This window comes from Lycorma delicatula, chromosome 2 (assembly GCF_047948215.1).
Source record: "Lycorma delicatula isolate Av1 chromosome 2, ASM4794821v1, whole genome shotgun sequence".
Classification (NCBI taxonomy): Eukaryota; Metazoa; Arthropoda; class Insecta; order Hemiptera; family Fulgoridae; genus Lycorma; species Lycorma delicatula.
In genome coordinates, this window is record NC_134456.1 from 174,841,971 (window position 1) to 175,995,403 (window position 1,153,433).

The following is a 1,153,433-nucleotide window of genomic DNA, read 5'->3' on the forward strand; positions in this document are numbered from 1 at the left end:
ATTGTGTAGGCAGGCCACGTTTGGAATATGTAAAACAAATTGTTAGGGATGTAGGATGTAGAGGGTATACTGAAATGAAACCACTAGCACTAGAATGGAATCTTTGAGAGCTGCATCAAACCAGTCAAATGACTGAAGGCAAAAAAAAAACAACTGCAATTTTACAATTTTATTTAAACTGGTTTTGTTATAAACAAAAAATACTAAAAATTAATAAAAGAAGGAATTTGTAAGAAATTATTTGTGAGGATTACTTGAAAACTTATTAGTAAATATAGTAAATATATTTGTGGTTAATATATTTTGTTAGTACGTTTATTCTGATTTTATAAGATGTTAAAATATTCTGTTTTACATTTTTTTTGTAAAAAGATTGATTCCTAGTTTATGCTCAATTTTCTTAGTGGGGAAGGCAGTTTAGTTACACACTAATTATCGTATATAGTACAATGAAACCTCTACAGAACGGAACCTCCAAAAAACGGAAACTTCCTCAAAACGTACGGTTACCCAAGTCCTAATATATTTTTATAGAAATTAATCTCTTCAAGACTGAAAAATTTCACAATACGGAAACGGAAGGGAAACATAGATTTTACTTTTAATTTTACGTATTAATCTTGTCCCATATGACGGAAAGAAAATTAAAAAAAAAAAGGTTTTACATTCCCACGGTTTGCTAATTATAAATTCAGTAGAGATGATTACTTTTATAATAATAAAGTACTGTAACTGTTGTTTATCTAACAATCAACTTTCAGGTGAAAGAAAAATAAAATTGAAGAAATAAACTCACGTTACGAACCAAAAAAATCGGTTATTGCGATGAGATCGATTTATTTTTTCTTGCTTTACCGAACAGTTTCGGAGAAGCATTAGATATGGTCGCACAGCTGGAAGAATTGGCAATTCGTATAAACAACGATGATTTGCGACAGAATATGTTATGTCAACCGCTAGAATATATTATTGAAAACGAAAGTTGCAAGAGTAAATTATTATAACAAAACTGCTCTTGATTATTTTACAAAATGGTTTTAATTTATTTTTGGGCTAAGTATATGTCTTCTAATTAAACGGAACTTAAATGAAAAATTACTAACTTGTAAAAAATAAAACACCCTCTTTTAGTGTAACTGAACAATTTATGAAAATTAGTGGTTAATGTTCTTTATATGTAGTATAATTTTGGATTATTCCAAATGTCTATCCTTATCTAACTTCATTTTAGATTTGTATAACTCATAGCACAGGACCTTAACGATAAATTAACTCGATTTTTAAAAAATCTGCAAAATGGAAACCTCTAAAAAACGGAATTCTTACTCGGTCCCGCCAGATTCCGTTTTGGGGAAGTTTTACTGTATTTTATTATAATTGTATTTTAAGTCTAATAAAAAAATAATAATAGCCGAATAAAAGAATAAATAGAATATCTATCTAGATAGAATATCACAGGATTATTATATCAATCCTGTGCGTCAAATAGAATAGAACAGTAGGTAGCGAAGTGCCTACACAAAATCCTTTAAAAACCCTCAAAGGAAAAAATTACATATCAGATCGGGTAACCTTGGACGCCACCGAAAAACAACTCTGTCCTGGATCCATGCTGACCAATAAAGCGGTTGAGGAAAACGACATTCAACCAATTCCTACAGAGTTACGCCAGTACAGTGGCTCATCATCTTAAAATTCTTTGGTCCATATTGCATTTGCAGAAAGAGCCGTGTACGTTGCATATACAAATAAGTAATTTCTGTTACGCTTGCTTCAGCGAAAAAGAATGGCCCGTAAACTTGCTGACTGGATGCTGTCAGGCAAAGAAAAAAGATTAATTTTCAGATTCCCTTTCGCATTGTAAGAATTCGTATTTATTTTTCGACTCTCAGAAACGGATATTAGGTGTGCTATCTTTTCCACAAAAATGAAAGTTCTGCAGTATTATTTTTTTTCATGTGCTAAATAATTTGTCCTTACTACTGTCGTAAATTATTTTTTTTTAAACGAGCTGAATTAATCAAAAGAGAAGAAAATTTTACTATAGGGGTGCTGGTATATTTATTGGTATAAGGGTGTTTGTATGCCGATCTTCGTGGCGGAATAGCAGCATATCGGCCTTTCATCCGGAGTTCCCGGGATTTGAATCCCGGTCAAGTATGACATTTTTCAAACGCTACAAAATTCCATTTACATAGCCCACGCAAAAGCTTTAAGCTTATGTAGTGTTATATTTATATTATGTGGTTATATTCAAGCAGAAAAAATGTATGTTTAAACAAACAAGCAAGAATTTTGCAATTAACGCTTCGAACTAGAGCCCAGCGGCAAGCTATTCGTGCTCACTATATAAGCAGGCAGTAAAATAGAAAACCAAACTACTAATATAATTTTTGAAGCAGGGATTTAATTAATTTAATAATATTTGGAGCCTTAATATCTCAACTGAATCAATATTTAAGTAATAATCGTAAATCAACATTTACAATCTACATTTAAAGTTGTAAGTTATTCATTATTATGTGTTAGTAAGAAGTATCAAGTCAATTTAGAATTATTGCTCCGACCGAAAGTTTAAATAGAATTTACGTCAAGGTTCAGACTTGGATGAATAGGAAATTCTTGGCAGAAAAGAGGAGGTGTAAGAATGTGATTAACTAATACTTACACCTATGAATTAGGTTATTGTTCCAGATTATTTATAAAAATTAATATTAAACAGGATTCAAATAGTATGTGGTGAAGCTTACGGATGCAGAAAAGCTAATCTGCTTACAGTAGTTCCAGTGGACGAAATTATTTAAACTGTCTACCATCTAAATTTGTAGAAGAACATTTTCTTCAACTATTATTATCAACTTAATAGATAACGATTTAAATTAATTTCTATAAATTAATCAAGCAATAAATAACAGAAAAATGATAAAACATTTTTATTAATTAAAAATATATCTTATGTATTTTTTTCATTTAGCTATCATTATTATTATTTTTTTTTAGACTTAAAATACAATTATACAGATGTAATTAATAAAATATTACATACGATAATAAGCGTATAGAATTAAATGCCCTGCCCCACTAAGAAAATTGAGCATAGGGTAGGAATCCATCTTTTACAAAAAAAATATTAAAAACAAAATATTATAATTTTTTATAAATTCAAAATAAACATACTAACAAATTAGAATAACCGAATATATTTAAAATAAAACGTATATTTCATTAAATTAATACTGACTTTTATCACTATTCAGGAAAATCAAAAACTAATTAATATTTAAAAAAGTCTTTTACCATAGCTTTCAAAGTAACATAAACTGATATATTCATAATATTAATACAAAATGAATTATAAAGTATTGAGTGCCATTATTGTTCATTGTTTTATCTCTGTAATGGTACGAATTCGTTAATTTGCAACACTCTCTATCTGGTTCAATGATGACGCTCCATAAGCGAAAAATCAAACATATATTTTAGTCACTAATAAAATAATATTTTGTACAATTTATCAGCATCTAATATTCCTAAACTTTTATAAAGAGGTTTTACTGAATCGGCCTTTTTTCTATACATTATTCTCTTGATTAAATTAGGTGCTACGCATAAAAATCTAGTTATTTTTAAAAACAGCATCCCTTATTGAAGATGAGACTACACTAAGGCAAAATATATGTCTCAACGTTTTCAAATTACACTTCCTCTGTAATACCACAAAATTAAAACCGAAATGAAAGAAGCTAAAACACTAAATGTAAGGAAATAAAAAGAAAAACAAGAACAAAGAAAAAAGGAAGTCTAGGGTAGAATGTAGTACAAAGTTTACAAAAGTTCAAGACAAGTAGAGTTTTGATAGTGACTCAATTCCCCTGAATAATAAACATTCCCAATTATTTTACAACGTTCATCGGGAACCTCTTAAGTTTCAACTTAAGCTGAAAAGCGTTTTCAATTTCCAATGGAAAAGCTTTACTCGTTCCATTTTACTTTCATTTAAAATCCTCTCCTTCCTAAATGCATGACAAAATACATAACGAATAAACAGTTGATTCCTCCTATAAGAATTCTCAATAAATTTTTTTTGTCACTTAAACTAATGACTAGTGCTATGCGAAAAAGTCTTTGTGATGAACCTAAACTTTTTTAATCTACGTCTTTGTTTTATTTCTTCTGTAACTACAAGGTTACGCTAAATTACAGCCATGTACCCGATCTTTTTTTTTTTTTTTTTGAGGAATTATTTTTGAAGCGCTTGTAAAGCCTGACAAAAATTTGAACTCAGAACTTTCCATATGAGAAAAGATACACTAGCACTCCACTACTGACATCGGCAGAAAGGTAATTACTTATCTGTGAAAAGAATAATGGCGTGAAAGAACTGTTAGATCTAATTCTTTTGATTATGAAAACATTGCAGTGGTTATTTACTGAATTAAGACAATCTTATTCCAACCATTTTTATTTAATATTTATAAGACCGAACGCCGATAATTTACCTTTTTCTAAATGGTGAAAACGACACCATAAAGAACCGGAAAAACACAACAATATAAATAAATAAGATAAAGATTTTGGTTTTTGGACGCAATATTTGCATGCAATCTACTTCGGAAAACTCCTTATTGGGTTTGTGTCCGTTACTTTATTTTATAAAAAATATTTATATTCAGTAGTAATTTATGTACCGACTCAAATAAATTGACTTTTATTCATTAAATCATTACGTCATTTAAATCTTGAAATCATATATTGGATGTATATCTCTCCTGGCTGAATAGTCAAGTAAAAAACAATAACTGAAATAGTTTAATTTTGTTATCGTTTTTACGGGGATCATCTGCCATTTGACTGGTTGGTAGCTTTTGTATTTTATTTCTGAACTCAAATGAGATAGTACATTAGGCAACGAGCTTATAATGATATCTATTAATGCACGAGTGCAAAGTACGTTACGACACGAGTCTTGGCAAGTGTCGTAAACTTCGCAAGAGTGCATTAAAGGCCATTATAGAGAGTTTCACACCGTATTTTTTCTACGTCTGAAAGAATGTTGGGATTAAAATCGATGATAGAATAGATCGTTTACGGAATATTTTTTTAGAATCTTACAAAAAATATATTAAATAATATATTTATGAGGCAATTAGTCGTAAGTTCTGCCTTTTTCTTAATACTGAACAGCGTTAAAGACATTTCTTCCTCACAATCCGACCGACATAATTAACAAGAAGATAAACAGTACAATACAGAAACTTGGTGTACTTTCAAGTTAATCTCTGCTTGCTAACTACTAAATTGGATTAAAAAAATATAAAAAAACCGATATATTAACCAATACTCGCTTTTGATGGGTCCACGGTTGAAAAGAGTACCTTTTGATTGCTTGAACACCTTATAATAAAGATACATAAATTTCATAATGACCCTCTTAATGATAGGTTCCAGCCGCGTAATTCAGAGCTTTAATACCTGCCGTAGAAAAAAAATATTATTATTGAAAACTGGAATGTTTTCCTTACTACGTTCTAAACACAAAAGAGAAAGAATTTTTAATTTATAATTTCATAATTCGTTTATAAAAGATTTAATCAACTTGCTTTGAAGTATGTAATGAGAATAACTTTAATCAACTTCAGAAAAACTGTGGTACGAGATATTCTAGAAAAGAAGACCTGAAACCAATCAAAAGAACTAGAAAATATGAAAAAAAAAATAAAGTTAATATTCATGATAGTCGTATTATAACTGTTTAAAATATCGCAGTCGAAATACGCAAAATTAGCAAGTTGTTACCAATAGGGTCCGTCATTATTCGTCCTGATTGGTCGATCCGTTAATAGTTGAGATATAATTAACAACACATTCAGGCCTGGCAAAATGAAAATTTGACAGTTACATTTTCGCTGTCACTTTACGGATGACAAACGTAGAATTATTATGGGGAAAGTTTAGTTAACCGATATTCCTCCTGAAATCAGCATCAGCAGTAAATACACAAAAGCATAATATATACAAAAGCTAAATGCAGTTTTTTTCGGATATCAATTCTCAATTAATACATAAAAGAGAATTCTCTATAAAAATTCCAAAGGTTTATGAAAAAATATGAAATGCTCTCTGTTTAAGTCTTATTGAGTTTTCAGTTATGTTGTTATCTAAAATCATTTAAGCCAAAATATTTTTTCTTTAAAGTACAATACAAAGAAGTATCGTTAATTTATAATAAATGACATGCTTTGAATAATTATGGCTGTATTTTAGGTACATTTTACCATTTAATGATATTTTTTCGTTTATAAATTATCAACTGCAAGTGAATGTGTGTAATGTAATTTATTTTAAATTTACATTTAATACGATAAAAGATATTACAATGTGGTAAACATTATAACAAATACCTTACATTTAATCGGAGAATAAAAGCAATAACAAAATACGGCACATTATTTAAATGTTTTCATCAGTAAAATAATAATAATAATCAAATAATCGAACTAGAAACCGATATGAAAACCGTTCAATTAAGTTACGTACATTATATACAGAGTCTAAATACTAAAGTAAAATAAAATACGATAAACATTGGAAATTTAAATCACGAAACTGCATTCTGTAATATAAATATCGATTGCGAAAATTAAGCTATGAATAATTAGAATGGAGTATTCTAAATATCGTAGTATCTAGTGAACAATAACAAATATTTGGTAAAAAAAAATTACGGAAACATTTCAAAACCCGTTTTATGTAGTGAAACTGAGGTTTGTATTATCGATACAAAACTGTCAAAATGGGGAAAATATAATCCGTAATTTAATTTTTATTTAATCAAATTTTAATACAATATACCAAAACCCGTACGAGTAATATTTCGTATAAAATAACTTTTCATAAATGTTTTGTGCGGTGAAGAATAAAAAGAATATTTAATTCATTTTTGTTACTCAAAAATATTATTAATACAAATCCAACAAATTAATTATTTTGGTTGAAAAAACTTCTTTTTCAGTCCATAACGGTACTAATAAAAAAAGTTAATAAATTTAATGGTACTTCAAGTATAACGCGACAGCCGACCACCGTGACGGGAGTGGTAGCGTGTCGGCCTTTCATCCCGAGGTCCCGGGCTCGAATTCCAGTCAGGCATGGCATTATCACACACGCTACAAATCATTCATCTCATCATCTGAAGCAATACCTAACGGTGATCCGAGAGGTTAATAAAAAAAAGTATAACGCGACAATACATGCAAAATAAGTCTCGTGTGAATAACGAAATAAAATTATTTAAAACAATGGCCGTTCCTATTCTTTTGTATTCCAGTGAAATGTGGATGCTTAGGAAGAAAGGTTTCAGACAATTACTTTGTAGAAATGCTCTTTCTTAAAAGTACCAAAGGAGTCTCACCCGATGTGACAAAATAAAACTATTAGAGGATTTAAATATTTCTGACATACACGACAAAATTAAGGCGAAGAGAAAGAATTGTGATTAGCATATTTAACTTTGTAGGCAATAATAGAATTAAAAATAAGTGGTTTTGAATTATGGACCACAAATATGAGTGATTGTTGAGAACATAAGTGATTGGAGAAGATAAGGCGACGAGGCATGAGGAGTCACGTACCTCGTCGGTCAAGGCTACAGGACGTAGTTTTGCCGACCTGTTTAAATCCGTCAGGAAAGGTGCAGACAAGGGGGTAGCTGAAGTACCTCAGTTAGAAGGGGAACAGATGACGATGTTCAAATTCGTGTACGAGCGAAGCAAGCCGAGGCACTGAAGCAAACCATCAGCCAGAAGATCGAGGGCGTTACCGGATCGTTCTAAGTTTTGCTTCCGGTACATGGGCGAAGGCCAAAAAAGAGAAGTGAATGTCATCAACGTGAAGGAAACGTAGCGGACAGGGTGACTTCATGTGTCGGAGGTGATGGTGATGGCTGTCACGACGAAAACTCAGCTCGCTGATGCGTGTTCTACAATTTAACACTAATCGGAGTGGCAGGGCCATAGATACATGCTGGGAGGTGGCTGCTCGGCTAGACACAGTCATTATTGCGGTCAGTGAACCTGATCGAAGGACAGTCGCGGAGGACACCAAATAGACTGTGGCGGCAAATACAGATACGGCAGTACTATTGGTCTGTGCGACTATGGCGGTGCATGGTACGGGCTCGGGTTCGTGCTATGTGTGGGTCGAACTAGCGACGCTGGTAGTGTATAGTGTATAGTGTTTACCTATCCCCTAATATTGACCTGGCGGCCTTCGTAAGACTGGTGGACGACTTGGACAGAGATATCGGGAGGTGGAGGGCGAAAGATGTCCTAGTTGGAGGTGATTTAAATTCAAAATCCAGGTTTTGAAGGAGCCAGGTTAAAGATGGAAGAGGCCGCGTTCTAGAGGATGCGATGGCCTCAGTAGATCTCCATTGTATGAACCGGTGTGGAGAACGGACGTTCGTAAGGGGTGGTTGGGAAGTTTCTACCTCGGACCTGACGTTTATAAGCATGAGGTGTGTACAGCGGCTGACGGGTTGGAGAGTCCTGGAGGAGGAGTCACTCAGTGACCACCGTCTGATAACATATGAGGTCAACGGAGTTGTTCTGGAAAGACAAGTGGGTGTGAGAAGAACCCGCTTTGATCATCGTAGAGTGGAGCAATTTCGGGCTGTGGTCGGAACTGGATTCGAGGAACATGAAATAATTGTCCCGAACATCTTAACAGATGCGGTTTATACAGCGGGAAGAGAAACTGGAGTCATTAAGGACACAGTCCCTGGTCACCGAGGAGTTTACTGGTGGATTCCTGACCTGGCAGTTCTAAGAAGAAGATATATGGCTAGTCGGCGACGTCTTAAACGACCGCAGCGACGGGGTGTGGATCTGGATGATGAGCTTCTTCGACTTCGGAAGCTCAGGAGAGAGTACAAGAACAGTATAGCGGTGGCCATGAAAAGAAAGTGGTTACAAGGGGCTCGGTTGATGACGATCCCTGGGGCGATGCGTATCTTATCGTGACGAAGAGATTCGGGAGGAGCTTACCGGTCTTGTCTAAAGATGATTTAGTGAAGAGTGCAAAAGAGCTGTTTTCACGAGGCGGGGACACCTATAGGGAGGAAGTGGTGGCGGAAGAAGTCGTCCCATTCACCCTCAATGATTTGACTGCTGCTGCCAAACCTATTAAGGATGGCAAGCGTCTGGGACTGGACGGGATCCTCCTGAGGTTGTGAAGATCACAGAAGATACCGTGCCGAACAAGGTCTTACAGGCCATGAACACAGTTATTAACAACGAGTGGATGCCTGAAAGGTGGAAGGGTGCGAGGTTGGTTATGCTGCGGAAGCAGGTAGGACGTCTGGGTGCTTGCCGGCTTGTAGACCGTTATGCCTATTGGACTGTTACGCCAAATTATTGGAGAGTTCTGATCATTGTAAGGCCAGCGGTTGCAGGGACATGGCGGACCAGGAGAATTCAGGCAGATATGTTCCTGGATATTCGAAATGCCTTTAACAAAATTCTGTGGCAAGTGATGTTTTGCGAATTACGGGACAGGCAAATCCCGCCGTACCTAAGTATAGTCACACAGGAGTATTTCAGAGACAGGTACGTGATCGAAAGTTCTGAGGAGGGAGAAGAAAACTTCTCTGTCGAAAGGAGTATCCCTCAGGGGTCAGTCTTGGATCCAGCTTTGTGGAACGTAGCATTCGATGGAGTATCCGGAGGGGGTCACACTAGTGACGTTACCACGTTACCACGAGATGCTGCTATGATTGTGGGGAGCAGGATACGGCAGAACACGTAGTGTTTTCATACACGAGGTGGAGAGACTTGAGGGCTGCCATGATGAGCCACGGTAAAGTAAACGTGGATAATGTAATAAGTGTGATGTTGGGTGACAGAGATGCTTGGACGAGGTGACGACTGCGGTGTCAGCCAAAATTAGAAACAAGCAGCGGTGGGAAGGGACAGGCAGACTGGAAGGCTGCAGTTGACCTGAGGCGGAGGGATCGATGCCAGATGGCTATGGCCGACCAGCCTTAGTGGGTGAGCGGCGGGTACATACCATATGAATTAGGTCTGTCCCCTTCGTGACAAGAACGGGAGGTTTTTTAGCGGGTGAGAGCCACGCACTTGCCGTCAGTGCTTTTTCCTCCTCCTAACGAGGAAAAAAAAAATATGAAGCCAGAAGTGCCAAAACTACTATACTGTGAAGCAAGAAGAAAAGTAATATCTATATATTATTTAAACTTATATATGTATATTTGCATACACAGTGATTCAGGAGTAAAGGGTGATAATTTGGGAACTAATTCTAGAGCTTGGAGTAAGGAAAAAAGTTCATAGTTCGAAAAATCTTTGCAATTCAGTTACGGCTAACGAAAAATTTCGCCCAGATTTCAGTTCCTCCCGGTGAAATGAGGTCATACTGAAATTATAAAAAAAAAGAAATCTTTTTTGTATAAGGTATAAATTTGCTGATTTCTTATGTTTTTGAACTGAAATCGAATAAAAATTCCCAGAATTGTTTCTCCCGTACCTTTCATGATATCAAACATAAAACATTAAAATTATGAGAAAAAACCACGATTTTTTTAGATCGTTGAAGTAAAAATTTGTTAAATTACCAATAAACGCGTAAATTTTGTTATCAAACTTGTAAAGAATTTAATTCTGAGAAAATGAATGTGACAAAATCTACAGAAGACAAAAAAAGATCAATTTTTGTTTTTAGAAACAAAACAGAAAATCGTTAAGAAATTGTAAAAATTAAAAACAGCTGTTTTAGTATAATAAATTTAGCCCTATAAAAAATTATAATACTTTTAATTTTCTTAAAAAAAAAAGCGCTCAATTTATCAATTTACAATAAATGTTTGAAAATTCTACATTGCCATCGATGCACTTTTCAACTCGTTTCCTTACATTTTCTGTCGGCAATCTAATAATAAATTCGCGTTCCCTGATGAGGACAGCAGCAATGAGATTGCAAGCGATCAGTTCATCACCTGTGTCTAATTTTTGCTTGTATACCTCTTCATCTATCCCCATAAACAGTAATCTAAAGGAGTAAGGTCTGGTGATCTAGGTGGTCGTTTACCAGCCCTTTACGTCCAACCCATTTATCAGTAAATTTTTTATCTAAGAATTGTCTTATTTCATTCGAGAAATGTGTTGCTGCTTCACCAGGTTCATTTCAATTCATTTCGGTAATAATAAATTTCCAACCACAAGAAATTCATTATTTAAAAATTCTAAATAATTTCTCCTGTGACACGTTGTTCTTGTATTAATTGTTTGTCGATCATACCATACCAAATGTTCACCAAAAATCGTTTGTTAGAAATTTGGTTCGACTATAGCATGTGGGTTTTCCTCAGACCACCGATGTGATTCCATGTGTTGTTTATGCCATTACAGATAAACGTAATTTCTTCCGAAAATAATATGAACGGAAGGAAGCGGTAATTATTGTTAACCCATTGACAAAATTGCAGTCGTATGGCATGGTCAACGAGCTGAAGGCGTTCAACTTTCTGAACATGATAAGGAGGCAGTCTGTCAGAATATAATGTCCTCCATACTTTGTGGAATGTTGAATCGTGTAGAAATTCTTCACGTGCCGTTGTAGAACTAAGCTTTACCAGCTGAATAACGTTTTCCTTTTCATCACTACATACCGTCAGTATTCATCACTATATGAAGTTCAGATGAAACATGAGCGCTGGGAAGTGTACCATTCTCAAGAAGATTATTAAAAATTTTACAAAATACTTTACAATTTGGAACTAGTCGTCCAGGATACCTACGTCGATATTCTTCCATCGCAAAAGTCATACACAAAAGTCATATCAGCGTATTCTGCATGGGTGAAGATACACAGCAGTTTTCAAAGCAAAGAATTCAAAACGTAGTTATCACCGCTAGGTATTGCTTCAGAGGATGAAATGAATGACAAGTAGCGTGTGAATATGCCATGCCTAACCGGGATTCGAACTCGGGACCTCGGCATGAAAGGCCGAGACGCTACCACTCGCGCCATGGAGGCCGGAAAAAATTCAAATCCAATTGGAAAATTGTAGGTACAGTTTAGAGTACAAAATTTTTCCAGAAATAGCTGTCGTTCAGGAATAGTTATTTAAAAAAAAATACTGGTTTATTCATTTGGATAAACGAGAAAGAACACGTTTAGAATAATTAAAAAAAAAAAAAACAATCACTATTGCAATATAGCTAAAGGGAAATTTGCTAACAAAAAAGTGATTAAATATTTCATCTCAGAGCAAGAGAGTAACATTCGCTAGAAAATGATGAACCAGCGTTTTGTTTTATGATCACCAACAATCAATACAAGTTATAAAGAATATGCTATAATTTGGTCAATACAATTATATATTTAGAAGAATTTAATGCTTAACTTATAATGTAAGAACTATTTTTAAATGATTTTTTCTTCAAATACATTTTAGTTTCAATTGTAATTAACCATAACTTTTTATTATATTTCTTGCTCGTCTAATAAAAAGAAGTATAACCGAGAAAGTATATAAAGATAACAAGTATTTTATTAATTTAGAAAAAAATAAAATATATACCATTACCATAAAAATATCAATGTATACCATTACTGATAAAAATAAATGTTTCTTGAAAAATGACCAGTAACTGAAAACACGGTCCAAAACATCCAAACTGTACGAGGACAGCGAGAAACGGCGCGGTTGACAAGGTATGGTTTAAAAAAAAAATTAGGTTAAGAGTATAGTAAAATGTTTACTTATTTAGTTTTATTCAGTTTTTCTTTTTTTTTCAGTAATTAGATGACAGTAGTAACGTTAACAGACAAATATCGGCGAGTAAAATAAGATCATCCTTGATTTTTTTTTTAACCAAATATAGTGAACAATGTGTAAAATGATATACTATAATTAATTTGCACATCCAATTAACCATAAGTAATTACCACAAATAAAATACAATTTCAATGTTATACTACTTAATTTACTTATAATTACTATTTTTAAGTAACAATAACTACAATTTTACATTCTTTTCTAACTATTGATTGCATGCTATATAAATGTGTATATATCTATAAAATAAAAATGTAAACATTCATTCATTTGTTCAAAATTTTAAATCTCCGAAAATTCTTCACCGATTGCTTTGAAATTTTGACACAACGTTGAATTCAATACGCGTGTATTTTTATATACCTAAGATTTCACACCTGTGACAGGTAAAAACATGCTTTTTTTAAAAACAGCACTATCTATTGGACGTAAAAGCAACACACACTACACTAAATATTTTACGATTCTGGTTTCAATGTTTCCGATATGTGTGTCCGCTACAGACCAAAAAACTACTAGACGGATTTACACACGGGAAAAAGGAAGAAAGGAAAAATCGAAAAAGGTAAAAGGGAAGAAGGGGAAAATGGGGAAACGGGAAAAGGAGAAAAAAGAAAACAGGAATGGGAAAGGGGAAGGGAAAGGAGAAATTAGGTAAATAGAAATATGGAAAGAAAAGGGAAGGGAGAAAAGGGGGAAATTGGGAAAGGAAAATGGGAAATAGGGGAAAGGAAATATGATAAATATGAAAATGGGAATAGGAAATACGGAAAAGGGGAAAAAGGAAAACGGAGAAAGGATAAAAGGGAAAGGTTAAATTTTGTGAAGTTCCGTAATGTTCATTTTGTTAATGTTAAATCAAACTTTCAATTGTGTTCATTTAATCTACATATATACATCAAATCTAGCAATAGCGAAGAATTCCCGGGTCTGCTAGTTGTAATATAAATAATAAAGTATTATATTTTTTTTTAGATAAAGAAAAAGAATATAACCTAAAACAAACATGTGCAACCAATTTTATTTAATTAATTTTTATGATTAAATGAAAAGACAAGGATTTTATTAATTCCGATAAGGATAATTAATTTCTTGTAGTAATTGAATCCTAGAAACTGTTCAATAAATTAATATAAAATAAAATTGGCAATTATACAAATTGGTCGATTTGTTGGTAATTTAATCTATGTTAAGTTTAGCTAATTCATTACTGTAGCGAAATGAAATCAGCATTTTAAAACAGCGATTATTAATTAAATTTTAGAATAATCACCATAAAACATATATTTTTTTGTAATAAATAAAATAAAAGAATGTTTAATAAATAGATAAAAATAAAAATAATTAACTGCAGTTTGGGAAACGAAAGAAAAAACCAAACTCTGAAACTGGTGTAATTTTGTAAAAAATAGTTGTAAAAAAATTAATTTCTCTATTAATTAAAACAACTATAGTTTTATAAAAACTAGAAAAACGTAGATTTTATTATTCTTTTTTACAATCAATTTCAATTTTTATAATGATTGCATAAAATAATTGCATAAAATATTTAATTAATAGTCTGGTAAATGTAATTTTATCCATGCTCTCATCAAATTTCATCGATTCGTAAGTTATTTTAATGAACACTAACACATTTTAAAATAACAGCATTATCATCCCCAGTTTGGTATTCAAAACGAATTTATTCACAAAAATAATTTTTTTACAACATACATTTAAAAAATTAGATTATCTATAAAATAACACTTTACAAATTCGAATTATATTTACAAAGAAAATTAATTTTATAATATTAAAATCTTTGCAAAGATTTTGAGGTTTCTTTATGCGCGGGAAATAATCAAGTAATAAAATTCAGAAAGCGTAAACACAGATGCGTAGCAGTTCTAGCTGTACGTCTACTGAGTTTTCTAAATTTTGACGTGTAATAATAAAGTGATACACGGAATCGAAACAATCTTAAAATAAACTAATAATGTACGCTTTATAATATTTATCATAAACCAGTGATTCTATATACAAGAGCATACTGTTACAGAGCAGTAAGCATTTGTCTAAATATTATTCAGTCAAATAATATAATTTTTACTTTCCAGTCTGAATACGGCTATAGCTGTAGAAGGAAAGATACTGTAATCGGCCCAATTTGGGATATATGCGGATTTTTCCAGATCTTGACATTTTGACACCTACGGAACCCAAAAAACCTCATAGAAATTTTCGTATGTACGCGCGCGCGTGCGCACTTGTGTGTGTACGCTTTTGACCTATAAATCACCTTATATCTCCAGAACTACTGGACCAATTTTGTCCAAACTTAAGATCAGATTAACAAACAAACTGTGTCAGATTACTTCTATATGTGGGGCATTGATGCCATTAAATTTTCAACTTAAAAGGTCAAGGAGGTGAGGCTGTAGAGCCAGGTCACCCTCAGTATATTTTTGCCTAATTAAGGCCATGTTTTTCTTAGGCACATTTGTTAACGATTAAAAACTACCAATATTTCAAAAAAGTGAGAAAAATCGCCTCTCCTCCTTGAAAAATGCTCTAACCTACTGCCATGTTGTGACGTCACAGGTGAGCGGTAGAATTAAATAAATGAATAATATTTAAAAGCTAAAAAAGTTACTCGGTCTGGTTCGGTCTCGAACTCGATCGTTCGGTTGACCCGGTACCTAGTGCGTTAAGCCTCGCGGCTTCACCAGTCTACCGACCGTACAAACGAAATTTTTTCTATGTAAGTTATGAAATTACATTAGTTTAGTTAGTGCCGACCGTCGCCGCTAGTACCGCGACACCCACGCGAATTAAATACGGTATGCACGCGCGCTTTAGTTAGAATCATTGAATTAATTAAACGAAAAAATATTGCATTTAAATAAAATGATAAATATGTTAAATTAAGTTGTGTGAGTAAGCCGTATCGAAACAACCCACAGTTGTCAGCTTTTTTGAATAATCTCTTTTTTCATTATAATTTCTATTTCATTTTGATCTAGAGTTCAAATTCATAAATTGTTAAATTATTATAACTATTTTATACTTTGAAAAGATAGTTTCGTTAAGATATTATTTTTCTGAAAAGCCTATGCCATTACCAAAATAATCCACGAAATGAAGTGAAATCTAATGGGAGTGGAGATTTAAGTCCCAAGTATTGACTCTTTTTGGAAATGCATTATTCACGACACGAAGCTTGAAAAAAAGTGGCTGAACCAGTTTTCTTTTCTTTTTTATAATAAAAATAGCAGTATCTTGTTTTTTTTAAATAAGTATTTAATAAAAATTTAAAACACAAGCTTAATCGGTATACAAGGTACATAAGATCCATCGGTTTAATTTACTGAAGTTATTATTTTTCCTTAGCCACATTGTAATCGTGATTTATTTATTCCAATTAGTTTATCTTTTTTTTTCCTGTTTAGCCTCCGGTAATTACTGTTTAGTAATACTTCAGAGGATGAATGAGGATGATATGTATGAGTGTAAATGAAATGTAGTCCAATTAGTTTATCTAAATGCACTAAAGTTCCACACGATTAATAAAAATTTCATTTCATTAGATTGTTTTCAAATAACTCAAGTAAAATCAAAGAAAAGATTTCAGACTCTTTTTTAAGTAAAATTAACTTTTTTCCCTACTGATATTATAAAAACACTTTCTAAACACATTTATTTTTTTACTTCCTAATAATTTATTAATATTTTATCTTTGTCCTTTACCAGTTTAAAGCACTAAGAGTAATCACTTAAAGTTCAAGTAATCAGTAAATTTCTATTCAATTGCTATTTCAGATTGAAATGTATAAAAAATTCGAAATATGTTCTAGGACGTAATGACAGATATTTTCATATTTTTTATTCATTAAGCACGAAACGAATGTATAATAATTATATTAAAATTTTTTTTGTTGAAAATTTCAGCCATTAAGGACAACCGTATCACCTGCCTAAATACAGCTATTCCAGATTTTGTACAGTAAAGTTTTGGTATAAAATATTTTCCCATTAAATCTCATGCGGTAGTAAAATATTAAAATTAAGATGTAATTTACATCTTAATTTTAAAATAATTATACTTTAATAATTTTGTAGAAATTTAACTATTGTAACATCACCTAAAACGGAACAGGTCGATATACATTCAACCTATACGAACATTTAGCTAAGAAAGGAGTATATTTCAGAAATTATCTTATTCATGCGAACGTAAATCTTACAAAATAGACAAACAGGAGTGCACCTGATAATTTCTTAGTTATTATCAAATTAGTTTTGCAAACAAAATTATTTTACTCTAGACAAAAATTTAAGATATTAATAGCAGCAGTACAATGATAAAAATTACTTACAGTAAGTTATGTAGTAAATATATTTATTTTTGGAATATACGTTGTATTATTACGTACCTGAAACAATAAAAAAAAGATTAATTAATTATAATCCCATATACAAGAATAATACTCCTTCATTACAACAAATTGAAATTAATAACAATAAAGGTGAATGAGAAAATGTTCCAATTCAAAATGAATATGCCATTACGCTGGTACGCTGCACATTTTTTGTTACGTTATTAACAAATAAAAAAAATATGCCATTGTTATTAAAATATTAAAAAAAAAAACAAAAAACAAAAGAATAAAACTGAAAACATAATACAATATAACCACAATCGTGGATTAATCCAAAGTTGATTTTTCATCTCCCAATCTACTATGAAATAAGCTTGTCCGAGGTATTAAAGCGTTTATCATTTTTAATGTCTAATATAAAAATAAGTAAACTAATAAATTACAGATATTTGTGAATTTAATTTACTGAGGGTGGCATGTAAAGTGAATTCAGAATAAAGAACTTTTTGAATACACAATAAAATTGACATGATTAAGCTTTCTATGCCTTTCAATAAGTCTGAGATAGAGAGAAGTGTGAGGCATAAAATAAATTTTGAATCGTATGATTAAAAAAATAACACCAACAGCAAGTAAAAATTAAAAAGGAAATTTAATTGTATGCTTATACGTCAATCGTAAAAGTTCAATGTTGCGTAAATAAATTTAATTTCCTTAATACTATTATAAAAGTTAAATTACTACTTTAATTTTATTTTTGAAAAAATAAAACGCTTAAAAAAATTCTAAAAATATATCGTTTTTCATTGTTATGCAATCGTCATCAAAAGGTATAGTGGGGAATTAATAAACAAAAATTTTAATATGAAAACAAAATTTGAAATAAAAAACAACAAATCTATTTCACCTATTCCATACTTCAAGATTTATATTTAAGAAATACTAAATAATGATTATCTTGATTAATATTCTTAAAAAAAGGAAAGAAATGGGAGCAGGTTTACTCCAATTATTATTTATTTAAATTGATTTTAATATTGTAGTACACTAGGTTGAACTTTTCGAACTTTTAATTGGTTCATAAAAGTAAATATTTCTGAGCACCATAAAAAATGCTGACTTGCTTACGAAAAACGAAAATTAAGAAGTAACAGATAAACTGCTCCATAATAATAAAATTTATTTGTTTTAATACAGCAAAGATTTATAAAACATTAATTTCCAAATTTATTGGTTTAAAGGTTTTTTAAGCGTTTCATAATTAAACTACACGCTAAAAAAACACACGCATTATTAATTAACTATAAAACAATTTACTGATATCGATAATAAAATAAACTAATATAACTTTATCAACTCAATGTAAGCTGCTAGTTACAATTTTTACTGAAAATCTTAATGAAACGAAATAATATTTATGGAAAAAATTATATCTTACATTAATAAATAAAAAGCAATAATGTATGTATAAGATTCACATCAGAAGGTAAAAACCTCTGGCGACATATTTATGAACTATACTCGTAGATTTTTAAATTTATCTGTTAATCTACAATAAATAAAATTAGTATTACATTTCAGACCTAATTTTTAACTGATTATTATACTGAAAGAAAATTAGTTCTAGAATTATTTATTTTATTAATAAAACTTAATAACAGTAGCATAAATTAGGTCTTGTACCGAGGTAATACAACAGAAACTGATATTGTACCGCGAGGCGAACAGAGATGTCGGTTGAGGGCAGCGATGTGCGTCAGCCTTCGGGAGCGGGTGGCGAGGGTGCCTCGGCATTATTGTCACCAATGGCTCCCGCGGGACGCGTTCCTGTTGTCTGAGGCCGGCATAGCTGTGATGTATGTATTCTGAGCTGTATATATTATTGATTGAAAATGTTGAGTGTAAATTCTCTCTGAATGTGTTATGAAGTGTATATATATTTTTAAATAGTGTGAATGAGAGATGTAAATATTTGTATCAATGTGTGGTGTGCCCGTGACGCGCGTGGTGCTGAGGTTATGCCATCGGCGGCAATTCCAGTATCACGTTGCATGAGGGAGTGGATTTTTAGTGGGTCCCACTACAGTAGGCGGTGAACCCCACACACCCAGTATGTACGGGCTACTAGACGTTTGGTTGAGGCAAAATTTCCCACTTCCGACTTAAAAAAAAAAAAAAAAAAAAAAAACGATTACAGGAATAAAATAAGTAAATAACGAACTAGATCCATTTAAAGAATGTAAAACTATAGACCTAAAGCGCAGTTCGATTGTTAAACAATGTTCATCAGTAGCTACAACAAAAAGAGCAGGAAGTAAATCTACGTAAGAAGTAAAGTAATAAACAAACAAATCAAACCTACAAAAAAGACGTTTTTTTATTTATAAAATAAAAAAAAGTGAGAATACGTATAACCTCTCCACAAACTTTCTAAGGATATAAAAACTTAGTAATATATACTATACCACGTGAATAGTCCGAATGGAAAATTAAGGGAATGTTTTAAAAAAAAAAATATTATACAAACAAAACCCACCCGAACCAGACCTTAAAAATACAAATTTCCCGTCTTACACTACTGAATTTCAAATAGTTACACTCTTACATTAACAGTTTTAGAAAAATTATAAAGACTGATTTTCTAAAAAAAAAGTTCAGGTTGTACAGAATTCAGATTAAGCTAGATAATAAAAAGTTTGGTAAATTTGCTAACAAGCCTTTAGCGAGCTGAATGGTGCTCCTTATCTCGTATAGAAGTGGTTTCTTCTGATTACTTGAACTAGAATTGCAAAGTCTGGAAAGTTTAAACCAATTAATGCAGACATTTAAATTAAACATATGCGGTTAGCATAGAGAATACCAAGACATTAATGACCGAGGAACATTTTACAGTCAGAGTAAAATTAGCAAATTACGTACAGTCGCTGCCAAGTAACTGCGAACTTGGAGTGATGACGATTACTACCCTACGTAAAAACATGTTCCTCGCTCTTAGTAATCCCCCTTACCAAATAATTGTTCTATTTTTAACAAATGAGTGCAACAATTTTAAAATGAAATACAGTCGGTTAATTCTGTACTGTACATTGTAAATTGTAATATCGAATGACAAAATATTACCTATTACCAACTAAACGGTAAATATTAAAACAGATTTCTTACTGGAAAATGAATTATTCGTTTAATTCTTCAACTCTCTCACTATCTTCTTGTAATTTTCACTATTTTTTTTTGTCAATACATGAAGACAATGAAAGATTCTTGGCTCCAACAGTCTCTTCAATTTTTTTAACCGTTTCACGGTAAAGTTTCCAATATTCGTCGCTCATTGAATTCATTTTACCTTCACACAGTTTCTGCACTTCTGACATCTTAAACGTTGTATTGTGGCGAACATGTCGTTTTACCTCTGACTATACCATCTCGATTGGATTTAAACCAGAATGATAACGTGGAAGCCGCAGAACTTGATGCCCACATAGTTATAACAATTCGTTAAACTGGTATTGTTTTCTGTTACGTTTATTCAACTTAATTAGTTCATGCAGTTGTAATTTAAGCATTTGAGACGAAAAGTAAATATGATGTTTCTGTTGCCAGACAATGAGCCAAACAATGTAACCAGAAATCATATCTTGTTTCTTACTTGATGACAATGGAAGTTTTTCAGAAAGGGTATTATGATACAGAGCATTGTCACTAAATACTACAGACACAAGAGGAAGGTTAGGAACTAAATTTTCTTTTCAGCCCATTGCAAATAATTTTTAATATTCATGCTATCATGGAAATCGCCACTTTTTGATTTGGTTGTCCAAGTTAACATTTCAATAAATCGATCGGAATAAGGCACCGACATGAATTATAATTTAGCGGTAACCTTTATTTATTGGTAAATGAAGTCCTGCACCGTTGTCGTCAGCCCATGATTTTACCGTTGAATGAGATGATAAAACATAAGATTCATCAATGTAAACGATCATATAGTTATATGATTTCATCTATTAATGCCCAGGATTAATGAATGATTTCTATAAGGAAGTATACAGTACAAACACTTGAAAATGTAGGATCTTGCCTTTTGTTTTATTGCTCCTTTTCTGATATAGATGTGCCTTGTTTTTGGTTGTGCTTAATGCACCTTTTTTTTTTTGTGTATTATTAGTATTTTTATTTATATAAGAATTCATCACAGTTGTGGTAAATCATTCTGAGACTTTTTACCATGTGTATTGGGAATTAACTTTTAATCTCGAAGAAGAAATACAGTAGTATTTCTTCTTCGTCTGTTTGATTAAAAAATCATATAAACTCTATTTTGGATGTAAAATAGATCAGAACAAGTCTCATATCCGCTGTAATATTTGTGTAACTTTACTAAGCAGCTGACTACGAGTGAAGCCAAGACATATATACTGCTGCTACTATTGTATGGCGAAAGCCTAAGAATCACTCGACTCCACAGACTGTTATTTTTGTATCGCAAAAATCAAAGGCATCACAAGTAAATTAAAGAAATCTATTGCATATTCTAGTTTCCCTTTAGATGTAAGATCTATACCATACAGTTAAGAATTACCTGTTTCATTTCCGCCAGAAACATGGAGTAGGCGATGAAGAAGGGTATCGTGATTTATAAAGCTACGAAGAAGAGGATTCAGATTTCCAAGGTGAAAGCACTGAACTTTACAAAATTACTCAAGCAAAACTTAATGATGTAGTTCTGATCTTAATTTATCTAAAATTCAGTCAGAGTTATGGGCTTCAATGTTCAAAGCCTGGAAGCTCCTTTAAAGAAGCACTAAAATATGTTTTTCCGTGTTAGGGAGCAAGAATTTCAGCTCACAAAATTTTCTTTACAAGGTAATATAGCGTACTGCAATAATGTAAATTCTTTACTGGATTTACTAGCATAACATCACGATCCTACGAAATGGAGATTGTTTATAGATTACTTTAAAACGAGTTTGATATCCGTTCTCCTTCTCATTGAAAATGAGAAACCATCATTTCCTCTTTCTTAGTGAACAAATGAAAGAGACGTATGACAATATGAAACTTTTACTGATAATGATACAATATAAAAAGTATTACTGGCACAAATTTATAGATCCAAAGGTGATAACCATTTTATTAGGACTGCAGCTCTGTAACCACTACATTCAGAGAGAAGCACTCGTAGCTGGGTAGGAAAATGTTATTTGTCAAGCTCCTTTGAGTCCGAAAATGTGTTTCTTCCATCATTACAAATACAACTTGACGTGATAGAAAGTTTTGCCAGAACAATGGATCGTAATGACCAAGTTTTCTTAAACCTTAATAGTGAGTTCCCCAGGATCAATGAGGCAAAAATCAAAGAAGTAATATTTGTTGGACCACAGATGCATAAGCAAATAAAGGATTCAAACTTTGACAGGAACTTGACAGGGCGCTGAGATAGCAGCGTAATTTCAAAATATTGCTAAATCATTTCTGGACAAAAATAAAGCTGAGTACTGCGTGTAACTGGTGAGTGAAGTTCTTGTAAATTATAACAAAACTGGAATGAATATGTCTCTAAAAATACACATCTTGCATTCAAATTTAGATCCATAAAACGTTGGCAAGAGGACTGTTAACTTTCTCTTCACGATATATCAATGATAGAACACGCTACTAGGGGAAATGGAGCATGAATATGCTTGCCGACTACTGCTGGTGATTGAAAAGGAACCAGAAGCTAAATGCAAGAGAAAAATAAAGAAAACCAGGTATTAGGTACGATAATACTAATTTATTACATTACTCGTAACTATTACTGATTCATATGTTACATGATCTTCCAATTTAATTTAATTATTTTATTAATAATTTCGTAATTATTTAAATAAATAAAAGCATATTAATTTATTAATAAAATTACATATATTAACTTTTTTTTAAATCCGTTCATCCAGTTTTTAATCAGATACCCCAATAGATGATTTTAGAAGACTAGATTTTTCAGTTTGTAGAAAATTGTATCTACAATAGGATAATTTATGTTGTTTTCCCGGATGAACGTAACTGAGGATACCTTCCTCTTCTTTTTCCTGCTTAGGCTCCGGTAATTACCTGTCAGATAATACTTCAGAGGATGAATGAGGATGATATGTATGAGTGTAAATGAAGAGTAGTCTTGTACAGTCTCAGTTATACCATTACAGAGATGTGTGGTTAATTGAAACCCAACCACCAAAGAACACCGGTATCCTCGATCTAGTATTCAAACCCGTGTAAAAATAACTGACTTTACTAGGACTTGAACGCTGGAACTCTCGACTTCCAAATCAGCTGATTTGGGAAGACGCGTTCACCACTAGACCAACCGGCTGGGTTAACTGAGGATACCTATTTAATGAAAACCGTTCAGTTGTTTTGGGACCACAGGAGTACAAATATGTATAACAATTACACGTACAATTTTCTCCTAATCTAAACTGTTGAGCGACAGCAGAAACTATTTTCTATCTCGGGATTCCATCTTTTAGGTTTATATAAAATTAAAAATGGAAATTTCAGAAAAATAAAATATTTAACAAAGGAAAGAAGGAAATATTTAAGCATGGAGAAAGTACGATGGTCTTTTATCGTGACTGACCGATACAATAAGTAAATAATTTAATGAAAAAAATATTAAGCAAAATTAATAAAATACTATATTACCCTCATAGTACTGTAATATATATTACATTATAATGTATCATAAATTCAGAAGATAAACATCAAACATACAATATAATAAACATAATAAACCTACATAAACATCAAATATAACATAACATATATATAAAATAGTGTATGTTCAATATTTATACAATTGAACACGCATTTTTACAATGAAATAAAATATGTAATTACACAAAATAATAAAGTACGTACTGCAAGTAAACAGTGCGAGAAAGCATAAATAAATAGTACAACATTTGTTATTAATTTTATCAAGAATCTATTTGTTTTTTTCTTTTTTGTTTTTTAGATAAGTAATGTCCAATAGCCTGCATATGTGGGTGCATGTATTTTGCATGTCCTTTTGTCCTTGGCATTTATTCAGTCCCTAGAAATTTCAGTCCTCCGCAATTTTGCTCCGAATAAACTGCAACGACCCGTTTTCATTATCCCATGACAGACAAATATTTAACCATTTACTTAGCGATTATGCAAATTCATTCGGCTAATTTTGTACCTCATGTAGGTAGAAACCTAAACTAAATTATTATTGACGATACATAATGGTGCATTAAACAATATATACATCGACAAGTTTTTTTTATTTATTATGAAACCCACGTGATATTTTTTTTTTTTTGTTTTTATGAGAATCAATATATGATAAAGAAGTAATTAGCTTACAATCTGCCTGTTTTTGATAGTATAATATGATAAATATATTACGTTTAGAGAATAGATCCATTTATATTAAATTTTTTATTAACTTTTTACATTCAATACAATCAATTTATTTATTTTTTTGAATACATTAAAGAGTTTTGAATAATACTTTATGTTACAGTTTTCGTCATATTTCTAATATTACGAAATTAAAAATCTGTCAAAGTAGAAATTTATAAAGAGTTTCAATGCATCTTTATTTACATTAAATAAATGATCTATATAAAAAAATATAAGGTACGATTTATACGCACATAATAGAAATATTACAGTCTGAATTTTTTTTAATTTCTCTTTTTCACATTTAATACATGAATTTTTTACCAAAAATTATTACTTGAAAAACAAAAAAAAAATATTCAAACATTTTATTTCTTTAAAACCGAATTCTCATAATCATTTTCACGAAATTTTAGGGAAATATATCTTTTATAATCTCCAACAAATATTTCCGTTATATTTATCACATTAATCTTCAAATACAAAACAACCAACAGTACACTAATTATAAATAGGAGTCATTGTGTTATTAGTTACGAACAGATGTATAATATATCCATTAATTATTATTTGAAAAGGCCGCATTCAAACTAATTCATCCGTTAAAGAGTTGCAGGAGAAAAAACAAAATGAGAAACACTGATTACTAAACGTATTATATTCACTTTGGCGATTGGGAATACGCAGTACAATCAAAGCCTCTTCTGTATAATAAAAAGTGAAATCGGTAGTCCACTCCAGGTAATGGGAACGCAAAATTCGATTCTGCTCCTTTACAAAGAAAACCACTCATTTCATTGCGGTTAACAACCAGTCCGTCAACTCAGCCCCATTTTTATGCCTTATCTACCTTATATCTTGAATGTGGCACTTATATCATCCGATGCCACAGCCCAGAAATTTTTTTTTAATCAAATTGTAGTCTTGTAGTCAAATTTGTTTTGACTATAATTAACTACATTTTACAGAGACAAAGATTTAAAAAAATGACGAGGTTATTGAATTCATACATAGCTGGTTTGATGAGCAATCGAAAAGATTATTTAAAACTGGAAAGTTTTACTCTATAACGATGATACAACTGAATTCCAGTCGAAGAGGTCTAAACTGAAAAGTCATACGTAACAGGTAGATTTAGATTACGTAATAAAAATTATATTCTTTATATTTGAATTTTTTTCACCGACATGGATTTGATTTCGATGGAAGGCAAATGGATGGATGCCTCACGTTTATTATGTAACATAAAAAATTAGAAAGTTATTTTAAGTTTTTAAGGAACTAAATTTATACCTCATCATTTTCAAAATTAAGAATCGTTTAATCTTTTTTATAGAATTTATAAAAAATTATAATTATTCTGCATACTCTTATGGAGAATATTATTAATGAAAAAAACCTTTAAAATTATTCAAAAATTAAACACCTTTTACAAGGCTGATTCGCATTTGCTCCTTCTTATATATTAGAGGTTCGTTAATAATATATAAATATTGCTTATATATATATCTCAGTCTAGTATATATATATATATATATACTAGACTAATAACTTTGAGACACGTTTTTTAATCAATAAAAGATTACATTGTCAAAGGCTGAATAAGTGAATAAAACTCTTTTAGCTATCAGTTTGTACAATATTAGCCAAAGAAAATTCCTGACAGCGTGAAGATTTCTGGTATTAAAAATTGCAGCTTGAAAAATAAACGGATCGATAACTGGCTTCGGCATCTAGGTCTTAGCTAAACTGGCGACATGATACTTTCAAATCATAGAGTATTAATAGTTTTTTTCTTTCTTTCTCATAACTGTAATAAAAGTAAGTAGGCATATCTGAAGATCTCATGAGATCGAGTCTCTGTGGTTTCTATTATTATTATTCTTTTTTTTTTTTAATTCTGGTAAATTACAGTTATTGCAACATTGTGCGTATTAAGTCGTAGCCCTTGACTGATGCGGGTAAACGAGGAGTAGTTGAAAGATCTAATGTAAATTAATATTTTATCTTCTAATTATATGTATTTTATTAATAATGTATTTAATTAATGTATAATGTATTAATGTATTTTGTATAATGTATTTTATTATAATGAATTTATTTGTAATTTTTTATCATAAGTTCCTGAATTAATTATTTATGTTTTACTTTTTAAAGTCGCTTTTATAATGCATTTATTTATTATTTGTTTAAATACTATGTTTTTCTTTAATATGTATATACATGCAACTCGTGTGTGTGCATAGTTTAATTCAATGCCAACATCATTTCTTGGATTTCATTCTATAAAATATTCACTCCATTATGATAAAGAATAAAAATAAATATTTCTCAAAAACATTTTTCAAATTACAGTATAATATTTAATTTTAAATTAGGGGTCCTACAAAGCACCAAAAATAGTTGTAAATTCCTGATAGGAATGTTGGTAATCACTCTCACTGTAATATTTTAACTGATAAATACGTTATATAAAAAAAAATAAAAATAATCAATAGAAAATTGTTCTATAACAGTAGGATAAACCAATAAAGTTATAAATATTAACAAAAATGTTTTTTCTGATCTAGTATTTTATCTTAAAATAGCATAAAATTGTTTTAAAAAATACACCTAAAGATGGTATTTTGATTATTCAAGATCGAAAAAAGAATATAAAGATTTTTTTTTTGTGAGATGACGGGCATCGACTGCTTAGTCATTCTGCCCTATGAGAATGAAAATTTATAAAAACAGAATATTTAAAAAAAAATGGATGGAAGGGAATGTATTGATCCTTAACCATAATTAATTTTTAACCCTTAAGGATTGAAAACTATTCCTACCGTGTTAACTCTTCATCTAAAAAAATAAAAATCAAATTAATACAATTTCATTAATTAAAATGAAATTCCACAGGGCTGGTCTAGTGGTTAACTCAATGTTGAAGGTTCTGAGTTTCAAATCCTTAGTAAAATTTAGTTGTTTTTAAACGGATTTGAAGATTAACATTGTAGATACAGTTTAGTTTGGTGGTTGGAGTTCAATTAACCACACACCTCAGGAATGGTCGGCCTGAGTCTGTTCAAAACCACACCTCATTTACGTGCCATACATTTCATCCTCATCTCATTGGGTCGTGGGGGTAGGGTTGCTTATTGTTCACTAGTTAAAAAAATTACAATTTACTCATTACGAAAGTAAATACAATTGATTAAAATATTTAAATATTTTAGTTTTTTATACGGCGGATGAGTTTGATGGAAATTTCTTTAAGAAAATCTTCATTGGTGTCTCATATTATTTGTTGATAAGCTAAAAACATTAAGTGTAAAAGTTTCATAATAATTTTATTACAGAATAAAAACACAAAATTTACATATCACATCGTCACACAAGTAACATAAATTTATACAGTATGGTATTATTGTATATTACAAAAATTTATGTTTAAAAATCACACAATGTTAAACAATAATAAAATGTGAAAATGTAAATTTTAAACATTAAAATTTTAAAAATAACATTGTATATTGTAAAACCACTTGTTAATTTAATTCGTTAGATTTTATTTTTTCCTTTTTTTAAAAGAGTCGATTTTTCCAAAAATTAAAAAAAAAAGTTAACATCTTCTGTTTATTAGCACATTATTTGTAATTAATATCAAATTGAGAATAAATTTCAGACCACTATTTTCTTTAAGATGGTCAAAACAATAATATGAAACATTTTTATTTACCGATTGGCAAATGTATTTAAATAACTTCTTTCAACAATTTCTTCTCTGAGATCAACATACAATAACTGAACGGTATAAACGAATGCATCGATTTCTAATAATCGATTGTTGCACCTGGAAGATAAAAATTCTAACAGAAACAATTTTTTTTGTTGAATTTATTAAATAACAATGACAGAGTTTTTGTCACTTTCACACTCATTGGGGTAGCATTGATATAAATTAAAATGTAAGTGATTATAAAAAAATTCCTAAATTTATTCATATTACAGACCCAGGGTCAATATTAAAATCATCAATAAAGATTAATTTTATTAATTTAAAATTTTACTCAATACATCGAAGAGTATTTTTCCATTAGAACTCGGAAAACGGTATTCGCAATGAACTAATCGAAATATGAGATACTGCGTTTATTAACATTCCAGACGCTTCTAACACTTCAACAAAAGAGTCCTCAGTAACTCGGTCTCTCAGTATGCTAGTTAACCGTTTACTTCATAAACTGAGAAGGTTTAGCTAAAGAAACTTCAATGGACATAGTTCCTCGAAATTCTGTAACAGAATCCTGAAAATTAAATCTTTCCTTTAATACTTACACCTAAAGATAATTAAATTGGAGCATATCAGCATAATTCCTGCAGTTAATTTTGTAAACGAACTGCAGATCATAAAGGAGCGAAATAACCAAAATCCTGTCGTTTCTACTATAGTAAAAATTATATGCCTCAATAGAATTATCCTTTCTCTTCATAGAACCGCTAAGGGTGCCAAAATTGTGCTAATAGACGTACAGTAAAACCTACAGCTACATTCAATTTAGAAAAAGGAATAAAATATAACACTCAATTAGAAGAGTTCTGAATTTTCAATTAATTAATAAATGAACAGACTAGAAAGCTTGTAATCTGTCCAAATAATAGATAAAGTTTCTAGTTAATCTACTGATAGTAATTTATGTAAACAGATATTAGTATAAAAAACTCTAATGTCAAATACAAACCTATAAAATATTTCTATTGAATAAATATACTTCCAGAATGATATAAAACGACTATATCATATAAAGATTTATCAATATCAGATAAAATATATCCACGTATATACACAAATATAATACACGTATACGTATATACAAACACAAATATAATACACATATTTATGTAATGCAACGGTTATTCGTAGATGAAGTCATTTGTAATTTAAGTCACATACAAAATCATAATATTTAATTAAAGTAAAGAATAAATAAATATTAGTTTAATTTTAACAATAAAATATCATAAAAGTAAAATTAATAAGTAAAATATTTATAATTCGTTTAAGTAATAATACAATTTTAATTAAATGAATCAGAGAATGTGTGCGCACGTGTGCTCAGTAGAATTAAAAGACAAAATACTTATCAACGAAGAAAATTCAAAAACAGTCAGCACTAACTGACTGAAGAAAAATTATAGATTTTATCAACTATAAATTTTATAAATTATAAAATAATTTATTGTAGCAGATTAAAGTTCAAAGCTGAATCCATATGGTGATATGCGCAAAGATTAAATGAAACAAGTACACACAAAACGCATAGAAACCAGTTGAAAAAATAACAATTGATAAAAGTGGGGTGAAACTAGATCATCCAAAGTTGAAGAAATTTAGTTTATTTAATTTATTTCTTGGTTGAAAATTAACAGACCAAATTCCAAATTTCAAGTAATGAATTTTTTTTAAGCGTAGAAACTACCTTTGATCATCACCAAAAAAATCTATTAAATAATGTTTATTACTAAGCATTATTACTAATTATTAATTAAGCATTATTAATTATTTATTACTTTCGTGGAAAATAATAAATAATTAAAATAAAATTATTATAGATTTTGTATTATAGCAAAGCTTGTTGAAAGTGTTTACAACTTTATCAAAAGAGAGTGTAAAAGGAAACAATCGAAGAGATAATAATCAAAGATTATTTTGATAACAATTGCTCCTCAAAGTTCATTGACTTTCCACAACATCACAAAACAAATTATTCATTATTCTATAATTTAAAATAACTACATCTCTGATAATAACAATTAAATTTTATACAAGACTAAGGAAATTGAGAACCTAAAGCCCTCAATTTTGAGCATAAGTAAAAAGAGATAAATTTTGTGCGTATAATATGATGATTTACCTTGTACTTTTTAAGTTATAATTACTTCTTAATGTAGACGGCCACCCATAAATACTGTGAAAACTAAACACTAAACAGAAAGATTTACTGTCTCACCTCACTCACACACACACACACACACACACACACACACACACACACACACACACACACACACACACACACACACACACACACACACACACACACACACACACACACACACACACACACACACACACACACACACACACACACACGCGCACACACACACACACACACACACACACACACACACACACACACACACACACACACACACACTGATTACTTTGCTATTAACCTGCAAAACTTCATTTCATTCCTGCAACTTTTCATCAAACTGCAAAATAAATCATCAAATTGCAAAATATAAAATACTAACCGTATTTGCATTTTAACCTGCCTTACTTGATGCCCGTGTGAAATACGCAAAAAAACGTCTAAAAATATAGCCTATTAACTGGTTATCATTTTAAATGATTATCCTTTTTCAACCAATTATTTTTTCAATGGCCTTAATCTAGGAATGGTAATCTTCAAAAATGAAAATGAAGGAATCTTACGTTTGTTTTGATAAGATATACAAAATAATCAAAATCAAAGCATTTGATATTGCAGGGGAAAAGTTATTTGAAAAATAAAATATTGTTTTCAATCACTACGGGATTTCAAGGGGTGTGTTCACATTAAAATCATACGCCAGTTTCTTATCTTCAATTCTTCTCGAGGAGCAGCAAATAAGTGAGGTATATTATTACGTGATCATTGCAAAACATTCTTCTCCATAGCAGTAAAAAAAGCAAAAACTTCATCCTATGATTAGCCCTAACCCCAAAAAAGATAGTTATATTTGTTAATACAATAATATGTTTATGTTATCAAATATAAATAACCTTTATTTATCTCATCTTTATTATACAGAGAAATTCCAAATTGCAAGGCAATCTCTCGCGAGATGATTCTATAGCTAAAAATAAGAAAAACGTTCATATAAACATAAGGTAGAAAACTGTTCGTTAGCGAGTATCGGCTCCCGAAACGTTTAGCCCTGCTTTCTGCTCCCTCTGCTAAATTAAATCGTACCAAAATTCTTCGGGTCCAAATCGAGGGGAAATTTGGTGCTTTCTAATGTTTTTTTATCTAAGAAATTGAATAAAAGTGCTTCCAGAACTTTTATTTTACTCTTCGATAAATTTTTGGGAGCTGTTCTTTGGTTTTCCTTTAGATCTAGTTTGAAATCCTCAAATGTTTTTCGAAATCTACCTGTTATTATTTTTCCAACCATTATTTGGATTTTCTAAGTCTTGGTTTACTTCCTGTTGCCATCCTATTTTTGTTTTTCTATCTTTATAAAAATTAATTAACTGTTTTATAATTCTATTGTCACTCATTCTATATGGCCAAAAAGACCCATTCTTCTTTTCCGCATATCCGTTTCTAAATCTTTTATTTATTGTCAAATTTCTTTAATAGATTTTAGCCTATAACCTATATACTTTGTATGTATTTTTGTGTCTTTCAGAGATAATTTCTTCTACACAGTTCTTATCATTGTTTCTATTTTTTCTTAGGATATTTCCAAACCTATGTTTTTGCTGTTTTCTGCCAGTAGATGTACTTTTAATTTTGCTTCTTCTACATCTGCAGCTAGGATAACTACATAATCTGCAAAGGCTAAATGATTAATGGTTAATTTCTTTTTTACGTTCCCAAATATGCAAATTCTGAGATTCAATTTTTAACAAATTCTTTATTCCATTCTACTTTTTCTAAGGCAAAGAGTAAAATTGGGGAGATTCCATCAACCTGCCTTACACCTGTTTTTATCTCAAACAATTTTGAAAATTTTTCACATAGTTTAATTTTAAATTTGGTGTTTATTAGTGTCTGTTTAATTATTGCTATACTTTTCCTATTCACTTCTAATACTTTAAATAACGATTTGTGGTATATGGAATGGTAGGCGTTTTTAAAATCTACAAAAACTGCAACATATTTTTTACCATTCTTGTTAATATAATTTATGATAATTTTTAAATTTTGAATTTGTTCAGCGCAAGATCTTCCTGGGTGAAAACCGACCTGATATTCTCCTAAATAATTTTCAATTTTGTCGATTATTCTGTTTTGTAGTGCTTTATTAAACATTTTGTAAGGAACTACTCGTAGTAAAATGATATTCCTTTTTGATTCTTTGGATCCGTTTTACTTCCTTTTTTGTTCCGTTACCAAATTTCTTTCCAAACAGTTTTATTCTGGTTTAATAAATTAGAAGAATTGATTTTTTAAAACTTTTGCTGATATAAGATTTTATTTTAACATATTTGTATTAAAAATTTTAATAAATACAAAAAATTAAGTAAGTAACTAACAAATATTTTTTTTATTAAAAAAAACAGACAAAATATTTTTATTTAAAATACGTTTCTAGATTTTTTGTGGTTTACACAGTCACATCACTCGAATTCATAGTCGAGTAATACTAAAAAGTATCCAAAAAGAGTATTTTTTTCAAATTATCTTTGAAAAAATTTTACTGATAAAATTAGAATTCCAAAAATTAACCAAATGTTTTGGCGAATAGTAAAATCACATCTTTGATTTTTCTCTTATGAAGCAAGTTATTAAGGTTAAAACATCATAAAAATGCAATTAGTGTAAAATTCAGAGTATTACATGATAGAAATTTAGCCAAAATAACTAATATACATTTAAATGGTTACTTATTAGTTGATTATGGATAAAGAATCATTATCACCTGTTATAATCTGAAGAGAAAAAATTAAATCTCACATTCCCATTTTTCTACATCACTAATCTCTGAAAATAATCCAAAATCTGAATGAAAAGTGAAAAAATCTGTCATGAAAAGGATTGATATAAAAAAGTAAATACTGTACCAAAGGATTAAATAAAATAATACAATAATAACTATATTTCTTAGTAAATTAAAAACGAAATTATTTTAATATTGAAATATGAGAATAATTTATTATTAAATATATAAGAATCAATACAAATTCTGTTTATAAATATATGTTGCAGAACATTAAATAAAAAGTAAATCGATATTTGTACAATAAAACATCTGCATATTGCTTGAACAGCTGCATAACATTATCGTTTGATAGATAACGTAGGCAAAACACAGGTTATAATAGAGTGAACTTGACTATAATTGGAGGTCTAATTTATATTGTACAGAGTGTACTTTCCTTTCACATCACTGTTATTATGTATTACACACAAATAATAGTACTCATATTAACAAAAGTACTCTGATGCCAGTAATCCGTTTACATAACTTAACACTATGGCTTTTAACAATTGATAGACTGATTTATAGGAATAGCATTGTTTGTAGCATTTGTTCCGTATCTGTTATCATTACACTGATTAATGTGACAATGGAATTCATGAAAACAGTTTATTAAAATTTATATCAAAAACTAAAATAAAAATATTGAATAAAATTATAATTATTACGTTTAATTTTAATTCATTAATATTACTATCAAACGAATCAACTTTTCATTACGTAATTTAAATAAAAAGGAAGCCACCAATTTCTCTTAAAGAGAAATGTAAAATCTTAACCATATTTTATAGTTTAATTCAACAATTAAAATTAATGTCGTGTAACAGAGATTAAGCTGCATATGAAGAAGCATGCCCTACATTACATTTATCGTTTGACAATTATTTTTCGGTTGGTACAAATAAACAAGGGCTTAGTAAGTATTTTTTTTTTTTAATGAAAACTCACGACGTTACAAAAGAAACACAAAATTCAAAAGGTTACAGAATTGTTTTTATTGATAGATCACAAAGACGAAAAAATAGAGAACCAAAAACTAGATCTGTAAATGGTAGTAGAACCTGACATGCCAAAACTTCCTGTGCACCTATTTTTCTAAGTACTTCCTATTTTCTAAGTATTTCTCATAAATTTAGAAGGGTCTCCATTAAATTAATTAAAGAAGAAGGAAACAACATAAACATAAATTTTGATGTAATAATTAAAAAGAAAGTTTTAATCTCAAAAAAAAACGAGTTATAAAAAACTATCCTTTTCCAATCCAGAGAGATTTTCAAAACTCCTTGCAGGCAGAAGGCAACTAATTCAGAATGGAACCACCACCTTTACATGCTCATCATATAACTTAAATATATATTGAAGCTGTAACATGTTTGCGAAAACAGTTTCAAGCTTCCTAAAAGAACACTTTTCATCATAACCTGAAATCGAATGGTGTGAAGAATTATCAAATAAAATCATAAAACGTTTAGCCAGATCTCTGGAGGATAAATTGTATTTTAAAAATACCGATAATTAGAATTTTGGTAACATTCTATACTAATTTATGAAAACTCTAGGCCTACTGACGAAGAGAGGAAAGTTTTTTTGTAATAAGAAGGAAATTATTGATCGATTATATACAAATACATCTAGGCTTAATTATTAATTTGGTAAAAAAAGGAATTTGAGGCTACAATTTATAATAGTAGATAAAAGGACTAAAGTGAATTAAAAGGGAATTGAAAAGTGTAAAAAATATTAAACAAATTACTTTACTATATAATATGCAAAAATTCATCAAGTACCATTATTTTACAGAAATTATATTCGTAAAAATAAAAAACGTTGCGTCCAACGACTGTGTTTAATAATTTTGTAGAAAAATTCCAATCTGACCACGTTGTTATTAATGTATATTTTACTCTAACGGATAATTTAGTTTAAATTTCACTAATTATAACGTTTATTTTAAAAGTGTAATATTCAAAATATTCACGTTTTATATTCCGTTTTTAGAAGGTAAAATTATTTTTGCTCCATCATCTTAATTAATTAAAGACCTATTTCCAGTGCTCAATAAATACTGCAGATTCACTGAATTTTTATTATTAGAATTTCAAATGACTATAGAAGTAAGAAAAACCATATTTTCTTTTAATAGCTTGTTTAAATTGATTTAACGATAACATGATAGGTGTCGCTACTAGTACATTTATTTTCGTCATGTGTTAGTCAAGGTTGAATATAGTACAGTAATTATTGTTGCAAATGTTCTGAATTTTTTTTAATACATTTCAGTAACTGTAAATATTTATATTTATTGATTAAAAAAATTTAGATACACAAGTAATACATTAAAATAATAATAATTACAATAAAACTGCTAATAAATACACACAAAAATTCCGCTGTTTATTTTATAAGAACAGGTTGTGTGAAATGAAATAGATTTCAACTAATAAAATCACATACGTACAAACATAAAAAAAAAATACTTTGCAGCATAGTATATTATAAATAAATAAATATTATAGAGGACCATTTGATAAAACTTATTGGTCTAATAAATTTTTATTTATTTTAAATTCTTAAAAATCTATCTACGTGCTTTAAAAATCCTGAAGCTACATGAAAATCCTTTTTCATTATTACGTGCGTAGACAGTTGTTTTTTTATCATAATTAACATACTATATAAGAAAGAGCACTGTAAACGTACATACATACACATACACACACTAACATGCGCGCGCGCGCACATATAGACAGCCGAAACAGAGCCAAGAGAGAGATTGATATTACTTAAGTAAATAGAAAAGTTCATGTCTTCCTGAGGTGCTGAAACTACTAAACCATGAAAAAAAATTCACTACATACAGTATAATAAAAAAACGTTCGTTCTAACGTAAGTTAAAAATAAATAAGTGTGTTGGACGGAAAACTTAACGATAGATACTTTTTTAAATTAAGTTTTAAAAGAAACCACTGATCGTAATTATTTAATTTTTAGTTACAGCATTGGGAAGAAAAGGTTCATGGATTGATAAACAAGGTATCGATCAGCCGGTTCTGATGGGATTAATACTGATATCTATAACAGTTTAAAAAAGCCGTATTTTTAACAAACGAAGAAATCTTTATTACAAGCGTATTAAATAAAGCAGGTTAGAAATAATTAAAAAGTTTTTCAAATTATTTTATGTAACTTTTTTATATTGCGTAATATGATTCATATCAAACTTATTCAGTTGTTATAATCTGCATAATTACGAGTATATTAAGAATTCATTATATATATATTTTATAAAAAAAATTAAATCTCTTTCAGATAGTCTTTCATATTCAGCGCAAAAAGTAAAATTATACGTAAAATAAATAAAAGACGAAAAGTATGCGTAATAACAATCAATTTTTTTTGTAGGTTTATAACATTACATTAAATTCGAAAAACAATAACATTCATATGGTCTCCACAGCTTTGCTTGACAGCCAAGTCTATCAACAAATTTTACACGTCTCAGCAACGCTGAGACGTGTCCATGATGATTTATCATAAACTACTGGAAATAAATGACGCTTGAAAAAACGTAAAAAAAATCAACGTCGCCACCACAATCTGTCAATTTTTTGTGCTCAATTTGAAAGACCCCATACCAATTGTTTTTTAATATACGCAATTCCAAGGTTAAAAATTTCGATAAAACTACTCCAAAAAAAATCTTCCTAATTAACATATGTTAAAATCTAAATTTTTATGTTTATGTACTTTTATATTTCTTATATACAATAATATAAAAAAATCACTTACTTTAACAATATAGGAAGATTGTAATAATACAATAATATAGGAATGACTTAAGAAATAAATTAGACGTAAATTTTGAACAAATTCCATCATTAAAAATACCTGTAACGAACAAATTAAATACGGAGTAAATAATACATCGTTAAAACAATTACTATAACGTACGATTATAATAAAGACAACGATTTTGTTTGAACAATTGCATCTTTTTAAAATGCAGTAACAAAAGTGAAAACACCATAATAATCTGTAATTATTTCTGCTTAAAATACGTAAGGTAATCTTTTTATTGTTTTAAGTTAAAATAACTACAGTAATACAAAAAGAAAAATCCCATATTTTTATTTATTTTTTTGTTAGCGTTTTTAAGAAGGTTAGTTAGTATATACAATTTTAACATCTACTAAAATAGAATTTTTTGTATGTTTTTTAAAAATATTTTGTATATTTTGAAAGAATCCTTGAAAGAATGAAATTGGGGAGAAAATTGAACTACGAGCAAAAATACTGGATTGATTTAACATATATTAATAGATTCCAAAAAAGGAGGAGATTATCAATTCGACTGCATTATTTCTTTTTTTTTTAATACATGCAATATCTCCGAAGTTAGTAAACCGATTTTGATATTTTTTTTTTAATCGAAACAGTATATTTTCGGAATCGTCCCATATAAATTTGAACCAAATCCGATGATAATCTCGCAAACTCGCAAACCTTGTCCAAATGTCTAGTCGCAATAATGAAACCTATAAACTGGATAGATTACGCAACCTCATCATTTATGTGATCTATTTTATTCATCATGTGCTTGATAGCTTTCTCGTCATGTGACCTATTTAATTATTTATTTGAGTCAAAATCAGACAAGAAGATGCCTTCTAAAGTTTTAACTCGACTAAGAGCGACATAAATCTGCTCCCTGGCAATATTTTTCTTCCCATGGTCTATCATTGCCCTGTCAAGAGTTGTGCCCTGTAGTTTGTGAACAGATACACTCCAACGTAATACGAGTATTACGGGTAGCATTCTATATTCGACATCTCCGTATCCCTTCGTCGCTTGGAATGCTGTACAAACTGGTGAAATGGCTAGGCAACCATCAACATCTGTCATTCAAGACCAATAATCTCGTCATAAAATTTTATGATTATAGCTTCCAGTAACTCTCCTTCCTCGTATATCAAGCCGAGGTAGTGAGAACGTTGCTCTTTCTTTCCGTTTGACAAACGTTTGTGTATTAAACTGACACGATAAGCATGACTCTAGATTTTTATTCCGTAAGAATCGACTACTGTACGTTCTCATTAATAAAAGTCTACATTTTCGTTGTTGAGATGTCTCTGCAGAAATATTCATAACATTTTTTTCTCAATTTTTCTTTAAACGATCATTCCTTTCTTGGACATTTCCTTTAAACGTTGATATCTCATTTGAGCATCACGTTTAGTAGGCGTATTAAATATAGAATATTGTAGTTATAATATAATTCATTAAATATAATATATATGGAGATAAAAATACCACTAAAAATTGTAAAATAAAATATTTATGAAAAGTAAAAATAAAAACCGACTTCAAAGACTAATAGTACTAAAACGTTATAAAAAATTATACGTTTATTTATTAACTAAAGTAATGTATTTAAAACAAATAACTGTTTTTGAAGTCGATGCCAGCCAACACATGTTAAACAAAAAAAAACAAAAAACTAATGATCCAAAAAATACTTATGCAACTTAAAAACTTATAATACAAATCCAACTTCAAACAATGCAAAACTGGTAATACAAGTTTTACTACAATAAAATGAGATCTACAGAAATATACAACAATAAAACGCGACATATAAAAATATGGTAAAAGGATACATATAGCTTTAGCTACAAATTTGTGCTTGGTATATATATTATCACCAAGTATAAATATCTTAACGAACTCAAGATGAGTTATGATCGTGAGACGCTCTCTTTTGTATGCTCTTGAGATCCCATTTTACATGTGGGAATCCCGTTTAGCCGCCTAGCGGTCGGTTGAGTTACTAACTTTACGTAACTTATGTTTAATTTGTGTTGGCTGGCATCGACTTCAAAAATCAATTTCTGTTGTAAATACTTTTACTTTTGTTAATAGATAAAAATATAATTATTAGTAACTCTTTAGTTCTATTTTTTTTTATATCGGTTTTATTTTTATTTTTTGTAAAATATTTTATTTTTGCTGGAACATTTTAATAAAATGTTATTTATTCAAGAAATCCAACCATTTAACAAGAAAACCATATAATACTAAATTTAAATGTTCTATAACCATTATTTTTTTTTTTTAAATACCAAACTTAAAAAAAAAAAAATAAGTAATTGAAGTAAATTAGGACTAGAAAAAAATTTATATATATTCAAAAAAATAAAAACAACATGTAAGTTTTTTTTAATCAAAAACATACATTCTTCAGAAGTGTTGCAATATTGAAAAACTAATACTTTCTCAACTGTTGTTACAAGATGGTAAGTATTTGGGGATCAACGTCACAGTCGTTTTACAGATGACTGTTCCACCTGAATGCATTTTTATTAACCACCGTCCGCTGCTTCTTACCAAACTCTGATATCACTCGATTAACAATCACATAACCAACAAAACATTTGGTGAATTATCAGCAATACAACAGTAAGTACCAAAACATAATGTTATAACCAAAAATTACTACACTTTTAAAAACTTTCCCTTCACTACCAAAATAGGGAACTTCTCTTTTCAGTGCAGATTAGAGACCTTTTATGCTTTTTATTTGTTGACATTAATTTACTGATAATAAAAAAATACAAATAAACTGTAACTTCAGTTCATGTTATCAGGCTTTTATTGATTTATATCATGCTACAGTATGAAAAATGCATATAAATATATTTTTTTATTAACATTCTTTATAGTTAATAAAACGTTTCAGTACTTCAGTGGCAAACCGATGCTTTTAGATAGATTTCATAAGAAAGTTACCTGTATTATAATGGGTACCATGATATTCGACTTCCGGAAAATTTCGACACATCTTCGCATTTCACATCCCCCAGACCCCAAAACCACCGTCAGTTCAAAAGTTTATATATATTTCACTTTCTTGAGAACACGATAACTGCCGTAACTTTGCGTCAATCGTTTTCAAATTTATACATAGAATATAACGACCCAAAATCTCGGCCGCGTTCATTAATAGGAAAAATCGTAAATGGGGGTGGAAATGGGAGAGCTTTTTCGAAAAAACAAAATATTGCTATAACTTTCCTATTAAGTAAAATATCGAATTCGGTTAAAGTTCCTACTATTCTTTGGATAAGAGCCTAAAACGTATCTAAGTTAAGTTTTTTGATATCACTAACCATTGGCCCAGGGGGTGGAAAAAATGAGGTTTCGAAGACAAAAAAAAATCATATCTCCCTTAATAGTTAAGTTACCGGTAAACATTTGTGATTCAGTTAAAGGTATTATCTCTGAAATGGCCAGTTTAAGACTGAACCAAATTAACTTTCGATTTTTATTTGGATTTAAACCATAAGGTAGCATAATACGAAGATAAAAAAAATTCTTGGGTTATACTTTGGTATAAAACAGACCAAAAAATTTACATTTGTCATGTTGATGTAAGGTACACGTGTATTCAGACATATATTCTACTCAAGTGTTTAAGCCTAGCAATATCTCTTACTGTAATGCAGGTGTTTCTTTTAAAACAAATACAATCTAGAAAAAAGATTAAAACTTTTATTAGATGGTGTTCCGGAACTTTTTGTTTATGGTCGGAAGATCAAAGCACAGGTGTACTACTTAAATTGTAAGTTAGCTGTTACAGTGCTCTAATTTACTTCTTTTTTACCATTATTACTATTATGACCATGTATTCATTAAACACACCCTTTAGCAAAGAAGATCAATACGTTGAGAAAATTGTAAAACTTTGCCGAAAATCGAGAAGAGACCAGCTAATCTTTAAACCAATAAGGTAATTGAAAATTTTAACGGATAATAAAACAATTTAAGATGTAATACAGGCATATCTACGTGTCACTTCACGAACAATGAACTCATGTAAATCTATCCACGGATTACGTTGAAATAAATTTGAATCAATTACCTTTAAAAATGGAATGTACTGTAAAAATATCACAAAAGAATATACATATTTAGAAATTATAAATACTATTTTAAAATTGATTTTCGAAAAATGTAATATGAATTATTTTTTGTATTATTACAAAATCGAAAAAAGAAATCGATATTTCAATATAAATGGAAAATACACAACTAACAGATAAAAACTATGTTAGTCTTTAAAGTACTAAAGAATAAAAGATAAGAAGAAGAAGAGATTACTAATAAAGTACAGTTCGATGAGATCTCAGTTTCATCTCATTTCAAAAATGAAAGGGTTTCATTTCATTTTCAAAAATTACATCGTCAATAATAAATTTTGATCGTCATAATTTCTCCACTGATATACGTGGAAAATATATAGTAGAAAAAAAAGTGGAAATACCTCATCATGTCTAGCGCAGATCAAGCAGTATAAGCTTTTAAATTCATTCCCGTATGTAATTTTACCTGATATCGATATCATCTCTGTGGAATTGAAATGCATTATCTATGAGTAAAGTATTTTACAATATTCAAACTCAAATCAAGGAATTTCATTTAATCATGAAAATAAGATTAAATTTACTGATTTATGATGATGATTTTCTCTTTTGTATTTACTTATTTTATATTGAATATTTATCATTAAAACATTGACACTATTGTAATTTTAATATTCAACAATCAATTTTATTATTATTTTTCATCACCTAGCCTCTCTGTGGTTCAAGTATCACACAGAAACATTTTCTTTTTTTTAATTTAATAAACAAGTTTTAAAAGAGATTTATTGGTAAAAAGGAAATTTGTTTAAAATCTTCCAATTAATTACCAATGTCAATAGACTTCTAATTTTTTTTATTTTGAATAATTAAATACTAACTTCTGTAGTGCAACTGTATACTACACAAAAAATGTCAAAATTATACGAAATGTAAAAATGTAAAATATGATGAGGGTATAGACAAAGAGACGAAAATAGATGAGGGAATAGACAAATATCTATACTTAAACTGGTCTTTTTTTTAAATTATTTTAACAACTTTGCGATTGCAAGTTCCAAAACGAAAACTAGTGTTTTCTAAATTTTCCTAAACATTTTCTAAACGGCACTTTAAGAAATTTAAAATAAAATATAATTATAATGATTCAATGGAATTATAACATCTCGTTGATGTTTACTCTCGTTAACTGAACTGTTTTTACTTTTTATAATACTGAATGTTTCAAACTTTTAATAAATACCATTTTAAAAAATAGACAGTGACTTTTATCATGATTATGGCCACATTAGATTTAGATTGTATAAGAGAATGTAAATTCTACTTAGAATAAACATATTTGGTTATGATGATCTCTGTGTAGCCTCAGACGCAACACCAAGAACTTATTTTTTAAACATGTCAAAAAAAAACTAAAAGAACAATAAAAAAATGAAAGCCTACCGTTCAACAAATCTAAATTTGTTGAATTGTTGAACGTGATTTCCTACCCGCCCACGCAGTCTGAACTCGGCTTGCTTGCCATGCCTCAGATGAGGAGATCCCAAAGGGTTTCCCTCACCGGGACTCCGGTCTTAACGCCTCGTCACTAACGAGGAACCCCAAAGATCCCCACTGGGTCTTACTTTCCCCCCAACGACACTGCAAGAGAGTCCCCACCAGATCATCGAAGATGAAACGCCGGAGCAGATACCACAGCGCAACTGTGCGCATATTCATGACGCTGGTGCAGGTGGGGCCACCTTACATCCTCGACCTCCGGGTGCATGTCCGTGTGATCTACATGACAGACAGCGAGGTTCCTGTTTGCAGTCCCTCCTCAGATGGCCGGCCATACCGTAGGCAAAACAATGACCGCTTCGATCTGGGCCAAGACAAAACTTGGCCCTATGCCCTGTACCCCAACACCGAAAGAAAAGGTCATCTGAGGGACATCGAGTCACTTGGCAGGCCACCCAGCCAATGCGGATGCGTCCGTCGGATAGTATTTTCTCCGCAAGAAGAGGTGGTACGGCCAAAGTGACCACCACAGTTGATCCGGAGGCCGACCGCATAAACAGAATTTCCACGGAAACCGACTCCCCAATAACCTTAGGAGCTCTTTCATGAACTCATCCCTCGTTGTACGTACGTCTAAGTACTTGGCAGCATGATTTCTCCTGCCACCCTTTCCAGTTAATGCCGCCAAGTTGTCAAGGAACGTCGTCGTTCACCCACACTGCCATCGGATTTAATCGGGAGAGACAGAAAGCCTTCCCCAAGGTTTCCACTGGTCAATACTACCGAACTGACAGTCTCCCGCCGCCGCCGAATCGACTTATTCCCCGCCTTCTTCCCACAACACCTGGAGATTAAACGGTCCGCATGCCGTAACTCTTCCACAACCACGTCAGCAAAACTCTCAGCTCCACTGCTATCTCTGATACCTGTCCTGCAGTGAACCTGTCCTCTTCCAGTGGAGCCATTTCCTTGGACCGATGCCGTCCGGCCATGATGGCAACAGTAAAATTCTCTATGTACAAATGTAAATAAGCCAATGTATACAAACCTACAAATGTAAACGAACTTACAGGGGCTGTATAAACAAGCCCCTAGCAACTCTACGCTAAGTTCAAAATTGCAACAAAAAACTATTCTAAATTAATAAAACAGAACAATAACTAAACTAAAAACTACCGCAAACATAAATTCCCAAACAAAAAACTCAAGAAATTAAAAACCATAATTAACAACGAAAAATAGCAAAATATAACCTATAATCACAGAGTTCCTATGCAGTAAACCTATCTCGTCGACGTCAGCTGTGAAATTCGATGTCCTACCTTGTAAAAGTCAATCAATATGATGAACATGTTTATTTTACTTTCAACGGGTGAGCTTGACACGATCTTTTTATGATAAAAAATATTATGAACTAATCGCATTCACGCTGCAAAGAGATTTAAAATAGATGAGATTTTGGAATTAAATTTAAGTAATATTTATAGACCGGTGGAATTGCAATCCAATCCCAACAACATATCTTTATTACTCAGACTTGGATACATAGCTGGAGACATTTTGACACACACAAAAAAGTCCATTATACGTACTTGTAATTTGAATATACACTGTAGTAAAGTAATATTGCAATGACTAATAATTAATTAAAATTCGGCATTAACAGTAAAAAATAACGTTCAACTGACTGTAATAATCTAACATTAAATAATAAAAATAAACGCGGAGGGACATAATGCTTACATAGAATACTATAAAATAATCATGTACGTATCTCGTGAATAAAATTTTTATTGTACGTTGTATGATAGAACCTGTCGCACATAATGTAAGTAAAGTTTTTACTTATTTTGTGAGATAAATTCTCGTGTATTGATCAACTGATTCTATGTGCAGTGTGTTGCAGAGAAGCGCAGTTGCTTCTCTGTGAAGTTTTAAATCAGACCTTTAAATGATAAACTTTAATGACAAACCTAAATTGAATCTGCAATGAAAAACAAGTTTGTCATTATTGATGATCGTTTATTACATCTACGAATATTAACATACCATTTTTTTCTGTTTAGCCTCTGGAACCACCGTAAGGTATTACTTCAGAGGATGAATGAGGATGATAAATATGAAAAAAGTATATGATATATATAAATGAAGTATAGTTTTGTGCATTTTCAGATCGACCATTCCTGAGGTGTGTGGTTAATTGAAACCCAACTACCAAAGATCACCGGTATCCACAATCTAATATTCAAATATAAAGTAACTAACTGCCTTTACTAGGATTTGAACTTTAAAATACTCTACTTCGAAATCAGCTGATTTGCCATAACGAGTTCACCACTAGACCAACCCGGTGAGTACCATACCATCTATACTACAGTAATTATTTGTAACGTCTACAGAAAGTCACAAAAATTTTACAGAATAAAACGAATATTATTTGTGCCGATAAATAGTAATCATGCGGACTCGTATATTTATATAAAAATTCTACATCGTTATAAAATGATATTTAAATTATCAATCGATTGTTAAAAAAAAATATTTTTTTACAAGAAAAACAATAATATCCACTTTTGTTGAACAAACAAATAAATATATGGGACATATTTTGGTATAACACCATGCAAGGAAATACCACCATTCAGCCTACAAGGAAATTACTTAGTTGCGTTTCCATCTATAGTAAATTATCAAACTGGTTGATAACATCTTACTTTCGATCTAATTAAAATAAAACTGAAAGATTACTATTTTACAAAAAAAAAAAAATAATAATAAACAATCACTATGTTTTCAGTTTTTGAATAACATGAATTGAATGATTGGAGTAACCCCTAAATCTCCTGCATCTTCGTTTAACGGATACATAAACAGTAATGTACCTTCCTGTTTATTCATAATTTAAAATTATCTTCAAAATTTTAATTTAACTTACTATTTTCATACATTTTCATAAATTTATTATTTTTATCTATTAACATGGACTACAACAATCTCACTTTCATAATTATTAATTTTACACTTTTTGTTCAGATCAGATTTTCCCCATAGTTTTCCATTACCCTTTACGTCAAGTTACTTGTTTATTACCTATTAAGTAGTACAATAACCCATCCTATATCCACTAAATGCTAATCGGTATAAATTATTAGACTTATTAGATGAGATTATCACGTAAATAAAACATTTATTTATAACGAGGTATCAAAAAAAAAAGATTAATTTTGAACAGAAAACTAAAGTTTTTTATTTACAGAAATACCTTTAAATAGCTCTCTAAAATTCGTTTGATGGTTTGGATTTACAATGGTATAAATTCAAAAACGCGAAAAGCTAGATGGTAAATTTTCAGTCGGCCACTTAAATCTGATTAATAAAAAATATTTATATTTAAGTATAAAAGGTTTATTATAATAAGCAACTTATATGTTGTAAGTACGTAAATAAACAATAAATAATTAGCTTTATATTTGAACCGCATTTATATAATTATTATAACACGATATATAATTGTATAATACTCGTAATTCATATTAATCAAAGAATAACTAATTAAAATACAGCTTAGTTATATGCAATCAGTTTTTAACTAAGTAAAGGAAAGAGTAATGACGGTTTATACAACTTTTCAACTTGAAAACTAATAGCAGAGTGTAGCGTGCAATGAAACTTTTCAGGAAATAATTATTAAAACTTAGTCGTAGAACGAAAACGGGAGATATCAACCTATATAGATGTATATGCTTTATTTTAAGTCAGTTCTGTTTTCATTTAGATACCTATTTAATTAAATACGTAGGAATAATTATTTTAATTAACTTTATTATTAATCGTTAATTTTATGCTATTTATATGAATATGAAGCACCGTATTTAACTAATAATAAATAAAACTAAAGTTGATAAAAACGAGTAAAATATATACCGTACGGCGCAAAAGAAGTTAAGCGATTTGAAAATAAACGTTTTAATTTTATTTGATTTTGTTCATTTTCTTTTCAGACCTTATAAAGGAAATGTGCTCAACGAACGAAAACCGTAGAATTTTATTTTGAAAATCAACATTTAATAACAGACTCAACGAACGTTTTGCCGGCACCTCAATATAAGGAATCCACCCTCCACATATGTAATTAGATACTTGATGGAACGTTTTCCACAGACAGGGATACATATAACTGTCAACATAAGGGATATACTAAAGTTCGAAAGACCACGTACAGCCCGAAGTGAAGAGAATATTCAATGAATCGGGAGAGTGTTGAGGAGAATCCAGAAACATCAACTCGAAGACGTACTCTTTTGTTAAACATTACTCGGAGATCATTGAGTGAAGAACATAAGACTGATCCCATACAAAATTCAACTCGTACAAAAATTGATGCCGAGAGACCACGAAAGCCGCTTAAATAATACCATACACTTTCAAGAATTGGCGCTTTCCTTTTTTCTGTTTAGCCTCCGGGAATCACCGTCAGGTATTACTTCAGAGGATGATATGTATTAACGTAAGTAAAGTGAAGTCTTGTACAGTCTTTTGGACAGGTCGACCATTTCTGAGGTATGTGGTTAATTGAAACCCAACTAACAAAGAACACCGGTATCCACGATCTAGTTTTGAATTGGTTCTAGAAAATAAATCCTTCACGCATAATTTGATTTAATTTTTTTCAATTTGAGCGGTGAAGTCCACTTTCATCTGAGTAACTTGGTTAACAAACAAGGTTGCCGAATACGGGGAACTGCAAATAAAGGGTTATTCATCAGAGAGAATTTCATCCGCTTAAATGCACAGTCTGATGTAGTATTACATCCCAAAGGACTGTTGAGCCATATTTTTTAAATAACATTGACGGGAATGCTGTAACCCTAACTCCTGAGCGATATCGGCATATGATCCAAAGTTTTCTGCGATCTGCTGTTGCTGTCAAATCAAGTGGTGAAATTTCAACATGGAGCCACTGCACACGCTGTGAGACTCATTATGCAGCTCTTAAGAGAAATTTTTGGCAAACAGATAATTTCAAGAAACTCTGCAATCAACTGGCCTACACGTTCACTAGATTTAACAGCCTCGATTATATTCTCTAGAGATATCTAAAGGAGAAGGTTTAGTTAATAAGCCAACCATCCCAAACAATTAAAAATCAGTATTCGAGTCTTAACACCGAATCTTTTAACCTACATCATAAAAAACTCTCTAGAAAGAGCACAACTTTGGGGATTATTTGCTCGACGACATGTTCCACTAGCAACTTAAAAAATATCTCCATAAATTATAGTTTATTATTCCTCAACGAATGAAATTAATTAATTTAAAAAAATTATTTTTTGTAAATGTTTCAAAACCGTTTGCTTCTTTTGGGTCACACTGTATTATATAAGAAAATAAATTTCACTTAGTAAAGTAAACTTAAAATTGAAGAAAAACAATAATTTGGTTAAGTTATATGAACCAAAGCAGAAAGATAGAACAAAATTTAACTTTTTTACCCAACGGGTTAGTCTAATGATGAACACGTCTTCGCAAATCAGCTGATTTCGAAGTCGGGAGTTCCAACGTTTAAATCTTAGTAAAGGCAGTTACTTTTATACGGATTTGAATACTAGATCGTGAATACAGATGTTCTTTGGTGGTTGAGTTTCAATTAACGATACATCTCAGAAATGGTCTACCTAAGACTGTACAAGATTACACTTCACTTACACTCATACATATAATCTTCATTCATCCACTGAAGTAATACCTAACGGTAGTTCCCGGATGCTAAACAGGAAAAGAAAAGAAAAAAAAGATCCTGCTTGTTTGATTTCTTACAATGATTTCGTATTTTTTCACTGATCACAAAAATGTTACTTTCAAAAATCCTTACTTATATTAATAGTTAATATTTACTAAATTGTGTCAAAAGATTTATTAAGAGTAAATAAGTCATTTTATTATGAAAAAGAGGAAGAAACAACAATTAATTAATTTGAAATAACTTCTTTGTTGACAACTGAAAAATTTATATTTATTGAAAAACAATACTCAGATCATATTTTTTTATTAAATTGATTACAATTGGTTTTTTTACATTTCCATTACCAGTTACAAATTATTTATGTAAATAGTTTCCATACACTGAATCAAAGAAATATAAAATCTGATTAAATACTCATATATTTACATTTCTAAATTAATTTTAATTATACTGTTAATATTTTCATCATCATGTTATTTTAATTTGATACCCCGCTTAGAGTTTCAGATAATTTTTATTTTATAGCTTGCAGAAAACAGCGTACATCATTCGTCATTTATATCATTCAAGTCATCAAGTACATCGCATTGTGTAATTTAGTTAAACTGTTTGATTCCTACTTTAAAACGTGTATCCATACCGAAGTTCTAGGAACTAGAACTTCGTTAATAAACATATTTTGCTTCTCCTACCGTAATCCGGTAAAAAAAAAATAAATAAATAAACTGACATTCAGTATACTCTGTTCACTGAATTCCTTTAAGTACGAGTATTTTTATCAAAATATATGCTTCTTATCTGCAATTCTGCGAAAATTTTTGTCATACGGGCGGTTCTCCTTCTGAAACCTATTCACATTTAACAATAAAGAAAATAAAACAAAATATTTTAAATAAAATTAAAACTTTGAAGATAAAACTGACATGAAAAACGCGAAAATCTTTATAAAAAGATATTTTTATCAGACATACCACATATTTTGCACACCAACGAAGAATCAACATATATTAATGCATGACGATCCATCAACAATAATAAGGAAGAGAATGCCAAATAGCGTAAAAAAGAAAAGTAAACGGCTCAATATTGCCTAAAACTGTTTACGACCAATACCGTAAACTAACGTTATAACATAATAAAACATTATTTATTTTTTCAATACGATATATATGTGTTGATAGACACAGTTCTCTGTTATTCACTTAATAAATAATATCAAGCAAACGTAAAAAAGAAGAAAAAACAAATTTTGTTTACTGATATAGTTATTTTATTTAAAAAGAAAACTATAAAAAAAATAAAAGTATCACATTTTACTGATTCAGTCTGAAGGAATTAATAATTAAATACCAATAGAAATCTTTGTAAGTATTAAAATATAAAATAGCAATCTTTAGAAACCTTTGTAACAAGAGAATCCATATAAGATAATAATTCGACTGTTCTTAGCAAAAACTACAATCACATAAAAAATTACAATAAAATTTAAAACACGTTATATAAAATAAATGCAGTTTCTAAACACAACGGAAAAAGTATCTTTATGATTTATTAAATGTTTCCAGAAAAGTAGAAAATAGCAATTCAGTTTTGTTATATAAACATGATAATAAAAATAAAATAGATTAGTCAATATCAACATCGAAAATATCAAATAATTCGTATGTAAAAATATAAATTCAATTACTGTAAACAAATTTTAATATACATATTTTTTTTAATAAAATTTGTTAAAAGTGATTGCATTAATGAAATAAAAAACAAGAGTAGCAACAGCTGTAGAATCATTTAATAGAAATAGTTATCAGAAAGTACCCAGATGAAGTTAGATTTGAAGAAGCGCCTTGGGAAATGTTACGTTTGGAGTGTATTTCTGAATAAACAGAAACATAGAAAGTAAGAAATAGGAAAAGAATGATTGAAAGCGACTGAATTTTTATAGAATAGATTGGAGAATATTAAATGGGGATAGTAGTGAAAAATTAAAACTAGAAAGTTCAGAAAAATGTAGAATAGGAAAGTTAACTGGTTGGGATACGTGCATATGAAATTAGGATTGATTCAAATAGTGCGAGAAGAATCAGCAGAAGGTTTAAAAAAAATAGAGGGTAGAAAAGATTACAGATTTAAAATTTACCTAGGAATAAAGTAAAATGATATGAAGTGGTGCAAAGGACTTACCTAAGAGCAAATAACCTATGATGATAAAATTAGTAAAATAGGTTTAAAGATTTCTGACAAATGGAATAATGTAATGTACACTAGAAAGATGTGTAATCTTTAAAAAGTTGTAAATGTAGAAAAATTCGTATAAAATATTACCATTAAATTAAACCTAGTTACCGATTATGAGAAACAAATGTGTTGTGAAAAACAAATTCATGCATATATATATATATATATATATATTAATATACAAGTATTTGAATATATGTACACACGCGCGCGCGTGCAAACACGAGATACAAGATAGAAATAAGGAATTTCATTATGTTTATTTTTATTTTAGGAGTATATCTAATGAAACTAAACAGACAGATAAGAATTTCTTTCTAAAGTTCTCTAAGCAACTAATTTAAAATAAAATCAATTTAAATAAAATTGAATTTGAATAAAAAGCAGATAACTTGTTAATTTAATAATCAACAAGTGGTTTTTCAATAAATATTGAACGGAGAGATTAAAGTGTAAAAGAAATTCATACGTGTGCGATACAGTTGTACGATATAGTATTATTCTACAGTATAAAGTAGTATTTATAGTATATGATATTACACTATACTACAGTAGCACAATCTAATTGAAGCCCATCCTTTTGAAAAATGTACAACCGTTTGGAGATGTTAAATTTGAAATTTACGTTATACAACAGTAAACATTTACCTACTGTAAAATGAAAAGATCAGAATTAAGGGGATATATTAAGAATTTTTACTCATTAAACAATGTCTAATTTTAGTCGAAGACTGAAAATTTCCTAAAGATATACATTTTAAACAGAAATTCTGATGTTTACAAGAGAATTACAGCTTATTTTTTAGTTCAAAATAAGAATTTAACTGTTCATAAAATCTTACAAAAGAGACTGACAACCATCAGCAATGTCTTAGCGACAAAATAGCTTTAAAAACAGTTGAAAATAACAATTAAAAAGAACTAATTTCAGAATAACAGTGCTGATGTATTGGGTACGGACTGGGAAAAAACCCTGGGCCGTAAAATCAGAGTAAATCATTTAAATCACTTACTATATCGTATTTATTTATTTATATCTAAATAAGAGACATCATTGCTTGCGAAATAACCGTACGAATACAATTACCATTATAATCAGAAAAATTGTTTTGTTTTTTATCAGCTAATGATCAAAACGGTCTGTAAACCTGCTTATCACTAAATCTTAACCAATATTTTAATGCATGCTGTAGATAATTGAAATATTATACGCTTAGGCTTGAAATTATTTAATTGTATTATTTCCACTAACTTATATTAAATTAATTTTGAATTTTAAAAACATAAAAACATTACTAATAAACATAAAAATTGAGAGCTTCATACTGACATGACGAACAACGTCATTATTTTTATATTTTGACGATCAATTGTTGTATTTATAATTTTTGTTTTTAAAATTAAAATTAATTTAATACATTAATTTGTGAAGAACATAATTTTAATGCATAATAAATAAATGTTTTTGATGATGGATTAACATCCGAAAGCGCTCGGACATAATAATAAAAATTGTTGGTAAGTGGAAATTATTACATAATTAATTTATATCCATTCCAACGTGCCATGATTAATAATAAAATTAATTGAAATTATTTTTTCAGTACCGTTTCATCCTTTACTTAGAAAGAAGCGTAAGCCACAATTTTGTAGGAATTATCCACAAAACAATTTAATTCTAGAATTAAACAATTTTATACATACATGTGTATATATATATATATATATAATCCTTTTAGTGTGTAATAACGCTTAATTTATTTTTCTTCGAGAAATAGGTTTGTACCTAATTAGGTTTAGAGTACATTTTAATAAAAACTTTTATTTCAGTTTCATATATTTTCAGTCATTCTGGTACTTTTAAAATAGTTCAGGAAACCTGTTTGTTATAAAGATGTTAACAAATTCACCAGCTATATTCCTTAACATCAAGAAATCAGTTCATTTTTAAGGTTCTTATGAATTATAATGAAAAACAATTAATAGAAAGACTTTTCTGTTATGCGTCTCAAATTTTTTTTTAATAAATTATTTATGAAATGTTTTTCCACATATTCGCCGAGTTTGGAACCTACGACCATCCAAACAAAAGATACTTTTCCATTCAGATTTAACAAAGAGTTTATAGCAAAGCAGGACAACTTTTACAGCTGATCTAATAATGTCACTCATAAAACGCTTTTCAACAACGGTTTTATAGCGTAATAATACACGGCAACTAACGAAATATCATTTCAACTTTACAAGAAATATACAGTAACAGAATATTAATAAAATGTAAACTTTCGCTTAAAATTTTGAAATTAGTTCACCAAAAGCAAATTGCCGTACGGAGAAGAGTATCCTTAACGTACACATTTAATATATTCTAAATTCTTAAAATAACTAAAACTAATCTAAAAAAAAATCAATTAATCGATTAAAAAACAATCAAGTCAATTAATTTTCGTAACAGAATAATGAGATATTAACATTGCGTACAAATATACATACCAGATCTTTATCTTATCTGTAAGACATACAGCCCAACACAGGTAACAGTTTTAAAAATTTACGTATCCGACGTTATTTAATCATTTAAAAATAATTATTCAAACGATATTTCGTCATAATATTATATAAATCCACAAGATATAACAAAAAAACAGGGTGCGGGGCGCATAACAGAAAAAACCCGAATACAGTATATACATCCATTTTTTCTATTGGAACTGATCAATTTTAAATTTGTTTACTTTATCCAATGTACGTAAAAGCTTATTCGTACGAATCATTTCCTGCAGATGTGCATTATAATACCTATATAATGTGCATTATATACCTATATAATACTCCAACCACGCATTAAAACATGAACTAAATCTCAGTTAAACCCAAGAAAGCAGTGCCGTATAGTTTAATTTCATATTTCAATACAAATAAAACGTAACGAAGACAGGTACAGCTTTATAAGTAATTAAAATTTCACTAACAATAGAATTTGTAATGAAATACGTAAGAAAAATTTAAATTTTCAAAAACATTACCAGAATCAGTTTTAACAATATAAACAGAATATTCTACGAGAAAGACATGTTCTATAACGTATACCATAAATATAGCATGATATAGACATTTTCTATAACGTATTTCTCCTAAGGCAAATTTCAGCTAAGATTATTACTTCATTTATATTATTGCAGAAGCACAGAAAATAAGAGAATCACGAACAGGAGGAAGCGTACAAATGGACCAAGGTCGTTGGATAAAGGCCAACACAACATGTAGCTTAGGTTTAGTCTTAACTGCAGCGTATTTACAATTAACTACAATAGCGCTGCTATCGTAGTGATATTGATAGTTGATTATATTCTTATCATTAATATATATATATATATATATATATATGAACTTCCCACTAATTATATATAATATTACAGGCACGAGCTTATGTGTGCACACAATCAACACAAGCTTACTTTATTTGTTTTATTGTAACACGTTTCTTAATATTATTATTATTTCAAAAACATTCAAATCTACCCTAACATCAACAAATGAAATAATTTAAAAAGACTGTTATTTCTTTATAAAGTTAGAAAGTCAATCATTTTTCTTAGAATTGATTGATTGATTAGTATGTGATTCCAAAATAATCGGGATATCATGAGCAGTTGTGTTGAATGCACGTATTTAATTTTTTGATAATCTTACTTTTATGTGAATCATGAAGGAAAATAGAAAATATTTTGTTAGCTTTTATTTACATGCAAACCGAACGTTAAATAATCTCAATGCAATCTGAATTCAGCTGTCTAAATTCTAAGAATCCTTAAAAAGGATAAATACACTGTTTCAATTCCCAAACGCGCTGTTTCGCGTCTTCCCAAATCAGCTGATTTTGAAGTCGATAGTTCCAGCGTTTAAGTCCTAGTAAAGTTACTTTTATACGAATTTGAATACTAGATCACGGATAACGGTATTTTTTGGTAGTTGGGTTCCAATTAACAACAAATTTTTAGAAATGGTTGACCTGAGACTGTACAAGACTACACTTTATTTACACTCATACATTTTTTTTTTTTTGTCTTCAATCATTTGACTGGTTTGATGCAGCTCTCCAAGATTCCCTATCTAATGCTAGTCGTTTCATTTCAGTATACCTTCTACATCCTACATCCCTAACAATTTGTTTTACATATTCCAAACGTGGCCTGCCGACACAATTTTTTCCTTCTACCTGTCCTTCCAATATTAAAGCGACTATTCCAGGATGCCTTAGTATGTGGCCTATAAGTCTGTCTCTTCTTTTAACTATATTTTTCCAAATGCTTCTTTCTTCATCTATTTGCCGCAATACCTCTTCATTTGTCACTTTATCCACCCATCTGATTTTTAACATTCTCCTATAGCACCACATTTCAAAAGCTTCTAATCTTTTCTTCTCAGATACTCCGATTGTCCAAGTTTCACTTCCATATAAAGCGACACTCCAAACATATACTTTCAAAATCTTTTCCTGACATTTAAATTAATTTTTGATGTAAACAAATTATATTTCTTACTGAAGGCTCGTTTAGCTTGTGCTATTCGGCATTTTATATCGCTCCTGCTTCGTCCATCTATAGTAATTCTACTTCCCAAATAACAAAATTCTTCTACCTCCATAATCTTTTCTCCTCCTATTTTCACATTTAGTGGTCCATCTTTGTTATTTCTACTACATTTCATTACTTTTGTTTTGTTCTTGTTTATTTTCACGCGATAGTTCTTGCGTAGGACTTCATCTATGCCGTTCATTGTTTCTTCTAAATCCTTTTTATTCTCGGCTAGAATTACTATATCATCAGTAAATCGTAGCATCTTTATCTTTTCACCTTGTACTGTCACTATGTATGAGTAACAGTACTCATACATATCATCCTCATTCATCCTCTGTAATACCTGAACGGTAATTCCCGGAGGCTAAACAGGAAAAAGAAAGTACTGCTGCCCATTTTCCATACTCTACAAAATTGAATTACCATAAAGTGACTGGTTCTGGCGTAAGCCTGTTGTGTTGCTTTGAATGGGAATAATGAAATTATTGTTCGGAAAACTCCGACTCACCACGAAATTTTTAGAGGCCAAAAAATAAATAAGTTCTTTACAAAGTAATTTATATATATCTACGCTGTGTGAGTAATGTATGGGTGTCTATTTCAGTTTGTAACTCAAGAATGGTTTACACCCCTGACATCAACATAGAAATAGATTTCAACCCTTATCAAAGAAGTAGCAGAAATATAACTTCGCCCCTAAAAGGAGAAGTTCTATAAATGTTTTTAAAGTTTTTTTTTTAGATTGTCGACCTGAGATTTTTTTAATCTTTTTTTTTTTTTTTAGTTAAATCAAACGTAGTCATGGTGGGTACAGTTTTACAATTTTTTCGCAATAAAGAATACATTTTAATACTTTTAAAAAGTAATTTCCTTTTTAATAATTTAAATTTTTTTAATAATTTAGTTTTTTATACTTGGATAAGTTTAAATTTGAGCAATATTTTAATAAATTTTTACTGGGTCAACAAAATATTTTATAAATATATTTTATTTCATAAGAAAATAATTGAAGTTGTTAAAGTAAAAATAATTTCACATTGATTAAAGCGGAAAGAGACTGAATTATAGCCTGAATGCAATTCTGGAAAATTCAGTAATGCCAATATTTTTAAAAATTATTTTTGAATGCCTAGTTGATATGAAAATGAGTAATAAAGTAAATACATTTTTTTACATCTAATTATTATCATTATTCCGATATGGCTTGGAATTTCACGAACGATACAGAGTGATTTTTCATCATTAACGGTAACTGTAATGGGAAGAATGTCTGTAGTTATTTAAATGAGTAATCTATAAATCCTTTTTCTATTAAATTTCCTCAATAATACTTTTTTCTACAATATTAACAACTTTCATGAAAACAAAAGTTTGTCCTAATTTTAAGCTCAACGTTTTTTTATTAATTTTCAACAGGGCATGCAATATAAGAAGTTAGTTTAAAATAACAGGAATCAGTGCAATATATCAAAACAGCACTTGATTTCTTCATGTAATTCCTGATTTAAATAGACTATATTTAATGTATAATAGAATGATTATAAACAACAATATTTTTTTTAAATAAAAATCATGTTAATATGATAAACATTGTAAAATAGAGGAAATTTATACAAAATTAATTTACGCGTATTATGCTGACAAATATTTCATCAGAAATGTATGATGAAATATAAACTTTAATTTTCAAGAAAGTTTGAACCTGTCAGTAGTTTCCGTAACGCAACGGTCAACATTAATTTCAGATCGTATCACAAAGGCTCTTCAAAGTTTACTGAGTTTGAACTTACGGTAAATTACCGTTAAGAGAATCACAAAGTAGTCTACGCACAGAAGTAATTTACTATTTTATACACCAGAGAAGATGATTTATCAAACTGATTTTTTATCAAAATATAGGAAAATGTATATAAAATTTACAAAGATAATTTAAAATTAAAAATATATAAATACAGGCGTACATATAAGCCTGACATTTTCTTCTACTACTAATACGTTTTAAAAAATACTTATATATCTTTACTAAAAAAAAATCCGTAAATTTTTTATTTATTTCATTTTTTCAATATAAAAGCTTTGTTCCAACTATATTTATTCCTCCAGATACCAACGTATTTAATACCCAGAAAATGAATTTGCAGTCAAAATTATAAAACGAAAATTGCTTAAAATTTTATTTATTATAATTTTCACGTGAAACATTTACTAAAATTTCATTGCATAGATCACAGACACCTGTTTCCATAAGACCTAGCAGTGAGGAAGAAACTCCATTTAAAACTTCCAAAAAATATTTTCTGTAAAAGGACTCTATATGATTTATTTTATCATCGGTTGAAGTGTTTTGTCAAAATGCAACCTGAGCGTGTAAATTAAAAATGTTTTATCAAAAATGAAGTGGGTGTACTTTCTCCTTATCACTTCTTTTTAGAAAGTCCATTCCGAACAATTAAATGCCAAAAATATAATCTTGATATACTTATTTTTCATCAAAAGGAGTGCCTCAATGGTAAATACTGACCACCGATAGACGCTGAAAAATAAAGTAATTTATTATTTCAGACGACTAAGTTATCCTATAAAAAAGTCGAAATTCACCAAGGGTATTGAAATTTAACAATATGTAAACATCAAAAAATTATTTTAAAAGCTAGTTGAAACAAATCTTTTAGAATAAATAAATGTGAATTCTAATAATTGAAAGAAAAGACAAAAGAAATTAAATTGTAATAATACTAGTAATTATCTTTGATAACCAATGTAAATTTTAAAAAAGTAGGAAGGTATATAAAGGACAAAAGGCGGCAAACGATGTACCATAATGGTATTACAATATAATTATTGTAATTACATAACTATAAAGATATGTTCCTGTGAAGTTTAAAAGTTTTAAAAGGATCTGCAGGTAGAAAATAAGTATAAAATCTACTTTATTGCATAGTTCAGTAATATATATATATAGTACACTCATATTGTATGTAATATACAAAATAATAGTACACTATATTTGTATGTACTTACAGAAATCTATATAGCAATTAAAAGATTGAAGTCGATAACAACGTACCGAGTACTTCTAGCATATTACCAGCATATTTTCTGATACAGTTTACAGATACTGCCCACAAGAATAAGAGATCTACTTTATTAATCGAGCGATTTAAATATGTTTTAGCAGAAGTATCGTCAAACTAAAATGCGGTAGATTTAATTTACAATGGAATCAAAGTTTATTAATGTAAAATCAAAAACGAAATATCGGATCGGGTCATTGTACTTTGTGAAATTAAGCATCATCTATGCTTCTCGAAAACGTCTTATAGTTAGAATATTCGGAAAGCGAGTCAATTTAGCTGTAACATGGTGTGACCACATATTTGTATATTGTGATTATACACGAAGGTCCCACAAACAAATTGTTAATCGTAATAAGTTAGCAATTGTAATGGCAATATGGTATTAAGTAATGATTTAAGAAAAGTAGACAGTAAGTTAGTGATTAAGTAGTGAAACGGTCGTTAGTCATAGGATAATAAAAAAAGTGAATTCACGTGGCTAAAGCTGTTTGCATTGAACTCCCATTGCCGTGCTGCTTTATCGTTATCAACTAACTTGTTTAAACCATACTCAGCAGCTTTATATCCAAAATAATTCATAATTTTTTTTACGGGCTTTTTGAAGAAAAGTACGGTATTACTTTCGGTCACACGGTGGGATTGGTGGATGAAATTAAATTTTCTTCATGTTTTGGGGTATGAGGAGTACGAAAACACAATTCACTTAAAAAGTAATTTCTTGTATACAATTTTCATATGTATCTATGTATAAAATTTGTGGCACGAAAGTCTCCAAAAAAACTGGATCAATTTCATTGAAATTTAGATAAACTGCAGTAGTTTGTCAAGTGAAAATTTTATATAGACTGGTAGAGTCATTCTTTAGTTAGGTTCAATTTAAGGCCAACAACAGATAGAATAACATCAATCTGAGGTTATGTTGACTTTTCATTGGTGTATTTTTCATACGCGCTTTCATTTCATTTATCACAAACCCTTTCCAAATTAATAGCTCACGATTACAACAAATCTAAATAAGAGACCGATTAAATCAAAGTTTATTAAACAATAATATGATTAAGCTAATTAAGTTAATAATTGCTTAAAAAAATTCAGAAGTGTGCGCGAAATTGTTGACTAATTTACGTAGTTGAAATGCAGATTATATTTCTTACAATAAGTAGTATAATATGAAACAGTAAATAACGATATTTGTTGGTAATCCGATTTTAGACCTAGTAAGTGTTTAAAAATTTTTAATTAGCCCGCTAAGGCATCAATTTGAGGTTAAAAGCTCAATCTAACCTCAACATAACCTACTAAGAGCTTCATTGTTACTAGACGTTGGGCCCAGCTATAATTATAAACAAGGACTTAAATCTACTACTTCCTCTGACTACAGGGGAATAAAACTGAATATTAACGACACAATAATGGTCAATGGTAATGTATCTGAGAAGACATCCGCGGAAGACGAATCACAACGAACTTGAATAATGTTGATAAACTGGTCGAGTGAAACCAATCAGTCGAAAAAAGAAGGTGGTCTTACAAGGCGGATAAGGAAATCGAAAAGCTATGCCCCCGATGCCCAAAAACTAACTTACCCCAGTAATAACAAAACCATAGTGGTAGACACAATTGGGGATATACCACCAGAACCTACATCGTGACCATCGGGAAATTAGTCACTCCCAGAAATGTCATATTCGCATCAAAGATCTCCGTGAATAGAGCGTGTATCTACCTATATTACAGTGACCTTGTCCGGTCAATCATCGACAAAAAGAGTAAAATAAATGTAGGCAATCACCTCCTGGAGGTTCACCCCTTGTTGAACAAATTCAAACGGGCTGGAAGGACATATAAAGAAAGAAAACGTCAAACATGGTTCCTCACCTAACACACTCCTATGAGTGTAATGCCTACTCTTCTGTGTTCTTTTGCGAAGCCTACGCGACATACTCAGTCTTAAGGGTTACGAGCTCCACAATAAGGAAAACTTCCTGATTATAAATGACTTTAGGGTTGTGCTCTACAGCTTAAACTGTAGACAATCTGAGCCAATCAATCGGATTTTCTATGACAACCTCTCAAGAGTAAACAAGAAAATGGTATTCGTCTGGGTCCCAGGCCATTGTGGCATTCACGGGAATGAACAGGCTGATTAGGCTGCCAAGAGAGCCACGGAAAATAGCCTCCGATTAGACTTGACGTCTGAAAGTGACTTCACAAATGAAACTCGTATCAAAATACATGCTCAATGGAATACGTTCTGGCTGTTAAGCCCACCCGCGATCCTACAAGGAATTTGGGAATAATAATGGGATGAAGAACTCAATTTAGCGGTTTTGCCCGTTTCCATATTTGTTATTTGATGTTTGCTGTTCGATATCTAATGCCTAATGTTTACTGTTTGATATTCATCAAACAGGTTATTAATGTTTGGCAAATAAAATATATTTTACCGTTTATCTCAAATACTAGTTACTTGTGAACACTTAGTTTTGATCTAATTCGGGAACGACTTAAATCGTTGATGCGACAAACAATAAAAATTTACTACTTAGCCAGACAATAAATAATAATTATTCAAGTAAGAAAATAACAGACAATGCTAATATTTCAGTCTCATAAATTGCTTCGTCGAGGTAAAATAACAATAAGTTCATTAAGTTACGTTAAAACAGATTATCTCATGCGTAATATCATTTATGTACAAACAATAAAATAGACACAAATCGAGTTTAAGAACAGAAAATTAAAATAATGAAAGCTGTTGCAGCAAAATTGTGTAGCATTTTTCTCTACAGACTACAAATATTTCATGAAAATAAAACATATCTTTGCAGTTACTTGTAAATGAAACTTCAATAAGAATAGAAAATAGACTAACGTTTATTATCGCTCATTTACCTATGAAAATCATAGTACTCAAACAATGAAATGTTCTATAAATCGCCTAAATCTCCAGAAAAGTTAAACTGATTTTGATAAATGAAGTGACAAAATAAAAATTCAGTATGTTTTAATAAATTTCACATGCAGGAATCTCTTATAGATCGTTATATAATTAATGAATAAAAATAATGTTACAAGTATTAGTAGGTAATTATTTTTATCACGAGAGCAAAGGGAGAACAAAATAATGTTTTTCTGACATTAGTATTCTGCATTCCGAAAATGGTCGTAGGAATATCAAAATCCTAAATAATGTTTATAGTTCATATATATTTTTTTATGATTAGTAGTTTAATATCAAAAATAGTTCATAATTTTTTTTACCGATTTTTCGAAGAAAAATGCGCCATTACTTTCAGTCGCACGGTAGGGTGAAATTTAATTTTCTTTACGTTTGAGTTTGAGCATTACGAAAATACCATTCAAGTATAAAATTTTTTGTGGCTCGAAAATCTCAAAAACTACTAGATAAATTTCATTGGAATTTAGATATACTGTAGTAGTGTATCTGAAGTTGTGAATGTAAAAATGAGATGAAGACTGGTTGAATTTTTCTTCAATTAGGCTCAACTTGAGGTCGAAAACAAACAAAATAACCTCTTTTTGAGGTTATTTTGAATTTGTATAGGTGTATTTTTTTCGGGAACGTTGGAGAACCCAGATCTTCCAAACGCTAGGTTTACTCACATGTAGTAAATTCAATATTGCTCTACGGTATACCCGTATGGCAAAAAGCCCTGAACACGTCATTTAGAGAGCGTGCATAGGCGTATGGCCTTAAGGGTATGTTCTGTCTACAGAACCGTCTCGGCTGAGGCGGCCTTCATTGTTGCGGTCACGCCTCCTCTTGAGCTGCTCGCAAGGATGAGGTGTGAGACGTATTCCGAAGCGGCCAAGAGGTAGGCTTATGACCTGCTTCTAGAGAGATGACAGACTCGCTAGGATGCCTCAAAGACTGGTACATGGGCTCGTCATCTGATCAGGGAGGTTAAGCCGTGAGTCCTGAGGGGATTTGGCAAACTCAGTTACGAGCTCACACAGTTCCTGACGGGCCACGGCTGCTTTCGCCGGTACTTGATTCGGTTCCGAAGAACTGAGGTTAACACGTACTGCGGCGAACCCGACGATGTGGAATACGTAGTGTTTCACAGTCCAAGATGGGAGGCCATGCGGAATAACCACCCACTTGGGCACTCTGATCCCGGAGAACATCATTCCGAAGATGTTACAGGACGAGAGTACATGGGACTCTATTTCCGATCTGATTTGCGGCATCATCAACAACAAAAGAGGCAGAAGCGAGGACTGTTGGATAGCCGAGAGAAAAATCTAGGCTTTCAAGAGTATTCATACTCTTGAAAGCCGATCAAAAATGATCGGTTCGCTCACCCCCTCGCTCTCCGATCAAAAATGATCGGAGAGTGAGGGGTTGAAGGACAGCCCACTGCGGAGTCGTCGTTCGTCCGCGCTTGCGTGGATGGGTGGCGGTGATAATGCACGGGAACTCTAGAACCCCTGAACTCAAAGGCACCTCCCGGGGCTGCGTAATGCTTAATTGCAGTTCCGGCCCCGAGAGTGGAGTTGGTGAGATAGGAGGTTTAGTCGGTAGGGCGTAGGCACACATACACTCTTTATAACACCTAGCGGAACCTGTCAGCGATCTCGACACTTCGCCCGTAAATGGGAATTCCTCCAACTCACCGGAAATAAAAGGTATATTTTTTTACACGCGAATGCAGTAGAGTTACGATTATAAATGAGTTGAACCTTGTTCAATCCATATTAGTAATAAACATAAATGAAAATCTACATGATCTTTTTCTTTTTTTTTCGACGTACGTTTCCCTAAGAATTTCCCAAAATGTTTTTAGGTTCTAGCGATTAAGTTTATCTTAAAATACTCCTTTAAGTACACTTTCATATTTATTGATTGTTATGTAATCTTCAAATAAGTATCAATTATTTTTTTAATATTTTCAAGATTATATCTAATAAGTGATTCAACATTTATTTTTTATAACTGCGAGTTTTCATTTTCTCGTGATTTTCATTGTTACGGACCAATGTTTTTTAAATCTTATTTCAAACACTTTATTTGACATTCTATTCGATTTTCAAATAAGTTTTATTTATTAGTTTGAAAAAAAATTTCTACCACCAACCATTTTTGTTTAATAAAATCATCGTACGCATAGAATTACTCGGGCGATTTGGAGGTAACAGGTTGATTACTTCATGAAAATCAGTGCAGCTGTTCAGCAGCTGTTGGGGCACAAATAAATACACAATCAGTGAATGACTGAATAAACATACCACACAGAAATCAAATGAGCCTACAATTTGTTTTGAAATAATATGAATATTGGAAAAGTAAATCGTTACTAAACATGAAAATAGTGAGAAGAAAAAAATTTTAAGTTTTAGAAAATTTTGTAACACTTTTGGTACGGCTAGTAACCGATATAGATAAATTAAGAAAAAAAGAAAAAAGAAAGTAGAGAAGAAATTTGTGACTTAAAACGTTTACAGATCAATTCTTTCCAAATCTGTTGTGTACAAACCACGGCTATACATTTTGTAATCTCTTCACACTTCGCCGACTCAGTCACTGTGTTCAAGATCCGTCTCTCTTCGGTTATACGATGAATTCTAATCATATCTAACTTCAGAAGTTTTTATCTATTTATTAATGAGTGACTTCGGGTGCTTTTTATATAACTAACACGTAAGTTATGAATATAGTCTGAAATAATTTTTTTTTTTTTTTAATTCGTTTATAATTTCATATACTCTACGAATTTTGCCGCATTTCATTTTCATTCCACGTAGTTTTTTTATAGAAATTTTATATTATGAAAGAATTAAAAACGCATTCCTCATATATATGCTAAGAATGAAGCTGTAAATCCGATTCTTTCTATGATTATATTAAATGTCACAGCAACGTTGTTGTTTATGTTGTAATTGACAGTAGCAATTGCTAAAAAGAGAGATTAAATCGCAGAATTTTTAAGATAATTTTTACGAGAATATTTAAAAATATAGTTTTAATTTCATCAATTCCGGTGATGTTCTCCTATTTACAAGCGATATGCTAGTGTTTAGGATTTAATTGATTTGTGTGCATATGTGTGCGCGCGTACACACACACGTGTGTGTGGTATTGCTAATAAAAATATGGCATTGAATAACTTACTACAATTTTAGGATAAACATTTTTGATGGCGTTGGTCATTAAAAATTTGGAAGCTATCTTCTTATTAATATCAGAGGCATTTGGCCAAGGCAAATTTGAATTTTTACAGTATTTTATATTTCCGCGAGGATTATCATAATTGAGTGTTATTTTCTCCCCTTCCTAGCATTGTCACACTATAATATTCGTAGTTGACGCGTTTTGGAGTACCTCCATTCTCAAAACTACTTTTAGCACTGTTTTTTTTGTTACTGTATTACTGTTAATATTTATAATTTCTTACTAAGTTTGTCATACCTTTTCTTTAATCCATTTTTAATTCTTGTCTTTGTGTTTTCTTTTATTATATAGAAGGTTTCTGTTAAAAAATATTAACTAAGCATTAACATATTTTAAAATATGGTTTAAAATATTTTTATTTAGGTTATCGTTTTTAATATATAATTTTTTGATTTCCATTCTCCATTTTCAAAGGTCATAGACATTTTTTTTTTTCTGTCGAAGAGTAATTATTTGTTTTATTCTTGATTTTAGCAAATGCCGGAATCACGTTATTTTCCGTGCAGTGTTAAACTAAATATTGGTTACTGTTTTATATAATTTCCTAACAATTAATTCAAATTTCTTTACAAACGTAGTTTGATTGACTAGGTTAAAATTTTCACAATATATTTCCGCTAGGATTATCATAATTGATTTGAGTGTTATTTAGCGCTAAACGTAGTTTTTAGAATGGGGCTATTCTAGAACGCGCCAACTACGAATGTTGGAGTGACAATGTTAGGAAATGCAGAAAATAACACTCAATTTGAAATTTGGAGCTGAAGTTGGTGAAACATTTTTTTATTAACCTAAAGAACATGCAGAGTATTTAAATTAGATATTTAATTAGGATTTTAAAATTAGGATTTAAAATTAAGATTATTTTAAAATTAGGATTAGGATTTTATTAAGTAGATAAGATGACCCAGTTAAATATTATTAACAAAAAATCAAGAATGATTCACCGTAGAAATCATTAAAAAAACAATGCTTATTGAGGTTTATTTATAAAGGTAAACAACTGCAATAGTAACCAGTGATTAAAACGAAAATTAACATTAAAACATTTGGGGGGTTGGCGATCGCAGAGGGGCATAAATCTGCATTACAAAATTAAATTAAATGTCTATTTGTAACGGCATCTTTCTCAGTACGTTAATGCTATTTCAAGAAGAGTTTAAATATAGTTTTAATTTATTCATCAGGAAAATTCCAGAATAATTTAATTTACTTTCCTTGTATTAAAACGAAGTCGGGAACAGAAGTGTTCTATGTAATGCATGCATAGTTGTGAGGTATTTTCGAATATAAGTACTTCAAGCTTCATAAATAACCTAAAAATCGACGGTACCTTTAATTTACTCTCCAAACATTTTTTTTTAAACTACGCTATTTCATTACTAAAGTTTTCTAAAAGTAAAAAAAGTTTAAAAAATAAAAAACTAATCACAGTTTTTCCTTTTAAATATACTTTAACCTTATTCAATTTTACACACACTTGAAACCCGAAAAATAATCTAAAATACTCCCTATTAAGTGGCTAATAACTAAATTGTCCTTAAACAGTTCGAACTTTTTTGTAGCAACTGATTTTCATTTATCAGCCATTTAACAAGTAATAGTTATTTCAGTAAGGAACAGTAATTTAAAAAAACATATTTTTGTTTTGGAAAGCTGAATAAGAAAATTTCTAGAATAATTAAAAGTAAGCATTCTTACGACTATTATAAAGTGATATTCAAAAACGTTTTGTAATATTTGTTATATTATGTGCTATAGAGAAGAAAAAGCACAGTAACTATAGCCTCTACACTGTGGGTCGCTGGTCATAAAATCAATGGACCTCGATGGTTTTGTTGGGGAAAAAATACAAAATAGATTACCTGTATTGAGGCAAAATATTTAACCACATTTCTATTTATAAATTTCATTTAGCCCGTGATGGAATAACGACTGCTTTTCATTATTATATGGATTTTCTTATTTGGCTTATCAAAACGAACATTATTTAAATTCGTTAAAATAGTCATTTCTGATAAAAACAGCTCTGACTTGGAAAATGGAAAACCATTTTCAAAATACTCCCAAATTAGGCGAGATAGTGGTAAAGTATGTTAATTATTAATGAGTAAAAGGGGAAATATTTTTTAGAATTTTTTCCGGATTTAATACGGGCATAAAAAATGTTTAAGTTAAGAAAGAGGAATCTTTTCAGTTCTTTTTTCATATTTCTAAACATATGTTTGAGTAACGATATGATTTTGTATAGATTAACAGGAAAGTTTTTGGGGGAATAAAATATGAAACATTTATGAATTTTTACTATTATTATAAAGGAACTTCAAAAAACATCGGCCAAGGTGATGGCTGGATTTACATTACATCAAAAATAACTTATTTATTTTATTGATGTAATACCACTACAACATAAATGAAGTAAAAAACTTGAGATATTTTACAGTTTGTCAGTATAGTGAAGTGTGCTTTGACCGGAATCGTCAACCATGCGATAAGAGCAAGATGGCTTCCTATAACATAACTAGATGCTATCAACCAATTTACACATCCAAGGCCAATTAATTTCAATATTATATAGGCATTATTTAAATATTATTAAAAACAGTTATTGTAATTAAAATTATATATTATTATAAAACTAAATATTATATATTTTTTATATAAAATATTATAATAATTAAAATATTAATTATAATTAATAATTATTTAAATATTATTTTATAATTTTTGTTAGTTTCTTATATGTTTAATGTGAATTTAAATTTTAATAACTCGCTTCATAACAACGAAACTAAGGGTATTTTATCTATTAGACGAAGTTTTTTAGACTGATATATGAACATTTAGAACGCAAAAATAATTCTAAAAATATGTAACCCCACCTACGATATAATAAACTATCGTTTCTTAATTTTCTTGCCCAATTTCAGCATTTTTGGATAAGTGTTACAGTTACCTGTCATTTCTCAAGTATCTCCTATTCCAATTAATATATTTTTTTTTAATAAAAAAAGAACATTTGTTAAACTGAATTAGAAAATGTTTATAAAAATTAAAAGTTACGATTATTATTATGAGGTCATAGTGGTATTTAAAAAAAAAGTATTTTTAAAATAATCTTACGCATACATTATAAAATAATTTTTTTTTTCAATCCATAAAAATAACTATTCCCTATTAAAAAAAAACTATGGCTTAACAAATGATTGATAACTGTAAAACCCAGTAATTCGTTGAGGACATTTAAGAAAATTAGTTGTTAGCCAACTAATAAAGCATATTTTGTAATAAGTTTGGAACTAGTTAAATCGAATAAGGTTAAAAAAAAATAGTAAAAAAATATCATTCTCTAATTTTTCTTATTTTTTCAAAATAAAGATTTTATTAATAAAATAAAATTACATAATTTGACAGAAAAACAATATTGAGTAAAATAAGATCGATTTTTATAATTTATCTTCATTATGAAGCGAGTTATTAATCCTGAAGTTGAATTTCAAAAAAATAACATTACAACAATATATCAACAATAAAATAAATAATGGCTGATTAAAACTAATTACAATAATCTAAAAATTTATATAATGATAATTTGCCATTCAGCCAATAACAAGAAACATAGAAGTTCTTTTAGGTAGATTTCATAAAAAAGCTACCTATTGCAATGGGAACTATGATTCGACTTCCGGAAAATTTCGACATATCTTCCCGTTTCACATCCTCCAGATCCCATAACCACCGTCAGTTGAAAAGTTTCTTCTTTTTCTGTTTAGCCTCCGAAACTACCGTAAGGAATTACTTCAGAGGATGTATGAGGATGATATATATGAATGTAGATGAAATGTAGTTTTGTACAGTTTCAGGTCGATCATTCCTGAGATGTGTGGTTAATTGAAACACAACCACCAAAGAACACGGTATCTACGATCTATTATTCAAATCCGTATAAAAGATAAATATATTTCACTTTCTTATGGACACGATAACTGCCGTAATTTTGCGCCAATCACTTTCAAATTGTCACATAAAATATAACGACCCAAAATCTGGGTCGAGTTCGTTAATGGGCAAAATTGGACCATGGGGATGGAAATGGTGGGGGCTTTTTCGAAAAAAAAAAATATCGAATTCATTTAAGTTCTTACTATTCTTTGGATAAGGGCCTAAAACTTATCTAAGTTTTTGATATCATCAACCATTGGCACAGGAGGCCGAAAAAATGAGGTTTCGAAGACAAAAAAAATCATACCTCTCTTAATAGGCAAAGTATCGAATCGGTTTAAAGTGGTCGTTAATCCTCTAAACATTACCTAAAACTTTTGCCTGAAACAATTTTGATGTGACCTACCCTTACGGCAAGGGATGACCAAAGTTTTACTGGAATTGTAAGAACATGGGCTTATCGTATGCTAAACATGTGAAACTTTTTTTCATCTTGTGAAAAAATTTAATTGATTGAGGTAATTTACTCAATACGACCATTGTCGTATTGAGTAAATTTGAAGTTTTTCTTAACTTTAAGGTGGAAATCCTTTTCATCCCCTACTTTGCACCGGTGAAATCTGTCTCCCCCTTCCAGCGTGCCGAAAGGGATTTTTTTAAATTAAAAATATAATCATTCCAGTTGACTGAGTTATTACTTGGAAGATGATATTCTGGCTACAATCCGTTCGAATTGAACAAGGATAATTAAAACATGACCAATTATTAAATATTTCATGGAATATATTTTAAACCTATTTGTGCGTTCCACAAATAGTAAATTATAGTTATGCTAAAAGAATGTACACTTACTTTTTCAATTATTCATTTTTCTTAATACCAATTAAATTTAGTACCACGCAGAAAAATAACTGGGTTATTAAACCAACATTTCTTTTTTTAGGTTATTTTAACGATATAAAATGATTAGCATGATAAAATTTTTAATTCATTGAAAAAAAATTTTTTTATTTCTTTTCGTAGCAGACGATTAATGGAGATTCCTTGTAATTAATCGGCTCAGAACTTTATAACTAATGTCTTTTTCTACTGTTAATTTTATTTAAAACTTTTTTATGAATACAAGTAAAGAACTACGCTAAACGTTTATTGAAATAAATTGTACGACAAGATTACATTCAAAATAACCTTTAAAAATATTTTTTATTTATCTTACAAATCTAAAGTGTCTTCCAGTTTTTTTCGTTGTGACTTTACCTTACGTTTAATTATACATTTGTGTAAATTCCATTTATAGATGGAACGGCACTCATCGAAACAAATGCTTGTAGAAACAAGCAAGAAAATAATTGGGTAAGTACATAGAAATTAGCAAGGAATGATACAAAAACCTCTAGAAATGGTCTTGTTCTCAATTAAAGTAGTTAAAATAAGAGTACACCTGAAGTTGAAATCATATTTTTAAACAAAGAACTATCTAAAATGGAACGTTACGGAACTTTTTTTGCATATACAAAGTGCTTAAATCTTAAAATTGTACTTAAAATTATTACCGGTATTATCTCACTGGCTTACATTGTTTTCATTTACTTCACTACACATTTTCTTTTAAGAAGAAAAACGATTAAAGTAAATCTCTGTAACAGTTTTTTAAACAAGTAAAAATTATTAAAAAATGTTGAAAAGTTTGAAAAAATTCAATAGGGCGCTACATAACTGGATCAATAATAAGTAATAATTAAATATAAAAAAATTATTTAAAAAGATTATAGGATAAAGTAAAGATTGTAGTATTCTCACCGTCATAAATCCTCATTCAGAAAAATAAAATAGAAAACAAGATAAATAATATAACACAAGATAAACAATATAACACAAGATAAATAATATTCTCAAATAACAAACGAAATAGGAGTAGTAATCATGTTGAGTTAAAAGATTCGCACAGAACAGAAATAGAGAATAGCATTAAACATCTTCAAAAAATTAAACGTTTATCATAAACTTGACAAGAAAAATTTAAGGAACTGTTTGCTGTTTTTTTTTTTTTTTTAGTCGTAGTAAGATTTATTATCTTTAACACTGACAACAATTCTGATAACAATTCATTTAAAGAAAATTAATTTTTAAATACTTCAAATCTATTAGTTAGGAAAGACTAAAAAGTTACAAACTTAAACCCTCATATTTTAAAAGATGGAGATGTTGAATTAAGTCTCCGTCAAGTGCTGAAAATTTTCTAGCATCCATGTTCATCACTTTTAGAGAAAAATAAATTTAAAATACCAAACCAGTAGACAGAAACAGAAAAACACATAAATATTTCTTTATTAAAAAAAATTTTTTTTACGGAATTTATTTTTTAATCAGTTTTTCAATAACATTATTTAGAATTGTATCTGATGATGATGATGATGATGAGGCAGATAAACTAAAAACTCTTAAGTAAAAATTAATTTAATTCAACCTTCTTTAAAATAAAGCAACCCATCAATATAATCCTTACTTGATTTTGTTTTTTTTTTAATTTATAGAATCAGTTACCTCAAAATATAAGCTACCATATCAGTCAAAACTAAGAAATTTGTTACATGAAAAATCAAGTTTTTTAATAATAAGATTTTTTTTTAAATGTTACACTGCATTATTACATGTAATGACATTTTCTCATAAGGTACAGACTAACGAGTAAAAGTTTCATAATCCTCAATCCTCTTCGACATAAAGTATCAATTCAATATTTCCCGTCCTTTTTTATTAAACAGAACCAACATCTCTCTAATGTACAAACTACGACATCAAATCCATAATTAAAGGTTAAATTGTTCTTCACATTTTATAATGTAACCATGATTTTTTTTTTTTTTACAATATATAATTATGTTCTGATCTGAATAAACTGTTTAATTAAGCAAGATACACCCCATTTCACACGTGCACACAATTACACACACACACAAAATCATACTTAAAAAATTAAGTTTTTACATTTTGCAATCAATCTCTTTTTAGTTTTTGGTATTAGACAAATCTCAAAATATTTATAAATACAAAATCTGGAGAAAATTATTTTGGACAGAAAATTTTTCCCTTGATTCAAAGTAGTACAATACCCGGGAAAATAACATTTACTGAAGTAAAAACTTGAATAATACTCATTTTGTAATAGAATTGTATAATTCTGAAAAAAAAAATGTAATAAGTAAAATACACAAATAATTTTAACGTATTGTAATATTTGATCTTTCTTTTTTTTAATTTAACCTGAATATAAAAAAATAATTCCTTAAAATGAAAACGCAATTATTTAAATCTTTTTAGTTCAGTCATTGAGATTTAAAAGTATTTCTATTTTCCAAAGTGGTTTTATTTTACAATTAATAAAATTAATTCGTATAGTGAATGAAAAGGTTTAACAATCATGTAAAAAAGAAGAAAATGAAACTACTAAAACTATTTATATACGAGTATATCTATATAACAAAAATGCAAACGTAAAAGTAACAATAGAAAAGTAAATACGTATTTCGTATTGAAATAAATTAGAAGTATTACCTTTCATTTTTGTTTCATAACTTTTAACATTTTTGTTTTGTAACGTAACTCTTATTTCACATATTTCTATTTTACTTCATTTGTGTTTTAGTATAACAAAAACATTACAGAAAAATATTTTACCCCTGATATTTATATTACATTAACGCTAAAGAACAAAACAAACAGTGCAGTGTAAATAAAAATGCATAACAAAAAAATTATATTTACACACGATTAAAATTATTTATTTATATATTTATTAATAATATTAGTTTAAACGTACATTAATCGGCTATTTTTCTATTAAATTAATTATTTAGCTCTAGAGTAATGATCATTTTGAAATAATTTTAAATCTAAGCTTTTTAATGACACAGCGAATCAAACTGTATAATAACACTTTTTTTTTTAATTTACTTCAAGTCGGTATTGCGGTATTGTCTCAATGATTAGTGCTGCTGTTTTTATCCTGTTGCCAACTGATGTTACTGCTAGGTGTTTTTTTTTTTAATTAGAAGACAAGTATTAAGAATATGGTCTAAACGTGGATGTGATTTTGGATCGTACTATTTCTTGTGTAGATAAAATTCAAATTTGTTTATTTTTATATTTTATAAGTTTAAAGACTCAAAGTGTGGTTTCGTGAAAACAGAGAATATCAAGATTTTTATTAATAATGCTTTATTTGTTTGTGTCTATGACATAGTTGGTCAATGTTAATTTTATGTTTCTATGGAAGGCTTTTAACTGTTCATCATTGTATCCTATTTAAAACTGCGTCCCGTTTGACCAAATCTAGAACGTTGCCCATCTCGACCCCGCAGGGAAGACACCCGCCATGTGACGGATCCAGCCGCTGCGGAACCTCCTATGTACCTAGCCCTTAGGGGATTTACCGGAGGTCATCTTCAAAACATATTCTTCAAGACATATTCAAGTCTTACCACTGTCAAGATGCCACCGATGCGAATGCCATATGCGACATTCCCATCGGAAAAGTTTAGTTTATTTCTGGGGATCCTTTTTTTCGTAATATAACTTTGTTCCGATTCTACATTACTAAAACGGAAGGCCGTTTTAAATAATGATACCATGAACACTTAAAATTCGTCTACGGCAACACTGACCCAACATTTTTTAACCATCTCGCAGACGTAAATCACAAATCAACCAACATTTACCACAATCTTGATATTCTATATACACAAAGAAGGCACCTTAACGCACTTGAACATTATAAAACACATAAGTAAACAAAACCACAAAAATAACTGCTAAATGAACAGACACAATTCAAATTACACACATTTTCGACCACACTGTATTTGTGTGTATGTGTATGTATTTGTTAATACATGTATAACTAACAAATAAAAACCGCCAACAGTAATATTAACTGTCACTAGTAATAGCAACTCAAATCCCTAAGAATGGTCGCAAGGACGACCGAAAACGTTTTGAAGTAAGTTTTTTAAAATCATTTATACAATTTGGTTGGGTTTTTTGTTACAAAAAATAAAAATTTCAAATTAATATTGAACGTCTTGGATGGAAACTGACAGTCATAGTCAATTTTCTACGTAGAACACAGGAAATTGTTAGTTATTTTTTATTATGGGAAGGATAAAATTTAAGTTTTACGAGTATGAAAAGGCCAAGAAAAGTTTGCAACAACGCTTTCCAATTAATGGGACGCCACTGAAGTTTTTCGATTTTATTATTATAATTATTAAGTTAAATCATCATAAGTTGAATAAGAAAAATCATCTTCAATACTAATCTAGCAGCTACAACCAGTTAAACGGAAGGATAGATAAGACTATGCTGCCTATTTAGATAAGGTACCGTGGCAGTTGTCCAAATCACTTCCTCCTTCTCTTGTTTATTTTCATTTGTACTCGTACTTTGTTCTTAGTTGATATACATTTTTACCAGAAAATTAAAAAATAACATTCTACGAGTCGGAGCGTGGAATGTTAGAAGCTTGAAAAAGGTTGGTAGGCTAGAAAATTTAAAAAGGGAAATGGGTAGGACAAATGTGGATATAGTAGGAATTAGTGAGGTTCGGTGGGAAGACGAAGGCGACTTTTGGTCAGGTGATTTTAGAGTAATTAACTCAGCGTCAAATAATGGGCAGGCAGGAGTAGGTTTCGTGATGAACAAGAAGATAGGGAGGAGAGTGGAGTATTTCAAAACGCATAGCGATAGAATCATTGTAATAAGGATAAAATCAAAACCTAAACCGACAACGATTGTTAACGTCTATATGCCTACAAGCGCCCATGATGATGATGAGGTAGAGTGTGTATACGAAGAGATTGATGAAGCAATTAAACACGTAAAAGGAGATGAAAATTTAATAATAGTTGGAGATTGGAATGCAAGCATTGGAAAAGGCAAGGAAGGAAATATAGTGGGTGAATACGGGCTGGGCAAAAGGAATGAAAGAGGGGACCGACTTATAGAATTTTGCACGAAGTATAATTTAGTAATTGCCAACACCCAATTTAAAAATCATAATAGAAGAATTTACACTTGGAAAAAGCCAGGCGATACTGGAAGGTATCAGATAGATTATATCATGGTTAAGCAAAGATTTAGAAATCAACTCGTTGACTGCAAAACTTACCCTGGAGCAGACATTGATAGCGACCATAATTTGGTGATAATGAAATGTAGATTGGGGTTTAAAAACCTGAAGAAAAGGTGTCAGATGAATCGGTGGAATTTAGAGAAGCTTGAGGAAGAGGAGGTAAAGAAGATTTTTGAGGAGGTCATCGCAAGAGGTCTGAGTAAAAAAGATAAGGTAGAAAATGTAGAAGAAGAATAGGAGAATGTTAAAAAGGAAATTCTTAAATCAGCAGAAGCAAACTTAGGCAGAATAAAGAGAACTGGTAGAAAACCTTGGGTTTCAGACGATATATTGCAGCTGATGGATGAACGTAGAAAATATAAGAATGCTAGTGATGAAGAAAGTAAAAGGAACTATCGGAAATTAAGAAATGCTGTAAACAGGAAGTGCAAACTGGTGAAAGAAGAGTGGATTAAAGAAAAGTGTTCAGAAGTGGAAAGAGAAATGAACATTGGTAAAATAGACGGAGCATACAGGAAAGTTAAGGAAAATTTTGGGGTACATAAATTAAAATCTAATAATGTGTTAAACAAAGATGGTACACCAATATATAATACGAAAGGTAAAGTCGATAGATGGGTGGAATATATTGAAGAGTTATACGGAGGAAATGAATTAGAAAATGGTGTTATAGAGGAAGAAGAGGAAGTTGAGGAGGATGAAATGGGAGAAACAATACTGAGATCTGAATTTAAGAGAGCATTAAAAGATTTAAATGGCAGAAAGGCTCCTGGAATAGACGGAATACCTGTAGAATTACTGCGCAGTGCAGGTGAGGAAGCGATTGATAGATTATACAAACTGGTGTGTAATATTTATGAAAATGGGGAAATTTCCATCAGACATCAAAAAAAGTGTTATAGTTATTATACCAAAGAAAGCAGGGGCAGAAAAATGTGAAGAATACAGAACAATTAGTTTAACTAGTCATGCATCAAAAATCTTAACTAGAATTTTATACAGAAGAATTGAGAGGAGAGTGGAAGAAGTGTTAGGAGAAGACCAATTTAGTTTCAGGAAAAGTATAGGGACAAGGGAAGCAATTTTAGGCCTCAGATTAATAGTAGAAGGAAGATTAAAGAAAAACAAACCAACATACTTGGCGTTTATAGACCTAGAAAAGGCTTTCGATAACGTAGACTGGAATAAAATGTTCAGCATTTTAAAAAAATTAGGGTTCAAATACAGAGATAGAAGAACAATTGCTAACATGTACAGGAAGCAAACAGCAACAATAACAATTGAAGAACATAAGAAAGAAGCCCTAATAAGAAAGGGAGTCCGACAAGGATGTTCCCTATCTCCGTTACATTTTAATCTTTACATGGAACTAGCAGTCAATGATGTTAAAGAACAATTCAGATTCGGAGTAACAGTACAAGGTGAAAAGATAAAGATGCTACGATTTGCTGATGATATAGTAATTCTAGCCGAGAGTAAAAAGGATTTAGAAGAAACAATGAACGGCATAGATGAAGTCCTACGCAAGAACTATCGCATGAAAATAAACAAGAACAAAACAAAAGTAATGAAATGTAGTAGAAATAACAAAGATGGACCGCTGAATGTGAAAATAGGAGGAGAAAAGATTATGGAGGTAGAAGAATTTTGTTATTTGGGAAGTAAAATTACTAAAGATGGACGAAGCAGGAGCTATATAAAATGCCGAATAGCACAAGCGAAACGAGCCTTCAGTAAGAAATATAATTTGTTTACATCAAAAATTAATTTAAATGTCAGGAAAAGATTTTTGAAAGTGTATGTTTTGAGTGTCGCTTTATATGGAAGTGAAACTTGGACAATCGGAGTATCTGAGAAGAAAAGATTAGAAGCTTTTGAAATGTGGTGCTATAGGAGAATGTTAAAAATCAGATGGGTGGATAAAGTGACAAATGAAGAGGTATTGCGGCAAATAGATGAAGAAAGAAGCATTTGGAAAAATATAGTTAAAAGAAGAGACAGACTTATAGGCCACATACTAAGGCATCCTGGAATAGTCGCTTTAATATTGGAAGGACAGGTAGAAGGGAAAAATTGTGTAGGCAGGCCACGTTTGGAATATGTAAAACAAATTGTTAGGGATGTAGGATGTAGAAGGTATACTGAAATGAAACGACTAGCACTAGATAGGGAATCTTGGAGAGCTGCATCAAACCAGTCAAATGACTGAAGACAAAAAAAAAAAAATACATTTTTACTGCTATGATATCGCAAATTCAGGATTTACCAATTAATAAAGAGATCCCGTTACTTTCTGGGAAAAAGAAAAAGATAGGTTTCAACATAATGGTCACACAATGATTTATTTTAACGACTAGAACAAATAGAAGTGTAATAAACGAACTTCACGAGCGAGGACGTATATGCGGGTCAGTAGGTGGTCGGAAAATTCAAGAATTCCATTCGTTGTCATCGTGAACTCCAGAGTATTGTATACGTACTCTCATCAGTATGTACCACGAGAAGTTACGTATGGCTTCTATACGACTGTTAATTGCAACAAATACGTGGGTGAGATATGTGTATTGGTTGTTAGTAGAAGAATCAGGATCAAACTGGTGCTAAAGGATTATGCTTGAAGTAGACGAGAGCTTCTTTTCCAAATGGAAAAATAACGTTGGAAAAGTGCTCTTCGGGAGCGGATTTGGCGATGTTTGTGGAGAGACTGAAGGATGTTTTCTTGTAGATACTTGGTTGTTTTTCCCTGCTTTAATGGATCGTCTCAACCCGCACTTCACAGAAAGAATTTATTCCTATGCCGATTAATCAGTCATTTATTTCAATAACTGGGAATTCTATGCTGATCCGAAAAACTGATTACGAAAACTATGCTGATTTCGGCGCTTTCATATTAATCACTTCTGTAATTTTTCAGATCTCTGTTCGATCATAAAAAAAAATCCAAAAAGAGAAACAAGCAAATATCGTTAAATTTATGTCGAACTGATTTCAAACCGTGACATGTTTCTATATTTTTATTCCAAAAACATGTGAATTTTAATATCAATAACATCTTTTTTGTTGCATCTTTCATACAACGTAAAAGATTAATTTTGGTTTTCGATTTTTTTTAACTAGAATGAAAATGACGACCTCATACAATCGCTGCAGTTGATGAATTAGTTTTTCATTTGGACAATCTATCAACTGAATTAGCTGAATTTTCGTTTGTGGAGACGGTCTTTCAATCACGAAATTGAAGATGATGAAAGCAACTGAAAAATACTATATTACAATCAGATATTTGTTTGTTTGCTATTACTCGCGTGAAAAAGGGGGAAAATGAATAAATACTATTTCAATGAAATTATTTTACAAAGTAATGTTTTCCCATTCCTTCGACACCCAGCAAAATACTTAACTCAAAACAAATGTATCATTTCTATAAAAAGGACAGTATCATCAAGACCGACGTAACTGAGAACTGTGTTGTACAAAAGAGAAATTCACTTCTTTGCAAATACTGAACGGTCAGCCTAAAAATATAATGTTGCCGAGCATTTTGGGTCTTATTCTTACGGAGACAATTAAAACTTTCATTATTATAAAAAGCAGAAAAAATTTATTCACAACACATTTACTGGAACAAGTGCTGAAAGATACGGAATTCAATCGTAATTTGCTAAAATGTCGTTTGTCTAGAACAGGTGGGCTACTGGCAGTACGCCAGCCAAATGATAATCACACATGTACCAACATACACAAGTTGCAAATAAATTTTAGCTGTTAAAAATTACGTTTGTTTTTTCTCCACATTCCGACCAAGTAATTAGTCGGGATCCCGTATAAAAGTATATGAACTACAAATCGTGTTAAACAGACTACAGTAGTTTTTTAAGTAATTTTATCAGATTATTAAATTCTACCTCCTATGGTAAAGTTTTAAATACGTAGACTCGCTAAGTATATTATTAAATGCATTATTACAAGTGTTTCCATGCCTACTCGAACGTATCTTTTTTAAGATTACACAACAATTTAAAATTTATTCCAGAAATCAATGAAAATTAAAATAAAGACATGCATAAATTTTTGTTATTAGCGCGACAGACTATATTGATAAAGTCAATTTCCATGCCAGAAAAATAATAAATTGGTAAAAATTAATTCTGAATAATAACACAAATATATACACTTTATAATGCAATGCAAATAGTTTTCTTTCATGAATAAGAATATTAGACGGTTGGCAATACGTATTACTAAAATAAATTTCAAAATATTACGATGTGACAACATATCGGAGGAGTAAAATTATGCAAAATAAAACAATAGAAATTTAAATAATAATTGAATAAATAAATGATATACAGAGATTTCACATCATCAAATGATTAATATGACATCTAAAAACTCTTGGGTAACGTAATATAAAATAACACCACTAAACACAAAACTACACAACAGATTTTAGAATTTAACTTATTTATCAGCAACTGAATATTAATTTATTATTATCGACTAGTCAAATTAAATGACCATGATAATTGTAATTATACGCTTAAAGCAATTCCAGAGCTTTTTAAGTTTAAAGTTCAACCGGCTAAGTGTCATGAAGACTGAAAAAATGCACTTCAACACTTTATTGACTGGGAACTTAAGCGAAGCAGGACTATCTATTTTCATTGATATTGTTTAATTTTGTTAGTCCTTGCGTAAGACTTAAAATTGAACCTTTTCACGAACGATAAAAATTGAAATAAAATTTTACTCTAACAACTTTACTTATTTTCGTGTTTATTTACATTTACTTAAAACGTAATCACAATAAATAAATTTTTTTCAATATTATCTTAATAAAATAGAAGGAAGTAAAAAAATTTGCACGTACTCACTCATCTAAGCCCTATACTACTAAATTATCATGAACTTTAAACATTAAATTTTCCTGAACTATTATAAAATCTAATTTAAAGAAAAACATGTCAAACGAGAATATTTATGGTATTTGAACAAAAACAAATTGGTAAAATTGGTAATAAAAAAAAAATCACCGTTCAATAGACAAAGATTGAAAACTATTTTCACGCTTACAACTCCTCATTTGGAAAAACATTTTTGTAAGTTTTGCCAATATGTTGAGGTATTTTAGAGTTAACTAACAAATCTCTACAATAAATAGGAAAAGCAATCATTTTTTTTTAAATCATTGGCATTATATGAATACATCTTTCGTAAACCAGAAACATATACGAATAAAATCTCATTAAAACTAGCCTACGCCAACTACATCTATCTATAATCCGTTTTTCGTTTTTAATTGAATAAAGTCACTTCCCTTAATAGGTAAGATTTAATAAAAAAATATTGATTCAATTTTAAACTATTTTTTCAATAAAAAGCAAATTAGCTGTCTACACATGTAAATCCAAACATATAGGATTTCTGTACCCAATTCCATTTTTCCTTCGGGTTCGTAAAACGTTGAGAAACACAAAAATCCATTAGTTTGCCATTAACATCTGTTAACGGAGGATTAAAAAAAAGGAAAAGAATAACAGGATTTATTTATTTTGTTTTTTTATTATTAATTAGTTACAAGAAACCAGAAGGCTTGTCTATGGAAATTATAAAGTATAAAATTTATAGCTATAAAAATGTTTAACCTGACCGGGATTCAATCGCGGAACCTACGGTACAAAAAACTACTATTCTACCACGAAGATCGGGGAGAGAGTGGAAAAAAGGGATGGCTGAGTGAAGGAGGTCAAAGGAAATTGAGAACAAAAATTAATAATTGGAAGAAAGTCAATTATATACTACTTCAACGCAAACCGTAATCTGATTGTACTTCGTAATTTATCTTTCTAAGTTACTCATTTAACTTTTCTTGTTTAGTACAAATTAAATATTTTTATACAAAAAGAAGGTAACCTTTATTTAGAAAAAGTAAAATGTGTTTACAAAACTAAATACACTTATTTACTAAACTTATTATAAAGAACTAATTCTTAAATATAAAACTGAAAATTCAATTTTTTTTAAGAGCAACATCTCCGACATATCCGAAACTTCTGTTTATACATTGTAGTAATCACTAAACGAACTTAACATTTTTTAGCATTTCTAATTTGATGTTACCAAACTAAAAATTGATACTATTAATTTTTAGTTTGGGATATCAAATTTTAACTAATCTCAAACTCTGCAATCCTGCAGTATAATTTTTCTTTAAGATATCCCCACAAGAAAAAGTGAGCGTCGAGACAAATCAGAGTATTTTGCAGACATTACACACCAAACTGAGAGTTCAAATATTTTACGCTGAACTGACAAGCTGTGTTTTTTTATTAATTAAGTACATAATAAAACTCACAAATAAATCAAATAAGAACCTTATTGACATAAGCAATATTATAAAAAACGTATGCAATATTAATTGTAAAAAAAAATCAGAATTAAATCATTAATGTAAAAATATATATCGTATTATTTATATATTATTCTAAATTAAATTCTTAAGTCTATTAACAATAAAAATAAAATGAAAAAGAAAACAATTGGAAGAAAGAGGAAAAAGAGAAAAAAGAGCTGCAGTAAAAAGAAAGTAAAGCTTTGAAAAATAACATTAATCAATCCAACAAGCGTAAAGTTCTCTCATAGAATTTTTTTTTAATTTTTTCAAAATCATAAGAAAACGGATCAATAATTATATTTAATTTATTAAATAGTCTTAATATTCTAAACCAGTAGGAGTTATAGATAAATGTTGTAGCGATCGGAGTGTGAAACAAAATACTTTTAATACAGATTTACTTAAGGAACGTAAACATTTAATAAAGTAAATCCTGGAATACTAATATTGTTATTTAAAACATGGTACAAGACAACAAGGCATTTATTAATCTGTGAAATGTTAGGGACTGATCATCGGAAAGAGTCTTAGGTTATGTTGAGTAGGGCAAGTATCAAATTTCCTCTCAGTAAACTGAGAGGAGAAATAAGGAATAAATTGTAAAAAGACAATAATCTTTAACTTCTTTGAATCCAAATATCAAAGACATTTATTTTGAACTCTTTTAATGTATCGGCTGCACTAGGTTGCGAACTAAAACCGTATACTCCTATTTACTTCTAATTGTGTCATATATAATAACATCTTTTTTCGTCTATTTTGTAAATATACGTTAAAATTCAACTATTTATATTGGTATTGAAAATACCAAGAAAATTTAATAGTAAAATTATTTAGTATTAGATTTTAATGTAACATTCATTAATATTATTGAAGTCTTTTTACAAAATAATCTGTTCAACAAATTTTCATATATTCAGCAAATAACAGAACTTTAAATACAATCAAGATCATTAATCAATAGAACAAACAGAAGTGAGCTAAGATTTCAGCCTTGGCACAGTCAAACTGTTCGTAAAGTCACAAGATCTCAAACTACGTATTGAAAGTTGAGACCATACATTTTGTTGCAACCAAATATTTCAAAATCATATTGTTCAAGTTGAGGCACAAGAAAGACTGGATGACTTTGATATATTACCCGTAGTAACACCGATAGAAGGTCCCTCAGCGTTCTTGAAAATATAGCGGTCGAAGTTGTCTCATGCTCTGACAATACATCAAAAAATTTTCTGAATGCAGTCGTCATTAAGAAGATATGTTCAGTTTGTGTTTGACCATAAAAAAGAATTCCTCTTGCTAACAAATCCTGAATCGTAAAAATTAATCCTATCAGATTTCAATACCGGATCTAATAGCATGGATTTTTGTAAATATTCTCTGGTACATAATTTGGCAGAAATTTAAACGATTTACCTATCACGACCAACCAATTTAAATTAATTCTAAGCCACTAATTTATTGGCTCATTCCACTTTCTTACCTATAAAGATTATTTTTAGGAATCGAAATCGGTCCTGAACCTCGTTCACTAAAGTATTATCAAGATGTTTTTAAACCTGCATTACGCTTTCTCATTTATAAAAAAAAGCTTTTTTTATACGTTGAAAAAGACTCAATTCCAACAATCTTATATGCGATTTAAAAAATTTAATCTACTGAAACATTACAATGCTATAAAACCTTTCTTTCTTTTTCCTGTTTAGCCTCCGGTAACTACCGTTTAGATAATACTTCAGAGGATGAATGAGGATGATATGTATGAGTGTGAATGAAGTGTAGTCTTGTACATTCTCAGTTCGCCCATACCTGAGATGTGTGGTTAATTGAAACCCAACCACCAAAGAACACCGGTATCCACGATCTAGTATTCAAGTCCGTGTAAAAATAGCCGGCTTTACTAGGACTTGAACGCTGGAACTCTTAACAGAAGGTAGTGAAAATGATGTCCATGGATTTTTAAGCACTTTTCAAGACGTTTGACTATGTTCCTGGCTATTCTTATTAGCTGTACCCGGTCTACTTTGTGAATGGCAGTGGTAATGTTTGTTTTCAATTCCTGCAAGATGTGTATTGCTCCTATAAACAATTTCTTTTCCGTAACCCCAAAGAAAGAAGTTTGGACTAATTAAACCAGGGGATCTTGTTGGTCACAATCCTTTAGAAATGATTGTTCCACCGAAAAAATCTTTTAGCATCTCCGTTGTAGAGCGACTGTATGGGGCAGGCAAGTGGCGCTGTACCTGTTGCAACTAGCAGTCACAGTCATCCTGTTGCAGTAAGGCTATGAGCTGTTTAATAATTCCGTAGTAGAGGCAGCATCGATAGTATTTTCCAAAAAAACAAGGGTCTTGTTATTCGTCGCCTTGAAACCGCACACCATACGCCATTTTTTTTTTGTGGATGTAGAGGAGATTAAAAGAAAATGTGCTGGTTTTCAATACCCTAGTCTGATAATTCTGACTACTAACATACCCACTAAAGTGACACCACGCTTCATCTGTAAATAAAGATTGATCTAAGATGCCAATTTGCCTCTAATGAAGTTTTTGAACCACTGACAGTAGTGAATCCTTTTACCATAATCAACATTAGTTAGCTCATAGAAAACCTGCATTCGATACGGATAACATTTCAGGATTCTCCCCACTGCAACGTGTGCGAACTTAATGAAATGTTCTTTTTCCGGGTTAGTTTCGCAAAGATTTATGAGATCTTTTAACTGCCACAATAATCTCCTGTAATAATGTCCTGCAATAACGACCTGCGTCATTATTTCACGAAACTTTTTTACTAACTTCTGAATACACTTTTTTCTTTTCACTGATGTTTCCTTTTAAAATTTCTCCCTGAACTTTCATCGAGACACAAACGAGATTTCGTCTCTAAAAAGATTCCATCTCGAATATACGTTCTTCAATAGTTAAACGCATTTTAACAAACAGCATGCGATTACGCAACCTTGTTCAAAAGGCAATATTTGAAACAAACTGGTAATATTCAAATATGCAGACAATATGTCTCCCCACTCCAGCTCCAGTCGTTCCAACATCTTTCACATTATTTTACCCATTTCACACCAATATATGCGTTTTACCAAAAATATGGGGTCTCTTTTAACTTGAACACTCTGCGTGATTATACTATAAAAATAATGTATAGATGCAACAATAATATATAATTCTGTAATGTATGACTTAACTCTAAAAGCTGGGAATGTTTTTAAACGACTACTACAGTACAAGCGGAGTGTAGGACTGCCACGCTTTCCACCAACTCTTCGTACACAACAGTGTGGCATAAATAAATACAACATTTAAAAAAGAAATACTCGTTAAAATAATTTAAGTAACGAATGAAAATATTATAAATATGCAACAGAATAAGCTAATGCAAAATAATTTATCATTTTAATTCAAAATTTATTAATAATAACAGTTTCTTCACAAAATTCAATGGTGATATTGGAAGTTGAAAAATAAGATCACACAGTATAAAAAAAGAAGGAAAAATTGTTCCAGATATCATCATCCTTTTGACATTTATTATGATAAAAGACAGAAAAAGGAACCGTAAAGAGTGATGATAAATGTAATAAAATTAATATAAAAACGGAATAAACAGAAACAAGCGCGCACAGTAGAAATGTTCGCACACGCACTCACTCACATCACAATCCCAACCCTAATCAAAAACAATATGTCTTATATTCCAAATAAATAAAAATAATAACCAGCATTAAAACTGATGTATACATTACTTTATTAATGATGAACATAATTTTTTTTTTTTTTAGTTTATTAAATATTATTTAAATTTACATTAAGAACAGAATATGATTTCAGGCTAAATTTACCCAAATTATTATACCCATACGTTAACGTACATCTGAGTATGCTTTATAAGTTATTATTTACGTAATAACAAATGGAAAAGATTAGAAGGAACAAGTCATAAGCACCAATAAAACACAATTTCTAAGAACAAAATATTATTTCGCAAAAAGGAACTTTTAGCACAAAAATATAAAGCATTCTGCTGAAGTTTTGCTGTCTTCATCCTTCACCGTTATGATTTTCCAACGCTATATATATGGCATTTATTAACTCCTTACATTCGAATAAACACTCAAAATTGATAAGAAATAACTGGAAAACGGCTTTCCGAACATTAATTAACACAATTCTTTAAAAATTACCCATAACTTCTTTTAATCTTCTTTCAATCAATTTCAGCGTAGGATAAAAATTTTAGTAAAATCGTAAGTTATAATTATACTTTACTTTCCTGGAAGTACGGTAAAAAAATTTGTTATGTATACCATATGACTTCCTTGTACGCCTATTAAATTACATATACACATTTTTTTTTTTTAAATGAATAGTGCATAAAATTTATTTCATTAATAACTTCTGATATTTCTTTCAATTTTTTTATGGTTATTATTGAATAATTATTTATTGTACAAACTGTTTTACAATCAGAGGTTAATAATTATTAATAAATCAACATATTTAAATTTAAAAAACGTTTTAAAAAAAACGTGTATATGAAGTCGGATTCGAACCGATGTACCTTCCCCTTGTAAGATCCAAATATTTCTTTATTTAAAATTTTATTTGGCTATAACTCTGGAACCAATGAAAATAAATACCACTTATGCTATACCGTTGAAAAGCTCTTAATGAGGACTTATTACTGCAGTTAAGAAAAAGTCCAAAATACAATTTTTTTGGATTATGGACATTTTTGATCACGTCGATTGCAATCAAAAGGGAAAGTGCACGACTAGATGTTACAACAGTCCTAAATCCAAAATTTCAACATCCTTCGGCTAATCGATTTTGAGTAATGCGAGATACGTACATACGTACGTACAGACATCACGCCGAAACTAGTCAAAATGTATTCAGAGATGGTCAAAATGGTCATTACCGTTGAAATCTGAAATTTTTTGCGATGAATTTTACATCTTTTACTTCGTACAAGGAAGTAAAAAATGGGGTTTTTGCATTTTTTTCTTTTCTCGACGTCATAAAACGTCGAGAAAAGAAAAAAATATTGGAGGTAATGTTCTCAAGTACGTATCTATGTACATGTGTTGGCGTGTTTTAAGCTCAATAATGTTTGACTGGATAAACCGATTTTTATGAAATTTTGTACAGACTCGTGTATATGGGAAACGTTTTGGTAAAATTTTGGGGTCAATTTTCTCAAACTTTTGCATACATAACCCCACTTTATATTAAGAACAGTACATGCTTCTTTTATCATTTTAAAAACAATTCTCCCTTCCCCAGAAATCGAAAAAAGCTATATTTTTATTTTTTGCATATTTTTTTACAAATTTTTTTTATTATCTTCCTAGGCAAATTAATATTGCAGATGACCCCAAAAAAATACCTTGGGGAAGATATTTGGGTTGGGGCAGCCGATCAAAGTTTAAAAATATCGCTTATTAAAATTTTTAAAACTTTTATTTATTTATTGAAAATATTAATATTATTAGAAGTTTAAATAAAATAATAAACTGTTAGCAATAATATTACAATAAACTCATCATATTTCAACCTCGCCCCCACAACCAAAAAAACAAATTTAGGTAACTTTTCATTGGTTGCCCAATTTTTTAGTGAATTATTTAGTTTCTTCTATTTAGCAGTATGCGTAGAAAAATCAAAGTATTTTGTTGAAAGGTGATTTTGTTGAGAGAGAAAAGAAAAATAAATAACCATTTTTTTTTTTTTTTTTTATTACGGTTGATTTAAACATATCATAATAAATTTTGAATAAAACTTCATCAAAAATTATCCAAACCCAAAAAACAGATCTTAGGTAACTTTTTAAAATTATAATTATTTTTCCATTATAAAAAATAAATTACCCATGCCAGGAAAGTATTACAACTTTGTTGTCAGATCTTTTTACTTCCTTGTACAAAGTGCAGGGAAGTATTGTAATCGTGAAAAACGTTGGTTTTCAGATATCAACGGAAATATCCATTTTGACCATCCCTCATTCCATTTAGTTTCGGCGTGACGTCGAAATCTATCTCGCATAACTTAAAAACGATTAGCCGTAGGTTGTTGAAATTTTGGATTTAAGACTGTTGTAACATCTAGTCGTATACCTACATTTTTGATTGCAATCTACTGGACCAAAGGTGTCCAAAAAAGCCCAAAATCCGAAAAATTTGTATTTAAAAAAATCCAAAAGATTTGAATTTTGAACTTTTTCTTAACTGCAGAAATAAGTCCTCATTGAGAGCTTTTCAACGGTATATCATAAGTGGTAATAATTTTCATTGGTTCCACTGTTATAGCCAAATAATATTTTAATTAATGAAATATTTGGATCTTACAAGGAGAAGGCACATCGGTTCGAATCCGACTTAATTTCCTTTTTTTTAACTTTTTTTTTAATTTATCTATACTGCTCTATTAATAATAATTATTAACTTCTGACTGTAAAACAATTTTTACAATAAATAATAATTCAATAATAACAATTAAAAAAAATATGAAAAAAATCAGAATTTGTTGCATTTTCTCATCATCGCCGTCGCCTTTAATCCTATTAAGTAGTTTTAAAAATTCCAAAATTGTAAGTCACTTCCCCTTTTCCTCGGTCTACCTAGACAAGATCACCCTACTGAATTCATACCTTATTTAAGTATTCTTCAATTATTCATCTTATGGACATACTGCTTCCAGTCGTCAGTATATTCTATAATTTTATCGTCACAATAGAAACTGTAATATCTTTACTCCTTCTCCTAACCTCTCTTGTGTATTCAACAACTGAACATACAAACCATATTCATCTTCTTTTCTGCTTACTATCATTTTTTGTTAGAACCCGCACAACAAACCCATATAACAGCTTTGGTAAAGCGATCATTCTAAAAAATGTTATCTATTTCCTGTCTTCTCTTTCTCCAGAAAATTATTTTAATTGTATTACATTTAAGATAAATTAGCAGTTTTAGTATAGTTGAAGTTTAATAATTTTAGTACATAAGTAACATTTAATCATTAAACAAAACAGCCCAATCATTTATCGTCAAAAAAAAAATATTTTTGTAAAAAAGAAATATATAGAGAGGAATTTGAGGGTAAAATAATTATTTTAAATTACTTAGTTAAATGAACCGACTTACTTTTTACCTCGCCAGGGATAGATTAAAAGTATGAAATATTTTTAAACCAAGTGAAATGAAGTTCTGCTGTCACGAAGTTTATAAAAGATAGAAACAGAATAGGGAATTACATGAATGAATAAAAAAATTACAAAATACAAACTTACATTAACTATAAAATTGTTAAGTTTTCAATAAGATGAAATTTGTAATACAGAATAAAAATGTTTAGAAGTTATAAATTATTTGCAAAAAAAGAATAAAAATGTGACTGCAGAACTAAAAAAAAATTAAAATATTTAAATACTGAAGACCATAAAAAGTGAAAGAATCAATTTAAATTCAGAAAACATGCAATTAAATGTAAAAGATAAAAATTATTAAGTTATTTTAATTATTACAGTATTGCATCTTGATTAAAATGAGTAACTACATAAATAAATACTTTTAAATATCAGCACTGAATATAGTTCTCCGAACTAAAAAGTCAAAAGGTTTTGAAGCGCTAAGTCTAATATTAAATAAGACCGACTAGGAGAGAAAATAAAGCAGTTTTTACATTTTTATGTTAATAAGATGAGCTACGTACGTACAGAAGTACCAAATTTCATTAGTTGATAAGTTGTAATTAATTAGGCTTTTTACACATAAAATGTAGAATAATTTGAAATTTCAATAGAAAAGTTATAACAAATTTTTATTGTACATAAAAAATTCACTGTAGATCTGCAAAGTATACTATAAAATTTAAATTAAAATGCTAGATGGAAGAAAGTTATATAGAGAGGAAACTGTTCGTATGATAATGTAAGGCTTTACCAAGATAATGCATAATTTAGAATACTTGCTTGAGGGTGTATTAATTCACATTATACGGTACATCACTCTATAATTAATATTCCGTAATTATGCTCTCCATCATCAATTAAAATCTAATTCATTCGGTTAACAATTTATGGGCCACTGAACTACCTTAAAATAATTAAAAAGAAATAATTATATTAATATTCCGTAATTGTTATTAAGGATATTTCTTTAGTGAAATATAAAACGAAATTTGTTTTTTCAACTGACAATCGGTTTTACGGTGGGTAAAAATCAGAAATAAAACAACAAACAAGGAAATTTTACTTAGATTTCGGCTTGTATTTATTCAAATTTAACTGAAGAAAAATACGTAAATAAAGATTATTAAATGAGATTACATGTGTATATATTAAAAAAATAACTTTCCAGCAACCAAATTAAAATTGTAATGTGAGTCAAAAAATAAAAAACTTGTCTAGATTTGTACTTAATGTATCACTTGATAAAAAGAAAAAAACAACAAATAAAACATAACTATATATGCATTAAAACGTTTTTTCTACATTACTGTTGCGAGCTACAATTAGGAAAATCTTTAGAAATTACTAAAAGTAATGTACAAAAAGTACTTGGTTTTCATTTTTTACACGTTACCTCAATTTCAACATACCACAATTTTATTAAGGGATTATTCAATATTTTGTTTTAATTTAAAAAAATTATTTGTTTTTAAGTTTTCTATTTGTTGTTTAGTATTTCAAAAATACAATTCATTAAGCGGTTTCAATATGATGGAAAATTAAAAAAATAAATAAATAAACTAATTACAGTTACATAAACACATAAAGCGGAGTAATTTTCATCCGTTAATTTGAATGGCTTTCTTTAAATAAAATATAATTCACAAAAATAACGGACTAGATAAAGTTTTAATACGGTTTAAGACAATTTTGTTATCAAAGTTATGCAATATATAAAACTACAAATTAATTATTTCTATGGAGATCTTTATATTTCTACATGGTAGGTTGCAATCAATAGATTTCGAATTAAAAAGTTTGAATTTGTTGATATTAACATTCAATAAAAGCAGAATATTAAACTCATAAAACAATAGGCTAAACCGTAAAATTTATAGTTAAAAAAGGATATATTTTGGAATCATTAACTATAATCTAGTAATAGATTCAGATTATCTAGTAAGATATAAAAGCAATAACATTGCAAGAGGACCAGTATAATCGACCAGAGTAACACATTTCTTCCAATTAAAAAAAAAAGAGTAAATAATAACGAAAAGAAGAATCTAGAAGAAACTAAAAGGAATCCTTTTCTCACAGTAACAGGTCCGTTTAACGATCTGTTCTTTGTAATACAGACAATGGCACCTCCAAAAGCTGTTGTTCGGCCAGAAGGGTTACCGGAACGGGATCAGAATTTATAGAAAAAAGTAAGGGCGCGGACGATGAAAATTATTACGCTTCAACAATTAAATGGATGAAGTGGGTACTGATTCCAAAACCCAGGGGATATAAATACTACCAGGGGCCAGCGTAGAGAGTCAGCGGTTCTGCGAGGCCGTGTTCAGCGAAGTCGTGATAACGAACGATAAACAAAGTAGTTTAGCAAGCCCGAGTTCGACGCAGTTGCGGTGATGGCGATATCAATAATCGTGTGGTAACAACGAATGAAGAGTAAGCTCTTCACTTGAAAGTAATAATAACAATTGCAGAAAGTGAATTGTATGAACATTACTGTTCTATTGTTATCTTGTTAATTCAATATTAGTTTCTATCAGTTATAACATTTTTACTACGAATCAATTGGATTGCATTCTGGTTATTATAATTTAATTGCCATTAAAAAAATCTTGTCTTTTTTGTTAGAATCATTATTTTGTATGATATAAATAATTACATTGCATTGTCATTATTATTATTTTATGATTATTATAATTATTATTATTTTTATTATTTATTTTATTTTTATGTCTTTAAGGTAATAAATTGTATTTGAAAGAAATTTTTACCTTTGATAGTCTCTCAATATCTTGGTCGAACCGCGAACACGCGACAATATGAATAATCCTACCCTACTAAAACCGGCATTTGTATGTGTGTCTGTGTGTGTGTCCCTCTTAGCTTAGCACCGGAATGTACCGATCACTAGCGAAAAATCCCGATTCGTTAGTATATGTCTCGTGGCGATGAGGTGTATACTTGTTATATTATTATATATCGATATACCGTATATGTATCGATATATATGCGATGTATATATATATATATATATATATATATCGAAGTTTTGAAAAAAATTAGTACTTTTTAACTGGATCCGAATTTTTCGGACTAAAATCATAAATATCTCGAAAACGATCAGTCCTAGCGCTATGAAAAATCTTTTCGACCCCTTTCGTTGATGTCTTACATATCACCATCAAAGCTTGTTGTGAAATCCATTCTGAGATACCGTCCTAAAATTATTTTTTACCTTTTAGCGCGTTTAATTTAAGAGTGGTGTTTTAAAAGATTTTTTTACGTATTTTTTATTTATTTATGTGATTGTTTTTCTTCATAAAATATTGAACTATAACCAAAAAGTAGGCACCGAAATGCACCGATCACTAGCGGAAAATTCCGACTCGTTAGTATCAATTTTTATAGTTAAATTTCTATTTTAACTTTCGTTATATCAATTTTTCTTCTATGAATCTTGAGACCTAGTCGATGGTGAGGGGGCTTTAGTGTTCAGTGATACAGAATAGCTGGACCGAAGGTGCAACCATATCGGAGAGGTATCTGTTGTGAGCCAGACTAAGGAATGATTCCTGAAAGATGGCAGCAGCTCTTTCCGTAGTTGTTAAGGGGGTAGGTCAGGACGACTTAAACGGCCATCTCAACACTCAGTCCTCTGAGTACTGCGCAGCTGAAAGCAATGGAAAACTACAGCTGCTTTCTTTCCAAGAAAATGTAGCTTTCTGCATTTTCATATAAAAATGATGGAGGCGCCTTCCTTGGTAAAATATTCCGGAGGTAAACTAGTCCCCCGTTCGGATCTCCGGGTGGGGATTACTAAGGAAGGGGTCACCAGAAAATTAAAAAATAACATTCTACGAGTCGGAGCGTGGAATGTTAGAAGTCTAAAAAAGGTTGGTAGGTTAGAAAATTTAACGAGGGAAATGGATAAGATAAATGTAGTTGTAATAGGAATTAGTGAGGTTCGGTGGGAACAGGAAAACGAATTCTGGTCAGGTGATTTTAGAATAATTAACTCAGCTTCAAGTAATGGGCAGGCAGGAGTAGGTTTCGTAATGAACAAGAAGATAGGGAAGAGAGTAGTGTATTTCAAAATGCATAGGATAGACTCATTGTAATAAGGATAAAATCGAAACCTAAACCGACAACGATTGTTAACGTCTATGTGCCCATAAGCGCCCATGATGACGATTAGGTAGAGTGTGTAAAAGAAGAAATTGACGAAGTAATTAAACACATAAAAGGTGATGAAAATTTAAAAATAGTTGGAGATTGGAATGCAAGCATTACAGAAGTCAAGGAACGAAATATAGAATGAAAGAGAAAACCGATTTATTGAGTTTTGCACGAAGTTTAATTTAGTAATTTCCAACACCCAGTTTAAAAGTCATAATAGAAAAATATACACATGGAAAAAGCCAGGTGATACTGCAAGTTATCAGACAGACTATATCATGGTTAAGCAAAGATTTAAAAATCAACTCTTTGACTGCAAAACTTACCCTGGAGCAGACATTGATAGCGACCATAATTTACTGTTAATGAAATGTAGATTGGGGTTTAAAAACCTGAAGAAAAGGTGTCAGATGAATCGGTGGAATTTAGAGAAGCTTGAGGAAGAGTAAGTAAAGAAGATTTTTGCGGAGGAGATAGCAGAAGTCTGAATAAAAAAGATAAGGTAGAAAATGTAGAAGAAGAATGGGAGAATGTTAAAAAGGAAATTCTTAAAACAGCAGAAGTGAACTTAGGCGAAACAAAGAGAACTGGTAGAAAACCTTGGATTTCAGACGATATATTGCAGCTGATGTATGAATGTAGAAAATATAAGAATGCTGGTGATGAAGAAAGTAAAAGAAAGAAAGTAAAATTGTCTTATTAATCGACAATTAAGAAATACTATAAACAGGATGTGCAAACTAGCGAAAGAAGAGTGGATTATAGAAAAGTGTTCAGAAGTAGAAACAGAAATGAACATTGGTAAAATAAACGGAGCATACAGGTAAGAAGGAAAATTTTGGGGTACATAAATTATAATCTAATAATGTGTTAAACAAAGATGGTACACCAATATTTAATACGAAAGGCAAAGTCAATAGGTGGGTGAAATATATTAAAGAGTTATACGGAGAAAATGAATTAGAAAATGGTGTTGTAGAGGAAGAAGAGGAAGTCGAAGAGGATGAAAGGGGAGAAACAATACTGAAATCTGAATTTAAGAGAACATTAAACGATTTGAATGGCAGAAAGGCTCCTTGAATAGACGGAATTCCTGTAGAATTACTGTGCAGTGCAGGTGAGGAAGCGATTGATAGATTATATAAACTGGTGTGTAATATTTATGAAAAATGGGAAGTTCCGTCAGACTTCAAAAAGAGTGTTATAGTCATGATACCAAAGTAAGGAGGTGCAGATAAATGTGAAGAATACAGAACAATTAGCTTAACCAGCCATGCATAAAAAATCATAACTAGAATTCTGTACAGAAGAATTGAGAGGAGAGTGGAAAAAGTGTTAGGAGAAGACCAACTTGGTTTCAGAAAAAGTATAGGGACAAGGGAAGCAATTTTAGGCCTCAGATTAATAGTAGAAGGACGATTAAAGAAAAACAAACCAAAATACTTGGCATTTATAGAGCTAAAAAAGGCATTCGATAACGTAGACTGGAATAAAATGTTCAATTTTTAAAAAAATAGGGTTCAAATACAGAAATAGAAGAACGATTGCTAACATTTACAGGAACTAAACAGCAACAGCAATAATTGAAGAACATAAGAAAGAAGCCGTAATCGGAAAGTGAATCCGACAAGGATGTTCCCTATCACCGTTACTTTTTAATCTTTACATAGTACTAGCAGTTAATGATATTAAATAACAATTTAGATCCGGAGTAACATTACAAGGTGAAAAGATAAAGATGCTACGATTTTCTGATCATTTAGTAATTCTAGCCGACATTAAAAAGGATTTAGAAGAAACAATGAATGGCATAGATGAAGTCCTACGCAAGAACTATCGCATGAAAATAAACTAGTACAAAACAAAAGTAATGAAATGTATTAGAAATAACAAAGATGGACCAATGAATGTGAAAATAGGAGGAGAAAAGATTATGGAGATAGAAGAATTTTGTTATTTTGGAAGTAGAATTACTAAAGATGGACGAAGCAGGAGCGATATAAAATGCCGAATAACACAAGCGAAACGAGCCTTCAGTCAGAAATATAATTTGTTTACATCAAAAATTAATTTAAACGTCAGGAAAAGATTTTTGAAAGTAAATGTTTGGAGCGTAGCTTTATATGGAAGTGAAACTTGGACGATCGGAGTACCTGAGAAGAAAATATTAGAAGCTTTTGAAATGTGGTGCTATAGGAGAATGCTAAAAATCAAATGGGTGGATAAACTGACAAATGAAGTGGTGTTGCGGCAAATAGATGAACAAAGAAGCATTTGAAAAAATATAGTGAAAAGAAGAGACAGACTTAGGCCGCATATTAATATGTGGCTTAGGCCACATATTAAGGCATCCTGGAATAGTCGCTTTAATATTGGAGGGACAGGTAAAAGAAAACAAATTGTGCAGGCTGGCAACGTTTGGAGTTTGTAAAACAAATTGTTAGGGATGTAGGATGTAGGGAGTGTACCAAAATAAAACGACTAACGCTAGATAGGGAATCTTGGACAGCTGCATCAAACCAGTCAAATGACTGAAGACAAAAAAATTACACAAGAGGTAATTAATTTTGGACACCTAATAATCCCATTCCGAGATGTCGCCCGCCAGGACAACCCGGCCAGAAAGCATAGCTGCGGAGGCGTGCCGTAGACACGCCTTGCAGCTAGTATTTTACATAAAATTTTCATAAGTACACATAAATTTAATATTTATATTATTGGAATCTTTAAATGGTCTCATGAGCTTTTAAGTGCATCTTAAAGTAGTTCATCAGATATATTATTAATGAATAAAATTCTTTACTTTTTTTTTTTTAAATAAAATAAAAATAAATGTATTAAAATAAATCAATTATAAATTCTTTAGTGTTCAAAACATCTATGGGCTTATAAATATTTTTGGTTGTAAAATATAAAAAACTAACTTTCAAAAAAAATCATAAATCCTTAGAAGTCCAAACTTATCTCCAGTTTCCTGCAGCTTATTTTGATTAAAATTCACATTATTGAATACGAAATGAAATTTTAAACGTTATATGAAATATAATTAAATTACACGTAGAAATGAATTTGCTTCTTAGGTTAATCTATAATATTTTCAATATCTTTATACAATTTAATTTTTGATTTCGAAATAAACTTTTGACACATCACATAACTTTCATAAGATAATTAAATTTATGAACTCAAGTTTCAGAAAAATAATAATAACTACCATCAATTAATCGCCAGACTGCTGATCACACTGCAGATTTTAAGAAAATTTTATCTCCACTTTGTACGTCACGATGTCTCTTTGTTCTCTCCACAATGTAAATAATTTCAGAGTCTAAGCTAAAAATATAAATTATATTTTCCATTTTCTAAATTAAACTAATTTTTTTTTTTCTTTAATTTCTGTTGTAAAAATGTTCATTATTACCCGACAACGTATATAGGAGTGGTAATGTGTTTGTTGCGTATATGTTTGTTCCCCTCTGTAGCATCACAGATCCAACTAATTTCAAGGTACTAACAGGTCTTTGGTCTGAAAGTAAATAGGCTATCTTAATTTCACTTAACCAAAAAGGGGGACGCTACACTGGAAGACAAAATTAAAAAATTACGCAATTTTCAAATTTTAATGATGTATTCCATAAAGCGATAAAAAGGGAACACCTCTTGATTTTTCGACAAATTCATCGTTCTTGAGATAAAAGTGAAAATTTTGCTCGGCAAAAGGAAGAAGGAATATATCGCGGGTAAAACATTCATGCGTTATACGCATGTACATTATCATTCATTAACATTCAAATTTCTTTTTAGGTAGCACAACGTTTCCGGATCGTCACTAGGCTTCTTCCCCTACGGGAGTGAAGTGTCTTCCCCTACGGGAGTCAAGATGCATCCCGAAAAAATTCCCGTAAGAAAACAAAAAAACTTCTTTATTTTTTGTTCGTTTTTCATAATTATTCTAGATACATGTGGTCAATTAGTCGGGTTTTTGGTTTTTTAATAATTATTTTATTTTGATATTTTGTTACTATAAAATTACTGAGAACAGGCATATAAAACTTTTTAAAGACACCGAAATAACTTAGAAAACGCAATAAACATTAGATACAAGTAGAAGATAGTTGACCAAATATTATTTTTTAATTGTTTATGAAATAAAACAATTATTAAGGTGTATGTGAAAATCACACACACTTGAATAATTGTCTTCAAGTTTAAAAACTTTTTCAGGCGTAAAAAAAAGTTAGTTTAAGCTATTGATTCGTTAAACGAATAAACGATCTCCTAAACATAGAAATACTACAAATTTTTTCAAATTTCTATTTCTTCAAACAATGTTGAATTGAAATTTATTTCTTTCTAAATAAGGAATTATTAATTTAAAAGTTAACTTTTTGTACAAATAATCCGAAATATTGTGTGTATTTTCATACATTTTAAATACCGTAAGTTCTATGATACCTTAGCATAGTACTGAATTATTTGCAGATTTATTGCAATTTTTTATTGGTTCATTTAACAAAAAAAAAAAAAAAAAAAAGCAATAACGTCGGAAAAGAATAAAAAATGTTCAATTTTATCTCTTTTAAAGCTCTACTCAATAATGTATTATATAATTGTCTTTTTATTAAGTTATTATCCAATTAAAAGCAATTCGCATCAGATTTCACAGTATTACAAGTAAGCTTAAGATAATGTTACCAACTCTACAGACAAACGATATTGTTCAGCAAAATAAAATTAATCACAGAACCTTTAGAACTCAAAGCTTTGGAAAAATACAAGTTAGAGGTAGAACTTAAAAGGAAATTATTAAAAAGAAGAAAATTAGCTTAAAAAGAAAGAGAAAAAATTATAAATAAGTAAACTAAAAGAATAAAACACAGGCGTGATTTTTTCTCATTAAATGTGGAGAAAAAAATTACAACAAAATGTTCTCATTTAATAAAAATAATTAGAACAGAAAAGTGTTTCATTCATGCTAAAATAATAATGTTTAAACAATAAAGAAAAAAGAAAAAACCAAGATTGAAACAAATAAAATATTCTACTTCAGTTAATTCGTATATTGAAAAATTTATTATTATTTGTTTTATAAATTAACTTCCCCCCCCCCTTTTTACGAGCATTTTTTCTGGGCGTTGAGCGAATCGGATTAAGTGAGCTTTATGTGGCTTAATGGCCTTCCAACACGTTAATCTGCCCGAAGGGAATGCGATACGAACATTTTCAGCGTGAATAAAATGCCTTACTTGATCGGGATTCAAACTCCGGAAACATCGGACAAACGACGGTGACCCATTACACCACGGAAGTCAAGTCAGGACAGGAAATAAGAATAAATATAACACTAAACAAGTGTTTTATATATATAATTAAATAAAAAGTTTCTTCTTTGTATATTATTAACTGCTTTAAAAAAAAAATATATATATATATATATATATTATAAATTACATTTTATTAAAATAATTACCGTAAATTTACCAAATTATAGAAAGAATATTGTTCTTACAATAGAATAAAAGAAAAACACAGATAGTATAAATATAAACTGACTGACAAAGTTAAATAAAATCAGTATGAGATAACTAACTACCTGACATTAATTCGTTTACGTTAGATAGTTGTATCAGCCTTGTCATGGTTTTCATACGGTATATAACACTAAGCGATCGTATGTTTAATATACGAGTATATTCGTATAAAGTATTGTTATCGATGTATCATTTCTAATGTATTAACCAGAAGAGTACCCTAACTCAAAACCTCATTTTCATAAGTTAAATTGTTTAAAATTTAACTTTAATCTTGTTTCTGAAATGTTTTCTAAAATACATACTAAGCGATTAAATTACATAAAACTTACTAACAGATAGAGAAGAAACTCCCGTTTGAAATTTTAACAAGTTTATAAAAGCAGTTTAATAATGTTTTACTTGTTCAAAAAAAAAAGATCTGAATAAATAAAGCAATAACTCACCACCAGGTTGGTCTAATAGAGATCTTATCGCAAATCAGCTGATTTCGAAGTCGAGAGTTTTAAGATTTAAATCCTAGTAACTTTTTTTATACGGGTTTTAATACTAGATCATGGATAACGGTGTTTTTTGGTAGTAGACCAAAAATTCACACCGTGAACATTCATAGACCGTTTACATTCACACATATCTTCATTCATCCTCTTAATTAATTCGAACCTTAAGATTCTAACCTTAATCTCTTAAATTCAACCTTAAGATGATTCCGGAGTCTAAACAGAAAAAAGAGAGTAAGGTATATTTAGGTCCGGTGTTAACAGAAAACTGCAAAAGTGAAATGACATAAAAATTGGAACTGCAATATCTAAGAAAGCGTTTAAAAGCTACAAGCATTTAAGCTACTAAGAAAGCGTTTAAACAGCTACTAAGCTGTTAGAAGTAAGATGGAATTAGACTTGAAAAGCGTCTTAAGAAATATTATTTTTTTGAGTAAATATATGTAAAACATCAATACTAAAAGAAAACACGAAATGTGGGCATGGAAATGGGCATAGATGTGGGCAGTAGAAAAGAATTTATATTGGATATATTTATTTGTCTATTGGGCAGAAAAAGTGAAGAATAAAAAAAATAATCAGGAGAGTGAATGAACAAGGGTAGAAGGTTAATCACAAACATTTAGAATAGGAAAGCTAATTGGGTGGGATCACGAGAGAAAAATTGATTAAAAGACAATGCTAGAAGGATCAACAGAAGCTACAAAGAAGAGAAGCTGGATAAGATTAAAAACTAAACACGTTCTAAAAGGAAATAAAGGCTATCAAAAACTGAAACTGAATGGAATTAGAAGAGAACTGAAACGGACATGGTGCAAGGGACCTGCCTCAAGGCAGAAAACTAACCATTTTATAAATTAAAAATCTTTTTTTTAAATTTAAACGACTTTTAGATGAGAACGTTTAATTTTCTTCGATGAAATTTGTCGCTAGAATTGATTCTCAGTTAATACATCATAAAGTTTGGTACAAAGAAAGCTGAAACCCTGTTTCCTACTCGAAAACTTTCAAGGAAAGTTTTTCATATTTTACTTTTATCTGAGAAAATTTTAATGTTAAAATACAAGCCAACCAAATAAATTATTAAAATACTGACAGAGTATGTATGTTTATTTTTTTACTTATTACTTTTTTGTTTAATTGCAATCTTAAGTTACTAATGCAAAAATTGATTTTTTTTCAAGAGTGGTAAATTATAATTTTAAAATTTTTCAAGTAGACATAACTGGCAGCTAAGATTTCAAGCGTGTAAACTGTTACGTCTAGAACTATTCATTTTGTACATTATAAAAACAGTTTTCTCCGTTCAGACAGAATAACAAAATAATTTCTTACGAACAGACAGAAAGCCTTTCACAAATTGAGATAGTTGAGTAAACACTATAATAAAGCGTATACAATGGCAGATAAGAGCGCGTACACTCGCAGTTACATAATTTTTGATGCATGAAATATATCATGTCAAAAAATGATTCCAGATGAACATTATTATAGAAAAAAAAAGGTATGTATTTATATAAAATTACATGTAACAAGAACTATTTTTTTGTTCAACCACCGGGACCACCATTAGGTACTGCTTCAGAGGTTGAGATGAATTATCAAACCAATTCTTCGTTAGCGTGTGTGAAAATCCCATGCCTGACTGGGATTCGAACGCGGGACCTCCGGATGAGAGGCCGAGACGCTACCAACTATTTTCCGTAACTAAACCCGGGACCTCCGGATGAAAGGCCGAGACGCTACCAACTATTTTCCGTTACGAAAGTGAACGATAACTAAAATATGAACTCTGTTTTCCGTGTATAATCGGCTATACTCGCTCGTGAAAGTGAATGATGTAAGAAACCTGAACTATACATTTCCCAAACACTAAGTTTTATTACTTCATCACCACCTAAATGAATTTATAAAAATTAAAAACACTATTATTTTGTATTATTATTATTATTATTATTTAGTTTATTTCTAATTTTTCTAAATATAAATAATAATTAATAATTTTAATAAATAATGAAAATAGACTTTTTTGGAGTTTTTAAACGCAAGCAATTAATCCGACACCGTAACGGAACGGCAGCTTTTTTCGTCTTTTCATTCAGAAGGTTTCAAGTTCAAATTAAAAATCAAGCGACAAGTTTATATAATCCTGTTTCCAAGATTTCAAGGAACGTAACATATCAATCCATACATTTATTCCTTAAAAAATGCAACATATACAAAGTTCATTACATTTATTCCATATTTCTGTAGTACATAGAAAATGCATACGGTTGGGACACATAAATAAAAAAATATAACAAAATTAATGTAAAGCTGAAAATAACAAAATCTCAATTATAAATTACCTTGTTTATTTAATTTCTGAACTAATTCAAAATAAGAGCTGGCAAAATTTTCCTGAACTAACAATAAATTTGCAGTGCTTAAAAAAATTGAATCATCCTAAAGATAATATTAATTTTCTTTTTCAATTACATTTTATTTCTAATCTAATGAATGTTGTTTTATGTTCTAATTCGTTACTAGAACTAAAAGAATAACAATTCGTACAATCCAAATTTGTAGTAAGATACTATGAGCTCACTTAGACAAATTTATACGACTGCTATGATTAGCGGTGGGATGCAATACCGTTTATTATTTCAGTTTGGACTGAATACCATTGTTATTCTGATAACGACTAACCTAGAAATTTTTATTTTGTAAATTTTAAGTTAATATAATGAAAATTTTCTATTGAAAATTCTGTGATAGCCTAGAAGTTAGGATAACCTAGAAATTGTAGGATAACCTAGAAGTTTCCGAAATATCTAGACCAGTCTAGATATAAACAATTTACATTGGATAAACGTTTATATCCAACCCCTTCAATTACAAAGATTATTGTTCATTCAATATTTCAAAAATACATAAATAGAATCATTTCCCTTAATAAACAAGCTATCACATTATATTTTCTGATACTGTTTACATTCTTGCAGAGATAAAGTAAAATAGATGCCGATATTCGTTAACAAATTGATAAACTTACAAGTTTTCATATTCTTGAATTCAAACATCTTTTAAACATCGAAAAGTATAAAAATTCCTCGCAGTCTCGTTTTTAAATAGATAAAACATTTTCTCCCGTTATATAATTGTTACAATAGCCAGGAAAGTAAAATCTAAACTTTTATCAGGGGCAATCCTTTCTACATCATTCTTCCAATTCGTTACTCCTCTTTTCTTTGTTCTCATCTGTCAACCTTATCAACTCTCCCATCTGCTTTAAATTCTCATCCTAAAATGAAATCGATCCACGAAAATGTTCAAAAAGTAGAGAATCAATAATAGCCAAACGTAAGGACGGTATATATATTCCAGCTATTTGCCTACTCTCAAACGAACTTAATTTTATGTCCTTAATTATAAATTAATTTTCAAAACGCTAACGATCGCAAAAATATTTTTTTAAATATTATTGATCGTTTAAATAAAATATTTAATTGACGTACGTAAACCAATCGGGGAATTTCAGTATAACTAATGACATACCAGATACCAAACAGATCCGTAATGGATAATTATTAATAACTTAATTTCATACTATTAGTAAAAAGATCTGATGTGGACACCACATGACTTCCTAATACACCTATTAAATTACATGTACAAATTTTTTAGCAATGAGAAGTACATAACATTTTATTTCATTAATAACTTCTGATATTTTTTAATTTTTTTTTTTATTGTTATTATTGAAATATTATTTATTGTAAATTTTTTACAGAGGTTAATAATCACTAATAAATCTATTTAAATTAAAAAAAAAGGAGATGAAATCTGATTCGAATAGATGCGCCTTCTCCTTATAAGATCCAAATATTTCAATAACTAAAATTTCACTTAGCTACAACGTACGTACAGACGTCACGCCGAAACTAGTCAAAATGGATTCAGGGATGGTCAAAATTAATATTTCCGTTAAAATCTGAAAACCGAAATTTTTCGCGATCACAATACTTACTTTACTTTGTACAAGGAAGTAAAAAGAATAAAAAATTCAGTCACTTCAGAGAAACACTTCTTTTTTTTGTGAAAAATCAAATCAACACGAGAGAGTAAGCGCTTGCCTTTCGTACGGGTGATGGACTGTTCAAAGCACGATCGAATCAATTATAGTTCAACACTTCGATACTGTTCCAATTCTTCGGTATTTTTTTGTTGGATTATAATTAACAACACATAGTAGCCTGGCATCTCAGAGATGAGGCAATTAACAGGTCTACTTACTTCATGAACAAGGGCGCCTACCCATCTCCCAATTAGGAAAGTTGCTCTAGGAACTTGGAGACTTTCGGAATATTATAAAAATGATTAAAAACAATTAAATTAAACTGCTTCTTTTTTGGGTAAAAAAAAAGGTATAAAAAATAACTTTGGTCTTTCATAGTTTTTTTTCCCAAAGCTGGAAAACCAACTTGAATAAAATACATTTTTTGCATATTAATTACTGCATAATCATTTATTGAAAAAAGAATTTAACCCAACCCTAAACCTTCACATAACCTTTTTTTGTTTTTTTTTTTTGGAAATTTCATGATATTATTAGATTACATTTTTAAGTCTCATCTTAACCACAATTTATATATTTTTTTTTTAAATTGCAAGGATTTTTCTGAACCTTCCCAATAATTGCACCAAGTTTAAAATTTAATTCTTCTCATTGCTAACAATGAAAATTGGTTTTATCCTTACGAACTTATTATGTTTTGGAATCACACATTGCATTTGTTGACTAAGAAAAAACTTTTTATAATGTTTTAAGGCAGAAGCTCTAGGAAATTATGATAGAAAGGGGTTTTCCGCATCATCTAATAAAAGTGATTAATGGTCTATATATTTAAATAAAAATTGTAATAAATGGTGGCAGTAGTGAAATGGTGATACAGTAGTGAACTGGTAGATACTAATACAAGTATAAGACAAGGATGTAATTCAGTCTACACTTTTTAATATTTACACTGACGACGTTGTGAGATAAGAAAAGTAATGTTTATGGTAAAAAGATCAGTCCAAAAATAACTGCTTTAAAAAATTAATTACTCTTTGCAGACGATCAGCTTATTATACAGCCCTCAGAAGAAGCTTTACAAAGATTTTTGTATGAATTGAATAACATATGTAGTCAATATAATTTAAAAATACCAATGAATAAAACAAATATTACGGCCTTCTGGGGCAAGGATCTAGGTTTCACATTTTAAATATTTAGGATACGATATCAGCTTTAGATCAGACATAGATGTAGAAAATAAAATTCTGAGTTTTTCAAAATATGTGTGGGACAATAAGAAGATCCCTTCGCAATAAAATTAGAACAGATACAATGCTGAAGTTATACAAAATAATGGCTGTCCTTCTGTTAATGTATGGAAGTGAGGTAAGAGTTGATTGCGCGAGGTCTAAGTTAAAAAGTTCAGGCAGCAGAGGTGCGTGTCTTAGATCAGTAAAAGTTTATTCTAGATGGGACCGATTTAGGAAATGTTAGAGGAAAAAAATTAGATATATTCTCTCTTAATGGACGAATTGCGATCTACAAGGAGAATTGCCTTTAGCATATATCAAGATTGGATAATTCTTTTTTCCAGTTTAGCCTCCGGTAACTAACGTTCAGATAATACTTCAGAGCATGAATGAGGATGATATGTACGAGTGTAAATTAAGTGTAGTCTTGCACATTCTCAGTTCAACCATTCCTGAGATGTGTAGTTAATTGAAACCCAACCACCAAAGAACACCGGTATCCATGATCTAGTATTCAAATTCGAGTAAACATAACTGGCTTTACTAGGACTTGAACGCTGGAACTCTCGACTTCCAAATCAGCTGATTTGGGAAGATGCGTTCACCACTAGACCAACCAGGTGGGTTAAGATCGGATAATGATAGCTGGGTTAACCAAGTAATTTATTATAAACGAAGAGGAAAGAGAAATGTGGAGAGACCGCTGAAGAGGTGGTTATGATTTCTGTTTAAAGTTAGTTCAGCTTTAATGCCTATCCAGGACAGCAAGAAGAATAAAAAGAATCAAAATGTCCAATTCAAGACTAAAAGCCTGAAATATAAAAAAAAATTACAGATCGAATTGTGAACCTTTTCCATTTTATGAAAATTTAAAACGTGTACCAAAATTAAAAAAAAAAATTTATTTAAGTAAAAAAAACCTTTCCTTTTTATTACTTTTCTTTTGATATCAGGTTTTCCATTCTTTTTATTAAATTGTATTTTAAACTGGCTATTACTTAACATTAAGTATTGTAAAGTATTAAGTGTAGTAAAGTTATTAGATAGATCTAAATCGTTTTAATTTAATTGACGAGTTTGTTATAAAATTACATTTCAACTAAATATATTAACTGAAAATGCAATTTTTCATACAAAATACATGTTTCATTCAAAAAATAAATTTTGCATCTGTTTAATTACCTATTTACAGGGTTTTTTTTGTGTTTGTGTGAATATATATATATATATGTATATATATATATATATATATATATGTATATATATATATATATATGTATATATATATATATAGAGGAAGGGGGAGGAGAGAGAGAGAGAAAGAACTTAGATTTACATTAAGTAGCTGCAATAAAAATTCAATATAAATGTAAAGTTAACTGATAATAAAGATTAATTTCAAGAATAATGTTTACGTATGGACTTCTTACATTTTTCTTTAATTAAAACAACTTAAACTTCTGTTTTTTTTGACATTAAAAGTTACCCATACCGTAGAAATTTATATGTGCGAGCGTGTGCGCCCTCATTCATATTTACATCAATATCATACATCCATAACATAATGATGAAACTCGAGCTTTAAGTTATCAATAATATTTAGCAATGAAAACAAAAATCTCAGTTTTTCCAATTCCTTGGAAAGAGAGATGAAAGTCCTCGCTTTTCTTACTTCTGAAGAAACTGTTTCGTAAAAAACCATTCATCGACATGAGTGTGCGAGGTAATAGATTTAGTAGCTGTAAAGCAAGAGAACATTTCTGTCACTTCTGATTCAGTATCCCTTGCACTTACCCCACAATTTTAAGGTATTGTATTACCTTTACTTTAGTTACAAAAAAAATTACCTTTTCAAATCTTTCTGATCACTTCAATTCGAGAGAAAATTAGTGACTTGTAGTTTTTTCGATGGGAAGATTTAATGAACTTTTTTCTAATAAGGTTTTAAGATAAAAAAAATATAATTTCGGAAATTTTAACAATTTATTTTAATAATAAAACTGTATCCATTATTAAACTAAAGGACGCAATACCAATTGCATAATTATGCTGATGTTTGTGACGAAGTGGTAGTGTCTCCGCCAATTATCCGAAAGATTTTGGATTGGAATGCCAGTCGGCTAGACATTTTTTACACACTATAAAATTTATTTTTTATCATACAGGGTGGCGCACGAAACGATCCAAAATTTAGTTTTGTTAAAAAATATTTATTTGAATCGAAATACAGAAAAGTAAAGTATTACGTGTTTACTAAATACCTGGAGATTATCGGTTTGAAATAACATTTGCGTTAAAATGTTCACGCAGAAAGCCTAAAACATTAGCTGTGTGCGGTCTGGCTCCATCCTGCATGAAACACTCGTTTTTTAATCGAAACCCTTTTGCAAGAAGCTGAGGAACAGAATTATTACGCAGCAAGTTTAGATAAAGTACACTGTTCACTGTCTATTCAAAAAAGAATAGTCCTATTACCCCGTGACTTGAGATAGCGGCCCGTACCGTCGTAATTCTTGGAGCATTTCATGACCTATATTCAGCATTTCATGGACCTTTTCATGAAGCTTGTGTGGATTTTCGAAAGTCCAAAACGCATATTTTGTTTATTAACAATCCCATCTACCTTATGTAAAATAAGCCTTATCTGTGAAAATGTACCTTATCTGAAAACTAAATATAGTTCAACAATAAATACTCTTGGTTCACAGCCCGTTCAGCTAATGCCATTCTTTGATGTTTGTTGTCAACCGTTAATTTAGGCAACACTGTTATTTTGTACGGATACAAATGCATATCGATTTTTTAAATTCGCAGCACAGATCGCCTAGAAATCCCAAGTTGTGCTGCTGCTTTTCTTGTTGATTTGCCCAGGCTCCTCAGCAACATTGCTCTGACAGCTTCGACATGCTGTGGGGAGTGAACATCGGGAGGCCGTTCGCGCTTACTCTCAAATACTGAACCATCACTATTAAATTTTTCATAAAGTCGACGTATTTTATAAATGAGGGCGACAATCGAGTTTGAAAATGTGCGCGAAACCGTCTTTGCGTAAGCACCACGCTTTAGTTTCATTAAAAAAACATTACAGTCTTTACGCGCTGTTCAATAGTCAGTCTTCCTTTGTCAGCCAACTTGGAACGATACAGTAACAGCGCACTCAGAAAGAGAAGAAACTGATATTCATGAACTGCTGTCACTTCTGACAACAAAAAACGCATTAATAATTAATTATTAATTAACCTAAACAATTATTGGATCATTTCGTGCGCCACCTTCTAAAAAATAAAATTGAGAAGTAACATTAAATAGGAGGTAATGACGTTATAACATCTGTTGTAGGGGACGTGAAAAACATTACTTTATTCTGTTCACTTTTATATGTTTTGGCTTACATTATGTTCGCCTTTTATAAACTTTTACTTTTTATTTTCTCTAAGCTGGCAAACTAGATTAAAAAATCGTAAATAATAAAAAATTATTACTAAAACTGTTTTATACTTATTTCATTATTATTATTTTATTAATTTTTTTAAAACAATTTCATGAAACATAAAACTCCCATACTATAATTTTAATGTTACTACGTAAAAATTTTGAAAAAGAGAGCAATTATACTGTATTTTTTTATAATTATTTATTCATTTCTTTTTATTATTTCAACAGCAGGATTTGACCGTGTTAACGTGCAGGATTTGAGCCAAAGACTAGGTTTGATATAAACATTTTATGGTTTAAACTACCACGATGATAATTTACAAAACTAAACGAATATTCATATCCATTAAAAGTACTGTATTTAAACCGAGGTCCTAGTATTACTACTAAATTTACCACGCTTACCAAATAATTAGCTTTCTCCCAAAGTAAGCAGACCAGTCCAATTTTAAGAAGTTCAATATAATATAAAAATGATCTGGGTATAGTATAAATGAATTAAATTTTCAACTTAGTTTTATTACAAATTTTCAATTTGATGTTTACAAATTCACCACAAATAGAAACTTTTTTTATAAATTCCCACATTTTATAAAACTTTTACATAACAGGAAAATAACTGGATTAACAAAGAACTAATAGGTAAGAGAAGTAAGGGTAAATATTAAATGTTCAATAAGGATGAAGATACAAAGGATTATAAATCTATTAAAAGAAGTATAAATTAGATGTCAAAGCTGCAAAAAAAGATAAAGATGGTTACACACCTAAAGAAATAAAAATATTTAAGTGGAGCAACTGGAAGAGCACTGAAAGGAGGATTAATTTAAAATCAGATATTAAAAGAGAAAATACAGACGATGAAAACAGGGAAAGGTGCCGTTATAAGATAATGAAATGAAATAAAATTAATTAATAAAGATGTAGTATCACATATTTATTTATTTATTATGGTAAATATTTTCTTTTGATCTGTAGCACAATTAAATTGCAGTATTTCATTAAATTAATTTATATTTATAAGTTCATATTCTATGTTCATTAGTAGTAATTTTCGATTTTTCCATTACCTGACAAGATTTTATTTTTCAAACTGAAAGAATTGTGTTATTAATTTTTAAACTGTAACAACCCGTCTTCTACAAGCACTATACAGTTGTACACATTGTACATTGTACGTAATCTATACTAATTAGCATCATCCAAAACGCCTCCCTACTTCGCCAACGCCTCGTTGCGGTATCCTTCGGTTTGCAAAAAGTGTATGACACAGCTTGGAGGAGAGAAATCCTAAACAGACTGCATGAATGAGGGCATACAAGGAAATTTCCTTGCATTTATCAGGTGTTTCCTGAGCAGTAGGTCCTTTCGAGTTCGAGTTGAAACTACACAAAAATTTTACACTATAAAACGGCATACCATAGGGAAGTGTCCTGAGTGTTACCTTGTTTGCCGTAGTAATAAATACTACAACAAACACTGTAAGCGAAAACCCGTTATGTGTTCTTTATTTGTTGATGATTTTTCAATTTTCGTAGAATCTAGAACTTTAGCTACTAGAGAAAGGCTGCTCCAGAATACAATATCCCGTCTAGAATCGTAGTGTAAAATTACTGGATTGACGTTTTCTCCGGAGAAAACGAAATGCATCTGCTTTTCACGTTTGAGGAAGATGTTACTCAACTGTTTTTACATGGTGAACCCGTTGAACCATGCACACGGGTTAGATTTTTAGGAATGTGGCTTAACCAACGACTAAAGTGGGTAACACATTTAAAGGAGCTGAAGGTAAAATGTTTAAAAATGCTAGACAAGCTGAGAGTTTTATCTAATGCTCCTTGGGGAGCTGATCGAGTGCGCATATTGCGCTTCTACCGACCGAACACTAGTTCGTTCCAGCTTAGGCTGCGTGGTTTATTCATCTGCTCGGTTCACTGCTCTTAGAATGCTCGATGCAGTTCATTCATCCGTCTTGCTACAGGTGCATTTCGTTCAATCCTGTGGTAAATCTACAGATGGAAAGTGGTAAGCCATCCTTTCGAATACATGAAACCAAATGATCTGTTCTTACGTAGCTCGTATTAAAGCGCAATGAAATCATCCAACCTTTGATGAAGTGTTCTCTAACCCGCATCTGAAGATACCAAGAGCTCTAAATATATAATTACCTCCAATTCTTACTGTTGCTCCACGTTATAACGCCCCCTTGGCGGCCTTCTCTCGTTAATTACTGCTTTAGTCTTTGTCGGTATCATAAGTAGAACACAAATCCGGTTGCACTGCGAAAAAGATTTTATAATACTATAAACAGCGTGAACCCTTTTGCTATAGTTTATATGGACGGCTATAAAAACGTTATAGCGTGGTAGCGCAGTTATATATAGCGTTATAGCGTGGTAGCGCACTTGTGTTTGGAATAGAATATACATGTTTGACCTTCCCAGTGTCGTCAGTGTTTTCGTTGCGGAGCTATTAGTAAGACCTTAAATATAATTACCCCAACATTTCTACACGAACTTGTCCATTTAGATTCCATGAGTGCCTTACAGGCGATTAGAAACATGTACTCCAGAGATCCTGTCGTCTGTGACATATAGTCTGATATCTCTCAAATGACTTAGATAACACAAATGTGTGATTCTGCTGGATCCCCAGCCATACTGGAATTTCAGGCAATGAGCGCGCTGATCGTGCGGCAAAAGAGGCTTGTTTCCAGCCTCCTTTAATTAATCGTGTTGTTTCTGCTGATCTTGTCTGTTTTCTGAAGAGAATGATTCGTGACGAGTGACAAAGTGAATGGAATGCTGCCATAAACAATAAACTTCGTGCTGTTAAGAATACTATATCACTGTGGAGCTCCTCACGCAGGAATGACCGTCGAGAGGAGGTTATTACTTGCCATTTGCGAGTAGAGCAAACTAGGCTCACTCATGGATATCTCATGAGTCAGACCACTGCACCCGTTTGTATTCCTTGCAACTGCCAACTAACTGTACACTATATCCTTAGGGATTGTGTCTGTCTGTTATGCGGCATTGCTTCCGAAGTTTAAACTACATTTAATGAAATATGTTAGAAAACAATGAGAATATTGAATGTTTTACGAGTTCTTACGGCCGTCCGTATATATTAAAATGTTTGATTTTTACTGTAATATATTTAAGCTATTTATACCATTTATTTTGCTTTTAGAATACGGGATAGGCGTTTTACATAGTCTAATTTATAAGTTAATTTTTAATTGCTTACGATAATAATATTGTGTCCGGGAGCTGATAACGTCACTTCGTTGTGCCCCCCCCAAAAAAAATAAAAATAAAAAAGAAAGCAATCAGATTTACAATAATAGATTCATGAGAAATTACTTGAAATTACTTGTCGATCGACTCGATCGACATATATTAAAGCTTATGATGAAAATATGCGGGAAAAAATAAATAATATTTTCGGAAAATTTATTACGAGCAGAATTAAAAAAAAAAATTGTTTTGAAATAGTTACTCCACGTTTCCCTGAATCTTCACTCGATTGATTTCCTGAGCGGTTATGTCGATAGATTATCATCATTATTAACTAAGTAGTTCACGTAAAACTATTTATTAGGATTTTTAAAAATAAAATTATCACTGAATTTCATAATTTTTTTTAATAACAGAAATATTCAAAAACAGGATTTTTTTTCTACGTAATTTTTTTTCAGATATAATCAATATCTACTGATGGTAGAATTTTTTACGACAATTATGAGACGAAACGATCAATTTATTCCAGATCTGACTACGCTTTAATAATATACAAGACTAAATGGTAAATTCAAAGTTCAATGGAGATAAAAAATAAATATTATAAAAGTTTTAAAAAGAATATTAATGAGCACTGAATAGTATTAATTGAATAAGCCGTAATTCTATTCATTAACATTTTTCGGAATTATGTAATAGAGCATTCGGGATTCATTTATTAACCGCTTGGACGCTTGATTCGCGTCTCTTCCCTAAAACTCCCCTGAAAACTACACCACCGATATCAGAGTGAAATATTCATTCCATTGTTGTTTTGCCATTTTACAGCCTGCTTAAATTATTTAATATCATCATGAAAATTGCATTCGGAGTTCAAGTTTTCTTTTTAGCTATAAACTTCATCATGTTTGCGTTTGGGAAAACAAGTAAACAAATACTTTTCTCCAGGCATTTTATTTAATTTTCGTAAAACCCTCTTTTGAATATTTTATTATGTCTGCATTTGGCGCTATTCTGATGAAGAAGAAAGAAAATTTCTTTGTTTTTTTACAGGATACTTAATACATAGTTATTTAATACCTATCGATATTTAGGTATTGATAATAATTTTAATTTTTTTAAAAGATATGAATTTTTTTTCATTTAAGTGATGTTTAACGTCCAGTAAGAGAAAACCTTTTATATCCACTATCGGAATATAAAATTCAATTCATTTCGGTGTTATGAAATTTGGATAACCGCTTTAGAGTAATAGGCCGTTAAATGAAAAAAATTATTATGTAATTTGAAAGGAAACATATTGGCATTGCATTACTTTCTTAGAAAATTGTGAAATACTTTTTTTTATTTACTTTATTTATTTGCAAGGAAAGTAAAAAAGCTAGTTGTAATGTCACGTTTGAGTTTCTCTGGGGGTTAGGCTTACTGTAGGCGGCCAGGAGAACACTCGGTGGGAATCAAAATCAAAACCGTGAAAATGTTTAATTCAGAACAGTAGCAGTCGCAGTGCTGTTTTCTATAATTAGATTATTATTGTTATCTGATCCAGAGAAGAATGGTATTCTTTTCAGATTACTTCAGTAGTAAAATTAAAATAAGTAAATATGCACTCTTTAAAAAAGATTTATATATATATAAAAGGCTAACTGTAACATAACAAAAGTTAAAAATGAAAATACTTTGAAAAGGTTCACAACGATTTTGCTGAATTTTCTCCCATATTTTTACAATTAAATTCAATTCTTTCCTAGTATCAAAGACAAAAATTACCATTTCCAGTTTAATCTCTCTTAATTTCTTGCTTAAAGAAAAAAGATAGGAAAAGAACGTTGAAGTAAAATTTAATAAGAATTGACATGAGTTTATTTTCTCGTTTAGTAAGTTACTTTTAAGGTATCATAAAATGTAGTTTTGAAAACGCTTCCGATGGCAATATTTCAGGCTGTTAAAATGTATTTAAAAATTATCTTCTAATGATATGATGAAAATCCCGTCATAGCCCGTCAAAAATTCATGATTTTTCTTAAATTTATAAACAATAACAACAGTAATAAATAAACAGAAGCAACACCGACAAGCTGCGGTCGGTTTACGCAGGGTCACAGAATGCCACAATAATGGTGCCTGGGTTTGTGGCGCGTACGTTATCCGAGATTAAGAGGATACAGATAGCCCGGATTAATTGCAGAGTGTGCCGGAGGGAGGAGACATTAAGGCGTTTCAGGTGCGGGGAGAATGGCCACATAGCTGCGAAGTGCGGAGGGCCGGACCGATCTAGCCTATGTTTTAGATTTAATGGAGAGAGCCATAAGAACACTGGATGTCAACATTGGCCAGTTAATACAGAGAAAAAAGAGAAATCATGTGTTGGAGAGACTGGTGAGGGCTGCAGTGATGGAAAATCCGTCTGTTGATGCGAGTTTTTCAGTTTAATGCGAACAGAAGCAGCAGAATTATGGATGTCTGCTTGGAAATAGCTGTCCGACGGGGTACTGAAATTATATTACTTTGTGAGCCGGATTGGAGAACAATCGCCGATGAGAGATGGGTATTGTCGGTTGATTCTGGTGCGGCGTTATTAGTCACCTGTGGTGTAATAATAAGGGCACAGGACCGGTTAGCATGGGTGAAGCTGGCGAGGGTAGTGTATATATAAAAAGGAATAGGGTGCGGAGGGGGCCAACAATATAATCGAGGTGATGCTCAGCAACTGCGACAAATGGGAATGTGTTTCGACTACGATCGCAACAATGATAGGAAAGAAGAGAACGGGCGACCACAGGCTGAGAAGATGCGGATCGATGGAGACATGGAGTTCTATGACGGGTGATCAAAGGGAGGCCAGGTTCTGGGAGGGGGGCGGGGCCCCTAGGAGTTGTCGCTCGTCGATCGCCCCCAGGGACACCTTCCGGTCATCCAGATTCGGATAGTAGATTACCTGGGTGATCATGCAGGGGCTGTACATACCATATGATTTAGATCCGGCCTCTTCATGATAAGAGGGGGAGGTTTTTTAGAGGGTGAGAGCCTCGCACTGCCGTCAGTGCGGGCCTGGCGGCAGGCAGAGCTTTCTCCTCCCCTACGGGAAAAAAAAACACCAACAAATAAAAACAAGAAGGAAGAACATCCTTATATGATCGAACATTCTGCCCGTCAAAAAATCATATGATTTTCTTAAACATATTTACAAATATATTTATTTATTTATACAGCCTACGACAATCCCGGTAACGTAAGGATTCCAACGCGGGTCATACATCTAAGTCGGTTCAGTCATTAGAGCTGTGATGGTAGAACAAATATACATACACATACACCTTAAATACATTGCACTTCTCTTTTGGGCAGTCGTATAAGTAGTAAGAAAGTTTCATGTAAATGGATAAAAACGTGAAAAATAAAATAAAGGAAAATAAGCTTATTTTAAGGGAGGGATAGATCGGAGATAAATGAGAAAGCAGTAAACAAGTTAAGGTTTGCAGATGACAAAACGATATCGCCGAGAACTAGGAAAGAACTCTAAAAGTTCCTTCCCCAAAGAAAACAGATATAAAATTGAAACACGAGAGAATAAACATTAAATAAAACTAAACAAAAAATAAAACCGATTTTTCCCTTACAAACATGTATAAATTCGCCCATACATATGTTAGACATTATATTGTAATTAAAGTTTAAAAAAATATATAAGAAAGAATAAAATGTAACATATTTTAAGTAAAATATATTTTATATATAAAGATTTAAAATAACTGTAAATAAATGTCCTAGCCGTACGTAGCTTCACTCGAACTCCCAAAAGCGGATCATCATTGTCAAATTATCTAATCAGACACAGCCGTATTGGAGACCCAGGTTACAGAACTTTCTTATCAAGTTCGAAAAGTTGGTTGTAGTTTTATTACCAGCGAAGTTTATGCGAAGGTAGAGAGAAAAAAGGAGGCCTGACAAACAGACAATTAGGCAGATCAAAAAATATTCATTCACTCTTACATTGTTTGGATTGATTCCATCGATCAGAAAATTAATCAATCAATTACAGTGATCTACTTTTAAAAAAATTATATATAGAAAATTTATATCTTAACACTACCATTACTGCTCCATAAAAAGATGATGTTAAGATGAACAGTTTATTTACAAAAAATTCACGTACAATCCTAAGCAGCAGACGTCTATCCGGCTCTCAATTCTTCAGCTCATAATAATCATTCGAGAACAGATCTAGAATTTCTAAAGGAATACAATCATGTTTCCATTCCCGGAATAGCTTTTCCATTCTCGGTAAACTGAAGTATCCGACTACTCTGCAAACCATTCAATCAAATAATCTAGAACTTTCTCATTAAATTACAGAAAACAGTTATCAAATAATATTTATTAAAACTCGTGATTGATAAATTCTTCTTCCTAAGCATAAATATTTAATCTTAATGATAAAAGTTCAACGGTCACCGATTAAAGAAATACATTGGATTTATTTCAATAAAATTCATATAACACATTATTTACTACTTATTATATATTTTGTCATTGTGCTTTATTCATTTGTGTGCGCGCCCTTGCATGTGCGCAATTATAAACGATTAAAGTGTAGTTTTAAAATAACTAGTTAAAAATACCCAGCGTTTTAGTTAATAAAACAAAGAGACAATTAGTGCAAACACTTGCCGGTAAACAAGGTATACCGTGTATGCAATTTCTATCTCGCTTTTACTGTGTTGTCCGAGATGCACTCTCGCTCTATCAATAAAATTCTCCTACACGTTATTTTTCCTCCTTCAATTTATCCCCTGTTTTCTGCTATTCTCCATACTTTGCACCGACGAGCTGATACTAGAACGCGTCACGTGTTACAGCAACACTGTTAAAATGCATCTTTATGCGTCCGCTAATTTACTACCATTATGTTTTAAAGATCAATTAAAATTTTGATGTGTAAGTACCTGCAGGTTATCTAATAATATACAAATAATAAATCCAAATTCCGAATAGTAAAATTAAAAACTATTAGGATAACGACTAATATATTAATATATTACTATAACTAAGTTTTTAAACATTTGGTCATAACTACAAAAAATAACTACAAAAAATATGTAGTTGAAATAATCAACTATCATGAGGTTTACATAAATTACAACACATATATAGCAATACAATAAACACAAGTAGCATCACTAATGCAATACATTTATACATAAATATTTTAATGGGATGTTTGACTCTCGTAAAGAGCCCCAAAGAATTTTTTATTTATTTTTTATTATTAATTTTATTTTAATATTATTCATTATCACCCGGCAGAATGAAGGTATTGCTTAAATAATAAAGCAGAGACGATAAATAAGTACGTGTCATCCTTCATGGTTGAAAATTATCATTTTATTAAATGAGAAATGTAGCTTTAAAAAAAGGATTTACTGATACTTTACTACATTAAAAATAATTTCACCATATAACGATGTGTACAAATCAATTTATACCTGAAAATTCAGCTACGCATCCATGTAGACCTAATTAATAAAGTTTATTAATTAAAAAATTTATGAACTACTACGTACTAAGCAGCAGCTACTATTTACTTCTTATAACTTGAAATAACACAAAAAGTTTAGATATATTGAAATTTTACTCATACTTTATTTTAAAACCATGGTACCGTAACCATCTTTGAGGCTCAGTAAATTCATTTAAACGTAAATCAACTATTTTTCTTATCCCTTTGATTAATCTTGGAACACGAATTTGCTTTATAAATGGGATCCTTTCATGGAGATCAGACCAAACACGAAGGAGATTTCCTGAAAGTATATCATCCCACTCCAGTTTCTGAAGTCATAATCTTTGCATAAATATCTTGTATAGCATAACAAATGGACCTAACAGGCCTAATGGATAGAATATATACGATATGATCGCTAAATTTATTGTTTTAGTGAATCGACCATTGTGAGTTTTATAGTTGATTTGAAAACGCAACATATCCTGCTGATTAATCCTAGATTAAACCTAAAGTATTAATACTGTGATTAAAGAAATTAAATGTGTGATTAGCATTGTCCGATTCCGCCACAGAATTTAGAAGTGCGGGCTCATTTGAACACCATTTGCATAAATCAAATCCAGCTTGTTTAAGGATCGAAATTATTTCACCTTATAATTGTATTACTTCATTTAAATTATCACAACCAGTTTGTAGGTCACGCACGTAAAAATCTCTGGAAACTATTTCGGAAATCTTTGGAAATTTTTCTGAATTTTCATCAGCTAATTGAATTACATATCTTGTTGCAAGAAATGAAGCAGATGCAGTTCCGTAAGGGAAAGTGGTCGATTTATATTATTTGATTTCTTCATCGCTTGAGCTTCGCCACAAAATCCGTTGCTAGTCATAGTCCTTCTGGTCAATACGCACTTGTCTGTACATCTTCGCAACATCCGTAGTCATTGCGTAAACATGCATTCTAAATTGTAAAACTATTGATATTAAGTCTTGTTAGACAACAAGTCCTCTCATCAAGGTATCATTGAGTGATATTCCATTTTCCGCCTTGGCAGACGTGTCAAAGACTAATCGTGTTTTTGTTATGCTATTTTCTTTAAACACCGCATGATTTGGTAGATAGTACGGATTCTCGATATCGCTGCAACATGTTGAATAATCCTTTTGTACTGGTGGTGAAATCATCCGCATATGACCAAGTTGAAGGTATTCATTCATAAAATTGATGTAATCAGTACGTAGAGTACTGGCTTTGTTCAGTTTTCTCTCTAACGCCAGGAATCTACGTTGGGCAGTATTAAGAGAGTTGCCTAGAGAAACATGGTTCGGAATTCTTGGTAATCGTATAATAAATCTTTCATCTTCATCTCTCTTCAGGTTTTCTAAACAATGCTGTTCACATAAGTTTTCTTCTTTGGTGCGAGTTTTAGTGACAATGTCTTCTAATTCCCAAAACTTCTTCAATTGATTTTAAATATTCATTTCAGAATTGACTAATAATGTTATGCAAGGAGATTTTTCTTTTGTATTCGCAGGATACTTCCGTTTTTTGTGTTATCAACAGTACATCAGCTGTCAATTTCATTTTTTCCCTTTGAATTATTTTCAGTAGAGTTACGATTATATTCAAATTTTCGCTTATCATGTAAAACTGAATGGTGTTTTTGCCTACAATATTAACAACAATGAGAATTATAACAATCATTAGCACTGTGGTTGCTATTAAGGCAATTAAAGCATAGCTTGTGCTTTTTGACAAATGTTATTTTACCGCCAGTAGGTAACTTAAGACAATTTACACATTTATACAATAGGTGAGATTGTTTGCAATATGGGCATTGCAAATTAGTTGTAACAGTATAAGCACGCGCCTGATAAGAATTATTTTTATCCTGCTTTGATTGATTAGAATGTTTCAAAGAAGAAGAAGACTCCAAGTATTGCTGCCGTGGATTTTTTGAGAAATTGAGGCAGAGGTTTCTAAAATTTGTAACAGTTTTTCAAGAAAAACAATAAATTCATCAGTAGATAGAAAAGAATCAGCTGTTACAGTTTATTCCCAAGACCGTGTAGTTGATTGATCTAAGCGTTGTGCAAATAATTGAATTAATATAAATTCTGCATAGTTCGTATCGATTTTTATTGCCTTTAAAGCACTTATATTACTAGAAATTGTGTCAATAAAATTAGCCAAGCCGGTGGCAGATTGTTTGGGAATACTCTGTATATCCAATATTTCGCGAGTATGTTTTAATGCCATGAGACGCTTGTTTGCATATCTAGCTTCAAGTAAGCTCCATGCAACCATATAATTGTCGGCTGTAACTGATAGTTCTTTTAACTGCCGAGCAGAATCTGTCAAGGGTGATGATAAATAATGAAATTTTTGAACTAATGTTAACTTATCATTGTTATGAACTATTTGCACAGAAAAACTCACTAAAGGCTAACCAATTCTCATAAGTACCATTTAATTTCGGTAGGTCAATTTGAGGAATAGTAATCGATTAGATTACTATTCCTCAAATTGTCTCTGTTTTCTTATTTAAGCAATACCTTCATTGTGCCCGGTGATTCTCTCTGTTTTTTTAAATAATAGTAATTATAAAATTATTTATGTCAAAATATTTAATATAAAATTGTATAGCCATTAAGGATGCTGGTCAAGCATAACCATGCAGTCCAATTATCTAATTTAAAAATACAAAAACAACTTATTGTTAGGATGTTTATTCATTTTTCTATTGGATTAAATTATTTTTAAAAAAATGATTAAACGTTTCTTTTGTGTACTAGTAATAGTAAATGGAAAAACACAATTCAGTAGCTTATGAAGGTTACAATAATATTAAAATTAAAATAATAATAAATGAAGGATGACACGTACTTATTTATCGTCTCTGCTTTATTATTTAAGCAATACCTTCATTCTGCCGGGTGATAATGAATAATATTAAAATAAAATTAATAATAAAAAATAAATAAAAAATTCTTTGGGGCTCTTTACGAGAGTCAAACATCCCATTAAAATATTTATGTATAAATGTATTGCATTAGTGATGCTACTTGTGTTTATTGTATTGCTATATATGTGTTGTAATTTATGTAAACCTCATGATAGTTGATTATTTCAACTACATATTTTTTGTAGTTATGACCAAATGTTTAAAAACTTAGTTATAGTAATATATTATACAGCAATTTTACCACTATGACTCATGGATAAGCGCGTATGAAAAATACATCAATATAAAGACAACATAACCTCAAAATTGAGGTTACAAAGTTTTTATACTTGGCACACATACACACACATATATATATATATATATATATATATATAAGAAAATGACATTTTAAGTGAATGGTATTTTGGAACTTCTCATATCTCAAAACGTAAGGAAAATTCAATTTCATCTTCCCCCAATCGAACTGTGTAACTGAAAGTAATACCGTACTTTTCTTTGAAAAGTCGGTGAAAAGAGATTTTTATGCTGATAATATGAACCATTAAAAAATTACAAGTTTACTGATCCGATAAAATAAATTATAATTAATTGAAAGAAGCTAAATTCTGAGTAGAAAAAAAATTAAATTTTGTTCTTTAATACTGGAAGAAAAAACAAAACCTATAAAAAAAATCCTTAAGTTTAAAATTAAAAGAAAAAATGAATAAATGGATTAATAAAGAGTGTGAGTTGGCCAGTCTCTGGTAGTTGAGCGGATAACTTGCTCCCATGGTTGTGGTAATATTAGCAATAAAATTTTTTTTTTTTTGTGAAATGAACATTTTGATAGGAATAACAAAATACAATTATCTGTATCAGCCGAAGTCGTTGTCCTGATTGCTGCCGGTCGAAATCCATCAGGAAAATGATGGAATTGTGCAGATGAAAAATCCTGGGATATCCTTTCTCCTTTCTGTCCCTGGTGACCACGGTTCTTTGATTGACTGACTTGAGATTAAAGAGAGAGAACCTTCTGAGAGAGTTTGTCTTGTCCTGGCAACCGCCGAGACTTACATACGCTCGGGATCCTTATGTCATAAAATTTTCTCAAAAGAAGTAAACTGAAAATTTATAACGTCGAATCTTCCGGAACAACTTTAAGCATGAATGTTTCCTAATAACTCTATTCCACCATATTTTTACAATAAATTTATTTATTAATTAATATTAATCGTAATAGGGTTAGTATTATTAATTATTAAAAAAATAAAAATAAAAAATAAATAAATAACGATAGCTATGTTTTTATTTAATTTACTATTTATTTTGTATTCTGTTTTATTTATTTTTATTTATTAGTGCGGTATAGCCCTTAATACAGATTAGCAAAGATGTTGTTTTTTTAATTTTTTAATTGTAATAATGAATAAAAATAGAAAGTACAAAAAGTAATTGAGTTTTTTAATTTATGCACTGTACAGGCAGCATTGCTGTTTGGCAACATGTGATATTAAATATTAGTATTTCCTTCTTTTCAACATAATTTGTTTGTATTTTATTAAACGTGTGTTTTTATTTTTTAATTGTAAATGCGTAACACGCAACCACACGATACGGCATAGTCGCCACCCTTGTTGGATTCAATCTTATTATATTATCATAAAATGTTAAATTATGGCGGCCAGTATTATATATATTATATATATTATGGAGACAACTCATTCGGCTCCATCTACACTATATAAGGCGGCTCACCACTAGAATCAGAGAGACAGTCCAGTTTCGTCTATTCTAGCTATCCTCGTCTCCATCTGTCATTTGAAGACTCATATTGTTCAGTCAAAATGTACACGTCATACAGTAGGCACGTACATACATTGTTACATATATTTTTCAACATTTTAATGCAAATAAAATTAAATCATGAACATGTTAATATACAGTTGTTAATTCGAATCAGTATTTGTTTTATTTACAGTCCACTTAACATAAACGAAACATAATTTGGTCATACACGCCGGATGTTTGGAATTTATTACATAGTGAAATCAACTGAATTTATAATTGTGAGTATAATGTAACATTGTTAAAGCATCATGGCGTCAGAAGTAATCAAATGTATACGATTCTACTTATTCTTAAGAAAAAAACTGAAATGAGTAAATGTGAAAATGAGTGTTTAATTAATTGGCGCTGCCTTTGTGATAATTCGTATGCTAACAATAAATTGGCTGTCTGCTAACTGTCTATCTAAAGCAATAATATTTATACTGTTAATGCGCCTGTTTATCTCTGTCAATATTTTGGCCTTAATTACCCAGTTAATGACTTGTATCCTACGCCCCGATTATCATTTCATAGATAAAATGAAATGATATTACTATAACCTAGATAGTATTTCCTTCACTCATGTTATGTCTTTCACCTTTGTTCTTTGAAACGCTTCCTTTACGAAAATCTAATCTTAATTAGATCTTTTGTTTTTAGAATTATACAAAATGTCTGATTCGGATGAGGGAGCTAGTGAAGGCAAATGTGCTACAGATGTGCTTCAAGCTCAAATAAAACAACAAAATCGTCAAAGAGGTAAAGGTTCCATCACGCGAATAAAAACGTTTATGGAATCGTTAAATACGGAAAATCAAAATATTGAACTGTTGCAAGTCAAATTCGATCATTTAACCTCGATCTGGCATAAATACAATTAGGTTCAAACATTTTTATTACATAATGGTGAAAATGAAGAAGCAGATAGGAAAGAAATGGAAGATATAGCCTATTCCATAATCTTCATGCCAAAATGCAAAAAATATTAAATTCTGATCGTGAGGAATCAGTGCTCTCAAAAGCATCTATAATAATTGTTCAAAATTATTATATCAGTTTATCAGTGTAATGGTATACGAAATTTAATTATAATAATATTTTATAATAATAAAATTTAACACTGTTACATATGTAATATATGATATTAATAACATTATTATTACTAAAAACTAGCTATCTAGGAAAAGGTAAAGAATGTCAATATTCGTTGACTGTTATTACAATATCATTTCAATATTCGTTCCTAAGAATACAGAACATCTATTCATCAAATGACTTCTTGAAAGCTTTATTGTGCTCAATAGATTTTCTACTTCTGAGAAGTCTATTGAGAGTCCTTAAATGTAATACGGCGTTTCTTCAAAGAATGCTGTCTTATATATTAAATAATTAAGTGCCTACAGCTTGTTTCTGTTATTTCTCCTCGATCGATTTTATCCTTTTTTTTCATATCTTACATACTTTACAGTAATGTCATCTTCATACACTGTCAAACTATACAAAATAAAAATAGCAATAGAGATAAAGCGTAAGAAAATCCGTATGAAACTTATTGTAACCGATAAAACCAGACTGGCTTAATTTTTCAGACACGATAAAAGCAATTTTCAAACAAAATCTTGTATTTTGTAATAATAACATGAAATTTTGAAGTAAGATGTTACCATTTAATTTTTTCTTATACAAAAAAAAATAATAACATCAATCCCAGTAATATCTTATTTATCTGTTTTATATAAAAGAAAATAATAATAATGTTCTATAATGATTTTTTTTAAACCAGTAAGTTATAAAGATTAGTCCAGATTCAATCCTGTACTAATGTAAATTGGTTTAAGTTATCATATAATTAAAACCAATGCAAACGATAAATCTACCGGGGTATTTAAAAAAGGAATTTTCTACCGCTCTTACAAAGGTATGTTTCTTCAACTAATAAAGGAATATTTTAATTTGACATGTGGAAACAGGTAAAAAGTATCTTAACAGTAAATCTACCTCATCATCTATAAAAACTAAAATTCAAAATTTCATTAAAATGAGAAGTAGCAGTCACAGAAATCAAGAGTAATGTATATCAAGAGTAATATTGCCACTAAGAGTAGTTTGATTTTTCATGTACAATTAACTAAATTTAAAAAATCAAATAAAAAGAAAGGACAAATTTATTTTTTGATTTTTCAGTTATTTTAATACGCTGAGAATATAATTTCGATTATTTATAATAGTGAAAAACGTTTAAGGATTTATAAATTTTACGACATGTGATCATATATTTTGATTATATAAAAATATAAGGTATCGAATTAAGTAAAAGAAATCGGATGTGAGCGAAAGATTATTAAAAAATAATTTACGCGACGTAACAAATTAGATAAGTTAGAAACCTCAAATTTACATACATCAAACTAATTTACAACTCAAAAGATGAGTAATCAAATAAATAACAGATCATTAATTTAAAATAATCATTTCACAGTATTTACAACAAATAAATATATAAACAATAAAAATAGCTGTTTTTTTTTTGTTTTTTTTAAATAAAATACGAAAGAGAAAAGGTAAAGAATAGCCATAGTTAATAAAAAATAAAAATCTTATATCTAACAGTACATTTCTATTAATAAACGAATATCATAATTAGGATATAAAGGAATTAATTAAAAATAAATACACTAAAAAAACATTAAAAATAGTAAATTAAAAATAATAACAATCATATCAATAAAGAAAAACCGATAAAAAGTTTTAAAAAAATATTTTTTTTCAATTTTTCATTAAATTAGGATTTTTAAAGTAGTCGCCAAATTAAAAACAAACATTTATTAGCATCCTTAGTTGGCAATGACTTCAACAATTCAAAACTAAAAGAAAATGAGAAAATAAATTGAATATTTATGTATTTTTAATTTTACTTTCCCGTCTAGCGATAGAGCTATAGCTGTAAAAGGGAAAGTATTGTTTTGAGCATATGCAGTTTGAGCATATGCGGTTTTCACCGGATCTTGACGTTTTGACAAAACGAAAAAGGAACCCAAAAAACAAAAAAAAACCGGATAGAAATTTTCCGGATGTTCGTATGTACGTTTTGTGTGTTCGGTGTCTCACACCTTATATCTCCAGAACTACCGGACCGATTTTGACCATACTTGGTCAGATTATTTCTGTAAATGGGGCATTAATACGATTAAATTTTCAACTTGAAAAATCAGGGGGTGAGGCTGTAGAGCAAGGACACCCTCAGTATCTCGAAATTTCGCCTTAAGCATTGCATTTTTCTTATGCAAATTTGTTAACAATTAAAAAATAATAATATTTTCAAAAAAAGTTTTCAAAATCGCACCCGCACCCCAAAAAATGCTCTAACTAGTGGCTAAGTGGATATAATGTATCAATAGTACCCCCTGTAACCAAAAGGAGCGCTAGTGTAGCACTGACTTACAGCTGTACAAAAAATATTGTATTTACATAAAATTATAAACATTTTAAATTAAGTTGTGGTGTATCAGAAAAAACTACAAGACGGAAAAGTACTACAACTGTGTTGTCAGTTTTTTTTTACTACGTTTTATTTTTATTTCTTTTTAGTCTATTTTTATTAAAATTGTTTTATTCAAAGAAAGAGATATTCAAAATGTTAATTGAAATAAATTATAAATTAGAAAACACTAAAAAAACGTTTAAACGGTTTTAGATTTTTATAAAATCTAATTTTAATTTAATTATTTATTATTTAATTAATTTTATAAAATCTAAAAAAATGCCTAAAAATGACGTATTTAACGGGAAAAAATTTTTATATACTCGATATAATCCTTTTTCTTTCTTTTTCCTGTTTAGCCTCCAGGAATTACCGTTCAGGTATTACTTCAGACGATGAATGAGGATGATATTTATGAGTGTAAATGAAAAGTAGTCTTGTACAGTCTCAGTTCGACCATTCCTGAGATGTGTGGTTAATTGAAACCCAACCACCAAAGAACACCGGTATCCAAGATCTAGTATTCAAATCCGTATAAAAGTAACTTTGGTCTCTTTTCATTTCGCATAAATCTTTCGCCTTTTACTCAAATATAATTCACTCATTATAAATCTAACGTATTAAACTGATTCTATCTGGAAGAATATTGGTACGGACTTCTAGAACTTCCTCTAAAATTAAATATTTAAAAAATCATCGAAAATTGTGTATTTGATTCTAAGGCTTTAATATAAAAAAATAATATACACACGGGTCAAATAACGAAACTTCTGCTTTTTTTTAAAATCTGTTAAAAATAAATAAATAAAAATAACCTGAAAAATTAAAACTATCACAACAAATTAATAGCCACTCAAAATGGCTTATATTTTGAACATATACTTAATTTTAAATTAATTTCCTTTATATGTATTAATCGAAACGTATTTTAACATCTCTTAAGCTTTCTCTTAAAAATATTACATAAATATTATTTTATTAAAAGTAATTTATTTTAGAAAACGTAATAAGTAAGGCGATCTCGAACCGTGACAAGATACGACATACAAATTTCTATCTGATCATATAAAAATATTCCATATTAATTGCTAATGAATAAATATTTATATATATTCATTTTATCTGCTGGGCGAATTCGTCTCTTCTTAGAGTTCGAACGAAATAATAATGAGATAATGCTGCGCAAAACATATCATGATCAGCTGAGCCGCTCAGAAATTATGGTGAAAACGGAGAGAACAATACTCATTTAATACTTTAATGTTTTTTCTCTTTTTCTTTAGAACATACAAAAGAAGAAAAGGATAATTGCTGGAGAATTAGAGAGAGGGAATGTGAGAGATAAGAATTTCCGGGTGATCAGGAAAAATTTTTCATAAGACAGCTTTGGAAATGTAGAAAATCTCGGCTTGTCCAGATAGAAATAAAGAAAAAAGACATGAGAGATTTTCAGTACTTCCAACCCTCTTGTCTCTTGGTTACTCCATCTTCCTCCATCGTTTAAAAAGTTCTCTTTAACTCAGCTAATACCTCTTTTTTTACGAACCAGTTTTAATAGGTTAATTTTTTTTTTCTTTAAAATAATTTCTTAATCAATCATTTATTCTCTTATTTGGTAGTCAAATTAAAAAAAAAAGGTTTTATAAATTTTATTATTTTTTTGTTACTTATTATTTAATAAGCTAAAAACTTGATACTACATTATAAATAACTTGTATTAATACCTCTAAATTAAATATACTTCATTTTTTCAAAATTTTGTTAAAATCATTTGATGTTTTTGGTAATAAAGTATAATAGAAAAAAGATTTAAAATCATAGCGCGTGTTCAAGTTTGAGGATAGTTAATTGTTTTATGAAGTGGTTAATAACACTAACGAGGTAAATTTTTGAATGAATAACTGTTTAAAAGTCGTTCACGAGGTATGTTCAAATTTGATACCATAGTTATGCTTGGTTCTTGTGATTTCTTAGTGAAAATTTCTAAAAATATTTTTTTGAATTCACTTTATTTAAAAGGATTTTCTTAGCGATTTTTATGATAGTCCATTTTAGGAGTGGAGCCTGAGAGTTGAAATGTTTATAGTCAAGATTTGCACTTCATAAGTGCGTCTAGACCAAGTTTTATTTCAGTTCCATTACGGTTTTGAGATATCGAATAGATACAAGAGACAATCATGCACGTAAACTAATACGGCAAAGTGGACAAAATCTGTAAATAAGAAAACGATAAATAACATTTTTTGAGGGTTCTCACTGTCTTTGATACAAACTCAACAATACAATAAGCGATTTAAATAAATTAAACAAATGGGTCTCTAAATATTAAAACTCAATTTTTTTTCAAATATCTGATTCTCAGTATCTGTTTTCAAATAGATATTTGAAAATAGAATCGGTAAAAATATCAATCAAAACAATACTACTGCAGTATTCCAGTAAATAACTTCAAGGGACAAAAATTAAAGAAAATATTATTTTTAAAAACACTTGAAGGAATTTTCTTTATTTAAAATACCGGTTCTCCAACGTTTATGTGTGTTCTATTGAACAAAAAAAAAATTTCAAAAAGTTTATAATTTTTTTTTTAAATTTAAACAGGGAAACTGCAGTACTAATCCCTCTAGTTAGTCTTTCTTTTTTTTTACTCGCTAAGGATGCATTTTAACGATAAATTTACACAACTTTCAAATTTTTTTGAAGTTTCAAACGGGTCTTCGTTCCTCTTAAAGGAAAGGTTTTTTTATTTATTCACTAAGAAAGCATTTCAACAGAGTACTTCTGGGACAAGTATTAAAGTAAATAAAATCATTCGTATGTTACATCTTCGGAATTGTTTAACAGATAATCCTTTCTCCGTAAAAAATAACTGTTTTACGAAGAAACTAAATGTGATTCAACTAAAACTGAATAAATTAACATTTCTGATCAGTAATAATTCAAGAAATATTACTATAAGTTGTTTTGTAATTTTGAAATTCGAAATTTTAATTTTTTTTAAGACTAGTTATGTTCTAATGAACAAAGTTGATTAATCGTTTGTAATTTTGTCACACATTTGTTACTTACATTTTGGTTACATTGTCAATAATGAACGATATTTCATTAGATAATGGTAACAAAATATTAATTATCATATATTTCATTTCTAAGTAACAAAATGAAAAACTGCATTAAAAACGAATTTTTTTAATAAAAAGAAAGCAGAAGTGATTCTGTAAAACTGTAAGGAGTGGCTTATTTGAGAAACAGGAAGATAATTTAAGCGCAGTCTAAAATAACAAGAGATAAGTTGAGGTCAATGTGTTAGCATTTGTTAAGAGAGATAATTATTTCAAACAGTGTTTTAAAATGCATCAGAGAACATGTATATATTTGTTTTTTTCATTTGTTTTTAATTGCTCTGTTCAATCAATAACTCATCAATTCATTTATGAAAACTGCGTGATATTAATTGATTACAAAATTTTAATATCGTCGACGCTCACATGCCTAAATGAAAACATAATAATCTCATTCCGTATGAATATATTTACATTCACATAATCCTTTCGAAAATTAGCTTATGAAAAAAATGTAATTTATAATTGAATAATTCTACTTAGTTTTTCAGCTGTAACCGTACAGTAATTTAAAAAATATAATTAAGAAAAAGTATATATTTAAAAACATGTAGGATATAAAAGATGCACAATGATTATCGCTCCATTATCCTATTTTTTAAGCAATTTCTTTTTGTTTGGAAGCTGACTGCCACATAACCGTAGACACATCTATAGTTAATATATTATGTAGACGGTAATGCATTTTCATATACATAATTTGATTTTAAATGTTTACTGCTTTTTTTTGTAGGTAAGGGGATCGACTCCTTCAATCATTTTGCCCTACGAGAATTGAAATTTGTAGCGCATGAAAAATGCCATGTCTGACCGAGATTCGAATCCAGGACCTGCGGCTAAAAGATAATTTGTGACAAAATAAAACAAATGTAAATTAAAAATCTTTAAAGAACTTAATTATAAAATAATAAAAGAAATAAAACGTCAAGAAGAAGAAAAAGTAAATAAGTTTTATTTTAATTTAAATACGTAGGCTTATATTCAACATCTTGAGAAATAATGAATTATTTCTACTAATTTTATTCAAGAGACGGGAATATTGTTGAATTACCATAACTTCAAAATAGATTAAACAGAGACATGAAACTCATTAATAGTTTATCTTTAGATAAACTGTAACTTCTAAAACAATTATATATTTTAAAAAATGAAAATAATTAACCCGTTTGATCTCATAATCAGATTTTAAAGAACGAAATGATACTTTACAATATTAGCTGAATCATCATCGTACCGCCATCCCCAATAATTAAACATTTTTATCACGAAAATACTGAATATAAGAAGCTTGGTATTTTCTTTTATCCGAGGATAATGGGTTTGGATGGTATATTTAATACTGCTCCTGTATTTTAGAACTTTATACCTATTTTCATTAATCAGAAGTAAATAAAAAGAAGCAAATAATTCGTCTCCATCTATCAAGTAAGACTGGATACATGACTACTTGAAGAAAAAAGAAATGATGACTAAAACTACTTTCTGCAAGATGAAAAATCATATATATATATATATATATATATATATATATATATATATATATATATATACACACGTCTGTTTGAGACGTTCCGCAACAAAGATTACTACGTAAACTAATGTAATTGAAATAAATTTGAGAATTTGATTCACTCATTTCTAACAGCCGAATCGCTAGAAAGTTGAAATTTGGTATAAATGTGTAAGGCAATCTTTAAGGAAAGTAAGCCAAAATTATTTGATAAAAAACTCCCAAGGATTTTAGTTAAAAAGGAATTTAAAACAGCTGCCAAACCTGAAAAAAGATGGAAACTTGACATTATAAAAAAATTATAAGATTCCCTTACCATATAGTTCGTTACGCTAAGAATAAATCTTTCTCATTAACCTTTGTGGGTATGTAAAGATACAAGACAATTTTTAGAAGCAAAATATCTCGCTCCGATTAAGAGTCAACAATCAAATGGATCGGCAAGTTCTTTCTGAGTACATTTACTCTAAGTTAAGGAAGCTCCCTTAAAACGTTCCCCCTAAGAGGGTTAAGAGTAGTTAGAGTTAATACCTTAATCTCCTCCGCATACCTTATATTGTAATTGAAGTTTCAAATTTAGTACAGATGATGAATGCACGTCTTTGAAATCATATCTCAAATTTTCCTTTTAAACCACCCTTAAAATGATTAGGCCAAATTAAGTTCATTTCACAGCCCGAATATTTTATACAATAATGGTGACAAAAGCTAGAATTCGGTTCTGAATGCAACTCCAAATACGGCTGAAAAAATTAGAGTTTCCCTTTAAACCATCCATATTTTTTCTAATAGGTTAAATAGAAACTTAAAATTCTGCATAATACTAACTCAAAAATTCTATTCAAGATACTCGGTGTTTCCCTTTACACCATTCCAAAAGCGGTGAAACTGGATAAAGGAGGTAGTGGCATATTTGTATTTCCATTTATATTTCGTTTGGAGACAATTCAGAAAATTATCCTGTAAAGGATAAAATTTTGACTTCACAGAGTCATTCACACATGGACAGAACCTTACAGTTGTTAGTTCATCTAATACAGGGATCCCACTGAAGAACACCTAGCGAAATGGAATAGGATCCTTCGTATTATGGGTGATGGTCCAATCCTTATTGGTGCCGATGTCAACGCGAAGTCGTTTTTCTGGCACAGTGGGATCACTGATCATGGTGGTGGCCTAATTGACAGTTTCTTCGCGCAGCACAATTTTGAGGTCTTTAATATTGCAGACTAGTTGGCCGCTTACGTAGGTACGGTTAACGGACGAAGGGCCTTTTCAGATACAAATATTGACATCACCATTGGCAGGGACATCCCAGGCATGGTCCTTGACTGGTCTGTGGTCGACGACTGTTCTAGCGATCATCGGTTGATACTTTTTGAAATAACGGATGAGCTGCGCGATGGCCATGAGGGACACTTTCCTGTTACCGGGGGCGCTTCCTGCACAGGAGAGCGGACTAACCGAAATTCTCCTCTTTGTTAGAGTCCAGACTGGAGATCGTTTCTTGAGACCTTGATGGCCTGCCATTAGATGGCAGAAAATTTCACATCTGCGGTGGTGGCGGCGGCTGAAGCCGCCAATCCTAGAGGCACTGGTCGGAAACGTATATCTGGTTGGTGGTCTCGGAATCTGACAGCAATGAACCAGTCTGTGAACCGACTCAGAAGGACTGCGCAACGAGAGGGTGATCCCGATCGGCGTGCCGCCCTAACTGCAGATTACCGCAGAGCGAGGGCTAGGTACTTTCATAGCATTAGGTCCTCCAAGCGTAATTCCTGGCGCTCCTTCGTTCAGGAGCAAGGGAATAGAGACCATTGGGGCGTCGTGTATAGAGCCCTTGGACATAAACGCAGGAAAGATGTCCTTTTGTCAGCCTTGTCTACCCGTGAGGGTGTGGTAATTGATAAGGACCGTGTCCTTAACATTTTGATGAATGATTTGCTCCCGGATGACACTATGGTGGGTGAAGTTTCATACTATCGGCGTGTCAGGCGGGAAGTCGCGATTTTCGAGACGGACTCACAATCTTCTGAGATCACTGAGGCGGAAGTGCGCCAGGTGATCTGTAGTATGGCACAGCACAAGGCCCCTGGATATGATTGTATCACAGTAAAGCTCCTCGTCCGAGCGTTTCCAGTCCTCTAACTAGAATATATAATAGATTGCTCTTCTCCGGCCACTTTCCGGCGTGTTGGAAGCGTGGAGACTTGGTGTTGTTGTTCAGAAGTGGCGACAAAGATCCTACTGTTTGTTCTTCTTACCGCCCACTAACGCTCTTGCCCGTGATTGGCAAGGTTTTTGAGAAGGTCCTATATTTGCGTATTAATGTTAGATTGGCCACTGATTATTTGCTAATGGACAACCAATATGGTTTCCACCGGACAAGAGCACTGAGGATGCCATACAGTCATACATTTCGCTAATTAACCAAATTTCAAATGGAATTAAAGAAATTGGAAATTGATTTAAAGACGAAAAATGTTTTCTTGAGCTCAAAAAAGTAGACATACAAAACATTAAATAATCAGTATTTTCCCGTATTAAGAACGGTTACTTCAGATTGTAAATAAATTAATCTTTATAGATAATTTAAAATATTGACTATTAAAGTTAAATCACTGCAAATTTTGTATGTAGTTTTAAATTTTGCAATGAAATTAAATTTAAAAAATACTATATTATATAAATTAAATTAGTAAATAAGGATCAATTTTTTCGCTTTTCCTATGAGGGATACATGAATTTATCAAATGTAATTTTATAATTTGTAAAGGCTTTATAACCAAATATTCGCATAAAGAATCTTCCAGTTAAAAATTAAGTGATTTTCCTTTTCGTTTATAGTAAAAAAATTATCTTTTCTTCGAGTAGGGAATCATTTCGAAGGAAATGGAAGCAAGTATTATGATAACAATCAAGAATACAAAACTGAAATGAACTCTGATTGTAAAAGTGGTATCTGTTATAAAAAGAAAACGATTATATATCCCTCCGGACAACAAACTTCCCAATGAAGGCTTCGAAAATAGTCATGGTCCCGAAACCAAGCAAACCGGTGCACGATGTGGCTTCACACAGGCCAGTAAGCCTGTAACCTATTTTATCGAAGGTATTCGAAGGGTTGTTCCTTCGGAGGATGTAGCCTGTTTTGGAGCATGACCGTTTAATTCCTGACCGTCAGTTTAGTTTCCGTTGTTGGTATTCAATTATCGAGCAAACACACAAGCTCGTAAAATAATCAGCAAAAGCCTTGAAGAGAAAAAATTCTGTTCGGCACCCTTATTAGATATTCAATAGGCCTTTGACAACGTAGATGAGCCTTCCTCAACCATACTACCTTATTCTACGCGGCTACCTAGAAGAACGTTTCTCTCAGATGAAATATAACCAGGAGTTGTTCACAGTCTTCAAAATCAAGTGAGTAGTTCCTCAGGCCTCTATCTTGAGGCCTGTTTATATTCCATCTTTACTGCAAACCTTCTGACTATAAACGAGGTGACTGTCGCTTCCTCTGCAGATGATACAGCTGTTCTCGAAGTTGATGCCAGTTCATCTACAGCATCGAATAGTTTACAATTTGAGTTCGACTTAATTAACAAAAATGGTTGATTATATGAAGAATACGCGTTAACTAAGTAAAATCGAACCGTGCGACATTCACGATGAGGAGAGGTGACTGCTCGCGAGTCCACCTTGATGGCGTTGTAATTCGGCGTTCTGCGAGTGTGAGGTGCCTACGTCTACACCTCCATCGTCGACTAACATGGAAAGTTGATATAGGAGAGAAAAGAAGAGAAGACGTTTTCGTTTGTCCTTGTCTAATAAGCTGCTGGTATACTCAACAATTCTAAAATCTATCTGGACCTATGGGAACAAATTATGGGGTACCGCGACCAGAAGCAATGTCGACATCTTACAGCGGTTTCAGAATAAGCTAGCGATGTGTATAACAGAAGCACCTTGGTTTACAAGAACAATGAGATCCAGGATTATTTAGGATTACGTTCCGTGTGGGAGGAGATATAAAGTTTCAGTTCATAGTATGAACTTCGGGTTAACTACCTCACAAATCATTTGGCAGTAAACCTGCTAGAAAATGGGGATGACATTAGAAGGTGGAACCGAATGCACGTTACAGACCTAAGTGTTCCTATAGTGTCTTAATGTGCCTGTAGTAATCTGGGATTTCAGTATTATGCATTTTCTACTCGACTACTAATTTCAATTTTGTTATAAATTTTTTTACATTGTTTCATCGCTGTTTTACTTCTGCTTATTATGTGCTTGGATGATAATTGGATGTGCTTGGCATAAAAGTATTTCTTATACTAACGTATAATTTTAGAGGAGTTTCGCTGAGGAATCCTTATCATGTAATTTTGGATGTAACCCAATTTGCTAATAAGGTTTATGTAAATGTAACCGATTATAAATAAGCTTTGAAACAATAAAAAAAAATTTATATCCGATTTATTTTTAAAAAATGTTCAAATATATTTATCTAAAATAGTATGTACTCATCTTAGTTGTCTGGAAATTTTCCAGTAATCTATGTACTAATAAAATACACAAGTTTAATATTATTATATGAACACAATAAAATATTAAAGAAACTTCGTTAACATATAATGTAAAATTCCATTAATTAATGGCGGCTGCGTTATTGGTCTCAGAAAGCCAAATAGTATATGTTAAGAAAGCCCAGAATTAATCGGATTCAGGCAACTAAAATTAGATTTTTGATATTGTCCCCCCCCCCTCCAAGACTGAATATAGTATATATGAATATCCTGATTACCAAAAAAAACAATGCATAAAAAAGGAAAATCATAAAAAGGAGATACTTCATAATAGTACGAAATAATAAAGAAAACAAAGAAATATAAATCCTAAATAACTGAAAGTAGAAAAAGCTACAATTTTCCTTAAATTATTTTCAACACAAGCAGCAAATCCAAATAGAATAAAGTAAAACTATTACTTATCGTATAAAATTTTTTTATCTATCTATTTAGGAATTTGATGGATATAAATAGAAATTAGAACAGCACTAATAGTGAAAACCTAAAAGTTTACGCAAAAGTACCATATTTTTGTAAACTTACGGTAACCCCCTCAGAATGCTCAATGATGTTGAGATACTCTATGAAGTCGATAAAACTAATAGCCTAGATTGGAAAAAATAAAAGTAAAGTTTTTAATGCCTGTTATCAACAGTTTTGATAATAATTTTACTAATAAATTGTTTATAAACAAATTTGTAAAACTTTCTTGATTTTTTAAATTTCAAAAAAAAGACAATAGTTATTTAATTAAGGGTACTTTTTTTAAGTAGCCTGTGTGCTAAAAGTTCAAAGGGCACCACTGCATATAAAATTCGCCCAAAAATCGAATTTTAGGTTTTTACTTTAATTTATAATTTGAAATGCGTTCATTAAGAACGCATTTCAAATTATAATCAATTATAATTTCAAATTGTCGTTTCATGTTAATAAGATGACTAGAAATATTTTTATTTATTTTTCAACTGCTTGACAGGAACGTTTCCCTCCATGTCGTCTGCCACTTTTTCAGTATTACTGTTGTCATTCCAATTTTTATATTGTAAATTTTGTAATCTACTGACATGCTATTTTTTTGTAATTTTATTGCTATGGAGTGCTATAAAACCAGTCTTTCAGGATTTGACAAATAGTGGTCAAATAATGGTAGTTGGGCAAAACACAAAATCCCAATGAATCTTTCAATAATTCGGTATGGACTGTTATTCATAAAAAATCATTTGTGGACATAAATAAACTAAAATTTGGAGTGAATGAAGCTGTGAATAATTTTAAGGTAGGTAAAATTCCTAAGTATGGAGTGATAAGCGAGCTAAAGTTAAAAAAACTTAAAGGGAAAAGCACGTTAACTGCAATGGAAAGATTGGTTTCTGATCAGGTAAAACAAAGTTACAAATATTTTTAAATTCTTAAAGACAAAATAAAAGAAAAACGCACATTGGCTAGGAAAAGTCTGGAAGATATGTACGAACAAGAAGACCTAGACAATCCTTCATATCCACCAGGGAATTATTAAAACAAGGTAAATAGTACATTCAATCGTTTTTCCGTATTTTCCAAAAATCAAGTTTTTTGCTACTTAAATCTCACTTTCTCAATAAATCTTAAACAATAAACTTGTTCTCTGTTCTAAGTTATTGTTCTAGTATTAAAAAATTATTGATATGTAAAACTGGAGAGGGATTATTGAAATCTAAACTACTACTTTAGCTTATATTATTTATTTTATAAAACTAATGACTGGAAACTGTACTAAACGCAGCTTGAGTGGGTATTAATTTATAAGACTGAATTTATTAAGTGTGGAACTCGAATTACGTGTACAGCATAAGCTTTCCCCGTTGCAGGCCAATTCTTGACGGTTAATGGTTTCACTTGTAGAATTCATAATTCAATGTTATTTAGGATGTTCAACAACCAAGACATTAACTAATGTACATTTATAAGAAACCGAAATAAGATATAGTTTTAAGAAGTGCACACGCGTGCCTTTATAATCGTATCACCTACTAATTTTTACACTTTTTACTCTGTAGCTGTGTATTACGTATTGTGTGCCGTGTCAATACAACTAATTTATATTTACCTAAATGTACTCGTACTTCTACCAAACACGTTGGATGTTTTTATTTATTTTTCGTTTAAGCGTAAAAAGCGGTTTTATAAATTTTTAATTCATGTAGAGCACTTCTTTTTAATTAATTTGAAAATAAGTTTCTATTTTTTCATTTATTTATACGATGAGTTTTAGTAACAAAAACATTTCTGCATGAATATTCAGAATTCTACAAGAATTCAGAGAAAACACTCATTTTTTTAAATGCTAAAAGATCGGTGAATTCGTCACCATTAATAACTATTATAGTTATTTGCTTCTCTTAATAAACGACATAAAAATAAAAAGAGCACTTTTTTTAATAAAGTGTTATTTGAATGCACATTTTAAGAAATGATTTATTCTGTGTTTTTTTTAGATATTTTATTATATTTTCAAAATCTATTATTGTTAAATATAAAGCTGATGTTAGTTGATGTATATATAAAATTGATGTTATTAAATCTGACGAACTTTATAGCTTACATTTCGTATTTCGGTGAATTTCATAAAGATAAAAAGATTTTTATTGTTTTAAATTTACATTAATCTTTTAAAAGACTAAATATATTACATTTTACAATCACTAACACTATTAATTTTGTTTTATTTAATTAAAAGATTTTTATGAATTTTTCATAAATATTTCTACAAATAAAACTATATTAAATTAAATAAAATGTAGTAAGTTGTCGCTTAACTTTTCCAGCATTTACATAAAGTTTCAAACATAAGCCCCACCACTAATAATAAAATTAAAAATTTTTTACTGTTAAATTATTTTCTTATCTAATGAAAAATAACTTTGAAAAATGCTGCTAATTTGTGTGATTTGATAAAATTGTAAAAAAATACATACAATTCAGTACTACGATGAAGAACTTCATGCAATATAAAATTAATAATTTGGGCTAATTGAATAAAAAATTACTTTTTAATAACATTAAAATGTTACTCATTCCCATAATAAAGGTATAAAAATATTCTTACGTTTATAATTCCTTGTAAAAGAAACAAATAGTAAAGAGATAAATATTAAAATTTTAAAAATACGACTGCCAAAAAAAAACATTGCTCTTTAATATAGGATAATTACTAATATAGAATAATTAAAGAACGAGCGGGTGACAATTTTGTATATAGTACAATTTTGTTTTCTAATTTTTTAATTTTATTTAAACATATATATACACATACATATTTATATAGCCTACGACACTCAAGGTAACGTAAGGATTCCAACGCGGGGTCATACATATAAATCGGTTCAGACGTTCAACTACTACGGTGAAACAAACATACATACACCCTAAATGCAATACACTCCTTTAGGCAGTCGTGTAAAAATAAAGTGTGAACAAATATTAGTGTATTACTACTCCTTACTTCAGTGATTTAATATAAAGTACCGTCAAAACATGATAACGCCTCATTTCAGATACAAAGCTTAAATAACCAAAATAAAACTGTATTTAATTTTTTAACCGACTTAATTAAAGAAGACCGTCGTCAATTCGACCAATATGTTGTTTTATTAAAACCTTATTCTCTACCATATCAACTTACCTCGATTAGTTCTTTAACTTTATATACTTGTTAGGGGAAGTTACTATGTACTGAGATTTTTTTCGTAACTTAAGTAGTTTTCAAACGAAAAACCATATAAACTAAATTATATATATATATATATATAATATAATAGTGGTGTTACTCAGGGTAAAATAATAATAAGTATAACTGCATTCCGGAGACTTAGCTCACGCTTAGTAGCTATTATTTGTTGTTTCTTTACATTCCCTTCTTTATTTTTATCAAGACTTAAGTTTCTCACCTCTACATTTCTTGCGAGCGGCTTTTTTCATACAGACAGCGTTTTTGTAACCCTATATATAAATAAAAATAAAAAAGAATTAACAAATAGTTTTCAAGTCTTCTTTAAATTCTTCAATTTCTATGTCAGCTCAGCAAATTGTAATCAGTTTTTTTACTTCCTTGAATTAAAAGAAGTATTGTGATCGCGAAAAATTTCGGTTTTCAGATTTCAACGGAAATATCCATTTTGACCATCCCTGAATCCATTTTGATTAGTTTCGGCATACGATTCATCAAAATCTGTACATACGCACATGAACAGACGTCATGACGTTTTGCATAACTTAAAAACGATTAGCCGTAGGATGGTGAAATTTTAGATTTAGGACTCTTGTAACATCTAGTTGTGCACCTCTCCTTTTGATCGCAATCGACTGGACCAAAAGTGTCCAAAAAAGCCTAAAATCAAATATCTTTGGATTTTGAACTTTTTCTTAACTGCAGTAATAAGATCTCATCGAGAGCTTTTCAACGATATATCATAAGTGGTACTTATTTTCATTCGTTCCAGAGTTATAGCCAAATGAAATATTAATTAATGAAATATTTGGATCTTAAAGAGGAAGGCATATCGATTCAAATCCGACTTCATCTCCTTTTTTTTAACTTTTTTTTCAATTTAAATATATTTATTTATTAATAATTATTAACCTCTGATTTTGAAAAAAGTTTTACAATAAATAATAATTCAATAATAACAACAAAAAAATATGAAAAAATATCAGAAGTTTTTAATGAAATAAAATTTCATGTACTTTTCATTTAAAAAAAAATTTGTATATGTAATTTAATAGGCGTACAAGGAAGTCATGTGGTGTCCACCTCAGATTTTTTTTTTATAAATAATTTAGTGCTGACATTAAAAATAGAAATTTAAGGAAAAACTGAAACTTTATTATTGTTTGTTAGAAAATAAATCCTCCTAATACACAAAGCACCTCACCAAAATTCAGTATTTTAGATTAATCGATTCCTAAATATAGGAACGATTCCTAAATACAGGAAATTTTATAATTTTTTTTTTTTTTGAGGACAAATCAAAACTATAAACTGGTTGAAAACATGTCGGTAATTTATAGGTAGACGACGATAAAATTTTAGAAATTTTAACTACAACTCTGATTATTTTACAACAATTTTGACATCTGGCAGTACGTGGATTATTAAGAAATAAATGTCAATTGTTAGCCAATTAGCACTGATTTCTTTGTAAATATTCTTACAGCGATGAAACCTTATTACCCGTACCTTCTAAAACGAGTACGTGCATCATCATACGATACCAATCAACTGGTCGTCAACACACATAGTTTGTATCGTTACCTTGGTTTTATTTTCCTTGCATCTCCTCATAAACAGAAATAAATCATAAATATAACATTTATAGAATTTTAACAGCAACCGGTTCAATAATTATTAATGAAATTTATCACTTAAGGTCGCAATACATAAGATATAGTACTCCGTCCTGAACGACTAAATCACGCGTAACAAAGCGTACAAAGAATACACTCGTAAATATAAGTGACGAGCTTAAATTTGAGTATGTTTTAATAATATATATGTTACCTTGAAAGACCGAAATTAGAGAATTTAAATAATCTCTGGTGAATGTCGACACATACCAAATACTTGGTAAAAGACCCAAATATTTGCTTATTCGGGCCTTCGCCGAAATTTGTCAACAAACACAGATAAGCTTTGCTGGGGGTCGAAACAATAACTAAAAAAAAAATCAACCAATGCCCTTAGAGTAAATAGATTACAAGAAACCCTCGTAAAAAAAAGAAGTTTAAATTTAATATTCATCAACATTCAATATTCATGCACTGATGGTGAAAGTTGACAAAAAAAATTTATAAAAATCTGAACAAAGGACAAACCATCTGAACTTTATTTGTATCTTTTATCGTTCATCTATGCAGTTAACATGTATTCTGTATATCCTGACTGGTCCTTTCAATTTATAAAATACTGAAAATTTGATTAAATATTTTTATAAATGCGGTGAATTTCATAAATCGCCTCCAATGTTGGAGAATAACATATATTAATTTGTATATTTAACATTAATTAGACGAGGTTAGCGAGCGTAGGTTATGTTTGGCATAAATTTTAACTTCTTTTTTTTACGAGGGTTTCTCGTAATCTATTTACCTTAGAGATTAGTATTGGGTGATTTATTTTTCATTTCTAGTTATCGTTTCGACCCCCACCAGAGCTTATCTGTATGTGTCGACATATACCGGCGAAGGTCCGATTAAGCAGATATTTCGGTCATTCACCGACGTATTTAGTATGTATTGACATTCACCGGAGAATACTGACATTCCCTAATTTCAAAGTAACGTATATATACACGATTCAAACTTTTATTACCGTAAAGAAAGAAAAACAACGTTGCTTGAAGGTTTTGTGAAATTATTCATCTGCCGTCTTTTTCGAAGTCTTCGAAAACTGGCAACTATGTTTCCAAATGTTTTAAAATATTCTCAGCTATAGTAACATAATTTAGTAAAATAGTTAGTGAAATATGGACCTTCATTTTTAACTCTATAATGTTAAATCACCAACACTATTTATTTATTCACATGAGAAAGTTGAAATAAACACGAGTAACAAACATTATTTTGATATATTAATCCGTTTTTGAGAAATAAATTTCTATTTTAAAAAAGACAGAAACACAAACAAAAGAATAACGAAGCGTGATAGAAATTTGTTTGCATAACATTTTAGTTTATTTGCACACCTTGAATCAGTTCTAGAGTTTGAATACTAGTTCCCGGCATATTTAATATAATCATTTACGTTAACGTACTAAGAATTTAACTCGGAAAATTCAACGGTGGATGGGTGTCAAAATAGCATTGTTCATTGTACTCACTCTCTCTCTCTCTCTCTCTCTCTCTCTCTCTCTCTCTCTCACTCTCTCTCTCCCTCACTCTCTCACTGCTTTCAAAATATAATAAATGTTAAACAGCTAACAACAGGAATTCCATAACAAAAAAGAAAAACATTCGAATTATGAAAGTATACAACACAAAACTTTATACTTTTTTCGTTTCTTTTTTAATTACAGGAAACTTTTCTAAAAAGATTAATTTCAAAATGTTTCGTTAAAAATACTTTTTCAAATAAATATAAGATACGTTTAATTATTTCGTGACCATCGATTCAATAGATAAAAATATCTTGAAGCTAAACAGTCGACCTTCGATCGGCTGACTAGACCTTCAATTTTAATAAAATCTGAATCACCAGAAATCTTATAATTAATTAATCAAAATTTGTAATAAAACAATGTTTGAAATTCATTTGCTTGAGGGATTTAAAAGATACTGTTGATGATTTTCATCAACCATATTTATAGCATAGTATAAAGTAATAAATCCGAACTGTAGAATAAAGGGCAGTATTGCCCTTTATTCTACAGTAAACGTAACCTCGATTACTAGAATTTTATTATACAATATATTAATTATACAGAGTGTTACATAAGTTTTTATAAATAGAATACATAAATAGTAGTAATAATAATAATAAGAAGAATACATAAATATAAATAAAAATGGTTTTCATAAAAATATGTTTATTTTTCCCATAAATGGAAAGTTATGGAACACCTGTAATACATTCAATAAGTTAAATACGACTATTTAGTTAAATAGTTTTTATTAAATCGATACACTTACACCGAAATCGTGAATTTTTTTTTAAATTAGAAAATTGAAAATTTGTTTTTGAACATATATGAAATAAAAATAAAAAATCGGTTGAAAATCACTTATGTGATAAAAAAATAAACTATATATACGAAACAAAATTTATTTGAGACAAACGACGTACGAGTATACCGACTTAACATCACTGATACTTTGATATAGGCAACTTGCCTACTCCCCTTTCCCATGCATCCGATGTAATATTTTCTTCTAAAACATTATAGATGAGCAAAGGGGAATTTCCGTCAGACTTCAAAAAAAGTGTTATAGTCATGATACCAAAGAAAGCAGGGGCAGATAAATGTGAAGAATACAGAACAATTAGTTTAACTAGTCATGCATCAAAAATCTTAACTAGAATTCTATACAGAAGAATTGAGAAGAGAGTGGAAGAAGTGTTAGGAGAAGACCAATTTGGTTTCAGGAAAAGTATAGGGACAAGGGAAGCAATTTCAGGCCTCAGATTAATAGTAGAAGGAAGATTAAAGAAAAACAAACCAATATACTTGGCGTTTATAGACCTAGAAAAGGCATTCGATAACGTAGACTGGAATAAAATGTTCAGCATTTTAAAAAAATTAGGGTTCAAATACGGAGATAGAAGAACAATTTCTAACATGTACAGGAACCAAACAGCAACAGTAACAATTGAAGAACATAAGAAAGAAGCCCTAGTAAGAAAGGGAGTCCGACAAGGATGTTCCCTATCTCCGTTACTTTTTAATCTTTACATGGAACTAGCAGTTAATGATGTTAAAGAACAATTTAGATTCGGAGTAACAGTACAAGGTGAAAACATAAAGATGCTACGATTTGCTGACGATATAGTAATTCCAGCCGAGAGTAAAAAGGATTTAGAAGAAACAATGAACGGCATAGATGAAGTCCTACGCAAGAACTATCGCATGAAAATAAACAAGAACAAAACAAAAGTAATGAAATGTAGTAAAAATAACAAAGATGGACCACTGAATGTGAAAATAGGAGGAGAAAAGATTATGGATAGAAGAATTTTGTTATTTGGGAAGTAGAATTACTAAAGATGGACGAAGCAGGAGCGATATAAAATGCCGAATAGCACAAGCGAAATGAGCCTTCAATAAGAAATATAATTTGTTTACATCAAAAATTAATTTAAATGTCAGGAAAAGATTTTTGAAAGTATATGTTTGGAGTGTCGCTTTATATGGAAGTGAAACTTGGACGATCGGAGTATCTGAGAAGAAAAGATTAGAAGCTTTTGAAATGTGGTGCTATAGGAGAATGTTAAAAATCAGATGGGTAGATAAAGTGACAAATGAAGAGGTATTGCGGCAAATAGATGAAGAAAGAAGCATTTGGAAAAATATAGTTAAAATAAGAGACAGACTTATAGGCCACATACTAAGGCATCCTAGAATAGTCGCTTTAATATTGGAAGGACAGGTAGAAGGAAAAAATTGTGTAGGCAGGCCACGTTTGGAATATGTAAAACAAATTGTTAGGGATGTAGGATGTAGAGGGTATACTGAAATGAAACGACTAGCACTAGATAAGGAATCTTGGAGAACTGCATCAAACCAGTCAAATGACTGAAGATAAAAAAAAGAGCAAATCACGGTTGAATTTCATTTCTATAACTTTCATAACTGAAAACAATTTTCCGTATTTTTTAAATGTATCGGTTAAAAAAGTAAAACAAATTCTACAACGACAAGGGGAAAGCAGCACCCGTTAAAATTCTGTTTCAATACTTTCCCTACTGCATCAGAGCAATGTATGCGTATAATACGCTGTTTCATAACATACAAAGTTATACTAATGTTTTACTTTCTACTAAATCATACAAAAAATAAGAATAAAAAGCACCGATTACAGTTGCCTTCTCTGAGAATAATAAGTTCATTATACAGTCCCTATAGTGAACAGAGTGATCGTTTCAACTGTATGAATAAATATCGGTACTGTGGATTTTGGCGGGTTTGTCAAAATGAAGTGCAATGGTAATTCCCTCTAGTAAGCTTGGTATAGGAATCTTGAAAATTTATACATTCATTACTTTTTACTGTGATTTATGACTCTTGTTAGGTGGGAATTATGAAATAAGAACAATACGAAAAGAAAATTTAATTTTACATATGTAGTTCAGTGAAAACTAATTTTAGCACAAAACTGTTAGAATTCCACAACTTATTTATTATTACTTTTTTAACTCAACTGAGCCGAGCGGGAACACCATACTAATTCGTAACCTTATTAAACCTAGTGATTGTTTCCTTTCTAGACTTGATAAATAAAATCCCGAAGTTTGTCGAACCCATGAATTTTTATTTCTTTAGGTTTTATTATTTAATGATACATTTCAAGCTTAATTACCTGGTGTTACTTTGCGTACCAGGTCTTATTAAGATTACATAAAAGAAACACTCATCTTAGGAGATATTTACTGATGAAACTTTAAATTTAAGAATATTTAGAAAGCGATCGATATGAAAAATCAAATCACATTAACCTACCTATGAAAACCGTGGTACAATGTTGTTATTAATTAAATCGCTTATAAGTCTAGTACAGCTTACCATTTTTTTTTTTATAAATATCGGTTTTGATATTAAAAAAGTAAATAGGAAGTTTACGCATGTTACATGTCTGTTTAAAAGGTTTATTGCTCACCCAGAAACCGAACTACATGGATAGAATAACGACTACAACCAACCTTAAAGTTCAACGTAAACAATGACAAAATAATCGGTCCAATTAACCCTTGTGGCTGTAAAAGGAAACACACACTCACATTCTGATTTATACAGAAAGATACAAACGAATGTTGTTAACCAATAGAAGACGAGGTGATCGGATGTTCTCGACACAGAAACGACTTGTGGTAGTAGGTTTTTTTTTAATACTTTGTTATTCAGATACTCCAACAATCTTCTAAGAGATTTAATCACCCATCACGTACTAATTCATATAGTTTTGGTTTACATATTGAGATAAATTATGAATTTACTTAATGACGGTGCTATTACACTTCTATAGTAAAAGTAGGCTTTTAATAACAGTTGACAGCAACAATTGTAAACAATAAAATTGTGCGGATCTCTCTCTCTCTATATATATATATATATATATATATATATATATATATATATATCTTTATATACACTCACACAAGTTATTTTATGTATATTTATATATAAATTTTATTATGCAAATTCATGTTACGCTGTAGATTGCTATACATTATTATGCAAATTCATTACACTAGTCATAATAATTCGCTGAAATTATTAATTTTTACATTGTAAGAACTTTGATTTCGCTGTAATAGAAACAAACCCACCAAATATAACAAAATAGTTGAGAATAATTAGTTTCGTAAAATTAAAAAATTTACTAAATTTAAAAATACCGTGGAAAAGTCTGGTTGTAAGGGAAAATTTACTTTGTTTTTATGAATACGGAAATTTCACAAATAAAAACGAGATGGTAGGCCTCATTTGGAGTAGAATTATTTACATTGGTATATTTAACTTAATTCTGTTGATAATTTTTAATAATTTTATCACAATTTAATAAATAAATAAAAAAACAAAATGGATTCTTCGGCTTTGAAATAAATCGGTTTTATTTTTTTCATTTTTCAAACATGAATTTGAATTTCATTTTTTAGAACAAACATAACTTAACGTTTATCAATAATTCTTGACAAAGGTAAGTATTACCACATTTTGCGTAAATAGTAACCGAGGATTAATGATTCGCAAACCTAAAATTATATTTTCCACAACTGCATCTTTTTAAAGATAAAAATATGATTGATAATTTTCTGTTTCATTTCTGAATCGTCAAATAGTACGAGGTTACTTATAAAATATTATTTTATTAAAAAATAAAGGGATCAATCAGAGAATCATTGGTATAAGGTATAAACTCATTATGACGCAATGTTATTACAGCTGATAGAACAGAATTCTCCGTAGATATAATCCTAAAATTTTGATCTGAAACATTTCGTCAGTTTTTTGCCCGTTATCTATGATCGAGATCAAATAATGTGACAAACCACGGCTTTTAATATTCTTTAAATAAGAGTACAAAATATAATTTCAATGTATAATTCATAATACGTAAATAAAAATTATTAAATGATTAATAAATATTCCATACGAATACGATTAATCTGTTCACCTTAATTAATTCATAAAATCACTAATCACAAACTTATTAAGAATTACTGTTAAATTAATTTAATTAGTAATATGCAGCTCTATAAATCTTTTATTTAACAATGTGTATAAGTACATGTAAATGCTACGCCTAAATCTTGACAGTTGACATCAAGGTCAGCTTATCAAAGCCAATTAAATATGTTCATAAAAGTAATGTAACTGTGCCAAATGTTTAGTTTGTTTATATACGTTATTTTCAGAGCGTGTAGTAACAGTCATTATAACGCCAGTCGTCTAACTTCGTGTAGATTGATGTTTGTTTTTATACGTTTAGTTTTGCGAAATATTAAAGAAACTAGTAATAAAAAACGTACGGGTGATGAGAAAAACATATTGTCATTATACAGATGCTGATTATATTTAGAAACAACAATCAGACGATTTAGAATAACTGAACATAATATAGTCGCACTTGTTTATATAGTATCATTTCCTTATAACTTTAACTACATATTAAATAACCTTGAACATTACCGCCTGGCGCTGTACTTCAATTACGCATATTAAAACATAAAATTTTATTAAAAACATAATATTATATAAGGATAACTCTACTGAAATTAATTATTAGTCGTAAAACTATACCTGAAAGGTTATATTAATAACGGCAACATTATATTTACCATAAGTAATATCATGAGTGACTGTTTCCATCGAAACAATAACAGGAGTTTGTCGTGCTGTCACAGTAGTAGGTGCATTCTTCGCTGTAGAACACTGGCTGATAACCGGCTCCATGTCAAAAATTATCGCATCGCAAACAAAACACAAAACGCACTATAACACCGCACTCTCTGGTACAACGTACATCCTACAAGCACATCAGCTGCTGTGTGATAAATACCTTTGAATGCCAAACATAGAACGCTATACGCCGTCGCTATCTATCAGTAATAAGAGAAACTAAAACAAACTATTGCCGTTTTTAATAAATGCAGTCTGTTTTACTTACGTTAATGTAATAATAAATCATTTTTACTTTTATAACTTATTTTAGTACGTATAACAAACACATTAACCAACAGTAAAAAGCCATTTCATAATTTTCGAAGAAATTGAAATAGTCACGCATTAAAACTGAATACAATTATTACTATTTATTTAAATACTATATTACATGACTTATTTTTTTTTTTTTTAATTTTAAAAAAATCGAAGGGAAACGTTAACTAATTTATATAAATATCACAGTAATATTCTTTTTAAAAACAATAATATTTATGGACTTTCTTTACAGGCATCTTTAAACTATTCTTTATATCATTATCCGTCAAGTAGGACATTACTGTAATAAAAATTTCTTTTTACATTTATATAGTTTGCGCCGGTCATTCTCCTGTCCGGTATACAATTCGATTGCTTTTTCCGTAAGACACACAGTTGTGAAAAGCGTTGAAATTTATTTCATTAATGATTTGAATGGTTTAATGCACCCAACGTTCCTTTCTAATACACGCTAATATCTTAGCCTCAACAAATTTTCTAAATTTTTAGTTATTCGTTTCTTATATATTATAATTTTTGTTTTCGTTTCTGGTTTTAACTTCTATTCTTTTTTACAACCGAATTCAGTAAGCGTAGATGCTCTAATATATGCTCTACTAACAATTTTTTTTTTTATTTTTAGAGAATTCTGTCGTAAATGTTTTTCTTCCCCAATTCATCTTAAAAATCCATTTCATCAAATGGGTTTTGATAGGTTTTGCAAACTGAATCAACTCAATTTTCAACACTTTCCTAAAACATCGTATTTCTAAAAACCATTTTTATTTCTTTTAATCTGCTTAATACTAGCCGATTTATTTTGGGCATAATTGCTTTCTGTTTTATGCCGGCTCGCTTCTGATATCTTCTTCATTTCGTCCTTCCTTTGTAACTTTACTAAGTAACAAGATTTTAGTTTCTGGTATGTTTTTCTATCTTAACGTTTAATTATCTATCATCCTCCTATCTGTAGAATTTCAAGTTTTTTGTTTTTCCATTGTTTACTACTAAATCTCTTTTGTCACGTGGAAATGAATCCCAGTTGTTATTATTATTATTTTGGTAGGAATTATGAATTAATTAGAAAATCATATACCGATAATGAGTGTAATTAATGGTGCTTACTAATTATATTAATGAATATCATTAGTAAATGTTAGCATTTTTATTTTTTGTTCCTGGATTACAGTTCGTTCCTCTAATTTTTGGTTTATTTCCTATATTACCCATTTAATAAATAAATTATTATAAAGCAAATTATAAATTATATGTCATTCATCTTTACATCTCATTCTTATTCCTTTCTGTATTGCAACTTGGTTTTCTATTGTTATTGCAGCGACCTGATTCTTGTAAAAAATATTGTAAAAATAATTCTTCTTTCTCTATATTTCATTCTATTTTTCTTAGAATAATGAACATTTTTTTTAATTTTTTACTGTAGATTTTTTTTTACAGATTCCATCACCGTACTTGGTTTTTTCAACCTCCTTTGTATAATTAATCGTTAAGTCAAAAATAGCTTTGCGTGTCCCTATGATTTAACTTTTTTCCAATTAGTGTTCATTATGTTTTTTGGATAATTGTACTTTCAAATTTGTTTATAGATGAGAGACTCGTTATATTTTCCGGAAGAGAAAACACGCACAGCAACAACGATATTCACAAAATTACTGAGTAACTGAAGTTCATTTTATTGTTATAGGTTTACTCCAAATATAATTATAATTAAATAGAATATTTATTACAAAAATTCAATTTTAAGTGTAATGAGGAATAACGAAAAAACCAAAGAATATTTCTTCATTTTAAGTTACAGGAATTTATTTTTCTTAAATTAAATAAATAAATTACATACATATAAATAATATTTTTTAATTGCATTTCAATTATTAATGTTAATTGTTTCAATAGCTTATTGTAACTTAATTACGGCTTATTTACGTACTATTACATTAAAAGAGAATCGCTTAATTATCCTCAATAAGTCATTTTTTTTTTTTTTGAACATGTCAAAACATTTGATGCTTTGGAAAATGGCCGGACTTCTTTGTCCTCCAATTCCCTTTGTATTTACAAAAATAAAAATATTGTTGTTTATCAAAAAATAATTTTTATTCCAGGTCGAAAACAAAACTCAAAAATTCTGCTATGTACGCTCCCTAGGTCCCTTCAATTAACGACAATGTTAAAGCTTTGCGGTTAACATGTAAATAAATAATTTAACAATTCACAAAACTAAAATAGAAATTTACTTTCATGCGTTTTTTTTTTTTATAGAAATCACTTTTTGTATCTTTTTTGTTTTAAACAAACTGGAAAAAAGTTCATTATCTCCATTTTTCACTGTATTTTTTCATCACGCAACGACAGAACGACTTTTAACTATACTAGGGGGAGTTATTGACGTATTACTTTTTTAACATGAAATACGAGAGAAGGGAAGAACCTTCCAAATTGTTAAAAATATATTGTTTTCTTTTTTTAATTTATCTTTTGATTCAGGGAACAGTTAAAATAAATAGTGATAAAATCAAAAGGTTTTTAAGAAACATGTTTATGCCATTTTAACTATGGCTCTCTCTATATTACTCTTTACAGAAAATATTTTTCACTAACTGATGTGCTTATTTTAGCAAAAATATCAACAACAAACAAATTTATTAAACCTTATAATTTAAACTAAATAAGCACGGTTTTATTAATAAAAATATATTACATATAGTAATATATATATATATATATATATATATATATATATATGGCATTCTTCCTGAACGAATGATCCCCTACTAGTTAATATTCGTTAAGTCCGTTTGAAGACTATAAGGGCTTAAATGAAAGGTCTTAAAGTCTACTTTCAAAATATGAGTGGCAAAAATAATTCTGCAATTGGCGTATACAATAAGGCGGCCGAAATCACGCAACTTTGATTGTTTGCGAAAATATGACTATAAATCCACCTGGTAGGTCTGATTGAGGTCCATAAGGGCTCAAATGAAAGGTCTTGAACTCTACTTTCGAAAGTTTTGTGGCAAAAATAATTCTACAACATGGCGTATTAAATAAACAGGCTTGTGTTGAGGAATCGAATATATTATCAGTAATGAAGTTCAGTGGTGCTTTTATCGTTTGGAAACTTTTAATTATCTGTTTTAGATTATTAATATAAAATTCAGAGAGTACCTTAAATTAAATGAATTTTGATATTCCCAGAAAAAGACAAGAGTCAGTTCGATCTGGCCGGTATACTGAAACCGCTATAATGTGAAATTTATTTTACTACAAAACTTTGGGAAAAACAATTTAGACTTCCACTTTACGGCAATACTTCGAAGAAAATTGAATTCAGTGCTTTTGTCCGCCATATTGGATCAGCCATATTGTGAAATTAATCGGGCCTCATAGTTTTCGAAAGCAACTGTTAAATTCTTCCACTAGTCCTTATAATCTTCAACTAAATGTAAATAATTTGATTTATGATCATATTATAAAATACAAACACAACTTGTTATGGCTGCCATATTGGAGGGCCCCTAAGATTCTGAATATAGAGTTCAAGACCTTTAATTTGAGCCCTTATAGATCTCAACCGGACCTATTCAAGTGGTTTTATAATTATATTTTCGAGAAATAAAAATCAAATTCACGTGGTTTCGGTCACCATATTGTATACGCCATATGACAGAATTATTTTTGCCTCTCATATTTCGAAAGTAGAGTTCAAGACCTTTCATTGAGCCCTTATAGATCTCAAACAGACTTAAGAAATTTTGACGAGTAGGTAGAGTCATTCGTTCAGAAATAATGCCTGATATATAAATATATATATATATAATCTTAAAACCTGCTTACCTGGTGTATTCAGGTACCTATGATAACAGATCTGTTGCTGAACGATGAAGTACGAGTGGCCAAACGAATTTATGAGGCTATGTGGGATTATTATTTAGTCTCGTTTTTTGGAAAAGAAAAACTAAACCACTGATTTCCAAATGAAGCCATTTCGTGCCGGTAGACCAATTCTACAGAGTTCATTTTTTCCACTTAATCTCTCATTCATCCAACAGAAAAAATGATAGGTACTCATCGAAATAAAATGAAAGCTTTTCTTTAAGAACTTATTTTGGTTTTCTACTTAAATCTTGTGGGAGGAGCGTAATTAATTACGTAATAATAAACTGAACTAATATTAATCTAGTCACAGAGTTTTAAATCGAATTAAGTTATCTATTTTGTTAAATTATAATACGATCATCAACACATTGTGTTTGATATAAATATTATTCACAGATATTGTAAGTTTTTAAGCTGCAAAGTATCGGTGATCTAAAGTAGAATACCATTCATTTCCGATAAGACACAGTTCTCAAGAATGATAAGCATACCGAGCCACACTTCCTATGGAAAGTAAGAAATGAAGTGTTTCGTACCTTTAACTTTTTTTTTTTACCGAGTCTAATATACATCACCATACCAAATCCTTGATGCTTTTGTTACTTTGAGCGGAGGGTGCTGGTATATATTCAGTTCGTAGGGGTCCTTATAAAGTTGGTTTTATTGATCTATTTCAGCCTTTTAGTGATGCATTGTAATTGTTTACATTGTAATTTTTTTTTTGGAATTATTTTGTTTATTTTGGTAATTATTTATTTTCCAAAAAGCTTCATAAATCAATTATCAGGAAAATCAAAGACAATTGTGTCATGGTGAAGCGCCGATTTTCTCAAATGTTTTCATCAATTTTTTCAATCAAATCATCCGTTATCACTGATAGTCAGCCACTATGTTCTCCAACATGAACGTTCATTTGCCCTTTTCGAAATTAACTTTAATGCTGCCTTACTTAAGTTCATTTATAATATTCGGCTCGTAAATGATGCAAATGTACCAGTCAATTTCAGCCGCAGAATTGTTTTTCGCCATCAAAAATCGGATTACTCCTAGTATTTCATACTTGGCAGGAAAATAAATTGTAGCAATCACTGAACGAATATAAATAACCAACAACAAAATGACTAAACTGTTGTTTCTAACAGCTGATTATTGAATGAAATAACTGAACTACGCAAGCATCATCTGTTTAAGATGATAAGATTCTTAAACAGATAAGATCTGTTTAAGATTGTTGGTAAGTGGGTTTTATATTTTAATTATTTATTAATTTAAAACGTGTTCATGTAATGATTGGGGACAGTCCAAAGAAACACCAAACTAGAAGAAGTAAAGGAGTTTTTTTTTTACCTCCGGGACCACCATTAGGTATTAATTCAGAGGATAATATGAATATTTTTGTAGCGTGTGAAAATGCCATGTCTACCGGGATTCGAACACACAATGAAAGACCAAGACGCTACCACTCGTGCCACAGAGGCCGGAAATTTAAAACAATTAATGTAAATTCCAGATAAATAGGTAGAGAATGTGTGTGGTTGTAAAGACGAGCAATAATACCTTTTTTCAGATAATTAAGAATTTCAAAGCAAATAAGTTCATCTTAGTAGTACAGTATGACGAACTGTGAATATTATAATTTATGCTATTAGGTGTGGCTGTACCATTGTTAATGTCTGCTGAAGAGTCTCCTAAAAGAAGAAATAAAGTAATATATAGTATGATTAGTTAGTTAGACATAACTCCGACTGTCGGATTGGTTCAATATGCCATCAACTGAAGACAGTAACAGTATGGGACATTCATTAATACAGATGATGATTCAAGGTAAGATATATCCTTCTGTAAATTTGGCCAAAGTAATTCAATAAAATTCATTGTATTGATCATCAGAAATTATGCTTGATTTTTTTTTCTTAAATTTTGTTTTATATGAAACCAAAGCAGATGTAAAGTAATATCGTTATCCTTTCATGCTTTTTAGTATTTCTCTATGTTGTTACAACAAACAGTTACAATCAATAAAGATTTAGCTTTTGTATTTGATCATAAACCAATCTTTAATTATCATACAACCTTTAGAGTCGCTAAAGCTAACAGCATGGAGTTTCTTTTACCATTCAGGTGTTTCTTTTTAGAAAAAATAAAATTATAATAGATTTAGATTTGGATCTATTTCATCTTTGATATATTATCAGTAGCTATTTCTGTATAAAATGTATCTTCATATTTGCTTTAGTGGTCTAAAAAAATCTTACAGCTGTAAGTATTCTAAGTGATCTACCTTGTTAAATACTTGCAATTTATCCAGATATTTGTCATGAGTTTTCAGATTGTAACTCTACTTTTATGTTACTTTCCATTTTTAGTAATCTTTCCTCCCGAATGAAAGATCAGATTCTTACATACAATTCTTCAAGATCAAATCCATACTTCTTAGATATAATTATTACTTTTTAACACTAATGCAAATGAATAAAAATGTTTATGTGTGTTAATATATTTACTCTTGTTTGTGGTGTTAAAGGTGTTGTCAAAGCTTTAAATTATGGCTTTGGTCTTATTATGTGAAGAAATCTGTTTTTATTTTGTTGTTATTCAAAATTGTAATTTTTTTTTCTAAATTAGTAATCTTGCAAAAATGTATAATGTGTAGAAAACTAATTAGAATTTATACCTTTTTTCTATTATTAAAAAAATAAAACAAATGTTTGTTATAAACAAAAACAGAACTTTTCGGCTAATGACATGAGTACAGCGGAAAAATTAGAAAGGGAGAATGTTGAGAGAAAATATGCAGAGTAAAAGCTGTACAAAGTGTCTGCATGGAAGCAATAAAAACAAAAGTGTTTCTCCATAAACTGTTTAATTAGTTTTCTAATTAAGTATGTATCAGTGAATTTATAAATATTTTAGTAACCCTGCCTAAAAATCGTTCTATTAATTCTTAAATTAACTTTATGTAGAAAACAAATGTGTGACCAAAAAACATCTGTCCACTCCACAGAATGGTATTGAATCAAATGTAGTTATATTAAGATCATTCTATTGAATAAAAGATATTTAGTCATAATAGTATTACATAAGATTAATATAATTGATATAAATGTTACTCAGTTTTTATTGAATTATTTATTAATTTGTTATATGCTATGTTCTGTAATATTAGAATTTCAGTGTAATTATAGTGATTGTAATATTTACATTTTTGAGTTGAAACTTAAAAATTTTAAATGAATTGTAATTTTTTAGATAAAATAGGTACTAAATAATCCTTCCAGTTCCTCATGTAAGGAATTTCTCAGGCCTGTGGTTCATTGAAAAATACACATGGTAAACATTTTTGTCTAAACTGCAAAACAAAACCTGTTTGAAGTTCATGTTCAGTACACAATAAAATTACTGAGTAAGAGGATAGAAATAATACAAATTTACAAAACAGTATTATAGATCTACAAAATTTGTGTAAAATTAGTTAAGAATAAAAATAACTGTGAAATTATTCATATATAATTTACTTTTACATGTTAAATTATTAATTTCATAAGTTATCTGTAAAATTCATGATTTTTATTAATTTTATTTGTTTACTGATGATTTCAGAGCCTATGCCAACAGAAGATGGTGTTGTGTATGATACTCATAGCTTACAAGAAATCACATTGTATGTTAACAATTTGTTCTTAAATGTGTATGTAACAATTTGTGATAAGCTCATGCATAATATTAATTATAGTATGCCTTTTTTAATCAATCAAGACTTCTATATTTCATCATTATTGTCAGTTCATTTGAGTACTTTAAAACTTAAGCACAATTTAAACCCTAGCCTGCAAATAATATCTAATACTTTTCAGTTGACTAATAATTAGAGAGAGAGAGAGAAATAATTTTATTCCCTTCTGTTTCTTTTTTATGTAGATTTCATAAGAAAGTTACCTATTGTAATGGGTACCATGATTCGACTTCCAGAAAATGTTGACATATCTTCGCGTTTCACATCCCCCAGACCTAAAACCACCATCAGTTCAAAACTTTATATATATATATTTATTTCACTTTCTTGTGGACACAATAACTGCCTTAATTTTGTGCCAATTACTTTCAAATTGTTCCTTAAAGATAATTTATCCCAAAATCTTGGTCAAGTCTGTTAACTTAAAAATCAGACCATGGGCTGAAAATGGGAAGGCTTCTTCGAAAAAACAAAATATCGCTATAACTTTCTAATTAAGTAAAATATCAAATTTGTTTAAAGTTCCTTGTATTCTTTGGCTAAGGGCCTAAAACTTATCGAAATTTTTTTACCAACCACTGGCTCAGAAGTTTGAAAAAATAAGGTTTCGAAGACAAAAAATCATACCTCCCTTAATAGACACAGTATCGAATCGGTTTAAAGTGGTCGTTAGTCCTTTAAGCATTACCTAAACCGTTTGTCTGAAATAATTTTTGATATGACCAACCCTTATGGCAAGGGATGATCAAAATGTTGCTGGCATTGTAATAAGATGGGGCTTTCATATGCTAAGCATGTGAAACTTTTTTCACATGCAACCATTGTCATATTGAGTAAATTTGAAGTTTTCCTTAACTTTAAGATGGAAATCTTTTTTATCCCCTACTTAGCACTGGTGAAATCTACCTCTGCCTTCCAGCATGCCAAAATGGATTTTTTTAATATTGATCCAGAGATTATTATTAGATTCACATTTCAAACATTACAATTACTCTACAGCTACAGAAAGACAAAAGCATCCTAGACATGAGCACAGGCAGTGCCCTTACTGAATAATATCATTTTTGTGCACTGACTATGTGTAGTCCGACATTCCTAAGTGCTAAATGGAGAAAATAGAACTTGTTTTCTTCATTGTTGTGGAAACAAAGTATTGTAAAACATATATTGTCATGATTTAATTTTTTATTAAAAAAATTATTTATAATTAATTATTAATAACATTGTATAAATTATAGTTTGATTCCCACAGTAAAGCTTTTTCTAACTTGTGGACCCATTTTCAATTGTGCCAAATTTTTTACATTAATTATTGAGTTACCGTCATTACATATAAATTTTTTTCACCTTATCATGCTAAGATTGCGTTATATTATATTAAAAAAAAAATACTAAAAATATAAATTTGTATTGCATTCATTTTATATCTTGCTTTAAAAAACTAGATCAGAATTTGTTTCAAGTATATTTTATAATTCTTGATTTCTGGATTTAGTAATTTGTTGATGGCAGTATGTCATTACAATTTACATTTATTTTGAAAAAGTGGATTAGTTCCAGTCATATTTGATCTTGGATTTTTTTTTTTTTTTTTTGTCTTCAGTCATTTGACTGGTTTGATGCAGCTCTCCAAGATTCCCTATCTAGTGCTAGTCGTTTCATTTCAGTATACCCTCTACATCCTACATCCCCAACAATTTGTTTTACATACTCCAAACGTGGCCTGCCTACACAATTTTTCCCTTCTACCTGTCCTTCCAATATTAAAGCGACTATTCCAGGATGCCTTAGTATGTGGCCTATAAGTCTGTCTCTTCTTTTAACTATATTTTTCCAAATGCTTCTTTCTTCATCTATTTGCCGCAATACCTCTTCATTTGTCACTTTATCCACCCATCTGATTTTTAACATTCTCCTATAGCACCATATTTCAAAAGCTTCTAATCTTTTCTTCTCAGATACTACGATTGTCCAAGTTTCACTTCCATATAAAGCGACACTCCAAACATACACTTTCAAAAATCTTTTCCTGAGATTTAAATTAATTTTTGATGTAAACAAATTATATTTCTTACTGAAGGCTCGTTTAGCTTGTGCTATTCGGCATTTTATATCGCTCCTGCTTTGTCCATCTTTAGTAATTTTACTTCCCAAATAACAAAATTCTTCTACCTCCATAATCTTTTCTCCTCCTATTTTCACATTCAATGGTCCATCTTTGTTATTTCTACTACATTTCATTACTTTTGTTTTGTTCTTGTTTATTTTCATGCGATAGTTCTTGCGTAGGACTTCATCTATGCCGTTCATTGTTTCTTCTAATTCCTTTTTACTCTCGGCTAGAATAACTATATCATCAGCAAATCGTAGCATCTTTATCTTTTCACCTTGTACTGTTACTCCGAATCTAAATTGTTCTTTAACATCATTAACTGCTAGTTCCATGTAAAGATTAAAAAGTAACGGAGATAGGGAACATCCTTGTCGGACTCCCTTTCTTATTAGGGCTTCTTTCTTATGTTCTTCAATTGTTATTGTTGCTGTTTGGTTCCTGTACATGTTAGCAATTGTTCTTCTATCTCTGTATTTGAACCCTAATTTTTTTAAAATGCTGAACATTTTATTCCAATCTACGTTATCGAAAGCCTTTTCTAGGTCTATAAACGCCAAGTATGTTGGTTTGTTTTTCTTTAATCTTCCTTCTACTATTAGTCTGAGGCCTAAAATTGCTTCCCTTGTCCCTATACTTTTCCTGAAACCAAATTGGTCTTCTCCTAACACTTCTTCCACTCTCCTCTCAATTCTTCTGTATAAAATTCTAGTTAAGATTTTTGATGCATGACTAGTTAAACTATGTTCTATATTCTTCACATTTATCTGCCCCTGCTTTCTTTGGTATCATAACTATAACACTTTTTTTGAAGTCTGACGGAAATTCCCCTTTTTCATAAATATTACACACCAGTTTGTATAATCTATCAATCGCTTCCTCACCTGCACTGCGCAGTAATTCTACAGGTATTCCGTCTATTCCAGGAGCCTTTCTGCCATTTAAATCTTTTAATGCTCTCTTAAATTCAGATCTCAGTATTGTTTCTCCCATTTCATCCTCCTCAACTTCCTCTTCTTCCTCTATAACACCATTTTCTAATTCATTTCCTCCGTATAACTCTTCAATATATTCCACCCATCTATCGACTTTACCTTTCGTATTATATATTGGTGTACCATCTTTGTTTAACACATTATTAGATTTTAATTTATGTACCCCAAAATTTTCCTTAACTTTCCTGTATGCTCCGTCTATTTTACCAATGTTCATTTCTCTTTCCACTTCTGAACACTTTTCTTTAATCCACTCTTCTTTCGTCAGTTTGCACTTCCTATTTATAGCATTTCTTAATTGCCGATAGTTCCTTTTACTTTCTTCATCATTAGCATTCTTATATTTTCTACGTTCATCCATCAGCTGCAATATATCGTCTGAAACCCAAGGTTTTCTACCAGTTCTCTTTATTCCGCCTAAGTTTGCTTCTGCTGATTTAAGAATTTCCTTTTTAACATTCTCCCATTCTTCTTCTACATTTTCTACCTTATCTTTTTTACTCAGACCTCTTGCGATGTCCTCCTCGAAAATCTTCTTTACCTCCTCTTCCTCAAGCTTCTCTAAATTCCACCGATTCATCTGATACCTTTTCTTCAGGTTTTTAAACCCCAATCTACATTTCATTATCACCAAATTATGGTCGCTATCAATGTCTGCTCCAGGGTAAGTTTTGCAGTCAACGAGTTGATTTCTAAATCTTTGCTTAACCATGATATAATCTATCTGATACCTTGCAGTATCGCCTGGCTTTTTCCAAGTGTATATTCTTCTATTATGATTTTTAAATTGGGTGTTGGCAATTACTAAATTATACTTTGTGCAAAACTCTATAAGTCGGTCCCCTCTTTCATTCCTTTTGCCCAGCCCGTATTCACCCACTATATTTCCTTCCTTGCCTTTTCCAATGCTTGCATTCCAATCTCCAACTATTATTAAATTTTCATCTCCTTTTACGTGTTTAATTGCTTCATCAATCTCTTCGTATACACACTCTACCTCATCATCATCATGGGCGCTTGTAGGCATGTAAACGTTAACAATCGTTGTCGGTTTAGGTTTTGATTTTATCCTTATTACAATGATTCTATCGCTATGCGTTTTGAAATACTCCACTCTCCTCCCTATCTTCTTGTTCATCACGAAACCTACTCCTGCCTGCCCATTATTTGACGCTGAGTTAATTACTCTAAAATCACCTGATCAAAAGTCGCCTTCCTCTTCCCACCGAACCTCACTAATTCCTACTATATCCACATTCACCCTATCCATTTCCCTTTTTAAATTTTCTAGCCTACCAACCTTTTTTAAGCTTCTAACATTCCACGCTCCGACTCGTAGAATGTTATTTTTTAATTTTCTGGCGACCCCTTCCTTAGTAGTCCCCACCCGGAGATCCGAACGGGGGACTATTTTACCTCCGGAATATTTTACCAAGGAAGGCGCCTCCATTATTGCTATGTGAAAATGCAGAGAGCCACATTTTCTTGGAAAAAAAGCAGCTGTAGTTTTCCATTGCTTTCAGCTGCGCAGTACTCAGAGGACTGAGTGATGTTGATACGGCCGTTTAAGTCATTGTGACTCACGCCCCTAACAACTACTGAAAGAGCTGCTGCCCTCTTTCAGGAATCATTCCTTAGTCTGGCTCTCAACAGATACCTCTCCGATATGGTTGCACCTTCGGTCCAGCTACTCTGTATCCCTAAGCACTCAAGCCCCCTCACCAACGGCAAGGTCTCATGATTCATAGAGGAGATCTTGGATTATCATACTCAAATATAAACATTAATGAGGAAATTTTTAAACCATAGCTAATGTATATTAAGTGTAATTTTTTTTTATTTCATGGATATCGTCACATAAGCTTGAAGCTTGCGCATGGGATATGGAAAAGAAATTTTGTAGTGTATGAAAAATGCCAAGCCTGACTGGGATTCAAACCTGGGACCTCTGGATGGAAGGCCGAAACGCTACCATTCTGCTGCAGAGATCTACTGTTAAACTAATTTAACAATGTCTAAATATGATCAATGCACTATCTTTTTAGGATATATTAAATAGAACACATCATAAATTGCCTTTACCTTTATAGAACTGTACATGAATATTACTGGTATTTAGAATGACAATTTTTTATTTACATTTGGACCCTGAAGAAACAGATAACATTGCTGATGGGATAATAAATATAAGGTCAGTAAAGGATAGTTTGTAAAAAAATTCTTTATTGACTCTATAATTGAGGTTTTTCTTCTGCTCAGTCATAATGTCATACCTCATGATTTGCAGTTCAGTCAGTTTGAAATTTAATTTTGGTAGATACACATGCTACTGGATTTTTTCTAATTTTTTCAGGAGTATCCATTTACAGAATTTATTTTTATTAATATCTTTTATAGTAATGTTGCAGTTAAAACTCAATGATGTAGGGTTTGGAGAACAAAAGTTAACAGGTACGTCTGTCGAATGAATAAGTATAAAGTTATTATGTTTTAAAATGTCAATTCTCAATTCTTTAATATCTCAGTAAGCACTATGGTAGTGAAATCTTATTTTTATTTTGCTAAAATCTTAAGAATTTTATTGAATATTAATTGTGGTGAAAAGCATTAATAAGTAAATCATTGCCAAAATTATATAATAAAAATGAATTCCTTCTTAAGAAATAATCTTGTTGCAGTTTGAATCACAATAAACGTATGAAGAGTATAAAAATATATAAAAAGAAGTCATAAATTTATATTTATTTTTTTAAATAAAACGCTATTTTTACTTTTTATTAATGCAATTTAAAAAATAAACATATGAAATTAAAAAAACCATTAAAGAACATTTAAAGTATTGTAGGCACTAAAAGGGTATTTAAAATTGAAAAATAGTAAGATAAAATCCAGTTTAGTGAAAAAACTTGCTGTTGTAGAGCTCACTTGTTCTTTATAAACAAATGCATTCATTTCATTATTGTAGATACGTACATATTATTTATCAGACATATACTAAAGATTTTGTACAGACTATAATCTAAATGTAAAGCACAAACTGTATACTGTATTTCAATGTAATGGAAAGATTTAGAATCTGCTTAAAACCAATCTATTATAGTTTAATAATATCCATAATAATCAGTTAAATTTAAATTTTACATTTGTTTTGATTCCACAGTAGTCAAAAATTCCCTTCTCAAAAACTGATACAGCTTTCATTACAGTTATTTTAATACTACAGAATATTGAGTATTCCACGTGGTCAGTAGAAGAGCAAAATACAACTAATAGTTAGTATTCTGAATACCAGAGATTTGCATCTCTGGTATTCAGACATCTCTGTTCTTCAGACAATCTCTGTTCTTCACACCAGACTGGTCTGATATTGAGCTCTAGACAAAAAGAGTGTTGCATATGATACTGAGTGTACAAACTACACTCCAGTAGTTTGTTCATCAAGAAAAAAATATGTTTAAAACGGAAATAATCTTTTTAATAATTTTATTTCAGGCTATTTTTAATAAGCTGAAGAAAAACTATTAACTTGATGTAACCAATGATCCATGTCTTTGTACTAATAGTGGTGTTCCTGAAGAATAACTACAACCATAGCGCAATTCTTTATACAGTAGTAAAAATGTATAAATAATTATTTACATATTATTAATAAATGTTTAATATAAAAATTATGAACTTTTCAAGGATTATTCACGTTTAGTATTTCGTTGTTTGTTATTGGCATTAATAATAATTTAGTAGATTTTTATACTTCTTAACTAGGTAAAGTACTATTTATATTTTTACTTTCCTGTCTTTCGCTATAGCTTTAGAAGGAAAAGTATTGTAATTGGTCCAATTTGGGCATATGCAGTTTTCACCGGATCTTTATATTTTCACACCAAAGGAACCCAAAAAACCGGATGGAAATTTTCTGGATATTCATATGTACATGTGCGAATGTGTGTGTTTGTTCAATGTTGCATTCTAAATCACCATATATCTCCAGAACTACTATCCGATTTTGACCAAACTTGGTCAGATTACTTCTATATATGGGACATTGATGCCATTAAATTTTCAACTTAAAAGGTCAGGGGTGAGGCTGCAGAGCAAGATCACCCTCAGCAACTCGAGATTTCGCCTAATTAAGGTCTTATTTTATTTTTCTTAGGTACATTTGTTAACAATTAAAAAATAATATTTCCAAAAAAAAGGTTTTTGCAAAATCACACCCCACCCCAAAACGTGCTCTAAATAAACTGGTGGCTAAGTGGGTAGAGTGCGTCATTAGTACCTCCTCTCACCACAAGGAGCACTAGTGTAGCACTGACATACAGCTGCTGTAGTCGTCTGCTATGTTGTGACATCATAGGTGCGTGGTAGAATTAAATAAATGAAAAATATTTAAAGTGTAAAAACATATCTAAAGTACCATTACACCCATGCGAATGAAATACAGTAATGTGCATGCTCTTTGTTTGTTGTTTTCATTGAATTAAATAAACAAAAAATATTTAAATAAAATGATAAATATTTTTAACTAAGTTGTGTGTGTATATGTGTGTGTGTGTGTGAGCCGTGCATCAGAAAAAAGCCGCATGACAGAAAAGTCCTACAACTATGTTGTCAGCTTGTTTTATGAGTGATACTATTTTATGCTAAGGTAGAACAAAATAAATGTTAAAGTCCAAGTTGTTTCCTTGTGGTTTGTACTTATTTTCAATTTCACTAAATGACAGTTTACTGTATCTTTAACATTCATGTATTCCTTCATTTAATAACTATGTCAATTTTCATGAATTATTATTTTTTATTTTTTTATTTTATTACAGTAATATTTATTGTAAAGTTATTTTTTTTTGTACGTTATCAGGACATAACCATTTCTTTAAAGGAATGCTATTTTAAAACTATAATATACACTTTTATGCAAAAGTTTACAAGTACAGTATTTGTAGACATATAACGTAAAAATTTTACATGTAGACACACGTAAAAATACTTTAAATATAACAGAATATTTTCTAGCATGATTATCATGGTGCTATAGGAGAATGTTAAAAATCAGATGGGTGGATAAAGTGACAAATGAGGAGGTATTGCGACAAATAGATGAAGAAAGAAGCATTTGGAAAAATATAGTTAAAAGAAGAGACAGACTTATAGGCCACATACTAAGGCATCCTGGAATAGTCGCTTTAATATTGGAAGGACAGGTAGAAGGGAAAAATTGTGTAGGCAGGCCACGCTTGGAGTATGTAAAACAAATTGTTAGGGATGTAGGATGTAGAGGGTATACTGAAATGAAACGACTAGCACTAGATAGGGAATCTTGGAGAGCTGCATCAAACCAGTCAAATGACTGAAGACAAAAAAAAAAAAAAAGATTATCTAAGGGTACCATAATTTGCAGGTACCATAATTAGAAAAAGAAGATAGATAGAAGAAGAAGAATACAGACAGGCTTTGGTTCATCTCATCAGATGTCATTGAAAATAGTTCTGCCAGGCTTATCAGGTTTATCACCTAGTAACATGATCATCTTAATTCTTTAATTTAACAAATGAAAAATGTGACAAGTATAATTACCACTCAATCAGCCATTGTTTGCAATTTTACAAGTTCTGGCTTCACTTTTCTAGATTCTTTAGCAAATCTTGTGTGATGTATGCTAGATGAAATTGAAAAACATTAGAATTATAGTTGACAATATTTTCCATGTAACAGGTGTATTTACTGCAATTCAAAAAAATAATATTAATTTTCAAAATTCACAATAATTTCTAAAATGATTTTATTTAGTAAAGTAATAAGAAAATATTAGGTTTTTCTTTCAAGAGACAAATTATAATTTTAGAAAATTTTGCAGTTTACGTTTTGGTAAAATTAGTTAAGGTTTTAGAACATAACTAGGGAATTTCATGATTTTCATTTGTCAACATAATTCTGTGAATGCAAGGCTTTGTTTATTTTATATCTATACTAAGAAACCATTACATTTTATTTGTAGAAACTTTTAAACTAAATACTTTTTGTTATACATTCTGACAAAGTAGAGGCCTAATTTGGTTACAAGAAACCAAATATGATTACATCTAAGTGAAATTGATCAGAAACCAGCAATTTCATTAACTGCACATAAAATTGGTAATTTTTTTATTGATCTTGTAATGCTGAAATCTGTAAAAAAAAATTTGTAAGTTCAATTACATTTAAAATTTGATTTGTACTGGGTAAAGCAAAACAATAAATTGGTACTTTCAATAAATATTAAAATTAAGGTAAAATTCTCCTGGATCTTCTTCAGTACGTACTTAATAAGTAGAATTATTATAGATTACTATAATAATACTATTATAGCATGGTTTGCAACGGAAACGCAAATTTAGGACATTCTAAGTCCCAGCTACCTTTTTCATTTCAAAAAATGTTTTGAATTTTTAAATGCATTAGGATAAAATGAAATACACTGCTATTTTCAAAAAACATCAGTATCCATCTACTCACATATGACACACACACCAGTAAGTATGAATTTTTAACAATGTAGATCTATGTGTACATATTTTTCAGACAAATGTAAACTAAAAAAATTTCTAGACCTTTCTATTTTTTTTTTCTGCAGATAGGCCTTAAAGGAGACAAATATCATTTCCTGTAGTTTCTTTCTTTTTCTTCCAAAATTCTTCATTCACTCAGACTGTTCAGCTCTTTTGTCTTCATCAATTTCTTGACTTTTGGGTAATGGTCCCAAAATTCATATAAAAAAAATATATCTGCCAACCATTCTTGAATTAATTTTTTTTGTCATCATTAGGTTGTTTACTTTCACAAGCTGTTGAAGATGTTAATTATGTGACACTTAGATTCTGTTCACAAGTTTCTAATCATAAAATAAACCCATATCTCCGAGACAACAGACATCTATTAATTCATCCATCATATTGAATTAATTATCCATTACAGAAATAGTTATCCTCAATTTTTATTAAATCTTTTTATTAAAATGTTAGGAAAAAAAGACATATTGGTGGAAAAATGACAAAAGAAAATTTCTCTCACTTTATTACATAAAAAAAATTAATTAGTATCATTACTTTCTTTCATATATGAAAGATATTATTTTCTCATAGTTATTCTAAATTTTTGAAATGTTATTAATTATAATCTTCTTTGATTTTTTCATATGATGAATCGGTCTGCAGATCTTATTATATTAAGCTACCTTCAGACATGTTTGAAAGGAGAGTTTATATAAGTTACTATTATTGTACACTGCAAATAATATTTTAATAAGTGAGAATAAATTATTGAAATCGAAAATTGCTATTTTAAGGTATAATCATCTCTTTACTTTTTTATATTTTAGTTATATGGTTTATCAGATCATATTATGAAAATTTGTATTATATTTTTTAATGCAAAAATATACAATTTTTCCAGATACTGTAACATATTTTTAAATAAATGTTATCTTGAAATAAATGTTAAATAAATTATTGTTGAACAAATTCTTGAATCTCTCTTATTATATTCAATATAGTCTATTAATTCAATTTATATAAAAAGTCTATATTTAATTTATTTTTTTTTTAAATTATAAAAGTATAAAATATTATTTCTGTGAAATTATTAATTATATATCTTCCAGTGGCTAAATGGAACTAGGTAAAAAAAATGTTTAATGAATTACAGTGAAAGGTTTATACTTTAATGTTTCATCTGCTTTTTCACTGATTCAAATTTTTCTTATATTTACATATGTTATTGTCTTGTTGACTTTTAATAAATCCCTGTTACTTTGTATTTACAATAAGATGTCAATTTTTGAATAACTTTATACTATTTGAGAAATATTTCTTTTCGTATGCAATAAAATATCCTGAAAACCTTTTCATAAATTATATATTTTAAAATTGGGAGTTTTCTTCTCTTAATACTAACTACGACAGTTTTTTGGTGTAATTTAATTATAATCATTACATTTATGACTATTAAGATTAAAATTAATAAAGAGAAGATAATAATAATAATAACGCCCTGAGGTAGATACTCCCCACGTCCGGAACACAACATCTACGTTCCACGTCCAGGGCGGCAACAGCTGTACTGAAGTACATTACATATAGCTGGCTAACGGGGTTCCGAGTGTTGTTTCTCGGATACGCTTTTTTCGGCCGATTTACATCTATAGGCCGAAAATTACAGGACTGGACTTTGCGGCCACCTGCAGATACGAAATTCATAACGATTACGGAAATAGATTAATACCGCCTTTAGAGCTGGCGATGTGGCGGCCACGGTCAAAGTTATTTGCAGGTGTAACGGAGACCTTTCGTCGTCCACATGCCCCCCGCGATGGCAAGCATGTAGTAAAGGTGCCCATGTTCGGAGCATGGGAGCCCTGAAAGCTTCGGTGTGTAGGGGCCTGGAGTCAGTGCAGAGACTGCGCATCCGCTCTCTGCCAGGACATATGCCGGTTCCACCGGAGTACCGGAACGGACCTCCAGGGTTGGTAGCGCTGGAGTGGGGGTGTACCCCGGCGGCTAGCCTTACTACAGAAGGGATTGTTTGTTCATGGAAACTGAACAATTAAACGTGGCAGAGGGTTCACGCAAACACCCTCGTTTAGAACCGGCCGTTTCGCCTGAGGCGAAACGCCGAAAGAGTGCAGAAACCAGAAGGATTGAGATTGAGGCTAGAAAAAGCTTGCAGAAAGCTTTTTTCAAGAGCAGCATTCCAAAACCTAAGTATTTGGTTATCACGAAGGAAGAAGGTAATTTCTCGAAGGTGAGTCCTTTCCTCATCGCTCGAGAAATAAACAAATGTGCTGGAGGTCCTGTTAAAGAAATAAGAAAAACTTTCACGGGACTTCATGTAGAGACTGTTAATGATATACAGTCTCAGAAGATTCTAGGACTGAAGAAAGTTGGAGAACTAGCTGTACGTGTTGATCCCCACGGCACGCTCAACACCTCAAGGGGTGTTGTGATCTGTCGGGATCTTTTAAATTGTTCGGAGCAAGAGATTAATAGAAGCACAAGGAGTAATAGAGTGCCGTCGATTGAACATGAGAAGGAACGGTGAGGTCTTACCCTCAGCTTCTCATGTCCTCACTTTCAACCGGCCTACTTTGCCGGAAAAGATAGCAGCAGGGATTCACCGTTTGGATGTGCGGGCATTTGTCCCACAGCCAATGAGGTGCTTCAAGTGCCAACGCTTTGGCCACACCGCTCTTACATGAGAAAGACCGCAAATATGCGTGTGCGGTGAAGAGGTGCATGAAGGAGAGCCGTGTAAAGAGCCTCCTACATGTATCAATTGCAAAGGAGCGCATTCATGTAGATCAAGGAATTGTCCTGTCTACAAAGATGAAGTAGCTGTGCAGGAAGTAAAAACCCTGCAAAAGGTCAGCTACTTCGATGCAAAGAAAATAGTTAACGCCCGTAAGCCTAGAGCAACAACAACTTACGCTCAGGCTGCGGCTGCCGCTCCTGTCCCTGTTGCAGTTGCTGTCGATGAGGGTCAACTCATCAGTAAACTTGCTCCGACCTAGGCTAATATGATTGAAAGAATTATAGACAATAAAATGAAACCTTTCAATAGTAAAGATACTATAAAGCCAAAGATATTAGTACAGCCTCCTCCCGAAGATAAAACACCGAAATCTGCTCCTGTACTGAAGAAAACGGACGCCAAAGCAGAATGCCAAGTCCGACTCAGTGAGATTCTTGATGACAAGGAAAAAGTGATACCTACAGAGACTGTTATGGAGGCTCCCAAGCCTCCTGTAACTGAAGTGGCCTCTAAGCCTCAGAGGCCACAAAAAATTTCACAGGGGGGACGAATGTCCACCCCAACACAGGCGGTGACCGATGCGACCCCCGTGTCTGGGGTCGGCCAAGTTGCCGCCCCACAATCGGAACCTGTAACCGGTGCCGATCCATGCCCGTCGTCGTCGGCGGCTTCGGTGGTCTCTGATACGGAGACCGGAAGCCTTACAGGCGACGACCTTCTCAGCGAACACGATGCTGTTCGCAGGATGGAGAAGAAGAGGAAAAAAAGATGGCCGAAAGGAAAACCCAGACAATAATTTTATTAAAAATTAGCGAGTCGATAGTACAGTGGAACATCAATGGATGTTTTTCAAACATCCATGAGCTCCAACGCTTGGTACATGATGTAGACCCGATTTGTATATGTCTGCAAGAAACGCATTTCCGCCGAAATGAAAATTTTAAATTAAAAGGACTCGATATATTTCGGCGAGATCAAACGCCAAATGTAAGAGTTAGAGGTGGAGTAGCTATATTAACATCGACTAGAGCTACCACCGAAGCGGTTGTTCTAAACACAAACCTACAAGCGGTCGCCGTTAGAATGAAGCGTCCGCTTCAGATCACTGTTTGCAGCATATACTTGCCGAATTTTGATTGGAATAAGGATGACATAGCAAGACTAATTTCCGAGCTTCCCCCACCTGTTTTACTGGTGGATGACTTATGTTTTACTGGTGGAAGCTCATAATTCTCTTTGGGGATCGGATCGAGTAGATCCCCGTGGAAGAGAACTGGAAGGGTTCCTGATGAATTCAGAACTTATTATTTTAAACGACGGATCAGGAACCTTTTTCAATGCCAGAGATGGATCGACGTCCTGTATAGATCTTGCACTTATAAGCGGATCGATAGCACCGAGGTACAGCTTCCATGTCATAGACGATCTGCATGGAAGCGATCATTTCCCGGTGCAAATTGTAACTGATGTTACAAGAACAATATATCCCATCCCTAAAAGATGGATATTTAAAAAGGCAGACTGGACGAGCTTCACAGCTAGAACGATACTCCCAGAAACAACTGGAGTTATCGGAGACGATGTCGACGCCATAACAAATGCAATAATTGAGTCGGCATCGAGATATATTCCAAAAACATCTGGGAAACTTACCAAGAAACCCGTTCCATGGTGGAACGATGAAATAAGTGAAGCTATAAAAAGAAAGAAAAGGGCGTATAACGCCTTTAAGAAGCGTCCTAGTATAGAAAATCGTGTTGCCTTTAAGAAATACAGGGCGTATGCAAAACGTCTTATGATAGATTCGAAAAAACGATCCTGGCAGCAATACGTGTCATCCATCGACAAAAGTACTACTTCATCAGATGTTTGGAGGAAAGTGAAGGCGATTTGTGGGCGTAATGATTTTGCTCCCATAACTAGCCTTCAAGATGAAGATGAAATAAAAGACACTCCATATGAAATTGCAGAGCTGTTATCCAATCACTTCGAAAAGGCCAGCAAAACGGCCAACAACGAGGAAGGTTTTCGAACCAAAAAAGAAGAACTCGAAGGTCTACTAAATTTTAGAACTGAGTATAATTACTCATATAATGTACCATTTAAAATGGAAGAATTCGCGAAAGCGTTGGAAAAATCAGGTAACACAGCTGCTGGTCCGGATGAAATCCACTATAATATGATCAGGCAGCTGAATACCACTGCAAAGCGTAGATTATTAGAACTTTATAATAAAATATTGCGGGAAGGAACGTACCCGCAGCAGTGGAAAAAAGCTCATGTTGTTCCAGTACCAAAGAAAAATAAAAATTTAACAGACCCCAATAGCTACCGTCCTATTTCTTTGACGTGTGCTATGGGGAAAATATTGGAAAAAATGATTAATAATCGACTCGTCTGGGTTTTGGAAAAAGAAAACCTGATATCACCGTATCAAGCAGGTTTTCGGCAATACCATTCTACCACTGATCAAATGATCAGCTTAGAGGACATTATATATAACAGCTTTATTACAAGGAAACATTGTGTCGGAGTCTTCTTTGATCTTCGGAAGGCTTTCGATATGACCTGGCGTCATGGTATAATGCTCCAGATACATGAATAGGGCATTCGTGGCAATCTGCCTATACTGCTCAGCAACTATATGAATGACCGTACTTTTCAAGTACGAGTCAGTAGCGAATATTCATTTGTAAGAAATTTGGAAAATGGCATACCACAAGGTTCGCCGTTGAGCGGTACCTTGTTTACCATTGCCATCAATAAATTGATATTAGCCATTCCAGCAGAAATCAGCAAAAGCGTCTATGTTGATGATGTGGCAATTGTGTATGCCAGCAATAAGACTGCTATGGTGAAGTACAAATTGCAACGAGCGATCAATGCTCTAAATGAAGTTGCAAAGAATAACGGTTTCCAATTCTCACCAGAAAAAACGTGCTGTGTACACTTTTGTAGGAAGAGAATTCCTCATCAAAGTCCTGCGTTGACAATTGATGATAATCCAATACAATATAAAGACAACGTAAGATATTTAGGATTAGTATTGGATAAATCCCTTACATGGGGATTACATATACAGGACTTGAGTGATAGATGCAAAAGAGCCCTAAACATTATAAAATGTTTATCCAACTTAAATTGGGGCTCAGACAAAGAGACATTATTGAGATTGTATAAAGCATTGGTTCAATCTAAACTAGACTACGGATGTATCGTATATTCATCCGCTAGAAAGTCGCATTTAAAAAAGTTAGACGTAGTTCATAATAGCGGAATAAGATATGCAACAGGCGCTTTCCGCACAAGTCCGGCGGCTAGTCTGATGTCTGAAGCCGGAATAATGCCACTACATTATAGAAGAGAGATCCTCTTGTTAAGATATGCAGCAAATATATGGGTTTTCCCTGCTCATATAAATAATAAATTATTTACGAATCATCCCATGGCTGCATTATACGAACGTCGTGCTACCAATTCCAGACCAGCCGGAATTAGGTACCACGAATTAAGAAATAAATATGAAATTGCCATTCCAGATACATTGGCAATTTCTACTAGAGAAATACCGCCATGGCTCTTGCCAGCAGTAAATACAAGTTTGGATCTCTCTGAAGGAGAAATAAAAAAGAAACCAGCAGTGATCATCCAGCAGGAATTTTTAGCAACCGTCAGTAGTTACGAAGAACATATTAGAATTTATACTGACGGTTCTAAAACCGAACATGGTTGTTGGATGCTCGATATATGTAAATGAAGAAGCCCACTTTTGGAGACTGCCAGATGTGGCCAGTGTCTACACGGCAGAACTCACTGCAATTCAGCAAGCTCTTCGCTACACTGAACACTATTGCGAAGAGAGAGTGCTAATATGTTCCGATTCATTAAGTGAACTCGTCGCAATCCGGAACAAGAACATTAAGGATGTCCTAATTGCAAACATCCTGTCCATTTCATACGTTCTGAAACAACGAGGACAGCGATGCGTATTTGTATGGACTCCGGGGCATGCTGGTATTGCAGGTAATGAAATCGCAGACGAAGCTGCCAGAAAGGCAACAGTCTGCGATGATTTGGATGCATTTCCTGTAAGAGTGGCAGATGTTAAAAACCGTCTAACAAATATAGTAAGAAGCAAGTGGAACGCTGAATGGAGGAGTTTAAATACAAAACTAAACTCAGTTAAAACTTCTCCATATAAATGGAAAAGCGACTTTAAGTTGACTCGCCGTGAACAAGTAGCGGTGACCAGACTTAGAATCGGTCACACGCGATTAACAAATTTATATTTGTTAACCGGCGAAGTGAGACCAATGTGCGGTGTTTGTAATAAAACACTGACAATCAAGCATCTAATAGAAGAATGTACCATATATGAGGACCTCAGAAAGAGGTTCCGTCTTAGAAATAATATTAGTGCTGATCTGGATAATGGAAATGAAGAAAATATAGTTGCATTTTTACACGCCAGTGGACTTCTTAAAAGTCTATAAAATGAAAGTTTAAAGCTGTGCAAATGTGTTGTCTAAATGAAAGTTTAAAGCCATGCATATATATATAAGGGAGTCTCGAAACGTGGCACGTATAGTGGCGGGAGGTAGCCCTCTTGCCTAGGCCATTTTAGCTCACTTGCATTCAAGAGCAGTGAGTCGTGGTGTGTCCGATGATGGCATGGGGGACCCTCAAGGGTGGATTGAGGGCGCGAGGCTATGGGTGTACGCCGTGCATGCCTATAGCCTGTTTATAAGAAGGATTCAACTGCCACGGCACCCTGGCGCGACTGATATACTGCTCAACGGCGGTTCTGGTAGCCCCTAGGGTGCTTAAACAATCTATAATTGAGACTCGTAGAAGAAAGAAAGAAAGATATGGTATTGATAAGTTTAATTTTAATTTTAATTTCATGGTCTTTTGAGAACCTATCTCAAATTTTAATATTGGGGCCCTTTACACCCCATAAATGTTTGTGATTGTCCTTGTCTTTATGTCTTAAATGTTTTGTGTAGTTTGTGCTTTTAAATAAAATCTAAGGGCGCTTTACACCCTTACATATGATGATCCAGATGGTGATACTAATTTCTTTTAAAAATTGTGACGAGGGCTAATGACCTTAGCAGTCGATGCCCGTAAAATTTCAGATAAAAAAAAAATAATAATAATAATAATGCCCTGAGGTAGATAATCCCCACGTCCGGAACACAACATCTATGTTCCACGTCCAGGGCGGCAACAGCTGTACTTACGTACATTACATATAGCTGGCTAACGGGGTTCCGAGTAAATTCCTCTGTTATGCTTTTTAAGTTTGACCTGTTTCCAACTACAGGTCACTAAACGGACTGGATTTTTCGGCTACCTGCAGGAAATGGAATAATAAACTATTTTGGAAATGGACTCATACCACTCTTAGAGCTGGCGATGTTATTGCAGGTGTAACGGAGACCCTTCCGTTGTCCACATGCCCCCTGCGATGGCAAGCATGTAGCAATGGTGCTCATGTATGTCGGTGCATGGGAGCTCTGAAAGCTTCGGTGAGTAGGAGCCTGGAGACTGCGCATCCGCTCTCTGCCAGGACATATGCCGGTTCCACCGGAGTACCGCATCGGACCTTCAAGGTTAGTAGCCTTGGAGTGGGGGTGTACCCCGGCGGCTAGCCTTACTACAGAAGGGATCAACCGTTCATGAATATTGAACAATCAAACGTGGCAGAGGGTGCACGTAAACACCCTCGTTTAGAATCCTCCGATTCGCCACAAGCGAAGAGGAATAAAAACAAAGAGTGTGACAAAATCAAGAAAGATGCTGATCGAATCAGTAAAGAACGTAAAAGCTTATTTGGCTATAGTGTACCTAAGCCAAGATTTTTAATTATTACAAAGGAGAATGGAAACTTACAAAAAGATAGTCCATTCTTAATCGCAAGAGAAATTACAAATTGTGTTGGTGGTCCCGTTAAAGAAATCCGAAAGACTTTTAATGGATTGCACGTCGAAACTATCAACGACGTGCAAAGCCAGAAAGTCCAGTGAAGAAGATCGGTGAATTTGCGGTTTCTGTTGAACCGCATAGCACACTGAACTCATCCAGAGGAGTTGTTGTTTGTCGCGATCTTCTTAATTGTACAGAAGAAGAAATTGTACAAGAAATGTCGAATCAGGGAGTGACTCAGTGTAGCAGACTAACTATGCGAAGAAATGGTGAAGTTGTTCCTTCGGCCTCGCATGTTTTAACATTTAATAGGCCGAAGCTTCCTGAAAAGGTACGAGCTGGCATCCATCGGCTTGATGTACGAGCTTTCATTCCGCAGCCGATGAGATGTTTTAAGTGTCAACGATTCGGACACACAGCAGCAAGATGTGAAGCGCAGGAAATATGTATGTGTAGAGAGAAAACACATGAGGGGTCCCCATGTAAAGACCCTCCAACTTGTGTTAACTGTAAAGGGCATCACAATTGTCGTTCAAGAAACTGCCCTACATATATTAGAAACAGCCATTCAGGAAGTTAAAACGCTTCAGAAGGTCAGTTATCCTGAAGCGAAGAAAATTGTTAATCAACGTACACCACGACCATCGCCTTCTTATTCAGAAGCAGCGGCTGCCCCTTCCACATCTAAAATTAATGTGGAGCAGTTGCTTAACACGATGGTACCAAGTCTTGCGACAATGATTGAAAGAATCATTGATTCAAAGATTGAGTCGACTCATCAGAGAAAACAAAGTAAAGATGAGAAGGCTCATCCCCGGACTGACGCCGTTGACATGAGAGACGCACCAGCGCAGTTTAAAACACCAGCTAAACCTGCGATTATTAAGCCACCAACTGAAGTCAGAATAAAAAATCTTGACTTATCTAGCAAAGAGAAACGGATCACTCCGTCGTCTAGTCACAAGTTTAAAGAAATTGTGACAAGAAAATCTGAATCTGCGGAAATGGAGGTGCAAGTTATTATAGAAAAAGCACCAGACGCATATGAAATAAAACCTGTACCAATAGAGCCTCCAAAAGCGCAAAGATCAGCTTCGGTGAGAGCATCTATTGCAGCTGGACCCAGCACTAAAGTAGAGGTAGAATCCAGTTCATCAGCCGCGGAAAGTGCATCGCTTGCTAGTTTGAATTCAATAGCAACGATGCTAACTACACCAACGATGTTTTTGTCTGCTGACGTCAGCCGCAGAACGTCACTGGCATCCGAAAGAGAGGAAGACGATGCCATGTCTGAGGCCTCAGATACGCTGTCATCAGAGGTTGAGGCCGTCAGAAGAATGGAGAATAATTACAGAATAATTTAAACACCAATACACTATCGCGCATTGTTGTTCAGCTGTTATTTTATTGCCAACTTTGAAATAATTTTTCAAATAATTTATTCTATTTACAAATCATTAAAAAACTATTATCTAAGAAATTTTTATTTTACAATTGTTATGTAATATCCAGTTTGTTTTTTTTTTAATTTTTTTACAGTAAATTTTGTTTTTACTAATTTTTTATGTGTTTATTACTCATTTAACAAAGTTATTGTACGTCACATAAAAAACAGGATTTTTATCCCAATTTATTGGTTTTCATCATATTTCTAAAAAAACTTCTATAAATAGAGTTCTGGAAACTATTTTATTCGATCTTTCAGGTTAAAAACCAGAAAATAAATTATTAATTCTGCCCTTCAATTAACGTCCTAAAAATTTCAGTATAACCTCATTTCACAGGGGTAGCTGAAATCCGAGCGAAATCTTTCACGATCCGTAACTCGCAAACGAAGTATTTTAGGACATATGTTTATACTAACTTTTTCCATTATTTTCAGGAACAGAATAACTAATGAAAGTTCAGGGCGAACTTTGTGATACACTGTGTATAATATATATATATATATATATATATATATATATATATATATACGAGGTGCGACAATAAAATAATGAGACTGATTTTTCTTTGCAAGATGTGGCAACCCTGCAGCTTGCGTAGGCACACCATCTTTGACCTTGGTCTATAAGCTACTTCTAGTCCAAGCGGCACTGATCGAAGATTATCCGTGAAAATGATTGCAGAAGAACTCAACATCAATCTAGAAACGGTTCGTCTAATATTAACTAAAGATCTTGGTATGAGAAAGATTTGTGCAAAAATGGTCCCCAAAAATCTCACACAACAACAGCGAGAAACACGGAAAAATGTGGCAGCCGATCTGTTAGAGCAAACGGAAATCAATTCAGATTTGTTGAGCCGTGTTATCACTGGTGATGAAGGTTGGTTTTTTCAATACGATCCAGAGACAAAATGCCAAAGTTTGCAATGGTGCTCAAAGGGATCACCCAGACCAAAAAAGCTCGCATGTCAAAGTCAAAAGTGAAATGCATCCTTGTGTGCTTCTTCGATTCCAAGGGAATTGTTCATAAAGAGCGGGTGCCTCCTGGACAAACAGTTAACCAATACTTCTACAAAGAAATTTTAGAAAGACTTCATAAACGAGTTCTTCGTGTCCGTGCCAACATTGCTGATAATTGGATTCTGCAACACGATAATGCGCCATCCCATACTGCTCTGTCAGTACAGCAATTTTTAACCTCAAAACAAATTTCAGTACTACCACAGCCACCTTATTCACCAGATATCGCTCCGTGCGACTTTTTTGTATTTCCAAGAGTCAAAATGGCGGTCAAGGGACACCATTTCAAACAACACAAGATGTCAAAAAGCTGTGACGAGAGTCTTGGAGGATATTGCAGAAGATGAGTTCCAGAAATGTTATCATCAATGGCAGAAGCGCTGGAATAAGTGTGTGCAATCAGAGGGGAACTACTTTGAAGGAGACAACACTAAACATGACTAAAACGGTAAGCAACATTTTTTTTCACATCAGTCTCATTACTTTATTATCGCACCTCGTATATATATATATATAAATATATACCAGCATCCCCGTCACGGCTTCGCCCGCACTATATGGTTACTTTTGTTTCCTGTCGCGGTGTAGTTTTTTCAATCAAATACCCGGGAACAAGTGCAACCAATGGCGTTGAACATACAATAACAGTGGCAGTGGCTGTGTTGGTTGAGATGCCGCGCCGGACACCGCCGCCCCCTTAAAAAATTGAAATTCAAAAAACCCGAAAATTGTTGCTAGATATTTATCTGACGAGTGTTTGCAATCTCAAGTCTACTGAATATCTCGTTTAGTATAATTGGAAATGGGAAAAATTTGCACCATTGTTCAAATCTTTTTACCTTTTTTCACCCCTTTCAAGGTCAAATTTCAAAAAATCTAAAAATTGGTTTTTAGATATTAACATAAAGATTACATGTACACCAAAAATCAAGTTGATAACTTCATTTGCTACGAGAAATACAAAAAAAAAAAAAACTAGTAAATTTCATTGTTACTTCATTTTAATCCTTTAAACTTGGAATTTCAAAAAACATTTCTTAGTATGTACCTGCACCGTAAGAAGAACGTGTATAGAAATTTTCACCAAATTACTAGTTTTTGCTGGGATTTTATTATGAATCAGTCATGACATGTTACTTCATATATATATATATATTAGCATCCCCGTCGCGGCTTTCCCACGCACGCTATATGGTTATTTGGTTATTTACGTTTCTATCGCAGTCAGGGGATGTTTAGCCGATCAGAGATCTCGTTTCTCTCACCCTTCCCCTCTAGCCAGGGGCCTCTGCCTCTAGAACTCCCTATATACATTAAACTCATGCTTGTGAGAATAACAATAATAAAGCCTATTAAACTGATAAAAACTATCATTATTCAGTAATTTGTTCACAGCAACAGTTTGGTCAGTACAGGCCTTTGAGTCATCTTTTACTGGTTTTTTTTATATGAATGCAAATTAGCTTGACAGATCGGGACTTTGCCCATTTGACACCCGGTAGTATCGGACCCCTCTGTTGATATTCCTATTATGATGCGATTGCACCATGACGTATGAGTGTGTGAGTGGACGTGTACCCGCCTTCCAGAAGGAATGCTTCGTTAGCGGTTCTGGGAAGGGTGGTAGCCAGGGGTGGCGGTTTAGTCGGTAGTGCGCAGGTTTACATACACATATTAATAACATCTTGCCGCACCTGTTAGCGAGCCTGACACTGCTTAGGCGTCCGTAAATGGGATTCCCCACCTCTTTAACAAACCAAAAAAAAAAAAAAAAAAGTCTTTGAGTGATCTCAGAATGTTGGTTTCAAAAAAAATAAATAAAAATAAAGAATATATAAAAAAATAAAAATATAAATAAAAATAAAAATCGAAATTCCAAAATAAGAAAAATGGTTTTTAGATATTTATCTGAAGAGTTTTTGCAAGCCCAAATCTAATGATAAAATGTCGTTTAATATAGTCAGAAATCGGGAAAGTTTGCATTCATTGTTCAAAATCTTTTCTTTCGAGGTCGTATCAAGAAAAATAGTAGAAATTGGTTTTTAGATATTTACACGAAGATTATTATGCAGACCGAAAAACAAATTGATATCTTCATTTGTTACCGTGAAAAAAAATGTTACTCCATTTTAACCCTTTAAACTCGGAATTTCAAGAAAAAATCCTTTCTTGGTGTGCACTTATACCGAAAGAAAAACATGTATACAAATTTTCATCGATATTATTTATCTACAGTAGTTTTTGTTGAGCGCTGATAAATCAGTCAGTCAGGACAAGTTACTTTATACATATGGATACGTACCTAAATAAATATATGTAAATACGAGTAAATAGATAATAAATAAAAAATACCTAAAATAAATATATCCATACATATAAATAATTGTTATAAATTTCATAAACACGGATTTAAAACCTCATTATAGGTTAATTTTTTTAATTTGTACAATAAAATGTTTACCCGTGATAATAAAATGTTATGTTTAAAAAAAATAATTAATTGATAACATTATCAACCGGGTCGTATTAATAACCTAGATTAACTTTTTTTTATCGTATACTTAAGATACTAAAGAACCGTTGCATCTTATTTATTCAAACATCTTTTTATTATTAAATTTCTACGGAAGTTCTAACTGAAACTTTATCGACTGGTGCAGTTTATAATGTACAAATTCTAGTGTTCGGTGTAGAATATCTCACGCATGTCTGTTGACTGTCATATCGAAGCTTAATATATCATTTCAGTTCGTTCACACAGGTAAAAGTTCCAGTTTCATATTAGTGTCGTTTTGTTCATACAATTGATCGCATTGTTTTTTTATTCTGTATTTTCAGGTAATTCATTTAATATTATGAACTGATAAAAAAAAATAGTTAGTGTTATAATATTCAAGTTAATACCAAAATTAACGAAAGCAAATAAAATATATATATATAAAACTTCATGGTTGTACAAGGTAAGAAATTCTTAGCTTAAGTAATTCGTGATCAATATTCAATAAGTTACAACTAGGTCAATACAATGATTTATTTTATTTCATACTGTAGATAAGAATATTTTTCTTTTGTGAAATATTTATAGTTTTCTATGCAAATCAATTAATTATTAGGTAAGATTGTTTTGTTTCGTTACTAATTTTATCATTTTTACGTGAAATAATATTTCCATTTCATTCTGGTAAATAAAAAAATCACTAAGGTCAAAACAATTAAAAAATATTAGAATAAATATGTCATAAATTATTGTAATTTGACAGTCCAAATTTTCATAAAGCGCCTGATTACGAAAATACTGCTTATTATTCTTTAGGTCTAGTTATGAAAAAAAGGAAGAATAAAACCAAATAATTTCTGGGTTTTCCTGCAATAAATTTTTATGAATGCTTCACGAATAATAAGTAATTTTTAAGTTGATTTTATTTAAATTGAAGTTTATTTATTTAATTTCACTTCTTTTCTAAGTGCCATTATCAAATATTATTTATTAAGAGGTTTTCGGTGAATAATTTTAAATTAATACCGATTAGTAATTTTAGTTAATTTATTGTTTCATTTACATTTTCTGTCCTGGTCTTTTTTATGGTCGTGGCTTATATAAAACACTTGAGATACAAGCAGCATTAGTCAAAGTTGCTTTGTATAAAAGTAAAAATTTTCATTACATCGCAGTTTCTACAATTATCAGAGTGAAAGAGGCATCGCTGATAGGAATAAACATCTCCTATTTTTTGTGAGATCAGCATGACCGTATGCAACAGAATATTCAATTCAATAAAGAAGAAAACGGGAAATCTCTTCAATCCTCTGTTGTAAGCATTGCATAGTACGGTATGGTTGCTATTCTTGGGAAAGTCTTTCTTGTTAGTAACTTGTGTCTTGCCTCAGGTCGCCTTCTACCGTTATGGAATTCAAAACATTATTCGAGCTTACAGAAGATATTTTTCAGAAACCCACAGGGTCGGTCTAGTGGTGAACTCGTCATCGCAAATCAGCTGATTTCGAAGTCGAGAGTTCTAAGGTTCAAATTCTAATAAAGACGGTTACTTTTATACGGATTTGAATTCTAGATCGTAGAGTTCTTTGGTGGTTGGGTTTCAATTAACCACACGTCTCAGGAACGGTCGACCTGAGACTGTACAAGATTACACTTCATTTACATTCATACATATCATCAAAATTCATTCTCTAAAGTAATACCTTACGGTGGTTCCGGAGGCTAAACAGAAAAAGAAGATATTTTTCAGACTGTGATTAAGTTATTTTTCACTGATTTTGCATATCAAGTAGAATACGTCTACGCTACCTTACCCGCGATGATGCCCCTCACCATCGTAGAGACAGCTTTCCTGGTCGGAATCAAGCATTACACCAACAATATTGTTGGCGTCAAGAGGGCACGTCACTATTACACACCCCACCCTTGAATCTGTCCACCTATCGCACACGAAGATATATGCTCGACATCATTAAGAGCGCCGCAGTATGGGCACAAGTTGTCTTGCCTGCGTCCACGCTGAAACAGCCAAAAAATTGTAAATTGTTAACATAAATAATTGGTATTTAATGAAAGTACTTTCTCGACAGTCATCGGTGGATATCTAATGACCCTGAAACAGTGCTAACAATATTATAAATTATTTTTCATACTGGTTAAGCTTCTCCCTTCAATTAGCATCGAAAATTCCATTTCTTACTTTATCTTAAATTTGTCTCTAAAATTTTTTTACCTCAAATTTGTTAAACATAATATTAAGTGGGTTAGGTCTACTGCTCACAGAAGTATTATTCTTAAAGCGATAATTAAATCATGATTAATAAACTGTCAGGAAAAGTATTATGTTTAGGAAAAACATATCTGGTTTAATTTTGTTTTTTCTCATACAATTTTAATTTTCTACACTAATATTGCAGAAAATCAAATACTGTATTCATTTTAATAAAAACTGTGACTGAAAGTTTTTATTGATATTATTTTTAATTTCAGTACAGAAAAAAATAATAAGAATAAAGAAAAGTGCCGGTACCATATTTGTACTATTCACACACACACACACACAAACACACACACACACACACACACACACACACAGAGAGAGAGAGAGAGAGACATCATTCGCACGTGCATAAACACAGCATGTTATCAAGTTTATTTTTTTCTAGTTTACACTTCTTAATGGTTAACAGGGATTAGTTTTTTATTTATCTTCTCTGATTGAGCAATTACCCATTGTTAGTTCAATCCATTCTGTTTGTGGCAGTCCATTTAAAACCCCACATTATATTTCTCTGCTAAACTTAATTTAATAAGTTTTTTCTTATGTTTAATCTGTTAAACTTGCTAAATTTTTTTTTCATCTTTACTATGATACTTTGTTGCTTGTGATTTTTGTGTAATAACAACCCATCCAAATATGTGCCCTTTAAAAAAAAACTTTTTATATTAATGAAGGAGCAATTATGAGATCATTGAAGATTGAGAAGCAACAAAGGGTCCTTTAGATTAGAATTAAAAAATGTCAGTGTCAATTGACCAAATGGAAGGCATGGAAATTTCATAATCAATAATTAAGGGAGAACGTAACAAATAATAGATTTTGATTAACTTGCAAATAAAATTTATAAAAACATATTCTTCATATTTGAACCATTTTTGTAGAAATAGGATTGTACCAAACAATGACAAAACAACTCAGGAGTATATAAATTAAAGTGAAGAAACTGAGTTTAATTTTCCAACCAAGAGGATTAGAGACGAATAAAAAAAAAAGCTTAAATACCTTACTTTTACACATCACACTTCAGATTTCAAAAATCATCAAATAAAAATAAAAAATCAGTGAGAAGAAAAGTTTTAAAAATTTGAAAGTTTTTCTTTGTGTTTGATCGAGTACATGGGGAAACAAAATTTTTTCAGTAAACTGTATTTAAATTTTTTAAAAGCTTATGACTTTTGCTTTAAAGCTTTAAATTCTTTTTTTGTATGTCTTTCTATGATTTTTCTAAACCGAAATACACCACATTAAAGAGAAAAGGCCATTTTTGTCTTTAATGCTGCATATCTCCCAATCTATGCAACAATTTGTATTGTTACAAATAAATATGGTAATTAAAGGGTTTTTTAAATGTTGTTTTTAAGAGTGCATCTTAAAAACAGCAATTGGAATTATTATTTTTAACAGATGGTAAGTTTAAAAATTTTGGGGCATTACAAAATTTTTGATTCTAAATGTGGGCAGTGGGCGAAAAAGTTTGAGAATCAGTGCTTTACAGTCTACCCAAGTACAGCAGATTATGTATCCACTGACATATTAATTGTAAAAATGGTATATCATGGTGCATGTATTACTTTATGAAAGATCAGGCTGAGGTATTAGAGTTTCATGAAACTGAATGTCTAGAATCATGAAACTTAAGGAATGATAAAGTAAAGAAAGCTAACAATTTACATCATATTGTAAATAATCCTACAACATATTTAAAAAGTTGATGAAGATATTGTAACTCACTTTCATTTATGAATACACAGTCCCTTAGGAAAGTCATTACACACTACATTTTATATAAATAGATATTTAAGATTAATTACATACAGACAAGCTGTGCCAGCAACTTTGTGCACAATTCAAAGAAAGTTTAGAATGTAAGGAAAATTACACTGTAGACATGAAAATAAAGTATAATTGAGAACAGATTACAGTTGCTACTGTGATCACAAAGAATGGTCCAAAATTCCATTGATGAAAATGGTTGAAACAACACTGTTTCAAAATAAATGTTTCAAAATTTTATAATATTTGCACAATTGAACAGCAATTAATTATTTTCCAAGATTTTGGGCACAACATTTTAATTAAAATTAACACTAAAAATAATGTATAGACTTTGACACATTTCATTTTGTTAGACTTTTGGCTAATCATTTTAGACTATAGCAAATAAGGCTAATTGGTGCCTTAGTATGTATGATCTGTATATGTAACACATTGATGTGTGTATGTAATAGCAAAGCTGGTGTTTTCTCTTTTCCTAGGGTGGACTTATCTCTTGAGACACAAAAGATTGTACCCCCTTGAGAAAAGTAATTATACAATTAAATAACTACATTTGTTTGATTTTGAATTGGCACTTTTTGGGGAGAAAGGCTGAATTTTATATATATATATATATATATATACATTTATATTTATGTGTACAGAGCCCTAATCTCTTAATGCAGGAAGTATTTATTTATTTTTTCTAAGCATACTACTTTAAAAGTTGATGACTTGGAAAAATTTCATAAGCCATAGAGTTCTGAGTATGGGCATGGTTTTACATTTTCCCTCAAGACAGTAGAGCCTGTTCTTTGGTGACTTTTGTATCTGAAGAAAAACAATTGCATTTCTTCCTACAATTTTTTTGTAACATATATTTGAGCTGATCAATATAAAAGTGTTGATCAGTACTGTGTACACCCATACTGGGAAAATGTACCCAGATCTCCTGAGAAGTTTTGAACAGCCCTTTCTCAGCAGAGAAGCCATAATGAACTTCTTTAGGAAAACTTGTTAAATTATTTAAAAGTCCTTCTGTAGATACATCATGTCTTTCTTTCTGCTGGATCTGTGCTAAGGATGTATAAATGAATTTATGTCGTTTATGGGGGTTGACATGACTGGAATCCTTATTTCCTAATTGGTTGGATGTACAAATACCCTCCTTGGAGCTCAGGTACTATTGTTTAAAACTTGTCCCCCTTATTCCACCCAATATGTACATAGAGGCACTAACCTCTATGGCTCTTTAGCTTGAACCTCTCGGAGGTGCAAACAGATTAATAGCAACTACTTTATTTTATTTAAATTTGTAAAAGAAAAAATGTACATAATTGCCAATGTAATTTTTCAGGAGTTTTCAGAAACGAAATGCAGGAAGAGTGGCAGTCAACTATGGAGGAATATGTTCCATTCTTTAGCAAATACTGGCCTTACATAATAGCAGCACTTATATGTTATGTTACTGCAAAATTCTGTTTCTTTACACTTGGAGATACTCAAAAAAGATTAGCTATGTATAAGGAATGTAAGAAAACTGAAGGTATATTTTATTCGGTTGATAACTTACTACAGATATGAAATAAATTGGAATTTAGAACATAATATTATTACTAAGACTTTATTTCACCCAAAGTTTTTAAGACTTCTAAAATATACAACAGCATAATATAAATTCAACAATTACCTGAAGCAGGCCAGTGTATAATTAACTATTAAAATAACTTGCTTTAGCTTCTAACAAAGTATTCAAAGCTAAAGGAGGTATTTTGAGTTCAATAAAGAACTTTACACATTTTCTATCACAATTTTTTTCTCAAAAAAATCTGGGTAATTGAAAGCATCAGAGAATTAAAAAAAAAGAAGAAATTATTTTAAGAGTAATGTAGTTAAGAAAGAGGAATTAATTATAATGTAACATATTCTGCTATGTTCTATATCATTCAATCCAACATTTTTTTCCTTATTTTTTTTTATTTCTAGCAGATACTAAAACAGTATTGTATAATTAAGAATTAGCATTATAAACTATGAACAAATAGCTGCCATGTCAACACAAATTATCTTTACAATTCTAATTACAGTATTAAATTTATCAATAAAAACACAATTGGACAAACAGTTAACATCATCAATGGTAATGTACTGTAATAATAGCAGTTGTACTAAGATCTTGGAGTACCATGTTCAATATTGCTTAAAAAAACTTATTTCAGCTACCTTTTTTCCAGTATTCATTAGATAGAAATGTATTAAGAAGTGAACTATGATGGTTTATAGCCTATTGAAATGCAGTATAATAAAACCCAAAAATAAAATAAACCTTATGTATTCATTTATTTACAATATAGGCTACTTTTATTTTTATACAAATGTACTTTAACCTATATGAAACATGCAATAAATTAATATATCAAAATTTTTTTTTAAAAATGTATGTATTTTTTATTACTGGTTATTGATTTGACATCAAGTGTTGTGGAACAATTACCATAGCAATACATCAATGACCTAGTTACATTTCTAACTGTTAACATATAATTATTAGTAATTTTATCACAAAACCATACGCAAGTGTCTTGTGCTTATAATGAATGTTCTTTCAATCGAATATGCACTGTATTATATTGAATTTGTTACTTATAAAAATATATTTTTTATGGAGCAAAAGTTTATTAATATTCTTTGTTAAAACTTATACAAAAGAACTGATTTATGTGTTTCCATACTATAAATTCTCTGAAAATTGCAAATATATGTATTAAAGCAAAGATTATCAATAAGTTAGATAAAATTACTGATTTTACAGATTTAAAATATTTTTGCTTGTTTGTTTTAAATAGTATTTAATTTGAATCATAAGTAAAACCCAACTTTCCTTTTACACACACAATGGTTTTTTGACTAAATATTATTAATTTAACATTTATTTATTTTTCTAAATAGATCTTAAATAAAAGTTGAAAAATAAGCAAAAACAGTTTACAGTTTAAAAACTTGTTTGGACTAAAATATCATAACCAAATTAATCAAGTTCATGCAGTGCATGCATGAGTTTTCCTTTAATTTACTAAAATGGTAGAAAACTGAAGCTTTTCTTTTCAACTCACCAGAAAACTTAACATTTTTGCATTGCATGGGAATTTCCTATGGAATAAGATTTACTTGACATTACCGTATTTATTACATGGTGGACACCATTTGAAAAATGTTATATCTGACTAGGAATCAAACGCAGAAGCATGAAATCAGTGCAATAGCAATGACATGTTTTATACAACATTCATTCTGGGTTATATGTCAAAAGAGTAAATATATGCTTAACAGATACATAATATTATCTTAAGAATAAGTAACAATTTAAATTACATGGGCTTATTTTTGCTTCATGAAAATTTATTTTACAATGAATTTTTGAGAGAGTGATGAGGATGATCAATTTCTTTCATAGCAACAATACAGGTTTTGAAGTAAAAGATAAATTTGTATAAATTTAATATGTAACTTTTATTGTAATAGTTATATTTACTGTCAATTTTGCCCAGAATGTTATCAAAATGATTATTAATAAATTTAATCATAAAACATTTGTGGTTTATGTAGTTTTTTCACTGAAACAGATGAATGTTTTTATTTTAATTCACACAGATAGACACTTTTTCAGGACGCTATTTATTATTGACATAAAATCAATCATGGTTAACAAAGCAATATTAACTCCGATCATAAAAGGCAACTAATCCTTGTTTCACGAAACTATGCAGCAAACAAAATCATAATAGAATGATGATTCAAATTTAATTTGATTTAGCGACAAAAAACACTTTTCTTAACTTGTAAATAAAAATAAAGTAAAAATAATTTGCAATACAAAAATGAGAAAACTGTGATATAATTATACATTTAGCTTGAAAATAACAATTTTAAGAAAGTATGTTACCATTATATTAAAATTTCATCAAATAAAATGTAAAAAAATATCTGTTACCTCAATGTATTTCTTCAGTACCCGATGATAAGCTGCTGTCTGTTGAACTATTGTCATTGTTCCCCAAATTTGTCACAATATCTTCACTAATATTTTCACACCAACTATCTGCTCCCTTGCCTTTATTCTTCTTTAATTAAATGTTGAATACAATCTTTCCGAGCATTTGCACCTACTCTATTAACACCTTCTGTCAATAAATTTTTTTACATCACTTAACTTAAATATGTTATTACTCCCAACGTAGCCTTTGACTTGTGTTCATATCAATTCTATCTAGTTAAATTGCAATGGTACAGAGGAAGACGGAACACAACACAAATTTTTGAGAATGAATATATTTTGATCTATACAATTTCATCTACTTGATAATGAATATATTTTTGTTTCTGATTTTACTATTTTAAAAGGTCTTCTTTTAACATAGCATTTGGAATTTGTTTAGTTTTCAGGCAATGGTACGGCATGTTATCCACTGTAGACGAATTTTACTATGGGCTATAGACGAATTCAAATTATAATGAAATAATTACAAATTCTTCAGCAACAATTTCGATATTTTTTTTAAATCACTACATAAAATTGTCACCTTTCATTTTATCATAATACTTTTGGGAAGATCTCGATTCAAATACCCATAAAGTACCGTTAAAAAATCCACTTTCACTTCCTAGGTGCATTACTATTAATCATTTACCTTTTTTCCAGCCAATTGATGACAAACCTTTCATAAAAGCGTCTTTTGCACTCTTTATTTTTTTATTCACCCATAACTTTTCCCATATTTGTTCCTCATTAATCCAAGTTTAATTTAGATAATAAATTACCTTACCCTATTCACAAAATCACTTAATTTCTCGTAAATATTCCCTAGCTGTGAAATAATATCTTCATGTTCAATCAATAAAGAATTATTTTTTCTGAACATGAAAACAAAAATTCATTGTTTTTAAAACACGATATATTATACTTGTAGAAAGATTTGGCAGTTCAGAATCTATATTCACAGCATTTGAATTTTTTTTCAAATTAGCTAGTTTGTTATTGAAAAAACAAATGAACTTCTTTTCTGACAGTGGTATTAATAAAATCTTCTACTTTTTCAGTTGTTTTTACACATTTTCAAATCTTTTTAGGACTAACATTTTTTACCAACAATTCTGCGTTTCTTATTACATTAAAAATTGGTTTTTTGCTAACTCTTGTTGCACTACTTGCTTTCCAAGCAATGTTTCTGACTGCAGTTTCAGGGTTATCTTGTTTTAAGGTTTACATTGGTGACTCATTTTTTTTTCAGAGCTACTTAAATGTTTTCCCAGTTTATGTTTCACAACAGAATCACTCATTATTAAAACCTGTTTCGCACAAAAGTACAGTGTAAATTAAACTTAATGAAAATAACACTGAATAAAACTATTATAAAAATTAATTATATAACTGTATCATATCATACAGAGTAACACAATAACACAGACTGAAATACTTTCTTTCACACTGAACTGAAAAATGATGTGAAGCATTACAAATGATGTTATCGTTATTAAACAAACATCAACAACAAATACTCAACAAAATTCTTTATTACTTATCATCGGTATGCTATGGCACCAGACAAGTGATAGCTTACAGTACATTTTTATACACATAGAGCAATAATTGCCCTTGCATGTGGAAGTGACCAGAATGACTTAGCCTTAACTACTGATATATTATTCACATATTCTGAATTCATATTTATATTTGCTGCACAGTTTCACGAGACTGTGATTAGTTAGGTAAGTAGACAGTTATCATTTATATCAAGCTCTTATTACAGCACTTGTACGACAATATAAGCTCACATTTAAGAAAATGTGTTCATATTTTCTTTAGACTAAAATGCTTGTAAAAAGAGTACACTTTTGCTGCTGCAATTCACTTGATAGATCCAAAGTTTTGAGCTGACTGATAGCGCAAAGATTTGAGCCTGACTCTAGACAATAACCCAGATAATATGTAATTTAAAAATGGCTTACATCTTTTATGAGCCAGCATAGCATATATAAATTTACTTTTCAAAAAGATTTTTTTCTGATTCTCAGTCACCTCTTTTCCAGCTGACTGGGTACTGTTTACTATAACTTTCATCTTTATATAGAAGAAAGTTTAATTTAATATAGATTTCATAAAGAGATCAGCAAGTGATTTACTTAAATTCAAATATTGTTAACAAACATTGATTATTTTCTAGAAACTGGACTCCTCCTCCAATGGCAGATTCTAGAAAATAATTGAATGTACTTAAATCAGTTTGAACCTGGTTATGATATTACTTAATTGTAAGTTCAATAAATTAATTTCTGAAAGACTGATTAATCTCGGTTCAATTTTCTAAAATAAATAAAGTTTAACAATATATTTATGATTATAACTGAAATAATTTATTACAGAAGAGACAGAACTAAATTTAGATGAATTTGATACTGAAGATTTGGATTCAATTGATGATGACGAAGAACCAGATCTTGAAAGCGCATTACCTATGGATTTAGAGCACGTACCACTTGAATTCAAAAGACTGCCTGTTGAAGAATCAGTTTCACGATCACAAGAATTTTATGAGTTGCTTAATAAAAGAAGATCTGTTCGGTTTTTCAGTAGTGATCCAGTCTCAATTGAAATCATAAAAAATATTATTAAGACTGCAGGTATAAATATTTTTATATCACTTATTTGAATTGTATATGCCATTATTCAAGTGGTGTTTCATAACAAAAATAATCAAAGAAGAAAATATTTTCTGTATTTTTAACATATTAGAATAAGCAGATTACAGTCATAGTATTATCTTATTATAATAGTATAAAAATAATTTAGTGGGTTAAAGTCACTTTAAATTTTACTTTTTCCTCACCTCACCCAATGTACGAACTGGACAGATCTCTTCTCTTTCTGCTTTTTATATTTTGAAATCAAACTTTAATGAATAAGTATTTTTATTAAAACATTTCCAATCTGTTAACTGTATCCATTTCTTAACTATAGCAGAGTAGATAATGGAGCAAAATATCATACTGGTATTCTGCCCCATTATCATTATTTAGCATTTTGGAATACCATATTGATATTCTGTCCAAAAATAACTAACAATTAAAATAAAAAATTAAATATTTACATTCAAATTTTAGACCTTTGTTGTAAGTACATCAGAGTATGTAAGTACATCATTTAAGTTATTTAAAATTTTTTAACAATTTCATTGTTTTATTCAGAATAGCAAAAATGCTCAGCACTAGCCTTTCTGTCTGAAACCTGCTCAAACAGGTTATAATTTAATCCTAATGGCTTCTTGATAGTATTTCCAGATTGGTAGCTGGAAATACTATCAATTCTGTTGCTGGTTCCAGTCTACATATCTGGCTTGTGGTCCACGGATGTTAAAAGCATTAACATTAGAATAAAATAAAGCTGAACAACATATTTATGATTATAAAATATTTATTTCATAAATTATTTATGAAATAATTTATTTAAGAAGAAGCAGAACAAGATTTAGATAATTTGATACTGAATTCAACCAAGACCTATTTTTCCGTAGCTGGAGGCTTTAGGTACACTTGTTACATAAACAAGTCATGCAGCTGCATACAGAACTCTTCTCAAGAAAGCTAAACGAGATAGCTGGAGACTATAAATATCTTGCAAAACATTAGTTTACTTTGGTTTTGATTAAAATTCGCCAGAAACCTTATTTTGTGTTGTGGGTATATGTAACTTTTATTTCTAAAACTAAGAAAACTACCCATTCTAAATGAATTTAAAAACAGTTAGGTGTATTACATTGTAACAAGTTTTATATGAATCATTAAAACATGAAGATGGATTTGGTAGAATGTTTATTATTCTTGAACCACAAGAAAAATAATAATTTTGTTTAGCAAAGGTAAGATTATTACAGTTTTTTTTTTTGTATTGCATTACTACATCGCATAATTACTTAGAAACAATAATTCTAAACACATTGAAATGTACTTCTAGGATATTTCATAACTACTGTACAACATTCTCATCAGTGATTATGCAGATGACATTATTGTAAATTTTTAAATAAGTAAAATGTGGTTGTTGAGATTAATATCTCTTTGTATTACTCTAATTTCTATGTGGTGATAAAATAAAAGATTGATTATAATGTAAGTAATAAAATTAATAATCATAGAACTCATTGCAAACCACAATAAGTTTGTCCTTGAAGGGTTTCCATAGAGACAATACAATTTTGGCAGTGGGGATGTGCATTTGTCCAGTTGCTTCTTCACTGTTGTAGTGTGTTTGTTACTATGACTGTGTGTGCGTGCGTGTGTTTGTGTATCAATTTGGTTTTGTGAAAGCATCGCATTGTGTTTTGTTTAAGAATATTATTGGTCATTACAATTTTTTAATTTTTACATTTTCTGCTGTTAATGAATTCAATTTCTTTATATTACAATAAGTTTAACATAGAATAGTATTATAATTCCACTTTATTATCATGGAAGGGGAAAGTAGTGGGATAAATAAGAAAAAAATTGGGAGGGGCATTAACTTTTCCATAGCCATACTGATGTTCTTTGATAGTTGGGTTTCAATTAACCACACATCTCAGGAATGATCAACCTGAGACTGTGAAAGACTACACTTCATTTACATTCATACCATCCTCAATCATCCTCTAAAGTAATACCTTGCGGTGGTTCCAGAGGCTAAACAGAAAAGAAAGATGAGAGAAGTCATATTTAATATTTTTAACTTTATGATAAAAGAGGTACAAGGTGGACCGATCTTTCTTAAACAAGTTCAGAAACGTGTCGTTCAAGCTACGGGAATTTCACTCAGAAGTGTTCCAAAAATTTTAAACAAAGCAAAAACTAATCCCTATAAAGGCTTTAGCACACCTAAAAAGAAATTATAAATAAAAAAAAAAACTAAAAAGTCCGTGGATAACTTTGTTAAAAATGTCATTCGTCAAACGATTTAAAATTTTCAAATTGATAAAGGTGAACGCGTTACTCTTCGATCGCTACTACCGGTCGTAAAAGAGAAAATTAATATTCAAGAAAGCCTTTGGTCTTTATAATCAAAACATGGGGTTCAAATAGGTAAAAAAAGATATAAAAATTAGAAAACTTTTAGTAGAAAAATTATAAAATTGATAACTCTGGTTACCTTACTATGAGCTTTTAAAGAGTACCGTAACCAAAACGGACCTACAATTCACCGGACGAATCCTATGTACATGTAGTCATACTAAACCTATATTATAGAGTTACGGCTCTGTTGCAACCTTGCTGCCTGATTTCTGAAGGCAAGCGTGCATTGTTCATACCGGTTCCAAAAATGATTTTGTCAAAAGCACGTTTTTTATTAAATCTGGTACCAAAACAGGGATAACCATGACAATATGAATTCTTTTAATTTCGAGCGGTAGGAAAAATAACAGTTGATTCCTAATCTTCTCTCTAATTCAGTCATCGTCATAAATAATGCTTCGTACCATAACGTTCCTCTGAATCGCGCTCCGAATTCGAACACGCGAAAAGCAGAAGTGATCGATTGGCTTATAAAAAATAACGTGTGTCATTTACGAGTACAGTGTTGAAACCAGAATTGTATGGTTTAATAAAACTGTATAAGCCGCGTGTTTTATTATTTAAAATCGATTCGATTTTAGCAGAGAAAGGTCAGAGCGTTTTGAGATTGCCTTCTTATTATCCGGAATTAAATAATTTTTTTTTCTGAAAAAAATTTGGCGGTTTTAAAGGTGCATAATAAAGCTATTGAATTAATTGAAAACGAACAAATTCAATTACAAATGTCGAATGGAAATTCAGGTGCGAGCATATAAAAAAAAATAGAAACATCTTATTTGTCTCGGGAACCTTTAATTGATGCCATTAAAAATGTCGTTTATAACGTAAATGATGACATTGATGATAATGATTTAAGTGATGATTGTGATTTAAATTTTGGTAGTGATGATGAGTTTTCAGTAATTGAAACATTATTGACTTGATTTGATAAGTATCAGTTCATATCAATTTTCCTACATACTATGTACTTCAGCGCCACTTCTTTGTTCTTTCTAACTTCTCATGTCAATCGCTTCCTCTTCAAATTTGTTGCTTGCAACAAGCTGTAAACGTGCAGCAGAAGTAAGATCGATTTTAATATACTTAGTGCTGGTATAGCTTCTTCTTTTTCCTGTTTAGCCTCCGGTAATTACCGTTCAGATAATTCTTCAGAGGATGAATGAGGGTGATATATATGAGTCTAAATGAAGTGTAGTCATTTACAATCTCAGTTCGACCATTCCTGAGATGTGTGGTTAATTGAAACCCAACCACCAAAGAACACCGGTATCCACGATCTAGTAATCAAATCCGTGTAAAAATAACTGACCTTACTAGGATTTGAACGCTGGAACTCTCGACTTCCAAAATCAGCTGATTTGGGAAGACGCATTCACTACTAGACCAACCTGATGGATTTGTGCTGGTGTAACTGGCGAGTGTCTTTTATACTGACAGGAGTATGCACCTGTTCTGTTCAATGTAGTAGTAACTAGTGAAAATATTGCTGTAGTTTACTCCAGGTTGTTGAATTTATCAGTATGTGTTTTGATGGTTTGTCACATGATGACATGTTTCCTTTTTTTTATGGTTTTCAATGTAACAAAGTAAACTTCTTTCAATAAAATGTTACCAATTTTGGATGATGTAATTAGCCCTACCTATTTCCTATTTCTGACCGTATTTCTAATTTTTCTCTATATTTTATATAACATACAGTATTATCCTATAACGTAAGTGCCAGTGATATTAACATGTGCTGGATACTATGTTAAGTTCTTAATTATCCTTTATAAGCGATTAGGTGTATGTGTAAGGTGATACAACATGTGTGAATAAGTTGAATGTTTATTTCAGATAGAGTAATTATATAGTATGAAAACATATGCATTATAAATAAAACTTGTTATCTGTTCTCGTTGCGTAAGTTAATAACAATTTTTTGTAATCCAATATGTGATCACATAGGGTTAAGAAAAATGGAAACAATTTTTCTCTCTGTATTTTCAAGGTTGCTGCTAGAAAGAAAAAAGCCAAAAATATTTAGACGTACTTATTAATATATTTTAATTTTTGTTAGGTTATTTCATCTGTATGATTGGTTTGATAACAATAATTCTCATTTCTTTTTTTCTGTGATAATTTTAATTAAACTCATTTACTGTATCCTTGGTTATCTGTTTAATACATTCCGGTTTTTGCTTCATAGGTTTATCCTCTGCATATTATTCTTTTATCAAACTAACTTTGGATCTCTTAACGGCCCACCATCCTAGTTTGATTCTCTAAAAATGTTGCCACACATTTCTCTTTTCACCTATTTATCTTAAGACTGCTGACTGCAAGATTTATCATTTCACATAATTTTCAAAATCTAACTATTCACCACTCTCTCTTCATCTTATTTAAGAAAATGGTTCTGGAAAAGTTGTAGAAAATTTTAATCTTTGAACTTATTAACTGATTTCAGGAACATCACCCAGTGGAGCTCATACAGAACCATGGACATATGTTGTTGTATCTGACAGTGAAACAAAACAGAAAATAAGAGAAATTATAGAACTAGAAGAAAAATTTAATTATGATAGACGATTTGGTAAGAAATAATTGTTGGTTTATTATGCAAGTTTTAAGTTTATCACAGATATATAATACTATCATAACAAGAAATAAATTTAATTTCAACAGGATGTATGTTAATATGAGTTAATTGAAGTTTCAGTTTGTAATGATAGAATAAGAAGTTGTGTCTTAAGAAACTTAATTAAAAACTAAAATTCCAATTGTTTTATACTGATTTATTAGTTGCAAGATAGGGGAGAACAGTGTATTCTTTTATTAATTGTAACTGCCTTAAATATATTTTATAACTATTTTTATCAATTAAAATTAAAATCAATTAAATTTTATTTAAATTATATTTTTTTTATTTAACCTTCAGGACCGCTGTTAGGTATTGCTTCAGAGGATGAGATGAATGATTTGTAGCATGTGTGAAAATGCCATGCCTGACCGGGATTCAAACCTGGGACCTCCGGATGAAAGACCGAGACACTACCACTCGCACTACGGAGGCCAGCATTATATTTAAATTATATTAAATTTGTATAACCCCACTATATTATAATGGCTACAAGGACAAGAACAGACCTGTTGAAGGGATATTTTGTTGAAGATAGAAACTGATAAGATAGACTGATAAACATCAAGATAGACTGATAAATCTTTATCAAGATAGACTGATAAACAAGCACATAGTTTTGAAAGCAAGCTAGACCTCCTCTATCTAGAAGATATTAATTCAATAAATTTAAACAAAATGATATAATTAAATCAACTTTAAAAACAGAGGGGTTCAAAAAATGTACTCACTGTTGGTAATTAAATAATATCTAAACAAAAAGACTTACACTCACTAATCTAATATGTAGTTTAGTGTAAGGTATAAAATTTGTCATGGAGGTGGAACAAGCCAGTCAAATTAGTCAGCACAGCAAAAGACAGTGGATTAGCAACAATGGCTGAGGTTCACTTACTGTTTGTTGAACCCAAGGCTGTACTGAAGTGGTACTGGAAGTACGAGAACATTCACAAGGTACAACAGCAGTGGCAGAGAGAGTTTGGAACAAGGAAAGATCCAGCCAACCACAAACAGCTACAAGTGCAGCATCCAGTGCTGTGGTGTTGCAACATTTCACCTGATCACAGCAAAAATCAGTTAACCAGGAAGCGCGCGTAGTCTTGGAAGTGTACATTCCAAGACTACTACACGCGATGAATGAGGACGACCCAGATTGAAGGATACTGTGAATGATTTCAGCACATGGTTGGTGAGGATGAGGAATTTGCAGGGAAGTTTGTGTGGACGACGAGGCGCAATTCAAACTTAACGGTACTGTGAACCACCACAATTGTGTCTACTAGGCTCCTTGAATCTACTGAAGGTTGCTGTGTGGTGTGGTCTATCAGTGCATGGTTTGATTGATCCATTCTTCTTTGAGGGTACCGTAACTGGTGAGGCATATCTTGATATACTTCAGGACTTTGTCTGCCATCCAAAACCTGTATGGTGATGAAATTTTTTACATGCAACAAGATAGACATCTCACTACCATTGAGATGTCAGGTTTTACCTCAATAAAACTCTACCCGGATGGTGGATGGGTTGAAGAGATGCTGTTGAGTACCCACCTTGGTCTCCTGATTTGACACCTCTGGATTTCTAGAGGGACCATCAAGAATGACGTGTATCAACAAACACCAACAACTTTCGACGAGCTACATGAAAAAAACATAGTCGAATGACAACATGAAAATGACTGCACGAAAAAATTGTAGAGAATGTGCTGCCATTGCACCAGATACACTTCAGTCATAGTTCGGTGCCATTGGTATTATATAGAAGCTGCTGTTGTGGAAATTTTGAAAACATACCATAGCCCTCTCTCAGTGCCAAAAATTGTCATGTCAAGTCAAATATGTCATGAGATACGGACTAGCAAACGATGAGTTCAATAGAGTAGGTTATAATTAAAATAAATAAAACAATTTTTTGATTCTGTTAATAGAAAATTTGGAAGGTGTAATAAATATATAATATTGTATGATGCTCACTAAACTGCACTTAGAAATGATATATAAATTAAACCAAATATTAATTGCTAAATGTTAGAGAACAATATAATAAATCAGTAACTAAGAAAAACTGTATCAATATTACTGGAGTTTTTTAATAAAACTGAAAATGTTATTTCAGTGCATAGAAACATTTTTATTGCTATGGCGTTGAATAAAGAGATTTTATGATAGATAACTGTCACACACTTGCATCTGATGGTATTGCTCAAGGCATGTCTTACACTCCAACCATTGTTAATAGGGTTGGTTTTAGAGGTGTTGCTACCCGCCTTAGGCAATGTTTTTAGGTCTGGCTCCCAGAGATACCTACCCATTCCATTTCTACCCCATTGGGTACTAGACAAAAATTGAATATTTTCATTTCCTGCATATTGGACATTGTACCTTACTCACATGGATCAAAATGTACCTGCATTATGGTGCTATCTTTCCCACAAAAAAACATGGTGTGCGGGTTTGTTTGTTTCCATTTAAAACCAATGTAAATTAACTTACATGTGCATAGCTTGGAGAAGATATTCATTTATGCAACAAATAGATAAGTTTGACACAATAGTAACTCATTTTTAATAATTACGTAAGGAGGACTTGACAAGTCCATATGTTTTCATTCTGGATGAGACCTCTTTTGTGTTCAAGATCCCAAAAAATTTTCAAAATATAACTGATTCAGTTTAACTTAATGAAACAAACTTTGGTATTTTAGGATCTGTGGCATTAAAATTCCAAGTTGTGCCACCCTAGACATATGCCTAGTGTCCCTAGTCGTAAATGTGGCCCAGATTTTTAGATACTTCTGTCATTAATAATGAAAGGAATAAAGGTCTGAAATGGGTTGGTGTGGAAATGAGACCTTGGTTTTCATTGATGAAATTATATCTGCTATGAATAGTCAACTCTTCAAATCAATGTATTTGCTAGTTTAGAAATGAGAGAGTCTACATAAGAAAAGACTTTGCAACTGATCCCATTGCAGTTAATTCTAGCAAAGATGTTGAGTAATACAAATGCGTATTTTTAAATTTTACTCTATAAACCAGAATATAACTTAATATTATTATTTTACCGATCATTCTGTATTCATGTTTTCTGATTTGGTTACAGATTTACATATATATAGATTTATACATTATAGATGGATTTGGTTACAGATATTTATGGCCCATTATAAGCTCACATTGCATTTGCTTTCACACATGATTACACAGACAATTGAGTTTACTTTATTCTTTTAAATTTATCAAGCAAAATAATTTAGTTTTTATTATATTTGGGTTTTTGGTCTGTTATAACTTAAATGACACCTGTCCTGGTATTTCAGTTAAATTTAAACATAACTTTAATTAAGGAAATAAAAAAGCATGGATCTTTATTTACCACTACATATATGTTTTTTAATAAAAGTAACCAGACAGTAATTGTAACTTAAGGTTACTGATAGCATTAATTAATGAAGTAGTATGTGTGAATATTTCATCTAAATTTACATTGCTTAATATGTTAACTGGTTTTTAACTGTATTGGTTTGTATCTTTAAATCCTAATTTTAATGAATAAAACAATAAAATAAATCTATTTATTATTAAAATGTTCAAAAATTAAATTTAAAATTGTTTAATTTCAGAAAGAGTGCAGTGAAATATGATTCTGATTTAATGGTTAAGTGAAACAAATTACATATAGTCTTGTTGGCTGTCTGTTCCCCAGATGTTATATTGAATTTAAAACAGGCTAAGTTTTGAGAGAAAAAAGTGGCAATAGAATAATTAGTGTACATGAAAGATTGCATTGTTAATTAATCTCTTTTACGGAAATTGGATTTAAATTGTATTTTCTAATTACAGTGTGTCAAGTAGATACAATGTATTCTGCCATTAAAATATTAAGGGTATAATCATTTAAATATTAAGGGCATAGCTAACCATTTGAGAAATTTTTTAGCTATGCATTATTTTAAAATTCTAATTACTGAAAATTTTAATTTGCAAATGATTTTTAATAGTCAGGAATTAAAAATACGAACATCTAACAGATGAACTTCATTTAATACTTTTATTCAAACAGCTGTTTAGTATACAAGTAGATTGTAGAAAGAAAATCCACCATCAAAAAAGAAATTATCACATTTTTTATCAGCTATTGTTTAGTAGAATATTATTTAAACATAAAACATTCTATCCAGAATTACAATAAGTTGCTACTGTCATTTCTGATATAATAATCGATAAAGAAAATGATTCTTTGGTTCCCTTAAATGTACATCACTGTGCTTTAAAAATAATAATCTATAAAATTAGCTTTAACAATGCTGCATCTAATAATTCTATAAAATTCTATTCTATTTTTCTTGGCTTGTATGACTCATTAAAATGTGTTGATTGGAATACTGCAACTGCTATAAGTGTTGTTAATAATGGATTTGACAAATATAATAATAAGAATTATTTGGTAGTGGTATTTCTCTTATTTCATCTTCATATTTCAGTTACCAAAAACTTGCTTGACTTAAAATAGATCTTTTTTCTATTTATAATGAAACATTTATCTACATTTTGAGAGTGATTAAAAATTTGTGAATAATTACACATTAACTTAATTAAAATATAAATCAATACAGGTGTCTAGTAAGGATACATTGAATAAAACCTTTTAATAAAATTGTATTAAAATTGCACTCTCACATACATGTGGAAGATAGAATCTACAAAAAAGGAACGGATAGATTGTGAGAAAGGAATAACTACCATGAAGTTAGTGTGGCATAAAAACACAATCCCATCCAAAGATTCTCTTCAGGCGGCAGGTGCAAACGTTCACAATTTGTTGAGAGGTCAAAGCATTTTTATTAAAGACAGAAATAGGACATTACTGAAAAACAATACTGCATTGACCTGCTTCAACACACAAGACTGCATAAAATAATCTTTTATTCAGAAATTAAATAATCATTGAAATTTTTTTATGTTAATTTGTTTGTAATTTGTACCTAAGAGATTAGAAATCTATGTTGATATGAAGTGTGTTCGTAAGTTCATTTTATTTCTGAGTTTGAATTTAAAATTTCCTAGTATTAGATGCTGCTCACTATACCCCTTGGCTCAATGCAACTGTGCAGTTTAGTTGAGAGATTCAAGAGGTACTTTATGTGCTAGGTGAGTGTGTCCTGTATTTAATGATTTATTTTTTGTTTCTTTTTTGTTCTGAAAGCAACATTGCATCCAACTTTTCAAATTTATGAACTATTCTTCTTCATTTTTGCATATGTATGTTAACAGATGTATTTCCTGTTTTGGTTATCTCCATTTTTATTTTGTGAATCAATGAGTGTGTTGTATATCCATTATTGCATATATGTTTAATACATATTTTGTAATGTTGATCTCTTTTGGTGTCATGGAACATTGAGTGAGATATGAATTATGATTTCAAAAGTTTTGAGTTTACATGAAATCAAGTGTAAATGCAATTGTTCATTTTAGTGTAAAGAGAATAAACAAAGGCATGAGGCTTACAAAATGAAAAACTTGACACCCATTGGAAAACACAGCTAGACATCTCATTACAGTGATTATGTATATTATAATTTCTTATAGACTGAGAAAAATAAGATCTTGTACATAATTCTGGAATTTCATTCATCATTTACACTTGTTTTAACATAGATGTTGACATCTCTACTGAAGTTGTTTTGTAATCTCTGAAATAATATTTTTTTTATATACAGGAAAGAAATGGACAACAGACCTTAAACCATTGAGGACAACCTGGCTAAAAGAATATCTAACAGATGCACCTTATTTAATACTTGTATTCAAACAGCTTTTTAGTATACAAGCAGATGGTAAAAAGAAAATCCACTATTACAATGATATGAGTGTCTCAATTGCTTCTGGAATTCTGATTACTGCAATACATGTAAGTTTAATAGTTTTTACATATATTAATAAAGAAGTAGTAACTCCATGAATAACATATTACTTAAGACTTCAAGTAAATAGTAATTTTTCTCATTTAACTGTGGTTAATTAATATAACCTTGCTTAATGTTGCAATGTATTACTGAGAAAATATGCATATAACTTTCCCTACTGAATAGAAACCATTAAGATAATCCATTATTTCATCGTACCAAAAAGTACATTAATTTATTATCTCTTCACGTTATCTGTCCCAGTTTTATTGCGGCTGTGATGTACATAAAGAATCTAAAGTACTGGTTATTGATTTCCCTGAATATAATGTTCATTATACGGCTATTGCCTGTGGTGAAGTGAATAGAAATATCATGGTAAGAGAAAAATATCACCCGCATTGCTTTGGGTTTGATATGACAAAAAATTAATTTCGCTTGTGAAAAAAAGCCAATTCTAACTAGGATTTGAACCCATAATCTCCCAGAAAAAGGCAGACACTACCGCCTCATTCAGTTTAATAAAGTTAGCACAGGAGATTAGTCTACTTTTCACTTTACTAGAATGCCCAGCAAGTAGTCTTATTATTCTTGAGATTGGCTAAGCCTTTTCAGCTTGGTATCTGGTGCCTTTTTTGAGTTAATAGGTATTATTTTTGTAATTTTTATATTAATTAATTATACTGCTGGAAATTTCTGAAACAGGCTTAAGACTCTAGAGATACCTAATAACCCAATAATTTGGAGTGTTGTTTTAACTGTATTAATAAATTTATATTAATTTCATTGTAAGATAATACAATAATTAGAGTTTGTAATATTTGATTTAATTGGCAATAAATTATTATTGTTATTACTTACACTTATTATATTTATGAAAATTTATTTGCGCTAAGAGGCTTATATGTTTATGTGAGAATAATTTAGAAAGATAAAATTATTTTAACTACTAAAACTCTATACTAATAAATAGAGTGTAACTTTGCTAATAAATAATATTAATAACTCTTTGCTAATAAATAATATTAGATAAATATATAAATTGTTACATAAGCCAAATTATTATCGTAAAACATCACTGTAAATAAACGTGTACATATTAACCATCGCAAAAAGTAGGAGTAATTAAAATCATACAGATTTTTAATATAAATTTTACAGTATCTGTAACAGTTTTAATTGTTTGTAACCAATAATAAAAAATCTATTTGCTGTTCTTTAACTTACTCTTTTTACAATTTTCATAATCCCATGTGATATTTATTACATGAGAAGCTGTTACACATTCCACAACAAATCATAGTGTCATTGTTTTTTGTTCTACAGCAAATTATGTTTCTAGCTTTTTCCCTGTTACCTGGTTGAAAACGTTTATGTCTTTTGATAAAGATTGAACTTTTGCTTATTCTTGTAAACTTTCTTTTGTCAATTGGAGTGACAATCTTTTTAGAAAAGTTTTCTGGAACTTATGTGTGGAACAGATACCAATCTACTAATTGGTCATATTTAATTTTATCTGAACATTGATATCATTTACCACTGAAAAAGACAAAATTAAAAGTCAGCGTCTTCTTTCAAATTCTTTTTAAAACAGATTAGGAGGGACACATTTAGTCTAGTGTTATTTCTCCTAATTTGGTGACATAATCCTTGTCATCAAATGCTTTCCTATTTCTTCAACTACTGAATCATCACAATACAGGGCAGAGAGGTAGTATAACCATTTTGGTTTTTAGGCAACATTCATCTTACTTCCTTTTGAAAGCAAATATGGAAAATAACATTGGGAATAGTGTATTTGCTTTTATAATAATTGGAAGAAAATATTTCAGTTTTGTTTTTCTTGAGAATTTCTTCAAATTAGTAACTTACATAATGAGGATGTATGCTCATTATTTATTTATAACTTGATGCCATATTTTGGCAATTTATCAGGAATATGCCAAACAAAACTACATCACCCTCTGAAGGGTTCAAATATTTTGTCTGCTGTGATGAAATTAATTAGATTATATGCAGTGACAGTTTTCAAATAACTGAACCATTAACAATCTTATAACGGCCAATCTATCAATTTTTTTCTGTCTCTTGGAATACCATCATCAAACATCTGTATGATGTAGCAGGCCATAAATTTTTGTCTATCTGTCACCCATCTAAAGTTCAAAATGGTTTGCATTTTAAATATGCAAGTCAAAATTTCAAATTTATTACATTTACCTCTTGAAAAAGTTTTATTTTGTTATTCATTTTTAGTACATGTTTATTCATATATTTTGTGATTTCGTTCTTCATTTCATCATTAGTACATATTTTTAAGTTATCTGATTAAGACTAAACTAATTATGTAATTTTTTTTAAAGGATTTCATATTTTTAAATATTTTCAGTAGAAATATTAGCAAACCTGCTGCTGGTTGGTGGTTTATTCCAATTTGTAACATTATTTTTTTTTTCAAAAAAAATATTTACCTTCACCTGAACTATTATGTAACTAGCTATTTGAAGTACTCTGTTCACAGACATTTGCAATACTCTGAAGTTACTTCAGTGTGAGCAATTTCTGTAATTACTTCATTTTCAGAATCACTTTTTTCACCTCTGACTGTCTCTGAAGTCTCTTGAAATAATGCTCCAAAATCATTGTTGGTGAAGTGCTTATCCCTAGAATAAAGAAGAAATAAATAAGAATGTTCACTGATCTTTGGAAAATTGTGATAGAAAGAAGTACAATTATATTATTATGGAAGTATTTTTGAAATTTTATTTCTTCTTCATTATGTAAAATTACAAAATATGCTTGTGTACATGTCCAAAGAACATACTCACAGGTATATATACAAATTCACAAGAACTATATATGCTGAAATTGATCATAAACTTATTACTAAAAAAGGGTTGGTTACTTAGAAAAAAACACACAAAACATTTTTACATAAAAATGCTTTCTAAATTACATTCTGAATTAGAACAAGTACATTCAAAAGTTAAAATGAAAAATATAAATTAAAATTACATAACTAAACCATGAAGTGTTTAAATATTTACTTCTAAGACTTGAACTACTAAGCTCAGAAAGATCATTGTTTTCACTGATTGAAAATACAAAGGTCTTGAAAAGACTCCTTAGATACAGGAATGTGATGGAACTCAATCACTGTATAACATTTATGTCTCACAAATTAATTGTGTAACATTATGCCCACCGAGCTGGTCTAGTGGTAAACTCGTCATCACAATCAGTTGTTTAATAGTTGATTTTCGAAGTCAAAGGTTCTGAGGTTCAAATCCTAGTGAAAGTTAGTTACTTTTATATGGATTTGGATACTAGACAGTGGATACCGGTGTACTTTGGTGGTTGGGATTCAATTAACCACATGTCTCAGAAATGGCTGGCCTGAATCTGTATATGACTACACCTCATTTACATGTCATACATTTCATCCTTATCTCATTGGGCAATGGAGGGCTTGCTTATTATCCACTATTTGAACAGATTGCAATGTACATTAGAAATAAAAAATAAAAAAATTACATGTTTATTCATTTTTGTGTTTTATTTTAATACTGTAAGAACTCCATGGAGTGATATTTCTGATAACAAAATATATGTTCTGAAATACAACACCAAAAATCATAAGATGAATAAAAAAGGTATGTAAAAAAAAATTAGAAGTATTTTTTGAAAAGATTTAACACATGATTTTATTTATTCACAGTATGCTGGCTTAGTGACACTGACGAGTACACCTCTGAATTGTGGAGCACCAATACGTGTTTTGTTAAATAGACCAGGTCAAGAAAAATTGATGTTATTGTTGCCAGTAGGTTATCCAGCACCAGATGCAACCGTGCCCGATCTTACTCGTAAAGAGCTTAATGAAATTATGATAGAAATTTAAGTATTAGCATAAACAATAATCTTAAAGTAAAATATTATTAAAATAATATTAGAAAATAGATTTATTTGTAATTTATTAATATGTGGAATTTACATTTATATTGAAACATTCCATTACAGACACTAAGAACTATGGGATTACCAACTCTTAATTATGGAAATTCTCAATAGGAGACACAAATATGAAAGACATGGTAAGGGAGTTAGTACATAAAAAATCCCAGCAGTAAAAACTATGAATTAATACAGAACTGCATACTAGTTCATAAACATGGTGGGGAATCACCGAATTACTGTCCTTTTCTTCTCAGAAACATTGCATCTTTCCCAAGTAGTACCATTGTGAAACACCAATACATGTTTTGTTAGACAAAGTTGATTGGTGGTCAACTGTTGTTTTAACTTTCAGAAATTTGCCGTCACAGCGTGATGGCTGGGCTAATTTCAATATCATATCCTATCGAAATCAACAGTTAAGAATTGCTAAGTGAACATTTCATACCTTATTTTTGTATGATCCAAAGTCTCTTTAAAGACAATTTTCTTCCTGTTCTCTGTCAACAACTCTGAGACAAACTTGTGTCAACAAAAACCACTGAACGCTTTATTATAAGGATTTCATTACATAAACCAATTAAAATATTGCAATCTTATGTTATTTCTCGGACAGTCAACTGTCATAGCCACATTTCACGGACATTTCTTCCACTCAAGAGTGGGACAATTAACATCAACTAACATCTTGAATTAAGGTCATCATCAGCTGTCCTAACCCCTACATAGCATTAATATGCATTGAATATGGCTTTAACGCTAATTACCTGAAAAATCTTGAATAATTTATTACATTTTAGTAAACCTTTCATAGAGTTTGAGCCAAGATTTTATTTAAACACACTGCTTAATAGTTAAATAATAATAAAAAACTACACGGTAATAAAGTACAGATTATTAACTAGTATAAAAACCCTGATACAACACAAAGGTGTTCAGCAGTCAAAATGATGGTTATACACCCCTGACAAGTTTTCCTCACTAAAAAGAAGTTTCAGAAACTTTCTGAATAAACTTTTATACCTACTGAAAGAAAACTGCTAATTGGACAATCTTCATTCAGATAATTTTTTATTCATTTTATTTTTCACCAGAAATATAAAAGCAACAATATAGATTAACAATTTCTGGTCCGAAACAACTAACTTCTCTGTACAAAAGGTATTGGAATCTTAAAAAAAATGATTTTTGTTTTAAATTCCTTGTAACAAAAAGTTCCTGCTGAGACATTTAAATGTTTGTGAAATTAAACCTGAATACCTAAAAAAAAATGTCATAAATCTTCTGGTTATTGGTGAGAATGCACTTGTAGGGCTGGAACATTTGTTATAATTCCAATTGATTTATTTTTTTTTTTTAATGAAAACATTGTGGAATTGATTAATGGTCTTAGAATTTTCAACAATTATATAATATTGAAAGAATTTATAAGAATTTTATTATAGTACGATTTTTTCCCTCTTTAGAGTATGAAAAAAAATAAGAAACCTTTGTGCAATGTAAAATTTTAAAACATCCTCTAAAAAAAATTTTAAACATATTTTGCATCCACAATTTTTATTATAAAATAGTATGGTGCGATATGGGTTTTACTAAACCTTAATGTAATAAAAGGCTCCATGTTAACGACACTGTAAAAATATTTTTAATACAGTTATTTAGATACCCAAATATAGAGAGTGAATTATAAGCTACTCAAACCAGTAATCTACTCAACAACTGTAATGAGTAGTTTAAATCTAAAAATTAAAATTTATACATAAATATTTTAATTATTCTATTTCACTTTTTAGCAACAGTACTGATTCTATATTTTATAACAAAAAAAGGAACTGTCTAATATATAAATCCTAAATAATTTTTTTTTATTGAAATTTTAAACAATTTAATATATGATAATTATACTATTATTATTTGTATGAGGAGTGTTAAATCCCACAAGACCTAAATTAGCAGATTTGCTTGATTATATTTATCAGAATTTTTTAATTATGATGAAATTATTATGTCATACAAAGAGTAATTATAAAATTTAGTTATAATCAGTTTCCTGCTTACTGTGTTTGTGGACTGTACACACTAAACTGAAATCAGATTGTTCATATAATAAAACACATAAAAAACCTCTTATTAGCACAGTCATCTCTCAGTCAATATATAACAATCTTTAAAAATATCACTCTGGAAATAATGGAATGTTTCACGGTATGTTTAAGTTTGTTACTCTATAACGCTTATTATTATAATAATTCAAATTTCCAGTTGTCAATGTTTTTATTATTAAAATAATATTTTAAGAAGTGATTTTATATTAAAAAAAAATTAATTCAAAATAAAACTAAGTAATTACAAAAAAAAGTCATTTAATTTCTCTTTTTCATTAAAAACAGTACCAATTTTATTTTAATGTTAAAATTTTTTTTTATATTGTATAAAACACAAGACTTAACAATAACCATGAAATAACAATTGATTTAAAAATTTTCTTGTCTTTATTATAAAAACATTTTTGTCTGAAGCGGTATCTGAAATGTTTCTTAAAAATCAGTAGATCAAAATCATAAAATAACTTTATTATTTTATTTTGAATAAGATTAAGTAATATGTTTAATATTAATAAAATAAACTGTAAAAAATAATGTCACAGTTTTACATTTTAGACTCAATGGCCCTTGACTGATTTAAAATATACATTAATTATCTAGATTATGTATCCAATTTTACAATTAATATTAATTAAATTAAAAACTGTCTCAATATTAACAGCAAAAAAGATTAATTATTTTGTTTTTCTTAATTAACATTAGACATACAATTATGTTCATTTCTTTAAAAAATCATTGTTTTATTTCAGAAGTAATGTACTTTTCTAACAGCTGTTCTGTTTTGCAATAACAATAATAAATACAGTATACTCATATTGAAATAACAGAAAAAATTCCTTATATAATAACTACATGCATTATTTTTATCTATCTTGTTAGCATTTTATTTAATAAATGCTAATAAACAGATTTTCTAAACTAATTAGAAATAAAGGTAATTTTAACACAATATAACTTCATAGAAAATAATATAAGTTGCTACTCAAATACTCCATAAAAAAATACTAGGCACTTCTTACATCCTACATGTCTTTCACATTCCTAGTTTTCATTTAGGTGATGTACACACAGTTCTCTCACTTTCTGAATAAGTATTGTATAAAAGTATAATTTTTATCTTTTTTGAAGAGAAGTCACAAGGGGATATCCACTGAATAAGCAAATGAGGACAAATGCTATGATTCTGTAATCAAAAGCTGCTATCTAACAAAGGCAATTTTAAATGTAGCATTCTACATTTGTTTTTCAAAGCCATTCTAGAACTGTAAAATAGAAGTCTGTATTACTTACTTGACCCAAAGAAAAGAACTGAATCTTCTTCAGATAATGAAAAAATTGATTAAACTAAGAATATGATGAGCAATGATTTCATGTGGTCATTACTTTATCTGGTTTCTTTTAACAAAATTAATCTCTCCCATCATGAAAGCAACCTTATTTCAAGCTCAAAAAATTCATTCATATATATATATATTTTTTTTTATCTAATGGAAAAGGATGCTAAGAACATTAGCCATGTTTATTCTTCTATAACTTGCACCACTTGTGTGGTCAAAAGACCAAAGATGTACATAGATAGCACTTACCACAGTATTAATTATGTTTTTGAACAAACAAACATGTCTGTTAACCATCTTCAAGTGTGCTGTTCTTCTTTAAGTCACTTACAGCTACAAGCAAGAGAAACGCAAGGGAATATTCTATCTTCTATTGCCAACAGGGATCAGTTTCATTACTTAATGTAATTTATTAATTTTCATTTAAGCATTATTTATCTTATTGTTGTTATTTGATTTATCACACATTTTTTATGGTTGCTTCATTACTGTATGTCAGACCTCAACAAATCTTTTTCATTAAATTTTATAATCCATTCTAAAGGGAGAAGGGATTTACGTAGTTGCGATGAGTTATGACAGTAGTAGCTAAAATAACACAGTCATGTACTTAGAAAAAAGGTGATTTCATTTTCCAACATACATCATAAATTATACAAAAAGGTTTTTATCTAATCACTGTGCACATCAAAGATGTGAGAAAACTTGAATAAAATATAACACAGCTTCAAAAAGTACCTTGAATAACTGCATTTTACAAACATTTATTTTAATACATTAAAACGTTTTACATTTAATTTTGTTTAACATAAAGTATGCTAAATACTTTTTAAACATTTTTGAAAATATCCTGGAACTTGTTCTTACATATTTTCTTCAGCTTTGTTGTTCTAGTAGCGAGCGATATCATTAATATCCTTTCATCACATTTTTTTCAATTTTTAGTAAAAAAATAACTAAAACTCATGTGATAACCACTCAGAAAACATGGTACGCTTGACAGATGTTACATCTTGCCATGCATAGTATTTCTTAACCAGCATCAACCAATGGCAACATTTAATAAACAAACATGTACATTTTCAGATCATTACAAAAAGTAATAAGGCAATTTCTCACTAATATTGCAACTTCTGACATTATTCCGAAAAAGATTTCCTTCTTTCACTTTAAACACACTCAAGTGTTATCAACATGTCACTGTACATTACCACTTAAAAAACACCATCATCAATAACATTTATGCCGATTATAAAAGCGAGTTTTTCATTACTATTTAACCATATGGTTTTTTAAGCTATGTTAATGTTTACGATGATGAGTTCTGAAGCAAAATTTAACTTTAATCTACTGTTCAGTAACAAACAGCTTAAACTAGAAAATGTCACATTCATATTATAGAAATAAACAGCTACCACTTTTGCTGGAGAGAAATCAATTACATGATGCTGGGCTCATATTAAGATATCATGAATGCAATTTGTGACATATCACCAGTCACCAGTTAGTAGAATGCACACAATTAGCACACTAGGTTCTGGATCAGCCGGTCTGATTTAATTCCTGGAAAGAGTCTGACATTTACTATGAGAATAGATGAAACAATAGAACAATAGTGATATTGTTTCATCTATTCTCATCCTTCTCATTAAAATATATATAACTAGCATAGCTAAAATTATAACATTAATGTAATGAACTTATGAAGCAATAATTTCCTTGCCACAATTACTACTGCAAACTGAAGATGCAAATCTTCAGATGCCATGAAAAATACATGTATTTTTTTTTATATTCATCATGATACTCAAATTTGTCCTGACTTAGAAAGTGAAAATTGAAATTATGGTCATTATATATATATCAAAATTATTATATAACAGGATTATCTTGTGCTAAGTTCATTCTTAGCTCACACTCACAGTGGTTTCACACTAGCTATGGTCAGACCATGCCAGCAGATGAATTTAGATAAAAATACTATAAAAACTAGCTTTAGTTCAATGTGTCATTATAAAAATAGTCTTTTGTTATGAACTCATTGTGCAGCTACTTTACAAAAACAAGATAAACAAAAATTCAAGTTTATAAAATTTGCAACAATTTTCATACTAACATTTAAAAAAAAATAATTAGGGGTTCACTCTCCACATACCTAGATTGTTTTCTGTAACATACTTGTTCAGGATGACAAAAAAAACATACATAACTACTATGTCTACTTGAATGTTGCTACTTAGAACAATGATTATCAAATAATAAATGCAGCATTAGCTAGCACCACCACCATCAACAATATGATACAACAATGTGATTTCAGGAACTTTTGAATATTACTTGTCAAAAAAACTTTGTTTTTAAACATCATAAAATTTTCACCTTATTCATTAAAAAAAGGGATAAAATTTAATGTATTAAATAATTCTACTCTTAAATACTAAAATAAAGTTTGAGAATTCTTCAAAAGAAATTATTCATTAAACAAATAGAGAACAATGATAATTAGTAAAATTACTTAAATATTTTATTTCATTTTTTTCTTTTTTGTAAAATAATATGCAAAACACATTACTCTTATAGAAAATATCAGTCAAGGCATGAAAACAACAACAACAACAACAATAATAATAATAATAATAATAATGAAACTAAACTAAATTATAATTTGAGATAATATTCAATGTCACAAAAATAAATTTCATTACAATAAAAGTAAAGGAGTAACTAGTACAAAAACATACACATCACAGTAATAAGACAATAATGTATTTTATCATTTATAATAAATACATTAACTATAAAAATAAAGCAAAAAATAAATAATCTTATATACTATATCTGTATGTATGTATGTACAATTAAAACACCTTTATAATAACACATTATTTTCTGTGTTGGGATTAATTATTATGAAAGTAGAATATAATGTATCAAGTACACTGATCCTAAAAAGTAGTTCATTTCCAGTTAAAAAATAAACAACATTTTAAAATAAGTTAACATTTCAAACAGATCTTATAATTAGTTTAAAAAAACTCAAACATTTTTATTTTAAACCTATATTTTAACATGTTACAGAGTGAGTAAAAACAATATTTAAAAAGTAAATATCACAAAATTTCAATCATTTATTTTAATAAACATCAAATTTTTACTAGTCCACTAAAACATTTGTGTTACAGCAGGTAAATATCAATAAAAACAATTCTTACCTGTAGATCAAGAAACTTAAATCTATGAAAATTATCATACTGTACTCCATTTACATATTGTACTCTGGAATCATAAAATATAACTAAAAATAACTTACTCTAGATGTAGAGGCAGTACTATATTTACACATGTATAGGCCTCAGTTTTTTAACCCAAAACTGCTGAGGAAAAATAGGGTGCGGCTTATGTTCAAGATATTAGGCCGACAGGACACTTTGAAAAAATTTATTAATAAACAATACAATATTTTGAAATATACCTTGACAAATTAATAATTGACTCCTTTTTGTACTGATATCATCTAGCCCTACTCGTCAGTTGATTTTTCCTCATCACCCCCTGCTATAGTCATCATTCTCAGATGATACTTGCCATTTTGCATCATCTTCGGTGCCATCCATCAAGTTTTGAAATGGAGTTGGCTTTGAAACAATTGGTGACCATTTCATATGGTGTAAGTTTCCATGCAGCCACAATCCACTCATAGAATTGAGATAATGAAGCTCTCTTCAAATGCCTGGTCGGAGTAACTTGAACTGCATCTCCAGACATAATATTAATCATAATAGAAACGTCACAAATGAGCCTTAAAAGGCCTATTAATAGAAATGTCAAGCGGATGTAACATGCCAGTCTTCCCTTCTGTTATCACAACTATGTCGCACTTCTCTTACCACAACTTCTTCACTTTTTCTGTTAAATGACCTCAGAAACTATCTATGACTAGCATGGACCTGCTGTGATATAACAGTGCATGAACACTGAAACCACACTGTCTTCAACCAATCCATGTACAATTCTTCAGTCATCCATCTACCCTTGCACTCTACCAAAATTACAGGCTGTAGCTTCTCCTTAGGCATGGTTTTGCATTAAAAATGAGTTTGTGTTCAACAGCAGTGACACCTAACATTACGGTACATCATAATTTTTGTGCTCCTGAAGTTCAATTGTGCAGTTTTTTCACTAGCTTAGTTCACTATTATTTCATGTATATTGAAGAATATGGGAGTTCACCAGCATTTCCAATAGCCCCCATGCTGTAGTTGTGTATTCTGTAACCTCAGAACATATCTTTGAAATGCAAACAGTTTCTCCTGGTAGGTGTTGAGAAGTTGCTGCACCATTGCCAAGTTGCTGCTACCAAATCATGACTTCATTTTGTGCCATAAAGCACCTTGCCCATCCATAAGTGGCTTTAAATTCCATGCTGCCTGATAACTGAAGTGCTTCAAACTTTAACATTTCCACGGAAACAGAAAATCCACTTGTCCATATTTTCTTAATATATTTCAGCAGATTGGATACTACTTCTGGGTATTTTGCCTTCTTGCCATGAAAAGATTGTTAACTATGGGATGTTTTTTCAAGAACATCTTTCATCCCAATCCATCTTCGCACATTTTTCTCAACCACATCAAACTTTCTCCCAGCTGGGTTTCCATTTTCTTGTGTAAAATTTACTATCTGCAACTTAAATTTACAACTGTAACTTGCTCTTACGTGGCCCACGTTTCACTGCTAAGTGAGTAATTAATGAAATAAAGAAAGAATATACAAAATACTGGCAGAAATGCTCTCTATCCTCTTCCACCTTGTCTCGTACGGTACTGTTACCATGCAAGCAGTTGAAGCTTCTCAACATTCATCCTGCTATGAGGAGCAGTACCATTATGTGGACAGCATGGATCTAAGGAAATTGCAACACTGTCAACTTTCTTTAAGTTGTCTCTGTTTTGGTCTCTCTATGAAATTCTAAGAAAATTATTTTTTCCTAAAATTATCGTCTCAGAAACCAGGTGCAGCTTCTATGAGCATGCTTATACAGCGTAAATATGGTTTTTGGCTATGTCTACCCAGAGTTTTTGAAATCAATAATTATTATGATGTTGCTACCACATGAACTCTGCTAATGGTGATCCAACGGTTCTCTAATTGACCCAAACTGTTGTGAGGCTTCACTAACCTTTTCATTCTATAGATTGGATGTCGTTTGTCTATTTGCAATATGTATGGTGCCATGTATGTTTAACAGCAGGTATGTGGAATTTTCCAGCATGTTGTAGATGGGCCTGTATGCTTGCCATTCATGTAAAATAGTGGTCATTCCTGGTCTTATTCTATCATCAATAATTCAACATTTGTTCTAATACAAAATTTTTATTCTTTGATGCAGTAACAGAACTAGAAAACCTTCTTTGTTTCTTTACAACACTCTCACAAAAAATCCATTATACGGTAGAACCCAGCCAACGAGAAAATAAAGTCTTATAATTTCAACTGCTTGACCAGAACCCTCCACCCCAATTATTATCTGGTTGTTTAGAATATGGTGTGAACATGCAGGGCAAACTTTTCGCACACATCTGACCAATCTACTTTGGCCAAATGTTGGTAAATAAAACAACTGTTTAATGTCTAATTGTTTTAGAAGTACTTTAACTGTTTACATTCAGTATACCCAGGTTTTGAACATTCCCATCAATATCATGAACCAGTCATAACAATCATGTCATACACATGACCTCATTTATGTTTCGTGAAGATTAGTATGCTGATGAAGAAACATCATAGAATCCGTCTCATCTTACAATCTACATGCCATGAAAACATAATATTGACTAAAATAGGTTAATAAGTATTTTATGTGCTTGTGTAGCTTAATCAGCCATTGGACCTACAACAGTTGTTATGACTCACATTTTCAGATTATGTTGTTAGTAAATAACATTTCAACCATATGACTGTATTTATAAATCAATAACAGGTGGTATGAGAACCATGTGAAATTTAGTCTCTTTAAACATAAGATATGAAAAAAAAAACAAATCCAAGTGCTCCAATAAAATCAAATCATTAATACATTGAAAAATGCATTTAAATAAATATAAGATCACGAGCAGTTTCATTGCATTGTATTTTCTGTTGAACTAATGTAGCAATAATGAATCCAATAATATATTACACAGAAATTAAAAAAAAAATTAAAAACATGAATTTTAATAATTTCTGATGCATGAAAAAAATTCAAACTTCTGGGAAAATTGTAAACTCTAATCACCTTAAAACTGATTGTATTCCTGATTACTGAAACATATCAGGAGTACAATTCTCAGTATAAAAGGATTTGAAGTAAAATCCCAGGAGAAATCAAGTTTAATAAATCAGTTCCTGACAATCACTTAAGTAAAACAATGGATGTAATTTAAAAAGAATGAATAATTGCAGGGGAAGGGAATAATTTCATGGCAAAATTCAATATGTAGATAAAAATACAACATTTTAAAATTATTAAATATAGAACAAGTTATTTTCAGATTATCAGATCTTCTTCTAAAGGTCTTTTGGTGCTAAATGTCACCATCTTCATTAAAGGGGTTTCTGATAGTTCTCTTGCTAATGGCATTGTCTTAAAAATATTACAAAATCCTTTACTGTGTAATTAAATAATAGATTTGATCTATGTTGTTTATTTATCTAATTTGTTATTTTTGTCAAATTTAGTGAATTTTTTGTTAAATTTAATATTTTCAAAAGTATTGACTTTTTTTATATGCTGATGTAAAATTTGCACGATGTGATTAATTTCCTGTGATTAATCCTGTTTCTATGAGATGATTTGCAAAAGTGATTCTATTATTTGTGCCTCAATTCATTCTTTGTATCTTGGGTGAATGTACAGTTAGTCTTTTCAAATATAGTATTAAGTGAAATCACTAAAGTTTAATTTATGTACTAACTATTTTCTGAAAACCGTTATAATTCTGTATAACTATCAGTTGATGGACGTTAATGTTATGTATTTCTCTCACTAGATATGCTATTCAATTTGTCTTGCATTTTATGTAGCATTTTGTCTATAAATGTAAGTGAGTAGCCATTAAAATGCACCGGATGTTTTATTATATTGATTTTTCAGTAGAGTTGTCAGCTTATAAAGGTATATGTGTGTTCCTAAATAAGGAACTTCAATGCGTAAAGGCTTGGCGGTGGGAACACGGCAACAGTAGTGCATACCTGCGTGATGTACTGGCAGGAGACGAGACAGACCATGTTCCAGCGACAAAATCTAAGGTGCTGCTGATGTACCATGGTACATCTATCATGTTTTGTTGAGTGATCACCCAATATTATGCGTGTTCACTTGAACAACTAATTATAAATATATTGGTGCTTGCGATCCGGGAAAAAAAAAAAAAAAAAGGGGAAGCTGGCTAAAAAGATTAAGTAGCAAGAGGGGACGAAGCGCGGAACCGTTCAGGGACAGGGAGGCAGCTTCCTTGCTGAGGTTGCTCTGGCCTGGACACACGCAAGAGTGGACAGGTCGGAGTACACTGATGAAGTATGGAAGACCCTCGAGGTATGAGGGGTGGGCGCGCGAGGGTCAGGGGTGGTATGCGAGGCGGCATACTTGGACCCCGACTAGAGTTAGGGACGGGAAGGGTAGCCCTTCTGGGGAGGGGCATTGTGGCATCCAGAAGCGGAGGTCATGATGTCTCAGTGAACCAGAAGGGACCCCGATGGGTGCTTGTCCGCTGAGAGGACACTGTTGATGGGAGATGGTTAGACATCGCCACGTCACATTAGGCCAACCGATGCAACATCTTATAGGCGGTTACCGGTTGCCCTAGTGTGGTTAAAAAAGGATAAAAAAAAAAGAAGGTATATGTGATGTAACCACGTATAAAAAAGTTGCACATATGTGGAGGTTGGGGGAATTTGGGTATGTCAGTAGTTGCAGGATTGTCGTAAATTTTAGAATTGTTATTATCAATTTTGTATATGGTGAGGTCAACGAAGTTGAAATTTTAAAAACATTTCAGTATTTTGAAGTTAAGTCATTTAATATTTAATAAAAATTTTAAAGTATTAGCACATTTCACCATGTTGTTCAATGTGTAAAATATGTTTAATGAGTATACATAAATAAAATATGTTTCAAAAGATTAAAACTACTTCAAAACAAGTCACAACATAAAATTGAACATAAAAATTAAATCCTCCTGTAAAAAGTTTTATAGTTATTTTCTGATTGTTTATTTTTGTTTATTGAAATGAATTTTGTTGTTACCACACAATTCATTAATATCATTTAATATTACAATTAACATTTTCCAAATGTGAATATCTGGACAGTTATTTTGAGAATTGTATATCTCATTGGTTTGCAACCTTATTTAACATCAATAAATAATTGTTTAAACAACTGTTCAAATAATTTCTCTGTTACCATTATGTAGCTTGAAAATAGTTAGCAGCTTCACATAGCAAATGAGGAGGTAGAGAGCAAGGACTGCAAAAAGACTGAAAAAAGATGTAAATTGAACAAGTGGGAAACCTCAGAGATCAAAAAATCTCTCTCAAGAGAAAACTGTACAATGCTGATTACTTGCCATCATTATTTGGGTACATTCAATTAAAAAAATATTCTCTCCATTATTTGACAAATTTCCATTGATTTTTGTACCATAAGGGCAAGAAATTTATAAATTGTTCCCGTTTTAGAATAGAATGTAATTAACTATTTGTATACTATCTATACTTAATCCAGTTCTATAAAAATATCACAAACAACTGATCTTCATAAAAGATAATTTCTAAAATAATTTTTTAACCTAATAAAAGCAAATGCAAGACAATTTTTGATAGTGTAAAGTAGTTATCCCAAGAATGTTTTAATACACAAATTTTTTTTTAAATAGTAAAATCATCTGTAAAACAGGCATAACATAGCATGATTAGAAGTCTCTAATCCAAATTCACTTAAAATTTATAAAATGTGTTTGAAATGTTAACAAAGATTAACTCTATTTCATTATACAAATAATGAGAAGTTAAATATTCATTGATTATCTCATTGTACAGGAATTGATTTGATGCAAATACCTAAATTTAATGTCTAGAATTAATTCACCATTTACACTATTTACATCACTTGAATCTCTTATTTCTAATTTCCAAATTAGTTATTAATTTCTTGATTTACTAATTATTGCTCACACCAGTAACTGATGTACCTGAAAACATAATAATGAACGTAATTATACGTAATGAACGTCAATTATAATAATAAACCACATAGATAAATAATTGAAAAAATAAGACAACAATTTTGTCTAAAGAACATGAATTAAAAAAATAATCTTTAAAATACCAATCAATTATTATTCTTTTCTACATTATTTTATTAACAATTTATTTAAAGAACATCTTGTTGCTTTTACACTACTCATCCCAGTCTTTCTTATAACTTTAATGCATGAAAAACATGTGAGGTGCAAAAGGATGTTAAAACCTTTTTCTCTAAGTGAAATGATGTTCATTAGACTGCCAAGTTCCTACAGTGAAGATATTGCTTAAGAGCTCAACATATCCTTTTCAGTGGGCCTAGCATACCAATGTACAACAGTATGCTTGACTCAGTGAGCAAAGAAGTGGGAAATAACTTTGTTCTTTATCTCTCAATTTTCTTAGTAAACCTGGCATGTGATGTTTCTTTCTTTAGAATAGCAATGCAGTTTCCGAAGCAACTTCTATCTCTTGTCTGGTTGCCTACAATCTTTATGGTGATTATGAACATATATATACTTAAACAAGAAATATGTCACTTATACAGAGAGATTGAAAATTACATAGCAATAATTTGGAAGCTGGATATGAGTCATTATTGTAAGCTAAAAAGTTCCTATAAACATACCTCCAGAAATATTTCGCTTTGGAGTAGTTAGTTGAGTATGATTTGAGTAGTTCTGTTATGGTTAACAGAATATTTCAGCCAAATTTCTGTTCCAAGGATAAAAGGAAGCCAATCTAAAATTTTCAGGGCCGAAATTAAAGGAAAAATTTGGAAAGTTTCTTATTTTCTAACTTTAAAATTGAATAAAACATATACAAGAACTATATCTCTAATAGTTTCAGAGAAAATTATCACAAAGCCCAAAAAACTAGAGAAAAAAATGCTTTTTTAAGTTTTCCTTACATTATCCACGAGAATTTTAAAATAAGGGATGGTGGTAAAAATGATCTATCCATTAAGATATATTCGATAGTTTACTGTCTTGCTCAGAACTTATCAAATCATTTACATGGCAACATTGTCAATATTTATTCATGTCTGGTCCAGTAGCTCAGGTGTTATTCCCTTTTACATTAGGCACACTGGATAAACATCTCTTCTCATAATTTCCATCCTTAATAAACTTTACTGAGTAAACTGAATTAAAAATATTGTTAATGTTTCATGTGATCATTACTTTATGAGATAATTACATTTAAATATTTTTATACTCAGGAAAAAAAATATAGATAACTGAATGATTAACATGTGAAAGCAGATTTTTTTTATTTCTACATATTAAAGTTAGACTAGTTCCTCTGTATCTATTGATGATTATTTCGCAATTGAAAGTAGTTTATGTTCATTTTGTAGCTTTCATAACTCTCATAAATGGTTTTTGAACATTTTCTATTCATAAATTTATTTTAGTAATATTTTTTTAATAGACAGTATAGTTTAATAATGAAACAAAAAAAAAAGAAACATTACTTACAATCACTTCCATCCTCAGTAGTAACTGAACACATAGTATTATCAGTTGATCCTTGCCTAAAGAAATTCACATCACCTTGACTGCTTGTTTCATCATTTTTCCCCTGTAACTAAATTTAAAAAAATTCTCTTTAACCTTTACTTATATACAATTAAAGCTGATTAATGTTGACTGGTGGAGGTCAGAGTAATATCTGATTCCAATATATTATCTAGGAGTAATGTCTAATTTATTCTCTCATGACCCTGACCAGTTACCAAAATGGAACGATTTTCTTTTAAACAGAACAATAATTGAGCATGGATAACAAAAAAAAAGAACAAACTACAAATGTAGTATTATTTACAGATCGCAATCAAAATAAGATTTACATTTTTTTGAAATAATAAAATCAATTTCACTTCTTAAATACCTACAAGTAAGCTTTCAAAAGATCTTTCAAGAGTATAATAATTTAATCTCATGTCCAAAGCAGAAGTAATGCCAATTACCAAAGAGACATAACAATGCTGCATTCTTGCAATATATACAAAAATCATTCCTACATGATCTATTTTATATTCAGATAACTGCCAATCCATCAAGCATTGTAAAATGCCTGACAGATTTACATAATATACATATCACCAAATCCAAACCAGTAGGAATTTTTGTCACATGAGTTGTGGGAGAATACAGAATTGTTTTTGTATAGTAATAAAAACTTAAATAGAAGCCACAGTTAGTTGTAGTTTCTATGGCTAATTCTTGAACCAAGTAAAAACTCATCTCTCAGAACAGACAAAGAAAACAGTTTTGAAACAAAGTAAAAATTCTCGTGAATCTGACTCTTGAGTATGAGAATTATATTAGTTCCTGACTGATCAAAAGCTTGTGAAGGCATTAGAATGATGTCATTCCAACTATCATGTGTTCTCTGTCATTGTCATGTAGGAGTTAATAATGTAAAAGGTCACTGCTGGAGGCTCCTGAAAATAACAGTATCTGTATAAGTGCTGACATGTTTGATTTTATGGGCAAAAACGAGAAATTTAAGAAAAAAATCAGAATTACATCTTATTGCTTAGTTAGGAACCTCCAGGATGATAATACTATTGCAAACCAGTATACGACAAAAGCCATACTAAATGTTTTTGTTTGGACACCTGGCCACTGCAGAATTGCAGGAGATATGCTAGAAAAGTGAAGAATGAGTAAAACATTTATTTGGTTTGATAAAATCCATCATTCAGGTCAAATGATCTGAAAAAATAAATCAGCAATATAAAAAAATAGATGAAATAATTACCTTAATAAAATAAAGGATATTTCACTCAAATGAATTTAAGATATTGTTATGTTTTGTCAAGACCAAATCATGACTCTTCTTAGAATTGGTCACAGAAGACATATGTTGTCATTCTTACCAGATGAAATAAGGATGTTGATATAGGTACAATGATAAAATTTATACTAAAGTGTGACCTCTGTGTAATGAACTAAGAAACAGACAAAATAAGAACCAATTTACCAATAGACTCAGGGGAAAAAATGGAAAAAGCCTTGAAAAGATTCTTTCAATTGAGCAGTGCAGTTCTGTGTTCATGTATTTGCTAACTATCATTGTATTGTGTTAAGTAAGGTCCTTTAAACCTAGCTATCTATTCATGTTTTTTCTTTCAACATTGACATGATGTTATTAAAGTCAAATTTTATGAATTTAATATACATGGCATTATTATTGTTTGGGAGAGGGCACAAACGACTGTAGCTATAAGTTTGTAAATGAATGAGAACAGTATATTCTTATAACAATACGAATGAAGTTACAGCCTTATAAAATTGATACATTTCTAAAAGATGGCTAATGGCTTGGCAGCCAATGTAGAAATAAAACATACACCTCCCTCCCCCACACACACACACACAAGGTGTAATCAGAAATTTTTAAGTGCTACCAATGATCAATAGGAGGGGATAGGTTTCCCCGTAGATATAAAAGGGGAAGCTTGTTTTGTACTTGAAACATCCTGAAAAGATCATTAAAATAACTTTGTTCAGTAGCGAGTGGCATCCTGGTGAGTGAAGGCACGTTTTTGGTTCTCAGCAGATTATTTGATTTCCCAAAATTGATGAAAAACAAAACAAGTTTGTGTCAAATTTTATTTGAAAACCAGGAAATCAGCTTAGGAGATTTATGAACTCTTAAAAACAGCTTTTGAGGGTAAATGTCTGAGCCAGTCAAATGTTTTGACTGAATCTTTGAATCTGGTTCAACAGATTCAAGACAGGACTGATTAGTAGCTACTACTAATCAGTCGAAGATGGCCCCGTGGCCTGGCTGGCTTCCACTACAAAACCCAATGAAAAGATTATGAAAGTTTGCAACTTAGTATGTTCTGACCACAGACTAACAATTAAGGAAATGGCTGATGAACAAATTTAAGTTTATACGTGGTTCAGTCAACTTTAACTGAAGACTTGAACAGGCATCAAGTGTCCATGAAATTCATTCCAAAATTGTTGTCAGACCAGCATAAAAACGCCGACTGAACTGTCCCAAGAACTGATTAATCAGGTTGAAACTGATTCATTTTGTTAAATAGGTTAATTACAGGTATTGAATTATGGGTTTATGGGTATGACTCAGAAATAAAGGCATACTCATTACCACAGTGGAAGGATTCACGTTTGACCGAAAAAAGTGTGATAGTCTAATGTGAAGAATGTTGGTGGTTTTGTTAGATTCTACTGATATCATGCATCACAAATTTGCCCTAGGAAGCAGATAGTCAACCAGGAATACTATAAAAGTGTCCTTTAGCATTTGCATGTATGTGTGGATGAAAAGACCAGCATTCTGATGAGACAACAATTGGTTTACCAGTTACTAGTACCAGTTACTTGCTGATGGTCCAGGTTGACAGCTAACTCATCTCTCATGGTTCCAATCAAAGCAAAATGGATATTGTAATATATCACAACATCAAAAAGTATAGAATGTAAAGAGGGAACAACTAAGTAACAAAGATACAGCAACTCTTTGGGATACAATAAAGTTTTGACCAGGACTCAACATACAGATTTTAATGTACATAACTGATAACATTGAAATTACAATAAATTTTACATACATTTTCATCTGAATCTTCACCATTCCCATTTACTGAACTTTCTTGACTTTCTTCATTAATATATGCAACTCCTTCAGAAGGAAGTTCTCCTGATAAACAAAAGTTTAATAAGAATTAAATTATAAATTCTAGCTTACGTCCTACCCTAGCAATACAACAACAAGGTGCATGAACAGATTATGAACTGCATAGCAGTTTCCACGTGGAAAAAGTCATTTTATACTAAAATTCAGCTTAGAAGTTTGAAAACTTATTAAAGTTTTTACACCGATTAGAAAAATTTACTAAAATAAAGAAATAGAACTGAGATCTGATAGATTTTACAAACTTACTGTTATAAAATTATATACTTATGAGCTGAATATCAATGGGTAACATTTGAGAAACTCTCCTGGGAAGCTATACCCTAATGCCAATGCATATCCCATAAACTGGTTTTCTAGAATTATCTGTAGAACTGTTTCATGCTGCTCTTGAAGTCATCAAAATGTATTCCTTTAAATGTATTGTTTATTTTTGGGAAAAGAAGAAATTTACAAAAAGCCATCAATTAAACTTAATCTTCTTAGTGATTGTTTTCCTGCTAAAAATTCTCTTAGCTGGTATAAGCAGGTTTATTGTCATGATGCATGAAGTATAAGTTGCTGGCAAAAGGTTTTTTCTAATTTTTTACAAAATCTTTTCATACTTCCACAGGGTAGGCTTGATTCATTGTGTGACCAGTTAATTACAGTGAATAATTACTTTAATATTAAAATAAGTCTGTTTTGATAATTTATTATAGTTCAAAACAGTCATTTTTCCTTTGTAAATTTCAATTTGTTTTTGCTTCAGCTCATCAGTGAGCTGTTTGATAGCATTTCGCATAAGTGTAACTCATGTTAAGGTTTTCGTTTAAGTAGTTTCTCTGTTAGTGTTTATTTACTCTACTATGATTCTAACAGTTGCCAACAATTTTCACACATTTTTCAACAATTTTCTTGTACAATTTTTGAATTTTTTCATCAATTCTGCTTGTTGATGGCCCTCTAACCTCCCATTACAAGAGTAATACTTTCTCTTTCTTCATAAAGCTGTTTTACCTATTTGGAAACAAATGACTTTTCACACCTTTCTCCTACAAACTTGTATTAATATCACAATTCCACTTCAAAGTTCACAAATATTGGTGAAAATTAATGTTTGCTGATTGCTCTAATTAAAGTAATGATATTCTCACAGTACTGTATTAAAAAACCCCTCAATAACAAACTTAACTTGGAAACAAAATAAGCTGATCAACAACATAACTGTTAGAAGCTAATATGATGCTACCTAAAAGTAATATCATGGATGGAATGAAAATTCACAGATTTTATTATCAGTTCTCTCATATACCTGTTTCTTAAATGGTATTTAAAGATAAACCATTCTTTTCTAGGTTAACTACACACACATGGGGGGGGGGGGTTGCTTATTGTTCAGTAATTGAACAGGTTACAATATACACATTAGGAAAATGATAATAATAAAAGAGTTCAACTACTGCTCTCTAAAGAAATGAAAAAGTGGACAGAAAGACCTTGACATTTCTCTACCCATAAAAACAATAAACAATAAAAAAGAATTAGATTCTATAATAATTTTGTTGCTGTTGATGAAATAGCACGAAACGCTGAAAATAAATGCCTGTGAATAGTGATAATATTTAGCAATTTCTGCAAGGTAATGAAACCAAGGAAATCCTAAGCATACAGAGTATTGACAAGCATTTTTTTGAAACAGATAAAACCTCCTACTCGTTGAATTCATGTAAAGTGAAACAGCAATAGATTCACAGGCTGGCTGTAAAACACTTTAACAGTTCCTATAGTAGTTGCAGCTACTATTGAGTAAAACAAAATACAAAAACGTTATTAACTCTACCAGTTACAAACAACCATATTTTTTCATTAATGTATGGGGATCAATAAAACCACTTGCTTAATATCTGCAGAAAAAGCTAATAAATAAATTTATTAACAGATAAATTTAATAAATACATAACAACATAAATTCACTTGTACATCATAACAAAATTAACCTGTAAATAACATTACAATTTATGACTACTATTGACTCCTTTTTAGTGGCCATAACTAACCGTACAAAACCTTTATGGTTCTGAACAAAACAGTATGAAATTCCATACCTTTTAGGCACCTTTCCAGATGTTTAAGTCATACAAATTATGAATATTGGTGCATCCCTCTTTTCACAATCATCAGTCCTTCATGTTTGCTGTAATTCCCAAGGAACTTTACTAAGCAGCTGACTAAGTGAAAAGACGTGTCACAGATCTTTGCTATTCCTATGTATTAAGAATGCCTAAGATCATTCAACTCGACAGACTGTTATTTTTATACCTCAAAAATTAAAGACATACAAGTAAATTCAAGATATCTGTTGCATATTCTAGCCTTTCTTCAGCTATAGGACCTATTGTAATTTTTCATACAGTGAAGAATTTCCTGTGCACTTCCGCCTGAGACATGGAGTTATGAAAAGAATGTGATAAAGAAGGCTATGAAAAAAAGGTGTAAACCCAGATGTAATGACTTACATTAATAGGTTTAAGATTCCATTGGTTTTCATTTATGATTGTCAGGGAGTTTACTTGTTCAATCTCAGTCTGCCTTACCAGTGCAGTATTATTATTGCTGTATTACATAGTATATCCATTGTCCTTCCTCTTGTTGCAGATGAATGGATCCATGTATAATGATCCAGTGAGTAATTCTTCAAACACTGCATGATATGATATATTCACCTCATATCCACTTACTCCATGGATATATACAGGGGTCCCATATAAAACGCAACCCATCAATCACTCATCCATGAAATTTCAAATGTCAAGCTTACTCCCCTACTCGTTACTGAAATGGACTCGTCCAACATCTGAACATCGCGGCGACGCAGTAGAACACTACCTACCGATAGTATCAACAATGCAATCAAAACGTTCAGTGTATTGCTAGAGACAAGATGGTGTTTTCGCTAGATGAACGTGTTTTCATTGTTGAGTCATATTTCAGTACGAAATCAGTGGTTGCAGTGCAAGATTTGTTTCACCATAAGTACCCAGATAAACCAGCTCCTTACAAAACATCAGTATTAAGGTTAATTGCAAAATTTAGAGGGACTGGTTCTGTTAATAACAAGGAACACAAAAGATCTGCGTCAGTGTTGAATACAGATACAATCACTGAAATCAAAGACCGATTACTCGCCTCGCCAAATAAATCGATCAGATGTTTGTCTGCTGAAATTAATTTGTCTAAATCAACTGTTCATCGAACGACCAAACAATTACAATTATAACCTTATCCCATTAAAACAGTTCATCAACTTCTTGAGCCCGACAAAGAAAAACGGCTACGATATTGTCAACGGTTCCGTCAATTTCTGCGTGAGGGAATTAATGTTATGGATCCGTTATTATTCAGAGATGAAGCACGGTTTCATTTGCATGGCTACGTAAACAGCCAAAAAAGTAGAATTTGGAGTGCTGAAAATCCCCACATTTATCACGAAAAACAATTACACCTGCAGAAGTTGGGAGTGTGGTGCGTGATATCGCGGAAGAAAATAATCGGTCCTATTTTTTTTGAGTACACCATTAATGCAGAATGATATCAGGATATTTTATTTCAGTTCATTGCACTCTTGGAAGAGGAAGACAGACACTGCTGGCTACAACATGACGGTGCGACATCGCACTACGCAGGTTCAACTTCTGATTTCGTTGAGGAATTCTTTGGTAATCGTGTTATCGGTCGAGGCTTGCGGCCACCAAGATCTCCAGATTTGCCTGCGGCAGATTTTTTTATATGGGGTTACCTCAAAGAAAAGGCCTACAGCAACAAACCACGAACACTTGAACAATTGAAAGTCAATATTGAACAAGCTGTATTAAATATCCAGCCACAAACTTTGAAAAAAGTTGCAAGAAACGCTGTAAAAAGAATTGAAGCTTGTATTCAAGAAGATGGCGGCCACTTCCAACATTTACTCTAAATGTAAGGTAATGGATGGTAATAATAAAAATTACATTTACATTTACACATACCTTTTTATTATTTCAATACCTACCAATATATGGTTGGGTTGCGTTTTATATGGGACACCCTGTATATATTTGTCTACCCACAGTTCCAGATACACATACTTCAATTTCTGTTGCATCCAAGCCACACAGGAATCTGAGACAATGAAAGATTCAATGAAGCCACCAAGATGGCTTGGACTAAGATGACTTTCTTAGAATAATTCAACACTGGCTAGCCAATTGATGTAGTAATCAGCAGCTGTCTTTTTGATCAGTTGGTCTCAGGTTCAAATTCCACCAATTGCTCACCATTTTTTGACTTATTTGATCTACCTTGTTCTCCTTGAATATGTGTATACTTTGTCCTTGTATATATGTGCAATAAAATAAAAAGATATATAAATATATGCTTTGTGAAATGTCAGCTACAGACAACTTGGTAGAATGAATGGTTGACATTTATTGATAATAAGCTGTATAATACTCTACTAAGTGTACTGCCATGGATGTTGAATCTACATGACAGTTGACTGGAAGCTGTCATTTATTATTTTGCATTTGTAGCTCACCAAGTTAATATCAAAGGAAATATCTGCCTGAATATCTCATTTAATCTGGTGAAGTTTCAGTAAACCCAATGGATAACTGTCGTGAAACAGTAAAGCAACAATTTTTTTGATTGTGTGCATTACGTACCATTGCCTTATAAATTCAAACTATATTATTTAAACATAATTTTTTTTTTAAATTAATATTTAAAAACTGTTAATTTTACAGTTATTATAATCTTCGTTCAGAATCCTCTTACCAGAAGTTCATGGTCCAACTTTGGGGCACTGATATATGCAAATTACATTCTGAGACTTTGCTGTTTAATTATCATTAGTTAGTCTGTTAGTCTGTGTGCTACACAGTATGAGATTCTGTAAATGATAATTAAACAGCAAAGTCTCAGAATGTAATTTGCATATATCAGTCCCCCAAAGTTGGACCATGAACTTCTGGTAAGAGGATTCTGAAAGAAGATTATAATAACTGTAAAATTAACAGTTTTTAAATATTAATTTAAAAAAAAATTATGTTTAAATAATATAGAATCTCATACTGTGTAGCACACAGACTAACAGAATTCAGGTTTGAGCATTAAAAAGAAAACCAAACTTTCCTACTAGGACAGCAAGATTCTTTAATTATCTCCTATCACAAACAACAATGAAAAATTCCTACCAAAAAATTGTGATAAGAAGAAATGGACAATTTATGTAATTTTTTTTAATAATAATATTACCAAAATAATATTGTTTACAATATTTTTTTTATTGCACATAATTTATTTGTATATATATTTTCAAGCAGAGGCCTTTGTTATTGACTGGTCCCAATCATATCAACTTTCAAGTTAAACAATATGGAAAGTTTACTCTTCAGCAACGGTTTGGAAAATCTAAATGACAGCCCAGATTTTAGTCTTTCCTGTTTCAGAGTTAATCTAAATTTATAAATATGAAGAAAAAAATTTGATTAACTATATGTTTAAAGTAATAGAGTTCATAAACTATTCTAAAAGATGTCAATAACTATTTCAAATCTAATTCTAAATTATTAATAATAAAAGCTATTATGAGTTCATAATTAGCTATACTTTATTCATTTTCTTATTATTTATTTACTATTTTTAAATTATAATTTTCAGAATACCAACTTTATTTATACACATTTAAAAACTTTCTCAAACATTTTGTTTTCAAACAAAGTGGCTAGAAAACTAACTTACATTATGTGGTCAAGTATGTATAATTTTTTATTCATATTACGCTGAAAGTCATACTTTTAGGTGCTCTCTCTCTCTCTCTATACATATATATATATTTTTTTTTTGTCTTCAGTCATTTAACTGGTTTGATGCAGCTCTCCAAGATTCCCTATCTAGTGCTAGTCGTTTCATTTCGGTATACCCCCTACATCCTACATCCCTAAAAATTTGTTTTACATATTCCAAATGTTGACTGCCTGCACAATTTTTTCCTTCTACCTGACCCTCTAATATTAAAGCGACTATTCCAGGATGCCTTAATATGTGGTCTATAAGTCTGTCTCTGATTTTAACTATATTTTTCCAAATGCTTCTATCTTCTTCAATTTGCCTCTACACCTCTTCATTTGTCACTTTATCCACCCACCTGATTTTTAACATTCTTCTATTGCATCACATTTCAAAAGCTTCTAATTTTTCTTCTCAGGTACTCCGATCGTTCAAGTTTCACTTCCTTATAAAGCGACGCTCCAAACATATACTTTCAAAAATCTTTTCCTGACATTTAAATTAATTTTTGATGTAAACAAATTATATTTCTGACTGAAAGCTCATTTCACCTGAGCTGTTTGGAATTTTACATCACTCCTGTTTCGTCCATCTTTAGTAATTCTACTTCCCCAATAAAAAAATTCTTCTACCTCCATATTCTTTTCTCTTCCTATTTTCACATTCAGTTGTCCATCTTCATTATTTCTACGACATTTCATTACTTTCGTTTTGTTCTTCTTTATTTTCATGCGGTAGTTCTTGCATAGGACTTCATCCATGCCGTTCATTGTTTCTTCTAAATCATTTTTAGTCTCTAGAATTACTATATTATCAGCAAAACGTAGCATCATTATCTTTTCACCTTGTACTGTTACTCAGGATATAAATTGTTCTTTATATCATTAATTGCTAGTTCTATATAAAGATTAAAAAGATAGGGAACATCCATGTCGGACTCCATTTCTTATTATGGCTTCTTTCTTATGTTCTTCAATTATTACTGATGCTGTTTGGTTCCTGTAAATGTTAGCAATCGTTCTTATATCTCTGTATTTGAACCCTAATTTTTTTAAAATGCTGAACATTTTATTCCAATCTACATTATCGAATGCCTTTTCTAGGTCTATAAATGCCAAGTATGTTGGTTTGTTTTTCTTTAATCTTCCTTCTACTATTAATCTGAGGCCTAAAATTGCTTCCCTTGTCCCTATACTTTTCCTGAAACCAAATTGGTCTTCTCCTAACACTTCCTCCACTCTCCTCTCAATTCTTCTGTATAGAATTCTAGTTAAGATTTTTGATGCATGACTAGTTAAACTAATTGTTCTGTATTCTTCACATTTATCTGCCCCTGCTTTCTTTGGTATCATTACTATAACACCTTTTTTGAAGTCTGACGGAAATTCCCCTTTTTCATAAATATTACACACCAGTTTGTATAATCTATCAATCGCTTCCTCACCTGCACTGCGCAGTAATTCTACAGGTATTCCGTCTATTCCAGGAGCCTTTCTGCCATTTAAATCTTTTAATGCTCTCTTAAATTCAGATCTCTGTATTGTTTCTCCCATTTCATCCTCCTCAACTTCCTCTTCTTCCTGTATAACACCATTTTCTAATTCATTTCCTCCGTATAACTCTTCAATATATTCCACCCATCTATCGACTTTACCTTTCATATTATATATTGGTGTACCATCTTTGTTTAACACATTATTAGATTTTAATTTATGTACCACAAAATTTTCCTTAACTTTCCTGTATGCTTTGTCTGTTTTACCAATGTTCATTTTTCTTTCCACTTCTGAACACTTTTCTTTAATCCACTCTTCTTTCGCTAGTTTGTACTTCCTGTTTATTGTATTTCTTAATTGTCTATAGTTCCTTTTACTTTCTTCATCACTAGCATTCTTATATTTTCTACGTTCATCCATCAGCTGTAATATATCGTCTGAAATCCAAGATTTTCTACCAGTTCTCTTTGTTCCACCTAAGTTCGTTTCTGCTGATTTAAGAATTTCCTTTTTAACATTCTCCCATTCTTCTTCTACATTTTCTACTTTATCTTTTTTACTCTGACCTCTTGCGATGTCCTCAAAAATCTTCTTTACCTCCTCTTCACCAAGCTTCTCTAAATTCCACCAATTTATCTGACACCTTTTCTTCAGGTTTTTAAACCTCAATCTACATTTCATTATCAGTAAATTATGGTTGCTATCAATATCTGCTCCAGGGTAAGTTTTGCAGTCGACGAGTTGATTTTTAAATCTTTGCTTAACCATGATATAATCTATCTGATACCTTGCAGTATTGCCTGGCTTTTTCCATGTGTATATTCTTCTATTATGATTCTTAAACTGGGTGTTGGCATTTACTAAATTCTACTTCGTGCAAAACTGTATAAGTCGGTCCCCTCTTTCATTCCTTTTGCCCAGCCCATATTCACCCACTATATTTCCTTCCTTGCCTTTTCCAATGCTTGCATTCCAATCTCAAACTATTATTAAATTTTCATCTCCTTTTATGTGCTTAATTGCTTCGTCAATTTCTGTGTAAAAACACTGCACCTCATTGTCATCCTGGGCACTTGTAGGCATATAGACGTTAACAATCGTTGTCGGTTTAGGATTCGATTTTATCTTTATTACAATGATTCTATCACTATGCATTTTGAAATACTCTACTCTCTTCCCTATCTTCTGGTTCATTACAAAACCTACTCCTGCCTGCCCGTTATTTGAAGCTGAGTTAATTATTCTAAAATCATCTGACCAAAACTTGTTTTCTTCTTCCCACCGAACCTCGCTAATTCCTACATCTACATTTATCCTATTCATTTCCATCTTTAAATTTTCTAACCCACCAACCTTTTTTAGACTTCCACACTCCGACTCGTACAATGTTATTTTTTAATTTTTTGATGACCCCTTTCTTAGTAGTCCCCATCCGGAGATCCAAACGGGGGACTAGTTTACCTCCGGAATATTTTACTAAGGAAGGCCTCCATCATTACTATATGAAAATGCAGAGAGCTACATTATCTTGGAAAATAAAAGCAGCTATAGTTTTCCATTGCTTTCAGCTGCGCAGTACTCAGAGGACTAAGTGATATTGATATAGCCGTTTAAGTCGTCCTGACCTACCCCCTTAACAACTACTGAAAGAGCTGCTGCCCTTTTTCAAGAATCATTCCTTTCTATGGCTCTCAACAGATACCTCTCCGATGTAGTTAATTTTTTTAAATTCTTTAACTTATTACAAATGTTTGTGACTAGCAACTAAATACAGCACTACATTAATATAATATAAATTCAACCTGACATTGACAAAAGTGCTGCTAAATATAACGGCTTTGATAAGAGAATCATTATCAAACTCTGTCTGCAGACTGATCAAGCTGAATTTCTGTTTGTAATGGTATATATGGTATTTTTCAAAAATGTTCAATTTTTTATTATTATTATTATTTTCTTTTGTGATTTCAATTATTTTCAAATTTGTTTTTAAGTTAAAATGTTTAAATAAGTTTAAAAAAAAAATTAAAAACTAATTTGTAAATAATTGAAATCATAAAAGAAAATGATAATAATAATAAAAAACTGGACATTTTAGAAAAGTACCACGTATATAAATAAATGGAAATTCACCTTGATCAATCTGCAGACAGAGTATGATAATTATTCTCTTATCAAAGCTGACATTAACTTTTGTTAATGTCAGGTAGAATTTATACTATATTAATGCAGTGCTGTATTTAGTGGCTAGTCACAAACATATATAATAAGTTAAAGAATTTTTAGTTTTTAAGAATTTTAATTGTTTAATTGTTTGACTGCATACACATATATTATATATGTTGTCAAAATAATATCTGTCTTAGAGTAGTACCTTGGTTAGGGAAATTACTATATGTATTTACCACTGGTTCAAATAGTAAACAAATATAAACATTTATCACTTTTAGATATGATCGTTTAAAGAATGAGTAAAGACAAGATTATGTATAAGTGTATATAAAAATGCCTTTGATGATTTCATAAATGATACGTTGTTAAGAATGTAAATGATATTATACTTTGTAAGCTTGAACTGTTGAGTCCATGAGATTGATAAAGAAGGCTGGAAGAAAACTGACTGAATGTAGTGTGGAGCCAGCTTATATAGTGTGTACAAAGCCACTGAATCATCTGGAACCGAATGCATCTGAAAGGAGCTGTGTGAACTGTACAGAGCCGAGTGTGAACTGATAGAAAGACCTTTAAATTTTAAAGACCTTCTTAAATAAATTTTTAATAACATGCACTGAATCTGAACATATATATATATATATATATATACTGCTTTATATATATTACCATCACATATATGCTTTATTTAATATCGGCAGATGGACACTGTAGCAACTCAATGTGAGCTGGCGCACAGTATATAGACATGCTGATACAAGCATAACTACCACCATGTAGATGACCACGCAGTTCTTCCACCATAGCAGCGCTGTGGCCCCACCACTCTCAGGCTCCAATAAAAGAGCGAGCTGAGAGTGAATTTTCAATTCATCATCGACCACCACCTGGAGAAGACCAAGAAGAAGAAGAAGAAGATGGAAGAAGACAGAAAAAGTTCCCTGGCCAGCTCAATGTGGATGCCAACATCCCCAACAGAGCAGCAGACCTGCTTGGCTCGCTAAGGGAGCCACTGGATGCAGATGCTACCTTCCTGCTCCAGCTCCAGCTCACCAGGCTTCAATCACCCTGGCCAGCGGACTCAGCAGCAGGAGCCGACCCAGCATGGGATCGCTCGGGGAGAACCACCTTGGTCATGCTGGTGAAGGATGACCGATACCAACCCGACACTGTGGGGCTCTAGGGGCCACCACTGCCACGCTCTAGTGGGGACCCAAATGTCGCTGAGGGAAAGCCCAGTCGGACTTCAATGGATGAGCTGCAACTCCCTGACTTTGCTGGAGACCAGCTTCAAGATCCAACAGCTCTTCTCAGAGCTAACGCAAAAAACGGCCCTTTTCAGGGCCACCACAAGGTTATGAATTATGTGCCGTCGTATTATATATATTTATATATATAAATATATATATTTTATTAAATATTAATCAGATATATTATTTGATAACATTTTACATGGGTCACCTAACCATTTTAATTTTTACAAGGGATTTTTTTTTTTTAACCTCCGGGTTCGCAATTAAGCATTTTTCCACAGAGGATGAGATGAATGCTTTGTAGTGTGTGTGAAAAATGCCATGCCTAACCGGGATTCAAACCCAGGACCTCCGGGTGAAAGGCCGAGATGCTACCACTTGCCCCACGGAGGCCGGCTTTACAAGGGATATTAAAACACTTGTAGATAGCATCTACAACAATACACTTGTATCATTACTGTACTGTGCACAGTAATTGTATTGTGCACAGTGGTATTGCAGATATTCTACTAAGGAAGAGAATGGCTAATAATCTGAAAAGATTTTCTTGAAGCATTTACCACTTATGTATAAAGACAGTGTCATAATTTTATTATTTTAAAAAGGCTAGTTTTAATTTAACTTAAAATGCTTATTCTAATAAATTTCCTATCTAACTTTAATACCATATATATTACATTTTGTTACCTCAACAGGTTTTTGCTTGCTTGGCTTAGTAGTTGAGCACTTTCCGTTTCTTCAGTTTCCTTTTGTGTAGCAAAGATGGATCAACAGTTAGTAGTACTAAATGTCATTGAATCCTTGGTTCCATACCTTTTTTTTTTCCTCCGGGACTAATGTTATGTTTCAGCTTATGCCTGGCCATGGTCTAAACCCAGGATCACCAGATGAAAGGCTGAGACACACCATTTGCACCACAACAATCTGCAGTTAAGTTCTATTTAACAATATCCTACCCCAGCAATCCTTTGAAGTAACATGAATTCAAATACACAATCTCTTGGCACATAAGACAGTTGTATCAAATACATCCTAACTAAATAAAGATCATCATATATTCTGCAAATTACTGTCATGTAGTACATTCATTCATTGTCTTAATTCATTTCTTTTACATTGTCTTAATTCATTGTTTTTTTTGTTTCTTTTTTATGAACAAAATAAACATAGAACATTACATATGTGTAAAGTTAATTACCTATTGCATCAACCTGCATAAGTTGCAAAGAATCTAATGATACATCACTTGAAGACAAAATTTCAATATTACAGCTGGATGCTCCCTGAATCAGTTTCAAATCAGATTTTTCTTCTTTTTCTTTCCCACAACTACCTTCTGAAAACAATTCAATAATTTCAACATACATCTGTGAACATTAATATGTAAACCAATGAAATTTGAGAATGAAAATAAAGATATATCAAATAGGAAACTATCTGAAATACCAATCATAAATTGTATGCATCAGTTTTTAAATTGAATATACATGTATTCAATTTCATTTCAATCACTGAATTATGCATATAATTAGGAAAAAGTAATAAAAAAAACCCTCACCTGAGCTTTTCCTAACCTTTACAGCTTAATCAAGCTTCTTCAAATACTGCCATTGAGAGCAGTGCTATTGTGAAGTTGGTTATAGTGCTGGACCTCCTTTTTGGATAAGGCTATGACATATGTTTACTGTTTGTGATCTGTTCAAAGTGCATATGATTAAAATTATCAGTGTTTACTTATAATGTAATTTGTGTTTGTATAATTTGGGTTGATTACATGTCTACAGTTTTCATTTCTTATTATTAATATGCATGATTTTTATAAGGATTTATTTATGCATACATGTCCCAAGAGGTGGTTAGTAAAGTGTTTTTAGTAACAAGAGTGACGTGTTCTTTGTATCACTGTGAAAAGCTACATCCTAACTGCCCTATGTGGGGCAACACTTTCAAGTTAAAAAGTAAGTAATAGTAGTAGTAGTTGTTAATAAGTAATAAATTTGTACATTTCAGGTAAATCAAATTTGTTAGACTGTTAATGTTGGTTTTAGTTTGACAATGTGCATTCTCAGAGAAAGCCTTCTAACATAAACTATACTATAATTGAAACCGTTCTATACTTTTACACTTGTTATGTTATGGTTACCAAAACTAAAACTTTGCATTGATCATTTTTAAACTAGACTGTTAAATAGGATTCACTTATACTGAAGTTACTTGTGTAGAAAAAGTTGGAGCACAGATTGCTTTGGCCTACCCAGTGCTATCACTAATGCTACAGAAACTTAATTCATTTATCTTCAAATACCTCTAATAATCCAGTAATACAAAAAGGAAAGGAAAAATATAACTAGAACTCACTTATATATTAAAAATAAAGTGACTGATTTACATGTAAAATTATCACCAACTCAGAAGTAAGTTACAACAGGGCTGATGATGAGCAAACATAAAGTAGCAACATTAAAATCCCAACATTGTCTGTAAGTTGTTGCATTGTAGTATCTTTGATTACGTGTGAGTTATTACATTATAAAATGAATAGGAAAATCAATGATGGTGCTGACTGTGAAATACGAGAAATCATACGTTTTTTAAACCATCAAAACGTTAAGCTGGCTGAAATTCATAGGCAGTTGGTAGCTGTGTATGGTGATAATGTAATGAATGAAAGAAACATCTGAAAATGGTGTGAAAGGTTTAGAAATAATAGAATTAATGTGCATGATGAACGTTTGGGAGACCCTCGATAATCACCAAGTACTTGTTGAAATGCGTTGATAATGAAATCAGAAAAGATTGTCGATCAACTATTTCCAATCTGGCTCTTCTTTTTCCTGATGTTTCAAGAGCTGTTATTGGTTGCATTACTCATGACCATTTAGGCTTCAGAAAGGTTTGTGCACAACAGGTGTCATACATCTTAACAGAATGTCACAAAAAAATCTGTATGGAATTTGCTTTGGAATTTTTGATGCGCTATGCAGAAAAAGGTGATGAGTTCCTTAATTCAATTGTTACCAGCGATGAGACATGGATTTCATATTACACACCAGACAGAAAACTGCAGTCAAGTGAATGGCATCATCCTCAATCACCAACCAGAACAACATATGTTTTCAACAAAGATCAAGCCATAACCATTTGGACACAAACTGATGGCCACAGTTTTTTGGGATCGGTTTGGCATACTGCTGATTGATTTCATGCCATGTAGAACGATTATAAATGCAGAAGCCTACTGTGAAACTCTATGTAAGTTATAGCACGCCATTCAAAATTGGCGACATGAGCGGCTGACCAACAGTGTTGTCCTGCTAAATTTCCACATATTGCAGGTCTGACATGATTTACTGAGAACATTCGGATGGGAAATTTACAATCAACCACCAAACAGTCCAGATTTAGCTCCTTCTGATTATCATTTGTTTGGGAAATTAACAGAATTTTTGTGTGGTAAGCAATTTGTGGATGACGATGAACTTAAAAATACTGTTAATCAGTGGCTAAATGGACTGGCGACAGAAGAATACTACGAGAGTACATTGAAGTTGGTGTATTGCTACAATAAATGTCCTGATTCACGTGGCAATTATATACAGAAGTAATATAAAGTATCTAGTTTAAGAGAAATAAAAAATATTTATAAAGTCTACACAATAACTTTTTTAAAATGAAATGGTCTTTAGTTTAAAGATAACCTCTTATACATTTCATAATATCTTATAATTTAAATGAGGTCCTTGTGTTTGTGTTTGTGTGTGTGGATGTAGATGTGTGTGTGCGCGTGCATGTGTGTGTGTGTGTGTGTGTGTGTGTATGTGTGTGTGTGTGTGTGTGTGTGTGTGTGTGTGTGTGTGTGTGTGTGTGTGTGTGTGTGTGTGTGTGTGTGTGTGTGTGTGTGTGTGTGTGTGTGTGTGATATTTTATTAATGATGGATTTATGATTGGCATCAATCTGTAATTAATGATGGATTTATGATTAGAATCAATCTATAAGGTGGTCGGCAAAGACGTTAATTCTACTTTATTACAGAGTACTTTAAGAGTTCATATGTTTGTTTTAAGTTGTATCCCGTTAATCAATCCAAGAAGTTCAATTTATATATTTCATGGGTATTGCATTTTTTGGCGATTACACTTTATGTAAACTGTAATACATATACTTTCCAACTGAGTACTTGAAGGATCAGGTCACACTTTGTAGGCAGTAAGAACTAGAACTGGGTAGATAAGATACTTTGGTTTTAATGCCCTAATATCCAAAATAATAGATTGAACACTTTTTGATAAGTCTTAGTACACATATTTAATAATAAAAACTTCATAAAAGTAAAATTTTCATTCAAATAATTCTAAGCATTTAAAAAGTTATTTGTTTAAAGAATAATTACCTGAAGGAACTAAATTATCATTTAAAAGCTTCGCAGAAACATTTAAAACACCTTCACATGTTTCTTCATCTGATTCTGTCGTACTTCCTGAAACTGATTCTATATCAGCCTTTTCCTCATGTAACTCTTGTACTTCATCAGATTCTTCTATAAACAGATTTAAAAAAATCATCAATTGAAAGAAACTTTTTACTATTGATACATGCTAATTACTGGTTTAAAAAGCACAGAATGTCTATTAGACACATACTAAGGGTCTATACAAATGACCACTACTTCCATTCATAATGAATTACCTAAGTTTTGGAAAAAGATCACTAAATCACAGACACATTTACCAAATGAAAGATGATAAATTTTATTATGTTAGTACATTGTAAAGAAATTCAATACGTGTCACTCAGTATAGTGAACTCGCTTATTAAATTATCTGAACAAATAGTATTTAGCAAAATTGTATATCATACCTACATACAAAACAAACTGATACAACTGCACTGAAAAACAAACATCGGTTTATATAAATGAAATCTGTGATAAAAAATTTACTGTATCGCTTAAGAACACTGACAATGTATTTACTGAAAAGTTGTCTACACAAGTGCAGCTAAAACTAACTCTCAGTTAATTCTGATTTACTACTGAAAGAATTAAAACTTTTTTGTGGGTCTCTTTTAAGTTACTTTAAATCATATTTAAATTTTATAACTTTGAGTTGAAATAAACAATTTTATTTCATTTACTATAAGCAATTTTTCCAATAAGGTCACTTAAGTCTTCTATTATTCTCAGTTTTTATTACAAATGATAAAAATTTATTTTTGAAGTTGTGTAAATTTTTATTATTTGTGGATGATTTACTAAAAAAATGTCAAGTATTTTATGTTCTTCAGATCTGATACTAAAGATTTCAGTATTTGGCTAAAACTAAATAGCGTATCAACAAATATTGATGCACAAACAAAATTTTTATGAATTTTTTACTACAAATTATGATTACATGATTAATGAATAATAGAAATAAATTTAAAAAAATTAAAGTATAATGTCTGAATCCAAATTATTATTTAATGAATATGTTAATTATATTGCAGCAAATGCATTTCAAAAAATTAAAAAAATAGTGATTATTTATATGTTTAATCTTGTGTTAAATTATATAATGTAAGATCTGAATTTACAGTAATCATACTTCCACCATACGGAAGTTAAAAAAAAAAAACAAATGAATATACGACCCATTCAATGCAAAGATATTTCTTCAGGTGTACAACCATAAAAAATAACATTTCTTTAAGTGTCTGACCATTATCACGATGAGATCTCTGTTACGTTAATGGTACATAATTAGAATCTAATATGGATTTTGACAACTCTGTTTATTTTTAAGTTATTCAATAATATGATTAGGTCACTAAAATCGTTGGTATCATTCAATATTAATTTTACCTGATAAAAATTAAACTATCAAATTAAATTTTTTAGTATTAATACGGATCGTAGCATAGTTGTTTTTCATGATTTAGCAAAGTGGCAAATGTCCATTCAGAGTAGGTAAATATAGCTACTTTTGTTTTTATTCAAAAGATTCAGCTCTGTTATTCATAGACGGGGACTTTTATTTTTTATTGCTGTTATAAGATTAATATTTTGAATTGTGGAATAATTCCTGTTTAAATATAGAATTATATAAATAACAGCTTCTCCTGATCATATGTGACATAACTCAACCTGATCCTGACATTGTGAAATTATTTACTAATAAATAAATTTTATTGAAATTTATAATTTTTGCCAAACAGATATTATTACTTTTTGATGGTTCTTTCCAGAAAATAAACTTCAACATATTTAGAGATCACAGAGTTTGTTTAATATAAACAACCAGTTTACTGTGAAATTCTATTATGATGCTAAATAATAATATTTAACAAGTAAAATGAATGTATCAATCTATATAAATGGGAAAACTTATAATAAAATAATTCAAATATATTCATTCCTTGCTAAACAATTTTTTATCCTTAGAAACTTGCTTACATTTAATTAATTTAATAAACAATTAATTCATGAACTTTATTAAGTTAATTTTTCTTAGAATATTTTTATAGGTTCATTTATCTATCAACCAAACCTCAATCTATTGACCGAAAACAGCAGGAATTAATATAGAAAACATGAACGATAGCAGTCTGAAAATTGAAGGGTATGATGCAAGGACAAAACAAAGCCAAATCTAATAAACTGGCCTGCAGAAATCCAAAATCTAAAAAATAACTAGTGTTTAGTTTTCTGTATGCTATAAGCATTTATTTAAGGAGGGTCTTACTATAGTAGGTAATTCTTTTAACAGCCTACTTGATGTGAATGAAGTGTAAATGAAATGCATTAAATATGTCTGGGTAATATCCAAACTAAACCAAGATCAATGAAATAATACTGTCATAGGTTTGGTCTCATACATTTACAGTATATAGCCAGTTAAAGTTTTACTAGAGTAAGAACTTGATTAATAAAAGACGTTAGCTTTCAAAAACCTTGGAACTATATTTAGAAAAAATATAATCCTCAAAATAAAGGAAAAAATCGAGTCCTTTTGGAAAATCATCGTGAAATTTTCAGAATATGAGTATACAGAATAATTATAATTATAAATGAATAAAAAGTCAATTTTTTGAATTAACATTCGATGGCTCAGTTAATACAAAATAAATACTTTATAATTTGTTTCTTTTCCACCTAGAATTATCATATTGTAAATGAAAACATACACAATTCTATAAGTTTTTTCCAGCAATTCAGTTAAGTTAGATGACTAAAGTTTTTACGAAGACCAATTAAGGCTTTCTCCATATAAGAAAAACCCCTGAGCGACAAATTGTTATCCTAACTCCTTATTTAACTTTTAGTCACTACATGCAAAAGAAAAATTTTTAAGATTTAATTATGAGTTTTTAACAATATGTAGATCTTAAATGTACATAAAAATAGTTTGAAAAAAGATATAGCTTAAAATCACCGAAAAGTAGATCCATTATTCCTTGTTACAAGCAGTGTTGTAAATAAACAACTTAAATTTTTGACAATAAATTTATTAGCAAAAAGAACACATTATGATGGAATATTCTTTAAGTTTTTTAGGTTTTTTTGTTGAAATTTATTTTACCCTATGTGAAATAAATAATTATCATCATGGAATAAAAAGTTTCATAACTGAATTATCTCTTATTCAGTATACATAAATGATGCTTATACCATTTTCAGCAGTATATATTGACAAATTGAGCATACTATTAACCACCACCTGCTTTTACAGGCAGAAAAACTGAGAAAATGTTATCAACCTTAAAGGACAGAATTCTTTACCTTTAAAACAAACAGAAAACCAACAACAACAGATAGGCACAACTGTTCAAGCTGATTCATAACATTCATATCTGCAAAAATGGGCTATTTTTTTGTTGAGATAAACAGTACTATTAAACTTTCAAAGCTATCAAAAGGAACTCAATGCATCAAACACAGGTGTTTTGATTGTGACAATAATGAAAAAGAAAGACATTTATTTAAAGATAAAATAGAAATAAAAAGATAACAATTAAAAGAAACAATAATAATAAGTTTTATATCTCTGAATACATTAACTTGAATCCTCGTGTAACAAAAACTCAATCCAAAAACGTTAACGTTACCATATAATTTGAAACAAAGAATTATTTACAGAATATTCTAAAAACAGAATACAAGAGCTACTGAAAACAGTTAAGAAATTTATAAAACTAATACAACAAATTTTAAATTGGATTAAGTGGAGGAAGATTCATAGAGAAATTTAATTAAGAATATTTGCCTAAAAAATAACTATCATGACCATAAAGTCAAATTATGGTCAATTATTATTTGAAAAATAATATACATCAATTTTTTTTTAAATTTGATAACTATTAACTTTTACAGTAATGTTAGAATGCAACTGAGGAATTTAAAATAACTGGTATTGGCTTATATAAAGAATCTTAGAAAAATAAATAAATACAGCCTAAAAAAAATTTAAACAAAGAAATGCAATAAAGAATAACTACTATCAAGTCTAACAGAATATACAGAGTGATTCAAAACTATAAGGCAATCTCTCTGGAGCTGATGCTCCAATATTGCCTTTCCTCTATTGCTAAAAATAGCAAAAAAGTTCATAAAAACATAGGCCTAAAAATTCTTTGTTAGCTAGTTATAGCTAGCAAAAGATTTCGCCCAGATTTCAATTCCCAGGGAAAATAAAGACGACTTCCTGAAATTCAGAGGAGGTACATTAAGGGAAAAATTTAGTTGTTTCTTACAGTTTTTGGCCTGAATATTAAAAAATGGATTCCACATCTGAACCTGTGTTAATTTTAAAGATATCTTCTGACAAAACACAAAAATTGGAGGGAAAAAAACATGTTTTTGGGGTTAACGTTACAAAACTTTTTTAAATGGTTAATTAAGTTGTAATTTTTTTTTCATTAGAAACGTAGAAAATTTAACTCTGAAAAGATTCATGTAAATTACTTAAGAAAAAACTGAATACAGAATATTGAGATTTAACTTTATTAAAAAACAAAACAGACTGAATCGTGAAAAACTTTTTAACAGCATGAAATATCTAATTTTGTCCATAGGTTGGAAACAGATTTTAACTTTGAAAACAACAAAAAATGACATTAAAAATTAGTGAAAGCATTATTAATTACCTTCAAAGTTGTTCGAACTAGCCCCCATTTTGTTCAATAAATGATTTCGCTCAACGAATCCATTCTTTTCTAGTGCGTCTCCTAATGTTAGCAGTACTCTTATTAGTTTCTTCAGCTTCTATTATGCAATTCCTTAGTTCCTCTTATGTGTTAATCCATTTTGGGTAAACAATTGACTTCATCCAACCCCATAGAAAAAAGTCTGATGGCGTGAGGTCGGGAGATCACAGTAGCCATTCACATTTCGACATATCCATTGTCTATCTTTCCTTCTTTCGCAAACCTTGCTGTAAGCCTCTGACAGACCTCCAAACGTCTCAACTTCTGATCTGCAGTCAAAAGGTGAGGGACCCATCTGGCACATACTTTTTGGAACTAAAGATCATTTGTGATAATCGCTTGACAGCTCCCACAACTTATTCCGACCTGTTCTGCATTTCGGATACTCTCACCCATCGATCGTCTTCAAGAATGTCTCGAACCGCGCGAATGTTTTCATCTGTAATTCCGGTCCGAGGATGGCGATCGTGTTCCTGATCTTCTACTAATCCTCATCCTTCCTTGAACTCTTTATGCCAGGCAAACACACGAGTCCTTTGCAACATTTGGTCCCTGAACTGTACAATTAATCTCCGGAAAATTTCCGTTGCTTGAACTCCTTTACGAGCAAGAAATGTTATTAATATGTGTTGCGCAGTAGAGGGGGGCACCTGTTACTCTGACATTATGAGTGTTACTGATGAATTGGTTGGGAATGTGAAATGGTCGGCCCTTCCCACTCCTAATGACCCCACCCAAGCATATTACAAGCGTGGGCCCAGTCCTACCAATCGTAGATACTCAGGAACAAAAATCCCATTTATATTTGATTTACCCTCGTATAAGCTTCCTTGTTATGGGAAATGAACCAAGCAAATTATCACCTAGAACACCAAACCATAGATTAATTGAAAATATATGCTGGAAATGTCTTGTCGCAGTCTGATGTGGGTTTTCATCCACCCAAATACAGGTGTTACAAAAATTTACTATTCCATTTCTTTGAAGCATGATTCATCAGTTACAAGAATAAAATGAAGAAAATTGCAATTTCATACCCATTTTCTAGTTAACCTTGGCAGAATATCTTCTATTTATTATGATCTTGCAGTAATAAGTCTTGTACCTGTGTTACATGGAACAGATACAACTATGCTTCATTAAGTGCTGGCCATAAGCTTGATTGTGAAATATTTAAACGCCTTGATACCCATCTGGTGCTTGTAGTTGGAGATAATTGTACAACATTTATTATTGTTTGATAATTATTATCAGCTTTGTTGATGACCAGTATCTACTTGTTTTGGTTTAAAACTGCCAGTTTCTTTAAGTGGTCTCACCACAGCTTCAAATGTTTTGCAATCAGATGCTTTTTGATGTGGATAAGTACCATGATATTCTTCAATTGCAGCCAAATCATTCTTGTTTACCGTAAATTAATATCATGTCCATATACTCTACAAATGAATACATACTTGCATTGTCTCTCATTATATATTAAAAAAAATTTTACTAAATTTTGAAAATGCTATTTTATGAATTGTACACAGAATCTCACAGATAATGAGTGTTTCTAAAAGGGTGCAACCCTTTTTAAGGCATTTAAAGGTCACTCAGAGGTAAATTTTATTTCTCTCTACATGTCAGTTGGTAACACTGTACTCAAGGTTAGCAGCTTATAACTATTGAAATTTCCTTCTTATGCACTTGTGCCATAACAATATAAATTCATCTATATTGTGTTAACTATGTCATTTTCCAAGGCCAAATATGTGTTTATTAGCGAGACTTACTGCACACATAAATCTTACAAACAAGTGAAAGACAGAGTTCGGATAAAATTTCTCAATTCTTCAATTCCTAATAAGTTGACAATATCGCGATTAATTAATCAATTTTGTCTGGAAGTGTACATGATCGGAAAAGCACATGTCGACCATCACTGTTAACAGCAGAAGTTCTGGGTGATGTAAAAAAATGTTTGACTCGCTCACCCAGAAAGTAACTCAGAAAGTTATCTTCATAGGCTGGGCTTTCACCATCTACAGCTTTCAGGGCTACTAAAAAATTACAATTGCAAGCTTATCACATAATCATACACCAGTGTTGTTAAGAACTGAAAAATGTTTATAGTATTGTCGTTGGTTTTGTTCTCTTGTTGATGACAATGATATTGAAATTTTGGATCATGTTTATTTTGGCGATGGGGTATGGTTTCACTTGGATGGGTATATTAACAGCCAAAACTGCTGTACATGAAGTGCTGAAAATCCTCACGCGTTTCATGAATAACCATCACATGCATGTAAAATTGGTGTTTGGTATACGATCTCCTGGCGTCATGTAATAGGGCCTTTATTTTTTGAAAAATCTTTAGATAGTGTGGTTTATCACAACTTAATCAAACAGTTTGTTGCCATGTTAGATTTACATGAACGTGATTTTTTTTCCCAGCAGGATAATGCAACGTATGATACTGTTAATTGGATATGTTATGGGAATTTTTTGGCCATCATTTGATATCAAAAAGGTTGTGGCCTCCAAGATCCCCAGTTCTTACATCAGCAGACCTTTTCCTTTGGTGTTTATTTAAAAAGTGTCATTTTTAAAAACAATCCTCATACACTTGACGAATTGAAAGTTAACATTAAAAGTGAGATTTCAAACATTAATGAGCAAACAGTATGAAAAGAGGCTACGAATGTTATGAAATGTGTATAAACCTGCATCAAGTTCACAGGGAATCATTTTGTACATCTATTGTAAAGTTATTAAAGGTAATTTGAATATTGCTATGTAAGTATTTTATTAACATTAATATTTTTGTAATAAATTCCTGCTGTCAAACAAGGAGGTTTTTGAAACACCCGTTACCTTAATACAATACAAAAACCACCATCAAGATTATCTAAATACTGTTTCAAAAAGTTAATTGTTGATTAGCTGATATTGCCAACCTATGAAAATAAATTAATTCATTTTGATAAAAAAGTGGTAAATAAATGATCAGCTGTTATTTCCCATGCATGGACGAAATTAATTATTTCATGCTGTTAAAATTTTTTTTCACAATTCAGTCTGTTTTGTATTTTAATAAAGTTACATTTCAATATCCTGTATTCAATTTTTTCAGAATTAAATTTTCTACATTTCTAATGGAAAAAAAAAACTTATTAGGGTTGTCTGAAAGTTCTGACCCTAACATAGAAAAATGTACTTTTTCTGTCAAATATAGGTTTATTTTTCAACAAAGTCTCCTTTCAAGTCGATACACTTTTACTAGCAATGTTCTAACCTCTTTACCCTTCCAAATAGCAGCTGGCATTTTTCTCCACAAAATAGGTGTTTATGTAAGCAATAACCTCCATGTCCGATAAAAATCTCTTTCCTCCAAGTGAAACTTTAAGGTTAAGAAACAAGAAAAATTTCTTGGGGCCAGATCTGGTGAATACGGTGAGTGGTCAACCAATTTTCAAAGTGTAATTTTAGTGAATTTTAGTCATCGAAAAGCACTTTCTTCTTCAAATGTGGTCAATTTTTTGCAATTAATGCCTTCAGCTTGTCAAGTAATGATACATAAGACAGTCCCGTTATTGATTTACCTTTTTGAAGATAATCTATAAACAAAATTCTCTTACTATCCCAAAAAACAGTTGCCATCACCTTCCCGGCTGATGGAACCATCTTCGCCTTCTTCAAAGCAAGTTCACCCTTTGCAGTCTACTATTTTGACTGTTGTTTCATCTCAGGAGTGTAGTGGTAGATCCACAGTTATGAGTTGCTGCAGAAAATGTCATTCATTTTGTTTAAATTGCTCCAGCAGGGCCTTGGAAATGTTCATTCGAATGTATTTTTGATCCAAAGTGAGTAAACACGGCATCCAACACGCGGATAGCTTACGCATAACCAATTCTTCAGTTAATATATGACAAACACATTCTTTCAATATGCCCATAGCCTCTGCTATCTCTTTAACCTTAATTCATCAGTTGTCCAGTATCATTTGGTGAACTTTTTCAATGATATTGGTCGTGGTTGCAGTTTTTGGCCATCCTCAACACTTATCATCAACCAAGCTGGTACAACCACATTTAAATTCAGCTGCCCATCTTTTCATGGTAGCAAATGATGGGGCAGAGTCTCCATAAACAGCATCCAACTCGGTTTTAATTTTCATAGGCGTATTGCCTTTCAAATGTAAGTATTTAATCATAGCACATTATTTGATTTTTTCCATGTTCACAAAATCACTCACAATGTCTTACTCAAATCATTATTACGAAACAACAACTGAGCATCCAAAATGACTGAAATTTTAGTGAGTACCTTTTAACACACGTTTGAATAAATTCCCTAACTTTTGTTAATCAGTGCTGCCATCTTCATGTTGAGGCTCAAAACTTTTAGGCAACCCTAATAATTAACCATTTAACAAAGTTTTTTTACATTAAACCCAAAAACATGTTTTTATTTTACCCTCAATTTTTGTCAGATATCTTTAAAATTACAGAGGTACAGATCTGGAATCCATTTTTTTTATATTTTCAGGTCAAAAATCATAAAAAACTAAATTCGTCCCTAATTTACCTTCCCAGAATTTTAGGAAGTCTTCATTTCCCCAGGGAAATCGAAATCCAGGCAAAATCTTTTGCTAGCCATAACTATCTAACAAAGTATTTTCAGGCTTATGTTTATATGAACATTTTTCTTATTTTTAGCTATAGAATCAGCTACTGAGAGATTGCCATATAGTTTTGAATCATCTTGTATAACAGCAATTTACAAATGCAATCAATATGTAAAGAAAGAACAAATATAGATATGTGATAATTCAATTAATATAAAACCACCAAATAATGCTGCAATAATAATAATATGTACACACACATTGATCTTATGTTCGCAATTTTTACAAGTATTAATCATTGTCATACAATGAAAATATACTAATCTACACTCCAGAAACTCCTATTGACTAGATACATATTCAATGTTTGAATACAAAATAAAATATCTTCACAAGATTGTACAGTTTAATTCCTGAAGGAACAAATTTTTTTCTTAACTCTATAGAGTATAAAAGTTTCATCGAACTTTTACTTTATTGCAGTGTTATATCAATAAATATAACATTGAGAGAACTGAGTTATCAAATTATGTGTTTTGTAAGAGATAAATATTGGTGGTTTTATTTTCATTGATCACTCAAATATAATGAATTATATATACATATATACCTGAAGAAAGGAACTTGTTCCCAAAACATATCATTAGACACAAAGTATAAAGTTGCAATTGAGGTATTAAATGAGATATTTAATACCTCATTTAAAAGGAGGTATTAAAATTGAGGTATTTATAAATGTTTTGATTCTATTTAAGCAACTTGGAGATCATTAAAAGTTAAAAATGAAACACAAGCAAATATTCCGAACTGAAGAGACAATTATGTGATAATTGTACACATAAGTATCATGAACTCTCTTCTTTAGAACTATATTCTTCTACTTGATTAATCAGGTTTCTGTAATAGGGTTTTCAGAATCAGGTTTTCTGTAATAAATCTTTTATAAATTGATAACAATATAAAAATTAACAATATCAGCATTATTTTATATTATTAGCATAATTTATATGGAGAAAAAGTAGTTCAAATTATACATAAAAAAGCTTTTCACGTTAAGTGAAACACTTATTATAACATAAATCCCAAATTTCTTTCTTAAAAGTTCAATACCTTTGATTTCTACTCTATAATGTTTATTTTCAAATTCTCTGATGCTAGAAATTTTCCAATCACTTTCTAAAAAGAGCAAATCAAATAATAGCATTAAATACAGTCAAATTAGATTACTTCAGGGTATTCAAGTTTTAAGAGAGAGTTAGATTGATACAGTTTATGGAAGAGATAGATATTTTCGCTCACATCTATATGGTTTTAGTAAAGGTAAGTCAACTAATCACAGAAATTTAGTTCTATAATAGAAATATGATGGCAATCATCAGAAGTACATGGCATTGAGTTTATTTTTAGACTTCTAAAACCCCTTTAGAACAAATACATCATGATGCTCCTAAAAAAATTAGAAATATATGAAATTATTATATTTTAAAATGTTTTCAATTTTATCCATGCAGGTTAAGTAGTAGAGGCTCTCTGTTCCAATGCTAAAATTTGCATTTTTCAAAATTTATTCATATTCTTAAAAATTATATGCAGTATTCCATAGGCTCCCATCCTAGCTCCAACATTTTTTTAAGAAGTTAGATAGACAATTTACATACCAATTGTCAGTTGTAAAAACAGCATTATTGCTGATGATGCAAATCTACTCTATAATTAGTGGAAATTAGCATGAGCTTAAAGAAGAGGTCTCAATAGTTTGTCTACTTGAGAACTGGACAATCAAGAATCACTTGATATTATTAATATTAATATCAATAAGATAAAATTTTAAGAGAGATAATAATGATCTAAACGTATCAACTACAATAAAATCCATTAAAGTGAAAAAATAAAATTTTTAAGAGTAATTGTAAACCGTTGGCATTCATGGCATGGTTTTAAAAGAATAAAAATTAAATAAGGTAATTTACGTGATTGGTACTTAAAATCAGGTAATAGCATAGATAACAAAAAATAATTATTTACAACATATTTCATAAATTTTCACAAAGTTTGTATGATTTTATTTTTTGGGGAAGTTCATTTCATAATGGGGAATACTTGCTTACAAAAACATGATACAAGAATCATGAAACTTGAAACCATGAGACTCTTGTCATGGCACATTTAAAAAGTTAAACGTAATACCATTATCTTTATTATAAATTTATTCATGTATAACATATCTGAGAAGTTGCAAAAGAATATTTCCAGTAAACAGTCAAAGTCAAACCCATTCATATAATAACACTCAAAAAGGAGTAATTTTCATATACATTATAAAAGAACTATAGTAACTAGAAACAAACTGATGCATAGTTCTATCAAGTACTTTAATCCCCCCCCCCCCAAATCCATTGAAAGCAATTTAGGATTTCAACCTTTTAAAAACAGATATTTTTCTTTCAGTTATTTTTATTCACCAACTGGATTTTTTCCTACTCTCATAATAATAATAATCACACCTAGGATTATTCATAAATTTTATAAATAAGTTCTGTGAAATGGATGGTGCACTGTTTGGACTGTATGGGACCTGTTGTATAGTTCAATGTAGTAGGAGTATGTAACTGTTTATATATCTTTGGATAATTTGTACTCTTATCAGATGCTTTATCAGGTAATATATTCTATTTTATCATTCTTTGTAGGAGTATGTAACTGTTTATATGTCTGGTATACTGTAATCAGATGTTTTATTGTGTAATGTGTTCTACTGATCATCTTTGTGGCTTTTTATATAAATTTTTGTTTATCTTACATAGAATTTCTGAAGCAGAAATTCTAACAAAAATAAATATAGCAGATAAATTATGACACTATATTTTTCTTCATGAACAGATACACTTTTTTTACATTTATCTGGTACCAAGTGAGTTTTACTGTAATAACAGACTTAGTTTTCTAACAGTTGCAATGGAAGAAGAACATAATAGATAAGAAGAGTGTATTAAATGCAGTGAGAGGAGGAAAAAGGAATGCTTTTTTGATTTAAACATGAAATTAAACAACATGTAATATTTGAATTCATGTTGATTGTTAAGAATATTGTAAGGCTCTAATGAGTGACTTTATATTTATATTAACCAAATTTGAGCACATATAGGTATATGTATATAAACACACACACACACACATACACATACACACACACCGCACATCTTTAACTTGATAACAGAATCACAAAGAAGTTTTTTTAGAGGATTAATTCATAACATGACCCTGTGTATGGAAATTTTGTACAGAATGAAAAATGCTGTGCCACGATGTAACGGCAGAATGGTACTTTAATGAAATGATCTTTAAATTATCACTTTAGAGAAAAGACCTTAGAGCAGTAGAACATAAGAGTTTGTTCAGTATTACATCAAAATGCATCTGTTCATCAAGAACAAATCAATTGTAAAATAGAATGTATTTTTTTTATTGTCAAATTTCTAACTGAAGTATGCATGTTAAGACAAAGAATTAATTATGTACAAAGTTGATAATATTATTATAGCAGTGCAGTACATAGATATCTACAAACTAAACATTATTGTATATATAAAACAATAACACTATATTAGTACTGTTAATTTTACTGTTGTCTCACTATGAATACTGAATAGAAAAATTAGTTTAAAATGGTTAACAATCAGAACTCTTAGGAGAAATATTCACAAAAATTTTTTTAAAGCAAATGACATGCAAGCCAGCTCAGAAACAGTTTATTTTAACCATTAGAATAAAAACGGTAGCCCAACAAATTAAACTCATTCTTATATTAGAATTTGTTAGAATATATTTGAAACTATTTGAAATTGCATGTCACAGAATAAGGACAACTGACCAACTGGTTCAGCAATACCCTCTTCCACTGAGAATGGCAAATGTAACGCAAAGGTTGCACCCTCAGTACAAATGTTATGTGAGGCAGTCCAATCTTGAGCCTCACTTTCTGTACAAAAAAAAAAATTGTGCAGCTTAAGTCTTAAATATAAGGATAATGTTATAAACGCGATGAAATAAAAAAACAAAATAATGAGAATTTTCATTTTTATCTAAAAGAATTTACTTATTCTTCTTTACTGATATTTTCCCCTTCAAAGTAGTTATCTAGAGATATATATATAATTACGGCAGCATTTCTTCCAATCCTGAAAACATTAGTGGAAAGCATTTTTAGGGATACCAATTAGATTCACTTAGCAATTTTGTTTTATTTCATCCATCATCACAAATCAAACGTTTTATGTTCTCTCAATGGAATAATAAAAAATTGCAGAGTGCCATGTCTAAGAAGAGGAGGCTGTGGCATCAGTATGGTGTTTATTTTGGGCTAAATAATCATAAATTAATAGTGAAGTATGAGTTGGAGCATAATCATGGTGCAAATCCAAGAAATGTTTGCCCACATTTGGGATCACTTCCTTCAAATTGCCTCACATAAACTATGTAAAACTAAATAATACTATTTGTTGACCTTGCGATGAAAACTCATAATGGATGACTCCATTTGTCATTGAAAAAACAGTAAGGAGAATAACATTAACATTCTATTGAACTTAGTGCGCTTTTATAGATCTTGGTTTATCAGAAAGCTTCCATTGCGATATTTGGACCTTCATTTCATAACCATTACCCACATTTTATAACCTGCCATGATGCATTTGAGTAATTTCGAGTCATTAGTGATGTCATCTAACAATTGTACAGCAATGATTTTATTAAAGTTCAACAGTTTTGGAACAAATGTTGCTGCAACTGATTTTATATCCAAAATGTCAGTTAAAACTGTTTCACATGAGCCATAACAACAGATTCCCATCTCTTCAGAAAATTCTCTAATAATGATTTGACAAGTATTGATCACAATATCTTTTATTTTGTTGATATTTTCATCAACAATGTGTTAGGATGTCCACTCTTTTGTCATCTTTAATGGCCATGAAGGGATGTTCACTATTCCATTTTAAAACAAAATTTAATGCAAATCCTTTGTATCATTTTCAAAAAATCACCACTCAATAAAATAACTCAATTACTCAGGAGCCAAATTTGAAAAATCTATTTATTATAGCTGAAAATATTGATAAACTTTATAGAGAGTACTGCAATCTCGTAGGAAAAAGTTTAAGTCAAAAAGACATCACACAGAGAATTAAAAAATTCTCATTACGTTTTTATCACATCTCATATAATTACATTATGTGTACTTAAATTATGTGTCTCATTTATGGTAGATTTATTACAACAGAAGTTAAAATGGCAGTCCACTATTTAAATATCAGACAAGTTCTATTCTCTAGTCACTGGTCAGAAAATACAAGCACTGATCAAGAGAAATGATAAATAAGGAATTATATCAAATTGAGTGTACATTAATTAAAGATTTTCACTGCTTACACTCACTAAATTAAAAATGTAAGTAAGAAATCTACTGTTTACAAATAAAATAAATAGAAATAAATAAATTCAAATTAAATAAATTAATAAATTTCTTAAGCTCATCTCACACTTAAAATTACATTTTATATATATAAAACTTTCCTAGATTAAAATTTTAGTCTATTGTAAAAAAAATTTCACTTCATGTTGTCTTCACATGTTTCAGTATCAGAAAAATACAACCATTTTTTTAACTGAAATTTTACATATACAAAATTAATTCAAGTGACATAATTTGCTTCTCCAGCCATTCCCCATTTATACCAATGTTAATATGATATAAAAAAAATGATAGCTAATATAAAGGAGATGGAAGAATTTCATGTCAACACGACATGTAAAATGACAACACCAACAGCAAATGTTATTTTCTATAAATTAATGTTTGTAGCCTGAAAATAAAAACTGCAGACACATTACTTGTTGGCATTATGATTTTTTAAATTACAAATAAACTTCATCACCAGTTATAATGGATAAAATATAATCTCCCACTATAATTTAGAAGTATAATTCCATCATACTTCAGAGAATATGATTCCTCACAATACTTTTAAATGTTGGGTCACAAACTAAATTTAAATACAACTGCTAGTACAGAATCATCATTCATTTACTTATAACAAAAACCTTGAAATTATAGCAACAAACATTCATACAAAACTTGTAAGAGATAACATACTACAGTGTTTGTTGGATAAAACATTCTGAAATAAACCTTGGTATTTCACCCTTAGACAGGGTGAAAGTAATTAGAAAATTCTGACATGTAGGTTCAGGCATTGATGAAGAATTTAAAAAAATGTTACTGAAAGAGTTGTCTAACATCTTCTGATCAAAGTAATACTTAAGAAAGAAGATTCTCCATATATACATATTAAAAAAGCACAGTTTGAAAATGATGCCAATTTCAATTCGGAGTGGTAATGCCTCTCCTTTTATCCAGAAAGTTATGTGTTCAAATCCAAATCAAGCTTGGCATTTTTCAAATGCAACAAAATTCACCATCATAAGAGGCTATAATCGAGAAAAACGTGTGCGGTTGCAAAAAAAATAAATAAATAAACAAATTTATTTAAACCTTTTAAACAATAGACATAAGCATTGCAATGTAGCCTTTTTTTTAAAGGAACATTCTGATTTACAGGCTTAGTTCATAGTATTTAAAAGTACATCTTTCTTAAAGGTAACACATTTTTTTTCAAATACGTTTATTGCTTATAGCAGTATTTAGTTTTGATTTTTTATAGTATAAATGTAGAGATATAGAGTGGAATTTTTATCTTTATTCATGTCTGTTGACATTACTACAACAAATACAAATTTTTATTGTCACGATTTCACATTCAAAACCTAACAAAAATAATAAATATAAAATGTGCTATTGAATACAAAACATTTTTAGAAAAATTATGCACAGAGAGTAAGATAAGCTTACGTTCCTCTATATACAAAGCTAAGCAGAAACACCTGATAATTTTGAAAAGGAAATTTCTGAACTTACAAGTTGACAGCACTGTGCCCTATTTAGTACAATGTAATAACCGGCATCTTATAGTTCAGTTTGGTAAAGAGCACTGGCCTGTGTGTGACTGTGTCACTGCTGTTATTTATTTTAACTGTCTATTACAGCTACTATGTGGGAATTCAGCAATTTAATTAGTATAATGCACCATTATAGGATAATGAAACAATATTCTTTAGCGGGTGTCAAATTTTGACACCCAATAAAGAAGGCTCGGTTGTTGACAAGACCTACAAGCTGACAAAGAATTAATATTGAGGAAAACATTGTCTGAATGTTAAATGTAAAAAAAATTAACTATGCAGCATGTTATATTTCTAAACCCATCAAGAAGTGTTTCCTTCGTGGATATTTACAACTAATTTTTCATTTTTACAAAATTCAGGGTTCAAATTTGTTAAAAAAACAATCATAAGTGAAAAAAAATTGAAATTTGTACTGTACTGGATAATTCGTTTTATTCTGATGAACCACATTTTCATCTTGATGGTTCAGTTAATAAGTTAAATTACCATCAGCAATTGAAGATCATAAAGAGGTTCATCAGGGGCCTTTGGCCAATTCAAAGTAATGGTTCTGTGTGCTTTGTCACAATCTTTAATTAACAGGCATATATTTATTTGAAGATCATGAAGGAAATAAAGCAACAGTAAGTGCAGATTGATGCACAGACACGATATACATTTTTTTTTTTTTTGGTTGATATAAAATTAGGGTTATGTGTTCTGCATTAGGAAGAGCAGTCTTGGAAGAATAAACTGAATCTTGGCTTATAGATTGCTAGCTACATTTTTTAATTCAAAAGAGCTGAATAATAGTTACAGATTGACATTTTACGTAAACTTGTGCAATTATTATTCACTCATTGACCTGAACTATCTCACAAATTTTCATTGTATTGCAATAGTATATCACAGGTAAAAGGTGTACTGATCACTGATCAGAAAGCTCATTTTTATCAGGTTCTCTTCACACTAAAAATTATGTCTATCACACACTATTAACTGAAGTAAATATTCATTCCCAAACAGTAATTTAAGTCTAGCAAAGATTTTTTAAGAATTAATCTCTTTGAGAGAAATTTTATAATAATTTATTGGAATTATGAGGAAGGGAACAAAATTCTTATAAGCATCCTTACAAAATTATGAACACAACATATGAAAAGTTATCTAAAAGAAAATTACATCAAAAAATTAAAATTTAAGTCTTATCCAGTTAAAAATAAATATGCAAACTTTATTAGTTATACCTGTATTCACATCTGAGACTTGAGAAGACATAATTGTACTCGTACATGTTGTCATAATACCACTATTAAATTTTGTTGGAACTATTGTTGTAGAACAAGTTTGCAGAGGTACAGTGTTAGGAGGAATAATACAGTTGTTTGAAGCTTTAATTTCAGAGACCGTTATAGGAATAGTTGTATTTAGAGGAAGAGTTGAAATATTTAGACTAGAACTACTAGCAGTTTTAACAGCACAAGCAGCAGAATCTGTAACAACAGCAGCTACAACAGAAGGATTACAAGAAACAGTAGCAATAGTAGTAGAAGCAGTCATGGTAGCAACACTAGCAGAAATAGCAGAACTGGCTGTAGCAGCAGTCACAGAAGGGTGAGAATTAGTTGCAGTAGTGGTAGGAATTGTGGAAGAATTATTACTAGTAGAGGTTGTATTATCACAAATGATTCCAGATGCCTGGAGGATCTCAGCTAATGTAGCATTTTTACTAATATGTTCCTGACTTAGATCAAGAACAATCACATTACCCTACAACAGATAATAAAAAAACTTCAATTACAATCAATTTAAAACTATTCATAAAATCATGAAATTACACAGTAAAAGAGATAAAAGAAACAAAAACAATATACAGTAGAATAATGTAAAACAAACATGTCTACAAGGAAAAAACTTTTTTTTTTTTTTTTTTTTTTTTTTTTTTTTGTTACAAGGACTGTAGGTAGGTAGGTATTTTGTATGAGAGTGGTAATACTATATTACTTCTACTTATGTAACAAAAATAACTCAAAATAATCAGAAAATTCTAGGTTACATTCAGGATATGAAAATATACCTTATGGCTAAATTCCTGTTGACACGAAGTCAACGTAAAAGATGGTTAATGTTTGTCTGTTTGAAACTAAAACCTGAGAAAGGACTAATTGTTGGTAAATATATTAGAAGTAACAGGAAAGGAAGTACAAGAAAAGGAAAAAGATTAAAACAGCACAATTTGAAAGGAGGAAATGGTTACCAGCATGAAGACAAAGGGATAGGAAAGAGTACAATTGAGAAAACAAACAGAATCAAGGAAGTAAAAAACTGATGAATGTATTGTTTAATACAAATATGCAAAAACCTGAAAATAAAAGCATATTCGCCTAATTATGAGTGAAACAATAAAATTCACAGCTGTCGTTAGTTTAACAAATCCCATGAAATCATATAACTCACACAGGACATAATTAAGCATAATATTAATTACATAATTAGCCGTGTAATATGTTTTTAAGTTATACTCACAATTAAGTATACTATACAATTAAGTTGTACTATACAAAAAAACTCACCTGACTTGTAGAAAATGGAAGATTTGTACCAGGTTTAAGCATAGTGGCTGCCTTTTGTACACTGACCAACGGTCTTGATAATGTTGATACATTCTTACTCATAAGCACCTTATTTACTAATTCCTAGAAACAGAAGTTAAATGGATAAATAATAAAGCTTTTTTTATTCCAATACTTAAAAAGATGTAATATAACAATTCACACAAAAAATAAAGCAATCTATCTCACACTATTTTACTCCTTTACTTTGCACAAGGAAGTATTGTGATCGCAAAAAATTTTTGTTTTCAGATTTCAATGGGAATATACATTTTGACATCCTTGACTCCATTTTGACTAGTTTCGCGTGACATCTGTACGTAAATATGAATCTCACATAACTCATAAATGATATATCTGTAGAATGTTGAAATTTTGATTTAGAACTGTTGTAACATCTAGCTGTGCACCTCCCCTTTTGATTGCAATTGAATGAACCAAAAGTGTCCAAAAATTCCATTTATCTCCATTTCACAGATGTAGTATTATATATGAATCATTTGTATAGTTATACAATCTATTCAGCAGTTTCATGAATTGTAGTATGTAAATAATACGTGCCTATATAAGTCAAATATTAATCTGCTGTATTTAATTTAAGACTTTATAATATTTAACCATATAAAATAAGAGAGAACTGAAAAAACTACTGCTCAAAATAAAAAATTAACAAATATTATAACATAAAAATTGATTCTTAAAAACAAGAAACTAATTAAATACACATTCTTACATAATGGCATTCGTGTGCACACACACACATACACACAAACACAAACACTAAAAATACCTTTGTGGCTGTTGTAAGTGTAACCCCACGTTGAGTATTTGTTTGAACACCACCTTTTTGTAGAACGATAACTGGCTTGCTGTTGGCAGATGTACCTTGAATAATTTTTGTTGTCTGAAAAGTTGTTCCAGACACATCTTGTTTGGGAGGTATATGAGTACGTACAGGAACTGTTAAACGTTGACCGACCACTGAAATGAATATAAAAATCAATAATATTAATAATAACTATATCATAAATATAAAGAATAAAAGTATAAGTATAAAAATACTAATACTAATAAACAACTATAACATTGTACAAATACATTACATAAAAGAAAATTTTATGAGATAATTAACATAAAAGCTTGTCATTATTAGCAGCAAGTTAAATAGTTACAATGTATTTTATAAATATTTAGTAATAGGTTTATGTTATCCTGACATCCAAACTTTCAATGTAACAATAAGGGTTTTATAGCACAATCTAATGCAAAAAAACTTTCTATTTAAGAAAAGCCATTTTTAGGACAGTTTTTAGTAGAAATTAAAAATATATAAACAAGAACATTCAAAGTTAAATAAATATAAATAATAAAACTAAAAGCATACAATTATACAAAATTAAGAATTTATAATTTACATGCAACATAAAGTATACATTCAAAAGAAAATAAATATTACTGTGATAGCAGAAAAAATAGACCACAACATAGAATTTTGATTATCATTTCCACATCAATTGTATCAATTGTACATACTAAAGTATAAATATATGATGATCTGAGATACAAATAAACTTACAAATATAAGGAATTCTTAATGTAAAAGAGATTACATTTTTATTTTTATACATTTTTTTAATATATATTCATTATGTAATAAATTTACTTCATTGTAATAATTTTAATTTAATTTCTTAACATAAATAATAATGTTTATTAATAGTTTAAAAAATTTATTATATTACTCTGCCTTAATGTAGGCTATGAAAACAACTACAAATCAGGACTTGTTTTCATCCAGTCACGGGCTAACCATTCACAGGGGCCTATATACTGAATCCTAAAAATTAAACATACAATGAAAAAATTCAAATTTAACCAAAAATTGCTAGTAAATATACAGAGCGTTCGGAAAGTAACTGAGCAGTATGTTTTAGATTATTGTGATGCATTCTGTTCTTTTGGCGTTAGGTTGGTTTCCCTGTGAATTCGTTGGGCTTTGCTCAGTAATAAACCAAGACATCAGTTGTTGACTTTTGATTGAATGTGCTTCATTTCATTTACTGGAATCAATAGTTGCGAGGAACGTAATGATTCTTTCAATAGAGAAACAAATTTTTCTCATTGAACACAACTTTCATGAAGTTGACAAGAATATTGATTTAATGAAAAAAGTTTTCTAAAAATTTTCCAAATACTCCTGTTCTTCACTGCAATGCAGTTCCAACTCTTACTGAAAAATTCTGGACATCAGGCTCTACTATGCTGAATATATATACAGGCTATATATACAGGCTCTAAGATGCTGAATGAAGTGGAAGAACACCTAAATTAAACGAACAAAAGCTGCTTGATATTTCAGATTCTATGGCCAAGAGTTCATAAGTTTAAGTTTAAGTTCATCGTTAAAGAATACGTCAAATAAGTTAGCACAGTAACAAGATATCAGACTTGCTACTGCACATAAAGCTGTAAGAAAAGAACTAAAACTTTTCTCCTATCAACTAATGTGTGTTTAAAAACTACATACAGATCATGCCAAAAAACTAAATTATTGCCAACGGTTTGACAATAAAATTGTCAATGATTTTGTAAACCAAAATTCTGTAGGTATTCTCAACATTACGTTTTTTACATATGAAGTATGGTTTCATCTGGGAGGATATATTAATTCACAAAATATACGATTGCGGTTGACAACTAACTCCCATGAATTACACGAACAATCTTTACACAAAGAAAAATTGGAGTCTGGGTCAGTGTGAGTAGAACACACATTATGAGTCAAATATTTTTTGAAAATACAGTTATAACGATCATAACTGAGCTATCTTAACAAACTTCATTAGTTAGTTAACAGAAGTGGAAATCAATCACGGATGGTACCAACAAGATGGTGCCACAGTGGACAGAGCTAACAGGTTAATGACTTTTTTACAAAATGCCTTTGGTAAACAAATCATTTCGAGGGATTTGTGGACTGCACTATTGTCCAACCTGACTTTCCCAGATTGCTTTCAATGGGGTCAACAAAATAAGTGTTGTATCACAACATACCACCATGACTGACAAACCAAAAACTGCAAACAGCATACATATAAAACATTCCAGTACATCAGCTGGTTAAAGTGTTTCAACAAATTGAAACGTGTACAGTGTTGTACTGATGTTGGTGGAGGTTATTTTCAACACCTTTGATAAACTAGTCCAGTTATTGTAACATCCGTTTCCATAAAATAATCAAAAAATACAATGTAATAATTAAGAAAGTTTTGTCATTACACTTCCATAGTTCCAGTGCATAGCAACTTTCCAAACGCACTGTATAATCAGTGATGATGCAGAAAAAACTGTATGAAAGCCAGCAGAATAATTCTATTAATATGTTACAATACTTGGGTTTGTCATTGTGGTCACAGGAGGCTTCATAGATAGAAACTGACTGAAGTGTGAATAAATGTACACAATTTACAGGAAGATTATTAATGCTTATTTCAAATAATAATCTGAGTGGTATCTTATCTCATGGTTTTACTACATTTCTCTTTTTCCATTCATAGCCTTGTTGTAAATCTTGGCAGAAAAGAACAAAAATATTTTGGACATTTTAGTCTTCAGATTATATTAGAAGGCAGGTTGAAGAAAAACAAAAAATTACATGGCATTTGTAGCTCTTAAAAGATAAGATTCAAAACTTTAAGAAAAATAGGGCTGCAATAAGGACAGAAATACTTATTTATCATTTGTACAGAAATCAGATAGCTGTAAAAAGAGTGGGAAATAAGTAAAGGAAGCTGTAGTTTTAACTATCTTGTAATTAGTAAAAAGAAGGAAAAGATATATATATATATATATATATATACAGTCTGTATCCTTTAATTTTTAATTTTTATGTGAAAGAAACAATAAACACCTAAAAAACATTTTTAGAGTGGAGCAACAGTCACACAATAAATAACAATGATAAGATTCACTGATGATATTGCTATTTTGGATGAAACAAAGAAATAATTAGAAGATTAGTGAATGGTATGGATTCATTGCTATGGAAGAAAACAATTTGGTAGTAAACAAGAATAGAACAAAATTAAAATGTGACAAAAAAGGTGATGATAAGGCGTTATGATGTATACAATTCACCAGATTTTATCTTTTAGGAAGTAGGTAGTAATTTTTACAAAGAATAGACAAATTAAAGCAGAATTACCAAAAAATAATTTTTTTGTTACATAACACAGAATTAAAATTCAAAAGAATCTTTTTTAAATACTTGTTAAAAATATTTCAAGACGTGAAGTGTTTTATGGAAGAAAACTATGAACAATAGAAATATCAGAAATCAGGTGAGCTGTTAAAGTAGAAAATAAATCGATTATAAGACAAATTGGAAAAGATTCTGTGAGAAGTTATAGCAGAATCTTCTAAAATGACATGAATCTTGTAAAATCTTTAATTTTAGCTAAAGGTTGAAAATGAATATCTATTACTGTCCAGAAAAGCAGTTATTTCTAATACCATTTTTTACACACATACAATCTCTGTGAAACTGGATTTTCTGCTATGATGACAGTAAAAAAATATTTTTTTTTAATAAAATGAAATTTGGTTCAAATTTGCATTTAAAATTAAGCTGAACTGATCTTTATTTTTTTCAAGCATGCAGCATCATCCTGCTCACTGAATTTTCCGTCTTCAAGAATATTGTAATCAGTAATACGAGTAAATGTATAATATAACATTTCTTTGTAAAATAAATAAATTTTTGTAAAAAATAACTTAAAAAATTTTTCAGTGATTAATAACAAAAAAAATTGTAATACCTGATTTTTTTATAAAAAATATACATATTTTTAAAAAAAGTGTAATTTTCTATTCCTTACCATTCTCAGATATAACTGTATTACTATCCTAACAACATATTACACATTTAATAATTCAATGGTTTGCTATGCTACTGATCTGGAATTCACATGAGTGGTACGTAAAAAACATTTGAGAACCATTGATGTAATGCAATTCTATATGCTATGCAAGTTTTTTCAAGTTTTATCTAACTGGTAGTTAATGTATAGATCCTGTGACCACGTTTATCTATATAAAACTAAATTCATGAAAAATTAGGTATGACTATACTAACTACAATATTTTTTACATTACTTTATTTTTTCTAAACTAAATAATTTAATACTGGAAAAGCTGTTAATTTTATGACTTTTTTCACATTACCCAGATAAAAGAAAATTTTAAAATTCATTTAAACATATTACATTTTAGTATGCTGATTAATAAGTGAACCTTCAAATAAAGAACTAAAGAGAACCCATAATTGAAGATGTCTTTCAATTAGTACAATAGCAATGAAAAAACAATATTGACTGAAAAGAACATTTTCTTATCACTTCTTTATACTGTGTAATAAGAAGTCAAAAACACATATCTTAATTGATAAGTTAGTCCCCAATTAGTCAATTTGGAGGTGTAATTATTAATATTTAAATTAATAAAATATTTATATTGATAATCGTTCCAGATACCTGAAACAGTATTTCTAGTAGTTGCAGAAGATGTAACCGAGGTATTCATTACTAATACATGCCCTCCTCCTCCTCCTCCTCCGCCACCACTCCCACCACCTCCCACTCCACTTTTACCACATGCACCAGATTTTGTAAGAATTTTCGCTGCAGTACTAATACCAGACACTGGTATACGTTTTAAACTGACATCTGATAAAGAAAAGTATTAATATGTTTATTAATAATGTTTTCTATAAATAAATTAATACACAGATACTCACCACCCATGCGCTATTTCTATTCAAAACAAAACTTGATTTTTATACAATTCTAAAAAAAATGTTAGATTTCAAATATTTTAATGCTTTTTCACTTATCTTTAAAATGAAGTAGAATTAACTTTCTAAACCTTTTACTTTTACTATTAAAAACAAAAGAAGCAAGCTTAAAATTTTTCAAAAGACAAAAATATTTTTAACATATTTTACATAAATAACTTTTCAGTTCAGTTCAAAAGAAAGTGCTGAAGTTAATGTAACAATACTTATTTGCCCAATTTCTGGGTTGGTAATCTTTTATCTTTAATTATTTTAAATTCATTAAAAAAGAAAAGAGAAAACATAATTAAATTTACCATTTAAAAAATAAATTATTTCAGGATGATAAAAACGTTATTATTTCTCAAATATTTTTAATTTCAATTTTATTGTTATAATTTATAAGACAGTTTTACTTATAAAACCTTATTTCAGCTTCATTTTTATTAAAAAACTAAAGTGGATATTTTTTGGATGTTTATCTCAAACTAATCTAAAAAATACATAAACAGATTTTTGAAGTTAACACATCAAATATTTAATTTAAGAATTTAAGTTATTAAATTTTTTTAAAGAAATCCTTTTAACTACATAAAAAATTGTAAATTAATATTCAATAAAAAATTGGCTAATTAATATACTTAGATGCCAGTGCAATTTTGTTTTAATTTTTTGAGATGTAAAAAAAAGCATTAAAAATCTGACATTACAAACACACACACCCACATATGCCTGTGTGCACATCCACATGCATTTTGAAATGAGCCCAATGATTATTTTTAGTTACTTAATATTGTTCTCTCCCCCTATGAATCACTGAGATCTTGCTGATGATGAGGGGGCTTGAGTGCTCAGTAACACATAGTAGCTGGACTGAACATACAATCATATTGGAGAGGTATTTGTTGAGAGCCAGACTAAGGAATGATTACTGAAAGAGAGCAGCAGCTCTTTCATTAGTTTATTAAGGACATAAGTTAGGAGGACTTAAACGACCATATCAATATCACTCAATCTTCTGAGTATTGTGCAGCTGAAAGCAATGTAAAACTACAGCTGTTTTATTTCCAATAAAATGCATTTTCATGTAAGAAAGATGGAGGTGCCTTCCTTGATAAAATATTCTGGAGGTAAACTTGTCCCCTGTTTGGATATCGTGGTGGGGACTACTAAAGAAGGGGTCATCAGAAAATTAAAAAATAACATTCCACGAGTTGGGGCGTGGAATGTTAGAAGCCTAAAAAAGGTTAGTAGGTTAGAAAATTTAAAGAGGGAAATGGGTAGGTTAAATGTTAACCTACCCATTTAACCTAACCTAACCCATTTATTTGATGCTGAGTTATTTATAACTCAAATAAAGGGCAGCCAGGAGTAGGTTTCATAATGAACAAGAAGGTAGGGAAGAGAATGGAGTATTTCAAAAAGCTTATCGATAGAATCATTATAATAAGGATAAAATCAAAAGCTAAGTTGACGAATGTTAATGTCTATATGCCTGCAAGTGTCTATGATGATGATGATGAGGTAGAGTGTGTGTACGAAGAAATTAAAAATAAAAGGGGATGAAAATTTAATAACAGTTGGAGATTGGAATGTAAGCATCAAAAAAGGTAAGGAAGGAAATATTGTGGGTAAATACGGGCTGGGCAAAAGGAATGAAAGAGGGGACCGACTTATTGAGTTTTGCATGAGGTATAATTTAGTAACTGCCAAAACCCAGTTTAAAATCATAATAGAAGAATATAAACATGGAAAAAGCCTAGTGATATTGCAAGGTATCAGGTAGATTATATATGGTTCAACAAAGATGAAATCAACCCCTCGACTACAAAACATATCCTGTAGCAAACATTGATAGCGACCATAATTTAGCCATAATGAAATGTAGATTAGGGTTTAAAAACCTAAAAAAAAGGTATCAGATGAATCTATGGAACTTAGTGAAGTTTGATGAAGAAGAGGTGGTAAAGAAGATTTTGAGAACAAGAGGTTTGAGTAAAAACGATATGGCAGAAAATGTGAAAGAATGGGAGAACGTTAAAAAGGAAATTCTTAAATCAGCAGAAGCGAAATTAGATGAAAAAGAGAACTGGTAGAAAACCTTGGATAACAGAGGATATATTATAGTTGATGAATGAACATAAAAAATATAAGAATGCTACTGATGAAGAAGGTGAAAGGAACGATTAACAAATAAGAAATACTATAAACAGCAAGTGCAAATTAGCGAAAGAATAGTGGATTACAGAAAAGTGTTCACAAGTAGAAAGAGAAATGAACATTGGTAAAATAGACGGAGCATACAGGAAAGTTGAGGAAAAATTTGTGGTACACAAATTAAAATCTAATAATGTGTTAAATAAAGATGGTACACCAATTTATAATATGAAAGAAAAAGCGAATAGGTGGGTGGAATATATTGAAGAGTTATACAGAGGAAATGAATTAGAAACTGGTGTTGTAGATGAAGAAGAGGTAGTCAAAGAGGATGAAAAGGGAAACTCAATACTGAGAACTGAATTTAATAGAGCATTGAAAGATTTGAATGGCAGAAAGGCTTCTAGCATTGACAGGATACCTGCAGAATTGCTGTGCAGTGCTAGTGAGGAAGCGATAGAAAGATTAAACAAACTGGTATGTAATATTTATGAAAAAGGGGAATTTCCATCATACTTCAAAATGAATGTTATTTTCATGATACCAAAGGAAGCAGGAGCAGATAAATGTGAAGAATACAGAACAATTAGTTTAATTACTCACACATCAAAAATTTTAACTAGAATTCTGTAAAGAAGCTTTGAGAGGACAGTGGAAAAAGTGTCAGGAGAACACTAATTTGGTTTCAGGAAAAGTATAGTGAAAGGAAGCAAGAAGCAATTTTAGCACTCAGATTAATAGTAGAAAGAAGATTAAAGAAAAAAAACCAACATAAATAGATAGCATTTATAGATTAGAAAATGCATTTGATAACACAGACTGGAATAAAATATTCTGCATTATAAAAAATGTAGGGTTAAGTATAGAGATAAAAGAACAATTATTAACATTTACAGGAACCAAACTGCAACACTAATAATTGTAGAACATAAGAAAGAAGCCGTAATAAAAGAGGGAGCCTGACAAGGATGTTCCCTATTCCCGTTACATTTTAATCTTTATGTAGAACTAATAGTTAATGATGTTAAAGAACAATTTAGATCAGGAGTAATAGTGCAAGGTGAAAAGATACAGATGCTATTACACTGATGATATACGAATTCTAGCTGAGAGTAAAAAAGATTTAGAAGAAACAATGAATGAATGAAGTCATATGCAAGAACTACCGCATGAAAATAAACAAGAATAAAACAAAAGTAATGAAATGTATTAGAAATAATGTAGATGGATCACTGAATACAAAAATAGAAAATTATGGAGGTAGAAGAATTTTTTTATTTGAGAAGTAGAATTACTAAAGGTGGACGAAGCAGTTGCGATATAAAATGTCGAATAGAACAGGTGAAATGAGCCTTCAGTTAGAAATACAATTTTCTTACATCAAAAATTAATTTAAAGGTCAGGAAAACATTTTTAAAAGTATATGTTTGGAGCATAGCTTTATATGGAAGTGAAACTTGGACGATCGGAGAACCTGAGAAAAAAAGATTAGAAGCTTAAGGTTAGAAATGTGGTGCTATAGAAGAATGTTAAAAATCAGATGGGTTGATAAAGTGACAAACAAAGAGGTGAAAATTATGGAGGTAGAAGAATTTTTTTATTTGAGAAGTAGAATTACTAAAGGTGGACGAAGCAGTTGCGATATAAAATGTCGAATAGAACAGGTGAAATGAGCCTTCAGTTAGAAATACAATTTTCTTACATCAAAAATTAATTTAAAGGTCAGGAAAACATTTTTAAAAGTATATGTTTGGAGCATAGCTTTATATGGAAGTGAAACTTGGACGATCGGAGAACCTGAGAAAAAAAGATTAGAAGCTTAAGGTTAGAAATGTGGTGCTATAGAAGAATGTTAAAAATCAGATGGGTTGATAAAGTGACAAACAAAGAGGTGTTGCAGCAAATCGATGAAGAAAGAAACATTTGGAAAAATATAGTTAAAAGCAGAGACAGACTTATAGACCACATATTAAGGCATTCTGGAATAGTTGCTTTAATATTAGAGGGTCAGGTAGAAGGAAAAAATTGTGCAGGCAGGCAATGCTTGGAATATGCAAAAAAAATTGTTAGGGATGTAGGATGTACAGATACACTGAAATGAAATGACTGGTACTAGATAGGGAATCTTGGAGAGCTGCATCAATCAGTCAAATGACTGAACACAAAAAAAAAATTAAAAAGTATTGTTCTAAAACCCAAAGTTATGAAAACTCATCAGCATCATTAAAAAATAAATAAAAAAGAGGTATTAAGTAAATATTACTTATTATTTAAGGAAAAATTGCTAAAAGCATTAAAAGATAAATAGCCAAATTAACAAAATACATTATATAGTGTAATTCAAAAAATTATTATTTAATAACTAATTTAACACGATATCTTTTCTACAAATGAAGAGAACTTTCAGCTATTGTTATGTTGTGGAATAGGAAAAATAATTTTATTATGATTTTATAAGAAAACTCACAATACAATTCAATTTCATTAATATTAAAACCTTAATGGTTATTCCTAAACAAAATAAAAATGGTTATTCCTACACCATCTTTAAACAAAAACGTGTTAAAGTAATTACTATTCAAACACGTTTGTTTATTCGTGGTCTGAAAACAGAAGTGGAATTCAATATTTCATTTTTGTTTGCCACAATGTTAGGACAAGAATCTACATAACAGCTTTCAGTTCTCTAACGGCTATTTTATGTCATTTCTTTATCAATATTTTCACAGGAACAGCACTTCATAAACTTTTACTGTTTAATAAACTTACCATATAGTTCCGCATATAAGACAATAATTGAATCATAAAAAAAGACCCCCAAAATCCAGGGTCGTCTTATAGGGCAGACACAAAAATAACTAAGATTGAAATTTATATAAATTCAAACCATTATAAAATAAAATAAATCACTCACCAATGTACTTAAAATCATGCAAAATTCTCACATTCATCATCTAAGCCAAATAGGTCCTCAAGTACATCCACACTTTTGTTGTTGAAAATCTCATCATATGGGTCCCATTCTGTACCTAGCGACTCAATTTCCACTTCGTCATCAGTATCCAATAACAAATTGTCCTCAGTGCCATCCATAACATTAGAAATCCCACACATTTTGAAGGATTTGATTACTGTTTCCATTTTCACTTTTTCCCATGATTTTATCATGAAATCACACAGCACATCAAGTGACACAGCCCGCACAGCTCCACCTTTCGTATATGACTTTTCGCCACTCATCATCTAGTTATTCCATTGTTCACGCATGTGATCTTTGAATGGTTTGAATGGTCAGAAACACGTCTAAAGGTTGTAGCATCGAAGTTAAACCAGTCGGTATAACAGCAATCTTAGTATTCTTCTGTGCTGAGCAATTTTTAGTGTTCTCAGTTACGTGACTGCAAGACATATCCCACACCAACAAACTATATTGATAAAGTACAGCATCTGGTCCCCTCTGTCACACATTTTCCATCCACAATTTTACACCATTCTCATCCATCCAAAACTTTTCATGAAAACGTACGAAAATGCCTGGCTGGAATTTTATTTTAGGAATAGTTTTCCTCTTGAAAATGACCATGGGTTTTAACTTTGTTCTATCTGCAATGTATGTTAATGCATATTAATACTATTGTAAACCTGGTCTTTTCATTGGTTGTACTTCTTACTTTAACAGTTTTTCCACAGTTCTATTGTTTAACATGTTAAAGTTAATCTGTGTTTCATCCATACTTCCAATATATTAGACAGTGGATAGTTACATTTCTGCCTCATATCTATAAAAAAAATTGTGAAAACTTGTGACTTTATAGTCAAGATCTTGTGGTAATTTCTGCACAATTTTTGTTTTCTATCATATTACCATTTTTTCTCTGTTCATGAAACGATTGCACCAACCTACTGTTGCTTTAAATTCTTTGCCTTGTTCTGGATTGGCTTATGCCCACTTCAATGCATAAGCCCTAATCATATTTCTTGTAACAACATAATAATTCTGCCTCTCTTTATGTACCCATTCTCAATATTATTTTTTAAACCTGGCCAGCAAGCTTAGAGCAAGTTAGAACTCAGCTAAAAACTAAAATAGAACATTGGGAAAACCTACCTAAAATATAAGCTCCCTTACAAATTTCACATGTACCAATTTCCAGAATAACAAGAATGATAAAATGCTCAAAAATATCCTTCATTCTTTTTTTTTGTCTTCAGTCATTTGACTGGTTTGATGCAGCTCTCCAAGATTCCCTATCTAGTGCTAGTCATTTCATTTCAGTATACCCTCTACATCCTACATCCCTAACAATTTGTTTTACATATTCCAAACATGGCCTGCCTACACAATATTTCCCTTCTACCTGTCCTTCCAATATTAAAGCGACTATTCCAGGATGCCTTAGTATGTGGCCTATAAGTCTGTCTCTTCTTTTAACTATATTTTTCCAAATGCTTCTTTCTTCATCTATTTGCCGCAATACCTCTTCATTTGTCACTTTATCCACCCATCTGATTTTTAACATTCTCCTATAGCACCACATTTCAAAAGCTTCTAATCTTTTCTTCTCAGATACTCCGATTGTCCAAGTTTCACTTCCATATAAAGTGACACTCCAAACATACACTTTCAAAAATCTTTTCCTGACATTTAAATTAATTTTTGATGTAAACAAATTATATTTCTTACTGAAGGCTCGTTTAGCTTGTGCTATTCGGCATTTTATATCGCTCCTGCTCATTCTTTTTAAATATACAAAATGTGAACAATTCGCAAAACTTTTATTTTATTTTTTTTTTTAAATTGAATTACACTTTTAGATTATAGAATGAGCAGTTGGTACTGATTTACCTCTTGAACATTTGAGCCACAAGTTTGCCTGTGTAGAGTCTCCTCTAACAAAAACAGTCCCACAATCAGAATTGCCACCTTATATAGCCACAAAAGCACCTGCCTGCTACCTATTTCAAGGTGCCAGCATGTTTGGTACTGCAGCTGAGCCATAAAGGATGCTAATTTACTATGAAAATTCTTAGTAAATTTACTTTGGTACTATAATGTGATATATTGCATTGATTCATTGATCTAAAGAATAAGATGATAAGAAATGATATAATTTTGATATAAAATATATAATTTTCCTGATTCTTATACATACAATAAATCAAAGTGGACCAAATTCCTCTTGTAATAGTAACATTACATAATATCTTAACTTTAAAAATATATATCTCTTATTTTGTGTTTAAAAAAAAGTCAAAGATCTGTTTAACAATGTACTTTTTCTGTTATTTTATTAAGATTTTCTTTTACACATAGGTTATAATACATTAAAGAAACAAATGACTGATTGTCCCCAAAGTATGTTCAATTTCCAGGAGTAATAGTAAATATTAAAACATACTGGTAGTAGTAACATGCTCGTAATAGTAAAACATACCAGTGCACCAATACCAGTAAACTATCCCCAAAGTATGTATTATTTCATAGCATTTTACTAATCCGTATTACTAAGAATATAGCAAATTTGCAACAATTTATATTTCTAAATGTAAGACAGTCATGAAATTAAGTAATAGGCAGTATTATCTGATTGCTCATTAACTGTGAAAAGCTGTTATTTGTCTAAGTGCAAATGGTTTGGAAAGTATGAAATAAGATTAGCTCTGATAAAATAAATACCTTGACTACAATGACTAACTGATGGCGATGATTTCAATTGGATATTCTGAGATCTAATTACAATTGGATCCCTACATTTTGCAGGAATAGATACTGTCTTAGGTTTTTGTTTTACTGTAACAGCTGTAACAAAGTAAAAACAAATCATTATTTATTCAAAATTTAAAAAATAAAAATTCTGTAAATGCATCAGTTTTCTGAAAATAACGAGGTATAGTCATACACCGCCATTCATAATTCTGCTGATTGAAGCTTTGTTTAATTTCTGTAGATTTACACAGATGAGATTTTTTAAAATAATTTACAGTTAACAATACAGAAACCAAAATAAAATATCTCTTCACTGTAGATGAATAGTACTGTCATATTCTATTAATGGTACAATACTCTGAAATTTAAATCTGCATCACATAATAATAAAAATAATATTTTTATAATATTTAATAAAATGTAATAAGAATATTTAAAAATAATATCATATTTTCTGTATAAAATAATACAGCAGTAAATAATCAAATAATAATAAATAATCAATCTAAAATGAAATCAAGCTCAATTCTTCTCTGAAAAACTTTTTTATGGCAATGTGTGTCCTGCATCCATTTCTTTAGGAATTTTTTTTTTGTGAATGGCTATGATTTTGCTAAATGACTGAAGACTTTAACAGTCATCTAAAAATATTAAATGTACTATGAATATAGTAAAGCTTCTACAAAAATTTATAAATAGAATGACTTTTTTACGCTTTACAGTTTAGATTCTGAAATCATATTTCTGTTTTCAGTAAAGTAAATAAAAAGTAAAAATCATTGAACTTATTTATAATTTGAAGGCCCAGTATTCTCATTTTACACTATCTTAAAAACATTTTATGGAATACATCAGTACTAATCAAATAAAGGCAAAGTCTATTAATATTATTATATAAAAAAGGCAAAGTTTCTCACTTTGTTATTTTTATACTTTTGCATCTAGTGTTATTAAACTCTGCTTTTTGTTCTTAAAAACAGTAAATGTTACTTTATTTTTCTGTTTAGGAACATAGATTTATTTCTGAAATTTATGTTTCATCATTTATAAATTTGTATTTTACTACATTTTTCAAGAACACAATAATTACATTTGATGAGGTACAGCTTTATATTTCTTTTCAACTGCACACACATTTTCAAAATAAAATTAAAAAAATACTTTAGGACAGCATTTTTAAACCTTTCAGTATTTGTGACCCAATTTTCAATCACACAATAATAATATACTTTGATACTTTGAGTATTTTGACGCTAAAGCTATCCTTCGACCTTAATTACAAACCTTATAAATTACCAAGAATAAGTAAATTTATCGATATTTGGCAACACCGATCAGCTGCAGTGAGAAAACCAGAATCAATGCCTCTCTATTGCTCTGTCTTACATCAACCATATTGGACATTCTCACAGCTTTGCAAGATGTTCCAATCTGTCTTGAACATTCTGTATGTCTGTACGACCATCTGCGCAAATGTATATAAATGTTGCACTTCATTCAATTTCAGCCAGTCTCAGTCGAGTCGATAGTATTGCTATCGAATCCATTGTGAATATGTACATTGTAATTTGCATGTGAACTGCAATTCATGGTATTAAATATTCACAGCAATAGATTTTTACAGAATCATGGATAAATTTTTAAGTGGGCATAAGCGAGCATTAGACAATAGTGAAGCATCAACAAGTGCACAGATGAGTGTGGTTCCAAAAATAAAATCAAGAAAATATTCTCAAGAAAACTTAAATTTTGGGTTTACCAGCATAAAAGCAAATTAAGAAGAAAGGCTCCTATGTGTCATTTGCTCAGATCTTAGCAGACAGCATGAAATCTAATAAACTTAAACAACATTTGGAAATGTTTCATAGTGAGTACATTAACAAACCCTGAGAATTCTTCAAATTAAAATTAAAATCATAAGAAAAGCAAACATCATTTTAAAAAAAAACTTTGTGAATGAAAAAGCTTTACTTGCCTCTTACAAAATTTCATATAAAATAGCCAGATATAAAAATTCTCACACCATTGATGAAGGGCTTATTTTGCCAGATGCAATTGTGATTGTAGAAACTATGTTTGTTGATAATTTTGCCAAACAACTGCAGTCCATACCTCTATCAGATGATACTGTTGCCTGTGGAATTGGTGATATAGCTGAAGATGTACAGCATCAGCTTTTCAAAAAGTTGTGACAAACTGTTTTCAATTCAGCTTGATGAGGCAACAGATAGCAATAAAGATGCTCATTTCATTGCCTAAGTTCGATTTGTGATAGTATGTCAACAGTAGATGAACTACTTTTCTGCAAACCAATAGAACTTAAAGCAACAGCAGTTGCATTATCTGCTATCGTAAATGATTTTATAAACGAGGCAAACACAGAGCGGAAAAATTATGTCAGAATATGAACTGATGGTGCTAGTTCAATGTCTGGAAGATTCCAAAGTATACAAGCACTTGTGAAACAAAAATCTCCATAATGTGTCTGTGAATATTTTTTTATATTTGGCAACACTGATCCACTGCATTGAGAAAACCAGAATCAATGCTTCTTTATTGCACACACACTGCATGATGCATAAAGTAGCTCTGGCTTCCAAAGAAAATATTGTTTTGAATATTGTGCTCATGATGGTTGTTAACAGTAGTAAATTATATACAAATGAGACCCCTAAAATCAAGAATCTTTTCTGCACTTTGTAAAGATGATGGGTGCAGTTCATCCAGCTTTACTATTTTATTGCAAGGCAAGATCATTATCACATGGGAAATTTTTGCAACGTATTTATTAATTAAGAGATGAAATCACCATTTTTCTAGAAGAGGAAAACCAAGTATATGGTTTATTTGTAGTGGAATTGAGATACGTGGTCAACATATTCGAGAAATTAAATACTTTGAATCTTTAACTCCAAGGAGCAGATACACATATGTTGGATATGAGTGATAAGTTAATACTTTTTGTAGAAAATTGGAATTGTGGAGCAGAAATTTAAAGCAAAAATCCTAGAAATGTTTGCAAACGTGGATGAATGTGTTAAAACTTACAAGGCTGAAGAACAACATGTGAAAGTTGTTTTTGTAAACATTGAAAATCATTTAGCCATGCCGGCAAAGAATTAAAAAAAGTATTTTCTTGCTGACAACAACTTGGTAGCAAGTTACTAGCAGTTTAGGGATCCATTTCAAAATATTCCTGAAGGACTCTCAATTGCAAAAAGAAATTTTCATAGACTTCATGGCAAGTGGCGAAATCAAAAGACAACTTAATAATAAATCACTCTTTAAATTTTGGGCAGGGGTGGATGATGAGTTTTCTGCAATGAAAACAAGAGAATTTCATATACTATTACCATTTTCAACATCCTATCTTTGCAAAACAGGATTTTCTTCAGTGGCTGCTTTGAAGACAAAATGTAGATCTCAGCTAAATGTAGAAAAAGTACTCAGAATGTCTATTTCTAATATTAAACCTTCCTTCAAAAAACTTTGCTCAGCAAGACAGGCCCAAGGGAGTCACTAATAGTTATTAAACTTGTTTTTAATTTAGTATTGATGAGTTAATTATTAAATACACTGTGCAGTACTGTTACAATCCTACTTATAAGTGTATTATATCAGCGTAAATGTTTATTTCATTATTTATTATGTTAGAATGTATTTTGTTTTGCTTTCCATTCAGTAAATTAATAACTTTTTTTTTAATAATATCTTCTTTTCAATATGCTTGCACCCCCAATTTAGATTTATCATGCCCCCTAGGGGGGGGGGGGGGGGGGCACACCCCACAAGTTAAGAAACACTGCTTTAAGAACAATAAACAACAATACTACCATAAATATTTTGACAAATATCTTGCAACGTCTGGCAATTAATTTTGAAAGAACAAATTTAATAAGATAACTCACACATCAGATGCAAGGTAATGAATGCAACATAATTCATTAAAATGCAAAACTCAGTACTTCTTGTAAGCTCAGAAAATGTTACACAAAAAGATTGTTTCAAATATCATTCTGGAAGTTTCTAGATATCTTATGCAATTTTGTTTCACAAACATAATCAGAACCTGAAGATTGCTGTATCCCATCTTGATGTTCAAGTGTTCGTCTTCAGCTTGTTATAATCCATAGTCACCACATCAGAATGTGTTAATCGGGAAGTAATAACAGAATGGTACTGGCAAACAATACAAAAGAGGCCTCTGATTTAAACTTAATTTGTCAGCTTGGTAAAAATACCTCTATGGACCAGTTTGACATACAATATGACAATTTTCAATAACTTTTGTTAAAAATTGAATTCTTGGTCAAAATTTAAAAAAATTTCTTACATTAAGTTGTTAAAATTTTAAATGGTGTAAGTGATTTCAAAGTTGTGCACCAACTATTACAATAAAAAAGTAAAGGAACAGTTAAACAAACACTGGAGATGAAAGACCATCTAAAATTCTAAAAAGATTATTTTTATTAAGCTGCTATAACTTAATAGACTTTATTTAATTCTTGAAATATTTTGCATTTTTATTTTTTTTATTTTCTAGGGCACTTTCCAAGACAAATATAATTGGCATGAATCTGTGTCATTTTAAATCTTTTTTTTTTCTTATTTTATAAAATGTAAAGAAAGTAAAAACAAAAAAGAAAGTTTTGACTAGTTAATAAAATATTTAATTTACAACATCACTCAGATTTAAGTAAAGATAAATTCATCATTCAAGTTTCAATAAAAACTGTTCTTATAAGATGCACAATCATATAGACAAATAAACGTAATTAAGTAACTTACTTCAGTTATATATAAAATATAAAGGCAACAAAAAAGTATCCAAAAAAGTATATCCATAGTTAACCTAGGTTAACTAGGTAATAGTCGAATAGATGAACTCACACAGTATGGATGTGTTTTTCGTTTGCTTCGCGATTTTATCATTTTTGGTTGGTTTTTGGTACGGACAATTGGGATTGATTGGTGGAATTTTATTTGAAGTGTCTTGCAAATTTTTTGATTATAAATTAACGAACTTACTTTTTATTCTTCCTTTTACACGATCAGCTTTACTGCCTCTGGCAATAGAGGCTATTTTCACTGTTTTTGCTATTTTCATTGAGGACTGAAGGTTTTGTTATCTATTAACAACATTGTCTTTTTTATTAGTTAATGGAAAATATTTAATAACAATATTAAGTTATCTTACCTCGTGAGATAATATTAAATAGAATATTATTTCTCAGTACTGATTATAATTTCATATTATTTATTGGCATTATCAGTTTATGCGTGGTCAGTAGCTTGACTACTCAAGCTATATTATTGATATTGATATTTAATTTATGTTATTTTTGTTCATCTTACCGGCACCTCCATAATAATGGAAGGGAAGCCAGCAGAAGAACTGGAAGTCACTCCTGAGCCTATGATGTCGAGACAGGAAGCAATGGAGGATCTGCCACTGTACTGTAACATCTGACCCACTGATGGAGGGCTTGCCCCCCAGAGCTACTATGTAGGGCAGGAAGGAAGCCAAACGGCAGAATTTTAATTTTTCATTTCAATTTTATTTTATTTTTATTTTTCATTTTCAATTTTTATTTTTTTATATATTTTTTTACATACCCCTTGACATGGAGATGATGGTCCGGTGGCTTGAAAAGCTAGCCAAAAAACTCAGGGAAAACATGGATAAAAATGTTAAAAGAAGTATAAAGGATATTGGTTAGTGGAGTTTACCGTTGATGTGAAAGATTTCACATCAGCGGAAGACTGGTTCGAAATTCAGCAGGAGCTTTTAGGAAAAACCAAATGGTCGAGGCAACTACCCAGACATTGATGGTTACGGGGTGCCCGATACTAAATGGATTGAACAATGATATCAGGGTGGAGGATATGGCTGACTTTATTAAAAGGAGTTGGCCCAGGAAGGCCTACCATAATACGTACACAAAAATGCTGGATAGTAGTGACCCCCCAAAGAACATAGTAGCAGTTATGGACACCAAAGAGATTACTGAGGGCAGACTGATGGAGAGCTTGGTGATGAGACATCCACAGGCAGCACGGATGATGAGCACCCTGAGTCTAGTAGCAGGGAATATATTGTCAGCAGCCATGTAAGCAATGCTTATTGGCAAAGAGTCAGGAGAATGGATATCGATTAGGAATGTTTTTCACATGGTCTTTGTTGATTCCAGAAGTGAGAATGATTTCGCCCAGGCGCTGGTTGACGTGTTTCAGAAAGTTATTAAGAATGACAGAGGACATTCTTAATTATTATTATTCTTGATGACATTCAAGCTGATATCTACAGAGGGGAGACAGCAGTATATGTAAGAAAAATATTAGTGTAAAGGCAGGAGGACGAGACATAATTACTATGCCATCGTCCCGAGTGGCAGAACTCACTCTGTCTGGTGGGGCAAACCACTGGCGGAACAAATGCATAGGATGGAGACACTTATTCTAAAGCCTAATACATCATACGCAGACTTAATTAAAACCATGAAATCAGATGTTGGCATTACAGGCACAACAGAGATACTATCCATATGTAAATTTGGACAACGTATGGAGATTAGAGTTAAGGAGGAAGTTAAAAACGCTGGGACGTTTAAGCAGGCAGTGACGACTGCCATAAAAACGGCACCATACAGTAAAGAATAGAACTGTTGCTCTCCGCACACGCAATCTAGAGGGCGGTATGCAGCCGGAGAGTGTAATAAAGGGGCTTGGGAAGGTGGCCCGGAGCTATCTGATGATTTACCGATTACGATGCTACCCGGTTACGGAGAGACGAAGACTGCAATCTGCAGACTGCCGGCCTCCTTGGCTGCACACATAGTACAGAAGAGTCGCGTAAGGATCGGCATGGTGTCATACAGGGTTGACACCGTGGAGCAGCCTCTGCGGTGTTTCAAGTGCTTCGAGGCGGGCCGTAGCGACACGAATATGATCCAGATTAAATGTCATCCAAATTAGTTTGAATCACGCTAAGCTGGCAAATGACCTGCTGACTGGATACTCATCGTTGATGTGCACGGATGTTGTGCTCATCTCCGAGCCGTATGACACCGCCCCCCCGCCCTCCCAGATGGCTGCTATCCAGTGACGGGGGGGGGGGGTCGGCTTTGTGGTAGCGTATCCGTACGTGATGTGCACCTCGATAGAAGCTTCGTACGGGCGAGAATCGGTGGCATCTTCTTATAATCTGTTATTTATCGCCGAATATTACGATCGAAAGATTTGAGGAGGCACTGACTGCTTTGACCAGAGACATTCTTACGCACCGTCCTACCTTCTGGCGGGAGACTTCAACTCCTGGTCTACGGGTTGGGGCTCTGCCAGGACGGACATCAGGGAAAGGATCCTTGCGAATACAGCTGCTACTTTGGAACTGGTTTGTCTGAACATGGGTGGTATCCATACCTTCAAGAGGAGCACAACTGGATCTGTGGTCGATCTTACGTTTTGAATTCTCAGCTGGCCCCGCGTGTCTGTAAGTGGAGGTTGGGGGAAGAAGTCTGTCTGGAATTGACCACCGGCCTATTGTCACTGTGATCTCGGAGGAGGGAAACGGCGGGGATGGCCTTTGCATAATTTTTGGGTGGAGTACTCGGGAACTCGACCCGGCTGCCTTCGTAAAGGCGCTTGACTTAAGTGAAGTCTGCGCCCCTGTCTCAGCGGAAGAGAAAGTCATCAGACTAGTGGCCTCGTTACAAATTGCCTGCGACGGACTTCCTAGGAAACATATTAGAAAGGTAGAAAGGGCGACCTCCCGTTTATTGGTGGTCATTGCCGACAAGAGACGGCTGTTTCTAGCGGCCAAAAGGAAAATGACTAGGGCTCGTTTCCCTGCCCCTCAGGACAGGGAAACGTATGGCCCAATACAAGAAGGACCTTGCATCATACATTCGAAAGACAAAACGGAAAGCATGAAATGAGCTAATTGCGGAGGCAGAAGCAGATCCTTGGGGCAGGCCATACACTATATTGGTGAAGATGAGTTTCTATACACTATATAAAGATGAGACCCAGGGTCCCTGCTATGCAGAACGCTCAAGAAGTACGGGCCATAATCAATGTCCTTTTTCCGAACGGAAAAAGACAAAAAAGAGATAATGACAAATAAAAGAGATAATGACTGACGACAGGGATGATGGAGAGATTCCATACCCTTTAACACAAAAGGAATTATTGAATGCAACGTTACGCATGCCCCGTAGGAAGGCGCCGGGCCCGGACCGGTTGCCGAATTTGGTGATAAGGGTAGCAGTTCGGGCCGTTCCGGATGTATTTCTTGAGGTATATAATGCTTGCCTCACAGAGGGAGTATTCCCCCACAAGTAGAGATGCCAGCTGCTGGTGTTAGTCCTCAAACCGGAGAGAGACCCGGCGTTACCCTCCTCGTACCGGCCGCTGGACGTGATAGACGCCTTAGCGAAAGTGTTGGAGCGTATGCTCCAACGCAGAATATCCGAGGTAGTGGAGAGGGTGGACGAACTCTCCGCCAACCAATACGGCTTCCAAAAGGGCAGGTACGCCATTGATGCGGTAGACGCTGTGTGCCAGATTGCGGAGAGAGCTGTGAGGAGGAACCGAAGGGCGATGTGCGTGCCCGTCACCCTTGACGTGAGAAATGCACTCAACGCAACGCAACTTATTGCGACGTGAGAAATGCATTACTCACGTCGCAATAATGAGGCGGTTAGTGAAATGCGGAATTCCGCTGTGGAGGAGACATGTGCTGTGGAGACCTATCTACATGTTTATTTTAGATGTTCACGGTTTGAGAATGAATGCCAAGAGATGCTGGAAGCCTTGGGCGCAGAGGTTATGTTTAATCCAGAAGACACTCAGAGAATTATGATGAGAGGATCCCTTGAACGGAAGGCTATAGAGGACTACGTTAAGAAAGTGAATGACAGATGCCTCGAAGGAAGCTCCACAGGGAATTCAATTCGACACCGGAGGGTGCCCAACCGGACAGACCCGCAGCTGAGCACTTAGCCACCCGACGGTATGGGGGTCGTCTTCGAGTAATGAGATACTCTGGCATTTCGCATACCGGCATCTGATGGCTGCATCTTCCCCTGTCAGAGGTAATGCTCCAAGAACGGTTCCAGAAAGGGGAAGGGAAAAAAGTTGTTACTTAGGTTACCTAGATATACTGAGTTACCTAGTTAAGGTTTATTTACCAAAAAAAAAAACTACCAAAACAGTTTTATTAATTTACTAGTTGAATTATCTGGCGTTTCTGAGTGTATTAGTCTTAATCTACTACAAAGGCTATTCTCAATAAAATTTTATAGCTTGTGACTCAGCAAACTGTACTTAAGGAAAAACTGGGAGACACCAACACCATGTCGATAGATCATGTCCCTGTACGTCTCCCGCGACACAGACCAAAAAAAGATGTTTTGATGACATTTGAGATATTGCTGATGTTTGAGATATTAGAAGGATGGCTGTTCAAGGAGGGAATCCCTGATGATGAGGTTCCTGGCCCTCGGAAGTGTTGAGGAAATGGCCCTCGGAACTGTTTCCTGGGACCACTGAAGTTGAAGAGTTTTCTGTCAATGACAGAGACATTGTTCTGATCCATGATCTGGTCACTGGGGACACTGGATACACCAAGAGGGTCAAGGATAGGTCCCTATGAAACTCCTCAAAGGAGGGAAGGTTGTCAGGGCTCCTGATTAGGGAGTACAATGGCAGGCTGATCCTGGGCGACAACCTCAGTTTGTTGTACTTTTAGTCATGAGTAGCAGAGAGCAAAGGACTGGTTATACTTGCCACCCACGAGGCTGTGAAAAAGATTTTGGAGGGCTCACAAAGGTTGATCTTTGGTCTACAGAGCAGCAGACTAGGCATATCTGTTAGGCAGTTATTTGAGTACATGGATAGAAGACAAAGCCAGACATTTGATGCCTCCTTTCATAGAGAAGTCAAGAAGGCAGCTAAATAGGAAGCTGACCCTAAAAAGAAACAAGAGAGTGCTGTCCAGTCCAGAACACTTGTTGTAATAGCTGATGGAAAACCCATCTATGTCCCTAGAAATCTTCTGCCATATGTATTTTTGGTGACCTCTATGTCAGAGTTGTAAAATCTCTGCTCTTTCATCCAGAAAGTTCCAGGATTGAATTCTGAATAGGTGTACCATTTTTTATATAATGCATTTACTACCTTCATTAGCTCCATTTAAACTCAGTCCATCATGCATCCAAAAAATAGTGTAATTCAACTTCTCTTACATATACTTTTGTACAGGACTTCATAAGTAGTGTCCCATAGTGCTGCATCCCAGCTTACATTGTAAATCAGTTTAATTAAATTGTTGTGTAGATAACTACAGTTAAACTCTCACAAGAAAACTACCTGCCTACGTAAGAAAAAGTATACTCCACTGTGGGTTTTATTTCAAGGAAGCCACACTTGTCATCTTCAAAACTATAATATCTATAAGAAATTTTAAGTATCAAACCTCCCCTATTTTTTAAGTGTTAAAAATATATTATATCCACATATTTGATGATGATTTCATTTCTTGATTTATTTGATTTCTTCAACAAAGCAGCAAACATAATTTTTTTAAATGGCAACTCTTATTTTTACTGAAATTTTGAATAGAACTAATAATTTTAGGTCTATATATTTCTTTCTAAATCCAACAGTACAGTTACTACAGCTGATTAAATCTGGTAATTATTTAGTAGAAGCAGATGCAGATAGTTACATGAAGGGGATTATTATCTGTATGAAGCACAATTATATGAAAAAAGGGCACCCCTAAGAGTGTCATTTTAATTGCCAGCAATAAAAAATGTAGATATATGGAAAGGGTTTTACACTATGCTGAATTCATTATAAAAAATTATGTTTCTTACTTTGTATGAAAACTGTGGAACAATAAATTTATATTAAATGTTTCATACTTTTATAAGGAACTAAACAGTCTATATACCATAATGGCTAACCAGTTTTAATGAACAAAGAAATAAAATTTAGACTATCCAATACAATTCGCACACACAAACCATGTAGTTACATCCATTACACTGCAATTCAAGAAATCCACACAAAAAGTTTACTGTTAAATTTAATACTCCTGATTTAATATTCATTTTTCAACTATTTATGAAGTTTTGTTAAAAAAAATCTATGCCTAAATGATGTATATATATATATATATATATATATATATTAACTTAAAAAAAACAATTCTTTTGTTATTGTATTTTTCCATATTCCCCTCTGTACTAATATCTCAAAGAGAAAAATATAACAACTGTTTATCACCAAGAGTACAGAATTTGATAATGCTTCTTACCTTATGCTTATTATGTTTTTCTAATAGCACTTTCGAGGTTTTCCCTCAGTATCAGATAAACTTTATCTTCCAAATCATACAGTAAATTCAAACCATTAAAATTAAAACATTTAAAAATATGTAGTCATAAATATTAAAAAATATAAAATTTTAATTTAATATTTATTTACCAAGCCATTAAAATTATATGTTATAATTTTAATGGTTTGAATTTAATGTGTGATTTGGTAGAAAAAGTTTAACTGATGATGGGGAAAACCTCAAAAGCACTATTAGAAAAAAATAAGCATAAGGTCTAAAGCATTATCGAATCCTGTACTCTTGGTAGTAAATGGTTGTTATACTTTTGTCTTTGATATATATATATATATACATATTATTTAGATCTAAAATATTTATATTATTACATCTTCTCATTTTGTAATCTAATTTTTTTTTTATGAAAACAGTTGAAAAGTGTTGGCCTGTTTAAAAAAATAAATCTAGTAAAAGAAAAACTCACTAGAAAAAAAAAATCTCATAGCCTGCATATAAAAACATGAACTAATAAATTTTTCTATTAAACAGCTTTATCTTGAGAAGATTTACCCAATTTTATCAATGAAACAAAAGCATTTCTGACTATTTTCTAAACTTCACTGACAGAAACCATGTGTGGCGATCTCTAACAGAATGTGATTCATCAGTTACCAACCTGAAACTTGAAAAATTATGCAGTAAAATATGAAATGCTCTTGGTTAAAGATGAACTCCTCAATCAGTTACAAAATTAACAACATAAATCTTTGCCTAAAACCTTTCTTTCAGGTCAGTAGATAAATCAATAAAAGAATCATTCAAATCAACCCAGTGTTTTTAGTTTTACTGCAACAATATCATAAAAGTACAGATGGACATTTAGGTTAATAAATAAAAATTACACAAATATTTCTTACCACTTGATGTAACAGGTTGCACATGAGAAACAGTTGACAGTACAGGGGTAGTAGCAATTGTTGTTGCCATTTTAACCACTGTGCTACACAAAGATCTTTGAAGTATACTTGGATTATTTACAGCACCCGCACTTGAAACAATAATTACCTGATAATCAGAAAGAATTACTATTATCAAAATATCTTACATATAATAACATATACATGAATACAATTAAGGAAAATTTAAAATGCAAATCAGTTTATACAGTGTACAGACCTTGATTTAGATAAGTAATAGAATAATTTTTATTTAGTCATATCCCTAAATACTTTCTTTTGTAGTTCTTTCTTTTTGTGTTCATACAATTAATTACAAACGCCTCCAAATATATTCAATATTTAATACAATTATTCAATACAAACCTTTTATACTTTCTTTGTTCAAGACTTTCTCTTACCTCTTCAACTTCTATTTCTAGAAATGAATTAAAATGAGAAAAAACCTTCCTTTCAAACAACTGTATAAGACATTTTTCAAGAAAGCCAGAGTTCTATTACAATCTTGCATAAAAATAATAAGCTATAGCAAATTCACATAAGACAGTGTAATTCAGCATATTCAAAGTAATTTGACTGCGAGTTGTTTATAATTTTAAAACAAACTGATTTTTCCCCTATTTTATGTAAAATTAGAGAAGACACAAGTTTTTTTTTTGAGACCAAATTAAGAAACATCCATCCATTAACTAATAAATACACTGCAGGCAAGCGTGATTGAATGAAAAAAAAAATTCAAAATATTTTGATTATGCTGTAATAAAATTTTTTTAAAAATAATTTTGATTATATCTGAGCCACCACTTGCTTCTCATTATCTTAAGATTAATATTATCTACCAATAAATTATCTTTCTTTTTTTTCTTTTTTCAATGAATAAATGTGAGTATTAGTAAAGTAGACACACTCCACATTTAATCTGTTTAAGTTATAATTATCATTTTATTCTAAACTTTTACTTTTAAGCAATGATTAAATAAAATAATAATGGTAGCTACAATGAAGATATCATTAAACAAACAAAGAATGACGTAATTAATCTCTTTAAAAATTATGTTCAGACATGGAAAGATTACTTACTATAGTAAAAAGTAAGCAATTTTGGCTTGAATATGTAATACTTCAAACACAATTTGCAAAACTTAAAAAAAGGTAATCAGTACAATCAAAATTCCCTTTCCATCACTGTTATATATAAAAATTAGATTATCAATCAAATTTTTATGTCTCTATCATTAATCTCATTGTAAACGTAAGCGCACTGGTGAATAGGAATATGACATAATAGATTAAAAATTGTAAGCCAACAGTTTTGACCACAATTACAATTTCTCTCTTCCTTATAAATATATTCTAAGTTTATACCACTCAACTAAAAGTAAATGTCTTGTATACCCTGGGTTTCACTGTCCTTTTTCACTTAATTTCATTCACATCATCTTCAACACAACACAGCTATCATTCCTACTCTTACATACCTATATTAATGCATTAGTTTTTCTTTCTTCATACAACTTTAATTTTTTTATTATTCAAAAACTACATCTCTTTTTTCTCTTTATCCAGCCTTCACACACATTGAATAATTTAATATTCTTATTATTAATATTTCCTATTGTCACATCCAGTACCTTCTCACCCAATTGCTTAATCATCATATTTCCATTCTGTAGATTATCATAAATCTTACTTCCTAATTTCCTTCTTTCTCCATACTATCTCAAACAAATTACACACCCTCCATTGTTTGATTCCACTATTAGTTGTATGTATAATTTTATAGTTTTATACATCTACTACCAGGGCTGTATTTCTAAATAGGCAGAGCAGGTTGCAGCTTAGAGCAGAATTTTATAACGACAATTTTATAGCGAAAGGCGACAATTTTATAACTTTTCCAAAAGCAGAAAATTAAAAAACGTAGACCTGTTGTGATTATAGGTGCTAAAGAAAGGAAAATATTCAAATTTGTACCTTACATTCATATAGCATATGACATTCCCCTCCCTGTAAATAAGATTAAATGAAAGAAGAATTATGAATTTTAAATATTATAATTGTGCAATATATGTGAAAAATCACATTGCTTGAAAATATATTTGATTCGATCTCGTAACACTGGCCGTGCATATGAATAATGCTGATGGCCCTAATTGGAGCACGGAACAGATTAAACAATATACATGGTCTTTTTGATAAAAAGAATGGAATGGACAGTCCAACTTTTCATTTAGTTCAAGCTGCACAAAGCGTCAATCACCTTGTCTAACTTTCTTTGTTCTTTATGTTTCTCTAAATATGGCATCTGTGAATGGTGATCAATATTAAAATTGTGTCGTGTTATATCACAATATTATTTAGTGCGATACTTAAGTATTTGTTACAGTTTTTATCTAAAGTCTGTTTAAAATATAACCATTATGACTGATAGTAGGAAAAGACTTAGTGGTGCTGAATACAAAAATGATCCAAACTGAAACTACAAGACAAGAACATGTCCTTAAACAACAAAACTAGATTCTTTCTTCAAAAGTGATATTCTGCCAGTCAAAAATGATGAAGAAGTGGAAAGTGTAAATTCTGATGTTTACGATTCAATTGTTGATATTGCTGTCACTAGCCTGTTGCAAGAAGCAGTATACTGTACATTCTACTAATAATGTCCTACATCATCGCAAGTGTGACGACAAATATCATTGTTATAAATGCAAATGAAACTAAAATGCAAATGTTTATGATATAATATTTATTATATCATAATTCATGATACACTGAAGCTGAAAGAGGTAATTTAACTACTGAAATAAAATCAAAATGTAACTGTAATTTTTAAGAACTTTAAAAAAAAATTATGAAATATAAAAAAATCCATGGAAAACAAAAACATAAATTATTGTAACATGATACAATAATGTATGGTGTTATTTAATTATTAAAATTTTTTAATTATTCAAATAATCTAATTTAGATACCCGTATAGGTTAAATATTTCATTAACAGTTGAATTAAGTTACATCAAGCTTACCAATTTGTGTTTTGTAATCAAACTTTATGAAGTCATTTCTTCAACTCCAGATGGTATCTCCAATGGAACCTCATCTTTAGTACCGCTTGCTGTTTCATCAGTAGAAGTTTCACCATTTAGGTCGACGATTACTTTGTGAACTTCAATATCCATGGCACATTCAAACGCCAGTAGTCGTTTTCAATTTCAATAACTTTCTCTCAATATTTTAACCACTTATTAGCATCAATAAAAGAAACCTTTGTCCAATGAGGATAATAATATCTGCTGCTTTAAATGTTAAGTTTTGATCTGCCACTCACTGTCTTATTGTTCCCCAAATTAGTTCTATTGAATTTAAATCCGAGTGTTATGGGGACAGTCTTTAAAATGTTATAGAGAGAATAAGTTACAACTGGATTTGATGCTAACTCTCTTTTAATCATTGGTTTATCAAAAGAGATAATCCATCTCTTTAGCCACTCCTGCATTTCTGCTTTAAGAGTTCCAATATTCAGAATTTTTTCTAATTTGCAACAATGGTATGGCGCGTTATCGAGAACTATTACAGAATTTGGTTTCAATTTCCCCAAAAGTTTTTCAGAAACCATTGTTCAACATTCCTGTGGTTCATATTATTGTGGAAGTCACCTGTTTTTGAGCTAGCAGTGCATGTCAGTAAGGCATTTGGAACAAACCCGTCTTTTCCTCCTGCATGAATTATTATGATGACCCTTTCACCTCTGGAAATTTGTGGATGAACTCCTTCAGGACTGCCATCTTCCTACGATTTAACAAATGATTGTGAAGTTAAAACATAACTTTCATGTAATATATGATTGCTCTATTTTCTTCCTGAAATATCTTAATGGCTTTCAAATAAAAAATTCTCTTTGTAACATCATGTTTCTCTGTCAACAATTTTCAGTTATTTGTTGTTTTCACCAACTTGAATCCTAAATTGTGTAATATACTCCTTACTTTTTCTCCTCCTTGCCAACAAAATCATTTTGAAGTTTATTTTTTAATTTTTTTACAGTAGGCACTATTTTATCAGTCAATTAAAAATTGTTAACAATTCTTCTGAGAGCTGAGGAATCAAAACTGTCCATCATTGTAACAGGTTTTTGTCTCTTTGTGATCAGCAACAGCTCTTGAAACACCATGAAAAATAAAGGGCCAGTTTGGAAAGCATTGAGCGACAATCTTTCTTGACTTCATCATCAACAACGTTTCAACAAGTCCTCTGTGATTATCGAGGGCCTCCCTGAACGTTCTTCATCATGCACCTTAATTCTATTATTTCTAAACCTTTCATACCATTTTCAGATGTTTCTTTCATTCATAACATTATTACCATACATAGCAACCAACTACCTATGAATTTCAGCTGGCTTAACGTTTTGATGGTTTAAAAAACGTATGACTACACATATTTCAGTCGGCGGCAACACTGATTTTCTTATTCATTTTATAATGTAATAACTCATACATAATCAAAGATACTACAATGCAACAACTTACAGACAGCAATGCAGTGAGTACATTACTAACGTGGCCATTAACGACACAGGTTTGCCAACCTTAAGGAGAGAACTTTCCCAGGAGTCTTTACTTTAGATAAAGTAGTATCCCTCGTAGTTATATAGAAATTTGTAATATTTAATCTTAGATCTTTAAAAAGATTTCCTAACATAAATTTATTTTTAGTAAGAAGTAAAAGCAAAGGTTTCATGGGGGTTTCTTTCTCATAAATTAGCATTATAATCTAAACTAACATTGAAAACAGCAGTAATATTAATTAATAATATCTTTTAATGTTAGTGTTTTACTTTGCAATTTTCATTTAAATCTACCAATATCCATTAACATTGTCAGAGCCACAATAAAACAGAAATATTCTTAAAGAATTAAATTTTTTTTTCATTTAAAGACAATTTTATTATATGACTAAAATAATTTTCTACACAACTAACAATGAAAGTAGTAATAATGAATCTCTTTTCATAAATACTAGTGTGTTTCATAAAAGAAAATAATAATCGCCAACCTTTTGAGCAGCAGGTGTTACAGCAACTGATGTTCGAGAATTAACAGGATTTGAAATGCTAAATTTATAGTTAGGTTGAAGGTTTACTGCACGTGTTGTAACTGCTACAGTTGATATCTAAAACAAAAAAAGTACAATAATTCAATTATAAAATATATAATGACCTGACACAAATGGGCTTGGGAGTATCTAAATAATGTTGGTGCTCATTATCATATCTATACACTGGTAGAAGTGACACTAAAGAACCACCAGACAAAAAAAAAATACAAGGCTTAGGCTTAGGCTATGTTATTCCTCAGATAACCAGAAAGAACTACTCTAGCATTTGCCAGAAAGGAGCAACAAAAGAACTTCATCAAAACAGAATTATAAGGTCCAAAATTAATTGAAGTGGTAATATCAAACATTTAGAAAGATCCAGAGATCTAAAGAGGTGCGTTACATAAAAATAATACAGATGAAGAAATTACAGCACTAAACCAACCTCCTTTCATCTAGTGGTACTTATTTTCCTTCCTTTCCCTACTCACTAAGAAAGCAAGAAGGTAACAGGATCACTGAATGATTTATGGCTGTTAGATCTCTTTTTTCCTTGCATACTCACCATCCACAAATTACAAAATGTATATAAATTTTACAAATCTTCACAAGAGAAATAGCTTTGTTCTTCAGAATAAATCCACTTTATTTCTAAAATTAAGGACCATAGAACAGAGTTCAAATTCAGAACCATCTTAGGAAATTTGATACATAGTGTCCTAAACATAAAGCATTCATAAAAACTATTTTTTGTTCTCCACAAGTTTAAAAATATGAAATCAAAAGAAATTTGGTTGTAAAAATGAGCAAAAAATTTGCTTGATTCACATTAGCTGAAACTTGTAACAGTACAGAAGATGCAAGAGTCAGATCAAAAAGTTATAAACAACTAAACCTGAATTCTTTGAACATGACAAACTTGATGATTTTTAAATATAAACTTCCTTGTAACAACACAGTGATTACATTTATTTACATAACATGTGTGTGTGTGTGTGTGACACCAATGAGGTGTCACTTTGTTTGTAATAAAAGGCTTAATATTTATCTCATAAAAATATAATTCAATAGATATAATATTTACAAAGCAATTAATGACTAAAATATTTACGTGGCCACCATTTTTGAATTTTCAAATGTAACACTTTTTAAAACTTATTTAATTTTGTATATGTTATTGGGTACATTTAATCAAATTTCATTAAAATATCTGAATCCATTCATTACAAAAGATAAATATTTTTATTGAAAAAAGACAAAACTGAGAACAGGAGGAAAATGAAATGATATAGGGCTTTTGTCCACATGAACTTTTTTATTTAATTTGATGTCCTGAATCAATCCCTTAAATTTGCCCATCACCCTTTTGGAACACTATATATACATACATATAAAAATACAAATCGACAGAATGTATGCATTACTTATTATCACCAAAATAAACATACAACTTCAATCAACAAAAATTTTTAAATTAAGATAAATTTACATTATTTTTTTAACAGATTCAATAATAAAAAAGCAAATTCTCAATTTGAAAATTTTCTTTTAACTTTATTGAGTTAGCTCCTCTGATGGCCCCATAGTAAGTATCTCCAAATAACTTATATGAATTTTTGAAACAAAACATTACATGCGTTTATAGAAAATTTCAAAACTTTTTTTCATTATTTTGTTACTATCTTGATTAGAATTACATTATTATTATAATTATGCACTTATATAATTAATGATTTGCTTTTACATGTTGCTTTATGGGACGTAAAGCAAGAAGTATTTAAACTTGTTTAAATATCAAAGTATTTTTAATATACTTTGGTAAGAAAATACATAATACATTTAAAAAGAAAATATATAGTAATGCATTTCAAATTATATTATCACTTTGAATTGGCAATATGTAAAAAAATTTTGGAAAATTTAATCAGAAGAATTTAATTCATATTTGGTACTAATTAATAATTCAATACTTATTAATCTCAATTCAATAATTTTTAATAGTAATTCATCCCCCTTTTCTTTCACTATTACAAAAAAAAAACATTTGTTATGAGCAACATTTTCTACAAGGTTTCAAATGCGTCATCAGAAATAATTACCAATCCTGGGCAAAAATAATTCACAATGAGAGGACATGTTCCTGCACTTCTGTCTGGCACAGGAACCAGAAAATTATGATTTTCATTTACTGCTAAGCAAAGAAATTAACAACAGCCAAGTTTTACCATGAACTGGAGATTAACAATAACACAAAAGTTGGTTGGTGCAACACTATGCATGAGGTCTGTACCCTTAATATTATAAAAATCTCTTAATAATTAGGGGTGGCTTAAAAGTAAGTTGATGAGAACTTGTTCTCACATTGGAAATATAATGTCCTACCTCAGCGAGTTTTCAAATCAATAACATACAAATATATATGACTGTGGTCTGTGTTTTATAATTTTGTGTAAACACCGAAATGAAAGCATTAATTAGTATATTTAAAGTTTAAAAGAAAAAAGGTAAACAAGATAAAAGACTGAAATAAAAAAGTCATTTCTGACACTTAGTGAAGAAAAAACCATCATAAATGTAAAAAAAAAAAAAAATTAACATTTCTTCAATATTTTAATTTTATCTTTTTGAAGTTGGCAACAAATTAAGGGTAGTAAGTTGATGACAGTGTTTGTTTATATTTCATTTCAAAGAAATTAGATTTTTAAAAAAAATTATTTAATTATTTTTAGTTATTAATGGATTTTTTAATTGGGTTAAATTTTTAAGGTTATTATATTCAACAGATGTTACATGCGGCATTAAATTACACAAATTTTCAGTGAATTTAATCATCCACATTTTATATATATATATATATATTCCTAATGTGTATGTTGCAATCTGTTCAAGTAATGAATAAGAACCCCTGATGGGCCAACAAGATGAGGATAATATGTATGACATGTAAATAAGGTGTAGTCTTGTACAGACTAAGGCCAACCATTCCTGAGATGTATGGTTAATTGAACTCCTACCACAAGAATGCCAGTATCCACTGTAGAGTATTCAAATCTGTACAAAAATAACTAACTTACTAGAATTAGAACCTCAGAACCTTCAACTTCGAAAATCAACTGTTAAAAAGTGATTTGCGACAAGTTTACTAGTAGACCAGCCACCAGTGGGGATCCATATTTAAAAGCAAGAATCTAATTTATTCATAATAAAAACTCCAGAACTTTCAACTTTGAAAATCAGCTGTTAATAAGCGATTTGCAACGACAAGTTTACCATTAGACCATCCCCCAGTGGGAATCCATATTTAAAAGCAATAATCTATTTTATTCATAAAAAACTGATTCCTTAATAGAATTAAATATATATATGACATATACTTAATGATGATATAAACAAAATCACATTGTTTACTACGCCCAAGTAAATATATTAGGATTGTTCCTTTTGATATTTATAATAAACATAACTATGAAATAAATATAATTAAATAAAATTTCAAGACACTAACCTATGCAAAAACCACATAATGTTAAATTTCGTTCCACAACAAAGACATTAATTGGTTATTCATCGAAAGTAAAAATTTCCAGGATTTCAGATTATCCCAGTGATAATCCGAAGTATTGTTAAAGTTGGTAGGGGACTGTTACAAGTACTATTACACATCGATGTTATCTCTTTTTTTTTTGGGGACAGGTGGAAATGCATTTATTCACTAAGTGTTGGACTCCTGCTGGTGGTCTAATCCAACCGCCATCAACAGACTACCAACTAAAACCACCCCCTCTGGAGTAACCCTACGCTTCCTGGAATCACCCCGTGGCATAACTTCAAGATGTCTATGCCCCCTTACGAACTCACTTGTACCAACAACACGTCTCAAATGCTCCAGACCAACATAATACACTTACACCCTGTCACGAAACATAATGAAGGCGATAGGCATGATACAACTACCAGCCAAAAAGACATGCAACAATCTTACCATTAACCTGGACGGAAAGGCGAACACCTTCAACGCGGCATTAACCTTCAATGCGAAAGACAAACACGATGTGAAAATAAGCCAATAAGGCAAACAAAATTCTAACAACCTAGTTATCATATTTCTTATGCAAAAACCCAGAATAATACAGTGCTCTGAAACACGAACAACGTGGTGCGATCGTGCCATGAAAATATGCCAACAAAGCAAAAACCATTCTTACAAACTAAACTTACTACCTCAAAGGAAATATAACACGAGTCCTCATCCTTACAATATAAACTTAGCCTAAATAACTTACCTAATCTAACAATACTAATATAATATACCTAGCAAGATAGGCTACATCCAATAACACAGACAAAGTATCGATAAATTAACACAAAACATGTAAGATGAAATGATCACTACATTAATCAAATAGAATGGCTAACCTAACCTAACACGATACATCGGTGAGAACACACAATCCATATTTTATAATACTGTTACAACGCATATAATCTTATAGTCAAGTAAAATAATAATATATGAAAGAATTGCGACTAAATAATCTAATAATCTTATTCCTTCAAAGGAAATAACACACTGCTCGTAAAACGCCACGAACGAGCCAGGATGTGAAATGCGAACAAAGCAACAACGCTATTTCTATTAAGATAATCCTATCTAATTTTTTTCTTCAATTTTATTTATTTACTTTTTTTATATAAAATCCACAATGAGAATTCACGACTCCTCGCCTTTATAATATACGCCTAGCCTAAACATATACCTAACCTAACAATGATTATATAATAATCCTAATAAAATGGAATATCCATCCAATAAACAGACAAAACATCGATAAATTCATTTAAGCTGTATAATCAAATGATCATAGCATTAATCAAATAGAATCTCTAACCTAATCTAACCTAGCATGAAACACCAGTGGGATCACATAAAATATAATTAATAATATGGTCACAACACATTTAATCATAACGCAATCATACAGTCATGTAAGTTAAATCATATAAAACTAGTAACACGTCGATTTATCGCGACTTCAATAGCAGTCTGCGACTCAACATATGTCTACCGTCAACATTATTGGTAATTATGGATAAAACTGTGCCTCCTCCTCAGTTTTATTTTTCACGACTGCCCTGATAAACGTAGCCACTACCCCAGGATGTCTCACTTCTTAGCATTATCTCTCCGATACTGGCCGGGGAGATGGGATCCATTTCTTGGACTACCTGCATTCTCAAAAGCTTCCATTTAGGGCACACAAAGAATGTATGTTCGGCAGAATCGACTGCTGCCGAGCAAAACACGCACTTACGGGTGCCTCTCCTCCCCCTCTCAAACAGATAGGAGTTAAAACACCTGTGCCCACTAAAGAACTGGGTGAGATAGAAGTCCAACTCCCCAAACCCTCTATCCATCCAGTTTTGCACACTAGGCAGCAGTCTTCTAGTCCATCGCTCTTTTTGGGAACCCTCCCATCTACTCTGCCAGCAAGCCAACAGATCTCGCCTAGCCTCGTTTCTGTTCTTGCCCTCCTTCCTCTCCTTGGCTAGCAGTTCGAAAGGAGGAAGCCCGGCAAGGACCATAGATGCCTCAATCAAAAGAAACAGTACGGTAGGCTGAGATCACACGTGTCGCCATTCTTCTTCGTATCCGCTCCAGGATATCACTACCTCTGTCAATGCACAACCCCGCCTCCCACACCGCAACGCCGTACAGCATTATAGAGTCTACCACCGATGCCAGCAGACGTCTCTTCGACTGACGTGGCCCCCACGACGTTTGCCATAATGCGGCACAATGCCGAAGCTGTTCTTTCAGCCTTGCCGGCGATCTCCCTGATGTGTACTTGGTACATCAGTCTCTTGTCTAGCCAGACGCCCATGTACTTTACCGCCGGAGCCGGCACCACGACAATGCCCCTAACCGAGAAGATCTCCAAGGGTTACAAGTCTCCTCCTCCTAGCAAAGACAATGAATTGCATCTTATTGACAGCCACTTGCAACCCGCTAGCGTCGAACCAGTCCATGATACTGTCGATTGCATCGGCGGCTGTGGCAATCAATTCCGCGTCCGTACGAGCAACCACCAATAGGGCAAGGTCATCGGCGTACGCTATGGTTTGCGACCCCTGAGGCAGCTCCAACCTGAGAACCGGGTCGTAGGGCCAAGTTCCACAATGAAGGCCCAAGAACAGAACCCTGCGACAAGCTCGCGGTCACCACTTTCCTTACCACATCATCGTCCATATCATAGATCTTATATCTTAGTTACTATATAAAATTACTGTCCAATAAATGAGAACTGGTCAATCATCTTAATGCATAAAAATAAATAAGTATGCAATTTTAATTTAATTTAAAAAAATCTCTATGTTTATTCTTACCATTTCCCATATTCAACATTAACAGAAAATTGTAAAAAACAATATAAATTCTCATAGGAAATTTTAACACGAAATCAAACGAGTACTTTTAACTATTAATACATTCAAATCTGTGATTTAGTGATTAAAGTTTTTAGAAACTTCATTCTTCACGTAATTACAAGGGATCAAAAAACATATTTAATATATCCCTCGGGTTGACGAAAACCTTAAATATAAAGAAAAGAATGTCCAAAAATCGATTATTTAAAAAAAAATCGATAACGTAAATAACAAACTGAATAACCGAAAAAGAGTCAACGATCTCTCAGGAAAGTAAATTAAAATTTAAAAAATTGGTACTTACGTATTAGCCTGTCGACTATAACCGTAATGATACTGTAACTTTACATAATAAAATAACTTAATATAATGATACCATTAACATACTTTACATAATAAAAATATAAGCGTTTTGCTTATAATTGTAGATATAAATTAACCAAAATTAACCTACGCTCGCTAACCATGACTAATTAACAGTAATGTTTTGATTATTTAAATAATAAATAATTACTGAATTTAATTAGTTACATACTCAAAACATTTCTGTGCTAATTACTCAAGGTTAGCGAGTGTAGGTTAAGTTTGGTTAAATTATATTTATAAAATAAATACATATAATTGGTAATATAATGGTTATATGGGGTGATATTAACAATAACCCAAAGGTTTCAAAGGTTTGCAATTTACTACTAGTCGATGGGCTAATACGTAAGTACCAAAAATGTACTTTAAGATGGTAATTTTTCGTTTTGAATCTTTGTTAGTTTTTTATTTTAAATATCTTCTTTCCCTCTGGATATCGTGGGAAGTCCCCGCTACTTCAAATAACTTGTATTTTAAATGTCCAACCCATGACCTTGAAAAAATATTAAAAAGTTTGTTCGTAATCTTCTAATCTGTATCGCTCCATTGGAAATACATGTTTCGTATTGTAATTGCAATTATAAATAAATAATGAATTGGTATGGCTAATTCAGTACTTTTGAGTTGTTACAGTGTTTAGTAACCAGCATGTTTGAATGTTGGTTCAAACCTGTGCCCCAAATAATTCAATAATTTGTATTTTTCTTTAATTTCTGTCAATAATATTAAAATTGTATACAAAACATTCATAATTTTTTTTTTGGAAGCGTCTAAAATATACGCAGTATATAAACTTTCAAAAACATAAATACGCGCATCAGTCTTTAGTAGGCTTATTATAGTAAATACATTTTTGCAACAATAATTTTTCAATTATGGACAGCTACAATCATAATTAAATTAGATGTAAATCCTTTACATAGACTGCATAAAATAATGCAAAATTTAATTCATCTCTAGAACCTAACAGCTAGTTCTGGCTCTGCAAATTTTATACTTATAAATTAAAACTTAATGATAAATAGACATAAGAAAGATAAAACCCTGTAATCAACATAAAAAAATTTAAAAAATTCCAACTAGATTCCAGTAATGTGACCTTTTAATCTTGTTGCTTATGTGTTGATAAAATTGTGAGCTTATGTAATGTGATTTCAATCAAACTTTCACAAATGTTTAATATTATATAAATAAAAATACATTCCAATTACTCATATTTACAATTAGTTTACAAAAGTTTCATCAATTGTTTATTATTTTGTTTTCTTCAACTGTGCAGATTTGTAAATAATATTTTTCCCTTGCCACACAAATTAATGAATCAATTTACAGGTAAATCAAACTACCATTAAACTTTGACTCAAAAAATTAACTGGGTTTTAACTTTTAACTCATATTTTTGCAAAATAAATGTTATCTATGAAATGATTAATTATTCACACAATGTACAGTAATTTTAAATATTCCTTTTTGTTCTAACAACAGAAGAATAATAAACTCACCTGCTAAAAAAAAGGCAACCATTTTTCTACATCTAAACTGCACAAAACTGTAGAAAATATTGATGATCTCTGCAAGTGGGCTGATATTACTTTAATATTACCTTATATTCTAGCTTAAGATAAAATGTGAAAAATGTTTAGTTTCTTACTATTTATCAGTGTTTAAATATGTGATATTATGCAGGTAAATAATTTTTTTTTAATCTAGGATAAATTAAAAATCATCTCAATTTCATAGTCCTTGTGAACAGACTATATCTTCATTACACTTTATTCCATTCTTACCTCGTCAGTGATGCTTTCTTTATATGCAAAGCTCTATAGTAGAAATGATTTTGCATGGGGACATGATATGTCAATCTCCTATCTATGGGATGCATGCATTAAAAACCCCAATCAAATAAAATTTCATACTCCTACAATTAAACCTATCATTTAATTTAAATCTTCTATAGAAGTATGAACAGAAATATTACTCATGGAATATATGAAACATTAATATGAGAGAGAGAAAGAACTATTGGAGTTATATGTCATGGAAATAAAATTCAAATTTACAGCATGAAAAGGACAGTTCAAATTAAAAAGGATATCTGTATTAATTATTTTATTATTAATCATTATTTATATATTAATTATTAGATATTTATATTATATTATTGTGTGCACATATTTAGAGTGCAAATTCATCCCATTTACATTGTAAATGGCTAAAAGAACTTTCATAAATTTTCTATCAAAATCTCTATCAAATTTTGTAAAATAAGACTGTTTAATACCATCATGGTGAAACTGATAAATTAATAACATAAATTTTGTTTATGGGTAGAGTGTAACCCATCAATAATTGACTTGTGACTGTCTAAACTGTAGAACTATTTTCATAATAGCAGTACCAAAATGTTATTAAGATTGGAAGGTTTAGTAAATACTTACATTAAATAATCAGTTTAATGTAGTCTAAACTGCACATTTAAGTAGCTTTTTATAGTTGAACAGATGTTTAAATAATATTGTCAACCCAACTCTCATCATGTTTTTACTACTAAATGGTAAATAACTTTGTAAAAGAAAGTAATTTTCTTAATAAAAAGTTTTTTTTGTTTTTTTTTTATTTGATTCTAAGTGTACAATTTTGTTTTAAAAAATATTTTTGATACATCATTAAAAACATAAAAAATCAATTAAAAAAAACTTGTAGATAAATGAACCTACGTAACTGCTGATATATTTTTATAATAGCATCATGCGAATTGAATGAAATGTAGTAGGTATAAATATAGTTTTTTTGCATTTCCAGTTTTTTTTTTTTTGACAAAATGTAAAGTTAAAATTATTATTTTTTTATAGAGTATAAAAATTAACTATAAAGAAAAATATTATTTTCTAAAAATATACAATTGTGTCTCAAGGCACAAAATTTGGATTTAAGTGAATTTACAGGAAATTCTACATATTAAATAAAAAAACTGTTACGTATTTATTTTTTTAAACAATGAAAAACTAACGGATAAAAACAAAGAAAAACTTTAAAGTTAAATATTACTGGTACAACATTGAGTATTAACACACAAGATTTTATTTTGAGTATTAATTGAGTATTAACATAAGCATGATATTATTTTGGTTTGAAGAAAGTTTCTGATTTTTTTAAAAAGTTTTTTCAATAAATCATTAGAGGATTATACTGTACTATTTTGTCAAATTTTTTCAACATGACATCCTAATATGAATGAAATTTTCTAAGTACATCCTTCAAGAGATATCCTTATTATTCTGATTTCCTGATAAAATTACAAACTAAAATAATTAAATTAAGGCAGTTCAAATACATAAATCCCTTCTGTCAAAATAAAAAGAGCGTAATAACTGGTGTGCAGAAAAGCATCCAAAAGTGTCCTAAAAAGATGATTTGGATGGATTTCCGATAAACTGGAATTTTTAAAACTACTATTGTACTGTAACAGGTAGAGAAGCTTCCAGAAGGAAGAAAAAGAGAGCAAATGGAGAAAGTAGAATCTAGAAGAAATGACAATGGGATTCTTTCTAGAAAAGGACTTAATAGAAAAGCGTAGCAGGTGCTTTTTTTTTTGTCTTCAGTCATTTGACTGGTTTGATGCAGCTCTCCAAGATTCCCTATCTAGTGGTAGTCGTTTCATTTCAGTATACCCTCTACATCCTACATCCCTAACAATTGGTTTTACATATTCCAAACGTGGCCTGCCTACACTATTTTTCCCTTCTACCTGTCCTTCCAATATTAAAGCGACTATTCCAGGATGCCTTAGTATGTGGCCTATAAGTCTGTCTCTTCTTTTAACTATATTTTTCCAAATGCTTCTTTCTTCATCTATTTGCCGCAATACCTCTTCATTTGTCACTTTATCCACCCATCTGATTTTTAACATTCTCCTATAGCACCACATTTCAAAAGCTTCTAATCTTTTCTTCTCAGATACTCCGATTGTCCAAGTTTCACTTCCATATAGAGCGACACTGCAAACATATACTTTCAAAAATCTTTCCCTGACATTTAAATAAATTTTTGATGTAAACAAATTATATTTCTTACTGAAGGCTCGTTTCGCTTGTGCTATTCGGCATTTTATATCGCTCCTGCTTCGTCCATCTTTAGTAATTCTACTTCCCAAATAACAAAATTCTTCTACCTCCATAACCTTTTCTCCTCCTATTTTCACATTCAGTGGTCCATCTTTGTTATTTCTACTACATTTCATTACTTTTGTTTTGTTCTTGTTTATTTTCATGCGATAGTTCTTGCGTAGGACTTCATCTATGCCGTTCATTATTTCTTCTAAATCCTTTTTACTTTCGGCTAGAATTACTATATCATCAGCAAATCGTAGCATCTTTATCTTTTCACCTTGTACTGTTACTCCGAATCTAAATTGTTCTTTAACATCATTAACTGCTAGTTCCATGTAAAGATTAAAAAGTAACGGAGATAGGGAACATCCTTGTCGGACTCCCTTTCTTATTAGGGCTTCTTTCTTATGTTCTTCAATTGTTATTGTTGCTGTTTGGTTCCTGTAGATGTTAGCAATTGTTCTTCTATCTCTGTATTTGAACCCTAATTTTTTTAAAATGCTGAACATTTTATTCCAGTCTACGTTATCGAATGCCTTTTCTAGGTCTATAAACGCCAAGTATGTTGGTTTGTTTTTCTTTAATCTTCCTTCTACTATTAATCTGAGGCCTAAAATTGCTTCCCTTGTCCCTATACTTTTCCTGAAACCAAATTGGTCTTCTCCTAACACTTCCTCCACTCTCCTCTCAATTCTTCTGTATAGAATTCTAGTTAAGATTTTTGATGCATGACTAGTTAAACTAATTGTTCTGTATTCTTCACATTTATCTGCCCCTGATTTCTTTGGTATCATTACTATAACACTTTTTTTGAAGTCTGACGGAAATTCCCCTTTTTCATAAATATTACACACCAGTTTGTATAATCTATCAATCGCCTCCTCCCCTGCACTGCGCAGTAATTCTACAGGTATTCCGTCTATTCCAGGAGCCTTTCTGCCATTTAAATCTTTTAATGCTCTCTTAAATTCAGATCTCAGTATTGTTTCTCCCATTTCATCCTCCTCAACTTCCTCTTCTTCCTCTATAACACCATTTTCTAATTCATTTCCTCCGTATAACTCTTCAATATATTCCACGCATCTATCGACTTTACCTTTCGTATTATATATTGGTGTACCATCTTTGCTTAACACATTATTAGATTTTAATTTATGTACCACAAAATTTTCCTTAACTTTCCTGTATGCTCCGTCTATTTTACCAATGTTCATTTCTCTTTCCACTTCTGAACACTTTTCTTTAATCCACTCTTCTTTCGCCAGTTTGCATTTCCTGTTTATAGCATTTCTTAATTGCCGATAGTTCCTTTTACTTTCTTCATCACTAGCATTCTTATATTTTCTACGTTCATCCATCAGCTGCAATATATCGTCTGAAACCCAAGGTTTTCTACCGGTTCTCTTTATTCCGCCTAAGTTTGCTTCTGCTGATTTAAGAATTTCCTTTTTAACATTCTCCCATTCTTCTTCTACATTTTCTACCTTATCTTTTTTACTCAGACCTCTTGCGATGTCCTCCTCAAAAATCTTCTTTACCTCCTCTTCCTCAAGCTTCTTTAAATTCCACCGATTCATTTGACACCTTTTCTTCAGGTTTTTAAACCCCAATCTACATTTCATTATCACCAAATTATGGTCGCTATCAATGTCTGCTCCAGGGTAAGTTTTGCAGTCAACGAGTTGATTTCTAAATCTTTGCTTAACCGTGATATAATCTATCTGATACCTTGCAGTATCGCCTGGCTTTTTCTAAGTGTATATTCTTCTATTATGATTTTTAAATTGGGTGTTGGCAATTACTAAATTATACTTCGTGCAAAACTCTATAAGTCGGTCCCCTCTTTCATTCCTTTTGCCCAGCCCATATTCACCCACTATATTTCCTTCCTTGCCTTTTCCAATGCTTGCATTCCAATCTCCAACTATTATTAAATTTTCATCTCCTTTTACGTGTTTAATTGCTTCATCAATCTCTTTGTATACACACTCTACCTCATTATCATCATGGGCGCTTGTAGGCATATAGACGTTAACAATCGTTGTCGGTTTAGGTTTTGATTTTATCCTTATTACAATGATTCTATCGCTATGCGTCTTGAAATACTCCACTCTCCTCCCTATCTTCTTGTTCATCACGAAACCTACCCATTATTTGACGCTGAGTTAATTACTCTAAAATCACCTGACCAAAAGTCGCCTTCCTCTTCCCACCGAACCTCATTAATTCCTACTATATCCACATTTACCCTATCCATTTCCCTTTTTAGCAGGTACAGACAATGAAAATTACCACTCTTGAACAATCAAAAGGGCAGGTTGGGTACTGGTACTGCAGATCAGGAGATATAAATACTGCTTGGGATCAGTAAAGTGATAGTTTTTAAAGTTCAAATACAGTTCAGTGTACAGGAGCAATTAGAATAAGTGACTGGTAACAAATGAGCAAAGAGTGTGTCATAAGTATTCCATTTTGGACAACAATTGAAAAAAAGAAGCTGTTCAGTGAGTTGTTTGTGAACAAGAATGAAAGTGACATTATTATATTCATTTATAAAGTGTAGGGTAGTTATTTTGTAAGCAATAAAAGTGGATAATACTTACATTGAGTGAATTATTGATTTTTTAAGTGCTATCTTACTGTTAATTCAATTTTAGTTTCTATCAGTTATAAAGTATATAGAAGTCAAAATTGTATTTTGGTATTTACAATTTAATTGTTATTTAATTTGAATTCTATTTTCTGTAAATAATTTTAGAATAATAAATTATATGTATAATAAATTCTTTCATGTACTATCTCTAAATATCCTTGTAGATCTGCAAACACGCGACAATACTGTTTAAATTGTGTAAAAAATTTGTATTATTTATTTATTCCCTAGTATTTACAAGGGATATTTCTAAAGTAAAGACCGCTGGGAAATTTCTCTCCTTAAGGTTGGTGAACCTGAGTCGTTCATGGCCGTACTAGTAATGTACTCACTGCATTTTATTGTTTGTAAGTTATCGCAGTATAGTATCTTTGATTATATTTGAGTTATTATATTATAAAATGAATAGAAAAATTGATATATGCCAACTGTGAAATATGTGGTCATACGTTTTTTAAACCATCAAAACGTTAAGCCAGCTGAAATTCATAGGTAGTTGGTTGCTGCGTATGGTGATAATGTAATGAATGAAAGAAAAGTCCAAAAATGGTGTGAAAGGTTTAAAAATAATAGAATTAATGTGCATGATGAAGAACGTTCCGGGAGGCCCTCGATAATCACAGAGGACTTGTTGAAATGCATCGATAATGAAATCAGAAAAGATTGTGGCTCAACGATTTCCAACTTGGCTCTTCTTTTTCCTGATGTGTCAAGAGCTCTTGTTATTGGTCATATTGTTCTTCATCATTTAGGCTTCAGAAAGGTTTGTGCATGTTGGGCACCGCATGTCTTAACAGAACATCGCAAAAAAATCCAAACGGGATCTGCTTTGGAATTTTTGTGCACTACACAGAAAAATGTGATGAGTTCCTTAATTCAATTGTTACCAGTGACGAAACATCGACCAACTCTGGCGTATTACACGCCAGAGAGAAAACGGCAGTCAAGTGAATGGCGTCATCCTCAATCACCAATCAGACCGACAAAGGTTAAGCCACAGCCATTTAGACATAAATTGATGTCCACAGTCTTTTGGGATCGGTTTGGCATACTGCTGATTGATTTCATGCCTTGTGCAACGACTATAAATGCAGAAGCATACAGCAAAACTAAACGTAAGTTACGGCACACCATTCACTTACTTACATTGTAAGTATCGGCGATATGGGCGGCTGACCGATAGCATGTCCAGCTGCACGATATGCATGTCTACATGCTGCGGGTCCAACACATAATTTACCGAGAACATTTTGATGGGAAATTTATGATCACCCACTATATAGTTCAGACTTAGCTCCTGATTACCATTTGTTTGGAAAATTGAAAGAATTTTTTAGCAGTAAGCAATTTGCGGGTGACAATGAATTTAAAAATGCTGTTAATTAGTGGTTAAATGAACTGGTGGCAGAAGCATATGACAAGGGTATACTGAAGTTGATGTATTGCTACGATAAATGTCTTAATTCATGTGACGATTAAATAGAGAAGTAGTATAAAGTATGTAGTTTAAGAGAAATAAAAAATATTTATAAATTTTTCAAAATAAAATTTTTTACAATGAAACAGTCTTTACTGTAGAGATAACCTCCCTCTCATAATAACTGTCTAAATAAACCTAAACATAAATAAAATGTCTTTATTGTGTCTTATAATGTCTTTATTAACCTTTTTGTGACTATATGAGTCTTTTCACAGCCTTTTCTTTTTTTTGTAAATTATTAATATAAAAGTTATACTGGCCGAAAATAATTCCAGGATCAGAAATAGCTTTCCTCCACACTCAACAACCTCTGTTTAGTTTTGGATTCGAGCCTCCACGTGGTCCAGCTGGATAGCTTAAGAGATAGTGGAGAATCTCTTGAGTGAACTAAATCGGAATTCCTTTCCAGCTAAGAGCTGGGATTGTAACTTGGAAATCCATTCCCACAATCAAGGTGACACCTTAGACAGTCTAATATGGAAGGTCTTCTGGGAAAAAATCCACCGTCAGCAGCCACAATGACATTACTGAAAAGTTGCCACTCGAATCCAGTGGGGCAGCGCTCAAAAGACAATGACAAATCAGAGCGACTGGAAAGCTCTAGTCAAAACTCACATAAATTAAAATATGTTTCCTATTTTGCAACACATAATATAAAATCTATCACAACAACAAGCAAATTCAAAACTCTAACAGATATCTGTGACAGGGAAAAAATTTTAATCATGGCATTATAAGAGCTAAGAAACATCAATCAATATCCAATACAAAGCCAGCCAGGGATATAGACTAAACAAAGGAATGTCAGGAAAAACAATTATGAGGAATTGTGTTCCACAATTTGGATAAATTTAAAAATTATAAACTCTATAATACAATTTAAATCACAGACCCCCATTGGGCCACTTTGACCTTTAAGTTTGCGAACAAAATTTACACAATCATTAACGTGTATGCTCCAACTAACAACAAAAACAGCATTAAAGGGGAACGAGAAGAAGTACAAAAATTTTGGGATTTTTGGATCAAACAATAATAAAAGTACCTCCGCAGCAAGTAAAGATCTTAGTTAGAGATTTCAACGTCCAACTCGGAAATTAAAAGAGATATAGAGTCATCATATACTGGCCATCATGGCCAGTACAGCAAAGAACTAATAAAAATGGCCTCCAAACAATTGATATTTGTAGAAAAATGGCCTTATCACTAAATCCACTTATTTTAAAAGGTTACTCCATTAATTAAAAACATGGAAACTTTCTGATTATAAAAAATGAGAATGACAAATAGACCATGTCTTCATGGATAAAAATTTCCATAGAGAAATTCACAATGTAAAACTCCTGAGAAGAACCAACTCAGGCTCTGACCACTACATTATGAAAATAAAAATAAAATTATAAAATAAAAAACCAACTAAGAAGAAGAAATAAACTAACCAATCTAAAAGGAAATTCAACCCGGCATCTCTAATTAATAACGAAACATATCTAAATAAAACTAAAAAAGAAATAAAATACTCAAAATTTAAATGACCTTGTTTCAAAATTAAAATCAAAAAGTGTGACGTCTTTACAATTTTAATAATTTTACAGCTTTTTATCCATTACTTTATTAATTCGTAGTTTCTGTAATAATCAGATAAATAAAGAAGACTCTTCTTTGTAAACACTGCTAGTAAATAGTGCTTTGTAAGTGTTAAATTTGTTGCGCAATGTACAAACTATAAACAAACAGATTTGAAAGATAAAACATAAAATATCTAATAAAAATAAAAAATCATGGTGGTATAATGGAAGTAATACTCGTTTCTTGCTACTACAACGTTCTGTTGAGGTACACTATCCCTACAACTAGACTATTAACAGCACTAACACTACTTCAGACACTAACTATTGTGCATCTACGTGTTTATGTTTTCTAAACTTAACAGTCAACAGTCGTGACGCCTGGTATCTTCTTATCCCTAGAAATAGTTTGTAGAATACCAATTACACAGTAAGATTGTTTCTAGCACTGGCTAAGTCTTCCACAATCAGGAACAACTGATAATTCCATTTTGCGCTGTAATTTTAATTAAATTTATTCAGTTTTATTGGTAGAGCTTAATTTGTTAAATTCAGTACAAAATTAGCAAGGTCTACCATTCATAGAAATAGAAGTACTAGCAACAGACAATAACAACATGAAATAAATAGCATAGGAAATTCAATCCTAGCATTGCGAAGGAATAAATGTCTCTATAAAATAAACCACCTAAAAATAAAATAAATGTCATGCTACTGGCCCAAGTTTTTTATAACTACACAATGATAAAAATGTAATTCCGCCACATGCAAAACAAATCTCAAGCTTAAAATCTTTAAAAACCTTCTTGAAAATTAATAAGTTTATAAACCTAATTGGAAAGTGTGAAGCAAAGAATAATCTTCTTTCTTTATCTGATTATTACAGAAACTATGAATTAATAAAGTAACGGATAAAAAGCTGCAAAATTATTAAAATTCTACACTTCATACTTTACAATGCTGTTTAATATGGAATAAATATAAAATTTTGTATATTTTTTTGAAAGCATAAGGCAACAATGAACAACCCACCACTCACATATTTGTGTAACTACCATTTCATCCCTCCCCGCTGCTTCTTGATTTTGTATGTTTTAAGTTTATGATTTTATTATAATGTATGTTTTATGGCTATAAAACATACATAATTGGTCAAATATTTCAGTAATTCTATTCACTAAGTATTTGAGTGAACATACACTATACAGTTACCACATGAAAACATTGCATGATGTTGATGAAGTCAGTGAAAGGAATAATTTAATCAAAGGATTAATTTAAAACTATCTGTTATCAAATAAAAATCACTGGAAGGCTATAAATATCAGAAGAAGCTGTTCAGGAAAGTAGAAAGTCAAGCATAACTAAACTGATGAATTTAGTTATGCTTGACTTCATCATCAAATCCATAGTCTATAAAATAAAACAACTGATAAAGACAAACTCTTGCAGTTTGATAATTACAATCTAAAATAAAAATTTGTAAAAATGAATAACTCTTAAACGATATTAATTTTACAGACACAATTAAATTTGTTCACTTGAATGGACGTATACTTCACAAAAATAATGAATTAAAAACCCTCCAACAGTTTGAAGACGTATACAACACACTTTAAATTAGTTGTAGTAGTAGTTTGAAGTAGTTTAACAAGAAATTTTGTAATCTGGCCTTTCTTTAATAGAAAAATTATTAATGAAATCTTCACTATTTGATATGAAAAATAATTATTGTTTCTTAAAGCGGATGAACTTGAAAATGTAAACAGCATTTACTTCCAGCACACAAAATCCAGCTCATTTATTTCCAGATACTCTAAAATATTTGTTAATTCAACTCATCTGATTATTCAATGATTAATCTTCAACAAAACAAATCAGTACAAGATAAATACAAAACATACAAGCTAGTTTTCTTCCGTTAATAACATATTGGGTTCCAATTCATAAAAATCAATCCATATCTGTCAGTCCTTCATGGAATCAAACTCACAAATAATGTTCAAAGTCACTATCAACAGAGAGAAACATTAATCTACTACTCTAAAACAAAACAAAATCTTCCACAGTGCATGTATTTAGCAGGTCACACAAAAAACTTTAAAAAAGTTAACTCAATTCATAACATCATTACCTAATTAGTTAGTGGTAATACTAAGGTAATAATGTTATTACCTTAATCAAAAATTGAAAACAGCAATAGCTATTAAAGATAAAAATCTTCATAAGATCTGAAAATTTCTTTTACTTAAAATGATATGATTAAAGAATAAACACAATCTTTAATTAGTTAATTTATAAAATAATGTTATTATATAAAAAGTACAGATTAATTTAAACATACATGCAAATCATATATTAAATAGCAAAGTCATATAAATAAAATGTAATCTAAACTCAAATATTCAGTTCCTTAAACTTGCATATCAGCATAAACATAACTTTACATGAATAAAAAAGCATTAAATTATACAGCATATCCTATCAAATTCTAGAAAGTCTAAACAGCTAAATATAAAGCAAAGTAAATCATGCAAAGAAAATATAATTAAAAAAACCACCACAATGCAAAATAATATCCAAAAGCAAATTTAATGCAAACTACTTGTGATTAAACGATGAATAAGCTAAAGTAAAAACCTGCAATAACTTTAAAAACAAGAAATACTAAGATTTAAATGTGTACAAGGAATTTATTATTCACATTAGATGAATAGCTGTGACATGTGTAAACCGGTTTAAACAAAGAAATTAATCTTTTAATAATGTCTCAAAGTGTTCACTCATGATTTCTTAGTTAGCAGGTGAAACATTAAAATTAAAATAATTCTGTCTAAATTGACATATATTTCTCTAGGAAGTATGTATTTTATTCATTAACAGGATATATAAGATACTTGATGAAATGAAGATACAATGAAATTAAATATGAACAGGAAGACAACATTTTCATCATTTTCTGATAAGGATTTTACCAAATAGTTGGGCTTTTTGTATAACTCCTACATATTAGTCCTGGGACCTGGGTATATGCAGAGAATTGTCACATCACCAAGCTCCACCTAGTTTCAGCAGAACAGACCTGTTAAATGTTCAGGATTAAAATCAACAAATTACAGAAAACCTGATTATTTAACAAAATCCAATTATGCGACCTGTAGTTACAATGCAATCTGTTTTAACTTACATCAGCTACCTATAAATCAAAATATTAGATACATATCCACCACATGTATTATATTCATTCTTTAAGGATTAAAAAAATAAACAAATAACACTCGAATGTGAGACATAGATGATATTTATGGGCCTCCTATACACAACAAAAATGAAAACATTGTTGGAATCTGCAACTACTTCATTAGTGCATAATTACTTTTTTCTTATCATTTACAATTTATTTACTATCAGAAGATGTTATTTACTATCAGAAGATGAAAAGGTTGTGCATTTTTAGCAGTTTTTGAGAATATAAAATTTAAATGAAAACAATAAATAAGATTTTTAATTACTTAGGTCATCAATCCTGCCTATATTATACTTTCATTAATTTTTCATTTAAATACTACATTTTTTAAAGCACATAGAGAACGTTACTCAAGATCATCATATTTTGATTGAATATTTATTTTGTAACATCATTCTGAACTTTAAAATCTATGTTTGCAATATTTCAACAAAAAAGTATCTCCTTTTGTGATACAAAAGAGAATGCTGACATTGGTGTACAACCGGTTATAACCTGTAAATACTTCTTAAACCTCAATTAACAGAACTTTAAAATAGTAACTTAAAAATGTATAATTTTATATTTTACTTTTATCGCTTAAATTAAACTGTAGGACAATTATTTTAGTATTGGTCATGATCAAACAATTTGAAAATAAATAACTAACAATGAATCAGTTGAAAAATTACAATAAATCAATCTATAATATTTTTTATTTTACCAAATTTATATGTTAGTCATAAGAACAAATAATATTTTTTTAATCCCCAACAGAGTAACAATAATTAATATATTTAAAAAATTCACACAAAACATTCAATGTTTATGATGACTTTTTTACATGTTATGTTTCTCCTACAACAGAAGAAGTAGTAATATATACCTATAAAATTAATTTTTAAAACTTATCACACATTATGTAGACATCTTGAAAAGATTCATAAAATAATTTATAACAATCTATATTTAAACCATACATTCCAATCAAGACCTACTTAGGCAACAAACCAATTGCCTTTTTAAATGTAGTTTCTATTTCCTTCTAAACTTCATAATAAGTTTACAGCATTTTAATTTAATTTTTTAAACACAATAATTGGATCTATATTATTCTATGATTTAATAAAGTCACTCTACATGAAATGCTCATTTGCAACACAAAATTATATATTATAAAAAAAAAAATTGAAAATTAATTGATAACTAGTTCAATCAAGCTGAAACTGGACTAAAAAACCTGGGATCCAGCTTGGTAAAACAAAAAAATAAGCCAAATCAAAAAGAATTCTATGATAAAAAAAAAATTAAGTAAATTTTTAATTTTTATTTCTACTCTTCTCTTGTTTTTACTATAATATATCAAACACCACCAATGATGACAATGAAAGTACTGAATAAGTTTTCAGAAAAGAAAATATTAAAGAAGCTGACAATGAATGTTTTCCCAATATTTTTAATATTTCAAACAATTTAAATACATATGTCTGCATGTTTGCATTTATGTGCACATAATACATAAATGTAGTTAGATCTGGAACAGAACCCACCGGGTTGGTCTAGTGGTGAACGCGTCTTCCCAAATCAGCTGATTTGGAAGCCGAGAGTTCCAGCGTTCAAGTCCTAGTAAAGCCAGTTATTTTTACACGGACTTGAATACTAGATCGTGGATACCGGTGTTCTTTGGTGGTTGGGTTTAATTAACCACACATCTCAGGAATGGTCGAACTGAGAATGTACAAGACTACACTTCATTTACACTCATACATATCATCCTCATTCATCCTTTGAAGAATTATCTAAACGGTAGTTACCGGAGGCTAAACAGGAAGATCTGGAACAGAAGAAAATTGATACAAGAGAAAAATGAGGTTGGTGGACTTAGTACAATCGAGTGGGTATCCAACCAAAATTCACAAAAAACTACCAGGGATTAATTTATGAAAGAAAAGGAATGAAGAGTCTAGAGGAACAAACTATTCAGCAGGATCATTAAACAAAAAATAAGTAAAATTTGAAATAAAGCACAAAAATAAATTTTGTGCTGTTGTAAATTGCCGTCCTCCTTGGCGCAAGTGGTCACATCTCAGCCTTTCATCCGGAGGTCCCAGGTTAGAATCATGGTCAGGCATGGCATTTTTCATACACTACAGAAATTACATTTCATATTCCTATGCACAAGCTTAGAGTTTATGTAGTAAATTTCATCAAGCAAAAATAAAATGATTGTGGTAGTTTTAGCCACTGCTAAAATCAATTAAACTGTGTAATTAATATTTTATAAACTATTTTCCAAAATTCTGGACACCAGACAATGAAAACTTTAAAATTAAATTTTTGAAGTGTGAAAATAAAGTGTGGTCACGCACACTGTACTTTTAATACATATAATGGTGTGGAATGCAAAACTACACTGTAAAATCAAATCTACTTCAACAGAGCAAAAATCTAAAATAAAAGTAACATTTTATGTTTTAAATAAAACAATAAAATTTTTTATATTTTAATACAGCCTAACTGCAATTTTTGTATTTACAGCATTTTCAGAGAATGAAATCTCCATGAATATTAGTGGAATTATTGCAGATATATTTCTAATACAAGGCTTTTTTTATTATAAAAACTGATATGCCTCTAGTTGGTGAATTAATTTTATATGAAATGAAACTAAAAACTATTTGTTAATATGCAAAAATCTATGATAAATCTTCAAAAGAAAATGCAGAAGAAAATAATTATATTTTAATTACGTGTATATATTTGTAATTAACTTTTAATTTATAATCTGATTCCTGCTCAAATTTTTCTTAGTTATTTTCTAGTGATTAGACCAGCGAGTCATGAAACATTAAATATTTATAAATTCAATTTTAATAAGAGAAAATAGATTGAGTTCTGCAAAATATGTATTATGGTACACATTTAATGATGGATTACACCACAGAGATATGGAAGTATTTGGTCAACTGTGAATAATTTAAGAACCACATTACAAAAGCTGTCCATGAATATAATTAAAGAGTGGAAGCTCATATAGAGGTAGATGGTGACATTTTTAACAATTAGAATGCAATTATACTGCAAAAGATTTTACAAAAAATCTATTAAACATATGTTTTATTTTTATTTTAAAAAATAATTTAAATCAATATTGAATTTCACAGGAATGGAATGAAAAAGAACAATATAATGCAGTCCACAGAGTGAATAAATGAGATTCATTAAATAAATGCATTAATTTCAAACTCTGATCTTCTTGGGCTATGAATTTAGGTTATTTGCGGATCATATGAAAGCATTTATCCAGGCTATTTTTTACCATAAAAAGAAAATACACTCAAATACTTATTTGTGCCCACTGATGAACAATAAATATTCATTCTTTATTCTTATTTAAGACCTAATCTATTAATGACTTACTTACTCATACTACATCAGCGACAAACAAATCTCTTTTAAATAACAATATTGAGTTAAATATAATACCTCTATTAGCTGAATTCATTCACATGAATGTTTTGTTTGCATTCTCGCTTGATTCTTTATATTGTTCCTAACAAAATTTTAAAATGTGTTTTGAAAATAATGAAATAATAAACAATGAAAAAGCCAAATATGTAGGCAATTCCTAATGCAATGTCATGGATCTATTTAAAATTAACAGCTAGTTTAACAATAACGAACTGACATAAATTTGAACTTATCAAAGTTTTTCATTGTTTCTAAATGCTACTAACACTTTTCAAATTATCATAAAATATATGAATACAGAAAAAACAGTATAATATGGAGATGCAATAATAATACATTTAATTAAAAGAAAAAAAATGTTTAAATATCTTGCAAATAGCTAGAAATATCATTAAAAAATAGCTTTAAGTGAAATGGAGAATGGGATCCTATAAAAAACAGTAAATTATATATGATATATAAATACATCAAAAATTTTTATTAAAAATCCAAACTAAACAATAAATAAATTTAATTAAACTTTCATCTTCTTGATATGTATTTAACAAAGTCAAAAAGTAAAGATGAAATACTTGCACCCAAAGGATAATTTTCTTTGCTGTAACACCTAAAAAAATAACAGAATTTTTGGGAAATCTTTCAAGAGAACAGTTATCAAAAAACACAATGTCATAAACACAATTTTAGTAATACAAAATGATTAATCATAGTGAAAAAATAATGAATATAATAATAATAATAATAATGCCATAAAATTATTAACTGATGTCATCCAATATAGCAGTAGAAATTATACAGAAGTATTAAAATCTGAAATTATAGCCAAAAGTCAAATTTTATTTTTAAATATTCAATACAATTTCACTTTGAAATGAAATATGAGAATACTATTAGCACAAAAGTTTTTACAAAACATCGTTTTTTGTAATAGAACTGGAAATGTATGTATATCGAAGTACAGTAGGACTACGTTTTGTAAATACTGTTGTTGATGTACAGCATTTATTTTGCTTACCTATGACCAATGTTGATGCTTGTGAGTGGGTGTTACAGTTGTATGTAGGATGGGGAAGAAAACAAACTGTTAAAGACAATATTCAGTTTTCAACCACTGCTGCAGAAAGTACACACCTTTACACACTCAGGCCAGTAAATATGTGTGTTATATTTTCACCCCCTCTTACCATCGGGTGCTGAAACCTGGCGGTGGCTAGGGTACCACGGCAAACTATGGTCGCCAGACCATCACGCCACTCTACATCACAAGCTGCTCCCACGAGCACTGTACATAGCGTCTTCTAACCAGTCTGCACTCTTACTAAGGCGGTCACATCCAGATGGACTCTCTCAATTCTTGTTTGGATGAACATTACTTTAAGTATTATTTAGTTTATGTTTGCTATCTTTAATGTTAATTTACGTTTCAAAATTATTTTAAATCGCCAAGATGGCGTACAATTAAACAATCCTTTAGTAATCAACAAAGTGTTGTCTTTATTCATCATCTATGAACATATACACTCCACCCTCACTCTAAAATCTACCACAACGCTGTTAACCAAGGGCATCCCGACAATGTCGTAACATGTTTTTTGGTCCTACTATGAGTCGGATGAAGCCAGATCGTTCAAACCAATGCCCACACGTTTTATGGTAATTCGTCTTCACATTCAAGAACCAAATGGTAAAGTCACCATACCTAACGGATTGACTACTGCATCTGTTAACCAACATTTCATCAAGTCCCTGTATTAACGACATGGACTTAGCCGCTCTAGAACATTCATCCATGTGTTTCGATAAGGTCAAACCAAATCAACAACACAGTATTTATAATTTATTTATAAAAAGAGTATCAAAAATTAAGGGTGTATGTTAAAAGTGCAATTAAAAAATTAACATTAGTGAAACATTCATATGTTTGTGAATATTTCAATAGTTAAATATTTCAATGTTTTATAATACAGTTAAAATTGTATCTATGAAGTTAGCCAGGTATACGGAACCAACCCTCGATACCAGTTTGAACAGGTTCTTTGTTGCGCTGCATAAAGCATGCACACGCACATGTCAGGCAATCTTTCTATTGTTTGCTGACCTGTGCACAGCAGACAATATCGTATGATATTTACAACCAATCCTTCATTCAACTTTACGCATAGGCTGTACTTTAACAATATTATTGTATATGACATTTATCTTTTAACCTTATTTTATAATAAGTTTATTTCATTCAAATTTAATATTATTTTGTGTACGATTCCAATAAAAATGGAATTTAAGTTTTTAATTAAAAAAACGAGGCATTATGAAAAATAGTACAGCCAAATTAAAAAAAAAACATTGAAAACTGTGATCTTAATTCAGGCAATTATGATCTATTTACTATTAAGTTTGATAAACTTTTAGAATACGAAAAACTATTTTTTGATGGTCAATCTGAAATCAAATTGCACCAAGATGCAACTGACAAGGATCTTGAAGTCAGAGACACTTATGATAACCTTTTTGATAAACTTAAATTAAAACATAAAAAATTAGAAAATCGTTTAAAAATTTCTGAGGTAACTGATGCAACTAAAAAGATTAACAAACCTAATCCAATTAGTTTACAACCTATACAAATTGATCCCTTTCATGGTGATGTGAAGGCTTTGCATAAATTTTTTGATCTTTTTAATTGTTTAGTTCATAACCGTGAAGAATTTTCTAATGTTGAAAAATGTTATTACCTTACAAATTTCTTAAGAGGCAATGCTTGTGACGTAATAAAAAATTTATCAGTAACGTCTGAAAATTATGAAACTGCAATAGAATTACTTAAAGATCATTATGATAATAAAAGGTTAATTGCAGCTAAATATGTTACAGAAATTATTAATCTAAAACCATTAAAAAAAAAATTCTGAGAATTTATCCAAATTCACTGATCAAATTAATTAAAATATTAATGCATTAAAGAATCTAAATATTAATTATTTAGAATTTATTATAATACAATTATTACTCAAAATTTAAACTTATATACTTTAAAACACAAAATATTACAAGATAATGAATTCCCGAAGTTAGAACTTATTTCTTTCTTAGAATCTAAGCAAAATTACTTGAATCCACCAACACAATTCAAGGTAATGAAAAAGCACAGCTGTCTAATGTATGCTTTAGCGGCAAAAGATATGATTATTCCAAACCTAGTTCTAATAAAAATGTATTTTATATAAATAATTCTAATAATCTTATGTGTGCGTTATGTAAAACTAGCAACCATCAACTGTATAAGCATGATAAATTTTTAAAATATGATATTAATAACAGGAAAAAATTTGTATTTCAGGAAAAATCATGTCTTAATTGTTTAAGTAAACAGCATATCGTAAAAGATTGCCCAAGCAATCGTAAATGTAATAAATGCTCACAAAAGTAAATGAATACACTGATTCATTTAGATAAAACGCTGCAAGACGCAGCAAATAAATATTCCAAGCCGAATCAAGCTCCCTGACTAATAGTTCATATTGTACTTTAAAATCAGAACCTAACAAGTCTAATTAATTGCAACAGCTGAAGTTAATGTCAAGGATAAACAAGGTAATTTCATTCAAGCCAGGGTTTTACTTGATTCTGCTGATGATTTCATTTTTACTGAAGGGTTTGCTGCTAAACTTGGGCTTCAAACCAAACCTGTTTTAAAGCCGATATCAGGTATTAGTAATGTTGTTACTCAATCTAAATGAAGTGTTAATTTAAATATTAATTCTAGCTATGAAAATTGTAATTTTTATTTGAAATGTCATGTACTGCCACCTATTACAGGTTTGTTACCAAATGATTTTAGATGTAACCGACTGGGAAATTCCTTTCACCTTTTTCTTGACGACCCTAATTTTAATGTTCCTGGGCAAGTCGATATTCTTCTTGGTGCTCAATATTATATTTCTTTGCTTAAGCCTGTCCAATTAACTCATAATTCTAATCGTACCATACTTCAAGAAACTCATCTTGGTTTCATAGTCTCTGATCAAATCCCTACTAAACCTATTAAACGGATTCATATGAATCATCATATATGAATCCCTTATGAATCATCATTTATATGATGATACATAAGGGGATTCATATGAGAATGCAAGGCATCATTTAAATTTGTTACATCATAGATTTCAGAAAAATGCTAAACTTAAGGAAGATTACTTCCATTTCATGAAAGAATATTGAGAATTAGATCACATGCAACCAGTAGATTCATCTCAGTGTAAGGCTGCATCTGAAACTTTTCATTTGCCCCACCACACAGTATTTTGTGAATCTTCCACCACTACCAAAACCAGAGTAGTATTTGATGGTAGTGCAAAAACATGAAATGGCCAATCACTCAATTCAATTCTTGCTACAGGTCCAGTAGTGCAACAAGGTTTATTTTCAATTATAATTCGTTTTAGAACTCATACCTACATGCTATAAGGAGATATTCCAGAAATGTATCGACAAATTTGCATTAATCCTCAAGATTTCCCATTGCAAAGAATCCACTGGTATGTGAATATTAACTCATCAATCATTCCATAAAATTTACAAACAGTTACTTACGGTTTAGCACCTTCAAGTTTTCTAGCTACAAGATGTTTGATCGAAATTTCTAATCAAAATGAAGCCTCCTTTCCTGAAGCTTGCCAATCAATCAAGCAGGATTTTTATGTCGATGATTTGCTCACTAGTTGTAACAGCATTGATCAGTTGAAAGAACTGTACAATGATATTTTGTTATTACTTAGCAAATACGGACTTTTACTGCACAAATGTAATTCAAACGTGCCTTATATGTTTGATGATTCTGATTCATTCATCAAATTAGACAAAGATGAAAATATCAAGACACTTCGATTATCTTGGGATCCTCGAGAAGATGATTTTATTTATCAAATCAAACCAACAGATAACACAACTTACACTAAACATTCTGTTTTATCAATTATTTCTTCACTGTTTAATCCTTTGGGTCTACTTGCTCGTGCAATTTTTCCATTTAAAGTGTTCATCCAAGAGTTATGGTGCTCTAACCTTCAATGGGATGAAGTTCTTCCTGCTCCACTAGCTGAAAAATGGAACTCTCTGTATTCTCAGCTCAAATCGTCAAGTAATTTTAGGATTCCTAGGTTAGTCAAAATCAGTTTCACTAAGAGTTATCAATTGCATGGATTTTGTGATGCAAGTAGCAGTGCATATGGTGCTTGTCTTTTCATCAGATCTGTTGATAGTAATGAACATGCTGAAACTCACTTCCTGTGTTCAAAGTCTAGAGTTGCACCTGTCAAACAAATCTCTATTCCAAGGCTTGAGTTGAATGCTGCTTTTCTGTTGTCTCGTTTATTTAATAAGATTAAGTTTATTTTAGGTATAAGTTTTGATTCAATCCATTTTTGGTTTGATTTAAAAGTAGTACTTTACTGGCGTCTTCGCTTCCTAATAGATGGAAGATATTTGTTGCAAATAGAGTTTGTGAAATACAAGAGTTAACTAAGGAATGCTTATGGAAGTACGTTCCTTCAAGGGATAACCCTATAGACGTCTTGTCACGTGGTTGTATACCAGATGTATTAACCTCGTTACAACTTTGGTGGAATGGTCTGCGTTTCTCATGGAAGATGAGGACGCCTGGCCATCCAATCTGCCTATCGTTTCTATGATTCCGCCAGATTTGCTCAAGGAAGAGAAGAAGCCTAGCAAAACTAATGTGTTTTCAGCTGCTCTTCAAACAACAGAAACTTTAGAACTTTCAAAACCATTTTCTTCATTTCTACGAACATTAAACATATTCTCATACTGTCGTCATTTCATTTACAATTTAAAAAATAAAAATAATCATATATTATCAGATCTCTCACCGGAAGAAATCACTTCCACGTTGGAAATACTTATCCATCATGGTGGGCAGTGTACTCCATCTACTAATCCTGGGCATTTTTTAACCTTTGCTCTGTTCACTTCCTTACCTGATCCTGATTTCTCAGGCATTAATATAAATACTTAGTAGGTGGCAGCTTATACAAAAATTAGTGAAAGACTTTTGGAAAACATGGTCAAATGACTATTTACATTCCTTGCAGCAGAGGAATAAATGTAAGATCTCTAACAATAATGTTTGTGTTGGCGATGTAGTTATAACAAAAAAGAAATTAATTTCCCATCACTGATGTGGAAATTGGGAATAGTTGTGAAAGTATATCCAGGTAATAATGGATTAATTAGATTAGTTGATGTAAAAACTAATAATATAATAGTAAAAAGAACAATTAATAAATTAATTCTTCTTCCAAAATCAGACATCTGTAATGACCACAGTGATGCTGAATGTAATTAATGAAATTTCTTTAACGTCATTTTCATGTATTTGTTTAATTTTAAGTTATTTGCTTGTAGTCTTTTTTTTTTGCCTTTGGCAACATTGTATAAAGGCAACTCAATTTTTTACGTTCTTTCACGGTTTATGTAACTGTTTTTATATGTATTACTTTTCATTTTTTATATTAAGTTTCATCTCATGATAATGTATCTTAAAATTATAATTTAATGAAATTGTAATTGGTGGGCGGTGTGTTCCATTCCATGTTGAGCCGGCTGGTGCTGCACTCTAGCATCTACTAGTGCTGGCTGGCAAGTTAGTCTCATACGATAATTCGAGTCAGATCCCGCTTGGAGCAGTCATGATTTGTTTAATGTAACATTTCATTCTAGTGCAGAATAGTTTTATTTTATAGTCTAAAGTCTAATGTGGCTTATAGTGTTTATTATAATGTTCAATTGTATAATTTTGACTAATGTGTCATTTATTCATCAGTCTAATATGACTTGTATTTACGATAATCAAAAAATGTCTAATGTGACAAATTAAAATTTAACGATTCAAGAAGAATATGTTTTAATTCATTTCATTATCTCAACCATCAAAATACAGTCCATAGTCGTTCTACAACATAACACCTCTTTAATCTTTCTTTATGAAGTATTAAAAATTTACAAACACAATTTACTTACTTAGCTGTCAAATCTAAATCATACATCCAGTTTGTAATAGACTAAATAAGATTTACTAAAGTAGAATAAAGCAAAGAGAGATTGTGTGAGGCAAGTTTTTAAATTAAGATCAGTTTAGAAATAGAAAAAAAACTGAAAAATATGAATAAACTTTTATTATGCATACAACTACATTTATTATCTACTTTTCTACATAGTTCTTCAACTTAAAACACATTTTTCATAGCATTTCACTAGCTTCTTTATACTCTCTTCAAGAAATTCTGCCACCAGTGACTTAAACCACACCATAACACCATTTCTCATTTCATTGTCATTGTCAAACCTTTTTAATACAAGCCACAAACAAAAAATAATCACTGCGTGCTGTCAGGGCCAGGGCTATACAGTGGATAACTGATGATTTTCCAATGAAATTTTTCCAATTACCTCACTATCCGATTTCTGATGTGTGGCCAGGTACCGACATAAAAAACAAAATTCCATGTTATTTGCTTTTTATATAACTCTTGTAAGATTTCCTTTTGTCCCAAAAAACAGTAAACATAAAGCTTCATTACTGAATGTTCTTGTTTGAACTTCTTTTGTCAACAAGATGATGAATGCCACCATTGCACTAACTACTAGTTTGTCTCGACATTCAAATAAAAAATCCAGGTTTCATCTTCTTTCTTTTTCCTGTTTAGCCTCCAGTAACTACCATTCAGATAATACTTCAGAGGATGAATGAGGATGATATGTATGAGTGTAAATGAAGTGTAGTCTTGTACATTCTCAATTCAACCATTCCTGAGATGTGTGGTTAATTGAAACCCAACCACCAAAGATACACAATACCAAAGCGGTATCCATGATCTAGTATTCAAATCCGCGTAAAAATAACGGGCTTTACTGAGACTTGAACGCTGGAACTCTCGACTTCCAAATCAGCTGATATGGGAAGACACGTTCACCACTAGACCAACCCGGTGGGTCCTGGTAACAATCTGATCAAACAATTCATCACCTTCATTTTTGTTTTGCTGCAAAAAGGAATTGCTATAAAAAGTGATTGAATGTGCTGTAGCATGTTTTTTTTTCTTGTGTTTAGGATAATATCTTCATCACCCATCTGGTAGACAATTTTTTATAGGCTAATTTTTCAGTCAAAACATCATAAATCAAAGATTGTGAAATATCAAAGACAATTGGACACAGCAAAGTACTGATTTTCTCAAATTTTTTCATCATCTGTTATCACTGACAGCCAGCCACTATGTTCATCATGAACATTCATTTGCCCTTCTTGAAATGAACAGCATCATTACTTTATTCAGCCAATAAACATCACACATTCACATCACAAATCACTGCCTGTGAATTTCAGCCGCAGAATTGTTTTTTGCCAACCAAAATCAGATTAATTCTCGTATTTCACAAAGTATGCATTTTATTAAAAAGAAAATCTAACTATTTAAAACCACGGACAGGCTTGTAAACATACAAGTCTTCCCCGTAGTTGATTAGCCATTCTCAAAAGTAATTCACTTCAACAAGTGTTTCTGAGTAGTAAGCTTCACAAATCACAGTTTACTTATTTCAGTTAACTTGAAAGAGTTACTGACATTTTTTTTTAAGAATTATCAAATGATTGAGTTGTACGAGGGTTGTCTGAAAAGTTTTGAGCCTAATATAGAAAACCGTTTTTTTTCAGTCAAATATAGTTTTATTTTTCAACAAATTCACCTTTTAAGTCGATATGTTTTTTCCAGTGATGCGCTAACCTCTTCAACCCTTCCAAATAGTAGCTGACATCTTTCTCTGCAAAATAGGCATTTACATAAGCGATAAACTTCTCATCTGAAGAAAATTTCTTTACTCTAAGCGGAACTTTAAGGTTAGGAAACAAGAAAAAGTTGCTTGGGGCCAGATCTGGTGAATACCGTGAGTGGTCAACCAATTCAAAGTGCAATTCGTGAATTTTAGCCATAGCGACCATCAAAGTGTGAGCAGGTGCATTGTCCTGATGGAAAAGCACTTTCTTCTTCTTCAAATATGGTCGTTTTTTTGCAATTTCTACCTTCAGCTTGTCAAGTAATGATGTGTAATACTGTCCCATTATTGTTTTACCTTTTTGAGAATAACTGATAAACAAAATTCCATTACTATCCCAAAAAACAGTCTCCATCACTTTCCCAGCTGATGAACCATCTTCACCCTTTTTGGAACAGGTTCACCCTTTGCAGTCCACTGTTTTGAGTATTGTTTCATCTCAGGAGTGTAGTGGTGGATCCATCTTTCATCAACAATTATGAAGCGACGCAAAAAATCTGACTTGTTTTGCTTAAGCTGCTCCAACAGGGTCTAGGAAATGTTCATTCAAATGCGTTTTTGGTCCAAAGATTGCAAACACAGCACCCAATCTGCAGATAGCTTACGCATATCCGATTCTTCAATTAAAATATGACAAACAGGTTCTTTAGATATGCCCACACCCTCTACTATCTCTCTGACCTTAATTTGTCGGTTATCAAGTGCCATTTGGTGAACTTTTTCGATGATATCGGTGGTGTTTGCAATTTTAGGCTGTCCTGTATGCTCATCATCAACCAAGCTGGTACGACTATGTTTAAATTCAGCTGGGAGCTGAATTTAAACACGGTGGTAAATGATGAGACAGAGTCCCCATAAACATTCAACTCAGTTTTAATTTGCATAGACACATTGCCTTTCAAATGCTAGTATTTAATCACGGCATGATATTCAATTTTTTCCATTTTCACAAAAACACTCACAGTGACTTACTCAAATACTTATCAAAGAACAACTGAGCATCCAAAATGGCTGAAATTTTGGTGAGTACCTTTCAATGCATGCGTGAATACATTTCCTAACTTTTGATGACGAGTGCTGCCATCTTCATATTGAGGCTCAAAACTTTTCAGACAACCCTCGTACTTGTAGCCCAAAAAAAAATGCTGAAATTACCAACAAAATCTGAACTTGAAATAAACTACAGGAAAATCTAATTGTACTCCAATTCTACTCACAGTAAGACTGCTGTTACTCTCTTTATTCAAACTTAAATTAGTACAATCATTGTTATACTATAATAAAGAATTAAGTTATAAAGAATTAAGCAGTTATAAAACTGCTCTGGTATAAGCTAATTTCAAAGAATTACACCATTAATTTATTTTAACATTATTCAGAACTTCACACCAAATCTCATGAATTTAATTAACAGTAAAATCATCAATGTGTTTATAAAATACTCTCATTGAACTTCTTAATACACAGATAGCAGATCAATCATCCAAAAATGCAGAACTGTCAATAAACGGATACAGTAAATCGTATTTACAGTAGTGCACATAACATACATCAATCTGAATGCTAAATCTCAATATTACTTACTTCTCTTTTAGCAATCTTTACAGCCAAATTTTAAACAACATTGTTAGCAGTCTTTACAAAACTACCTTACAATTATACAAATTTTTAAACTTAAGAACTGCACTATAGTGCAATAAAAAAATCATTGCATGAAACAGCAATCCTATAAATAGTTCTAAGGAGCTACACTTTAGTAATATGGACAATGCCTCCTAGATCTGCTATTCTCAGCTTCAAATTAGTGACAAGGGGCTGGTATTTTTTTCATTTATTATTCCATTCACCCCCATCTTCTTCATTAAAATAAATTCAAAAGCATGTCCAAGGTTATAAAATAAAAATAGAAATATGTCTGAACATGCTGAACTTCACAATGATGAAGAATACTTTCTTTTCATCTAGTAATAAACAGTAGTTTAAACATTCTGTTTCAAACAATTGCACATTCTTCCTTTATTCAGAATTTCTGAAAATCTACACTTCTCCCTTTTAGATGTCAATGTTTACCCCTTAAAAATGTATGTGTTTATTCTTTGATGATACTACTGCATTCAGTGGATTACAATTATTAGCCATGTAATGAATTTTTGCTAGCTTTTCCTACCTCTGCATTTTCTGTATAATAATTAATAAATTTAATTATCATTAACAAATCTAATATCATTTAATATATTTTTTATATTATTTTACATTAATTTTAACTCTCAATATACAAGCTACATAAATAAGTTTTACCATAACAGTATTACTAAATAAATATAACTATAACTTTATAATTATAATATATAAAATTATTATATCTATTACCTGGTAATAAAAAAAACTAATAATTACCAAACTTCCTGCCAAAAAAACACTCTCAATTTTAGTTAAAAAATTTAGACAGTAATGTTAAACATAACAGAATATTAAACAAGTTTTAATTAACTGAGACGTAATAATAAATATTTCATGCAAATTTAATAATTTTAAACAAATACCAAATCAGTTTATACTGCAAACACCAAATCAAATAAAATACATATAATAATATATTTTCTCAAACAAAAATGATTTTACCTTGGGTAATGAACCTGCAGGAAGTTTCTGTGGAATAGGAGGAGGCCCATCAAAAGATGCTTTCCGTTTTCTGAGATTATCATTACCATCCTTATCTTCAGGTTTTAAAGTAGTAGGTGTCAGCTGCTTCTTTGAAGAATCTTCATCTAGTTCTTTCTTAATAAAACTTTCACGAGATTCTTCATCTGAAATGACTTCTATAACAACATTTTTTTCTTCGACTTCAGCAGCATTTTCTACTTCTACTTCTTTCACCAATGGTTTTTCATCATTTGATGTCGCCTGCTATAAAAAAAATACAAACTTCCATTAAAAAATTAAGTAATTAAGAATTGTGGGCCAAATGATTTACTATTATAAGTGGCATTAAATATATGGTACACCAAAGTGACATTATCAGGTTTAGTTAATTTAAATAAATATCTATAATGAGTATCAATAAGTGACAATTAAAAAGAACAATTAAATAACTTTTCTACTTCTCTATCCCTCATTGATAAATGAATTAAATTTGAAACAGAATACATTTACAATAACATCAACTGTTGTAAATACATTTTACAAACAAGCTACAGCTTTGTTGTAAATAAAAGTCAGCTAGAATAGGATTAAAGGACTTAATCTAAAAGTTAATTAACATAGCAATACCTACATACAATACAACTGACACACAGGAATTCTTCAACAATGATATATCACAAAATTTATACTCTCTCTAAGATGCATTTTCTCTTAACATAATAATTTTACAAATAATAAATCGGCTAACCTTGTAAATAAATAATACTTCATGCATCAAAATTATTGAAAATTTAATATCTTTTTAAATGGATCATACAAAATTTTTGATACACCATTTTTTAACCAAAAGTGCATTCATTAATCCTGGTTACTAACAAAAAAGATCAATGAAAATGATTACAATTTACTCAATTTAGCAATTGAAAAGTGTATCTTTTAATAACTTCTAATCTAAAAAAGTAAATTATCTGATTTAATAATCCTGTTGGTATATGAATTTATTCACAATTAATTATTTATAATCCATCAACCCAATTACAATAAACAATCATAGATGCAATATTAATCAGTAGGTGTACAATTATTTAAACTGTTTAAAACAATTTTAAAATAGTAGTAATAAAAAATTACAAGCAATAGTAAAGACAAACTAACAAAAAACTTATTACCCAAAATCTAAGATTTAACTTACGTCTTTGTAATTGAAGATTTTTCTTTTTACCTATTTCAATGGTGTGCAACTAATTAAAAGTTTAATTTTAAAGTAAACATTCTTTATCCAACAACAAATTAAAGTTTTAATGAATGAAGTTAATTTGCGACTGAAGAAAGACTGGCATTTTCTTTATATATTTTTTTAAACATGAATTTATTCATCTGATGAAGCAGTATATACTGTACAAGCTTTACCAAGAAAAAACATATCTTCTAACAAAAAGTAGTAAATAAATATTTTATTAATAATAATTAAATTACATCTTGTTACTATGACTCATCAAAATAAGTTATTTATTATCAAAACAATGAAAGCCGCAAGAAACGCAACATGACTTTGAAATTTTGATCGTTAAAAATAAAATAAAATTGCTAGCTGAATTGATAAGCATAGCAATAACAGCTTTCTGAGATTGGACATACTTCTTACGGTAAATGTCTAAACAACGTTTGTTTCCTCCAATATATACTGTAGCAAACATCTTGACATTAAATATAGCATAACTACTGCAGACAACATTAAAAAATTTGTTCTATTTCTCTCTACACTGAATAAAACTCTGATGAATAATAAAACATGATCATGCAGTTTTTTCATGCAAGGTTAGTAAATCATTGATCCCATTATAATTTTTTAGATCACATTAGTAGTGCTTCTTTACAGCCAAGATGTAACACTACATATCAAACACTATTCAATTATTTCCCGTATGAAATATAATTTTTATAAAAAAACTAATTTTGTTACAAGAATAAACCTTTTTGAACCGACAGTTAAATCTACTTTACAATAAGGATTTCAGACAACATAAACAATTAGCTTTACATGAACAATAACAATAGGTTTTTTCATAATCTTTGTTGTTTGATCTATATAACCTTACAGACAAAGATTTCTTGATATTTACTATGACAGTTACAATTTACTCTAATGATAAATTTACTTATCTCCAAACAACCAACAGATAACAACATTTTGGAATGTTTAACATAAATTTCAATGTTATTTATCAGTACCCTGAAAAAGAAATGCCTGAGGTTTGAATACTGTGGTATTCCTGACTAAACTGAACATCTAGCTGAGAAGTAACCTTGATAGAAAACAAATTTCCTGCATTTAATAAACAGTTGTATTAATGCAACTTTACTGTTTAAATCAAATACTTGTAATATGTTTACTTTTACATCGTTATTTTCTATACTTTTACCCCCAAAAAAATAAAAAATAAATAAATGCAGTTGCAGACTTTTTAACAAAGGATGTAGTGTTCAAGAATAATATATTTTCCGAGTTAGTTTACAGCTATAAAATAAATGAATCCTTTTTGTTACCAATCAGTAATTATAAATTAAGTAAAATATAATAGAGGATGGAGCAGAGGAAATGCATGTATTTTAAACCACCAGTACTCAGTGGGCGAGTGAGCATATTCACCTTCAGCAACCAGTGGCACTGACTACGCAGTTCAGGAGCTCAGACGACGCAGTTTCAGTCAATACAGACCACTGGAGCGTAGAACATTGTGTGTTTGCTGTCGAGCAGTTTTTTAGAAATAATGATTTTGTGGTTACAGTTCAATGTCTTTTCCGTCAAAATTTTAATGTTAAACATTGAGGTGCAGTTCCAGATTGAAACATCATACTCCTATGGGTTGAGACATTTAGAAGTACTGGATCTGTGATGAAGACAAACCACCTGGCCTTTCCTATTCAGTCCAAACTCCAGAAAATACAAACAGAGGAGTAGGGTAGTTCTTGTCAGTCCAAAACGATCCGCTAGGCAACAGGCTGTAACACTGGATAAGTCACATTGTTCACTTCATTGAATCTTACACAGTGATCTCAACATTTCACCCATACAAAATAATAATCGTCCAGCATCTACGTGAAAGGGAATTTGTGCAACACAAAGAATTTTGTGGCATTATGAACACTATCTTATGGAAGATGCAAACGCCCTAATAATGATCAGTGACGAAACCCATTTCCATCTGGATGGCTGTGTTAATGTACAAAACTGTCGGTACTGGACTTCGGAGAATGCATGTGAACTACATCAAAAACCTCTTCACAGCTCAAAAGTAACAGTGTGGTGCGGTGTCTCCAAAATAGGATTGTTGGTCCTAACTTTTTTGAAGAGGGGAGAACCGCGGTTACGTGACATCAGCGTGCTGCATACAGATTTTAAACAACTTCCTGTGTCCTGCAAACTGGAAAGGCATAGGGTGAACATGAGAGAAATGTGGTTGCGACAGTTTGGTACCACAGTTCACATGACGAGAGCATCAATTGAAGTGGTTCAACAAATGTTTCCTGAACATGTCACTTCATGATTTGGCAATGTTTCTTGGCCCTCATGCTCTTCCAATTGATTTGTGACTTCTTTTTGTGGGGCTACCTGAAATCAAGAGTGTACATAAACAAGCTACACACAGTTGAAGACCTGAAAATTTCCATTCGTCAAGAAATTGGAGCTGTCGAATGAAATGTTGGAGAAAGCTGTGCAGAACTTTGAGGAGAGGCTCCGAATTTGCATCTGACAAGAACGATGTCATCTTAGCGACATTATTTTCCAAACCTAATTAAGGTATATTTATTTCAAAAATGCAATAATAATATTATTATTATTTAATTAAAACTTTTTTTCTATAATTAGAACAACCAAAGTTATTCAGTAGTGAAAAACATGCGTTTCCTCTGCTCTACCCTTTACATTGACCATTGTTGGGACCATTGAAAATGGTAACCAGGCAGGTGCTTAAAATATAGAAAATATGCAATATACAATATGAAAAGTACTTGTACCTGTATACAAATATATATTGTGGATTTAGTACATATTTTGAATATTTATAAATAATTTTGTATTTAAGAATTACTTATCAAGTGGAACTTTACATTAACCACCACGTTGAATATACAGAGCATCTCTACATTCTCCCTGACATGATACAAAGGATCTCCAGAGGCTTCCTTTACACTTGTACGCAATTCTTCTTTTCTTGCATCAATGGTGAGATACATAGGCCTCGATTATTACCCACAATGAGTGATACTTGTGAACCCTGGACAACCCAGTGGCCTGGAAATTGTTCATTTAAGAAATCATGCACTTGAGGAGCAAAATGAGCTGGAGTCCTGTCTTGCTAAACTCCACTTCTCTTTAAGTGGAGGTATTAACCATCTTTCCACCACCATTCATGTACATTTAAAAAAAATACAGTTTGAAATAGTATCATAATGTCATCCCAACTCACATGATGTCATGTTAGAAATTCCTTTCCAACTCAATCACAAAATGAGGATTCTCCTTAGCCAGGAAAACACTTATGTGGATTTGTAAATCTTGTTAACAAAGCATGACAGGTTGCAACACATTGTTCCAGTCTCCATCCGACAATTCATTCACAAAAGTTGGTCAAAATGGTTTCATATTTTTTAATAAGATCATGTACTATTGACCAAGGTATATTAAGTTCCACTACTTGTTTACAAATAAATTTAACAAAAGATTGCTTAACTGAATTGGCGACGGTGACATATGTTTGCATATGTCTTTTTTCGTCCACTACACAACCGTCTTTAAAATTTCCAGCAATAAATGTACATCTCTCTCAATCAAGCATTGTTGCTTTACAAGGTGGCTTCTTGTTAAAGTCTTCATGAAATGCATTTATTAATTATAACATTATTTGCCCCATGCATCATCATTTGTACACCAAAACACGTATCACTGACTACTGCTCCCCAATACTATATCTGTGTCCCACATAGGTCACGGCTTTACAAATGAAACAAAAGTGTCCAGTGTGACCTGAAAAGCATACCAACTGCGGTAAAGAAATTATTTCTTAGGAACCAAATACCACACGAATTTCTAGAGAGAAGCAATATTAATTGCAGGGAGGCTGAGGATTTCTCAGATTATTAAATGAGGTACTGTACACTATTATAAAAAAAAGAAAGATGCCTTTCTTAACTTTTACTTTTATTGTTTTCATGTTTCTATAATCCATTCTTCATTAATACTGCAAATATTTAAATGATGCACAAATAAATGTTAAGCCTGATAAAATAAAAAAAGGGTATAAAATACTGTCTTTTCACCTAAAATAACAAAAAGATGTCACTTTATGCATATGGTCAAATTGTAGAGGGAGTCACATTAAAAAGTTCTACTATACTGTTACATAACACCACTTATATATAGATTTTCCATTTTAATTGAAAAGAGATAATTCTCTATTGGCTATTTATAATTGTCAATGATTTTCAATTGTCTATTTTTAACTTCTAATAAATAATCGGTTAACATTATCTGGTCTAGGACTAGTTTATGGTCGCATCTTCCCAAATCAGCTGATTTGGAAGTCGAGAGTTCCACCATTCAAGTCCTAGTAAAGTCAGTTATTTTTACACAGATTTGAATACTAGATTGTGGATACCAGTGTTCTTTGGTGGTTGGGTTTCAATTAACCACACATCTCAGGAATGGTCGAACTGAGACTGTACAAGACTATACTTCATTTACACTCATACATGTCATTTTCATTCATCCTCTGAAGTATTATCTGAAAGGTAATTACCAGAGGCTAAACAGGAAAAAGAAAAGAAAAGAACTAGTTTATGATTTCAATTATTAACACAATCAATGATTTCAATTATTAACACAATCAATGATTTCTTTCTCACTAAAATTATTTTTTTTTAATTATCATTCACATTAAAATTTAAGAAACTTTAAAATATGCAAAACATCTAAAATTTAAAACATTAATAACCATTACATAATTTATCATCGGCAATTACTTTAAGCCTATAATTCAGGTTTAATAAACAAAGTATATGGTTCTGGAATATCTGCATCATTTAAATTATTTTTTATTATCAATAATTTATTCTAGAAATAAAGGGCTATGACTTACAGTCAAAGGTTCTCAAACTGTGGGGCGTGACCTCCAGAGAGTTGCAAAGGTTGTTGAAGGGGGCACAAGAAAGTTTGAAAAATCAATATTGTGTTAGTAAAACAGTTTGGAAACTTTTTAAAATAAAATCTGTTAATTTTAAACATATTGAATTAAAGATAAATATCTATAATGTGTTTTCAAAATTAAACAAAAAGAAGTGTTTAAGTAAAACCTAAACATTTTTAATAAGCATCTCTATTTATTTGAATCAAAAAAACTTTAGCTTACATAATATAGTTTTAGTGAAATGTATGATTATTAAGCGAGCTTAATATGTATATAATTGTCTTTTCAGGATGGCGGAACTGATTCACCATACAATCCAGAGTCCAGCGTCAAACCACATTTACAGTGTTGAGGTTATGTTTGCTACCTTGTGCAAAATTAATTAAATATTCTGTTAAGTAGTAAGTTTTGGTTTGCTCTGTGTTTACTTTATTTTAATAATATATTTAAGAATGAAGAGATCTTTGATCAGTGGTCAAAATTGTGCATGTACATCAAGCAGCCATAATAAAATTCCAAGGGATGACATCAGTAGTGTAAAAACCGAGTCAACTGCAAACACTTCAAATTCAGTGCAGAATGTAAAACAAAACAAACAAGGTATGATGACAATTATTTGACTCTAGACTTTACTAAAATTACTATCAATGGTGAAGATCGGCCTCAATGTGTAGTTTGCTTGACTGTATTAGCATCTGATATCATGAAACCTAATAAGGAAGCATTTAGAAACAAAACATTCATACCTAGTAAACAACCTAAAGAATACTTTGCTCGCAAGCTGAATAGCTTTAAATCTACTCAGCAAACATTCACAAAAATGACAACTGTGCCTTCCAAACCTCTTTTGGTGTCTTTTAACGTTTCTCATAAAATTTCAAAATGTAAAAAACACATACAATAGGTGAAATCAGCAGCAGTAGATATTGTTTCTACAATGTTTGGAAATGGCTTCACACAAAAACTAAAATCCATCCCTCTTTCTAATGATACTGTGCCACAGTGAAAATTAAATATTTCTGAAGATCTGAATGAGCAATTACTGGAAAAACTAAAAAAAAAACAATTTTTGGTCTTCCCTTCAAGTTGATGAAGTAATTGATAAGCACAGACATTCTCACTTACGTCAGATTTATTGATGACAAAGATATTTGAAAAGAAATAGCTTTGTGAGCCAACATTTACCACCAACATTACTGGAGAGTGTATTTTTAAGATTATTGACAACTTTTTTTAAGGAAAATAATATGCAATGGGAGAAATGCATTGGGTGGTGCCAGGGCTATGACAGGACAATACTGAAGTTTTGGAACCACTGCATTGTTCACAGAGAGGCACGAGCCTTGAAAGACCTGAGAGTCCAAGCTTAAATGAAGTTCAAGTTGTCGTTAAAACTGTCAATTTAATCAAAGCACAGCCACTCCAATCAAGGTTGTTTACAGTTTTGTGTAAAGATATGGGTTCAGAACACACAGCATTACTGTTTCACACAAGCTCAATGGCTATCAAGGGGAAATGTTTTGCATAGAATATTTGCACTTAAAAATGAAGTGTTTATGTCTTTAAGAGATTGCAACCAATCTTCAGCAGATTCTGTGATACAGAATTGCTCTTGAAGCTAGCCTACCTTGCCAATATTTTTGCAAAACTGAACACTTTGAATAAGTCGTTAAAAAAGGAAAATGCCATTATTCTTACCTGGAACGAAAAAGTACAAGGTTTCGTTAAGAAGCTGTCACTGTGAGAATCTGCTGTGAAAAAATCTGACTTAAGCATTTTCCCTACATTACTGAATATGCTGCAAGAAGCTTGAGTGTGAGCAGCTTCCCCAAGAGCTTATAACTTGCTTGGTAAAACATCTTTTGACTCTACAAAAAAAATTTCATGAGTATTTTTATGAAGACTCTCAACAATTTTATTGGACAAAACACCCATTTCAAGAGCTAAAGGAAACTAGTTTGTTAAGTTTTGCAGAACAAGAATAGCTCACCGATTTTCAGTGTGATGACTCATTAAAAGTAATATTTTGAAAAGAAAACTTACTGTTAAGTTTCTGGATAAGTGTAAAAGAAGAGTAACCAGTTATTACAAAAAAGCTATGAGAATGCTAACATTGTTTGCAATAATATATTTATGTGAAACAGGATTTTCTATTCTTGCATCTAAGAAGTCCAAGTATTGTGGAAGACTGGATATCAGCAAAGAACTAAGAGTTGCTCTGTTGGACATCTCACCCCATTTATAAAATTTTATGAAGAAAAAACAAGCCCAGCCATATATTCAAAGTGTTTACTAAAACTTTCATAAATACACTTTGATTAATTTTTAAAACCAATCACTAATGAGCATATTATATTTCTTTGTAATTTGTTTTATTTCATTTTAATGTTGCTCTTTTAAGTTCTTTAACTAAAAATAAAAGTATTGAAATAATAGCTCTGTTTGTTTTTATTTTTTTTATTAGCCTAAACATGATTATTGAATATGCTTTTTATGAAAAAAAATGCATACAGGCATAGTGAAACAAAAAATATACATATATACATTATTTTCAATGCAATTTAAAGGGGGCGTGATCTTATGATACACTATGAGGGAAGGCTCGAGCTGAAAAATTTGAGAACCTCTAACTTACAAGGATAAAAGATTAAAAAAAGTAATATAGTTTTGAACATATAATATATGCATAATGAATATTGTTATAAATGTGCTTAAACAAAGTTGTTTAATAAGATAAAAATCCTTCAGATCCAATGCATAAAATCTCTCAATATAACAATACACAGTAGATTCCAGATAATCGGACCACTTCAGGACTGGGGTTAAATGGCCCTATTAAGTGGTATGAACAAAAAGAGAGCTATGCGCAAGCATGGTGTACAGATGTATTGTAATTATTAAATTCCAATTAGTGATTTACTAATTTACTATTTGAATTTTATTTCTAATATTAATATTACATGAACACTATATTTTAAATTACAACATAATAAAAATTTAAATACTCCACCTTACAATCCGTGTCTAATAAAATACAACACAATATTTACTATCCTTTTACATTACAAAGCTAAATATAAAAACCGGCCTATTAAATTTAAAAATAGTTACTGTTCTGGTACAATGCATTACTGAATAGTTTTTGTAATCTTACATAATTAAAAAGCAAAATGATTGATAAACAAAATAGATACAAAATACAGTAATTATTGCTATTTATGATCAATAAAATAAAAAAAATACTTTAATGTCTCTTATTTGTTTAAACGTTTTGAAAAAATTCTTTTATTTAACTTTCTCGTCTCCCTTTTAATACTTGGCGTTCTACAAATTTCGCACAGACTTGTAGTTCTTGTAGCAAGCTTCATTTGTATAAATAAGGCTGCATCTAGCGACCTTCTAGTATAAAATACTGCTGAAGTTCGTCAATAAATTTTTTCAACTTGTGTAGATACACGTTTGACATTAGGTTTGTCTTCATCTTCTTCAATCTCATCCAGTTGTTGAGTACCAGTAATGTTTTTAATTATTTCTTCATCATCGGTTTCATTCTCATCATAGCATTGTATTTTTTATCTGTATTTGAAAACTCTTCAAAATTTTGAACTGGTGTTGCAAAATAACATAATCATTGTCATCAGCATCGTTTCAGTATCATCATCAGTATTGACTTTCAAACCACTTTGGCAACAATTTCTGATAATGCTACTTTTTACTTCATTCCAGTTATCGGCTATGAACTGAACTGCCTCCATCAAATTTACATATACACTAACATCTTTAGCTGTAGCCGAGGAGTCAAATATTTCCTTCAATTTCTTGTAAAATGTAACTTATTAGTTTACTTCGGTAAATAAATTAAAAATTTTTTTATTATTCCCATGTCAAGTGGTTGAATTAAACTGGTTAAATTCAGTTGCAGAAGTTCAATTTGAATGTTTTGTAAATCTGCATTAGGATGGGCAGCACAATTATCAATAAAACGGCAAATTTTGTTTTTGATTTTTTTCTGTAACTCGTCCAAAGCAGTCAGCCAATAATGAAAAATTACAAACGTCACCCAGGCTTTTTTATTAAAATGCCAGTGCACAGATAAACTATCAATTCTAACCCGTTTAAAACATTATGGTTTACCTGCTTTACCAATAACAAAAAGTTTTAATTTGTCACTGCCAGATATACCTGCCATCTGCCATAGCGTAATAAAATAGGCTTGTTTTGTCTGCATTGTAGATGTCATCAGGTGAATATTTCTTCATTATTTCAGGAAGTTTAGAACTCTTCCATGATTTGGCACTGTCAGAATTGGCGCTTGCCTTTTCACTGTGAGGTTTTTTAAATTTTATTTCACGTTTCCATTTCCAATCCAACAAACAATCATCTGTTGCTTTGAAATCACTGTCCCACCAATTTTTTTATAAGCTCTTCTGCTTTTTGTTTAAGCATAGGACCACTGAAACTTACTCCCCAAATGGTAGAAAAACATTCATTTAAAGTTTTCTCAATGAGTGGGTCCTTTCCTTCATGTTTTCTTTTTTGAGAAGTTCCTTCTTCTTCACTTTGTTAGACAATTCACTGCAGAGTTTCTTCTTTCTGTAAAATCCGAGCTATTGTAGTTTTTGATGCTCCCAGTAGTTCTGCAAGTTTATGCTAACCAGTGCTTGGTGGATAATTTTTTACTTTCTTTAGCAAAGCAATTCTTTCTGCCAATGTCATGTCTTTACGCGGCATGGCGACAAATTGGATAAATTATAACTTATAAATTAACAACTTTTAACTAAACTAACACTTCAAAGTAAAAATATAAAAGTGATTAAAAAAATTAAATGATTAACAAAATTAAAAAGATAAGAAAAAGTGATTAAAAATAATTACAAAAAAACAATAACCACAGCACCATACACAATGAACAATAGACTCAAAATGAAGAAAATAAAAACATTTGCTTCGTCATAACTACATGATATCACTTGTGTCACCATGCACTATGTACCATTCAGACCAGTGATAGAAGGAAGTTACCTCCTTAAATGCAACATCCAACAGTCAAGCGATTTAAATCACTAATAAAATTGTGATATTTTAGAAGTAAAAGAAAAAGAAACGAACGAGCTAGTGGGCCTTATAAGCAGCATTTTGGACCGTTAAGCCAGTGTAATTTTACACAAATTATACCAATATGTTTCTGTTTTAATCAAAATGCCCCAATTAAATGGCTGCCCCGAATAACCGGTGGTCCTATTAACCGGAATCCACTGTATTAATATTCGAAGAATGTTATATATTAATGTATATAATATTCAAAGAATATATAAACAGATACAGAGACTGTAAGCATCATGTACTAACAAAAGGTTTAAATCCGTGTCGTATTAGAAGAGAGAATATAAGGCTGCACCTCATCTCATAACGAAATAATTCAACAGAGAATTTCTTGGACTATTGCTGTAGATCCATGTAACACTACAGAAATTTACTTAAGTCAATTGTTATTCTGATCAAAAAATTTGACAGTAATATATGTTTCATTCAACCTTACATCAAAACTAATCATCACTTAACAGAAAAAACAGACATCCACAATTTTTTTAAATATACATAACTGATAAAGCTGCAGGACATTTTTCTCTTATATGCAAGTTTACAATTTGTATCAGAAAATTAATGAAATCAATTCAAGTGATTTATAAGTTCAATAAGTGGTTCTTAAATACTAATTTACAAATATTTTACACAAATAAAAATAAAATAAAATCCTACTAAAAAATTATGTACGGTGAATATTTGCAATTCAATTTTCAAAAAAAAAATTTATAACAATATATTTAGCAATTACAAAATTGGATTGAAAACTACATCTAATTATTTTTAATACTTACTAATTTTTTTCAGTACATGCACAAAACTTGATTATTAAACATTAACAGTAATGCTATTGAAATAACGTAATAACATTATATAACTAGAAAATTTTAGAACCAGAAACAAACCAAAACCACAAACGCCCAATATCACAACTTTTATTACAATATTATTAAGATCTTCTAAATTCCATACTAAACCAGATTATTATGCAAATAAATTAATATTTCTCTTTTAAGTTTATTCACTATTTTAATGGAAAAAAAAAAGATGTTTTAGCCAATAAATTGTAACTCATATTGACTGATCTTACATATTTATACAGGAATATAGTAGGATCTTTTTTTTCTTTTTCTGTTTAGCCTCTGGAACCACTGTAAGGTATTATTTCAGAGGATGAATGAGGATGATATGTACGAATGTAAATAAAGTGTAACCTTGTACAGCCCCAGGTCGACCATTCCTGAGGTATGTGGTTAATTGAAACCCAACCACCAAAGAACACCGGCATCCACAATCTAGTGTTCAAATCCATATAAAAGTAACTGCCTCTACTAGGATTTGAACCTTAGAACTCTCGACTTCAAAATCAGCTGATTTTTTATGATGAGTTCACCACTAGATCAACCTGATGGATTAGAAATATAGGACCTTCTTTTTTTTCTGTTTAGCCTCCGGAACCACACCATAAGGGATTACTTCAGAGGATGAATGAGGTTGATATGTATGAATGTAAAACCTCCAATTGCATTTTCTTCAACATAATTTTCATTCATCCTTTCATTTTTTTAAATAAATTATAATACACAACTTATGAAATTTATCTTATAAATTGCAATAATCAGGAAAACCACACCGGAAACATCTATGTTTTGGTTCCATATGTTGGTATCCTATCATTTATCTAATCACAATCATTATAAAAATATTCATGGTAAGTAGAATTTTATTAATTAATTTATCTTTAGGTTCTATAATAATTTAGGTTCTATAAATGGTTCTATAATATCAGTGAAACCAAAATCATAATATTCACTATTATTCGAATTTTTTAAAATATAAATAATTAAATAGTTGTAAAAAACAATTTTTTTTTTATAAATGGAGTTTTTATAAATGTAAATGGCTAATTTACATTTTACTGTTGGCATTAAACTAAATTTAAAATATTAACAAATTCTTTTTTTTATTCATTTATTTCTTTATTTTTTGCTTGATGAATTAATTCACCACATGAAACTGAAGCTTGAGGATGGGAATATGAAAATGGAAATTCTGTGGCTTATGAAAAATAACATGAGTGACTGGGATTCAAACCAATGTCCTCCAGTTGTAAGGCCTGGACACTAGTACTCTCCGACAGAGATAGCGATTTGTTTTAACTGGTAAGCTTCACAAAAATAAAATAATGATGCACTGTTTCTTACACTCAACAATTGATTTTGAAACCAGTATGAAAGAGGTGTTATGGCATAATTTCTTATTTAATAGTTGCTTTTAATATTTTTTTAATGCAAACTTGTTTAAGGAAAGCATTTAAACTGCACCACAGCACAAGATAATGTGCATTCAATCTTGCCTCCAAACTTCTTTAGTACTGATATTTTTTAAACCTTTAAGCACATTGTAAATCAGTAATTGAAAAAATAATGTTAAGTTCATAGTAATTAAGAAATCTTTATATACTATATAAATATTATGTACACATCAACTAAAGTAAATAAATTTCAAGAAATATCATAAATTAAAAAGCATATATGTATTTAAAGGTCATAAAATAAAAATACCATCTAGAATAAAAAAAATTTTAAATATTTTATCATAAAATTATATAAAAGCGTAATATTTACCGCAGTTGACATTGATGACAACTCCGATTCAGATACGGTAGACTGTGACTCTTGACCAGAAGATGTATCAGTATCATAATGTGTAGATTGTGAAAAAACACACTCACTGTCTTCATATTTCACACCCCATAATTGTGTAAACTGGAAAGTTGGATCTAAAATCAAAAAAAGGATTGTTGAACATTTATTGTTAAAGGTTTAAGTATATGCTCTGAATAAAAATTGAGTTCATTTGAATTTTTCTTCATACATTTTTACAATAAAAAAAATATAAACATAAAATAGAAAATCTAAATTAATGACCTAAGTAATCTATAAAAAGATATTTTTTTATTTTCTTAGTAAATTTATCAATATCCTTTGTACCTAAAATAAACTTACATTATTCAAAGTTGGCACCAGAGCCACCAACTTACTCAATAAGTCAACACACAATGATGCAATGATGCCAAAGGCTACGTGATTTTTTTATTCTTTCTGGCCATACTCCAAGTAATTTACCTTCTTCTACTTTCACTAATGGTTCTTTATTTAATCTGACTTCAATATCCTATACGTTTTATTAAACTTTTTTTCACAACATACAATAGAAAACATTTGTCGTGATTCTAATATTTTTTCTAAAGTATTAGAAATATTTCTAATTTTTATTTAACTACATTCCTAACACTCAGAAATGTCTTAAAGGAGTGATAATATAATCAAATTCATTTAATTGCAACAATAGGTTCCTTTAGCAACTACATATATCTTCATAGCTTCAATGGCTGGCATGGGTTTCCTGAACAGTGACCAGTCCTGCTCATTATAGTATACAGCAGCATTAAAACAGTCAGGAAAACTGATCAGTACGTGATAAAAGAAGTATAAAATAGTGTTGAAAAATTATCTGCCTATGTAAGAAGGGGCTGATCTAAAGTAATAAAATTTCATGAACTCAGAACACTGTTTTTAAGTTTTTTAGCCTTTCAAGAAAAAATGTGTGGTCAGTGAAATACTGCTGTTATTATGTCCAGATTATTTACAAACATTCTCCCTTTCAAACTTAAAAATAAAAAACAGTTAATTAATAATGAACGAACTGGATGTATAAAGGCATTCAAACCTCAAATTCTTCAGAATATCCAGAACATCATTGTATTATAAGCTTTGGATGCAGTTACATTCTCCTAAAGATATCACTTTTCTGCAGACTTCTCTTGTAAATTTTCTCTGCTTTCATTAAACTGGCAACTTACCGTACATTCTGAATTAACAGTTTCACCAAAATACCTCCCTTACCCTAAAATCTGTATCCATGAACTTTCTTATAGAATTATGATTCTTTCATTTTATTTTTTTTAGTTACAGAGACTCAAGTGCTATCATAGCAAGGACTATTTTTGTCTCTGGATCACAGTAGTGTATCTCATTTCATCAAGAGTAACTTAGTTATTGAAAAAATTATCTTTATACCGTTTCAAATTCTGAAAAGTAAACTTATGAGATGTCAACTAATTTTTTCTCATCAGCATTCAACATCCACTTGGCTAACATACACATAAACAAATTTTTAACTATTCATAAATTGTCACTAATATCTCCACTTTTTAAGTAATTGTTTTTCTCATAATTTCTATTAAAAAAAACCAGGTCATGTATATCAATAATTTCAATTGTTGAGATTTTGAAAATATTCAGATCTTGCTGCAATTTAATACAGAAACAAAAAAAAATTAGTACAGTAATCCTTTATTAAAAAATATATTCTTTTAGATACGTGGGCAAAATTATACTAAATTTTATAATGTATTAATTTTATAAAGTGGGTCATCAAACTGAGAACTCTTCTACACCTTCTTGTATTCTCATTTCAATTTATATCATGTTTTTTAACACATCATTTTTATTGATATTACTGTACTGTTAATATCAAATTTTTTACATCTTTCAAAAATTTACTCTTAAAAAAATAACAACATAAGCAGTAATAAAGTACTAAAAAATCTAAATTTCATTTTAATTTTTGATTAATCAATATCAGTCTCTGTTCTTAAGTTTAATAAATATTTGTAAAAAAATTAAGTTAAAAAATATCTGAAATAACAGATGTAAATATACACAATTATGCTTCCAGAATATCTTTTGAAACTATGATATTCCATCAATAATCCTACTGCAGATGATGCTATTGTTGTAGGCACTGTTGCAGATGACACTGTTGTTGAAGATACTGTTTTGAAATTGTTGAAAACCATTTATTACACAGTCAATTTTTATTTTTTAATAATAAGAAAAAAGTATTTTTCTGTGATTTTTATTGCCAGTGTGCTAGTAAATTTCTTTCTTATATTTTATTTAAAATTAACTATAAACATTATTACAAGAGTGTTTAATTCAACTTTAACCACTACTGATATTAAAATATTTAATATCAATAAATGTACGATTTAGTACATAGTCAAATATTGCATTATATTTGTCTTATGTTTGTTCATTGTAGTCAAATTAAGTTTATTTGTAAATCTGACATAGTTCAGTAATTTTAAATTGAGGGGTTTCACATGCTGTATGTACTATAAATAAAAATTTTATATTGTGAATATCTTTGGATACGTGTCCAAATTCTGTGACATGATCTATAAATGTTGATTCTATTATGTCCAATGTTGGTATTCATCTTTGTATTTGTGAATAAATAATTCCCAAGTAATATTAAAAAAGCTGAGGTACAACACAGCTTATTTAATTTATGTACTCCTGGATTGTTGTGTTTAATGGCATATGCTATGAAATACAGAATGTTTGTAATTTTATATATTTTGTTTATAGTTCTGAAAGCAAGAAACAAGCATTTTCAGTAGTATTTTCTTTCCTGGAAATGTTGAGACAATTTTAAGTAAATATAGATTTTTAACCAAATGTGATTTTTTAACTATGAATACTTGATAATATCAATAATGGTTAAAGTTGAATTCATCACTCTTTGGTCTAGAATTAATTTTAGATAAAACATAATCAAAACATTAATAAATCTACAACTATTTTACACATTGGCAATAAAAATCACCAAATAATTCCTTTTTATTATTATTAAAAGATAAAAATTAATCTAGTAAATGTCATGAGATTTAAAATAATAGTACTAATTACATTTTTCATAGAGGATTGATTTGTGAATATGATGCGTGAATTCCCATATAATCGTTTGCTACATGGTTTGCAGAAAAACTAATGAATTTGTCAACAGCTAAAATAATAATATAAAAGTATACATTATAGCAGTATATACCTTAACAGACTTCAAACCAAAACAGTGTCAAACTTCACATTTTTCAGCAATTAACCTAGATGTAAAATATATTCCACAACATTGCTCTTTTTTTTATAACCATTAGAATTTAAAATGCATCCTTGATAATTAATCCCAAATTTAACTCAGCAGAAGCTCTGGACAATTACAACTTCCAAAGAAGTCAGTTTACTTTTTTCACAATAGCTGTAGCGAGTCACATCAGCCTTGAAACAAGCAGTCTTATGGAGGAAATACACTTGTTCTAACTTTAGTGTGTCTGTTGGGATCTACAGAAATTAATAATATTTCCTTGCAAAATAATTTTCTGATATATTATTCATTCCGCAATCCAAAAATGTTATAATTATCCCTATAAGTCTCTTGGTAGTGAAATAGAAAAATAACCAAATGCAATTAATTTCTTTAATATTTCTAATTAATGTTTATCACATTCAATATTAGTTATTGAGAGAGCTCAAGCATGATTATTTTGAAATTTAGTCAGAGGAATGTCAAAATTAAAAATTTGTCATTAGAAGTATTTGAATCATTAACTTTTTTGGTCTTTATTTAGTTTATAATATATTGTCTGAGTGGGTACACTGACTATAATATGAAAATGTGATATCACTTACTGTTTTCAGAGCTATTTGAACCTTGATAAGTACATATAATCTGATAGTACAACCATGGATTCATGGTATCATTTACCCACAGTATTCATAGTTATATAAGGTCTGTTCAAAAAATAACCAAACTTTATTTTTTTAATCTTTATTATTAATTTTACAGATTACTGGTCCATGTTTCCTTCAAAGTACTCCCCTCCCTATTCACACACTTTTCCAGGTGGTGTTTCCATTTTACAAAGCAGCCTTGGGTAGCTTCATTTGAAATGGCCTTTAAGGTCTGTGACAAATTTGCTCTAATATTAACAATAGTCTCAAAACAGTGTCCTTTTATCACAGATTTTAATTTTGGAAATAAGAAAAAATCACAAGGAGCCAGGTCTCATGAGTAGGGAGGCTGAGGAAGGGCAGTCATCTGATTTTCAGCACAAAACCAATGAACTGACAAAGCTGAGTGTGCAAGCGCATTGTCATGGAGACAGAACCATGAGTTGTCTTGCAACAACTCTGGATCTTTGCTACTTTTTGCAAATTTTTTTACTTAACCATTGCAAAACACCTTGATAGTACACATAGGTCACTGTTTCACCTTGAGACAAGAATTCAAAATCACAATTCCATTAAAATCGAAAAAACAGCATACATCACTTTGACACTGGATCAAGACTGACATGCTTTCTTGGGGCGTGTAGATCCTTTTCCAATCCAGTGTGATGACTGAACTTTTGTCACGATGTCTTAGCCATAAACCCAGCTTTCATCTTCCATTATGTTCCTTTGCATGAATGTTTTATCATCATTGGCTTGTTGAATAATGCTGACTGAACTCTACTCAATGTCCTTTCTGCTGTTCGACCATCAAACAAGGAACAAACTTTGCTGCATTAGATACATGTTCAATTTTTAATTCAAAATGTCATGGCTTGATGCAATTGAGATGCTACCTCTTCTGCAAGTTCTCTGACAGTCAATCAGAGATTTGCATGCATCAGCCAGATCATTGATTTTCTGAATGTGGGTGTCAATAGTTGAATTTGAAGGCTTTCTCCTGGCCGAGGGTCATCTTCAATTGACCGACGACCACTTTTAAATTGTGAAAACCATTCGCAACACTGTTTATGACCCACAGCATCACCTCCGTAAGCTTGTTTCAGAAGTTAAAATGTTTCTGTGAAAGTTTTCCTCAGTTTCACACAAAATTTTTAAAAAATTGCTACTAATACTTAAAAACATTGGACTCAAATAACAATAGCATGAAAACTAGATGAGATATCAACAATCCAAGAATATGTGGTTACAGGGGAGGTTATGCAGAACACAATGCTGCCAACCATATAAAATCATATAAAAATTTTCTGAACAGACCTCGAACTTAAAATGTGGTTGGTAGTGTATGGAGTAAAAATAATTTTTTAGGATAAATATTAGGGAAAGAAAAATTGAAATAGTGAAAGATGAAATCTCTCAAATATTTTAAACTATCTTTAACGTAGACAATAAAGAGTAGTTGAAATATATGATGAATTATAAATGGCTTAATTTGTAAAATTAATAATTCTACAAAATTTAAGAGTAATAACTGTCCATGAATAAATGAATGTTAATTATTCATGTAAGAATATACACTGCAATACTTAACACGTGCACGCTCGTGAGAGTTCAGTTGTACTGACAATGAGATCTTACAAGAGGTGTATCAAAAAATAAGTTACACCCTTGCCATGTTCTTGAACTGAAAGGGATATATTAATGTCTTGTGATGGTTGTGTTGTCTTCACACTCTCCCAGCAGCAATTCTGTATGACATTCAGTACGTATATAGTGTCGTTGTCAATATGGCATGTCCTCTAGATGTTTCCTCCAGTATAGAAGTACGTTCAGTAGTCCTATTTTTATGGGGAAAAAATTACAATTGTTGTGAAATTTATCGCCAAATTGTTGAGGTATACAATGAGAATGCAATGTCATGCCCCATGATCACAAAATGGTGCCAAATGTTCAGAAATGGAAGAACAAGTGTGAGTGACAAATTGCATACTGGGTGTCTTTCAACTGTAAACATGATGGGTAATGTGGAACGTATGAATGAAATGATCTTGAGTAACCGGCGCATTAAAATTGGAGAGATTGCAAGTAAACTTAACATCAGTTATGCTACTGTGTTTGGGATTATTCACGATCAGCTTGGTTACCATAAGATGTGTGCAGGATGGGTGTCACATCTGTTGACCGACAACCACAAACATCAACATTTTGCATCTGCTCTTTCTTTTCTTCATCGTTATTTCAGAACTAGTCCACAGTTTTTGAAACAAATCATCAGAGGGGATGACAGTTGAGTGCTTCATTACACTCCGCGACTAAACGAGCATCACATGAATGGAGACACAAAAATTCACTGCAGCCAAAGAAAGTGAAAATAACCTTTCAAACATGTGGGGATGACAGGTTTGAAAGGTTATGCTGACAGTCTTTTTCGATTCTGAGGGAATTGTTTACAGTGAATTTATGCCCATTACAATGATTTATTTATAAGCTTACTGCGAGACTTTAAAAAAATTGTGTAAGCCATTAAAAAACAAAGACCCAGAAGATTGAGCAACGGGTCATTTTTCTTCATGAAAACACTATTCCTAATTCAGCTCATGTGACAAAGGAGTTACTGCAAAAATTCAAGTAGGAAGTATGGTCTCATCTGCCTTACAGCCCTGGCCTAGCACCCTTTGACTACCACCCATTTGGTCCTCTCAAGCAAGATCTGGGAGAGGAGCATTTCGCTAATGATTATGAACTGAAGGAAGCGGTCCTTAAATGGTTGAAGGAAATTGGACAACATTGTTATGAGGGAACTGAAAAATTTGTCAGAAGGTATGAAAAGTGTTTAGAAAAACTTGGTGATTAGGTTGAAAAATAGATAAAAATACGAGATGTAGTTTTTTTCAATAAAAAAAAAAATTTTGTTATAAATATGTGTTTTACTTCATAGAGGGTGTAACTTACTTTTTGATCGTCCCTCATAAATAGTCAGACAGAAACAATTAGATCAAAGTAAAGAATTGCTTACTAAAATTAGTATAACGGACAAAGGATAAGTAGCATAATTATTATGATACTCTTGGAAGAGTACCAATGATACTCTACCAAAGTTTCAAAAAACACTTACAGCACTAATTGATATCATAAACCTCAGCCCAATATACACATAGCCATTCTGAAAGCATGTGAAACATTAGACAGCACAAAAAAAAGTTAATGATTCAAACAAGGAGCAAAGGATGCATGAAGCCATCCACCTTCATATTAGCTTTAGAGGTAATTTAAAACTAACTTTATTGTTCAATTCAGTCCTCAAAGTTTTTGGTATAAAATGAAAATGTCTCAAATCAGCACACCATTGATGATGTTTGATCGTTCATCACTAACAGTGTTAACTTACTTTTATTTGATTCCTTCATGATAGTGATTGTTATATTGGATTTAATATGTCCAATAAAACTGTATTATCTTCTCTTAAAATAATTTTTCTAACCATCTTTCTTGAAACTTCAGGCGGGTCTTCTCATAGCTTTCTTTCAATTATCAGTAACAGATGATTCACTTCAATACAAATTTTCTGGCATTCATTTGTTACTGATGAATGTAACATCAGCCTCTACTGTCTTCATTACTATACTAACAGGTATACATATTACCTGCCCATAACTGACAAACCTACATTCTTTAGTATCATAACTACAGTCTTTTAGAAGGTCTATTAATTCATAAACCATTGATAAGGTTATTGATGAGATCATTAACAATGATGGCTCATTGTACTACTGAAATACAAAAAGAAACTTAAAAAAACAAAATGAAACATATTTCTATAAAACAAATTACATTATAAATATTACTATTTCAAATACATCATAGTTCAATACCTATATAAATTTATAATGGAAAATAACACTACTGAATATGAAAATAATATTTATAACAATAATATAGAATACTTAAAACTATTAAAAATATTAGCTATTATTACTGTTATTATTAAAAATTAATTAGTTAAGCACTTGTTCCAAAAAAAAAATTAACTTTTGATAATACTTAAACATATAAAATTTACTTATCTATTTTAATTCTCGACATTACAAAATAAATATTATTATAGGTCAATAGTCATAAATTCTATTTTCACAAACTATTCAAATAATTTTAAATTATTACATTCTTAAAAGCACAATATACAATAGCTGATTATTGCTTAAGAATGTGGATGTTTTTAGTAGTTGTGAGCTCCAACATACACAAATCCAGAGTAAAAAAGATTCACTATTCATGAAAACTCTCTAATGAGATGACATGAAAATATTAAAATGCTTTTTCAATTTCCTTGATAAATAATAATCCAATTTTATAGACTACCACATTTTTGAATCTCTGTTATAAAACTTATTTCCTTTTTCGTAAGACCATTTTTTTTTAAGATAAAGAAAGATTCACTATCACCGAAATAATCACAACAACCTGTAATTTAATAAGGTAGAAGTCCATATTTTTCATATCAGCACATATTTTCAGACATGTGTCGAAGTTACAGAGCTCTGAAATTGCATATACCAAATAAAGGAGTGTGAAAACTATGTTGTTCCATAAATTTTTTTAAACATTTCTTGATATTCAAATGAATTCTTAATTAAATAATATAAAACAGAAAAGGCTTTAACATTATGTATATGTTTTTTATCCCTTTGTTATAAAAGTTTAACAGCTCATTGTCAGGTATATAACTTTCATTATCCAGACTATAACTTCATACAATATAAACATATCATTTCATAACGTTACAACATATAAGAATAGTTTCCTACTCAAACTCCCTAGCAAATAGACTTGGTATAAATACATTCTTTTATATAATGTAATAAATTATTACCTTCGACAACAACCTGGGTCCCACAGATATCAGACTTAGGTTCTAGAATCCCTAGCACTCCTGTTTTCAAATCATCAGAACGAGTTTCTTCTTCATAATCATTAATATCATCATCATCATCAGCATCATCATCATCATCAACATCAGATTCATTAAACAATCTAGCGATTTCATCAGCATATTCTGTATAAATTGTGGGAGGTTGTCCTTTAGGAACACATGGAACTGAATTTCGTCCTTCTTGCATCCATTCATCTTCTGTATTTGGGCCTTCTACTCTGTATAAAAAAAATTCAGCTACTTAATACAGATATTAAATATATCAATGTACATAAAAACAGAAATAAATTTCAGAAGTAGAATTAATCATACATACGAGGTCTGTAAATAAAGTAATGAGACTGGTTCAGAAAAACGTTTTATTTACAATCCAATTGTAGAGTCCATGTGGATTTACACTCCACATTGACTTTTATCACCTTGTAAATAGTTCCCTTGGGAAGCCATACAACGCCTCAAACGGTTTTCCCACTCTTCGTAGAAGTGTTGGAACTCAGAAACCAGAATATCCTTCAGAAGGTCGGTTACATTTTTATAAATGTTTTCCATTTTTTCAAAATGGTGTCCTTTGAGGTGTTTTTTAAAGTCGGGAACAGGAAAAAGAAGTAGGGACTCAAGTCAGATGAATAAGGTAACCTACAGGAATGTTTTCCTTTGCCAAAAACTCATTAATTGACAGTGCAGTGTGACAAGGTGCATTGTCATGATGCAGCATCCAGTTGTCTTTGATGGCTAGTCTCATGTGGATAACTGTTTTCCGCAGTCTTCCAAGAATTTCTCTGTATAAATATTGATTTACAGTCTGTCCTGTAGGCAAAAACTCCTTATGGACAATGCCATTACTATCAAAGAAACAGATTATCATGTTTTTGATTTGCTCATTTTTGCTTTTTTGGGACGTGGTGAGTTTGAAGTGTGCCACTGCTTGCTCTGGCATTTTGTTTATGGGTCGTACTCAAATATTCAAGATTCACCACCAGTAATAACATTTTTTTAGAAAATCAGGATCAGTTTCAATTCGCCCTAGAGGATCGCAGCACACTTCCATCCTGTTGTTTTTCTGTTCAACAGTGAGATTTTTTGGGACCAATTTTGCAAAAACTTTTTTCATGACCAATTCATTTGTCAAAATTTGATGAACTACAGTATGGTTCAAATTCAATTGTTCTGCAATCAGTCTGACAGTTAATCACTGGTTGTACCGTAGAAAGTCTCTGATTCGCCCTACGTTGTCATCACTTTTTGACATTAATGGTCTTCCAGAGTGCGGATTGTCCGCAACTGATTCCTGGCCATCTGAAAATGCTATAAACCACCTAAAAACTTAGGCTTGTGACAAAGCGTCATCTCCATATACCTTTTCAATTTTGAAAAAGTTTCAGTAACATTCTCACCAAGTTTAACACCAAACTTTATTGCACAACATTGCTCATAATTAGTATCACTCATTTTTGTAATGCATAACAAAAACATGTTTCATGAAACATTTGTTTACGTCTCACATGGCAACAATAGAATAAAAATAGCTAATATAAATCAGCTATTCATAGAAGCATGTTTACTAGTAACTTTATAGTGTTGTCACTTTGGCTGTCAAAAAAACTAGTCTCATAACTTTATTTACAGACCTCATACGTATGACCTGAACATGGATAACATAAAAATAAGCTATTGAAATTGAAACATTATTTTGTAATCCAACTTTTATGTCAAACTACAGGTTAATGTTTAAATTATGTAGAATAAATAAATAACTTTTTAGATAAAACATTAATGGATGAAGTATTAAAAGCAAAACAAAAAAAAATGATTTTGGGTAATTCTAGAAAAACAAACTTACATGTCCAAGACTCAAATTACAATTATTGTCAAATTTGTAAGATTAAAATTACAATAGTGAAAACTTAGAGATTTGTAGACAACTGGGCAGTATCTACAGAAATAAAATGTAAGATCTTGAAACACGTATTACAACCAAAAACATTTTAAAGAATTTTTTGTTCATAATCAGCTTTTGCTACAGAAGATAACTTATAGCTTATTCTTGTAATAAACTGAAACAAAACGACATCAAACTGACATTAAACCTGCTTTTAACATTTCTTAAAATTAAAAACACAAAAATTTAATGCCTTTTTTGAGTTGCTGTTTTCAATAACTATTTCAGTAACTCTTTCTGTTAACACATTTACATAAATAAAATAAGGTTTTGTTTTTACTGGACATGTTTTATTATTCCAATAAATTACTGATGAATTTAATTGCACCAATTTAAAAAAAATCACCAATGAATACATCAAAATAGAATTTAATATGTATTTACAAATTTATATAAAATGCTTTTTGAATCCAGTGATTTAACATCAATTATAAAACGGTATATCAGGTAACTCATTATATGTAAAAACTACTGGTTTTTTCTTCTTAAGAATGATATGTAAACTACCATTACTTATATCATAGGTGGTGATAAATCTATAGATTCGAAAAGCATTTTACATAAACTGGTAGGTCTACATAAAGCTTGCATTTTGGTGTTTGACAGAATGAATTGTAAGTTAGTTACTATTCAGATTATTGAAAGAGACAGGAATAAAGTATAGATATAGAATGGCAATTTATAACCTTTATGTGGGTGACCTGGTGGTGATGAGATGAGTGAATACCAAAAGGAGGCAAGCATCAGACAAGGAGTACAAGGCTGTGGGCTCTCACCAGTTTTATATAATAGTTACATCCAGAGAGATCTTGATGAACTGGGAGAAAGGTTGGGAAACACTGGAGGAGTAAGTATACTTGGAGTAATGAGTAAGTATAAGAGTAGGTCGATATGGTACGGTTTGCAGATTGACATAGCTACACTTGAAGAAAATGAGCATGATTTAATTGCCATGCTGGAGTAATTAGAACAGATCCTTGACTTGAAATAAAATTTAAAAATAAATAAAGGAAAGACAAAAATCAAGGTAACAAGTAGAAACATAACACTCTTACAAACTTTGTCTTGGACAGAGAACAACTTCAGAGCGTACACTGTTTTACCTGCCAGGGCAGTAAGGTAACCCTACATGGGCAATCAAGGATAGAAGTTGTGAACTCCATCAATCAAGTAAAGTTGGTAATCAACCAAACGTGCAAACTTTTCATGACAAGGAATCTTAATATCACACTCAGGAAAAATTGGTGAAAATGTTTATGTGAATTGAGATTGAAGCATTTAAATTATACTGATACTGTAAGATGATGGAAATAAGTTTGGTTGATAAGGTTACAAATGTTTTTATCAAGAATGGGATTAGAGAAGCCATCCTTGCTGGAAATGATCAGAAAATTTAAAGCCATACAGATTGGGCATATTCTAACGTACAATTATATTAAATTCATATTTTAAATCTATATCATATTCTAACCTCATCCTCATAGGTGCTACAGAAGTAACAAATACTACAGATAGATCTATGATGGAATACATTAATCAAATAGAAAATAACAGGACCTGTTTTAATACCAGACCTATCCAGTTTTTTTTTTTTTTTTAACTTCTGGGTCCACAGTTAATTATTGCTTCAGAGGATGAGATGAATGATTTGTAGTATGTGTGAAAATGCCATGCCTGACCGGGATTCGAACCCAGGACCTCCAGGTGAAAAGCCGAGAAACTACCACTCATGCCATGGAGGCTGGCATCCCCATCCAGTTAAATCACATAACACCACATTGTTGGTGATTATAGCGGGAACTCTATAATTATTTTTTTGTTCTCTGATATTGATATAATTTATATACATATAAAAAATACCCATTTCTTCCCTGTAGCTGAACTTTCACAGTCTTCTAAATCATTACAGACAGGACATTTTGCACAAATGAAAAGAACACTTCCTTTAATGAAGTGGTCTATTCTCTGGAAGATTTTTTTTTTAGTTCAAATCAATAAAAGTATTTCTCAAGCCTACAAATGCAAATGCAATGCTTTCTTTCCCTTTCTTAGTATTTTTAATACAAAATGGCTGTACTTTCCCGAGTAGTTATATCAAATTATAAATTTATTTATATAATATATTAAATAATTTAAATTATTAATTTAATAAATTACATTATTGTTAATAAACAATAATTTAAGAGAAAAACATAAGAGTCGTAAATTAATATTAATGAAGAAATAAAATAAAAAGATCCCTTTCGGCATGTCAGAAGACGGAGATAGATTTCACTGGTGCTAAGTAGAGGATAAAAAGGATTTTCACCTTAAATTAAGAAATGACAACAATGGTTGCATGTGAAAAATGTTTCACATGTTTAGCATACGACAAGTCCATCTTCTTACAATTCCAGCAACATTTTGGTCATCCCTTGCCATAAGGGTTGGTCATAACAAAAATTGTTTCAGACAAAAGTTTTAGGGAATGTTTAGAGGACTATCGACCACTTTAAACTGATTCAATACTGTGCCTATTAAGGAAGGTATGATTACTTTTTTGTCTTTGAAACCCCATTTTTTCCACCCCTGGGCCAGTGGTTGGTGATATCAAATAGTTTTACTTGCATAAGTTTTAAGCCCTTATCCAAAGAATAGTAGGAACTTTAAACGAATTCGATATTTCACTTTATAAGAAAGTTATAGCGATATTTTGTTTTTTTTCAAAAAAGCCTCCCCCATTTCCACCCCCATGAACGAACTCAACCAAATTTTGGGCCATTATACTTTATGTATCAATTTTAAAGTGATTGGCGCAAAATTACAGCAATTATCATGTCCACAAGAAAGTAAAAAAAAAGGATAAATATAACATGTAAACTTTATAAGTATATATAAACCTTTGAGCTGACAGTGGTTTTGGGGTCTGAGAGATGTGAAATGCAAAGATATGTCAAAAGTTTCCAGATGTCAAATCATAGTACCCATTAAAATAGGTAGCTTTCTTATGAAATCTACCTAAAAGTAGGGATAACAAATGAGGATTTACTTACACAGCAGTTAAATAATTTAATCACATATTTGACCATTAGTACATGCAGTATTAAAAATACCCATTAAGAAACTTTTCAACTACAATAATACATATACAATTAAATCAAGCAGCAATTCATTATTAATATAAAAAAAAACTTCTAAAATGGTAAATATTAAATAAACTAATTTAATTTAAATATCTTAACATACAAACATATATATATATATATATATATACACACACATGATTTACTCACAATTCAGCAATTGCTGATAAACATTTATCACTTAATGCTCTCCGAATTTCAGCTTGATATCGATCATTTGATATACCAAAAAATGATGAAACACGTTTCAACAATTCTCGTCTTTCAGGCGTCAACCGTCCTTGACATCGAACTGCATTGGTGATATAATGCATAGCAAGCCATTCTAAAATATATAAATAATAACTATATTACAAAAAAAAATCAATATAAATCAATATCACAATAGGTTGATTCTTTGTATTTTATTATTATTTATATTTTATATAACTACAAATAATAAATAACAATTATACAAATTTTATTTATTATTTTACATTATTTGTATTTTATTATTTAAACAGTAAAATAAACTGAATTTTTTAAATGTTCAAATTCTTTACATTATTAAATTCATTTATTATCAGAATACAGTGATTTAAATAAAAAATGTCAGTTAATAAAAAAAGCATCAAGAAATGGAAATAAATTTATACAGTAACAGAATATTCTGCTATACCCCACATACATCTAAACTATTCCTTACCAAACTACACCAGGACAGTAGTGCCCACGCAACTCCAATATAGGTGCACTGCTTTAGATTTTTACTGGAGCATTAATAACAATGGATACATGATAAAATTAGAAAATCAAATTTTTTTTACAAACCAAATTGTTTGAAACATTACTTAGGTTCTCACACATATGCTTTAAAAGAGGATTTCAAAATGAAAACACTTTACAAGGTTCCATAATGACATTAAACATCCAGAATAGTAGTAAAAACAATATAACAGATGAAATGATCATCAAAACATCTATTAAGCAAGCCAGTTGTAGTAATAGGCTTCTAATTCGACTGGTAATGGGTTCAATTCTAGCATTTTTCATCATTCTATTCTACTTACATAATCATAAGAAAAAAATCATTTATAATTGAGAACATCTCTGTTGAGTGAATAAATAACAAAGTGGCTACCTGATTTAGGACAAACGACACTCCCAAGTAATGGAACACCTATCTTCAAGATTAACAAGCATTCCATGACCAGGATTATTAGGAAAAGTAAAGAGTGCAGAGTTTTCTGCTGCCTTCTTCACAAAGTCAAATATACTTTCACACAATTATGCCAAATGCAAAAAAATAAAGTTATTTTGTCCACAAATGACAGTTTCAATCTGTTCACAAAAGGGACTGTCTAAATTAGTCAACATCATACTTTTAAAGAAACCTAATTTCACTGGCGCCTCTACTAATTCAGGTGTTTTACATGTATTACAGCACCATCACAAAAAAGAATGGAACAGATCATGTAAAACAACAAATTAATGTATACCTTTTCAGTCCAGAAACAATGCAATACACTGCCTCCAACCAACTCAGGACAATTAAAAATATTAATTACATACTGCCTCTCACCAACTCAAGATAATCACAAATATTAATTAAAATATGTTTATCAACAGAAGGATTCATGTAATTTATCATTATACTACGTAAAAATTCAAACTATATAATAAATCCTACGCACATACATTTTAAAGTCACTGCATTTCATAGCTGTCTGTTTACTATTTCTTCCACATTCAAACACAAAAAATATTTATAGTGATAATAAATTAATACAATTTTACAAAGCCCATAGCAATGCTATTAACTGCTTTAATAATATAATTTCTTGAAAAATTCTGGCTTAGACAGTGTAACCTCATTTTTTGCTATATATAAATTGTTTTTCATAGACACCACTACCTTTTCATTCATACTGCAGATTCTATTTTTAAATCTGTGAACAGGGTATAAAATAATTTTTATATAAAAGCAGATATTAAGAAACCAAAATCACTGACTGCATATACAGAGAAAAGATATAGATAAAATACTACTATACTATAATTAATAATACTTTAGTAATATAAATATTATAATACTTGTTTAAATTTTTATGTGAGAAAGATAGTACTGCACATAAAATACGATAGAATTAACATCAATGTCTAACCAACAGGAGAGCATAAATCCAATCAAAAGTATTAATATTTATTAAACTATTGCTTATATCGTTAATGTAATAAAATTAATGAACATTAATATTATTGATTAATTATTATCAATATATAATATTACATATGATCAATATTAATGAACATTAATATTTAATTGGCATCAATTAACATTAACTATCTGCTTTTGTTGTTTATAAAGCACTACTTATGAAGCATACAAATAATATATTTTATTAATTTATTCTAAATTACCTTTTATCCTACAGATTTAAAAAAAAAAAAAATAATTAAATTACATTTTTCATTTACTAATTTTGAGATACTGCTATGATCAAGAATTACCTCAACTGTTCAAGGTAAATGGTAAGGCAGTTCCTTTTGTAATCCATGAAGTCAAGTGATATACTGTATATAATTTTTACATTTTATTATGAATACCACTGCTTTTTATAAGATAATACTGCAGAAATTAATGAATCTACATAGTATAAATTCATGGAAAACATTATTACCTTAACAATATATATTCTTATCTTGTATGAAAACAAAGGTTCGAATCCAGAACCTTCAAAATGAAAGACAGAGATATTAATTCCACCACAGATATTAGCAAGTGAAAAATTATATATATAATAATAAAACACAAAATTTAGTAAGAAAAATATACAATTACAAAATCTGTAATAATAGCACATGAAGCATTTGAATATATTAATAATATGAATTATAAATATAATAAATGTAATATTTGTAAAATAAAGCATCATCAGTTTATCAGAAAATAGAGTAATCAATTGTTTAACGCACAACCTGCTAACTTAAACTCAAGTCAATAAATTAAAATATAAATGTTCATTTGCAAATTCCTAATTGATAAAGAGATTCTGTATGTCACTGAACAATTATTAAATATGCTGATGATGCCACGGCTACTTTCTCTTACAACTTGTTTTTTTTTGCAATTTAAGATTTATATAATATATTCAAGTAAAAGAGATTTTCCAATATTTAAAAATTTAATTTAGATTTGTATTAAAAGTGCATTTTATACACATTTCTTTGAAAAAACTGTATGATGTACTTCAAATTTTCTGCAATGATTCATGACTTAAACACATGCAGGGGTTCAAGCATAGGACTTTTTAATTTATTACTTACAAAAAAAAGTATAGGTAACCTTCCTTGTGTTTTACTTAAATATATAATAATAAGCATTTGCTAGTGCCTACTTCATACAAATTTTTTAAAACATAAAAAAGCTTGATTTTGGTTTACATCAAGAAGAATAACTATTACTATAAACACTTGCTTCTTCGTGGCTCCTACATCACACCTATTCTTCTTAAATATACCTCTTTCCTTCTCAAGTTTCCATTCTTAAGTATATTCTACCTCCCTCCCACAGTCAATACTCAGTTAACAAGACTCAGGTCTAAATCCAGTCAGTCAGGTCTAATCCAGACTCAGGTCTACTCCTAGACGACTAAGGTTTAAATCCAGTTATTTTAATTGGCCATGTTAAAATTGCACTTTATTTTCTAGGATCCAATTAACAGCACTATTTCAGGAATGTATTGAATTAAATTTTGGATAACGCCTAAACCTCAGATACACATCTAAAATCTTGGACAGGTTAATATATTCAGTTCTTAGAAATACATTCAAATGAACAGATAAATATAATTTTAACAAGCAGGTATATATTTGCAGTTATAAAGTATTTTCTTACCCACATTTATCAGTAAAATTTACCTACAATTTCAAAAATAATATGAAGATCTTACTTTGAAATAACAGACACAATTTTCGTTATGTTTCTTTACAGCACTTCAAGTACATATCAGTTGCAAATTTTTGTGTATTTAACTGCACAAAGAATAAATTTTATTTTCCTTCAAGATAATAACACACTGGAATTTTCAGCTGGGTTCAAGACCTTGAATAACATATAGTTTAAGATGTTCAAAGTAAATAGCTAGTTACAGCTTACATTTTCGATTATTACACTTGTAAAGTTAAATTTCAAATAATTAAAATTAAAAAAATTTGAATTAAAATTTACACACATACAACATACTTCATGATTACAAATCACCAAAATTAACCTTAAAATAGGACAAGATTCTTCCATTCTTTACTTTTAATCTTACCTATAGTACTTAATTAATCAGTAAATCAATAAAATCACTGTAAGGAATAACATTATTGAAAGCTAATACTCTCACTATTGTAAATAGCAAACAGTCAGTTTTACACCTCATATATATATTTTTTTTTATTCCAGTTCATAATAAACTTACTAAACATTTTTTATTACAAATGGAAAAGAGGCTCTGTAATATTAAAACATTGATGTATAAAATTTGAAAACAATGTATATCCTTTTTTTGAAAACCTTTATAATGCACAAAAAAGAATTACCATCACCTATTTTTAATAAAGTACAGACTACTACTAAAGAACCTAATACAAAAAATTATTTATTTTTAATTCTTTATTTAAATAATGCATACACTTATATACATTAATAAAATTTGGTATTTAAAGTCATTAATTAAGATAATTACTTTTTCAAATCACTTAAAAATACCAGCCCCATCAGGTACATGACTAACAGATATATTAGTTCAAGGGGCATAAATTTTCAAATATTAGTATATACATTTTAATCAGCAACAGCAAACATACATAAATCACACAACAGAAAATTTTAATTAAAAATATTAGCATTCATTAATTTTAAAGAAAGAATTAACAGTTTTATTCTTTAATAATATAATTATGAAGAATCAGGTCATCAAAGTATCATAATATGAGATAAAGATTTAGATTTTTTAAATTTATTATGATAAATAAATTTTGATATAAAATATGTATGAATTTTATCTTTAAATTGTCAATATCAAAAACAAAATAATTTAACATCTCAAAAAACAAAACCTCTCTTTAAGATTCATTGCACTAATTACAATATAACATATGGAACTATTAATTTAAGTTAACAGAAGATCAATTCTAAACAAATATCAGAGATAAATATTTCTGAAAAATAAGTGATACAATAAGATCATCCATTTTCTCCATTTACAGTGTATTGCAATAGATCTAATTTTATGAGTAACAACTATTTTTAACAGCAGAATCAAACTAAAGTTTTAGGGAACATTTACAAGACAGAATAAAAAAATAAATAAAACTATATTGTTCTAATTTTTGATCACGTCTTACATTTTTAAAAATATATATTTGTAAATATCTTAACTGAAATGGTAAAAATCGGTTCTATGGTAGTAACAATCATACAAAAGCCCCTTACCAATACTCCGTTTTGTGCTTAATAGATCCCATTCATTATTTTCTTGCGTACTTTCTACTAACACAGAGGGGTCCTTCATTTTTTTGGCCTAATACCAAGTTTATTAACCACTATCTATATACTAACATAATCACTAACACATAAACAAACACAACTTTTACAGGTTAAACAACTGAGTAGGGTTAGACGTCTAGTGACAAACGACGCCGCGCTAACAACATAACTATCGATATGATGTTCAATATCGATATTTAATTCCCGTCGGCTACTACCCGATACGTGCGTGTTATTATGTAAACATATAAAGTGTGAAGTTAAGAAATTTAAGTAGTTACGAAATCCCGGTCGGGCATGGCATTTTCACACACGCTACAAATCATTCATCTCATCCTCTGAAGCAATACCTAACCGTGGAGATTAAAAAAAAGAAAAGTAGTTACCGAATTATAGTTCGATCCTAATAAGTATCAGAAATAAAACGCGAACCTTACATGACACTGAATTTTCTTTCAATAAAATGAATGTTATTGAGCAACTAAGTGTAATAGTTAATTAGGTTAATTTTTGTTTAATTATATTATTCCTTTTTAATAGTATTTGAAAAGATAATAGATAATTTGAATTAGTTGGTGATTTGTCTCTTAAAACAAAACTTTTATTTACATAAATTCATCTATTATATTTATTCTGAAATTACCCATATTTAAAATAAAAATAAAAATGTTGGGTTGTCAACCCACATTGAGGTAAATGAGCATTTTCTTAATTTAAAAATGTAACATTTCAAAGCTGTCATCTGTAATAACTAAGAGATAGGTATACACTTCTTCCACAGACACTTTAGCTATATAAAGTAAAAAAAATTGTATTTGAATTCATCTTAATTGTAGTGTTTATGTAATTTTTAAATAGATATATATTTAATGACAGCTGAATGAATAACCACATGAAACCCTGAGGCTTGTATATGGGAATTTGATGCATGAAATTTGCAGTGTGTGGAGGATGACAAGGTATCTAAACCCAGAACCTTCTGCATAAAAGGAAGATATGTTATCACTCTGATATAATAAAATTATATCAAAGATATGAATGTCTTGAACAGTAATTGATAAGTGTATTGATCATTTGCTATTACGGTAATTGTTTGACTGGTGTGATAAACTAATATATTTTTTTCTCTTTGTTCCAGTCTCTTAATTTTAACACACATTGTCAATTATCTGTTATACATAGTATTTGTCTTCCTTTACTGCTTTACAGTGGCGGCTTGTGTATAGGCACTGTGGAACTGCTGAACTCCCTATTTCCACTTGATATTATCGATAACATTTAATACAATAAGTCCTTTTTTCTTTAATCTGTATTTATACTTGTACAACACATACTCCTTAAGCTTAAAATTTGATTGCCAAATCCATCCAAAAACACGCTAGAAGGACAAAAGAGAAGGAATTAGTAAAAACTAATTATGTGTCTGTTTCTGTGTACATAGAAATTTAAATTAAGCACCATTGGACTATAGTGTTTTTAAGGACATCTTATTAAGTTATATAATAATACTAAAAAATATCTATATTGACATTTTATTTATTCAGTTAAACTAAATACGGTTTTTAAGCACTGTGCTTAAAAATTCTTGAATGTGATAAAGTATAGAATTAGATTATTTTCCTGCTTCCAACTATTCTATTTGATTCATTTTTTTCACTTCTTTTTTTTACAGAAAACTTTAACGATGGCCTTAAAAAGGCCCAGAAAAAAATTTCCTGGAGCAGCACCCCCACTAAATTTAGCTATGAGCCACCACTGCTGCTTTAACCATTTACACTATCAGAAAACTCCATAATTTGAATATCTTAATATATAGCCCATCCACCTTGTTCTTTTAACAGGATTTTGTCATTAATATTCTTTCCTTTCCAATTTTGACCAAAAAATGCTTCATTTCACAAACAATTAACCCACCTTGTTCTTAACATTCTCCTGCAACACTATCCTCTAAAAGTCCCTATTCAATTCTCTAATTTATGATTTTCCAAATGTCTATGTTTCACGGCTATGTAGCATTTTACTCCACACAATACTTAAAATATTTCTTTTTAATTCAAAAAAATTATGCTTGATATCCACAGATTTCATTTCTGTTTAAAAGTTTTACATGCTTGTGCCAAGTAGATTCATCCTTTGTAATTTTATTAAATTTTTAATTTTGGGGACACCAACCCACAAAGAATATCCTTATTTAGCTGACGGTGGCCCTCCTGCAACACACTACGCCACTGTTCTGTGAAATACTTCGCAGCAACACAGGTTGACTAACTGCCACTGATCGTTGCATAGCCCAGACGATGTGTACATAGAACACTGTCCTTGCAGAAAATCCCTACCAGTAATACAAATTGCAAGTTTACAGTACGGGGTCAAAGGCCAAGAAGCGATCCATTTGAACTGTAAATATCGGATGAATGAATGCAGAGATATAACCAAATTTTTGATTAATCGTGATTTGGTATTAATCGTGAGTGAGCCTGGTGTTTGCAACAAATAGCCCTCAATCTAATCCATTTGAATTTTGAAAATCGAACGATTGGTTGGGAGATATTGTAAGAGCACCCCACTACATTCCCCCCAAAATAAACCCCGTAGTGCATCCAAATAGTGTCATTTGGTAGCTGGTGATGGTAAGATACCTTCCGTTAGGGGGTCAAGAATTTTTTTCAAAGTACTAGGACTGACCGTTTTAGATATTTGGGATTTTATCTGGATATTCAGATTCGGTATAATTTGAGTTGTTATTGCATACGTTTATATCACAAAATAAATATATTTAACCTAATATTAAACACGTATGTATGTACATGCACAAGCATATCCCAAAATTATATCATCCTACACTTTACCCAGTTATACTAGACTCACCAGTTGCCGAGATATAGGTTGGGCTAGTATCAAAAACCTCATACCCTAGCCTCGCACAAAATTACCTGTGCAGGATTGAAAATTGATTGTGGTCTAGCCTCACACACTTGCTTAGTACATTATTCTAGCCTCGCACACTTGCTTAGTACATTATTCTAGCCTGGCATAAGGTGCTCGCAGCCTCGCACGGAGGTTCACACATGCTGCACCTTGCCCAGCATCATCGGATGACCTTGAATTTGCGCTTAACTCCCCATAATTATACAACTATTTCATTAATGTTCTATAATTCCATAAGATTTTAAAGTTACTACTTTCTAGTTTTATCACGTTGATATAATCATATAAAAGACCAGATAAAAACATACTATAATTAATTTTTTGAATGTTATAGTAAATTGAGGATAATATTGCATAAATATTGATATTTATGGAATACCTTCCATAAGGTTTTTGAACATTCGGTAGTAAAATAAAATAACACTTTGAAACTCATCTGTTAGTGTATTTATTATTTCTTTTCCAAAAATAAGAGACTAGTAACCAACTTCAGCTTCTTGCTGACAGATGAATCTTTTAGCAAATCAAGAACCTTTCAGATGAAAAGCAGAGAAGCCCCACTGTGTTGCAAAGACTACTTCCTACTTCTCTGAAGAATTTCTGAAAACGTTTATTCGTTTCTATTGATCTACTTATGTCAGTTTTACCTTAATTAAATTTTCTGTAAATTTTATTTTCAATTTAACAAAGGTAATTTACAGGAAATCTAAAAAAAATTTGTCCTACTGCAATTTTTTGGGCAATTTTCATTAACAGCTATTACAGTTCTCAGACCTATTTTATACAAATTTTCCACTTAATTTGAGTTCAGGAATAAGTTTTTGTTCAGGTATGACTTTTTATATACTCCCTTGGAGTAGAGATCAGGACAAGTTATGTTTTTAGCCATAACTAAAAAAGAGTTTATGGGTGTATGCTTTTAGAAAAGTTTTTTGCTTTTATAAGTATCCAAAAGTATTGTCTTGCAATTTTGAAACATTCTGTATAGTGGATATGTTATCTGTGATAAATTGTGATCATTTATGTCTCTCCTTAGCAGGTGCAATCATCAATATAGTGCTGGTGAAAGCATTAAAATTTATGGAATATACACAATATTCAGTACTACAAAAGAAAATATTGTAAAATAAATACTTAGTAGCTACTTAAAAATCTCTGAGGAATATTAGTAATCAGTGACAAAATATATCAAATAATTGTTCTGTTTCAAATATTGACATATTATATTTAGTTGTACTACTGCAAAACTATTAGATACTTATAATTCATTGCAAATTATTATTATTTTTCAGAAAAAACATCATATTTATATCTAAGTGTATTATAATTTATTACAATGGGCATGAAGATAACATCTATTTAATTATATTATGTGGTTCACTGAACATTCCACATATCTATAAACTTTTTGCTAGTTCAATGCACAAATTATGAGATAATGTATTATTTTGCATTTATCTGGACCTGCTTTCTTTGATCGATTATGTGCGATTCTGTGTAGTTAATAGTATGCTGATCTTCCAAACGATCAAGCCATTTCGGATAGAATGAACGATGAATAACACATTGATTTTGTTGACTGCAAAAGTGCTTTTGATCTTTTTTTAAGACAGATAAGCTCTGGGAAATTGTGATAAAAAGGGTTCATGCATTCCAACTAATAAAAGAGATTAAAGGTGTATTATTAAAACAAAAATTGTAATAGATGATATCTTTAATAGTAGTGGACTGGTAAATACTAACATACTTAGGTATACAACATGAATGTAGTTTATCGTCTACCCTTTTTAATATTTAAATTGGTGACGTTGTGAGACAATGGAAAAGTAATGTTAATTATGGTATAACCGTCAGTCCAAGAACAACCATTTTAAATGCATTACTCTTTGCAGACGATCAGCTTATTATACAACCCTCAGAAGAAGCTTTACAGATCTTTATATGAATTGAATTATATTGTCAATATAATTTTAAAATATCAGTGAATAAAACAAAGGTTATGTGGCCTTCTGGTGCAAGGAGCTGATAAGATCAAAAATAGTTTTGGAAAGGAAGTAGTCTTTGCAGCAGAGTGGAGCATCTCTGCTTTTCATCTGAAAGGTTCTTGATTTTTTGATTTGCTAAAAGATTCATTCATCTGTCAATAAGAAACTGAAGTTGGTTACCAGTCTTATTTCTGGAAAAGAAATAATAAATACACTAACAGATGAATTTCAAAATGTTATTTTGACTTTACCACAGAATTTTGAAAAAGTGATCAGCCTTACAGAAGAATGTTTCCTTCTTTTGCTGCAGGTTTAATTGAGGAAAAATGAGTTACACAATACAGCAGAGAATATTCATTGTCTTCCAATATATTGGATGTGCCAGTTATGCCCACACCCAGAATCCCTTCACAGAAAAGTATAGTGTGGATGCACCAAACAATTCTCCATCAAATATAGTTGTACAAGTTCCAAGAGACAAGAAATGTGGCAGATGCAGCCAAAAGTGGTCAACCGAAAGTGCTAACACCAGAAAAGGATTGATGTGCAAGCGCATATTCTGTTAATCCCAAGAAGTCTATGCGACACTTGTCTAGCCAGTCTGGTCTCTTTGTTGGTGTGCCCCCACAGTATTGCTCAAGTGTTTAAAAATGCACCCATACAGAATTCATGTGTTCACAAGTTGTTACCTGCAGACACTGGAAAATGTATAGCTTTCTGTCAATGATTCATGTCATCTGTACTGCCAGATGGGGAAGAACTCTTTGATTAGTTTTGGTCTGACAAGGCATGGTTCCACTTTGTTGGGCACTTGAATGCACAGAATTCACACATTTGATGTATGGAAAATCCACAACAGTTGCATGAGTCTCCTGTGCATGGACAAAAAGTGGGTGTTTGGTGTGCAATTTCACATAGGCAAATCTTCATGACATTCTTTCATGGCACAGTGAACAATGAGCAATACATACAGATAGTGAAACAATTTGCAAACATTATACCATCAGACCAGCTAGAGTACATGTGGTTTCAGTAGGACAATGCTATGGCTCATAAAGCCAACAACACTATGACTTTCTTGGACCAGTGTTTTCATGGAAGTGATTTCGAAGTGGTTGTGGCCCCATCAGTCTCCTGATTTATTTCCTCCTGACTTTTTCTTGAGAGCATATCTTAAGGATGTTGCTTACAAAACTCATCCTCACACCATTCCTGAATTGCACAGCAAAATTGAACGATGTGTCACTGTAATTTCTCAATAAACATTACATCATATGTTTAAAAGCATGCAACGTTGTATTCAATTATGTGAATCACATAATGGAGGCCACTTTCCACAACTTTTGTAATTTACTCATTTTCCCATAAGGTTGCGTCACTCTTTAAACACTCTGTGTGGTTATCAGATGCCACTATAGTTATGCCTTAAACAAGATATTTATTGTTTTGAGAACCAAGTTAATGATTTGAATAAACCGATTATAGGAGAGTAGTTTGGTTTTTTCTATACAAATATACTCAACGCATTTACATGAAACCGTAGATTAAGATTTTGTAAGTCCTCGAATACTAAAAATGAAAGAAGATCCCTATTATCTTCTGTAACTCAGCATGGTATCATCGGTAAAGCTGTGAGCTTGCCATTCAGTTTTCCTTCCCAGATCATTAATGAAAATTAAGAACAGTTTGTTCGAAAGTCCTGAGTCCTACAGGACTCCACATTTATCAGATCATTGGTACTCAATGTGTCTGAAATCAGACTTGACTAGTCCTATTTGACAAAAAGCTTGTGAACCAGTCATTGTAGACCTCTTGTACACCAGCATTATTCTGTTTATTTAAAAGAATATAGTGTCTTACAGAATCGAATGCTTTCCTGATGTCAAGGAAGAGGCTCATAGCCTTCTCATCATTATTAACTCCCTCGTAAATACAAGTAGATGATAGAAAATTTAACATTGCGTCTTCTGTTTGAGTCCTTTTCTAAATCCAAATTGTTTTTAACTAAGACAATTAATTTTAATACAGTAGCTGGTTAGTCATCTCCTAACAAGTTTTACAAACATCTTTGTAAAGAGATTAGAAGAGCAATTGGACTGTAATTATTGGGACAATCTCTGTTTCCTGACTTATGTATTGAGACAAAAACAGATTTTTTTTCAGATATTGTGGGTAAACATTTTTGGGGTTACATATTATAGATAAATGCTAAGACATTAATCCTAAGATTTCAGAGATATTCAATTATTATCTTAATTGATTCAATTCTAACCCTATCAATACTTCGTGCCTTTCTCAATTTTAAAGATTCTATAATATTTTCGATTTCAGATGAACACGTGAGAATAAAAAACATTGAAGAAAAATAAACTTTACTTTGACCAAATAATAAAGTTTATTCTACGGAATTTCTTTCATCTAAATCTATACTTTTATCAGAAAGCTCATACATGTTATAAAAAATAACTAGTATATATAATAAGTTGCACATTTAAAAAAATGGTCATTAAATATGTTAGCCATCCGTAGCTTATGAGTTACAATATCCTAGTTTTCTCTCTTTAACCTTTGTATTTCCCTATCTGTTTCAGTTTCACCTATCAGCTTATTAATTAATTTTCACTCTTCCATGCTGTTTCCTTTAGTATTAGAAAAGGATTCCTAACAGTAATTATTTTTGCTTGTAATATGTCAGTTTTTAGTTTGTTGCAGAATTTCTTGTACTGTTTGAGTAGACTTTGTTATAAGGTTGTTTTAATACTTTATTGTATAATGCATTTATTATCCCAGTGCAATTTAATAAAGCGTTACTTAACCAAGCTGTAGGTTTCCACCTAATGAGATTGACTTTTAAGGATACATTCCCGCTAGCTTATGCAACAACATTTTTAAAAATGTATAAGAAAGTAATGAATGTGCTGTTAACATCATTGCAGGCATATACATTTGCCCAGTTAGAATAAGATGGCACATCTTTAAGAAGAACATAATAAATCTATTTGATTTGGATTTATTTATTTGAAGGGGTTGAAGCTGAATATAGCCTAACATATAACACTGATCAACTATGATTTTGTTAAATGAGAGTGAGTAACTAATTCTTATAGTAATTTTCATGCTGATTTCAAATTTTAAATCGGAATTCTTCTATCAGGCTTAGTTTTTTTTTGTAATTACCATTCTTATTTTCAGATAGTATCATGCATGAACTCCATAAGCATAGCATTTTGTGAACATAAATATGTTCACAACTATTCCCTCTGCCGTGCGACCAGTGCCGCATAGCCAAGAGCTTCCAATTCCAGTACACCAGATACATAGAACTTACATGAAGATGAAAATGTCGAATCTTGTGCTGACATATCAGGTGATGAAGAAAATTTTTAGAAAATAGATATACTGAACCTTATTTAATTAATCAGTCAGAATTAGATGATCTGATTTGTGATCTAAATTGATTCCAAAGAATCAAGCAGAAATACTGCCATTAAGACTGAAAGTATGGCATTTTTTATAACCAAACACTAAAATCTGTGCTTTCCATGACAGACAGTCAGAATTTAAACATTTCTTCTCTCAATACAAAAACTTAGTATACTGTAATGATGTGAAGACTCTTTACTGGAAGCTTTAGGACATATGCACCATACTGACAAATAGTAACTTTTTATTGACTAGTCAAAGCTTAGTTTGAAAACTGGTCTACTTCACATTGGAAATAAATACCTATCAATACTATCAGCATACGCTGTTCACATGAAAGAGTCTTTATGAAAATATGAAATTTGTTTTGAGTAGGATTCAGTATGGAAAATATTTATGGCATATTTGTGGAGATCTAAAATTAATAGCGCTTTTACTTGGACTACAACTTGGATACATTGTTCTGTTGTTTTTTGTGTGAAAGGTACAGCAGGGATAGGAAAAACCTTTACATAAAAGAGCAGTGGCCAAAGAGAGAGGTACTGACTATAGGAGAGAAGAATGTTGTTAGTCAGGCATTAGTAAAACCAGAAACTTTTATCTTTCACCACTACACATTAAGTTAGATTTATTCAAAAATTTGGTTAAAGCAATGGATCGAATTGGTGCAGGGTTTCAGTTTCTAAAAAACAAATTCCCTAATATAAGTGATCCGACATTTGAAGAATGTTTGAATGACTTTGGTTGCTGCATGGAAATCATTTCAAAATATGGTAAACAACTTCCTTGGAAACCATAAGGCCAGTAACTACAGAGAACTTGTGAGTGAACTCCTTCAAAACTACAAAGAACTTGGGTGTAATATGTCACTTAAAATCCATTTCTTACAATCACATTTGGATTTTTCCCTAATAATTTCAGTGCTAACAGTGATGAACATGGAGAATGCTTTCACCAGGAGATATCTACAATGGAAACACGATACTTGGGAAAATGGAAGACAAAAATACTAACTGATTACTGTTGGAATCTAAAGAGGGATCAAAAGAAATAGATTTTAGATGAGTATAAAATGAATGTAATGTATTCTCATATTACATTCACCACACATTTTTTTGCTTCAAAAGAAATTTCAATTACAAATAAACTGAGTCCAATAGAAAAAATTTATTAACATATATGAAATCAGCATAAAAAATACTGTAAGAATCAGCTATTTACTTAACAAACAAAAAATTTAGTTTTGTTGACCAGTGTAATGTCATTATAGAGTGATCAGTAATGTCATTGTGCCAATCAGTCTGACTTGGATAGATGTTATTTGTTGCTTTATCAAAACAAATGTACAAGTACAAATGATTAATGCAAAAACACTGGATTAACAAAGTCAAGTTGGCTTGTTAACGAGTGATTCATTCCAAAGCTACCTAAGGTGAATCTCTATCAGCCAAAACATTTGTTGAAAATTTGAAATATTAAATTAAAAAATATAATATGACTAAAATACATGTAAAAAAATTAACGAATTAATAAATATTAGTTTTATCAAAATTTATGTTATTTGCTAAAATATTAAGCCTTTATTTTGAACAAAAAGACATTTTATTTTTTAAAATCGGTTAACAAATAATCGAGTTATGAGAAAAAATTGATGTAATTTTTGTATCATAATTATTAGGTTTACTGTTGTGAGAAAATTATTACTTAATCTGATACTAATTACCATATTAGAATTAACAATAAATGAAAATAATTAATATTTAATCGAATTGAACATAAAGTGGAGGACATACAAAAGTATTTTATCAGAAATCATTATTACTCAAATTTTAATTTCTACATGTTATTGCACTGCCCAATTACATATTAAAAGAGTCAGAAGGATACAGCCTGACCAAAAATAAAAAGTCTTAAATCTATACTTGAGTCCTCCTTTTCCTTATCTTATGACCTAAATCTCGCAAAATAGAGCATGTAACACCTAAATCTAGCAGGAACGGGTAAACCTACTTTAATTAAATTTGGCAAATTTAAGACTAGTGTCTTATTCTACTAAATAAAATATTTTGAAAACGTCTCCTTCAAAAATTTCAAAATGGCGGCCACCTTAATGTTTTTAATCTTTTATATCTTCATAATCATTCGTTTGATCAGATTTTTACTTTTACAAGATTTATTAACAATTTTATATTGAACAAAATGACAGACACCTCATTTGTAAAAATCTGTTAGCAAACAATCAAGTTATTGCAGACAATTAACCCGACAGTACGCTTGCCGGGTTAATGCAAGCTGATAATTTTTTTGTCCGTTTTTATTTACTCCGCTAAATTTAATAAAAATTATTAATAATAAATAAAAATAGTAAATCAGGAAAAATTATCAGCTTGCATTACAGTGCTCAAGCGTACTGCCAGGTTAATTTTCAGCAATTACTCGATTGCTTGTCGACTGATTTTTATAAATAAGATGTCACTTTGTTCAAAATAAAATGCTTAATAAATTTTATAAACGTAAACGTTTGATCAAACAAATAATTACGAAAGTATTGAAGACTAAAAAATTAAGATGGCCGTCATATTGAAATTTCTGAAGGTGAGGTTTTCAAATTTTTTTATTTTGTAGAATAAGAAACTGTCTTAGATTTGCCAAATTTAATTAAAGTAGGTTTACCCGTTCCTAAGAAAAAATGTATTTGTTGAAAATAACAAAATAGCGTCCACAAGGAAAACAACGCAAAATAGGACTTATGTCGATATGAACCATTTTGCTTATTATGGTGTCCTGAATTAGTACCTGAAGTTCGGGAAATAAGTCCCGGAACAACCTGTGTGTTTATATATACATATATACTAGCGGACCCGACAGACGTCCTATTCAAACATTGTAAATCCAAAAATTAAAAAATTGTTCAAATAAACTATAAATTGTTTGGACCGTTTTGATGAAAAAATATGTACAAAAAAAATTATTTTTAAATTACCTGACGCCACCACGCGTACAGTTATCACTATATGAGATCTTTCAGCGTTCTATCGACAGCTTCAAGTGAATGCTTGTGAGCCACAGTGCATTCATCCCAGATAATAATTTTGCATTTTCTCAAAACTTCAGCCACGCCTGAATGCTTCTTTACGTTACGCACTGCGTCTGTATTTGTGTGAATGTTCAATGGCAACTTGAGTGCTGAATGCGCAGTCCGCCCATCATCAAGCAAGGTCGCTGTAATGCCTTATTAATTTATCGAAATTGTTTTCTTTTTGAAAATAATATTATTATAGAATTTAAAACTGACGATACAGAATCCCACAAAAATCGATTCTTAGAATTAATACGGTAAATGTAACTTAACTATTAACTGTGTTTTGGTGGTTTATATTTCATTTAATATTAAATTTAAAAGCACAGTCAATATGTTAAGGAATGTACACAAGCGCGCACGTGTGTTTGGATATAACATCCCTTTTTTTAACATTATAATAACGCAAAAACATTCCTTTTTTTAATAAGTTTCCAATAGTGGCTAGAGTAGAGTCAGATTTTGAAAGCGACTGAGAATTTGCTCAAGTAAAAAGGCTATTAAAAACTCCCTCCTATTCAATAAATAATTCTTTTCAGGAGGATAGATTATTATTATTTATCCTTCTAGTATGGATTTGTTAACAAAGTTTCTTCTTCCAATTCTAGAGACGAATGTTCTGTTACAGGGGCTTAGCAAAGATTCTTCTTTACTTTAAACGGTAATAAAGAGTGAAACGAAACTTTTCGTTTTGTAAGCAACTTGCTGCCTTGAATACGGAACAATATCACTTATACTTAATTCAATTAGCTTATAGAGTTGAAGTAAACTAACTGCGCGTGCGTCTTCAGGCGGCCGATTCACAAGCATCTCCTGTAAATCCTGATGCATACAAAAGAAACTACTCGACCTTAATATTCAGCAACCATGCGCTATTATATTTTATAACAATAATACATATATTTTTAAATTAATTAAATAAAAACGTGTTAAATGAATAAATATCTCTTACCTTGTTCGGCACATCTAATAACCCATAAGTATTTTATTCAATAAAATTGTTTATTGTTACGTAGTTTCCTTGAGTTTAACATTTTACATAAAATTTCTCTGATATAAATAAATAATAAATTCAATTCAGTTATCGTCATCTAAGTGCGAGAAATCCGTAGTATTAAGAGATACAATGAGACTCATTTTTTTTTTATTATCTTATGCATTAACCAATAATTTAATTCAACAGCATCCGTTACATGTTTTATACAGTTTTCCATTCATGCTGGCCCGTTTTATTGAGACTTTTAAGTATACATTTTTAACATCAGATATTTTAAAAGTAGTATTTTCTGACGCTACGTAACATACGATTTTTCCCCAAATTAACTCAACTGGGTTGTGTTCACAATGATAAAGCGGTAATCGAAGCATGATTTTACCAGTGGATTTTGCTAACACTCATCAGTTTTCTACACTTTAAAATACTTTTAATACGCAATACCCTTTGCGATGATTGGACCTTAAGTTCATTCTCTTCAAAAATCATTCCTTTTGAACTAACTCGCATTTTGATATCGTACTTTTTCCAAGACACGGCTAGAATTTTTTCATTGTTAAATGAATGATAAGGGACGTTGTCTAAGACAATAACCGAATTATCGTCCAGAAGAGATAACACATTGCTAAACCATTTCTCAAAAGTTCATCTGGTTATGATAGTCTCCTGTATATTTAGATTCAAAAAGCCAGAGACCACCATTGACGAGTCCACTATCACTGCCGGTATGTATAATTATGAGATATGTGTAAATATGGCCGCGTTGCGAATCGACGCTGATACACGGGACGTGCTCAGCAGAATCATGACAAACTCACCCACACAAACGCAACGTTTGTTTATTTTTCACTCTACAAGCTAACTGAATACAGTATAGATGTCAAATCTTTTATAACGAACAGTGCCTCTCTTCGTTAAAATAAAACAATTTTTTTCGTTTTTAAATAAATTATGTATTTAAAAATATTTATTTTTATAATTTTTTTTTGTTTTCGAGAAGCATTGTGAATAATTTAAAATAAAAAATTTCTACCCTATTCTAAATAATGTAGATTTTCAATGTCATGCTTTCCAAAGACTGAAGAATTATCTAAATTTTTACATCTTGTTGTCATCTTCAATTTTACCTTGCCATTTAAACAGTCATTAACATTAAACCAAGCAAAGGTGATCATGCTAAAGAATTTTCCTTCTTTCTAAAACTACTGATAATAGACCTGTTTAAAGATCACATATTTATAATTAAAAAGTTTCTATAACTTTTTTTTTTGTAGAATAATTATAGTATTCAGACCATTTATTATTTTTAAAACCGATAAGAGACTAAACCTGATGATTTTACAAAATAAAATTTTCCTCTGCTATTTTGGATCATTCCATGAACTCTGAAATTAAATATTTTAAAAATTTCTCATTCAGTAATCTGTTTTTAATTTTCAATTTTTAATGAATGTACTGTTTATACAAACAAAAAATTAAGAAAAAGCATCACACTGAACGCAAAAAAAAATTCATATGGGTATAAATAACATTCTATTAAACTTATTTGAAAGAACTTATCTTTTAAAGCAAAAATAACTGGAGCACTCAAAGACGCAACAAAATCATATTTTACAATCTTGAACAATCCTGAACACGTTTTATAATCTTTATTTTAATGACTACTATCTTTTTATTTGATGCAATATTTTTATGAAACCCAACACAAATTAAAATACAAAATGTTTGTCCAAATACAATCTACTGAAGAATACACTCAACGCCAGTATTTCCCAACCTGTGATCCGCGGACCCCCAGGGGGCCGCAAGAGACTGAAAGAAGATCTGCGGAACATTTCCTTTTCAGTAAACTTTATCTTATCTTGTTGCTTGTACCAGGGATATTTGTAATGTACATTTCAGGCTTCAAGGCCCGTGGTAAATAAAATTTAACACAAATGTCAGTAAGTACCGTTACTAATTCCCTTTGTGAAGAAGAGGTGAATAACCTGTTCTTTGTGGATTTTTTCAAGTACGTTTTCTTCTAGGTGGTAAATTCTATCTCAAACCCCTGTGTCCGGGTGGACTGTTTTCTTATCCATCTAACACATCCCTCTTTGTTTCAATTGAAGTATCTTAAGTGAACTCTTATTCACTTCATTGGCAGAGTAAATAGAGTGAACAATCTATATTTATTTAGTTTTTTTGCAGTTCATTTTTATAATATTACAATTAATTCGTTTTTTCAACAAATAACTGAGTTCACAACGAAACTTCTGATTTTCAATTTGTTCACAATCTTATTTAGGTATGGATGGGTGGTTAAAGTGTAAGTAGTTAAAACGCTTGACAAGCGTTTTAACTACCCACACTGTAATTCGAATGGATCTAGTTTGTCAAAAATATTAGCACTAGTTAAAATTCCTTCACAGAAAAAATTCGTGCAAATAATGTCCATCCTATTTACAAGTGGAATTTTCCGTTCTGAATAAAGACGACGAAGATATACCACAGTGCGTTCTTTACTGCGAAGTGTTAATAGAAAGAATCTATGAAACTGTCGAAGTTGAGACGCTATCTTGACACAAAACATAACGAATCAGTTATTAAATCAGTAGAATATTTTCAAAATTAAAACTGCAACTTCATGATTCACAGAATTAGGTTACGGACATTGTGTAACAAAAAATGAAAACGCTGTTCTTGCCTTTTATGAAGTCGCCCTTCCAATCGCTAGAACTGAAAGAATGCATTATTGTGAATTTTTAGATATCGCTAGAAAAACAATCCCATGAAATTGGGTAAGATTTAATTTTTCCTGCAACAAAAGCGATTGCAGAGAATTATTTTACTGAAGAAGCATGCCAACGAGTTTCCTGTAATATCGTTATCTAACAATATTATGAAAAAAAATCGACGTGACGGCTCAAAATGTGAGAAATATTTTGCTAGAATGATTATGTAATAATGAATATTTTGCGTTGCAGTGGATGAAAGTCGCAATATTTAAAAAAATAATAATCTGATAGCTTATGTGCGATATGAACATGAAAATAACATGTGAAGACTTTATTTTCTGTATATAGATACCTCTTCATACAATTGCTGAAGCCCTTTTAATGTTGTCAATGACTTCATAACTATAAATGAAGTCCCACAGGAAAAATGTGTAAGCATAAACAATATATATCTAAGGCAATGTCGGGAAGGTGTGGTCACACGTATCCAGAAAATCGCATCTCTTGTGAAACGGGCACATTGTTGTATACACCGCGAAGTACTAGACGCCGTATGCCCTCCAAAATAAAAACCGTTCTAGACGAGGCAGTAAAAACTGTCGAATTATTATTAAGACCCGTCTTTTTAACAGCCGGTTATTTTCTGTTCTTTGTTCTGAAATGAAAAGTAATCACTAACAATTATTAATGCACTGAGAAATTTATTGGTTGTGTCGGTGTAAGTTTCTAACGCGGTTGTTTGGGCTTCGTAACGAAGTAAGGTTATTCGTCATAAATTCTAAATTTCAGTTAGTGTATAATTTAAATGATTTCACAATTTAAACTCGAGCTCACGATACATCAAGATTTATCTGTGACGGTGTTTTCTGTGCAAGACAAGATAGAATCAGGAATTAAATTTGTGACGCAACCGTTTGGAGAAAGGAAAGGGAATGAATCCTTTCACACAATGACCGATTTCAGTGAACAACCCCATTAGTGATGTTGCGGAAAATATAATTGAACATACGTCACTGGCGTCTCAACAAGTCTGTATTTTCCGATCTGTCCTAGAAAACTACTGGATTAAAATTCTATTTCTAGACTAGGAATGTGAACTTCTTCTGTCGAAGAACAACCTTTCAAGCTATCTTGTGATTCGACGTTCAAAATACTGTTTCCTTCGTTACCGTTACTGGCGTTCTAAGGCTGTTTATCCTGAAATTTCCAAAAGGACTATAATATATCTGTTGCCATTTACCACTATATATATATATAATCAAGTTACACAGTCACAGTTAACATTTATATATATATATATATGCGAGACGACATTTCTCATCCCGTACACAGGAAAAACAAATACAGCAACAGATTTAACGTAGAACCAGATCTAATTAAGATTTAATTGTAATTATTCAGACATATGAAATTTGGCACTGAAAAACACCATCAGTCATCATATTAGGTGAATGTAGAATTTATAATATTCAGCCTAACTGGTGTGATCGTACTCTTCCGAATATAACTGTATTGCATTGTCGTAAATTATTCATTTTGTGTTGTAAAATTATAATTTATCACTTCATTTTTATGATATGTAAAATATATTTTAAAAAATCATTTTTGATTTTATGAGAGGTCGCGGAGAATTAACAGACGCTAAAGGGTCCGCGAGATCAGAAAAGTTAGAGAAAACTGTCTAGGCTAAAGTTTTTTGTGGAATTTAATTTAGATAAACCTTCTGAGTATAACTATTTCTTCGTTAAATAAAAAAAAGTTGTTACATTTTAGAGTATGAAAAGAATGGGAACTTTAATGTAATTACGAAAAAATAAATAACTACAATTTCCTGTAATAAACTTACCTTATATCAATATCTGAGTATACTTGAAAGGAGCTGTAATGTTCATGAAAGCATTAGTTTAATTGCATTAGATTTAATAGTGCATAATAGAACGAATAAAAGCTGAAAATATATCCCAAAAACCTCGTTTTTTGGCCCAAACATTCGTATCAAGAAGCATGGTGCTTTGGTTTGTTTGCTGTATGTGCTCATATATTTTTTTTAAATGAAGCGCTTCTTGGGAAAATGCATCAACGTTATGTTGCTACTTAGTACGCTAAATTGTGTTGCGTACTATAAAAAGTTCGTTGTTTACATAACATTTTGTTAAAAAACTACTATAAACATGTTTTTTTTAATAAATTCTAGATTTGACTCCAATACATATTTTCTTGTGTTTTTATTAAAGATACAGTTTTTATCTATCTATCTTTGCCTGCTGATCTTGTTGAACTAAGACTTAGAAATAATGTCACAGCTGCAGAGGTAGTAACAACTTGCTGACTACAGTCTGTAATGAAATCAACTTCAGATGGGATGTATGTCACATTACAAATAAGCCACATCAAGCCTAAGTGAATGTTGGACGACAAACTTGATTTTTCTATGAAATGAAACCTCAACTGGATCAATTTTTACATGCTTTTAAAGTTGTGAAATCCCTTTTGAGTGACTCAGTATATTTCAACCTAATAATGGCAATTGTGTATTGTACATTTTGCAGCCAACCTTTTCTCAATCAGTTTTATTTTAAATTTTAAACACATAACTCAAAATGAAAATAATAAATAATCATTGTAAATATCATGGCAAACAAATTTAATATCTCTGACTTTCATCCAGAAGGTTCTGGGAATCTTGGTTAACATTTTTCACACCACAAAATATTCACACTTGTTCCCATGCATATGCATATTGTTCAAAGCTATGTGATTCTAATATTTTTAATTACAATTTTGTTTCTCTTATCTGTTATGAATCTAAAGCACCTAAGTAACAGAGGTACGACTCAGAGCTGCCCTCTGAGTTTAATTTTGTGCAATATACAGGTGGTCCCTATGGTGAAGAGAATGAAGTTGTCTCTTGTATGGCTGAATGTCTTCTGCACTTTGCTGTGCCTACATACTTCTGTATGTTTGGCTCAGTCGAAACCAATTCATTCCCTATTTGTCTAACTGCCTACAACTGTTACGGTTATGGTACTTTCTAATTAAGATTTTAATATTTATTTCTTAAGAAATATCACTTATCAAGAAATCCTTACTCTTACAAAACACATTCCTTATTTTGAGTATTATTTATTTTAAAGTTATGAAACATATTTTTCAATTTTTGCAGTATATCTTTGTAAAACTTTACAATCGGAAAACTTGTAATTTTTTTAAAAATTAAATGGACAATTTATTTTCTCAGACTGCTTTTTATTTTTCTTAATATCTGCACTCTATCCCTTCGTAAGGTGCTCTGTATCTTCAGAATGGACTTTTCTCTTTGAAAAATTAATTTAAAAACATTATAAGCTTGAAAATTGTAGAGATAGATGTTTACTATTTCAGTCATTGAAATAAAATTACTACAACTATGGTTTGCCACAAACCAATAATTAATTATGTCAACTGCTACGAGACCAACTGACCAGTTGGGTTTTGGGGGCAGTTTACCTATTCCAACAAACCCAGCTTGCTGGCAGGAAATTTCAGATTCTGAAGAGAATTGTTCTCTGAAAATACTGTGGCAGCACAAGCTTCAACAGATGAATTCGAAAGGCTTGTTCTGCTCTCTTCAATTTTCAGAGAGCAAGTCACCCCAACTGGGGACTTAAATTTCAAAACATGTGTTCTATATAAGGGTGTATGTGATTTTATAATGCTGTATGCTGCACCTGTCTGGGATCATCAAATGAGGTACAAATGTTATAGGAATATTTTGTTGAGAGCCCAGCATCTCTTATTATATGTGATTGGTGCCTATAGGACCATCTCTCAAGAGGTGGTCCTTTATATTTCTAGAATTAAGCTCATCGATATCCTTGCAACTGAACATCAATTATGTTATGATGCTAAGAAGGTCTGTGCATATAAACGTGCAATAAGGCGTGTGCATATGAACTTACCTCTGTGCATATAAAAGAAATAGAAAACAGGTTTCCATTTACAACAGGTCAGGTGGATTGAATTGCCCAATGACTGTTACATGCATGGAATTTTTCCTGATGTGAGAATTTAGGTTAACTGGACAGGTAGTTTAGGTGATTTCTCCCAATCGGCATATTATACAGCCCCTTTCTGAAAATGATGCTTTTCGAAATAGGTTAGCCAGATTTGGTTGATTAATTCAGGTGTGTGTCCAGACTGTAGGGCCATTGATGAAGTGAACCATGTCTTCCCCAGGTACGAAGCTGAACATAAAGTAGATGGAGAGCTTGCAAGGATCAATTGTAGTTTGATCTACAAGTTAATTAGAAAACCAAAAGGGAATGGAATATAGTTGCTGGCTTCCTTAGATAATTACCCATGTGGAGAATGGTTAAAGGAGTCTAATGCTATTATAATCAGAGAGATAGGGTATGGTTTTATTAGAGGCTTATTAAATTTGTTTCTTATTTTAAGTAAATAAAGAGGGACTTGAGTAAATTGAATTATAGGACAAAATGATAGCAATCTTTGGTGTTGACTGAGTACATAGTCTAGTTGAGTTTTTGTGTGAAACCGTCATTGTTAGTGTAAGTATGGAAATTGCACTTCTGCAAATCAGTTAATTTGATAGTTAAGGATTGTAAGTTATGGTAGGTGGTCATGGTTGGAAGAGGCCATACAAAGGTGATAGTAGATTGTGTAAATACACTGATGGAAGTGGTGTAGCAACTAGGATTGTCACAAGGTGGGTGTCTTCCCTTATGATGGGGTCAGGATGAATGGATACCAAAGAAGTCAAATAGTGAACCACATTTCATTTCCCAAGTGGAATTTAATGATTTGGTTTTGTCATCAAAATGGCAAGTACAACTTCTAGGTTCACGCTTAAAGGAGTGTAATTTATTAACTATGGATTATAAAATTTCAAATTTTAGAAAAATAAATGAAGATATAGTGGAATATTTTACTATGAAAGATTTGTTGTGTTCTTGTAATATAGAAGGTTTGGTATCTGATCTGGGTATTGCTTATACAATGCTGATGATTGGTAGTTATTCATGGATTCATCAAAACAAGCTTAAAAGCAGTGCTACTGCATAATTCAGACAAAAGTCCTTCTATACTAGTAATACATGTTGTTGGAACAAAAGACATTAAAGCAGGTAACAAGTTAACCATGATGTTCACTTACAGTGTACCTATGGGATCTCAAAGTTATTTCTACCTTAGTGTGAGTATGTATTGTAAAAAATAGGTAACCTATTTCTGAGTAAGTGAGGTCAATTTTAGTGTATTTTTCAATATAATTTCCCATGAAGTCATAATAACATGGTGTCACGCTTGTTCCATGTGTAATTCTCTTATCATCATGATGATTATTTTGTTATCATTAGTAAAGATTATCATTTGCTTAAATTTTGAAACAAGTGGACTTGTCAACTTGACTGCTTTTAACTCTGGTTCAAAAACTCTAACTTATTTTTATCAATAGTAATATGAGGGATGTTTAATAATTAATGAGAAAAATTGATAGAGAAAAAAAACAGTTCATTCAATGACAATGAAATATTTGAGGGTCAAGTTGGCAACCTTGGGAACACATTAAATCAGTTGTTTGATCATAATTAATCTAAACATAACCTTTTTTGTTGATTTCAGAATGTCAGCTCCAATTGAAACATGTATAGTAGAAGAGCAACATTCAGTGACAAGAATTTTGCTATCAGAAGGTGTGAATCTGGTGGAAATTTACTCAAGAATGTGGGTGGAACAGTTTAATTCGGGCCCACAAAGATTTGCATTTGTTTTGAGTTCAAAGAATGGTTTGAAGTGGAATGTCAAACATCCAGATCCAGATTCACCCATCAAAATAAAATCAGAACTCATGTGTCCACCGGTAAAGTGATGTTGTCAGTCTCTTGGACTCACAAGGCCCAATTTTTAGTGACTATCTAGAAGAACAACATACCATGAACAATGAGTACTATTCTACATGCTGCAACAGAAAGTAAGACCCACGATAAGACAAAAATGTCAGAGCGCTCTCTCAAAAGGTGTGAATCTCTTGCATGACAGTGTGCATCGCCATTTCACTCAGAGTGGTTAAATGCTTGAAAAGTTGGGTTGAGAGGTGTTGCAACATCCTCTTTATAGCCCAGACCTCGCTCCATCTGATTCTCATTATTCACTCTGCTCAAAGACTTCTTGGTTAAAAAGGTTTGACAACAATGAAGCAGTCCACAAATGGTTCAAACAGCAAGTTAAAGAGTTCTACGTTGCAGGAATGAGAAAGCTCACAGAATGGTGGGACAAGTGTCAAAATGTTGGTGGAGACTATGTTGATAAGTGGTATAGTATAAGTTTCATTGTCATTGAATAAATAATTTTTCCTCTACATCAGTTTTTCTTTTTAATTACTGAATGTCTCGTAATTCCAAACAGCCATGCATATCCTCAATGACACTCTGTTTCAATATTGCCAATACTGGTTCTGTTCCACAGTCAACCAGGAAGGGGCCAATCAGCCCAAAATATTTATTTTCTGGAAAGTTTAAAAAATATATAATATACTTAAGTTCATGCAATCTCAATACTTGTACAGAATAATTTCTTAAAGAAAAAAAATATACTGTAAAAGTATAATACATTGTAGTATTACACTTGTACACTATAGAAGATCATACATCTGTTGAAATTTTCAATTTTCCTGGCTTTGAGTCATCATTTATGCTAATATCCTATGAACAAATAAGTACAATGGAAAACTGAACCCTTTTCAAGATGCAGTTGACTATTTGATTTTTCAAGTATCCATCCATCCTGACCTGCCTTGGGATGATCCGAGAGTTAACTCATTAGTGGTGTGGTGACAGATCATCCCAGTTACCACACCACTCCCTCCATTACTAGCCTTGATGGGCTTTACTGGAAGTTGCCTTTTACGTCATCTAAACTTGATACACAATACAGTCATCAGTTTGGCCTTTGTCAGGATACAAATGCCTCAGCAGACATTTTCATCTGTATATTTACACAACCTACTGTCGCCTTTGTATGGTCTCTTCCAACCACAATGTTTTCATCTCCTGATTTCCACTTGTATTGTCTTTATTGGTTTGAAACTCAAGTACTTACTATTGTGTGGATTCATTCTTAATCTGTCATCAATTATCCTATAATTAATAAAAATAGTTTTTTATAATATTTTGCTTTTACAAAATGATTTCTACAACTCGTGAAAAAATAAGTTAAAAATGGAGTTGCCAATAAGAGGAAATTTTTCACCAAAGCATGTATACATGCTTTGGTGAAAAAGCAATTATGAGATTACAATTGTTTTTTTTTCTTTTTCATAGAGACAGTTATACACCAACAACTCAATCATCATCAAATCAGTAAGACCAATAACAATAGCAGCAACAGCAAAAATTTGATCATCCATTGGCAATTAAAGATTTCAAATACCAATATCAACATCACTGCCATTGCCATAAGCACAAAACCACAACCACTTTTACATCGAAAACATAAAAACAATACACATTTACACATTCTAGGCAATCTCCAAGGATCATAGCATGAATCTAATCTGGTTACCACCTAATCCCTAATCACCAATGCATCATCTGTCCTCAGATTACTCAATCTCATTATCCTTAGTACCAAAATCTGCACAAACTCAGAAAAGAAAATATAATCACGCCACTAAAAAATTCCTTACATCTCCTAAGAAATGTAAAGCAAATTAAATTTATTACCTAAGGAAACACATAGATGTAAGGAAACATAATTGTAGACACAAGTATAATAAATGTTAGGATACGACGATTAAAATCAGTTACCTATTTTTTTTTACAAATAATAGGTGTTATCTGTTTCTCATTCTAAAACTTTAGATAGCCTACAGCATCTTGCACATGGCTTGTTTTAACTTAAGAAACTGATTCACCTTTACCAAAACAATAACAGATTTGGTCTAATGACAGTGGGAATTTGCTCTTTTTGGGGGTAGGTAAAATTTCTTCAGCTACCAAGTTAGTGAATGAATTTTTGATTCTGTATTGGATGGGGATTAAGGGATGACGCTAATGCATGGAGAATCTAAAGATATACCTTTACATTCGCTGTAGTTTTAACAGCAACCACTACTGCTGGCTAGCATCAATAGTTCAGTAATCCATTGGTGGCTTTTCATGGATAAGGATGTTTGGAAGGGAAAAAGAATGCTTATAGGATATAATCATGAATTGTGGAATAATACAAAATACATTTTAATGTATTAAACACTATGCTACTACTACTGCCTTATGCTGCATTTCACTGAATTGTTTTAAGTTTATTTTTGGTAAAGTAAAAGTTTACTTTTAACCCTTCTTACACAGTAATTGTTGCACAACGTATAAAACAACTTCTAGAGTAGTATCTTAAAAATTGAAGGACGTGAAACATGGTAAAATTCCAATGGCCAAAGCGACAATAATAAGTAAACTCCCAACAGATGATCATCACAGTAAAAATTCAATTGGGTGTAATTTCATTTCACACTGTTGGGATTTTTGTAATTAATTATCATAAAATATATGCTGTAATATTTTAAAAAATTTGCTGCATTCATTGAAAGGCTTATGTAACTAACTACACAGTCGTGACTCTACAGTCACAGCAATCCTAATTACATTTACTTAATTTCTATTGTTTAAAATCAAATTAAAAGAAATTTTAATTTGGAGAGCTTTTTACAGTAGACTAGTATTTCAATGACATGTTTTGATCCTTAAGTTGTATGGTTATTTTTTGTGATGCAATATTTAATATAAATTTTATAAATGCAATGTTTTTGTATTTTCTTTGAAATGTGATGTACAGATTGCATGTGAAAAAAATTAAATATTTTACACTGCATTCTACAACACTTCTCCAAAGAGTAAAATTCTTTTTTTGTTCCTCATACTTTTCTCAAACAGAGCATCCATACTTGTGAAAATGACCATAGCTTAAAACATTCAGGGGATTCAATCTTCTCGAGGCTGATTTGGTCTTTGAATTCCTAGTACCTTTATTCTTATTAACTGTCGTTTGCAGATCTTTGTACTGTCCTAAACTTTCCTATTACAACTTTTTCTACACTTCATTGCAACCTTTTTCCTTTCATGTCTATCATTTCTCCAAATCCCGATTCATTTACTAGTTTAAGACTTGCGATATTTTTATAAAATCTTGCAACTCCTTTTATTACTTTTTTCTGTTAATTCATTCATTACCTTGTAGTAAAAAATTTTACTACATGTGAAAATGCCATGCCTGACAAGGACCTCGTTCGAAACGCTACCTCTCACGCCACAGAGGTCAGAACCTAATCAAACATAACCTAATGCTTGCTAATCTCATCTAATTAACATTAAATGTACAAATTATATACAACTTCTTAATAACTAAATACAAAAATTCTAAATTAGTGATATTTAAAATGGTAATGAACTAAAATAACCAGATTTTCTATTTGCACTTCTCAAATACGGCCTACTATGACGCTAAACCTTGTACTATTCTGATATTGCTGTAAATATTGAATCTCTAGCATAACTTTGTACACTAGTATCACTCACATTTACTCAGAAAGCTATTACAGGAGTAAATATTATTTTCTATTCTTTCTCTATTAATATAAACCATTGTACTTTAGAAATAATTACATCCATTTGGGTAGAAATTTCTATTCAATTGTTGAATTTATTTTTATTGTGAAATGACTAACAAAAAATAATTTCATCAAAGAAATAATAGAGGCGCTAATTTTTTTTACATATTTGATCAAATATTTAGCCCCGTTACTACTTTATATACCTTGCTTCCTGTGAAAAATTAAGGCACAGTCCTACTAAATCATCTTCTGCTGAAATTTGATAATACATCAAAAACAATTTTTTATGACTTAATAATCATTACTTTTTTTAAGTAAAAGAAGACTGGATAAAAATATTGTATGTAAATGTCTTTTAAGTCGCTGTTATTTCCTATTATGGCTGTTCAACCTATTATAGCTGAAGCAGAATAATAATTCTGCTTCACAGCTAAAGTAGTTAATTTATAAAGATAGCAATGTTAGTTCAGTTCATATTTATTCACATAATATATAAAAACTTCAAAAGAATGGATTAAGAAAATGCTGTAATTACAAAAGCATACATTTTTTAATATTAAATTTCATTTTGATTTTTTAATTTTAAATTATCTTACTTCTAATTATCTTGATTAGTTATCTATTACATCTCGCTTTTCTGACTTGTTCATATTTAGAACAATTATGCTAAATAACAATAATTGTGACAGCTTAATTTTTTTAAATACCCAACTTTCCATCTCCCATTACAGTAAGTTGCAGCACGTTGTATTTTGATATTTTATTATTATGTAATATTCTCTTATTGCTGATATTGATGACTTTTGTATTTGTATTAATACAAAATTTTAGAAAAAAAAAATTCAATTGTAAAGAAAATAATTTAATAAATTTCCAAGATGTGATAATACATACATATTATGTATCCAATTTGTAACATACATCAAGTAAATGCTACAATTCTGCTTTTAATAGAATATGTTTGCTAATCACACATTACTCTCCCAATTTTTTTTATTTTAATGAATAAAATTTATTTACTGCTAAACATTCATTTTTTTTTTAATACAAAACAAATTAATCAAATGGACAAATTAAAAAAAGGTTAAAATGGACAAATTATGTTAGCTAAAATTTTCAGCTTGTTGAACATTATATATCCTCAGCAATTCTCACAATTCCTTTTAATATGGATGATAGGTTTGTATTTTTAGAAATTACCAAGAATACAACATGGTAGATAGCTGTAGTGTCAAGAACTGACCAGTTGGAATACATTAAAATCAACCACTCCCAATAACAACTTTCATGTGAAGTTAACAAATTTTAATGTAGCAAATTTCAACAATTCTTCATTTTGTAACCATTCATTTTTATTTTAATTCAAAATAATTCAGTTTTTATTTTTTTTGCAATTTAATGTTTTAACTCAATTTTTTCAGTTTTAAAAGGCCTCTCACAAACTATTAAGATACTATCCCCTGGGAGTTACTCTTAATTTTTCAGATCAAAAAAATGTTTCTGTAAAAGTTTAGGGTTTGAATCAGAATTTCACTAACTGTTTTTATTTCTATCAAATTTGTCATTGATTTTTCCTACTTTTATGCGATTTAATAATTTTATGAAAAGATCTGGACATTGGCAGACAAGATTTGACAAAAGCATTATGTTTCATTCAATTGGTTTTTGTAAATGTACTTAAATGTTCATTTTTCCTGTTCTTCCTTTATCTACATTAAAACGTTGAGAAATAATTTTAATACTGTTTCACCATTTCTATCTTTTGTTTTAAGCTTAAAACATTGTGTTTCATATTAATGAAGCGTAATAAATAAAATATAAACAGCATCTGCATGTTCCTAATTCACAGACTGGCCTTTTTCATCACTACCCTATATATTTAAAACATCACCATTAAATTCTATCCGCCTTTTTGAAAATGTAACTTCAGTTCTATTACAATGTGGTCTAAAGTACGAAACTACAAACAGCAGATTTCAGACCAGACAGTGAAATTTGCTGTTTGTAATAACTTAAGAAGTAATTAGATTTTAATTCAGCATAATGGAATATTCAAGTGTTTATTTTATATTCTGCTAGCTTATAATAAATTAAAGAATGTAATTGTTTTCATTCAGTTATTCAATAAACATTTATTATTAATTACTGCCTACCATTTGTATTAATACTTCCATCTCATAAACATTTAAGAAAATTTAAACTAATGCAGAAAAACCCACCGGGTTGGTCTAGTGGTTAACGCGTCTTCCCAAATCAGCTGATTTGGAAGTCGAGAGTTACAGCGTTCCAGTCCTAGTAAAGCCAGTTATTTTTACACGGATTTGAATACTAGATCGTGGATACTGGTGTTCTTTGGTGGTTGGGTTTCAATTAACTACACATCTCAGGAATGGTCGAACTGAGAATGTACAAGAATACACTTCATTTACACTCATACATATCATCCTCATTCATCATCTTAAGAATTATCTAAACTGTAGTTACCGGAGGATAAACAGGAAAAAGAAAAGAAAAAAACTAGTTTGAATTGGTATCATCATTCCCTTTTATGAAAAATAGTTTAACCAATTTTTATTATCTTCATTTTAAAATGTTCCAAAATTTTTAATTTTAAGCATATATGAATTTACTAACAACCTGTTTTTTGTAAAAAATGTCAAAGTAATGATCAAACATAATATATCCAACCCATATATCCACTACATCATCACCTTTTCAACTTGAATGAACACAACATTACTTATACAGTGCAATCATTTTATTCCGCATTATGTGCATTACTTGAACAGCCTCTAAGGAAAAGTTTGCATAATTATCATGAAGTACAAAAAGGCCACAAAGAAATTAGTTTTATGTGCATACCAAATATGTATACAGGAACCGAAACCCTTCGGGGTTTCAGTTATAGAATACCAGTGGTTTGTCAATCAGGTGGAAAGTAATGGGAATGGGTATACTGAATGTGTTTTTTAGTGGTTTTCACCACTATTGGTATTAGTGGTATTCACCACTAATTTTCACATAGTGGTTACATCAAGTCAGAACAAATGACATTGGTCAACAAAAATTCCGTACATCTTACATGAATCAACACTGCATTTACAGAAGGTAGAGGAGGGGTGTGCGATTTCTCAATGATAAACAGTGGGCAATTTTTCTTTTTACGAAACCCTTGGCAGTCTGGCATGACAGGATATAATTATGCAATTTTTAACTCTTCGCCCTGATGAATGCTGTTGTTACCTGCAAAGCGACTGGGCAACATGCAATACATCCAAAAAGACCATGGAATGTTTGCAAGAATTGTTTGATGATACATGATATCAGAAGGTCTTTGGCCCCCTATTGTTCCTCTGACTTACAGTCACCAGAATTCTTTGCGGGGTTTTTTTGAAAGAATGTGTAAAAAAAGCAAACCCAAGTACTCTAAAAGATCTGGAGCAAGCCATTATTGCCAAGATGAATTCCATTCTACGAAGGGTTTAAACCTGTCTTCAGGAAAATGGTGGACATTTTCAACACTTGCTTAAGATATCACCAATTGTGCATAACTACATGTCATGAATCTAATCTCTGTATTATAGTCCATAGTGGAATTAAAGTGTATAAAACCATGATGGGCAATATACAACGATGCTTTTTTACTTGTCCAATATTCACTTTTATCTGAATTTTTAAGAATAACAGTGGGCAATTTTTCTTTTTACGAAACCCTTGACAGTCTGGCATGGCAGGATATAATTATACCAAGTTGATAGTAAATTTAAATTCGTTTCACAAATGAGAATCAAGCATGATAAGAAATTCATTGTTTAAAAATACCTGATTTCTCCCTCTAACACATTATAGTACAAAAAGGCCTATTGATTGGTTGTCCAAAATGCCACACCAAACGTTCCCTGAAACTTTTTGCTGGAATTTGATTCAAGAATGTGGGTTTTCTTCAAATCACGAATGTGAGTTCAGTGTATTTATGCCATATGGGTAAAAGCAGCTTTGTCTGGAAATAGAATGAATGGAATTTAGTAATTATAATTAACCTATTGAAAAAACTGCAGTTGTCTGGCATGGTCATTAAGCTGGACGTGTTGAACTTTCTGAACATGATAAGGACTCACTCAAAGAGCACGTAATATCTTCCACGTATACTTTGTTGAATGTTCTCATGTACAAATACCTTGGCATGCTCATTGTAGAATGAGCATTTGAAGAATGTTTTCCTTTTCATCACCATGTACTAGTTGACATTCAGATGCAACATAAGCACTGGGTACCACTTTCACAAATATTAAAAATGTTACAAAATACTTTATGGTTTGAAACTACTCATCAAGGAACCTACATCAGTATTGTATTGCAGCTGGAGCACTTTCATTGCAAAAGCCATACATAAAAATCATGTCAGTATATTCTGCTTGAATGAAGAGGTCCAACATTTTTTAAGCAAAGAATTTACAAAAACAAAACTACATTACTTGATTCTGAAAAAAATTAAACACAATCAAAATTGTCAAAACAACTTAACTGCCTAATGTTTATTATTAATACATAACCACAATTTTATGACAACAGTGAGTAGTATTCATATTAATTTTGAAACTGTTAGTGTTGCCAACCTAATTTTTTAAATCTAAATTTATTCTACTAAGAACAGCTGTTTTTTAATTTTTATAAATTCATAATATTTTTTTAAAGTTTTGTTCTGTTTTGATTTTAGTTATAAAAGTACATCAACCTTCTCAGTATTGATAAAATAATTTATGTATTTATACGAAGTTATTGTACTCCAAACTAAGAAAAAATGTTTTTCTTCACTAAATGTTTCATTCAATTTTTCAGGTAAAAACATAAGAAATCATTAAGTTTACCACTTACATACAAAATTTCGATACGATCTCATTTCACCAAAGCGACTGAACTTTTTTGCTAGCCGTAAACTCAATAACAAAACAATTTTTAGACAGTTTTGTATCAACTGTTTTACTTTTTTCAAGTTCTAGGATCAGTTCTGTATCAAGCTGTGGCACAATGCTTCTGATATCAAAAATAACAAAAGCAAAATGTTTTTAAGTACCAAAGAAAGTTAACTCTAAACTGGATCGGTTCAAACCACAAACAAACTCAAAATATCAAAAAATAAACAATCGTAATATATTTAAAAAAATAAAATAAAAAATGAAGTAAAACTACAAATATTTATCATCGGATGAAGCTGTTTAGGCTGTTTTAGATGCTAATAGCAGCACTTAAAACTGACACAAAAGCTACTGAAAGCATTATTATGTTAGGTTTTAAAAAATTATAAAGTTTATCAGATTTCTAATAAAAAAAACTAATACAATTAACAAAAATTACAGTAGCATAGCTATAGTGGTGCAAGTGGTGCTACAGTTCCAGGGCCCGAATTGGAAAGGGACTTTAGCACACAAAAGAAAGATATTAATAAAGATAAAAAACAAGCAAATGAAATAAATTTACATGACAAGAATTTCTCCACATGTGTGATTTGATATAAAAAAATGCAGGTATGTCAACATCAATGTTGACAGATTAAGTATGTCTTAAAAAAACTTATCTAAGTTTTTTTAATATACAGAATCCCTAGTTGGTGTTCAAGCAACCTTGGGTTTGTCACATGACCTCATCCAAATGTATCAAAAAAAATATATATGCAAGAAAATGTTGTACATGGTGGGAGACATAACCTCATAGAAACATTACATGTTTGATTGAGATAAGACATACAGCACATATCCCACGGTTGTTTGTAATGCCACCTGGCAATTCTGTAAATTAATAAACACTTACAGTTTATGATATACTTTGGTAATAAAAGTGGTAAAATAAAGTGTTTTTCTTATACTTACGGCATTATTAGCAAATATTTTGAAACTTCAATTAAACTATAGTGACAGAATTAATATTTTATTTTACTTTTATCAATTATTATTAGTATAAATTATTTAAAAATAATTAATTATAATTAATGGCATATAATTAACTCACCATGGATAACACAAATGTAAGAGGTAATGCAAAACAGAAAAAACAAGCAAAAATTTGGAAAATTTTTTAAAACTTGTCAAAAATTTCTTACATGTCAAGCAATAATTGTGAACCACAAACAAGTACTTCCACTTTACATCTGTGATACTACAAACAGCAGCCTTTAAACAACTGTTAAAGAAATAGATATAGATCAACAAGAATCCATTGAGATAAGGTAAATTCTGAAACTATAAATAAATTTTTACCGCAAGAGTACCCATAGAAAAAAGCAAACTTCCATCCAATTTAAATGCTGAACAAAGGAGTTTTATTTTAAAATTCAGTCCTTGTCTACATATTTTATTGCTGAAAGATGAAGCAGACAAAAATCATGGGGTACAGCACTGAACTCAATTTTTTATGAATAAACTAAAATCAGGCATGAAAATTAAACTATACTGGTCAACATTGTTGGTTATTTAGTAGCAAAATTTTTTTAAATGTTAGGAATGATGGTTATTCCATATTATGTCTGGCATTTACGAGGGGTACTCCCAACACCTAGGTCTGTTGGGAGTTCAACACAGAGATGTGTTGATGCCTATATGTAGTTCATAATATGTGTGTGCTATGATGTAATTGTGATTTAATTTTTTTTACAGGTGTTGATGCAGTTAGACCTCCGAAGATAGTATAACCTGGCTATGACAATGGATTTGCAGAAACTGTAGCAGCATCCATCAGTTATGATGGATGAAGTTTCTCACCAAAGAAGGGAAATGGCCAAAGGACATTCATAGTGGGATGGTGACTGTATGGTGAATGCACCTTTTTAAAGTACAAAGTGAAATTCTGGTCCAAACAATTTAAGTTAGGGCAGGGAATCCATTGAAGATAGTCCTTGCAGTGGAAGAACTGTGGAAGCAGCCACACCCATCTGCCAGAAAGTAGACAGATTGGTTATGGAAGACAGGCATGTTAGGGCAGCAATACTTGCTACAGAATGTGGGGTGTTCAAAGGAATTACTATAACAATACTTCATGACAATTTACACATAACAAGGTAACTTCCTGATGGGTACAACAAAACCTCACATAACATCAGCAGGAATGTAGTGCGCAGTTGAGTGCAGAGAACTTTTTTTCAGTAGGTTGGTGACTGGTGATGAAACATAGGTTCATTACTGGGATCCTGACAAGACCAAACAAGAGTCCACCATGCAGTGGAAACACTAAGGATCCCCAACACCCAAAAAATTAAAGACCCAGCCACCGGCTGGGAAGATCATGGCCACAATTTTTTGAGATAGTGAGGGAATTTTGTTAATTGAATATATGGAGCACAAGCAGACTATCACTGGTAATGTCTACACTGAGTATCTTCAGAAGCTATGGGCAGCAGTAAAGGAAAAACAGCAAACCAAAGGCATCTTGCTTTTGCATGACAATGCTCCATTCCACTTATCACATATTGCAAACCAAACTTTGAGGTAGTGTGGATTTCAAGAACTTCTTCACCCTCCCTACAGTACAGACCTGGCCACCAGTGATTTTTTCCTGTTCAAAAACTTCAAGAAAAACTATGGCAGACGTTTTCACAACGATTATGAATTGAAAACAGCTGTTTCAGGGTATTTTGAGGAGAAAGATAAATTTTTTTACTTTGGATAACCTCTATGCAGGCTAAATTGAACAAGTCTAAGAAAGTGCCAGGGACCTATATTGAAAAATAAAAATGACACCACCTCTCCGCCACCACTCTTTCTAAGATTATCTACAACGTTCTGAGTGCCCCTTGTACAATAGAGTCTGTGTTTTTCACAGATTCACTTTGAAAAAATATACTCTTGCATTATGAAATTGCATGATTTGAATTCATTACTTAAATAAATGTGGGCTAATGTGGGATCTTTTTTTAACTTTTTAGAAAACTGAACATATTTTTTAAACACAGTAAGTTATAATAGTTCTTTCAAAAATATTAGTAAGACACTAATAATATTACTAAAGTTGTAAGGTAGATTGAAGGCTGATTGAAGCAAGATTTTTCCTTGAAACAATACTCAAAATATTTTTGCAAGCAGAATTTTACAATCTGTTGATTATTAGAAAACTGTTATGAATATATGACTGGACTTCAAAATAAATCAGTTTAAAAACTTAGCTATTCAAATGGCACAACTGAGGAGCAGATTGAAAATAGTTAAGCGCCACTTTGAAGAGCTTTGTTCAGATGAAAGAATGTGCAATCTAAATTTTCTTCTGAACTAAATTTTAAATATTCAGTTTTCTGTAGTAATATTTGCAGTTTTTTAGCTGAAATGTTACAATATTTGTAACATTTTTCACTGGCATGGAAAATCGATTAGATTCTTTTTATGTTCTTATTCTGTCAAATTTACACACATTAAAAATATTTTATCTGAAAACTGTACGAAATTAATGACAGAACATCAAGATGATTGTTTCAGATTCATTTTCTCAATATCATTCTGAAATAAGTACGGCTTCAGTAAGAAAATTACATCTACAAACTAGCTTCTTTGTTAATTATTAAGCACTCAGCATTTTCATCTACATTTCCTGATAATTACACAGCTTGCATTTAAATTTTTGATTATTCAGTTGATTGTTCCGAGCACTGAAAGGTCATTTTCAACTTTAAAATTAACAGAAAACTATTTTAAGAAGTTTAATGTCAACAATGCTCACCTGGCTTGGCAATTTTATCTGTTAAAGAAGACTGAGAAAAGAAAATCGATTTAAAGGAAATCATTGATCGTTTTGTAAGGCAAAAAATAAAAAAAACAAGAAAAAGAATGATTTGCTAGGCAAGTTATTTATAAAAATGAGTATGTATGACTAGATTGAGTATTTGTAAACTATTTAATAAAAAAATATCAGGGCAAATTTTATCCTGCATATTTATAAATTACTGAACTACATAAATTATAAAATATCTACTAATTACTAAAAGTAAAAATTTTTTGGCAGTTTCTGTCTTAAAACAGAAGAAATTTTTATAATTAAGAAGGTTCAAAAACGAGACATTTCTTAGAAAGGATCTTAGGCAAATACCACGAATGCACTTGCAAAGAAGAAAACTGTGATATTTTGCAATATAATGAACAAAGATAACAAACGTTACAGAAGGGTCAGAATAGTTGATAAATTCAAGAAAAAATAAAATGATGTGGGGATAACTAGGCAATCTATTGACAACTACACAAATTATGAACTACTTTTATAAAAAAGGTAAAGGTATTAACAAAATTAATGCAAACATTAATTATTAATGAATCTATTATATTCAGCATCATTCATACAGTGATCATACACACACAAGATCTATCAGAGCATAAAACTGAAATAAGTGTAACTTAACTGATGATCAACATCTAACATATAAACTTATTAATAGTTAAACTAATATATAAATACAAATTATTATTCAATTAATAATAATTATTTTATAATGAACTAATACAACTAAATAACCAGATGTCAATCTTCTAATGAACGTACATTAATAATGTAATGCAACAATATTAAAGTAATTATTTTTTTATCCTTACAGATAATTATTAATTATAAAACTATAACAGTAATAAATTACACAGGCTTATTTTTAATTTTTTTTTTTTTTTTTACATTAAGTATATTCATTAAAAAATGTTCTAATACAAAACTAACGAAATGTTCAATTGAATAAATTATTATTGAAGCTGTAATAAATAAACTTATAAACTATTACAATAAATTAAATACATCTTTTTTATTCCTAAAAATATAGATAACTGAAATTAAGATTATCAAAGTACTAAAAGTAATCTCTACTTTAAATTCCTCATTTATCATTATCAACAGTTAAAAATTAACAAAACTTAAAAACTCCATCACAGAATATTACTTCACTTTTAATGATTTTCAAGTAAAAATGTCAAAAAATTATGACCAAATAAAGAAATTAACCAAAAATCAACATATTCATATTCGTTTTATTAGTCTAAAGCCTAAAGGAAATTTAGTTTATGTTTAACTGCATCTGCTTACACAAATAGATATAAATTTTTGCCTAAGGTATTGTGATGTTAAAAAATAAAGTCTGTTACAGAAACATATATAAGCAAGTAACCTAAAATGTTAACAAAAATCTTTGTAACAGTAAATCCTACAACAACCAGATTTTGATTTTATTTTAAGTATGTAAAATAATAAACATATATAACATTTTGTGTGATTAAAAGGTTCACTGACCTACAAAATCCATTTATACAAAATTATTTACTTTTATTTTATAATTTTGCTATGAAAATGGTGAATTAAATAAATTACGTGCATAAAATATCCACAAAATTATTATTTTTTAGCAGGTGGAGATTTTAAACTTACAGTAAAAAAAAATTTTATTAGTTATGTTGAAAAATTAACTTTTATAAAATAAATATTTCTTAATGATAACAACAAAAGGCATAAAAATACAAGAAGTAATTTTTATAGTTTCATCAATTAATATATAATAAATATATATTTAATTCATCTCAAACAATTTCCTGAAATTGAAGGTTTTCATTCGAAAAACCTTCTGATTGTTACATAATTTAGTAACAATAACATTTTTCTGCCAAACATTTCTACAATTAAAAATTCTTTCGATTACATGTAAATAAAAATAAACCCTGCGCATACAACCTCAAATTCTTTTCATAAAATTACTTAGTAAAATCTAACAAATAGTATTGACCTTATTGCTTCAACCTTTAAATTACTTTTGTTTATCATAAATTTTACTTTAATATTATTACACTACAACTGGAGGAAAAACAATACAAATATGGATGCAGAATAAAAATTATACAGGATGATGGGAGTTGATTTCTGCCCACCCTGAAACGAGCGATCACATTACCAGCTAATACACCGACAATATGCTGCATTTATATAACAGTAACGATGGTCAGGGCACTGCCCTAACGATATAAAATGTGTACCTTAATGAGTTACAAGATAAAGAAAAATCATGAAATCCGTTACAAGATTATAATTAAACATAAATTCAAAAGTAGGCTAAATAAAAGTATTAAAATATAATTTAAATATTTAATTCATAAATACAATTAATTATATATAATACATACACAAATATATATATCTCACTAAACATATACAAGTGCCTAAAATTAACTGTCTTTTTAACCTTAATTAATAAACACAGGAGGCAAAAAATATGAAACTTATTAATATACTTATATCAAAACATTTCAGGATTTAAAAAAAAATTGATTTACTTTGTTAATGCATTGTTATAACAATCAATAATGAATGGATTGTAATACTAATATATTTTATATAAATTCATAAACTATAAAATCAAATTAAATAATAAAGCAGGTTACTGTACAAAAAAGTGCAAAGCAGACACCGATGTTAAATTCAGTCTAATGGAGTTTTATTTAAAATTTTACCAGACTTCAAAATCCATAATTTTATTTCAATAAATTACAGACTCCATTTAAACAAGATCTGAACTCACTGCAATCATTAGAAACAAGTTATGTAAATAAAAATAAATAAGATAAAACTCCAATAAAATGAAGTGTCACATCGAAATTGGACGGTTTCATCTGCAAGGATAAAGGTTTTATATGCAAGGGGTATATATAAAGTGAGGAACATATTACGCTATTAAATGGTGTTCTGTAATTACAGTACAGATCAAACATAGGTCATTCGCAGGTTTAATTGAATCTGTTTCAGTACCTATACTTGGTCCCCGACGAGCAAATTTCCATCATCCGTAAACAATTAAACAAGACGATGAATGTTTTAATAAATGTTTGTAGAAAAACAATTTTTTTAATTATAGATAAAGACATTAAAATTTTATTGCAAATACTAAATCCATTTAGCATTTAAGACAATTAATTTAAAAGGAAAAATTTCTGACCTAATATTAAATATAGACAGTTCTCATTCAAAACTTCAAAAAAAAAAGCCAAAGCTATTGCTATTTATATAAATAAGTAAATTAAGTGAACACTTGTGCATAAAACTAATTTTAATTTCTAAAATGTTTTCATTATCAACTATGTTTTTTTTCCATTTTAATTATTTTAAATTAAAAATATTTACCTTAATTTATCACAAAAAAAGAATTACTTTTTACAGAAACCTTTCACACCTGAGCTTCAAAATAATGATAAAAAAAATCAAAAATAAATAATTGGAATAACTTACTTATCTATTTAATTTAAAATATAGAAAAGATAACTACATGATCTAATCAAAATACAATTGAAAACTGAACCGCTGTTTTATAACTAACAATAATAATGACAGTATTACTAACATATATTAACTCAAGTAAAATCTTTTAAAACACAACTCTACTTATTTTTAAAATAACGGTGAAAAAATAAAAATCTTCATCACGGTTTCATGACAAAGTGCTCATAAAACAGAACGAAGTAGTAAATAATTCAGTATAACAGAGAAATTCTTAACTTTGTACTTCAGAAAACAAAAATCTTCTACCTTCTTCATTGCATACGGATACCACATTTACTTACCTATTATTATATTATATTACATATATAAAATTATTTTTGAAGTATTAAAAATAATTAATTAAAAATGAAATACACATACAACTATTATTATATGCAAGTTTTTTTAATATTTATTTTTATGTCCAAAGAATATATTTTTTTTAAAAGAATATAAAAGAGCATTACAAAGTTAAATTAGTCACTTGCTGATGACACAATGTTCACAAAAAAATTTTAATACTATTCTTTTATGGTCATAGATTTTTCACTTAACTCTTACATTCTATATAAAAGAAAAAAATAATAAGTCTAATCTAAAAACTAACATACATGGAATTTATTCCGCCTCAAGAAACGTTTCCAGTGGCAGTTTCTTGGCTCAGAATGTACTAAACAGACAGCTAAGGACAACACTATCCACTTATAAACACATTAAAGATTTGGGAAAATACTCCCACTATTAAAGCCTAGTTATCTAGAACAAAACAATAAAACTAAATAATAATTTTACTCGATTACAATTAACAAGAGGAAGAAAATAACAAAAAAAAGAAACAAAACATGCAAATATTACAAAAAAAAAAAAAAAACTGCGACAGATTTTGTAGTGGCAAAAATAAGACTTCACAACACCGTTTTTAATGCGCAGCATTTTTCTATCTTTTTTTTTATTTTTATTTTAAAAGGGGGGCTTATAATTAATAATTGACGTGTATGAAGAGGAAACTGCCACTGGTGCGCTAGCCTACTCGACCATATCCATTTCGGAGTTCTTAAAGGTCCCGGAGACATTGCTGCTACCTACCCCTCCTCTGCCATTAACTTCTGTGGTTCGGTTTGATGAGAAGCACAGTTTCATCACATATGGGAACCTTCCCCCTAAAACAAAGTAAAAACAGAAAGCTTCAGTCAATGTCAATCTTTGGTAAATTGACTTATGATACATCCTCAGCAGATAATAGCTTCCAAAAACAAGCATCTTCAACAATAAAATGACTTCCCCTTGTAATACCTCTAAATGGACAATTACATTCATCAAGTCATTTCAATAACTCTATTCATTTTATAGCCAAGTTATCAGGTAAAATGTTTAACTGTCATTGTCACTGCACACATGCATGCTTGCAAATCCCGTCCATGTTGTGTGTGTGTATATGCATAATTAATTTATCAAAAAAAATTTTGAAATTCTGAAGTGTACCAGAACTTTATATGTTTGGTGTAATACATTCTCTGAATGTATGATATAACTGGAGAGAGGTCTTTCCCCAGTTATTAATACTTTCAGATCCAAGCCAAAGTAACTTTGCTAATAGAGCCAAAAGCAAAGGGTAGATCAGATGTCTCTATTAAAATCTTAAGGAAATACAATGGGTATACAAAGGCCGCCTTTTATGTTTTTAACAAAAGAATGAAAGAACAATTTTTTCTTTCAAATAATTTTATTATTATACTACAAATAATTTTATTATTATACTACAAATCATTTTATTGTTTCTCAACACATTCATAGATTAATACACACTTTTGTGTGTTTGAACCAATTCTCAAAACATTTTTTCCACACTGAAGTTGGTACCTCAAAAACATGGTTTTGGAAGGATTCAACAGCTTCTTGGGGTGATGAAAATTGCTGTCCGTGCAATTACTCACACAGCAACATAAAGAAGTAGTTGGGTGATAAATCAGGTGAAAACAAGCAATAAGACATTAATTCAATGTTTGTCTCAGTCAAATAATCAATCGTTTGATGTGCTTTGTGACAGTTGACAATTCTGCAAACAAACTGTAAATAGTCTTTTCTGATGGTGATTCATTACCAAAAGTTGAACGAAGCGATCCAGGCATTGCTGTTGAGTTAGATCCTCACTAAATCGTTTCATCCACTAACAATTTTTATAGGTCCAGGTATGACAAGTTTTAAACCACTAATTAGAGAGCAATGAATTTCACAGAGTAATGCACAAGACAAATTTTTCTCATTCTTAATATACTTCAAGACTCCAGTCAACTCAGTTATTTAATTATCTACCATTCTCCACACTTCTCCAGGTCTGGCTATTTACCACCATCATCCATTTAGCCTCACCAATAACAATTTCTCTTCTATGATTTCGTTTCATGCCCTTTTCTTCTATTTCCTCTGTTATGGTATCACACTTTCAGACAAGGTCTACAGCAAAGGCAATAAAGCTGAGTTATTAAATCACCGATTCAAATGTCTATAGAGGCATTTACATCGGTGGCATCCCAACGAGGCCAGGCTTATTACTATGAGATGTAAAAAGTCAGAGGGCGATAAATGACTCCTGTTAAATGAAAACAGGGCAAGGAACGGGGGGGGGGCCACCCCCCCTGTTCCTTCCCCTGTGTGGCAACCGAAACATCACTAGGCAGCTGTCTTCCTAGGGGGGGGGGGGGGTGTTATGGTATCATACTATATCTTCCTGGATTTTAACAGGGACATTTTACTTTATTATTTAATAAATAAAATAACCCATAAACATCTTGAATAATGTTTTCAATCTCATAGAATAAAAGCATAATTGGGTTTGATGCTGTCCCTCAAATAAAAATGATTAACTTAAAGTTCATTAACTTAAAGACTTAGCTAATGCACGCCTTCCTTTGACGTCCATAGAAACCTCAGTTTTAAGGCTTGATTTTTATGATGTCCCAGGAATCAGAGCAATTTTTTAGATGTTATTGTTATAAACATTTTTAAGAGTTGTTAATTTCATAACTATTTTTGATATTTTTAATGATGAAAATATCAGAAGAAAGAAATTTGACATTTCATGTTAACTGCAGCTGTTTGATAATTTTCTTTAAAATTTTTTTTTTTTTTTTTTGTCTTCAGTCATTTGACTGGTTTGATGCAGCTCTCCAAGATTCCCTATCTAGTGCTAGTCGTTTCATTTCAGTATACCCTCTACATCCTACATCCCCAACAATTTGTTTTACATACTCCAAACGTGGCCTGCCTACACAATTTTTCCCTTCTACCTGTCCTTCCAATATTAAAGCGACTATTCCAGGATGCCTTAGTATGTGGCCTATAAGTCTGTTTCTGCTTTTAACTATATTTTTCCAAATGCTACTTTCTTCATCTATTTGCCGCAATACCTCTTCATTTGTCACTTTATCCACCCATCTGATTTTTAACATTCTCCTATAGCACCACATTTCAAAAGCTTCTAATCTTTTCTTCTCAGATACTCCGATTGTCCAAGTTTCACTTCCATATAAAGCGACACTCCAAACATACACTTTCAAAAATCTTTTCCTGACATTTAAATTAATTTTTGATGTAAACAAATTATATTTCTTACTGAAGGCTCGTTTAGCTTGTGCTATTCGGCATTTTATATCGCTCCTGCTTCGTCCATCTTTAGTAATTTTACTTCCCAAATAACAAAATTCTTCTACCTCCATAATCTTTTCTCCTCCTATTTTCACATTCAGTGGTCCATCTTTGTTATTTCTACTACATTTCATTACTTTTGTTTTGTTCTTGTTTATTTTCATGCAATAGTTTATGCGTAGGACTTCATCTATGCCGTTCATTGTTTCTTCTAAATCCTTTTTACTCTCGGCTAGAATTACTATATCATCAGCAAATCGTAGCATCTTTATCTTTTCACCTTGTACTGTTACTCCGAATCTAAATTGTTCTTTAACATCATTAACTGCTAGTTCCATGTAAAGATTAAAAAGTAACGGCGATAGGGAACATCCTTGTCGGACTCCCTTTCTTATTAGGGCTTCTTTCTTATGTTCTTCAATTGTTATTGTTGCTGTTTGGTTCCTGTACATGTTAGCGATTGTTCTTCTATCTCTGAATTTGAACCCTAATTTTTTTAAAATGCTGAACATTTTATTCCAGTCTACGTTATCGAAAGCCTTTTCTAGGTCTATAAACGCCAAGTATGTTGGTTTGTTTTTCTTTAATCTTCCTTCTAGTATTAATCTGAGGCCTAAAATTGCTTCCCTTGTCCCTATACTTTTCCTGAAACCAAATTGGTCTTCTCCTAACACTTCTTCCACTCTCCTCTCAATTCTTCTGTATAAAATTCTAGTTAAGATTTTTGATGCATGACTAGTTAAACTAATTGTTCTGTATTCTTCACATTTATCTGCCCCTGCTTTCTTTGGTATCATAACTATAACACTTTTTTTGAAGTCTGATGGAAATTCCCCATTTTCATAAATATTACACACCAGTTTGTATAATCTATCAATCGCTTCCTCACCTGCACTGCGCAGTAATTCTACAGGTATTCCGTCTATTCCAGGAGCCTTTCTGCCATTTAAATCTTTTAATGCTCTCTTAAATTCAGATCTCAGTATTGTTTCTCCCATTTCATCCTCCTCAACTTCCTCTTCTTCCTCTATAACACCATTTTCTAATTCATTTCCTCCGTATAACTCTTCAATATATTCCACCCATCTATCGACTTTACCTTTCGTATTATATATTGGTGTACCATCTTTGTTTAACACATTATTACATTTTAATTTATGTACCCCAAAATTTTCCTTAACTTTCCTGTATGCTACGTCTATTTTACCAATGTTCATTTCTCTTTCCACTTCTGAACACTTTTCTTTAATCCACTCTTCTTTCGCCAGTTTGCACTTCCTATTTATAGCATTTCTTAATTGCCGATAGTTCCTTTTACTTTCTTCATCATTAGCATTCTTATATTTTCTACGTTCATCCATCAGCTGCAATATATCGTCTGAAACCCAAGGTTTTCTACCAGTTCTCTTTATTCCGCCTAAGTTTGCTTCTGCTGATTTAAGAATTTCCTTTTTAACATTCTCCCATTCTTCTTCTACATTTTCTACCTTATCCTTTTTACTCAGACCTCTTGCGATGTCCTCCTCAAAAATCTTCTTTACCTCCTCTTCCTCAAGCTTCTCTAAATTCCACCGATTCATCTGACACCTTTTCTTCAGGTTTTTAAACCCCAATCTACATTTCATTATCACCAAATTATGGTCGCTATCAATGTCTGCTCCAGGGTAAGTTTTGCAGTCAACGAGTTGATTTCTAAATCTTTGCTTAACCATGATATAATCTATCTGATACCTTCCAGTATCGCCTGGCTTTTTCCAAGTGTATATTCTTCTATTATGATTTTTAAGTTGGGTGTTGGCAATTACTAAATTATACTTCGTGCAAAATTCTATAAGTCGGTCCCCTCTTTCATTCCTTTTGCCCAGCCCGTATTCACCCACTATATTTCCTTCCTTGCCTTTTCCAATGCTTGCATTCCAATCTCCAACTATTATTAAATTTTCATCTCCTTTTACGTGTTTAATTGCTTCATCAATCTCTTCGTATACACATTCTACCTCATCATCATCATGGGCGCTTGTAGGCATATAAACGTTAACAATCGTTGTCGGTTTAGGTTTTGATTTTATCCTTATTACAATGATTCTATCGCTATGCGTTTTGAAATACTCCACTCTCCTCCCTATCTTCTTGTTCATCACGAAGCCTACTCCTGCCTGCCCATTATTTGACGCTGAGTTAATTACTCTAAAATCACCTGACCAAAAGTCGCCTTCCTCTTCCCACCGAACCTCACTAATTCCTACTATATCCACATTCACCCTATCCATTTCCCTTTTTAAATTTTCTAGCCTACCAACCTTTTTTAAGCTTCTAACATTCCACGCTCCGACTCGTAGAATGTTATTTTTTAAAATTTATATTTATATATTTTAAAATTTTATCCTTTATAAAGGATAAAGTTAACTGTTTATCTTAAAAATCAAGCTTCCATTTTAAACTTGTACATAAATATTAGAAAATTCCATTTGCTATAGTTCCAGAGCTAAATAATTCCAGAAATTAAATAATTTTTACCATGATTTTAAAAGTGAATAACTTAAAAATATTAATAACATCTAAACAATAAAAATTAAATTAAAATTTTGTTTAATCTATAGAAAAATATACAGCAGCATGCAGATTAATCAGAACACAGATGTTATTTAATAAAACAACTTTAATAAGAAAAAAAATCACATCTGTACAATTGGCATCAATTCAACAATGTAAAACTCATTTTTTTTATTTCTTCATCTTGAAACCATACCAATATTAGTACTTTAATGAGGACAATTTTTGTGGTATAATTTATTTTTGAGACTAAGAACATTTTCCACTTTTTTGCAGTACGGCATGCCCTTAATTCTGTTGAAACACTCTGTTGCCTACTGGGAATTTGTTTTGAAGTTGTCATAACCCCTTCTTTCTTCAGAATCTTCATATGTCCGTAACTTTTCAACATACCATCTACTGGAAGTAATGAACAAGGGACTTTCAAATGCGAAACAACCCCAAAGCATTTTTTTCTGGGGATGTTTAACTGATAGTTGGACATGAGCCAGTGCTATATTTTCATCTGATGTTTTTCTAATATATAAAACCCCTTGCCATTGGAACATAAAATTGTGACTAGTTAGAAAACAATTTTCGAAGAAAAATTATTCTTTACTATTATTAACAGTTTTCAATTTAATATTTCTGCATTTAAAATTATTACAAATTTGTTTATATATATATATATATATATATATATATAAACACACACATACATCCAAAACTTATATATTTGTGTCATATATGTAATTTACCTGGATTCTTAATGGCAGCATGATTACAAAGGGCTAGGGCGTCAAGTGCATCGTCAACATCCTCAAATTCCAATAAGCCTGTGGAGCTTTTATCACCTAAAATAAAAAATCAATCTCACTTTATAATGAATTAATCTTGTAAAATGTAATTTTAAAAATTTCCAAAAATAAATTTCTAATTATTTAACACATTAAAAATTAAATGAAGGTAATGCATAACAGGGGCTACCAGTTTTTTCCATGGAAAATACATAAATAATCACTACCTCTAATAAATATTGTTAACCAATTTCTGGTGTTTCTATTAAAAAAGCACAATTCTAAAGTGTCCTCATACTTGTTTCAAGAAAAAGGTGTTTCTTGTAACACCTTTCATGCTTTTCAAAATAAAAAGTTATACTACACCATCGTGCTACAGATGGTAACCAAGGAAGAAGTTGACAGAATTTCCATGATCCCTACCAAAGAAATATTAAGGGAGAAAGGGCAGAATACTTTTGGATCGACAACTCACAGACTTCTTCTTATCAGAATAATTATCTAATAGTTAATATGTTTCTAATCAAGATAATTCAGCCTTTCCAAAATTGATCAATTAATCAGGAATATATAATAGGATATGTCCCTAACATAGTAGAGAAAAATTCAAAGTTCAAACTTTTCATTAAAACACTTTCTTATTAAAAATAATTCCAACTTAATAATATTATAGAGAAAATGTAAATATAAGTTGTTCTCTTTGAATGACCACTTTTTTTATCATACTCTGTGCATGTGTCACAAGGTGACACATTTTCCTCTAAATGGTGATACATATCCAGACTAGGAAAGTTTTTCTAAGATGCTCTAATCTACAATGCTTAAAATTTCTGAAATACCTACTTAGGTAAATTTTGCTTTTTTTTTTACTATGTTATCTTTATTAATATAATTTGCAAAGTTTTGGCCAATATTATGTAAATTTTTTGATGAAATAAATCATCACACATATGTGATAATTAAACTACATTATTTTACAATATACCTTTAATTAATATGAATTACAAGCTTGCATGATTTCGTTATGGTTTATTCAAGGTTTCATAATCGCAACTAAAGCATATACTTTACAATAGAAACATTTTACAAGCAAATACCAAAAAAAATTAAAACATTAAAAATTTTATTACATAAATGAACAAAATTTAAGAACAATAGTAACAAATAGTAGAAATAAAATATCTTACTATTTGAGGGAGAGAGAATTTAATTTTAATATTTACAAATAAATCTAAAAATAGATAAAATATAATAGAATTCTATGTACTCAACAATAAACAAGACTTATATCAATGAAACTACCATAAAAAACAATCTTCCCTAAGGGTTAATTGGAAAACTCAAATTAATTTTGTAAAAAGCTTGACTTTTATATTGCTAACTAGTGTAGAACATTTTGAATAAAATTTATGGTTACCTTTCATAGGAAATAGTTTGACGGTCTTAGGTTTTGGTGCATTATTTTCTTCAAACACTTTTAATAACTGTTCTTCTTTCACATTTGGTGGTGTATTGAAGAAATGTAAAATCTGAAGAAAAATCAATCAGAAAAACAAATTTTAACCATAGTAAAAAAAATTCAAAAAGTATTAATGTATAGAAAAAAAAATTATGTAATACCAACAAAAAAAGTTGACACTAAAGACAAAAATAATTATTCTAACATAATTTATTTGTTTCATCATCTTTTAATACCTTAGAAGGTCCCTGTATTCTGTTCTTTGCTGCCATAGTTGGATTGATAAAACGGTTATTTTTATTTCCCATGAAATCCTTGAATGATAGGCTGCTATCAGGCAGTGTGTATGGTTGTACAACATCACTGAGGTATGCCTGTTTAGAAAACCTGCAATAAATAACACGGTTGCAAATTTAGATGTATAAATAGTTTATTTAAAAGCAAATAAAATTTATTACTTCTGCAATAATTAACATATCAAACAACAAACTGATAATAAATTTCAATCTAATTTTGTTTATTAAGAAATTGAATTTTTTTATTTTACAAACATTTATCCAAAAAAAACTAACCTGTTTCCCCCCAACTACGCCATAAATTGAGTAACAGAAGGTTTACGGTTAATTTCATGTGCCTCTGAACAGCTGCAGTTTTTTATTAAATAGACATAGTACTCATCTCAAAAGTAAAATCATATATATAAAAAATTGAAATACAGAAAAAACAATATTGTCAATTGCATAAGTCTTTTTTATTAAGTAAACAAATCAAAATTATTTTAAAATTCATATAGTGATGGATCAAATATAAGTACAGGTAAACCATTACAAGACTAAAAAACAACCTGCTCATCAAAGAAGTAGCAAAATATATCTATAACTGTAACAAGAGATATTTTAATTATCTCATAATCAGGTATTTTATTAATATACAATAATTACAAATCTTGAATTCTGTAATGTTTCTAGTACAACCTCTGTCTGAAAATAATGTTAATAATTGCAGTAATAACTTTAAAATAATAGAACTGACAAATATACATTAATGTATAGAATTAACAATCACAAATTGAAAAGCGAGTGGCAAAATGAAACCAAAACAGTGTAATTAGTTACTGTGGTCAACAGTAATAGGCAACAACTGCAGGTTTTGTGGTTTTAATGGTAAATAAGGTTAAATATTTGTATGCGCCTCCACAAGCACATTAATTTACTTGTCGGTTCATAAAAATCCCTTTATGTATTATTACTTACAACTCATTACAGGTGGCCAATAACAAAACCAAGCAAAATCCACAAATTTTATATTGTAATAATGGAAATTCAGTCTTAACATTTTAATTTTAACCTTATAATAATCTAATGCATGAACATGAACAGATGATTATAAAATAGGAATAAATCAGCTAATTTAATTACATTAAAAAATATGTACATATTCATAAATTATTTTACCCCAGCTGAATTCTGGATCCTAGGACAGTTTTATTGTTCAGGTATGATACACATCTTTCAACAGCAAGGCTGTCACCCATCTGAATCATTGCACAGCCTTCCTTAGTTTTCAAAAATTTCACCTACAAACACAAACAAAATAGATTATAATAGTGTAACAGCAGTTGAAGACTTCACATTAAATTTTTATTAAATAATTTTTAAATAAATTCATTATTCCGCTATAATTTTTAATAGAAGCAGGAAAAATCAACTGTGAAAAAATTATGGAATATATAGGGCAGCATCCTCATTTTACAACAGAAAGGATGGACACAATGTAATAAATAATTGTTCTCTTCTGGATGCTCAAAATCTAATCACATTAAAACATGATATATATTTGTCTGAACTAAAATCACCTGGTGCTAGGCTTTAATGGATTAGTAAAATAATGGTTTTCATGTTTCACTGCCTATAAATATTCCGACAGATACTTATAGTATCGCAATAACAAATTGCCATTGGGATAAAATATATTTATGCCAAACAAAATGGTCTTTAATCAAACAAATATGTAGGTAAAATCAATTTTTAGGTACATATCAATAAATATGAAGGACAATTCAATGACAAATGTGATTTTTTTTTATTTTTGTTTATTTATATAATTTTGAAGTTAAATTTTCAGTTTTTCATACATTTTAATTTCCAATGAAAAACGAGGCTAAAAATACACGTGAATAAATTATTTATTATTTTCCAATATAAGCTTTGTGAAAAAAGTAGGTGTGTATTAGCAACAATAATGATGTAGTGGCTTGCACTCCATATTCAAAGAGTAAAAATATAAAGTTAAAAATGTTAGTTTTTTTTTTAATTTCTCCATTAAATTTTGTTTCTAGATTATATTTTTATTCAAACAATTGTGATACATTACACGAAGCAGACTGATCTTTAGTGATTGTTGTTTTACACATCAGCTATCAAATTTGAATGGCATAATATGTGTGAACGTTTTAACTGATGCGGTCCATAAACCCATTCATATTAAGTATGTAACTACGTTCCCGTGTTAAAAAATTTACACGTACATCCAAAAACAGTGTTTGGGATGGCTACACACTCGCATGGTATGATGATCACATCGATGTGTTTTTTTTACTTTTGTTCATATTTTTCTATCAGGCCAAGTTGTTTATTTCAACTAATTTTTATAATACAATAAATTCTTATAGCAAGCTGATTCCTCAATTGAATCTCAATTTTATAAATGAAATTTACATTTAAAATAGTATAATTGTAAATATATTTACACAGTTTACAAAATATTATAATATAAATCAGAAAATTTTACGTTAGATCTAGAATGAGTGAACTTAAGTATGGTAAAGTGAATATTCATAACATTTATTAAACACTTATTTTAAAATAAAAGATTGTCCTTTCTCTTACAGATCTTCATATTTTTTATTTGCAATGTTACAATTACTGAGGTTTTTCAATACTAATTATTTTTAGCTGATATGTGAAGTAAATATTAATTATTTTTGGATAACATTAGTTAGCTGTTTTACTTTCTTAGCAATTTGAAGCAACTGGCTGACAAATGACCTTTCTGGTTAATTATTAATCATATAATGATTTCATACAGAAATAATTCCACAGTTCTTTGTTCAAACATACTTTAAACAGACACTAACAGAAAAAACTAGTCTGCATTCAAATGCAAACAAGATTTCCTGAAAATTGGTTAATTTACTTCCAGAATTAAAAATACACAAAGAAAGATTTTTGCAAAATTACAATTATTTAACCATACTTATTAGCCCATCTTTAATCCTAAAATATTTCTTTTAAAGATGAAAAGTACTGCAATACGGTTGTTGCAAACATTATTGTTATAGACTTTTTACCACTTGAGAGAAAAGTATTACAATAAAGACAAACTGTTAGAATTATTTATATGTATATAATTAATTATATCTTACATTATGCACAGGTTTAAATTAGTAAGATAATTTCATGATTAGCACTTAATTTTTCAGCTTCCTTTTTTAACAGATAATAAATTAATTTTGTTATCAATACGGTCATAAATATGCATAATTCTAAAAAAAATAAAATAAACATAAAAATACAAAAAAGTAATTACTTTAAGATGGATTAAAAAAGAATTATAAAAACTGCACACTTAGAAATCACACTCAAATAACAGTATTGAAGAAATTAATTTAATTTAATTCAATAATATTTTGTGTAAAATATTTTGTATCAATCTGCATTAACTCAGATCAGAACATGATTATGAATAATGTTAATCATATCACATTTAACAGGTGCGTATTCCATGGATTAAAAAACTGCTATTGCATTGCCATAAAAGATGAAATAAAATCATGCAAAAACCATGTGATCACAGCAGAATTACAAAATACCAAAAAATTAAAACAATGAAAAATAGGCCCACATTAATACATAAAAACATAAGAACAATGATGATGTTGCAATTTTAAAATAATAAATAAATGTGGTACAGAATAAAATAATTTTGAATTCTTAATTGAAAAATATTGAGTACATACTGAAGTGCATATTAAATGAATTTGGAGAAACTCTAGTATAATTTATCAACAATTTGTACTATTTAGCAACTTGTCAATACAGTAATATATTTTCTGTAAAAATAAAGCTTTTAATAAACTTTCAAATGAAATGATTTTTTAGGACAAAAGGTAATTTCTTAAGAAAACAAAAATAATTTTGTCTGACAAAAGGTAATTTCTAAGAAAACAAAAATAATTTTGTCTGACAACAGGGAATATTATTTTTTTTTTAAAAGAAAAAGCAGGGTTGGTTGGCACAATCAGAAGTATAAATCCAGGGCAATATAGAAATATCTACAACCAGTTACCAACATGGTACTTATTTACTGGCAGAAAGAGATACATAAGTGCACACAAGCACAGAAAATATTTGATACTGATAACAATTTTTTCACATTCAAAGTAACACAATAAATATTATTAGAAACAAAATCAATTCGATCTTGTCACTGTACATAAATATTCAATTGTATTCCTTAAAAGAAAATTATGAAATAATACCTTCACCCTCCCATGCAAAAAAAAAAATATTTTTTGTGAATTAAATAATTCTTTGAACTAGTGAGCAGATAAATGGGAGTGCAAGTCTCACTGTTTAAAAGTAAACAGAATTTTCTATGTAAAAAAAACTTTACTAGCTTACCCGAACAACATTTCCATACAAGCAGAACAAGTTGAACAGAATATCAGGATTTGCTTTGTCTTTATTAAGTCCATAAACCATCATAACACAGCCCCCTGCGTTAGAAGCACCATTAGCCGGCCCATGTCCCATATTGTGTGTACCAAATCCTGGTCCTCGTGGTATAGGGGGCCCGTGTGGTACTAATGGCTCTCTAAGTGGTTTCATCATATAACCTCTGTAAAAACATAAAAAAATTTTTATCATATGTTTACTATCTTTTAATTATGATGTAGATGTAAAAAATATCTGACAAGGATTCAAAGCCAAAACCTTCTGGACGGTAGGCAGAGATGGAACTAACAAAATATTAAAAAAAGAATAATGTCTGTAAACACAGTAAGTTTTAACACCTCTTCAGACTGTTCAGGATGTTCAGATTTTGGTGTGATAATGAAATCATTGAAGTAATGCTTAATCATGATCATGATTAACATAACAGCAACGTATCTAACAGTCTGAACAGAGGTGCATTTTGTCAAGTTACCAACTTTTTTCCACTTAACTTTGTATGCTTGGTTATTACAGTATATTTTACTCCTATTTATAATACTGAACATTTTGCTCAAAAAGCAGTTATTCAATACTACTTGTATATGTTAATAAAGTTTTAGCACAACCTATTAAAAGATGGATATAGTCTGTATTATGAAAACCCCAAAAACTACTAGAGGCTAGCAATAATATTTGATAAGTATTAATATACAATATACTTTAACTGAAGGCGAACAAAAGAATGAAAGGAAAATATATTCAGTGTTATTTCTTAATAAGCTTAAAAATATGCCTGCAACATTAAAAATACCTTGTAAAAAAGAAAACATATTTATGTTCAAATAAAAATAGTTAATGCCAATTGACCCATTCCAATTTACTTATTTTTAATCAAATACTTAATTCTGTTTATATGTTAAACACAATACTATTGTATTGTTTATATTTAACTTTTTTTTTTTTTTTTTTTTTAATATAATATTAAAAAATAGAAATTCAAGGAGTGATACTATAAAAATATTCTATTCTATCTTTTATGTATTGGCATAATTACTCTTATGAAAACATTTTTTTATAATAATTCTAGAAAAACTTACTTAATAGTGATATTTAACAAATCAGAAGATTCTGTAATTAACGTGTTATTCTTTTTACGCGTCTAACGTACATTAAAATTTCAAATTAACTAACTGTAAGGCATATACTTGTAAAATGATACTATTTTAAAATAATTATAATTAATATAAATATTATAACTGTAATAGTGTAGAAATATTGCATTTTTTTTAGTTTGTGCTGAATGAACCTTAATAAAATATTGGTACTTAAGTATTGACGTCACCGCAGCTACAGCTTTATTTAAAAACAAAGTAGTCAATAGGATTTCGGTGGAAAATGAACAATCTCTTTATTAATTATAATAAATGGTTATTTATATTTATTTATTTTATAAATATAATTTAACCAAACTTAACCTTCGCTCGCTAACCTTGACTTAATTAACACCGTAATTTTTTGAGTATTTATTTAATAAATTCAGTAATTATTGCAATTATTTAAATAATCAAAACACTCCTGTTAATTAGTCAAGGTTAGCGAGCGAAGCGAGCGTAGGTTAAGTTTGGTTAAATTATATTTATAAAATAAATAAATATAAATAACAATTTATTAAAATTAATAAAGAGACTGTTTTGAATCTATGTTAAACTCTATATCGGTCCATTTTCCACCGAAATCCGATTGACTACTTTGTTTTTAAATAAAGCTGTAGCTGCGGTGGCGTTAATACGTAAGTACCAAAATATTTTTAATTAAAGTTATAATGCGATGATTAATATCCATTATAAATAATGGATCTGCAATAATTAGATAAAAAGGAAATTAAATAATAAAGTGATGAAAGGTAAATAAAATAGTTATGTGTTCAGAGGTGAGGGATTATTTCCGTTACTTCAAATGGAATAGGAGTGTAAAAGAGATGGGAATGACAATAAAAAAAATTAGAATGAATGCTATACCTGTATCACATACTCCAGTATATGGCTAAAGATCACTATAATCATAAAAATGCAAATTTTTTACTATTGTTTTATACCAGCATACACAACTGATATAACAACTTGAACATAAAACTGTAATACAATAGCTAAGATAGGAATTAACTTTTGAATGACTTACACTTTCAGTTATAACATACTTATTTGCAATTCGTACTAATTGTACTTAGAATTTATTCATCAACAGTTTTATAAATATCAGTGATATAATGAAACTTATGAGTTTCATTTCCTTTTATTTAAATGTCATCTTTAAACTACCAATCAACAAACACAATGAAGTAAAAACTGTTCACACAACACCGATAAAGTTTTTAAGTACAGTTTTGAATATTTTAATACAAAGTACAAGATAAAAATATCTTTGCCCCTAAAAATTATCGAGCAATAAATAAACGTAGAATAAAAAGATATCAATATTCTGAATTTTTAATATCTGACCATGACAAATCTAAACTATAACATTAAATAACATAATGAAATTTTGTTTTTAATGTAAATCGACTGAGTAAATGTTATTTGTATGCATTATATGGCAATCAACAACAGCATTTTCAATTAACTTCTTGAATCCACTGCCTTCCATACTGTTGAGTTCAGCACAGCTGCACCTTCTCACAGGAAATCTTTTCCAGCTGTTTTCTTTCGATCGATATCTAATTGTACGTTCTAACCAGATAATTTTTTTTCTTTCCCCTTACCGATCTTTATATCAAACACACATATACACACCGATCTTTATATCGAACATACACATACACACCGATCTTTATATCAAACACACACATACACACATTTTGCATCAAACTCTATTTACTTTTTATATTAATACGTACGGTGATTAACTACAATGCAACCTACTGATCTTGCTTGATACAGAAAATAAATTAGGCACATTTAAAATTTTTGACAGATTGTAGATTGAAGACGTGGGAAAAATACTTAAATTGATCCAAATCCTTAAAAAACTATACAGAAACATATCATACTTAAACTAAGCACATATCTAACAATATAGTACAAAAGAAAATAGTACCTGTCCATTGGACCTGCTGGGTATCTTTCAGCAAAATGTTCACCATAGCCTTCACTATGATATCCTGGTTCATCATATTCCAAATAGCCAGGACCACGCATTCCATCGCCACCTGTGAAAGTCATCAGATTAATACATTGAACTTGATTACACTTATATGATTTTCAGCTGAAATCATCGAATGTAATATTAATAAAATAATTAATAAATAATCATTATCATCATTTGTTGAGTAGAGTCCATCTTTTTGGAATTCAAAACTATTCACCTAGGTCAAAACTATTCTTAGTCATTCTTCAATTACAACAGGTGATGGATGCCATGAAAGAAGTGATTTATCCAATTTTCCAAATTTATATTACATGTATTGCATATTCTGTATCTTTTGATCAAGCTGTCCAATTTCCACAGATCCCCAAAGTGACTGAAGCCAAAATGTTGCAGTGTAATGTCTCAAATTTAATAGCTACTCTTTTTGTAATTCCTTATGTTTTGAACTATCAAGATTTGAATTTTCAATCTGAATTGTTACATTTTCATTATTTTTTTTTTTACGGTGCTGGATTTTACTTGCTATCAACCATAATAAACTATCAGTTGATCTATAATTATAATATATACTTTAATTATTAGGCTGCAACTAACCTCCCTTTTTTAATTAAATTCACTTTCAAAGTAATTTTAACTGTTCTGCAGTCTTGCATTATGCAAGACTTTTCTAGTAATGAAAACCTGAGCAAATTTTTTTTTTTTTTAATTTCTTGCATGAATTCTAGCATAATTTATGAAAGTTATTGCAATATAACTCTACAATAGTTTAAAGCCCACTAATTTCTTTATAAAATTTCAGTCTAATAAAAGGCGAGGACAAAATGTAGTTACAAAAATAAAGATTTTAATAATAAAGAATGCCGATTATTGAAACTCTCATCAACAGTAACATACTACGTACAGAGATGAATTTGTAGGGTATAGAAAATAAATTACATTAACAAAAATAATCTGAAATATTCAAGAAAAGACCGATAAATAAGACTATAAATAAAATATTAAAAATATAAAACAACAAAGTAAATAAGTAATTTTGAAAAGTTACTATTCATTAGGCATAATAATGAAATCAGTTGAATTATTTTCTCTATTAAAAATACAATTAAGATATTGTATCACATCATGAAGAGAAGTTGGATTCATTCCACAGAGTCGGCCGACTGACGGACCAGGAATTCCATCTAACATGATTCAGTTTTATTTGATAAACTTCCAAATTCTATCTTTAAATTAATTTCTCCGTAGAAGACAAATCAGAAAAACAATAACACAGCATTCACTCCTTATATGATTCACTGAACCGCTCAACACTAAAAAATTCAATTAATTTTTTTAGTTTTTGTAAGAAATAAAACTAATGCACATATAAGTACATCACTTAAGATCCTGCATCTCAGCCAACCAAACTAGAATAAATTAGAAACCCGATGAGACTATGCTTTTTAAATAATGAAATTGCATCTTAATATATCGCATACTTAATTATCTTTTTAATTTTGAGTGCTTTCATGGTGATCACAATTAAACAGTAATTAAATAAAACAATTTTTTTCTCTTTAAAGTTAAAAGTGTAAGATTCAATTTCATTCAAAACTTTTCTTATTTTTAATTTTTATTCAGTTAGACTTAGATGAAGAATTTTTTGTATTTGTTTAAAATGTTTAATGATTTTTGAATATTAAGTATTTTAATCGTCTTTTGATGAAGTGCTGATCAATTATGGAAGCACTTACAAATCAAATGTAATTAAAATGTCAGCAAGTAGAGAATATTAAAAATTGATAATTCAATTATATTACACAACTACCCACAATAATAATCCTTTTTGTTAAATAAACCAAAAACAACAGTTCAAAATTTAGTACAATATTAATTAAAATTTAAATTTGAATCACAATTTTTGAAGATTTTAATATTATAAAAAATGTCAAATAAGTTTAAAAAAATCTTACTTTGAACAATTCCATTAAAATGAAAACTATGGCAATCAATAAAAATTTACATATTTAATCAGACAAATTTCAAGCTTCAATGAAAACAATAATTGATTTTGTCCAATGAGTCAACAAAGCAACAGGAAAACAAATGCAATTGCTTTATTGCAATTATTAATCACTGAGAAAGAAGGAAAACCACAAGAAACTTCTAACAAAACACCACAAAAATGGCTCAACTTTATTATTCTACAAAACACATATCACAAAAACCCTATTTTTTTGCAAAATCTTTACTAGAGATCTTGCTTTTAATCAAATCTATTTTAATTAACTTTGAAAATTCTTAATATCATTTTCGATGGATCGCAATTTTTTAATAATTGTAAAAAATGTTTTACACCTATCTCGTCACATCTAATGATTAAATTATTGCATCTATTTTATTTTAATTTGCAAAATTGAATCAATATATAAATCAAATATTAAACAATTCTAAATTCACTGTTGAATAACTTTGGTTGCTATTATCAATTATTTATTTCTTCCCCCCTCTTAAATAAACAGAAGGATTACCCCCCAATGCAATGTACAGGTGTCCCATAAGTTTCCATACATAGCAAACTCCCAGCTCATAAGCTTTCATTTTGGTAATCACAAATGTTAGTGATTGATCGGCAGTTTCCAGATGTTTGGATATGTCAGCATGGTCCTGTGGAGTGGCCTCCTGGATTCCCAGATCTCACCCCACTTGATTTTTAAATCAAGTCTTCGTGGGGGGGGGGGGGATTTGAAGAAGAAAAAATACAAAAAATAAACCATCTCAAGGAAATTCAATCTTTTTACTAATTTCGTCTTCCGCTCATACACCTAAAAAGATCACTTGATGCTCTACACAAAAAAATTGAGAATTAAGAATGTGCAATTGTTTTCCGAATGTAAAGTAATAATCACAGTTTATCAAAGTATCACATATTAATGGAATAAATTTATCAAACATTTTTCTGATCAATAGAAAAAATACTAAAAAGAAAAAAATGTAATTTTGTAAAAATAGGAGATAAAAATTATTTTTTTTTTAGAAAACTTAAATTCTGCTATTTTAAAACTTTTTCTTATAAAAAACACAAGAATCGAAAAAATGCAGCGGGTGCGTATAAAACCACAGCAATTCATCAGTTAACAAACGGATATTTCTGCCTCAAAGGTCGGTCGATAAACGTGAATTTTCCCTCAAAATTACAGTAGGAATGTTCAGCAGACACTTAAAACGTCACATAAAATATATGGAAAGAATTTTCTTCCGCTACTAAAACTGAACAGACCAGATGTAGATCTGAAAGGCTAAAAGGGTTCGCGGTAGTGGAGAAAGGGTTAACTGGAAGAGGGGCTTATAATGTTCTGTCAGATGAATCGGATAAACAAACAAACGCTTAACAGTCCCGATTTAACGCTTTTATGCGAAACGTTACTGCCCACCACAAAATATCTAAAACCTACGTCAGACGTAACTATACCGGGCAGCGCCGATCTAATAAAATTTAAAAAAATACAAGCTTCTAAAACGATGCTGAAATAAAAAAAAGAATAAGATAAAAAATATTAAAAGTAAAACTGTAAACAATTTGCAAAACTCCATTCGAACGATCAACAAATCAATCATTTAATACATTAATGAATAATTTAAACATAATTAAATATAATATAAAGTTGATTATAATAAATTATAATTCATCTGCTGTAGCCTAATAATTTTTTATTAACAAAATAAACTATTTCAATCTAAAAATTTAATTATATTTTGCTTAGCCTATACGTTTTACTGCCGTCAAGGCAATGATGCTTATATTTAAAATGGCAACAATTGTAAAAAAAATAAAAAAAAAATCCGCTGTCAGCTACAGACTGATAATCGAAAAAAAATGATTATTTTAAAACAAATCAATCAACCAATCAACGAAAAAGAATATAATTTCTTAGTTTCGTTTTACAGTCACAGATGAGGGACGGGAGGAAAAGGATAAAGAGAATACCAGAAAATGGAAAAAAAACCATTAAAAAGTGTAAATGTTTATAGGCTAAAAAAATTGAGCAGAGCAGAAAACAAATGAGATCGAGGTTTCATGAAATCAATTTTTAGCGATTTAATATAAAAAACAAAAAAAATAGTAGTAATGTACCACGTGCTGTAACGTTTACGTGTGTAAAACGTAACTTAAAAATGTTGCGTTTTACACATAAAAATAAAGTTGAGAAATAATTAACGATAAAAGGTACACTATTTAAATGAACACTGATTTGACACTTTCTTATTACATACAGTGTCAAAAAAAAAAAGAAAAGAAATCATGTGGAACAAGAAAACTTGCAATTTATTTAACGCCGGTTTATAGACTGCGACGGTTATCTTAATTGGTTTTAAAGCGTTTTTGACACCGAGCGGAAACTACAAGGATGAGAAAACAACGATCATATATTTATTAGAATACTCGAGATGTTTATTCCTGTCTTATGACCGTGGCAATGACTCATACAGCGAAGAAAGCAACTACACGCTCGTTCTACATACAACCGTATCCGCGCTAACTGTCGATTACATTTTTACAAAGTATTTCACAGTGCGTGACGCAAAAACGCAATTACAGCATTCACCTCTTTACAGATGATAAAATGCCAAAAACAGATCAATTCAAAGAAAAAATTAGGAAAATAATATATTAATAAAAAGTTATTTTTTATTACTTTTTTTTTAACAGACCACCAAACAACTCTTTTTCTGATGGATAAGCGATTCTTTTCAAATGTACTGATTATTATAATAACATCTTAATCAACTATAAAAATGCGTATATACTATAGAATAAAAAGGTCTAACCTCAATCCTTATCTTGTTCTCTCTCTCTCTCTCTCTCTCTTTTTCTGTTTGACCTCCGGAACCACCATAAGGTATTATACTTCTGAGGACGAATGAGGATGATGTATGAATGTGAATAAAGTGTAATCTTGTACAGTCTCGATCGACCAATGCTGAGAAGTGTAGTTAATTGAAACCCAACCACCAAAGAAAACCGGTATCCACGATCTAGTGTTCAAATCCGTATAAGTGAAGTCTTAACTATTTTTACTAGGACTTTAAGCTTAGAACTCTCGACCTCGAAATCAGCTGATTTGCGATGACGAGTTAACCACTAAACCGGTGGGCTAGCTTGATATCAGCTGCCTACTAGATGGATAACGCGCCTCTTCTTTTTTTTTTTAATGTATTTTCAAATACATCTGGTTTAATTCAATTAAATCTGGTTAATGAATTTTACATTTACAAAACTTCCCAAGACATCCTAAAATATCAGTGCACGTTAAAACTGTACCCCAGCAAATAAATACAAATGCGTGATACAAATACAAATAAATATTTTGCATGAAATACAGAAAAAGACTTTTGTGAATTTCAATAACCAGCGCTAAAAGCAGTTAAGGGAAATACTAGTAGTACGGAGATAGGTGAGCGACGACATTCACTACTTGCCTATTATTTACAACCTAACAATTTTAGATATTTCACGATAATTACGCCAGACTGGATTAGGAGCACGGGCAGTTTACACTCGCCTTCATTTGCTAAAAGAAGAATTCAGTCAACAAAAGAAAAAAACTGTTAAGGGTAAAAGTACAGCTGTGCAATAACAACCTAATACAAGAAAAAAATAATTAAGTCGTTCGTTAACTTAGCACATAACATATATCATCAAAGAAGTAACAGCAAACGACAACAAAAAAACGCAAAGATTTCATTAAAGTAACGAATGAACATTCTATAGGTGGTACAAAAAGTGAAGTTAATTTAACCTAGCCCAAGCGATCCTATAAATCGATTCGAGGAAGATACGGACTTTTTATTATAAGACGCAAACCCTTTCGTGAGTAGAGAATTAACTGGAGGAAATTAAACCTTTTGTTTTTTAAATTGGACTGAATAGACGACACGAAAATAATTATTTAATTCATCTCAATCTGTATAAAATAGCATTTTACGTTTAACAAAACATTAAATTTTAATATATTCAATTTCTAGAATAGATAAGATTATGAAAATAAACTACGTTAAAATATTAGAAAGCTTTAAACGGTTTTAACTACAAATTAATAGAATAAGGAATTTTTACGAATTTTACATCTAAACAAATAAAGAAAGTACAGTACCGAAAATATTGAAAAAAACACAACATACTTTAAAATATTTAACGACTCTAGAAAACCATTAATAAAATACTTTTTTTTTGTAACGAACAGCTATTTTTATAAACAAGCAAGCAACAGACCACGATTCGTCTCGTTTAAGTCTGCTTTTACGACCTATAAACAAAGTTCTAAATATTTCTATTACTGTTTTCACGTCTCTTTCAGAAGCTAGAGTCAAGTGTCTTAGTCGCCAAACACAATACCACTATGAGGTATAAAATATGAAGAAGGGTATAAAAAATACAAAGAAACAGGAAAAATTCTAACAGAGGAGTAACAACACACAAACCGATTTAAAATATTCTCGCATTAAATGAAATCCACGCTGCAGTATATATTTGAAAAAGTATATATTCACAACTTTTAAAATTAAATAAATACAAATAGTGAGTCCGTAAGTAAAAATGGACTACTCGCAACTAATTAAATTTGAACGTTTTTAACTTTTCATATCGTAAAAGAATTTTAAGTTAATTTAAAAAAAAAGAAAATTTAAGTAGTCAAATAGGTATTTCCAATGCTCATGAGAATATGATCGATACTAATATTACAAAGTTCAGAAAGCTCAGCAAGTTTAGGGTAGAGATGGATTGCTGGACCGGCGACTGAGATCTTGCTACTTAACGATCTCCTATCGAGGAACACAACCCCCTCTCCGCAACTGTCATATTAGAATGATAATATTAGTTCAGACATCCCGAGTAGAACTGCTCACATCTACACGAATTTACGTTTTCTAAACTTTGACGAGCTTTCTTTCAAAATAGAGAAAATTAATTTTACAACGTTGAAAAATAATTTCAATCAAATAACAGCAACACCCGATACTGCCAGATGTCCTTTAGGCTATGTTTTTTGCATCGTTTGCGAAAGTTATGTATACTACCGATACTTGTTAAAAATCCTGCGAAAAAGTGCTACAGAGTGTTTTAACCCAGTTAAAAGTAATGGAATTAAAAGAATTAATCCCACCAGAAACCTTGAATGAATGAGGATGGTATGTATGAATGTAACGAAGCGTAGTCTTGTACAGTCTCAGATCGACCATTCCTGAGAAGTGTGGTTAATTGAAACCCAACCACCAAATAACACCGGTATCCAGGATCTAGTATTCAAATCCGTACAAAAGAATTTGCCTTAACTAGGATTTGAACCTTAAAACTCCCGACTTCGAAATCAGCTGATTTGAGATGACAGTAACAACTGAGATTCTTTTACCGGCAGGACATGATTTTACTTTAACGTACAACCTTACTATACTTTTAATACAATGTAACAATCAATTGTTGTGTGTATACAATTTTGGCTTATTTTATTTCACTTTATTGTGTTTTATACTATTTTACGTGAATACTGTGGTTGTAAATTTTTATACTTAATTGTATGGATATTACTGAGGATAGGTGAAGGTCCGAAAGCGCTAGAATATATTTAAACATTAAACAACTGTTGGTAAGCGGAACTTTAAATATTACTATTTCTTTTTCGATTTTTCCTGAAAACTCTTGTTTTCTAAAAAAATATTTCTAAATCTATTTCTATTTAAGATTATCTTCAGTGATATTTAGCTTTCTCATAACCTTCAAAACTTCATTTAACAGGTGTTTAAGTTTTTGGTTGCAGACAAAATTAAAAATTCATTTAGTATTTTTTCACAAATCTGAAGAAGTGTCTACAAAATGTCAATTTTATTTTCCTTATAAAATCTGAGAGTCTGTCATTAGATTTAAAAGCGCTTCATTTTTTCCAGTCCTCCACTTTTTATTTTCTATTTTAACTGGCCCTAATATTTTTCTTAATATTCTCCTATCTTTCTTCTCTCGCTCTTCAATTTCGCCTATGTTATTCATAGATAACTTTGTTATAATGCCTAATTCTTGTTTTATCTAAAGCTTTTTGGTTTAATTATTTCATCTAGATATTTAAATTTATTAATTTTAATAAATTATTGATTAATTTAAATTTTATTAATTTTTCCGCATTCGGTTTTTAAGTCTTTTGAGCATTTTTAATATTTGTCAAAAATTAAACCTGTTTTTTCAGCTACCATTTTTAAAGTGTTAATTAGAATTTCTGCAGTTTTCTTATCCGGCGACAACATTGTCAGACCATCTGCAAAGGCCAAACAACTGATTTTGAGATTCTTACCCCTAACTTCATAGTTTCACATTTTCCAACTCTGCTAAAATTTTCATCTGTTTGTTCCATTTCCTAATTACTTTTTCCAAAACTATTAAACAATAAAGGGTGATATTACTTTACACTTTTTTTAATTTCAAAAGGCTCAGAGCTTAGTTTTTGAAATCGTATATTTAAGAAAGTATCTTTAAGGGTTTTTTTTACTAAATTCAACGTTTTAATTTGTATACTCCAAATTCCTCCCATACGTTGATCAAAACTTTTATCTTTGTTGAATTCAAGGGCTTTCACAAACTCACAAAAGTGAAACAGTATTTTTACCCCTTCGCAGTTATCCGAAATAACTGTAGTCTTTATGACTCTCAAATACGTCTTTTTATCACATTTTTAATGGTAAAGATATATGAGAGTACTTTTCCAGTAATTAAGAATTTTTTCCTCTTTACAGATTTGAACAAGCTTCCAATGGGCAATTCTTTTAATTTTTTTAAATCTGGTGGATTTGAATCCACCAGAGAATTTTTTGATGGGCTCAATTTTTATAAATCTTTCTTTTGGTTCTTCACAGTTCGGTACATTTTTAAAATGATTGGCCAAGATTTCACAATCTTCGCAGTTTCACCGCTAGGGATCTTTCATCATGATCTTTCAGCGTTCCTTAAAACCTTTGATGCTTCTTTTCTTTGGTTCTTAAACGTATTATAATTTTGTTCCTTTTTTGTGGAATACCACAATGTAAAATTTTCTGTATAACGCTTATCACATTACATGTTTCACAACCTTATATATGTGGGTAATTTTTTCCCCTTATTACAGTCAGAATAACAGATCTTTCACACCCTCTTGAACGAATTTGAACAAACTTTTATAATATATATATATATATATATTACCCACATTTTTTTAAATTTATGTTTACCTTTAAATACCATGACGGATAAACCAGTTATTGCAGGAACGATTAAAGAAAGATGGCAGAAATATTTACCTCGATTTTGCATATTTTTTATTTTATAGCCTTCATGCAGCACGCAAGGCACTATTCATTCATTCAATTAACTTCAGTTTCCGTCTTTTACATACTTCTTTAATCCAGCTTATTAACATCCCTTAGATCGTAAAGTATTATTATTTAACAGAAAAATCAACCCAGTAAACATTACTTAGATTAAAGCATCCCAAAGTAATTAAATTTTTTAAATTAAACGACGTCAAAAACCGTGCAAATAATTGAGTAGTATTATTTTTTCAATTTCCACCTTTTAATTCTGCGTTAACTTAAAAGGCAACTAGTATCAGCATGTCAGCACTACAACCATTAATTTGGCACAGACTTAAAAAAAAGCGCCGAAATTTAGAGAAATTTTTTTAAAAATAGTTCATTCCCCTCTATGTGTAAGTTGTGATCTGTTCAACTTGTGAACAATAAGCAACCCTCCCCACGGCCCAATGAGAAGAGTAATGGATAAGTATTACAAGTATGAGGTGCAGTCTTGTTAAAATTCATGCCGACCATTCCTGAGGCGAATGGTTAATTGAATCCCAACCATCAGATTACACCGATATCCACTATCTAATATTCAAACCTGTATAAAAGTAACTAACGTTTACTAGGATTTGAACTTCAGAACTTTCGACTTAAGCAGATATTATTCTGCTGATTTCTGTTTTATTTTTATTCTAAATATGGAACCAGTAACAAATATAACCTGTATTTTGATTAAAATAAGAAAATTAATAAAGGAAAAACTCTGTTAAATAATTATAAGCGAAGATGAACAGTAACTCTCGCATACATAAACTATTTATCACAAGCTATTAACAGTAATTTTCTCGATATTTTACCGTTAAATTACATTGTATATCGGGACGACTTCAGATTATATATTACTTATGCATAACGGTCAGATAATAAAAAATCAAGATGAAAAAAATGTTCTTTCAGGCTTGTAAATCTTTTAAGTTCAGTAATAATACTTTTAAAAATAAGTATGTTATCTTACCTTTATAAGGAATTCTGCCGGTCTACGGAAATCATGTCCAAATATTCAATATTTAATACAAAATTAAGTTAAATTTATATGCCAGTAAATACGTCACCTTTTTTCACAACAATTTCTAATATAACCATGAGACACCCGTACAAATAAAATTAAATTACACCTTGCTAGTAACAAGCGTATACATACACTAACCCAAAAATTTTTAACAGAAGAAAACTTTCCCAAGCGTTTTTCCTATTATACTAAAGATAGCTAACGTCAAAATTTTGTAAAAATAATTTTAACACTAGTAATCATCAAATGTCAGTTTAAATTAACACCATACATTCAAAATTATACAAATACCAAATAATTATCGTTTTACCCATAAAATAATAAAAGGGTGGAGAACCCGATATGGAATCACGTCAACTTTTTTTATTGACGAGATATTATTTTACGTGATTTCTTATTACAATTCTTACAAAGAAACATTTCATTAACTAAAATTTTTATGAAAAATACTAGCCCGAAAAGAGCGGAAAACGAAACAAGCAATCGGAGCGAAGAAATAGACGCGACGGGAGATCAACACCAGTTATATTAAATCACTGAAGCTGTATACTTTATTGTGGAAAGGAAATTAAAACGTAAATTTCTTCCATTATCTTTTTTTATGAAGTAAAAATATAATCCATATTAACTGTATAAAAAATAAATTATCCATTCATGGACGACGATTTTTCTGTAACGTTTTAAGTTATGGACAAATAATGTTTGTTATTTTATAAAATAACATTTTATAAAAGCCGGGTAAAAAAAGAATTTTTAAACATCATCCGACTTCTAGTTCGCATATAATTCCAACTAAATTTATAGAAGCACCTAAAAAAATAAATAAACTATACAGTGAATCTTTACCACATCTAACGAAAAAGCGAAGCGAGTTATTTTTATTATAAGAAAGAAAAACATATAATATTTCTGAATCTTTTAGTCCGAAAACAAGGAGCTCCAAAAATACTAAATTATATCTTTAAAATTATTAATTTTTTAACGTAAACGCGCATACACAAAGAATTTGATACCGATCACAAACTTTACGCTCTTACGGACGAATGTTATTTTTTTTCACTCCGTACGCAAAACATTTTATACCTTATTTATAAAAATATTGTTATTATTCAAATAATACTTTATTTACAACACTTAGCTTAGCCTCAACGACTACGCCGTTTTCACATTAAACTAACTCGAACCAGAAGCACATTAATTTGCACATGGTTTTTTTTTCACAGTCTGTCCCAGCCTCTGCTACGACGACTGTGAAGCAGATAAAGAATGTGAGTGAGGACTAGTTAAATAGTTAAGTGCAAAAATTATTTCGGAATTCTACAATACATGTAAACATTTTCATCCGCTTTTCAACAGCTTAAACAATTTTTAACTCTTTGGCTTAAAGAAAATATCATTTACAATTTGTCATTTTGTTTCTTTAAATAATATTACACCTTCCTTATCCTGTTTAGCCTCCGGTAACTACTGTTCAGAAAATACTTCAGAGAATGAATGAGGATGATATGTATGAGTGTAAATGAAGTGTAGTCTTATACATTCTCAGTTTGACCATTTCTGAGATGTGTGGTTAATTGAAACCCAACCACCAAAATACACCGGTATCCACGATCTAGTATTCAAGTCCATGTAAAAATAACTGGCTTTACTACGACTTGAACGCTGGAACTCTCGACTTCCAAATCAGCTGATTTGGAAAGACGCGTTCACCACTAGACCAACCCGGTGGGTAAATAATATTACACCTAAACTCATTCACGTTATTCTAATGAATGTTTCTAATATTTATTTCATGGAAACCGATGCACCCATTCTCAATATACAAGGGAGTGAATACACATCGATTAAAAAAATCCACATCCCAAATTCATTCAAGGATATTCGGTTAAAAATACGAAAATCATGCAACTTTTCTATAGTTAACGTAGTAAATGGAAACGATGAAACATTGTGCAGGAATCGGAAGATCGGATAAAGACTATGTACATCTTTTTCAATTCATTAAACACTTACTGTCACACAATATTACCCCACCCGTTTTCTATTCAACCTAATTCTGGAAAAAAATAACATTGAAAGGACCGGAAAAAAGACATCAAAGCAACACTATTACAAAAAAGGAAAATCTAGTAATACGAGAGTTTAGCGTTCGTAGGTGGTATCGCCTTACTACCGCAGAACAAGGAGGAGGAAGCGCAAGTATTGATCGAGAAACTGCAAGAAATCGCTAAAAAAACCGAACTCTTACGAAAAAACGAAATACATGGAAACTAAACATCAAAAGGAAAAATTGATGATGACAAAATACGGATAGAAAACATTCAGGAAACAACAAATTTAAGAACTTCAAAGATAAAGATCACAAAAACCAATAACAGACAAGAAGTGGACTAAAGAACATCTGTTCATATGAATATGAATGAACATATCCACGTAAACGTGTGCGCTTTCATGTAGTCCTTAAAAAGTAATATGTGCAAGATAAACTCAATATGTAATTAGCGATCCCTCTAAAATGGGATTTGTATGGAACTAATAAGATGAGAATAAACCAAGTGGATGTTTAATTACTGCATATTTTCGTTCTAATATGAATTCATTGCTTTTAATTTTGTCTTCCTCATTAAAATAATAATAATAATTATTATTATTAATACATTGCAATCGATAACACCCTAAAAACACTATTATATGTTGAATCGTATTCTGTCCGTTGCGAGTAATGTTTTCTGGAAGTAATCCTGCATTGTTTGCAGTTTGCTTCCGCCAGCCAGTCAGGCTGTGGCCTTGAGATGAGAAGGTGTCTGGTACTTTGTCTATTCATGTGTTCTTCGCTTTTAAACGATTGAACCGTGTTTTTTCGTGTGCGCTTACAACGATGTTAACTTTATAACAGTGAATATTTTTCGTTGAATACATCATCCGTTGGCATGGTGGAGTACACACGTACAGTGAAAAACTAGTTTTCTGTTAAATTTCCAGTTAGACCGGTTTCCAATCTACACAGTGTAAGAGAGCTAATCGAGAATTTTTGCGAGACGGGAGCAGTAAAGAATTATACGCGAAGCGGAAGACCATCAGGTGTTGTGCAACGTAGTGCCAAATAACTCGATCTGAAAAGTTAGACTGACAGAAAGAAAAGCATCGCTGTTACAACTACCGTAAGCTCAAACTCGTATATTCAGCTGAAAATGGTTTTCGGAAATCGAATCATTTCTAAAGGGCTTGTGGCCACCTCATCCTCCGGATTTAAGCCTACCAGAATAGTAATATTTATCGAGAAATCTTCACGCCTTACAGGAACTTCGAACTATTATTCTTGATCTCACCAAGATCATTGCAAATGAACAACTTGTGAAAATCTTCGAGAATAAGAAGAAACGAGTGCAAATATATCCGTATGTTCATGGGGACCGTTGCTAACAACTACTGTAATAATAGTCGATGTTACGTATTATTTTACTGCTGCATGACGGGTGTATAGTTGCTTTTCGACCGCACTAAATAATATTGTCTCGATTGATTTGGTTGGTTCCTTCATTTATTTATTTAAAATACAAATGCATTGTTTATTTTACCAATAGTTTTTATATTTTTTGCGATTATTTAAATACAACTAGTTAAATCTTTAATTATTTATTTGCAAGTAAATTACGTATATTTAATTTAATCATTTCCTTATTTTTCAACAAGCCAGGTTTTAATCTAAATTTGCTTCGTTAAAAAAAAATATATAACCGCCCCTCTCTTCTGAAAAATACATGGTGGCATGTAAAAATCCCACATCAGTAGGTTACGGGGAGAAGTGAAGCATTTCAACTAATCGCGGCGCAGATCGGCTTTTCTTTCGAGTCAAAGAATACCGAAATGTGTTCAAAAATGCTGCTATATTTATATGTATATATGTGTGCTATTATAGTCAATATGTATATATATGTGTTTGTATACTGATTTTCTCAAACAATCCAAATATTGTGAACATGAATAATATTGCCACATACTAAGGCATCCTGGAATAGTCGCTTTAATTTTGGAAGGACAGGTAGAAGGGAAAAATTGTGTAGGCAGGCCACGTTTGGAATATGTAAAACAAATTGTTAGGGATGTAGGATGTAGAGGGTATACTGAAATGAAACGACTAGCACTAGATAGGGAATCTTGGAGAGCTGCATCAAACCAGTCAAATGACTGAAGACAAAAAAAAACAAAAAAAAAAAAAAAGAATAATATTAAACTAAAAACTACCACAGCAACAGATGTTACAAGCGTAACTGAATATACAACAATATAAAACTGACTATTTCAATAATGAAGTTGTAGAAAGGTCCAGTGGGTATTGCTATTTCACTGCGAGTTCTGAAAGCATGTAACCAGCTGTTTGAAAAGAAAAGAGAAGGAACGGTGAGAGTAAGTCTAACAGAGATGAAAGCGTAAAAATGTTTTCGCTTATCAGTCGAACACGACACGAGGTTATCCCCAGGCATACTGTGGCTACGCGATATTGCACCGTAGAGTTAATTTCCCAATAGACAATTCAAAGAAAAACGTGGTTCCTTTTATTCAGGTCTGTTGTATTCTTACAATATATAAATGATTTCTTTTAAATAAAAACATGAATGAGAAGTTTCAGTATTATTATTAGCTTCCCATGTAAACGGGGGGGGGGGAATTCGTTAATAAACATTTTAAGTAAAATCTTACACGATCTAAAATTTACCAGAAAAATATCCGGGATCAAAAAATGAAAATTAAAAGGGGGAAAGATAGCTAAGAAACAATATTTCAACTAGTAATTTAGTTAAAAAAAAAAAAAAATAGTTATTACGAAATACAGAAACAACAAACACCGTACCTGCGTTCTTCGGTCTCATTATGCCGTTTTAAAAGATAATATTGAAAACATAATTTAAAAAACCCTTCAAAAGAAAACAATGCAAACAGAAACATTGAAAAATGGAGTTTGGCGCGCTTTAAAAGAAGCAATCCATCCATCACATACACCACTTTACACTAGCTCGGTCCCTTTCTTTTTCCTTTTTTGTTCTTGCGCGCGCGAGCAGGCCCGGGAAGTGCCACTCGGTCTGGTACTCGCAACCGAAGTCCCCTCCTATTGTTCCGCATCAGATGTCAAGTGAAAGATTGATCATTTAAAGATTAATGGGTTCCAATTTTTGATGGTAAGTTTTTTCAAACGATCATTACTACGGCAATTTTACACTACTGTTAACTTTTGCGCTTCTATCTTTATTTTCATAATGAAAGCACTAAAATAATAAATGTTAATACAGTTAAAGCATGCGACGTAAATATTACTTTCATTGTAAATACATATACAAAGAAAAAAAACGTTTTCACAAAATACAGATATCGACTACAAAAACAACACTAAAGAAAAGAATATGCCATAAAATAGCACGCAACCATACGGAAGAATTCTAAAATAGACATAAAATTAAGAAAATACGTTTTACATACCTGTTAACACATTTTTTTTTTTTAATTAAAAAAATATGGTAAAGAAAATTATTTATTTTTATAAGTATCACACAGCACAAACAAATATTAAATCTAGATTATAATCTCTATAAATACTAAATCTATATCTCTTCAAAACACACCTCAGATACTTTAGTAAGAAAAGTTGAGACTTAATGAATTATTAAGATAAATACTAATCCTTCCACAAATTTGCTTTGCCCTCGTCAATACATCGTTATTTTGATGTTATATATTTTAAGTTCTCTACTGTTTTTACTTAAATTCATATTTAGTTTAATAAATTAATTAAAAAAAAAAGCTTATAATTAAAAAAGATAATTTTAATCGATTGTAAACATTAGAGTAAAATATCCCAGTTAAATATTTTTGAATTATGATGATATTTGAAGGAGATAATTACACCTTAATTACAAAATGTGTTCGACAATGAGAAATCATTGATTAAAAAATTAATCCATAATCTTCACAAAAAGTTAATTTCAAATGTTTTTCTATGTTCTAACCTTACTCTTCACCGAATGAACCAAATCTAAAGACTTTTTTTAATTTTGAAGAGAAGCTCCTCTAGTGATTCTGTTGCAATTTTTATATAACCCGAATTGAAATTGTTTCTATCATCTATATAAACGATTTGAAGATCTGTATTTAATTTTTTTTCCCTTTATACAATGAAAGTAAGTGTTGTAGAGTAATGATATATCATATAGCGTCACATTCTGTAATGATGCAAAAATTATGCTTAATTAGTCAACAACAAAAAGCAAGTCGGTAGAAGTAATTTTCATTTTGCGCAGAGTTCAGAAAGTCGACGAAAAATATGAGGAATTACAAAAAGAAAAATTAGGGGGAGGAACTTAAAGAACAACTTACATATTTTATCCTTATCCGGTTTACAATGTATAAGCATAAAAAATTTATCCTAAACCGCGTGTTTGAAATTTTATACGCATAACAACCGAGAAAAAACTACTTGAATGACCTTTGATGTTTACACTTATGAGTAAAATTTCAGAAAGACGACTAAAAGATCTTAAAACTACGTAACCTTTAATTAAATCAAAAATATAGAAAATGACACCGACACATTTGCATTTACAAGATGAAACCACCATACTCAAAATTACGTTAATAAAAGAAAAGATCATACAAGCTCAAATACACGACTGATAGAATACTCTATTAACTCGCCGACGACAAAAAAGAAGATGACATTAATAATATTGAATCAGTGCTGTTTTATACGGAAGGTGGAGAGATAAGAGGGTAAAAACAAGCTGCCTATTCTTGTTTATCCACTCATTCGAGTTAGGTTAGGCCCGATACCATACTGTACCACGATTACTTTACTTTTTCAATGACTAAGCTTCCCCAATCTTTCTTGTGGAGTAAATCCTTCTCCTGATGAGAAATGCTCGATACAATATAAAATCGCTCGATACAATGGGCAATAGATACAGATGAGGAGACCTTATTGAAACTTCTGTGAAAACCAATAACAAAATTAACAACTACAAACGAAAAAATATCAATAAACATATCACTGAAACCGGTAACTTTCTTTAAAATTAAGAAAAGTCCTTTAATATTTCACGATATAAAGATAAAAATAGTCAATCGATAAACTTAAGAACAAAATTTCTAAGTAAAATACGTAAAGTACAAACAAAATAAATAAAATAAACTGTACATTCTTTTTTTCTTGAGGGTCTCAGGAAGAAGTTTCGGTAGCTGACGACTAAATTTCAAGACTTCATCGGCAAGGAAAACGTTAGCGATATGAAAACAGAGGTACGTCTGTCAGCCCATTATGATAAGCCCTCATTACAGATATAATTATAGCTATATTTATTAGCAGTCCAATGTGTTACGATCGATATGCATGACGTAAAATAAATGTAAAATTCCATTTTATGAATTATAAAAGTATCATTTTTACGGAGAGAATATTAATCCATAAAGTAAAAAACCGAAAGAGCGAAAAATGTGGAAGTACTAAAATGTATAATTGTCCATGAAGCCACCAAAAACGTTTTACATAAAGTTTAGCTTGAACTTCTTAAGTTATGCTTCTTAATTTTATCTTAATACTAAATGTAATTTCGACTTCAATTCGTTAAAAATTAAGTTCAACTTATGTTTATATTCTATTTAACAATAATGCCCGCCTAACAGGTACAGCAGACAGCATAGTTATCTAATCTAACATGCACTGAAAGCGGTTGAATAAAGTACAGTTGATTAACGGAAAAAGAATTAAACGCGCAAGAGAATGAGTAATACGCCAAAATCCTGTGTGAAAAATTCTCAAGAAGGCTAATACTGAAAGCAATTTCTAAAGATTATTAGCGAAAACAAACACAAAAAAAACAACAGGCAGATTCGAAAGCAAATCGGAAGAATCACGATAGAATAAAAAGAAATATCAGATACCACTAAAGAATAATGCAAGATACGAAAATAAACGAAAGATATTTTATAAATCTAATAAAACATTAAAATATACGTACATTTATTACTTTTTACAATAAATAGTAATAAATGTAAAAAAAAAGCATTATACAAAAATATACCATTTTGAAATAATAATTTTAATGTGTTTCTACTAAATTAATATTTTCACTTAATACAATAAATGTTTTAGTACGAGGGGAAGTCAAAATAACGTATTACGTTTAATTTTTTGCGTTAATTAAAACTGCATTCGATATAATCGCGCAAAATTAAATTAATTTATACTACACGTATAAAAATCCCAAAACTAATATTTGTTTTTCTTCTTTATGTAACTACTAAAATTAAACGATTCAAAATTCATCCCGACTATTGTCACTTTTTCACAGAAAAAAGACAAAAAAATATGTAGGAAGCTTCGTTAATAAAAAAAAAAAATTTATGATGATCAGATAACTGTTTGCGACGTTAAAGTTTTGCTTGAATTTGTATAAGCAGATTCAATGTAACATTTATTTGACTTCCCTACGTACTCTGTATGTTTTATTTAACATTTTATCGTTTAAATAAAATGTTTATCTATTATTATTTCTCGGCATATAATGTAATATTTCTTATTTATATTATTACATGGTGTACCACAGCCAGTTCTTAAATTCGCATGCATCTCAACTGGTGAAGGAGTAGGAAGAGGAGAGAAGAAGTGGCATTGCGGCTTACCGCGGTATGGCTGAGGCCCGGCTCCGAAGCGAGGTTCTTGAAGTAGAGGTGCTGGTCTGTTGCCCACATTTTCAGTCGGTTTCCCTGCAACAGAGAACAAAACTTCTTTTCAGATTTCGGTCGACCGAATTTTTTATTCTCCAAGAGGTGAGCCGATAAAACGACCCCGGTCGATATCCGTACATATAAATAAATATATGTACGTTCTTCATTCGTCTGAATGAAAATAAAAAAACAAGCGAACAGTTTTATGCTGATAACGCATAATAAACGACTTCATCGTATTTGTATCGAAACCGGTTGAAGATTCATCGACAATCTATAAAAAGTTAAAGAACGTTAATATAATTAACATTTTCAAGATATTTTCGCAAGTTGAAAGCAAAAGGAAAAGTGAAAAATAAGCTAAGAAAAAGATAATAAAAATTAAATTTTGAATAAAAAAAGCAAACAGTTTTCCAACCATCATAATAAAAAAAAAATTGTATAAAATTAAATAAAAAATAAATAAGCTTTCCTAATTTACGGCAAATATCTATATTATAATTTATTTTATAAACCGCCGTTTAAAGCTGAGAAATAAGCAGCTAAAGTACAGTAATAAAAACTATTGATTACTTCACGGGATACAGAAAAAGAAGACATAAATCTGACGTTCCATACGTAAAGAGAACTGTAGGCAAAATAATAGGCTCACATAACGCTAATACAGCAGTTGCTAACGAGATCAAAAAGGTTTCGGTTGCCACTTCTTTACAAAAGCTAAATACTTGTCGATTAACATCAGGGTTTCATCGTTCACTAAAAATACACTGTATTATTTATAACAAGCTGCAAATTCACTAACCGCATGACCAGGACCGTAGTCGCATGTAGAACAGAGTTTTGCACGTATACCTCTGCAGATTTCGGAGATATCGTACGAATCAATAGGTGAACCCAATTTAATTCGAATGTATCAGTTACATTTCTGCTTAGAAATTAATAGAAACGGTGGAAAAAAATTCTTGACAGATTAACACTGTATGTTACAGGAAATGATGAAAGCCGGAAAGAGGATAGCGATATTATATTAATTAATCTTCTATTAGTTTTAAAATTTAACCTTAACGGCTCGGGAACAGGTTTAAGAGACTATCGGCTTATACATCGTGCTATAAAGGAGAGGAGGCCTGAGACTTTTCTATCAGCATCACTTTGCGAAGCCGCCAAATAGCAAATTGTGCTTAAGTGAATAAACGCAAAGAATGTGTTAACTCGAACAGCCCTTATACACATTCTTAACACGGATTTGAGAAGCGTCTAGCAAAACTCCGCAAATACTATCGGGGAGAAAAGAATTATGAGGATAAGGAACGAGAATTAAGAAGGGGGCAACTGACCCCTAAAGAGAAATTAAAATATTAAAATGAGGCGAACAATTACATCCGAGGTAGTGTTGTAACTCAGGCCCGGTCCAAACATTAGGTATCGTCCCGCACACACGGAGATAGCTTTATCCGGAACGGAAACTGCAGATTTTGTCTCGGCTAGTTTTAAAAACCTTTCTTCGAATACTGAGACCGATGCGAGGAGAGGCTCAAGGCATCCCTACGGAAAATCCTCGCCAACAACCGATTGTTCTAGGAATTTTTTATTTTAATACTACTTTAAGATTCAAATTCGGAATTACTGCAAGAAAGCCAATTTCTATAACTATACTTCTTAATTTTTAAGGACCTACGCGCAGTGGAACTTATACGAGCATATTTAAAAGAGATTAGCTTTCAAGAAACTAAGATTGAAGTAGATGATGGAATAGACTGATGAAAACTAAAATACATAATGAAAAATTTGTTGAAGTTCATACAATTCGTATACCGTATACAGAGCTAATAAAATTTTACACAAAGAAATCTGATCAATTCAATACACTACTCGGGATACACCGTTACTTAATTAAAGTACGACCTTGCTGTACGCTGAAGAATATACCTCGTGCAAAATTACATAAAATCAATATTACCAGTCCGCTAAATCATTAATCACTGTCATTTTTCCGCAGAAGATTGTTTAATAAATAAATAAATAGAATCATAAAATTGTTCAAAAAACTGTTTGGTAACGATAAAATATTATTTAATACAAAACAATAATTTCACAATTTTACTTCTATTTGTTTCATTTTGTTCTAACAATAAATTATTAAAATTTTACATCGATTCTATCTGAACTTAAAATTAAAAATAGAAATCTTTAATAACAATATTATTAAATCCCTGCTACATTAATATACAAGGGTAAGTCAATTATTATCCGTTCGTAATTTAGTTATATTTTTGTTTATGTTTGTAATACTGTCGTGTTGCGTAGATGACGCATGAGTGGTTTAATTGTTGTTATCTGTGCAGGTTTGATGCTGCTAGGTTAGTTCCATTATCGCTGCCCTGCCGTTAACCATGGCTGCTCCGCTTTCTGTTTGCACCAAAGAAGAGCAACGTTCAGTGATCCGTTTTTTGTGGTCGGAAGGTGCACCAGGGGACGAAATTCATCGAAGACTTTCGGTGTAGTACGGGAACAGTGTGCTGCCGCAACGGAGTGTCTATGAACGGATTGTAAAATTAAAAAATGGTCCCATAAGTATTACGCACGACGAAGGAGCCGAACGATCGTTTACCACCACAAATGAGCGTGCACGTGCATGGTTTTCTTAGATAGACGAGTAACTATTGATGAAGTGGCACATAGTCTGCAAATTAGTCACGGTTCTGCCTACGAAATCATCCACAACAGACTTGGGTTTCATAAAGTCTGTGCAAGATGCGTCCCAAAACTACTCCCACAGTTGCATAAACACATGCGCTTGGACATCTGCCAAAAACATTTGGATCGCTATGGTAACGAATCATCTTAGACAGAATCATCACTGGTGACGAAACATGGAAACATCCAAATTCGCTCTGCAAAAAAAAGTTCAAGACCCAACCGTCCGCAGGAAAACTGATGCTTACGGTTTTTTGGGACTCACAAGGTCCAGTACTGGAACATTATGAGGAAAGAGGCACGACAATAAACAGTGCGCGTTACAGTGATACGCTTACTGCCAAGCTTAAGCCTATAATTCGAAGCAAACGCCGACGACTGTTGTCGAAAGGTGCTGTGTTGTTGCACGTCAATGCCCGTCCACATACTGCTGCCCACACTGCTGAAACGCTCCAGATACTCAATTTTGAAGTACCGGCTCATCCTTCGTATAGTCCTGATCTTGCCCCTTCTGACTACCACTTGTTTGATCCACTCAAAGAGGCATTAAGGAGCCGTCGAGAAGCGGTGCATTCCTGGCTCGCAGCTTAGCCGAAAACCTTCTTTTATGAGGGCATCAGGAAGCTTGTGCGACGATGGACCAAATGCGTTGAAATGCAAGGGGACTATGTTGAAAAATGATGTACATGTAAGTTTCCAATTTGTATTGAAATAAAATTTATAACTACATTGCGGATAATAATTGACTTACCCTCGTATCTTTTATAAGTTTCTTATATTATATTGAATCCCCTTTAAGTGCTTCATTATTGCTGTCGTTCAAATCAATTGCACTGATTTTCAACTTGAGATTATAAATTTCAATGAGCTGGATGTAAAATTAATACAAAAAAAAAAAAAAATACAACTTAAGTGATCTACGGTTATTTTAAGACAGCAAAATAGACACATAAGAATGTTATGCCACGAACGTTCGTGTCTAAACGTAATTCGGAAAAGAATAACCATAACAAAAATCTTTTACTTACATCAGAAAAAAATAAATTAAATAATAAAACAAACAGCAGACTACATACATAGTAAAAAAATTGAATGGGTCAAAAAGGATAGACGAAATTTTTTCTACGTGCAACGGTTTTTTTTTAATTATAAAAAAATCAATCACAGTAATTTTTAACCAGCCTTGAAAAAGCAATTACATACAACACAAAACATTTACATTGTTTTATTACAAATTTCTTTTCTTTCTTTTTCCTGTTTAGCCTCTAGTAACTACCGTTTAGATAATTCTTCAGAGGATGAATGAGGTTGATATGTATGATTGTAAATGAAGAGTAGTCTTGTACATTCTCAGTTCGACCATTCCTGAGATGTGTGGTTAATTGAAACCCAACCACCAAAGAACACCGGTATCCACGATCTAGTATCCATGTAAAAATAACTGGCTTTACTAGGACTTGAACGCTGGAACTCTCGACTTCCAAATCACAAATAAAATGTTTACAAATGAAGAATTTCACTACCAATAAACTATCAACAATATATCATAGATTACGATTTTTGTTCAACACAACGTAAATATTAACTTTAGAGAAGTAAATAAAAATACGATGATACAAACACAGTCGTGCAACGTAAGAAATAATTCTATTATCTCCAACATTACCGAAAATATTCTGGTAATTACGAAAACGAGAACGTTTAGACGCATTTCAACTATCGGGACGATTTATCAGAGAGTGATTTTAGTCTTCGAATCCCATCGGGTCGTAAGGGATTCGGTTAACACCGAATCATCGGTTAACACTTGCACAGAATCATTTACCTTCTTAGGTAACAGCATCATTCCACGCTAAGAAAATTTCTGAGATTTCAATTCGTCCTTTTCGATATACACTACGATACGATATACACTACAAATCGTAAAAAATGGTTTTTCCAGCTTAAGGAATATTTTTTTCCCACTTCAGTATTAATACAATCCACTGTTTAAATTAAATAACATTTTTTGAGAATATCTTGATAGTAGTGAATACAAAATCATATTCTTAAATTAAATTATTACTGTCCTTAGAAAACTATACAGCGGTTTTCTATATGACAATTTAAACGAATACATTTTTTTTAAATTACGAGTAACCTTTTATACTATAAAATCGATCGTACTTTAAAACGAAAATTTAAAAGAGAAATGTAAGAAAACTAAAAATTGCAGCTAAAATTTTCCGATGAGAATAATTTTTTTTACTTTTGCATCCATATACACAATTTCATAGTTGAGAAAGGAAAAATATTAAAGCGATGTCACTGAACTGCGATTATCATTACACAGAATGTTATAAACATGGATCTTAATGTTGAGATTGTTTTTGTCAACACACTTTAACCGTAATTTATTCGCGAAGTGCAATCGACGACAGTATACGTCCTAAATAAATTTACTCCACTCGACTAAACTATTTTTGGAAAATTAAAAGAATCCATTAATAAACCGTAAAGAATCTGAATAAGTCGTATACTATACGAGCAGACGGACCAGACGGTGGAGTATAATAGTACAGTCGCCACCACATCATTCTTCTTGGCGTCGCGACATCCTCGTTGCAAAGTCGGATGCCAGTTCTTGACCCCCCGGCAAAACGTTAACATCATAAATTTTTACAGCTGCTCTTAACAGTAGATTTTTTAACATCCTCTCAAATAATTCAAGATTCCAAACGACTATTAATCTCAATTTTATCAACGAGACATCGATCTTAAAAATTTCGATACGAAAAAAATTAGTAACGTTACTGAAATAGCAAAAGCTAAATTACAAAGAGTTGGTAATTTTAAAAACATGGATTGATCAGTAGGATTGTTCAAAAACATTACAATACATTTTATTTTTAGAAAAAGCAGAACTTTTTAACACAACATTTTTAATGTCGATAATAATTGATGAAAATTTAACTCGAAAAAAATTAACGCTAAATTAAAAAGAAAAAATATAAAATTGCAATTTTATTTTCTATTTTTAATACTTGAATTAAGTAACATGGTATAATAAAGTAATCCGCTATTCTAATTCTCAGTTCTATGCATAATTAATTTTAAATATGCTGTAAACGCGTTTTAATATTTGCACTAATAACATTTTAAGTAAAATCTATTCTATTTCTTGACAATTAACAAAGGAAATAGGAATAAATCTTTGGTTTATTATACCGCTTTAAAATAGCAAGTTATTTTTTATTGACATTTTTTAAAGTACTTTATCGATAACCATAATTCACTCATATATAGGCTTTCGTTCTGCAGTTGACATATCGAGTTACGGAAAGTAACGACTGCAAGACATTTACTATTTTTTCAGGCGCTTCTGAAAGAAACAAAAATAAATGGAAGAAAAGAAAGCTCGGTAAATAGAAGGAAGAATGAAGTAAAGAAAGCTTTGTTTAATAAAAACAACTTCTGTTGTTCCACCTTAAGCGAGGAACCCGCAGAAATTAATCGATGAAATGTTTATATAACGTAAAAACAAATATTTTACCTCGTCATCACGTTACAGTTATAAAGTATCCTATAGTGAATATACTTTTATCTGAATAACTAAAGCGATTAAATTTGAACCGAAAATAACGGTGTGAAATGTTCACATTAAACATCGCTAAAAGTCTAACGCGACTTCAAATTATATTAAAATTACACGACTAAGTAATGATAAAGGCTAGTAAAATTCACCGATAAAGTAATAAACAAAAATCATAACAGTTACTAAAGTATGTTTTCAAAGTTACTATGTTAACAACTTCTTTGCAAATATCCTTTTTTTGCCGCCAATGAAATTTAACGGCAAATGCATCCTTCATTATTCAACGCACAAAAAACCACCAGTAAAGAAATATAATTTTCCACGAACTGAAAAAATTAATAGAACCAGCTTTTGCCTTTGTAAATCTGTAAAACCGGATTGAAAACTGCAAAAATAAAAGTACTGAAACACGATTCACGATAATCTTATTTCGATAGCCGAACGATTATACTAGAAGTTTTTGATTTTTTTCCCGTAAAACAGAGAATAATATCTATGACAATAAACGAAATCAGTTGTAAGTTGTGGAGATGGATGTTTTTCTACGATTCCGTAGTGACAACGTTAAAATGGAAAGTAAATTCTTTCCCGTAAAATTTTTCCCCGGGAAACTCAAAGGCACCTTTTGACTATACATCATGCGGGGATTAAAATTTCAAGCAAGGCTTTATAATTCTAAATTCGAATCCATAATTCTAACATTTATAATTAATTGATACACCACAAAATTAATTAGTATTTACGGTATTCGTTTAAGTGTTTATAAGGAGGTAGGGTAAGGTAAATCTGTTTCATTAATATAAACCAACCAATAATTCAGATACATCATTATTAAACAATGTATAATGTATGTACACACATACATAGGTGTGTGTGTTTACGACATTACTACAGCCTAAGCTACTGTAAATGGCAGTACACAGAAGATGTATGTCGTAAACCAGAATCGCACACCGCATAAGTAGCATATTTAGTTAATTATGGTAACATCGCTAAGCCAACCTCCTTAGAGGCGGGCACTCTATAGTTTCTAAACCGAGAATACATCAAAGTCATTCCATTCAACCACGCAACCATGTTACTTCACTTCGACATAATTCCTATTGATAGCTATAGCATTGAGATTTTCTTTCCCCGTAAGTAAGGGCACACGCTAACCGCAGAAAGTGAAGTAATGCATACGTTGAAAATACTGCATTTACAATTCCTGAAAGAATAAAATAAATATACGTAAAATATATTATCCGATGAAGTAATGAATAAATTATAGCAAAATGTAAAAACCATCATATCGTTAGCTTAATAAATTCGAACGTCTAGTAATATTATCAACACTGGACGAAATCGGCTATTTTGATTTTGAATTAAAAAATTTATCTTTTTAAACCTTTCTTTCTTTTTCCTGTTTAGTTTCCGGTAACTACCGTTCAGGTATTACTTCCGAGGATGAATGAGGATGATATGTACGAGTGTAAATGAAGTGTAGTCTTGTACAGTCTTAGTTCGACCATTCCTGAGATGTGTTGTTAATTGAAACCTAACCACTAAAGAACACCGGTATCCACGATCTGGTATTCAAATATAAAATTAACTGCCTTTGCTAGGACTTGAAAAATGGAACTCTCGACTTCCAAATCAGCTGATTTGGGAAGACGCGTTCACTACTAGACCAACTCGGTGGGTTTTTGTCTCTTTAAATTAAATTGAACTATTATATAACGTGAAAATTTACCTTATAAAAAGGTAAAAACTATCACCATAATTGAATGTGAGTGATTCAGCCGGTGGTAAAAATCTTCTTTACTGTAGTAGCAATGTCGACAAATCACTGAATGACAACGTCAAGAAAATGTCTCAACAATAAGTTTACTTTTATATATTATTTTCATAAATAGTCTTTTTGTATTTTTCCTATTCTTCCGTAAATATTCTGTACACAAAAAATAAGTTCATCGAAAATCCATGTTAGGCTAAATATATAATAGCGGACCGAGAAAGGCACGGTGTAATACAGTAGCAGGAGAACGGTCTCAAAAGAAAAACTTACGTTTAAATATCTAAGTAAATTATTGCACGCAGCCGTTGGAGACAGGCAGCGGGTGGATCGGAAACTTCAGGAATGAATACCATGCGTTGGTGACTTGGCGATGGAAATTGCACCTCCCTAGGCCGCAGCAATCAACCTTCTAATAAGAAAACAGTATCCGCAATTTATGAAAAATCGTTACACAAACATCGTTCCGCCTAATAGCAAGGAATCTTACCGCTAAATTTCATAAACATCGGGAATCGAAATAAACCTTTTGCTGCGAAACAAATATTCAAAAGAAATTCCAAAAATATCTCGCTTCTTCTGTCAAAAGAAAAAACAAAAAATATAAAACAAAAATACATAAATTAAAGCTTATACAGAGTGTATCACAAAGTTTTCCCATTACGTTTTGAACTGCTTCGTTAGCGAATTACAGCTAGTGAAAGATTTCGTTTGCATTTCAGCTACTCCGGTGAAATGAGGTCGTACTGAAACTTTTAGAACGTTAACCAAGGGGCATAATTAGCAATTTCTTATGATTTTTGACCTGAAAATCTATTAAAAGAGGTGCCAGAACAGTATCTGCAGTAGGTTTTGAGAAATCTGGAGTGAAACCAATAAATTGGGGTAAAGACCCGGTTTTTTTTATGTTTGATGTACAATAACGTTATTAAATGGGTAATAAACACAAAGTTTTAAATAAAACTTGTTTAATTCTGAAAAAAAAAATGGCGTAATATAAGTTGAATAAAACAAAGAAAAATTAGAAATGTTCGAATTTTATTTACAAACAGTACACTAGACTGTCTGTAGATTAGTGCATTATACACGTACGTACCCCAGTTTATAATAAATGTACAAAAATCTCAAAAATTGTTACTTAAAAAAGTCACATAATTGTCACTTAAAATTTGTTAAGTGTCCTACAAACCACAGAATGCGAAACTCCGATCCACTTAGAAAGATTTCGTGCGATGCGGTGAAGAGCATCGAAAATAATTTCATCAATAACAGCTTCGTGATAAGACAGATCGTTCATATTTGGTACGAATAGGTGAGCCTGTTTCCCGAAGATTGCAAAACGACTAACTGCTAAACTGTTGCTACCTATTTTGGGATCTGTAATCCTTCGATTCGGAAAACGTCACATTCTACTGCAGTAGCTGCATCATTGCAATTACACAGATCCAAAATGAATGCGATAACGTATTCCTCTGTTGTAAATAAGTACGACATTACTTAATGGCAAACCTATCACGTTCTAACTAAAATTCACAGGAAACCTTCGCTAACGACAAGCACAGTTCACATACCCATATACTTAATGTACAATACAGAATGATTTAAACACCAATACAGTACTGCGCATTGTTGAACAGCCGTAGCTGATCTTATTGCCAACTTTGAAAAAATAATATTTCAAAAAATTTATTTTATTTCTGTCATTAATAATAATAAATTATTATCTAATTAACTTTTAAAATTCATATTTTACAATTGTGTAATTTCAATTTTTTTTTTAACTTTTTAACAGCTATTTTTAACTGTAAATTTTGTATTTACAAATTTTTCAAATCACCAAAAATAATTTGGTTTTTGTTTGCATTAAATAACTACTTTTTTGACAAATGTAGTAATGTAATCTTTGTAAATAAAATTCGAATTTTTCTAACTTTTATTAGATTCAACTTATCCTAACACCACTTTGTTCAGCATTAAATTCTCTCACGTTTTCTTAATAGGGTTTATGTGCTTATTACCAATTTAACAACGTTATTGGACGTCAAACATAAAAAACAGAGATTTTATCCCAATTTATTGGTTTTCATCCCAGACTTCTAAAAAACCACTGCAGGTACGGTTGTGGGTTCTATTTTATTCGATTTTTCAGATCGAAACCATAAGAAATTACTAATTCTGGCCCTTTGTTAACGTCCTAAAAATTTCAGTATAACCTTATTTCAGCGGGGTAGCTGAAATTCGAACTAAATCTTTCACTATGCTGTAAACGATGCATTTTAGAACATATGTTGATATGAACATATGTCAGTATTTTCACGAGTAAAATAGGTTATGAAAGCCCCGGGAGAACTTCATGATACACTGTGTGTGCGTAAAATAATGGTAACGTTTTTTTCAAAACTGTACGTTTCCGTAACGTGAAGTATACATGAAAATGAAGAAAAACCGTCCAAAGTTTTCAGTAAGTAAACAAGTTCTATACCAGCGCATGTGCGCTATGTACAACTCTCAAAAACGGGCGGCCTACTGAAGCAATCACGTCCAGGACGATCAACACAGAGATATCCGTTGAAGCTGTGCGAACACGTTATTAGCTTAGCCTAAAAAAATCAATGCGGAAATGTTCTACAGAGTTAGGCGATTCAAAAACAGCCGTTCACAATACTTAAATAACGATTACACTTTTAATTCGCGACAAAGATTCTGAATAAGTTAGATCAGGATGAAATTTTAAACGAATTTATTTTTAGTGATGAGCCTACGCTTTATGTTTCAGGACGGCATCATAATATCTTCGAATATGGGATATTGAACCTTCCCAGGAGGATATTATGGAACATCAACTTGACATTCCAAAAGCGATTGTGTGATGCGCAGTCAGACGAGACAGACTTAAAAACTTCCTGGATACGTTAGTAGGGTATTCAGCGTTCTTTATACTGAAAAATTCAATTTTGCAGTTAGACGGAGCTCCTCCACGATTTACTTAAACGAAACATTCCCTCAGTGATGGGTCGGGCGACCAGGGCGATACCAATCTTGCATCTACAATCTCCAGATCTTGCAAGGATATTTATTTGCGGATTTATGAAAAAAAAAACTAAAATGTTTACAGTTCAAAAAAAATCTTGAAATATTTTCACAGAAGCCGTTTCTTTTATCATACCGGATGTTCACAATTGCAGTAAAATAAATCCTGTCCTTTCGTGTAGTTTTCGCCTATTCAAAAGCAAAAACCCAACAAAATTATTTTCCCCAGGTAAAGTTCCGAATGTAATTCAAACAAAAACTTGTCAACTAGACTTAATAAAGCTTAGAGCTTTTGCAGTAGTCGAGTTGATTACTTACGTTGTTTCATTTCATTTCAATTTCGTACATTCTAACTTTTCGCATAATCTACCTCTTCGTACTCTTTTTGTACATTCTAGAAAACCATTTAGTAATCTCTACATTGTGGCTCGGTAAAAAATGGGTTACGTGCTCGAACAAAATGACCTAAACAGCTTATCCAAACTTTTTGCAGAGAGTTATTAATGACATCTTTTGCAGAGAGTTGAAATCTTAATGACATCTCACAATCTAGGAATCTTAATTTTCAGATATGAATAAAATTAATTATTTCAGGTAAATAAATGACAAATGCCACGATTTATTTGATTTCAGAATTACTGTAATAACTTAGTTGTGTCGTAAGTTAAGTTTTACTTACGACACAACGGTCGTAAGTAAAACTACAGTTTTTCTTTTAATTTCATATTCTCTTTTATCAGCAATGATATAACAAAAATTTTAAGCACAACTAATATTTTTTTAATTAGTTATTTGATTTATTTACTTTCATTCTCAACCCGTGGATTATGCGGTGCGAACATTTCTTAATGCGCATTACATTAAAAGGTGTGCGTAATGCTAATTTATTTAAAATTAATAATTATTAATTTATTCTTTTAAATCGATTCCTATATTGCCTCTCCATAATACATCTCAATTTAATTTAAAAAAATATATTTTTGAAAATACAACTAAGATTAAATCAAACTTAACTGTATAAAAACACAGCACGAAATATATGTATTTAGTGGAAAACATTTATCGAACTAATATACTGTCCGGAGATGAAGTGCCTTAATGGAGGATATAATCTTTTACTTTTATCATTCGGATACGAATCGCGCAATTACCATAAAAGAATATTTTAGGGGGCAGATATGTCCACCAAACCTAATAATAAAAAAAGCATAGTAAAAAGGTTGGGGTTCACGACACACAATAAGCATTATTCATATCATATCATATATATATATATACACACACACACACATACAATTAACACAACCCACGTATTTTATACAAATTTTCTCTTCAAAATATAATTCACATCAGCGGTAAAATTAATGAGCGATATAGCCTGCATTCTCACAACACAAATTTCTAACAATAAAATAATAAACGGATGCTCTTCATATCATATCGTTTATCAAGAACAATGCTTCAATAACGAACGAAATAATTAATGAACACTGTCAAGAGTGATTTACTAAAGCGATACAAAACGAAATACTGTGCCGCAGTGGACAAATTTATTATTCGATTACAGAGAATGAAGATACGAAATTACGCTCTTAAATAAACGGTATCCTGGAATATAGACACGTTAGCTTCTATTTAATGTAAAAGCAGAATTACTCCTGTCTGTTTTAGTCTGTCGGATCTGTCATGTAAAACCGCTGTCTGTCCGACAACAAACCGAAATAGTGTTTAAGAGTTGCGAAGGCAGTACACACCTGCAGGGTGAATGCCGTACCTCTAGTGCATATAGCTTAAAGGGACTGATACCCGTAATTTATCATTCAGTATAGTTAATTTTAAAATTAACTAAAAATAAACGAACGTGTATCACTCTGATGCTTATTATCATGTTTTAACGTCGCTTATTTTTTTAATTGAGAAATAAAATTTTATTTACATTTTAAATAAAATATAAAGTTTTTAATCGAAGATTTAGCAAAAACGAAACCTACTCGCAGAGAAATTTTAAACACAGATTCCACCCTTCCGGCGTAATAAAAAACAACAAAGATAAATAATCAGTTTCTAAAACAAACGAGTCGATAATACACATAATTTTATTTAGAACCTTTTTTCTCGATCAGATTACAGGTATCGATGTTACATGTAATACTAGGAACACCTAGAGGTAATAAAATACCGCGGCAGAATCTAACTTTGCTATCGGACAGTAATCGTTTAAATACTTCCTACTCGCAAGTTAACTCATTGAAAATTTATAAAACCCGACCTAATCTTGAGATGGAAATCCCGCAAATATGGAAGCAACTGATTAACTTTGCATGCACTTGCAGTCATAAACAACGGACGTATATACAGAAAGTGGATAAACCACCGACGTTGGCGTGAACGGCAAATACAGGAGAAATTCATATGCATTTTTTACAATCTTCTATTAATATTTGTATAGATAGATTCAGGCCTTGAATCGTAGTATGATTTTAAAATTTTCATACAATCTAAATTATCGACATACAATTCATGATCTTTCCTTTAAACTTTTTTTTCAAATCGCCAAGCTTAAAGCAGGAAACCATATGACAAGGTTTTATAAATTCTAAAACAATCGAAAAATAAAATAAAATCCTTTCATATTTTCTATGAAGGGTTTACTTTCATTCTAAATATAAAAAACTAATCCGATAGACCAAAAAATCCTTAAGGAAAATTAAAAATAAGTACGGAATCTACAACACTTTTACAATAATAAATTTCATACTGAAAAATTTGTCAAGATGTATGCCATTAGTCAAATACTATTTTATCCGGAACTAGTATTACGATACGCTTCCAACGATTTCCGTGTATCAACAAACTGAATAAAAGATAAGGAAGCAAAAAATATGTATTTTATTAGGTCGGTTAAACGAATAAATTCACTCTACTGAACTTTAATATAATGTGACATTTAAAAATGATACAGTTTCCTCTGTATCACCGCTCCAAAGCATTCGAGCAAACTCATCCTTCCTTTTCAGATTAAAATAGCGAATAACCGATCTTTATTTCATCCCAATTATCATACGACATAAACACTACATAAAGGGATTATTGTCATTACATTAGATAAAGGGATATTATTAATACAGCAAAATGAATATTATTAAACAGAGACTGAGAAATAAAAATTAAACTTATTACGGACCCAGTTTACGGATAATCATACAGATAGGTCACGAAAAAGTAGCCCTGCTAGTATATGTAATATTGCATAGAAAATTAATAAGTTCGCGCAGAGAAGACTGGCATGGAAAATTACAACAAAGGAAAATGATTGTACATTCCTGCTAAGAACTCCGCTCTCGTGAGTCACGTAATCATCCCTCTCTCCTTCCCTTCCATGTTCCGACCGTCAGTTGGCTGCTGAAATCGAGAAGTTGAGGTGTGTTGTGTTGTAAGTGCGTTAGCTATGTCTTCGACACCAGAGCGAGTGAATGTTTTATAGTCGTACATAACAATTGATTCTTTGAAGGAAACGCAGGAGTTATTCCGTAAAGCGATTCCTAATCGCTCCATCCCAGCTAAACGCAGCATTCAACAAAGCAATCTGTGCAGAAATGGCGCCAAACAGGATCTGTTGTAAATACACCAAACAGGGCGCTACTTGTCCGCATTCCTGAACTTTGTGCACGCGTTTCCAAAGTAATGTTTCGTAGTCCTCGGAAATCTACCACGACAGGTCGGGGTGGTGAGTAGAACAACCTGCAGACGTGTCCTGAAAAGTCTGAAATTGAATCCGTATCGCATCACAGTTGTGCAACAATTGAAGGAACCGCCCAAGGGAAAACGTGTGACTTTTGTCGAGTATGATTGCAGATGGTCGATTGGATCCGTTTATGTTCATCACAATGGACGGAGGCGGGGTTTCATTTATCAGAAAAAAAGGACCTAATACACGAGGTACCCTTACATGATCGGAACGTTCGCACTATTATTGGTCCAATATTTTTGACACCACAGTCAACACAGATGTCTACCTGACAGTTTTGGATGACTTTACAGCTGAAAGAAGAACGTGACTGTTTTTTTTTCCAACAGGATGGGGCGCCTTACCACACCTCTGAGAGGTCACTTGATCGTGTTCATGAACTGTTTACTGCTGAGCTGACAACGAGTACAGGCGTTATGGCGCCACGGTGTCTAGAATTGTCAACATGCGACTTTTATTTATGGGTAATGTTGAAAGGACGAGTGTATCAAAACAATCCACGCAAATTCTATGAACTGAAGGAGAATATCAGGATTTGCATTTGCAGTATTACCCCGGAGGAATTGACGCAGGTAAAGCTGCATTCGTTAAACTGTGCTCACACATGTTTAGTAGCTGTTGATGGACACCATTTTCTTCATTTACTCTGAAGAGTAAATGTTAGTTCCTTGTACTAACCTCGTCCGATACGGTGGCAGTGGCTGCCTGTGAAACTGAAGCCGAGGGTCCTTTCCTCCGAATAAATCTGATGCTCGATTACTAACCCACAATAAAGGCCAAAATATTACAAGTTCGGAAAAGCAAAATATACAGATACGAAAACTCAAATTGTTTAAAAAATACTGTCGCGAAGAAAGTGGTTTACTTAAAAGCTTACGAGTGTGTGAGCAAAGAAGAAAAAATATTCTGTAAAAAACATAAATTTAAAAAAATTTATAGTCAATCTCAGACTTTTCCGATTCCATGAAATCATTTTAAACATATTGGATTTTTATTCGTTATCTATCACACCTCAGCAATCTTTAGTTAATGCCTAAATTAAGGACGTTAGTTGCGAAGTGCGGATAACGTTGAATACAATACAAGTCCGTAATACAGTTAATATTAACACAGCCTACAAACGAAGTAGAACAAACGAATCGTATTAATTCATTTAAGTGAAAAACTCAATATGAAAATAAACAATAAAAAAAACTTCAATAACAAAACGCAAGAGAAAGAATTAATATTATGATTTGAGAAATGCAATAATATTTTTATTTGAGAAGTCAAAATATTTTGTAATTTAGGTGGATGAATTAAAGAAGATATGAGACTTAAGAAAAGTAAGGAAGAGGGTAATTTATGATAAAGTTGTATTATAAAATTTTATTATACCTTTAAATAAACTAAAAATTTACTTTTTTCTGCTCCCCACCTTCAAAATCGCCTTCCAAGAAATGTTTTTTTATAATTTTTCTACGTTTACCATGTTAAAAGGAAAAGACTAAAAAAATATCCACTGAAAAATGTACAACCAATAAAAAGTTACCAAAGATTTCGTTTTGGGTGTGGTAAAATTATGATGAATTATCGTTTAAATTAACCCAAAAAAGTTTGGAAAAAATCGATATTTTTAAACTTTATCGGCTCCGCCACCCCCAATATTGCTCCAAAGGTATTTTTTTCTCACTTGCACTAAACCATACGCCTAGGAAGACAAAAATTTTAGTTAAAAAATATTCAATAAATTTTTCGATTTTTGGGGCAAATTTAAAAAATAAATGATACATTTCTTAACTGAGTTTAGTATAAAGCAAAATTTTGAGAAAACTGACCCCAAAAAACTATCTATCCCCCCCCCCTGTGATATTGAACCTAACGTTACACTAATCTGCCGCATACACACGAGTCTCTGTACAAAATTTCATCAAAATCGGTGTATCCAATCAGACGTTATTAAGCTTCAAACACGCCAACGCACCTAATGTACGAACATTACTCCCCACTTTTGTTTTGTTTCTTGCGGTCCCTGGGTCATGAAACGTTGAGAAATTCCCCATTTTTCGACTGATCACCATAATTTCCTATTTGCAGCATAGCTTTAGAGCTACGATATAGCAAGTAATATAAAGTTTAAGGAATTTTGTCGACAAAAGAAAAAAAATTAAGCGAGAGTGATACAATAAAACACAAGGAAATAGTAAACGATTCGAGAAGTTTTGTAACTATCTTGTAAAAGCAAAGTAAGTATTTGACAGGCCAAAGATCACTGATTCCAGTAGCACCGCTAAAATATCCACTATTAGCAAACCTTAAGTTTTAAAAGAAAGATTAGAAACAATAATGCTACAAATACCAGAATAAATGTTACAATGTTAACAGATAATTGACAATATAGAACGTAGTACTTAAACATTTGTATTTTATATAGTATTCTGATAAAAACTGAAAAGCGCAAGAAACCGGTCAAAGTAATAATACTTAATTTGCAATAAATCTATTAAAAAAAGAAATGCCCGTAAATAAATAGTTGTTACAGTTTCGGTTTAAAACGAAAAATGATTCAAATAGGACGCACATGTGAACTGTCTCGTATTCGTCCGAGGAAACATGTGGTTGAAAATAAATTTAAATATATATTTAGATTAACGAAAGAAAAAAAATTCATTGAAGTGAATACCTAAAGGTATTAAATTTACGTAAGGAACTCGTAAATGATGTAGTGTGTTAAAAACGTAAAATTTATTTTTATTCTATTTTAACATTTTTATAATAAAATAAAATACTTCTAAGCGTACATGTCGAAGGAGCATTTCGCTGTGAGAAAAAACTCCAGAGATTTTTAAATGAAATTTTAATAAAGCGGGTGTGAAAGCTATAGGGTTGTTCAAATCTGTTACGATTCGGATGCGCTACAGAATGTAAAGAAAATAAGTAATAGCAATAACATTTGATATTTAAAAGTTAAAATTTAATCATCATTGTTAATAAACGTCTTAGTTCATTTCGAAAAAAATAGCAAGTAAACTAGATGAGATATTTCTCATTGCTTGTACACATAAAGCAAGTGCTGGAAATTTGCTTTATTTTATCATTATTATTTATTAATTTTTATTACAAGCTACTAACACAACTTAAAATTAAATTAATATAAATTAAATTAACTTTATACAAAATTAATCAAAAACATAATTACCCCCAACAAAAGCACTAAATAAAAAATAATCTTACGTAAAAATAAAAGTTTGCAATAATTATTTATTAACCGTTTCATAGTTACTAACTACACAAAGTGAAATAAACTGAAATAAAGAAACACTGGTCTATAGTTAACAAATAAGGGGCTTTGTATAAAAAAAAATATATTCTATTACAAAAAAATCGATCGAGTAGAAAATTGATATAAGATTCACAGAGATTTTATGAAAAATGTACTACACAAAACGGGCATATGTTTAGTTGCTATAGTCCTTCAGGAATGGTAAGTTAGACGTCCCTATTATGAAAACAGTCGGTTAGGTCAATCCGGATCTATACGGTAATATACGTAATATGCCTAACTCAATTTTGCCTTTTTCAGTAAATAATCATCAATCACAAATTAAAAAACAAAAACTAAAAAAAAACATTGTATAACAACACCACACCTAAAATAGTAGTTTACATAAATACTTATAAATCTACAAAATGCAAACTGGTATGAGATAAACATTTTAGTTTAACTTTTTGGATGTTCAGAGACCAAGATTCCTACAAAGTTAGTAACGTTTCTAAGTAAAATCGAAAAGTGAAGAAAAGGAGCGATAAAGGTCTAAGATAAATATTAAAATGTAAGGACTGGGATTCAAATAACACAGAAATTTTTCTTCCACATGACACTTCGGAGATAATTAGCCGTATCGCTAACTCCGCTGAAGGTGAGATGATATTAGTTCTACGAAAAATAAGATAAGTTTAACATTGAGAAATTCTTTCTCCAGGGAAAATTATTGAATAATTAATCTGAAATTACTTGCCTTTGGTTCTATTTAGACATTTCTACAGCCTCTAAGAAAAAGTACAGCATTGTTTGATTCAATGTTAACCAGTACAAAAAACGAGAACACCGATAACTTAAGTTGCACATGAAAAGCTGTAACTAGACAGTGGGCACGTACTTTCCCTTATTTTGACACGGTCACTACAGCTTGCCCAGCGGAAAAGAACTCAATGTAGATAAAATTAATCTACTTTTCAATATTTTCCGTTTTCGTTCGAGAATATAAAAAATTTCTGCCAGGAGCTGGTTTTAATGTTTGCGAAATTTCTTTGTATAGTTCTCTTGTAGTTGAAATGTCGCATAAATTTCAACTTGTTTAAATTAAATTCATCGCAACACTGTAAAGATCAGCGCGCGCACATGCACACACAAAATATGTTTAAGAATAAACCCCGTTACCAAGAAAGAAAAATACAACACGATTATCCAAATAATGATTACTTACATGAAAAAAATAAATCCGTGCCATTTCAAGTTATCACACATTTCTTACTGCCGCTGGCAGTAAGTATACTTCATGGAGTCGATTAGTTTAATTCTTGTCTTTCACTTTACAGAGAAAGAAGCAAGCCACTCGCTTTTAGCAGCCCAAAAATGGATCCGGCAAGCAGTTGTTAATTTACAAATAGCATACGGTAAACGTGCTGTTTACATTTTTACAAACGCGCACTGAATTTTGTAAAAAAAACTTGTTAACTTGTAAAAAAAAAATCCTTAAGTCTAACAACTTGACAAAAATAATTTTTAAAGAGAATTAAATTTTTTAAGCCCTATTAAAGTAAAAAATAGACAATGTATTGACGATATATAATACATAAAGCAATATTATTATAAATTTGTTTAATTCTCGAAAGGCAACATCTAATAAATTTTAACATGAATAGAGAGGCATGCAATTTAAGAGAAATTACATATGTGTGATGAGTTAGCACCATATTTTATATTACGGTAAAAACCCCCTCAAAATTTAAGAAATTCGCACGACTTCACTCCAGCAGCCGTCCAGTACCCGTAATAACGTCATTTTCATTAATTGCGGATGAAATTTTTTAAATTGTCACTATGACATCGAACCTTTTCTCACAAATAATAAGTCTACACAAAGAAATTAAAACTCCATTAGTTTAAGATACACAAGTTAGACAAACTTCCATCGATCAAACCGACTGTTGTTCTGAACGTTTTTGTTGGGTAAACATATACAGTTAATCATCACAATTTTCGTCAATGACTTGACTAATGATGGTTTTGTAACAAAAGAATATCATACCACTCATTGCAAAAAATAAAATAATTAAGATTTAATTAAAATTGAACGGCAAGCTTAATAGGAAAATTATTAACAATATCATCAATAAAAAATTATATCGTTGTGCGTCTTTTTTTAAAGTTACAGAACATAATTTTAAGAAATCATAATAAACGCTTTACTCACTCCTTTCACGGCATTAAAAAAAAAAAAAATACTAGCACACTTCGTAATTTATTAATCTTACACCCGTCGTGTCACTCGTATTCAAGTCAAAACCGCTAATGAAAATTCAATTTTACTATCCAGAAAGTACCTAATAGGTACAACTAAAACAAAAATGTAAAAACATAACCTCATAAGACCGGTAACAAAAATTATTTTTTGCTACACGCTACAAAATAATGAGTTATACACGCTTGTAAATTTAAAAAATAAAATAAAAGATTATTTTAATTAAAAAAAATAATAAGTAATTTGAACCGCGCGTTTAATTAGCTAAAAAGTCAATGAAGAATATAAAAACCACTGACGTCCTACTTAAACAGTACAGTCGTAGTTTACACTAAATCGGCCGCACAATACTCACGGACGGTAATCACGGTTAACCCTCTCAGACTTCCTAAGTACCAAACTTTCAACTGAAAACCTTTCTTCCTCCACCCACATAAATCCGACCGAAAAAATCGTGATAATAGTAAACACAAGATACTCGGTAACAGTTTTTCTTTCGTGTGTAACTACAGATTCGTTCACAGTTACATCTGCACATTTTCTCTGCCATGCGATGAATAGGACTCTTATTCGAATCGTGCACCGTAAGTTATACACGAATCAGGTACAAGCAGGTATGCGAACCTTAAAATATATAAATAACATTTGTTTGTAAACTACAATGCGACTGACATTCAACAACGATCTGACGGTACAAAATACAGCGAAATCATAATTTACTAATTTAAACCGAAACGGGATACATGAACCTTTTCTAGAGATCCTGTTTTAAATTTCCACATTGCCGTTGAATGCGAGTATTAGGTGTGATGTTAGAAAAGATTACGAAAATACGTCACTGCTATACGGAGAATGCTAAACTCAACGCGTACGAAAGTTTGTTAAAATAAGACAAAAAAAAATCTTTTATTCCGGGTTAAATTTGAAAAAGAGGGCATTTTTCATTACAACAATCGAGTATCTTCCAACACTTTAATTAAAATATTCATCATTACTAAAAAAAAAAACAATAATTAAAATGAAAAATTCGATTTTATAATACAAATAATTCGATTATAAAACAGATTAATAAAATAAATTTTCAAAAAATTGTATTTTATAAATCAGATTTTATAAAATGCAATATTAGCGTTAATGAATCAATCGATCTCTGATAACATATGAATCGAATTTTAAAAAACACCACAAACAAAAAACTCGATAAACCGAATGAAAATGAACACGAGTAAACAAACCGTCGACCAAGAGGCAAACGTAACTTCGGCTACGTAGATGCTCCGTAATAATTATTTGAAAATTGAGTTTTATGAACACATCGTGTTGCAGCAACGTTCTTAATATATGAATACGACAGCAGAACAGGAATATAGAGAAGAAAGCAGAGTAGCAACAGAAATTTAGTACGCGTAGTACGTATCTACACACATTATACAAACTGCAGGATACTCTCTCTAGAATCGCCCTCCTGATAGGATTGAAAACCAATTAATGTCGCTATTAATGCTTTTAACGTTAATATAAGTAAAGCCGATGATAGAGTTCAAAGCGTAAACCGGCGTGAAAAGGATTTTCATCTGCAGGAGTAAGTATTTTAAGTGTACGACGATGTGTGTGCGCGTACGCTCGACGGCAGACTGTATAAAGTTTTAATTAATCCCGGTGTTTTATAGTCGCTTATAATTTAATATACGTTTTATATATAGTACAGAGTAAATAGAGGGCAGGTCTCTTTGTAAACGGCAAACCTTCACCTCCATTTACTGCCCCGATACAAACAACCCTCTACACAAGCCGCACCGACGTAAAATTAAATAAATAAATAACAGAGAAAATTTGAAAACCGTTTCTAGATAGATAATATTATTACTTTTTAAACGACAGAAAATATAACTTTATTAATATTTTGATAACTAAAAAAAATAAATATTTCAAATACAAGTAGTTTTTTTTAACCTTCTACTGATTACATTTTAACTATTAACGAATACCAGAACAGCTATATACCACCACCTATGCAGGGGTGAATTAGCGGCTATACGTTCCGCTTTTCTTTGTACTAAGGGAAGGATTTACTATTTTTCCTAACAATTGTTTGATGCAGGTTTTACGATATTCAAAATGGCAGAAATTCGCAGATATTCAAGATATATGCCATCTTATGATAGATTTTAAGTTACTATTAAGAAAAAAACCACTGCTCTCCAAAATAACAAATAATTGTTGTTACTTTCATCGCGTGTTGTATCCCTATTTGAGGCATGTAAGCCGTTAAGCCATCTTTTGTTTTTATGAGAATCGATAACCCCTCTCCGATGGAAGTCGTATCGGTAATTTTGTACCTTACAAAAGTCACAGTTCTTTTGTTGCCTTAGAATTTAAAAAAAATCTTCCGTGTATTTATTGAAATCCAAATGAGTTGCATCAATCCTTTATAGTGGTGGTGGTAGTAGTAGTAGCAGCAGCAGCAGCAGTAGTAAAATGTAAGAGCCAGTTACACGATAAATACATGTAAGTTCTAACGTGTAGAGTATAGGTTAAGTAAACAACATGTGGCATCGTAACACAATCCAACAACGGGTCATGAACGATCTAATCGATTTACACTTTTCAGCCATATGAATTTGACACTTCTTCCAAACTATTTTACAAACATTAGTCCTTTAAAACGTTTGTAAAATACTGGAACGGCAGCCAAAATACAAGATTATTAGCAAAACAAAATATTTTTCTGTAATCTTACCAAGATTAGTCTCCGTAAAGAACTTTTAGGGTTAAGGATGGCCTTACTCTAAGACCATCGTGAACAACTATAACTTCGAGATAACATGGTGCCGATCTGATAATTTATCAACGATAAAACTAGCATAAATAATTTAAACTGGATTTGAACAAAAATATTACAAAAAGGACAGCTGATTGTAGTTAAGGGAAATTTAATCATTTTAAAGTTTGAATTTAATTTTAAAAATTTTGAATTTTATTATAAAAAAAGGTTTAATGCCTCCACTTTGCACTTCTCCGTTAAATAATAAATCCGCAGCCCAAAATTCAGATAAGCTTTTTGTACAAAATTATTATAAATCTAATGTAATTCATATCTGCATTACCGTATTAATATCTTTTTTAACTATTTTTAAAAACCAAGGGGGTTGGTATCTCTTGTAAATATTTTAAATTAATAGTTTAAATTAAGATCTGTTCATCCCATGGACAGTTACGTTCACGCGAGAGCGTGGACAAATGACATACTCAAGGTTAAAGAGCGAATTAACCGATTTCCCGATCTCCGTTGCGAGTGGTAACGTCTCGGACCTTTCACTCGGAAATCCCGGGTTCGAATCCTGATAAGGAATGGAATTTTTCATACGCTACAAAATTTCCAAAGCTTCAAGCTTATATTGTGAATTAATCATTAAATAGAGGTACTCGAGGCAATATTCAAAAACCTAAACTCATACATAAGCGAGGGCGGCTTATTAAAAAAAGTTCACGTTATTTTAAAAAAAAAAAATATATTTTGTGTTGGCCGTTCTCGATTCACTGGAATTAATATACAAAACATAATTATCTTCAACTACATATACACCATGTTCAAAGAATAATAATGAAAAACTGCCAACAATTTTTTCTCTCTCTGACATATATATATATATATATATATATATATATATATATATATATATATGTAGTTTTATGAAGAAAGTCATTTATTTACTTACATTATAAGTACACATGTAAGGAAAATAAATTAACGAGATGGTTGCGTTTGTTTTTCATTTAAAAGTTTCTCCTTACGTGGATCTATGTTAGCAACACTCAGATTGTTTTCAAGTGATAAAAGACGATTCCTATATTTAGTTTTTAACGCAACCATAGAAGAAAACTCTTTTCAGAGAAATACGACGTGGCGAAAGAGATTAATATTAATATTTTGTGACTAAACTTCTATATTCACTTCGACGAACCAAAACTATTTAAACCTTCAGATGTAAATTGTAGTTGTAACGTTTTATCGGCAGACTTTCGATTAATAGGTTGTGAATATCAACTGGTAACTAGTAATCAAAATTTTAGCTTTTAAAGCGAATAATCCAGATATAAAGTTTCTTAATGAAAGCATGAACTTTGTCAATAATATTTTTTATCATGTCCTTGTAAATTCACATTCAAGTCGTTTAAATGCGAAAATACATCAGCTAACTATGCCGACAGCAACATATACTCATTCTGTAAAAACACTGAGAATGCTTTTGCTTATCCAGGAAAAATATTATAAATTGATCTCGCAACTCCAATAACCGGGTTAACACATTCCCCCACCATAATAACAATCTGACTTCTGTATGGAAAATGATTTTTTTCTTTTTCTCCGTTTCATCGCGTAGTTGACGATAACGGTAGACTTTAACGGTAGACTTTTTATAAATTAACAATTTTTACAGCTTTTCAAGGAATTTATTAGAGATTTTCCAGCATATTTTTTGCGGTAAGAACATGTCTGAGAAAGAAGAGTGCGTCCATTCCGCCCTTTGTATAAGATATTTTAATTTTTTTTAGAAATACACCTCCTTTGCACCATCACTACATACGGCAATACATTTTATCCAATCTATGTTATATTTCTTAGTAGTTTCATAAAAAATTCAAAAAGACATTGTCCTGTTGTTGCACGACCAGGTATTGATTTGCAAAAAAAACCATATTTTCTTTGATTTATCTGTTTGAAATTCAGTTGAACTCGCTTGCTGAATTATCTGATCGCGTACACCACATCTGTTGATTCATCATATTGAATACTCAATAATTCACTTGAACTCACTTGACAATTATCTGATCGCGAACATCGGCACATACTGTGTGGCTAGAAATCGGAATATAGTTTTACTTCTTCTACGCCTATTAGAACAGTGACCACAAATATTGCAACAGGCAATATGACGTTTTCTGCGATTGTATGGGGTTTGAACATCTTAACTACTCTTAATGCTACGAGATAAGGTGCTTAAGTATCAGAATAACTGGATTTACAAATAGAAGCTTGTTGATCTCTCAATGTAATTCTCTTTCGAAAAATTTCAAGGGTTCGCTTTTATGATCCGGGTGCTTAGTTTCCAAGTGTCGGAAGTAATTTTGATAACTACGAACTGTGGCTTTCCATCCAATAAGGCAAAACCATAATTTAAATAACTGGTTTTTGAAAAGCTCTGATATTATACGTTATTAGTGGTATTTTTATCGTTATTTTGTTTTTAGGTTTTTGTTTGTGCTGTAAGGCGTTTCGTTACTTATTGCAGACGTATGTTTTGGATTTTGTTCTGTTTTTGTTAATTTTTTATTTTACGTTTTGTGTTGGTAAGTCACCCTCCAGGGGTTGTCTTTTCAGTTTTCTTTTTCTTTATTTTGGGTTTTATTATTTTATAGTTGTTTACATTAGGAACGGCGGCCATATTGGTTCTCCCTTTGGCCGCTTTATGTTTATACTGGGAAGTTTTCATTGGTTGATTTGTTTTTGTAGTTGTTTAGTTGTTCTGTTACTTTCTTTAGTATCGTGCTGTATTATCTGTTAGATTACGAGTATGAGTGACCGGGATGATCCTGAAGTGTCTCCTAAGGTGAGGAAATGGGTTGCTGATAAGAAAGCGGCGGGCCAGCGGGCGCTCGAATGGAAAGCGCACCGAGAAAAGGAAAAGGCAAAGGCAAACAGGCAGTCCAGGCGTATGGAGATGGAGTTTCGGCGGAAAGAAAACGAGGCCAAAGAACGAACGGTCAAGGAAGCAGAAGCACGTGAGGCCAAAGAGGGGGAAGCGGCTTTAATGCTCTCACTTTCTTGCAAAAGGGAGCGCATTAAAAGAGGCTCAGGAAGCTGCGGATGGCGGCAGCGGGTTATCAGATGTTGAGACTGTCGCGTTAGGTCGACAGCAACGATCTAGGAAAGTTTCTGGGTGAGGCGCGGCGGTGGCTGGGGCCGCTAAGGCGACGATTGCGAGGGAAAATGAAGTCCAGATTCTGATGTTAAGATCGTTAAAGAAATATTCGGTAAATCTGTGGGCCATGAGATGCAAGCCTTGACGCACTTTCAAGCCAAAAAGGCTGAAACTGCCACTCTTAAGGAATTGGAGATGCGCTTGGCTGTGACGGACATAATATCGACCGAGGTGGTCACTAAACTTGTAGATATTGTTTAATGACATGTGTTGAAATGGTCGGCAACAAGAGAAATGTAAGGGAGAGAAATGCCGATTATAAACAGTCTCGTCTTCGTAAGCTCCGGTTCTTCCGCTTACTGACTGTGAAGGGAAACGACTGCAGACACGACGGCTGCAGGGGTATATAGAAGGTTTTAGAGCTGGGATGGGCGAGGAGGGGAGAGTTGATTCTCCATCGACGCAGTTTTCAACGAGAAGGAAGCTGGTTTCCAATGTTGTTCGGACTCCGTTGAAACGAAAAGTACTGTTGATTGATAAGCCGGTTGGTGTAACCCATGCGGCATTTAAAGGTGATAAACATCACCTTTGGTGGCGAGGTTGGTGGCGAGGGAGCATATTAACCCACCGGGTTGGTCTAGTGGTTAACGCGTCTTCCCAAATCAGCTGATTTGGAAGTCGAGAGTTACAGCGTTCAAGTCCTAGTAAAGCCAGTTATTTTTACACGGATTTGAATACTAGATCGTGGATACCGGTGTTCTTTGGTGGTTGGGTTTCAATTAACCACACATCTCAGGAATGGTCGAACTGAGAATGTACAAGACTACACTTCATTTACACTCATACATATCATCCTCATTCATCCTCTGAATAATTATCTAAACGGTAGTTACCGGAGGCTAAACAGGAAAAAGAAAGGTGGCGAGGGAGCAAGTATTACGGATTGTCAGCGTCAAAGAAAACCAAAGGGTGTAACGATCGTGGCGAACGATAGGGCGAGAGAGGAATATTCGGCTGAACGAAGCGGTGAATCGGTAAGTCTGTTGCTGCTAAGAAACTGCGGCCTCGTATGATAGTATATAACACTAAGTCTGGTGAATTCCAAAGCCTTTTTTAGTTCATATTTCGTGCTGCAAAGAGAGACAGTGCTGATTTTCACTACGTTATTGAATGTGACAAGGAATTGCGGAGGTTATCTGTTGAGAAAGGTCGAGGTTTTGTGGACTTCACATCATGTAGGATCAAAGATTAATAAAGTGAGTCGGTGTTATTGCTTTGGGTTGGGGCACGTGGCAAAGACATGCAAAGAAAAGGGTTGTGCTCCTTTTGCGGGAAAGAGGGCCATCATACAAAACATTATTATTTAAAAAGGAAGGGGACACACCCATGTGTCCCAATTGTTCCCGTGTCGGGAACCGGCCGGGCACGGCCAATCGGATGAGTGTCCTGCGTACAAGCGTGTGACATTCTTTGTCACCGGAGAGATGGGTAATTTTTTGTTTCCAGTTTCGTTTTGGTTAGTGTAGGTATTTGATTTTTTGAGTGTTCTTTTAGTTTTTATTGATGTTCTTTATGTTTTATGTATATGTTTACGTTTTAGGTTAGGTAAAACTTTTTGTGATTTATGGGTTTATTATGCGTTAGTGTACGAGGGTAAGTCAATTATTATCCGCAATTTAGTTATATTTTTGTTTATGTCGGTAGTAATGTCGTGTTGCGTAGATGACGCATGCGTGGTTTAATTGTTGTTGTCTGTTCCTTGTAGGTTATGGAATATAAGTGTTAGTAATTGTTTTCTTTACGATAGTTTTAGTGTTTGTTTTTGTTTGATGTTCGATAGGTTTTGTCGGTTTAAATGTTTGTTTACGGTGTTTTATAGGTTAATGTAAATGTTTCTTTTTGCGTTTTAGTTTTTGGTTAGTGGTCTCTGACAGTTTGTTTATGTTTTTGGTTTGTTGGTTGTACAGCTTAGTGGTTTTGTTTTCTTTTCTTTGTGTTTTGATTTAGTTAGAGTTTGTTTTCGTTAATTCTCAATCGGTGTTGCATGTTGGGCTCGCCTCTTTTTACCGTTTTCGGGTACGTAGAATAATTCAGCTCAATCGGTGTGGTCTTCCTTAGGATTATTGGCTAGGTTTAATTACGTTAGTGAGTACACCGACGAGAATGTCATTTGTGGCAATCGCATCGATGCATCCTGACTGAGGCAATTGAGATTGAAAGATGTCTGTTGCTGAAGTGTTGACAGGACATCCGGTAAAGTCAGTTATTTTTACACGGATTTGAATACTAGATCGTGTATACCGGTGTTCTTTGGTGGTTGGATTTCAATGAACTACACATCTCAGGAATGGTCGAACTGAGACTGTACAAGACTACACTTCATTTACACTCATACACATCATCCTCATTCATCCATAAGTATTGGCAACCGCAAACGCCATGGAGGGTTCTTCCCCTTCGGGGTTAGGATGTCATAATCTTTTCTTTTTACCAATCGATTCACTGAAAGTAGAAGACTCACTTCGTTTTTTCGCAAATTTATCCATTTTGCATAAGAATCTAATTGAATAAAGATACATATTCAACCACCCACTAATTTAAAACCGAACCTTATTATTTTCGATGAAAATACGCATTTAAAAGCCTAAATAAAGGCACCAGACGCACGTTTCCCATTCAAAACTAAACTTACGCCTTTTTTATACTGCTGAGAACGTAACGTGTTCAACCATATCATATGCGTGTTCAGACATAACACTATCACAGTGAAAATTATGCAAGCAGACCAAATTACAAGGAGCATGTACCCATCAAGTTCGAACCTGTAAATGTTTCATGTTTGTACACTTCATACAAGCATGTTCATAACCGTCAGTATCAACGCAGCTAAATAGTTTTAATTGTCATCGAGTTGAAGTTGGGGGTCGCGAAATATTCACATTTTTGTCTTTTTTTGGGGATCGTGGAGCTAAACAGGTTGAAATTCACTGCTCCGCAAATTATTTGCGACGTATAAAATTAAGATTCTAACCTTAACTACACAAGGCGAGTATTACTTTTACCTGTGTAAAAGAAAATCTGCACAGCAGCGGCCAAATAGAACAACGGTTATTTTTTAACAATTAGTATAAATAAGGAAGACTTTATTAAATGAAATATATTTTAGAAACTTCCACCGCGTCTTTACAATTACCTCTTCCAAATTCTTTATAAAGGAAAATACAAAGGAAAACTGATAGTAAACAAGCAGGTTAGTATTAATTCCCAATTATGTACAGGTAATTCCCGATAAGTTAAAAGCGTGTTGTCGACGGGTGATAAGTAATTACTGACCGTCGTTGGTTTTTCTTTCAGTTAAAATACGACGCATAAATATAAGAGTACAAAACACACACACACACACACACACACACACACACACACATATATATATATATATATATGAGCTAATAAAACGGGTGGTGATAAATATAAATTTTTATAATAAGATTCAGGTAAACAGAAGTACATGTGATGATGAAAACGTACATCGTAAGAGCTGCTGTACTACTAAACCTCAAACGGAATTCAGTTTAAATCTGTTTGTCTAACTAATGTTCGAAGGATGCTACACGAGAACTTGCATACGTGAATCCATATATGAGAAATTCAAGTAGTGCAATCGTTAAATGACTGCGATCGAGTTAATCAAATGACTCTTTGCCGCCACCCTTTGAATCTTATAAACGTTAACGAAGACTCCATTCGCAGCGCGCTAATGAATGATTACTTCTCCACTTATTGGATATGTAAATAAATAAAACTTCCGCATCGGGGAAGACACAACCCCAATAAAATGCATCGACAACCACTTAAGTCACCTTATGATGTGCAATGGCTTCTCTATCAACTATTAATAATTTATTATAAATTGCAATTGCCAATTGATAATAAGCTTTTTCAATGCATAAATAAATTACCAATTATTAAAATCGCCTATTTTATTGGTTCACACACATTATACAAGTAAATTAAATACATCAACTTTTTATTTATATTAACGCGAATGCATTTTACAACTGATCCCGAAAAAATCCTAAATAATTAACTATTCCATTCACAAAAAATCGCCGAATTAATTATGATCCTCTACATACAGTAAATTCTGATAAATTACGTTTTAAATTTTATTACAAAATGTTTCGTAAAATAGTATCATCTAATTTTTTACACTAACGATTAATTTCATCGCTTTAGAGACTCACTCGTACTTACTACATCAATGGATTAAATGAAACAGATAAAGAAGTAAATTAACCGCGAAAAATTAAATTTTTATCGATTAAGCTAATTAAAGTTTTTAAACAAACTGTATGAAAGTACAACCAAATGTAACGAATAAAAATCCGTACAGCAAATAAAAATCCAACGATGTGATATAATATTAGATTACCTTCTGCAGATATTATGTCACTGAGATAAACGAAAAATATTTTAAAATTATCACCGAACATTTTACAACGACCTAGCATAAAGCTACCTCCAGCCGATCAAATTAAAAATTCATCGTTCTTTTTAAACGTATCTAATTTATATGTAAATTTTAAAATTATTTCTTTTCCCTTTGACATGATAAAAAATTTCACCTATAATGCCCAGTTTGTGCACTTTCCCCTCTACTCTACTATTTGCAGCCAACACTACACTTCAAGTGCCCAAGGTAGAATTATTGCGCATCTTTATGTTTAGCTTTCTAAACTTTACGAGTAAAATAAGAAAATAAAAATTAGCCAACACACAGTGTTACAGTACGTAATGTATGTAGTTCGAACAATATTTAATAAAAATGGATCATAAAAATTACTGCAACTGTGACACGGAAGTTGAAAAACAAATGCAACTTTGTTTTAATATCCTTAGTAAATGAGGATGTTGTTAGATTTACGAAGATTTGGTCTTCTTGTTTGATTTGTTAAGAGAAGTGAATAAATAAACAAGACCCAAAATAATAACGATAATTATTGTTACTGCAGTAGTACTGTTCGTCACGTGCACCTTTGTGAACGCAGCGTAGCGGGTAAGGCTGCTCGACCGCAGAAGCGGAAGCAGCTATTGGGCTGCTTCCAATGAAGACGATATTTCCAAATTATAGTTCTTCTTCTAAGGAACATCTTTATTCTCTTCCGAAGTAAAATTAGGTGTAGATCTTAGAAAAGTATCACACGTACGAAAAGCTTTTATGCGAAGCTCATTACAAGTATTCGAGTGATTACTGACCTAAAATCATTCTTAATGTTACACCGGAAGCGAATAAAAATATTCCAAAGAGAAACCTTCTACTCCTACGCTCTTTTCGGCTTGATAAGATACGATTAATGGGCAAGGCTAGAACAGTCCGTTTACATTAGGCGTCTCCCCTCTCAAGATAGAATAGAGCTTTTAAATTTTTGAGAGCTCCTGACAACGATTCCACGTGTAGCACTCATTATAATTACTCATTTTGCACCAGAACACAGTACATGGCGTAAAAATATATTTTTTTTTACATAATTATTTCTGAAATTATACACGTAAAAATTTCTATTAATTCAACGAGAAACCATCATAACTGAATTAATTATGAGAATTGGAATCTCAAAAAAATTACGTAAGCGTTTTCAGTTTTTTAAATTTAGTTTAACTTCTATCGTTATAAATTAAATTTACGATCGTAAACCCATAGCGTAATTGTGTAAAGAGATCTTACTTTTTTTACGTCTGTATAATGAATTTTAAAAGCTTTGCAAAACAAGGTGGAACTAACATAAAAATTTATTCAACTATAAATAGAAGAGTTTAAAGTGAATAAATACATGAAACGTACTGTAGTAGTTATATTTAAAAAAAAACCGCCGACTTAAGTATTACAAAACATAATAAATTCAAAAATAAATGCAAGATATTAGCAGGATATAGTATTTTCACTCACTCACTAACTGCAGTAACGCACGATCTGTTTTTACTACCAGCCGTACCTTGTACCGTAATACAGCAAATCGGAAAAGGACTTCATACATATTTTAAACAAATTTTTCCCGATTTTTTTCTCATACATCACTCAAAATTCACACAATAATAGAGTACGACCGATAAAAAACTGATACGATCCAAAGTTGATATAAAATTAACATTTAATCAGTAAAAAAAAATCAATCCGTGTAATACACAATATTAATCGCAAATAGATCAATATACAATTGCTTACCAAGAAACAACTTTTACGTCATAAAGCAACGCTAATTTAATTATTGATACGATTAATACAACCGCATCATAAGTACGTTATCAGAAAATATTAAATACACGCCATGAGATTTAGTACACTGTAATTTCAATTACAGTAAATTTCCTTACAAAAGGATCCTTTTTTTCTGTTACTTTCCATTTTATTCGAACTTTTAAACAAAAATTTAAAAAAAATAGATAATAAGCGAAATTTAGTCATATAACACCTCTTAAAATGACGATACTATAATGATTAGTTTTATTAGGTCTTCTACCCCTCAATGAGTCTAAAAAATTACGAAAATATTGTTTAAAAGAACAGGTTTTAAAACCTCGATTCAAAGTCAAACTGATACTCTCGTTTAGTTTCATTTTAAGAAATGGCTGTAATTTAAGAATCGTATATAACCTTAGTCATCTCTTACGGTCTTTGAAGAAAGATAAAAATAAATACATATATAAATAAATATATTTCAACTGTTTTTTAAATCTCATTAAGCCAAAGAAGAACCGGTATATGTAACTTTTTAAACCGTACCCTGCATGAGGAAACAAAACCTGTAGCGGTTTAAAATTCCAAAGTAAATGGGCAAAAACAAGTCTGAATAATTTGCTATCGATAATTAGGGTTTAAATTACAACACAGACATTTCCCCGATTAATATCTCATGAATTTTAGTATTTTATTCAGCGTCTAAATTTTATACCGAGAAAAAAATCACCGATGTAATTCATAATAATTACAATATAATTGGTAATTCAGTACTCCTGTGTTCTCGCCGCTCACTTAAAAATAATCTGTTAAACGATATCCTAGCCGAATTCTTAGACTTACTAAAATAATACAAACTGAAAATTTTTGCAACAGGGTATCTTCTAACAGTAATTATTATTAGAAAGTGAAACAAATCTTATAATTTTGATCAACATTTAGGAAAATCAACATGCTAACAAAGTTGGTTGTTGAACAGTAATTAATTGAGAGGTTATCAACATAATCATAAAATAGTTTAAATCAACTGGACCTATTCATCAGTTAAACTAGAAAAGCTTTATTTTTAAGACTAAAAAAATAATCTACTTATTTTTTCGTTTAACATAAGCTGTAAGGAACATACAAACAGTTTTGAAAATTCTGGAAAGAGATAGGTAAAAGTTATCTCAATAAATTGTGAAGGAATTCAATCGACGTAAAGGATGATATTAGGGGATCGGCCGACATTAAATTACAATTCAGGTACATTTCCCGTAAATATACGTGATATACATAAGAAAAAACTGAGTCCGCTGAGAACTGCTCGCAGGCTTCTGGACTCTCTTATTGTATTAAATAATTACATTTGTACTTCTCTATTCTACTTAAATCCGAGCGTAATCCCCTGGCGCGCGCGCGCGCACACACACACACACACACCCAGTGCAATTCGTTTTAATCCATAACACGTCTAACTTCCTTTTCCCGTAATACTTAAATTCTAAGCTCGTAATTAAGATGGAATGAACTAGATCTAATCTTCAACCCCAGTAATGCTATTTAAATTTAACGTACAATAAAAAAAAACCCCTATCTGGATTATTAAATTATGAATTTCGTTATTCAAAAATAAATTAGAATCGAAAATAATATGAAAAAAGTAACCCTTCAGTACATCTCGAGCATCCTAATCCTTATTACAAAAATTTGTATTGGGTCCCTTATTAATTGTACATTAAGAGTTTAGACCGTAACACTAACATAACTCCGCTTTTCCTTTCGACAACTTGTCTTTTATTCAAGCAGACGACTGAAATGTCGTGGGCGTTTAAATTAGTTTACAAAAAAAGCGACGGAACCAAAAGTGACTGCACTGTGATTTCTATTCTGCTTTAATCATTTGAGAAAAAATTTTTTAAGGCAAAATTAGAGCATCCAATACGTAGCATGAATTAACAACCGATGAATATTTGTAGTATTATTTGACAATTTAGCCCACGAATAATTCAACGTTCGGTCGATGAATTTCTGAAATATTACAAAAGCACTTTAAAAAAAAATATTCAAACGTGAGACAATCGATTTCAGCGTCTTAGTAAAAAGTTTGTGAAAATAATTCTCTTAATATATTATGAATCGGTTACCGCTTTTTTCTGCGAGTAAAGTGTACCTTTAGATCGAAAAAAGTTATTAAGCATTTCACAAACATTTTTTACTTTTAATAGATTTACAAGCACTTTTATACGGATTTGAATACTAGATCGTGGATACCGGTGTTATTTGGCTGTCGGGTTTCAATAAACCACACCTCTCAGGAACGGTCGACCTGAGACTGTATAAAAGACCTACATTTCATTTACATTCATATACATATATGAACGACATCATACATATGATTACACTTCATTTACATTCATATACATATATGAACCACCGTAATACCTTACAGTTTATCCTTACCGTAAGGATAGGAAAAGGAAAGATTAAAAGTAAGAATAAACAGAAAAAGAAAGATTAACAAGCATTAAATTATTATACAATTATAATTTAGTTATATAATTTTTATTCGTAAGTTTTAACAAATCAAATAGCCAAGGTTAATGCTAGTTCAAGCAAGTAAAGTTGGTGAAATGCTTTCTAATTATTTTTCGATCAAAAAGCACTCTTTACTCGTAGAAAATCGCCAACATATTTGAATATTTTTTTAAAAGTGCTTTTGTAACTCAGAAATTGATTGACGAACGATGAATTATTCGTGGGCTAAATTATTGCCAAATAGTACCAGCAGCAAATATTCATCGGGTGTTTATTCGCACGCTAAGCATTGGATTACTAACTTTTGCCTTAAAAAAAAATGCAATTGTAATAATAATCGTATTTAACACGAAATAATCGAATCTGTGTAAAAAGACAAAATTCTTTTTATTCCTAATAATTTTACTTGAAATTTAAAGAAAGACTGAAGTAGAATTATTAACTTTGAAATAATGGTATATTTAAAATAAAAATCATAATTATTTATTTTCAAAAATATAAAATTCATAGATTACATTAGATTACAAGTTAGCAGAAAGGTTTTTTCTACTTTTTTATTGGTGATAAAACTTTTTTTTTTGTTGACAAAATGTTGAAAGGAATTGATCAGACTTTCGTATCTCACGAAATCGGTGCGGCATTGAACTCATCGTTCGGACGCACAAATTTTATATTTAGAAAAAATAAACCTTAAAATTAACATTTTTAGGGTTAATTTAATAATATAAATCATCACACACCGCTTTATAAAAACCCTTATAGAAACAACAATAAAATCATTTAAAAACCCGCTATTTGATGGGAACAACTTTTTCTTCACTCCTGTGTCTGGGAACGCTGTTCCCTTTCGGGTAATTAAAAAAAAAATCCTTAGCTAGACCTCGAGCTTATCAGTCAAAATAGGATCTCGTAATTTTTCCTAATACGATCCAAAACAATACAATAGGCATTAAAATACGGAAATTCATTGGCGTAACTGGTATATAATAACGTGACAAATCTCAATATAAGCGATTCTGTAGAAAATCATTTAAACTGTAATGATAAAACTGAAAAGAAATGGTAAAAATAAGATTTTTGTGCAATTATATAATGCATTACTCTCTGTTGAATGTAATTAATTTATTAATACGGAATGGTATCCCATCATTTGTAAATCAATAAAAAGTTTCATATCGCCGGTTAAATGAAATATTTTAATTTACAGGAGACTTCAAAGTAATTGAATTACAAGGTAATAATAAAAAACTGAAAATTTCCAATTTAATGTTCTCAATAGTTAATATTTTTGTCAAAATTAAGTTTAAATAAAAATGTTATCACATGATGTTATTTTTATTTACGTCGTATACATTTTGTAATTTAAAAAAATATAAAAACATGAACGAATGAAAAATGAAATATTCGACATCCGAAAAAGTTAATTATGATTCTTAAAACTGAAACGGAAAAAAAATTATTTACTCAATAAAATTGTGAACATTCTATGTTAACACATTCTACAATACAGAACGGTGCAACAGGGTAAAAAAGCGTCGAAATTTGATAATTATATGTATTAAAAATCCGTATTTAATTTTTGAATCTAAATTTTAAATCCAAATTAAACTATTAAAAGTTACTACAGTTTTCGGAACTTTTATGTTCATACACAATCCAGAACCATTGAAAGATTTTAAAAGAATCTTTTACTGATTTGTGTAAAACAGCTACAATAACGAGTACTGTAGCTTTAAATGATATAATTTTCACTTCAGTCTCACATTAAGTATAGATTCTTAATTTAACAATTTTTTTAATTGTAAATATATATGAAAATAATTTCTCCGAAAGGAAGGATTATTAATACCTCACTAATTATTTATATATTAAAAAAATGTCGAAGTAGGTGCGATTTGAAAATAGGTGATTTTTAAAATAATATTGTTTTCGGTGTTTGATTGTATTTCATGTTATGTTAGCAAGCGTTCTTTTATAGCACTGCGAGGTACTGTGTACTATCCAAATAAATACATACACAGTTCATGTTTTTTTTCTTCCTTCTCACATAATTGTTGAGTTGTTAATCAAATTTTTAACACCGCTACTTGCCAACAATCCACTTTGTTATCATAAACCCAGTTATATGCCTAAAAACCTTTCCTGTGAACAGATTCACTTGAAAATCGATAGGTTTCTATTTCTACTAGGTTTACATTATCCTACCCGGTTCCATTAAATCGGCTAAAAATTGTGCCCAGTGAAAGAAAAAAAAAGCTGAAAATGTACACCAAAGCCACGTTTAGTTGGCTCTAATCCCGGTTCCTGTGAACCGATAAGGTTGAAAATCGATATGGCTCTATTCCCAGTAGGTTTAACTCATCCCACCAAGATTCGACAAAATCTGTTAAGATTTGCGTCCTGTAGAGCGGATGAAAACATTTAAACAATACATAGGATATGGTTTGCATGTTACAAAACAACCTTATTCGCTCTCGTAGTGTGTTTGTTACCGTGACCGAGTCTGTGTGTTTATTATTAGTTTTGTGAAAACAATAGTGTTGTTTTGTTAGGACAATTATCGGCGTCGTTACAATTTTTTTATTTTTGTTGTTTCTTTAGATTGCATTAAGTTAAACGCAGGATAGTATTATGATTCCACTTTATTGTCATGGAAGGCGAAAGTAGTGGGGTATAAGAGAAAAAAATTGAGGGGCATAAACTTATCCACACAAAGACGGGAGAAGTCGTATTTATGTTTTTAACTTTATGACAAAGGATGCAAAAAGGTAGATCGATCCTTCTTAAACAAGTTCGGAAACGTGTCGCCCAAGCTACGGGAATTTCACTGAATAGTGTTCCAACAATTTTAAAGGAAGCAAAAACTACTTGGTCTTTATGGCGTATTATATGGTGTTCAAATTGAAAAAACTATACAAAGGAACATTTTAGTTGAAAAACTGTAAAATCGGAAACTGCGGCTACGTTAATTAAGACCCATTAAAGAGTACCGTAACCAAAACAAACCAATTTTATGTACATGCCTGCCAGTCATACCAAACCAATATCGTGAAGTGACAGCTGTAACCGCAACCTTGCTGCTCTCATTTCTAAAGGCAAGCGTGTTTGTACTGTTCATACCAGTTTCGAAATTGTTTCGCCAAGAATGCGCTTTTGTATTTCAATCTGGTACAAAAACAGATTATGACGATATGAATTCTCTTAATTACAAGCGGTGGCAAGACAACAATTAATTCCTAATCTTCCCTCTAACTCCGTCGTGGTCATAGATAATGCTTCGTACAATAACGAGCATCTGAATCGCGCTCCGAAATCGAACAAGCGAAAAAGCAGACATGATACCTGGCTTGTACAAAATAACGTGGGTCAGAAGTACAATGTTGAAACTAGAACTGTACAGTTTAATCGGTTTTAGCCGAGAAAAATCATAGTGTTTTGAGATCGCCTTCTTACTCTTCGAAATTAAATCAGATCTGAATTAAATTTGGACTATTTTAAAAGAGTATGTTGCGAAAAAAAATTTTAAATTAGACGATCAACAGCATTAACTGAAGAATGAGCAAATTCAATTACTATGGCCGATTGGAAATCAAGATGCGACAATGTCAAGAAATGTGAACATCTTATTTTTCTTTTGAATCTTTAATTGATAATGCCATTGATTTGAGTGATGCTTGCGATTTAAATATTAGCGATGACGAGTTGTAAGTAGCAGTTTAGATCGATATTCCTACGTAGTAAAGTACTTCCCGCGCCAATGCTCCTGCGTTGTTCTTTCTTTCATCCTTTTACCACGTCAATCACTTTCCCTTCAAATTTATTGTGATTTGCAACATGTCTTACATATGTATATAAACACTGCAAAATCGTGTTCACGGCATTCGTAAAAATATACTGGTTTCTCCCCCTCCCAAAAAAAAGAAACCCTTAGAAGATCTGACCGAGCACAGTAGTAATTTCTACAAATTCTTTGGAAATACGCTAAAAATCCTGAATTTAAGTTTAAAACAAGCAGAACTGTAAATAAATTAAAAGGCTGAAAAACGGAAATAAATGAATTAATTTAGACTGATTTGACAAGACAAAATATAACCAGTAAAAACAAAACTAACATAGTTTAAATAAACATTTTACTCATGTTTTAATGATTAAAACAAATTTTTTTATTTGTTTTATAATAACAAATCAGCTTTATTTTTTCAGTTCTTATTAAAAAAATAGTAAAAAAAGTCACGAAAAACTAAAATATGTGGAAAGTACACTTTTACAGATTTGGTTTTAAAACAGACTTGATAAAACAAAAAATAAATACTTAACCGTTCAAAAAAAATAATTAACCGTATCCAAAAACATAATTATAAGATATCATGTACTAAAAATGGAAAATAGATTTCTATAAATATGGAAATTAAATTTAATGATTTTCAGTAGCTCATATATAAAATTATTGGAAAATATTAAAATAACTACACAGGATTACAATAACGACAAGGGACGATGGGGGCAACCTACAAAGAGTACCCGTTAAAAACAATAACCGTAAATGAATTCGTGTACAAAGCTCAAATTGGATTTAATAACTTTGGATAAAAGCGAAAGGTGAAATTTAGTAAATTATATTTACTAGATTAAATAGACTTTAAAAATAGTCTATTTAACCACAATCGCCTTGTGTTCTATTTCGGTACAGTCGCACGGTGAGCACGAGCAGAAACATCGCCAGATGAATAACAATATTCGGTAGTGAAAAAAAATTCCAAAGGATGATTTTCCGACGATGACTTTCAAGCGAACTCAACGGCTTTAAATGTCACAGCTCGTCGATTACAACAAATCACTCGCTCGATTTCTCAAATGCTATTAACCGAAGTTTTACAAGGCGACTGAACCGATCACGTAATCCGTGAAGAAAGTATGCCGAGTAAAAGCTTTCCTCAAGGCGGCTCGTTAACTGGCCGGAAATCCAACCTAAATCGACATGTGGTCTGCGGCTGCTGAGTAGAGTTACACGTGTCTGAATCATCGAGAGAGAGTAAATATACCCGAGGTAGCGGTCGAGTGCATTAGCCGAATAGCAACAGGTAGAATACAACCACAACGACATCAACGCCACAACTATAACCTAAGTGATAAATATCAGGTTTACGGAGGAGTCTGTATAAGTTGCCTGCTATCGATCCCGAACCGATAAAAATACCTTGTTTAGGTCTACAGTCATATCTGAATTTACCTAAGGGATCGAGATAGGTCAAAAGCGTTACACCAGCCGATTACCAGACCTCTTCCAAACCTTATTTTAGCTAAAGATTACAAACCTTATTTTCAGCTAAAGATTAGTGTTGGTCGATTACGCTTTGGTTACTTTTGGTCTTAACGCTTACAATAAAGAAAAAAAAGCCATTTATAATCCACGACATGCTATTTAATGCCATGCTTTTATTCATTTTACTGATAAAAAACACGCAGCTCATTAGTGGCCGGGACAGAAATATTCAAACCTTGCATTTACGACTTTTGCAAAATTAACTAGAGGACAAATCTGAGTTTGATACATATAGCAAATATAATAAAAACATTCTGATCGTACACAATAAATAACTGCATACCTAAGAATCGTTTTTATTTATTTTTTGCGAACCAAATACGTGAAATAACAGATGACCATCGCCGAATATGAAGATTTCGAAATAAAAATCCAGGACAATAATTTGTTCGACGTTAAAATTCTTTGGTCATAATTTTATTAACAATATGCTTACTCTCGCAACCGTCCAACTGAAAATAAAAATACACACACAAACAAAAGATAAAATAAATTACCGATAACTTTTAATTCCGGCCATTCAAACTTACCTCAAGATGCAGCACATAAAAGCGGTTCCAATAACTCGATCGATCCTGTCCTAATTAGAACTGGCAGATAGTAGAAGTGAGCATTACCTGGACGGTAGTAGTAGCGGAGCAGACACCCGACGAAGCGATCCCGAGTCTGAGGCGCCTCCATGACCGAGCATTGAAGTCGGCCAAGACAGGTCCTGCACATAGACAACCGCCATCAGTCCATTGTCTGATGTCCTCTGATTTATGTGTTTCTGTGTTAATTTTTTTTTTAATATCATTCATCATCGTTCTTTTTTTAAATTTTATTTTCTTGTTTTTTTTAAAATATTTTTTCGGTTCGTTTGTCTGTGTGCATTCGTGTCTTTATGGCAGCCATTGTAATAATAGCTAGAGTATATATATAATATAATAAATGGAGGGCCGATTCGGGCCTGGCGTGCAGCCTCCGATTCGGGCCTGTGTTCTGTTCTTGTCTGATGGCCCGATGTGTGTCTGGTCTGTATTGACTTAACTTCACTACTAACATTAATTAATAATTAATTAACGTATTAATATTATTGTTTGAAAAATATATATAAATATATTTATATATAAAAATGACAATGCTGTTAGTGAGTGAATCGAATGGAGAAATAGGATTTAGGAAAACAAGGTTTGGATCCACATTTACAGGCGATTAAACTTTGTTATTTTTTTTTTTTTAATATTTATATTATTAATGTTATTAGAAATATAAAATGATCATGCTAATATGGGCTGGAAAAATTAAAAAAAAAGAACGTAATAAAAATGAAAAGGAATCACAAAAAATGAAAACCAAAAAAAGCAGGTAATGAAATCCTGACGATCGTTTTAAAACATACACAGAAAGGAATGTAGGATATATCTCTTCAATTAAATTCATTCAATACTTACTCTAATTTGTTTTTAACATAATTGTGTAGGGTTAGATAAACAAAGATATTAAAAATGTGTGGTGTCAATGTTTTATACATGATGTATAAAAAAATTAAACAAAAAACAAGGAAAATCGAAACAAAAAAATTATACAAGGTATGGAATAGGGTAGACTAAAGGAATCCTTCTAAATGATAATTCGAAAAAATACTGACTACGCATATATAGACAACACCGTTTAAAGTTTCTTACAACGGATTCACGAACTGGCAAATAACGTATTTTAAATAATTAGAAAACACATTTTCGAATTTCTATAGAATTATTAATTTATGATATCTTGTTCTCCCAACTATCACTTATATCGATATCACTTATATCGAATTTAATATTCGGGCCCCTAAATGTACTTTTAAGTTAAATTATTAATTTTTATTAAATATAATAATGAACTATTTTTTTATCGATGATTTATTGCTAATAAAAAATATAACTACGGCTTTAAACGTAATTTTAACAACAAAAATGAAGGTTCTCAACACGAAATCGAATTAAAATTACAATTTAGATACCATACGGGCAAATAATAAATTTCGCCACGCGTTTCTTTGGTTTGACAGCCGACTGTACAACTTGCACGCGAAAAAAATAATATGTTGAGTTTCCCAGACGATACAAAATCATTACGAGTACAACTACAAATCATAGTACAACATTTATTAATATTTAGAATAAATTAATTTTAATTAATAAAAAACGAAACAAATTAAACGAGTTCATAAAAATCGAAATCGAGTAAGTATAAAGATTTATTAGTAAGGGAATGTATAATGAAAGGGTTTAGGAGAAGGGAAATTAGGTTCAAAGAAAAAAAAAATTCCGGAATATGTAGTGTGCCGGCAACATGTATCGTAATGCTATGTGTATTTTATTATGTACTTACAATTTCATAGGATGATGTCGATGATGTAGATGGTGCACGGTATATTATTTACTGTGGTGTTTATACCTAAAATGTTATCAAAGAAAAAATCTGACAGAGGCCGCAACTGTTGTGGTTGTTGTATGGTTGTTATTTCATTGTTATGCTTGTTGTACTGATGTTGTTTACAACAAAACTGTGAACTGAATGAATTTTAATATTTTTTTCTGAAACATCATTGTCCGATTTACTTGTTTGTGAACATTTCATACAATATCAATAATAATAACATTAAAAGTAATAAAAATGGTGAAAAGCAAATTAAAAATAAAATTTATACAATGCAGAGCCACACACTGAAAAGAAAACATAAATTTTTAAATAGTGAAACGAAATATAATGCTTAATGTAAGAAAAATGTTCTAAACAAAAAATAAATAATAAAAAATGTAACAAAGTAACACAGTTAGGCGTATTATTACTACTTAATCACTTAAAACTAATAAATAATCAAAATATACTAAGCCATGCTCGAAACAAGTATGAAAGGTTACTTCAATATTATTATCATAAAATTAATAAAAAATTATAACATTGTTATAGTTACTTACAACAACCAACAGAATGATTAAAATTTCCAAAGGAAACATGTTATATTAATAACTAACATTTTTCAATTATTTCCTCGTTAATTTTTATCGACATTAATGAATGCCAATTTATATTTCTGCGTTGCCAAATTTTTACTGCTTAATAACTTTCAAATACAAAAAACGTTAAAAAGACGGGAATATTAGATATATCGACGAATAAATAGGAAGCTTTAGGATATATATATATATATATCCCAAATACACACATAAAAAAAAAACGATCACATGACAAACTTAAGGATACGGTGGATATTACGCAATAACTAGTTTTTGAATACATGATAATACATAATAAATACATTTAATTTTGTAACTGTTATTCTTTGCACAGAAAATGGAACTACATTTACTTCCTTCGGATGCCATCACGTATTTATTGCTCTGCAGGGAATCTCAAATTTTAAGATTAATATTTTATTAAAAATCATTTAAAGCTTGTAATTCACAAAAATGATTTCTGAAAGATGGGAAGGAAATCTCGTTTTGAAATTGTTTTTATTAAAAAGAATCCTAAACAAGTAAATTAAGAGGTTTTAGTAAAGGTGAACGGATTAATTTTTATCCTATTGACTAACTTCAATCCGAACTAATAAATAAACATTTGGATCTCGTTTTCGTCGAGGGACGGAATTTACTGAAAACAGCGTAAGAATTAATAAAACTTCTTTAGTATAAGTTGCTATGTCTAAATAAAATAAATTTATTCTTTTAGTTTCGTTAAAAAAGCTTATGTCGTTCATGTGCAATCCCATACAAATCAACAGATACAAATCAAGATGCTGAGGACAAGAAAAAACCACTCGTTTTAGTTTTATGCGAAACGCAATATAATACGTAAATAACAAGCACCTTTGCAATTAAAAACGCACGCGCGTTTACACAATATAACGCCCTTGTAACAGATAATAAAGTTTTACAAGACTACTTAACAAAAATCATAAAATAAAATTTTCTATTCAATAACCGATATATCGACTACACATATAACCGATAAAGATAAAACACGTTTTGTTTTGTTTAAAGTTACATTTTAAAAAATAATATATAATTCTTTTATGGCGGATCTTTTACGGTCAACTCCACCACACCATACACAACTCGATCTGTATTTTACGACTTATTACTAAAGTTTCTTTTCACTGAACATTTTTTAGGTAATAATATATCCAAGTTTGTGTTTTTTAAGTACTTGGGGTTAACACGTAGCGATAATGATAATGAAAATGAAACTAAAAATAAATATACTTTGATAAATAATTAAATTAGAAACAACTGAATACTATTGAAAGGCACGAAGACAAACTCTGTAGACTATTTTGTACAAAAATGCTATATTAATAACACCAAGTTCTTAAAAACTACCGAGCGTTCAAATAGAGCAATTTTTAGTTTGTGTTTTAATGAAGTACATTTAAAAATCAACAACATATCATGAACTATTCAAATAATATATAATTATAAAAAGTTTATGCCCGTTTTGATTAATTACAATTACCCTCACAACAAATTCGATCTGTAATAATCGTATTGACCTAACTTGTACCCAGAATCTTTTATAACGAACGATTTGTCTCTCTGTCATCCACAAAATTTTATGAAATTTAATAAATATTACTCCAATCTTCACAAATTTTACAAACTTATTTTATAGAAAATATAGATGAAGTTATTATATGATATAACATTGTTAAAAAAAAATAACGGGAATGTATTAAATATTAGTAAATCTAGATATAATTATAAAATAATTTTCAAAATGAAAAACGGGACGGCCAAGCGTAAAATAATCCACAAAAAACGTAAACGTAGTCCCCAAGCATTTAACGTTAAGTATTCTTTTACCTGAAATGGATAAATGTATTTCCTTTCTTATATATTTTTCACTCTGTTTAAAATGTGTGAGTATTGCAATCTGTGAGGGGCTATCGTTCCTGAATGAATGTGTATGTGCAAGCCCCAAAGGGACGACCGCGGCGATCGATACAGGCCTGGCGGGTCTTCATTGTCTAGTCCCGGGCCGGCTTTGGAAACCTGTTGTGCCCACTTTGAGAAACAATTCATTTTCCCTTCCTTATTCTCTTCCTCATCTATTCAGAAGACGACTTATTATTCCGCTTTTACTATTCGAACGAAAAAACCATACGTAACTTCCAATGTCTCGGCTTTTCATAATATATATATATATACACACACACGCATATATAAATAAACGACTACAATATTAAACTATGAATGTATTTCGGACAAGGATATTCAGCAACAGGTAGAAAGGTAATGCTTATATTCGTATAAAGAGTAGATAAAACAAAATGAAAAATGTCAAATATTCTATTATACAATGAAGTATTTTATTTTATTGTGAATAATAATTTTAAAACGTTAAATTTTATCCCGAGAAAGTAATTTTTTTCTCAAATAAATAAAACGCACAGATATTTCCACTCCCGATAGATCCGCTTTTTGGGGAAACGAACCCGTTTTAAAGGGATGGATATCTTCGATCAGAATTACATCTAGATTATAGATTCAACAATGATTATACGAGACGTGATTTACTTACTAGTTCATACAAAATACTGCAAGTGCCAAACCTAATTGTATCTAAGACAATGAAACATGAAAAATTTCTAAGTGAAAGAAAAATACAGGTAATCCAAAAAAAGAAAAATGCTCAGTACCAAACAAACGATAACAAAAATTAAACTACAAGAATACAATATTTAAAATTGTAAAACTGAAAAAAAATATTTCAGATTGAATATCGCGGGACGGGGTAAATTTACCGATGAAACTGATGATACTTCCTGTAACGGAAAATCCCTCGTAATAATGGGAGGGGATCGGAGTCTGAAGACAGTGCCGAGAAAATACGTTGTTTGATGTAAAGCTTTTTTCAGGAGTACACTAAGAAATTTTTCCGGAAATATCTTTCGTAAAGTAAAAACAATACATTTTATAATGTCTCAAAACGGTTATGTTAACATACATTGAATTACCTGGCATACATTTCAGATACGACTTAAAAAAGACTTTTCTTGGTCTGGGAAGCTCGTAACGTAAACGTGCGCCAACACATATACGTACACTACTGAAAATCACAAAATAGCTAAACAAACACATGCTCCAGTGTGTTTTTATAATCTTTTATAATTTATAATCAGTAATAATAATTTGCATAAATACGTAAAAGAAATAAAACAAGCCCACTAATTTTTACTGTTTTAAAAAAATCGAAAAAATGATTTTAAGAAGTACAATAATGTAAATTTTGGTGGCAATTGTGACGGGTGACAAAGACACTTTGCTGCAGCAATAACAGTAGCCGGCCGATAACGTGGGAGAGAACAAGGCGGGTAAAAGGGGATAGGTAAGGAGGTGGGAAAAGCGCGAGCGGACGGGAACGAGTACGAGTGAACGGACGGGGTCTCGGTGGTACGAGTACAAACGCGGCTCAGCTGGATCGATCCCAGGAACCTGCCGGCGTATATCAAACGAACCCGAATCGAGCCTCCACGCTAATACCGTATTCAGTATTTCTCACCTTTCGTTCAAGCCGACCGTGAGATGTTTTCAAAAAGTACTTTGAATTCAACGGAAATATACGATATGTAAATCTCCATAATCCACAAAAAAAATCTCCTTCCTACAAAGCACAATCTTAACTTGTATCATATAAAAAGAAACAACGGAACATCCTGTCTAAGGACCTTAAAAAAAGTACTTTTAACAAAGTAGTTTAATGAATCGAGGGAAATCCATAATTAACGCTTAACTTTCAAAGTAGAATCATATAAACGTTTGTACTAGAACAAGCAGTCACTACGTGGGAAATCAGAGAATATTAGCTATAAAATATCTCAACGCTTCTAATATACCGTAATTAAAATTAACATTAATGAAAATTCTCTATAAAGAATGAATAATAAAGACATCTGCTTTTAAAAGCAGACAATACTAAAAATATTCTTCACTCAACATCAAAAATATTATGTGCAATGCCTGATTAATTCTGAATCTAAACGTTCAAAATAAATTCACGTAATTTTATTTCAAAAAGACGTGCATCAGTTTCGTTTTGAAGACAGGTACTTTAATAAAATTATAATAACAGAATGAATTTTTTGTCTTCAGAAAATGAATTCAAAGTACTTTTTACAGAAAAGGGAATGTAGAATAATTTTTTGAATGCATCAAGAAAACGAATTATTATTAATAATAGATTAAAAAAATATTAATGAATAATATTTTTTACATTGTACTGCTGCCCGTTGCACAATGTTTGTGTACTTGTTTTGCAGTACATCAGTAAAGTACATACACGCGCACGCGCAACACATACACACACTTTGTATAAACAACTGGATTACACAGTCCGTAGAGTTAATTAATAAATATTTACTATCAATTATTCACTGTTTTATAACACTCTTGCTATACCTTCAAACAGAATATCACAGTTGATTTACTAGTTAAATTCGATAAAATGTAACATTTGTTTAAATCATTTTCGATACAAATGAAATTTATTTCGAAAATGATTTTTTAAAGATTAATTTCTTACATATTTTTTTGTATGCAACTACTTTTCTTTTGCGGTACCAAAGTCACGATTATCCTTAACACACTTCTGCATGCAAGACAAATTGTTCTTCCCGATAACTAAATATATTAAGATACCTACAGAAGATTTTTGTAAACTTTAACAAGTAAATCGACTTACATTATCGGGAAATCCAATTCACCCCTCTTCTTACAACACCACCATGATGTTATTTAACATTTGTACCCAATTATAAATAGATTACGCTGAACAGTCAAATATGCTAATTCTATAGTTAGAAAACTGTTCCACCAGCATTTACCCAGTTCAAGAGTAACCATGGTAAAATCTTTAAAAGAGCAGCATCATCATAAAAAATCAATATTAATTATTATTAAAGCAAATAATATAAATAAAAGTTGTCAAATTCCATATTATACATAACATATATTAAATATTAAAAAAAAATATTTGAAGACGATATATAAATATTTAGATATTTATAAATATTTATATTATGTACAGAATTAACAAGATGGGAGGAAATTCAGGGGTTTCTAAACAATTATTTAAAAATCTCATTTTGATGGGATTTTAATAAGGCAGCTCTGTTGAGAATGAGCAACTATCGTTCGCCGTAAAAACAAATATTTTAATTTTCAATAAATCGGTGCGACAAAAACACTTCCGGCCAGTGTAATACAAAAGGATGCAGTCATGTTTTTAAGGAATAAATTATATTTTTAACTTAATATCGAACTGAACACGATTCTTATCGGGGGCAAAACAACGATCTGAAAACCCCTATTTTTATAATCCGGAAAACTAGTTCACACTTTTAAAAGGTGACCAAAGAAACAAAAATATACGTATGTAGGTATGAGTAAAATAAATATTATTAATTAGTACTGTTAAAAAAAACCTGATAAGTACAGTTATATAACTATGTTATATATCCATAGAGGAGAAAAGTCCTTTCTAAATAAAATATATTGTTATATTCCTCATTAAGGAAACTCAAGATTTCAAACTGCGATACCAAGAGTACCAGGACAATTTTAATATAATGCTCATTTCATTCAAGAATAAAGAGAAATTCAAATCGTTTAAATAATAAAATTAAAACTGTAATTTTACTATGCAAAACTAATTATTACGATAATCACAAACAGATGGATAAATCACTGTTATACCCTTAAAATAAGTAAATAAATCAAATTAACCGATTACTTTCACGTTTTTCTCAACGTACAATATATTATTTGCCGTAGTTATAGTAATATTAAACACATTTACTATTATACACATTTACTACAACCTAAAATGCATTACTTTAGTACTTAGTAATTTTACACATCCTTAACTATTAAGATTCGAAATAAACCGACTTTATGATACGAATTTCACACAGTAGTTTCCTCTCCAAAGGCGATATTCCCAAACAGGTATAAAACTCAACGCAAAGTGAATAAAAAGAAGGGCTTTAAAATGTAATGCTCTCCAGTAAAGTAAATAAATTATTTTCTTACGAATAATTAATAAAAACAAAAACATTATACGTCTAAATAAAACACGTAAAGTTAAGGTATCTCACAGATTAAAACGTGTCGGTAATAGATTAAACAAAAACTACTGATGTAATCTAAATTAGTGCGATTATTTTTCGTAAAAAATTTGACAGAAATATTCCAAAACAACGTCTGAATTCGTTTATTTATAGGATATATAAACTTACATCGAGCGATGTATGAATCAGCGTAAATCGAGCAAGTAAAACGAGACTGGAAACATTACTTGTAGAAATAATAAGGTAATTTATCGGACAAATTAAATGAACATTAAAACATGTAATAAGAGAAATAAAAATAAATAAATAATCGGTGTATACTTAATACCAACAGATACGAGAATATCTATGGTAAAACGTAAAAAATTCTAGAAATATAACATGACAAGTCGGACGAGCGGACAAACAGACGACAGGAATCATTTACTATTACACCGTTACTGGACGCGTGTCGTGACGGGGTGATGAAGCGAGGGGCTACATACTAACAAAATATTTCCCGATGATGGATCGCTGTGATAATAACGCATTATCCTGTCTTAACTAAAATTATGACAAATAGCGGTAGAAAATTGGACGAATCTCAAGAATAACGCTTTTAAGAACGACTGAAAATAAAATCTGTTTACAAATAAAACAGCGTGTTTTCGTTGCCATTGAACTATGACACACTTATAAATATGCCAGTCTCCTCTTCGGGGAGATAAGAAAAGCGGAATAAAACATATGTTCTCTGATAACACCATATCTGCACACAAAACCTATCACTTATAATTACGTTCTTGTGGCAAAAAAAAGACACAAAAACTACATAATCAACACGGGAAAAATTTAACTCGCAGAAATAGAACTAACCATGTCAAAGTATTTACTGAAGATTGGACAAAAATGTGAGTATGCAAGGTGATATGATCGTTATACGATCATATCTTGACCGAGCCGCAGTAGTGAATAAAATCTCACAATATAGAAGCGGAAAGTAAAAAAATAACATAAAATATATAAATATTATATGAAAATATTCTATCTTGCTCTTGGTTTATTTTAAAATCTTAAAGTAATCAATGAGATCTAAAATTCAAGGACTCAAAAAATATGGACTTTGTGACAGTTAAGAAATAATTAAATGAATGGCAGTCGTTAGCGACTTAAATAAAACACATGCCATTCATAGTAGGCGTCTTAAATAAAAATTAAAATGAAAATTAATGTTTTCAATCATTTAAAGTTCGGTTTCTATTTAAGTTGGAGCCAACGATTCGCTAACCGGTAATTTGTTATATTAGTATTCCCTTTTAGAGAGTTTTTTGTAGTCTATTTTTTTTTTTGAAATTAATTTTACTTTATATTATTAAGTTTTGTTTACATTTCTATATATAAGTCTATAAAGGGTCAGTAGGAAGAAAAATCCTTATTTTAACTTTTTTTGTTGAATTTTTGCACGAAAATGCAGTTCAATCAGAATGACTTTTCCATTATGCTAAAATAATTCTTTATCTAAATTACGATATCGACAAAAAATAAGTTAGATGTCTGAGTGAAACGTAATCAGTCTAAAAAAAAAAAGACTTCCTACCAGTGTTATGTACCTAGAACTAACTTATTACAAGAACACAAAAGAATAAATAAAACCATTGAAATCTGGACTTTTGGAATAAGAATAAGGCTTGAGCGTACATGTAAAAAAAGTCAAATACTTACATGTTAAAAATTTGTGATTCTCGATCTTAACCTTTTATCAGATAGACAGATAACGATAACGCGATAATTTCTCTTATCTGTATTTGTAACCTCCGTTTCCTCGATGTATTTATGTATACATCGAAGAAATATATTATTGTGACGCCCGTAATATCAAATCCAATCATTAATCTTTCGATTTAAGGATAAACCGAAACGCTTCGCCTCAAACCGGAAAATATATACTGCGCCCAGAACAGTTTGGCTAAAAATAAGATTATTCGGTATAATGACAGTTATTTAATTATTTCTTTCTCATTTTACTCCAAAAATAAATATTTTAAATATTCTTTAAAATGCAGTATAAATTACTTTTATCTATCGATAACTTTTAATTACTATTAATTTTAACTTTTAATTACTATTTATCTAGCGATAACCAACAGAGCGGTTTTACTTATTTCCACCTTAAAATAAAATTTCTTTAAATTTAGTACACCATATCCGAAGACCTCAAAAATCGACCAAAAAATTTCAGAAATAAATGCGTTTATCGATATGCATATTAGGCTTGAAAAATTGTAAAAAATGGAGCAAAATCTAGCCACAACAATTCTGATAAAATCGATTTCTCTCTCGAGAAGACTGAACGACATAATAGCGGGATACCAGGAACTCCACAACCCACCGGGTTCGTCCAGTGGTGACTTCCCAAATCAGCTGATATGGAAGTCGAGAGTTCCAGCGTTCGTCCTAGAAAAGTTACTTTCTTACGGATTTTAATACTAGATCGTGGATACCGGTGTTCTTTGGTGGTTGGGTTTCAATTAACCACACCTACTACACTTCATAAGACTATTTACACTCTTACAGATCATCCTCATTCATCCTCTTAAATAATACCTGGAGGCTAAACAGGAAAAAAGAAAGTAGGAACTCCACACATAGACCTGAATTTTGAATACATCATAAATATTTAAACACATAAGAATTTGACTGTCAACTGTTAAAATGAACCGTATACAACAGCTTAAACACTAAGGTAAGTAAATGAACATAATTTAATGAGCGAAAGAAAATAATTTAATTGCCGTTACAATAGAACACCGACTTACGTAATTTAATAATGCTAATTCCGGCGTAGTAAAATTATTTACGAGAGGAGCTTACAATGTGGAATGCAAAATAAAGAGCTTATCAATAATTTAAAAATCTGAACTAAAAAAAAAAAAACAAGAAAAATGACAAGCCGCTAAATATCATGAAAAAATTAATAAGGTACGATCTACCATATAACGATAATTTAAGTACGGTCATGTCTGCGCTCGTGAACTCATCCTGAAAAAAATATTTATGCGGTACGGTTTACATAATGCGCTCAACAAGGTAAACCGGAGAAGGTCGGCGAGACCGCAGTAAAATATTCACGAGGGCCGGCTTCGTGCACACTCAGCTGTGAGGCGAACCGTGCCGGATAGAGAGGAGAGGGGATTTTAATACTTAACTAAAGGGATCCCCCCCATTTCCTGGCCACACGACCGTCAGAGAAGTGTAACACTATATTATCGGTGATGTTTTAAAACAGAAGCCTGCCCTTATGAATCGATACGTCACTGAAATACAGTAAATTCTGGTAAAAATGCACTCTGAAAATGGTAATGTATAATGAAAAAAATATAATTTACAAAGTAGGACCTACTAATATAGAAACGTCACATAAAAATAAAACAGCAACTACGACGAAAAGTTCTTCACAAAAAGGTATTCGAAAAATCGGTCCATCACTTTTAAAAGCAAAAAAAAGTTGAACAGCGAACTATTCGCGAGTTGTACAGCACATAAATAAAACTCTTGTTGATCGACTGGTTTATGAATTTATATTTTATAAAAAATATATTTAATTTAGCACATTCCACACAAACATTTTCGACATCACAATATTTCTGATACGATGGAGTTTTTCAATTCGAGTTCGTTCGATAAATATCAGAATATTTTTCAGATAATCTTGTAAAATTACTAGAAAGATTAACATTTCCAGTCTCTGTATAAATTTTTTTCCAAATTTTGATTTAATCGGGGTGATTTCAGAACTTGATATTTTTCCCTACAATTATTTGCGTGCAAGTACTAACGGTACGTACGACAACAAGGGCGAATTCACAACCGCAGTAAATACAATTCTTACAGATGAAAACTGAACGCCAATCGAAGCACAAAGTCGTTCAATAAAAAACGATATTAGAAAAGATTTCTAAGAAATGCGAGAGTTTTCATTATGTACTTAATAAGATTTAATCTGATATTGATATTGATCAAAGGAATTTAATAAAATTACTCTAATAAAACTACAACGAGTAAAAGAGTTGTCAAGAGTCTGTCGATCGATAGACTATTTATTTATACGTGTTGGGTTCATTCATTAATATAATTATGTTCCTTTAAAAACACATTTCCTGAACGAGAACGTCTGTGAAATAAAACATATGACGTCCTTAGCTATAAAAAATGGACCCGTTGTAATTCACCCTCTAGAAACTATTTCAAACGATTATGATCATTTTATTCCACTGCTATTATAATAATTGTAATTAACGTCGGGGGAATAAAACAGACGGTGTATTTCCGTAACCTTTATATGTCAATACTGAACATAAACATTTCATTTCATACATTCCATTCTATAACTACTATAACTAAAACATTCATAAACACGTTTAACTTCTGTATCTAATCAATTAACATACGTAGGCTGTGTTTAACATTATTTCGTGCTAAAATAATCAAAAAATTCAGACTATTTCTATAAATTCAACTGGATTACAATTGTTATGAGCACTCTCATGAAATTAAATTATTAACTTTTACACAAAATAACGGAAACTTTTTTTTTTGTTAATAATTTGTAGGAAATTTTGGACCGATGTTTGGTTTTGTAAAAACACAGCAGAGTAAAAAAAACAAATTGTTGACTACAACAACGTGGAGGTTTGTTATCGATGTAACTGCAACCACACGCTTATTATCGGTATTCACCGCTCTTCAGTCCGATTCCCGAAATTCAGGAGATAAGGAGATTCCGTCCTCTTGTTGATCTAAAAATCTAAAAAAAATTAAGGTCAAGAGATTTCTAGTCTGTTAAAATGAAATTGAAAAAACGAAGCTGTTTTATATAAATTTACTTGGTTCACTTCCCCCAAAAAAAATAACCCTTCCTGAGGGCTCAAAAAAAACTACACAAGTCACAGGATAACTAAACGAAAAACTAAAATTAAGTAAAATTTTTACTGCGCTAAAACAAATATAGAATGTAAAGACACAATAAGAAACTTGTTGCATCTTCATTGTACGATAAACCGTTCTACAATAAACGGTCGTGAAAACAGTTCTATGTACACCCTTTGTTTAAGTATGATCTTTACGGTCGTAACAGGAAGCAAATGAAGACAAAACGAAAGCCTCAAACAGATGTGTCACGAAAAAATAGTTCAATTTTTCACAGCGTATAAACATAATAAATACACCGGTTTCTTACAAGTAATACAGCGACACAGACCAAATGTACACGTTCGGCTACAGTATTAAACTCAGGGATATACCGGGATGCGCTCCAGGCTCAAGGACCAAAAGGTACATTTCACAGTCGTAAAACTACTTTGTTATTTTCTTTTTTAATCTATTCGTACTAATCGTGCTTGCTGATCTCAGAACAATCGCTGCAAAGCCGTTTCACATTTTAGAAATACAGCATGCAACAATAAGTACATAAATAAGACTACGCTTACTTTCAACGGTCATTTTATTTACCTCAAACATTATAGTATATAAAGAGTTCCTTAAACGATAACAAAATTAAATTATTAAAGTAACGTTTAAACTGTGTAATTTATTTGCAGATATAATTAATTACTTTAAAAAACATCATTACCGACACAACAATATTGAACTTGGTTTTTTCACCGGTTAACCGGAGTGATCCAATCTGGAACCGAATTCTATAAACAAGTACATAATTGAAATTATGGGGGTAAAAGCGATACTATACTAAAGTTATCTGAATTATATTTTGACCATATCGGGTTTATTATGTAAAAGACCGCAAAAAAAGAAAATCGCACACTAATATCAATAAATATACAGAGACTAAACACAAATAATAAATATACAAAAAAAGATTAAAAAAAAAAAAACATTAATAAAGAAAAAAAATTGAACGAAACTTTAAATACGTTTTATGAATTTCCGTTTATAAGATACCGTATTAAATATAAATCCACTCCGTTACAGAACAAAATTCGCGAACAATAAGAGGCAAGCTATCGTCTATAATAATATTAGTATACATTTGCATCAGTTCTACGGATTATATCGCAGGCGGTTGTAATTTTTATACTACAAAACGGTTTCTACTGCTTTTTCCATTCCTTAATTCAATTTAGTGGAAAAAATGAAACCGTCCGCTACTAGATAAAAAAAAGCTTATAAATTCAGTTATTATCTCAAGCAGAACTATTCTTTTCTTTTTACAATATCTTCACCGTACACAAATGTTCCCGACCTGTAAACATTAATATCCTGGCTTTTTCTCGATAGACCCTCATCGTATAATAACCGAAATAAAGGAAAGAAAATATCTTTTAATTTTTTTTTAGATAACTACCGCTGAAGTTACTGCACCAACTTTACAGAAGAAATGAAAAATATAAACATCGCATTCACAATAATTATCCATTTTATTTACGAGCTATTAATCTGGAAAATATAAACAATTTCACAATATAACTTTTTAATCATCATTTTTCCATTTTTTATCTACAAAAAAAATAACTAAAATAATAGCATAAATGGAAAGCATAAATAACAGAATAATAGCATAAATAACCAAAATACGGGAGGGAACTTTTTTTTCTTTTAATTGTAGGACAAAAAATGAACAACAAAATATAAAATATAAATAAACCTCAATGTTCATTTCAAAAAATTAATTTAAATGCACATTTAATTCTAGGAAAAATAACATTATTAAGGGTTACACAGTGCCTCGTAAAGACAATACTTTAATTAGAAAAGCTAGCGCGCTAAACTATGGCCCTATATTTTCCTAAAATTTGTATACAATTCAGAATTTAAAACTTCCGTCGATGATGAGTTATTATCTTCCTTACGACCTAAATCATTTTTCTATAAAAAATTTATAAAAATTAACACAATTTAATCTCTACCGGGGGGGGGGGGGGGGGATTCAGCCCAAAAATAGCAAAAAAGGAGTTAAAATTATTTCAAATTACAATACTAACAGAAATTACAGTTCAGTTATTAAAACTTACAGTTCAAATTATTAACTGATAGTGGAATATTTAGTGAAAAAAGTAACCAAATTTCAACTTAAATGAATGTTGAAAACCTGAATTAATCCCCCAAGTAATTCGGCGCTTAAATAAGTTAATACAAAATAAAATTAAGAAGCAGATTTGAAATGTACTAATAAAGATAAGAAATAAAAATATATTACCAATACCGGTAAATAATAATTTAAAACGAAAATTAATTTAATAAAAAGATTTGCTTTTAAGAAATATATTTTTCTACAAATGATTGTGATGTTATACGAAATTATTTTGTTATAATTTAAAAAGGCACAAGAATAAAATTTTTATCGCCACCAGCAACTCACCTAAAACTACTAGAGAGGTCCAGAAAGTAACTTTTACATTTGTGCCTGGCTTGGAAATGGGGGGGAATAGAACCGTTATGTTGGCGTCAAAACGTGTCTACACTCAGTACTCATCAAGCTGTCGTAGCGTGTTGACTGTGATTTTTCTACTTTGTTCATTGTGAATTACTGAAATGTGCGCTACAATAGAAACTACTGCGAGTTGTGAGGTGCGTTCAGCGATAGGTTTTTACTTGCAAAAAACCTCAAACCAATTGAAATTCATCGGAAACTTTGTGAGATGTACGGAAATGGAATAATGAGTGAAGGTGGAGTGAGGTAGTGGTGCATTCAGTTTAAAAATGGCCGCACCAATGCTCACGATGAGGACCGTAGTGGTCGGTCCTCACTGACTGATGAACTGACGATGAAAATCAGGGATAAAAGTCGTGAAAATCGCCAAATGACGATTACGGAACTCTCGCTTCATTACACGAAGTTTACTGCATGAAATTGTATCGGGGAAGCTTGATTATTACAAGTTTTGTGCAAGATGGGAGTCAAAAATCTACGGCAGCAGATTTCTACAGAGAAAAAATTGAAAAGCTTGTGCATCGTTATCATAAGCGACTCAATTTAAATGGCCATTTTGTAGAAAAATCGTTTAAGATTGTCCCTTTCAAATTTATATAATAAAATTTTTTTTTTTTTTATTTGGTTGGTTTTTTATTGCAAAACGTAATTAACTTTCCGGACAGTTCTCGTACCTCATTTTTTCTTATTCCCTGTTATTTAATTTTAATTGTCTGTCACTACGGCCAAAATTTTGTATTCGAATTTCAACCAGTTTCCTGAAAAGCTAAAAGGGTGAACATTTTCAGACACGCTCAATTTGGGTGACAACATTACAAAGAATTAATCCAAGAATATTTGATAATAAAAAATGTTTACAACATAAGTGTTTGGCAACAAAAAAGGAAAAGAATTTAAAAAATAAACTAAATTAAAAAAAACCTGATGTGACATCACATGACTTCCTTGTACGCCCATTAAATTACATACACATTTTTTTAAAATGAAAAGTACATAAAATTTTATTTCATTAATAACTAATGATATTTTTTAATATTTTTATTTTTTTTATTTGTTATTATTGAATTATTATTCTTCGTAAAACTTTTTTTAAAATGAGAGGTTAATAATTATTAATAAATCAATAAATTTAAATTTAGAAAAAAGTTAAGAAAAAAGGAGATGAAGTCTGATTCGAACCGATGTGCCTTCCCCTTGTAAGATCCAAATATTTCGTAAATTACAATTTAATTTGACTATAACTCTGGAACCAATGAAAATAAATATCACTTATGATACTATCGTTGAAAAAACTCTCAATGGGGGGCTGGTTAAGAAGAAGTCCAAATTCCAAATTTTTTAGATTTTGGTTTTTTTTGTACACTTTTGGTTCAGCCGATTCTAATCGAAAGGAGAGGTGCACAACTGGATGTTACAAGAGTTCTAAATCCAAAATTTTAACATCTTACTGCTAATCGTTTTTGAGTTATGCGAGAAACATACGTATCTAAAATCATCTAAAATATATCATATCACAAAAATATCTAAAATATCATACGACTTCCAAAATCAGCTGATTTAGGAACACGCGTTCACCACCAGACTAACCCGGTGGGAACTTCAACAGACCTAAAGAAAACCGTATTCATACGGAAATTAACCCCGTATTAATCTTACACTACCTGTATTTTTTTTTACAAACAATGAAATTTAATGAAGAATGGGACAATTTTTCAGTAGGCCTAATATACTTACAAAATTATTTGATTTAGTTATAACTAAATCAAAAAGATAAATCAAAACTAAATAAAATAAATAAAAGAGAAATCAAAACAATAAAAAGATTTATTGTTCGATAAAGAAATTTAGGTTGACCAGTGAAAATAAATTTTTATTCTTAGCAATACTCAAGACGTCTTTAAATAATAGTATCGTTTCTAGATTTTAAGTCAAAACTAAATTAAAATAAAAAGTTTCATCGTTTGTTCGACAAGAAGATATTTAACAATGAAATTAACCCTTGTATTCCTCTGTTCAAAACTGATTTTAGTTTTAATTAACTGAAGAAACAAGTATAAATTACAATTTCCCGTTTAAACTACCTACATCGCACGAAAACTTATTACGTAATACAAACTTCACAAAACGATGAAACGGGGCCGACATAAGATTAGTTATTAACTGTTATAAAATAAAGGAATACAAAGAAGCTACATAGAACTAACACTTAACAAGACCGCAGTAAAGTTTAAATCACCGAGTGAGCCCGGATGAGATGAAAATACGGGCAAGATTAGGATTATAAATAAAGGGTTGTATGCGAGCGCGGTAAACAACTTTTAATAGCTAGCGATAATAGAGATATCGCACGATTAATCAAGACTAAGCGACTACCTCATTACTCATTAGCTCACTCAAGTTAACCAAACAATAAATAAAGTAGTACACACGCGCGCGCGCACGTTACCCATTTCGTTTTAGATAAGACGGCTTCAAAATTCATTCACTAAGTACATCGGTTTTATGAAGTACGCTGACGCCAAAGGGATGAGAGAGATGACATACGGAACGCATAAATAAACAGTTTATTTTACAGTTCGACAATGACTATACGTAACACAACCCGGGGAAGTTTATAACTATTCTAATTTACTGTCGCCAAACAACGAAAAGTTTGAATTCGACAATTTTAGTTTAGATAGGCATCAGTTAAATTCTTCGGGTTTAAAAAAGCAATTTCCTTCTTTAATTATTCACTTTATTTACATGTAGGAAAAGAAAAAACTGATCATACCAAAAAGAATCCTTCTAAGCCGACTGAAACCTCTTACAAGGATCCGTCTACAAGGATACACGTTTAAAATCTGGCAATATAGCATTCAGCTTTTAATAAGATCTGGAGATTGAACTTCGTGCAGTGCTATCAGATCATTGGAGTCTATTCATGATATATATGATTCTGCGAATTGCTAACTTGAATATTTTTGTTTGTACATTTACGGTATAAAAACTGTATTTCGATCATAAAATTCTCGTCACCACAAAAGATGGACGTCTCAATATGTATTTATACGAAAAGAAAGATCGATAAATATGACGTTCGACACCATACTACGTCCATGTAATCTACGGTTTAATTCATCATACTCAAATTTAAGATAAAATTTTTTAATAACAATATTTTTAGTAGTTTCTACACAGATTCAATGTGTCTGAAAAAGATGTTATTAAAAATAAGTAAATATGAGAAGATAAAATATCGGAACTATTATTTAACATTTATTACCAATAATTCACAATTTCATAAAATTAAATCTTACCGTAATTTTACTAACTCTGTTAAAGGTGTTTAGTGTTGATTTCTCATGTGGGGAAACGTTTTATTAATTATGGTTTCGACAGATACCATATTAACTCTCCATTTTGCCCACTTTTATCTACAAAATTCCTTGTATCTTGTAGATAAGACACAATTCAGGTCTTTTACTAAGTTGAACATCAGATATTTTGTTTGTTTTATACACTAGGTCAGTGATTTCCAAACTGTGTGCCGCGGCCTCTTCACAGAGGCGCCTCGAAATATAGTAAAAGCTTCATAATTAATTGAACCAAGACATTTATAAATATTAACTTAATGTTAATAAAGTAAAAAAAATAATGAAGATACAGCAGTTATATTTATTTTTATCTCTTACGAGTAGTCACGCTTTTAGTTAGGGTACGGCGCCACGGAAAAATTTTAAAAAAGGACGCCGCAACTCAAACAATTTTGGGAACTACTGCCCTAGTTATAATGTTCCAAGTATTGCGAAATCAAGTTGCAAAGGGATGTAGCCGTTTAGTGTAAGATCCGACACGAACTGATAACAGACCAACTGCTGTCGGCTACGATGCTACAAGATGTAGATTCAAACCCAGTCAATTGCTTTGTTATTTCTAATTATTATGATAGTTAGCGTACATTGGGAAACTGTCGGTCTGAGACCACAAAAAACGAAATTCCTAGTTGTAACCCCTACTTAAGACCACACAGAGATTAATTATATAGAAAAGATTATATTCTAGAAAAGACTAATATAAAAATTTAATAAAATTTTCATTTGTACAGAAATAGCACCATTTAAAGTACATTATTAATAATAACGAGATGAACGTTAACCGAATAAATGAGTAATCGATGAATGATAAAAAGTGTCAAATGTGATTAGTTTAAAATTATTCGACTGAACGATAGAGAAAAGCTAGTAAATTAAATTAATGCCCGCATAAACAAATCTGTAATCGATAATATAAATTTATTTACGTTACCATAAATTAATAACGTAAAATTATTTGCGATATCAAAACATTTAAACAAACATAAATTTATTTAAACGACGTTCTAGAATTCGATTTCAATTGTGAATGCGTATATTAAAAAGTAGGTTTTATCTACAAACTCGATTTAAAAACAAACTATAAAACATGGCAATTAAGGATTAGAGGAACTAAGATTTTTAAAACGTTTAGTAAGATTTATCGCATGCCTTTAGAAAAAGTAAAAATTAAAAGCTTAAGATTAACTTCAGCTTTAAGGCGGTGCAAACATTTTTAATAGATTAATGAAAAAAATCAGTGTTAAAACGAAACTACCGTTCTTAAAGAGTCGAATAAATAAGTTCCGGGATACTACATTTTAGAAGAGAAAAAATTAGACAAATCGATTCCTAATTCTCTTCTAGGAATAAGGTAAACGTAACAAAATTAATAGTAACGATTAAATGGTATCGAGAACAAAGACAAATGAATACACAAGTGTGTTTTAAAGGAGATTGTTTTTAACTATGAGTTTAAAATATTTTGTACAATTATACGTTATTTTTATTTAAAAGATAAATTATAATAGAGCTGTACTAGTCGCAGATAAGTTACATCTTTCACGGGGAATTTGAAGTTATGCGAATAAGATATATTTTTAATTTTTTTTACTACTACTACGGAGCAAATAAAATTTTCACAACCATCCGCAAAGTTGATTCGGCTAGCATCGATAATATGGTGATCGATTGAGATTTATTTAGTAATGGAAATATGGTGATGAGAGCAAACTCTACGTTGGAAGAAAGTAATAATAACATGAGTGTAAGCGGGCGATCGAAAAATTTACCATTTAAAAAATCTGAAAAGAGGTGCGTCGAACACCGAACAAGTAATTGATAATTAAAAAAAAAATCTACATCCAAACAATAATCATTTCGCATAATAGAAATAAGTAAAAATAAAAAACCGACGAAGATGGACAGCACATAGAGTCAATGGTGAAAAACATTTAAATAATCTAGCAATAAAACACAAATAATAGTCGCTTTTAAAAATGTTAACAGTAGATTTAACTAACGGCTGTATGCACTGAATGCGAAAAAATTTTGGTTAAAACAATAAATTACACGTTTACTAGTGTAAATACGATATGAATGCACGAATTGTTTTTCTATTTGTTATATCGATATATATTACACGACTCAGTTGCATGCTATCTCATCTGTCATAACACGAAATCTACACAGAAATACAAACAGAGGAAAATCGACGGCTAGGCAAAATTTATCCTCTATGTACAGAAAAAAGGGGGGGGGGGAATTCTCGTAGTACATCAGTGCTATAACACAGATTGTAAGCAATATTTACCGATATAAATCACAATTATTTACACAGTTTGTAGTCGTAACTAATCTGATATTCGATTTAAGTTCCGGATTACTTAAAATATTTAAATACATTCGTTAATACGAATTCAGGCTGTAATGTTTACATTACGAATGGACAAACAAAAGTAATCTCAAAGTTAAAACTACTATACCAAATTACGAGATTTTCCAACGCCTTTTGGATTGCGGTAACAGAAACTAACTAAACTTGAAATACATATCAATCTTGAGCCCGAGTAAAATAAGTGTAAAATATTTATAACTAACTTTAAAAATGTTTAAAAAGAACCACAATGTGTCAGGTAAAGTCGGTTGCTTATAAATTTTTATTTTGTTTAGTGAGGATCCGTCACATAGCTAAAGTGCAGTCTTTGTGTGGGAATGTGGAATTAAAATTTTATAGTCTGTGAAAAATACATAGCCTTATAGAGAGAGATCCGTACCCGGGACCGTACGGATGAAAGACTAAAACACGCAATCGCTCCGCCGCAGAAGTCAGCACAGTATTTTAACACTTTATAAGAGTATGACGACGGTAAATTTTTAAGTTCTACTCTTTTTGTTAAAAACTTTTTAGAATCTTTCTCGTTTTTAGAAATAACGATGAGCATGTTATTTATATGCAGATTCAGAAATTCTCATCTCTTTACTAAACCACAGAGCCAAAGCACAGGTATGACGTAATTTTTTTTGTGAATCCGATATTTTGATAAAGTTTGAAATCATGTCAAAATTAGGTTAAAATTAAAAGTGTATATACTATTATCAGTTTGTCTTTTGAAACTATTGTACAGCGAATTGCATAAGTTGCGCCTTCAAACTCAAACTGAATTGAAACTTTTAAAACGTAGAAATTTACTCCTACTCAAACCCATTAAAATAATTAGACTAAAATTCGTAAATGTGTCTCAAATAACTTACGACCTTCATAATTTTCCTAACATTTTATGATTAAGTATAACGAAATAGATTGATTTACAACATTTTACTAACTTTTTTTAAGCGGTTTGACTACTAATTATTCAACCACCCTGTTCCAATTAGTTAATTTCACAGTGTTAAATTTTTAAAAAAATCTGCATTAAAAAATGTCACAATAAAAATTACCCTGAGTCGTGATTTTACAACATATTCCATATTTTCTAAAGATATTTCTTAATTATCAGTGAATTAAAACTAAAGAATCAAATAAATTTAAATATCCTTATGATGAAAAGTAACGCATCTCTGCCAAACTTTTAAGATTTGTTCTCAGATTGTAATTTTTAAGTATTTTTTTTATTTGTATTTAATAATGTAATACAATACCTGCTTCCGATTTATTCATTTCAATTTTTATTTTATTTTTATAGATACAAGAAAAATTAAGGAATAAAAAATTATTCAGTTTAGATATGTGGATATACTAATAATTACTAATTTGGTGTGGTTGAAATAATTCCTCGAAAAGCTTCAACGTTTGTATACGAGGTGTGTGAAAAAAATAATGAGACTGACTTTATACTTATCAAAGTTTTTATTTTTTTCAAACAACAATATTATCCCTGTCCTTGAGCAGTTATATACCGGCGGAATCGTTGTTCCCACACCTAGTAGCAGTGCTGGTAGGCTTAAACTGGTAGGGTTTTTATCTGGTCGGTCACAGTCTTTTGAATGTTCTCCTGAGTTCCAAAATGACGTCCTTTTAAGACACGTTTCAATTTCGGGAAAGGAAAAAGTCACAAGGACTCATCAGGTGAATTTGGGGGGGGGGGGGGGTTGAGGAACCGTAAGAATGCGTTTTGAGGTCAAAAATTCCGTGATGGAAATGGCCGTGTGACACGGGGCGTTGTCATGAAGTATCAACTTATCTGCAATGTCTGGTCTCACGCGAATCACTCTTTTCCTGAGCCTTTCAAGGACACCTTTCTAAAACACTTGGTTGACAGTTTGTCCTAGAGGAACAAATTCTTTATGCACGATATCTCTTCTGTCAAAAAAGCAAATCAGTATCGTTTTGATCTTTGATTTCCTCATTCGATATTTTTTCGGTCAAGGAGAAGACTGAGTTGCCACTCTTTGCTTTGCCGCTCTGTTTCAGGATCGTACTCAAATATCCAGGATTCATCATCACCTGTGATCACACGATTGAAGAATTCTTGGTCATTGTCGATCCTCTCAAGAAGATCAACGCGCACGTTTCTTCGATTGTCCTTCTGTTACGTTGCGAGGGTTTTCGGCACCAATTTCGCACAAACCTTTCGCATGTCCAAATCATCTGTCAAGATTTTATGTACGGTGAAAGTGTTTAAATTTAACTGTTCACTCATCATCCTTGTTGTTAAACGACGGTCTGATCTCACAAGAACCCTCACACGCTCAACGTTTTCGTCAGATTTTGAAGTTGAAGGTCTCCCTGACCGAGGCTGATCTACAACGTGTTCTCGGCTTTCCAAAACTGATTTGTTCATTGCTTATCAAGAGCAATGTCAAAATTACTGTGTTGGCTGAACGGAGTTGAAACTCGTACTGAGCATGTGGAAGGGATGAACAAACCTGTCTAGCACAGACCGGTATATATAGCGTATACATAAGGCTTTCGTGTTATCATCGCCCGGGTAAAAATAATAACAGAGGCTCCTTTTCGGATATTAAAATAGTAAAAAAAACCTAACAATTAGGATAATTAATTTCTAGATTTAATTAATTAGTATATGTTACGCGATATAATACGATTGTATACGCGTATTCGTAAGTACTTAAGTATAAGTATAATTCTAAGACCGAGACCCGGCCGGTGGTGTGGGTTCCCGGATACGCTTCGGTTCCTGCGCCGTAGGTTTGAAGCTGGCAAAAGGAAAGACCGAGACCCGGTCTCCGGCGGGGGGCTGGGAACGGTATAGCCGGGCCTGGTTTCTTCCGTCGGAGATTAGAGGCAGGCAATTAAAAGATCCGGAAAGACACGTCCCCGAGCCGAGTACACTTAATTGGATGTCCGGCTCGGGGATGTAGGGGGAAAAAATTAATTCTTTTTAAAAGTAAAATAACCGGTCTAGTACATTCTTGTCATTTCCTAGGATGTGCCGTATGTCCCTCGGCAATTTAAATTTGCGACGTAAGACCGCATAACATTCGCAGTCCACAAGGATGTGGTGCTCAATCAAGCGGCAGTCGCTTCGGATGCACAGTGGTGTGCTCTCCGCTAACAAGGTATCCGTGAGTAACACTAGTATGTCTTAATCGCAATCGGCACTGGACCACTTCCTCTGGCGAATCTATCTATAATACCGTATCTTTGACGTGTCGGAGTTTATTTACCGCTGTAGCGGTCCAGTCACCTTGCCACCATAAAATCGGTAGTTGCAACTCAAATGGTTACATGCATCTTTAGCAACTGATCTGCACATTCATTACCCTGGCTAGGGATCCAGGAGAAATTCACCTGTATGTTGTGAATATTTTAACTCGGCGATTGTATTATGTATTTCGGTGACAACAGGATCTGGAATACAAGTCGTGCAAGTCTTCTAAATCTTGGAAATCACTTTACGAATCGCTGCAGATAAGGGTGCGACGATATTTTGATTTAATGATATTCAAGGCCATTTTGATGGCGTACAGTTCAGCATTGTAGACACTTGTAAATATCAGGTAGACCAAACGCATAAGTTCTGTCATTTACAACAAAAGCGCATCCAACGGTATCATTCTGCTTCGACCCTTCTGTGTTGTGTACTACTGCGTCTGGGTTTGTCTCTGATAGAAAATGGTAAAATGTTTGCTGAAATATGAGAGGAGTTGGTAATTTTTTTATTTCATACGATGAGTAATTAAAATTAATGGGTAAAAATAATATGTACATAAATAAATATGTACATAATTTTGATAAAATAAATAATATCGGACTAGTCAAGTCCACATTTTACAAATAAATTATGTTAATTTTATTTCAATTGTAAATTATCTGGATTCAGAACAATTTTTGTATTTTAATAAATTACAGGTATGACGGTCTCAATGTAGTTATTGATTTTTCTGCAAACATTTACGAAAATCAAATGTTTGGTGAAAAACGTTAAACAGGTCAACAGAAACGCCGAATAAGAAGTAGCAGAAACACGGAATAAAACAGTTGAACTAATATAATAAGCAATAAATAAGATCAGTGTAAAATTCAATCGCTCGAAAAATTTAAAATTAACGTAAATACGAAAACGTCGTTGAACAAGTAAACTAAAGTCACCTCAGCGACATTATTTACAGGGTTCCATCAAAGATTAAATTAGGTAGTTAAATAGATAAGTAAAGTGAAGTTCATAAGAAACTCGTACGATAATTTTTGCACATTATTAAATCCTTATCGTTAATTATGTACTTATCTTAAGTTTAAAAAGTGAGTCAGCTATTTTGCAAATTAAGTTAATTAAGACTAAAATTATGTAATTTTTTAATTTATTTTTGTTTTAAAATTATTCTAAAAGTCGTTACATAACGACGAATACACATTTCATCGCTCTACAAATATAAGCGTATGCTGACAGCAATAGTACTGCATAATAAACAAATCTATAAAAACAAATTTACGGAATTATATTGCCAAGTAACTGAGATTTGGACAGAATAGCTGACTTTAATCCAATTAAACCATAAAAAAAGAGACAGTCAAGCGCATTAGTTACAAAAATCCTGTGTCATGCATAACAAATCTTAATAGCACTCTATTTTAACCATATTTCAACTCGGTAGGGTAATACAAAATTTATATATCTATTCGCAGTAAACTTCTGAAACAGTTACTCGAATTAACATCAAAGACTTTAACATACATACATATATATATATATAAAGGAAACTAGCATATTACAGGCTGTTAATCGATTGCTAGGAAAACGCATTCACGCATACATATATTCACACTTCAATGACCAAAATGAGATCCGAATACAACAACAACCGCTTCATAAGCGGTTTGAAATTTAATTATTTAACTGAAAGAGACCTGCTCAAAGTTTTCAATCTCTCGGTGGAAGATCCCTACGTCAAAATACGAAAATGATATTGGATTTTTAATATCTGAAGTTATTATCTTCGTTCTTTTAAAAGTTTCTTATAAACCCGTTACAGAAAAATGAACTCTCGATTAAATCGATGGAAATTATTTTAAAAAGTTAAGATACAGTGACGACACGATTGCCCCCGAGTTGGCGTGCTGACAACTTCTCTTTTCACAAAAACCTACACATTTTCCCCCTTTAAAAATACTTCCCGTCTTGGCTTTCTCTTTACAAAAGAATTCCATTATCTAACTATATTTCTCTATTCATATTAAAAGTTATGCGAGCCGCGTTAACATTTTAGCGAACTTTTTATGCGGATTAGCCTATAAAAAATCGGGAAAGAAAAATAAAATACGAACAACACTTAACAACGTAACCTGTTTTTAAAAAGGCTATATAATAAAAAGTTTCAACATATTCATAATGTATGGCACTCCATTAGAAGTTACAACATATTCTTAATGTATGGCAGCAATCCATTAGACGTTACACAACCACCGAGAAAAACACACGATATCAAGATGACAATAAATCATAACTAAAATTGTTTTGTGATCGATGTTACAGCAGGTAAAAGATGTTAATTACCAAAAATATAACGATTCTGGTAAAATATGAATACACTTAGAAAACGATTTCGATCATCGACCGGCAGTTTTTTTATGGATTACTAACACCTAAGAATCATAAACCTTTCACGAAGTAGAAATAATAACAAGAAAAAAATCACAAGACAAAATTAAAATTAAAAAATTGATTTTCTTTTTAATCGCTTTATCTGTCCGTAATCTAAAGCTTTTTGTTAAAGCTAAAAATTTTTCAGGTTTTAATATATGCAGGGAAAACTATTTTCACATACAAACGGAGAAATAAGTAAAAAAAATAATTTCGACAGAAATATTCTAATGCTTTTTTTTCAAAAAACTAGACTATTCCAAAAGTGAAATCGATAAAGAAATAACTGTTAGTCGACAAACTGATATCGATAATATATCGATGTAGACATATGAAAAAAAAAATTTGTAGTTCAACACTGGAGAACCTTAGATTAAATCAGGTTAATCGGCAATGATTCTAAATAGAAAAAAATACTTTCAATTAGCTATAAATACTCAAATAACTTCACTAAACAGTTAGTCGTACTTCTAACTTTCATTACAAATTCGATTTCCATACCGAAAGTTTTATTCTCATTTTTTGTTACTTTTGAATATAAAAGATAACCACGTCTTTAACCCGAATAACTAAACGCTTTATGATGCTAAAAGCAACAAAAAACATATATATATATATATAATATATATATGAATTCGGGGGACCAGCTTACCTCAACGGGTAAAAAATTAAGAGAATATAATTTCCTGAAAAAAGAAATAGCAACGGAATGCGTCAAACCTCTGACCCGTCATATTTGAACCAAACGTTTTGAAGATAATTTAAAGGTCATGATTGTATGTGGGCGTTAAAAAGACAACATGTATGAATATGTCGACTAAACTGTAATAGTTAAATTATTTAGATAATGAGTGATCGTTATATGTTACAGGATTACAAAAAAAAAAATACTACGCATCAAGATATTAAATGCAGCAACTTTCAACTGAAATTCTCTTTTGCTAAAGTTTGAAATAACAATAAAAAATATTTATCGCAAACGACAGATGAAACACCACAAAGCCGACTTAAAACAAAGAAACATCATTGCTACCAAGAACATAAATAAACGTAAATGTAAAACAGACACGGTGTATGGTGTTTTACATTAAAAGAACATAATTTGTTAATAAAAAAACTGATGAAATGATGAACGCGAGCAAGAAGACAAGCGCCCACAGATTTTGTTATTGTAATTTACATAGATAATTAGTTTTCTTATCACGAATGTTTGCTAACCGTTTAACGGTAATTTTACAATCAAACTGAAAAAGGAATTTTCTCTGACCGCAAAGCTACTAGAACACAATTCTGCAGTTACTACCACTACAGACCTAGGCTACTCTGTATCTAACCGATAACTAATCCGGATTAACTTGGTATTAATGAAGTACAGCATAACGAGTGGGTCGTACCACAACGGAGTATTGTTCTCTCTAGAGATAGCACATCAATCACCGTGTTCGTTTAGTAACTTTAAACAGTAAAACTCCACAAGCGAGGCAGTCATCAACGCAAACTATCGACTCACAATACAACAAAACCTGCATTGCCGGCCTTGAGCAACTCGTGCGTGACAAAACTGATGATTAAAATCGTATAAACCGAAGCCGAAAAAAGTTATTCAGATTAATTTTAAAAAAATATTACCGTATTATTTAAGATACCAAATTCTGTAATGTCACTATCTCTACTGTTGAATTAAAAAATATAAATTCTCTGAATTCGTGGGTCAACGCGTAATTATTTACGACAGTTCATAGAAGCAAAAGGTTCAATGAAAGAACGATAGTTAACCGAAGGGATTTTTAATAACAAAATAACTTCTAAAACCATCATTATTTAAACCTTTTACATCGGTTTTGGGGGACCAGGAAAAGCCATTTAATGTTTAAGAGAAAAATATAGCTAAGCGTATATTTAACCGGCAGTCTTAAGACATGGAATTTATTTCTTGCAATCCTAAATACGTAACACTATTTTTTAAATTTCCTACCGAAGTAAGAAAACCCTAATCCCATTTTATTAGACCACGAGCCGGAATTACACAAAAGTTCAACGTAAGGAACGCTTGTTCAAAACAGCAAAGTAAAATTTTATTTTCTACGGTACCCAAAATCACAATTACATATTACACACTCATTAGATGATGTTTACGAATAATTTTGGATAAATACGGAAGCGGTAACGATATTATCCAAATTGACGAAGATTAAGTACATGAAAACCTACTCTACTTCGAGTCCTTGAGACGATCGAGAAAACCGAATATATTTTTTACTAAAGAACATTTTTTAACTCGTTCCAACAATTTCTATCGGAATATTCATTTGTTGCAGAATTTATTTACAGATAATGTACAGATAAAATGTAAAATATATTTAAAAACAAACTTAGACCGAACTGAAGAAAACGTTTAATGAATACAAACAGAGAAAATCAACTTTAGAGGCTTTGAAAACGATTACGTACCAAGAAAAGAATATGTTGTACTGTTAATTAAAATTTATAGAATTCGAAAAATTATAACACTAACTTCAGTTAAACCGAGTTTACATTTTAATAATTCCTTTTAGAACTTAATTCAAAAATATAAATTTTTAGAATTAATATTTATCGAAAAAATGTACTTTTTTAATTTAATGTTTAACTGCAAAAATGTGTAAGATATACAGAAACAATCTACGAAGACTACCGCCAGAAATATTTATTTAAGAACCATTTAAATATTCCACTCCTTATCTATGATGAAAAATGAAGAGGGAAAAAAATAAATATTACAGGATCAAATCGCTTCAGTCGATCAGAATATTATTACCGATACTCATTATTCCATCGTACCTTTTTTTTTTTACAGTTTTATTTTAATAAATTGTTAAATAAAAAGAATGAAATCTCACTCCTTTATTAGAATAACTTAAGAATTTATATAAGAAAATCAGAAAAGGCAAAAAAAATAAATAATAAAAACGAAAGGCAGATATTTCATTCACAAAGAATAATAAATAATAATCGACCGCATTAATTTTCGAAGATATGCTAATGTAAAAAAAAAAAAAGAATTACATAACGTGGAATTTAATTTATATTCAAGAATTATGAAGATTAATGATGTGAGTTATTGAAATTCTTACAAAGCTACTCTCCTCTTTACCCTACTCGCAAACTTATAATCAATATTTGATATATTAAACTATTTACACAAAGAAATAATATTTTTCTTGATCGACGAGATAGAAAAGGAAAAAAGAAGTCTCGCTATCGAAAAGATGAAAAATGGACAAGCAAACTAATTATCGTAATGTGCAATTCGTAAAACATTTTCCGAATGTTTCATTCGTGGTAATTTTTTAAATTATTTTAATTTACCGTAGTTCTGAGAAAGTAAGTATAAAACACAAATCGCAAACATAACTACTGAAAGAATAGAACGAAATAGATAATAAAAAAGCGAACACTAGTAAAAGATGTGAAATATAAACAACATACTGTTAGTTTTGAAAAAATAAGAGAAAATAAATAAATTATTCGACAATGTAAATAATTAATAATTTCGACAAAATCTGAAACATGAAAACAAAAATTTTTATTGGAATAAACTGTTAAGCACGACTAACCGGCCATTCCCCGACTAGTCAAAAAAATTTAAAGCGATAATATCCTTTTTCGGTGGTAATTCCGAATTGTTTGAATGACAGCAAATTAAATAGGCATAACGTTTAAAAACACATTATTTCTTGTATGTACTTGGTCGTTTATGTTTAAAGTGTACTGTATTTAAAAAAAAATAAAAATATTGTAAATGTACTTAAAAATGAATATTCTTGAATTTATCAATTCAATGGTATCTTCGTAGAACTTAAAAACTGATAAAAATCATGAATATGCACTTTTACTTTCCGGTCACTAGATAGCGTTATAGCAGAGCTATAGCTCTGTAATCGGTTCAATTTGGTCCATATGCAGTTTCAACCGGATCTTGACGTTTTGATGCCTAAGGAACGAAAAAAAATAAACCGAATGGAAAATTTCCGGGTGTTAATGTTCGTATGTACGTATAATTTGCTTATAAAATCCCCTTAAATTTGCAGAACTACTGGACCGATTTGACAGAACCTGGTCAGATTACTTCTATATGAGAGGCATTGATGCCATTCAATTTTCAACTTAATGGTGAAGGGGGTGAAGCTGTAGAGCAAGATCACCTAAAATATTTCGCCTAAAATAAATAAACAACTAAACAGGTACATTTGTAAACAATTAAAAAACAAAAATATCTGCAAAATATTTTTTTGAAAAATTGCATTCCATCCCAAAAAATGTTGCGTAGTCTTTTGCTATGTTGTGACGTCGCAGGTGAGCAGTAGAATTAAATAAATTAGTAATATTTAAAGTATAAAAAAGTAACTCTGTATGGCTGGGTCTCGAACTCGATCGTCCGGTTGACTCGGTATCTCAAGCGTTAAGCCTCGCGGCTACACCAGTCGGCGGACTTGCATCAAAAACAACCCACAGTTGTAGCCATCACGCAGCTGAAGCCGCTTTCCGGGAAAGTCTTAAAACTGTGACAGCTTTTTTTAATAAAAATGATTAAATAATTTATATATATATATATTTTCTTTTATTACTTTTAAGACCATAATGGATCACTTTAGTTCATTTTTTTTTGCAAGTTCTTTCTTTTCTTGCTGATTTGTTGTTTTTCAGCTTTTCTTTTTTGCCAGTAATTTCTAAGGGTTTCAGATCTTCTTGCCCTTTCTTGTTCAGAATAGACCCGGCTTATTGTTTTCTTGGGTTTTGATAGAAATCTTGTTTCTTTATTTTTTAATTTCTCATAGTTTCCGGTTTTCGTTTTTAGGTTTTCACGGGTTATGTCTAATTCCTCCATGTCTTTCTCTACTTCGTATAACCAGTTCGGTCTGCTTTTCTTCTTTCCAGAAAAGTTCGATTATCCGTCTGATAAGTCTGGTCTCTTCCATTCTGAAAATATGTCCTAGAAAGGAAATTCTCTTCTTTCTAAATTTATTAGTTATCGGGATGATAGTTTTGTAAATCTCTTCGTTTGGAATAATTCTCAAAATCCCGTCTTTTTTAATGTTTTTCCCGATGCATCGTCGTAGAATCTGTCTTTCAATCTTTTCCAGTTTGTCGGTAAACCTTGTCTGGTACGGTCCAAATATGGTTTCGCATCCGTAAAGTATTTCTGGTTGGATAACTGAGTTATAATGTCTTATTTTTGTGTTTATGGACATGCATTTTTTGTTATAGATGTTTTGTGTTTTTATTGTGGCTTTGATGAGTTTATTTATTGTTTCATTCCAGTTTGGATTTTCTTGGAGGTTGTGCGTGATGTTTTCCCCCAAATATTTAAAGTTTTCTACTAGTTCTATGTCATTATTGTTTATTTTTACTTTGCTTATGCATAGTGGGTCTCTCACCATAATTTTGGTTTTTTCGTATGAAATTTTTAGACCGATATTATATATATATATATATATATATATATATATATATATATATAAATAAATAAAATTGTAAGCTAATAATAAAACTCCAACCGGCGTTGTTCGAACGTTAGGATTCGATTAACGTCTAAGTAAGTTTTAGGCAAAAATCTGGACAAGGGAGATCTAAAATAAAACCGACTTACTTTTAATAACAATAATGACAAAAATCGAATACTATATTTCATAGTTCTACAAAGGTAAAAAAAAAAAAACGAAGATGAACTGTAAATATAAAGTGAACAGTTAGATTTTGGAATACATTTGGGAAAACGTCAATACATGATGGAAATTTGCACATGTAGTGAAATTTTAACTTAAATCACAGGAACGTGGGATTAACGAAATTATAAGCTTAAAAAGCCATTTACAAACGATAGGGCGAATATCAAACTTAAAAAAAAGTTATTTTAATTGAGAAACTTTTTTCCTTTTTCCAATACCATTTTAAAATACCTATGTATGACAGAAGAATTTAATGAAAAAGCACTTTACTTTACAATGATACAAAATATTACTTTTAACAAGATTACTCTTTTATTAAACTTCCAGTTTAAGAAAGCGAAATTAAATTTGGAACCTCCGGAAATGCTTTTAGGAAATTCGAATCATCTAATTAAGTATAGATATATAGTCTAGCCAATTTTTAAAAAAGTCTCGACGCCTCCAACAACTCATTTGCTTTTAACAGCATGTACATCACTAACATTGAAATAACTGATAGTACAAAACACAAAATTAAAGATTACTATAATTAACGTTCACTTACTAACAACAACCTTCTAGCTTTTATCTTTTATTTAAGCGGACCATTAAACCGTGATAAAATAAACAGAATCTGTACGCAAAACGGTATAAAAATTAATACTGTAGAAAAGGTTCACGAATCAAAACTTAAATTATAATTACTATTAAATAAAACTGTTTTATTTTATCTACATAATAAAATGAAAAATTACTTCTTTATTTAAATCTTAATCGTAAACTAGTAAAGATGACCGTGTTGTACACAAACCGTAAAGAAATCAAGCCATTTCATAATACATTAATATCAAACGATTTTGCATCGACCAGTTAAACGGCCCTTATATGTGTGCACAGAGCGCTCATATATAAGTTAAAGATCCCTAGAATTCGGTAGCCATGTAAAACTATATAGTTTTTAAAAAATCAGACACCAAATATGTTTTAAGCGATTTTAAAATAAAAATTCTAAAAAATGGCAAAACAGAGAAAACAGGCAAAATCGATTTATTATACAGATTATACTCTTCGGAAAAAATATTATTTGGATATTACAATAATTGAATTTAATATTAATTTAATTTTATTCGGATAAGTGTATAATCGGATTACACCGATTACTCTTCAATAATAACTAATTTTGATTTCATTTTGCTATTAGAATTAGTAAGGTTAAATTTAAAATGAAAGATTATTTTTCTAATCGCCTAATATAGTTTCTCGAAACTCAAAGTTTACTAGTACAAAAAATTATTTTTAAATTATCAGCGTTTTATTATAAAACTATTATAATTTTAACAGTCATATATTAGTTGTTTATTAGTTGTTTATTACGTGTAATTAAATAAAGAATATTAATTTTATATAAATATATAAAATACTAAATTAATACACGTCATTATAAAAAAAAACTAACCTAATAACAAAATAACAGATAAGATAACGATAATGGTATTATGGAACGAAGATTACAATAACTTAGAACAATTACTTAGAACTAGGTACCGTTATGATTCGATCAATATTTTTCAAAACGCTCACTCTTACGACAATAAGTCCGCGCGCGCACACGCCCTCGCACTATAACAAGCAAAGAATAATGAAAAACATGAAAGATCAAAGTGAAGCCTTTCACAATAATTAAAAGCCCGTTATTTCAACAAAAGGGGCGTCCTAAATGTACCACGGTCCTCTTCACTTTTCTTCATTATTGCTGTGCTTCACGAGACGGTATCCGTAGTTTTCTCATTAAAATTAAAACACCTGAACACCACTTACACCGATCACTGGATCACGGTACGCAGCGTAAATAGTATGTCAAGCTTCAATACAAACGGTAACATGTACGCGCCGGCAAATTATCATACAAACAAGTTAAATAAACGGATATTAAAATAAATTTTAATTTACATAACCAGACAAGAGTTTTTGCAGCCAAAAGTTTTAACAGCCGCTTCAAACTTTTCGTTCTTAAATGTACATGTAACTACTAACATTATACACCACTTAATCGTAAAACGAATAATAATTACAAATTATCTCGACAAAGTTACATTAATACGATTTACATAAATTCAAGAGTAGTCCGTCAATTATGAATACTTATAGTTCTGAATAATATTTAATTACAGAAAGTTTCAAAACTCCTTACTTTACGTCGTTTAAAGACGTTAAAAATTTTTAATAAAGTTATCTTAACGCCGTTTTATTCAGCGATTAATTTGTTACTTGAAATTATTTATGTTTGTCGATTAAAATAATTGTTAAACAACTAATTTGAGACGATGAGTTTAATCACTAGACCAGCCCGGTGGGCAAATATCCCTTAAATATTTAACTCTTTTTTTAAAATAATATGAAATTAATTAAAATCTGTCAAAAAAACTAATTTTAAAAACCAAAAAAGTTATAATAAAATATTTTTATAATATAAAAATTTTCCGGGGAAGCTAATTGTAAAAACAAAAAAACAATGAGTTAAATAGAAGACGGAGAATGCAAACGAGAAACCTAATTCCGATCTACCATTTATTACCACAAACTACTCGGTGTAGATAAGAACAAACTTGGGCGAAGTCAACTATGAAGTTTGACCGCTATTACATTAAGTACAACTGAGCTATATAAGTGTGGAAACCGTAGTACATGTAGGAATGAGAGATAGATAAGACGTTATGATATAATACACACACACACACCCCATAAAACAACAATATAAGTTAACATATGAACAGCGAAACACAGACCAAGGCATTAGTTAACGCATTTGCCATTAAGCCGACAAAAGTTATTTTTATCTTTTAAATCAAAATTTAACGATTTCATATATTTCTATTTTTCTTTTTTATTTAAAGATAGGTACGTATAAACGAGTAATATCTAAAAATAAGAGCAGTAAATTAAATATATCATTTGAAAACTCAACTGCAAGAAATCGTGAAATAAAAGAAATCATTTTCACGCTTCAAAATTTTACATAGATCAAAATCACGAAAATAACAGACCACACAAAGAGAGAATTTATTTTTATTTTTAATTTATTATTTTCTACAATGGATATAAATACGGAAACCTTTGGAACTAGAACACCCAGCTGTTAATAAAATACGAGATTAAAAAAAAGAAAAGAAAAAAGCAAAATATTTTTTTTTAAATTTGCGCCGAATTAAAAGACAGCTACCGATTTACTAACCCTTAATTTGACGCAAACTTCATAAATTTGAAATATAAATAATAAAAAAGTTAATTATTTTTCAGTTTTCAGAGCGGATTATTAAATCCATTTTTATAACAATAAAAGTGTTTCATTAAATTATTTATATATTATTTAACAAAGAACTCTGATTCTTCGCCTTGATAATAATTAGTAAAAAACGTAGAGATACTAGGTAGTTAATATTTCTATTGAAGTATTAAAAACCTTTTCTGTTTTTAAATCTGTTGAAAATAAAAGTCAGATTTTAAATCGAAAGATGAATAATGAAAAAAAGAGAACTCGTTTTTAGGTTGAAACATGTACGCGAGCTTCGAGGATTGGAAGCATACACCATTCCACTCGTGGATCGAGTAAACACCTAGATGTGCCGAAAAATGGATGAGCATATACAGATCCTAAAATGTATTTATTTTTAAGACGTATCATTTTGGAAGATATTATTACAAACTGATATAGTTATAATTCAATGTTCCTACTGAATCCTTGACAACTTCTGTAGAATCATTCACAAAATCATCACGTGCAACAGTTAACATTATATAGTATGTGCTATTACAGAAAAGGGTTATCTTCTAAGAGCATGTAATTGATCATTTGTATAGGAATTAAAACTACTTTTATTTTTACCACGTATTTTAACTAACTCTCTTTCACAACCCTTTTTCATCTAATCGACAATAGAATTATGAAAGTACGTAAACTCATAAAGTTTCTAAAGTTCAGTTGTGTTGGGGGGGGGGGGGATGGATGGATTTCTGGATCGGTGAATGGCTTCTACTTGCGAAGTCACAATAAACTGTCCTCTCCACACTACTATTAACAGTGCCGACACCTACTTCAGATACCCAGGTGAAATTACAACCTACCTATATATCAATACCAAAATAATCATTTCTTTACAGAGAATCGAAACAACAATTTTTAAAAAAATGACCGTAATCAGAAGTTTCAAAAATACCAAACGACATGTAAAATTCATCAAATATATTTAAAATACCATTTTTACGATATAGAACGTTGAAATTTCACCAAAAGCAAAAAAAGGGAAAAACTGCGTTCTCTGTAAAACTATGGTAAAATACAGATGTAAGTTTTTCTGAAATTCTACGATTTCTTAAAATAAACTGAAACCCATGACAAACATAAAAATTACGGAAGAAAACCTTTTGTGTTTTATTTTTTATGAAATAAGTTTTTAAAAGATGTTACAATAATTCTTCAAAAAACAACCTTTTCTTATGTACGCGTACTAGTCATTGTATTTATATTAAAAAGTTATATGTTCAAACCCATATGCCATAAGCAAAGACAATGAAGATTCTAAAGAACTGACATAGATAATCATTTTTTGCGACTTCTGATTGTTCGTAATAGATAAACCAATATTTTCAGTAAAAAAATTCATCTTGTAAATGTACGAATATATACTGTAGATTTCTCAGTTCTTAATACTTCCAAAAATAATTGGAACGAGCAAATATTCGATACCGTACTCCAACGACTGTTCAAAGTTAATTAAACATCGCAATAATGAATTAACAGGCCCCTTTCTAATTCCTTTCAGGATAATATTAAAAAAGAAAAATCATCTTCATTAAGTTCTGCTATAGTATAATGGAGAAGGCAAAATGAACAAGAATCTCGAGCTATGCAAGTTAAAAAAGAATGATGCATATTATATATTCTCATAAATTATTCAAAACATTTCAAAAGAAACTGGCGATTCATGAAAATAAAACCTTTCAAAGAGATAAGAAACAATTTTTAAGCTGTGAATGCGAAGTTTTACACCAAGCCTTCTTTTATGTCCAGTTAAGAGACTATACTATAATCAAAGGTTTTATTTAGGAATACGTAATGTAGCTCTAAATTATAAAATTGAGTTACAAGAACGGAATAATAAAATTTTAAGAAACTAAAAAAAAACCTTGTAAAATAAAATTATTTTTTTAAGTTAGCGCTACATAACTTTACGAAATAAAATTATTCCTGACGCAGTTAATTCATATAGGCTTTCCTCCACCTTTAAGCAATAGCAAAACTCAGCCTCGAGTCGATAAAGCTGAGTCGATTCCGCCGCTTCCTGAATTGGAAAAGTTTTGACTCTGATTGCTGTTACTAAACTACTAGAAACACGGATTAAAAAAGAAAAAAAAGAAGCGAGTTAATGGTTCGGCAAAGACTAATTCTGAATCGCCAAATGAATGTCGTTTTATCAACAAAACATAACTATTTAAGAAAAAAAATTTTTACAAGACAAAACTATGTAAAAATCTGCCAAATTTATATCATACTAGAAATTAATAAATAAAAACCAGATTTATACATAATAAAAAATATAATAGTTTTGCAAAATCCTGAAAAAACGGGAAAAAAGTCGAAAATGAATATTATCCTTTAAAATCGCTTCAACAAATATGCTACACAGAAGTTCGATAAGCCAAACACCTTATACTTAATTTTTCATTAATCGACCTACAGACTATACCTTTTCTTCTTTCTTTTTCCTGTTTAGCCTCTGGTAACTACCGTTTAGATAATTTTTCAGAGGATGAATGAGGATGATATGAATGAGTGTAAATGAAGTGTAGTAGTATTGTACATTCTCAGTTCGACCATTTCTGAGATGTGTGGTTAATTGAAACCCAACCACCAAAGAACACCGGTATCCACGATCTAGTATTCAAATCCGTGTAAAAATAACTGGCTTTACTAGGATTTGAACGCTGTAACTCTCGACTTACAAATCAGCTGATTTGGGAAGACGCGTTAACCACTAGACCAACCGGGTGGGTTTACAGACTATACCTAGACTTTAGAAACCTCCCATTAGAAATCGTCCAACTTGAGCGACTATATTTGGGGATATCAGCACCACAATATCTGCTCTTCATATTAGTGTTACCAATGTACGTATCATTTCTCCACTGCACATTTTTAATTATTACAGATAAGATAAATCGTACGATTTAAAACATTGAATAGCCTAAAAAAGGTGAGAGAACGAATCCACTAAATATGGAGCTCCAACAAACGTTTAGTTAAAAATAATACGCCGGGAGATCCGCAGGAGTCTATATTCATTTTATTCGTCAACATATTAGCAGAGTTATATCACATATTATTACTAGTACGAGACTAAAAATTTATAAAAATATTAAAAGTGGAATTATACTCGATTTCAAAAACAGCAGACCGCTGGACGTTAAATGAAATAGGTCAAATAGAATACGACCAAAACTTATTTTTTTAAGGCTATTTTTAGAACTGACAGCGGTTCTGTTAACATTCTGTCAACCTATCATATATATTTCCTTTATTCCCTTAAAACTCAATAAATACACACTTTTTATTTTATTATTTAAAATAATTCGAATAAGTTCTTTATGTTTAATACTAACTACACAGTAAAACGTTTAAACGAGCGAAAAATGGGCGTTACCTAAGAAAATTTGAAAAAGATTAAAAAACTTAACGCATAATAAAAGCTACGATATCGAAGATAATTTTTAAAATCAATTAGAATGTATCACGGTTGATTATCTATAGCTCCGGAAAAATCAAAGAATAACTGGAGTTTTATAAGAATTCTTAAAAGGAAAATTTAATGGTTTCTTAAGTGAAAAAGGTGGCAGAACAAGCTATAAATTAAGTTTCTTTTTTTAAGTTTTAAACTTAGTGTTTTATTTTCAGTGCACACCACTACATTGTATGCATGTTCAATAAAACACAACTACTAAAGTAATGTACATACGCGCAGCTACTGTACGAGTCACTAGAGGAAGAGCTCTATTTTCTGACTAAAAATTATAGGTATAAAATACGAGAAAATATTTTTATGACGTGTACACCCCCAGACTATATAGGTTCACACAAAAGAGGAAGGTAAACCTCTATATACTCCCAGATTTTCGTTACCAAGTCGCACGTAAAAACTTTTTACTATCAAATAATTTTAGAAATGTTTGTTATATGTACAGGCGGATGGTAAATTGAAATAAGATACACAACAATAAAAACACGCTCTTAAATATGAAATCATAATAATTTTAACGAGCAATAAGTATAATATAACGGACGTAAATATTTCACTGATATAAGGAATTGGAATAGAGATTTGGAATTGGAAGTTTGAATTTTTTAAACGTTCATTATCATTAATATCAAAATGACCTCTAAAAAAGTAAAATCCAGTTTTGTATGCGATATTACATAAGAAAATTTCAGACAGAAAAATTATGGACGAAAAAGGGCTCGGATATTTAAAAACATTTAAAATCAGTTTTCGTACTAAGAGCTCTATTTATATATGCACGAGATAATGGCGCATCGCTCAATTTTTAGTGCGGGATCATTGGACGCTAAAAAACTGAATATTTCTTCATCGTTTCTGAAACCGATCGATGAAATTGCCCGAAACCGACAAATGTAATTAAGTATTAAAACGATCCCGAAAATTCTTTCGCTGTTAGGTAAATTGAGATCAACGCCGTAACTAAAAGAAATGATTGCACTGACTCACGATAGCGCAGAATATGTACTTAAAACGATTAAATATCACCGAAATGGATAATATCAACGGTAACCGGACAGATTCAAGGTGCAATAATTTTCAAACGTGTTCCTGAAGAGAAACAGAAACATCAAATTACTGAAGGGTAAATAAATCATCGTAATAATTAAATGGATTTATATCAATGATATTTCTACGCACAATTTTATTCATTCATCGTCCGATAAAACAACTTTCGTACTTAATTTCTAAGAAATCAAAAGGAATCTTGCGATTTCATTATATTGACAGAAATACCGCATTGCTATCGATCAAATACATTAATTCTGATGGCTTGTAAAACCATCGTACATCAATACTGTAAAAAGTTTCGTATTAATTATTTGTCGGTTAAAACAGATTTTATAAAACCACATCAGTTGTAAAGAAATATTAAGGTTGAACACAATTGCAGTGAAATGTTGAAGAATATATCTGATTTAGGTAATCATTACGAAAATCAACAGCCACCTTTAAACTAACAGAATTTATTTGAGAATTAATAAAATCATAATTTCATTCTTAAGCCGTGAACAGATAAAAAAAAAACTTCATAAATAAAAAAGTACAATATAGCCCTCGTGCATAAACTTGTTGAATATAAAACAAGCTATAACGATTCCAAAATTTATAATACGGACTTCAAAACACGCAAACTTTTTTAGTTCACATTCGTGTTAGTTATACAGAGCCCGGTCTATCTTTGCTCTCCAAAACTTTTAAGTCTTTAAAAATTCTTCACGTCTCTTTATCAAACAAAATCTAATATAATCTTTCATCTATATAACTAGATACTCTTGTCTTGTATCACTCTTTTTTGTATAAACCTTCTTAGAAGATACATCGCCACCGACCGACCATCCTCCATCATTATTACCGCTACGCTCATCATCCTTCTCGGAACAAAACAAAGAACACGACTCTGAACTTTAAGCAAACTTTTTAAGATAAAACAGGAGCTAAGTTTTGTAAAGGGGCAAAATCACATTTCGTATAAAATGAAGTTGAATATTATTTTCACCCGCGCGACGCATTCACATTTTAAATACATAGAACATTTAGTTATTATAATTAAAAATTCAGATCACAGACCGATCGCTTCGCAGGTATCACCTGCAAGCGATAATAAGCAAAATCTAAGGTATCGTGTTTTCAAACCGTACACTCTATTAATAATGTGCAATAGAATAATTTCATTCGTTTAGATTAAAAAACGTAAACATTACATTTTAGAGGAAATACAGGCAAAAAACTGATTTCACAGCTTTAACGGCATTCAAAGACTAACAAAAGTTTTACTTATTAGTATTACTGTATATTCCCAAAAGAAAACAAATTTCCAAATATAAAGATGTGTATAATTGAAATGACATGGCATTTCTTAACTAAATTAAATTAATAAATTTTTATTCTACACACTTTTAATAAACAACGATTACAGATTCTGTTAAAATCGAGCAAGATGCAACCCAAATTACAAAATATGGACCGGCCATAAATTTAATCAAAAATTTAAAAATTATGTATTTTTAAACATAAAATAAAAAGAGTAATCCGAAGCACGATTTTACTTTTATCGATTTAAAGCAAAGTGATACCTTTAAAAACAAAAAAAAAAACAACAAAAAAACCGGCACGAATCTATCCTTAAGTAAATAGAAATCCTGCAGACGCAAGATTTCCTTTCGGATGTTTGTATTTGAACAGAAACAGAAACCAAAACAAACACACTAATAAAATTCTACCATTTATCGTAAAACAAAATTTTTAAGTTAACCAACAGAAAAACCATGTAATTATTTATAGAATTATTTGTTGTGAAGCCAAAATGTCATTCTATAACTGGAAATTAAATAAACGCATACAATTCAAATATTGTGTACTTCATTGTAATAACTGCGGAGCAAACCTTTCAGGTATAAAAAAAAAATTTCGTAAATATTTTAATGACTTTTTTTTACTATGATAATAAATTAAAATTTTAAAGAAATTCCAGGAATTAATTTAAAAACAGGTACAAAAGTTTGTACCTCGTATAACAGACTGCCATCATCACTGGCACAGGGTTATTATTCTAAAAGTTAAATAACTTAATTTACTTTACCATCTTAATTACAGAAATAACATAATTTAATAACAATAACACCGAGTATTAATCTAATTAAAATATTAACATACAAATAATGTGAACACAGTCCCTATTAATATCAGAAATTAATCACATTCTTAACAATATTCTTACACTCCTTTGAAGTTTAGGATTTAAAACGGTTAACAGGTATTATAGAAGGTGAATTAAATCTGAATTTTATCGTAATTCTATGTATATTACTTAATATTTAACAAATATAATTATTACCATTATTAAAGAAAGAGGAAAAACATTGACATGAATTATTCATTTCACTCACCTATATTAGGATTAGTGTAGTCCCAACTATCCATATCGTTTTTGTATACATTCAATTTGGTTGGCTGCAAAAAAAAACAAAAAAACGGATTAGCGGTCTGTTACTTATTTTCAAGCTGGAATAATTAATCTACATAGATGTAACAAAAAAGTGTAATCAGAGTTACAAATATATATAGGATCATTGTTGTACGATATCGATCCAGTAAAACTAAAATATATTTTATTAGTTACCCAATCGCGTTGTGTTGTCACCGACTAACAGATTAATTATTATTAGCGGTTGAGTTTGAAAATAAATTTCTCAGTACGTAAAAAAATACTATTTTCTTATACTATATTTTCCTTTAACTATCGACTATAAAAATTCACACTTTTCCACTAATAAAATCGACAACCTGATCGTTTAAAATGTTATGTACTCATCATAAAGTTTTAAATTGGTGTGATAAACTTTAAAAAGAGAACTTTAGACTTTTCATTAGTATGATTTTTATTATGACGCGATATTTTGGCAACTAAAACTAAATTTAAATATTAAATACAGAATAATTAAACATGTAATTGAAAGTACAAATTATAAATCGATTTATAACACAGAATAAAGAAAACGTATACGATTTAAAAACATTTTATTTATTTCAGAAAACATCAGCCGAAATGATATTTTAAAATCTCGGATAATCCATAGCAATAAATAAATATTTTTGCTGCGCAACAGAATCGTGTTCTCACCGTGAAACAATATTCTAAAATTAACGGGATACGAACAGGCGAGTTCAAACAGAAATATGCAATATGCAGAGCAATAAAAAACTGTAAACCGTCCGTGAGCCGATAAAAGTTGCCTGGGCAGATCGGTGATTAAATATGCATTTTTAAAAACTGGAAAAAAATAAATGATCTAAAATTCTGTATAATTAAAAATTACTTACCAAGTAACTGGCTTAATAGCAAACAAAACAACAATCTTCATTTTTATGAAAATAATTTAAAAAAATCGATTTCGACCAATCGATATTGTCGTAAATTATCTGAAAAACTCCAGACTCTGTAAATTATCTAAAGTTGTATAAAAACATAAAACAAAAGTATGAAAAAATAATCAGATACAAAGATATTTATTCAGCGTACAATCGGCTCGGTGCTAAATAAAATATGTATGAAAAAATAACCGAAGAAAAACTTTAGACCCTTGTTTTCTCCATGCTTAAACGATATCAAAGTAAAAGCGATTCTTTAAAGTTTACTCTGATGGTAGAAAATTTTATCACATTGAACATTTTTAACGAAAAAAAAACCGTTCGTTACGAAAAATATTCAAACTAAACAAGGTAAAGTACAGAACTCAAAGTTTCAAGAATATACTCTCATAATAACGTAGACTTCTTTCAAAATTGTTGTACAGAATACTAATACAGACGACAGTAACAAAATGGAAGATCGTCATAATCCACGTAATCAAAAGCTAAGCGAGAAAAAGTTTTAAAAATGCCATTAAAATTAAATATTGCTAGAATGCGGTACACAATAATTTATAATTAACACAAGTTTACAAACGAGAATCCAGTGATGTTATACTGAAGAAAATAATTAGAACGACCTTTAATCGTAAAAATAGCTTAAAATGATATGTACGCCGTATATTATACACAAATCAAGATGACATGTTACGCTATAATTAAACGACAACGAAGTATGTAGTCTAAAAAATACTTAAACCGCAATGAATTTAAACTTAAATTAAAAAATAAAATGCATAATAAAATATATGTTTATTTTCACAGTAATAATTTTCAGTAGACGTATAACTTAAAGGTCTTAATAAAGCAGAATCCCCGAAATTGAATATAATCCGTTTACATCGGCTTACTAAGAGAGAACCTAGTTATTGTACCGCTTACAGTATTAAACCATACACGTTATCACGAGCAATAAACAGAATAAGAAAACATTTAGCGCCATATAAGCCTACAACTAACAATCCTATTATAACCCAGAAATGAAAATTAATTTCCTTCACAACAAACGCAAGAAACCACTTTGGCAATTCAAGGAAGCTTTGAGTGCAATGTATAAAAAAACCTTCATACTATTTACATTATACATATTACAATATGTAATGCGAAACATGAAAGAATCGGCATGTATTCTTTCATGTTAATACATGAAAACTTACAGGCTTTAAAAGTATTTTTATACCTCTGATCCAGAAACTCTTCAACATAATTATTCATAAACGATAATCGAAAACAACGTATAAGTAAGCAGGTACACTACTTGATGTTTATACAACTCATCACTACAAATTTTTGGTATCGGCATTTGCATTTTGTCGATTGCTGTTTAGAATTCTACACGCGCGCACACATACACACTACTACCCCTACTATTTTCACTACTGAGATAAACTAACGACCGAGCTTTTCTTTTCGACCTTGAGCAAAGGAATGCATTTAGGATTGATCAAGCTAATCGTTTCAGCAATTGCTTAGGCCTATCGTAAGCCGGTAAACGTTTGCTTACCACTACTATCGATGAACGAAATGTATAATAATGTAGCTAGACGACGAACGATACCCAGCTTCACGACGTATGCGTTTTCTTCATGCGACGGTTATTACAGGTCTTATCGCAGTTTTAATTAGCTTAAGATTTGAAGAAAGGCTGCAGATGAGAAATAATCTTTAATATTATCGAAACGGACAAAAGTGGGCTTCGAACCTTATCATAACATCGAGACAGAAGGAATCAGTTACGCCTTAAATCTCTTGATGCAACAGTCAAGTCTGATCCAGTCTGTCAATTTTCAATTATGAAAATATGATTAGCGGTATTGGTTTTCAATAATGTAAAACTAAATTTGTGAAATAATTCTGAAAGATTTACTCTAAGTGGGATTCTTTGGTGAAGTGTCTAGCGGCTTTGTAGTAATTTATTGATTATGTAATTAAAAAGTTAAGTTTACAGAAATAATTTTTATTCTGCATCAACAACAACATACAAATTTAATTGTACCGCATCATATTTTTGTTCTCATATATTCTAATTGTGATGCAGAAATCCGCATTAAAAATTATATAACAAGAAAAACGACTGAAAGATTCTAAAAACCAATTTTTTATAATAATATAAGTTTCATAAACATATTTATTCACTGACACTGGCAGAAATATTGTGCGTAAAGATGAAATTCAAAATTGTTTCGGTAAAGTCAGGTTTTAAAAACATAAAAAATTACATCACTGTATTTGGTAAACTTGAAAAATGCTATTTACACACATGCCGGCAGGCAAGATGTGACATGACGTTTCTGAAATTTAAGGAGCCTAGGGAGTTTGTCACGAACGTCAATTTCCTCAAACTCCTTCCACTAAACACTCATTAAATTTCCGAAAAATTGGGTTTGCATTTAGCATTTTTAAAAATTACGTCGATATATTATAGGCCTCGTGTCAATATAAAATACAACACCATATTCAACAAAATTTCCGAAACTATTAAAATACCTAATATTATACAAAATTTAATTTATTCCGTCGATAATTCAAATAAATTTAAAATAAACATTAGGTATGTAAATATAAATGAACAAAAATCAATCGATAAATCTAATATATTCAAAAGAGTGGATGTGATCTGAATTTTAAATTTGAGTTCATTTTCTGTGATTGAAGAAAAGGAAAAATATTCGCTCTAAATTAATTCCAACGGTCGTAAAATAACGATGTCAGCCAACGATAGAATAATACGAGATAAGTTTTGTAAACACAGAACTTATCTGAATTCAGAGCAGGAAGAATACATTTAAAAAAATTAAAGACACGTAATAAATAATACGCAGAGACTAAAATATACGGTATCTCAAGTAGAATTATGACTTTAATAATTAAAAGAAAATTAACCAAATTAAATTTCACTCGTATTCCAGCGTATGAAAATGATTTCCATCATAAGCGACAAAAAATAAATAAAAATAAACATCGAATGTAGTGAAAGAATCAAATATCTGCTTTAATTATACAAATAATGTTATCTCGTTTTGGAGGAAAAACCCTTTTAAAAATTTGCCCTTACAATATAAAAACCTAAATAACTATAGCATTAATTTGCGCTAGCGAATTTTCATAAATTCAAAACCCAAAACCCAGTTTGAATTCACGCAGCCACAATTAATTCTTATCTTGTTAAAGCCTGAATACCGTAAAAATTATTACAATTTATAACAATATTTTTTATAAATCTATTATATGTGCGGTCATCGATCCTACACATAAATTTGACCTATATACATCTATTACTATCATCAATAAAGTTAAAATTAAGCAGATATATCCAGTTCCTTTCCGTACACAAAAAATTCCACCACACGATACGAAAATTGTGCTAGAATTATTATATTTTCCACCGATCGATTTATTCTGACCCTCGCTGGCTATTCTAAAATAATATATACTTCAAAAGAGAATATTACTTAATCTAGACGGACCGAGAATCTGGTAAAAAGGCGTTTTTCAATAATTCCATAAATAATTTCAAATTGACATAAAATACGTAATAAGTTATTTATTGTTATAGAAAGATAAAAGTATTTTCCGTTTGAATAAACAAAAATAGGAAATTAAAATTGTACACAGGTCAAACAATATATTAATTTATTTACACAGAAAAACAAAGCTTTTCTATAAACATTTTAACAGAAATGAAATCGTACAAAGTTATTATAGATTTTCCATATAAAACGGTTAGCAGCCCGCAGTAGGTCGACCAAACTTGCAGAATAATACATAAAATGATCATAAAGATTTAACAGAAAATTACTGTTACGAGAGAAACTCGAAAAATACGACCGGCAAAAGAGCACACAAAATACATTTAAGAAGAATCTGTTCATGATATAATGTTTTGCTTATCCGAGTCTGTACACACACTTTTAAGATATCAATTTAGAAATAACAAAACGCGATACGTGTAACGGCTTTCTACCTTGTTTATTGCGCTATAACTTGGAATACGAACAGCAAAACTACTTTATAGAGCTCCTAAAACCCGTTCGTTCTATAAGCATGAAAAAAAAAAAAAACGAGCCGGTCGTTTCGAAACTTTGGAGGAGTAAAGTTAAATCTGTAAACAAAATATTTAAGTTACAGCGGAAGTGTCATCGCAGAAAAAGGAGACACGGCGATAACAAGATCAAACTGTAAACAAGGTCCATCAAAAGTTAAACGACTTGAACTTCGCCGGCATTAAATCCACTGCTTATGTTGTTGCCGAACACTCGTTTTTCGAAGGGGAACTGAATAAACTTAAAACAAAGTTAGCGAGGAAAGAAGTGAGTTCTCTGCAAGTAACCTGGAATACCTGCCCAAAATGAAATTATAAAAATATTCATTTCACCGTTATAGACATTCTATTCCAAACTTCCTAATAGAGGGCATGGATTTTTCAAATCCATTTCACAGTAACGTTATTAAAAACGAATCGGTATTTCATTAGTATACCCGTTACTTTATTTGTAGTAAAGAGAAAAAAATTGCAAGAAGATATGATATCTGATAACTTCTTTTAATACTCTATCTAAATCCTGGAGAGATGGATGCGTATTCTACCAGGATTAGAGGATCAGATAATTTACTTTATTTCATATAACAAGGCCTCACGAGTAAGTATACAACTTAGAAGTGTTCAGCCCGATCACCACTTTATTATTTATAGAATACCGATAAGGAGAGTAAAGAGTAGGCGAAGATAGTGTAAAGTGTAACCTAGGTACGTTTTTGTGGTTTCTGGTTTAGATAATCTTAGTATTTACGAACACAAACATTTTTCTAATCTAGAAAATTTACGTTTTTACATTATAAAAACATTTTCATTATCTTTTTTTATTTACGAAACGTTCATAACAATAAAAAAAAAGGTTAGCAGAACAATAACATCAGATCCATCCGATGAAATGTTCAAGCACAGTTTACGTGCGGGGAGGGTTCTTAACTGGATGAGAATATCCTCAGAGGTAGGTCACGGTTCTCGTCGGAGAGAACGGATATCTGTCGTTTGCTGACCGATTTAATAACAAAGTACGCAGCATGTGCTGACGTCATAACGTACAAATGATTCCTGCGGACAATGTTTTCAAGGGATTCATCGCGGCTGCGACTGACCGACCTTGCGAGCAGATTCGCTTTGCCAACAATACGGCCTACCACGTGAAAAACCGAACAAAGCTAATACTAAAATCGAATACACACACTTTAAGAAAGCAGCTGAATTACTTCAAACTCTTTCACATTATACCGATTAGTCGTACTTTGTGAATTTTAATTGTGAATATATTAAGTAACTACACACTAATTCTTACATTATTAAAAGAATATAAGTTCCAATTCACATTCGTCGTGTAAATGAACTAACAGTACAAGCAAGAGAAATACAATTCAAAAGCATATGTATCGATCCTACAGATTGTATTGTACTGTTTGTCTATGTTAAACAATACGAGAAACATTACGTTTTCATAGAAATTCAGAAAAAGTCATTATACATCATTAACGTGTTTGTATTTATGCGACAACTAATAAGAATAACGGTAACGAACAGAATTTCTATTAGTTTTTATCTCGCTTCCGAAATGGGTGAATGAATTTCATTTAGGTACGAACTTTGTTTAGACCCAGATTCCTTTTTATTATTAAGGTAGAGTATTCGAAATTAAATTGCAAACGGATGACGTACACACACCGGATTGAAAATGTGTACGCTCGAAGAATCCCAATGAATTTTTAATTAACCTCGTCAATCAGTCGGCTTCATTACGAAAACATAACACAAACTCGGGTTTACCGTAAATAAACCGAACAAAATTCGATCCTACAACATAGTTGTTAAATCCGTATTTACTTTGTAATTGCGAGCGGTTCTACTGACTTAAGTCGGACATTCATGAGAACAAAAAGACAAAAGACAGTCGCAGCAGGATAACACAACTACACGTGAACTTCTCAGTATAACATGTTAAAATTTACCTTTAAAACAAGAGGAAACGCCGAATTAGCTCTAAGTGGATGCTGTTTAAAGTTAACATCATCACTAAGTACACCTTATAAATGTCTAAATCGACATTAGCCTTATCTATACCAGTATACTAAGTAACAATCGTAATGAAATAGCCGTTTAAAGCTGACATAAGCAGAAAGATTATCCTGTGAACGGCAAACACTTAACCGGCAGTTAACTATTATTGTATTGTAAAGACTTAAAATTGATAATAAAAATCGATTTGATAATCAATAATTTTAAATGATAATAAATAATAATGCAAAAATAAACAAAGTACGAAAACATACTATAATAACCATCGAATTACGTTATCACAAGCGACGTTTTCGAGTGAAAAATACACACAATAGTTTAATTTTAAGGGTATTCCATTTTAATTCAAAAAATTTAGGCATTTTTTTATTTTGATGATATTTGGTATATGATAACTACCCATTATATATTTTTTATGTTTTAAAGAAATATTTTCTTGAGTTACAGACTTTTCTAACTCGCTAACAGGTAAAAATTTTAAATTTTACAGGTGAAAATTCCATTTTCGTCGCTTTATCCATGAGCTGTAGGCATTCTTATTTTACATTGTAAGAGGGTCAAACACATCGTTTTAGAAAGAGTAAAGATGGAACTTCATCTTATTATACTCAAAATTTGTTACATAACCAACTTATAATGCTTACTGAAGTTACGTTTACAATTTTTTTTTTTTTTTTTTTTTTTTTTTTTTACAAATTTTGGGCCAATAATTAATGAAGGGATTAGGGTAAAAGGCCTTTTGTTACCTTTTACCTCTTAGGTACTAGAAGTATTTATAAAAAAAAAAGACTGTTACCGAGTGTCCTTCATTCAAAAATATGGCCGCCAAATTGTACGATTTTGAAAATGTCTCGTTTTTGGGGCCCAAAAACCACATGTGGTGGCAAAAATCTGAAATTTTTACATAAATAAGTACTCTCTATGCACTTTAGAACTATATAAAATCTATTTTATTACTCAAAGGGGTTGACGAGTAAAAGCTATCAAAACCGCTAAAAACACCGTTCCGTAAACAATGTATCCAAAAAATTCACAGCAGGTATTTTTTCAGATAATAATATAGGTCGACTACACAAAATATTTTGATATGTCTACAATGCGTTAGCTTATATTCTAGATCAGTGATTATTCCCAAACTGTGAGCCGCGGCCTCTTCACAGGGGCGCCGCAAATATTGTAAAAGTTTCATAATTAATTGAACCAAAACATTTATAATTATTAATTTAATGTTAATAAAGTAAAAAAATAATGAAGATACACGAATTGTATTTATTTTCTCTTACTTATGAGTAGTCATATTTTTACTTAGGGTAGGGGCGCCATGGAAAAAGTTTAATTGAAAAAGAACGCCGAGACTCGGAAAAGTTTGGGAACCACTATTCTAGATAGTTGTATGACTCATACAAAAACTCATATTTAAACACGAAAGTGAATAGACATACATGGACATGAATGCTTGCGTAATCCTGAATGTAAACATTATAGAAGGCTCAGTGTTACTGTTTTGATTTCAATGTAATAATACGTTGTATTGTTGCTAGTATTAATACTGTGGATAGGTAATGTACACTTGTTTATTAAGTAATTTTATTAGCAGTAACTGCTCTTTTATGCGATATCTTTTATTTTTAATTTTATTAATTAGAGAAATTTTTATTTTAGCTGAAGAGAAACTGGGATAACACTAATTGTATTGTTAGTGTAAGAACCCTTATGTTTTATAAAAACGGATTATGGAGTGTTCAACTGGCATTCACACTGAAACAGTATGTAACCACAAATTGACTTACAATAGATCTTCAGTATTGCACGATATTCTAGAGTTTACTGAACAGCAAATAAGATTGGTATCTTTAAGAAGTGGATGTACTGAAACAAAAAATATCTGTACTTTTCATAAAACCGAATATTTAAATAAATATTTTCATATTAATGGGAAAAGTTGCTCAGACCCACTTAGCTGTCACAATAAACCGGTTAAAAAAATCTCTTCGGGAATATCTTTGACACTTTCAATAAGCAATTCAAATTTTAAATTAATTCCACGCAGAGCACCGTGTACAAAATGCTTAAACAAAATACAAAAACCACAAGATGATACAAGAAAGCGAACCGGAACGTTAAGATATATTTGAGCCTCAATGTGTTATAGTCGAGTCTTTGAATAAAGCTTGTTCAGCACTTAACATTACCCCCGTTAAGGTTCAAAAATTATCGAGCAGCGCAAGGGAAAAAATTTAAAAAAATAGCCGAGTCAGTTACCAGTAAATTATAAGTTTCCTTTTAAATATTTCTAAAAAAGAAAGCAGTTTAGTACCACACAATTATGCTGATTTAGGTAGGGAATACGAAGAATTAATCATTAAACGATAAAATGAAAACACTTACATCAGCCCAGGAAAAAATTATTTGAAGTCTTATTACCAAGCAGCTACAGCAGTCAAAAAATTCAAAATGAGTTTAGTGTTAGTCAGTATTTAGCCCGTCAATGCAAACAAAACAAGTGGAATTTTGCCACAAGTAGGCAAAAAGAAACCCAGTCACGTAAGTGATAGTAAGTAAGTGATCCAAGATTTTTACCAGAATGATGAGCACAGCCGAATAATGCCAGGCAAGAAGGATTGTGTCTCTGTAAGACAAGCTGACTAGAAGAAAATTAATATTCAAAAAAGGCTTATCTTATGTAACTTAAACGAATTGTACACAGCCTTCAGAGAAAAACAATTTAAAAATTGTTTTTTTTTTTTTAAATTGGCTGGTGGGTCAGGTATTCACCCTGTTTGTGTGTGGTCAAACTACCAAAATGTAAAACTCAACCATGCGATATAGAAAGTTAAACGTGAATCCTTCACAGTGTGAAAAATCTCCAGGGCACTAATGAAGTGCTCAGATTACTGCAAGAGAGCTGAGATGATTTTTATTCTGAAATTATTTTTCAAAGAGTGGGTTTCTGTTGACCGCTGTGAACCATCAACTCAAATTCTTCCATTTCAAGAGTACTTATATAACTTACTAAAAATTTAAAACTAAAAAGACATCATTTCGTTGCAAAGAAACAAGCTAATTTCCTCACTATTAAAAAGGAAAATTTGTTCGAGGGTGAAAGTATTGTAATGAGAGGTTTTCCTTTTGTGATACAGGATGAAGTCCAGTCATATCACTGGTCAAAAACTTATGCCACAGTAAATCAATTTCTCATTTTTTTTAAAATAGAAGGAAAAATAACAAAGCCTAAGCTACCGTGTGATTAGTGAGTACTTTAACCTCATTACTACATCGTTCTTCTGCTTCCAAAAGCAATTTTTATATTTTTCTAATGGCTCCTCAGCCCGGTATAAAAACAAACATTTTCATAAATTTCTGCAACCATCAAGAAGATTTTGAAATCGCAGCTGAGTGGCATTTTTTGCCTCATACCATGGAAAAGGACAATATGATGGTATTGGTGGAACTGTACAAAGAAGATTGTAATTAAAGCAAGCCTCCAAAGGACAGTCAAAACAACAAATTGTTAACCAACAACAAATCAAATCAAATTGCTACACCTTCTAAACAATGATTGCAAAGACAATATTAAAAATATAACATTTACGTTCTGCTCCAATAAAGATGTTCAAGAGACTGAAGAATACCTCAGTTTTCGTAATCAGGTAATCACAACAGTCCCAGAAACAAGAACCTTTCACAGATATCTTCCAAGTCAGAAACATTTACATTAGTATCGGTACACAAGGACATTAGTGTTTCTGATTGCTTTATACATTTACCAAGCTAAAATGTAAAAATTATGTCTGCTGCTATACGATGGCAAGTGGTTAGGTGAAGTTATTGAAGTCAAAAAATATGAAAATTAAAAGGAATATTGAATACACTTTTTCTATCCGCAGGGTCCTGGTACTTCATTCAAGAAATCATTGAGGGATAATCAAACATAAGTTCAACCGAAAATTTTAAAGATTCTCACGCCTTCAGAGCATTTTCTATCAACTACTGGAAGAGGACACAACTTTACATCAAAGATGAATGATTTATGCAGTTATACTCAATAAAAAAAATGGCAGGAGCAATAAGTTATGTTAGTTAAGTTAGTTATTAAAAATTTGCAAGATATAACTTCCATTAGCAAGAGTAAAATAAGGTAAGAGAGACTTGAACAACTTTTTAATGTATTTGAATTTTTTATCATTTTGTAATTATTTACTGATAATCGATTTATTCATTCTAATGAGTTTAGTTAGAATTTTTATAATTGAAAAAAAAAATACATATCCAGGGTTTTTGGGTACATTCTTTACGGTTAGAAGGAACGGTGTTTATAGCGGTTTTGTTGCTTTCATTAATCGTCAACCCCTTTGGGTAACAAAAAATAGATTTTATATGGTTTTAAAAACCATAAAACGTACTTACGCAAACATTTCAGATTTTTTCCACCTGTCCCACAACATGTGGTTTTGTGCCTCAAAAATGGAACATTTTCAAAATCTTACGATTTGGCGGCCATTTTTCTGAATGAAGAACAGTCAATTTTTTAAGAGTTAGAAGGTAAAAAACAGGCCTGTTACCTTAAGCTCTTCATTATTTATTTTGAGCCCAAAATTAGAAAAAAAAACAAAAAAACAATTTGTAAATTTAACATTATAATATTTGGTTATGTTACAAAATGAATTTTGAGTACACCAAGATATAGAAAAATATTTTTGGCCACCACAAGGTGGGTTGTAATCATACAGCAAATACCATCAAAATAACAAATAGTGATTCACTGACCATTTGTTTAATTAAAATGGAATAAAAAGCGTAAAAAAGAAATCTTAAAAATAATGTCCGCTAACTCCTAACTTAATCTTTAAACCAGCTCTGATTAGCATTCGGCAGAAATAAACAACAGAAAAAATATAGATCCACACACGAGATCACATATGCAGCGAGCTCTTATCGGTAGAGCAGGTTAAGAGTGTACGGCGTATTTTTCCTCAATACAGGAAAGGTAGACGAATATAAATTATAACAAATATTTTTAATTAATTAAAATACACTTTTAATAACTTCTTTTGTTAACGTACGGCAAACTGACGTAAAGACTTAAGAACACACGTAATCAAACCAAAAAATGTTCACACCGAACTCTCTCATTTCAAAAAGAAAAACACCTAATCCGAATGTTTGTAACAGAAAAAAATAAAATTTGCGAGGACCACAATACAAGGTTATAGTGTTGTGTAGCAAACAGTCATTAAAGTTTAGGTGTGTAGTATGGGGAATAGAGAAGCCCGTACAATATGTCCAAGTAACTCTTAAAGGGAGAACTCCCTTTCTCTACAGTCAAACCCTCGTCTCGTCATACCCCGCCATTTCTATTTCAAGGAAACCGACCCGTCCTAACATCACTCCGGGCCGAACAACCTAAACGCAGTAGCGGTTGTTGCTCCGTTTCTACCGCTGATAGTACTTCTGTCTGTACAGTGCCACTTTAACCTTGCATTATTTCGTAGCCTCGAACAAGCTGCTATTCCCTAATGAGCCTAAGTTCCAAACCAGTCGTCTTAGTAGGTTGTTACAGCGGTCTGCTGGAAACCAATTAGCATTTGCTAACAACAGTAGAAGGGGGAACGGAATATATGAATCGGAGCAACAAGAAACAGTTCCACCTACGCTTACGAACGTTTTTCAATACCGCAACCTCTTTTAATGTATCCGATTAACTACATACGTAGAACGAAGAATAGATAGATCATTTATATACATACTTTGATAATCTGCCTGCTTCTCCATTTTCAGTAAAACATTTTGCAGGTCCTTAAAAAAAAGGGAAAAAACATCGTCTGTCGGAATAGCGAAATGTACTTCGTTTCAAACAATCTCCATTCTATTAATCCTCAATTTAGCCAAAAGCGACTTTTAAGGCTAGGTTCGATGTTCTTCGTTCAAACGCCGTTGTATACGTAGAAGTATAAAAAAAGAACTATATGGCTCATCTAAACTTACATTTCTTCGTTTCTCGGTAAAAAAATCCCGTCTCCCATTTGAATCTTGTTATTTTACGAGGACATCTCCTAGGTCGAAACAAACTGAACACTAGGTAAACAGACTCCGAGTGTCTTTTCATGCGTAAGAGTGACCCTTTTGGCTTTACATCCGAGGTCAGACAAAATATAGATATGAAAATCTCTTGTTTAAATAAGGTGTAATCAGGATAGTAATACATTTTTAAAACATCTAAAAAAGGGTTAGGTAGTAATAAAACCGCGCTAAAAAAAAAGTAGATTACGTAATACATCGTAATCTTTCGACCGGCCATCTTTTATTGTTTTTAGCTGTCAAATTAATCTACTAAATTCATTTTTGTAGTTGAGGAATTGTAATGATTTTGGTTAACGTTCAAACAACGATTAAGGCATACGACTGGGTTAATTTGGCGACCGGTTAAATTAATTATTTTACTTGTATTAATATGTGTTGTGATGAGCAAATATTATTAATATATATATATTAATAATTAATTAATTAAAATTTTATTATAATTAAATTAATATAAATATAATATTAAATTATTCTAGCAGTTTCGTATTTAATTCGTCCGTCATCAAAAATAATTGATTAATTATAAAATTAGTTTTACATTTAAAAGTAAAATAACATTAAAAGTAAATAAAGCCAAACGTTAAATAAAAACGTCTTGTCCGTAAGAGATTCTCAACTGTTATCCGTGCAGTTTCTCAACCATTCATCATTCTGCACAATTCTCAACACCATAACAGTTGATACTTCACAATCAACTGTTATGGATATACAAATTCTAATTATTTATTTTACTTCATTTTAATTTCTATTCTACTTTTTAAATGTAAAACTGTAAATTCTATTATTAATCCATTATTCCTGATGGATGAATAAGATCCGAAATCGTTAAAATTACTTAACTAAATTTACTGTTGTTGGTAAGTTGAACCTTTTTATATAGTTTGTATAAAAGCATGGCACCGTTGGTTATTTTATATAAATACCAACGGTGCCGGGCTAAGAAAATTTAACCTGAGAAAATAAATAATGAAATAAACTGACTAAGACTGTAGGCGTAACAATTTTCAACATCTCTTCGAGAACAATTACTTTATAATTTCAAGCTTTATACAAATGACGAGAATATTTAGCTACATCGTCACTTTATTTCCTTATAAAAATATATATATATATATGTATATATATATATATACAACCTAGAAAAAACAGAGTTAATCCAAGGAAAACTCGTACGGCGCTGCTTTCATTTCGTAAAAGGAAATATTGAATAGAAGTATTTGTCACTTTATGGGTTCACCGATTAAACAGTTGAACCCTCATAACATTTTTTTTCCAATTTTTCAATCATCACATTTTTTTTCATGATACATTCCGTGATATGCTGTGCTATAAATCTTGTTAATAGCAGTACAAATTAATTAAAATAGCAAAGATGAAACCAGGAATAATGAACGGAGTCCAACAATGTTTAGTTTTATATCATATGCCATCGAGTAACCTTGCGCAAGGATTATCTCTGAATAACCTAAAATTATACTAGGTAATTTATATATCTGCCTCGTTTAATTCTTATATAAATTAAACAAAATTACTCTACGATTAATACTTTTCTCCACTAATAGCGGTTCACGTACGTGTTTTTAAACCGAAATAAATTATCGTTCAACTAACGTCTAGTAAAGATGTCAGAGGAAACTGTTAAAAGAAGTCGCGAATCTGACAAGCTTACACAGCCTTGGCCGATATGCTGCTTCAATTAAAACCTAAAACCATTCTGACACGTCAGCTTAACGCCAGAGCATTCATACCTTTGGCTTTTACCTTCTGTTCAACTTTACAAACTTGACTCGTATCCAAGAAAAACAATTTACAGTTATGTTTAAACGACGACTATTTTCTAATAAAACGTTTTAAACGTTTTGTTAAAAATGAACTGTCATAAATGTAAACACACAGTACTAAATTTCAATTACATAAATGTTAACGTTTTATATGCGACACGAAGTGATTAGGCTTCCGTAAATAAAAGTGAAACGTGTATTTAGATATTTTATAATCAAACTTACAGTTCACACCTGTTAATATTAAATTAATTCGATCATCGTTTAATGAACTTAATCCATATCGTTTAAAAATTTAGGAACTTCTACAGAAATATCCGATTAATACAAACCGATCAAATTTCAACTTTACCTCGATCACAGTTATTGTACTTCTAAAATAAGTTATAGAAATCTCATTTTATTAGCTTAAATCCCATTTTAAAAATTAATGGAAAAAGAATATTATGCGACTCAAAAAATTCATTTGCTTCAGCGTGATTAAATGTTTCGAGGACACATGCGATCGCGAGCGCACACTCATTTTAACAAAGGAATTTTCCAAGAAACAATAATTTAAATTACCGTAAATTCAGGGGAATAAGTAGTCCATTTTCTAGGGGATTGAGAAATCTACCTTAAAATTCTACATTAAATTATCGCAACGATTATTGTGGTAATAAATATATTTATCGTTTATATTAGCGATGTAGTAATGGCACTCATATCAAGCAACCACCACAAGAAACATTTTCAGCTCTGCAATTATTCGCGGACAGTATTTTTTTCTTTTTTTAATTTTAATCTATGATATATACGAGTATTTTGTTTTTTTACACTCGACTTAATCTTTTTAAGTTGTAGATTTTACAAAGCATTTAAAGAACAATAAAGCGGGTATTCACGATCAACAGAAAAATTAAGGTATTTTTAAAGATGCCTATTTGTTATAAATATATATTTTTTTTATAAGTAAGACAGGCGATGCCATTACGCAAAACTATCTAAATATAGTGAAACTGGTACATAAGAATCGACCGAGCGCTTAATTGTTTAGGCAAGTCTTTTCTCATATAACATTTCGGTAGCGTCTTTGCAAAAAAATTATTAACTATGCGCGCAATTTCATATAGACTACGCTACTTCATGAACGTAAGCAGTTAATAATTATGCACAGTAAAAATTATTCTTTATTAATTCTACAAGTGCCGAAAAGGAATAATCCTATTTTACTCGTTACATTCGACTATATACATTGAAATAGGAACAACATAATCAGTAAGCGATTAAGAATTAAATCCTTTACCTTTAACAAAATATAATAGTTTTACATTAAAATTTGTATTTACCTAAACTGAAAAGTAACGGAGAAACTAACATATGAGTCTAGTGCGATATTTTTAATTAGATTTTCGATTTTAATTGTACTTCATACGTCAGGGTTTAAAGAATGTAAAAATAATGAGGCTTAATTTGTTAATGCTGCACGTTTTTATAAAATAAACAAATTGAAAGAAAAGAAAATAATCACTGACCCGAATTATTCTGTCAAGATAATATATATTATTAAACACAACATTGACACCAATATTGTTTTAGAGTCTGTAACTCCCTGTAAAGCTACTAGCTTTTAAACAACTAAGTACTGACACGGAATGGACATCTCTACATTTAACGTTTATAGTTCAACAAACATAAAAACAGCAAAGAACTTGTTTACTATAAATTGCAAACTTCATTCACAGTGTAATGCAAAACACTTTGTCGGATGTTTATATCGAATAAAATAAAATTATAAAACTAAATTTTAAAATGAATAAATAATTATAACAACTATGACGCTAAGAAAAATGAAACACCCGTTTATTACCGACCGAATGATATAAATTTCAAAATTTACGCTATTTCCATTTCAAAATAAATTATACAGGTCGTTAACAATGAAATAGTACGGTACCCAAATTATCTGTGAATGAAAATAGGTGGCCGGGATAATGTGGAAAGAGAGAGAACACGCCCCCGCATCGCTGCAATACGGGATGTGGGACAAGGCTAGTTTAAGGGACGCCTGAAGGTCGCCTTCTAGCTTACTCGAATACACGCACACATATTCTTTAAAATAGAGTATTTCAGGTCGGTGAATCAGTCGATGCAGCGGTGTTGCACGGAGGAAAGGTAAAATAGTACCGCTGGCAACGGAAGGGGGCACGTGTCTGCTCTATCCCGCTTCCACCAATCCTAACCTGCTCGCTTCGGTGCAGTTTGATTTGCAGTACGGCTACTAGATTTTAAACAGAAGCGGCAGTAGTGGTAACGTCACGACTTTTCTGTACGCCTATGTTTGAAATGCAGCCAGAACGTTCTACTTTACGGCTAAAGAGATAATACACTGAAGACAATTTACAAACAAGTACAGAATCTTTATTCGCTTAATGAAAACTACTTTTTTCACAAGATCGACCAACACGAATCGTCCTCGCCAGGAATTATAACTGGTAATTTTAAACTGCTGATTTACAAAACCATTTCATATAATGTCATCTGCCAAAACGTTAACGAAATAATGTTTATTGTAAGTCAACTTAAGAGTGACACGTTGGTCGAAATGGTCATTATCTGATTAGAATATAGTTTTTGTTACCAAATAATAATTGTTAGCACAGAGAATTCAATTATAATTCGTATTTACGACGACAGAAATTTTACGACAGCAAACGAATAAACTAGGAATATGTTAAAGAACGAGTTAACATTTAAAACGATTTTCATGATCTGACTGATTTTAAGTTAGTTTCAAAATAACCACTATGAGTTTGTTCGAATCGATGTAAGCGGTTGCAGTTTACTACTCTCTCGGACAAAGTACAACCACTACCATTATCCAAATTTAGCGCGTAACACCCTAAGTAAACGCGACATTTGTTAGTTTACAACATCCATTATAAATTACTTCCGACTTTACTTAACAAATTAGTTTATTCGATACAAACATCTACACAAGTAGTCATCAATTAGAGGTAAACAACAAACACTAAAAGAAAGTATTTGCGTTTTTTTAATACATTGAGATTTAGTTACAAACGCAATCGGGATTTATGAATATTCAATAATTCGGTTTTAATTTATGCAGAATTTTTTTAAAGAATTTAAGCTTATTTTTTTCGGAACAAAAAGCAACAAATATACTAGGGCTGTCCAGAAACTAACTTACGTTTTGAAATAAAAAACCAACCAAATAAAAAAAGAAGTTTTTTTATATACATTTGAAAGGGACAATCTTAAACTATTTTTCTACAAAGTGGCCGTGTAATTGAGGCACTTATAACGATGCACAAGCTTTTCAATTCCTTTTATATAGAAATCGACCGCCTTAGATTTTTGGTAGCCATCCTCCACAAAACTTGTGATAACCAAGCTTCCCCGATACAATTTCATGCAGTAAACTTCGTGAAATGAACCGAGAGCTCCGTAATCGTAATGCGGCGATTTTCACAAATTTTATATTTGATTTTCTTTGTCAGTTCAGCAGTCACAAGGCTAGGCCGACCACTGCGGTCCTGTTCAATAACATTTGTACAGCCATTTTTAAACTGAATGCACCACTGCCTCACTCCCCCTTCAATCTTTATTTCATCTCCGTACACCTCGCAAAATTGCCGATGAATTTCAATTGGTTTGAGGTTTTTCGCCAGTTAAAACCTAATCACTGAATCGCACATTTCAATAATTCACAACGAACAAAGTAGAAAAATCAGTCCAAACGCTACGACAGCTTGATGCATACTAAGTGTAGAAACGTTCTGACGCCAAGTGGGTGGGGGAGCCCCCAAGGATAGGCAAAAACGTAAGTTACTTTCTGGACCGTCCCCGTAGTACACCCCGATTTCTAATACTAGTCTAATATATATATATATATATTAATGTGTGTGTGTATGTATGTGAAAATTCGGCCTTAAATGCGATAGACAGTAAAATAAATAATAATTATAAAATCACACTAAGAAAATTATGACAAATTGCATGCACACTCGCACGCGCGCGCGCGCACACACACACATATATATATTCTGAAACCGTACATATACTGTAAATTCATTTAAAATAAATCGTGAACTAATTAAACTAAAAAACTACCATAACAGAGAATTGAACAATTTAATTTATAACCGATTTATAACTCTTATTGTTTTCCATAATTGAATATATTTACATAACTCCATATGAACACTGGTAAAATATTTCTGTAGCAAATAAATGTGACTGCTAGAGTAATTATTTAAATTTCACTGAGTATTTAATTAATATTATCTGACAATAATATTCGATTAAACAGTTCTATAATTCGAGTTAAAAGTCAAAACCTGAACGTTTTGCATTTAATTACATTTTTTGCATTAATTCATCAAAAATAAAAATATCTTTTTTGAAGTATAATAAATCCTAAAATTGAAACAAATAGTAGGTATCCAGAATTTATAAAGAGTTTATTCCAACTATTAGTCTAATACAACTGAATTCAAAAAACTCAAGAATCCAGTAACGATGTAGAATTTACTGAAGTGCATAAAATGTTTTCCTATAATAGATTGTTTAAGTTTTATAAAAAATTTAGATTGGCGCTCAGAAACGCACAATGGAGTAAACATATACAAATTTTTATAGTATTCTTAACTCCAACGCGAAATTCATTATTCAACGAATTAACTGAGGCTCCCTAATACTACTGCTGCTGCTACACAGCGAACTGCATTCCACAATAATAAAAAGTGCAACATTTTACGATAAAAAAAATACCCGAATTCAAAAAATATAAAATAATTCCATAAAGAAATTTTTAAAAAATTCTCAAAACACAAAAAAATTTCTAAAAATTTATTCATTGAAAACCAGAGAAATAAAAAAAATTAAAAAATAAAGAGCGAAAACGTAAAAATAAATGTTTTTCTACGGTTGAGGTATAAATACTCTTAATTCACTTAAGATACACTTTCGTTTTATAAATACTCAACAATTTATATTTCTGTAACCCTCAAAGGGAGAAGATGTTTTTACAGAAGTAAACACCATTGTACAGAGGGTAAAAACAAATTTTAATTAATTGTCAATACACATTTGGCCGACAAGAATACGTAAAAGAATTTAAACATGGAAACGAATTTCGGTGTAGCAAATCCGAAACAGAATTTCTATTAAAACGTAAACGTAATTATAAACTTCAACGCTGTAACTTCTTAATGAAGGCAACGTTAAGTTTTCCGCCCACAACCTTAAGTCGTGACTAAAACTTGCCCGCGCCTGAAGATGGTATCAATGATGCAATTTACTTTTCATATCCCCTAGCAAGCATTTTTTTCTATTTATCCTTTCCATTTCTGTTTTTCTATATACGGTACTTAAATGTGGAAAAATAACTCCAAATACAAACGCGTAGAAACCACTAAATTGATTTTCTGGTTATTCGGTGTTTTTATCGAATTTTTACTTAATTGAGAACATCGCATTAACGGTTAACGGATACAAAATAATCAAGATAATATTCGCGTAATGTAAGGATAACAGAAGACCGTTAGGTTTTAAAAATAATATAGATTCAAGGTAGAGCGATCTAGCCTTTAGTAATCTAAAAAACTAATTAAAATAGATTAACGCCAGCTAATACATGGTGGTATTGGTAGGATCTGAAAGATGCAGACGACGAAAGAAAAAGTGAAATAAATAGTAACCCCGCCACTAGACGAGATTATTAAGTAAGCTCTACTGATGACGTCGTTCTTGAGACAGAAACCAAAAGTGTAGTAGACCAATAAAGCATAGATTCAAAAGCAGAAACAGCAGAGAGTGGAGTATAGCCCCTTTATAACAGAGTATAATGGTTGATGGAATTAAAATTCGTTAATGGATTGTGTAGGCGGAGAAGTGTAAAACAAGACCGAGTGGAATCTACAAAACTGATAGCCGACACCTAGGGTGTAGTATAAATATGTAAACATCAAGCCGGTCAAAAGACAGATGACCGACTCCAAATCCATCCTTTATTTTCAATCAAACGTTCTAATATAAATCGACAGGCTAAATCGTTTATTTAATAAAATTTTGTAAGTTAACTGTATTGTATCTGTATAAATCATTTTACTTTAAATTTATTTTAACTTTATGATGAAATTCGTAACTTTTAATAGGATTTTAAAATTAAAAAAAACGCTTGCTTCGCTTCTATTTACAGGAGTAACGATGTCGAATGAAAATAAATTTTCACCAGAAAAAATATTTCTTACAAAATAGTAAACGAACTAGTAGTAGTAGTACTAAAATACTAATCTTATTAATTGTAACAAATAATATTAACACAGCTTGCCAAGTTATAAAGCTTTCCTGCAACTTCGACTACGTCTTTGCGCACACTACCAATCCGCTTAATGTGCACGATTATGCATAAGTAATAACGAATTAATGAAGACACTTAGTCGAGAGAATTAATGAAGGCACCTTACCGGAGAACATAGGTCAGAAGTTGCGATCCGTAAAACCAGCCGAGGGCTAAAGGAGTTCAAAGGAACAAGATAAATGGAACAGACCGAGTTTAAACCTCATACGCTTACTTCCACAAATATTAAGTCAGTAATTCGACTCAAAAGCATTTCATACAGACTACCCTCGACGTAAACTGGAGAAAAGGCAATCCTAACCGACCCGGATAGATGTGTTCAGATTCATACTACTAATTCAACACCGACGTATATCCAAATGGCCCACACACCGGTTTACCTTATTTTTTACACACGTTCACAGAGTTATTTTTACTTCAACTTTTTCATTTAACAAAGAATATTAACATCTAAAACTTTATTTTTCGAACCGGTATTTTTAGTTACTTTAAGCACGGAATCGACTTACAAGACGAGGTAAATCAGTGTTACATTAGAAAATTAAAATATATTACATTACAAAAACAAAAATCTCTTATTTACAAATTAAAAATACGAAAAGATTTTCATAAAAACGAGATAAATAAAAACCAAGAATGACAATAATTACAGGAATCGAGTGAAATTAGTTCATTTCTGTATTGAATGCTAACAGGAAGTGTTAGTAGATGTTTCTGCCGCAGCTGTTCAACCCGGCTTACATACCCCGCAACAACACGTTCGATTCAATCGTTTAATTAAAAACATACCGTGAGAAGGTCTCGATATTACAATACGTATAAAAATATAAATTAAAGTACACAAATTAAATACTACGTAAAATAATAAAAACAAATAAAAAGAATCGACTAAATTGACAGTTACAACATATACATTATTTCAGAAATTCTAGGTAAGAATTCAATCTTAAGTCTCTACCTAAAAACATTAACTGAAAATTTAAAAATTTCCCGTTTTCTTGGAGAATTACAAATATCTGTTAACAGTAAATGATTTTTTCCATCGGCTACAGTCAGTCAAAGATACTGTATTTACGTATGCAACTTTGACCGGCAGGGTTAACAAAAACAAACTACCTTAAGCTTTTTTAACAGTTTAAAAAACTGTTTAAACAGAATAAAATAATATTATTCTTGGATCTTTAACCGTAACTCACGTACAGTGACAAACTCATCTGAATTTCAGCTTTCCTAAAACTGAAAAATCCTTTTTTTCTATCCTGTTGTCTACATGTACAGTATGTTGGCATAATGCAGCACACAACGACCGACGACTAGGGTTTTTTTTATGTTCATCTTTTCGTAACTCAAATCGAATTCAACATTCAGTAAATATTGCTACAATTATTCCTCTATTTTCCATGAATTCAAAGAAGATTCGTATAACGTTCGTTAGGTAGAATGATGAGAAAACAGAGGCAGTACAGAACTTACAAGAACGTAATTTTAATTATAATATTCTGCATAAACAGGTTTTAAAAATGAAATGGAAAGATAAAGCAAATAACATACATGGAAAATTGCATACGAATATCTGTTAATTCGTCCGGCTAACTACACGATGTTAAGATTCTCTATTAACGAAACGCTCGCTAGATTTCATAAATTAGTGACGAACTAATAGGAGAATCAAATTTTAGTTGATTTAATTTGGTTTTAATATTGCTAACAGTACACCGCAGATAAAGAAACTTCAACGTTCCGGCTTGCAACATCATAGCGAACCACGTATTCTAACTTGCTCCGCTCAAATTTTTCCGACCTTAAAAGCTGAGTGTAACTCAAGAACGACTAATCTTTCACACGCAGAACTTCAGATACACTACTAGATCATATCTAAATTTCAATAAAATTGATGTAATAATTTTGGAAATTCTCGAGCCGTAAAATTTTATACATAGACCCATAGGGCCTATAAATATCTGTGTAAATATATAACGAAACCTCAATTTATGTGAATGGTATTTTCGTACTCCTGATTCCTCAGAATGTAAAGAAAATTCATTTCACCCCGACTCCCAACATGCAACCGAAAGTAATTCCGTTATTTTCTTCGAAAACGCCGTAAAAAATTTTACTGGCTATATTATTAACCCCTTTTAATTTTTTCAAATCAAATTTTCTTTAAGTTACGTTTATTTTACAAAGTTTATATAAAATGGCACCGAATTTCTTTAAATCGATTGATATGGCTGAAATTATTAATGAGAATCGCAAAAATTATGAAAGGTTATTGTTTCTCTTTTTTAAATAGTTAATTGTTATTAATAAGAGAAATTATTAATTATTTTAAATTGAATTAGTAAAAAAAGTGGAAAACAGGAACGTTATCAAAATGCATAATTTTTCATAACTTAAATAACTCAAACATGACCTTTTTAATAATAAACCATAATATTTACCAGATTATGACGAGCTGTTCTCTCGTATATCCAACCGAATATTTATCATAATAAAATTCCACACCGTTTTCGCATTACTACTGAGTATAAAAATAGCCAATAAAATTAAACTTCAGTAAAACATAGGGAAATAATAGAAATGTAAACTAATACAGATTTTTTTCATTATCAGAGGAGTACTTCCAAGAATCAAAAAATGTTTATTACGTCTAACCACACCGGAACTGTATAGATTCAACGATAATACAGTGTTTCAAAATGAATATCGTGGTTTTAAAGTTATGTAATATTTTTATTAATTTTTACTTACAATGATAAATTATGAAATGAAAGAGCAAACGTTTTCCCTGTATGTGTTCAATGTGGGCACCCTTCATCTAACGGCACACATCTAGCCGATACGATGAGTTCTCATCCCGTAAACAGTTTTTCCTAAAAGTGTTCAATGTGAGCACTTTTCATCAAACGGCACACATCCAGCCGATAGGAGAGCTCATCCCATGCTTTTAATCCACAAGTCTGGAGTAATTGATGTGAAGCTGCTTCAATCCTACCTCAAGTCGGGCAGGTCAGTTGGCGGTAACGCTCGCACATACAATTTGATTCTTTATAAACCTCCAAACAAAAAACTAGCACGGGGTGAGATCGGGCGAACCTGCGACAAACAAGCCCTCTGTCATCTAGGCGATCTCTGGCGAACGATCCAGTGGTCGGGAAGAATCTCATTCAACCTATCATGTACAGCGTTATTCCAGTGAAGAGGCATTCCATCTTGTAGCCAAAGTTCTGTGGTGCGTATTGCAGTTAAGGAAAGGGCCATAGTTGTAGTACATTTCAGAAGTACTTGCTTTCGCGAATAAGAATGGCTCATAAACTTGCCGTCGGAATACGGCACAAAAACATTCAGTTTTGAGGGGGGGGGGTCCTCGTCACAATGAGATACCATTTTGTGAGTATCTTCTGATCCCCAGATGTTTACACTGTGAGCGTTTTTACTTTTCCATTAACATGAAATGTTGATTCGTCACTGAATACGACGCGATAAAGAAAGTCTTCATAGTCACGGTGCAACATTTCATTTGCGAAGCTAGCACGCAACCATAATCTCTAGGCTTTAGAGATTAACAGCTGTAAACGATATGAAAGCAATTGTTTCCTTAAAACCCTCCACACAGACGTCTGGAATTGCTAATTCGCGGTTAACCTTCCTAATGTATTTCCTAGGAGTAAGCAAAAAAGGCTCTCTTACATCTTCAACAGTCTCTGGACACACTAGGTCGTCTTGTACTCTTCCCTTTACAAATACAGCCAGTGGTTTCAAATTGTTTATATCATCTACGAATGTTATTATCATTCGGGGGATTACAATGGAACTTCAAACAGTAATTACAGATTCTCACTATACAAACTGCAAAACACAAAACGCTTTCTGTTGGGGGGGGATCCGCCATCTTTGCTACTAGTACATTCAAAAGGAAAATACAAGAAACAGTTTATGAGCTTGCGCACAGCTAAATTTGTTTGAGCTGCTCTTTCATTTCATGTATAATTAATCAATGTAGGCGAATCTTGAAAAATATTACGTAGATTTAAAACCCCAATATTCATTTTGAAACACACTATAAAATTACTCCGCAAACTGAAAAGAATCTGTGACTAAGTTAAGAAAATAAAATAACCGACGAAGGAAATCTCATGCGAGATTCAGAATTCATACGTCACTGTAATATTATATCACATATTACGCTAACACGAGTAAATGGCTCCGCATTACCACAAAGTGAATATGAAGTCGGGTTTGGGTTTATCTTCTGTTCAATTTAAAATAGGTTGAATAATTCAGAGGGAAACTGCAGTGTAAAGCCGAATTAAGAATAAAGAGAAAGATGAAAAGCACAGAGCTAAATATTTCTCTCCGTACAAACGAGAGAATATCGCGTTGTGTGCGACTCCCACACAACGTCCGATATCCTTTTCTGCCTTTAAATAATTAAACAACTCCTTCCTCTTTTATGAACTCGGCCATGACGTCTCTGGAGCCATTTTAACTGTCCACTCGAGTATACGCAACTAACTGCGTTCGGCTTTGGATAAGGAGTGTCGTCACTAAAAAAGAACTTCCCTCTTCGCTACAATTTATGGATTGCGGATCAGGACATTCATTGATCACGGAAAAATTAATGTTTTATACACACCTAAAGCAATCTTTGAAAAAAAGAGTAAACCCGAAAGGATTGTTGAGTTAAAGTAACTTAATAAAATCAATATTCAGTCATTAACAGCAATAATATTCTATTCAATATTTATTCATAGATATGCCAAAAATTAATATATATATATATATATATACTAATCGGTAAAAATTACGTATATTGATTAATCCTTAATTAGAAAAATTAAGACTAAACGACGTAAGATATAAAAACTGCTTTAATATTCGATGAGAATTGCTGAGTGCACGTTAAGCTTTGTAACGTAATGATGCCTGGAAAAGCTACACAAAGGAAACAATAAGGAAAATAATAGCCTGTTTCTTACAATACACTGTTTTCTGAGCGGCACTCTAGTGAAAACTAAGATCCTATACAGTATAGTACAGAAGGAATAAAGCGGCCAAAGCAACATAGTCTTAGTAAAAAACCTGGTGAGGTTAATTCTTTAATATAAAACGTTCAATTCCAAATACTTTCGATATCATACAAAAAGAAAAACAATTTAATTAGCAGTTTAACACTGTTTAGTACACAATTTAAAATAATTTTTCGATCACAGTATGAAAGAAGTCTATATGAATAAAATCGAAATGCCTATTTGTATGGTGATTTTTTTTTAGTTAATGTTTGCTTTTACAGTCTAAACGTATTAAAATAATTTACAACAAATTACAAGCACAGTTAGTTATCCAAAGGAATGACTGTAAGTCATCTAAAAAAAATATCCCTACAGACGGAACGACCGGGTCCAACAAGAGTTCTCAGCCATTTTTGTGTTCTTCCAAAAATGAGTTTAACCATCTTCTAACTCCCACAACATTAGCTCCTACATTTTTCATCTTAAAATAAACTTTTGTTTATAATATTCCTACCGTTGTTATTCTCCAATAAATTGAATATAACGCTATCAGCCGTATCCATTTTACAAAATTCTGAGAAAAAAAAAATCATTCCTTCAATTCCTTTATACAATCTGTATAAATCAGTCTACTTTTCAATGTGCTTCAGCAACAATCTAATCCTTATTCTTTGTTATCTTCTGGCTCCCTATCGTCTGTGTTGGTGCCATAAATAAAGAGCTGCGCTCCGCACAAATATCTTAACGGATTTCTTTGTCCACCAAATCCATGTTTGTTACAATCAGATTTCATTTTTCGGGTAAGCTCACCTAGCTTGCGTCAGACTGTTTTGAATATCTTCTTTACTTTGTCAATCTTTTAAAATTTTACAACCTAAATAATTAATTTCGATTTCTAACATTCTCGTTGTAATCCCACATTATTTACCTCCTCGAAATTTTTTTTATGTAGCATTTCATTACTTTTATTTTAATGTTTCAAACTGCATTTGAATGAAAGCAATCAATCTTAAGATCCTTTACTTCTCACTCATCAATTTGATCAACGAAAGTAACAAAGAATATCAGCAAATCTTAACATTGTATTTTCTAAATGTACTTTCAGAAACAATTTTTTTAAATTGTCACATCTTGTACGCTCTTTCTTGCTACTAAATTATAATTTTAAACTACCTAACTCTTGAACAGATTTTTCTTTCTTTTTCTGTATTTCAATCCTGTTTTTAATAAAATATTTTAAGCTATCAAATAATTTTTAAAAATCGACAAATTTCGTAAAATATTTTCGTTTTTCTTCAACCAATCTTCTATAATTACTTGAGTTGATTTAGGCTATATTAAATTTCTTATGCACTTGTGGGACAATCTGGACCGTATAACATACGAGAGTAAAAACTCGCAGCATCGATGAAAGAAAACCGGCTTATGGTCTCAAGGCTTAAGGCTGCTACTATACGGTAATTCAGTATTAGACCTATACAAAATTAAAAAGAGAAAAAAGTAGATATACTGACCTTTTTCCCCCTATAATAAAATGAAAAAGTACGTCTAACACAAGGGAACGCACCGCACCGATGCACCATGACGTTCTCGTTTCAATTTAAATTTTTGATCAGGTTTATATAAAATGGAGATGACGTGACACGTCGTCCATCTTTCAAATTAAATTTCTTTTCCTTTCTCCTAGAAATATATAATAGATACGACGGCCGCATTCGAAGAGGACGCTTTCATTCGAATATCGTTATGATAAACGGTTCAAAAATGTAAGTTATATAAATTATAAATGATAACTTAATAAAATAAGAACGTTGTTAAATGTTTTTCACATCGTAAATCATGTTTTCAGGTGTTTAATATTTTTTTTAATTTTAAGCGTTACAGAAATAAAGTGTATGCGAGTAATACAGTTAAATTAAAGAGAAAATCGAACCGAAACTTTAACAATTTCATCGCGTAAATAAGAATAGAGAACAGATCTACAGTAAAATAACATTTAAATAAAAGTTAAAAAGGATATTAATTAAAAAATAAAAAAAATACTTAATGTCAGCAATTAATAACTGGCACGGCGAGAGACATTTCTGACTATAGATTATAACACTTTATAAAGGGGCGCCGTCGTTTCTTGCTGGCGTAGTTCACAATGAAACTCAGACGTTGTCTCAAGCCAAACAGGAAGTGAACTTAAATTTAACACAAGAAAGTAAAAATATAAAAAAACGATGGCGCGTGTATTTAAAGCAACTTTTATTGAAATATTAAGTAATTAAATAAATATTCATTTGACCGATTTTAGAAAGAATTTATTATAAAAATTTATATAACAAAAATTAAAACCTATCTTTACTACTAGTAAATGCGTTATACTTATAATGCATTATTTTACTTCATAAATATACGAAATTTAAAAGATGACAAAACTACTGACCGCAACAAAATATTTTATTATACTATTTTTTAAAAGCGAGATGGAAAGAAACAAAATAAAGAAATGACCAAAATATTTGCATTCAGCACGTTTGTACGCTACATTTCACCGACAGTGCACGTTTCCCTTTCTCATAACTTCAAATATGCACTTGAAATATTAATAAAAACTTCAACATTATACCGATAAACTCATCTGCGTAAATAAAAAATAACGTATTTTCTTCTGTAGTAAATAACTTTAGTTAAATTAAAATTATTTTTAACTTAACATTCATTACCTTAGTTTGTAACACATTTAATTTACATTAATGTAAACAAAGATATCCACTAGACTCTCAAACAACATTGCGCATACAATGTAAAAAAAGTAAAAAAATGATAATTACAAAAGTAAGTCGCTAACCAGAATACGAACAGTAAATAATTTTCTGCAGTTGGCTGTCCTTCATATTTAAAAAAAAATTCTCTACTTTTTACATTAGCGTTACCGATTGCAGGCTAGGATAAATTAATGAACTCGAATAAACAATAAAGCCAAAGTGTGGCTTTATTCACAAATACACAAACAAAAATTTTCCATTATTTTATTTAAGGTAATAGTTAAATATTTTAAAATTAGACATTTAACTATTTCTTTTGCGATCTCTTCAATGATTCCATAAAGAACCTGCAAAGATTTGCAAAACCAATACGATGAGAATTTTTAAGTTTTTTACATAAATACACATACGCATATAATTTTATTAAGGGCGACCAATCGAAAAATGATTCCTAATCTTCCTAAAATTACCTTTTAGGAAAATAAATAAATAAATAAATATATATATATATATGCTAGTCATCGGTTAATTCTACAAACGAAGTTTTATTTCTAACATAAATTTATTAGTGATCAATAATTTAATAATATACTAAGATAAGGGATTTTACAAAAATAGCAACACTCCCGGGATGTATATATGTATATTATTTATATATAAGTGCGAACGTTTGTCTGTCTGTTTGCAACAGCATCACGCGAGAACCAACCGACAGATTGCTTTCAAATTTTCAGGATAGGTTCATGTTATTCCAGGAAAGTTTTACACCATAGAGCTATTTCTATTTTTTTTTCCTGGGCGCACAACAATGTGTCATCATCAGCGCGAACACGATAATTATATAGTAAACAAATAAATATTAAAAACTTACAATCTTAACAGTAATAGAAAAACATAGCACAGATGTAAAAAGCCTACGACGTAAGCGAAATAAAACTACAATGTAACTTAACATTAAAGAAATAAAAATCCTTTTACTTCATTATATTCCTACCACCATGGCAAAATAAATATGACTATTTTTTTTTTTCTTTAATGAATATCTGTAAAATATTTAATATTTTTACAACCATGAGAATAAGGAACGCATCGGAGGTCCAGGGGCGGGGGGCCCCTGGCTAGTCCGGGTATTTATAATATTAGTTCTTGTGTCTGAAGAATTTCATGTAAAATAATAATCAAAAATAAGATTGACAGAAGTGTTAGGGAATTACCTACGTAACATAAGAATGGATAAGAGAAAAAATGATACAAAAAATAAAGAAAAATCAGAAATAAATAATTTGGTTGTTTTCGTCGGGGAAAATATATTAGTTGTAGATATTTTTGTCGAATTTTTACACTGCATGAAGATACTAACTACATCCTTTCCTTTTTATGTGACATAAACATCTGTAATGACTTCTACACTACACAATTTCTACTTTCTACACAATTTGCCTACGTCAATCTACGGTCCCCTTACGTCAATCGAGCTTTTTTATTATGTTTTAATAAGTTATATTTATAAAAGTTTAAATACATTTATAAATAAATAATTTATTTTATATCTATTTGATTAGCTTGCTTCGGTGTCAGATGCGTCATCAAAGACTAAACTTGGGGGGGGGGGGTGTTCGCAGGGAGCCTCGACAACCACTCGAAAAAATTCTGGACAAGCCTATGACTAAGTGCGGCATGAAAAGAAAACCGCAACAGGCTTCAATGAAACTCTTGCATGAAGCGACAATAAAATTCTTTTTTAAATTAACAAAATAACTAAAATATGTTTTTAAAGAAACTGAATAAAATAATTATTATGAATCTTCGTTAAAGTTTAGACGTTTGGGACATTAATATTATTTACACAATGAAAATTCAGAATATAGCATCATCATGTAAAATTATAATTTACTTCACTATTGAGAAAAAAAATATTATAAAGCTAAGAAAATGCGAGCGGTTATGTTTTTAAGAGCAATATATCATTTAAGAGCAATGATTTATAAAATCATCAATTAATATTATTTTATTAAAGAAATATAATAGATTATTACTGGCGCAACAATACATTAAGTCAATAGCAAACTCTAATTAATCTTCAGGCCGTATACTATTTTATTCTTCTTTGTAGATGTAATTAATCACATTACAGAAGATGAAAAGTTTAGGCGTGTTCAAACCGGCAATATCTTTCTTTTATTACTCGTAACATAAGAAAATTTTCTTCCTTTACACCGGCAGTAATTAATAGTTTGAGATGATTTACTGGAATTAATATGTACATTAGGGGCACGCCAATATAAAAATGTTTAAAGATAAATCTTAAAAAAAGCGCACAAATTTTAAATTATTAAATGTAAATACGCTCAGTTTCATGAAAGAAAATCTTTTTTCTTCTTTTAAGATTCAATACAACTCTTTCAACATCTCTTGAAAAATAATTGCACAGCCAGAGGAAACAGTAATGTAATCCTGCTGTGTAATGAGCATCCTTTTGCACCAAACTCTATTACTATAATTTCTAAAGCTAAGCCTAAACTTCAAAGCAAACTTCTTTCTACTATTACATCTTATAAAATCTACAGACTGAATAAAAAAAAAAAATTAATCCATAACAAGTACACGAACTATCGCTAAATATTAATACTGACAAAAACACCCACGCGAAAATAAACAAACAAATGCTTCAAAATATTATTTGTCAGGAAAAATATTCCTACCTCCTCTGGACTACGGCAGAAGTGGTTTTTAACTTCAAAAATAACACCGACCAAAATAATGCTAACTAAAAAGAAAAATTAGATTTAAAAACATTTATTCTCTGCAACATTAAAAAATACGGCAAATCATTCTTTTTCCAGTCAGAAAAACACAAAGCGCGAATTTGTATCCTAATTTGGTAAATCCTGGCACTAAAACTGAATTCCAAGAAACAGAAGGTTTTTTCTTTCAGCACACAACTATTTAACGTTGTAATCTATAGAAACTATAAACTTTTTACGCATTTTTTTACGAATGAAATATTCTTATACAGCCTGCAATTTTTCAAAGAAAACGAACAAAAATACACTTTTTAATAAACAAGTAATCTTGCGGCCTGTCAAAGAAAAAATACATACATACATACATACATACACACACACACACATATTCCCTTTTTTATCTCTGATTTAGAAAATATTATTGATATTTTAAATAGGCAATTTTTACACAATAACAGCATAAGTAAAAATACTAAAAATGTTTCATACTAATATTAGTGTTGTAATATTACTACCATTGGTTCGCTCTGCGCAAATAGCAGCTAAAATAAAAATGTTAGACATACAACAGCAAACTAAGAAACCTACGTACGCACCATCCTTTTTTATGGACTGATATATTTGTTTTGAATGCTAAGAAAAATAAAAATTAAAAAGCAAAAATGAGAAATTCGAGTAAAAAAATGCAATTCAATTTACTTAAAAATTAGTACACCAATTTAAAAAAGATATATACAAAAAAATAGCATTTTATATAACCTTAATTCACAAAAGGAAATAATAAATTCATTGAAAATATTTTCATTTTAAATTTACTTATTTCAAAAATTAAAAAAGCATTAGTTACAAAATAAAAATTAGGAAAAAATTTAAATTATAATTAGATTATAACAGATTAATAGATTATAATTACGGTATTTAGTATTTTCTCAGTTTAATTTAAAGATTAGGATCAGGAAAATATTCTGTTGATTTTCATTTATTCCTACCTAGAATGGCAACAAAGTGCATTCATTACGTTCTGGAAAAAGGGGTTTGTAAATAAATAACCCAACGTTCGTTCTTCCATTAACTTGAAAAATAATGCTTAACAAAAGAAATTAAATAATGAGTAAAATAAAAAATAAACTCTGAACTATGATTTTTTTTCATGAAATTAAACAAGGAAATTTAATTCGCAATGTAATAACATTCTAATTATGTTGATATAACGGCTCGATACAATATTTTAATAACCAAAACTTTATAAATTGGAAATAATTGATTTAAAGAAGACAAAAAAAAAAAAAAAAAAAAAAAAACAATAAAAAGGCAAATAAAAAACAAAACACTTTTTTAAAATGTTTTAAAATACGATTTATTAAGTCGTCAAATGAATAATGTTAGACATGGTTATCAGTAAATAAGCCATCAACAAATAAATATACACCCTTTTTGATTTTCCAAAATCATGAACTCATGAGTACAGAGAACACAAGTTATCATGAAACTACAAAACAAAACCGAGGAAAAGAAGAACACCTTAACCTAAGAAATCAAACTTTTAACAAAAAAACTTACCGAATCCACATCAAACTTCCGCAACAAAGAATAGAATACGAGTCAACGATCAGAAAATACTAACGGGATGAATTAAAAGAAAACAGACATGACAACCAAAATTGTGTTCATTTCTTACACGACATATTTCCGTTGCAGAACGCCAGACCTGTCAAGATATAACAAACACGCAACAACTTTCAACGTTTAACTTCAAACTTCAACTTCACACCACCTGCCTGCACACTCGTAAATAAAATTAATGATAACTTCCTGGCCCGAATAAAATATTTTTATACTAGACTCATAAACATTACCGATCGGTTTATAAAGGTAACAACAATAATAATAATTTACGATCGATAAAATTTAATTAATTTATTATTACATTTTAACAACGTAGGAATTTTATCGATAAAAAAAAGGAAAAACATATTAGTCCAATAAAATAAGAAACTCTCTTCTAAAAGAAGAAGGGAGTGAGTTACTTTGTAGTGAGAAATAATCTACAAAAAAAGTTACTAAAATAAAAAAAAATACACACCGTCTACTTTAAAATAGGTACTACACTACTACTTCGTAAGTATCAACCACCAATGAATTGTTACATAATAATCATTGTTAGAAAAATTAAATTAAAACTTGATCTAAGTTTAGAGTAGATACTCTTGTGAATTAGGTAAAGCGTGAGATATTTTGAGTTACCAAAAAAATACAAAAATACGGTCAATTCAAAATCGTGTACATTTAAAATTTAAAAAATCACGACCACAATGGCCACATAAAATACAGTGTTATTCAGGAGGATAGGGCAATACTTTGATAACTCATTCTAGAGGCTAAAAATAAGAAAAAAGTACATATAAACATAGGCCCGAAAACGCTTCGTTAGCGAGTTATACAGGTGAAAAATTTCGCCCGAGTTTCAGTTCCTCCGGGTTAATTAAGGCTTTCTGAAATTCTGGGAAGGTCAATTAAGAGACAAATTCAATTTTTTCTTATGGTTTTTGGGTTGGGAAATCAAAAAAATACGTCCGAGAACTGTATCTCTCTTAGTTTCTAAGATATCTCATGTAAAACACCAAAAATAGGGTCAAAAACACATTTTTTTTACGTTTGACGTACAATAACGTTGTTAAATTGGCAATAAATCATACATTTTTTAAACATATATTGTAGAGAATTTAATTAAGATAATTGATGTAATGTCAACAGAAAACAAATAAAATTTTAAACATGTCGACTCTTATATTAACAACAAAACCGACGAAAACTTAGAAGAAAATGTTACAAAAAAGTAAATAGATGAGTCTAGTAGGTACAAAAATTTTTTACCTACGGAAAAGAAGTTGGCAACACTGATTTTTTTTCATCACAATTTGTTTAAATACTACTCATTGTTGTCAGTTAATTGTGGTAATGTGCTTAAATAACCTTTCGCTGATCAATCGTGTTTGCAGTATTACGTCGAATTCCTGTCGTAAAAATTTCAGAAAACTGTTAAGAAGTGTAATTTTGTATTCATTTTACAGCGCATAAATATCAAGTCTGTTAAAAAAAGTGAAATTCTGTTTAGTTTTGTTTTGAAAAATGCCGCATATGTCGACATGATTTTCATCAATGGATTTTGCAATGGAAGTGCTGCGGCAGCGGTTACGTAATATCCACATAGGTATCCTGGTCGTGTTGTACCAAATCGTAAAGTATTTATTCGAATTTTTAATAATCATCGTGAGAATGGTAGACTTTCCAGCGCTCATATTTCCTCTGAACAAGCACATCATGCTGATGAAGGTGAAACCATTCTGCAGATGGTTCAACGTAGTCCGGCAACGAGCACACGATTAATTGCAACACGGCTCAATATTTCACAAAGTAGAGTATGGAGGACATTAAATAATAATGGATTGCATCCTTGTCATATTCAGAAAGTGCAACATCTCCAGCCTGGTGACTACGCCAGCCGGCTGCAGTTTTGTCAATGGGTTAATAGCAATCAACATTTAATTCCATTTATATTATTTTCGGATGAAGCTACTTTCACTCGTAACGGAATAAACAACACACAGAATGCGCATCGGTAGTCTGAAGAAAACCCACATGCTACAGTGGAAAAAAATTTCCATTACCGATTTTCAGTGAATGTTTGGTGTGGTATCATAGATGACCAATTAATTGGTCCTTTCATACAACATCGTGTCACAGGGAGAAATTATCTGGAATTTTTACGTAATGAATTTATTATATTGCTGGAAAATATCCCCTTACCAAAACGAATTGAAATGTATTACCAACTTGATGGAACTCCTGCACATTTCACTAATGAAGTAAGGCAATGTCTTAATGAAAAGTTTGCTGGTAAATGGATAGGACGTGGAGGGCCGCCGGTTAATTGGCCACCGAGATCCCCAGACCTCACTCCGTTGGATTATTGTTTATGGGGATGGTTGAAAAATGAGGTTTACAAGCAAAAAGTAGACATTCGCGATGAACTGATTGTTCGCATTCTCAATGTTGCAGCTATAATCAAGGAACGCAAAGATACCGTTAGAATGACAACAAAAAATCTAGTATAACGCGTTGAAAAGTGCACTGAACACAACGGTGGCATTTTTGAGTTATTAAACCACATGAAATACTACTTGTAAGCAGCGTTTTATCATTATCATAAAAAAACAGTAAGTATACTTTCTTCCTCCAGTTATTTTCTACTGTATATAACGAAAAGGTTTTTTAATTTGTTTTTTTTTTAATAAAAGTCGAAATATTCTCTACAATTTATGTTTAAAAAATGTACGATTTATTGCCAATTTAACAACGTTATGGTACGTCAAACGTAAAAAAAATGTGTTTTTGACCCTATTTTTGGCGTTTTATATGGGTTATCTTAGAAACTAAGAGAGATACAGTTCTGGGACCAATTTATTTCGATTTCCCAGAATTGAATTTGCCCCTTAATTGACCTTCCCAGAATTTCAGAAAGCCTTAATTTACCCGAAGGAACTGAAACTCGGTCGAATTCTTTCACCTTGTATAACTCGCTAACGTAGCGTTTTCGGACCTATGTTTATATGTACTTTTTTGTTATTTTTAGTCTCTAGAATGAGTTGTCAATGTATTGCCCTATCCTCCTGAATCTCCCTGTATATCTGAATGCTACTGAACAGTACTTGTTATGTTACTATGAATAGTAACTTCAACGTAATCCTAGATACATTCTAGCTACTCCTCTTCAATGTTATTTAATATCGCTAGGCACTTGCCAAAATAATTGCTCATCTATTGCAACGTCAAAATATATCTTCTAAGTTGAATCGTTTAGTATACGATTGTGTGAATCACCTGAAGCTGTGGAAAATTAATTTAGAATCAAAAGGGGAACAAACGGGTAAATATACGAGTTATCTTTCATACAGTCATCAAGTATTGTTAAAAAGAGTACAGTGAAAAAATTCAGAAATATGCGCGCTACACAAGAAGTTAAGAAAAGCTTTCTAAAAAAAAAACGGAAAATTTTAAACTGTTTATACTTGTCACTTGGTTATGATTTATTTCTTTGTTGTTATGGCTATTGTGTGTGTGTGTGTGTGTGTAAAAATATCATTTTCTAAAAAGCTACTGCAGTAGCGTAGATTGTCGCAATAAACAACAAACGAGATTTAACTAATCGGGTGGTCTTATTTTTAACGCAACTTGTAAACATTTTACTTCGGTTGAGGCTGAAAAAAAAGAATATTAGGCTATATTCATTAAGATTTTACGGTAGTGACTCGAATAATGCTGACAAAATACCATCGTGTGAATATGCCTTCCACAAAGGATATTCGTCAACAATTGATTACTCCGATAAGACACAATTGAATTATATTAAAAAAAAAATGTTTACATCTGCTTTCTTATTTTAACGGACAATTATCTTCATGCCGATATAATCAACGGATAAGATAAAAATAAGTATAATCATTATAACGAAATTAATTAAAATATTATCTTTATAATAAAATTAATTAAAATATTATCTTTATAATAAAATATTAATATAGTAATTAATATTGATAATAATGAATATACAGCTTAACAATATGATTAAAAACCGACAGCCAAATTACATTTAATGCTTTTAACAATCTATAATTACAGGAAATAAAAAATTTGATAGAATTATATATTAGACGGTATTTCATTGCAAGCAAAGTAAATTTAACATCTAACACTGGGAAGGAAAGGAACTGAGGTGTACTGAAATATGTCTCCTCAGGAAAATCCCGGATACGAATAGGTCATTAATCAGGCATTGTGCAGTACCTGCGTTCTACATGATTTATCACATTTCTGTACACGGAGCCCTTTGTCACCCGTTCTCACAACGACCCGTTCCCCCAATACTTGTCGTAACCCCCGTACCCGATAACTCTCTAACTCTCTCTCTCTCTCTCTCTCTCTGTCCCGATTTACCGCGCCTGAGAGAGACTTCCTGATTCAGAGAGCGTACACACAACGTATAATAGATCTATGTGGCAGTATGCATTATAATAGATTAACAGCTGAACAAACTAGGATTCATTCACTCGCTGACAAATATTGTAAATATTACTACTATTCGAAGACGACCTAACAACAAATGAACATACATTTACAGTACACAAATTTTTTATTTTAAGATATTATAAACGATGTAAATTACAAATTTTTTAAATAAACTGAACTTCCAATAACAATTAATATTAATAACACTATTTCCATTACTACCGCTAAAACTTAAAAAAAAAGAAGATTTTCTCGGAATAGAGAACTAACCGAACGGTTTGGTTGCTGCATACGGGAACGGTATACTTTCTTCAAAGTATTCAATTTTTCTGTCTACGATAATTTTACCGATGAAACATTGAAAAATGAATGACACCGTAATCGCCCTAAAAATTTGCTTAACATTTTTTGTGTCTAATAAGTTCTTAGTATTTAACAGACAATGGTTGCATTAAAGAATATAATTAAATCACAAGGAATAACTTATGTAATGAAACAATCAAATAAGAAAGGAATATTCCTTCTTACTACTTAATAAGTAGTAAATTTTTATTAACTAACAGTTATTCAATATTTAAAAAAAACCTAGAATCATAATAAAATTAAACAACGTAATGTATAAACGTCTTTAATAACTGAAATACAATACGTGACGCTGAAATTCACATTTATATTCTTAACACTCGTGGAAAATACAGTGCTAAAAATGGATAAAAAAGCAGACAAAAAAGAAGAATAAAATAAATTTACCGGTCATAAAATAGCTATTGCCTAGTTAAACTTCTGTATGGCATTACAGTCGTACAAAGGACGGTATAAGAATACTAAAAAATCCTATATCCATTTAATAAACGAGAAACGTAAACGAAGAAATAACCTTTTAAAACCGAATCGATCCGTCAGCAATTTTACAAAGGATACATTTAACACAGCGACTGTGAATAGGTTTCATCACGGTTTCGAATGAGCTATCCCATCAAAAGGTAATAGGACGTCTGAATCGAAGTACCAGAAGAAAGCGGTATAGATTGACTGAGATCGGAACGTTAAAACTAAGCGGTAAATATTTCCATATCGAAGATCATTTTAACTAAATTTCCCTAACTCTGGAAAAATATAAGTTACAATATCGAACGAAGATGAAAAACTTCAAGGAAGGGAAACTTACTGCGAGAATTTATTTTCATTTCCACAAAAAATTGGGCATATGCACATGGAGTAAAACACACACACACACACACACACACACACACACACACAGAGAGAGAGAGAGAGAGAGAGAGAGAGAGTGTGTGTTTATAAAAACCGTTTAAAGAATTCAGGGGTTTCCCGCAGCGAAATAAGAAAAAACTTTTATCAACATATGTCCGTAAACGCTTAGTTTACCGGTTATTGCCACTTTGCATTTTTTACATAAAAATTTATTTCTCAAAATTGGTTAACCGCATCGAGCTGAAATTTCGTATACTGCCTGGAAACCTAACAGTATAAAAAGTCTACCTGCATAAAAATAATCACATCTCAATCCATTTGAAATGACGACTATGTAGTAAACCTTTTGATTAACATCTTTGCAACCGCTAGTTTATTTAAACGTCATTATAAAAAACGTTAAATTTATTAGATTATTATAATTTATTACATGAACATTAATAAAATTATTCCATTTGAGATTGTAGAGTTATTTAATTTTATTGAAGAGGAAATGAAAACTGGATTTTTAATCCAGTGACACTACCAAGAATTTTTACCATAACTTAGTTACGAACGGATTTAAATAAATAATAAGCTGTCAGTTTCTTTGTCATAATACATTTAACATTTTTTCGTAATAAACCCTGTACATATACTTCTTCAAGCATCTTACTGTAATTCGTTACCGTTCTTTAAAACCGAACTAATGTACATTTAAATATCGGCATCCAACAACTAGAAACATCTTGTTAAAAAAAAACTTTAACGTGGACCGTCGTGTGTACTAATAAATGGAACAGCGAGTGATTCGGTATCGACAATTCATTCCTGAAAAAAAAAACCACAGACGTTTTCCTCGAGATTACACTGAATTTGACATACTAAGAAAATACGAAGTTCTAGTGGAACAATAAAATTAACTTGTTTAAATTTCGACTAGCCTGTTTTTTTAAAATCAAAATTTACAACATCCGCTAAGATAATATTAGAGGCGTCATGTATGCCTGCAGACAGGCCTCACGGCCGGATTTTCTCCTAAACCTGGTGGTGATTAAGGTTGCGGCACGGGCTTGGCCCGAGGCTATGTTGCAGGTATATAATTCCTGCTTCGAAGAGGGGATTGATTTATTTCCTGAGATATGGAAGACGCAAAGATAAGTCTTGACCCTTAAACAAGGGAAAGATCCCGATATACAGCCATTTTACAGGCCGTTGGCCATGATAGACGCACTGACTAAGATTATCGAACGCATGTTGGAACAGAGGCTCGGAAAGGGAATATAAAGATTATCTTTCCGAAAGACAATACGGCTTTCGCAAGGGGAGGTCCGTCCTAGATGCATTACGTGCTATCTGTCAATTAGCGGGGAGAATCGCCTCAGTGGCAATGTCTGTATGCTTTGTTACCTTACCATGTAAGGTAATTTCCTTAAACCATGTGTGTGTAATTTCGCACACCACTATACGCCAGGCGCTGGCGTTTCTCAGAGTCCCTGGGTGTCTCAAAAGAATACTCCTATCATACTTGAAGAGGCGTAGCTGCGCTGCGAAGTGGACGGTAGGGTGGTAGAACGTGTGACGGAAAAACGAGTAGCATAGGGGTCAGTCCTCCGGCTGAACCTGTGGAATATTGTATACAACGGGGTATTTCGCTTTGCGCTACCTCCCAAAGTCGAAGTAACGATAGCATACAAAACTGTATCCAAAGACGCGGCTGAAGTTCTTGCAGGACTACTCCCTATAGATCTTCTCAACAGGTATAGGATGAGACTACGTGAGATTGGGCCCCTGTCCCCCATGGAAAAGAAAGAAGTCTCAGATACTCACGGATGAAATACTCTACGAATGGCAGGAACGCTGGGATGACAGTAAAAAAGGAAGGTGGACGCGTAGGTTGGTAAAGGATGTTAGGCGCTGGCCGCGGAGATGCCCCATGGCTCGCTGGATTACTGCCTCACGCAGTTTTGGCGAGCCATGTAGGGTTCAGGACCTAACTCTTCAGGTTTGGTCTTGACAGCCCAGATAACTGTCATTATCACATATTTCTCCTGTGCCGTAGATATGAAACAGCGGCAGAAGAGCTACTACATACGTTTGACAGAGACATGTTCCTGCCTGAAGAACTGCGGAGCATAATGTTAGGAAATGATGAACATCGGAAGGTAATTGCAGCCTACACGAAGACAATCATGGATGACCTCAAATTGTGGAAGGAGTAACGTACTCTCACGAAGGGTAGGAGGGACGGAAAGGACACCGATTGAGCGACTAGGGGGCGTATGGGAATCACCTAGGAACAATGAGGCTGGTGGGACTCCGTTCCCTGTGCCTGAACGTGCATTATCCCCCTTCCTAACGAAATGCTATACGAGCGGTACCATGAAGGGGAGGGCAGCCAGGGGTGGAGGTTTAGTCGGTAGGGCGCAGGCACTCATATGCACTTAATAACATCTTGCAGAACCTGTTAGCGAGTTTTCATAACTAAAATTTATTTTCAATAATTTTTTTTCCCTTTTTACCTAACTTTTACTTTTTCATTCATTACTTTTCTTCATTCCACATTTTGGATTATTGCAAAATTAGAGCACTTAAATTTTTTTTTTAACTTTTCGAGTACTTTCTTTTTTGTTACTTTCGGTCGCATTTTTGTTGAGGGGGAAATTAATTTCTTTTACGTTTTGAGATATGAGAAATACAAAAATACCATACACTTAAAATGGAGTTTCCTTTTATACAAACATATATGCCTACGTATAAAATTTTGTGGCTAAAATCATCAAAACCCTCCTCAGTTTCGTTGAAAATTAGATAAGCTGTAGTAGTGGATAAGAAGTTCTGCATGTGCATCTGAAGAAAACTGTACGTTGTATTTGAGTTACGTTCAATTAAAGGTTGAAAAAAGCATCTTTCCAGTTTTCTTTCACCCCGGAATTAAATCATGCACTAAACATTCATGAAAATTACACCCCACTAAACTATAAATATCAAACAAACATGCTAGATTCATGATGTACTAGAAAGTACATCAGAAAGTACATTTACCAAAGCTTTCTCAAAAAACCTTTTAGTAATTTTTTTTATTTTTAATGTTAATTATTTGCCTTTTTTGTCTATATCCATAATCATATAATTTTAAAAATGTTTATTATAAAATAAATGTTAAAATACAATTAAAAACTGAAAATATACCCAAAAATCCCTTTTTTAGCTCTAGCTCCGGTTCCTATGAATAGATTGGTTTGAAAATCAATATGGCTCTCTATTCCCAATAGATTTAAATCACTCCACTCTAAGTTTCTGTTTGTTTTGCGTCCGGTAGAACGGACGAAAAAATCTTATGCATATATATATATATAAAACATGACCAGACGCAGCAGCGATCTCCAAATTTTTTTGGAAATCCTTAAAATATTCTTTCTATATTTACGAGTTAGTAGAATAATAGAAGTACCTCTTCAATTACGGTGAAAGGAATAAAGAAGATAAACGGAAAAATGTAAAATTATAAATCGAATATAATTAACTGCAATTTTTGCAAGTGGAAATTTCCATCTCATAATTATTATAATCCGTAAACGTTAATATTAAAACACATTATGGCTAATAACAACAGCAAAAAAAAGAAAACCGTTAAAAACCACAAATTTCATTATTTTCTAATACTGACTAGTGCTTAACCGCCTTTTCCCCACGCTGGATTATCGTTAATTGTGAAAAGCCGTCGTTACGTAAGTCGTTTTTTATGAAAAATTACTTCAAGCAATTGAAATTATAAGATTTTAAAACCACTAAACATGCTTAGATTTACTAATGAAATATTTATCAATATCTATAAAAACCTATACATTCATCCAAGAACGAAAGCAAACAACAGCTTAACACGATAAAAGTCACTAATTCAACAGTAATTTTATAATAGGGACAACTTATTAAATTTTTTCGGGTCCTGTCTGATCCGCACACAAATTTAAAACCAAGAACAAATGAAAATCGTGATCTCATTGAAAAAGAAGTCACAATTTTTTCCTAATTTATTTAACAGTAAACATTTTTAAAACCAAAATTTCTAAGGTTAAAGTTGGCATTTGTGTAGTACATTTAAGCAGTTTTCAATATTTCTAGTAGGTATTTTTCCGATGTATTAACAATTAAAAATTTACTAAATGTACTCAAATGCACATGTTTTATTTGTCGAAATCTTATAAACGATACGTATAATTATCACTTTTATAAACGAACCGCGTGCATTATATATACAGGTCTACTTGGATTGTTTTATTAGTGAATTGCGATATGATACGTACAGAAACTGCTGTTAACCCCAACTACCAGGTCGTGTAACCCACGTCCGTTAGTTTTACTGTCGGTCATTAATTATTTTATACGTCGGAACAAATCATGCCTCACGATTTATTACTGTTGCCGTTTTAAATTTATGATTTTATTATCTGTAATTGTAGTATATAACTGATGCGACTTGAGTAATTAAATTTCGCACGGAAGTAATGAGATGAATTATTTATTCAGTATTAAATCAATTGTAACAAATTGTACAAACAACTGAAAATTTTAAACTGTTAGCAGTATGTATATTTTTTTAATTAGAAACGCACGATGCAGGCTCTATAGTGTCGTGCTGAACTTGACAATAAAACAATAATGACTCCCAAAACAATAATCATAAAGAAAGTAACTTCAAGTTTATTTTAAATTATGTTAAATTTTTTAACAAACATAAAAATCAAATATAGGCTAAAACGAAATCTTATAAACCGCCCCGATTGCGAATAACGATGAATCGGGTACGGCGAAAAATCGAGTAAAGGAACGTTTGTAATAAATTCCCTTTATTTAACACAACCATAATTCATAAGATCTGAACCAAAATGTTCAGTCGTAGTTACTACATCAAAATACAAATTTCATTTCTTAGACTATACATTTTCACTGTTTTAACGAAATACTACCTTAGTTCATTTTACCAAAATAATTTATGAAAAAAGATCCTCACGTTCCATCAGATTTATTAGCGATGAAAAAAGGGACAAAAACATTTGCAAAAAGCTCGAAAAATCTGTTATCATGTCTACTTTAAAAAATTCAAAATCCAATTTTACCTAGCAACAGGGGGCTACGTTAAATCAAAGGCTTTACTGTCGAAAGAGATATGCAGTTACAGCCAGTTATTACCCAAACAAGTATTATTATTAATTTATAATTAAGCAGTAACTTGTTTTCTCAGCAATAATTATCAAAATGAAACCTTGCTGGTGAATTAAAAATAATAAAAATGACAAGCTTCGTTTCCAACTTTTTGTCTAAAAAATTTCAAATGAGGAATGAGTTCCCATTAAAGTTAATTATATAAACTCGTAACATTTATGTTAACGAATATATACACAACAAACCACCTGTTCACAGCACACGCTGTGTCAACAGCGTACAGTATTCGTTCAACAATGGAATCGTAATAAATAAGCCCGTAAAAAAATAAATATTTTATTAGAAAAGCTTGTAATAAAATAGGCCGTTTCAAAACGGCAAAGCAAGATTGTTTTCCTAACGCATAGCAATCCGATTTCAGGCTGTTATTTATATGTAACTAATTGACGTAAAATTGCCCCTTTTGTATTTAACTTAAATACTACTACGCTACCAACTTAACATTACATGCGGTTATTCCAACCCCCGAAGCACGAATATAGGCTACAACTAATGCCAACTTATGCAGTCGGCGTCTAGCTCGCATGTTCTTACTGTTGCCTGTGGTAATACACGCATGTAATAATATACGTAATGAAAGATAAAAAACGAAAACAAGGACAAAACGATAAAAACCCGCTTATGCATTGTTTCCCCTTTCTTAATAGTTTCTTTAGTGAAATTATATCCGCTTACTTACTCACAATATTAGTATAAACGTATTTACTTCATAAAAATTACCTACACCAGGAAAGTGAAAAATTGTTATCTAAAAAAAAATTAATCGAACGAGAAGTACGTTATAGAACTAGTAAGGATAGTTTGGGAAAATTATTTAATTACAAAAACTTCGTCAGCCGGTTATTTACTTTGTCTACTCGTCTGAAGAATGTAACGATGAGGACTGTATATCAGGAAGGCATCGACGAAATAAATTATTTTACACATTTTACTTTTTTTTAATAAATATTTTATTAAAATCGAGCAACAAATCAATCTGGCTGATTTTATTACGGTCGGGGTTTTGTTTTACTATAACGTTTGGCGTAACTATAATACAACTACCAACTTACAGTTTCACACATCTCAGGAATGGTCAAACTGAGACTGTACAAGACCACATTTCATTTACATTCGTACATACCATTCTCATTCATCCTCTGAAGAATCACCTGAACGGTAATTCCCGGAGGCTAAACAGAAAAAAAGAAAGAAAGAAAATTGTATGCAGGTTCGTACTCTACTATTACACCTATAATAATCGTTCAATAAATCGCGATAATACAATTTCTTAATAATCTCGACGCAACGCCGAATAACTTACACTCGCACCTTAATGACAGACACACATGCAGAACAAAAATACAAACTTGACTCGAACTAGTCTAGTTATATTAACACAGTCGACCGGAATAAACATTTAATTTAACGGAAACGTTCTCTGTTAAAATAACATACAAAGGAATAAATACATTTTTATGGTAGATTTCCTTTAATGTAAGCCCATTCCGATAAAGAAAACCGAACTGATAAAAATGGCTTTTTCCCTACTTTGTCTTTGAACGTCACTGAAATTTTGCCGGATCGACAAAAAAATAAATGTATTTCTTTCTGCACCTGTTTACACTGTATAATTAAAAATCGAATTTCAATTAAAGTAAAAAAAAAAAAAAACTTACAGCGAATGTTAACGTGAAAAGGATTCGAGTAAAAAGGAATACGATGCGGTTTTTACATTGTATTACATATTGGACGGATAGAACAAATTAACAGCCCGGCAAAATACAAGTTAAAACAGAAAGCATAATAATACGTGAGAATTATATACACGATAAAATGTAACAAATGACAAATGCTAATGTGACAATAATGTGTAATCAATCCCAAAATAATTAAAAATACGATGAAGTATTTCTAGGATTAGACCTTGCTGAAATTTACTGCTTCATAACATTTTCAATACGACAAAGTAAATGGGTCTATACTTTATGGATATTCAAAGATCTATCAACTCGTGCCTAATTTATTTATTAAATTATTTTTCTTAATTTCAAAAACATGTCTGATTGACACGACTGTTTAATATTATTTGATCTACCTAAACTAAGGATGATACTTATGTACATTGCAAAAAAAACACTTTTTCACAATACCTTGATACAAAAGCGAAACGCACATTAGTTGATGATGAATTCTACGAACGGGCGAACTTATTATTCAGGGCTATCCTAGGCTTAAAGGTTTTTACCTTTTTATTAATTAATTTACTTACTCGAAATTTGATTATTTTTACATAACTTATAAAATTTCGTATAAATTTTTTTTAAAATTGCAAACTGAGAGGTCACCACTTTTGTACTGTGATCACTAGCTCCACAGAATAAAAATTAAATAATTTAAAAAATGTTTCTTCGGTAATCAAACCCAAATAATCTGAAATTACTTCCGTAATTAACATTGTTTGAAAATTGATCTGGCGACCCCCCCCCCCCCCGGTACCGATTACGATATAATTGTCGATCACGCCGTTATATTTTTTATAATAATACTACATCGATGCCTGGTGAAATTCTATGGCTTGAAATCAATGACCATAAGAATTCAGCACTACAGGTAAATTACTAACGTTTAGAAAAGATGTAAACAGAGCGGACATAGACGGAAATAACTAGATCGGGTAGTAAAAGATAAGAGATCTCATGAGCTATAGAAAAAAATTAAACGATAAGAACAAACTTAATTACAAAAAAAGGAAGCGTTTAAAATAGTAAATATTTTAAGACTTTCTGCAAAGAATTGAATTTTATTTTAATTTAACTATTATCTACCACTGCGTAAAAATAAAACAGTTAAGGTTATAAAAAATTATTTTTAAAACCTATCTTACTTTTTTAATTGAGCGTTAAAAAAAGTTTCAGTCAAAAATACCAAATTTCACTTTAATTTAAACAAAGGTTATCGTAATAATCTCTATTAGAAGCATCATTTTACGAACGAATAATTCTGTCGACCATTATCTCCTGCTGAAAAATGTTATATACTCATTTTACACAGACTGAAGGAACACAACCGTCTATAGAAAATGTGTTAAGACGATTAATAGCCGTTTAGCTCATAATGGAAAAAAAAGAACCCGTTGCATCAATTATGACTTTATTGTAATTTAACTAACTTAATTCTAGAAAACACGGAATTTTCTAATGAGACCGACTAACCAATAGAATCTGATTGGGTCTTAAGTTAGAAGGAACCTTTTATTAGAACCAGCATTAAATGCTCGGTAAGAATTTATGCTTACTACTATTAACAGACGTTACTTTCTTTTGTACATTACAACTGAAATATCCAGCAATAATAAAGCCTTCATTTGAAATATTATTCATAAAATCATGAAAAACGCATTTGCCATTAACAATTACGGACGATATACATTTTCTAAATAATGACAGTTATCTTAAAATGAGTGGTATTCATTAATTCCAAAACTAACTGATGTCCGGGAGGGATGGGAGGCTTCGGTCTTCCACCTTCAGTGATCGGGTGGGAACTCCTTTGAGATAACGTTGGGGGGAATGTAAGATCGTAGTCCCGGTGAGGGATCCGTTTGGAGCTTCCCGACTAGAAATGTGAGGCATCAAGACCCGAGGTCCAGGTGGGGAGTTCCCTATTGGGAACTCATTTGAGGCATGGCATGCAAAAAGATCCCCGGCTGCCTGGGCGGGACCTTGCATCCTTCCGAGGTAGTTTATGGCGAAGGCACCCCCCCGGAGCTGAGTTTATGCTTAATTTTGAGTCCAGCTCCGGGGGGCGGGGAAACTTACAGTGTGGAAAAAACCCAATTGATGTACACGTTCGAAGGCTATGAACTAAAATACAATTTGCTATGACAGTTACATAAAATGAGACAGAAAAATAATATTAAGATATGGTTCACGAAATTTCCAACCGAGATTACAATCAGAAAAGGCATAATACTCAGAAAAGTTAAAATTACATGCAGCAAAAAGCAACGTTCAGGAAATTTCCATTAAAAGATGTTTTAAACGAGAATGATGTTCATATTATAGATGAAGTGCTACACGAGGGATGCGCTCAACTTATCATACCTAACAAATGGTCGTACCATTTTTTTTTTTTTAGGTTAAATTTAAATATCTTTTGATCTTTAATCCGGCGATAACATTTTAAAGCTTAAAAAAAAAACAAACTAAATACTATTAAACAAAATAAACGAAAAATTATAACTTAACAACAAACCATTACAATAATTTAACAGATGGGAGATTAACTTGAACGGAACAGAATTTTAATTTATAGTTTTTATATGTTTGTAATGGCCGCTATTTTAAAACGATGTTAAAATTTCACGTCTCGCTAACATTATATAAATCATAAGCCAATATTTAAACGCCTTTTGATAATTAATTCGAAGAATATAACCCATTAAATTTTTAGTACATAACTAATATGAATAATAAAAGACATTAAATTTATTATTTCGATTTACGTTATCACCAACATCCAACTCAAAACTCATAATTTTTATTTATATATAACCTTAAAGACAAGTCATAAAAATAAACTAAGGTAATAAGAGAAAAAAAATAAGAGCTTAATGATCAATTCAAGGCGGAATTCATTCACGAAAAAAAAATTCTGAAAAACAAAAATTAATTGTGGGGATAATTTGGTTAATCCTATTAACTAAAACTAATTTTAAAAAAATATTCGAAAATAATTAATTTCCCGTTAATCTTTGTTTGCACCTTTTGCTAAATTATTTAAGCCTGCGGATTTTACACCGTTTTTTCAAAATTTAAGATAAATACTGGCAGACAAAAATTCAAAAGTTTTTAATAATTAAACGTATTAACAGCGGAAGTTAATTTCAGGTGAATTGAAGAGCCTATCTCTATCTGTATTGCAATTTTATGCAAGGCTTATCAATGTGAAAAATGGGTGCAATCCCCCCCCCCCAACCCATTTTCAGACTGCGCAACGCCTTGGCAATGTGAAAATGGGAATTTACATCACCATTAGAGTTGTATATAGATAGTGAGTTGCTGTCTAATGTATGGAAAGCTGTAGATAGGTACGTTGTTAATGGATGCTGGAGTTATAGAAAAGAAAATGAATTATAAAAGCACTGCAAAAAAGTTGAAAGACTATATACTACTAACAGGTTTGTTACAGTCTTATCTTTTCGGTGAAAATCCAAAAGGTGGTTTTAGCATATAACCATTCGCAGATACAGATATTAAGTAACACGAATGCTGTACAAGTTTATGTTTATCGTAGGAATAGCGAGTATGATGCCTATCATGCTTCTGTGGCTTTCCACAGGTTGAGAATTTGCAAGGAGTCTGCGTACGTGAACACAACCGAGATGATTTTCAGTTGTAAAGAAACTATCAAAATTTGGCATAGAAAGAAACGCAAAAGCATTCGAAACAAGAACTGAAAATAGTATTTATTGCAGTATTTTTCAGGTTGCAGGCTATGCCCGACTGTTTTGAATCAGAAAGGAACGGTGGATGTTATCTCCCGGGAATTGTTTTTCTTCTTTTAATAACAAACAACTAAACCCAGATAACTGTGATTTAGACGACAAATCAGAATGCCGCATATCTTTTAACTCTAAAACATTCAATCAAATTTTGAAGAAAAGCTATGTAACAATAAGAAAACAAATTTTAAGTGCAGTAAAAAAAAATTACGGTCTGCAAAAGCAGTAATGAAGAAAATACATTCATATATATTAGCACAGTTAAATCGTCTGTACATATAATCAAGCTTGAAAAATAATACGTGAACTATAGCTTGTTCCTGAAGTTTCAGATATCAATTAAAAATTCGATCGAAGACCAAATTAGAACGTTCTTCTTGCCTTAAGATTATTTCATAAACAAGTAATGAATTTCATACTTTGTAATAAGGCTGGGGAATTTATCTTCAACCGATCTCCGTGATTTACAATCGCAAGAAAAAAAGTAGGGAAGAAAGACTAATACTAATCGCTACGTAAGGGACGGTTGGGGTACCGGCCGGAACTGTAGCCTGTGCCGGAAGTCTCACCCATTAGGTTTACAGATATAAATAGCGATTGCGTAGTTGTGTAGCCACAGATTTTTTTTTGCGAAGGCCTCAAAAAATCAATAAAAGAACAAGTTCATATTATAAATTATTGCTATCAGCAATATTCACTGCATCATAGTGATTTTTATCATCTTACTTTTAAATAAGCCTCAGAAGTGGAACCGTCACAAATGGAATTTGTATAACTTCGTTTGGATTTGATATTATTTTCCCATAAATTATGTATCGTAGCGAACATTTTATTTAAAAAAAAATAAAATAAAATAAAAAATCGATTAAATTACATCCTACTTTAAATAATAAGAACGCATTTCTCTAATTTAAAAAAAAAAATCTTATAAAGGGCAAACTTATTTGAAAAATAATCAAATGTACAGTTTTTTTATACAATTACATTAAACGAGTAAACAAAAAAATAATTCATTTTTATTTCTTCAATAAAAATTTATTTTTTCACTACCGAATTAAAAAACTATATAATCTAGAAGGGGAAAAAATTTTAATAATTCGAATAGAAATAAAACAACATAACAAAAATCCATCACTTACTGGAAATCTTTCAAATATTGTTTATTCAACATAGAACGAAAAAACTGATATTCTAACGGGATCAGATTGTTGCTATACAACTCGTTTACAAGAGGAAATACGAAGCAGATTTTCAAATTCTGTGCAGCAAACTGACAACACATCGGTGGTACTTACTGACCGATTGGACGTGACAAGCGATTAAATTAGACACAACATATGCAGAAGCGTTTTAATACAAAATAGAATCAACCGAATGACATGTTTAATAAATAATTAACGATACGATAATTATTAAACTGTACGGTAATGAAATTTTACTCATTTCGTTACGAAGCGACACATAGTGTCCACCATTATTACATTTGTAACATGTTAACTTACCGCAAATCATCGTCGGTAACAAAAATGAGAACTTAAAAATAAGATTCGTAAATTATAAATAAAATAAAACAGGCTATAAGTTTGCAACGGTATTATTTTATCTACATAGCTGAAAAATCTACGTACCGATTTAAGTAACTCGTTCGTATTAGGTGACATACACGGGTTCACTCCGAACCCCCCCCAAAAAAAAAACTAAACCAGTTTTGGTCTACTACTATTACTAAGTTATTACACAGATTTCTCGGTTACTAAAAGGCACAGATAATATTGCTGATAGCTTTAATAACATAAAAGGTTTACCGATGAAATAGTACTGAAACTTAACTTTTGATACAGTAACCGTACAAAGAAAAAAAGATACGAGTCCATAAATCGACTGATATCGCAAAAGTGACTTAATACTCCGTAAAAAACCAAACCCGCCAGAAGGCGGCGCAACGTTAGATCGGTATAAAAATATCGTTTTTATCTTTCCCAAGCGATTTGTTTAAACTACTAGCTACAGTATGGAATCCAGGTCCAAAAAAATATTTTACGAACACACCCTATCTATCCGATCCGCAACCCCTGGGTTCAACCGACGTTAAGTCCCATCCCTAACCGTATTAAACTACGGGCAATTCAAACACACTTCTCTCAGAATTGCGGAAGTTTCTCTTCACAAACATATTTCTAACCCGAATCTTATCATAAATGGTAAGATAATATTTATATTTATATATATAAGAAGCGGTTTTATTATGATCGTACAATATCCGAACCTAGATAACTGCTTAATATTTAACTGAAAAAGCGTGGATAATTTTTTTCACATGGCCTACACGTAAGTGAAGTGAAATATAGTAGCCAATAAAGAAACATAAAACCACCTTGAATGGTTTACTACGGTTTTAAAATATTGCTTTCAATCCACTTGTGGAATGCAAGTTCATAGCTGCTATCTATCGTCAAATGCTACAAATAACACTCTGCCTTTATCACAATGTTATCTAACCGCCCTTTTAACAAAATAAAAGTAGTTAAGACTAGTCCCGAGCTAAAAGAATTGGCTATTTTTGTTTACCCTCTGGAACCACCATTAAGTATTGTGCTTCAGAGGATGAGAGAAATAGCAATTTTGTAGCGTGTGAAAGGCCGGGATTCAAACACTGGACCTCCGGATGAAAGGCCGAGACTCTAAAAACGTTGTGTACATATTGTAATGGTAAAGTATTCTCCGTAAATAATAAGTATTATCGCCAGTCTAACACTTTAAAAGATTCTACATTACAGTAAACAATAAATAAATCATTTCTTCAAGTCAGATAGTTAAATCGTTACTAAATTCAAAATTTACCTTACTAAAAATAATTGTAATTATTGAACTGTTGCGTCATGAAACTGCGCCGCTAATACTATTACCACCACCAAAAAATAGTCCTACAGAATCCGATCGATTAAATTCGAACGACAGAAGTATTCAGTTCTTTTGAATAGTAATACCAAATAACATGCTTATATGACGGCTAATATATGATAATCTAAATTTAACAATCAAGTTGAAAAGATATAATTAGTCTCATTGTACAAACACAAAGATTGAAAATACGGTTATAAAACAATATACTTAGCAGTCGATTGATCAATTAACGTACAATTAGTGGAAACTAATTCTATAATAGTTTCCGTTTACACAGAGCGATTCCCGATGAATAATATAACAACCATTCAGGGCATAAGAAAATTAATATGAACTTAGGTTGAGAAAAGATTCGTTAGTGCCGGCTGGCCAAAGATTTCGCCCTCATCTCTTAGCCTGTAAAGTCTTCGGTAAAATTAAGCCAGGCTTAATTCTTGAGACCCAATTAAGGGATAAATTTAGTGGATTTAAACGAAATCTAACCTGAAATTTTTGCTTTCAGACCGGAATTTTAATATTTAATTCTTTAGTCATCAAATATTGAAACCAAGTTTCATTTTGTATATAGTTAAAATCTGCCACATTTTGATAAACTTATTTTTAATAAACTTCGAAATTCTTACGTTTGTATTTAATTTCTGTGCAGTTCATATAAATTTACTCGAAACCAATTATCTACAAGTTTTTTAAACTCTTTTTGTTTATTTCGAACCCAATCTTTTGTCTTTTAACCCAGTTTTTTATCGAAAACTACTAAAAATAGAGTTCTGGGACGTATATTTTTTTTCAATTTTTCAGTTCAGATTTCATATAAAACCATTAAAATTATCGCTAAATTTGGTCTCAAGAAAGAGTCTGGCAAATTTTACCGAAGACGCAAAAATCAGAATGAAAGATTCCCTTTTCGCCTTGATTTCTGCACCTTCGGTAAAAAATTAAGCCAGAATGTAATTCTCAAGATCAAATTAAGGCGTAAAGTACATCGAAACCGTGATATAATAATTTACATAAGAAATCGAGTTAATATACTGTTTTTAACTTGATGTTATAAATTTGCAAAATCTTGTTAATAAACTTATAAAAAAATGTTTACGTTATATAATCGGACAATATACACAGAATTTGATTTTATTTCTTAAATATGCCAAAATTAAAAAGTTAACCAGAAGTAAATAAAATACGGTATTCGACTGACATATGCTAATCCGACCGAGATGACTTGTTTCATCGAGAACACAAGATTCAGATTTCCATTTAAACTACGAAAAGAACTGAGCAACTGAGCGAATGAAGTACATAAAAAAAAAGTCTTATTGAAGAAGAAATTGCTAAAATACACTTTATAAAAAAAAAACCTTTACATAAATGAATTGAACATCGCTATCGCTGGCTTACTAATATAAGATCGGATGGTTTAACTTTACAGCGAATTGACAGAAGCAGCCGAATTTTAAATTAAATTCTATATTCTTTAATTCCAATATATAATGTGAATTTTCTTCCATGAATGAAATAAATTAATCGACAAACGTAAAATTTCACAAGTAACATTTTAATTTTAATATTAATCAATGAAATGTTGATAACATTAAAAAAATCGGTCACAAGCAAAAAAACAAGAGGAAGGTTAATGAACGTATAACAAAGTGAAAAATTACCCTAAAATAAGAATTATAATAAATTTAATTATCAGGCGAAGTAAGATGCACGTATATAGAAACACACAAGTTTTTTTAACTTCTTTTTTTTAAATTAATCAATTCAAAAGTTGAATCGGCAATCTGACATCTTACAATTTCAAAAAAAATAATTTTTTTATACTAAATAAACTTTATTTTTTTAAATAAAATTCAGTAGAGCCCACCAAAAAAAAATGTAATTAATATTAATGTAACGAAAAAGAAGAGTAATTTTTTATTACCAGATGGCACCATGACTAATACGCAGTATAAATTTTACTCTCTCGCATATTAGAACAGCCACTTCAAGTGATGGGAATAATTTTTTAAATTGCTATTCTCTTATTTAATTTGTGAATCCTTTGAAACAAGTTTTTCTTTTTAGAACGATTCACTCCTTATAAAATTTGTGACACACACACATTATTTACGCATACTCAGCATGAAATATTAATTTCGCGATTAAAATGATCAATTATCACGGAACTTAACTCATCGGATAAGCAAAAGCAACTTAGCACTAGATATAAAAAAAAGGCATGTAAAACATCAGCAACATCGACGTGCGGTTTTTTCTAGATTCACGACCGGGTAAACCACAATTTTAAATCTGTATCAAAATATGACTTACAAAGCAAATATATTGAATGCCCCTTCACGCATATCTGCAACAGTGACGTAGAATAATCTAAAAAAAATAAAATTAACGAATGATAACTGGATAATTTGAAATCTATTGTAACTATCTTTTTAATTATTTGAAATAGAGTATTTAAATATGTAATGATCGAAGAATACAAAATATATGTCGCATTCTAATTCTTAACAAATCAAGACCGGAGGGAAGTTAAAAAAAGCGGGCCGCATATGTTACCAGCTGTATGTGAAGGTGAAGATGGTGTTTCCAGCTTCACCCAAGGTATCCTTGTTTTTTGTATTTTCTAACAATTACATATGCATCAAACTAAATCCTTCTTCAAACCCCTAGTCAAATCCTTTAAATAAATTTAAAAAAATTAAAAAACTACTCGGGGAGCTATACAATGGACATTTTAACACAACAAATGTCAACGAAAAATATATTTGAAATCAACAGTATATAAAATACTGTTTCAATATCTGTAATCGGTCTTACAGAAACTTTTATACTATCTAGATAAAAAAAAACCCTCTGAAAATTTTTATGAGCGGTTAATGTCCGGCTGACATTCATATATTAGGATCAGCTATCGGTCAAAGTAAAAAAGAAGTATCGGCCGAATGAGGTTTTAACTCGTGTAGTCGCTACACGTTTTGAAGATGGTGGGTGTGACAAATCCAGGATGAAACTTGTATCCATTCGGTTTGGTACCGAAGGAGATTCATGACCGCTTTGGGAAATTATTCCTTCGGTGGCACATTACTGAGGTTGATGGCAGGTGCATATTAAACCAGGTGAAATATATATTTAATTATTTTTACAGTTCGAACTATTTAACAACCAATAATCTAAATAAATTGGGAAAGAAGCACAAAACGCCCAAAAAAAGTTCACAAAAAATGTTTACTTTAAACTAAAACCGTTTGTAAACAAACGGGTCTTCAGCGTTATTCTGATTTCTAATTTATGTGACGCAGTTGTTTCTTTACATTTAACCGATCCATATATAATCAATCTCACCAGGAAATAATTTAAATACATAGATTATGTTGCTACGATTATCACTCTGTTCCTATCTTAAATAAAAAATTACGATCTCAAACCGCTATCACGATAAAAAAATTATTAGAAAGCTTTTTAATACGCATTTTACCGCTGAAATTACTAAGCAACAGCATCTCCCTACTCGACTGACGACACAAGTTATTAGCAAGAGCAGAGAGAAGGCAACCAAAATAGATAGGCGCAACACCCCTCAAACCGTCCTTGGCGTTATATATCCTTCCATTTAAATCCTTTCATTAGAACACTCCAAATTACAAACGATCAGACTACACAGTCCGTACCTTCAATTAAGGTAGCCACCGCATTTAATTAACTTCATTATTCAATCCACCAGGTAGAATATTAATTATACATTTTACGCGATTCTCGACCCTTATAAAATAGGGAAACAACTTCTAATACTCATTGAATTTTTAAAAAATATTTTATTTAGGAATGAAGTAATCTTTAGAGAGTTAATTTAAAAATTTGTAAATAATTTCAGAGTAACAACAGATCGTAAACGTTTATTTGAAGAAAAAAAATCGATAAAAGAGAAACAAACTTTAACCGCATTAAATTAAAATAAAAATTATTGTTTTTATAAAACAAAATGAAATATCTATTTTAGCAATTATACACATTATTTACACAATTGTTACGTATAAAAATTTGCGTAAAAGAAACTACACACGTGAAACGAGAGAAAATCACTTTTCGCTCTGCGAATAAAATAATCCGATGAAAAGAAAATCCACAGAATTATTGGGTTGTGAATCTCAAAATTCACTGCACGAAATCCAGATCAGATCGCAAAAGATTAAATATTATCTAGTGATTTCCACTTTAAATTGAGAATAGAAGAACGAAATATGAAAATCGAAAATTAACTACTTGAAAAGCATCTACAGAACAATCAACGCCAAGAAAGAATAATTAATAAAAAAAATAAATTTAAACAAAAAAAAAACATTTTAACAAAGGATTCTTCGAATAAATTGATTAGGAATACTAAAAACAGCTTTCTCATTAAATAAATTTAATGAACTCTTACAAGTTTTAATATTTGACAGCCTCCAGTTAAACACACATCTTAGCAATACTGAGATGAACAAAACTGCAAGAAAAATATTTTATAATGCAAAACAGAGTTAAAAAACAAATGCAATTAATTACATAAGTAAAAATGTGACTGTACAATTCTTTTAAACTCGTTAGAAATATACAATTCACTCTAAAATGATATAAATTTAAAGAAAATCAGCATTATTAACATTTAGTCTACACTTCCTAAAGTATGTGTAGAAAGTAAAAATGTCGACATTTATCAAACGATAAAAAAAAAACAAAGGATCCGAGAAGTGTATATTTTTCAAATATGTCACAACGTTCACGGCGAAGATAAAGATGACAATTTTAAAACCGGCACTACCAGTCACATTAAATCCCCTTCGCTATTCGTAAAGCCATGAAAAATTATTTTTACGTAGAACAAAACAAATTAAACGAAACATTTTAACCTACATTTCGTTAATTTTACTGTCGCTGCTTCCTTTGTTTTTCTTTTTTTTCTTAATGTGAATTTACTTAAAAAAAAAAAAAATAACGAACAGCCTTTCGACCTGCAGCTTAATTATTTCATTAAATTAGCCAGAAACAATACCGGAAGGTTCCTGCTACTGAAAGTTAAACGATGGGAGAAATGAAATTTACTAACCCTAGTAATCCGACTTTTATATTTCTTCCTCACATTTGTTTTTAATTTTATTAAAATACGCGACCCTACTTTGGCTGTCTGGATGTCTCTAATTTCAACTTTAAATTATTTTTAAGCATTTATTAGATTAAATGTATTTTTTTAAAAATATAGTTTAAAATCATATATATATATATATATATATATCACACACATATTTAATCATTTGTAACTAACAACTACCGTCTGGAGAAACAAAAGTAACAGCGTTTATCAAAAACAGTATCTGCACCAGAATGTAGGTACCTAAAAATTTTAATTAGAATTTTAAGCAAAAGCAACCGCTTTGCGATTTATAATACAATGTTTGGGTACTCCTATACGGATGAAAATATAATAAAATAAAATAAAATAAAATCACAGTAAACCCGGGCTTCGGTAATTCTTTCTGCAGAATATTCTTTCTTAAATTTTTAGTAGTACAAAATTCCTTCCTAATAATAAAAAAAAGTAACCGTAACCGGACATCGGCTCGAGTAATATGGTAAATAAATAAGTAAATCGATTATAAAAAATCGACATTAGATTAAAATATATCCGGATACGGAACGTAAGGTGGCAAATTAAGTAATGAAATGGGCCGATGTCAATTGAAAGAATTTATTTTTGATTCACGGTACTAAACTTGAAATATTTTAATGTTTCATCTTTACAGAGGCGCAGAGATGATTTGCATACACCGAATCTAATTTTTAAAGAAGTAAACCTTCCCCTACCCGTAGTTAGTGGGAAGGTGAACTCTATTACAAACGAAACTGCGCCTGTGCAGATGTACTTTTTTTTATAATATTATAATCACTATTAACAATATTAATGTATTAAACTAGCTTAGAACAGTTACCATGAGTGAACGGAAAGAATTTTGGAGCGTAAGAAAACTACCAAGCAAAAGCGGGATTCTAATCCAAAATCTTACGAACGAAAGACAGATATTCACGTTATGTTTATGGATTTAGTTATAGATCACAAATTTCGAAACGGCTTAACCGATTTTTAAATACTGGATCGAATTCGGTATCAAATCGAACATCAATTGATAACCACGTTCAATCGTTACTCATTTACTACGTTCGTCAGGCTCTGGATATAAGTTCTCCACACTTCAGCTCCACAGAAAGCAAATAGTTTTGTACAATTTTATCAAAAGTTCTACGGCAATTTATTAACTTATGGACTAAAAACGACCAGCTGACCCTACAAACCTAGTGATTATAATTTATTTTCTACAGACTAATTTCTTCCTCCTAATATATACGATTTGACATAAAGAAACATTTTGGGTCGAATAGATCCAGAATAAATATGACGTAAATTAAACGTGGAGCTTTAACGGCACACGGTATTTACATTAATTTTTGAATTCTAATAAAGTAAATAACAAATGGTGAGATTATTTCATAAAGAAAAAATCCAAAAAATTATAAAGCTGAATACATTACATCCTACAAAACTATAAGAATAGTATTAATTACGTAAATAACTGCTCAAATAATAAACTGCTATTGTAATAAATAATTATAATTTAAGAAGTTATGTTTTTACAATTACAATTTTATATCTGCTTTACCATCAATACTATACATTGAACACCACAACAGAAAAGAAATCGCCAAACTTTCTTCTCGAATACCGTCTTAAAATTAAAAATTTCATTTTATTTTGTCCACGCGACAGCCCGATTATTGCAATTCGTATGCTGATTTTATACAGATTCAAATCTACTACTCCAAAGCCATTCCCGCTGGCGATTACAACAGGAGAAAAATCCTAGCCTCACCCGAGTTCATCTGCAGCCGATCAGGTTTCTGTATGCTCGTATAATCTACGGGCTCCCGTGAATGGTACACAAGACAAAAAAGGCCCCACCAGGAATCGAAGAACTCTGGAGACCCTAAAGCGACGAAGAAGGAATCTAGGATAAGAAAATGGACTTACGGTATAATACCGTAAGAATAATCAGTAACGAAATAAAGCCGACCCAGAATGAGCTCCGGGGACTCTATACGCTAGGCTTCCGTCTTATTCGGATCAACTAGGGAGAACAATTTTGGAATCCGAAACATTACTGACTAACGACTTTGAAATTGTTTTCCTCCAAAAACAGATTGACTTCGCGAGAACAGGCTCAGATGGTACGCCCTTGCCCACTCCCGGAGTCGCGTGGAATAAATCCACCTTGACTGTAAACATCCCTACTGCTGAATACATTTCCAACCTTTCCTATTACACGTTAAGAGCCCAGTTATTGAAAAATATTGCGATCTATGTTCAACAAATTAACAGAGGTATGCAATTCCGATAAAAAGTCCAGTTGTTAAGACTTGAAATATGTCCTACACAACTTAAAAAAGATGATCATCAAATTACGCTAGCACACCGTTTTGTGAATTAATCCTTGGAACTAGAAGCAAAAATAACAGATAAAAAATTGGATATAATTACGTGGATCAGTTATTCATTATTTTCTGCAGTTAAATATTAGGTTATGCTTATTACCATTCGGATTCGGATTTATGTCCATCAACCTAAGCGACTTCTTTCTAATGAATATAAATAAGAAAATTTACCGTATTACTTGACAAGGTAGAAAAGCAAGAAGGCTAATGGAACCGCGTTAAAAATTGTAACGCATTACAAAAAAATAACAAATACGTAAAACCAGCTATCAGAAGAATGGAGAGGGCAAGGTACACATAAAAAGAATCGTTACTGAAATTATCATAATAATAGCGTGTTCTAAGAAAAGCGTTTATTGTGAAATGAAATGAATAAAATATCTTTAAATGCATATTCATTTATTCATCCAATGTACTACAGAAATAGTCAGAACAGTATAATATATATATATATATATATATATATATATACACTCGTAAGAGTTTTTCACCCATTTCTACTATTCAGAAAATAAAGATATCCTGACAAAATTATAATCTTATTAAATTTTATCAAAAAAGTGTAGTGTAATTAGATAAAATATAAATTCAAAAGGATATACAATTACTTTAGGATTAAAATATATTTAGCAACAGCGTAATTTTGCTGTGAAGCAGCTGTTGTACATGGAAAGAACACCTGCAATTTCAGGAGCAAAAATATTATTTTTATACTAAGAATATAATACTACAACATAAAAGGTTCCCTTGTCGATATTATCTAATTTACATAAATATATCTGTGTGTGTGTTTGGCTCCATAGAAAGTACACATATATAATTTAATTTCAACTTGTTTCAAAATTTGGCGTAACTTCAAAAGGCTGAACTGAAATGATTATTTTTCTTATTTTTGGAACCGTTTAAATTTTATTTCAGTTTACCAATTTTTATTTAAAATATAGATAAGCCTATAATAAAAAACCCGCGGAACAGAATTGACATACATAATTATATTAAACCTGTAAAATAGATTAATTAATGATTTTTGTTTTATGGTCATAAATGCCATATTTTAGACCTTGCCTCACGAAACCGTGCAGAAATATCGTAACAGTACGAGGATTCTAATTTAATTTAATTTAGCGCACTCCATCCGAGAAAAAAAACATCTTTATTTGTAACTAAAAAACAAAGTAAAAATAACTTTTAATACAAACTTAGAAAATTGTGATAATCTATTTAGCTTAAAAATAATTTTAAGAATGTATGTTACCGCTATATTAAGATTTCAAGTAAAAGAGAAAAAATATTTATTACCTCAATGTATTTCTTCCAACACCCGATAAACTGCTGTCGTTTGAATTTTCCATAAATTCCCAAATTCATCACAATATCTTCAATAATATTTTCACGCTAACTGTCCGCTTCCCGTGCTTTTTTCTTCTTTAATTGAAAGTTGAATACAATATTTCCAAGCAACGGCATTTATTTACTCCATTAAAACCTATCAATTTTTTTTTTACATCACTAAACTTCCTTTTACCTGTTTAACCTCTGGTATTACTTCAGAGAATGATATATACGAGTGTAAGTGAAGTGTGGTCTTGTACAGTCTCAGGTTGACCATTTGTGAGATGTGTGGTTAAATGAAATCCTATCACCAAAGAACACCGGTATCCCAGATATAGTATTCAAATCCATATAAAAATAGCTGCCTTTACTGTTACTTGAACGCTGGAACTCTCGACTTCCAAATCAGTTGATTTGCACAGACGCGTTCACCACTAGACCAAGCCGCTGGATTTACATCATTTAATGTGTTATTACTTCCAATGTAGCCGCCGCCTTTGACTTGTGGCCATATCAATTCTATCGGGTTAAAATTACGAATCTATGAAGAAGCAACATGACACCAATTTTTTGATTTTGTAATTTCATAAGTTGTAATGAATAAATTTCTGGTTAACTGATATTACTTTTTTTAAAAGTCCTACTTTCAAATGTCTTCGAAAAGTTTGGAATTTTTTCAGTTTTTAGGCAAACGGTGGCGCACTAGCCATTATATACGGATCCTTCAGCAACAATGACAATTTTTTTAAACCACTACATAAAATTGTCACCATTCATTTGATGGTGATATCTTGGGAAGATCTTTCTTTTTCCTGTTTAGCCTCCGGTAACTACCGTTTAGATAATTCTTCAGAGGATGAATGAGGATGATATGTATGAGTGTAAATGAAGTGTAGTCTTGTACATTCTCAGTTTGACCATTCCTGAGATGTGTGGTTAATTGAAACCCAACCACCAAAGAACACCGGTATCCACGATCTAATAATCAAATCCGTGTAAAAATAACTGGCTTTACTAGGACTTGAACGCTGTAACTCTCTACTTCCAAATCAGCTGATTTGGGAAGACGCGTTAACCACTAGACCAACCCGGTGGGTTTTGGGAAGGTCTGGATTCAAATAACCATAAAGCCACCATTCAAAAATCAATTTTCACCTGCTATGCGAGCGTTACTTAATCGTTTACCTTTTACCAGCCGGGGTTTCACTCAAGTTGAGACAAGCATCTTTTGCGCTGTATCCACCAGTACCATTTCCCGAACATTCCCGCATCAATCCAAGTTTCATTTAGATAATAAATTGTCTTACCTTTTCACAAAATGGCTTAATTTCTTTAAATTTCATTAGTTTTTACACGATTTAGCCTTCCTTCAACCATTCAATTTTGTGTTTCTTTATTATATTAAATTTGTTCTTTCGCTAACGCCTGTTGCAGTAATTGAATCCAAAGAAATGTCTGTGACTGCAGTTTCAGGATTGTCTTGTTTTAAGGTTATATATTTGCTGCTGATTTTTTTCGGAGCTACTAAAGGTTTTCCAGGTTTATTTTTCACGACAGAATCATTAATTGTTAAAACCCGATTGGCACAAAAAAAAAGGGTAAGTTAAGCTTAATGAATATAATACTTAATAAATCTGTTAAAAAAATTATCTGTAAAACTGTATCGAACCATACAGAGTAACACTATAATGTAGACTGAAGTCTTTTTTTTTACTGAACTGAATAATGGTGTGAAGCCTTACAAATGATGATATAATTTCGTTATTAAACATCAATAACAAATTATCAACGGGCATGCCATGGAGCCAGACAAGTGATACCTTACACTATCATACGCATAAAGCAATAACTGCACTTGCACGTGGGAGTGACAGAATGACAGCCTAAACTAGCGAGACATTATTCATAAAAACTGAATTCATATTTATATCTGCAGTACGATTTCGTGAGACAAGGTTTAGGTACTTTGCTTACCACAAACCAGCGGAAAACTTCCTGAAAAGCAATAAACTTTCTGTACCCGATGACTTAGGATATGACTTTAACATGTAATTTTTCTCAATTATTAACGTCGCGGTATAAAGGAAATGTTACAATTACAATGTAAATTTAATCTCATAATCTTTATTTGGGTAATTCTATTATTTTAACCATCATCTCAAATGTTACCAATAATGTAATGTCTAATATAAGTAATTATAATAAAAATAAGCCATCTGTGATGTAAACTGAGGGGATAAATTCTATTTTCATGATGGATGTACGTACAAAATTTGCCGCCGCAACAGTATCTCCTACGTAATAGTAATAAAATTCAGTATCACGAATGAAAAAACCGTATTTGGTCGGACAGGAGAAAAATCATTTTAAATGGTAATCGTGTATAGTAGTACATCTGTTATCACTCGGGCGAACGTGTGTTAGAATTTTGCACTTAATTACGTACAGCAGATGGAGTACAATAAAGTAAATATTATTAAACTGCGGACCGACAACTGTAATTAAATTTAACATGTTAATAGTTTCATATCAAAATATTTAACGACTAAAAAACAACCTGCACACCGTATATATAACAATTACAAAACAACTAACTACATCCCGGCGTCTTTTATTAAAACACGTGATGAAACAATTTATATTTCAATATTTTCCGCTTCAAACGGGAGTTCAGCTTTAAATGAAACTATAACAAAGTACAACCTGGTTCGTCATGTGTTTCCAGACTGAAAAAAGTTTTGCAAAACAATTTAAACTTAGAGACCACATAAATACCAAAATCTATGATTATTAATCAAATTATAAAGGCTTTTACATAATTAATTGCTGTGTGGGTAGAAAAAACGGTCAACGGAAAGTGCGAACATTATCGCCTGAGAAATTTCTCCCTACAGATCAGCTGCAAATTAAACTTTAAGCTTTTTTTTGTAATAAGAAAAAGAAAGTGAACGTAAAAGAATACGGAAAAGATTTTCAAGTACTACATACAAGAAAAAGAAACACATTTGAGATTTTATATTGAAATTATTGATATATTAGGCAGTTATTGGAGAAAGTAAGTGAATCTCTCACACACACACAAAATTTTTTAACACTGAAGAAAAATGGTATAATAATTTCCACAATTCCTTTTGTCTTCAATAAGCTTTTAAAAAATTCTCAATCTGTATATAGAAACTGAGTCCCCCTAATACCTTGGCGGTTACATAGACATTAGATAAAACAGGTAATTATGGCCTTATAAGCGCTACGATATTTAAAATTTTGTTTCAAACGTTAAAAAGTTAAGGGAATTAACGATTAAGGGACTTGCACGACATAGATTTTAAATATCTATGTACTATTTATACATGCGTAAGGCGTGTGGTGTGTAACACGAAGAATTAGGAAATTTTTTCTCTCTTAAAATTGTAATTCATAAATAGATTAAAAATGTCAGATCACTCAACTTTATTTTCAGATAATAAATAAGAAAGTTTAATAATCATTTTACGTAAACAAGTTTAATAATTAGATTATCCTAAAGTTATTTGCATCCATATATTTGTGGATAATTAACGCATAATTAATAAGCAGGACGTAAAATGCTGGAGGTAGAGGAAATATTACAATTTTTGAGTTTTAAAAGTACCATTTCCTGACCGTAGTCACTGGCCTGGATACTATTAGTAACATTCTCGTTCATGATTGATTTACCACGGTAACGTTACACCCGCCTTCATTTCACAATCTACCACAATAACAGTAACTGAATTTTAAATGCAGCAGATCAGCAATTATCACTACGCTTCTGTAATATTATATTTAAAGCATTATAAATAAGCATTCGATAACATTCTCTTATTGTTCTGGAAATATATTTCGGAAAGTAGCCCATAATTTCAACTTCCGTATTAAGACACGTTCTACAACGGGATGTGGTGGCAGTCGCACCGAATACAAGCGGGTGCACCGGTCGAGTCATGAGATATCCGTGAGTGTGTCTAGTGTTTGCGAACGGCAAATAATCTCCTCTGAATGGTTATTCCTACAAGAAGAGGTCCACGGTGATAAGATGTACTTAACTGGACGAAGTTTATTGTTGATGGTAGGAATCCGGATAAAATCGTTCCAACAACGCGATTAGTGAAAGAAGGCTACGAACAGGCCTCTTTTGGAGAATGAACAGCGTGCTCATTGCCTGAAATTCCAATATTAATAGGAATCCAACAGAAGCTCAAGGTTGTGTTACGCCTCATTTCAGAGATAAGACTGTATGTCACAGACAACAGGATGTATGGAATACATGTCACTAATCGCCTGCAAGGCGCTCATGAAATCTGAACAGACTAGTAAGTGTCGGAGTGCTAGGCTAAATATATTTAAGACCTTGTTAATAGCATACAGCTCCACGACAAAAACACTGGCGACGCTAAGAAGGCCAGGCATGTATGTTCTATGACGATTACAAAAGCATGGCCAACATATATTACCTAGATAGACCTATTTACAATATTAAAACCTTTATCTCATAGGAAAACCGGATTCTTGTACTTTTTGTTAAAGACAAAAGCAATAAGATAAGATACGTAAGCAGCTACCATTGTTCAAATCGAATTATTTTTATGTTATTCTGTCATCCTTATTAAGCTTGGGACGCGGGATGGATATTATAATACAATTTAAGAGGGTAACTAAAATACGGTTATTTTAATACACATCCCTGAGTCGATTTATTGCTGAAGTCGGCCGGTTTGTTAGATAATAAGCCTACCTATAGATTGTTGACTGTCAAAGAGATTACAAACAAATCAGCAATCCGAATAAATTACGTTTTCCTAATCTAATCTATGACGTAATACAAAGTAAACGGAAACTATAACAAAACAAGATAAAGATAAAATAAGAAAAGCAAGCAAAATAATATTTACGTTAATACAAAAATATATATAATAAAATTAAAAAAAATTGTTATATAAAAATTTAAATACACAATGATAACTTACATTCATATAAGGCAGTATAAAATAACTTCTATTGTCAAATGCATTGATCTTACCTGCAACAAAAGAAAAAATTGTAAAAAGTTATTTATAGATTTATTTAAAGAACCATTGAATTTCAATATTATCTAGTATTAACGTATTTATCAACAAAATGCTAACAAGAAATTATTTGATATACACTGAGACTTCCTATCTTCTTCTACAAGCAAAAATCATTTTTTTTAAATGCGTCACCTTAAAAATGTAGAAATCATACGACATTCGTTTATTGTGCAGAGTAAAATTAATAGTGGTATTAATGTGAAAAGTACATTTGAAAAACAATCTTTACTCACCTATAGAAATGTATAGGCTTATAATTATTTTTCAAAACCTATACCTTATTCGCGGAATGTTTCGGGGTATCGTTCAATTTTTATTGCTATTAATTTTTACATAAGCTTTTTTTTTTAAGAATGGCTTTAAGGCGTTGTCGGTTAGAAAGAGTAAGACCGATAAATAACTAAAATCATTTCAATATGATTTCTCCGGGAATCAAGCTGATATTCTTTTCTTATAAATTTACCTACCTTTTAATGAAAGATTTTAGTAATATCTTACAGGATTTCATCGATCCTACCACATTCGAACCATTTGTTTGGATAAATAGAAACATAAACGAACAAAAAAATTTCACAGAATTTTTCATAATTTTTTTTCTTAAATCACCTTACTATCATGTGAGAAAGAGCGTTATATATTTAACCTCTCTAAAATATGTTTTATAAGATACAGAAAAGATAAATATACAAAATATTTTATTAAAATAATCTTGTAATTATTGAAAATTTAATTTAAATGAACAAACAATATGGAGCGATTTAATATTTAACAACATAAATGAAACAGACAACAAAATTCCATTTTTTCTCTTTATTTTAATAAGTAAACATTTTCAAATAAAGATAGGACGACTGTACGACAAGCAGCAGTTACCAAATTAAATCTAGTTAGAAAAAACAGAAAAAACCACAAATACAAGCTTTATTAAATAGTAAATCACTACGAATCTTATATTAAATTTTTTTTTAAATCCTGAAAGGGCTTGAGTTTGGTAATTATGATTTTTAACTTTTAAAAGGCCAAACTAATTACAGATTATGGTTATTATGAAAGTTATATCTAATAAATTTTAAATTAATTATTATTTTTTGTAGTCCCGTTAAGAGATATTCTTTTAACTGGAGAACAGATCGGCAAAACTGTCAAAAGAGGCACTGTAGCACAGAGGTAAAAGCTACAAATATTCGCACGAGGGCGTTATCCAACATTCAACATCCGCGACACAAATTTTTTATGTACGTAATCCCTAATACAGACTGGAAACCTTACCCCTAATCGGATCCGATCTATTGTTTTTATTTCTCCCGACGTAACGGTAAGGTATTTGTGATCAAAGGGAATGATCGAAGCGGCTTCCGTCCAACAATAAAAAATAAATACATCCATCCCTATATAATATGTTTATTTTTCTAACTACAAAATATTTTGAAGTTTTCTTTAAACATATAAAATGCGAATCAAAAAGTAAATTCACTCCTTTTCAACTTCACAGTTCACTCCTAGTGAACTTCACTACAAACAACAGGTTACCGCACTATATTAGGTTGATAGAGATTTTTATCACAAAGTAAATTTACAGAAAATACGGATTCAAATTTATTGATAGTCTACGATTTAGCAGATTTTAATCGGCAACCATTTTAATTGGACCGCGTATCATCATCTCTACACGACGATCGACATGGTAAAAAAGTCAAAGTTTAAAAAGTCAAGATAGTAATAAGGTAATTTTTAAGGACACTTATCGATCGTTTAATACAGATCTGAAATAAGCGACACTCGTGAGAAGTATAAACAGGTGTCAAACGCAATAAAACGGAAACTTCATTACATTTTAAAAATATTACGTCTTTCTCTCGTGCTGAAACTGGTCAGGGTACGACTATATAACGCATTGGATCTTGTAGAAATATATATATTAATTTATTGCTTTACATAATCATTCCACGGCGTGACAAATGTAAAGCGTTGGAGGTACTAGACAGATCGTTTTCTACAAGAAAACGATTTTCATTTTACGCAATTTCTAAACATCGCCTTCTTTCTTTTTCCTGTTTAGCCTCCGGTAACTACCGTTCAGATACTTCAGAGATAATGAATGAGGATGATATGTATGAGTGTAAATGAAGTGTAGTCTTGTACATTCTCAGTTCGACCATTCCTGAGATGTGTGGTTAATTGAAACCCAACCACCAAGAACACCGGCATCCACGATCTAATAATCAAATCCGTGTAAAAATAACTGGCTTTCCTAGGACTTGAACGCTGGAACTCTCGACTTCCAAATCAGCTGATTTATGGAAGACGCGTTCACCACTAGATCAACCCGGTGGGTTTCTAAACATCGCCCACGTTTCTGTATAATTTCGTGCTAACAGACCGATATAGTGTCTGAAGGCGACAAGAAAACATCTTACTCTACGCTTTCCCTAATAATCCTAGCATGGAATGCTCGCTACTCTTTAAAACGGATGTCCCACTTTCACGAGCGATTGATGTTGCATGTCAGATTACCACAACGTTATGATTAATTATGACATTAACAACTTCTGATGTCCAAAGACAAATTTTCGTTTTTTTAAGTGACGCGACTCAAGCGGTTATAGCTGATTGGCAGTCCAGGGACAAAAGGTACATTTTTACGCTGAAAAACAAATAACTTCAAAATTAAATAAAATTCCAACTAAATTTCGCTAAAATTCGATGAGGGACCCTTGCAAACACAAAAACGTGATTGCAACGATGACCAATTGTAAAATAGATCTCATTACGTTCTCAAAGTAATAAATTAATTATCCGATTAAAATAAATTCTCCCTCTATGAATCATGAGACCTTGCCGTTGGTGAGGAGCTAAGTGCGCAGTGATACAGAGTAGCTGGACCGAAGGTGCAACCATATCGGAGAGGTATCTGTTGAGAGCCAGGCTAAGGAATGATTCCTTAGAAATGATTCTCAGACTAAAGAATGAAGAAGGACAGCAGCTCTTTCAGTAGTTAAGGGCGTAGGTCAGGACGACTTAAACGGCCATATCAACATCACTCAGTCCTCTGGGTACTGCGCAACTGAAAGCTATGGAAAACTACAGATGCTTTTTTTGCAACAAAATGTAGCTCTCTGGCATTTTCATATAGCAATGATGGAGGCGCCTTCCTTGGTAAAATATTCCGGAGGTAAACTAGTCCCCCGTTCGGATCTCCGGGTGGAGACTACTAGGGAAGGGGTCACAAAAATTAAAAAATAATATTCTAAGAGTCGGGGCGTGGAATATTAGAAGTCTAAAAAAGGTTGGTCGGTTAGAAAATTTAAAGAGGGAAATGGATAGGATAAATGTAGATGTAGGAATTAGTGAGGTTCGGTGGGAAGAGGAAAACGACTTTTGGTCAGGTGATTTTAGAATAATTAACTCAACTTCACATAATGGGCAGGCAGGAGTAGGTTTCATAATGAACAAGAAGGTAGGAAAGAGAGTAGAGTATTTGAAAATGCATAGCGATAGCATCATTGTAATAAGGATAAAATCGAAATCTAAACCGAAAACGTTTGTTAACGTCTATATGCCTACAAGCGCCCATGATGACGATGAGGTAGTGTGTATACAAAGAAATTGATGATGTAATTAAAAACATAAAAGATGAAAATTTAATAATAGTTTGAGATTAAAATGCAAGTATTGGAAAAGGCAAAGAAGGAAATATAGTGGGCGAATACGGGCTGGGCAAAAGGAATAAAAGAGGGGACCGACTTATAGAGTTTTGCACGAAACACTTTATTAATTGCCAACACCCAGTTTAAGAATCGTAATAGAAGAATATACACATGGAATAAGCCAGATACTGCAAGGTTACAGATAGATATATCATGGTTAACCAAAGATTTAGAAATCAACTCGTCGACAGCAAAACTTACCCTGGAATAGATATTGATAGCGACCATAATTTAGTGATAATTAAATGTAGATTGGGGTTTAAAAACCTGAAGAAAATGTGTCAGATAAATCGGTGGAATTTAGAGAAGCTAGATGAAGAGGAGGTAAAGAAGATTTTTGAGGATATCGCAAGAGGTCTGAATAAAAAGGATAAAGTAGAAAATGTAGAAGGAAAATGGGAGAAAAAAGGAAATTCTTAAATCAGCAGAAGCGAACTTAGGCGGAACAAAGAGAACTAGTAGAAAACCTTGGATTTCAGACGAAAGGCAAAGTCGATAGGTGGGTGGAAGATATTGAGTTATACGGAGGAAATGAATTAGAAAATGGTGTTATAGAGGAAGAATAAGAAGTCGAAGAGGATGAAAGGGGAGGAACAATAATGAGATGTGAATTTAAGAGAGCATTAAAAGATTTGAATGGCAGGAAGACTCCTGGAATAGACGGAATACCTGTAGAATTATTGCGCAGTGCAGGTGAGGAAGCGATTGATAGATTATACAAACTGGTGTCTAATATTTATAAAAAGGAGAAGTTCCGTCAGACTTCAAAAACAGTGTTATAGTCATGATACCAAAGAAAGCAAGAGCAGATACATGTGAAGAATACAGAACAATTAGCTTAACTAGCCATGCATCAAAAATCTTAATTAGAATTCTGTACAGAAGAATTGAGAGGAGAGGAGGAAGAGTTAGGAGAAGACCAATTTCGTTTCAGAAAAAGTATATGGACAAGGGAAGCAATTTTAGGCCTCAGATTAATATTATTAGAAGGAAGATTAAAGAAAAACAAACATCATATTTGGTATTTATAGACCTAGAAAAGAAATTCAATAACGTAGACTGGAATGAAGTGTTCAGCATTTTAAAAAAATTACGGTTCAAATACAGAGATAGAAGAACGATTGCTAACATATACAGGAACCAAACAGCAACAGTAATAAAGGAAAAACATAAGAAAGAAGCCGTAATAAGAAAGGGAGTCTGAGAAGGATGTTTCCTATCCCAAATAAGAGAGACAAATGAAGAGGTGTTGAGACAAATCGATAAAGAAAGAAGCATTTGGAAAAATAAAGTTAAGAGAAGAGACAGACAATCCACATTATAGGACACACATTAAGGAATCCTGGAATAGTCGCTTTATTAATTACAGGGTCACGTATAAGGAAAAAATCGTGTAGGCAGGCAACGTTTGGATTATGTAAAACAGATTGCTAGGGGTGTGGGATGTAGGGGGGTATACCGATGTAGGGGGGGGGGGACTAGCACTAGATAGGGAATCTTGGACAGCTGCATCAAATCAGTCAAATGACTGAAGACTAAAAAAATAAATAAATAATTTAATTAACTTTTATCGAAAACCGCATATTAAATTTATACAAAAACAGAATTCCTGTAATTTTTTTACTGTCATAATAACAGATGAATGTTGGTTTTTAAGAGTTAACAGGGCAGGGCAAAGGTACATTAAATACATTAAATTGCATCGAGCACGAGCCAACCGAATTCTGTAAAAGCAAGTCTCGTAGAGCACGCACGTACACACACGTATGAAGGAATAGTCAACAAGAAAAAAAAGTTGATTTCGCTATAGAATTCTACTAACACAGAAAGAACCAACTAAAACAGAGTGGTCAGACCCGACTTGATCAACGGTCAGTACGAACTCCATTTATCCTTTTAGTATAAAATAGATATTCCTATCTTTTTCAATACTAAAAAACTTGTACAGTCTGACACTGATAGAGTGAAAAGGCCAACAGTTTACATAACTACGTAGGCGCGCACCCTCCCATTTTTCAGCGTCAAGAGTAGGGCGATTGGATTTACATTACAACTGAACACCATCCAACATGAATTCTTCAAATGTACCGTTATACGGAAAAAATCAACTTTTCCCAATTAAAAAAATGACTTTTTACGTAACTGAAAATTTGAAAACTCGAAAAATGAAACACAGCAATATAGAAAAGTAAATTAAGCTGCAATATATAAGAATACAGTAAACAAAAAAATACTACAATGACGAATCCCTTTTTTTCATATTTCAATTAGACAATTATCGTAAATAAATAAGATAGTACTCTGACAACTAATATCCTATTATTACTATCAAATCCTTATTTTTTAAAGAACAAGAATCAATATATTAAATGAAAACTTCATCCGCTTGTTACATAATCCAAACAATAGCTTGTAACTGATAATTTTGGGTAATTGAAAAAAAAAACATCATTAAGTCTTGTAAAGAACGAACTAGTCGTCAGCCAAGGCAAACTTGATTTTTTGTGAGTGTAATCTTTATGTGAATATCTAAAATCCAATTTCTAGATTTTTCGATATTCGACCTTGAAAAGTATAAAGAAAAGTAAAAGAAATTTGAACAATGATTGCAAATTTTCTCTTTTCCGACTGTACTAAACCGAAATAGATATTCACTAAATTGGGCCTTGCAAAATAGTCTTCAGATAAAATCTAAAAACCATTTTCTAGTTTATTGGAATTTCGATTTTTTAAGGAGTGCGACGGTGTACGGCGGGGCGGCACAACCAACACAGCAACTGTTACGTTATGTGCGACGCGATTGACTGCATCTGCCTCCGGTTACTTGACTAAAAACATAAAATAAAGTAAAAACTCATCACCTAGTAGTGTTCGTCAGATGACGCTGAGAACCCGGCAAAATATATTCTCATCCGTACAAAGTACCGGTAACCAGTTATAACTAATATTTTTAAGATGGAGGCGAAGTTTTGAAACCTTCATTCTTAGATCACTAAGTTTCGAGTCAAGTACTGACCGAACTGATATACTATGAAGAAATTACAATATACTAGTATTTTTTTTTATAAACTTAACTAACTAGATTTAATTTTTACTATATTCATTATTTCTAATTTTTATTATCATCAAAACAAAGTTTAATGAACACAGAAGGGTCCAGGGAAGAGTCCTCTGACTAGATGGGTGGACGAGCGAAGCGAGCCATGACCGGCTATATTTCCCTTGACCGCGACGGGAAACGCATGTAAATGATTACTAGCGTTTATAGCGCCCGTCGCGGGCGCTATTTAATTTGTATATAAGGTCTTCTTACGAGTAAGTGCACGCTAAGGAAGGATATTTTGTTACTCTTTTAAGATAATATACATGTGAATATCTAAAAACCCAATTTCTCGATTTTCTGAAATTAAGACAGACTCTGAAAGGGGTGAAGAAAGGAAGAAGGTTTTTTGAACAACTTGGAATTTTATTCCCCATTTCCAACTATACATATTCAGTAGATTGAGATTTGCAAATCTACTAATCTTCAGATGAGCATCTAAAAACCATTTTTTTTGTTTTTTTTTTAGTTTTTTTAAGGGGTGCGGCGGTAAACAGCGCGGAGGTAGCTCAACCAACACTAACTGCCACTGTTACTATATGTACGATGCAACTGGTTGCACCTGTCTCCGGTTACTTGACATAAAACAAAAAAAAATTGACCGCGATGGAAACGGAAGTAACCATATAAAGCAGGCGAAGCCGCTACGGGGATGCTAGTATATATATATTTATTATTTATTAACAGCTTACAATTTAAGATAATACAGGTTTTAAAACGACCAATTTTAGAAAGTAGATGCTGGTGAAATATAAATTTAAAAAAATCGAAAGTATAATGTAATATTACAAAAACTCACTTCTTCCAACACATCCTATTAGATACTCCCCAATCAATACAATTTCACTTCCCACTGTCCAAAATATCCCCCTTCCGTCAGCATAGGGTTTAAGTCAATAAATAATAGTAAATTACACTAACAAAAACAAACAACGCTGCAGCGCTTAAGCCCAATGATAAATATTTTGCCCGATAAGAGTACCGATACGTCAGATAATCCTGTAATATTTTGCTGCAAGAGAAAATGTGGTTATGTAATAAGCTATGTTTGATGTGTGATTTGTAGACTGTGTGTATATTGCGGATTGTCGGTCGACTAGAAGGGATGGGACGTTAGTTTGCGGTGTGTTACGCGGACGACAGCAGCACTGTGATAATGACAATGATGTTTTGCTGGTGTAACACAATCTTCCCGTTGCCCGCTGAAGTAGACCGACCGGTCACAAACCGCACCACAAACACACACAGCACCTTGAACGTGAGCTCCGTCGGATAGTACGTGCTCGTATTTTGGCATTTCCTTGATTAAATTCCGCACTGACCGTCTATACAAGAGAGACCTGTACTCCAAAACTGCTATCAGAGTTTATATAACCATTTAATATATATTAAATATTCAGCACAGCAGTTTAAGGAAAACAGTCTAAGTCAGTATTTCATTAAAGAAGTTTTTTTTATTAAGACTATTAACTACGAAACTGGAGAATTGGGTTCGGCACTGTTAACAGTAATTTCGCACAGAGAATATAGCTGAAAATTATATTACGCCTTATTTTTCTGGTTAAATTAAAACAGAAAAATGATGAATTCAATTGTAATACTATAGAAGGGATATTTCAAAGCTTTATAAATCCCTAAGCTCTCGACGTATCAGTTGTCTTCATTTACAGGACATCTTAAAACATTTCTGACGTTTAAAATTACTTACTGGAAAGAAGGTCTAAAAAAACTGTCTAAATGTCAAAACGCTGACAGTAAAACGGAATCAATCCATTATATCAGAAATATAGAACAAATAAAAATTGATTACGATGTATTTCATAAATATGTCACAATACCATAGCCATATGAACGGGGGCAAAAAAAGAAAACTCACATAAGTAGTAAAACTATCAATATAAAAAATATCAAATTTGTCAGAATTACTAGAAAATTACTATTATAAATTACTAGAAAACGAAGCTTCGTTCGATACCCAGAGCAACAAATTAGTTGAACTTCTGTGGTGGTTTGTTAAAGAATACTTGACCTTAACAGCTATATTGATTCGGTTTTCCAGAGAAAAACCTCTTCACAGATGTCATAATACAACCATATTGTATGTAACCCAAAATATCAGTAACGTACGTTATTCGGAAACAAAGAGTTCTTTTTAATAACCTTCCTTTTTAATACTTACCGTTCACAAAAACTAATTTTATTTCCAACAAAAACGTAGAAAAAGAACTCTTTAAAATAAGTTATGTAAAGTAATCCAAAACCCTCCTACATCGAAGATGTTTTCCTAAAGTATCCACCTTCATCGTAAAACTTTTTCTTATTGTGCTTAAAAATAAAAATTCATCGTCAACATTGAGCGAACGACGACTACCTGAAGCATAAAGTTATTTTATTTAAATCTCAAATTTTACCGCCGAAAAGTTAATATTATTAAATCTTAATTTAACATTCCACCTTAATCTTAATATAACACCTAAAATACCCAACACTTTCAGCCGAGAAAAAAGCATTACAAGCTACGATATTTAAAATAAAGAAATAATTTAAGATTCCTTAAATCTGTAAGTAAAATAAATTTAAAGAAGACTTCTTTCAGACTTTTCTTACGGCGACAGTTAATCACGAGTCTATAGCAAACTGAATAGCCACCGATAAAACTTTTAAAATGGAATTAATGTACTGATGTACTTCAGAACACAAAAATGACAACGTAAAAAAGAGGAAATTAATCATAAAATACTCTATTTTGTTGTATCCGCAATTTTGTTGTAACAGCTGTATCCGCAGAACAATTACAGTTTATCACAGTTACAGAGCAATAAATGAGAAACATCAAACAACCTTTACAATTTTTGTTATGTATAAATCTTATCTCTATGAAGTGGTACGCAAAATATTTATTATACTTAAGTAATATTATTCATTATAATAAAGTTCTCGCGGCAAGCTTTTACGGCTAAATTTGATGAAGTAACATTAAATAACTAAACCAACAAAGCTACACAACCAGCTCTAGCTTTCCTTAAATTACGATCTAACTTATTCAATAAAATGCATTAAGTAAATTAAATAATGGAGTAGCTATTAACAACAAACTTTTACACAACGTAAATTTAATACCATCTCTCTTAGTTTCTTATTCATATTAATTACCCGGTAACATCGCATAAATAACTTTATTCTTAAAAAAATAACCCGCATTCGTACATCACAATACGCTGGACAATGAAAGTTTTTCTTGATTTTACATTTCCTATGGATCGGAAGCGGTGTACAAAAATTCAACATTTCACGATCGAAGAGCCACCAATCCGAATTGCTTTTCTTTTCGAATAATGTTGTTCATTACAGAGATCATTTCTTAAATTAGAGTACGAACGTGTTACTTGCAGAGCTTACTTTTCGGTGGGTCTGGTACATTGATATACAGTAGCAGACAATGAATCTGTTGCCTCATACAGGGGTTTAGACGGAAAGCAGAATGGGTGCTTAAAGGTAAAATATACGCGAATCGGATATCTTTGACAAAAGGTATCAGTCAGTAGCGCATTACGTTCACGGTCGTAATTAATGCGTGATATACAAGCGCTATCATCGGTAAACCATTAACCAGAAATAAACTATTTCGAAATACCGCAACGGATAATATACAATATTACGGCAGTAGAGAGTTTCACTGACTGCATAGTTTCTACACTCACAGTTCACTGAAAAAAAGCAACGAGGTAACAAATATATTCCAATTTCTGCCTTAAGAAAACGTATCAAGAAGCAGATTGTTACTTTTGACAATCGCTTGAAATTAAACCCAAAATCAATTACAAATAGACTTTTACTCCCAGTTTATTATGAAAAAAAATTTGGATACGAATCAAAGAAAAAAAGAATTTACCATCTTTAAAATACAGTTCATCCGAGATTAGCACTATCTAATTACAAAATTTTGAGAGAAATAAAAATTCTGATAGATTCGATAAAAGCGATTAACAAAACTACAAATTACGAAAAACGAATTATTATTATTATTATTATGATGGTAAATGAAAAGTTTTCAGATTATATTACCGAAGAAATTAAGTCTGTAGTTAACTATCCTATCAAACGTCACACACGTTACTCTCTATACGAAGATTGTAGACGTTTAACGTAATAACTGATTTTTTCAATGGAATCATGCCAGTAACAACAAATCAGTGTAAATAATATCATCGAGAACAACAAATAAAGAAAGAGTCCGGTAATCAAAAACATCTGTCGTCCACGTCTATGATTTTTGTCTGACAGTTAAATCTTTTTTTTTCGTTTTGTCAAAAAGGGTTTTAACTGCATTTTTAGATCGGTTCACGGTTTCAAAAATCAACGTTTAACTAACAACACTACGAATGACGCTTAAGTACAGGTTAATGTAATGATAATATTGATAATGCACGAAAAATGCACTGTAGTTTATATCCTTACAACTCAACATGTTTTAATTATAAACGTGTTGGATGGTTCACCTGTACCATCCACTTATTATTATTACTATTCATAATACATTTTTGAGTATATGATGAAGTATACCAAAAGCGGCAGATATGTTTAATAGAGAAGAAAAGCGTTCTCCTATAATTTACTAATTTTCGAAAATTAATAAAATGACAAGACTGTTGTAATAACAAGGCTTACTGAACAATGAATTAGACGAGCAAGGACCTAACCGCGACCACTTTACACCTAATCACTTGAGACAGTAATCAGATTCTTTCAATTTTGCTACTTTAATTTTATATCTACAAAAAAATGGATGCAGTAGCTTACTGGTCTATGAATTACAGTCGAGTTAAATTTTTAAATGTAAGATAGCCCAATAATAAATAACAGTGTCATAACAATAAAGATAACTTAAAATATGAGCGTGAATGAATTATAGATTAAAAAATACCAGGAATAGCCTCGAAACAACTCGGAACTTAATATGAAGCCATCTAGAACTACACCAACTGATCGGGCTTAAATAATCAAATAATATTTCGTCAGGCTACAGTCTTAATCTACGGATATCGGTTTAAATCGTATACATTTCAGTAATTATTTATGAGAAATCTTCTAAAGGACATCGGACTGACCGGCTGCAACGGAACTAATTAAACAACCGGAAATATTTTACGGAGTAAAATAAAATAAAATAGGGATGTACATTTTCCTCGTTAAGACGACAATTGACAAAAAATTAAAATGCTTCATCACATAAGCTTTCATGAAACCGGTACAATTAAGGTACAAACCTATAATCTCAATCTTTAACCGAATCAGTTTTTCCGAAATTACTTACATTACGTGAAAAAAATTAATTAACTTATATTTGGAAGATCGTTTGACATCATAATCGCAAAATACTTACGGCTTTTATTAGAGAAATACGTATTTTAGCCGACAGTATGTATTTTATTAAAAAAAACATTTATATGTTATTCTTTATATTAAAATCACTACATTATTTTCATTTATTTTTACGTGTAATTCAATTCCAGAATTATCATAAATCTGTTCACTACCTAAAGGTAGATTAGATTGTTAAATAATTTGTACTTATCTTCAAATGTAGAGAAAGGAATTCTAAAAATTAAGTTCACTGGCACGCAAGCTGAGCAGCAATTGTTCTAATAATATTAGGACAAATAATTAAAAATTTAGTTAAAATAAGAAATGGAGGAGAAAAAATTTAATTTCTTATAAACGCTTTTGCCAAACACAAAAAAAAACAAAAGTTTGAAGAAATATATTCGTAGGCCAAGAGAAAGAATGCAACAAAAATCAGAAGTTGCCTTGAAATGAAATGATAACATGAGCATATTTTAATGGTCTATAGACACCCGTATTAATTCACGAATAGTACAACTTCACCTAATAGCATTCTTCGTCAATTATAACAAACAGAATTAACTTACATTTATCTGCTTCAAGAGAGAAAAAGACATTCCCAGAATTTAGGTAGGGCATCATTTCAGCGGAGGAGCAGAAATCGGGGACATATATATATGAAAGCTTTTCATTATTTTAATGACAGAAAAACGGCTGTGAAGTTTAGTAGAATCCTCCTGGAACATCCTTTATACACTACAGAACATTATAAATTTAAAATTTTTTGTAACGCCTTAAAAAAAAATTAATTCACGATGAAAACCAAAACACGCACGCACACACACACACAACATGTTGGTTATAAGTCTACCAGTAAAATTATTAAAATTTATTTACTCACTAATTACAATTTATGAGCGATTATTATATAACATATATAGCTTTTCATTTTATTTTACGACGAAAACTGTTTTTTGCCAATTTTTACTTGTACGAAGTAAAGGAAGTATTGTATAAATGCCGGTTTTCAGATTTCAACGGAAATATACATTTTGACCCTCCCTGAAAACATTTTGACTAGTTTAGGCGTGACGTCTGTACGTACATACGTACGTTAAGTATCTCGCATAATTAAAAAAACGATTAGCCGTAGGATGTTGAAGTTTTGGATTTAGGACGGCTGTAAATCTAGTTGTGTACTTCCCTTTTTGAATGGAATTGATTCCACCATAAATGTACAAAATCCGCCCAAAATCTAAAACATCTGGATTTCGGACTGCAGTAGTATGCTCTCGTTGGCAGCTTTTCAACGACATGTAAGTGGTACTTTTTTTTTTACCTAAATAAAATGTTAATTAATGAAATATTTGGATCTTACAAGGGGAAGGCACATCGGTTCAAATCAGACTTCATCCCTTTTTTAACTTTTTTTAAAAATTTAATTATATTGATTTATTAATAATTATTAACCTGTGAAATAAAATTTTATGTACTTTTAAAAATGCGTATAGTAATTTAATAGGCGTACAAGGGAGTCAATTTGGTGTCCACATCAGATTTGGTGAAATATCTGATTAATTTAAAATAATTTAGAATATTATTATTTTTGGATTTTCTTAGCAAAATTTCCTAAAAATTGTATATTTAAAAAAAATCATTTATTTTATTATTTGACAGAAAAATAAATTGAACGTTTTTTAAGTTCTATTGCAGTACTCGTTCGATGCACTTCAACGTTCTATTATGTTAATTATGTTAATTATCTCCAGTTAACGTACAGTAATTGCAATAATGTTAATTGTATAAATAAAGTTCATGTTTTTTAAAAATAGATCTCGTTGAGTTTGAAACTTAACTTAGTTGTGAATAGGTAAAACTTGTATTGCATATACACTAAAATGTGTATACGTAATTTAATAGGCATACAAGGATGTTATGTGGTGTTCACATCAGATTTTTTAAATTTATACTTTTTTTAAGCGTTCAGTCGATCAAGACAGATATGTAAATAACTCACTTTCACTACAAAAAACTACCGATTTGAAATTGTTTTTCACGATTGAAAATATAATTGCACACAACTAAATTAACACAATAACAAAGATAGTATAGGAGATATATGTTACAAAACGTTACCGATATAATTCCTAACCCAATAAAAAACGATATTGCAATTGCAACTAAGTTTTATTAGTTATTTTATAGGTTATAAATTAAACTACCCCATGCGATTCTATTGTTAACCATTAAAATCGAAGCATTTTGTTAGGTACTAACGAGTTTAAAACAGGGTTAATAAGGATGCGAGCATAGCCAGCTTTCTCGTTTACAATCGAACTACATAAATCCATCAATCGCGTGCAATAGTTCAACTGGAATGAAGCCAGATTTAATTCATTTTGTAATTAGGAACAATTAAGTCCAATATTAATACTATCCTTTCGACTTATAATAGTTTCAGTAAAAAAAATTACGACAATTTTTTCTCAAATAAACAAATGAATATTTGTTTATGCCTTTTTAATCGAATACAAAAAGCTGAAACATACTTTGTATTTTCATTGAATTTTGTATCTTGTCGGTTAGTTAAACAAAACGAACGTGACTATTCGATTGCATAAAATATCATAGTAAATATTCAGAAAATATAGCTTTTATACTTAAATACTATACAATACGACACGATTAAGCAGAAAATTAGAAAGCAGAGTCAAAAATTCTAAATAAAGTATGTAACAATGGTAAATAATGTACTACTTTTTTTCTACAGTCGCGTACTTAATCTGCATTTTACCGGTAAGCGGAAAACATTAACATGCAACACTAAATAGCTTTCAATGCTTTAAATAAATAAACAATACAGTTCATTTTTAGCGGTTAAAGGGAGAGGTGATACGAGGAGAGGTAAAACGTAGACGACCCATTTAGCTACAGTTAAACCTACGAGATACATTTATTTTTCTGCAGCGCCCTCGCGTCACGGCTCTTAAGTTTTCAGCCGTTATAAGCACCGATGTATACAAGAATTTAAATCAATATAACTACTAAACGTCGGTCTAGGTCCTCGGTCATAACCGAGACAAACGTGATGTATATTTAAAAGTATTAGTGTTTGTACGGCAGCTTAATAATAATAATAGCAACAACAAAACGACGTTACGGATAATTTATAATAATGTTCTTTCATATCTTTATAACCGCTGGGACTACAATACACTTCAGATGCAGTAGCCGGTTCGGCTACTAACCGATGACGCTCGCATATAAATGCTTTAAACAACACAACATTTCTCAGATATTGTTAGAATTCGTATAAAAAAGAATAACTGGGTGAAGGCCAATTATATCCGAATATAACAACACTTATTTCTTCCAAAAACATGAACAAAAGATATTTTAAACGTTAAAAAAAAAGAAAGAAAAAAGACAAGAAAAAACAAACATCGAAAGTATTACAAGTTTGATTCTTAAATACTTAAAATAGATGAGGGAACGCAAATGTTTCCGTAATGTTTCAACGCTCTAGGGCGATGAAAATGTACATGACAGACAAACAGTTTTACATATTAAAAAAACAAACGAAAACATAATTAGAATAAATAAAAAATAATGAGATGAGAATATAAATCGTCATGATTTATCCTTCTTTAAAAAGACGTAACACGGTTATTACATAAATAAATAAAACAACAGTGTAGTTCCGTTAACAGATCCAAAAACTGAACAAACCATCAAGACCACAGCCTAACGATGAAACACTACTACTACCTGCTACTAACTCTACCAGCAGCAACAATAGTATTTCTCATCGGAAATTCTACTGAAACAGTCAAGTATCGGGAAAACTGGTAGAAATGTACTGGCGGGTACGGATTCGCAATGTAACAATGCGCAAATAGTTTCCCGACAGACATTAAAAATAACAGGAGTTCCATTTTAATTTTTAGTTCCTAGTTGCATAATTATTTTATTTACGTTATTTTTACGAATTTCTTATATTTACATAACAATAATATACTTTTAATAGTCAACTCCTGATTATCCGCGAGCGGTTTAACAACGATGCCTCTCGGAATAAATGAAGTTTTAAAAATTTTAAAAGAAGCTAAAATTTTTTCATCGTTCTGTGGTAGGTTTACTCCATTCATTCATTTGCTACTTGAATTTGGGCTTGTTTTGAATATGATAATGCTGTATTGTATTCACTGTGGATATGATAGGACGATAGTTCATTGTGCGATAATTATTATTATGCTATGCAAACTACGAAGAGTTCAATTAAAAGAAAATGTTTTTAGACACTAAAGTAATAAATTGCGTATTAAAAAAGTAAAATGCACAATCTTTTTTTTTTTGATATTTGTATTTTTTTCTCATTAGGTATTGTAGTTTTAAAAAAGCCAATGTTCATGCATTACATAGTACACACACTATTGAAATGTACAATTTGTTTACGTACAGTATTAGTGATAATCAAGATTTGTTATATCCTTGTATGTAATTTGAATAACTTTACCTAGTACGTAACAGTATAGTGTAGTGTAGTGTAATTAAATAATAATGCATGTAAATTACCTTAATACCTAATATACCTTTATACCTTAATATAATAATGCATGTAAATACTGTACTACAGTACAGAATTAGTTAATTTTAACAAATATTACACTATTAAATATGGATCAAGCGCGATTCTCTTCCCAGTTATTACCGCGAATAATAGGGAGTTGACTCCCGATTATTCACGTTATTTAATATCAAATCTTTCAAAAATTTTAAACCTTGATCGTATTTTATACCCTCACTTCGAACGTGTGCGGGATTGTTTCTGTCATACGAATTGCCTCGTAACTGTCGGAATAACATTTTCGTTCTAAAGAGATAACAAATAAAAGCGAGTAAATCCGAAGCAAAGAATTGAACGATAACTTGCGCGCGCGCGCGGAAGAATGAAAGATGTTCCCCTTGAAGCATGTAATTGCAAATGAAGGACTTTTCCCACAATAATTCACCACTGTAACATTCATGTAAATCTGTTTGAAATACTTAGACACAAAAGAAGTTTTTCAAATTAACCGTATTTATAATTTTAAAAACTCAAGATAATGCATTATACATTCACACAATGGAGGATAAAATTTAAAACGTTTTTCGTGAACAAGTATTGATCTAAGCTACATAAGTAAAACATGTGCTATTAAATCGTTCGAAGGAATAAGGAACCGTTAATCTCGGCTCCTTTTAACAGAACATTGGCTGCGGCCGCGACATAGATCGTTCCACAACGGGATCGTTATTGTCTTTTAAGAGTAAAATCACACTACTCTAAAATCGCCATCATGGCTAGGAACGGGAGGAGGTGTGGCGACGGAAGCCACCCCCCCCCCCTAGGGTCTTCCCCTACGGGGTTGGGATGCTCTAAAATCGCTCTGAAACCCTAAAACCATCCTGACGGGAGAGGGGTAAGCGCTTATTTTACGCACGACTCGTAACAGTCCAGTGAGAAGTTGACTAATTGAATTAATAAATAATTACTAAGAGGTTTAGAGAGATTCACGCGGGAACTGAAATACCTTTAGAATTATTAACACAGTTTCAAGAGTATCCAGAACCCCATTGTCTTGTTGGTTGAACAAAAAAGCTTGTGGTCCGATATCAGAGACGTCATAAGTGATAATAAAAACATCTAAAAATAAAAATATTTATCAAAAACATATAAAAACAGTGATAAATATTTATCAACAAAAATAATATCTTTCATTTGTTAAGTAGTCAAATTAAAAGCGCACGTGATTAAAAATTATAATGAAAAACAAATCCGTCTAGAAAAGTACTTAATATTTAATCAGAAAAAGGATAAGAACACATTAAACGTACAAAAACTCAACTGCAATAAATAAATTGATTTTTCTTTTCTTTTTCAGTTTTAATTCTTCACGAATACAGGAGAGTAATGTATGATAAAACTTATAATAGGCTAAATATAGAATTATTTCAACGCTTTTGGCACAACACTGCCGTCAAAATTATACGACATATTTTTTTCCTAAACTTTCAGAGAAGTTGTAAATAAATAGAATTAAAAGTACGTTTAAGTTTAGCGAAATGAAACTTCCTTTTATTTAACTCTAAAAGAAAATAAAAACTCAGGAATATAAGACAGTTATTACATTTTATTTAATATTTGTAAAAGACAGATACAATCGAATCATTAAAAGCATCATCACTCCACTAATATACACAAAAAAAAGATTTCCACTAAAACAATCTCCGCTTGAAGCATTATACAAAATATACAGCATTATAAATTTTTCAAAATTTATAATACAGTAGATACACAATACAGTAGAGTTATGAAACATCACTTGCATAAACAAAAACGCTGGAGATTACAAGATTATATTGTGCACGGCTATATTATACGTACAAGGCACAAAAAGTACCATATTAAAAAGTAAAGCTATTCTGATACACGTAATGTTTTTTAAATAAATTTTTATATTAAAAATGCATTACTGTTAAAAAAAAATCATATTTGTAGTACTGAACACAATACAGCTATAAAAAAGAAAAAATATATGATAATACATTATAGAGCTACATTATTCATTTACATTAATGTAAATGAATAAAATTTTTTTAAATTCATTTATTTTAATGAATTTTTAATAGAATGAAATAGAACAGGAAATGAATGAGTGCAGCATTTAATATTTACCGTATTGACACACACACACACACACACAAATATTTATATTAATTTGCTATTGCAGAGCATGAAAAGATTTGTATTTTAATAACTCATTTCCGAAAATATACCGTTTAAAAAAAAAAATCGTTAAGTACAAAACCTTATTAACGTTTACTATACTGGTAACGCTCAAACGTCATTTAAGTTTCACAGATAAATAATGTCCCCCCCCCCACTTAATAATTTATCCGATTTATTCAAGTCTGATAACAAAACGTGAACGATAATCTGATCGGAATGCGATTCCGATAAATATTATTTCCGTTCCTTGAAACCATAAATTGAGAACAAAAAATGATAATGTGAAAAATTCATTCAAAATATCTGAAACAAAATCGAAAATTTAATAACGAGAATGAAATAGTGAACCATCAAATTACTATTATAACACGTTGTTAATAAAACATTTAATCAACATCATTTTTGTTAATCTTATTCGGCTAATTAATGCACGATTTCAAAAATATAAATAATTTTAAAGAAAATTCGTGCACATGACATTAATTTGTCTATATTGAACTTCTCAGTAAATATTTGCACGGATAAGCGTTATCAGAGAGGAGTTAAATTATATACCGTCGGTTCAGGATTTTCATAGCCTTAGTAAAAGTACACTGTTCAATGCTACTGATAGAGTTAAATTCAAAATTATACAAGTAAAACACCCTATGTTGTAAAAAATATAAACTGTATACAAATCTGTATAAGATGAAATGTATAACCATTTCTTCGTAAAACACTCTACAAACGATAGTTGTGCACGGTTAAAAAATATAATGCTAAAGCTACAAAAAAATTGTTAACCACAACTGAAAAAAAATAAAATAAAATAATTGAAAGCTCAACCACAAGTCGACATAAGCTACTAAATTTACAAGGTAAACAATTTTCTACAGACAAAACAATTTTTTATACAATTCTAGTACAAAATTTTGTGGTTCGAAAATCTCCAAACCTAAATCAATTTCTTTGAAATCGTAGAAATATGCTGTTAATATATCTGAAGTTGTGTGCATATAAGAATTTGATGACGATCGGGTGAGTCGTTTTGAGAAAAAAATCTCAACTTGATATTATGTTGATTATTTTTCATACGCGCTCATGCAGCAAGTCAGTGGGGAGCGAGTTTTCAAATTGATACTTACGGCTTATGTGCAGGGACTACTCGTTAACAATGAACATACGAATATGTAGTGCGTTGTACTCTTAAAACATCGTTGCGTTTCTGCGAAGTAAGAGAGGGCGTCGGAAATGAAAAGTCGGTCTCCTTGCCACTCCACAAAATTACTAACAACACAATGAAAGGCAGTAACCGTAAAGGATTCATATTGCAAAGTTAACCAAATTTTACTAAAAACCCAGATGTTAGGTAGATATACTACTTCTCCGAGAAGTGCACAAACCTTGTATTGTAAAACAAAAACGGTAATAAATTAAAATTAAGACTACATATAACAGCTTAAACAGTACACGACACAAAAAATGTCCTACAGTTAACTGCTGTACGTTAAAAAAAAATCAAATTCGTTACGTTAATAAATATATTTACAAATTTACACGAAGTTCAGCAAACGGACTAAAGAGAAACAATAAATAAAATTATTCAATTTTGCAATTTAATTCTCCACACTAAACCAGAAATAATTTAAGCACCCATCAACAACTATGGATAACGTATATAATTCAAAATTATGCACGTAAATCATCTTATAATGAAAAAAGTTAAAAATTAAGATAAAATGTATAATATTTCTTCGTAAAAAACAATTTACCATTTACCAACGATATTTGTGCACGGTCAAAAAGTCACTGAACTTCGACAAGATGTCAGAGAGGTATTGTCAGTATTGTCATCAATACAACAGTAATTACTAGTAGAGAGAGAGAACTGTTGAATAATAATGTACTATTGTTTCGTATACAAAATAAGAACAATAATCACGCTTCGTTCTCGATACGTATCCATCATGATGGAATGTGAGCTGTAACCGCGAGTAGTTTTTTAAATGAGTAAATTCAAACTAAACTTTCACTAAAATGAACTTTATGAATACATTTAAATCACCCAACAGTTTTGTAGATTTCTATATTTTTAACAAATTGATAATGAAAAATAATGCAGCTGTTCAAATCTTCTAATATATTAGAAGATTCTATTACCGGTTATATTTTAACCAAACTGATGAAGGCTTGAAAACTTGATGCAATCACGCGGATTGAGGTGATCTGAAAGCCTTTAGTAGCCTCTAAAATTGAAAGTTTTTTATAATTTAAAATAAGAATTTATAATTTAAATTGTTTTAAAATAAGAAAACCATTTTCGTTATATATTTCCCCAAATTCTTTTAATTCGAATGAAATTAGATATGGTCCAAAAACATAATCTTATTCGCCGCAAGAATGCACAGATAACGATATGTAAATCGACTTTGCATTCCTTCTTTATCAAGAACAATGACACGAATGATATGGACCGTATCGCACTTTATATACGAAGTGTGCTTTAAAAAAAAATATGGATCTGTATTTTCATACAGATTTTAACAACCTTCCAAAAAAAAGAAACTTCACTGTATATCTTTCACGACATAATAAAATTGGACAAATAAAAAAATACGATATAAGCAGACGAGTAATAAATTCGAATTCTTATTAATAAAACCGCAGTATAATTCTTACAGAATCCTCTGGCTAATCTTTTCCTGCACATAACGGCCTTGATCCTCATTTAACCAAAATCTTCTATGCTAAAATTACTTAATATGGAAATCACCAGTATTTTCTATGTCTTTATGGACCTTTTTTGCTTTTTAACATTTTTCATCGCAAGATCGTAAAAAATTATTAAGGATATTAATTTTATTAATCGCTGTACATTAGTTATAAAAGCCACTTTCTGTAATGACAGAAAAATAGAAAAAAAAAAATAATTTTTAACAAAAAAAACATCATTAAATTAACAACAATCATCCCGCATAATCAGATATTACGTATTTTAAAGAATTAAATATATATAAAACACATATAACTGAATATCTACTAGTGATGTAGAAAAATATAATATTTATATGTAATACACAATTCCATCATATAGGAGAAGCTAAATATTTAATGCGCTTTAACTGGAACATAAAAAAAAAATACTCATACGAGAAACAATATAAATAATAAAAGCACTACTCCTTTACGTAAGCAAAACTCTGTAATTTTTAATAACATAATGAAGCTGAATTTTTAAAAAGGCTACTTCACACTTTTGTTACATCGCACTAAGCAGAATTTTAAATATAAAACTATTTCAACCCCGGTTAATATGCCAGTATAAAAATAATTTTTTCCCCTTATTTTGTATAAAATGTATGGTGTATTTACGAAATAAACACAATGTATAACGACTTGATCAGAAAAAGTCAGGGTTGTTTTTTAATTAAGAGAAAATAATTTGACTTAATAAATTTTTTTACTAAAGAGAAAATAGTTTAAAATAATGTTCTGTACGTAGAAACTAACATAAAAAAATTAACTTCCATAGATCTGTGTTTACATAAATAAGAAATATTTTAATGTTAACATCATGCACCTAAAATGAGTTTTAAGAGAAGTAAACTCCACAAAAATAAAATACTTGCAATCCTCAAATAGGCTAGATAGAAATGAATCGCTGATGGGTGGTTTTATAAGCGGCACCTTACAGTAAGAATCGGACACATATACCTTTCGACTAAATTATTAATGAAAAGATTAATTTTACAGCTGGATTAAGAGGCATTATATTCTGTTGTAGAATTGCAGAGAATAATCGTGCTTATTTTAGAATGAGAAGTGCAAAAAATTCAAGTTTTAAAATCTGTATAAGAAAAAAATCAATAATGACCATAATAACATCAAATATGATTTTCTAAAGTACTGTGAATTTTGTACAAAACCACATAAATACTCCACAACTAAAGCTGTAATAATATGTGACTTTTTTTTTTCTCAAAGTCGGGATATACCTGACAACTAAAAATAAAAATTAACAGGATGAATAAAAGTAAGAAATATGTTTGGAATACGTTCATTCTATTGTTTCTCCAAAAAGAAAAATTTTTTAATACATTCGACCGATAAATATTTTACCTTACAAATAAAAAAATTTAATTAAACGAACCAACAGGTATGCCCGTGGGATAATCTTTATAAAATCAATAAAAATCACTGTGAAAATAAAAATTCAAATAATTAAAACGTTATTAAAAACTAATAAGGCTATGTAACTGGCGTTTAGTTAACTACTAAAATGTTACATCGGTTATATCCGTTCCCCTATAACTGGAGATTATATTAACTAGTCAGGGTCATTAAAAAGGAAGGGGAGATAAAAGAGCAAAAACCTGTATATAAAAGCGCAACAAGTGTAGCGTTAGTCAGCGATGTTGCAGTAGTAGTATAGAGGTATTTCTTCGGGGCAACTGTTGTACGCCACATCGAAACCCTATCCGCTGCTCGATGCAGGGATTTAGTAGATAGGAAAGCTTCAGCGCTATGAACGACGGCATAGTACGAACGATTGTATGGTGCCAGTTAGTAGAGGTCGGCACAATGAGCAATTGACCGCAGATAACAGTGACACAAAGGCTTATCTGCTTGATTCAGTGGCCAGTTAATGGGTGCCATTAACATCAAACATTCACACGAACACACACGCACGGATTATCTGCTCGAAGAACTGCCTTACAGTCACGTTACGCTTACTATTCATTATTAAACCCGATCACGTTAAATAAGATGTCAACAGTTTCAGATCAGGCAGGAAGATTAATTTAACGATGTTATCTACCAGGGGAGAAAGCTAAGTTTTATACCTCCTAATAATACATTCTGCCAACAAAAGCAATATATATATATATATATATATATATATATAAAATAGAATGCAAGCAAATATTTAAAGCATGTGCTTTAACTAAATTATTTTATTACATGTATTCTAAGTATTGTTTATGCTATACATTTTCGAAGTCGATTTAGTTTTTTAATGTTTTATTATTTGTCAATGTGGTAAGGTTTACTGTTTTGGTGTTGCGAAACATCAGTGCGTAAAAAAACCAAATGCACGAATATATAAAATGTAAAAATAATGAAAGGAATGCATAGAGACGACGAATACTATCGAGTATGAGTTAAGGCTTATGTGGAAGTATATAAGTTTTGCCCCGTCCTATAAATAATTTTCTTAACTTAGAGAGAAAATATTTCAAATATTGGAATGAATCTTCCAGGATGACTTCATTACACATTATGTTGCAACAATATTAAGTTATGATAAATACAAAGAAATTGCTACAACTGATCATAAATATTAACAATAAAAACAAGAATCATAGAAATCGGTACATCTGGTGTGACTACACCAGATATGTTCTCTGGCGAGAACATATGTTGACAAAATTTACAACTAAAGGTCAAATCGAGAATTTTCTTCTTTTTTGTAGCCTTTAAAGATCGATTCAAAATTATTATTAATGTTAAATTTCAAAACTAACTACAGTAATTTTACACATTTAAAAAAAAAAAAACGGTTAATAATGAATAAATTATCACGATAATATTCTTAACAAAATTAAGCAAATAAGGCGAATAGACATATATATGTCCTTGAAGTCAATTTTTTCAACGTATCGGTACACTTACCGGAGGAGGAAAGAAAATAGAATTTAAATCGAACCTTTGCCCCGATTTCCGTACATTATTGCTTCTCTCGCGCACTCGATCTCCCACTCTTTTACCCATTGAATAAGAGGTCCTTTCGTGTTATTCCATTACTAAGGAAAACTAGCAGAGCTGTCTGTTAAAAGAACATAAAACGCGACTCTACTGAAAGATATAATAGGTTACAATCTTAACTAGTTCAAAAAATACCACACAAGAAAGTTATTCCAAAAAAAAAGAAATATTGATCTAACTTAGGTGAGGTAAAAAATTTTTTCCAATACAGATTTAAGTGGGACGTTAAGTAAAACAACGGTTCTTCACATTTAAAAGGATGTACAGAAAAACTGTTTGTTTTGTATAGTAACTTTGTTCCAAGTTCAAACAACGTGAGAAAAAATTTAAAAAAATTAACTTATATCAATAGATTTAACTTCTGTGAAATGTAAAATTTACATATTTGGTCATTATTAACGAAGTAAATCAATTTACAAAACTCAGCCGCTCCCAAAACACATACAAAAGTTGTTTTATTATTAAAACGATTCACAGAATATATATGTTATACGATAGCGATAAATAATACCCTTTTTACAACTTTTTCTTTTTTAGAAAATCTCAATTATCCGGGTAACAGTAAAAATAATAAATTACATTTATTAACTAAGAATTACCGATTAAAGTAAAAAATTGGACCGATATGTTAGCTTATGAGGTAGGCGTTTATTAGATTCCGCATACACTAAAAAATATTTTGTATAGTTAAATACTAAAAAATTGTATTTTTATCGATCGCAAGTCGTATGTATGTAAGTGTTAATGTATTGCAGTAAAAATGTCCTACAATAGGTATTGTGTGCCGCTTTTTGAATAAATAAATGTACGTTTGCGGTTACAACATTAAGGAGTTTGATTTTTGTTTGTAAAATTTCATTCACTCTTATTAAACGGTCGATAAATAACTTCTACGGGTCGAATACAATCCTAACACAATAAATCTGAATTACGATAGTCAAACGAAAGAAAAAGATAATGGGAAAATCAAAACCGATCGAACGTTAAAAAATTTAAACCGATGAATTTAATAATTCTGTGCTATTATAATATAACAATGGAATATACAGTAAAACCGTGGACAATACTACATTTTTCAGATGAAGACTAATAATAATAATTATGGGAAGCGGTATGACTGTAGAGAATTGAGGAGGTAGATACGTCATTTTGATTGCATTCAGTAATAGTAATGCTATCAATCGGTTTTGGCACAGGTTCCAAAAAATCGGTTCAATAAACTTTAATTGCTTTCGAATGTAATTCTCGCCTGAAGAAAAATTAATATAATTATTATAGTATTCTTTTATCCTTTATAAAAAAAAAAAATCCACGCAGCATTAGGAAAAAGTAATCTCACTCGGCAAAACAAATATTTCTCAAACATTTACTTTAGTCAGTAAGTATGAAAACAAAAAGTGTATTCAACAATGTTTCATTTATGAATTGTTTATGTATCATTTTATGAATAAGAATTTATGTCATTTTAAGAAAGTAATAATGGATTAGGTTAATGGGAGGCCTAAATTAAAAAAAAAAGAAACATAAATTATGTTTTATAAACATAAGTTTATAAAACTATACGATACGGCGACTGGTGAACAACAACCATGAACTGTAGGAAATGAAACACGTTTTTACTGTTCGATAATAATTGAATAATATTTTATTTTATAAAAGCTGAATTTGTTTAAAGAGATATATACTTCTATGAGAGTAATGATCTTAATATCCGATCATGCCGTGTGGTAAATAGTGAAGGTATTTACACAACAATGCCATCTACATTTCGGCGGACTGAAAAGGCTATATGCTAACGGTATATTAGGTTCGGTGAATAAGAAACTGACCACTACGCTAATCCCTTTCCGTTAAGATTTGGCATGAAATGCTTATTAAACCTAAAAAAAATTGATATTTTTGGGAGCGAAATGATATTCGTAACAGCACGACGACAGTCACTGCATGCATGTTATGCATGGCGAAGGCATAACAAACAAAGCCATAGTGTAACATGATGCAATTTAAATAAAGCTAATTTTTTACTCTTAAAAAAAATTACAAAATACAGAATCTACAAATTAATTATTATGGCTGTCGTACAGATATAACTAGAAAAAGTAAGAAACACAAAGAAAACTGATCAGAAGAAAAATTGTTACAAAGGAAAACAATTTAAAAAATTAAAATTTGATCAAATAAAGAATAAAAGAAACTTGAGTACAAACGATTATAATCGGGATGGAAACATTGGACGGGAAGAGAAGCGATTCCAGGATATGAGGATAAGAGGTCCTGCGGGCCAAAGAGGATGAAGACAGAAGAATGGGAGTATAAACAGTAGGGTAGGGCGGACAGTCACTCCATGGAGGGCCCGTACGCCTTGGTGTGCGGGTACCTGAGAAGGGGGTGAACTCCAGGGGAGTTTGAGTTTGGGTTAAAATAAAAGACCCAAGTCCCGGTCGGCGGGGTCGTCCCTGCGGGAGCCTAGGCTCTTTGTGGGGTCGGCGCTGTCGATTAGAAGCCAAAGGCGTAAAGACCGAGTCCCGGTTCCCTGCTGAGGCGCTGGGGGACGGCATAGCCGGACCTTGGCTCTAAAGCGGGGGATTAGAGGCAGGCAATGTAAAACAAAAGATCCGAGACCGGGGAGGCCAACCTGCCGTGCCGGACGTATAGCCGGCGGGTGGGAGACGCCTCCTTTGAGAGTAAAAGGACACTCTCTCCGACTGATTATACTTAATTGGATATCCGGTCGGGGAGAGTAGGGGAGAAGAAAAAAAAAAAGGATAAGAGGATTGAAATTTTAATTTCAGTTAACATTGCCCATACCTGTGCCTGTGTGGAATTTCGACAAGTTTAAACATATAACATTTCTGCTCATTTAAAATTTAGCGTACCCACAATTGTAATATCTATTATAACACGCAATCTATCTTGTTTTGGATTATTTCAATAATAAAAAATGTATGCTCGGAATATTTATATAATACAGACTATAAACAATTTATATAGACCCAAAAATAGGCATTTTACATGTATACTGTATATAACGTATGTTATCTACGAGATATTTTTTCATAAATACTTTATGTAGGTTTTAAAAGTTCAATCGGTTTTAAAAGTCAGTAATGATAAAAATCCCCTTTGCAAACACATAAATCTTCAGTAAATTGGAATTCGTGGAACCGCAAATCAATTTCCCGTATAAGTGTGTTGTAAAAATACAAATGCAAAACATTCGAATATAAAAACAGTCATTGATTTTAAAAACAAAACAAAACTTATTTTTTATTTATATTAAAAATATTAAAATTAAACAAATGTTATTTTTTAGTATAACATATACACTGAACGTGTGTATGTTATATGTATGTTCCAAAAAAACTGGAGTAAAAAACCTATATAGAGTAATCCATTCCTACTTTGATATATCACCCCACCATCCGTTGTCCCGACGGCAGACTTATTTTTAGAGCACATTAATCATTGTGATCCTTCGTTAATTGAAAAAAAAAAAAAAAAAAACAGTATTAAAAATATTCCTGGCTGCTTGAGAAGAAAGTTTTTCGATTTCTATTTTTCGAGCACTTTTAACAGAAACATGCAATCCTAACATTTACATACGTTGCGCGCTTTAGTTTTGAATTTTGCTAGTATCGATACAAGAATTTACACCAAATACTAATGAACAAAACAATTTACAAATGTATTGATGATAAAATCCCTCAGGATATTAGTGAACGATACAGTGTGTTTGTAGATATTAAACTTTTTATCGGATTTCTTTAAAAATATATAAACACAGAGCATCTGTAAATACAGCATAGCCGATATCAAAGACAACTTTCGAAAATGGATTTAGTTAATCTTAGAATTATTATCATAATGCTTGTAATTATTTACAATGTAAAATTAAGAACGATTTTTAACAATTTTACAACTTATTATTCTGTGATTTGATCCTTTCCTTAGTATGGTTGAACAGAATGATCATGAAATCAACTTATCTCGTGTTCATACATATATTATCTCGTGTTCATAACATATTTTAAAAATATTTGTTTGTTTTTTTTTAAAACGAGTTAAAAAACAATAAATTCAAAATTTTGAATAAAAATTTTAAAAATTCCGAGCGAAATATTTTACGGTGTTAAAAAAAATCATTCTGTAATAAAGGAAATAAAATATATAATTATTTTAAAATATCTATCATAAACTGTGTAGTTAATTACGAAAATTTAATAATAAGTGATTCGTAGTCTCTATGTAACGTGAAACTAATTCCGTGAGTAAACATTATTCCGACAAGAATTACCGAAATGTACATAATTAAAATTAAAAATTTTACGCCTCCTTAATAAAATGAAATATAATTTAATTTATAACAGGAGTATAATTCTTAGTAAATAATTGTCGACCGTAATCGAGTTCACCGGATGAGCCGAGTCTGAATGAACGAATGCGAGGGGTTGTGGAACCGAGGTGAGGCGAGCAGGCACAGCAGAATAATTACATTCACAGTGCGGTTCCACCGTGCGACGTAGATCCAATTAAGACAGCTCCACTGAACTTTTACGAGTGAATTCGAGTTGTAATGAATCAACCGATGACACCGTCGACAAAATTCAGCAGCATCTTAAATTTAACCTTCCTGAAAGCCGGTCTCGACATCCATTCGAATGCATATGCTGGTATTTTACGGAAATTCTTATTACCAGCGATTTAAAAAAAATCGATAAAAAAATAACTGAATTTTTACAATCACACTCACGATGTATTAAAAATTCGAACTCTTTTTGGTTTTGGCGATACTTATCTCTCGTCACTAATCAATAAAGTATACAACTTCTCGATAATGATAAGGCTTTTCTCTACAGAAACTAGTTCTCAGTAAAATCAACAGCAATGGATCAAAGATGTATGCATAATAAATGAAAAGTAGGTAACAAAACAAATTCTGAGAACAGATAAGTTAAATCTTACCCCATTTTTCGAACTATGTAGTCGTCAAGACAAAGAGAAAACTCATGAAGTTTTAAATTACAATTTTATTTGTTAAATATATATTCCACAATCTCATGTTTTGTTGTAAGAGATTGATCTGTTGCAATGAACTCCTGAATTTTTTCCATTACTTAAATATCATTGCCATCCGAATTAATATCTGAAGTTACGACAAAAATAAGAGTATATTCACCACACAATTACGTAAGCTGAAAATCGGATAAGCCCTCGAAAACGGTACACAATTTTAATAAATAACCAATCACATGCGTTCAAGTACAATAATCCTTTGTATGTATTACTACATGAACACATAACATTAATGTGTTGATATTATGTGCATATTAGTAAAACATTGTATGTTTTGTGCACAAACGACTCTATAACATTAAAACAACTACGTGAGAGTCATTCTGAACAGCTCAGAGTAGTAGTACTGTATACTTACGTTAAATCTGTAAAAGAATGTTTAATTCAGAATAACGTACGGTGATAATATTAATCTTTTCAGGAGTACAGAAGATACGAGTACGCGAAAAAACAGTGTACTTTCGTGCCTCCAGGGAAATTACAATATTTGAAATTTCTTCCGTGTAAAGGATTACAAACTCATCCTATTCTATCTCAATTTTTCTGCATTACACACTTAATAATTGAATCTCATTTACGTTAAGGAATAAAATTAAAAAACAAAAATTTGGCAAGAAGAAAAAACTATTTAAAACCAATTAAATTAAACCATTGCATTTTGATCCGTAAAATCCCCTTACGTTTTTTGCTGATTTGACAATCGTAAAAAGCGTTTAATAAACCCTACTTAAATCTGATCCTGAAATTCAAAATATGAACTATGATCTTATTAGTACACAAATAATCCGTACGTGAAATATTCATTGTAGTCGGGAGTTCGTAATACGCTACTAAAAGTAGTTTTGTTTGTGTCGCATTACTATTAAACATTTCGTATCGCGGGTACATTAAAGAATTTCTAAGTGCCAATTTAAATTTTAAAAAAGACCTATTTTTATAATATATATGAGGCATTCAGAAGCCAATGTGTGATTAATTCCAATCTCATTATAACTGAGGAATTAGGGTTAAATTTGAATTCACACAGAAAATTCATATAACCTAAAAAAACGGCTGAAATTTACTCTATGGTGATAATACCTAGTAAAGTAATAGTGGTAACTAAAAAAAAATAAAAAGCGACATTTTGGGGAGTTGTTCAAACTGCCTGAAAAACAATATTAAAAAATCATTAAGAATCAATTATATTAACACATTTTTATTAATAAAAATAATAGAAAATTAATTATTGATGAAGTTAAACAATTTTAACGTTATTACGATATATATATTCTTTAAGATATATTCTAAGAATAACAAACTGTAGCTATCATGATCAGAATCATAGTGATTTTGGTCCGACCATCAGATACTTGAGATGTTTCTCGGAAATATTTTTTACACACCTGAACATCCTGATTAAGCTCTCTGATTAACTGCGACTTCTAGGAGCTTTTGATGCAACACAGTTCGGCGACAGCTTTTTATACTACTTAATTTTATACATCCAAATTTTGCTGTCATTGTTCTTTAAAACTAACAAATGATTTATATGCAGCCTTGCTATCTTCCTATCTCACAGTCTGTCATAAAAAATCTTAGCACTAACAGCCTTACCCGATCTAATTTTATATTTTGGCCAGATAGACTTTTTTAGATTGTTGTGATCTGAACCTCTTTGTAGGATTTTTAGTGTGTTTACATCTTTTAGTTTCGTTGTTTGGTAGCATTGGAAATGAGGAGCTTCCAGTCAAATTTGGGACGGCATGTTGTATGTCTGTACTATTAGTAGTTGGCTGGTTTGTTACACAAGGTTGGTCTATCGGATTTACATTTTGTCAGTTGTTTCTTGATAACGTCCGTGTCTGAAGACAGTTATTATTAACAGAAACTAAACTAAATTCACTTCCACTATTGGAATTACTCATTCTGCTGTTTTTACATAAAATAATTAAGTACAAAAATAGTATTTTGAAGATTACTGTATTAGTTTATAATAATCAAACACACAAAACACAAATACTCAAAACAAACTTATATACTCCACAAAGAAAATATTTAAAGAACAAAACTTGCTTCAATTATTCAGAAATGAGTTAATCAACGACATGGCCACTGAAACATTTTCTGAAATGATCAGCTGGCAGACTAAGTATGCTCCCGAGCTACCAATATTTGAAAATACGGATTTAATCATTTTAACCTCTGAAAACTATATTTTTATATCCTTAACATGAGAAAAGACTAAATTAAAAAAAAAAAAATGGAGTTCATCACATTGGCTTCTGAGTGCCTCATAATATATAATGTATATGCTAGCAGCTTTGTTCTTCATTAATAATTTATCTTAATACTGAAATGTAAATGAAAAATAAAAGGAATTTGGCCAACGAAAATTATTTGATTTTACATCATTAAACAATCGTTGAAGAAATTTTCATATTTACTTTCTTTTCCACGGTAGAAATACGGAGTAACAAAGAATTACCTTTTTAAGGTCGTGAATTACTGCGTTTTGATTATACTTTTGGAAATATAACAATAAAAACAATTTTTTCATCGTTCAGAATATTTAAACTCGATCGGGCTGAATACCATAATTAAACGTATTTAAGATGGCTTTAAATTTTTAAGAAAAAAAAATTATATAAAATAAACTTGTGTTTTCCACGCGTCTTATTCAAAACTGGGTTTTATGACGTAAATATTTATATTATTCAGTCATAAAAGTTTAGGAGAAAACAATGGATTTTTCAATAAACAATTCTACTGATTAAAATCTGAACAATAAAAAATGCCGTGTAAATATGTTAAGTAAAAATTTTATACAAATTTAAAATGTTAAACAATTGTTTATTACCTTGTCCATGATAAAATATCTCCAACTTTATAGTCCAATTATAATCTTTATTCATTATCGTTGAATCTGAGGATTTCTTGCTTTTTTATCGATCATTTTCCAAGTAATGTCAATTTTAGTAGTTAAAAAAAAAAAAAATTAAAAATTTGTATCTTGGTTTTAATAAACCTTAACGTAAATAATAATTAATAATAATCACCACTACATCAAGAATGGCGATGTCCTGTTTTTGACTATCTATCTAAACAACAGTCTCTTAACAGGTTACTAATAAATTACACAGTTTTAAGACTCATAAGTAATATTTACCGTAAATTAACACAATCATATATGTATACATTTTGTGATAATTTAAAAAAAATATCAGCATTCAAAATTTAAAAACAGGAATGTCTGACAAATGCTAATTGTTGGAATGAGATTGAAACGCTGCACAAATAACAATTAAAATATTTTTAACGACCATCAATGGGGAGAGTGTACAATTATAAACATATTGTTAAAGTAAGCATCTTGAGTTAAAACAAAATTCAAACGATTCAGTTTATATTTAAATAGAATTGAATTTAAAGACAGACTTCTTAAACGTTTACCACAGCAATACATAATGTACAATCTCGTAATGTGACACAAACCTATGTATAATAAACTGTTATCTAAAAAAGTTAACAAAAAAAAAAATATATATATATATATATAACAAAGAAATTACATACACTTCATATAAAATAATAATAAAACTTCTAACTACTACAACAAAATAAACGTTTGTCAAGATTGAATAATATTAAAATACTCAAATAATAAAAAAAAAACAAGGAAATTCAATTATACAATAAAAAGTAATCTCTACAAGACGAAAATCAACTTTTCTACTAAGTAGTAATATCACAAGTAAACCACTTCAGAAATGAGAAACAAATAAATTAAGGTATAAAAAAAAACACCAGAAATCTCACATACTAAATAAGAAATTTTATCCTCACAAGTAAATGTATCCGATCGAGGACTTCTCTACACGATAAATAACTTCGATTAAAAAAAGATTCTATAGTCGTTCAAAAATTACTGCGGTCGTTAAAATGGGAATAAAAGAAATCGTGAAAATACATGTAGACTTAAAAGTTTTCACAAATTATTTCTTTTAAAATCCAAAAGAGGTATGTAGGTAGAGTACAAAAATGTAGATGCAGTTAAGAACGCAAATTCAATTTAAGAGAGAAATTACTTTTATCCTGTTCTTTTTTTCTCTACAATAAACGTTCAGACAGTTGAGACTTAAGTAGAACTAGCAACTAGTAATAATATTACGTTCTTTGGAACGTAATATTATTTTCATTTGCTTTCAATTTATTTTCATTTAAGGAACGAATTTACGAAAATAAACAGCAGAGTTTATATAAACGATGATATGCGGATAAAATGGAAAACGCAACGCGATAAAATTTAAAGAACGGCTGTAGAGCCTACCCGAAGATGTAACACGGGGAAAATAAATGGGATGGGTTTCCTCCATCCGCGAACATTTTTTTTAATTTAATGTTTTTCAGTCAAGTAACCGGAGGCAGATTACTAACGGTGGCAGTGGCTGTGTTGGTTGAGCCGTATTAAAAAAATCGTCGCACCCCTTAAAAATAGAAAATCAAAAATCCCGAAAATCTGAAGAGTATTATGCAAAGCCTAGATCTAGTGAATATCTCGTTTAGAGCAGTCTGATTAGTGAAAATCTGCAATCATAGTTCAAATTTTGTTACCTTTCTTCACTCCTTTCAAGGTCGAATTTAAAAAAATCAAGAAATTGGTTTACAGATATTCAAATCAAGACCACACACACAAAAATCAAATTCATTCAAAAAATAGTAAATATCAACTCTAAAGAAAGTGGATACAAATTTTCTTCTATTTATATTCTGTACTTTCCGCTGCACTCAAACGACATGGGTTATATATATAAAATCAGATGCTTTTACTTGTATTGCCTGCTTTTAAATCTAGATTTGACGGAGTTTTGAATTAGAAATAAAAATATCCGCTACCTTGAATAATAACAAAAACGTTTCACTACCGAACAGTAAATTAGTCATCAAATTAATTTTTAATTAAGTGGTATTACGAAATGTATTTTTCAATAGATTACAGTATCGTTAATATTCTATCTTATCAGTGTTTTTTTTTTCCTTTTTTCATTTTCTAACGCGTAATTAAGTACCTCTTTCGACATACACGAAATTCTAATTAGATTATCAGCACTACCGATCGAAAATGTTGGTACCTCAAGAAATAACTTTTTTTTAATATTAAGTACCTTATTTGTAAAAAGAATTGTACAAACGTGAATTAATTACATAACATGTATAAATAACATTTATTTCTTCTTTTTTTATAACTATCAATCGGTTTTGTAATTTCGCCATAAAAAAATTTCAAATCGATTAAACGCACATTTAAACTGTCAGAAGTAATAATAACTGTACTTTCGTGATCGGTACAACTGACACCGCTTCTACTGAATAAAGTATAGCGTGAAAGAGGTCACTATTTACAGAGGTACGTACAATCGATGTGGACCGATAATAAATTATGAAAACTGAATTAACAACGACCGTACCGAAAGTATAGGCAAACAAATATAGTAGTAGTCCGACTACATCTATAATGTAGACTGCAGTCAAAGCGGACGACCTGAGTGGACGAAAAAAAAATGACTTTTTTAACATTAAGCGTACCGACACTGGATAAGTGCACATCCATTTCGGACGGGGCGTACTGAAAAAAAAAGAAATAGTGTCAAGAGGAAAAAGAAAACCTCGTCCCTCCGTAACATTCTTCTATTCTTAAAGGTTGATGGCTATTGAAAATAAAACTCTACTCGGTAGTCGTAAATAAAAAAAATTCTTTTTCTCTTAATATAAAAGCAAAGGGCATCAGAAGAAATTTTCTCACACCTATTGTCATTTTTATCAGAAACTTTCTCTTAGAGAAAAATAATTCCATTTTTCATCGATTAAAAAAAAGCTAAAAAACCGGTCTACCCGAGCGGTAAAAGCATAAAATTCATATTAAAATATAACTTTTAATGCCTTGAAACAACGTCACAATATTTATTTGATAGCCGATCAAATTTTCATGTATTTACTATTTCATATATCGTATAATAAACAAACTAACGGTTTTCTTTCTGATATCTAAAAAGTATAAATATGGGGAACAGTACAAATTCTTTAATAAAAGATTTATCTGTACCTACAAAGCAGCTTGTCCTGACGTGACTGATTCATCAACGCCCAGCAAAAACTAAAAGATAAATTGATGAAAATTTGTATACATGTTTTTCTTACGGTATAACTGCACATTTTTTTTGTAATTCCAAGTTTAAAGACAGTTAAAATGGAGTAACAATTAAATTTACTATATATTTTGTTTTAACTTCTCAGTAACAAACAAAAATATCAACTTTATGTTTATTGTGTGTAGTCTTTGTGTGAATATCTGAAAAATAATAACTAGATTTTTTAAATTTCAAGTTTAAAGGATTGAAATGGATTTTGATTTTTTTTTCCGGTGAAAGAAAGGATCGCTGAAGGGGTGTGATGTTCCGCTTGGACCTTCCTTCTATGTATTTATGTTTGGTTTTATTGTTATTTTGTTTTATGGTTTGTTAAACTGTTGCTGTTTTTGTTTCTGTTTGATTATAGATTTGTTTGTTTTTCGTTAGTTATATTTTTATATTACTGTTATGTTATATTACTTATTGTTATTAAGTTTTGTTAGTGTTTGTATTGCATTTTACGATTCGTTGTGTGTAGAAAGTTTACGTCTTTTAGAAAGTCATTAAGTCTTGTTTGAGACGTGGCTAGATGTGTTTTGTTTGGAGTTTGTTACTAGTAGTCTGATAGGAACGTCGCTTGTGGCAATCGCTATGGTGGCGCACCATATGAAGATGGTGGTACGGAGGGGGTAGCGTGGCGACCGAAACCGTCACATGGAAGGTGTCCACCACGATGGAATTGTGTAGCTGACCATTTTTTTAAAGAAATGAAGGATCGTACCTCACTTTCAAGTGAAATAAGTTTAAATAAAGTGCAGCAAGAATCATGTAGTTTAATATGCGTACTAGGAAGTAAAAAAAAACTATTAGCACACGTAAAAAAGAAAATTTGAAAACGCATATATGATGCAAATTCTGTACCTGAAAAAACGTTTCGGACAGGATTATTACTGCTGGAACTGTGTCCTAGAATTCCTTTTAATTAAACGATTAAATTCAATTAGTAACGTTTGACTGAAGCAATTCGTGGTCTCTATGTCAACAAGCGATCTGAAAGGAATAAATTCAGAGAACGAGTGAAAATACCAGAGATAAAGGAACTATCTGATGTTTCTCGGCGACAGAGAGAGAACACAAATTAATCTAGTTCTGTAATTATTTAGTTCATGTTATATCAGTAGGTGACAACTGTAATTAACTCTAGTCTGGAGAGGACGAATTCATGAATAATGCAAACCTACGAGAGTTCTCTGTGGAGGAATCATGAAGGCCGTCACACTTGCAGAGCATATTATTGTAGAATCAAACGACCTATCATAACTCAGTAGTATTATCTTTTCAAGAATATTTGGCCCTCGATTTACAAATGATAAGAAAATTTTCTAATACTACTTGTCCGTAGGATTTTGCTCAGACATATTTCTAAATGCAGAATTTTTGTGCGAAAATACTTTCGGTAAGCGTTTACCTGGTATAAAAACTGAATTCATATGTAGAATGAACTAAAAATTAATAATGCACTCTGTCGATGGTCCTAAAAAAATAATATTTCATCGTTACTAGTGATTTTTATATTCCTAATTTCTTCCATCGCTCGAAAATACGGCCTATATTTTTCGTTTATACGGATGGGATTTAAAATACTTCGTAATTAACAAAGAACAGCGACATTAAAATTATGTTACTAGATTGGTGAAATAATTAAAAGTATTTTATATATTAAGGTTTACCTAGTGCTTACCAGATAAATGTAACGATTATTAAAATAATAATGATTTTTGACTGATGAAACTGAATTAAATGAATTTTTGTAACGTAAACACATTTCCCAAAAGGTATATTTTATTGAAATAAGTACAGCAATAGCTAATATCCAGAATATGGACAATAGAGTAATATTTTTTTTTAGTCAAACAAACAGATTGTTAACGCTCGAGAAACACAAGCAATAAAATGCCTTTTACCTATGAATACTTTTTAATTAAAAAACACTCCATTAAGGATAACAAAACAAATTTTCAAGACACAGCACGAATAACACGAGTTGAAATACGCACCTTACACTGCATTCGAAGTACGGTTGTAAAGAAGAGTAAAAAGAAGAAAGCTCAAAACCCAAAGGAATGTGGAAAATCTGTAGGAATTGCATTTAGAAACTGCGTAGGATATAGTCGTAAAAAAAATAATAACTTACACATATGAATCGGCAATATAAAGATTGAAAAACCCACTTGGCCCTTTATAAATTTAATATCGTAAGCACACAGACTTAAACAGGAGGTTATGTAATATGACTATATTTGCAGCTCCTTCTCGTATAATGTAAGCGTTACATTGGATGTAAACAATCCAGGAATTCTTTTTTTCTTTTGTATATCAACGTGAAAATTTTTTTCAGTCAAACGGACATAAAAATTCATCGTCAGAAAATAAATATGTTTGTATGCATAATATAAACGTAATACGTATTTACTATTATTGCTGCTTCAAGTATCATTACTTCATTAAAAAGAACTATCTCAAATAACATTACTTCATGTTTACACAGTATAAATATTTTTACACAGTAATATTATGTATTGTTACAATACATAATTTAAAATAATTTACATTGTAACGGATATATATATATATATTAAATTCCTCAGGATATTATTTTTATACTGGTAGTCTGTCAATATCCCTTTAACTATTATTTGGGACGTCTGTCTTAACACGAGTTTTGAGGCCTGGTTATTAAATAAACATTGGTTAAACCATTAATACTAAATTATAAAAACGAAACATTTTTTTTAAATCTGTCGTACAAATTATTTGGCTAGAAATTTAAATCTATCTCTTTACAAACCACGGAAGTAATGTTTAAATTAGATACCTTACAAAATGCGACCAAAAATCTTTTTATACGCATTAAGTAGTTGTGCCAAGAGTAACACAAACACACATAAATAAATACGTACGGGCAGCCCATGCATTACTCATAAAATAGGAGAGAATAGGAACGTGTATCAAGTAGGACGAGTATTAAATGCAGACCGGAGGCAGAAGGTGGTTTTATATATATATATATATATATATGCACAAACGCCAAGAGGGACCAAACGATACGGCCGTAGTGTGTGTCTATACCGACACCACTGTTCACCCATCAGAATTCCGCATATGTTAATACTGTGCACCTGCCGTCAGTGTAATTATAACGGCAATGGCGATAACACTGTTCCGTCCTAAATTACTCATTACAATTAACTATCAATTAGTAAACACATCGCCAAGAGTAGATTACGAATATATTAAAGCTAAGTAACAGACTAAGAAGATATAATATACAACTGTTGCAATATGATTTACAATTTTTTCTGTCGCACAAATAATAATTTAACGGTAAAAATTAATTTTAAGCGGAGACTTCCCGGTATGTAACTAATAAAAATCACAGCTTACACAGCATCGTAAAAAAATATTTATTAAAACGATAAATTTAATTTAAATTAGTATGACTCTACCGCAGTACGAGAGATTGATTACACGAAAAATAATATACTTTTAATACAGTATAAACGATTCATGTATTCAATTACCTTTCGTATAATTTTATAAACATTTAAGTGTTCATTTAAATTATTTAATTATATAACACTGATATGATTATATTCTCAATCTGTTTCTTTACGGTATTTCAAAATCAACATAACATAGTTATCTATTTTTTATAAAAATAATTTAGAAAACATTAAATACTTACCTTAGCGTACTCAATTTTCAGCGTGCAGCATCCGGAGTATATATCTGCTCCATGCAAACTTTCCTTAGCCCGCTTGGCTGTTTCAATGCTGTCGAACGTAAACAATAGTTAAGGAACATATTTCACAATGTTTAACAAAAATTTATTTTGAAATAAAAATAAGATAAAAAATTAAGAAATTTAACATTCCTTGATTAATTTTTCTACAATTTTCATGTAGTAAATACTTCCAACGGAGAAGGATGCCGTTCTCTATTAAAGAGAAAGGTGCGCACTACCTTACGCACTACGGTCAAATACACCACATTATTGCACCCAGATTTTACCTGCACATAAAATTATAAGAATGAAAAATCTAATGTGAACACCACATGACTTCCTTGTACGCCTATTAAATTACATACCCACATTTTTTTAAAATGAAAAGTACATAAGATTTTTATTTCATCAAAAACTTCTGATATTTTAACATATTATTGTTTTTTATTGCTATTATTGAATTATTATTTATCGTAAATATTTTTTTACAATCAGTGGTTAGTATTAATAAATGAATATATTTAAATTAAAAAAAAAGGTTGAAAACGAGGATAAAGTCTGATTTGAACCGATGTGCCTTCCCCTTATAAGATCCAAATATTTCATTAATTAAAATATTATATGGCTATAACTCTGGAACTAATGAAAATAAGTACCACTTATGTTATATCGTTGCAGACCTCTCAATGAGGACTTAGACCAATTTTTTTTTTAATTTAGGAATTTTTTGGACGCTATAAACCGAAATTATAAATTAATTATAAATCTATAAACCGAAATTTTTCGCGATCGCAATACTTACTTTACGTTATGCAAAGAAGTAAAAATAATGACCGTTCTTATAAAGGGTGGAGCCGAAGAAACGTATGTTTTTTTTCACTGCTAGTACTCGGCGAGTGGGGGTACTATCTTCGGGGACGTCTGGCGGACAGCTCAGGCTAGCAGTTTAGTCGCTCTCTATCCTCTAGGCGATAGGCTGTAGCGCTGGCTATGTCATGTCGTTCGCTTCATCGCATCTTACACGGTGATCTCAATTTTCACCCGTACAAAATAATGATCGTCCGGCAGCTACCTGGAAGGAATTTTGTGGCATAAAGAACGCCATTTTTACGGAAGATGCAAACGCCCTAATAATAATGAGTAACGAAGCCCATTTACATCTGGATGGCTATGTTAATGTACAGAACTGTCGGTACTGGGCGTCGGAGAACCCACGTAAACTACCAAAAACCTCTGCAGAGCTCAAAAGTAACAGTGTGGTGCGGTGTCTCCAAGACACCGGTGGTGTGGTCCTTACTTTTTTTGAAGAGGAGAGAACCGCAGTTACAGTGACATTAGGTGGACATGGGAGAAATGCCCAACAGGATGGTGCCACAGCTCGCACGGCGAAAGCATCGATTAAAGTGGTTCGACAAATGTTTCAGGACAGCTCATTTCACGATTCCGCGATGTTTCTTGGCTTCACGCTCTCCCGATCTATCGATCTGTTGACTTATTTTTGTGGGGCTACCTGAAATCAAGAGTGTATATGAACAAGCCACACACAATCGAAGAACTGAAAATTTCCATTCGCCAAGAAATTGAATCTGTGTCGAATGAAATGTTAGAGAAAGCCGTGCAGAACTTTGAGGAGTGGCTCCGAATTTGCGTCTGACAAAAAGGACGTCATCTTAGCGACATTATTTGGCGAACCTAATTAGGGTATGTTGATTTCAAAAATTCAATAAAATTATTGTTTTAATATAAAACTTTTTTCTATAATTAAAACAACCGAAGTAAAAATTAAGTAATTCGGTAATAAAAAACACGCGTTTCCTCTGTTCCACCGTTTACATTCTACAGTTATTTATTCAATTTGGTTAATGAAAGGCTTACGCCCTATTACAGGTAGTCTTAGATAACCTTCTCCGCGATACGTTTCAAGGACGGCTAACAAGTGAAAAAAATGCGAAGTCTGACGGGGATTCAAACCCCACCGGTTCAGATGTTAACCCGCAGAGGTAGAATGGCGTAAATCGTTCGTACTCCGATATCCATTTAGCGACCTATAAAATTGAGATTTAAAAAATTATATTCAATGCGAATAAAGTGTAATACAGGAATTTGTTAGAAAGCAATACGACCGGTACAAAATAGTATAGTACATTCTGGAATAACCCATGCCCACGGTATCTTTTAAGGACGGCTAATTATAACAAAAATATAAAAAAGGGTAATATATAACGCGAAAAGACCACAAAAATAAGCTTAATTAAATTATATGACCGATTTTCTGTACTCAAAGGGCATATAAATTAATACAAAGAGCCTCTACTTAAGAGATAAACGGAAACAAACGCGCTGTATTACACTATTGCTAACTAAAAAAGAATATTAAATAACTAAAAATACTTCTTACTTCAGCGTAACGGTTACAGTGGCCGAAATGGGAGGAAATGGAAGAAAGGTAACATCATGAAGGAGGACTCAAAAGACAGTTAAGTTCAGACGCAATGGTTGTTAATAGTACTAATAGTTAGTTGGATATCCGCCAGGGTGCTCGCAGTTCTGGACTACAACCCCGTAGGACCCTCTTACCCTTAATTAAAACTGCTTTCTTTGCAAACCCTAGCTAGCGTCGTAAAACGCCCTCTAACTAGAATAAAAAAATCTTTCTCTACGACATAACACAAGAAAAAAATCGAACTAAAGTTTACGAACAAATCGTGAAGAGGATTAGAAATTATGCAGCAGCAAAAGACTAACAAACAGCGATTACGTATTGGAAACCGATAAAATGCTCATAATATTAGATTCAAGGAATGTTATTGACACTATAAAAATTATGAAGTAACGTAAAAACACCGAAAAGAACCTATCTTTTTTTACACTCTTAAAAAACATTAAAATCGGATATACATAACCAGCAACACAATTTACCTACACTATTTTAAATCACTACTAGAGTAAATGGCTACTACTAAAAAGACTTTCATCAATTCTTAGTAAGTAAAGTATCAATGTAAGTAAGTCCTACTTATAAAAGTAAAGTCGTGTGTCTCCTTACATATCTAAGCAAAGTTTACTTACGTACGCATCTTACACAATGGGAAAAAGTTTTTTTAATTTATTATTAAAATTAAAAATGCATTGCTGCTGGCTAATATAATAATTTTTACTTTATATATAATTTAAACTATTTACTTTTAAAATACTTATTAAACACAGTTAAAGGAAATCTTACCACTTCCATAAAATCTATTGACCTTCCCGCATCTCCCAACCGGTGAATAATAAACATTTAATGTTTTCATAAAATCAGGTGCCGTAGACACTTATGCACATTACATATATATCATTAAACAACAAAATTCTTTTCATCCCAACGATCCAATTATAAATGAAAAATTGTAACAGTTTACATATAGAAAATATTCATAGAGTCAACGGTTACTTTAGGTAAACCATTTTCAGTACTGAATGCTTTTAAACCAAATGGAAGGACTAAATTTTCCTTCATTCTAACAATTAATACAACTCGTTCTTATAAAAAAAAATATTGTTTTTGTGAATATACAACATTGCACAACAGTAAATATGTATTTAATCAACACTGACTTATGCGTAGAATATTTTGGGGCAAAAAGAAAGTAACAAAGTTGATTAGTCTTCATTGGTTCCAGAGTAAAGCCAAATAAAATTTTAATTAATGAAATATTTGGATCTTAGGGGGAAAGCACATCGGTTCGAAACAGACTTCATTTTTTTCATTTAAATATATTGATTTATTAATAATTATTAACGTTAAAGTTTTAACGTTTTTTACGATAAAGTTTTTAATGAATAAAATTTTATGTACTTTCCATTTTAAAAAAATGTGTATGCGTACAAGAGAAGTCATGTGTTTTCCACATCCCGATTTTTTTTTTAAATGCAACAAATACGTAAAGCGCGGTAATGAATTTTAATTCATTTTACTTTAAAAAGATTAAAATAAAGGAAATTTTTATGTTAAAACACCATTCCTCAAAATTAAACTCGCTTGATAAAACAAAGTTCATGATAAAATAAATTTTTAAGAAAACAAAAGAGAAACTAATACAATTTAAGAAAAGTATGTATCTGAAGCTAATTACACGTTATTATAAAAAGGAAGTTAAGACGATAGAACGTGCCTTTTTTCAGCTTTAGTAACACAAGATAAGCCCTGTCACAAGCAGTCATGATTCTTCTAAACGCAGAAAACGTGCTACAAAAAGTTTCTTAGTCTTATTTTGTACATGAAACCCCATTAGCAGAAAATAAAGTTTTTTTAAAAGAAAAGCACAAAGATAATCATAAATGAACAGTCATTAAACACAATTTGAAATATACGAAGAGCCGCGGCGTTTATATCGACCGGTTATCGTGAATTAAAAATACACAACAATTTCGTTTATTATCTGAGCAACGGAAATAATTTTTAGAATTTAAATAGTCATAAATCAAACTTTTAGCAATTTACGAGATTGTGTGTGTGTGTATTACTATGGAGCAAGGCTTCAAAAATTTTTCATTGTACGTAATAGCAGATTATGTCACTGTACACAACACAAAAAATAGCGTTTAAAATCAATTTGAATTTGGCAGAAAGGTTTGCAGTTCCTTTTCTGTTCCTATTTCTATAGCAATAAATATTTTTGTTGTAGGACATCCAACACAAAATCGGTTATCAAACGTGAAGTTCGCATGGCGTTTTTTTTATGGGGAAAGGAGTTCCCAATTTCCAAAATGTGTCTTGCGAAAGACGGGCGAACACTGCATAAAAGGCTATTCTTCATTAGGTAGCGATGAAGCTAAATCCGAGATTATATTTAAGCATCTTCAGCAACCACCCACTCAGTTTCCTTATCTTTCAACCGTTTTAGCATTCCGTCGGTTAAGGGTTACAGCTTATCATTTACATATAGATGTCAGAACCTTTACCGCCTATGCAATCTTGATTGATGTGAACAAGGGAGGGGAGCTGTCCTTTCGAACAGACCTGGAAAGTCTGACTTCTGCCCAGTGACTGAACAATAAGCAGGCTACTGGCTGAAATGCGCATCGGAGCTACTAATACCTCCTAAAATATTTTTATTTAATAAAAATTACCAAAACGATCATAGTTCCACTGACTGATTAATGTTAATGAAGTTGACCTAATTGTTAAGGTAACTCGGTATTTAAAATAAATAAAAGTTTATAAAATTTCAGATTTATCGGTTTATTAACTGCAACTTAATTACAAATTTAATAATTAACAAATAACGCTTATGACAAAAGACCAACGTATTATACGAAACGCTATAAATTATTTTAAGTGCATTACGTATGGCATTAAAACTGATACAGTGAACGATATACCGATGCGCTGTAAACAATGAAACCTACCGACTAGACACAGCTAGGCTCCTAAGTTCTACCTCCGTCGGCCAAGAAGGTGGTAGCAAGAGACATGTGCAGATCAGGAGTAATTTTTTAATTCGGTGTTCTCTTAAAATTTATTTTCAAATTGCCGTATTCGTTCTATTTATCCAAATATTCAGAAAATAATAAATAAGCAAAAAAATGAAAGTGATGAAATGTCTTTTCCCGGAGGGATAAAGTTGAACAAAATTCAATACACTTAAAGATGACTGCGATCATCCAATATTTTAATATAAGATACAAGATCGAATTCATTAAATTTTTAAGAGAAATTTGAACATTCAATAAATAACGAGAGGAAAAACAATATTTACCCGGCAGCGAAGACAGCACGTTTATTTAATTAATTAAACCAACAAAAGCGGTCTTTCGTACAACATTGAAAATGAAATTAAAAAATTTATAAGCAAGCATTTGCTCGTAACTTTCATCACGATATTAAAGAGAAAAATATTCGTAATTTATGCAGAAACCCTCTTAGTGAAAACAGTATCACCAGTATATTTTATTGGCGCGGCTATAAGCTACAAAAGCAATTTCATTAGTACCGTTACTACCGAAAAAACAGTATAAATAGCCACACTAAAAACCGATTATAAGAACGTGTATCAACATACGTGTAATTTTGCTGTGAAAACATTAAAAGGTCACTGCCAAACCAAGCAACTAAAAGGAGTAAAAATTTGTTACTGCAAAATCATATAACTTATCTCTAAATAAATAAGTTCATAAATATCAACATTGTTGAAATGCACTTCCATTATATAACAAATACAGATTCCATTATATATTACATGAGGTATTTGTAATTTTACTTTTGATATTATTTTCTAACGTTACAAGTGATCTTGCGCTTTTAATGCATATATATATTATAAATTAGTTTTAAGGAAAATAATGTTTAATCTTTGTAATTTTTTAGAAAAAAAATGTGCGTTGTAAAGTTTTCAATACACAGGAAATAGCAATCAGGTTGTATAAAGAGATACATATAATAATCTAAAGAAAATATGAGTTATTTATGCAGAAACCCTCTTAGTGAAAACAGTATCACTAGTATGGAAATCTATTACATTAAGGGTGGGAATAAAATATTGTTATCTAGAATGGGTGGAGGATCAGTATGATGTGTGTGTGAATGTGTATTGTCACCTGAAGAAGCTTAAATAATTGTAAGTGAAATGAGATTTGCCGGCCTCCGTGGCGCTACTGGTAGCGTCTCGGCCTTTCATCCGGAGGTCCCGGGTTCGAATCCCGCTCAGGCATGGCAGTTTCATACACGCTACAAATCATTCATCTAATCCTCTGAAAAATGCCTAACGGTGGATCCGGAGGTAAAAAAAATTGTAACGAGATTTAATTTATAATTTTTTATTAATAAAGATAATATTTTTAAGTAAAATATGTATTATAAATATATATATATTATATATATGCATTAAAAGCGCAAGATAGAAAATAATAAAGTCAAAAGTAAAATTACAAATACCTCGTGTAATGTATAATGGAAAAAACCCGGGGATAGAATACAGGATAGGCCTATAAAACCTATTATTTATTGTGATCAGAATAAGTTAAGAAAAAAGTAACCGACAAATAACTGGTAAACTTGGCACTCTCCTTCACAGCGGGTTTCTCTCTATTCTTAAAATTTACGATGCACTTTTCCATTTCATTTTTACGATTTTCTCTTATCTGTTGCAATGAAAATGCTACTGACTGACTCCTAGCTTATTTTCTTTTTTTTTTTTTTAAAACAATAACTATAAAGGAACATAGTAACTCTCGACCGTTAACAATTACGAAAACTATAAACAAGCCATAAAATCTCTTTAAGAATGATGAGTAAACCAATATTTATATATGTGTATTTTCGTTAACCATTAGACTAGAGATAAATATTACAAAAAAAAAAAATTACGGAATTAAAATATAAAAATTATTAAGACAAAAAACTCGGATAAACGGGTTACCCAAATTACACGAACAGCGGGCGACGTACCCCTTATGGCAGCCGAATAAAAAGGGCTGCACTGGATATCACAAACAATTAGGAAAACGTAAAAGTAATCTTGTAAAAATTAATATTCATTATAAACCAAATATGCATACCAGACATTTAGTAGTGAATACTTTATTTAAGGATTGAAAACTCCAGAGAATCAACCTAGAATTACAAAAAAAAAAAAAACTTAACTTAGCGGATATATGATTAAGATACATTCGGATGGACAATATATACAAAACTAAGAAAGTATGTTTCACAAGAGCCTGATCGCTCGTTAACTTCTTAAAACGAGCATTCAAATTGACTGAACCGCATCACAAAGAAGTTTTTTTCCTATACAAAGAGAGATACTTATCGAGAACGTTCAAAATATAATTTTAACAGATTAAAAATCAATTATATCATAGCAGTAAGAGATAGAATAACGTATATTTATTCCTATAAATCAATTTACTATCAGTACTACGGAATTTAACGCCATTAACTGACAAAAAAAGAAAAATGATCAACGATGTGAATTCAGTATCTGGAGAAATTTGAAGAAAGCAGAAATGAAAAAAACAAAAGCAAAATTAGCAAAGATGAACAAAGTGTGCAAAAAAAAAAAAATATATATATATAGCAGAGCAGCTGGACAGGAGAGAAGTTGGCCCGTAGAGTCACGTTAATGAGAACAGCTTCGGGGAATACGCATAAGAAATAAAGGGTTTAAAGGAAATGCATATAAATACGGTAAAAGAAAACAAAGATTTGAAATGTAGAAACATATAATTGAGGATATATGATGCAGGGTACGTATGTTTAAGGTCAGGAAAAGACAACAGAATGGAATGGAGACGCACATCAAACTAGTCTACCACCTATAATTACCTTGTCTAAACGTACAGACATTTAAGTTTTCTCAGTAAAACAGTGCCTAACAGTAAACATATTTTAGAATACCGATTAATAAAACAGAATTTTATCTTAACTCAGAACACGCCGTGCAACAGCTTTTGCTGATAATTAATTCAGACGATATTGTTAATCAGCTTACTTGAATTAGGTCTCCTCTATCAGTCATACTTATATTAGCTATATAGTTAATCATTACAGGCTTCACAAAAAATAACGTAACGTCATACAAAACTTTAAAATATTACCGAATATTTAATACGCTTTTTACTATTAATTTGTAAATGTTAAGTAAAAATATGCTCGTTTTTACTTAAAAATTACGGGAAAGTGAAAAACTAAATTAAAAAATTCTCTCAAAACAAACTATTAAAAAATTTAGAAATACACAGTCAAGTCTGATAATAAGTCAAAAAATCAAACGGATGACAAAAAAGAACATGACAAAGCAAATAATCTGTAATTCTATATCACCGGTTTAAATATTTTTTATAGACTGTAAGACAAATGTAAAAATAGAAGGTAAAATCATAAAATCGATTCCACCAGGAAGCAAATATGATGCCGTTATAGTCGCTAGAAGAAGACGGAAAATACTGAACGGTGTCAGATAAATGTTAAAGGAAATCACAATCAGATAAGGTCGCAGTTTATTAGATCAAGAAGAAGCTGGAAGTTCGCTGAAGGCTGTTCGTCTGTAAGCATTCAGCTATTAGGATAATGTTGCCCTTAAGCCCTAGCGCAATCTTCCACCCACACTACCGCTGTATCCGAATCTTTTACAGACTTCATCACCGTGTTCCTACGCAGTCGTTCGACTTTATTTATCCTCCTCACTACAACGACCGAATTTCTTCTTGTAAGCTGCGGCAGCTACGCGTTTCATTAAAAATGTAAACAACGTACTCGAGACTGTAATACCCAAAGTCGTGAAAACAAAGAAAATAATAACAGCAAATTTAAAATTGTATAAAATTTACAATATAAAAAACAAAATCTAAACTTAGGGACAAAACATTTTGAGAAAGAACATGCAAAATTCAGTCTTGTTTCAGTATAAATTCATTATTAGTAATCTTCACTGAAAGGTTATTTTACCCACCCCTTTTTTAAACCTAATTATTCAACGAAGTCTAGGGCATTGAAGAAGATCGAATAATTTCTGTTTGGTTTCCACTTCTGACCTTAATGTATTAATTTTTTTATTATAAATTATAGTAATATTACTACTATATAACAATATAATAATATATAATATATATTATACTATTATAATAGTATAATATTAATAGCTTTACTAATAGTAATAACTAAAAAATTATTGATCGTAGAAAAATTACATACAATCAAGTCTACAAATATAAATTATAATCCAATTGAAAAATATTTTACTCGAATAAAACTGCACAATTTTACAATAAAAGTAAAATTATTTTTTTAACGCATACATCTTGAGAGAGTATGAGATTATCTAGGACAGTGTAACCACTACATTATTTTTAGTATTTTAACATTTTTAGAATGCCTGACAACAAAAACAATACGACTAACAGATCTACATCCTGCGCTGGTTCTAGACGGTAACACGCCACCTGATTTTTGTAAACAACTGCGAACGTTATTAGAGAAAAAATGAGTGGAATGAACAAAGTGTTTACTCTTTGAAACATAACGTATTTTTATGAGCAATAGATTTAAAACAATCTGTTGGCAAACACGTATAAAAAGAAACAAGGGTGAACCTAATATATTTTTATATAAGTTATGCGTAACTAAAAATATATGTAAATATTTTCAATTTTAAGGATATTCATTCAAACATTTTTTATTCAGCGATGAAATAATACACTTACTAAATAATTTTAAAGTATTAATTAGTGCGATGAAAATTTTATTTCACCGAAAATACAGAATAAAAATATAAACAAAATTGTTTGGGCTGTACAATGTACGGGTACAATAAAATAAGGTAAATTAATATTAAAAAAAAATTACATCGAAGATTTTTTTTTACAGTTTACAAAAGCTTTTCTAATACTGTAATCAAACTCCAATAATTTAATTACAGCCAAAAATAACCCCGACCATCCTTTGACTAACTTATTGCGTTTAATTATAGAAAGTCAAACTAAACCCGAAGTTTAAAACAGTTTGACAAGAACTACGTTGAACAATGACAAGGGGGATTACGGTAAGGTATGGGTAATGACTTCCCTTGTTATCATTTTGAAGTTAGCTCTGTTCAGATAAGTAGTTCCTTTACTGCGAGGATAACTGGATGTCATCCACTAACGAGACGTATCACTCGCTTTAACGCAAAAACACGTTACCGTTATGTTGTAATATTAGGAAACTAACGCTGAAATTCATGACGGAACTGAGATGCTTCGAACATTTTACCGAATTCCGAATATAAAGATCAATTAGCCTTCACCAATTTCACAATGTGCTTCAGTTAAAAATAAACTTTACAGCAATGTTACCAATGAAATCAATAATATTCTATATATAAATATATATCTTTAAAATACCCGTATTATAAATAAACTAAATTTTTACCGTTCAGTTTAGAAAATCATGTATTACTACAATTATTACCTGAAAATAAACTCGGATTAAATATAGGGTCTTCAAAAAAGAATGGTAGGGATTTGGAGAAGGATTAAATGAAAACAAATGCACTTAACATTTTTTATGTTTACTTATCACAGTTTTTTTAATATAATTGATACGTTTCAATGTATTCAATCAGTCGCTCGGCAATTGTCCAATTGATACTCAGTTTCTGCCCAGACCCGAATTAACGTACCTTCTATTATGGTTACAACTACTTCACTAATCCTTTCCACTTTAGTGACGTAGCCGCGTATTTTTTGCGAATAAACAATGTTTTTAATATACTTCCACAAGAAAAGTCGCAAGATATCAGGTCTGGATTACTTGGAGGGCAGGGTGTAGGTCCTTGCCGGATTATTAATCGATGTCCAAATTTTTCGTTCAAAGCCCGGCTGACGAATGTGCAGGGGTGCGCCATCTTGTTTGAAATGAAGTATGTTTTCGAGTCCATCAAGTTGAGGAAATCAGTAACTGTTTAACATATCGATATAAGAATTTTCATTATTAGTTTTTCCAGCGAAGAAAAAAGGCCCGATTGCTCGATCTTTCATCGCAACTCACCAAACATTAACTTTAGACGTGTCGCATCGTTTCTCAACAATTACACGTGCGTTTTCAGATCTCCGTGTTCGGGAATTGTGTCTGTTAACACATCCATTAATGTAGAATATAGCTTCATCCGTAAAAATTACATCGTCTAAAAATGATCATTTTAATTCATCTTAGGATTACACTCCTGCAGTGTTTTGATATGGGTGTAATTTCAATCTTTTGGGTAAAACTTTGTGAATTGTTATTTTCCGAATCTTTAACTCGAAGCTTCGACGAGAGATGGATTTGATAAGATTTCGGATTACAGACTGATTAATTCGTTCAATAGTTTCGTCTGATACTACTCAGCTGATTTTTCCTTGAGAACAGATCCAGTTTCTTTCAACTGTTTCAACCAACGTCATACATAACTTTCATGCGGTGTCTATTTTCCCTATTCACGTTGAAATGCACGTTTAACTAAAATTATCCAGCCTGCCACAAAACACACTTTGCTTTTCCTTGAACAGTGAACATAGTTAACGAACTAAACACACTTTAGCAACAATACAAAAACTGGTATGGTGGTTTGAACTGCTGTTACACAAACTTTTGGGCTGGAGGATATCCATGCTACGAACATAACCTCTCAAGATTTCCCAACAGCGTTGATCTTTTTCTTTATTTTTCCTATTTAGCGTACGCGAACTACCGTTCAGATATTACTTCAGAGGATGAATGAGGATGATATGTATGAGTGTAAATGAAGTATAGTCTTGTACATTTTCAGTTCGACCATTCCTGAGATGTGCGGTTAATTGAAACCCAACCACCAAAGATTACCAGTGTCCACGATCTAGTATTCAAATCCGTATGAAAGTAACTGCCTTTACTAGGACTTGAACGCTGGAACTCTCGACTTCCAAATCAGCTGATTTGGTAAGACGCGTTCACCACTAGACAAACACGGTGGGTTTACTGCGTTGATCTTGCAAAAGCCCTACCATTCCTTTTTGAAGACACTGTATAACACGAAATAAAGCAGTTAGCTAGCTAGCTAATAGACGGTCGGTTGAAAAATAAAACGTGCATGAAATAAGGTAAAAATATACCTAAATTTGTATATAGTTGAGAATGATGAATAGAAAAAGGGCGAATGAATAATTTATGATTAAAAGCAGATCACTAAGGAGAGAAGAACAATACACAGGTAAGTGTTGTTATGGACGAAGAACAACTGTGCAAGGTTAGTAAACAATATACTAAATTACACACATCTTTTTGACCAAATAATTAAACTCTATTTCTAAGCTCTAAGTATATATATAAATAATGAGAGCCATTTTCCTTCATCTGTTACGGGGCTAACCCCGTGGATTGGCTTTTTGTACGGCCAACGAAAAGTAACAAAACAATCCTCCGGTATGCGAACAAACTCTGCTTACTTTTACAATTTACACTAATAGATGGGATACAGACAGTAAAGTTGAGAACATTTTTAAATCCTAAAACATACATCAAGAAAAATGGTTACAAACATCCTGGGAAAGAAGGATCGTCATAAATGAGCTAGAGGGCAGGAAAAACGAACAGTTTACTTGCAGAGGACCACGCGAAACGAGTTAAAGAAACCCATCCTCTTTTGAGAGTATTTCAAAGCATCACCAAGGTTTTGGCATTATTTTAAACGGGCGATAGCCTGTTAAAGCTAATCAGAATTATTTTTGAAGCTACAAAATATTATTAGGTAATACTGTTAGATAAGGCGAGGGACCGGGATGAAATTATTTTACTTGCACTTAACTACATCATAAAAATCCTTTATAGAAAAAAAAACCAAAGAGTAGTCAAAAACCCTAACCTCTCGGTGTTGACCGAATGACCGAAGAGTAAGGACCGTCCTTACCTCTTCGGTCAACACTATACCCGTTCCTATACTTCGGTCTTAATATGACCTCTTCTTTTTTTTGTATATAATCCACCTAGAAACACCCCAAACTTGACTGGCTTTTGAGCAACTTGGGATTCAAGATGCGTTCTCTGTGGCGAAGCAAATTGAGACGCATATGTCAAATTAACCGATGAGTTGTTATCTCAAGGACTCATCGAGGAAAACCCTAACTCCTCCCTAAGCAAGATTATGAAGGTACTCTTCACGTAATAGAGCAAGATTAAAGGCACAAACTAGGGCAGCTCAGGATATTGCAGAGCTAAAGCACAAGACTGCATTATTGAAAACTAATGTACTAGAGGCTAAAAGAAGTACATACAGGTCGTTCCTCTAAAATCTAGACTACAGAAGAGACGAGAGCAGCTGCGCACAAATCTTTGTCTAGATTAAATAATGAAAAAAAGCACATTCAATAGCCCGATGAAACATGGAAATAAGCTCCTCACTACTGACCAGCAAATAGCGGACCATTTTAATAAATACTACACGAATATTAGTGATTTCTCACCATATTGTAACAGCATAGCCATTAAAATTCCACGATCATGCTTAGATAAAGAAGAATCAGCTCTATTTAACAATGAATATAGTTTGGCTGAAATGGAGGCAGCGCCAAAAGGAAAAAAAACAAGGAAAGACCGCTCGACCGGATATGTAATGCCTGAATTCCTCACCCACCTAGGAAGTGCAGCAAAACAGGTGGTGAAAAGCCGAGGTCATCCCTATTCTGAAGAAAGGAAAACCTGCTGATTGCGTGGAAAACTTCCGACCTGTAGCACTTACCAGTGTCTTTTACAAGTTGTTTGAACGGATGGCACTGAGGAGATTATAAACTTATCTAGAAAAGCATAGGCTTAGCTCACATAAGCAAGTAGGATTTAGACGAAACCGAACTACCATAGAACAAGTAATACAGCTTACGCAGGACATTACAGATGGATATCATCGCAAAGTTCGCTTGCTGTTTTTGTGTGGACTTCAAAACTGCCTTTGATAGGGTTTGGAGGAAGAGACTTACCGAAAATCTGTTAAAAAAAGGGTGTGCAGGACAAATTGTTTCAATATACTTCATCTTGCTTAGGCCAAAGACTTGCTCGTGTAAAATATAGACAAGGAACATCCAAATTCAGGCAGATAAAACAAGGGTCTTCCGCAAGGTTCGGTCCTCAGCCCTACTCTAGTTTGTATAATGATAAATGATGTTATACAAATTCTTGAATCCGGACCAGGAATTTCTGTATGCTGATGACCTTGTGATCTGGGCTACAAGCAGTGATATAGAGGCATTATAAGCTTACCTGAATAAAGCACTAGAGAAGCTCCAGCAACGGGCAGAGGGGAATGAAATGTGTGCCTTGAAAACCGAATTTCAGCTCCACTCACTCTCAACCAAGCAACATCATATACTCTAATCTATGCTCAAGAGAAATTAAAACGAAAAAATTCAGCGATGTACCTTCGGGTAGTACTAGACAACAGTTTGAGTTAGGCAAAGCATACAGACCATCTGGTAGAAAAAGGGTTATTAAGGTGTCTTGGCCTGGTTAAGAGAATCACTGGTATGAAGTAAGAAGCACACCGAAACGTATGTCTATAGCGTAAAAAGTTATGCGAGACCCTCTCTACAGTACGGAAGTTAACTACTCATTACAGTACCAGAGTCCACTATCCAAAAAATTGAAAAAGTACAAAATAAGGCCGTCACGAGTTATTACAAGGGCCCCAAAATCAACTCCAATTACGGCTATGCGATTGCAAACGTGTATAAAATCCGTCAAAATAAAAAAATGAGATTGCAGCACTTTAAATGAGCGAGAAACTGCAGCGTTTGGATTACTGGAAGAACTGTAAACCTGCCACTGCAAGACTTAAAACCAAGGTCACATTCATGAATAATATAGACTCAATTAGAGAAGATAAAGGATTTGCCGTTGGTATTAAAGAAATTTCATTATGATTCCGCCAAGGATCCCTACAATATCAGAAGGAGTCAAACCACTCCTACAGCCGATAAACAAACAAAGCTGCTCACTACAGAACTAAAGAATTTTGCGCTCAAAACTATAAGAGCGGTACCCTACACCCCTTTGGTTACACGTGTTAACAGACGGTTCTGCAAATAGTGCAAGAAAAGATGGAGGGGCTTGAGTTTATGCAGAAGCTGCCCAGTTATCAGAGCCTGTAGAGAAGCTAGCCAGTAACTTTAACGGCGAGATCGGAGCAGTTTTTCTCGCCGTGGAATCCATATAATAGATCAAACCGCAGAAAGTCGTTATCCTGATTGATTCGCAAGCTGCCATAATTGGCATGATGAAGACAGAAGAATGGGAGTATAAACAGTAGGGTAGGGCGGACAGTCACTCCATGGAGGGCCCGTACGCCTTGATGTGCGGGTACCTGAGAAGGGGGTGAACTCCAGGGGAGTTTGAGTTTGGGTTAAAATAAAAGACCAAGTCCCGGTCGGCGGGATCGTCCCTGCGGGAGCCTAGGCTCTTTGTGGGGTCGGCGCTGTCGATTAGAGGCCAAAGGCGTAAAGACCGAGTCCCGGTTCCCTGCTGAGGCGCTGGGGGACGGCATAGCCGGACCTTGGCTCTAAAGCGGGGAATTAGAGGCAGGCAATGTAAAACAAAAGATCCGAGACCGGGGAGACCAACCTGCCGTGCCGGACGTATAGCCGGCAGGTGGGGGACGCCTCCTTTGAGTAAAAGGACACTCTTCCCGACTGAGTATACTTAATTGGATATCCGGTCGGGGAGAGTAGGGGGAAAAAAAAAAGCTGCCATAATTGCAGTTTCCGATGCTTCCTGTTCTTCCCAAATAAAGTTAATTCGTGTTAGGAATTGATTGAGAAGTTGATTTTAGAAAGCATACAAGTCTTTTTACAATCGATACTGGCACACTGTGGGTTATCGGGCAATGAAAAAGCTGATCAATTAGCTAAAGAAAGTGCCAGAAAGGAACAGCCCGATAAGTCAATACCTTTTGTGACGGCAAAAAAATGAACCAAATCATCAATCATGGGAGAGTTGGGGCAGAAACGGCGGCTACAACAGTTGAAGGAGAAGCAATGGGCATCATTACTTGATGAAAAGGAACGAGTGCCAGTAGAACTTCCAAGGGGTGAAGCCGTGGCACAGTTTTGAATGAAGTCGGGACACGACTATCTCCAGAGCCTTCTCCATCGCATTGAAGTCGCCGAAGCAAGAACATGCTGTGTCGACAAGTGTCTATGACAGACCTGCATCTATCGACTTGTCCTGAATTACGGGACGTCAGAACCACAGCAAATAGTGGGGATGAAGTGTATTGGGCTGCTAGACGTCGCATGGCCGAATGGTTCAGGAACGGATTAAAAAAAAAAAAGGACCGCAGTTTCAGGTACCTATTTCATACAACCGAAATGTTTAAAATTCCTTATAGCGAGAGAAAAAACTGTCTGCGCCATGGAATATTATATCCTTCACACGAAACTAGTAATCCTTCAATTGCAACGTTATTCGAAAACAAGAGAACAGTTATCTTAATTTTGAGAAATTATTATAATAATAGACGGCAAATTTGAAAATAACAAAATAAATAACACTAATCAAAGACTATAAATAACATTAACTTAATTATAAAATAAAAATAGTGATTATCGTATCAGCAATTACTCGTGAATGTTCCGTACGATCAATGTTTCCGTTCTTTCATCGAATACTTAATAATGTAGGTATGCGACAAATTCTGTGTAGAGACAGCAACGGAAATGATGCGGAACAAAATTTGGAAAGCTACTAGGATATATTATTGCGAAATGTTGACAGTGAAACTTTTTCTTCGAAAAACTAATCAAAATAAATGGAGCAAGGATAAACAAACAATAAATTAACGTTGAAATGCGAAATATTAATGTTCCTAAAATGAAACATCGAGTGAAAAAAAGCCAATGGTTATTCTTAATATGAACAGTTTTGTTAGTCAACGAATATAACAGCCGCAGATTTAAATTGCTCCTATGTAAAACAAATTATTTTTAAAAAGTGGCAACGTTATTGCAAAACGAGTTGTATTGTATCGTAATAAAAAATGTCGATTCGAAGAAGAATATGAAAGGCAAAATATAAGAGAAAAAACTTTTCTTTTTTTTTAAAAAATAGATAGAGGAAATACAAAATAAATTACCAGAAAGAAAGGAAGAAAAATAGCGTTGTTATTATTTTTAATGGCCGTTTCCAACCGACCAACCAAATGAGGCCGTAAAAAAGACCAGACCGATTCAAGGGAGAATAATATTACACCGACTTGTGTACCTCTGTGAATGCCTAGGCGATAGTTTTAGTTATTTCTGGCTGTAAAAATAAAGGACATCACAACAATGCCCGACGGAGGACGCTGTAGAATAACTTTATTCCTGTACATCCTCGTTCAACAATTATTTCTATTCAATAACGGAAGATGAAAGTTATAAAAACAATTATACGGATCGTTTTATGGATTTCATTATTATCGTTTCTGTCACAAATTTCTAATGATGCTGTTATAGTAATGAGAGCGCTAAGTTATGCGATTTGAAAACAGTCTTATGTTTACGTGCTGTTATCGTAATAAGTCATCGTAATAATTATTAAACTACACTTCAAATAGGGTAAAACATGAAATATTATGAATAGGGTAACCATTATAAACATATACATATATATATATATGGTTCACTGATGTGAACTAAAAGAGGAAAGGTGACAAAACTGTTTGAAATGGTTTTAATTCTACTTTTTACATTCAACTAAAACAAATTTTCCAAGAAAATTTTTTGAAGTTGAACGTAAAAAATTATTGAAACATCATAACATTGACAGGCTGCATGTCATTAAAGACTGCAAATAATAACCGGCAAGCAACGACGAAGACAAAATAATTAAAAATATTTTGCACCACATAAGAACATGTAATTCTTTCCTTACAAAAATAATTTGTAGTTTCCGATTAATTATTTGCAATTCTACCATGAGACCAACAAAAATTCCTGAAAAATATAAAAAGGAATTTTTTAATGCCCTCTTTTATCTAAAAAAATAGGGGGTTTCACCTCAAATTATCAGGTCGAACGAGAACCTTATATTCTGAGTAAAAAATGTTATGAAATAAACAAATTTACCATAGATTATGTAATAGCCGAGGGTTACATAATAACGTTAATCGAGAAATTTGAATTATTTTACGATTAATCATAAAAATTAACAAAGCGGGTTAAGGGCTACAATTTTAAGAATAAAATACTTCATTTTTTACATTGAAAACCACAAAATGGAATTAAACCGTAAGGAGTACGTATTCATTTACTAAATACATATTTTGAGTATAAAAAACGTACAAATTCAAAATCTCATATAGATACTTATACAAAATTCCGGCATATGGCTGTACTGGTAGAGGAATATGTGCAAAATACCGCTTCGGAAATAAATGAGTTAACGAGATTAAGTGAAATAAACCGAATGGAATAATCGGCTAAATGTGGAAAAGGAATGAGATGATTCTAAACAGAGCGAGATAGAAAAATGTACTAAGTAGATTCAATCAACACCAACAAATATTCAATTTATAATCTAGGTCTAGACATTAGCATTTGAATAAAGCATAAACTAAACTAATTCTATTAGCTGATAATTTGCAAGCATTATACAATATAAATAATAAAATAAGGATGTATACAGGAGTTGTTGGTTTAACATATAAAAAGAATCTTTAGCGCTTCGAACACCCTTTGAGTGGTATCAAACACTTCTGTTCGGTGGAAAAGTCACGCGTTTGCAAACGGTGGACCGCTAGAGCTTCTCTTCTCTTTATTCCAGAAGAGAACACGAGACTTGGACACGCTTCCTTTTCTTCTACTCACTTCGCACATACGCAAACACCTAAACAAGTAGAAACCTATTTTAATGGGATTGTGATGCGATACTGAAAATAAAAAAGGGAAAAGAATATCTTTATTCGTTGTTAGAAAGTACAGTAATTCAGCAAGAAATATGAACGAACACAAAACTAAGTAGTATAATTTATCAGCCTGAAAACTGTTTTGAACCCGACGGTTGCTTACATCAGTATCGGCATCCAAACCTGAAGTAGCACAGTATATTTTCTAGTTGAAATGTAGCATTTTCCACTATCATAGGCCTAGATTGAACGGTAATGGATAACGCATAGTGGTCAGACATATGCGCATACAAACTTAATATACTTACACGATCTAATTTAATTAATTATATATCAAAGGAAAACTTCTACTTAAGGCAATATAAATGAATATTAAAGATTTTCCAACACGGACTCATTTATTCTAAATTACATAATCATATTAATCTTTTTATTTTGTTAATACAAGATATAACAAGATACAAGTTGAATATAATCATCACAATCACCCGTTAAGCATTATCAAAAACACTACGAATAAAAGTATACACTTGAAGACTGTACACTTAATTTTCAACGCAATCAAAAGAATTAAATATTTTTACGAGTATAAATTTATTTATTGCTTTTCATGATTTAAATAGCCCTTTTCTGATAAAACATAAGAAAATTACCTTCGTTTATTAATATACATCTTTAAAGAGATTATATCTTACTATCACCTAAATAAGAATTTTTAATTTTCTAGTAATCATGTTTATTCGGAGCGAAACGTTAAATGTAACCAACCAAATACGCGATTTAGAAAATAAAGTTATGGGGAAATACTAAAAGTACAGCAATAAGCCCTTTTAGATAAACCCAAACGCTAAAAAAAGTTAATTACCTTACCAAGTTCAAAAAGAACTAAAAAAAATACAGTTGAAAATAATTTAGTTATTCGAAACTCAAATTTGTCGGAACGATCTTCCTAAGTTCAACTGTAATTTTCAAATACTGGCGGTTTTTGATTTATTTTAAGCGGGATCACCACAAAAACGAAAAAAGGAGAAAAAAAAGGCGGTAAAAAAATAAAAATTAGTGTAACAAAAAAAAGAGAACAAATCGCATCAAGTAATTTTAAGAAGATCTTTATAGCATCTATAAGGAACTTAACTTCCATATTACATCCCACCTCACAGAAACAAAAGTAAGAAGAATATTAGACTACTAATACAAAAAATAAGCATTAACACACACTAACATGTTGGGATTGTATTACTTTAAAGGGGTAGCGGGGTTTATTATAACTCTAAGGGACGCTCACAGTAAGGATGGGGAAACAGCTCCAGACGTACACAGACTATTTCTACCCCTCCTACGAAACAACGGTTCTTTGATACCATACCTGCCACAACAAGGGTTGTTTGATAATACGAAAACAATGTCTATTAATATTAAACGGTTATAAAACAACACCAAACATCTTAATCGAGAACAATCGATACTGTGAACTCTACACAATAACGCGTCTGTCAATACGATCATATTATCCGATGTCATAGAATATATGGTAGACACGCGGTCAGGATTAAATCTAAATCCAGACGTAATTATAATCGATGGTTAACACGAGACTACATAAACATTAATACATGTATGCTAACGGTGGACGATTTCTACCCTATGTGCATATCTGATCACAGCTAACTGTATTCGATCACTCTACTCGAATTACAAACAAACAGAAGCTATTAATTAATTAATTATAATTAAGCTATAGGAGATTATACATAAAATGAATGTACACATCCGAAACAAAATGACTGCATTAAAGTAATGGGTAACAAATGAAAAACTAATTAAACGTGGATTATGACCGATTGACTGTAATAGTAATAAGTGGAAAAGTTTTCTTTTAAAAATAAAATAAATAAAGGAACCTTAAAAAAATATATTTATTTTGCGAAAAGAATTAAAATTTGCTGTAAAAGGTTATTTCAAAAAATCCAAAATAAAAAACCCTAATTTTATTTTTTTTCCATCTACAAAACTGATCTATAGTAATGAAATTGAAAAAGTTCATTACTATAGCTGAACCTTCATAAATGAAAAGTTTACATAACTGTAAACCTTCTCTGGTTGTGCTTCTTTGTGCTACCGAGGCTCAATAACACGAGTATAAATAAGCTATGTTTCAGTCGTTCAAAATATAGCAAAATAGTTAATTACACAAAGGTAAAATGAAATATACCTGTCGATCATCTCTACCGATTTCTTATGATGAGGATATCGAAAAGTAAGAAAAGAAGTGATTAAAATAGGACCCGTATCCGCTTAGTAAATGGAACTAAGATACAATCCCGTGGGGCTGTGAGGTAGAGTAGGATTTTGTTCTTATAAGAATCGAGATAGATCTATAATCGATACAAAATTTAAATTTTACTGTGCTACTTAACAATTACAAACTGTTTAAATCGATTAACAAAGCTGTTTACTAGTCTTGTCGACCGATTAAAATTATGAAATGGAGAGCTTAGAAATATAGCTTTTCTATTTTCAATAGCTATAAACTACTACCAAAAGAATTTCCCCTTTAACAAGCAATATATTTTTTAATTACAGTAAACAAATTCTATGGCGATATTATCATATGCAACATGCCGTTTAAGAATGTTATACCACAGCGATTGTAGTTTACAATTTTAATCGGAAGATATGGCAAATAAACCAAATAAACCGTCATTTAACTTCTATATAAATTGGCTTTGGAATTTTTATAACTAAAACTATAGATTTTATAATATTAATACTGTCAGTTACATTTTTCACAAGAAGCCTTAACAGTTTTGAAAAAATTACGTTTAGATAATAACACCAGAGTGAAATCAGACAAAAAAAATGCTCGTTATAAAGGGCGCTACATCTAAATATCAATGGAGTTTATACAAATATTTCATTCTTTTAACAAAAGAAATTAAAATGGATTGAACGTACAAGATTTTTACAAACACACTGTTTTAAAAACACTATATGAACAAGGTCAGAGGAATAAAAAATTCTAACTATGCGAAGGATTTTACAAATTTAGCTCTTCAATATCAAAACACGTAGCAGTAACGTTTTTTTTTAAATCTGGAACAGATGACGTAAAAATAAGATATACTGACAATTACACCAGACAGTAAACGTAAACATTACTTTACTAACAACATATAACAGAACAAAGAATACCCGTCATTACAGAGAACATGAAAGGAAATCAGAGAGAATTACGCTCTAATTCAATAAGATTAAAAACGCCACGAAAGTAAATTTTTCCAGTATTAAGAGTAAACGTATGATTATACCATACCGATGAGATATACTCGCACATGAATAACAAAATCAAACTGGAGTGTAGAGAGGGTTTCAAGTACGATATTACAAGGTAGGTAGCAAGTAAAGACACGATTTGGGTTATGAATACGTGGCTTAACGAGGAGTAGAATTTGCTATCGTACAAGACCATCCTGAACACGTACGCGGCACAACTAAACCGCCCGTAAGGGAAGAAAGCATCACGATACACGACTGACCCGACCTAACAGAAAATCGTGATCCAGTAAGATCGTGAAATTATGACATCAATAATTAACTAGTTCAAACAATAAGAAACAGTGCAAATAAACAAAATAAAAGTTTAATTCAAGAAAAACATAATCAGATTCCTTCTAAATAACAGAAATATATTCCGATGACGTAAATACAGTAATCACCACACGGCGTCATGAAAGGCGAAAAAATAAAAGTGGGCATAAAGAAAAACAAACTATCAAATAATAAATTGCCATTGGAAAATACCTCACGGTAAAATTGCTGGCAAAAATTATTAATTAAATATAACTGAAATCTCTTAATGCGCAATTAAATCTCAAACCGGATTACTAATAGCCGATAAAGAAACTTTTTCTCGATAGGTTCATTTTGAAATTAAACTCGAATTTTCGTGCAAGTAATTTTAAACTTAATATTCGTAAACAATCGCATAATAGACCCCTAAATATAAACAATCTATTTTTTTAATCTTTTCAAAGAAATATTCTTTGAAATATTCTATGATAATAATATTAATAATATCTATGATAATAATATTCTATAATAATTCTAATATTCAAAGAAATAATTCTTTACGACTAAAAAAAATTATTAGATCTAAACTAGATATCTAATAATTTTTAGATGTCTTATGACAGTAAGACAGATCTAAAAAAATCTATTCGTAGTTAAAAGAAACCAAATTACCACACAATCCAATTTCCAAATAACTTCTAAACACGTATTTACAAAATTGTTTTAATATTATTTTACATACCTTCAATAAATAATGTAAAGGTTAACTCTTCTTCTATAAAACGCTAACGAGTTTTCTGCCTTCTTGACGACTCAAAATTTTGACGTACCAATACAGCACAAATGTTTCTTTTTCAAGATTAAATACCACTTTTCCGGAACGGAACGTAAGGATAGCTGGACTTTATCTCCCTCCGAATCCCAGAACTTGGACAAATATTCCCGACATTTCCCAGGGATATGTCCCTGGAAAAATGTCTTTTTTTTATCGGGCGGATCATTATCAGATTTTATAAATTTTATTTACGGACGGATTTGGTGTTTGCGTTCCGGTCCTTTAGAACAATAGGAACCACCACCTTTTCCACCACAATTTGAAGATCGATAATTCACGGAGAAATTAAAAAATGATGAGCAATTATACTAAGAGTAATCGTACTGGTATGCGCCGAAGAAGTGCTTTAGCACAGTTTATGTTTTCAATATACAAAAACTTACTGGCGGCAGTAACTTGAGTTTATGACACTGGTGTTCAACAGAATTCGAAAATCCTACATTGCAAAGAGATTGGTCAAGTAAGTGGTGAATAAAACTGAATGAACGAAATAGTTCAAATGACCCATTTAAAGTAGTCTTCGGAACCAACGTAACGTATTACTTCGGAGGATGATAGATATGAATATATACATATGAGGATGACACAATGAAATTAAGTGTTGTCTACTAGTCACAAGGACGACCATTCCTGAGATAAGTGGTTAATTGAAACCCAACCGCCAAAGAGCACCGGTATCCACGATCTAGTAATCAAATCCATATAAAAGCAACTGCCTTTCCTAGGATTTGAACCTTAGAATTCTCGACTTCGAAATCAGCTGATTTGCTTTGAAGAGTTCACAATCAGACCAACCCGGTGGGTGTACCCATTTAAGCTTAAAACAAGAAATATGCATAGTAGAATAAAAAAAAAACAACAGAAATTAAACGGTCTTGAAAGAGGTAAAACGTCTTTGCATACACTACGAACAACGGCTTATGTGGAAAACTCACTTATGGAGCAAACGAACGAGTTACAAATAAAAAAAAAATAATCGAAACTATTACTGAATTTAGCATTACTATTATTAGAAATATGTTAAAACTCGTCTGGGCATATAGCATTCAGCTCTGGAGTACAAAGTATTAGAAAAACTGAAAAATTTAAGATATTCCAGACAATATATCCAATAAACATCACCCTGGTACGTAGATAATATCGTAATACCCACGTGATTCAAAGATTCCCAACGTACTCGAAATTAAACATTTCAGCACCATACAGAACAAAAATGGCAAGAAAAACCAAAAAGATGTTATAAACGTCTTTGACAACTGCAAAACACCTCGACAACCGACAACTGAAACAACTATCTTCGGACCTTGTTTAATAAACAAACCACTGATAAATATACAAATACGATGAAGCATACAGAGATAAGCAGGCCTACCCTTTTCAATCAAAACATGAAAATACAATATATTTATTTTTGTTTAAGGAATAAATAATAGATATTAAAAATTCTACGGGATTCTAATACAGTACGGTCGCTTTAAGTTTTCATCTAAATTAATAAGCTATCGGATAAAATATTAAGCAAATTTTATTATATCCGAAATAAAGACCTTATTACAAACGCTCTAATGAATACGTAGAAACCATCAATACTAAAAGTAATAATATTTAGTCAGAGAGGTAACAACAAAGTGAAAGAGCACGGCATGACGCGTGCCATCAGCACCATAGTGGTGCTGGGTCACCCGTAGTGTACCGAAAAGTGAACAGACAGGCTCACAGAATAACAAAATTTAACTGGGTTTTTGTTGGGTCTTTCAATAAATTAAGACTTTACACCTAAGTACGTACGTTCGAAACGAAATAAACGCGAATTGCAGGAGAATATATGGAATACATAGGAGTATAAAGAAAACTGACGTAACTGTAAAATGGTTACAAAATGACCATTTTGAAGCCGCATGCAGAAATTTTCTTTAATAAACTCCATTTAATTATATGTGAAATGAACGATTAGTATAGTGACATTATACGTGGCGCAAAATAAAATTTATATACCTTTTATTATTATTTCTGTAATCAATATTATTAATTATTGTTAAGAGAAATAAATTATTTCATGTGTTGATCTTCCACGATCATCTCACTCGCTAGTTGTATTTAAATATGTAAATAGTTGTAAAAATTTACAACTAAATATATAAGGGGTTATTAGATATAAAATATTATCGTATAAATAAGCACGTAAATCTTGCACAGAACGTGCGATTATTTATTCATTTAAAAAATTGTTCTGCTACCGTTGGATGTTAAAAAGTGAAAAGGTCGGCTGGTAAAATAGCGGCAGCGGGAGTAGAGGGTTTGGCTTTAGCGTACCGGGATAGAATATTCAATCGTTTATTTGGAAAGGTTTTAAAGACGACTGTACGCAGACAACAAACGTTGAGAGAAGGAAGAACAGTTGATGAACTCGACTCAACAGAGCTGAGCAAGCAACTGACGGAAGCCCGGACCCGTCTTGGCAGAATCAATTCACATACAAGAGACAGTGTGCCTTATTAAAATTCTTTCCACTTGATTCCAGAGTTCCTTACAGAAATAAATCCTGGCACTGTAATTCAAAGTCGGAAAACAGCTGTCTAATCAGTTTTCTCTATTTTACGTAAAACGACAGCATCCAACAAAAATGTTACAGCGATAAATAAAAAAAAGAAATCGTTAAGTTAATTGTAAGAAATTATAAAGCGTACAATAAGACCTTATCGCATAAATTAACTGACCGCAATGAGTGTTAAAAATACATTTCTATAATGCGCAAGACGAAAAAGAAATCGCAGATTGAACCGTAAACCTATCGAGTGCAAAATCATAAAAATTTGGTACTGGATCATTTTAGGGTGCTCTTTTCTTCGAAACCACTCGATACTGTTTAAAAAAAACTATATAAGAATTTTAATCAATTTTTCAATTAGTTTGCTTTTAAAGATCATTGAACAAATATAACTAAAAGAAAAAAAACATTAAAATCTCTTTTACATTCGAAAGAGATATTCTCGGATGTTACTTAAAAAATTCCACTAAAATTTCAACCCACAACTACTAACTACTACTACAACTACTCTACTAGTAGTAATTCCGTTAAACTGAATTAGTTTAAAATTATATTAATTTTTTATGTATTAAATATCTTGTGATAATAATCTCAAAAAAGGATTCCGTGAAAGGTATCTCTAATCAACTATTGCTAATTTTATGACGATATTTTATAATCACATTTAATAAAAATAATTTTATACATAAAAAAATCTTTAATACACGTTAGTGTAACATTTTCGTGAATTTGTAGTTCCTTATTGTAGTAACAAGAGAGACTCTCCCAACAGAAAAGTGATAAAAATCCAAACTGAAACGGGGAAAAAGCTTAACCACAGATCGGAAATTCGGGGTATATAATTTTACGTTATCCAATAATTTGACATAAAAAAAAATCGACAAAGTTTGTTTTCCTTAAATGGATGTAAGAGAAACTTTTGTTTTGAAGTATGATGAAGGTTAAACGACTTTATTAAATTTGAAATAGAGTTATAGAATAGAAGATCAGTTTTTGACCATGACGTAGAGGCTTTCATACTAATAATATTGTATATGCCACACTAAGATAGTGTTATAACAGTCTTAAAAAAAAATCGTTATCTTCAGCGGAAAAGTAAAAGTAGATTTTTATTTCTCATCCTGAGAATTATGATTAGCGTGCGAAAGAAATAAAGTTGTATATGAAAGACGACTAAATAATGCATTCGAAAATAATATGGTTTATTATGACCGACCGATTACGCAGATTGCTTGAAAATGATTTACGACTTGATCATATAGCATAATGTAATGAGATGTACAGCGTCTAGTCTCTATTATAAGCAAAATAGTGCGCGTAATACAAATAAAGCACGGTAATAAATTAATGTTTTCATGTCCGCAACCGGTATTAGTACGGTTGTTCATATTCATTAATCAAGAGCGAGGACGACGCCCCCATCGTGACTAATACATTAATTTCACTATGCTATATTAATTCAACAATATCTATGTATACGAATCCCTTGGCCCCATGAATACGTCAAATACAAGATCTACGGTATAAACGACATTTACGCTAAGTTTATCTAGTTGATGAGCCCAAAGACTTCAATAAGGGTAGGAATATAATGTATGACGATTATCTTCGTAAACGATTTCAAAAGATACACGGTAATTTTTGGTTACACGGGGATGATGTAAGTGCTATAAAGTTCATCGAGTATGTTCTTTAAGTACTATTGATAAACATGCAGTCAAACTCACACCCTGACAAAATAACATTTGCCGAAGATTTCCATACACCAGTCGATCAATCTGAAATGCAACTTATTTCCATTCGATTCAGATCATTCGGTTACGGACAACGGGAAAATGAATAGTTCAAACACAGAAGAATTCACAATTTATACGTTACGGTTTGGCTACTATGACAAAATTAATGTTCAAAATCTGAACAAAGTTGATGAAACCGAGTGAACGATAACGGATCGACATTACGGGCAACGTGTAATCGTTCGTTTTAATCGCTTGAAATTATTTAATAATGATCTATCGTTTGTAACAAAACAGAGTTTTACAGAAAACGAGGCAGCTGATATTAAGTGCACATTTTGTACGTTCGATAGAGTGTAAGCAGTTGACATACATTCACCCGCATATGATGCACATTATAACTTAATTGTCAATATTGAATCTAACAAAATGACAACAAATTTCATGGCTTAAAAATAAAAGGCACCGCCGTTGTAACATTAAATTCATTCTAAAAAGTAGCACAACTGCGAAGAGTTAAGGTTTTGAATCATTTTTAAATCCAGGAAGCACAAACGCACTTATTTGCGGGTGGCGTGGTAAGAGGAAAACAGATCTCCTTTGAGAAATTTAGAATTTTGTAAATATCAGTACGCAGTGATATATACATTCATTTCAAATTTATCACACAGAAAATTAGGGATAAAACGGATTACAAGGTAAAAACCCGTATTACCCGGAATACTTGTTTGTGACCGCCCACTCTCAGCGGGTGATGGACTGAAACCGACCTTCCTTAAATAAGAAAACGTTAAGAAAAAAGAAATCAGAATGATTAACAGGAAGGAAGGTAATTTGTTTTTTGGTTATCTTGTGACAGCGGAAAAAGAATGTCAAAGGATACAAGAACCAAAATAAAATTAATGATTATATTACAGAAAAAATATTCTAATTTAAAAGGAATACAAAGAAACGCAAAAGCGAAACCATCCACAATTGTTACACAATGCATTTCTCGAACTATTTGATAGTTGAATATCCCTTTTCCTTATCTTTTACTTTTACTTTGGGTGATTTTTCTTAAGTAGTAATAGGCTTTTTATTTCACGACAGCAGGAAACGGAATCAGGGGAAACACAAAACAGAGATCCGTAAGAAACGATAACTTTTTAATTGTTAAGTATTCATGGAAAATCAAATCCAAAAACGAGACATTCGTTAAAGGTTTTAAATAAAGCTTACATCACGACTAGTATAAACGAAGTTATTAAAACATAATTAAGTGAAAAGCAACCAAGTTAACTTTTTCATTCGTGTTTCATATTTAGTATAACAATACATAAATTACTGAAACATAGTTGACAGTCAACCTAGCACGTTTTGCATACAACTACAGTTGTTTTAGTTAGATCGGGAGGAAGCGGTGAGGTAAGGTAATAAATTTTACATATTCCAATAAGGGTCATATACGTTCTACACGTGTGAAACAAGGGAGATATTAGCATTTTAATCAGTAGCAAGTGGCACCGAGTACACATACACACGACCAGAGTTAGGACAGGAACAGTGGCGTAAGCAAGAGGGTCGGGAAGGTCAAATACACTCGTTATACATAGCGAACTTTCCACCCCGTTCCTACCGCCGCTAGGACATGCGAGTTCAGGAACGTCGGGTGATGTATTGCTCGCCACGGGTGGCGCCTCTGGTGTTTACAACAAAATTCAGATCGTAAAATTTCAGAACAATAGTTAGAAAACAATCGTGCAACGATTTATGTCGTAAGAACAGACGGCAACCGGTAACTTAATAGTAATTTTCAATCGATAAACAAATCCATTTTAAACAAGTTAACTAAAAACAATAAAATAAATTATTTACAAGCTCCAAGTATAGAGATTGTGAGTTCTTAAATACAAAATCCTAGAATTTAAAATTGTTTGATTATTTTAAATAACAATGGTACAGAGCTCTAAATTACCAATTTAGAATTGGTTTATTCAGATAATAAATTTACTAAATAGTAACCGAAGACTTATGTAATAAAATATTTGTAATTATAATTATATCTTATAAATCCGATCCTCTACTTCTAATCGGTTTACTTTTTTTGTATCTTTTCTGGTAACGGGAACATTTTTAACTACATAAAACGTGCACACAAACCGCCTGTTTGACCGCCAAATCGTCAGCTTCCGCACTCCCCTCTCACCAATATGCAGTTAATCTGTTCGTTCCCACTCTTTAATCACAAATTGTTTTACCAAATAATAGTGCAATAGGACAGGCCGACGACAAATGACTATTCTTGCCGGCTGAATTATGTGGCGACAATGATACAATAATTCTATGTTTGATAAATAACAGATAATATTGTAGAATTCATGTCTGCACGTTGAATTTATGCATTTCGGAATGTAATATTTTATACATTACGATAGAATATAATTATAATAAAAAGTAAAAAAGCGATACGCTTAAAATAATCTCAAAAAATTAATGTCAATAAGATAAAAAATATAAATGAAATTACAAATTGTTAATTATTTCCACAGTAACTCGACTGGCGATCGCACTGTTGGATCCGACGACTAATGCTAATGTTTCTAACCTAATAAAGGCGTACTTATAATTTCTATTACAGAATATGCAAATTAAGGGAAAAGACCGAAATTTTGTTAATGCAAGGATTATTAGTAATAATATTATTAAATAAGCACATAAACAGGGTTAGAGCTGTTTCACCGGTAATCAGCATTTTCGGTTTAACTGAAGCGGCTACATAACAATAAAGATCACAGTAACGTTAGTTTAGACGACCAAAAAATAAAAAATCGAATTAAATAATAAAATTGTTTTACATTTTTAAGATGACAGAATGATTAAACCTGACGAAAAAAAAAACAATAAATCGTACGGCAGAAAAAGTACGGTGTGCTGTTCAAGTAAACAAATTTATATTAAAAAAAAACCTTCAGCAAGAATATTTCAAAAGGGAATACAATAGACTAACAATAAAAAGAATCAAAACGATCATAAAAAAAAGTAAAACTTTAAACGTTTCCATTGTTTTATAAGATAATATTTTGATAATATTATATATACTTTAAATTATCTTTAAAAAATAAATAAACCCGAATAACAATCAGAAACGTTTCTAGCACTTCAACCGACTCAACATTGCATTGACATATCTCCGCATAATTTCACGGCATTACAAGATAACCGATAATAATTTAAAAAAGCTGTAAAATATTAGCGATTCAGGCTATACATGTGAAAGATTTAAAATATCATATTTTAGAGGCAGATATCGCTCGGCAAGAATAAAAAGTATAAAACAAAATATTCTTATTTATATAATTGCGGTCAAAGAACGGGAAATAAAATATTGTAAAAAAGAAATATATTAAATAAGAGTAAAGTCTGTAATATATATTAACCCTATACATCAACGGTTAAAAAAAAAAAAATAAAATGTTACGTTGAAAAAAATAAAAATATTTACAACCTCGCTAACAAAATTAAATGATCAGTATGTACACGCATAAAAAATTGTAAATATAAAAAGGCGAAAAAAAGATGCATCATACCGTAAGGAGAAACCTATAAAAAATGCAGTGTATAATAAATAATACGTAAGTACAACAATTATACGCGACACAAAAACGATTATTCCAAAAATTTTAATGTCCATTAATAAAACAAACTGTATAGAAATAAAATGTTTAAGGAAAATGTTATATTTATCTAGCAAGAATAGAAACCCTACAGTATATAAAGTCTTTCTCTTGCTCACTCTCTCTACTTTTCTCTGAACTCGCATTCAGTTTTGAGTAACATACACACTTTTAATACAATACAAATATAGAAGTATTTCAATTTCGTTTACGTATATTTTATTTTATACTTGTTAGCCGAATTCACTAGAGTAAATATAATCAAAAGATGGAAAATGTAATCTCCTTTTAGTATACACCGTGTGTAAATAAATATTAATCTATTCCCGCGAGAGGTAATAGCGATTCAGTTGAGATGTCAAGGCCCCCGTCAAGACGAGGATTCACAATTCCTAAGTGAATTTCAAACATCTTTCCGAAACTCACCACAATCTACTCGCAAATCGACAACTGAGTTACCGTTATTAAATTTATGGTAAAATACTACAAGAATTTTATTACTGCTGTACAAGTATAAAAATACTTACGAACATTACTAAGAAATGACCTACCTAAACATCAACCGCGTTCGAAAATAAAAGTATTAAAAATATTTCGTATGCAAAAATTCGACCATAACATATAAGCAAAGACCTCAACTGTTCTATTACCAGAATAGTGCCAGGTGTTTTGCCATCTTTCATCATATATAATTTATCATTATCGTATGCATCTGTAACAAAAAAAAGGGCGGTGTTAAAAAATTTCAGGGAGAAAACCGTAAATATTTTATCAAACATGGCTACGAGTATGTGACATTGAACGTAATTCAACCTTATACTTTAAAATTGCAGGAGCACTTAAAAAAATATATCTAAAACCAAAACCAGCACATTATTTAAAATTTTTTTGTTAATATTCGTAAAAATATTCGATGAATTCATAATAAATGTTAAAAAAATATACAAAGGATTCTAAGAATGACATCTTAATAAGACCAAAATGCTGACGAGCTACTTTATTTTTGTACTTAAATTTATGAAATCTACGTTTCATCAATACCATATCCTTTATTTAGTGTGTGTACATTCAAAATTTAACTAAGTTTCCAGTGAATTCTTCCTAAATATTATTAGAATTTCTATTTAAAGTACTGAAACTAAAATTATGACGTTTCATTTACTGTAATTTTATCTCGATATTCTGTTATAAATGAAACAAGATTTTGCTTTTTATTTACTAAAATTTCATTAATTGAAAATATTGCATGAACGTAGTCTTGTTTGTTCTATGAACGATTATTTAACGACTGCAACGTCAGAACTAATTTTCACTAAAATCGAAGTCGTCTTTTTCGATCTCGAAACTGACATACGTTAAATGGCATCTATGAAGAAATGGCGGATCGTACAATTGTTCTCTCACCTAATCGACTAAAGCCGATCAATTTATGTATTAATCTGTATTTGTTCCGAGATCTAGTTATCTTAAAACAATTTCTGTCATAATTTCGGTCTAATCTTAAGATCGGATTAGACCGAAATCCATCTCGTTGTTTATAGGAAATTTTAACCACACCACATTTCAACGTTCTGTAATCTTATTATTCTATTTACTCTAAAAAATTATGTGTCGATAACATTTAGTAAGATTTAGTAGTCTTTAATAAGGTAATCTCATCCGTTGTCGGGATTTTTTAACAGTGATTTTATATCTTAGATAACTTAAACCGTAGGTTCCGATACTGCCAGGCGTTAAATTGCGAAATCAAATTTGTAATGAAAAAATGCCAAACTCCTAAAATCAAACAAGAAGACATTTTATACACCAACCTGATGCTATACCAAATGAGCGCTATCTGATACAATAATTTTGTTGTAAATTTTTCAATTTACATCCTTTCAAAAGAACTACAAAATTTAATCTCTGGAATCTGGATCATCTTAATATAAATTTTATTTATTTGAAACAGATAAGTATTCCAAAAATGTTTTAAAACGATTTTTAATTAAAATTTAGTTCAACCTATTATCTCTGTAAATATATATATATATATATATATTTATATATATATATATATATATATATATATATATTTATATATATATATATATATATATATATATATATATAAAATTGAGAATATTAAAATTTATCTTGAAAAGTATTATACTATTCTGTAAATCTAAACACATTATTACTAGAAACTGTCACACATTTTAAAATTATATACATAGTGTTCAAATGTAATAACACTACACGCTTGCCAGACACTTCAATAATAAAAACTATTACGATTCATAATTACTGCCGTGTGCAGTTTAAAGTATGACACATTGATATATTTTAAGTGTCGGAATTCATTAATGTATAGTTTTTTTAATGTCAAAAGTGTAGCCAGAAATCTTCGTTTAATAATTTTAAATCACTGTAACGCAAAGTTACAGTATAAAACATTATAAAATATTAACAACGAAGTTTATACAGTCGATTAGTTTAACAAATTAAACATCTGTTTAATTAATAAAAACGAAATCGAACATCAAGTTAAATACTTTACCTAACAACGAAGTTGAATTTTTACGCTACAATAAATCAAACTAAACTTTTAAAACACCTGGTTCCATAAAACTTTAGAATGAATGTCAGAAAAAAATACAAAAAAAAATAGATATACGAACGAGCCTCATGAGATGCGATAGAAAAAGATGAAAACAAGAAACGAGAGACGAACGACACGAGACAAGAGCCGTGACATCCGGAATGAATTCTCTGACAAATGAATCGCTCGGGAAACGGCGGGGTTGCCTGCCGCCGCCTGCAATCCTACTTGCTTGCCAACCACTTCAACGAACTAGGGAGATGCGAGACGGACACAAGGTTTATCATGAGTAACAAAAAGCTACAGTGACAACTAAAGAGGTAAAACCCGGTGCTAGTGTAATTTAAACGCAAACATAATTTAACAAATAATAATTCTGCAATGTACGGTAAAACGAGTTAAATGATTTTTTCTACCTTTTCAGAAATTTAAAGATATTTATGTCGTAAAAAATTACAGAAAAAGTGGAAAAAAACTCTGTAAATAAAAAACTTTTGTTACAGCAAGGAAATACTTTAAGAATATTAAAATTTTAATCTACATAAAAGGAAATGAGTTTTCCACCGCTCTAATAATTCCAAAAAATAACTTCTCCGCAACAAGAAATTATCAATTAAGACTGAAATACAAGGAACAATCTTTTTTTTCTCTATTTTTATTAAAAAGAGAAAATCTAATCCACTAAACTTTCTCATTTTTCTTCAATAGGTCAAACTTTTCCATAATGAATTCTTTTAATAACCATATCGAAAACTTAATTAAGTTTTAATTGGTCACAACAAAAAATATACTGTTTCAACTTTTAATTAAATTTCAAATTTTTGAACTCATTTACAAAAATTAAAAGGTCAAACATTTTACCGATTTTTACTTCCTTGTACGAAGTAAAGGAAGTATTGTGAAAAATGTAGGTTTTCAGATTTCAACGGAAAAACCAATTTTGACCATCCCTGAATCCAACTTGACTAGTTTCGGCATGACGTCTGTACGTACATATATATGTATCTCGCATAATTGAAAAACTATTAACCGGAGGATGTTGAAATTTTGGATTAAGGGCTGTTGTAACTCTAGTTGTATATCTTCCTTTTTGATGCAATCGACTGTACCAAAAGTGTCCAGAAAAGATTTTGGACTGTTTCTTAACTGCAGTAATAAGCCCTCTTCAACGATATATGGATAAGTGTTTAATCTACATAGAGGGAAATGAGATTTCCATATTGATTTATTAATAATTACAATAAATAATAATTGAATAACAAAAAAAAAAATGAAAAAATATAAGAAGTTATTAATGAAATAAAATTGTATGTACCTTTAATTTAAAAAAAAAAATGTGTATAATAAGACGTATAAGGAAGTCATGTGGTGTCCACTTCAGATTTTTAATTTGGCAACTAGCTGAAAATTTAATGAAAAATAATTTTTTAATTTTTGGAGTTTTTTTTTTAATTTGTGAATTCTTTTTACACTATAAATTTTTATTTTATTTAAAATTTGGACAGTCCTTCTTAAAGGGTCGTAGAATATATATGTGATTTCTAAAGAAATACAAACATAAATCTGCTTCTTGATAAAGATAAAAATTGCGTAGAAATACAAGTAAACGGAGTACTAATTGACTTTTAAGTAGTTAAAAACAAACCTATGTTTACTGAATGAAAATCTCTTCAATATTCGCATTGATACAAAAGGGTTGCCAGATAAATATTAGAACATCACACTATAAACTCATTTATGTTTCTAGAATCCGATACGATTTTAAAATCGCCGTTTTTACAAACGTAAAGAAAAAAGATAACGGGTCGAAATGAGAGCAAATTTTTTAATAAAAAGTAATCATCTAATATTACAAGTGACGTCACAATGATCATCGTAGGTAAAATTATTTATTCGCCGACGAAGTGACAATTTCAATTTCTTCGTTCACATTAAATTACATGGATTAAATAACATCATTGAATCCCAAACTTTTTCGCCCACCGCCCACAATAATTCTATAAGCCCCCAAAAATTTTAAATTTACAGTCTGTTAAAAATAATAATTGCAGTCGCTGTTTTTTAAGATGTACTCTTAAAAACGGCAATTGCAATTTCGTGGCATACACTATTTCCGAATTAAAACGTACTTTTAAAATGAGAGCAATTAAAACGCGTATTTAATCATAATTGGAAGTATTTTTATTAAAATTGCTTGCAAAAAATTACAATTGCATTTATATAGTTATATAACACAACAATAATGATAGCATATTCAATATAACAACAATTTAAAATAAAGCTTTCAATTGAAAAATTTCACTACAGTAATGTGAAAGATGAACCTGATGTGATTTAATGAGTTTGTTAATATCAGGCTCGAATTTACTTAAAAACAGCCGTAGTAAGTCGCCGCGTTCGGGAACACTCAGCCGATTTTTCTTTTTGTTTAGCAAAGTTGCTACACCACAAAATCCACGTTCAGACATTTACCACGATGTGAATGCTATCTCTAATCGTTGAATAATCGACTTAAATCCACGGTACAGTTGCGGGATTGGCTTTTGCAACTAAAATTCATGGTACCCATTCTTTAATTTTATTTTCATTTCTTCGTTTGTTGTTAGTTCTATAAGTTGTTCTTTCACTGGGATGATCCTGCTGTTTACATTTGAAAAATGATCCAAAACCCAGTCTGGTATGGCCATATTTTAAATGACCCGGAATCATTCTTTGAATCACCGTGGAGGTTTTTCAAGTGTTGGCAGTAAGCAAGCAACTCGTCGTTGTTGAAGGATACTGCTGATAAATTAAGGAAGTAATTAAATTCACGTCTGCCAATATTTCGCTTGTGTAATAGCAGTTTGTAACAAAAAATGTCGTTGCTGCTTTGATAGCCAAACTGCTCAAAAATAAAGTTTTCGCCTCGAAGCCGGAGGCGACAACTTGAAACAATTTATATCGGTTTTAAATATGATTTTTTTTTTTAATTTTAAATTTAATGATTTTTGAAATCTGAAGTATTTAAACTTTTTTTTTATTCGTTTCTCTAAGCCTCTCGGTTGCAAAGTTAAAATAGTTTGAATACAATAATTTTTTATCATAAAATGTAGGTGTCACTACTAGTATAGTAGGTATTTAATTTTATTTTGAAATATCAGGAAAACATCATTTTTTCCTTTTTTTAATCAGCCATCGCTTTCCTAGAACCGCCTGAACGCCCCAAATTTCTGTGGGCCTCTACCACCCTCCCTGAAGGCCTCCAGCGCCCACAAGGGGGCGTTATCGCCCACTTCGAGAACGAATGCAGTACATAAAGCTTAAGCTCCCAAAAATAAGTTATTTTAAAATCTCACAACAAAGCTACGAAAAAAATTAGCATACAAAAACAAATTATGCTTGCTACTGTATATATTTTCCTTACAAAGTTTGACTGATGTCCAACAATTAGCAGCAAGTGATCGTGAAAAGCGAGCCGCGCAATTATAATGGATTTCAGCAGACATTAATAACGATGGTTAACAAAATATTCTGTAGTTGAGAAACGATACGTAAATTCACTAATACTAATTTACGCTTTCAAAAACCACATGCTGTACACAAAAAACCTCCACGTGAAAATATCAAAATACGATAAACGATAATTCGACCTCATACGTTTACACGTTCAAGGTAAACTTACCGATGTGAAATTAATAAACGATGGCTTCAAAGAAATTTGTAGCCTGTTCTAGTTCTTCGATACTTTTTTTGTTTTTTCTGATGGCCTCCGGGAATTACCGTTCAGGTATTACTTCAGAGGACGATATGTATGATTGTAAAGTGTAGTCTTGTCTCAGTTCGACCATTCCTGAGATGTGTGGTAATTGAAACCCAACCACCAAAGAACATCGGTATCCACTATCTAGTATTCAAATCCGAATTAAAGTAACTGCCTTTACTAGGGCTTGAACGCTAGAACTCTTACCTTCCAAATCAGCTGATTTGGGAAGACGCATTCACCACTAGACCAAACCACCGGTGGGTTGTTTCTTCGATAATAGCTCATCTGACCTTTACTTTAGGGAATAACAAAAATTAATTTACTAAGTAAACAACGACCCACACTCTCCAGGTATTTCACGTTACCATAAAGTAACAAGTTTTTAAGGGCGAAAAAAATCGCGTTATGTATGTTTGGATGTTGACGGATATCATTTTCGAAAAACAATTCTAATAGAAATGTATCGAAATTATCAATAATCCTATTTTAATAACTTCATTATTTGGGAATGAATATTGAGAATATGTTAACATTACATTAGTAATACCAAAGTAGGATTTAATATTTTTAAAACCCCTACTTTAAATTACCAGCAATAAAAAAAAATACCACAAAAATATTAATAACTTTATAAGAGTAAGAGAATATGAAATTAAAAAAAAGGAAGATAAATAGAGAAAGCAAACGAATGACGTACGCGAAACCACAACGGGTAATATATGACAAAAAATGCTATAAATTAACAGATAACACGGCTACCTGATTACACTAAGACTAGACATTCTGGACGATCTGCAAACAAACAGAAAAATATAATTTATTAAAAAAAAGACACCTCTAAATGATTTACAGGCTACACACACACACTGCGAGAGAGAGAGAGAGAGAGAGAGAGAGAGAGAGAGATACAATTTTACATTTTTTTTTTAATGTAAAAAAACTTTTCATTTAACATCAATACAAAAGATGTTTTATTACCTGTCTGAGAACGTTTTGAACCAAACTTAATAAATTATCGGAGGATAATCCTAGCTTAGGTACCGAATTCATTCATTTGGCAGTTACCTTTAAATAGCATACATACACTAGTTTATAATCGTTAACAGCTTTTTCCAAATGAAACATCTAAAAAATTTATGACCGACAACTAAGTAGGAGAGGACGTGTTTATACAGAGATGTTTTTTTTTTTAAGTTTATTCTTCATGTAAAGGATAGATAACCACCATTCATTACAGCATAAACCAACTACCGTGTTATGGATCCTAAAATAATTGAAAAAAATTAATTTTTACAAAAGTCACGAAAAAGCATAAACTAATATTAATTAAAAATATACTTATTTTTGCACACACTTCAAAACCTCTGAATCTAAAGAATTTGAAATCGATTTTTTAAATATAGAGAAAATACCCAGATTAAAAAACCACAAAAGATTCGTTTAAAAATTATAGCTAATTTTAGGAAAGCCAGCACTAAATTTTAATTAATAACCTCGTCTTCTACATTTTGTAGTCTGTTAAAAGAATAATTTTTATGTATTATTCTTATTAACTATGTTTCTAAATATAAACAATCATACATAAAATTAAATAAAATAAAAATGCTTTCAAATTACTATTCACTTCGCTTACAGTCCACCAGTAAGTTATAATCACTTCGATTACCCATCTTAGTTCAGGAATGTTTAGCTACAAGTTAAAGAAAATTGGTTTATCACCAAGGAAAAACTTCCACATCGTAAAGGCGAGAGAAATGCTTACAACTTTTTCACTACTCTACACATTTTAATTAACTTTACAATTTAAAAAAAATAATTTCCATCTCTTAGATGGTTTAAATAATTAAATTTAATTTAATTTTTTAAAGCTTATATGTTTTATAAACATTAAAAAAAATATGAAGTACGTTCAATTTTTCATAAAATTACTCTGATATTATTACTAGATTAAAAGTCAATAAAAATTAACTTTCATAATAAATTATTCCATATCAACGATAAGGTTTAAGAAACATTTTTTCTAATGTCATTAAGTCGACCACAGAATCTTTACGGTTACGTATAAAGCTTTCTACAAATCGAATAATTTTTAACTAATACCAGATTCAACAAAAATATTAATCATTAATGAAATCGTAATCTATCACGTATAAGGAAGGGTTTTGAAGGCTGTAAAATACGTAATAAATTAAAAAGAGCACAAATAGGGTATGTAAAAAGAAATATTGACTGTTAAAAAGTGTTTAAAGAGACTAGAATTACGGTTTAAAACAATTTTTTATTTAGTTCGTCAGTGTTAATTTACAATTAACGCGTTCTAGAAAAAAAATAATAAATCGAAAACTTTTTTATCCAGAAAAGCTGTTAAAACACTTTACAAATGTCCACACAACTTCGGAATTTAACTACTAAACTTTTCTTTTTTACTGGAGAATACGATAAGGAAGTTTGAAGGAAACTTTTTTAATTAGATTTTTTTTTGTTAATTCAAAAAAATCGACATAGTATTCAAGATGTGTAATCTTATTAATAACAGCCCCGAACAAAAAAGATCTTAGGAAAGATTATTGTTATTAAAATGAGAACTAATTAAAAGTACACTATAATCGAATAATAACCTACATTAATACGAAATCTTTTAACATAAATTGATTTTTTATTACCCAAAAATAAACTTAACTACCGGTTGAAAAAGGACTAATATTATTCAGCTTCCTTAATTTAAAATAAATATCTCTTCTTTTTATCACCGAATAAAGCAATTATTCTAGTTAACATTAAAACAAAAAATAAAAAACCAAAAATGTTAACAGACAAGCTAAACAAAAACATTGGGCGCTATCTGGATAACTGTTAGCCTTGTTTAATCCACAAAAATTCTAAATTGCTTTTTTTATTGGTTGATAATGGAATAATCGAACATGACACAATAATCCAACTGAAAAATACTTCAGCTTCTTCTGAATTATAACTAAAAAATAACTGATCTTTATGAAGTTTGTTAAGAACCACTTCACGGGAAAAAATTTGGTAATTATATTAAAAAAACTATACAGAGATTCTTGTTGAGGAGTTAAAATTTATTTGAAGAAATCAATATAAGAATTACGAAAAATGTCTTATAAATGTCTTATAAACTCCGGTATTAAAACGTTTTCCACGATAGGTACGTACTTCGAGTAAAACGTCTTAGGGATAAGCATCTTAGATATAGCCACGAAGTGATTTATCTGACAAGAGTCGGGAAGGATGATGTATTCAACTACGAAGTGACGACGATAACTTCACGCATTTCATCATAGCCCGTTAATGAAATATAGATTAGCAGCAGCCATTTAAAAATTAAAATTTATAAAAAACGTTAAAAAATATATCTATCCTCCGTATATTAAAGAATTAACATCAACATTTCATAAAAATCGGAAGTCGAGTTTACCCGTAACTGTGATAAACACAACAACTGGCCGTAATAAATGCATTCCACCAATTTCCGAATCAACAACGACAAGATAAAACCGAATAAAAATTTGCTCTGCCTAGTTTTGTGCCTGGGCTAACTTTTTTTGTTTCTATTTTTCTTGAAATTTTGTTTCAAAATATCTGTTTATCTTTTAGGTATAAAAATTAACCTTCAAACCAAAAAATTCGGTTACACCTGAGAAACTATATTTGGAATTTGGAACTGAACTTTGAATTAAAATTCCAACAGTTTTACTATAAAATATAGAGCAAATATTATGAACTTTAGTTAAATAATACTCTTTTAATTTAATTAATTTTCTTTATTCTAATGTTGATTCTTTTTCGTTTGATTTTTTTCTAAAGCCCGTCGATGTCTAGAAAATAAACTGAATTTAAAAAAAATTCAAAAGTTTAATCCAGAAAATTTTATTATAATCGATTCTACCATTCTTTTATACATACAAACAAAATACGGGATACCTATAGCAGAATTTAACGATAAATACATCGACAAGATATTCTAGGAAAGCTATTTTTTTTAATGTTAAGTATCAAACTTCAATTACGTCATATTTCATTATTGGATATTCACGGATTTCTTAATAAAAAAGTTTACGAATAAGAAACCCCGCCAAGTCTAAAAAAGATCGTCGAATTCTTTCTCGATACGCCAGTATTTTAATACGAAGACACATTCACCCACAGCACAACTAAAATTTAAGTTATTCCAAACGACGATATACAAATACAAAACCGATAGGTCATGGAAAGCTAAGTTAGAGCTAAAACGTAAGTCTCAGGGATAGGGCAAAAAATGTATCTGTAATAAAGGTTGTGCGATTACAAGTACGGTATATCAGATCCGAAACAAATCAAATTGTTTTTTTTGTCACTACATAAAATATTCAAAATTGTAATTTAATTAATATAATAAGTTTGTTGTTGTGTATATATATATATATATATACACAACATATAGAGAGAGAGAGAGAGTTCCATAACTGTTGTAGGCGGTCTAACACAATATACAAGATAATCAGTAGAGTATAGTCATTTTTACGCATAACAATCCCATGCTTAATTTAATACGATATACGGGGAGGAAACTTTAGAATAAAGCCATGTGAAAACCGAAGTCGTACAAATAGTCAAATCAATATGCCAGTACTTTCAAAATATGGATGATATTCAAACCTATCAGTGACATCGTCACAACGATAACCCCAAGAAATAAGATAACGAACGAACTTTTAAGTGCCGCTTTGCTGAACCCTGCAAACACTAGGACGAATCCGTTTTTATATATTATTTTTATTATTATTTTTATATATTATGTTATTTTTATTTTTCCACATTTTTTATAATTTTTTGTTATAAAAAATGAGGAAATTTTTATAATCACATCATTAACTAAGAAAGACAAATTCAAATAAATCTACTAAATTAATTACAATAAGTTTAATAATATTATCTTCCGCATTTTACTCGTAACTACAACAAAATGATGCCAATTTTATCTTAAATCTCTTTCATCACATAACTAATGCAAAATATTTATAAAGCCCTCTCAGTTATCATGTTTTATACTCCAGTAAATCAACAAAATAGAAGCCGAGGTATTATATATTTTTATTAAGTCAACAATATCTCCATCAAACAAAATACGCCATTCTCCGTATTTTTCACACGGTATAAATTTCCATTATAAAAACGACCCGGCCAAATATTTACTTTAATGAAAATAAAATTGAAATAAGTTTTTGCCTCTACAAACCATTCCTTTTTTGTCTGGTGACACCGAAGCCAAATAAATATTAAGATATTATAAGACTCCCGGTTGTTTCACTGAACCGGAAGCGTCCAAATTTAATTAGCGATGCGATAACTGGACTTAAATAGATTAAACCGATATACGTTAAATACGTACCCTGCTGCGGAATATGTTTATCTAGACTAAGTCCGGACAATTAACAAACAATAATATAGACTATATTTACTGCCGGCTGAAAATATAAGAAGATTTTTATGAAGAAAATGTACGGTTTTAATTAATTAAAACTTTTAACCGCTAAAAATACCTTCGGAAATATCATATTAAAAGCAGGTTTCCATTACGGAAACCTAAATGAGCAGATGCTGTTTTAAGTGTTTTATTTAAATGTAAAAATGAAAACGTAAGAGCTCATATGTTTTTATTAAGAAAATGGAAATAATAAAAAACTAAGTAAAGAAGGAAATAATCTAATTTCACAACAGCGGCACAAATACGAAGCAAAAACAGCAACAGTGAAACTCAAGTAGAGAGAGAAAATAACAACAACCGCCGACGGAAACACGTCGCTTAATTAATGCAAATAATAACTTAAATTTCTGTAATTTCCAAATTAATAGCTTTTGTGAAACTTTAAATCTTCCTCGAAACGTATTTTCTAAAGATAAAATCCTCGCAAGGAAATTATTGAATTAATTCGAGAGATATTATCTCCCGCAAGTTATTACGTTGTAATTTATGAAGTGTAATATATGAAGGTGAGCTACAGCAGAAAATAGAATGTCGATGATGGAACAAACATTAAACATTATTTGGCATTTTCAATAAATAAAATACGATTTATAAAAATAGGTGGCATGCGGATTATTGAAATTTACATGAGACTTTATTATTAAAGGAAAACTAGCGACTTGCTTATTGGAAAACATTTTTAAAGCAAACACGGTGGGTGACGTGCTCCGCAGTATAAATAGTACAATGTATACCGTTATAAGTGAATCTTTCAACAACTTCGTTCATAAGTTAGAAAAATATTTAAAAATTAATAATAAAACAACACACCTATTCTAAAAATACTTTACCAGACGCTGTCAAGTAATATAAAATTATCATATAATGCGCGTAGGCTTAGCCAAGAAGTATGAACCGCGCCTTCATTTTATTGGCAGAAAATCAGATTAATTATAAAATATATCCATTAACAGACTGAATTTCAGTTAAGTAAAACTGTTTACCGAGAAAATATGTTGAAAAATAATATATACACACAAAAAATAACTCTACGGAACTGTATACATAGTGTATTACACTCTATATGATATATACTGTGAGATGAACATTTCCCCCCGTTAACATTCCATTTGTTAACGTAAACTTAGTCTAGCCGGAGGAAGGTAATTTGCTCTATAATAAATTAAAAGCCAGGATATACAAATCGTCAAACAGTAAAGTGTGCCGCTCTTATCCCGGATATAGTTTTACACCGATCTCCGGGGGTATGTGGTCGAGATGAATGTACGAGGGTAAGTCAATTATTATCCGCAATTTAGTTATACTTTTGTTTATGTTGGTAGTACTGTCGTGTTGTATAGATGACGCATGCGTGGTTTAATTGTTATGTTTGTGCAGGTTTCATGCTGCTAGGTTAGTTCGCTGCCCTGCCGTTAACCATGGCTGCTCCGCTTTCTGTTTGCAACAAACAAGAGCAACGTTCACCGATCCATTTCATGTGGTCGGAAGGTGTATCAGGGGCCGTAATTCATCGAAGACTTTCGGTACAGTACGAGAACAGTCTGTTGCCGCAACACAATGAGTGTCTACGAATGGATTGAAAAATTCAAAAACGGTCGCATAAGTGTTACGCACGACCAAGGAGCTGGACGATCGTTTACCGCCACAAATGAGGAAAACATTGAGCGGTGCACGTGACATAGTTTTCTTAGACAGACGAGTATCTATCGATGAAGTGGCACATCGTCTGCAAATTAGTCACGGTTCTGCTTACGAAATCATCCACAACAGACATGGATTTCATAAAGTCTGTTCAAGATGGGTCCCAAAACAACTCACACAGTTGCATAAAACAAACGCGCTTGGACAACTGCCAAAAACATTTGGATCGCTATGGTAGCGAACGGGACATCTTCTTAGACAGAATCATCACTGGTGATGAAACATGAATTCATCATTACGAGCTGGAGAGTAAACGGCAGAGTATAGTATGAAATGGAAACATCCGAATTCGCCCTGCAAAAAAAAGTTCAAGAATCAACCGTTCGCAGGAAAACCGATGCTTACTGTTTTTTGAGACTCAAGTCCCAGTACATTATGAGGAAAGGGCCATGACAATAAAAAGTGCGCGTTACAGTGATATGTTTACTACCAAACTGAAGCCTGCAATTCGAAGCAAACGCCGAGGACTGCTGTCGAAAGGTGTTGTGTTGTTGCACGACAATGTCCGCCCACATACTGTTGCCCACACTGCTGAAACGCTGAAGAAACTCAACTTTGAAGTGCCGGCTCATCCTCCGTATAGTCCTGATGTTGCCCCTTCTGACTACCACTTGTTTGGTCAACTCAGGCATTAAAGGTCTTCGATTTTCCTCGGACGAAACAGTGAAAGAAGCGGTGCATTCCTAGTTTGCAGCACAACCCAAAATGAGGCCATCAGGAACCTTGTGCAACGATGGATCACGTGCGTTGAAATGCAAGGGGACTATGTTGAAAAATGATATACACGTAAGTTTCCTATTTGTATTGCAATAAAATTTATAACTACACTGCGGATAATTGACTTACCCTCATACATTACCTGGATGGGACTTATGTATCATTTCACACCACCTTTATACGGAGGATATCAAATCGTAATCTCTCAATTCTTGATCGTAACCTTCCCTGTGGTTTTTGCAAGACACATTAAATCCGCATTAAGGAAGTGGGAATCTCTCTTAAGCTACCTCTTGTTGGTAATTAAATTTGATGCATCTATATCTACCAGACTTGTGCAAGGGCACAACAAAGTTTCCCTATACGTAGCTGTAAAAAAAAATCTCCACCCAGGTATTAGCGGTGCCTATCGTAAAAAATGTGCTTTCTAATACAATTTAGTAATCTTTTATTTTTTACATACAATCTACAAAAAAATTACTAAATTCGTCAGAATATAGGCTTACTGAATTTGCAAGAACATTTGTTATTGAAATTTTACTTTATACTCTTAGAATACTGGCGGAATTTTCGCATTTCTTTGGTATAGAATCTTCATAGCTAAATAAACTCCGGGTTTGAAAATATGTCTCGTGTAAGTATGCAAAATTTTGTTAAAGGTTCAGAGAGGTGTTAAATTGGTTTTTCCGCCGGGTTATCTCAATATCTCTATCCGTATGAAAACTGCGACACCACCGAACTTATTTTTATTTTTTTATATATATATCCTTGTCTTTCGCACTACCGAAAAAAAATTCAATACGTAACAAAGTGAACATACACAATGTGTTCTACTTTGCTTAAAAATGAATTCTGTTAACTATTCAATAAATTAACAGTTTTTATCAATATATAAGTCGCATAAGCTTAATTTATGCAATCGTTCGCAAACACTACTTCTAAGGAACGGGTACGATTTGACAATAACTTTAAAAAAACAGTGAAATTTTCTGAGGGAGGAGAAGCATAAAATTCAATAACCACATACAAACATTTTCTACGCCCTCACCAATTTTTATAATCATTCCGCATAAAACTAAACATGAAATTTATAACGACATTACATCCAGTAAAGCTATTCATAAAATTAAATAAAGAAAGCAAAGTCTGTAAACGTAAACCGAATTAAAATCTCCAAAGAAACCTAGAGAACGTAATATGTAAAGTCGAATACAAAATGCAAATAACATTACTTTATATATGTAAAAACAGAGACTGCCGCTTTAAACAGAAACTGAAATCCTGGTCCTTTCCGATAGTTATAAGCAATGCAGACACCGTATATGCTAAAAATAAAAAGATAAAAAGGCGAGCGAGGGTTCACTCGTTCCAAATATAATTAATGAAATTATTCATCTACAGACTTAACTAAAATACGTCGGGGTTATCGTATCTTTTCATGATAAAAAATTAAAAGGCTCGCACGATCTTCAGTCAAAAGAAAAAGCTTATAAAATATTAACCGACGTTCCATTGAGAAAAAATGACGAGGCCCGAAACAAAGTGAAAAATAAAAATGTATATTTTGCTTTCTCCCCGAAAATATTTCTAAGCCGAATTATATACAATCGTACACCCTTAATGTTTCATCCTGATCATAATTAAACGAATGGCATTTCTCATAAATTGTATATGCCACACATCACGAACTAGTGCGCTACTCCACGTCTAATAGCAAAATATTGTTCCAGCACTCGCTCTGGAGGAACAAGGAAAATTAATACCTTGATCACTATAGAATAACAAAGTATCTCAACAGATAAAAACTAATTGTCATGTCTGCATGACAATAATTTAAATCAACAAATCTCTTCAGAAAAAATATCGAGTAGTATAACTCGATATAAATATCGAGTATCGTATTGAACGAGTAGAGAATTTTGGTTTATGTAATTACAATTTTAAGATTTAATACTATTTAAAATGTTCCATCATGCGAGCCAAAACTGAAGATGTTACTATCGCCCAAAAGTAAAGAACAGAAAATTAATACCACCGACGGCGTAACTATTACCAATAACAATAAAGCTACGTAACATTTTAGATAAATCTGTGAACTAAGAAACTCTACTGTAACCTTTTATGAAAAATAAAAATATAATAACATATTAGGGCAAAACAATCGCAAACTGTAAAAATGAAAAATTCCGACAATAATAGAGCACGAGTATATGTTTATATAAAGGAATGCTTTATACAAATATGTACATTATGTTTGCATAATCGTGCATTATGTTGCCTACACTTCAACAGAGTATTAAAAGTGTACCTTCTAAACAGCTGTATAAGCAGATACAACGCAACGGTCTAAAAAATGGTTTTTCTTAAAAGAAATCTATTACTTAACAGTTAATTCAGAAATTATTGAAACTGCATCTAAAGTAGTACAAATTAGATGCTTTTTCGTAAACCGAGTATGCTATGTAACGCAATAAAAAGTCACATAATATAAGTAAATATTGTAATTTTGTAATAAACATAAATTTTTTAATTAAAAAGTATAGTATATTCCTCTCATTATACACAATTCGCAATGACGGCCCATTTTTGTTTTTTATCAAATAAGTCCATTTATAAATTTTTGTATACAGCCCAAGATGTAATATTTTACTTTAGGAGTGTTCGTAGGCAAACTAAATATTTAATAATGAGCTTACTTAGTAAAGATTAAGATAGTTTCAAAACTTAAGAAAATAGTTTGATCTTAAAAACTAAATTAATTTCATCATCTCACGATTAAATTAATGATCATAAAATGTATGATGTAACCAACAATTTTATAAAACGACTAAACACAAGATTACGTGCAATGAAAAAAGGTGATCGCCTTATACATTCTACAAACAAGTAATTTCCTTTAAACTTCTTAGCACAGGCAAAAGGTTTTGGTTAGTACGGCAATAATAAGGTAAAACCGTTACTTATATAGGCTATATTCGATTTTCCTGACCATTTACCAGATAAATCTTAGTGCGTTATGAAATATAACGTGCATTTCGTTAACTATTAATTTTACTCGCGCAAACGAATGTAGGTGCTTAAATATAGTTTAATTTACTTTAAGTTTATTTTCAGTGTCTAAATTAATCAGAATGAGCGCGATTATTTGTTCGGTCGAAGTTATAAATGTTCTTAAAGTAATCGTAATTTTGGGAAACTATTTTTTAACGTATTGTAAATAGCATAGATTTCTATGTTTGACATGGCCCTCAATATCTTGTGCTCTAATCAATTAACTCCATAATTAATAAATAATTCAGGTTAATTAATTCTTACATTTACCTCTAGTTAAAAAATCAAAACTCATTTACAAACGATTTCCCAATATAACTGAAAAATACACCGAAATAACAATAAATTCTTCAACGTACTATCAAGGAGACAACGTTTCCTTAGTGATACAAGTAATTGTAAGGAAAGATGGCAATGCTAACCTAATATGATAAAAAGACGTTCAACGTTTTTGAAATGAAAATATTTAGTCAGTCGTGAAGGACAGTGCACTTATGATAGAACAATTTACGTATCATGCACTTAAGCACAATACAAGAACCTGTATGAAGAACTCCGTGATGGAGGTTTGCCTGCGACATATTTATCTCAATCTGAACGTCCAAGCGAAGCGATCCCACATTACTACAGGTGCAAATCTAAAGCTAGGGACTACTAGAACAATAACGGAAATTTATCTCCACTAACTTCAATCGTTCCAGATAATCACAAGTTATGTCAAAAGAAATCTGTTTTTATTTTTCCATGGAAATATCTGATTTTAACGACGTATCAATTTTACAATTAATTAGTGAATAAATAAATGCGGAAATCAAGATGAAATCTCTAATAAGCAAAAAATATTTACAAGACTTGCCAAAAGATGAATTTCTATCGGGTAATTTCAAAGATCAAGGTCCTGATATAACAGTGGTGAATGCAAAATTTGGCAACAATATGTCTAATGCTTGAGCAACTGTATCGGTCACATGGACCGTTTGAATAGTACATAAATATATTTTTATTTATTTAAACTTCAATAAGCTTTAAAAATAATTCTCAACTAGCGAATTTTGGGCGTGTGTAACACTATGTCTAAATCTACAAAGGTTTATACTAATTAAAATGAATTTACGAGTATTTATCAAAAAAATTCGGCTACACACAAGGCGTTTGCAGAATTGGTAAACACGAATGAAATGATGGAGCGGGTTGTTGTTGCGTCGTTTTTTGTCGTCAGATTTTTGCGGGCGGAAAATCACAATTGAAATAATGTATGAATTTTACACAAATAAAAGCAATTAGGGAAATAACGAATTTATAATACGTTTAATAGTACACTAAAGAATACGGATTAAAAAAAAATATTAAGGTGCTAAAATTAAAAAAGAAAAATGTAACTGTTCGATATAAGAATTTGTCTAAAATATTTTTTATATTTGGCAATATACGCGTATATTTTTAAACATTTGATTACAGAGTGTAGTAAGAAATAAAATAGTAATCGTAAACAATCTTTCTCTAACAAAGATGTAATTATATGAAAAAATTCATTAGAAATATTCTTCACTCGTTCTTCCGAAATGAAATGCTTTTTACCTTTCTATGAATAAAATATTCGGACTGAGATAAGAAAAAAAACTGTAATTATCTTTGCTTAATTAAAAATTGTAACGCTAATTTTCTTCTCTGGCACCTTTTCAATATAAAGAACCTCATCAACTGAGTAGAATAGAAAAAAAGATTTTTGTTGAAAGAGAAGAAAGTGTTAAAATCAACTGACGACTGCACGGGTCAATTACGTTGCAAAGTAAACTTCAAACCGGACAACCCAATTAGATAACTTTTATCAAATTATCACTCAATTACCGCCGTTAAAACAAAATTATGAGATTAAATCGCTAAAAAATAAAAAATATTAATTAAAATAAAAAATTTAAACATTTCTTTCAGTATAATATAAATTAGGCCGCATTTCATTGCAACCAAATTTTATTTTAGTCAGATGAAACTGATGCGCAAAAAATATTTTTTTAGCAATAAATAAAATTAATGAACCACAAAACTATTTCTTCTCTAGAGATAAACACAGAAATTTATTTAAAAATATAATATAACGAGTACTTATATAATTTTTAAGTCGACTTAAATAACCGATATATAACGTGTACGGAGTTATGATGAATTAAATAAATTTATTCCAGATATAAATATCATAAGGTTAAAAACCAATAAAACTGCGTACTATAGAATTTATAATTAGATCAAAACGAACACTATTTGAATCTGTTTATTTAGGAACAGCATGAAAATATTACAAGGATTTTGAAGAACTACGACTCAACCGAACCGATAGATTATACGAGGTGCGACAATAAAGTAATGAGACCGATGTGAAAAAAAATGTTGCTTACCGTTTTAGTCATGTTTAGTGTTGTCTCCTTCAAAGTAGTTCCCCTCTGATTGCACACACTTATTCCAGCGCTTCTGCCATTGATGGTAACATTTCTGGAACTCATCTTCTGTAATATCCTCAAGGACCCTCGTCACAGCTTTTTGGACATCTTGTGATGTTTGAAAATGGTGTCCCTTGACCGCCATTTTGACTCTTGGAAATAGAAAAAAGTTGCACGGAGCGATATCTGATGAATAAGGTGGTAGTACTGAAATTTGTTTTGAGGTTAAAAATTGCTGTACTGACAGAGCAGTATGGGGTGCCGCATTATCGTGATGCAGAATCCAATTATCAGCAATGTGGGCACGGACACTAAGAACTCGTTTACGAAGTCTTTCTAAAATTTATTTTTAGAAATGTTGGTTAACTGTTGTTTGTCCAGGAGGCACCCAATCTTTATGAACAATTCCCTTGGAATCGAAGCAGCACACAAGCATGCATTTCACTTTTGACTTTGACATGCGACTTTTTTTGGTCTGGGTGATCCCTTTCAGCACTATTGCGAACTTTGGCGTTTTCTCTGGATCGTATTGAAAAAACCAACCTTCATCACCAGTGATAACACGACTCAACAAATCTGGTTTGATTTCAGTTTGCTCTAACAGATCGGCTGTCACATTTTTCCGTGTTTCTCGCTGTCGTTGTGCGAGATTTTTGGGGACCATTTTTGCACAAATCTTTCTCATACCAAGATCTTCAGTTAATATTAGACGAACCGTTTTTCGATTGATGTTGAGTTATTCTGCAATCATTTTCACTGATAATCTTCGATCAGATCGTACGATTTCACGCACCCTGGTCAAGTTGACCAGGGTGCGACCATCAACCTAACGGGACAGATCATCTGTCCCGTGAGGTTGATGGTCGTCCACTGCGGTCTTCATCTTCAACATTCGTTCTGCCTTCACTAAAAATTTTACGCCATCGAAAAACCTGAGCTCTTGACATAACCTCCTCTCCAAAAGCCTTCTGAAGCTTACCATAAGTTGTCGTCGCGTTTTCACCCAATTTAACGCAAAAAGAAATGGCATACCGTTGCGCAATATTTTGCGGTTTCATTTCTGTGACGAGAGACACAAACACGTGCTCACTTATTACAGCACAACTCACGACCGAGCAGTTGCATCAATGTGCCGCTTTGACTAGAAGTAGCTTATAGACCAAGGTCAAAGATGGTGTGCCTACGCAAGCTGCAGGGTTGCCACATCTTGCAAAGAAAAATCAGTCTCATTACTTTATTGTCGCACCTCATATACCAATTGTATAAGATAAAGTTCCACTTACCAACAATTTTAAAAGTATAAGATGATGGAGCCATTACTCCATCCTCAGGGATTTCCCAAGAGATTTTAATTCAAATGCATAATTGTATTTAAATTAAAATTTTTACGTTCATAATAGTCGGTCGTAAAGAAATAAAATTAAATTGTACGTCAATAAAACCGTAACGTCTTGTTCGTAAGATGTTTGCTACTATTATCTAGATCATGTTAATCATGAATTAACATCTCTGCATTCATCTTTTGCTTTTAAGCATTCAAACATTTACTTTACATTTAATCAGACAACTGGTGGATTACAGTAGGTGGCAAACATTCTCTAATACATGTAAGCTATTCTTTATAACCTTTTAGTTGAATTATATGTTTTAGTAACGGAAAGCTGGTTTATAAATTATTACAGCTGATGACGTGGAAAATTGAAACCGAGCCTAAATGTATTATTTAAAGCATTTTCGTCTTTAAAAGCACTGAAAAAATGTCGCAAATAATTACACGTGAAGTAAAATCGATAAATGTACTCCCGTCTTTGGATATTACCGTACGTTTACTTTTAATAAACCATATATTTTCTTCAAAAATTTCATACCCAAAAATTTTATACATATATCTTAAGAAATCTAAAATTGTTTTTGGTACATACGTGCCAAGCAATTTTTCTAACAAGCTAAACTTAAAAATTTAAGTCGAGCGGAGAGGCTAAAACGTTTATTGAAAGGCACATTGAGAATACGTAACATTTCTCAAATAGAATGCTAAAAAAATTACCGTAATTATTTTAGATTTCAAAGTCATTCAGTGGATACCGAAGGAAAGTTTTCTTGCAAAGGTGCAGTCCGAATATAAATTTATTCAAATAATTTCAGGTTACTTCCCCTTCCGATTAGTTACAGTTAACGATTTGAAATGAGTTTTTATAAAGAAAGAAAAAGCCAAACCCGATCAGGAATCGAACCCAGTACCTATCGGATGAAAGAGATGCAAGTTCCACTACTGAATTCGGCGGAGTTACACGGGTGTTTTCAGACCGATGGATGGAGCTCATCATAACAATTTATGCAATCATTTTTTAAATAAAATTTTAATTTTTTAAAATGTATATCGACCGAGTTACAGGAAATAATCACGAACCACAAAACGCGTACAATGAAATTAGATCAAAGTAAATGATTCGATATTTTACGCTACGTGACAATTTCATAAATTATATTTTAAATTATGCTTTGATAACGAATTGGTAAATATTCAAACTTTATTATTTTTTTAAATGAACATTTTATAAAAAGACAGAAAAAAGATAAAAACGAAACAATATTTCAAATTTAAAAAAAAGCTGCGTCTACCGCCCTCCAAGAAAGCCGATTTCTTGGCTTCAATTCACTACCGGTTACAGACAATTTCGCGGTTTGACAAGAGAGACTACTGTCGGGTATAAACATCGGCATACCGTGCCTTACCTACTATTTATAAAACTAGGTCCTTCCTCTTTCTCTGTCGCTATTTCAGTGAATCTGGTAGCAAACAAAATTAAACGGAGGAGGGCTGGCACAAGTCGACACATCAAATCACATCACGTCATATCGTACGGAATTAAAATTTTTTTATTATAAAGAATTAACAAACGTTGATACATTATATACAAACATCAATAAATTATCAAAATTATTAACGTTTCCATATTTCGAAACGAAAAATGCATCCCTCGTAACACATTATAATCGTGAAAAAAATTTAAACGTCAATGCTTATTAAGATCGTTAACACAGTTTTGTTCGGATTTAAATCTTTTACATTTGTAGCCCAAATAACTGTGAGTAAATAAAACAAATTCTTATGAGTATAATAATTTCACCCGAGAACTAAAAGAACTCTTTATACATAAAATTAATTCATAACAGCGATAATAATATTTTAAATCCACCGGTCAGTAATAAATTTTAAAAAAATCTAGAGATTAAACAATATTATATTTTGAATAAACTAAACAACACTTTTTTTTTTAAAGAAACAAGAATTATTATAACATTCACACACGACTTCAATTAACCATAAAATTATAATTATGATCTATTAATGTCATGTACAATAAAGAAACGTTTTTTTGCTGAATGATAAATATACCACAGCATTTTTCTAATTCTAAAAATTTTATTAATATAACATACAGAGATTAGGCGACTTTGGAAAATTAATGCAAGTTCTGAAATAGATTTAATCCTCTTATAAATAGTGAAAAAAAATTATTAATTGTTAAATTTATTTAAATATTTCTATCGCTAAAAAAAAAGAATTCATCACAATTTCACTCGCATATATATTATAAATAACACACACAGTACCATGCGTGCAGGATATAAACAACGCTGACTAATATCGGATTTCAAAAAAGAATACCCAAGTAAAATTAACTGAAATATAAAAAAAGGGTTACGAGAATTAATTAAATTACATCTTGAAACAGGCTAGCGTACTTAAGACTGTGGAATCGCTTAGCAATCTTAATCAAAAGTAGCAACTAAATCGGCCGCAGGAATTCAAATATTTTATGCACATCTTTTCTTTAGATTTAATTCTATTCCGCTAAAAAAATAAACAAGCGCGATTCACAAAACTGAAAATGATGGATAAAATAACATAAAATGGAGGCGTCCAAGAAAATAACATCTAAGTTAAATGACGTAAAATTCCTGGATATTAATTTAAACGCGTAGGATTTTGGTCGAATATAATAAGTTGTTTTCGAGGTGATTATCGTTAAAAAAGGATTTAATAAATAAAACAGACACAAGACACATCATTTCTATTTATAATTGTGTATATATACGATTTTTAACTCTTATTACGAATTAGTATAAATGTGAATTTGTGGCTTGCATTATTATAAACATCAACACAGTGAATAATTATTAAACCCAAGATCTGCATAATAAATTCAGTTCTATTTCTCTCTCTCTCTCTCTGGAGTATAACCTTTCAAAATATAGGCTAATTGCACGCGTACGTTGAAAATTTCTTAATACTAGAGCCGGTAATTTTATTTGTTACGCCGATAATTCAGTTAATTAATAATGCAAAAGGAATGTTAATTAATAATTATCGGTTCGACGTTAAACATTAATAATTATTTAAATAGATTTTACTAAAAACGAATGGAAAATATTCAGAGGTAATCAAGATAATACTCGAGGGTATAGTTATATTAAGCCTTAAACGGCCGGCTAGCCTACAAAAATATGGATTTACTAGCACAAACAATGGATAATTTGGTCCATATTAACGGCGTTATATCTTTGCGTAAGAGCAGAAAAATTCTCGCGCATGATAACAGTATAAAAAATTAAGGGAGGATTTTAATTTTGTTGTACAAATACTGTTAACCTAAGCAATTTTAAATCTATAATTTCTTTTTTTTTTTTTCAAATAAACCGCAAGCAAAATTATAAAAGAGTTTTACTTGTTAAAGTTTGAAAGGTCAGTTGACGAACAAGGTGTAAGATCACTGTATCGGCGACAGGCTTCTTGTTGCCTACCACATGTTGTCTCTGTACACAGTCTCCGCAGTGTATTATTAGCAGGGCAACGCTACTTCGGACAGCCCAGGTAGAACTAATGCGCACCAGTAATTGTGCTATCGTAAATTTTGACGATTAAAAATATTCTGGTTTTCAAATTTTTATCCTAACTCGACTTTACGTCGGCGTAAAAATGATAAAAAAATGGAACTGTTAGACAAATGATATTTTCTTTTTATTGTCGCTTAATTTAATAGCTCTACGTGCAGCTGTTTATAAATTACAGCCATTTTATTACAACTGAAAAAATGATTTTCATAGAAAAAATCAGCAGTCCAAAAACAAGTAAACTGGGGAGCAAGCACAATGAAAATTATTGAGCAGGAACACAAAATTTTCTTCCGTGTTTCATACAAACATAAAATGGATTATGTTAAAAAGCAGTTTAAAAATAGGACTAATTTCTTTAGTTTCGATCGGGTTTTTCCTAAACATTTCAGTAATAAAATGAAATTTTATGGGATAACAGGAAAACATTCCAGAATAAAATGTTTATCACCAACGATTTTTTGTTATTAAAAAGTAAAATTCTAACCTTCAAACCCGTTCGCAAATATATATCGCGTCTAGTATTTTAATAAAGCTGGTGTAAGAATTCACAAATACGCCGATTGACTATTGTAAAAACAAAAGTCATAGTAAAATAGGACAATGGATTAAAGCCGATCTAAAATGCAGTACAAATAGACCGATCGGAATGTACATTTTCTAATAAGTTTTGCGCTGGATTTTAGATAGTTTTTAATATTACCAGTTTTAAATATTACAAAGCTACAATCAAATTCAAACTTTATTGTATTCATAAAAATACTCTTACAATAAAAATTACAATCGATTAAGACCAGCTCAGTATCAAAACAAACTTTCAATTAAATATTAAATTTTAAAATCAAAACTGAAGGCAGAAGGGAATTTAAAATTTGTTTTATGTAAATTATACTTGCTTCGTTAAATCTTCTGAAATGGAAAAAAATAAAAATAGCACTAAAAATCAACAAAGCGCTTCAAGGCCAACAAACAAGGCAAGGTTCGATTTTAAACGGATTTGATATATATTTTTTAATATGAAAATTAAGGTGTAGAAATAACCACAATTTGTAACGTTTTACGTAGGTCTGATGACAAGTCATCGGTATCTGCATCATCAAATGATAAAAACTAGATTACTTCGTGGACCGAATATTAACAAGAAGGCCGGTGTGAGTTTATCGAACAATGGAAAACCTCCAGAACCGAACGCCTCGAGCATAACACTTTAAAATTTAAGTAATTGTTTAATGTTTACAATCCCAGCAGAAAATTTAATCTTTAAAAATGGTAATAAAAAATAAAATAAAACTGGACCGGCAAAAACATAAAATATAATAAGTTTAAGCCGTTAGATAATGATACTTTATTACAATATAAGAAGTTACACAACTTAAGTATCATAAAAAATATTGTGTAATACATTAGACTTCAACTTTCAACACAAAACACACACATACGAGTGGTATACGGGACTACTTAAATGGTATAAAACCATTTTTCTTTATATGCAAGCCAGTAAACCGGAGTAATACGAGTGGATTTTGTAGTTTAATGCTAAACCCGGATACCGTTTTACGACAGCACTAAACGATGAGCACGCGACGCCGCTAGTAAGGAGACAGAATGATCAAAGTATAAACTCAAAGCTTATGAGTGTATGGGTGAACGATTTTTTAAAAATTACCATTAGTTTTATTTATTATTCTCTCTCTATTCATCCTATTTAATTCACAATTTTTGTTTTATTTAAATAATAAAAAACGGGATGTAATAAAATACTAAAAATATAATCGGCAAAACCATACGCATTTGCTAGTAACTAAAAATAAACTAATTTTAATTATTTCTTAAGAAATAATAAAGGTTGCTTAAGCGAGAAGCTTCGGTGAAATTTTATGATTTATTTTTAACTTAATTAAAACCTGTTTGATCCGGACATGAGTTTTTGTGTGTTAAATTGGGCTACGAATGTAAAGATTACATGTTATTACACTGTAACTTTTCACGCAAACTTCTTTCACCGTAAATTTAAAACTAAAATTATGTTCAAAGTCGGGTCGCCTTTACAAAACGTACCACTTGGAAATAATAAGCGTAAAATCACAATTTCCAATCATAAAATAATCAAAAATCTGATATGGGCACCACATGACTTCCTTGTACGCCTATTAAATCACATAAATTTTTTCTGCACTTCATTTAAACTTAATTCTTTTAAAAGTGAGATACGATCCTCAACTAAAGTGGATAGTTACACAATTGCTGAAACTACATAACGTATACACAAATTAAGATAGAAGAATTATATCAAAACAAAGAGCGATTAAATGATTAGCAACAAAAAATAAACAAACGAAATGATGATAAAACTCCGACTTAGGGAGAATATTGACCGACAATATCACAGGAGTAATGAACTAAAAGATAAGAACTTTTTGCAATTTACTAAAGATCGGGCATGCATGCGTCAGTGTACACGTTGTTTCTGTGAGGGTCTATTTTTTAGTCAATCTGTAGTTAACTTTAACGTAGATAAAATTAAACTAGAAAATCCAAAAAAAGACGATTCTAAATTATAATTTTCAATTAATATTAAATAATCAGATGTTTCGCCAAATCTATTACATATATACATATGTAATAATGCCTATTAAATTACATATATACATTTTTAAAAGCACACAAAATTTTATTAACTACATTTTTTTTATTATTATTGAATTTATTATTTATTGCATATTTTTTTTACAATCACGGGTTAATAACTATTAATAAATGAATATATTTAAATTTTAAAAAAAGGAGATGAAATCTGATTCGAAACGATGTGCCTTCTTCCCTTGAAAGACCAAATATTTTATTAATTAAAATTTTACTTGGCTATAAACTCTGGAACCAAGGAAAATCCAAAATTTCAATATCCTACGGCTAATCGTTTTTGAGTTATGCGAGATACATACTTACGTACGTACAAACGTCACGCCTAGAGTAATCAAAATGGATTCAGGGATGGTCAAAATGGATATTTCCGTTGAAATCTGAAAACCGAAATTTTTCGCGATCACAATACTTCCTTTACTTCGTACAAGGAAGTAAAAAGTGAAAGAGCTAAAATTATTGTAGATTAGATAAATATAGCAGGCGTGAGAAGGTTGGATTTTGCCGATAGGACGATACTCAATATTCAAAGGAAAATTTAGATTTAAACTAACTTTTATTAAAAAAAAAAAAAAAATCAAATTAATTTCATTATGAACAAAACCATTATTACTTAACTGTTATGACAAGAAATGCATTTGTAAATGAGAATTGCATAAAACAGGAGAAATTAATAATATTTAACGAAGCGAGATACTTATAATCAGGATGTTGTGTGTAAACAATACTAAATTAATACAGATTTAATGAAATAACAAATGTTCAACAAATTAAAGCACACATCTGTTTGCAATTAAAATTCTTATGCAACAGCAATACAAATAAACTAAATAATATTCTCTTTTAAAATTTAATAGTGCAGCGTTTTATAATGAAATATTATAAAAGTCTAGTACGTAACTGTTTTTATAACAAAGTTAAATTTAAGTCTTTTATCAATTTAATTTTCAAAAAAGATAAAACTACCACATATAAATCTACAATAAAATTTACTTCATAAATTTATAAGAATGAAAAAATTCTTTTATATGTTAAGGTTTTTGACGATTTGTGATGAAATAATTCCTTAAATAGAATTATCAGATCTAATTATAGATCTGAAATAAATATTGAACAAAGGAATAATAATGATTATAAATGAGAATATAAAAACAACATCCCATCATAATTTGTTTAACTTACGAACACGTTATTACTGTCCTAAGTAAAATAATATCCAGTACCGGGACTAACTAATATTTGCGAACTACATTATCCTAACTTCCACAACATTTAATCCCCCTAATGTGTTCCATAAGGGAACATAATATGAACAAAATCTCCGAGCTTAGACTGACAATCCCAAAACTAGCGATATGTAATATATTGCTGAATCTATTAACTTAGTAGCACCATTATTCTAACCTATTTAATATATTTATAGACCGTAAACTAACCGTTCGCTATTTTACATACGTTCTCGCATTTTTAAATACATGCTTAACACTTTCTATAATAAATTATCGATACTGAAAACAAACTATATATACACGCTTTAAATTTATCTTTTATAATCGGTACGTGAATTCGTTACGACTATTATAAGACTCGTATGCGGGATGTAATTCACTTTATCAAAGGTATAAACAAATTAAATAAAACCGATATTTTTGGAGGAGAACGTTCCGCGATACATCATATACTTGATTTTTATCGTAGGTATCAGGCGTTTTGGTGAAAACTTTACGCTCATTTTTCTTTTTCTAAATAATAGATTTTTAACGGATGTTGAAAATTAATTATTAAACGGGTTGCAGGATCATGTTTAAGGGGTTTCCTTAGGAACACTAAAGAAAATATGAAATGGTCACGTCCCAGTATATAATTATGAAAATCTGTCATTATAACCTCCTGAATTTATATCTTATACGTTCTGCATTACAGTAGAAATCATTAAAATAAATTTATAATCCTACATACTTTCTTAGAAAGTATGGTTCAGAGATTATGATAAGCTCAACTTATCTACTGTAAACGTACGGGTTTTTCCTGAAATTAATTCCCGGAAATTTTACAGAAAAAAACATTGAATGTGATAATAGATTTACAATCTTATTAACTTTAACTTCATTTTATGGCCAACATACTAAAACAACTATTAAATTCTGCTGTAAACTTTAATAATGAACCGTATCTCAATTACGACTTTTTTCCATAGAATTTGCGCCCGCAAATGTTTATACATACATATGCAGGTAAGTATGTATGTATAAGATTTTTTCTCCGCTCTACCGGACGCAAATCTTTAACAGATTTTGTCGAAACTTGGTTGGGTGATGTAAACTGATTGGGAATAAAGCCCTATTAATTTTCAAGCTAATCTCTTCATAGAAACCGGATTTAAGAGCCAAAAAACAAGATTTTTGGTTAATTTCAGTTTTTTCGTTCTACCATGTGGTAAACTTTTAAGCGATATTGATGAAAACTTAAGCTAACAGAAATAAAAAAGCTATTGGACTTTCAAGCGAATCGGTTCACAGTAATTGGAGTTCCTGTGGCAAAAAAAATGGGTTTTTGGGTAGGTTTTCAACGTTAACTAATACCAGAAATCCGCACTTCTTTTGTACTTACTGCGAGAGAGGTTTTACATTTTTAACAATTTTTAAGCCCACAAGTCCGACGTGTGGCAACAACATAGCATTTCGGTATTTTCATTTATGTCACCCAATGGAGCAATGGTATTACTTAGAGTTCACTGTGGAGGACGGGATTGGCGGTCCGGAGCAGTCCGAGCTGGTTCGGTCGTGCTTCTCCCTTTTACTGCTAATAGCACGTGCGGAAGGTATGACCGTAGTCTGCTTTTGCCGACGATATTGGGAGGAGTACAGACAGGGAGTGCTAATTCGCCTTCCCAGTGGTGGAAACCGGATTAGGGACGAGTTAATGAGAGATAGCTCTGCCGATGTATTGCGCGGGGAGTTCTAATCTCCCTTCCCAGTGATGAAAACCGGATTGGGGGCAAGCTGATGACACAACCTGCACTGACGATGTGTTGGTCGATCGCTTCAGTTCTTGGCAAGGATTGCCCATGGATGAGAGCGAGCTTTTATTGCTACGTGCGAGCCCTGGGGTAAATGGTAAAGCGGATCAGGCATTGACTGATTCCCCGGCATTGAACTGCCCTCACCTTTCGACAAATTGATTGTCACTACTTCATGGAAACTTTAACTTCCCAATTCTGTGGCAGCAGAGGGTCCACATAGAAACCCTCGTGCAGTAGAGTCTTGTCTTCACAGGCATAGGAATATCAAGAGAGTTTGATGATACTGGGAAAAAAAAGGTTGAATTAAGTTTCGACCGAAGGGTAGTGAAGCGTTGCCAAAATATTTGGTGATAGAGGAAAAAGAGATTTTACCACGACCTGTTCTTTTCTGATTGCTCAAGGAATCACAGAAGCTGCAGGAGAATCTGTTAAGCAAACAAGGAAGGCTGCTATGGGACGTTTGTTGGAACTGTCAACTACCTACAATCGTTCGGCTACTCAAAGCCAAGAAGATAGGACTAATAGATATTGAGGTTGTACCACATGGTACGCTAAATTCCTCCAACGGAGTACTTGTGTGCAGGAATTTGCAGAACTGCACAGAAGGCGAAATTGCAAAGAAACTCTATGGACAAGAAGTACTTGCAAGTCAACAACTGAATACAAAAAGTTCGAGAAGTTGATCCTCCGCGTCGCATGTCTTGATGCGACCAAACCCAAGTATGTCGAAACAATAATGGTCTTTCATACACTGGATGTTTATCCATTCATTCCGACTCTAGATGTCTCCAAACAAAAGACTGTCAAGGGTCACAGTTGTCATTTCGTCTTCTTGGAGTTTCAATCTATTATGATTTCAATCTATTACAAGATATTTTTGGATGTTCTGTTTTGAAAAGATTAACTAGTCTTCTGACTTGGTCGCTAGGCATTTTACTAGGAAGCGAAATAACATTTTCTTTTTTTGTTTGGGAAAAGGGCTAATGACCATACCATTTGACGCACGTAATCGTAAAGTACGATAGTCGCTGCGCGTGCTGTCTGTCTTTCGTACAAAGATGACATGCAGCAATATTAAACTCCCGTCAAAAAAAAAGATCAGCCGGTTTTGACATAATGGTATTTGGTAAGATATTTGGTATACTATGTAGAATCTTCAGAAAATTTCTGCGAAAATTTAAAACACGTCACATAAAAGGTAAGTAATTTATCTATTTTAGAACACTCGAGCAATAAATTTACCGGCCGAAAGTTAAAGTATAATTAACATGATACATACAGAACGGACATTCCAAGTTACAAAGGTGAATATTTTATAACAAGATGAAACTAAACGAATTTCAATTTATTAATTTAACAATAAATGTCGACTAAACATCAACTATACCGATAAATTTTATAAAATAAAACATTTAATAGTATCGCGTAAACCGGCCAAAAAAAGAAGTAAAATATAAATTAAAATTATACAATTAACTATTTCTGAGTTTTTGTATTAAATATTCCGGGTATAATTTTACAGTCGGAGTCAGCATGTTGGAAAATGAGCCAAGAGAAATTGAATAAACGGTACGAGAGCCGTGTACGACGAACAATGGGAACGGAGTACACACAGCACACAACGTCCCAACAGTAATAAATCTGAAGTAACAGTAGAGTCCTGGTGACTGCAAAAGGAAATCCTATGCCATAAAAACAGCGAAACAAAGCCCGACTTAACAGATTAATATACTACTGAAACATAACATTACCTTTTTTTTAAATTAAAATGAAAAATAAAATAAAAATTCCAACTTAGTTCGCTGTAAACTCAGTTTCACGATGCTACTGTTCGTACTTAACCCCGAGTTTACAATTTATATACGTCGTAATAAACTTGAAGACCGTTTAATAACTTCTTTAAAAAACTGACCTACAAAGTGGGTCTGCCAATTTTATGAATCTCTTAATGTTACAAATCGTAAACAATTTAATGCAGAAAAATCGTACTTTTCGATGAGATACTATCTATATCGACGATTCAATTTTACATTAAATTCGGAGAGGAATATCAAACGGTGTCGTAAAAATAAATTTATATACGGTATAATGCGTTATCACTGATTTCCCCCCTCTTTTTACATATGCGAACTCAAGTTGACTAAAATTATGTTAACTTAGCAAGGAATCAATAATACGATGAAATTTAACAAATACCTTTCGTTATCGCTCATAGTTAAGGTAAACATGTAAGTAAACCGTAAAAAATATTTAAAAAGTCATTCGTAACATTAAAGTTATCTTTACTCACTAATTTCCTTCAGACAAGCATAAAATAACTAATACCTGAAATGTTAACACTCTTTAACCAACGAGTTTAATCACACGTAAATAAGCCTACAACGTTTCGTTTTTAGTTCGCAGTGGTATTTTATTAAAACCGACTTCATTTTAACCTTATGTGATTCTACAATTTCTCAATTGTAGTTCATCAAGATACAAAGGTAAGGTCCCTAGAGTGACCTCGGAAAATTAACATTACTATATGGCAACGTACACGATATTATCTAGCAAGCGTATGCACAGCAATTTCTTCCGGTCGATACAAAAACAATATTACGCCAACGCGTATTTCTTTGCATTGATTGAAAAAAGTAATTAATATTAGCGTTTTATTTATATACTTTCTTTTTCCTGTTTAGCCTCCGGTAACTACCGTTTAGGTAATTCTTCAGAGGATGAATGAGGATGATATGTATGAGTGTAAATGAAGTGTAGTGTTGTACATTCTCAGTTTGACCATTCCTGAGATGTGTGGTTAATTGAAACCCAACCACCAAAGAACACCGGAATTAAGAGCGCATAACGTTTCTCTAAAGGCACGATTGTTTTTAGTTTATCGGAATGAATAAATTCCAATTATATTTGGATTACAATACTTCTTATTTAAAGTAGCTTACTAAAGAAATTTCAAATTTTAAAGATCAAGTTTAAAAGGTTAAAGTCTGAAAAATGGAAAAGATCACTTTTATACAAATGAAATTAACGACATCTTTAGAAAGGACAGCAGGATATTATAACTAATAATAAGCCACCTACAGCAATAGATCATAGTAATAAAATCCAGTAGATAATATTTTATTGGCTTACTAATAACCCACGTTTTGTTCGATATCGTTTACAGTATTAAAATTAATACTGTCTCAAAGAACCTTTGACTTAATAGAAAGATGGAAAACAAAAATGAAGAGGAAGGAAAAGAAAGATTTTCTACTACCACACATCTAATATGAACTATAGTTACTTGTGATAAGATGAAAAATAACTAAATATTTACAATAAAAGAAGAAACTGTATATAACGAAAAGAATTGCACCCAATTGTAAAATTGGAATAGTAGTATATGAATTCTCTTCTACTGTTTTCTGAACACTTCAGTATACAAATCATAGTAAAAATAACAAAAAACCAAGTCACCCTTCACGTATTTAAAATTATACTTTCAGATATAGGATTAAAAAAAAAAGAGGGATTATAAATAAATATTCAACTTTTGTGGGAAGATTAACATGATTATTATGTAGATTAATGTAAAAAAAAAGATGAAAAACAACACGCGATGAAATTATAAACGTGAAAAAGGAAAATAAAAAATAATTACAAATAAAAATAAAGAGATGACAAATAATTATTTTGTTTAACAATAATATTAAGCGAAATTAAGTAATTTACAGGTTTCAAGTTGGAAACAAAGACGCTAAAAACGAACGTAGAAGGAGATAACAGATAGACGATGTTATTAGGAAAATAGCGAAGCAATATAATATTTTGTTGAGTTTTCATAATGAATGGATCATGCAATATCACGTGATTCGACCGCAATAAATGCTAAGCGCACAAACGCAACGGCCAAGGCACTACATAGTACAAACAGCAACTGAAAAAAAAGGTAGGCCATAAAGAGATGACACTTATCTAGTCCGACCAAATATATTTATTCATGTTACAGTGAATGTTTGCAAACAGACTGTCCAAATAAATTAGTAGGAACTTTTCCTAAAAACTAAATGTAGAATCTGAAAAACCATTCATTTAAATCTGCTATTTCCGAAGGTACAAAAGGAGGGAGATTTTTTTATTTTCCTTTTAGCAAACCATTATGTATTTACTAGCCGAGGAATCCTTTATGTGAACATTTTTAAGTAAGGAATGTAAATTTAACCGGATTTAAATACATAAAAATAAAAAACAATTAGCAAACCACTGGAAATTTCATGCGGAAGCTTCTTCTCCTCGTAGCGTAACGATTTTCTGTGATCGACTCGCTAGGGCTGTACATCGGTAAACGATTTCAGGTACAGTATAATTAAAACAAAAAACAAATTCTTAATTTTCTCTGATTTTGACCGAATTATCTAACTGGTAATAAAACTGAAACCCAGAACAATAAGGGGTAAATTCGGCTTACATAAATACGTAAACATAAAACGATCGCTTCTATTTATGTCCTTCCAAAAATAATAATACACAATAATAATGAAAAGCACTTTCATCGGATTAACTTTGCCTACGTTCTACACTAGGTACAGTCAATGATATTTCAAAATCGAACTTCCAATTAAAATTAATTTTCCTAGAATTAAAACCGGAAAAGTAAGGATTATAGACAACAGGCGAGGCTACATTTCACCATAAATCGTTCCGCCGACAATCGAAGCAAAAGAAAGCAGAGTACAATTTCTCAGCGTTGTGTTTGACGTTTATTAGTGGCAAATTAATGTAAGAAAACATCATTAACGTAGAGTTAACCTTTAATATAAGAAAATAATAACGTGAAGGAAGACACTGATTTTTAATACGGTTGAAAATAACAAAAATAGGCTGCTAATGAGGTCACAAGAAATGAGTGTGAGGAATGATGAGATATTTACAACGATCGTCGTTAACAGTCTTTAAGACTGGAACAAAAGATGCCAAATATTTGAGTTATTATGTTTAATTTGTTTATTTACATCTAATCTAAAAGATAATATCAACCTCTACACAGAAACAAATAATGAAAAATAAAACATAGCATCTTAAACAAGGTTAACCCTGCATCAATTAAAAATAAATAAAACTTTTAATTTAAGAACGACTCCTACCAACTTTAAGACTAATTGATAAAAAAAAGTTTGTAGACAACGAAGATATTTTGATTATAAGATATTTTGAATTAATTCTTTATAAGGATAAATAACAAAATCGCTGTTAATATATTTTTATGGAAGGGGCGGGGGAGGGGTAGTGAGAGAGACAGAGTGAGAGAGAGTGAGTGACAAGGGGAGAAAAACAGGGTCCATAGTAACGTGTAATTAAGGCCTTACTACCCTTTATCGCTAAACCGAAGATAACTTCATCTGAGTTGTACATCCAAGGCATCGATCGTTAAAAAAAATTATTTTTTTGCGCTAACTCAATAATCTCAAAATAACGAGTAGCATACTCGCAATAACCAAAGTTATCAATAAATAAATAAGTTAAACTATATAAAATATATTTTTTAACGATAGCAACTCAGTTCAGAGAAATAAACACTATTTTTATAAATTCTACAATTTTGAACGATAATTAAAAAAAGTTCGATACCGAATGGATCGGTTATTTTTTGCCTACACCAGAATGAATGGTGATTTTAAAAAAAATGAGATTAAAAACGAGAACGGGATAAGCTGCGTACATCCTCAACGATCTATAAACTGTGAAATGAAAAAAATCAAATTACTGATTATGAATCGATACAGAAATTACTATCTTCATCTTCAATCTGTGAAAATAAATTTCAGTTACCAGAGTCAACATCAACAAATAATCCTTGGACGGAGAAAGGGCGCAGGCAAACAATATTATTGATGCTAAAATAAAAATAAAGTTAACTTTCGCTAAATTAGGAGTTTTTTTTTTGTTGACATAACATTATAGAAAAAAAGCTTTAAATATAAAACGTATTTTTCACAAAACATATGATTTTCAGAAAATTTACAGTTTAATATTACTATCCTAAGACGGAGTACAACTTACGCGTGGACATTTCTTAATACCGCATGAAAATGCACTTAATCGATCGACTATTAAAAAAATATATACATAAAAATATAAATTATTGTTGCTTTAGTTTTCTGCCCTTTTTTTATACTGTAAGGAATTCTCCGTATTTAATGCGGAGATTTAATATTCCTGATTTTATAACTACTGTACGTCAATTTCAAATAAAATGCATACGTTTTACATAAATTTTCTTTTAATATTAATATAATAAATAATATGCAAATTACCTAAACATACAGTACACAGAATTCCGGCGACTATAAATATCTTCAACCTAATTTATTAAAGTTCGAAAACGTTAAAATAGTTCTTTTGCTTAATCAAGTACTCTAATCCCCTCTAGATAGTTAATGCGGTGCACATAACGCATTGTCTCATAGCAAAAAGGTTTTTAAATTAATTTAACGCTTTGCATTATCTGCTTCCGTTTTTCTTAAAACTGTGACCCCTTGTAAATTACCCGAAGTTAAAGAAGAATCGATCGATTACTTTCTCTGAATAATGTTCGCAAAACAACGAATCACTACGGTGAACGCGTCATTTTTAAAACAAATTATCAACTGCATTTCGGTGGACTCGGCATGGTGAACGCGTCAGTACATTCGGATCGGTGCACAAGGCGACTAAAAAAATGTGATGTGGATACCACAATCCTTGAACGCCTATTAAATTACATATACATATTTTTTGCTGCACTTCAAACTTATTTCACTTGAGAATGAGATACGATCCTCCAATTTTTTATGAAAGTGAACAGTTACACAATTGCATTGTGGTGGATACCACATTGAATCACTTTTTTTGTGGTGTCCGTATCAGCATTTTATATTAATTTTGTTTCACGTCGCTCAAGTAGTGGTGGTGTAAGTGAGATTGTCATTTTCGTAACCATGAACATATCTTTTCGAATTCGACTTCATATACATATTTTTTAATTTTTTTTTTTTAATATAAATATATTGATATATTAATAATTATTAACCTCTTAAAAATTGTTTAATTAAAATGAAAAGTACATAAAATCTTATCTTCACTTACAACTTCTGATTCTTTTTCTTTTTTTTATTATGGAATTATTTATTGTAAAAACTATTTTACAATCAGAGGTTAATAATTATTATTAATAAATCAATATAATTACATTTAAAATATAAAAAAAAGTTAAAAGAAAAATATGTATATAAAGTCGGATTCGAACCGATGTGCCTACCCTTGTAAGATTCAAATATTTCATTAATTAAAATTTTATTTGGCTATAACACAGAAACCAATGAAAATTCCACTTATGTAAAACTCTTAATGAAAGCTTATTACAACAGTTAAGAAAAGAACAAATTCAATTTTTTTGGATTATGGGCTTTTTAGGACACTTTTGGTCAACTCAATTACAATCGTAAGGGGAGGTGGTGCACAACTAGATATTACAACAGTCCTAAATCCAAAATTTCAACATTCTACGGCTATATGTACGTACAGAAGTCACGCCGAAACTAGTAAAAATTGATATTTCTGTTGAAATCTGAAATTTTTCGCGATTACAATAGTTCCTTTATTTCGTACAAGGATGTAAAAACACAAACACTCCTCTCATTCCCTGGTAAACCCGGCATTGGATGTACGTATTCGTGAAAATAAGCGTCATTTTTACGGTCATGCACTTAGCATAAATATACTCATATAAAAGAATATCGAAAAAAATCCGAAATAAATCAATAACCTAGAAATGTCGTTGTACAGTGACGTACGAAGGACTTATAGCGGGAAAGAAAACAAGTAGTTGCGTTATAAGAACAGAGCACCTATTTACCTGCAACAAAAGGAGTCGACGGCTTAACGTAAACTCGCTTAGTATAATGACCGGTTTGCGTAACATAATATACAGGAAACAGAGCGGTACGATCGGGTAATTATTTTCGTGTTATAAATAAATATGATCGTTAACATTAATAGAATATTGTTAGCTCAAGTGGTGCGGGCAAGAAGGCGAAAGCATCACGAGTGTGATGATATATGACATGATGCAGACGGGTTGTTCTCTATAAATACTTCAAAACTGGAGAGACCGGGATACAGAAAATGTACTGTACACGCCGGTATAATATTAACGACCGATACCCAATGTTGATGGCGCTAATACCAGTGTATATATAATATAAATACGTTCGCGTATACTTATAATAGACTGAACTAAACCACTTGGCTTTTTTTTAATTGGTACATCATTATTTACCATTACTACTGCTAATAATAATAAAAAAACAAGAATGTTAATTCAAGGCATGGTCTTATTCAGAAATAGACCGAGATTAAACCCGACACGCTGTTAATAAGAAATAGTTTACAAAACATTCAGACTAAATTATAAACATGATAAGTTTTATGCAAAATACAGACGCGTAAAAAACGAAAGAAAACAGGCCGCAGCATAACAGAACAAACATCTATCGTGTTATAGTGAACCTGGAGTAAAATACGCAGACAAATTAACAAATAAAAAAATTCTAAGTCCTTTTAAAAGTTTAAAAAAGCAAATTTTAATTTAAATTTCACGATAACAGAAATCTATGATTTTAACGTTAAGTTTAAATATCTGAACGACTGAAGAGTTGAGATTAAAAGAGAAAGTAAATAGTAAACTAGTTAAAACTGTTTTTACGAATTAATAATTTTTAAAGAATACAAATTTTGAGACCTGAATGACACAGTTAAAGAAAATACTAGTGAAACGCTTATACAATATTCTATGAAAATTTACTTAAAAGAAAAAATGTACACCGACGAATATCACAAACGTGAGTTTGGAGAGAACGTTTTGAAATGTTGAAGAGAAGGAACGAGAAATGATTTTTAAGACAGAAAACTAATTTAATTTAAAATTCAAGGGAAACCGGTTTAATCATAATTTTATAATAAAAAACTGAATTAAGAACAAGGTATTATTTGTTAGATATCGACTTTATAAAATAACTGAACCAAAAAGCGACAATGTTGAGAATTAACCGGTAAACTAGGTGGTGCCGTAAGATGTCAGGGATAATAATTTTCACAAATACAAAAGATGAGATATCAAAGGGCTTCTATTAAAATCAACAAAAAGTCACTTTTTTATAATTTAAAATTAAACATCATTTAAAGCAGATAATTTTTTCAACTGCAAACGAGTTTTCATGTTTTCAACATTCTTACTTTAAATTATTCTTCAGAAAAGAATATTTTAAGTCTGGTATATATAAAAAAAGAATTCCGTCATATTTTCGGTAACCAGAAAAAGGGTAATTAACATTTAACACGGGTCACACAACAAATTCTACTACACTTTTTACTTTCTGAAGAAAAAATAAAAAAACAGATCCAAGGCAAAATCAACCTTACGGTGGATATACAAGTTTACATACAAGAGGCATGGACAATAAATTTTTATTTTATCGTTTTTTAACACATGAGTGTATAAAACCATAAGGATTAAATACGAGAGGGTTTAGGTATCAAAATTAATTGTATAAAAAAACTTATTAACAAATCGTTTGAAAATCTTATAATAATGCACATAATTGTTTTTAATGACCGATTAAAAATTCAGAAAAAATCATTCTACTAGTGTTAGTACTAATTAATTAGAAAAACGTAAAATGGTATCTGAAATTTCGAGATGAGAAGTAAATATTTGAAATATGAAAATAAAATGCAAAATGTATTCCGCTTATATGTTTAGACGGTTAAATCGTAATACAGAGAAAAACGCATTTAAATCCTACTACAAAACATTATACGTATCGATTATACAGATCGAGCGATAATTTTACGGATGGAAACATAGCCATTTGGACTTTAATTGCCTTTGGTTTCGATGTAAATGACCTTACTGCTGATTAAGCACGGGTAAAATAACCAGCGATCCGAAATGTAATCCTAATTATACGATTACCGCTAATATAGCCTCTCTCGAAACAATTCCGTCTCATCTCAGGCAGTACCGATTAGGTTGTACAAACACCATTTTCAAAACCTAATCCGATAATTCACCTTTATTTAAAGGCCTTTGCGATAATATTTCAGATGCGATTACAAATTCCCATCGCCTTACATCAAAGTACTTCGATCCGAGCTAAAAGCAGCTGTAATAATAACGTATGTAATAAACGAGCACGCACGGTCTGTAGATTCGAATTAATCGAACGTTTTAATCACACAGTTTGTTTTTTTTTAAATATCGCACTAAAAGAGAGAATCTTTAACATTTAAAATTTAACCTCTTCAGATTTTTAAAAATAACATGAAATTAATGCGTCATAATATTCATCTTAATGCAATGAAGGATTTCACCGACAAACTTGTGAACAGTTAGAGAATATAATCGAACACCGTATTCATTACCGAAGCATGTTCAATGGCTCATATATTAATTATCGGTACATTCAATTCCGCCCTAGTATTAACAATGGACATGCAAGCTAGGACAGCTCAGCCGTCATTGTCATTAGAATAGTGATTTTATGAAGTTATGTATATATATATATATATATATTTTTAATAAAATTGTTCAGATCTACTATAAAACATAATCAACATTCGAAGACGTATTAGGGGTCTCCAACAAAAAAAAAAGGATAAATATTACAAATTTTTAAATGATTCATAACCAAACTAAAAATTGCACAAAAGAAACAAACTTAGTAAGAATGTACGCTCGCCACCCGCTCTATAATGAAGTTCAATTAATTATAACCGAACTACCAATTCAACGTACATTAAAAACAGTATAATATTTTAACATGAGAAATAAAATACGAACGAGTAGACTACACGGTGACAACAGGCTGACAAAAGCAGGCAGAGTATATGTCAATATAAAATGAAAACATGAGCGACCAGGATAATCGATATTTTCTTTTTATAATTCTGATTTTAATATCATCTAGTAAAATAGACATTACCTATTCGAAAGCGATCATTCACCCGATATTAGGATATCGATATTGTATCCTAACTTATAGCCGACTCAGATATTATTCTGCTTCAACATAAAAAAAATTAAAGATGCAAAACATTAAGAAACGCCGTTAAAAAAATACTTAAAAGTTCGTTAATTTAATGAGAAAGGCGTACGTTTCAAACCGATCATCATTTTTTAACAACCATTTTAAAAATTTGAAGAATAAAAAAGCAACAAAACGAGTTTCCTAGAAAATAATGCCACCGGTTAACGAGTTCCATCAATTTCTTTTATTTACTCTAACAATAATAGAATAATATATGGCGTTTACTCCTGTTATTGCGTCAAAATCACCTAATCTAGATATGAAATATAATCTGAATGTGGTTGTGACGTCTATCTCGGATATCTCAGAAACAGGTTAAAGTACTTGCTAGGACCCCTTATACATGGAAAATTGATTCTAATAACATTCTTAAAAAATCTGTCAAGTTGGGTGGATAAAGTTGTACCTCGATAAAAAATGTCTAAAGGAAAACTTTTTTAACCTTAAATATCAGTAAAATCTTCTTTTTTTTAAAACCTCCCCTTCCCCTAAATTTTTAAACTTAAGAATATCAATCGGTACAAAGATTAACAAATATGTTTTAGGAATACTTTAATCTCATTATAACACACTTTTCAAAATAAGTGACGAGTGTAAAGAGACTCATATTAGTAACATTTCAAATTGAACTGCGTAACGAATTTGAACATAAGGCATTTGAAATTTTGTACATCGGCTTCTAAACGGAAAGTATTACAAAGGTATAAATTTTTTAATTATACGTATTCAAAGCGTACAAAAAATAGCGATTTTTCTTTCATTCCCCTTCTGTTCGCCATTTGTAGATTTTAAAAATATCTAAAAACCGATTACGGAATCTTTGTACATTCAACGTGAATGTATATTACACTGAGAAAATAATAAAATTAATTCCATAAAACTAAAAAAAAAACTACAATTTTGTAGGAGACGACAAATTAACTGTTAGTAATTGGTAGCATAAATTAAGTCTTTGGTGGTTTGTTTTTAATTTGGCTCAGACTTCCCGTTGCAAAACCGACACGGGCGGAAGTTTGTTTTATATTATTAACATAGACAGAGGTCAGCACTTCGCTAACCTCCGTGGCGGAATAGTAGCGCGTCTGCCTTATATCCCGCAGGTTCTGGGTTCGAATACCGATAGGGGCTTGCTATTTTCATATGCTCGTGTTTGTCTAATATCAAGAAACTGTAATTTGACGTCGACCTGTTATTTATGGAAAATTTCTGAAAAAGAAAGAACCGTGGAATAATATAATTAAGTAATCGTACTGTATAGCACTGACTTCTCTCATAAACATTGCACTGTTCTCATAAACATTTATGGGAATCTGCCTAGTGAACTGTGTTATTTATTATAATGAACACAAAACGCAGTTTTTAAAATTCTTCTTGTATACTCAACATAAATAATTTCTATTTTCATTAGGTAGAGATCAAAACCGACAAACATATGGTAATCAGTACGGCATTAGCGATCTAAGTGTAATGGATTTTATAATAAACATCTGTCACCCGGCAAACACAAGATCTCATCTCCACCCCCCACCACCAAACGTATGCTACTGAATAAAAAACGGGCAATTATGTCAGCAAAATTACACTAGCGTAGCGTTTTGATTTTTTTTACCGTAGTTCAGATCGGCTCCACATACAAAATTACGTGACGCCTAAGAGAGTTTCAGATAGAAAAAGGAGATGATCAAACGTAATAGATTTGAAATAATGATACTCTATAGTTACCAAAAATAACCATTTACTTTCGAAACCCAATACCGTTGTCGAAAGAAATAAGTATGTCAATTTCATTTCAAAATATTTTGGAAGGAGAAATAAATAGATTCATTATCCAAGAATCTTGAAAATTATAAACTTTCGTCGGCAAAATTCAATACAAACGGCAACAAACAATTAGTTTAATTAAAATTACAATATCACAAAAAAAAAGCTAAAGAAAATTTATTTCCATCGTAAAAAAACTACGTCAAAATATCAAATAAAACACAGTACATAAAAAAATTTGCAATTTAAAAATCTGTTTAAGAGAGTACACTGTTAATAATTAATAGAACATTTGGCAGCTGGCCAGAATCATTTAAAATGAAACTAAGAGAACACATGAGCCAGTAGAAGCATAAAGTTAAACTAATCGGCCATAAACAAATTAAAGTAGCTCTATATTACCTTCGATGAACTGAGGAGTGTAATAAAATATGTCAGTTCCAATCAAATTTGCAGAAAAACAAGGAATTTAATACGCTGTACCATCCGAACTTCAAACTCGTGTCCCGTACGATGGACTTAATACGTTCCCAAGTGTTTTGATAGAACTATAAAAATAATATTCATTAAATCAAAAAACATAAAATAAATTTACAAACTACCGTAAACAGAGAATTTTAGTCTTAAAATTCTTACGGTCATCTACCAAAGTTACCTTATTACACTGAAAATGTCTCCTCTTTGTAGAGGATGCGTATACGTCGTTGGTTAAAAGACGTTTTAATGGTTTTACGTTATCTGCCCCTAATCTCTTTTGCGCTTCTCAACTATGTCACACATCTAGGGTTTACAAGAATGCAACAGACGCTTTTAATAAGAGTAATGATGTTCACTGTACAACTTGTTGATCGTTATAACCGGTTAATTCACGTAATGGATCGCTTTGAAAAACGTGTTCGAATTACGTAAAAGTTTATAAAACTAGTAACCAGTCCGTAATATCACAATCAGAAATCGTACTAAGCTTTATATTGAACCGTACCAAATTTGGTTCTAATCGGTGATTAAGAAATAGTCATAATATGATATTACCTTCGACCCGTAGTTACTCTGTTCGATCCCGTGAACCGAATAATAATGGATATACTACATTACGTCAAGCAAGATTCGATGCGATGCGAGTGCACCTGTATAGATAACCAGCGAGTCTTCGGATACGTGGCATGGCAAATTTAGTAAGCTAACTGTATCACTTGCTCCTACAGTAACAGAGTACCGATTAGCCCTGATATGTCCTAGATTTATCGAGCCGGAATGAATTAGAAAACCAAACGGTAGCCGGGAAAAAGAACCGAATTATCGGTAGCGAGTAACCGCTAACGATAGTCCTCCATTCACTTACTAGGCGTTTAATTTTCGCGCCATTCTTTTACCAAAACAAAATGGTGTATTGACATAGACATAAGCTTTGCTTTAACTATTAGCGACCGTAACTTACGAAGAACGCGAATAAAATTTAACGCGGAAATAAACACGTGGATGTGAAAAAATTAAATTTCAACGAAAAATTTTGTTTACAAAGTCTTAATTAGTAAGAAAAATAACATCGTAAAAAAAATTACGATAAATTTTATTGTTCCACATATTCCACGAAACATCGTAATTAATTATAAATAGGGGGTACGTACATAAAATACATTTAAGTCGATTAACAGGGTAACAACGTAGCCAGAAAGAAAGAAATGTCAGAATAAAGCTTGTGTAACTGGAGCACTTGTACTCGTTCGTTTTTCATCTCCCTTAGAGCTCAAAGCGAACAGACAAAATTTACATAGAAGCGATTCAGTGTCAACAATATGTGTGGTAGTTCATTAAATGTAAAACCGCAAACATAAATCCATCCATCCATCTTGTCTGGATACATTAGGTTACTTATACTCCGGCATTCGTTCTACATGTATTATACTAAAGGCGTATGCGGACAAACGAGCGCACACGATTTACATGAAATGATATTCCCTCTATCGAATTTTTCATTCGTTACTGTAAATAAAAAAACTACTAAGTAACGTGACTTTTATAATATTTAATTTTTTATAAGCGAAATTAAAAAATGAAAAGCAATTTTTATGTTAAAAACCAGAAAAACGAGATAAATAACGACCTAATAAATGAGATAAAGTAATAAAAATTAGTAATATATGTAGATATGAAATCGTTAAATTATTTGTTATCATTGCATTACATAAAAAAAAAAACAAGCGGTACACAGTATTAGAAAAATATTATGTTGCAAGCGTGGGCGGCTATTTCACGACACCACCATATGGATCTTCTATTACGATCCGTCCTTAGTACAAGAAGAATATAAGAAAAATTAATATGAAATAAATACGTATAGTAGGCCAAAATAACCAACCTGTTTTTAATTTCATACTACATAATTTTACTATCATTTTGACAAGGTAAAAAGCTATCAAAAAAAAAAAAAGATTTACCGAAATCCAATATTAATAAAAATTATAATACATATTTGATTCAAAAATTTATTTACATTTTTCAGTCAAATTTATTTTCCCCTGTAAAATGTTGGTCCAAGTTAAAGAAAAATTAAAATAGAATTAAAATTCCGTCAAAACCATACTGCTGATCAAAACAAATCGCATACGTTGATTTTTCTTGTAATTACATACTAACATTAGTAAAATAGAAATAAAAAGATTTGTGCTCCTAAAAACCTTTACTCAACGAATTACGTCTTAAAGCAAATTAAAAAAAAAAAAAGAAATTGCTATTTCTATAGCTGAATAAAACAGAGAAAGATATTTACACATAAATATCGAAGAAATATCGTTAGCCGATACCGTACAAAGTTAAAAATACAACACAGAAAGGAGGGTTAAAGTAGCTCGGCATCTAATGGAAGCCATATGGAAAAGAAAATAGCAAAGAGGTTACGAGATCAAGACCGTAAGTACAGTCTGGAAACTAAACAACTAAAATAAAAAAAAATAAAGAGTTCTTGCCGATACACTCTTAGACGAGGTGCGAGACGGGAGCGTCTTCATATCGCTATAGTACTAGTATTACTCGACTTTAAATTATATTAGGTTAATAACCCACCGGTGCGTGAAGCGTAAATATAGAACAAATATAAAAAACACAACAGACGTAAACATACAATAACACTTACCTGTATAAGATACACACAAGATAACAAAACGATCTCCAAGCGTAAAATTTTGTTTATTTAAGCTAATTTAAAACGAATCCAAGTAAAATTCTCTGAAAGTTGTAATCGCAGAGTATTAATAATAAAATAATATTTTTCTCTGTACAGACAATATTTTAAAAACCTTTACACTGATTAATTATAATTTTAAAAATAATAAAATAAATGAATAAAAACAGCATAATATATAAGATAATCAATCTTGGATCTTTATGGATACAAAATATGGAAGAAAATTTATTCTAGAAAACAATTCCACATTAATTAAGCTATAATATGTAAATTTTATAATGTGAAGACATTATTGTTACATTAGCTAAGTACATTATGTTCTTTTGAAGTATTAAAGTTTTTTATTAAAGAAAAATACAACTTAAGATGTTTATAAAGCCTAGAAATGTCCACTGTATGTCGATAGCAAATTTAGACAGGACTCCGTTCGTGTCGGAAATTTCAGGCGATGCATTTTATCATTTTGTTTATCAATTATTGTGTGTAACTTCTATAACCGATTGTTCGTGTCCATACCTCTTTACCTATGTTTGATATTATAAACATTTGATATATAAAAATTAAAGATGTTTATGTACGGTATGTATGTTTAAAGCATTGAAACAAAATTTGTTTGTAAAGACTATTTATCACCTTAACGTCTTTTATGAGTCCCAAGTCATATGTTTTTCTATATATAAATTCTCTGAAGAAATAATGAATAAATATACGCAGCAGGAAAAAAAGTAAAAAAAACAAACACGGCAAATAAAGAGCATTTTGTGCTTCATCTTCAACTAACTATGCAATAAAATTCAAATGCCGTTTTTATCATCACACGGATACTTTAAGTCTCTTTTCAGACGACAAACGCCATCGAAAAGTCTTACTCGATACGAGGGAAATAAGAAATCGTGGTTCGACGAATATTCTGGAATATTCCAATAATTTCTGGACTATCCAAAAATGTTATACAAGCTGATTTACCAGGATATACAGACGATTTTGGAAGCTCATTCTATATGAAAAATAAAAAAAAATAGTAAATAAACATAGGTGAGGAAATGGCTTCGTTAATGAGTTACGGCTAGCGAAAAATTTCGCCCAGATTTCATCTGCTCCAGTGAAATGAAGCCGTACAGAAATTCTTCGGACCCAACAATTTAAGCTAATTTGATGTTTTCATTTGAAATTCGATGTGAAAAACTGAAAAAAAATGAATCCGAGAACTGCAACTTCAGTAGTTTTTTTAGAAAACCGGGGCGGGCGATAAACGCAAAAAACGAACTCTTTTACGTCTAACTTGTAATAACATTGTTAAACTGCCAATAAACAGATTAAACTTGTACGAAATTTAATTCTAAAAAGAAAGCGAATAGCAGTTAAAATAAAATGTACTTTTATTTTGAGCAATATTAAGCTAAATTTTACTGGGAAATTATTTTTAAACGTAAAAAATTACAATAGATTTTCGAAAATGTTTCCATTAACTTCAATCCACTTTGCTGCAAGTTTGTGGATTGCTCGTGTTGCTCATTTTAAGTAAGATGTTGAGACATATTATTATTAATAAATTGTTAATTACAATAATAATAATAATAATAATGGGAATGTAATTTCAATGAGGCTAATTGACCGATATGTCAGAATGAGAATAACCGATATGAAAAAGTTTTAAAGCTGATACCGAATACGCCATTTTTACGGCGTAAGATATTTTTATTTTAAACGATTTTTGCAATTTCACCATATTGTTTAAACAACTGTACAGAGGTTTCATAGGCATGTAATTAGTTGCGGTTTTTTTTTTAGTTTTTCATGGACAAAAAAAATTGCAACCGATAAGAAAAATCTACAACTACAAGTAAATCTAATAGGAATTAAAAAAAAAATACATAACATTTCTGATAAAATATTACAAATTAATAAGAAAACAGTTTACAAGTATTACATGAAACGATAAAAATTCTTACTTCTAATTTGCCTTATAGTAACTCTTTTTTAAGCCGGGTTTTATTCATAACTAGAGATCTTGGTGGAAAAAAAAACATCAATCAACAAGATACAAATATCGTTTTCATCCCTAAAAGAACGTGGAAAACATTAATAACGATGATTCAAAACCAAATTCATTCCCGGCAAGGTTCTGAATCGCTAAGATGACGGGAATATATCATTCTATGACAGAATACTCTTTTCTACCTTTTTGTACCGCTGCGGATAAAAAACGAATTACATGACAAGATTTACCGCTGTACAAAAGAATCATTAATATTGAATTACGATTGTAAGAATCAATAACCGGCCGCAATTATTATTATTATTATTATTATTATAACAATAAGTAAAATATTTAAACAGTTTTTTGAAAACTATTATATATGTCTCAAAACATACAAAACAATACGAGCCACGAATTTGAAATATCATCCTGCTAACACCGATTCATAATTACATTTTTTGCTAAACGGAGATTTATATTTTTTCTATAGATTCCGATAGATCCATTCAATTTGTTGCATTGTTATACAATTACTTTAGTTGCGAAAGACGAAATCTTATAAAACATTATAACGGTGTTCTTTTTCCATTTTCCAATTTAAAGGTAATTTATTTCAATTCTTTCAGATAATACATATTGTGCAATGAGGATAGAAGTTTTTCTTGCTGAAAAGTGTCTGACAATGACAGAATACAATTGAAGAAGCGTGATGTACAAGAAATATTTTTCTTTTCGAAAAACTTTACTATCTTTAAGAGATAAAGACAAGTTTCTCTAAACCGTTTTTTTACTAATAAATATATGTACCAAAAATAGATTCAAATGGCCATTAATTATAACGACGACACATTCTGGATTTATTTTGACCGAGTTGTCAATAGATGAACAAAAGATTAAAAAAATAAAATATCGCTTTCTCTGCTCAAAGGGACACTTATTAATTGTACGATGCGAAGCAAAAAATTAAGCGTCTTTATTTAATAAAAAGACACCACCTCTACGAACCTTAATTGAGCAACTGATTTCTATTAGTTTCTCTCCACACAAATACGATGGTAATACTAGGAAAATCGAAAACGGGAGGACAAAATGTTAAGCAGTTTTAATTACACTCGGTCAAAACGAAAGCGTGAATTGAAAGCGAACTACTGTACCTCATATAAGAGTAGCAGTAATAACGAACGCCAACTGAAGCGTTATCAGCCGCAACAGCTGCTTACGGCACAACATTGTAACTAATCAATAACCCGTATAACTACTGCCTGCAATATTAATTCGCACAGTACAGTACATCCAATTATCAGCGATGTAACGATCGGTTCGCATTTCTACGATTTGTAAGCTACAAACGGATCGCTAACTCTAGATTCTACAAGTTAGACATTTTTTTCTACACAATATTCCAAAAATTATTACGGGTAAAAGAGTTTACCCGATTATCTGAATTCTGTTGACAAAGAGTCAACAGTTTGACGTTTATCAATTCTGTCGACTGGCATTGGTATTTACTAACAGTAAATACTCTTACGTAAACACGACTATTAGGCACCACCGAAACCTCAGAACCCCATTTTTCTTTCGTAACTTTAGTTAAACTTTTTTATTTCAAATCTGTACTGTATTATGGAATGAATTACATATAATTATTTCAAATCGGAAAACTCAGTTGATTTCTTAAGTTAAAATGGTTACAGGTATGTTTTTCACATACAAACGTAAGGTTTTGTTAGCCGCAATAGGAATTCATCCATATCTCGTTGAAACGCGCGAGTTCTAATAATTATATTGTAGACCTCTGTAATGCTAAATTACAATTTTACTATTTTTGAAACTATTTCAAATATCCTTTCTACCTATACACTTTATTATAATTATTGTGATCTTAATAGGGGATTATGAACATTTCTGGGTTATCCCAATTTTCATGTAATTGGATACATCCGGTTTCATTTAGGCCTAACGAAAGAAGTTATACGCCAATAACAAAATATTACACAAAAATCAGAAAACATAGTAAAATGATACAAGTTAATTTCAATTAATTATTTACTCAATAAATTCAAGCAATTTTTTTTTTTAAGTAAAATCGGGGAAACAAAGGATATTAAAAGATTTTTTTTAATGAAATCATATTTTTAAATAAAAATGACCCCTTTTATTCCTGAAAATTACTGTTCATGAAGCAAAATTAAAAGCGGATTGTTTCTCATTGATATAAGCTATATTCCTTAAAACGTTTTCCGAAAACGTCGCTAATGTATTTAATTGATATGAATTAAACATTTACGAGGTCTTTAGAACTTTTTCACACTTAATCTAATATATTAAGCAACTTCCTTCAACATATTAATTTTTCTCTTATGACAAATAAAAAGGCGTACAAAAACTTTATAAATCGAAGATTGCTCGAAAAAAATTACGGTAAAAATATAAGTTATTTAACCGTCAAAAGTGAACTATGGACGTATGAAAAATACCGTGCGTAATTTTGTTTAATCATTATTTTGGGCCAAGTTGTAATCGCTAATATTCGTAGATGGTACACAGCATTTTATTACAGCTAAATAATAGAAAGTTCTAGAGGTTGATGAAACTGCTTAGTACCATATTGTAGCCTGCGATGAGAAGATACTACTCATATGCGATACAAATGACGATAACTTAAAACGAAAATAAACACTATTCAATCCGTACTTATAGAAGAAAAATCCACAACTTTTTGACGGTAAATTAAATTTTTAATAAATGCTTATCTTCTTTGAAAAAGGGTAATCCTGTCAAAATATATTAAAATGTGCGCACATACGTAGAAATACAAATGGAAAAATCTAGAGAACGCACTTTTAATGTAATACTGTAGAAATGAAGAGAAATGTCATTGTAGGAATATATTACCATGAAAAGAAGTAAACGATGTAAATTTAATAAAACAGATTTAAATATATAACCGTACCAGTAACATACGGGTAATATGAAAATGAAATTACTGTATATCACGATTTAAAACATTAAATTCTCTTCAAAAAACTGCTTAAACGATTTTTTTTATTTTTATCAAGCACATATAAAATAACAAAAAAGAAAGACTTACGTACACATTTATAGGATAAGAGGTACAGATAAGCCGATTAACAAAACGTTTCGTTAAGGAATAAACAACAATCAGGAACGGATATTAAAAATATATTACGCTTACATTTAACGATTCACTCAGTGGCAGCCTCTATTTCTGGGCAACACAAGTATGTTATCGGGACGTGGTAATCATTTCTTCTAACAAAAGTTGTAGAAAACAATTCAGGATATTATTTCTCTGTATTTTTCTTACGATAATTACTTACACACACACGCGCGCGCACGATATCTTTTTGTATTTCAATCAGTTCCACAATTTTACGCCTTACTCACCCATATTTTATAAATCATAGATTTTGTCTTGATTAAGTAGGCCATTCATATTTGCATGAAAATAGTTTCAATTGTTTTATCACTTTTTAATACCATATTGTATGTGTATAATATGAACATTATTAATTCTAACTATATTTACAATAAATAAAATAGATTCAGCAATAGAAAATATATAAAAAATAAATGAATTAAAAAATAATAATTACGTATTTTTAATACAATTATAAAAGTCGTTAAGAAAAATAATTTAAAAAAAGATTACGTGCGCGGCTAAATTTCATACACATCTGAATGCCGAGGTACAACTACTACATTAGGAGAACCTTTTTACCTTTAGGAATTTACTCCCTTGTACCAAGAATTTCAGATCTTTGAAGTCGACCAAGAAAAATTGTTTCGAGTAGTTCTTAAATAAATAAATAAAGCGTACTCGGGTGTGAAATTTCACAACAGATATATTACACATATACACATTCATATTTCTTTCACGGTGATTTTTCTTTTTTGAAAATTCAACCGAAACAAAAACTAAATCTCCTAAATTAGGATGAAAATATAAATCGGAATTTTTATTAAATAATTGTCACAATTTTATAAATACTCATTCTTTTGGAGGGGGAGAATATTCCCCACCAATCCTCACTCTGTACTTAAATCGTACATGACTGAATTCACGAAAACGGTGTGATGAAAAATACTTCCACGTGATTTTTTTTCGATTGCCGTTATTTTGTCTCTATAAAAGCTTATATTACGTGACAGTAGTTAGTGTAACACTTTAATGTTTAAAACAATAAGTATTTATTATTTAAATAATATTAGTTAATACTCATTATCGCCTTAATTTATTTGTTAATTTATTAGTTGATACGACTTACTTTATCGTATTTTATGTTTCTTTTAAGCCCAGACATAAATGTTCTCTTGTTTATACATTTTTTGAATATACAAAAAATAATCAATGAGCAAAAGAGTAGAATTTAACGTAAAGCCTATATTAAAAATTTAAACAATTGGATGAATAAACTGTACTCTGACAACTTAAGTCGTTCAGTCCGACTTACTCAGCCCCATAAACAACAGATACAGATTCAAAATATCATATTATAAAACAATTGGCAAAGAAAAGCAAAATAATGATATTAAAAAACTCTACATGAAAGATGTAATGTTCTTAAATAATATTTTATGAGTTTTGGAACACGCACTTCACTCAAAGCAAGCGAGCTAAGTTACTAATTAAAATAGACTACATAATCATAAATGTAACCTTTACCGGACAGCATATAATAAATTTTACAGTAAATTCATATCTACAATGAAACTAGAAACAAAAATGACAAGATAAATATAATTAAATTACTTTAACAAGGATTTTATTACAAATGAAACACAGTCATTTGGCACAGCACAGTTAAAAACTCGTGAAAATTATTAACAACGTAATGCACGTTAATATTAATAACAGGCATATTAATATTAAACACGGACAAATAGTTCCAACGATTTAAATATAGCAAAATGCATATTCTCATGATGTAACTGTTCATATTTAGTACGTACGCTCGCATAAACCACAAATCAAACGGAATAATCAAACAAAACAGATCCGGCGTAACGTACTAAATAAACGTGGATTTAGATTAAACTGGTGGAATAATTTAAGAACTACTCGAAAGTTCAGGACATTTGAAAATATTGGCAAATTAATACATTTTAATAACTTTCTCCCTACGAAGTCAGCTATTTTTATTTCTATATTTTAATTAAATAATTATTTTTAGCATATCCGACCTGTAAGTAATTTCGCAAAAACGTTAGCAAGGGTGTATCTTACAGAATCTCTCACTGGTCACATCGAAAAAAAAAAACAATTTAACTGATTTTGAACACAATTCAAGAAATATTGTTCATAGTTTAAAAAAAAACCCTATATGTTTCACCCTTGACAGATTTTTATTTGAAATAAGTCATAAAATTAAATTTATTTTCAACATTAGTGTTTTCAATTATTCGACCAAATCAACTGGAAAACATAAAATAAAAACGATTTTAGAAATTGATTTCTATAAGGGTGTTTTTGAAGGTTCTGGTGATATTTTATAAGCGATAGAGGGCGCCAAATGTACTATTATTTTCATTTCTTGTTTCTGAACAAAAACATTTGGGTCCGGTTAATAATAACAAATAGCAGTAACAGCATTAAAAATATAACTTATGTAGTGTAATTAATATATTAGTTGATGAAGTATTTCGTAATAGTGTTATTAATAGGTGTCCTGCAATTATATTTGCTGTTAGTCGTACAGCTAATGAAATTGGTCGAATGATATACAATATTATATACTAAACAGCAGTAATATTAATAATATTGGTATAGAATACATTTTTTAGACATGAATAAAAAATCTGGGTTTCATCATGGTGCTCCAGAAATGATCCCTAATTAGTAAACAATTTAATTAAATTCATGTTTTAATCAAAAATTTGTAAGATGTGAAATTTGAGTGCCACTTATCCACTTTCTGTATAAACCCAAAATTTTATACAGTAAAGATCTTATGCACAGAAATATTTTGGACTTATTTGCTGCTTAGTGGTTAAGCCGGTTTAGAACATACAGCAAAATCTAAAAACTTTGGGTCAGCCGTACCCTCCTCGCAGGACAAGAATTAAACTTTAACAGACATTCAAGAACGTATATATCTGGAAGAATATTTTTACAAAGCTTCATGATCAAAAAATATTTTGTTTCATATAACAAACAATCTTTAAAAATATAAGCTAATTAATACCACCGGTAACATCGATCGACTTAAAATTTCAGTAAACTCATACAGCACTATCATTGCACAAAGATTCAAGTTCCTACGATGTCCCACACTAAGTTGTTATAAATTGTTTTCAGGTATTTATCAATATACAGGTAGATCGATACACCCTTTCACAACATTGCATGGGCATTTCTGTACGAGAAGGTCATCAAACATCGAGATAAGTAAAAGAAAAAGGCCTAGACCCACAATTTTGACTATCAAAGCTGCTGCAGCAGCAGTTACGTACTATGGCCGGGAAAGTGAGTTTGTGTGTGTGAGTGAGAAAGAGAGAGTATGTACATGCACTGAAAGTACTTTTTTATTAAACAAGAAGAGAACTATAAAATTAAACTTCCCCAGAATACATAATTAGAAACTTTTAACAAAGATAATCGGGTTAAATTACATGAAAGCCATAAAACGTTTTACCAAATAATATTTTCTACAAATTACTAACTAAATACTTTACCTTATAATCAAGTAAAATCTTATATTTTGGGGAAGAAAACAATAAAATAAGGTATCTAAAAAGTTTAAAAATTAAATTTTTGTTTGTGCAATTTTGATACAAATAAAAACAATCACACACGTGAGGTCTATGAAATCGCACAATAGTGTAAAAAAGAAAAGATGCAGATGCCAGAAATTCTCTTAACGATATTAATTAAAACTATTGGTATCTTTTAAACCTACTAAATAAAGGTTTCAAAACGGGATCAAAATTCAGATTTTGATTTATTGTATTTAATTTTAGTACTGTTTCAGTAAGGACTAGAATAAACTTAACGAGAAATAAATAAAATTGTTAGAACCGAAAATGAACCTGGGACTTATTGTACATCAACCGATATTTATCTCTACCGATGGAGAAAGAGTTGTCAACAAATAAAATACGTCTTTCGAGACAAATTACAGAAAATAAACTGCAACAGTTACAGTAACGGGAAAAAATCACAACATAGGCTACTATAAAAGAAAAATGCTTAACAATACATCTACCATACATCTTTCCAAGAGCAACAATTCATCAAAATGAGATCCTTTACGTATTTCCTTTAGGAAAATGTGTTCAGATTTTAATCCGAACACATTTATCATCATCAATCAGTGTAGAATTCAATTCAAATAAATAGTCAAATCGCATCAGCATTATGCTAGATTTCACGGAACAATTAAACGAACTACGTTTCAATATTATTCTTATTACAATTAGCGCGGTAGGAACACTATTTTAATAATTTTACATAATTCTACAATGGTTTTGTCATTTGGGTAAAAATAAAGAATAATTCGTTACAAATCATCAAGTAAATATTTATTCAACACTATGCTGTGATAACGGTTGATCGAAATTTAATCACTTAATCGCAACAAAATAGCACCAATTTGTGCCATAAATTCTATAATGACAGTCCACGTAATACTAAATTATTGACCTTTAAAAAATATATAAAATGGAAATTAAAAATTCTGTAACTCAATTAATACCATTTCTTTAACGAATTTTTAACTTTTAAATTTTAACTGAATGATATATAATAATAATAATAGTATTGTAATGATTTTCTGATAATTTGATATAGATGACTGTACCTATTTTCTTTACTATATAACTTAAAACTTGCATCACCTTAAATCGTTTCATAGATGTTTATAATTTCTTTTAAATATTAAAAGGTTACACTGTTTGTGAAACAATGATTTAACTGTTATATTTAGTAAGTACTATATTGTTTGTAATCAGTAATCTATTTTATAATTATAATAACCTTGCACTTAAAATATTCGGTAGTTAAAATGCTTATTTAAACGTCATACCGTGTAAAGTAAATAACGAAATACACAATCTGTTTTTTAGGCATAAGATTGCTTCGCATTACGAATGAAAGAGATAACCCGTACTGCGATATAATGATAGAAAGTAAATGGCGTTAACTTTTAATTTGATATTCTTACTTAGCATTTACAGTAAAGAATCTCAATAAAAATTAAAAATTCGCTCGTAAATAAAACATCATTTTAGTCAGATTAATCAATACATACCTAGCATAATAACTATGTACGGCAACATACGACACGCAACGTCTTTGTAATTGCACAATGGAATGGAATGACCATGAACTGCAATTTTTTATGTAATTTTTTTTACTCAATTTTTGTATATCAGAAAAACTAAAAGAAAAAGATATGTATCTGACATCGTTAAACCACAGCTGAAATTTAGCGGTTTATAATTTTTTTTCCCAATAACAAAAGTATTTTAAAAATTTACAAAAAATAAATCTAAGATTTCCACTTCGTAGTTCGTAATCAAAAATTCAAATGTTTCAAACTGTTCGACTGCGATCGGATTATACTTATCAAATTCTCCCTAGAACAATAACAAAAAAGAATATACCACACTGCTACTGCAACACAACGGCGCCAAAGGCAAATCAAACGGCAAACCAAATCACCTCATTTCTATTCAAATACATAAATCTTCGTAACGCTTTTTATCTTGGATCTACTGTAATCTCTTAAATTTAACGTGCCTTATAATTTTCCTAAATAATTCAGACAGATTTCGAAATATAATCTGAATTGGTTATTTATTTACACAACAACCGAAAAAAAAATTCATATTATATCAGTTTTTAAAAAGATACTGTAATATATAATGGAAAGACATTATATATATATATATAGTTATAATTTTGTTAGTAAATATAATATTACTAGCTTTAAGAAAAAAATCGGTAAAGTACGTAACTGGATGTATCTACTTAATATATTTAAAAACAGTGCTTCAAAATTTGAAAAAAAAGAAGAAATTCCAGGTAAATTGTGTCACTTTTTAAATTTTCCCACGTATTTAAAACAAGAATATGTGGCAAGAAATTAATACCATCCGGAGGTCTCTTCGATCAAGAAGTCCGAATTTATCGTATAAAACAGGGTAGAACAAAACCTTTTTTTATATATGAAACCAAGGAAACTCTTATCATAAGAGATGAATTCTTATAAAACGTAAACATTTTAGTCGTTGATTAAACGTTTTACTGTAGGTACAGAACAGATATGAAGTTGTTATATAGGAGGATATAAGGTTGTTGTGCAGCCACCGCGTAGACAACTTTACCGTTTTACAGGTCCCGCCATCATCACTGCAGACCTGGAGATCTGGCCTACATTCGATAAATAGAAATATTTATACCAAAATATTTAAGGGGAAAATCATAATGATTGTTATTGCTTAAGAAGAAAGAAATGGAATGGCGTACTAATTGAGAAGGGAATGCAACGTATAAGGTGCGAGGAAGAATAAAAAAATCTACCCACGGAGAAACCGACAGCAAGAGTCAAACACCATGCACAGAAAAGATAAAGGCCCTTACACAAATTCCAATAATCAACCTCTTTTTCTATCTCAAGCATAACGCTAAAATTTACGCCGTTTATAAATACAATGAAATGAAAATACCATGCAGAGAAATTCTTATTTATCAGCGAATAATCCATGACCAATAAATCACATTCATTGGAATATTAGAAACTGAAATATATACGATAATAATTGTCAATTACCTATATTCTATATGTACACGCAAACAAACAACGGCTCGGAATGGATAGCAAAGCTCACATAAAGGCTGAAGTAGACAGATCCAATAACGCACCATAACGCAAGCAGAAATACAAAATTGCAACCTTGATTCGTTGTGCATGTATTTTTTTATCAATAAATCATTCCGTACAACAGTTCATCCTGGTTAAAAAAAAAACCAAAGGAAATAAATAATTCACAAAATATGGGATTCAATTCCCAACAAGGGTCTGCCATTTCATACCTATCATTTCATTCGTATCATCTTTTTATTGAATACGCTTGTAAATGCATTTACTGGATCGTAAAAAACTGGATGCGTGCACGCGCACACACACAAACGTTAAAATTCAAATGAAAACGGCAAAAACGTAATTGGCATTTGTTTAAATAACAAATAAATAAATATACTTATAAAAAGCCCTTTAGAAACATTACATTCTGTTTGTGTGTGTGTACGCAAACAGAAATAGTGATGTCTTACCCCTAACATAAATAATTTCTAAAAAAAAATCATTCAAAAATAATTCTCAATGATTCCCACATATCTGAAGCTCTTGTATGCTAATGACTTTTTTCTATTTGTAACGCTGGATAACTTGATTTAGTGTTTAATGTTCAATACAAATATAAAATCATTATGAAACTGTGTTAAACCAGAAGCATTATATGCTATAGAATGTTTTCCACCAAGAAAGAATTTGACAAATGATATTAAAAAGAAAGAAAGGAAAATTTTAAGGAAGATCCTAGGACGGATTAAAGTAAATGGAGAATATAAATTAAGAAGCACTAAAACACTATACAAGAAATTTGAAAGAATATCAACAATTCAAGAAGAGATGGTTCTATGATCATATTAAAGACTCGTATTAAACTCATATTAAAGACGGATTAGCGAAAAAGTTAGTGGAATATTTTTTTAAACAGAAATCGACAACAAAATGATTTAGAGTTAAGGAAAACATGATAAAGTTAAATTTTTAAACTGAAGATTTAGAAATAGAAATGATTAAAAAGATGGTTAAAAGGAACAAAGGACCCCTAATGTTGAAGAGAAAAACATTAAACCTGAATTTAAATATGGAATGAACAAAAAAGGCATATGCACTTGACAAAATATTGGGAAGAAAGGAAACACAAACGCTATCAGAAGAAAAAATCGTAATTGTAAGTTTATGTATGCGTGATCCTACGCGACAAAAACGAATTAAAAAAATAACTTGCTATAGTACAACGTTGTGATTTTTCTTAATCCGAGCTCCACCATACTATTGGATTTTAGCAGCACACCTGTATAAAAACACTCTGTGAACAAAAATCAAAGTTGCCTAAAGGCCCCGAATCAAGAAATTGCGCTAGATATCTGGAGATATGCGGAAAAACATATGGATCAGTTTTTTTTAAACATAATTCACACTTACTATTTTTAAGACATACATTTTTACACAGCCTAAAAAGGAGTGTAAATGTATTTAGGGTGTATGTATGTTCCACCGTTTTTTTGTAATGACAAAAAACTCTTGTTTTCTAATGACACTAAAATATAAAGAATCCATTCAGCTGTCTGGGTAGCTGAATCGTAATACAATTGATATTTTAATCGTAAGTGTTTAAATTACCCAAAGTATTTTTTGTCACAACTTTATATGTCACTATAAGCGAAATCATATAGAAATTCAATCTGACAAAATTACAGCTGTAAAACTAAGACGTGGAATATAAAAATAAATAAAAACATTCTTATCTACACCTGAACTAAATGCTAAGTAGTAAATAAATTTAAGGCAGTAAAGGATATTCCACCATGGCTTGAACGCCATTCTTCTTGAAGATTACAATGCGTAGAACTTGCCCAATAGGAGTACAGATGGTGTGAATAACGTCCTGGAAAAAAAAGTTAATTAATGTTAAAAACGTTAATTTATAATTACAATAATTTATAAATTTAATATAATCTATTTATTAATAATTTATAATTTAAAAAAACCATATATTTTTTACATACTTTCTGAGTAAAAAAAGTCTATTTACTGAGTAAAAAAAGCAAAATAATTTATATATGCATAAAACTTAAACGGCTTAAAAACTGCTGCAATTTCTTTCTACCTTAATAAAATCGTGAAATCAAAGGTAATAAGTACCGAAATTAAAGTTGATTTTAAAACTAAGGGATGATACTCATACTATCTGCAACTCGATCGGTATATAACATAGATGAATAAAAAATTTCATGATAACTGAAACAAAATAAGAGAAAAAAAGGAGAAAAAAGATTATCACAACTACTGAAGATTCAAAATTTAAGTTCTAAAGATAAAACTGTTTAGAAAATGATTATGTTTTAAATCATTTTTAAAAAAATTATTACAATTAAAATTAAAGCATTGGAAATTACTTTAAAGGAAAATTGGTCTGGAATTACAGGGAAACAACGAATATATGCGGAAAACTAACACCAGAGGTGCTAGTTAACTCTAAACTCGATCTATGTTAGGCTGAAGAACAGAATAGAAGGGCGGATACCAAATTGCAATAGAAAATTGCTTAGTAAAACAAAATTTTATTCTTAAAAAATAGTTTTAAGATTTATTTTATGAATATGGCGGGTGAATAAGGTTCACAAATTACGAATGTTTGGTACAGGTTCCGCATTATTTATAGCTTGTTTTAATCGACAGATATGATCATCAACGTATCAAACATACGGGTCAGTATTTTGATTTTCTCACAAATGTGTAATGAAAAATTTATCAAGTACGTACAAAAAAATCTTTAATACTTTATACGAAACTATAATATTTTATCAATTACTACTTTCACGGAAAGACGGTCAGTAGTATCCTTTTTATATATATATATATTTAGCACAGATCATACTGTTAATGTGTCCGGACTTCAGCACCAGTGGAGTGTGGAATGAGGTGAATTATCGGGTTGACGCCTGCAGGGTTGTGCTCACTTGAGTTTAAAAAATAAAAAATCTTTACACGTGTAATAAATTCAATTTAAAACCTTAGAGTTCATTTTCAGACATCTGTATTTTGTAAATATATACTAGAAGACCCGACACAATGCTTTCTGTAAATATATACTAGAAGACCCGACACAATGCTTTCGCTATGGCTAGGATTTTAGCGTGTGTGTATATATATATATATATATATATATAGCCTAATTGAATACAATTGAAAGTTTGATAAAACATTAACAAAATTATTACGGAACTTCACAAAATTTAACCTTTCGCTTTTCTTCCCCCATTTCTCTTTCCCTTTTCTTTTTCTCCTTTCCTTTTCCTTTTCACGTTTCTCCCTTTTTCTTTTGCCCATTTTTCCCTTCTTCCCTTTTAACTTTTTCCATGTTCCCTTTCTCCCTTTTCTACCGCGAGTAAATCGGTCGAAGTAGTGTTTTTAGTTTATAGCGAACACGCATTTCGGAAACATTGAAATGGAATCGTAAAATATTTAGTATAGCGTGTGTTGCTTTTACGTAAAATAGATAGCGCTGTTTTTTTTTTAAAAAAAAGCATGTTTTTACCAGTCACAGGCGTGACATCTTAGGTATATAAAAAAACACGCGCGTATTCGAATGCACAGTTATGTCAAAATTTCAAAGCAATCGTTGAAAACTTTCGGAGATTTAAGATTTTTAACAAACGAACATTTACATATTTATTTATATAGATAATATAAAAAACACTCAGTTTGCTGATAATCGAAACGACCTTTTATCTTTGGTGCAAGAATATTTGTATTTGTTGGTTGTCAAAAGATTGCAGCTAACAATTTAGTGAAAATAAGATGTTGTAATGGAAAGGTGTAAAAATAAGCATAAATCACTCAAAAAATTGATCTAAAATTCATTTTAAATCACTAGAATTAAAAGCGTTAACTAAATCCCGTTAAATGAAGCTTTATTCAAAAAGCATTCTATAAGTAAAGTTGTTATGCTGCATTAATGCCAGCATATTCATTAATTCGTAACACAATCTCTATTCACGAAATCGATTCAAAGCCAACTTCCATACATACATATAAAAATATTCTACGCGTAAATTAAATTATAGTCACTGATAAAGAAAAAAAAAACATGACATCCATTAAAAAAATATCACACGCATTTCTGATAAGAGAGGAAGCGTATTTATTTCTAAAAATATTACATTAAAAAAAAAAAAAAAAAAAAAAAAAAATCGCGTTGAAATAAATGTTTTCCAATTATGTAATTGTAAAAGTAATAAATGGGTAACACATGCTTCTAAAGGGTGTGGAATTCATTTTCTAGACCAGTGATTAGCAAACTTTTTCTCGCAGATGCCACCTTTTAGAACAAATATTTACTGAAGCCACCGTAATTGAAACAAAAAAATTATTTTGTAAGTTTTATAATTGGAAATATTAAAAATAAATTTTCATATGAAAAGAAAACAGCTTCAAGAGGTACAGCTCTAATTGTTAAAATGAATTTGTTGAATAAAATAATAAACATTTAAAAAAAATTAAAATCTTAACAGATTTAGCTAGCTAAATAAAACCCGAAAACATAACAATTGACAAAAGAAGTAATACAAATTCGATTCCACTAACATTCAGTTTCTTATCGCCAAAATTAAAATACGTTTTAATGTTCTATACATAAAAAATTCTTTTTTATTCATAATACGTTAGTACTTTGGATATGAAAACACAAACCTAAATAGCTTTCCATATATTTTTTATTAACATAGCTTTTGTTCGTTGAGGATAACGAACAAAAATCTTCCATTGCTTCCTGGAAAAACTTACGGGTTCACATAAGAATTTTATACAACAAAAACATGGAAATCAATCTATTTGGTCGCAACGCTATAAAATACATACAAATTGGTGGAACTTGAATTTAAACATCAAATTTCTGCCAATTCAAATACAGAATCCTTAACCGTCGTCATCCCTAAGCCTTCTAGCAGGCGATAGCGTCCACTTTGAAAATTACTACTCTAGAAACACTGGAATAGGGATGCAGAAATTTATCAAAACAGCCCGTGAATCACATTATTTATTATAGTATACTATACTATTATTATATATCTCATTGTCTGTTATATAAAGAAATGTTTGTATGTTATATAAAGAAAATGAGTCCGTGCTACGACACGGACAAAGTGTTGTGTCGCTCAGTAGCTATGACGATACATCTGATATCTTATACAAAAAAATTCGCCCATGTAATTTTAAGTTACAGCATCCCATTAGTAAAAGAAAGTCGTGTAAAATATTAAAATAATAGGATAAAAAGGATAAATGTGTATCAAATAAATAAGTGTGACTGTAATTACAGCAGCGTGAAGTAAAGTAATAAAAATGGTACCAGTGATGAACGGCTGTTTCGCAAACGTAAAGAGAATATAAAAAAATAAGTGTGTGACGAGTACGTAAATCACACAATGAAAAAAATGATTAGGGAAACAGCAGTCGTACAGAGCGGCAATATGATGGCTGCTTGAGCACGTTACATTTTAGTCTATCTCGCCGTGCACACAGATTCAAAAGGATGAGACGAATAAAGGGAATAGAAATATGCACGGAACGCAACCATCTCGTACAAAAGTTACTGTATTTGAATACTTAATTGAGTGCCATGCGGTTCGTTTTAGTTTAGTTCCCTAAAAGAAAGAGGGTAGAAGATAACGGTTCTAAAGGGCGAAGGAGAACGAGGGAAATCATTACAGGCGGCGGCTGAGGATAAGAGTCATTAGAGTAGTCGGTCATTAGGCAGATGATACCTCCCTCCACTTCCTTGTCTTATCACGCCGTCATAAAAGCGGCCTTATCAAACAAACTTTCTCAGTTCGATCCATTTCCCCCAAACCGTTCTTACGACTAAACAACATACTCCTATCCTGACTGATCAGTTAGTTTCTAATTTCCTATAACTTCTTCCTTCCGTCGTCCTAATTTAATAATTGCTTTCCACGTACAAGCTAACGTCCTCGTCTGAGCGCGGTACTGAACCGATGTTAGTTCGACGTACGGGTACGAAGGTCGGTCGTTGCTATTGCATTCGGCGCGTTGTTCGACAAGATAGCACGGTAACGGCTGAATAAGAAGAAGTGAATACAACTACGTTAAAGCAAATCGTACAGGAAAGTTGTAATAGGTTACTCGCTCTGCTAACTTACCGATGAACTCTTGACTTTCTAAAGATCATTACAAGTTTACTATAGCAAACTTTGCCGGAGTAAAATTCATAAACAAAAGTTTGTACATCAAAAAAATGAAAACTTTAACGACGTTAATTTAAACTACAGTACAAGGTTCTCATCTTTATTATATTTACATTAAAATATAATTTAATAGATTCTGATACAATCGCGTAAACTTTAATAACCAGATTAATCCTAAAATGTTTACCTAAGAAAATCATTAAAGAATTCAAATTTATGTACAGGAAAAAGTAAATAAAATGAGATGAAACCAACTACAACTAAACTCAAATTATTTCTTTAATAAAAATAAATGCAAATAGAATTTTTTAATTGAACGAGATTCCCATATAAAAAAATCTCCTTCGGCACGTCGGAAGAAGCAGGTAGAGATTTCACCGGTGCTAAGTAGGGGGATAAAAAAGATTTCCACCTTAAAGTTAAGAAAAACTTCAAATTTACTCAATACGACAATCGTTGCACGTGAAAAAAAGTTTCACATATTTAGCATACGACAAGCCCAATCTTACAATTCCAGCAATTTGATCATCCCTTGCCGTAAGGGTTGGCCATATCAAAAATCGTTTCAGAAAAAAGTTTTAGGTAATATTCAAAGGACTTACGACCACTTTAAACAGATTCGATACTGTACCTATTAAGGTAGGTATGATTCTTTGTCTTAAAAACCCCATTTTTTCAACCTGCTAGGCAAATGGTTTGCGATATAAAAAAATTTAGATACGTTTTAGACACTCATCCAAAGAAAAATAGGAACTTTACACGAATTCTATATTTTACTTAATAAGAAAGTTGTAGCGATATTTTGTTTTTTTCAAAAAAGCCCTCCCCCATTTCCACACCCATGGTCCGATTTTGGCCATTAACGAACTCGACCGAGATTTTGGGACGAGTTATTTTTAAGAAACAATTTTAAAGTGATTGGCTCAAAATTACAGCAGTTATAGTGTTCACAAGAAAGAGAAATATATAAATTATTATATATAAACTTTTGAGCTGACGGTGTTTTTGGGGTATGGGGGTTGTGAAACGCGAGATATATCGAAATTTTCCGGAAGTTGAATCATGGTACCAATTACAATAGGTAGCTTTCTTATGAAATTTACCTAAAAAACCGAACTAAGAAATCATTACAAAAACGAACATTAATCGAATGAGAACAAATTTTTAATTTAATGAGTTTTATTCAACCGAAAGTCAACTACACGTATGAGTCACTGTATCCATAGTTGCATACTCGATTATAATACGGCGCACATCAAGATTAGACGTCATAGAAAATAAAACAATTTAAGAATAGATCAGAGATATCTACTTTGGTAGTTACAAATATAACTAGTAGCAGAAGAATATATGAAATATATGACAACACTGCTTGTTTAATACAATAAATTAGAAGAGATTAAAAAAAAAATTTGGTTTAATTAAGGTTTGGTTTAACAAGAGAAATAACTTACTTTAAAAAAGTTGTCCTGTAAATGCAATACCTCACATCTAATACAATTAGAAATCAAATTAGTATAGTATGAAAGAAGTACGTTTCATTATTCTAAATGTTGAAACAGCAATTCAAAGCTTGAAAAGCTTCAACAACTAATCGCATGGAAATTTCCAATAATCAAACTAAATTTTTATTTTACAGTTAGAACATCTTTAATGACTAAACTTTTTATTGAGGTATGAATGTCTAGAATATAAATTAAAGACGATTTCAAACCACCTATCAGACCTAAAAACATCTTCGATAAGCTAACCTTAGCAACAGATAAAATCTTATCTAAACTGAAATTGAAACATCCAATTGAAAGAAAACCGTTAATTAGCGAGGAAAGATATTTATTAATTTTAAAATAAAGCCACTGCGACCGATCACCTTAGTTAGAATAATAGGGGTACAAAAGTAGAATATAGAGCACAGTAAATGCTATACAGTAGTAATGTGTGTAATCGACTCACAAAGGTAAAAAAAAACGTTACGTTAACGTATGTATATATTTGTCTTAACTTTTAAGAAATAAGTTTACGTACAATAAAAATTTTGAATAAAAAATATTTATCTCTTAAACGACCCTAGTCGTAAAGCGCTTTGTTTATAAAAATACACCTTTACTTCATTTTGTATTAACAATGAATTTCATGCGAGACGGGTATTTTAACAACAAATGACCTAGAGTATGAATATAACAGCCAAACTCAATTTCGCAGAAATAAAACAAGCGGTTTGCACGATACAACTGTTCAAAACATTCATACACGTACCGTAGGAACCGTTACGAAATTTATTACGTTGCGCAACAAAATTTTCATCTGAATACATTGATGAAATAATACCGATAAAATAACGCTTTAATAAGCTGAAATTATTAAGTAAAAATGAAAGCAATTTTTCAAGCTATAATATTTTTAAAACAGAATCCATTCAAGAAATTTATTCAAGTAATAGTCAAAAGTAATATACAAAGTTTCACGGTAGATTTTATGTTAAACGGATGAGGTTCAGCTGCAAATAGGTACCTCGCTGTTGAACGACGGAAATAGTTACATTTTTACTCATTATACCACCATAATAAATTTAAAATTTTACGGTTAGCAATTTATGTTTATACGACAACGTATAACAAGGTTAATTGTAGTACATACTAAAAATAAAGAAAAAAACCAGAGTACTAAAACTAAGTGCGCATGTATAAAATAGGCATATTGCACCAAATATAAATCATGTACTGAAAATTATAAACAATTTTTAATTCTTAGAAAATAGAAAGATTAAACAAAATGTACAATAACGGTTTTTTTAAGTTTCTTAAATAAGGGAATAAGTATTTAACTGCGTCAAAATTTACAAGGAATAGATACATCATGTATACACACACACACACACACACACACACACACACACACACACACACACACACCTTTGTCACCGAAAAAATGCTAATAAGAAGCGAATATCATACTCCTCGTCTGTATTTTTAATGAAGAAAAACAGATTGTAATGGAAAAACCCCAGAAATTGCCGAGAATTGTATAAATTCAACGTACATGCAAACTCCTACTCGAATCAGTTGGGAGAACTAACGACTACAGTTTAAAATTCTTACAAGATTGAAGTCGATTACTATTAACGATAGAATTAATCACTTACACGTTAATCAATTCACGTCAATACAAAAATCATAAAACATTTTCCATCAGTAATTTGAAATGATCACGTCAATTACTTTACGAATACATGGATATAACCGTGCTGTATTAAACGAATTCAAAGCTTTCAATTCGGTAATGTATAAATTTAAAGAGAGTAGACTAATAATAATTATTCAAAGCTCGCGACTGATCAGACAATATCTTACTTTACAGAATCTTTCAGTCGGTACAAAATAAATGATCACGCTTTGCAAAGAAATGTTTTAGTTTTTACATACATCTCAAAAAAAAAAAAAAACTTTTAATGAATATACAAACGGTTGATTCAAACTATAAAGTAACTGCAAGAAAAACTTTTTTACATAGTAAATGTGCAAAGAAAACAACAAATTGCCGACCGACTGTGTGATGCTTTGTTTTTTCCTGTATGCAGACGATCCAACAAATCGGTTGCGTCTATATTATTAAACGGCATTTTTCATAATTAATTAAAATAAAACATAAAAATATTCACCCATCGAGCAATATATCCGTAGAATAATAAATAAATCGGGATTTTGTCAACAAAATTTCATGCCGTAATCATATCTCGTAACAGCCTTCAGAACGTGATATGATGAGATGTAAGGTAATAAAGTTTCCGTTTCATCTAACTTTCGACGTCATGTTGCTATCAAACCAGAGAGACACGTTGTTAATAATCCAGCAGAATATTTGCGTTACGTTACGTACAGATATCTATTTTGAAAATCAAAATTACAATTCCTCATATTATTAATAGGATATTTCAGTACTACGGAATTTTTTCCGTAATCTCATTTTAAATGCAATTATAAAATAACCATGCTGTATTCTACAGTTAGGTTTACGTATTCTACAGCTAGTTTAATTATTGCTACAGGGTATGAGAATAGCTTACAAAATGAGACCGAAAAAGAATGGTTTGTGGTGTTGACCGGATTGTGTCAAATACGATTTAGGAAGGCAATATAATATACAAAGTTCAGTAATGTAAATTGGACGCCTAGACACAAGTTGTCATCAATGAAAGATCTGTGAACAGTAGAAATTGAACTAAAACATTGAGAAAAATCATCCTCGAGCAACATTGTTAGCACAACTATATATATATATATATATATATATATAAAATTTAATTTATCAATGATTATTACGAATATTGACATCAAGAAGCAAAGACAGGTGTTTTAAAAATTAAATAAAATAAGCTAATACTATAAAACAGCTACTTTAAATTACAGCAAGAGCTCTATGAAGGTTAAGTCGAATGGATATTAAAATTCTGTTTTAATTTAGAACTTTCTTTAATTCAGAAATTTATGTTGTAATTAAAACAGATTTATGTTTAAACGAAATTTACACCCAAGAATTGGATTTTGAAAAAATTCAATAACCGGTAATGAAAATTAATAATCGTAATAAATTCCCAACTGTGTTTTAATTACAATTAAAATTAAAAAAGGAGAGAAAAATCGGTCTCATTCTTCATATGTAATACAACAGAATCAGGTATATATGGAGGACTGCGGTTTGGTCACTGGTATCCCTAGTTTATTGCACAATAAATCCCCCCAGACGTCGCTGTGCTCCGGGCATCCGGACAACAATACGGTTAGGTATTTGAAATATCGCTCAGCCACACATATGTAATAATATTTGTCACAGTAAATACGGATTTTCTTTGTTATTTTTTATAACTAAAATAATCATCTCTCCATTTTTATTCTTTCTTTCACAAATAAAAAAAATTATTTTTCTAAAACAAAATAACTGTCGTAAAATACAGATTTAGAATAAAATTATTCGACAGTATTTACAAAATAAAAATTAATGCAAATTCCGCAAAATACCATTTATTTTAAAACATTATTACAGTCTAAACATATTTTCACAGACATATTTCCTACATAGGAGATAATTCTATCGAACAGGAATTACACATTTCATTTAGAGTATTAAAATTAGAACACTAGTAAGGATATGATTGCAAAAAAGACAATAAAATTCAAACAAAAAAATATTAAAAAAAAAAAAAAAATATCAGCGCAAATAATTATTTTAATACAGGAAAACCATTAGAAACAATGATTGAAATTATTAATTACTGTAGGTAACTACTCTTTATAAGCACCAACATATCAAAATTTAAGCAATCACAGTAGCCAAATATTACTACATTTTAAAATGTGTATTTACGAATTTCGGACACGCTTAGTCCCTTTTTACCAGCTGGATGCATCTATAAAGAATACCACAAATAGCGGCCTCCGTGGTAATTAGCCCGTTATTACCAGAAAAATATTAATAATTTTCACAGTATTTACTTTGTTTATAATAGTAAATAGGTGTTATATATCCTCAGCAATTTGCATCTTGCCCGATAAACTTAAAACCTACCAAAACGCGTTTAAATTTAAATCCTAAACTGCGAAAAGCGAAGAGTATTTGGTTTACCAATTTTGGAAGTTCTGAAGTACCTAACTCTTATTTTCGATTTAATAAGGCAACTGAGCCTGACGTGGAAATGACTAAAAAAACAAATTAAGTAAATATCATGAAATGGGCACACTGCCAGTAGGTGAAATGTTTGGGGGTATTTTAATAAGCAACGATTTTAATGGTATGACTTAAATCTGAATGTTTAATTTTGTAAGTGAAATCATTGTATTTAGGTCTTCGTATTGTTATAATTTAATATTAAACATAAATGCGTTCAATTTTACTTCCTTGTACGAAGTAAAGGAAATATCGCGAAAAATTTCGACGGAAATATCCAATTTAACCACCCTGAATCCATTTTGACTAGTTCCGGCATGATGTCTGTACGTACGTACGTATTCGCATAACTCAAAAACTAGTAGCCATATAGGATGTTGAAATTTTGGATTTAGGACTCTTGTAAAATCTAGTTGTGCACCTCCCCTTTCTTTTGATTGCAATCGACTGGACCAAGGTGTCCAAAACAGCCCAAAATCCAAAGAATTTGGATTTAGGACTTTTTCTTAATTGCAGTAATAAGCCCTCACTGAGAGCTTTTCAACGACATATATCACAAGTGGTACTTATTTTCATTGGTTATTTATTATTAAAACACGCAACAAAGTAAATGCAAATTAATATCTGAATTCCTATCAAGAGTTACTTCACGAATAATCCATACTCCAATTCTACGACTCTTTTTGAACGAATTAACGAAGGAAAGAAAACATAGATATTGTTTTTCTTACATAAAATCACGTTGAACGCTGATTGATACAAGATAATATTAAAAAAAAATCTAAAATCTCATTGCCTTTAATGGATTAACAATGAATACGAAAACAAATTTATACTAGGGTCACAATATATTCGCACATGATTTAAGACCCTTAAAAATCCTTCAAGATAACGAAATCACATAATCTTAGTAATATCTTAAATAAACCGAAGCAAACGGTTTACCTATGACTACTTTCTAATTTAAAATATTCTAAAAATATGGTCAATTTGTTTAAAACTATTTTAATTGTCTTCGGCGAATTGTTTTTCACAATTAACGGTTTTCTTCAAAAAACGTGATGCGTACGTTTTGATAATCACTGCAAACATTGAAGAAATACTATCATTATGGCATTTCTAACGAATTAATATTTATAAATAAGGATTTTATTTAGTATTTCCCACCAGAACGGGCAATATATTACTCACAAGAATAAATTGTGGCACATAGTCATAATAAAATATATATCATTATAGAAGGTTAAAAGTTACTTTTTCTGAAAAAGGAAACATCGAATACCGTTAACATTTTCTTATACGGCTGAATAAAAAAAAACTGTGGGGTTAAAATATAAACTAGAATACCGTTAGTATACGTATCTTCAGAATGTTCGCGGGTAATGAACGATAAAGATAGATTTTTAATTAATTAAGCAGTTAAAAGAACATTTTTTTGCGTATTTCACGTTAACTTCGGCGTAAATTCAAGTTAGGTTAAATAATCAGAAAATGGTATATAATTTTTTTTAAAATTAATTTTCAGTCTGAAAAACTCTTTAAAACTTCATTTAAGGAATGGAATTGCACACATACACGTTTTGGGAAATAAATTAACACTTTAATTTTCTACAATTACTATGGAGCATATTAATACAACTCTAAATTCATCACTAAAGATATAGTGTGCCACATATACAGGAGTCTGTAAATTTAATACGGAGATGTTAGGGCATTACTGAATACATCCATAAAGTATGCGATTAGCAAAGCAGTTATAGTTATTTATTACCTTATAACTATTTTATAATGCAGCAACTAGTAAATACAATGTCTAAATAAATGCACATCTCGCTTAACTCGCTTTCTATATTTCAAAAATAAAAATTTTAGATTAACCACTCAAACCTGCGTTTTAAATTAACGTAGTTAAAAAAAATAAATTAGAGAACTGATGGAATATTTTTCCACACTTTTTTCCGTACTCTGACAACGATTCCCGATCAAAATGATAATCAGAGTTTCATCACGAGCTATTATGTGATCTAAAAAGGTATTAAAACTGCTCAAAGCCGTTAAGTTCCTATAAATGTGAATTCGGTGTTTTTTTTATTTTGTGTCGACTATCACGGAACCCACACGTTCAACACGTTTAGCAGTAATGAAATTTATGGGGAACTAATGGAATGGACAATGCCAATACTTTGAATAGGATTTCCCAATGTTATGCGTTTATCCTTCCAAAAAAGATTAATGCGATTTTTTAAACCGTTAGTCAAAACTTCCACCGGTCTTCCCGCTACGAATTAAACTGTTCAATCAGTTTTATAATAATATGCAAGGTTAATGCACTTTTTACAAACCGTTTTAACATCCGCAAGCGAAATTCGGCCGGTTATACCTTAAGAAAACTAGAACTTTTGTCACAGCACGATGATCTTTCGCGTTACACGTTTCAAGCGTCCAGTTTAAATTAATGAATGGCTGTTGCTATTCGACTCTCATAATTACTGATCGACCCTCATATAAAAAGTATCTTTTCCTCAGGAAATCGATAAAATTTTAATAAAAATTTTTAAAGCAAATAATTACACTACTTAAGATAATAGTGAAGTATCTTCTATGTTTATTACGAAATACAGTAATTTAGTAACCGGCCAGCATCATTATCGGTCGGAGGGTAAATGGGATTTATGTATGATAACTTAAACTGCCATTTATAATTAAGGTTTACTAGTATCAAGTTGAATTTTAAGCGCCCACTCCAATGCACAGCCTAACCAGAAACGTGATTATATTTGCACATTTTCGAGACAGCACGTTACTCAGCGATTTAAAAACAAGTTAACCTTCCCTCAATAAATCATCTCATACATTTTAATTAAATTAGTTTGGCTATTGTTATAAACGGTTAATAAAATTAACTAGAAACTTCGTTCATCCCCTATATCTTAACTATTATTACAGTACTTAATTGAATAAGTTAGTATATTAAAGGAACAATATGGCAATTTAAATATATATATTTATTTATATATTATCTTAATAGAGTTCACTGACATAAGGTATAAAATAAAAAGAGCTACACTACACATGCACGAAAAGCAATATCATACTAATGATAAAGTATAGAGAATGAGAGATATTAACAGCTTTCATATATATATATATATATGTTTCGCAGAATTTAACGCTAATTCTTCAAGTAATTAAATGAAAGTACTATTAAAGCGAACACAACCAGACAGGTAATTATCGTCGGAGAAATAATACGAGCAATGAATGAACGAGCTGTTGAAAAACAAAATAAATCTTTTTAAATAATATAAAATGAGGACTCATTCTGCTATCCTCGTATAGTGTAATAATACACGTACTACCCGGCAAGGTAATATAAAAATATGAATAAATAAAGTAATACAGACCAGTTCCCAACAAAAAAATTGCAAAGAGAATTTTTTTCAAAACAGACCTTAAATTTCATGGTTAGGAAAATAAATTAAAACTCTGTAGTCTTAAAAAAAAAGTGAATAAAAAACTGCAAATATGCATCGTAATGCGGGGAAAAAATGGGGTTCCCAGTAAAAGAAAGAAAAGATATTTAAATATCACTGGATGAAAGAATAATCTGTGCATTAATTAACTTGATGTATTATGAACGAAAGACGAAAAAATACAACTTCACGGCGATTGTGTCGTCCGACGACTTCCATGGAAATGCAACAGATTTTGATAAGACGTATTGTTAGCAACTAATAAGTTTTACATTTATAAAGTACATATTCAAATACCATTGAAATGTACCAGACGAATCCAAAATGACAAGAATTATTACTTTTTAAATCTTGCATCTATTTTTAGATTTTGAAAATTCTATCTTCTTCAAAGTACTCGGCATTACATTCAATATACTTGTCAAACGTTTTTTCCATTGCCCAAAACAATTCTTGAACTCTTCTTGATATGTCTTTCATGAGATCTGCTGATTTTTGTTTCATTTCTTCTACCGTGCCAAGTCGCTTTCCCTTGAGGTTCCTTAGAAATACAAACAAGTCGCAAAGGGCAAGATGGGACGAATACGCAGAAGGGTGGCGGAGGTCAAGTAAAAAAATGCCGCACAGCGAGACGCGGTGTGGACGGGGACGTTGTAGCGAAGAAAAAACAATCTGTTACCTGTTCGCCACAATTCCGATATTTTTTCCGTACAAAAACAGTCAATCCTTTCAGAACTTCTAGGTAAAAACTGTTGCCGGCCTCCGTGGCGCGAGTGGTAGCGTCTCGGCCTTTCATCCGGAGGTCCCGGGTTCGAATCCCGGTCAGGCATGGCGTTTTCATACGCTACAAAATCATTCATCTCATCCTCTGCAGCAATACCTAACGGTAGTCCTGGAGGTAAAAAAAAAAAAAAAGGTAAAAACTGTTGGTTTGTCGACGATCTTCCTTGATTTTTTCGACATTTTCATCGATTCGAACCTTTGTAGGACGCTCACATCTCTGATTATCTTATATCGACAACATTTCTCCTTATTTGAAGCGCGAAAATCACTCGTAAATAACTGTTTTTTCTTCGCAGATTCTTTGTAGCAGATTCTATGATTAAGGAAGTTTTATCCTAAAAGCAAACAAAGGTAGACCGGTCACCAAGTTTTCGCCGAAATCGGAAAATTACTCTGCGTTAAAATTCTCGAAACGGGGGGTGGTCTCCTTTTATACTGACTCTAAATGGTTCCGCTGAGACTATTCCAGTGGCAGAAACGCCAACTTCGGCCACACCCTCACCATAATATAATTGTCGTTATTTTTGGGTATCCCACGAATACTCAAAACTTAAAACATTATATGAATTTTTTGAATTTTAACATTCGTTAAATACTATGGCCGAAAGAAATTTGTATTTACAGCACAAACGTGAAGAATACAATTTTTAGATTACGCGGATCATGAAAATTAAACCTTCTATGCTAAAAGTTACTAACACCGTTAAAAAAAAAGATATGTAATAAATACTGAATTTATCAATTTATTGTTCACTAATACCATTGACAACGCTATTTAAATTAAAGTTACTTTTTACTTAATTTTATATGTTACAACATATTATGTAATAAAATAACTAAATCGTTTAATTTAATAACGGTTAATTATTTTAAATCAACATCATTCACCAATTACGTACATTAATCGATCTTTTATTGTAATATCCTTAATTGTAGCTTAGTCATGCAAGTAGTTTGTGATCGAGAGATTGTTATGACTAACTAAAACTTTATTTTTGCTTATTTTGTTTACTATCCTTGATACGGATAAAAAAGTTTCTTATGATCGATTTGCAGCAGAAAATTCCTAAGCATAATAAACTATGCGTTTTACACAAATAAAAATCCCGATAGGAAATTCAACGGTTAATTATCTTTCAATTAATCAAAAGGTTATTAAAAAAAAAAAAAAAAAAAAAAAAACATTACAAAAGAAAATGATTTCACCGAACTGGAGTTATTTCTTTTTAACTTTGTACAACTGAAAGAACAACTTTTCTTCGACGCAAACTTTATAGTTTTTCATTAGTATTCTGTAACATCAAAATTAAGAAGAGAAGGAAGGGTGGATATATATTTTTACAGAATTTTCGACGAGGAAACCCGCTTCACGAGTCATCAATAGAAAAACTGACATAACACGATATAACGGAAAAAAGGGGGATTTACAGGAAGATTTGGTGATGGGACGGTTATAAGCCAGATATAGTTGATCCTCCCCTTATAAAACGTTTCACCGATAACCGCAAGCTGCTTGATGAACCTCTAGCTACACGGGGTTAAACTAACAAAAAAAAATAAAGACCGATAACGCGCGACACCGGTCTCATCCGCTACTGATAACCGAGCAACGAGCAGAGAAAATGAGACGGTAAATATAGAACGGGAGGGTATGTAACCGCGATACGCCGACAGACGATCCATCTTAACGACCCGGTCGGTCTCAGCTCTGAATCCATATAAGCCCACGACCTGTACCAGTCATATTTCAACGATAATGTACCGGACTAAATTAACGTGCACAGTTTTAACCCCGTTTTTCACCTCAAAACCATTTAATATCATATGAAGTAGTACAACATTTATGTACACACCAGAGATAACTAAAATTATAATAAATATTACAGAAATTTGCTCGCTACAGTTAAGTGCGGGTAGTGTTATTCTTGGTTTCGTTATACATAAATTGCACTAATTTTATTTATACAATTTTTTTTAATATAATATGATGGGATTTTAAACAACCACCCCTGATTTACATACAGTCCGATGAAATAAAGATTTCCTCAACAATCTTTTAAATTTACCCTACAAACTATCAACCGATTAAAATATTCTACCTAAGTATTTTCATCCTGCTACCGCTTACTAAGGAGACCTCTTACTAAATTTGCCTATTAAAAAATATTGACATTTCTCTTCAAACCCATCCGATGTGAATAACGAAATACGTAATGCTGAATAAAATTAAACAATCAGAATTAATAAGGTTAAATAAACGCTAAATTCTCTTGTCAAAAAATAAAAATTATGGATTACTCTAATAATAGAATGGGAATAGAACTATATAAATACATAGTAAAAAGGAAGAAATTATAAAATGTCATGCAATTATAATTAATGATTATTTAAAAACGGGTAGTTAGAATCGGCAAACTAAAGAATCTAAAACTAGAATTTAAATATATATATATATATATATATAAGGATTCGTATAAATATCAAATATTAGGCGAAGATAGATAGGCAATTATATAGCTAATATGAGGCGCACAAGGTATAAACAGAAAAATCAAGGACGATTTTAATAATGCAATATTATCGATATAAAACAGTGGAACCAACCACCCACCCACGCAAAATTTTTAACAATTAACTCCTTATTTCTAATTATTTGAAAAATGTCTGAGTTGTACTCATAAGGACATTAATTAATCTACGAAATGAATTTATTTAAGCGTTTACTGCCAAATGCCATACGTGATTCGATTAATGTGTTGTTAACATAACTAAAGTGAAATAATAAACTTCTGTAACAAATAATTTATTTTACATTTAATAACATCGTAATTATAGATAACTGTGCAAATTTGTAAAAATACAATTAAATTTAAAGAGAAAAAGGAAAAAGAATATGAATAAATGGAAGAGTAAAGCAAATCGACCAAAAGACACATCATCATTTATCAATCTTTAGACAAGACGACTGGCAAACGAGACCGAGAAACAAATAACGTTACGATATATTTAAACGATTTAAGCACAGTTTTGAAAAATAACCGTTATTAGTGACATAAACCTATTAAGAATTATAATAAATCGCTGTCTTACCTACAATGCAAGTCGACAGAATAACAAATTGTTAAAACTTAATGAATATAATCTGCAAACGTATTTACCGTTTTACTGAAAATCTGACGTCCGAAAAACGTCAATGTATAATACGAAATAAACAAAAACTACTAATCCTGCGAAATGAACAAAGGAATCGTTTAAATTTTAATTTATTCAATATTAATTCATCAAAAGCACTAGTACAAATTGACAATACGGAAAAGAAGAACCAATGAAAATTAAAATACTAAAAAACGTCTTTCGACGAAGAATAAATAAATTGCTTCTAGAAAACGGATGAATGTAGGCGACTAATTTTAATCGGTCCTAAAGGGGTAACATTACGAATAGTATTGGTCACTCGTTACTGAATGCACTATTTTTTTACCGAAGTTAAATGCGAAGCGGTTAATAGTGAAAAAGATCCGTTTAAAACAGGATTTTAACGAAAAATAAAAACTATTCCGACCAATAACTCGCCTTGAAATTCGGTAAACCAACAAGCACGTACGTACACACAAGGAAAACGCAAGAGCAGAAGGTGATATTGGTTAGATTACTTCAACTAATCGGATTTAATCTCCAGAGAATGCATTTAGGGCTTACTAACATTAGCTAATTAAATTAACGTTTAGCGTCTATTTACTTCAGTTAACCTTTACTACATATAAAAGTAAATTTTTTAAGACATTTAAGTGGATGTAGGAATAATATATATACTGTATATAACAATTATATTATTATGTACGCATAATATATATACATTGACCACGGAAACAAAGAAATTAACGATATGCTAAAAATTAGTCATCCTAAAAATAAAAAATACATAACTGAAATAAAGAAAATTAATTTTAGTGAAATATATAGGAAGATTTTGCCTTCCTTTTAATCGTAGCATGAGATTATTCCTGCTGAATGGAAACTGTATACGCACACTTTGTTACCACACGTAACGGTGATTCGGTAACATGATTTTTGTCCAATCTTTGGAGGCATGCAAACCGACTGAGATACGATCGGCACTTGACGGCAGCTTTTTCTGAAAAATTCCAAAAAAGAAAATCGATTGCTATTACACATCCGATTCCAATGATAGGCAATAAGAGTGCCGCTTTTGAAGCCGAATATCACCAACATTTTTACGAGTTTTAAACTTCAATCGTTTCGTGTAGGCCACGGAAAATCATCTATATATTCACTTTTTCTAAAAAACGCTTATACGGGAGCCTTGTTATTCTTGGAGTAGGCAAGCTATTTTCGATAACGTCAGACTTCTCATATATGGTTGCCTACAACCGTTTGATTATGGAACGAAACTTATCAGCGTGTTTTGAAATAAACTATTTTTTGGCTTTCTAAAATATAACGAAATTTTCTCACCCGCCATGCATTTTGAACACATAATTTTAAAAAATAATAAAGCGCTAAAAATCTGGGTACAAGATTAATCTATTGTAAATTACGCTTTTGGATGCGTAAAAAGAAATAAATAACACAAACCTCCAAAAAATTCATATTTCTCGAATTTTACTTTTACCGATGATATAATTCAGAAGCCTAACGGAATTCTTTTCCAAACTGTCAGGTCTGACGGAGATGCAAACCCGGAACCTTACGAAAACAAGGTTCCATTTTAAAGAGTTGTTATCGGAACGTTAATATTCAAAGTATCTTGTAAAATACAAGTCAAGTGTGCTTGGAAGGCAGAAGAATAGCGGGAGATTAACAAGGTAAATATCGATCGATTTTATTAAATTATGATAACCAATAACAATATTAAAAAGAAATTACTATACTTAAAACGCAAAAACAAAAATTTAATAGCAGATAATAAAATAGACGAAATGTTTCTTCAGTTTTACGTCAACACTATATTGTTCCACTAATTCACGTTATCCAAAAATTTTAACGATATAAGAATGTACGTGAAGAAAAAATATTAAGTTTTTCTTGTCCGCGAGGTAAAATACGATAAAAATAGATGGCGTCCTCGATGAGATGTGTTTAGTGTGCGGAAAAGCGAGCTCAAAGCATCACTAAGATGACGGTATATAAGGAAAAAGCCGTCAGAACACGAGCTAAGAGACCGGGTACCGCTTTTGTTGGTTCTCGCACAAGATTGCCAAGAACCACGCAATCACATCAACACAACAACCGACACACCTTTTTTCACGACCCACCACCTACTCGGCAGATCTGCTATATAAAAAGAAGAGCGTCACATCTTACACCATCTACTATAATGAAAATGAAAGAAATGACGCTGATTGACATTTACATGTCTATCTACTTTAACAGAAAAGTATTGCAACACGTATTAGTATATGATGTATATAAAAAAATTATCAATAAGACACAGAAATCAGATTATGAAGCAAAGTATTAAAGGATATTTAATAACCTCTTTCATCACAGAATATTATTTATAATGACTTGACTATAATCGATCTACAGAATATTACAAATTAACTTATAAGACGACCAGAGAACATTTTTATACATTATTATTTCTAAATTATATGTGAAAGACTTTATGTAAGAATTTATAAAAACTTTTGAATTGTTTCCTGAAACATTTAAGAAATACTTTGATTTATTTAATTTGCGCGATAAACAGATAAAAAAAACGAATAGCTAATACGAATATTAAATATTAAAAAACACAAGTAAAATGCTTAATGAATAAAGATAGAATCATAAAAAGAAGATAACAAAAAAATTCATAATTTCGTTAATTTAATTATTCATAATTTAATATATGTATCCAGTGTACACGTTTTAAAAATAATAATGATTTATGACGACAAATTCGTATAAGCAATCGTCAAACCCTTACTTATTTCTTAATAATTGAAGAAAAATGTTATAAATTTCTCTAATACGGATCAAAATTAAGCATGAAACATGAAATTTGAATAAGACAAATATTTGAAATCATTAAATACAAAATAAATTCTGTTTAAGAACATTAACATACATGCAATCATTAATCACAAAAACCCTTCTTGCAATGAAAAAACATTTTTACAGAGATATTGTTACGCTCGAGGGTTCTACATAGAATGAATGTTTACTTGTAAAATACCTACTTAGCTTCTTATGAAACAACAAATCATTTGCTGTTTCCTACAAAATCTAAGTATACGTGAAAAAACCCGGAGACATCAAACCTAACAAAAACTTTTAACTAAGGCTAGGGTCTGATAATCCGAAAAGAAGATTACACAATGTCTACACTTTGTATTAAAATTGTATTAAAATTCAAACAAAACCGAAATATGACAAAAAAATCAGAAATTTTTTAGAAAATGAATAAAGAATGCTGAACGATAATTGTTTGTTGATACGTGTAAACACAGATTATTTTGTATTTAATAGTCTATTTTACTATTACAAATCACAACTTAATCGTTATTTATTTATCTTTTTTAATGAAATAAAAAACCACCCAAAGTACATTAAAAAAATAAATAAATACAACAAGAAATATTCCAAACAGAAATAAATGTACTCTTATTCTAGTTAAATACTATAAAAGGTTATTAACAGAAAAAAATGAGCTATATATATATATATATAATATAAATAAAACAAACAACCATTGTATTTCTGGTAAACCAGAGATAGAATGATCTAAATTTAAAAAAAAAATAAATAAATGTTGGCTCGACACAAACAGTAAAAATAAAATGTGAATAAAACTTTTTTATAAAAAAATCTTGATATAGATAAACAAATAAAAATAAGAAAGAAAAGGGGCAAAAGACAAAGCGCAAGATGAAGGCAAATGCTACGCCCATTTATCAAGTTACTTTTATGAAACAAATGAAAAAGCACGGAAACAAATTACGAAGACAGGAGCGCAGAAGCAGTCAGTAAAGCACTTTACTTATCTTCAACCGTGGAAGGAAGATAATATCAGAACTGAACGGGTGCCATCTTTCGTAAACGAGCAGCTCTTCTCTCTTATTGAGATGAGCTGCTTAATTAATATTAATTCACATTCAGATAATTTGAATTAAAAATTAAATAAATAATAAGAAATTAAAATCTTACAATAATCTTACTTTTTTAAAATTATTAAAAATTATGCAATCCCAGAAATGAGCATTTATTGGTAGTAATTCACTACGAGGTATCTAAAAAAAAATCATTAAAGATATGATAAGACTTCAGGTGAAACGGTAATTGTAAATCGGATGCCATAACCTCACGAAATTAGTAACAAAAATCATTTAGAAAAATGACTGTCTTTCTCACAGTATAAACATTACTGCTTAACGATCTCACCAGGAAAAGTGAAGCGGTTTTCCTTTCCCTTCGTCAACCGAAATGGAAGTGATATGCAGCGCCACAAATCTACTATTCATCAAGAGGGCTGACTGTATAATGAACATAATCTCGCAGAAAGCAACTCAGAATAGCGGCTCGTGAATCTTTCACGAGCAAATCAGATCTTTCACAGCAATCAGATTGAAACAAATATGTAGAAGTTCTGAAGTAATGTATTCCATTCGGTAACAAAAATTCATTTTAGATACACTGTCTCCACTAAGAAAGGTAATATCGTAGCAACTTACAAACAATTACAAACAAACCGAAATTCATAATCAAAGTAGAAATCTGCCAGTCATTTTAATCCACAGTGTATACAGTTAATTAAGTACTATTAATAACACTGAAAAACATAATTTTTCTTTCCTAACATGCGATACACATGATTTTAATCTGTTTTTGGATGCCGAAAACAAATATGAACGCAGAATAATCTTTGTATCACCAACCATTTTTGAAAAACGTTTAAATTTTAATTAAAGGATTTTTTTTCATTTTTCAACGTATAGTAAGCATTTTAAGTTCCTATAATGTATTTTGTTAGCTCATATTTTATTGTTATACTTTGTTAACGTAATTTGTAAGCTATAAATGAAAATTCGGTCACATATTATGACATCATATCTAATACTGAAGACAGAGTCTATATGGACAAGATTGATCATGTCTGTGCAGCCCAATAACACAGCTGTGTTATTTGTATTAAGCACTGGATTTAGGAATGTTTTAATTTTGTTCGTCTTATTGTTGTCTTAAGTTTGTTAACATGCAGTGTCATGATGCCTCGAAATTGTGTAATGATGTGGATGCCTTTTGTTTTGTATGTGGTGAGTTTACCGTAAAATCAAACAGAAAAAACATTACACCTTTAATTAAAAAAACACATTTGTACTTCCAGTGTAAAATTGGTGATCAGGATAACACGGGGACTACTCATACAGTATGCACTAATTGTTCTGTACATTTAAGAGAATGGCTGAAAGGTACACGAAAGGCTTTGTCAATTGGTGTACTCATGGTTTGGCGTGAACCAAAGGATCATGTAACAGATGAATTTCTAAAAAAAATCTAAACATACTGTAAAGTGTCCATCATTGTAATCTACAATCAGGCCTGTACTTCACGATGAAATTATTCCAGTTCCTGAGCCACCTGTGAATATATGTTTCGAAAGCAACGATAAAGAATCGGGCAGTACTGAAGAAGACAACAATGATTTTGATTTTGAATTATCCGATAAGCCACATCTTATATCACAAGGTGATACAATGTGAAATCGCTTAGGGATTTAAATTTATCAAAAAATCAAGTTGGACTGTTAGGATCAAGACTGCAAGGTTGGATGGAATTTACTTTAAAAAAAAAATACAAAAATCTCAGGCTTTCAAAACCGACAAAAAGAACTTTCTCTGTATTTTAATGATGAAAATAATTTGGTTGATTGCACACATATTTATGAGCTTAGGACAAGTTCATTTACCAGAACTGGCGCCTTTTCATCGATTCGTCCAAGTACAGTTTACATAGTGGTTCTACTACAAAACAGTAACAAACATCTTTCGACACCAATCGCTTTTGGTATTAATTTGAAAGAGACATACGATGTGATGAAAGACGTTCTTGAAAAAAATAAATTATAAAAAACATTTGTGGCGATTGGAAAGTTATAGTGTATTGGTAGGCATGTAGTAGGCTATAATAATATAGTACATGTTAACATGCTAAAATATATAGTACATGCTAAAAGTACATGTGTTTTCTTTGCGAATGGTACAGCCGAGCTAGAGATTAAACATTATGTTACCAAAGAGTGGAAGAAACGAGACAACTTAACTCCAAATAGGAAAAATATTATTTATGAGTCCTTAGTTGAACCCAAAAAAATATTTTTACCTCCTCTCCATAACAAAGTAGGACTAATAAAAATTTTTGTAAAAGCAAAGAAGAAGCATAGTCCCGGATTTTTGTACATCAGGTAAAAATTTCCGAATGTAAGTGAAGGAAAAATTAAAGAAGGAATATTTGTTGGTCCTCAAATAAGAGAGTTGGTCAAAGATGATGTATTTAACTCTATGTTAAATAAGGTAGAAAACGCAGCTTGGGCTTCATTTAAAGACGTTAGCAAAAATTTTCTCGGTAAACAAAAATCCGACAATTACCACGCTGTTGTTAATCAATTTCTTACTTCATACAGAGCTAAGGATATACTATGTCTTTGAAAATACATTTCCACCACGCACATCTGGATTTTTTCCCGGACAACCTCGGAGATGTAAGTTACGAACACTGTGAACGTTTCTATCAAGGCATTTCGGTGATGTAAAGCCGCTATAATGGGAAATGGAATACTAACATGCTAGCCGATGACATTAACTCGGGATGTGCCCGAGGTTATTTATAAAAAAAAAAGCATCGGCGTAATGATTCTAACACAGGGATGACCGTGCAAAATTATAAGTTTTACAGATTTTAACTAAATTTCAACTTAATTTTTTTTATGAGTTATTTATTTAAAACTAAGGGTGATAGAAAAATTATATTTACAGATCTGTAATGTACGCAAAATTGCAGTTCAAGAAATCACACTTAATTATTTTTTGTCTATCAGTGTAATTAAAAAAAAAAAAACAATAATCAAAAGATTCTTGAAAAAGTCAAATAACTCTTGCAATAATGCAAGTAATACATTTTATTTAAGAATTAAACATCGAAAAAACAAGAACATCGCAAAAATCAAGAGAAATGAGTCTTCTACAGAATTGGACAAGTTTCCTGAAAATATATATTAATATTACCTACTTTATGATTAATATACAGAAAAATTTGCTGCTAACAGATCCCAAATCTTAATTTCTGTGATACCACATAAATATATGAATTCAGCACGACTGTAGATGTAGCATATTATTTTTCGTAACTTCTCCTCGTAGCCTCCCACAAACTTTCAATCGTTATTTGTATGCGCCCGGTAATTTCATCTGTGAAATTAACAGAATGATTCATCAGTGTTTGTTACTTGATCTCTTAAACTTGGAAATGAATTACGTTAGCGTAATGTTTCTAACGACCAGAAATAACGTTCCATTTTAGACTAAAGTATTCCTTAATAACATCTCACTGTTTGTAAATTGTCCGTATAAATCATTTAGTTTCTCTGCCATGTACCGCAAAGTCCCAGTGCTCCAAGTAAACTCATCCTAAGTTAGGACACGAAAACAAGTTTTCATTGACCTTCAAGCCGTTTTTGGCCTCGTAACGGTACAAGTATCCGTATCCGGTAATAAAACACAAAATTATAATATAAAATACTATACGACATAAAATTTGTTTACTAAACTTCTCCCACCGTTACCTAAGACCCACTTTATTCAAAATGCAAATGTAAAATTTATGTAAACTTAATATATTAATACTTACAATACCGGCATTCTAAACAAATGAAAAAAAAGAAAACAAAAAAAACGTAAAATTGGCTTTAGAAATGCGGTAGCAACTTGAGAATTAACAACATAAAAAAACTATTCAACAGATATTAAGTAAAGCACAAATAGATGTAGATAATTTGGCAAAAAAACAGACACGATGTATCATCTATTTGCAATTAGAAAATGTAATACCTTCTTACAAGCAGTTTTCTCTCTGCTTTATAAAATGAAAAAAGAGCTATTAAAAATAATTCATTTTTAATATTTTTTTAAAAGTAATTTATAAGACAGCTAGCTGAAGACAAATTATGAAAATATCACTGTACGAGAGGAACGGGAAACATAGGAGTGGATCGGAACGTACGGTGAGTAAAACTGGCAAAAGTCCAGCATAATCCACACCTTACGCGAGGAATCATCAAATTAAAATGCTATAATAACATAATCACTATAATAACCTAAACTAAGAGAACATAATGTAGTGCGGGTACTATACTCTATGCCATTATTAAACAGCAATATATACGCGAATATCGTCATTAGTATAATAAGAACTATTATCTGTAAAAATGAGGTGGTAACTTCAATGACGTGCCAAGCAAACATGAATAAGTAAAACAAAAATAATATTTTGCATCTATTAAACAAAACTGACTACGAAAGAAAGAGGAAAGTTCTTGAGGTAAATACTAAACACATTCACAAATAAGATAAAACGCAGCCCCAGGAATTGCCCCTTCATAAGACCGGCTGACATATATTTTAATAGATGCAGCCCAAACTATCTTATTAAAATACGTGGGCTGAAATTTCCTACAAAAATAACATATATTATAAAATATTAACCAAAAATTAAGGAATCGACACAAAAAGAACAACAATTATAGTACAAACGCTACTATTTTAACTTAATGAAATAAATTTTAATAACACGCCTGCAAAAATTTGCGTTGTGTATTCTTATATATTTTTACCGCTGAATTCGAAAATTACCTTTATTTTTTCCCATCACGTCAGTTGTTTTCGCAAATCGCAAATTTCAAAATTTGTAAAAAGTTTGTAAAAGACAAATCTTTTTTTAATATAATTTATTCGCTTTTTTGGCTTGCTACGCATTCTTATAGCTAAACAGTTGGGCGGATTGATGATGGGGGGTTGGGGGGGGTTTGAAGATGACTAGACTGTGGAAGAGCTTGGCCGACAATTTGTGGACTAGACTTAACAAATTGTTAACATGTTTACTGGCAGCTATCCGTGCTACTCATCCACGCAGCACGAGTAGCGCGGAAAATAAATTGGGAAAGTAAATTGAGTTTTTCGTTATCTGTGATAAGTTAAGATAATTTCATTATCTGGCGAGAGAAACGAAATCACGCCAACGATGTTACTTTGGTCGACTGGTGTTCACGGTTTCAATTAGAAGAATAAAAAAGACTATCCAAATATGCCATCCGCTTTACGCCCCATTTCTCATGGTCCAAACGTACCAGTACAAATTCCACCAGAAAATGAACCTGAAATAGACGGTTCCACAAATGATTTAAATGAAGATAACATCGAGGATACGAACCCGGTGGTAGCTGTGCACCAGAGCTTTATTCACAGTATGAACTACAAGATTCCGTTCGATACTTACATCTGACCGAAGAAAATTCAGAATCGTTTAGTTCCGAGGCTTAAAGAGCCTCATTTTCCTGGTTCAAGTACAAAGGAAAGGATTTTCTTCCATATTTTTCGGAAGAAGGAGAATTAGTCTTCTGCACTGATTTACGTGGACTTTTGACTCAATTTAACATTCCGTACGAAAGTAACGACTGGAGACTGTTCATAGATTCGTCCTAAAGAAGCCTGAAAGTTATCAATACCCGTCGGACATTCTGTTCATTTAAAAGAGGATTGCGGTATTTTGGAATTCGTTCTCGATAAAATTAAATACGACAATCATAAGTGGATTACGAGCGGCGGAAGACAAACAAGTTTCCTCGTTTTTTGTATGAATGGGATAGCAGAGACAGACGAAATTATTGGATAAGGAAACAGTACAATGGCCAAATAGAGCTTCATTAGAACCTGGAATCAAAAATGTGCTCCAAAAAGTTCTCACAGATCCGAATAACCGCCAAAATAAAAGAGGGTGTCTTTACTGGTCATGACAACAGAAAACGTCTCAACAATGGTAATTTTGAGAAACAAATGGAAGTTGCAGAAAAAGAAGCCTGGGGAGCCTTTAAAGACGTAGTAACAAATTTCTGGGCAACAAGAAGAATTCGAACTTCAAATCTATCCTTGAGAACATGCTGCAAAGTTCAAAAATTTAGGCTGTTCCATTAGTTTGAAGGTTACTTCGTAAATTCATATGTGGACTATTTTCCTGAAATTCTGGGCGCTGTTAGCGAAGAGATGGGCGCGAGACATTTCATCAGGACGTGAAAGAAACGGTAAGGAGGTATATCAAGGAAAATGGACTGCTACGATGATGGCAATTACTGGATGTTGTACATAGATGCACCTAAATTGATGCGCATAGATGCGTCTATTTATAGAGAACACGGAAGGAAAAGCGCGAATATAAGTATAAGCCGTCCAAAGAATCTTCGAAATAAAATTTAAGTATTTTACATACTTCGTCATTAAGGGTCGGTGAAAAATGGAGGTGGTTTCCAAAGGCATAATACCTCATAAAAATTAAAAAACAAATTATTTTAAAAATGCACTATAGTAGAAATTAGGCTTTTTTTGTGGTAATTCTCATTAGAAATTAAGGAGTCAATTGACCCCTCGTCCTAGTTTTATAGCTAAAACTATTTAGTTTTATCTATAACAATGTATAGTGTAAGGCAAAAAAGTGAATATATTAATTTATTACAAAATAAAAAAACGGGGTTTTTATCTATTTTAACACATTTTCTAATTTTAACTTTTTACAATTTTTGTAATTTTCGATTTGCGAAAAATCCTGATGTAGTGAAAAAAAATTAAGGTTATTTTCAGATTCGGCGCTAAAAAATACATAATCAAATATCAAAAACTAAAAAAACAACAATCGAAGGCTTGTGTAATCGTGTGTTGTACTGATTACCATTAGTTAAAATAATAAATACTTCCAACTAAAGAGTACATACTTTCAAATGAGGGACTCACACAGCCCGATTGAATACTACATATGCTGTCAAATTTATGTGAGATATTTGACAATATCTCACAAATAGATCGTTATATTTTCATGAATTGAACATAAAAATCTAACCGCTCCTATTTTAATTAAGTGACCGTTTAGAAATCGTTTTGAGAGATTTTCCGGAAGTAAATCTGAAAATGACCTGTTACACCTATCAGATTTCAGTACAATCTGACAATTTTCAAATTGCTAATTTTTTATTTTCTACTTTTATTGAGGTCGAAGAGGTATGGGACCCCATAAGTTGGCTTTGGTATGAATCAGGTCTTATAGGCCAGATATTGAGTAACGAGTATATTTTTTTTTACAGTGGGAATGGGAAAGAAACCAATGTTGTCCCGGTTCAAGCCCAAAGGATAATTATAAATTAGAAGAAAAAATTCTCAACAAAACTTCAGATCAATAGCGAATGAATGCGGTGTGTCACATACCTCTGCGAGTTGCTATTGCCAAGATACGTATAATATTATCTTAAGCATGGCACGTGGGAGAAATCTGAAAGTAATTTGAGCTTCGGAAAATAAATTTCGAATACTCTAATAAGTTTTAAATTTTGAAACAATCCCTCATGAATGCCATAAAAAAACTTGCGGCCGATTAAAAAATAAGTGTCAATTATTTAAAGAAATACTTAACTGCACGTATTAAATCGGTTAGTAGACTTCTCTATTATTCTAACGCAATAAACCTGCTTGGTATTGTACAATAGCATGGTAGAAAATAAAACCATCCTATCCTATATATATATATATATACACACACACCTGAATCTGAATGACTACTCTAGTTGTCATTTTAATCTTAATATTAAACGTCATTTTAAATTTAAAGACTTATATGCATCTTGTACTTACAAGAAAAATACGGGATTGGAATGCATAAGGGTTTTAAGTTAAATCGCAAACCACCAGGCTCAGTTTCAAAAAATACTGCTACCAAGCTCGGATTCAACAAGCTTATATACACTACGAACATTAATTTTAGAACTTCAGAACACTTCTTATCCTAAAAATACCTTTAAGATCAAAAGCGTGTTTTTTTCCTTTAATAAAACAAACAACTTATCACGGAAGGAATTAGAGAAGGGGAAAGAAACAAAATAAAACAAAAATAACAGCAATTTATAATATAATCAGAAGTAATATTTCATCGATGAAACGAAATGATGTACTTACAACACTTCATAGCCTACTAATACAGTGAAATGCAAACATGGAGGATTAAGCTGAAAAAAAATCTGATTTTTAAAAGTTTTATGTCAAAAAAATATTTAAAAAACATACAGACTACTAAAAATACACTTTTATTATAAAGTTAGAAACCTACCGAAGGAATTATTTATGATCAGTTAAAAATCAACATTTACTACTGGAGGTATAGCATTCCTTTCATTATTTTTCTACTATAGAACATAAATCAAGCGCTAGAATATTTTAAACACTAAAATGTTTATAATTAGCGAAGCCAAGGTCGATTGCAAACGACCGGTAGCGATGAAACTGAACGGTCTAAAAACATGTGCTTTTCTTACGAGGGCGGTACTGATAAAGAATGCGGACTATCTGTAGCATTCCAGCAGTAACTAACTATTAGTAGTTAATCGGGAATAAGAGGATCGCTTAAGGAAAAAGTTATTTATTGTACCGAAATTTTTAAATTAAGTAAATTTTTCTAGATAAACATATCCGTATAACTTCAATACCTTCCATATTCACTAACTAGAATATTTCTGTTTCAAGCAGAAAGCAGAATTAATAATCGTAGTGTTTTTAGTATTAGAAAATGTTTAGTTCTAAGTTAAAAGTTTCTGTGGAAAAACAAACATTTTTTCCCAACAGCGGAAATAATAACACAAAGTACTTCCTTAATGAATCGATCCTAAGAACAAATAAACAATTTATTGATTTTGCCGTACTTCTTAGATTTTTTTTTTAAATTTATTATTTTATTTCATTTTTATTTTTAATGAATAAAAATGAAAAATTTGTTAACGATAAACATATGTTTATACGAGCAGCATATTTCGACAGAATATATTCCACACGGAGAGTAAATTTATAACAAATGATTTCAGGCGTATCTGACAGGTAACGTATTTTCAATGATAAAACGGATTTCCAAGAAATCCGAAACACAAAAATAAATTCGTCCAACGAGAAGAAGACTTGATCGCACACTAGAAGGAAGAAAATTACCTGGACATCATTTACGATCGTAGAAAAACCCAAAACTTCCGATTAATTTTGGCAATTTACAGAACTTATTAGCATCTCTTATGAAAAAAGAATCAATAACTGGGGTATAAGCTTTTTGCGAGTTAAAATAAAGTAAAAAAATAAGTACCTTTATTTCCTGAAAATAATCTCTTAAAAATGAAGGGACATTTTATTATTTAATTAATGACTCGCTTAATTTTTATTTCTTAACAGTTTAATGCTGTTATTTTTTTTTAAATAAATGTATTCCAAACAACAAATTGATTTAATAAAATATTCATTAACCAATTTACAAGGTAAGATGATAAAGGTACAAATACGGATTAGATTTTATAAAATTATGCTTATTAAAAAAGTTAGGATATCATTAAAACGACAGAAACATATGGAAACTTAAGATGAGAAAGTAAAAATACATAAATGATCCTAAGAAAAAAGTAAATATGAAAAAAAAACAACTTGTTCATAAAACTGGGAAAAGTTGAAAAAATTTAGCATTAAAAAGAATGTTAAAAAAATTGAAAACTTTATCACGTTAAAATATAAGCAAACGATAACACAAACACACACGAACGGGCAACATAATGCAATACCCGGTTACCTTATACATGTATTGACAGGAATGTAGAAGTAAATGATCATGAAAATTTATGATGACGTTACCATGTTCGTTAAGAGACGCCGCCTCACACTACTATTCTTTTACTTTAGTAGAACTATCTATTGATAGGTATCAAGAAATACCACTCCATGTGGTCTGTCCTGAGCTTTTTCTTTAAAACTACGGTATCCTTGTCTCCCTTTCCAAATCATCCAACATTCCTGTCCTTCTTCCTCTTCCTCTCACATCCGTAATCTTTTCTTCAATTATTACTTTAGGAATACATCATGTTTGGATGTGGCCTGTCCGATTAGCTATTCTTTTTTGTATTGTATTAATCGTACTCCTCTCATTCATATTTGTCAAGACCTAGTTACTCTCTCCTTCCAGTCAATAACTATAGTTTTCCTCCATAGCCACATACTTGCATCATAACTTTCCAAATATCGAGTTTCTATTTCCTTTATAGTACATGTTTCTGCACCGTATAACACCACACTCCAAATAAAATATCTTGCAAATCTCTATCTCAATTAAAGTATACTTTTTTCTTGTATGCAGATTTCTGACCTTTCTGAATGCCATTTCACCATTCTGCTTCTAATTTCCTCAGTGCAACACCAATCAAACTTTATTGTGCTACCAAGGTATTTAAAATGACCGACCTGTTCTAATTGTTTCTTCTCATCAGTAATCTTTGTTGCACCGAATTCCCTCGATACTCTCCTTAGTTTGGATTTATCACTGTTTATTTTCATTCCGTATTTTTCTCCTTCCCTGCTTATTCTATCCAAAAAAATAAACACAAAACTGTCTTTATTTTTTCTTCGCCTGCTGTCACATAATTCCATTCATTAAATCTTTCAAAGCTTCCCCAATTAGTTAGTCTCCATAAATGTTAAAAAGGGTCGGCAACATGAAACACCCTTGTTAACTCCTCTTCCCGCAACACATAAAATTAATCTTCCAAGATACAATTAATAGACAAACTACTTCATAAGATGGATAAGGCATAAAATTAAAAAATTCAAATAACACGGGGTAGAATACCGGATAAAGTCCTTGACAAGTGAAATGTTGAGGTCAACTATTGGTACCGTCAAAAACAATCGATGATATCTGTACTTGATTCGCACATACGTTTATAAATTTCTTACAGTTAAATGATACAAAATTTGTCAACAAAAAACAGAAAAGATAACATTCCATAGCATTGGTAATAAAAAAAATTACTAATTTACAATTTAGTTCAAAGTATAATTCTTTGTAAAAGCAGATAATTTACTTAAAATAATTGTCTTGTTATTCATACGATAATCTCAAAAACCATAATCCTTTAAACAAAATGGAGGTCGGTCTCGTACAATATAAATTAAGAATAAATAAATAATACGACTCTTAAACTGGCAAGAATAAAGCTCTTAAAAATTCCACTAAAAATATAAAACTCGATAGTCATTTCGTCTGTTAAAACAACCATCATCAGCAGAGCAAATTATATAACTAGATAAATAAATAAATAAATTAAAATGGCCAGTTACAGTTTTATATTTTAATTTTTTATTAACGTCTTATTTTCCAACTTATTTCAATAACCGTTCAGCCAGCTCTCTGTATTTAAAAGAAATGTCAACAAATTAATTAATAATTAGCATACTTAGGGGGGAAAACTTTATACACTTTTTCTGCAATGATAATAAATAAACACGGTTATTACATAACTTAGAAACATACATCTTTTACTGATCTCAATGCAAAACGAATTCACGCCTTCACTGTGAATTACCTTGCTGCTCTACATCAATTATGTGATAAAACTAATTTTGGCTCAGTATTTATAGCGATGCATCCCAATGTTAATTTTGGTTTAATTTATTTATTAATATTATTAAGCCATTTTCATCATAGTTTGAAAGCAGTTCATAAAAATAAAATATTTTTCAGAAAATTAACAACCAAGAAAAAAATTATTTCATAAATGATATAACCCCATTTTATAACGATAAATTAAAAAAAAACATGCATTTTTTTAACAAAAAAGATAAAAACCAATCTAATTCCTAAATATCAATACTATGCAGCTCACTGATAAATTACCATAGAACAAAAATTACTTTTAAACATAATTTCATCCGTTAACAACGTGATTAGCGTTAAGTGTGAATCCCCCGATTAACTTTTAACAGAAAATGAAAAACGAATGGTATTTCAATTACATTAAAGAAAGAAAAAACATAAAACGATTCGATAAAGTGGACTTAAAAGCGAGTACGGGCAGAACTATAACGGTTAACTCTCAGGTCGGTGAAGACTAAATTGTAATACCTACTTCAACAATTTACAACGTACAACAGGGGAGTCACAACAGCTAGCAAAGCAGTAATTTAATTAACCATAATACAAACTGACCTCGAGGATCAATTTAATTAACGACCACTAAATGTTAGTTTAACACTTTAAACGGTCGACCGACAGAACTTCAAAACTAACTAATGTAAAACCACTTCTTCGTATTTATATTTTATACTACATGTCGAATAATAACACTACCGAAGGCAAAACGAGAGAAAAAACGAAAAGCGTGGAGAAAAAATCTCCACGTCCCAAAACGAACAAGCTGTATGTCGAATAGAAATAATATTCACGGATCACGATCTAGTTTGAAAATAGAATACAAAATTCCGTTCGTAAACTAACACTTCAAATAATGAGAAAACTTGTTACATAATTACAATTTCTAAAAGAATCAAAATATTAAATTTAACTTCGTTGTATTGTTGTTATAGTGCAATAACCCAGGTAATAAAATAATAGTCTGTGCATTACAAAGTAGAAACGTAACAAAACCAAGAATGAATGTTAATAAATGATAAAAATTTAAATAGTAGCGTTTTAACGATTCCCACAAGCGCGCGCAAACACGCTAAACTTTACATGCGTTACTAATTAACAACCGCCTTCTTATTAAATGTTTAGATAACTATTATAACAAAATAATAGCAGAACTTAACGTTATTTAAGAAACAATTTTTAAAATTCAACAACTGAAACGCCTTTTACCGATATTTCATAGTCTTTATAAACGAAACGTTCAAATTTCACGAGCAAATATATGTTAATACGATTAAACTTGCAAGTATAATAAAAAAAGGAATAGATAAATAATCATTAAAATAATACGAGTTTTCAATGGGCAATTAAAACTGAATATCATGATACATTAAACGGATCGGTAACGCGATACTGTTTAATAATTCAAAACAGGAATGAAACTATAATAATTAAATACTCTCAATATACAAAGAGAAAGAGAGAGATTGAGAGGGAAAGAGTATAAGACCCCTCTCTCTTTCATTGTTTAAATAGACTTGCAACATATACTATAATTACAATCAATATATGATGAAATTACATCATACGATGGATAATATTACATAATGTATAATTACTAAGTAAACACCCAGAAATGTGGAAAAAAATAATTACCTTACAAAACAGGACGTTATATGTTGTAAAACCCAAATTTGATTAATTTACAGTAATAAACTGTTGAATTATTTTACTGGATGAACAGATGTACGAGTGAAAAAATGAATTCCAATAAAATTGTACCTCGTTTAATTACAAAATAAGGGCTGATACAATTACAATTAAATACAAATTAGTGAAGAAAAATATTTTAATAATTAAACAAAAAAAAGTAGTACACGGAAAAAACAAAGGTATAAAGAAAAACAAATAATTTTTATAATAAATGATCCATAAATGAACTTAATGCAAATAAAATCACTACAAAATTAAAATATATTGTTTTAACTACATTATCTACTCTTTCTTACTTTTATATACGATGAACGTATGTTAAGTATATATTTTTATAATAGGAAAAAGTTATCGGGGCAATAAAAAATTCAATCAGATCGACTCGTAAGAAAACTATAAAAAAGGCACTAGAATATTATCTGCATAAATAAATGAAATAAAAGCTGAATACACAAATCGTTCCGTAAAAAAGAATGGAGGAGGTACTCTTAACACAACGTTCCAGAGTAGAATAAAAACGTGTTTACGCGATGCTATGAATAAAAATTCAATAGTAGTTTATACGGCGCTACGGGAAAGTAAAAATCAACACGAAGACCGACACGACACTATGCATGGTAGTACGGCTCGGCGAAAACGAGAGGTGAATTATGAGGCGTTTACAATATGAATTATGTGAAAAGAAGCAGGAAACTGAGTAACGGATCGTCTCGGCCGGGCTATTCGTACGAAGACCACTCAATAAAAAGACTGAAAAAGAACATTTATGAAAGGTACTGGATCGCTCGCCAAGGAAAAGGAAGAGGAAACATAAGACAGACGTAATAAAGTAAGGTGGGAAAATCTGATACAATGGAACACGCCCATCTTGACGATATAACGAGTCGAGACGAACAAGAATGTTCACAGACGTACGAGCGTGTGTGTGTGTTTTATACACACATAAAACGATCTATAACCCGCCTACCATCCCCTGTCAATTATAATGTATGCAAACACCTTAGCGGCAGACTATGAACCCCAAGCGTCTGTCAGTAGCTGACAAAACATGATAAACGTAATCGCATGAGACAAATAGAAACATATCGATCGACAAAATTATAACATTAGAATGGGATATTACGCGGCACACACGTTATTAAAATACAAATACGAATAGACAACGGCCTTTAAATTAACTGAATGAAATACAAGATAATTCCATTAGTATGTTCACAAAATTACAAAACGCTACAGAAAATATACTTCAGCATAATTCTATCCGCAGTATACGAATATTTTAGTTAAAAAAAGATAAAAACATCAACAAAGGTATTAGATAATAAAACACGCTCAATGAAGCAAAAAAAGTAACGGAATAAAATTACAGGGTTGCACATGCTGAATTTATTCATCTCATCCATTGTTCATTTAAGTATTGATCTGATGTTGATCATGCTACCCGGAGGATTTTTATTTTATTATTTTTTTTTTTAGTTTAATTTTACCTCTGAACATAGATTTCTTTTTTCCACGTTATTTTTTTTTTACACCTTACTTTTTATAGTAAGCCAGGTATGAGAGGCTTATTATACAGGATTTACTATTTTCGGTAACGATTAACGACTTCCGACACCCACCACAATTACAGTTACAGCAAGTGTAAACACAATACATCTTCACAAAAGTCACTTTCAAGAAAAATCAGATTGCTTTGTCTGATACACAAAGAGGTGTGAAAAGCAAACTCTTTCATATCCAAAAATAAACACATAACTATTGCAACCCCGTTGAAATAAAGGTGATAATTTTCACGCCATGCAAACGTCACACCATCGTTAGGTTAACATCAGAGAGCAGTTATGATGAAAACAACAAGTACTAGAGAAATCAACCTCGAAGTTTCTAACAGTTCTAGGAAAAATAACGTAAAGAAATAAAGTTATACACCACATGGAATTCATTTTATACATATATATTTCACTATGTGTAGTGAAATCGATCGGTAAAAGGAAAACTGTACGTCATGTTAAGTGGACTGGTTTAAGTTATTCGGCGGATTTATTCGATTATGTAACTAATACTTTAACTAGTAATTATTATTATTATTATTGTAATACAAACACTTATAAAAATAAAACATTAATCTTGTTTTAAATAGGCTGTGCTTCTTCCTCTCAAATAAATCAGAATCAAAATATCTCGAGAATTTTAAATCAAATTGAGTTAAAACGCGCCACTAAATAAAATCAATTTGTATGAAGAATTTAGCTATCAATGTATAAAAATAAACGAATGCGAACCTTCTTTTATTTTAGACGACCGAGCAACATCAAAACAAAGAAAAGGAAAAAATAAAATTGATTTAACAGTAAAATTATTAGCTTAAATTAAAAGCTTAATTTAACATTCTATCATTAGATTATTAACAAAAGAAAAAAGTTATTTTTACGTAAATATTATCTCGCTTAAATTGCTCTAAATGTAAAAATACTGATTAGAACTACAATTATGGAAACAGAGCTTACTTCATTTCATTATCTATAGTTACACAATAAAAATTAATAAATCTTAATTCTCTTAAAATAATTTAATCACGCATATTACACAACAGACAAAAGAGAGAAACCTAAACAGATAAAAAATAATAAATGTAAAAAAAAATTAAATTCTCATTTTTTTTTAATGCAACGTTTAAACGTTTACCATGCGAACATTAATATATGACCAAGCATTGTACTTCCTAGATAAATTTCTATCCAAGCCTTCAAAAATAAGCATTTTTCTTTTAAAAACGTTTAAAATTTTCATAAAAATAAGTATTTTGAACTAATTCGGATTTTATTAGAATAACCCCATTTTATTCAACTAATTAAAAACCACTAACAAATAAAGGTGCATTACGTATTGCAAGGGCTTACAATTAGACGTAAGAAGTGAGTGTAATTAATATTACTTTTATGAGTAAACAGACTGAACGCAGTAAACATCGCACAACACAATGAATATAGCGGGCGGCGTATTGTTGAGCACATAGTCAGATTTCTTCAAAACCACTTTAATGATTCGTCACTACTAGACGTATAAATGTCACTATCACTATCTCTAATTATAAAGGATTCTGAAGCATTGTCTATTAAAGGCTCTCGTGAACGATATTCATTTTCGATGTCTATCTCGTGATCACATTTCAGTATTCAGTCTTCTGGTCCCATTAAATTGGTTTGTTTCTCAGAGTTTTCATTCTTTCAATATTAAATTCCGTATTTCGATTGCGAATGTATTTTTTTTATTTCTGCCCATATTAATTCTATTGGTTTTAAATCTGGATGATATGGAAACAGACGTTAATACATTATGACCTTTTTTAACATGTCATCCAAAAGGCAGCGTGCGAATCTGTTTGACTTTAATTTCATATAATTGCGGTTTAAGGAAGCTCTCCCAAAATCCTATTCCTTTTTGTTTAAGTCAAAATATCATTTCATTTTTGGTACTGCTGGAATGTCTGTGCTCTTTTCAGTTAAAACGTTGAGGTAAGAGGCATAATCAATTACGAGAACACTTTTTAGTTCTGTAGGAAGGTTAGGCAATACTTTTTCACCGATCCATTTTATATAATTACTCAAGTTCATTTCGTTGTGGTATCTCCTGAACTGCGACTAGCCTGTCACATGTGAGAACATTAGGAACAAATCATCTTTCTCCTCCGGCATGGAAAACGATCAAACGCTCTCCCTTAGAGATCGGTTGTCGAAGGACTTTTCCTGAGCAGTCTTCCCAGGACTTGCCAGAAACTTCATTACTAAGGACTAAATTCGTCCGTATAAATAATGTTAAGGCCGGATTCTCCGTTATATTTTATGGCCCGCAATTACTTTATTCCTTTGATCCCGTATATCACTCCTTTCCACCAATAAAAACTATTATCTTGAGTCTTTCGCCCCTTAAAACCGACATGTTTTAATATAATTCGAATGCTCTTTTCACTACAGTTAAAGTCAATCGTGTCTTTTAGTGCTGCACGTAATAACTCTGCTGTCGAAAGACGATTTTCTGTTATGTGATATACCCAGTCTTCGAACAACGCATTTATCAAAATCATCCGGTCCAGTTATTGGCCTTGATTTTTACCGGCGCTCGTCAGGAGTTACGAACGAGCGACTGAGAAAATGTAATATGAAACACTTTTAGAAACGGAATTGGAAACTTGTCATTTCTTCAAATTCATGTTTAATTTTAGTAATCAGTCGGGTCGAAACGCCAGTGACTTCAACAGCCCGATCTCGAGCTTTTGTTAGTGGGTTGGCTGGGGTATTCGTTGACGCCTCTTTTTTCATGAAGTTATATACTCTCCAAACGATTTTCCTATTTTGACTTTACCTCCAAGTTTTGAACGTTATGAATTTTATCCTCCATCCATGACTATTGGACGATAACAAATATCGTAATTTAATTTAAAAATATTTAAATTTAAACTAAACAACCAAATTTTAACAATCTTTATATCGTTTAATATATGAATATTCAGCATGTCGCATATAACATTTGTCATGACTAATCGCCCTATAAATAATATTAATAACTGATTCATACTGTTATCAAATAATACGTAAAATTTTTCATATGTAAGATGATCTCATTTTATTGTTTTGAAATATTTAAGTAATTAGGATATGTTTAGACTACGTACAGTAGTAGTTTTTAAAAATAAAGAATTTATAATTAGGATTAAGAAAAAAAATAGAAGATATAAGTTGTAGCAACTCTTGAAAATGTACTGCATGCTATGTAAGTATACGGAGCTAAACGAGATGTTTTCGTAAAGGAATGACTAACTGTTCTACCCGTCCTATTCTATCTCTCTCGCACGGAATGTGCATAGCTATACGCCGCCCGCTATAACGTGAAATGAATGCTGTACTTTTACTACAACGGATGAGATCTTTCGCATTAGTCTCCCGCTACAGATCTATTGCATTCAATTTATTTATAGGTGTAAGGGACATGCCGCCAGGTAGAATATCAGATGATTATGATTGTGATTACATAAATAAAAGGGAGCGATATGATGTAGTCGTTACGACGATACTTCCCCATTACGCTCAGATCTATGAGTGTAGACCGTTAGAATTTTGTAAATCCACAATAGGGTGAACACACAGAAACGGGAGTCGATGTGAGCGGCAGCAAAGCATCGAAAACGGGTGCAGACCAAAAGAGAATCGCGCATAGATTCCAATCTATTCGCACTTGAACTTTCGAAACGAAATCGAAGACGAATTTATGCGAGGCGATTATCGTTACATATAAAACCAAACTTGGCCCAAGTTGTTGGGCCGAAACACATGCATGTATTTTTTTATGCAAAACTTTTATTTTTTACTGTAATCTCTTGTACTAGAGAAATCGTGTAGTATTTAAATTATAAAATTTTACAAAATAAATTTTTTAATTAATTTCAATAAGAGGTCGCTTACAATAAGTAAATTTATTGCTTCAGAATATGCAATGCAAAATCACTAGCGGGGGACTAATGCAAAGATCCTAGAATGAATAAACAAATAATATAAGTATACATGGATCACGAATATGAAGCCTTGATGCAAACACGACTAACTAGGGGTGAAATTGCGCCGTTTATTATATCCGACAAATATTGTAAAAATGATTTCCGGTCGTGAACCTCATTGTGACTGCATTCCCTGATCACAACATAACGAAGGCATATTTTCAAATGCATTCGTTTAATTTGCCAATAGACTGATCCTTAATATATTAATAATACCAATCGATAATATATATTTTTAGAGAATAAAACTACTGGTAACTACTTTACTTTCTTCACTTTTTCGCAATAAAACTTCCGATGTGTTGCGTCTATTTTAGAAAATATATTTTCAAATTATCTGTTTTAAGTTTTCAATGACAAAGTGACATTCCGGCTGCCAATGTATATTGCCGGCTACCTTTTATTTCAAGACCACACAATTTCAATGGGGATACAACTACGGCTGTTAGATAATAAAAAAGCAATCGTTAAAATCAATGTCCGTTTTTCTTGAGAGTACATCAAAATTAACTTATATTTTTCTTAATTTCCCTTAATAGTTGAGGTTTCAGCAGAGGACGACAATGAAATAGCGCGTTTACGTAGTTTCTGCATTTCTTGAATCGAATGAATTTTATCTTGTAATGTATTGTACGAAATACGATGGGTTGTTTGTGATTATTACAGAATCTTTGGGAAGATTTTTCTTCAACAAATTTTAACTAATTTTCTGAACCCATAGAGTAGTGTGATCACCACTTTTGCTCTTATTTTCCAGGTAAATAAATCGTTCGGAAAAATCCCATTTTTCCTCAGACGTGCATCAGCCCATGATTTATTAGAAATATGGCTTGACAAATCATAAAAAAAATAATTCTGTCCGTTATCGGTTCTGAAATTTTTGATCGTTTTTCGTATTTATGAGATGCTTTTCAATACAAAGTTTCCAACTGTTTTCTAATTTATTCCATTTTACAAAGAATAATAAAACAATTAGGTTTTAAATGGAGAATTTTCATTGAATCTTCCAGACATAACCGCTCTTTTTTAAGGGTAAACTCCTTAAATTTGTTTTAAAATTGATTTAAGATTCCTTCTCACCACGCTAATGTTTAATCGTTCTAACCTTGTGTCAGGTTTTTAACGATTCCTGTACAATCTGGTGTACTGAAAAAAAAAGAAGCCTCCGACGGGTTTTGATGTAATTTCTTTAATAATTTTTTTTTTTGTTTCTTTATTTACTGAACTCGCGATCGAGAAACTTTATTCTCGGTTTGTGTTCTTTCTTCACCCTCTTATATTAAAATAATATACAGATTTTATTTTCGAAATCTATCCGCTTCTTTTTTCATGAATCTTACAACTGATTATCTCCCTAGTTTGCGATTTGATTTTTTATGTTTCATCTTGGATTTAAGTTCATTCATGGTGAACAGAATTAATGTAAAAAGAATAAGAAAATAACTAATTATAACTTATACACGTTATAAACACGATTATGAATCGAGAAAAGCATAAACGGCACCGGGGGAATCGCACTCTGCTAACAAGCGTCGCACTCTGCGAACGAGCGACGAGTGAAAAGTAATTATTTTGCAGCTGTCAACTTATATTTAGTCAAAGATAATTTTTATTTATTTTGTATAGGATGCTTCGCTATCGATGATATACGCGTACCATGTCAGTTCTTTAAGGAGAGGGTGACAGGATTCATTTGCTTTGACTAATTGATTTAACTTGACAGACATTCACAAATAATGCGTCATTATCTGTCTGTGTTGGTTTATTATTTTTTCAAATTATGGATTTTTTTTCTAATTTGCATCGTTTGTTATTTTTAAATACCAGGTAATAAATACTCACAAAAATTAATTTTACTAATATATTTCCAAGAAGTTAAAATTACAGTTCCAATGGTTGTATTGTAATCAACATTACACGCGATTTCTGCGAAGGACTGTAAAATGGATTCTGTTTTGTCAAAACTAGTACGAGGAAATGACTGCAGAACGGTTGATAAACAGCGTAACAGGTATCGCGCAGGAAGCGTCAAATTCTTTGGCGATACCTACATCATAACAGGAGCATTATTGATTATTTTTGTCGCAAAATATATGCGGCTTGAAAATTTTGTTTACTTCATATATTAAAATTAAAAACTTACAAGAGGTACAAGATTCCTAAATGGAAAAGCTACCTAGCCTACTCACGATCGGATAGTACATAGAATTAACTAGATTATAAAAAAATCTTATATTACAATATTCAAAATTTTAAAATGCTAACTTAACTTGATAAACGAAGTTTAGAATTTTAAAAACGTATCGAATACGGATGATATCTTTAAAGGTAAAACGTTTTCCAATAATAATGGTTTATACCACAAAGAAAAAACTACAAAAAGCTATTTCTTGAACTATAACCGGCAAAAAATTCATGTTCAAGTATATTTTCATCGGACGTAGATTTACGATTAAAAAAAAAAAAAATATATATATATAAAATGTAATAGGCCAACTAATAAGAATACAATTCAAAACTGATGAATATTTTTACCTGTTTACACAAAATACTACGGCAGTGGGTAACTAAGAACATAAATTATAAAACGAAAAACAACAAATCAAATTTCTAATATACTTTAATAACATCAGTATTACACAAATAACCATTTAAACATCAAAATATTTCTTCGTATACTAGTAACAACTATAAACCGAACGATAAACGTATCTTTATCGTAAGTTCTGTAGGTTCCGAGGAAATAGCTACAAAAACTAAACTGAAGATGTGAAGTTTATAAACCTCGGCCTATAGCATGCAACCGACAAATCGATGAAGAGTTTGTGTTTTATCCAGCGATTTCAAATTACATTTAATATAGAATACGCAAATATATATATGTTGTTTAAAACTAGTGGTTTACGGCCTTTCATCTTACTATATCTAATGATTTCGAAAACCTTGAAAACTTGTTAATGATTTCTATCACGATAAAATAATATAAAAACAATAATATCTAAATTATTCGGATCGTTAAACTCCTAAAAGCACTCGCGTTATAGGAGTATTTAAACCTCCTATCGAACTGTTTACAACGGTTTTTTTATCTATGTACAAATTTCACGAAGAGCACAAAAACGTCGAATGAGATCGAGCTAGTAATATTAGTTTACAATTCAATGAATTTTCACAATATTAAAAGAAATCACATTTCCTTCAACAAAAATAGGGGTTTAGCTTACTATAATTAGAATTCATGTGTTCCTCTATTGCTAAACACCAAATCGGGGTAGCTTTTAATCCGGTGGTAATGTTGGACAAGGCTTTATTTGTTACAGACCGGAATCGATGCATTATCATTTAGTTTCCCTGTTGTATAAAGTCACCCCGAGACGAATTTCATGACTGAAATGTCAATTTTTTTTACTAAGCGATAAAATATTTAACAAAAAAAATATATATAGAATATCCCTCAAAATGTAATATCTTAAGTGTGAAAGACAGTTTAATGTATTAAAAGTTGGCCCAGTTAAAAATAGGTAAGCAAATTAAGGAAGGATGAGGTATAATACTGTAATCGATCTGTCATTATAAACTGCCTAAAATGCAAACGTCGATCAATGGAATGTCATAATTAAAAAATCCTTCAAAATCTACGAAATCCGAGCACAAGCAGAATGATTACCTGGTAATTTTTTTACTGCCATCGGAAGGGCTGCGTAATTGTTAATTTCATAGCGAGCGGAATAACAAATGAAGGGTTTACTTCGAAATTTACTAAGCTCCAATATGTAAGCATAACAAACTGAACAGCCCCCGCTGTCAAGTTTCAATGTATTATTCCCAATAACGTTCCCCCATCCATCAAATAAGAGTTGATATGTTACCCGCTAATTTTCATTTATTTCCTATAAAAAAAATAAAAAAAAAAAAAGGAAGCAGTCGCTTCCAAAGTGATGAGTTACAACCATCGAACGGCTAATACAACCGGAGGTGGATTTTTCTTGATTGAGAATAATTAGTGACACAATAAAATAATTAATTTATATATAAATGGCGATCGTATTGAAAAATAAAGAAAGTTTGTTAAGTATTAAATAAATAACTTGCATTACTTGTTTTGAATTGTTTACAGCTTAACATTGTTAATGGCTGTAGATTGAAATTCTTAATTTAATCGACCGCCATTTCAAATCTCATAACCGTTCTCGTATTCATAAAGATGTAAGCGACACAGAAGTTCAGGGATGACAGAAACTTGTAATGCACACCTATGTATTCACTTTTAAAAAAAAAAAATACCAGTAAACTTAACGTTATTTCTTCTTTGTCTTACGAAAATATTTCGCTTATTTTTTCCCAAAATTCTGCAGAAAAAATGTATAAAAAAAACAATAACATTACTAACGGTAAAAGAGACTAGTAGTTTTCGCTTAAAAAAATTTAATAAAAAAAAAATCTATTAAAATTTAATGCTCATGGGAAGTTGCATATTTATTGTTATTTAAATCTAAATGAACAAAAATATACAATATTACAAAAATTAAAATCACTATTTCAACGGAATAAAAATAAAATAAAAATTGCGGAAAATATAGTTAAGGGAAAAGTAAATAAATTTTCACCAAGTTTTGTCTGGCAACGTTAAGGCAGAAGGATCGAGGGCTCCTCTACAAATTCAATTGTGTTGAAAAGTTTAAATGAACTTAGTAAACTTCAACACGACCAGGCTTAACGAAACTAAACTTACTACAGAGTGTGTTTTGATAACGTAGATTTTCAATATAAACCAACAATATGAATGTTTTGGACAGATAAAATTTACAAGTCTACAGGTACACGAAATAATGGCGCAGAATAAATTTAATTTACGTTCTGGAGATGTATTCAGTGCCGCTTCGTCTAATATTATTTTAAGCGACCCGTTAAATAAAATATATGGAAACGTATGAATCGGTCAGAATTAGACCCGCAGACAATGACGGTAGGGGAATTTTATTAACATATATTCCTAACTAATTTACTAAGCCAAACGAAAGAATAAATAATATTGTACTTCTTAAGGATAAATATAAAGGAAAACTTACAAAACATTTACATATTTCATTAGCATACATACTAGTATACTGATGTATACCAAGGGTCCTAAGGGTTGTAATTAGTCGCATCCGGTCTGTTAAATTGTTATTAAATAATAAATTCATACGTGTTAATGAATGCAAAAACCTGGAATCACTTATAAATTCAGTCAGGTATGAAAACCGTCCAAAATATTCTTAATAGTATTACATGACGTCGTAATGGCCACTTTTTTATTAATCGACTTTAGCGACTAGGAAGTCAGTTATGATGAGAAATACATTTTAAATTAATACGTCGATAAAACATCATATAAAAATAATTATTTTAAAAAAATTATAAATATTTTCAACCACCAAAGATAAAACCGTCAAATTCAGTCGGTATATTACAAGACAGGAAGATGAGAGGATGTTTGTCGGACAGGTGAGGAAGCCTCAATGTGACGTGCCAAGAATGCAACAGGAGATACATACGTCATGCGAGCAACAGAAAGCAAAGCGAACAATGTATAACCACGACGGCTTCTTCACTAGCTCGCTCACTCCGCTAAAGAAAGCGCGTTGACCTTAACGATCCGGCATGGACATTCAAACACACGTGAAACAATCGTGTAGGTATATCTAGATAACGTAACGCAAACAATATTAATCGTATTTCCCGTATGGAATGCTTTACGACAATTCTTTAATAAATAATCAGAGGAACAATTACTAAGGATCTCTTATATTTTTTACATCTAAATACAATATATTACAGCCGACTAGCAAAAGCTGACATCACAAATATCTTGAAAAGTCTGATGAAGCCATTTTTTTTTTTTAAATCTAATCGTGCAACTAATTATAAAAAAGTAAACATCAAAATTTAGGTGATTAAAAATCAAATTATTAAAGTTTTACAGAATTTTGCTTTATTAAGAAAGGAATAGAATATAACTGTAAAGTATTAAAAAAAAATCTTTTTTAAAATTATATGGCAATTTTTTTAAAAATCAGAACAAAAAAATACTAATATTTTTTTGTAGTAATGAAGAAAAGAATGGTTTAACACAAAAATCTGTGTACGAACAAACACACAAAAGGTTTTTTTTAAATCCTATAAAACAGGGCTTGGCGTTCACACCGTAAATTCGAAAGTGATCACGAGTAAATAAAAGTCAACACCAAATGATATTGTATAATAAAGATATTTTAATATTTGTTGTATTGATTTAACTGTTAACTGGAGCGTAAAAGCGTTGGTAGGTACGTGGTTGGGAGTTTTAGTCTGTCAAGTTGATTGACAGTGTAGTTGCTTGTTGTAAGATACACAAGCTCCGCTGCGTCGATTTGCAAGATTTTACAACTGAGTTATTTCAACGCATCCACTAGGAACTGTAAAATAAAACAATTGAATTCACTCAATTTTGAATAATGTAATTTATTAAAGGCAGAAAAATGTTGAAATAAACCACCTTACGGTGTAGATATAATATAAATAACGTGCTAATTCCACAGTAAAACGAATTTATTGCTTTATACAATTTGTCCTGGTTTTCTTACGACTGTAATTTTCTAAGAACACTAGTCTCTAGTCAAAGAGTTATTTCTAGCAGTAAAAATGTTCAGTCCCTTTGGTAAACAAATAGTTGCTTATAAGATTGATTATCACTGCAATTTAAGATTCTCGATATAAGTTATTTTTGCCACTTCTAGTGATAACTCTGCTAATTGGCTACATTATTCGTTTACATAAAGTATATGGAACTGGATGACTCGTATTTATAATTTTTCTTGTTCTTGCACTAACACGTACACATATATTTTTCTCTACATATACGAAGTAGATGTGTATTGTATTCATGATTTTACGTAATAGTTTTAAATAAATACATATAATCAGCATATTAACCAAATGACAAAAACTTTTCGGTTATTTTTACCGAATTTCTAAAAACTGAGGTCGGTATGAAACGAATGATTTTAGTAAATTAATTAAAAATGTCAAACATTTTTGAAATCGTTTCCAAAGTTAAATGTAATCATTTTTAAGCGTCAATGTGACCCGTTATGGTCGCACACTCGTCGTTCTACAAGGACCGTTGTGGTTATTTTAGCTGACGATAACGTAATAACATTAGATTGTTAGTGTAAAATTACTCGTACCAGCAGGTTGCTAGCAAATTAAACATAAATAAAGTAAAATATGTTACGTGTAAAATGTTACACTAAAATAAAATTAAAATCGACATTATTATCAAAATGTTTTAAACTAGAATAATGCACGCATTGCTCTTTTAAGTAATATAACGATAACAAATATTTAAATCATTTGCGTGATATTTCATCCCGACTGAAGTATCAAAATTCGTAAAAGTTTTGTTTTGTAGTTGAATTTTCAGTTCGATAAAGTAGTTCGATGAGGTAGATCACTTAATGCCCTAAATAAAAGCGTAGATAAAAATGAAAATGAGAAGTGTGGCTTTTTACATTTAAAAATTATTTCACTTTAACTTCTACTTTACCTTCCAGAATTCTGAACGAGAAAATTTTTTTCATTCCTCACTTACAGCGATGTTGTAACTTTCAGCCTAACAAATAATGAATGCATAATTTCAAAACGGCATGGAAATAACGCAAACGATCATAGTTTGCGCACAGATATATCAGACTACGCCTAAGAAGGAAGATTAATACTTTGGCAAACACGATACGATTAAAAAAAATAAAATAAAAGGTAAACTTGAATAATGTTTCATTCAAAAGCCCCTTCATAAGAACTTGCATTCATTAATAAAAAAAAGCGTGAGTCGTAATGAAGCAGAACGAGACAAAAAAAAGATGAGAGCTGACCCGCTCTTCTAATAACGACTACGTTCACTTGTAAGTTTGAAGCCGAAATAGGTGCTTCAAATCTTATTTAAAGAAAACAAATCCACTGCCCTTTTTCATGTCAATTATCACTTTCTAAACTTGTGAAGGGAGATGATGAATCGTTACTTCGCGTTAAATCCAAAAAGTAAGATCCGATTAGTACAAACTGGATAAAAATAAGAGTGCCATTAATTTTAACGATCGGTAAAATTTTTAAACAGGATTATTATTTTTATTATGGATGTAAATAAATAAAAAAATGTTTTTAAATTAAAATAACTTAATGAAATGACAAATCAACGATTAAATGATAATACGTAATTAAAATATTTATTTAGTCGGGTAGAAAATAACGATATGGTTTCGTGGTAAATCAATGGATTAATTTTAACTTGAACAGTTCACGAAGCGCCATAGAATATTCAACGAATCCTAACTGAATACGGCAAATAACAGTAGTGACCTATATCTAAGCGTCCTCGTATTGTGAAAAACTTTTCAACCGTTCAAAAAGTAAACAGGCAGAATGTATATTTCATGCATTATGTATTTCCCCGCACATATTTTCTATACGATATCGAAGTCTCTTTCTTTTCAATAAAGTGCAGTATTGTTGTCAGAAGTATTATAATTAATTTTTACGAAAAGTAAATCCTTACAACAGTTTGGTGATAAGAATCCAAATATCGGTAATTTAAAACAGTACTTTTCCTATTAATGAACTGTCACTATTATTATTATTGTTGTTATCGCAGGTTAAATAAAAACAGACCTAAACAAAAAGCGCCATTGCGCAATTACTCATTCCACAGTAGACAATTTCATACGTCATTGTCACTTTTTTTAAAAATCGCTACAGAGTAGTGGTAGGATTACGTTTTTTTTTGTTTTTTTTTTTTTTTTTAACAGCCTTAGTTGTTCATTTTAGTTAACCTTTTTCTTTAACCTTTGTTATCTAAAACAGAAATTATATAAGTTCTAGTAACGGTTGCAATCTGGAAGACACGGATGTAGAATTTCAATCGGGTAAAAAATTCTGAAATTAAATGAAGAAAGTCTCAGAATTAAAAAAAAAGTTAAGGCGAAAACCGATGAAGGATGATTATCGGCTGTAACACAGTAAATATTGTAATGTAATATCATAAAAGCACAAGCTAAACGAGCCTTCAGTAAGAAATATAATTTGTTTACATCAAAAATTAATTTAAATGTCAGGAAAAGATTTTTTAAAGTGTATTTTTGGAGAGTCGCTTTATATGGAAGTGAAACTTGGACAATCGGAGTATCTGAGAAGAAAAGATTAGAAGCTTTTGAAATGTGGTGCTATAGGAGAATGTTAAAAATCAGTGACAAATGAAGAGGTACTGCGGCAAATAGATGAAGAAAGAAACATTTGGAAAAATATAGTTAAAAGAAGAGACAGACTTATAGGCCACATACTAAGGCATCCTGGAATAGTCGCTTTAATAATGGAAGGACAGGTAGAAGGGAAAAATTGTGTAGGCAGGCCACGTTTGGAATATGTAAAACAAATTGTTAGGGATGTAGGATGTAGAGGGTATACTGAAATGAAACGACTAGCACTAGATAGGGAATCTTGGAGAGCTGCATCAAACCAGTCAAATGACTGAAGACAAAAAAAAACTCATAAAAGCAGCAAGTTGTAAAAAACTGTCCAAATTTACAACAGAATGATGGGAGGGAAAATAAGATTCTCACCGTAAATAGAAGGATAAGTAATTTACACAAAAAATTTTAAAAAGGATTCTAACAATAGTTAAAGAAAAACTAAACCTATAATAATTCCTATTCATATGTACAATAACTGAATTTTATTACATGAATCGTTGTAATGTTCCTGTGTTCAAGGATTTTATTACAGAAAATTGTATAGAATTTGGATGAAGGGTAGCACAGAGTAACGACACTACATACGATGAGCGAGATAACAATGACACAGCTTTCAGACGCGGCATTCAAGTGTTTACGGCGTTATCTTATTTCTCGTAACTTGACTGGAACGTTCTAAGGACTAGACTCAGATTCGACTTAGTTCATTGCGGAATTGTAGTCTGAGGATGTGGATTGTAGGAGCTGGTGCTGTGAACTAACAAAACTGTTCCAAAATATTGGGTACTTCACTCGAAAAAGTTGTGCCGTTTTAAGAATCGGAGCGAAAACAGACTTTACTTCCTTCCAGGCGACGGAGGGAACAGCTCAGATCCTGATAGATAAACGTACCTTCCTCGAGACAAAAGTTTTGATTCCTGGAATGTTCGACGAAAAACTGTTTCATTAAGGTAAATTGCGAAACTTTCAGATGTCGCTCTACGATCTACACATATTATGCGACCCTCCTGAAGAACCCTAACGCGCTTTCTTAGTAATCATTACATCAAGGAACGGATGACGCTAAGACATCCTCCCATAAAACATCAGAATAGAAACTTTTGGAAACCTGAATTATGAAAATCTCATCACAGCCCCGTCCCTATAACCGTGATCAAAGATTTTGTTGTCGATATACTAGTTTGTGTTCTACAGACTCTAACATCAGTCGTTTTATTACAGCTATGCTAGTCTGGATGTATTGAATACACCCATCGTATATTACAATAAGGGCGTTTTAACCAGTCAAGATTTTTCAAGACTTTTTGCGAGCGGGCGAAAGAAATGCAGGCGAGTATTACTTCCATCATCATCAGTTTCTTAATAATATACTTTCTGTCGGAATATGAATTCGAAATCAGGTTTTTACTTCTAATCCGGGTCTGAAAAAATGCAGTTTCTGGCTGATACACTTATTTTCATTCAGTAATTTAATATAGACCGTATTTAAAAAGAAGTATATAATGGACAATAATGGGTTTTTTGTCCGTAAAATATTACCTATAAACCAGTAGCGATCTAAAATAATCAAAATCGAATGCGTTAATTTGGCAATAAATTAGCAATAATTACTTCGGAAGTATTTTTTTTAGCAATAGTAAATTTGGTAATGGTTCAGGAATTAGCAAAAATGTATTAACTTATTCTTCTATTTAATACTGTGAACTTTTAGTTTATCGAATACTGAAAGTTAAAAAGGCATTAACTTTTAATTTATATAGTAAATCTCCAGTTTTTTAAGTGAATTTTATTACAATTTATTCACTTCTTACAATTCATGACATGCACAATACACAACAATTAAGACGTTCAAAAAAAAAAAAAAAATACGACAAAAAAACATTTTGAGCAGCAGTATAGTAATGTACTTTAATGACCATTTTTCTGATGGGCTTTTAAATACTGGTTAAAAATGTAGCAGTGCAATTAAATACAGTCACGAAAACAAACGTTAAAAATTAGTTTCTTTGAAAGTGTTAAGAGAAGAAATTTTGAAGTTTTGACAACAGTAATAGCTTTTACATGCAGCACATACACCGGCTTGTTTCACAGTGTGTGTGTGTGTGTGTGTGTGTGTGTGTGTGTGTGTGTGTGTGTATATATATATATATATATATATAATGTCAGAAAAGATCATTAAACAAAACATCTTTTACACGTGGTAAAAACAGTGTTACCTACTCCAAAGCTTCGGTTCGAATAAACGTAATTTTATTTAAAATATGTAAATAAATTTGTATTGTGAAAACAAACCATATAACGTTATATAGTTGAGGGTGAAAAATAGACCCAGGTTAATAAATTCCACTAAGTCAATTACAAACTGTATGAAAATGTGACTAGGTACTCAGAAAACTTTAACACAACAATCAAATTATTACATGAATTTTCAAGCAAACCAATGTTATAGCTTCTAAAGTATTATAATACAAAAATAGGTTCATTTTCAACATTATTAATAAAAATAATTCTGATAAAATTTCACAATTATCTTGTCCGGTTTCACTTTAAACGACGAGAAATTTACATTAATTGAAAGATGTTAAACACCATAGAAATTTTTTCACGGTTAAAAGTCGCGTGTAACTATCACTATCACGAATAATGAAATGTATAACAGTATATTACGTAATATTTTCCATACAAACATATTTCATAGAGAATCTTTTCGATAATAAATTTAACGTTCACATGTGTCAACCTTCAATACTCGAGATGTTCGACACGGAAAAATAAGGTATAATAAATAAAAATGTACAGTTTAAAGACGGTGAAAGTCTCCCAGTCATTTTCTTATAACAATATGATGACGTAACACAACGTAAAAATTCATATTACATCAGTGACAATAACTTATTAACTTAACGTTTTATTGTATACTTCAAAACTATGTTACGCGCGTACTCTAATAAAAAAAAATTTCTTCAGGCCATACATATCATATATGTCAGGGGTAAACTAACATATCTGACATAATACGAGCCAAACAATAAGTAATAGCATAAAAATGAAAAAAAAATTTGTAAAAAAAATATCGTGATTACTTTAAATATAATAAATTTAAAATTTTCCACGCGCAATAAAACTTTATCTTTAATGTTAAAAGTAATGGTATTTAAAAACGGTTGCATCTACGAATTATTCATTTACGCAATCAAGTTGAAATTACAGCAATAACCAAAAACAATTAAACGAAGTTAATATAAATCTAGTATTCAGAGCGCATGCACCAAAAAAAATACAAAAAAGCAAGCAATCTCTTTATTCTACTCTCTAGCGGAATGAGATATATTACGCGTAACTATCGCAGAGCAGCGAAGCGTACACAGTTTTTATATAAAACATTTATATCGACAAGAGAATAACTTCTATTACCGATAGCTATTTTAAATGAAATAAACCGAATTAAAAAGTGTTAACCAATTTTTTTTTTGGTATAAAAAATTAACTATGTATAACAAACGATAAAAAATTATAAAGTAACATTTTATAACATTAATGCACGTAATTTAAATCAATTATGTTTTATTACAATAATTTATTATAGCGCATTTGCGTACACAACTATATACTTGAAAACATGAATTTTAAAATGTAATAAATAAAGCGAAGAGAAATACTTACTAGCAAATAGTACGGAAATATTAGTAATCGTTCACGTCATTAGGTAACTGAACAATAAAATAGTTTTAATTTTACAATTAGAACAAACAAAACATTTTTCACTGCTATCTGTTACTGCCAATGTGATGTGATGATTACTCTATTTTTTTTATTTTTAAATGAGAAATAACAAAGAAATTATTAACGCCTGGGAAACATTTAATATAATACTATGAAAATATGGTTCAGACAATGACAAAGTTTAATAAAATTTGGTTGGATAACTATAAAATGTAGTACAACAAACAAAAACAATCCGTGTAAATTTATAAAAAAAAATAATCAGATGCACTTATACAGCAAATAGTAAATACAAGATTTAATAACGAAACAAACGCGAATAAATAATTATCAAACACAGGAAATATAATTTTTAAACCCTCGATGAGTTCTCACGGATGTCGTGTGAAAACAAATCGAACCCGTTAACTAGAAAGGAAAAGGCAGACTAGTCTTCGCACACTAAAGGTCCTGGAAACTCATGCTAGGCCTACATCAGATTCGGTTGTCAATAAATAATCGCTGTAATCTAACAATCCAGAAACTAAAAATATAATTTTCGGTGAAATGAAATGACATGTCATGGGTCTCCATCATTCATACGGTTGTCATTTTTTGTACAATTCAAATACAGTGTTACCATTTAAAACAATGTATGAAATTTACACACGTATGCGAAAGTAGATCATAGAATACTATTTTTTAAATATATTTATTTTTGGGGGGTTTTACACGTCATTCACTGACGCGATTTAAATTACTTCTATTATAACTCTCACGCGATAAAACTAGTACTTAAATAAGCTGCAATTTATATTTTAACTTCAATTTAAATTTTACATTAAAGAACGAAATGAGAATGTAGCGATTTTAAAACTTACCACCGATCTACAAGTAGAAGAAATCGAATATTAAAAACATATTTTACAAAATTGTAAACTTACAATTTTAGTTGTTTCGATAGGAGGCAGTTTAAATCACGTCACGGTAATTTTTATAAACAACGGGTGTAGACCGTAAAAACAAAGAAATTAGAACAAAGACAAACTAACAAAAATAACGACACGGAAACGTACATGCAACAAACTGAAATGTTTGTCTGTACATTCTTACTTCTGAAACGATTCCTGAAGTAATTTGAAAATTAATCGGCTGCAATTTAATATTAAAAGCTAATCGTACGGTGCAAATAAAAATATAATGAAAGAGAAAGAGATAAATTTAGATTATCTTTCTCTCTCTACAGCGAATTTCGATGAAAAACCCTTAAAACCCCAACTCTGGCTGATATATAACCCCGTACCCCGTTTTGGTCTTGGTTAATTGAAACACGCTTCTAGCAGCAGAAATTTTGTGAAATTTTAAAGGGGGAATCAGAAAAAGTTTTGTAGCTCCAAAATCAAAGTATCTGAAGAACTGATTCGCAGTATAGGAGACTTATTTAAACGGCAACCACAGTTCGACAAATAAAAAGTACAAATAATAATAATAATAATAATAATAAAACAAAACTTGCAAAATACAGCACACAAAAATAACATACATCTTTAAAAATACAAGGAGTAATGAAAGAACTATTCAAGTACACTGAATAGTAATGCGTGCAAAAACTGCAAATGAGAATGGTGATTTAAAGAGACGCCCATTAAAAAAAAAAACTTTGTTAAGCTAAATGAAGTGAAAATCCATCCCTCAAAAAACAATTCCATAAAATTCGGTACTATGGTAAAAAGATAAATGAATTAAACAATGATGTGTCTCGGCGACATAAAAGAATGGAGTGTTACAAGGCCCCCCTCAAAAAAAAAAAAAAATACAATTCGCCCACTTTGTCATCCAAAGCAAAACCAAAGTCTGTATGCCAAATTACTTCTACAACGAAACATCGTGTAATATACAAAATCAAGGGGTATGTGACGCATTCACTCGATTGCGTCACCAATGGACGCCCCCTCACCAATATTATGCACGATAATATGAAACAGAAAACATAATGGCATGAGGAATCCGTTAGTTAAGCCTAGTGTACCCCAAAACTCCACGAATTTTTATTGAATTTTAAAGAATTTAGTATCTAATTGATGAATCAGTGCAAGAAATGCATTATAAAATCAAAAGGTTGCTGTTCGTCATCCTCTCTCTCTCTCTCTCATTACCTAAACCTTTACTGAACATGATCAAAAAAAGAAAAGAAATAAATACTTAATAGCGATAACACTACTTGAATCGCAGCCTAATGACATAAGTACAGATATTCTGTTTTGATTACTTCCAAGATAAAACCTTTGAATCACCTGGACCACTCCCATAAAGTAAATTAGCGTAACATTATTAAATTTTAGTTTTAATTCAAAATTTACAAGAATTCACATGAAAGATTTGATTTAGAGAAACAAATTAAAAATAAAATGGAATCAAAGATTCAAAACTGATTACGTCACTTTAAATAATCAAAAACGAGTAATTTCTCAAAAAACTATTATTCTGGAAAGAGTTTTCTCTAACTCTTTCCAGAATTATAGTTTTTTATACGTTCCTTTTTTCTCTATTCCTTTGGGTGATAAGTATTGCATATGTACCTAACTGTAAAACTACTCTTGCAGGTAAATCAATCCAAGAAGATATTAATAACTGGATAATGGAAAAAATTTCGCGTTTCAGAGTTATTGATCACAATTAGGTATATTCAAGATTACAATATAACCAGACTGTCAAGAGAAATCTTGAGTTTACACACACATTAACGAGCTTATTTAACTACGTACCTCATTACGACGAATTATCAACCTACTAATGATTATTAACAGCTAAATACTACTCAATAGAAACTAGTAGAATAGAATTATTACCATATAATCACTAAAAACATTGCTCCGCGAAACATACGGCTTAAAATCTTTCCAATTTAAAAGTAAAACCAAATAGTTTTCGTTCCATCGCTTTTGTTATCGTTGTACGTATATGATAGACGCGGGCGAGCAAACTTAATAAAAAAAAAAGGATGCGAAAAATTGCCCGAAATTAATAAAGTAATTTTCATTTTTCAGATTAATAACGAAGAAAATAGTTTCACAATTTAACCAAATCAAATAAGTTTTCTTGACGGTTAAAAAAAAAACAAACATAAAATTTTTGGTATATGCTACATTCTTTTAAGATATACTGACATCAAATTTTCGAACTCTATTCTCTTAGTGAATACCTTTTTATTCTCAGTAAAAAGTATTATATACTCTAATTAAAATTATTGTCATGAAATTGCAATGAAAACATTCCTTTAGTCTAAACGAAACAAGTAAATAAATGAAACTTTAGTTCTTTGTCATAAGGTTCATACATTAATAACTCTTTATAACGATACTGTGTACACTGTAGTCACAAAGCGAATACTCCTTTTGATAATTCACAATCACAATTAACATTTTCATTTTAAACAAACGCAATAAAAGAAAACATTTATAAAGGAATAAAACATAAGAGACTTACGACTGTAAAGTCAAAAATAAAATTTTAGCAGTTTTTCTTCTGCTATTATAACTTCGTCTTTCTCTTGCTATCTCAACTATTCCTGACAGCAAATCAGCTTTCTTGATTTTTAGATTAGAAATAATAAAATTTTTAAAAAAGATTCTAATATAGCGGTGCTTTGACAACATTCAAGTTGCCAAATATATAGAATCTTCAATGAACGTGCAAATAAATAGATCTTGAGTGACAACGCACAACGTAAACATTTTTTAGTCACATTAGCGTTTAATTACCGCAAACAAACATTTTAAAGATTAACTTTATTTTTTCCTGCTTTTAAAATAATAAATCATATGCTTATATTTTAATTTCTAGGGTGTCTGACACCCTAAAATCAATAAAAAAATATTATAATAATAGTAAAATGGAGCGCGCATTCGCTAATTAGAAATTATTCAATAAGGAATTCATGCTTCTTATTTGAGTTTTCCATTTTTTAACATCAAATCATGATTAACGAGTTAAAATCCATCAGAATCACTGTTCCAAAAGTTCCCTTATAACCTCGGAAACCTTTCATAATAAAAAAAAAAACTTGTTTTTCACCCTAATATTTTAGTTCTTGTAGTAAGCTACTACTGTATAAATTAACAATATCGTTCCACTAAGAAGGTAAAAAAAAGAATTTGTCAATAATACCTTAACACGAACGTATTATCAGTTAGCCGCTTCTTCAAACAATTACGCTATACCTAACAAAATATTTAATAAAAATAAAAGATAAGTCATTTTCCAAACTAAAAGTGGGAATACTGTACACACCACGACAAGTAATCCAACTTAATGACCGGCAAGGACAAAGTCTATTATGAAATAATTCTATTCTTAATATAAAAAATAATTACGTGTAAGACGTAAGTTGCCAAGTTACTTAAAACATTTAATTACAACTAGTCGCGTTATACCTTTATAGATTAGTTTGAAACAGAATGAAACACTCGTTTCATACTAACGGTCAAAAATAAAGTACGTTTATTTATTCTCTAATTTCTCAGTTTACCGGCCAATACATAATATCTATTCCTTTCATTATTAAAATTCGCAACAAAAAATTAAGGAAAACCAAAAGAAACATTTTAATTTTTGTATTCTTTTAAATACAGATGTACAATTAATAATAACATATTCATATAACTGTTATTAAGAGTGTTCAAAAACACATTACAATGAGGATGGAGTGAGTAAACAGAAAGATTGACAACACCCCGAACAATAAATCAATGCAAATAGAAGCATTCGTATCGAATTTATCCGAATAGAAACACATAAAGCCAGGGGAAAACTAGGGGGGGGGGGGATAAAATAAAATGACAATGAGGAAAGAAAATTTATATAAAAAGAGATAGGTAGTAATGAAAGCCTAACATAGAAGCTATAAATTAATCGTTTAGAAAAACTGTTTTCGAAGAGACAATTGACACGCCGTACTAATAAAAATAACACATAAGATACGTCTATTCAAAAACCCTTGTTAATAACTGGAAGTAGACAGCCGCTGGACGTATAACAAGACCGGTAACAAGTTACTTCATTTAATATTGCTATGTGTAACTTTACTGCTATGAGTTTTTTTTTCTGTTTTGCCTCCGGAACCACCGTAAGGTATTACTTCAGAGGATAAATGAGGATTTTATGTATGAATCTAAATGAAGTGTAGTAGTCTTGTACAGTCTCAGGTCGACCATTCCTAAGATGTGTGGTTAATTGAAACCCAACCACCAAAGAACACCGGTATCCTCGATTTAGTAATCACATCCATATAAAAGTAACCGTCTTTACTAGGACCTGAACCTTAGAACTCTCGACTTTGAAATCGGCTGATTTGCGTGACGACGAGTTCACCATTAGACCAACCCGGTGGGGTGGCGTGCTATGTGTAACTACTAACAGCAAAAGGAACGTACCCGGACCTCGTAACTAACCCCGATTATATTCACTGTATCTAAAAAAGGCTTTTACCTATTTATTTGCAACAACGGTCATGTAAATTCGTAGATATCGGGTTTGAGCGAATACCTATATGAGAGATTTGGTTTTGCTCAAATGCCACGTAAAGGAAATATAAAAAAAAAACAGCTATGCATAAAAATATTTAAATAAACTGAAAATGTTGTCTATGGTAACTGAAGAACATTATTGGCTGACGCTACTAGAATCTGCGAGGAATACCAACGTTCAGCCCGTATAGTTTCCAACGGGTAATAAAACTACTAGAATGAATTTTTAATAAGTTAATAATAAAAAATAGCAGGAGAAATAGTCACATATTAATTTAAATGTAACATATTATTCATTTTAAAAAAAACCTGTACAAGTAATAGTAAGTAGAAGAAAATAAAATTCTAAAAAAATAAAAGTTTTGTAGATCACGTTTTACAATACTAGGGAAAAATTGGTATCGGTCAATATTTGTATAAATTTATTATTATAATTTTTGAGTAACAAGGAGTAAAAACCTTGCTTTTTTAACATAGAGTGAAGTTTTTCTTCGGGAAGAAAATAGTAAAAAACTTTTCCTCCTACCAACAGAGGATGTCAAATAGAAAATCTATGTTTTTAGTTAAATATATCAAAAGAATAAGCTAGACTACAGACAGCAATTGCTACAAAGTCGCATGCTCTTAAGTACGAAGAACTTGCCGATAGTAAAGACCTGACGACCGCTCTTTGAAACTACGGATTCAAGACGTAACGAAAGAAAAAAATTGAGTTCTATAAGGAAAAACAATTTGTCGATATCGGATCAGGATGCTAGCTGCGTGAAGCGCCAAAGAAAAGTTTAAAAGGAAGAGTAAAAGGATGTGCGGACGAAGACAGGAGAGGTAGATGCGGTGAATACATCGAACATCAAAGGCAAGACTCACCAACAGAAAGTCGGATCAAAGACATCGTACAAAATCCCTTACTGCCACATTACGGTGCAAAAAAAAAGATAGATTACCGCAGTACTGAGACAAAACGCATCCCGGCAAAAACAAACTGAAAATGAATAAATAATAAAGCTCTTAAAAATTACTGTGGAACCTAAAGTAAGAAACGGGAAAACGAAGAACAGATCGTCTAAGAGTAACCTACTTTTAACATAAAAATTATGGCGAGACAAAGATTAACAAAAAATGGGAGATTCATACACAAAGTAACCCACCCGTAAATATTATGTGATTACATACATTATTCATGTAATAAATTATTATTTTTTTAAATCAGTCAATTAAAAAATTCCCTACTACTGATGAGTTTAACCACTTTATGAATAAGGAGAAACCATTTCTCTCCTCACTTATCTTTAGTAACTCTTTCACGGGATACTTGGCATTTTTAAAACGCTTTCCGATTTCAATCGACTTCCAAACTCGTATAAAAAAAGCTTCACGTCTTTATTGTTACGGCCTCTCATAAATTAGATTTATTTGTTAAATGTTTAAATAGATGAAAATATCTTATGCAATGCCTTAGACGAGTAAAGAAATTATTTTTCTATAAAAATAAATAATTTAAAAATCTAATATTTCAAGCACAGGAACAGATTACGCATCTTTTTCCGGGAAAATCTTCAGACGGAAAAAATACGTAACTCGTTAAGTATTGCTCAGTCTAAGCGATTTTTAGTTACGATTATTTTCCTGAAACATAAATTTAATAATTAAGCACGTACCGTACTATGCAGAAATTAAAGTCTACTAATGATGTTGTACTAGATAGAAAATACTGTACTAGAAACTAAATCTATTATATATAAACTTACTTTTTATATAAAACATCATATTTGAGTTAACACAATACATCGTATTTGATCTTAACACAAACCACGCAACTTTTTTTATCCAATTGATGTAATTTCTGTGGTTATGTAAGTATATTTCAACAATGCACAAGTAAATTGCAATACAATGAAAGAGAAAAAATAAAATTGGAAAAAAATCATATTTTTTAAACTGCATACAGTTTATCCCCTTGCAACATAATTATTTACGCGATTTAGACAATTCACCTAGTTAAACCCAAGGTGAAATTTCCGAGATTTATGGAAACATGATACGAAGGAACAACCGCCATTTTTAAATTCCCTTTTAATCTTAAAAAAAAAAGAAGTGAATCGTCATTAATCGAGATAATATTTGAACACTGTTACATCGTATGTTATTAACTGTTAATATTATCATTCTTGCAACAGACATGTGTGCAAGAAGCATTCAGTAAAGCAGTAGTAAAGTGCACCCAATGTGTTCGCTTAAGTGACTTGGAATAAACGTGTTTCAATTTACAAAGCAATGTCTTCAAAAATAAATACACAAAGTAAAAACCTTTTTTAAAGTAAACACTTGTAAGCCCTAAAAAGGCGTGTTTTAAAATAACTCTTGTAAGCCCTAAAAAGGCGTGTTTTAGTTAATATTTAGATTAAACTGTATTAATTTTAATAAATTAGTGTCATAACTAGATTAGTTTATATTTTATCGGTACTAACGAAGCCTGACTCTGCTGCGGGTTCTAGGAATTCCCCTTGGTAATCATAGTAACAAAAAAAAAACCTTGGTAGTGAATGATCTGTACTAATTATAATTTCTATATAGAAACCTTGTAGTGTAATGTAATATTTTAATTATATAATCTCAAATTACGACCCAAATTGTACTAGTTTCTTAAAAAAGCTCTTACTAATCTTTAGAAACGGCAAAGACAGAAACTTAAGAACTCAGAAACGAGATCAAGACGTAATAAACCGATAAAAAAAGAAGTAAAACGCAGGCTGCAACGATGGGAATCTTAACATTTTGGCAAAAAAACAGGGAGCCCTACAAGAAGTAGATTACCGTAACAGAAACGGCGGCCTCGTCGTTTGGCAACGTTACAAGAATACAGACAATGCCTCCGCACAGGAACATTATGACGCTTACATCCAGCCGGCCGTATCCCGCTCCATTCCCTCTAACCGTTGCATTCTCATCATGAGAACAGGAAATAAAACTAGAGAAGGAAATACGAAGAGGAAGCCGAAAACAGGACTACGAGTGAACGATGAGAATCCGAGGATATGCGCGTAGTTTCAGGGGCTAACAACAAAACGAAAAGCGACGAGGATGGCGCGCTAATTCAGCACAGTCACACGTTCAACTATTAAACAGAACACGCAATACAATGATTGCGGTTAAAAAGCAAACTGAAGCGAAACAAATCATGATGTAATTTAAATAAATAAACCGTCCGAAACGGTTGCAAGATGGATATACTCATATATCAGCCGGTAAAAAAAAAGATAATAAAAGAAACACGTTCAGAAAAGTAATTCACGGGGACGTAGTAAAATATTACCGCAATATAATTTTACGCCTAATTTGTTAAAACAACGAACAACAATTTAAACATCACACGTAATGTCTTAAAAGAAAAAGCATGAAGTCAACATCGAATACAGTATTCTCTCGATTTTGACACAAAAATCCACTTACTAATATATAATTTTGCACACGAATAATCAAGAAAAGTTAAATATTCATCTGATGAGATATAATCCGACACTTATGGTGAGATAAGAGAAAAATATATAGACGAGTATATAAAACTTAAACGCAGTATTTCATTCGTTCTAACTGGCGCGCCTTTTCCGATGAGTTTGAACGTTAATAATTCGCTTTATAATGGTAAAAAACAAATAGAAGGTAATACTAAACTAACACTTATCTATAAATCTGTAGAACTTAATTTCACAAATGAAATTTTTCTTCAAAAGCTAAAAAAAGAGCTGTCTTAGGCACCTTAAATCCGAGTTAAATTAAGAACTAGTTCATACGAAACGCGCAAAAAATGCCCTTTTGACTGGATAACAATCTTTCTCATTTTGTATAAATTAAGTTCCACTTACCAACAATTTTCAAAATATATTTCCAAGTATTATCGGGGCCGTTACTCCTTCATCAGGGATTTCGTGTAAGATATTAATTAAAAATTCAAATGTATAATTATATTTAAATTAAAAATTGTTATATTCATAATGGCCGTCACGAAATAAAAGATTATATGTCACTAAGAATGAAACGTCAAGTCCGTAACATGTTTACGACTATTAATTATCACATTCTCATTTTTCTCGCCGCCCCTAAAAAAAATTAATTTTTATGTAACAGCAATTTCAATCAAGAGTAGAAAGACGCCGGTATATATATATATATATATATATATATTTTAATAAGTCAATAATAATATAATTTTAATTATACGTACTTAATCGGGATAGTATTTGAAAAAAATGTAATATTCCTCCTGTAGAGATAAAATTGCATTTCTTTATAACTGCCTGCTACTGTGCGCAGATTTATAATAAATTATCTTGCAAAATTTACAGTACTTCTCCCGCTATGATATGAAATAAGCACACTGAATTAAAAAAGATTAATAATAAAAAAAACGAACTGGAAAAAGCAGTTTGTTCAAATTGGGCGAGGACAATTTTTTTTTTAATTTTGTTCATTTGAACGGGATAAACACGAGTTAAATTAAGAAGTAGACAAAATAAGAGCGTTGATAACATTTTTCTGTTAATTTTTAAAGAAAGATTATCATACTGAAGTGCAATTTATAATTTCATTATTTAAAGGGAGTTATTAAAGTTCAAACTCATCGGCAGATATACAGCGTATCAAGTAAAGAAAAACTATATTAGCTCGCGATATCGACAACCAACAAAAATTACGAACAAAAAGAGTGAATAACCTGTTTGATCATTTAAGTTATTATAATAAAAAACGACTATTCCAGTAAAAAGTTGTAGAAAGAAAATGCGATTCGGACGATAACCCGCAAAAAAAGGAACGCCAGACAGTTGTGACAAACGATCTACTAAAAGGTACAAAAAGATACACCGGAAGAGCGAGTGATAAATCACCAGATAAGACTAGGAAATATGAACTTCTAACAATTGTGGTGGTGATGGTGTATAATTTGGATTATGTTAAAAAAATTTTCAAATTAAAATAGAATTACGACCCGCTATATTCCCGATACCATGAAAAATTGTGTTACCAACCCACCAAAAGTCTTACAAAATAATATGTAAAAAAGATTATAGACAGTATTTAGTTCGATGCTCAGTTTTCCCGGCTTTTAATAAATTTGTAATTTTTTCTGTAATCTAATTGAATAATCTCTGTTAACATAGAGCTTACACTGGTTTATAATTCCTTTCTTCCTCCCAAAGCATGACAGTGCAGCAGGTTAAGAGAAAGAGATTGAAACTTGTAACGTCAAAAGACCTTTGCTAAAATAAGCACTAATCTATGAACGTAAAAGGCAGTCATCATAGCAACTTAGATTGACTATCTTTTTGGAAAAATCGGGATGAAAGGCTAACCCCCTCGCTCCTTCATAGTGTGCTAAAATTGCCGCTGTATAAACTTTTAACAGATAAAATTAAAGAAAGTAGAAAGAAAAGGAACGAAATATCAAATACACCTGAAAAGAGAAAAAATTTTTAGCATTTCCTTAAAACGCAATCGTTAAACTGAATAATACATAATAGATATATATATTCGTTATTTTCAACGATAAAAGAAGCAAAATATTAATTTTTTATACAGAAAAAATAAACTCGACACATCCATCCCATCTCTCTGCAGTGTGCGATTGCTCTGAGTTTTACACCAAAATCGCAGACTACAACAAAGAACGTGCTCAGAAATGTCTCTTTCCGAATAAAGTTCGATAAAAAATAATAACAAACCAAGAGTTCCAAGATATATTTTAAATAAACCAAGATATATTTAATCAACTACATTCAGCTAAATAAACTTCGGTATAACCTAAACTAATTTAACAATCAAATTTATGAAGAAAAATAAATAACCATTAAATTTAACAATATAAAATTAAACAGCATTAACAGAGATAAATCAAACCACATTGTTTTAGAAAGCCATTAATAAATTAAAAACTGAAAATAAGACTTGCAATGCCAACATTTATAGTCGTGTGCTTACAAAGACAATTACTGAAAATTTTCGAACGTACTAATATGTTATAGAAACTTGCGTTATAAAATAAACGTTCTTTGTGGGCGAATGATACGCAATAATCTCCGTAAATCCTTCACCTTCGTGCAAATCAAACTAGCATGTCAGGCATCAAAATTCACAAGCTCCGTACATATAAACTGCATGAATTATCGCCAGCAATCATCTTTCCTAACCGTAATGAATTTCCTACGGCCTGTAAACGACTTAAATACTGATGGATTTAGTGATAAGAAATTCTCGGGTAGGGATCTGTTTTAATGGTTTATATAGCTCATACGGATATTTCCGCAAGCTTCAAAGTTCTGAGGATCGGAGGAACTTTTCTTAAGAGCAGAAGCCATAGCAGCTTCCGGTGACTGTACTATCTGAAAAATAAGCAAGCGATTCCACTTTAATAATCTCTGTCAAGAAAGAAATCACTGATCGATATAGGTTCCTCCCATTCCTGATACACATTCTTAATTTTCCGAGGGATGTGGGCGAGATACAAGACCATTACTCGGAGGATGAAATACTTCTTTAAGGGGCAGTTTTTTTTTTTGGCGGACCTCTGTGAGGGTAAATTGCCTTATATTAACACCTATTCCGTTTAATTATTCTAGATACTTTTCTTTCCGGTGGTTTCAATTCATTTGTCCGCTAACTGGATCTGTGTTAAAAGAGTTTAAAGACTCTTCTTTAGTTAATTACCTCTTGGGGCTTAACGGCTAATTCCAGGTAAATCTTTCCTGATAAAATACAAATCCTTAGATGATAATACTGCGGTACGTTTATTTACACCAGCTAACAAAACATAACAAGAAAAATATCAATATAGCTCACCCACACACACGCGCGCGCACAAAGAACGACCAAAATTTAAATATTTATCGACAAATGCATACTAAAATAAAATAAGCCTTACAGTAGTGTTTTAAGGAGCTATTCTCTGAGTAAATGAACAAAAATACAGCGATGTAAATGAATGAAAATACAATGGAATATCATTAAATATTAAAACAACTTCACTTTATAACAGTAACGGGAAAGTACAATGAATTTATTTTATACACTAAAAGAAAATAATAATAATTAAAAATGCTACGAACCGAAAGAATAGCGGAGAAGAAACGTAATGAATAAAAGAGAAGAGAAATGAGACAGAAGGGATTTCAAAGGGAGTGTTTTATATATGTATGTATGTATATACAGTACACATATATAGATATATAAATGAATTCATTCCCATTGATGGCATGTAATTAATTTTCTACTATACTACAGGTAAAAACAAACAGACTGAAATGAGATCCAACAGAAGCTTACTCTGTCGTAAAAAAATGTTACTAATGTCACTTCTCGATTGAAAAATTACTAATATGACAAATAAATATATCGATATATCAATATTTTAACATTAATCAATTTATGAATAAATAAGCTGTGCGCAGCTGTACTTCCGAAGAAGCAGAAAATTAATGAACAACCATACTACTTTTGTGTCTAATAAAGAATATATATAAAGTAATTTCAATTAGTGACGAGACCATTCTGGATGTATCTTGCAACAGTATTATAATAATTTGGCAACCAAATTCAGGCTGTTTTAATAAACCTAGAGATCGTATTATTAACATATAAAAAACTATATATCAAAGGATTCGAATTAAAACAATGTGTAACATAATTCACGAACCCCAATAATTTGTTGGGGTTTTTTAGAAAATAAATTTAATGATGGTAAACATCTAGATGTAAAAATTAACTGGAATGATATTTAACGATAACGAAAACAGTTTTTTGAGTCCTCTCCATTTCCGTTCATCCCGATCGATTTGCGAGTAGATAACGAGCTAAAAGCAGGTCAGTATTTCTGTTACAAAAGTTCTTCCATTCTCCGATCTACCGTTCTATAAATACATGAAGCGGGATCGAAATAATTGCGCATGACGCTTCGTAATATCACGCTATAACTCAACTTTGACAATGTCGCTATTTAAATATTATTATATTAATAACCGTCATAACCTGAGATAGATCAATAAGTATAGTATTATCATTCTGAGTACAGAAGGACGTACAAGTCAAAATTACAAACTGTTGCTGATATGAAATAAAATGTACATTGTACGTCATCGAATTAAAATTTATAGTTAATAAAATGTAATTACAGGACTGTCAACCATTTTTTTCGTATATAACGTGACAACCTTAGTGGACTAGACATGAGGGTCAGCGACAACTTATTACACAAGTAACAGCATCATCGACTCATCTTGCTAACATTCTAGAGCAACCTAGAAATTTTACTCTTATTTCCTTTTAATGAGCTGTTAAAAAGGAAATAAGGAGTAAAGTGGTTCCTGTGGTGTTGTAATACCGAGCACGCACACCGAAATGAAGACGCTATACTCTGGTAATTCACAATAACCATTGCACCATACGCACAACGCAATCGACTGTGGCCATCAAATGCGCCGCACCAAGGTACTGGATTTACCACAAAGGGTAGTAACGGATTCCGTTCTATTTGCAAAAAATCTTTTTGAGTGGCGTATAAAAACTCACCGCAGAAGATATATTATTCTATTAACTTCTGCTAACTTTCCCTGAACAAACTATCTGTCTTCTAAAATATTTTATATGAAAGCACAAAAAAATCAACAGAACTGTAATTTTATGTCTTTATCAAATCGATGTACCCTGTGATGCAAACAGTGACCGGATATATACTGAACCATATCGCAGCCAACATTATTTTGTTCTGCAATCCCAGACTTTCGTACAGCTGTGACACAAAGCATCTGTGGAACAAGAGGTCGCAGTCGCTTTCTATGTGCTCGTATCACAAAGGCCATAGGTAGAAAAACTAGAGCAGACGGTTTAAACAATAAATTGTTGTTCACCTTATATCTTACAAAAGCGTATTGTATCTACTGCCTCTGCTAAGTAACGGAGGATTAGTTTTCTATTTTACTTTTAAATTACGTAATGCTTTATTTACAAAACCGTGCCTGGATCTTTTAAAAGCATTTATTCTAAATAAAACCGTTCATTTTGTGCTATATTAAGGTGAAAAACATTTTATCCGATTATGTTAAGTTACTTATGCTCTTATTTTTAAAGAACGAAAATAAACGTTTTTAAACCCTAATAAAAATGATCAGACATTAGCATAATGTCAAACCAGAACGAGTACTGTCATCTCATTTCTTAAGTAAAACGCACTAGAAAGGCGGAGCATTAATTAAAAATAAGCAAACGGCACTAAGTAAACTGCTACAATAAAAAGCAGTACAATTTTAATAATAAAAAAAAACCCACTAAATAAGAATACTGGGTACTAATAAATCGTTATACTATAGCATTAAAACGTTCAGCCAATTTACGCCTGAAACGCTTCTGTAGCCACGGAATTCAAGACAATTACTGGGCTCGATTCCAAAACAAAATAGTGTGTAGCAAACTAGTAATAAATATACTACAACGGTTGTTACATTTCGAATCTGAAATAGACTAACACAATCATACACAGATTATAAAAAGAATAAATAAAAACATCCCTTTTGGGAAAGAAAAAATGTGAAAAAAAATAAAACTTAAATTGCACCATTAGTTTTGAATTATAGTAATCGATGAATTAAACAATGAATTTGTCTGAAATAAATAAATTAACTGCTAAAATCCATTAATAAATAATTACAACAAATTTCGGAAAGGTACAACTGCTCAACAAAAGAAATATTTAGATATTAAAAAAATACAAGCGAACATGAATATTTTCCTTCGAATCAAAGAAAAAATACTTTTTATCTTATCGTAGTTTATATCTCTGTGGAAAATGAATAAAAATAAATTAAATAAAACAAAATAAATCTGCCACAAAATAACAGTTGTGTGATATAAAAAAGCGACTGGATCGTGTAATAATGTTGACTGGTTTACATTAACCGAATGAAAATAACTGCCGAATTCAACACTATTACACATTTTTGAAACTTAAAAAAAAGTCTCATATAAAACGCTCTAAAGACTTGACAAACAGATTTAAATATTCATAAGTAAGTTTGGTAACGCGGTCTCAGACCGTTTGTACTAGCAAATTTTTAAGGACAGAAAAACTATGAAGAGGAACGGAGGTGGAGTTCTGAATAATTTTTAATTGTTCGAACAGACAATTATTAAACATAAGAACGTCTGTATTTTACGTTGTCAATAAAACTAATTCTCATGGGGATTTAAATCTACTTTTTCTATCTAATCCGTTAAAAAAAAGTTAGCTACAATTACTATCATCCAGTCTAAACACAGCTACTCGAAAATGTATATTGTATGTAAATGTATGTGTGTGCGTGATTCTATATCACGCACACACGACATCTAAAAAAAAAAAATCTGGAAATAAATAATCAATATTTTACCCAAGCAATGTTAAATAGACGAATTCATAATCTACCAAAAATCAGAAGAAATAGATTAAATAAATAATACTGGAATAATTAAGCAGAAATCGATTATAATCTCAATTGTATTGACCGCGATCGGATTCTCTATCTCATAATTGATTATATCGAAGCAGTAGCGTATAATTTCGTACAATTTCAAAAGTTCATCGGGGCACTTGCACAAGAATATACGATTAAGAAAACTCGTAAAATTTTTGGGAATACAAGCAACCAGACGGATATTTAAAAAATTAAAAAAGAAAAAGGCATCTTACGCACAACAAAGAGACTAATAACAAAAGTTTTCGAAAGAAGAGAAAATGAAGAGATACCGGAGCCAAAATACCAGAAAGAGAAACATCGTTCAAGACCAAGAAAACAATTAATTAAAGGAAAAAAATCGTTAAAAGAACTATAAATTTTGATTTAGACACACACACACACGATTTGCCTACCTCTTTAAAGCGATAATTTTTTTCGGCTGAAATTAGAAAAATAAATTAAATTTTAACTCTCTCGTACGAGTGTTACCCATATTTTTAAACATTGATCAAAGGGCCCAAAAAAACATGCCTTCCTTAAAATAGTGTATTCTTGCGATGTGTGACGGCCAAAACAGTTTTTAACTATCATCAGGCTTCAAAAGTACAATTCCATAAAACGTTTCAATCGAATAACACTCCCAGCTAACAGAAGCTGGATGAAAACCAAGAAACTTGAACTTCAAATAAATCTTCTTCAATTAAGATTTATTACCGCGACAAACATGACGAATTTATATAATTCTTTACTGCTACTTCTAACAACAGTAAGGCGGCCCTTCTCGATCGACTGCTCGCGGTCGGACCACCATCACTTGAAATTAAGTAAAGGCAATCCATCACCTGTAAAACACGAGAATAAATTACTCGTTCTTTCAAAATATTTTCAAACATATAAAATCTGCTTCTTTTCATAACGTAGCACGTCGTTCATAAAACGGAAAATAATTAATCGACGAACCATCACTATTATTCACGATAAATCCAAATCAAAGGAATAATATTCACGTCGAATGGAAAATCCGTCGAAAAGTGAAAAATAAAAAAAAATAAACTTATAATACACATTGAATTTGTTTAGGTGGAAAATGATTATTTTTTTCCTCTTTTTATTTTTAAAAAGTAAACAGACCAAATAAGTAAAATTAATCCGACAATTAAAAAATTAGTCTGACATAAAAAGTGGAACGAGTTACTTTACGTTTTTTAATATTAAGTAATGAACTAGTCAGTTAAAATTCAAAATTGATTTAGTGTGACAAAATTGTTACACGGAAACAGAGTGCAGAATATTTTGAAATACGAGTATGTTTTTTGTTTTTCCGTACAAAATGAAATCCGTTGGAGCAATGACAATACATTCTATGCAAAAGTTGTATGTAGAAAATTGCAAAACTTGTAAAATGAGACCGTATGGCGTGATTGATGCATTTCTGTAAAAACTGATAGTAGTTACTTTTGCGAAAAATTCCAACTTTGTTGTTTATGGGTTTGAACATCAGTCGGCCTTTGCTGAAAATATAGAAAATGTCTTATAGAACTTTATGTGCAAAAGACACATTCTACAATTCTCACGCCTTTTCTTGGAGCATTCATTATATCTCGTACGATCACGCAAAATTCTGACGGTTTCGCTGTGCTGCACTTCCCCTCGACTGATCGCTTAGATTTTTATGTAAACGATCCTTCGAGATAGAATGAATGCTGGAAGAAAAGGTATAAAAAATTTAGAATGTCTACTACGCACGAAGGATAGCATCCTCTGGACATAACCGGGGGGGGGGGGGGGGGCATTTAACAACTTATGGTGGCCCTCTGCCCTGTTTCAGATGCAGAAGCGTAAGTGTACACGAAATGAACTAGAAATGCTCTCAGGTTATTTCAGCCATCGGACCGTTTCCCTGCATGACAGCGGCTCGGAGGTTCGTAAGACCCGAACTAAAGAATGCCCCCAGGGCAGTGTTCTGAGTCCCCTTCTTTCGTTCATAGAATTCGATTCGATGTTGCGTTTAATAGTTGCCATGTGGTTGTCGCGTCGTCGCTTATGCTGATGACGCGCTGCTACTAATTGAAAGGGATTCGCGTAATGAGGTAGAGTTCCGAGCTGCTCGTGCCAGACACTCCGACTGTGGGGTCTCCAACATAAGATGATATTCAGCCCAGAGAAAACCACAATGATATTGCTTAAGGGCCGACTGGCTGCTACCCGACGAATACGTGTCCGGATGGCTGGTCTCCCCATTCGGTACGTTACGACTCAAAAATACCTGGGTGTTATTCTTGACGAGAATTTTCGGCTCAAGGAACAACACCTACAGCATGTAGCAAAAAAGGGGGCGCTGATGCTTTTTATGGAATCCGTAGTCAATCATCCCGATTAGGGGTTGAATTACCGTACCGTGCGTATCCTTTACAAAGGTATCAGCGAAGCTATTATTCTGTATGCTGCGCCTGTCTGGGAGCACCGCATGGCTTTTAGGTATTGCGCGGACAATTTTCTGCGGGCCCAGCGACTCCTCTTGCTGGCTGTTATAAGCAGTTATAGAACAGTCTCGCGGGAGGCAGTCTGTGTTATAACCGGAGTTAAATCAATAGATATCTTGGCTAATGAGCGTAAGGAACGCTATATTTCCAAGTTAAGTAACCTATTGACGTCAGAAAGAAAGCAGAAGAATGAAGATCGGGGCCTTGCGTCTTGGCAGGTCAGGTGGGACGAATCCCCCACCAAACCTGGAATCGGGTGTAGCGAATCCAGGTCGCTAAACGCCTGGAATATTTCCTATAGTGTCTGATTTAGGTGCGATTGGACGGGTCTCCCCCAATCGGTAAATCACACCAGTTTGTCTCCGGCATGGTGCCTTTCGTAAAAGTTTGTCTAAGTTTCGTTTGGTGGATTCGAGTCAATGTCGGGACTGTGGGATGATGATACAATGGACCACGTCCTCTACGTCTGTCTCAGATACGAAGTCGAACGTTCATCAGGAGCTGTTAGGGAACTTGAGAGAATACATTCCTTTCTGGATTTCCGTATTAACTGGATGATCCGCGAGAAATGGTCTATAGTGGCTGGTTTTCTTCGCGTCCTTGCGGTGTGTAGGTCTACAGAGGGAGTGTCTATCAAGGTACTTGATAGTGGTAGGATCCCGGGTGGCTAGAGTTTCGGTTTAGGCATTGGATTGATTGGAGGTAGGCCGCATTGGCATCGTGCCACGGTTATATTGGTATCATTTGTGATTTGCTTTGGGGCTTCCGATGGTGGGGGTGACCGCGCCGCGGAGTATGTTAATCCGTACCACCGGAGGCGTAGCTTCCTTCCTACGGTGGCGGTCGTGATCGTGACTTGGAAGTACCACGCGAGACACCATGATTGGACCGGGTGGGGGTGCAGGGTTTGTCTCAAGCTAACAAGGGGAATGCGGTTGCATTCCCCTTGTTAGGTGACCTAAATTGAGCGTTGGTCTGTACAGACCTACGCCCAAACATAATTTTGTAAAACATAATTTGATGCGTAAAACATAATTTTGATGGGTATGAGTGTTGCACTGATTTAACGTTAAACTCGTTCGTTTTATGAGGCATTCACAGTCACGAACGGTGTTGTCAAATCTTTACTAAGCGCGGGGTTCGCGCTTCCGCGGTTTCAGTCAGTTATTTTGAGGGAATCATGTTAGGTTGGATGTGAAGATGTCAGTTTGAAGCCTACATGAAGGCGAAATTCGATATGTATTTTACTGATGAAAATGTCAGCCGATGCATTTACATCGGTGGCATCCCGACCGAGGCTTGGCTGATGACTGTGAGATGTAATCAGTTAGAGGGTCTAAAAGACGACCCCAAAAATAACAGATTTGGATATTTTCGCAAAAATAACCATTCCTATCAGTTTTTCCGGATGTTCTCAACTGGAAATGCATTCATTAAAATGCATAAGGTCTCATTTTACAGGTTTTTCAATTTTCTAAAACTTTTATATTGATTGTATTGCCATTGCTCCAACGATTTTAATTTTATACGTAAAAAACGACAAAACTTTTTTTGCATAAGAATATAGTTTAAACAATTGTTACACCTAGTTGTGAGTTTACAACATAAAATTACATCTACGAAGTGTACTTCAAATTATCCCGCAATCGGTTTCCGGGTAACTAGTTTTTGGCCGTATAGGCTAACATTATCATCCTCAACTAACTTTCACTTTCTTATTTTTGAACCGATATAGCATAGTCCATTTCTGATATCGGTTTTCCTGTATGAAGTTTAAGAGTTCTCGGCCGAATTAAATAAATATGTTCCCTCAAAGAAAATATTAAACAAAAGAAATAAATCGCTTAACTATTTTTTTTTTTTTTTAATTCTTATGGAAGAGAGGAGATTTCAATAAAAATTAGTTCCTGCCTCTTTTCCAAAACGTTTATCTTAGAAGGAAAGCGTACTTCCTTCTGAAATATTAAGAGATTTTGATTTGGTCCGGTCATATTTTTAAGCGCGAAATTCATACAGTTATCGTTACACAACGCAAATACTACTTTAATTAACAAACTATTTAGCCGGCCATCGGAAGTGCAGCTTAATTTTATAGATATTACAGGTAAATAATGTTAATGGTCTTATTTCATAAGAGTAGTAAGTTAACAGCTCGTCTAGATAAAACGCAGCGTCACGTTAACTTTTTTATTAGTTACTAATCATGTTTTAGGAAAGACGTCCAAAAGTAGACTGATGACATTTAATGTTTTCATACACAAAAAGCAGCTCCCTATTAATAGGAGCATAAGAGACAAAAGGTCACATGATATTCTCGCTCACTACGTCAGACTATGTTAAAAGAATACTACCTGATGCAGAGCCATTTAAAAAAAAAACTGCTAAAAATATTTTTCATGAAATAAAATTAACATATAAATCAATGCAAATACTCCGATAATAAATTAAAACTCATGGTGTGGATTATATGTAGTTCATGGATTCGTTACGAATCGTCCATGAGTAGTAGTAGTTGACCGGTTTCATGCTATTCTAAATTTCTTTCTGCTCAGCGCTAATCTATTAACCTCATAGTGATTCTCAATTTTGCTCAAGTATCCCGATTTTTATCAGGCTCCATAATTTTTATATGCCACAAATTTCTTTCGTCTTATATTCGTCTCAAGACCTCTTAATTTTGATTGTTATTATAACCCCTCCTCCCTAATTTGAACACTCATATGTAACACTACATTTCAAAGCCTTTATATTTTCCTATCCGAATCATCGGTTCAATACCATAAACGTTCTATAATTCATTCAAATATTTTCAAGAACTTCCATTAATTGCATGAATTTTTTTTTTTTTTTGAGAATAAATCCATTTAATAACTAGTCTTTTTTGTTCATCCTTTGTAATTTAAAAAATCCCTTTAGGCGGAAGGCGGAGGTAGATTTCACCGGTGCTAAGTAGGGGATAAAAAAAATTTCCACCTTACAGTTAAGAAAAACTTCAAATTTACTCAATACGACAAAGGTTTCATGTGAAAAAAAGTTTCACATTTAGCATACGACCCCCCCCCCACAATCTTACAATTCCAGAAAAATTTTGGTCATCCCGTCCCGTAAGAGTTGCATCAAAAATTGTCTCAGTATTGGGGCAATGTTTAGAAGACTAACGACTACCGTAAACCGATTCGATACTATGCGTTAAGTATGGATTTTGTGTCTTCAAAACAGTTTTTTTCCACCCTTGGGAAATGGTTGGTTAAATCAAAAAACTTTAAGATACGTTTTAGGTCCTTATCCAAAGATTAGTAAGACCTTTAAACGAATTCGATATTTTACTTAATAACAAAATTAGCTTATTTTGTTTTTTCTTTATTGGTTTTGGTCATCTCCCTTGCCGTAAAGGTTGGTCGTATTAAAAATTGTTTCACACAAAAGTATTATTACTTAATGTTTAGAGGGCTAACGACCACTTAAACCTATTCAATACTGCGCCTATGAAGGGAGATATGATTATTTTTTGTTTCGAAACCATTTTTTGAACCTCCTGGGCCAATGGTTGGTGATAGAGATTTCCTTAGATACGTTTTAGGCCCTTATCCAAAGAATAGTAGGAACTTTAAACGAATTCAATACTTTACTTAATAAAGTTGTAGCGATATTTTGTTTCTTTCGAAAAAGCAACCCCCCCCCCCCCACCACCACTGCCAGCCCTATGGTTCGATTTTGGCTGTTAACTCGACCAAGATTATGGGACGAGTTATTTCTAAGAAGTAATTTCAAAGTGATTGGCGCAAAATTACGGCAGTTATAGTGTCCACAAGAAAGTGAAATATATAAATAAACTTCTGACCTGATGGTGGTTTTGGGGTATGGGGGATGTGAAACGCGAGATATGTCGAAATTTTCCGGAAGTCAAATCATGGTACCCATTACAATAGGTAGCTATCTTATGAAATTACCGAAAATCTAACAAAATACCCCAACCGTCTGAGGAATATGTTTTCATTCTAAAATTTTCCTTCTGAGGAATACGCTATTCTGCGTACAATTTGAAAACGAATTATTAGAGGACGGCTTAATAAAGAGTAAATTTATAACGAAAACTTACTAAATACTACATATTCTAAATTCTGAATACCATAGCTTACGAAAAAAATTAACTTTCGTTAAAACGGTAAACTTGTAATCTTACAAAACTATTCAGAACATACCTGTTTTAACACGTAAACAGAAATCTGAATACCTCTACAAAATGTGATAAGCAAAAATCTACTATGACAATATACATTCATTATTAAACCTACGATTTAAAGATCCTTTTTAATTTAAATATTAACAAGTCACACAAAGTGAAGGGAAAATAGTTAGTTCTTCCTTGTCATAATATTACATCGTGTTTATGCGTACTACCTACTTAACCAAAAACTTCGACCTTCTTCCAATAAACGATCTTGCATTACATGTAACTTCAATCGTCCCATATGGAAACACATGAATTCAGATTGTACAACGGGAATAAAAATATATTTCTTATATAGGCTACCTTTCAACATTTACATTTTAAAATTGGAAGATTTCTGTTATGATATCACACTGGGCTGTGTCATTACTGTGTCATTTGCACAGTTCATTTACATTTTTCAGTCGGAAAAAAAAAATCTCAGAAAGGAACGGATATGAAAATAAATGAAATAGTTAAAAAAGGAAGCAAATTATTATACTAAACTTCAAATTAAGTAATAAAAGGGCAACTGTTTGAAAGAAGAAAATAACATCGATATTGTCGAAGAAAATAACTCCTGGAAAGGGTCTATCGGAGATAGAAACAAATTTTAACAGAACGGGTAAAATATCAAACAGAATTAGTTCGATGCTTATTATTCGAAAAACGATTCCTATAACAGCACTTCTAATAATCTAAAATCGGACAACAGCGGTGAAGAAACGTTTTGTTTCAGTTTTTACGCAATATGGAACGATACAGAATCCGACTGTTCAATTAAAATATTTGATATAACTCTAATCAATTCCATCAAATTATACCGAACATATTCATGCATTCGATAATATCAATGACATCGAAATACAACAAACCTCAATCGTTTATGTGCGCTCTCCATGACCGAGATAAGTCATTATAGCGAAGGTTTCAATTGATTAAACAAAAGTTTTTATCACACAACGAATAAAATAATTCAGCAAGCAAATATTTTCCGGTTCTCAGTGCGAGAAGCTGTACACTGCGTTTTTTCAATGGATGGACTGAAGACAGAAAATCAGAATCTACAGTCATACTTTCCGCACGAAAAACAATGAAAGACCAGTGTCGCGTAAAATAATTATCACATCTGAATTCTGCGTTCAAATTTCAACACGAATAAATAATTAATTTCATTCGCGTAAAATAGTAGAAAAGCAAAAAAATGTATTCAAATAATTCAAGCAATAATAAGATTGAATGAAATTTATGAATCTCTATCCCCCGGTTCGATTATAAAAATGTTTAACACAGACTAAAAACAGATTTATTACCAGAAAACAAAATCAAATTATGGATTACATTTCATAAATAATAATCATTATTAGAGTAGTTTTTCTAAAACTCATAGTGTCACCCCTTTTGCCCTGAAAGTCGATTACACTAATGCGATCGAGGAATTTGATCTCAGAAAACACTGTTAAATTCACTACCACAGACAACATAAGTCATTAGAAAAGTGTGCAATGTAGAAGTTATCGAAATGTCCTGAACGAGCCGATTGTATAACTATGGAAGTGATGATGAAGACATATTCCTGAAAACCCTATTAGATTTAAAAACAAAATAACAAGACTGATTATTATTAAGTCTCGAAGTAATAACAAATTTTCTGAAATGGTATATTATCATTTAATTACAAAGTACAAATGTCAGAGCAAATTACTGACAAATCGTAAAGAACGAAGCAAACGGAAATAAACTTAACGGTTATACGTATCGCCTAACAAATGCAATTTAATAAAGTATTTCTGGATGGACATTGTGGGTTAATTCAGGGAACTGAATATAAAAATAAAAAACTGATAACGAAAACAAAAAACAATTCCGATGCACTCGTAAAATAAATTTATACTGAGTGAAGAATAAAGCAAAAACACGTAAGATAAAATTGAATGATAAAAAATTACATTTAATAAATACGAGAAAGAAAGTGGAGCGTATTAGAATTTTCCCTTTATTCTTTAAAGAATGTAAAGTTAGAAAATAAGATAATGATAAATATAGAATATCACGAATAAACTGAAATAAAAGGGAAATTCTTTTCACATTTAACTGTAACCATATTTCGTTTTTTACAGTTTCTCGCATACTCAGAACTGGAACATAGGTTGAAACCATCGTCATATTTACATTCTAAAAAAAAAACCAAAAACACAAAATGGATATTTTTATTAAACTTTGAAACGTTCACTTTATAGGGAAACCTAAAATAAACAATGTACGAAAAACGTGTAAAGAGTACACTATTTGGGATTCAATGCGGCGCTAGATATTCTTTGATCTTCCCTAATTTGTACACAGGGGAGAGGTTAAACCATCAACTCTAAACCGGAGAAGTAATTTCCTCTTTGAAAAGCTAACAAAAGCGCAAACTTTACGAGTCAAACAGTTAACAAGTTATCTACAATAATAAATCTCATAAAAAACCTTCATAAAAGACACCCTTAAAACTAGAAATTGTTATAACGTTGACAAACAAATCGAAATTCTGCTATAGCTATTAACGAGTGTTAGATTTTGAGGTTAATTTTTTTTAGAAAGATTTTAAAGTTAATAACGGATTCATTTTCAGACGTAAAAAAGAACAAAAGGGCTAGTAAGAATTATTATTGTTCTATCAACAAAATTAAATTTAATTACAAGAAAAATTATTACTTATTCAATTATTACTTTTTATGCTAAAGAAAAAAGGATTTGAACGAAGCCGTTTGTCTAGGATAAGATTTTCCGGTTTAATCTGTTAATGTACAATTTTAACACAAAGGTTCCATAACTGAATTTTTAGTAGTTTTGGAGAAATCTGGGGTAAAAGACTAAAGTTTGGGGTCGAGAATTACAACTTATAAAAATAACTAATAAAAAACACTAGATTCTGGGATAATTTTTTTCAATTTTTCAGGTCTGATTTCATATACAACCACTATAAAATTGATCCTTTAATTTGGATCTCAAGAATTTTATACTTGCTTAAATTTTACTTGAAGCGCAGAATTCAGGGCGAATCTTTCACCAGCCGATACTCGCTAACAAAGCGTTTCCGAACCAATGTTAATATGAAGGTTTTCACCAGTAGAGCTACATTCTTCGTTAATCACTCTGTAGTGGTATACACGAGTACATATAGTACGCAAAAATATTAGTAAACATAAATTAAAAATTTTAACGATTCACATACAAGAATCATCGAGCTCAACAATTTATCTGTTATTTATCAGATATTGTTTTTTAATTTTTACATACATTTTACAGTGCATTAGTATATTTACACTAATATTTTAACGACCCTCTCTGAAATAAAAATAAAAAAACTTAGAAATATAAATTATATTTCTAATGGGTACATATATTATTAGTAAACTTTCACGCGTAATATTAATATGAATACAACGAACAAATCACGAGGTCCCGCAGGATTCGTTATAACAAAGTTACATGTACTTAATTTGAATTACAATACGAACCAGGTTATGAATTCAAATAATAAACAACCTTCCCTTTGAGCTAATTATTTATTAAACAACAGTAATGCAAATGTACCTTTACAATTCTTCTTTTTTCGTTTATAAACAAAGTTAATTACTCCGCAATTTAAAACGAACAAACGATCGAATATTCAAACGTAATTAAACAATATTCACCGCTGTAAAATAATTTCATTATTATATAAGGATTAATAGAACTAGAACCGTAACAGTTAAATGAAAAAATTCGCTATAAAGCTTCGTATATAATTAAATAATTTGTATAACTTAATGTACAATTTTGCACGACTGATAATCACGACGAATCTATAGAAAAAATAAATCCAACATAATATTAATCTCACGGGAAAAAAAATATATCCAAAAGTTTTCTACGTAATGTAAGATGATAATTTTTTGACGCTCACGGATGCGCATGTACGCGCAATAATGTATGAATCTCGACATTGTTCGACAAAAAAAATAGTCGTCGGAGAGTTCCTTAAATGGAACAATTTAAACGCAGGTGTAGTTGTTAGTTACATTTCATCAGCTGGTAAAATGACAGCCGTGGGCTGAGTAGAAACTGTAACTGGGAATTCTGATGACTACTTTTTCTAGAATTAGTTTATCTTCACATTCACTAAGAAAAATGAACACAATTAAAACTAGTTTTATCGTTTCTGTCGTAAAACCAGACCGCTGAAGCAACTATCTAAAATTATCGAAAACATCTGATTTACACTCACAGTGTTAATGAAAAGAGCTATTTCTGTCGTAGCTATACATCTCGTTTAGTCGTAGTAAAAAAAAAATCCAGGCAAATATAACAACAGTATAGCCGGTTAAAACCAGACCTTAGACTAAAATGTACAACCGGATAAAGGGATTAAAATAAGTTTCAGAGATGATGATTAAAAGATAATTTAAAACCCAGGAAAATAAAGGGAGCTAAATATAAAAAGTGAATATAATAGTTTCGAGTTCGTAGCACAGAACAATTAAGACCACGATGATGCGATTCAACATGTGGAACTAAGAACCGAATCTGTTTAAAACAAATTAATAAACGGGCGTTAAGAGAACATGGCAACACATTTTTATTTCTTCTAGTGACCTGCCGGAAAAATATATTACTTATATAATATAACGTATTATATCATATTACTTATTAATATGATTATCTAGAAGCGTGCGATGAGAGTATGAAAATACAAAAATCTACATTGAATGAGAAATTAGATTAAGTTCTACGTTTAGGCATTCGGCCGTAAAATATGAAAATATTCGGACATTTTGGAAAAAATAATAATACGCACTGCTTTTAGACGGAAAACTGTAACTAACATTAGTCAGCTGCTTTACACCATTTACCTCAGATCTTATGGCTGAGATTTAAGATGAGACAATCAAGACAATGAGTGAAGGTGTACTTAGCTGAAAAAGCATTGCTTTCACTTTACTCCTACTCTCTTTTGTTATTAAGCCATTTGTTATTTTTATAAATAGCCGAGCCACTTTTAAGTGGAAATTCGATTCTTGTATCGTGTTTCCTCAAACGCTCGGTTATGACAGGTAACAAAAAGATAAGAGTTATATAATTTTTTAAACACTACAAAAATGCAGTTCTAAAAGAAGGCGCTCAACGTAATTAATTGATGATTTAAAATGACTATTAATACCGATATTAATAATACCAGTAAACCATTATCAGTATTAATAATACAAATAAATTTTGCTTTTTAAACACAGCTTTCAATTTCTGCTAAATTAAATTAAAAACACTATAATCTAGCAAATACAAATTTAGAACATAAAAACAGGCCTTTCTATATATATATTTTTTTTATAAATTATAAAATTATTTTCGACACAAAACAAATGCCCAAAATATACTTTTCACAATACGGAAGATTGCGCGTGTGTTACACGCGCGGCACTTGTGTTCTTTTTAAATTTAAACGGTTAAGATCCCAAGACAATAATGAAAGAGTTCCGGTTTAAAATTTTCAACTGCATTTATTTTTTTCCGTCTTTTCACAATTTTAATACACGTTACACGCAAGGCGTTTTCTCTTACCAATATAAATACTAACAAACTTAATACCGGATTAATTTAATGGATAATTTAAGTCTCTAACCCCCACAGGAACGTATGAATGTGGTTTAAACGGCTAAATAGAAAAAAAAATGGTCGACAGTTTATAAATGAATTAGTAAAAAGTAAAGTATATTCTTACAGTGCAGAAAGAAGATCTTTAGATATAAATCTATTCGATTAAATTCTAATGATGGTAATAAAATTACGCACTGATCAAGCATATTAACTGGCATTTCTATAATTTGTTTTTCTTATCATTGAAATCGAAATACATATTTAGACATATAAATAAGTATTTAGAAGGATGACTACTACTACTCTCATTAAAATACTATTTATTTTAAGAACTAAAAAAAAAAAATATATATATACTTATACGGATGAAAGTATCAATGACAGAAATGGCTGGCACATTAGCGTGCTGAAAAGGTAAGAGGAAAAGTGAAAAGTGGCTGATCGGATTTAGATATAAAATTACATCAACGTTTATAGACGTACGCGGCAAGGTTGCAACGTAACTACAGTATCTAACACAGCATGAGTTTGCCCCAGAAAGCAGTATAATATAATGTTTATAGCGGTTGTCTTCTAGCCCGAAGTAATATCCCAGCTGTAACACATTATCAAAGTACAGTATAACGTGAATAGTCGAATTTTATGAGAAATCCGAACGAGGGTTTTAAGTCTTTACCGATACTGTAGGAGATGTCGTAAACAATACAAAAAGAAAAGGAAACTAATAATTAAAAAAAAAAAAAAGTTCACTGTAACGAAGATGCTTTTTGATTTGGCTTTAGTAATATATAAACTAAAACAAAAGAAATTCTAACACGATTTTATATATTCCCTAATGTTATAAATTACTTAAAATATAAGTAAATAAGGTAATACTTACGACTGTGATAGGATACACCGGGTTGACAACGGTGAAAAGCAGAACATGATTCATTTTGTCATTTGTCTCCGGCCTGAAAAAAAAAATCGGTTTTAACTCATAAAAAGAAACAAAAACCAGTTACTGCACCTTTACAATCTATAGTGGACATATAACTAAGCAATATTCAGTATAAAAATTGAGAAAATAAGTTACATATTTTAATCAGTCGCAGTTACTGTCTGAAAAAAATATTTACAATTTGATTCATTACGGAATTTTTACACTATCATGTTTTTAGATAAATTCCGAAACTAAGCCAAACATTCTCACGTAAAATTAAACAAAAACCAGGATGTTACACCGACGTATGATGTAACATACGATCAGATCACAAGATTTATACATTATATATATATATATATATATATATAATATATATGTATGAAGTACATAAAAAACAATCTCACACACACACACCTTTGATAATATATATTGATTTTTTAGACTTTCATGTTTAAGCTTGGAGTTAAACGTTATTTTAATACGCAATATCCCACTTTTAACATGTAAAGAAAATTCCCTGTGAAATACCAAATTTTTAACACGAAGACCTTAAGGACGATAGAGAGTCGTGAAAGAAATCAATTTTTAGATAAAACACAATTTATAAATGAATAAAATATTTTTTTGTTATTTTATCACAAACTATTAAATGTAGCTAAAAAGATAATTGATTTAACCTTACTCGTTTTGGCCAAACAAAAACCAACCGTTTTTGGCTAAATGGTTAACGTAGTCTGCTGAATATTTCCAAATAAGTTTTGGGACGGATGAAGGCTTTCCTAAAGAAAAACCCTAGCCCGGTTATAAGAAATGATTACGGAAAGTAAAAGCAATCTGTTGCGCAGTTTATTAATGACGATTTATTAAATGTTCTAGATTTAAGACGCTCATATATTTAATGTGTTGCTTCCATCTTACGTACAGATACCCCGATTTCCCAAAGGACTGCGGGCGGGTTGGATACTCAGTCCCAAGAGGGGTCTGGGTACTCCTCCGGGTGGCACTGTTCGTCTCGTTTCGACCGAAGCGCTTATCGTGTAAAGCTAAGTCTAAACACAAGTCTTCCGAATACAATGCTACATTACTCTTAACATTCGCTGTCAACGTTTAAGCAATATTATATTAATATGCATTAAAAAATCAATAAATAAAATAAAATCCTGAATATATTAAATTACTTTTTTTTAACAATAAAATTTCTTAACTGCGTTATTTCTGCATAAAACTAAAACTCCATTTATTTTATCTTAGCAAACGGTTTTATGTACATAATGTTAACGTCGAATTAATGAATAAACGTAATATATATATATATATATATATATTTACAGCTAATCGATATTAATATCCATTCGCATACAACTGCTATTTCAAAAGACTATTCTAATATTAACAAACATAAAGCGTAATAGAGGTAGAAAGCGCTCTCATCCACTCAATCTCTCTCTCTTTCTCTGATTTACCTCTACCAAAGCATAACTGTTTAATACACTCGTCAGAAACATGCGTTGTACAAAGAATTTCTTTTATGTTATGGTGAAAATATAATTTTAATAGTCACAATATAAAATGAAATGTAATAGGTTTTATACTCTTTTCATGACAATCGAATAAAAAATTTGGACTTCTAAAAATATCCTACGTTAAAAATTTATAAGAGAACAGTCGAGATTTTGAAAAAAAATTAATGTTTCGATATATAACATATCAGAACATATCCTCTTTATCGTATTGAAATATAAAGGAAATATTTATTCGATAAAAAGAAAATATTCTTACTATCAATAAAAGAATGTAAAACGATCTATGTTATCAACAATACTCTTGAATAATTCGACAGACTTGTAAAAGTCACTAGCCTATATTTTTATAGCGGAATACAGTTCCCAAACATTTTTTTTTCTTTTTTTTTAAAATAAATTATAGACTAATAAAAAAGTTATTTTAAAAGAAGAGGTTGATTATTTAATGTCAAGTCTGTTATCGATTCTATGAAAATATTAAGGTGCAATGATTTTTTAATATTAAAATAAAACCGGGTCGCTAGCTAACGTTAAATACCATACCTATTTTTTAACTAAAAAAAAAAAAAAAATACAAAAATAATATTACAATATAATCCAACTAAAGTGTTTTTTCCGCATTATCTTCTGAGGACTAAGTAAACAATAATCTTTAATTATAAGCAATGATGAAAATTACATATTAGATTATTTATTGTTCCAACAAATCTCTTTCACCGTTACAGTTTTTATAAGACTATTTCCACTGCTTTACTTCTATGCACGTCTCCCCCCACCATTTTTAAAGTGTTCTAAGAAAAAAATTATAATATAAAAATATTTGTAAACTATTTTTGAGCGTAATCTATTTTTCCAGTCTTTAAACTGTTATTTACTTTTTATTTTAAAAATTGGTTATTAAAGTATATCGAGAATGCAGGGTTGTGAGGAAAAAAATTATTTGCGTCTCCTACAGAAAAAAGTACGGACAGGATCTCGTTAACATTTAATGGCATTTTCGTATCGTCCGCAACAGATCTATCCCGCACAGTACTAAAATCCCATTCCGATTTTAGGAGCGACGACATGAATTCGTGAATAGGAGTTAATTTTGTTACTAAAATAGTTTCATTAACAGTTTTCGTAATTGACAGGTTATCTCATACCTTATATTACATCCACAAAGCTTTTCGTACTTATCTTTACTAGTATGATTCATTCGTGGACGCGCTAACGGCTGCATCCATTTACAAATGTATCTGCATAAAGCATTTAATACGAAAGACCAACGATAAGACATTTAAGTATACGATTTATATTAAGAAAACGAAATTTTATAGCGTTCACAAAGGGAGTTACGATGTACGTATCGCAAGGGAATCATTTGAGCTATCTTCTCCTCTGTAAATGATAATAGGCCTTAGATTTAGAAGCCTTGATCCGTCGTTTCTTTCCTTCTTTCGAACCGTTCATTCAAAATGAAGAGGTGGATGCGATGGGTTCATGCGAATACAACAGTTATGCAACATAAAATCCTAATTTTTTAATATTATTTTTGAAATTGTAAGGCGTAGTTTCTTAAAATAATATTACAGATGGATTTCATGCGTTATGCGAGTTCTGATTGTATTTGAACATTCGAATAAATACGTTGACTTTACATTAAAAAATATTTTAAATCTTTAAAAGGAATTAAACAGGATCAAAACAGACAAAATGCACCGATATTGTATTCTATTCACGAGAAGAAAATAAAAGATAAGATAAAGTATGTACGTGATCAAAGAGTTCACTCGTGACGTTATGTGTCATGGTTTTCGAGATGAAAAAACTTTTACGTCACTCACTTTAATAAAAATATTTCCTTCGTGAATCTATATAAATGTATCGAAAACAATAAATATGATAGTAACGCAACAGTTTTCATGTAAAAATCTCACGCTAACAACAAATTATTAAATAACCACTAACTATTGTTTCACAGGCGCACGTCCACGAAAGAAAAAATTATATGATATAATTTATCAGAACGAGTAACTTTTAAATACTTAATATTACAAATCGGATGAAGACCCCGTATGATTTATAAGTTGTGTAAAAACAAAAGGTTAAAACCAATCAACGGACCCTTTCAAGAATGAACGTGCTGAAATTTATTTTTCCATTCTTACCATCCAATTATCGACAAGAAAAATAATTCTGTAAAAGAGGACTAAATATTCTGAAGCAACAATTTTAACGGCTTCTTCCTCCACAGTGACGAAACGGTAATTCGACGGAGAGATCGTAGGTTTTAATAACAATTCCAAAATGCTTATTAAAATTTGTTTATAAATTAAAATTGTTTTAACAAAATGTCTATTGTTCTCACAGCGTTGGCTAGCTAAATAGCATATTTCTGATAAAATTTATTGATTGCCAATTTTATTTATTAAAACTTAACATATTACAACGCATGGCTAAAGATCATTCAACTATGAACATGTTTCCTGTCACACATGTGATGTACATATTTATCAAATACTTCTTCCGTTATTATCTACTGAGGGTATACGATAATATCCCGTCCAAGAAAAATCAGTAGTAACAAAAAAAATCATAAAACGTAAATAAATAGCCTATATCTCTATTACGCATCTGTATGTTATTAGAACATAACTATTAAAGCGATTGAATACGTTTTACATTTCAACCTAATTGTATCTGTTATAAAACAAGTATTAAACTACTCGTTTTAGAATTCTAGATCGATGTGTACGTAATTGCAAAACGACTGTTGCCCGTTTTTACTTAAATCGATTTGACAGGTCAGTATAAAGATGAAATTGCCGTTTATTTAAAAGCAAAATTATTGTTCAATTTTTGGCAAAGAAATCAGCAGGTTAATAATAATTACAATACCACATGATACAATAGCATTTTTTATTTTTTTAAACATTTCCGTTTCAATACAATTACTGTATAGCTGCGTCTTTAAGAACAAATAAAAAATAAATAACAAAGCGACGTAAACCGAACAATAATATAAATATTAAAATAATCAAGAAACGAACGTTAAGAACAGTAAAAAAAAAGTAATACCCCACCATAGCGTTGCCAAGTTTTGTTCTACACAAAACAACCACCTCAAAAAAAAGCAAGATTTTTTCCTCTAGCCAAAAGCTTTCATTCTCCAATGACACCGATTTATCACACTGCACGCCAATACCAGCAGCAAAAACGAAACTTCTATTTCATTTTATTTGTTCGTAGAAAAAAATATTCTTCCTTCCAATTACATTAAAAAAAAAATTAAACTGAAAAATCTTTGTAAAAACAAAACCGGACAGTTTATTTGTAATTAAGGAATTATAAATTAACACGGTTCATTTTAGTACAATTAAATAAGTGGAAACTGTAAATATAACGAAAATATTATTTATATTAATATATAAATAAAAAAAAATCCCGAACTACATTTTTATACCTTAAATTAAAAACTATAAACTCGTAAACAAACAAGCAAGGCAAACTTGCTCAGTAATCAGTAATAGATAAGGTGTGCCAATATTTACATTAAAAACTATATAAATACGTTGATGTAACACTACATCTATTAATCAAATAATATTTTTTAAATTCTTTCACCTTATAATCGCGTTATATTTTTGCCGATGCTTTAACACTTAATAATACGGTAAAAAACCGAAATTGATTTATTTCCCTTCTTGTTTTTATTAAACCCTCGCAATCTCATCTAATGAAATTTCACTTCAAACGCTGAAAAAGAATATTTACCCTTTCCGAATACTGTTCTTAACTCATTTAACCACGTCAAATTGACTACTAAGTTCTTTTCAGTTATCGGTCTATTTTCATTGACAGCTATGTTTATGGGTATTATTTTAATTAAAACAAAAAAAAAAATCAGGTATGTTAGTTTTAATAATAAATCAAGTAAGAGAAAACATGCTCAGCAATTATAATTAATCTCAATTTTGAACGGTATGGTGTAAATCTTGAAATAATTATACTCGTATAAATAAATAAAATTACATTTAATTGTTATGTCGAGAAAATTATTGTAAAAAAAAAAATTACATTAAACTACAAAATTGGTATTGCTCATTAAGACACGGAGCTGGCTAATTATCTATTAACAGAATTAACTGTATATTCACCGTACCAGGCGCAAAACATTTAATAACATTTTCATTACAATTAAAATTTCATTCTATTATATCAAAAAGAATTAATTTAAAAAAAATCATTCCTGACCGAATTATTTGAACAAGGGTCGATAATAATAGCTCAAAAATCCCTCTTTACAGAAAGCATGATGAAAACTGAATAGTTTAGGCACAGTTGACCACAACTCGTATTTTTACTTTATTTTACCCTTTTAGACGGACGTAAAGTAGAGCTACTACCAAAGTTTACACTGCAATTTATATTATATTTTTACAGGATATAAAGTACATGGAAATAAAATAAGGGTAGCATTGATTTATTTTTACTGTTAATATTAATCGAATTATTAACTTCAAACTCATCAGCAAAGATATGACTATTATAAAATAATAATAATAAGGCAATTTTTAACATATTCCTCGTAAAAAAACAACCCTCCAGCCGTTTTTTTTTTTTTTCACTAAACAAAACTGTAAATTAAACATTTGAAAGAAGAATTAATGATCCTATCACCACACGTTACATAGACAAAATGATTTAGTTCCAAAAGGCGTTTTTATTCTGTCGAAGCGACATCATAGAAAAAAATCCTACCTTAACTTTATTTTATAAGAGAGAAAAAAATAAACATCGTACCTAACCGACAAAAATGTGTAGAAATTCGATATGACGGCAATCCATCTATATCAATCATCCCTACATCAAGTTCTCTTCCTCCCTTAAAAACACAGTAAACATTTATCTAGGCCGTCTGCAACGTGTTAATTTTCGATTATACAATCCAATTTCACTTAATAAAAGTAAAAAAAAATTACTAACATCACATTTATTATCCGAAAAAAATTTCACAATCCATGTTAATAATAAATCGTATATTCTAATTAGTTAATACGTGTTACCTTGCATCTATTACATAGGAATTAAATTGTAATAAACTTACATAAGAATTAAAGTGTATAAAAATATCTAAAAAATTCAATTAAAACAAATTTCTAAAAAAATCCCTAAAATGAATGAAAAAAAAAATCAATCGTCTTATAACATCCATGAATGTACTTGGGTACTATTGCAGAAATTCTACAATTTTATGTAAATTTGGTACATCTGTTATTAAAAATAATATTCGGTTAGATATTGGCATTCAGATTATTCACGAGATATGTAGCTACTAAAAAAATATTTTGCTTATTCCAAAGTGAATATATTATCCACTTTTCTAATACAACTTATTGCAAGTAACAAAAGTTTCTATTTTGTCTACGAGTAGCGTCTATACAAAATTATAGAAAGCCTCCAACAAAAAACCAATCTTAATGGACGTTTCACTACATCAACGTTTAATAAGAAAATACTGTTAAATGAACACGCTAAAACAAAAACGACAGCTATGAGAACGAGCACGAAATAGGGTTGAAAGTATATTGATTATTATCGGCTGGCTTTTGAATAGATTTAATTGTCACGGTAATATTTTCCAGCTGTTTGAAAACACCGTTTACAATCGATTCTAGATCTTTGGCTGTTAGTAACATATTCGATAGAAAAAACATACCCTCGATATGAAATAGAAATACGCACGGTAGGTAACAACCATCAACGAAAATCAACACCAACAAAACCGAGAATACGTTAGAAAATCAAATCTTATGTCGGAAATAACTCTGGCGTTTTCTCACGACAAAATAAACAGATTCCGGTGCGGGTTTAAATAAATTACAAAATACATTTGCATACTGATAATGAAATTAAAACATGAATTCATAAAGGCAATATCCCTGACCGTAATGTTTGTGAAAAGACTAAGCGGATAATATACATGAATATACTAGTACAATAGTTATAGCGCAAACTATGCGCTTTATCTAAAACCACTTACTGCAAGTAAAATACTAACAAAGTTTCTATATGACGTACGATGTTATCGATTTAACACAATCCTTAGAAGTGAATAACTTATAAGCGGATAAATTTTTAACAGCGACTAGAATATCGACGACTAACAGAAGAGGACGAAGAAACATAGAACAGACACAAAACTCTTAACCGAATAAAAAATTTAGAACAACCCCAAATAGACCTAATAATGATCGGTTTGACCTTGTTCTTCGCCATATCCAATAATTGAACGGAATAATACATCTGCCCCCAGCCTAATTACTGGGATAAGAATTACTGTAGGTGCATAAACGGAATAGGAAATAAAACTTCGAATATATTACCTAATTCTACGATTCTAAAAAACCGGCTCATTACAATATATTTCTTTCCAAATAACTATTTAAAAAAAGCCAGCTGGCATTATATCCATAAATAAATAAACCGGTTCCGGAACTTTCTAGACCGCTTAACTTTTCCATATGAAAAGGGGGAAATATCCCAACCTCTTCCCCGAATTTCATAATGTTTATAAATGCACATTTACTGAAATTAGCATACCAAATTTTATGATTACATCAGTTTCCAGATATACGAAAGAAAAATATATACAGAGATATCCTACTCTTTTATCAGGAGACATCAAAACACATGAGTAATGGTATAAAAAACTGGTTTAATGATCCACTAAAATATTTTTACTTATAATAAACGGGAAAATAAAATCAATTTAAAAACCTATTTCTGGACCACGCAATTTCGTCGCAGTAAGATTAATCGTTAACGGGGGAAAAAATGCCGTCAAATATTATATAACGTCCGGTTGAAAAGACAATTTTTAAAAGCAATATTTTAAACTTCGATCGGAAAATAAATTCTGGCTTTACACAACATATCTACATTCAATCTTCTAATGTAAACTGTAATACTTATAACAAAATAAATTTTTCAGGAACAATTTCTACGTTCCTCAGCGAACAGGGAAAAAATACAATTTTTAGCCGGTGCTTGAGCTCGCATGCCTCCATCGTGCATTATTTTAATAGGAATACTACAGAAATACAAATATGTTGCTTGCTTTATATAAATATGTAAATCGACATCTGAACAGATGTTTTATTACAAAGAAAAAATTCGTAATCTTATAATTATTTTTTAATTTCTGCCCAATCTTTTTAATACCACATTTTCTTTCTCTGAATTAAATTTTAATTCACTAAATCTGTAGAACAAACCATAAAACTACATTAACAACCTTAAAACTGCAGAAAAGTTTATACCAATCCGATCGGCTAAGACGTTGTTCATTCATTGTTATATACAAAAATGACAAATGTACAGTACTTTAGGAATTTTAACAGTAAATTAATTCAGCTCAACCAACCTTGAGTAATCAAACATTTTCGGTTGTAAAAACAAAATAAACAAACTTTACGGTAAATATTTCATACCAATTTATTTATTAAAATTTTTAAATATTTAATTAATTTAACATTTACATCGGCCCATTGTATTTGCTGCCTTTTATCCACAAAAACAACTTAATATTAATAGTTATGGATATAACAGATTCACACAATCATTTGCAACTAAACTGGCCGCCATTTTGTAATTTTCGAAGGTATTTAAAAGTCCTGATTTTTTTCTAATTAAAAAACTTTTTTGCAAAGACGCTTACCAACTAATAATGTGATTCCTCTATACGAACTTGAGATATAAATTTTTATATAAAAATAGCAAAATGGCGGACAGTGAGAGAACGTAGGAGAAATTGCTTTTTTCCTACGGATATTTTTTTTTAGTTTTACATGTAGAATCGTGTAGAAAAGTATAGCCAGCCCACCATTTTAGAATTAGAAACATTCTGTATAATTAACACCAGGTAGGTAGGTGTTTGTATATTACTACAGCAGTAATAATTAGTGCGGATAACAAAATGTAAATGCTAATTTATTAAATATTAAAATTAAGAACGGTATGAAATAAAAAACAAACAAAGCACTGATAAAAAGAATTCACGAAATCTGATGAAATAATATTATCACATAAATAAAATATTTTAATAATACACAAAGTCTAGCATATATTATCCCTTTATTACATACATATTACACAGCCTACATCCTTTTTGGTATCACAATTAGTAACAGTGAAACAATCACGTCATTCTAAACTGAACTTATTAAAACTTGAACAAATAACTAACGTCTATACACAAAAACATTATTAGTTAAGAGTTAAAACAGAGTTAATGAAAAGTAATACGATCTGAACAGATACGGTGCTTCTACATATTATCTCGAGTTATGCCCTTTAATCTTATTTTCATATGAACCTTAAAATTTAATACTCCACCGAATAGAATTATCCTTTTACCCTTAATACACCTTCAATCTCATATACTTAATTAAACTTCATATTGTATTCTCCTTCACTTAATAGAATTATCTTACAATTTTGTGTAATAACACAAAATCTTATTTATTACTACACCCGAGTGTATATTGTGTCACCAGACCACTATATCATTCCTTATCCTTTATATTAGTAACGGAGAAATAGTACACAGAAAAACTTTTTTCTTTGTACTTTTTTTTTAAATAACGTATAGACTCTAACGGGACCAATGACGAAATTTCGATAGCTAACCGGTTGCAAGTAATTTAAGAGCAATCCCAGTTAAAGAGCGATATAGAAAATGAAAGTAATGGTAAACAGATTCAAATTATGATCAAAGGCACACATTTCAATAATCTGAAAAGATTATAAACATCATGTTTCATAAAAAAAAAAAACAACAATTCTATACGCCTGTTTAAATGTATGGCGTACTACCGCATAATTATACAATCAATAGAATACGCATCGCATCACAGGTGCGAAAGTTACCCAAGGGACACAATCTAATACAGCTCATAATATGCCAGATACCTGGTCGTAATAAGCCAAGGGCAGTCAGTACGGGAGCGAAAAACAGAATGGATAAATTACCGTCCAAAGTTTTATTTTTGTCCTGAACTACAACGTAAAACATTTTCAGAAAAGGAGATAAAATAAATAAGAAAAATCACAAAATAAACCCAATTTTTTTTCGTTTTTAAATTAACTACAGTAAACGTGGATTTTCACTTAATTTATAATTAATTAAAGAAAATCCACCCCGGTCATTCGTTTTAAAATTATTGAATCTTTTTGATATTACAAAATTTTCGTTTCCAATATATGAATAAATGACCTTCAAATGCATACAGAAAATTTAATCTATCAAAGTAATGAGTTTCGTATTAATGAATATACTGTAAAGAAAATTTCATCGACTGTATCGCATATTTTTGTTCATTTTAATCTAGTTCTTTGGTATTAATTATAAGAGGAGCATTTTCTCTACAGGATCGTAAATTTCTGCAAAAGCATTGAATTAGATCAAAGTATATAACTTCATTAAACAATACACTTAGAAAAATGAATTAATGTTTTATTTACTTAAATTCGAAAACAGCAAATAATAATTTTTTCTGATTAAATCACTGTAATTAAAAATTAATTACACAAGCAGATTTAAGAGTACTACACTACTGTTCGTATTAAAAAAAAAGTTATCTTTACTACTCGTTAAACCGAACCTCACACCATTTAACACGATTTTCTTAATAATTAAATATAGATTTTAATGATTTTCACACGAATTTTTTAAAAAGACACTCAAAACATTAAGAAATCTTAAATTAACCCATTCATTTTTTTTATACAGCATATTTGCTCGACAAAACAAGATAAACTTAGTTCCAGAGAAACTTTTTTTTTAAATGTAAATTTATACGGTCTTCACAGATATTTTGAAGGCCACATTTTTTCTTATAATTATCATTATTTCTTAACAGATTGTAATGTGACATGTCGTCTGATATCATTCTCATATTCCAATTACTTTCAAGCGAAAATTCTAGAAAATGATTAACTTTTAAGATGTAAAATGAGAATTAAAGTAAGCTTCAGCTGTTGGTTTTCTTGTGAAAGAATTATTTACGTACACGCAGCCATTTTTTGAAAGCATAACAGCGTTTTAAAAGAAAAACTACAATGCAAAAAATGATTAAATACGTATAAAATTAAAACTATTAAACGGTAAAAAAAAAAAAATTCATTAATTTTTTTATTAATAGATTGACTGTTAAAACGCATTACGAGTTAGGTTGTTTTTCCATGCCGATGTTTAAAATCTAACATGCCAAAATTTAAGCAACTAACCAAGTAATATTTTCTTTAGCTATCAAATTACATACATAAACCCTAAATAAAATAATCTACTAAATTTATAACAAAACCTAACTTAAATCTTTGTTTTGCTTAATTCAGAAAGGAAGGATTTAAAGAAATATTAATTAAGCTACAAACGACGATCCATGTATGAAATTAGGATTACTGTTTTCCTAGAATTTAAGTAAACTTTCAAATGATGTACTTTTACTTTCTCAGCTACAGTGATAATATATGCTGCCACAGAAGCTATAGGTGTAACGGGAAAGTATAGTCGGTCAAAAAAAATCTTTTAAAAACTGTTTTTTTGTAAATTTTGTGTACATTAAGAAGAAATCGAAGGCAATTAAAAGATTTAAATAAATTGTAAATAATCTGCAAGAAAAAAATGTTATTTCAATACTCCCAAGTTCAAAAAATCTATTATGTATGTTCCCTACCCTTATGGGAAAAGAATGTGTTCAAACCTTTACTGTGAGGGGGGGGCACTATAATTATTTTTTTATTTGTTTTAAATTTAAGTCCTTTCGTAAATTACCTTTTGCATTTAAAATGAAAAATCTTAATTTTTTTACAGAGCCCTCTCAGCATTTGTTGAAAAAAAATTTGTCAAAAATTTCACTTCTTTTTTATAAATTTATTACCACCAATTAGAGATTTTTTAAAATTAATTTTACCCGAATGCTTCTCCCCTTGAGTATGAGAGGCCCAAAAATATTTTTTTTTTTGGAATTTCCAACTTTTAATGCTAAAAACGTATCTATTTAAAAATTTTTTAAATAACAATAAATTGCTTACTTGGAAACTCCAAAAAAAAACCAAAATTTTGTTGTTATTTATTTATGTGAATACTTTAATCATTGAAAAAAGTCCCCCCCCCCCCCTATGTACGAGCTCCAAATTTTCAAAAATCGAAAATTTTGGTTATTTCATCTTTTGAACATCTTGGCTTCAAAAATTAAAATATTAAATATAATCAACTACGTATTTTATATTTAATAAAAAAATATTAGAAAAAACCCCCAAAAAAATAACATTAAAAATTATTATATGATATACGTTTACTTAATGTCGATGAAGAAAATAATATCTGAAGCTAACCGACTGAACAATTTTTGTTAATATTTTGTTAACACATATCCGTACGTTGTATTTTTCTTTCTCCCAGTTACTGAAGTTAATATTTTTGGGCTTTCTGGTAACTACTATTACTCGTATAGTTGTAATAAGGTTCAATTTTCTTGAGGTTCAATAAAAACGATTTTTTTATTTATTATAAAAGATTATATAGCTTAAAATGATAGATTTGAAAAAAATGAAGCGCACGACGAGTTGACCACCGGCGTAGCTGGGAAATGAGACTAAATATTTTATTTACGTTTAGTGAACAAAAAGTAAAGATATTACGTAAATTGCAACAATTTTTAAAGAGCTTATCTTATCTATTCTCGATAAAAAGCATAGTTTATAGTAAACACTATTTTAATATATGAATAAAAATTACAATTAGTAATGTAAAATATATAATTTTAGTTTCCCTCAGACTATTAATACGTATTGCTTACAATAAATAATTTTTTTTTTTTTTTTGTTCAAGGTTACAATGGTAAATGGCGTCAAAAATTTGTACAAATGCTACTTCATAGATAGTATAAAGTGCTTGCAGTATTTGCCTATATGGATTAAACGAAGCCGAGGTAAATTTAAATCAGAACAGCATCATATAATAGAGATTTGATTAAAGTCCTTATTAATTATTTAAAGCATAAACACGGTGGATAATTTTAAGGTAAATACGTGAAGACACTAATACACAAAATAAATCGTGATTCAGTGGTTATAAAATATTTCAAAAAAGTATACATTTAAAATTTCAACAAAAAGCAAACATTGCCGTAAAAGAAAATTATTTTGTAATTTTATTTTGAAATGATACTATACTTTCTTGTTACGGTAATTTATTAAAAGCATAAGATCCTTTTCGTTAACCCGAAGCTTTGTTAAATTACACGGAAAAATGCTTATTTATCCTTAAACAAATAAGACATACCTCATAGAAATCCATTTTTAATTCATAATAAATAAAGAAGCAATCTAATTTTCATTGTTTTTAATCGAAATTAAGCGAGGGAAAAACCCGTTACGATATGTAACGGGTTGAATTTTGAAATCGGGTATGTTGCGTTGCCAGATGAGAATTAAGTCGATTTCAACTTGAATCTTATATTAATTACTGAAAATAGTAACGATTCAAATAATTAAAAATGATTGTGGATTTGAGAATCACCACCCTAACGAAATTTTTATTTCTACAAAACGGTTAAAAAAATTGCCTGACTTAATTATAATCGAACTTTATTTCACAGAAAAACGTTACGTTCTTTGAAAGTAATTTGTTATATAAGCAGTCTGCGGTGAATCGAGTAAGTTTCTTATATAGAGCTGCATTTCGTTAGATGCTCATTATACGTGTAAAAAGCATATATTAGCTCAATGAATAAGCAACAGGAAAATCAAAACGGTCATTAATTATTCAAGTTTGGCGTATTATTTATGAAAGTTGATCATTACTGTTCTCAGGAGTAAGTAACGAGTCATTTCAGTCTTCTGTGATTTATGATTAACAACTAACTTGCACAGTGTCGAGAATAAAAAATAATTTCATTACAGCATAAGCACAATAGATGCCTGAAATACAGAAGTACAATTATTTGTTTGCTCCTTTATAATTATTATAAATGATAACATAAACAACTCTTTCCATAATAGAAATCATAGTACATCTAAAACAAACATAATTTATTTTCAAAATCTTGAATTTTTAATTTTTTTATGTCTACACAAATTAAATCACCATCAAGAATTTACTTGAATTTATATTTGTTTGGGACAGATTTAAGAAAAAAGTTTAGAAACTTTGAAAAAACCACACAAAAAATAAATAACAGTATTTTCCAGCTTCTAATGCGTTCTCTGTGAAGACTCATCATTTTAAGTTTTTTCTTTTATTTACATTGGATAAGTTCACAATAAACGCTACCAATGTAAAAAAAAGGCTGACAAAGGTGTTGTACTTTCCTGACACTGGTAATGTACAATCAGTAAAAGGTTACCTGAAATTTCTTATGGGGTGTGGGTGGATTATTTTTAAAAAAAATTTCAAAAAATCCACTCACAAGTTTAAAAAACTAAAAAAAAATTTTTTTACTCTGTTCGGTTCCCCAAACCACAATTATTGCTCCAATTATTATTTTTTTTTTTTTTTTTTTAGTCATTTGCACATACGCTTAGCAAGACAAAAGAAATTCTGTAATAAAGTATACAATAAAAATATAGCTTTTTCGATTTTTGGGGAAGAAGAATTGGGGGTAAAATATCTTTTAAACTATAAGCATGTGCTTACACACTGAACTTAATAAAACGTAGTTGTTATGTTAACATAGCTTTGAGAATATTGACCCCCAAAGAATCTATCTACCCCACCTCATAGTGAAACTAACCACCAAATTTTTGGAGGACACGAATTTGTATGCCAAATTTTATCAAAATCGGTTTATCCAGTCAAAAGCTTCAAACACGTCAACCACGTATACATCCCACACATTTTTTAAATATTTTTGTTTTTTTAGAGTCGTTGAGTCATGAAACGTCGAAGAGTAAAAAAAAAATTAAAAACCCAAAAACCCGAGGAAAACCAGTACTGTTAATAACAAAAAGGATCGTGGTTATGGGGTGAGGTAAGGCTCCGGGAATTCAGTAATAATTTTCTACCGTTTTACCAATAACTATTTTCAATTTTCGCGCCGAAATAGTTTTATCTGAGTGATATCAAGACGTATCGTTAATACGTAGACTGTAATAATCTAATAACGATTCTTAGAATGGTATTTATAGACGAAAATACAATACGCGAGTGATAACTAAGATCTTTTATTTCAGCCACTTTATTAGATATGATAAACTTCATCTGCCTCTACTATTCTGCTGTAATACGGAGGAAAAGGATCTAAGACAGTTTCATTTTTATAATAACCTACCTAAATTACTTCATTCGCATTTAACGTGAATACGGCAAATATTCGGTAAACCGAGAAGGGTGAAGTTAGCTAGAATAATTTTTTTTTTACTTCAAACAATCGATGAATGGGTAAACGCAGAATGAATGAATTAACGGAATTAGTACATCAGAATGTGCGATGTACCTCCCGCAATTTTGGCCGGTGGCCAATTAAAGGACAAGCAGCGGATGAGCGGTCGAATAGGTGGGGGTTAACGGGGTTATTACGGTGTGTCCTAGAGTCGACATACAGCATGTACAGTATATATTATATACGATCACCGATGTAGTTAAACCAGTTAGCAGATACCAGCAGTTAAAGCGATAGCAGCATTAGTGCCACCAGTAATAGTATTCGTAATGGTAGCGCTTTATGTCGCTGTGGCCCGTTCAAATCAACCCAATCGATATTACAACTGACACTGTAATGTAGATCTACAATCTTAGCCGGATTAAAACAAAAGCACGAGTTTTAAACTTTTTTTACAAAAGATATTGTACATTAAAACTGCAAATTCTAGCAAATACATACGTAAACTACGTTACAAATTAAATACACAAAGTAGAAAAAAATTCCTATAAAGCTAAACACATGACATGGTCATCTATTCAACCACAGAATGAAAAAAAAATTATAAACGTATTTAATATAAGTGTATTTTTAAAGTATTAGAACTGTTAATTAGTTCAAATTTATTTATAATAAGGCTAGGAATAATGCAAATTGCATCGGTCTGTAATTTTATTAAGATTTTATATTAAAAAAAATATATTTTTAGACACATTTAAGAACAGTTTTTGCCTATGAATAAAAATAAAAAAATAGAAAAAAATTGTCGACGATCTATTTTCAAAACTGCAAAAAAGTTTACTTTCGCTATTTCGTATATATCTGACTAGAAGCGATTTATTAGTATAAATAGCTATTAAAAGTAATACGACAAAATAAAAAATGGAATAATATTATTTCTATTAGCAGAATTTTCTAGCCTAGATGAACTACAGGAGGGTAAAACAGGCAGAGAAATAATTTTTTTCTAAATTCTTAAATTCCCCACATCTACACATACAGCCCATCAGAGGAAGTAAGAAACAAAAGAGCGATAGCTTATTCATGAAACTTATTATTTCAAATTCTTTCTACAATACACATTTTAATTTATACAACGTGTAAAACAAATTTTTCCTTTCTATCATTGCCTATTTTGAAATGTACATTATATAAATAATTTTAAGCGATTTCATTTTGTAAAATAAATGAATCTGGTCGCATTTCCATGTATTAAGCAATGACAATCGCTTTCGATTTCTAAATTTCCAATAAAGAATGGATTATTTAACTGCGATGTTGTTAACACGACAATATTCAATTTCAGTAAAATAATACGTTTATTATTATTATTATTATTATTACACTACCACTTTCACAAATCTATTATCTACAGTAAGCACGATAAATATTAAATTCAACAATGAACACAACTAAAGGATCTTTGAAAATTACACGTTTAATGATTTCAATGGTACTCCACGAACGCTATTTTACAATTAATTTCATAAATACTGCCGGTAAAATAATATTTATCTAAACAGTCTTTTTAAGCTTATTATTTTAGTTCAGTGCTGTGTCTCTTCGTGAGTGGGTGGCACCCGCCGTAAAACGAGGCTCTTGTAAAAACAACTTGAAGAATACTGTTAGTGACAGTTCAACAAAAGCAAATACGACTTAATGCGGGGAGACGCGGAGCGTGCCGTACGAAGCCCTGCAGTGAAATTGTTGTAACTCCACATTCAAGAACGATAGTGTCGAGTGTAATGATGTGATTCGGCAGTAATAATACAGTAAATCAGAGTTGCTATATCCTTCAAACGACAGTAAAATAGTACTCGCACAAAAGCGACTAATAGTCATTTTCCACCCCATCTAGTTATTCGCTCGACGTTGAACAACGATCTCGCTCTAGACCGGCACAATTTAAAATAAGATCAAATTAACTTAAAATGTACAAAATAACGAGAGACTGTGATTTAATATAATTAAATAATATATACCCAATTACTTCGAAAAATTATTTAAAATTGAAAACTCAATTTAATCTATTTTGCACGCAGGAAAAATTGAGTAATCGATACGTCAGATGAAATATAATTCAAAAAGGAATTTATATTAAACAACTTGTTTTATGAAGTGGGGTCCAATATAGAAATATAGATTTCCGAATTTCATTCAGGGGAAAACTCAACTTTGTAAACATACAAAACAATTTCTAGCTTCACAAGTCATGAAAATAATGTTAAACACGAAAATAATAAATAAGAACAATCGTTAACCGATAATAAGTAAGAAAGATGAAAATCAAAATGTTTTTTTTTTTTATTTCCGTTATACCTTCACTTTCCTTTATCTTTATCAAAGATAAATGTCTCCAATCTTTCACGTTTCGTTTTCGTATATTACTCTTAAAGCTACCCAAATTCTTAAAAAAAAAAAAGTGTAAATAACTCACTTGCTCCAAATCTCAATTCCTTTTTTTCTTAAAAATCTTACATTTGTTCCAAACAAGATTATTAAAGGATTTTTCATAAAAAAATAGCATGAATGTAACTTGCTTTTCTTCAAATTTCACAAAAAAGTGAGGGTTAAAATTCTATCTTCTATTCCCATTAATTCCTGGAACCTTTGATTTTTTTAATAATATTTCTTTTATTTGTTACTAGGGACTGGCATAAATAGGTTTTCCTAATAATTTGGTAGTGAATAATATGAAGTAAGATTATTTTGGCAGCCACGACTGAACAAAACATTAGAAAATAAAAATAAGTCCTGCTGTACATATTCTGTTTCGCAAGAAATGTATAAAGAATTGTAAACTTCGGAATCAGTAATCAACACAGCAGGCATTTTTTGGGCATACTTTTTGTTAATATTTAAATCTTCATTCGCTGATATCTATGATAATCACTGCTTTATAGATAAAATGTATGGGTTGTAAAAGAAACGTACAATTCTACTCTCCAATAAATCAATTGCATCGCCCTATTACACTGAACGATAATAGAAAAACTTCTATCAAATGAGTCGTAAAAAACTAATGCGATTTTGAAATGTGTACACGTCAGAAGTATCTCGCTCGAACATCGTTCAGCAGACACACCAAATGGATCGGAGTAGAATAATCAAAGAAAAAGAAAGATGATCAAAATGCAATAATAGCTACCACGAAACAAAATGGTAGCTTTAGATGTATTATTGATATTGAATAAGCTGTTCGAAGGAAAACCTCACACTCGTTACAGTTATATACATTACCAGTTTTATAATTTTCCGCAATATAAATAGAAATCGACGAGAAAATTAACTAGAAATTTTTTTTTAAACAAGCATACACACGAATAAAAGTATTACTTTTATAAAACTGTTTTGTTACCGGTTCAGTACAAAAAAAAACTTAAAAAACACAAAAAATAACAATAATACTATAAAAGACTTTTTTCCGAGGTAACGGGAACATCGCACGTTGATTAAATTCATTTCCACCCCTGTGAAAACTGCGTCCTTTTCGCTGATAAAAGCGAAAAACATGCTTCCTATTTCTAATTTGAATTTTTTTTACGACGCTGTACCCTGTCTACAAGAGTATGATACGAATACGCCCTAAACCATCAACAAGAAAATCATATTTAGATAAAACTGCAACCTATCCCGGAACTTCAGTTCTGCTGTATTCGATTCAAACAAAATAAAGAAAAATAAAAAAAGTATGGCGAATGAGGAATTTATTATGTTTTTTTTTTTTAGAGATACAATCTGTCAACAAACAGATTAGTTTTCCTTCTTAGTTAGGCGCCTACATTTGAACAAAATAAATACCACAACCACATTTCCTTACGGTTAACGGCAGTGATGGCAAAAAAAATTAATGTTCTTAAAATTAAGTTAAAAAGTGAAAAAAATCTACTAGACTTATTTCCTAGAAAAATAAAATATTTGCAATTCTTTTTCGTGAAACGCTTTTAAAGCTGTCTTTTTTTTAAACAAGCAACCCCGTTACTTGTACGTACTGGTTGGGAGACGGTAAAATTACCGTCTAGCTTGTATCGAGACGCGCATATACAGTTACCGATAATTGAATTGCAAATTAGGTATAAAAAATTATAATTTTGTGAAAAGTTTTACGCAGTTTTCTAATTCATTTGTACGACAAATATTATTTTACTTTTCTTTTTTTTTTAATCAAACCGATTCATTGATAAATAAAACTTTTGGGAAGAAAAAAATTATAATAAAGAAAAATTACAACACTACTATGGTAAAAGCAAAAGAGAACACATTTGATAATAGCACGGATCAATACAATGGTGTAAATTTTCAAAAGAAATTGGAGACGAATCCGGCTGATAGTAACAATAATAAGGACTATCCACTCAACGATTTTTACCGGGAACCAATCGAATCAGTTCAACCCGACCCCATCCCTCTACACTTCCCGTAAGTCAGTTAACTCGTGAAACTCTACTGCTTACTTGAATACGCGTGAACTCAGCGGCGGGCGCCAAGGTAGAAGGAAATTTATTTGCTGCGAGGTCGTACCGCAGCACGGCTTGGCAGTGCCAAGACCACATTCACAGGTAAAGAAAATGGAGCGAGAGTTAGAATTAAATGGATATAAAAGAAGCATTCACTCCATAATAAACATATTTCATTGAAATTATCCGCTATTAGTAAAATTATTAGCATTTTAAAATATCGCTTTTTACGCTAACTGTGAATAAAAATATAAATTATTCTTAATATCAACTTCGAAACTTTAGTGTTTACTATTGAAACAGGTGATGAGTTAGCACGCAATAATATTACATTTTATCCAACCTCTTCTAGAATCAAAAAAACTAAAACGTTACAAAGTTAAAAGTTCCCTACAGAAAAATAATACGTTTCTTCCTAATTAAATTACAAAAAAAAAAAATAAATTCATTTAATACACACAAGATAATCTCCATTTATTAATTGTATGTATCTGTTCCTTTGAGGCTAGAATAGTTCTGGATACGCTCAACACCAACGAATTAGTAATAAGATTCCAAAATTCGTTTCGTCGAACTACACTATTCTTAAGAGGCTTCAAAAGCTCATGGTCAGAAGGGCGATAGAAGGAAACTTCACGCTTACTGAAGTTCGACTGAGAAACAGTATGTCTTTAAATACAAAGGCGGTCCAGAAGAAAGAAACCAAAGTGTGTGTCTAGCGTGGAGATGGGTGGGGATAGAGCCGCCGTCTTGGCGTCAAAACGTTTCTACACTCAGTACGCATCAAGCTGCCATAGCGTGTGGACTGTGATTATTCTATTTTGTTGTTTGTGAATTATTGAAATGTGCGCTTCAATAGAAAATTCCGCCAGTTGTTGAGGTGCGTTCAACGATTAGGTTTTTACCGGCAAAAACCTCAAACCAACTGAAATTCATCGACAACTTTGTGATGTATAAGGAGATGGAATAATGAGTAAAGGTAGAGTGAGGCAGTGGCGAGTTTAGTTTAAAAATGGCCGCGCCAACGATCATGATGAGGACCGCAGAGGTCGGCCTAGCCTTGTGACTGATGAACTGACGATGAAAATCAACGATAAAATTTGTGAAAATCGCCGCATTACGATTTCGAAACTTTCGCTTCATTTCCCCCAAATTTCACAAAGTTTACTACATGAAATTGTATCGGGGAAGCTTGGTTATCACAAGTTTTGTACAAGATAGCTGCCAAAAATCGATGGCGGCAGATTTGTACAGAGAAGGAATTGAAAAGCTTGTGCATCGTTATGATAAGTGCCTCAGTTTAAATGGCAACTACGTAGAAAAATAGTTAAGATAGAAAAATAGTTAAGATCCTCCCTTAAAAATGTATATAAGATTCACTTTTTTTATTTGGTTTGTTCTTTATTTCAAAACTTAAGTTACTTTCTGGATACCCCTCGTATCATGTAACATTGATGGTAACTCACGGTCGCCTAACCACTGAAATTGCGTTTAATATATAAAATGTTTGCCCTACTAGCAAATCGTTATAGAGTACGCTGAGAACAAACTGCCGACTTCTTTGTTCATAGAGATTAGGAATCGACTACTTCCAGAACTTCGTCCGGAAAAGCGGTCTAATTAACGGCAAGGCTTTGCGATACAAGCCGAGCATTTCTGGACTCCACGGGCATTTTTAAAGCGGATTACGCCATTTAACAGTAATTATCATACAGCGGGCGGCGTACAACTGTGCACACTGCGTGCGAGAAAGAAAAACTGATAAGACAGGTGAAACAGTTAAATTAACTGTTTAAACATAACTTTACGAAAACATCTCGTATAGCTCAGTACACTTACTTAGTAAGCAATAAATTGTGAGAGTTGTTCAGGATAGTTAATAACTGTCGGTAAGCCAACCGTCAGCTTATGTGCACAGCAATACGCCGCCCGCTATAGCAGACGAATTATTTTCCCCTGAATTATTTTATATTTTGAATTTATTTATTTGACCTAGAGAACTGTTCGCCTAATTAGGCCAATATAGGAATAATAAGCCGAAAACAACCTGCTCTAACATAGTTTCGATTTTATAATAATAGTGATCGGTGAATAAATAATTTTAAAATTAATAACATTTCTTATCTCAGATTTCATGTATATGCCGCTAGACGCTCTGCAGGAAAGGCGATTATAGAAGAAATTAAATCAAAACAGATGTAAAGTGTAAAAACTGATGATTATTCGTATAATCGCCGATCGATTATAAACTGGTGTTTATACAGTTTTTCTAGTGCCAACATTTATTATTCATTAACAAATGAATAAATAAATTAATAAATTTTTCAGAGAAGAAATAGAGTCGGAATACCTCAAAAATTTAGCCGAAACTTACATGTATTCTGCCTTTCGATAAAATAATTTAATCCGATGAAAAGTAAATGTATCTAAAATAAATCAAAACACTATACAATGTTGTAATAAAAATAATCAAAACCTAACGACATATAGTCGGGGTAAACTGAGTTTTGATTACACGACATGCTGTAAGGAAGAGTAAAATACGTATTCACGACAGTTAAAAGAACCAAGCAAATCTGTGTGTGCTCAACGTACGAGAACGTTGCAGTTAAGCGGAAGCAAATATTTTTCTTTCACAATAGCCAAATTTTTGTATCTACAAGTCACGATCGACAAGAATTCTGTGCTGATGAGTGAGAACTACAGACGTACTGAATATTCACAAATGATTACGAAATATTGCAACTAGCTCTTTTTTTTATAGTAAAGTGCAAATCGATGTCGCTTCAGTTTGCTTCCCTAGACATTTTAAAAACAGTCCTTTTTATTCTTGTCATTGAAAATGAAACAATCACACGTTTGACAACCATTAAACGCCTTTGATTCTTGCTTTCAAGTATCCAAATATCATTAATTTATACACTGATTAAAATCACAGCATATAAATAATTCACAGTTAGAAGGGCGCTAAGTGTTCAGGCAGCTTGTTGCATGCAATTTTTTCCCTGAGTCAGTTAAAACTAAATGAGAAACCTGCATAAATCGCTGTGAACCTGTACAAGTAAAAGATATAATAAATTTCAGTCGTTAGACACCATTCCACTCGTAAATCAATTCCATTAAGATAAAGCATTCATTATTTCAATGACAAGACGATGATACATTTTTTTTTTTTAAATTGTTCAACATATCATGTCTGGAGGAGTTCACAGTCATATAACGTCAGGATGTGGGCAACACCGGTTATCCTTTTTTGAACAAAAATATTACCCCAAAATAAACATATGACACGCCTCAAAACGTGAATAACATAAGTTCACTTTAATTTTCCTAACTTACTATCAAGTCACATTAAGTACTACCTAGATATGTAAGAACTAGATTCTAGAGGTCCAAATCATACGTGAAAACACCTTCAATAACGGTTTTCCGCACTACGGCAACTGTACTCCCGAATTAATAGGCCTCTACGATCGCCGAGCCTCACAATCTCTTTTATACTTTAGGGGAAAATTTAACAATGAGTAATAGTGTTGATACAAACGATAATGAACCTGTAAAAAAAACAACCTAGAGGTGGTTCAAAAGAATCAAGTAAATGGTTCTGAAAATCATCAATCACGAAAACTTTGTGGACTATTCTACATTACTACCTACATATTTGATATCATTTCCAAGGAAAAGAACGAACTACAAATACGATTAAAAAATTACAATTATTCATGAATATTATTATCATTACCATTCATACAGATTTATGCATAATATATGCAATTAAAACATTAAAATATGCTAGTAAGGAAAATTTTAACGTCACGCAAATTTATAATATTGTGAAATGATAAAAAAATTACGTGAAACTCGTTTTTAAAGAAATCTGTATTACAGCTAAATAATCGTGCATTAAATTTCACCGCATACGGTTGTACAACTCTTTTTTCGAACGGGTTACTGTAATGTTAAACGTAAAAATGAAATCAAACTTTTTACAAATAAATTCAATTCTCAGTCTAGAGTAAGAAAGTTGTAGTTTTACAATCCTTACAGAGAAAACCAAGTAGTGATTTGGAAACCGTAATTTTTTTTAAAATCATTCGTGAAATAAAATCCTTAAAGTTTCTAAGTATAAAAATATAGCGATTGCGGTAAAATAAAATAACACATACAATAGGAAAAACAAAGACTTGCAATTTTATCGTTACGAGATCGCATAAGCGTAAGTAGCAATCATACAGAAAAGTCTACGAAGCACGTTTGCGTGTTAACAGTTTCTCGTGCGTTAAAGCTTATAACAACAGTTCAGTAATTTACTGAACAACTAATCGATACATCGCCTAAACATTATGGCGCTATTTAATTCTAAGGTTCGATCGTATCTAAGGCGAACACGTATCACATATTGGACTACATATAATTATAATATAAGCGGCACACATCATTTAATCGTTCAGAGAACAATTTTAATAACGCGGTATGAGAATTATTATAACTTAACCCTATTAAATAAATTACCCGAGTAACTCTTTATTCAGAGGTAGAATTCACAAAATAAATTTAAAAACACATACACCTCAATCGTTCGATATCATAAATAATTCACAAGTAATAATCTTAAGTCGGTCTTAAATTGAAACGAATTTAAGAAGGTGGGAGAATAATATAGCCTGAATACTAACTAGCCAACATAACGACTGAGGAAAAGGTTATTTAAAATAAAATTATAATACTACCTCGACTGTCCTAAAAAAAGAACTAATTGTGAAGTAAAACAAGAAAAAAAAACAGAGAAACAATATTTATTAAATGAAGAAACACATAAAAGGTATTTAAATAACGTCGATTAACTCAAATATGAAATCGTAACTTTTTTCATAAAAGATACATTATTTACTTTCCCAAAATGTTTAATGCAAACGTAGAACAACAAGTATTTAAAACGGAATTTTTATAGGCACCGAATTTTAAGATGAGATTTTTAATTAAAAATCTACTATGTAAAGGAAATCTATAATTAGATTTAATTTAAGCCTAACTGATATCAGACTATCAGAATATAGTAACTAATAAAAATAAGTTAATTCTAATAACCAAACTGTTAGAGAAAAAAAGCTAACCTAATTATCATTAATCAAATTATGAAAATGAAAACCTTAAACCGGTCCGTAATTCTACAAGGGTACTTCTCAATTACTTTCACTTTTCTACCGGTACATATTTTTTCAGGCGAATAATGAGACAAAGTTACTGTCTTCAAAAAAACAAGAATTCCACACTGCTTCAGAAACTAAAAACATTAAATAACGAAATACTGTATTTTCGTACAGTATGAATGCATACATTAGATTGCAAGTACGTAGGAACTGTAAAAGGACGTAAACTAACGAAGAAATTTTGAAAGTTAAATGGACGTAAAAAGACAATCCTGAAAAAATATATTAAAATAGAATTGTCCAAAAATTTACACACATATGGTAAGAAAGCCACCCTTCCTGCTTTTCTACATACTAACCTTCAATTTACGCACATTTTGTTTTTAAAGACCCTAAATAAGTGAGAAAAAAATTAACTTATTACCCTGTGAGCACAATAATTTTATTTCTCTGTAATCAAGTCTAAAACAAAAATGCAAGATGAAGCTTGCATATAGAACCGGAAAGCAGTGGATGCCAATTCATACAAATACCATGAATATGGCTCGTTTCAAACGAAATTAATTAATCAACACAGCATAAGAGAATAAATTTTCCAGAGCATGAATACATTCCAGAAACAAAATATTAAAAAATGAACCACAAGCTACAGAAACAACTAAGTTCCTATGAATTCACACAGATTAACTATGAGCTAAACGGTACGTCAAGCATCGTCTTTCATCGTTACAGTTTCTCAAGAAAATAAATTTTCTCAAGAGAAAAGTCAAACACGTTCTTGCATGGTGGTTGATACTACCACTACCAAAATGTTCACTGATTCTATTCAATCGAACATTATTTTTTAAACCGTGATGAACAGACTTCACTCACTCAGTTTGATAAATTCTGCTAAAGGTTACATCAAATACCAAATAGAAATAATTTTATTAAAAATAATGCATTACAAATACTTCATCTAATGCTATTGAATGAATCAATTAAAAACCACGATCTAAAATAATCAGACGAGAAAATAAGATAAGCCCCACTAAAATCTAAACGTCAATTTGAATCGGATAAATACACCAAACCTTGATGAAAAATCTAAAAACAAATTTAATCCAAAAATCAATTTTCAATATTTAGGATCAAACGTAAAAGACACATTACTCGTCAATCATTTTGAAAAATATTAATTTATTATTTTTTGTCTTCAGTAATTTGACTGGTTTGATGCAGCTCTCCAAAGATTCTCTATCTAGTGCTAGTCGTTTCATTTCGGTATCCTACATCCCTAAAAATTCGTTTTACATATTCCAAACGTTGGCTGCCTGCACAATTTTTTCCTTCTACCTGACATTCTAATATTAAAGCAACTATTCCAGGATGCCTTAGTATGTGGCCTATAAGTCTCTTCTTTTAACTATATTTTTCCAAATGCATCTTTCTTCATCGATTTGCCGCAACACGTCTTCATTTGTCACTTAATCCGCCCATCTTATTTTTAACATTCTCCTATAGCACCGCATTTCAAAAGCTTCTAATTTTTTCTTCTCGGGTACTCCGATCGTCCAAAGTTTCACTTCCGTATAGGCGACGCTCCAAACATATACTTTCAAAAATCTTTTCCTGACATTTAAATTAATAATTATTATTATTATTAATTATTTGTTATTATTAATAACAACAAAATATTAATATTTATTTGTAATCACTAATAGCCGCATTCGAAAGAGGAGTAGAAAAAAAGAAAGCGTCGAGTACGGTAAATGTTTCCAGAATTAAGGATATAAATTACATTCAAATGGAATAAATAAATACAACGTGGACGAATCAATACGGTAAATATTCATATCACAGTGACTCAGCCTAGTTGAGGTCCATTTGACGACTAGCATGAGCTAAAAGTTTGCTGTACATGTAAGCTTAACTGAAATCCATTCCATCGCAACAGACTGCTAGTCACCAATCCATTATGGAACAGTAAATCCCCATTCAATATAATAAACGGATGCCTGAGTGAGAGAAGATGAGAGAGATGTATATACGGTACTCTCTAGAGTGAATACAAAGTAAAGGTGAGTACTATATATATATAAACTCATACGAAGAGCGGTTAACATATTGAGTCCTCTTCAAACACGTTAAGCACCACCACCACCACCATTTGCACCCTGAATAACGCCTTCTCTAGTACTGTTTACAGCTTCTTTTCCAGTGAAATATAAGATAACCGAAAAGTATTTAACTGAGAAATATTTAATCAAGAGGCAAAACGAATATACCAAAAAGAGATGGGTGGAATTATTTTGGTAAATTTTCTTTAAAAAAATAAAAAAAACAATTTATATAAACATAAATCCTGGCACGCGGCTTTTTTTTATTATTTCTTCCTTTTATTGTAATCCAAAATTCACATCTGGAAAACAAATTAAGCTATTTTAATAGAAATTTAATTATTCAATCTCCAAGAGAGAAATAAATCTGATCTTCAAACTTATTATACTTATCTGAAAACACTTAATTCTGGCACATCATACATCGCCTAAAATATTAGCCATTACTCGGGGTCAAAAAAATACCTGAACGTTCAAAATGGAATTTAAAACTTAATCGTTGAAAATTTAATCTATTTTAAGCTCTAAATACACTAAAATTGTATTAAAATAGCTTAATATTTATTTTGTTAGGGAATTATGTCGAATGTTTTTTGTAAAGTCATGCCCTTATACGTACCGAACTGAGTAACAGTTACAAGAATGGAAACCAACAGAGTAGAGGAATGTAATCGATACATTCTTAAAGGAGTTTAAATGCGCTAAAAAATTGTCATCGCTAACTGCAATACAATCACACGTATCCGCCCACTTCTAGAATGCAGTTCACTACAAAGTCCTTTCTTTACAAAACGTATAAAAAAAGACATCCTTTTGTTTAATTTTTTATAAATGAAGAAACATAAACAGACTTTTGATTCGCATTACGATGGCGTTCTGGGCAGAGGTAAGATAATCTTGTTTTGAGTAATATAGTGAAACTGCACTTCGCGGTTGATACACGTCGGTGCACCTTTACTACGGCAAATTATTATAACATCAGAAATGTAGAGTATCATTTCAAGTACAACAAAGCATATCTATATACTGTTGTATCGGCTTGCTCAGATCAAAAACAACCGTCTTTTTTCATGTGGCAGGCATTTTTTAATGGTTGTGACATTAATGTGGGATATACTTCAGACTTCAATGTTCCGTCTTTTGATCAATTGTGCGAAGATCTTTTTTAAAGTAAGAACACCTTTTCTTTTCCTGCGATCTAAGTGGCCAGGGAACATAGGAAATTCCTTTCCCTTTAATGAAATCATATAGCAACAACACTATTCGCTGTGTGGACTGTTGCACAATTTTGCTGCAACGAGCAATTACGATCATCTTCTAGCGACGCTGTGACGTAGTTTGTAATCTGTTGGAGGCGTTCAGATGTTTCCTTGAAAAATATTGGACCCACTATTCTCTTCAGAGAAATTCAACACAAACTGCCGCCTTTACTGAAAGTAATGTAGTCTCGTGGAATATATGAAACTCTTCACCCCAGTATCGTTTGTTCTGATTGTTTACATAGCCACTTAGATAAAACTGAGACTCGACACGAAAGTAAATATATCGAAAATAAGAATATTCGCTATGCGGGAAAAACGTATAAACCACTTGCAACATGATTTTCCAAAAAAAACCGGGTTCTCGGAATTCATGCACGACGTGAATATGTTACCGAAGATAATTTTATTTCTTTTTGGTTTTGCGAACACTTCCGCGTAACATTCCGACCAGCTGAAGTAGCCTTCTTATTGACTTACAAGGTTATCCTTCAAAGAATACTCAATAATTTTTAAACATTCGTTTGCCCGGACGAACCGTTTTAGTTAATCTAATTATCGAATTCACTAAAACAAGCGAATATAGTGAAATTGTAGAAAAGCCACAGCATAACTCTAAGAATAAATGCACGATAGTCTTTTTAATAGGACATCTGTAACCAACAGAAAAAAAGACATAACTTGATTTTTGTGAAAACGTTACTACTACAAGGTAAGAATTACCAACCCTCCATTAGTGCCAACCTACAAGCAAATTTCCACTTGCATATTTCCAATGCTAGCATTAACGGAATTAATTCATGGTTGCCAACTTGCAAGTCTGTTTTCGTAAATAAAAAAAAATTCGTTTAAAATAACCCCCGAATGAATTTAGTTAAGACAAATTTACAGATTCCAATAAACTAGATGATGAATGTATGAGAAGAAGTGAAGTGTTATTCTGTTAAAGAATTTTGGTAAAAATTAAAATTTCAATTGGAAAAATCTTAGTTTCTAAACACGTTTATAAATCCCTTCACGAAAACCAATAGGAACTGCCTTTTTGTATAAAACGCGGTACATCACTTATACGCATTTATCGGTAAAATTTATCATTCAAAGGTGAACGTACACGTGTTTAAGATTCGTCATTTACAACTTTTGGCCGGCCATACTGTTCTGTTCATCTCAACTGCCGAATTCACTAAAACGAACGGCTATGCGTGAAATTTTGATTATTGGATATCTTTGATCGAGGAAAAGCGGCGAAATTATGACTTTTTTCTAAAAAATTGACGATATGTTATAAGAAACAAAACATAATATATATGAAAGGTTTATTTTCCGATGCGGTTCATCGGACTATAGATTTTCATCGAAATCTTTTTACCGGTCAATTATGCGTTTAAGTGTGAATTAAATATGTGCTTGCATATCTATGCAACACACTACAAGGCTGTATTTTATAAGCAACACCCTCACCTATGTCAATCAACAAACCGAATCGTGCTTCAACGTGAAATATTCAAAATAACAATTTTATACAAGCGTACGTAAGTTCTTAAAATAACAGTAAATCACAAAAATCTAATAATATATTTTTTTATACACACTTCACAATTTCATATACTGTAAGATGATCGAATTTTAGTGAACTACCTACCAGTTTAGAGCTGAGTATGCTAGGGCAATGGGAAATACAAAGAATCAAGTTTTACGGAATCACTGCTAGCATTGCTAGGCACACATTGGTGCGCCTAGCACACCAACGTTAAATTTAAAAATAATTTAAAATCTTTTTGTAAAAGTTTTTAAACCGATACCGCCTTCCTACAAATCTTTTCAAGGAACTGAATAATTTCTTTGACTGGTTCGGGCTACCTGTTTTTTCTTATAAAACCAGTGGTCGTAGTAGGCAATCAGAGTTAACCCACCGGATTGGTCTAGTGGTTAACGCGTCTTCCCAAATCAGATGATTTGGAAGTCGAAAGTTACAGCGTTCAAGTCCTAGTAAAGCCAATTATTTTTACACGGATTTGAATACTAGATCATGGATACCGGTGTTCTTTAGTGGTTGGGTTTCAATTAACCATACATCTCAGGAACGGTCGAACTGAGAATGTACAAGACTACACTTCATTTACACTCATACATATCATCCTCTGAAGAATTATCTAAACGGTAGTTACCGGAGGCTAAACAGGAAAAAGAAAGGCAATCAGAGTTCAGACATTATTTTGGTTTTTTAAATAATTTTACATTTTCGGCTGTAATTCCCTAAAACGATCCTTTTTTGTAAACAGTTTTTATTTTTGTTCTATTAACGCTGGTAGAAACACTCAATTTATAACCCGCTTATTTGTTAATTTTTATTATCTTTTCTTCAGTTTTTGTTAATTTATTTCAATAACCCTTTAGAACATAGCGCTTCCCTGGTATTTGTTTAACACTTTTATGCTTAGCAAAAGTAAATTATTAAGTATGAATGATGGACTGCTAAAGAAAGATTATAATTATGTAAAAATATTTTGGAAATTTGAGCAATAACGTTTTAGAATGATAAATGATTTTATTTCGTCAGTGGTTACAAATGGAGGTTTCCAATAAAAAATAAAATTTATAGTTAAAAGGAGCAGGAGGACTTACAGGTCTCATATGATAGTCAATCTCGTCCTCTAAACACTTAGTCCCAGTGGACGATTTTTTCTTTGGAAAATTAATCATAACTTCATGGAAATAGAAAATCATACCTTTCAAATCTCAGTTCAATACCATTTGACAGTGATTATATGAGGAAAGATAATTTCAATTTTACAATACTTTGAGGCGCATTACAATAAAAGCAATTACAGATTTAAGAAATGAATTGACAAGATATCCTATATATATTTTTTCACATCTTATTTATTATAAAAGAGATTCATTCCCCTTCAATAATTTTTCCAGAACTAACTTAAAGAGAAAATATTATTACGTAATATAATTGTCTGTATCTGATTATTTGTGTTCAGTAACAGAACTCTGCTGTTAGTGGTATCTGTAAATACAATTTACATAATATAAAATTTAATGTAAGGTTCTGCATATCTTATTGTGAAATTTTGAGTGTAACGACCCGAATATTTCTTTGCAGACGACGCTTACGTACAAAATCTGAAATGTGATTAAAAATATCTCTAGATGAAATTCTATGAGTAGTTAACTTTTTTCTTAAATCTGTGTATAATTTTTAATATTATTGTTACATGATAAATATCCTTATTAAATTTTAAATCGTATTGAAATTACGGAACTTCAGTTCGTTTTATCTTTATTCACAAAATAAAATCGAAAAAAAACTATTTTAGCTAAAATAGCTTACTTAGTTTATATGTGTAAAAAAAAAACCTTGTAGATGCATCGATAAATCGTAACAAGATGTGCGAACAAACTACGGTTGCATTATAACTCTGCATCTGCAATTCGAAATCGCATCACGTACAAATTAAATTGGAAGAGTACGCAGAGGTCTGAATCGAACTAATGACAGGCTTTCAACGTCGAAAATTCATGTACAGAAGCCAATTTACATCGGACATTAGAAATCATTAAACAATTACGGTTGTTAAAACACTTGTTAAAACACGCTGTGTACCATGTCGACGTACAAGACAACCTTAACAACTATCTACGATTTAGCGGGTTTTCGACTGTAAGATGTAAATCTATATTAGATGAGTTATAAATGCGGTACACATTTCTTTTCAGAAACATCATCAACGAAGGATCGCAACAAGTTTAATATAAACTCTACGGGAAAAAGCACTGTATGTTGTAAATCGATGAATGAACATCGTAGATCGGCTTATTACCCGTTGGAGAAAGTCCAAAACTTAATGAATACTGGATAATCTAAATAACTCAATTCCTAACTAAATAAAAGAGGCGATTTAATTAATATATATATATATATATCATTTATTGATTGTACGGTAAATAATTTAAACCGGGTTCCTCTTAAAGTTATTGTTATATAACCGTAACGACATATTTCCAATTATAAAGGTACCGCAGAACATTTAGTTAAACTGACGAGTAAATGCTAGCCTTAGCTTTAAAGTTTATGATCTATAACTTCTTAACTTCTATTTAACTACGAAAAAATAACTTAAGATTATAATTAATACCGGCTTCATACGTCAAGCCCAGCTTAAGAATAAAATCTTCAACGTTACAATTAAGTAACTGGACCAGACGATTAATATTAGCAGGTAGAAAATCGAAAAAGTACAAAAATTAAGGAAATATTTTCAAGGAATCCGCAACCACTTAAAAAATAAACAAAATAAAACGAAGGCCAGAACAAATCTGTCAACCGATATTCACAATAGAAATTGCCTCCCTCACTTGACAGCGTTAGTTACAATTATCCAATTATTACATAATATCACAATACTCAATCGTGTACAATAACTCAAACGGTCAGACATCGCCGATGAAATAATGAAAATTTAATGATCAAACACAGTTTTGATCGACTAAATTGGTCAATCATTATGTTGTTCGATTATAAAAGATTATTAAGAAAAACAACAAAACTATACCGCAAAACAAAATGCAAACCATTCAATTAAAGCGGTGATAGAATTTATAGCGTAAAAAGTACGTAATCAAATACAATCAAATAGAGATGTAGCCATGTTGACCTTTAGTCGTTCGTAACAGTAATCAATTACAAAACGAATAACAACACGCATACAAATTTAAATTACTTTCAGAAATACAGTATACACAGTTATCTACAACGAACAGATCAAATATGGCGGACAAAGGATTGAATGTAAAACCTAATACCTTTAATATAACATTAGTTTTAGCTAACTGACACACGAGATCAAATATAGAATTAATACATTAACCTAATAGGCTAGAATATAAATTCCACACCCAGATCATCAAACCATCAAACCCTGTGATATTAATAGTTTTATTTAACATTGAAACATTTTACTTTTTAATTTCAGGAATGAAAAAATATATATATTATTGTAATTGCTATTGTTAGATTTATATTATTGGTTACGACAAACTATAGAGAAATTAACTGCCGATCTGAAATAAATGGGTGTATGACTGTACACTAAGTGGATAATGGCAATGTAAGGTAATTTGAATTTTTATTTTTTTAATTTAACATTAACATTATTTCTTAAAAAGTTTTTAATATTTATTTGGTAAATAATTACAATATTATTATTATTATTATTATACCAATTATCGAACGTACTAAGGTAATTTACTACTTCATCCTCCTTACTATAATAATCGACAAACCTGTATAGTTAAGACAAAGAAAGATGAATTTCTATTAGTACGCTATAACATAATATTTTACAGCAATGCGATTGGAATTGACGAAATCTGTACAGCAGGTAGGATGACCGTACAACTTTAAAACACTAACTCTGACGCATTGTAAGTTACACTATAAAAACCTTAATCGGGTTATTCTATTCAATCTTGAGAAAAACTGTCTGATACAATGGAATTAATAATACGTACATCATAGCATATTTTTAGTGGTTCAACTATCTCTTAGCTGGCCTACAGAGACTATTTTTACAAGGTTTATATTTACGAGTTTTTCTAAGAACGAACATCACTTTCCAGAAATTAAAACAGGCATGCTCAAAGGAACCTGATTCGTGTGTAACTTGTCTGATGCTAGGAATTGTTTTGCGCAAGGTCGCACGATGAATGAGCAAACAATCCGTGCGATCAATGGCAAGTAATAAAATTAGCAATTGCAATTACTAAAAAATTAATGCGGATTTATAATAATAATCATCGGGACTAAACTTGACGAAACAAACTTAACCATCATCAAAATAATGAAAAAGCATAAAAAGATACCCACAGATTTCACCGTATTTAAGAAAATCCTTGTCGCGATAGCATGTTTAATCAAACCGTGCGTAGATAGAAGTCGACCGTTTCCCTATGCATTTGTCTTTAGAATGTTGAATCGGAAAACAAAATTGTGTTAAAGACTACTATAACTTATTTAGTTAAATAAGTGAATTACACAACACGAATGTTGGGAACGATTCCTTCTTATTTCATATTAAGGCTCGAATTAGTAAACTAAATATTAGCTTATCGATCCGTATGGAAATTAAAACAAGATGATTTCAATTAATATTAAAGAAAATCTACAACACTGATAAAAAGCCATCGCCTTTTTTATAATCGATTCTACTATAATCGACAGGCTATCTCGGCGGTTGTATGAACTCTATAGCGGAATAGAACAATACATTTTGTTAATTGCCTTATTACCTCGCCAAATAGAATTTGAGTTAAAAGTATTGACGACTATAATAGGGTAAACTGTCAAAGTGAAAAAAAAACATACAAAACATTTTATAAAAGCTTTCGATCAGGATTACCGGCGACCGAATAGGATACAGGTTGTACAGGAGGTAATAATCCGACCTCCCTCCACAAGTGCACACAAGGTTCTAGCTATCTCCTAATTGATCTACCGACACGATACCTAGTACAACAGAGCATGCGTGGACATTTGCGTGTCTCCTGCGAACCGCTTATATATAACCGCTTTCTAGGCACACCATAGAGCTAATTACAAAACACAGGGTTTTCAAAAGCCGAATTTAACTGTAATCGAATACTCTAATTACCAACTAATTCAAATTAAAAAGTATTCATTAATGAAAATTGTATTATTAACGTCGTAGATATATTACACGCATTATGTGAACAAAAAATATAATTTTAATCATTTTTTGAACGACAGAACGCAATATAAAAAGTGATCCGAACGAAAAAAAGAAGTATTTACGATATTGTACAGAGGGCGATCCAAAAAAGAAGTCAAACTAATAACAAAAAATATTTACCGAATAGGCTTAGATGTCACTTTGTAGTAAAACATGCAGATTTGCACAGTGGCACAATCGTAGTACAAATTCACTCACACGAGCGCTATATTGTTTCAGTACAGATATAACTTTAGATTGAGGGCGGGAGAGCGGTCAAAGTGCGGTTTGGTTTCATCACGAAACCGAATCCACGAGTACAAATTCGTACCCGATGAAACACAATCTTCGCGCCTGCTACGGGTCCTCTCTCAGCAGATCTACATTTTATGCTGGGCAGATTTTGTTGAGACCTGTTCTTATCGATTTTACGAAACGGTGTTTCAGATGCTGGTGTTAATAGAGATCACCCAAAAATATATTTTTACTTCAAGCTAGACGGAACGACCATTTAAAAGTAGTGGGGGATTTCCTCGATAACAATTTCGGTGGTCGATGAATCTGTCGATCTATCCCGATCGCTCGTACACCCGATATGATAAAGTGTAATTTCTTTACGAGGTATGATTAAAGGTCCACATAAAACCTATACAGGCATCATTATCTTGGAAATAACCTTTTCTTTAGGGCGTACAATTTCGAAGTAATACAAATTGTTTTAACTACTATGTATAACAAGAAAACAATTAAGTAAAATTTCCACCATAATGAATATAAATCGCAGAATAATTAAAATGATGTCAGTTGAAGCTTTGTCCAACTAATAAAGCGCTTTCTTTAAAGTTACATTAACAAAAAAAAAATTAAACTGCATATACGGTACGTTAAATCTGACTGTGAATTCGAAAACAGCTAAAATACAAGCAAAACAAATCCTCCCTCTTCTTTTTTAATCATTAATAAAACTCTGGTTTTAGGGGAAGCAAAAATCCTAAATATGGTAAAATAAATGAAATTTTAATATAGGCAATAATAGGTAATTAAGAAGTGAAGAGTTCAGAAATTATGAAATTTACCTTAAATATCGAGCGATCTACATGGCAAAGTATCGATAAACCTTTATCAGCGAAATAAAAAAAAAATATATATATATATAAATGAACTACAGAATTAAAGTATAGTGGTTTCAAAATTATGTACACAAATGTTTGAGGATATAGACTGTTAGGCATTGATATGTCGAAATTATTTTTTTCCGATTTTAACGCAACTTTTAAATCGGGTGATAAAGTTAGCTCTATTTTATCAGTATTCATATATATGTACCATTTTGCAGAAATTTCAAGACGTGATTTGATTAAAACAATAAATTTATTTTGATCCTTTATTAGACTTTTTACTACCTTCGAAAATCAAAACGGTTCCTCAGATTCTTAAAAAAAAAATTGGAAAAACATTAGGTACAAGTTTTCTAAAGTAACTTCTAATTCGATTCTAGAAGTCTAAGAAACGCTTAACTTATAGTCGTCTTTGTCAGTTCTGTACAATTACATTCCTGACTATAAATTGCGATGTGAAAATTTATTAATTTTAATTTCTATCAGTCTCGTTCGGTTCGGTTTTAATTACCGAACTTTGACTTTGCGAAAGATACACAGCGCACGCGAGACCATAGTTAATATATAACGACGTCATATATTTAATTACGGTACATATGTTTACGAAAAAAGAATACGCCAAAAATCTGATTATAAAAAAAATTATTTTTAGAAATATGATTTATTAATGTGTGTAATTAAAAAGCGTAAAAATAAAGCAATTTATTTTATAAACTGCCTTAACATTTTTTTGCGAATTTTACAGCAAAACAGTATTTAGTAATTAATAATAGTATTTCCACTCCCAAGAGCATCTGAACAATCAAACTACTTCTAATTTTTTTCAGATTGAAGATTTTCTTATTATTTTATACAGCAAATAATTTAAAAAAGAAATATAATAAAATCATTCAATAAAAATAAGTTTGGTCTAGAAGTTGATTTCTACATCTAGGTAAGTTTTTATTTTCGATTTTAAAATGTATATATATCTAACATAACTGCTGTTTTCCAACAATGTTAACTTTTCACAAGTAAACTTTTCTTATAAGTAAATGTACTTACCAAAAAGAAAACTAAAAAGAGACTGAAGATATAATTTCCACATTCTGAATTAGACTCCCTTTGCAGAAGAAGAAAAAAAGAGATATTCACAAACGTTACGTTTGGAACAAACGGAAACAGATGAACAAAAAGGATGCATAGTATACACAGTAAATTAGAATAACAAAATTATGTAGGCATTAAAAAAGGAAAAACTAATTCTATCATACAGTCAACGAACACGTCGAATCAACTAATAGACCGCTCCACGGTATCGTTCCCCCTTTAATAAAACTTTATAATTTTAACTCCATTAGAGGCGGCGAGCAAAAAATCGTAGTTCAGAATTAGAACGGGAAAAAATAAACAGAAAAAGTTCATCCTTTACAATTTCTATTGTTCTTTCAAATAACAATTACATGCAACTTCAATTCTATTCTCTTATATAAAAATTTTGAAAACTTTATCGAGTAAAGTTAATTAAGCACTACACTACTAAACTCTTGGTAACGCACGAGTGCACGCACAATAATACTTCTGCTTCTACTTTTAGTTTTTACCGAGGTATAAAATTATATTTAGCAGATTCCACAAACACAAATGTACCGAGAGGAAACCATATCAGTAGTAATTACGTACAAAGATATCATTTGTGGTTTCCAAACCAAATAATCTATAAACTCGCGTAAAAAGTAACTCGTAAAACTGAAAACAGGCTTAATAATACAATTTACTTACATTGTTAAGTAATACTAAAATGTTAAAACAAGAATTTAAGTGTATTATTAAATAATTACACGAAAAACCATTTATTCACCCATTTTCATAGTCAGGATGTAGTTGCGATTTAACTACAGATGAGAACATCTACGATAACAATACACTCAGAGTTTGAAAATACGCAATAATAATAATAAATACAATAAATCGAACCCTTTTCTAAAGGTACACCAAGAAGTCATGATTATCCAGTGTTTTTCTAAAGTCAGGTAATAAAATAAAACAACAGTTGAGATTGGTAGTAATAATGTAATAATTCACCCGAATACCGGAGCTCGACGTGTCGAAACAACGCCATACTCACTTGAGAATATCGTAATACAGTAACTTACGTGGAGGATAGAAGGCAGTCGCGAAAAATTACTTAATTTAGATGAGTAGAAGACGAAGATCGTTCGAATTTAAAAACATAGAATGAATTTACATCGAATGCAGAATTAAAACCGGTATGATTGTCTATCCATGAAAATGAAACCCCCTTAGTGATGTACAATAATTTAAATCGCTCTGAAAAGAAATTATGACAAATCTATTTTTTAAAAAAAAGAACCGTAAACTCTTAAACCCACACTTCCCTGAAGAACGAGTTGTATCTACTCTAACGAAAATGTTAGATTCTACTTGGATTACCACATCAGGATTCAAACGTCTTCTAACAAGATGATAAATGGGAAAAGAAAAGTTAAAATGTAAACTTTTTTAGCTCCTTTTTGTACTGCACATTTGATAAATTCCTACGTTATATTTTTTACTAATTTAGTCATCAACCGATCACTTTTGTAAAGCCTTTTGTAAATCTTTCATCTGCGATGTAAACCGCTCATTAATTCATCGATAATTTTCCTTCTCGCAGTGAGCACTACGAACTGCCCTGCAAAAAATTACAATTTCTCGACATTAAATAAACCGGTACGCTTAGATTTAAATAAAATAATTTAATCTTTCTCGTTCGAACAGTAACGACGGTAATAAACATTACAAAAATGCATTACTGGTAATTTTTGTTCAAGAACATCACTGCTGAACAAAAATTAAATGAAAATATATTTAAATATTCATTAGTGCATCTAACGTAATGAGAATGTAGAAATAAGTTTCATTAACAACAAAATCCAATTTACTGCAAACGACAGTACAAAATACCGGCGTTAAAGTATTTTAAACAGCGCGGATTCCAGAAAGTAGAAATAACCTGTAATAAGGTAGTACGACCATTAACTTGCTAGTATTCGTGTGTATGCGGGTGTTCGTAAGCGTAAACTTTCTGAGTTGTTATATTAACTCTTTTTTTCGCATTTTTCTAACAGAATAAGAGCTTAAAATCTGTAGAATAAAACGTAAATATTCGTATGTAAATTTAAACTATCTACATAAGCTTGTAAAATCATAATGTTAAAAATTAACGGGTACAAAGCTTTCAAATTCGCAAAAATTGTTTGAGTTATGTACTACCGACAATCAAAAAAGCAAAGCGGTCACTTCTTTCATCCGTAATACAAAGAAAAAAGAAAAAGCAAACTACAGAATTCTTATGCGAAACAAATATTTTTTTTCACTACGTATCGAGAAAAAAAATTAAATTTCTTTAAAATTCACAATGAAATCTATCATTATAGTAAAACTTCAGCCAAATATCATAAACTGGCTTAAGATAAATACGAAAAAGTGATAAATCAGTCGGACATAAACAGAATTTATTTAATTTTCACGATGCATTCGAGAAGCAAGGAACATAAAAGTAGCAAAACATTTACACAAAATATTTTCTTATAAAATTCTGTAGTGAGCTATGGAACGCACGAACTAAAAAATAGAGCAGGCTTAAGTAAGAAATTTTTTTATAAATCCTTTTATTTAAAATCAAAATCCAATATGGAAAATACGGGAACTAATCGATACTACAACTCCCGTTGTACGCTCGGTTCGGACAAAAAAAATTGACCCATCATCTGGTTCGAATGTACTCAGGGAACGTTAAAATTCGTTTCCTTATAACTCTACTTAAGTATTGTTTATTCTTCATGTAATTTTTCTGCTATTATGGATCTTTATAATGCAGTATACAAACACGTACAATAAACTGTAAGTGTAGAATGGATTTTATTATAGTGGTAAGACTAATGATTTCGGCTGTATTAAGGATTTAATCACAATTTTCAATAGTAAATAATTTTTTTAACATGCATTACAATTATAAGCGCGCTTATAGTTTAAGATCCGGCAGCTGATTTCTGTTTTTAGGTATCTGTTTTTTTGTTTTTTTAATGAAACTATTAAATGAATGATTAATGATGATTTATACATTACTGCCGGGTTGCCTAGCAAAAATTGACCGCAATTACCTTTAATTAAAAAATATATTGTAATTAATTTATTTAACTGAATTGCAACTATATTTTTTTAAGCGAATAGAAAAAAAAATTACGACAAAAAAGTATTTTTTTTTTGCTTAATGATATCGCCACATAAGCTTAAAGCTTGTGGGTGTGATATGGAAACCCGGGACCTCCGGATGAAAAGCCAAGACGCTACGCTCGCGCCACGGCGGCCGGCACACGTCTATTTTAAGTATTTGCATAGCTTATGGAAATAATATAATGCTGCGCCATTATTTTTATTATTATTTTATAGGAATTACCTAAACTTGATGCGACAGCGCAAAAACCATTTGAGTTTTAGAATAAACTTCTGGCACACTTTAGAAGAATTCTAATGCTTTGTCAACTGAAATGAAAAAATATGTTACAAATACCAAATCTGGTATCTTGCCTGTCGATGAAGGTAGGCAAGCAGAAACAATTATTTATACACCTTCATATCATTATATAAAATGAATTCCAAAGAAAATATGATCATAATGGATTGTTAAATTAAATGCAATGTTAACATTGAAAATTAACAACTCAACTTAAAAGCGAATTTTTACAAAATAATATCTATCACTTCAATACGAGTAATTGCACAAATTTCTAGTTCGTTAAGGTAAATTAACGAACACTACAAAAAAGAAAAAAAACGAAAGATTTTTACTATATATCTATGTGTATATATATATATATATATATATATATATATATATATATATATATAAATTTGATTTTCGCACGGAAAATATTTTTTCAGAAAGGCACTACAGAAAAGGAAAAATAGGCAAAGATAAAACAAGTATCTTTAGTGTACTAACACACGAAAACATAAACATTTTACGATAGCAATTTCCTGTTGTTATATACGTACATGAAAAAATAAACTTCGTACGTTCCTCACTTTAAAAAGTCAATAGTTTTCAGAACAAACAAGTAAATGCTCTGTGAACAATACACCATTATAATAACCATAATAATAATCACATTACAATATGAATAACCAGAATCCATTAATTCAAAATAACAGGTAATAAAATACAATTAAAAACCAATATGAGTAAAAGAAAAATAAGCATTTTAAGCAAATAAGAGTTAAATATAAACAACTCATCATAAAATTAACTAAAGCCTTAAATATAATAATATTTAAAAAAAAAACAAATTAAACAATTCGCTGCTGCTCCTACTACTGTAATAAACAATTATGACTGCTAAAAAAAAAAAGATAAAATATACAAAATAATACGGACTATATATTTTGTTAAAAATTTAAAGAAACCTAACCTTCTTAGATAAGAGTACAATCGCCATTAGTTACATGTACAATAGGAAAAAAGCATAAACGATAAAGCTTTCAATTTAAACTTCTTTAAGCGCAATAAACAAAAAATGAAACTTACTCGGAAAAAACAAATCGAGCAAGTCTTTGAAAGTTATTCTTATTAGTATAAAAATAAAATAAAACAAAAGAGAGAAAAAAGAGGGACTGATAGATTCGTGATAAGGATCTTCGAAATAGAACGGTAAAAATATTAACTGCGATGGTTAACGTTATAGTTTTCAATTAACTCCGAATCAGGCTAAAAATTACAAATTCATAACTGGAACGCTTATTTTTTTCTACTACTTAAAATTTAAGTACTACTAAGTAGAATAGAATAGTTTAGAAGAAAATCATTTACTACTAAAGCCCCAAACGTTCCTTCGGACGCACAATCATAAGTATACTGTATACATATCATTAAAAAAAGACTAAAAACGTAACACACGTTAGGCATTATCGCACACAAACTTATCAGCACATACGGTAAAATAAAAACTTTTCTTACGTGGCCAATATTACAATAGCAATCTTTGAAGTTTTATAAAAATAGCATCCTAAGCAGAAGTACCGGCAGTATAGGAATTGTTATTTACGATTTGAAAATAACTTTAGGAATATATTCTACATTTATCTACACCGGCTTTTATTATAGCTGTAATATATAACGAGGAAACATTTGTTTATATGTTGCAAAATCTCAAGAAATTCTGAACTAATCTCTACCAAATTTTAACGGTAACTTCACTATGTAATCCGGAATGTCGTAGCCTACATCAAGATGAAAAATTATTTATTAAAACCTGTAAATAACCAATAATCCGTTACGGTGCTGCACTTCTCATTCGGACCGCTAAATTTTCATGCTCCCTTCTATGGCGAGCCGCTCCCAAGATATTTTTCAATACAGAAATATTTTCAATAGAGGTTTTCTTTTAAATTGAAGACAAGGTTGTAAGTCTTTGCGGTAAGTATTTATGTGATTTTGGTTCGCCGACACAAATTGGTGATGAACAACCCCTATGATACAATCCGAAATTTTTTTTAATATCCGTGAACTACAAGAGTGCATTAATATTAACCATTATAAATTAGTACCACATCAGCGCCAAACATTTTTTTTTTTTTAGATCCTTTTTGGCAATGGGAAAACCCTTTTTATTAATCTACTTCTGGCATATGTTCGTTCGACAAGTAGCTTTGCTCTCTGTGTAGCATCGTCATGCATCCCTACATCACTCCTCGCAGGTGGTAGGACTGTTCATTTAACTTTTAAATTGTCGTTAAATGTATAATGTGGACAAGAGTCGGTTTACCCGATACGTAAAAATGGTCCTCTTGATAAAATTTTCCAAGATACTTATTGTATGGAATGAATGCCCCATGATTCATCGACCTCAGAGACCTTACAGTCACGTGATAATTTAATCGGAGGAACAACTTTTGTCTTTACTGGAGATTTTCGCCAAAACTTGCCAATGCGGTCAAAGCCGCGACGAGGGATGCTAGTAGAAAATATATAGTTATAAGCCACAAAAACCATTTAGTAATTGATAATATTGCTCAAAACTTTTTTTATAAATTACATTTTGATAAATCGCACGTATCACTCGCACATAAATTTAAATACAAGTCTAGAACGTAAAACAATTTTTATTACCAATGCAGTAGAATTACCGTAGTTTTACCTTTATATAAATATTCTATGTCTTCTTTATGTTCGAATGTCAATAGAAAATCCTTATCGGTATAAAAATTTGGTTAAACTCGAGGGGATATAGTTTTCAAGTATGCAAATGGTTAGTTACGCATCGAAGTTTGGAAAGCGTAAACACATAGGTGCGCAGTGGTTTTATCAGAAGTAGTGTTGGCACTGCTAAAAATACGGTGGACAGGGTAGTATACCGCAGCAGGACGTTATAGGCAGCAAGAAGCCAGCAGCCAGCCCAGCAATCCATCCCACCCTACGCGTCAACCGAGCTTTATGAACATTGACGAGAAACACTACACACGGCGTTCTGTTTAATATGGCTATCAGACTAATATTCTAAATTCAATAAGAGTGGCGTACCCGTTTAAGCGGCTTACAACTAAGTTTCACGTAAAGTTCCAGCGGGCTAATAAGCAGCCTGATAATATCGTGATGGATCTCAAATACTACAGAAGGTTTGCTTAGCGCCCGATTAAACGTGCCCGAAGAGGAATGATCCTCAAGAACAGACATTCTTTATTAGTCACCTGTAGTGTAGGAGTTAGAAACCGTATCTTCAATCGCAAATGTATCATGTGAGCCGTTTAGCTGACAAGGGAGACGCCATTTCAATAATCTTTTTGCTATGTATAAAATATTTTTTATTTTTACTAACCCGCATAATATTTTAGTCTACTGTAGAAATAAAGGTTTCTTATAAACAAACTACGGTGTTTAAGGGTTCAAGCTATCCAGAAATGAGATAACGGGAAAAATGACGTTAAATAACATAATTTCGCGCTATGTTGCTAGATTTACAAACTAAATTATTACTGATAACAATTATTTCGACATTTTAACGCATCAATAGTTTGAGCGTATTAAGAATCTATAAACATAAACACGGTTTAAAGAATCGAATTCAATAGCATTACAAAAGAATAGATTGGTAGCTGTCACTCTCCCAAAGGATATCCAAGACATGATGGACAGCCGGATTGATTTACTCACCTCGGTGAATAACAATCTCACGATGCGGGTTCTTGCCTTAGGACAAAATAATCTGCCAAGATTTAATCCGATACGAGGAACAGCTATACGAAGTCTGACAAACTATAAGATAAAGAAAGGAGAAAAACTTACAAACCGAAAGTCAATTTCCACTATTTACCGTAAGTACACAGCTGTCAATTAGGGCGTAGCTATATAAAATATATCAAAACTTTCTGATCCTTTTTAAATAGAGTGTGTAAGTACACATCAACGTAAAACAGAATATCGATTTAAATGCGGCAGAAGATATAATTACAATTAAAAAAAAATTAAAATGCCTTCCAATAGCTTATTAAACGGAAACAACCAACCAATTTCTTAACTTTTATTAAATCTGTAACAATATTAAAAACAGTTTTACTCTATGTACTCTGAATAAAGCAAATTTTACAAGAAAAATATTCTGCATCGTAATATTATTATCGGTTAATGGAAATGACTAAAATAAATTGAGAGGCATTATTGTCAGACCGGTTACTTCAATGATGGCATTCGTCATAGTTAATGAAAAATTGCAACAATTTTCTACGGAGATAATAATAGTTTAATAGACTTCATCAAAAAAAAGTCTTGATTTAGCATGTTATTTAAAATGTAATACAGAATGATTATTAGTTCACCATAATAATAAATAAATGAAAATAATTATACACAAAGAGAAAAAAAGATGTAAAATTGCAACTGTTCCTACTACTATTAAGGATTATAGCTTTAACGATCTGATGGAAATGAAATAATCGGTGAAAAAAAATAGAATAAAAACGAATCTCAATTAAATATATATAATCTAGAGAGACATATAATCTACTAAGTACGAGGGACAGTCGAGAAACAATTCAGCAAAAATAATCTTCTATAATTAATCCGATCAGATGATAAATCCGCATTCAATTGCAAAAATTTTAAATTGTAATACTATTAACAATACCGTGTTTACTTTGTAAGTAAAAAAAGAGTACGGTAACGAAAAACGACAGAAATAAGGACATAGTTACGAGTAAAATATTAGAGCACATACAATTTGCAGAATTATGTTATTTAGTAGATGAAATACAAAGACTTCACGAAGTAAATAATTTATCAAAAGTATACGGCACAATCAGAATAACTTTTATGCAGAAAAAGAACATATATTATGATCTCCAAAATTCTTTAAAACATTAATTAGTATGGATCATAACCCAGGGAATCAGAGAAACAAATAAAAAAACGTTTTGAAGCACGGTGATACCGGAAAATGGTGAAAATTACATCGATTGAAAAAGATATGAAGCCGAGTAAAGAGAAGTTGGCAGGAGACGAAAAGGCGGAGGCTGATTATAGAAGAGCGTGAAAGAGGAAAGCCAAGGCTGGTGAACCGTACATTAAAACACTAACACTCAAGATCCTAAGAATCGGTTCTAGAAGGAAAGTTTTAAGCAGATATGACGATATAAGATGTTAGAGGTTTGTCGAATTTAAGCGTATTAGGATCCAGAGAAGAAAAAATACGGGAAAATACGTCAAACCGGTCAAACGAACGAAAAAAAATAAGTAACTAGATATTAAAATCATTAATGCATTCATTCTGGAACGCTAAGATAATCTGTGTTAAAAAAAATTAGTATTTAAAAAAAACTTAATAACGCATCCTTGATTAATGGACTGTAAAAATGATGTAACGTATCTCGTTATACATAACATTCATCGAGTGTTATTAATGTATTAACATTATTCTGTATTTTTTAAACAAAAATTACAATCGATAGTGAAAAGATGAAATGTAAATTAATTAAATGTAAATCGTTATGACCCACAATAAAATAGACTTGCAGGTTTAACACGCGATTCACCAGCGACATCTAAACTTAATTTGAAAATGAGGCAGGTAAACTGTGAGGGGGAGGATTTGTTCCTCCCCCTCCCCTCCATACAAAAACGAGTTTATTGCTATCCACTTACATTAAAAAAAAGATCATCACAAATTGATACAGAGCAGTAAAGAAAAAAAGGGGGAAAGTATCATATTACTGGAAAAAAGGAGATACCGCAGGGCTAAAAAATGGGTTTTCAATAAGCAAGATGACGTAAAAGGCTGAAACAAAAGACAGCGAGCTCCGTTATTCATTTCCCGCGGGAAATCTAGAGCTCATGATAGCTTTAAATATTCATAAGCAATTTCCTCAACGGGCAAAATCTCTGGTAGTTACTTCAGCGGGGAGGGGAGAGAATGTACAGAGCTAATGATGGTACATTTCAGTTCGGTTCGTTTTCCTTACGCTGTATTTGTAATGGACATATACCACTATTCTGCAACCGTGATTCTTTTATCACGGTGAAAAAAAGAAATTGGAAAGTTACTGCAATTTTCTTTCGATTTCAATAAAATCAAACATTTTATTTGTAGCGCGGTCTAGAAGCAAACAAATAAGCAACAAGTGTAATCGAATATTCTTCCATAAGTAAATTAATAACGGTATAAAAACACAAGCAAACCTTTATATTAAACAAATGGCAACAGAATAAAAACTTTATTCGTATATATAAAAAAAATTATCACATTACAAGTCAGGCTCTTAAAAATAATCCTTGCAGACTGCCACACGTGTTTCATATATTTTTTTGATGCAAAAGAAAACCTAAAAAAAAAAAAATTATCCGCTCAAACAAATGTAACCCGTTAAGAAGTTATGGGATCTAACACATAAATCTAAGCTGTAATTAACAGAGGTTAAATTTTTTTGAAGATTATGCAATCTCCCAAAAAAATCTCGAAATAAAAAAAGAATAAATAAAATGAATTATCTATTTTAATTAATACTCGTATATATTGTTTATGTTTAAAGGTAACTTTACTGGTAGTAAGTAAATACGTTATACCCAGGACCATCATTTTTGTTTACAAAAAATAAACTGAAAATAGAATAGAACGTCGATTATCCCGATCTACCTGTCCCATTTTTATCCAGCTAACCGAATAATCATATTTAATTTTATTTTATTCATTTACAAGAGTTAAGAGTACCGTAAAATCTGAATAAATTGACAAATAAGATAATTTAAAAAATTTAATTTATTAAGATTGAAAAAATAAAATCATAAAACACATATGTAAAACCTTCCGGAGAATTCTCACTGTACAATATATTTCACTGAAAGGCCTATTAAAATCAAATTAAAAAAAAAAAAAAATAGTTTAAAATGTCTCACCTCTTAAAACTACGAACTAACTCTTTTCAATAAAATCTTTAAATGAAAACTTTGTTTAGACTTCATTCAATCTGTATTTGACAATGGTTTTAAAAAAAAAAAAATCTGTTCAACCTTGTTTTATCCCTACAATCAGCAGTGGCTCTGTTATAACAAAATTAAATTCACAAGGTTACACATTAATGAGCTGATCTACATATGATTTTCAAAACTTATAAAAATGCATAGGTTCAACTCCATATTTCGCTGGCTAAAAAAAGTGTTACTTTTTCAAATAGATTATTTTAAATTACGTATGTATTGGAGAACCGAGTATTAGACACAACACAGATCCTATATAATTGGAGGAAACAAAAATTGCTTCACAACTACAGAGAAAATTATGTCAACATGACCTTCAAATTTTGCCGACACATTTGGATTTATTTTTGTTCAAGAAACAAGCAGATTACACCTTCGCATACTTAATCGAATTACCAATCTACAATTTTTCTTAACAAGGTTCTAAAGTAGCTTTGGTAATGACGAAAATTAAAAAAGCATATATTTATCGATAAATATTTTTTATTGTACATATTTACTTATTTGTTAATTCGGTTTCTTATTTGTATTATTGGAATTCAAACCCGTTTTAATACGTAAAAAAAAAGTAATAATAAGAAAACTGAATTGAATTAATACATTACTTTGATCAGCGAATTTAATATTAAAAAAACGACAATACTAAATCGAATACTCTGTTTTTCCCTATTACATCTGTTAACGATATTAAAGGCGTAAGTTATGACAATATTATTTTATCGGTTCCACGTGCCGTCACTGAGCTTCCTTATATTATTGCATGCAATTATCCTGGCTGAAATAAGTCGTGTTGCTACAAATTCCACGGCACTGCCCTATTATTGTTATTTTTTGCAGATGATGTTTTATGCGATACGCAATTACATTAATGCACAGTGAAACGACTATGAATTTCAATCTACGCGATTGAAATCAAATTTTTCTTTTATTTTTATAAAAGAAAATATAACACGCTATGAGAACTACGTGTCACAATTTATCTGTATCGTAACTACTAGTCGCAAAAGTTTTAATTATAAAGGTCACATAAAGGTACACAGTAATAGTAATTACATAAATAATCATCGGACAGAATATGATTCTGAATGGAAAAATGAAGTACCCGATCATAGTTGCTTTCTGTAAGAGTAATGATACTCACTGTGCAGGCAGCCCTTATAATGAACACAATCGTAGTGTCATTCGGTGTGATATCACACGTATTTAGGCGGGCTTGTCATACAGACATGCACTGTGTTTTTGTTCGTTGTTTGAGGCGACGGTAAACCATACCGCATGTTTGAATATGACTGTCATTTTTAGGAAAAGACTTGAAAATGATACAGTCGCCTACCTCCATTTAGGTCGCTCATCCTCTGGAACGAGAGACTACGAGCGGTTACAAGATCACGCGAGTACGTACTAAGTAACGCGTCTGATCCCAATACAGTGCTGGGGAGCCGGATCCATTGCAAGCGACCTTGAGCAGGCAATTACGTGCAACAACCGGCTACAACAGTAAATAAGCGACAGATCCCCTCGAATTGGGATCGGCCTCTCATAGTCACAGTACATTGAGGTTGGTTCTATCTGCTTATAATCGTCCACTTATTGTCAAACAAATTTCACTATTTAAACCGTATTATTTTAAACTTACTATTACGTATTTGTCATAGTGAAAAATTGATAGATGCAATTTGTGAAAAATTACCGCTACAGAATATGTTAGACAAACATTCTCGGGATGTGTCAAACTATGGGCGGTCAATAATTTTTTCAATGCTTTAAAAAAACTACAACTATCTGAAAAAAAAATCATGCGCACTTCTGCATATGAAAAACGACATTTCGTTATTTTAATTAATTTCCATGTTCCAACTTGCAGCATCATAACGAACCACGTTTCTAACATGCCCCGCTCAAATTTTTTCGACCTTAAATTGAGCGTAATTCAACCTTCATCAAATTTTCACACGCACAACTTTAGATACAATGACAATTCCAAAAACTGATTTACTAGCTTTGGAGATTTTCGATTCACAAAATGTTATACCCCCCTAGATATATAGATCTCTCTCTCTTTGAGAGAGAGATCTAGATATCGCTCTCTCAAACCTCAAAACATAAAGAAAACCCATTTTCACCCACACCCCCCCTAATCAAAGCATGAGACCGAAAGTGACACCGTACCTTTCTTCGCAAATAAAAACGCTACAGACCGATAATATGAATAAAAATCATGTAAGCTTTGTACAAACAAAGTACTAGCCTAGTCTTTCACGGTCGTACGATTCTAAGTCTGTTTAAGGCTGTAATCGCTCGTAGTCTCTTCCAGTGGACGAGCAGCCTTAAAGTTATGACACTTTATATACAAACAGGGAAAAGTAATTATACCGTAAATAATGTAGACGTAGTATACACGTATTAATTTCAAAGAGTAGGTTTACATAATTTCTATAATTTCATTAAATAAGTTTTTTATTTAATTTTCAGAAAAAACGTGTAAAAGAAATCTACATTTTTCTTCTAGAAAAAAATTGTTGACTATTATATTACTCCATAAGTAAATAGTCAACAAATTAGTTTTCCTTTACCGTAATCTGTTGTAAAGTTCGAGGGTTTGTGCTGGGTCTGTAGAAATAAAAACAGGTGTGACCATTTGATTAAACAGATGACCGGATGTTACGTAACTATAGATTCATCGACTAATGAAATTACAATAACTAGCTTTTGATACTACGAATTACACTACCGTAAATACGGTATAAGTTAAGACTACATTACTGCGATATCCTAATCAACTTCACGATTATAGGATTTTAAATTAAATTAACCAACAAACCATTAAACATACAGAATAATAATAAATCTGTTACGTAATACGCATGTATATGAATTAATGTTAATAAAATACTTATACAACAATATTAAAATTACCTTTAATAACTTTACAATAGATATTTAAAATGATTTCCTGTGATCCCAGTGCAGATTCGCAGTTTCATAACATCTGCGGCCACTTTTCGTAACGTCTGATCAGTAATATTTGAAATCTCGCCTTCAATGTCAGTCTTCAATCGGTCAAGTGTACGGATTGTTTTTAGAAACTACACTTTCTAAATACCCCCAAAGGAAAACGTCTGTTGGTGTAATATCTGGGGATCTTGGAAGCCACAACCCTTTTGATATCAAACGACAGCCAAAAAAATTCGTGTTAACTTATCCAGCGTTTCATTAGCAGTACGACACGTTGCGTTATCCTGCTGGAACACGGTAATAAACTGTTCGATTAAGTTGCGATAAACCACACCACACACAGATTTGTAAAAAAATAAAGGCTCTATTATACGACGTCGAGAGATCGCACACTAAACAGCAATTTTACGTGCGTGTAATGGTCATTTATGAAACGCGCGAGGATTTTCAGCGCTTCATGATCGGCAGTTTTGGCTGTTAATGTAGCCGTCCAAGTGAAACCGTGCTTCGTAGTTCCAAACACGATCCAAAATTTCAATACCGTTGTCATCAACAAGAGAACGAAACCGACAACACTGTACGCGTTTACGGTGGTCTGCTTCTCTCACTTCAACGACACCGATGCGATAAGCATGCAATTGTAATTTTTTAGTAGCCCTGAAAAGCTATAGACCATGAAAGCTTAGCCTATGAAGATAACTTTCTGACCGATTTTGTGGGTGAGCGAGTCAAATGTTCTTTCACATCCTCCAGAACTTCTATTGTTAACAGTGATGGTCGATCTGTGCTTTTCCGGATCACGTACACTCCCAGTCTCACGAAATGTATTAATCAAGCGCGATACTGTCAACTTATTAGGAACCGAAAAATCGGAAACTTGTCTATCCGAAACTCGTCTTTCACTCGTTCGTAAAATTTAAATCTTACGAACAATAATAAACACACGTTAGTCCTTGGAAAACGACGTAGTTACAACAGAGATGAATTCATACTGATATAGCTCTACCGCATTAGAAGGATATTTCAACTGTTACGATGTTCTAACCTTGAGTAAAATGTTGCCAACTGAAATGTAGGGAGAAATAAAATATACTTATGCGTGACTTTTATACCGTCTTATCTTACGGTTACGTCCTTTTTGAAACACCCGTTATTATGCCATTTTACATCATACTACGCCTATAACATACAAAGGACATTTTTTCTTCCTTTAATGTTATCGGTTGGCGCCATCACGGGGTCAAGTTTTATAAATTTCAATGATAAAATTTTTTTAAAAACTTTGATTTTCCTTAATTTAAAATTTGCAAAAACTTTTAAAAATTCCTACTTCCAAACTTAATTTTTAATTATTTTGGATCGTGCCATAATAATAAAAATGCAATATGTCAACGTCAGCCCATAAAAAGAAATAGAATATGTTACACATTTCATATCTTAAGAGAATTCGGTTAAATAAGATAACAGCGCATTATGTAGGGATATTATAAAAATAATTCTATTCCTAACAAGAGGCAGTATTTCTTTGCAAATTGATGCGCATAAAAAAACAAGTCATACAATTTGATTTGGTGGCGGCTGCAGGCATTTAAACCTACGTGCTTCCAGGTGTCCCGACTTGACTTTCATTAGAGTAACGTAATCTCAAAATAACCTTAATTAAGCGTAACTTACTGAAACGCCCATTAGGCCCCTCCTCATTTGCTAATTTTCCAAACGTTTTATTTACTCTGATAATTGTCCCCCCCCCCCCCATGCTAAACAACATATAGATAAAAATATAATTACAATAGCATATTCATGTCACACGGACAGTGATTATTTTAATAGCTTTATAAATTACTATTAAAACAATTTATGAATCAATTACATACAATACGACCAATAAATTAATTTATACAAGTCTACAGTAAATTTGTTTACACAAAAATAATTTATAGATTCTTGTTAATTAAATCTACCCACAAGGCCGCGCGCACGCACACACATTTAGTGTGATGCAACAAATTATTTTCGAAATGAGTCATTGAAGAACATTTTTGTTTAATGACACATTTTCCCTCGAACGCTAAATATATAAGAACATACCAACACTACAAGCTTTGTTATGATAAAACAAATTTTCACCGGGTTATGCCAGTGAAAATTTATTTTAATCCCAGTTATCAAAGAATTGAAAGAAGAAATTAATTTTTTTTTGGCACGAGAAACAAAATTCTTTCCTAGTGCAACGAGTAATGTCAAAAGTGGGACGGCAGCCTTTGAAATACGTGTTATGGAACCGCCAGTAAAACAGCACTTTTAAGACAACGCCTAATTTTGTCTCATATTTTAAACAAATTGAAAGAATTATTTTCTATCAATTGCAACACGCATACGTAACAAACAATATATTCACACCCAACATACAAATCGGGTTTTTACTTGTCATTAAAAATAAAATCAACTGTTACATTACTGGCATCGATCGTTTTCATCGGCCAACTGAATTGGAACACAATTCATTGTTTTTTATCGGGCATGAAATCTAGACGACCTGAATCTTAAAATAACAGCATACTGCTCTTGTTCATTCCGATCCAGGTGAAAATGTTACGAGACGACCCAAGAAATCCAGGAGTTGCATAAAAAAATTATAAATTTTAAATATTTACAGATAACACAAAACAAAATAAAAAATTACATCGAATCAGTGGCATGAATTAATACGTAAAACCTTTATCGCCTGTTCTTTCTATGCGATACCAAGAGAAGCCATAGATTGCATATGCATAGATTGAGTAAAACCAACCTGAATTTAATGAAATGTTTTGATATTTCCCCGGAAAATTGCAAGAATACAGCTTTTACCGTATCAATAACCACACAAAGTATTCGTATTCTGGTAATGCGTAGGAAATCAATCAAAATTTGTAACATTACTTTCAGGTAGGGAATACATTACTTTGTTAATAAACATATTACCAAATATTTAAACCTAAACTAACTAAACTAATTTCATTTACACGAAATAAAGAAATATAGCGGCGCAGTATTTAAGAGAAAAATCGTTATATCCCGGCTAATCAGCATAGTGAGTGTTGTTGTGTCTAAACTTTTCTGGGTTCCATACCACGTCATACGCTCTAGTAAAGTACGCTCTCTTTTTCCTGTTTAGCCTCCGGTAACTACCGTTTAGATTATTCTTCAGAGGATGATATGTATGAGTGTAAATGAAGTGTAAGGTTTACATTCTCAGTTCGACCATTCCTGAGATGTGTGGTTAATTGAAACCTAACCACCAAAGAACACCGGTATCCACGATCTAGTATTCAAATTCGTGTAAAAATAACTGGCTTTACTAGGACTTGAACGCTGTAACTCTCGACTTTCCAAATCAGCTGATTTGGGAAGACGCGTTAACCACTAGACCAACCCGATGGCTCTAGTAAAGTACCATAAGTTCAGAATACGGGCTGATACTGTTAATCAACTGATACCGGTCCAATGTATGAGTCATTGCACGTGAATAGTTACAATACCTGTTATAGTATATTATTTTGAAAGATTAAAAACGTGAGTCATTCTGTATTATAGCTAAGCGTTTAATAGGACGATATTAAGCAGTAATATCGTTCTGTATATTAACATAATAGGTTTTAATGCATCCATACAACAGACTAATTACATTATTAAATAACCATAAATAAAATACCACATAAGACACAGTATTATATATTATACGCAATTATGTCATTCTATCTTTCTCTTTCTATATAAATATATACGAGTAAAACATTACATTACAACATCCATCTCATAATAAAGGTAGCAATACACTTTACGATGTAATGCGATCATAAAAACACGATAATGAAAGTTTTATAAAAAAAAGAAGAATTTAATTATATTTACTGAAAAAATAATGCATTATGTCTGTTCCTTTAATTATAATAAACATTTCCCGATAAATAGTTTTATTTATTGTTTTTCATAATTAAATTACAAATCCGTAAATATTAAATTCGGGGAAAATAATTCTCAATAGTGATTATTTATATAGATATATATATACCGTAGGTAAGTAGTATATAAGCAAATAATAATGTCGGATTATTGCAAACGAAATTACCACTCTATAAACGGCCAGTCTGTCGGTCAGCTTAGTCAATAATAACGTACAATTTTAATACTATCAGAATCAGAGATTGTACAGTACTTCTCTCATTACTACAACGGAAAACTTTTACGCTGAACTTAGTGTAAATAAATAACTAGATTTAAAATAAGTACTTTTTTTGCAATTGTTAAGCCTGAAGGTCTTTAACCTTAATCTTTTCAAATTGAAGTATGTTGAAAAATATGTTATATAATTAATAAAAATACAAGTGTCAAAAGTCGGAAGAGTGAAATTACCTTAGTATTCTTCCTCAGAATCTGTAATAGCAGTAGCGTTGTTATCAGCTATTTTGGGCAACTCCATCACATAGTCAGGATACAATGAAACTGTCTACTGGCCACCTAAATAGGTAAAATATACATATAATTTGTATATTTAACGTTAATTAGACGAAGTTAGCGAGCGAAGCGAGCGTAGGATATGTTTGGTTAGGTTATACTGATATAGTGCGGGATACGTCATTACACGGAATCAACCAAATCTAATCAAACATAACCTACGTTCGCTAACGTCGTCTGATTAACGTCAAAAATAAAAATTATATACAATAAGTTAAACGTATAGGTGATCTTATTTTTATGTACACAAACAACTGGAATTCAGCAGGGGTCCCGAATAATCGATAAGTACCGATATTATTTTTTTTTTACACCTGTAAATCCAAATTACTGTCTCAGATCTTTTTTCCCAAATCAATTTTAACAATTTTTACTTTTAACAATATAATACCTTGTACAGTTAGCTACACCAGCTATCACACACGTCACCTTATTGCCCATCATACAACAATAAATTCTTCCTGGTAAAATAATTGTTATCGACTGCTGGAAGACATAATTGTTTGCAACACGAGGGCTACCAACGTTTAGCGATGAACCACAAAAATAATTTCATACACCCGGACACAGACATCCGCTCATACACAAGACAATCGAGCGTGCGTGGCCAGAAGTGCGTTCAAACGTTCCTCGGTAGAAAATTGTAAACGCCACTTACTTACACGGGCATCTCGGAGAGTTCTTTTCAAAAGAAAATACAGGGACTACAAGACCCGAGTACATCATTTATGATCCAGTGTTGCTTCACTGTATCCTGATTTATATGATGGAGTTGCACAAAACAGCCGATAAAAAGGCTACTGCCATTACAGATTCTGAGTAAGAATAATGAGGTAATTTCATTCTTCCGACTTTTGAAACCTGTATTTTTATTAATTGTATAACATATTTTTCAACATACTTCAATTTGAAAAAGATTACGGTTGAGGACGTTCAGGCTTACAATTACTATTTTTTATTCTATCTTTTTCAGCTGCGTGTTTGAACTGCTACTATATGCAGTTTAATTAAATATCTAATATAACGGAAATAAAGCAAGTTTGCATTTCGAATCGGGATTGAATTTTGATAACATCGTTTTTAAATACGCTTTTCGCTTAAGCGGAAAATTTAAACAATACAACAAATAAAGAATTTACTTTTGTATTGGTGAACGTAAAAATATATTCAAAATTATAAAAGAAAGCAGTGTCGAGTATATTAAACGACATCTATGTAAAATGATGTTCGCATCGTTTACGAAATCTGCTTTCCATTTCGACGATAGAGTGGTTTTAGGAAGAAACACATATCCTGACATACACACACACACACACACACACACATATATATATATATATATATATATATATATATATATATATATATATATATATATATATATATATATATATATATATATATATATATGTATATAAAACCACACCCACGCAAAACAAAACACTAACACCGGTGGTACTCTAGATAGAGAACAGTTTCCCTTCGTAATACAACATCGCTCGTAGTCAGTACGTGAAGCTAGATGCTCTTTTTAATATCCCCTTGCAACATTTCTAATATTACTTTTCTTGCGAGCAATCCAAGAGATCTTTTTCATTTTTAAAACTGGTTCTCATACTTTTAAAAATAAGCAATGTACGCCTTACGTCAACATTAATGCGATATAAACAAACTTCCTAAAAACTAAAAGATTATTATATTAACGATATATATGGAACAGCAAAATAGAATTATTCAATTTATATATACAATTTTTTTTTTACGTAAACAAGAAAAACCATTCGCTACAATTTTTTAATAACACGAAAGATATTAATTTTAAAACTAGCACAAAAAGCAATCAGAATTACATGGCGGATGTAAAGAACAGTAATTGCGTTCAAATCGCTATTCTATAATAAATAATCGTGAAAATATCAGTTCCAAGTAAAAAAAAATACAACTACTAAGGATAGTATATATGTATATAGTAAGGACAGTCTATGACAAAAAAAATTGTCTGATACCACGTAATGGAAAATAATGTGTAAAGTTATTTCCAAACAAATCGTACAACGCAATGCTATTCCTCATTTTATTAATAATTTAGAGTAACCTTCAAAGAAACATAAATTATAGTTAGTTATCACTGGATTTAATACTAAAAAAACATCTAACCAATAATATTTGATTCTTTCCATTAATAACGAAACTATTATTTATTACGCGTAAAAAACCGCCGAACGAAAAAGCGTTGCACAGAGTGCAGTAATAAAAAAAGCCATTAAATCGAGTCTTTTTTATTTTTAATTTTACTTTATTTTTGACCAAACAGATAAATATTTATTAGTAATTATTATATTCTTTAACTAAGAATGAAGAATTCTTGTTCTACAAACTTTAAAAAGAAATTCCAGTCTTCAGCCCATTTAAAGAAAAATTTCCAGCAAAACCATTCAGTAACGAAAAACCCGCAAAAACAACAAATTAAATTATATTTTAACAAAAACATTAGTTTCCTATACAAAAAAAAAAAAACAGAATAACGTTCAGAGAAGTATGAAAATCTACAAAAGATAAAAGTGGCAAGCCTGTGGAACAAAAATCAAGCACTTGTTCTTATTTTTATAGCCATATATATTAGTATTTCACTGAAAAAATAAACACCATACGCAGAATTTATCGGGAAAAATTCTTAAGGAGCAGAATAGAATGTGAATTATTTACGATACATGTTCAAAGATGTATTATAAGGTATTCTGAATGAAAAGTAAATATAATGGCAAAATACAAAAATAGCCTCATTATTTTTTATTCAATTTATTTTAATATTCATATAAAACTGGGTAGCGTAACTTGAACATATATTTACAGACATATTTTTAAAACAATGTTTTGGTGTACAAAGCACGATATAATACGACTAAAAAAGGTTATTAAATGACATGATATGCATGTCAATTAAATCGTCACCAGAAACGCAAACATTTATTTTATACATTAAAACTCTCATAAAACACGCTTTACGGTAGCAAAAAAACAGCTGACACATCTAAAAAAAAAATATCTGATAACAGTTTTAATACTTTCCTGGCACTGGTTACTTATAAAATCCAAAAAGTTACCTAAGATTAATTTTTTGGGGTAGCGGTAATTTATGATGACGTTTTATTGTAAAATTATTATATATTTTATTATAAAAAAGTTTTATAAATATAACATTTTCTAGTTTTATCTGCTCCCCACCTCCAAAATCACCAAAAAGAAAATGTTTCTACTGATTTTTCTACTTTCCACGTTTACTACGTTGATTTTAAATTTTCTACGTTGAAATGCAAGAAACTAAAAAAATGTACAACCAATAAAAAGTTACCTAAGATTTTTTTTGGAGGTGGGAATCAATTATGACCAATGTTTTTGAAATATTATTACTAAAAGATTATTGTTTAAATAAACTCAAAAAACCTTTTTGCCCGAAAAATCATTTTGGGGCAATTATTTTTTAAAAATGGTAAGATAAGCACGCACGCTGACCTTAACATAAAGTGGGGTTATGTTACAATATTCTGAGAAAAACTGACTCGCAAAAACCCCCGTCCCCTGTAGATATTGATCCCAAAAAGTTTACCATCAAATTGCCTCTGTAAAAAATTTTATCAAAATCGGTTTATCCAGTCAAAAGGTATTAAAGCTTCAAACACGCCAACGCGTACATACAGATGTATGTAAGAACATTAGCCCCCCCACTTCTTTTGTTTTTTGGGTCACTTGGGTCCGAACGTCGAGAAATGCACAAAAAAAACGTCAAAACTGTAGAGCTATGATACAGGAAAATAAAAATTTCAAAAATTAGAACCAACTTATAACAAACGAAACCGGTCGATCGCATTCTGTGAATGAATTAATCTTACCTGAAATTAGTAAAGAATGTGTACCAGCCACCGATAGGCTGTTTTGTGTTCCCCATCAAATATGCATAAAGAAATATAATGAACGCGTAAAATAAATGTAATGTGATTAAACGGCATATTTTGGCAAAAAAATAAAAACATGGTGTTGCATTATAGAACAATAAGAGAAAATTGTATATTATAACCGTTTCTAATACTGTAATGAATACCGGGAGAATTCTTTTTTGTATTATTTATTAAAATCGTTTATATGAATTCATATAACAATCATATAAACTTTAGTTTACAAAAACAGTAAGTTTACGTTACATTCTTAAGCAGGAAATATGGTAAATTAATTAATTTTACAGTACATTGGAATTTTGTGCCTGTTCCGACAGCAGTATTTGGATTCAATCAGCCGGGCTTGAAATTCGATTGCTTGCTTCTATCAGTGAATATTTTATTCGAATAGGATAGTACGTTCTCGACCTATCATGTGTTCCTACTTTGTGAAACGAAAGGCTAAATTACATGAGATGACTTCGGGGACAGTAAATAAAGAGTGGAACTTAGGAAGTAAACATTAAGAATTTAAATAATCAGAACAGTTTCTTCGCTAGCAGGGAGAAACTAGTAATAATTAATACAGAAAATTAAAGTACAGTCGTACTAGCCTGTGACAGATATTTTTAATACAATATTTCCATTACGAAATCGGCAGATTCACGTACAATTAAACAAAAACTGATGTATAATTTTAAAAAGAATAAACGAAAGAAAAAAATTCACGAGTAACAAACAGAAAATCATACGTATGAACGCAACACAACAAATCAAACTGTACGCGGATAGATTCACAAAACAGTACAAATAAAATAACACGACAAAGGAAGCCTTAGTATGCCACAATGGAAACCGCAATATAGTAAAAACTACGCTACAAATAACTCGCAAAGGTACTGTACAACTTTTTTTTTTAAAGTACAAACTTTAAAATGCAACTACAATACCAGACCTAATTACTTCCTAGAGTGCACGTGAAGAACTTATAAGAATGTTCTAGGTATTCCTTTTTATAGAACGAAATAATTACTAGAAAACAAAAACGAATATTAACTCACCTCTTCCTTTTGGGTTCATTCGAGACATTGTTAAACGGCTCTGTATGATTCTGGAAAAAAGAAAACAAAATTACTAAGAAATTTACCGTTAACAAATCTAAAATATGAATAATAACATCTATTAAAATTTTAATTACTTTTTATCAGACAGCCCGTTTACTAAATATGTAATATTTAATTAATTAAAACGTGCCTGTAAAACAAATATAAAGTATACTGAATAACTGAAATATTATAAGCACACAAAATAAAATTCTACGGATAAATTAACGAATGACAAAAATTTTATACAGTATACTCTGTTTTTAGATACCTATCCTAAATAAATAATGTAGAAAATTAAATTTCATATACGTATAAAACAATATTTATCATATGAAAAATGAACCTTTTATGTGATGCTGAACGTCAAAAATATATTTCTTTAAAAATAAATTTTGTATCATTAAAAAACTTATCATTATAAAATACAATGCATTCAGGTATTCCGTTAAAAACAAAACACATTTTAGACAATTATTCAGGGAATGCTATCTAAATATAAACACACCTCAGATAACCAAAAATTAAAAAAGTAATATTTTTTTAACAATGTAAATTAAATAACTGGTAAAACATATTTATAAGCGCACCACCCTCTAGAAAAACTATTATGCCAATAGTATTAAACGACAGCTGATGTTGTTGACAACGAACATTTAAAAACTAAATCTAAAAAAACAAATTAAATTTTTCTCCCGACTATTTTCATACCTTTGTATGAAAATAATAACCTCGTCGAGGAGTCTGTCAGTGTTACATTTAATGAAAAAAAGTACTTCCTAGCGAAAATAACAAGCAAAATATTTGCTAGTATTATACATTAAAATAACGATAAACTATTTTTCCCAGTTTAAAAAAATATATAAATATATTAATACGAAACAAAAACATTTAATACAAAAAATTAAGGCAACTTATTTTTCTTTCGAAACGAATTGATTTTATCAGACTATGGTATGAGACACGTCATGTGTTTGTTACGCCCTTTCAACTGTAGAATGACTCAACGAATTTACACGAAGTAGAATATTCGTTGAAAGTTATCATGGTACTGGAATAAAAATATTTAAAAAAAAACCTACACGGAGGACATCGTGTTCAACTTTTTTTAACTGAAAAAATAACAGACTTGAAGGTGTAACAGATTAATAACAGTTAAAATATTAGTCGAAATTATTATAAAAATATGTTAGCATGTTAATAATGGGGCATTTAAGAAAGATTTCACTTTTCATTAACAAGGAACCAAAAATCTAAATCTTCTGTCTATATACTATTAGCAACAGTGGGTACTCAAAAAGGTAATCGTGATGATGATTTACGGGCCTTGAGAATCCAGCCATAAAAAAGTTGTTTTCAAAATAAAAATAATTAACTAGAGATAAATTGCCATCCACGGCGGCTTATTTGCAAGACTAGTTTGTTTGCAAATTAAAAACATAAAAATTAAAAAAATATTCATTAAAAATTGCAAATAAATCTAGATTTTTTTGTGCAAACAGTCGCTGTTGACGTTTACGATTCCTTGAAACGAACATGTTCCTTAATTAACACTTGAAAACGCGCGCGCGCAAACACACACAAAAAGTTTAAACACATATTCCAAGAAATAATTATCACTGAAATATTTATTTATCAAATGTGTAAACAAGAGCTTTTTCCAGTTTTATCAGCTAAAGGGAACTGTCATTCATCCAATTATTTACTTTGTTAACAAGTTTTTTCCCCAGTTTTGTCAGTATAATAGAAAACCGCTTTAATAAAATTCAACTACTATAAAAAGATATGCAATTATAATCAAGATTTTAAAAACACTTCACTCGTTAAAAAGAAATCAAATGATGTTGGAAAATTAATGCATATTATTAACTTAAAATCTAGCACAAAATATTTACTTTATTATTGCAATGAGCACATTATTTCATAAACTTTACCATTATTTTTCTTGTGTAGAAGAGCCGAGCTGTATTAAGTTGAGAAGGTGGTGGTGGTGTAGGCTAGTTAAGTTTGCACACGTGATCTGTAGTTGTCGAAGTACTAGTAGTAGTAGTAGTAGTAGTAGTAGTAGTTGACCGTAGTACGGATGATGAAGAATCCTTATAAACTTGTGACCGACACAGAAGGGTTCTGAGGGTGAACTGAGAACTGGTGTTGTGGTGGTCTGGTCACACAACCAACGAACCCATACAGTTTACTGTAAAGTTAACCGTAGTATTATTAGACTTTCAACCAATAACCAGCCACTGAGAAGTAGTCTGTCTTTTATATTTTAATATATTTTAGGTTTATCCTCCTAACTTAATACTGTGAAAAAAACTGTGTTAAGTACTGTGTTGTGCTTCTCAATTCGAATGAAAAAAAATTAACAGTGGCAAATTGATAACAAAGAATACGTAAGAAAACGTGACAAATAAGTAAGTTATCTGATGTGTCAAATATAAAGTATTGTGCTCGTCTACATAACAAATGTGCAAAAAAAAATATTACAGCCTTTCCGAGTTAAAATAAACAATCATATAATACATTCATTTAAATACAAAATTGTGCTTTTTATTTATTCATACAATAATGATACCAAACAACAATTAAATAACCTTATTAATCATGTTCGATTTTAGTATTCATCAATCGAGATCCAAGACGAGAAACCTGCCTGCAAATGAGTTTCGTGAAAAAGAACCACGCACATTTCATTTTTTACATTCTCAATTGACAATGGGCACATGCACATACATATTAACAAAAAGTTGTTCTGCCATAATCAACAATTTTGGGGCACCAGGACATTTTTTAAACCTTTATTATAGATTCCTCATAAACTTCGTAAGAATATAGATCCCGAATGTAAATATTCTTATACTTTTATCAATTCGTAATAATAGATATTGTAAAAAATATAGGTCCACAGAAAGGGTGTCTTGTACTACGCTGACGACACCAAATAGCGTACATCTTTAACGACCCGTTAGACATTGAGAGGGAGGTTTTAATGTATCCACCGTTTAGCCCGGACCAGGCACCGTCATTTGTTTCGGTCTCTACAAAATGGTGTTGTTGGTTTCAAAAGAAGCCTGTGAAAATTACTTATCAATTTTTTCATCAGAAACCACAGAAGTTCTATAGCGACGGGATTACGACGTTGCGGGGAAAATGGCAGATTGTCAACGAAAAAATTGTGCACATGTGGTCTCATACGTTATTTTCCAGTAACAATAGATCTATCTCAATTTTGGCCTCCAAAGGACCAATACGTTTTAGACAACCTGATATAGTTGGACAAAATTTTGTTAGTACATAAAATTTTCAGATGAAGTACGTCAGCTGTTATGACTCTACACAACATGAGCTGGATTCATTAAAAGAACCTTAAGCCCATCTGACATCACGTTAATTAAATTACGTCAAATATCTAACATTAAAAATTATATTACAACGCAAAAAAACTTTCTACAACAAAAAATGATTAAACAAGATTGTACTATTAGCGTTCTATAAATTTATACAGTTGCCCTATAAAAAAGTTGAACCTAAGTTTTGACCTTACTCAACTTGACACTCACAAGAAAAACGCAAAAATTATAAAAAGTATCCCCCTATTAATGCGTTATTACATAATTAGTTACTTATTCATTGTCGCTAAACGTTGTTTGGGGAATTTTGATCAGATATTTTCTAGCTGTCGACAATCCAGTCAAAAATGAAAATAAATTATAATTTGAATAAAAAAAAGTCAAATGGCTATTTTAAAACAACGATTAATACAATCTGGACGACGTTTAGAAACTGCCGTAAGAAAATGATAGCCGCGACAATTCTTATATGCAGTAGAGCCCAACAGCAATTAGAAATGTTATTACGTGATGATTGCAGTTTTCATTTGTGCAGTGGTTAATGTAGAACACATGTTAAAAGAATTTTTCTTTTATATCGCTTCTCCTCATTTTCTTTTTTTTATTGTCCTACACAACTGTTTATTCCGGTTAACGAAATCAACATCTTTGATATAATAATTTATTTTGATAAACCCAAAAAACCTTCAAATTGGACAAGCAGAGAAAAAAGATTCGTACCTAATAGCGCACAGTTTTACAAAATTATTTATATGTTTTACAACAGTCTGTCGAGCTAGGTTAAAAAGAAAAGGATAAACAAGGATTTTCCCATCATTAATAAAAACTTAAAATTTAAGCGCACCTGTAACGTTTTAAATCACTTGATTTTTCAAAGTTAATTATTTTAAGAACTTAAGTTTGTAAATGTAAAAAATATATTAAGATTCAATAAGCTATGTAATAAACGTTATGAAAAAAACAAAGTACATTCTTAAAGCTGCATTGCCATAAAACTAGGGTGGGTCGAAAAATTATCTCAAATGAAGAAACCAAATTAATAGTAGAAAAAAGAACCCTTTATGAACTAATAGGAATTTAAGGGACATTACGAATTTTCTATAGAAAAAATCTTTAAGAACCCCAAAATCTGTCAGGAACAGAATCCGACATAAGATTAAGGAAAAAACAAAAACCCTTAAAACAGAATACAATTTTAACAGTTTCCTACTCTGTGGAACTCAAAGCGATATTAATACAAAACTACTGACGGGTCACTTTTATGAATAACAGTATTTTTTCACCGTCGGACTACTAAATAGCTGTGAAAATAAAAACGGTTGATAAAAAGGATACGGTCTGATCCACATGACATTTGGAGACTTATAGAACAAGTAAAACAAAGTCGTGCCCTCCCAACCGTGGGACCAAGAGCCACAACATATTGATTTTCAAAGCAGAATGCTACTTCCCCAGCAGCACTGCTTTAACCGCTCAAACCAATATTTTAAAATCTAACGAACTTAAGAATTAAAAGCGTTTTACACGAAAACAATAACCAATTTAAGAGTACAATATAACCCAATAATACATCGACTCTCGAACAGTTAAATGCATCAAAGTGCAGCGATAAAATACAAAGCGGTACAAATACCCCACAGGTATTATTACTGTTATGATATAATTTTCTTTCTTTTTTCAGGGATCTTGTACCATCGTAAAATACTCCCTGTAGTTCTGCAAATCACTCAAACCCACCACCAGCTGAGCGAAAACTACTAATACAACTTGGCGAGCACAGAATCAATAACTAGAGTAAAGAAATAATCCGCGTCCAGTAAGACTTTTCATAAAAACAATAACAGTGAATTCTTCATACGCTTTACACACTTTAATTTTAAATCGGTCGACTAAATTTGTAAAATGGATCATATCAAAATCAGAACAAAAATAGTCCAATCATTTAAGAAAATTTTAGCTAAATTACGAGTAAAACGTAAACAAATTGAAAATAATTTGAAACGTAAGTCATCTTACGTTTAAGATGACTTATAATATATATATATATATATATATATATATATATATATATATATATATATATATATATATATATATATATATATTATAATTCATATATATATATGAATATAAAAAAATGCAAAACCAAACAGATTATTAGAGCCCAAATAAAAAATAAAAAACCTGATCTGATCTGCAAGGGCTAATACGACCGACTATCATTACCATTCAAAACTCGCGTTGAAATTAATAATATGGTGGAAGAAGTTTATTAAATGGATATATCTCTAACCAAACGTAATTTAATAACCATAACTATAAAAAAAATTGTTCATTTACAGTAAAAAAACAAAACCATCTTATCCAGAGGCGCGAGTTGCAAAGGCTTTCAAACTGAATACAAAATAAAAATAAGAATTTTTATGAATAATTATCATATATTTATACCATAACCCGGAGTACGTTTACTAGTCCTATGTAAATGCTATTTATCTTGAAATTAATATATACACTAACTAAAAATAAGTTTTATCACTATGCTATTGTGTTTTATCTACAAAACTAGTATTTACATTTATAACAGTAACTGCGCACGGCAACAGACGTAATACAATAAATTAAACAACCGATACAAATTTAAATCGATTAGACGGACCTTGTTTGACTTAATGATATCACCGCATAAGCTTGGAGCTAGCGCGTGGGATATGTAAATGGAATTTTATAGAATGTGAAAAATTGCTATGCCTGAGTGGGATTCGAACTCAGGAATGAAAGGCCGAGACAAAACCACTCACGCCACGGAGATCGGCAACCCGTAAATCGGTGTAATCAAGTAACATATTTAGATCTTTATGAACAAGCTTAATTACTCGTTTCATAATAAAAGTAAAATATCGCGGTGTTTTTATACTGTCCATTATTTCTTTGTTAAATTGTATAATTTCTATTTCATTACTAAAAATACTATAATAAAATAAAATATTCCTATTAGCGAAAAACAAAGCATAATTATCTACTGTCTAATCAAATGGAAGTGTTCTTCATTATTGAATAAAATTGACTTATTGCTTTCATTATTTACAACGTTTCGGTAGAATTAACTACTCAACCTAGTTTTTAAATTGTTCGGATGTAAATCGGCAGGTGGTACAATAAATTTTAAATAGTTTTCATTTTAAACAAGAAAAAATAAAACCTAAAAACGTAATTTATTAAACGACCAATTACGAATTATAATGATTGCTGGCAATATTCCAACTCCTGATTATTTCTAAGGATACAACAGCTGATCATTTATGTCGGTTAAAACACGGTGATATTTAAGTACGGATAGAGCTTTGTACTACATACATCTGAGGTATTTAGAGGTAGAAAGAAACGGTGTTAAAGAAAATCTGCATTATGTTGGTTTTTTAAATGTTGTCCGCCATATTGAATCAGACTTTTTTAAATAGGAAGGTATTACGGACATGATTTCGAGTTAATGTTTTACGAGAAAAACAATGGTGAAACCAGTTTTTCTGTTAACGCCTTCATTATCGAGTTATAAGCATTCAAATTTGCAATGACAGAAAATTCTTCTTAACAATCAGTGAAAAGCGCTGCATGATCAACTGTATTGCATTCACAATTCATACGATAACGAACTTAAAAACGGTGCTATAATATTGATAACAATAAACAATATTAAAAATTAATAACAGTAACAGATTAGATGGCTATATCAACTGATACATATTTTAAATATTAAAAAATTTAAAAAAATTTAAATTAAATATTAAAAATTTCAAATAAATGTTCTCGATCGAAAATTACTAATGAAATAAATTTTGAAGCATCCATTCTACAATAGATGTTTAAAATGCTTCCCACCTCTATAGCTTGGCGGTATGCTAGCCTCAAGTAATATCCGTTTATAACTTTTATCATGTTCGGTGGTACACGAGCAGATTCGTCAATATCTGCAGGTTTTGTATTGTAAACATTTTGTTTCAGGTACGCCCAAAAAGGTATTTCAGACAGGTCTGGGGATTCTATGACTCCTCTACGACCTATCCAGCGATTTGGAAATTGTTCGTTTAAAATTTGCCGTGCCCTTAGATTATAATAAGGTGGTTATCTTAGGTTTTTTTAAGATTTAGCCAATCTTCCTGAAACCATATTTATTATTTAATTCTTGCCCAACATTTTCCCGGATATTTGGTAAAATGCTATGGGCTAACAAGTTGCAGTAAGCATCTCCTGTAAGACTATCATCTAAAATGAAAGACCCTACAATAATACAATGGACAAACGATTCCCGCTCAAACGTTCTCTTTCTGAGGATGCTGTGTATGAACTTCCAACATCCATCTGGAATTATTATCGCTCCAATATAGACAGTTTTGTTTATTCACATGGCCATTTAACGTAAAAGTTGCTTCATCAATAAATATTATAATTAAATTTGCGTCTTTGTTTACTATTTGGAATATAGTATCACAATACTCAACTCGGCGGTCAAAATCAAGTTCTTGCACCAGGTGTAACTTGTAAGGGTGAAACTAATTTGGTTTAAGAATTTTTTTGAACTGAAAAATAACTGATGTCATGTTTGACAACAGCTTTCCGAATCGATGAATGGGTGGGTCTTCAACAAAGATCTGCGATGCAGCTAATGACGTTGCATCAATTCTGACACACCTTCTTGGTCTACAGGTGCGAGTACGATTCTTTACAGTACCGGTTTCTTTAATTCGCTTTACTGCATTGATCACTGTCGATTAACTGATTGGTTCTATAAATCTGTTATTAAATCACATACCTCTTGTAAAGGCCGAACTCTGCCGCCGTACCCGTACATCATCAACAAAATTTATTTAGTCGGTTTCACTAAAAAAAGGTATTATTTGTAAATTTAATAAAACTAAATAAATTAACGAGGAGACTAATTATAAAACTTTCACCAAAAAACAGATTTGAACCGCAAGACCTACAAGTTAATTTTTACTAGCACCATAAAATTTTACCATTACAAGTATGTTGAAGTAAAAAGGTGAAATGAACAGTTTAATAAGTTGCATTTTTTCAACGTAATAAAAAACTGCATTGTTGTAAATTAACAGCTGATAAATAACAAATATCAGCTTTGATATTAAACACTAGAAGTTAAATTTTATGCAGAAAATAATATCAGAAAAACGGTTTACCATTGTTTTTCTAGTAAAATTTTACATCGAAATCATGCGTCATATGTCCTTATACTTTCCTATTTAAAACACGTTGTTTTTGTCCGGCATTCAATATGGCAGACAAACATTAAACTCACCAAAATGCAGATTTTCTTTTTAACTATGTATAACCCCATTTCTTTCTGCCACCAAATTCCTATCAGATATGCAGTATAAAGCTGCTTCCATACTTAAATACAAGGAATAAACGGGATGAGATTGAAAAGATATGAAACGGTTCGTTTTGAGTAATATAGATTAAAAAAAACCTCCACCGGGTTGGTCTAGTGGTGAACGCGTCTTCCAAAATCATCTGATTTGGAAGTCGAGAGTTCCAGCGTTCAAGTCTTAGTAAAGCCAGTTAGTTTTAGACGGAGTTGAATATTAGATCATGGATACCGGTGTTCTTTGGTGGTTGGGTTTCAATTAACCACACATCTCAGGAATGGTCGAACTGGGACAGTACTAGACTACATACATTTCATTTACACTCATACATATTCTCATTCATCCTCTGAAGTAATAGCTGAACGGTAATTTCCGGGCGCTAAACAAGAAAATAAAGAGTACAGATAAAAAGATCACTTTGATCATTATGCAGTCGAATGCTCAACGCTAACGAATAGAAAATTACCAAACTTAAACCAGAAACAGTATACAATTTGAAATAAATGTTTAAAATCAAATCAATTTAAACTCCAGCAGATTGTAAAAAATAATTACATAAACGATTCCCTAGAACTGCAATTTTGTATATCATCCCGGTTATTATTGTGCAGCTAAATTAAAAACGAAACTTTTTTTTACGCCAGTGGCCGTGAAAGAAGAACGTCTGTTAACATGATTGTTCAGAATTAACAAAAATCTGTGTATACAATCATCCCGAAGAAACTAAATCAGAAACCTTTAAACCGAGAAAAATATGCAAAATCAAAATTAATATATTTTTTAAATTTAGCTTTACTGACGAACGTTATTTAATTGGACGATCCATATTAAGATTAAACTCTGATTCGCTTACATCTTAACATAGTTTCGTTAAATAGAGCGTTAAAAGATGCGTAAACTGCGGATATTTCGCAAGTGAGTGCGACTACACAATTGAAAAATATCCAAAAATAATATGCAAATGTATACAACTATGAAAAGGAAAGTTCTTTTCAACAGAATGTTAAAACAAAATTCGTACAATAAATAAAAAACAAAACGTGCTGTAAAAATATTTTACGTTTCACATTCAATTGCGTATCATGTATTCAATTAGTATCAGTTACTGTTTGTAAATCAACAAAAGTTCATTTTGTATGGAGGATTAACATTAACTTTGCTTAAAATTGCTTAATTTGAGCGTGATGTGACCGTCAAAATGATATGAAAATGATTTAATTCCCTAAATTAATTGGGTACATTGGATCAAATTTTTATCACTTAATGTACTCAGAAGTTAGCTACTTCTAAGTTCATTTTTTCAATGTAATCAGATTCGTATTTTTCAAATAAAAAAAAAATTTCTCTAAGCAATAACTGACGGTTAATGAGTAAGGGAATGACGATTGTTCTACAGATTGAAAAAATTTTAATTAAACGTTTCTAGAAATTCGGTTACGTCTGAAAGTAATTGAGTGATCTTCCAGGTTTGCAAGATCTACTGATTTCTTGGGGGATATCTGAAATATATATCTTAAAAAACAAAACAGAAGTACTGTCAGGAAGCGTAATTGACGCTTAAGTTAATCCAAGCGTACTACTAAATATGACAAATTTTGAGTGATAACAGAAATCTGTGAGCTCCGTAAGAGAAGTGCTCTTAACGTTAATTGTAGAAGGATAAGGATACAGGAATATTTTATTAAATAATTTAGAAAACTTCTACATAAATCTTAAATCTCGAAATTTGCTTTTTCTAGTATCGCTTCAAATAAATAAATATCACCGGCTTAAATGTAGCAGCGTCATTTAATTTTATGTACGACGTCGCAAAATATCCGAATTGTGTAAATACACAAGTTATTATTTAATGGTTTTAAGAATATTTGAACAGACACAGAATTTACTACAAATAATTCTCATACGTTGCTGCATGCGACCTAACGTGAAATTCAAATTAAAAATCCCTAATCACGTTTTCTGAGATTTTGATTTCTGATAACTTAAAAAGAAGAATAATTATTGTAAATCTGATATCAGATAATTTTCTCAAGTTTTACACGAGAATTGCTTAACATATGCTGTTTGAAAATCTAATGTTTAAAATAACGTTAGTGGTAGTATCAAACTTTCAACAGAATATTTTAATACACAGGAGTGCATCTGGCGTTTACGTCGGTTTTAATTTTTACACACTTTTAATTTCGAATCTTCAAAAAATTTAAAACCTAGAAATAATATACGTTCGGTAATTAGCAAATATATTCATAAAAACTAATTTTTATTAACAAACTCGGAGAGTATAGTCTGATAAAATCAAATCTTTAAAGTAGAAAAAATTCGTACAAAATACCTATCACAAATCGTGAATCACATCTAAACATACACTATTTTGTCACTTTAGCTACACGTAAGAGTCTAACTTAAATATGGCGATATGATAAAAACACGAGCATTTTTTATATAAAAAAGAACATTATAATAGCTATTATATGCAAACACGTTAACAAAAACAAGAAATCCCAGGATATAAACATACAAACAATGTATATTACATACACCAACGCGCCCTTTCAAATTTATCACCACTTTAAATAAAACAAAAAAGTTCCAAGGTAATTTACAGTTTTTAAATATACATACCTGTGAAAACGCAACATTTAAACTGGAAAAAATCTTTATATACTTTATAACAAATGCAGATTAATTAAATTAAAAGACGAAACGTGACAAAGTTAAACACGTTAAAGAAAACCATATGCATGAGCGAGAGTATATTAGCACATATTAACAGAAAAATATGTCTGCACAGATATTATTTACACGACTGAAGTCGACTTCAATAAACATATAAAAAACAACGAACCAATGCTACTAGTTTCAAAATTTCTTTCTAAAATTAAGAATAAAAATATAATTTTATCTTTTTGAAAAGAATATACATATTATAGGTTACTAAATAAATTCCTCGTAATTTTTTTCACAATCCTTCTGCAATCCTTATTATTTGAAAGGCGTCTATAAATTTGCGATAATCACACAAAATCAGGAGCATTTTGTATTTAGAGATTTTATATTTTTTAATATAATTAATTTTACTATTGGAATTACGAAATGAATAATAATGTAGCGCAGGACGATTTAAATATTGTTATTTTTTAAACACATTGATCGAGGGAGATTAAGGAATGCCACAAAACGCGGAATTATGAACAAGTTTTTAAACTTGCTAAAATGTTTAGCGAATAACTGTACGCTGTAAGAATTTTTTTTAATTTAACTCCAGCAGTCTTTAAGTTAAAAATTTCAAGATAGCAATAATTTTTTTTTTTTGTTCTACGCCTGCTTTGCTGTATGTAGAAGCTTCAAACAGAATTATCGAGGGCGGAAACCAAATAAAATTACAGCGAGAATGATGCAATCGCAGACATTAAAAGAAAAAAGTATCTCTAATGCGACCGACTAGTTAATTATAACTAACAAAATAATATAACAACAAAATTATTGTGCAAAAGATACTTCGTTTTATTTCTTCATGCTGTTTACACATGTAATACTTATTATATTTAACCCACCACAATTCCAATAAATCGGTCACACGATAAAACCCTGACGCCTGTAGTGGAAAGATCCCCGCTTTGGGACGATCCCGGTTGCCACACCACTCCGTTCCTAACTATCATGGGCTTCATCATAGGTAGTCTATTAGACCCTCTTAAACCTGATAACACTACACAGTCATTAGTTTGGCCTCTGCCAGGATGCCACCGATGTCAATGTCTCGACAGATACTTCCATCAGTGTATTTACGTAACTTACTTTATCGCCTTCGTATGGTCTCTTCCAACCAGACCTACATACGATAACTACTATCCGCGGTGATTCGCGGAAGCGCGATCTCCGTGCCATCTTTTAACAACGAAGGTAACAACAAAAACCCTTCCCGTATAAACTTCAATTAGACCGATGATTCCAAAACTGTGCACCGCGGCCTCTTCAGAGGGCGCCGTGAAATATCGTAAAAGCTTCATAATTAATTGAACCAAGACATTTATAATTATTAATTTAATATTAATAAAGTAAAAAAATAATGAAGATGCACGATTTTTATTTATTTTTATCTGATACGAGTAATCACACTTTTACTTAGGGTAGGGCGCCATGGAAATATTTTCATTGAAAAATGGCGCCTCGACTCTGAGGCTACGTTTTAAAAGCTCCATCATTACATGATGGAGCTTTTAAAACACCAAAAATATTATCTTCATACAGACAAAGCAAGTGCTGATCACAACAATTTTGACCTACAATTCAATTTACAACAAAGTTCATTCGATGATCCCAGACAGGTGCAGCACACAGCATTATAGCTTCGCATAGACCCTTATATAGAACACGCATGGTTCTGAAATTAAACCCCCATTCAGGGTGAACTGCTCTCCGAATACCAAAGAAAGCAGAACAAGCCTTTTTGACAGCGTATTGAAAGCGCTTCTTAATCGAAGATTCTCATCAAGGATAGGTACTTCCGCAACGGAACATACCTAATTCGGTGACCTGCCATTGATACACGAGGTCATGTCACAGCTAGTTTCGCCTATGAGCAATATCATCGTTGTTTTTTCTAGGCTAAACACTACCTTATGTTGCAAACTCCACAAACGGCGTATCTGTAAGCCTGGGCTGTCCTTATTCGATCTCATTCCTCGAATCTCCTTTAACCAGCCAAAGCCCATTCGCATACGCGATAACGCGACATTCATTGGGTAACCTCAACCGCATCAAAGAATCGTTTAACAACCCAGAGCAATCATCCTGAAACACTAACCTACGGACAACGTTTAGATACCGTTTTTCCAACTTCTGAGACGCCGTTTCGAAGAAAGATGGCGTTATGAAGAATGCTCGTAACCTTAAGAATAGCATCTTTCTGCCCCTGCCTGTGGGAAAACCATACTGTGATCATCCATCAACTTCCTAAAATTCAATCTCTCAGTAATACGAACATACTAAACCATCTCGAAAACCTTTTCAATAACCGACAGGAGCGTTAATGGCCAACAAGCGGAGCTCACAGGGGGGTCCTTGTCACCACCTTTAAACATACCTTTTTTTCTAGAAAATAAGAAAAAGCCAGCAAAGAGATTGCTATTAAAAATTCTTGTCAAAGTACCAACAATAATTCTGACAAAACGAACAAGTAGCTCGACGTGATCACATCGAAATCCGGGGCTTTATTCCTACCAGAACTGCAAATTATCTGACGTGCTTCCGTCTCTATATTTTATCTGTTTTTTGTTCAGTAAAACAAAAAAAAAAAAAAAAAAAAAAAATAGATAAGACATTACAGCGTAAGTAGCAACTTCGTCTCGGATTCAAAAATGATACGAGGTTCATTAGCCACATTATCCGGCAATAAATCATTCAACAGAATATTTAAAATCTTAGCTTTACGAAAAAGCCGAAAAAAGAATATTTTCTTTCGCTTAAGTCCTTTGACTATTTCCTTATGGAATTTATTACTGCTTTTATTATATGGTTTTGAAAAGGGACCATCCGAATTAAAGGGTGAAATGCTAACGCTCTTCCATTGAGAATTGTGATTCGTATTTGTACTACTTGTACTCACAGCACACATCTGCGTTCATTAAAATTCAAATAAGAGTGGAATTCGAAGTTTTTTTACAATGTGTATAACTTAACTGATAACTTGTAACAAGATCTTATAATAACAAAATGATTCCGCACCTATTGACGAGGGGATGTTTTGCATCACCGTGATTAAGATCTACTTACACGGAATAATTATTATATCTAATCCTTTACAGGAGGGTTTAGCTGTACGGTTTAAGGTTCAGCTGGATTTCTTCCACAGGGCCTACATTTTGCGGACCCGTAAAGGGTTCGTTTAAAGGCAATGAGTCTATTATTAGATGGCTCCAGTGCTCTTAAGTAAAGTTAATTTATTAATTATACTATATATTTGATGTTCAAAATGCAAAGTCGTGGATTACTAACAGGCTAATTCCATTCTGAATAAAAAAACCCGATCTTTTTTCCTAAAAATTGCGACGAGATGACCGCTACTTGGAAATTAGCCTTGAACTACTCACTCGTTTAGGTCTGATTTATTGTTATCTCGTACTCCATTTGTCAATATCAATTCCTTTCCTTCATACTCGAATGGTATCCAATGGTATTCAGTGGTATCCGACTTAAGATTCTTATTCGATCCGCTAGGGATTTTGAGACCTTTGAAGCTAATAGGTTCTTCGTGGTTTGTTATTAAATATTGGAGAATTCTATTTTACTGGCACCTCGATAGCAATAAAACAGCTAACTCTAAAGTTAGATTCAATCGAAGAGAGGTATGCCCTTTATTTTTATTAAAGTTAAGTTCGTGTATTGAGGTAGCAGGATAAGTGGTTAAATCAAAGCGTAGCCGTATTCTTTTTTATCACAGTCCGTACCTATGTTCACACTGCTTACCATTTTTTTGTTAAAAGTTTGCTAACCTTGATTAAAAAACCCAAATCAGCTTCATAAAAAGTATACTTATACGCATCTAATGTTCTAAACAAAAAATTCCAAACCCTAGATTAAAAATAAATTCTATATTAATCGACTAACATCGAGCTACTTTCCGTAGTCCGCTTCGATAAATAATCCTAGATCATCTCTCACGAGGTGCTCACGGATATTAATCGTTATATTATTAAACAGATTATGGTATTTTAATTGGCAAATTAATTCACTATTCTGGCGTCTTGGTTTAATTTATAAAAGAATCGGTTTTAAATTTTGTAATAAATTGAAGCACAAACCTTTCAGAAAATAAATATCTTTAAAAACTGAACTACACACGTTTTATAACGTATATTAATAAAACTAATGGTCTCGTACACAGTAAAACATGAATATAAATTTAAACGCAGTATGTAAATAACAAATTTAAATTTTCATAAAAAAACTGGTAGTCAACGAAGAACGAAGATTACTCAAGCGAACAGCCATCAATCTTGTATAACAAGTTATTTATAATATAAACGCAACATAAAACATTAACGAAATGTATATAGATAGTAGCACAACTAAACAGAAGCGACTAAATAAAGATTTAAAAAAAAAACAAGATAACAAATCGATCTAAATATAATGCCAATCAGTCAAACAAAATGAACTGAAAAGAATAACTATGCCCCCCTCCACCATGACTATCGACAGCCAAATTAAATTCGAAAGTTATTATGATCGGTAACAGCGTGCTAAGATTAATTAATTTTTTGAAGATCTTTTATAAAATATAATCGTATACCTGCTGGTTTTAAAACAATGGAGAACAAATTAACGGAGACCATTTTAATTAGCTGACTTTTGTTTTGCATAATTAAAAGAACGCGACACGATACCACACTGACCCAAGGCGCGGAGAGTGCCGGTGAAACGGTCCGTGATGCGCGCCAGACAGCCTACTCGGCGTCTGGCAAGTCGTGCAGCGAAAACGAATACATTATTGACGAATGCAGCTGAACAGTTCCACAATGCATCCATAATTAAAAACCTTCTGACTTTTCTCTACCAGATGCCATTTCCTTTCCGTAAACATTTAATGATGTACTTTGTATATAATTTAAAAAGAACCTTACTATTCAAGTAAATAATAGAGAACTTACATCTTTGATAAACAGATACAGTGTACGAACTCGAATGCTTGAAAAAAAAAAATTATCTTTTCAAATGTTTTGCACCTGTGTTAAAGCCCAATTAATGCCCTTCCACGTAAAGTAAAAAAGGATACAGAGAATGAACGAAAACAAAATAGTATACTACAAATTACATTATCTACACAGAACTAGACAAACTGGACTGACCGATGAACGGGTCCTAATAAATTACCTCGATCAATTCAAATGCGTTTGATTCTTAATCACACTCAATGTTTCTTTCTTTTTACTTAATTCAATACACTGAAAGGTTTTAAATGACAAAAATTTATATTACCTAATCAAACTTTTCAATTACGAGAAATTATTAAGGGAGCTAATACCGCTATTATAGCGTAGCTAATTTGTAACTTTTCAGCTATAAAATAACATATAAAATTTAAAATAAGCATATAAATATAATAAATTACACCTGAAATTTCCATTTAAACATTTAATTAACTATCAATAAAATACAAAGAAAAGTTAAAATGGAGAAAAAGGTTCCACGTTTCTTCACAAAAGAAGAAAAAGTCCTTGAATCATTATATAATTGTGAAACTGTATATATATCATCATCATAATTCGTCTGCTGATATCAAAGTTTACACAAGATTGGAACGCACACATCCAAAAGTTATCGAGTAAATTTTACCTCAGATACAAATGCTGATGGATGATTATTTTTAATAGACATTAGTGTACAAAAAATCAATATACCTCTACACCAAATACAGTTACTCTAAGACTAATCATGGACCACAAGATTTGGGGGAAAATCCTACTACGATAGTTTTAAGCGTAGAAAAATAAAAACTATTTAAAACAAGTATTAAATTTTAATACTATGATTTAAATCACAATAGTACATCATCTTAGCATTAGTGTAACAGCATATTAAATTATAAACCCACCCTGCTAGAAAAAAATACGAATTTAAAGAGCGATCTTGTGTTAAAGACGTAAAACAATCAAATCCCCTCTACCTCAGTAACAAGAATCACTTCCGAATATTGATTGATTGGCAAATTGTCAAACTGAGCACAAAGTAATTTAAAATAATATTAACTGAACGCATTGTAGGGCTATTTCATAAAATGAGCGCATTTTATTGCTAGGTTACATGGATAAGTGAACGGGTTTTATGATGTGGCGAATTTATGTCAGGTTGATAATAATTCCACCCATTCTAAACAGTTGCAATTAAAACTGACAGCACTGGTTGACTGACTTCTTTTTTAACATTAATGAAAATGCTCTTTTTGTGTTCGATTCTGTTTTGCGTACAGTCAAGTGTCTTAGCGATTTTATTGTATTTTACATAAAATGGCAAGTTGCAGTCGTCGATGTTGCAAACATCCAGCGGATAAGTTTTGCTATATAATTGGAAGATTTACTTTACACAGATTATATCTCTAACACATCGGGTTGGGTTGGTCTAGTGGTGAACTAGTCATACAAAATCAGCTGATTTCTAAGTCGAGAAATCTAAGGTTCAAATCCTAGTAAAGGCTTTATACGGATTTGAATACTAGCTCGTGAAAACCGGTGTTCTTTAGCGGTTGGGTTTTAATTAACCACACGTCTCAGGAATGTGTCGACCCGAGACTGTACAAAACTACACTTCATTTAGATCCATACGTATCCTCGTTCATCCTCTGAAGCAACACCTTATGGTGGTTCCGGAGGCTTAACAGAAAAGGAAAGATCTTAGAAAGTCAAAACACCTGCTTTTTACACTTTTACTATCAAATTAAAGATCAAGATAAACGTAGGGCTTCTCATGTTAGCTGTGTAAGTCGGGTCACGTAAATCTAGCGGTGGCTACACGGCAAGAAAAATTCTATACCGTTTGCTGTTCCTATGGTGCGGTGAGAACCTTCTGACCGTGTAATTACTACTACTGCATTACTAAAAGAGAGGGATATTCAGAAAAGCAAAACGGCTAAATTTAGTACTCAATTGTGCCTTCAGCAATCAACAGGCCCACTCCTGCAATCCAGCGATTGCTGGTGACGATTGCGCCTTTATACTTGGACAACGTTACGTTTCCCGATGATTATTATTCTCAATCAGGATCTAATTCACAACTTCCTAAGACCACTAGTAGTGACCCTAAGTTTTTATCAACAATCAGCGGGTCTCAATATCTCGAAAACGAATTAAATGATTTGGTACACGACTTGGGTTTATTAAAACAAAAAGCTGAACTTCTTGGTTCCAGATTTCCACAGAGGAACCTGTTCAGATAAAAACACTACCGAAAACGGAATATAACATTTTCAACTTCTTATAGACTGGAAGGGTCGGTATGCGCCTGTTATGATATTCATGCTTTAACGAATGAACTTAATATTGAACATACACCTTCCGAGTGGCGTAATTTCAGAGATTCTCTAAATATAGCCTAACAGCAGTCTTGCTTCATAATGGGAAAAAACCTTCTACTCCTTTATATCATTCAACGACTATGAAAAAAACTATGTAACTTTGCTACCATATTTATCACAGGGATCTTTGTGGAGATTTAAAAGCGATAGGTATATATTGGTAGGGCTTCAAGGAGGGGTTTACGTAGTACTATTGTTTTTTACGCCTACGGGACAGTTTAAATACACCTCAAACGGTGTACGTAGATATAAATAAGAGAATACAAATAGTAACTGTAATAAAAATTGTAAACCCGACAAAAATTTCATTTTTTTTTTTTAAATTCTAAAATAACATGTTAACATACAAAATACGATACAAATTATCCTCCTTTCACCCGAAAATGTCCGCTTGTCGCTAACATAATTACTTTTGAATTTTAATAAAAATATTTTTAAAAAAAACAGGTTATTTACGTGGTAAAATATCCAAATACGGGAAAATTCTGCATATGATAGATAACAAATTTTAATACACTTACAGAAAGAGGAATAAATATTAACTCAAAGGCTGACACATCAGCCATCCGCCCGCAGCGTTTATATTAAATGACATTCCAAACTTCTAAGTTTAATATTTTGATGCCAAATTTATGAAACCGATTTAACTTAATACTGTACGACTGCATATGTAACTCTCCATTACAAACTTAGACAAGTAAACTGCTGGTCCATTTTTCAAGAAGCCTGTAACGTTAAAATATGGTCTGAATTTTTGAATGAAAATCCAGAGATTAAACGGCAAAACGTTACGAAGAGAACAATCATAAATATCATGCTTATTACTTTAAAATAAAAATTACGTTTAACAGTCTCACAAATCTGATACTACATAAAAGGAGAGTTAAAAATATTACTCGGCTTGTCTTTCAGATTTGTTTTATCAGAATATTCAGTAAAAAAGTAATTTATCTCTATTATGTCTACTTATACAGAACAACGATACTTCATTCGTTTTTAAATTTTAAAACAAGAAACCAACTATTTAAAAAAAAAATGAAAATACAGTAATCTGTAACATAGCGAAAAGTAAAAAAAAAAATGAATATAGTAATTGCATCACAGTAAGAACTTTTAATTAAATCGACAACGCTGCAATAACGCAAACTTTTGAAAAATTGTTGCCGCCTAACAAAATGTAAATTGTATACTGGTGATAAGAAATTCATGGAAAAGTAATTTACGATTTAATGTTACGACCAACGAAAGAATACAGACAGATAAAGGTAGGTAAAAGTGGAATAATGGAAAATTCAGAACAAATAATTTAATATGATATACAATTACACCCTGAAAGTACTCGTGGCTAAATCGTTAAAGAATGAAATCCACACAGACGTTAGAAAATACAGGATGACCTTAACAACTCTTTTTATTTTACTTTTTTTATTTATTTAAAAAAAAAATAGATTAATTTAAGGCTTTTATAACTTTTCCATTAAATGAAATTCCTAGGACTGCCATTAAAATAATTAGTTTGAAAACAAGAAAAAATAAACTGAAGTCTTATACTCTTTGTTTACAAAGAATAAATTAATTTCGTTATAGGCTTTTCCTTTACGCACGATTAACGATAAAAATTTTAGTATATACAGCAGTTTTATAAAAATATTACATTAAAAATTAATATTAGAGACAAAGAAAACACCAAAGTTCGTACCAATGTTCCCAACTGAATTCACCATACAAGCAATAGACCTTCATCGGTCTTTTCGCCACTTACTCGGTAGGAACGCTAGTAAAAGTGGGATAAATAAGAAATATAACATATGCCTCTTCTTTTAAAAAAGCATCCAGATTATCTTACCGGAGCGGTTACACGGTTCCTTATTCAGATGAATTACCAGTGAAATTGTTAACGGACGCCCTCTTACAAGCGATTACGAACCTCTTTTATATGCTATCAAATATAAATTTGCTCATTTAATACGAGTACGCTATTTTTATCAAATCTAATATTTTTACAATCTAACTTTTTTCGGTCTCTTCTTCCTTAAATATAATCGCTAACATTCTTTTGCCGCTATTCAATGATTCGATAAAGCAGAACAGATTTATATTACGATAAACCAATAAAGAACGAAAAACCCGTTTCAATTATTTAATATAGAGTAACCGCAGCCGTTATTCAATGTTAAACAGAATTTCAAGTACACACTACATATCAATAATATTCGCTTATCATTAAGTTCATTGTTCTCATAGGGTATAACCGTTTACGAACACAATCGCAGCAGACTCCGCCGGCTATATTTATCGTACATACAATCCCTGTCGATCCTCACAGCGCCCTGAGATATAAATGGACCACCGGCCGTCACACGCACGTATACGTACAGACGTTAAGACAGAACTGGCATACAGCAAGCAAAATGCTAATGACTCCTGTCTCGGCCAACAACTTGTCGGAATTATGTAAACAATGTCATGTCTCGCATCTCACAAACTCTATTTACCGTTTACTTAACTATCTTACTACATTTTTTTGCTTTCTATACTATACGTGGTTTTAACGTAAAAAAAAATATTTTTCTTCACTTCATTCACAAATTCGCATCGGTAATTCTACAACCTTTTCGCTATTTTAAGTTTCATTGTAATTATCGTTATTAATGTTTTTTTTTTTTTCTAATCGGCAACTAACCTTTAAGCTCGTGAAACCGTATCTTGTAGCGCGAGTAAAGTACAGGATCCTGCAGGGGATTCAAACCCGATATCTAATAAAATTTCACACACATTACCAAAATAAATGTAAGATCACTACATATACCTAGATGTAATGTATACCTAATTTAAGATCTCATATACCTAGAGCAATTAATATATCTAACACACAAGAGTACATTTATACTTTTTTATTTATTAGAACTGAAGAAACGGATTGGAATTCCTCCTTAATATTAGATTTTACAATATTAAAAACAAAAACTACACAAATTACATTATTAATGCGAACGGTTCAGTTAGTTCAAAATCACTAAATACGCAAACACAGTTTTTCTTATTACAATTAAGTTTTAAAATAATAACATTGTCAGCTGACAAGAGGCTGCGTAATTTACGTACGTAACAGCACATCAATGTAACCAATTTTTTTTTATAAATTTCGACATAAGACTGTTGGGTGTAGATTGTAAGAAAAATATGAAAATCACTAATTAAGGTAAATTGTTTTTCAATTAAAAGATAAATTCTTATGCTTTATTCAGTCCTTTGACTTCCTAAAAAAAAGCATCTCTTCTTCAACTGTCATGATTTTAAATTACACTAGTAAAGTCAACTCTTACGAGAACAGGGTTGCATCACCGACAAAAGAAAGAGAGAAATTAAAAACTAAACTTATTTACGGTGGTTCACCAAACATAAAAGTTCACCAAAACAAAGTTAAAATAAACAATCACGTATATTAATATGCTTAATGTGCATAATTCACAAACAAATTTTTCTATTCATTATTTATCTGCTTACATATTGTTTTATACTTCTGCTTGTAAATTAAATATCTTATGAAATATAAAAAAAGGAAAACAAAAACACAATATGTAATTCATAATCAGTTTGGCGTAAAAAAAAAGATTGGGTTTGATTTAACACAAATATTAATTACGAGAAAACATCAATTTTAATAATTAATAATCAATTTAAATAAAAAAGTAACAAAAAAACCGTGGATGTAGGAACAATTTTCACCCAGGTTTTATTTCAAATGATTTTTATGGTTTCTTTTGTCAATATAAATTCAACAGTAATTTATGCGGATTCAACAGCTCTACTATGAAATAAGTTATTTATTTTAACAATGTCCCAAACGCATGCGTCTTACAACACATTATCATTTAAATATCTCTACCTTACAATTAAGTAATCTAAAAAAAGCGATAAGATAACGAAGATATTTTTAATCAGACGATACTTAAAGTACATTACAATAACGTACCTTGTATTCTCAGCAGTTAAAAAATTATATAGTGAAAGTAAACTAGTAAAACTTTTACAGAATACATTTAAATAAAAGGAATAACAGAGCTTCCAAACAATGACTTCTTTTTAATAATTTTTTTATAAATGTGCTTTTTAATTAATTCTATAGAATTTTACATAGAAAAAAGGCGAATTCAAAAACTGAAGTGATACTTATCATTCGATTTGACCTTTTAAAACGAAATGCTTTTTCTGTTGTTTTCATTTCATTCTCTTCTGATGATCAAACGACTTTTTTAACGAGAAACAAATCGATAACCAAACGTAGTTTAAGTTATAATTAACTCTGCGATTAAAAAAAGAACATCAAGTTTCATACAGGAAAACTGATTAATATGTATAATTTTGATAGAACTGTGAAAATGATGACATTTTTTACAAGATCAGCCTGCTATTCAGAAGATTTCGCTCGCTTAAATGTGCGAACTAATGCTCATTAAATATGCAAAATACAATTTTTTTTTTTTTTTGTAAAATAAAAAACCGAGATAACATTATTTTACGATGTCATCCTTTTGAACTCATTGATAGGATTTATAAGCAAAACACAAAAACCCTAAAAAAAACTACGTAGAGACGTTTTAGATAAGATAATGATAGAATGAGTAACTTAAAAAATAGGAAAAATTAACACAAGCTTGGATAAAAAGATTCGGTTCGGTAAATATTAATTTACGGACAACAAATTTCAGACAGTTAATGCAGAAAGCACAAGACTGAATTTCGATAGAGGATGCAGGCAGAAAATTTTATTTTAATATAATTAACAGAACATGGAAATCAGATATCATCTGAAGGAGAAATGTAGTGAATGAAGTAGAAAATATTTATTTATTATGTACAGGCGTACGTTCGATATATGATTTTGTTTTTTAACTAGAATTTTTCAAATGGAAATACGGTTAAAAAAAATCTTAGGAAAATAAAAGATTATTGTGAAACGAAGTCAATATGCGAACAACAAAGCTAAAAATACAAAATGATCTTTGTAGAGGAAAGAAGTCTTATTGGTCAGAAAAACAGAGGACTTATTTGCGAGGGGAAAATTATATTGAGTCGGTTAGTGATAACTTTACGCACATAAATATAAAAGGTTATATGACAGTGTATATGTAAAGTGTCACATACACGTACAATCACTCATATTCACTAAATATGATTCGAAAAGGCTGAAGACAAACCAATCTCACACACGCGCACGGTATTGTCACATTTATTATAATCTTCCAGCGGGGGTTCTGGGTGAATAAATCACATCAGTCAACGCTTAATCGGGATAACGAAGATCGTAAAAATCAGTGTATTCATATCTGAATCTTGTGTTCTATTTTTCACATAGATCATCACCGACCAAATTCAAACATGGGATGCGCCGAAGTAGACATTTATGATTATTTGTTTTTTTTTTTTTTTATGAAAACCGGAAAAACGTTTATAAAGACGCACAAAATATTTCTGTTAACAGGCATACTATGATGAACGCTAGGTTACAAAAGATCGTCCGAAAAACCTCCGTATACAAAAATCATCTAAGTACATTATATATATATATATAAATAACCAAAAAAAAAAAAAAAAAAACATATTTTCAAATGAATTTAATTTACTCCTATTTTTCTTTGTTTAATATTACAATTATTCTTAATGAAATGCTAATTCTATTAAACAATCTTTCGGGAAAGTAGACAATTTACAAGGCAGAACTAGCTAAAAACCTTTCTCTCAAGAGGCGAATAACTAGGTAGATGGATATTTCTTTTGGTACAAAACTAAAATTACAATATATAATTTTATCGCATTATAAAAATTCGGATGAATCCAGTTACAAAGTTATACAGTGAATGAATGAAAAGGTTTAGGTGAACGGTGAAGATTCTTCACCGATCCGATTTATTTCGTACCTAGCAACAACAATAGTATACTTCCAAAATCTAGATTAATTATGTAAGAATACATATCATCGGAAAAACTACTGGTGGTTCTTTGGTAGGCCTAGTTTCCGTTGGCAGATTTTCTGTCATGAATTTTGCGGCGGGTCTGTTGAAACCTGACAGTAAATTAGCAGGTTAATTTATTCATAAACCCGTAATGGATTACGGGCTATTCCACCATCAGACCTTGGGGACCGCCTCATTATTGGTTAATTTTATTCATTCCTGCTATACTGAGTATGAGCTAAGTAATTCTGAAAGGGTATGCCGATAATAACCGAAATCTTTAAATACCGTAACTTTCTCGGTAACACAATCGATTTTCAAATTTTTACTTGCAAAGCCATTAATGCAACCTGAAGAAATCGTAGCTACAAGCAAATTTTATAGAAATTAATCGCCCTTATTACAATTTTTCGATACAACAGGAGCACTATTTTATATATTCGATTCTAACGTACCGCAAATTCAAAGCGAGGCCGACATGCTGTACTAATGATGATTAATGTAACGGTCTCAATTTAAGTGACATTTTTTAATGTTAAAACTTATACGAACATACGCAACACATTATTTCATTGCCAGGATTCGTTTCCGGCAAGGATCTGACATTTTCTTACACTCTTTTCATAAAAAAAAAGATTACTGGGCATCTGCCAATAGCGACTGAATAAATCATTAAAAAAAAGTAAAGAAACGGTCAATAAAAATTCTTATGTGCTTCGTTAAGTTACTTTTCCTTTATTGGCATACTAACCGTAAAAACACACAATTATAAACCGTAGATGGAACACACGGTACTTTCAATACGCTAAAATTTACTGTTCAAAGCGGTCATTACACTACAGATTTTAATCTTTACACGCATTAACAACAAACATCACAATACAGAAAATAAACCGGGCACAAAAACAAATTAAAATAGTTAACAGTTGTGAGGATTAACAATGTTATTTTAATATAAAAATATTTAAATTCTTGAACTACTTTTCTAAGCCATTATCTGCAACAGTGCAGATCAACTTAACGAATAAACCACAGTCGCCAGAGAGGACAATCTTGAATAATTAAAATAGACCTGTTAAAAAAAAACTGACATGAGACGGTTGTAAAAAGAAATACGTATAATTAAATTGCGTTGACGCGGCGTTAACTTCATCAGTAAAAATATGAAAAAACGAATTAAAAGTAATTTATTTGAAAATGACGAATTCACCTTTTACAGTTTTCGAATAGTACTAATATTTTGTTCCTTTTTGCAAAATTGGATTTTCCTAAATTGAATCGCTGTACAGAGCTTTAGATAATTGAATTTGTTCGTAGAGACGTATAAAGCCGAAACGGGCTTTACGCCAAAATATAACTAGCTAGCAGACGATAGCACCTCGTCAACGTTTTTGTCTAATTAAATAACGCAATAAAATCAGTAATAGAATTAGCTGCTATCATTTATTTATCTAAAAGAAAACCTCAGGGAAAATACGGACAGGTAATTATACGAAACATTATTCAAAGCTAAATAAAATATCGCTGATACAGCTAATAAGTCGTCAATTAATATTACTATCGACCTGATGTGAAACGATTTATACAATTAATAAATTAACTTACATCGATACAATTCTATTTAATCTACGGACTGAAATATAAATAATTCAAGCAATAAAAAAATTAACTATCTTGATTGTGTCTAGCGATGTATAAACGTCCAACGAGATTTAAAATAACCTGACAAATTGTGAAAAAAATCCGAGATTGACACTACATGACTTCCTTGTACGCCTACTTAATTACATAAAATTTTATTTCATTAATAACTACTGATAATTTTTCATATTATTTATTTTATTGTTATTATTGAATTATTATTTACCGTAAAGATTTTTTTTTACAATCAGAGGTCAATTATTAATAAATTAATAATAATAAGATGAAGTCGGATTTGAACCGAAGTGCTTTCTCCCTTGTAAGTTCTAAATATTTCATTAATTAAACTTCTTTTGGTTATAACTCTGAACCAATGAAAATAAGTACCACTTATGATACACCGTTTAAAACCTCTTAATGAGGGCTTTTTACTGCAGTCAAGAAAAAGTCCAAAATCAAAATTTTTTGTAAACCTTTGGTCCAGTCGATTGCAATCAAAAGGGGAGGTGCACAACTAGATGTTAAAACAGTCCTAAATCCAAAATTTCAACATCCTACGGCTAATTACGTATCCACGTAAGTGGATACGTAATTAACTTAACGAACTTTGTAGTTTTCATTTCGAAAGGGTGACGGATGATTCAATTTTCTTTTACAAAGATTATGTTGTTTTATGATTTAGAAACGAGGACGCGTTTTGGTAAATATAAATTTTAAATTGAGATTTTCTTTCCTCTTGTGGAATTTTTGCGATTTATTTACAATGGATATATTTCTAAAAGGATTTCAAATTTTTGTTTTTAATAAACTAACAATGTAATTTAAGCAAACTGCTCGCCTCAAATCTAAACAAATATACATTAGTACAGCATAGCGTTCTGTATTCGATTATGCTCTCTCTCTCTCTCTCTCTCGTTTACTTAAAATAATTTTAAAAAAATTCTACATACTCGACGCAGAGTCTTTATCCTACACTAATCTATATTAATTGTTTTGAGACGAGCAATTTGCTGAAATTACATTGTTCGTTTATTAAAAACAAAGACTTGAAATAATTTTCGAATGTATTATCCGTTGTACATAAACGGCAAGAAAATTATTTATTTCCTTAATATTATTCCAAGAAGTTTTACAAAAAAAAATCAAACGAGACAAAAAATACAGTCAAGTCCAACAAAAAAATTTATCAACCGAAGTTAACATAATAAAAATAATATAAAAACTTTTAATGATAAACTACGATTAAAATTATTCTACTTTATTTTATAACAAAATTTTAATCCTATTAGTGCAATAAAGCAAACTGCGGTGTCGTCGAATTCACTACTGTTCTTTAAAAAAGGAAAATTCTTATCTAAGTTTACACTGTCTACACAACTGACTTTTTTAATGAATTCAAAACTTACTGCTCAATTTATTATAACTGTTAAAAAAAATATCAAGAATGAATTTTTACTATTACCCCATCGCTTTTCTGTTAACCTCTAATTTCATTTCATTTTATCGCTGAGATTTGTTCAAAAAACTGGAAAAAAACTAAGAAAAATTTTCTTCCCAGAAATTAACAAGCGGCTCAGTAAAATATTTTTAAAGGATTTTTGCGCGTACAAAATAATTTAAAAAAGGGGCGATTTAAGTTTTCTTCTTCTTTTTAGACGAATATGAAAAAATAACAGCATTTAAGTATCTAAGTGAGAATAAGTAAAACCAACCTTGATTTTTTTATACAATTAAAAAGCAAATTAGTAAGCTTCATATTAATCGGTAAAGATATAAATAAAACGACTGATGAAGAGATTTGTTTATAAGCATCTCAGTTATTAAATTGGTAAGCATCACAGTCAAAATGAATTTCATTATTGTAAAGCCAAATGACGCTACTTGTAAAACAACAGGGCAACAGCGAAAAAATCTGCTTTTAATTTGTTAAAATTTGGACCAGAAATCTAGATAACTGTAATAGTTAGAAATATGATGATTTTAATTATCACGTTTACGTAGAAAATAAATAATTTTCATTCAAAACGTGTCATGTTAATGACAGCAATTGAAGCTAAATATAATTTACGCCCTTCCCTTCCTCACATAATCTCCTTAATTGAACCTTTGATATTAAATCGACTTTGCGGTGCAAAATTTTTCATCCGGTTACAGGCAATGGCATCACTGAATGGAATTTTTTCCCACCTTTTAACCTACTCTCACTTTACGAAACAAGTGAACGATAACAATATTAAAATGTATTCGGAAGTAATCACCATTGTAGTCACGTCGTGTAGGTCGCTCACTTATGTTAAGACATTCATCTAACAAACTACCTCAATGATCCAACAGACTACCCGCGTCGATTATAATTCAGATATCAAGAAAGGATATAGTTATTTTCTTGAAACCTTTTTTAAGTAAAGGGACAAATATATCAAATTACTGGATTCGAAGTAATAATACCAAAAATAACTTTTCTTTAATAATGAGAAGTTCAAAGTTCAAATATAAGTTTTAAACTTTTGTTAAAATAGTTCGGTCAAGTAATTATCAAACAAAGTACACGTTATTATTAACAAGTAACAAACTTTAGACGTTGTCAAGAAGTTTTTTTATTATTAACAAGTAACAAACTAGACGTTGTCAAGACTAGGATTGGTTATTTTTAATACATAAAACAAATTATTTCTTTCAGAGTATAACATATATATTTAACCGTATCGTTTTTTTTCTCCAGTTAAAATAACCTCAACAGTTTCTATACTGAGTGCTTAATTCACTAAACTTTTTTTTTTTTTTTTTTTTTGTTTGTGGGCGAAAAACGCCTGGGCGTTATCATCGCCCGGTAGCTATTAGTAAAAGGGTAAAATAACTCCGAAATAATAAACTATACAAGGCGAAAAAGTAATACCAATCATATAATAAAAATTTACTATAACAAGCTAAGAAGGCAAAATATAAAACTCAAAACTAATACCACAGACGAAGTTGATAAAATATAAAAGTTAAAATAATAGATTAAAGAAAGTATATAAAACTTACCTAACTCCGATGGGTTGTGCAAAAATCCCCTCCCCGGACAGTAAAATTAAATACATAGAACCAAAAATCAAATTGAAAATAAAGGTTAAAATTATTAAAAAAACTGTCCATACAGAAAAACATATATGAGCATATTAAATCCTTTGCAGTAACCCGGTGCTATGCAAAAAGAGAAACACCCGTTCCAAAATCCTGCTATCGTCGCACAAGATATCAAGGATGTTTCCGGGTATATTAAACTGACGACGCAACGCCGCATAACATATGTAGTCCACAAGAATGTGGTGCACAGTCATGCGGCAGTTGCATCGTGTGCACAGGGGAATTAGTTTAATTCACTAAACTAATCCGGTACATGAAAATCACCAGAACTTTTAAAATTCGTCAAAATTACTTGACTTATTGAATAATTGTCAACAAATTTCTATATACGAACCAAAGTTTTAACGAAAGCTTACCCACATAACGAAAGTACGTACGTAAAAAATAACAGCGAAAGGTACGATTTCTTAACGCGACCTTTTAATTGTACTTTCTAATTTTAATTAATATTTATTCTAAAATAAATAAAATAGAAATATCAATGACAGTGAAGTTATAACGAAAGTAACATGTTTATCTTCATTTTCTGATTTTAATGACACAATTAATCGGCACATTTAAACTGCCCACACGACTTCAAAGCATTAGTTTTTGTCAATAGTCAGGGTTAATTGTCTTAAAGCGCCAATTCTATTAATGAGTGGACGTCTGTGATCACCCATTTGGCACCCGGTGCTAGCATTTGATGCTCAACCGCTTATAGAATTCATTACAAAAATTTTTGAGACCTAATTAATAAGAGAAATTAAGAATTTTATCACTTTTGGAAGAATAAACGGTATCCGCACATCAGAAATAAGAATAATTTTTGTTGGAATAAATAAAAAATTAAACAAAAACAGAGTACGGCCACGTAAAAGCATTTACGATCTTTTTTAACGGCACGCATGGGTATCGTTCCGGCGCACCTGTCACATGTCGTAATCCGTACGCTTAAGAATACCTACATTTTAAGTTTAGCCCTGACACACACAAGGAAATGGAAGTAATCGCACCATCGTAGAATCGCTATCAAAGGAATTGATGTGTTAAAAAGTTTTATTACGTTGAATAACGTACAGACATTTTAAATTAATTCTGATTACTTTTCAAAGAGTATTTTACACCGCAATAAAATATATATTTCATTAACCTCCTGTTCCCAATACATTTAAAATTCGTGAACAATTTTAAATAAAGCTTTTCATTACAGCGAAGCAATGAAATTATCTACAAACTTTACGCATTTTACTACTTTTATTTACCTACATTTTTTTTTTACGATAGCCATTGTCGAATTGATTCAAACAGAAATACGACACGTTACACAGAATCAAATCTTTTTAACAAGACAGAAACTATTTTCAGCAAGTAAAAAAATTTGTATAAAAAAAAATTAAATAGTAAAAATGAAATTTTAATTTGGCCAAACTTGAATAAGGAATGAACAAACTGAAGGAGAACAATTTTATATTACAGAATCTCAATGATGGGCTTAAGCGTTGGCTGATACTAATCACAACCTTATGAATTTACTATTCGGTCCGTTCTAGTAGTATTAAAAAACTCAGATTACCTTAGCGACAAAAAAAAATGTACAGGTAGGTTAATCAAAGAACGCTGGTCCACCATTTTTCTTATTTGCCGCTTCGGCGCGACAGAAAATTATTTAATTCCGTGTAATATTAAAAACAGGCAAATACGGTAGTGATGCATTACTGCTTACACAAGTTCTTCTTGAACTTGTATTTCTTCTTGTATGAATATTATAATAAAAACCTTTGTGTGGCTATTATAAGAACAGTTACAGATTTACTCAAATGATATACGAGGTGCAACCCAAAAGTTCCGGGAATTTGAATTTCGCGCGCGAACCATTGCTGGTACGACCTGCTGCCGCTAGATGTGGCTAACAGTACTCTTTGTGAACCAGTGTTCCAACAGTTGTGACTGTGAGAGGCTGCATTGTTAACTTTCGTGCGGTCGTGTAACGTTGTTTTACTGCTTCGGCGAAGTTCTAAATGGCAGATTTTAAACAGCAAAGAACCTGCATCAAATTTTGCTTCATGCTTAAAAAAACTGGTGCAGAAACCCATAGCATGCTTGTGGAAGCATTTGGTGACAATGCTATGAGTACAAGTAAAACTTTTTTGTGGTAAAAACGATTCAAAGATGGACGAACGACAGTCGATGACGATGATCGTTCAGGAAGACCATCAACAAGCGTAACACCGGAAACATCGCTAAAGGGCGAGAGGCTATTGTTGCTGATCGTAGACAAACAATCCATGATATTTGGGCAATCGTGCAAATGTCGTATGGGTCCGTGCAACGCATATTGTCAGATAATTTGAACATGAGACGGATTGCTGCAAAATTCGTACCAAGATTGTTGAACAGCGACCAGAAACAAAATCGCGTAGCTGTCTGTAGTCAATTGAAAAAATCAGCAAGAGATGACCCTAACTTCATCTCCAACATCATATCCGGTTATGAGACATGGGTGTACAGGTATGACCCTGAAACTAAGCAGCATTCGTCGCAGTGGAAATCGCCAAGTTCACCGCGGCCAAAAAAAGCACCCCAAGTTCGCAGCAACGTGAAGTCCATGACGATTGTTTTTTTTTCTACATCAAAGGCATTATCCATAAAGAATTTGTTCCTCTTGGTCAAATTATCAATGGGATGTTTTATTGTGAAGTTTTGAAGCGGTTACGTGAAAGTATTAGGCGCAAACGTTCAGATCTGTGGGGTAAGAACAGCTGGGTTCTGCACCATGACAACGCGCCCGCGCACACATCGCTAGCCGTTCGGAATTTTTTGGCTACCAAAATGACGGTAGTGATTCCCCACTCACCCTATTCGCCTGACCATGTCCCGTGCGACTTTTTTCTCTTTCCGAAAATAAAATTGAAATTGAAAGACCGTCGTTTTAACACAATTGAGGAGATTCAGCAAGAAAAGCAGAACGTGCTTCGAACACTTACACCTGCAGACTTCCAGGGATGCATGGAATCATGGAGAAAACGCTGGGATCACTGTATCAATGCCCAAAGGGATTACTTTGAAGGAGACAGTGGAAATTATAAGTTATGGTAAACTATTTTATTTTTAAGGTAAAATTCCCCGAACTTTTGGGTAGCACCTCGTATAGAGAATAAATAATTACAATATGCTATTTTTATAGATTTTTTATTTTAAAACTGGAAATAAGTTCTTATTTATTCATTTTTTCTTTACTTCACAACGCCTTTTTTTTTTTTTAAATATAATGCATTATTTTTACTGTAATAGATAAAAAAAAAGTTATTCAGCGACTGATAATATAAAAACCTATAACGAATTAATGTTTACGATTACATATGTCTTAATTTTTCTTATAAAATGGGAATACAAGCATAGTAACAACTTTAAATAATTAATGTAACTTAATTTTTAGAGTTACATTTTTGAGAGTAAATAAAGCTTATTCAAAAATTGTATCCAGTAGCAAGAATATGACTTCTCTGTTTAGTCCTTCTAGTACACCGGCATTCTCATTCGATAATTCGAGATGTATGTAAGCCATACGCTCAGCAATTTATCCCACTATCGCGCAATTAAGAACATAAACCCAAGGCAAACGTCAAAGATTTATAATAAGTATCAACTAAATGATGAATATGAATTATATTAAAACAAAATTAAAAAATATAGGTAATATTAAATTAATTACATTAATGTAAATACACGTAAGCAACGATGAAGATACCTACCCACCTTAACGATCAAACTGTCATAAAATAAAAATTAGAAAACAGTAAAACTTCTTGAAACGTACTTAAAATTAAAAGTAAGATAGGAGTAAAAGTAACTAACTGCACGCATCAGAAAAGTATAATTATTATATTGTGAATTTTTTCCACTTCGTATTTGGGTGAATAACTTCAGGGTAGAACCGAACCGATTTTTACTTAAGTTTATCTGCTACCTTAATAAGAAATTAACATCCTGCCTCTTGAAACAACTGATTCAGGGTTTAATTTCCAATAAAGATTTGCTATTTTTACTTTCCCGGCAAAAATTCTATTGCTGCTGCAGCAGTACAGCGACAGCTAAGTGATTGGCCGAAATCCTCGAGTTTATATATTCGGATGTAAATAGGTAATGTAAGCTGATAGTCTTTATTAACTTACTATTATTATTTATTATTAATAATCTTTATTACATTTAGTGGCGGAAATAGAAACTGGCAAAAAATTGTCATCTTGCATCACGGTGCGCAAGCGTGTCATTTTGTTCAAAATAAAATGCTCAATAGATTTTATAATAAGTAAAAATTAGATCAAACAAATAAGATATTGAAGATTAAAAAATTAAAATGGCCGCCATTTTAAAATTTTTGAAGGTGACTTTTCATTTTTTTTTCCAGAATACGACACTAATCTTAGATTTGCCAAATTTAATTAAAGTAGGTACCCGTACCTGAGAACTAACTTTTTTGTTGAAATCACAAAATCACGTCCAGAAAGAAAACAAATCAAAATAGGACTGATGTCGATATGAACATTTTTGCTCCTCTGTGTGCGAAATCAGTACCTGAAGTTTGGGGAATACATCCCGGAATACTATGTATATTGGACACATATGGCTTTCTTTTGAACAAAATAAAAAGGAAAGAATAATTTTTGCCATTTCGAATCTTTTCCTTGTTTAATGGAAGTAGAAAATTGAACTTCAGTAAAATGAAAGGAGTTATTTAAAAACAGATTTAGGGATGGGGATATTCACAATTATTTCTGAACAGTTTTTAACTCGTGCCTCGAAAACCAGTCGCCCAATGAAGTTAAAATTTTATAAAAATGTTTGACTACATAAAATATATATGGCTAGATTTTCGAGCCAATCAGAGAAGGTTACGGCACCCGTGTTTTTTTTGTACATTAAAAATTTTTTAAGCCTTGATGAATAACATTGCACCACGTCGGGCCGACTTTGAAGTAAAAAATCAGTACCACAGAGCAACTATTAAGTCCCCCCTACAAAAAAAAAAAACCAAGAAGGCTGAATGGGACCCATATTTAAAACAATCTTAATTTTAACTTCCAAGATCGAAAACTAGTATTAATATTTTTTTCTACAATTCAATCACGCGTTACAGTAGTACAACCGTATCACCGGGATTACTCACTTAGGACACAACTTTTATTTTGTATGAAAGTTACATTTTTCGTACAAAGCTGTTATCTCCAAATATTCAAACGAATAAATAATCTGAACAATAATGTCGTCCTGTTGTAAGTCAAGGGGCTACAACACCGGTTTTGGAAACCTTTTAACGGCTAGAAATATGTTAACGAAATTTGACATTGACTGTTAATGAACGAAGATACTTTTCAATAAATCAGCAATCACATATTTAATGAGAGTACCGTTTTAATAATTAGTATCGTTAATACGATCATTACAGCGGTTAATTACAGTAAATTAAATATTTAATTGATTATTTGTATCAAAACATTTACCGTAGTAACGTTTAATTCGTAAGGTTAATTAAAATAATACAACATACATTAATATTAAATGCTAAATTAACACTAAATATTTATAATAAAACGATAACAAACTTTAAGCTTTATTTTGATATACAAACAGTATAGACTTAACTTCATAGCCCTGAAGGATGCGATACGTGAACACATATCGACAGAGTTTAATTAACAACAATCTTCGAACGTTCAGTTAATAAAGTTTAACGGTATCATAGCTAAATTAAGCGATAATAGCTTAAATATTCGATTTATCTGCTACCAAAGACAATCGTTGATAGACCTTGATATAAAAAAAATTACGATATATTAAAACAAATACAGCTGGTTATGAACTTTAAGAGTTTTTTCTTTATCTTTTAAATACATAAAAACACAACTAGCAGACACGAACTACGTTTGGACAACTGCTATTTAATTACAGCAGTTTTATTTGCAATTTTAATGGAAATTCTTTTTTCAAACTCTTTACTTTTTTTGATTATATTAATTGAAATTATGCATATACTGTAATGGTGTTAAAATAGACAGTTGAGTGTGAAGAAATCACCATCCCTACTGTGGCGAAATAGAATCGGGAAAACGAAAAAGATACTGAAAAGGTCAATCGAAAAAGCTTAAAATAATTGGTAAAAGGAAGTGTTATGATATACTGAAACTGATAAACCGAGAAAAATATGTACTTTATATTACGTAATTTCTAGTTTCTTCAAATAAATTTTAACTCTCAAGAATAACTTAATGATGAAAGCTTAATTCAGAATAACTATGTTTTTTTTTTTCAACGGAACGGAAATAAGTCGGATGTTTTATCGCCCTATATATTACAGAACCTAGACATCAGTCCTTTGCTGCCGGGTCTTAATTCTGCCGGATATGACTTTTTAATGAAGGTTATATATATTTATTTTTAGATTGGTTTTAAGATGGATTGCGTTCCGATCCTTTGTAGATCATGTTTGTGAAAAAATAATTACTCAATTTTTTCCACTGGGAGATTAGCAAAATATTTGCGTTTGACTGAAGGCCTTTCGGTCTATCAGGAATGCGCCTGACGGGGTCCTAGTTTTGTTGAGGGTCAAATGGGTTCCTTTCGCGGAAGGAATTTTTTCTTTTCAACAAGTATTACGTAACTAATACTGTATTAAATAAGTAATACTTGTTGAAAATAAAATAATACTTATTAAGGCTTGTCTTCACAGAGAACATTTTTCTTAAGTGACGTATACTTTAGTACGATATAATTTGGAAGTTATTACAAAAATTTAACGGAAACTAATCCTTAAAATCGAACGTAACATTTCATGTTTTACGTAATTTATTATTTTAATTTCACTACAAAAATATCTTACAGCAGCTAAACTGAAGTTAATTTAACCTTACACGATCACAGAAGCGCTTGGAAAGCGATAAAATAAATTTCGCGACATGAAAAATTACAATTAATTCAACAGTATTCGCTTGAAGTGCATTAATGATTTAGTCTGCTAAATAAAACACGAACCAAATTATAAAATTAATTAATACATAATCCATTCAGATCTACTTCCAATTCAACCGTTTTTCCGTAAAGAATTTATCAGTAAGAAGGTTCAGATGGCGCACACAAAAATAATTCATCGGAGAGGAAAATCTCCAACAAAATTCTTCTAGGTAAAGGATACATAAGGTTTATTTCTTTGGGTTTCTAAAAAGAAAAAAAGAAAATATCACTTTAACCTATCTTGTTTCAGGAAAACCAAACCGAATTGAATTACAGAAATTTTTGATTTCACGTAACTTTAAAAGACTCATACTAAAATAAATCGAACACCAAAAATAAATAAAAATAACTGCAAAACGAACGAACGAATTACAAACATCATATAAATTTATCGTATAGAAAACCAGCTTTCTTGTAAATTTGGAAACTATTCTAAAATTAACAATTTAATAATTTTTTCAGCTAGAAATATAATTAAGCCTATCTTAAATAGTTAATGTATAATGTGGAATAAAAAACACATTTACACTGTATAATTAAAATAAGAATTTATTTACTTAAAATCGAACCGATCATCGTATAAAAGAAAAAAGTATAAAGATAAAAGGGAAACAAACAGGAAACCGAATCGCTTGGAACACAAACAAAAGAATAAATAAATAAAATCTGAAATCTCATCCAAACAACCGTTAAGAACTTTTTTCGATTTGTTCTCAGAAATAAAATTAAGTACTAAACGACCTGGGAACAAACCGATTAGGCGAGATTTAACAAGAATGAGTCTTTCCTTTTCAGTCTGTTTCAGTTGCTTCTTAAGATATAAGCTCAATTAAAGGAAAACAATCGGGCGAGGCTTAAAGTTAAAGAAGAAGCTTAATCTACAAGCATCGTAAACGGTCTAAATGATCAAAGTAAAATTCATCTTTACGGAAGATTTTTATAATTAAAAGGAATAAGTGATTTTAACAAGTGAACTTTTAAAAAAATAAAGCAACTCTTTGCACCTTACATTTATCTTCTTTTTATAATACAGAATTTTTTTTTTAGTTCAACATTGCACGAAACCAGCCGTTTTACTTTAGAATAAAAAGTATACATATAATACTAGGCGGCAGACAAAATAGAACAGCATCATCAGCAGCTATTATAAGAGATAAAAAAACTATGTTAGTATATAGTATATAAAAATGTAACATTATGCTACAGAAAAAACACGTGCTTTGACAGACGTTCTGGAAAAAAAAGGGATGAATGGACAACTACAACGCAATACGCTGTACACACTACAGAAAATAACACAATAAAGAAATTAAGTTTGTACTGGCGGTTACAATAAACTTCAAGTTACTAAAGTAAATTAATTAGGATGTAAATACTTGAAACACACTACTATTAAAGAAGAAACCTAAATTAAATTTCAAAAAATAATTAACTATAAACTAGCTTAATGCCGAACAAAAAGTGCAACTGTTGTTAATAAAACCCTACTTTAGGATTGAAAACAACAATATTTTAGATCGTGGTTCAAAACTGAGCGCCTCAGCTTCTTGGGGAACCGCGACTTCTCACAGGGACACCGCGAAATATTATATAAATTTATTTCCACTTTCAATTTAATGTCACAGGATGCAGCATCAAGCAGGGATGGTGCAAATCACTAATTGCTGTTTGCGGAAGTTTCTGTAAATGGAATAACAGGTTTAATTCTAAGAGTTGAGAAAATGTGCGGCAAATAACAGGCTCATCCATCCCACTGATTATAACTATTATAATTTGGTATTTTTTGTTTAGATCTAAATAAGTGTTTATTTTTATCAAATTTTTGCAAAAGAAAATACTGACTATTTCGCTAAGCGTAATAGTTAGAATTTGACAAAGGACGCCTTGGGAAAATTTGGATTCAACAAGGGAACCGAGAAACGAAAAAGTTTATGAACCGTGTTATACCTTCAGCAAGGATTTTAAAAAAATAATCAAAATGTGAGCTAGTATGTTCATCCTGACGTTACCGGTCAGTTACGCTACGGCCAAAATAATAAAACAGCATGGACAAAACAATCTGTACATAGATGTTAAAACTATACCTTCCTAATGAGCTAGTAAAGTCATTCGGGTGCTTATTTTAATACCGCACTTGGATTACTAGGCTCCACTCCAATATGTTTCTAAAGGAAGATTTTTTTGAACTTTTCACACTCCCCCCACAATATTCTGCTACGTTCATCAAATTGTGAATATTTCGTTTCTTTCAACATAGCCAGTGCTGTATTGAAAATAAAAGGTAAATTCCATTTTGATAGAAGTAACGTTCAATTCGTTCCGAATGAAATCTTCTTTAAAGGATAGATCATTAGGAGGACTAAGTTCGCTATTAGGTTCACTTAGAAACACAATAACATTTGTTAAAAAATGTTGTCTACAATATCGTTCTTTGATCATAACGAGCAGCTGAACTTCAGCGGTAGACATCCTGATATCAATTTTTTTCAGTAGTTACTGGAATATGCTTCTTTTACATACTTCTCACTAAGTAGATTTCTAGAAAATGACAATTTTCAATCCTGAACTATTCCAACCAACTATCTACAAGTGCAAAATAATGTTACGCGTTATTTTACGGTATTTTTTCCATTTCTCTCGATTAAAAAAAAAGTATTTTTCAGTATTTATTCCGAAAAAATATGACATAAGATTAGTGGAATAATTAAAATTTTGAAAAACTATTGCAGAAAATATTTTTGAAAATTTTAAGAGGTTTGTATATTACTTCTGGGAGAAACTTTGATTTCCGATCAGGGGATAAAATGATGTAATTTAATAATTGTTTAAATAAAATTAATATTTAACATTTTTTATACCTTAACTGGGATTCCACGCTTTTTTTTTTGGAAATAACCGATTTAGCCTATCTTATGAAAAATATTGTAACAGACAAAATATAATAATTACTTTGAACAAATATCTTTAGAAATATGTATTCAAAAAAAATATATAACGTATGCTACACAACTACTCCAGGACAATAACTATATTTTACTTACCATATTTTAGCAAAGAAATCTGATGTGGACACCAATGACTTGTACGCCTATGAAATTACATATACACATTTTTTTAAATGAAAAGTACATAAAATTTTATTTCATTAATAACTTCTGATATTTTTTCATGAATTATTATTCATCGTAAAAATCTTTTTACAACGAGAGGTTAATAATTAATAAATAAATAAAAAAAAGAAGTTAAAAAAAGGAGATGAAGTCCGATTCGAACTGATGTGTCTTCCCTTGTAAGATCCAAATATATCATTAATTAAAATGTTATTTGGCTATAACTCTGGAACCAAAAATAAGTACCACTTATGATATATCACTGAAAAGCTCTCAATGAAGGCTTATTACTGCAAATAAGAAAAAGTACAAAATCCAAACGTTTTGAATTTTGGGTTTTTTTGGATACTTTTGGTCCAGTCAATCGCAATCAAAAAGGAAGGTCCACAACCAGATGTTACAACAGTCCTAAATCCAAAATTTCAACATCCTACGGCTAATCGTTTTTTGAGTTATGCGAATACATGTTTGTACAGACATCACACGAAACTAGTCCAAATGGATATTTCCGTTGAAATTTGAAAACCGAAATTTTTGCGATAACAATCTAAAAATGTCAAGATAAAAACCAAATCAGGCAGAATAAAAAAACATCATAGAGGTTACTTTTTAAAATTTTAAATGGGGTGGACTATCCATCTACCTAGCTGAAACAATTTTTACTTCCTAACAAGGAATGCAAGTTAAAAACTGATATCAGGAGAAATAGATTAAAATCGATAAGAAAGAATTGAAATAAAGATTTAAACTGTATTTCTTTTTTGTAGGAAATATTTTTCAAAATATTAATCGAGGATTTTTAATTACTGATGTTTACTAACTGGATATATTTTATAAATTAAATTAACAGCAAACAGATAATATTTGTTGTATAACGAAATACAAACTCACATACACCAGAAATTTTAAGCGATTAGTGCAACGTCATTGCATTTATGGATGTATATCTATTAAAAATAAAATCTGCAACTACACTGCACTAACTTATTCTGAAACAACAATCTTGTTTTATAAAATAATAAATATATTTCCCTGCCTTAAGGAATGGAAGGCCTTGCTGAGGTCCACAGGGCGCGTTTTCAGGTAACGGATAGAGTGACTATCGGATATCATGTTAACCTAGCTGTGAATAACCAAAATAAACAGCTATGGACGGACAGTGGCAAGTTCCATGTGTGGTGGGGGTTCAGAGAGAAGCTCATTGTACGCCTATAAAATGTTGTAAGGCCGAAACGAAAACTGTGACAGTTGCGAGTTTAGGCTGCCACTATAATAAAGTGTCTGAAGCCTCAATGAGCAGCTACCGAGTTTCAACGAGAATTAAGATTTCACTCTCACACACTCTTCACCTCGCCGACAGAAAAACTGCAATTGCTAAATTACCCGGTAACAAGTCTGGGAATACAGATGTGTTTAACGGTAGAAGACAACGGAAACGAAAACGGGACTACCAATTTTGGTATATTTTAAATAAAATAACAAAACTTGATCTGATTTCTGAGACTTAAGAAGAGAGAATATGAAGAGTGGATAGCGTTTAAGCATTTTTACAGTGGTGTGGGCAAAGGCGTAAGGGATAAATCAAGAGTATCCAAATTTCTAAATACGTGTTGACGTGGTAAAGTCGGTCATTAATGAATATCTTCTTAGAGATACTTTAACTTTGAAAATAACAGAACATTTTGTGGTAATAATTTGTGATATTTTGTAAAATTTTGTGCTCCAAGTAATGATGGGGTAAAAAGATGAAAGAGGATTTTGAAGCGGCATTAAGCGGTCAGAGGATTTTGAAGGGTCAAATTCCTGGCAGATAGGAGGTGATATTGAAAAGAGACTTAAACACCAGACTAGGAACGGAAAAAGAAAGCTTGACTGTGGGTAGAAACAGCGAGGAATAACAATGGAGGAACGATAAATTAGCGTTTAAGAAGAATGTAAGTTGAAGGTGACAAACTAGTTCGTTGTCCATAAAGATATTTATAAGTTTACATAGCTAAGGACTAAAGGCTTGAAATCAATAATAGATTTTATTGTTACACAAAATTCAAATCTGATTGGTAATATAAATGATTTATTTGATGTTGACAGTTTATTTGATAGGATTCTTTGGTGTGTTGTACAAGTGTTACGTTCAAAAGAGAAGCCAATTGTGGAAATGATTATAGATTGTTGGTAAAATTTTTGACCGTCTATCTGGAAGAATCGGAAGGAGAGTAAAGAGGAAGCACCTTTACAACAAACTGATGTGGTGAAGTATAAACCTCTATAGTATGCAGTAAAAAAGCATAAATAATTCATACAGATAGATTTATAGATACACGAACGCCTAAAAAGCTATTTGCATGAAGAAGCGAAGGAAGTTCACGGTTTCTATACATTCATAAATAAATCAGAATGATGAGATCCAGAAATAAAAGAGAAAATGAAAGCAAAGAAAGAAACTTAATTTCTGAATAAAAATGATGTTGAAAGTACGGAAGTGTGTAGTAGATTGAATAATAGAAGTCAACTAGGGTAGGAGTCACATATTGCTTTATTAGACTTAGAAAAGACATACGACAATGTCCCCAAAAATAATTTATGGAAGAAATTTGTGGAAATTGAAGTAAATCTGAACCAACCTGGTGTATGCAGCCATTAAATTACAAGAGGGAAGCTCACCGAGAATAAATTTAGGGACTAGTTTGACAGAAGAGTTTACAGTGAGTAAAGGTTTACATCAGAGGTGTGGATTGTCACAAACTCTCTAAACTGTATCTTGAAGCCGTGATGAGATTGCATCGGAAATGTAAAAGAGTGGGCCGTAGGGGAAGGAGATGAAGATATCTTTACCATATATTTCTCTGATGACCAGATTGTGTTGGCGGAGGATGAGCATGATTTAAATTACGGTGCGGAATTTCAGGAGGAGTATGAGAGAGTGGGTATGAACGTAAATTTTAGAAAATATGAAATATTTAAGAGTTGAGATGGAGATGTGTTTGATCTAAATCTGGGAAAGAAAATTTTTAATAAAGAATGATGTTCAGCAGAGGCAGTAGTCTGTGAGAGGATGGATGGATAGATCAAGGCTGCCTAAAAGGGTTTTGGAATGGGCAACCAAGAGAAAGAAGATAAGAGAATGCTCTACTGGCTGAAAGACGAAGCGGAGTTTAGGCCAGTAAAATGAAGGGAAAGAAATATGGTAGTGGAGGTTGTAGAAGATCGACATAAGTGTAAACTGTGTGCGAAAAAACGGTGTCAAATGTAGAAATCTGCCGAAATAAAATAAATTGTAGATGTAGGCGATTAAATATGACACTACGTTAATGACATTTCGAAAAAGCATAACATTTGTATTAAAAAAAGCCCCGATTAAAAACAAATTTCAAAAATTATTACTAAAATTATGAAAATTATTATTAAAACGGGTAACATGCATAATAAAAGTACAGCAGATATGTGAACAAAACAACCTATTTTTTTCTTTAAGTAAATGACCGGTGTAATTTCAAGAGAAGAAATTGCCAGTTCTTTATTAATATAGAAACTTGTGTTAGTAAATCAATACCTTCGTAAAAGACGGGAGTGCTTTTAAAAGAAAAAAAACTGCACTATTTCTAGTAATATTATTTTATTAGAAAGATAAAATAATGTGATGTTGAATCGCTGAAATTAAAATTAAAAACACTAGGTTAACAAATACAGTAGACTGCCGCTTAAAGTAATTTCAATGTACGAAAACAACACTACCAAATCATCAAAAATGAATGAATTGCTGAATAGAATAACTGCCGTACGTAATGTAAAATTCCACAAATAATTTCCAAACTCCGAACGCATTATAAAAATGTAACACTCTTCACTAAATAAAAGTGCTGAACCGTAATAAAATAAAACTTTTGATGTTATTACAACAATAATTTTTAAACAGACGGAGACTGTGGATTAGACCCTTGGGGGCTGAGTTACAGCCCCAAGTATAGTATTACCCGTAATACTATATTATGGTATTTGACTCTCGTTAATGGTGATCCGGCGACTGGGGATCTCGCAGTCACCAACTCTATTATGAGGCAAACACGAGCATGTAGATAAGACGTTACAGAACTACAGCGACTACCCACTCTTCTCTATGAAGGAGCTGGAAGAAGTCCTACGGTCACTGAAAGCCAGAAAAGCCCTTGGTCCCGACGGCATACCAAGTGAGGTCCTCAAGCTGGTGGGGCGCCTTAGGCCCTGTCTGCTTCTAGACATGTATAATTCAAGTCTGAAGACTGGGCGTCAGATCCACGAGACTGGACGACCTTGTCCCCCAAAGGCGAAGGAGACCCGGAGTAGCCGTCCTCCTTCCCACGTGTATGCTCGACACATCTGGGAATGTATAGGAGAAGTTATTAAGGGAGAGAATGGCTATGGCGATGAATCAAGCAGGTGGCGTCACCCAACCAATAGGTTTCCGGCAGGGTCGTTCGACCCTGGACGGAGTCCAGGAGGTTATTGAGGCAGTGCTGCGAACAGAGAACCACTTATCAGTTTTCGCGTCGCGTGGTCCTCCTAGTTACGTTGGGCGTGAAAAACGCATTCAACTCCGCACGCTGGAGCGATATGCTTTGGTCTCCGAAGCGTTCGTTCCACGCACCTAGATTCCTTCTCAGAATGGTGGACGCATACCTGAGGACCGCGGTCTCACCTACAAGATTCCAGAAGGCTAGCGTATGACCGCGATCACTAGCAAGTTGGGCGTCGGGGGGTGGGTGCAAGGGTCGATTCCCGGTCCCAATTTTGGAACGCCGTATACGACGGCTTTCTGAGGCTGGTGATGCCGAAAGTCGGTCTCGGTTGAGTACACAGACTACGTAGCAGCGATGCTTGTTGTAGACCACGTCTACAAAATGATAGCATAATAATAAAAAACATATAAATATGGATTTAAAAAAAATAAGCGATTAAACTGAATAAATGCAACTTAGTTTAAAAAGAACTTTTACAACAATAATAAGATATTACAAAGAATATGACTACATTAATATATTCGACTAACAGGAACTGAGATTCGCGTAATATCAGGTATCCTATTAAACCGATTGCAAAAAGAAAAAGAATCAATATAATTCTTAAGAAAAATATCGCGAGGATAACAATAACAAACAATGAAGAAAAAAACACTTTAGATCAATTGAATTAAAAAAAAACTTTAAAAAAATACATAAAAAATAACTGTTAACCAGAGATGTATAAATTTTGATATCAGACTGAAATAAAATAGAATTATGATAAAACAATTTCAAGGATAAAAATAGTAAGCAGCACTGTAGAAAGGATTAAAGAGATAAATAACTTAAGTAAAAGAAAAAACTTTTTGTAATAGCATTAAATAAAATAAATTCTACAGAACCACAGCCTTAGCCGATTCAGGGAACTGTAATCATCCGATCTGTTTTTATCTAGACAACGGAAACCCAACAAAATAAATGTTTCCACGTAGTTTTTCCAAAGCGTAAATTGAATAAATAACGTAACAACAAAAGAAATAAACGTATTAAACGGTTGTATTTTAAGTGAAAATCAAACGTAAAGTAAAGGTCAACGTAATCATTTAACGGTTATAAAAATAAAATCAATTAAGCTTAATCACAAGAGATAAATGCTAAATAATGTTTTAACTTTTTGTTCTAGAAAGTACACTCTGACTATTGCAGGATAATCAAAAAACGGACGAATTTTATAAGTTTACAACTTTACAGACAAAAAATTAGCTGAGAAAAATCTACATTGAAGAAAATACTATCTCCCGTAAAGATATCAAAATATACAGTACATATACAATAATAAACGATACGAATAATCCGTTCAAAGCATTTGAATTTATACTTTCAGTCAGTGTGAATAAATGTTAACTTCATTAAACGTACGAATATATTTAATATTTACCTTACGATCAGTGAATTAATTTTATTCATAAAAATGAATAATTTTTTGTGTCAAAATTTTTAACTGGGAACAAGAAGAAATAAAACAAAACCTGATGTCACATTAGTATAAAATATAAATTTCGATCCGCTGGAATGATTTTTCTCGGCAAATTATTTTTTAAATTATTTTAAAATGGAAATTCGTTTCTACCGTAAATTAAGTCACAAGTTATTCACAGTTTTGCCCCTTATAAAGAATAAAACAAAATTTTAAGAGTAAAGATTAAAAATTTTGCAACAGTAAAGAGTAAAAATTTTGCAACTTTCTGTTGCAAAATTTTCAATCTAATAAATCATTCTGTCTCTAGTATAGATTTAAATAATGACCGATCTGCTGCTTCGGATTTTTGAGTGGCATCTAAAAACCGCCATATAATTTTTTAGTTACTGTAGATTCTTGTATAATTAACGGAACCCGACCGGAACACCCAAAAAAATAAGACCTCTTCATTTCAAACTTATGTTGGTAATACATTTGTAATGAAAAATCCTTTTCTCAATTAACTATTCATTTAGCATCGGAACATGGGCGAAATTAACAGCTTCGATATCTTAGGAAAAGAATATTTTTGAAACCGGTTGTTTTTATATTTTTCACGGTTATTTGCTTTACAATTCTGTTAAATTTTATTTGATGTAGGAAACCGTATCTAGTACGATTATTCCTCAAAAAGTTGATGGATTACGTTTGAAATTACCTTATGAACTACTAAATTAAAAGATAATTTCTTCACCAACATTAGTTTGAAAACCAGTGTCACGGATAGATCGTAAAAAAATTTATTTAACAATGATCCTCCAAGATCTGAAATTCTACAAAATGTCTGAATAATCAGTTTTCAAAAAAGATTAAAAAAATCGAGGATATCTTATTAACAATCAGATTTTTCTATTTATCAAACTAATTTGACCTGGTCACTTAAACCTGTCTTCAAAAAAGTAAAGAAAATCAAATTTTTTTAATACCGTTTTTAAATAATACTACACATTTTTGTGAAAGACGGAAATAAAAAGTGCAACCAATTAACTTTAGTAATAAGAAAACGTTTTTCGATATTTTGTCTAATTTGGGTTTTTGAACAAATCAGTCAGTAGCAGTTTTAAAAAATTTTTCATATTGATAAAATGAAAAAGAAAATCGTAACTGTAATTAAAAGGAAATCATTATAAGAGGGGACTACAGTGAATTTGAAAACTTGTCTTCAAATAAATAAAAAATGTAAAATCAAGTCATAATGTAAACTACAAATGCAAGAGGCTATTTTAAAATGTGCTAGCTATACTGTTCTTACTGTAAATCATTTGCTCAGATATAAAATATTTAATAACATTTCTATTTACAAATACCAATTCATCCTAACTGTAATAACAACTGTTATTCATCAGCTTAATAAAAAAAAAATCATTCCTTACTGGAACAGATTGGAAAACCATTGGCTAAAAAAGTGCCTTAATTACACAATGACAATGAGAAAAGATTAGTTTTACTATAGAATTGAATAATGTTGAAAAACGATAACGCTATTGGACAAAAACGTAAAAAGATTATACATTTACTTTTACTTAAATGGATAGACAAACAAATCCACTATTTGTAAAAATAAAAAGCCACAGCAAGAAATCAATATTGTAAAACATACACAGAAAAAGTAAGAAAGGAATACAATTAACGACGTACAGACTACTACTGAGCATGAACTCTGGAAAGCTCCCGCTGGAATATGGAGATAAATTTTTCATATGTTTAAAGAAATGAGTTTGTCTTGAAAAAATTTTGAAAACTTTTAAAATCTTATTGAATTAAGGGCCCATCAAATTTACCAACGAACTTTCTGGAAGCTACACTAAAAACACTCTGAATACCAAAATGACAACAGGCTATCCCTCATTACATTTTCCTAATATTAATGAATAATGACAAACAAATAATTACCTTTAAATCAAAACTGTACATCTGTTAAAAAGGAAGACATAAGGTACACATAGAAGATACATTTAAAACATTACAAACTGGTGGAATTAAAAAACTTTTTTTTTTTTAAATTAGTTTAAACTAAATAATTGTTTAATATATGTGCCATATGCCTTACGCAGGATAAAAGTAATCAAAAAACTTTATGAAATATATATTAATGACAGATGCAATAATAACCAGACTGACATGAGGCATCCCAAAACATAGACACAGCACCCACCATACTCATAAACAACATATTATATACTCAACAACAAGCATCTCTTAGAAAAAGTAGAAGTGGGTTTTCTTTACCTTTTTCACTGTTGCACTCTTTGTGAAATGTATTAAAACTTATTTTTTTCTCAGCTGACACTCCAATACAAGTGACAATACAGCTGAAAAGTTTTGCATACTGATAAGGAACAACAGTCTCTTGCATGCTTTAATTCATTGTTTAGCTTAAGTTACAAGAACCCAGATCAAAATTAATTATTTTTGATTAAAAAATTAGCTGCTGAAAAGTGATGCCTAAACAGAGTATATACTTGCTAAATAAATTAGAGAGTCCTTTACAATTACAGAAAGGACTGCTAAACATGAACATACAATCTTTTATTTCAATTAAAGAATGAAATGTATAAAGTTCAAAATTTCAACTTGGCGAAACTTACTTTCCATTTATCCTTAATATCATTATACATCATTCACATCTCATACAGCAATTAATTCTCAGCAAGACAACATCAGAAACAAAAAGTTTTACAATTAAAAATTAACATCGTTATCTTGAAGACTTTAACTAAATGCTTATGCAAGCATCCCAGTAAATAAATAATCCATTTATAATACAGAATATTAATAACAAATACATTAAACAATTGATTTAATTTTGCATTCGGTAGAACTTTTCAGATTTATCGCATTACATCCAGTTTTTGCTGAACTACTTCCATATCAAATTGCTTACATTCTTCTCTAAGTATAAACGACGCTAATGTCAATATTACACATATCAAATTGCTTACATTCTTCTCTAAGTATAGACGATGGTAATGTCAATATTACACGCATCAACGTTACATTTATAAACAGTTTGGAGAATGAAAATAATAAAATGTTACTGGATAGTGTTGTTTGAAAACAATCTGATAACTCAGTAAAACATACATATAATCTTAATGGAAAATAAAAATGAAAACAATTCCAAACACATCCTACTTTTAATCAATAAGTTTTCAATTTATTACTACAAACAACCTCTATTGTTACAATTCACAGCTTTTTCAACAAGTAAACTGTTTAAAGGTGAACAACAAAGCTAGGATGTGCAAAATATAGGACTGGAGTACATTATGATAAAGTTCACTGAAGTTTAATACAAAACTTTTAAACATTAGTAAAATAATTTAACATTTTATATTTCACCCAATCCCCTTAACTGGGCATAAAAAAGTAAAAAGGGTGATCTAGTGTTTACAATTAAATTTATATTCATGACAATTAAGAACTTGTACTGGTTCTTTTTTGTATTATTGATAAAGCAAAATAATTTTAAATGAAATTATTAAATTTAATTTTCCATACTGAATAAAAACGAAATTCCCCTTTGCAGTACTGCTAATTTTGTGACATTAGTTTTTATTCACAATACATTTTGGCAAATAAAACACAGAGGAAAAGAATGCACCACACTATGAGATCATCTCAAAATTACAAAAACCTAAGACTAATTTATATACCATACGTTCATACCACCTATTATTTTAAAGTTAAAAAATTAGCCTTGCAAAGGATTCTTTAAATTTTACTTGCCAAGGTGAATGAGGCCTCTTTTATTTACAACATCAAAATAGTTAATTTTATCTAACTTTTTTTTTTATATTACAATTAACTCAGCTCCTATGTAAGACTGCAAATTGTGTTTCATTTAACAGGTGGTTCCATGGCACTGGAACATCTCAAAAATAAGCATCTTAAATAATTGAAAAATACAGCAACTTGTAATGATAACGTTCACTGAAGTTTAGTACAAACTTTTAAATGTTGTTTACTAGCAGCAGTAGCAAAAAAAAACAAAAGCTATCATTTTTAAAAATTTATTATAATTATCGTAAGATTAATTCAATCTATTTAAATAATTTTTTAACATTTAGTATCAATTATTGATCATAGAAAAAAACACAGGCAATTTAATCAACATTACTTGATTTATAATTCCATACTGCATATTTTAATAGATTAAAATGAACTTTTTGTGTTAACATAATGAAAGACTTCTGCCTTAAGATTATATAAAAGAGCAATTTTGTTTTTAATATCCTTAGAGTTCATCACTTTATTTGCTGTAAAAAAATTTATTTGAAAATTTCAGTTAACAGATTCAGCAACAATTTACTACCATTACGCATAATGTTATTTGAATTCTATTAAACACTTACTGCAGTGTTGAAGAAATTGAAAATTTTACTTCTATAAACTAAAATTTTTGTTCAATTTTGACATAAGTACATGTTTAATATTTGAAAAACATTTTTATATTGAAATACATGCAAAATTATACTATAATTAAAATGAATTGCATTCAAAATATAAGTGCAATAATAGGCTAAAAACTTGATACATTTTAAAATAAAAAATGTTGATACAAAAAGAATAATATTCAAAAATATTAATATACTTAATAAAGTAACACCCAAATAGTTGAACAAAGTTAAAAAACTTCAATTTTATTATAAAGCTATTTTGAAGAATTTTATCAGAAAAGTTATAATGTGCGAGTTACTGTAAATTTTCTATGTTTAGAATATTTCAAATAACTTTAAATTACTTCAGTAACTTAAACTTTATAATAATCTTCATTCCAGAGTTCATAAAGTAATAAAAATATAATTTAGAATTTTAATTTTGAATTAAAATGTTGTAAATTGACATTTTGTTAGAAGGTATAATAATAAAATTCGCGGGAATTTAAGTTTGAAATTAATCCGATCTAACCTTACTAAAGTTTCTTAAATTCTGATTTTTATCAAGTGAAATGCGTAAAATATAAGTATAATATTAAAATTAAGTTGTCAAATTTAATAAGTTCGATTGGTTAATGTAATAATTAATATCTTAACATTAATATTAAATGTAAGCTTATAGTTTAGAAGTACAACAGTCACGGAGTAATGAAGCAGATCATACAAAAAAACAACCACCTTATTAAAAACTAATTACCGGTAAAACATTATTTATTTAATAAATTGTTACCTGAAATTTATACATAATTGGTGTAACATTTGAAATGTAATCGGCATACAATATGGACATAGTAACGTTATAAAAATAATTTCTCAATCGACTTCAAAACCGTGTGATCATATTTTCGCTTCCAATTAGTATAGCTTTGTTTAAAAAGTTGATCGTCTTTTGTTTTCCCACCGGAGAAAAAAGAACACTGTATGCATTTATGAATAATATAATAATTGTTAAAATAATACATAAAACCATACTAGTATTTAAATTTTAATTTTCTACGATTAATTTTTTTTTTTCTTTTATTTAAATGTCTTAATAATGTACTAAATTAATTTGATTCGAACCGCTATCTGCCCCGACATCCTGTTAGGTTTGCCATTTTGTTTTCTCAGACACGTTTATAAAGAGACAAATCTAAGTGCGAGTGCAAAAAAATATATGTAAAAATTGCAATTTTACTTACTTTTGAGTCAACAGCTTCACCATCAGTTCTTTGTCGCTTTGCCAAAGTGCTATCACCGTTATAAGCCATTTTGAGATACGCCAAACCGATCACCGAAAACGAAAAACACCAACAGCCTGTTACAAAAGAGGAAAACGATGCGCAAACAGAATAAGGGCTGCCAACGTACACACAAGAAAACAAACTATGGGTACCAAACTAACGAAATTAATTTTTTTGAAATAGAAAAGTGTTTTACATATGCTATCAGACGTATTATTTATGGTAAATATGATAGTTACAAAGTTATCAGTGTGATTTAATTATTTATATGTAGAAAAAATGCAATCAAAGGTTATTAATAGGTTATCTATCAATATTTTTAAAAATCATTTTAATTATTAGTTTTCAAGAAGTTTGAAGTAAATTATGTTCGACAATAATTAGAAGTACTACATCAATGTAAAGAACTCTGTTTTGTGTAGCGTATACAAATTTACACCTTCGAAAATACCAAGTCATTATTGCAATTAGTTTCAACGGAACCTTCATTTAGATTTCTTTTAAATAATTTTTTTTAACCTGGCAAGGGCAAGATCAAATTTCAGGTGTGGTAACTCCGTCAAATAGATTATAGGTTAGGTTATTCAGGTTGATTATATTAGTAAATCAATTATTTATCGGAGGAAGGTTATAGTAACATTTGGTATTTGCTGAAATACGGACTTATGTAAAAATTTTACTTTGTTATTAATTACATTTACGAAGAAACGAAATGTCAAAAATTAGAATTTCTCAAACTGTCATTAGAACTTCGCAAGATGTATCAGAAAATATTGTATCATTTATAACAGTGCAAATATAATGTGTTTTCGGCCAAATTTGCAATTTATAAAATTCAGAAAATGAATCTACAAGATCTACCTGATGTTGTTATGGAAAAGATATTTTCTTATTTGACGTACAATCAGATAGCAGAGAATAGGGTTGTAAGTAAATCAAGATTCGGTGTTACTGGAATTTCTGTTTATTTAAATTTACTCATTAGATATTGCATAAACTTCAATAGATTTATTTTTCATTGTTATTATTAATGGTTTTATTTTTTTCTGTTATGTGACAAAGGTTTTTTTTTAATTTGTGAAATGAATTGTTCAAGATTTTTCATGTTGAATTTATACAACATTATGATTCCTGTGAAACTAGTTCTGTATGTATTTCTTAAGTTTTTATGTAATATAGTGATTTTTATTTAGGCTTTTGATTGATGTTTTTATTGCTGGTGTCCATATTATTTTGGAATTATTAACTTAGAAAGATGATTGAATTAGTTTATAACACTTATAATATTTAGTTCTTTCTAGTAATGTGTTGTTATTCAATAGGGTTATCAATTGTACTTTTTCAGTTTGTTGTTTAATATTTAATGTACAAGTTTTTTCCCAGTTTATTGTGTGAGATGTTTCTTTATTATCATACATTTGAATTCATCTTGTCTATATTTATGTAAACCTGATATCTTGATGACCAAAATTTTCAAATTTTATGACTAGCCTTGTATATGAGAATTTTACATGATTAGTTATTTAGCTGAAGAATACTTAAAAGTAAAAGTGAGTAAATTATTTAATAAGTAAAAAGTTGGCTATTGTTACTATTCAAAATCTGCTTTTGTAGATAATTAAGTTATAAGATGAAATATTAAATCCATTATACATATTGATAAACATTTAGCTTAGAGAAAACCCCTGTATTAGTGTCGTTTAACAACACAGTTCTTTTGATGTCTTTTAAAACTTCAGTATCATAAAGAAAATACTGTAGTACACTAAAGGTTAGTATTATTTAACATTGTTAATGACTTGCTTCCTAATTGTGTAGAACATTTTCATGCTGTGGAGGTAACTTGCAGCTCTTCGTAGGAGTTAACTGGTAGCATTGCTTTCAATGGTACCATTATTATCAATATTAATAAGACCAAAACTAAACAGATCACTGAAACTATACAATTAATTAAATTTGAATGGCAGAAAGATATGGCAGAAAGATTTCCAGTACTGTATTTGCCCAAATATAGATCTAGGTGTTTTCCTATATTTTCTTCCATAAAATGGGAGGGGTCGACCCACATGGAGGGCAACCATACATTTGGTTTAGAGCAGCCTTGTAGTTTTTTTAATTTCTATATTCGTGATGTGGGACTGATTACTGTTTATATTTATAGTAAGTAATAACTACCTTCACTTATTATTAATAAAAGTACCTAATTAATGAAAAAGGTTGAGTGAATGTGTCTTTGATCAAAGATTGGTTAAAATGGCCTGGTCCAGAAACTTAGGTCTTAGAAGACAGTGATCCATGTTAATATTAGATGCATTCAGGTGTCATTTGATCAAAAATGTAAAAACAATTTAACATGGATTTAGTTTTAATACCAGGTGGTATGACTTAACAGTTACAGATTTGAATGTACTTGTGAAGAAAGATAATCATAAATAATTATAACTGTTGGATGTGAAGCAACTGTTATCAGCTAACAGCTACTGTGAGAATTAAATAACCTTCTGTGAGCCTAGGTGAGTGGATTATTAAATTGTGGAACTCAGTAACACCAGATATTACTAGGCAAGGGTTTAACAAATGTTGCATTAGCAGTACATTAGATGGAACTGAAGATGATATTCTCTGGAAGGAAGAATCAAATAATGAAAACAACATTTTATTTTAAGACGGCAGTTGTGATTATGATAGTTTCAATTCATGTGTTGTGGGTGAATTCTTATGAAGCATATTTTTGATGCAAATTTTTTTCATGAAAATATAGAAAAACAGTTTAAATAAAAATGTAAAAATTGTAATCACTATTTTTTTCTTTTAAAATATTTCTTATCAAAAATATTGTATAAAATATAATTTTTTGTTTTTATTATGGTGCTATTTAGATATAAAATTTAAGAAAGTAAATACAGTATTATAAAATAGTATAATAAAGTGCTAGTGTAACATTATAGTATAAAGTATGTATAGTATTATGCAATTATGTATATATATTAAACTTTGAAATTAATTTCTTTTTGGTGGTAAAATTTTATTTGGTGGAAAAAATAGCGTTTCTACAAACTCTTTCCTGAAAATTAAATCCAAAAATGAGGGTCGACGTATAATTTAATAAGTCATTTTTAAAGTGAACCATGTTTCACCACAAGTTCAGTGAAATGAAAACTTAAAAATTTTGTGTGATATAGATTTAGAGTTTTTTTACTGGTAATAGTGGGAAATTACTTGATCAATGCCAAATTTTTTGACATTGATTATTTTAATGACATAAAAAGTGAAGTTCAACACAATTCAAATGTCAATAATGCAAAATAACCCATAAACTAACCTTAATAGTCATAAAGAATCTGACTCGAGAGTCAGCCTTTGAAGATGACGGACAATGCTCTTTATGAGGCGATTTTACATTGTACATATGATTAATTGCACAAAACATGTCCTCATTGTAGTTTGTATAATTCTATTTAAACATAAATTTGGCCAAGTGTCCTATGAGATTGTGTTTAGTGTTGCCATACCTTTGTACTTTGCCCTTAACCTCAAGAAAATTGCCCCCTCTCCACAGAATTTTAACCTTAACTGTAATCTTAATTTTAACCCTAACCTCTCACCGTATAATTCTAACCTTCCCAGATCTCTCCCCACAAACGGATTAGCATCTAAAAATGTTGTTGTAGTTGCTAATTAACTAATGTACTTGTAAGGTAGTGTAGACTTTGACCTTGCACTGGTCACCCAGACAAAACCTGCTTTCCGACACTAATTTTATTTTCTGATCCTAAACGTATCTACTACGGTATATTAAAATATGAAAAAAATGAAGTTGATCAAGTATTTGTTTAGAATTACCCTTGTATTTAACTGAATAAATTGTATCACAAAGACCCTTTGTGCAGAAAACAGTTTTGCTACTACTTTTTAAATGTTTTGTAGGGTCATGTGTACTATATTAAGTATTCTGATTTTTAAAGTTTATAACCTCATCAGATATTTATGATATTTGTATATTTTAGTTTTTGCCCATCTTTTTACACAAACTTTGTAATTTTATTTTAAGTTTGTTATTGTATTTTTTTTTTTGTCTTCAGTCATTTGACTGGTTTGATGCAGCTCTCCAAGATTCCCTATCTAGTGCTAGTCGTTTCATTTCAGTATACCCTCTACATCCTACATCCCCAACAATTTGTTTTACATACTCCAAACGTGGCCTGCCTACACAATTTTTCCCTTCTACCTGTCCTTCCAATATTAAAGCGACTATTCCAGGATGCCTTAGTATTTGGCCTATAAGTCTGTCTCTTCTTTTAACTATATTTTTCCAAATGCTTCTTTCTTCATCTATTTGCCGCAATACCTCTTCATTTGTCACTTTATCCACCCATCTGATTTTTAACATTCTCCTATAGCACCACATTTCAAAAGCTTCTAATCTTTTCTTCTCAGATACTCCGATTGTCCAAGTTTCACTTCCATATAAAGCGACACTCCAAACATACACTTTCAAAAATCTTTTCCTGACATTTAAATTAATTTTTGATGTAAACAAATTATATTTCTTACTGAAGGCTCGTTTAGCTTGTGCTATTCGGCATTTTATATCGCTCCTGCTTCGTCCATCTTTAGTAATTTTACTTCCCAAATAACAAAATTCTTCTACCTCCATAATCTTTTCTCCTCCTATTTTCACATTCAGTGGTCCATCTTTGTTATTTCTACTACATTTCATTACTTTTGTTTTGTTCTTGTTTATTTTCATGCGATAGTTCTTGTGTAGGACTTCATCTATGCCGTTCATTGTTTCTTCTAAATCCTTTTTACTCTCGGCTAGAATTACTATATCATCAGCAAATCGTAGCATCTTTATCTTTTCACCTTGTACTGTTACTCCGAATCTAAATTGTTCTTTAACATCATTAACTGCTAGTTCCATGTAAAGATTAAAAAGTAACGGAGATAGGGAAAATCCTTGTCGGACTCCCTTTCTTATTAGGGCTTCTTTCTTATGTTCTTCAATTGTTATTGTTGCTGTTTGGTTCCTGTACATGTTAGCAATTGTTCTTCTATCTCTGTATTTGAACCCTAATTTTTTTAAAATGCTGAACATTTTATTCCAGTCTACGTTATCGAAAGTCTTTTCTAGGTCTATAAACGCCAAGTATGTTGGTTTGTTTTTCTTTAATCTTCCTTCTACTATTAATCTGAGGCCTAAAATTGCTTCCCTTGTCCCTATACTTTTCCTGAAACCAAATTGGTCTTCCCCTAACACTTCTTCCACTCTCCTCTCAATTCTTCTGTATAAAATTCTAGTTTAGATTTTTGATGCATCACTAGTTAAACTAAATGTTCTATATTCTTCACATTTATCTGCCCCTGCTTTCTTTGGTATCACAACTATAACACTTTTTTTGAAGTCTGACGGAAATTCCCCGTTTTCATAAATATTACACACCAGTTTGTATAATCTATCAATCGCTTCCTCACCTGCACTGCACAGTAATTCTACAGGTATTCCGTCTATTCCAGGAGCCTTTCTGCCATTTAAATCTTTTAATGCTCTCTTAAATTCAGATCTCAGTATTGTTTCTCCCATTTCATCCTCCTCAACTTCCTCTTCTTCCTCTATAACACCATTTTCTAATTCATTTCCTCCGTATAACTCTTCAATATATTCCATCCATCTATCGACTTTACCTTTCGTATTATATATTGGTGTACCATCTTTGTTTAACATATTATTAGATTTTAATTTATGTACCCCAAAATTTTCCTTAACTTTCCTGTATGCTCCGTCTATTTTACCAATGTTCATTTCTCTTTCCACTTCTGAACACTTTTCTTTAATCCACTCTTCTTTCGCCAGTTTGCACTTCCTGTATATAGCATTTCTTAATTGCCGATAGTTCCTTTTACTTTCTTCATCATTAGCATTCTTATATTTTCTACGTTCATCCATCAGCTGCAATATATCGTCTGAAACCCAAGGTTTTCTACCAGTTCTCTTTATTCCGCCTAAGTTTGCTTCTGCTGATTTAAGAATTTCCTTTTTAACATTCTCCCATTCTTCTTCTACATTTTCTACCTTATCTTTTTTACTCAGACCTCTTGCGATGTCCTCCTCAAAAATCTACTTTACCTCCTCTTCCTCAAGCTTCTCTAAATTCCACCGATTCATCTGACAACTTTTCTTACAAGTTTTTAAACCCCAATCTACATTTCATTATCACCAAATTATGGTCGCTATCAATGTCTGCTCCAGGGTAAGTTTTGCAGTCAACGAGTTGATTTCTAAATCTTTGCTTAACCATGATATAATCTATCTGATACCTTGCAGTATCGCCTGGCTTTTTCCAAGTGTATATTCTTCTATTATGATTTTTAAATTGGGTGTTGGCAATTACTAAATTATACATCGTGCAAAACTATGAGTCGGTCCCCTCTTTCATTCCTTTTGCTCAGCCCGTATTCACCCACTATATTTCCTTCCTTGCCTTTTCCAATGCTTGCATTCCAATCTCCAACCATTATCAAACTTTCATCCCCCTCCACGCGCCCAACTGCCTCACCAATCCCTTCGCACACACACTCCACCTCATCATCATCATGGGCGCTTGTAGGCATATAGACTTTTTATTTATTTATCAGTCAAAAATTAATTAAGTTTATTATACTAACATGAATTAAAGGAGTTCAGTGTTTGTTTTTGTAATATATTTTTTTATATATTTTCTAGGTTAGTAGAAAGTTCAATGAAATAGGAGGAGAGATGTTAAATCGAGGTTATTATATGGTAGAGAGATTTCATAGAAAATCTTTAAAAGCAGTAAAATCAAAGTTACCCCGTCGTGAATCTGAGAGAAAAATACACCCTCTGTCACGTCAGTGTGATGTTTTAGTAGCTGTAGAAACAAGATTATCTATGCTTTCAATGACATTTATCAAATATATTGAAGCTAGACTTTGTTGTTTCATACCTGGAAAGGTGATGGAATTTTATTTTGTTTTTATGTAATTACAAATTACTACAGTGGTTTTGTTAAAATCATATAATTAAATTTCTTCATAGATTGTTAAGTGATAATTGATTTAATTGCATAATTTATATGTGTGGTTGAGGGACAAAGTTGTATCTTCGTTTTAATATTAGAGACAAATATGTACTGATGAAAGTGAATTACAGATATGGTAATTTTTTAATCTGGTAAAAATTTAACTTAATTTACATTTATTGAAAAGTTTATGAGACATGGTTTCTGTATTTTGTTGTTTATTTTTTATGTATTTATCATTATATAGCAATATCTTTGTGTAGTTCTCTATTTGGTGTTTTTAGGATTACTTAATAATTTTTAATGTATGTTAATATTTTTTAGTTATGCTTATTAATGTTAAATCTGATAAATTGAAATGAGCTACAAATGAAATGAAGATCCAACTGAAAAAGTTATAAATATATAGTACATGCTACATGCTAGAGATAAATTGATTTTTTGTGATTGGTTAGAGACTAACCATTCTTATTCAGAATGAAAATAATTGGTTAAAATTAACCTTTCTGATAAATATTTTATGTTGCAAAGCATGTGCTAACTTCAATTACTTTGTTGTACTTACTGCTTATGGTTCTGATTTCAGGAAAAAGTGTTTGGTCAAAAGTTAATGTAATAAGTAATCAGTGTTAACATCCCAGTAAACAGGATTGCCCTTTCAAATAAAATATTTTATATATAAATTCTTGAATTTCACATGCTTGATTTGAACTATACTAATTTCAAAGTTATATTGAAAACATATAAGAAAGTGATTGATGATATACGAGTAAAGGCTGCCTTATAGTAATTAGCAGAAAGACAAAGGACCTCATCTGGGTTTTGGTTACTAGGACCAAGACACCACCGTAAAACTAACATTTTTTTCTAGTTTTCTGCTCCAGAGATTCTTATAATTTTTTCATTATAATCCAAGTTAACAATCTCTCAGGGAATGTTAACTTGGATTATAATGAATGCATTATCTTCCCGTTTATGTTCATATTTTTTTCTGCATCAACTTATATTGAATGCTTTATTCTTCTTCCTTTGTCTGTACTAATACATCTCATAATAAACTGCTATTCACAGGGTTTGTTCAAATTAATTCTTTCTTCTGCTCATATGATCTTTATCAAATTTCTTTCTTCACTAATGTTTCTAAGAACTTCTTTACTTTGATTGAAGGTTTGAACTTTTGTTATCCTCATCATTCACATTTCCTATAGTTCTGACCGTTTTCTATTTAACAGTTAATTACTATCTAACAATCCATATCTTGCAACCATATAATGTGAGTATATACAATGTGTTTAAAAAGTTTTTAAATAAATAAATCTGATGTAGCTCAGACCCAGAAAAATAAGATGAAATCTTATTGCAGTGTAGCCATGAGCATGATGAAAAGATTCCTTTTAGATCCATCAAGCTATTGATATTGGTTTGTATTTTTGAGAAGCTTGTATTTAACAAACATCATAAACTTAAAATTATGTGATAAACGGTTTTACTAAAATGTATCAAATGTAAGGATCTTTGGCAGCTTACGTTCATTTGTATCCAGTGCTATAAATACAAGAAAAAGTCAAAAAGTAAATGAAAATTTTTATTTCTCTCCCAGTCACATGTTTTGTAAAATTGACTCTTCTGCTAAAAAATCATAACTTCATTTCATCTGTTCATTGGAAGTATTGTTTCACTGATAGCTATTTGCAGTAATTGTGAAAGGTAATTTAAAGTGTCTATTGCTTTGTCAAATTCCACCAAGAAAGAAATGTAAGCAATCATATAGACTCCTCAATTCAGAAGAGATGAAAGTACCAGATATTTATAGAATACAGCAGCAGTATGGAAAGAGTTGTTTTAAGTGGAACCAAGTCCTATGAATGGTTTGATTGCTTTAAAAAAATAATTCTATTTCTCTTTGTGATGAACAGTGGAAGAAAGGTAAACTAGACCTTCCACTTCAAAGAATAATGATGCTATCAAAGCAGTTGAAAAAAGATTTATAATAATCAACAAATTAAGTTGACTGAATTAGAAGTTAGTTTAATGTAAGCCTTGACTTAGTATTTTCAATTATCTATTATTTTTTAACCTTTTGAAAAATCTATTCTCATTACATTCCTTGTCAATTGACAGAGATCCACAAAGAGAATTGTTTGGCAATTTCCCAGAAGCTTTTTAAATATGAAGAAGAGGAAGACTTATTTGTAAAGTGGCTAACAACAATTGTTGAGACCTGGGTCTAACACTTTGAACCTTAGATTAAGTGTCAGAATTTAGTCTGAAATCATTCTTCATCTCTTATATATTAGTAATTGCTGATGTTATAAATATAATCTTATCTAACCAAACAACATGCACTCACTTCGCTTGCTAACATTGACTAGCGAGCGTAGGTTAAGTTTGGTTATATTTATAATTTCTTTGCAAATACCATATGAGCAATTACTAATTTGTAACGTAAAAAAAAACTATTGTGGGGGAAAACAGAAAAACCTGACCTGGTTAAAAGTGATTTTTATTTCTTTGTCTCAAATGGAGTAAAGAAGAGCTGTGAGGGAATAATTTTTGTTCATTTGAAAAGGTGCAAAATAGGCTACTAACCAGATTGAAAAAAATTTTCCAGGAAGGAATTCAAAAGCCTATTAACACTGGACTAGATTTGCAGAAGTAGGAGAGGATTGTATTGAAAAATAAGCAGAATTTGTTTATGTAAATGGATATAAAAATGATTTTCACTTTTAATTTCATTTTACTCTTTAACTTACCCTCATCTTTTAAAAGTTGAATGGTATTAATGATCATGATTCTGATCAGTTGTGGTGTTGAATTACAACATTGGTGTGAGAAAATTCTATGAAATCTTGTTTTTTAATGAATGTTTGACTGTCCGCAAATGCAGAAGATTACAACATTTCAGTTGGTGTTCCTATAATAAGATCTTGACAGAAAAATTATAAATGATTCAATTTGCAGCCAAGTCCATCTTGCAATTGATGACACAGTTGTAAAACCCTTAACAACTTATGAAAAGCTATTAAGAAGTGTAAATTAATTAGAAAATTTATTGAATGGATTTTAATTATTGATGAAACATGGTTGGTGTAAGTGAAGATTATAGAAATTGATTTTCCTACCTTATCTAAGTCTACAATCTCAAAGATTGCTAAATGTAAATGGTTTGATAACAATACTACTTAAGAAAACACAGATTGTTGAATAACGTAAGTAGTATGTACGTCACAGAGAAGTTTGTTTGACAAGGTTCTTTGATTACGCAGCACTGCCAACTGCATCTCCATACACTAATCTATTTATACGTGAACAGCAAGTTTGGAGGCGCTAAAAGAGATACTGTCTAACTACTGGTATTGTGTGATCCCAACAGATAGTTCCATCATCAATTACAAGAGGATGATTGCATTTGCTAAAATTATATTTCATGGTCATTGATGTCATATGAGTAATAAGTGAATAATAGAATACTTCAAACAAATCTGTTACATTGTTATAGAGCTATTAGAACAATACTGAAGATTGAAGTTAGATTTTAATAAAATGATAAATACCAAAAATTACAATAATTTTTTAGCTTTTTATTATTATATTGTCTTTTTTTTCAGAAGATTTCACTATTTTTATTTGTATGGCAAAATGGTTATTTCTTGACATCTTAGAATTTTAAAAGTTAGTAGAGAGGTTGGTTGAATTGATTATTATAGTAAGAAACAAGATGTCATTTTCTATTGGGTTATAAACACCGTGTGAGCTCTTGCTTCCCATTGCAACTTGCATATTTGCTGTTTAATCTCCTGCAGTACTATCTTGAATCACCAGCACTTATTTAAACAGCCCCTTTGTCATTTCATTAAGTCAACTTCTCCTGATTTATCTCTTTTTTTTAAACAATTTGACATTTTCCAACTGGTTACTGTAAAAGAAGAAGGATTTTCAAAAGTACGTTCAAATTTTTTTAGTTCTTTAATGGTTCAAATGTTGCAATCTTTAGTACATTGTAGGTATACTTAATATTTTATTCACTAAAAAGTAAAACTATTAAATATCTACTTGAACTTCTTAGTAATTAATATTGCGCATTTAGTGAGTTGGACTTTCAAATTATTGATTATTATGATGTTAAGAGTTTTTCTTTGTAAAATACACAAAGAAAAGTTTTTTTTTATACACAAGAGTTTTATAATAAAAGAAATAAAATTTTCAGTAAAAAAAACATACAAACAGAAATGTATATATTAGACTAAAATTAATATACATGTATTATTTATAAAATTTTATTTTATATACATTTTTTGTATTCCTAATTTAATGTTGTTATTATTTATAGGTTATTGATGAGTTATTGAGAGTTCTTAGGCTTGTAAATACATTTGTTACCCCACCTCATGATATATTACAAGAACTGAGAGATATTACGTCAATGGCAATGGAGCATTTTGATGAAAAAATAGTTCCACATTTAAAAGATAAACTGGTTGCACATAGAGCAAATGCTTCTTCATTAATGGGTAAGTATAATACTTTGCTTAAATTCGTTGATGTTTATAGTATGCATATTTATGATATTTACACTAACCTTCCCAAAAAAAAATCCTTAATTTAGTTCCTTCAGTAATGGTTGTTTTGAGAGTCATTGGTTGTTTTTGAACCATTTGAACAATGGTTCATTGTTTTATGATGATTTATTTAGTATAATACCTAAATGTACAATGCATAATAATTGATGGTTTTATGAAAAACTGCTATGAGTTAGTAATTGGTTAATTTTTATATTGACAAAACAAACTTGTTCTTAGCTTATATTAAATAAATATTGCTTAAAAATTTATGGAAAGATTACTTGATTGGCTTTTGCATGATAAATAAGATAAGAAATAAGTAGGTAATGAAGGATTAAAATGTAGGACTAATGTGTAAAAAATGGGTTGTAACTGGAATAGAAGGAATGTACTACACTACACAATGAAAACTTAAAACTAAATTTTTAAAGCACTTTTGTTATCAAGATGCCCTTCTTTTTGTTTAATTACAATTTTGCTGCAGTTGTGTTTACTAAGAACTGTTCAATTAAAATTTTGTTGCAAATAATATTTACATAAGTTTTCAATATTTTGTTATTATTTTAGACTTTGGAAGAATGCATTGTTCTGAATTAACAAAACAAACTCACAATGGATGCTGGCAAAAATTGAAATGAATGAGCCATTTTTTATTTTATTTTTTTTTGGATAATGCAGTCAAGAATAACCTTTTGTAGGCATTTGAAGAATCATAAGAATAGTTAAGTGATTTGTAAAGGGAAAATTATTTATCATTTCTTTCAAAACTCCTTTGTGAGCTGCACATTTTTGCCAATGTGTATAAAGTTACAGGTAATACTCCTGGAATCAATTTTGATACATTGCACTTGGCTACTTCCATCACATATCTTTTATGGCCTTCTCATATCTTTTTTCCTGTAGAGGATTTTTGAAGCAAGGAAAAAATAAAAAAATCATCTGGTGCCTAATCAGAGAGTATGGTGGATACTCCAGAATTGTTACGTTATGTTGTGCTGAGTTGATGTGTCAGTAAATTGTTATGTGAAAGAATCCAATTTTTTGTTTTCCATTTTTCAGAGCGCTTCCTTCTTACAGCACCTGTGAGTGATGAAAGGATATCAATGTACATTTCCGTATTTATATTGTCTACTAATCTGGAATAAATTCATACTGAATAAAAAAAATCCAACATAACTTTAACTTGCATCTGCTCAAATGAAATTCCTGTGGCCACAAGTTCATATTGATTTCTACTCTGATGATTTGTATTTTGTCTGTGGATTGGAAAAAACATCATGTCTCATCTTTTGTTATAATCTGACTTAGAAAATGTTGATCCCTTATCACCACAGTGATGAGATCTTGAACCAGCATAATAAGAGTTTTTTTCTTTCTGAGACATCATATTTGAAACTGTGTTTTTATAAACATGATGCAAGATCCGATTAAGAAGAATACACTACGGCAACTTTTGTCAGATATTCTAAATATTAAAATTATTTTATTGACATTATTTTATCACTTAAATATAATTTTCAGTACACTTGATATTTTTTTATTTGCTGAGAGACAGGTTCCTCTGTTAATGTTATCTTCAACACCAACATGACCATTGCTAAAACACTTACACCAATTGTAAATCATGTTTTCTTCATTTCCAATTTTCAATACGTTCGCAGTGTTAATATTTCATTGAAATGTCAGTTGCTGACATTTTTCACTGAGACATACACAATATGCAACAAACAGTATTGATGTATATGAAACAAGAAACATTTGATATGGCTACCTACATTTGAATGTTACCTACATAAAAGCCAAAAATATCTTTTTTATGATTTCTATTTTAAAGTATGAGACAATTCCAGTTACATTTGAATCTTGTACAATTCATTATTTATTGTTTTGTCTGAAAATCAGAAAAACCGTTCCTCATTAGATTCATTGAACAGTGTAATAAAATTGTAATAACATTAAAAGATTTTTTAAAAATTGATAACTATTCACTTTCAAATAGAACATTATTCCAAAAGCCTTTTGGAGCTAATTCATTGAAGTTTCCAGTGGTACTTTGTATTAATGGTATTTGTTTTGAAACTATTAGGAAACCCCTTTAAGTAAATAAGCAAGTAATAGATTTAACTGTGTTTTATTTCTTCATCCAATGTGTCTTTATTATCCAACTTTTGGTACGTTATACTGTTCATAAATTTCATACAATTGAGATGTGTTGAGTTTTTTATTGTTTGCATAAAATTTGAATGTTGTGGTTAACTTTTTATTCGTATTTTCTGGAGAATTGTGTTTCACTAGTTTATTCTGTTGTGTGTTATTGAATGAAGCCATAAATAGGATATGTAACACCTTCTTACATCGATCAGCAGTCATAGAAAATTGTCAATATTAACAGGAAAGAAAATGTCAAAAATATCCTGAAGAAATTATTTTTTTTCAGTCACACACTGGCAACACAACAAACCATATGTTTACTAATTAAACTGGAACTATATTACTCAATATCACATATACTAGCTGGATGCACACCTGTAGAAGAAACATGCAAGCATTGCTTGTTTCCAAGAATTAAGTTTTGCGTATCATTTCATTCAAATAGTACACACATTACTATATTACACATTAACCATAAAAATTTTACAAATAATCTTCTTGTAGTAATCAATCATAGGATTGATTTGCAGCAGTCTTCCTTCTCCAGGGAGTTCTGTTGTGTGCTAATCTCTTTGTTTCCACATGTTTTGTATGGTTTGTTCAATGTGCCCTACTCTTGATCTTCTAGCATTGTTTCCTTCAACTGTGTCTTATATTATGGTGTACAACAAACTATTGTACTACATGTCCTATCCACGTGTCTTGCTGTTTCTTTAATAAGTTTTGTAAACATCGCTCCTCATCAGTCCTTTGTAACACTTCTTCAATAATTATTTTCTCCTTCCATGTAATCATCAACATCTATTGGTAGTACCACTGCCAGTGCATCTATTCTCAGTTTCCCTTCTGCCCCTATGTTCCATGCTTAACTGCCATATAGGAATACACTCCATATGAATGTCTTCATCAGTTGTTTCCTCAGTTTTTTGTTGTATTTTTTGAAGCAAATATTTTAATTTTCTTATTGAATGCTAATTTTGCTTCTTTTATTCTGCTAATAATGTCCTTCAAGCTTTACCCATTTGATGTAATTCTGCTTCTAAGATAGGTGAATTCCTTCACACAATCTAACTTCTGTTCATTCATATCTCTATTTTGTCTCCCTTACTCTACAACTATCTGCTAACTTTCCTCTAACTTCATCTGTCCCTAGTGTGAATATGCATTGAACAACATAGCCAACAATGAGCACCCTTGCCTGACACCTCTCTTTATCTTTGCTTCCTGTTGGTGACCTCCATATCTCACAACTGCTACCTCATCCTTGTGTACTTTTCACATACCCTAAAATTGCTATCATTCCTATCCCTCCTTAGTAACTCCTATCATTCTCATTATATTAAACAAATGTCCCATTTCACTCGATCAATCGCTTTTTCAAAGTCAATGAATGTGTCCTTATTCTTCCTTTTATTTGCTTCACTGTTATCTTTCTAAGGATAGATTCTCATGTAAGCCTCTTCTCTTCCTGAAGCCAAACTGATCTTCTGAACGTATACTCTCCACTTTCCCTACTAGACTTTGTAAGATTACTGTAGTAAGGATTGTTGATATGCGAAATAAGGCTTATTGTATTGTACTTGGTATTGGGATGATAATATAATTTTTGATTGTCAGGCATTACACCAGTTTCATAAATTTTACAGATTACCTTGTATATTGCATCCTTACATCTAATTCCAGCTGATTTTATTTGTTCTGCTGGTAGTTCATCAACTCCAGATGCTTTTCCGTCTTTTAGAGTTTAAACTGCTCATTTCTCTATATACTATCGCCCAATTCCTCTAAGTTCACATTCTCTTCATCCTCAGTTCTTTCATGTCTGGTCTATCATATAATTTTTCTAAGTACTGTTTCCATCTATTCCTGTTCGTAAGCTTTAGAGTGGTCTTTATAAAATTCCTTTGCATGTAATTTCCTATTCCCAAAAGGGTACTTTACTATTGTTCAAGCTGTTTCCAGCTTGTGTCCAGTTGTTCCCAGTTAGCTTTAATTAGTCCATCAACCTCTTTGCATCAGTCCTGTAAAAATCTCTCTCTAGCTCCCTTTGCTTTCCTATTAATTCATTTTCCTCTTTCTGCCTTTCCCTATTTCTGCTCTCTTCAATTCTCTTATGTGTTCTATCATTTGGATCAGTTCTTCCTTCATCCACTTCCTTCGAATCATGCATTTTGCTATTCCAAGCACTTTCTCTGCTGCTTCTGATAAACCCTTTTTGATCTCATCCCATTTATTTTCTACATCTCCTTCATGATAATTCACTGTCCTTTCATATATCTTCTTTTCATATTCTCTATTTATAGATGAACTTCTTAGAGCCATCAGATTCCACTTGCCCTTTTCCCTTCTCATTAGCCTTTTAAATTTTAAACTAGGTTCACTTATAACGATGTTGAGGTCACTGTTTACATCTGGACACGGATATCCTGTGCAGTCTTTGACCTGATTCTTAAATGTACTTCAGACCAAAATATAATCCATCCGTTATCACCTTAGGTTTCCAGGATTTTTTTTTAAGTGAAACATCAACGTGGATGATGCTGAAATAAAGTATTAGCTGCTATCATTTTGTGTCTTGAACAGAACTTCACCAAACATTCTCCACACTCATTCATTTTCCTCTGCCCAGATGGCCTGACCACTCCTCCATCCATGCCTTCTCCTGCAAGCAGGATTAAAGTCTCCCATAATGATGAGATTCAAATCGCTCTTTACCAAGCTTAATGCTCTCATTCAACTCTTCATAAGCAACTTGTTACTTATGAAGAGTTAAATTTGTTCATCACTATATGCTGAGATTGGCATATAGGTCTGTATTATCACAGTTTTGGTAGGTTTGGTATATAATTTGACCAGTATTGATAATCCAATGTATTACACATATTCCTTAACTTTCTGCCCCAGTTCTCTCTTCAATACCACCCTCAACCCTCCCTGGCCTTGACTGTCCTCTTTTTGTTTCCATGTGGATCACTCTGTACTCCCCATTCCAGGAATCTCCCATAATAGGCCATCACATTTCTGCAATTCCAAGAAGATCCAGTTACATCTCATACACTTTAATTTTAGGTTTTCAAGCTTCCCTCTCTGTAGTAATGTGTGGACATTCCATGTTCCTAGTCTACTACTTGTCTGTTACTTAGGTTTCTGCTTTGTTAGAACTACTGGGGATGTCCTTGCATACCTTTAATGGAGTGGTTTTCCCTTGCCTACTCCATCTTATGTTGTTGGCCCTTCATTTCATTCACCTTTTGAGTGAATCCCTCCAGATTCTGTATAAATTTATGCAAGTATATTTCCTTAGTTGTGGTGCGCCACTCCAGCTGCCATGCATCCATCATGTGGTTCTACAGCCTCTTCCGCAGGCGCAAGATGGGCAACTGAATGAAATTAGATCCACTGCATTGTGATCACTGTTCCACTCTAGTATTGGTATCAGCTCAAAACCGCATCTCAAATACCTCAACCTCATGACCTCTTGGGCAGCCATGTGCAATCTCCACATGGCTGCCCGAACTTTCACCACTAAATCAATTGGTATTGGGAGTCTTTCCCAATACAGTGGTATCCTTGTAGGAGGTTGTTTAAAAACACCAGTGCATACAATTAAAGCTCTGCATGGGGCACTCCTTAAATTTTGAAGAAGTGCTTTATTCATATCCAACCTATGCGCTCAAACAGGTACTGCATAAGAGGGTCATGCTTTCAAAGACACCTCGGTACACCATGTACATCTGACGGCCTGGCAACCCATAGTCTTTCGTAGTAATCCTCCTAAGTTTGTGCATCACTGAGATGGCGTCTGCTGCTAGTTGTTTAATGTGGTTGCTAAACAGCAACGTCTCATCAAACAAAACACCTAGGTACTTATGAACACTCACTCGGCTGATTACACAGTCTTTATACTTAATGTGTGACTGTACAGTAATTTGTCTGCATTCTTGAGAAGCATGTACTTCTTCTTGGGCATAGAAATGTTTAAATTTTGCATGTCCATCCAGCCCTCTGCGGTTGACAAAGCTGCCTGTGCTTGATCTTCTAGCTGCCGTCTTGAGTTACCGTGAAGTAATAGGAGACAGTCTTCAGTGAAAGCATGGGCTGTGACCTGTTCTGGAAATGTCAGTCCCAAACACCCATTAAAGACCAGGTTTCACAGCAGGAGACCGAAAACAGAGCCCTGCGGGCTTCCCCTGGTCACGGATTTTTCCACAACTAGGTGTGCATCTTCAAACAGAGCCGTACGATTAGACAAATAGTCACGTACTACGGCCTGCAGGGCTATGGGAACATTGTGGCGTTCCAACTCAGAGGATAGAACTCCAACACAAGGAAGGAAATTCTGCCTCTATGTCTATAAAAATTGTCAAAACATATTTACAGTCGGTGCTTTCTACCTCGGCAAGAGCATTTAAGATACAATCCTCAGTGCCAGTCCCTTTCATGAAGCCATATTGGCCTCGAATTAGAAAACAGTTAATATCTATGTTTATGTATATCGCAACATAAAAATTCAGACCTACACCCAAATAAGTCAACCAATTGAGGTCACAACCTCATTCCGAGAGAAATTCAACCCCATTCCGGTCCGCGCAGGAGCCGGGGACAAACCCCGCACCACCACCCGGTCCCATCGTGGTGTCCCGCGTGGCATTAACAAGTCACGATCAGGACCGCCACCGGCGGAGGGAAGCCTCACCCCCGGTCGCACGGGTTAATATACCCCTGCAGCACGACCCCCCCCCCCCACCAGCGGGAGCCCCAAATCGAATCACAAATAATACCAATGTAACCGTGGCACGATGCCAATGCTCCTTCCTCCAACCAATCCAATGCCTGAGCCGGAACCCTAGCCACCCGGGATCCTACCACGATCGAGTACTTCGATTAAACTCCCTCTGCAGACCTACACATTGCAAGGGCGCGAAGAAAACTAGCCACTATACACCACTCCTCTCGGATCATCCAGTTAGTTAATATGGAGATTCAGAAACGAATATATTCTCTCAAGTTCTCTAACAGTAAGTGAACGTTCGACCTCGTATCGGGAACAGACGTAGAGACGTGGTCCACTGTATCATCGTCCCGCAATCCGGGCATTGACTCGATTCCACCAAACGAATCTTAGCCAAACTCGCCCGAAAGGCACCATGCCCGGAGAGAAACTGTGTGATATACCGATTCGGGGAGACCCATCCAATCGCACCTAAATCAGACACTTTAGGAAATATACCATGCGTGTAGCGACCTGTGGGGGATTCGTCCCACCTGACCTACCAAGACGCAAGGCCCCGGTCTTCAATCTCCTGTTTTCGTTCTGACGTCAGTAGGTATTTACCTTCGAAATGTAGCGTTCTTTACGCTCATTAGCCAAGATATCTATTGGCTTGACTCCGGCTATAACGCAGACTGCCTCCCGTGAGACTGTTCTATAACCGCCTGTAACAGTCAGCAATATGTCCGCGCAATACCCAAAAGCCATGCAATGAGCCCAAACAGGCGCAGCATACAGCATAATTGTTTCGCTGACACCTTTGTAAAGGATACGCATGATACGGTAATTCAACCCCCAATCGGGATGAATGACTCTACGGGTTCCATAAAAAGCATCAGCGGCCTTTTTTGCTACATATGTAGATGTTCCTTGAACCGAAAATTCTCATTAAGGATTAATACCCAGGTATTTTTGAGTCGTAACGTACCGACTGTGGAGACCAGCCATCCGAACCCGGATTTGTCGGGAAGCAGCCAATCGGCCCTTAAGCAACATCACTGTGGTTTTCTCTGGGCTGAAAATCATCTTATGTTGGAGACTCCACAGTCGGAGTGTCTCGCAAGCACGAGTAGCTCGGAACTCTATCTCGTTACAGGAATCTCCTTCAATCAGTAGCAGCGCGTCGTTAGGATAAGCGACGACACGACTTCACATGGCCACCTTAAACGCAACATCGAATCGAATTCTAGAGCAAAAAAGGGGACTCAGAACATTGCCCTGAGGGCATCCTTTAGTTAAGGTCTTACGAACCTCCGAGCCGCCATCACGCGGAGAAACGGTCCGTTGGCTGGAATAACTTGAGAGCACTTCTAGTTCATTTCCTGTATACTTACACTTCTGCATCTGAAACAGGGCAGAGGGCCACCCATTAGTTGTTAAATGCCCCGCATATGGCCAGAAAGATCCGTAATACATATTTCCATGGACTTGAGGAAGCTATATCCCATCACCTTTAGTATGGCATCCTCAGTGCTCTTGCCCATACTGGTTGTCCATTAGTAAATGATCAGTGACCAAGCTAACATTAATACGCAAATATGGAAGCTTCTCAAAAACCTTGCCAATCATGGGTAAGAGCCCGGGCAAGAGGGCAAGAGAGTGGACGTTACCGATAACCAGCAAGATGCTGTTGGGTCGTTAACTACCGACTTCACTAGGATCCTTTCCTGATTTTTAGAGCACCCTCACCAAAGCCACCTTCCAGCAAACCGGAAGGCAGCCCCAGCTAAGGCACCCCGAGAACAGCTTGCCAAGCGGCTCTCTTATGACGGGCAGCAAATGATAGAAAATATCGCAGTCAAGTTGGTCAAGCCCCGGTGCCTTTCTCAGTGGTGTGGCGACCGGTAACGTCACAGGGTGGGTGTTTTCCCATACTGGGTTAGGATGCCATTCGAGAAACCACTCGATCTAAATCTACGGGATCCACAGCCCGCACGCCAGGCAATAGTGTCTCACCCGTCCCGACGCCGACTTCTGCTTCACCTTCCGGAGCATCTAGAAACAGAGTATCCAGGAACGCCTAGTAAGTCGCCACAGATGTTAAATTGCAGTCTCTACCACCAAACCCGCATTGAACACTGGACAGCACGTGCAATGGCTTTGGCCGATAACATGATTTCGCAAGCTGCCAGGGATTGCGCTGCAACCTGCGCAAGGGGTCTTGTCAAAGCTTGAGTTTCACTTCCTTGATGACATGAACATACTCGTTAAGGGCGAGCCAGTAGATCCGCAGATGCTCAGCGCACACGTCGTTGACGATATTCCCCGGTAGGGGGCGACGATGGTATCTATTATTAGCGAACCTAACTCTGGCGTGCAGCAAGCTAAGGTCAGAGGACCACCACTTTTTCACGTTTTGCCGGATTTCCGCCTGCGTCTAACAGACGGCTCCCCGGAAGCGGTGGTCATGACGGCTCCAGGCACTCTCTGATTAGCGGACTGGCCACCGCTTAAGGATCCGTTCATTGGCCGAGGTCGCCTTAGGGGTCCTATCACAGCCAGTCTTGATGGCCCGGCAGAATTCTGGGAAGTCTGCCGGGTCATCAAGACTGGCTGTGATTCTGTGGCCATCAGAATTGATGGCTGAGCCATCAATTCTGACCTCCTCCCTCCTCTCAATGCGCCATTCCAACCATAACTGCGCACTCGCACCGCAGCCTGTCCTGATCCAGGCCCCTTAGGTTATAACGACCCGAATCTGGAGCTCAGACCGCCTCCGTAAACGATCTCATAGGTTATAAGCCTATGATAACTCACACTGTTGTCTCCCCAGAAAGTCCAACTACTTGTACTTCTAAGTAGGTCGCCCGTCTCCATTGTGACGTCAATGTAACTTTCCTCCAGTTCGCAAGAGAAAGTTGGTAGTTGTTCTGCGTCGTTAATCAAGTAGAGGTTGCTGACTTAAACGAGCTGTTCGAGACCAGCGAGTGGTGAACCCCAGGTGGGAGACTTGGCGTTAGCGTCCAGAGCAACCAGCAATCTGGTGCCCGGGAAACTGTCCGGAATCCCAACTTCGACAGCAAGTCATCGATACTTCATCCAAGCTGGAAATAACCCGACAGTAGTACGACATCGAGCGTGTAACCCTCGTGATTCGCACGACGGTGAATTGCTCATCGGACTAATGGGACATCCAGAAAACACCCAACGAATCTGAGCCAACTACGATCGCGGAGAACGACCGTCCCTCACGAGAATGAATAACATCCACCCTGTGGAAGTCAACCACCCTATCCGCGACCCTGTACAGCTGCTGGACCAAGAGAACCTCGAGGTTGTATTCCTCAAGGAGCCTCATGGCTTCACTGGTGGCCGTTCGGGAATGATGCAGATTTAAGTGCCTCAGGTGCAAGTGTTCAGCATGGTGGAGTCCATCCTCAAAGGTGTCCTTCAATTCAGGCGTCGCCATAAGCTGTATTTTTCACAGCTCTTGGCTGACCAATATCATATTCCCTGCACTGCCTACCCCCGACTCCGGTGTCCAGCATCGCTGCCTTTCACCAAGGTGCAGAAGGCGCACTTGACAGGGCAATTGGCTGCCTGTGCCCCGGATGACCACACATCTCCGACCGTGCTTTACGGCGGAGAGAGGTGGGACCAAAGTCCTGACACTTAAAGCATCGGGCGACCTCTATATGGTCGACGACCCTACATGAGGTTCACCGACCACCATGACCTCCCGGATCTTTGGCGAGGTCTCCAACACGTGACTCTTTGGGACTTCCTTCTTCGCCAGCTCCCGAACCACCTTGGTTTCCTGAAGGAAATCTTCAACGGCCGTATCCAGAAACGGATTTTGACCGTGCCCAGCCTTGAGGATTTCTGGCTCCTTTTCTCTTGTCATTCTTGGCATATCATACATCAGTATCTGCGGCCTCCGCTCGGCTAGCAACTAAGCCTTCAGCCCGTTCTTCACCAGAACGTCGGCCTCCAGCAGCTGCTTTGCCTGCCGCGCCCTTACAACTTCCAAAATGACGCCATGGTCCCTTGTTTTTGTGACATGGGAGACTTGGATCCTTTCTCTCCTCAGGTCCAGACCTTCTTAAGGGTTACGTCACTACCGACGAAGTCCCCGGACCAGGTTTTATTGGAACCACCTTGATAGTGGCCCGCTTCGGTGCCTGGGCAGGCAGCAGTGGAGCAATCCACTTAAGCGCAGGCGCGGCAGCTACTGTGGTGAAAGAGACAGGCTTTTACACCTTCTCCTCCACCCATTTAATAGACTTGTGTGGAGCTTGTCAAGCGCTTCACCCATCACTGGCTTGAAGCCAGTGACTCCCTCCACTACCTGGTCGACCTTACCAGATAGCCGTGACACGACCGAATTCAAGGCAAGGTTGGCACCCTGGAGTCCCTCACATTTAAGTGCCAGACCCGAGACAACAATGCACATTCACTCAAATAGGAGTTGACCAACTGTCGAAGCTCCAATGCAACTCTTGATTCCTTTTTAGAGGAGATTTTAGACCATTCTGCCCGCACCTCTTCAATCTGCCCTAAACTGTTGGACTTAGAGTTCATCTGCTGCACAGCAGGCTTCCCTCCAGTAACCTCCTGCTCAGGACCGATCACTGCACTGCTGCATTCCACCTTCCCAGATTTCACAGGAAGCCATCCTTTGGGCTTGGCTTCCCCCCTCTCATTGCCGTGCACTCCTTCTATAGATCCGATCGCAGTCTTCCCCGCACAACTTGTGACTGAGGTTTCGGCCAGATTTTTAGTGCAATTCGCAGCACTAGGGTGCTCCACTACTTCTGTGGAGACCTCTGAGACCTTCTTCGTGGAGGACCAGGGCATTGGTGAAGACCTGTTGATTGACCTTCTCAGCTGGAAGAGATCCCCGGCTACAGAGTCCTTGGCCAGACCAATCAAGCAACCTCCCCCAAATTGCTCCATCGCAACTTAAAAGAACATATTAAATGTTCAAACACTATGTAAATTAAATATATTATTTGATTATACACTTACGAGGGGTGTCCTAAACTTATTATGGCAACTGCCGTTAACTATACTGGAAACTATATGATTTGAAAGTGAGCAATGTACAATTTTTAATAGTTTCAAAACATCACAAAAAATTGGTATGTCATCCAACAATTCATGGAAGGTTGTGGTCAAATTATGAGATGGTTATTGTCAGAGAGTATAGAAACATTTATTTGTATATTAAATTCTGTGTTTCCAAATGTGTGTTCTTTTGAAGAAGTAAAGATACTTTAATGTGTTTACTATTTATTGCTATATATGTTTAATAATTTTGTTATTTTTATGTGCTGTGTTTTGAAAACTGATTCGATATTTGTGTTTTATAAACTTTGCTAAATATTCTGTTAAAAGTTTTCATAGTTTGAAGCAGTCCAGTATTTTGATGCCCATGTTTTTCAGCTGTCTGGTTATTTATCTTTAAAAGGGAAAAAACCAGCATGCTTAGGCTTCCCCAAGAAAACTTTTGACTTTATTACTAATAGTATTTATTATTGTCTTTAAATATTATTTCTTTAATAAGATTTTTTGGGATCTGTAGTTTTGATTTGAATATGTATTTTTAAATTCTCATCACTAAAAATGAAATTATTGAGCAAGTTTTTTTGAAAAGAAAAAAATAACGAAGATATTTATTAATCTGTTTAATATAGTCTTTAGTTATTGTCATCCTCAGTTTAATTAATATGATTAGTTCCATGTTTTATTTGAGAATTTCATCTTTAACATTTAAAAAATAAAACAAGTAGTTATAAAAAAAATAATCTTGCAGGTTTGTTAATTACATCTTTTCTACAGTTTTATTCAAGTTTTATCAAAATAGAGCAATTAAAGCATACTGTTTTATATGATATCATTGAATTTTGGCACACAGTCAGTTTGTAAACATATGATACTTAAGTATTCTAGTACTCAGTTGTTCAACTAAAAAGCATGTGCATTTTAAGAACCAAGTCATGTAAGTAATTATGATGAGAGATAATATAAAAAATTTCACAAAAGAATGTGCCCACCCCGCCCCTCGACAATCCGAACAACAAAATAACATCTTTAAATGCTTTGTAAATTACACATTTCATCAAGTTAATTTATATTTTATAACCTAAAAGTGTTATTTTAATATGCCATGTTAATATTTCATGGTTTTATTTATTTAGAAGTTTTGTATCCATTACTTTAACTATCAGTATTGTGTCAAAAATAAGTCTGAAAATAATTAATTAAAGAATGGATCTGTGAGAAAAGTGTAATTAATTTCAAATAATAACTAAATTAATCAAGTACCTATATATTTATAAACTATAAATATATACTTAAAACTCAAGTGTACATTCACTTAAAATTTTAATTATAATTATTAATTCCCCTTCGGAAGGGAAACTGAGTATATTGTATCCCTCAAAAAGGGATATATTAATTTGTTGCTCTACCTTATATGTCAGACATCAATATCTGAAGTATGTGTGGCACTAGTCAGAGTTGCTTTTTCTGGGAGTGATGCACATATGCAGCACTTCCAAACAGGTTTTATATAAAATAAAAAAAGTACAATGATTTTATTTTTGGTACATTTATTTTACCAGAGAAGATAAAAACTCACAAAATTAAGTTTCTTTAGCCATCTTCAAAGTGAAAGGATTTTTAAAAAATCTATTTAAAAAAGTATATTATTATTGTTCTAGAAAGTAATTTAGTATGGGTAATATCATGGAGAAACAAAAGTTGTTGGCAAACAGAACAATAAAGAATTTAAAAATGCAATTGAATTGAGCTTTGCTTCAACATAATCTAATGACCCAGTGGCAAAGTAACTGAGTCATATAATTGATAAAAAATAGATTCTGAACATTTTCTTTAAATCATAAAGGTGCAGTATAGAAGTAAAAGGCAAGTTGTAAGAAAATACTAAAACTTTTAACTTTATTTAATAATTTGTTTTTAAGCTTAATAAATAACTCTTTCCCAGGTGGGTTAAAAACAGATTTTAAAGGTTGTAATTAATTTATAAAGTAAAAAAAAAGAAACGCTTTTGTAGGTTTTTAAATTAATTGATATTTTTTTATAAATGACCAGTTTTTGAGTTAATTGAAAAACACTTTTGTCTCCTACTCTCAATAGGACTCTACTTTTTATGACTATTCAAACTCTTAAAAAGTGAGAAAACTTAACATATTAAACAAAAAAGTCAACCATCATATTAATCAAAATATGTAGTAATTTTTCTTTACTATATATTTTTTCAGTCGTTTTAAGTAATGTTTTTTAAACCTGAAGCTAATTTTATGCTCTTAAATTGCTTATGAATCATAGATTTTTCAAAAAAACATTTTTAAAAAGGTTGACTTTATAGTTTTACTGTTCTGTTTCATTTTGATTATTTGATTAATATTTTTCAGTTGCAGATTATGTTGGAACAAATAGGACATGTTGTTTGTCATCAAACTTAGTAACATACAAGAATTTGTTTAGTGTTGTTCGACAGAATCTGTTTAGGACAAAATCAAATAGAAATTTTATCACTTGTATTTCACTTAGATCGAAAAGAATTACCAAAAGAGTATGTTAAAATTTGGTCTGTAAAATTATTTTCTAGATTTAATAAGTTTTGTAGATTCTTATTATAAAAATAGTTATTATTTTTATTGTATATATGAAATCTGTGTATCTAAGTTGGTAGCATGAAATCTGTTGTAAAAAGGATGATGCTGGTATGTTGTGTCCTTGTATTTAACACTTTGCATGTTGTGTTGTTCTAGTCTTTACTTTGGTGCTAACCATTTTTGACAGTTTTTAAAACATATATAGAATTATTATTTATAACTATAGAAATCAGAGTATCACATTAATAATAAAATGTACACTTAAGGAGATTTTAATAAATTAGTGATTGGGTTAAAATAAAGAATTAAAAAATATATTGAAAAAGAGTATTTGAAAGTAATTTTGATCAGGATGATGAAACATGGTTAAATAGTTTTTTAATGCTAAAATTAATTAGTTTTTAGTACCATGAATTGTGCTAAAGGAAAATATTTTATTTTTTTCATCTCTTTCGTCATTGATTGTGGTAGTGATTAATGGTTACCATATTGGTATTTGTAGGAAATCGTTTCAGTATATGGCTCAGGAACATTTCTGATTTAGAAGCCCATATATTATTATAGCTAACTTCACATTTTGCTTTTTCATCTGATAAAATATTTGAAGTGAAATATTTTGGACATCATTAATTTTCAGTTTAGTGGCACTTGTAATAAGTACAGCTATGTTTGTGTGAGTCACAACCTTGTATTAGAGTATTTTGGCTTTATTATTGGTTGGTCAAGGATTTTATGAGTTAGTACATGTTAAAATTCTTACAAATTTTTTTTAAAATTCCGTAATAGTTCTATAAAAATTCTTATCAATATCTAGAGCAGCACACTATGTACAGAATAAGTTAATTGTGTTGTAAATACAAATCTGATTCTAATGTGAACTTTACAGTAACTGATAAAAATTTATACAAAAGTAAGAAGTGAGAATTGCAATTAACAAATTCAATAAAAAACTTTATTACAAGGATTATTCACTTAGGAATTATTATTTAGTAAGGAAACTAACTTAACACAATCATCAATGAATAAATGATACCTTGTTCCCTGATCACAATGAACTAGTCAAACAACTTCTCACACTTAACAGCAGAAAAGAGCATCATCTCAAAAGAGAATATTCTTGTGATGCAATTTTCACTTGTGTGCTTGATTGTTACCGCACACACTCTTTGAATGTTATTGCTCACTGCCCTCACCTTCTGTTCTTACATTAACACACACTATCTGAATTTTCGCTGGTCCTTGGCAGTATTTATACTTCTGGGCCTAGGGGTTGACCTACCATAATAACAGCTGATTCATCCTTTTGTTTATTGAAGCATAATGATGTCTATTGTCTGAAACATTTTACGTTCTTCTAGAAATTATTAATATTGGTTCTTTTTTTTTTCTTTCTAAATGTATTATTTTTATTAAATCTATTATTCTTTCTAAATCTACCAATTTATATTCTCAAATTTTTCTCCCTTTCTTATTCTTCCAGTTTAACTAGAAGCTTCTCTACCTGTTTCTATAGTGTAGATTACATAAATAAATGACTTATTATGTGATCTTATTTATTATAATTTTTTTTTACCAGAAAACATAAGTCAGTTATGAAATAGCTATCACAAAATATCTTTATTTTGATGGTGTGCTAGTTTATGATAATGGGTTCACCTTTTAGTAGTATAATGTCCAAAACATTTTTTAAATAACCAGATTATTCTATAAATAACTAAAAAATATTATTATGACTTTAGTAATGTTGGTAATAACAAATAAACAGCAATTTAAAGCATAATATATAATAAATGTAATTAACTGGCCGAAGTTAATTCTGGAACCAAAAACAAATTTTCTCCAAACATAACATCTTAATTTAGTTTTGGTTTGAGCCTCTATGGGGTTTGGCTGGATAGCTTATGGTAAATTAGAGTTTCGTAACTGAACGAAATTGGAATTCCTATGTTAACTACCTTAGTTTTAACTTGGGGCTTGCCCCACTAAGGTTGATACCCTTCAACAGTCAGATATGGAAAGGTCTTTTAGGAAAAACTCCTCTGTTCTGCCCAAGAGAGAGCAAAAGAGGGTTAAATCGGATTTGGTGGTAGCCAATTAAAAGACAATATTGTATCGGAGCATTTGGAATCACCCAACACTAAATGTAAGAGCAAAATAAAGCATAAACAAATTGACTACATAGTATACACAATATAAACTCGCTACTAAAGACTGGGAAATTAAAGAACTTCACAAACAAACTGGTTTGACAAAAAATCCTAATAGACTACAGGAAATGAGAAATGCATCATAAAAACCATTCGAGTCTCAAGGATACAGAATATACAATGGAAAACTGAACAAAAAGTAAAACAATGCTCCCCGTTTGGAACAGGATTTGTAGTAAATTTAAATTTGATAGATTATATAACTAATTTTAAAGCAGTTTCAGTTAGAATTGCGACCCTTACACTAAAAACAACAAATAAGATTTGTACTTCATAAATGCCATGCATCTGCTAATGAGAAAAATTTTCTTACTAGAACGAGAAAAGAGGTAGAAAAATTCTAGGAACTCCTCAAACAGACAATAAACCAAGTTAAAAAAAGCAGTGTTAAAATTCTAATAGGGGATTTCATAGCCCAATTGGGCAAGGAAAGAAATACTGATCAGTGCCTAATTGGGCAAGGAATGAAATACCAAATTATTGTAAAATGGGCATCCCAAAAATACACGGACAGTCAAAAACTTCATGTCCTAATCTACCTATTTCAAATAGAAACTAAACAAATTAAAAACCTGGAGACATCCAGGAATGGGGAAAGGCAATTGGATCATATCCGTATAGACAAGCCTTTCCACAAAGAAGTTCACAATGTAAAAGTACTAAAAGGAACAAACACATACTCAGACCACTACCTAGTAAAAATCAAAATAAAATTCACACCAAAAAGAAAGAAAAAATCAACAATATTGAAAGAAAGAAGAAAATATGATCCTTTGTTTTGATTAGTTAATCAAAGCAAAGAATATTTAGAAAATACTCAAGCTACAAAACTAACTGATAATCTGGAAGAACTAATACCAACACTAGAACAACAAGCTGAAAATTTAGCTCAATAAATCCCCGCAAAAAATATTCCTAGTGGAACTCTGAGTGTGATAAGTTACATGAAGAAACATACCAAGCATGGTTAAAATTTCAAATAAAACAGAAGAGAATGCCACCAATCTTAAAGATATTAGAAAGAAATTCACACTATTAGATTTTCAATATTGAAAATTGTAAGAACCTTTGACCTTATCACAGAGCTTACCAACACTGTTGTTCAACTGTGCAATAGAATATATAATGAGAAGATGGGATGGAGATAATCCAAAGAACATCAAAATTAGAAGACCTAATGACAACATAAATTAATATTATTAATTAATCTGGTTCTTCTTGCAATCAGTATCCGAGAGACAAAACATCAGATAAAATCACTACAACATATAGCATAGAAGATCAGACTCAAGATATCCTTTAAAAAACTAAAATCACAATGTCTAGACCCCCCAAACTTGCAAATAAAATTGCAGTAGACGATTAGGAGATCAAAATTGTGAACAGGTTTGGGTATCTTGCGAAGATTGTAACATACAACTGCAATGAAAAACCAACATAACAAAATAGGATAAACAGACTCACTAAAGCACAACACCTTATAAGGAACACATACAATAAAAAATGCCTGTCAATAGCCAGAAAAGTAAAGCACTATGAAACAGTCACACAGCTGGAAATCACATAAGCAAGTGAAACCATTTTCAAAAGAACAAACACAGCAACAATAGACAGGATACTCAAGATAGAGAGAATAATAGTTAGAACATGACTAAACAAGAAATATCAACAAAACAATCACTGGAGACTAGCTTCCAATGAAATAATCTGCAAGGAGATTAAACCCATTATAAGCACAATAAAAAAGAAATGGATCTCATTCTTCGAACATCTTATCAGAACACTAGAAAACAAAATTATGAGGAAAATATTAAAAAAGTTATGGAACTGTAAAAGCAACATAAAATGGAAATTAAAGAAGATATGAAAGAACTGTAAATTACAATAGAAGATAAACAGACTTAACTACAAACAAAAATCAACAAGCAAACAACAGGAAGAATGATTTCAGATGAAGAAAGAAAATTAAGATCTAATAGATTGAAAAAATATTGGGCTGATAGGAAATTGAAGAACCCTTACTATAAAAATTGACTAAAGTGATCCCATGAAGGTAAAAAAAAAATAATGTAATTAACTAATTAGTTTTAACAAAAAAAATATTACACTAGTTTTTGAAATAGAAAACGAAAATAACATCCTCAAAAATAAATACATTTTATCATAAAAAAATAATTAACAGTGGTAATTTGTTATTTAAAGGAAAATACTGATACCAATTAATAGTAAATCAGTATACTCATATCACCAAAAGATAAAATAACATACCATACATATGGTTAACAGTTAATATCTCAAGAACTGTTTTTCTAATTTACATGCAATTATATAATTGATAATGTGAATTAAATAAAGAATTAATTAATAAAATATTTAGCCTCCAAAACTGGTTACACTGTAAAGAACATAAAAAAATGTCAGTTTAAACATAAAAATTAAATTAATAAATTCTTAACATTCTTAAACGAAAAAAAATTATATTCCTTTAATTTGTATTCATATAATTGGAAAAAATAATTTTTAAACTAACAACAAAATATAATAAAATAATTAGTAACAACAAATGTAGTAATAAATATTTAATTTATGACAAAACAGGTGTCTTTATAAAAAGAAAGTGAAAAGCAGTTAATTGAAGTTATTTATAAATACTAGAAAACATGTCAGTTTTGGAAATCAATTGTAATAAAAAATCATCAGATTTGAAAATGATTCATAATAAAAATCATTTAAAAATTCAAACAAAATACATATAAATAGTAAATTAATTAAAAATTCAAATTTTTTGTAAACATATAATTAGGTTATCTAACAATACATGATTTTATTCTATTTCTGTTATTTCCAGCTGTTAGCTGCAACCTGTTAATAGCGCAAATAGTTTTTAAAGCCAATATAGTGCAGCACATGTTGATGAATTATATTAGCCATGTTAACATAATGATAGTATTCAAACAATAAAGTTCTCAAACGAGTTTATGCAATTGTAGTCTGTGCGGACAGTTGACTGCAGTTGTGTAAGCACAATGGCAGTCCCATAAAGGTTAATAAAGATTACTTGTGAAAATCATTTAGTTTTTTAATTTATTTTTGATACTCAAAGTAAGTTATAAAACAATTAGGTATGTAATTATTTTTGCACATAAAATTGCAACCAAATTATTGTAAAAAAAACAAAACAGATTTCTTTTATTGTGATTTTTCAGCCACTGAAGAATTCATTTTTCATCATATTTAACACTGATTGGACTTAGAAGTTGTAGTTACTTGAAGATTAAATAAATATATTACATAGCTGATACGTGTATGTATAGTGGTGGCACATAGGCTGACAGTTGCATTAGAAGAAGAAAGCTACAACAAGATGTGTCAAATAATGTAATTTTGACAGCATTGAATGATTAATTGAAAACATACTGTAAATAAGGTAGCTTAAGGCTGCTCTGCTTAGGACTTGCAGAGCAAGTCATTTTATATATACAGAGTAATTATTCATTTATTAAAATTAAAAATACCCTAAATACTTTATACTTTTACAGGCCTGTATAATACTTTGCATATTATACAGAATAATATAAATAAATTATTTGCTTGTATATTATAATTATTATATTGTATACAGAATAATTCATTATATCTTAAATATAATTTTTGTACATTGTTTGCAGTATTGTACTGTGCGATTAGTGAAGTGTACTTGAGATTTCATTATTGGATGGAATAAGGAATAATAAATGAATAATCAAAATAATTTTAAATATTGATTTTTCTACTTATCTGTCATGTGTTGATGTTAACTGTTAAGTTTGTTTGATGAAATAAATTTTTTATGAAATTAGGAAACTTTGCTGTAGTTTTAGTAACTTATAAAGTAAAGATTTTGTTTTGCTTCAAAGTGCTACAGAATGAATTTAATGTTTTTTTGTTTTGTTTTTTTTTTTTTAATTTTAATTTGTATAAAGAAAGGAGAACGTCTTATAATAATCCATTTGTTTTGTGGAGAGAAGGAATTTGTCTTAAATGATGTAGAAGACCTACCAGAGTACTAGGGATAATCATGATCAAATGGACAGTAACAGTTGTTCTTCATACAACTGTTCTTTAAATAGTGCGAATGAAGAAATTTTGCTTTGGTTACATACTATTAGGATGAAATTTTGATGAAAAATTACTGAAGCCTCAGTTGTACTCTTAAAATAAAGCTATTAAACCGAAGTATGTTCATTATAAAGTGGGTGATGTTATTAGAAAGAGAGTTATGATATATTAAATCTAGCATTCATATGGTGGTAGCTGAAATATATCTAATTTACATGCAGTTTATCTAATTTTAGGTGACATAAACAACTATATTATAAAATGGAATCTGTTGTTCAATATTTTGGAGGTACAAAACTTGTGCATGGAAAAAATAAGTTTAATAGGTCCAAAACTCATCAGATTCTTTATGCAAGCACAGGAAGATAAGATATTTGAATGGGAATTCCTGGTTCAGGAGCTAATGATAGGTGGCTACTTTGATTCCATTGTTAATAATTTAAGCAAAGTGAACAGTACATAAGAGGATTCGATGAGTGAAGTTGATGGACTTAGGATAATTTGAATTCACTTCTACAAAATTTTAATTTCATTATTTGTGTTACATTTTGTTAAAACTTAATAAAGTTCTTCAAAGACTTAACTTGTTTTTTAGGGATTGTTACTGCGAAGAATTTATTTTTAAAGAAATTATTAACTTAGTTTGAAATAAATTTAACTCCACATATAGAGTAATTTATGCTAATGTTTTCAGTTAATACATTAATAAAATGTTTGTTATATTAATTAAATGGAACTTTTTCAAACATTAAGAAAAAATTACTTAATATTACTAACGTAGCAATTATCAACATAAATTTTTGTCATAATTAAAATAATATATTACTGAAATAAATTAATATTTATAAAATTTAAATTAAAACAAGAAAGAAGCAATAAACAATTTTATTATACTTTTTCACAGACAGATGGAATGTTTTTAACATGAATAATAAATATTAGGCGAGTCTTTATACTGTACTGTAGCTGCCAACCAGTGTACTAATCTTTTATTTATTATTCAAAGAAAAAAATTAATAGTGTTTCTTATAAAATTACTAAACATTTAATTAACTTCAAATTAAAAAAAAAATAACAGTTTAATTTGCTTTGTTTTTATATTAGCTAAACTAGCAAATTAATTAGTTACTTCTCAAAATACTTCAACTTTTCAAACAGATACCTTGTACAACATATCTTGTTTGTATATATATATATATATTGTATTTATTTTTTTGAAAATAAATAATTCATTTATTATAGTAATACCTATAATACATATTGACTACTAGTTATATTAGTTACTACTATATTAGTTTACTACTATATTAGTTATATTAGCTACTACTAATATTGACTATTAGTTTAATATTGAATGAAAATATAAACCATCAAATTTCATTTAAAACAATTTCAACAAATTATAAAATAAATATATTTTAATGTGATTATAGAATTTAATAAGAACTGAAAATGCGGGATCTCACAAAAATTGATTCTTGGAATTAATTTGGTAAGTTTAACTTATCTATTTACTGTGTTTTGGTGGTTTATATTTCATTAAAAATTAAACTATATATATTTATAAATAAAATATTTTAGTTTGTGAACCATATTTTATTTGTAATTGTTACTGGAAAAATGCAGGCGGTGTAAAGAAATGTAGATAGAAATGTAAATTGACATTTGAACTAGATGCATTCAGCAGAGTAGTATATCTGAAAATCTATATTTTTTGAAGTCTAACTAGTTAAGCTTTTTATTTTATTTTGCAAAATATCATCTGAAAATCTTATTTTATATACATATATATATATATATATATCAATTTATTTATAACATTTTTAATTGGTAATTTTAACTTAAAAATGAGTAAAGTAAAGCAAGGGATAGTCCCAGGATAGTGCGCAGTGAGTGTAGGAACTGTAGGTATGGAAGTGATCATTTGTCATTGCTCTTAAATGATTATTCAATATAGATAAGCACTGAACCATGCAATGAACCATTATAATTAAATTAAATTTACATGACCCTCCTGCATGCATGCAACTGCCGTTTCAGGAGTGATATATATCTCTACTGTAATAAAAAAAGTCTAATGTACATACTTTAACATTCCTTTTTTGCCATTTATTGTTACATTTCTATCACTCAATTGAATTTTGGACTCAGGGGAATGGTGGTTGTTAATGCTCAGAGCAGGCAGGAAGTTTAAACTTTTAAACCTGGAGGAATTTCTATTGGGCTCTGGTATAACTGTATTAAGCTGATTTTGTAATGTCTTTGAGTCTCACTGGTTTATGTGGTTGGTCTTTTTGAATAATCCCTTTGTATGTGGGTGATACCTTTGAGTTGATCACTGATGGAGTAGTTTTCTGTTTTGTGGGGAATTGGTTGGAGCCAGGTGACTGTACCAGGTTGGGCCTTGGTACAAAAATCAGTGACAATTGATTATCATGTTCTTTGGATATACCAAGTGTGCTGAACTTAATTAGCTTGTGGTCTGTCAAAGTAACAGTAGGCCCTACATTTGTCAGTTTTTTTTAGAACCAGAAGGAGCAGTTGCTTACAGTGATATGTACAGGACTAAGGCAGCATGTGCGTAGATAGATCTGTGCAGGACTAGATGCAAACGTTTTTGTTAGTTTTCTGTATTGTAATTGTACAATGAAAGCTAGGAGATTAATTCTGTTTGTCTATTTTCTTAAAATTATTTCATGAAATCATAATTGATTGTTTAGATTAGCCGAAGAAAGTAAACTGAAAAAATCTCTAAAAATATTATTAAAATAGTTGACAAAACTGAGGTTGCTAAAAAATATCATTTTGAAATGTTATATCTGAGTAATTCTTATTAATTGTAAATTAGCCTAGCTAAGAGCTATAAAATTATGTAAACTAACTATGCTTACTATCATTTTAGTAATTATGTTAGCAATTTTTTTTAATTTTTATATTTAGCATCAGCGCTTTTCAGTTGTTGATTTCTTCTTTCATGTAGATTCTTATTTAATCTTTATTGGTTTATTGTATCTGTCTTATATATGTGTTTCTATCCCTTCAGTTAGATAATCCAAGAGCTACATAAAGAGAAAAATTGGATTAGTGCAATTTCAAAATTGAATGATAAAAATTAACTTCTAGTCAACATTTTTGTTTGGATAAGTTCAGATTTGTTCTAGAATTGGTTATCATATTTTTTAGTAAAGGTTAATGATAAAAATGTTGGATTGGAATAACTTGCATTGTTAATGGTTTATTTTGCTTTTATAATTGAATAAATTTATGTTCTTCCTGTCAGTAGTGGCTTTTATTTTAATATTTTTCATTTCCTGTGTTTCTATTTTAGATTAAAAATAATAGCAGATTAATACAGTTATTGAAAAATAAAGTAGGAGAGCAAAGAAGAGAAATAAATAAATTACGACGTGTTGTCCAAAATTGGGAAGCTAAGTTCCGGGACTTGTCATCTGAACTTCGTGGACTTAGGGAACGTAGTGGACTTAGTTCTTTCTCATTATCAGGTATGATTTTTAATATTGTGGTACTTATCAAATCACTATCATGTTTGGCTAAAATGTCATTACTTATTGGAATAAGGATTGTGCATAACTCATTATCATAGGTTGTCATAACGTTTATCATCTCTGTATCACTACTCTACAATTGGTGTTTGTTTATTTCTTCTTTCATGCAGACTTCTATTCATTAATATCCATGGTTAACAGTATTTGTGGAGACAAAGTAAGATGTATCTGTTGAGTCGGGAACATACATACATACTTATTGTCAGTGTGTGCACAATCCTGAGTGATTTCATTCATGCATTTGCAGTTGTAATGTCTTGAATTTTAAATGAAAACTTTTCATTTAGAATCAGAATTTATTATCCTGAAGTAATTTAGACTTAGTAAATTTTACACTGTGGTGGTCCATAGAAGTGAGTTTTCATTAAATTAAAGAAGAGTTCTATACAAAAGGTATCTGACCTTACTTCTTTTCATGAATGGAGCCAAATTAACAGGTGGGCATAGCATAATACTTTAGTAATTGCACAAGGCCAGTTTTTTCTAATCTTGGTTCACAGATTCAGTGATTGCCCTAATATCTATTTTACATTATTTTGGTGTGATAATGAAAATTGTTGAACAATGATATTGCATCAAGATTTGGCAATAGATAAACTAGTTATCCCTTAACTGAAATGATATTCAAGATTCAACAAGCATATTTGAGAAAGATGAGTTTAGAGTTACACAAATAAAAGAATAATACAACCACTTTAGGAAACACAATCATTATTCTAGTAAGTCTGTTGGCAAGATGAAATGCTAATGTTATTGAAAAAAGAGTTTGAGTGTAACGCTTGCAATATTTTAAAACATTTTGTGGTATGTGGAGGATAGCTGTAAAATTTGTAGCCAAGCTGCTATCAGTCAGATGACCAAAAAGATGCTTGCACTTGAATAAACAGGATGTGCTGGATTGTGCAAACAGTGATTCAGATTCATTCTGGTTCTCCAGATGCATCTTTTAGGTGATATTATTATTATTTTAGGTAACAAAAACAGAAATTCGTGATTATTTTTATTTCCTTATTTTGCTCGTAAAATTTCTGAGCATTTTTCAATTAAAGTTTTTTTTTTACATTTTCCTTTGTAATTTTAAGTTTTTTAATAAGAAAAATTTTCCTGTAGAAGAAATAACCTTATGTAAAATATAGGTAAATTATTTACCTGCAGTATATCCGAATTCAATGTAAAAAAGAGCAAAAAATAACCAAGGAACATTATAATGATGCATTGCTTGATATGAATCTTTTATAGAAGTAACTTGATTTTTTCTTATCATTTTAGGTGATAATATTGAAGAAGATAATGTGACCAAAGTAGTTACTCGCAATCAACTTGTGAAGAAAAGAAAACTATAATATGATCATGTAGTATTTATTCTTTGTTGTGTTATCAGTTATTAATTATTTTTTTAAAACCTTAATTGGTTTTTTGTGTAATCTGAAGGTTTATTGTCGAGAGTCATTTTTGTATAATAGTAGAGTATTTGTAATTGCAGTATTTACAATAAGTAATTATTTATTTTTCTACAATAGTATTGACATTCTTTTTGGTACTGATTATATGATAAATAAGCATACTGATAAATGCTGTTAAAACATGTTACTTTCAGTTTTTTTCAGATTAATTTAACTTATATTTGTATTTATTTATATTTATTAAAGTGTAATATTTATTAAGTGTAAACTTCATTCATATGTGTATACTAAAGAATTATTGCATTGCTTCTAATTTAAAGTATTTTTATATTTAAAGTAATTGTTTTTTGGAAAATTTTTAAGTGAAAAATCAATAATATTATTAGATCATCTAAAAGTTTGTGTGCTTTTCTTTATTAAAAATGAGATTTTTATTGTATTAATTTTTAGTTTGTTCTACTGACAAGCAGGTAAGATGGTACCTGATTTCACTTTTTACTAGTTTAAAATCATTAAACAAATTTTATATTAAATTGCAAAATTTAATTTAAATATTTCCTTATACAAGAATGATACAGTGGTTATTGATTTAGATAAACTGCTTCATTCATTGCCCTCCACTACTAGTGAAATATTACAGAATCTCTAGTAATACTCATTGTGTATTTTTTATTTGCTATTTCATAATTGATTTTAAGTAAAAATAATGGTTATTATTATTTGAAAACCAAGTGTTGTATTTGAAATAAAAGTCTGTCAGTGGGAAGCTGAGAAAGTTATGCAATCCTTTGCCAGCTTTTTTTTACCAAGCTTTATTAAGAATTAACAAAAGTGGAAAATTTATTTTGAAATGAAATTTGTAATTGCTATTTGTAGATATGCATGATGTTTACTTAAATTCACATAATTGTTTTTTTTTTCAAGCGTTAGTCTTCAAAATCTTTCATTACTACGAGTACATAATTTCATATCTCAGCACTAATGATAACATTATTATAAACAATGTTTTGTTCAGTTTACAATTTTTATTAATTTTAACTTTATTTTTTTTTTAGATTTATTATGTAATATTTATAAATTACTTAAGTTCTTCTTATTTAAAACCCAGCTCTAATTTCAAAGTGAAAAAATTCAATTGGAAACAATGTAACATTAAGATGTGTTCAGTGTGAGAATGTATGTGTATTTTATGTGTATATGTATATTAATTTCATGTGTTTTTATTAATTTTTAACAATTAGATAAATTTAAGTTAAGATGAAGTAGTAGTTTTATAATGATCTCTTTCAATATCACAACAATTTTAATTAATAATATAAAAATTATTATGTATGAAATATTATGAAAAGTTAACAGTCTGAAATATGTATTACAATTTTATGCTAACCACTTCATAAACATTCATGTAGATTAAAAAAAGGTTAATTTTATATGATTGTATTAAATAAGATAACAGTCAATAATTTTTGTGAATTAAAATATGGTAGAACCTCAATAACATTGACTAACTTGGGCCTAGGTTTGATCAAATTTTCAATATATTGAGATTTTTTAAATTAATTATCAAAATAGCAATATATTATTAGAATTAATTTTGCTAAAACAATAAATATATGAGTAGTTCTTATATGCTTTATTACTGGTAGAAAAACTAGCAACTGAAGAAGTGTAACTTGGGTCATTTGCAAAAAGGTCTGACATACTATTTATCAGGTTACCAAAAAATGTTTTAAAAAACTAAAAATGTGTTTTCAGATTGGTAATCAGAAAATGATTATTTTTTTAACAGATGAAAATTTTTTTAAATGATTGCTAGTTTTTTTGCTGTACCAGTTTCCTTTTTCTTGCTGTGAGAGGCTATCTTTTGTGTCAAACTTATAGTCTATTGCAATGGAAGCTTCTTCTTGATGAGTAAAGACAGTTTCTATATCATTTTCTTCATCCATTTTCATCAAAATTATTCTCTTGCACAAGTCTCTTTTATGTTTTTTATATTGTCAATCTTGCTTTAATTGAGAACATTGCTGCGTCAATATCATGTTATAAGTATTCTTTTCTATCTTTCTCATCGTATATTCGAAGTTGGGATTTGAGTGAAAAATATATGGTTGAACAATATCTTCTATGTTATACTAGATAGGAGCATTCTTCTCCCTATTTGGTTTTATTCGTTGCAACACTCAAGACTGTTGACTCCAACCACCTTCCCACCATCAGCAATCCTCATTCCATGATTATGTCCTCTGTTTGGGCGGTGGAAACTCATGAAGGCATTGGCAAAGGCAATTGGAGTTGCACCTTCAGGATTGATAATTTCAATACCTTATCACAGGCAATATTCTTTTGAATTGGGCCAATGACAATCCTGTGGAATACATCTCTGTACCAGAATTTGGACTTCCTCATCTTCTGTTGTTGTCAGGATGTATCTATCTTCTATATAGTCTTATATGCTCCTTATATATGAGCTGACTCTTTTCAGGAAGACTGTATAATAGCCATTTTTTGCTTAAGAAATCCTAGAGTATTTGTCATGATAAGTGTAATTGTTTTACATTTATGAACATCTTAAAGTGACAGTTTACTCTCATTCTAGCAAAATATTGTAATCTCTTCTAAGAGTTGGTTACAAGTACGTATTGACGGTACCACTTTTTAGATCGTATCAAAATCTATAATTTTTTACTTGACCAGTCATATTTTTTTATGATATGTACGTTGAAAGACAGCTACTGTTTTTCCACGTAGGAACTTTTTTATGGATTTAATCATTTGTTTGCTATTTTCACGGGCTTTTACTCATTCCATTGGAAAATCAAGTTCTCATTAATTAACAATCTTCAATCAAACTATCCTTTTATAATCTTTAGTATGTATTAATGAATAATTACTGTAATGGTAATGGTTGTATGGGTGTGCAGTATATACACTATCATTGGAGAAAAGATTGTAAAATACTCTAAGAGCCATCAGTAGTAATTCATAAAAAAAAATCAAAGGGAAGATTCACTATTTAAAGAGAGGTAGAGGTATTTTAAAATCTCAACCTTTTTGTTTTATCATTGAGGTGCGTCTTAAATTTTACTTTCACAGGCATATTTAGCACATACGATTTTTATTTGTTTATTTTCCTGCTCTTTTCGTATTTGGTAGTCTAATGTCATTAATAAAAGTATATTATATAGTGGTTTTCCCAGTAGAATGTAATGGTTTTTAAATCTATTTAATGATACATTAGGTTGTATGAATAAAGGAAGAAAGAAAATAATGTTTTATTTGCTAAGTATACTGGTTTCACTTTTTTTAAATGAAATCAGTTAAATAGCCACCATTACTTCTTTCCATTAACTACTCCGGTGATGAATACATTTATTTATTATGTGAAAAATCATTTTTTGGACATAATCCAATTAATTAGTAAATTTATTTTTATTTCCTTTACCTCAATGATACTATGCATTTGTTTATTTGTTTAGCTGAAATCTGTGGTTTGGATTACAAAATGTTGACCCCCCACAAAAAAAGTCCAGTGAAATTAGATCTGGAGACCTAGAGTTACGTGTGCCATTGCACTGTCCTGTTGAAAATAGAGTGTACCATTTTCGTCATTGAAAAACTCAAGAATGTAAGCATCTATTGGTAAAAAGCTACTGTTACTGTCACAGTTCAATTACTTTCCTCAAAACAGAAGGGCTTGATTATACTGAAAGCTGTTCCCCCTACACCAAACTTTAGACCTATATAATGGTTTTGCAAATATCTAGTTAGGTTCCAGTAATGATAGTTTCATTTGTTGATATATCTCGATGTAAAAAAACGAACTTCATTAGGAATGATAAGTCCTTTCAAAAGAATTTGATCATCATTTAAAATGTCTAAATGAGTATGTTACAATACTTTAGGCACATGAGGTTATCATTTGATAATTTCAGTAAAATCTGAATTTTGTGTGGATGCAATTCAAGGTCAGTGTGCAGTATATAGAAAAGAATGAGTTGTTCAAAGCAAGATATTGTTGCTGGGAAAATGTATTGTGTGTTTTTAATTTGCTTTGCTGTTTCTGGAATATATACTAAGTGACTGATCAGTAATATTCTCAATAGTATCAAATTTTACTTCACTTAAGTCTGGTATTTTTTGTTGGGATAGAACCATGGTGAACCCTGTGAAAATGTAATCTAAATGGTCTCCACAGTTTTATTATACTTTTATACTCAACGAACATGTGCTCAGCAAAGATGTGATGCTTCACCGACAAATTTGTCATGTTGACTGCGAAACACTGACACAAACTGCATCAAAATGCATCTTCCCACTACATTTCACACCTGAAATAGCACATGATTAAAATTCACAATAAGCTATGAACCACTCGAAACAATAATTTTTTCTTGTAATGTCAAGTTTTTATTGCAGTTATAAAAAACTATTGAACAATATTACAAATTTTGTATGCTTAAAGATAAATTTGCATTTATATTTTATCGCAGAATATTTTATCACTTCATCATAATAAATTCAGTATTTTTACTAGAATGTAAACTAAACTTAAATACCACATAAAAGTATCTAACTAACTTTGTATCTGACTGTTATAAAAAAAAAATGAAATATGAAAATGGTATAAAAATTATTAATAGTCCTGAATTGATAATTGGTTATTAGAATAGTTATACATTCAATAATATTACAAAAAATTTTTAAAACTTGTTTTATACTTTTTAGTCATACTTTAATCAAATTATTATCATACATTGTATGAGCTAATTAGTAGATTAATTTTGATTTCAAAAGATAACATCATATATATTGATATTTCTAATATATTTATAAAATATCAAATAAATTTTCAATCAAATATTTATTATACAAAGTAACAAAATAGTGAAGTTTTTGATTATAGAAATACAATTGTAAATTAACAAAACTTTTTTTGTTGCTTATATACATTTTACAAATTTACCCTCCATACAGAGAGATGTTTGCAAAAGTAATGGTTGAATATTGTATTGTCACCCGACGTTAGTAACTGTGCAAAATTTCATCAATAGGCAATGTCAGGAAGTATGTTAAATTATTACACCTGTACCCTTAATTTACCCCTCTCTTTTTTACTGCTTAGCCTCCGGTAACTACCGTTTATATAATTCTTCAGAGGATGAATGAGGATGATATGTATGAGTGTAAATGAAGTGTGGTCTTGTACATTCTCAGTTCGACCATTCCTGAGATGTGTGGTTAATTGAAAACCAACCACAAAAGAACACCGGTATCCACGATCTAGTATTCAAATCCGTTTAAAAATAACTGGCCTTACTAGGACTTGAATGCTGTAACTCTCGTCTTCCAAATCAGCTGATTTGGGAAGACGCGTTAACCACTAGACCAACCCGGTGGGTCTTAATTTACCCCTGTACGTATGTTTGCAAAAGTAATGGTGGAATATTGTATTGTCACTCAACCTTAGTAAACTGTGAAAAATTTCATCAATCGGCAATGTCAGATATTATGTTAAATTAAGGATGCAAGATTTGAGGATAAACATAAAAACATAATTGAAAAAACATTGAAAGTTAAAATAAAGCAAGTAAAAACCATCCGCTATAAGTAAAAATAAAGAATTAACTGAGCATTTCAATTTTTAATTGTCATCTGTAGTTATAAGAACATATATTTTAGAAAATTAGCACTTTTAAAACAATAAATAAATGTTTGTGTTTTTTGGGAAAAAATATATATACACCACCCAAACTGATTTATGTAGGTCATTGTTTTTGTGAGCTAGTGATAAGATTATGTTATAATCTAACCTTTTGCTTTCTTCTTAAAACTGCGTTTCTTAAAGTTGTATATTTCTTTGCGATTCAGATTTTTATTTATATTTTATGAAGATAAGAAAACCATTTTTATGTGAGTTAAAACCTTTCTAATTATTTAAAATGGTAACCTGTTTAATTATTTAAATAATTAAAACCTTTTTTAATTATTTATTAATAATAATATTTTTGTCAATTAAATTTGCTTTTTTTGTGTAAACAGTTCTTTAGCATTGAAAAATATATAACTTTTTATTTATTATTTAGAATTATGAATGCTTAAACAACAAACTAAACCAGATTTAATAAATACATCACTTTTAATAATTTATTTCAGAATGTTTTCTGTTTCTCATCAACAGTCTTCAGTAGCTGCTGCTGCAGCCCTCATACCATTAGCAAATGTTGTTGCTTGAAGTTTTTCTATTTAGAGTTAGATATTTCATAATGTTTTGAGTATGTTATGATGGGGAGAGGGGCTTTTTAATATGCATATGAAAATACCAAGGTAATAGTTGATGTAGAGGGATTTGCGATTTGGTTTATGAAATTTCTTTTGGCAAAATTTGATTATGTTCTGTGGAAGGCTTTCAAGTATTTCTAAAATTATTAGTAACTCAGACATATGTACCAGTATACTCATTAACACACTTATATAAAATAAATATAATAAAACCCATAAAAGAAAAAAATCTGGATATAGTATCACTCAAAATTGTAAAGAAATAATAACCAGTACAAATAATGCCCTGGAATATACTGAGTATATATGCTGGTACAGATATTAGGTAGTGAACCTGTTTCCTGAAAATTGCAAAAAGCCGTGCTAATTGTTTTGGTATGTGGAATCCTGGGATTCGTAAATCATATTTCATATTTTACTGTAGCAGCTGTTGCATTACCATTACACACCCAAAATGAATACCATATTAGTAAATTCCTCTGTTGTAAATAAGTACAGCATTACTTCAATGGCAAACCGATTCACATTCAAGCTAAAATTCACAGAAAACCTTCGCTTACAATAACGCAATTCACATTACCTGATATATTTAACTAGCGTACCTCATCACGACTTCACCCACAATATAGATGTAGCTTCACCCGCAATGCCTTTTTAATAGCAAACTTATTTTTTTATAAATAAAGAATATTTCATCAACAATATTAAATTTAGATTTTCATTAAATCCTGATAAAACAGTAAATAAAAATTTTTATGAAAAATACTGAAGGAATATATGATAAACAATGAATTGTTGCCCAAAACCTAAATAAAGGAAAACAAAAAAGGAAGATAAGAAAGTTAAACAATATTTGTTAGATTAATCCATTTTATAAATGAATTAAATAAAATAGTTCAGTATAAAAGTTCAATAATGATAAATAAAAAATTTATTACAATCCCAAATCTAGCATCTCCATCGCGGCTTTGCCCATGCTCTATGGTTACTTGTGCTTCCTGTCATGATCAGAGGGTCGTGGCTTGCTTCATTCTCCCTTCCCATTTCCCTTTCCTTCTCCGATTTCTCTTTCCCGTACTTCCCTTCCCCATTCCTCTTCCCCAATTTCCCTTTCCCCCTACCTATTTTCTCTTTTCCCTTTACTGTTTTTACTTTTCCCTGTTGTTCCTTTTTCCATTTTCCCCTTCTTCCCTTTTACTTTTTTCAATTATTCCCTATTTCACTTTTCTGATTTTTCCCTTTCTCCCTCTTCCCCGGTTTTCGATTCCAGTTTTTTTTCGATGAATTTTGGTATAGATTCATTTTGCTGCTAAGCAGAAATCATGGTAAAATTCTTTGTTATTCCCAATTTAAAAACAAAGCCTTTTCTGGACACATGCTTATTATGAACTTTTTTCATTATTTTATACAGAGAATACAGCTGTAAAATTTAACGGCATACTTCTGGAGCACTCACACACATTCTGTCGCTCTGTGCGCACACACAATGTATTAATATTACTTATTTGACAGATATAATGAATTACTTCATTTCCATGCTTTATGTGCGTTCTTAATCTCAACCAATTTTTTTGCATTGACATCTTTAATTATTTGATTTACATATTCTGATATTTTAATTCCATCTTAATTTAATTATTTATTTGTTTTAAATTTAATTTAATATAATTTAATTTAAATTTATTTAATCCCCTTCCTCTTCCCAATTTTCCTTTCCTCCGTCATCTTAATTTTTTCTCTTTTCCATTTCCTTTTCCCCATTTTTCCATTTTTTCTTTTTTCCATTTTCCCCTTCTTCCCTTTTTCAATTTTTCTCTTTTCCGATTTTTCCCTGTCTCCCTTCTTCCCTGCATGTAAATTGGTCCAGCAGCTTTTTAGTTTATAGCAGTATATCAGAACATTGCAATGGAATCTTAAAATATTCCACTGTATAACGTATGTTGTTTTACTTCAGTTTTACAATACAAAGCTTTCTTTAGCAACAGATTTGCCAGCCAGCTTACAGACATAGTTCACAGATCCACCTTTTTCAATTTTTCCCTTTTCCGATTTTCCCTTCTTCCCTGCATGTAAATTGGTCCAGTAGTTTTTTTGTCTATAGCGGACATACATATCGGAACATTGCAATCGAACCTTAAAATATTTAGTATAACGTATGTTGCTTTTACATCAAAATCCTTTTGTTGCTTTACGTTGCTTTAATAAATCCTTTATGTTGCTTTTACGTATGTTGCAAAATCCTTTCTTAGTGCACGCCTACTTAAAGATACAAAGGTATTCTGAAAAGTCTGTACGTATAATAGTTTTGGTTGTATGTTGATTGAGTCAGTGAATCAGTGAGGCCATTCTCTTTTTTATAAGAGATGTACATTAGAGAATGATTTAAAATAATACAGTATTGTGCATTGTTGATCAGCTGTTGTTATTTTATTTCTAACTTTGAAATAATTTTTCAAATTTATTGTATTTCTGGCACTAATATAAAAAATTATCTAAGTAGTTTTTATTTCTTTATTTTACAATTTTTTTAAAACATTTTTTAATGACAAATTTTGTTTTTACAAATTTTTCACATCACCGAAAAAAAGAATTTGGTTGTTGTCTACATTAAATAAAAAGACAAACATAGTAAACATACTGTTTCTAAATAAAATCTTAAGTTTTTTAAATTTTTATTTGTTTTATTCAACTTATCTAATACCATTTTATTACTCTTTTTAACAAAGTTATTAAACATCAAACATAAAAAATAGGGATTTTTTTTACCCCAATTTATTGGTTTTCAGCCCAATTTTTTCAAAAACTATTGCAGATACAATTCAGGGATCTATTTTATTTGATTTTTCAGGTCAAAAAACATAAGTAATCACTAATTCTGCCCCTTAATTAATATCCTAAAAATTTCAATACAATCTCATTTCACCAGCATAGCTGCGTTTTGCAAACTGTAACTTTTATGAAATATATTTACTTTGGGAGAACTTTGCGTTACATTCTTTATAAATTATATAAACTGAACTACTCTGAATGCACAGTGTTTTACTTCAGTTTTACAATATAAAGTTTTCTTCAGCAACAGATTTGCCAGCCAGCTCAAGAGACATAGTTACAGATCCACCTACATTGATGTTTGCATTTCTATTAGTATTTGAAAAAGTTTGTATCTTACACATTCAAACATTATGAAATATTTAAAAAATATATCAGAAATATAAAATGTGAACCAGATAGACAATTCAGATCAAGTACACATTTGATCACATTATTTTAAGTACAAGTTTACTTAAATCAAAACAAATTTGCCAGGAACAACATTAGCTGAAACTAAGGTGAGAGAGAAGCACCAGCCACTGAAGATTGTTGTTAGAAGAGTAACTGGAAACATTTTGTGTTATGTTGTTAAAAACAATATATTTATTAAATTGAGTTCAGATATTTATAAAATTTTATCTAATTTTCAATGTGACCATCATGGACAAAAACACAGCAGTCTGCATTTATGTTTTAAATAAAATTCTACTGATGTACCCAATAAAAAAGGCAATAAATCAAATGTGAATGAAGTAGCAGTTACATTCATAATATTAAAAAACATTAAAAAAAAATTAAATGAACACCAGATTTAGTATTCTTGAGAAACCGTTAATGAAATTTACCAGCTGAAAGAAGATACTTATTTTGTTTTTATGTGATTTATTCTACAAGATTTCTTTTTAAGTGAAAATAATTGTGTGTAACTGAAATTATGTATCTCTGTTGCAATGTTACAAGAATATTATACATTTATATTATTCCAACATATTATTTTAAACCATTTACTTCCATATACATGTGAACACAATTTCCAGCATAATTATTGATTTTGTAAAACAAAAAAAGCTGAAAAGACACTTTTTTAGATTTGGTAAGACTGACTTTATAATTAGCAGTAAATAAATGAGTAAAACTTTACAAAATATTTTGAAAATATAAATGAAAGCAAAACATGGAATAAAATATAATGATTATAAATCGACAATCAACATTGTTAGCATTTAATAAACTAAAATTATATACTTATTAGATCTAGTATACTACTAGATCTATTTCTATCCTTAGCATCAATGTAGAATGTTTATTGTTGTTTTTATAGTCCAACAATCAAGGTCATTCTAAAGACATGATTATTCTTAATTAATTTAAAATGCAGTTTTGTGTTACTTTTTACTTTTAGTTAAATAATAAATAATTAATTATTTTTATTTGAGATTAAAGCATTGACTACTATTGGTCATTAACCCTTATCTCAAACAAAAAAGAAAAATAATTTTTTTTCCTGGTTAAAAAACTAGCAACATAGTCAAAAGAATAATCTTTCAAACAAAATTGAATTATTAGGACACACGATGACAAGGATGAATATGACCCTTGCCACTTAGAAACATCTAATCCATTTCTTAAGAATTGCCAAATCGATCAAAACTGCTGCAAAGTGCCACAGCTATTAAAAAACTTATAACTAACTTATTATTATTCATTAAAAACTTATCTTCTTCATCAATATCTATCCCCTAGGATTTCCCTTAGGTCATCCCTTGTTAGTCTCCTGACTAAATTATATGAGATGGCAAAAATGCTCGCCCTCTGTCTTAAAGGCTCCATGCTTTCAGGGGCCCATTGTTACTCGGTCAGGAGTCTCTTTTTCAATTATCATTTACATCATCTTCTTTCATGATTCTCTCAGTTTTCCTCAAGGAGATTTTGTCAACTTGTACTTTTCTGTATCGTTTTCCTTCACCTTAGAATTGGTCAAAGGCTCATTCCTTGCTACCTTCTGTACTGGTTTCTCTAATTGGTCGACTTTTTAATTTCTCAATAATGATGTGTTTGACCATATTAGCTAGGGCTGGTGCTACTTCAGATATTTAAAGTAAATTGCAGCAACCTGAGCACAAGATGTAACCTTCAACAATCTGCTAAGCACAATTTTTCCAGCATCAAAGTAGCTGACCTTTTTTATATGGTCTTCATCATCTTGATTGCTACTTCTTTATAAACCGGACAGTTTTGCAATCTTGCCCTTGACACTTTACACAGGCAAGGCTTGTTAAGGAAAATGAGAAATAAAGTGATTTCCTGTTGTCTTCTTCACCTAGCTAAATATCCAGTTGCATATCAGTGGGCCAACCCAACTGAAATGCGAGTGATAATCTGCCCCCTGTAACTGGCACCTTCACTCTGTTCATTACTGGGACTGGCTGCCCCAGTAACATCATTACTCTCAGAGAAATAAATTCTTGACTAGTCCTTTATACTTCAGTACCATTTTCTGTAGTGAAGCAATAGGTTTTATACACATTGCTCCAACTACCAGAAAAAAAATATATTTCTTACTGCGATTAATTGTGTATTTTGTAATCACAATACTTAGGCTGTTCATATTTTTACCTGTGCGACTAATTTACCAAACAAGATGTTGTCTAAAAACCACCTTAGCTTATTATCATAATCTAAAACTTCATTTAAGAGAATAGCAAGGATTTTTTCACATTCTTTCTCCATCAGATTATTTTTATCGGATGCTACGATTCAAGTTCTAAACAGTATGTAAATAAATGAGAATGAAATTGGTTGGAATGGTAAGAATGTGTTAATATTCATAAGTAGACACCACAGTCTACACTAAAAGTGTTTAAAATGAGTGAATGTTTAAATTAGATGTAAAGGGGTAATGTAAGTTATTATTAACATGATGCTCTCTTTATAATGTGTTATTTTGATAGGATTGCAAACCATAGTCCAGAGTTACAAGATTCTATAGTGTAGTTATGAAATAGATACAAGCATAGAGGGTGTGGATCTTTTGTTGGCATTACTGCTGCCTTGGTAATCAGTGCTTCCTTATTATATTATCAGGAAGAAGAAAACAAAGGAAAAGAGGAGAGGGTAGACTCTCCCAGAAATAGAGACACAAAACAGGAGCATGACCTTAAGAAGAATATAATAAGAGTCCCTCTTGGGACTCATGATCTTCTCCCCATCAATTTTCTCACAAGATAATTAGGAACTAATCTACTATAGGCCTGTTGGATTTCCCAAATGAAAAAGGGGTAGCGTAGGATTTTTATTAACAAATTAGCCAGCTGCTAAAGCTGCAAGAATATGTTTCCTTTCTAACTGACAACAGTACTTATTACTTTTTTTTATTTTATATTTTTTTTTAAATTTTATTTATAAAATTAATTAATACAAATGGTAAGTGATATTAAGAAATTTAAAATAAATCACATTTTTTATGCGAGTATTGTTTATCACCAAACATTTCATTACTTATATGTTTAATTCAAATACAGTTGACAAATGATTAACCGTACCCAGCCGGACCATTCTCAATCCAGAATTACCTTTAATATGGTATAAAATTCAAACATTTTTCTTTGTTAGGTTACTATGATGTATGGGATACTAATCAAATTTCTACATTAGTATGCAAAACATTTGTGACTGGAAGAATCTGTTTTGTCCTGCGATTTAAACCAATTTAATTGGCAGCAAGAATACAAAAAAAAAACAAGACTAGATACATTTTTCAAAAATCTATTATTTTATAGGAATTTAAAAAAAATTATTTTTACTAAATCTAAAAATGTGCTGTTTTTTGTTCAATTTTCAGAACTTAACAACACTGTTCTGTAATACTATATTAGATACAGTTTCTTTTCTATATCAAATATTACATAATGCTAATTTGGCATGATAATTCATGTCCCAAGAATTTTAATGCATTATTTAACCTATGACTTAAAGATTAGGAAAATACTTCTTTTACTCTAACTTGAAAAGAGTAAAACTCAACTTTATTATGAGGCTTTTGCTTCACATAACTACCAAGAATCCACTCTAGAAGTGGTACAGATGCTTCATGAAACCTCTTAACAGAACACTAAGTATTTAGAAACTGCCATTTTATGGTGAATTGTATGCATAAATTATTGAGTATTAAATTAAGTACCTCAACATATATGTATTATTATATAAAACTGAAGTATTAAGTGTGATCATATAATATGAAGTATAATTTTAATACATTATTATAAGTATAATAAAATATTAAAAAATACAATAAATAACAAACTTAATATGTAATATGACATAAATTTTTTTATAAGGAGCATCAGCTGTTATTACCATTAGCCAACAATAAATGCAACCAGAAGAATAGACAGTGGTCTATTCTTCTGCATTCTTCCAAGCATTGGTTAACAGTAAGCTGTAAGAAACATTTTATTAAATGTACAGTGTTCAAAAAGTGACGTAACCTTATGGGAAAATGAATAAGGTACAATAGTTGTTGAAAATGGCCTCCATTACGCAATTCATTTATCTCTGAATACATTACATGCTCTTAAACAAATGTTATAACATTTGTTGAGGAATTGCAGCGACACATCATCCAATTTCGCTCTGCAATTTGGGAATGGTGTGAGAATGACTTTTGTAAGCAGCACCCTTAAAGTACCCCCACAAGAAAAAGTGAGTGCGGATAAATCAAGAGACTGATGGGGCCACAGCCCCTTTGATCACTTATCCATGAAAACATTGATTCAAGAAAGACATAGTGTTGTTGGCTTTATGAGTCGTAGCATTGTCCTGCTGAAACCACATGTATTCTAGCTGGTCTGCAGATGTAGTGTTTACAAATTTTTGCACCATGTGTATGTAGCGCTCACATTTCACTGTGCCATGAAAGAATGTCATGAAGATTCGCCTATGTGACATTACAAACTAAGTACTCACTTTTTTCCTTGCAGAGGAGACACGTGCAGCTGATATAGATTTTCTGTACACCAAATGCATTAATTCTGTGCACTCGCGTATCCATCAAGGTGGAACCATGCCTCTTCACACCAAGATCAAACATTGAGTTCTTCCCCATCTGGCATTACAAATGACATGAGCCACTGACAGAATGCTACATGTTTTCCAGGTAACGACACAAATTCTGTACAGACGCATTTTAAACACTCGTGCAGTGCCGTGTGGGCACTACCAACAGAGACCAGACTAGTTAGGTGTCACACAGACTTCTTTGGACTAACAGAATATGCAGCTTGCATGTCGATCAACTTTTCTTATGTTGGCACTTTTGGCAGCATCTGCTACATTCCCTCTCTCTTGGAACATGTCATACAGCCCCTTAATGGAGGAATTTTTTGGTGCATCCACACCATACTTTTCTGTGAAGGCATTCTGAGTGAGTATAACTGACACATCTACTGTACGGGAGACAATGGATATTCTCTGGTGCATTGAGTAACCCATTTTTTCCTCAATTAAACTTATTACAAAAAAAAGGAAACATTCTTTCATAAGGTTGCATCACTTTTTTTATCAGTTTTTGAGCACTAGTTTACATACTGGTATTTTACCCACATTTCACACACTAATTGTGGGAATGCTACTCCCTGAGATGTTCCAGGTGTTGTGGAGCCATCTGTTAAAATAGATGTAGTTTTCAAGTCTTATTTGGAACTCTGGTATCAAAAAGGGAGTTTATATCTGTTTTCTCTAATACCTGTTGCTTAATTTTCTTTTCCGTATAGGAATTAAGAAAGCTGGTTGTTCTTGAGGAAGGTTACAACTTATGAAAAGCAGATAGCTAAAGAACATTCTCTTTGTTGTTGGTAAGGTAATACTTTCTCACTGTTTGGTGTTATAATAATGGCTGAACATCTATAGAAAGACCAGACTGATAATGATTTCTGAAAAGGTACAGCAGTTTTTTGAATAGCTGTTGAGGGTGCCAATGATGTAAAAATAGAACTTAAAGCTAATCTATTTTAGGCTGTGAATATGTTGTAATTGAAAGTGATAGAAAACTAAAACTATATTTTCCAAGGAAATATTTTTTCTTATTCATTTTTTTGTTGTTTTTATATTCAATAAAAACCTTGTTTTTCAGTAAAATATTTTGGAAGTACAATAATTTCCCAGTTGGATTTGTGGGTGAGGAGTGGAAGAATACTCAAGAGCATTCTACAGTAGCCTGTATTTAGCACTATAAGCTCTATCAAGTTGCCCATATAACATTGGTTGTATCACTGCATTCATCGTCGCTACCATCCAGTTGCAAACATGTGCACACAGTGTATTGTCAACCACAAATTCAACATCAGGTGTCGCTTTACTTGGCCAGTTGTTTTGCTCCCCACATTTGTACGCCAACCTCTTCAGAAAGTGAAGTTTCAGTGTTCGAATATATTTAGTTTGAATGAAAATGATCTAAATTTATTATACCAGAAAAATAGTAAGAGCGACTATTTCTCTTATCTGATTGCACACAAAGTTTTGCTATATAAACTATCAATTATGGCAAAATACATACTAGAATGTATTAAGGACATAATGTTTAATATTACAACATTTATTTTATAACTTTATACAGACAAGCATAAATTTTTTTTTTTACTAATTACATTACTAGGGTAAATTTTTTTAGATTATGTAAAATTAATCTTATTACTGTTTACAAGTGACTTATCACGTCACTTTCTTGTTTCTTAATCTTAATCGCCACTTGTCTGTTTGAATCTTTCACAGTCTTTTCTAATTATTTATCTGTGCCTTCTCTATCACTCGTGTTATTATTTCATCTATTATGCTAGAGGATTCAGTTTCTCTTTCAGAAGATTCTAATGTAGTTTGTACTATATCTTGCAAAAGTATTTCTGCTGTTTCTTTAGCTGATTCACTGGCTGACTGTAATGCATTTTTGATAATGTCTCGAGTAAATTTTATTGAAAAAAGGGCGGTATCTTTCACAGGTTGTTGCAAATTTGATTCTGATTCTGATTCTGATGGTGCTATCATGAATAACTTCTCCTTTGCACATTCTACTTCAATAGTTTTAGGTTTTGACTTCTTTTTTTCATAAATTGACTTCACTGATGTTTGTAATTTCACTAAAATAAAATAAAAATCACTAATGAACTTTTAAAATTAAATAACTTAATAATTTATTATTAAATTTGGTAGGTTCTAAGTTAATGTTACATTCAAACTGGATAATATTGTACAGTTTTAGTAAACAGACAGTATTAAGTATATTCAAATTAGATTTATAGTTATGAAAAAAAAAAAATTAATAAAAATTTCTTTTTCTGGGATGTTCATAACAGCTGGCAGGTACTAGATTTATGGGTATGTTTCTAAATAATCAAATGCAGCTACACAAAATTATGTATTTCTACAAACTAAACTAAGATTATTAGTACAAGTATTCTTTACTTGGTCAAAACCTTTTCAATTATGCATGGTAATCATCTTCAGTGACAATTAATGATTAGATTAGTATGGAGGTGTCAGTCAATAAATCTTCCTCAATCAACTATTTTGTGGTCTGTGTAAAGCAACTTTTGTCCCAGTAATTAAGTCTTGTTTTAGATAGACCCAAAATACCAGTTGGGTATGACCAGCATTAAGAAGATACTGGTTTTTTCTTACATCAAGGAAATTTAGTACAAAGAATTCATGCCATTTAGCTGAATTGATAATCTCATCTTTTATGTTATAGAAACTGCATGAAGATGAAACTAGAGGTATTACACTGTCCTTTAATGATTGCTTCAGTATGTGCTCAACATTCAGTAGTTTTCTGGCCAATAACATTACTATCATTCTTGAACTCCTTTACTAGATTTGGTCACTCGTGATCTCCATCACATACTCTCTCTCTCTCTCTCTCTCACACACACAGAGAGAGAGAGAAAAAGTAAACATGAAGCTGAAAGAACATATTTTGAAGCAATCACAGGTAGCAATTAACATTTTCATTGGAATTGACTTACAATCTTACATTTCACTGGGAGGAGAGTACTTGTGTTTAGAGGAACTACTCCATGAGTAAAGGTAGGGTAAGAAATTGCACTGGTTTTTTTCTTAAATATCTGGAGAAGGTGGTAATAAACCTTCTCCAGATATTTAAGATTATTGCAACAAAGCTTAAACAGAGGTGAAAATGCTTAAAAGTGGGTAACGCTGGGTTTCCTACCCTTTCTAGACTCTGTCATACAACTGGATTATTTCTGATAACATTTCATACCTGAAGTAATTCATGACTGTATGTCAATAAGTGATAAATCTGAGGCTTTTAGCTTTTAATGGAATTGTTAGGTGTCGCACACTGCCTTCTTTGTATTATGGGAATCTACTATTCTTTTTTTAATTTATAAAATATTGATGTAGTTTACATATTTTCTCTTAACTCACTCAATGTGTGCTGTAAATGTAAAGTAAGAACTGTCTAATTTTGGGAGACTCTTTTCAGTTGTCTTATTTTTGTTATGCATCTCATTCATCATGAGTAAAATTGTATGTCTACTGATGAGTTTTTTTATGGCACACTAACTTTGCATCTGCAAAGCTAGTGTGCCATAAAAACCCCTCTCCACACATCTGTGTGGAGAGGGGTTTTTAAAGAAACTGTTTTTAAACAAATTTTAAAAAACTTTAAAAAAATTTTTTTTATTATGACTGGCATTGCTTGAGTTTATTATGGTGTGTGCGCGTGCGCACGCGCACATATTATACATCATAAAATACAATTATAAATGTACCATGAAAAACTAATTTTAATATTTCATACAAGTGATGATGCAAAAAATGATTAATTTTGTTAAGTCTAATAATTTTCAGTGTACTTATGTGTTTTTATTAGTATAAGCTAATAATTAGTTAGTAGTAGCAGCCTATAATCTACTAAAATTCATCCATTAGCAGCTAAATTTCATCAATGTTTGGGTAATTTGATGCTATAATGAGTAAAATGTGCAAATATTGCTTCAATTGAAAGCTTTTTCTATATGCTTGTTTTGTGTGCATCTTTTCCCTATTTTTTTTTTTTAATAGAAAATATTCTTTTGAAAGTATTACAATTGACTCGTATATTAAAAATCAAATTTAGGGGAAAATTATAAAAATTCATCTTGTTATTTATAGATTTGCTCCTTATATTTTTTTTTACTTTTGGTATACTTTTGATTAAAAACTAAAGTCATTTATACATACATTATACATTTTATACATTTATGTTTACGTAAAAAGCAAAATTGATAAAAACTGGATAGTAGTGAAATTTTATTTTAATGGGGTATCCACTTGGTTAACTACTTATAAATGATAAATACAAATGTGAAAATTGTGACCTGCAGGAATCTGGTTCATTAACTGTGGTTATAGCCACACTTGTTGGAGCCTTTAGGTCCAGTAATTCAGCTTAATTTTTAGAGATTGTAACAATTAATTTTATTCCAAGAATTGAAATCTAATAGTAATATTCAGATCCACTTATAAATTAATATACCTGACTATTCTTGAACCAGGTTCTGCAGCTTAATAAAAAAAAAAAAATAAATGATCTGTGATTAAAATATTCAATGAACACTCTTTACATGCTTGTTATCAGAATTATTCATTTCTATTTAAACATAATAAAATAATGTACCTGCAGGAGCTGCGAGTGCTGTAGTTGGATCTTTAGATAACAAGTTTTCAGTTACTATTTTATTAGCCATTTCTAAATATCTTCTTTGTTTTTGTTCAAGTTTACGTCTTACCACTTCTTTGTGAGCTTCAGGAACTACAAAATTGTGTAACAAGTGAGCTATAATTTCTTCTTGCTCAATCATGTCATCTCTAAAAAGTGTGTATGAAAAAAATATAAATAATTGTTCTAATAATTCACTAACTGTTTTATTTTTCAATTAATCTAAAAAAAATTGAGTAGTGTAAGATTCATTTTAAAGAAAAATTGATTTTGATTTGATTATCTCATTTGAACAAGATTTAATTACCTCATTTTTATATAATCAATCGCTGCTTTTGTTTAATAAGCATTCAAATAAATAATTTGACTAAAATGTAAATTTTTAAAATCATTAAAGTTACAGGATAGAAAAATAAACTGATTTGTTATTTATTCTATCTTAGGTTGTATCCATGTAACATACAACTCATCAACCACAATCACAATAGTTAATGATTCATTTATTTTACAATTATGTAGAATGTTTTTAAACATTTTTCCACTATTCTAATTATTGTTGTGGACATTTTCTTCAAGTCTTAGATCCCTTAAACATAAGTTGGGATAATTGTAGCAGAAGCAACTGGTGTTACTCATGTTTATATTTCTTTAGTCAGATATAAACATCTGCCACTTTTCAAGATGAGATGATAAAAAGTTATTTAATTGTAAAAATACTAAATTATAATATTTTAAAGAAAAGATATACCCAATAAATCAGGTTTTTATTACTATACTTTGTTAATATATGATGTCTGATTTGATGGAAGTAAGTTTTTCTATTGCTGCATTTGACAAACTTTAAGAATGATTTAGACAATTTGTAACAGCTAAGGTCAGTAAATATAAATTGTTAGTCAGCTTGCATAGATTATTTTGTTAACATTCCCAGAGCATGGATAATGTTATCTGTTATATGTGTCTACTGTCTGTCGTAAAAATCAGTGTACCTAATTTATATTGTTGCTTAGCCTTATCGCTGATTTTATTTGTTTTTACAGAAACATAAAAAGTGTAATCATTAAATTACACACTACAGGACAATTGCCAATGATAAAGAAAATCTATTTAATTTGTTGCTCCTCAGTATTCATGTAATTTATATTAATTGTAACAATATAATTTATGAATTATTACTAAAATTTATTAATTTAGGATGCAGTAAATAATACAAGATTTTTTTCTTGGGTGACTTAATATGTCTATGGCAATAATTTGTTTTGATGAATAGTAATACTTACATTAACTCAATTTTATTACTGTTATACATGCTGTTTTGTAAAGCAATGCCATCTGTCTAACATATATAAAATGGCTGCTGCATTTCCAAATGTGGACAAGATGGGGAATATATAAGGTCACAGTTTGCTTTTCATGTTTCTCACCATTGAAAACAAACCTCGTAATTGAGTATGTTTCTGTTTTATTAAATAGACATTCATACCTCAGAAACAGTTGTTGGTTTTTTTATTAAAATTTGTAATGTAGGTTAAAGCAGCATAATGTATGAAGTTGGTATGAAAAGTATACCTCATACTGTAGAGGATATGAAAATGTAAATGAGAGACTCATTGAACATCTAATTTGATTATACTATGATATTGTTTATTTGTACTAGTAAAAATAAATCAGCTATTTTAAATAATGAAATACAACTACTTTATTTTTAATTATTTAATTAATTTTATATTATATTAAGGTTTTGCTAAATTTCTTATTTCTGATTGAATTTGAGCATGAGTAGTCATTGTCTCAGAACGGAATTTATTTGTGTTAAGAAATAAAATAATATGCAGTAAGTAAGCAATATTTTATAGATTTTATGTCAATAGTATAGAGATTATGTGTTACAAAATTATTTCTTCAAACTGAACAATCATTTTTCCATTTTGAAATTTTAAATTAATTTACTATCAGCAGTTCCTGCCAGAGCTTAAGTTGTTTGTATTGTATTTAAAAAAAATGAGAAGTCATTTTATTCAAATACTTACCATTTTGATTAGTAAAATGTAATCTTTTTAAAGGGATAGTTTTGAAAATATTAATTTAAGGAAAACATGGCTATCAGTTGATAATTTTAAGAAAATATTTTCATATAAGATTTCTTACCAAATTTGATTAAAATACTTTTCCATTTCTGTTTGAAAAATAGAAACAGACAAGACAGATTAAGAACAAAGTGTGTCCAGAGTTTTGTTGATATCTTTTTTTACATATTGAAAGGAAACTCAGTGTAGAAATATGTTTTAGTATTTTTTTAATTACATAAAATTAATGAAGCAACAGTGAATGAAATAGATATTACATTTCTTTGAGTATACATGAACAGATATATGTGTGTGTAAAAAAAATACGAGGAATATATATTGTAGCATAATCTTTTGGTACTTGCATTACCTGATCTAGAGAAACCTATCTACTCCTTATATCCAGGGGAGTAGATTTGTCATCAGGTCTTTTATTGGTATTATTGCACATCTGATAATATCTTATATGAAAACTGCTGAGTGAGGGTTACACTGATATTTTAAATTGAATGTAATTATTTCTTTACCTAATTGTAAATGATTACAGTCATAGAGATAATGCTTAACAGTGGTCTAAACAGTGTGGTTTTGTAAATTGCATTCAAGTGTTCAGTTAGTGGTTACAGAAATAAATGACTATGTAAATGCTCATATTAATAAAATTTCATACTTGGGCTACATGGCCCTCTTCTGGTGAATGTTGAAGTGATAAAAGGCATTCTGTGGAGTATAATAGCACTAATATTATGTAATGTTTCAAATGTGTGTATTCAAATAATGAAATATATTTATTATTCATGTAAAATACTTGAAAATAACAATGAAATCTATTATAAATTTTTTTTTTAAATTTTAGTTAAAGAAGATACTGACATTTAAAGTGAAAACTCTCTGTCATGTTGGAAAGATGATCTTAGTTTCTCATCTTATAAACTCAGCTTCATTCAGAAATTTATTGAAAATATAAAATTATAGGGTACTGGTATGTAGTAAGTGAACATTTTTCATAATTTAAGAAAATAGCAAAACTATTAATTTCTTATACACACTATAGATGTTACACATAATTTTATCAAACATGTTGAATGTATTACAATTAATAATTAATAAAGTAATGTATGAACATACCAAAGCAGCAAGATTTATTAATTTAACCAATTCATGTAAAAAGCTTTTTAAATCCATGGATTCAGTTATAAAATAGTAAAAGATTAATTACCATGAATTAAATATTGATTATATTTAATTAAGGTTATTTAACCACAACCAATTAATATAATTATCAGTGGATAATAATAGCAATGAATTTTTAGATAGAAAGCTTAAAAACACTTTCATTTATAAAGTATAAATATATGTACATATGTATAAATTAATATGTAGTATTAGGCTGTTGAAAAAAGCTAATTCTAATACTACACAAATATAACATGCAAACCTCGCATCTGCTTCTTTTGCTGCAAGATCTATTTTCTGAGCAACTTGTCGGACATGCTCCCTTGCTTTATCTTCTGCTAGCCAGTTCATCGATCTAATTAAAATGTCTTCTAAAAATATGTCTACAGTTTCTTGACGTATTTTCATTACCTTTAATTTATTAAAATGACTTTTCTTATATTAATATAGCAATACTTTCTTTTACCAATAACACACTAGTAAACATAGTTTCTGGAACATGAAAGTTTTATTGTATTCCTAATAAAACATTTTATTCTGAACTCAAAAATGCAATCAGAAGTTTTCCATCACCTACAGTTTTTGTATAACATTTTTGAAATATTGAATTTTGCAGAATTCGACCTATTTTTTAAGGTATAACTTATGTAGCCTACATACTCTATGATTTCTAACAGAAGGGGAGATTTTATGAAGGCAATAGCTGTATATGCATGGTTCATTTATTGTAGGTTTCAACATGTAAGCAAGCACAGAGCATCTTCTGAATCATACAGTTAACACACTAGTATTTTGTTTAAAAGTTCGTTTTATATGAATGTACTGTGGTTTCATTTAATTTTTGTGATTTACAGTTATTGTGTCAAGTTTGTTGTGTTAGTGAATAAATATGTCAAGGAAGTGCGTAAATGCTCCATTTAAATTCTGTTATGCGTTATGTGATTTCATGTTTAAGAACGACAAAATGTTTCTCGCTAGTTAAATACTACAAACTATATTGTAATGGGGCCAGTGAAACCTGTTACAAGAAGAAAGAGGAAATTACGAATAAGAAGTAAGAAATTAAAGGTAGAAGAATTTAGAAGTAAGTAAAATGGATTCTTTATTTAGAATAACTGGTCAGTTAAACAATTGTTCTTTGTAATACAGACAATGGCACCTTAAAAAGCTCCTGTTTAAGAAAAGATTGCTATAAAGTATCAGTGGTATCTAAAGTATCACAATATTATAGTTTATATTAGTTTAATGTATATATTGGTCAAAGTTTATATTAATTGGTTGTTGGTGTTCGTACCTGATTACTTACTTTACGTTTTATGTTATTTATTTTTAGCTTTTTAATTTATTTGTTAGGTTTTTCATATTTTTAGTTTTTGTGCTTTTAAGTGCAATTTAATAATAATAAGACAGCCACTACAAATAAGGATAGAACTTATAATGAAGTAGAAGGTATTAAGTCTGATTTAGATGGCTTTAAAATAAACTTTAAGAGGATAGGTTAGTTAAGGTTGAAAGTAACCTAGGAATTAATGTGAATAAATTTAAAGAAGTTAGCCATAAGGACATCGCATGGGCAATGGAAGTAACCTGTAGTGCTGGGGAATTTTGTGTTAACAGTTCACAGGGCCAAGAATTAGGCTCATCGATGGGACGTTCTAAGGCGGTGAAGCCATTTAAGTTTGATGGAAGTATATCGTGGGCTGTCATCAGGCAGCATCCAATCATAACAGTTTTTTAGTATCGGAGACAACCACGTTCCTGATCACCGCACTTCAGGGCAAAGCAGCGAAAGTTCTTCAGGGTGTACCATCTACAGCCAGCTATGATGACGATATAGTTATATAGATGAAGTGACAGCACAATTTGGCGGCTATCTACCGGTGTGAGATACGGATGCGAGTCCAGAAGATCAACAAGATGTTGCAGGAATTCACCACCATTATCGAGCAGTTAGCTCAACGGGCTTTAGTTGGATAGCAAAGTGATAAGCACTTTCATTGATGGACTATGGGACACCAAGATCAAGAGATACCTTCTTCTTGGGTCAGTGAAGTTAGTCACAACACCCTCACTCAGGCTCTGCGACTGGAGGCAGTTGGTGCGCTATCTCGCCTTTGAATAATAGTAATTATTATTACTATTTATTTTATTTTAAATATTGTACGAAATTTTTACACTTGTTAGTCTCTCAATATTCTTATCGAACCGCGAATGCAAAAGAATATTTTGGCTGTAAAGTTGGGGATCAAGATAAGAACTGGGCCCCTCATATCTGCTATTGGACCTGCATGAAATAAGTGACAGATTGGACTAGAAGTAATTGGCTTATGAGTTTTGCTACACTGATGATATGTCATCAACCACAAAATCATTTGTCAGACTGTTATTGCTGTGTTACAGAGATAAAAAGAATAAGAATTAATTCCAAACACACAGTGCAACACCTAATTTACCATCTGCAATAAGGCCAGTGCCTCATGGTGAGTGCTTACCTTTACTGCATCCTCCAACACATCAAACTTTAGAAGATAATTGGAATGTGAAATAGCCCAGTTTGACATGAGGAGCAAGATGACACTACTTCTGAAGTAGAATCTTTTTTCTGTGAACCTCATCTGAAAATAACTCAAGGTAAATTAAATGGTGTTCAGGATTTGAACCTGTCAAAGAAACAAGCTTAGCTTTTGGAATCTAGGTTGGAATTGTCTTCATACTGACAGCAAAGTGTTTGTTTCATAATCATTAGGAAAAGTTTCAAAATTTATATTCTGAAAAAAAAATAGTTTAATGTAGAGTAACAACATTCCTGCTATCATGAATGCACTTCATGAACATAACCATAGAATGGAGGCTTCATTGATTCTTCGAAAATTAGTTTAAAGACTGTCCTTTTGCACTGTGGCAACAAACTTCCTAACCTTATGAAAGTAACTTGAAAGAAATTTATGATAATAAGAAAATCCTGTCAGAAAAAATTCATTACGACAAATACTGTATATGTCGTGATTTAAAAGTTATTGCTTTATTAATGGGTTTGCAGCTCTGATACACTAAATTTTGTTGCTTTTTGAGCAAATGGGTCAGCAGGGAAAAAAATCATTATATGAGGAATATGAGGAAGTCCTTACACCTGGACAGAATAATTTATACATAACCCACTAGTTAACTTGAAAATGATTCTTCTATCCACTCCATATAGAATTAAGGCTTTTCAAAAACTTTGTTAAGGTGATAATGATTTTGGATTTCATTATTTGAAAGAGAAATTTCCTCATATTAGTGCCGCTAAAATTAAGGAAGGAATTTTTCTGTGTCCCCAAATAAGAACTTTTGAGTAGAGATGGACAATTCAAAGAACTATTGAGTAAAGTCAAAAAGTCAGTGTGGAGGTTGTTAAAAATTGTTGTGCAAATCCTTTCAGGAAATCATAAATCCTCCAACTACTGTGTCATTGTCGGCGAATTACTGTAGTCGTAAAAACATATGGAGTGTAATATGTCCTTAAAAATTCATTTCTTGGGATTTCTTTCTGGATGATCTCAGTACTGTCAAGCAAGGGAAATGCTTGTACCAGCAAATATCATGGAAAACAGTACCAGCAACAGTGGAGTGCAAGAATGCTCACAGATTATTGTTGGGGTGCTAAAGAGGGATATGCCAGACACAAAAAGAAAAGAACTACCACATTTTGGGTAAGTTGAATAGTGTTTCACATGGATGTAAATTCTTACATTTCTTTTAAAGTTTACCTATGTATCACAAAAACACAGTAGGTGATTAAGAAAATCAATTTACAAATTTGAATTCAATGTGAAATGTTCTGTTAGGATTACACATTTTGATCTTTGTGCCAAAAGAAACTTTAATATTGGTTCTCACTGTAATTTTACTTCAACTAGTTTATATTTGGAATAATTTATCATCTATTTTATATTAAAACCAATCCTGACATAATTTACAAAAATCAATTACTTAGTTCATCATTGTAAATTTTATTGTGAAATAACAGTCTTGATGAGAAGTATTGAATGCAGTAAAATATAAAATAAAACACTCCTTTCAAAAAAGGATAATTTGTTTCTTTTTATTTGAATTGGCAATTCAGTAAATTGTTATTAACAGTGCATAAAAATGTTTAAAGGTAAATACTAAATTTGCCCTTGGCCATCATATTTAATATGCAATTCATGACACTTAACCAGGATTGCAAATGTGTTGTTCTTAAGAAATGAAGCACATGCATTCAATTCAATTCAGAATTAAAAGAAATAATAATATAAAAATGAAACTTAAAAAAATCATAAATAATAAGGATAGATTACAAGACCTTGAATGTCTCATAAAAGGATGAAGAATTAAACAGTTCAGATATTTAAGAAGTATATTAATGGAAGATAAAAATAACAGAACAGCTGTTAACAGAAGGCAGCATTTAATATAAATAGAAAGAAAACTGATGCTACATAGTAAACAGAAATTTGTTTTGACCCAGTTAAATATCTATTTTTTTTTTCATGAAACAATGAATAAAGATAGTTGAATGTCTACAGTTGATGTGAAGGAGACAAAGTCTTCTTTATATTATGGTTTTTCTTTTTTATTCTGGCTGGCTCCCTGTAACAACTGCCAATGGATGTTAATGAAATGAATTTTTTTTGGCAAGTGAAAAAATGCCATGCTTGACTCAACCCAGAACCTCCAAATAAAAGGCAGAGACTCTACAACCCTGTCATGAAGGTTGGCAAAAACAGTTTTGACTTAAAAGTGCTTTGTTAAGTCTTATGTTTTGAGAATAGTTCTCTATGGTATGAAACATGGTCACAAAAAAAAATAAAAATAGGATGAAGATAAACTGGAGTCGATTTGAAATGTGGGAATGAAGGAAGCATGAGAAAATAAACGGACAGAGTGAAAATTTGAAAAGTAATGAGGAGAGTAAATGATAGTAGAAGCTAAATCATAGAGAAGGGTTGATTAAAACAATCCTAAAGGATCAGTAAAAGCTGCAAAGAAAAGAAGACAGTAAAGAATAAAACTTGTAGACAATCTAAAAGGAAATTATAGCTAATGAAAATAGAAGAAAATGAAGTTGAACATGGTACACATTATCTCCCTTGAGGCAGAAAACCACAGTAGACACCATGTGATGATGGAATTACATAAAAATAAAGTGGTAACAAAATAAAATGAACTAATTATCTGTTAAGATATGCAAACTTCATGTTTTGGGGTATTATGCATCATTCCCATTGGGAAATGAATGCATGCATGTTAAATGCCACAACCATAAAAGTTGTTAGGTAAATAAATGACAGCCATATTTAAGCAATCAGCCCATGCCTCACTTTTCTAGGGAAAGTAAGAAGTGAAATCGTTTTCCATTGCCTTTTTTACCAAATCAAATATACAGCTGCATATCAGCATGCCAAGCTCACTGAAAAACACTTAATATTCAGCCCTACTATACCTTTTTCTGTTTACTACATTAAATGGCTGTATATTTAATATCACTACTCTCATATAAAGCAATAGTTGGTTCATCTGTTACCTTAGTTATTTTACATGCATCATAGTCATAAAAATACATAGTCATAGTTATTAGGTAAGAAAAATTGTTGAGTCTCCCCACTGAAAACTTTAACCTATTAAGATGCCTCTTATAAGCATGCAACCTGGTCTTAAATCACAGAAGAAATCTGCTTTGTTAAACTAAGCAAATAGGAATGACGCATTTTTTAAATTTGTCATTAGTGTTTATTATTTAGTATTAGTCAAATTGTAAATCAGGAAACCCTTGGCCAGAATTTTGAAATTATTTAACCTTCTGTTAAATTGTGATTTTCTGAGTCCATAAAAAAAGTGACACATCAGCTGTGCGGTTTTGCTGTTATATTCATAAAAACTTGGTTCCAAACGTGTAGGCATAATATAGATTGAAAGTTTGTGTGATAATACTATTGGAGTATAGGAATGTGAAATTTTAGAAGAGTTGTAAAATTATTTTGCTGACATATAACAAAGTCATTTCAAGTCATATTTCTGGTGTAGTGTATGTTGCCATTTAATAAAAGAAAATACATATTTGAAGATAATTCCTTCTAGGTGGGGCTCTATTCTTGCAATTGCATTCATGCTAGTTAGTGAACACAAGTCCAACTACAATCAGACTTGTTTAATGGTTTAAAAATTTGGGTTAGAACAGCGTATTGAGCAAATCTTTGCACCAACACAAACAGTTAAAGGTTTGCTTTGTAACTTTTGTAAACTTGAGACAAGGATTTTTAAGAAAAATAATTTTTGTGACTGGATCTAGAAGACAAATCTCATTGTGATTAAGTAAATATTATTTAAACATTTTCTTGTAGTATGACTAATGATTTTCTTGCTATATAAGCAGCTTGCTGAAACCAAGTTGATTCTCTCATAGAAATATTCTGCAGTAGACTGCTAAAATAAAATGAGTTTGCAATATTTGCATTTACTACTCGCTAATGTAAAAAAATATATAGTGCAAAAATTCTTGCTGATGACATTTTATATTCTTCTGTAAGTGTTTCGGCACTACGAGTTATTTATGTAATTAGTGAGGATTTTCCCTTGATTAGTAATGATAATTTTTTTCTTTGTTAGTAGTTCAATTGAGATTGAAGTATGTAATCAGAAATCAAAGATTTTCACAACTTATAATGAAAATTATTATTTTTACAACTTATCTTTTGTATAGAAGCTATTAATTACATAAAAATGATTTATAGTTAAATCATGTATTTCAATTTTTGAATTATTTGGATTTTTAATGGCACAAATTTGAATCCTTACAACATATTCTGTCTCAGGTGTGACAGTGGAAAACAGACAATATAATCACCAAATACTTAACCTTTAAGATTTCAATAAAAAAACATAAGATATTTGGTGTTTTCTTGAGCTATGGCCAATAATTTTCTTGGGGCATTGTCCTAACTTTCTGAAGCTGTTTTGATTATTATTATAGGAATATTCATTGCTGATTGTTAAAACATATGTAGAGGATAAAAAAGTAAAAGGATTTTACAAACTCTAAATATAAGTTTCTTATTGCTTCATTGATTAGTGTGTTTCAGTGTTTCTTTGGCTTTACTGGATTTCTTACAAATACTGACATGTTTGGCTCAAACATAAAAAAAATTATCAAATTACATTTATATACAAGTTGATAGAACCAGCTCATACTGACATAGTTGAAAGAGGTGCCAAAATCCAAGCCATGAAGCCATGATGCAATCATTGTTTCTATAAAAATGATTCGTTATATATGACAATGTCAAATGTAAATCATATGTTCTGTCATTCCATAGGAACTGAATTATGTTTTGGAGATTCAACAGATATAATCATTGGTTTGTCAACATTCAATTGCACGTAACTTAAAATTGTTCCTTCTTAAAATGTGATATATTACATAATAGCAGATATAAGGGTCATTCAATAAGTAGGTATCATGAATAATGCTAAAATTGTTCAATTAAATTTAACTTAATAATAGATATAATTTTTTAACAAATTTCTGTTACTATTACGGGGTAGCTGAAATGATCGCTCATAACTCACATATGAAAACAGATAGTCAAATGAGACAAATACAACATAAGTAAATTTTATTTGCTGTAAAGTATACATTTATTTTTGCATGTAGTCACCATCTACACATTTCTCCCAACAGTGAACTAGTTTTCTCAGTCTGTCATTGAAGAATGCTAACAGTCTTTCTTGATCTATGATCTAACTGTATCTTTCAGCTCATCAATCCTTGTGAAAATGAATAACTTTAATATCTCTCTTTAATTGTAGGAAGAGGTGAAAATCACAGGGCACCAAATTTGGTGAGTATGGAGGATGTGGAATATGCTCAAATTTCAACTTTACAAGAGACTCAGCAGTTGCATTGGATGTTTGTGGCTGAGCATTATATGCTGCAAAATTATAGGCTCCTGAACAAGACACACATATCCTAGGGAGTTTTAGGAGGTTGAGATGTTTTTCATTAGTCACAGAAACTAGTTCACCAGTGCAAGGTTCATTCTCAATATTTGCATTATCAGCCTCTGATGCACAAAATTCTTCCCGCCTACATTAGTACTTCAGTCAACAGTTTCACTACCATTAACTGCTACATAAAGGTACTAGAACTACAATACTAACTATTCTGTAAGAGTTAGGGTTTAAGTGGTATAAAACTGATAACAATAGGAAACTTTTGATTGAAAAAGAAGTCGTTCGGTGGAAGAGGATAGAATATTTAAGAAAAATGACAGATTGCAAAAAAGAAAATTCTTTGATTGTTTATTTGCATGAATTGTAGATTTTAATGTCCATTTGATATTGTTCATTCTGAATGTGATGTTAACTTGGAAAACAAGTACAAAAATTGATGTTTATCAATACAGCATCAACAATTTCATGATATGGGCATCTGAAAAATTAATCCTTGGTCTTCCCTCCCAGTCAGAGGTTGTTATCGATAATCCACTATACCACAATTCACTTCTAGAGAAGTCTCCAAATTCAAATTATAGGAAAAGTGGAATGATTAATTGGTTACAAAAAAATAATATTCTGTTTAATAAAGCAATGTTAAAACCCAATTGTATGATTTAATTAAATCATATAGAAATTCAAAAACACTGTACAATTTTGATGAACTATTAAAAAAACATAGGCATCAGGTTCTGCGACTTCCATCTTACCACCCTAATTTAAATCTGATCAAGATGGCTCTGAAAAGATATGTTGGTAATAATAACATTTTTCATGTCAGATATTAAAAAATTTGCTGAGGAAAAAATGAATGAAATGAAAAGGATGATTGGAGACCATATTGCGAATATGTAAAAAATGCTGAGACTGAATATAAGAAGATGGAACCGCTAATTGACAAAATGATGGATAAATTTATCACACATCTAGACAGTGGTAGTGAAAGTGACTTTTCCTATGAAGACAGAGAAGATAGTGAACTTGCACAGGAAATGGACATTAAAAGCAAATTTCAAATAAGTGTTAATAATAATAGTACAATCAATAATGAAAATAATTCTACAAAAAAGAGAATTTAAAAATTTTAAATAATAAAAAATTCTAAACATTGTACAATAAAGAATTGAACATCTAATTTAGTGTAATTCTGGATATAATATACATTCCAGCACTAGTTAGATATTTTTAGTTTAAAAACATCTAAATTAAAATCCATGTTTTTACAATCATTATTTATTAAATTATTAATACTGATTAAGTAATAATGGAATTATAACTAATAAAACATGAAAACAGTAATAAATTAATTGTGCTTAGATAAAAGTACAATGCTTATTATTGTTGTCCTCTTAGATGGGTGTAAATGTATTCAGGTTCGATAGTAATGCAGTCTTGACCTTCTCAGCAGAAGCTTTTGTATTGCACACACTGTACATTTGTAGAGGAAGTTTTTTAACTATAAATATTTATCTCTTTAATTATTACTGTCTTTAAAGCTTATGGGCAGGAATATTCCCATATGATTAATGAGTGGTCACTTCCTTTTCCCCAAATTGTAGATTAGTAAATAGTTTTTCTCTGTTTTAATCAGTTAAGTGTATAATATACTTAAAAATTAATACCAACATTTAACTGAATAATAACTATTATTCAGCTTTTATCTGAATGAAAATTAATAATAGGCCAGAATCATAATTAGAATCACATAAACTATTCAGCTCGCCAGTTTAGTAAGAAAAAATATTTTACTTAATTATGAATAGTTATTTTAAATTATCACCTGCTTAAAAGCTTCATCTTGTTTTCTTCTGAAAATTTCTTCTCTCTGCCTTCTACCACTTTCAGCAGCCTCACGTCTCCAACGCTCTCGTTCAGCCAACATAGCAAATGCATGAACTCGTTCATCATCTTCTAATCTTTCTTGTACGTGAGATAAGAAAGTCAACGTATCACACACTCCTTTATCTCTGAGTGAATTTAATACCTGTTTCTTTCTTGCTTCCTTAAAAAATATATAATTAGATGTTTGCAAATGACTCAAGATAAATTATAACTTTTATTTTGAAGATCACATCACATTTTTAAACTGTTTAATTTTACAACACTAAAAATATTAACCTGCATTAACCAGATCCATTTGTAATTTGTTTTAGTAGTGTAATTTAGTTCTTCACTTATCTGTATCAACTTTTAAATAACTATTTAAAAATTAATTAATTTTCTACATCTGCTATGGAAATATGGTTCCAAAAAGGTTACAAAAACTTGCAGTAGCATAGTTAGTGATGAGGCTCATTTTGAAGTAGTTTGTAACCAGTTAACTGTGCGGTGTAATGATATATTTGTATGTGTTGTGTTTATTTTTCATTGTTTTATTAAGTTGGATATTACATTCAACTATAATGTAAAAGTAATAAGAAATATCAAAATGATCATGGTCGCATAAAAGTACAGGAAATGAAACCAAAATTTATATCAGAAAAATTTTAATGGTATAATTGATTTCTTTTCAGAGTTGCAGATTTCAGCTATGAAACTTAAATTTCTAAAAAAACAAAAGGCAAGATTCATCCTTAGCCAGCAGTGCAAGGAGAGGCAAATAAAATTGGACTGAGAATACTATTACATATTGAAACCTGTTTTATATGTGCTTTACAGAACTTTGTAACCCTTTAACTGGTCATACATAAAAAGTATTGCAGTTTAGGAGTATGAGTCCTGAAATAGTTATTATTAAATAATTAAATCAGCCCACCTTACTCTTCTTATCATCTTCTATATTCTTGTTTGTGTAGACTGGTGATAATACCTGGAGTTGGTGTGTAAAGTCTTCTTTGGTAACTTGAGTAAGGTGTGGGGTTCATGCTTCCACAGATATGGTAATACTGTGAGTGCTATGAAGTAAGACAGAAGAGTAAAGATGTCTGAAGAAGGCTAAAAGCAAAGGCAAAAACTGTGTAAAATTTATCAATGGAAATGTTTGCTGAGGCATTTGCATTGGTGGTATCTGATGAAGCCTACCTAATGACTGCAATAAATAATCAGTGTCTTGAGGGTCAATAAGACAACTTTTGGTAAAGGCCATTAGGGTTTGGAATGGGAGAGGTGGTGTGGCTAACAGAATCGTCACAAGTGAGTGTCTACCCCTTAGAGGGCCAGGATGGTGATGCTACTAATTTTGAAATTAAAAATTTTCTAACAACAGATTGAACTAAACTGTATAATAAAACACTTTTAAAAACTTCCAAAATTTTTTCAGTCATCTTTGGGACCATCTTCAGTAACTGGTGTTGCTGATTTCACAGTGGTGTTAGCTGTAGTTACTGCTGACGGATTTTTATTATGAATTTAGTTGAAAAGTGATGGCAATTTAAATTGTGTTAGTTCATTTAGTATATTGGCAATTTAAATTGTGTTAGTCCATTTAGTATAATTTTCTAAGTTTTATCATTTCAACAAAAATCACCAACTTGGAAATGCCCATACAAAACACAGTTGAAATACAAGATCAGTTACAATCCAACGTATACAAACATATATACTAAACAGACACAATTTAAAATTATTCACACTTTTCAACCACATTCTTAATTTGTATATGCCATTCAAAAACACTCCCACTAATATCAGCTGATGAATTGTGAAAACTACAGTGCCAGTCCCTGTGGATGGTCACAAAGGTGACAAAAAGTATATTTTTTAAACTGCTTTATTTAAAATTTGGTTCCACATGTTGTCAAAGTTTTAATTTTAAAATTGTTTTTATCAATTTTCATGAGTACTTGCGTAGTGATTACTACTTAATGAGGTTAAGTTTATTAACAAAAAAATGGCAGTCATTTGGGTTTCATGGTTTATCATTTTTTGATGACTTCTAGGCAGTATTTTTTGTTATGAAGAATAGTAAATTTTATATTTAACAGTAATGCATTACAAACCTAATAAATACTTATCTGTTACATTTACTCATTTAGCATTTTTTACCTACCAGTATTACTTCTTACTTCAGTGGAGACCTGGCTGAACAGTTTTATGATTAAACTGGATCTTTCATCATACTACACAATTTTGGGTAGACTAATTCTTTAACTTTAATAACTCACCGTTATTTGATTTCATTAATCAAATTGTCATGTGTGAAAACTTATTACACATTGCTAAACTTAACTTGAGTTAAGAGAAGAATTTACTTAGGATTAATTATTTGTCTTATAATCAAAATTAGTAGTACTGAATATCAGAGAGAAATTAAAATGAAATTTCCATCCAGACAACTGTGGTCTTGTTTGAAATTAAAATTTCATATGTTATTCTTAATATTTTTCTTATATAATATTCCTAATATTAAAATTCCTTCTATAAAATCTTATGGATGAGTAATCCTTTTGCCTTAAATTATTAAAGTTTATTTTTTTTCTTCTGAGCCTTTTATTCCTACTCTCACTCATAAATTTGGTATGAATTTATGCTTTAAATAGTATAGATTTTTTAATGTATTCATACAATATAAAGTAAAAAAAAAATCCATCAATTCCAGAATATAAATTGGACGTTGATTAAATTAATTTTAGGTGTTTCCCTTCAGAACTTCCTTTTTTAACTTCAGAATGAAACTGTGCACGTAACTTTCAAGGTAATTAATCCGTTTGCTGTTTTCACAATGGAAATAACTTCTATTGAGTTCAGTCTGTAAATTTCTTTATATTCTATTACCAGAGGGTTGCATTTGGTTATTTTATCTGTTTCAGCATTATTAATATTGTGATCTGATGGGTGAGCGACATCAATGAGAAGAGCAGTTTTCCTCAAATGTTGTGTAGAACCATGTCTGGCCTATTTACAGCAAAAAATTTGTCAGTAAGTATGGGGAGATCATGATACAGTCTATATTGCTCATTTTCCAATGTAGGTCTGGCCTTATATTCATAATAAGGATAATGCTCCCTGTCATCTACAAGTCCTAATTTTAATGCCAATGCCTGATGAACGATGTTTACTGTAAGATTGTGGCGATGCAGATATTCTGTGTTAGACAAGTTGGAGCATCCAGTTATCAAATGATCAATTGTTTCTGATGATTGATGGCATACTCTGTACTCATCACTAATGTCCTGATTTTCTATGAACTTTTTGTAATTTTTTGTCGCAATGACCTGGTTCTGGATGTCATGGATAAACCCTTCAGTTTCTCCAAATAGAGACCCATCCTTTAGCCAACGCGTAGATGCATCCTTATCGACATTTTCGAGAGAATGGGGAAATCTACTGTGGAGTGCCTTAGATTTCCATGCTTGGATCCTATCACTGGTTGTAATAATATTGGGGGTAGAAATTATCATCATTCAGTTTTAGAGAGAAGTAACCCTTGTCAGATGTAACTATTGTTTTGTGCAATGATGATGTTTCAGACCTGGAGAGAATATATCTCTTCATTGATGCAATCTGTCTGTTACAAAGCGACTTCAGATTGAGGAGGCCTCTACCACCTTCTTTACAAGAGATATACAAATGTTCTACTGCGGTTTTAGGGTGATGCATCCTGTATTTTGTTAAAGTTGTGCGTACCAAGATGTTCAGGTTTTCAAGATTTATTAGAGATATTATTATAATATATTCATGAATACTGATTTACCACTATTTATTCACTCATAATTTTTTCTAAAATTGTTAACCTCTAATTATTTTAACAATATCTAGTAAAAGTGGTAATGCATTGCATTATCTGTAAACATAGTTGCACTATATGTAGGCATCTACTTATGCATACAATTCAAACTTCATTAAATCTTGTAAGTATCTTAGAGACTTTCCCTTGGTAGCTCCAGTCATATCATGTAATAGAACTCTCACATTGATGGTAGCAAGTAATTATTTTCATGTGTGTATAGTATAATACATATACATGTTAACAGCTTTTATTGTGTAATTATTCCAAATTGATTAATACATTAATATTATGGTAGATTTATTTGGTTTATTTAACAAATTTAATTTCTGTTTACATAACAATTATTATTTTATCATCATAACATTAAGGAAAATTGAATAATATCTGCTGTTATGTATTAAAAAATAATTGTTTTTTCATAGGTTGTATTATTACTATTTTCTGATTATTAATAATTAATTATTATTTTTACAGCATTAATATCGGTTAATAAACTTACCATCAATTTAATTACTTCATTCTTTCGTGATGATGTGAGAGTAAGGTATCTCCTTTCCGTTAATTCTTCCATATCATATTTCTGAAATGCATGAGTGCTCTTCAGTTCTTCTATCAGGTGTTTAAAGTGATTTATATTTTGAAACATCTTGAAACAGTAATTGCTTTCATTTTAATTTATGTCAATTTTAAAAAAGTAACTTATATTTATTGGCTTGTAATAATAATAATTTGGTATAAATTAAATAATTCATTATTTTCAATTTATTATAAAAGTATAAAATGAAATGGTAATAATGACTGTCAAGAAAATATATTGCCATAAATGGGTATATCTATTCATTAGATACCTTGCAATCATATGGAAGCTTAGATTTATTAGTAAAGAGGAGCTACTAAATTAACACTTGTATTTATTTTTTCCATTTTAATCAGTTTAGTTTTCTGTTCTACATTACCTTATGCTTCCCATCTTACATATCTCTGAGAGAATTCAGGTAATGAAAATGATAGAAAACGATAAATAAATGTTGAATTTTTTCCACACTTTGGACAGTTTTATTTATTTATTCTTTCTTTCCATTAACTACAGGTAATCAATTATAGTTACTGATTACAGGCAAGTCTGATTATGAATTGAGAATAGAACCTTCTTTATGAAAAACTAGGCGCTACCACTACACCACCAGAGTTTAGTAAAGTTCTTTAATTATTTGTAATTATATTTACACTGTGCATTATTATGTACTATTTACAACTATAAAATAAAAAAAACTTATTTTATCTATTATATAACTTTTATTATGATTGGCATCATAATGGTATTTATGATATTGATTAGGAATGAATACTTTTTTTATTACTTAGGAATCTAAATACACATTTAAATATAAATACATTTACAAGAGATATACAAATGTTCTACTGCGGATATAAAATATATACAGTGATATAAAATATACTCGCACAGTGTATTATGAAATATAAAATATAATGCTCAAGATGTATTTATTATTCAAGAATAAATTTTATTTTTTAAACATTTGTAACATTCAGGAAATCTCTTAAAATGTAAGAAAATGTTTCTTTCTAATTATATTTGGGTTTCAATCAGATGATTGATAAAACTGCATTCAGTAGTGAAGTGAAGTATTTTTATGAGTTCTTTATATTGTGAAAAGCTGAGTCCTATTTGTCCTGCTTAAAACTTATATAATTGGAGAAATCAAGTACACATAGATCAGTAAACTAATGGAAAGTCACAATCTTTTGACAAAAAATACCTTAATACAAATGTTTTTGTTTTGTAATTGAAACAAAAAAGTTGATGATGATTGTAATGAAAAGATCACACTATCTTATACATCTAATTCAAACAGAACAATATAGCTAAAGAATTAATAACTAAAATTTGAGATATTATCAATGTGATCCTAAAAAAAATTACTTCACCTTTAATAACATAGTATACTGGAATTACTTTTTGATTCCACCTGAAGCACACTACCTGAAATATTTTTATAAATCACTGAAAAACAAGTGGTAAAAAAATTTAATAACTTTGCTCATGTCTATTATGGTTACCTTTATTTTTTTTCAACTTATTGTTGTCTCCTGGGGGCAAGAGTGTTAATGTACAGGTTTTACATTTATATAGAAGATTGTTCTAGTTATCTTCAGTTACTCTTCCTCTTATTAGCCAGTTTCTATAAATCTTTGGTATAATTATATCATTAATGACTCTTATATGGTAAAACATAAATAAAACTTATAAAATAAAAATGAATGATGAGAACACTCACACAAAAAAAATCAATTGACAACATTATGTAGACAATATAATTCTTCTATTAATTGGGGATAACAAAAAAACTTTCAAAAGCAATTATTCCTGCCGATTATGAAAAAGACATTATGAAAAAGCATAAACTTCTTAGACATCACAAAAATTCAAAATTTATAAATAAAAACCTGCTACAATGACATCTATACACATAACATCACCTCATATGATTTAAATAAACAAACAGTAACAAAAAATTCAGTATTCTCATTTATTTTAACAATTACACTGAAAAAAGTTCATAAATTTAAAAAAAACTGGCTACATTGCAAATAGAACCACAATGAAACAAAACATACATCATTTAGCAAAAACTTACACAAGTAGTTAAATTTAATTTACCAGTGGGTATACAAACTTGAATGCTCAGAGTATAATAGTTTCATACAGGACAAACAGGATGTGGCTTTTCATAATACAAACAATTATATGAGCAGATAAAAACAAACATTCTAAATGAATCAACAATTTAAATCACGCTCTCCCTTGAAACATATCATAAACACTAAAAAAGATTTTTCACAACCTAATTCAAACATCTAAATCATATCTGATGAAATAACATCCAGTGTTCCTTCTGGCAGTTTTTGAAGTAGTTTAATGAGAAAGCTAACTCAAACATGTGCAAAGTTTTTGTACTTTCACTTTAATATAAAGTGTACTGCAGCTGATTAAAAAACTGTTTCATTTTATTAATACCTGTTCTACCAAATCCAGATGAATAAAACCTCTTGTGGATGGATAAGAAAGTGATTATATACAGCACACTTTCATGTTTAAATATACTTTTTTTCATTTAATTTTGACACTCATTTATTACTATGGGTATTTTTTACGATAAAAATATTTATAATCTTAATATTTAAGTCTATTAAATAGATTAAATATTAACATATGTTAAATTAAATCTTGTCATATGTTAGGTGGTAGGCAATTTGCTTTGAATTTTAGTTAAAAAACTCAGTTAAGTAATTTTATCAATAAAAAAAAATTATGTCTTCCTCAATCAAATGCAGGATTTAACTCGCTTGGAAAAAGTGAGCAGAAAATTGTAATAATAAAAAATTATACATCATTCATATACTTCTCTTATTCATATATCTTTGATTCAAAGTATCTTCATAGGTCTATTTTAGCATTCATAATAGTTTGTGCCACTTCAGTGACTAAATTAGAACATTGATCTTAACTTCTTCATGCTTCTGTTTATACAATAATATAGTAAGGAAAAGGATCAGGAATTTGAAATAGTGATGTGAACGATTGTATCGGTTTGCACTACTGTTTATTACAGTATTTTAATTGTTTATAAAATATTTAATTAAATCAAGTCATTCTTGAATTATTACATAACTGAAGTTCATAATATAATTATTTACAATAATACTAAAAGAAAACTAAATAATCTTAGAGGTTATTCATTTCTATTTATTTAATTACTTATTAAATTATTGTAATTCAAAGTAGATTGATCTATAAAAAAAAAAATGTTTTTTCTGAACAAAAATACTTGAATACAATATTCTTAGTTAATCAATAATAAATTTAAAAAAAATATTAGTATAAAGATATAGATATGTAAGATATAAAGTATGAATCATAAAAATTATGATTAATTCATAACAGTGAGAGCAATACTGAACAGTGATGTATGTATGAGTTAATGGAACCATCACTATACTGCTGATCCGGTCAATTTTAAAACAGTATAAATTGTTAAAAACAAAAACACAAAGTTAGATGGGCACATTGATTATATATTTAGAATGAAAAAATTGTTATGATTAAAATTTAAATTGTTGAGGGATTTTACAAATAGTTGATAGTGCAAGCCATACTTAAATATAATAAAGGAAACATTATTTTCTAAAAATAATGCTTGATGCAAGTGTGAGAAGAAAATTACTTACAGAAAGTCTAGTTTAATCAATTACATAATAAAAGTAAACTGGCACTCTTCGATTTAAAAACTAATTTTCACTCATAATTTTCTTTTATATTCTTTCTTTCACTCAGTAAAATTTAATTGTGTATATGATATATTTATTAATAAAGTTTGTCTATGACAGTTGAAGATTTAAAAATTATGTAAAACTGCCCAGTTTTTAGTGACATAGTGAATAATTATTATTTTAGAAAATGCTACTTATCAGTTTTGCAATTGATTATCAGATCCAGTCAGTACATTCATGCATTTACAGTCATTTTTTTTAGCAATTTTCAATGATCGGTGCTGCTGTTTCTCTGAATTTACTGAATATCTCTTACCGGTCTTTCAGAATGTCACACTGAAAATATCTTGTCATTGGTAAAAAAAAATTACAGAGAAATGGGCAATGGACAAGAACATTAGAAAGAGAAAGAACATTGTGTTTCATCTTCTTCAACCTCCTGATGCTTCTAAAAATAATGTAAAATGTTCTAATAAAGTTTTATGATAGCAACATAGTTACATTACTTTTTTTTTCAGTTACTGATTTATATTACCATGGCCTTTTTAAAGTTATATTTCTACAATAATTTCTAAGATTATAGGGTTTATATAATACTTTAAGAATAACCTTAAATTGGTTCTGTATCTAGATAAAAATTTTAATTTATGATTTATGTCGTTTATATATATTAATAGATCTTCTGAAAAGTTATTTCTAAATTCATTTAATAAAAATAAAACTAAGAACATGTATATTTGTTTGTAATTAATACTGTGGTAGTTTATTCAACTAGGTAATTAAATTTAATAAATTTTAATCTAACTTTAGTTAGTATGAAAAATAAAAGGAATGATTTTTATCTAGTTCATTCCTTTTATTTTTCAATGAGTTCCAAATTTTTACAATGAGTATTTTTACAATGAGTTCCAAATTCACATTCTCTTCTGTTTGTGCACTAGACTAACATTGTGAAATCAGCAAATCAATGCCGGTTTTTAATTTAGTAATCAAAAATAAAATGAAACAAATGACTATACAAAACATGATCTTTAAATGAACTAGATGTCTTTGGAATATATTAAGTAAAATTTTTGTTTGCATGTTTTATGTTGGACAAATGAGATGCAGCTTCGAGACAAAAGATAATGAAAAATTAAAAAGAATCCTTACTTACACCCTGCCAATCATGTTATTAATTTTAAAATTGAAGGTCCACAAGCAGATAACAGTGATATATAAAATGAAGAGACATAATTAAAAATCACAAACATGTGTTTTGACTAAATTTTAAATAGGTGTCTTCTAAATTGAGAAAACTGCCTGCAATAAAATCAGCTGATGATGTGATGCCATAGTTAGAAACAGTATATCCATTGGTAAAGATGGTTGAAAAACAATGGAAAGCACTATTACACGAATTCTTATTAAAATAAAATATACTTAACTGAAGATTACATAACTGTAATCTTCAGTTATGGTTCAGTTTGGTAGTTTGGTTCAGTTTTACATTAAAAAATTAGTAGTTTTATATATCTTAATTCATTTTTTGAGTAGACACTAGTTAGTTTTTAAAACACAGTAACCTTTCTGAAACAATATGGCTAATATAAGATATAGTCAAAGTTTTTCCTATAACTTAATTTATGTGTTTAACAACAACAATTTTAGAATTCACTTAGTTGTGGTGTTGCTCATGTTGGTCAAGTCTCACAGATGTAATATCTATTTATCAGTACTGATACGGATATCAACTACGAGTTAGATGTAACCTTCATTGTATTTTACTAGTACTACTTTTAATGCCACACATACTGTCTTTTATTGCCCAGTAGAAGAAATTAACTGTGATCTCTTCTTAATTTTCATATCTTTTCTTTGGCAATTATCATATCCAACAAAATAAACAGAGGACTTACTTCATGCAAACCGGAACACTTAAAATATCTTATGATTTTATTTAGAGATTACAAAAAAATATTAACTTTTTAATATGTTGTCTAACTGACCAAAAACTGGGTAGCTCGACCACGAAGTGTTTTTTGAATGTATGTTGCTGCTTTATTTACTTCTAGTTCTTTATCTGAAGCTAACGTTTCCATTATTGGTGGTGGCGGTTTTGGAAATGATAACTTCTCTATAATGGAATTTGCTTCTTTAAATTCCTGGCTTCCTAAATAATCTTCTGAAAAATGATTTCAAAATCTATTTAATAAAAATAAAACTAAGAACATATATAATTTTTCTGTAATGAATAATGTGGTAGTTTCTTCAACTGGGTAAATAAGTTTTATTTTAATTTTTAGTTAGTATGAAAAATAAAAGGATAAACTAGTTAAATTTTACAATGTGTTCTACATCATTTGTTTATGTTATTATAGATGTAACTGCAAATGGAATTTCATCATTTAAATTTACTAGCAGAACTATTATTTTATGTAACTAATATTAATGGCCAATCACAATCACTGTTAGTAACACAGTAGCAGAAAAGAGTAAAATGATCTCACAAAAGCTATTTGGAAGCAGCTTGCTTGAGAAGAAGACTTTAAAAGTTAACATGGTTGAGTTGTAAGATATAATATCCAGTGAAAAAAATCTTCTTTCCTGTCCAGAGACAACACGACAAGCCTATTGGCTAAAGTGTTTTTCAGGTAGAATTGGGCATCTTAATCTCTTCTTACTAAAACCGACAACTAACTAGCAAAGGATAATTTTAATTTTATGATTGTTTTTTTACTATCCTCAAATAAAAATTTGTCTTTAGAAAGTCAGGCCCAGATCAGGTCGAACTTATTTTTTTATTTGATGAATGTCAATGTCCATGTCTGTCTATACGTTTATGTTCAATAAAAACAATCTACCCAAAAGTTAATTTGACCCTCACTATTAAAATGATAAATCTAAATAGCACTGGTGAGATATAAGGACAAGACTTATGGCATATGGAGATAGCCCCCCCCCCCCCAAAGGTTTGCACCTGATAATGACAAATATATCATGTCATTACGAGTGCACATAATAAAATTACTATTCTTTTATTTAATCTGTACTAACAATTACCAATTAAAAAGAGAACGGCCTGAGCATACCTGAAAACTATGCAAAAAGAAAAAAATTAACACATATTGCTTTAAAACAACTTCACATCATGAGCTATTGAACATCCAATCTAAATATTATTACATTTATTTTAGAAAAAAATATTTGTGTTCTTACTCATTATTTCTTTTTGCAGTTTTTCCACATGTTCTTCAGACCATCTTACAACTCTTGGACACATTCCAACAAAAGATTTTGGTTTTGATAATCGTTTAATGTTGTCAAATGATTTATTTGGGAGTTTAAATTCCTCAACTTTTTTAATTACTGAAAAAAAATTAAATAGCTTGATAACATTACAACAAATTCTACTTTTTCTAAAACATGATCCATAAAGTGTTAGAATGAAGATATCACACTGTTTAATGGTTAGAATATTATATTAAAAATAAACTTAATGCTAAAAAAGTTAATTCAATCAGGCTAACTTTCTAGTTTGGCTACTTTAAAGAATTTCATAAATATCTCTATCCATTTCTGATAAGATTGCATACATTAAAATTCTATGATTTCAAACATAAAATTTCTCTGATAATGTAGAGTATAATACTGTGAATCTTGTATTGAGCAGGATGTGTGAAAAGAATGCTTAATTTCTTGTGATATACCTTTTAAATACATCTTATACTGCACTGTATTTTACCAGCCTGTTGCATAACTGGAAAAAATATAGAGCCTTTTTGATGTTATAATGTCATTGAGTTTTTATTTTGTTTTTCTTCATAATTTGTTTTTATGTTCTTATATGTTTATTCTGATTGTTTGTAGAGAAACTGTTCCTTTAATTAAAAGAACTATATTTTGATCTGTTTAATGAATTATAAATAGTGATTCAATATGTTTTCTATATATATATATATATATATATATATATATATATATATAAGGTTTTAATTTATATTATATTTATAAGTTAAAAGCTGATATTAATCTCTTTTCATTATTTCTGTTTATTTTTTCCATCAGTGACATGTAGACCGTAGACCTACCTATAAAATTAAAATTTTATTTCCTAACTCACTTGACATTTATGTTACATTGGTTCTACATGTGAGGAAATATTTGTAAACTGCCTTAATCACAAAATAGGAGTGATTACTTTAATCTTTTATGGTTGCTCGCTACAAGCTGCATGATATTACTGACCTACATAATACATATGTTTGGTAAATCCTAATTTATTATCAATAATTAAATTAGTGGTTGTTCTTTACTTCTCTTTTTATTCATAATAAACTCTTTTTCATTACTTATGAAATCAGATTAAAAAATTGGTTGTCAGATTGTTTTCTTTGAATGAATTTTTTTATTTGGTGATCAAGCTATAACAATAATTGAAGCCTAGTTTCTGAAAATACGATATCAAAATATATAATATATGAAAAATATCACATGCTGGACTAAAATTTAACCCAGAACTATCACATAATTTGTTTATTTACATATTTTACCTTGCCTCAGAGGACATATAATCATTATTATTTATCATATTATTAATCATTTGCGTAACTGTTATTTGTTGTAATTTGATCAAATTGTTGTTCAATTGCCACTTTCAGATAAAATAAATAAGTTTCATTATTGCTTACTGTTTTATATGCTAAAAATTAGTTATTTCAATAATGTGCAAGTAATTCTAGATTGAATATTTGTATAATGTGTGTAGGGCAGTGTTATTAGAAGATAAATTAAGCTTTCAAAACTTACTTCTGGAGGTAGTATTAAATAAGTTTTTTTCACAATGAAAACACAATGAAAAGTAATTTTGTACAAGTTCTGATATTTAAAGTAAAATTTTCAATAAATGTTAACACAAATACATCATGTATGGCAGAATATTAGCAATACAAGTTATTCTTTTTATGTAAAAATTAATGTAAAATAAACTATATTCATATCATACCAGATTTTTAAAAACTATGCTTTCAAAATGATGCATATAAACAAGAAAACAGTTTGCACTATTTTACTAAAATATACCAAATAATTCATTTGAAATGATGAGTAAGACAAATATAAATTAGATGAATAAATATGTAAATTATAATTATATTATAAATATGTATACTTCATTGTTATGTTTATTATATACGTGTTGTACAGTTTTTGAGCTACTAATGTATCTTTAATTTAACCAGTAATTTGAAGTTAATAATTTTAAGTTACAGTTTGTAATAGTAAGCGAATGCTGATCATGTAAATGAATAGAACATAGGGTAATAATACAAAATTAAGTAGTAAGAATAATAGATTTAAACAATGTTTTTTTTTTAAATTAGCAATTTCAGTTTATTATTTTTCAAAGTTCATTTATTGTATTTTGATGTTTATACAGATTGTGTAATAGTATTACTTATAGAATACCATTTTTGAATTGATAATGAACAATAACATAAGTTCTACTTATTAAAAAAACTGTTCATTATTTATTTGAAGTATTACTGTGACTGTCTTTTTAACAAACGCAACATTACATTTCTGATTTTATCTAGGTATTAAAATGCCAGAGGAGCATCAGTTAGAAAATAAAAATAAAAAAATTACTGGAATTTGTCTATTTGGTATACAGTAAACCTTGATCTTTAATCAAAAACATTTAAATTAATAGACTCTTTTTAGTTCCTTGTATGAAGTAAAGGAAGTATTGTAATCGCGAAAAATTTCAGTTTCAGATTTCAACAGAAATATCTGTTTTGACTAGTTTCAGCATGATGTCCGTATATACAAGGACTATAAATAAAGTAATGAGATTGGTTCAGAAAAAATTTTTATTTACAATCCAATTATACACGGACTCAATCACCTCCAAAGTAGAGGAATCACCTTTCAAACTACAGGAATGTAGTTCCTCAATTTATTCCTCCTCCACCGGGGACTCCGGTCTTTAATTTTACCCGTTCTATGAACCCCAGGAGTCCCTGTTCACTCATTGAAGAGTGACGCCGGAGCAGCACCACCCCTTCCTGAACGGGACTGTCCACCCATCCCTAATCTACCCCAAATTGCAATCATCTTTCTCCTCTGCGAATTTAAGATGCATTATTCTGCTCACCACAGGGGTTATTATATCCAAATTCCGAGGGCTAAATAACATAGCGTCCACGCAATTATCCGGCAGGTCAATTATCTGATAAGCTGCTCCACCACCAACCTGGCATAATTCCACCTCACACACCTGAATATGGTACGCTCCACAGAATCTACCTCTTCAAAATAAATGCACTGGTTAGAAGCACGCCAGAGATACTCATTATAATTACCATGGCTGGTAAGAAACTGTGTGAGCTCAAAGCTCAACTCCTACCGACCCATGGCTCCACCTGAGGGATCAACCTTTTCAGGTGTCTGGCCTGACACCATCCCACCACCACTGCTACTTGTTCAGAAAATCCTTGTGGGCAATACCCTTGGGTCTTGCTCACAAGGATTTGCTTTCCCCGCAGCTCTCTCCACAGTCTCCTCTGTCAACAACTGCATCGGAGAAACAGGCACAGCTGATAACAGTTACAATTGTCTGTGCTATCTACTAGAGTTAAGCTACACCCTACTTGAAAACAACTCAAGGTACACCACTACTAGCATGCACTAAATATTGCAACCAGCAATCACCTATGAACCTTATTGCCTGCTCAGATAAAAAAAAACATAAAAAAGGTCAGTCTGTATTCAGAAATTACTAAAATATATTAAAAGACTTCCGAAAATTCTCCACCATCAGTTCCCAATCCTACAAATCAATATCAAAACTGTTGACCTGAAAAAAAACCAGTATAACAGTACGGCTGATTACAGTAGAAACTTCCACTCAACTCCTGATTCCCGCCCATCTGAAAATGTTTTAAACCACCAAAAACCTTGGGTTCATGACAGAGCGTCATCTCCATACGCCCTTTTCAATTTTGTAAAGGTTTCAGTAGCATTCTCACAGAGTTTAACAACGTTGCTCATAATTAGTATCACTCATTTTTGTAACGTACAACAAAAACTCATTTCACAAAATGTTTGTTTACATCTCACATGGCAACAATAGACTAAAAATATAGATACCTAATATAAATCAGCTGTTCAAGTAATGCTACTTTGGCTGCCAAAAAAAAAAAAAATAATAGTTCATTACTTTATTTACAGACCTTGTATGTACATATCTTGCATAATTCAAAAATGGTTAACTGTAGGATGTTGAAATTTTGGATTTAGGACTTTTGTAATATCTAGTTGTGCACCTCCCTTTGTGATTGCAATTGACTAAACTGAAAGTGTCCAAAAAAGCCCAAGATCCAAAAACATTTGCATTTTGGACTTTTTCTTAACTGCAGTAATAATCCCTCATTGCAAGAATTTCAACGATATATCATAAGCGGTACTTATTTTCATTGGTTTCAGAGTTATAGCCAAATGAAATTTTAATTATGAAATATTTGGATATTACAAGGGGAAGGCACATTGCTTCGAATCAGACTTCATAACCTTTTTTTTAATTTTAATGTATTGATTTATTAATATTTATTAACCTCTGATTGTAAATAAAGTTTTATGATAAATAACAATTCAATAACAACAATAAAAAAATATGTATGAAAAAATATCAAAAGTTATTAATAAAATAAAATTTTATGTACTTTTCATTAAAAAAAAAAAAAATGTATATGTAATTCAATAGGCATACAAGGAAGTCATGTAGTGTCCAGATCAGATTTTTTAAATTTTGTTGAAAACAGATACACATTTATATATATTTTGTTAAAATACAACATATACTGTTTATACAAAATAAAAAATAAAGAAAAATGTTATTTTGTTAGTTACCATCTAAGTCTGAGAACACGTTCATATTGAAGTCAATAATTTCATGTCTCGGTTTGCTTGATTCACCATAGATTAACATCGGTCCATTAAGTTGAGATGTGGGATCTGTAATTTCTTCTAATGCACTAAGTTTTGTGAATTTCTTTCTGACTTTTTTATGTTGTTGGTAAAGTTTTCTCAGTTCTACAAAATATAAAATAATTTTGATTATTATTTCCCTAATTGATATTATTATTTAGTGAACAGTATAAAATAAAGGTATTATAAAGCAATGATAATAAAAAAACAAGTCAATTTTAACATATTTGCTACAAAACCTGAAAATGGACATTCAAAATTATGTTATTCATTCATTTATGGTGCAATGTTTTTAGTAGACTAATGTTTTGCTCGGGTAGTTACCCACTCCTGACATCACACATATGTGATGAGGATCTTCCTTTATTAAATGAACTCTCATAGCCAGTTGGTCTATTCTGTCATCTATGTTGCTGCATTTCGGTCTTTGGAATGTCTGTCACATATAATTGTTTGGTCTCAGAATGAGAATTTTAAAATATTTTTTTAATGCAGACCGAAATTTTTTTCTGGGACCATCCTTAGGTATTGCTTCACAGGATCAGATGAATGATTTGCAGTATGTGAAAATGTCATACCTGATTGGTTTTGAACCTGGGACCTCTGGATGAAAGGCCGAGACGCTATCACTCGTGTTGTGGAGGCCAGCAAACTGAAAGTTGGGAAACCTGTAGTTTACATTTTACATAATCTAACTGAGTCAGTTGTTTTTCTTAGTAATTAATCTAATAAGGTCTGACTGTTGAATTTCTTTGTTATTTTTAACATTCTGTTTATGCATTTACTGAATGATGGAGCATGGTACAAAAACAAAACCTGTGGACAGTGAAACAGATATGTTGGATTGACAGTACAGTCCAGTACAGTACAGTACAGATAACAGTACAGTGATAAGTTCTTTATTTAGTTGTAACGATACTAGTGAGTATACTCCTAACTCAGAATTAGATGATTAAAGTGATGAAGGAGAGAATAAGATTTTTGAATTTATAAATGTAAATTTTGGTGTAGGCCTAAATCCAAATAGACCAATGTCAGATGATTTAGATTTTGAGTTTGGAGTAGAGAGTGATGATGCAGTGAATATCAGAAACATTACTAATAATCATGTCGTTCTGTTTATTGTGGAACACATCCATGACAATTACCATAACCAATAAGCCATCTGGACTGATGCAAATGAAATTCCTCTCATCCACAACGTTGCTAGTCAAGAAGAGATGTATTTTCAATCCACAGATCCTATTGAAATTTTTTACAATACTTTTGAAGAAGTCATTTTTAAAAAAATTGTAATGTGGAAAAATATTCATATTATGGACACATAAGATGTGTCCAGGGAATCCTGTTACCAAAGATTAGATTATACGATGGTAGAAGATTATACAGATGAGGTCAAGACATTCTTAGACCTTTGCACAGACCTCATGGGCACTTACACGTCCCAGCATGACACACTGTTGGTCTACTTTGGAGCTTTATGAACATCCAATTTTTGTTAAAAGCATGTCCAGAAATATAAATAAATAGCATGTCAAATTTTGGAAATTTTGAGGTAATACTAAGGTGTCTGTTTCTATGACCCTGAGACAGATGCTACATATGAATGTTACATAAAATAAATAATGTTCTGAAGCATTTGTTGGGTTATTTTACAAAAATTTTATAGCTCTGGAACAAATTTGTCATCAGATGAGGCCATGATTTTGTTTTGTGATAAATTGTCATTTCGACAAGATTAAATTGCACAAGTATAGGATTAAGCTCTACATGTTTCACAGTCCAGATGGTAACATTTTAAATATTCTCATTTATACAGGTAAAAGGAGTTTGTAAAACCCTGAAAAAAGTCACAGATTTGAATTTGTGACTTGTTTTATGAAAGATTTTATTGAGGAAGGGCCACTCACTTTTTCTAGGTAACTTCATAATAGTGGTGACCTAGTGGAGCACCTCATGCAAAACCAGATGAATTTGTTTGGGTCTTTACAGACCAATCGAGCTGGAACCCAAAAATTGTTATTAACACAAAGCTAAAGAACGGTGAATGCTTAAGCTGCCAGAAAGACAGTAACTATCATAAAGTAGAAAGATAAGAGAAATATTCTCTCAATTTTCACAGTTCACAGACCTGGTATAGAAGTAACTAACAGAAGAGGCCAAATTGTAATTAAGCCATCCATGGTTATTGTTTACAATAAAAACATGAGTGGAGTAGATTGTAGTGATCAAATTATTTCTTACTATTCCACTCCTAGAAAGTCACTTCGATGGTAAATCAACATATTTTCCATCTTCTTGATGTTGCAAATTGGAATAGTAAATTTTTATACTTCAAGAGTGTGAAATAAATGTTACATGGGAAATAAATGTGCCTATTTGGAATTCTAGTACACTAGATGTCATTATAGTCATATGTATGTCATTACAATCTGTTTCAGGTGCAGCCTAGCCTATAACTAACTGCCTTGATCAGCCAAGGCAGGTCAACAATAACAACAATGCAGATTTGTGAAGGGGACCACAGAAAACGATGCCAGCACTGCCACAGATAATTAAGACAACAAAAATGACCTTTGTCCAGCACTAGATTTTAAACATTGGCACAATGAATAATCACACTTTGATGTTTTATCACGCTAGCTTTTGTTTTACCTTTATGACGCTAGGTTTCATGCATTTTCAGGTATTTTTTCACAAGGTACATTTATGTTTTCTTAGTAAGGTATTCAATTTTCGATGTAAGTTATATACAATTTGTAAAATAAAAATTAGTTTTTGTTAAATAGTGTTTTGTCATTGCACTTACCTAAAAATAAAAACATTTTACCTAAAGTTTGACTTTAGGTAAAATATGCTGAATTTGCATACTTCATTGAAGTAAACAATTTCAGCATATCTCATTGTCCACATGCAACATAAGGTAAAATGTTTTTATTTGAATAAAAGCCTTGAAAGGCCAAAAGCTTATAAAAGTATTACAAAATACATTTATTTTGACTGTCAATATTTGTGATGGTTGGTCTATAACAAATAATCTGTATATTTATCCATATTAGACAAACCTTATTAAACTGATGTAATGTACAAAAAATTAGATTTAAAAGTGTTAATAATATCAATAAAACAATTAGGCAATGTTTGTAGTCGTTTTGAGTCTTAATTGATAAAAATACAAGAGAACAAATTTTTGATCTGTGGGTAAGGTAATTAATTATACATTGGTTTGTAGTGAGAGTCTAAATGTTAGTTTAAGTCTATTAGAAATACCATGCATTACACTGACTTTCAGTAATGAACAACACCATAGATCACACATATGTGACTTTCTATAATGAACGTGTTGAAAAAAATGAAGATATAATTTTTTGATTAACTAAATAAAATAAAAATTTTAGAGTAAAAAGATTACAAAAATCATCTAATGAATGTATTATTTGAAGGTAAACTTTCATAAAAATAAACTATTTAATAAGAATTTCAGCAATTTATTAAAAATAAATTAAATATAAAATGAAATCGTATATTTTTTCTTCAATTGGAAAACATGTTATTCTGATAAAAAAGAAAGTGAATTATCATGAAATTATTGATAATGAAATAATTTTTAATAAACTTAAAAAAAGTCTAACTGGTTGACATACAATACTCCCAATAAGGATCTTTTTACTTTTAAAGTGGGGAAGTATTAAATTAAGAAAAGTATCTAAATTTAAAAAAACTGAGAATTATCTTTATTATATTAAAACTAAAACTATTACCTTAAAACAGACTAGTAAATAAACTATAACTGTATAATCGATTCCGTTCTAGACAACTCAATATGATTTGGAGTTTGCAATCGCTTCTGATATGGCACATTTAATATAAACCTATTAGAATTCTTCCTCTTCCATGTTGTATAAGTCCTTGTTTAAAGCAATCCTAATCCTAATTCATCTTGGCAGTAGAAAAATTTGATCAAGGAAAACCACAAAATAATGAATTTGTAGTTGATATCCTTATTTATTGGCCAATCGTTTGAAATGTTATGAAAACACTTATTACAAATGTTCTTTTTTTGAATATGTGTTGTTAATTTAGTTGTTCTTAAAATATGCAAAATAAATTTAAATGAAGAAGTTCCAACCTGAGTTTTTATTTTTACCTTATATCTGATGTTAGTTATGAAACAAAAAACAACTTTTTGATTAACTGATATTAGTTTTTACCCTTATTTTATTTAAATTTTATCAATTTATTTTAACCATTTTTTTTATTTTAATATTTTACTGTTTATCATGGTTAATTTATCTGTGGTAAAGATGTCCACAGCAGTATATTACTCAGATTTAAGATATAACAGTGCTAAATTAATTATTGAAATATTTGGAATAAGCATAAATTCATTCAGAAGACAAGAATTCAATATAATATTGCACATTAGTCCATCAAAAAGGTTATTATTATTCCATTGTTGCTATATGAATTCAATTTGATATGAACAAATTGTTTTTTTATCATGTGCCTCATGCACTGCACTGAACTACATGATTTTATTTAAAAAAAATTGAAGCTGAAGAGAGGAGGAAAATGAATTTTACAGTAAGGCAAGAGTAGAAATTTAGAAGGAATTTTATACTGGTGGCTGCAAAGTTGAACAGGTGAATTTATATTTTTTATATATTTTAGAAATTTGCTGCAATATAAGTGTAAAATAAAGTTTAAGTTTGTATTCTTATTTCATAGTGGTTTAGGTTATTTTAAATGTTACAGATATTCTCTGAAGTCATTGTTCACTTAAAATCTGTATAAAAATATTCTATTTGATGATATCACAAGCTGAAAGCTGATGATTCTTATTGTTATTATTGTAAACAACCTTTCAAGAATCCCCTAAAATGAATCTGATTTTATTTATAATAAAATAAATAATGAATGCTTAATAAAATCATTTGTAATTGATAACTTCTCTATTGTTTAAATTTATAGATTTTATATCTTTATATTTTCATGCACTTGTACATGAACATGTGTTTTGAAATTACCTCTTTCCTTTTTTTCTCTCACGTACTTTATTTTTTGCTCCACCTCAGCTTCTTTAGCAGCAGTTACACGATCTATTCGATCTTGCCGTCTTTTCTTATGTAATTTTTTTGTTTTTGAAATCAGATCTTGTGCTATCTCAATTCTTAAGCTATGAATCATCTGTATTTCCTGTTAATAAAAGTTTCTATCAAGTAAAATTAATAAAATAATTTACATGTTAACCAATTTGAGGTACATAAAACTAATGTAAATGTTTATTAATTAGATTAATTGGTACAAGTGCTGTACATAGACAAAAGTGATTGAAATCACATTGTAATTACGAAAAAACTTACAAATATCTGTAACTGATATGATAAATATAAGCTTAATACACAATTATTGTAAATAAATGCTTAACAGACTTTCATTAGATAAAAACCCTTTCAGTTAAAATGAAATGACTTCTTATGTAGCAGCAAATAAAAATTATAAATCTTTTTTTCTGATTGGTATGTAATAATAGTGTATAAAAAAATTATCAGTTTTTAATATCTCTTAACTTTAACTCACAGTAAATAAATTACAAACAAAATGAAAGAGTAACTCTTACAGTTTCCTACAAGTGTTCAATGTGAGCACCTTTCTTCATGTCACACACATCCAACCAATAGGAGAGTTTGTCCCATACTATAAACAATATGTCTGAAGTAATGGAAGCAAAAACTATTTCAATCTTGCGCCTCAAATCGAGTAGATCAATAGGTAGCAGATGAAAACGCACAAGATCCTTTATAAAACCCTTTATAAAAATGAACTGAAATCTGACGTGGGGTCAGATCAGATGATCTTGCAAACAAGTTCTGTTACTGGCTTCGTATTAACCAATTTAGCAGTTGGAGAAAACATCATTCAAACAATCCTGTACATAGTTATTCCAGTAAGGAGACACACCATCTTGTTGCCAAATAAAATTCTTTAGTCTATATAGCAGTTGAGGAAAGAACCATGAACATAGTATATCCAAGTAACCAATTCCTGTTATGCTTTCTTTAAAAAACACCTGGTGGTGGGATATTGTACAGAAAACTTTTAATTTTCAGGAGTCTCTATCGCATTGTAAGTTAATGGATTTTCAGACCCCCCAAATACAGACATTATTTGTATTACCTTTTCCACTAAGATGAAATTTTGACTCTTCACTAAGCACAATATCATCAAGAAAGTCATCATCTTCATGCTGCTACATTTCGATTGTGAAGTCAGCATGCACATTATACTCAATAGGATTCAAAGCCTATAAAAGCTGTAAACATTATGGACGCTTATGGAAGTGTTTCCTTAAAACATTCTACATTGTCATCACTGGCACTGTTAGTTCGCAACTGACCTTCCTAATAAATTTTTGAGTACTACACAGGAAAGATTCTCTGTCAGACATCCTTGGTGGACTTGTGCACTTTTCTTTATGCAGATGGGTTGCTTCAAACTGATTAGGCCATGGACAAATGTTATTGTCACTTGGTTGACCATGATTAAACTTTCTATGGAACACGCATTGAACTGTTATTACAGATTTACATTCAGTAAAGTGCAAAACACTTCTTATTCAGAAGCCACCATCTTAAATAGTGGTGTTTTAAGAGGAAAGATCAATCTAGTACCATGAGTGTAACTAAAACTGTCCTTTTGTTTTTTGATTCTAACCTTGAATCAACTCTGTACTCCTCATCCAAGAAGAATTATTATAATATCTATTTTTATTCTACACAATGATGTTTGTGTACAGCACTCAATTTTGAAAAAATGCCATTCTTTTAGAATACAGTAAATCATGCACATCATAATTGAAAAATAAATACAAATCCTTTTCTGTAGGTTTGTGTAGTTTTGATGGCTGTCACCCATATCACTCTTCATCCTAAAGTTGCATCTGTTATAAGTAAGGTAAAGTTAACAGGACACAACGGAAATTTTTTGTTTCCAAGGATAATAATCTGTTGAAACCTACTACACCGATCAGTTTATCAACATATTAGCCAATATATTAGTATAAGTCTGAAATTTCTAAAAGTGGTATGGCGAACAAACATACTTGACACAAGAAAATTAGTTTCAACTAATAGTGCTAAACCACCAATAACATAAATTGTTAACATATGCATATAGTCTATTAAGTAACAAATTTTTATATCTTAAGTTGTGTTTTAATACTAATTAATAGATATAATCAATATAACATTACATAACAGATATAATTACTTACTGTACCTGTTCTCGGAACATCCATTCATTCCGTTCGATATCACTAAGACATTTATACTTTTTTTCCTCAATTTCTGGTGTATCCACATTAGGAATCAATTTATTCCAAGCACGTATAATTCTTGCACGTTCTATAATTTCAACTTCATGAACTCCAGCTGGTAGTCCTTGACCTTTATAAAATAGAGAAAACTGTTTTATTTTAAAACTAAATAATTTTAATGAAACAATACATATTATTCAGATAAACATTTTTAAAGCACTATTTTTTAATACATTTTAAGTATAGGAATTTCGGTTTTAACTCATGAAATTCTTTAACAACTGAAAAGCATTAATTTTTTTTTTTAAATGGTTCTTGAGTTAACCCTAGGTGTTGCTTTATTCATAGTTTCACTCAAAACTATATCTGATGGTAACATTTTGGTAAAACAAATTTTGTGGTTAACAGGATATGAATTAAAATATTTCTGTTTAATACAATCACATTAACTGAATTTATTTAATAAAACATTCAGAAATTATCACATTGGTTATAATTTACAATTATATTGGCTTTTTTCATTATACTGGCATTAATGTGTGGACTGCAATGGAAAAAAAAAATTATAAATGTTTTTATATATTTTTCTGCAAGTGAAATATTCTACCTGTTTCATTTTACATGATCTTAAATCATGCTTCTCTGAATTTTTATTTACAGCTTATTAGATATTGTTTTTTTATTTACTAGTGATTGTTGTGGAAATGTGCCATCTGGATTTGGTCTTTATGTTTTTAAATTTAACTAGTGATAAAGATTAGCTGTAAGTAAATAATTTCCTATTTGATATAAGGTAGTAGAACAATAATCATTGAAGATATTATTGATCATTAAGCTTCTTTTCTTTTTGGTTTTTCTGGGCAAAAATGCTTCCGTGTTATCATCGCCTGATCATGATATTTCTTCCTCTCAATGGTTATTTCTGCATGAGGTGTTCCACAGTGACATAGTGTTTTTAATTGTGTGAAGTTTATTTTTCATGGTAGCATTCCATTCGCTTTGCCACTCAACATGAACCATCCTCTTCAGGAAACAGACAAAATTGTTCAAAGCGACACGATTGATCACAATATGGCTGAGATCCAGCAAAAGCACATTGTTGTATTACATGATTCATTTTCAAAATGACAATGAATCTCATAGACAGTAGGGTGTCTGGAGTACATGTCATTAATCACCTGTAAAGCACTCATGGAATCTGAGCAAACAAGATGATTAATGGGCAAACAAGGCCTTATTAATGGCATACAGTTCTGTAATAAAAATACTGGTGATGCTGGGAAGGCCAAACATGTATGTTCTGTTGCCAACCACAAAAGCACAACCAACAGAATTAACGTTTCTAGAGCCATCCTTATAAACTATAGGGTCAAAATTCACACCATTTATAATATTACAAAACTCATTTTGTAAACTCATTATAATAATCGGATTTGTGTACTTTTCATTATACTGACAAAGACCAAAGCAGTAATTAACGAGAGAAGGCTGCCAAGGAGGGTAATTTCATGGAGTAACAGTAAGGACTGGAGGTAACTGCATATTTAGAGCTGAGAAAAGGCGGTAAGTTCTGGTGCTTAGTGAAGCAGTAGATCTCGACTGTTCTTGGTATCAAATCAGATACTGGTTAGAGAACACCGCATTCAAACGTTGGATGATTTTGTTGCTATCTATGATTTTTGTTTAATACGATCTATGTAAGTGCAGATCATTTGATTCTGTCAATTTGAAAGGAATTTCTCAGCACTTTCCACCAGATTAACTTACCACAGGGCTTAAACGAAAAGCACCTGTAGCAAGACGGATGAGTGAATGATGGATGGAATCTAGCATTCTATGAGCGATGGACTGAGTGGAAGAATAAGCCACACAGCTGTAGTCCAAGCAGGAACAGACTATAGCTCGGAAGAAGTGCAGCATGCATACTCGATCAGCTCCCCATTGAGTATTAGATAAAACTCTCAGCAATATTTTAAAACACTTTACCTTCATAGTTCCTTTAAATGTGCTACCCACATTAGGCATTGATCAAACTACATTCCTAGAAATCTAACCCATGTGCATGCTTCAACTGGTTCACCGTGTAAAAACACTTGAGGGTATTATCTTCCCTCAAGTGTGAAAAAAAATGCATTTTGTTGAACATGATTCCAGATGTTTTACACCACAATTCTAAGAGGGCTATGTAATTTGGAGCAGCCTCTTGCTAGTAAAGTTCTAGATGTTATGTAAATTGAGAAATCATCAACAAATAATAAACAAAAAATGGGTTTTCACATGAACTTTGTTATACTATTTATGGCTATGGCAAATAAGGTTACATAATGATAAAAGTTACATTATTCTTTTTAATTTGAATTGGACCAAATTTACAAGCTACTTAATTTTTAATTTTATTAAAATATTTTCAATTGCAGATTGTATATGTTGTAGTTTTTATATTAAAATTTCATTTAATGTTACACTAGCAGTGTTTTCAAATCAGTAAGACTAATTTAGGAAGAGTTAAAATAGTGAGTCAGATCTGATTGTTTGATTATTTAGTATATTAGTGTTCATTTTTTGTTCTTTCTACAATTCTGGTATAAAATTTGTGCAAAGATGGTTCTTAGTATGCCAAATATCTTAGTAGTCATTGTTAAATTACATCATCATCATTATTATAAATGATCTATTTCCTTCTTGAGGGGTCCTTCTGAATAATTATAGTTTTGTATGATTTGAATGATGTTTATGTGTCAAAATATCTAGTACAGCTGTCTTGATTCAAGCCTCACAGGAAGTGGTAACCCTTGTTCATATAATTAATGTACCTGTAGCTTATTACATCCTTTGATTGCTAGGCCAATGTGTTTTTAATTAGAAGCCAACAAGAGAATGATGGCTGGGTGTCCCCAAGCACCATTATTACCATATCGAAAAATTGTTAGTGTCAAAATATAATTGTTTCAACTGGGTCTCAAACTATTACCTTACTACAAGAAAATTAGCAATTAACCTTCTATGTCAATCCATTATGCAGTTTTTAGTTTAGTGGTTTATATTATACTACGTACTCTTATTATAACTCACAGTTATACTTTATTAATTAATGGTATGTAGTTGATGTAGGTGACTCCACCTAACTGGAAATGAGTGGTATGTAGATGGGAGGTGGTTTTCTTTTAGTTTCTGAAGGAAAACCAATCTTTTGTTACAGATGAGTTCTGCTGTAAATGTAAAAATATTGATCAATATTGCGCTGCTCCAATATAGTTAAGTACTTCCCTCCTGATGGGTTATAAGCAGTAAGGATGTGTCCTTACTGCCCGCAACTGCCCATAAGTTACATTTTAAGACAACAGATAACTAAGTAGAGAATTTTGTATTAAGGTATCCTAGGTTGGTTAATTTAGTAATGTGGGGGACTTAGTAATGTGGTGTATGCAAGATTTAGATAGATAGCATTGGGAGGTCTGGGTAACTAGTAGTCACTACAGACATTAAGATTTGCTGTGTAGTTAGTTACTGGACAGGAAATAAAAGTTTTTTAGTCTTCCACAGGCAAACTGCTTGCCAGATAATGAGGATGTACTGCTCTTTAAGGTCCTAGAAGGATCAGAACTTGTATCCACAATGTCAATAAGGAAGAAGAAGTGATCAAGATGGGTTATATGAAAAAAACAATTTACTCTTCAGGAGAGATTGGGATAGTCTACCATAATGCCCAAGAACCTAAAGTACATAAAAGGCAATAAAGATGAAATTTAATAAATTAAAACCATTTCTATGAAATATATTAAGATTTGGTCTGAAGCCAGTGAGTAATGCACGAAACCAGACATTTAAAGCTAAACTATTGCAATCCATTTAATGAAGGTTTTTTTAACTTTAATCCTGTTAAGTAATTATCTCTGAATATGTATATATTTATATCATCTATGAGAAGCAAATAACAGATTGTCTGAGGTTTTTTTTTGTCTTCAGTCATTTGACTGGTTTGATGCAGCTCTCCAAGATTCCCTATCTAGTGCTACATCATTTCTGTACGAAATGATCCTCTCTTGCTCCCTATGGGGTGATTTTAAATATGCCTATAGCAGCGTTTTTCAACCTGGGAATGCGACCCCCATAGGGTGGCGTTGATGTGAAAGGGCGGTCGCGAAATTAGGCAACAACTTTACAAATAAACAATATTGAAATCATTTTAGGAGAAAAAATCATTTGTTATAAACATTTTAGTTACATTTATAAATACACTTTTTATTTTTATTTTTTTTTTGTCTTCAGTCATTTGACTGGTTTGATGCAGCTCTCCAAAATTCCCTATCTAGTGCTAGTCGTTTCATTTCAGTATACCCTCTACATCCTACATCCCTAACAATTTGTTTTACATATTCCAAACGTGGCCTGCCTACACAATTTTTTCCTTCTACCTGTCCTTCCAATATTAAAGCGACTATTCCAGGATGCCTTAGTATGTGGCCTATAAGTCTGTCTCTTCTTTTAACTATATTTTTCCAAATGCTTCTTTCTTCATCTATTTGCAGCAATACCTCTTCATTTGTCACTTTATCCACCCATCTGATTTTTAACATTCTCCTATAGCACCACATTTCAAAAGCTTCTAATCTTTTCTTCTCAGATACTCCGATTTTCCAAGTTTCACTTCCATATAAAGCGACACTCCAAACATATACTTTCAAAAATCTTTTCCTGACATTTAAATTAATTTTTGATGTAAACAAATTATATTTCTTACTGAAGGCTCGTTTCGCTTGTGCTATTCGGCATTTTATATCGCTCCTGCTTCGTCCATCTTTAGTAATTCTACTTCCCAAATAACAAAATTCTTCTACCTGCATAATCTTTTGTCCTCCTATTTTCACATTCAGTGGTCCATCTTTGTTATTTCTACTACATTTCATTACTTTTGTTTTGTTCTTGTTTATTTTCATGCTATAGTTCTTGCGTAGGACTTCATCTATGCCGTTCATTGTTTCTTCTAAATCCTTTTTACTCTCGGCTAGAATTACTATATCATCAGCAAATCGTAGCATCTTTATCTTTTCACCTTGTACTGTTACTCCGAATCTAAATTGTTCTTTAACATCATTAACTGCTCGTTCCATGTAAAGATTAAAAAGTAACGGATATAGGGAACATCCTTGTCGGACTCCCTTTCTTATTACGGCTTCTTTCTTATGTTCTTCAATTGTTACTGTTGCTGTTTGGTTCCTGTACATGTTAGCAATTGTTCTTCTATCTCTGTATTTGAACCCTAATTTTTTTAAAATGCTGAACATTTTATTCCAGTCTACGTTATCGAATGCCTTTTCTAGGTCTATAAACGCCAAGTATGTTGGTTTGTTTTTCTTTAATCTTCCTTCTACTATTAATCTGAGGCCTAAAATTGCTTCCTTTGTCCCTATACTTTTCCTGAAACCAAATTGGTCTTCTCCTAACACTTCCTCCACTCTCCTCTCAATTCTTCTGACCAGTTATAAATAATAAAACATCGAAGGGACTGAGGACACTTTCCTAGGACAGGGAAGTGCATTTGCATTCTACTTCTTATAATGAGGATCTACATTTTATGTACACATGCTTATTAAATAAACTAATCTGCTAAAATAGCTACTGAAAATAATTATCTTTCTGTTCTGCTTACCTTAGTTTTTATGATTTCATTATGACATGATTAAGAAAAAGAAAAGGATTTGAAACTTCTGTAATCAAATAACATAATCTGGACATATAAATAGTCTTATTAAAAAATTAACAGGAAGATTGTTACAGTAATAGAGTTGATGTTTGTTATTATTAGAGGAAACATTTGAAGACAGCTGTTTTAATTGCTCTAGGGTTTTTTTTTACATTTTTATGGAAACCAAAAATAAGGTAGAAGTAATGAAAGAAGCTGCACTGTTTAGTATAGTTGCATAGACGCTCTTAAAAGAATACTTGCAAAAAATGTTGCTACAAAGTATGCAATTAACTTTAATTTTTCAGTTAACTGAAACCTAAAATCCAATGCACTGCAAATTCAGGGAAACTTACACATGACACTAGGTTTAACTCATTGAAAAATCAACAATATTTGTACACTTTCTGTTAAATCATAAAATATAAAATCTTTTCTTGTTTTTATGATGCATTTGAATCACTTATTTATTTGAATTCAAAGAAAAAATTATATCCAGTTTCAAGAACTGAAATATTAAATAACTGTACCAAAATATTCTTCCAAAAAGTGTTCATAATGAATGAAAATGTAACAATACTTCATGGCTATGAAAACAGACAGTTGAATTAAACAAGAGTGTAAACAATATGTGTGGTTTTATATTGATGTGTGTCATAACAATTTGCCTATACAAAACCTCTAAAAAGTATTTACAAAATTGTTGATCTTTAAATACACAGGTATACTTAATACTGCTAATTTACTGTTAATTAAAAATATCTTTTCATTAATTATATTATTTTGCACAAATTACTTACCCCATGATAAATTTGTCAAAGTTAATATTTCTGGAGTTACTGTACTAGAAACAACATATGGTGGTGCCCATGGTACAGTTTGAGTTTCAGATTCACGATAAATTGTCTGTGTAAATTTAGTTTCTTTTTTTTCTGCCAATGAAGCAAACGCTTTAAATGTAAATTTTTGATGCTGTACTTTATCCACTTTTTGTTGTTCATAACCTAAAGTATCTGAATATGTGTCAAAATCCGAAATAAAATTCTCTTGAAATGATGGAGCTGTTGGAATTTTCATCATTGGCCTTTAGTTATAACATAAGCAATAAAATTATAAAATAAATAATAATTTTTTTTTTTACAAGATTAAATCAGAAAATAATTTAAATGATGTTTATGTCTCATTTATATATTTTAATAGTGGCAACTAAACTTAGAGGTACTAAGGACCTGATAACAAACTCAACATTTTTAGTTAATATAAAACAAATTATCACTATAAATTAAAAATTTCCTTGTCTGAGGAAAAAATTGTGATTACTTATATGTTAGTAATCATAATATCTATTACATGTATATTTGAAACTATGAAAAACATTTAGTGTCTTTGATGGGCTGTTTGTCTTTGACATGTTATCAGATTATGTCCCAATTATTAATATATATAAAACTGATGAGGGGGCTTTAGTGCTCAGTGATTCAAAGTCGCAGGGCCGAAGGTGCAACCATACTGGAGTGGTATCATTGAGAGCCAGGCTAAGGAATGATTTTTGAAAAAGGGCAGCAGCTCTTTCAGTAGCTGTTAAGGGCATAGGTCAGGAAGATTTAAATAGCCATATCAACATCACTCAATCTTCTGAGTACTGTCTGTACAGCTAAAAGCAATGGTAAACTACAACTGTTTTTTTTTCCAAGAAACAGACACATGCAGAGAGCTACATTTACCAAGAAATGTAGCTCTCTGTATTTTCATGTAATAAAGATTGAGGCACCTTCTGTGGTAAAATATTCCAGAGGTAAACTAGTCCCATGTTCAGATCTCCAGGTGGGGACTTCTAAGGAAGGGGTCACCAGAAAATTAAAAAATAAATTCTTTGAGTCAGAGCGTGGAATGTTAGAAATCCAAAAAAGGTTGGTAGGTTAGAAAAAGATGGAAATGGGTAGATTAAATGTAGATGTAGTAAGAATTAGTGGAAAGAGAATGACAGTTTTTGGTCAGGTGATTTTAGAATAATTAACTCAGCATCAAATAAAACGGCAGGCAGGAGTAGGTTTCATAATCAACAAGAAGAGTAGATTATTTCAGAAAGCTTACTGATAGAATCATTGTAATAAGGATAAAATCAAAACCTAAGCTGACAACAATTGTTGATGTCTATGTGCCTACAAGTATCCATGATGCAGATGAGGTAAAGTGTATACAAAGAACCTTTTTAGACAATACATTGTCTAAAAATTTGAACTTAAATGTTCAGCAGAATTATGTATATGATTCTTCAATAAGCTGAATAAAAAAAATTAACAAATTTAATTTACTCGAGATTCATCTATAGCATAAAATAGCAACTTTATAAATACCATAATTTGCAATCCTTATTTTTGATTAAATCATTATGTAACTATTGAACTAATGTTATTCTGCTTATAAACAGTCAAGATATTTTTATAAAGTTTTAGTGTTTTAACACTAAACAGTCACTAATAAACAGTCTTTATATTTATAATTTTTTTGTGTTTTTTAGTGTCGCAGTATATGTTTGTTAAAATAAGTGTCACAAAAATATATTTTTAATAAGAAAAAATCTCCCTCAGGATTATTGATGTCTTTCAAAAATGTACTATGGCTTGTTTAAAAAAAAACACATTTAAGCCTATATTATGGATATGGTTATTTGAAAGATAACTTTCTAGCAATTCAGTACTAATGAATTGTTTGGTTATTTAAAGACAGGTCTGATTTTTAAATTTCTGTCTGATTTTTTAAACTATAAGTTGTTTCCTATTAATTAGGCAACAATGAATAAAAACACAATCCTTAAAGATATATCATAATGAAAATTAATAAGTATTACTATATTTCTAATTTAGAACAATACTGTAATAAAACAACTTAATTTATTGTAAAAAAAATGAAATCAATTATTTCTATGCAATAAGTAGTAGTAATATGCTGTTATGCTCATCAAAATTTATGAAAAAAGTATTTTAATTTTGCCAAAATTTTATTGTTAAGTTACTGTAATATGAAATAACTGAAACATAAGAAAAGTATAAGAATTAATGTTTACTTATGTTTTTTTTACTTCATGGAAAAATATCAATATATAAAATCATGAAAACCAATAAAAAAAATCTTTTGTGGATACCACATGATTTCCATGTATGCCTATTAAATTACATGTACACATTATTTGTTGAACTTCTTTTAAACTTATTTCATTTGAAAGTGAGATATGATCCTCCAATTCTTAATAAAGTGGACTGACTTCATATACTCATGTATATATATATATTTTTTTAATTTGATTATATTGATTTATTAATAATTGTAAAAGTTTTTGAATTAAAATGAAAGTACATAAAATTTTATTTCACGAATAACTTCTGATTTTTTTTCATATTTTTTTTTTTGTATTATTATTGAATTATTATTTATAGTTAAATTTTTTTTATAATCATAAGTTAATAAATAAATTATTAATGAATCAATATGTTTAAATTAAAAAAATATATATATGTATATGAAGTCAGATTCAAACCAATGTGCCTTCTTCTTGTAAGATCCAAATATTTCATTAAGTAAAATTTATTTCGCTATAACTCTGGAACCAATGAAAATAAGTACCACTTATGATATATTGTTGAAAAGCTCTCAATGAGGGCTTATTGCTGCAGTTAAGAAAAATTCCAAAATTCAAATTTATTTAGAAGTCTGACTGTACAACATTTTTGGCCGTCGATTGAAATCAAAAGGGGAGGTGCACAACTAGATGTTACAACAGTCCTAAATACAAAATTTCAACATTCTACGGCTAATCATTCTTGTTATGTGAGATATGAGACACACACACGTACGTACATACGTATGAACAGATGCCATGCGAAACTAGTCAAAATGAATTCGGGGATATTCAAAATATATTTCTGTTGAACTCTGAAAACCTAAATTTTTCACAATTACAATACTTCCTTTACTTTGTAAAAGGAAATGATATATAAAAAATATATTTTTTCTATTATCAGAAGCCATGATTTTCGAATGAAGTATTATAATGCACTGAAATATATGTATGTAGAAGTAAGACGTAATAATTTTTGGTTCAGATCACGCAATTTTTTAATGAGTAAATCATTAAAATATTTAAATTAATGGACATGAATGTATCAGAATGAACTGAATGAAGTAGTTTTTAATAGTGGAAAGCCTAATGGTCCAATAAAGGTTTAACTAGTATCAAAGTTATAAAAGGAAGATGTATTTAGGACATAACTTGCTAAGACGATTAAGAAACTAAATGTTTAAGATTTACCAAAAGAAGTGTAGGCTACTATGAAATAACTACAAAAGTATTATGAAATATCCATTGTCAAAGGGGATGGAGTATTAATTAAATACATTTAATTAATACTCCATCCCCTTTGACAATGGGGAATTGTAATTGTAATTTACTCATAACAACCACAAGGGGAAAATAGTGGAAAGAAGAGTTAGAAGCATGTAGTATCTCAAATGTGAAGAGAACTAGAAGCTACAATTTGGAAAGATTTACATTTAAGAGGAATAAAAAGGAGATAATCAAGAAAATACCATAAATAGTATGGAGAAAAATATTCTAGAAGAAAAAATATTGGACAAGGAAATGAGGGAATTACAACAGTTAAGAGGAATTCAGATAAAATGGCCATTTGATTCAAAAGGAGAAACTGATTAAGAATTAAAATAAAAGGTTGAAGAATACTCAAAGTAGTTTCAATAAATATACTGACTTCAAACAGTGAAGACAGATTTGTGGAATTAGAAGAAGCTTGGTATTCCCAGGATATCCTGAGGCTGGTGGAGGTTTGGAAGAACTTTGAAACCTTGGCTGAAAGAAAGAGCTGGAAATTAATATTTCATACATCTGCAGATGATAGTAAGTTTAAAATGGAATTTATTGTGAGAAAATATCCAAATGCAATCAATAATAAATGAATTTAGGTCAGTTTCTTTAAGAATAAATATAAAAGTATGGGATTGAGAATTAAACTTTGTATAACATGTAAAATATAAATTATATTTGTGCATAAAGATTATGTACAAACATCTGTAAACACAGATGATCAAGTAACCCTTTCTAAAACATCTTGTTAGAAGTGTTCATCACCTGTCATGTACCTCTGGCATGAAAATAGTTAAGAGGAATTTAGCATAGTCGGTTGGTTGTGGTGAAAGGATGAAGAAAATTATGTAAGATGGAATAAATAAGGTAAAATTCCAGTTAATTTTGCAATCAGCCAGAGATTAAAAACATTAAACACTTTTTTAAGAGTTAAAATGGAGATGAGTGGACTTGATTCTCACTAAATAGAAGGAAATTTCTGATTGGCTCAAACTTCCAAATGATTTTTGAAGGATACTTCATATCCTTCATCCTTCTAATTTCAAAGATGAAATCTTAGAAATTCCTGTGCTATTACATAACATTCAGAGCACCTGCAATGTTACAGATGTTATAAATCCTTCAGGAAATGTCCAGAACATTGATTCTTCTGGTTTACTACTTACTCCAGAATCACAAATTAATCAAAATAGTATTTGATATTAACCATAAATCGTCCGGAACACAACACCTATGTTCCACGTCCAGGGGGGTAACAGCTGTACTTATGTACAATACTTATAGCTGCTAACGGGACTCCTGAGTAAATTCCTCGGATGTATTACTTTATTGACCTGTCTCCATCTTCAGGTCAACAGACAGATTGGATGTTTCGGCTACATGCAGGATATGAACAATTAATTGATTAGGAAGTGGACACATACCAAACTTAGAGCTGGCGATGTGGCGGCCGGGGTCAATGTTATTGTAGGTGTAACGGAGACCCTTCCGTTGTCCACATGCCTCCTGCGATGGCAAGCATGTAGCAATGGTGCCCATATATGTCAGTGCATGGGAGCTCTGAAAGCTTCGGTGAGTAGGAGCCTGGTGTCAGTGCAGAGATTGCGCATCCGCTCTCTGCCAGGACATATGCCGGTTCCACCGGAGTACCGGATCGGACCTCCAAGGTTAGTAGCCCTGGAGTGGGGGTATACCCTGGCGGCTAGCCTTGCTACAGAAGGGATAAATGTTCATGAATATTGAACAAACTAACGTGGCAGAGGGTGCACGTAAACACCCTCTTTTAGAAACCTCTTTCGCCACAAAAAAAGAGGAAAAAGAGCAAGGAGTCAGATAAAATCGAGAGATGCTGACAAAATCAGTAGGGAAGTCGTTGTTTGGAAACATTGCTCCCAAACCAAGATTTTTAATTATTACAAAGGAGAATGGAAACTTTCAAAAAGCTAGTCCATTCTTAATCGCAAGAGAAATTACCAATTGTGCTGATGGTCCTGTCAAGGAAATTCGTAAAACTTTTAATGGATTGCATGTCGAAACCATCAACGACATGCAAAGCCAGAAAGTTCAGGCGTTGAAGAAGATCGCTGAATTTGCGGTTTCTGTCCAACCACATAGCACACTTAACTCATCCAGAGGAGTTGTTGTTTGTCTCGATCTTCTTAATTGTACAGAAGAAGAAATTGTACAAGAAATGTCGAGTCAGGGAATGACTCAGTGTTGCAGACTAACCATGCGAAGAAATGGTGAAGTTGTTCCTTCAGCCTCGCATGTTTTAACATTTAATAGGCCGAACCTTCCTGAAAAGGTACGAGCTGACATCCATCGGCTTGATGTACGAGCTTTCATTCAGCAGCCGATGAGATGTTTTAAGTGTCAACGATTTGGACACACAGCAGCTAGGAAGCAGCTAGTGAAGCGCAGGAAATATGTATATGTGGAGAGAAAACACATGAGGGTGACCCATGTAAAGACCCTCCAATCTGCGTTAACTGTAAAGAGCATCACAACTGTCGTTCAAGTAACTGTCCTACATATAAATTAGAAACAGCCATTCAGGAAGTTAAAACTCTTCAGAAGGTCAGTTATCCTGAAGCGAAGAAAATTGTTGATCAGCGTACACCACGACCATCGACTTCTTATGCAGAAGCAGCGGCTGCCCCTTCCACATCTAAAATTAATGTGGAGCAGTTGCTTAACACGATGGCACCAAGGCTTGCGACAATGATTGAAAGAATCATTGATTCAAAGACTGAGTCGAGTAACCAGAGAAAACAAAGTAAAGATGAGACGGCTCATCCCCGGACTGATGCCATTGACATGAGAGACGCACCAGCGCCGTTTAAAAAACCAGTCAAATCTGCGATCATAAAGCCACCAACTAGCGTAAAAATTAAAATTCTTGACTTATCTGACAAAGAGAAACAGATCACTCTGTCGACTAGTCACAAGCCTAAAGAAATTGTGACAAGAAAATCCAAGTCTACTGAAATGGAGGTGCAAGTTATTATAGAAAAAGCACCAGATGCAGGTGATATAAAGACTGCAACAATGGAGGCTCCAAAAGCTCAAAGAACAGCTTCGGTGAGATCATCTATTTCACTGGACCCAGCACTGCAGTAGAGATAGAATCCAGCTTATCAGCCGCGGAAAGTGCATCGCTTGCTAGTTTAGATTCAATTGCAACGATGTTAACAGCACCAACAAAGCTTTCATCACCTGTTGTAAGCCGGCGAACGTCATTGGCATCAGAAAGAGAAGACAATGCCATGTCTAAGGCCTCAGACACTCTTTCGTCAGAAGTTGAGGCCGTTCGCAGGATGGAAAAACGGTGCAAGAAAGGATGGCCGAAAGGAAAGCCTAGGAAGTAATTTGTTGGATTAGAAGTTATGGAAAATGTAAAATTTTGAACATTTTTGATTCATGAGATTGTGAATCATTGAACCTTTTTAAAATTTTTTTTTGAAGTGGGATGGGGCTAATGACCAAAGTAGACGATGCCCCTAAAAACCTCAAAAAAAAAAAATAATAAAAAATAAAAAATAATCTTTAACTTATTTATGGTTTTAAACTTACCTAAGGATTATTTATTCTATTTGTAATTGAGACTGTTTTGTATAGGAATTGTTCCATTTTGTATCTGAGAAACAGTTGAATAAATAGCAAGTTAAATAATTGTAAATATTAAACATTTTTCTTATTTAACTGATACTTCTTAAATTAGTATTATTTAAGAAAACAAAGTGGTAAAGGATTAAAAGGATATATAACATAATTTTAACTATACTTACTTTTGGAAGTATTTGAACCTATCTACTCCTTTGATAATATTTGTTTTGGGTGGATTCATTGCCGTAGCTCTAAAACACATTAAAAGTTTTATTAAATATAAAATTATAAAATATAAATTTCTGTGTATAAAAAATTTGACTGATAATTCGTTAAAAAAAATTAGTTATCAGTGAAAATCCTAATAAGACTTATCCAAATGAATATTATTACTGTTCTCTCAGTTATTAACTCACTTCTAAGTTATTATCTCTAACATCTACATAACTCAGATTATTACATATTAAATGTTTGTATAATATAATTACGTATTATTGTTTGATTTAATGTGATTGCTATTTATAGATTTTATATGTACATATAGTATACCTGAAACACACACACACACATACACACAGGCACAGGCACAGGCACATGGTCAGGGGGAGGGGGAGGGAAGAGAGAGAGGGTTTGAGAGAGAGAGAGTGTTTCTAAAATGGTGGGCTGGGTAAATTTTTTGAATTCTACTTGTAAAACTAAACAAAAAATATCCTTAGTAAAAATGGCAATTTCTCCTTCATTCTCCCCTGTTCGCCATTAAGCGTCTTGGTAATAAAGTTTTAAAATTAGTAAAAAAATCAGTAATTAAATACCTTTGCAAATTAAAAAATGGCGGCCATGTTTATTTTTCAATCCGTTATATCGCCATAAATATAAGTTTTATCAAAATTTATGTTTTATCTAAAATATTAATCCTTTTATTTTCAACAAAATATTTTATTTTATAAATTTTATTTTTTTAAATCGGTCGTCAATAAATAGCCGAGTTTTGGCAGAAAATTGATGTAATTTTGTATCTGTTTTCATGTCCTCCACTTTACGTTCAATTTGATTCTTTCTGTGATAAAGTCTAGATTTCACAAGTAGAATTAAAAATTTCATTTAAGTTCAAAGCAGAAAGGACTGGAGTTAAGTGGATGGGTGATGGGGTAATCTACTAATTCGACAGGTATATTTTTCAAAACTTCGACCCCCTCTGGAGGGCTCCCTGATGTTTCAATAGAAATTTCCTGAAAGATGTCCCCTCCTAATTTTTTATGGAGAACCTGAATCGAGTATCAAAACCCAGGGGATGAATAGTCTGGATTCTCCTGAGGTAAATTGGTAGATTACCAGGCATTAATATGTTAAATGACTGATGATAAAGTTATGCACATTGAATAAAACATATTACATTACAAAGTTTCTTACCTCATTTTACCCATAAAAGAAGCATCAATGTAATCTGGTATTGGATTTGCAGATTTGAGAAGAAGCTGCAGTCTTGGATAACGAGGAACATCACTAAACATTGATGAAAAAATTGGTTGCAGCTCCTAAGGAAGTAAATAAATATGATAAATTTCAAGATTATTAGTAGAATTATTCTATTTTTATTAATTTTAAATGTTAACTTTCCCAAGTAAATTTCTTCTAATACTGATTTCCATTTGAAAATATAATTTTGATGAAAAATTTTATTCTAAATATGGTTATAAAGTTTAATGCCTTGAAATATATAGTTGATATCAAAATACTATGATGTTTTTTGATAATATCTGTGTACTTTTCAGTGAACTGAAAAATTATAAATTTTAACTTACATAAAGTGTTGACATTTTTAATGATTCTCTCACTGTCTCATAGTACTCTCTTTGATCAGATACTGTAAATGTAGTGTCTGAAACAAGAACATATTTTTACTTGATTAATCTATAAAAAAGTAAATAGTAATTTAATCAAAATAAAGTTATTAAATTTTGTATGTAAAAGTTTACATTTTGTGATTAAAATTGTTTTTACACGACTGTACAATTTTAATCACATTTTGTGATTAAAATTGTTTTTACACGACTGTCCAAAAAGAAATGTAATGTATTTAGGGTGTGGGTAAGTATCTATATATGTTTGTTCCACCATGTAGCTTAATGACCAAACTAATTTAGATGTATGACCCAGCACTGGAATCCTTACATTACCAGGTGTGTCATAGGTTAATATATTGATTCTCCATCGCAGCTTCACTCGTACTATGAGGTTACTTGTGTTTCCCAAAGCGGTCACTTTTATTTATGTTTATGTTTATTGATCAAGTAACTGAAGGCAGGTGCAGCCAGTCACACATACTATAACGGTGTCAGTGACTGTGGTAGTTGGTCCACAGCACCGTATACCTTCGCACCCCTTAAAAAAATCGAAATTAAAAAAACCTGAAAATTGTTTTTAAATATTTATCTGAAGAGTATTTGCAAGCCCAAATCTACTGATTATCTCATTTACTATAGTCGGGATTGGGAAAATTTACAATCATTGTTCAAAAACTTTTTTACCTTTCTTCATCCCCTTTCAAGGTTAAATTTCAAAAATTTAGAAATTGGTTTATTAAAACGTAGATTACATTCCCAAAAATCAAACTGTTTTTTTTCATTTGTTATCAAGAAATTAAAAAAATAACAGAATTTCAAAAAAATTCAAAAGTCTTTAACATTTGAAATTCAAAATCAAACTCAAAAAATCTAGAAATTGATTTTTGATGTTCATAATCAATCAGTTCAAACTCACCTCACTCACTCAGTGAGATACTCACAGTTCACATTAATTAAAGTTTGCGCTTCAACCGAAAAATTTCCACTACTACATATAAATTTAATTCTATTATTATGTAATATTATTCATTTGATTGTTTCGAATCATTCAGTTCAAACCCTCTCTTTTTTCCTATTTAGCCTCCGGAACCACTGTAAATCAATGTAAATGAAGTGAAGTCTTGAACAGTCTCAGGTAACCATTCTTGAGATGTGTAGTTAATTGAAACCCAACCATCAAACAACACCCACTGGTATACACGATTTAGTATTCAAATCTGTATAAAAGTAACTGTGTTTACTAGGATTTGAACCTTAGAACTCTCGACTTTGAAATCAGCTGATTTGTGATGACGAGTTCAGTTCAAACTCTGTTCACAGTTTATTAATTCAATTCATTAAAATTTTTGCAAACCACCACTATTACATATATATTTTTTTTTTCCGAGATGAAATATATTCAAAAACCTTTTCAGTTATGCCAAGAAACACTTTAAAAATTTTAGTATCGATAGATCGGGTAGGGTAGCTTTTTGTTTATCCCGAACAAAAAAAAACCCTCTAATAGTATTTAGAATATATGTAGTAGAGGAGATTTGCTAGTTGAAGGACAAACTTTAATGAATTGAATTAATGAACTATGAACTGAGCTTCTATCACTATATTAGCTGGGTTTGAATTGAATGATTCAAATCAATCAAATAAATAATATCACAAAAAAATTGAATTAAATTTACATTAAATAAAATAAAATAAAGTAAAAAAAAATCTGTTTAATAATAATGGGCTTCTTGTGGGGACTGCGTGTGAGGGTAGAGTGATGATGTGAGGTAAGCACCTCGTGCGAGGCTAGACCAATCTTAAATCCTAATAAAGGCAGTTACTTTTATACGAATTTGAATATTAGATCATGGATACCGGTGTTCTTTGGTGGGGTTGGGTTTCAATTAACCACACGTCTCAGGTATGGTCGACCTGAGACTGTACAAGATTACTCTTCATTTACATTCATACATATCATTGTCATTCATCCTCTGAAGTAATACCTTATGGTGGTTCTGGAGGCTAACAGAAAAAGAAAGATCATGGTAACATCATCTCATGGCAACATTTGGGAATGTTGTTATATCTTCGCAACCATTCTTCTGATTTTCAAAATTCAAATGGAGTATTTGCTAGTAAAATACAAAATCATGATGGAACCAAACCAGAACAAAATTAACTGAGATACTCAGAAAAATCGAGTGGCCTGTGCTACACAGAGACCAGATTGGGCCTGGCTAGCTCTCACTAACGGTCTTTGTAGAGTTTGATGTCAGTATGATTAGAGGAGAGGCTGTCGGCAACGGATTAAGGATCGAGCCCACTGTTGTCGAATTTGGTGCTTCAGGGAGACAGGGCAAAATGGAATGATGAATGCTGCCACTAATTGTGCTGGGCTATGACATGCATAAACCAAAATGAACTACCCTAGATAGAGCTGTCATAGATCTGAGTACTCACGTCTTTACCAAGGGCCAGGCCTAGCAACACTAAGTGGGTGAGACAATTGGAGAGTTCAGCTATTAGTTGTCTGGATCCCAGAAAATTGCTCTATGATCCACATGATAAAAAAATTTCTTTAGGAACTCAATCAATTGAGAAATCTGTAAGGTTAGATTGGTATGCATATATAAATAAATGGAAATGTTTACAATTTTCTCTCAATACGTTAAATATGTTAATCCATAAGTTTTCGAATTGTGAATTTTTCTCGATGATCATTAAAAAGTTTTAATTAATAAAAACAATTATAAAAGTTAAAAAACACAACTGCCAAAAAATAATAAAAAAATAAACTGAACAAAAAACTACAATAAATTGAACTAAAAAAAATAAGAAAACAAGGTATGGAAATAAAGGAATGATGGGACAATCAACTTTCAGACAGTTTTAATTTGTTTAAATGTATTTTTCATGTTGTAGAAACAGCAAATATTTAAGGTTGTCTAATGATTAAGTTTTCAGCAGGTCTTATATCGGTACAATAAAATACAATATATTATAATAACAATTGTGGAGTATGAATGTTTGTGTGGGGGATAGATATCCCCCTTCCTGAAGTAATGCTTCTTTAAGCTGTGCTAGGGGTGGAAGTTTAGTGTGCAGGAACATACGCACTTATTAACATCTTGTGGAACCTGTTAGCAAGCCTGGCACTACTTGGTGCCTGTAAATGGGGTTCCTCCAGCTTGCAAACAAAAAAACCATCTTACATTGATAAGAAAATTTTGTCCTTGAACAAAAATATTTAAATGCAGTCGGGGACGGGGCTCTTTTATAGGATAATTACTATACAGAGTATTCAGAGCCCCTTATAGAATGAAGATATTGCAATATGTAAACAATTAAAAATGGAAAAGATTTGTGGAAATTCGAATCAAATCGTTAGCCTATGATCCACAATAATTAACTAAAAAGATGCTACTACTAATTTACTGCCTATTAAATGTCTGAGGATTTATTCTTTGAAATGTGGTATCTTTTCATTATGGTTATAATTACAGTAGTGTAAAATGATCATCTTAGTTTCACACATACAAAAATTGAATTTGATATAGCTCATTTTTTTATTTATGATAAAATTTATTTGAAGATGAAATTTGCGGATATAGTTAAGAGGAAAATTTTATTAAGAAAAAAATTTTTTTTTTTTAAATCACTGGTTTAGGAACACGTCTAAAATAATGTTGAATGAAGAATACTAATATAATATATTCTGATATGATCTGTAAATTTTAAATTTTGTTTTCATGTTTAAAAAATACAAAATGACTTCAGTGCACTTTTTAGGTCAAGTTACAAAATTTTTATCTGAGTCTGAGCTGAGTACTGTCATATTTTTAGATATGGCAAAGATGTCTAGATTACATTTTGAAGGTACTTGTGATATGTTCAAAAATGTGTTGAATCAGTTGTATACAAACACACAAAAATAAATCTAAATGAAAAAACACCAATTAAATAATTAAAAAAAAATGAATCAGTCATTTAGGAAAGGGGCCAAATAAAAAAAAAACCTGGTTATTATGTTGGGCACATATGTTGGCATTATTTAAAATTTTTCAGGAGACAAAACACATTTTTGTAGAGCAATTGGTAATTCATGCTTCCGTTTAATGCTGCCTGCAGTTACAAAGTTCTAAACATTTGTTCTTAAACATTTCAGTATTTTAAATATTAATTTCTGTAGTATTTATGCTAATCTAAAATAATGGAATTGAGCCCATTCTTAAATGAATGGTCAAGCTTCAAAAATAAAAAAAAGGCAATAAACAGTAATGTCAATAAATTGTAATGTTCAACAAAGAAATAATAAAGGAACCATAATTTATTATTAAAAATTATGTAGGCCTAATATTGTTTAACTACACAGTGTGCATATTACAAAATTAAACATTAAATTAAATAAATAAATAATTTGGTTGAAACAATTTTGATTTTTTCATTTTTCTGTGTTTTTGTTAGTAGTAGGCCATGCAAGTATGTCTGTAAAAATGTTGATGATCTTCTGGAATATAACATTTGACAAAAGTTGTTGTTTTTTCTTATCGATAGGAACATTTTCAGTAAACACACAAATGTTAGGCAGGCTCACAGGTTTAGTAGCAGGTATTTTTGGCTCAATATGTGACTGACAAAATTTCCGAAGTACTTTGATACACAAACTTGCCCTGGATGGTTGGAATAATAAGTGAATTCCATGAACAGTGTAGGCTGCAGTGTTATTTTCTCATTCTATGGTACAAATGATCTCTGACAGGGAACAAATGAAAAATTTTTTCAAATCGTTTGGTCTCAGCTAAGGTTGTACATATTCTCATCAGAGAATTTTTTTGTCCCACATAACCATCTGAGAAGAGATGGAGTCGAGACACTGTGTTAGGGACAAAATGTTTTATATAATTAAGCATGAAAGGGGCAAACTTCATTTGTACTCTCTTTCCCTTCATCTTCCTGGTATATATACAAATCAGATTTTCCTGTACCTAGATGTATGTTAAATACATAAACTTACAGTTGTCGGAGATAAAATACATCCTGCACTGGGATATGCAGCAGGGGTAGGTTTTGCATGAAGTCAAAACAGAGTGAGATAATCATACTGTCTTTCTTAATAGCTTCCTTATTTTCTGTGATTTTAGTAAAAAGTTTTTAGCATGGCACTTGTGAACCATGTATTCAACCATAGCGACTTGTTTGGCACGTTCAACATAGGCTTTTTATTTTTAATACAAGTTGCTCACATGTGTCTATTTAAACTGCTCAAAAATAAATTCAAACTTATTACTGAAATACTGTTATTCTCATGATCGACTACATTTCACAGGAAATTCAGAAATACGATCATAATTCACCACCAGATGTCAAGACGTTCATTATAGAAAGGCCTCATTTCCTGGAGTTGAGTCACTTAAAATGAATTTAATATTCAAATGACTGTAGTATCTTCCATACTTACAGAATATGCATCTACCCTAAATTAACACATACATACAAAAAATGCATTTTGTACAGAAATTGTCATCATGCTCTTTCTTAAATGACTAATTCAGTTTGTGAAATGTAAATTAATTAAAATAGTAACTTAAAGTTAAAAAAAGGCTAGCAGCTCAGGCTGGCTGATCTGAATAGAAAGATTAAATGGTTTAGGTAATTGTTGTGCTGACTTCCTGCTTTTCATTTGGGGTGCCTTAATGGTTACGACATAATTTATTAGTCAACAATTTGGTCCTATTTTTATTTTATTAACAAAGTTAGAGATATTCTTTTTGCAGCGTATGTAAATACTGATTGTTTATTCTTTAATTATAATTATTATATATTTATTTTTACTGTTTCTCAATTTCTCTTTTATATTTCTTTTATTTATCCTATTTTTATATTTTTCCTTTTATAATTCTTCTGTATCTATTGATGATGGCTGTTTAACAGTTAAAATATCCATTCAGGATTAAATTTTATTTTTTTCTAAATAAAGACAACATTTTCAAATTACAGATTTCTTCCAATACTGTTTACTACAGCTCTGTTGCCTGCTCTTCAGTGCACTCTTGTATTACAGTAACAATTCCTTGTACTGTACATAGTTAGGAAAATTTGTGGACCTCCAGTTATATTTTAGTAAAAGCGTTTTTTTTAATAAAAAAGTTCTTATTTTTTCTTCTAAAATATTCATGTTAATGAAAAATTTTGAAAGAAAAATCAGCAAATTCTTTCTGAGTTTTTCTGTTAGTTGGAAGAATTATTTTACATACAAATTTCTGTACTAATAAATATATATATATATATATATATATATATAAATTCGAGATGCGATCACATATTTAAGATATTTATATTTAAAAATACAAACTTTGTAAGAGTATTTTTGACTGATGCCCTTTCTCTCTTAAACTTTAAACTTTTATTTTTAATTTATGTCATTTTTGTCCAATCAAATTACACTAAGAGGAAAAAAATTCTTAACTGGACTCTTGTAAGTGGAAATGGTAAAAGGGCTTATAATAAGCATTAAAAAATAAATGCATGAGTGACCACCACTCATGCATCCACCATCCCGGTGGAGGGATGATTTGGGGTGGTAGGGGGTTGAAAAAAAAATTTTCCAGTACAAAAGTTGTAGATCATACAAAAATCTACAACTTTTGCAGAGGTCACTTTTTAACATAATCTCAAAATTTCTGAGAAAAATTTGAAAAATCTTTTCTTTTTTTCATTTTTTATTTTTCATTTCCACAAAAATAACTTAATTTTGACAAAACATTGTGAAATAACCACAAATTTTTTTGATGTCAACTTTTGCTGGAAATCAGTGATCCATTTTTCACCCCTTTCAACCCCAATAAAACCCTCCACCACCCCTTTGGTGGAGGGTTCTTTTTACATTTATTATAAGCCCCTTTACCATTTCCACTTATAAAAATCCAGGTAACAATTTTTTCCCCCTCTAAATGAGTTATTTTATGAGTCTATTTCTCTCAAAAAGAATACTTTTTGCATCTGATAAGATAAATTTTATAGCAAGATGAAACTCATGTATATGTATTTTTTATTTATACACATTTTATTTTTTAAATATTTTGAGTTAATATTTGTAAACCTAATACAGTGTAAACAAAAAATTATCTATGGTAATGGAAAAAGAATAAAAACATTGAAAAATAAAATGCTGTATGTAGAATGTTAAGTAACAGAAACAGAAACAGAGTGTAAATAGCGGCCATGAAATAGGTAATTGAGTCCAAAGTTAATTAAAAAAACTAAATTCTAAAATTAAATCACTAATTTTAAAATTTATTTTTTCATTGAGAAAGTTAATAATAATTAGTTAATTGGAGAGTCGTACTCTTGTTCTGCAGTTGCTACAGACAGTATATTTATGATCAAAATACAAGATTGAGTGAGATAAGTAAATTACATGAAGGTCAATCCATTTGAAGTGTCCCAAAAAAAAGCTGGTTGCTTGACCAATTCAAAAAAAATTGAAACTTACCCACTTGTTTCCTACTTATTTCGGAATCTTAAAACTATTTTTTTTACTTTTTATTAAGCAGTTTACCTGTGGCAGCCATTTTTTTTATGGTGTGCACACTTATTTTTGTGATAAGGGTTTACAGAAAAAACTAAATTATTATTAGTCCTGGAAGGATGAAACAAATAGGAATTTATTCATATTTTCTCAAGGCGAAAGATTGGTCTAGTGGTTTATTTACCTATCTCTCTTCTTTCAATGAGAAAATTACCAATAAAGTTGAACATGAAAAACTGAAATTTCACTTCTGGTAATTTTTTTCCAAGAGGCAGGGATGGCATACACAGTTTGAATTTGTTTTTTATATGTAGGTCTATATGTGCTAGTAGTTACACCACAAATAATATTAATGGTGATATATTTACCCCTAAATGTTAATGAATTTTTTAAAACTAATTGTTTTTTTTTAAATTTAATTTTGACTTCTAATAACTCTGATGGGGCTGGTGATAAAAATCTGAAATTTGCACATGTAGTGTTTTTGTAGATGCTTATGGCAAATAAAAAGGTTTCTTATGTATTCTACTAATAAGAAAGTTATAACCTCCCAAAAATCATGAAAACCTGTTGAAAGTGATACCATTTTGAGTGCTAAATAAGTGTTCCAAGAGGGTTTCTTGTCTTCTTTGCATTTTAAATTTTTTATATTTAGCCCCTACGTTGTTGAAGTAATACAATTTTGATTCAAAAATCCTTGAAAAACTTACCCAAACTGAGATTTCAATGAGTAGCCTACATCTTTTTTCAAGAAATCATTTTTATTTTTATATTGGTTTATTTTTGTAAACACTATTGAAGAAAAAATAAATTGTAGCAAAATTTTAATTATTCTTCAATGAAAAGCCTGTTTTTGTAGTAATGAAAGTTTATTATTTAGTGTGGTTAACCAACAGCTGTGATATCTCTTCTGATAGTTCTCTTGAAATTGTGTGAGAACGACTCGTCACTGTAGTTAGTTTAAGTAATGCCAACTTTCTCAGGACTTTGTAGATTGGTACCCACATTTTGTCTTGTTGAGACTTTTGAAATTAAGTATGTGGTCCAGCTGGGTGTAAAAAAAAATGAACCTGCACATCGTCATTTTCATGGCTAATATTTACCACTTCTCCTACCCACCACTGATCGTCATATACACAAGCAATAACATCTATTTCCTTAAGTGAAAATGGTACAATACTTGACACAGGTTGGTCTTCATAGTCCTTGGAGTCTGAACTAAAGTAACATCTTGCAATGTCTTCTGACACAGGAACATACTTGTGGTAGATTCCAGTACCAAAAACATTTTCACAGCAGTCAAAACTGTTTTTTAGAGTTTCTAAAACCTTAGCTATTTCAGCTGATTTAATAAAAAGATACTTGATGTTTTTCAGCTTGTGATTACAAAATGAATACATTTCATCAATATTTAGTGTCTGACTGTTTGATGGCCTTTAACACCTTTCGCTTTGTTGTTCCTCCCACACCATGATAGGTGTTTTTTCCCATGGGATGATCCAAAGAAGTGCCATTTAGCTTCAAGATCAAAATCTTTTTTGCGACTGCACAAATTAGCAAAATTATTTTTATTTTTATACTGACTTGAAGCACCATCAGAAAAATAGATGAGTTTTTAATGTTCTGATGTATTTCTTTGACATAGTCTGTTGAAAGTTTTTGAAAGAAATAAGATGTTGCTGTATTGTGCTTCAAGTGATCACTTAAAATACAACACTTTTGTGTTGTAATACGTCATTTTCCTTGAAATAGAACACAAAAGGGTGATCTGTGGCTTGGCTGTTGACCCAATGAAAGCTTTGTATCTCATTTTGAACAAGGAATGAAACGTTTTCTGCAAAGTCTGCCAACACCAAACATTCTTCTTCACCTAATTCTAATTTTTTCTTTTTGAAAAATTGAACTTGAGATTTTGACACGAAATGGTGAGTTTTCAGCTGTTCCAATTTTTCCACTAATGATTAAAAAACTCATCTTTGGTCTGAAGAACAGTAATCACCTCTGCCCTATCAGCTGTTACCCACTGTTGTACATTATTGTATCTGGCAACACATCATACTCTTCAGAAAAGTTGAGCATGTCAAACACTGCCTGCTTACCTGGGCATTTGGTACACAGATTAATAATACAGCTTAGTTATACTTATCACAAACAAAGATGTCTACTAAGTCCTTATAATCAACATTAAGTTTGGGACCATCAGTCATGAGTGTGATGTTTGGTGGTGGGGGCAGAAACAAACTGTGAGTCCCAGATGCACCAGTCAAGACACACCATTTTGGATGAAGTTTGCAATTTTGATCTTCCACTTTTTTCCTCAGGGTTTTCACTTTTAAAGGAAGCATACAATTCATTTAAGTTTATCAGAACAAGGTGCTTTTGCTTGTGCACTTTTGACACCATTAACATGCATGCTAACATAATTCTTTTTACTAGAAAAACCTTTTTTGCCTACTATTAATGTTATGTTCATAATATAACACAACTTTTTTAATTGTGTCATTACTAATTCCTGTTTTATGTCTTTTACCTAACTCTGGTAGAAAGCCCTGCTCATTAACTAATACTCTAGTAAGTCTTACCAAACACTCAGACACAATGAACTTTGATATTATTTTAGAACTGGTCCAAGATTGGGGAAGTAAACTGATAATTTTAACCTATGTTCTTTAGAAACAAGAATACATTTTTCTTTTAGTTTTAAAATAAGATCATCAATTCATGTGAAGAAGATTGGGCTGGATTTTCATTTTCAGAAAATCTTGAGTCAAAACACAATTCAAGATTCTTTTTTAATTTTTCAGATACCTTAATTATTTTAAATTTTAATGATGATGGTCTTTGATCTGTGCTTAATTTTTTCAATTTTGGTGGAGGTGATACGCCCAAAATGTTACAAGCAGCATCCAATTGTTCAATATTGTCATCTGGGGCAATGTATTGCTTTTGGTCTTTGCATTCATATAGTTCTTTGTTCTGCTGAGAAAAAATACTTTTCAAACAGTTAACACAAAGAGACAAGAGACTGTTTACAGGAACTAAATTTAAGTTTGGAAAAATGTGTTCTTTAAGAGCTTGCTCAATGTTATTTTTCTTAACTGTTTTTTATGATTTCTCAAAGGGTTACAGCATAACTGTCCATACAGGTGACTGAATTTTGAAAAAACTTTTATGACATTTACAAACACTAGTGACATTTGAATTAACACGTAAAAAAATAAGTTGTTGGTTTTCATCACTAAATTAACAAATTTTAATGCGTCTTCTGGCACTGTACCACACAGTGTTTTATGACTCTCTTCATTCACATAAATTCCTATGGAACATTGTTCTTCCATTTTTTATGTGAAATTAGTTGCAAATAATGTAAAAATTTAATTGATTTTAAAATTTGCAAATATAATATTTTTAAGTAAAACTTATTTATTTACATAGACACTTCTAAACACAGGATGAAATTTGAGGCCCTCTGTAAAAATGTGAACAGGTTGCTGACTAATGTCAGACTGACCAGTCTGAAATTGTAAACCTAAATGATGCAACAAGCATAAATGAGCATGTTGCAACATTAATTTTCCTGACGACTGGAAATGACTTCAAGCACCTGTTATAACATGAACATTGCAGTTGAATGGTTCAAAAAAGTCTATTTCAACTATAGTAATAAGTATAAAAATATTAAAGTGCCAAGAAGACAAGAATCCCCAATGGAACACTTATTTAACAAGCCAAAATGGTACCACTTTTAACTAGTTTTCATGATTTTTGAGAGGTTATAACTTTCTTATTAATAGAATACACAAGAAACGTTTTTATTTGCCATAAATATCTACAAAAACACTACAACTTGTGCAAATTTGAGATTTATATTACCAGCCCCATCAGAAGCCAAAATTAAATTTAAAAAAAATTATTTTTCAAAAATTCATTAACATTTAGGGGTAAAGTATATCACCATTATTATTTGTGGTGTAACTACTAACATATATATACCTACATATAAAAAAATAATTCAAACTGCGTATGCCATCCCAGCACTTAAAAAAAATTACCAAAAGTGATATTTCAGTTTTTCATGTTAAACTTTATTGGAAATTTTCTCATATAAGAAGAGAGATAGGTAAATAATCCACGGGAACAATCTTTTGCCTTGAGAAAATATGAATAAATTACTTTTTGTTTCATCCTTCCAGGACTAAAAGTTTTTTAGTTATGATTTGTTCCGTAAACCCTTACAATCACAAAAGTAGGTGTGCACACCGTAACAAAAATGGCTGCCACAGATAAATTGCTTAAATAAAAAATTAAAAAAAAAATAGTTTTAAGATCCTGAAATATATAGGAAACAAGTGGATAAGTTTCAATTTTTTTTTGAATTGGTTAAGCAACCAGCTTATGTTTTTTTGGGACACTTCAAATTGATTGACCCTGCATGCTTTAATCCGGAGACAGAAAATCATGGAATAAAATTTGATTGAAAACCAAATTTTAACAGCAATTGGAATTTTTTTTTTTTACATGAAAATAATAAATATTTCTCTATTCATATATTGTGTTGGAATGACTTTCACATTCAATGATTGACACTATATTTAGTAAATTAAAATTATTAAAAGATTTACTAGAAATTTTTCTAAAAGTTCATTTCATTATTAATGTGTAGTTTATATATTAGATCAATTGATATGAACGAAATTATCTACACATTTATTGGTCACCAGAGAATATACATTAACTGCTAACAATTTTTTTTGATGCAAATATACTCTGGAAAACATTCTTAAGAAGTCAACACAATTTTTACTATTAAGGGATTTGCTTTTTATAACAAAATTAATTATCATTACTTTGTATGGAAGTAAATTATTACCAAAAAAAAAAAAATACTTATATATAAATAATAATTGTAATGATAATCTGAAATTAAAATGTCTTTAATGAAAAAAGGAACATAATTTTAAAAACATGCTTTAATTTAATCTTAACTGTCAATGTAAAAATACAATAATGTTATTAGCAAATATGAGAAAAAATATTTATATCAAATGTAAGTTTGAACCTCTGCTTAGTGTTATGAATTTAATATTCAAATTTATAAAAAAAATTATGTTACTTACCATAAACAAAGTCCAAGGGTCTGCTTGTTAAGTATCTATATTGATTAATTGGAGGAAGACCACCGTTATGCTTTTTTGTATCCATCTTAAATTTTTTATTAAAAAATTAGATAAAAACAGCTCAATCTTTACTTAATTCAGATGTATTTGAAGTCAAGGAAGTGACATTTCTGTTTATTTTGTTACTAATAGCAACCAAATAAGTAGTTAGTTTAATAGAGTGTTTTAAAGTAATTTTCTGTGACATTATATATTGATTAAATGACTAAACCTCTTTTCATATTGCTATAATTGCTTGTATTTACAAAACTATATTTTTATTAAAGAAGTGAAATGCAACATTAATGATGCAGACAATGCATATATTTTTCTAGATTACATTTAATGATTTATGAGTATCAAATATTCTGCCATGCACATATGTCAACATAATATCCAGTACTTGTTTAAACGTGGTGTACACATTAAGTTTATGGAGTAGTTTGAAATCTTGTATTTAAATTTGTGATGAGGTGGAGTAGAAAACTTGTCCAGCTAGACAATGTTATCAAATATTGGTACATTTTCGAAATTTCACACCCAACATTTTATATACATCTTATTGTATACAATTTGTATTTTAACGTTAATTAGACGAATTTAGCGAGCATTAGGTTACGTTTGGTTAGATTATGTTGATTCAGTGTACTGATGAAATGTACGTATATTAACATAATCTAACCAAACATAACCTACGCTAACTTCATCCAATTAACGATAAATATACACATTATATACAACTTATTAATAACAAAAATGGTATTAAAATAAAATACAATAATGTTAATTATTGTTATTTTACTTGGATTAAAAATAAATTTTTGATATTTTTGGCTGTGAAATTCCGAGAACGTACCATTATTGACAATGTCATATGAAATGTAGTTTTAATACAAGACTGAATCATTTAAAAAGTCGTTTAGGAAATTAGTTACTATAGAACAAACCTGACCATTTGGAATAAATGTGATATTAAAATTTATTTTGGAGTTGATATAAAGAACAGCTAACTATGAGAAAAAACTGATAAATTCAAATAGCATAGCAAATATTGAAAACGTCAATTAACATGATACGGATTAACGTTAAAAAAAAATTAGAAATGTTTTCTAAATGTATATAGGAATACATATTTCTGAGTACATCCGTAAAAGACGATACCTTGACGGCCTGCCATTAGATGTTCCGGCAGAAAATTTCACTTCTGTGGTAGTGGCGGCGGCTGAAGCCGCCATTCTTAGAGGCACTGGCCGGGAACGTATATCTGATTGGTGGTCTCTGAATCTTTTTTTTTCCTGTTTACCCTCCGGTATTTCTCAGTTCGACCATACCTGAGTTGTGTGGTTAATTGAAACCCAACCACCAAAGAACACCGGTATCCACGATCTAGTATTCAAGTCCGTGTAAAAATAGCTGGCTTTACTAGGACTTGAACGTGGTCTCTGAATCTAACAGCAATGAAGCAGTCTGTGAATCGACTCAGAAGGGTTGCGCAACGATAGGGTGATCCCAATCGGCGTGCGGCTCTAAGCGCGGATTACCGCAGAAGGAAGACTAGGTACTTTCATAGCATTAGATCTTCCAAGCGTAATTCCTGGCGTTCCTTCGTTCAGGAGCAAGGAAATAGAGATCCTTGGGACGTTGTGTATAAGGCGTTGTGTATTTATGTCCCTTGGACATAAGCGCAGGAAAGATGTCTTGTTGTCAGCTTTGTCGACCCGCGAGGTTGTGGTAATTGAGAAGGAGCGTATCCTTAATATTTTGCTGAATAATTTGCTTCCGGATGACACTATGATGGGTGAGGTTTCATACCACCGGCGTGACAGGCGGGAAGTCGCTTTTTTCGAGACCGACTTATAATTTTCTGAGATCACGAGGCAGAGGTGCGTCAGGTGATCTGTAGTATGGCAGGGAACAAGGCTCCCGGATATGATTGTATCTCAGTGAAGCTTCTCGTTCAAGCGCTTCCAGTAGTGCTTGGTTCTCTGACTAGAATATATAATAGGTTACTCTTTCCGGTATGCTGGAAGTGTGGAGACTTGGTATTGTTCTTCAAAGGTGGCGACAAGATCCTACTATTAGTTCTTCTTATCGTCCACTAACGCTCTTGCCTGCGATTAGCAAGGTGTTTGAGAAGGTCTTATATTTGCGTATTAATGTTAGATTGGTCACTGATCATTTGCAAATGAACAACCAGTATGGTTTCCGACCGGGCAAGAGCACTGAGAATGCCATACAAAGGTGATGGATTTAGATTCCTCTAGTCTATGTAAATATGTATTAGGGATTTTTCTGGACATATTCGGGGGTATTTAATAACTTATGGTGGCTCTCTACCCTGTTTCAGATTCAGAAGCGTAAGTGTACACGAAATGAATTAGAAGTGATCTCAAGTAATTTCAGCCATCGGACCGTTTCCTTCCGTGATGGCGGCTCGGAGGTTCGTAACATCTTAACTAAAGGATGTCCTCAGGGCAGTGTTTTGAGTTCCCTTCTTTGAATCATAGAACTCGATTCCATGTTGCGTTTAAGATTACCATGTGGTTGTCGTGTCGTCGCTTATGCTGACGACGCGCTGCTGCTGATTGAAGGGATTCGCGTAACGAGGTAGAGTTCCGAGCTGCTCGTGCTTGTGAGACACTCCGAATGTGAAGTCTCTAACATAACATGATTTTTAGTCCAGAGAAAACCACAATGATATTGCTTAAGTGCCCGAATCCGGGTTCGGATTCCCCATAATCCGAACCCGGATATGGTCATCCATTCGGTATGTTACGGCCCAAAAATACCTGGTTGTTATCCTTGATGAAAATTTTTTGTTCAAGGAACATCTGCAGTATGTGGCAAAAAAGGCTGCTGTTGCTTTTTATGGAATCCGTAGTGTCATTCATCCCGATTGGGGATTGAATTACTGTACCATGAGTATCCTTTACAAAGGTGTCAGTGAAGCTGACATGAATGCTGTGTGCTGCGCCTGTCTGGGCTCACCGCATGGATATTTTGTTGCGGGCCCAGCGACTCCTCTTCCTGGCTGTTATAGAACAGTCTCGCGGGAGGCAGTCTGCGTTATAGCCGGAGTCAAATCAATAGATATCTTGGCTAATGAGCGTGGGGAACGCTACATTTGCAAGGTAAATAACTTATTGACGTCAGAACGAAAGCAGGAGATTTAAGACCGGAGTCTTGCGTCTTGGCAGATCAGGTGAGACGAATCCCCCCAGATAGCTAAACGCATGGTAAATTTCCTTTACTGTCTGATTTAGGTGCGATTGGATAGGTTTCCCCCAATCGGTATATCACACAACTTCTCTCCGAGCATGGTGCCTTTTGGGCGAATTTGACTAGGTTTCGTTTGGTGGATTCGAGTCAATGCCCGGATTGCGGGACAAATGATACAGTGGACCACGTCCTCTATGTCTGTCCCCGATACAAGGTCGAACGTTCACAAGCTGTTAGGGAACTTGAGAGAATATATTCCTTTCTGGATTTCCGTATTAACTGGATGATCCGCGAGGAGTGGTCTATAGTAGCCACTATAAACCACTCGAAGAAAACCAGTCAGTTTTCTTTGCGCCCCTGCGGTTTGTAGGTCTGCAGAGCGAGTTTAATAGAGGTATTCGATCATGGTAGGATTCCGAGTGACTAGGGTTCTGGTCTAGGCAATGGATTGGTTGGAGGTAGGCGCATTGGCATCGTGCCACGGTCGGTTGGTCGATTTGGGGCTCCCGCTGGTGGGGGTGGCCGCGCCGTTGTGGTATGATAGCCCGTGTGACCCGTGGTGTGGCTTCGTTCCGCCAATGGCGGTCCTGATCGTGACTTGGTAATGTCACGCGAGACTCCATGATTGGACCGGGTGGGGGTGCGGGGTTTGTCCCCGGCTCCTGCGCGGACCGGAATGAGGTTGCATTCCCCTTGTTAGGTGACCTAAATTGGTCGACTTATTTGGGTATAGGTCTCAATTTCTATTTTGCGTAAAACATTATTTTGATTAATATGTCTTCCTTTGGGTGTTTTCCCTCTACGGGATTGGGATGGGCGCCAGGTACTACGTCCACAGCCTGAAAAAAAACATCTAACTCAAGGAAAGGTGAAAGTTTGACAATTCTTTTCCGAGCCAGGACACCTGTGTTCTCACGTAACCCCGCTCGAAACTTCAAAAGCTAAAAGCGTCTAAGTCAGACCACCGGTGAGGTCGGAGCGAAATCGCTTCCTGAACTTTCCACAGGATCCAGAAATCTTATTGCCCTCACGAACTACTAATTGGGGACACAGATACACAAAGAAAACGTTTTTAATTAGCCGATGGTGGCCCTCCTGCAACACACAACGCCGCTGTTCCGTGTAACACTTCGCAGAAACGCAGGTTGCTAACTGCCACCGATCGTTGTGTAGCCCCGACGACGTGTATATCGTTTCTATCGCTCGAGTGAATATATCCTCCCAACATCTGGAAAACCAACACGGCCTGCTGTTCCTTGGTGGAAGGAAGAATGTAGGAGATCATTAAGGAATCACCGCAGGGCTTTCCGTAATTTCAATCGTAGGCCTGCGACAGAAATGCTCTGCGCTTACAGCAATGCGAAGGCTATATGCAGTTGAATGTTTCGTTGTGCTAAGCTAAAATCAAGGCTAAACTATATGGATACCATTTCTCGGACAAATCCGCCATCATCGGTTGTTTGCGTAAAGGCACGGTTCATTTGTGGATCAGGACAATCTCCTTCGCCGATTCGACTAGAAAGCAATGTCATCCCAGTTATCGCTCTAATTGATGTGGCGAACAAGTTGGTTACTCTTTTGGGTTGGTTTCACTTACATCATCCTACTGCCCTGAGTTTATGAGGTATAAATTGAAGGGGGAAAATGGTAGAACGTAGAAAGAAACATTTTATTATTAGAGATTTGCAAAATGAATTAAACATTCGTTTTTGTTTTGATGAACTAAGGTATGAGTTAAAAAATTCCCGTGACACTTTCCCTGGAAATGATATCAGGTTAAATATATTATCTCACCTCCCAAATAGTGCGTTACTACATCTTTTGTCTATTTACAATATATATTCTGTGACCAGATGCTTCCTGATTCCTGGTAAGAAGCATTCCCGTACTGAAACCTGGTAAAGATAATTCATGCCCTTCCAATTATCGTCCTATATCCTTGACCAGTATCCTTGCAAGTTGATGGAACGTATGATAAACTGCTGTCTGCTGTGGTACCTGAAGAGAAACGCTCTAATTGCCCCGGAATAATGTGGTTTCCACGAAGGTAGATTGGTTATAGATCATGTAGTTGCCCTGAAATCCGTTATTCAAAACGCTTTCTTACTTCGCCAACGCCTGGTTGTGGTCTTTTTTTATACATAACCGTACGACACGGCTTGGAGGAGAGGAATCCTAAATAAACTGCATGAATGGGGTATACAAGGAAATCTGTTTGCATTTAATGCTCAGCAGTCGGTCTTTTGAGTTCGAGTTGGAACGAGGATATTCGAAAGTTTCACGCTAGAAAACGGAATACCACAGGGAAGAATCCTCAGTGTTACCTTGTTTGCCGTAACCATAAATAGTACAACAAACTGCGTGCGAAAACCAGTTATGTGTTCTTTATTTCTTGATTTTTCAATTAACGTAACATTTAGAACTTTAGGTACCAGCGAGAGGCTGCTCCAAAATACAATAACCGGTTTAGAATCGTGGAGTAAAACGATTGTATTCACGTTTTCTCCGGAGAAAACGAAATGCATCTACTTTTCACATTTGAGGGTAGATAATGGCCCTCAAGTGTTTTTACATAGTGAATCAGTTGAAGCATGCACACGGGTTAAATTTGTAGGAATGTGGTTTGACCAACAACTAACGTGGATAATACATTTAAAGTAGCTGAAGGTAAAATGTTTAAAAATGTTGGACGAGCTGAGCGTTCTATCTAATAATCGATGGGCAGCTATTCAAGTATGCATGTTGCGCTTCTACCGACTCTAATCAGTTCCCGTTTGAACTACGGCTGCGTGGTTTATTCGTCCTCTCAGTACACTGCTCGTAGAATTTTAGATCCAGTCCAACATATTCATCAATCTTGCAACAAGTGTATTTCGTTCAAGTCCTGTGGTGAGTCAGTAGACTTACCCCTGCAGTAGGTGGAGAGAGGTTAGATGTCCGTTTGGAATAGACAACATGCGAACTATACCAGGGGATAATGAAATGTTATATTATGTTTTACGATTTCTTTGTGTTGTCCATTTATATTCAAGTATTTGAATTGCTGTACTGTGTATCAGCTATTCATGCCTTTTTCTGTAAAGCATAAGGTAATTTTATTATTTTAATTTAGATATGTGAGGGGCTAGACTCAAAACTCACATCCAAAATTTGGAATTAGGAATCCAAATTTGGTGTTGGTTTGTATCAAAACTCACTCAATACTACCGAAAAGTAGAATAGATGGCGGTGGTTGTATCACGGTCACATAACGGATTATGTTAGTTATGATGCCAGCTGCTATCCCACCTATCAGCTGCTTGGAATTCAACAGTGATTTTAAGGTTATGTTTGGTGTTTGCTCTTACAAATGTAATTAGCATTATTCAGTGTATGTGTAATTTTTATTGCTTCTATGGATTTAAGTCAAAATTAGGATGGAACTAAATGTTACTGCAGTTGAAGAAGGACAGAGAACTAGGAAAAGATCTCGGCAATCACAAAACTGGAAGAAAATTGAGGCAGAAGTTGCTAGGTAGGTTTTAACCTACAACTATTTTTTAAGGTTTTTTCAATATTATAATCAAACGTAAAGTGTATCTTTTATTGTTTTTACCAAAACTTTTTTATCTAAAAAATTTTTATCTAAAACAGACAGAAATATTTATCTAAAAACAGACTTATTTTTATCTTAAAATATAGGATCGGCATAACTAATGAGAGAAGTTCTTGGCCCCTACCATTTTCGCAAGCCTGATGGCTCTGAAACCCACAAGTCTTTAATTTTTAATTATGGAAACATTTTTTTGTGAAAGAAATATCGGCAATGGACGAAGAATTTTTACAGCGATCTGGAATTAGCTTTAATGCAGATGCTGATATGTATTCCTGTCATAAAGCTATTTTGCTGGTGAAGTTTGAATTCCTATTGAAGGACTGCTGTAATCCATTTGGAAAAGATTGTGGCTTATTGAGGATTGTGGCTTATTGATATTGATTCCTTTGACTGATTAAAAACCTTAAAATTATGACTTCAAGCCAGGTCAAAAGTTATGCCCATGTCGGAAAGAATGGGCTCAAAGAGAGATTCAGCCAAAGGATGATCAACCAGAATCAGAATCTAGTGTTGTGAAAATGCTAGTGCTTCTGGAAGAGATGGATGCTTTAGTGTCACCACCTGGAATCTCTCGTTTGAAGCTTAAATATGTCAGCAAATGGGATTCAAAAGGCTACTGAAGCAGAAGGTAATAAGAGCACAAGATGCTGTTGTTATTAAAGCAGCTGCTGCTGGTTTTAGTGTTACTGATGCAACATAAACATTAAAGAAGAAACAGTGTCAAGGATATAAAGATCTGAATATCCTGATTGAATAGCTGAAAGCCAAAAATTTGATCTCAGCTCGCCTACAACAAGTTCAGATTTTGATATTGGCACCCAGTAGCTGGAGTATTGAGAAAATAGCTGATGAATTTCAGGTTTCAGTGCGAATGGTGAAGCAGGTCAGGAAGCTCAAATCTGAATTTGGTATTTTGGCGACACCAGAAATAAAAGGAGGAAAAATATTGAAGGATGATATTAGACAATGGGTTCTCAAATCTTTTTCAGTGGTGAAAAAGTTCACATGTGGAAACGTTTACTTCTGTGAAATTTAAAAGAGATGTTAATAGCTTACTGCATACATTATTGTTGTAAAATTTGCTTCTCAAAATTTTGTGAACTTAGGCCAAAGTGGTACATTAAAGTTGGTGCTGCTGGTACACATTCAGTTTGTGTTTGTACCATTCATTAAAATGTTAAGCTCATGGTAGCTGGAATATCCATCAAGGATGACCACAAGATATTGATTGAAAAAAACTGTTTGCAGCTTAGAATCTAAGGATTGCACGCTTCAACATTGTGTGAACAGTGTCCTGGAAAAACTGGATTGAAGTCCTATTTATTAGTTAAACTTAAAAATTATTACTTGGAGGAACTAATAAAGTATAAGCAGTGGATTCATACAGACAGAGACAAACTGGAGATGCAACAGGCGACTATTGAAAATTGTATTGAAGAGCTTTCCTTAAAGGCTTTTTGCTTGACTAGCCACCATTTTGCATTTTGTTTCAAAACATCAAAGTTCATATTTAAAACAGCTGAAGGAAAATTTAAATGATAATCACACCATTATCCTGATGGATTTTGCTGAAAACTATTTGTTTGTTTTGCAAGTTGCTGTACAGGAATTCTATTGGGAGAACAGCCAAGCTACACTGCATCCACTCATGGTTTATTACAATAAAAACGAGCTTCAGAAACTTAGAATTTACATGGTCAGTGATTGTCTACACCATGATATCATTGCTGTTCATATATTTTTGACTGAACTGATCAAATACTTGAAGACAGTGACTGAAATGAAGCATATACACTACATCAGTGATGGTTCAGATGCTCAATACAAGAATTTTATCAATTTGTGCCTCCATGAAGAAGACTGGGATAACAGCTGAATAGAGCTTTCTTTGGTACTAGTCATAGAAAATCAGCTTGTGATGGAATTGGAAGTACTGCAAAATGATTAGCAGCATGTGCTAGTCTTCAGCAACCTATAAAAACCAGATATTGGTACCAAGAGACTTATTTGAATTTTATAAAGAAAATATACCAGGAACAGATTTTTTTTTTATTTCAAGAGAAGTTGAAAGAATCTGACCTGAACAGGAAAGCCAGTAGTAGTGTTCACACATTTGCTGGAAAAAGAGAGAATCACCAGTTTAAGCCAGTTAGCAATGCTAAGATCCAAGTCAGCAGAGTCTCAAATGATACTTTAGTATTTGAAACTGGTGTTTATAAAACTGATAAACTTACTCAAGGCATATCACTTACCAGGTTGCAACCAGGCCAATATGTGGCTTGCATGTATGACAATATATGTGATATATCTTTTGAAAAACATGATGCCCTTATTAGTTTTATGCACCCTCTTGAGCAGATCGTCTTTATTATTGGCCCCCTAGAAAGGACACTTGCTGGATTCCAGAACAGCCATTTCTGCTACTGTTGAAGCTCCATTAATGACATCATTAGGATGACAATATATGTATCCAGAATTCATCCAGTCTCTGATTAAGAAACAGTTTAAGCTGAATTGGAATTAAAAGAATTGTGCTAAAATGTTTCTGACTACTTTAGAAATCTTTATTTTATTTTGAAGCTAATGTAATACTTTTTGTACTCTGTTATTATTACTACGGCTATATTTCATTTTGTTTATGATTTTAATATGTTTGTGCATGTGTAATAAATATTTTTAAAAATTGTGCTTGCTGTAACAAATATAATTAGTTAAAACTGTCTCCTCTGCATTCAATAGGAGGCAAGGTATAGCTATAATAGGCAGTAAAACAGATGATATTACTTAATAAAGAATTATTTTCTACTATTCTAGTATTCATTTAATCCCTAATCATTACAGAAAACTTGCTCCCTGTGTGAAAGATTATCTTTCAACACTTTTTCTGCTACTTATAAACTATGGGCCAAAAACAAACTGCATGGATTTTGTAGTTTAAAAGTTACTCTTTCTAACTATTATAAAACTAACATAATCTAAGAAGGTATACCTGAGATATAAGCTTTCCAAGATAGGTCAAAAATTGAGCTGAAACATTTTTAACCAAATTTGATGATGAATATCTCCTGACATAAGCCTCCAACTTTAGGATGGCACACAAAATTATGCCTTTTTTCAGGTTACAAAGTCTGGTTCTGATTAAAGTACTAGATAAGGAATTATGTAAGCCCAAACTTTGACTTACAAAATGTCTCAATAAGTTTTTAGCTGAATTTCAGCTGCTATATTCCAAAACCAGGTGCTAAAAGAATCTTGTGAATAACATATTTGAATTTAGCATAAAATGTTAACTGAAAGTGTTTAAAACTCAAACCTATAGCTTTATTATCGTCTTCAAAATTATAAGTGGTTTAAATTTTTTGCATGTATGTGCGAACTACCAGTAAGTACCCTTTTTTCAAGAGATCACAGAAAATCAGCAATAGCAGATGAAGAGCTACAATTTGGTAAAATGACATTTAAGATCACAGCGAATGTCTATGCAAAATTTGATGAAGTTTGGAGATGGTCGACTGGGGACCCCTGGTCCACTGGACAAGGAATTACTCAATTTGAGTTTTTTAAAGTGAACTGAAGAACAGTTTCTCTAACAGTTTTTTTAGATATTTGAAAGCAAGGACATTCTTGCTGTAGGCAAGAATACTTTTTTTATAAATTTAGAATTAAGTAAATTTATCTCAAATGGCTTATTGTGTTGTATTAAAACATTAAAAACATATTTTTATTAACAATCTCTTTTTTCAGTAGTTAAAAACTTTTTTATTGTTTGAGTATACTCAGAATAAATGAGTAAATTCTTGAGAAAATATTCTTATTTTGAAGTCTCCGCTTGAAAATAAGAGTGATATTGGTCTTTTAGTTTGGCATAGTTATTCTAGCGGCTATCAAAATTAGGAATCAAAACTTACATAATCCTTAAAAATTGGAATCAAAACTTACTTAATACAAATGTCAGAATCAAAACTTATGTAATCCAAATTTGAAACTTAAATACATTTTTAATTTAGTAATATAGCAACATTTTGATCATAAATACAACGTTTTAAGAATGTTTCACAGAATGATGTAAAAATAGTTTTTATAAAATGTGAGAAAAAAAAAAATTGGTTTTTTCAGTTTTCTGAAAATTCGACTTTGGGTTGGGTTTTGATTCTAGCCCCCTCATGTAATGTGATATATCTTTGTTTATTACAACAAATGTATTGTTTGTAGGTGATGGTAACACGAAAGCATTTTTCGCCCAGAAAAACAAAAAAAAGATTGCTTTTGAAATTTATGGCCAATCATTGTTTAATCTATCAAATATATTTCCATATTTCCTGGTCTCGCTGATGAGTACTTTCTTTTATGATTTTTAAATTCAGTATTTGCAATCACTAATTTGTATTCAGAAAAGAATTCTGAAACCATAGTTTTCTTTCATTTAACTTAACCTAGCCTGTACTTTTTAACTACTTTCCTCTCTCTTATCCTTTTTCTCTTAGCATTCCGTTCTCCTGTTTCCCCATTAACATCAAGTTGTCATCTCCTTTTATGTATTTCATTAGATCATCTCTTCATCTTCTACCAGAAATATGCCGTGGAAGACTTTTAAATCTGGACTGTTGCTGTAAGCTTTTGAGTATACTAATTGCAATAATTATTTCTCTGTGTGCACCCTTTTCCTTTATTCTTATTCATTATTATTACTTTGGCATATCTATTTCTTGATTTTAAAATGCTTGTGACCAAAACTCCTGTTCACTTTACTCATATATGCCATAAAAAATTACATTTGAGAAGTTAAATACATGTAGAGAAAAATTAATGATTGTTGAAGTAAGGAAATAAATTTTTACAATTGTAAATGATATTTTGTATTTAAATTTTTCAATCAAAATATACATCTTTCAATATACATTGTATTTTTATAACCCAAAGTCCTAATATTTTTTAAATTCAATATTAATAGCAAAACATACATTCATTCATTTAACATATAATTATTATTCATAATTACAATATTTACAAATATGTATATATTTTAACAGATTTTAACAACATTAAAAACAAACTTAATTATAAGTTCATTACTTACAAAGTTTTAGTAATATATTGTTAAATAATAATAGTATAAAGCTAATTATTACATAATAGACTAGAATATGTTGTTTTTTTAAAAAAAACTATTTTATAAAAAATAGTTTTTATTTTAAAAAAGTAATTATTTTAAAAAAGGGATAACATAATGAAACATAATTACGGTAATTAATATAATTTATCAAAATAAAATAAAAATATTTACGACCATTAAAATTTATTTAAAAGTGAAGATGGATATTGTTTAATGTTAATATTACATTAATTAAATAATGTGTAATATATTTCTTGTGTGCCTAAAGGAGCAAAGTTAGATATTTATATTTAAATAAAACTCTAATTACAGAGTTGGGTTACATAAATCAGTTGATGAAACATTCATCTTAACCTCTTTAACTGGTGTACATATGTTTATTTAAAAAGCACATAGTCACTGAATTTCTACTGTCCTAATTAAAAATATCTAAGGTTGGCGACACTTTAATATAACAACAGGTTTTAACAATACTTCTTCAACATCTTTTTTACTGCTCAACATGAATGTTGTAGCATGAAAGTGGGCGCATAAGAATGCTACCAGAAGTGTGAAAATTTCTCTACCATTTTTCAAAATTGATTCATTTACTAGGTGGTATCACATTCATACTTCAAATATATTATCTGTAGCCAGTTAAAAACATAATAATTGTTACTAAATTAATTTATATGATCTCAGCCTTCTAAGATGAGATTATTATCTATCTCTAATTAAAAAAATAAAGACTCGAGAACAAATTACTATTTTGTAATGATATAATTTCTGTTTAAGATATAATTCATGTACGCATATCACAGATTTTCCTTTTATTTTAGAAATTAATATTTTATTTAGGTTTTTCTAAATAAATAATCACGGAATGAAATAAACTATATATTTAAAAAAAAAAAATATTAAACAATTATACATATACTTCTATAATCCCATATTGTTACTAATATACTTATATAGAATCACAGTAAAGGTGGCAGCAATTATTAATAAAAGAATGAATTAAAAAAAATACATATACAAGTTTTATGTGCATACAGAAGTTAAGTTTAAATGCATTTATTGTTTTGAAATGTGTAAGTTTACAGATACATAAATTACAATATTAAAAATACTTTTCTTCTGCTATAAGAAGTTGGTAATTGTAGGATTTATGTCAGTGATAAAGTAAAAACTATGTGTAGCTTATAAGAACAGTTTATGTGCGTATAAGATAGTTCACTGAAAATGAACTTGGCCTTGAATTGTGTATAGCATCTGAGAAATGGTGGAAACTTTTAGAAAGAGATGATTTAAGGTCAACATACTTGAGAAAAGTTGGGCTATGTTACTCCTCACTGCTAATTCTCTTTCCTACTGCATTCACAGGCTAACTGGTGCTTTGTTCTTGCCTGACAGCAGTTAAATTTTTCATCAGAGTACATTGCTGTCCTTATTTCAGTGTAGTGGGGTGTATATAAAAAAAGAGTTTAATAGTTCTCTATATACACACAAAATAATTTTATTTAAACAATTAATTTCAAATTTATTAAATATGGTTTCAAACTGTTCAGTAATATACAAAATATATAACGTATAACAAGATATTAAATGTTCAATTTTTAGGATTCTATTAAAATAATTGTTTGAAATTAGTTATTACTTTCAAACATTTGAGTTATTTCATAACAAACAGTTATTTCATAACAAAGTAAATTATTAATATTTACAACAGTCTTTTTTTCTTCAGCGTTGCTGAAAATAATTAATAAATTCTAGCCATAAATAATATTACAATATATAATTACATAAAATGTTTATTCCAAAAATAAATTTATCTGTCAAGATATTGTTACAGTAATTTGAGGTTATTGTCACTGAACAACTGTTTATACAACAAAAATCTTGAATTAAAATAAAATAAAGTATAAAAGATTTAACAAAATTTTATTTTTAACTTCACCAAGAAATTTTTATTGATTGCTTCTTGACATGTACAATATTTACAGGAACTACATCCTTTAATCAGCAATTTGAAGGTATTGTCATTCGCACTGCTAAACATCTTTCCCACAATCTCTTAAAACATTATATTTGAACATATATTACATGGTCATAGTCTTTTGCAAATATTTAATGTTCTTCTTATTCTAATTTACTTGATAGATTATTGATTAAAGCATAAAAAAATAATAAATTATATATTTTTAACAGTGTATATTGGTGATTAAATACTTGGTAAATTAAATAATATTTATTGTAATACTTTTACAAATTCTTACAGATCATTACATTATTCAATGACATTTTTATCTAGATTAAGTATATTGACTTATTTATATACACTGATAAATTATTTGAATCATATGCAACTAGAGAAATAAGCAACAAAAAATACTACTATTAAATATAAAATTTTATGTTTTGTAAAACCTTTCATTACAAGGTTTTTTTAATTGATATCCTAAGCTTTTAAGTTTTTATAACATTACTGATTATTCTTTTACTAAGTCACTTCTTTAGAATAATGTTTGCAAAATATTTCTTTTGTCTGCTCAAATTTGAAGTTGGTTTTATAACAAAAAGTAAAACTATCTATGTAATCAAAGTACTCTGTAAACAATTCCTGTAAATAAATGAAGTGTATTTATTTTTTTAAGATGGAAAAATATCATAATAGATACTATAAGAATTATGAAGAAACTTTTCTGATTATTCTGACAGATGTACTTTTTTTATAGTTTCAGGTAGATTGCAGAAGTGTTTTTATCTGTCTTGGGTACTCAGTTATATGGATTACATACAAATACAATAAAAATCTACTGATTGAATCTGATGAATCTTAATGTAAAATTTTTATTTTAGAACTGATTACGACTAATAACAAAATATGAAATTATTGTATTTCTGACGTGAGTAATACTGCCATGATACTGAAAAAATGACTTATCTGTGTTTAGTTATTATTAGTTAAATAATTTGTATAGTTATAAGTATTATACTTTACACAGTTAAAAATGAAGCAAGTGATTAGGAATTTTTCCTGAATTCAAAAGGTCTTAACATTTTTTAGATTTAAATTGCTAAGGTTTGCAAGGAAATGTATTTCATGTAATTCATTTAAGATTTTATGTTTTACTGTATGATGAAATATCAACAATTATACTTGCTCTTTGTTTGAATTGTCTAACTAAAAGTATATGCAGTGAAAGCAGTGTACTGCTTGAAAATACCTAATCATTGATTTACAGATTAACAATTTAATAAGGTAATCCAGAGTAGGCTTGCCTTTCTTCAAGGTTTTCTATACTCTGTGTAAATTGTTTACTCGTCATTTTATTGAACTTTGAATGTGTGACAGCTATGAAATATGTATTTGTGTAACTGAAATAATATAAGGTGGTCTGTTGTGACCATTATAAACTATCAACTAATTACTTCGTAACTATGTCACCGCATATAAACAAAACAAACATCAGAAAAATTTATAACTTCAGATCGCATTTATTCAATTACTCTCTAAATACTTGGAGTTAATACTGACTTATGAAGGAACTGCATTGTAGTTTTAAAAAGAACTTTGGAAGCATATTTCCAAATATTTAGAAAGGAAATTGTAAATTTATTATTTTATAATATGTGTAAAACTTATATTAAAAACATACCTTATTTAAGAATGATGTTTTTAATAAATGCTAGGAATTGTTTTACATTTCATCTTCTCAGCCATAGACAGTTTTGTGAGTTAATATTCTAAAAACTTTCAATAACATTAAACAGTTTAGTTTAATATAGAGGATGTCTATTAGTTTTCATATGTTTATCTGTGACCCACTGTTCAAACTTTTTGTTAGATGCCATTTACCTAGCAGCTAATTCATAAATAACACTTTTTTTTTAAATTAATGAAACAATTTAATAACTTTAATCAACACATAAGTCCTGAGTCAGTCTTTGTGACAAGTATATATTGTCACCTTACAATCAGTCCGCAAATGGTTCTGCTGTGACTTCTCCTGGTAAGTGATGTTTCCAACTACGGAATAGATATCTTGTAAACTTTCTAAGTTGTCGGAACTTACAATAAGTTGCTCCTTGTGCTGATTCAAGTTGTTGTGTCTGAAAAAAAATATAAAAAAAATTATATGATTATGTGTTATACAGTAATTATGTGTGATATATAACAGTAAGAGGTTATTATTATCAGCAAATGTGTAATCTATATTCAGTTTCAGCCCCTAGATGATTAATATTTCTTCTGTTGACTGTAATTGATTTCCTTAATTCTTTCCTTTAAGTAATTCAGGTCACATAATTTTTGGAAGTAAATAATGTTATTAATATATCCTCACATGAAAACTCATAAGGGGTTAGATTTTGACTTCTTGGAGGGTATAGGTCTTTCTTTGGCCTATCCATTATCTGCATTTATTTCATCCAGAGCCTGATTAATGAATACAGTAACGTTTGGGGATGAATTATCATGTTGGAACTAAATTTGGTAAACAAACATTTTCAAGTTTATTTGGTTGTTCATAACTATTAAAATAGTTATTTAAGAGAAACAGGGATTGAAGATAAACACTTACTTAATAGTCTTTTCAGCAAAGCAAAAAGCCGTAGTTTCATGATTTTTTATTCAACTGCATCAAGCATTAACTTAAGATGTTTTTTGTACTTTTTAAATATATTGAATGTTGGTTTTCAGATCTCCACATAAATGAATTGTGTTCATTAACACATATATTAAGGTGAAAAGTAGTTTCATGTGTAAAAATTACATCGTTGAAAGATAAGTTGTTTTCACTAATTTTGTTTAAAATTTCAATAGTGAACTGGATAAACTTTTCTGTATTGTAATTTTATCTTTTGAGTAGCTAAATTTTGTTTAGCATACAAATGCAACTTTATATGTAGAAATTTATGAATAGTTTTTTTAAAATTTGTAACTCAAGGCTTTGATGAGCGATGGATTTTTAAAACTTCCGATTGCAGGTCGCCTAATTTATTCAACAATTTCTTCAGATACTGTGGCCTTCTTTGTGACTTCTGCTTGAAAACAATCTGGTTTCTTTGAACTGAAAGAACCAGCATCATCAAATGTGGTGGCTCCTTTTCATATGTACAGTCTCGGGTTGACTACTTCTGAGATGTGTGGTTAATTGAAACCTAATCACCAAAGAACACTGGTATCCACAATCTAGTATTCAAATCTGTTAAAAGTAAATGCCTTTACTAGGATTTGAACTATAGAACTCTTGACTTCAAAATCAGCAGATTTGCGATGACGAGTTCACTACTAGACCAACCCAGTAGGTTTAATACCTTGATCTGAGCTACTGGAACTACACTGTTCTTTTATGATGACTTTATCATTTTTTTAAATTGTATTTTTTTAACATTTTTTCTTCAATAATATTTTTTTTAATATTAAGTATTAAATATTGATATAATTATTGTTTTAGTTTTCCACAGGAAATATTATTCATAATTTACTAAACAATTTTCGTAAATGGTATTTATATTGACAATTTAAGCTTTAAGTATTTCAAGTTTTCATTTTATTATCTAGGAGTTTTACTGAGATAAACAATGAATAAGCCAAATTATATATTATATAATTATATATAATTAATAATAACTATTATTATATAATTATATATTATAAATTTTATTGTTTAGTAAAAATGAATATTATTACTTTGAATAACTAGATTCAGAGTATTTTTAGTTTAAACTGTAAATACTCTGAATCTAGTTATTACAAAGTAATAATATTATTTATCTGTTCCTGGGATTTTAATAAATTAAATCGGATCCTTAATAATTAAAAGAAAAAAGTTTAGTTTAACAATAAAATTTAATAAAACTTTTAAAACTATGAACATCTGAAATGACCCATTGCATTGATTTTATAAATTAAATCAACTTCATAACCATTTTCAGTTGGTCTTGCTACCATACTCTGTGATTGGAACTGGTGTTATCACATGGGATTAGCTGATGTTATTGTACATTTTTTCTTTTTCTTTTTTTTTTAAGCAGATATGTATTTAAAATATGTGAAAAATGTGTTGGATTTGTATTACCCATGTACATTTAGTATATTGTTGAATGATTTTATATTTCATAATTATTAAGATATACTCCTTTTTGTATATCGTAGAATATCAAGGTTAACAGAATTATGTCTATGAGATGGTTGGCGAATGTTGACTTCATATTGCTGTGAAGGGTCTTCAAGTGGTCATTGTGTCTTTGAAGCTGCATCCTTGCTGCCAAATATGCAAAGTTGTATAATCAGAACAGTTCAGTTTTCTTTATTTCAGGGGCACTGTGTCATCCTGGTATAATAACTTTAGTTGATACCAGGAGAACAGCAACACCAGTCACTGAAGAGGGTTACTAAGAGTGTCAGAAAACATTTTGAAGTAAGTGCTAAAAAATGTTATTAGAGATTTTTTATTTTCAATATTGATTTGATGTGGTTTTTGAAAAATTACAGTTAAAAAAAATCATTGTCTCTAACTGTCAAGAACAATTTCTATGCAATAATGCTCTGCAAAATCAAAAAGTTGATTGAAAATATTCTCTTCTGTTTTTTTGTGTACATATGTGCACAAATGTGTTTTTTTAATCTTATATTTGTGTTCATGGGTGAGTAAGTATTAAATATTAAGTAATTTAAGTATTAAATGGTCAGTATTAAATATTTTCTTCCAAAATTAAAATAAGTCATTAAAAATTAGGTAATGCATTTTTATTATAAGTAACCTGTTATATTTTTCAGTTGCATACTGTATTTTACTGTGTCATTCCCTTTCTCATAAAAATGAAAATTTATGAAGTAATGGAGCAGATGCATGGTGTTTTTACATTTGTTGGGAGATCTGTTGATTAAAATTCTGATATGGTAGTTAATATGTAATTTACTTTGATAACTACATTTTCTATGAATTATGTACTCGTGTGTTTACAGAATTTAGTTAAAACTTATCAATTTATTTATATCTGTTTAAATGCTTTGTCAAAAAGAAAATTTTGTTTATATATAGTTAAACTCCTTTGTTTTCTCGGTATAGTTACAGTATTAGTGTTCATGTCTATTTTATATATAGGTATAAATACTCATACTGTTATCTATAGAAAATACTATAACGTTTTTATTATATACATATGTGGATTTTTGTATGGCAGACTGGTATCTATTAATACATTAATTATACCCTTAAGTATTATTTATCTATTAACTAGTAGCTGTATGTATTTATCTATTATATTAAAGTAGGGTTAAATATGTGCTGCCCAATCCTGCTCTTCCTTTGAAAGAAAATAACATGAAAGAGAAAAATGTTTGTTAGTGAGGTATTTACAACTGTACTAAGTATTTTGCTTGTGGATTTTACAGTAATGGAGTTTTAAAGTGGATGCTGGACTAATAATTTTGTTCAACATTTGATTGATCACTATTTAGCATGCCAAGAACATAGTACTTTGTCTTAAATGATTGTTGTTAAAATTTTATATAAAATTTTTTTGATTATAAATTTATAGTATAATTAGTATGAATCATTCGTTTCATATTTAATAGGTACTGATTTATCTATTAAAATAATCATAGTTGCTAAAGTATAAATAGTATTTCAAAATTAATTTTATTCTTTCTACATCAGTAAAATTTCCTTATTAGTTCCTTCTTCATCAGTATTCCTGTGTTGCACTTATTGCATCTCTTTCATTAAGTTAGTTCTTCTGATTTATTATTTTTACATTACATAGAACTTTTAGCCTGTTTTCATAAATTATAATTGCACCTTTTCTAACTAGCACAGAATACAGAAACTTCAGTATGAGAGAAATAAGTTGTTGAGTTTCAGTGATTCCTGAACCATCTCAGTAAGTCAGTTTTAGTAAGCCTTAATGGGTCATGTTATGAATTGTAGTTATAAATTGAATTGTAGTTATAAAATGAGTAACTGTTTGTGACTTGAAAAATTTTTACTTCATTTCCTTTATTACTATCTTGCGATCGTTGGAACATAATTTTGCTATAATGACTGTCTATCACTGCCTTACTTGCCATATAATATACACGTTGTTTATAATATTACATTTTGATTTTTAGGTATGTACACATATGTTTCATGTGGAGAATTTTCTTTAATTTATATAATTATATAAATAATCTTAGTATTATTTTTAATACCTTTTTTTTGAGGGTAAGGGAGTAGGGAACTCTCATCAAAATCTGGTTCCAGATGCTGTTTTGGGTGTGGTTGGATTGACTGTAGTAAATGAAAAATAAATAATTCTCGATTAACATTTTTTTTTTGGTAAAACTTACAAATAATATTAATCATAATAATAATAATGTAAAGTAATAAAATAAAAATTGATACTCGTTACCTATAATTCTTAGGTTGTTGTTTACATTTATTAATATTCCTAAAAAACAGCTTTTTTTGGTACTCAGTTTTTTAAAAAATTTACAATTTTTAATTATTAATTCACAGTAATATCTATACCATTGATTCCCGAAGTGGTCCAGGTGGACCCCCGGGGGTCCACGGGAGACTCAACGGGGGTCTATGTTGGTGTGACAAAAAATGGGGGTTCACAATTCGTAAGCGGGGGTCCACGAAAATTCATCTGGTTTCGATAGTGAAGAACTAAAAGTTGGCTTGACTTTGCGTATCAATCTAGGCAGATAATGTTTTGAGAAGCTCAGCGGCTGTTACTTGTAAAAACTTGCATATTTCATATTCAGTACAACGAATGTGATTGTCATTGTAGAAGTTACATTATGTTATTAATGTTTAATTTTAATTATATTACAACAATTTTATTATATTACATTGCAGTATGATAACAATAATAATTAATAGTGTAATGATTACATATTTTAATAAATGCAACACAAAAAAATATACTATTTTTCTTTTGCTTTTTACTACTCTGAATGGGAAGTTTTCTAAATAAAATAAGTGAGAATTGATTGCTTGTGAGTAGATTTCAAAAATGTAAAGTTGGATGGAAGCATTTTTTTTGATTGGCCAACTTTACTTTTTTGACATCCACTCGCAGCACAGTCAATCAAAAATTAACCAATCAATTCTCACTTTTTTTTCAGAAGCTGTTAGTTCGTGGAACTCAGCCGTAATGCAAATTTTCATAGTTAGATCTAATCTTCACATTTTCCGTCGACTCGAAATGTGGTAGAAATGTAGCTGCAGGGGGTCCACCGGAAGCAGCAAAATTTTGAAAGTGGTCTATGAGAAAAATAAGTTTGGGAACCTCTGATCTCTACTAACCTGTATAAGGAATCCTTTTTCCTTAAATGTTTGTTCCAATTTTTCTCTTGCTAATGACTTTCTGCTTTTCCTTCTTTGGTTTTCTCCTGAATAACATCTACTTGCATCTACAGATAGCATTTTCTTTTCTTGTAATGATGGTGTGGCTCCACCAGTGAATTTAAATTTACACATGGACACCTGTAAATAATTGTAGAGATTATTTTACATAGATTTCAATAAAATTCAATCTAGAAATATATCAATAGTTTTATAGTCCATTAGTATATATTACATACTTTTAATTGGAATTTTATTCTATGTTATAAGTGTTTTTTATTCATAAGCTTTTCATTTCTGAGACTTGTGAAGAATAACTCCTGAAATTTACTGAAGCGTTTTTTTATCATTGTTATTAACTTAGATAACATAGGAAAATGAACACGTTGTTTATTTTCTTATTTTAATTTTGGTTATTATATACTTTAATATTGTAAGCCTTATTTATCTTGAATGGAAGTATTAAATTAAATTCTTTAGTTCATTGTTATAAGTATGAAATTTTAAGCTCCATTAAACATGATGTACAAACTTGCTAATTTTTATGGTTAAGAGTGTATTATTTTTATACTTATTGTCATATACTTCCTAATCTTCATCATTCAAATAATTAATAACCTCATTCACATCCAACAAATTTAAAAATCAAACCACTTTCTTCTAATATCTCTTTGTTACACATTGTACACAACTGTCTCCCTTCTTCCCTAAATAGCCCATTGTTTAAACTGAGTTTACTATATCTAACTCTAAAAATTACGCTTCTACTGTACCTACTTTACTTAATTATGACTTATTACACTCCAATATGTATGACATCCCCTAAATCCCAAATTAGGCTTTTATACAAACATTACATTCAGCTTGTGTGCTTTCAGTCCACTCACTCTTTGCCTCCTTAATACCTTCTAAAATTTGGGTGATCCTTCCATTCATTTTTATTATTAGATAACCAACAATCATATTTATTTGCCAGTTCTTGCCACTGCTTAATCCAACTCACAATTACACTAAGTTCAGCTAATTTTTTTGGCAGTCTCTGACCCGGTAGTTGAAAAGTTTTCAATATATAGTTAATATGTAAATTAAAAAAAATTGTGACAATAAATCCACATTGATTTCAAGATAAATATAATAATTAGGCATACAAAAGACATTTTACAATTTTTTTTTTTAATGGCAAATCTCTGAAACACTTCAAATTCTTCTATATTTAAAAAACCCCAGACTTCAGCTTCATGTGCACACTATTGATATGCAGAGAGTACACTCACTGCCCACTTAGCAGACATCAGAATTTTATTTTGGACATAGAAATTACCCACCATTTTTTAATTCCATTTTATCTGTTGAATCCCTATCCATGAATTCTGAAGGACAGCAGTGCATTATGATGCCTAAATACTTATATTTATTAACTAATTCTGTGGACTAATTCTTCATTAGCCCATTTCCAGTGTTCATTTTTTCCTAATTTCACCTTTTTATCACCCTTTACTCGCCCATTAAATTATTATTATGAAATAAGTTTAACCCAGATCTCCCTTTGACGTTAATAACTTTACTTTTGAGGATCTTAACTCAATAGATTTACTGACATTACTATCCTGATATAATTCTTGAGGAACAGGCCGCTCAGCTGCTATTTACACATTGAAATTTCCTATTAAAATAACTATTTTATTCAAACAGTATTCCTCAAAATAATGCCCCAGCTTGAAAAAATCATGATCCCCTGAGAAACACACACCTCCTCCCCCACTGATAAATTTGCGAATAAAAAATATTTATTACCATATTAGAAATTTTAATTATAATTCTACTTCCACATTATTTAGCCAAATATTATCTTTTATGACCAATTTATAACCTATTAATACTCCCTCTTCCCTTTGACCTATCATGAACTGATTCCCTAACTGCTGGTTTCCAGCCCAATATATATTCCTGAAAAAAATTTGAATACATGTTTCCACAATATCACTTTTAACATGCTTTTCAACAAGACCAAAAATATCATGAACCCTTAAGATAATGAAAGAAATTAAATGCTTAGACTCTGTAGGTCAGTCTGGCATATGCCAAATCGTTACTTATGCCTGTCCTCCATTTTCCAGTTACGTATAATATTATCCAAGTTTGAGAAGTCGTATCCAGTAGCACCGATTGTTCACATATTCCGTCTTCACAGTCTGCTTGCAATCTTTCATTGTAAATATTCTCCTTTCCACCCTTAAATTTTGTTATATAATAAAGACTTTTATCAGTAACGCCTTGTTTAGTTCATTTTTAGTTTCAAAAAAATTTGGACTCGCATTTCTTGTAGTTTCTCAGAAGTTCCTATGTACTACATATTCTGTTCAGTTTAGTTTAGGCACATTTTTAAAGATATCACAATCATCTGGGATATGTGCAGTCACTGCCCTGTCTATGATTTCTTCCAAGGGGATGTGCACGATTTACCCAAATCATGCACGTACTTATTCCCAACATTACTTAATACTTTTAAGTAATACTTAATATATATTTTCAACATTTCTGCATAACTTTTTTAACAAGTTGTATAGTATTAAAATCAATATCTTCTTTGGTTGCTAATACTGCTGACTTTCTTAACTAACAGCCTTTTGTTCTTGTTCATACCTATGTCCCTGACATTTCAAATTGGCTACTTTTTTTTTGTTTTCTCAAATTTAATAATTGTTCTGGTGAACTTTTGACTAATTTCTTTTTGCCAGTGAAAAATAATTCTTAATATTAGACATAAATACACATTCAACTATTTAATATTTCACAGTTTTCGTTGAAAAACAAAATTAATATAAATATAAAAAAAGTATAATGTTCAAATAAAACATATAATACACGTTTATTACAAAAAAATAAAAGAAAACACTGTGCAAGTTAATTTAATTAATCAAAAACTTGTCATGTCACGATAATTTTAATATAATTTATCAGAGCATTAGATAACCACATGCACTCAGTATGAATGCTTGATCTCAAATCTAACCTTTCATGTTTGTAAGGAAGTTTTAAGCAATGCTTTTTTAGGGGTTTAGCTTTAAAACTTCTTGGATGTGCGTTATACAGTTAAACTGATATTAAATATTTTTGAATGCCTTTGTTTATCTAGTTACTGGCCTTATTAGCTACCTGTTTTAAAGAAACTGATTATAACCTTAGCTCATCTAATGTATTTACAGTCATGTTAAGTGAACATTCATTTAACAGTTGTCATTATTTTGGCTAATGAACGTATTCATTTATTTGTTGGTGCAACCTGTATTTCTTATGGTATGGAATTTTGCTCATTATAATGCAGTTTACTACACAAGCTTATACTAGTATTTTAGTATTTAATATTTATGCTTTAGTGTACAATAATAGAAATTAATTGATTACCTCTGCATTTGATTTGGCTTTGAGATCACGAACACATAAATTAAGTGGTTCATCAACTACAGTTGTGCCATAATTTTTGTATATGAGGTGGCAGATGTCTGCCTTTTTAGGTTTGCGTCCTCTACGTGGTCTTGCATTATCTAGTGTCATCTCACCCATATAGGGTAGGTCGGTATAACGTACAGTTGGTGCATTTAAACTTGCTGCATAATGATCTAAATATTCAGCTGGAAGTGCTTGATGATGAAATTTTAGTTTCCATCTTGCCCTTCTTCTGCTCCTGTTAAAAAAATTGTTATATTTTATTAAATATTTAATTTCATAATTATATTAAATATATAAATTATATGACAAATGGTGATACGTATACATTAATGGAGAAGAAAGCACTTTTCCCTTTAAAATTCTTTATAGTTACTATCATTAGTTAAATGTATAATTTAATTGTTTTTGTTAAACAGGTTGTTTTTGAAACAGGTAGAAGATTTTTATGAAATAGGTACTTGTGATATGCGATACCACTGGAATTCCACTAAATATCAATCAAATTGGTGCCTATTCAGATTTATATTTGGAGTACTTAGTGGAGTTCTATTTTGATGAAAACAGCTCTAAGTTTTCCTCAGTGCTGTTTGTTCTAGCAGTTTGCACTTCCCCTCAGCTTCTTGATATATTGTATGTAAGTATTTCTCTCTGTGCTCGTCACTTGATGAACCCAGAGAGAAATTGATGAACCCTGTAATTAATTTTGAAATGTTACATTTCAGCTATTTCAAGTATCATTATACTTGTTTTTTCATATTACTTTCCTGACATCATAGCTCTAGAGTTATGCTGCAAGAAGGAAAGTATGGTAATCAGTAAAAAATGGTTTTTTATTCATTTCTTGACATTTCGATGCAGGGACCCCAAAAACCAAAAAAAGCAGGGGTAATATTCATATGTATGTTAGTGGTGTTTGAAGCTTAATGTTTGACTGGAGTAACCGATTTTGATGAAATTTTGTACAGATTTGTACAGAGACTAGTGTATATGGGACAATTTGTTGGTAAAACTTTGGGGGTCAATATCTCCAAGGTATGGGTTAGATAGATTTTTTGGTGTCAGTCTTCTCAAAATTTTGCAAATAAAACCCCATTTTATATTAAGCATGCATGCTTATCTTACCATTTAAAAAAAAGAAGATACTTAAGGGGCAATATTGGTGGTGGGGCGCTGATCAAAGTTTAAAAATATCAACCTTTTGATTTTTTAAAACGTTTTTGGTTTATTTATATGTATATTGATACATACAAGGTGTGTGAGAAAAGTAATGAAACTGACTTTTTACTTAACCAAAGTTTTTATTTTTTTCAAACAACAATATTATCCCCTTCAAAGTAGTTCCCTTGGGCAGCTATATACCGGCCGAGTCGTAGTTCCCAATCCTGGTAGCAGCGTTGGAAGGCTTCAACTGGTAGGGCTTTTAACTGGTCAGTCACAGTCTTTTGAATATTCTCCAGAGTTCCAAAATGACGTCCTTTTAAGATGTGTTTCAATTTTGGGAAAAGGAAAAAGTCACAAGGACTCAAATCAGGTAAATAGGGGGTTGAGGAACCGTAGGAATGCGTTTTGAGGTAAAAAATTCTGTGATGGAAATGGCCGTGTGGGACGGGGCATTGTCATGATGAAGTATCCACTTGTCTGCAGTGTGTGGTCTCACGTGAATCACTCTTTTCCTGAGCCTTTCAAGGACACCTTTGTAAAACACTTGGTTGACAGTTTGTCCTGGCGGAACAAATTCTTTATGCACGATACCCCTACTGTCAAAAAAGCAAATCAGCTTGGTTTTGATCTTTGATTTGCTCATTCTACATTTCTTCGGTCGAGGAGATGATGGAGTGTGCCACTCTTTGCTTTGCTGCTTTGTTTCAGGATCGTACTCAAATATCCACGATTCATGACCTGTGATCACACGATTGAAGAATTCTTGGTCATTGTCAGTCCTCTCAAGAAGATCAACGCACACGTTTCTTTGATTGTCCCTCTGTTCTGTTGTTCTGTTTTCAGCACCAATTTCACACAAGCCTTTTGCATGTCCTAATTGTCTGTCAAAATTTGATGTACGGTGAAAGTATTTAAATTTAACTGTTCACTCATCATCCTTATTGTTAAACGACGATCTGATCTCACAAGAACCCTCACACGCACAATGTTTTCGTCAGATTTTGAAGTTGAAGGGCTCCCTGAGCGAGGTTGATCTTCAACGTGTTCTTGGCCTTCCAAAAATGATTTGTGACAGCGGAAAACTTGTGCTCTTGATAAGCAGTGTTCCCCATAGGCCTGTTGCAACTTTTCAAAGGCCACACTTGCAAATTCCCCAAGTTTAACACAAAACTTGATTGCACAACGTTGCTCTAAATTCAATGCTCCATTTTCGTAACACAACTTCTTTGATGGCACTATCAAAAATAATGTGTTGGCTGAATGGAGTTGAAACTCATACTGAGCATGCGGAAGGGATGAACAAACCGGTCTAGCACAGACTGGTAGACACAGCATTGCCAGATCGCTCACAGTGTTACCAATCTCATTACTTTTCTCACACACCTCATATAAATACAGGTTGATAAATTAGTGAAGTGCATTATCTTTATTTTGGTACATGATAAAGAAGATAAATAATAATATGCAGATATAAAATTTTATTAATGGAATTAAATTTTTAAAAAATCATTCAGGTCAGTTAAAGTAAAAGTGATAAGAAATTTAAAAGAAATAGTGTTTAAGAAATGAGAAATCAAAGAATAGCACTCCATGTACATAACCTAATGAGTTGCCAATTTTTATATTTAAAAAAATATTAGTTGAGGTTATGTTCTGTTGTCATTAACCATTAAAAACTTGATACAGCATACAGTAAACTGCTTTCAGCATGCTTAACTCTGATGATCTTATTAAGTGAATGTGACTAGTCAATGGAGAATGTATTTAATCTTACTTCACATCCTGCAAGTTGCTGGATGGTACCTCCTGAGTCATTTCAAGTGTTGTGAAACAAATTGTAAGAGTTGAAGTTTAGCATCCTACTCAGGATTTAAATATATTTATATATATATTTTTTCTTAGTAATAAATAACTTGTTTTATTATAATAAATAAATAAAAACCGAAAACTGGATTCATAAAAAAAGTATGATAAAATTAGTTACTACCTAATGTTACATAAAAATATGAGGGATTTATGTTTAAAACTTAGATTGTTGTTTGCTGCAAAACTATTAGAAAACAGAATCATATATTATTAATCTAAATAAAAATCAGTTAGGTGAAACAGTTATTAATTAATTACTAAAAGAATTATAAGGTAAAATTAATGCAGCAGGTGACAGTGCACATCCAAGCATAAATAATACTTAAACTAAACTTAAGTATTTTAATGGAATGTTCTTAGAATAACACATGTATTTTATATTTTGTATTTATTGCAAGTATTGGGCAAGTACATAACTTGTACAGCTAAGATTTAACGGTTAGTAATTTGAAGATCATGAGTTTTTAGTAAGATGATCGATCTCATGTGTTTCTATTTCATCCTGCCGTAACTCACTCTCTCTATACTGTATGTAATGTATACAAGTATTATAAAAGTATCATATCAATACAATTTATGGCAAACGCTTAGTTTTCATTGAATCAGAGTTTGCAAGACATAGTAAGTTGCTCCATATCAGCATAAGAAATGTAATTAGCTCAAAGCAGCAGTGAAATGTATAATTTAAAAGGTATTAAATATGCTTGTGGACTTAAGAAAACCCACAGTCACTAAATTAGGATATTTGATTACTATTAAAAGGGTGAAAGAATCAATTGGAACATTAGAACTACTTTGGTCGTGCTTTACTGAACTGTGTTAATTGTTATATCATTAATCCTGAGACCAATTTTAATTAAAAGGAAAAGGCCACTTGTATTTATAGCAAAGTGATTAAGAAAAATGTATTTTCATATTTATAATATACGTCTTTCAATTGAGTTAGCAGTAATTTTTGAAGTTTTAAGTCAGCAGGTTGGCTGAGTGAACCAAATTTTGGATACCTTGTTCCTTTAATCTTAGTTATTTCTACTTTTCTTATGATGAATATATATATTGTATATACACACACATATACATGTACACGGTGTGGTATCCCAGAAGGTGATGGCCAACCTAAGGAACTGGTTCAGGACATTGAAATAAATAAAAAAATTATCTTGACAAATGTTCAATAGAATTCATTTTCTTGCTTGTCAGTTAGTGTTTTTTCGATAAAAGTTTTCATTTTAAGATGGATTGTGATATTTTATTGAAATGGGATGTACATGTACCCCAGCAACATCAACAAAATAAATAACTAACAATTTCAGCTTTAAAAATTCCAAAATGGCGTCTATAAAATTATTTAATTATTAATAACTCTGTAAATAGTTTCATCAAGTTATGTTTTGTTAGATAAAATGTTAAGCCTTTTGTTTTGAGAAAAAGAATACCGTATTTATTCGAATCAGTTGATAAACAGCTGGGATTGTTAAAAAGGATTGCAAAGATTATGTGAGAAATGAACACAAAATTGTTAGATTGTAAAATTTTTGCAATCCACTTCAAAAATTTCAGCTAGATCTCAGCTGTTTACCCATTAATGTAAAATAAACTGTAATTAAAACATAAAATATATTTTTACTGCAAATTGGTCAAAGAAGTTGTAGCTTTAAGACAAAGATATAATAACATATAAAAGAGGGCTTTTATGTGTTGTATATATATCCCTATGGAGGGCCACAGGAATATATTACGGGATCCATATTAAAGGTTCCATAGATATCTTATGGTCAATATCTGCCAACCAAATCAAAGATGCAAATCACAAAAATATTACCAACAACCCTTTATTGAAACAGGATCACTACTAATTCACTTGAAAATTATAAAATCTCCAAACACAAAATCAACTCAATCAACAATAGTAGTTGTGTATATTTAATGAAAAGAAACAATCCTCCTTCAGCACACTTTTCAACTGTATTTTAAATATATGCCTACCCAACCTAATAAAAATACACATCAAATGATGGGTGAGAACAATAGCACCAGTCATTGAAGGTGGCCAGAAGAATAGTTGAAAGCATTATGACCTTCATTTTGTTTGGTTTGTCATTTAAAAATTTATAACTACATAAATAATTATTATATTCTTGCTTTTATTTAATTTTATTTTGTGATTTAAAAGCACTTACCTTACTGGTTTTGTTTCATCTAATTCATTATTAGGTACATTTGTACTTGGTCCCTGCATCTGAAAAAAAAATTGAATTAGAAATAAATTTATAGAATTAACATATATTTGTGTATTAAAGATTTTAGAAATTAATTTTATGTCCTTGAATAACTTTGCTTTGATTATAAAATTTGTTTTATTCATTCCAAGTATTTTTTTATTAATACTTTTTCAATAGTTTTTACTCCATACTTAACTCATAGCACTCAAAGTCATACATAACAGCAAATACTATTTGGCATAAAAAAATTATTAAAAACTTCCTTTAATTTTTATATTTTAGTATTGTTGAAGGTAATTATTATTAATGAAAATTATTACATTTTCACGCAAATCTTTTTTTTTGTTTAAGAATGGTGTATGCTAATTAAGTGTGAAATACATTGAGGGGCATTAAAAGACTTCTTTACACAATTTGTAAAATTGCCGGTTCGAGTTCATTAGTTTTTGCATTTGTCATATTTCAATTTCATTTTTTTTTTTACCATTTTATATTTTTTACATATAATGTTAACATTATGCTAGTTTTAATCATATAAATATTTTACTTGTATGAATGTGATAAATTACTTTGGGAAAGATATTATACTTTGAAAGTATTTCAACTATATATATAAATTAACTGAAGAAGAATGAATTCTGCAATATTGTATTTTATTTGGTCAAAAAGATCAGTATTATAATTGCTGTTACTAAATAAATTTAACCAGCTAGGAATCCAATCATTTGTTGGCATGCACCCTATTGCACTGCACAGGTCTTATAAAAAAAATTGTGACTGAAGGCTAGGAGTGAGGGAATAAAAAGTAGATTATACTTGTAGTCAGACATGTGTGTTTATGTGTATTTTTAGAATTGTTGCCATGTAATACAAAATATCTATTTGGTAACATTGAAATTGTAATTTTTGTTTGTAATTCTGATTCTGTATTTTGTGAGAAAAGCCATGATTGGAAATCTAAAAACCAATTAATGGGTCCGGAATGGAATGGAATGGAATGCAAAGTTGGCAGGAGTCTATTACTCCCTACTTTATCGCAGAACCTGGACAGAGTCCCTTGCTGCTGGATCATTCTAATCGGGCTTGTTTTTAAAAGGGTTATTTTTTAATCACGGATCTAATTTTTCAAGTTTTGTGTATTATTATTTTAGTGAATTTAAGACGGATTTAATTGCATTCCAATCCGTTGTTAAACCAGCGTTATCGAACCCATTTCATGGGCCGACCGCGGAAGGCTAGGCTTATAAAGCCTGTCCTCCCGACGTAATTCCCCTTCAGACCGTCCACTGAAGTCCTTTCGGTGCTAACTCTTTAATAGGCTAGCAGGAATACGCCACAACGGGGCACTAGCTATAAGGAGGGAGCAATGCGTCCCCTTTTCCGGAGGAGTCGCAATTGCTGGGATATTTTGTCTTACTGTAAGTTTTTTTTTTTTTTTAATTTAGACCGCGTTTTTGTTTTATGCGCGACTTACCGTGTTTGACGTCTTCAAACTATATAACTCGCGAAAACTTTTCACTCGCGATCCCGGAAACGCGTCTGACGCACTATTCCGTTTATGGCTCATGCGATATGGAGGCCCCTAAGCCTGGTTTGTCGATTTTCGGCTACCGCACCACACCATCACGGTGGTTCGTCCAGTACGGCGTGAGGCCGCTTCCTTACAACTGTCGGAGTTGGGTCCTCTCGGCAGATGTCCCGAAGATGACTGTGTTCGGACACAGCCGCTCTCCCGAACAGTCTGCGCGCCTGCGCCACCCCCACCTCGGACACGGATTGAAATCTCGCATCAGATCGGAGAGTGGCGTTCCTGACGAACCACGGAGCTCCAAAGATCGTCCGCAACGCGATGTTTTGGACGGCCTCGATCTTCTTTTGAAGCGAGGAGCTCAACACTGCCCCCCATGCCGGGTAAGCATATGTTAGAATCGGCAGTACGTACAGCCGAAAAATGAGGAGCTTAGTTGCCAGTGGGTACGGGCTGGCACTGTTCAGCACTGGGTATAGCGAGGCTCTGGCGGCCTTAGCCCTCCGGGTCGCATAATTTACATGTTCGCCGAAGGTAAGCCGCCTGTCCAACACCACCCCCAGGTACTTAACTGTTTTCTCAAAAGGGATTTTCTCCCCTGAGATTTCCAGCTCTCTGGTCGGTTTTCGTGTCTTGCATGTGAACATCACGGCCACCGATTTTTCACCGTTGACCCTGATTCTCCACATGTCGAGCCACGGTTCCACTAAGTCCAGCTGCCTTTGGAGCCTCCGGACCGCGTAATCCACATTTGCGGATTCGTAGAAATATGCCGTGTCGTCTGCATAAAGGGCCGTTTTGACCCCTTCCGACAGCGGCATATCGTTCACGTACAAAGTGTACAAGAACGGGGAAAGTACTGCTCCTTGGGGAACCCCAGCGGCTATTCCTCTGGTGGAGGAAATCGTTTCCCCTACGCGCACGACAAAATGTCGGTCTAGCAGATATGACCGCATCAGTCTGACATAGCGGTAGGGGATCGCCGATCGTGGCTTGTGGCCTTAATGGCTGCGGAAACTTCCGCTTCAGTGACTTGGTCAATCTCTAGAGGGGCGTCCTCCACCTGTGAGAAATAATCTACAAGAAAGGATTCCACCTCGGTTGTGTGCTCGTCGTTCGGGGCGGGAGGGGGGTTTGGAGTGAACTGCTCCTCCAAGGTATCGGCGAATACCTCGGCCCTCTCCGCCTCCGAGTATGCAAGAAAACCTCGCTGCCCCACAACCGGATGGCGAGGCTTCTTCCCTTCTCGCAGTCTCCTGTTCAACCTGAACACCGAGGAGATGTCGTCAGAGACCGAGGCGAGGTATTCGTTCCACGAATCCTCTCGATGGCTTTTTAGCAGTTGTTTTACCCTGTCCGTTTGATTATAAAAGGCCCGCTTATCAGCGGGGGACAGGGTGATTCGATATCTCCTCCTCAATCGTCGTTTCTCCGTTATGGCTTCGGAGATATGAGGAGGGAGGTCGTTTCGAACAACTGCTCGAGTCTTGGCCGATGAGCTGCCTGCCAGGGCCTCGGTCATTGACGACGTGACGCGCCCGACAGTGTCGTCGATTTCCTCCGGGGTGTTCAGGAGCTCAGGATTTACCGGCCTGTACTCCCGCTGGAGGGTTTCGTAGAACCTTTTCCAGTTAACTGACCTTCGGGGTATAGGCGGGGGATCTCGGCCACCCCCTGCCTGACCTAGTTCCAACAGGACAGGGGAATGGTCCGAGCTGAGGTCTTGTATCGTTTCAATCATGAATGGGAGAGTACCCCCCTTCATGACTGCGATATCCAGCACGTCAGGCCTAGTTAATGGGTCCCATACTGACCAAACTTTGCTCTGAAGAAATGTAATACACTGATGGTTTTTATAAATTAAATAGGGTTTAATTTTTATTTATCATTATTATTCTCACAAGTATGAGTTTAATGGGCAGAGCCCTCTGTCTAGACAGGAAGAGTGAACAAAACAAGCCCTGACCAGCTAAACATTTCCTGATCACGACAGGAAATAATCACAAAGTGATAATTGCAAATAATCACATAGTGTGGACGAAGCTGTGAAGGGAATGCTAGTTAGCTGAAAAAATCTTAAATTTTATAGAATTATAGATTCAATAATTTTGAATGCTGCAATGAGGATGGCTAATAATGGACACCTCAACTTGACTAATTTTTTTTTTATTTTCAACAATGAATAATTTCTTTTATTTCCTGTTTATCAGTTTAGTATATAGTTTCATATTTTTTTAAAATTAAGTTATTATATATTGAAATCAAAAGAAAATTAATATTATAATAATCTTTATTAATGTTATTTTAATAGTATTTTTTTATGGCATACTGTAATTATTGTAAATTGTAATTTCTTAATCTTCTGTGAAATATTCCATCTTTCCTTTCCTTTTTGGGTTTTCCCATTTCAAACATGGTTACCTCCTGGTTCTTTCTCCATTAAATCTTGTTTTCATGATTCATTTTGTCAGCCTTTCATTGATCATTTGTACTATGTGACTACTCCACCTCATGTTCTCAACAAGTCTTATCTGACAGGATTTGTCCAAGCTTTACACATTGTACCATTTCTTATGCGGTTCTTGTTTTACTCATTTATCTTCTTCAACATCTCATTACTGCTCCTGATATCATACTGTTATTTTCTTATTCATTATATCAGTTCAAAATGCTTGGAAAAAATTAATTTTTAAAGTATTAAATTATTTATCAGATATATTCATACAATTATTTCTATAATCTTTATTTTACCTTCTTGATATCCTTGCTTAGTGACAGGATTAATTCAGTACAAGATGTTGCGTAAAAGAAGTAGTTTTTCTGTGTTGCATGATTTCACACGTTTAAAAAATGAGTTATACATGTATGTTTTGACAGATAAATATTATAGAACTAAAACTAAATTAATAAAGCTGATAAAATTATTATTCAAGTATAAAGAAAAATGCTTTATTTTATACATATCTGTACATATTAGAAGTTTTAAAAATATTTTCATTAATAATAGTATTTATAAAAACATATTTATGCAGATATTGCATACATAATTTAAATACTTTATGAATATTAGTTTCAATGAATTACAAGTGCAAGCATTTTTTTTAAGAAAACAAAAATTAATTCAAATTAGTAAGAACTGCAGAGAAATTCTCTGGTATTAAAAAAATGTTTAAACATCATTCCTTTTACTGAAAAATTGAATCATAACTTTCTGACATTTGTGAATTTATATAAAGATTAATACTTTAAACGTTTTCATTATAATATGTTAGAAAGGTTTGAGAATTTTTATGAGTGAGACTCGGCATGAGGTCTGTGTGGTTGGCATTTTGCCAAATACACATAGTAGTTCCAAATACTAATAAACTTTTAGTGACCAATTTACCATTCATCCTACTCCTTTTCAAGATATTTTTTTTTATCAAGAGATTTCATATATCCTTCTAAATTTACCTCTTAACAAATGGCAATAGGTCAGATTCTATTGTTAATGAATTTACATATAAAAAAGAATTGAATTTAAATTATCATTTATTTCTCTTGGTATCTTTTTTCTTTTTCTTAACACTGCTTGAATGTGAAAACAAAATTATGAAGTAGAATTTATGTGTTTTTTGCTCTCTACATTTATCTTTGTGTACACGCACATGTCATGTACACACACAAAAAATTTGTGTTTACTGTAGTAAGCAAAATTTTAAATAAATAATAGAAAGAAATTTTGATATTAAATAAATTCATTGAATGTTCTGGTGACATTTAATGTATCAGGCAATTTGTTAACTTTTTGTTAAAGAAGCCTATGATCCAGGTGTTAATGTAACATCTTTTGTGTACAAATGAAATGTGGAGCAAACTATATAATGATTGTTACCTGTACTTTAAATTTTGTAGGTTAGAATAACTATAAATTCGCTTTCCCCTGCTGAATTAATACAGTATATATAATCCATTGTTTCACAACAAAAAGGGATGAATTAATGGATGGTTATATTATCTGTTACATTCTTTACTTTGGATATAAGTTATGTAAAAACACTGATATAATACAAGTAAAACATACTAATGTATGTAAGACTTCAGGTTTAAGATGGACTAATCACTAAAGAGTGCTTTCATTGAGACTAATGATGTTTAATATATTGTCAGTCCTTTGTGTGAACAGATTGAAAGTGTTGCTTGTAGGTCTGATATCACTTGTATCTTGGTGGGTTTAGGGCAGTAATGCACAACAGTGTATTTAACTAATGATGGCAATGAGAAACCACTTCATTCCTTATTTTACTTCCCATGCCAAGCTTATTTTACAAGCCTGGAAGGGATTTATTATTCTTAAGAAAGGTTATGTAGGTTTAGAAATTACTTGTGAATTGTGGTGCCTAAAATTTCCTTCTGTTGTGAGAAGGACTTTAATTTTCACTAAGAATCATACCTAACTTTCCTGTATGGTATTATTCAAATGTTATCACTAACAGTTGGTTACATTCATTTTAGGAAGAATAATATTTATAAAAAATCTATCAATTTGCTAATGATAACATGATATGGTTTGAACATCATACTGTAAAGTTAGGTATGATTCACATTGAAAAATGAAACTTTTTTATGGTACTTTTCACAACAAAATTCATTTACAGACACCATGAGTCGTGAGCCACTACTAAAAATTAAAAGAAACGTTTAATATTTATTTTTTTTTACAGTAGTTTTGCTAGATTAACCTGTTTTCAAAAAATTATAGTCGACAACTTGATGGATTCATAACTTGCTTAGCGAGAGGAAACCTGTAGAAATTAATACTTTAAGATTAGGTATTCATTTTCCTGATTATTTTTAATAAATTAAAAAAATTATTCTTAAACAGTTCTCAAAATATTTTTTTCTTTTTTGGGTTGCTTTACGAGTCTTTTAATAAAAAAATTTCCAATTTTTATAATTGATAACAGTTATTACAACAGAAGCAATAACACATGCACATAATAATCTGCATTATTATAATGGGTAATCTGCATTCTTTTTAGCCACTATTTCGAGAGTATGGGGAATAATGAACAACCTTGAGGAACTAGCCTCTTGAAGTCTTCTTCAGCTTCTACACAGAGGCTGAGGCCACCCTTTTTTACTATATTCTGTGCTAAATTTGAATGATTACAGGCTTTAAAACAAATCATACCATGTCAAGACAGTATACTTTTTGTGTCATAAAAATAAGCTAAACTTTTCTACGGTTTCCACTGAAGAGCCTGACAAAGCTCTTGTTAAATCTTCTTTTCTAGGTCTCATAGGCAGTCTAAGGAAAATTATCATTTTTTATAATTAGAAAGACTATATTCAGGAACTATTTAAAATTGTGGTGAAGTACTTCAAAGTAAACAAACATAATTATGCTCCAAAAATGTATGGTTACCTTTCTTCTAAGTAAAGATTTTAATTTTGTACGTCAAGTTCTGTCTTGTACCTAATGACTTGGAACTTAGCTACAAAAATCAGACAGGATAGAACAAAAGGTTTTTTGGCTGAGATGATAAACTTGCTCATTCTTAAACATAAATTTAAATGCTATGAGGTCTATGGATATTTTATTTTTTTAATTAAATTTGCTATATATAATTGTTTACATCCTGAATTAAAGAATTATATTTGTAGGCTTATTAGTTTTATTTAATTTTATTTATTAGAGTAAGAATTGTAATTTTTTCTATTCTTGGTCTGAATAATAATAATAGTATAAAAGCCTTAATTTCTTATTGGCCCTTTGCCGACTCTTCTGAAAAATAATTAATTTTTTTGGGTTACTAAAATGTTGAATAAATTATTAAATTTGTACTTGAAGTAAAGTTTTTTCTTTTAATTTCTCATTATGTAATGGTTTAATTCATATGGAATTGATTTATCTAATATAAAGCCAGTTGAATGAAATGTCTAATGTATGTTAAATTATTCTGATTCATTGTATTCAATTTGTATTTATTACCGATGTACCTATTCATTCACATCGATACCCCCCTCATTCATTCATGTGTTGTTATATATGAAATCCTATGTTAATCTGATTTAACCTGTAATAAATATGTCGCTTTATTTAAACAACTAAATAATAAAATTTTTCTTTTAACTATTTTAACTGAAAATTTCTATTCTCCATAAGAATGTTTTATTCAAATAAATTTCTGAATTAATTTGTATTTTACAGGTAAATTAAGATAGGATAAAATTAAGAGAGAGATTGGTAAAATAAGATTTCATAAAACTTAATGGTAATGTTGTATTTTAATGTACATAAGATCTTATTGCATAAGATAGGGTTATTCATAAAAAAGGAGCAAATTTTAAATATTTATTTCTAATGAACAACAATAGATAGAGACACATATGATACATCACTGAATAGAGGAAAGTTCAAAGATTTATTTTACACATTCAACTTGAACATCATTTGTTATGCGACAAACATCAAATCGGTGGTCCATTTCTTGCCACATATGAATTAACTGGTTCCTGGTTATTGAATTCACTGCTGTAACAATTTGATTTCACAGATCATGAAGAATAGCAGGCATAGGTGGTACATGCATGCTGTGTTTTATGCACCTCCATAGATAAAAATCGCAAGGGTTAAGATCTGGTGACCTTGGAGGCCACTTAAGATGAACAAGATCATGTTACCCACCTTTTCCAATCCATCATGCTGGATAATTGTATGATTGAATGTCCTGCAATGCCTGAAGTAACTGCAACTTTTGCGGCTTCAGATGCAGATGCTGAGATTGTGGTTAATTGAAACCCAACCACCAAAGAACACCGGTATGTAGTATTCAAATCCGTATAAATGTAACTGCCTTTACTAGGATTTGAACCTTAGAACTCTTGACTTCAAAATCAGCTGATTTGCTTACTCTAGCACACAAAACGACTTTTCCTGTGCCATCGCCATTTTCTCATAAACAAACTACAATGCTGCTGTATGGATGGAAATAATACTTAAGACTTTCTATTGTCATTCATTAGAAATAAATAATTTAAATCTGCTCCTTCTTTTTGAATAATCCAGTATTGAAGTGATAAATAACGAAATTATTGGTACATATAAACACTGACTTTAAATTTGTTTAAATGTATTGTGTAATAAGTGGTATTATAATTGAAGTTAAATTAGTAAATTATAAATTCTGTGGGCTATCTAGGATTATACTTCAATAGACAACTGATGTGGAATAAAAATAAATATATTTTTTATTTTGTTTGGTATATGATAATTCACTATATAGATCAAGTCAGTGATGTGCTGTTCCATAGATAAAATAAAAGGAATTGCCCCCATCTAAATGGATTGAGAGAAACAACAGAAAATTTTTGAACAGAGTAGCATCACAAAATTCATAATTATAAAATTAAAATTAGAAGTGGTTAAAATCAATATTTTAAAATGTAAATATATAACATTATATTAAAGTAAATATATGAAATACAAAAATCTACAAAATCAACATTTTTCAGGTAGGCATTAATGAAAATTATTAATTATTAAAAAATTCAGTTTTGTTTTCAATTAATTTGGTTAACATTTTTTATTTAACATATTGCTGTTAAACGTGCAACACATCTGATAATCAAAAAGCTGCATAAATTTTATCAACGCAGTTAAAGTTGCCTGTAATTTTAAAATTAATAATATAAATTACATTTTGTGATCTGTTCGAATTTACATGGTCAAATTTTGGCCATACAAAATTTTCAGTTATCACACAGAATTTTTTTAGTCAAAAACAGTTCTGTACCCTGTAACAGAATTCTATTACAATATAATCATCACTCTATACCTTTAAAACAAAAACCATTTATAACAGTCTACGAATAGTGTATACGTCAGTAAGGTTTAATTGAATTTTATCGACAAAATAACAAACAGTCTTACTCCATTCTCTGTCATTATATAAGCCGATTGAAATAAAGATAAAAAGAGATATTGGTCAAGTAAATGATTATTAAATATATGTTCACTGCTATTAACTAATTATATAATTAAAAGTACTAAAGGCCTTATCGCAGGATAATGTTTTATTTTTTCGCAGACTATCATCTATAACGGAATTTTCATTAGTTATAAAAAAATGTAATTTTTGCCATAGACTGTTACTCATGATCATTAGTCGCAGTAGAAAAGTTATTATTTATTTTAGTAAAATAAACTTATTACAAAAGCTATAAAACTGACTTTAAAAAACTCCTGAAAAAGGTGCAAATTAATGCTTTTTCAGGTCTTTAATTCTAGACTTTCTGAACTTAAGAGTCAAATTAAAAATAGCTATCCACAATTTACAAGAACTTAATTTGGCGCCGACTTCAAAAAATACAAACATAAAAAAAAAATAAAACAAACATAAAAAAATACAAAGAGTCGAAATTTAAAGAATTGAAAGAGCCAACCTTTTAAGAATTCAATTTTTAACCTCCTTTTTTTTGCTTGATGATTAAAGCTACCGATATGAAAAGAAACTGAAAGGAAATACCAAAGTGAGAAAACTTATTAAAATCTTGATAATAAAAAAATGGATTTAGAAACTGGACGAAGGCTACCGGATGGCTCTTTGAAGTACGAGAATATTACTTTTTACGTTTTGTTTTTTAAACCGTTTTTATTGTTTTAAGTTTGCATGATATCAGGTAGCGTGTCATTATGCAATTATAATTGAACACCAGCAATCGTGAAAAACTTCAATTCGTTTCTGTAGATAATGTAATTTTTCGTTTCCATTAACTTCGGTGTTAATGGAAATTTACTGCGATATCCCACAGGAGCAACTTCCTCTATAAAATAAAGAAAAACTCATTGAAATAGATGGATTTGGTTAAAAGTAAGATTTTGAACATTCATAAAAAAAATACAAAGAGATAGTACCTCTGGCTTTTATTCATTTTTATTTTAGGAAAGTTCTGAGTTCGAATTCCGGTAAGGCTTAATTTTTTTGCAAGTCTTGTTTTTCATTAAAAAACAATTGTAATTGAGGATAAGCCTGTTATTATTAGATCAATAAAAATAAAATGGTTAATACTTTTTAAATAATTAAAATTATTAATTTACTCTATTTAATTTAATAAAAATTATGAATAAATTTGTATTTCATTTGTATATTCAACTTTAATATATTTTTATTTTGAAAAAAAATTTATATTTAATCACTTTTTAATTTAATTTAGTTGATGAAACTTAGACTATAATAATATGTTCTTTTTAAAAGGACACATCGAGATATTTTGTATAGTTCTAAACCAGTGTCATTGACTTCCGAGTAGTGATCTGATCATGGACCCTCCTGGTTTAAACTGTTCAAGGTTAAAATTAAATGTTGATAGTATTAATAAGATAAATTTACAAAAAATTAAAAAAACAAAACAAAAGTATTATATTCTACCATTTTTCTTTGAAATTAGCAAGTAAAACGTAATTGATGTAATCCGATAAAGTAAGTGATTATGTTAAAATTAAACCTGTTATCAAAAAATTCAAGCCTGCTTGTTTAAAGTGCAAACCGTACAATTACAGCTGTTGTGTAAACCTACTGGATGATTATTTAAGACGTTTTTCTTTTTTTTAGCCTCCTGGACTACCGTTAGGTATCTTTTCTGAGGATAAGATAAAATGGGAATTTTGTAGCATGTGAAAATGTTATGCCTAACCGGGATTCGAACCGGAGATGATTATTAAGACCTAAAGCGTTAATTAAAATGTGTTATATTACAGTGGATCAAAACACCCATTTATTTATTTATTTTGACATTAAGATTCATTTAACAACTATATTAGGACTACCCGGGTGAGAACCAAATTAGAACGAATAGAGCTTAAAGCGTGATATATAAAAGTTTAATCTCGAAATTAGTAAAATAGCATGATACGAGGTTTGGAAAAGAATTTAGAAGAGTCTGAAATTTTTTATCAGCCGAACATCAAAAGATTTTAAAAAAAATGTAGTTAAAAAATGTAACAAACAAAATGGAAGTTGTTATAGGCTTCACTAAAATCTTTAAAAAAAAATCAGACGTTTTACTTAGTCGATTACTGAGAAGTCCTTTTTCGTGTCAAGAATCCAGAAACTAGCAATTATGAACTCAAAAATATAAGATTTATCAGGAAGATCCAAAAAACCGTTTTACAGTTATTGTTTTATTCGTTATACAAGTAACTTTCGTCAATTTCCTGACTATTTTTTTCTTGTGAATTTTTTATAGAGTAAATTACACTAAGTTTTATTATAATATATTTTTTTTATTAATAATTGTATAAATCTTGGTGTCATTCATTCTAGGCCTAATTATATGGATTAGCAGTAATTGTTTAGAAAAAAGGTCAGAAGAAAAATATGTGGAAAAAATGTTACTTCTATTCACAATCCAACTTTCTCTTAAAAGTGGAGAGTCAGGAAAGTCATGTCGATTAAACATAAAGATATTCTTTTTACGTATATATATTTTTAACGATCTGTTCAAATTACTTCAGATGCGATAATTGATAGCCGTTAAAAACGTTTACAGACTGATTTATTAGAAAAAAAATATCTTCTGTCACCGGATTATGAAAAAACTTTAAATTAAACGAATTTCTTTTAGATTTTAAAGTATTAATTTTTATGGCTACATTATTTTGGCTAATATAAAGCAAGTACTTACAAATTATAGAAAATTTCACTAATTAAAAAATGGTTCAGTTATATGTTAAAGATTATTTAATATAATTACATATAGTAATATAAATGTAAATAAGTATGTATTATAAATATAATAAAATATGTATATTAATTATATTTTATTTATTTGTAAACAGAGTGTATAATGTAATCAATTTAGAAAGCAAAAAGTGTTAGTAAACATACTGGAATACTTTTTTCTTTTTACACGACTGCCCAAAAAGGAGTGTAATGTATTTAGGGTGTACAAATATGTGTGTATTTAAATGAATTTAAAAAAATTGAAAAAAAGATTATACTGTATATAAATACTATATCAAAATTTTCATCCGCACGCTCTTTAATTATCTACACTAGAAAAAAGGCTGGCCTATAATGTTAAATGGTTTGTGTTGCATTACAGATCATTTGGTTAAATGTTTTTGTCAATTTTAACTAAATAACGTTCATGAATTTAGCTTACTAACAACAAAAACTTTTACCACGAAAAGCTTCAAAATCCTTAACATTTTTATCTGTTTCTTGAGTTGTAATTTTTAACGCAGTTCTAACCACCATGTTTTCGTTTTTCTCCCCAAAACACTAATATAATTCCAGATAAATCTTTTGTATCAAGAAGTATAAATGGTTCGAACGAACGAATCGTTCGTGCACCGCAAGCAAGCCGCCCGGCGCACTACCGTCCGCTCTGCGCCAAGAGCAGCTAAAATAAAAATGCGAGTACCAATAAACCCAAGCACCATCCTTTTTTATGGAGATTGATTAAAGAGCAATGTTTATTAGCAATGTTCTTGTTTTGGTAGTCGTGTTTTTAATTTTTAATATTTATTTCTTGTAACTTCTCTAACCAGAGGAAGTATTTATTTTTTTTTATTTAGTTTTAATTTAATCGAAACGTCATTTTATTATTAATGGATCTGGTGACAGTTTTAAACGCGAACTTTATTTCACGAGGCACGACTCGATACTATTAATCGAAATAGTCTTCGGTAGTAAAAGGAATAAAATTTAATCCAGGCTATTATTTCACGTGCATTGAATGATTAATATCTTAAGGCGCTTGGGATCAATACCCTTTCGATTTTGATCGACGTTTTAGCCGCCTTCAAAGTTCAAATCATCAGAGTTACATTATCGTTTAACAGAAGCTTACTTAATGTAGTTCCGTTAAAAGTATTATATTTGTAACATTTTATATATTTTTAATTAATGTATAAAAATTGATGCTTAAAGTCTTTAAACTGGATAGCTCTTTTATAATTTTTTCTTAGAAAAAAAGAAGATTTTGTATTTAATGGCTTAATAAAATTATTTACGGGTTTCATTACTTGAAATAGAAGATTTTTAATATAAGTCGAGTACTTTAAAATCATTTAAACTAGGATATGAAAAATAATAACATGTAAAAGGTTGTTAATTGGAATATAATTTTATTTCGAGTAAAATTCATATTAATTAGAGCCTGGCGGTTCTAACAACATCTTAAAGAGGTAAATTTTTTATTATAAAAAAAACTACAATAAATATCGTGACTAAAGAATAAAATATGACTTTAATCGTATCTATGAAAGAATTTAATTTCTCTCTAGTTTACATAAAAAATGTCATTTTTGGATTCCTACTAAACATATAAAAATATAAACTTATATTTTGGTCATTATTGTACTAAACCATAATTTCTTATGAAGGAAGAAAATATTAAATAAAAAAAAAATCTGTTTTTTAATAATGACCGCAAAATTTTATCCTGCGTCTGGCCTTCACTATCCCTTAGGTTCGGATATCTTAATTTATTGGAGCTAAACATTTCCCCAATATTTTAATGTACACTTTTTGCAATATTCTCGTATCCCAACTGCCAATTATTCGTATTCCGCCTGTCTTCCTTATCCAGATCTCTATCCTCCATCGGTTCGTTAATTCGTTTCATTCATTGCCTTGCAGGACTTCCACGTCTCATCCGTTTTAACTGGAGTACACCTTCAGACTTTACTGGATCGTTTGATTTCCTCAGTCCTACGTAAATATCTATGACAAATCGTTTTTTTTCATAAAGTATGCTGTTTGAGGTTTCTCATTTTTCTTTAGATTCCTTCTTATCGCTTAAAGTTACGGTCAGTAACGCTTAAAAAAATACCAAAGACCGTAAGGAAAGAATGAGAAATAAGTCCAGGTCGGGAGACTCATTCTTTTAATTTATTTTTTCTCTCGTTAACAAAGAAATTGTGATTATGAAGTACAGTGAACGTGTGAAAATTCGATTTGTAAATTTAAAAAATCATTTGGGGAGTCCCTGTCAAAAATTTGTTTTTAGAAAATGTATACCTGTTTTTGTAGCCGTGAAGTCTGAATTATAATCGAAGCTAAACCATGTAATCCTATTTTAATACCAATGGTTTACCCGGTGAACTGCATATCGAATTTACTGACGTAAGTCAACTTTTTTTATTTATTTATTTTTTTTTTAACACCCCAAGGCAACCAGTCCCCGCTGTTATGCGTAACACAGTCACCTCAGGGTGTCGTGGCAAACATTTTTTATCTTAATCAGGAATAAATGTCGATAATTTTTTTATTAATTGAAAAACTCTTATTTTCCTTTATTAAAATAACAGTCCCCGGCAGTACGTAGTAGGTGATATTTATTAGAAAACTGGCAGAGTTCCACCTTTCTCTCTGATTTATTTTTTGTAGTTTAATGACGGGTATAGAAAAAACTAGTAAATTTTTATTTAGTACGAAGTTCATTCATTCATTTATTTATATAAAATCCGGCAATTTATTAATTGTTTTGTGCCTTTTTGATATCATATCTTTTTCTAAAAAACTCTTTTATATTCTATTCTCAATTTCTTTTAATTTTCGTAGTTACAAATGATGTGGTTTATATGTGTGTATGAGAAAATTCTTATTCGGTCTGTGTTAACGTCAAATAAAAATAATCTATGAAAAAACATAAAACTTGAGCTTGCGCGTGACCTCTCCTCGCTAATTTACCGTAGCTTTTGGAATTTTGCAGATTATTTGTAACTTTGTCGGATATTTATCAACATTTCCAAAGTTTTTGTAATAGTTTAACAAGACCGGTATAGCGAACCTGAGTAACGGATTCCTACCAATTAATTATGAAAGTAGTAGAAAATACAATAATTGGAAGAATCCAGAAAGGGACTAAAAGGAACCTTTTTAGAAAGGTAACAGGTCCGTTTAACAATCGTCTTATGTGATACTGCCCTTGACACACAATTAACAGATGTTCGTACCGCGACAAGAATTACCGGACCGGGCTAAGGAATCCATGAGAAGAAACAGGCTCGGCCATCGTTCTCACGCTTCGAGTTGGGTCCGGTCCGGCAGGTAGACAAGATAGAAGAATAAATACCCACGAGAAGACCACTTAAAGTTCAGTTGTGCGAGATGTCAATCAGCGAAAGCATTCTGCAGTTAGGACAGGGAAGGAGCGAATTTCCAGTGTAAATTAAGTTCGGTACGATTAAGGTGAAGCCACGAGTAATTCCAATTCAACAAGAAATATTATCGGTAAGTAAAACTAAGTGAAAGGGATAACGTACTAAATATCATTCATAAACTGTTAGGGTAGTTTTATTTGTGAACAGCAAAGGTATTTTCCAGTGAAAGAGCTTTATACTTGTCTTATCTAGGGTACTCTTGTTTCTTAATATAAGACTAGTGGTTGAAACTGTTAAGACTAGCGGTAATACTATATCTTTTGTTAAAGGGTCTGAATTCTGGTTTTCTATTTATCTACCTGGAACAAATCCTGCCGAGTATTCTACATTCTGTCTTTCTACATCTGTAAGGTAGGTTTCATAAGAAAGCTACCTATTGTAATGGGTACCATGATTCGATATCAGAAAAATTTTGACATATTTTCGTGACACATTCCCCAGACCCCAAAACCACCGTCAGCTAAAACGTTTATATATATTATATATACATTTATATATTTCTCTTTCTTGCGAACACGATAACTGCCGTAATTTTGCGCCAATCACTTTCAAATTGTTTCTTAAAAATAACTCGTCCCAAAATCTTGGTCGAGTTTGTTAACGGCCAAAATCGGATCATGGGTGTGGAAGTGGGGGGGGGGGGGGTCGAAAAAATAAAATATCGCTACAACTTTCTTATTAAGTAAAATATTGAATTCGTTTAAAGTTCTTACTATTCTTTGGATAGCTTTTTGATATCACCAATCATTGGTCCAAGGGGTGGAAAAAATGGGGTTTCGAAGACAAAAAAGTCATACCTCCCTTAATAGGCACAGTATCGAATCGGTTTAAAGTGATCGTTAGTCCTCTAAACATCACCTAAAACTTTTGTCTGAAATAATTTTTGATATGACCAACCCTTACGGCAAGGGATGACCAAAATGTTGCTGGAGTTGTAAGAAGTAGGGCTTGTATGCTAAATATGTGAAACTTTTTTTCACATGCAGCCATTGTCGTATTGAGTACATTTGAAGATTTTCTTATCTTTAAGGTGGAAATCTTTTTTATCCCGTACTTAGCACCGGTGAAATCTACCTCCGCTTTCCGGCGTGCCGAAAGGATTTTTTCATTATTATGATCGACATTTATGATTAATTGATTGTTATTAACATGTAATATTATTATTATTTACTGTTGCCATTATTGTCTACTGGATTTTGTAATGCCATAATTATTCTAATTATTAATGTGAGATTTTTTTTTATTGTATATTATTATTATTACTACTACTATTGACGTTTATGACTATTTGAAGTGTAATATTACGAATGTTTACTGCTCTGATTATGTTATGTATTAATTGTGTGATTATTGTTGCTTATTATCATCATCGTCACTAATATTGATTTGTCATATTTTAATTATGTTTATAAACCAATAAATTGTAATTATATAAACATTCTAAACTGTCAATCTCTCAATATCCTGATCGAGCCGCGAACACGCGGGAGTATCTAAAATTTTACCGGAAACAAACCGTGGCCTTTCTATTTAGAAAATGTAGCGTGAAGAATATATAAATAAAATAAATCATAAACTTGTGCTATAGTTGTTTATTTATTTGCTGTAATATTTGTATTATTTTAGGTTATTAAAAAAAAGTTATCAATGAATGCCAAATAGCAGTGGTTGTTAGTATATTTAATTATAAAAACAATAAAGAATTAGTGTTTAGGGAAAGATAGTAGAAACTATGAGTCATAACAGAAATAGCCAGCTATCGTAAAAAACTTAAGTTTCAACATTTTGAAATTCTAATTTGCACTTTTTGCTTGTCTATTTTTAATGTGCAGTATGGGATATCTCTAATTTAATATGTACTTTTATTTTAAGAGGTAGATGCCGTAATAAGATTTTGATTCATAAATTACAAAAATACGCGTAGGGAAAGTGACAGTTACTTTTTCCTCACTAGGGGAGATTAGATAGCATGTGAGCTTATTACTAATTAACGAGTAGATCCAACCCTCAGGGAAAAATGTGGGAATTATTTTTCATATACATTTTCATAAGAGCCGAGGAGATATTTAATTTCATCAGTAAATTTATAAATCTTTACTATTCTGATTGAAGGGGGTTTAGCAAAAAGCACTTAGCTGGAATATCTAAACTTATGTGAATTTGTCAGTTTTAAATTGTATTTTTGAAAACTACTCTTTCAAATTTATAAAGCCTAGTTTAACATTAATCAACTTATATGAAATCTATTCATATAATAAAAATTATTTAAAAGCAGGTAAATTTATTGACAGTGTAAATCTTCAAACATATCTGGAACACTTAAGAAAGCAACTTGATAGTGTTTATGTTACAAAAAGAAACATTTTATTTTAATTTTTTTTTGGATAAAATTTAGTTTATTTCAAAACGGCCTATAATTAGATACTTTTACTATTTTAGTCAATTTTTTTACTGGTTGTATGCGCTCAAAATATTCAGTATAAATAACTGAAAAAAAGCTCAAGTTTATTTTAATTTTTTTAGTTATAATCTAATTATAAGAATTCTCAAAATTAATTTTATGAAAAAATCATTACTAAGAAAACGAATTTTCGTTTTTTACCGGAAAATATTCATAATATTCAATTACTACAATTGTGGAATTTAATCTTAATGACACCAAGTATTAATTAATAGTCAGTGTATTCTGGAATTTAGTTATCGCTGCTGATATTCCTAAACTTAAGTTTTTTATTTACGTTTTTTATTCTTAAATAAAATAAAAAAAGATTAAATTTTCTAAAAATATACTATTTAAATTCGAAATCGATTGATTAAATTTAGTTTTAAATTTATTATTTCATATTGAAGATTGAAGTAACGTAATCGTTTCTAGAAAAAAATAATTTAAATATTATAGTGGCATTTAAATATTTATGTATTTTTAATTTTAAAATTATTAAAATATAAATCTCATCGCATACATAAATTGCATAAAAGAAATAAAAGCTTCAATTAAGCTAAATGCGTATTTAAAAATTTACTATGTAAGGGGGTCCCTTAACTTGAAGAAACTATTTAGAGAGTAAATAGAAGAACAACAAATAGAATAATTTTTAATTTCCTTTTGTTACGATTCCAAGATCAGATGTATCCTCCACCCGAAGAAATGAAAAGAGATATAAAAATAGGAATTTTTATAGTTATCTTTGAATTCAGTCATTAAGTGTGATTTAATGACTAAAGTGATTAAGTTTACCTGTTTTGGAATCTTGAAATGTAATTTTGCCAAATTTCATCATGAAATTCTAAAAAAAATATTTTTTTAAAAATTTCTCTGTAAACAAACTTATAAAAAATTGTTTCATTAATCTTATCTTTTATCAACAAAAAAAAAGAAGGTCGAGCTCTCCTTTTGTAACTTAAAAAAAAAATGGAATAATGAAACTTTTGTATGCTCAAGCCTTATATTTTTATTTTAAAAATATTATTTTTCCATTCTTTTTAAAGAAAATTCTTTTGTTGATGGAAATTTAAGGTTTTTGTTAATAATTTAAGTGGAAGATACTTTAAACGAAAAACTATGGGGTTTACTTAGATGATTAGCAGATTGTTGTCGTACTCGTCATCTCTCTCACTCTCTCTCTCTCTCACACACACACACACACACACACACACACACACACACACACACACACACACACACACACACACACACACACACTGAGAGATAGAGAGAGATAAACTTGATATCATTCTGATATAAAAATAATTTTCATGTAAAAATTCCAGAACATTAGTTGGAAAATATAAGGTGAAAAAGTAATGCGTGTTTTGTTATTTTTGGGTCATGTTTGGGATAATAGAAAGTTTATATTCGGAGTAGTATTTACGGCATTTATAGTATATTCTCTTTCTTATAACATAGGTTCCACCTTTGCATTTATTGTGGAAGACATTTTTACGAACAACTTTTGTTTTAAGTTTACGTATAATTTAAAAAAAAATATATGTAAAATAAAAAAAAAAATAATGCGACAGTAGACGAAATAAAAAATAACGCTGTCCAATTTTTCTTTAAATTTCGACTTAGAGAAGTAAAGCTGGCGCCAAATTACTAACCCTTATAATAATTTGCTAATTTTGTCTCGACTTCATAATATCGAGAAGAATTAAGAAAGTTTTATTTATTTATTATTTAAAATTTATATATATATTTTTTGTAATAAGTTTTTATTGTAATAAGACTGTAATTAAATAAAAATATTTCTTATACATAATTTAACATTTTTACATTTTTGAAGTTACTGAGAATTTGATAATTTCTTTTTCAGAAAAGCAACCAGATGTTAAAAACAATATTTTTTATTTCAGTAATTTTAATTCGATTACTTTACATCTCGTTAACATTTTATAGAATTAAAATTAGCGGATTTGTAGAGAATTCTAATTCTAATAAAATTATAACTATTAATTTTTGTAACTATATTTTTTTTTATAACTATTATATTATTATAATTTCTTTTTTCTTAGTGACATATTTAACTTTTTTTTTATGAAAAATATCTCTTAAATAATGTGTATGAGTAATGTATCTTTCGTTTAAAAATCTTTTTCTTAAATTATATATAAAAAATTTATATTGCAATTATAATGGAACAGTAAGACAGCTAGAGGAATTTTTTACGTAAATAAAATAATTGATGAGGGTCCGGTTGATGTAGAGAAGACTTGGAACACACGTAAAAATCGAGGAGATTTCTCTTGAATTATAGACTGTTAATTGTTTAATTAAATTGGTATAAAAAAGATAATAGAATTATTTGTTACGTGTAATCACAGCATATTCAATAATAATATATATAATTAATTAAATACGAATAAGAAGTGTATTATTTAATTATTCATTTATTATCTTAATTACGAGGTCGTGTGACTAAAATCTTCTGTATAGATCATGTAATGAAGTTTTTATGATAATCAGTCGTGAGGTTCTCAAAATAAGCCCCCAAAAAATGAAACTTTGGATCTCTTTTCCTTTTGAAATTCCTAAGAAAATTGATTTACTTATGATTTCAGTCGTATATTTTATTAATCATTTTGTATTTAGCATATATGTATGTAAATAGCTAATATGGATAAACATTGAAATAAATTTCAAAATCGTTTAGCAATAATTTTATTTATTCAGGTCAAATACAACAAGGATACAAAATGTGTGTTGGTGGAAAAGTAGGTGGAATCAGTAAATGTACAAAACACTTATACCACTACTACCTTGATGGTTTTTATTGATTCATTATTTAACAAGTTTTCCTACAAATATGGATTCAATAAAAATTTTTAATAGTCAGTATACTTCAGATTTAACCTTAGTTAAAATTTTTAATGCAGCCCACTATTTTTAGTAGCAGATAGGTACAGCATGCATTTTAGAATAATTTAATTAATTTTTTTTTTGGGGAGGGGGATTCAATAAAATCTCAAGATTAAAGATCTTTTATGCGGTATTGATATTTTAACTGTCTAGGTCCTTTAATGCAGAATTATAAGTTACGATTATTGATTTAAATATGAGGTTGAAATTATTTTAGGTAATTACTGAAATAAAAATAAGTTATCTGTTAATTATGTAATGTATTACTTTGCAAAGAACAGTGAATTATGAGAGACTAATTTTTAATGTAATTTTGAAATAATTAGGTTAGAAATCAAATCGTTTTCATCAACTTACTGTCTGTAAATCTTTTATTAAAGTAATTTAATGGTTCTTTAATCAATGGTTACTTCTACCTGAAAAAATGCGTGTGGATAGCATAAAATATATTTCAGTTCTGTACTGCAGATTTTTTTTTTAAATTTGTACAAAAAACAAGAAACTTAAATAGTGTATTCGATAATTAAGTAATTTACTACTATACTTGTTGATTTATGAATCGTATATAAAAATCATATAAATATGTTCATACATGTTAATGCTTTGAATAAATGTTTAGTATAAACCATGCCTTCCCTATTCGTTCATTTAAAAATAAAATCAGATTTGTATTCATCTATTTTATAACATTGTTTATACAAACTCTTATTTCATTATTTTTTTTTATTTTCTTTTGGAAAAAATGTGTAAATGTTGTAAATTTGTACTTGCGAGTATTTACTACGATGGATGTAGTAATATATATTAATATGTTTACAATAAAAATATTTGGTGCTGTACAGTATTGCTGTTTTTGAAATACAATGGAGACAGACATTAAAATGGAATTAAATAGTTCAAATCGCGGTAAGGTTAGATTCTTTGATTACAAACAATAAAGCTTAAAGAAAATTTAATTTAGTTGTCATTTGACAACTTGTGTGACTATCTATTTTAGTTTTCTAATCCTGTTGTCGAACTTTTGTTACCTTTTTCTCCGATTGAACTTATGTATAATTATAAATAATTAGTATTTTTCGTTAAGTTCATAGAGGATTTAAGCTTTAGTGATTTTAGTAAAAATTTTAACACCAGCTTCAAATATATTAGTGATAAATCGCTTCTTTGGTTTATTTAACTAAATTTCTCCACACACGGAAATTAATGTAACAGAAACTTAAAAGAAATATTCTAGAGGATTAAGGTTGAAGAACATTCACATAGTATTTATTTGTAAGTATTTGTTTATTTAATTTATAACACCAAATTAAAGCTCAAATCATAAAAAAAATAATTTAATATAATTTTTATATTAAGTTTAACTCCTCTAAAATGACGAAGTGGTTATCAGCAGGTTCATATCTCATTTACGTACGCGATATGAACCTGCTGATAACCGTAGTTACTACTGTTTGTTATGTCATTTATTTGCATTTACTGCTATTATAACTTTTATCTTTTTTTTGGACTTATAGAGAAATCTTTTTTCAGAATGATAAAGTTTTATTCTGCCTAATTACACGACTGCCCAAAAAGGAGTGTAACGTGTTTAGGGTGTATGTATTGTATCGTATTGTTTGTTCCATTGCAGCAGCTCAACGGCTGAACCGATTTAGATACCCCGCGTTGGAATCCTTACGTTACCGGAAGTGTCATAGGCTTTTTAAATACGTATGTATGTTTAAATAAATTTAAAATTTAGAAAAAAAATTATACTCGTACTATATACAAAATTATCCCCCGCTCGCTCTCTAATTATATTAATAATTATTTCGTATTAAAGCGCTTTGTTTATCAGCCATGTTTATTTGGCGGTCGTGTTTTTTAATTTTTAATATTTATTTTTTGTCTCTTTAAGATTTTGTAGTTAATATTAGTTTTGTTTTTCTGGAATTGAAAGTTGAAAAGTTATATTCACAAATAGCAGCAGCAGTACAAAAATTCTTTCCTTTAATAAAGATGCAAAGTTTAAATCCACACATTAATTGATTTTTTAAAAAAATCAATTAAAATTCTGTTACTTAAAGAAGAAAGCTAAGTTGAAAATAAAGAAAATAAAAAAAAAAATAAAATATTCTACCGAAGTTTACACTTCAAGAAATTACAAATGTTGATAAATAACTGATTTATTAAAAAAAGATTTAATTTTCGTGATGTTGCTTTTGTAACTAATGGTAGAATATGTAATTACTTTTTACTGTAGAATTTAATTTTATAAAAATGCAATTTAAAATTATGTAGACAAAATTTATCAATTAAAAAATAAAAATACTCGTAATTAAAAAAAAAAAAAAAAATAATCTATGCCTAATGGAATTTACGAATCGCAAAAAAAAATAAATAAGTGACGTATATAACTGTTTTCATTTACATACTATATTAAAAAAAATTATAATCTGATGATGCATTTCAGAATTCACGAAAGATGGTAATTCTGTTTTTAGTCTCTTTAATAAAATTTGTGTCAATTATTAAACAGAAAATATTAAAATAAGGAATTATTGATCATTTTAAAATTATTTGCCTAAAATGTGGGAAGGTGTGTGTTTTGAGCTAATTTTTACTGATTTCTTTCTTTTTCCTCTAACATTATCCATTATTAATTTAATTTCTGCCTATATGTCTTTTTAAATTTATGTTTTTAAATAGGAACATTTTCTCTTAAAGAATCTGTGAGAGAAATATCGGTGGTGTACGATATAATATAAATTACCCTACCACTATCACTTATAAAGTACGTTTTACTGTAAGTAAGCAAAATATACTTTCTTTCTTTCTTTTTTTCTGTTTAGCTTCCGGGAATTACCGTTCAGGTATTAGTTTATCAGGAATGGTCTCGGTTCGACCATTCCTGATGAGATGTGTGGTTAATTGAAACCCAATCACCACCAAAAAAACACCGGTATCCACGATATAGTATTCAAATCCGTATAAAAGTAACTGCCTTTACTAGAAATTGAACGCTGGAACTCTTGACTTCCAAATCATCTGATTTGGGAAGACGCGCTCACCACTAGACCATTCCAGTTCCGTTACTCAACCCACCGGACCCGGTGGGTTAAGCAACGGAACGGAACGCAAGAATGGCAGGAGATTCATTCTTCCTACAGATCGCAGAGCTGTATCTTTCTATTATCGGGCGGTTTTCATGGGTTATTTAGTGGCGGTTATAAATTTTAGGTTTTGTTTATGGACGGATTTGGTGATTTGCGTTCCTATCCGTATGGATCAGAGTGTAAATTGTTTACCGGGTCTGACCGTGAGAGACTAAGTTTTTGAGCCTAGTGTTCCCGGTGTGATTCCCCTTCAGTCCGTCCGCTAAAGTCCTTTCGATACTAGCACCTTCTGGGCTGGCAGGAATACGCCTAACGGAGCCCTAGTTATTTGGAGGGAGCAATGCGCCCTCTTCTCCGGAGGGAGTCGTATGTGCTGACTGAATTAAATTGTAAGTTTGTAGGATGATGGGTAAAAGGATTGTATATCTTCATCTTCTTTTATGAAGGGTTAAACAAAATATAATGATTTTTGTATAGCTCTACTAAACTTATACGTATTGTTTTTAAAAATGAACAAACTACAAGATAATTGTGAATTATATTTTAATATAGTATTAAGATATATATGCATACAAACTGGGGCATCCACTTAAATATAATAAATAAAAATAATTATAAATATAATTTCTCTTTAATTAAACATTTAGGTTGTACTGCTTAGGTTATTATTGTGTGCTTATAAAAACGATCATCCAATATTTCTTTCATCAAGATAAATTAATAATACGTAAGTATGAATATGTCCAGAAGCATATCATTTTTCTTCTGTTTACCTGTCTATTTAAATATAAATATCTTAAAAAGAGGTATAAAATTCCAGATAAAATAAACTATTATAAATTCTTTTATAGATAAAATGATAAGCAATTTATTATAAATAAAATGACAACATATTTATTTAAATAAAAATAATTCAGAATAAAAATTGTAAGAGTGAGCGAACGCTGAAATCCCAAAACGGATAAGTAATTCATTCGGTCTGAAAAAAATTCGTGCCGATTTCGTCCGCATAATAAAATATACGTTATTTTTTTAATTAAATAGAAAGAACTTGAAATTTCAGACAGAAAAATTTAAAACCAAAAAGAATCATAAACGGACGGCAATTGAATGTAATTAGTATTAATAACTTCGTATACTACTCGTACACTAGTTCGTGTAGTAACGCACGTTATAGTCCCAACCAGCAACGTCAATACTAGCCAGCTTCAGTCAGCTGTTTTATAAATTCACGCTAGACGATAAGAAATCTGGCCCAAAATTATGTCAACATTTTGACAATATTACTTTTTTCTAATTTATTTATTAACAGTCTTTATTTTGTTAAAATGTGTTAAAATTTCCTACCATTAATAGCGATTTATGTATATATATATATATATATATATATATATATATATATATATACACACACACACACATGATTTTTTAAAATAAATATTCAATTTTTATACCGGACATGCAAGAACTTTTAGAGATTTTACTGTTTTAATTATGATGTAGAATTTTGATTCTATATTAGGGAAATTATGTTTTTATTATTACTGATGTTATTGCAATTTTTATTAATTTAAAAGGGGGCTAATGAAATTATTATTTTTATGATATTCATGTAAAATATTAAATAATTCGTAATATTAATGTGTAAATATAATTAAGAGTAATTTTTTAAACATTAATTAACTGTTATTTATTAAAACATAATTAATAACAATTAATTCGTATTGACGAAAATTATTGTATTTTTTGCTTGTAATATTAGTAACAGAGGTAAATTAATGATTTTTTCCATTTCAAGAGATATTTACAACTATCTAATAAATTAATAATCTGTCATGATTTATCACCAATTCTCAAAATTATTTATATTTTATTGGTAACGAGAAAAAGTTCAGCTTTGTAGAATAATTATTAAGTAATAAGTTTATTTATAACAATCAAACTTGTTATCTAGTTTCCAATCAATTTATTCCTGTTTTTTAATAATTTCTCCCTCTCTATATAACACGTTTTTCACATAAGCTTTTTGTTTAAACTAAATTTAGTTATTTTTTCATTTTTAAAATTTTAGTAGCTATTTTTATAAGTGGTAATTTGTTTTATATAGCTCATAATTATATTTTGAATGGTTCTTTATGAATTCCATCTGTTTGTACGCACGTTAGTTCAATAAAATTGAAGTGAACTTTTCGTTTTACAATAAACTTCTCGGTTTTCTTCAGATATACTACATTTTCAAACAATCTAATGATAGCAACCAAAAATCGATGTCAATGCAAAGTCGATAGTCATAGACCCGATGTAACATTTATTGGTTCAAAGGTCACCTCTAAAAATTCTTTATCGGAGAAAAGAGAATTTCTAAAATGCATTATATAAAAGATTTTTGTTTTTTGAAATTACTCCAAAAACTATTTTTTAATGTTTGGAAGAAATTAAATTAAAAAACAAAAAAAAGATTTCAGTACATTTTACTTGGTCATATAATGAACGATGTCTTCATAAACTAACATATTGGGGATCACAAAATTCATTCTCACGGATTTTGACGTCTAGATTTTAGGACTTCTTGATTCCGAAAAACAGATTAAACCCGTTTGTTTGTAGAGTTATTTCTTTTTCCGGCTTTAGCTTTTCTTAGAAACTAAACTGACTGATTTTATTCAAATTTTATGGGCGATATAAGGTGCCCATCTTTCTTTAGTATTTTAGAGTTCTTTCTTTCAGTTTTTGAAGTTCTAATCAATATTAAAAATTAAAAAATGTTTTAGTATTAAAATAAATTTTTATTATTTATAATTGTCGGGTAGTAAAATTCAATCGCTTTTTTGTTTTGGTTTTATTTCTCTTTCCCGTCCACTTTCGTGTTTATTTTGTACGTTTCAATCTTCATATTATGGAAAAATTTGTTAAAGTTTTAAAAGTTGACATAATGCATATTATTTTTTAAAAAATGCGTTTATTTGAAAATTAGTAAAATTAATTACAAATTGTTAGTAATAATTATATATCTCTAAAAATTATATTATAGGTGTTACATCGTAAATATAAATCTATAATACAGTTTAAATATATTAACCACAATAGTTGATTGTTTTTAGGGGTTTTAAATCCATAGATAAGAAAATACTCATTTAAAACTGTTACGTATTGTTAACATCAATAAAATTAAAAATTGAATAGTTAATTTTTTCTGTTAAATAAATACAGATTTAGTTATTTTTTCTTTTAAAAATATTGCGTTGACGTGATGCTATTTAAATTATTTATTAAAAAATTAAAGTTTTCTCACCTTACTATTTATATTGAATGACGAGAAAGAAATGAATGGTTATATAAATCGTGGTTTTGGCTTCGCTTACCTTCTGTCATAACGGCAGCTACTGAAGTGAACAGAACTGTTTACAGATTTTTATCGTAATTCAGCGCGGGATTCCCTACTATTAGTTCAATGACTAAAAACCATATATTTAATTTTATTTACGAATTTAAACAAATAAAACTAAAATGAATAAAATTTTAATAGATTGATATTTTGAAATTCGTACTTATTAAAATTCCTTATTGATCAATATACTTTGAGAAATTCTACGCGTACAACCTAATAAAGAATAAACAGAATTAGATGACCAACCAGCAATCATAATAAAATAAATCCCTGAACAAAAGATATATTTGAATAATAATAATAATACACTTATTTTAGTATTAAAATTACATTTCAGCTTTAGTTTGTATTTATAGTAACCCGCCGATTAAGGTTAGATAGTTTAGAGATAAAAAATAGGCCGTGCAATTTTACTTACTGTCTTCTTTATTGTCAAAAGTTTATTTTTACAGTAGTTTTGCTCTACTGATATTTTACATTTGTGTAAATTTATTACTGTATTTTACTGTTTAAAATTAGTCTAATTTACTGTGTAAAATTGAGTTTTACTGATAGTTTTTATTGTGCTCATACAAAGGTGTATGATACAAATAAGTTGTTAACAAAAATACTAGGATAAATTTTAAAAGCTACTAATTTAATTTATAAATAATAAAAATGTAACTAAAACTTACTTTCAATTAGTGTTTATTCCTTTTATTCGATTAGATAAACACTGTTAAAACGTACATAGAAATATTTTTAACGTCTCATCAACATAGCTCGCCGGAAGAGTTTACTTCCCTTAATGGAGCAGCCGTTCTATATATAGTCCATGTAATGCTATAACAAAATGAACTCTGTAAAAACGATAATGTGGTAGGCTACGTACAAAGTTTATGCGTTATTTATATTTCTTGTCCATAGATCCATTTAAATGTCATTTTAATTGACGTAAAATTATTCTTATTCACTGAGTCTAAAATGAAGATTAGCGCTTTCCATTATGTAAAAATATATATATATTTTTTTAAATTCAGTTTTATATTCTAATTTTATATTATTCTGATTAAATATTATGTTAAATTGTGTAGGAGAGTTTATAAAATTTTTATAAAAAATCTGATGTGGACACCACATCACTTCCTTGTACGCCTATTAAATTGTATGTACATATTTTTTTAAAACGAAAAGTACATAAAACTCTATTTCATTGATAACTTCAGATATTTTTTCATTTTTTTTTTCATTGTTATTATTGAATTATTATTTATCGTAAACCTTTTTTACAGTCAGAGGTAAATAATTTTTAATAAATCAGTATATTTAAATTAAAAAAAAAAAAAAAAAAAATTAAGAAAAAAAGGAGATGAAGTCTGATTCAAACCGATGTGCCTACCCCTTCCAAGATCCAAGTATTTCATTAGTTAAAATTTCATTTGGCTATAACTGTTTTCTAATGAAAATAAGTACCACTTATGATATATCATTGGAAGCTCTCAATGGAGGCTTATTACTGCAGTTAAGAAAAAGTCCAAAATCAAATTTTTTAGTATTTTTGGCTTTTTTTTTGGACACTTTTGGTTCAGTCGAATGCAATAAAAAAAGGAGGTACACAACTAGATATTACAACAGTCCTAAATCCAAAATTTCAACATCTTTCCGCTAATCGTTTTTGAGTTATGCGAGATACATACGTACAGACATACATATATGTACGTACAGACGTCACGCTGAAACTAGTCAAAATGGATTTAGGGATGGTCAAAACTGATATTTCCGTTGAAGTCTGAAAACCGAAATTTCTCGCAATCACAATACTTCCTTTACTTCGTACAAGGAAGTAAAAATAGCTATTAAAATTAAAATGGATCATAATAATATTAGCAAAACCCCACACTTATTTATTCGTGTTTCTTTTAGTTTTATCTGAAGTATAAATTTACATTTTTAATAAAAATTTATTTTCTTAATATATTCTATTTTAATGGATAAACCGTATGATAAAAACTCAATAAAATTGATTAATAAATAAAAATTAAAAAAAAAATTGAAATTAAAAAATTGTTTCTAACTTCAATATAAATTATTTATTACTTCTAAGAAATTTTTATAAAATATTGAAAATATTTAAATATTAATTATAAATAATAATGACTATAATGATTTAATTTATTTTTAAATTGAATTTAGTGATTTATTGATTCTATCTATAATTATTTAATACAAAATAATTAATTATTATTATTAATTATTTTATAATACCCTTTATGATAATGTTTTTGTTTATTCTTTAGTCTAATTTAATTTATTAAATTAAACTAATTGTTGTTTAATTTATTAATCTTATTACGTTAATTATATCTACTTTTAGTAATAAAATACCTTATTTTATATATTTTCGAAAACTAAAGATAATTCTATATCTCAAAAGAATTTTTTACCATTTAAATAAAGTTAGGTTATATCATCATAAAATATTTTTATTTTAAATTTTTTAAGATTTAAATAAAAAAATTCTCAAATACTTCATTTACGATGGATTATGCAACAATAGCAGTTTATTTAAATGAAATATCGTTTAAGTAGTTTAAAATAAATAAATACTTTATTTTACTTGTAATATTTAATGAATAAATTAATAAATAAATAAGTAATCTTTTAATTAAAATTATTATTATTATATGAACATGATTGCATACGTTTTAAGAAAAGTTGAGAAAAATATTTCAAATAATATATTTGTAATTTAGAAATTAGCAATTTACAGCTTGTTGTATTATGCGTAGTAAAAATTTATATTCAATAATATTTTTTTTTCAAATATTGTAATCCTAAACTTTGATTTTGAGGTTACCTTTAAATTTTTTCAATATTTACATTTTAACGCTGAGGTTTTGAAACATTCTTTTGAGTTTATTTATTTATAAATTAATATCTTTTCTTGTACATCTGCGACAATGCTAGTAATTATCATTTTAATCGAGAACTTTTGGCTATCGTCAACGAATACGCGTAACCGAGCTCGTTCGAGTTATCTCTGTTAAGTTAGCTTACTTAAACGGTGATAATGATATAACAATTGTTAGTAACCGTATCACAAATATTGTTATTGATAAAGTACAGATGAATTACCTTGTTAATAAGGAGGACGCAGTGTGCGGGTGTTTTGTCAGTGGACTCGCGTCCCGACGCCGCTCAGCGTCTCCTCCTACGAAATTCGAGATTGGTCCATATTAGGGAGGGCAGCGTCGACCCAAGTTATATTTAACGCGTACTGCTCGGAGGTCCAAAGTATACGTATACTGTACACACAACACTGTCTGCCAGAACGTTAAAGCACTTCTCTATTCGCTCGATATACGTGGGATGCGTCTTATGCCTTCTTCTCGTTCCTCTGTCTTTCTCTCGTAGGCGTCCTTCTCTTTCTATCTCTGTCGGTTACTAATTCTCTTTTTCTATCCGTTTAATTTCTTCTCTTTCTGTACAGCAAACTGTTTTTCTCTCGCTCTCTCGCTCTCGGAATTATTATTCATTGACAACTCCAGAAAACTTCATCCTACACGCGACTGTAGAGCTCTGAACCGGGTCTCAAACTCTCCAAAGATTAAGAGGACCCTGTTCAACAACTTACCTCCTACTCGATAACCACACTTCTGTGCAAGAATGACGCCTTTCACGGAACAAAACAACTATCGTGGTAAAACACGCTTTATTATTACAATATAACATAAAGAACGCCTTAAATTGTAAAACCCCAATTTAATAAAGATAATATAAAAAGAAAACATTCATACTTGTATACGTGTACTACAAAAATATTTGATCATGATATATTTTGTTTATCTAGTTGAAAGCTGTAAATTATTCTATCAGATTACATAAAAAAAAAGAAGATAAATAAAAGAAGTGGTAAATTGTTTTAAATTAACTAATTTATTAATTCTTAGATGTTTGTTAACCGATTATTAAGTTTTGCTATTACTAATACATTTTTACCTTTTTTTATTTTTATTATTAAATAAAAAAAGTCACTACAACGCATAGTAGACAAAATTATATCACAAAATTAATTTTAGTAAATTTGTGTGTATTTTTTTTAGTATTCCATCAAAACCTGCTATTATTATACCTGAAGAATCAAATCATCCTTTCGTTAATTAATTTAAAAGTGGTCACTCACGATGAGAATTTCATGTTACAATTCAACGTACTCAGAAAAGTGAAATTACTGTTCTATTAAGATATGAATTCTTAGCAGTTTAATTTAATGGTTTCGTAACGTCACACACACACACACACACACACACACACACACACACACACACACACACACACACACACACACACACACACACACACACACACACACACACACACACACACACACACACACTCACTCTCTCTCTCTCTCTCTCTCTCATCCATATATATTTATATATAGAATAAAAGTTAAAAAAACTTTTATCGTGGATGGTGATCAGCGATATGTTTTCTCAATCGTCTACGATGTTGGTTGAAATTTAAAAAAAATATTTAGAGATAGATTTAAATAGTTAGTCATTTATTTTGAAGTAAATTCTGTCAACGATGGAGTAAAGAATTGCTGGAGTAAAGATAAAAAATTAGTAACATGTTTCTTACGTGTTACTATTTCATTCAAAAATATATTACACGCTGAGTTTTATAGGTTGGGTGGTACTGCGTAGTCAGTACTTTAAAGTAAAGTTATCATCTTTCGTGGCTAGATTATTCACTAATTTAAAAAAAATATATAATGTTTTTAATTTATTTAATTAAATTTAAACAATTTTTTATGTTAATCATTTGTACTTTTCCCGAGAAGTTTACTTTGTTGTTTGGCTTATTTATGGATGGATTTGTGTGAAATTTTGCATGAACATCAAAACTATTAAAAAATAATTTTTTTTAAATGGACAACGTCTGTGTTTTTTTTTACTGGATATATAAACAATGTGACTAAGAGTTTTCAAATAGAATTTAAAGACGTAACTTGTATTGATGTAATGTAGAGTATAAAAAAATCTACAATATTTTGTGATTGTACAATTTACCGCAACTCTTAAGAAATATTGAGAGATCGTTAATAATAAATAAATAATTTTATTTAAATTATAACATAATTAAAAGTTATGAAGATGACATCAAGAATTTTGTGTTTGGTATTACATGAATAACAAAACGAACCCCTCTAGGATTTGACTGGAAGAAAGTCATGTAAAAACCTATTCAGAGCATTGTTGCTAAGTGTAAAATTAACAAATAAAAAATTGGTTGTAGAACATAATAAAAGAAAAATAAATTAAAAAATAATTATATGAAACAATTATAATATAATTATGTGAAGATAAATAAAATAAATAAATTCGCTATTGAATGAATTAACTGTTTTATTTATTTTACACAGAATATGAACGAATGTGATAAGAGTTCTTTCACATTGATTATATATAGATTTCAGTTGGACGAACGTAGATTTGTCTAATTACTTTAACATTAATGTTTAAATGTTTAAAAATGTATAATTCGTTATTCTCTAGCAAATCTATGACGGGATAAGTTTTCTTATGCTTATATTCACTCTTGAAAAAGAGCGAATAATATTTTTTTTTTTCATTATTATTAAACATATTTATTGAATTCGAATATATTTCAAAAATGTCTAAGTAATCCTGAATAAGAGTTTATTATAGAATGTTATCTTGAGTTTCTAACAAAATTGTTTTTTGTACTGCCTCTGTAGAGAATTTCGTAACAAAAATTTCATATTTTATCTTTGTCTTTGAACCGTAAAAATATTTTTTACATTATCAGAATATCCGTAATTTAAGAGGTTTTTAAAGGAAAAACATTCTTCATTTATCTTTTCCGTTGAATAATTAACTGTATGTAACATGTGCATAGAGGAGGACATGACTCGAGTCTAGAGGGATGCGGGAGGGTTACGTATTCAGAAAAGGAGTATCCACGGTAGCTATCTGCAGACCGACCTAAAAAACCCACAGAATCCTAATTTCAACTCAAAAAATTTTATTTTTATTTTTAAAGACTATAATATTTAAAATTATCTGATAATGCAGAACAAATAAAGTATATAAAATAATAATAATTTAACAATCTGTGTTATTGCCAATATACGAGTAAAAATATCGTATGTAAAAATATCATTTCAACTCGGAACAAGTATTTTTATCGAATGATTCTACTTAATTTGTTGGAACAAGTGAATCGAATGAAGATTAAAGGGTGTAAAACCTCCGTGACAAGGTTACTGAGTGAAGGCGTAGTTTTCTTGTTCTTTAGTTTCAGGAATTAAAGGTAAATACGTAATGTTTTTTTTTAATCGAACAATATATAATTTTTTCTGTGTGTGAAAATACTTTTAGTATAGGAAGGGAGGAAATCTGTGATAAATTGTAATATAATTAAATTAATGTGAATCTGTCCCTTTCATTTTCCTTCTGTAATACAAATGAGCGCAGCCGACGCTCTCGCTTTACCTTGTTAAATTTACAACTCACTTAAACAGAAACACAAGTGCTTATACGAGCGAGAGAGAGGGAGAGAGAGAACTCAGAAGTTGGAGAGCAAATCTATTTTGCTACTTAGTTAATACAAAAAAGATAAAAGAAGCTGAACGAGATATGTTTTCTTTTTTTTCAGTTCTCTTTTTGGTAAACACGCAAGACCTTGCACGTATGGAGACGGAAATATTATTATTTTAGTAAACACGTCTTTCGTAGGTTTATTTCTTTTTTAAATAAATATTACGGACATATTTATTAATAAATACTTACAAAACAATTATTTGAATAAGAAATCATTTGAAATGTATATGAATGTAGTTTGATTTCCAGGTTATTTCGACGTCATTCCTCTCTCACCAATTAGTTTCCTGTTTTTATTACTTTACTATTAGTGTTGTAAAATTTCCTTTAATGTTAAACGAAATAATGTAAGTACATTATAGAAAATATAAGTATATTTACAGTAATTAGGTATAATACTTACATTACTAGTATTATACTTATAATTACTTAGTATTATATTTACAGTATTTAAGTAATGTAAATTTATTATACAGAACAGTTTTAGTTCTTATTCTGATTTTTCATTAATGAATTATTTTTATAGCATTTTGCGATTTTAAATTTAATTTTCTTTTAGTTTTCCTGTAAAATTTAACAATACACTCAGCCTATTTATCATTTATCCTTTAAGCTATTTTTTCATACACTGTTTTTATTTATAATTAAAAATATAGATATGGCATTTTTATTTATGTTAACTTATTTTAGTGAATTTTTCTGTTGTATTTCTATTAATATTCTAATAATAGAAATAAATTGTGCTAGTAGAAATATATATTCCATATATCTGATAGGTTTGTTTTTAAAATCGCTTTTCCTTGTGTTCCCTTTTTTTTGGCTTTAGGGGAATTTTGTTATATAAAATTATTCTCCGAACTTTGCTGCTATTTTTATTTTGCTGAAGATTTTATTTATTAGTTGACAAGAAATTTGTCTAATTTCTTATCTTTTCCTGGGGTTATATTAATTATTATTATTATTATTTGTTAGGTGTAATTAAATTTATTAGGTGTAATTAAACTTGCTTATCCAAAAATCAAGCCTAATTAGAACTGGGATCTATTGAAACCTTATGTTTAATATTATTGTGTACTAGTGTTAAGTGAGGTATTTTTTAAATTAATTAGGTGTATAGATTAATGTAAAAGACTTCTTAAAAATACTATTTTCTATTTAACTTAGCTATTTATCTATTTATCAAGTCTATTGATCTTGTGGTAACCATTTCTTTTAGCTTGTTATAATACGTGGCTTGTTATTATTTTAGATATCTTTTACTATAAAAAATAGTAAAATTATTTATTTTATTTCATACTATGAGAATAGGAATTATTATGATACAAAGAAAACTATAAAACTGAAATAAGTTCAGAAATTTAAATTTGCGATTTTTAAAGCTAATGACTTTTTTTTTTTAGCTTGATATTTACGCATCCATATGTTATTTGTCCACGTTTGCGATTGTGTATAAGAAGAATTCATTTTTTAACACAAAATTATTATACCTTTATTATTAGAAATATTATTATAGAAAAGTTTTCTCGATTTTGGTGGCGACCTCATTGGAGACTTCATTGGTGGCGGATAAACGGAAGTTTAGTCATTTACAAAGTGTATCACGAATTTCTCCCGGGACTTTCATAACTCCTAAAAATAATGGAAAATGTTCATATATATGTCCTAAACTGCTTCGTTTGCAAATTACGGCTAGTGAAAGATTTCGCTCGGATTTCAGCTATCCGGGTGAAATGAGATTGCACTGAAATTTTTAGGAAGTTAATTAAGGGGCAGAATTAGTGATTTTGAAAAAATATAAGTATATTTTTCAGTGACCTGAAAAATATAATAAAATAGGCTCCAAGACTGTATCTGAAGTAGCTTTTGAGAAATTTTGGGTGAAAACCGATAAATCGGGGTAAAAACCCTGCTCATTTTATTTCCAACTTTGAAGGAATAGTTTTTCAAATATTTATTGTATTTCTGTCATTAATAGAAAAATTATTGTCTAAGTAATTAATCTTTATTTACTTATTTTTATTTTACAATTGTTGTGTATTTTCCAGTTTTTAAAAAAATTTTAACAGTAAATTTTATTTTTACAAATTTTTCACATCCCAAAAAAGAATTTCGTTTTTATTTATATTAAATAAGTACTTCTCTGACAAATGTAGTACTGTACTGTTTCTAAATAAAATTTGAATTTTTCTAACTTTTCTGTTTTCCTCAACCTGTAGGTTATTTTGTTCAAAATTAAATCCTCTACAAAACTTGTTGAGAAAGTTTTGTGTTTATTACTCATTTAACAAAGTTATTGTAAATAAAAGCAGGGGATTTACCCCAATTTATTGGTTTTCACCGCATATTTCTCAAAATCTACTGCAGATATGGGTTCTTGGACCTATTTTATTAAATTTTTCAGGTCGAACCATAAGAAATCACTAATTCTGCCCCTTAATAAACGTTCTAAAAATTTTAGCGCGATCTCATTTCACCAGGGTAGCTGAAATCCGAGCGAAATCTTTCATTAGCCGGAATTTGCAAACGAAGCAGTTTAGGACATACGTTTATATGAACTTTTTCCATTATTTTCTCGATTAGAATATGTTATGAAAGTCTCGAGAGAACTTCATGATATATCTAGAACTCTGTATATATCTTGTTAAAATTGGTACCTATTTTCAGAATGATAACATGAAAATCACTAGTTAGATTCATTCAAAAATGGTTAAAGATAAGATAACATCTACGAGTATAAAAACAAATTTAAATGTAGGTTTAAGATCGATTTGCATTAAGACACGACAAGATAACATTCTGCTTGCACAACATAGTACCGCACATAGTACCGCATTTGAAAATGTTTGAACAGTTTTATTTTAAACATCAAGATTTTATAGTGTTATTAAACGTGATCGGAATGAATCGTAGAGTCTAAGATATGTTACGTAAACGAACAGTTTGTAACCCTTTTGTTATTTTAGTCGACGACAAAATTAGTTTTTATATTAAAATGTCAGTCGATCAGTTAAATAGTTTTCACGCAAAAATACAATCTGATGTATTTACAAAAAAACACAAGCTGTGGACCGGAAGAAAACTCGCTGTTTTTTAATGCAAATAATAAGCTACATCTTTCTCTTTCTCTCTCTTTCACACACACCCACACGCTCACAACACACGCGCGCGCGCGCAAATATGCATTTTACGAATATGATGATTTAATTTGATTAGTGACTAATAGAGACTAACAATTTAAAAAAAGGTGATTTATATCGAGAACCAAGCAGTGATTCTAACTATAATGAACTTGTGAAAGTATTGCTTGAATAAGTAAAAGCTACTTAGTTTAAATAATTACTACTTAGTTTTAGGTAAAAGACAAATTCAAACATTTTTTCGTCTATGTTGCAAATAAGGGTGTGAATTAATTTAGTTGTAACACTGCCAAAGGCCTTTCATCCGGAGGTTCCGGGTTCGACTCCCGGTCAGGTATGGCATTTGCACACACGCTACAAATCATTCATCTCACCCTCTGAAGCAATCCCTAACAGTGGTACCGGAGGTTAAAAAGAAAAAAAAACTCTGCCAAAGAATTAAGTTGTTATAAATAGTTTCTAATGATATTGCATTATTTTCTTTTCTTGAAATTATTTTTTTATTCTTCATTATATAATAGTAATTTTAGTAAAACGTTGATTAATTTTTGATGAGTATTCGTCATCACATATCGTTAACAGTTGATTTGCGAAGTCGAAGGTACCGAGGCTTAAATCCTAATAAAAGTTATTTGCTACTGATTTGAATTCTAGAGAGTGGTTACCGTACTTTTGTGGTTGGGGTTCAATTAACCATACGTCTTCCGGAGTGGTCGGCCTGAGTCTGCGCAAGATTAAACCTCATTTGCATATCTCCTATGTCATTCTCATCTCACTGGGACGTGGAAGGTTGCTTATTGTTCATTAGTTTAACAGATTGCAAAGTACACATTAAAAGAAAAAAATGTATAAATTTCTAAAATTTCCTTTTTATGTTGATTATCGCTAATTTGCTGTCAGACAGAAAGTAGAACTTCTTATTTTCGGAACAAGTTCGTTTGATTTTTCTCAATTTATATTTTTCTTAAATAATTTTAATTAATTTTTTTTAATGAATGTTAAATAATTATTAAGATAATATTAGAAAATATTATTAAGATAATATTAAGATAATATACGAGTCGTATAAATAATATATATTTAACATACACATGTAAATGACTTATAAGCAATCGTTTCAACTAATTATTATGCAGTATCACTTGCAGCAGTTTACGATACAGAACTGCTGGGTGAACAAACATGCAAATATTATACTCGGTATAAGTTTAACATTATCCTTTTTTGTCTCTGGCTTAGTTGTAAATTACTTGTGATCACGAAACATGAATACGTTCGCTTGATATCTGCTTAAGAACTCTTGTTCTTGTCGAATTGTTTCTTATGTGAAGTGATCTTTATACTATATTTTTGCTTCTAAAATATTTTGGTTAGAACCGACCACTAAAAAATAAATTACGTTTGTTAAATTCCATCCTCAATAATTGACATCGACATATCAAGCCCATCGAAGTGTACATGATATTCATCAGTGCTACAAGCAAATTTTCTCTATTACTACAGGGGTTGGCTGTGTAGTGAACATCGTTACTCTAAGAGAAAAAAAACTTTGACTGGTGTCTCCTGTACTTCAGCTGCATACTTCACATGAATCACAATCATATCAAAAGACTGTTTAATATTAGTTTTTCTTATGATGTTTCAAATCACATTAAATGTACTCCAAAAACAAAATGTACACATATAGTTTTAGGAGGGGGAATATACATATATATATAAAACCTCCCTCCATAGTAGTAGTGAGGGGGTTGGAAAATTACGAACGATTAATTAGATATTAGAGAATCTGAATAATATACGACTTATTTGGAATAAAATGGCTTAAATAATAGAAAAAAATGCAAATTTTTATTTCAATCACTAAAGAATTCTTGAAATGTTATGCTTAAAGGAATGAAATGACCACAGGAACCGAACACGATATAAGGGATATTGATAGGATAAGTAAATATCCAATTAAGACTGTTAACATTAAGCCTCTTCGGCCGCGACTCATTATTTATGATGTTCAACGTGAGCAGGAGAAGATTTCATGGATGCTCTGTGGGCCCAAAATATAGTGTTTGGGTATTTTGAATATGATGAACTACGTTCTAAGTTTAAAGTTATTGCTCGGGCTGGTAGAAAGTATATAGTAGTTCACTACTATAAAGAGATGCGTAATAAACGTAATTATGGAGAATGGTCGTCTCTTTATAAATTATCATTCATGTAAGGTGAAAGACCACATTAGGGTTAATGTTTTAAATATTTCGGACTTGGGCATGTGGCAAAATTTTATAAGGAGAAGGAGATTTGTTCGCGCTATTTTAAGGAAGGACATCGTATTGATAGTCCTGTTAAAAAGGAGGGCGGCTCACCTAATTGTGCAGATTGTTCCAAGTTTAGAAAGCCGGCTGGGCACGATAGTAAGTCAAGTGATTGTCCCGCAATTTTAATTTTAATTAAAATAAAAAAATTAAAATTATAATTTTAATTAGTCGAATTGATGAATAGATTTTTAGTTGTGAGTTATCTTGTTTGTTTTAATTTATATTTCACTTTAGTCTTGTAAGTTTTATTTGTTGTTTATGTTGTTATTTGTGTTGTTCTCTTTAGTGTTCTGTTTGTTGGTCAGGTTTTAGTTACATTAAATAAGTTAAGTTAATGTGTTTCCTTTAGTGCTCTGTTGTTTTTGTTCATGTTTTTGGTTTTTATATTTGTTTTATTTCATACTATGTTCTGTTCTTTTCAATTTACGTTTGCTTCTCAGTTTTGGTATTAGGTTTAGTGTTCGTCTGTTTGGGCTTGGCGCTGTGTGTTGAACTCATTCTGCCATCGGATAGGTAGCTTTCAGCTCAATCGGATGGTCTTGTTTAAGATTTGTATATTGTCTGTAGGATCCGTTTAAGATTAGTACACCACCGATAGGAATTCACATGTAGCATTCGCATCGGTGGCATCCTGACTGAGGCAACCTCCGGTAAAGACCCTAAGGGCTAGGTACGGAGGGGGTGGTGTGGGATTGGATCCTTCACGAGGTGGGTGTCTTCCCCTTCGGGGCCAGGAGGACGGGAGAGACTAGAAGACAGGATGATAACCTGTCAATTGGTAAACATCAAAGTGAAGGAAAGTTAATGAAAAAAAGAAGAGGCTAGTAGTGACAGCAGAAAGAGCTATTGCTATTCGAACTGGGTTTTCAGAGAAACACACGTGAGAAGTTCCAAAACTGATCGATTGAAGTTGTCAACAACACAATTTATTAATTCTCTTGATATTTTTTTAGTTTTAGTAATATTCTTTTTCTTTAGACCATCAGTTCATCATCATATAAGCTTTTACCTATGTGTGGAAATATGATATGAAAATTATGTAGCAAACGTAAAATGAACGTAAATGTTCGTAAAATGTTCGTAAATGTAACGGTAAATGTTATTAATATTAAATATTTTTCTTATTATTATTTTTATGTTTCCTCATATAACTCTTGTATACTCATATTAGTATTTAAGTTTACAGATAGTATGTACACAGGCGTGAGCGCGCGTGCACGCACACCATGTGTACACATCATGTATGTTTATTTACTAAGACGCAAGCGCTAATAGATTTTGTCATTACAGCGAACTTAATTATGGTTAAAAGTCTTTATTGAATTTCTTATTTTTCCGTTCGTATAAATGTCACATTGTCCATTAACACAAATTTTCTTCGTTGACAAATCCTAGATTAACAGCTTGCACCTTAAATAGCGTATTTTTATTTTTGGATTGCTTTAAATCTGTTTATTTATGATAAATTTCAGAAAATTAATTTAAATAATGAAAGATAAAATAATTCTTTATTTTAATAAAAATTATACCTGCGTTTTAAAACTTGGACAAGACTGATTTTACGGTTAATTAATTTGTTTTTACTTTTAAAAACAACTTTATATAACTCCGATTTATTTTTCATGGCAGTTAGTTAAAAAAAGCTAGAAAAGAGTGTTTAAATATGTTTTTATAAGTAATTCAATAATTTTAATTTGTTCTCGTTATTATTGTTATTAGTACAGTTTTATTATGTGATTTTTTTAAGTTTATAAATTCATACAAAGAGTAATTCTGTAATAATCTAGTCTAATGTTATTAATTTTGTTTCCAAATTGTTATACATAGCTCTCATATTTACATTATATTTATTATACATCGACCGTTATTAAAGGCCTTATTAAATTTATATCATTCCGTTTTCATAAGCAACACAAAACACTATTTAATGTGAACCTATCGCAGAATGAAAATTTTGGAAAGGCTAATATAGATTTCGAAAATTTTCACACAATTAAAAAACTGAAAATTATCGACTTTTAGACTACGTAATTAAATTTAAATCGTGTTACTCTACAAGTACATTTAAAAATTTTCTCTAAGTTAGGTTCCGTACATTTTATATTTATACAACGACCTGGTATTTAGTGTACATTTCCAGCAGCGTGTCCTTGAGACTATTATAATGCGATGAACATGTAATTTGTTCATGTTTATTTGAAAACAAATATGATAAAAATTAATTAAATTTTTTTATTTAATAGAGACAGAATGCTAAGGATTTAAAAACTTTGTTGTAGATTTGCAAAATATTACAGTTTGCTGTCTTTCTACGAGTAATTATAATTTTTATTTATCTAAGATAAATAAATAATTATAAAATTATTTATTTTTTTAATTAATCAGTTTTATAAACCTTTACATCACAGGAAATAATTATGCATCACAGGAAAAAATTATTATTATTTTATAAATATTCAAATTGACGTTGGTGGAAAAGCTCTGCATAATATTTTTATTTAACATTTGTTTTTTATTACCAAAAATAATAAAAAAGTATACATAAAATTTATAAAAGTTGTTTTTCTAAAATTTAATTTGTTGCTTATTTTTATAATATAATGAAGGTAACATAGACCTTAGGTTGAAGAACAATGATCATTTTTTTGGGATTGAGGCAGTTACGGAGACGGTAAAACAATAGCGTGAAATTTAGATATACTGTATTTATTATAAGGATATATATCATCAGCGATTCACCTTCTATTTTTAGAGTATTCTTATACACTATTTTACATTTATTTATCAAACTGTTCCTTGTACCGATTTGAAGAATGTTAGGTATTAATTTCCAAATGTGAATTTATCACATCAAATCATTCATTTAGAAAAATTAAAGTTAATAAAGAAAGATGTTACTATTTGATCGAAGAAGATGAATATTGATTTTTTTTATAATTTCACTCACGGTAACATGACATGAAAAAGTGAAATTATGAAGTTAAATGAGTAAAAATGTAATTATTAAAATATTTAATAATTATTAAGTATAGCTAATTATTAAAGTATTTAAGTAGTTACTTGCGCAGTAGAACTTGAAATATTTAAATAGAGTGTATATATTTATTTTTAATATATACACTTTAATACATTATAGATATTTTGAATGTTTTTTAATTACATTCATATTAAAAAGGGAACAGGATTTGAAAATTTTTGAGAAATTCGGGTTTAAAATTAGAAAAAACAAAGTAACTGTGATTAGATATGAAAGTTAGATCGGCTTGCTGTAGAAGGATTAGTAAGGTTGCTTCCTAACTAATCTACTAACGTGGGCGCGTGATAACATTAAATGACAAGGATAACACTTCTCTCTTAACTATTAAAAATACAATTAAGAAAGGGAAAAAATTTTTTATATACGACGTTCCTGTTTTATAATGAAGGATCGGGTTTACGGTTACAAGATGAAAAAGTTTCAAAAATAAACTTTATCGTGGTAGTTTTTTCTTAACCAAAAAAAAAAAACAAAAACAAATAGACATAAAACCACATTTAAGCGTTAAAATTTTATCCATCCACATTTTTCAAGTTATTTTTATCAGATTTATTTTACAAAAACTACATTCTTTAATCTTTATCCAAAAATAAATATATCCTAGACGGTAAATGTTTCATCAGAAAAAATACAATTATCAGTTTTAGCTTCAATTCAAAATTAATTTGGGAGTTATGATCTCCTATTCGGGCAAAAATTTTCTGAAGCCATAACGGTCTTCAAATAGAATGTCTCTAATTTCACATTTTATTTGTCAATAAATTTTCTTAATTTTGTCAAACCGATGATGATACTTATTTGTTCCCGATCTTTTAAAACCATGATAAAACGGGAAAGAAACGGAAAATACGTGAGGTCAAGCGGGCCAACGAATTCATCTTACTACATGAGCTATTTTCTAGAACATTAAATTAACGCGTGCTTAGCATCGAAACAAAGGGTTGAAGATTATTTACATCATTACAACTAAACAGTCCCACAAAGAAAAAAAAGAAATAAATCGCTAAATAAATAAGTAATTAGATATTTAATATATTCGGCGAGTTCGTCAATTTTACCAATAATCAAAACTTCCAAAAATTTTTTGTCTAAACCTCGTCTACTTTGGTAATAAATTGAAGTCAATGTTCTTAAAATACCGGAGTAGAAATATTATGCTATTATATTCAGCCCCTATTCCGTGATATTTAATAATCTTCCCCTAAATCTCGTAACGCAGTAGTTTTATGCGACAGGTTACAGTCCTGTTACGTAAATTACGAGTTATTTTTTTGCCTAAAGGGTACTTTCTATGTGTAATACAAAAAACGCGTTTCTATTTAGTGTTCACAAATGTTATTTAGAGCTTAGTTCGATTTAAGTAAACACAATTGAAAAATATTGTTAACATCTGAGCAATTTGATCAACTTAGGTCTTAATTATTTCCCCTTTTTAGAACAGCCTCAATCAGAATATTTTGATTCATTCTACATCGAAATTAGCTTCCATAATCGAAGGATGATGCCGTTACTTGATGAAAATCCATATTAACAAAAGAAAATAAATGTTATTTGATTTTCACAAAATTATTTAAATCTAAAAACCTATTATTTATTTTAGACAAAATTATTTATTTTTTCAGCTGTTTTTTTTTTGAAGATAATTTTATTAAAATCAAATTATAAGTTTGTTTATTTTATTCTTTTTTTTTTTTTTACTAATTTCGATGATATTTAAAAATAAATTCAAATAAAAATTTTACATAGTCATTTCAAATTGTGTATCAAATTTTACTAAAACCTAGAATATTTCAAAGTATTAAAGTTGCTTGTCCAACTGATTTTTTAAAATATAATTAAAAAAAGTAATAAATTACATTTCATTACATCACCTTCTAACTATTATTTATAGTAGATTTATAAAATATGCTGAGTTTTGAAAACAATCTAAAAACCTCTTTCCAACTATTTATAATTATGAAGAACAAATAGAAACTTTTTCTAGGTAATGTAAATTTTGTAAACATGTTTGTTTATCTACGATTATTATTACTATTATGATTTTTTTTTTGTTTTTGGTTGGGTGAAATCCATTTCATATTGTTGAGCTAACAAAATGGTACGGTATTCAGTTTCGTCTGTTGTTACTGATGATTGTTGATTATTGAGTTTTCTGTAAGAAATAAGGTTGGTCAATCAAAGATAATTTAACTACGTTTAGCGGATTGAAGGTTGGTAAAGCTGTACAAGGTTCTTTTTTTACTATGATTCAGAACTATTTTCCTAAGGGACTCTACGTGAAAACAGTTACATAATGATAGAATAAGAAATTTAGTCTAGGTTAGATACATTTGCTGATTAAATTTAAATATTCTATAAGTTTTTTTTTGTGAAAATGAAATTGGTGTATAATATTTTAAAATTAAGAGGTTATTTAAGTTGTCTGTAAATCGTTCGAAGAAATTTCTATTTTTTATACCGAGAGGTTTTAATTATCTTTCTAATTTAAATTTTGCTGGATGTACGATAAAAATTTCAATATAAATTAGAAACTTGATTGTATTTAACTCGATTAATTTATTAAATAATTACCTAATAACAAGCGATTTGTAAAGCGGATTAATTAAATTTTTATTTTTATTTTTAACAGCGTCAAATTCAGATAACTAAGCAATTTTCTTACATCTAGTCGGTGTTAACAGTATTGCTTGAAGATAGTATAAATACTTCATTTATGTTTAAACTGACGTGCTATCTAGCTTAGTAAACAAATTGATACAAATAGTTTTTTTTTTCATTAACCGGATCAAAATATTAAATTGCTTGTCCGACTGGTTTTCTATATCATTAAGTCGCTGTAAAATTTAATATGCATATTTACAGTTTATTTTTTCTGTTCATACAATTATGTATCATTTATTTTCAATTGATTAAAAAACTGTATGTATTCAATAACTTAATTTATTGGAAGGAACGATTACATGTTATGTATAATAAATTATGTTATAAAGTTTTATATTCTTACACATTGCTTATGCTTTTTAGTTCGTGAATCGATTATTCATTTTCCTCATTTCATATACCGTACAGAATCATGTATTTCATATACACCTATTTCTTTTACAAATAACTAAGGAGCCCGCTTTTACACAGCCGCTATAATAAGTACACTACCATAAGATTACTGTACAGCACCGGACATCGTACGAAAATCCTAGAAAGGTCCCCACAGACAACCACTTCTCAATGGATTATACCAAGGATACATCGACTTAGCAGTTGCCTATACTCTTGGATGAAGATAACAGGATCTGTTCTGTAGCCACAGAGTTAAAAATCGGAAATAAAAAGTGGTAGATAGTAGGAAAGAACGACGTACACATAAAAAAATCGTAGCATAAGAGAAAATAACTCCACCCAAAAGATAGCTTTAAGGTGCTCTTCATATAACAAGCAATTGTCATACACAGAATTCTTCTGGACACCAGGGAGTTTTTAATCAAAATGGGAATCAATAATGTGCACTGTTTTGATCTGATTCTGCCAACTTTTCCTCATGCTGACTGAAAATTGCAAAAATAAAATAAAACTAATACCACAAGATGATTCTTCCGGAAAGAAATTTCAATTTACTTTCAATTATATAATTGAATTCAAATGGATGAATAGATTTCATTGTATTAACCAACTTTTAGCCTAAATTTTGCTTTATTTTTACTCTGCAGCATCTTTTTTTAAAGACTTTTTAAAATTATATGACACTGTTTAATTTCATGGAAGTTCAATTACTTTTTTTTTTAAAGCAAGGCACAGACAAGGATTCGTGAATGCTTGCCTAGTTTTAATTATACTGTTGGCTGTGCAAGTTGTGCTGAAAAACGAACGGAACCGAACGCGAGAATTTTGGAGAATTTTTTATCCCCCCTATTTATTGAAAATCCTGGACATAAGTCCCTTACTGCTAGGTCTTTCTATTTACCTGGCTGATATTTAATATTTTAATGGCGGTTATGCATGTATTTTTTATTTTGTTTTTAAGATGGGCTGAGTTTGGAATTTCGTTCCAGTCTTTTGTAGATCGTGTTTGTAAAAAATATTTTTATCGGGTTATTACTTGGAAGATTAGCAAAATATTTGAATCCTTCTCCAGACGCGATTCTCCTTCAGACCCTTTGAAGATCTTTCGCTGCTAATGCCTTTCGGTCTAGTAGGATTGCGCCTGATGTGGTCCAAGTTTTATCCAGGATCCAATGTACTTCATTTTCGGTGGGAGTTGCATATGGTGGCTATAGGCGGTTGCCTGGCTAATTATGGTAAGATGAAGGAAAGATAAGGAATCTGGGTTGTAGAGATCCTTCCATTAGCTGTCTAGGTTGAGCTGTCTTTCTGTCGTGGGATATCCTTCTTGCTTCTGATATATTTTTTAAAGAGCGTTGAAATTAAAGCTCGATATTAGTGCACAATTCTGACATTCAAGACTGAGAGTTCTTCAGTTTTATTTAAAAGAGCAGTTGTGTGCCTTCCTTTCACTCGTTCATCGGACACTCCGCTCAACTGACAAATTTAATACTGTAGGTGCTCCTCTATTCCGTTGAGCATTTTTTTTGTATCTTTTTTTGTTATTAATCTCTGTAACTGAACTGACCAAGAATTAAAATATTTTCACATTCCAGAGAGTCAAAGATCATGCTCGTTAGTGATCTCTTTGACATTTTTACTGCATTTGTATCTTCTTACTTCTTTTTAATGCGCAGGTTTCTCGCCTTTTATTTCTTGGAAGTGTGTTTTTTTTCATACGGGTAATATTTATAGATATAAGTTTAATAAGGGTATAAACAAAACTAAAATAAATAATAGCAAATAAAAAACATTAAATGTTAAATAATTGTTTAAGTAATTTTAAAAATCAAACTTAAAAAAACCAATAAAAATATGTAAAAAAATTTAATACTTTTCAATTCTTAAAATTTTAACATTTCAAAGTAGCTACAAATTAAAAACAAGCAAGTTATTGGAAGTTGTTGCAAGTTTTTAATTTGACTGCTGACTTAAAAAAAGTAGAAATTTGAAAAGCAACTTGAAAAAAAATTGTTACTGTATTGAGCATTTTTTAAGATGATTATAGGTTTCAAGCTCACTTCATACATCAGTATTAAATAAAATTATCAAGAAACAGAAAACATATCTCCGAGCACAGTTTTAGATTATGTACGTTAAGTTTTGCGATTTAATTTCATCTGATAGGTTATGTTCTTTACATTTTAGTTAGGCACGTTTTCTATTCTCCATTAAAGATTATTTATTCGCATGTTGCAGAGAAATATGTGGAAGTAGATAAAAACATTGCATTTTGTTCCTCAGTTTACCGGACCGTTGCTAATCGTTTGTAATACTGTACCACTTGTTGGGCGTCTTATTAAACATTTTTTAGTTGGAAAAATAGTGTAGCGCCATTTAATTAAAGAATCCTGATTAACGGTTGTTTTACTTTGATCTGGGCTATTAATAACCGTTAGACCACTGTGTGCCGTGAAATAATACTTGTGCAGAAGCCAATACGTTTGTCCGACTCATATAATGCTCGACACATAAATTATCCTATAATGTACTCTTCTGTTCGGAAAAGAACCGCCCTTTAGCGAATAAACTGAAGTATGTCTTTCTTATGCCATCTAGATTTTATTGGACTGTTGGTTAGATTTCAAACAACAAAAGTCTGAAAACTTTAAGGATACGAAGTTTTAGTTAGTTATTAGGTTTCTAATGCAGTAAAATTGTATTTTTATGAATAATTAGTGAACGGGTTCTTATAAATTAAAAAATCTGATGTGGACACCACATGACTTCCTTGTACGCCTATTTAAACTACACGTACACATTTTTTTAAAATGAAAAGTACATAAAATTATATTTCATTAATAACTTTTGATATTTTTTCATATTTTTCTTCTTTTTTGTTGTTATTGAATTATTATTCATAGTAAAATTTTTTTACAGTGAGGGGTTAATAATAATTTAATGGTTAATAATTCATTTTAACTAGTTTCAGCGTGACGTCTGTACGTACGTACGTATATATCTTGGATAACTCAAAAATGATTAGCCGTAGAGTGTTGAAATTCTGAATTTAGGATTGTTGTAACATCTAGTTGTGCACCTCCCCTTTTGATTGCAATCGACTGGATCAAAAGTGTCCAGAAAAGCCCAAAATCCAAACCATATGAATTTTGGACTTTTTCTTAACTGTAGCAATAAGTTCTCATTGAGAGCTTTTCAACGATTATCATAAGTGGTACTTATTTTCATTAGTTCTAGAGTTACACCCAAATAAAATTTTAATTAATGAAATATTTTGATCTCACAAACTGAAAGTACCAAAAAAACAAATTCAACTTTATTTCCTTCGAATTCGACTTCATTTCCTTTTTTTAAATTTTAATATATTGATTTATTAATAATTGTTAACCTGTGATTGTAAAAAAAGTTTTACAATAAATAATAATAATACTAATTCAATAACAAAAAAAAAAAAAAATAATATGAAAAAAAATCAGAAGTTATTAGTGAAATAAATTTTATAAGCAATTTAATAGGAGTACAAGGAAGTCATGTAGTGTAAACATCAGATTTTTTTTATAATTATAAATCTGTAAATTATTTTTAATTTTATTATACTGACATTTTTATATAAGGGTTTCAGAACTTCAAAACTTTTGTAATTAATTAAAAATTACCTTCTACTCGTCAACAAGAAGAAAATTTAATTTAAAAAAAACGCAGAAAAATAAGAAACATATATATATATATACAGAAATCTTGACTTTGAACCATCTGTGTAAATATGACAGTCGTCAGTTTAATATATTAAAAAATTGCTAATTTTCTTCGATTTTATACTTTGCGGGATTAAAAACATTAAAAAACCAACTACAACAAAATATTAAAAAGTAAAAAAATGGTTAACAAGAAACAAAAAAAAGGCAAAACCTATATTTTTAAAAATAAGGAAAGGAATAAAGAGAAACTACTTAAAGAGACTGTCTAAGATCATGAACTAAGGATTTCGAGACGCGAAATTAATACATTTATATTTAAAAAACAAATAATAAGTCAAAAAAAAATTTCAAATCGACTTTCAGATCTTCGTAAATCCATATTTGGGTCGTTTTTACATTTGGAGTTTAAAGTTTTACACCGGTTTCTATTCAAATTGGTTCGCATAATTATATCATAATTAGATGAGTTAATCGTAGATTAACGTAGTTAGTCAGTTAATCAGTTAACTCAGTTAATCGTAGATTCTTAAAAATTCTGATTTTTAAAGAAAAAATTCGCAGCATTTTTGCGAATATCAGGTGCACAACTAGATGTTACAACAGTCCTAAATCGAAAATTTTAACATCCTACGGCTAATCGTTTTTGAGTTATGCGAGATACACACGTACGTACAGACGTCACGCGAAACTAGTCAAAATAGATTTAGGGATGGCCAAAATGGATATTACCGTTGAAATCTGAAAACCGAAATTTTTCGCGATCACCGTACTTCTTTTCCTTCATACAAGGAAGTAAAAATATATATGGTATTCCAACGCGAGGTCATAATCTAAATCGGTTCAGCCGTTGAGATGCTTTGTGGAACAAACTTACATATATACATACACCCTAAATAAAATAAATTCTTTTCTGGACAGTCGTGAAGAAAAATTATAGTTGTCATTTATATATAATAATCTAAATTAAAAAATAACCTAAAATTTAAATTAAGTTTTTGTTTCTATTAATTATGAAAATTTGGGACTATTCATTACGGCGAATGAGTGTGGTGAGGGAGTTAATCGAGAGGCATATTAATATAAAGTATTGCAAACACATAGATATTCTTTTGTTAGTTGCCTGTATTATATTAACAGAATTATTAAATTAGTCTATCTAAGATCAACCAAGTTATAAATAAATTTTTGGATAAGATTTATCCAAAAATACTATTTTATGGATAAGATTTTTTTTTTGGCAGATAATCAAATACGTCTTCATCTTCGATGGAATCTAGACTTTTTTTACTGGTAAAAATATATTTTTTGTCACGGCTTGTAATAGTGACACGGTCGCACCTAACTTTATTTGTCAGCTAATATAATAGGCCTGCAGAATAAAAAAAGTGATACCTTTGAATTAATAATTTGGCAAACTCGTTTGGTATGGCATTTATTTGTTTTAAATGTACATTAAATTATTAAAAAAAAAAACACATGTATGAATTCTAAATAATATATTGACTTTCTAATCCGTTGTGTTTATATTACTAAAAAATAAATAATTACGAGATCTATCTCCCACGGGACTTTCTGATTCGCTATCGGATCGGGGAGTGTACGATGGGGATATCAGTGCCAACTCCTGTAGGAGTGTCAGGTCCACTTCATTTCCATTCCCAGCTGTGCTAACTACTAACCTTTCCTTATACGACTTGCCTTCTTAATTATCACTCGGTAGTCGCCCACGATTAACATCCACACATCAAATTTTAGCTCTTCACAATTTGAAATCGAACTGACCTAAACGAAAATATTTCTATGTTCGTCTTTCGGTCTGACAGGTATTTTACTGTTCGAATGATGATCGTTAAGAAAATTGTAAAAATATATTTGCGTGTTTTAATTTTATTCCGTAGTATCGAATGTAAATCGTTTAATAAAATATGCGCACATAGTTAAACGTTTGCAAATAAATTATCATTCCTTTGCACGCCTATATCTTTACATTACAAACCTGTGTACGCACGCTTACATCCATTCGAACAAGTATTGGATTTGTGGAGTTAAGTAATAGGAATCATAAATTGAAACTTGTGTAATTTCATAATTACCCTCCTCGGTTTAGTTTTTCTATTTGACATTTGTTAGTGGTTTATCAACTAATTACTTGTTGTTAAATATGTTTATATGTAAATAAGTTATCTTCATTAAAGTAGTTAATTGGTTCTTCAATTCTTTTCTAAACTGCAATTTTTTTTACAGATTTTTCTGTTACATTTATTTTGTAACTTGTTTTATATTTAATATTCTTTTTGATGAAAGGATACAAGGGTAAGGGGTACGCGGTTTGTTTTTGTTATAGTAACCGGCTTTCTGCTCTACATTCAGAACAACGTTAAGGAGGTTGAAAAATCACTACATTACAGCGTTAAATTCATGAAAATAAGACAAAAAATCAGTATATGAATAAAATAGAACCTTTTATCTCTGCGGTTTAAGTCAGTAAAAAATAAACTGTCCCAAAAATATAGAATAAAAAATCTAGTAATACAATTTCAATCAGCGGAATTTCAGTCAATCAATAATCATCAGAGTATTTGCTATGCAGTTAATTCAAAGACTATATTAAATGAAGAATCAAAAACAAAAAAAAAAACAATCGTGGAAAATGTTGAATGTGTGTGATATTGTCTCAAGGGGATCTTTTAAGAGCAAGAGAGGTTCATTTTAATTCTAATTTATCGTAAGGTGATTCAATAAACCTTTTAATAAAAAAAAAAATGTAGGAAGTCTGTGAAAGTTGACATAACGTTGTTTTTACTTAGGTTTACTTTTTTATAGGAATCGTTGAGTTTACAGCATGTTCGAGGACTCCAGTAGTTTTAAGAAAGTAGATAGAGCAGAAAAATTAGTTAATTATCATTTGAACAACATTCTAAACTTGAGTATTGATACATCTTTTTTATAAAAGATGGAAAAGAATGATTATATTTCATCAGAGCTAAAGTAGATTTTATAAGTTAAAAAAATTAAAATACTGTTGATAACACTCTTATTTTTGAAAATACTTGCAAAAAGTGCATTAAATCTACTGGTGCCCACGGAAATTCGATGGATTCAGTGATTTCTGATAAAGCAAAATTGAGCATTTATGCTAGTTTTGACAGTTTTATTTTATACTTTTTCTAGACTGACTCAGTTAAGAAAAAAGGTGACGATTTTGCAAATGATTGGTAGCAGATGCTACTAATTATTTTGGCAATTAATACTGTGAAGGTGTCAAAATTAAAGTTACAAACATTACAGTTATCAAATTTTTCACTGTAACCTCTCTTCTGTAGTAAGTTCAAAACTGATATAAGTTCTAATCGGTCTTCAGCTCAGATTGGATAATTATATTGTTAAAGAAAGAAAACGTATTACCACGGGGTCAAAGTGATTTTGAAAAAATCTTACAAAATAAGTCGCTTAGAAAAAAGTACTGTAAGATCATGCAATAAATAATTAACTGCCAATTATATAATGGTGCTTGTTGGACAAGGAGTCGGCTAAGATTTTTCTTGTAAAATTTACTGTATATCAAATGTACAGACGTAAATATTGTTTTTTATTAATATCATGTCATTAGGGATGTAAAAATATGTTTTTTCAATGTTATTGTTCTAATTTTCTTAATTTTTTTTGTTCCCCGTTGTTTATCCCCCTGGAGCCGATTTACCCTTATTACGTATTTATTTTTATTAGAAGGTTAAGATTCATCGGCAAAGATACAATGTAACTAGTATAATAGTGTAAACATAATTAGTACTGTTCATTATGATAGGAAGTATACTGTTCCCTCCAATTAGTTCACGGAATCTGTTTACTATTATCCAATAGCATGTCGGCATGTTGGTGTAGTATTATTATTATTGTTTGATATTTAAAACATTTTTTAAATTTAATTAAACATTAATTTAATTATGTTTAAATATTTAACAAAAAAAATGTGATTAATAATTTTCAATAACGCACAAATAACTAATAAGTCCCTTCTAATCACAAAATATTCTTTAAAGATATTATTACATTAGTTACTGTAATCTATTAATCAATTTCTAAATGAATATTAGAAATGAAAAAAAATCAAATCGCGCCAGTTATTATCAAGCATATTATTTTAAATGACTGTCTTGCGTAAGGTATGTTCCACATACTCGTATTTCAAATAGTACCTTAAAAGTTAACAAGTATAAATCTTTTTAAAGTTTAATTTTTACGTTTTCTGATGAGAACAACAGGACTCTAATTAAAATACATTTTAAGATATAAATATTTGGAATTAAATTGAAAACCCGAGTAACCGGTGTTATTTTGTTATTGGGATTCATATGATATTATATCTCCTAGAAATGGTAAGTCTGAGATCTAATAAGATATACTGATGAGATCTAATATTTTTTTTAAATAGATAAAATCAGAAAATAAAAAAGGGAACTTTGTAATTTAGAAAATTAATGCCACGTAATTAGCTTATTTAAAAAAAATTAATGTATAAATTATACAATCAAAATAAGCTTTATTTTTACTATTTTTTAAATTCTTATCTTCGTTTTTATATATTTCCTTAGACTATTTTAGTAGACGATAATAAAAAAATCATGGTGGCCAACGATTCGTCATAAATCGTTTAACATCTTGCCAGTTGTTTAATTTATTAAAAAGGCTATTCATTTTATGAAATTTTAATACAATTCTTTCTTAACTAAAATATTTTACGTGTAAAAACAACCTTGAAATTCTATAGTAGTACCTTTTTCTTCACAAATCACAACCATCGAACCACTTCGAATAGGATAAGAATTGTAAAAAAAAAGACAGTGACTTTATATTTTCTATACAAAATGTATTAATAGTACATATATTACGTTATATTAAGATGTAACCTTAACGTGAATATTAACTTATTGACGGTGTTGAAAAAAAAACACCGTAAATAAAGATACTTCTTCAATATTAATTATTGACTATACTTGAGGAAAAATTGTGAGGCTACTAAGTATTCCTATGTTTTATATTTACAAGTAATGAACTTTAAATTAGTTTTATTTTTAAGTAGAGTAACGTAAGAAAATTTCAGTTTAAAAATTAAAAGAAACTTATTTGAATTAATGAACTGAGTGTTCGTAAATATTAAAGCAGAAAAGAATTAAATTATAAAATAAATGATTCACTTTTAGTTTGTATTTTTAAAATGTATTTATATTTTCTTTAGTTTTATTTATAAAAATACAGTACATTTTTCTTATATTTAAGAATTTTTTATATGTGCGGGATTATTTTTTAATGTCGAGGAGACTTTTAACGATGTCATCAATAGGTACTCAGATGTGTGGCAAAGTGCTTTGGAACGGCAACATTTTCTGTTCTTCGTATCTCAAAAAAGATTTAAGCGACTGTCAATAAGAATTATCTATGAGCAAACCTTTTATGTGTTTTGTTTCAGTTAAACATTTTTTTCGGTTAAATTATTCAAAAATATGGAAGGTTTTTGGAAATTTAGTACAGTTGTTTCGTTTTTCCTTTTTGTGTTATTAAAAATCTTTCTCTTTTATAGTAAAATCCTTAAGGATTAAACCTTAGTAACATCAATTAGGAAATTCACCATCTGATTTTTATTAATAATAAAAGTTTAACCGCATGTAGATGTTAATATTAGAATTAAGAACCTTTAGCTGCAGTAATATTATGACGATTCAGCCTCTATTCATACAGACTCTATAATCAGTTAGAAAAATCTTTTTATATGGAATTATATCTTTTAAGTATGTGTAAGTTACACAATAATAAGAATTGTTTAGTTCTTATTTTTGTATAAAAAAATCAGCATAAGATACTTTAACGGTTTTAAAAATAGAATAATTGATGAAAAATATAATTTAATAGTTTTTATAAGAGCTACAAAATGCCAAAGAAAAACGAAAAAAATCATTGGAAATACAGATAAACGGAATATTCTGTTTATGAGGTGGCAAAACCACTTCACCTTCTTGGAACTTCGTGAAACCTGTTAAATTTAGGTGATCGTAGAATAACCTCCCATGATTTAATCAAAAGTACAGATGTTTCAAACGAAGACATTTCATTACTAAATTTACTGTATTATGCAGAATAGTTACTAGAAGAATGAAGAAATCGCTGACATCATCCAGAAGCTAGAATGCGACTATTGCTACACTGAATTTGAAGACAAAGAAGAAGAAAGTAAAGATGACGAGACTTTTCAGCCGCGGGTGAATCATTAGCTAGCGATATAGTACCTTGACGGCCTCAATGAAAATCTTGAAGGTCAAGAATAAAAGTGAAGTGTTTTGTTGCCATCTAGTAAAATGAAGTTGTTGATTATTTTAAAATAATCTGATAATTTTAATACATTTTCCATTAATGCAGAAATGTACTTGCTTTCATATCTAAATATTACTTGGCAATAACTTTCTAATTTATTATATTTTACTAGTCATTTATTTTATGCGTTTAATTTTTTGAAGAACTTAAATGTTCCCTAGACTAAAACGACTAAAATGGTTATTCAGTTTCCCATTACTGTAATTGAATTTGTGTGATTTGTTTCTATGAGACGGTTTGCAAAAAAAAAGAAAGAAAAAAGAAGAAAATGGAAACTTTGCCATATAAATTACTTTTATTTGTAGATTTGTTTTCTCTGAAGCTGTGTATTGTTTACCCAGTGCTCTTTATCCAGATTTGTACAGTCGTAGCATCAGCGTAGTATTCTACGTGAACACAAAAAAAAATCCCACATCTTAATACTCTTTATAATTATGAGATACACCATAAACTTAACACCGACATACTATTAAGAATTTTTCTTGTAAAAAAGTCATAAAAGTTGGGCTTTTTTTATGAAAAAAAGCAAACAGTTATATCTTTAGCTCGAATTTTAGTGCGTCAACATAGTGTCAGATTCACTTATGAGTGTTCTAGATAAACGTGAAAATATTTCATCGTAAATTGTAATTTTTAATTTTATTCGTTTTTTTTTTTGTGAAAAACGAATATTTTTTTATTATAGAAATGTTTATCACAATCTTTTTTTCAGGCAGTTTCTTGATCTTATATTTGTCTTTGTAACTTTGTGGTTATGAAAGCAGTAAATTCTTGAAAAATTTTACTGAAGAGATATGATATTAACAATCTTGTACTGCACAGATTTACAGAACTTTAAAACTTCTAATGTTTCAGTGTAATTACTGCTTAGAACCTGTATCTGATTTTTAATTTTTTACTTTAAAAAAATTATGGAAAAGACACTTTTCTAAAAAATATCGAACAAGAATGGATATTAATTCTCTCTTTCTTAGAAAAATGTTTAAATTAAATGTTAATTAAACATTTAGATTTAACCGTATTCTTCGTTACCATTGAAAAAAGTTTAATTTTTTTTTGTTAATTCCGATGTTTGACTACTTAATTATAAAGAAATAATTTCCATTTGTTTCCTTTATGGATATAACTGAATAATCCAACTCTGTATTCAATGTGTTTCCTTATCTGTAAATCGAAATTCTTTTCTTTAAAAAAAGGTAGAAAAAATTATTTTTATATTTATACTTTTTTTTTTTAACCTTCGGGACCACCATTAGGTATTGCTTCAGAGGATGAGATGAATGATTTGTAGCGTGTATGAAAATGCCATGCCTGACCGGGATTAGAACCCGGGACCTTATACTTATACGTCTTGTATTTAACCAAAAAACACTTTTATTCAAAATTTTTTTATCTGTTTATTTATATTTCTCTCTTTTACTTCAGACATTAAAATTAAAATGCTATATTTAAAAAAAAAATGATGACAATTATAAAAAATAAAACTCTATTTTGGCCGAAGAAAAATTTTAAAAATTTATTGCTCTTACGTGAAAGGATATTGTGAAAGTAATAAATAGTTTTTAGTTTTCACCCACATTGCAATGAAAAGGGTGAGTCGAAGTCGTTGTTATTTTATAATTAAACATAGACTAACTTAACAATTTTTCAAGTTTGAACCGCTAATTCTTATGGATTATATTTAGGTTAATTATCTGAAAAAATAAGTTAGTTTCTAACAGAAACGAAATTATTCAGTTACTTTTATTGATCGATGATAAAAAAAGCTTTCAGAAGATTTACTTATGTAAATTATTGTAGACATTTGAATTTTTTTGTTTATGTTGATAAAAGGCGTTGATATAGAATATTTATCCAGCTTATATTTTAATGTAACAATAATTTAAGGGTAAAAAAAAAATCTTTATTTGGTTTAAATAATATTAATATAAAATAATAATGAACAGGGAAATTGAACACATTTTTAAAGGATGCATTAAAAAAAATTAAATAAACAATAAAAGAGAGAAGGTTAAGAAGACTACCGTACTTCTGATGACGATCCTCTGGCCCAGAAATGACATATGGCTAAAGATTTAAAATTTTTACTCATACTATTTAATTATTTTTATTTTTGAAATTTGAGTGTTCTAATAACGAAGAATTACATGCCTTGTTCACAAAACTTTATAGTTTTAATTTTGTAAAGTCAGTATTTAATCAATATTAAATATTAGTAAAAATTTTGTTCATGAGCTGTTTTCTTCTGCTTTTTTTAAAATTATTTATTTGAAGTATTTATCAAGCCATTCAATTTAAATATAGTTTTTAAACATATAATTTTGATTTTTTTTGTATTTACTGATTTTATTAAACGGACTTTAAAATTTATTTAATTATTTTTTGCAATATTTTCGTGAATATAGATATTATGTTTAAGAATAAATGACTCTGTTTATTTAATTTTGTATTTATTTTTACGAACATATCGTTACTGACCTTATAAGATGCATATTTTTAAAATCAAATTTTCAAGCGCCTTTTCTTTTTAAGCTACTTTATTAGTTTCAAACGATTTCGGTCGATCGGCTAGAAAAAATAAAAATAGCATGTAAAGTCCATAATTTAGTTTTACTGAAAATATATCTTGTGCGTCTCCGGATTGAACACAGTGATTTTATGAACAATTTATGGAGATCGGGAAAAGAAAAAACTAGTTATATTAATCAGTTTAGCAATTACTTATTCACTTGGCGAAAATAAATTTGATATTTTTATTGTAATCATATATAAAATAGTTGATGTTTTACTGAAATTGTTTTATAGTAACAACTTTTATGATTTAAGAAATAATGTCTAGTATTTCCGCTTTAGTTAAGCCAGTAAAATAACACCAAGGTGGTATGATCTCAGTTACTTTAGAACATAATCAACAACAGTATTTTGCAAGAAAATTAATATCCATAAAATCTTTATTGTTACTTTTATTAGAGAATTATTCAGATTCTTACTTATTTAGATATAGATGTTACACATGCACACACACACACACACACACACACACACACACACACACACACACACACACACACACACACACACACACACACAACACACATGGGGGGGGGGAGAGAGAGAACTAATATTTTCAGAACATAATTTGATATCAATAATAATAAATAATTTGAAAAAAGATACAACTATTTTTCAATAAAAAACATGATGTAAACTGACAGTTTAAATGCACTGTAGATTAAGTATAAAATATTTTGAAGGATAATAGAGTATTAAGTTTTAGCCGACGGTTAGAAATTGTTTACTGAAAATGAAAAAAAATTAAAAGTAAAGAAAAATTTTTCCAACGTCATTTCGAGTTACTGTTTTAATTTCTTTGTTATTCTACTCTTACATTAATTAAGTTTTATATATTTTCTCTATTTTATTTATTAAAAATTAGTTAACGGATCGCTTCAGAAATTGAGTCAAATTACTGTTATATTTGGTATACCAATGGTTTGATCTCTGGGCTTGAAATGGTTTTTCATTTTACGTCTATTCCATTATTTTTATACCTTCTTTTGAAACATATTTACATGACAATCGGTTATTGATACGTGACAGGGTTTGTGAGTAAAATTACTTATTCTTGATAAAAATAAGTTATTTATTTTGGCTCAAGAATAGAGAATTTAGATTTAAAAAATACTTTAAAATAATTATCTGGAACAAGCGCTTATTCAAAAAACAACAACCACTCTCACAGCATATTATACTGACTATTAAAAAAAATGAAGACGTCGGTTACACCATCTATTGTACAAAGGCGTCGCAAGATGATACAAGATATTATTAATGTTCGAAAAGATCGAAAATTAAATTTTACAAGTGAATTGAAACACAATGAAGAAATAAATTTTCTTAGCTTAGCGTTACAAAAAAATGCAATATGCAGAAAACCAAAACCGTCAGATATAACCCCTCAAACTACCCAAACTCACTTATACTATCACTTTTTAGAAGCACATTTCGTGACAACACACACGCGCGCGCGGCACCTTAATAACTTATAAAAAAGAATACAATTCGATCAAATACACAGGTCCTACAAATAAATACAAAATACAGTCCTTGCTCCATTCCTCTAAAATATAAATAAAAATAAAAGTCAAGATATCCAACCAAAACAAAGAATACTCGTACATCGTTGAACATAAATAAAACGCAAAGAAGTAGAACTTAAGTTTGCTGGACACATCAAACTTCCATATATATCACAATCTGTATATATATATATATATATACACATCAATTTCTTCTACAAAACAAAAAAAAAAAAAAAAATAATACAATCATTAATATGATTCCTCATCAACATACAGTTAAATAAAACATATATAATTGTTTATAGTACGTACAATTAAGTTAAATTTCTTCATATAGGACAAACGGAACGCACCTTGAAACGTAGATACAGTGAAGACATAATTAAATTCCTCTGTAACAACATGGAGTCAACACTTGCCAACCATTTTAAAGAACCAGATCAGAATTCTTTAACATTAACAACAACCTAGATATTCTATTTTAAAAAACCACACCTTAATACATTCGAATAATAAGAAAATATATACATATAGAACACAATTAACGTTATACTAAATGAACAGACACGATTAAAGCTTAATACACATTTTTCACATTCAAAATATACATATCTAACGCCAAAAATAACATTTTCTGAGACCTGATTGCTAAAAAGCAGTTCCAGTTATTAAAAATTCTTGCGGTAAGGGAGGCTGAAAGCGTTATGATGGTATATGTTAAAAATCGTTATACAGAAATTAGTATGCTACAATAAAAAGTAGTAATTTCATTTTTAAAGTATTCATTATTTTTTAAATATATTTCTTTTTTTTTATTAGAACTCTGATTCATATATTTGAAGGGATTATTTACATGGTATTTTTAAATTAACTATAAATATTATGTAAAACATGTAGTTTACACTTCTGTAATTTTTACAAAACAGAAATGAGGAAATTAGATATAATACAAAGAAAAAAAAGATTATTATTTACAATTCATATGCATATTACTTGCAGACGAACACGTTATGGTAGGCAGTCGTATTTTTAATTTGTTTATACTTGTAATTCGTGTATGTTTTCAATAAATAAACAAAACGTTTAGTGGATAATCAAATGTTTAATGAATGTATTGGATTATTGACTTTATGGTAGATAATACTGCATTGTTTGCCTTTTTTTCAATTAAATTAAAACTTCGATATTAAAAAATGTTGTTTTATGTATTATTTGAATTAAACTAGCGTAAAATTTTTAAATATAAAAAAAAATTAAAGAACTCTATTTTTTTTGGAACAGGTTAATTGGCCGATCCAAATATTCAGTAGCAATATTTTGCATTTCATTAATTGTTCTTATTAACATAATTTGTTTATCTCCGTTTGGTATGAATTTTTTAGACCTATCCTATTACGTTCCAGTGTTTCATCTCTAACACACATATTTTAGTATAGTAGCGATATATATGTTTTATTGAACTATCGTTTCTGATTTAATTGCATGACCCACTATAACCTTTTATTCTTAAAAAATATATAATATGTATATAAAATACCACTAATTATAACTTCATTCCTCTAAAGGATATATTGTAACTTTAAACGTTTCTTGTCTGGAATTTTTGAATGTTTTATTCGTTTTTAGTAGATTAAATCTTGAATTGCTTCCAACAATTTAGCAAACGTTTGTGTAACTAAATTTGTCTCCACGATATCTACAGAACCAAAAAACGAAATAAATTTTAACGAAATTTGAAATTTGTTACTTTTATAACAAATATGTATATTTAATTTAAATATTGCATATTCATCGTGAAACATTGTTGTGGGCATTAAAAACATCTTATAACAGAGAAATCGTAAGATGCATGATTTCTTATTAAAAACTGAAAATGTATTATTTATTACTTGTAATTATATTTTATAAATCAATCTTTTGTTATATAATTTTAAAATATATAATTTACGGTTTTACTGGAAATTCTGAATGAATTCAGACAACTAAAACAGATCGTTTATATATGATAAAAAAATTAATTGTTGAAAATATTATTTTAATTAATATTTTTTCTGCTAATTCCAAGTGAAAAGTTAAATGTTTACCTCAATAATTTTTTCATTAATATACTAACGTAAATTTAGTGACCCAGAAATTAAAATAAAAACAAAAATAAGAAATTATTTTGAAATTGTTTGATCTAAATTTTTTTTTAACGTATATGAATAAACAAATTACGTCGTAACTAATTCAAATGTCATCAGAAGTTTTGTTTTTACTCTATTTAGGTGTATTGAGCTTTATAGAATATGTGAGGTAATATCGTGAAATAAAAATAAATATCTAAAAAAAAAATATATATATATAAAAACTCAATCCGAATCCGCCACAAAATTCTTATTGATCGAGAACGTAAAATTGCTGTTGTTATAAAACGATGTTGGCATAAAATGACCATGTATTTATATGAAATGGTTTATTTATGGAAAACAGTTTATATTTAAGGGAAATGTAATCTGGTTTTTAAATAAGGTAATTTACGTTTTTTGAATCGAATTTTAATTACTTGATATTTTCCTTCAATTCTTTTTGTTTTGCTTTCTTTCTTATCTTTTAATCTGAAAGTGTTTATTATGTTCTAAATCCATAATTATCTGTTTCATGTATTTTAACTTTAGCCATCCATTCCAGTTTTTATCCTTTGCAGTTCATTCAGTACTTCTTTACTAAAAAAAAACCTTCTCCAATTCGTAATAAAATCTGTTATATACATGGTGTTCTTTGAAGTTGAGACCCCATCACTCGGTACTTTATACTAAATGCGTATTTTTGTTAAAATGTTTATATTGGGGTGAAGTGGTTAAAATAATGTGGAAGATATTGACACGACTGGAGCTGGAGTGGGGAACACTGTTTATTGCCTGCACATTTGAGTATTGCCAGTCTGTGTCGAGCATGGTTTTTGAACAAGGTCGCGTAATCGTGTGTTGTTATTTGTTAAAATGCGGTTAATTTTTGAAGAATGTGTATTCGTGATTGAAACTTATTTAGAGACGAAATTTCATGTTGTGTGTCGGTAAAAGAGCGGGGAAAAATTTGAAAAGGATGTACCAGTGAAAAGTGTTATCAAAGGCTACTTAAAACATTTCGTGAAACAGTTTCGGTGTTAGACCAGAAATGTCACAGAATCTGGTGGGTTTTAAAGATGTAAATCGTACAGGACAAAAAGGCGGCAGTTACAAGACCTCCTCATAAATCTTTTAAGCCGGGAAAAGAACATTTCACTAGGTTCAGCCCACACTGCATCGAGGAGAAGCTGAAATGTTATCCGTATCGAATGCAGGTTTTCCTTGAGTTAACTAATGCCGATTATGATAAAAGGGTTCATTACTGTTAACGGTTCAAGAACTTCATTAAAGGCAACAATGGCATTTTAGATCAAATGTTTTTCACAGATGAAGCGTGGTTTGACTTTGGTGGGTATGTTAATAGTCAGAACTTCTGGTTGTCGGGGTAATGAAAACTTGCACATTTTCTTTGAATCCTCCCCTACACTCAAAAAAATAAATAAATAGGAGTATAGTGTTCGGTTTCAAGGCGACGAATAAAAATAACTTTTATTTTGTGAAAAAACTACCGTCTACCAAGAAATTATCCAACAGTTCATAACCTTACTGCAAGAGGATGAGCGTGATTGCTGGTTAGAACAGGACAGCGCCAGTTGCCGACAAATCGCTCTACTCTGGAGATGCTACAGGATTTTTTCAGTAGAAGAATCATTTCTAAAGACTGTGACTACTAAGATCCTCTGATCAGTCTAGGCCAGACTTCTTTCTGTGGGGTTACTTAAAAGAAATTGCTAATAGGAGCAATTCATTCACCCTGTAGCAGTTGAAGAAAAAATCACCAATGCCATCCGGAAATAGACAGGGTACTGCTAATAAGAGTAGCCAGGGACATGGTCAAACGTAATGACAAGTGCATAGGAGTGGATGTAGATAATTTTGATTACCTATAAATTATTATTTACGTATTTGCCAATAAACTATTATTTATAAATTAAATTAAGTGATGGGCCTCCTTTAAATTGAACACCTTGGAAAGTCTGACCAAACTGACTTCAATATTAATTTACTTAATTAATTAAAAAATAACACGTTTTCAGTTCATTTATTTAATAAATGGACCTGGTTTACTCTGCTTATAGTTTTTGATAGATCGTATTTCAGAAAATTTAACAAGTTCTGATCAAATTTGTTCAGGGTCTCTTCTTCATATAGCAAGCGTAATTGTAGAAAGTTACGTTTTCGGATCTCCCGACCAGAGTGTTAATTACGAGGGTAAGTCAATTATTATCCGCCATTTAGTTATATTTTTGTTTATGTTGGTTGTACTGTCGTGTTGCGTAGATGACGCATGCGTGGTTTAATTGTTGTTATGTCTTTCAGCTTTAATGCTGCTAGGTTAGTTCCATTATCGCTGCCCTGCCGTTGACCATGGCTTCTCCGCTTTCTGTTTGCACCGAAGAAGAGCAACATTCAGTGATTCGTTTTTTGTGGTCGGAAGGTGTATCAGGGGACGAAATTATCGAAGACTTTCGGTACAGTACGGGAACAGTGTATTGCCGCAATGGAGTGTCTACGAACGGACTGAAAAATACAAAAATGGTCGCACAAGTGTTACGCATGACGAAGGAGCCGGACGACCGTTTACCACCACAAATGAGGAAAACATTGAGCGTGCACGTGACATGGTTTTCTTAGAGAGACCTATTGAGAGAACTATCGATGAAGTGGCACATCGTTTGCAAATTAGTCACGGTTCTGCCTGAGAAATCATCCACAACAGATTTGGGTTTCGTAAAGTCTGTGCAAGATGGGTCCCAAAACAACTCACACAGTTGCATAAAAAACGCGCTTGGACATTTGGATCGAACTGCCGAAAACATTTGGATCGCTATGGTAACGAACGGGACATCTCCTTAGACAGAATCATCACTGGTGACGAAACATGGCTCCATCATTACGAGCCGGAGTGTAAACGGCAGAGTATGGAATGGAAACATCCAAATTCGTCCTGCAAAAAAAGTTCAAGACCCAACCGTCCGCAGGAAAATTGATGCTTACGGTTTTTCGAGACTCACAAGGCCAGAACTGGAACATTATGAGGAAAGGGGCACGACAATAAACAGTGCGCGTTACAGAGAGGTGTTTACTGCCAGACTGAAGCTTGCAATTCGAAGCAAACGCATGGAGTGCTGTAGAAAGGTATTGTGTGAGCTGTTGCATGACAATGCCCGTCCACATACTGCTGCCCACACTGCTGAAACGCTCTAGAAACTCAACTTCCTCATCCTCCGTACTGGCTCATCCTCCGTATAGTCCTGATCTTGCCCCTTCTGACTATCACTTGTTTGGTCCACTCAAAGAGGCATTAAGGGGCCGTTGATTTACCTCGGACGAAACAGTGAAAGAAGCGGTGCATTCCTGGCTCGCAGCTCAACCGAAAACCTTCTTTTGTGAGGGCATCAGGAAGCTTGTGCGACGATGGACCAAGTGCGTTGAAATGCAAGGGGATTATGTTGAAAAATGATGTTCATGTAAGTTTCCTATTGGAATTGCAATAAAATTTATAACTAGATTGCGGATAATAATTGACTTACCCTCATAGATACCGTTATCAGAACGGTGGACAGATGTAAGTATCATAGGGGATAGCTCACACTGTCAAAATATTAATGGTCGACTTGCACTCGAATTGTCGAACTTCAAATCCGGGAAAACAAACGATAAAATTTTGTACTTTACTGATTGGGAACAGCTAATTATAAATTTAAAAAAAACTAATTTTAAAAATTTAATTACTTTATTATTTAAACATAGTGTCTGCTTGTCTCTTGTATTCATAATAATAGTACTTTAAAATATTTTCCAATAGCAGAACTCAGTTACTGTACACACACGTGGATAATTCGATTAATCTCCATCTTATGAACGTGTAAAAAAACATGTAACATCAGTTAAAATTTAAGAGAGTGGTGAGTAATAAGGTATATTATTTTAAAAGTTATTTTTAAAAATGTGTGCATAAAAAAAATTTATTGTAAATTTTTTAAGTGTAAAATTTAAAAATTTAATTTAAAAAAATTGAATTTAAATTAATAGTTCTAAATTATAATTTGTTTTGAATTATATGTATTGTTTAACCCAAATCGAACCTAAAAATAACAATTTTTAATTATTAATTTATTTTAACTGAAAACTACATTGTAACTATGAAAGTGTTTGTTAATACTCAACTACCGACTTCGTTTCATTTTGGGAAAATTCTAGATTTTTACATTATTCATGATTTATTTATTTTTAACGTTCTGGGAACCACTTACAGAAATCTTATTAAAATTTGTATTTTTAAATTCATTGTCTATCTCTACTATTGTTTGAGCATTGTTAACAGATTTGAAAAAAAAATTGTATATTCTTAGATTAAATAAGGTGTAATTTTAGAATTAAATTAATTAGATTATGTTCTACGTAGATAGATAAAAGTAAGATTTTAGATGATTTAGATGTTAAATCTTCAACAGATGTGTTAGGAATTTCTACTGATATCAAGAATGTGACTTTTTTTTAATCATAAGAAAAAAATTTAGATACCTACAATAAATTATAGAATTTTATAATTTTGTCTTAATCAGAACTGACTTTTATAAAATATTATTGAAAAATTTTTCGGACGAAATTCGTGAATTAATATATGATAAATAAACAGAAAGGGAAAATAAAAATTATGTGGAGTGTGTAGCTGCTGAAAATTCTCTTGGTAACCTGATACTGTGTTATTTTTTACTCTTTAATATTCTTATGCTAAAACATAGCTACACTTTTTATTATTTAACAGAACTGAAATTACTAACCCTTCATAAAATAAATTAAATTTAAATTGGATTAAATTTTAATTAATTTTTATCAGAATAATAGTGAAATTTTAACGAACTTATTGCTAAACAGTATTAATAAACTTTAAGTGATAGTCTCCAAATTCAAATCTTTTAACTGTTATAAATATTTTCCTTTACAATTTTATCACACAGAGAAATGGCATAAATTATTTTAAAAAACTCTTTCTTTTTGTTGTTTTGTTCTACTTTCACGCTCTTTTATGTTCTAAGAAAGGAAGAGTAAAGTATTAAAGACTACTAATAATTTTTTTTTTAATTTTAATTTTGGGCAATGGATTTCACTTCTCTTCCTATAAAAGTTGTTTTCTTTTTTTTGACAGTTTCTATTATATCAAAAACTTTACAAAATAAACATGAGATGCAAAAACAAATTTTAAATATTTCTCACAAAAATGTTTTTGTAATCTTCACCGGATCCCCGTCTTTATTCTATCGGAAAGTGCTAATTTTAGACATTTTTTAGCTCGTATATTTCTATTAAAAATACTATAGAAAAATGAATTAGAGGTGATAGAATTAAAAATTTTTCAACATTTTTGTAAAGCACAACTTTTTGCAACGCGTAATGCTGTAAGTGATTTTCTGTAATCAATTGTATTCTACCACGAAGGTCCTAGAGAATAAAAAGTAAAAAAGCTTTTACGTCTAATGAATTTTTTGGAAAATTTTCTTGATCCGTCCCTTTCTTCAGAACATTTTTTAAATGTTTCCTTACTCGTGTTGCATTCTATTATAATTTTGAACAAAATTAATTTTCGTGTAATTTTTAAATGTACACTTTTAAAATGCCAGTATGTCAGACAAAATTGTTTGACTCAATTCTGTCTTGCTTTCATTACCAAGTTCACGTTTATACACTTGCCTGTGTCACAAATATAGTTAAGATGTGTATTCTGAGTAGTAAAATTCCTTTATATTCAAAAAAGCTCTTTGAAACTAAATACACTCGAACACAGCAGAAGTTATTTTCGTAAAGAGAAGAGAAGAGACGAGACATATGTGTGGAAAACGGACCAAAGGATCTATTTAAATTATCGTTTTTCCTCTACGGCGATAACCATACAATGTTGAAAAAATTGATTTTATCGGGGTATATTTATTCGATTTATTCATTCAATTTTATTGATTCTGATAATTTATTCATTTTTTCCCTGTTTTGCTACGAAATTAAATTAGCTGTGTAGATGAAAAAGCATTTGTTTAGATATTTTTAAAAATTAGATTAAAAAATGAGGAAGTTTTCTTTTCGACCTGTAAGTTTTTACAGTTTTTAAAAAAATCAACCATACATAGGTCTGTTTTTTTGTTTTATTTTACCTCTACCATTAAACCCTGTTAAACAAACGTTATCTCTAGTTTTAGTTATTCAAAATCCATCGTGTAAAAAATTTGATATTCCGATCAATAATAAATAAGAAAAAAGCAGCAGAAATAAAGCAGTTTAAAACAAAGCGTTCTGATAAAATTAATACACGTTAAGTAATAACTACATAATAAAAATGTAATAGTCTTAAAAAGTAGATTCCGAATAAATAATGAACTCTAAAGAATGGGTTTGTGGGCAAAATAAAACTAATTAATCTTACATTAACACTCCTATGAAATCTATTATAACAAATAAAAATATTAATTAACAATTATAAATTTTGGACGTCTCAATTAATTTCTAAGCAGTCAAAAAAATTGTATCAATCTCAAAAGATATTTTATTTTTCCACATTAATAAATTAAAATATATTTAACAATTGAGACAATTTTTTTTTGTGTTTTTTATACAAAATTTTAGGTCGGTAATACTTTTAGGTAAAAAGCTATATAATCCAAATTACCTTTTTGAAGAAAACTAGTCAGAAACATAAATTTTTTATATGTTGAAATTTTTTTTTCATCATTCTATCGATATTTCAAATGAAATAAAATGAAATCGATTTGAATAAGTACATTAGTTATTTTGAATATTCTATTATTATTATTATTATTATTACTATTATTAGGATGTCTACTTTCATTCATTATAAAGTACAGTTAATTGTTAATAAAATTAATAAAAAGATGTTAAAAGATTAGTATCTGTGTGTGTGTATTATATAAAATAGTCGAGTATTTAAAATTTAAAATTATGATTTTCAAAGAGAATAATTCTAAAAAAAATATAAACAGAAAAAATAAATTAAGTTAAAACGGCTATTCAATTACCCCCAAGATTTTAAAAGGGTAGACTTGCTGTAATTCAAACCTCAGACGATACTAGTGCCAAGCGGTATTAATCTTTCTTTACGGAATTTTTTATAAGAAGCTTCACAATGTCAAAATCCTTATTCGCTAACGTTGTCCGATTTATATTCTCGATCACGCCGATGTAAATTAAATTGAAATCGATTGATAAATGATGTTAAAGATTTTAATGCTAAAAAGGAATTTTTATTTGTTATTACAAAGCAAAAATATTACTATTAAGCAAAAAAATGTAATATTTTTGTTAAATCAGAAAATAATGTTATCGAAGTTAATAAACAATACCGTATTAACTTGGCGTTTAATAAAAAATAAATTAGGTAAATTCAATCGATTAAAAAATAATATTATCGATGAATAATCTGAGTAAATGATTAGTAGTTATTTTCCAAATTAACGCTTAAAAATAATAAAGAAAACAAATTTTAATGTTTAAAAATACGTTAAATAAAGATTCAATGTTTTAACTCGTCCGTGTAAAAAAATCCATCTTTAAGAAAGTTATTTGGTGGTATTCAATAGAGAATGTTTACATAATAAAAATTGGTGATAGAAAAAACAGATAAAAGGCCACTTAAATAAAAATGTTGAATCTATTTTTAAATTATCATTATTATTTTTAGAGAACTAAAATGAATTTTATACGTTGTAAATGTTTTAAAGTAATGACGTATTTAATGTTTTAGTTTTGTTAGTAAGGAGTAAAATAGTTCGCAAGCGTAAGTTATGTATGGGAGGGTGTTTGTTTTGTGCTTACCGCAGTTGGCAGAGTACTGTGTGAGATGTCTGAGTGCAGTGTCCCTGGTTCAGTAAAAAGCGCATTTGGATTTGGTCAAAATGAGAAGACGTAGGACGGGAATTCTAGGCTTGGTGCGTGTGGGCAGCCACTCCCTACAGGGCGTCCCTCAAGCTTGTCTCACTCGGCCGGCCGATCGCTCTCACTCTATCGCTTATATTTCTATATAACATAACAAACCGACTTCTTTCTCAATGGAGAAGCCAAACTTAGAATATAATGGTAATAATAGCTTGTGCCGGTATCGAATTACATCTTTTAACGTACCTAATAACTTCCACGTACGGATATTTGGGTTATATATAATTGAGAGCATTATAAGGAAGCTGTCATTAAAATCTTCTCTTATCGAATTTATATTTTAAAAAAAAAACCGCGTGCATGGAATATACAAAAATATCAAAACGAACATTATCGGCCGGTATTATTAATTTTTAATAGCCGGTCGTTTGAACATAACATTCGGTTCATTAAATGAACCGTTTTAATACTACCAGACAAAAATAAATTTAACTATGATTGAAAATAAATAATATAATTAATCGAATGAAATAAAGAGGAGAGAAAAAAGAAGCTGTTAAAGAGATGTTGAAAAGGAGATGGAGGCAGGATGTGATTTAAATAAAAAATAAAAATAAAATAGCACGCCTATTCTTCTAATGGGACTAAATTGAATTTGGAGATAAAATCTTTTTCATGAAAATGTTCATCCAGTTATAAATTATTTGTTCAGGTTTTTTCTTTTTTAATGAATATTCGTTCTATTAATTGCGAGCTAGTGAATAAAATATGGGCTACTGAAATGGCTTTGATTATTTAGTGTGATCTATAGTTTAATGAGTCGCTACTCTTTTTTTAAAATGATCTCGTATAACTTGTTAGGAAAAGGAAACTCTACTAAGGTTTACTTAACCATTTTTTTCTTTATAAACGTATACTTAATATATATGTGGGTTAATGTATTCATATTTATTCGATATTTAATGTAAGAAAATATAAATAAATAAATAAACTAAAAAACAAAATATTGATTATTAAGCGATTCTTCATTACGCATTTTATTTTCTGGTAGTATTAATAGAAAGAGCACTGAATTCCATTTATTTTATTTTATAATTTTTAATAATTTATTAATATTACGAATCATCAAATTAGAAATAAAATGAAACGGAAAGAAAAGTATACAAGATATATAATAAAAAGGTTTATTAACTAATTTTTTTCTGATGCCAAGTATCTGATCATCGTTGTTTTCAACGACCAAGAAAGCATTAAATAAATAAAAAATAAATAAAATGTAGAAAAATAAGTTTGAGTTATGATTTTTGTTTTTACTCTACTCCAGAACCAAAATTTTCGGTTAAAAAATCAATTTAAAATTAAAAATAAATTGCGTTTTTTTTTAATCAGATTGTTTTATTTAATCTTAACTAAAAGATTTTATCTCATGTTAAATTTATTTTAATGGCCGTATTCTGATTTGTTTGCGTTTCCTTTGGAAAATTTTAAAAGAGATATTAAAACCAAAAAAACCTACTGCAGAATAAATTATATTTTGCCGTTATTTTTATAAAATTATGAAAATATACCTTAAATAAACACATTGATAAAAAAAAGTGCTACTTACTGGTGAGTTGCCGCAGTATACTAATTATACTTATTGCTATTGTTGATAACTTTTCTAGATATATTGACTCATAATCTATGAAATCTAGTTTCAAATGTTTACTCGTCAATACGGCAGAGGAGTATACTATTTGTACGCAGTATAAGTATAAAAACAATTTATTCCATGTACTCGTAATATATAGCGGATGAAAATAATAATTATAGAAACTGTAGAATTATTATTTATTCTATAATTTTATATTATCAAATCTAAAACGTATGAATGGAAACAGCCTACTTAAGAATAAAATCAGATTTTGTATGATTTATTCTCTTTGGTAAATGCTTTAAACAAGCAGTAATTTTGATTCTAAAATGCACTGTATAACGAAGCTTAATTTAAGCTTATACAAACTTTGGCTTAAAATGAATTAGGAACTATTAATTGCCAAAATAAGAGATAATAAATTTAAAAAAAAAATGGTATAATCTTTTAAAAAACTTTTATACAAGGCGTATTCTCAAGATTTCTTTAAGTGATAAATTCTGTAATTATTTCTGTTTTCTCCCACTTCAGATATTATTACGCGTACTACGTATAAACTTTGGTAATTTTACAAACTTTTTTTTGTTTCAGATATTACTTGTACAAAAGTAAGAATTTTGTATTTCAATAGATTTTAATTAAGCACTAATTTTCGCATTGAATTTTAATTACTCAACTAATATTCGAATTAAAGAGTAGAATGAATGTTTCCCTGCCGTAGTGATCATTGTAAGAATCCTTAACAGTTGAGAATGTAATGACAGTCAAATACCAGTAGAGAAGAAAAGATATACAAATTGTATAAAGCCACGCAGGACTTAAAAATAATTTAATTTAATTCTTAAATTAATCATATTTAAGTATTATTAAATTAAACGAGTTAAAGGTGTATACATTCTCTATGTGTATTGTGTAAGAGAGAAAAGGAAAAAATGAAGTGGCATATAGCAGAGATGGAAAGTTCAAAAATAATTTAAAAAATCTCGATTCTTTATTTGAGAGGTTTTTTTAAGATGGACCCGAAAAAATAGACTATCCGTAAATCTCTGACTCCGATAGCTTTACTTTAGATCATTGTGACTCACAAAATCCAAAACCAAATTTTTCAAAATATTGTACATTATTTATTTATTATACTATTGTTAAAGAATGTGAAACATCTTTTTAAAGGATTACTATTCTTTAAAATGTCAATGCACGTTGATAAATAAAATATATTAGTATCTTAAATAAAGACTCCAAATAAAATTTATATGAAAAAAATGAATATTTTGACATATATTATTAAGTTTTTAATTGTTAGTTTAAAACAAAGTTATTTGCTTATTATTTTTCAGTTCTTTCTTGTTTTTGTTGCAATTTACACTATTTTTTTTTTTTTAGAAATTGTAAACGATAAGGATTCCAAAAATAAATTTTGGTATGTATTACGATTTATTTATTACTCACTATAAAGTTTACAGATACAATGAATTTTTGCTTTGATCCAGAATAAATTTGTAGTCTTAAACTATTAAGAATAATAGTGGGAAACAAACTTGCTCACTTTTTTCTGGAGCAGTTTCTCCAGAAGAAAGTGAGGTGGCGCTGAGAGGATGGTAAGGGAAGGTGCTCTGTACTAGTCATACTAGTCATATTGTTATTTATTTATTTTTAATTAAACAAAAAAAAAAAATTAGATATACTTATTAGTTAATTAGAAATTAGTTAATACTTTTTAAAAAAATTATTTTTATAAAAACGCTTCGATATTAGCTTAAGTTTTTCAGAAATAAAATGTTTGAAATTAACTTTAAATCTGCTTTAGAATATAAAATAATGGATTAAGGTCAACATTTTTGATATTGTTGTCCTCATTATTTATTTCTTAATAAATTCCTATTTACTAACATTAATTTAATGGTTATTGAAAAAATGTATTAATTTGTCCTATTATATTTAAATGCTTTGTATATGTAAGTGCGTGTATTAGGTCGGGCACGTTATTAAAAATGACACGTTAATAATAATGCTGGATTAAAAGGTACTTTTAATTTTTTATTTGTACTTGGCAGTTATTCAATAAATACATATCATTAAAATGGCGTAAAAGCATTTCATTAAATTTGTGGTAGAAACCAGTTACTTATTTTTGTGAACCTGTTTTATTGTATTTTCAAGTATGTATTTAATAAAATGCTTGCCTTACCCGGTTTAATTCTTATTATTTATTTTATAACATTATTATGGTAATCCTCTTATTAATTTACGACTGTATTTCTTTGTTTATAATCAGTTAAAACCTGATTAATTAATATTCATTTAGGTAAAGTATTTCACTTGATTTATTTTTAGTATTGTTTATATTTTTCTTTGTAAATAATTTTATTTAACGTTAAATAAATTTGATACAACAATACTCACTTTAAAAAAAACAGTAAGATTAAAAAATAATACATATTCAATTCTTTAAATTTTGGTTTTTTGAAATCTGTGCCAATCTGAAGAAATGACCAGGATTTGGCATTAACTTTAAATTGAAACAATAAGATTAAAAAAGCGTTATTTTTTCCTTTTTAGTACGTTTAAAAATCTGGTTTTTGTAATATTTAAGGTTTATTTTATTTCTGTTTAAGACATAGGTAGATGTACATGTTAATGTACTGTTGATATGAAAAAAGCAGTTTACAAGGAATATAAAGGCAAGAAACCGGCATCTTGATGAAAACAGAAAAGGAATGCAGGAAACCTGCATAAAGAAACTACTGCCGAGCGTGAAAATAAATTTGGAATGAGGTAATATAAATAAAATTCTTATCCAACCTTTCCGTTAATTTTTTTTTTTAATTTTTGCCTGAAAATACAATAAATATATAAATGACTTCACATATACAATAAATGACTTCAAGCTATATATCATTTCAATCCTATAATCAATAATGTCATAAAAAAAGAAAAATATTTACAGATTATCTTTGTAGATGATGTAGTTTTTCGTTAAAAAAATCATTTGCTTAAATTATATGGGAAACTTATTTTGAGACCACCAGAAGAACTTTTTCCACAAAATTAGAAAAAAAAAATCATCGATACATTTGGTGAAGAATAAAGCTAGGATATATATATATATATATGTATATATAAATCATACGGGCTGAATGAAATCCTTCTTATAGGTTTTCGTCTTTGATTGATTTCATAATTTATTTTACTAATCGATTACATCTATTCCTGTTCGAGTTTTAAAAAATTCAAAACTCCAAGAATCATCGCACTAGCTTTAAAAATATTGATATTAATAAAATTAATGTTTATAATTATTATTAACTAGTCTGGTTAAACCAATTTATTTATGTTGATATAATTAATTCAAAACAAAGCCCACATTGCCCACACGTGCATAAGAAAATTTGTGAAATGCTATTTTAATGGTCATTTCACCTAAAACCTTTTTTCAGCCGATTCATACGTGACATAGTCTTAATTACAGTTTTTTTTTTGTTACTATTAATCAGTGTCTATTATAATTAATGTACGAGATTTTTTATGTAATTTTTGTTATTTTTAAAATAATATTTTGAGGATGAAAAAATGTTTTATTTTGAGATACTTGGCTCAACTTGTCGTATGGCAAGACAAGTTGTATGTCTCAACTTGTCTAGCTGTATGGCAAGACAAGTTTACATTCTGCCTCACAACAATATGTAAGCCCAACAACATTAAAGGCATTCGTAGGCAAAAACCGAGGGTAAAAATAAAAATAAACTGAAATATTTTGTTTGGTTCGAAACCAACATTTAAAAGGTTTTTTAGGTTGAAAATCAATAGGAAAATTAAAATAAGTTTTTAAGAAGCGCAGATTTTGTAAATCTCTTTTTGTCAGGATTATATATGTGGTTTTTTTCAAGTATGGTTCCTTATTTCGGTTAAAAAGTAATTAAAAATGGTATTTTTACTCTTAATTTTGAACTCTTTAGGGAAACAAGCTTAATTTAAAAGCATTTTGCCTGATTCTACTAGTTCTCATACCATTTTCTTCGAATATGGTTTGTAATGGGGATTAAAAGCAATTATATGAGTGATATATATATATCGAAATTAATAAACTGGTACTTTTCTTGTTCCAGTTTACCACCGGTTTACTTCGTCTTTTCTAACTTCAATTTTTTAGGAAGTTCACCAACTCTATAGAAGAAGGTAATTTAAACTGAATTTCATATAAGGCTAAATTTTTACCTTTGAAATCAATGTTATGTAACTCTACTTTCATCTGATTTATAAATATCTCTAGGTATTTTGAGGTAGTATGTTTTATTTTTATATGCAATGAGAATTATAACACTATTGAATATTTGAAATATCTAAATTCAGAGGTATATCTAGCGGAATAGTGTATTCTTTTTATGAAATATGATCATAAAATAGAACATTGGAGAGTTTGGAGTACAGAAAATTTTATCAGACATGATCTTTGCCTAAGTATGGATCTTTTATTTTTTTATTTGAAAAAAAAATAATGAGCATTTCAAATATCCCATATGAAATCCTATATTTTTATTTAACTATATTTCACAAAATATCCCACGTATTGACAAGAATGAAAAATAAATAAAGCCTGTCTTATCAAGTTGTAACAAAAATTACATATCTTCCACATAAGCCCTACGCACCACCAGTCACACGAAGAATATCCAGCCAATAGGCAATTTCTTGTACGTTCGTTGATATTTCTGATGTGATGGTTGAAATGGCATTCGTTTCATCTGAAATCCACTCGTTCTGAAACTAGGTAAATCAAACTACTGTTTCATAAATGAACTTAATTAAATGTCACGAAGCTCTAAGATCTTAAAGAAACAAAAAAATGTACATTGGATTACTATAAGACGCATTATTAAAAGGGAAACTACTACTTGTTGAAGTACTTTGTACTTCATAATAATAAAAAATAATCACTATTTTATATTTTTATTCAAAATAATCACTATTTTGTATTTGAGAGAGAGATAGGGATATATATATATATAGAGAGAGAGAGAGAGAAAGAGAGAGAGGGTGACGGAGAGAGAGTGATTACAAAAATTGTAGTAGCAATTGTTTTATGCAATTAGATTTAAATATTTATCTGCTACACTTGTAATGGTATTTGATTTATTGACTGCAGTATTAGTATTTTTGTTAAAATTTTTTTTAAGCAGGTATTCTACGCACCCGTGCGCTCGTGCGTGTCTGAATTTTAAGGAATTAAGTGTTAATTAACTATTGATGAATGACATTAAAAATGATTAGTGTTTTCTGTTAGTGGTTTTTTTTTAACATAATCCTTTTTTGGTGAATTTTTAGTGATTGATTTGGGTACCATAACTATTAAACGGGTCTTATTAATCTTCTATTTTTTTAATAGATTTCCATTTTATTATATCCTTATTTTTATTGTAACTCATTTACATTTTAATTTGAATTGTTTCCGTCGGTTTGTGCTGACACGCTCTTACTATTTGGTTAATGTAATTCCATTTTGGACTCAACATTTCTTTTCAAATTACAAATAATAAAAAAATAAAGCATTATAAAGTTATTGGTAACCTTCAAAAATTAAATTAACATTCAAATGAAATTTTTATCACTTAAAGATGATTATTGTAGAAACAAAAATGTATCTGAAGAGATACTGGATTGACTATAAAATTTTAAGATGGAAATTAAATTGTTTATTTATTTAATGGTAAACATCAGCTTTAAAAATGCTAAATTATAAATACAGACCAACTGGAATTTAAATATTTAATTGTATAAAGAAAATAAAACCTCTTAGCTTATAAATATTTTACGTGTATCATTGTAATGATTGTAAGCGACCTGACGCGAGATAAGTGGTTTTTAAAAATGGCATAACCATTCCAATGAATAACAAATATCCCTTGCAAGGATTTTCAAGGAAAGTAAGGAATGAAGCGGTTTCCCGTTACTTTATACAGTGAGCTCGAATACATAGCTGTATGTCGTAGTTATACTCACTGAAATTTAGGCGATATTCAGTTCTGCAAGTGTCACCGCTCGGCCCCTCTGTTCACTATAGCGACTGAGTGGTGTATTTTTTCTGTGGAAAACAATAAATTATACACAATTCAGCTTATTGAGTAAAACAATAGGGTAGGGGTCTTTGTTAGGGTAGTGTAATAATCATTATATTTTAATAATACCCTCTCAGTTAATTTAAATTAGAATTTAAAATAGAATTATTAAATGCGTTCATATATTACTATAGTACTTTTGAAACACCTAGGAATTGAATAAATAGAAAAGAATATGATGATATGATTGTAACATGGTGTGTGAAAGTTGTATAAATTTTTCCCTGTTCAGACAATAGCAAATCTTAAAGTTTTAAGTTAAACACAGTACTGGCACTGTACAAAGTGTAATGTATATATTTACGGTTGGTTACCTTAAGAATACATTAATAATAACATTATCTGTTGTTTTACACACACGCGCGCGCGCGCGCGTGTGTATGGCATATAGGGTATATATATATATATATATATATATATATACATACCCTATGGTAACTGTTAAAATAACATCTTAGTTCAAACACTTTCCAAGAAACACTATAAATTAAAAGTTGTTTTGCTTGTATTTTGTGAAGATACGGTAATACGTCTGGAGGACATAAATTGAGGAACTAAATTGACTCGTGACTAATGCTGCATTATTAAGTGAATCAGCGAATACGTATTCATTGTGATGTCGAATGAAAAGAATGTTGTATGAACTGTCATTGAATACAGAATAAGTTTTGAAAATATTATTAGCATAACGGTCACTTTTTACAGAAATCCATTTTATTTATTTTAAAATTAATTGTATATTATTTTATCATATATGTAGCTGATCGAATTTCAAACAAATATGAAGGCATTTAATTTTTAACTTATTTTACAATCGAAGTATATATCGAATCGAAGAATCCAGACCTGTTTATGCGCTTATTTTTGAAGGTTTTTGATAACATTTCGACTTTCCAAAGATATTTTCTAATTTTAATTTTTAGTATCTTTTTACAAAAAATCTATAAAATCGACTCCAGACGTTTCCTTCTTTCTCGACCCTTCGTAAGTCCCTCAGTATTGCGGCCGCCAACCTTCCATCCTTGTCTTCCACTGTGATGACGTATTTGTAGAAAACCCCAGTTCCTCCACCCCTTCTCCTATGACGGTTGCTGAGGAAAAGTCTTTAAGTACCAACCCGGATCTTCTTCCTCCCCTATTTAGTAGGCACATACGTGCTTGGCGAAGCTTCCACCTTTGTTATCCAGGGTGTTTAGAATGTATACCGTTGCTCTCTCCGTGTCCTCTGTTGGCAACTTCTTCATCTCCTCCACTGCCTGGTAGGCCTCATTAGGCCAATTCTTATCTAAAATTTCCATGAGATCTTCTTCTGTGCCTTCGCTGATAATCCTCTTATCATTTCCGTGTTCACCTTAACCGTATGGGTGTGCTTGTTCATCATCCTGCGGTAGGATTGGCCGTATAATTCGTTCACTACTACTTCGGGTTCTTTCGCTCTGGAACAAATCAGACGGGCGCAATCCTTGATCTCATTCTTGGTACTTACGGTTTTCTGGCACAGTTCCACCATCCGTTCTATTGCCTCCATCAGATGGTCCATGTCTGTGCCTTCGGTTATATAACCATCACTACTGCTTTCCAGTTTTCTTTTAGGAGCCTTCATCCTTGGTTTCTCCTCCCTGGGCGTCATCGCTTTCAAGTCTGTTGTTCCTGTCACTGGTATCTTAGTCCGTGACTTTGGTGTCCGCTTACTCATCTTGGTCGGGGATTCTTCCTCTGTATCCGACTAATGGCGCTTCAGGGCCGATTTAGTGCCCATTGAGGAGCACTCCATTTTCTCTTTGCGCCGGTCTATGTGTGCCGGGATATCCATTCCCGATGAAGAGCTTGGTTCTGCATGCTCAATTATCGTGATCTTCCGTGACTGGGATTTAACACCCGTGTCTCCTTTTCGTTTGGGATGCTTCTTACTTCCAGTGTGCTCACATACGCCTTTTGTCTGTACAGAGACTTGTTTCCTCCAAGAGGTCAATCCGGAGTTACGACCCGGGAATCCCGACTGCCGAGTCCCCAGAAATGTTTATGTTGTCTAGCACTATTCGATATTCTCCCTGCTCTTATTGGAGTCTTACAGCATTCCGGTCACATTTTCTGTCTTCGGAATCCGACATTTTGTATTCTGGAGTAGAAATAATTTTCATGTTTTGGTGGAGTGGTGGACCTCGTGGGGGTTTGGTCTAGAACCCAACGGTTTTGCAACCATGGGCTCTGGTACTGAGAAAGAAGCCGAAGTTTGTTTTCCTATTTAAAATCTATTAGGACTTAAAAAAAAGTTTCTAGGTCCTAAGAAGATCACGAACGAGTCTCAACGCACTATATATCAAAACTTAAGTAAACAAAATTTCCCTCGAAAGACGCACCAATAAAAAATTTCCCTTAAGAATAAAAATAAGATTAATATTAAAATAATATTATAATTATAAGTGGCACTGGGAACCGTTCACCAGTCTTGTTCAAAAGAATGGATCTCTTGATTCAACTGAATATTCACTTGGAGCAGCAGTAATAACCAAGTACTAACCGCTTGTCTATCCCCTGCCCAACTACGGCTTCCTTATTTCCGTTCTATAATCGCGCAAATTAAGGTCTTATATTTCTTAGACACATTTGTTAACAATTAAAAGTAATAAGATTTACAAAAAAATAAACTTTTGCAAAATCGCATCCTCACCCCAAAAAATTCTCTAAACTAGTGACTAAGTTGGTACACTTCGTCAATAGTACCCCTGTGCATGGGTAAGCCGCGTGACGGAAAGTCCTACAACTGTGTTATCAGTTTTTCAAATGCATGTAAACGTATTTTTATCAACGGAAAGTATACACACTTTTTTTTGCATATTTGTTTTAATAGAATTCAAGAGCTTTTTTAATTGAATATCAACACCGTTTTCTAGCAAGAATTACTTTCGCCAGACAGAAATAATTTTCAAAATTTTTTCTGGATTTTTAAAGAATTACACTTCCTAATAGACAAGATGATGTACTCGGTGTTGTAACTAATCTTCGTACCGGTGTTGGATTGCGATTAAAAAAATATAAAAAATGAAAACTATCAATTTCTTTATATTTTTCTGACAGGTTATAAGAAAATATAAACGTACTAATTATTTTTTTCATAGTAAACATATTAAAATTGTTTTGTTCACTAATAACACGCAAAAAATAAGCCTATTGGAATCCTCATATTGTAACTGAAAGATTTTTTTTTTAATTTTGTATAAATGTATAGGAAGAATATTAAGTGGAAAATTGATAAACTGACAAGTGATGAGGAAAAACTAATAGGACATCCTATTGAGGATGTCCTTCTGGATACCAGGATGCGGTTTCAGCTTGAAGGTGCCAGGCAACGAACCAGACGCATAACTGTATTGATTGAATATATGAAATCCGCTGAATTGGAAGATTAGGATCAATAAAATGGCTTGCCCAATCATCCATCAAACCTCACAGCGAGTCTTTTTCCGTTTAGGAATATATGAAAGGCAATACATATCTTTGCGGGAAAAACAGAAACCTGGTAAAAAATCGGCAGTGAATTGTAGTTTCAATCAATGATGAATTCAATAATTGTTACTATTTGTATCTTTAAGACAAAATAATTCCTTTTTTATTGAAAAAAATAATCAAAATTAAGATTTAAAAAAAACATTTTTATGTAAAATATTTACTTATAATTTCATGATACATAATTAAAAATAAGTAAATAAAACAAACGGTTTATTTCTATACACGTCGAGGACTTAATGAAAGTTGAACGGTGGGAATATTGTTGGGTCTTCTTGATAAATGAATCAACTATATATATAGTTGATTCATTTATCAATTCTTGATAAATGAATCAACTATATATATATATATATATATATATATATATATATATATATAAAACCTTCGAAAATGAGTTAAAAATCAATTTCACATAAAAGTAGATATACGATTTTATCAAAAAATATGCTCATATACTAATAACAAAAATGTTTGCGTATAAAACTGTGTATAAATGTTTGCTGTATTACAATACAGTAAATGTAGTTACTAGGAAAACATTATAGTTAATATTTGTGTAGGAAATTTCTATTCTTCTTTGGACGATTTCTTTTCATTTGTTGTCACTTTCAACCAGCAAATGTAATTGAGATTTAACATAATATTTTTTATATCTGTGCAATCTTTCCCATCAATCTCTTTTTCAAATCCTTCATTCAGTTTTAATTTTACAATTATTTTATTTCTTTTGAAAATACTTCTGTGATGTTTTTTCTTTTACTACGGGTAACTAAAAATTTTCTCATGATTTCTTTAATAGTGTTAGGAAATTTATATACAGAATCCCTTACCTTTTCAGTTATTTCTCTCAGTTTATACCTTACCTTTTCAGTTTATATTAACTTTATCAAATAGTTTTACCATTTAAATTGAGTAACGAATAGCAACCGATTTTATACATTTGAAAATAAATATTTCTGCACTCATGAAATAAAAGATATGAGGAAAATTATACGAATAATCACTTAAAAGATAAATTAAAAAAAAATTAAAATTAATTCGCTATCACGTTAACTGTTTTTTAGAATACTGGACATTCACACTACATAAAAACTTCTTTTAATAATAAGCATTCAATATAACCAATACATGGCAATATCTCGTACTTCCAGAAATTTCTTGAAATTTTTTACACTATTTCAAATTTATTCATTGAAATATTATGTTTATTAATTAGTTTAAAGTTGTATTTCTCTTTAAGTTTTATATCATGACAAAATATTGGACTTTGAGGTATCTGATTACGAATGAGAAATTTTAAATTACTGATTTAACGTGAACAGAAAACTCCAGGAAAATTTGTAAAAAAAAAAAATAATAATAATAAGCTTTCTGGTTTAAGAAACATTAAAACAATGTATCGAACAAAACTGACATTACCATTCTGGAAGTAGAAGACTTCAGTTCAAAGCCCAATATTTTTTGATGGAAGTATGAATTTCTTAGAAGAAAAGTTCAGTTAGTATTAAAATTACTCTCACCTTTTGCCCAGGCTGTGAACTACGTTTCTCAAAAAATATAAAGATTATTACCCTTATATATCGAAAGTAAAAAAAAATATTTAATTTCTTTTGGGGCCTGCACTTAACGTAGGAATATAATTAATATTTTTGACATTGTTTGTTTAATTATGAGTCTCATGGTAACATTTTTTTATATTAAATAATTATAAAAAGCCATTGTAAGATTAAATATTTAATAACAAAGGAATTAAATGTAAATAAATATTTAACATGTATCCACTAACACATGTATCCAAGACATACTATAAAGGTGAAGAACCCGTGTTGACAGCTTGGCGGGGGAAATTTCCTCTCTACCAAATTTCTCATACACGTTGTCTAAAGAAAATAGCAGTCGCTATTTGAAATAAAAATAATGTTATGAAAAATATTTACTCCACTTTGGTTCGCTCAATAACAGAATAGTTAACGTAAAATTTCATAATGATCCGGGAAAGGATCACAATAATAGCTTAATATAGCAGTGCGAATTATTCTATAAGCTAAGAAAAATCATCCTCCTTGAATGATTATGTACATACAAGTTATTAAACAATTTACGACATACCGACAATTTTTAAACATAAAATTCAGCAAATATGAGGAAACAAAAAATAAATCAAAGAATTTTATTCCGGTTTCAATCCAGTCCGCTACGTAAAGTCAAAAGTCACCGTGGCATATTTTTAACTCTGTTATTTACAAAATATATTAGTTAAAAATATATTACGAAGCATTAAACCTGATAAGACTTGCGTAGAATATGTCACCGGCAATCTACAGATACGTCAATTAAACTTAAAAATTAAACTTCGATTTAATACTGTGTGCGCGCGCACACACACACACACACACACACACACACACACACACACACATACATACATACATATATGTATATAATAATAACAAGACATTATTTTACTTACAAATATTATCTTTATTCATCTCTTGGGTTAACCAATAAACTATGTAAACTTATAAATTAATTCACGATTAATTTAGAATTGTGTAAGCTTTCTCAGGTGACAATATATATTTATACACACATCATACAAAATTTTGTTGCCAATCATTTAATTTCTCTTTGGTTAGATATAATTCTTCTGATCTTAATTTGTGTGCACGTTCTCTAGTTTTCAAATTTTCTGTCTTTATATTCATCATCCCCTCTTAATCTTTGTATTCTTTCATTGGTCAAAACGTTTTCTTCATCATTTTATTTATCATCTTCTCTGAATGATTTTATTCCTTCTTTGTTTACGATTTTTTCTTTCTGTTTATTTTTCTTTGGTTTGCAACACTTTTTTCCTGTTTATCCTTTCTTTGATTTTAACGTTTTCTTCCTTTTTATATTTATCCAACTTCTCTTAATTTTTTTAGTCTTCCCTTGTTATTAACATTTTCTTTCTCTTCATATTTATCTTCCTGTAGATTTTTTGAGCTATATTTCTTTAAGTTACCTTTCTTTTTCTGTATGATTGTTTCTTTTTCATTTTTAATTATTCATCAAGTAATCCAAAAATGCAAAGTGGATATTTTACACCGGAAGGCCGAAATTTACATTTGTAACCAGTATACAGGAGTTCACAAAAAGGAATAGTTTAATTATTAACTTTTAATTTATTCAAAGGTACAATTTTCAATTGTTTTCAGCGATTTAATTTTAATTAATTTTTACAGTAAATTATAATGCGTGTATAAAATAAAAAAAAATTACTTAGCTCTTTCATTTGATCACTACGATTGTGAACAAGGTTCCGCTTAGCGGCAAGCCTACACAAATTTTCAGCTTCCTGAACAACGAATATTGTTTCGCAAATCTAAGGTAAATTGCAGTCTCCTCCTAATAATCTTTAGGGATACTTGGAAGTCTTCCTCTTATTCTCCAACCTTCAATAATACATTTAACCACTGGTAAATATTCCGATAAAGAAGACGAAACGGAACAAGTACAAATTACAGTTACAGTAAAAGTGCAAAAATTTATTGCGAAATCGCCAATAAATAATTTTTGAACATTCTTCGAAGGTTCAAACGAACTAGAAAATGAGGTATTTTGCCAATGACTGAAAAATGTCATTGATTTTCAAGTCTGCCAGAAGAAAACAAAAAAAAACTTAGACTTTTTTCAAGAAATAATTAAAGCTATTGTACTGTATAATTTTAAAAAAAATTGTACATAACATTATATACATTTTGTTTTTTCTAACGTAATTTAGTACTATAGTAAGGTTATTACAGATTTAAAAAATTTTTATTTAATTATGAAATCTTACTGTACAATTTCTGAGTTTCATTATTTTACCTGTCTAAATAGAAAACCCCCTAAATCGAAAAAAAATATTCTAGAGATTCGAATTAGAGAGGATAAGACTGTAGTAAATACCAATTATCATTAAAATTTATTAATTTGAAATATTCCTATTCCGTAAAAACTTAATAGAATTTTGTATAAAATGTACTGTCAAATCATTTACTATCGCTTCTCTAGCGGAGAAAAATCAACTAAATTTTACTCAAACCTATAAAATAATTATTTTAAAATACATTAGTAAATTAATTTTTTTGAAACTTATCTCGGAACTTCTCGAATGACAAGTAATCTTGTTTTCTAAAGGCTTGAATGAAATTGTAAATATTTACACCTATAGAATCCTATAAATCATACCGTGATCAGGAAGGCATTCAATATATACATTTTTTTATACTTTTCTTAAAATCAGTAAGTCATATAATACTTATATCTATTTATTTAATTTGTAAGCACACTTCGTATTTTTATTTATTCAAGGAGACAATTTTCATTTGTTTTCAGCGATTTAATTAAAATTAATTTTTAAAGTAAATTATTCTACGTGTTTGAAATAAAAAAAAATTACTTAGCTCTTTGATTTGATCACTGCGATTGTGAACAAGGTTCCGCTTAGCGGCGATCCTACACTAATTTCCAACTTCCTGATTGAGGAATGTTGATTCGCAAAACTAAGGCAAATAGCAGTCTCCTCCTCATATTCTTTAGTGATGCTTGGAAATCTTCCTCTTCTTCTCCGATCTTGTGACTGTTTTAAGATTCCATATCTCCAAGTCATATCAAAATATAATACCATTATTATATTCAGTGATAATGATCAAAATGAATTCGATACTACATTAAATAAATTTAATAAAATTGATAAAAACATGAAATCTACCATGGAAAGAGAAAATTACAATTGTTTAAATTTTTTAGACATAAAAGTGTATAATAATAAAATATAATTAGATATATTTCTAAACCTTCTTCAAAGGATACAATAAATAAGTACAATTCATTTTATTCATGGTCTCAAAAGATGGCTGTTGTTAATGGACTCTTATATACAGCTATATATTATTTAATATATGATAAAGTTTCCCTAAATAAAGAAATTTAGATAATTAAAAATATTGCTCATACAAATGGATATAATATAAATATAATAAATAAATAATAAGTTTAATACGATAAACAGTACAAAATTATTACCAGAAAAAACTGATAAAATGGATATAAAAAATTAATACACCCCATGTAGTCAAAAATCAGATTTTACAAAAAATTAACATAAAACCGGCTTATACTACAAATAATAAACTAATTAAATATGTTAATAATAATTATAATGACGATTCTAAATTTCATAAACAAGGTGAATGTAGTCTTGTAAAGATTGTGATATGATATACACCGGTATGACCAACCGTAAATTTTCCGTACGCGCAAAAGAACATATTGATTATATTAATAATATTGCTAAAACTTTTAAAGATTTTTAAAAACTTGCTTTATACTTTTCAGTCGTACATTAATCAAATTATTATCATATATTGTACGAGTTTAATTAATAGATTAATTTGGATTTAAAACCCGGCATAATCGGTTTCCTGATTTTTACACCCGCACCCTTAATTTACTCCCGTACGGGGGGATGTTTGCAGAAGTAATGGTGTAATATTGTATTGCCACCCGACCTTAGTAACTGTGAAAAATGTTATCAATCGGCAATATTAGGAAGTATGATAAATTAAGAATGCAAGATTTGAGGACAAACATGAAAAAAAAAAATTGAAAAAACTTTGGGAGTTATAAGGCAAGTAAAAAAAAAATTGTTCATTTTGGGGGCTCCCTATGCTCAAAGAGAAGCATTCAAGTAAAATTACTTTTCAAGAAAATAATCCCTAAGGGGTAATAATAAATTTAAAAAATTACTTTTTAAAATTGTTTTAATTTACAAAGATACAGCCATAATTCTAAATAAACAAAATTGTATTTTTCTAGAAAGGGGATGACATTTTTGGGCTAATTTGCTTAAGGTATAAGGGTTATCAAGAAATTAATATTTTTATATTTTAAGAGCAAAGGGTAGTTTGCTAGATGGATTTAAATTTAAAATATTGTTTTTTTAGATTGTAAAAGATATTTTTTTTGTTACCACAGACTATTGGAATGGGACGGGCAGACCATTTCTATTATTGCTTAAACACTCACTGTATTAGAAAATACAAATGGGAAAAATTCCCATAACCCTTTTACCGAAGCAAAATATATAGGTAAGAAAAAGCAAAAATATATAGTCACTTTTGGAAGGGATGAAAATTAAATAAAAATTCATGGTAATTTGTCATCTTGATAAAAAAAAAACACATTTTTAATCATAAGTTCAATACCAGTGAACCAATATTTATTTTATTTGTACCAAATTACTTGTTATTCAAAGGGCCTTCCAATGAAGTATCTACATCGTCTTATTTTTTAAAAAAATACGTTTGTAAGCCTTGAGAATTTAGAAAACATTTAAGGGCGAACTTTTGTGTTGGTAATTTAAAAAATAATTTTCACAGTTTTAATCCACAGATTATGATTATTTCAAATAGGTTAAGAAGTAATATCACGTAATTTTACAGTTATTTTTTTGGACTGAAATTTCAAAACAGTACTACCCCAAATGGTTTTTTGCACCTACCGACCGAAGGGATGGGCGGATTTTAATTTTCTTTTTACGAAAATTCATTATTCTTTTCGGGTTGTCAATTAATTTAATTAAAAGTTACCATTGCTATTTAAGATTTTTGCGTTGGGGTAGGTGTAGTGATTAAGATAGGGTAGGTTGGAACTTACCCTATCCTTTGAAAATAATTTTAAAATGTTCCCTCTGAGAATGGTATACAAGCCTGCAAACAGAAATACAATGGGATTGATAGCTGTTGAATAATTAATGTGGTAACTTTTCAAATGATCACTCTGTTTGTGTGTTTAATATATATAATTAATATTTATTTTATATATATATAGAAAATTGCCGATTTCATCAAAATTCTAAGTTAAAATTTCTAACAATAATTTTGCTTTTCAAGTTTCATGTTGGTTAAGATATTCTTTCATGGTCCGTGGACTAACTGAAACAAATCGAGATAACCAGTTAGTTTGATTTTATAAAACGTAAATAACATAACATTTCATGAAAAAAAAATTTTTAGTAATTAGGAAATATTCATTCATTTTACTTACACATAATCTTATTTCATAATATTTTACATAAATATTATTAAATTTAAGTTTTATAAAGAACTTTAATGGAATATTTACGAAGATCTGTTATTAAAAGGTTCATGTTAAAGTATTATGAAATTCGTCCATGAATACTATATGTTGTTTTATTCCTATTAACAATGCTATGCTCTAATTTTTTACTCTACGTTTAAGCAATTAAACAATCAAGATATTCAACCCACATATTTTGAATGCATTGTAATATAGTATTTAAAACAATGTCATATGCTTTCATGTTCACATAAATAAAGTAATTAACAATCTCTTTATTCCAATAATTATTTCTTTAATTTCGAACTATTATTGTTTCACATTTTTAGATTATTAAAATTAAGTTACTATTGATAAATTTTTTGCGTAATCAACATTTTTTTTATATATCATCTGGAAATTGGAAAAGAGAAATTTTAACTTTAATTTTGTCTTAAAAATTCACAGATATCAGATTTTTAAAATAAAAAATAATTGTATAATTTAGCGGGTTTTCAGGAACACGTAGTAGCAGTAGTCTAGCCAGTTTATTTTGGATTCTCAAATATTAATTAAATTACTTACTAACGTCAAAAAATTTTTCCAGAACAAGGGATCTACAAAGTAACTTAATGTTACAATGAAAACGTACGATAATAATATAATTAAAGGGTAAACAAAAGTGTCGTCACCTTTTCACCGGAATGATCCAAATTCCGGTCTCAATAAGGATTTTATCATACATTGCAATTTCCTGTACCGTTTTGAAAAATATAAATATGTATGTAAATCATAATTAATTAATAAATAAATAAAATCTCATGATTTTTGACAAAGATAAAAATTTTATCTAGCTAAATGAATAATTAATTGGCAATATAAATCACTATTTATTTTTTTGTATTATTACATTATAAGGCAGTGATTTTCAAGCTTTTTAGTTCTTCGACCCCAAAAAAAGTAAAAGAAAACATATAATGAATATATCACGACCTCCCAGCACCAACGCAATGAAACCTAGTTAAAATTGAGCTGTGTTAATAACGACGTGTATGAACACGCATGTATGAAGTGTACAAACACGAGAAATTTGCAGGTTCCAACTTGATATATACGTGCTCCTTGTAATTTTGTCTGCTTGCATAATATTCACTGTGAGAGCGTCATGTTGGAACATGCATATGGTACGTTTGGACACGTCGTGCCCCCAGAAGTATGAAATAGGCGTAAGGGATTGCAGAACTTCAGTTTATTTTCGATTGTGAAACGTGCGTCTGGTACCTTTATTTAAGTTTTTTAAAGGATAGTTTCATTGAAAATAATTATAATTGAGATTTCGGTTTTCTAGTGTGCGGTCAAACGGTGTAACTGTGTTTTTTTTCAATTAGGTTCTTGTGCATAATGGATAAATTTGTGAAAAAAACGAAGTGATCCATCTAAATTTAGTGAATCGATTGATAAAAACACAAGACTGCGCAATGACAATTATTTAAATTATGGTTTTACCTAATTGGATGGAAAATCACAGTGCGTTGTCTGCTTTCAAGACCTCTCCGATGAAAGCACAAAGCCGTCAAAATTAATTAGACACTTGGAAAATAAACATCTGGATCATAAAAGCAAACTTTTGGAAATCTTCGAAAGAAAATTACATACATTGAGAAATGAACAAGCTTCTATTTATAAATAAAAAATAAAAAAAATACACTCGAAGCATCTTATCTAGTAGCATTAAGAGTAGCTAAGTTGCCAAACCCCAAACAATCGCAGAAAACCTCATATGCCTGCTGCAATTGATATAGTCAGTGTTTGAATATAGGCATGGAAGAAGCAAAAAAATTGAAACAAATTCCCCTTTCAACGACGCAGTATCAAGACGAATCGATGACATAGTTGCCGATGTTCACGGTCAGATAATTTACAAGTAAGTTCAAATGAATTTTTTAGTGTTCAAATAGATGAATCAACAGATGTGGTAAACATTTCTCAGTTCTTACGTTTTGTGAGATATGAATGCTATAGGGACAAATCAATCAAAGAAGATATGTTGTTTTGCATATCAATACCTAGTCTAGTCATGCTACAGGACAATGTCTTTTTGATGCTTTTTATGAAGCTACTAAAACTATAACGTAGATTGGACAAAATGTATTGCAGAATGCAGTGGTGGTTCAAAGGCGATAACAGAAAAGAACAGTGGATTTCTGAAAAAAATTATAAGATTCTCTTATAGCAAGGGCGGAATGGACGCACTGCTTCCTTCATAGACATGCTCTTGCCTCCAAAATATTGCCGGAAAATCTCAAATAAATTCTTTTTAAAGCTGTAAAAATTGTTAATTTTATTAAAAATTAATCATTACTATGATTACTATTAAAATTACTATTAAAAGCTAACCATTACAGAATAGGCTGTTTGCTTAATTATACGATGAAATGGGCGAAAAGAAAAAAAGATCTCTTTTTTCCATGCAGAAGTCAAATGGTTATCGCGGGGGAAAGTGTTAACTTGGTTATTGAAACTGAGAGATGAACTAGTAATATTTTTCCAGGATAAACGCCATTATCAATATTTTTACAGAATAATGAGTATATGTTGTTGTTGGTTTATTTAGCGATGTATTTCGCATTTAAATGATTGAATGTGAATTTACAACACCGTGATAAAAACATTTTGTTAATGACAAAAAAAAGTTCATGTTTCATTAAGATGCTCAATATATGGAATATTCGACTTCAACGAAAAAAGTTTGGTTCCACTCACTTCAGATTATATTGAGAAAAATTTTAATGGAGACGAAACTGTTTACTACAGTTTGGATAGCATGAAAATGCATTTGGGTTAGCTAAAAATTCAGTTGGCGGAGAATTACCTGGAAGATAAAAATGATTTCTTGAAGAGACGGATACGGAATCCATTAAGTGAAAACGTCGTTGCAGCTGCTAAATTACCAGTTGAGATTGACGACCAGCTCATCGAAATTTCTGCAGATAAAACGTTAACTACAATTCACACCTGAAGATTTAGCTTAATTTTGGCTTGATCGTCGAAGTGAGTAAAGAAATTTAGTCACAGAAGCATTGAAAATATTAATCCTTTTCGTCAAGTTTTACCTCTGTGAAAAGGGTTTTTTCATCTATGGTTGCGTTAAGAATTAAATATAGGAATCGTCTTTTATTACTTGAGAACAATTTGCTTTTCACGTATAAAATTTGCTAGATCCACGAATAGAGAAACTTTTAAATGAAAAACGAACGCAACCATCTCATTAATTAATTTTTTTTTACATGTGTATTTATAAATGTAACTAAAATGTTTATAACAAATGATTTTTTTTCTCCTAAAATGATTTCAATATTGTTTATTTGTAAAGTTGTTGTCTAATTTCACGACCGCCCTTTCACATCAACGCCATCCTATGGGGGTCGCAATTCCCAGGTTGAAAAACGCTGCTATAGGCATATTTAAAATCACCCCATAGGGAGCAAGGGAGGATCTTCTCGTACAGAAATGATGTTATCGTTTAAGTTTTCTCACTTAAGTTTTACTTTATTAAAAAAAGTTTAAATATAGCATACCCTAATATCAATATTTAAAGCTTATATGTAAAACATTTAAAATGAATAATATAAATAAAAAATTAAATCTACGGTGTCGTTAACAGGATTGGGAAAAAGATTTTTATACATTATAAATGAAAATTGAGTGTTGAAATTCTGTAAAAGAATTAATGTTCTACAATTTTTTTAATCTATTTTATTACTTAAATTATTAATATTATTTTAATTTTCTTCGTAAACATTTTAAATATTTTTTATAAAAAAGAATTTCTACAGAGTTTAAATTTATTTTAAGTTAGGTCTAAATTAAATGACGTAGTGAAAAACGTTTATTTGGTACCCCACCTGATAAGCTTTAAATGATTTGGCTTCTATTGTTTAATGGTTTGAATTTTTTAAGTTGCTATACTGTAATGTCACTTGGCATTTGAAATGAATCATTTGATTTCGATTTCGTAGAAATAAAAAACTTATTAAAAAACATTAAATACTTTTAATATGTATTAATCCGTAAATCATATTAAAAGCTTTTATGATATTTTTTCAATACAAAAAGTGTGTATAAAGAATACTAAAATGTAAAACGTAAATACTAATGTAAAAATAATAACGTAAAAATACTAATGTAACGTAAATACTAAATGTAAAAACGTAAATACTAAAATGTAAAATACCAACCAAAATAAAACGTGTATATATATAAACTGGTATATAAAATAATTTCTGATGTAACAAATAATACATGCACTGTACATTCAGTTTAATAATCCATCTCTTTTAATTCCAATACTGATTCGTCTTATTCGGCTAAATATATTTAGATCTAAATATTAGACAAAAGCGTCGACTAAAAAAGAAAAAAATGCTTAATATCTAGTAGTACAGATAATAGAAATACGCTGCCAAGAGCAAGAGGTATATAAGTAAAATATCCTGATGTGGACACCACATGATTTCCTTGTACGACCATTAAATTACACATAAACATTTTTTAAAAATGAAAAGTACATAAAATTTTATTTCATTAATAACTTATTAAATTCTAATTTATTGCAAAATTTTTTTCAATCATAGGTTAATAAATTAAACATGAACTTTATTTATACAATTAACATTATTACAATTGGTATGGTCAAAACATCTGATGTGTAACACAGTATTAGTCTAAAGTTAATCTTTTTCTTATTAACTACATTTTTTTATAGTTATAAATTGGTTCAATTAGGAAAAGATTTAAATAATTTCTTTCAAAATTTCTGAAATTTGCGAAATTTAAGAAAACATAAATTAAAAATTCGTGTAGTTTAAAAATATCATTAAAACTGAAAGACGATGACTAAACTGAAAATATCAGCACATTTACGTTTTCCTTACACAGAAATCTGATACCGTTATTATTTTTAAATAATATAGTTATTCCCCAATATATTTCACCGTTTGCTATTTCAGGTTCAATCTGTGAAGGAATGACATAACTGGCAGCATCTTATAAAAACAAAACTTTTTATGTTGAGCACACACATAAAGCAAATTGGTTCTTTCATTCCAACTTACCCTATCGTTTAAAACAGAACTTATTATCTTACAAATCTTTTCTAAGCCTACCTGAATGTATGGTGCTCAGAATTTTGGTTGTGTTAAAGAAAACAAACTAAAGTAATCCAAGCTTTCCGATTAGAATTTCCACGTATATTCACCAATTTACCATACCTCTAACCACATATTAAATTGTAATTTAAAAACTCCTTTCGTAGAAGATGCTATACAAGAAGTATATTTGGATTTCATTCCAAACTGTTCCGTAAGAATCAACTATTAGATATCTGGCACATCCACTGAATTTTATTTCAATATTGAAAAGAATATGAAGCAGAAATCTTCTCTGTAAAGAAATTATTAATAAATTCGTTTATCTTCAAACTATTTTTTCATTTTGTTTTCCTCCTTTTTTCTCTTCAGAATTATTTATAAAATTGGATGTTTTTTATTTTCATACCATTTTATGTCTATTTTTTTTATAACATATTGTGTTCTGTAATACTGTACTAGAATAAAAATAAAGCATCATCAGTAATACTAGTTTAAGAAAACTTTTTAAACAAAATCGGATAAATTGTTTATTATCTTAAATGTGCAGTATTTTCACATTCGAAAATATTATAAAAAATATCAAAAACTGATATAAATCGCCAAAATAAAATAATATTTTATTAATTGGTGGGAAAATTGTAAAATCTAATCTTATCTTAGTTTCTTTAAGATTTCATTTCCTTTCGTCTTTTTGTTTTCTAAGAGCATGAAAGTAAAAAACAAAATATCACGATGATGGTGATAATACTCTAAATATTTGGCAAAGTTCTAAGTTGGTTTTAAGTGCTACAAATATGTATTTTATGTTGTAACAAATATGTGTTATTTCGTTTTATTTATAACTTTATTATTATTTAAAGTTTTTTATTACAAGATATGGGGAAAAAAAATATTTTACCATATAATAGTAAGCTTCTTGGCCACTTGCAATAGTGAGCTAAAATTTGTATTTATATATTTATTGTAAAACGAATTTATACGCAATTTAATTCGGTTGAAGAAAAAAAAATTGTTACATACTCGGACTGACCTCGATAGAAAATATTGAGTATTTAATAAAAACCTTTTTGTAAACTCATTAGCGTAATTTTATGTTAATTTATCCGAAAAAAATGAATTCCTTATATTTACAAAATTTTTTTAAATATTTATCATACTCAATAAAAAAATAAAAATTGCTATCTTGATACTAATTTAAAATTACAATTATTTTTTTTAAATTTCATCCATTCACCATAGTACTTATTTTTTAAATGAATCTGACAAAATAAAATGAGTACTAAGGTGATTATTATTGTTATCGAATAATAAAATATGTGATATTAGGGAATCGATTAAAAATTGATTTAACTATCATAAATTAATTAATGAGGTAACAAATTAAGACACATTTCAATGAGTGTATTCTTGTTTTAAAACAGGTTACCATAAATGATCCTTGTTTCTTAGTTAACATTGACATAAATTAAATTGTTTGTGATTGGACTTATTGATTAGCTACTTTACTCATCAACAGAGTACTGACAAATCTTTTTCTATTTTTGATTGTGTTCGTATTTTTGTCTTTTACAGTGTTCGTACATTTATCAACTGTTTACTATTTGTGTTCAACAAATACGTTGATAGTTGTCGTTCCAAGGTATTTAATTAGAATAATAATATATTAATTATATTATTACCACAATACCCCACCTTGATAAAATTTGATTTGTAGAAATTAATGATAATAGAAGATATCATAATTTGTCTGTTTAGTAAAAACTCATTAATGATTAACTTCTAAAAAGGATTTCTATTTTTTGAATAAAATAAGTGATCACAAATATTATAGCATTTGTATAAAATATGTATTACTAACTTTTACATATGTATGGGATTTGACTTTAATTAAAAGATTAAATTTAAATTAATTATTACTGTGCGTTTGAATGTACTATTCATTCATTTATTTGATTTAAAGCCTGAAAATAGTTAATCTGCAAAACAGTACTGTAATGATAGTTGTATAAATTGAGGCGTTACATTTAGCAACGCTTCAACATGTTTAAACAGGTTCCTGCGGCTTTGTTGATGCCAATCGTAATTTATTTATCCACGGTTATTTGTATAAAGCTACGTATTATTTTTTTCTTTATTATTGTAATTAAATTAAAACAAATTAAATACGTTCTCCACCCACAGTATTTTAATAACTTGTAATAACAATTAATTTTGTTACGCATGAGCTTTTTTTGTATGTTTGGGTTTTGTTAAACCGGATATAACGTATGCCATCAGTATTTAAGATATATCTAATTTAAGAAATTTTCCTTTACATCTTGACATTGATTCAGTCATTTAAATTTAGTAGCATAATAATAATTGATTTAATCTTCGTCCATTCTGTGAATAAGATAAATTAGGATGTAGAATATAGTATACTACATTTTGAGACTAAAAAAATTAACATAAAACAGAAAATAATGGAAAATAGCATCAAACTAGTGTAGGACTGATGCAAAAATAATCAGATATTTCTAAAAATATTTTGAACGTGAGATTGACAGGTTTTTAGAATTATAGAGCTGCTAAATATTAATAAATGTGGGAAATCATCAAACATTTTTCATGAAATAGATAAATGTATTCTCTATATTTCTTTATTCCATTATAAAAACAACATGAAATAAAAAAAGTCAACCAACTACAACAGTTTTGATTAATAAGAAATTTAATTTAAAAAAAAATTTCTTTCTTTCGAGTTAACATAAATGAAATTGTAAACTTTTTTTGCACTTTTGATAATCTTTATAATTAGAGAAAAAAATCAATGCTTAATTTTTCTTCTAAACACCTAATTCATTTTCTAAACAGTTTTATAAAATTTAGAAAATACTTTTTCTAAAGCTGCGTGAATTTAGTTGTCTTTGTCATTCGTGATTTTGCGTATCACGCCTAAAATCCTATATATCTATCTATTCTATTCTATATATATATACAAAGTACATTAGTACTTAGTGAAAACATATTATTAATTTTTGAAAGTTATTTTCCTGCGTACTAGAGTCTAGGATTACAGCTGGTTTTATTATTTTCAATGCATACATTAGTTATCTAATATAATTTGAAATATTTCCTATTAATTTTTAAACGTTAAATTTCTTAAACAATGTTTAGCGGTTTTAGATCATTAAGCTACATTCTTGTTCTATTTTGCAGTTTATCTTATTGGAAATTATCTTCCAATGTTCATTTTTAGAATGCATTTTGTGGATCTGCCTGGACTTATGAAGCCCAACCGTGGAGAGCTTCAAGCATTACGAACGTAATGGTTCTTGAGAGAATCTAAAAATAAAATCCTTAAGGAAATGTTAGTTACCTATTTAGCAACAAGTACATAATTGTACGTCAGCGACAAGTTCATATATTAAGATCTATAACTACGTACAGTTAACCAAGAGATCACTGAATACACCAGAAGTTATCAAGAATATCTCTACGATAAATAAAATTGTTTTTCTCTCAACCTTTTTAATAATGTCTGGATACTGGTTCGCATGGCAATACCGTTAATATTCTGGATCTGGTGACCGATTCCGTGAATTTCTTATTTTTCTTCTTTTTTCCTGTTACCTATTCTTGGTTTTTTTTTTTTAAATATATCATGAGCTCTTATTTGTTTAAAGACCTTTTAATTATTACGTAATTTGTGATCAGTTAAGAGAGACGACGGTCGTTGAGCTTATTTACTTTACCGAATATATTTTTACTTATTGTTTTATGTATTTTGAATAAATTGTAATACAGACGGCAAATAATAACAATAATAAAAAAATGGCTTGTAACTATGGTTAACATCAAATAAATTTTAAATTTACATGGATTTAAATGCCTACTTTATAGGTGATATTTGTTCGTTAGGATACAGTTAATGTAAATGAGTCCGGAATGATCACTTAAAGACTGGACAAGGGCAAATGCCGACCTGTAAATGGGTTTGTAGTCTTGTGTGGTAATATAACCTCAAAATAAAACTTCAATAAGCCTTTATTTTAAAAAGGAGCCTTTAACCTCGACTGTAAAAAAATTCATCTCAATTTTATAAATTTTTTCTTACAAGTATCACAGTAATTTGTTATTTAACAATTCTATTTTGGTCAATATTACGGTAACATTTGCAGTTATAAGGCCGAATGGAATATCCAATGTCATTCAATTTTGTGATATTGGCGGTCAGCAGATCTTAAATGGGAAAAGGTATTTTTTACCTGTTATTGTAAAAGAAAAAAAAAACAAAAATTGGCGATCTGTTCTTTTATATGTTTATTTGATAGGTATGTCCCGAGTCATTGAAACTATGACAACTCGATGGTACATTCATTCGATTGTACAGATTCGGTTTAGTGAATAGAAATAAAAAGAAACTGGAAAAGTTATAATCTTTTTGGGTTGGGTGTAGAACGAATTTATAATCCAACATATGTTAACAAACACAAAAAGGATATATCAGTCCCGCACTTATCTTAATCAGATGTTATACAAAAATGTGGTGGAATTTTACAAAATTAAGTTTTTTACATAATAAAAATAATAGCTCAGAATTCACTCAGAAATACATTAAAATGACAATCCGTGATACCTCGAAATTTAAACTTGTGTTTTTGGTTCTGGACAATAAATGTCATAACCTATGTGTCTGCATTTTAAATACTTAACTACAACTATAAAATAAATATTCCTGACCGCAAATGTTGTTGATCATATGTGCCAGATAACCATCTAATAACGCCTTGTGGGATAAGCTGCAGAAGCTTAACTGTATCTGCAGAAGCAGATACAGTTAATTTATATATAAGGTCTATAATTATTTTAATTTCTCAATCTAGTGACCGCATTAATTCGCCAATCTAATGAATATTTTAGTGTCTGACTAACCGTTTACAATTTCAGTGTCCATTTCATTGTGAGCATTTTGCCCTTTCATTGTTCCTTATACCTAGGTGCTGGTCGTTTACGAAAATATTTTGTATTATCATTTTGCCTTTTGATCGTTATCTTTAATTTTTTAACAACATCATCTATAAAAACATTTTTATTTCATATTGGACTACGATAGTTAAAAATATTTATATGTATCAAAAATATCACTGTATCAATTTACGTGTTTTTTTTTTCTGCAACGGCCAAATTTGTTCACACTTTATTCAGTTTCCATTACGTAAATTTAGGGCTTGACCTTATTATTTAGTTTGATGGTGATACTTTTAATAGGTCTTATTCCTAAATAATATTTAAAAAAAAAGAATTGAAGGTACTCTAAGTGAAAAAGGTTTGTTTTTTATTGTGATTTTATCAAAATTACAACCTACGACCAACAGTTTCACTTAATAATATAATACATTACTTTTCTGTCTTATCATCTTCGCAGCATATTTATCAACACGTAAATTGAAACATGATACTTTTCTCCTCTTCTCTGAAGAAACATTTCTAATTTTATCAAGATTGGAATATATTTTTTACTGAAATCACGTATTCTCATCTTTCAACTCATGTGTTTTATTATTTTTTACATAAAACCAATCTTAGCTGAACACAGAAGCCATTACTTATGGAAGTATAGCAGCCACTACTTTATGAAATTTCAAACCTTATTTATTGAAAAAAATTTAAATAAAATTTTAATAACAACTTATCTATTATTATTTTACACTTAAACAAAAATATGAGATCGATGTAATCAATTTTCGTAAAATTGTTGAAAAATAATTATCTACTCGTATAAACCGATTAAACTCATATTCATTACAATAGCTCTATATTTTGTGATATTAGACGGTGGAAATCTTGTATCGACTTCTATATTTAGCTTTTAAGTATCGACTTCTAATTTAGCTCATTCGGGTGCCGATTAATTGCGGGAGGTGACTGGAATGTGAAAAATGTATTCTGGGGATCACGGCTTACCACTAAACGTGGAAGGGTCGTAAAGGTGTCTGCCGAAAGGATGCGACTAGATGTTATCTCTGGGCTTCAACTATCCTATTGGTCTTCAGATCCAACAAAGATTCCTGACTTGCTGGGTTTTTATATCAGCTCGGGAGTGTCATCTAATTACTGATGTGAAGAAAAGCTGCGATTCCACATTGGATCACTCGCCTGTATTTTTTATCATTAGTATCATTAGTAGTAAGAAGAAAGGGATCGCTGTTCTTTTACAGCAATAGAACTGACTGGAAGTCGTAACCAACTCCCACTGTTTAACTGCTGTTTTGCAAGAGATGGCATGGCGCACTACTCTATTGGAAGTAAACGGAATGTGATAAGGTGCTGACTATCCCAGGGAGATTATGGACTTAGTTATATCAAACAGATGATTTTGAAAGAGATGGCAACAGTTCGGAAGGCCAGAGGATAGAGAGGTAATGAACAGGATGGTCTGCAGATTGAAGGTATTAATAAATACGAACAGAAATGAACCACTTATAGAAAGAGTTGGAACGTTTATCTTCGCTAAAGAAAGATGATCATTCTTTATGGAAGGAAATTAAAAAATTTAAGCGGATAGCTTATTAAACGAGGGACCTCATTACCTCCATTAAAGACAGCTAATGGATGGATCTATAACTACAGCAAAGAGGCCAAGAGGTCGAGATGTTTACTACTCATCTAGACAAGGTGTTCTAGCCATACGGATGCAAAGCTATATCAAGGAGGAGATTAATGATTGTTAAATACATCGATCCCTTTATATCTCCTTTTGAGACTCTTCTTGATGGTGGAGATAATACAAGAAGTGATTAAGATTTAGAACATACAAAAGGCTGGTTGACTACATTTCCCATATGATGATATCTGTACTATCATGTAAAGCTAATTATTACATACAGCAACTATTTAATGTAATCT

The 1,153,433-nt window shown here is 30.8% G+C and overlaps 7 protein-coding genes across 14 annotated transcripts; 2 read left to right on the plus strand and 5 right to left on the minus strand.

Annotated features, from left to right (window-relative positions):
- Positions 1-177,466: 177,466 nt before the first annotated feature.
- Iyd (Iodotyrosine deiodinase) lies at positions 177,467-205,154 on the plus strand. The gene is made up of 6 exons (XM_075356705.1): positions 177,467-177,664; positions 182,595-182,783; positions 187,658-187,915; positions 192,786-192,911; positions 198,678-198,868; positions 202,582-205,154. Exons 1-6 carry the CDS (start codon positions 177,652-177,654, stop codon positions 202,762-202,764), a joined length of 960 nt encoding a protein of 319 aa, XP_075212820.1. The 5' UTR covers positions 177,467-177,651; the 3' UTR covers positions 202,765-205,154.
- A 9,978-nt stretch (positions 205,155-215,132) lies between these two features.
- On the minus strand, positions 215,133-259,954 carry LOC142319432 (uncharacterized). Its single transcript, XM_075356706.1, has 10 exons — positions 259,876-259,954; positions 255,135-255,325; positions 254,306-254,428; positions 252,980-253,502; positions 248,605-248,712; positions 235,338-235,484; positions 232,146-232,283; positions 220,136-220,224; positions 217,023-217,131; positions 215,133-215,489 (listed from the first exon to the last, which is right to left on the minus strand). Exons 1-10 carry the CDS (start codon positions 259,922-259,924, stop codon positions 215,458-215,460), a joined length of 1,509 nt encoding a protein of 502 aa, XP_075212821.1. The 5' UTR covers positions 259,925-259,954; the 3' UTR covers positions 215,133-215,457.
- On the minus strand, positions 259,927-353,713 carry LOC142320003 (uncharacterized). The gene is made up of 10 exons (XM_075357684.1): positions 353,527-353,713; positions 348,213-348,387; positions 342,942-343,219; positions 334,121-334,275; positions 320,200-320,484; positions 285,390-285,506; positions 280,297-280,444; positions 268,009-268,131; positions 259,982-260,067; positions 259,927-259,950 (listed from the first exon to the last, which is right to left on the minus strand). The coding sequence occupies exons 1-10, from the start codon at positions 353,603-353,605 to the stop codon at positions 259,927-259,929; spliced, it is 1,470 nt and encodes a 489-aa protein (XP_075213799.1). The 5' UTR covers positions 353,606-353,713.
- A 33,867-nt stretch (positions 353,714-387,580) lies between these two features.
- Positions 387,581-902,539, minus strand: sm (heterogeneous nuclear ribonucleoprotein L). Of its 4 annotated transcripts, XM_075356708.1 has the most exons (15): positions 902,396-902,521; positions 853,086-853,345; positions 851,110-851,159; positions 790,366-790,438; positions 707,937-708,022; positions 616,292-616,388; positions 510,071-510,134; positions 425,804-425,977; positions 406,804-406,915; positions 403,678-403,894; positions 400,450-400,571; positions 399,232-399,382; positions 398,954-399,065; positions 397,498-397,593; positions 387,581-391,722 (listed from the first exon to the last, which is right to left on the minus strand). In XM_075356708.1, exons 2-15 carry the CDS (start codon positions 853,086-853,088, stop codon positions 391,589-391,591), a joined length of 1,491 nt encoding a protein of 496 aa, XP_075212823.1. In that variant the 5' UTR covers positions 853,089-853,345; positions 902,396-902,521; the 3' UTR covers positions 387,581-391,588. The 4 variants fall into 4 exon arrangements, with proteins under 4 accessions (XP_075212823.1, XP_075212824.1, XP_075212822.1 ...); XM_075356709.1 differs by lacking the exon at positions 853,086-853,345 and having other exon boundaries at positions 425,894-425,977; positions 902,396-902,539; XM_075356707.1 differs by lacking the exon at positions 853,086-853,345 and having other exon boundaries at positions 902,396-902,539.
- Positions 902,540-902,605: 66 nt separating this feature from the next.
- On the plus strand, positions 902,606-941,155 carry pall (F-box protein pallbearer). Of its 5 annotated transcripts, none has more exons than XM_075356712.1 (6): positions 902,606-902,659; positions 909,162-909,410; positions 913,808-913,988; positions 928,341-928,501; positions 938,178-938,352; positions 939,685-941,155. In XM_075356712.1, exons 1-6 carry the CDS (start codon positions 902,636-902,638, stop codon positions 939,756-939,758), a joined length of 864 nt encoding a protein of 287 aa, XP_075212827.1. In that variant the 5' UTR covers positions 902,606-902,635; the 3' UTR covers positions 939,759-941,155. The 5 variants fall into 5 exon arrangements, with proteins under 5 accessions (XP_075212827.1, XP_075212828.1, XP_075212826.1 ...); XM_075356713.1 differs by lacking the exon at positions 902,606-902,659 and adding an exon at positions 902,796-902,982; XM_075356711.1 differs by lacking the exon at positions 902,606-902,659 and adding an exon at positions 902,993-903,363.
- A 14,329-nt stretch (positions 941,156-955,484) lies between these two features.
- Positions 955,485-1,024,449, minus strand: LOC142319436 (cilia- and flagella-associated protein 91-like). Its single transcript, XM_075356717.1, has 15 exons — positions 1,023,258-1,024,449; positions 1,010,589-1,010,665; positions 1,010,197-1,010,321; positions 1,008,969-1,009,037; positions 1,001,603-1,001,886; positions 995,083-995,249; positions 992,832-993,000; positions 987,727-987,909; positions 983,038-983,187; positions 981,828-982,003; positions 976,046-976,192; positions 971,659-971,880; positions 962,125-962,273; positions 958,579-958,769; positions 955,485-956,038 (listed from the first exon to the last, which is right to left on the minus strand). The coding sequence occupies exons 1-15, from the start codon at positions 1,023,340-1,023,342 to the stop codon at positions 955,683-955,685; spliced, it is 2,550 nt and encodes an 849-aa protein (XP_075212832.1). The 5' UTR covers positions 1,023,343-1,024,449; the 3' UTR covers positions 955,485-955,682.
- An 11,360-nt stretch (positions 1,024,450-1,035,809) lies between these two features.
- On the minus strand, positions 1,035,810-1,123,016 carry LOC142319437 (uncharacterized). The gene is made up of 5 exons (XM_075356718.1): positions 1,122,997-1,123,016; positions 1,053,204-1,053,262; positions 1,047,952-1,048,231; positions 1,044,508-1,044,687; positions 1,035,810-1,039,315 (listed from the first exon to the last, which is right to left on the minus strand). The coding sequence occupies exons 2-5, from the start codon at positions 1,053,260-1,053,262 to the stop codon at positions 1,039,181-1,039,183; spliced, it is 654 nt and encodes a 217-aa protein (XP_075212833.1). The 5' UTR covers positions 1,122,997-1,123,016; the 3' UTR covers positions 1,035,810-1,039,180.
- Between the last annotated feature and the right edge of the window lie 30,417 nt (positions 1,123,017-1,153,433).

Excerpts from the sequence above, each read along its gene's own strand:
- Iyd (XM_075356705.1), top strand. Across the intron at positions 187,916-192,785 it reads AAATATTATTAAGACTGCAG|GAACATCACCCAGTGGAGCT; the intron begins GTATAAATATTT and ends AACTGATTTCAG. Across the intron at positions 192,912-198,677 it reads TAATTATGATAGACGATTTG|GAAAGAAATGGACAACAGAC; the intron begins GTAAGAAATAAT and ends TTTTATATACAG.
- LOC142319432 (XM_075356706.1), bottom strand. The coding sequence starts at position 259,924 with ATGAATACCTCGGTTACATCTTCTGCAACTACTAGAAATACTGTTTCA. Across the intron at positions 253,503-254,305 it reads TTCCATTTTCTACAAGTCAG|GGTAATGTGATTGTTCTTGA; the intron begins GTGAGTTTTTTT and ends TATCTGTTGTAG. Across the intron at positions 232,284-235,337 it reads TGATAATTTAGTTCCTTCAG|AAGGTAGTTGTGGGAAAGAA; the intron begins GTAATTATTCTT and ends AATTGTTTTCAG.
- LOC142320003 (XM_075357684.1), bottom strand. The coding sequence starts at position 353,605 with ATGAAGGACCCCTCTGTGTTAGTAGAAAGTACGCAAGAAAATAATGAA. Across the intron at positions 348,388-353,526 it reads AAGCACAAAACGGAGTATTG|AATGGCTTGCTATGCATTAT; the intron begins GTAAGGGGCTTT and ends TATATATTTTAG. Across the intron at positions 343,220-348,212 it reads TTATCAGCAATTGCTGAATT|AGTAGAAGGCCCAAATACAG; the intron begins GTGAGTAAATCA and ends TTTTTTATACAG.
- sm (XM_075356707.1), bottom strand. The coding sequence starts at position 902,464 with ATGGCTTATAACGGTGATAGCACTTTGGCAAAGCGACAAAGAACTGAT. Across the intron at positions 851,160-902,395 it reads GTGAAGCTGTTGACTCAAAA|AATCATACAGAGCCGTTTAA; the intron begins GTAAGTAAAATT and ends TCTTTTTTCCAG. Across the intron at positions 616,389-707,936 it reads GGCGTTCAAGCCATGGTGGA|GTTCGACAGCATTGAAACAG; the intron begins ATATCCTTTACT and ends ACTATTGTTTAC.
- pall (XM_075356711.1), top strand. The coding sequence starts at position 903,280 with ATGAATCTACAAGATCTACCTGATGTTGTTATGGAAAAGATATTTTCT. Across the intron at positions 903,364-909,161 it reads AGATAGCAGAGAATAGGGTT|GTTAGTAGAAAGTTCAATGA; the intron begins GTAAGTAAATCA and ends TATATTTTCTAG. Across the intron at positions 913,989-928,340 it reads AAATGCTTCTTCATTAATGG|TTGCAGATTATGTTGGAACA; the intron begins GTAAGTATAATA and ends AATATTTTTCAG.
- LOC142319436 (XM_075356717.1), bottom strand. The coding sequence starts at position 1,023,342 with ATGGATACAAAAAAGCATAACGGTGGTCTTCCTCCAATTAATCAATAT. Across the intron at positions 1,001,887-1,008,968 it reads AGGTTCAAATACTTCCAAAA|GCCAATGATGAAAATTCCAA; the intron begins GTAAGTATAGTT and ends TTATAACTAAAG. Across the intron at positions 987,910-992,831 it reads GAGAGAAAAAAAGGAAAGAG|AACTGAGAAAACTTTACCAA; the intron begins GTAATTTCAAAA and ends TATATTTTGTAG.
- LOC142319437 (XM_075356718.1), bottom strand. The coding sequence starts at position 1,053,262 with ATGCAGGGACCAAGTACAAATGTACCTAATAATGAATTAGATGAAACA. Across the intron at positions 1,044,688-1,047,951 it reads AAGCCAAATCAAATGCAGAG|GTGTCCATGTGTAAATTTAA; the intron begins GTAATCAATTAA and ends AATTATTTACAG. Across the intron at positions 1,039,316-1,044,507 it reads AAAAAGGATTCCTTATACAG|ACACAACAACTTGAATCAGC; the intron begins GTTAGTAGAGAT and ends ATTTTTTTTCAG.